Genomic DNA, 814677 nt, shown 5'->3' on the forward strand with positions numbered 1-814677 from the left:
TCTGCAAACCAAATAAAATTCAGAAGTTACTGTCTTCTAAAGCAGCGAGATATAAAATAGCAAGAACTAGTATGACTGTTATACTTGGTGCTAAACTTGGCGTACATTCTGTACTCAGTGTAATTTGCTTTCTTTAGTGACCTGTCCCTGCGGAAGCTAAGCGCAATGAAGCGGTCATTAGATACAGAAATCAAATAAACGAAAACATTGCACGTAACCTTCAGTTTTCTGTACATGTACAAGTAAGAAACTCTCCTTTTTAACGTTATGAGAGAAAACTTTGAACTGGGGATCACATGAGAACTGTCATCTTAGTTCAGAGTATCCCTATCTAACCAGTGCTACTGACAAAAGTGTTCTCCATGAGGTAATAATTCGGGTTATGTTGCTTGTTTTTTTTTCGCACATGTTTAAGAAAAGCCTGTGGTGATTCTGCGATTCCTGCTTGAGGGTGGGTAAGGGGAGCGCAATTTGGACCATAATCACTTCAGAAACACAAGGGTTCACTTTACATTTCACTACATCAGACTGGGGCTTGCACTGTATTGCAGCTTTGTTTCACTCAGGAATACCTGCAAAAAGCGTTTGTAACCTACCCCCAAAACGAGCTTCAGCACTTGCCTGAAGATCTTTCGGGATTTTAGTCAGGTTAGAAGAAAAGAACAAAAATAAACAACCCCTCGCTTTTAAAATGGGCTGCTTGGTGTTTTTACTATGCAATAAAACCTTTTTTCTTCAAAATAGTTTTTTACAAAAATTCTAAGTACTTTGTTTTATTGAATTACCGAGATTTAATGGTTTAATGGGCGAATGCATGGAGGAGAAGCTGTAAACGTGAATAATAGTATCGCAACTATGCGGTATCTTGTACACGCCTCCTTGTACAACTCTTGTTAAACACAGCATGATATGTATCTGTCATCGATTTAATATGTCTTAATTCAAATATATCTCCCTGATCAATTTCATTTTATGGGGACTGTAAAATAAAGAAAATATTTTATGGTTAAACAATCGTCAGAAAAACGCCGATAGACAAGAAAGACGTTTAAATGATCACATGAAAATTCTCTGAGTCAATCTCTGAGTAAACATAAACCACGGAGGATGTAGGCGACTGCTCAGGTACTTTGATTTTGGACGCAGGAACTAAAAAAAATAAAAATAATTAATCACCATCCAGGACGACTCACATGATTTCATACGAGGCCTAAATTGTCCTCAAGATACATATTGTGCTATATTTATCTATATGTGTGTGAGTACACAGAAAATCACGAAGACACAGCATATTGGTGGGTATACACATATCCATACACACGCACAGCTCCACCTCCAGAGAGTTTTAGAAACCCAAAAGGCCCTTTAAACTCTGGTGAACAGGTGAATCACTAGTCCAATACAAATATTACAAATAAACGCTCAGATGGCAATTTATAAAAGTCATAATGAACTCTAGTAGGCCTTGAAGCATTTTTTAAAGATTCCACTTCAAAATATATCACTATCTTGGCTTTTTTAATGTTTCCTTTAATTTTTTGTTGATCGTTGCATTATGTAAATATATGCTAATGAGCACGAGCACCATTTATAAATGATCGCCTTTAGTGCACATTTTACTGATATTTAGGGAAAAGAGAACAATATCTTATAACATATAAACCTTCTGGGGAACACTTAACATTAAAGCTTTTCTCAACAAGTCCTTAAAACCTGTTAGTAGACCAGAACCAAGGTAGATTACCCCTTCCCCCTCCCCCCCAAATTGGATTACTTTTTAGCAAAACAGTCAACAAGACACCCCAAAACTTTCCTCAGCGCCAGATTTGCTTAAACCGCTGCAAGTTTTATACACATGCGGTGGTGTGTCTGTCAGGGCGGCCCCACGTTCTTATAAGGTGCTCCCCCGCTCCATTACCTCGCGCCTTGTAAGGCTGTATTCACAGAGACGCCAGCATAACGCTTGATTGCACGCCCTTAATTATTGAACAGATACAAGTTTCTTTCCGATGGATGTAGGTAATTAATAAACGATAAAGGAAGTGAACAGGACGGCTTCCTGGCAGCTTTGCTTTGTTTGTAGTTTTGTTCTTGATCTAAGGGAAAAGACGTTCAGAATGGAAAATCCATGTTTATTGCAACGCAAATCACCCGATCGTCAGTCAGGCGTGCTTTATGCCAGGTTTATTTTCTGACAGGCAAGATATTGAAAATGCGACAGAATGTGTCTGCGAGGGGAGACTAAGATTGGAAATGGTTTCAAGTATTAATTCTATGGTAGATTCTTCACACTAATAATGGTGGAGTCCTCAGAGTTCAAGGCTGATGCACCAATGGTTTCAAAACTCTTATCAGAAAACATGTGTGTGCAGAAAGAGTCACAGCCCCATTATGGGTGAAGTATATGGGTAATAATTATTTGAGACCAACAGAACAAGTGGAAAGAACCCTGACAAGCACATATGTGACAATAAACGGAAAGTATTTGTTGACATGAAGATTATCCATGCGCTCACACATGCCCTGTTTCACACCCCATCACTTCCCCGAAATTCAGATAGCAGACTAAAAGAAGCCAAGGTATGATTTGTTTGTACATTATACCTACGATTACACATTTATACATGACAGGCCCTTCTGCTTCTTTCAGAACAGGGTTCCCTTTACACACGCCTTTTTATTATTAAATGTTGTATTGGTTGGTATTGCAAGGTCGTGAAAATGCGATCAAACTGATTGCTCTCTGGTGCTACAGAATGGATGTATTTGTGGAATGCACAGTACAGTCAGTCATTGAAAGGACTCTGTTAGCAATGATTTCTAGAAGTAGGACTTCTTTGGTGACCACAAAAGGGTAAGGAACATGGAGGATTTACTTTTGGTCACACTGCCGTGCGAGCGTTTAAGATTAAACGTCATATGTTCTTGCAATAAATACATGGTAGTGAAATGACCTAAAGGTAAAAAAGCAGCAGACTTTGGGATTCTAGATTTTTCCCCCTGCTGCAGTGCTCAACTGGATATAGTTTACACATGCTGTGTCTCTTTTAAACTTCAGCTGTTAACAATAAACGCCAACTTTCCATAGCCTCTTTTTCACATATCCAACTGAAGGTAGAAGTCATCATTATGGTACAATACAAATTGAGTGTATTTAATTGAATAGTATCCACTTAGTCCTAAATGCTTTTGTGATAAAGGATTGATGATATTGTTTGAAAAATCGAGAGAATTTATAATATAAACATATTGTGAATGAACTACAATGATATTTTTAAAGTAAATTTTTATATGGCAACAAAACTTGAAAAGCAATCATTTTCAATACACTACCAGTTAGTAAAAGCATGTAATAGTTCTAATAGTCTGATTTATTCCCTAAGACTTTTTTTTTTAAATTGTAAATCGTGTTTTACATGGCACAGTGTCTATTAAATTTAGTCAAAAATTTGGCGTATTTTTCTCTATATCTGAACGTCAACGTTTGAAGAAGCTGTTGAGATAAATCAAATGGTGACATTTTGACGGCTTTACTTGTATAAGCAATATGGTTACCATATGGCATTGTTATTTATGAATGACAGCATAAATTGTATTACAAAGTCTATCGCAATAACAGTGCAGTTTATTGGAAAGCTGCTCCGCTGTCACTAGCATTTATAAGGCAACCTCCATGTGAAAAAGGTATGTCAGTCAAATTACACATTCATGTTTAACGTCTTGCTTTTAGTGTTTTTGGTGTTTTTATTTTTACTGTTACAAAAATACTCCTAGTCTGGTCGGGAATTCAGAGTGTCTCCTGTGACAAAATAAATCTTCAGTGTGATTCAGTAGCACAATAACAACTGTAAAAATATTGTCCAAGTATTCGCTGTTCCTTGGCCGATTCTTCATTCCTAAAAAAAAATCCACTGTACCCTGCATCACTAAATCACTGGCAAATTCATTTTTATATAGGAACTTTTTATAAGTACTACTGAGAGAACAATAAATTTTAATGGTATGAAAGAAAGGTGCTCCTTTGTAGGTTCCCTATACGTTGTAGTGGGTTTTAAGAAATGGCATTTAAAAGTTACAACTTTGGCCGAGATTTTCATTATTTCCCTTTTCTTTTACATTACACTTCTATTAAACTCTGACAAAGAACTTTTGTTCCAAAGTGTGTTTTACAGAGGGAGGCTACAACACAACACATGTGGTCTTCACGGGTCATAGGTCGAACGGCCTAGAAGTGGCTAAGATCGGCAAAATCAAAGGTAACCTGCAACTTAATATCCTGTTGATGATCTTGTTGAATTTATGAGTGTCTGTGATACAGACAACGGTGCAAGTGATTCTGTTAAATTGCTCTGTTCTTTTCAGGTTAAACAGAGCATCATTCCCCTCTCTACACTCCTCTTCCCTCCATACGGAAACAAAGCTTGGATTTTATACTGAATTTTGCTCATTTTATCTCTATTTTAAATCACTAATTCCATTTTTCTTAACCCTAGTATATATGCATTTAAATAGACGGTACAGGCAGCCTTTAAATTGATCTTCACACAACCACACATTCTAGGCACATGTTCAGATCAACTTTTATAATACAACTAGTCCACACTTCCCAACATAAACAGCAATCTAGTGGGGGGGGGGGATCTTGCAGAGTTTAAGTTCTAATACTCAACTGTCCTCTTGAACCGTGGTACCTAGGAAGAGGAAGATTATAATAGACGAAGACAATACACAAAGTTAGGAAAAATCCCTTGCTCTCACACCCTATCTGCATAAGCAATCGGTAATAATAAGAGCAGTGCAGTTTTAAAGAGAAATACGTAAAACTTACAAAGAGGGAAACGTGAAGCGGCTGTTTGTTCTGCGGGTCTGACACCACTGCTCTGCGGGCACCTCCGCAAACCTGTTGAAAAACTTATTTAACTGAAACAGTTTAGAAGGGAGTTTGACTGGCCGCTGTCTTCCCCCTAAAGAATGAGCTTAAGTCTGCATTTCTGGCAATGGCCCTGAAAGCGATTGCAGGGGTTTTTCCCTCTCTCTCTCTCTCTCTTTCTCTTTTTCCCTTTTCACCCTATGACATGGGGGAAAGGGGTTTTGCGGTTCGTAGAGAAATAAAGCACTTCTCAGAGGGGACGGCGACATGACTTTGAACTTGGATCAGCTCCTGTGTTTCCTGCAGAGACTGTAGAACTGGAGCCCTGAAAGAATAGCAAAGAGAGTCCAGCCTGCGGGGTCTCCGGCTGGAATTAACGAATTCTCCCCAAACTGTCCCAATGCAGCCGCCTGAAGCCGCAGAGCCAGCATACAGCAGCAGGGTGATCTGGGAATGGGAAAGAAAGAAAGAAAGAAAGAAAGAAAGAAAGAAAGAAAGAAAGAAAGAAAGAAAGAAAGAAAGGTAGGCGTTTGGATATGTTAACGTTATTTTTCTATGCAACATGTTTAACACCATATTTTTTCTTGGACATTTTTGGGGGCTCTTCCTTTCTGAGATGCAGAATCTTCCTTTAAACTCTTCTGCTGAAAAGTGGTCTAAATAATTAAGCATATGTGGCTATCAGTGTTTATGATTATTTGGTTTTCCGGAGGCAGACACTGTAGATAACTACGACCTCCAAGTTGTGCTCTACCTCCCTTGCTCTGATTCAGGGGGCAACCCTCAAATCCTCGTTTCTGAAATGTTGTAGAGAAAGGACAATATAATCTGTTCGCTGTCTGGCCATATAGGCTGTAGGGTCAATACAAGGACAGCAAATGCACGAATTCTGCAGTCTGGAAAGACAATTTCGGGGAGCAGCACTCCCACGTAAGACGCATGACCAAGGGACGGCTTGGAAGAAGGGCTGGGGGTTTTAGCTAACAGAGGGGTATGTCTAGATTCATTTGGAGTTTGTGGGTTTTAACGATCATTTTAGATTAGAAGGAATTCCTGTTATTCATAAAGGAAACCCTCTCGTTTTACGAAGAGTAATAAACCCAGCGATATTTTTATGTTTCAGTTTGTTCCAAGGCAAGCTTTTTATTGTTTTTAACCATTTAGTGGAGGGGGGAGGATCCTAATCTAAGCAAATCAGGGGAGAAAAGCTCTTTGCAACGTTCTGATTTCACATATCTTTAGACACTGTAATAAATATCTATCTATCTATCAACAGAGCATTATAAAACCCTCCTCCCCCCCTCCCTGCAAAGTCCACTTGTGTTTGATGCAGTTCACAATAACGTGAGGAGTGACAGGAATGTCGCTGGTAAGAGTATTTATTCCGCCTCTTTAAAAAAAACCCCCACTACATTTTGGGTTGATTCTCTCTGGTGAGCACAGAGATGATTAGAGTGAAAACGTCAGGTTGAGTGTAGAAAGGTCAGTATTACAAATATATATTTTTAAAAGGGCCTGGTTTATTGGATACTGGCCCCAACATGATTATTTTCCAGCCACTGAAAACAAACCCAACCAGGGGCCAGACATGGAGGGGGAGGGGAAGCGGACTTGTTTGCTGTGTCTAGTAATTTTTATTATTATTAATTATTAATTATTATTATTATTATTATTATTCCTGCTCTCTAATCATAGGGTTTTCAAACAACAGCAGCAAGTTTTGTTGTTCCGGTTATTGTTAGAAATTAGAAAGGAACCATCAAACCCTATCGCCCCTGCTCTTCAATGCACATGCATAGGCAGTCTGATCCCTCTGCTCTAGACAAGTGGTTTAAAAAACACCAAAGAGCTGTTTGGTGTTTTTCTCTCCCCTCCCCCCCCCCCCAGCCCCACCGACGAAATTGCACCGATATCAATAGTGTGTTTGACTTTTCTCTGTCCCTTTGGACGATTTGGCCGCTTTGCTTTTGCAGCAGAGGAGAGAAAAGGGGGGGGGCAGTATTGGCAGGTCGGTCCCCCGGGTTCATGTTTTAAGCGCCTTGTTTTGCTCGTTTGTTCCCCCCAAGAAGGAAGACCGGAACGGGCAGCAGCAGGCTGGCTCCGGCGGCTCCCCTGCCTCTTGCCCCGATCCCTTCCCCCCCAGCAAAAAGAAACCGCGAAAAAAGGGTTTCAGTACAACCCCCCTTTCCAGCCTCGCTTGCACTTGGTGGCTGGAGCTGCGGCAGCCCCGCTCTGCCTCTCCCTGTGGCCGAGCTCAGGGCTGGGGATGTGCTGGGGGTGGGGAGGGATAGAGCCCGGCGCTGCTGCTGCTGGTGCTGGTGCTACTGCTCGCTGCTGCTGCCGCCGCCGCCCAGCCTCAGTGCTGGAGGGGGAGGCGGGAAGGGCCCGGGGAAGCGCGAGCCGCTATTAGCAGCTCTTGGGGGGACGCCGGGATGGATGAGGCCAGTTTGACCAATGAGCGGGCGCCTGGCGAATGACCGGGCTGCTGTTAAAGGGGGCGTTTGAAGAGGAGCTGCCAGTCCAGTCAGAGAGTAAGAGAGAGAGGCTGGGAGAAGGGGGGAGGAGGAGGGGGGGGAATAAAAGCAGCAGCGGCGGCGGCGGCAGCAGCGCCCACCGAAATAAACAGAGGCGGAGAGACACGGGAGGAAAATAAAACCCCGCATTGAGGGAGCAGCCAGGCGCAGGAGGAGAAGGGGTCACTGCCCCCAGCCAGCTCCAGAGAGGCTTGAGCATCTGCAGGGGCTGCGTGTCCTGCTGCCGAGCCCCCCACCCCCGCTCGGCTCGGAGACCCGGAGAGGGAGATCACTTTTTTTTTATTGTTGTTGTTATTGTTTTTAATCCGCATCTCCCCCCGCCTTCCTCCTCCTCCTCCCCTCCCCCATTCCCCCCCCCCCCCAGCTCAGACCCAACTTAAAGAAAGAGAGGAGGCTACAGAGCGAGGACAGAGGCGCGTCCGATTCCTTCATCTGTGGGAATTCGTTCCTGCGAGTTTACTACGTGAGCCACATCTCATGCCAAGCCGAGAAGAAGAGGAATAAAAAAAAGGGGGGGGGGAGGGGACACCCCAGCCACAGCCGCAGGAGGAGCGGGGGGAAGCCAGCGAGGTGTGGGGGAGCAGGGAGGCATAAAAGGGGCCAGCTCTTCTGGGGGTGCGGGGCTCAGGGCGGAGGTTGGCGGCAGTGACATTTCCTTGGCAGGGTGTGAGTGTGTGTGTGTGTTGCAGGGAAAGGCAACGCGATTGCCCCCCCTCCTTCCTTCCCTCCCCCCCCCCGCTCCCCCTCCTCTGCCCTGCCCGCCCGCCCCCGCCTCAGCTCCTTTAATACACTTTGGTTCTCCGCCTGGCTGTGGACTCTCCTCTCTGTGGCTCGCTCGCTCGCTCGGCGGCTGCTGCTGCGGCTCGGTGCAGCGGGGGGAAGCCTGGTGCCTGGATCCTCCTGCTGCTGCCGGGTGGTGCCCGGGAAGGAAGAGGCGCAGCCGCGGGGGAGGAAGCGGAGCGGAGCGGCAGGACCATGCTGCTGGACGCCGGACCCCAGTTCCCTGCCATTGGAGTGGGCACTTTCGCTCGGCACCATCACTCGGCCGCCGCCGAGATGCAGGACCGGGAGCTGAGCCTGGCGGCGCAGAACACCTTTGTGGACTCGGCAGCCCACATGGGGGCTTTTAAACTCAACCCCGGGGCCCACGATCTGTCCCCCGGCCAGAGCTCGGCTTTCACCTCGCAGGCTCCCGGCTACCCGGCCGCAGCGTTGGGTCCCCATGCCGCCCACGTCAGCTCCTATTCCGGGGCGCCTTTCAACTCCACCCGGGACTTCTTGTTTCGCAGCCGGGGCTTTGGGGACTCGTCTCCGGCCGGCGGCCAGCACGGGATCTTTGGCCCTGCGGCCGGGACCCTCCATCACCCGCACACGGACGCTCAGAGCCACATCCTCTTCCCCGCCATTCACGACCAGCACGGCCCCCACGCCTCCCAAAATGTCCTGAACGGGCAGATGCGCCTGGGTTTGCCCGGGGAGGTCTTCGCCCGATCGGATCAATACCGCCAGGTCTCTAGCCCCAGGACTGATCCCTATTCGGCGGCTCAGCTGCACAACCAGTATGGCCCCATGAATATGAATATGGGCATGAACATGGCAGCCCACCACCATCACCACCCAGGTGCCTTTTTTCGATACATGAGACAACAGTGCATCAAGCAAGAGCTGATCTGCAAGTGGATCGACCCCGAGCAGCTGAGCAACCCCAAAAAGAGCTGCAATAAAACTTTTAGCACCATGCACGAGCTGGTCACCCACGTCTCGGTGGAGCACGTTGGGGGACCCGAGCAGAGCAACCATATCTGTTATTGGGAGGAGTGTCCCCGGGAAGGCAAACCTTTCAAAGCCAAATACAAACTGGTCAATCATATCCGAGTGCACACGGGAGAGAAGCCGTTCCCCTGTCCTTTTCCTGGCTGTGGGAAAGTTTTCGCCAGATCAGAAAACCTAAAAATCCACAAAAGGACACACACAGGTAATTATGTTTGGTTTCGAAGATTTAAAAATGGCTTATTTGTTTAAAAAAATGCACTTAAAGATGCTCCCGTGTGTAAAGACTTCCATTTTCAGCGTGCTGCAGCGTTTCACGGGGTGTTTTCTCCGGCTCTTTCAGTTTGAAAGGATTTTTTTTTAACTAATTGCTTTATTTCTGTGGTCATTTATTAATGTGGAAACATGTCAAGACTTGACTGCACTCTTTCCCTTTCAAAGTAAAATACAGGCGAGATATATTCATTAATACTATTAAAATATGGATTGACATAATTATCTATATGTAAGTAATGTACATATTTATATATGACTTCGGTGTGTGTGCGTGCATAGGTATTTAAAATATAAAAAATCTCGTAGTAAGTGGCGAAATGTCCCTTTCTGGGAATTGCTTTTCATTACATTTAAATGGTGTGAGTGAGGGCAATAAAATTTTCTAATTTTGAAAGTGTTTTTAAAGTCTCACGTGAGGTGGTTTAAGCTGGTGTTGCAACAGTTTATTAAATTATGTAATAGGCAGCAGAGGATTTGAGGTTCAGAAACTTACACAAAAATCAGGTCAGATATGAGAGAAGGACACAACACTTCCTGGTGGTAAACTGCGTGAGTTGAACAGTCACAAAACAAACGCATCATCCTGCTTCATAGATTATTCATTTACTATTACTCCCGGTTTAGAATTGTGCCAGAGTATTTCAGAAAAGACAGCCAAATATTTTAGCATCTTCGACTATAAATATTTACTTGAGTACGGGTAAGATCTATAGGCCAATTGTTTTCTTAAGTGTTAAGAATGAAGCTAGGTGCGAGACGAGCTTTAACAAGGTTTAAAATTTGAGAAATGTATTTGCATGAAATGCCCGCACTTAAGTCATTGTGTCTGAGCGGATGTCTTTAAGAAACAATTTAGGTGCTAATGGCATTTAATATTAAATGGTTCCCCCTCCAAATGGGTGGATGTTTGAGTTCTCACCTCCAAATTACTCTGAGCATTTGGAATTCTGGCAACAGGGTGAAGAAATTGTATGAAAATTAACTGGAGTATTTTACAGACATTTAGTTTCCCCCAGCGGATATGTGTTTACTTCTAAGATCCATGCATGAAATAAAATGTGTCAAGCCTTAACTCTTTTGTTAATGGTTTATAGTTTAACAGGATATTGGATTTTATATGAAGGTGCAAACGTCTAGATTTTTTAAAATATGCTTTCGAGCCGATTGTGGGATAGCACCAGTTGAAACCAAACCAAATCCGTAAATTCACTGGAGCCATATAGTTTCACCAGTTTTGACGGAGAACTCCCTACTGGTTTCACTGGGGTGTCCTGCTTAAAAAGCCATGGCGAGATATGGCTCCAATATTTTTGTATTTTATGATAAAATATCTTGTCAGTAACGAAGTGGTTAGTTCATAGCTGCACATCAAGGCGTCATCAGAAAACAATCCACACAGTGACATCAATCATTTGTTAACCATTTTAGTGAATTTGACGTTGGTATAAAGCATTAGAAATTTTAAAGAGGGGGAAAAAATTCTTCCTATGTACCCCTATTTTAAGGCAGGCATTTGTGGGTTATTGTGCAATAAGCAGGGGAGAAGTCCAAGTTGATTGTTTACTATAACCAATTCCTCATTGTTTATCTTCCAGGAGAAAAGCCTTTCCAGTGTGAATTTGAAGGCTGTGACAGACGTTTTGCCAACAGCAGCGATAGGAAGAAGCACATGCATGTCCACACTTCAGATAAGCCCTATCTGTGCAAAATGTGCGACAAATCCTACACCCACCCCAGCTCTCTGCGGAAGCACATGAAGGTATAACACATTGCCGTGTTGCCCCCTGACATCCTCTGAGGGGGTCGGTCTGGGAGAAGGGTTTAGCTCGCGTTTTCTTTATTGGGAAGGGAAATAAAAACAGGAGCCGCCTCACCACCAGGTTGTAAAGCCCGGGAGCCTTTGCTTGGCACAGGAGGCCGGACCTGGGTGCCTGGGTGTGCGCTGGCCCTGCGAGGGAGGTGTGAGCTCTGGCTGGGAGTGCCTTGCGCACGGGGACACTTACTCCACCCTGGCTTGTTGCATTTGCTTTCCAGGTCCATGAATCTTCCCCTCAAGGCTCCGAATCGTCCCCGGCTGCCAGCTCGGGCTATGAGTCCTCCACCCCCCCGGGCCTGGTGTCCCCCAGCGCCGAGACTCAGAGCACCACCAACCTGTCCCCGGCGGCGGCGGCTGCAGCGGCGGCGGCGGCGGCCGCGGTGTCTGCGGTGCACAGAGGCAGCGGCGGCGGGGGAGGCAGCGGCAGCGGAGCCGGCGGGGGTGGAGGAGCCAGCGGGAGCCACAGCGGCCTCTCCTCCAACTTCAACGAATGGTACGTGTAGGGCCCTGCCGGACTGCTGGGCGAGGCCCCCGCGCCTGCCCTCCCCGCCGCGGAGGAGGGAGAAGCAGACACACACCGGGAAGGTGCTGGATCCTGTTTGGTTTGGGTTTAATTCTTAGCCAGCGAAAGGATTAACAACTCAAACGGCTCTAGAGCCCAGGAGAGCAAATCCCCGCCAGAGCCTCCAAAACAAAAAAAAATCCGCCACAGCTAAACTCTTCTTGTCCGTCCCGTCCTGTTCCCCCGCCCCCGCCCCTTCCCTCTGCCCCAGCACCGTCCAGCCCGACCAGCTGTGTCTATAGAGGACTCCTCCTTCCTCCTTCAAGGTGGTAAACGAAGTTTTATTCGATTCTTGGTGTATAGAAGTTCGTCCCATTTGTAAACTACGGATTGATTCTCTCCCATCCCCACCCCCAAAAAGTGATGGACTTTTTTCGTTTCTTTTCTCTTTTTAGTTCATCCATTTAAAAAAAAAAAAAAGTAACGTGGAAGAAAATGGTTTCTTTTGTAATTGTGGTAATGGATATTGTGTTCTTTTTAAAGAGGCAATTTGATTGTAAACTTAATTCAACTATAGACTGGGGGGAAAACTGTGCCAAAGTCTCGATTCTGTTACACACACACACACACACACACACCAACAACAACGCTTGTGAATGTATTTTTCTGTTAGCTGGGTTTACATGTGATGTTTTAGTGCTTTTGCAAGTTCAATTTGTTAGTTCCTGTTTGGAAGATTGTGAGGAAAAATAAACGTCGTGCTGTTAGCTTTTCCCTAATAACACCCTTCCTTCTGTAAATACCTGTTACCATATTTATCCATTTGTAATTAAATTATGGTATTAACTTGCTACAGAGGAAACAGTATTTATAAAGAATGTTTCTTAACTATAAATATGTACAATTGTGAGCATAAACTGTTTCAGATTTTTTATTTGAAGGTTTAAGTGGTTTCATCATTTCTTGTGATATGTTTTGAGAGTAATGCATACAGAAATATAATAAAATGTGTTGAAACTGCATGTACTGGTTCTTTTTACCTCCAAAGGCTTTCTTTAACTGTGTAGGTTGCACCTAAAGAATGGAAATCAAGGTGGCTAGAATATGCAAAACAGTTTTTAAAAACTAGCAAAATCACCTTAGGGTAAATTTTTTGAAATCATAAAATTTCTTCAGTTATGAGAGCGTTAATTATCCTCCAAAAGATCCCTTTAAAAAACAAACAAACCCCCACATTATGTGCCAGTAAAACAATAACATTTTGGAAAGCCCTGTGGTGACAATAAGAGTGAGCTTTTCAAGTATTCTACCATATATACCCTTGGGTATATGTTTACATTGAATATAAGATACCTCCAGCTTTCCTCAGGAAAGTACACATTTGTCATCTGTTTTACTCAATATTATATTTATGTTCTACATTATTTGTTTTTGTAGAAGGTACCAAAAATAGCGCACACTGGAATGCTGGTGGATTAGACATTCCCAAACATAGATCTAAAGTTGTTCCTTTGGTCATGACATTTGAAATTTACGTTTATTCTTTAAATCCTTAAAATATTTTTTACAGCTTATATACACCACTGAAGAAGTGAAAGAGACAGCATAAGGTAGCTTCATTTTCTCTTAAAGAAAATTTTTAAATAAATTTTTAAAAGCCCATATACTGACTTTACTTAAAATGTATTAAATGAGTAATCAACACAAACAAATCTACAAATATTAGTCGTGGGGTTTGCAAGGAAATAGAATAAATCTTGATCTTAATTAACTCTTGCTTACCGCTGGATTTTAGTAAGAGGCTGAAAGGGTGTGGACCAGCATCCGGGCTTTCTTAATGAATTAGACATCAAATAAAATAGGGGATTTTCCCCTTTAATAGGCAGGAAGCGGCTTTCTAGGAATACCGAAATAATCTAGACACCCAAGGCGTGTGTGGCACAGCTTGGGAATCTTGGAAAGCTTGGACTTTGCCAAACCGATTTCTAGCCACCTAAAGTATTGAAAACAGGCAGATCGAAGAGCCAACTCCTTGGAATAGGACTCCTAGCGCCCGACTGTGGCTACACTGTTTTCAGCAAAAACATGTACAGATAGGTTTGCCTCTCAAACGCAGCCAACCACATCAGCTTTCTTTTCTTCCAGTTATTGTTTTGTTCTCCGAGTTTAAATGACAATAGAAGTGTCCCACGATGGCTGGGGAGCTCTGTGTTTGTGGGATCCTGTTCTCTTTTTGAATGGGACTGACACACGGCTGGGAATGAACGATACATGCTCAGCAGCAGAAGACTAAATCACATGGGGGGTGAGGGGAAGGGGAAGAACTCGGGACAATCTCCCCAAATGCTGCTCCAGGAGCAAAGTTTTGGTACGATTCAGAGACTGCCCTTTCTATGCTGAGCTCTTCTGCGGGTTGGAGTCTGGCGTTCATTCATGTTGCATAATGTAAGACCCTGAAGTAATCAAACAGCTATTAAAATCTAATTTATGTTCTGTAATAATATTACGCAAAATTATTAAAGCCATTGGCATACGCCGCCGATCCCTTGGAGAGACCACTGGAAAAGGCAGCTTGAGTAAAGTTCTTTTCCTGTTGAAAAATGTAACCTCATAAAATAGGGCTTGTTTCAGAGCAAAATGTCTTCGAAGTGTAGTTGAAATTCGGGTTATTTTTGGTAACCATCCTCCCCACCGCGACCCTATTGCTACCCTGTTTCCGAGCGGGTTAAAGTTAGCGCGGGGGAGCCCAGGAATTAACGCCCAGCTCCGGAGACACATTCCCCTTTAAGAACAATCGCCCGGCTGTGGTTCAGCTCGGTTGTCTCCAGTGCACAGGAGGCAGGTCCCTGGCCCCGGCGGGAGGGAAAGCAAGCCCGTGGAGGAGGAGGCATCCTCAGGCGCCTCGGAGTTAGCCGAAGTGGCCGGCCTGTGTTAGCCCAGCCCGGCTGAAGGGAGCGGCCTCGGGGCCCTGGCCGGCTCGCCCGCTCCGTGGCTGGCCAGAGCGCGCAGGGGCTACCGATGGCCGCTCCGCGCTCCGCTCCGCTCCCGGCCGCCCGAGCGTGGGGAGAAGTTTGTACTTCGCTTGCTGTCGACTGTGGTTTCCCTTCCCCGGCCCTGGAACCGGAGCCTCCGCCGCCCCCGCCCCCCAGCTGGAGTTGTGTTTTCCTTCCTTGTAGCCTAATCTCTGTTTTGGCGTGAGATCCCTGCCCTAGGACCCACTCGCTATATTTTACAATAACCGCCCCAAAGCCTCATCCCCACCAGAACCGCAGCGGGGCTGGGCTCTCTCCCGGCCATTATTTAGCAGCCGCAGATACAGAAAAGTAAAACAAGTCCCCGCCGCCTGGCTAACAAAGCGGCCTTTTCACGACGGGCCCTGGGGAAGGGAGGGCAACAACCGTGATCATGAGAATGGCTTCCCCCCTCCCTCGCCAGACTGGCCATGACCTTGAACTTGAATTTGACTTGGCTCGCCCGCTGCCTAAAGTAAAGCAATCGCCTCCCCCCTCCAGGCTGCCCGGCTTCCCCAGGACCCAGGCAGGGCCCACACCGCCTCTGTGGTTAGTAATAGTTCAATACATTTAAACCGTCTTTCCTTTCTGAGCCCAGTGATTCCCATGGCGATTGCCAGCCTTGCAGGGCTCCCAGCGGACTTTATATACAGCCACACACGGCTCGACAGCACAAACACACACGCATGCATCCGTGGGGCTGAAGGGTTCTCTGGGGGCGGGAAGCAATGGGCAGTACACAGCCGTCTGGGCTGGGCAGACGCAGCTCTGCGAGCAAGACCTCCGTCTCTATCGCCGCAGCTCTTTCTCTTCGTCCGTCTCCTCTCTCCCACCTTTCTTCCCTCCCCCCTTCTCTCACTTTTCCCTTTGTCTCTCAGGTTGAGCCTGGTGTTTCCAAACCTGGAGTGTCTTGCTCGCTGCACTTTGGCACACCCAGAAAGGGAAACCAAGGACAAACCGGAGGCAAGGCCCTGAACCTTACTGCATCCGCACCCCTCCGCCCACCCGCACCCGCACACCAAGGACTTGGAGGGAGAGAGCTCTGTTCCCCAGCGGACAAACGGAAGGCCAGGACAGCACTGAGGTCTGCAGAAGACCAGAAGAGCCCCAGTGGCCTCTCTGTCTCGCACACACCTAGTTCCAGTGAAATAACAAAAGGGGGGCAGGATTTCACAGCTAAAACGGCAGCATTCACTTTGAAAAGCACAATATATCAAAAAGGATGCACAGATTACATGTATTTACTGCAAAATTGCAGCTTCTTTTGCAATGAGACAGCTGTAGATTACACTGAAAATCAATATCAGGCAGTACTGTTCTTTTTATCACTTCTCCTAATTTTGGATTTTGACCCTTTCTTCATATGCCCTGTGGAGTACATTTAACGATTTTACTTTTAGCTGGTTTCCTAAAACTTTGTTCCCAAAGATGCAAACTCAGATTTAATTTATAAAAGAGTTTAGATGGTTTCTCCTGATTTCTCCCCGCCTATACGCAATATAGATTGTATCGCCTAATTTGCTAAAATATCCTATCTTTACCTGTACCTTTATTTGACACGACTGTAACAAATCAAACATTTTTAAAACTATTTAAGCGTCCCTAGGGGAAAAAACTCCGTGTGCCAGGGAGGCCAGCATTAAAGTTATATATTTAATACGGTGTGAGTCATTTTATGATTTAATACCCAGAACAGGCTCCCTTCTGCCCAGCAAAATAAAAATACAACATAAAATACAAGCTAAAGGTCAGCTTGCCTGGGATCAGCCCCGCAGAGGATTCATATGGAGAGTCTCCAAGATTGTTCAGTTTCATTCTGTCTAGACTCCACTAAGCCTATAGCAGCCTTTTAAGTTTCTCCTTTGTTTTCAGAAACTCACACACTCTTTTTTCTACCAAATATGAAGAGAGCAAGCGACACAAAACTGCTACCCAACTGCATGTGCACACTGGACATGCTAATTGGTACAGCGAGGTACGTATATTTTTCATCTACAACTTTTGGGGTTTTGGGGCTGGCTTCCCCCCCTCCGGCCCCCCGAAACACACGAACTGGAGGGCTTCTCATTTTACACGCCGAGGCCCCGGTATTGTAGTGCAAACGTAAGTGGCAACGATTAAAACCCACTCTAGGGCACCATGACTCCCTCGCTCCGAAAGCGCAATTTAACTCAAGTTCGGTGGGTTTTTACTTCCTTCATTCTGAAGCCCGCCCCCGAACACGCTGAAAGATTTCACTGCACAAAATGTCCGTGTTTAGTGCCAGGGGTTTCATGTCTTTATTTAATCATACTTCAAAGTAATTGCTGCTATACTGTTGTCCTAAGGAGAGGAAGCATAACACAAAACGTAGCGGCGATCTAACTTCCTACCAGGGAGTTGCACCGGGCAGTAAACAATAACAGGTTATTCCAAATACCTACCATCCCCTCACATTTTAACATGTTTCAAATAGCTTTTTAATGACGCCCTCGGTGGGAATGTTTATGGCCGTGCTATACATTTCCTAGCTGCAAGAAGTTGTTAGTTTACCATTTTTAGAACAACCCTCCTCATTCTTGGTGTAACCCCAGGTGTGGGAGCCATCTGTTGCTTCCTATATGGGAAAACAATTTCTTAATTAACAAGACACTTCACCTTTTTTGCCACGATCCACACAGACAGAGGGTTGAGTTCTGATGCAAATGTCACCTCTTTAAAATATGGTATGCCTGTTAACGGTCGCGTTTTCATGGGCATGTGTGTAGGCTGGGGCTAGGAGCAATTTGTAGTTTTATATTTAGAGACCATTTTCTAGAGATGACAAATATGTGGGGAACACAGGTTCTGTGTGAAACATGGAAAATACACGTGGAGGGTCAGATTGCAACGGTCAATATTTTCTGCCCAAATCTCTTTCCAGCGATTTCCAAGATGCAGCAGTTTGATCGCCACTGTCTAGCTCCCCGCCTCTCCCTTTGATTATTGGGGTACTGATATCGGGCAGCCAGCGAAGGTGCTAGGTTCTGGACCGTGAGGAAACGCTTGTTGCTCTGGTCAGGAATATAATGTGGGTGGTTACTGTGAGGGCTCCTCCTTGCACCAGTTACAATTACCAGATACAGATATGGACGGCATAGTTCACACACAAGGGACCCATTTCAACATAGGAACTTCACCAGAACTGGGCTGGTGAATAACCATTTCTGTGAGAGTCTCTGCGGAGTTATCTTTGGATGTTAGTGGAGGTCTGGCAGAAGAGCGATTGTTTTGTTTTGTTTGGATCTTAATTTAAGCCAGTTGCTTGTGGCGGAGAAAAGAGCAATGTCCATTCCAACTTTTAAAGTAACAATTCCGCAGTGTGTGTAAACAGCCCTTCCTCGCTTTCTAGTCCTAGTCGCAGGTTGTAGATTAAATAACAGTTTTAATGAGAGCGCTGGCTATTGCTGCATTAGGTGGTGCTAGTTATGAAGATGATCTGACCTGTTTTGATGAAGATGATCTGACCTGTAGGGAGAGAGTGAAAGGTCAGCTGCATGCAGTGACCAGATTTCTGCTCATTCCTGGCACATGCTGCTACGATATTGATCCATGGAGAAAGATAAACATAAAAGCCAGATCCTATGTCATGAATACTAATGAATGTTGGTTCCAGATTTTAATTGGTGTTGACTTCTTTTTTTTTTTTTTTTCCACGGTAAACATTTATTGCAGACCTCCGTGAAGCAAATCTTCGCTGGTTTTCCTTTTTCCCTGTATCTCTCTCTCTTGTTGCAAATCTTCGCAGCAATTTACTTTCCCGAACAGCGAATGTATAATCCCAGAGACGCCATTGCCTGCACTCATTTCCATATCACAGTTCACAGGGGGAGATATTACTGAATTCATTAAAACTTGAAATGCAGAAAAGTTCTTATAAAATGCACTATTTCAATCAGGACCCACATTTCGACCTTCCGGTTATTTATTCAATATATTTCCTTCTGTCATTACGCGGTGAACTTGTTCTTCTTTATCAGTATAAATAGGGGAGTGATTTCTGGTTAGAGACATCCTAGTTCCTGAAATGTTATGAGACTAGTCATCCCTATACTAGTCAATTAGCGCATAAATATTACAATTCTCAAGGAGAAGCACTCCTTTTAAATTAACTTTCCTCTCTCGTTTTCTCTGTTCTGTGTGTATAAAAGGGATATGGCAACACACGGAAGGGAGTTCAGAAATGTTGCCAGCAATACCTCTCTTACGAATTTACTTGTTAATAATCACTTTATCTGCAAACTAGTATCCGAATGGTTTTGTCTTATGAAATTGGAGGACTTGTGGCACCTTAGAGACTAACCAATTTATTTGAGCATAAGCTTTGGTGAGCTACAGCTCACTGCATGGGATGTCATTGACTCATTTAGCTGGGAACCAGGTGAAGCTGTGTGTGGAATACCGATAGTAACACATCCGCTTCGTGCGGCTGTTAACAGATCCAGACGCGCTGTGTACAAGGGGCACAATCCGCTGGACTAAAACAATTACCTGTACGAAGCTGACATTTCTGAAAAAGTTAAACTGATAGGTCACTTGGTTACAAATCATTTTCAAGCAAGGAACTCCTCGAAAGATTTTTTCCCTCCTTTACACTTTTCAGGGTATTTTTTTTTTAAATCCCGGGAGTGATTTATTATGTAAGTAATTTTAGGGGATACAGTTTACAGCCTGAATTATTAGACTGAACACCTCTGGCTGACACCACAGTGCATTTTTTTCCTGCCTGCAGCTGTGAGTCACAACCCCATTTTCATACCAAACCTCTGCACATTCCTTTACAATGTAGACTTCCTTCTTGCGAAGATCAAACATGCTTCAGCCAATGTGTTTATTTTAAAATACAGGAAAATTAAAACTAAACATGGGCTTACAAGAAAAACAAATGCATCATTTCTTTCCCTGTCCTCTTCCCCCCCCCCCCCCCAAAAAAAAAATTAACCATGGAGCTGAATAGGCCTCTGAAATAAAACATTATCTCAGCAGAGCCAAAACAACTGATTTCAAGCGAAATGCTGAAAGAGGAATGGATCCCTTTGTTTTGTATTGCGGGTATGTTTTTAATTATATGTGGAAATGTCAGGGGGAAATGCTGTAACCCTAGTCTCCCCGTAGCACACTTTCCCTGGTTATTTAACTTCAATACAAGCGCAAATCAGACATACTTAGCAGAATAATCTTAGTATTCTGCTAAATGGTTTACAAACGGGACTCTGGATTTGGATAGCTGCTCAGGGCCTGGTCCACTGAAAGGCCTCACAGAATCGGGCCCTGTATAGAGGAGATTTCACAACCGCCTATTATTTCAGAGTTGTTGTCTCTTGTTTGTTTGCTGATGAAGGTGACAAGTTCCAATTGCCGGCCAAACTTCTAAACCACTTCAAAGCCTTCAACATGGTGGTGATTTAAAATCTGCCTTGCAGCTTAGCTGCTCCTACGCTTAGCAATCTTCCTCCATATTTAACATCTACTTTAGGTATAGATGGGGATGGATTTTAGCCGTCTGCTTTTAAGGCAATTTACTCCCCACCTCTCAAAACGCCTTCATGGGAACTGCTAAACTTCTTTTTCTCTCTTCAATACAAACTTGATTCTAGCTCCTCTTTCCTCCTGCCTTTTGCCCTGAGATGGATTTCGGCTCGTCTTTTCTCCATTCATCCATGCGTTCTTCATTCATCTCTTTACACACACAGTCAGAGAATGAAATTTCAATACCAGGGAATAGGACAGCTCTTTCACTTAGTAGCTAATCTTTATTGCCCATACGTCCAAAAAAGACGATTCCCTGGAAAACAGATCAAAAACTTTGGGAAACTGATCAAAAGCTTATTGGAACTTTGAATAATTGAATTAAAGCTAATAATCGCAGTGCGGTGTTTCTGCAGGTGAAAGGCTGGAAAGGTTTATGACCTCGTTTAACTGGAACAACTCCAGCTTCCCTAAATTATTCACCAGGACACACGGATCACTTTTCGAGAAAACGAATCATCTCTTGGATCCCTTGTGATTGCAGGGTAACTTCTGGTTAAAATTTAAGGCATAAAGTACATATAATTGGTTAATAATTCAATGCTTTTGTATATAAATATATTACCAGCACATTCGTAAAGACACTGAATTAAGCTGCAAAAAGAAAAGGAGTACTTGTGGCACCTTGGAGACTAACAAATTTATTTGAGCATAAGCTTCTGTGAGCTACAGCTCACTTCATCGAAAAGCTTATGCTCAAATAAATTGGTTAGTCTCTAAGGTGCCACAAGTCCTCCTTTTCTTTTTGCGGATACAGACTAACAGGGCTGCTACTCTGAAACCTGAATTAAGCTGCACACTCAATTTTTAGTTTTGTAAAGATGAGCAAAGTGACTAATTAGATGAGTGTACAGGTGACTGTTGTTTTTCTCCCTTACAGCTGGACATGATGGTGTGAGCTGGTTGTTTGCCAAGTGTTTGACTTTTATTCAAAGTCTGAAAACCTGAACTTCAGCCTTTTTAGGAGGAGTGGGGGAGAGAAGGACTCAGTCCGTCGTATTGTCCGTTTTGGATTGCTAAAAGTCAGCAAAGACAACAAAGAAATCTTTAGACAGCCAGTTTCGCGTTTTGAAACTGTCTATTCCTGGGGCGGATTTACTGAATATCTGGATGTACTTGGTAATGTGATTTTGTTTCTTCAGTTTCACCTGGACAGTATAGGAGGCTTTGGATTCCATCCCGCTCTCAGATCCCATTGACCGATCTGGCAGGATCGGGCCGCTTTTGACTTACCTTATTACTATTTGTAAGTACTTTTGACGCGCATTTCTGTATTTGAATGAAGTAGGGTAAGAAGAGGTGAATTGTGCAGTATACACTACACATCACGGAGAGGGCACTTATTCTACACGGGACAGCACGGCTTCTCCATCAGACTGCGAGTCTTTCTCGTTACTGCACCAGAAACCCACCATATATGTGCATACCTTTTGAATGAATCCTTCGGAAAAGATTTGTGATCTGCTGATACATTGTCAGGAAGAAAAGCTCCACAACTGTGAATCTCTCTCTCGAGCTAGACATTTACTACATATCAAAAGTGTTTAGCTGACAAATTGATCTTGATCTTTGAAGACTCTCCAGCTGACTAGGCGGTTGGAAGTTTCAAATTGTGGATTTGGCTCGTTCCTTTGGACAGAACTCCTGCGCTATTTCTCTTGGCACTGAGTTCTTGGTAGACATTTTTTATAATTTCTTGTATCACTTCAGCACTTAAACCGATCACTGAAACGTTTGCAGGCGAGAATGAGCGTCAAAAGGTGCTGCAGTTGGCTTGGTTTGTCTGCCCCAAAGGGTCTGTCGCACTTTGAGAGCTGATGCTTTGGGATGGGAGGCAGAAAACGCCGCGACAAATTAGCCTTTATATGGGCAACTAAAATTTCTCCCAGGTTCGTGGTCCCACGGTTGTTTGTACAGTGTATGCCATCATTTATTTAGTAACCATTTTAAAGTGGCTCTTGACTTGTGCTTTTGGTTTGGATTCTTTAACCAGTTGAGGCAGGTGCAATGTAACAAGACTAATCGAACCGAAGCAAGAATTTACTAAGAAAATCAATTTGTTAAGCGTTTGCCTTTGCAAAAACGCTGTATTCAAGGCAACAGTAATTATTTGGCTCTGATCTTCGCGTTTCATTTGGTTCCTTAACACCCGTTATACTTCGAAGAACTAAAAATCAGCCCCTTTATAGGTAAATCATCAGTTATACTCTGAGTAGTATTTGGTTTCACAATAGTTTTACGAAAGAACAGACAAATACCGAAAATATGTATTGGATAGATTCAAAACACAGCCGGGAGATCATTAGCTTTCCCTTACATCCTCCTCTCATAATTACCCAACTTCGCTATCGTTTTTGGTTTAACGTAATACACGCATATCAAATCCCTTGAATTCCCCACTGTGCTTCTGCAGAATGGTTCCTAATTAAATGTGCTATTTTGGCTTTCCCATCTGCAAACAAAAATCCCTACTCTGCTGGGTTTTTAAGTCCCGTGTATCACTCTCTAACCAGAGCGTGTTCTGCTGTCCAGCCCTTGACGATCTAGTTGAATGTCTGGACATTGTGCCAAGGAGCGTATTTGAAGCAGATAAGTACGTAGACTACAAATGCGTTTTGTTAGACCTGATGGATGCTATTTTCCCTTTAATAGGTTTGTAGCAAACTAACACAATGACACAATGTATTCCTTTTCAAGGTGCATTGTTAATCGGGTCTATTAAGAGTGCGTCGAGCTATTTCTCGCTCCTTTTGAACAGTCTGTTGCTCAAACACAACAGCCAACAAGCGCCAGCTGCCTCAACAAAAGTAGAAACCTAACCCTTTTATGGAATGTTTTAACAGAAAGGGGTAGCTGTGTTTAATTAACAACATTGATGTTTCACTGAAACAATGGAAACTCAAGTTCAAGTGGTGCTCTATTGATTTAAGGTGATTTTACTAGCAATGGGTATGATTCCTTCTTTCTGCTTTCACTCGTGCTGAAGGGACCCTTCTTTCGGCATTATTTGGGTGAATGGTAAAAGACAGAGATGGCGATTGCCTTAGAAACCTGATTAACGCCCCTTTGCTCCAGGAGAAGGTGTTTAATTTCTGAGCGCACCCCATATTTTTTGTCAGTTTATTCACCGTAGGGAAGCTTTGAGAGTCGCTCCTCTCAGCAGGTTAAAAAGTGAAGTATGCGTCCTGGCATTTAAATGTCTTTGTTATTGTGGCAAGGGTAGTTGTCGGGAGCTGCACGACCGGAATACTAACGGTTTGCAGCGAGTGGTGGGAAGTTCCTTTGTGTGCGTGTCCACACTTCTCACTTCGGCAACAACTGGATCACTCTGCTGGGCTTTCAGCCCTGGGGCTTGTCTGGGAAAGCCACTCTCCGAAGGGATACTTCCGGTCTGGGGCTTTTCAGGCTTTCATCGTACACTGAAGAAACGAAGCCGCTCGCTCTTGTCCCGGGAAAAGAGAATTTAGCGCCCTACATGTCTGGCCACGTGGAATAAAATAAATGTTACCGCAAATAAATGTGTCTAAGCCTGCTGCTCCTTAACGCACTGGCATGTGTTGCTTTATATTTCCGCATCCAGGGCATGCACTCAAATCCGTAACCCGCCCACGAGCCCACCACTAGGGTGGTATAAATCACAGCCTTGAGCCCCTCCACAGTGTAGGGAGCACACGCTTCTCCTGCGGGTTCGGGGTCTGGTTTCTTTTCGAGTCATCGGATTCATAAGAAATCCATGCCCCTGGCTTTCCATCGGGTTGAAAGGGAAGGCAACGCACTCCCCACCCCCACCCCGGGCAAGGCGTGGCTGTGAAAGGACACAAAGCATGCGCCACCACGGCTGGTTTGAAGGAAACCCCAAGGACACACCCGCACACACCGTCGCGCCTTGCGGTGCATGAGCCGCTCTCCGAAGCAAACCCGTGTCAGGAGCTAGGGAGTTAAACATTCAACTCTAACCTGAAGTCTCTAATCTGCCAGCTGCATCCAAACCCGCTCGGAGACAGACGGGCCGGGGAGAGGATTCTCCTTTGCCGGGGGCGGGCGGGGAGGGAGAATCCTGTCCTCGCTTTTACTCCGGATTGCAATGAGTGGGTACATTGCCCACTGGATCAGGCGCCTTTCAAACAGGCGCTTTTTACACAGTGCTGGAAACTAGCGGTCCCCCTCGCTGGCAGAGTGAGCGAGGAGTGCTCCTGAGGGAAAGGCCTGGGGAGACCGAGAGGACTCCCTTCCCCAGGGGAGCAGCTCCCCCCTTTTCCCCCAGCCACTCCCTTTCCAGTGCCCACTCCTCTCTACCACCTCCACTCCTGCCCCGCCTCATTTCCATCCCCATTTCCCTCCTGCCAGCCCTCCATTCCCACTTCTGTTGGGCCCCCACCTCCCAAATCCCAATCCCAGGTCCCCTCCCAACTCCCCCCTTCTCCTGCCCCTCACCAGGCTGTTGTCCAGGCTCCTTGGCACAACCCCTTAGGACTTGTGGACTCTATTTCTTTCAAGAAAAAGTAAACAGGTTGGGGTGTCTCTTCCCTGTTTTCATAGGCAGCTCAACTTAAGTTATGTCAGCCCCTCCTGCTCTTTCCACTCCAGCCTACAGGATCCTGATTTCCAATGTAGCCACTTTTAGAAAGGGAGATCTCTGGAACTTACCTTTTGTGGGGAAAGAATGGAACACAGAGTGTCTTATAATGCACGAGGAATCCCAGGGTCTTCCTTACTGCTGGATCCCGTGGGTAATCCCACCTTGTGGATGAAAGCTATTCGGGTCTAGCTGAAAAGAAACCTGGCAGATCATACATGGAATCATAGGTGATCAGTGGTTTATTTATCGGGAGATGAGGGAGAGTACTTCTTCCCAGGCTCACCACCAAGCAACCTGCCTAATGACTAACTTCTGGTGGAGTATTTTTCTCTTTTCCTCATTGTATATTGTCTGTGGTTTACATTATTTAATAATTCTATTAGGAAATGGCTACTTCCCTCCACAGCTTCCTGTGTGGCCTTCCACAGCCACTCCAGTCCTTTCACAAATGAATCCAGGCTAGACCGTGACAACATTACTCAGAACCTTAGCATTTGAGTAATCCCCCAGAAGAAAATGGAACTGCTTGTGGGGTGACATACCATTTAGGGTGACTAAAGGGATCACAGTGAGTCTGGCCCCATTTTATTAATTAAAAGCAAAACTGTAGGTAGAGGGAAAGTCTGTTTTCTCTGCACTGAGTCTGGGAACCACACCTGTATATCTAGGAGAGCTTTACAAATACAGAATCTTGGTTCAAATGCAGAGCTGTATACTTAGGTTACTTCAGATCCTGTCCACAGCTACAAAGATGTATTATTCAAGTGTTTAAGAAAATTTGTAATTTGTAAAGAATATTACAAAATATGGGGCAGGGTTGGCTCCTTCAGCATATTATTATTTTTTAAAATTTATTTAGGACCAAATAACCAATATTTTCAAAGAATGAAGAGCTTCTTTTAAGCGTTTAAATGTGTTAATGTCTTCTAAATAAGTCAAAGTGAGAGAAAATAATGTCAGTTTTTGTAAATTATTATCATTTGCTGTTTGCATTATGGTAGCATCTAGGGGTTCCAATCAGGGATCAGAGCCCCATTGAGTAACTAACCATTGGAACAGTTTATCAAGAGTTGTGGTGGATTCTCCATCATGGACAATTTTTAATTCAGGATTGACATTTTCCTAAAAGCTATGCTGTAGGAATTATTCTGGGGAAGTTCTGTGCTATACAGGAGGTCAAGACTAGATGATTACACTGGTCCCTTCTGGCCTTCAAATCTGTGAATTATACAAGGCACTGAATACACACATAACAAAAGGGACCCCTGCCCTGAAAAGCTTACAATCTAGATAACTGGTATTTGGCAAATGTCCTATTAAGATATTACTAATATTTTGCAGTTGAGCTAGAACAATATAACAGGGTGACTTTCCTTTTAAGGTCTAGAGGCCTAGGGCCAACCAAGCCTAATTACTAAGTAGGTGCACCTGAGCAGAGGTCAGCTGATTCCTCTATAAGAGCAGCAGAAAACTGGAGTGGGAGAGTGGGGGGAGGAAACAGCATCAGCTCATCCCAGAAGAAGGACTGGGGACTCCTTATCTAAGAGAGACATTTACTGGACTTGGGGCCTGGAGGGCCAATGAGTGTCAGAACTAAATAAACTGGGCTCCAAGAAGGTGTTTTAATTACCTTTCGAACTATGATATGGAGTTTTGAGAAGTTCAAGAAGAGAAATCGAGGCAGGGTGGTGCAGAGTGACCTCCAGCCACAAGGGGGCTCATAGGAGGTGGAGGGGGCTCATAGGAGGTGGCTGACTTTGGTACAAGCAGAAAAATAGTTCTCTTGAGATTCCTCTGGGAAGAGAAGAAAAATACTCTTGAATGTTCTGTCCATCCATGCATGATACATAAATATGCTATATATGTAGAGAAATTTAGATGCAAATAATATCTGATTTATAGGTTCTGTAGGAACAATGTATATACACATTACATATAAAAAATATGCTGAAAGAACATTAAGGGGCAGGTCAAGTACCCAAAAGTTAAGAATGCCAGAATTAAGGTTGTGCCATGCAAACTTAATTTGATCCCCTTATGCACAGACATTATACTAGTCTTGTCCTATATCCACATGAGAAGTCTGTGACACAGCTAAGTTTAGAACCCTGCTCTCCTGGATCCCCATCCTGTGTCTTAAGTACAAAAGAATAGCCTTTCTGTCTTTGGAAACCTCTGCCTCATTCTGAGTCTCCTGAGCACTGAATGAGGCTAGGACTCTGAGAAACAAAGAGAATAGTTTAATTACAAATAGTGTAATTAAAGACTACGTCACGGTATTTGATCTCCTAGGTAAAAAAAATAAAGAGCAAAATGAGAAATTCCATCATGTGGCACCATACTGGTTTCCCACATTGCTACACCAACTGAGCTAATGGGGTAACTGGTAGCAGTAGTAGACTGTTATTGTCAAAGTAGACCAGCCACCAGAGGGAAGCAACTGAGGGAGAAGTCACTATTTTACAGTCATTTTCCTCCACATCCTCTAAGATATCTAAGAAGGGTTGATGTTGTTCAATGGCTACAAGAAAAGGCAAGGAACCTGAAGGATCCAAATCCAGGGGGAGCCACTCCAACACTGCTATAGTTACTCCAAGTGCAGATATTGGGCTAATGAAGCAGGTCCCATCAATAGTCAGTAAACAACTACTGACTGCATCTTCTTCTGATAAATACATTTCAAATATTGTCTGTGAAACAACTGTGTGTGTTAATTCATGTCCAAGTTCAGTGGTGATCGTTTAAAAGAAGGTACACCTGAGGAGCCAAAGTTTACTTGCCTTGCTCACACAGGCAGTTCCATTGACGTCTTGTGTGAGGAAGGCAAGAAGGATTTGACCCCGGGATAACTTATACTAGCAGTTATTTTTTCTGAATGTGCACATTCTGAACCCATTTCACCCTCACATCCCCCCAGACACACCACAGTGTCTTCCTGCTCCTCCTCACCTCTGAGATTACCTGATGCACCCCATCTTGCCCACAGCAGAGGCTCTCTAATGTGTTCCTATTTATTCCCCCTCCTGGGACATGCGATAACCCCCACTGAAGTCAATGGAAAGACTCCCATTGACTTCAATAGAGCTGGATCCAGCTGCAATGATACCTCTTGTCCACCCTGTCTGTTTGTAGAGGAAGTGCTCATCCCCCACATGTAAAATGGATCTTTTGGGTTTTTTAAACAATTGAGAGCAATAGACTTGCATTGACCTGAAAAGGTGGGAAACAAGCAAATAATGCTATCTTTGTTCTGACGGTTGTTTGTGGGGGTTGAGTATGGTTCAGAAGCCCTTATGCTTTCATTTTCTTTAATTTGTGTTTACATGGATTACATTTTTGAGGCATTGGAAGAACACCTACACAGGAAGCGATCCTTAGCATAGCACAAACATCTCCTCTGAGAGCTTAACAAAGGCTCGGTTGTACAGAGCTATAGTAACAGAAACAGTCTTGCGAGAAGAATTAATGTCCAGCACACCAAACCATATGCATATTGAAGTATGTATTTAAATTGATACCCGTTGAAGAAATAAGCATGTTTAAGGAATAATCCTTTACTGCACACAAGTTACAATGAAGTGTAATGTTAACCTAGTATTGGAACTGCTACGTGAAATGGCTTTTTCTGAGTGCTACACCAATCATTTCCTTCCAATGAAGTTCTGTTACATATTATAGACAAAGGGAGTTTTGCGACTGAATGATCACACCCTAAAAAATTATAAAAATTGTAAAATATTTTGTTTGTGTTCAGTGGAGTTGTATATTCAATGTGTTGTTACTGTCCCAAAAAACCTCAAGAAAGTCTCAGTTAGACTAGGCAGTAGCAATGCTCTGCTGTAATGTGTATTCTGATAGCTGTCTCTTTTCTGCAGTTGTTAAAATAGATTTATGGTGCAACGGAGGGGAATTTGTTTGAACCATAAACCACTCAAGATATTAAGTATCAGTCTCTATCAGTTATTGTTTGCAATTATTACTGTATACAGTCATAAGAGGTTGCCCCTCTATTTAGACCACTTTAAGGTATTATCAACCACATGAAATACAAGTGTTCAGTTTGTGCTATTAAAGAAATAGTTTATTACATCTAAGTTGTGATTACATCAAAGTTAATTCATTTACTTTTTCTCTACAGTTTGTATTTCCGTGAGAGAATGAAGAAGCAAAGATTCTAGTAGCCACATACATTATGGACCTGATCCAAAGCTCACTGAAGTCAATGGGAATCTTTCAGCTTACTTGTATACAGAGGTACCCATGATCTTATCAGGAGGCAACAGAAACCAAGTAGGTATTTTTATCCTTAAAGTATATTCCATTGCTATCCTTAATTAATCCTTACATATATTTCCTATTCCATTAGTAGGGTTTAAGCATATCTTAAGTGATGCAGAGACCTTGGGTGGCCCCTCTTACAGAGGAATATATTTTACCCACTGTGCCTAGATATTTTGCCAAGTAACTCTTGGGTAGGTGCATCAGAAATATTTAGATAGACAACACAATCCTATGTGATATCAGACTTAGTTGCTGAAATGATTTGCAGTAAAGAGACTGAAAATAAGGAATGAGCAGCAGGAACAGATGAACTTCTAAGGGTATGGCTACACTGTAAAGTTTTCGACAAAACTTTTGTCTTTCACGGTACTTAAAAAAGCCCCGCCATGAAAGACAAAAGTTTTGCCGATGCAAGTGGTAGTGTGAACGTGGCTTTGTCGGCAGGAGAGCTCTCCTGCCGACAAAGCTAATGCCGCTCGCTGGGCTGGAAGTATTTTGTTGGCAAAAGTGCCAACAAAGAGTGTTTACACATGCTGACTTTTAGCAACAAGGCTGTGTCAAGTAAAAAAAGAGCTTCTTTTCAAGAATGAGAGAAGACAAATACAGAAAATATTTGATACTTCAGCAGAAATGTTTTGTCAGAGAATGGTTTCCATGATATGTCAACAGCCCTTTAAGCATACAGCATTTAAGAATATTTACTTTTCTAGTTGTTATTCAGAAGTGTTTTGACATATGTTTCATTCGATCCATCCTGATTCTTTGCCATTTTCTGCCTGTAGGCATCTCACATTACTGCATTTCTACATCCTCTACAATCAGTCTCTTCATTTATTAGTGTTGTCTCTTGAGCAGATTGGGCAAAAGGAACACTGAGCTATGTGATCTGACCAGCAGACTAGACCATCTAGTGTAAGGGCCCAGTCCTGTCCCCCTTGAACTCAATGGCAAAAGTCTGATGGGAGCAGGATCAGACTTTCTGTAGAAGATGTCAGGGTCAGGAGAGTATATAAATATTCCAAAATATTGGATCATCATTTATTTTTCCAGATTTTAAATCCAGATTTTAAAAACAATGCAGAAATATGCAGACTGAAATTCTACATATAGTTATGAGGTAACATCTCCTCCACAAAATGATGTTTTAATATGCTGCCTCTCTGTGCTTGACTGTGACTGGCTGTGACAGTGACTTAAAATTTTATCAGTGAAGTAGATGAATAAGGATATCAGAAACTTTTTTTCTGGATCTGTCCTTACAAAATATAAATGTTAGGTTGAAATTATTAAGCTTGATTATAGTCTGTGTAAACCTATTTAAAAGACTGAATTTAAAAAAAATCAGTTAGGACCTGATTTTTAGATTGTTTCCAAGGAAAAATTCTATTTGAGACAAATCCTGGTTCCAGTTAAGTTATTAGGAAAGCTTCTGTTGATTTAAATAGAACCAGAATTTGGCCAACTGATTTTAAAGAGAGTTTTCTGCATATAATCATAAAATGATATTGCTCCTAGTCAACTATATACTCTCAAGCCATTTCCCAGTGAGCAGGTGTCCCCATCTCTCACTCACTCACCCCCCCCACAAAAAAAAAACCCACCAGAAATATCACTATTTTATAGGCTTGTGGGCAATCTCAGTGAGGAAGTCCATGATTGACTAGGCATGGAAATTGAACTACCTTCTCTCCCCTACCAGTGGTTCCTCCAGGCCAGGATTAAAGAAAATAGGTGGAGCAGGATGAGGAAGGGCTGTCCATCTAGTAGCTTTCATGAACACTAAAGGCAGATGCACAAAATTGCAAGTAAAGAAAAACCTATTTCTACATTCTGCAGAGAGACGATACGACTGCATGCTCCTTGCAACATCATCATATGCCCATTTAGAAAAAAAATACAATGCTGATGCTTATAGATATAAAATTTAGAAATATGTCCAAAACATTCACTTTTTCAGCATGTAAATAAAATCATGTCAAAGTATTTTTTTTATATTGAAGTTGGAACCATTTGGAATACAGCATTTGAGATCTTAGCTTTTATTTTTTAAAATACTAAGTAGGGATATTTACTCCACTTTCACAAAGACTGGATTACAATTTCCCATGATCAAAATTGATGAAACTCCATAATCGTTATGAGACTCTAACTACCACTATGGAACTTGGGAAATAAAGTCCAACATGAGACACAGTGGATAGATGTTTGTACTACACCTTCTAACCAATGTTTAAGATGGAGTCAATTTTCAGACTCCTACACAAGCAGTTATGGGTGGTATATAAGATATTTTCAAGCTGATGGCCACAGGGGTGGGGGCAGAGGCACAGGTGGAGTGTAGCTTAGGCTCCAGTGGAGGAAGGATGGGTTCCCAGGTAGAAGAAGGGGCGGGTCAGGCCAGGGACTAGCCTCCCTGAACCTGCGGTTCACCCACCACCCATGCCAGGGACACAAGGCCATACTCTGAGTGCCACTAAACCTTCAATGGCCAGAAGCTGGGGCTGAGAGTGGACTACAGGGGATGGATCAATCAAAATTAGCCTGTTCTATTCATTCCCACTAAAGCATCTGGCACTGGTCACTGTCAGGGACAGGATACTAGCTAGATGGACCACTGTCTGACCCTGTATGCCCATTCTTAAGTTCTTACTTTATGGTCTTATAGTATGGACTTTACATTAGTGCCAAATCCTCAGATGGTGTAAACGGACATAGCTCTATGAGCTGAGGCTGTTCTAAGTAACCCTGTGGGTTGAATCAACCTCTGACAACACTGAAGAACAGAGGAATGCAAGTGTAGCATTCAAGAGCCTTTGCCCAACCCCCATAGGTCCACAGGTTGGCTGGACAAACCCAAGGATCAGGGCCGTTATGTTTCAGCAGTGGCAACTGTCTCTGTAGAGTGAGTCCTTTGCTAGTATTATTACTAGCACCAGTATTATTATTAGTGGTAGTGTTATTACTATTTTATTAGTAGCTTTGCATTTGTGTTATCTTGGGTTTTCTTTTCTTTATCTCTCTCTCAAGATATTTAGAGTCTGGTCTGCACAGTACTTGGATGGGAATCTCTTAAAGAAAACCCAGTTGTAAGAGGCATTCTTCTATTTGGGTCACCAGTGAAATAATATCCCAGCATGGTTAAAATAAGATAGTGAGCTGCTGTTTTAGGTGAGAAGTGATCATTATAGTTCCATAGAGCTTTCCACACTGTTAGATTGTAACCCTAGAATACTGGGTTGTTATTTTCTACCTACCTAAACTTTCCCTGAATTTTCAATTGGATAGCCTTTTCTAATTTTCCCTCCTAAAAATCTGTTGTGTGATGTTACAGAACAGCTGTTGTATTCTACCTTATCAGTAGATGAGTGTTCACTCCATATCCATGCCTGCATCATCCCCTAGGGATCTGCAGGCAGAGAGGGTACTCCTGGTATGAATTCTCCCTGCCTGAAAAGAAGCATCCCCCACTCCCTTGATCCTTATGGAAACCAGTGTGCTGTCGCTCCTCACCTAATGGGTTCTCTGTGGTAAGCCTTAGGAGGAGGAGAAGGGGACTGGCCATACTGTATTACCATTCTGTGTTGTCCTGTAGGACTTCCTCATGGATATCCAGCAGAATGTTTGTACTGTTGGAAGATGTATTAGTTCCCATGGGGCCTTCTCTATGGCTGCTTATGAGCAGTCACCATAGGGATACCAAGCCAATAATAGCAGACTCTTGAGGGACTAGAGAAACAGCATGGATACTCCAATCTCTTCTGAAGGGAGGAGTAATTCCTCAGGAAATCCCAGGAGCCATGGGGTTAGGACAACTCCCTCACTTAATCCCAAAAATCTTGCTTGTTTTATGATCTACTAGAATGTTGCCACTCTCCAAAGATCACAGACATTCTATTCACCGGTTCCCAGCATTTGTGCTCATGCATCTTCGAAAAGGTTTGTTTTAGGTAAAAATTGTCAAATTACAAAAATTCTGAAGTTCTTTGTATACTACTTTCCTTTGCAGGAGAATATGGAACCAGTCACTGATGTATACATGTATACATTTTATATATGTGAATAGACTGTGCATTGTGTGAAGAAGGTATAGACAGAGTTGAGGAAGAGACAGGTGCATCTGCTCCTGCCTCTTCTGCCCTTTCTCACTGGTAACTCAGTTATTCTGGGGGGAAATGTCTTGGAATTGCATCATGCCCCCTAAAATGCAGTTTCATTACTATTAAAGATATGGAGAAAGGGTTAGATCAATCAAAGAAGAATTTAACATTTGAAACTATGGAAATTAATGTTAATGTATGTCAGAATGCTGTGCGCATGGAGTGCGAAAGTATGCATCTATACTGAAAAGCTGCATTTAAAAGCAGCCCCCAAGTGCTCCTCCTGTCGACTCCTGTACTCCAGCATCGCGAGAGGCGCAGGCAGAGTCGACGGGGGAGCGGCAGCAGTCGACTCACCGGGGTGAAGACACCACGGTAAGTCGATCTAAGTATGTCGACTTCAGCTACGTGATTCACGTAGCTGAAGTTGTGTAACTTAGATCGACCCCCCCCCCCCAGTGTAGACCAGGGCTAAGAGAGAAACCTCCTCCTGCATTTACTGACTTGTGTGGCCACTTAAGGATCTCTTAGAGAATGGGGGAGAAGTTTGCAGTGCCAGGCTCTTCTGGAAGGAGAAAAAGAGTGATTATTCACACCATAGTAACAACTGGGTAAAGACGGCTAGTGCTAGCATAGCTATAGCATGATTTTAGTCTGGTGCAAGGCCAAGGGTGAAAAGGGACTTTTCCCCTGAAAACTGTGTGTATAAAGCTAGGCTACGCTCCATGCTGGGAGAATATTATGGTTTCACTAGTATGGTTCTCAGACAAAACGTGTGTCCATATTGATCAGAGCCCTCCTGTACTACAATTATGCCAGCAGCACCTTTTTTTAAACAAGAACAGAAGAACGGCCACACTGGGTCAGGCCAAGGGTCCATCTAGCCCAGCGTCCTGTCCTCCGACCGTGGCCAGTGCCAGGTGCCCCAGAGGGAATGAACAGAACAGGGAATCGTCAAGTGATCCATCCCCTGTCACCCATTCCCAGCTTCTGGCAAACAGAGGCTAGGGACATCATCCCTGCCCGGCCTGGCTAATAGCCAGTGATGGACCTACCCTCCATGAATTTATCGAGTTCTTTTTTGAGCCCTGTTATAGTCTTGGCCGTCACAACATCTTCTGGCAAGGAGTTCCACAGCTTAACTGAGCGTTGTGTGAAAAAATACTTCCTTTTGTTTGTTTTACACCTGCTGCCTATTCATTTCATTTGGTGACCCCTAGTTCTTGTGTTATGAGAAGGCGTAAATAACACTTCTTTATTTACTTTCTCCACACCAGTCATGATTTTATAGACCTCTATCATTTTCCAAGCTGAAAAGTCCCAGTCTTATTAATCTCTCCTCATACGGCAGATGCTCCACAGCCCTAATGATTTTTGTTGCCCTTTTCTGAACCTTTTCCAATTCCAGTATATTTGTTTGAGATGGGGTGACCACATCTGCATGCAGTATTCAAGATGTGGGCATACCAGGATTTATATAGCGGCAACAGGATATTTTCTATCTTATTATCTAGCCCTTTCTTAATGATTCCCAACATTCTGTTCGCTTTTTTGACTGCTGCTGCACATTGAGTGGATGTTTTCAGAGAACTATCCACAATGACTCCAAGACCTCTTTCTTGAGTGGTAACAGCTAATTTAAACCCCATCATTTTATATGTATAGTTGGGATTATGTTTTCCAGTGTGCATTACTTTGCATTTATCAACACTGAATTTCATCTGTCATTTTGTTGCCCAGTCACACAGTTCTGAGAGATCCTTTTGTAGCTCTTTGCAGTCTGCCTGGGACTGAACTATCTTGAGTAGTTTTGTATAATCTGTTTACCCCTTTTTCCAGATCATTTATGAATATGTTGAATAGGACTGGGCCCAGTACGGACCTCTGGGGAACATCAATATTTACATCTCTCCATTCTGAAAACTGACCATTTATTCCTACCCTTTGTTTTCTATCTTTTAACCAGTTACCAATCCATGAGAGGACCTTCCCTCTTATCCCATGACTGCTTACTTTGCTAAATAGCCTTTGGTGAGGAACCTTGAAGGCTTTCTGAAAATCTAAATACACTACATCCACTGGATTGCCCCTGTCCACATGCTTGTTGATCTCATCAAATAATTCTAGTAGATTGGTGAGGCATGATTTCCCTTTACAAAAACCATGTTGACGCTTCCCCAACAAATTATGTTCATCTATGTATCTGACAATTTTGTTCTTTATAGTTTCAACCGGTTTGCCTGGCACTGAAGTTAGGTTTACCAGTCTGTAATTTCCCGGGTCACATCTGTAGCCCTTTTTAAAAATTGGCGTCACATTAGCTATCCTCCAGTCATTTGGTACAGAAGCTGATTTAAATGATAGGTTACAGACTACGGTTAGTAGTCCTGCAATTTCACTTTTGAGTTCCTTCAGAACTCTTGGGTGAATACCATCTGGTCCTGGTGACTTATTACTGTTTAGTTTATCAATTTGTTCCAAAACCTCCTCTAATGACACCTCAATCTGGGATAGTTCCTCAGATTTGTCACCTAAAAAGAATGGCTCAGGTTTGGGAATCTCCCTCACATCCTCAACTGTGAAGACCGATGCAAAGAATTCATTTAGTTTCTCGCAATGGCCTTATCGTCCTTGAGTGCTCCTTTAGCATCTCAATCGCCCAGTGGCCCCACTGGTTGTTTAGCAGGCTTCCTGATTCTGATGTACTTAAAAATTTTTTTGCTATTACTTTTTCAGTCTTTGGCTAGCTGTTCTTCAAATTCTTTTTTGGCCTTCCTAACTATATTTTGACACTTCATTTGCCTGAGTTTATGCTCCTTTCTATTTTCCACACTAGCATTGAACTTCCACTTTTTAAAGGATGCCTTTTGCCTCTCACTGCTTCTTTTACTTTGTTGTTTAGCCATGGTGGCTCTTTTTTGGTTCTCTTACTATGTTTTTTAATTTGGGGTATACATTTAAGTTGAGCCTTTATTATGGTGTCTTTAAAAAGTTTCCATGCAGCTTTCAGGGATTTTATTTTTGGCGCTGTACCTTTTAATTTCTGTTTAACTAACCTCCTCATTTTTGCGTAGTTCCCCTTTCTGAAATTAAATGCTATAGTGTTGGGCTGCTGTGGTGTTTTCCCCCCTCAGGGATGTTAAATTTAATTATATTATGGTCACTATTACCAAGCAGTCCAGCTATATTCACCTCTTGGACCAGACCCTGTGCTCCACTTAGGACGAAATCAAGAATTGCCTCTCCTCTTGTGGGTTCCAGGACTAGCTGCTCCAAGAAGCAGTCATTTATCTTTGCATCCCATCCTGAGGTGATATGTACCCAGTAAATATGGGGATAGTTGAAATCCCCCATTATTATTGAGCTTTTTATTTTAATATCCTCTCTAATCTCCCTGAGCATTTCACAGTCATTATCACCGTCCTGGTCATGTGGTCAGTAATATAACCGTACTGCTATATTCTTATTCGAGCATGGAATAACTATCCATAGAGATTCTATGGTACAGTTTGGTTCATTTAAAATTTTTACTTCATTTGATTCTATGCTTTCTTTCATATATAGTGCCACTCCCCCACCAGCAGGACCTGTTCTGTCCTTCCGATATATTTTGTACCCTGGTATTACTGTGTCCCATTCATTAGCCTCATTCCACCAAGTTTCGGTGATGCCTATTATATCAATATCATCATTTAATATGAGGCACTCTAGTTCACCCATCTTATTATTTAGACTTCTAGCACTGGTATATAAGCACTTCAAAAGCTTGTCACTTTGTAGCTGTCTCCCATTGCATGATGTAATTGAATGAGACTTTTTTTCATTTGACTGTTTCTCATCAGATCCTACCTGTATTTTATCGTCTTCCATCCTCTCCTCCTTACTAGGGACATAGACAATCTCCATTAATCGATCCTCCCCTAAGGGATGTGTCTGTCTGAACCACGTGCTCCTCTGCACCTGTTGGCTTTCCCCCAGCCCTTAGTTTAAAAACTGCTCTATGACCTTTTTAATTTTAAGTGCCAGCAATCTGGTTCCATTTTGGCTTAGGTGGAGCCCATCCTTCCTGTATAGGCTCCCTATAACAAGGTTGTTGCTATCATGGTTTGAGACATAGACTAGACTCGGCCAGACTGTAGACATGTACACCACTCCCCTCAGTCCCAAAAGGAAGGTACAGCAAATATGGAGCTCTCGAAGGACTGTATCTTTGAGGATTAGTTTTTCCCTTTCCATGTGCTTCTACCTGGGGAGTATCCAGCCCTACATACATAACAGCATGTGACATGTCAAGCAAGGAAAGTTAAATATATCAATTTTATGTAATACATCCTGAATTGTAATTTGCACTCTGCTACAGACTCTCTGCCTGACCTTGTTACAGTCATTTAACTGCTCTGTGTCTAATTTTCCTCATCTGTAAGTAAAACCAAGATACTATTACTTACTCTTTTACATCAGATGGGCTTTGTACGGATTGATTAAAGTATATACATCACTATCACAATGTTAAGGGCTATGTTTAATTAATAATTTCATTTATTATCTATGTCATAATTTATATGATGGCAGGGGGTGACAAGACGGAAACTGTAAATTAATCCATAACTCAGTAGTGATACAATGGCAGAGTACAGTGATGTACTTATATGTCAAACATTAGAAATACATATTGTTTTAAGCTCTTCACAAAGTGATTATGTTGTATTGTTATAAGCTGTAGTTGCTTCAGTGAATCTGATTTTTTGTGTCAGTCTCTTGTCATTATTTTGTAATTTATAAACAAGTCTCAGAATAGGTATAAAGCTTGCTTTAATGGAGTAGTTCAGTAGTATAAAACAATAGTACCTCTGTCTCCATATATTTTCCACTGTGTTCAGTCTCTTCCCTGAGGTGTTGGACTTCAGACATGTTTTATTAACATTCTACAGTTGTACCCTTCTGACTAACCAGCCATTAGCTGGCTCACTGATCCTTAACTGCAGATCACTCTCTCTTATATAGGCTGCATTTCCCTTAGGTTCCAAAATAATTAGTCTCACGGCTATGGATGTGATTTCCGTTTAAAGGAATGTAGAAGCAGCACCTCAGTCACTGCTGGTGAGTATCCTTATTCATGTTATGTGCCTTTTGTGGTTAGTATTTACAGAATACCATATTCTAATTCTACTTAACAATTAGACTAACACCAGAGAGGGTTACATTTGCCTTCCAGCACAATTTTCAGCACAGTGAGCAAGGAGTTACACATACAGAGCTCCCATAGCAACATGTTATTGTTAACTGAAGTTGTGTTCATAGCTCCATGTACTAAAAATTCACTAAAGACCAACTCAGCCGTCAGATTGGACACCGGTGAAGTATCTGAGGGCAGAATACTCCTGTAACCACATAAGAGTATTCTATGGTAATGGAATAGCCCCTAACGCTGCAATATTACTATTGTAAGTTGTAGTGTTTTGAACCATTACTAAAGAATAATGTGCGCCTTTTTTTGTAAGGAGCGAACCTAAAGTCTTCATTATTACAGAACATTTGAGTATCACTTCTCAAATAGTAGTGTATTGAAAGCCTATCAATCTTCAGGTCTTTAAAGTCAAAATTAAATTTTTAATTCACTACAACATCCCCCATTGAATGTATTGCTACCAGAAAAAATGCAGTACCTTTATTTCAGAATACGGGTGGAGAGGGGGGAATGTAATCAGATACTGATGACTCCTTTCAGTCAGCATCTACATGAATTCATCTTAAATGTCAATATTAAAGGGAAAGAAGTGAGATCCATTAAAAAAATCCTGACATTGATGGAATAGCAAAATCAATAGGTGTATTATTTACATAACCCACCTTCTTCTGGGATCAAAAGAAAAAACTGAAAGAGAGTAAAAATACCTGATAGCTGAAGAGTTTCATTTAATATAGTCACTTTAACAAAGATTCAAGTAGGTCCAGTGGTCCTAAGTAAATTAATTAGGTGCCATAAATGTTTAGAGTTTACATTTTATCCAGTGGTTTTCATCATACTGGACACATCAAAAGTAGTCATCTACCAACAGTCAGAGACAATCTAATTATTATACAATAAAAAGGATCAACTGTCCCAACAGAGGCTACTTATTGTGTCTCTTATTCCCTGGCCTACCAGGGTCCACAATTTTTGAAGAGAAATCAGGCAACATATTTTAACAGAAGTAAATAGGCATTGTGTATGATTGAGGCACTAAAGAAGCATTAAGGATATGGCCCAGATCCTCAAAGGTAGTAGGCCGCTACCATTGGAAATTAGGCTCCTCAATACCTTTGAGGATCTGGGCCATATATGTAAAACAAGAAAACTGCAACCAGTTTAAGGATCTGACCCTGCAACATGTTGAGTCCCTCTTGAGAAGTGCTGAGTGTCTTCAACTCCTACTGAGTTCAGTAGAGGAGGGGGTGCTTTGTTTAGGAAAGCTACCCAGTGCTCACTGTCCCCTCTTACTGCCTTTAGAGGCACTCATCATCCTAAAAGGAGGAGAGAGGAGGCATGGAGAGCCCCATGGAGTGGTGCAACTCTGCCCCAGAGCTGTAATTGTAAATTACACAATCTGACCTAGTAGTATGCCTAACATTTAGGGCCTAATTTGATAGAAACAACTTGCTTTTTTCACATGTAATGTTTCATGCACAGTTAACTGTAGGTGCAAATTATAGGATTTAGATGTCTGCTTTACTTGCAGATGCAGCCACCTGTTTAGATGTCTCAGTACTAGCATTTGCACCTTCAAAATGGTACGCTGACTGATGCCCCTTTAAAAATCAGATTTTTCAATTGCAGTACATATTACTTTGCTAAGGATATGTGAACCTGTGAAAATCTTGATTAGATAGATAAATACAAAGCAGTATTAGTTAGGAAATAATAAATTAGAAATTATTATCTCATTTTGGAGGATAAAAGCAATCTCCTCTTTGTCTCTCTCTTTCTTTCTGTGTATATGTATGTGCCAGGTCTGACATACTAACTTGTTACAAATGTGACTGTTTTTTCTTTTCCTTAATGTGAAACACATATAGCAAGAGTCTTTTTATCTCTCTGGGTGGGAAACACTGGGACAATTTGCATATTTACTTTTTTTTATTAAAATGCATCTTCCTTGATAACTCATTTTAAAATGCCCATTTAAAACATTGGCTTTGATCTGGTTTCCTGGTAATTAAATTGCTTGCCTTTAAACTTCCATCATTTAAAATAATCCTTGTTAAGACAATTTTCCCAAACTTCAAATATTGGTTTTCAATTCTAGTGTGAAGGGAATGAATAATGGTTCTGGATATATTTACTTAAACACAGGCTGGTTATACCAAACTAGGAAATTGATTTCTTTGCCTCTTGTATTAACTAAGGGCATGATCCAACAAATTCTTACCTTGTCAAAGGCCTTAGTCACACCGTAGTCCCATTTGTTTCACTGGAACAACTTACATTGATAAAATCTACTCAAATGAGTAGGGATTTCTAGGATTGGATCCTAAGACATGCTACTATTCTTCTAGGCAGAATGAAATAAGCAGTCCCATGCTGGCCTTTTAGAAAATGTTAATTGTGAAATAACTTCAGTTCTCAAATACAACTAAAGATTTATAATTATATCTGTGTAGATAAAATATAAATAATCACCACATATTCATCTAATACAATAACCTATACATCCTGCTGCCTGACTGAACTGCTTCTGATTTGAACTTCACCAGGTCTGAGAGGTTCTGATCAGATGTTCCAGCTGTGTGTATCTGCACTCATAAGAGAATAAAATACATACATAGTAAGTAATTAAATAAAATCTATAAATCTTTGTTTTAATCTGATATAAATATAATCACATATTTCATTATATTTTAAAATATCAATCTCTTCCTTCTCTAATTACACATTTGAATATATGGTAATTATTTTGATTGTGAGGTGGTTAAAAATCTGTGCCATACAATATTAAAAAGAGATTAAAAGGCCTTTTGTTCATATGGAAATACCAAAAACAACATTTTGTTTAAGTGGGATTTTATATTTCTCTAGTCAAGTGATGACAGGGCTTTTGTAAAGAAAACCTTTCATCTTAAACATTCAGTACTCCATCACAACATAATTACCCTAATTTGTATTCCACTGTAGAAATAGGCTTTTTCAGTTTAAACAAATTAAGCAACAATCACTAAGCATACATGACCAGCATTTTTTCAGCTAACCTGTTATCTGCTCTAGCTACAGCTTTATCTTTATAAACTAGAAATCGTGTTTTGTTTTCCTGATTTTTCTGATGATTATGTTAGTCAGATTGTCTAAAGAGGCATTGTGGCTCACTGGTTAGGGCAGTGGATTGGAAATCAAGAGGTTATACCCCACTCTTTCCTTACTCGTATGATCTTGAGCAAGGAACTTTGGGTCAAATCCTTCCCTCACTTAGGCCCCAGTTCAGGAAAACACTTATGCACATTCTTGACTTTAAGTGCATGAGTAATCCCATCCCTCTTCAGCAAAGCACTCAAGCACAGGTTTAAGAGCATTGCTGAATCAAGGCTGTTCATTCCATTGACGTCAGCAGATGATGTATGACCTGAAGTGTGACAATTTATATCTCTTACAAATTGGGATAGTGATATCCTCTCTCTATGTAACTATAGATGTTTTTGCTGTCTATATAAATGTGTCAGGGCATGAACCAACCTCTAACTGTGATGAGGGTTTGAAGAAACTTCCCCTATGAGCAGTTTATTTCAAAATGATCTACTACAAAGTTTCTTGTGCCTTCCTCTGAAGCATCTGGCACTAGCCACTGTCAGAGACAGGGTACTGAACTAGATGGGCCACAGGTATGACTATTCCTGTGAAATCAGTAGAGTCAAACTGGTTTAAAATAGGTATAACATCAAAATCAGGCCCATTACATTCAGGCCCCAATTCAGCTACACACTTTAAAGTGTAAAGCACATGCTTAAGTGCTTTGCTGAATGGGGCCTCAAAGAAAAAGTAAGAGAGAGAAGTGAGGAGTCTTTGGGTATGTCTACTCTGCAATAAAAAATCGGTAAAACTGAGTCTTAGAGCCCAGTCAATTGATTCAGACTTGCAGGGCTCGGGTTCCCAGGGGGGTGCGTCTCAGAGCCCAGATTGCAGCCCCAGCCCATACATTTACTCTGCAATTTTTAGTCCTGCACCCTGAGCCCCGCAAGCTTGAGTCAGCTGACCCAGCTCAGCCACAGCCATGCTGCAGTCTTTTATTGCAGTGTAGATGTCTAAGGGACAAGTTCAGACCTTGTGCAAGCAGTTGCAACTGCACATGTAGCTCACAGAGTTCTCACTTACATGAGGTCTGAATATGGTCCTAGATCTTTTATATAACAGAAAAAAGAGTGGTACTGATTTAGAGACATCAGCACTGAACTATACAGAATGATGATTCATAGCATGATGTGGCGGGAGGGGGAAGCGGGAAAGGAAGGAATTTAATATGAATAGCTCAAGGAGAAGCAAATTTAATGAGAAAGATCTTAGTATTTGTCAAGGTTCCTTCCCCACTCAGAACTCTAGGGTACCGATGTGGGGACCTGCATGAAAGACCCCCTAAGCTTATTCTTACCAGCTTAGGTTAAAAACTTCCCCAACGTACAAACTTTGCCTTGTCCTTGAACCGTACGCTGCCACCACCAAGCGTCTTATACAAAGACCAGGGAAAGAGCCCACTTGGAGACATCTTCCCCCAAAATATCCCCCCAAGCCCTACACCCCCTTTCCTGGGGAAGGCTTGATAAGAATCCTCAACAATTTGTACAGGTGAACACAGACCCAAACCCTTGGATCTTAAGAACAATGAAAAATCAATCAGGTTCTTAAAAGAAGAATTTTAATTAAAGAAAAGATAAAAGAATCACCTCTGTAAAATCAGGATGGTAAATTACAGGGTAATCAGATTCAAAACATAGAGAATCCCTCTAGGCAAAACCTTAAGTTACAAAAAGACACAAAAACAGAAATATACATTCCATCCAGCACAGCTTATTTTACCAGCCATTAAACAAAAGGGAATCTAATGCATTTTTAGCTAGATTACTTAGTTAGATAACTAACAGTTGTAAGGCTGCATTCCTGATCTGTTCCCAGCAAAAGCATCACACAGACAGATGAACCCTTTGTTCCCCCCCTCCAGCTTTGAAAGTATCTTGTTTCCTCATTGGTCATTTTGGTCAGGTGCCAGCGAGGTTATCTTTAGCTTCTTAACCCTTTACAGGTGAAAAAGTTTTGCCTCTGGCCAGGAGGGATTTTATAGCACTGTATACAGAAAGGTGGTTACCCTTCCCTTTATATTTATGACAGTATTATATTTCAGTGATGTGAGATTCCAATGATAGGTGACTATAGCATTTAGGGCCAAAATCAGTACTGATACAAATGGATGGTGTAAGTTATACATTTAGGGCCAGATTCACCACTGTGTTCCAGCTGCTTTGCACCTTTGATGTAATGCAAAATACCCATAAAGCTGGTTTATCCAGCAAATAAACTGAATTTACAACTACTTAGCATTGCTTAAGCAGTGTGGAACACCAGAGGGCAATGGTAAATCTAATCTCCAAGGGACATTGGTTGGAAAGTGAGTGTAAGTAGGCTTAAATGGTGAAATAGCATAACTTGTGTGGGTGTGCAAAAAACCCTCAAACAAAACAATGTAATTTATACTGATTTGCTATATTTATTGGGACAAAATTCAGCCTTAGCATAAAAGGTACAACTGAATTTGGCCCTGGTACTGTTAGTTTGCATTATTTTTCACCTCCCTCTTGGTTCTTAATCTTTGTGAGACAAACATGGCATGGCATATAAGTTACATTAATTTTGCATATGCATTGAATCCAGGTTAGTGCAAGTTACACTACGGTGTCACTTTACACGTTTTTGACCAATATACATCTAACGTGTAACATATACTGCCATTTATGTCACTCTGAATTTGGTTCAGAAAATTCCAGGAATTGCCCCTGCTTACTAGGCTGCATTTAGATGAATTTGGTCCTACATATCTTTGATGCTGTTCCAGATCTCTCGTAAATAACTTAATAGACAGATGTATTGGCTGACTGGAAGATTGAATCTGTCTCTCATAGACCGTTGAATAGAATGCTAATAGAAGGGAACATGGATTACAGAGCATGTAACACATACTTAAAGTTTCTTCTAGCTTTGAGTCATTTAGGCACAGACTTTTCTGTTAAGGTTTTTACATCCTATAAATCTCATATTCTATTTTCTTTGTTAGATAAGGTACAGACATGAAGATTACAATTACACTATGAATTTTCCTTTCCTGAGTTGTAACTTAAAATTAAATCATTCTACAGCAGCTTAAATTTTTCTGGGTAAATTCAGGGTTATGTTCGAAGACAAAAGCTCACCAGTTCTCTGATTGGAAGAAGCAAGTCAATTTATAATATCTAAAATTTAGGGTTTTTTTTGCAACCAATGGGCATACTGAGAAAATGATATGGGTTGCAGTCTGGCAGACACTTTCAAACATGCAGAACTTTATGAATGTGAATAGCCCTAATAACTGATTCTGTTCTCATGAGTAGAGTTACACATGTTCTAAAGTGTTTGCAGGATTAGGGCCTAGATTTTACAATTTTAAAAAACTATTTATTTAGGAAGTTTTAACAGGTTTATAAATCCATTACATGTAAAAATCAAAAACAAAACAATAATCATTACTACAATAAGCTTTGGTTTAAAGAGACATTCTACAGTAATATAGTAATCAGATCTCTTTATTTTACAAGGTGTTACCATATTAGAGTGAGCATCATTACAACATCTGGGACATATTGTTTCCAGTGATTTTATGAACTTGAGTGAAATCTGCTATTACACATATTTAATAGACCAGGCATGTCTATGAAATGTTATTTTTAAAACTATTTATTTAGATTTTATAAACAAATCTGATATCCTTGACTTTGAATGGTACTTTTTAAAATTCATGCCTTTAACGAGTGGGAAGTTTTTACAAGAGTTGACCCCCTATTGTTCTTGTAAATTTGGCAACAATAACTGTATAATTTTAGTCCATTATGTATTTTTTCTTTTTTATTTATGTACAATTAGTCTTTTTTAGAAAGACCATGCATGTAGCTTATGATATAAAATTTTATAAATAAAAAAATACAAAAAAAAATATAGGCAGAAAGCCCAAGTTAAATCACTCTAAAAAGCAGAAAGGCTTGAAATACAGATAGAACTGACTGGGATTCTTCTACACTTTCTGTCTTGTCCCTTCCATAAGTAAAGTGTTCCTGCCCTTGCTGCAGAAGAAAAAGGACTTGCACTAGTCAGTTTCCTACTGCATCAAGTTCTTTATACACTCAGCTGACTGCAAAGTTTCTCTTTGCAGCCATGCCTCTGTGTAATCCTAGTCAGTTTCCCTTTGCAACTGTGGGGTGCCTCCTTTGATGTGGCACTGTAGGAGGTTGCCTATGCTTAAAGGAGGGCCTGCAAACAGAACCCCTTCTGTGGAGCAAAAGAAAACACCAGTGTGATGTCATGTGACTCTTTTTTTAATATATACTGAGGAGGAACTCACATCCATGTCTCAGAATTTTGTTATATAGTTTAATGACATTATACAGTGGTGTAGATTAGATAGAAATAGATATCTCATTTAAACCCTGAAGTGAGGGACATTTACTCTAGATCTCTCTTCTGTGGCTGGTCTAGTTCAGTGACTTTCTGGACTTTCCAGGGAAAGTGGGTGGAAGAAATTGGAGTGGTTGTTTGCAGGGTATTTTTAGTGGAATCTTTATTGTTAAATGGATTTATCTGTGACACTGATGGATTAAATATATTATGACATGCTTTTAGACAATAAAGGTTTTTTGCAATTAGATTATTTACATCTGTATGGCTTGAGTAAGCATTTTTAATAATATAAATATAAAACATGTAATAGCAACAATGAAATGTCAGTTTTATTCTAACAGCTCAGTTTATATGAGGAAGAGGCACATAACTCATCTTTGTCTTTTACTAAGCAGCAGGGATAAAACTAGTATTCTACTGTCCACCATTCTGCATCTTCTCTGTCTGTGCAATTTCAGTAAATTTATTGCCATGAGAAGTTAGAAAAGAGATGACAAAATTAATAAATCTAGGCCAAAGTTTTTAACATCCTGGGTATGTACAAACAGGGGTTTGAGCATCCATTTAGAGGCACAAACTGGAGTTAAAAGTCCTGGAGGGAATTTACAAAGGTTGTGTCTGGTTGAACCCAAATATATCTGAGCACTCCAAAGGCCTGGAACAAGGGCATGGTCTGGAAACTGAGTGTCCGAAAAGAAGTTCCAGAAGGGCTCAGGTGCACTCAGCAGCTGCTGCTGGTGCTCATATGTTAGTTGTCAGAGGAAGCACAGGTTAGATATTCAAGCAGCACCCCCTCATTAGTTATTCTTGAGTCTCTGCACTCTGAAAAAAGATAGCATGAAGGCAGGATTTGATTCTATGTACATTTGAGAGAAACAGAGAATTTACTATAGATTTATAGGATTAGTACATAGGAATTAGTATTATGTACCAGAGCAATCCATCGGTCCATCTAGCCTAGTAGCCTGTGTCCAACCGTGGCAGATGTGTCAGAGAAAAGTGAAAGTATGCAATAATCTGACTATAAAGGAAGTTTTTTCCTTAACCCTCTCAATGAGAGGTTGGTTTGTGCCTAGAAGCATGAGGTTTAATCTGTTCCGAGCTTTTTAGACCCATTAAATATAACTATGTATCTATCTATATTTTCTGAATAAATGTCCATTTTTGTGCTGTTCTAGGCTAAACATTATCTTGTGGCAATAAGTTCCACTGATTAATTTCATAATGCACACAAAAGTATTTTCTTTTCTCTGTTTTAAATTAGTTGCCTGTCACATTTACTGAATATGCCCTTGTTTTTTTATTAGGGGAAAGAGTAAGTACATGCAGCCCAGTTATCCTCTCTACTCTTTACCATTACTGTACTTATTTTTATACCGCTAATTAATGAATCAGTATTACTTCCATTCTATTTTGGAAATTCCGATTCTGTCTGAGTGCACAAATGTGGGGACCCAGGCCTTTTACAGAGCCCCCCATCTGAGGCCCTTTGGAAATGTTTCCCTATAGTGATTCCAGTGATAATGGAATGATAGAACCATAGGGTTAGAAGGAACTGCAAGGGTCATCTAGTCTAACCCCCTCCCGAGATGCAGGATTTGTTGTGTCTTAGCCAGTGATACTAAGACTCAGGCTCACAAGTGTCCCCTGAGGCTCTCTGCAGCACATATTAAAACACTGTGTGATCTAATTATTAACCAATCGGGATGATTTTACCTTGTTATTAACTAATTGTAGTTGATAAAATAATACTCATTTTGCTCTCAGAATAATATATATCAACATAACAAGCAAATATTTCCCATCATACTGTTTAAATAAGAATATATAGTACTATTGTAAATGAAACAATGAATTTACACTACTGTGGCTCTTTTGGGTGATATTTGGCTCTTGAATCACTTAGGTGTGAGTTGTTTCAGAGTAGCAGCCGTGTTAGTCTGTATTCGCAAAAAGAAGAGGAGTACTTGTGGCACCTTAGAGACTAACCAATTTATTTGAGCATAAGCTTTCGTGAGCTAGAGCTCACTTCATCGGATGCATGAGTATCACTGGTCTAAACCACCCAAAACTGGTGGCTATCCAATCCAGCTTCTTTTTGAAAACTTCTAGTGAAGGTGCTTACAACGCCTCCCTAGGCAGTCTGTTCCATTGTTCTACTGTTCTTATAGTTAGGAAGTTTTTTCCTGAGATTTAATCTAAAGGTGCTGTGCTGCAGTTTGTGGCAGAAGAGAACAACTTTTTTCCATCTTTTTATGGCAGCCTTTGAAGTATTTGAAGACCACTATCATATACCCCCTTAATCTCCTCTTTTACAAACTAAACATACCCAGTTCCTTCAGCCTTTGCTCATAGGGCTTGCATTCCATCCCTTTGATCACCTTTGTCGCTCGCCTCTGGATCCTTTCTGGTTTCTCTACATCCTTTCTATCCATTGGTGACCAAAACTGGACACAGTTCTGCCTGGCTGAGGCCTAACCAGTGCTGAATAGGGTGGTACTATCACCTCCCAGAGGGGGGTGGATGAAGGGTTTTATACTATTAACTTATTTAGGCTAGAAAACTCTCTAACTAGCAGCCAGACTAGTGACACTCAAGCAGAGCTGGATGTATAAAATGTACCTTACTGTGGTGTACACAGTGTGGATTGGGAGGGGGAACAGCACCCAGGGCTAATACCGCCAGACCAGTCCCGAGGTGCTGCCCTCCCTCGCGGGGGAGGAGAAGCCGGCAGCTCCTAGGCAGCGTTCACAGTGGGTCGGAGGGGCAGGATGCTTTCCTGCGCTTGCATTGCCCGACGCCCTCACAGCCGGGCGGCCCCAGGCAGTGCACTCGCCAGCACCACTCCCAAGCCCGCCCGGGCTGGCTCGGGGCTCCCCGCGCTGGGGACGCGGCTGCAACAGCCGCCGGCGGAGCCCGGCCTCGGTGCCCAGGCGACGGACCGCGAGCCCAGGGAAGAAAGTGCAGCCTCGCCCCGGCGCGCGGCCAAGTCACGCTCGCGGCGCCTGCGGCCAGAGCGCCGGGTCCAGCGGGGCAGGGGGTGGCAGTGACGTGGGGGCGGGGCAGCTCTGGGCTGCCGGGAGCGCGCAGCAGCCCCGCGCTCTCGGGGAATCCCCGCGTAACCGGCTCCTCCGAGGCACGAGGATGACGGGCGCGAGGCGGGGAAGGAGCGGCGCGCGCTCTCCCTGACTCTTTCCCACAGCCTGAGTGCCTGCCTGGCGCGGGGGCGGAGCGAGGGAAGGCGACGCTCCTGATTGGCTGAGCGCGGAGCGCTGACCCCCCCCTCCCCCTCGCCGAGGTGAAAGGGCAACCAGGGCTCCGGCTAGCAGCGGCGATGGCGGCGTCCTTGCGCCAAATGGTCTTGGGCGCCTGGCGGCAGCCGGACCGACACCTGCTCGCGCTGCAGGTGAGCGGGGAGCCGGGTCCCAGCGCCCTCTCGGAGCCGTCCGCGCGGGATGCGCTGGGGCGGTGAGCCCAGCTCTGCGCCCCAGCGGGCGGCGGCGGCGGCGGCGGGAGGAGGCGTTACGGGCTGTGGCAGGAGCCCGGGGGAGCGGCGCTGAGCGAGCCCGTCGCCGCCCTTGCCTGGGGCCGGTGAGGGACCAGCGTAGAGAACTTGGTACCTGTCCAATGGAGCATGAAGCGCCACAGAAGCCTGTGAGCTTCCAAGGGCAGGCACCGTCCAACGACGGTGAAAATTAATTTATAAGAAAAAAAATCAAGTTAATAGTTTACATTTAATGAGAACTTTTATTGAAGTGCATAGTGTGAATTCTTACAAAGATCTCATACTTTAAGATACAGATTCATGATATTAAGTATATAACTAGTGAGACATATAACGAAAAACTAGACTGTCACTGACATTTTAAAAATAGGATCCTAAGCAAAATAGGAGAACTTTGGAGACCTTAGTTTCTTGCTCTAGATGTTGACATATAGTATAACTGATACTATTAGGTCAATAAGGATAATGGAGGATAACCTGTACTTGAAGGTGAAATGCATTATGGATTGGCAGTAGCTTGCCATAATTAAGGTTGATGTTTATAAGCTACAGAGTCCATTTACAAATCCAGTTTTCAAACACTACTTCCAAAAATCTATCTCTTTTTTTTTTTTTTTTTTTTTTTTTTTTGTCCCCTGCCCTCAATCTTGGTGTATTTTATTCCCCCTCCCCCATCTGTATTTCCAAAATGGCTTGATCTTAGAGATTCCAAATTTTCATTGTATAACTCCACAGCAATGATTCTCCACCACCCCCTTTTAGAAATTATTTTGCAGTTATTATATTCTTCCTGATAATTTAGGGGATAGTATATTGGCATAGCTACATGCTACTCAGTTAATAATTGGAACAAGACTCTTTGCTCAAAAGATTATACAAACATTAACTAACATCTTTGCAGTACCCCAGTTAGATATGAAAATGGCAGACAGCTTACGCTAAACTTTTAAAGAAGCATAACTTTTGTCCCTTTTATGTAGATACAAATTAAAACGTTGTTAGAATTCTCTGGCTTCATCTTTGAACTTAATTATCTGCATGTCTTGTGGGAAGGTGAGTTGGTCTAAAATCTTGTGTTGCACTTTGGATAAATACTTAAGCCATTGGCCCAGAGAGAGAGAGTGACTGTAGCCTGGTGGTTAGGGCACCCACTGGGTGAGACTATGGTCCAACTCCCCTGGTCCAGTAACTTTTTTTTTTTTTTTTTTAAATCCTCAGTTGAACAGCTTTTACAGGAGAGATTGAGGAAGCCCCACATCAGAATGTCCCATAGATCAGTGCTTAGTGCACTCTGAGAGGTGGGAGACCTCTGTTCAAATCCTCTTCTTCCCTCCCCCTTCTCCCTTGGCAGAAGGGGAGAATTTAACTTGCATCTCCCATATCCCAGGTGAGTGCTCTAACCACTGGGTTATAACATGGGCACTGCCGCCTCCTCCTCCAGCTGGGTTTTTGAGTGGGACCTGATCTGGTAGGTGGCCTCTGGGCCCTGTATGTGTGATAGGCATGCTGCATCTATTTTTTCCCCCAGTTTGTGGATTGCTCTGGGGCTTAGGGGGGAGATTGCAGTGCACATGCCCAGAGGGAGCTCTTGAGGCGCCACTGAGTTTAGGTGCCTACAGCCAAGCAGGAGTTTTGTGGATTGCAGTGGTGCCTAAGGCCATATTTGTGCTAGAAACCTTGGTTGATACAAGTTATGCAGTAGAGCTTCTGCAGTTAGTATATTGCTCTTGCATTCTTGGTTCATTGAATTGGTGCTGTGTGACTCACCAGGAGTGCCTGTGTTGATGCACCATGGGTAGGTATTCCAGTGTGCAACTTGCCATTGTCTGGCACATAGTCTCTTGAGAAATTTTGGCATGCATGGTGGGATAGAAGTGAGTTGTGTGGGAGTGATTGGGAGCAAGGAGTCAAGTTCCTATTATGCAACTTCATCTATTTCATAATTTTCATGCCTTTTTAAAAAAAATCCTGTGAAACTGCACAGCACTTTTTGCTGTCAGTCCTCTCTAAAAGAACCATGCAGCTCACACAGCTCTGCTCTGTTGTCATGAGTATTGCAAACACAGGACAGACAATCCTCCAGTATTTGTAGAGCCATAGAAAATAATGTCCTTTGCTGCTAAGGTTCTGTTTCATAGAGGATAGATTGCTGAGGGACACAGTGAAAACCAATTCAAGGTTGTTGATGGCATTGTAGATCAGCTGCAGGTGGAAAAGAGCTGCTTCTAAGCCTGAGAAACAAGCATTAACTGGTGGGATTGCATTGTAATGCAGGCTTGGGATGATGAGCATTGGCTGCAGAACTTTCAGACACAAAATGCCATGTTCCTGGGACTGTGCCAGGCTTGCTGCTGCCCTCCAGCTCCGGGACACCATATTGAGAGCTGCACTGGCAGTGGAGAAGTGAGTGGCAATCACTCTGTGGAAGTTTGCAACCCTGGATTTCTATCAGCCAGTGGGAAATCATCTTGGATTTGGAAAATCCACAGTGGGGACCCTTGTCATGCAAGTGTGTAGGGAGGGCTATTAATTGTTTCCTGCGCCTGCTATACAAGAGTGTCTCTTTTGGTAGTGTGCAGGAGATGGTGGATGGATTTGCTGAAGTGGGATTCCTGAACTGAGATGGGGTGATAGAAGGTGCACACATCCCTATTTTAGCACCAGCTTACCTTGCACAGAGTGCATCAACAGAAAGGGCTACTCTTCTATGGATATGCAAGTGCTAATGGATCACTGGGGATGCTTCGCCAGTGATCAGTGCTGGCTGGTCAGGGAAGGTGCATGATGCTCTCATCTTTAAGAATGCAGGACTGTTCAGAAAGCTGCAAACAGGGATGTTCTTTCCTGACCAGCAGATTTGGCATTTCAGTATTGTCAGTGCTACAGTGATCATGGGGGATCTGGCTTACCCCTTGCTTCCCTGGTTCATGATGCTGCACACTGGCCACCTCAATAGCATCAAGGAAAAGATTCAACTGCTAGCTCAGCATGTGCAGAATAACAGCTGAATGTGGTTTTGGTAGATTGAACTTTCCCTGTACAGTAACATTTTGGCTCTTAAAATAATAAATCATAAAATTAAAATTTTGGCTCTTATTCCCAGGGGTATGAGTGTAGGGCAGTGGCACGGAGCACTGGCACTGTTTTTTTTCCACAGGTGGTGGGGATTTTAGCTGATATCTTGCTCTTAAGGGTAACAAAGATGTAGAAAACACAGCTGCTGCTGGTATCCTGAAGCCACCTGGCCCTATATGCTGCTGGCTTGTTTACTTCAAAGGTGGCATCCCAAGTCATTGTGGACTGGCACATTACTTTTGAGGAAAAAATAAGGTTACCATCCCTAGAAACCTTTGGCAGAGGATTGCAGTGTAGCTCTATGAAAGTTTTATCAAGATCTCTCGAGGGATGTCCTTGTGTACATAAGCAAACTTCTCTGCATTGCCTCCCGGCTAACGTTATGTGGGAAAGCAAATACCAACTCTGCCTCTGTTGTACTGCTACCTGTTCCTGTTCTAGTAATGAGTATATTAATGAAAAGTCAGTACTCGTGCCCTGCTATGTAGGGGTTCGGCTTCATCTGTACACTTAAACATTGTAACATGCAGGATGGATTTGATTTAAATCACTAGTCAGGAAGACTCGGTTTAATCATGGATTTTTATATAAAAGTGCATACTTATTGGTTGATATAACCTTAATACATGTTCTTCACAACTCAGAGGTACATTCCTTTTTTAAAAGGTACACACTGTACATTTTTAAAGTGATTTATTTTGAAAACTTTTCAGATTAGTTTTACAGCTATATCAGAAAATGAATGATTGTTTGGTTATATTCATTTACCAAAGGTAATTGAAGCAGATATTTATGAAGTCATTGGGAGGTAAACTATCTCCAGTTCAACAGGTTAATCATTAATATTTGGAGGATTTTGTTGCCATTAACAAAACAAGGGTATGAATTTTAGAGTTCAGTTAAATGTTCAAGTTTTTTAAAATAGGTTTGTTTTTGTTAAAATTGTTAACTAAAATAGCTAAATGAAATATTAAAAAAAAATTTAAATCGACTAGGTCAGCCAGGGCAATATGATAAATTTAAAATATTGGCTTCTGCAGTTAACTCAGTCGACTTCACCTTAATTTTCCTGTTTGTTCATAATCTGGAAAAGAAAAACAAGCTTTCCTGCTTTTTCAGGTCCCAAACGATTTCTCAATTTGGAATGAATTAGTCCAAAGGAAGAAAATATTCTTTCTACACCGGCAGAAGAAGCTACTGCTGTTAAAAGTGAGATTATCACTTCAACAGTCTCTGAATCCAAGTGCTTAAGTGACTTCCACCAGTTCACTTGTGTGACTTTCTTTAAAACATCATCAGCAGACATATATTTCTTGAATGGTTCACCCTTAGCTCTGAAGTTTATTATAGTTGGCATTATGGAGGGATATTGCTGGATGTCCATGTCATAGCCAATTCCTCTTCTTTAGCAGTTAAGGTTTCATCCTGGTACCAAGTATTGAGAGTATTTGCAAGAAAATGAGCTAGAGATAGTGCTTGTCCCATTTGTTTTTTTTTTTTAATGCTTGTAATTTAACTCCGTAAGATTGGGTCCCTAATCCATGAACTCAGTTACAAAACTTTTCTTAAACATTACATGAATATATTGTCTCATACTATAGAATTAGAATTTATAATCCCTATTCCATGATGTGAGGTTTTTTCCTCAAAGCATTTTATTAAAAAATCCTATTTAAATAAATATCTGACTTTTTTTTTTTTAAACTGATTTTTATCCACCCTGGTAACAGGAAATGGATTCACAAACTTTTCCTGCGGTTTCTTCCCCTGCATTGGGCTTGGCTGCTGGAACTGACCAAACTGTGGTGGAGTCTGGAATGGATCCTGGCTCCTGGTGTAGCTGGACCTCCCTGACTGTATGTCCCCTGTCTCCCATCTTCCTTCTCCTTGCTGCTCACAGAAGGAGTCTTCATCCTGGGCTCTTCAGAGGAACCCATGGTGCTCTGCAGTGTGTTGGTGGGGTCTCCGCCAAGTGTGCCATGCACATTGTATTAAAAGCAACAGATCTGGGGCTCAGCACCAGATCGACTGTTGGGCCTGACTGACCTTCTGGTATGCCTGCTGCAGTTCCTTTGCTTTCACGCAGCACTGCTGCTGATCCCTGTTGTACCCCTTTGCCTGCATCCTCTGTGCAATCTGTCTGTCAATGTCCATATTTCCAGAACTGCTCTGTAGCTGTGCTTGCACAGGCTATTCTTCCCCCAGGCCCAAGAAATCCAGTGCCTCCTGTCTACTCCAGGCATGTGTAAGTCTGGAGCATGTAGCCAGCATGGTCTATTGGTCAGTTGTGTGCTCATCAAACTGGGGAATCAGGAAAAGGCATTTTAAAAATGTGGGCTTTGTAAAAGGTGGGTGTGGCTCCGGTCTCTGTGACTCCTGGGCAGTGGAGTTCACAGTTGTGGCCAGTGCCCAGCATTATGGGACAGCTGCTGGAGAACTGTTAGGATCAACCTAGGTCACGGTGTCTGTACTTGCACTGCGTCAACCATGATAGGCCGACCTCCCTGAACAACGTTGAGCAATGGTAGGAGTCCTGTGGAAATGTTGAGTGTAGACACAGGCATAATGAGGCTGATGCAAGACCTAACTTTGTAGTGTAGTGTAGACCAAGCCTCTGTCTTTGTGGCTCTGGGCCAAGGCCCTGTTAAATGCATTGTAAAATGTCATCTTGTTGAAGTGTTTCCAACTTGTTTTATAGATACCTTGGATAGCACAGAGTTGTCAAACTCTGGTCCTATCAATACAGGCTCAACCAACTAGTTTTTTAAAAAAAAAAAAAAAAAAGGTATCATGGTTTCGTTTCCAGTTGAAGCAAATTTGACTTAAACCTTTGAGTGGGTTGTTAAAAACACAACTAACTGCCACACACTGAGTTAGATTACAACTCTGTGTACTTAGGCACTTAGTCTGACAAACTATACAGAATTTGAGTTTTATTCTCTAAGTATTTTCAATACAGGAAAAAGAGGAAGATAGTTGTGATTTGTTTAATGTAGAAACTTTGTAAATGGATTAGGTTATTTTCGTAAAACTAAGATGAAGTTCCTGTCAAAATTTATATTTAAAACAGTTGAATAAGGTTTCTCTAACTGCATGACAGGTTTCCTCTTCTGATGTTAAAAGGTGTTTTTAATAAATCCCAAGGCCTTAAATCCATCTTAATTACCACTGTCTGTAACTTTTCTATTTCTTCCCTTCTAACTTGCTTCTTTAGCACAAAAATCTTCTGGCTTCTCCTGTGCCTTCAGAGTTAAATGGCTTTGTATTGCGGTCTTTAGAAGACAGTTCGGTAGCCTCTTTCTAAATTAGCTGTACACACTTGGTTCAGCCACTATGAACCATCAGAAGCTTTTCTTCCAGTGAATTATATTAACTTGCAAAGATTTTGTTGAATGTGTGATTGAGCTCTTGTGGGTTTCCCTACCCTTCTGTAGTAGTGTACGAAAAGGAGATGGTGTCTTTCTGTTGGGAGGTGGTGGTGGTGGTGATGATGGAAGGAGGGTGGGTGTGTGTGTGTGTATGTATATGTCCCCTTCTCCCTCCCCTGCCCGCCCCCTCAGTCCAGCCAATATGTGGTGTCCATTTTTTTTATTTCACATGCAGAAGTAAGAATATATAGCCCACTCCTGCACCCGTCTAGTGTCCCTACTCATGTTCTCTGGTTTGTCCTTTCCAGAATAGAATACAAAATTTTACCTTCTACCCTTCACAGTCTTCCATGTAGTTGTCCCTCTCTTTGCACAACCCTACTTAGTTTGGCCTCCAAACATTACCCCCCGCCCCGCTTCAATTTTCCTCCTTTTCTCTAGCCCAGTATGTCTGTGTCACTCACTCACTCACTCATCCCCTCTTCAGATAGCAGTTCCTTGTGGTACATATAGAGCTTGGTTATATGGAAACAAACAACATAAGGGCGGGAAGTTGGAAAAACTCAACTTGATAGTGCAATTACTTAATTATTTATGACCCTCCCCCCTTTTCTATTTGAATCCTGTGTAATCTTCTTGGGTCTAGGGGTCTATATTTACTTTGTGTCCTAATCTTTCTCTGTATTCCATACAGCTTTAGACTGTCCCAGTCACTTTTGCAGTTTGGTTTTGTCCTTCTGTGTATATTTGCTGCTACTTTAATTTTAGTGTTGTCTGAACCTGATCATTCTTGTGTTCCAGCTGGAGGAGAAAAAAAAAATCCCTGGGTGGGGTGGGAGAAGTTATGAAGCAGCCATGCAGGTTTTAGAGAGATGACCTGAAATGACTGGGAGGGGGTGGTGCATGTGTGCCTTTAAAAATAAATAAGTAAATAAATAAAAAAACCCTCTTTGCCCCTTGGCAGTCTTGGACTGCGCTACAATTAGTAAAACTTAAGCCATTGGAACAGGAATAGCTCTGCACACTTCCTGGCACAGCTTTGTGGGCCACAGCCTGAGAACCACTGCATCACCCTGTCCCCATCTCTTCTCAAACACTATAGGTTTTTTTTTTTTTTTTTTTTTTGGTTGGGTCCGCATCTCTCTCTAATGGGTAGCCGCCTTTTCCCATTCAGCCCCTATTCTTTAGGAAATGCCTCTGATTCTTCACCATACTGGTTCACTTCAGATTCTAGGTCAAGAGCTACCTCTTCTCTCTGGCTTAAATCCTGCTCCACTGATTTCATTGAAGCCAGGATTTCTCCCTCTTTCTCTGGCCATATGTGTCTCCAAAGTAATTAGATTCTACTCTGACTCCCTAGCTTCCATGTGCTCTATCCTGTCCCCTTAAGCTTGACTTTTATACTTCGCCTGTGCCCTATAGTGACAACCCAGGAGCGCTGGAACAATTTGTATAGTGGGGGTGTGGAGCCATTTAACCAAACTAAACCCTGTATGTAATAGAAACCACTTCAAGCCAAGGGGTTCAGCAGCACCCTCGGCACCACTAGTTCCTGCACCTACATGGACACCTGTATTTGTGACAACTGACATAGTGTGTGTTGCCTGAAAGTGTAACCACTCTGCAATAAACTTAAAATAGACCTGTCCAGTAAATTTACCATGGGATAGCTGTACTTTCATGTAACAACCCCCTTGTTGTTTGAGATTTTTATGTGGCTCTGAAGCAGTTTACGCTGCCACATCTTTAGGTGGGGAGACTTCAAAAATGGTATCTTAGATGTGCGAGTAAAAGCTTCAGAGCATTTACTGATCTACAGTTTTTCTGAGTGTTTCTGAACCTGTTAACAGCTTTTTTTTTATTTTTTTTTAAATTGACACTATCAAAGGGAAGCCTATTATAAGAGATCAGACACCTGTTTATCTGAATGTTGCTTTTATAATTAAACTTGGAAACAATCTAAATAGACAAAACACTTTTTTGAGAATTTAGTCTTGACTATTTGGACAATATGCACTCTGGCTGATATTGGCAGTAAGTATGTGTGTGGGGGAAGTCTTAGGAACTTGCTGAGCAAAACACATAGTATCTTCCTGTAAACACACAGTATCTACATTGTTGTCTGAGGGTTTATATCCGTATCAAAACTCTCATTTTCTTTGATATTTACTGCTAAAACTCAGGACATTTATACAGAAGTAACAAGAATATCCAATCCTGCTTACCCCTTGGGCTCACTTATAACTTGTGATAATGAGTTCTATGGGATTATTGCAGACTGTGAAAAGTATTTTCATAGGAATTGCCACAGTAGCTCAGACCATTGATCATGCTATCTGATAGATACCATTGACTTATAAGATACATAAGACATGGTAAATATTGTAATGCTAATACTTCGCTATTTTGAGTCTTGCTGTACATTCAGCAGAGATCTCAATTGGGTTGTCAACATTAGTGCTCAGATATCTTTCCTGAGCTGATATGCTTAATTTAGAAACCAGTAAGGCATAGGAGTAGTTAAAGACACTCACACTGGATGGAGTGATTTTGATTTGTTAACAATGAATTTCATCTGCCATTTGTTGAGGAGTGATCTAACTTAAACAGGTCCCTTTGAAGTCTGTTTCCTCCCCTCCTGTCTAGCCTAAATAATTTTCTTACAGGAACTATTCACAGCTTTGTCCAGATAATTATTTAAACTTATTAAACTCAGCTACTACTGTGACACACTGCATTTTTAGGCTATGTCTACATTACATTTTTGTTGGTAAAACTTTTTTGGTCAGGAGGTGTGTGTGTGGTCCCCCCCCCCCCGACCGACACAAGTTTTACTGATGAAAAGCACTGGTGTGGACTGGTGTGCTCTTCTGCCGACAAAGCTACCACCTCTCATTGCGGGTGTTTTTATTTTGTTGGTAGGAGAGCTGTCTCCCGCCTACAAAGAGTGGTTACACCACTTAGCTGTGCCGCTACAGCAGTGCTGCTGTAAGGTAAGGTGCTCAGTGTAGACCTAGCCTTTTTCACTGTGGGAGCTCGGCTTTTAGCAGAATTAGTAGTAGTTTAAATTTATAAGCCACATCAGTTGACACACAATTTAATTCACGACAGTTGTTGAGAGATTGTATGTAGTAGCTTTTGCAGACTTTAATCTTTGTTCCACTAGACCGTCTTCCATAAGATGGCAGTTTCAGTAGATACCTGTGTCCTAGGAAAAGATGAGTGATGCACAAACAGTATCTCTGAGCTTTTGCTTCCTCCTGTAAGTTCGTCACTCTTGTGGGTGCTTTCAGTGCTCATGCAAAATTGCTGCCTGGAGACTCAATGACATTTCAAGTAATCTGACATACTGGTCAAATAGACTACCAAATCTTTCCACTTCACCAGCTTTAAAGAATACACTTAGAAGTGCTTATAAAGAGTTGTTTGATGAAGGGAAACTAATTATTTGGCTTTTGTTGTTTTAAACTACATGAAATGGAAAAACTTGGATATTTAAGCTGTGAACTGCTAACATTCCTTTTGTAAACAAATTCCAAAATCATTGAGGATGGACATGTGTTGGTGGATATATAAGGGAGTAGGACAGTAGATGAAAATGTACTGTCTTTTTTAGTTCTGGACACTTAAATTCAAATTAGCATTTTGGCCAGAAGAAAACTTAGGCTATGGCTACACTGGCACTTCACAGCGTTGCAACTTTCTCGCTCAGGGGTGTGAAAAAACACCCCCCTGAGCGCAGCAAGTTACAGTGCTGTAAAGCGCCAGTGTAAGCTGTGCCCCCCCACGCCCGTGTAAGCTGTGCCACGGCAGCGCTTTGAAGTTTCAAGTGTAGCCGTGCCCTTAGTCTTAACCTGGTCCTTTAGTAGTTTCTTAGCCACATAAAATCACTTTTTGCTTGCTTGATAGTTTCTGCCTCAGAAGCACATAATCCCAGGGGATATAGCATTTCAGGTCTGAGATGTACTGCTAGACCAGTGTGGTGTGTTCAAGCTTTTCTATCAGAACTAAACTCTTCCTGGTTCTCTCTCAATGTATCTCTTGTGAGAGGCACTCAATTCCTCTCCCCCCTTTTTAAATTAAAACCAAGACCCCTGCTGCCAACCTAAAATCATAGGGAGAAAAGCTACCCTTTTAAAAAGAAAGGGGGTGGGGTGAGAATGTGGCAGTAAAAGAACAGTCAAGGCTTATAATTTATGGTACTTCTGCAATTTTAACTTTAATCACTGATCAAGCCATGAAGAATCAGTGCTCTTGTTTGGCAGTGGAGTAAGTTTTAGATCGACTACAATACATAGGGAGAAGTTTTTCATATCTAGTATTTAATGAATAACTTTTTCCTGAAACTTCCAGAATTATTTTAGGTTTAAATGTAGTAAGTTTCAAGTGTGGGGGGTGTGTGGTGGTTGTTTTTTGTACTTCCTTGTAGCTTAAAATAATTATACATATTATTATTATTCTTTTAATTAACCAAACATCTGTAATTTGAATCCTTATCCCCTCTGTGTTTTTTGTAGTGTGCAACACGCCATTCAAGATGGTGCCTTATAACTTCACGTACATTGTATACAGCTGAATATGATCCCAATGAAAAGGTAAGTTTTATAAAATTGCTTGACTATACTGTACCATAAACATATATTTGAAAGCCAGAAGTCAATCTTTTCTCCAGTACTTACAGTAACACTAGCAGTTTTAGTGAGACTACCTGTCACTAGCAAAAAACCATAGTATCGTCAACTAGTGTATGTTACTTTATTGATCCTGGTTCTGAATTCATGTTTATCTTAAATGTTGGATTTAAAAAAAAAAAAAACACACCTCACTCTTTGGCAAATACACTCCCAAGAATAAGGATATTTATTTGCCCATGCCCTGACATACTGTACATTTCTTTTACATTCCAAAACACATTTAAAATAGTTATTTACATTACACTTAGTCATTGTTTTTGAAGAGGTGAAGTCCCCATTTCTTGAGACTCTTTAAAACTAGATTGGACAAAACACTGCAAATTACTATAGACAGCAACTCTGCATTAGCAGCAGGACATTTATTAAATGACCTAACATGTCTTCCAAATCTAATGTTTACAAACAGTTTACATGCTAGGGAGTGATAAAGATGAGACTTTATAGGGCTAGCAGAGAAGAGTAAATCCTCAAGTATGAGGAGGTTGCTAGCTTTTTTCCCCTGTGTCTGGCCCATTAATTGACTCAGGAAGTAGCAATCTCGGTCTGCAGCTACTAGCCAAGCAAAACTTTTTCTAGTAGGAGGTTTATTCACCTGGCTTCCCTCTAAAGTAAATCTGCTTGGATGATTGCAGATACAGTGGCTGGATGTGCTCTGGTATTAAGGGGAAAGTATGGGAGCTGTGTTTTACTTTGGGGAATACAAGCCATAGATCTACATGTCAGCATAGAAGCAACTGACAAAGGATGATCGCTATATTAGAAAATGAAGGGTGGCGGGAACAGGAGTTGTAGAACAGTTTCTTAAAAGTAACTTCATTCTTGGTGAATTTGATCATGAATTTGCAGTTGCAACATTTCCTACAAGTCTCGACTGTCACTTACTCAGACTGCTCCTCTGTCTTCCACTATGGTTCATTTCCTCTCTGTCATGAGGATAGCTCTGTATTGACAGTGAAACAGGGTGCTTAGCTTCCCTCAGTCTGTTAATTGGAAGTCCTCTGAGTACATGCAGGGGGTAGTGGGTGTCAATGGAGCTCAAACTCAGTTATCTGAACATTATTTAAAAAAACCGAAACAACTGAATTTCAAGATCTTCCACTAATTAGGGGAAATGACCTACTCAGGAAAGACAGCATGTTGCTCAAAAGCAGTGTGTGATGTGTCTTGCTGGATGTAAAACATGTCCCCTGTAAAAGCAGGAACAAGAGTTCAGTGTCTCCTCCTGTTAGCGTGTCTATTGCAGAATTGACTTACCTTATTTCACATGACTATACTCAGGTTTAGCTCCCTCTCTGGCCACTCTTATTTTGAAATAAGTGGCTTTTTTTTTTTTTTTTAAATTTGGTCTAAACACTTCCCAAAGTGATCTAAGAAACTGAGGCCGGGAGGGTGGGGAGGCACTGCTATATTGAAACAAGTGTTTCCACACAAGAAGACCTAATAGTATAACTACAATGTCTTAAATTCATACCTCGGCTTACAGTACTGTAACTTTACTGTGTCGACAGGCCTGTATTCTAGTATAACTGTATCTGCACTGAGAAGGCACTTCCTCTTCATTATGCCAGCGTAAAGTGACAAAACTCCTAAATGTGGACAAAGCAAAAGAGTTCAAGCCTGATGGATCAGCAAATTCCAGTTCAGAGTTGGCAAAATTACAAGGAAGGACCAATTTGATCACTGCTGATCTGAATTGATTGTCTTCCTCTCAGTCAGAATGATCAAGATTAGACTGTGGTACAAACGAAGGGTTTTTTCTTCTCTTTTACACAAGGCCTACCTCATAGGTGTGGTGGTTTTTTTTTTTTTTTTTTTTTTTTTTTTTTTTACTCAAGTGTTTGGTTTTTTTTAGGTATATTTGTCTTTAAAAAGAAAAGTGTTGATTTATAATATCTATCTTCCCTCTTCAGACATTTGAGAAACTCCTTATCGCCAACAGAGGAGAGATTGCATGCAGGGTAAGTTATAACTTTAGAGCATTTATCATTCTTGAACTCTTTTGCTATAAGATTATTTAAATACTGAAAACTCTCTCTTTATAAATAGGTGATTAAAACATGCAAGAAGATGGGCATTAAAACTGTCGCTATACATAGCGATGTTGATTCCAGTGCTGTAAGTATTGTCTGTTCATTTTGTTCTCTCCCCCCGCCCCCTTCCCCTTTTTTTAAAATTTTATTTGACTCTGACGAACTGGAAATAGTAGTAGGTAACTAGTAACAGTGTTTATAAAATCAGTTTATATAAATGGGGAAGGGAGAATGAAGCAGTATAAGAATGATGGAAGCGAAAGTTGTGTTTCTAGGAGGTAGGTAGGCTAACGGGAAAGTCTTTTGTGGGGTGAAATTATGGGGCAAGAGTTGGTGTTCCTAAAAAATATTGTCAAGGACTTTTGAAAATCATCCCTCACTGAGTGTCGATAATGGTGTAAATCTATCTTTGGTACTTATAGCCCCATTGCCATCATATTTGAGCACCTCAGTCTCTGCTATAGTTCTCCTCTCAACATCCCTTGTGAGGTAGGGTGTACTCTTGCCAATTTTTGTAGATGGGGGGGGGGGAGGGGGGAACTGAAGCACAGAATTTAAGGGCTTATCTACAGTGCCACAACCAGATTACAGAGCTGTGAATTGTAGAGCTCTCTGACTGCCCCATGTAATACCCTACTGGCATAAACTTAAAGGTATCTACTTCATGTTAACATAGTCTTGTTTGTTCACACTGTTGTTGTCCCTATTTCAAAGTACCTTTGAGTTCACACCAGCAGGGTCTACATGGATCATTTAGAGCAGGGTCTACATGGAGCATTTAGAGTGCATCACTTCAGGGCACTCTGCAATTCATATCTCTGTAGTCTGGACCAGCCACTAATGACTTGCCTGAGGTCACCCATGAAGACTGTAGGAGAGCAGGGGATTGACCCTGGGTTTCAAAACCCAGGTTAGTGTCCAAATCCCTGAGAAGAATAGAGTACCTTCATAATCTCTGACTGAAATTCAGTCGAGGCCAGTGGTAATTGGAAGATATTGCTGTTGAGTGTACTGTAAAAAAGAGTTTTTTGGTCTCTTGTTCAGTTTCTAGTGGGCAGGTGTCAGTGTTATAGTTATCAGTAATGGTGCTTTTACCAGTTTAGTTGGAAGCCAAGGATTAAGTGAGAATAGCCTACTGTTTCACTAGGAGTATGCCTACAACAAAGCAGGGAGCATGCCTGCTAAGCATAGAAGAGTATGGGAAAATGAGTTAGTTAGCATGAAGATAAGTTCAAGATAGTAAGATGGGAAAATTGAAGCTAGCAAGGATATAACCCAGGGTTATGCTGTAGCTATATTTTGATTATAACTGGTTTTAGCATGGTTTTTAGTGAGTGTTTTTGAGAATTGTAAATGTTTATTAATACGCTGTCTATATTGATAACATGGGAAGGGCACTGGTGCAGATGTTAGTTTAAACTATGTATAATGTAAAAAGCCAATAAAGAAGTGGCAGAAATGTGAATATGGTAAAGCCTAGGTTTAAGGCACTTACCAGTAGGCTCATTGTTCAGACCTCAGCAGCTCCATCTTGCTTCTGAGCCCTGTCTCCCCTCCCCATCTCTGCAGAGTTGGGGTACATGGGCAGAGGGGAGGGAGACACCCTGACATCAGTGCTTCTCCCCCCTTTACCCTCTTTCTCTCTCCTTCTTCCCCCCCCATCTGCACGTTAAGCAGGAGGATCCTGGGAGCAGCTGGCCAGGGGCTCCAAAGCAGAGGGCAGGAGGAATGCATCTGCAGAGCTGCAGGGGGAGGGGCAGCTGAACACACGGCAGGGATGTACCTGGCTCTGCTAATCAAGTATGCAGCACTTGATTGACTCTTGGGTGGCCTTGCGACCGCGCAGCTTAGAGAGAACACAGCTTCCAGCCATCATCAATTAACCCTATTTCCCTTAGCTTTACACATACCATGAGGATGAAAATACTAGAGAGAATATGTCCAGAATGAAGCAGGAAACAATTTACAGTCATCCTTTATTTTGGTTGAGAATATACTGCTTTAAAATGGTTCCTTAAATCGAAAAGTAACAGAAGTGGAATTTAGGAAGTCACAAAGACCTTGACAATAGAGCTGCTAAAGAACAGAGTGGTAGGTCATGATACACACTGTATGGTCTTAAAACACTTGGTTAACGTTTTAACTACAAGGAGTTGTTTGAAGAAGCCCAGGAAATATTTTATTGTGAATTACTTGAATGCAGTATAAGTACATGAAAAGTATAACTGGAAAGAAGATTCATTTGCCACTTGGATAATTAACAATTGGGCCAGTGGGATTTTGCCAGATCTTTTAATTAAAAACAAAAAGAAATAAACCAAAAGTTGCTGAATTTGACTGAGAATAAGCAAAGATGTTTCAGCCCCAAAGCAATCTTACTTTTTAAAGTGCTTGAAGATAGGGATTTAGGTTGAAAGTACCCCCTCAACCATAGGTATAGGCTTGCTAGAATAAACACTATAAAGAAAAGCTAAAGAAATATTGTAATGCCTAACAACATAATGAGCTAAAAGCTTCTGATAAATGAACAGGCTTACAATAATTAGATCTGAACAAAAGAAGATATAGCATAAAGCAGTGAATAAAATATAATTTTATTTGGCATTTTTAACACAGCAGGGATTCTATAGCCATAGAATGTAATGAACTATAAATGACTAGAAAAATCCCATGGGGAAAGTCATGTAAGTCACTGGAAATCTGTGAAGTAAAAGATGACTAGTTATACCTTAATGTAGGCTAATTATTGATATTGGTCTTTTTTCGGTTGAAGTGAGGACTCCAGGTGTGATCTGCTTTTGTATCAAACCCAAACGTTTCTCATGTTCATAACTCTGTGGATTGGATATTTGTTTACTGACCATTAAAACATACTTTCCCTTGAGCAAAACTAAAGCTGACCAAATACATGTGCCAGAGTTGTTTCTAAATTTACAGATACTTTGCTTGTATAAAAACAATTGCACTGGACTCAAATGTACTGTAGGAAAAATCCTCCAGTGGTGTAGGGGATGGAAGGAGAAACTGGATGATCTAAAACTGTAGGTAACTTCTCTGACCGTCTTGTGGCTTTTTTTGAAATTCAGTAAATTTCAAAATAATTTAGACAATAAAAAATGACTCCTCTTTGGAAGGCTATACACAGTATTTTAAAAATGTTAACTTCTAATCTAGAAACAGGTAACTCAGTCGAGTATATTTGTCCCGATTAGTCCACTCTTTTGCAGAAGCACTGTGATTGCTTCTAGTTTTGTTGATGATTACCATGCAATTAAAAGGGATGCTGTCAAACATGTATTCCTGACTTCTTAATTCTACTTTGGCAAAAGTAAATAACACAAATGTGGGAGTAGAGTTGGTTAATCGCTTGGATTCAGACTATTAATCTTCCCACTTTGGAAATATTTGTCATTTGTTTCTCACTTTCTGAAAAATGGAGGCTAACACAAAGTATGCTGTTAAGTGTCTAGTTTTGATAAAAGCAGCAAAGAGTCCTGTGGCACCTTATAGACTACCAGACGTATTGGAGCATACGCTTTCGTGGGTGAATACCCACTGCGTCGGATGCATGTAGTGGAAATTTCCAGAGGCAGGTATAAATATGCAAGCAAGAATCAGGCTAGGGATAACGAGGTTGGTTCAGTCAGTGAGGATGAGGCCCTTGTTATCCCTTGCCTGATTCTTGCTTGCATATTTATACCTGCCTCTGGAAATTTCCACTACATGCATCCGACGCAGTGGGTATTCACCCACGAAAGCGTATGCTCCAATACATCTGTTAGTCTATAAGGTGCCACAGGACTCTTTCCCGCTTTTACAGATCCAGACTAACATGGCTACCCCTCTGATAGTTTTGATAAAGTATACAAATGTAGAGGCCTAATAGTAAACAGGCAGCAGGCAAACTTAAAACATACCTGCCTCAAAATACAAGATCCCTTCAAATATAACAATATAGTTACATTCTATGTAGAAATGTAAATGTCTTGATGGCACAGAAGTATTCTAGTGTGTATCCAGGAGGAGGGTATTCTGGAACTTTAGGCTTCGTTATTACAGCGAGGGTTAGGTATCTTGGCATCAAGATGCCAATATGGGAGAATCTGCCCACCACAACATAATCTCAAAGGGGGGCAGTTCCACATCATAGGCACTGTGGGGAGATGGAGAATGTTTATTCAACTTATGAATTCTGGTTGCTGTTATTAAGAAAATTGCTGTATCATTGAATACATCTGTGCTTATGGTTTCCACCTTTGTTGACAAGAACTGTGTCATCCCTCCCAGACCAGGTACAATGGGAGGTTTTTAGAACTCCACTAGCTCTCATTCAGGTGGAAACACCTTGGGACAATGGATTAGCTCAAGCCTAAAAGAATCAGTTTTATCCTACTTCTCTGCAAGGGGCTGGGGAAGTTGGGAGAGTAGAAAATTCTCAAACAGCATAAAGGGACTGGTGACAAAGCAAGGGCTTAAGAAGGACTCAGCGGGAAGCCTTTGGACATAGTTACAAAGTTTTGGGCAGGAGAGGCAGAGGCAAGCCGGCTTTTTTTTTTTTTTTGGAGGTGGGAGCTGGGGGGAAGGGGCCCAGTTTAGCTATGGGACCAACCAAAGTCAAAGCAAACTGACCTGGAAAGGGTGCGGAGGGACCTCCATGGTTGAGAAGAGAAGCCATGTGATACAGAAGAAGGATCCTGGATATCCCCAGAGGACTCTGACCCGAGCCCAAAGAATGCTCTGGAGGGAGATGCATGTAGGGTTTAATGCTTTTGAAGAGAATTGCATTTCTTGTGCTTTTAAGTAAAGAACAGTGGTGTGTTAGAATTCTGTGCAGTGTGTGTGTGTGTGGGTGACACCCACTATGTGCCTTTGAAGAGCTAACCTCTGAATTCCGAGAATCTATATGGCTGGACTTCAGGGAGAGGGTGTGCTTAAGCTGCAGAGGACCCATGAGGTCCCAGCTCTCAGTGCAGGTGCTAGACAGAGGATCTGTACCCCCAAAATTGTGCCTAGAAACCTCACGCCAGGGCCAGTGCCTGGCTCAGTTCAGACTCTGGAGGATTAAAGCGCATAAGGCCAGAGTTGTGGGCAGTCTAGTGAGTGTCCAGTTATGGGAGCTCTGTCAGTTCTGTGCAACGCTGCTATAAGTAGGTGTGGTCAGAAGTTGCTATGGTGGTATCCGAAGGCAGCAGTTACTCCCTTAGGTTGGTCTTGTATTGCTTAAGGTTTTACATACTAATTAGTAAGGCCTTGAAAGCACCTGTTTGGTAAAGTCCTTTATACCATCTACAATACTGTGAAGAGCAAGAGTTGAAATTCATAAACAGCTCTCTGAATCTTCAGGTGGGCATAGAAAATATGCCTGCCCACTTACCACTGTCTTGTTACACCCAACAACCAGTTTATTAAGCTGTCTATTTTACTGTCTATTGGAGAGATGATCTCCTGTTGTGTATTGTCTGTCTGTACAGACTATGATTTTGGTAAATACAGTTTTGATAGTCACTATGTGGTGCATTTCTGTACGGGTGGATGGAAACAGATAAACAGCAAGATGTCCATGAGGCAGTGTGTTACACAACTTCTCGAATTACTTGTTGAAAATTTTTGAACACAGTTGGGTAGCTCCGAACGGGATGAAGTGCTGATGCCTAGAGAGTTCAAGGAATTCATTTATATTGTGTGAAGTTTGTTGCATACTTACTGCTCTGGTTTATCCTGCATGTGATAAATTTTCAGAGATTGATATCTGGTTCTGATTACGAGATGAGAACACTACATCTGTTATCGTGAGCCTTATCTTTCATAACATAAAAACGCATGCATAACTCTATTCATAATGGAAACGTTTGTTTATCCAAATGATTACAAAATATTTCAGTACAGTACTTTGTCCTCCATTATCTTATATGAGGTATGGAGAGTGGTGCTCATGATCAGCGGTAAATAATATCATTAGACATTGTGAGTGTGGGGTTTAGACACACTATATAAATTTCCCTGTATGACTTTGCCAATGCACCTTAGTCCTGAGTTGCAAAAAGCCACCTTTTCCTGAAGCTAATATTGTGCTAAACCAGTGGTCTCTAACTTTTTTACACACAAGATGACTTTTTTTTTTTTTTTTTTTTTTTTTAATTTAAGTGCAACCCGGGATCTACCCCACCCCTTCCCTGAGTCCCTGCCCTGCTCACTCCATCCCCCCTCTTCCTCTCTTGCTTACTCTCCTGCACCCTCACTCACTCTCACCAGGCTGAGGCATGGGTTTGGGAGGGGGTGCAGGCTCTGGGCTGGGGCCGAGGGGTTTGGAGTGTGGGAGGGGGCTCTGGGCTGAGCTTGGGGTATGGGGGGGGAGGGGTGCAAGCTCTGGGAAGGAGTTTGGATTTAGGAGGGGACTCTGAGCTGGGGCAGAGTGTTGGGGTGCAGGAGGGGATCTGGGGTGCTGGCTCTGGGAGGGGCTGAGGGGTACAGGGTGCTGTACAGGGTGCAGGAGGGCGTATGGGGTGCTGGCTCTGGGAGCAGGCTCAGGGCTGGGGCAGAGGGTTTGGGCTCCTGCTGGGTGACACTTAACTTGGGAAGCTCCCGGTCAGTGGCGCAGCAGGGCTAAGGCAGGCTCCCTGCCTGTCCTGGCCCCACGCTGCTCCCAGAAGTGGCCAGCATGCCCTTGCGGCCCCTGGGGGAGGGTGGGAGGGAACATGGCTCCACGCGCTGCTCCTGCCTGCAAGCACTGCCTCTGCAGCTCCCATTGCCTCCCGTTCCCGGCCAGTGGAAGCTGCGCTGCCAGACTTCTAGCAGCCAGCCAGAGATCGTGATCAACTGTCAGAGGCTCCAGGATCGACCAGTCGATCGCAATCTACCGGTTGGTGACCACTGTGCTAAACTATGCTGGCTTAATGATGACCACTAGAGTCTGGGATAAGACCAGCAAGCTTGCTTTCACTTATGGATATACATATTTGACATGGTACAAAAAGTCAAGAATCAGTTAAATCCTATTTCAAAATGTATGCCTTTGTAAAAAGGAATCCACACTACTCTGTCTAGATCGGCAGGAACTATAAACTCAAAGAACTTTGCTAGACCATTATTATGAAGAAAAAATTTAACACACAAACCTTGGTAAGGGGAAAAGGTGCACATCAACATTTTTTGTATCACTCCAGATATAATTCACAATATTAACAGATGTATACGGGGTAGAAAAAGAATGTTTAGGGACATATTGCATCTTTATGTTGAAGTGCACAGTAATACAAAGGTTTAAAGTATGGCCTTTTTAACCCACATTTCAGGTGCTACTGGATCCTTCCTGGGAAGGGATAACAGACATCACCTAAAAGGTCTGGTGTATAATGGTCTTTATGCAGTTGCACAAAAGGCATAACTTTACTTTTTTTTTTGTCATTTCTGCTCTCATCTTCCTCTTTAGTATTTTGGAATGTTTCCATTAAAAATTGTGACACTCTTAGATGGCTTTTCCATCCAGAATTTCTTCTGGACATCTTGACTGCTCCATCTGCCCAGTGGTCAGTCATGTGCCTCAAAATTTTGTATGGGCTAGCTCTGGTTTGGTCTCTAGTTCTTGGATTTCCAAGATGGATTTTGGGAGTCTGCACCAGCTCCCTACTGCTTCTTGTCCAGTTCATTTGCTGTCATGGTGTTAGGTTAATTTGAGTTTGGATTCTGCTTTCTACCCCGGAAGCTTTCTGTGGCAGGAAAATTCTGCATGGTGCATTTTGACCTCACAACTTCCTCAGTGTAAGCAGGGGCTATGCATGCTCCAAAATGTTGCCTGTCTTGATGCAAAGTTCCTGGGAAGCCTGTGAACCTGGAATAATCTTTTACATTGCCTGTGCAGGTGTGAAGTCATAATAAGATGTCAGCTGAAGGTAATATCTTATTTCTGAGTTTGCTTCCAGAACCCCCTCAGTCTCTAACCTTCCAATTAGAACTGGCTGTAAGGTAGAATTCACTTCCTGTGAATTTAAAAAATAAAAAAATCAAAGCTCAGCCTTGGCAGAAAATTTCCAAATAGCTCAATTCCTAAACTTTTGCATTAATTTTTACTACTTCAGCAGTTGTGCCCAAGGTATACTAATTACTGTACAAACATATTAAAAAAAAAAAAATCATCCAAAGCACAGGACTTGGTGGTGATGGGGAACTTCAGCTACCCAGACATCTGTTGGGAAAATAATACAGCAGGACACAGATTAACCAACAAGTTCTTGGAATGCATTGGAGACCATTTTTATTTCAGACAATTGAGAAAGCAACTAGGGGAGAGGTTGTTCTAGATTTTATTTTGACAGATAGGGAGGAACTTACTGAGATCTTGAAAATGGAAGGTAGCTTGGGTAAAAGTGATCATGAAATGATAAGAGTTCATGATTCTAAGGAATGGTAGGAGGGAAAATAGAATTAAGATAATAGATTTGAAGAGGGCAGACTTTAGCAAACTCAGGGAGTTGGTAGGTAGGATTCCATAGGAAACAAGTGTTAGGGGAATAACAGTTTGAGGGAGCTGGCAGTTTTTTCAGAGTTGTTGTTAAGGGCACAAGAGCAAACTATCCCACTGCATAGGAAAGATAAGAAGCATGGCAAGCGACCATCCTGGTGTAACCAGGATATCTTCAATGATCTGAAACTCAAAAAAATCCCACAAAGTAGAAAATAAGTCAAATTCCAAAGAATCAATATAAACAACTTGTAAGGACAAAATTAGAAAGGACAAGGCACAAAACAAGATTAACCTATCTAGAGACATAAAAGCTAATAAGAAAACATTCTACAAATACATTAGAAGAAAGAGGAAGACCAAGGACAGGGTAGGTCGATTACTCAGTGAGTGAGGGGAAAGACGATAACTGGAAATGGCAGTAGTGCTAAATGACTTTCTTGTTTCAGTTTTCACCAAAAAGGTTAGTAGCAATTGGATGTCTAACATACTAAATGCCAATGAAAATGAGGTATAATTTGAGGCAAAAATAGGGAAAACAGGTTAAAAATTATTTAGGCAAGTTAGATGTCTTCAGGTTGTTAGAGCCTGATGAAATACATCCTAGAACATTCAAAGAGCTGACTGAGGAGATATCTGAGCCATTGGTGATTATCTTTGAAAACTCGTGGAAGACGAGAGATTCCAAAGGACTGGAAAAGGGCAAATATGGGAGCACGTGGTTCAGCATCCCTTGCGGGAGGATCTATTAATGGAGATTCTCTACCTCCTAGTAAGGAGGAGAGGATGGAAGACTATAAAATATAGGTCAGATCTGATGAGAAACAGTCAAATGAAAAAAAAAAAAGTCCCATTCAATTACATCATGTAGTGGGAGACAGCTCAAAAGTGACAAGTTTTTAAAGTGCTTATATACTAATGCTAGAAGTCTAAATAATATGATGGGTGAACTAGAGTGCCTCATAATAAATGAGGATATTGATAATAGGCATCACCAAAACTTGGTGGAATGAGGATAATGAATGGGACACAGTAATACCAGGGTACAAAACTATATCAGAAGGGCAGAACGGTCGTGCTGGTGGGGGAGTGGCACTATATGTGAAAAAGTGTAGAATCAAATGAAGTAAATTTTAAATGAACCAAACCGTACCATAGATTCTCCAAGGGATGTCTGTCTGAACCACGTGCTCCTCCGCACCTGTTGGCTTTCCCCCAGCCTTTAGTTTAAAAACTGCTCTAGGACCCTTTTTAAGTGCCAGGAATCTGGTTCCATTTTGGTGTAGGTGGAGCCCATTCTTCCTGTATAGGCTCCCCCTTTCCCAAAAGTTAAAATATATTTAATAATACATTTTAACTTCTCCATATCCCTTCTGTTCTGCTGTGATCTTGGGTGCATACACTAGAGTTTTGTGGGGTCCATCTCTAGATTCTCAGATTGTTTGACTCTATGCAGAATCTAATACTTTTTAAATGGAACACCTTACTGCTGAAATACTTAGACTTTAGTTTTTGTTTTTGCTAGCAAGAAATACAAACTGTCAATTTGGTTAACAGCATTTTTGTGTGTGTGATGGAGAGGGAACAAAACATGGTGACACTAGGAGGTCAGCTAAGGAAAAGTCTTTATTTTTCTATACTATAGCTATAGTAATAGAACACCTTTATAGTCTTTAATGAAATGATGATAAAAGGTGCATCAAGCTCTCCCTTAAATGATATTATTAGCTGGGCATTATTAGCTGCTTTTGCTCTAATTATAACTATTATTATTATTATTGGTCATTTTCAGGCTGGAGATTACACCTTGGGCAAAAGTAACCCAGCTTTTTGCCAAGAAAATATTTAGAATAACTAAAGGGATGCTTGATGAACAAGCATGGAGTGGGGGAACTTAATGTTCGTTGGTCTGGAATGTTGATAGCATGACCTTTTTTCACACCCTGGTGTAATCTTTCAATAAAACATATATTGATGTACCATGTTGCTTATTTAGTTGTGAACATGAGAGAACTATTTTCACTGGATTCCTGATTTTCTTTTTGACCCTTTCCCTCATTTCCCCATACTGGTGGATCTAATATTGCACTGAGCATCTCTGCTCAACACTTATGTACTATGGAAATGCACATAGAGCATATTTTCAATGTGTTTTGCAAATATTAAGTTTTGTGACCTTTTGGTGAGTGACTAGTATTTGTTTGCTTTGACCTGTTGACCTTGTGGGTTCCATGCCTGGGTGAGCTAGGACAGGGTCGTACGGTCCCTTGATAGAGAGGAAAGGACCTACCCCCTCCACCTATTTTGGCAAGAGTGTCTGTCTTGGGCTTATTAGTTAGCTGTTCTATGAACAAGTGGGCAGTTTAATCTAATCTAAAACGGTGTGTTCCTTATTTGCTCATGTCTGTAGCAATGTAGCATTTTGTTTCCAAAGATGAATGCTGGAAAACTGCATTAATGAGACTGACCTTTTTACATTGTTCTTGCCTTTTTTGCCACTTAAAGTTTTCTTGCAATGTGTTTGCACAGCTTCTCCTTACCTCTTCCTCCATTCCTTTTTCCTTCTGACATACAAGAAATAAATTTCAGTGCTGACCTATTGTTCTTGTCTCCTGTTGTCCAATTGGGTGGGCCCTGGGTGCATGGGCAATGATGGGGGAGCAGATCTGGCTGCCACTTGTCGTTCCCCCCTACCTCCAGCCGGCCTTGCAGGGAGGATTGGGGAGATAGATGCTCTGACCCGGGGTTCCTGAAAAAATGGTAGGCCCTGTAAAAATGTGCACCCCTTCCCCTACTGCTCCATGCCCCCACCCCATCGCCCAGTGCTCGGGGCTTGTCCCGCTCCACCCCACGCTTCTGCCAGGGAGTGAGATCGGGGCGCTTGGGGCTTGGAAGCCCCTGTGGCCTGACTCTGCTTCCTGGCAGGAGGGTTAATTGAGCAGAGTGGGGAAAGCCCCCTGACCCAGCTCTGCAGCTGGAGCGCCGGAGCTGGGCGAGCCCCTGTGCCCCGCTCCCACTCCTCAGCTAGAGCGCTGGGCAGCTGGTGTGGAGCAAGCACTGGGGCAGGAGCAGAGCTGGGACTGGGGGTTTGGGCCTGGATGTTAAGTGAGTGGGCTGCAGCCCACCCGTGGCTATGCATATCTGTCACTCATCAATTGGGGAATGTGTTCCAATGGTCCCAATCCGCGTATCTGTCATTTGCTATTTACCGTACACTACTGCAAATGACGGATATGCGGATTGAGACCGGCGTGAATTGGAATATGTTCCCCTATTGATGAATGATGGATATGCAAAACAGATAACAGGGAGATGTATATTGGGGGACCCCCTATATAGACATTTTGGCTCAGGCTGGAACCCAGACTCTAAGCCCCTCCCCTTTTGCTGGGTTTCAGAGTCAGTGATCCAGCCTCGATCTGAATGTCTAGGCTGCTATTTTTAGCCCTCTATCACTGGGGTGGGCAAACTTTTTGGCCCAGTGGCCACATCTGGGTATGGAAATTGTATGGCGGGCCATGAATGCTCACAAAATTGGGGGTTGGGGTGCAGGCTTGGGTGAGGGCTCCAGCTGGGGGTGCAGGCTCTGAGATGGGGCTGGGGATGAGGGGTTGGGAGTGCAGGAGGGTGCTCCAGGCTGGGACTGAGGGGTTTGACTGGTGGGAGGGGGATCAGGGCTGGGGCAGGGGGTTGGGGCATAAGAGGGGGTCAGAGGTGCAGGCTCTGGGTGGCGCTTACCTCAAGCAACTCCCAGAAGCAGCGGCACGTCCCCCCTCCAGCTTCTATGCGGAGGCGTGGCCAGGTGGCTCTGTGCACTTTGCCTTGTCCGCAGGCACCACCCTGCAGCTCCCATTGGCTGTGGTTCCTGGCCAATGGGAGCTGCGGGGGCAGCACTTGAGGTAGGGGCAGTGTGTGGAGCCCCCTGGCTGACCCCTCCATGTAGAAGCTGGAGGGGGGACATGCTGCTGCTTCTGGGAGCTGCGCAGAGCGGGGCAAGCCAGATTAAAATGTCTGGAGGGCCAAATGCAGGCTGTAGTTTGCCCAGCTCTGCTCTAGCACAAGCCTTGCCAGCCCCAATCAGTTGACCTGGACTTTGAGACTCACTGACCTTGAGTTGTATTTTTGGAGTTTAGATTTACAATCTTAGGGTATGATTGTCAAGGCAAAGACAAAGCCTGCCTTTATTTCTGTGTATTGCCTAGCACAATAAGATGCTGACCAGGAGCTGAGTACTACCATAGTATAGCTACTCATATACTGAAATGTAGGAGAGAGACTGCTAAGGAGATGTGGTAGGTATGATCTGTATGGACTACCAGTGATGAGCATGTCACAAGGTTACGAGTATCACACTCTGGCATACAACCCATCTACGTCTGGCATATCCTGGTGTTGGTTCACCTGGTGCCATGGGTGGTTGCACCTATCTTCATGTTTGGTTTAGCCCTGTCTGTCAATGCTGAGTATTGGCACTTGTATAAGTGCTGTGCATCCCTCTTCAACCTCTTAGGGCTAGTCCTACACCTGTTCTCTAGTAGACTAGGTGTCACGCTTACATTGAGTGCCATAGATTTTTTTTCAGTCCTCCCCCTCCCCCCCCCCCATGCCTTGGCAGGTGTCATCACCAAAAACATAAAAATAGTACTTATAATTAATTTATTTCTGTATAAGTGATTTCCTCCCCCATCATCTTGATCCCAAACAGTGTAATGGTTGGAGATCTGTGAAGTAGCAGAAACCATAGGCCATTTTTTAGCTCGTACTTAAATTGATGGTCCTGGGACACTATAGCAAACTGGTGGTTGGGATTTTAGTTAACTGGAATAGAGTGGCTTGAAGTCCCTGCGATTTTTTTTTTATATGGATGACTATCTATGTTCAGAAGATATAAATGATAAGCTCAAGCAGAAATATGTCTCTACTGGGGATATGATGCCCATATGTTACAATATTTTGTTAACTGAACATCTAGGAAGCATTGTTGCTTATATTAATCCATTCAACTATTTGAGCTATAATCTAATATCTACTCCACATCAGGCTTTTGCTCAATTGTACTGAATGCTAGTGGCAAATGACAAAAACACCTTGAATGAATAAATATGATTAAAATATTAAATCCCTGCTTTGTTTAAAACCCATCTGGCAAACATCCCCAATTTAGTCCAAAAACTGGCATCAAAAGACTAATACAAAAAGTTGGTTATCTTTTATCCAAGTAAAACTGAATAAACTATTAATGTATATGACAAAATATTACAGGCCCGATGAGTCTACAGTCTATGGCTGAATGCCACAGTGGAAGTTTCAGAATGCATGATCATCTCTCAGTGATTGTAGCAGCTTGTTACCAGTATCAGAAAACAAACGCCTTTCCCTCATGCATAACTTAAATCTTAGCTACAGAAGTGCAGCATCTGCTCCTTTTGTAATAAAGGATGTCTTCAAACACTCAATCATCCTTCATTGAGTCACAGGGCTCCAGTTCAGGAAAAAGAACACTTTTTATTTTCCTCTGAACAAATTTTCTGGGCATGGGTTGCTCTCATAATAGTGGCAATCATGGAAGTTTGCGAGGGTGGTGGTAATGGTGCCAGTAGGCCTAAAGTTCTTAGTGCTTTTCATTATAACTGTTAGTAAACAAAGGATTAGATTTTAATATTGGTGTCCAGAGCGGTAGATAAGCTCTCCATTTAAGATGGAAGGTCCTCTTGATGTATATATTTTAGGCTCTCTGCTCAGCATGCTTCCAAGCTACATATTCAAAATGGACTTTGTAGCTTGGTAAAGATACATATAGGGCAGATCTTCACTACCTGCCGGATTGGCGGGTAGTCCCCCATCTATCAGGGATCGATTTATCGCATCTCATCTAGATGAGGAAAATCGATCCCTGAATGCGCTCCCGATCGACTCCGGAACTCCAGCTCGCGAGAGGCGGAAGTGGAATTGACGGGGGAGTGGCAGTGGTTGACTTGCCGCCGTCCTCACGGCCAGGTAAATCGATCTAAGATACGCTGACTTCAGCTACGCTATTGGCATAGCTGAAGTTGCGTATCTTAGGTCGACCCCCCCCCCGGTGTAGACGAGGGCATAGAGAGCAGAAGTGGCTTTAGAAGGGGTTCATGGGTTCAGTTGCATCCATAGAAATCATGAAACCAAGGGTGCAAACACACCCTTTGCAGGGAGAAGGGCAGGGAGCTGTGTTCACTCCTTGGCATGAGAAGCCATGTGTGGCTCTATAGCCTGGATCCTTTGTCATGGTGATGCTATTCCTGGCCATGTTCAGTGTGCAGTGATATCAGTTGCATGCTGCTATAAAGGCCAGAAGGGCAAAAATCTGCCAGAGGGGAGTTGTGGGGGGTGGTGTGGTGTGGATGGTTGTCTCCATGTGTCCAGATCTCCAGGCAGCAGGAAAAGGGGTTCAGGGGACTGGGCTGAAGGTGAGGCCTTTTCCTGCTCTGAGCAGCTGCATCTGGATGCTGAGCAGAGACGCCTCCCCCTATAATCCTGGGCGGGGTCTCTTGTCACCGTGAGTAATTGGGATCAGCCCTTAGGTGACTGACTGTGCAACAGGCCCTGCGCTTAGTTGGGTCCCGGATGCTCCTCTTTCGCTGGTACTCTGCTTGTATCGTAGTCTTTTTGTATTTACTTTTTGTTTGTTTCAATGTAATGTGATTATATTAGAGTTTAATATGGTGCACCCACTGAATTGGGAGGCTCCATCCACCACTGGCAGAGTTCATCTCGCACAGAATTCATAAGCTGTACAGATAGGTTACCCAGATCATCGCAACTTGTACAAGAAGGACCCCCATGATATGTGTTAACTTTGTGCGAGAGCAGATGTCACCCTGAAGATCTGTTGTATACTCTGGTGGTGGTGGGGAGTGGCAGTGTCAGACATGCCAGCATGTCTATGCATCAGCTGTGCTATGGGAGGGGTGTCCATGACTTCTCTGGGTAGGATACAGATTGAGTGGGTGAGTGGTGGTGTCAGGGTGACCAGATGATGTCCCCATATTATTGGGACCATCCCAGTATTAGGGGATTTGTTTTATATAGGCAACTATGGTCTCCTCTTCCCCCCCCCCCCCCCCCCCAAAAAAAAAAAAAAAAAAAAAAAGTGTCCTGATTTTTCACATTTGCTATCTGGTCACCCTAGGAAGTGTGTATGTGTGTGCTAAAATCCATGTTCACATCAGTCTAGTGGCTGAATACCTTGTGTAGAAAGGGGTAGGGATGAGAACTGAGTGAATTTTTTGTCATAATTTATTTGCTGAAAAATGCAGTTTTGGGTCAACCAAAACTATTTGTGAATTTGGGTTGCATTTGGGGAATGGTTTTGGTTCCCCCCCCCCCCCAAATGACGATTTCCCCCCCCCAAAAGTCAAAACCATTTCTTTTTGACACTTTAAAACTAAATGATTCAACGTTTCATTTTGAAATTGAGCAAATTTTTTTCATTTATTTTTACACTTTTTTAAATGAAACATTTAATTTCATTTGAAGTAATCTAAAACAATTTTTTGGAGGTTTGTGTTTTTTGTCCCCCCCCCTCCCCCCTTGCGGTTTGACCACCAAATTGAAAAATTAATTATTCGCTCAACTCTAGTAGAACCATAATGGCTACTATTCCAGTTAGCCACTGAACATGAATTCTATTTTTTCTATTAAACTTTAAATGGAAAGATGTTGTTGTTTGATATGTTCAGAACTACTTGAAACTATATTGCAGTCTTCTCTTGTTCAGATGGAAAAATAAGATTAAGGGTCAAACTTGAATCCATAAATGCAACAGCAAGGTTGTCAGTTGTTTTCATTTTCTGCCATACTGGGCCTACAGATATCTAGGGCTAACTTCATAATCTGTACCTGGATATCTGTAGACTAGAGGTTGTTGGAAATTTTCAAATGAAATAGGACCAATCCACAACTAAATTTTCAGATTTAGTTGGGGATTGGTGCTGCTTTGAGCAGGGAGTTGGACTAGATGACCTCCTGAGGTCCCTTCCAACCCTGATATTCTATGATTCTACGAAACTAAGTTTTTGTCAGCAAATGCTGTTCTGATAAAGTGAAAAGTTTGTTGGATCTGTTTTACAGATCCAAGGAAATGTCTTTGTTTCTATTTGATAACCTCAATTTCAAGGTTTCAGTTTCACAGCAGCAGTGACACTGACAACAATGTCAATTTCACATATTTTTATTTTGGGAACACCAGGTTTTGGTGTTTTCAATGAAATTTTCAGTTCTTGAGAAATTTCAGTAAACTCAGTGTCATTGCCAATTGGAAAGAGAACAAATTTTTTGTGAACCAAATCCCCTGAGTTTCAGCTAGCTGTGTTGTAGACACAACACAGCAGAAAATGAAAAGAATTGTATATAGTAGGTATATAGACTTCTGACTTCCATTGATTTCCAGCTTCTAAATATCTTGGTGGATCTGGACCTAACAGTCTTTCTTCTGAATTTTGTGGTTTAGAGGTTGACACTTAATCTTGTTCACTTGAAAAAACAAAACATAAAGTCACATTTCTCAAGTAACTTGCTGAGAAATTAATTGGAAGAAGCAATAGTGTTAGAAACTGACTAGTGGATAGGGAGGCAAATATTAGTGCATGTTTTTGTAGCAAACTTTAGGGGCCTCCGTACAAGTAAAGGAAATTTGTGTACTAGCTGATTTTAGAAGCAGTTTCTACTTCTGAAGAACAAAAATTAATAAAACCGAGTATAGAATCCAAATAAAAAACATGCTATATATTTTATAGAATGTTGCATCTTTACTTCATAAACAACATAGTTTATATAGGTAGTATTTATTTATTAACTAGTATACTAAAGTATATAGGGAATATTCTACAGAGACATTGAGTAGATGTGACAGTTGACTTCTGTGGAGTTTTTCTTTTTTAGTGGATTCAATTACTATTCATGACGATTGTCCGTAATATTTTTGCTTTTCTACATATACTGCTTTTTTTGTATGCTATGTATTCAATTATTTAAGGTGACTGTATTGCTTCATTATGAAACTAGAGACCAATTTTTAAATGTACAGTATCTCTTTTGCCATCTACTGTGCAAAGATTACATTATATGAACATCATATAACAAGGCATACTCCAAATTAAAGTCTAATGAAATCCTAATTCTGTGTGAACATGGCCATGACAATGGTGATTATTTTGAATAAAGAGACTGAGTGACTACTTTCCTTCGATCTTTGTTTTCCACATTATGTAGTGGGTTTTAATTAAACTGCATAAACTGTTGTAACATAGTATTTATTTTTGTTTGAACTGTCACATGGGGAGGAAATCATATAATACAGCATACTCATATATTCCAGGCTGGTTGTGGTATGTGGGTTGTTGTGTTTTTTTTTTTTTAAACTTACCAGAACAGTAATGAATTAAAAGCTTTACTTGTCCAAAACTTTAAATGTAGATTTAACTTTCATATTTTTATTTTATCACTAAAGACATTATCTTAGTGGTGAATTTATTTGCCTTTGTTATGACTAATACATCTTTAATTTATAGAGCTACGTAGGCACCCTGAATTTGAAGTACCATGATTTTCTATCTGTGAAGCATAACTTAAAAAAGAACTTGGAAGATATTTTTGCGATCTTTCATTATTCTAGAATTTTCACTTGATCTTCATTGCATAATAATTTGATGAATGTTAATGCTAAATCAAGTTTGATTTTCCCATAATGCAGTTTGCACTCAAAGTCTAACCTGCATTTCACTTCCACTTGTGGCAGGTTTTGAGGATAGATAAGCTCTCAAATGAATATGAAAAATTGGTTACTCAAAGTGACAAGAAAAGAAAATACATTTTATTTTTGTTTAACACTGGAAGATCTCAGTACAGGCAAGCAGATGGACCAGTGGGTATCATGAACTTTCCTGCTAAAATGGCACCAGCTGTACTTGATGGGAAAACTTCCCGTTTAATTTCTTTCTATAATTGTGGAAAAAACTTCTTTATACTGAAAGACCATTGCTACACTAACTTATTAGGCTAATGAGATTTAAGTAGTATAGGTTGCTGTAATATACTCCTGGGGGAATTCTATGCAAAAAAAAAAAAAAAAAAAAATTCTATGCACAATATGCTAAAATTCTGCAAAATTCTGCCTATTTTATTTGTCAAAATAATACTTATCAGCCAAACTGCCACCTCTCTCAGAAACCTGACACAATGAGTTTTCCCTCTGTCCACTGGCTTCTTCATTGTCATTGGCTCACCTTTCTGGGTTTCAGGTGGCTTTCAGCCCAAAATGCAGGTGTGTTTGTAGCCGACCCACGTCAATGGTGGGTCAAGGGGTAGCTCAGGCTACAAATTAGTGAGGCGTTTCTAGCAGCTGGACATAGGACAGGATTTTCTCTAGTCGAGTCCTCGTTTTCCTAAAGTCAGGATTCCTTCTACACCAACTTCTTCCTTTTAAAAATCCTTATAAATAGCTAGTAGTCCTAGCTGTTATCTACTGGGAAATTAACCATTTTCAAAAGTATTAAGGGAAGGTGTGGAGTAGGGTAGTAGTGGGAGGAGGAAGGGAAATTGGACTGAGGGGAGCTAGTAGGTGAGTGTGTTCCATTCCTGGGTAGGAATTGACTTAAGAGGGGTAAGGAAGGTTGCTTCTGTGATCTTCATTTGCTAATAGGCAAGTGCTTGCCATACTCTTGACTTCAATAGTTTATAAATTTTGTGGAAGTTTCTATTCACCTTCCGTGTTGAACTGGGATGGAGAACACTGAATTTGTGGTTTGTCTGCTTTTCTGCATTGTGGAAGGCCAAACTGCATCTCTGATGTTAATCTTCAAAAATTTTTATTTGCATTTTACTTTCAAATCTGTTGAGTGTCTTGGGGACAAAAATATCCTTGTGTACTTTCAAAGTTTAAACAAGTTTTAGTTTATTAATTTTCAGTTACAATAACTATTAGACTTCTGAAAAACTTGATATTTGGCTCTTGTTTGACCTCTTAAAAATGAATTTTATCTTTTTAGGCATGTCCTTCCTCCCTCCAGTGTATTGTACGCATGTTAAAATGTATAAATATTTGACATTTATCATGTTAAAACAAAAAGTCAACAAAATTCATGAAAATCTCTACTAAGAGCTGCATCTTATGCAGGTGTCCTGCTGCTTGAAATATGACTCCTGGTGTGTATTGTACTCTTAGCCCTAGGATTCAATAATGAGATTGAGTGGTATCTTGCGTGAGCACTCCTGAATGATTGACAGTGAGGTGATGTGAATCATCATTTATCAAGATATTATCGTGCCTACCCTTGATAATTTCTCCCTGCTGTCTGGGGAGGTGGTGAGGAAAGATATGACTTTGTGATGTCAAAGTAATTAGTGTGTGTTGGTTTCCAGCTGAACAAACTGGAAGCTAATGATCAGGTAAATGAAGATAGACTACATTAGTGTAGACAAAGTTGCAAGGACCTTGGGGAAGAGTTTATCAAAATTTCATGGGGGTTATTTGAATGTTTTACATCTAATTGTTCAGTTTTATTCATTCAGTTATGAGCCATAGGTAAAATTCCTAACATGAGAATACTTCACCAACTATCCATTTTGTTTCCATGGCATTTGTTGATTTCTACATTTGGTTGAAGTGTGCCTGCTTTAGGGTTAGAGATATCTTACTATTTTCATAAAATTTGGATACTTGCATACAACAGAGGGAACTGCTAGTTAAATTGTATTAAAGAATCATAGCAAGGGTTGTAAGGGGTTTTATATATGTGATAAAGTACTGAAAATCACCTATACTTTTTGCTTTCCCTGTATTTCCGTCTCACACTTGGTCATTTATTCTCTTAAATATTTTTGGGTTGCTAGAACACTGAACGCACATGGATAGTCTTGGATGTCTCTGTGGCCTTTGTAATCTGCATCTGCAGTGTCACAGCAGGTACTTAACAAAGATAGTGGTTTCCTAATGCAATTTAAAAGTAATGGGATGCATAAGTCATTACTGAAATATTTATTTCTAAAAACCTATTGTGTGCATATTTATCATAATGTTTCACATGACAGTGAAGTTACAAAACCAGCTGAATATAATTTAGCTACAAAATCCCTTAAATCATTGGCTGGTGGCCACAGTGTGGTACACTTACTATCAGCAATTAATCTCCATGTTAATTAACTTACTGCAAAATTATCAAATATGCTTGCTTTTAAAAATGTCTTAAATTTACTCCTATCCATTTATCAATAAACATGTATTAACAGTATGTCAACCCTCAAATTTCTTCATGACTAACTAGCATTATTCAAGGTAAATGATCTAACTAAATGCAAACAGAATTTAAGTAACTTTAAGAATAGATTCCTGTTTTTCCCTCCAAGATTTCCTTCATTAATTTAATTAAACCATCATTGCAAAATCATTAGGCAGGCTAGAATTTAAATATATGGCTTTAGTGTATGTTTGTATTTTACTTTTTTGTGTCCCATTCATCCCCCTCCTCCTCCCCAATTCTTTGGTGAAAGTGAGTAGGCTAGAATCCCTGTCAGGAATTTGTCCACATTAATATGGCTCATCAGAGACATTATATTTAATTGGAGAGCCTGCGGTATAGTAGCAGGAGGCTGAAGGGAATTATTTAGCATTAGCAATGGCTCATCTGGGAGTTGTGCACTAATCAAGGAGCTTGTGTGTTAGCTGTGGGGATGATGGGAATTATGACGATTATGACATGTTAGCACATGTCTGTATGAGAACTGGACAGGCAATGAGTTAATCAAGAAGTATATTAAATGGCTCTCATGCTGTTTCCTTATTACTCTGTATCCTGTCTGTCAGGTTGTGTACTTCAAAAACAGACAAAATTGAATATATGGTTTTTGCAGGTAAAGTAGTTACTGTTGTTGTCCTGTCGTTCCCCCCCCCCCCCCCCCCCCCCCCCCCCCGAAAAAAAACAACCTTCTCTCCATGCTTTTGAAGCATATTGACTTTTTAACCTTTTTTAAAATGGAAAGCAATTCACATATTTCAGTAAACTATTAATATTTAACACTTGGCAACTACAGGCAAATAAAAGCATTAATCTTTTCCACCATCAAAATGCTCCAAACCTTGTGAAAAAAATTCTCCTTAGCTGTAGAGGGTGGTCTGTTTGTGTGCCAGGTAGACCCATTCTGTGCCCAGCATGGGTAGAGGCATCCATTTCATATCTGTCATGAAACTATCAGTTAGAAATGCTAGAAATGTACATGTTTCCAGGAAATAGAACTAATAAATTGAGTTCATTTTAAAAAATAAATTGAAATGTTGTCTAAATCCGCAAGCGGACTGGATTAAATCTGTAGGCAAACTTATCTTAGAGTTACTGTAGAGATGAGCTCACACAATTTTTTTTTATTATTGTAAGCACTGCCAAATTTAATAAAACTTTCTACCAAACTGTGACCTTCATGTATTAACTTAATTAAAGCAGTATCATGGATAGTACTCAAAGTGTTAACCTGTAGGAGGTTGTTATTGAAATCCATTATCTATGGAGTCAGTATTAGTGGTCAGCAGCATCAGAAGTAAAACTGCAAGTAAGACACTCCCTTGGGTGCTGTGAGCTCAGCAGGTTAAACTGTCAAAGCTTCTTAAAGGACTGATAGTTAAACCCCCTGGAGTTATAGGTAAACCAATCATTTGCCATCAGCAGGGAATATGACTTTATTTAGCAGGCAGAAAAAAATTAAATGGTAACAGGAAAGAGGATTTAGTCAGAACCCTCATATTTGCAATACTAGGTTATGTATATACTGTGTACTTTGGCAAGTCTTCCTTAGAATTCTAGGTTTCTCTTTTTCTTCAACAGGAAATTAGTTATTTTAGCAATGTTTTATAAAATAAAGGGATTGAATAAGCTGTTAAGTCATATATAACATCTAAAAGTTTATGCATGTTGTAAAAAAGGAAGAAAAAATCGCCTTTTTAAAAAGGGGGGGAGTTGTCAATATGTAGAAGTCCTAATTTATAGGAAATGGTTACAGAAAGGAAAATAGTATAAATTTGCAGACATAGGTTTACTGAAGTTTGTATATATCCTCTTTATGAAACGTTGAACACATTATTATTTTTTGTACATGTTTTAATTATATTAATGCTATTCTGTACAGGCCATAAAACATACATGATAAATATCACAAAGAAGGTAACATTGTTACTAAAATTTTTGTATTTCCACCTTTATTTTTTATGTTTGAAACATGCAACCTTATGGTCCCATAGGAAGGCAGTTGTTTCCTTGTTTCTCTTTTTGTAAAGGAAAACGGTTTTTTTAAACTGAACTGTAATATTTTAGATGGTCCCAATTAATCTATAAAGCTAACACTTCTGATCTGAAGTGTGTAAATGGAAACGAGAGCTGAGCACATGCTTTTGTGATGACTAGTAAGAGGTTGGATCTGGGACTACGCTAAACTCTAATAATCTTGGCAGTTGTCTGCTGGAAATGCTCCAAGTGATTCTCTACCCCCCCCCCAGTAATTTTATGACACTTTAAACTGACTGTTTTCATTTTTTGTACTTCACTGTTGGATTATATAGTATTCCAAAATGAACGCTGTTTAAATATCAATGACCTGTTTCTGCACCACTTTCAGACTGGTGCAATTCTGTTGAGCCATACCAGCGAGTTTAGATAATGCAATGGACAATAAGGCTCAGCTGTTCTTGAGCTGAGTCTGCTGAGGCACAACTATGTGACAATATTTTTACCTTGGGGAATTGTTCGAAAAGCAAGTGAAAAGGGGGAGGTTCGGGTTTATAATGGAAACTGCTCAATAAACTTAGTTGTATTAACTGTAACATTGACTGCAAAATGAATACAGTATTTTTTGGCAACTTTGGAGTTTCATTGTAGTCATGATCAGAGAATCTCAAAAATTTGCTGCTGTTGCAATGACCACAGGGCTTATAATGTGGGGAAGGAGGATTGGAAAATTCTTTTTTTGTAAAGGCTCTGTTGTCTGGTGCAGAAGGGGCTGGGCCCTGGCCTCTCCCACACCCTGGCTCATCTGACCTCTGTTAGGGCATCTTGTGCCGCTGTACATGGTAGACTCACCCAGTGGTTGTGCTAGCATAGCAAGGACCAGAATTTGGAGAGAAGACAGTGGGCCCCAGGCACTGTCCCTCCACATGTGCTCAGCAGAAGATAATTCAGTCTGGCCCTAAAATTTGAGGTTGTGGTAATGATCAACTAGTAATCTGTAAAACTGTTTTTTACCAGTGTTCTGTTACACAGCAATTACAACATTACATGTAACTCCAGATACAGGCTTGCTTGTTGACTTTTAGGTCTACAGAGAGATGGCAGTGTGTGTTTGGGCAGCATAGCATAAACCCTGTAAGTTCTACGGCGTTATGGGTGAAACAGAGTCCAGTATAATGATATAACTAGCATTGTTTAGCTACTATATGTTGCTTATAAAACTAGAAAAAAGAAAATAATACTGCATGAAATAGCGTTGTTTGTTCAACCCCCCCCCCGTTTTCTAAGGCTACAGCTTTTATCCATGTTTGTAACTGGTTGGTGACACGGTTGACTGAAAATGGTTTGTCCCGGCTAACTTACATGACTCCGTTAATAACTATGACAGTGAACCCTGTTTTCCCTCCTTGCGCAACTACGTGGGCTGTAGCATGATGGTTATCCTGTAGCTTGGTTTTAATGCTGTTGTCCCCTAGGAGAAAGGGGATCTCCTAACTGACCATGTAACTGGTGAGTCTGGTTCTTCCCCTCTCATATCTGGTAGAGATTCCAGGATGCATTTCCCCATATGATGCTCTTTGTGCTTGACTGCTAGGTGCTCTGTGGTCACCTCTGGAAGGCGCTGTGCAACAGCTACCTAGCCTGTAGTGGAGTACGCTGGTGCAAATACAGTTAGATCCTGTGGTAAAATCAGACCACATATACTGAATTGTGTTGACTTCTTAGCTGCATGTCTCTGCCAGCTATGAAACTGTACTCCTTAAAATATTTACTTTTTTTAGAATGTGGTTCTACTGTGAAAAGTTACTCCAAAAACAGCATGCCGCCCGGTTCCTTGTTTACCGTGCTCCAGTGTCTTCCAAAGCACATTTACTCGGTTGGCAAGTATAAAGATGGTTTTTGTAACAGCCAGCGTTGCAAACCCTTTTTGGGATCTGAAAGTCAAGCTGTGTTCTTTCTTGCTTTTACATCAGCACTAGTAATGAAGATTCTGCAGGCCTATATCTGCCCTCAGAATGCTATATGGAACTCCATTACCTTCAAATTCGCCCGCTAACTTCATTAACAATTCTGATGCTTCATGAGCCAGAAAAGAACTCAGCCCAGTCTCCTGTAATTCTGTTGATTCTGCAGGACTAAAGAAGTGAAGAGTATCAAAATAACTGAAAACACACATGGAACAAATCTTTTGAATGAGAAGGTAACTTTTCAGAGTAGAACGACTCTTTGAGCACCATAAATGCTAAGCTTCAGTGAAAATTGTATTGTGAGGTCATAGTTTAATAAGACATTTAGATATCGGCTTTAAGATTTTGGTTTAAGAAGAATGACAATATACTGAAGCACAGGAAAAGTTTGTATATGAAGTATATTTAATGAATCAAAAGTTTGTATAGACCGCTGTGGAACAATGGCTTTCCTATTTAAAAAACAGTGTATTTGTATGAATATAGTTTTGGATGGCATTCATCTTTAAACATGAGAACAAACTGGTTTACTATTTAAATTGAATATTATATATAAAAGACATCACAAATATTCATTCACTGAACACCAAAAAGGATGCCAGGTGCTACTACACGCCTGGTAGAAAATGTCCTGGACCATGCCCAAAAAGCTTATAATCAAAGGCACTGATTCTGTAATTTAGTCTGTGTGAGCAGACCCTCCATTTAACTCACTGACGCTTTGAGAATGAGTGCAGGGGTCTGCCTGATAACAACTTATAGCATCGGGGGGCTAAATTTTTATGGAAATTTTCTGGTGGGTGTTTGTTTGTGTGTATGTGTTTGTTTTAATTGCCCTAGTTTACATAGACCATCTCAATCTGTGCTCAGGCAGCGTGACTGCAATACTACAAGGTGGGATCACACTTATTACTGAAACATCTCAGGCAAAAGTCATGGGATAATTGATAGGATAGAACTAGCTTTGTTATGCACTACTGTTATTGATGACATTGGGTAAGCATTCTGTGGTAAAGAGTGAGCTTGGCTACAGTGCTCTAGAAGGTCATGTTGCTGTTTATGAATTAGTTCTGACACAGGCATGAGCATAACCTGATGCAGGCTTTCTTCCCTTCCAAAGAACCACTGTGTCAAATCTGATTAATTTTAAGACGGTTGTTTTATTCACTCTACTAAATATTCATATTTATTTAAATAAAATAAACCATTTTTATATCAGATTTCACTAAAGAATCCAAAAGTTGGAATGTTTTTTTCCCCCATATGAAACACGACATTTTTGTCACAAGTAGCTTGGGATGTTCACTCTTTTTGACTTGCATGCATTTAAAGTGCATATCTGTTCAAAAGAATAACAGTCCTGCCATGCAGAAGGTATAGGCTCTCAATATGAAGCAGAAACACAGTGTTTCTTCCCTACTTATTGTATCTTCCTTTTTAAAGAAGGATGACTCCAAATTGGGCATTCCATCTACTCTCATAGTTGAAATCTGTGGGTTTTGGCCCCTCTCTAAAATCTGGACGCACCACTAAGCCAGCCTGAACTGGTGGCTTGAACTATGGGATAAGAAAACCTGGTTTTACTTTCCTGACTATTTGGTGTGAGACTGCTAATCAAGGACCTGCTCCTTAAGACTACTGGGCATATTGTCTTTTATTGAATAGTGCCATTGGCTTGGATGGGACTACTCACATAAATAAACGCACCAAATAAGTGCTTGCAGGACTGGGCCCTTGAAGACCAATTTTACTAAAATTACACACACCTTTTTTTGTGTGCAGACTCTGTTTAGATTGTTTACGCTTCAAAATAGCACTGCAGTTTGATCTACTCATGATGACTTCAGGCTTGACTTGTTTTATATGCATAAATGAATTTTATATAGGTTTTTTGAAATGCTGACTAAAAGTAAGTGTGGAATATGTGTGATATTTGTACTAGTAGTCTTTCACAGTTCAGCTTCTCACAGAGTTTAGAAATAATTCCAGTATTTCATGTTAGGGTTAAATACCACCACACAATTGAAGAAGAGCTCTGTGTAAGGTTGAAAGCTTCTCTCTCACACTAACAGAAGTTGGTCCAATAAAAGATATTACTTCACCCATCTTACCACACAATTATGGCATTTATCTCAGTGGATAGGGCTTTAAAAACTATTTAGTATTCTAGACTGTATTTTCTTTGTGTGTGTGAGACAGAGAGAAATGAGGTATATTTTTTGCAAAGAAGGGAATTCAAACTTAATTTGCATTGTTTATTATTTTGGAGTTTTCCATGCCCATTTTTTTTTTTTAAGCTACCTTACAAAGGGTTTACTCATTAGCCCCATTTTATGGCTTGAATTAATTGTAGTTTTTCTTGCTGAGCTGTATTATTCAGTTTGGGTCAATTGAGTGAACCCACTTATATTGGAACAACATCCGTTGGCGCGTAATACTGATTTGAACTAAAAAGGAGTATGAAGCGTTTGATTAGATTTTTGTCCAAACAACAGTCAAGATCCCATTTATTTAGCATACCAAACAGAAGTGTTCTGATAGAATTATCGTTACTTTTCTGATCTGGCAAAGACTGACTATGTATACAAATATGAAATATGATAGTAAAGTATAGAATCCAAAATGGACAGAGGGAGTGGAAAAACTAGCAGCCACTTAGTGTAACCGTGTGTCCTTCAGCAGCATAAAATTCCGCATACGAAGACCTGCGGATACAAAGGGTGATGTAGTCTGAAAAGCTGGGACACTCAGGAAGCCCGGACACTTATCTCCTGAGGGATTGGGTGGGTGTGGGTGTGGTTTTTTTAATTTTTTTTAATTAGGCATTTGCACTCAAATAATTGGCATCTGTCATATGGTAAACGTCAGCAGCTGTCTGAAGTGCAAGACTTGTGTGAAAGCAATGCAGGTGATATTGGCACTTTGGATTAAAAAGCTGATCAGATATGTTTTTTCCCTCTTTTCCACCCTCCCTGCAAATTAACTTTCACTTTTTGCAAAGAATAGGTGGGAATTACCCTAAGGAGAATGAAGAAGACACTTCTGTGTCATGCCACCTATATAAATTAATATGATCTGTGTGAAAGAAATGAAGGCCTTTATAGTCAATGTATACTTGCTGTATTATAAGCTATAATTTACATTAGGCATCTGACTTTTAAAGTATTTTCATTTTATAGACTATAAACAGTGTTGAAGTCAAGTTATAAGTATTTCCATTCAAGTTGAAGTGTTCACATTATATATATATGTACACCCACTTATCCCCAAAAGTTTCCATATTTAGAAAAATAGTTCGATCACTGGTTTTGAAAACACTGTGCTGGTGTGTGTGTGTGCACACATATTAGTCATTTGGAGCAATTGAATGACTTAATGGTGAAGAAGACTACATTTATTCTGCAAAGTTAAACTCTAAATCTCAAGAGATTGTACATAAATCCTGGACATAAAACCTGCCACTTGTGACCCCTTATCCTATTATGCTTATATAAATAAGATCTATAAATAAGGGGTTATCTGCAGATATGAAACTAGGAAAAACAAACCATTCTCCTTTTCCAAGACAAGTCACTGGGACAATTAGTCAACTCAGATTGGGTATGGCATAGCTGGACAACAGTGTGTACTGGCATCAAATCATACAAATATTTTGGTACCTTCTATTAATAGTAACTAGCCACGACAACCTAGAAAGTTATCCAGATGAACTGTGCCAGTTACTTCATCATAGATTTTTGGATCAGATTAAGTGTCTTCAGTATCACTTTCTGGAATTTTGGAAACAGTGCTTCCTGAGTTTTCTGCAAAAGAATGTTCGGTCATTAAAGAATTTCATCTTTGAACAAGTCTTTGTTTAGTAATCAAAGGTTGTGCTTTCTATTTAACCTTACTGGATGTTATGCACCCTCATTGGGTGCACTTGCTGTTCGTGGTACCTTGTCTTGGTTGCTCTGGGGATTAGCACTGACGAGGTTTTTTGCCCTCCTCTGATGGTGTCTCTCCTGTCGTCCTCTGGCCAGCTGCCACACAAGGGGCTTCCTCTTCTTGACTTGGCCCTCTGGTCTGGTCACCATGTATGTTTCCCCTCCCGGGTGGTGTATCAAAGTCCCTCCATACAAAATGGCAGTCTTCCCTTTACTACTCTGACCGTGCCACTCCTGCAGTGGTTAGTAGGGGAACCCAGATCCACCTTCTACTCCAGGTCCCGGCTCAGGAGCCCCCCGCCACATCCTCCCTGAGCACCGGGCCGGCCCCAGCGTTGGGCTGAGCCAGTGGCGGCGCCCCCCCCCCCCCCCCCCCCCCCGCCAGAGTGAGCTGGGCCCAGAGCTGCGGGCAGCCTCCCCGAGCACCAGCTCCTCCTGACCCTGAGGGCCCACTGAGCAGCCAGCCTTAGCAGTGCGGCGAGAAGCAGGGAACCTTTGGGGGTGGGGAGTGGAGTGGGGGTCTCCAGTTGTCCAGCAGCGGGTCAGCGGCAGCGCCAGGGAAGGCTATTATAGCTGCTGCCCATGTGTGGTGTCCTGCTGCTGGAGCTTTTCCCACAGGGAAGGACTCTCTGACAGTGGGGAAAGGCTCTGGTGAGGGGTGTGTGTGTGTGTATGTGTTGGGAAGGGGATGGGGGTGTGGGGAGGGAGGCAGCGGGGAAAGGCTCAGGCAACTTTCTACTCCTGAAGCCTTTCCCCAAACCAGGGCCTTTCCTTACTGCCATGAAGGGCTCCAGCAGTGGGGGAGTTGCTGAATCCTTTCCTCATTGCTTCCTTCTCTGCCAGAGCCTTTCACTGACACATGTAGCTACTACAGACTCCTGCCAGTGGTGTATAGGGTAGATTTTGCTTTATTGGCTGAGTAAACAAGGAACTTTGTCTTCTGAAGAGGAATTGTATTTATGGCCTTTTCATCATGACAGTGCTGCTGTTGTGAGATTTATGGCGCCATGCTCTTTATAACATGAAGACTAGGGGGAATAAACGCACAGATTGTAGTTCTTTTCTAGCATCTAAAGTATCTTATTGCATACGTGGCTGCTCTCATGAGTTCTTAATTATAAAGATGTGATATGTCCAAAAGTTGTTTGTTCTGGAGGATGGCAATTCAACTTGGAGTTGTTGCAAGATCAGAGAAGTGAGCTGTAGCTCATGAAAGCCTATGCTTAAATAAATTTGTTAGTCTCTAAGGTGCCACAAGTACTCCTTTTCTTTTTTAGAGATCAATACGTGGCCATGAGAAACTTTCACAAGATCAGTTTTTCCCCTTTGTGTGGTGATGGGGCATGCCTCACAAGCTGCATTTTTGGCTATGACATGGCACAGTTCAGGTGGCATGCTTTTTTAAAAAAAATAAAAAGAACATACCTTACACTGTAAGAAAAGGCAAGTTATGCTTCATGTCTTTGGCCCTACCAAATTCACGGTCCATTCTGGTCAATTTCCCAGCCATAGGATTTTTAAAATTGTAAATTTCATGATTTCAGCTATATAAATCTGAAATTTCATGGTTGCTACAATCTTACTTCAAGATTTGTATAAGCATTTTCCATTTGGATGTTTCTTGGATACTTAATTAAAAAACGTTTAAATAGAATGATTATGCCTAAATAAACTTCTCTTATGGTTGAACTACTAATTAAATATAGAATATTTCCATAATGGATTTGTCATGGATGTGGGGATTGGGAAGAAATAATGCTGTGGTTGAGTATAATCTGTTGATTGATGTATGGATCCACACTCACAAGAGTATCACAAACCCACATGGTGTCACAGGTTGCTAAATTTTGCCTTTAAATCTGAGTTAGCTGAAAGATGTGTGATATCATATGTTGCTAGATCTTTTAGCTACCCTTTTGAAGAAACTCTAGTGTCTTATGCCAACCATCACATGAAATATCTAGTCATTATGAAACATGTTCTAGATATGTTAATTTTGGAGAGTATAAGCAGCTTGTACATAGGTGTAAGACATGACTTGGTAAAGTATCATTTTGTTTTTTTGTTATGTTTTGTTTTGTGTCCCCCCTCCACCCCCCATTAGCATCTTAGGACCCTGTATCTATTTGAAACACATGGGTTGGAGGCAGGATAGTTCAACATTGTTAAAGTTTAGAGCAGAAACTGTCAGGCACCTCAAAAACATACATTCTTCCACTGGTTGGTACTGTCCACCTGTAGAGCTGAGATTAAATTGATGTTCTAATAATTTAAACTAATCAAAGTCCGAACAGTTTCAACAGTTGTTTAAAAACCAGTGTTTTTTTTCATTTGAAAGTAAATGAAGGGAAACAATTACTCCCTTGCAAAGTTTAGCATGGAATAAGTTATGGCTAAAGTTAAAAAAGAAAACCAAACACACACTCAGTATAAGCATTTATAACTGACAAGCTAAAGCAACTTGAATTTCAGAGGAGACCACTGAAATTCACAATGCTTACAAAGAGAAATGTATTGGATTCTTCAAGAAATGTAGAAAATCTGCATGTATGTATGTTTCTGGTTTCTTCAGAGAAGGGAGCTTGCAGTGTCACCGTGCATGTCTTTGCTCATCATTGTGTGGTAACTTGAAAGGTGCTATTGTAATGTAGATACAAATAATGACTTTGTAATAGTTACCCGTAATTGTGGGTACTCTATAGGTTTAGATATTACTATCATATTTCAATATAACTTGCCATATGTTATGTAATTTATTCATGGTACACTACATGAACAAACTCATCATGATCCAGTGTGTTACATAATAAGTAAAATGCCTGCCTTAACAGGTATTAGAGGGATGGCACATGAGTGCTAGTATGAAATTGGTCTTTAAAGTTGGATGAGTAGAGCCAGTAAATAATCAGCTATATAAAAGGTTCATGCCCCTTCAGTTACTTAATTCCTTCAGTTACTCAAGTGGCTGCCATTAAAGTCAACAAATGCTGACATTCATGCCAGAGGGTGGCATGAAAAGCTCTTTGGCTTGGCATGCAGAGAGTCTCTGCTTTGTGCACCATGACAGAGCAGAACAGGCAAAGTGAAACTAATAAAGGATGTTGTCAATTCTACTTTTTTGCTATGGCTACACATGGGATAGAGCAAAGGAGGGGTTAGGACTGAATTGATGCTGAACTATGAGCAAGGGATGGGGAAGATGCCAGCAATTAGGGAAAATTTGGGAGAGGTGGAGGGAGAAGGGAAACAACCAGAAAACAAGGGGGAGGGGGAAAAAGAAGTGAGCAGGGAATGCTAAGGGAGGAGAGGAGCTGAAAGAAGAGAAGAAAAAAGGAGAAATAAACACAGAAATGTCACTTTTGACTCAGTTCACAGTAGTTCTAATGAATGCAGTTCTGTGTTTGAGTGTCTGTATCGCTTTTGTGGTTTTTTTTTTTTTTTTTCTTTTTCTTTTGGTATTCAAAAGAATGATCATCTAACTTTTTGTCATAAGATTATGTGTTACTGTAAGGAAGGCCTCAATCCTGCCAACATTTACCTGCTTAACTTCACTCACCTGAATAGTCTCATTTAAGTCAGTAAGATTACTTATGTTCTTGAAGTTTTAAACTGGTACATCTTGACAAACTGGAAAAATGGTTGAAAATAAATAGAATGAAGTTCAATAAGGACAAATGCAAAATACTGCACTTAGAAGGAATAATCAATTGCACAGATACAAAATAGAAATGACTGCCTAGGAAGGAGTACTGCAGAAAATGGATCTGGGGGTTAAAGCGGGTCACAAAATAAATACAAGTCAAAAATGTAATGCAGTACTATTGTGAAAGAAACAAACATCATTCTGGGATGTATTAGCAAGAAGAAGGAAGGAAGAGTCAAGAAGTAATTCATCCACTCTATTCAGCACTGATCAGGCCACAACTAAAGTAAATACGTCCAGTTCTGGGCACCACACGTTGGGAAAGATGTGAACAAATTGGAGACAGTCCAGAGAGAGAAAAATGATTAAAGGTCTAGCAAACAAGACCTATGAGGAAAGGAGGGGGGGGAATTGGGTTTGTTTAGTTTGGAGAATAGGAGAAAAGACTGAGGGGGCACATGATAACATCTTCAACTATGTAAAAGGTTGTTGTAAAGAGAAGGTTGATAAATTGTTCTTTCTCCACCAGGACAGGATAAGAAGTAATGGACTTAAATTTCAGCAAGAAAGATGTAGATTAGACATTATTACAGTTAGGAACTTTTTACTAATAATTAAGCACTGGAACAAATTACCAAGGGAGGCTGTGGAATCTCAGTCACTGGAAATTTTAAGAACAGGGTAGACAAACACCTGTCAGGAATGTTTGTGCAGGGGACTGGACTAGATGACCTATTAAGGTACCTTCCAGTCTATGGTTCTATGGTAAGGATGCATGCAGGTTTTGGACCTTAAAATGTTCTTGCTCTTAGTGCTTAGTGAAAGCTAGTGCATAAGTTAATTTTGGCAATGTTTGTTCAAAATAATATATTACAATCTAAGAATTGTTTTCTGTGTGTTCAAATAGACATTATTAAAATCTCCTCCATAAAGACTTTATTTATAAAAAAGAAAAAAAATAGGTATAGTTGAATAGCTACATAGTAAAACTTAAGTATTTGTCAGAAGCTGTGATGGTTCACATGTGGTCGATTAGAGATTCCAGAAAGTGAGGTGTGTTTGTAGATCCTGATTCAGGGAAGTATTTAAGTGCATGCCTAATTTTAAGCATGTGATTAGCCCTACTAATTACAATGGGACAAATCATATGCTTAAAATTAAGCATGAATTTAAGCACCTTGTTGAATCTGGGAATTAGGGTTTAATTCCCCAAACTAACTCTCTTAAAAGCCTGACTAAAAATGAGAAACAAAACTCAGGTTCAGAACAAACGCCCCTGTTACATCAGGGAATTGCTTCTCCTAGAAATGTTTTTACCATGTCTTCTTGAATGTTTGCTTCTCAAGCAAAATATTCTGCCATTAAAATATCTTGGCTGCCTCTTTTGTTTTATATATATCTTCATGTATGTGTGCATTTCTCTACCATCTTTTTCCTTGAATAATCCTGTAATATGCAGAGGCAACATAAAAAGCAAACTGTTTTTATACATCACCATGTGAATTGACAACTTCATACTCTATTTACAATATAAAATTATCATGCTGTTGGAGTAAGACTCTTAAAAGAAAATAAATCAAGGAACTGAAAGTATTCTAAATTTTGCTACTTACTTTCATGTATTTTAATGCCAGTGTCCAACAGCTAACTGTAATGTGTTAATTAAAAAAAAATATTTTGGCTGTGGTGTTTTTAAAATATTACCTGGAAGAAATAACAAACAAGTCTTCAGGTGTGTTGGATTTGTACTAATGCTGGAATGCGAAAACTCATATGTTAACATAGACACTGGCTTAAAAATCATATTTTAATCATTTTGCAAATTGCAATTAAACGTTTCTCATTTATCAAATGTATGTATTTTTTTGAAAAAGAAAATATGTAGTTAAAAATCACCTTGGGACTCCCAAAGCAATGCAAAGATCACTGCTTAGTTGCAGTTTTATAACTTCTCTCCCAACTAAACGAAAACAACCTAGTGTGTTATGCAGATGATCCATTTACATTTCTCCAAAACATTTCTATTTAATTATTCCTATAAAATGTGGGGAAAACTTTCTTAGACTTCTGTATGTTAAGATTTGACTTAAAAACGTATTTGACAATTGTACACGTGAATAAGGATACAATGGATCAGGAATCAAATATGAGCCTGCTTAAATAATTTTCAAGATTTTCTGGTTCACGTGTAGTGATATTGAACTCTTTAGTCATAGGCTTTAATTTGTGCATGGTGCTGACCTGATGCTGTGCAGGGACACTCACTGCATCCCTTCATTCAATTCACTCTAATTATCCCCAACTTCCTGGGGAGCCTGCTTGGAACTGGCCATGAATGTTTGTTGTTAAGTATTAAGATATTAGGCTACCCTGGTTACATGTAACAAAGTAGTTTTAGGCTGTGAATTTACATATAGATGATCAGTACAGGAAGCTGAAATTATATTTGTCATGATTTTATTTAATCAAATACAAAGTATATATTGAAATAATAAAACATTTTGACAGTGACTTAAGCTTGGATCAAATGAAATGCGATTTAATGTTATTTTGAGTTCTTGTACATTGATGTTTAATTTCAGTGCACATTTTAGAAGTGGCTATGGTATGTTAATTATCTTTGAAACAATCAGATTTGTGTGCATATTTCAGGGTGGTGGTAATTATTTTTGCTGGGAGCATCTGTTAATGCAGAATTTTGCGTCTTCAGGTTCATGTGAAAATGGCGGATGAGGCTGTCTGTGTTGGCCCAGCTCCCACCAGCAAAAGCTACCTCAACATGGATGCCATCATGGAAGCCATTAAGAAAACCAGGGCCCAAGCTGTGAGTCTGAATGAGTCTATCTGCTGCAGCTGTTTCATATATAGAAAGCAGAAAAGCCAGAGTTTGTATTTTAAAAAAAAAAAAAAAAAAAAAAAAGTGATTGAATATGCTATTCCAGTTAGTTCATGTCACATGAGTTAAATGTGGCCGAAATCGCTACTGGAAATCAAAGGCTTTGTAGCATCTGGCAGTTCTGGTCGCTGATCCTGCAGGTGGCTGCTGGATTCAGCTTTCACACCAGGGAGCAGCTTCAGTTCATTCCCAAATTTGCTTGGGGAAAAAAAAACCCAATTAGTTTTGAGCACTAACCCTTTCCATGCCATAACAGCTTTTTTTTGATGTTTTTATAAATTGTGTCCAAAAAAGGCTTTTGTTTAAATTCGTTTTTAATCATTTTTAAAATTACACACACAATTACACTTGCGAAAAGGTAAATGGTGCATCCAATAATTATTTTTGTTTCATAGTGTTCCACAAAATGCACATTAGCATAGATGGGTAAATACGGCTGCTGTTGTCTGCCCCCCTCCCATCCCAATGGGCTGGAGATCCCAAGTTTAACAGGGATTATATTGGAAAAACAAACATACATATAACTGATTGGAATAATGCTTTTTGCTGTGGTACCAGTGAATTAAATACGTTACTATGTACAAAAACATCTTTAAATAAAATTTGATGGATGGAATCAGTCAACACCAGTAATTACCCTGGAGTGGCTCAGTTAGTATTACTGTTTCTTTTGAAATAAATGTGTTTCAGTATGGTGCTTGCAAAAAAACCAAAACAAAAACCCTTTGAAATTAAATTTACAAATAGTACAAATGCTTACACTGTTTGAGAAAATGAAGATAAAAATAGTTTATTCTATAATCTTTAGTCTGTCAGAATGTTTCTTTAGTTGACTGTTTATATAAAATAAAAAGTGCTGTTTTTGTGTAAATATGCAGAATTTATATTAGAGTGGGGATAGCACGTGGGGATACATAATTTTGATCTGAGGACACATTGCTTTCGTCCCTGCTGAAAAAGCAGAGCACATTATCCCAATGATCGCTAGCAGTGCTAGGAGCATTAGAGGTGGTATAACTTTTAATGGTAGACACTAGAACTACTGTTAACATCTAATGCTAAAACAATTTTTGGGAGGGAATAGATGGGGCGGATGGTTTAAAGAGGAATAGAATGGGTGTGGTTGAGGATACATGTTGAGATATCTGTAGTAGGAGAAGTGTGGCAAAGAAAGAAACAAAAAAGATCATAGAATATCAGGGTAGGAAGGGATCTCAGGTGGTCATCTAGTCCAACCCTCTGCTCAAAGCAGGACCAATCCCCAACTAAATCATCCCAGCCAGGGCTTTGTCAAGCCTGACTTTAAAAACCTTAAAGGAAGGAGATTCCACCACCTCCCTAGGTAATGCATTCCATTGCCTCTGTCACTAGGTTGCCTCCCTCATTCAGTAAGGGGCCCACGCTTTCCTTGACTTTCTTCTTGTTGCTAACATACCTGAAGAAACCCTTCTTGTTACTCATAACACCTCTTGCTAGCTGCAACTGCAAGTGTGATTTGGCCTTCCTGATTTCACTCCTGCATGCCTGAGCAATATTTTTATACTCCTCCCTGGTCATTTGTCCAATCTTCCACTTCTTATAAGCTTCTTTTTTGTGTTTAAGATCAGCAAGGATTTCACTGATAAGCCAAGCTGGTCACCTGCCATACTTATTATTCTTTCTACACATCGGGATGGCTTGTTCCTGTAACCTCAATAAGGATTCTTTAAAATACAGCCAGCTCTCCTGGACTCCTTTCCCCCTCAGGTTATTCTCCGAGGGGATCCTGCCCATCAGTTCCCTGAGGGAGTCAGTCTGCTTTTCTGAAGTCCAGGGTCCGTATTCTGCTGCGCTCCTTTCTTCCTTATGTCAGGATCCTGAACTCAACAATCTCATGGTCACTGCCTCCCCAGTTCCCATCCCTTACTTTTGCTTCCCCTGCTAATTCTTCCCGGTTTGTGAGCAGAGGGTCAAGAAGAGCTCTGCCCCTAGTTGGTTCCTCCAGCACTTGCACCAGGAAATTGTCCCCTCCACTTTCCAAAAACTTCTTGGATTGTCTGTGCACCGCTGTATTGCTCTCACAGCAGATATCAGGATGATTGAAGTCTCCCATGAGAACCAGGGTCTGCGAGCTAGTAACTTCCGTTAGTTGCCAGAAGAAAGCCTCATCCACCTCATCCCCCTGGTCTGGTGGTCTATAGCAGACTCCCACCACGACACCACCCTTGTTGCTCACACTTCTAAACTTAATCCAGAGACTCTCAGGTTTTTCTGCAGTTTCATACCGGAGCTCTGAACAGTCATACTGTTCTTTTACGTACAATGCAACTCCCCTACCTTTTCTGCCCTGCCTGTCCTTCATGAACAGTTTATATCCATCCATGATAGTACTCCAGTCATGTGAGTTATCCCACCAAGTCTCTGTTATTCTAATCACATCATAATTCCTTGACTGTGCCAGGACTTTCAGTTCTCCCTGCTTGTTTCCCAGGCTTCTTGCATTTGTGTATAGGCACTTAAGATAACTTGCTGATCATCCCACTTTCTCAGTATGAGACAGGAGCCCTCCCCTCTTGCGCTCTTCTGTTCATGCTTCCTCCCGGTATCCCACTTCCCCACTTACTTCAGGGCTTTGGTCTCCTTCCCCCGGTGAACCTAGTTTAAAGCCCTCCTCACTAGGTTAGCCAGCCTGCTTGCAAAGATGCTCTTCCCTCTTTTCGTTAGGCAGAGCCTGTCTCTGCTTAGCACTCCTCCTTCTTGGAACACCATCCTGTGCTCAGATAATCCAAAGCCTTCTCTCTGACACCACCTGCATAGCCATTCGTTGACTTCCACGATTCAACGGTCTCTATCTGGGCCTTTTCCTTCCACAGGGAGGATGGACGAGAACACCACTTGCGCCTCAAACTCCTTTGTCCTTCTTCCCAGAGCCACGTAGTCTGCAGTGATCCACTCAAGGTCATTCTTGGCAGTATCATTGGTGCCTACATGGAGAAATAGGAAGGGGTAGCGATCCAAGGGCTTGATGAGTCTCGGCAGTCTCTCCGTCACATTGTGAATCCTAGCTCCTGGCAAGCAGCAGACTTCTTGGTTTTCCCAGTTGGGGCTGCAGATAGATGACTCAGTCCCCCTGAGGAGGGAGTCCCTGACCACCACCACCACCACCTGCCTCCTTCTCTTGGGAGTGGTGGTCATGGAACCCTCATCCCTAGGACAGTACATCTCATGCCTTCCAATCGGCGGAGTCTCCTTCTGCACCCTTCCCGCAGATGTATCATCTAGTCCACTCTCTGCATTAGTACCTGTGGAGAGAACATGAAAATGGTTGCTTATCTGTATCTGCATTGCTGGTACATGGATGCTCTCCTTTCTTCTGCTGGAGGTCACATGCTGCCAAATTTCTTCACCGTCCTTCTGTACCCACTGCGCAGCCTGCTCTGAATCTTCAGAATGTTGTGTCGGTAGAAGCATATTCTGACGTCCGTCCAGGAAATCTTCAATTTCTCTGGTGCAACGCAGGGTCAATACTTGTTTCTCCAGACCTTGAACCGTCTCTTCCGATATGGAGACCAGCTTGCACTTTGTACAGACAAAGTTGCTTCTGTCCTGTGGAAGAAAGACAGACAAACATGGCACATCCTGTGGAGGTAACAACAGCTGAACGCTCCCCATCCATATTACCTTCCTTCTAAGAGCTTCTTCAGGTGCTGTAGTAACTACTCAGAGAAGCCTGCAAGATGAAAGCTTCAGTGGGCTCTCCCCAGGCGAACTCCCTCTCTTAGCCTCTCTGCTGTTCACCGCTCAGCTGGTTCGCAGCTGACTGGCTTTTTATTCTCTGATCATATCTCTGCCTCTGGAGACAGTGCCTCCCTTCTGTCAAAGACAAGACATGCTGCCTCCAGAAAAGCCAGTTCAGACAATGCATGTTAACAGATGTGATTTGGTAGACCCAAATCACTTAACCTATGCTGAGGACAAACAATCTTGAAATGTTGAACTGATTTAAATAATTGGTGAGACACACTGTCCCACCTTGACATGTCCAACTGTCTGTGTATTGATTTCTAGTCTTTGAAACCTGACAAATTTTAAAACTCACCTTGGTTTTTATTTTCAAAGGTCCACCCAGGATATGGATTTCTTTCAGAAAACAAAGAATTTGCCAGGCGTCTGGTAAGGTGTTTTTTGTTTTTTGTTCATGAATCTTTTGCAAAGCACTGGCATGGGAAGGTGTCATAAATGCAGTACATTAATTGGGAACCAGTGTCTTAGAAGACCTGAGAACATGGTTGTTGCAGCATATTTAGAGATTAAACTGCACATATTCCAGAACAGCACTCTAACATGAAGAGATGGATTGTGATTGAACATACCTGAAATATCAAAATATCCATTCATAGAACACTTAAAGGTTATATTAAAATAAAGGGATTCTGTCACTGGGGGAGGGGGACATTTTAATGGTATGTCTGGATTTTTGTGTTCTGAGAAGTGGATGGTGAGGATGTTGAAAGGATTTTCCCATTATAAATTTGAATTTTATAATATTACTGAAAAGTATACATTTTCACATGTAATTAACTATGTTTTTATAATACAAAAGCTGACTGAATTTATTAAATTTATTTTAATGATTGAACCAAGGACTTAGTTCTGCCAATACTTTTATTGGGACTATTCAGTTGCATAAGAGTTTTTATGATTGGGCCTAGAATGAAAGAGCCAAATTCATGATGAGGAGCTTGATTTGTGCATCCACTGAAGACAATGGTAAATCCCACATTGTTTCTAGTGGTGTAGGATCTGGTAATTTAGTTTTACTATAGTCTGCTTCTCAACTTTCAGTAGAAAATTGTTCTTGTCTCCTTGGACCCAGAGAGTCATTAGAGCCAATGGGCAAAAGCTTCACTGTTCTTTACAAGCAATTCCTGTCTCAGACTTGACAAATTCACTACCCTTAATACACCACTCATAATCATTATTGGACGCATGTACATGTAATATGTCAGGAATAATGTAACTACACTTAAAACTATGCCTTAAGGTCTTGTCGGGAAAGTGAATCGGGAATCATGTGTCTCTTTGCTGGCCAATTCAAGCAAGAGGGAGTTGACGCTCCTCTCTGCCTAGCTGTTTATGTAATGTTGCAATGGTAGACAATTGAGCAATACAACACAGAAAAGTCAATGGAAAACCATCAAAGATAAACTATATACATTAAAACCATTTGGAGGTGAAAAGGGAACATTATAACAGTCAGGGGATTTCCCTGCTTAGGAATAAAGACAAAAGACCGCTGCAGTATATCCGGGGAGAAGGACACTGCATCCATTCGCTGAGGAGACATTTTGTTGAGCGGAGGTTTTTCATGAAAAATTGGATCCTGGTTCCTGAAAAACCAGCCAACTTTGCAACAGACTGAATCTTTGGAGAGAGAACCTATTTTATTAGATAGGAAAGATAACTATTAATAAATGTAAGCCCTAGTTCACATTTTATGATTTTGTTTTGTATTTTGACCATTTCTTTCCTTCACACTCTCGTTTTTAGTGGAGTTTGTTCTTTTGTAAATAAACCTACTTTTATATTATAACTGCTGATAAGTGCGGTGCATTATACAGGAGTGGTAACCTCAGGTAAAACTGGTAAACAGGGGTACCATGTTCCTTTGGGAGTCGAGGTTTGGGAATTTCTGAGAGTAGCCAGTCTCAAGGGGCTGCATATCACAGGAGAACACTTCAAGGGACTTTGGGGAGTGGGGTGCACCTATTGTTAATCTGCAAGGCAAAAGCAGGCTGGCATAGCCCAGAGGAAAGTGCTTGAGAGGCTCACAAGCTGGTGTTAGGGACCTAACCCCAGCTATCACAGGCAAGACTCCCTCTTGCTGGAGGCAGGAAGTAACAAGGTGACTCTCAATCCTGGGTACCCTGAGAACCATCACATCTCCAACCATGTAACTTGATTACGTTTTAATTGAAAAGTGTGACTTGTTTAAAGCTCACATATTTTAAGTAGTAAGGAATATTTGTTACCATTTTGAAATAAGTAATTAAGAGTATTTGTACCCTATTATTCATGTTTGAAGCATGAGTGTAAGGAAAATACAAGAATGGAGAAAAGCGTTGTGACATTACAGAGGATATTGGTAAATAGTCCTTGGTTTCCCTTGTCTTACCTGGTCTGTGCTCATTTTGTTCAGGATTCCAGCTGTAAGGTGGGGAAGGGGAAGGGCGGGGCTTAGATGCCCTGGGTATCCAGCTTTAATGGATGCCATCCCCCCAGTAAGGAAACTTTAGTTGTAAGTGGAATACAGAACCCTTGCTATTTTTAATCACCATGCTGCAAAAAGCAGACAAATAAACAAGAGCCCAGATTCTGCATGATGCTAAATGCATCCTGAAAGTTGCTGAGCATCATAAAATCATAGAATATCAGGGTTGGAAGGGACCTCAGGAGGTCATCTAGTCCAACCCCCTGCTCAAAGCAGGACCGATCCCCAATTAAATCATCCCAGCCAGGGCTTAAAAACTTCTAAGGAAGGAGATTCCACCGCCTCCTAGGTAACGCATTCCAGTGTTTCACCACCCTCCTAGTGAAAAAGTTTTTCCTAATATGCAACCTAAATCTCCCGCACTGCAACTTGAGACCATTACTCCTTGTTCTGTCATCTGCTACCACTGAGAACAGTCTAGATTCATCCTCTTTGGAACCCCCTTTCAGGTAGTTGAAAGCAGCTATCAAATCCCCCCTCATTCTTCTCTTCCGTAGACTAAACATCCCCAGTTCCCTCAGCCTCTCCTCATAAGTCATGTGTTCTAGTCCCCTAATCATTTTTGTTGCCCTCCGCTGGACTCTTTCCAATTTTTCCACATCCTTCTTGTTTTATATAAACTAAAGTTGGAAGGAGTTGTGGCTACTTGGTACCTTCCTGGTTTGCCCCCCAGATCTGGTAAAACATCTTAAGTTTTAACTTTGTACAGCTAGCAGTTTTTCCATTCTAATTGCTCTGACTGCGTGAAGAACAGTATGTTGGCCAGAGCTCAAAATGACTCCTTTTAGTCATTTTGTTTTTAACTGTAAGTGAATTCTGTTCCCACTGGATTACTCTAGTATGATAGCTAGTTTTAGTTAGCAGTTTCCTTAAAAATATAAAAAGAAACAAAAGTATTTGCTCATGTTGTATAACTATTCTGTTGTATATTTTGCTGTCAAACTTTGAAATTTGGTAGTCATTATCCCAAACTGGGCACATTTCCTAGTAATCTGGTGGTTATTTGGTGGTGTGGATTACACTCTGGGTGACAATCTGGAACATTCTTTGGGCAGAACTAAGTAGAACGAAACAAAGGGGATTTCCCTCCCCCTCAGAATATCTGCCGATTCTCATTTGTATCTGTGAGATAAAATGTCTAGAAGCGTATTCAGATCTGGCTGGTGCGATAAATTTAAAATATTTTTTAAATTGTTTTTCACAAATTTGCTCACTCTGTTATATAAAACCAGAATACAATTTATAATGCTTTAAATTAATGTTTACTTTTTAAAAATGCTCTATATAAAAGTTGCATTTAAGGCCCAATCCTGCTCCCATTGGGTGCAGAATCATGCTCTCAGAGAACTAATTAATGTAATGATTCCTTGTCTTTCTTACTGAGCATTATTGGTATTTCTCATCCATATATTTAGGCTAGAAACTGAAGGCTCATACATTTCTCTTCATTCCGATCTATCACAACTGTCATGAATTAATGCTAGGGCTGTCAATTAATCGCAGTTAATGCCTGCGATTAACTGAAAACAAAATTAACACATTAATTTTTTTAAATGGTGTTAATCATATATCTCTGGGCGGGGAGGGAGGCATTAGCTGCAGAGGGACCTAACAGTGTCAGAACAGGTGTAGTAACCCAGTATGCCTCCAGAGGGTGGGAAGAGGAGAGAAAAGGAAGTGGCTCCCATCCTGGCTCCAGTAGAGAGATAGGGATCCTGCTCCACCATGCCCCATTGCCCCCGTACAGCTCCTCACTCCGGGTGGAGGGGGGGTCCCCCATGGAGAACAGGGGCCTGGCGAGCTCAGCCTCCCTGCACCAGCCTCTCCTCCCCTGCCACATGCTGAGTCCCTGAGGTAAAATCCACCCTCCCTTGCAAACAAGGACTCACTCAACTGAAGGGAGCCCACCTAGCTCAGTAAAAGGAGGTGAGCCTGGTGAGCCCAGTACCAGAAACCACTCTTCTAGCAGCTGCAAGACACCTCCTTCCTCGTCCTGTACCGGACATGGCTTGCTTCACCTCTTCCCCCCCCAATTCTTCCTGCCCATCCTCATAGTCACCCCTGTCCTCCTGGACTCTCCTCCTGCACAAGTCATTGCTTGCTAATGCTCCCTGAACACTGAATGCAGATTTCTAAGATGAAACTGCCTTCCTCTTTGGACAGGAGGTGCACCTGGTGAGCTCAGAAACCCAGCTCAACAGGAGCAGCATCAAGAATTCACCTTTCTCCTGCACAACACCCCTCCCATCTCCAGAATACTGACTTTCTGAGATTAAAAAAATCTTATCCCTTTAATAATCCAAGACTCCTCTGGAGACGCATACATAATAAAGGCTAACCCAGCTGCAGCAGGGGAAAAAAAGCCTCTTGTACAATTCACTCTCCTACTGAATGCTAAAATCCTGAGGTAAAATTTTTCCATATCCGCAACAAGGACTGAGTGGATTTGCAGGCTCTAAAGTTTTACATTATTTTATTTTTGAGTGAGTTATATTAAAAGAAAAAAAAATTCTACCTTTCTGAGTTCAACTTTCATAATAAAGAGCTTGCATAACAGTAGTTGTACGAGGTGAATTGAAATACTATTTTTTGTTTTTTGAAGTGCAAATATTTGTAATAAAATATATAGTGAACAGTGTACGCTTTGTATTCTGTATTGTAACTGAAAGCAATATATTTGAAAATAGAAAATATCAAAAATATTTAAATGGTACTTTGTTGTTTAACAGTGTGATTAAAACCGCAATAAATCGTGATTAATTTTTTTAATCTCGTGATTAATCACGATTACTCCTTTTAGTCGCTTGGCAGCCCTAATTAATACACAGTAGCATGGGTTGGGTTTTTTTATTTTGGGGTTTTTCTTTGCTCTCATTGGTTGCTCTTCATACTTTAAAGTAATGATAAAATACATTTATGCCCTGATGCAGCCATATACATCAGAAGCTATTCCACACAGTTCCACAAAGGTAAAAAGGAAATAGACTAAACATTATAAAGTCACTGTTCTGTCTATAAGAGCAATAACGAGCTGAAAGCAGAGCTTTGTCTTTAATTAACACATGGAAGGTCAGTTTGCATGTAATCCTATTGTGTGTGATTTGAACAAAAGCATGTCGTCTTGGTCATTATTGCTGAAATGATTCATGGAAAAACACACAGCGACAAACAGTTCTACTAAAGGAAAGTAATCTGCAATGGTTTTAACACGCTGATCAAATAATCTGTTTGCCAAATTATTTTCCCTTTTTTCCCCGCTTGGTTTTTCTTATTCCCTTTAGCAAATAAATGAAATGCAAGAGCATATGCATAGTTGGGATTTTAAAAAAATCCTGTGAGTTTTGACAAAGTATCTTTTGAAAAGTGAAATTTACTTGCACCTGAAAATCTGAGGTGGTGTTTGAAAGGATCCTATCAAAGCCTGTTTCTAAGAGTCCACTCAGTCACCTCTCTAGGTTTATCCATTCCATTTTCCTCTGATGACTTAGAAATGTAGTGGACCATTTTTTTTTTCTGTATTGAAGTGAGGCTCTATTGTGGATTTCATAATCCAAATTTAAGGTCAATGTCTCAGATATTAAGACTTTTTTTTTAAATGTTTTATGATTTTGTAATTTTAAATAAACCAGTGAGGTAAATAACACTGAAGTTTGACGTACACTGGATACTTAAATTCTATTTTAATAAACTGATAAAATGTACATCATCAAGCAAGTGTGTTGGGTACCTGAGAACCCTATTTTACATTCTAATGTTGTTTCACAGGTTTGAGATTTCCAGCCTATAAGTCTGTTAATGCCTTATGTAGAGAGAATGATTTATTAACTGAGGCTACTTAATTCAATGCACAAATAAGTCATTACTTGTAAATGCAATTATAAGCATAAACTACAAGTAATCAACTTGAGTTTTGCTGGTGGAATAATTGAATAACATCCTGTATTGACAGAAATCTAAAGATGGAGTTGTCAAATTTCATTTCCTAATAAAAATAGATTTTGAGTATGTTTAACTGTATGTCATGGAAAAGATTTTCAAAGGATCAAAAACAGTCTAATGAGCGAGGACCACACAGTAGCACCACCGCCACCACCATCCTATACACTGCACTAGGAATGCCTGGGAGTTACCAGATCAGCTATAGCAGTGCAGGTGGAGAGAGTTGGGGCAGGCCCATACTTGGAGCATCCCGTTACACCTTGCATGTTGTCCCAGTGGCCCATTCCTCTCTGGGGGCTCCACACAAGGCAGGAGTTTCCCGAGCTCCTGGTGGATGAGGGAGAGAACAGGTGACGGGCTGGGCTACTTCAACCACCCTCTAGACTCAGCACCTGGCTCCAGCAGCTCATCCATTCCCTTTCCGGGATTACCAGCCTTCTCCTGTTACAAGCTAATACTTGTTTGTTAGTCCTGAAGCTCAAGTGGCACAAGTTTGAGGTTCAGGGTTCAAACCGTGATGATGATGCATGATGGGGTAGTGTGTGTTGCACATAATGGTGTCTGTTTTTACCTTTTTAATTAAACTAAACAAAACTAGAAAATCACTATGAAAAATCTGTTAAAAGAACATTATTTAGATTACAAAGTTAAATGCTTGAAAATTAGGAAATGCTATACTATTTTTTTTCCACAGGAATACTGTTCCATTCCGTGTATGGGAATATATACACCAAAGGGAAGAAATAAGATTGCACATGCAACCTTAAATTTAGCATTTTCTTAATTTTTGAGTGCTTGACTTTGCAACCTAAATAATATGGTTTTAACAGGACTTTTTGGTATGTAATCTACAGTAGTAGACATGGATGAAGATCTTGGTTCCATTCTGATGGTGATATACAGATCTTCACTTTTGCAGTACTTTGACATTTTCATTAAAAACTTTTTTTTTGTTTTAGTGCTCTTCTAGTAATTACTGTACAACATGGCTAAGAAAAGAACAAAGCAGACAGTGCTATTTTTTTAACCTTTGAAGGCTATATTGAGATTCTTGGTGGAATTAAATTAAAAAAAAAAAAACCCTTAGCAAAATAACTGAAGAAACAAGATATGTATGGAAATAACTAATATAACTCTTGTTTTTCCTATTACCTCAAACTACTCTAATTCTTTGTGTGGCATTCTGTGTAATAAGAATCTGAAGCCTGTGCCTACAATGAACTCAGTGCAGGTGGACCCATGTCTCCACAGAGCTAACTGCAGAATTCTCACCTTTAAAGTGTAAGCTTTGGTGGTAGGGAGTAGAGACTTCCCTTTGTGTTTACAGCACGTCATGTACACTTAATGGCACTGTGTAAATAAGTAGGGGGATTTAATTTTGCTTGAAGGACTCTGTCTTGTTTTGACTCAGTCTTGACAAATTTGTGATATGTGGTGATGAGGATGCTATTATGCTGGCACAGTCCTAGCGAGACACTGTATGCAGATTTTTCTCAAAGCCTAAAAATGAAAGGAAGGAAAACTGACAACCACTTATTTGCTTTGACCCTTATCTTCCTTTAGTTCTTCAAAATACACTATTTAAGCTTGAAATATAATGGGTTGAAATTAGTTCTATTTTGGGAATTGTTGGGTATGAACTAGGGCTGTCGAGAGATTTAAAAAATTAATCGTGATTAATCATACTGTTAAACAACAATAGAAAACCATTTTATTTAAATATTTTTTGATGTTTTCTATACTTTCAAATATATTTATTTCAATTACAACACAGAATACAAAGTGTACAGCACTCATTTTATATTTATTTTTGATTTACAAATATTTACAAATATTTGCACTTAAAAAACAAAAGAAATAGTATTTTTCAGTTCACCTAATACAAGTACTGTAGTGCAATCTTTGTTATGAAATTTGATCTTAAAAATGTAGAATTATGTACAAAAAATAACTGCACTCACAAATAAAACAATGTAAAACTTTAGAGCCTACAAGTCTGCTCAGTCCTACTTCTTGTTCAGCTACTCTAGTTTGTTTACATTTGTGGGAGATAATGCTGCCCGCTTCTTGTTTACAACGTCACCTGAAAGTGAGAACAGGCATTCACATGGCACTGTTGTAGCTGGTGTCGCAAGATATTTTTACGTGTCAGATGCGCTAAAGAGCCATATGTCCCTTTATGCTTCAACCACCATTCCAGACATGTGTCCATGCTGATGACGGGTTCTGCTCAACAATGATCCAAAGCAGTGTGGACCAACACGTGTTCATTTTTATCATCTGAGTCAGATGCCACCAGCAGAAGTTTGTTTTTTTATTTGGGTCGTTCGGGTTCTGTAGTTTCTGCATCAGAGTGTTGCTCTTTTAAAACTTCTGCAAGCGTGCTCCACACCTTGTCCCTCTCAGATTTTGGAAGGCACTTCACATTCTTAAACCTTGGATTGAGTGCTGTAGCTATCTTTAGAAATCTCACGTTGGTACCTTTTTTGTGTTTTGTCAAATCGGTAGTGAGAGTGTTCTTGAAATGAACAACACGTGCTAGGTTATCATCTGAGACTGCTATAATATGAAATATATGGTAGAATGTGGGTAACACAGAGCAGGAGACATACAAGTCCCCTACACGGAGTTCAGTCACAAATATCATTAACGCATAATTTTTTTTTAATAATCATCATCAGCATGGAAGCATGTCCTCTGAAATGGTGGCTGAAGCATGAAGGGGCATATGAATGTTTAGCATATCTGGCACATAAATACCTTGCAATGCCTGCTACAAAAGTGCCATGTGAACACCTATTCTCACTTTCAAGTGACAGTGTAAATAAGAAGTGGGCAGCAGTATCTCCCATAAATGTAAACAAACTTGTTTGGGTGAAGGAGAAGTAGGACTGAGTGGACTTGTAGGCTCTAAAGTTTTACATTGCTGTGTTTTTGAGTACAATTATGTAACAAACAAAAAAACTACACTTGTAAGTTGCACTTTCACGATAAAGAGACTGCACTACCCTACTTATATGAGGTGAATTGAAAAATACCGTTTCTTTTGTTTGCTCATTTTATATTATTTTTTATTCCAAATATTCGCACTGTAAAAGTAACAATGTACACCTTGTATTCTGTGTTGTAATTGAAATCAATGTATTTGAAAATGTAGAACACCCAAAAATATTTAATAAATCTCAATTGGTATTCTATTGTTTAGCAGTGTGATTAAAACTGTGATTAATCGCGATTAACTTTTTTGAGTTAATCATGTAAGTTAACTATGATTAATCGACAGCCCTAGTATGACAATGATAAAAGTATGTGGAATAGGCAGATATTTGTGCCATTCACATTTGGGGAGCCCATTGTTTGAAAAAGAGCCTCTGGCACCAGCCCCTGCAGACTCCTTTCTGAGCAAGCCCATTCTTCAAATGGCAAGGAAGACAGGAGGTATTCACATAAGTTCTTCTCCTAGGCCCTAATCTTATGAGGTGCTGAATGCCTTGGACTGCCATAGAGATCAGTAGTAGATAAGGGTGTTCGGTGTTCATTAGGATTGGATCCCTCGTGAAGCCCATCTCCTGATTAGTGATGAAACAGAGCAGACAGTCCTGTTCAGATTTAGCAGGTCCCCAAACCACCCTCTGGAAGAGGAAGTATTGAATATACCTCATTAGGCTTATTTGGATGTAATAAGCCATGTGTTTGGGCTACCTTCATAAACATGCTGAACAAAAAAGTAGCATGGTAAACCTGCTCTCTGACACATGAGTAGCTCTGGTCAAAATACTGACAGCGAACCTTAAAATGAGAACAAACTTTTTATTTTCTCTACTGTTTATTTAAAGGGATAGTGTCAGGTGGTTTAGGCTCAAGATTTAGATTTTGTAATTCTTCCCCTTGCCCCTCAGTATGTACAAAACTAATTTTTTATGAGGTTATGTGTTTAACTTACAGAATAAATGGGGGGAAAAAAGAAAATAGTGTTTTGTTTGAGTGTAAACATTCACCTGCAGTATTTGCAACTCAGACGTTGCAGTGCTGTGCCAGTGCATGAGATCCAGAAAGTGAAACTTACTAGTCTTTTTTTTCCATAGGAATGAAATACAAAAAGTAAACAGTGTTTGCTTTTAAATAAGTAGTCAAAAGTAAATTAGAATTGTAAAACTTTTAGTTAAGGTGGTATTGATAAATAGCCTAGGGAAATCCATTTTCAAAATACTTTTAACCTGACAGCATCATTTTAAAACATACACTCTTTTTGGTAACATAATTTAAACATATTCACATTGTTCTGTACTCTGTGGAGCATATTTCAGTCACCCATTTCTACAAGTTTTAGGAAGTAACAGTTGTTTTCATTAACTATCTGCTTAAAAAGTCCTAATAGTAGAGTAGAAAAATGGTATTAGTCTTTCTCTGGAAGACATTACAATACATTGGCAAATACCAGTACAATATCAGGGTTCAGTGCTTTAAAGATTGACTAGGATAAATAGTAATGAATGCCGTTTATACATTTTGTACGATATCTTCCAAAATCCCACGTTTCTGCAAGTAGGTTGGGTACACCGTTACTTTGACTAGCACTTGCAAATACTTTTTTTTCATGTATTAATACATCGAACTTCAACATTTTCAGGTATGTTTTTTAGAGGCTATCTGGAAAACTCGGTCTATTAAATAGATAATCTGTATAGTTGGAAAGAATGGCATGGTTTTTGAAGAAAATGCACACCTTTGTCTTCTGTATATATAACTTGATAATATTTGCTGTGACCCTGTGCTTTGTATGTTTGGTTTTCTTGTTGACCTTGTGCATACAGGACACTTTTCTCCTCTTATGTGACAGAATCTAAATATATTTCATTTACCTTTTATTTATAAAATATATCCTTGTTTTTAAACTCCATATTCTCTTGAAACGTGGTTTCAGCCAAATTCTTCAACCTGTTCGATTCCTGTGGAACCACTTGATTAAGTAGAAACGATACATTAGTTTAGGATCATTTGTCACTATGTATCATGGGGCAGCCTGACTTTTTAAATGATTTAACTGTATGTATGGGATAGGAAAAATGTCTTTCTTTAATAGGGGTCATGTAATTTTTCCCATGAGGTGCTTTTCAACAGCAGTTCTGGCACATTTAATGAGGTGTGTGGTACTGTAGACAAGTGGATTTGTGGAATTCTGATTTGTAAAATTCATTATTTTTTGACATGCTGTGTAACCACAATAGTTTTGTTTTTGTTTTGTTTTCTCCCCCTCTAGGCTTTCCATAAGACTTTCAGTTGCTTCTGAAATGTTTTCCCTCTTCAAGCCATATTTGGTTTATAGTATAAAATCAAGATTTTTTTTTTCTAATTACTTGGAAAATTGCATCTTGTGGTCTACGTGTGTGTGTGTGTGTGGGGGATTTTGCAAACAAATCACCAGAAAATTTCCTTATTTGATACTGGTAATACTATTACTGCTCACATTGGCTGGCTCACTTTACAATTATTGATTGGGATGACACAAACAAGCTTGCCTTGCTTACAATAAGCTCCCCATCTGTCCATTCTCTATCTAATACACTTGTTAACTTGTAGTGTTCTGGCATAATTGATATACGTTTTTGTACGGTAACTTTGAAACTGTGATTATGGGCCTGCTCCTTCTCATAAACCATTTAAGTCAAAGGCAAAATTCTCATTGACTTCAGTGTAATAGGATTGGGCCTGAAATTTATATTACAAAGATATTTCCATTTCTTTAGTGTTTAAAACAGATCATATGCCTTTGAAATAAGAGCTCCTGTTGCCATGTGGATTAATTCATTACACGCAGAGGCAGATGGAATTTCAACTTAGAATTCAACAAAGGCAGTGCCTGCTTATAATTAATAGATACTTGATATTTTTGTTTTTGTTTAGGGCATAGGAGAACTTACACACTATAACAGTAGGTGGGTTTTCTGCAGAGTCCATCTCTTAGAACACCAAATGCAGCTTAAGGTGTACGTGCTTGCTTTCTGAAATGTGCATGTGGGCAGAAGTAATTAGATGGTTCTCATGAAAGCTTATGCTCAAATAAATTGGTTAGTCTCTAAGGTGCCACAAGTACTCCTTTTCTTTATCACGGTTTAGTTATAGGACTGGATGTTATCTACAAAGTTACAAAGTTCTTTAAACACTGTATTGAAGTATGGTGTTTATGATCTGCTAATTTACTACGTGGAAAATATTCTTTTTGTGTGCCCCAAACTCTTATCCCATTATGTGACTGTTCTGGACATTTACTTAGTCTCTCTTATGTGCTACAGTTGCTTTCTAACCATTAATCTTCAAGAACTGGCAAAATAAAGCTGAATAAAATAACATTCATGCTTTCTGCAATAGATGTTTATTAGTAAACAGTTTTTGTGAAAACTTTTAGCATGCTGTTTCTGGTTAAAGTGTCAGAAGGCTTATTTTTTTGAAAGAACAGCACATTATAAAGAATTTGATCTACTGTTACCTCTGCACATAGCTGTCAACACTGAGCTACAAACTTAATACAGTACGTCTTGATGGCAGAAATTTTCGGAAGTGAATGACTAAAGCTCCTAGATGGATAGATTTGTCTAATTGCTACTGCATCTACATAGATCAGTGGTGGGCAACCTGTGGCCCATCAGGGTAATTTGATTGCAGGCTGCGAGACATTTTGCTAACATTGACTGTCTGCAGGCACAGCCCCTTGCAGCTCCCAGTGGCCACGATTCGCCATTTTTTTTCACGTCACTGAAGGAAGGGCATTATGAAACTCCATGAGGTAACTAGACAGGCCTTGCTGAGAGGTGCAGCCTACGAGTATGTGGCCTACATCTTCTAACTGATCACAGCAACAAAGGGGGGAATTACAAAGGCCCCACTTATAGTCAGCCATACATCTGATCACTCCGCATCTGTGGTGATCTGAGCTTTACCCAAATGTGGCACAGAAGGTCAAAACCAGTGGGTTGGGTTGTTGGATCTGTCATGTGATAGGCATGGCTATATTTGAAGCTTATTCTTGTCACCTAATATGCCAACTGGAGGAAATATTGAGATTGCTTAGGAGACTTGTCCAAATTGGGCGTCTTGAGTTGAGATGACGGCTCAGTGGATTAAACATATCTTTAAACAGAGGTAGATGTGGCATGTCTTGCACCTTAAGGAGGAGATTCTATGGCATGTCTTGCACCTTAGGAGACTTTTCACCTGAAGTTAAGAGAGCTGTAGTTGGACACGATTTGCAGCCAGGGCAGACTGGCCAGTGTGATGGGTATACAAACCCCACACTGGGACAGAAGGGATTAAAGAACAGAACTGGGCCCAAGTGGCCCCACCCCTTCTGCCCTGCAGAGCATACTCCAATTGGAGGCAGGGTTGAAAAAAGGAGCAAACCAGCTCAGAAGGGGGAAGACTGGGGATGAAGACAAACCTACCTGGAAGGTTCCTGACAAAAGTGTTGGAGAAGTCTCCCTGAGGGAATAGGACTATATGCTAAGACTAGTTGGGACTGATAGTTTGGTTTCTCTTTCTTATCTGGTACCAGAAACTGAGGGAGGAAAGCAGTAGTGGGAAGTGTTCTAGGGAGGGTAACTCAAAAGGGCCGCCTTGGGCTGTTGAGGCTCCTAGAGCCCTGGGTCAGAGCCCGGTGGAGTGGGCAGGTCCAGGCTCCCCTACCACTGCCCCCATTATTGGGGGGTGTGCAGTAACCACTAGACCACCCAACCTACCAAGGACTCTATTACAGTCAGTCTCATGGTACCTATGGTTAGACGCACAGTTTCATTTCATGTCTACTAGCCCCATGTGGAAAGAATGGAGCCATACCAGGTAGTGATACTCTGCTACAGAGTAACACAGGGAAAGCTAGCATTTCTTATATTCAGCTAATGTGCAGAGACAATGTAGGGACCGGATTTCTTGACTGTTGACCCCTGACCTGACCTTGGAGGATCTATAGTTTTTGAGTAAAATACAATCTGAGAAAGCTTAAAGAAATAATAATGCTAGTTATTGAAGCTGTAAGAGCAAGTAGAATAACCAAAATCTATGTATTAAAATAGGCTTAGTATGGGTTTTTGGTATCCAGTATTAAGGGTTTATAGTGTGGCCTAGTAGAACTCGGTATTATGTGCTTGATGGAAGATTATGGAAAACATGCTTGACGTAAGGTTATAAACTTTAGCAATATGTATCGTCTGATAGTTTAGCAATGCATTTTCTGACGAGGTGACCACAGAAGAAAAGGTACACCACAAACTTACACAAATTATCTCTAAGTAGGAGGGAAGTTTGGGGTTTGTGCAATATGCTAACTATAGAAATAACCATATTGATGCTATATCATTTATTAAGAAATTAATTGATCCAAATGGCTTATGTCAGTGGTCAGAAGTCTAAGTATAGTCACCTGGAATGCCACAGATGGACATGATCCAAGGTTTCTTATCGTCACAGAAGGAGACAAATATGGCTATGTATCTGAATGGTCTCATAAAAGGACCCAAATCAGTGTAAATGAATCAGGACCAACTCTCTGATGTGCTCCACTGACTGTTCCTTCCACCTTTGTTTCTAATGGTTCTCCATAAGGTTGTAGGTATGCACGGTGTAAAATTATAAGTCTGGACAATACAGGAAATGATTTTACTGTACTTATCTTATTCTTAAACTTATGTATGTTGATTTTCAGTATGATTTCAGTTATATTTGTCTGTATTAACTAATTAAACACTGTGTGCTTCACCAATTTCATCATCTTAATTAACTCTAAGTAACTGCCTGAATATTTGTGACAGGTACACTTCGCGTTGTAGACTAATCATGTTACAGGTTATTTCTGGTCTTCAACAAGGCCTTGATAAGATGTTCATTGAAAGTCAAGGTGTGGTACAGTGTAACATCTAGATACACCGGCTTTAGGTTGTGGTCCAGCGTGTGTCCATTCAGGAAGATGTTAAGCTGTTTGGTGTGGTATAGATCAGTGGTTCTCAAACTAGGGCTGCCGCTTGTTCAGGGAAAGCCCCTGGCGGGCCGGGCAGGTTTGGCTGATTGCGGGTCCCACTGGAAGCGGTGTGGGCCGAGGGATGTGCTGGCCGCCCTTTCTGCAGCCCCCATTGGCCTGGAGCAGCGAACCGTGGCCATTCAGCGCCGCGATTGGCCGAACCTGCAGATGCGACAGGTAAACAAACCGGCCCAGTCCGCCAGGGGCTTTTCCTGAATGAGCGGCGGCCCTAGTTTGAGAACCACTGGTATAGATGGAAGTGACTGGAAACTGTCTTTTTAATACGAGGTTTAAGTCTGTATCTTTTACAACAGTGGGCCATCTCTTTTACGTCAGCAATCCAAACTTCTTAGTGATTGGAATCCTGGTCCTGGACTGCGAGACTGATGTCTAAATCACCTGGCAGGGGTATTAGGAAGGTCATTTGTGAAGCATAAAACTGGCTGCTGATGTCCCTCCCCATCATGAACTGCTGCTCCAACATGCCATTGTTGTGTGCTATGAGCTCGTGCCTGCTTCCACCTTCCTGCAGTTGTTTCACAGGGCCCTAGAAATATGGGATAAAAGGTTTTCCAAACAAATTTAGTATAGGACAGGATTTTTTTTTTTTTTTTTAAATATGGGATGTCCCTTTATAGCATGGGGCTATTGATAGTCCTAATTGTATGACTTCCTCCTTACATCTGCTTCATTTAACCATTCTCTTGTAGGGCCTATTCATACTAAGAAAAATCAGATAGGTAAAAACACCAGTGTAGGTATGGTATCTACTTCGTTGCTGCTGCAGTCAGAGGAGGAATCTCCAGAGCCTAAAGAAATATCGTGTGTGAGGGCCACAAAAATACAGTTTACTCCACTGCCTTTTTTGGGGAGAGGGAGGGAGAAGTGTTAAGATGGTTTCAGAACTGCTCCACTGGTGTATAACATTGCCCTATCTTCATGATTATAGTTTGCCAGGGGACAGAATAAACAATTTTTTTTTTTTTAAATTTGGTGGCCAAGTAGAAAAAGCCGGGAAAAAAAAATTTGGTTCACTTTGTTTCGGTTTTAATTCAATTTGCTTACTTTGCCACAAGGTACATTTAGGATAGATATTAAAAAAAAATTTCTGACAATAAGTATAGTGAAGCTCTGGAATAAGCTTCCAAGGGAGATTGTGGAATCACTGTCTGTGATGAATTGTACCAAAAAAGACAGAGGTGACACCACTCACCATCAGTGCTTGAAATGTGCACACGTTAATGGACTGCACAACAGCAGATAAATCAGAGAGAAGAACAGCTCTAGTTGGTAGAGAACTGGCCAGATGTAACATCCCAATAGTGGCCCTGAGTGAAACTTGTCTCGCTGAAGAAGGAAAACTTACTGAAAAAGGAGCTGGCTATACCTTCTTCTGGAGTGGCTGTAGTAATGAAGAGCGACATGAAGCTGGTGTTGCGTTTACCATCAAAATACAGTTAGTTAGCAAACTTAGGAATTTTCCAAAGGGTGTGAAAGATACTCGTGCTAATGAGACTCCCACTGTTTGGGAAAAGATGTGCAACTATCACCAGCACCTATATACGCACCATGACCAACCCAAATGTGATCAAGGACCATTTTTACGAGGACTTGGGGTCCCTTGTTGCAGAGATGCTGAAGGCAGACAAGCTCATCATCTTTGGTGACTTCCGTGCTAGAGTTGGCACAGATTACCAGGCATGGCCTGGTGTCATTGGAAAAAAGGCCTTGGGAATGGAACAGCAACGGGTTCCTCCTGCTGATTGAATGTGCCGAACATGACCACCTCATCACCAACACAGTCTTTCACCTGTCAAACCATAACAAGACTTTTTGGATGCATCTGCGTTCCAAGCACTGGCATCTCACTGACTACGTCATCATCAGGAGAAGACAAACAGGATGTTAGAGTGACAAAGGCTACGAGAAGTGCAGAATGCAGGACTGATCACAGGCTTATAGTCTCCAAGCTGATTATCTGGATACATCCTAGTAGATGACCACAAGGTGTAAAAAGCACCCAAAAACTTAATGTGTCCAAACTGAAACAGGCTTTTGTTGAAGAACTGCGCAACCAACCTGTAACAATTTATGCGAACTCTTATAGAATCAAGGAAAATTGGGCATCTTTTAGAGATTCTGTGTACTTGGCTATATCCAATACCCTGGGTTCCATCACACGTAAACATCAAGTTTGGTTTGATAAAAACACTGCTGACATAGGGAGACTATTGAACGAGAAACCTTGTCTCCATAAGGCCTGTTTAGGAGACAGCACCTCAACATCTAAGAAGGCAGCCTTCAATAACATTAAGAGGACTGTCCAACGCAGACTTAGAGAGATGCAAAACTCATGGCTGAGCAACAAGGCAGATGGGATTCAGTCCTATGCGGACAGGAATTTTTTGAATAACTTCTATGATGAAGACAATCTGTGGGCCATGGTTATTAGTAACATCTCCAGTACTGAGTGCAGATGGCACCACATTGCCCATTGACAAAGAAAAGATACTGCAGTTCATCTCTACCTTGGACTTAACCAAGGGGTACTGGCAGGTACCGCTAGATGAATCTGCCAAGGAAAGGTCAGCCTTCACCACACATCTCGGGCTGTATGAATTTAATGTACTCCCTTTCGGGCTCCAGAATGCACCCGCCACCTTCCAAAGACTTGTAGATGGTCTCCTAGCGGGATTAGGAGAATATGCAGTCGCCTACCTTGACGATTTCAGAGTAACAGCCGTGTTAGTCTGTATTCGTAAAAAGAAAAGGAGTACTTGTGGCACCTTAGAGACTAACCAGTTTATTTGAGCATGAGCTTTCGTGAGCTACAGCTCACTTCATCGGATGCATAGCATATCGTGGAAACTGCAGAAGACATTATATACACACAGAGACCATGAAACAAAGCTTCCTCCCACCCCACTCCCCCGCTGGCAACAGCTTGACGATGTGGCCATATTTTCGGATTCCTGGGCAGAACACCTGGAACATCTACAAAAAGTCCTTGAGCGCATAAGGGAGGCAGGACTAACTGTTAAGGCTAAGAAGTGTCAAATAGGCCTAAACAGAGTGACTTACCTTGGACACCAGGTGGGTCATAGAATCATAGAATATCAGGGTTGGAAGGGACCCCAGAAGGTCATCTAGTCCAACCCCCTGCTCGAAGCAGGACCAATTCCCAGTTAAATCATCCCAGCCAGGGCTTTGTCAAGGAACTATCAGCCCCCTACAGGCCAAAGTGGATGCCATCCAAAAGTGGCCTGTCCCAAAGTCAAAGAAACAGGTTCAATCCTTCTTAGGCTTGGCTGGTTATTACAGACAGTTTGTACCGCACTACAGCCAAATTGCCGCCCCACTGACAGACCTAACCAAAAAGAAACAGCCAAATGCTGTTCAGTGGACCGAAGAGTGTCAGAAGGCCTTTAACCAGCTTAAAGCGACACTCATGTCTGACCCTGTACTAAGGGCCCCAGACTTTGACAAACCGTTCCTAGTAACCACAGATGCGTCCGAGCGTGGTGTGGGAGCAGTTTTAATGCAGAAAGGACCTGATCAAGAATTCCACCCTGTAGTGTTTCTCAGCAAAAAACTGTCTGAGAGGGAAAGCAACTGGTCAGTCACTGAAAAAGAATGTTACGCCATTGTCTACGCTCTGGAAAAGCTACGCCCATATGTTTGGGGACGGCGTTTCCACCTGCAAACCGACCATGCTGCACTGAAGTGGCTTCACACCGTCAAAGAAACTAACAAAAAACTTCTTCGGTGGAGTTTAGCTCTCCAAGATTTTGATTTCGACATCCAACACATCTCAGGAGCTTCTAACAAAGTGGCTGATGCACTCTCCCGTGAAAGTTTCCCAGAATCAACTGGTTAAAATTGTCCTTGAGATGTAGAAAATATTGTTAGTCTTTATGTACTTGGTAGTATATTTAGAGATGCATGTGTCTTATTAACTCTGTTTTTCCTAGAGCTCCAGGAAGAAATCCCAGCCAGTGTTTCACCCTAGCTGAGATTTGGGGGGCGTGTCATAAATATAAAGGGAAGGGTAAACCCCTTTGAAATCGCTCCTGGCCAGGGGAAAGCTCCTCTCACCTGTAAAGGATTAAGAAGCTAAAGGTAACCTCACTGGCACTTGACCAAAATGACCAATGAGGAGACAGGATACTTTCAAAAGCTGGGAGGAGGGAGAGAAACAAAGGGTTTGTGAGTCTGTCTATATTCTGTCTTTGCCGGGGATAGACCAGGAATGGAGTCTTAGAACTTTTAGTAAGTAATCTAGCTAGGTACGTGTTAGGTTATGATTTCTTTAAATGGCTGAGAAAAGAACTGTGCTGAATAGAATAACTATTTCTGTCTGTGTATCTTTTTAACAACATCCTCAATCAGCAGTCTTCTATTAGCAAGGAGGCAATTGATCGGCTGCTTCAGACTGATATCAACAGATCTCTTGCTGATCCCCCAATGCTGACTGAAACTGTGAAAGTGATTGACTTGGCATCAAATGGAAAAGCACCTGGAGCACATGCTATACCAGCAGAAGTCTATAAGGTCGGAGGCTTGCACAGGGCTCTGAAACTGACTGGAAAAAATCAGTCAATGTGGACTCAAGGAACTATACCCCAGGAGTACAAGGATGCATCCATCGTCCACTTGTACAAGCAGAAAGGTAATAGACAATCCTGCAACACCTTTTGGGGACTCTCCTTGTTGTCAATAGCTGGCAAAATTCTCTCCAGAATTCTGCTGAATCGTATTGTGCAACACATTGAACAAGGGCTCCTGCCTGAGACATGTTGTTTGCAGCTCGTCAACTTCAGGAGAAATGCCAGGAACAGAACTCCAACCTGTATATGACCTTCATTGACCTGACAAAAGCATTTGATACAGTCAGTCAGGAGGGCCTTTGGCAGATCATGGCAAAATTCAGTTGCCCAGAGAAATTCATTACAATGGGTCAATAGTTACATGATGGCATGCTCACTCACATTATGGATGAGTCATCTGAACCATTCCCAGTCACCACTGGAGTCAAGCAGCACTGTGTGTTGGCCCTAATTTTCTTCAGTATGGTGTTTTTTGCCAGACTTACAGATGCCTTTTGTGACTGTGACAATAGGATTGACATCAGATACTGGACTGAAGGCAAGCTTTTCAATCTGAGGAGACTACAAGCAAAGATGAAGGTACAGGAAGTGACTGTATGCCAAAGTGACTTTTCCCTGAATGCCAAATCTGAGTCTGACATGCCCCCCTGCATGTCAATTTCTCTTCAGCTTGTGACAATTTTGGTCTTACAATCAACATCAAAGAGACAGAAGTGATGTCCCAGCCTTCACCAGGAAAGCCTTACGTAGAGCCTGCTACCACAGTGAATGGCCAAACCCTCCAGGTAGTGGACAAGTTCACGTACCTTGGCAGTACACTGTCACATGCAGTTCACGTTGATGACTAAACCAATGCTAGAATTGCCAAAGCAAGTGTGGCCTCTGGCAGACTATGTGCAAATACAGGGGAGTACAGAGTCATTAGTCAGTAAACAAAACTGTTGCCAACTCTGATGTATACATGTGAAACCTGGGTGGTTTACCTGGAGGGTGTACAGTTTGCCATGTTATGAAGCTGAATCATGGGCTGTGTGAGGAAACTGATGAGGATAAGATGGCAAGACAAAGTTCCAGATACTGAGGTTCTCATATGGGCAGGTATTCCAAGCATTTGTACTCTGTTGATGTACTCACAGATGGGATGGGCAGGCCATGTCACCAGAATGTCAGATGAGTGACTGCCAAAAAAGATCTTCATGGTGAGCTAAAGGATGGAAAGTTTCTCTCAGGGAGACCAGAATAAAGGTTTCAAGGACTTCTTCAAGTTATCTCAACATAGACCCAGAGATCTATGGGATGATTTTGCTCATGATCATTCTACCTGGCGAAGTCTCATCCATACTGGAGCTACAGTCTATAAGCAGAAGAGAACCGCTAAGGCAGAAATGTCAACAGTGTAAATTTCACAACAGCAGCATGTCTGCTGTTAATCAGGCAACCCATAATGGCATCTCTTGCTCAGGTGCAACAGACAGTTCAAAGCTCAAATTGGCCTGATCAGCCACTCATAAGTTCACAGAAACCAAACCAATCAGTGATGTCATGTTCATTTTTGAACTTGAAGGATGAACAACAGCAATCTCAAAATAGCACCCCAGAACCCATATTCACCACAGTTACATGATTCCGATATGTTTTGTACAAAGTATGCCTTATGAGGTATCAGTTAGAAAGTTATAATCTATTGAGCATCGTTGCTTAATAGACTGTAACTTTCTAACTGATCCCTCATAAGGCATGCTTTGTACAAAACATATGTTGTATATGAAGTTGAGATTTTGCTATATGTTTGTTACTGAAACAGGCTGTGAGTCTGGGAAATGCCCACAGGTTGGCTCTTCAGTAGCAACAAAGGAGCGACCAACACCCAGCCAGGTATTGAACGACCATCACTGGCCATTCACCAGAAGGGGAGTTGTAAACAAGAGATTGTTTCACAACATGTGAAAAACAGTTGCTCGAGCACATACACTGTGGAGTTGCCTTATCCCTATGACACAGCAAGGATCTTTCCAGCAGGTGGAGGAGAGTATGTGTGAGAGGTACCCTAAGCTAGAGAGTTAAGGGAGCATAGCAATTCCACAGTCCAGTCATACTGTCACTGGAGGGTTTTAAGAACAGGTTATACAAACACCTGTCAGAGAGGGTTTAGGTGTACTTGGTCCTGCCTCAGCACAGGGGGATGGACTAGATGACCTCTTGAGATCCCTTCCAGCCTTGCGTTGCTATGGCTCTGATATTTTTCTTTACGAAAATGAAAAAAATGTTGTTCAGGTTGAAGAGAATGTTTTGAAATGAAATACTGATTGGAAACCACATTTTTGAGGTGGTTCACTCAGAAAATGTTGAGATTTCCAAAAATTTCTTTACTTTTTAATCTGAAACAATTTGCCGAAGTTGGCCAAAATTCATGAAAATTTTTGGTGCCCAGAAAAATTAATTTCCTGGTGAATTTACTATTCATTGGAAAAAATTTCATGCAGATCTACACTAAACACTGAGGTTGCATCGGCACTGGAAAAAGTCACACCTATAATCCTCCACTGGTGTTGTTCCACTGGCAAGAACAAGTATGGAATCTGTAGTGCAGACAGCACAGGATTAAATGACATATCCCAGGAAGTATCAAATGCCATTGATCATTTGTTCACCTGTTAGGGGCTCATTTTGATATAGCTTATAGAATTTTCAGGGCAGGCACCATTTCCTTGTTATGTGTATGTACAGTGCCTAGCACAGTTGGGACCCTTATCTTTGCTTGGGGCCTTTAGGCTTTTGCAATTCAAATGAATAATAAACAATATCAGTTTGCGAGATGGAAAAGGATAAATCAAAAAAGCATTCTTAATTTCAAATAAATATATGTAATATATAGTATGTGAAAATCTATATGTATGTAAATTGGTGTAACGTCATTTGTCAATATTTATCATTGAAAGCCCTTTGTTGATAGAGCCAGAGCAGTAACTGATAGTTAAGGATCAAAACTTAATGTCTGCTCACACTCAAAAAGTTGTGCTTGGCCCATTTTGAAGATCTGATTCTGATCTCTTCTGGAGAGTTTAAAATGCTTCCTATACCTTCTATTAATACAGTTGAAAAGTTGGGTTCCCAAAATTAGGCACCTGAATAAGTGGACCTGCTGTTTGTAGGTGCTCAGCACCTATATCTGCCACTGCTTTCCATGGAGCACATTCAACCCCTCTGAAAATCAGACCACTTATTAAGGTGAGTAAATGTGGATTTAGGTGCCTAATTTTGTGTTCAAATTTCAAAAATAGTGTCCATATTGTATGTTCTATTCATAAGATGTCTGTCACCAACATTTAGATGCATTTGCAATAAAAACATACTTCATTAATGAAACCAATGTTACATAACAAAAAAATCCTTCTTTTCAGATTTTTTTCCATGGCCCCTTTTCCCCAAAACTAAGTAACCCATAGTTATTCCTCACAATGTTGTGTACCTGAATTATAAAACCCTTGAAAAAGGGGTATGCTGTGGAGGTTTTGACAGGTTTTATCTACAGTAGTAACATCAAGCACCATATTAATAAAAGGACCAAAAAAGTACTTCTCCCCCTAAACCTAGGGGATTTCACTTTTGTCAAACTGTAATAGGGAGGGGAAATGTCACAACGATTGAGCATTATGTTGGTGGAAACCTGTTTGTGTGAAATGATGGAGGGGAATTCATGCTTACCTTGGTGTGAATATTTGCTGACAGCAAAGTGGGTTGTATTCAGGGATCTGAAATTTTACACTTAATTTTTTTAATTTACCAGCTACATTTCTGAAACAATAACCTTATGCTCAAATAGATTTGTTAGTCTCTAAGGTGCCACAAGTCCTCCTTTTCTTTTTGCGAATACAGACTAACATGGCTGCTACTCTGAAATAACCTTTTAATCTGATTAAATTTTATGAGGATGCCAGTGTGGTTAGTATCATTGTGTACACATTTCTGATTGATTAAATAAATGTGTGAAATGCCCAATAATTTTCTTCGCTTTTAGGTCAGAATCAGTTGGTAGCAAAAGACTGTTGGATAGCAGCTTTGTTACTGTTTAGCAGATAGGTCCTTTAATTGATGCTGAATTGTGACTTTCAGTACATACAGGGTTAAGTAAAAAGGTTGCAGTAATCTAGTGAGTAGTTTTCCTTTAATATGCTCATTAGCAGTGGCAAGTCTAGGTTTTAGCAAGTCAGTAATTTACATTTCATTGCTGAGTGGCTGCCCTTGTTCAAGAGTTATTTCTAAGCCTGATGAATATACTTGTATTGGGAATAAACAGAGTAGAAGAATTGAAAGCCAAATACCCTGCCAGGCTTTTCAGTAGGTTCTGAAGTTTCCAGTGGATCACTGATTAGCAATGCATGGAGCAGTAAGAAAAAGCAAAGATACGACCTACAAAAGTTACCACAGGTAGGTTAGCCCATTAAATCCCCCCTTTTTTGTAGCTACCTGTACATTCATCCTCACTAAATTCCTATTTCTTCGCAGGCCTCCTCCTAATATGAAAATACAGTGTATTAGATAGGGGGTGAACAATGCAGTGTCAACCAGGTTCCTTTCCCCCCTCCTAACAACTAAGCAAAGTCTGATTGTTATGCAATGAGTCCTAAAGAAACAAAGGACTTGATGGGCTTTATAGCTCCCTGGGATCAGATTATTGTGATTTGGATCCCTGTGAATATTTGCTCTGGGACTCATTTCTTTCCTTCTGCCTGATTTGATACCAGCTTGTTCTGGCTTTATTTGAAGACTTGCACAGATCACACAGTGTAAAGGGAAATATATATACACACACTGGGATACAGTGACAATGTGGTTGGCAGCTGAGATATGGGGCACTTTAAAAAAAAAAAAAAAAAAAAAAAAAAAAAAAAGTGTGGGTGGGTGGGGAGCGATGAGCTGTTTTCCGAGATTGCATGTAATGCTTTCTTGTGGAGAAATTTGTTTAGGTTGGTACTAAAACCAATTTTACCATAAGATTAGCTAAAAGTATTCCTGATGGAGTGATATTTTTACCATTTTGAAATCATCTTTGACTGTATACAGAATGCTAATTTAGAAAATCTGTATTCTGAAATACTTCTCTTTGTAGAGAGGATATGCCATGTGCAGACGGATGTGATAGTTATATAAAAGCAAATGAATTTAACAATATGTAGCTATATATGAAATTGAACAGATTACCAAGCGTTTTTATTCCAGATGTTATGCTAGAAAAATATTGACGCTCTTCTGAACATTAGAAGCTTTGGAAAAGAATGGTGATGCACTCTGTCATTCTCTTTAAAATATACACGGGTTAAAGTCTATGATGTGCAGCATTGTTTATATTAAAGCTATTTATTAGAAGATTTCAGGACAAAATATATTTAATGACTGGAGCCAAGGAAATACAGTAGAAGGTGTTCTTAAATATTTTTGTGAATAAAACCTGCCAGTTCATTGCTAGGTATTCGTGAACATTAGGTGGACGAAGTTTTTTTTGTTTTCTTTTTAACAAGAATGTTTGATGAAAACAAAGTGGTGTGACTATTGGGGAGAGTGGAAATTACAGTGGAAATGCTTTTGTGGCCTTCTCAAAAAGCTTTCTATTCATACAGTTTTGTAGAAAAATTGCATATGTTCATGGACAATTTTCAAGCAAGGAAAAAGAAATCCCTGTTGTTAAAGAATCCAATGAGAAACCAAAACAATGCCCATGTGACTCAGAGGACCGGTCAGATAGTGCGAATAGAGAATAACTAATAGTTTACAAGTCATAGTTTGTGCAAACACATTTTGGCCCGTCCAAAAGGTATTTTTCACCAGGTTTTACTGCATCACTATTTTATTATATTCTTTGTCCACCTATTTTCAGTGAATTATAGCTTTACAAAAGAAAGCAAATCCATTAATAAAGTCGTTCAGTATGCTTTGCAGATGAGAGATTAAGGCCAAAATTTTAAAAAATAGAAGTCCAAATGGGGCCCCAGTTCAGCAATACATATAAGCATGCACATAGTCCTATATCTGCGGGTGTGGTGGTGGTGTCCCAATCCTGTCTGGTATTTCTGGGAGGTATTGCCATGGGCTTTGATGTGCTAATATATGTTACATAATTGCACCTGGAGCTATAAGAGCGTATATTGCTCTTGCATTTGTTTCCTTTGAATCTTTTAAAACCTTTCAGATCTTTATTAGAGAAGACTACCTCCCATCCCCAAGTCAGAATGTCCATACGTTCTGTAGTACTGATAGTTTTAAACACAAAGAACTGCATTCATAGATACTAAGGTCAGAAGGAGCCATTATGATCATCTAGTCTGACCTCCTGCACAATGCAGGCCACAGAATCTCACCCACCCACTCCTGCAATAAACCTCTCACCTATGTCTGAGCTATTGAAGTCCTCAAATTGTGGTTTAATGACTTCAAGGTGCAGAGAATCCTCCAGCAAGTGACCCATGCCACATGCTGCAGAGGAAGGCGAAAACCCCCCAGGGCCTCTTCCAATCTGCCCTGGAGGAAAATTTCTTCCTGACCCCAAATATGGCGATCAGCTGAACCCTGAGCATGTGGGCAAGATTCACCAGCCAGATACCCAGGAAAGAATTCTCTGTAGTAACTCAGGACCCACCCCATCTAACATCCCATCACAGGCCATTGGGCTTATTTACCATGAATCGTTAAAGATCAATTAATTGCCAAAATCATGTTATCCCATCATACCATCTCCTCCATAAACTTATCGAGTTTAATCTTGAAGCCAGATAGTCTTTTGCCCCCACTGCTTCCCTTGGAAGGCTATTCCAAAACTTAACTCCTCTGATGGTTAGAAACCGTCGTCTAATTTCAAGTCTAAACTTCCCAATGACCAGTTTACATCCATTTGTTCTTGTGTCCACATTGGTACTTCCTCTCCCTCTTCAGTATTTATCCCTCTGATATATTTATAGAGAGCAATCATATCTCCCCTCAGCCTTCTTTTAGTTAGGCTAAACAAGCCAAGCTCCTTGAGTCTCCTTTCATAAGACAGGTTTTCCATTCCTCGGATCATCCTAGTAGCCCTTCTCTGTACCTGTTCCAGCTGAATTCATGCTTCTTAAACATAGGAGACCAGAACTGCACACAGTATTCCAGGTGAGGTCTCACCAGTGCCTCGTATAACGGTACTAAAACCTCCTTATCTCTACTGGAAGTACCTTGCCTGATGCATCCCAAGACCGCATTAGCTTTTTTCACGGCGATATCACATTGGCGGCTCATAGTCATCCTATGATCAACCAATACTCCAGGGTCCTTCTCCTCCTCCGTTACCTCTAATTGATGTGTCCCCAGCTAATAACAAGAATTTTAGTTATAAATCCCTAAATGCATAACCTTACACTTCTCACTATTAAATTTCATCCTATTACTATTACTCCAGTTTACAAGGTCATCCAAATCTTCCTGTATTATTTCCCGGGCCTTCTCAAAATTGGCAATACCTCCCAGCTTTGTATGATCCGCAGACTTTATTAGCACACTTCCACTTCTTGTGCTGAGGTCAGTAATAAAAAGATTAAATAAGATTGGTCCCAAAACTGATTCCTGAGGAACTCCACTGGTAACTTCCCTTCAGCCTGACAGTTCACCTTTCAGTAGGACCCGCTGTAGTCTCACTGTTAACCAATTCCTTATTCACCTTTCAATTTTCATATTGATCCCCATCTTTTCGAATTTAACTAATAATTCCCCATGTGGCATGGTATCAAATGCCTTACTGAAATCTAGGTAAATTAGATCCACTGCGTTTCCTTTATCTAAAAAATCTGTTACTTTCTCAAAGAAGGAGATCAGGTTGGTTTGGCACGATCTACCTTTTGTAAAACCATGTTGTATTTTGTGCCATTTACCACTGACCTCAATGTCCTTAACTAATTTCTGCTTCAAAATTTTTCCAAGACCTTGCATTCTACAGATGTCAAACTGACAGGCCTGTAGTTACCTGGATCACTTTTTTTTCCCTTTCTTAAATATAGGAACTATGTTAGCAATTTTCCAATCATACGGTACAACCCCTGAGTTTACAGATTCATTAAAAATTCTTGCTAATGGGCTTGCAATTTCATGTGCCAATTCCTTTAATATTCTTGGATGAAGATTATCTGGACCCCCCGATTTAGTCCCGCTAAGCTGTTTGAGTTTCGCTTCTACCTCAGATATGGTAATATCTACCTCTATATACTCATTCCCATTTGTCATGCTACCATTATCCCTAAGATCTTCTTTAGCCTTATTAAAGACTGAGGCAAAGTATTTGTTTAGATATTGGGCCATGCCTAAATTATCCTTAACCTCCAGTCCATCCTCAGTGTTTAGCAGTCCCACTTCTTCTTTCTTTGTTGTTTTCTTATTTATATGGCTATAGAACCTTTTACTATTGGTTTTAATTCCCATTGCAAGGTCCAACTCTACTTGACTTTTAACCTGTCTCACTTTATCTCTACATGTTGTGATCTCAATAAGGTAGCTTTCCTTGCTGATCCCTCCCATCTTCCACTCCCTGTATGCTTTCTGCTTTTTCTTAATCACTTCTCTGAGATGCTTGCTCATCCAGCTTGGTCTACAACTCCTGCCTATGAATTTTTTCCCCTTTCTTGGCATGCAGGCTTCTGATAGCTTCTGCAGCTTTGATTTAAAGTAATCCCAGGCCGCCTCTGCCTTTAGATTCATAAGTTCTTCAGTCCAATCCACTTCCCTAACTAATTTCCTTAATTTTTGAAAGTCAGCCCTTTTGAAATCAAAAACCCTAGTTGCAGATTTAATTTTGTTAATCCTTCCATTCAGTTTGAACTGAATTAGTTCATGATCACTTGAACCAAGATTGTTCCCTACAACCATTTCTTGTATGAGGTCCTCACTACTCACCAAAACCAAATCTAAAATGGCATCCCCTCTAGTCGGTTCAGCAACTACTTGCTGAAGGAATCAGTCAGCTATTGCATCTAGGAAAATCTGAGCCCTATTATTATTACTAGCACTTGTCCTCCAGTCTATATCTGGGAAGTTAGTCTCCCATGATCACTCAGTTTCCCTTAGTATTTACTTCATTAAAAACATTAAAGAGGGCTCTATCCATATCCAAATTAGATCCTGGCGGTCTATAGCACACCCCAAGCACTATCCCAGGGGAGGCTCTAATAGTTTTCTTCCCCAATGTAATTTTTGCCCAGACGGACTCTGTCTTATCCATTCCATCGCTTCTTATTTCTTTACAGTCTACCTCGTCATTGATATACAATGCTACTCCACCACCTTTACCTTTATTTCGGTCTTTCCTAAACAGCACATACCCTTCAATAGTTGTTGTCCCGTCATGACTACTATTCCACCATGTTTCTGTTACCCCTATAATATCTGGTTTCACTTCCTGCACCAGTAGCTCTAATTCCTCCATTTTGTTACCTAGACTCCTTGCATTGGTGTACAAACATCTTAATTTTTGCTGTTTGGCCTCGCTCACATTCTGTACCCTATTAGGCATGGTGATTCTACAGCCAGTATAACCTATTAGACTGCTATCCACACTGTCCTTCCTCCTTATATACATTCTCCTACCCATGGCTATATCCTTTCTTACTTCATTTTCTTCCCTCTCAATGCTAAAATCCGGTGTGGAGATTAATTACCTGGACATCTCCCAACCATCTCCCCCTCATGGATAAATGTATTCATATGTTAGCATAGCATCTCTCGAATTAAAAGTGATACTTACTTACTTTTTAGTGTTTGGTCTTATTTCCTTCTAAAATAGCTAAGGTGTATTAGGACATTAGTTATCAAAATAAATATGCAAGCTCTGTATGGCTCAAAAGCTTGTCTCTCTCACCAACAGAAGTTGGTCCAATAAAAGATATTACCACAACCATCTTGTCTCTCTAATATCCTGGGACTGACACTGCTACAGCACTGCAATACTCCTTCATGTACTTCAGTGGATTTAAGCAGACTATTGCTATTACGTATAGCACTTCAAACATTGTTTTTTGTGTTTCCAAATCAATTAAGAACGTTGTTTTTTGTCCTTGGGAGAACAATAAATATATGCATCAGTTCTTGAACGCTTTAATATTTCAGCCACTCCTTTAATGAGCCAGCAGAATTTTTTTTGGAAAAGATAATACATTCCATGATTTTATTGGCCATTATTTATTTTCGTATCTGCCCAGAACAGCTGTGGTGGTCTCTGGAGTGCCATGCTCATGTAGTGGTAAATCAGGCACCGCTGGCCCTCGGCCCTCTCAGTTCCTTCTTCCCGTCCATGGTGGTTCGTTGGAGCGCCTTCCTTGTTTAGCAAGAGTAGTTTTTTCTCTTAAGAAATTTGTGCCGTAGGCCTTTGTACATAGTTTGAACACAATAATGGTTAAGTAGTTGTTTAATAGTAGCTAAGTGTTTGTTAGTTAGTAGTTAGGGTCCCAGTGGGGACTTCGCCCCAGGCAGGGATGCCCCAGTCTCACGGGTTTAAGCCCTGCTTGGACTGCAACAGGCCTCTATGCCTGTGAGTGACCCTCATAGCAGCTGTCTTAAGTGCTTGGGGGAGTCACAGGTCAAGGATCAGTGTCAGATCTGTAAGAAGCGGGATAGCCACCTCAGGGCTCTCCTGCTGGAGTCCGCCCTCCACCCGGCTTCTGAGCCATCCAGGCAGGTCGCACTGAGCGCCTCAGCCTCTGTGTGCAGTGTACCCCTGGCACCCGGCTCCTCCTGGCACCATTCCCCTTTGCTAGTGCCAAAGAAGAAAGCTAAGAAGCTGTCCCTGGCACCAAGCAAGAAGGCCCAAGGGTCATCAACCAAGGGACCCGGGCCTGGCTGCCAGGCTACTCTGGAGCCACGTGATTGTGCCTCCCTGGTTGGGGCTCCCGGCCCCATTAAAGGTCCGCCTCCTGGGAGTGGTATGGGGTGCACACCTAAGTTCCCTGTAAGCTGTGAGGCCGTGCAGCAGCCTTTTTAGCACCACGCAGGTGCTCAGGGAACCCACCCAGTTGGGACCTCGTGCAGCCAGGGAAGGGGCACCCATAAGCGCCGACTTCCCTTCTAGTTGGAGGGTGCTTCATCCCTGCTTCTTCCCGCCCCTGCCTCTTCTCTGCCTCCTCCCCCTAGTGCGCCCCATCCCCGCTTCTCCCCCGCCCTCCTGGAGCTTCCTGTGTGCTGCAAAACAGCTGTTGGTGGCGGGCAGGAGGTGCTGGGAGGGAGGGGGAGGAGTTGGTCCACAGGGCTGCCGACAGGTGAGAGGTGCTTGGCTGCTGGTGGGTGCTGCTGAGCAGAACCCGCTAATTTTTCTTTGTGGGTGCTCCAGTAGGGCAACCCGGGTGGGCGTAGAGGCTGAGATGACATTGAAAAGGGTGTCCTCCTTCTCCGCCATCTGCTGCACCTCCAGCCTCAATTTCTTGGCCATGCACCATAGTAGGGCTTGATGCTCCCTGAAGTCATCCGGCAGGCTAGCCCTCGAAGGTCCTGCGACCGCTTCATCTGGGGATGACGAGAAAGATTGGACCACTGTGGAAGGTCCCAGGGCATTGACTGCTGCTGGGGATGGAGGCTTACGGGTGGGCACGGGTTCCTCCACTCTGGTCTCCAATGGATCTCCAGCACCGAGCCCGGTGCGGCCGATTGATGCTCTGATGCAGCAACCAAGGAGCGCTGTGAAGGGGGCATCATCATGACCGGTATGCCCCTCACGCTCTAATAAGGCCACTGTGCTGACTGCTGGTCATGCTGCCACTGCAGTGCCATAGACGACGGTGCGGGTTCCAGTGCCCAATCTCCCTGATGGGAGCTAGCTGGTGGGCTGAACTGGCCCTCTGTGCCGGAGGAATCACCTTCTGGTGACCAGGGAGAGGCTGTCAATGCCTGTTTCTGTTTGCTGGTCGTGACTACCGGTGATCGCTGACCAAACGTGGCAGACCAGTGTCTATACCAGGGAGAGTGGTACCAGTGATAGGGAGACCAGTGCTGAGACAGGGAACGCTCCCACTGCGCCGGTGATCGGGACAGATGTTTGGAGAACGATCAATGAGAGGATGAGCGGTGCCGGGAGTGTTGACCCTATACTGGTGAGTAACGCCGAGGGGATCTTTACCTTGGTCTGAGTGACCAGTGATGCAACTCGGACCTGCCCTGGGAACCTCAACGCGGCGGAGAGGATCGTCGCCGCCTGTCCGGCGACCAGCAGTGTTCCCCTGCTCCTTGAGGGGTCTTAGTGGCTGGCTTGCCCTCTTGGGGAGCCTTAGCTGAGTCCTGCGGCACCAGAGTCATCAACGGAGTAGGTGAAGACCTGTGCTCTTTCTGCGCCTAGGAGGACGATGGTGCAGATGGCTGTATGTCAATGTTCCCTCTAATTTTTCCCATACATGTACAGAATGAATTTTGTTATGTGCACCAATATGGAGGTGATGTGTGACACATCACCATGATATTGGTGCACATAACAAAATTCATGTGGTGGGGGGTGGGGCTGAGAGGGGTTTGAAGTATGTGGGGGCTCAGGGCTGGGGCAGAGGATTGGAGTGCAGGGGTTTGAGGAACCCCCTGCATGAAGGGGTTCTCAAGATAGCCAAGAACCTGTGGCAAACTCCCTCTGCCATTCCTCCCACCTTGAAACGGGCTGAGAAGTATTTCGTTCCAGCCAAAGGTTTAGAATACCTTTATACCAACCCACCCCTGGGCTCGCTGGTTGTGTCTGCGGCCAGTGAGAGGGGAAGAACAGGGTCACACCTATTCGATTCCCAAGAATAAAGAGGCCAAAGGGCTTGATCTATTTGGGAGAAAAATTTATTCTACCATCAGCTTACAATTTCAGGTGGTGAACCATCAGGCCCTTTTGCGCAGATATAGCTTTAACCTCTGGGACAGTCTCAAAAAATTCCAGGAATCCCTCCTGCAGGGTCTAGCACGAGAGTTTGGCAACCTGGTGGAGGAGGGTACTGCGGTGGCCAGATGCTCCCTGCAAATGGCATGGGATGTGTCGGACTCGGCGGCTTGGGTGGTCAAATCGGCAGTTGTTATGCAGTGCATTTATTGTCTCCAAATGGTGGGCCTCTCCCAGGAGATGCAGACTTCAATTCAAGACCTCCCTTTCGATGGGGTTGGTCTTTTCTCTGAGTAGATGGACGCCAGGCTGCACGGGTTGAAGGACACTAGAGCTACCCTTTGCTTGTTGGGCATGCACATGCTACAGTCTGCGAGAGAGCCCTTCTGGCTACCCTCATTGTCAAGATGCTGGCAACCCCATCAGGGCTCTGCAAGAAGAAGGGACGCTAGTTTTAGTTGTCTACGCCCTTCTTCTCCCTGCTCGCCTGTGCAAGCTTGGCCCGCCAAACATCCTGGGGGCCAAAAGCATTTTGTTTTTGAGGGTGCGCTCGAGAGTGACGCTCTAGTCAGCCACCCGGATCTTTCCCGCCTTTTTCTCAACCGCCTCTCTCCCTGCCGTTGGCCTGGTCGCTGATCGGACCACTGAGTCCTGGACATAATAGTTCATGTCTATATCCTGCAATTTTTGGCCAACCCTCCCTCTTCATTCAGGAGATTTGAAAAGCTCCTGGGCTTGGCGGCTGTGGAGGCGGTTCCTCGGGACATGGAAGGAAGAGGATTCTACTTCTGTTACTTCCTAATCCCGAAGGCCAAAGGAGACCTAAGACCTATCCTGGACCTGCGTCGCCTTAACAAGTCTCTTATGAACTTAGTTTCCCATGGTCTCCCTGGCCTCCATCATCCCTTCCCTGGATGCGGGAGACTGGTACGCTGCTCTTGACTTAAATGACACTTATTTCATGTCTCCATGTTCCTGGGACATAGTGGCTGGGCGCCAGATACATTTCACGGTGCTATGTCCTCGGCTTCAAGGGTGTTCACAAAATGCACAGCGCTGGTGGCAGCTTACCTGAGACATCGAGGGGTTCAGATCTTCCCATATCTTGACAACTGGCTCATGAAGGGCAGGTCTCCGGGGCAAGTTTAAAGGCGCCTCGATCTGGGGCACTTCACCTGCAGCGACTTGGGCCTGCTAATAAACACAGAAAAGTCCATGTTAACGCTGGTCCAACACACAGAATTTGTTGGAGTAGTTCTTTACTCCACACGAGCCAGGGCCTTCCTTCCGGAGGCACATTTTTGGGCCATGTTGGACCTGATTTTCGCCATAAAGAGCCACCTGCTCACCATGGCCCCACATATGCCTGTGACTGTTGGGCCATGTGCATGTATGTGGTCAGCCATGCTTGACTTCATCTGCGGCCTCTTCAAGCGTGGCTGGCCTTATTCTATATCGCCAGCAGGCATGCCCTGTACCAAGTGGTCATGGTGCCGAGCCACATCCTCTCATCCCTGAACTGGTGGCTGGATCCCAAGTCGGTGCTGCAAGGAGTTCACTTTGCGACCCTGTCCCCATTGCTCATCCTGGTCTCAGACTCGTTGGATCTGGGCTGCGGAGTCCACTTGGGTGAGCTCAGCACCCAGGGCCGGTGGTTTCAGCATGATCTAGCCCTTCATATCAATATCGGGGAGCTCAGTGTGGTTCGCCTGGCCAGTCAGGCTTTCTTGCCCCACCTGGAAGGCAAGGTGGTGCAGGTCCTGAGAGACAATACTGCCGCAATGTGTTATATCAACAAGCAGGGCAGTGTCAGGTCTTTGGCCTTTTGGCACTCAACCTCTGGGACGTTTGTGTGCGGCATGCCGTTCATCTGGTGGCCGCCCACCCGCCTGGTACCAGGAATGTCCTGGCGGATCGCCTCAGCTGGACCTTCTCGTCTTGCCACAAATGGTCACTTCATCCGGAGGTGGTCTCCCTAATCTTCCACAGGTGGGGGACTCTCCAGGTGGACCTGTTCACGTTCAGACAGAACAGAAAGTGCCATGTGTTCTGTTCTCTGCCAGGCAGGGACAAGGGCTCACTGTCAGATGCTTTCCTGATCCTGTTGTCGGGAGCTCTGATGTGCGCCTTCCCACTGGTGCTGTTAATCCACAAGGTCCTGCTAAAGGTGAAGCAAGACAAAGTGAATGTCATCCTCATAGCCCCAGCGTGGCCTCGCTAACACTGGTTCGGCATGCTGCTGAGTCTTTCGGCAGCCATCCCACTGCAGCTGCCTCTTCAGCTGGATCTGCTATCCCAGAACCATGGCAATCTGCTGCATCTGAACCTGGTGATGTGGCACCTGACATCTTGGCTACTGTATGGCTAAGTATGGACAAATGGAAGTGTTCTGCTGGTTTCCAGTGGGTCCTTCTGGGCAGTAGGAAACCCTTCACCAGGGCTACCTACCTGGTGAAGTGGAAGTGGTTCGCGTGTTGTGCCTCGGTTTGATACATTCGTGCAGAAGAGGCCCTGCTGCTAGACATCCTGGAGTATTTGCTGCACCTTAAGCTCCAGGGCCTGTTGCTATCTTTTGTCAGGGTACACCTAGTGGCCATTTCGGCATTCCACCCTCCGTTTCAAGGCAGGATAGTTTTCGCCCATCCCATGATGGCGTGGTTCTTGAAAGGTCTGGAGTGCCTCTACCCTCATTTCTGGGACCTGGTCCCCCACTTGGGACCTGCATCTTGTGCTGTCAAGGCTCATGGGTCCTCCCTTCGAACCTTTGCCTTCCTGCTCCCTCCCGCTTCTCTCCTGGAAGGTCTCCCTCTTGGTTGCTATAATTTCGGCTCGTAGGATATCAGAGATCAGGGTGCTCATGTCGGAGCTGCCTTACACTGTCTTGTATAAGGATAAGGTCCAGCTGTGTCCACACCCGGATTTTCTGCCCAAGGTCGTCTCCCAGTTTCATACTGGTTAAGACGTATACTTTCCTGTCTTTTGTCCAAAGCCTTATGCGATGGATGAGGAATGCAGGCTGCATACCCTGGACATTAGACGGGCGCTGACCTTCTACATAGATAGAATGAAGTCGGTCCAGAAGTCAACGCAGTTGTTCGCTCCTGTCGCAGACAAGATGAAGGGTTGCCCAGTGTTTGCCCAGAGAATCTTGTCTTGGATCATGGCCTGCATCCACTACTGTTATGAGCTGGCGAAGGTGTCCATGCCAGCAATTGTGACAGCTCACTCCAATATGGCATAGGCGTCAATGGCAGCCTTCCTGGCCAATCCTAGAAATCTGTCGGGCTGCCTCCTGGTCATCCATCCACATGTTCAGATCTCATTATGCACTTACCCAGCAAGCTCAAGATGATGCTGCATTTGGCAGGGCAATATTGCAAGCTGCAAGACTGTGAACTCTGAGGATACTGCTTGAGAGTCACCTCGATTGGAATCAACATGAGCAAGCACTCAAAGAAGAAAAACTCTTACCTACCTCATGTCCATTCCATTACGTGCCCTCTTGCCCCTCTGTTGGAGTTGTTGGCAAGAAGGAACTGAGAGGAGTTAGTGCCGGCGGTGCCTGATATATTGTTGCATGAGTGTGGCACTCCAGAGGGCACCACAGCCGACCCTCCAGGTACCACTAAGGCAAAAATCTCCGATAACCATGCACGTGGGCATGGGTGCACACCTAGAATGGAATGGACATGAGCAACACAGGTCAAAGACCACAGTTACGAAAAGTAGGTAACTGTTTTGTGTTTAAACTAATTCAAGCCTCACAGAGCTGGGAACTGGGAGTGAGTTACACCTAGATGTCTGCTGTAGACATTCATCATGTTGCCAGCAAGCCAATATGCAGGCCAGCTAGGTTTAACAAGGCCGTTTCTTCCTTGTCTGTGCTTTGGAAAACTTCCACACAAACTGTTAAAGTGTGGCCAAAGTATAAGCAACTGAAAAAATCTTATAATGGGGAGTGTCGAACAATCTGCCAGTTTCACCTATAATACTGAAACGTATATAAGAAATAAAAAGGTGCCTATGAATTTGTCATGTTTTAGTGACAAAGTTTTTATGCTATGTTTCAAATATTAATATTAGGGGTACATTATATAGTAGGTGTACTTGTACATTTTTTAGAGTAGCATTATTTTTTGGCCATATTTAGTTACTTTAACTAAAATACACAAAACACTTTTATAGTCATTTCAGTACTTGATAACGTCAGGGTTCATTGCCCCTGTACATTTTTCAAATTATTAGCTTCTTAATGCATATGGCTTTCATTTACCCCCTACTAACATCCTTAAATGGGTTTTCAAGAATTTTGAAAGTGGAAGACTATAGTTGTTCTTCAGTGCTGGTCCTGATTGCTGACATAGAATTTCTTAAGTAGCCCCTACAATTAAAGGGATGGGAGGTTCAAACAGCTCCTACAGCAAAAGCTAAAAAGATTCTCTTGAAAATAGATTTGTATTTGGTTTCCCAGGGTGTTTTTGCTCTGTTTATTTCTGATGACTTGCCTGTTGCTTTTGTGAATGCTTTCATCTCAAAAATATTACTTTAAAAAGTTGAATGCATTAACTGCGGTTGTCTGTTCTTCTGAGAACTTTTTTCAAGTTGAAACCTCTATAAAATGTGTTTTTAAAATTTTGTTATTAAAAGACCATTTATAGCATAAAAGTGATTTGTCAGAAGTTGCATGAGGGTAGGTATATTCCCAGTGACCAAGACTTGAGTACAGATATTGGTCTTGCATCTGTATAAGTAATTTTGCTAAACAATTGCTTAACAAATTCTAAACATAAATCCGGATAATACTTTTTGTTCCAAGTGTCAGGAAGTTACAGAACCATTTTTTTTTTAATTTAAAAAAATTAATTTTCCATCAAAGCACAGCTTAGCATTTTCAGGGGCAAAATGTCATCTGCCGTATGTTCTCTCATCTGGGTGTATTAAATTTGTACCCAGCTTCAAACATTTACATTTCCACATTTGTGTTGCAAAGATGTTGGTTTATGCCTGTTTTCTGAAGTCCTCAGCCATAATTTTTATCTTTCAGCTAGCTATTACGTTGTTAATTTTCACTGCAACAAAATTTATTATTTTAAAATGTGTTGAACATTTAACTTTTTCTGAAATAGTTGTTTTTTGCCCCATTACCTTTCTTCCCAATTTCTGGTTCCTGCTTTGTCACAAGTAGCAACCAATATACCACACACTACTTCTAACCAGAAAGTTAAATAAGCTCTTTCCTTCAGGGAAAATGAACATAGCTTTTTATCATACTCTTTATTAGTGAGTTAGTTGTGCTGAGGGATCGGTGAGTGAGGCCTCTCTTCAGTGAATAAATTCATTATTTCTATCAGCCTTCCACTGGTCCAGAGATTAGGAGCTCATGATCACAAATCAAGATTGGGTAAACATTGGGATGCTGGAGAAGAGGCAAATAATGTAGGGAGAAGCATATTTTTGTATTAAGTTAGGCATCTGGTACAACTAATTCTTGTTTCAAGTATTTCATATCACCCAATGCAGAAACCATATCGTACATAAGAACTGGTTTCTCATGTACTTGGGTCCTCTTTAGTAGTAGCTCTGTGCACACTGGAACAATGGCAGCATGTCTGTGTTTTGATCTTTTGTTCCCATGTGTGAGAGGACAGTTGGAATTTGGCCTTTAGAGCATTTGTTGCCATCTGACTGGGGACTCGGCAACAGATTGGGTCACGTTCTGAAGGTTATGTTCACAGCTACAAGGGCTAGAAGCTTAATTTTTAATAAGGAAAAGTGTTATTTATGCAGTATCTGACAGCAGCCAACAAGAGAAATTCTGACATGTTGTATAATCACAAAGTGGTTCATCCCGATCCCTCACACCAGTATGGAGAACTGGAATAGAAGATCCAGATTTTGAAATGCAATTTAAAAAGGAGTATCAGTCAAATGGAGAGTGGTGGGTACTGTCTCCTCGATAGCTGGCACGTTTGCAGCCAAGGATCAAACTTCAGGTGTTGAGCTATTTATTGTTTTTTGAGTTAAGTGCATTTTAGGATGGGTTTGTATGAGGAATATTCATACCTGCATTACAGCAACAAATAGGGAAGGCCTTATTTGTCTATAGGTTTCTTTGGTGACTTCAGTTTTACTATTATCAGAAAAAGCGGCAAAGAGTCCTGTGGCACCTTATAGACTAATAGACATATTGGAGCATAAGCTTTCGTTGGTGAATACCCACTTCGTCAGTTGCATCTGCTTGTGCTCCAATACATCTGTTAGTCTACAAGGTGCCACAGGACTGTTTGCCGCTTTTACAGATCCAGACTAACACGGCTACCCCTCTGATACTTATTATCAGAAAATTATTTTTGAAGATCTATATACAAGTCTGTTATTGAGTAGTATGTCAGTTCTGAGCAGGACAGAAATCCTCAATTTAATGGAATTCATTTTTCTGAGATAGGAGTCGATTGCGGTGATTTCTTACTTATTATGGTACCATCTAAAGCCCTCAATACAAAAGGGTAAAGCAAAAGCAATCCTTTCCCCAGAAAGCTCAGAGTCTGATTATGGAAAAATGGAACAGATGTATGAACAAGCAAATTAATATAGGATGGGGTTGCGAGTAAGAACTATAAATTTGTATAAATTTGCATAAACTGGAAGTCTGTGACCATAGTAATCTCAAGATTTTCTGTTCCAGACTGTGATATAATACTGCAGAAAAGAATAAAATCCTCAGTAGAAAAATAATAGACTAATACCCAACAAACATATATTTACATCCTAGATAGAACCAAACAAAAATTTGTCTGATGATGTAATTTGGAAACTTCTAATGTATAAATAAAGACTTGTATCTTTCCTCTGTTATGAGTGCATAATGGCTGGTAATGCAGAGTTTAGCAAATGTAACTGCACTGCAAGATCTATCATTTTTCATATTATTGTTATTTATTTGTATGGCGACAGAACCTCGGGTGCAATCAGGACCCCATTGTGCAAGGTGCTGTACACATATTAAAAGACGATGTGTACTATTTTTCGTCTGATTCTGTTAACATCTAAAAAGAGGAGAAAATGGGAAATAAGTAGAGTGTACATGCTGGGATTAGCCATGGCTCTCGGCTAAGAAATGTTCAGAAAGGGCATGCAGATTGGGAAATGCAAGCAGTTCCCTCTAGTGTGCCAACTCTGCTTATGCTGACAATTTGCAGCTCAGCTTTGTGGCTGGACAAAGGCAGTACTAGAGAAAGTGGGGCATTTTTCTTCCTTTGTATTTTCTCATAAAGCACCTCCTTTTCTTCTTGGTTACCGATATATATATAGATATATATATAGATATATCTATATATATATATAGATATATATAGATATAGATATACCTTTTACTCCTATAAGAACAATTCAGTAACCTACTTCATTTTAAAAAAGAATTGTTTATGGTAATTTCATTTTGTAGCATGTTTGACTATCAAAACTTGGTATGGAGACTATTGAATGTAGCTTTTTTTCAGACAGGAGGGTGAGCTCTTTATATAAATGCCAGAGTTGTGAATTACAGCTGTTGTAGTTGTCTTTTGGTCTTGATCCTACAGTCTTTGAAGTTGGCGGGTCTATTTGCATGAATAAAGGGTTGTAGGATTGGGCCATAGGTTCCCTTGTTTGGAGAACTTCTGCCATACATAGTGTTCTGGAATTCCTATTAAACTTACATAAATCTAGAACTTAAGATGTTGTTTGTTCCAGATTTAAGTTATTGATTTCCTTATTTTCACATTTCTTTTCTATATTTTAAAGATCTTTCGGAACCAGTATTTTTGTTAATTTTCCAAAATATGTCTCAACTCATTTTTTTTTTTAAAGGTACCAACTCTGATTAATAAACATTTTTTTGGAAAATGTTCAGAAGATTTTCCCTTGAATTCATTTTGCACAGTTGATCAGACCATTTCTTTGTAACTTTGTTTGATTTTTAATTTTGTTCTAATGCCTTTTGCTTAGTTTATTTCTCTGACGGGGTATGACATGCAATCAGTTTATATATGGTGAAGACTGTCGTGAACATACAATCCTAAATTCTTATTATTGTATTTGTTTTGGTATTCTGCTCGTTACATACTATCTGTAATTTAACTCTCTCATGAATACAGCCTTTCGTGTAATGACTTGTTTTAGAATAATGAATACGTACCATTTTATTCAGAGTTCAAGCAGGTAACAAAATACTCGGTTAACAGTAGAGGCAGAGCTGGTAGCAACACCTATAGTTAAGGTTGCCTAACATTTTCTGTTATGAGCCTGCTTATAACTTTGGGCTCTTTTTTCCCCATACTTGCTGTGTCTCAGGCCGAATTAACTTTCTGTAATGTTTCAGTGAAAATGGTTCAGCCATTTCCAAAGAACGAGGTTAGGAGAAAAAAGTAGTTCTGCTCATGATAAAATATTTTTCAGCCACTTTTTTGAAGTGATTTGGAGCAGGAGCTTTAAATTTGTTATGGGTATAGTTCTAGAATCAGGGATGTATCTTTTTCTGTGTCATTTGAAAATCTGTGTAGATTTTGCTATTTGGAAAATGCTCAGTAGAGCTTGTTAGAGTGTGGTTGCTAAAATCCCTAAAGCTGCACTGAGCATGCTCGTTCCTCACAGAGCTCGCTGTGTGCCGGTTATATTGCACATGCTCACAGCCCTCACCAAACATTCTGTGTGGGCAGTAGATGTGGTCACCCCATCTCAAAAAAGATATATTGAATTTGGAAAAGGTACAACAAGGGGTAACACAAATGATTGGGGGTATGGAACAGCTTCCATATGAGGAGAGATTAATAAGACTGGGACTTTACAGCTTGGAAAAGAGATGACTACGGGGGGGATATGATTTGAGGTCGATAAAATCATGACTGGTGTGGAGAAAGTAAATAAGGAAGTTTAATTTACTCCTTCTCATAACGCAAGAACTAGGGGTCACCAAATGAAATTAATAGGCAGCAGGTTTAAAACAAACAAAAGGAAGTATTTCTTCGCACAAAGCACAGTCAACCTGTGGAACTTTTTGCGAGAGGATGTTGTGAAGGCCAAGACTATAACAGAGTTCAAAAAGAACTAAATAAATTCATGGAGGATAGGTCCATCAATGGCTATTAGCTAGGATGGGCAGGGATGGTGTCCCTAGCCTCTGTTTGCCGGAAGCTGGGAATGGGCAACGGGATGGATCACTTGATTACCTGTTCTGTTCATTTCCTCTGGGGCAGATGGCATTGGCCACTGTTGGAAGACAGGATACTGGGCTGGATGGACCTTTGGTCTGACCCTGTATGGCTGTTCTTATGTTCACAAACCTATACCTCCAAATTGGGGGGATTCAGCCGCAGCATCACCTCTCTCTGGGTTGACCTTGGGGAAGGTGCACTTGGTTGGGAACCAGGAGGAGACAGTGATGAGTTCTGATTCTAGCTCTCCCACTCACTGGTGTTTGTGTGCTGTTCATATCCCTTAATATCGAGCAATTCCTCATGCCCCCTGCAGGCAGGTATCATTTATCTATCTTACAGTTGGGGTAACTGAGCATTTGCTCAGGTCAGCTCTAGTCTCAGCTCTTTTAGAGCTCAGGTCTCTAATGTTCCAAGTCTATCTCATTGATTTAGCTACACTGCCTTTCAGAATGGATGTGCTGAATCTACATGATAGTTCATGTTGTCTGTAATACCTAGCCTACATTGCCTTCAATAACCTGGAATGGAACCCAAGATTCCCAGTTAACGGCATTCCTTTGCTGTCTAGTAAATTGTTGTGTAAGCCACTGGCAAATTGAGTTTCACATTCCCTTTCTAGTGGCTCTCCCACTAAAGTAACAGTCTGCTACTGCTACCGGTTACTCCATTAGCTCAGTTTGTTGGGGTCTGCGCTGTGGTTATAAAGGTATGTTGGATTCCAAACCTGCTGCTGACCTCTGTGGTAGCTCTGTGATTCTAATGGAATTTCTGTTTGCAGTTTAAAAAAACAAAAAACAAAACAAAAAACAAACTAAAAACAAAAAAAAACTAAAGGAACTACATTAAAAACCACTACACTAAAAGAATATGAGGCTTGCAAAATCAAGCAATCAAAAGGAAATGTCAGAATTAAGGTTGCCTATGAAATCTTAATTCAGCCCTTTGTGCATATTGCATTATAACTTTTTCTTCAGTACTACTACTGCTATTGTTAAATCACATACTGTTTGTTCTTCACAACCCCTGTGTCATGTTGTGTACCTAGTGGACAATGAATAAGGCAGATACTTACAAGAAGAGAAAGGGTTGGTGCTTTAATGTATTGGTCTGGGGCCCAGGAGAGCCGGATTCTGTCCTCAGCTGTCACAGACTTTCTGCGGCTGTGTGTAAAGTATAAACTTTGGTCAGCGTAAACTACATCAACGTACAGCTTCTGAAATTTGCATATTGCTTGTGCATGTATGTTCTTGGCTGCTTGCATTGTCCTGCACATATTCCCCACAAGTGCTTGTGTCAATGCACAGTGCTGTGCACCATGGGTAGAAATCTGTGTGCCAGGCATTGCTGTCTAGCACAATTCCTTTTGAGAACTTTTTGCAAGTGTTGTGGGATAGAAATGACTGACTCATGGATCTCTGAGATATAGGGGTCAAGTTTCTAGCATGCAGCTTTCTCCATCCCATAATTTCCACACTATTTTGAAAAAAAAAAAAATCTCACAAACCCATTTGGCACTTTTCAGTGTCTATCTCTGACAGAAGCCTGGAGCCCATAGCTCTGCACTGTTCTCATGAATGTTGCAAATACAGAACACACGATTCTTCAATGATTTTTCTGTGGTTATTCAAGTGTTGGTGGCTCAGTGGAGACACACTTCACTGTTATCAACGTGCTCTGGTTGGGGAAGGTGCATGATGCCCGCATCTTTAAGAACGGAGTACTGTTCAGAAGAATACAGCCTCTCTCCAAATTTTACAACCCCTAATCCATGAATAAAGATTGAATTTTCTGAGGATTCAGTAAATGTTAGTTTAATTAATGGACCCTTTAAGAAACTTATTCTGGTGAGTCTCACTGTTTTCGTACTCTGTTAGCTTAAAACCCCCCACCTATATCTTTCCTCCAGAATACTGTACTTCACTCGCACCCCCATCTAAGAACGTCTTGACATAACACACTTTTTCAGTTTAAAAAAAAATAAAAATTATTTCCTGCTATTTTCCATGGCTGAAAACTTGTCTGCTGAGGCTAGCTAAATGTTTTTTTCCTGCAGAGAATCTTAAAAAGAAATGTCCTCCTTCAAAATGGCTGGCCTCATTTAGGATGGCCACCATTTCTCTGCAGCTTATGTAGATGGATGCTCAGGACCTGATCTTGCAACTATTTAACCCTATGCATAACTTTAGGCGTGTGAGTAGTCTGATTTCAGTAGGACTATTCACGTGCTGTAAATTAAGCACATGAGTAAGAGTTTGCAGGACTGAGGTCTTAGTCCACCTCAGTAAAGAGGGCCACCACTCGTGAGAGTGAAGCCAGGTTCTCCTCAGGAAAATTGCCACCCAAGTGCTTTTCAGAAGGCGTAGAAGGTGAATATGTAGGTGAGAACAAGGAATGTATCAGGGGTGGCCAAACTTACTGGCCCTCCAAGCCACATATGACAATCTTCAGAAGTTTGAGAGCCCCAGCAGGTATGCAGCCCCAAGACACCCCTCCCTGCTGGGCAGAAGCCCGTACCCCACCACCCTGCTGTAAGGCAGAGGTCCCAAGCTCCCCCCCACCCCCTTTCTCCACCAGTCTGGTAGGTGGAGAATGGGGGTGTGTGTGGGAGAGGGGGACTCTGTAAGCTGCACTTGAGTGGTAAAAGCGTCGCATGTGGCTTGTGAACCCCAGTTTGGCCACCCCGAAATATATTGTGGTAAGCAGGTTAATATGTGGGGGTAGAGGGTTGGAGGCTATGGGGCAAAGTTAAAGCTGTGGTGGTAATATCTTACGAGTAGACCAGAGTCAGCGTGTTGCGGGTGGATTCTCTGCTAACCCAGTGGCAGACCACTCTGCTGCTGTTAGAGCCCTGGGCTGGGATGTGGTGGAGTTGGGCGGCCCGTGTCCCCCCCTGTCACCCCACCCCTGGGTTGGCAGTATTCTTCTCCCCCCCCCCCCCCCTTAGGTCAGGAGGCCTGCGCTCCGCAGGCAGCCCCTACTGCGCCCTATAGACTGCTTGCTGGGTGCTCAACCCCTGCTGGCGCCCTATAGACTGTTTGCTGGGGCCCCTGCCCTGGATGAGGGCCTGGGCCCCCTGAACATTTGTGGCTACCCTGCCTAAGGGTTAAAGTCTTCAACTGTGTGGTGTCCTGCCCTGGCTGAAGGCCTGTGCCCCTGAGGTATTCACAGCCTTACCCTGCCTATGGTTTGGGGCTGGAGACTGTTAATTTCCCCATTTACTTAGCCTGTTTTAGGAGCGGGTGTAGCAAAGGGGTGTGGCCTCCCTCAGAGATGACAGCAAGGGAGAGCCACACCCATCTGCATGCTTGCAGTCCCATATTTTGTAATAGAGTATTATATGTCTATTGCAGGTGAATTCAGCAGGTGACTTTCTACCTTGCAGTGGTGTGGCTCTATAGATGAGTACTGCTAAATATGGATAGTCTCTTGCATCTGTTGCTTTTTCTGAGCAAATTCATTATACATTTTCCACGTTCAGCTAATCCATTGGCTTGAGGATATCTGGCACTAGATGTCTCAGAATGAAAGTTGTGCATTTTAACTCAGGAATTCCATCTTCTTGAATTGTGGTCTGTTGTTATTGTTCTTGGAGTTCCATGACGTGCAAATACAGATTTAATGTGCCTGCCAGCTGTTGCTGTTGTGGTGTTTTCTAGCAGGACTACCTCTGGGAAATTGGTTAAGTAGCTCATTATAACCAGATGATGATGTCTTCCCAACGAATTGCAACTTGTTTGTGCATTGTCATTGGTTCTTTCTGCTGTTAATATCTGTACTTCTGATGTGTTCCACACTTGCTTTCTTCTATGTCACTGTTAATTTATGGCCAGAACACACCTTCTCTAGCTCTCCTTTTTGATTTAGTCATTCACAGGTGCCCATCATATATTTATTCCAATATTTTCCTTCTCATCACTATGGAACCACGATCTGTGTCCTCTTCAAAAGCACACCCGAGAAAACTGAAAGCTCCTTTTTATAGTACGAATAGGCAGGTAGAAAGTCGCCGTTCTCCCCTCCTCCCCCATCCTTCCTTTACTTATTGCTTGTATCACTGCAACATTTCAACCTTAGCTGTTTGTCACCAGTTCATCCCATATGCCTGTAGGTACAACACGTCACTTACCATGTTCACATATCTGTTCATTGGTTGTTCCAGATAATCAGACTGTGTATTGTGAGATGGAGCATATACTCTTGCTAAATGGCATCCAGGCTGGAACTCCAGGGTCATATTATACTTCTGTATTTTCAAAAATAGTTGCTGTGTCTTTGGTGGTGTTTCTCTAGGTCCATTTCTGTGTACAGTAGAACCTCAGAGTTACAAACACCAGAGTTTTGAACTGACCAGTCAACCACACACCTCATTTGGATCCAGAAGTCACTATGAGGCAGCCGCAGAGATGAGATGAAGCCCCCCTCCCTTTCCTCCCCTGCCCCCAAAAAACAACAAATGCAGTACAGTACTGTGTTAAATGTAAACTACTAAAAAAAAAGGGAAAGCAGCATTTTTTTCTGCATAGTAAAATTTCAAAGCTGTATTAAGTCAATGTTCAGTTGTAAACTTTTGAAAGAACAACCATAATGTTTTGTTCAGAGTTACGAACAACCTTCATTCCCAAGGAATTTGTAACGTTGAGGTTCTACTGTATTGCAATCAGTTGTTTGTGATCAGCTTCTTCTTTGAAGCTACCACTAGAGAGAGAGTCATGAAAAGTTGTACCTCCATATGCCAGAACTCATCTCTTTTCAGTTTTCAGTTTGTGCATACATCTTCTCTTTATCTGTCCTAGCTCTAGAGGTATACAAGGTTGGCAACCAGTCTGTTCCATGACACTAATAGTACTGCTCCCAGCCCTGTTGAAGCATCTGTGGCTTTCAGTGGGTCAAAAAATTTCAGCTCTGGAGTTGATGTCTGAATGTTAAAATTTTTGAACTCTTTCATGCTCGGGCATGCATGCCCATTCAGTGCCTTTGTGATGGTGAGTCTTAGGTGTGTTGTGTGAGCTGCATAGTTAGATATGAATTTGCGGACATAATTCAACATGCTTAGCAAACTTTATATTTCCTTTTTATCTTCTGGTCTCAGCATGTTCACTGTTGCTCAAATAATTGATTTAACAGGCAAGATTCCCTTTGAGGAATCTCTTCCAAGAATGTTATGTCTATTATTTGAAATTAACATTTGGTCTTACTCAGTTTAAAGTTATTAGCTCTTGCAATTTGCAGTACTCTTCTCAGTTGTTCCTGATGTTCAGTGGCAGTGCTGCCCCAAATTAGGTCATCAATGTATACTTTAATGCCTGCTAGATCCTCTAGCAGCCAGCTTATTTTACAGTGAAATACTTTTGGAGCCAAACATATTCTGAAAGGCAGTTTTAGGTAGTGGTATCTACCAAACGGTGTTTTGAAACTGCAGATCTTGAAGTCCTCAGTGTCCCAGGGGATCTGCCGAAATCCTGCATCCAATTAGCTGAAAAATTTGGCTCCTACCAACTCAGACAGTATTTCACTTCTTGTGGGCAAGTGGAATTGTTCTCTTTTTATGTTTTTGTTCAATTCCTTAGGGTTCATACATAGCTGTAGTCCCCCTCCTTTTTCTCTACAGTTACTCAGGAGTAAACCCAATCTGTTTTGTTTCTGTATTTGGTGAATGATACCATTTGCTGTCATTTTGCAGCTCTTTTTCCAGCCTCTTTCTTAAGGCTTGTGGAACTTTTCATAGAGAGTTACTGCAGATTATGCATCTCCTCATAACTATGTCTTGTATGTTACTGGGAGGCACTTTGTTTCCTGTGAATACATCTGTATATGATGTTGTTAATACTTTTTGATTCTTTGATTGTCTGTCTGTCTCATACATACTCTTAATGAGACAAAGAGCCTCACGCATGTGTCGGCCCAAGACTGGTTGCTTACTTCTGTGTACCACCACAAGCTCTTGTATCATTTTCCCCTTGTATTTAAATGTTCGTGTGCATTCTCCCAACACTGGAATTTTTCCTCCATTATACTCTTTCACAGATAGTTTTGACTCTTCAACTTTTATGTGCTCCTTACATCTCTCTGTTTCAGTTTACTATATTTGTGTGCCCCAGTGTCTTACCTTGTATGCCACTTAAGTGCCATTTGCGCACATTTTAATTAGCCAATCTTTTGAGTTTTCAGCCTCCTCCATTATTGTGCTTAAGAACAGCTCTTCCTCTTCGTTAAAGAATCCGTTACTGCACTTAATACATACACTTTCCTGTTTTCTCTGCATATTTTAGCATAATGGTTGGGTTTATTACTGTTACTATGTATTTGCCTGAATGCTGGGCATTTCCTATATTCATGCTGGTTGCCACATCGCTTTACATGTTTCAGTCCTGGACAATTTTAATTTCTATGAAATTTTCCCTTCCCAATTTAGAACCAGCAAGGGAATGGAACCAAATGTGAGTTTTACAGATCTTTTCATAGCTGGTGTCAGTAAACTTTACAGCACCATGCACCAATACATATATTATTCAGACTTGTTCTGTCAGGAACTTCCACCCCATCATATATTTTGTTCAATAGGTTTGAAATAAACAACTTCCTTAAATTAGCTGAGGCACTGATTAGAAGAGGCAGAGTTTAGTACTGGCCCCAAAATGCAATTTAGAGTTAAAATTTAGATAGTAATATTGGTGAAAAATACAAATTCATGTAATTGATTTTATAATCTAGGTTCTTTTTTATTTTTAAATAGAAGATAAAGGGCCAAATTCTTGCTTGCTTTACTCATCCAAGAGTGTATAAGTAAGTTGCATGACTAAGGTGAACAGGATTTGGTAGAAAATCAGGGTCACGTACACAGGCCTTCATATCCAGAGATGTTGAAATCAGCAACAATAACGCTTCTCTCAAGTAGGGTTTGGACACAAATGTGTGGGTGTTTTTTTTTGTTTTTGTTTTTTTAAAAACACAGTATTCAGGAGGCGAAAAACCCCTGTAATAACTTACCTCACATAATTTAGAACAGTTGAAGACAGAACTGAGCAATTGGAGGGAGCGTTGTATCATTATTAAATACCCAAGGTAATAGCACGGCGGACTACATGTTTCCTACTTCTCAGTGAGCTTGTTGGTACTAGCTGTAAGAGAGAGTTTATCTTCCGTTATCAGATAATAAGTTAACAGTTTTGTCTAAGTTGTGTGTGCACAAGTTTAAGGGTTGCTTTTTTTTGTAGTAAACGAATTTTAAAATAAACTTTCATTAAGTTGGTTTATTTGACTACACTGTTAGTTTTCTAGGATCTCAAATTCCCTCTATTTGTAAAAGGATGATCTACCAAAACTGCTGTATTGTATGACAGTGTAATATATACTGTGTGCAGTGTTGTATATACTGTAATATATGATGTATATTTAGATGTCTGTATTCCATGTGTTTTATAGTTGCATTTGTATACGTGTTGGAAGATCTTAAAACGCTTCACAACCATCAACTGATATATTTTAGGATGACTTCACCTACCAATGGAGTGCCTCTAGATCAATGATCATATGCAGCTTGAGTTTGACAGAGCATAGCAACAGTGTACTCTTCATTTAAGGGCAGGAAATGAAGAAGAATAGTATGCCCAATTGAAAAAATAGGGGCCTTTAGGTAGGAAGAATGTAATTACCCAAGTTGGAATTTAGTCAGGACAATGGGCTTACAGCCTTTATTCTTATGAAAAGTGCTACTGGATATTTAATGACCACCTCAGTTTTATGCCATTTGAAAACTGGGACCTCCCAGCATCATGATGTTCCAAGCACCCTGCTGTGACACTAGCTCATTACTGATTTATTGAGACAATGCCACTTACTGAATCACCAGTACCACTACTTCCAGCACCCAGTTCTGCAACAGACTTACAAGTCATTTGTGCTCTCTCTGACTCAGGTTCTCAATTTGCAATATAGGTATATTGATGCTTATTCAGCTTTGTAACCACTGCGAGATCTCTGGGGAAAAAAGTATTGGTAAAATATTAAACATTATTGATTTATTATTTGACTTAAGAGGCATTCCCTCCAAGTTCTGATGCACTCTTATGGGATTATTGCAGTTTAAAAAATCCTGTGACTACAAGGCTGAGATTTTAAGATTTTTGGGCAGAGACTGTCTTTTTCTGTTTGTACAGCACCTTGCGCAGCGTGGTTCTGGTTCATGACTGGGGCTGCTAGGCACTACAATAATACACACTATTAAGATTTTATAATTATTTGTATTATTGATTATCGTTATTTATTGAGCTCCATTTGTGTTTGCATTATTTTGTTATAGCCATATAAGTTAAGCACAAACATAATCTTTTGCAGAATTGAGAACTGTTGCAAATATTTCAGAGAAGAAAGTTTCATTCTTGTATTTATTTGAAAGGCTTCAGTACACCTGTGGAATTGAATGGACAAAGGTATGGTTGTAGGGTATTTAGATATGTCATATGCACATATGTATTTTGAATTATAAAATACAGGTTTGTAAAGTTGTCTTTGAATATTAACTTTTAGCTTGGTAATATATGAAATGTAAAATATAGTAAGAAGTGAGCCCAGTTCCTTAGTAACATGAGATACTAGTTTAGCCAAAGGAACACCCCCTCCTCTCCACCATCAGTGCCTGTTTTTCATTTAGTGTAATGTATATTTTGTATTAAACATCTACTTGAGTGTTCTGTGCCAAGTGCAGTTATTGCTTCCAGACTGAAGGCCAAACAGCCTGGAAAATAAAGAACTGGTAACTTTCTCTACTGCAGATAGTATCGTCTTTGAAGTAGTGCTTCTTTTGGAAAAGAGAAATGATTGGTATATTAGATGAATCCTAAAAAAACCAACCCAACCCAAACTTTTTTTGGTGGACAGGGGAAATGCCTGTTGAAGAACAAATCTTATGTGGCTGTTTATATCCTGGAGAAAAGGTAAGTTGCTTAATAATTGGTGTATCTAAAAGGGATCCATATTCACTGTATAATTGGTGGGAATGGTGTTCCATGGTACATCAGGTAAGTGAAGGCTTTTTCTATCTTGCTGACGCTTTCAGAACATTTTATACAACACTTGCATCTTGTGAACATATTAAAAAACAAAACAAAACCCCCAACACCCCCCCCCCCCCCCCCGCCGCAAACCCAACGACTTGTACTAATGGTGAGGTAGATGCTTCTTTTGCCTCTGGCAAAATCCTTTACCACAGATGGGCTTGCAGTGAAGAGAACTGATAGACCTTTTTTCTCTTACACTAAAAATGAAAATGGTCCCTACAAGGCTGGAAGATTGAGAAGATTGAGATTACACTTGTTAGTGTTTGCCATTTCCTTTGTGCATACCTGATTTCTTCTCTTTATCGTCATGTAATCAGCAGCTATATCCATTTCCAGAATCTAATTGAACGTAATGAAGAAAGAGGTTGGGCTGTTAAGCCTCTGCATTCTCTGCTCTTTGTGCTGATCATAGTGCTAAAAAGAGATGAGTTAACATAAACCTGAGTAGGCTGTTTAACCTTTTTTCTCTTCTGGAAATGTAGATGCAATAACATTTGCAGTTGAAAAGGCTCCTTCACAGTTTCTAATGTTTAAGGATGCAAATGAAGCATTTTGTCTTTACTGTCGCCTGGAGGTGTTATGCAAGAAAACAGAAAGAGGTTTCTAGGATTAGTTCCACAGATTTCTTTTATCATGTAAAAAACCAAGGCTGGTTTCAGTGCCATGAACTGAAGAAAACAATATGGAAAACATCTAGGGAAAACTCTTACATGTTTCATCTGTTTCTACCTAAATTTTCTGGGTGTTCATTACTTATGAAAAGTTAAATACTTAGTTCTGTTGTGGTACATAATGTTAAAGTTAACTTTGTATCCTTTCTGGGATCCTCACTTTTAAAAAAAAGTATTCTCTAGATAGAAGCAGAATTGATCATTAATATTTGTATGTCATGTAAGTTACTGTACACTTATATTTTATAGTAGATTTTCTTTGTTATAATGTGCTTTCTGACTACTTATATGGTCCAGTGCTGCATTTGGGTTCTTGAGAAATGTACAGTTATAATAATAAAAAGATGATTACTTAGATTTTTCTTAAGCTTTGATTTGGTGTTTTATTAAATTAGATTTGGCCTTCATAGTAAAATCCAAAGCAAAATTTTGAATTTGAATACTTTTTCATGAAGATGATTAGCTTTTTGAGAGTGCAGAGAACGTTTCTTCAGTTTTGTTTTTCTACTGTTGTACTTGCCTGTTAATGATATTTTAGTGTTCTTATTATTGCATTTCTAGAAATTGGAAATTTCTTCCAATAAAGAATTTTCTTCAAAATAAAGAAAATACAATTTATTGGATATACTATGAAATTCCTGTGTAATGGTTAATAAATGTGAAAATTAGTTCATACTGTACAATAGTATGATTTTGGAATATATGTGCCCTGATAAGATTAATATTCTTTATTGTGCCATTCTAATTACCATGTTATGAGTATAGAAATTCATATTTTAGGAAACTTTTAAATAAACGTTAGTTTCTAATATTACTTTTCATTTAGTAGTTTGTGCCTTAGGTGATGCTGACTAGACGTATTATGGCTGCTCCTTGACCCCTACCCAAGAGGTTACATACCTTTCTTCTGAGACAAGCAGTTGCAGGGGTACAGAGTAACAGCCGTGTTAGTCTGTATTCGCAAAAAGAAAAGGAGTACTTGTGGCATCCGATGAAGTGAGCTGTAGCTCACGAAAGCTTATGCTCAAATAAATTGGTTAGTCTCTAAGGTGTCACAAGTACTCCTTTTCTAGTTGCAGGGGTAGTGGAACTAGAGTCCTATAATGCAGTCTTGAGTCCAGTCCATACTGGGCCAGAAACAGTGCTTGGAAACCATGTTTAAACTTTATTTAAGCATGAATCTATCTAAACAAAATTCTGGAACAGTTTAATCCCCCCCACCCCCCTTTTTATATTAGTTCTCGTGGAAGTGTATTTAAATATAGTGTAAACACTGTGCCCATACTTTCTTTGCAGCCCATTACAGAGAGGGGAAGAGTGTCAAATGTTTGGTTCAACTTGAGGTAGTCCTATTTTTGTATCCTGTCCATAGGAGGCTTGTGCTTGTCATATGGACAGAAATATATTAAATATCCAGTACGCTAGATTATGTATGTTGTTTTACTGGTATTATAGGACAAAAATTCACCATCTCCAATAAAATGATTAATTTGCAGCAAAATTTATTTCTGGCTAGTTGGCTGTCTGATGACATTTATATTGCCATTACTATGTATATGTTAGACTATTACTTGGAGTGAAGAGTGGGCTTAAATTCATAGCAGTTCTCAGTCTGGTGGTGGTGTTCTACAGAGGAGTATACAAATAAATCTTGTTAGTTCATGTTTTAATAAAGCAAAAACATAAATTTAAGCCTCCTAGTTGGATGAATTTCAAGTAGATTAAATACTATCCAACATATTTCAAGGGTTTCAGGATTTTAAATGGGTATCCTATCATGGCCACATTTTTTCCCCTTATGCTCATAGTTGTAAAAGTGCCTTTAAGGTTTCTATAAACTCAGTTTTAAGAACAGTCTGAAGCAAATTTCTTACCCCTAGTTTCATTTGATTTAAAGTAGAGTTCCTTCTTTTTTCAATAACTTTATTTAAAAAAAAAAAACCTTTTTAAGATTTACTCTTACATATACAGCACTTACATCTATGTGAGAGAGTCAGTAAACAATAACATGCATAATGCAAGGTACAAAAATAAAAAATTGTCATGGGATAACTTGATATGGGGCAGGAGTCTCTTCTACAGATCTCTTTATGGTCTTCTGCAGAAATCTCCTTTACCTCTTTTACAACAATTACTGAACTTCAGGGCTGCAGAACTTCCTCCTGTAAACCAAATGGCTGGTAGATTTGCATAGTTGTGGATCACTTGACCCTGCCTCATGCATGCTCTACCTGGCCAGAGACTGCTCCCATATTCCCCTTCATAGTAGGATTCTGGGAGACCACATGTAACATAAGGAGCCACATGGTGTTCAGGTGGATTCTCTGGGCACGTCTACACTGCAATAAAAGACCTGTGGCTGGTATGGGTTAGCTGAGGAGGGTGGATTTCAGATCCTGGAGTCCAAACCAAGCCTGAATGTCTTCACTGCAATTTTTTAGCCCTTCAGCCTGAATCAGTTGACTCGGGTTTTGAGACTCAGTGCTATGGGTTTTTTATTGCAGTGTAGGCATACCCTTAAAGTGGATTCTTCAAATCCTGCCTCCCACAACCCACTCATCATGACTTGACCACTTCTTCTGCATTCAGGATCATATATGCCTATGTAGATGGCAATGGAGAAATGGCTTGTTTCTAATCCTGTAGGTATGTTAGATTTCATAATAAACTAATTTTATTTTCTTTTATTTTCTGTTCACCATCAATTTTTTTAGCTGTTCATAATTGTAAGGAACCATAATTAAATACAGAACGAAGGAGCCTACTATGACTCTCCTCAGAAAGCATGATTGTATCATCATAGAGGGATAATGGCAACAGGCTTTAGATTTCTAGTGACACAGAAAAAAGATTAACTTGATGGCTGTGGAATATATTATAAATAGGGCTGTTGATTAATTTTTTTAATCGCAGTTAATTTTTTTGAGTTAATCGCGTGAGTTAACTGCGATTAATCGCACTGTTAAATAATAGAATACCAATTGAAATTTATTAAATTTTTTGGATGTTTTTCTACATTTTCAAATATATTGATTTCTGTTACAACACAGAATACAAAGTGTACAGTGCTCACTTCATATTATTTTTGATTACAAATATTTGCACTGTAAAAATGATAAAAGAAATAGTATTTTTCAATTCATGTCATACAAGTACTATAGTGCAATCTCTATTGTGGAAGTGTAACTTACAAATGTTGATTTTTTTATTACATAACTGCACTCTCAAACAAAACAATGTAAAACTTTAGAGCCTACAAGTCCACTCAGTCCTACTTCTTGTTCAGCCAATCGCTAAGACAAACAAGTTTGTTTACATTTATGGGAGATACTGCTGCCTTTTTCTTATTTACGACGTCACCCAAAAGTGAGAACAGGCGTTCGCAAGGCACTTTTGTAGCCGGGATCGCAAGGTATTTACGTGCCAGATATGCTAAACATTCGTGTACCCCTTCATGCTTCAGCCACCATTCCGGAGGACATGCTTCCATGCTGATGATGTTCGTTAAAAAAATAGTGCATTAATTAAATTTGTGACTGAACTTGTTGGAGGGAGAATTGTATGTCCCCTGCTCTGCTTTACCCACGTTCTGCCAAATTTTTCATGTTATAGCAGTCTCAGATGATGACCCAGCACATGTTGTTTGATTTAAGAACACTTTCACTGCAGATTTGGCAAAATGCAAAGAAGGTACCAATGTAAGATTTCTAGAAATAGCTACAGCTCTCGACCCAAGGTTTAAGAATCTGAAGTGCCATCCAAAATCTGAGAGGGACGAGGTGTGGAGCATGCTTTCAGAAGTCTTAAAAGCGCAACACTCAGACGTGGAAACTTCAGAACCCGAACCACCAAAAAAGAAAATCCAGCGCTTCTGGTGGTGGCTTCTGACTCAGATGATGAAAATGAACATGCATCGGTCTGCTCTGCGTTGGATCGTTATCGAGCAGAAACCGTCATCAGCATGGATGCATGTCCTCTGGAATGGGGGTTGAAGCATGAAGGGACATATGCATCTTTAGCGCATCTCGCATGTAAATATCTTGCAACGCCGGTTACAGCAGTGCCATGCAAACGTCTGTTCTCACTTTTGGGTGACATTGTAAAGAAGAAGCGGTCTGCATTATCGCCTGCAAATGTAACCAAACTTGTTTGTCTGAGCAATTGGCTGAAGTAGGACTGAGTGGACTTTGTTTTATTTTTGAATGCAGTTATTTTTTTGTACATAATTCAACATTTGTAAGTTCAACTTTCATGATAAAGAGTTTGCACTACATTACTTATATTAGGTGAATTGAAAATACTATTTCTTTTGTTTTTTACAGTGCAAATATTTGTAATAAAAAATAAAGTGAGCACTGTACACTTTGTATTCTGTGTTGTAATTGAAACCAATATATTTGAAAATGTAGAAAACCTCCAAAAATATTTAAATAAATGGTATTCTATTATTGTTTAACAGTGCAATTAATTGCGGTTAATTTTTTTAATTGTGAAATTAATCGCAATTAATTTTTTTTAATCGCTTGACAGCCCTAATTATAAATTTGCTCTTTACAAAAGTAGAACCACAAAAATTCCTCTTGTTGTAGTTTGCTTTTGGGTATACAGGAAACAACTGACAAAACCTTATCATTGGGTACATGACCATTATATTTCTGAACAAAATGCAGATGCATGTTATGCTGAATTTATGGTGAGACCTGAATGTAACAGTGTAAATGCAAAGTGGAAACGTGGCAAGCGTTGGTGTTCAATAAGTCTTCAAGTTTTGAATGTATTTTTTAATACGTATGTGGGAAAGAGAAAAGTTGGAAGCTGTTCTTGATATTTAGTATAACAGGAGTTTGACATATCAGCTGAAAAGGATTTGGTCTGCTTTTTGGCAACTTAGTTTGGGTATTTGTTGAATTTTTTGCAGTTTCATAGGTGTGTTGCAGAGCACAATGTGCAGAGTCCCACATTTTGTGTGATCTTGACACACTTTATAGTGAATAATTTAGGCAGTGGGAAAGAACTAGATGGGGAAGTGACCCACTGTAGCTAGACTAGGGGGATGAAAAACAGGTGGTGCTTTTCTGTCTTCTGTTGAGATTTTTAGAGTAGTTTTATGGGAGGACAAAGATTTGGAGTTGTCAGATGCACAGGACAGTGAGTTGATGCATGCGTCGAAAGGGAGATTGTTCCCCTCTTATTTTTAGAAAGCACAAGTTTTAAACTCTACATTTGAAGATAATTTGTTTGTTTTTTTTTAAACCCAGGGTTTTTTATTTCTTTATTTATGCAGGTACTTTAACTTTCTTGAACTCAACATGTAGGAATGTTGTGAGTCTGTCATGTCTCCTGCAAGTGTAGAACGTAGGTTTATTCTGGAAGTTCTAAAGTGGACTCATCTAGAATCTATTCTTCCTTGGTAGCCCTGCTTGCATTAGAGGACAAAAAGGCAGCACAGAAGTTTTATTTGTTGTAACTGTGGACTCTGTGCAGCACAGTGAGAAGTGGCCTGGCCATAGGATCCAGTTCATGATGTCTTCTTATGGAGAAGTATTCAGAGCTTGATCCTCTGAGCTGCTAAACTCTGGCTCAGATCCAGTAAACATTTACGCATGAGCTTAACTTTAAGCCTGTGATTTGTCCCAAGTCAGTGTGACTACTTACGTGCTTAAATACTTTGCTGAATTGGGGTCACAATGCTCAGCTCCTTGTAGAACTGAGTCCGTAATGCTTTTCTCTACACTTCTAGGTGACAGGTTTCAGAGTAATTTCTAGGTGAAATTCCTTTCTTCATCACTTTTTCTGCTCCTTCTCTTTTTAGCTTTTTTCCTCTTCCTCATCCCCTCCCACCTTCCCAGGGGTGAAAGTAACATTCAACACTTACTGGTATGGGGGCTGGCTCTGGCCCCTGGAAGGGGTGGGGCCTTGGGCGGAAGGAGCGGGGCTTGGAGTCAGTGTCCCTTAGCCAGCCCATCAGCGCTGCCTGGCCCATGCTGCTCGGGGCTCCAGCAGCAATTTAAAGGGCCCAGGGTAGCTGCTCCATTTGCCTTCCCCCCACCCCCATCGGTGGGGGGAGGCAAAAGGAGCAGAAAGAACAGAAAACAGGGTTGTTTTTTTCTGTTTACGTTCATATTGTCTATTTCCTTAAATCTATTTAAAGGCTTAAGCCCTAAACTGACTTCTGAAACCAAATCTCAATTTAATGTTGCAGGTTCTCATTAAACCATTCTATAACAACTCCAGCAGGCCCCTTAGCATTATCCATTACTTGACTCTCTTAAAATAGCCTTTTTAGTGGCCCTCAATTCAGACTATATCTGAATTTTTTTTCTGAACAAAGTGGTAGATGTTCAGAACACCCCCTTTCTTCCTGGTGCTCATCCCTAAGATCAACTCTATTTCATTTCAGTGAGAACATTTTACCATCTCTGCATTCTAAGCAAGCCCAAAGAGACCATTTTATAACAAATAATGCACACTGATTATTATTTTGCAACATCGTGACATTGCATTTTTCATATTTTGGTGTTTATATCAATAGTTTGTTCTTTATTGACACATCAATAAAATGTGAAGACATAGCTACTGTGACGTCAGCCGTAATAATAATAAATGATTACATTGTCTTGAAAGGATAAGATAAATAGGTGGCAACCCAACGTGCCCATACACCCCACACATAAAATTAACTTTAACTTTGTAGTTAGATGTTGATAGATGTTTGGCTCTATGTGTGTGTGCTCTCTGTGTGCTGCCCTAGCCCTAAGCAGAGAGCTGGCATGGCAGACCTCGAGTGAATCACTCAGTGACCACAAAATCCGTTAAGGCACGAAGGCACCAGCCCAGGTTTATTGTCGATGAAGCAAAGTACTATTATCCCTCAGCCTCTACCAGATCACTAATACATGTATGCCCTCAACAATGGACCAGCTCGGTGAATGGTGGGACTTTCCGTTCCTCCCTAGGCCAGACAGAAATACTCCCTCTGATACAAACAAGTTAGTACTGCTCCTATAACATAGTAAGTTACTGCCCCATGACATGGCTAGTTATCCATCACCTTGTACATGTTGGTTTGATCAAAACATCTTTATTACGTACTGTCATCCCAACCTTATTTTTTAGGAGGGGTCATTGTGTTTCTGTTATCCTTGGGGAATGTTTTTGTACCATCCTTGATATTGGGATGTTCTGGTACCACTTGATATCTGGATGTGTTTGCATGAGTACTCTGTGACTAGCACTTATTATTTTTCTGCAATATCAGCCCTGTTCTTGCCAGATTCTGTGAGTAGGTCCTGCCTCATACCTGGCCTCTGATACAAGGGGTTATGTCTTAGGCTCTCTTCCTACTAAATTTTCCCATTTTTTTTGTCTTTTTACGGGGAGGATGTTTACCCATCATCCCGGAAAAGCATAATGCTTGGACTGAAGATGGCCCAGTGGGCTAAACACTGTTATGTGGCCACCTTACTTTTCCATCTATATATTCACACCCCATCTGTCCGTTAGTCTGCACTTAGTCTGGAGAGATTTTATTTTCCAATTGTTTTTAGTCCCCTATAGTGGACCTGGGAATGTTAGGCCTGGCACCATGACTGAGGCTTGGGGTGTAGAGTTGTACTTTGATAACCTGTGGGTGACATGAGGAGGCCTTTATACTTAGTTGGTGGTCAATGAGATGGGCGTTGGTCAAGATTATAATAATACGCACATGTGTATATGTTTATACCTTAAACATTTATTATAGGGCACATGTGGTTCAACACACCTCACAGAGTATCCAAGTATACAGATGTCCAACAGCCTTTACAAACTGGTATAAGTACAAATATTTGCTTTAAAAATATTAATAAGCATTTGATTATTCCTTATAATGATTATTCATTACTGTGGCAGTGTTGATGGTGGCCGATCTGGGTCATTCCACAAACTTTAAAGCACAAATTCTGAACTTCAGAATAGTATCAGTGTTAAATGGCAACTGTGGAAAATATTGATATTCAGTAAGCTGTCCTTCCTCAACACTTTCAGTTGTGGTGGTTAACTTTTGCTGCTTAACTGATTATTCAAATAGAGAGAGGCTCTTCTCTTTTAAATCAAGCCAATGGGAAAAGCCATACAGTCTGGCATGACTACTCTTTTGATGGTTAACCTTAATCCTCCTTTGATCCCTATATAAAATTTTAAATATCTTAATAATGTAATTGTTCTGGCTCTAATTTTTGTGTACAAAGCTTCTTCCTTTTCTGTGTATGCGCACAAACATAGTGTAAAGTAGTTACTTTCACCAAAGGTGATTATAATGGAATTGCCGGTGGAACTGCATAATATTATCCCTTAGTAGAGGATGCTAAGAAACTGTTATGAAAGGTACATTTTTCACTTAAGAAAACCCAATTTTGTTGGCTAGCATCATAGGGGATAAATGAGAAAAAATCATACTTTAATACTAGTAGCATGAATTAATTTTTATGCCACCCTACGTCCAGCTGAATGTGGAAAACCACATTTGTAAGATTTCACTTGTCTGAAGGATGCATGCAAATATTATATTTTCCATATTGCAGTATTTTCAATATTTTTTTAAGTTCAGTCTTCAAAGTTTTTTAAAATGTTGAATAAAAGACTTTCATTTTGATGTTGGATAAGGCTTTGGTTTAAAGAATGCATAATGAAATCCCGAACTGTATTATACTTTAGTAAGCAATCTTTATAAGTCACTTTTGGCTATTTCGATCATTGGTTAACTGGACTCCTCTCACTCAAGGGATATTTCTAATTTTCAAGCTGGAATACTTTGACTTTCTGCTGTTTTCTTTGGCCTGGCTTTGATTTATACAGACACAGATTATAGGGGCTTTGAATCTGTGTGTATGCATGTTTAACAAGTCCATATACATTTTTAATGTACCAGCTCAAGTGCTTGTTCCCTTTTAGTTATGTTTCTTCATAAATATATTATTTTCCAAATAAAGTTTCATTAAGAAATTTAGATTTTTCTTGTGTAAACCCATAATGAACTCCTGCTTAAGGATGTTTTTTTTTGTTTTGTTTTGTTTTTAATTTAAACCTTCATTGTCTCCACAGGCATCAGAAGGTGTCACCTTTATTGGACCTGACACACATGCTATTCAAGCTATGGGAGACAAGATTGAAAGCAAATTATTAGCCAAGAATGCAAAGGTCAACACAATCCCTGGCTTTGATGGAGTGGTCAAGGTGAGAAACTGTTTAACTGCTGTCTCTCGTCTATGGGCTCTGACATTGTTTAAATAAAAGTACCACTCTCTTCAGAGGTGTGATATAGGATGCAATTATAAATTCAATATTCCAACTTCAATAGAAGATCCAACTGAAAAATGTCATTGTCCTGATATTTTCAATGGCAAAAATGCTTCTGAAGAGGAAGAGCTATTGGAAGAATAGAATGAATTGTCAAATATTAAGCAGTATGCCATGGACGGCATATGAGGTGTGGTTCCTCAAAACATCTCACGTTTTAAATTACATTTGAGATAGTTAAGACCGGGGAATATGAGTTTAATACACCAGATGTAGGTTGGTGGTTGTGTGCGTGCGTGCGTGTATGCATATATACCTTGATGTGTGTTTTTCTTCCTTCATTTTCCCCCAGTTGTATTAACTTTATTGGCATGACCTAGGTAAAGTGTTGCCAAAGTTAATATGTTAAGTATTTGTGGGCAGCACAGGTTTCGCAGTGGCGTTTGATACACCATGTGTATTTTGTATTTCTCCCCAGTACTAAGTCAGTTGTAAACTACCTTATATTATGAGACTGGTTCTATAAAAAAGCTCTTTCTTTTCTTCCAGACTTATAAGCAGTGTTTCTTCCTTGCTTTTAGCAGGAATTCTTACACTATTTCCCATAGCTGTGTTTCTGTGTCTCGTACAGTGAAACGGAAAATGTTTTGATTTCATCTCTCCTTTGACATATTGTGATGTTGGTCTTCTATTTTTCTCCTTTTGTGTGTGTCTGTGAATAGGCTACATAACGGGGTTATAATACAAAATTGTTTGCACCTGCTGAAAACTTGTTGAAACTTTCACCTTTTGGGGTGAAATTTCTCATGGTTGGTCTTCAAGTTGAATTTTTGGGGTAATTGTGAGCAAATATCCCTTCATCTGTTTTTGTTATGGGAAAAGGGGGAAAATATATTTCCCATTTAAAAAAAATTTTGATCAATATTTTTTTAATTTAGCGGAAGCCAAAAACAGCTGAAGTTTATAATCTTGACACTTGGCATTGACCTGGTCCTCATAAGGCTTGTGTACATTATGAAATATTGTTGTATTTTGAAGATGATTGTGAACAAATGAATTTCTTGACACAATGCTGACCATGATTTAGGGCTTGTTTACATGGGGAATTTAGTGCAAAATATCTAGGGAGGGAATTTAAAGTGCAAGAGTGCCTTTTTGTGGTGTTAATCCTCATCCAAAATGGATTAAGCTAAACTGCACAAAAGTATTATTTGCACAAAATAAGTGTGTCCACACAAGGAGATGGTATGGAATACTCACTGATAGCTATACAGTACTAGCTATTCTGGGCTTTTCCCCCTGTAGACAAACACTTAGTGATCTGCACAGACCAAGACACATAGTGTTCAGCATCATGTCAGTTAACCAGGATTAAACCCTTCTGGGGTTTTTTGCTGGAAGGAATGAGTGACAGAGAGATTAATGAGAGAGAGGGAGGTAGAGAGGACGTGATGCGGGGAGAAATTGAAAGAACATATCCTATGGACCTGGGAGCAGAGGTAGTCCTTCACCTCCAAGTTCTGCGTTTTCACTAAGGGTATGTCTACACTGCCCATGTTACAGCATGGCCATGGCAGTGCTGTGATGTGGGCAGTGTAGACACGCTTTATCGCCAGGGGAGAGCTCTCTTGGCGATTAAAAACAAACCAACAACAAACCCCCCCCAACCCCCCAGCCTGAACGAGCGGTGGTAGCTTTATTTCTGGGAGCACGGCTCCTGGCTATAAAGCACTGTCTATACTGGCACTTTTCAGTGCTAAAACTTTTGTCACTTCACAAGGTGTTTTTTCACACCCCTGAACGACTAAAGTTTTAGCTCTGAAAGTGGCAGTGTAGAAACAGCCTAAATCTAGCTTTTCCTGCAGCAACAGAAGCCAGCCTGGGTTTTACACAGGTAGCTTTGCTTCCATTATGCTTTCCCCACAGAGAGGCAGCTTTACAAAACCATTTTTTCCTATGTGGTTGCCTCTTTGAATTGGCCTGAGAGTGACCTAGATAATGACTGGACGCTGGATGCTAGTCACTGTGGATCTGCATACACTAGGCAAAATAACATTGCTAGTGCTGGTGATGGAAATGCCTGGGGCCTGCGATGTCTGAAGGACTCATTTGTGTTCTCAAATAGGTGTTCACAGGCATTTTACAATGGCATTACCATCCATGAGAGTACACTGCCTTGGATCAAACCTTTATAAAGCCACTACCTACACTGGTGTGCTCTCTGCTGGTGCAGTGCTAATGTTGTTTGGAATGCTGAGATGTTGCATCAGTAACAGGTCATCTTGGATCCATTGCAGGATTCTATATCCTGTCTTTCAGCAACTGCTCCATACAAGGTTTGGAAGACTTAGCAACAGTGTAGCTGTTACCCAGCTGAACTCTGCTCTTCCTGGTAACTTGTCCCTCATTCTAACAATCCTAAGGGCAAGTAGGGACTGCAACTGGAAAAAAATCTGATGAGTGGGACCCATGGAGTTGAATATTCATAAATAGCCTTTATTTTACACATGAAACCATCAAATGTTTATGGAACACTTAATATTAAAAATTATCATACAGTTGTTTTGTTTGGCTATGTCTACACTGGCAAGTGAAAGACAAAACTTGTGTCGTTCAGAGGTGTTGGAAACCCCCACCCCCGAAAGACGAATGTTTTGTCGATGACAAGCACCAGTGTGAACAGCACTAAGTGTGAAGAGCGCTCCTGCTGATAAGGCTAACACCGCTCATTGGGGGTGGGAGTTTCTTGTTGGCAGGAGAGCCGACAGACAGCAGCTACACTACGCTCATTTTAGCGGCACAGTGTAGACACAGCCTTAATGTTTTTCGGTACTGGTTGTTTTATTCTATTGTAAAATATCAAGCCTACAAAATCAGGATAAGTGGTTAGTAAACACTAATGACACAACTAATAAAACTAATGGGGGAAAATAACTGCCTATATGTAGTTATGCCTGAGGCCTGTGGTTGCAATGTTTTTTTGGAAAACTAGCTAAGAAACTTCCAGAACCCGAAAAAATGAATGGAAAGAGGATCACTAGTGATATGATGTTTGTATTAGTATGTGGATGACAGGCAGCTGCACGTGACCTTTATGCCAAATATAAACAATGCCATCTCCCAGCCCTCAATGTTTGGATGGGATCAGCACCTACTTAAATGAAGAGCGTGTCCCTCAAAACTTCTGCCACTCCTGCCCCCCAAATCCTCGTAAAACAAAACTCACTAATCAGGTTACATTTCCTACCTTCTGGGGAGAAAGGAAAATTGTTTCTTTTTGATCCTTGTGAGATTCCTGGATATCAGAAACAACCTGTAGATATGCTCATTAGACAACACTGCTTCCACATGAAATAAAGACTTGAACAGAAGAGAGGTTGACTTGACTGGAAAAGCCTGAGACACTATATACTTAGACCCATGGGAAGAACCCCATCAGCCAAAGTAGGATGAGACTATCTGCCTCTGCTTGCCCTTGAATCCCCTGATTGGAAGGAATCACAACAGATATGAACCTGTTTATTGTGGTATCCACCTGGATCCCAAAGTGTTACAGGGCGTTTAGTCCCTGGTAGGTAGATTTCTTGATCAATCAGCTAGTGTGAGGAACAGCTCTGCATTCCATTTGCCAATTCAGCCAGGAAGTGAGGGGCAAGGCAGTGAGGAGCTCAGTGGATACTATCACAGGAGCTGCATTCAAGGGAGGGGATGAGGAGCTAAAAGCATGGTGTTTGGGTCTCAGACTTGTTTTTAACTTTGCATTTCTGCCTTTCTAGTGGCCATCCACTTGGCCAGTGAGCAGGAAAGCCTTCAGGCTCTTTTGTGTTTGAATCCCTACCTGACTCTTCATCAGGACAAGGCAGTCATGAGGAGTGGGATTTTTAAAGACACAAAGGGCTTTTATGTTCTCTAATTCCACTGAAAGTCATTGGGAGTTGGATGCCTAACTCCCCTTTGTGCCTAAACCTGTTCTCCTTTTTACTTACCAAGATGACTTCCTCTTTCCATTTGGAAAGAAAAATGCCTTCACACTCTTTGTGTGAAGAGAGCTTTGCATAATACTGTAAAGATCACTTCACAAGTTAGAAAGACAGACGAGGGTTGTTTTTTGGTGGACAAAAAGGCATAAGAAAGACAGTGCTTCGCTGTCTTGTTTAGTTCAAGACTACGTTAAGGAAGACTACATTGCTCAGAGTGAAGAGCTGTCTGTCTGTTAATTGTCATTTAAACAGTGCTGCGAAATGTACAGGGTGCTTTACAAATCTAGAGTAGAACATGTCCCCTTCCTCAAATAGCTTATCATTTAAGACAGCGGTTTTCAACCTGGGGCCCATGGACCCAAGGGCGTCTGTAGACTATGCCTAAGATTTCCAAAGGGATCCGCACCGCCATTAGAAATTTTTTAGGGGCCTGCAAACGAAAAAAGGTTGAAAATCACTGATTTAAGATATGAGACAAATAAAGGTCTAAACACAGCACAACAGTTCAGGTAGGAGAGGCTGTGGAGAGGTTATAGGCCAGAAGAACAAAGTACTGTACAGTAGAAAGGATTCTTTCAAGGATTCGTCTTTAAGAAGAGTTTTGAAAAATGGAAGAAGAGGGTGCCTGGCATACAAGAGATGGGAGCCTGTTCCCAAGGGAGTGATCAGCATAAATGAAGGTTTGAAGTCAAGAGTGGAAGAGGGAGATGAAGGGATCATTGAAGATAGAGTATTGGGAGAAGCAGTGAAAGTGAGTTGTGGAGTAAGAGAAAATAAGAGCACAGCTGTGGGTGAGAGCAGGTTTATACAAGAAGATGAGGAGCTTGAATCTGATACAGTAAGATAAAGGGAGTCAGTAGGGGGATTCAAGGTTGTGGGGCATCGGTTTGAGAACATGAGGACTTCAGCAGGTATTTTGGTTAGATTGGGGCCTGGTCTACATCTTAAAATTTAGGTCAACATAGCTACATCTTCCAGGAGCGTGAAAAACCCACACCACTGAGCGACACAACTATGCTGACCTAACCCCCAGTGCAGTTATGCTACCAGAAGAATCCTGTGGTGCTGTAGCTTTGCTGGTATAGTCTCTGTAGTGAACACATGGCATTAAATGGGAGAGGTGAGAAGCAGAGAGGCTAAAGAAAAAGGTTACAATAATAATCAAGGTGAGCAATGACCAAACTGAGTGGTGATAAAGAAGTGTATGTGGGTTTCTCGCAGTGGGGAAAGTGACAGAAGGCAAGATTTTACAGGTTAAAGAAATGTGAGGGAGAAACTGGGTAGTGGGGAGGAGGAAAGAGGCTGTAGTGAAAGGTGGGAGTGGGGAAGATAGTGGAGAAAAGTTTTTATTGCTGGATAGTGTCCAGTTTACTTGTACAGCAAGTGCCGCAATGCTGAGTATGGGTCCAGTAGGTTAATATCTGTAGATGAAATCCTCTCCCCTCTGAAATCAATGGGAGTTTTGACATAGATTTCAGTGGGGTGAAGATTTTTTGGTTTGTTTTGTTTTTTCCCTACATAGCCATTTCAGTATGTTTTTGAGCTGGGTAGTGATGTTAAAATGCCCCCTAAACCTCTCGCAAAATAAATATTGGACATTAGTAACTGCTTACCTATTAGTTTAGATTTTCCAAGTTCCTCTACACCACCAAACATCGCCGTCCCTGAAAAATACGATGTAGTTATTCCTAAGTAATAAAAATTGTATAGCTCCCAAAGTCTCTCAACTAGTTCAGCTAGTCAATCCACTTCATCACAGTAGTTCTACTTTTTTCCTGTCTCCATTTGCTGGTACCTGGGAAAGAAGAATTTAAACCAAATGAACACGTAAGAAATTTCTATTTAATTTAACAAAAATGACTTTTTAATGCCCCTTTAACTTAACCATGGTGAACTCAGCCATTAGTAAAAACATAATCGTTAACGTGACTTTTATATCACTTTTTTTATTAATTGTCCAAACTAGTAAAAAATGTAATAACATAAAATAATATGCTAGAATTGTATAGTTTTTTAATAATTAATCTGTTTTAAACAAAAACTAGTGTAGCTTATGTGTATTTACAGGAAACAACAGTACACCAATGAAACCTTTGCAAAAGATGAAATTCATTAAAATATTTTAAAATATTTTTTTAATACTCATGTTTTCTTTGTATATTTTCCACACATGATCTTATGCATTGGGTAATACCTTATTTGTGATACTGATTTTTTTTCCCATGGCAACTATGCAGTGTCTGTCAGAACTACTCAGCACCAATAATCTAAAAATAACTGCCTTAAATTTTTATTAGAACTTGGACACTTGCCATATTTATGTAATGCTCAAATAAAATGCACTGTATTAAAATTTACTGTTTCAGGGAAAGAGATCAAAAGGCAGTTGCTAGAGACTGGATTATGCTAGTTGTTTATGCATTTTTCCAAACAGTTTCCATCTCCTCTCTCTTTTTAGAATTCTAAAACAAACAAACAATATCTTCTGTTTCTAAAGCAGACTTCGAAAGCTAAAAAATTTGAATATGCGTTGAATTGCTATTGTGAAGTTCTTTCAATTTAATACATTAGAACTGTTAACTAAATTGATGTTAAAATAGTGTAAATAAGTGATATCCTTGTTGGTAGACTTCTTAAATCTGTTCCCCTCGCTGTTTTTCAGGATAAAATGGTTTGAGGCAATTAATGCTATGCTCCTCATATTGCACTATTTATTCTTTAAAATTGTTGACTGTATATATAAAACAATCATGGCTCTGAAAAGTTGTCTTCCAGTGATTTGCTGCTTGTTTTTCTCTGAACTTGCAATATACATTAGCCACTTGTTTGCAGGTAACTAAGTGAAAAAATTTATCCTATTTGCTTCCCCCTCTTCCAATTCTATTTTGCAAATATATGACTGAATTTGCAAGAGAAAAGAAATGTAAAAGTTTCCTTCTTGACTATAATCGTGGCTCTTCATCAGTCATCACTCTTCCTGCATTTTGTTCAAGAGGCTCTAATTGTCTGCATTTGGCAGGTTTAACACTTCCTGACAGAGAGGCTATTAAGGGGAAGTATTCTCGCATAACTGTCACAGGCAGGAACAAAGAACCTTCAAACTCAATGTGTGGAAACCACTAACATTCTTAAATGACCCTTTTCATGCATTTTTATCCCTTTAAGCTAAAATTTGGAGAGTGCAGGGTCATGGAAAGCAGCAAGGTGTAATAAAACAGTAAACCTTGATTTTATTTTGTAGATTTATCTCTGACTTAAAAACAATTGTTATTTGGAAAAATCTCATTAACAGATGTGACTGCTTGGAGTAAAAAGACTTAAAACTGATGTAGCTTTCAGGACTGCTTTGAACTTAACAAGCACCGATTTGTGGAGCAGACTAGCTAATGAAAGGAAATTAAATTTTCTGACAACTTCCCCTGCCAGCCTCCTTATTCTTCATGGGGTTGTTACTAGGTACTGAAGACTTTTAAAGAGGATTTTGTTTTATTATTGGGCATAAATGAACCAGGTATGAACATTTTGTATGTATTTAAAAAAAAATCTGACCTGGGTGCTTTTAAAACGAATTGCCTTGAAAGCTTTAAAAATATTGAATTTCATTTTAATGTTAATAAGTCAACCCCTTAAGCTTCAGACGCACTTAGCAGCTGGTGGTTTCCAGACATTACTGCCTTCCATTCAAATCTTTTAATATATGTCACAGAATAGTATAAATATTAGCAAATTTGGATGGAATTTTCAGATTTAACCCATGCCATGATCATATAAACATTTTTCTTTTTACAGTATCATGATGGAAATATATTTTGTGGGTGAAGGGATGTGAAATTTAACTACTGAATGAGATAGAAACTTTGGCTGTTACAAGTGAACCTGTGCTGAAAGTACCTTGGGAGAATCATTTTACTTCCCCTGGCTTCCCTCTCACCCACACTCCATTACACTTTTCCTTTCCTTGCCCCCCTCGCCCCCCCCCCCCCACTCCATGTTGTGGATACAGACTAACACGGTTACCCCCTGATACTTTCCTTTCCATAGTATGAGTCAGCTGATGCAATATAGATGGTGACAACAAAAGAACTTTGCTAATTAATAGTATCTTGCAAACTGTTTTTGATCATGGAAACCATTATTTGAATTTATGCATTTCAGACCACAGTTCAAAACCCTAACAAGTTACATTAAAGCATCTGTCTTGAGGCTAAAAACTGCAAAACTGAAGTTGATGTGAATTTTGCCTGAATAAGGACTGCAAGATTTAGTTCTTAAAGAAGTTCTGTAAGATTCATTCTGAATCTGAATCTTGTCCAAACAATAGAGAATCAACTCCCCCTGCTGACAGCATCTGGAAAAACATGACACATAAACAACTGAGGACAGAAACAAGCTGGCAATGGACAAGCTTTAATGATCTGATTTATGATCCATTATTGATTGTAAACTTCTAAATTCTACCATTTAAATTCCTTGAACTGCAGAAAATCATTTTGAGATTCTGGGAGTGCTTCCTGTCAGCTGATTGCTTGCTGCTTTGAGTTTCTCAGTATAATAATGATGAGGTAGAATTTACATTCCACTTATGGTATTAATTTTACATTCCTCTGACTGAAAAGGGTCAGAAGGTTGTAAAATCAAACATTAAATGAATCAGAGGAGACAGTAGTGCAATATATGACTGCCCTAAGGACATAGTGCAATGGCTGATGGGATTAATGTTAGGTCTCATTTCCTGCTTTTACAGGATGCAGATGAAGCTGTCAGAATTGCAAGGGAAATTGGTAAGTTCTTAAATTAGCTATGGTGGGATTTGTGTGCCTCTCAGCAGACATGGTTGACTAAATTGAATGTGTAATAAGTAATCCCTATAGAACAAATAATGTTTTAATGGTTTTTAAGTTCCCCATTGCCTTAATGCCCTATCTCTTAAATCATCACATTTTAGCTTTACAAACTGAGCTTTAAAGACTGAGTACATGAATGAGTTGCAGACAGGATACAAGACACAGTGATCACTGGTTAATTTAAAAAGGAATTTATTTTAAAGTATTCATGAAATTAAATATGATATCCTTTTTGCATAAGGTGTTAGGCATGGTACATTTCTGTTTATAGGGAGGCTGACAGAATGATGCTTATGCTCTTCATTCTTCATCATTATTTGAACCACAGCTGGCATGAATACAGTCTGGGTCACCAACTTTTCTGCTATACCACGCTAAAATCAAATCACCATGCTACTTCTAAATACATTATAGAATGGGAAAAAGCAAACAAAAACCTACCTGGGACTCTTATTTTAGCTAAGGCCAAGTGTAATGTGTGATAGATACCTTCGGTCCTCATTTAGGAAAGCTTCTTATTCAGGAAAATATCTATGCATGTGCTTGCTGAAGTGCTTTCCTGAATTCGGTCCTAGTACTGTAAAGCCGTGGTTTCCAACCTATGGTCCGGGGATCCCGGGGGGTCCGCAGACTGTGCCTAAGATTTCTAAAGCGGTCTGTACCACCATTTGTGCAATTTTTTAGGGGTCTGCAAATGAGAAAAGGTTGAAAACCACTGCTGTAAAGTGTTTTGTGGAGGCGACAGCCTGGATGGGCTCTCTGATTACGGTTGTTTTATGAGTCTAAGGATTTGTCGCTTAAAGAGGGTTTCTTGGCTGTTTTTTGTTTTTGTTTTTTTTTAACAGTGTAGCTACTCCAACATGAACCCCTACTATGGATGCATGTACTTCACCAGTGCAAAAGGTGACTAGTGTTGTCACACCTTAGACTGGTTTAAAACTGGGATAATTTGTGGGGCTGAAAAACACTTTTATATCAGTACCGTGCATTCCCACTGAGAATTTTCACTGATGCAGCTATATTGCACTAGTTTAAGTGCACCAAAATCTCAGGTGTAGACAAGTTGTAAATTAGGATGGCAAAATTTAATTCAGCATTTTTTTGGCTAGCTTTTATGTCACTGTTGTGAGATCAGGTGATTCATAGATTCATAGATATTAAGGTCAGAAGGAACCATTATGATCATCTAGTCTGACCTCCTGCACAATGCAGGCCACAGAATCTCACCCACCCACTCCTGCAATAAACCTCTCACCTATGTCTGAGCTATTGAAGTCCTCAAATTGTGGTTTAATGACTTCAAGGTGCAGAGAATCCTCCAGCAAGTGACCCATGCCACATGCTGCAGAGGAAGGTGAAAACCCCCCAGGGCCTCTTCCAATCTGCCCTGGAGGAAAATTTCTTCCTGACCCCAAATATGGCGATCAGCTAAACCCTGAGCATGTGGGCAAGATTCACCAGCCAGGTACCCAGGAAAGAATTCTCTGTAGTAACTCAGGACCCACCCCATCTAATATCCCATCACAGGCCATTGGGCTTATTTACCATGAATTGTTAAAGATCAATTAATTGCCAAAATCATGTTATCCCATCATACCATCTCCTCCATAAACTTATCGAGTTTAATCTTGAAGCCAGATAGTCTTTTGCCCCCACTGCTTCCCTTGGAAGGCTGTTCCAGAACTTCACTGCTCTGATGGTTAGAAACCTTCATCTAATTTCAAGTCTAAAGACTTATCACTCACTGTCATTCAAGCAGAAATGAAAAGAAGACAAGGTTGCTAGCCATGGTAAAATTGTAGTAGGACAAGTTGTTAAATAAAATTGCTGTTTTATAGCATGGAATCCTTTTAAAAAAATAAATTAAATACATGTTTTCACCTTCATTTGTATATTTTGACTTGCAGTTTTTGTGGGATTTGTAACCACTGATCTAAAAGGCTATCTACAAGTGTTTTTGTAAATTAGCTGAGTATTTTGAGTGACACAAATCGCAAGGGGCAGCGGTGCATTCCACATGACTTGTAAAACTTATTCTCACTTATTTTTCATTTTCGGCCCCCTGATGTCCTCCTGACCTGTTCCTTTTTCTGATATGATTGTCCCAATAGGCTGATGGTATTACTTCAACCTGTTAACCTTGATGGGCATTGGAGACAGTTATAGGGAGTTATGCAGGTAGCATTTTTTTTCTTTTTGTCTCTGGGTAGTTTTAAAAATTATGTTTAAAAAGTTTGCCGAATCATGCTGTATATTGAAAGAAAAAAAGCCACTTTTCATGTTTCCTCCACCAGCTCAAATAGTTGGACTTCACTGAGGTTTCTAAGGTGATGTATAGTTCTCAGCACGGTTAAGTGGGGTGCATCATATCAGAGTGTGAGCTAGTGATCTGTGTTATTAGGGGACCTAAAACGAGAAAACAGGATACAACCGGAATCTTGAATTTGTGTAATGCACCTGTACCCTTTTGCTGTTTGGGGCACCTGGAATTTATTTACAATATTTTCAGGTTACCTTTAACTGTGTTCATCCAAACAGTCTTGCTTTTCTAAGAATGTCTTTGAGATAGTTATTGTAAAGAAAAAATTGTTCTGATGTCAGTTTGAATGCATAATCAATGATTTTAGCATTCCAAGTAATGCCCTCTGCTGATTTCACTTCCTGCTCCTCAATGGTGCATTCTGACTGGCTGTTCATTAGCAATACTGGCTGTGTAGCATGCATCATCAATGTTGTGTGTGGTACTGCCTGTAACTGTCTAAGACAAGTTATCATTATAAATATAGCTTAAAGGAAAGAAAAATACATTTTGTTGTCCAATTATAAGTGAGCTGAATTTGTTTCTTTCCTCCCTTTAATTGGTGTAGTGTTCTCTTTGTTTCCTTCACCCTGCCATTCATACCCTACTCCCCCAAAATTAGGATATGTTCTATGTCATATCTTCTTTCCTCTTATTGTTTGCGTGTTCTCTCTCCCCATACTTTTCTCTGTGAGCTTTGCTTCTCCCATTGTCCTTTCTGCAATATATAATCTCACTAGCTCTACTCCTTTACCATTTTTACAGTATTTTTAATTCTCCTCTCCCATCACTTCTGATGGGTTGTCAGTCTTCCTTTTCCCTTCTTTTTTTGTCGTTGTGGTCCATTCTTGCTTTCCTCTTCTCTCTGCTCCTACTGCTCCATTCTGAAGAGTTCTGTTCTGTGTGATGTACAGGCAGTGATGTGAAACCAGCAGGGATTTTCTTTTTTTTGGGTAGTCTCCTGGCTGTTCCATCTATTCAGGCTGTAAGTCGCAAATTGAAACTTACTAGAGTCCTGATCTCTGAAGCATGATCAGGATCTAGAAAGTTTCACTTGGTATCTTGCCATGCTAGTGAGAAAAAAAAACAAGAACCAAAGCCAATATAAAACAAAGTAGCTGGAAAACATGCTATTGTCATGTTTCAGTTCACTTATAGCTGGCTGATGTTTAATGTTGCTTAAAATAGATACTGAAAACAGACTCTGGTATTGCTGGACAGATACAGTTTATGGTCCAGAGGCTACTACTTTATAAAAATAATTTAATAAAATAATACCTGATGATAAGGTGTGCTGGCAATGACAAAAACTGGGAAGTAACAGCAATAGGGAACCATCGCAAGCCCTTGCTGACCCCTTTTGATACTCAAATACTGAATATGCTTAACTGTGTAAAGAGAGAACAGACCAACTTAATGATGACAATATTGCTTATTTTATACAGCATCAAAAGTCTACCAGACTCTGTTTAAATTAGGCAAAAAGGCTTGTATATTTCCAAGACCCAGACAGGTGTACAATCTCGTGAATTCTAAAGCACAAGGAAAAGCACCAAACTTTGCACCAAGAGTTGGGTAAACTCATGAATCCAAATTTAGGCACAGGAAGGTAAATTGGTGCTTAATCTGTGGGAAAGAGAAGAAGACCGAACCCTGCTCAAATAATTTACCCCTTCCTGGGAGATTAATCTAATCCTTGCTGCCAGAACATACTACCGTAAATGCTATTAGCTTTGAGTTTTGAGTTTAGCAACAATAAAAAATCCAGCCAATCTTTAATCCATGTGCATATATTCAGTTATTGAGACTGTAGCCAATGTCTGAGAGGTGCAGGCCATCAATGCAAAATTGACTAGGACAATGATAATTAATGCCCTCAGCATCTTTCCCCCAGCAGATACACAAAACCTCCTAAACCCAGCCAAGGGATCCTCATCTTCTATATAGCAGGACTGGCAGGCCTCTCAGGTTTGCCAAATAACAAAAGGGCCCCCTGGGACATCAGCTCTGTCCTTGACCCAAGGCCAGTATGATCATTCTTAAGGCCATATGTAGACACACACATGAAAGTTCTCTGGTTTTTCAGAAAAGCTAAACACCCAACAAATTCTGTTAAAGTGGAAGGCAGCTAGTGTGCTTAGCATCTTTGAAAGCAGGCTATTTTTTTGTTTTTTTTTGCTTATGTATTTAGGAAACTAATCTTAAACACACAATTTTGAAAATGTTGGCCCTATTTTATTCTATATTATTTTTAATGTTTGCTGTCTTTTCACCTGAATCATTTCTAATTTAAATTTCAAGGGCCACATGTCTAGGGAATGGTTGATGCGTTCCCATAAAATAGGACTCAACCTCTGCTCAAAATTCACATATAGATTTTCTTGAAATTTGAAAAAGGTTGGATGCCCTTTTCTCCCCATCATTTTTTCATTTTTTGCCATCCTTATTTCAGCATACTTCTCAAATACTGCTTTTGAACCCTGTTGTAACAGTAGGGAATAGGCAGTTCTCTATCTGGCCAAACTGTGAGAAAATATTTCAATGGGAGACCTGTTTGAATCATGTTCTAACACAGAAGTCAAACCTGGGTCTATTATCTGGGTTTGTCAATGCTGTTCTGTTTGGTCTATGACTTAAATTGTTTTCAATACTAGCTGAGAGAGGATAGGGAGAAACCATTGCTGCGTTTTGTCATTTTTCCAAATGCAGACAAAGCCGAAGTGTGATAACTATCTAATAAAAATGCTCTCTCGGAAGGCATAAAAAGAGTTGACTGCAGAAATTTTCTCCCTTACCATGGAAAGTTGTATGTGTATACTGAAACTCTTTCTTTATAAAATGTGTGCTGGTTTTTTTACACATACTGGGACTATGTATAGTCTTGATTTGCCACCTTATGTACATGTACAGCTAATATGAAATCAATACGCATAAAATTACCAAAAAGCAGCAGTAAAGTGCTGCAAAACTCAACGGGTCATGCCAATAACAAGCCTCCTGTACATTTTTTGTTGAGTAACCCAGTTTAGCCAACTTGGTTGAGAAATGTGATCTATGTGTTTTATAATATATAAACAGTGTACCTTATTTCCCCCCAGAAGTGAATGTCAGCAAAATTATAATTATTTTTATAATGACTGTATGAGTAAAATCAATGAGACATTCAACTGAATAATATAATGTGTTATACCAGGCTGAAATGATTAGCGTTATTGGTAAGAAGATGAACTTTTCCAAGCTTCAAGTGGTATTACTATGGAGCACATAACATGAATTTTTATTTTTAATATTAGATTGGAACATCATAATTGTACTGGATTAGACCCATGCTCCATCTTGTCCAATATGCCGTCTCTGACCGTGGTCAGCACCAGATGTTTCAGAGAATGGAGTAAGAAATCCACAGTAGGCAGATGTAGGGTAATCTGCTCCCCACAATAGGGCTCATCTAATCTCTAATAGTTAGATATTAGCTAAAGGCCTGAAGTATAAGGTTTTAAAATGAGGTTTTATATTCCTTCCAATACCCTTTTTTAGACTTAACAATGATAACTCTGGTGGATATTCTTTTCAGCTATAAAAATGTCTAATCCCTTTTTGAATCTTGCTGAATTTTTGGCCTCACTGATGTTCTGTGGCAAGGAGTTCCACAGTTAAATTATACTTTCGGAAAGTATTTTCTTTTATCCATTTTGAATTTGCCACCTCAGTTTAATTGAATGTCCTATTTATTTTGTTTTATGAGGCAGGAAAGTTCAGAAACTTCCAATCTGCCTTCCCTAGACCCTTCATTAATTTGTATGGTTTTATCATCCCCACTTTTATTCACCTCCTTTCAAAGGAAGAAAACTCAAGTCTTCCCAATTTCTCTTTATGTGTAAGTTTTTTTCAAGTACAGTTATTTTTACCGGCCTTCCCTTGAATCCCTTTGAAATTAAATAGACGTGAACTGTTTGAAAAGTGAGGGGTAAAACTATTCACAATTCATAGAACTAAATAAGTAAACAGTAAAAACTACAGTGAAATTTGTTAACGTGGTTGATTTGGACATCCCTATTTTGACTTGTATCCAAATATTCACTATCATCCCCAAATCTCTTAAATAGTGAACTTTCCAAATCAGTCATGCATAGAAACAAATCTTCATTTTGCAAGGACAGATCATGGTTTTAATGCCAAGACAAGTCAGCAGGGTTAGAGTTTGCTCTAATTAGCATCCTCATAAACTATACCTGCAGCCCTATGACACACACATGGTTGTGGATTTTTTCCTATCTTTGAAAATATCAAACTATCTTAGAAGCTATTCCAATCTGATCCTTAACTACCAAATGTCCCACAGATTAGTGTGAGAGAGAGGCAGATTAATCAATGCAATTAAGAAATGACCTCTGGAAAGTAATTGTAATCCCAAATAGTTATGCTACATGTACTAATTTCTTTCTCTCTCTTTCTTTTTAACATTCAGAAAACTTTTACAGCCAAATTGAAAAATTCATAATAAGTTAACCTTACTCTGGGAGTAAAATACTACTTAGTCTGAGCAGGGGTGTCAGATTTTGTTTTTTAATTTAATATTTGTAGCACATCAGTTTTGGGAAATTACTTCTGTTACCTTCTATTGGTATATAATTGTTAGTATTTTTTATTCTATTTATTGTTCTAATGTGAGTGCAGCACGGCTCTTTTGTGATGTCAAAGAAAAGTACTGCACTATTGGCCAAGGCCTTTGAATACATAAGTTGCTGGCCATTTTGACCAATAGCATAGAAACACCTCCTGTCTATTTCTGCTAGTAAAGTATGTATGTTTTATCTTCATCAGTGAAAATACTTACACTGGACCCTTGCTAGAACATGGGGTTCGGGATCCATGTGCGGTACTGCATTATAGCGGGGGCAGCGTTACCATGGATCCCAATTTAAATATTTAAATTTGGGATCCATCGCTGCAACCGCACTATATGCGAATCCGCGCTCGAGCGATGCACGCTCTAGCAAGGGTCCGCTGTATTTCAGCATAAGAAAGGTAACAAAATTTGTTAGAAGAGTGAAGTTAACTTAGAAATGACAAACATACCTTTTCTCATAAACCACTTTGCCACTCGGGGACTCTTTTCACTCAGTATTTTGGGGGTAATAAATGAAATAGAGAAAACCACTTTCTCATGGCATCACAAATGTACTGTATTGACAATATAGTCTCAAAAAGGAAAAAAAAATCTCTTCTCTCACCAAACAAACCTTTTTTAATAAACCAGTTGTTGTCTGCTACATTATTGGACATGTGGTCAGTTGTCATGTTCATATGAGCAACTGATCAAAGTTTGAAATTCTGTCTAATTGTTCCCCACTGTTAGGCTACCCTGTCATGATCAAGGCCTCAGCAGGTGGTGGTGGGAAAGGCATGAGAATCGCTTGGAGTGATGAACAGACCAGGTGAGATGCCGTCCAAAAAACTAGCCTTGATGAATACTGCAGTTACGAAAGTTCCATTAAACCACTGTGAACTGACAATTAAACAGATACCAAATGTGAAATGGAGAAATTGGATAGTTTCTGCTTTTATCCTGTTTGTAGAAAGTGTGCACGATACACGGGTGGTTTCTTTATTTTTTAATGTATATTTTTTTCTGTACAAATCTGCCTTTGCAAGCATTACAAAGAGTTTACAACTTACTGGAATAAGAAAAAAATTGTCTTCCAACCGCCTTTCTACTGTGGCTAGATTTATTTTATAAATCTATGTTGCAAATAATATTTATATTGTACATCTTTGAATTTATTGTTATATGAATTGTCAGTGTATTAAGTAAGGTAAACTGTTATGCCCCGGTCTTGCAAACATTTATTCATGTAATTAGTCCTCTTAAATTCAATGGGACTGACTACTAATGTACGGAAACACGTTTGTGAGTGTTTTCAGGATCTGGGCCGTAACTAATATTTTAGCACAAAATCATGTAATTAATTAATCTCCAGTAAACTGGTGCTTGTGTGTGTGAAGGAGAGAGAGAGAAAGTATATTCAACACACAAAAAAAGTTTTCAGTTTTTTATAATAGGTCTTCCCACAAAATACTGAGCCTTTTATAGCACTTTTGAGTTCACTGAAGATATTTCAGAATGCACTTTTCTGTGACCTAATAATCAGGAGATCAGTTGCAACTTATCATATTAGAGATGTCACAGAATGATGCATTTTGGGTGCACTAGGAATTGTCTTCAGTGCACTAGAAATTGTCAGAAGACTTTTTCAGTGAGAAAAATGATCTAAGTTTAGGTACATTTTTTTCATGATTTATTTCTAAATTGAATGCTGCCCACACGAGGGCTAGGAAAATCCAACACACATGTCCGGGTTCCCTCCCCACTCTGAACTCTGGGGTACCGATGTGGGGACCCGCATGAAAGACCCTGTAAGCTTATTTCTACCAGCTTAGGTTAAAAACTTCCCCAAGGCACAAATTCTTCCTTGTCCTTGGACGGTATCGCTGCCACCACCAAGTGAGTTAGATAAAGATATAGGAAAAGGAACACTTGGAGTTCCTGTTTCCCCAAAATATCCCTGCAAGCCCTTCACCCCCTTTCCTGGGGAGGCTTGAGAGTAACCAAGGTGAGCACAGCTGAGACCCTTGGGTTTTTAGGACACTAAAAACCCAATCAGATTCTTAAAAACAGAACTTTGTTATAAAGAAAAAAGTAATAGAAGCACCTCTGTAAAATCAGGATGGAAGGTAATTTTACAGGGTAATAAGATTTAAAGGATTCCCCTCTCGGCAAAACTTCAAAGTTACAAAATACAGGAATAAACCTCCCTCTTAGCATAGGGAAAATTCACAAGCTAAACCAAAAGATAACCTAACGCATTTCTTTGCTATTACTTACAATTTGTAATCTTAGATGCTTATTTCAGATATGGCTTTAGGAGATGTATTTTTCCTGCCCTGGTCCCTCTCTGTCCTGGAGAGAACACAAAAAGAGCACAAACAAAAACCTTCTCCCACAGATTTAAAAGTACGCCTCTACGCCGATATAGCGTGATCCAATATAACGCAGGTTCGCATACAACGCGGGAAAGCAGGGTCTGGGAGGCAGGAGCTGTGGGGGGGCACTTTTGGGGGCCCTGCAGGCCCAGAGTGTCCTGGGTGATTAGTGGGGGGCTGGGAGCAGCCTGCTCCACTTCCCTCATCCCAGCCCCAGCCGTATCGCTTGGGGTAGGGGGCTTGGGGGAAGGGATTCTCCTCCCCCCCCCCACCCCGCACTCACTGGCAGCGGCGGAAGTGCAGCAGCCTGGCCCCAGCCCGCTCCATTCCACCAGCTCCCAGCCGTGGCGCTCCGCTTCTCGCCGCCGGTGAGTGCGGGGGGCGTCCTTTCCTCAACCTCCCTGCACTCACCGGCAATGGGAAGCTGAGCAGAGCAGCTGGGGCCACATTGCTCCGCTTCCTGCCGCTGCTGGTGAGTGCCTGTCTGGGGGCAGGGGTGTGAATAGGGGTCGGGGCAGTCAGGGAACAGGGGGGTTGGGTAGGGGGTGGATCTTGGGGGTGACAAAGGATGGGGGGGATCTCTGGAGGAGGGGCGGTCAGGGGACAAGGAGCAGGGGGGCCAAAGCAAGTTCGATAGAATGCGGTTTCACATATAACGCAGTAAGATTTTTTGGCTCCCGCGGACCGTGTTATATTGGGATAGAGGTGTATCTTCTTCCCTTATTGGTCCTTTTGGTCAGGTGCCAACCAGGTTATTTGAGCTTAACCCTTTACAGGTAAAGGAAGGATTTTATGCTACCCGTAGCTGTATGTTTATGACAAACATACATCTGTAATTAACTCAGTTTAATTTTACTCGATAAGTTCATCTTTAATGAACTACTGTGCCATGTGTTAAAAAATTGAACGAAGTATCGGTTCTAAAAGCTGGAAGAAAATAAGCAAAATGAATAGCCAATTTAAATAAATTTTACATATAAAGAAAACAATCTTATTTGTATTCTTCACTTCCTGAAGCTTCTTTATGTTCTAATCTAAATAGGAAATGAAGTATAGCATCTTAGAATGAGGATCTAGGATAACACACTTCATACTTACAAGGATGCTTTGCTCCTATTGCTTTAGAAATCAGAATTACTCCCTTCATCTTGTACAGTCAACAAGTACTTCTGTTGTACTAAATCAAAAGGTATTCACTTCTGTTTTTGTTCAGATATTGTCAAAAGAAATTTCACAAAATGAGTAACTTAAAAAAAAAATGAAATGCAGTACTAAACCATGATTGTTAAGTGGTTTTAAAGCAGTACAGATAAGAAGTGGGGTAGTCAGAAAGCTCTTTGATGCAGATGAGTGATGTCAACAGAATCCAATTAGGCATGTGATTTTTGTTTATCTTAATGACACTGCTTTATGACCAACAGCTAGTGATACTTGCCTTGTTTATGGAAAAACCACTGGAATACCATTCAGTGTTTGTTACTGTGTACTGGGACTCTGTCTCCCAGATGGTCATTTTGCTACTTGTTACATTTATCCTGTCTTTGCAAAGTTTCCTTACCCCACAAAAAGTGTAAAAAATGGTAGGAAAAAGAACATAGTCACTAAGGGAAAAAAAAGTGATTTGCAGATGAACTATTTTTGCACTACCCATCTAATCAAGAAGAAATCCTCATTTTACAATTTGCAACTAGGCAGCAGTGAAGCCTAAATTTTAACTAAAGTTGGCTAAATATTTTGCTGTCTGTTACAGAAAGGTAAACTGAGATTAAGAGTGAGGGGAAAATATTTAGAATAGGAACACTGATTTGGAGAAGTAGAAATATTAATAGAACAACACTTCCATCTAATTTTTAACAGTCAACATTGATGACGTGTAACATTGAAAGGGTGTGAAAGATTTTTCTACACACTCATTATATTGTCTAAGAAATATAGTAAAGTATTTTTCCATTTTGTGTAGCAACAAGAGAATAATTTCTGGGTCTAATCACATGAAGCCTATTGACGTTGAAATTTGAAGTGGGTGGCTCCAGCAAAAAGGACAGCATTTTGCTTTTCTCACCTTGAGCTTCTTGTTCTGAATGCAGCCCAGGTTGGTAGTGACAAACAATTGCCATCTGATTAGTTGCTGGTATCCTGTGGGATGAATTTGTGGTCTCAATCCAGTTTCAATTTTTAAAAAGATGCTAATTTCTAATGTTGGCATTCTCAGCAGAGAGGCCAAAGACTGAATGAACATGAAGACTGAACTACCTTCTCAACTATAGAGACAGTACCCCTAGAACAGTTTTGTAATATGTTGGTAGACCAGCAAACTTATATTGCTTTTGCCCTGTGGATCTAGTTCTGAGTGCTGTGAACATGACACGTTCCATAAATTCTAAATTAATTTTAAGTAACTTTGCTTAAAAAACACTTACTGGATTTTCAGAATATAGACTATTTGATGCACAGTTTGTAATCTATTTTCAAAACAGGGGATGCGCAATATTTTGTTTAAAGAATTAAGATTAAAGACCATGGATTATGATTCCCAGAATTACAGAAATTGAACATAGAAAAGACCTATTTGAACTACTTCACTCCTTGCTATTGGAAGATTATTCCCTTGTTGCATAATTACTAGTGCTTCATCCTGTGTACTTTTTGAAGGTCTTAAGTGATGAGACTTTCAGCATATCCCTTGGGCTTTTATTATTCAGTCCTACAGATCTCACTCTTAAGAAAATTTAGGCAGAAAATTTTTCATTCTTAATTTTATCCCATTATTCCTAGTTATACCTCATTCTACCACCCTTAATTCTTTTCTCTCATTAGTATTTATACTCTCCATACTTTTGGAAAGTTATCAAGTCTCCTATTAATCTCTGCTTTACTGATCATCTTATCTTCATATGTCATCCCGTGAGCTCTCTCACCATTTTAATTGCTTTCTTCTGAACTCTCGCTAAGCTATGAATATCTTTGTGGTAATGGAGGCGTTTAGAATGACAAATTGTAGCAGAGCTGTATGGAGTGACTATTACCTCTTTGCATCGTGATGAACTTCTCTGCATAAACAGTCGAAAATTACATTGGACTTATTTCCTGTTGCAAACTCATGATACGTTGTAGACTCATGCTGTGATTCCTCTACTTTGCTGTCTGCTGTTACCTCAAGGTCTCTGTCAGCTTTACTGACTTCCATGGACAAAATGTATCTCTCATTCAATTTCCCACTTTGGGTGTATGTTTGGAACAGACTGCTAGGTAGTTCTTATCTCTTGGCAACCTTTGTAGTGGTATACATGAATTTTTTGCAGTTAGGGAGCAAACCCTGGAAGTCCAAGGTCTCTGGTCTTCCTTCATCCCCAAGAATGATTTCTCCACATCAACCTTTTGGAGCTTTTGTTCTCCAGTCCTAGGCCCCTCTTCATCAGCACTAGGCACTTGCAAGATGTGGCAAGCAGCGGGCTGTGGCCTACATGCATATAGACCACTATTCTCCAACCCAGAAAATCTTGTACTGATAGCATAGAGATTGAGCTGTGGAGGTATGTAGCTGAAGGCTTCTCCAAGGTGGTTACAAATTGCATGCATCTCTCAGCAGGATGCAGCCATCCTTTCTCACCCTTGCTTGGATTGGAATTATGCTCCCCTCACCATTGGAATTGGTGTTCTGAAAGAGGTTGGACATGCAGTCTTGTTCCCTCCAGCATGTTGTCTCTCCCTTTCCCTCGGACTCAAGCTGGTTTCAAGAAAAGTCTCAGTCAATGCTCTTTCTGGTCATATGTTAGCCATCTTAGCTCTTTGTGTGAGCGCTACCTTTTATGGGACCACAATTTCTCTATCTTTATACCAGGCAACATTTCTGCAGTGGGATTTATCCTTAGTTTTCCAGGAGATTACAGAACCCTATTCAGACTTTTGGATGACAGATCCATGAAACTGTGAATACATTAGATAGATAGAAACTGCTTTTTCAAGTTATTTTCAGCTGTAGTTATGACAGTCTTTAGAATGGGAGATTATGCTCAGTGATTTTTTTCTTATTGTCAGTTTAACAACTGCCCCAAGTACATTCCTGAGATGAGTTTGAAATTTCATGATGGTGAGCCTATTGTTTACCTAAGTTGTGTCCCAATCTTGTTGTAGTAAAGGCAATGTCGCGCTCTCCTTAGATCTCTGAAATCTTACATAACTCATACTCAGTTTTGGAAAAGTTTACAGTTTATCTGTTTCGAAGATTGTAACAAGAAGGTCACTAAGACCACAGTGTCTAGGTGAATTAAACATTGTATCCCATTAGCCTTCAACTATGTCAGAAGGCTATATTCAGTATTGTTAAATGCTATTCTCTAAGAGGCATGGCAATCTTGTGAGCTTTCAGTGCAGAAGCATCTGCTTCTGAAAATTGAGATGCCCTCCTAGTCATCTCCTCAACTCCTCATTACCAGTTAAATCTGTCTTTGCGGCTGATATCTATTAGGTGCTTCAAGTGCCTTTGGAAGGTAAGCCCACCTTTCTGGTTTACTGTTCACAACATTGGTTGTTTTCAATTGCTGCTGTCCAGCAGTATGGGAGAAGAAGGACATATAAGAGAAAATTATTAGTCAGTAATTCTATTTGTCATAGTCTTTTCTTCTCCCACCTCTCCTCGAAGAGCATCACTTGGAGTTTTGTCTCTGATCTTATCTATTACTCTGCTCTGGAAGTCTCACTGTAAAAGAAGAGAATAGGTTGGTGCTTGTATACCTGCCTTGATAGACAGATCTTTTGTCTCCTTTCTTGGGTAAGCGAAGTCATAAAGCTGTCTGTGATTGTTGTTGTTGGGTAGTTTGGTAGAAAATGGGACTATGGCAGACAAAGTTATTGGTGACTTCCTGTGCTGCATTCACTACATCCTCTAATTTTGTAATTCTGTTTTTTTTTTTTTTAAAAAAAAAATCAGATTACATTCAGGTAAGAAAATTAACACAACACTGATTCACCAAAGAGATTTTTTTCATGCTGTAATCAAGGACGTTATAAATAGATTGGATATGAGTTATTTGATAGAATATTAAAAGTGAATAGAGAGAGCTCACTGAATTTGTGAAATTCCATTTTATGGGGTGGGGGGGGGGGTGGAGAGGAGGAATCAAATCCCCAGGTATTTAATTTGTGATTCTAGGATTTTGACTGTGTCTTTTTATAAACAAGAAGTCAGCCATTTATATAGTAAAAGTGTTGTGACTATAGACAACAGTTTTCTCAAATCATTTAAAAGAAATTTTGACTCAAGCTAAAGTATTGTGTTTGTTTTGTTTTGTTTAGTTTTTGTTTACTTTAAAACTAATTATTTGTAAGGTATTTATATTTTGATTAACATTAAGCATTGCACTTAACAGTCACAGTTTTAAAGGGATTCTGTTGTATTGGTGATACTCAAACAGCTGTTTTTAGAGCTAGGTTTCACAAGAACGCAGAACTGGACAAAAAGTGTCTATGCAATGCCAGCACCGGAATTTTATTTTTTCCCCCATTAACTGGTATTTGGTTGGCCCCAGTATCGGATATTGTAATGTCACATTATGTCCCAAGTCTCCTACTTACCCTATATCGGGGTGGGCAAACTTTTTGGCCTGAGGGCCACATCCGGGTTCCGAAACTGTATGAAGGGCCAGGTAGGGAAGGTTGTGCCTCCCCAAACAGCCTGGCCCCTGCCCCCTATCCGCCCCCTCCCACTTCCCGCCCCCTGACTGCCCCCCTCAGAATCCCTGACCCATCCAACCCCTCCTGCTCCTTGTTCTCTGACCCCAACACCCCTTGCTCCATGTCCCCTGCCCCACCCCCATCCAACGCCCCCCACCCCCTGACAGGCCCCCTGGGACTCCCACGCCTATCCAACCCCCCTGTTCCCATCCCCCTCCCACCTCCCCCCGGACCTCCGCCCCAACTGTCCCCTGCTTCCTGTCTCCTGACTGCCCCCCAGATCCCCCTGCCCCATATCCAACCCCACCGCCCCCTTACCATGCCGCTCAGAGCACCAGGACTGGCAGCTGCACCACCTGGCCGGAGCCAGCCACGCCGCCGCACAGACTAGAGCACCAGGGCAGGCTGGTGGCTCTTGCAGCTGCCCTTTCTGGCAGGAGCTCACAGCCCCATCACCCAGAGCGCTGATGGCACACCGAACTGAGGCTGCGGGGGAGAGGGGACAGCAGGGGAGGGACTGGGGGCTAACCTCCCTTGCCGGGAGCTCAAGGGCCGGGCAGGATGGGTCCCGAGGGCCGGATGTGGCCCATGGGCTGCAGTTCACCCACCTCTGCCCTATATGTTTCTGCCCAAAGAAGGTGGTTTTTGTAATTGTAGTGAGGCTGAGCTTTGTGGGCATGCGGTGCTCCCAGATCATTCCATTTGAATTCAGCCAACAGCAAGAAAACTTGTTGTGGGTTCTGTTTTTATTGAATGCATATTTTTTGCCAAGAAGTGTAGACTAGGTGGAAAAAAAGACATTAAAGAAGCCCTACATACAGCATACCTGGAGAACCTGTCTCTCACACAGCTCAATCAGAATTGGAGGAGTGCAGAGGCCACCTTTTCACCACTCTATCCTGAGCTGACAGTGTGCTCCGCAGCCATGGCAAGGATCTAAGACAGTATTTCCTAATGCTTTGGGTCCCTAGGCCACTGCTTCAGTACTGATTCAAAGGGAAGCGTGAAGCTTGAAATACATATCTTTGTAGGGCTTACATCCAGACATTATCTCTCTGCCTAGCCTGTGTAATCTGACTTGGTCTTGTATTCCCCTTTAAAATGAATGAAATTCATTCTTTTATTAATATTCTTCATTCTATTTATGGACACAAACATAGGCTTAGAAAACACAAGTGTGTAAATAAGGTCAAAATACCTAATTAAGACAATCGTGTATTTTTAGGTTTTACAGACGTATAGATGAGGTAATTAGGCATATTGATTTTTTTTTTTTAAACAAGCATTGCAGTCTGGATTTTTAATTAGCACATGCTTCAGTGAAGCAAAAATAAAGTAGTCAATCAATTGTGCATAATGCTGTCTGATATAATGTTTACAAAAGCAAATCCATTGATTTAATACTTAAAATTGTTCAGAATTTGTTTTGATAAATATAGATGTATCGGTGTGTGTGTGTGTCTATATTTTGCACCATTTTTGTTTAACTTTTTTAGTCAGATCAGCTAGAGTGGTGTCTACTTCTATACAAGTGGTATAACTTTGTTGTACAGGACATGAATACGCTGACGTTCATCTTCCTTTTGAATAAATACATTTAATGTTTTGAGGTTAAAAAATAAAACTGGCCAAAGGGAACAACTGAGTGCTAAACAAATTCCAATCTCTTTAAATTATAAAACAACCATTATCTAAATGTGTGTGTTTAAGAGGATGATAGAGGTACCTTTTAAATATAATACTCAAAAAAGGGCCACATTCATCCATCCTACAAAAACCTGTCAGGGAGGCTTTGTTTAGGACACTGAACTGGGTTTGGGAGAGAAGAAATTCACAGCTACCTCCAACTAATAGGCAAGTGACGAGGACTGCATCACAGCTCTTCCATGGCTACTGTTCCAGTCTATAGGCTAAAACTGTGACTGCTACCACTCTGCACCTCCTATGTGTGGTGTTAGGATGACTGCATTCCTGCAGGTAAAGATACAGTGGTTCTCCCCTCACCTTCCCGGTGAAGTGGCCTGTCTCTGCGGCCAGCACAGAACCTCTTTCTGCTGCGTGAAGGGGTTGTAGAGTCCACCATGCAGCCTTTTGGGCCCTATTCACCATGTGTAAACTTTACCCAGTGGAAATTGTACTTAAATTTGTATTTCACTAGTCATGTCCCACAGTAGTAACTGCTCTATCAGGAAAAGTGAAACCAACAGGTTCAGTATCTCAGTAATCAAAAAAAAAATGAAAAATTAAATTGTTATATAGGAGTAAGTAAATAAAGGCAGGAGGGAAAGTCATACTAAGGGGCTTGGTGCATGCAAAGTAAGGTTGAGTTCTCCCATACATTAGGAAAAAAACTTATGAATATGGCTAAGTATTGCGTTTTTAAAAAAACTGTGCATTTAGTAATGTGAGGAACAGCTGAATTTACATAGTACAGCATCCAAGATTTGTCCTTTCATTTAATTTTTGTATAACTAACCTTTGGCTCTGCCGTCGTTGAGTTATTCAGAGGCTGCAATTCTTAAAAATTAATGGTGGACCCATCCAAGATGTAAATTTTGTATTACATAATTGTTTTTGGAATTCTACCATTTTTTTTCTCATGGAAAATATGTAACTTGTGCAAAGTTGTCCAATTGTCTTAAAAATGCTCAAACATTTAAACTCTTCAGAGTTCCCTTTGTTCTTTGAGGGGGAAATTAATGAATTTTTACTTTCCTTCTGCCTATCCAAGAAAGCTCTTATTTTTGCATTCTGTTTAAAAAAATGAATGTACACTTAGAGAATCTTATCTTTTTGGTAATATGTACATTAACTGATGGTAGCCTGATTTAAGTGAATACCAAAACTCCCACTAACTTAAGTGGAAACTGAATCAGGCCGTAAAAGGATTAATTTTCTTTATTGTCAGCCTGGCTTTTTTGTGTGTTTTTTTTGTTTGTTTGTTTTTTTTAAAGGGAAGGCTTTAGATTTTCATCTCAAGAAGCTGCTTCAAGTTTTGGTGATGATCGACTATTGATAGAAAAGTTTATTGATAATCCTCGCCACATAGAAATCCAGGTTTGTACTTTTTCCATTTGAAATAAAATTTGAAATGATCAAACCCTTGAGATGATCAAACATACACTATAATGGTAAGCATGGTCAGATTTATTATGGCTTTGAAGACATTAATGTGGATATCAAACTGTAGTTGGTTACTCAGAGATAGTGACTTGGATTCAGCTGTCCTCTCAAGCTTTTTTCAGAGTAGATTCTGGAGGTGGAAAGTCTTGCCACCTCTTTTCTCCCACTGCATCATCCCTTCTGCTAGAGAGTCCAGGTGTGTCCATCACAACCCAAAAAGTGGGTGGTGCAGGCTAATGAGGAAGGCGTTTGTGACTATGGTGGCTATGTGACGTGCAGATCTAGCATATCCCTTGAGCTGCTTCCTGCAGCAGGATTCCTACAGAGTATCCATCACAACTTAAAACTTCCCTGATCTGGCAGAAACCCTGAGTGAGGCTATTTGATGCAGTTCTACTTGTTCTAATTCATAGGAGCGGGCTTTGCTATATTTTACCCCTCTTTCCATTAGCATGGATTAATCTAGCCCAGTGTCATCACTCATATACTTCAGATAACAAAATAACATTTTCGCTCCTACTTCCCTCTGTTTTGCTGGAAAATGGGAGAAATGGTATCCATGCATCTGTCTGAACCTCAAAGATCTACCTGCCCCCAAATTTTCTCCTTGTTTTTCACCTCCACTTCCCCACTATTGAAGCATTCTTCAACCTAAGGTGGTCTAGAGCCAACTTCTTCCAGAGTACATTTAACATTTTCTTATTTGTCCAGAGAGGATTGCTTAATTCCTTCAGATACATTGGACATAACACAGGAAAATCAAATGAAGGTCATCAATGGGTTTTGATGATGCATATCATTTGAACTACATGCTTGTAGTTGCTGTGAAGTCAGTTGAACCACTTAAGGTGTGTGTAGTGTAGCCTTGTGGTTCACAATATACAGTTGCTTTTTACTTGGATAGCTTAGTTACAAAAGAAGATTAATTTTGATCTTGGGCCAGACCCCCAGTTGGTATAATTTGACATAGCTCCACTGAAGCAAATGGAACTACTCCAAACACCCTTTGTGTTACAAGCAGCTCTTTTCAGGCTTGAAGATAAATTTTGTTCATGCCAGAGACATTAGTCCTCTTACAAGAATTCACCAAATCTGAAAATTTAAAACAAACTTCTGTTTTGAAAATAAATAAATTTAAAGATGTCTTAATTAATGGAAAAAAATCTCTTCTAATGCTCATGCATTAGAAGAATAATATAGCAAAATATTACAAAATTTTGCAAGACAATTTCCTTTGGACTTTTAGCCAAGAACAAGAAATTTGCAGCCCAAAATACTTCTTTCAAATAAGAGATAAATGATTAAAAATAGAGTTTGAGCAGAAGTGCCATCTCAGCTACATCATCACTATTCAAAATTGTGCTTAAATTTTAGTATTATGTACATTAAATACTTTTTGAATCTTTGCCTTTAGTGGGCGTACAATATACGGTGCTTGATTCATATTATGTAACCAATATTTGAGTCATATTTACATTGAAGTCAAAGTAAAAAATTATACCATTATTAGACTTATCAATTGCACACAATTTGGGGAACTTTTAAATAATTTATTTAAAATCTTTTTTTAGAAAAATGACCTTTAGGTTTTCTAGAGGGAATTTCTTTACATTTTAACGCGTTTTTCAATAAAAGACAAGTATAGTGGTTGTTCTAACAATGTTGGTTTGTATTGCATCCTATTTCATATGGAAGCAGAAATGTATCCATATAAAACTATGCCCTAAAACTTTCCCTCAGATCTTGTAAGGGGGGAAAAGTATTTATTATATCATGCTTATGTTTGGATTTAGTCATAAAATGTGCCTCAAGCTAAATAATTATTGTGGATTTATTATTTCAAAATGCAAAATACTGGGCATAGAATACGTTATTTAAACAGTCAAGTCAGAGTTTTGCATACAACTCTAACAAACCTGAAAGGGATTCTGAGGTTTCTTAAGACTCTAGGTAAAGTGATGTGAATAAAGATTTTCAAATGTATTTATAACTAATTACAAATCAACTCCTACTTCTTAATGTGAGTTTTTTGCCTGTCAGAATTTTGAAAAAACAAAGTTCTGAAGCCCAAGCAAGTGCTATTAGAGTGAACAATTTACTTGACATCTTTCTTTTGTGTGTGTGTGTGTGTGTGTGTGTGTGTGTGCATCAATGAGTATCATATAAATTAAAACCAGATCTATTGATACCCAACAAGACTATACTCAGGCATACAAACTTTGGTAAAAAGTTTTGCCTGTTTAATATTTTGAATGTATTCTTTTCCATCTTATCTATGGAACTTAATTGTGGATGCAACCCTGAATGAATCTCTTCTGACAAGAAATCTATAATGTGTGTGTCGGTTTCCTTAACGGAAGTTTCATTTGTTTTTCCAGTCCAAAATACAAATTCCTTATAATTTGTCATATGATTTTTTTCACTGAGACCTTGAGATACTTTGACAGCAGTTCAATAATTTAATATAAAAAATCCTGCTGATTGTGTGGACTGGTAAGTAAGAGAAAAAACCAATTAACCCCTTTAACACTGCTAAATATGTCCACTCTTTTACCCAACATGCTTAGCATGACCTGATTTTTGTTTTTTGCTTAAAATTTGCTTAAACGCAGACTTGATATCGCATCAGAAAAATGAGCAAATATTGAATCTACTAAGGATGAAGGTTAAGCCCAAAACTATATTCTGGCTTTTGAGTGACCAGGGACTGGTGCAATCTGAGCCAGTAAGTTTCACAGAACACATTAGAGTTCAAACAAATAGTGCTTTTGGCCCAAATTTTCAACAGTGACTATTGGTTTTTGGGTCCCTCAGTTTTTTGGGGGGCTCCACCTTAAATATCTTAAAAGGGCCTGATTTTTCATAAGGTGTTGAACATCCAGCATCTGAAAATCTGGGCCTTTTGATAGGACTCAAATTTGACACCCGAAACTACTATTCACTTTTGAAACTGTAGGCTACTATTCTTCCTTTGTGACACCAAATACCATCTCTTTGGTCTCTGGAAAGATACCAACATTAAAAAATGTTAGCTATTAAATATGTTTTATAAACATAAAAGATCAATATTAAATAGTATCAAAGAGGCTCCTCACATGTTTAAAATTAAGCACGTGCATGTGTGGTTGTAGGCTTGGGATCTTAAAGTAATCTGTTCCTCAACACGGGTAATGTTGGCAGTCAAATTATTTTTTATAAAAATTTTAAAAAATGATAAATCTTCTCCCTATTTCTCTTCCACCTCATCAAACAAGTAAGCAAAACCACCCAAAGGAGTCAGTGGCAAAATTTCCTTCCATTTCAGTCGATACAGAGTTGGATCAAAAGTACTATAAAATACACAGTGAGACTAGCACCTGAAGTGGGGATGGTAGGCTATTTAAGAAGTCTAAAAATGGATTCAGAAATTAAGTTGATTTTTAAGACCCCCCAATTCAGGAAAACTCTGAAAGTCAATGGGATTTAGTATATGCTTAAAGTTAAATGTGCGCTCAAATGCTTTCTTATATTGGTACTTAATTTTGCAGTCCACCTTTATTCACTTCTTATTAAATAAACCTGCCTGCCTGACGTTTTTTGCTTTACCTTTCAAAAATGTTCGAATATTTCACATTTTAGAACAATGCAATACTATAAATTAAATAACATTGAATATCAAACAAGATACCATTGATTTTTATAATTTATAAATTTGAAATAAGAATAATGGATCATATTATCCTTGTAATGCATTATAATACACCTTTACAACAATCCAGTATATCATTTTAGCTATATATTCTAATCAAGTTTAGGAGATTGACCTTGACTCATTCAGACTGCTAAACATACAAATATTTTGAGAACAGATGCCAAATATTTATTAATTTAGCAGTAGCTTTTAAACAAGATTTTTTTTTAACATTCTTGCTCAGCTCCAAAACCTTGCGAACTTAAAAATGTAAGGGTTTCCTGTGCTGAGGAGTAAAACAAACACTTGTAAAACATAAGAAAAGGCTGAAACAATTAACAGGAAAAAAGAGTCCAAATAGACTTCATGGCTTGAACTGATTTTTGTAATCTTGTTCTCCTTGAATATCTGACATGAAGGATCTCAGTTTAAAGTAAAAGTAAACTGAATGTCTGATTGCAAGGTATTTGGTTAAATACCAAATGCTGCAACTGGAAATGGCATTTGGCTGAATTCAAATAGGAGAGAGTGCAATAAATGTTGTTTTATTATTTAGTGTAAGAAGTGTCAGTAATAAATACCACTAATTAGTTAATCTTGCAACTTCACAAAACTGACCATTTTCTTTAGTAATTTTTTTAATATCTTGCTTTTATCACCACTAATTCGGAAAAAATACTGTAGATGGAACATGTATTTTTAATTAGAGGTAGATGGGAATTTCAGTTCACCCCAGTAGTAATTCCCACTTTCTGTAAATGCATTTTGGCAATGAAACCTCTTCTGAAAATAATTATCATATATAATAATTATTTTATTAAACAATTATTTTTGTTTTGTTTCTAAAAATAATATGGATAATGTTCTCTAGATAAATACCCAACTCTGGATATTCCTTTGCTTACACCGTTTAGCTAGATAGTTAAAAGCAAGGTCTTAAGCCTATATGTTAAGTACTCATATCTGCTTCTTATAAGCCAAATTTGTTGATCGTGGCAAAATAATAGTTTTAAGAAGCAGATTGCAAACGTGAGTAATGATACAAGCAGTTTCCCTAGAGACTATAGGTATCTCAGAACTGGGGAAAGGAGTGGGAGGAGTGAAGTGGGTTTCCTAACTAAGAAGGAGATAAGGGAGAACTGATCAGATAATCCCCTACCCTCACCCCCGGAAAATGTTTGTGTAAATAGGGGGAAATAAATTTGTCAGATTTCCATTGAAAATTTCTACTTTTTGTCAAAGCTGTTTTTCAATTAAAACTTGAATTTTTCTGTGGAAAGCAGACACTTTTTTCATGAAAAGCTTTGTTTAGTTACTCTCATTCCACCCCCAATTTTCTATTGAAAAACTGTTTAAATGGAAAAGCCCTAAGACGGTCTGCAATGGAGCTTGTCATAGAAAAGCAGGGCAATGAACTAGCCATTGTTGTTCCAGAAAAGCAATTCTACACAAGTGAGCATGCCCTGTCATTTGGGTTTTATTATTTAAAATAATATTTATAGTATAAGTCTCTCCTTCTCTAAAGACACTTGTCTACTAGGACTCCATGGAGTTCAGTTTCTGCAGTCATGGACTGGATGGACCAAGACTGGAATAAGAAGATAAGCTATGCTCTGTTGGATTCTCCATTCTTCTCCTCCAGCACAAGTTAATACACCCTGAAGCAATGCTGTGTTGCTCTGTTTCCTGAAGTGCGCTTCAAAACCTTCCTTTGGGTAGATTCAGGGTCCAGCTGTACTCAAGAAACTCTTATGAACTAGCAATGCATTATAATACACCTTTACAACAATGCTCTAGCAGCATTTGTGCTCTCCAGGGTCATTGGGAAGCAGTGGGATCAAGCACCAGCACGAAAGCAAAAGGCACCTCTATGGATTTCTCCTGGGGATCCCCCAAGTTCCACAGGTTAAGTGGGGACAAATTATGCTCCATCCTCACCTCTGTCCCCTAAGGATTCCTATGAAAATGTTGAGTTTGATGCTGCAAGTAGCTGATCTGGCCCTTATCCAGCAAAGCATTTTAATATATGATTAACTTTAAACACATAAGTAGTCCCATTGAAATCAAAACTTAGACTTTTATCTCATTTGCCTGGGTTATTTCCACATTAGTTAACAATTTTGTTGTTGATGCATGAGCTGTAATGGAATCTAGCTTGCGCTCTCATAGGTCTATTTACTCTGTGGTGCTAAAAGGAACAATAAGTTGTTAAAACTTTTTTTTTTTTCTAAAGTAAGCAGATAGGGATGAGTTCATACAGGTTTTTGAGTAAGATGGTACTATTTTTGTCTAGTCAATTTTGAGTTCGGAACTGCACTTTTAAAGGATGGGGCATGAGGACTGGCACAGACAATTGTAAATCAGAGAAGGAAGGCTAGTGGAAAAAGGTTTATAGGCGAGGAAAGTATACTTAGTACATGAAAAGGGGGGAATTGCTCCAAGAATAGGGAGCAGCATGAAATAAGATATGAAGTTGGGAAAAGCCACAGGAAGCATTAAGGAGTGAGGATGGCCTGAGCATAAATGGGAGGATTGGGCTCAGACTAGGACTGCCTATATTTTCCTTTCTTCTGACTGTTTGAAAAGCTCATGATCAATTGACAGTCCTATCCCTGTTGGCCTGCATGCTTCTCCTGTCTGGATGTGTGAAATGGGACTCACTTTCATCCTGTTGTTTGCTCTTCAATGTACTAAGGTTGCAGGGACTGCAGTAGCTTCAACTGCTTGGGAAGGCTCTTTGAAACAACCAGTTAAATTTTCATCTGAATTGTTGGAGAAATCTGGATGTTACATTGCATTCTTTTCCCCTCGCTTTTGCCCAGAGACCACAATGTTTCTGAACACTTGTCTCCTATTCGAGGGGCACTGTATTGTGATTAACCCATTGAGTAGGCTCCATTAGTAACTGTTTCTGAAGCTTTTTATCCATAGATCAATAGCAAAATTTGACATCCTTTGAGATTTTACTCCCTTTTGTTGATATAGGCTAGTGTTAACAATATACTTATGTTTGTAATACTATTTTAGGAGCTTACAATATAATTTTGTCTCCGTCCATTGATTTTTAGCTTCTTTTATTTAACTAACTTCATTTTTGTATTTCTCACAATACCTGAAATGATTGGAGCTTCATCCCCATATCCTTCATAAATACAATTTTAAAAAAATAAGTAGTGGAGATTTTAGAAAAAAGCTAGTTACTGTGTTCAGTGTTTGAAATAACATTCTCCCCATATTTATAATACAGCTAATTTTCTAGAAAGGAATGTTCATTTCTGTTTTCAGCATGCGCTTTGCTAGAGTGCTTCTTTTTTGTGTTTAATTTGGTGAAACATTTACATTTGAACTCTATGTAATGAAATCTGAGGTACACAGATGACAGCACAGGCATCTGATAGTGGCATATAAAAAGGCCAAATATATTCACTTGTTTGTTAATAGCAACATATTCTACTAGGTTTTGGCAGATAAGCATGACAATGCTTTGTGGCTGAATGAAAGAGAGTGCTCCATTCAAAGAAGAAATCAAAAGGTTGTGGAAGAGGCACCAAGGTGAGTATAAACTTCTTTCCTTATACGTTTTTATGAGCATTGATTATGCTTTGGAAAGCTGCTACTTTTACATATTGTACAAATTTGAACAATTTTTATTCCATTAAAAAACACCGTAAAGACAAGTAGTAGTGTTTAAGTAACCAATGTAATTCTGATGCAGAATTTAGCATTGCAATATTCTGATCTAGCTTCACAGTGTTCACTCTGTCAAGTTATTGCAGTTTTTATTCATAATCTTGTATAAAATAGATAGTAAGAGTACTGATCAAGTATTTTAGACATACACACAGAAATTTTCTCATTTTGTGATAGCCTCCTACCAGTGAGTACAGAAGCAAAATGAAGTCTCAAACTCACTGTTCCTGAAGACATTCATTTGCTACATTAATTGATAGGATAGCAGAATCTGGCTCTGTTTCTCAAGTGTTGAGTAGTACCTTACTCCATAGCAAGTCCCAATCAAATTAATGACCTGTCGTAATTAGGAGTCCAGTACCTCCACCTGCTCAATGTTTTTAACTCCATTGATTTTAGTAAGAGTTGAGGCACATTAGCTCTTCACAGGATTGGGTCTTAAAAGCTGTCTAATACATCGTCTTATAACATACTGCAAAGGTGTTCACCAGAAAGAATATATGGGGGAAAAAAAAGAAAGTGGGAAAACCTGGATTGCTCAAAATCAGGAGGATGCCCCAAACTGCATTTAATTATCTATTATTAAATGCAACCACGTTTAGGTCTGAACTTGCAGTTGTTCAGTAGTGCAGAACAGCATTGTAGAACAATTTAGGGTGTGATGACCACATCCAATGGGCATTTAGGATCATTTTAGGTTACTTGAGTTAAAATTTGATTATGGCCATAGAGCCAACTCTCCCCATCACTTACAAATAGCATTTAGGACCTTGAGTTTGTATCTGATCTGACAGACAGTAATTTTAAGTGCAGGATATCCCATAACACAATACACTGGTTGAGCACAGACTCAGAGGAAAAAGTGCTACCTTGATTAATCATGGTCACTTCTTGCAACACCTGTGTGTTCCTCAAAGGCCTCCCATTCAAGAACCTGACTTTCTTTCAGTCGTGAGATTTGATTGCTTAAGATCGCAAGATAGCGCAGCTGCTGAGGACAGAATGGTAATCGATGGAGTTCTAGTCTACGACTAGGACTACTCGGTGCTATGGTAATACAAATAACAATAACAATAATTTTGAAACATGGAGACTGCCATAGTGTGTTACAAACTGAACCTGAAATTTAAAAAATGATTATAGTATAACTTCCAAACTCCATGGAATCATCAAAGAAGGGAATTCTCATTGACAGTTTAGTGTAGCTGTGGCATAAAATTATGTTTCAGATGTAACAATGCTCCTCAGTTCTCAAAAGTAATTTGCTTTATATCTGAATGAAGGGAGCAGGAATATTTTGGAAAATATTTTGTATTAAAGTTGCATTGATGAACAGAGATGCTATTGGGATGGGGAGTAACATTTTGCCCATGTGTCCATCCCTGAGGCTGTAGAAACAATAAAACAAGTCAATTGTATTGTCTTTAATTGGCTGCATGATAGTTTGAAGAAGGTCTCATAACTGAAATGTCACATCTGATCATATTTTCTCTTTTTGATGCTTTTATCTTGTGAAGTCTTTTTATTCTGCAGCCTTCATGCTGCCAGAGGAACTATTTAGTTAACAGTAACAGGTATATGAGGTGGAGAAGGAGTTGAAGTCACGTTTAAAATGTTTCATTTTTAAGTCGTGTGTGATTAGGTTGGAGAAAGGGCTGTTTAGGGTGTATTGAGAGGAGGGGGTGAATTGTTTAAAAGGGAGAGAAACAATGTATGTAAAAAGTAAAGGCACTGAAGGGAATAGAAAACCTCAGTTAATTAACCTAGCTGATTGCAGAGATAATCCAGTCATTTTAGTGTATAAAGCTTAACCACATGGCATAGATCAAGTTTAGCAGTGTGACACTTCTGTTCCATTCTTCTGCGGCAGCAGGAGGCAAGAAGAGAGATCTCAGACATACATTTAGCAAATACAGGAAGATATTACTGTAGTACAGGGAAGTAACTGTCCTTTTATCCATATGAGAAATAATAATGCTTGTTCTTGAAAAGGAATACCAAGGCTATAATTCCAAATTGGAAATATACTGCCCTTCATAAACCATTCAAACTGTGCTCTGTGATTGATGACATCAACAGAAGACCCTTTATTGAATTATAGCTTGTTGCTATGCATTATTCTGTTACTGAAACAGAATAATAGACCCTCATCTCTTTGTATTACCAGTGCATAACCATGCCTTGGTAAGATGTGTTCATTGCTTCCCTCATCCCTTTGTTTCTTGTGATCTCACCAGAGGTGTTAGAGCAAAGACTGATACCTTTTCTGAAATCAGACATTTTGTTTTCAGATTCTTTTGTTATATGTAGCCAGCAAAGAGGGTCTTTTTCCCTAAATCTAGAGAGCTTCTTTTAACGTGCCAAAAGTCTCTGGTTTATTGTCCATAAGAATCCACCTATATTACCACTCTAGGAAGGACTGAGGCCAAAGTAGTATTTTACCTATAAAGGAATGGTCTCCCCATTGTCTCTGGTTAGTCCAAAACCATACCTCACTTTTCTTTTGCTTGAGTCCAGTATAACTCATTTTCTTGCACAAACTCTCTAAGCATTCATCTTCTAAACATTTTTCTTTCAGTTAAAAGTCTTAGGAAATACTGTAAACTAAGGCCCTGATCCAGCTTTTGACTCTGTCTGGCCAGTTCTCTGTGGTCATGTGGCACCCCACTGACTTTAGTGGGGCTCCAAGCAACTACAGGGGTCCTCCTGTGTGGTACTCTTTGCAGGGGTGGGGCCTAATTCAGGAAGACAAGCCACAGATGCACAAAACTCACTGTTGGAGTTGGCTGACTAATTCCCCCTCTAGGCACCATGCACTTTTTTTTAATCCAACTGTCTATAAGCAAAGAAATGACTTAAAGCAAAAACATTCTTAAAAGTGGCCAGGTGTGGGCTAAAACTGATTCTCTATTATCTTTTTATATTTTATTTTCTTGATTGTAGTTCTGACATTTTCCTAAAATAAATGGCAACAAGGGTGTAATAAATATTTTTGCTTACTGCTGTTTTGTTTCTAGTAAGGGACAAATCTGATCTTTTATTTAAGATCATGTACAAGGTTCAGCATCTCCTGCAGAAAACCTTTCCATTGCTTTAGTAAAAGCCACAAGAGTTTGCCTAGCTGGATAGGTTAATCTAAATCTGAACTACTTGTGTAGTGGAGAGGAATCATCAGAATATATGTGTTCTTGAGTTTGTAAATTCAGTGGCCTATTGGAGGTGACGTATTTAGTTTCCTGGGGTGAGGAAGCTTGACTGTTGGGGAGCAGTCTCAGCAATGGCTCCTGAGGGAGTAGCTGAGCTGCACTTCGGGGCAGAAGAACAATGCTGAATGGTGGCCATGCTGTGTTGAAGGGAATGAATCAAAATCAGAAAGCCACACAACTAAAACTTGCAGTTTAAGGGTAAAGTTGAGAGAGAAGATTTAGGATCTGAAGGTGGAAGCTGCAAACTGTTATTGGTTATCAGATTCAATATTGTGCATGTCCTAGTCTTCTTTCATCACAACCTTGCCTGCATACAAGAAAATCAAATGAAAACAAAAACAAAACACAGTACAGATTCTCATTCAGACTTTACGAACTTCCAAAGTTTATCATAACTTGGATTACAGAGCACATAGCTATGAAACATCCAGATAATTATATTTCAAACAGATGCAGAAAACCACAACCATAGGATTTGCTCTCGTTTATCTAGGCAGTAATATTTCCATAGTGTAGCTATTGTCTGCAGGCTTCATTATTGTCCAGAATTTTCTTTAATGTTGATTTTTAATAATTAGATGTGCTCTCCAAATAACTGATGACTTTTTAGGTTATATTGTTTTTCAAGATCTCAGTGTTGTACAATGTGTATGTTGATTTAATTTATACCTTGAAAGCATTTTCCTGTAATTTGTCTTGAAGGTACTCTCAGTACTGACATGCATTAATACTGGTTTCCAAGAGTGCTGGATGCTGCATTTAACCTTTATTTTTTAAAGCAATTTAGAATGAAATAATCTGTTCGTTCTAAAGTTGTGCTAATCTTCTGAGCATGGATGGAAGTACAGGAATTAATAGTCTGTTTCCAATTTTAAGGAAAATTAATTTGGAGTAATATAGGGTGTGAATTTAAAGCACAATATTAGCTCCCTATACGGTTAAAACTAATTCAGAATAAGGCACTCTTATTCCAGAATAAGAGTGTCTACACAGGGAGTTAATCAGGAAAAGCTCTTCCAGAATAACTCCTGGTGTAAATAAGCCCTTAACTTGTTTATTCAATAGTAGAGAGATAATATAGTGCATTTGACTGACCAGAAGTGGTGTCCTATTTAATTTACATGGGTTTTTTTTTTTTTGCCCTCTTTTGTATGTAGCTTAAGAAAAGGATACAATTCTGTTTTTCTAACTAAAGAAAGGCACTTTTTCTGAATTTGTAGCACTTTTCTGGACCCTGAGACACGAAGAGCAATGGGAGAACAAGCAGTAGCTCTTGCCAAAGCTGTAAAATATTCCTCTGCTGGAACTGTAGAATTCCTTGTGGACACCAAGAAGAATTTCTACTTTTTGGAAATGAACACTAGACTTCAGGTAAGAAAAACAACTGTTCAGATTCAGAGACAGGATTATTTAAAATAAAATTATATATATATCTATATAAATCCCTCCAAACATAGAGCCTGATCCTGTAAAGATCTACATATGAGTAACTTTACACTGATGTTAATAGGTCTACTCGCATGAGTAAGCTAATGTGCCCAAATCTTTGCGGGAATGGGGCCCTTGTAGAGCACATAGAAATGAGCATTCAGTGCGTTGCTCTTTGTTACACTTGACCTAAAGACCTTGCAGGAGGTCACAGTTAAGTGCTACTGTGAGTTCACAGTAAGTGGCTAAAAAGAAAAGGAGTACTTGTGGCACCTTAGAGACTAACCAGTTTATTTGAGCATGAGCTTTCGTGAGCTACAGCTCACTTCATCGGATGCATAGCTATGCATCCGATGAAGTGAGCTGTAGCTCACGAAAGCTCATGCTCAAATAAACTGGTTAGTCTCTAAGGTGCCACAAGTACTCCTTTTCTTTTTACGAATACAGACTAACACGGCTGTTACTCTGAAACCAGTAAGTGGCTAGCCACTGTGTTTTGATACTTTTCCCTCTTGGTAACAGAAATTTCCATGTATTTTTCATGCTTTGGTGAAAGTTTGTTGAGTTTTACCAGCAAGGTGATTAAACTACACAAAGATGTCAGAAATAAAAACATTGAATACTATTTTAAGTCATGAATATAGTACAAAAATACTAAAAAAGGATAGTTCTGTGGATTTCAAGTGGTGTTTGCACTTAATTGTGGAATTGATAATGTGAAATAGAAATGGCTGGGAATAATCCCTTTTTAAAAAGTTATATTTTTTATTAAAGGTTCCTGTTTAATAGCCAGTGTGTCAAAAAAAACCACTATTGATAAGCTTTCTTCTGCTGCTACTTTAACATACCAATAATAGCTATATAAGGAAACAGGGTGCATATCTTAAAATCTGTGTAGCATTCGTGAAGATATGACAACATAACTTGCCAAATCTCATGTAAACAAGTAAAATATTCTCCCCCTTCTTCTCCCCCTTCCCCCATGATATTGAAGCGTTAAAGATTAGCAGTTCATTTTCTGTATCTAAAAAGAACCAAAATGTGAAACGATGCAATAGGAACAATAAAATTTGTTCAAATTGCAGCAGCTTTTTAACTCACTAACTGGGCCAGATTCTGCCTGCTTCTTTATACAGGTCTGCAGTGATGGGGAGGGTAAAAGGAGCTCCTCCTAATTCCATTGTCCATGCTCAACCTGCATAAGGGCCAGGCACATTTGTAGAGAATGGAGCACAGGGACCACACCCTTAGGTTGGGAAGGGGCACAGAGGAGGTGGTGGGGCCTGTCAAGCTGTCTGGAGTGGCTCATGAGCATGAGTAATAACCTCAGGGCATACTGAAGAAGCATGGCAGAAACCCCAAATTGGTTGAGAGTTCTCGTTTATCTTACCACCCAGGCAAGCTTGCCTTTGTGTTAGTCCCTTAAAACAAAAATCACAACAATATTCAGATTACTCCCAGTCCCAAAGGAGGTGTCACTTACCCCAGGTCAGCTGCACCTTAGCTCCTACACCAAAGACAACACTTGTAGTCAGTCCTATAATAAACTAACTACAGATTTATTAACTAAGAAAAGAAATGAGTTATTTACAAGGTTAAAGCAGGTAAACACACACACACACACACACACACACACGACACAGTCTAGGTCCCAGAAAGTAATAGAAGCTGCTGTAATATGCAAGCTTTATAATTTCTCTAGGGCTAACCCAGGCCAAGCACTGGGGAACGCTTGCTTATGCTTAAAGATCTTTGCCCATCAGAGTTCAAGCAGCATAGAGATCATCAGTTCCTTCTTGTCAGGGATTTTTATTCTTTTCCCTCAGCATTCAAGCTGATGGGACACGTCCACCTGCAGGTCTCTTCTTCATGAGTGTGGTGGGGAGCAATCAACAGAGTCTTTGTCCTTTGATGTTTCACAATGGCTCAGTTGGTTTCAATGGGCCTGTGACATTCTATACCTTGGGGGAGTGTACTGTAACCCCCGTATTCGTCATTTTCATATAATCGTGATCTTGCATATAAAGCATGCCTTGTAAGGTATCGGGGGAAAGGTTATGATCTTCTGAAAGTCATTTTTCTATCCATATATGTATATCATTAATGCATATGAAGTTATGAGAATTGTGTTGTATGGTTGTCACTAAAACGTGCCTTAAGTTGGGGAATCAGCCAGATATTAGCTCCCCAGAGGCAACAGCAAGGAAAGTAACCAACACCCAGATGGGTTTCAAACAACCAATCAACAACCATTGTCCAGCAAGGGAGGTACAATTCAGTGACTCACCTGCATAAGGCCACACCAGGGGAATTGCTCAACCTTGCCTGGAGACTCAGCAATGCCCCCAGACATGCCTGGACTTGTGCTCCCCAAGCACATGGGACTGAGGTTATAAAACAGAATACAGTGGCCACATGCTGGGCTTTTCTCCTTCACCCAACTGCACTGCAAGCAACAAGGACACTCTGAAGACTCCAACTGAGGGGACTGGCTCAGATTTCAAGGGTGAAATCTGTATACTACGGACTGCAATATACAGTGGGATGAGGAAAACTGTTTAATCTAGATGTTGCCCAGTCTAATAGGGTTGAAAGTTTGGACTGCATGCTTATATTTTCTTTTCCTTTGGTAACTAACTCTGACTTTTGCCTATCACTTAATATCACTTAAAATCTACCTTTTATAATCAATAAATTTGTTTAACTGTTTATCTTTACCAGTGAGTTTGTTTGAAGTGTGTGGCAAATCTGCTCAGGTTTTGCAAGGGCTGGTGTATATTCACTTTCCATTGACGAAGTGGTGAACCAATTAATAAATTAGAACTGCTCATCCTGAGCATTGCAAGACAGTATATTCCTGAGGTACAGTGCTGGGAGCTGGGGGGTTTTGGCCCTGGTGCCTTTCTCTGTGTGATTCATGAATGACTCTGGGAGCATTCATGCAATCTAGCCGAGTGTGGGGCTCCACATGCTTTTGTGCTGGGTGATCACAGAGCCTGGAGGGGTGTGGTGCTGGTCACTATGCTTGTTAAAGACAGCCCAGGCTGGAGAGAGTTGAGGAGGCACAGCGGTCCCACAGTCCCAGGCTGCACCCCGGGGATTCCGTCACAGGGCCTTCTTGTGTGCAGGACCTAGCATCTTCTGTAGGAAGCCAACATTTTACATTATTTAATGCTTCTTTCCTGCTTCATGAGTTATACAGCTACAGAGGCTTACAGTGCAAACACTCAATATAGCCTTATAACATGAAGTAAAGATGTTACATGAGATTAATACATGCAGCATCCTACAAGCATTTCATAAAGTCTAAACACTTTTTTGAATACCTATTTAAATAATAATACTAAAACACAGGGGAGCCAGACCGGTTTCCAGCTATACATTCATCAGTGTTCAGTTGGGGCCTAGGAGCCTTGGCATGAGCTGGCACCTGATCTGCCAGCATTATAGGCCATAAACCTATCTTCCCTTCCAAAAGCCTGCACTGGAGAGAAGGCTGCACCCTATAACACTGATCTTCCTACACTACAAGGAGTGCTTTTTTGGTGCCTGCCCTGATATTGTATAGCTCTGCACTGCTGTTACTATGACTATGTCTAGCAGGCACAATTTAGCCCTATGTCAGATTTGATGAGAAGTGGTAAGGATTAATCACTAGACAAGTTGCCAATTTATTGGCCATTAAAGTGCTAGTAAACGCTTGTTTCTTCTGTATATACATTCTATACATTTATAATTCCCAGTTTGTCTAGCATTTCATATAAAGCTTCTGATAAATCTTTTTATGATTATGAAAATTCATATATGATACAATCCTAACCTGATGCCAACAGGGATACAGGATCCTAAATTTTCTCCTTTAACACAGTGTTCATTATCTATTAAGGTGTTAGGCTGAAATACAAATGTGATCAGTAAAGTACCCATGTGCTCAATTCTGTCTGTAGCTTTTTTTTTTTCATCATTGTATGTCTGTCGGTTTTGCGCTGTAATATGTGGTGGTAAAAATCTTCCAATTCCTCAACATCAAACTCATTCAGTTGTGAATATCTCCAAATTGACAAGAAAAAAGCCATCAGAATGGATTGAATGCCATCTTTAGAAACTTTAAAGACTTCTTTCAAATATTGTGTAAGCAGTTTGAGAGGTCCCTCTAATAGTAGACCCATTCTTTCCAAGTCTTAAGAAATTTACTAACCTTAAATTACAATACTTATGTACTTTCTCTAATTCTACTATCTATTTTGGCTCTGTATTATCTGTAATTAGCATTTCAGTTTGAGGCTGGAGGGTAGCAATTTTCTTTGTTTCTTCTCCAAGCTTTCCCAATTGATCTGTCACTTTTCCCAGCTCTCAAACTTGAGTTTCTGTTCCACGAACAGATATGTAACTAGCATCTAGTTTTTGCTCCCTTCTATTATGAGCCAAACATAGACACTCTAATGAACGATCTCCAAATTTAACTTTAGAACCAGGAGAGTCTCCAGATGTCCATGTATTTGCACTCACTTTTATTGGTACATGCTTCAGCTTTCTGCCTCTTGTACCTTGTAATTGCTTATGAATCAGGATTGCTAGTGAGTTTACTCTTTCTGCTAGTTTGTGCAGAGCTCCCTGTATTTAGAGAAACTTTTCTTGAGGGTCAGTTTATTAATAGGTTAAAGTGTGCCAAGCCTACCCTTGGGCACACTTCAGGCATTATTCCCTTTACCTTTTGGCATCCTCAAAATTCATCCTAAATAAAATGTGCAGTTATGTCACAGCCTTCATTTAGCCCAGAATCAGTCCCAGCTAGGGACTGATTGGGAATTTTTCTGCTATATGTTTTTTTGGTCAGAAAATGCTGATTCATGTAAACTGAAACTTTTAGTGGAAACATCTGTTTCAACAAAACTGACGTCAGGAAGGTTTCTCAGGTCTGGGATTGGGTGTAGGGAGGAGGAGAAAGAGACTGATCCATCTCACAATTGCTAATAGCAGTGGTTAGGTCACTCACTTGGGTTGTGTGAGTGCCCAGGTTCAAGTTACTGCTCTGCTTGATTTGGGGTAAGGACATGGTCTCCCACATCCCATGCGAGTACCCTAATCACTAGGCTATACAGTCTCTCTCTCTCTCTCTCTCTCTCTGGCCCAGTGAATAGTTAATTATTTACACAAAGCAGAACAGTTCCAGAAAAGAGATTGAGAAAGACATTATAATAGGCAGTAGCCTGGTGATTAGGGCACTCACCTGGGATGTGGGGGACCCAGGTTCAGGTCCTTACGCTAAACTGGATAGAGCAGGGTCTCACATCCCAGGTGTGTGTCCTAACCACCAAGCTGCTGGCTATTCTGGCGTGGGTTGGTGTTAACTACATTGGGGCAGATCCTTTCCTCTGTTCCAAACTCTTTATGCTGCCTACTTACCTTCCTTAGGCATGTTGAGCATAGTTCAGAAACATCTGCAGTGTGTCTTACCCTATCATGTGGTTTTTAAATTTTTTGAGGGAGGTGCTATCTTTTGATCAATTCCTTGGGAAGATTCTTTTTTACCACACAATCTTGTAAACAAGCACAAATAAAGGATGTTTATGTTTTTTTATTTCTGTGCTAAATGTTGCAATACAGTATGAAGTTGGGAGACAGAAAACCAGTGTACCAGCAGTATGATTTCTATTATAATTTAGATGAATTGTTTGTTACAGATGTTTTATTCTCAATCAGTGGTTCAGGGAAAGTGAATTATTATTTGCTGTCAGCAGAAAAATTTTACACCTAACTGTCCTGCCATATGCTGATGACTACAAGAGGATCTGAGATCAGCTAATTTTGTTAGAGAATAAATCATTCTTGCTATCATGCAGAAAGTATACAGACTTAGATGCTTCCCATATCAGTTACAAGTGAGCTTGCTATGTATTGTCATGTACTACGCATTTGGAATAGCTTTCAGGCAGAGTTACCACTGTTAGGAGCAGAGCATATGTTGCATATTTGATCCTTTATAGTCACTCGAGGAGTGCATTGGTTTGTGTTACTTAGTTGTCATTTGGTTAATAAAAAGTAGTCATAATCAAGAATAGTGTCAACATGCTTTGAAATAAATTAAAAGCAGAATCTCAGCTCTACAACCTTCCTAGCTTGAGAGCTGTGTCAAAATTTCCCTTTCTAGCAAACACATTCAAAATGATTGTTTTTCTTGCTTTAGGAACACTTCAGTTGAAATATTATTTCTATTAGGCTTTAGATCTAGAGACACTAATGCTTGTGAATAAGGCGTATATGTAATGTAGAGGTGTACAATGTTGCTAAATTTCCTCTAATTATCTGATGAGGGCAAAAAAGGTTTTCAAAATGTTAGAAGTAATTGTAGTACTTCAAATTCAGAAACATAACCATTTAATTTATGGAAAATATATTATGGGATTGCCCAAGAGATGACAACAGTTATTTAAGCAATTTAGTGTGTATAATCCAGGGATTTAGGCCAATCTGTATACATACAGTGTCGTGATTTTTTTTTAAACCAGGTTTGTTTGATATAATATTAAAAGGTTATTTGTATAAACAGACTCAGAATGAGATGGAAAATATTGCATATAGATCATGAGAAGTGATTGTGATGTTCTCTTCTCATGTAACAATTCTGTTGAATATTTTTATAGCACACAATTTTAATTTCTTATTTAGGAAAAAAGAGGAGTTGTGGTTAGATAGAAGAAGGGAGCATTAGTGTATCATGTTTGTGTCAGGTTTACTAGAAGAAAGTTACATGTCTGTCTCTGTGGTAGTGCTTCCATGTTTATTTCCATTATAGCCTGTTCCAGATCTATCATATGTAAGCATGTTGTTTAAGTTTAACTTAAACGTGCAAGCCCTGAGATTGTTTACTAAATGTCCATAACATGTATAAAAGTGTTGTCCAGCAGCAAAATTCTTGTTTCTCTTGTCAAAGTATGAACAATTTCTGGAAAATGTCATGCTATAGTTATGGTATGGCATACTACTGACAACACTCAGTGCAAATCTTTAAAGCTATGATTTTACATTTGAGGAATTTTGTCCATCCTTACATGTGTCTGTATTTTGTTTGCTTGTTTTTTTGCTGACCTGATGAAGACCGTTGAAAAGAGAGAGAGGGAGACATACCTTCCAGAATAGCTAATAGTCCAGATTTTAGGGTACTCACCTGGGATGTGATAGACATAGGTTCAAGTCTCTACTCTGGATTTCCAAGTGCTGTTGCCAGAAAATTATATTCTGTCTTACATTTTTTTGTTTTTTAAAAGAAAATTCAACACAGCCTATGAATGTAAGTGTTCTGGAAATGGCTTTTGACCGGTCTGCTGCAACTGTTGACTGTTTTATGTCCGTATAGCACAATAATGGGAAAAATATCCTTGCAAAGTAAAATTGACAGAACAGAATTCCATATCTAGGTAGTAGATCTACCAAAACACCAAAAACGTCAGGCGGAGCAGGTACTTGAATCTGGGTCTCCCATGTTGCAGGTGAATGCCCTGACCAGTGGGCTGTTAGCCATGCAGGGGTGGGTTAGTCTGTCTGTTTCTTTTGTGAAAAATTTTGAAAGGTCTCGGGTTTGTCCTGATGCAGAAAGGGAAAATATCTTAAAACCTTGACAGTTTTCATGGGATGGGAAACTGATTTTTGTCCAACTCTTGTAATGAACTCAGTGTAAATAACTAGATAGATACAACTAGAAGTTGTGTTTTCTGCTACCTGTAGCAAATCCCTGAGAAAGTAAGTGATAGTTTTTGTTGGCTGGTATGTTGTTTTTTGTGGGGGAGGTGAGGTGGGTGGGAAGGGGTGGTTGTCATTGTATCAGAAGACTGCAATATTAAGAAATGTGAAGTGTCTCAAAGTAAAATTTCAAATGACTACAACTGCAATTTGCTGAGGCATGTTGTTCAGGTTTCTTAATGTTGCATTGCTGCATTCATTTTGCGTAGTCCACCAGACAGGCATCAGATGGGAAAGGCTTTCAGTTGTTACTAACCTGGGCTGGGTTTAAACTACTGACCGAGAGGTGAAAGGTTTCTTCTCCTGTTACCAATCCCCTAAGCCTCCCAGAATCCAGTCTTCACAAAGTTTATGCCGGCTGTCCATGCCTGTTGGGCCGGAGGAAAAGGTGATTTTCCTGCCAGACAAGACTCCTTTACACAGGAGGGTCAGCTGACAACAGTTAACTAGATTTTGCCATGCTCTTGCCTCTTTAATGCAACTTCCATTATATAGCCACTAGCTGTTTGCTGCTTCTCAAACTCTCAGAAAGAACTACAGAAAAACGTTGCGAATTGTTATTGACAGAAGAGACTGCATTGTTTCCAAAGTCACTGAACCTGATGGATGCCGTTAATAGAGCTGCCAACACATGGAATAATGTCTCAGGCCATGTCTATACTAGCACTTATGTCGCAAAACTTTTGTCACTCGGGTGTGAAAAAAATACACCCCCTCCCCCCTGAGCAACATGAGTGTTTATGCCACCAAAACTTGTGTGCACACTTGTGTGCTATGTCGGTGGGAGACACTCTCCCGCTGATAAAGCTACCACCGTGCATTGAGGTGGTTTTATTATATCGACAGGAGATTTCTCTCCTGTTGGCATAATGTGGCTACACGAGTGCTCTTACAGCGGCACAGCTGTAAGCTTGTAAGCACAGATGTGGCCTCAGATATGATACCACCACGTGCCGGTAATAAAATATATCAGAGTGGAAAACAAAGGAAATTTTTTTTTGACATTGAGAATAAGCCTGAGAAAGAAACCAAAGAGTTTATTAGTTTTAGTTGTTTGGATATGAAGAATATTTCAGAATGTGACCACAGCCAGCTTAGTTAGAGGACTTCAGGAGGACTCAGAGATTATTGCTGAATATAATGCAAGCAAGAGGAAATAGAAGCTCTAGAAAGAAAGGTATAAGAGTCTTTATCAAATGTGAAATGGGAAGGAAATTCTGTAGAATTAACAGACTGTCAGGATTTTTGAATGGCAGGATTTTAGTTTACACAGAAATCTTGAAATTTTGAACAAGGAAATGTGTTGGATTTTCAAAGGCTACTTGTCAGAAAATTATACTTTTTTAAAAATTGAACACAGCCTATGAATATAAGCATTCTGGAAATGACTTTTGACCTGTCTGCTAACTATGGGATGTTACATGTCTGTACAGCACAGTAATGGGGGGAAAATCCTTGCAAAGTAAAGTTGACAAAACAGAATTCTTAAATTTCAAATCTATGTGGTAGATCTTCCAGAACATCAAAATGTGGAAAGTTTTATGGTTATCATGAGAAGAGGACTTAGTAGCTCATTATAATTGCATATGCAAAGAGATCTTTTCGAAGAGTCAGCAGGTACTGGAAAGTTTTGTTAAAGTATTTGCTACAAGAGGTCTTTACTAATTTTGATATAAAACAACAAGAGACACCCATTTGTACACTTTAGAAGCAGATCCTCAGCTGGTGTAAACTGTCATAGCTCCACTGAAGTCAGCTTCAATTAGCTGAGGATCTGCCTCTGACAAATACTTAAAAAATACAATAGATTGAAAAGAAGTAGCAACCCATACTGTATAATAATAAGTAACTAGGCAGGACAAATAATAAACCAAATTCCCCACTTATAATATTTTCTTTTTCAGACCCCCCACTCATCCCTGAAGGGATGTGCTTGGCCAAATTTCCTGAAGGCCAACAGATGTGGGCTTTTGTGAACCAAAGCTGAGGAAGTGCATTCCAAAGGAAAGAGGTCCTTACAGAAAACACCTTGCCAGGAACCCTCTCTCCTTCTTCCTTTTCTTTTTTAATTCTGCGTGTGGGTCCAGCTGGGTGTGCCTCTGCTGGTCACAGCTCAGGTCGTATGTCATGACTTCACATAATTATTTTCAGTAATTTATGTGGGCCAGATCATCAGCTGGTGTAAACTGATGTAGTTCCACTGAAGTCAGTGCAGCCCTAGTGATTAAACCATCAGAGGATCTGGTCCTATGTCTATATACATTACATACTTCCCTTTGTCCCCATTCAGGAAAGCATTCTGGGATACATTTTCTATGAATGTGGTCTTGCAAATGTTGGGATTGGTGTATGTGAGACTGAGTGTGAGTTTTTAAAAGCAGTATTAGCAGTCAAGAACACGTGAGGTACCTAAATATAAGTACACTGCTGTAGCTCTCCTGCTTTCCAGCTCTTCAATATAAAGAACATAGGGTTACTGAAATAAAAAGCATCTGACCTTGGAATGGTTTATCCAGAATGTATCTTGTAAAATGTTAGTTGGTTTAGGGTAATGAAAATTTATTTTGTTGACTAGGGAGAGCCCATAAGATCCCAAGTAAATCATATGCTTTTGTATACTATGCCATAATTTGAAAGCTTTGGGTTATTGATTTGCATGTAAAGAGGTATATGCCATTGCTATAACCAAGGAAAGACTTTCCGCAGAAAGGATGACATATTACTTTTAATCCCATTGAAATTCAGATTCTCTGCACCACTGTGCTCTATTCAGATACTCCCGCTAATTTGTAAGTAACATGATGCCATTTGAATATACGGGCATAAGTGTGGTGTAGTAGAAAATCATGTGTGTTTACTGATGGGTGTGAACACCTCAGAACAGCTAGACCATTTACTTCTTGAAGTTATTCATCTGTGATCAGGGGAACTGCCTTTACCAGTCCAGCTCTTGGCTGGATTTATAGACAAAAGTTATATGATTGTTTCAGTGGCTGCAGTCTATAGCTCTGTTTAACTGGGCGATTAGGTGACTGTGATTAGGTATGGTTTGGAAGCCGGAGCACAAGTTTCTTCACTCTAATCCATGCTCTGACACTTACTGGACTGAGACTTTGACTAAGTTACTTAACCTCCTTGTATTCTTATCCACCTCCCAAAGGAGTTATGAGTGGCTAAGTAAGCAAATACACTCCTTATTTCTGAGGGATGGTGTCTCGGGGTTCTTTACTCGGCACTGGGGTACCTCCTTGTAGCTGCATCTGGGGAATAGATCCACCTGGTCTGATGCTTCACTCCGTCTCTTGTTCATGCTGTGTCCCTTTCATGCTCCAGGACTTGCAGAGCTTTCTCTTCCTGACTTGGGATGCTCCTTCTTTGTGGGTTGGGATGTTCGCTCTTTGTGGCTTGGCCCTCCAGCCAGGTCACTATATGGTTTCCCCCTTCTGGGGTATTAAGTCACTGGATTGGCTCTTCCCCAGTGGCCAGTTGGGGAACCCTATTGCTACTCCACATTCTAGGTCAGAGACCCTTAAAGCAGTGGCCAAGGTCTGCACTGTTTAAGACCTTGCTGCCGTTTCCCTGGGCCTTTTCGTACCCTACCTCTATCAGGCTTCTGCTCCACCACGCTTCTGGGTAAACCCTGCCTTCAGGGCCAGGATCCCAGGGCTTCTTCTCCCACTTGAGTTTCCTCCTTTCCCCTCTCTGAGCCCAGAGAGTGACTGCATATCTCCACACTGCAGCCCCTTTCTGCTGCCAACTTTCCCAACTTTATACCAGGCTCTCCCCCTCCTGCCCAGCTGGTCTCCATCCTGTCAGGGCTTGTTTATCAAGTCAGGCTACACCTGAGGGATAATTAATCAGGTTACTTATCCCCTTCTTAGCCACATTAACCCTTTTTGGGTGAGTGTGGAGTGAACACCCCATCACGGACAGTTAGCTGATTGCTGTGGTGGATCAGAAGAATAGCAGTGACTAGCTTTGAAGGGGATGTCTTCTATTCTCTTTTACCGAAGTTTGGTGGCCACAACAAAGAGGGCTTTTGGGGAAAGGGACTTAAAAATGGAAGTGTTGGGCATGGATCCTCAGGATACCAGCTATATGTGGGGGAGTAAGTGAAATTTCCTAAGCAGGTATATTTTGTTCCTCTGTGCATTGAAATGGGAACTTATTTCTCATTGTAAATTGCTTTTGGAAAGACTTGCTGTAAGTAACGGTATTGACAGTAAATGTGATATCTTGGGTCGTTAAATATGTTGAGTATTCATTCTTGACAAATCTATTTTCTTGACCTACTGATAATGAGGTCAGTTGCCTTGTTAAAACTATGGTTTGTAGGTTGCTGGGAATGTATCTAATTTTATATTCATGCTAAAGACAGTAGTGATTGGTAAATAATATTTGTGATAGTGGGTTAATTCACATTGGTACTTTTTGTCTTATGGGCTGAAGTTTCACTGGCGATACCTTGGATCAGCTTGGTATAAGATCTGAGTGCTGCCTTGGACTAGAACAGCAGATTCCTGCTGAATGTGGTACATATCCTTTCATGAGCATATTTAAACCAGTTTATTTTTTTTAAATAAAGTTTTGATTTGGCAGCCTAAGGGCATCTCTGCTCTACAAACTTTTGCAAGTTACATTGGCATAAAGCTGTCGCAGTTAGTGTAATTGCTTGGGTGCATCTGTACTCGGTTCCTTTTATCGGTGCTGTGTGTACTCACCAGGAGTGCCGGTTTCAGTGCACAGTGCGGTGCACCATGGGCTGGTATCCCAGTGTGCTACTCGCCACTGTCCAGCACACTGTCTTTTTGGAAATTTTGGCAGTGCATTGTGGGGTAGAAACAAGTGGCGCAGGAGTGACTGTGACTGCAGTGTCAAGTTGCCATTATGCAACTCTTTCCACTGCATAATGCCATCTTTATCCCATAATTTTTGCGCCTGTTTTGAAAATACCACAAACCCATGTAGGACTTGCTCTGATGGAAGCATGGCATCTGAAGAGCTTTGCACTATTGTCATGAATGTTGCAAGCACAGGACATACGATCCTCCAGTATTTGCAGAGCCAAAGGAAGAGCTACAGGGAACATGATTATTTCCTGGAGGGCAGATTGCTGTGGGACATAACTATAACCAATTCAAGATTGTTGATGGTGTTCCTAGACCAACTGCGAACCGTAGAGAGCTACTTTTGGGCCTGAGAAACCATCACTAACCGGGGGGATCAATTGTAATCCAGGCTTGGGATGATGAATGGTGTATGCAGAACTTTTGTATGGGCAAGGCCATGTTCTTGGATCTGTATGCAAGAATGTGAGCTGCACTGACAGTGGAGAATTAAGTGTCGATTGCACTCTGGAAACTTGCAATGCCTAATTGCTACCAGTTAGTGGGACATCATTCATTATTTTGGAATTGGAAAATCCACTGTGGGGGCCATTGTTACACAAGTATGCAAGGCCCAGGTTTGTGACTCTGCAATGTGCAGGGCGTGGTGGATGGATTTGCAGCAATGTTGTTCCCAAACTATGGTGGAGTGATAGATGGCACACACATCCCTATTTTGGCACCAGTCCATTTTGCCACAGAGCACATCCACAGAAAGGGCGACTCTTCTATGGTTATGCAAGTGCTGATGGATCACCGGGGATGCTTCGCTGACATCAGTGTTGGCTGGTCAGGGAAGTTGCATGACACTTGTATCTTTAAGGACGTAGGACTGTTCAGAAAGCTATAAGCAGGGATTTTCTTTCCCGACGAGCGAATTATCATTGGTGATGTTGAAATGCTATAGTGATGCTGGGGGACCCACCCTACCCCTTACTCCTCTAGCTCATGAGGCTGTACACTGACCACCTCGATAGCATCAAGGAAAGATTCGGCTTTAGGCTCAGCATGTGCAGAATGACAGTTGAATGTGATTTTGGTAGTCTGAACAGATGCTGGCATTGTTTGCTCACAAGATTGGATCTCAGTGAGAAAAATATCCCTATGGTTATAGCTGCCCACTGCATCCTGCATAATATCTGTGATGCCAACAGGGAAAAGTTGCTGCCAGGCTGTAGCAGCTGTCTGCTGAGTTTGAACAGCCAGACACAAGGGCTATCAGAAGAGCTCAATGTGGAGCTCTATGGCTCAGGAAGGCTTTGAAAGAACACTCTAACAGTGAGCCAGAGTAATGCGTTGTGGTGTCCTGTGCTCTCCCTGACTCTGCTCTTTGGGGTCCTGTTGGGAATTGTGTGGTGCTTGGTGCATATCTCTGCATATATCACTGACAATGCACCTATTAATTTTGTGGTCTTGCTGTAGATTTATGCTTATTATACTGTGTGTGTCACTAATCCTATGAGTTGTGTCACAGAGTACAGTAACAAGTAAGTGGGTGTTTTCACTACTGTCAGGCACTCTGCAGCATATGTTAGCAACTAATAAAGATTAATTATTTTCCAAACAATACTATTTTATTGAGTAATGAAAACTCTTAAAAATACTCTGTGCAACTTAAAAGAAAATATATTAAAACTTTAATACATTTATGGAACAGAAGAAACATTCATTTCCATTTTAGCTACGCATACATCAACCTTGGGTTCTCACAGGTCAGTGTATGTGAAGCTGTGGTTGTCCTGAATGTCCCCAGTGGTGGTGTGGCAGGGGTAGGGATGCGACCCCCGATGCAACGTGGAATCTTGCGGGGTGGATTATAGGGTGGGGCTATATTGAAGTTCTCTGTGGACTGCAAAGGGAGGTGAGCCTGGGATTGTTGAGCTTGTAGGTCCACATGTGTCTGCAGCATTTGTGTTTGCTGCTCAAAAAGACCCATTATGTCCTGGTGCATCTCCCTCTCCAACTCCTGGGCCTTGCTACTGTCTGCAATATTCATCCTCCAGGCCTTATGGTCACCGTCTGATGCAACATTGGCTTGCAGGATCTTGGTGAAAATGTCATCCAGAATCCTTTTTTCCCCCTTCCTTCGGATATGGGTCAGGCACTTCACTGGTGTGGACGGCAAACCCCGCAAGGCCACAACGGCAGCAGCTACAGATAAAACACAGAGTTACCACTGTCAGTATAGTCGCAATGGAAAGCGAAAGTTAAGATTCAGAACTCCCTCCCCTGGCTCCCTCATTGACACTCTTGCTTCGGAGTACTTATGCAGGGTGCTACTCACAGCTCCAGCCATGCTGAGTATGGCCTTGCCAGGGGTGAGGGAAATGAGGATGGAATTGCTAGGTTGCAGGGAACTGAGTATAGGGCAATGGCACTGGATACTGGCGGTGGTGATTTTTAGGTGATATCACACTTCTGACTGGCCTGTGGTGGAGTTTCAAAACAGCTTCTGGCTTGCAGCATAGCTGGACCCTGACCTGTCACATGTCCCACATCCTCCACCACCACCACCTCCACCTCCACCTCATCCTCACTGCTCTTGTCAGGGACCTGTGACTTGGGATCCTTGGTAGCGTGTTGGTGGGATCTCCATTACATGTGGCAGGTCTGCAGCTCGTCACTGGATTGACTGTTGGCCTCCCTGGTCTTGTGATATGCCTGCCGTGGTTCCTTTGTTTCCATGCAGCACTGCTGCTGATCCCTATGGTACTCCTTCTGAATCCCCCGTGCAATCTTGTAGACGTCCACATTTCTATGGCTGTTCCATTGCTGTGCCTGTACAGTCTCTTCTATCCCCAGGTCCAGGAGATCCAATATCTCCTGTGTACTCTGTGTCTGGAGTGCATAGCCGGCATGGTCAGCTGGGCAGTTGCACCCTACAGTGGAGACCTGCTAGCTATGCTCACCAAGATGGACACTCTGAAAAAGCCATTTAAAAAATTCACAGGGTTTTAAAAGGCAGGGGTCGGGGTTCTGGTCTCTTTGACAATGGGCAGAGGATTTCACAATTGTGACCAGAGCAGTCAATGTTGGGTATTGTGGGAAACGCCACTCTCGAAACGCCAGTTACTATGTGGGTGCAATGGAGAGCTAACATCATAGGGAGACAAACTGAAGCTGTTTACCCTTCCCTTTGATATTTATGACAGAAGCATAGGCCTCGTCTACCCTACGAAGTTAGGTTGACATAAGGTAGCTTCCACTGATGTAACTCGCCTACTACACTGACTTAGTAACTCCACCTCTGAGAGAGGCTTACCGCTTACGTCGATGTAGTTAGGTCGATGCAGTGTCAGTGTAGACCTTGTGTTGTTTACATCACTATTGCTGCCTTTTAGAAGCTGTCCCACAGTGCCCTCACACTGACAGTTAAATCAGTGCAAACGCCCTGTTTAGTACGCGCACCACCGACACAAGGAGTGTAGTGTGGATATGCAAAAGCAATTTAATTACTCCGGTGGCTGTAAGTTGACTTAATTTTGTAGAGTAGACTTGCTCATAGACACATGCATAGCTAGTATGGAAATGTAGTTTGGAGGAGGAAAAGAAAATTAATATAAAAAGATTATAAATCTATTCTAAGCACGAAAAACAAGAGTAGATCTCTGAAAAGAGTAAAAGTAAAATAGAATAACCTGCCAAAAAAGGAAGATGACTTTAAATGGGGAAATCTATTTAAAGAAAAACAGGGGAGGGAGGGGGAAATAAATCGAAGATCACCATGTACAAAAAAAAATATTTTGTGAAATAATCACAATCCTTCCATTATTTGAGGAAGAAAGATATATTGGTTTCCTTTAGGGGGGTCAGTTCTGCAGCCTTTGCCCCTCAGTAAGATCTATGGGATTAGACCCTTCGGTTCAGATCCTGTACATGAGCTGTGTGTGTGTGTGTGTGTGTGTGTATCCTTGCATCCTTGTGGAGTATATTGCAGGATCAGGGCCATAGTTTGAACAGGATAGAACAGTTTTAGTCTTTTGGACTATAGGCTTCATACTCTGCATATTGCTGAACATATTCAAAAAACAAATTGCAAAGACGAAAAAATGAGGTTTCTTAGCTGACTGCTTCATGTCACTGAGATATTTAATTAAAAAATTCAACTTAAAATATACAACTCAGTTTCCACCTCATTTTATCGATTATATTTTGGAGATTTAACCATGCGAGCGTGTTTACAAAATATCTGACTAGAAATTACTAATAGAATAGTGTCTAGATTAGTTTCAATGGAATATGTATATAAAAAAGCTTGCTAGCCATAATTTTTTAATACCATTTTCTTCAAATACAAAGAGAGTATTTTGAAGCAACAAGATAATATTGACTAAGTCAAAGAGCCTTATTGTAGAGCAGATTAAATAAATGTTTGTGAGTCTTAAGAAACAAATAGCAAAAATATTTCTCTTTCCAGAAACATTCCATCCTATTTTGATCATCAACAATTAAGCTGAAAACCACAATGACGCTATTGTGCCTGGAATGCCAAGTGTAATCCAAGAAAAATGATGAGGCTAAATAATAAAAATATCTTCTTTAGAGAAATGTTACATTTTTTTCCCCAGTATTAAAATTCTGAAAGTGTTCTAAAGTTAAAGGTAATTTTTTAATTAAAATCCTAACTGTGAGAACAAGTTCTCTTGACCAAATAATTGATATATAAAGTAACTTTCTATTAAAACTTCATTTTAATAAAAAATTAAGTGCTGCAGTGTAACACTGCAAGGTGGCTGCTGACTTGTTTCCCAGATACTTCAAATAGGGTTATGAAGTGTGACATACTGGAGAGTATCATGTGCTAGGTAAAATCAAGATTGAATCCCAAAGGTATGTTCTTAAACTGCATAATCAGATCCCCATTTTCAATACCATGTTTATGCTTCAAAGAATAGGTGCTTATTTCAGTGATGATTTGTCATTAAAATTATGTCAAAATGTCTTAAAATGTTGTTGAAACTATAAAAACACTCACAACACACACAGGGCTAATTATGGGTGCCATCTGTTTATTTTTACAAAGCCATTTTTTTTTTGAAAGACCAGTGCATCTTCTTGCTCTGATAAAGCACAAGATTATTATAATGACTAACTGTTTTCCTTCAATTAGTGTACTTGAAGTAAGGAAGACAACTGGTTTGTTCATTGACCTTTTCCTGTGTCATAAAATGTATATAATATGACATCTCATGATAGAGAAATCATTGTGAAGTGCATTTTCTTAAGATATTTGACCCTTAGAACAAAAACATTTTATAATAAAAATGGCAGTTCTGTCATATTTTTTACTTGGGAAGTTGTAATGCTCTTATTGTGTGTATCACATGCTAATATAGTATGTGTCTCTGATTGTGTCTACATAGTAGGACCATAACCATCTTCTTTGGGTGCTTTCATTTCACAACTTCTCCAAAATCGTTTGAGATTGCTGTAAATTAATAAACATTTTCAGTTTACAACCACATAAAAAACCACGTGTGTATGTAAATTTGCACATGCACCCAGTCCGACTCAGCTTTAGTGTGAACGATGGGTATTCCCATGACAGCATCATCCAAAGCCGTTAGCAGCAATTTGCTGAGAGAGCAGAGTGACTCGACTGGTCCAGCCCAGCTATTGTGCCTGCTAAGCACTACACAGATAAGTCTGGAGGGAAAAAAACTGAAGGATCCATCTGCTCATTTCTGCTACACTGCGCTGATGTAAGATTACGCTAATCTGGTTGCTTGTCAGGACAGGTTAGTGAAAGCAGGCGAATGGGTGAGATTTAGGGTAGACTAGCTCTATGGAAAATCGTAAGCTGCTCCTGTACATGCCATGTTAAGTGTAGCAGAATGGGTTGATTATCAGCTACTTTGAGGATTTCAGTTAAAATACATTACATTGCTCGGTTAAAAATGAGTCCTCCTTCTTTATACTTCCAAACAAACAAGAAACTAACACATCTGCACCAAATACCATTGTTGTAAAAAAAAAAAAATAAAACATACTTTCATATTTTTTTTTGTAGTTTTGCTTTTACTCCTTGTGATTAGTTATTGTATTTACAAATTGCTTATTTATTTTGTTTAGATTTTTACAAAAAGAAGATGGTTACTGTTGTGATTTTTGTTTTATTTTTGCTTGTCTCTTCAGTTTGGTTTGGTGAAGAGCTGGAAATGAACCCTTGTCTCATTTTTGGCTGGTGATATCTTTGTTTATCTGTATTTGTTTATGATGGTTGGTTTTTTTGGTTGTTTTTGTTACCTACTGACTGTCAGTTCTTGACCTTGCAGGTTGAACATCCCATCACAGAATGCATTACTGGCCTGGACCTAGTCCAAGAAATGATCCGTGTTGCTAAGGGTTACCCTCTCAGGCACAAACAAGCTGATATTCCCATCAACGGCTGGGCAGTTGAATGTCGAGTTTATGCTGAGGTAAAATAAGTGGTAAGGGGTGGGAAGCTGTATGTGGAGCAGTAATACCCAGGTATAGATAGGCACCAAGGTGAAGTCAAGGTTCATAATTTGAGATTTGTAATTTACTGTATGTAACACAACTGATTAAAGAAAGTTTTATGTGGATTTTTGTGTTGTAATTCAAAAGAATAGCCTGAAACCAAAATTATTGCGACATAGGTTCTTCTAAAAATGTATCTCCTGCAAGTAGCCAATAATCATTTCAAAGGAAGTTTACGGCATATTTTCAGCCTAATTTAGTATGATGATTCGGCTGTATTCCATTTTCTTCTGAACTATTAACTAGTACTTCAGGTTTGCTCACCTCCACGTTTTTCTTAAACCTTTTGGCTTAAATATTTGAGTAAAATTTTGTAAGCTGCCAAACTTTTAATGGTACTGAGGCATTTGCTAACAGTTCAGGAAGGATGTTTGTTCCTCTGTAACTGCATTTGCTTTATATGACCAACTTGGAAAGTGAATTTCAAAACCATAAGTGCACAGTTACATTATGACTCCTCATAGTAATAGCAAAAAAAAAAAAATCTGAATTAAAAATATTCTCTTTTTAAGCATGACTAAGACTGGTATTGTAAGTTAACATGTTGTTAGCATTGTTTTTAACATTTGGAAATTTAGACTTGTCCATTGAATGAATGATATTCAGCTGCCTTCATTTTGTTTTAAGAATGTTAATGCTTTAGGCAATAGTGTCTTTACAAAAAAAAAAAATCTGCATCTTGGTATGTGTTTTCCCATTTGACTATTGCTGCTTTTATTGCCCAAGACATCTTAATTTCTCTCGTTCTTCATTCTTTCTTTTTTAATGACACAACAGTAGTTTGTTGCTTGTTCTGCTCGTTACAGGATGTATATGACTATTTGGATGAAGAATAGATGTATTTGTGATTTGAATGATGCAAAGTGTGCATTGAGTATTAGTATGGCTTTACTAACGTAGTTGGTATTCAGAATTTTTGCTCAACCATCTATGAGTATTAAAGGAGTTTGAACAACGGAATCCTGTTTCACCATGTGTATGTTGTTCTGTTCACCACAGAATTTGCTGTACTGATAAGTTTGTAAGTAGTATTATGTGGGAGATTTTTAAAGGCACAAAGGACCCAATTCACATAGAAAGTCAAAGGGAGTTGAGCTCCTAACTACCCATTTTGCCTTTGAAAAACTTCTTTTATGTCATCACTCCCCCACCCCCCCAAATATCAAAGCTTGAAGATGGCTGAGGAGTTGATACTATAAAGACTTCACTAGGAAGAAATACTCTTTTCTGCTTTAATAATTGCATTTCAGAAAGATGAGGTTTTAATAAATGTTCCAATTCTTCAGTGGAGAAAGGGAAAATGTCTCCACAATGAGTAATTCTGGAAACAGAATGTTAATCAAAATAGAAGTGGTAGAAGCTGTTTATTTTGCAACTACTTAACCTTGTTTCCTGTATGTAATGTCTCTAAATTAATGCTTTCTCATGTTTTACCTTCCTTTCAGGATCCCTACAAATCTTTTGGTCTGCCATCTATTGGTAGATTGTCTCAGTACCAAGAACCACTACATGTGTCCAATGTAAGTGACCTAGGCTCTGATTTTCATAGGTGCTGAGAACCTCAGATCTTCATAGGTGCTTAGTCCCTCTGACAATCAGGCCCTTAGTTTCTATCATTTATTAAAGGTGGTTGTGGGGCGTTAATACTATTGTTTGTGCTAATTTAAGATAAGATTAAAAAAATACAGTGCTAACCAAATGTGACTATAAAGCTATAAAGTTGTTCTGTTTTGTATTTTATGTGTCAGTTTAATGCTTTCAAACAAGCCTCAAATATAAATATGCTGTAGAGCAAATAGCATAATCAGATGTTGAATTAACTCTTTAACTGCAAAGGAGTGAACACTCCAAATTGAAGCTGGACTGCTACTCAAATTTGCAGCCTTTAAAAAGCAAATGCCGTTCGTTACAGTTGAAGAAAAGTGATTATTAAACATTTCAGTACATAGTCTAACTATGCAGAGTGGCTGCTTAACAAACCGTTTTTTGCTGCAATAAAAGAACAGGGACATCTCCTTTTTGTATAATCAAAGTAATAAGTAATAAATCCACCATGTCAGCTGGTGGAAGGACAAGACTATACCATCTGTGAATCTGATTATTCAGTGTGATTACTTGCATGGAAAATAGTGAAAGATTACAGGAGGAATCCTAAATTTGGAGATGTTATTGGATATATGATTTATTTCACTTCTTAAATTGTTTTTGGCCATATGCTTTCTAAAGGGACCTGACCCTTTCTGGGCTTTAAGGCTTCATGCTGTGTTCAAAGCCTGAAAGCAGAAGAAAAAATTGTAAAGATTTAACAGGCATTATGTGATGTTAAATAGAAGATAAGAAAACAAGTATCATGGGATGTATCTAAACATTTTTTTAATGAAACAAAGAGTGTATTTAATAAGAATTTATAATGATTACTCTAGTGGTTGTTAGACAGTTTTACCATGTTGTAATAGCTAACAGGATGTCAAACATTTTGCCCTTGCAAGTTTTTGCAATTTGCAATTTTCCAGACGTGAGACCTGTTGAAAGTACAAGTGATAATGGACAAACTATACCCCCTACAGTCTTTGTCCCACCAAATCTTTCTTCAATTAATGTTGCAGCAGGAGTTTTATGTAATAACATTTGCGCTTGTGAGCCATCCATAGAAAGAAAAAACAATTAAAATGCCTTAAATGTTCTGCTTACTGCTGTTGTTTGCTTGTGTGAATGTTGCATGTCAGCTAAATGGACCACGGAACAGATAAAGTGATTGGGTGCAGGAGAGTGCACACCAAGCTTTGTCTATCATTATTGCTGGGAGCAATCAAATTGATGCCAGCAGGACAGTAGACGCGTTGACAGCTGTAATTATGTATCTCCATGGTGATCACTTTTGGCCTGTCATGGAGGCCCACAAGTCCCCTCCCTTGCAAGCATTTAATCAGATTGGGCTGTCACTTGTCAGGTAGATAGGGCGGGCTGGGAGTTGTGCTTAGGGGGAGAGGTGAATTGAAAATGAAGGGTGGGAGACGGCTGATAGCTTCACGTGGCCCACCGTGGTACTGAAGAAAGAAATTTTAATTATGCTGGAGGCTTCAGAGAAATGGTTTGAGGATCTCATACAGAGTAGCTGGGCTGTTTTCTTTCTGTTTACTCTTGTCTTATTAAAAATAGCTGTTCTATTTTTATTTAGCAAACCGTATTTTTGGTCTGTTCTTCTTTAGCAGCAGAAAATATGCAATACTGGAGATTAATTTGTCTTCTGAGGATGTCACGTAATTAAGAATAAAATTGATTTGACTGAAGAATTTGAATATTATATTGAAGCTATTGGTGCTTCACCATTTCTTTTATAAATTTCTGTTTTCAAAAGGTAATAAATTGTTTGTAAAAATTTGCTCTGAGCTAAAATTTGGCATAGAAGGTCTCGAGAGTGGCATCTTACAAATGTGATTTTAAATTAGTTTGGTTGCTTTTCAAATTAAAGGAGGTAGGGATGTGTGGATGGGTGGGTGGATACGGGAAGTAGAACGGGGACTAGGAAAGTTAGGAAGACGGGGCATTGGGGAAACGTTTTTCTTATGCTCTAAGAATTCTATACTGGATTTGAGATTATAATAATTTTAAAATGTACCAGCTGCTAGTTCAGAGTGTGATTTTTTATTTTATTTATTTTTTTTTTTTAGGGCTAGTGAGTATTCAGTTTTTAAAAAAAGCTTAAAATGAGGTAACTACAAAGAAATAAGTATCCTCAAGAGTGTGACAGTAGAAACTTACTACTCTTGCACGTTGTAACCAAACTGACCTGCGCTGCAGTTGGCATTAAGATTTGAATAGCTCTAAAGCCATTCTTTGCTAATGTGATCAACAATCATTTCTTTAAGGGTGCTGATGTTGACATAGTCTGTGGGAGTGAGCCTCCCAGCTCAGGTCAGCAGAGTTGGGCTAATGGGGCTTATGCTAGAGGTCTCAAAATAGCTGTGAAGACAGCACGTTGAAGTTGGGGCTGGAGCTTGGGCTTTGAAGCCTAGGGAGGGTGGAGTAGGTCCATCTGTCTCTTAGACCCCAGTATTGCAATGAACTGTGTATGGGTGGAACTCTGGGTGCATAAGTTAGTAGGACTTCATGCTGGAAGTCCTACTAACTCACTGAACTTCTTTTGGCCAAAATCAGCACTGTCATAAATAGTGCCTACTCCCATTTACTTCAGGAACAGTTGCATCTGCTTATTTCACGTCTGAATTTGGCCCTTCTTTATATGTTTTCTCATTGTAAAATTGGGATGAGAATATTTGTATACCTCACAAGGGTGTTGTAAGGATTAATTACTTTACATTTGTTTCTTGCTTTGGAAATTAAAAGTGCTATATAAATGCAGTGTATTATTAGAATATGTACACAGGTATGCTACATATATGTGTATGTACTGTGTACAAGAAGCAATATGCTGCCTATAGGGAACAGACTTGACTGGCAGTGGGATGGACTAGATATCTTAATAGTTCTTTCCTATCTGTGTGTGTGAATGTATTCATTCATGTATGTATGTACCTGTACAGAGAGAAAGGATGGCTTAATAGTTATAAGAATGGGAATCAGGAAATCTGAATTTCCTGCTACATATTTCCTTTGTGACCTTGCTATGCCTCCTCATCTGTAAAATGGGGATAATAATGCCATTTACCTCACAGTTCTGATGCAGGACTAACTAATTGTTTATTAAGCGTCTTGATTTCTTATAATGAAGGTGCTGTTGAACTGCATATACAAATATATTGCATGTGTATTAATAAATATTCAATAAAAGTTTTTAAAAAGAAAATGATCATTAAACCCATGTTAGGATGCAGTTATCATTGAAGAAAGAGAATAAAGCTACTGGGATATCTTTTAGGTCATTTGGATAATAAAGTCATCATCCTGTTCTCATGTGGATTCTTTAGACAAGAGGTTCTACATGTGGTCCCTTGGTAATTGCCTAAATTAAAATATTAAAGGCCTAACAGCCGTTGTGTTGACCTTTTTTTGCCTTGCTGCAATCAGATGAGCTGCTGTTTATTAGAAAGATCCTTCCCACAGGTGGAGATTTAAGTGAGTTTCTAGGTCCCACTTGCCACCCCCTTTACAATGTAAAATATCAAAGCCCTGGTGTTTCAGCAACTTCAATTGGATTCCTCTGTCCTTAAGATCCCTGGGATGCATTTGTCAGTCTTGAATTACTTTGATTAAAAAAACACTAAAGTGCTTTAGATTCCAAAGTTCAACAGCAACAATTTAATAAATATTTATTTCCCAGAAATTGCTCATTTTAAAAGTTTTATATGGCTAACCTCAATGCCACACTGATGAAATCAAACTGAGAGATGAAAACAAGAATCAGCAATATACTAACTGACTTGTTGGCTGGTTAACAGCAATCAGTTTCTTCAAAAGAAATTTTTGAACTTGTGCTATTTTTTTTCCTATGAAAATTGCGGAATCAGAGCTTTAATTGGGGCTGTGTCCTTACAAAGCAAAGCCATGGAAAAAGCTGTGTAAACATTAAACACCCAGGGGAACAGCAGCAACAGAAAAAAAATGTTTTACAGTCGAGAGGGTGAGACAGAAAAGGAAAGTGTTACAGACATGAAAGCACCAACACTAGTATTCCTATAGAGCTGATAAGCAGAGCTCCAAAGTTCCTGCTGAATGAGTCTTAGTTGCGTCCCCACTGGAGCCCTCAGAAGGGCTATAGTGGGACACAAGGGATGTGATTACATACATACTCAGAAAGGATGTGATTACAAGGGGCATCTTTCATGCCAGGTGTCAGTTGGAGGAATAATTATAAGTGTATTTTATTACGGTAATTAAGTCAGCATTGGTTGCATTGAGAGTTCAGATTTAGAGTTGTATAAACCACTATAAATTGATAGTGATCAAAATTCAAATCTGTTTGCTCTGGATTTTACAAGAAAAAAGTGATTTTGACTAACAGTGCAAGTCTGCATTCATGTTTTTTTTTAAAGGAGAGACAGTAATTCGTAGGTATTTTTCCCACAAGGGGGAAGTGGGAGGCGATTTTCTAGCCCTTGGTGAAAAAGAATATTTTACCTTCTCATGAAACTTGGCAAGTTTAAAAGTTTGAGATGTATGTCCTCTATGAGGTCAAAACTTGTTTTTTTTCCACTGTGAAATTACATTTGCTCTTTTTTTTTATATTTTGAAGGTACGTGTTGACAGTGGCATACAAGAAGGAAGTGATATTAACATTTATTATGATCCCATGATCTCAAAAGTGAGTTTTTTTTAACGTTCTAATATATAAAATACTATTTTATATTTAGATATAAAATTTTGAAATGAAGAGATTTTTTAGTAATGAACCAATATTTCAAAGCTGCTGGATGTGATATGCATAAAGGAAACATGAGAGAGGAGAGGCTGTATTGAAAAGGAAGTTTAATATGGAAGAAAATTTATAAATTTCTCAGATCTCTCAGAAATTAATTCACTCTTTTACTTGTTTTTTATTGTTCTTGTTATGTTTTCTGATTCCTAAAAGCATTTTAAACAATGGCCTGCAGTCTCATACTTATCCCATGTCAATCTAACTTTGTTTGATTTTTCTGAGAAATTATAGGGCTGTAGTCCCTGACAAAAAAATGTTATTAAACAGGAGTTAAAGTTTCAGTGTACATTTCAGTTATTTAAGGGTAAAATTGCTCCAAGGACATTATAGTTAGTGTTTTAAAAAGTCAAGAATTAAACTTCCAAGAAAACAAAATCTAAAGAAATATGGAAATTCAGTCAGAGTTCCTGACCTTTAATCAATTTTTTTGTGTAACTCCAAGAAGAATACAGAGTCAGATATAGACATGCTTAACTCATATAAAGAAAAAAACCTGATCTTCGGTATCTAGATACCAGAGAATTGAGAGTCACCTCTCTTGTTTTGGGGAACTGCTCCAGTAGACAGACAGTAATATGTGCAAAATGATTTCTGTAAATGGAATATCTAAACATACAATCTGTGAAGTTTATTTAAAGAAAATTGTTATATTTGACAATAAAACTGAATTTTTAGAGCTAACTTAAATACCTTTGTTTTTAGCTAATTACATATGGCTCTGATAGAGCTGAAGCATTGCAAAGAATGGAAGAAGCTTTGGACAATTATGTAATTCGAGGTAACTACAGAAATTTGGGTTCCTAGTGTGGTAGGCTGGCATCTATTTCAAGAAAACAGCTTGAAAATGTAGTAATTAGCAAATTGAGTAAAGTTCCTGCTTATTAAGTGCAAATTAAACCAGGAAAAGCTTGTGTTAATTAAGCTGAGAAGATACATCAAATCTAAAGAGACTTCATTTTTTCCTGCAGCATTTTTAGTTGAGTAATTAGTTAAATAATTTAATTAAATTACTTTCAGAAACTGATAAGAGCTCTTGCAAACTCATGGTAGATCCTGCATTTATTACCCTGTGAAATTCAAAGGCAAGTACATTGTAATCATTCATAGTACTTTAGTATAGCTACTGTGTTCTTATAGTACCACAAACCTATGTGTTGAGTTTTTTCATTCTAAAGGGTGGTGTTAGCGCTGGGGGAATACCACCATAGCTTACAAATTTGGACAATATTTAGAACCCGAGATGATGATGATAAACATCTCTTTCAGCTCTCTTCCCAGGCCTATCTGTGAGGATCAGATGTTTTTCTTAAGCTCTTTATGGAACATGGATGAGTCTGCCATAATGGATCTTGACTCTTTTCCCCTGTAAGCTCTGGAGAAAGTCTTTGTTTCTCCTCTCAGTTCAAAGGAGAATACAGGGAGAAATACTGTCTTGGAGGAAATTTTGTTCCACTCTCCAACTCCTGAAGGCCCACAGGCACAGAGAGAGAGAGAGAGAGAGAGAGAGAAGGGCTATGTGCGGAGAGACATCAGGATGATGGCTTAGGTTACCTCTTTAGGAGTGTGGCTGAGAAAAGGAGTTAACATGCACTCTGTTCTTTTTAGTTCTTCGATTAGTGTCTCTGTGGACATCGGTGATGCCTTCCTGTAAGTGGGCCAATAAAAAAAATATTACGTTCTGCGTATGGAGACAATTTCTTTTCTCCCACCCTCCCCCAACTCCATAGTCATCGACATGGTAAACTCTTCGGGCTGTCGGTACCAAAAGAAATCCACCCCTGTGATAGGGATTGGAAGTGCTTGGACCTCTTTGGGAGGAATGCCTATTCCTTGGCCATGCTACAGTTTTGAATAGCGAATTATCGAGCCTTAACGACAAAATATGACTGTCAGTTATTTGGAACTTAACAGCTTTATCGATTAGCTTCCAGAGTCACAGCACGACCAGTTCAAAGCTGTCATCCTGGAAGGACAGTTAGTAGCCAAAACAGTGCTACAGTCTGCCCTCTATGCAGCCGACACAACAGCTCGGTCCGTTTCCACGGTGATGGTTATGTGACATGCATTGTGGTTACACCTTTCGGGCTTCCCTAAAGAGGTGCAGTCAACTGTCGAAGACCTTCCCTTTGAAGGCACTAAGCACTTTGCAGAGAAGATGGATGCCTCTCTTCACACCCTTGAAGATTCCAGGGCCACTCTCTGCTCATTAGAGATGAACACACCTGGACAAAAGAGAAATTTAGTCTGCAGCCCCAACACAAATCACGCATCTCTCAGTACCTGACTCAGCACTTTTATGAGCCTCAGAGAGAGAAATCTGGGTTCCCCAGGTGTAAATCATCAGGTCCACAGCCTTCATGTTGCAAACCTCTACCTCCAAAGACCAATTGTGATGTGTTGATTGAGGTGTCGACAGACATCTCCTCTCAAACGCTACAGCTGACCAGTGTCTCCTATCCCATTTGGCTACTGTCTTGCCATGATCTGAAGCACCTGGGAATGCATAACATCAGACCAATGGGTTTTGGAAATTGTTCAGAAAGGGTATTCCGTCTGCTTTACGTCCCTCCCCTGTCCACAACACCTTCCCTGTATCTCTTCTGGGACCCTTCTCATGAGAGTTTACTGTGACAAGAAATAGATCGGTTCCTTAAGTTAGGAGCCATAGAACCAATACCTCAACATCTATGAGGCAAAGGTTTGTGTTCTGAGCAGCACAGGTTCCCAGAGTGAACCTTTCAAAGTACAAACAGGAGTCAAACAGGGCTCTATCATCGCTCCAACCATGTTTGCGGTTTTTATTGCTGTCATTCTTTACCTAATTGCTGGGAAGTTTACAGTTGACATTGAAATCATTTACAGAATGGATGGAAAGCTGTTCAGGCTTAGCAGGCTGAAAGCCAAGAGTAAGATTTCCACAACATCTATTGTGGAACTTCAGTATGCTGATGACAACACCATCTTTGCCCATTCTGAGAAAGATCTTCAAACTATCTTGAATGTATTTGCTGATGCTTATGCATGTCTTGGTTTCACTCTTTAATATCAAGAAGACTAAAGTGCTCTATCAGCCCTCTCCATATGAGGTATTACATGCCCCATCTATCAAAATCAATGGATTGGCACTGGAGAATGTCGATCACTTCCTCTACCTTGGAAGTCATCTTTCATCCAAGGCAGATATTGATGCAGAAACTCAACATCGTTTGAGGTGTGACAGTGTAGCTTTTTCTTGTTTATGGCACAGGGGTTTTGAAGATCACGACATTCAAACGGACACCAAGCTTCTTGTTTATCAAGATGTTATTCTCCCAGCACTGTTGTATGGGTCCGAAACTTGGACAACCTATAGACACCACTTGAAAGTCCTTGAGAGGCACCATCAATGCTGCCTTCATAAGATTCTGAAGATCAAATGGGAAGACAGGCACACCAATATTAGTGTTCTGGAAGAGGCAAAGACCACCAGTATCGAGGCAATGATCATCCGTCAGCAATTCTGCTGGACTGGTCACGTTGTCCAGATGCCAGACTGTCGCCTCCCAAAACAGGTCCTTTTCCCTCAGCTGAAAGAAGGGTACCATAAAAATGGGTGGTCTACGGAAGCATTATAAGGACTTGCTGAAGGACAACCTAAAAAAGTGTAATATTGACATTGACGCTTGGGAGACACTTGCCCAGGATCACTTAAAATGGAGTGAAGTCCTGCGTGATGGTCCCCTGCATTTTGAACTTGCTTGCCGACAAGCTGAAGAGGACAAGAGGCGCAGGAGGAAGGAGAGACTGGCTCCCAGTCATGGTCAACTGCCTCCTACTGAGCCTGAAAACATCTGCCCTCGTTGTAATAGAACTTGTGGTTCAAGGATTGACCTTATTAGCCACCTGAGGACCATAACTCTCATGGAAGATGATCAGACTCGGTAACGAGTGATTGCCTATCATCATCACTGTATAGACAAGCCTTTTTAAGATAAATCTTGGCCCAAATGCTATCAGTAGGAAAAACTCTCACTGACTTCACATGGGACTGGTATTTGGCCCCCAGCAGCACATCATCTGTTAATTATCTCATACTGTGTTCCGCAAAATGTTTAAAAATAAAACAAAACAAAAAAAATCTGGTACTTGGGTTTTTGGGTGCTATGAACAATATACTTCATATTAATATTTATATCCTGTCATTTGTAATACATCACATAACGTAATGCTCATGTGAGTCCGTTTTTAGCACGAACCAACATAGCACAGCATGATGTCATGGTGATGTACATTAAATTTAGGGTTTAAATGGAAATCAGCAGATATTTTTGCATTCAGTACTTATTGTTTACATAGCTAGTGCATAATCTGAAATGAAACCAGTAGGCAGAAATAAAAGATATAATATAAAGCAAGTGGTATGCATCAGCTGCTGAAAATCCTGGTTTGCAGGTCTACCCAAATTCCTTTCAATAATGTTGCAAATGTTTAATAGACACATACTTATTTTTTTTAACCTACATGTGTGTCTATAACCCAGCAAAAACCAGGAAATTTAAATTTCCGTCTGATGTCATGGAAATGATCACACCCAAACGTTCTGTAATAAACCAATGCAAGTGCCAGACCACTTCGGTGGTGACTGTCCATGAATTCATAACCTACATGTAAAGTTCACTAAATGAAACATGACCAGACCTAACTACCTAGTAGCAGGCATTTTAGTTAAAAGTTTAAGCTCAAGTTTAGAGTTTGTGTTTCTGACCTCTACCTTCTTTACAGGTTTACTCAGTTCCCATAAGAAAAAGACATGACAAAAGCAGAATTAAGGGGAAAAAGTCAGTTTTATTTATCCACAGTATGTAAGGAAAAATGCTAACGACTTCTACATGTCACATCAGGATGGGATGCAGAGATAAAGTTTCTTGACACCTTAAATGGCTGCATCTTGGAGCAGCTAATCTTAGAACCCACAAGAGGAGAGTCCATTCTTGATTTAGTCCTAAGTGGAGTATAGGATCTGGTCCAGGAGGTGAATATAGCTGAACTGCTTGGTAATAGTGACCCTAACATAATAAAATCTAATATCCTTGTGGGGGGAGGGACTAACCAAAGCAGCCCACCACAGTAGCATTTAATTTCGTAAAGGGGAACTATACAAAAATGAGGAATTTAGTTAAACAGAAATTAAAAGGTACAGCACCAAAAGTGAAATCCCTGCAAGATGCATGGAAACTTTTTAAAGACACCATAATAGAGGCTCAATTTAAATGTATACCTCAAATTAAAAAACATAGTAAGAAGAACAAAAAAGTGCCAGTGTGGCTAAACAACAAAGTAAAAGAAGCAGTTTAGAAGCAAAAAGGCATCCTTTAAAAAGTGTAAGTTAAATCCTATGGAGGAAAATAGAAAGAAGCATAAACTCTGGCAAGTGAAATGTAAACATATAATTAGGAAGGCCAAAAAATAATTTGAACAACAGCTAGCCAAAGACTCAAAAAGTAACAGCAATTTTTTTTTAAAGTACATGAGAAGCAGAAAGCCTCCTAAATAACCTGTGGGGCCACTGGACAATCGAGATGCTAAAGGAGCACTCAAGGAAGATAAGGCCATTGCGGAGAAACTAAATGAATTCTTTGCATCGGTTCTCTCTGCTGAGGATGTGAGGGAGATTCCCAGAACTGAGCCATTCTTTTTAGGTGACCAATCTGAGGAACTGTCCCAAATTAAGGTGTCATTAGAGAGGAGGTTTTGGAACAAATTGATTAAAATTAAATAGTAATAAATCACCAGGACCAGATGGTATTCACCCAAGAGTTTTGAAGGAACTCAAATGTGAAATTACAGACCTAGACTGTGGTATGTAACCTATCATTTAAATCAGCTTCTGTACCAGATGGCTGGAGAATGGCTAAGGTGATGCCAATTTTTAAAAAAGACTCTAGAGGTGATCCTGACAATTACAGGCCAATAAGCCTAATTTCAGACCTGACAGATTGGTTGAAACTATAGGAAAGAACAGAATTATCAGACACATAGATGAACATAATTTGTTGGGGAAGCATCAACATGGCTTTTATAAAGGGAAATCATGCATCACCAATCTACTAGAATTCTTTGAGGGGTCAACAAGAATGTAGACTAGGGGATCTAGTGGATATAGTGTACTTAGATTTTCAGAAAGCCTTTGAAAAAGTCCCTCACCAAAGGCTCTTAAGGAAAGTAGGCTGTTGTGGTATAAGAGGGAAGATCGTCTCATGGACATAGTTAAAAGATAGGAAACAAAGGGAAGGAATAAATGGTCAGTTTTCACAATGGAGTGGGTTTTAGCCCATGAAAGCTTGTGCACAAATAAATTTGTTAGTCTCTAAGGTGCCACAAGGACTCCTCGTTGTCCTCTTCTCGTATGTCACCCATCCTCTAGTAGTTCTCAAAGATAGTTTTGAACAGTTCTGAAATTGCTTCAGCTAGTTCCTCAAGCATCATAGGATGAATTTTGTCAGGCCATTCCAACTTGAATACATGTAACTTTTCCTAAATTTTCTTTAACCAGTTCTTTCTCTATTTTGGCTTGCATTCCTTCCCTCTTGTTAGTATTAGTTGTTTTGAGTACCTGATTGCCATTAACCTTTTTAGTGAAGACTGAAGCAAAATAAGCATTGAGCACCTTAGCCTTTTTGATGTCATAAATTATTAGCTCTCCTTCCTCACTAAGTAGAGGACCTATACTTTCCTTCATTTTTCTTTAGCTCCTAATGTATTTAAAGAACCTCTTCTGATTGCCTTTTATGTCCCATGCTAGGTTTCTGCCTTAGTCTTTCTGATTTTGTCCATACGTGCTTGTGCTATTCCTTTGTACTCTTCCATAGCAATTTATCCATGGTTCCAATTTTTGTAGCATTCCTTTTTGTTTTTCAATTCATGTTGGGCTGGCACACATTTCTCTCACATAGACCCTAGCTCCTTAAATTTGGGAACTCCTGCCTTGTTTTCTTAATATTGCAGTCTTAATCTTTCATGAGTATTCTTTTTGGTATTTAAATATTTATATTTGATGTTTATTCTTGTTTATAATCTTGCCAAGATTAAAAAGATTTTACCTGTGAGAAAAAGGTAGTATGATGAAAGAGATAAAAATGGATAGGAAAGTAATATAACAATAAGCCCAAATATTAATCCGTAGGGCACCAGTTTTAGCTTAGGGTGAGGTCCTAAAATTTAATGAGTTTACAGGACTCACCGTACTCTTTGGGAGATACTAGTTTCTATTTGAAAAGCAACACAGTTTTGCACAGCCGAAAATCTTTGCCTTGCATTTATTTAAGACTGAGTATTCATGGATACCAAACTGTCTCTCATCTCTAGACAGGGTGATGCCTAATGGGATAATTTCAAAAAGCTTGTTTATACTGTAATCATCTGAACTGTATTGACACATACAGAACTTCAGTTTCTAGCTCTGTTGGCCCTTTACTTGAACTTGTGTATGTTAATGTTTTAAATAAAAATGGCAAAAAAGAAATATGAAGTTCCATCTTGTTAACACTTTGGCATTTACATCCGAATATTAAAAATAAAATATCTTGTTTTTTGTTCTAACATAGTGTACACATTTTTAATTTAAAATGTTAATGCTAAGTTTTTTGTTTTAATTTATTAAACCAGTATTACATCAGAATGAAAACTACTTTCTCACCTCCCATCTAAATGGCAGCCACAAGTAGTAGAAGGCTCAGGATAATTAACACCTCACTTTGAAATTCATGCATTGTATACTTGATTTTATATATTTTTATATATATGAATTTTCAAAACAGTGAAGTCCCACCAAATGCTGTACTTTGCACTCCTCCTTTTAAAAAAAAGAACAAAACCTGCTTGGATCTATACATAATTTTATATTAATATTTTGTGCTTTATACAAATTGTCTGTTTCTCTTTATGTAATAAACTGCACAGCACAAGGGGGAAATTTTTAGAGTTATATGGTGTTTTAGGTGAACATCTTCAGGTAAAATTCATTTGAGTCTTTGAAAATTTCCATTTAAATGTGCAAGAATCACACTGTTTTTTCCAAACAAAAGTGTTCACTCATTCATGGGGGGTGGGATGGAGTGACTGGTTAACAGCCCAGGGGACTGCAAATGGATGGGTCAGGGACTGCTAATGGAATATGGAGCCTTACATCACTTCTGTGTCACTAGTTCAAAGCAGGCACAGGTTGGCAAGGACTTTTAGTACTACCATTTTAATGGCTGCTTGATGACCTTTATGAAATTAGTGGTTTAATCCAGTTCCTAGTGGATAGGTATCCACCAGGAACAAAACCCACCCTTACAGTGTCCTTCATTACAGTTTCAGTAGAGAATCTAGGGGTTGAAATGGCATGGTGACTGAACCACCTTCACCCCAGAGACGGTCCCTCCAAGTCAGGTTAAAGGCATATTGGAGTGGGGTGAGGAAGCTTACTATGCTGCTTTTTGTTGTGTACCTGTTCAATGATCAGATAGAAGACTTTGTTTGACAGTGCTGCCAATCCAGCGTCTTTCATAAGCACTAAATTTACTTAAAAGATGTTTAGTAAAATTAGCTTGTTTGCTAGGAAAAATCAACTTCCAGTAGTGTCCCTATGGGTGCTCCACTGCAGGTGTGCTTGCATCCCTGTGCTGCTAATCAGAGAACTTCAGTAACAGTGTCCATTGGAACACCGCACACACGGGCTAACCCTCTTCAGTTCCTTCTTAACCATCCTTGGCTAGTCATCTTAATCTATTTAACTCCAGTTAGTCACACTGTAATTCGGGGAGGAGTTCCTCGTCAAGGGGGAGAAGACGGTTTAGTAGGATCTGGACAAGGATCTTCCCTGCAATGGAGAGGAGGGCAATACCTCTGTGGTTCCCGCACAAAGATTTGTCCCCTTTCTTGAATATTATAACAATGTTGGCATTCTTAAAGTCAGGTGGAATTTCTTCGCAGGTTCAGATTGTGTCGAGAAGTTGGCAAAGTTTGTGCTGGAGCATTGTTCTACCAGCTGTAAAAACCTTAGCTGGGATGCTGTCTGGGCCCATCTCAACACTGGGAAAACCGAGGTACTCTACCAGCCCTCACCTGCATAAACTAGTCTTCAGACTCCACAAATTACCATCAGCAGAGGACCTCTGGAAAATATGGACCATTTTCCATACCTTGGCAGCTACCTCTCTCAAACAGCCAGCATTGACACAGAATTTGAATACAGGATCTGCTGTGTCAGCACATCCTTTGGAAGACTACTGAAACAAGTCTTCAATGATTGGGATCTGCAAACGTAAACCAAGATCTTGGTGCTTAAGGCAGTGTCATCCCCACCCTTCTCTATGGGTGTGAGACCTGGGTAACTTATAGACGACATCTCAAGCGCATCCAACAGTGCTGCATCAGGAGGATTCTCAGGATCAGCTGGGAAGACTGATGCACTAACATCAGCATTCTCTCTGCTGCCAACATCAGCAGTATAGATGCGCAGGTCATGAAACATCAACTCCGCTGAGCTGGCCGCTATGTACGTATGCCTGACACTTGCCTACCAAAGCAAGTACTCCTCTCTCAGTTAAGTCAGGGAAGCAGGGCTCACGGAGGGCAGCTGAAGTGCTTCAAAGACATACTGAAACTACACCTTAAAAAGGGAGGCATCAATCCAACAAACTGGGAGGACTCGGCACGGAACAGAACACAGTGGCGCCACACCGTACACCAAGGCACCATACACCAAGGAGAACAGACGCGCTCATGAGACAGAGAAGCGACAAAAGAGGAAAGAGGGGGCACAACAGTCCAGCCAACAACTATGTCTTCTCCAAAATTACACCTATCACTTCGGTGGGAAAATCTCCAGGGCACGAATTGGGCTTCTCAGCCATTTGAAAACCCACCAATGAACCCCCTTGGCAGACATCCTGGCATTGAGGGATAGCCGAAGAAGAAGGATAGCTAATCAGTCTCCTAATTCTAGTTCTAGCTGTAGTTTTCCCCGTTACTTTATTTTATCCTTTTTTAAAAAAAAGTTGGTTTTCTTCCTGCCTTTTCTCCCCCAGCAGGGAACCTTTCCCCAAATGGGGTATGTCTGGTTCACTGGGCTTCAAGAATTTCCTCACTTGTAAAGAAGCTATCTCGATCACGAATAAGCAGTCAGTGCATTTGCTGCCTTGGAGAAGGCCACATACAACAGAAGTGTGCTCTTTGCCAACAGCTCTGGCCTAGATCCCACAAAGACAGAGAGCTCCACCAGAAGATTATCTTCATGGAGGCAGCTCTCTGACCCCAGTCATCTGTAGATATGAGTCTTCCCCCACAGACTTCTACATGTAAGGGCTGAAGGTCAAAGAAACAGCTGCAGACCCCTCTCACAAACCTTCTAAGAAGAGAGAGGGAAACACCTCCCCCCCGCCCCCCAGTGAGTCCTGAGATAGCAGCAAGCAGTCACCATCTTGCTTGGTATCTTTGGCACCACTGCCACTGAGGCCATCTCAGTCGACACCCAGGCTCATGGAAACTGACAGTAACTGGTACTGGTGACGGCCACAGGCCCGATGGGCATAAGCATCAAGTCATTGGCACCAGAGGACAGGAGTAAGCACTCTGCTAAAAAGACTCTTTCAGTACGCGAGTCTGCATCGTACTGCTGGCCGTGGCTCAACTGGCACAAGAGTAACCGGTGTGGGCAAGATTCCCATCCCCACTGGCACTGCCATGGATGGTGAGACAATACGGTATAGGCAGAACTCCGCCATTCAAGAGACCTCCACATGCTGGAAATAGCAGCATCCCCTCCTCTTGGTACCAAGACCTCTGCACTGAGCCTCTACTCTGTCATGCCATGCCCCTCCGCTATCTAGCGAGTGTTCAGGCAGTGAGCCTGAGGAGGTGGTATTGTAGTACTTCTCCCATCCTCCATATGGTGCTCACTACCAACTAGCGCCCAAGGATATACCCACAGATGGCCCCACCACCACTATCCTGGTATGTCCACCCCTGGGCACCACCACTGGGTTTTGACACCATCTCCCAGTAGTCATATTGGGACCCTTGGGTGACGCACCATCAACATGCGTCTTGATCTCTGAGTCTCACTCGAGAACCCTCGAGGCACACTCCCTTGGCCGCACCATCCAGGGCTTTTTGGAACTGCCTCAAGACTTAGAGGAACAGGAAACTGGTACCCAGGAGGAAGTGATACTGAGGACCATATCCTCCTCCTCCAGACGAAGCCATCATGCCTTCTACACCATCTTTGGTGGATGACTTTTGTCTCTTTCAGGAACTGGCAAAGAGGGTGGCAGACACTTTCCAGATTCAATTGGCGGAAGTGAGGAGTACCCACCATCAGCTCTTGATATCCTCCATTCATTGGCCTTCTCAACGATCATCCTCCTGATTAATGAGGCCACTTTAGACCTGGCAAAGACTGTCTGGCAAATTCCAGCATCAGTGGCCCCGACCTGCAAGCAGGCAGACAAAAAATACTATGTCCCCGCTAAGGAATCTGAATTCCTGTTCTCCCACCTAGCACCAAACTCCATCATGGTGGATGCTCTCAACTCTCATGGCTTCTCGCTCTGACAGGGACTGGAAGCACCTGGATCTGTTTGCGAGAAAAGTGTACTCCTCAGCCAGTCTACCATTTTGTATTGCCAGCTACCAGGCCCTCATGGCGAAATATGTTACATAAACTACTTAAAGCTGAATGACTTTATTGAAAAGATGCCAGAATCATGACTCATTCAAGGCCTTATCCAGGAGGGCCAATTAGTGGCAAAGACATTGCTGCAATCTGCCCTCAATGTGGCCGACATGGTGGCTACGTAATCTTCATGGATGTGGTGATGCGACGAGCATTATGGCCTCATTTGTCAGGATTCCCGAAAGAGGTGCAGTCCACTCTTGAGGACCTTCCCTTTTAGGGCACAAAGCTCTTCTCCAAGAAGACTGGCACCTCCCTTCACACCCTGAAGTATTCCATGGCAACCCTCCAGTCACTGGGTATCTATATGCCAGGACAAAAGAGATTATTTCATCCCCAATTACAGCATAGACCACACGCATCTCTGTACCAACCTCAGTGCCACTACAAGGAGCAAAGAAAGAAAGGGAAAATGCCCTAAATGAAAATAGTCTGACTCTCAGTCTTCATCCTAACCCTCTACATCTAAACACCACTTTTGATGGGCAGGTTTTGAGGTGCCGTTAGATCACTCCCCAACTGACACACCGACCATCATTCCACACCCATTTGGTCACCAATTAGCAGTGTTCCACTATAGGGTCCTATAGATAATCTGAAGTAGGTACTCCATTCAGTTTACCTCCCTATCCCCTGCACAACACTATTCCCAATCCCTTTTCAGGGACTCTTCTCACGAGAGTTTGCTATGACACGAGGTAGAACCTCTAGTTAGGAGCTATATAACCAGTACTTCAACATCTATGAGGAAAAGGTATTTCCCAATACCCAAAAGAAGGGAGGTTGGAGACTCATGCTAGATCTCAGTGTTCTCAACAGGTTTGTCAAGGCTCAAAAATTCAAGATGGTCACCTTATTGATGATCATTCCAGCATTGGAACAGGGAGACTGGTTTTCGACTCTTGACCTCTAGGACACCTATTTTCACATCTTGGTCCTACTGATTCTCAGACGATTTCTCAGATTCACGACCACTACTAATGCAGAGTGTTTCCCTTAGGGCTATAATCAGTCCAGAGGGTATTGTCCAAGGTGCTCTCAGTGGTTGCTGCTCATTTACACTCTCAAAGGATAATGGTTTACCCATACTTGGATGATTGCCTTCTCAGAGCCCAATCTCTCTGGGAGTCTCACCAAGTCACTGATACGACAGTACATTTATTTACAGAACTGGGTCTACAGATGAACACCCAGAAGTCAACCCTCACTCCAGTCCAATGCCTAGAATTCATAGGGGTCGACCTCAGTGCATTATAGGCCAAAGCCCTCTTACCTCAACACAAATTTCTATCATTAGGCCCACTCATACACGCCATTCAAAGCAGCCCAGAAATACCAACGAGGCTTCGCATCCAACTCTTGGGATATACGGCAGTGGGCATGGCAGTGATACCTCATGCCAGGCTCCACATGCAATGCCTCCAAATGTGGTTTGGCTCGGTTTAAAAAATGAACAAGAACAGGTTGGATAAACTGCTGTCACTACCCATTAGGATCAAAAACTCCTTAAAAGGGTGGAAGGACCCAGCCAATGTTTGCAAAGGGACCTCTTCTCGCAAATATCACCGTCATTACTCCTCACCAATGACGCATCACTCAAAGGGTGAGACATGCACATAACGGCCTCATGACAAAAGGCAAATCGTTGCCTGTGGCGAGATCCCCCACATCAGTCTTTTGAGCTAAAAGGTGACAGGAATGCCTGTGCCCATTTCCTCCTGCTCATCAGAGGATCTCACACACAGATTCTGGTAGACAACTTTGCCAGTATGTACTACACCAGTCTGCAGGGGGAGCCAGATCACCTTACCTATGTGCAGAAGCGATGAGATTATGGAATTGATGCATCTCCCACAATGTTATACTGTCTGCGGCGTATCTCCCAGGTACACAGCTCAATAGCAGACAGTCTCAGTAGCAAATTCCCACATGACCATGAGTGGAAGAAACACCTGTCCATATTTCACAACCTATTCAGATGATGGGGGACACAGTCTACAGATCTGTTCACCACTTACCTGAACAAGAAGTGTCCATACTATGGTTCCAGAGCAAGGATGGGACAACACTCCTTAAGCGATGCTCTCCTTCTCCACTGGGATGAGGACCTTCTCTGCGCCTTCCCTCCATTTCCCCTACTGTCAAAGTTCCCGCTGAAAATAAAAAGGGATGGAGCTTGTCATTCTGATTATTCCTACTTGGCTGAGGACAGACCTGGTATCCTTATCTGTCACAGCTTGCGACGTGTCTGCTGATCTCTCTCACAGCCGTTCTGCACTTGCTCTCATAGAACAAAGGACATACCCTATATCCCAACCTGGGGATTCTCTGCCTCAAGGCATGGCTCCTGTTTGGTTCCAACACCTAGAAGGCTCCTGTTCAAGAGAGGTATAAGAGGTTCTGTTACATAGTAGAAAGAACTCAACACGACGCACTTACCAGTAGAAATGGCCCAGGTTTCAGATTTGGTGCACGTCCCAACAAATCTCCCCAGCATCCTTGACTCTTCCACATATCCTAGACTATGCTTTAACCCATAAATGAGCTGGACTATCTCTAAGCTCTCTCAGGGTTTACCTAATCGGTATTACAGCCTTTCACCAACCTGTAGAGGGGTACTCAGTGCTGTCACACCCAACTACAAAAAGTTTCCTCAAAAGTATAGTAAAATTCTTCCCACAACCTCTACATCCTACCCCCATATTGAATCTTGTACTGAAAAGACTGACTAGACCTTCCCTTTGAACCCATGGCCACCTGTTCCTAATGTACCTATCCATGAAAATGGCCTTCCTGGTAGCCATTACCTCAGCCAACAGAATAGGAGAGAGTGCAGCTCTGATGGCATGTCTTCCCTATAATATATTTTTCCAGACAAGGTGACACTCAGACCACACCCAAAATTCATCCCTAAGATAACCTCTCACTTTCACTTGAATCAGTTAATTTACCTTCCAGTCTTCTGTCCCAAGCTTCACCAAGACAACAGGGAGGCTATAGTGCATACTCTGGGTGTCAGGAGAGCCCTGACCTTCTACCTGGACAGGAAAAAGGCCTTCAGGAAGTCCCCTAGGCTTTTCCTCTCTATGGTGGAAAGATCCAAGGGCTCAGCAGTATCAGCCCAAAAACTTTCCAAGTGAATCTCGATTTGTATCAGACATTGTTACCAAGTTTGTAAAGTGGCCACTCCAGATGCCATTTGTACACACTCCACAAGGTCAATCTCCTCATCCGTTGTCTTCCTTAAGGATCTCCCTATCTCAAAGATCCATAGAGCAGCAATGTGGTTGTCAGCCCACGCTTTCACAGAACACTATGTGATCAGTAGGTAGTCTGCCTTCGATGCCCTCTTCAGCTCCAGCCGGTGTCAAGTGGAGTGCCCCAGGGGTCGGTCCTGGGGCCGGTTTTGTTCAATATCTTCATAAATGATCTGGAGGATGGTGTGGATTGCACTCTCAGCAAATTTGCGGATGATACTAAACTGGGAGGAGTGGTAGATACGCTGGAGGGGAGGGATAGGATACAGAAGGACCTAGACAAATTGGAGGTTTGGGCCAAAAGAAATCTGATGAGGTTCAATAAGGATAAGTGCAGGGTCCTGCACTTAGGATGGAAGAATCCAATGCACCGCTACAGACTAGGGACCGAATGGCTAGGCAGCAGTTCTGCGGAAAAGGACCTAGGGGTGACAGTGGACGAGAAGCTGGATATGAGTCAGCAGTGTGCCCTTGTTGCCAAGAAGGCCAATGGCATTTTGGGATGTATAAGTAGGGGCATAGCGAGCAGATCGAGGGACGTGATCGTTCCCCTCTATTCGACACTGGTGAGGCCTCATCTGGAGTACTGTGTCCAGTTTTGGGCCCCACACTACAAGAAGGATGTGGATAAATTGGAGAGAGTCCAGCGAAGGGCAACAAAAATGATTAGGGGTCTAGAGCACATGACTTATGAGGAGAGGCTGAGGGAGCTGGGATTGTTTAGTCTGCAGAAGAGAAGAATGAGGGGGGATTTGATAGCTGCTTTCAACTACCTGAAAGGGGGTTCCAAAGAGGATGGCTCTAGACTGTTCTCAATGGTAGCAGATGACAGAACGAGGAGTAATGGTCTCAAGTTGCAATGGGGGAGGTTTAGATTGGATATTAGGAAAAACTTTTTCACTAAGAGGGTGGTGAAACACTGGAATGCGTTACCTAGGGAGGTGGTAGAATCTCCTTCCTTAGAGGTTTTTAAGGTCAGGCTTGACAAAGCCCTGGCTGGGATGATTTAACTGGGACTTGGTCCTGCTTCGAGCAGGGGGTTGGACTAGATGACCTTCTGGGGTCCCTTCCAACCCTGATATTCTATGGTGCTGTCTTTTGTAACACACCCACCTCTGAAGTCCTGATGCTTCAGAAGGGGTACTGCTCAGGAGTCACCTATAGTGGAGCACCCATAGGGACACTACTCAAAGAAGTTGTTACTCACCTGGTTCAGTAATGATGTTTCTTTGAGATGTGTGTCCCTATTGGTGCTCCACAACCCGCCCTCCTCCCCTCTACTTTGGAGTTCTTGTCAATGACTCTGGTGGAGAAGGAACTGAGGAGGGTTAGCCCAGGCACGCTGGCTAGCCTCCTGGCGCAGCATGAGGAGAGACAGCACATGTGCAGGCCTAATGGACACTGCTAGTAAAGTTCTCCAATCAGCAGCTCAGGAACCAAGCACACCTACACTGGCATACTCATAAGAGGGCACATCTCAAAGAACCATTGTTACTGCACAAGGTGAGTAATTCCTTACTTTACATAGTTAGGCTGAGATTTGGGAATTGGGCTTCCAGATTCCTTAGGGTCGCTTTGAACACCTCAGCATTAAATTTTATTCCAAACATCCAAGCTGCATAATTACTGTGCAGGCCGTTTTCAAGTTATGCTTTCAGATAGTTTCATGGCTTCGCTCCTTATACATCTAAGCGGTAGCTCTTGATCCGCCTTGAAATGTCTCCTGCTTCCTCAGTGTATATAGAACATATGTACTGGATTATTATTGTTAGGAACATTATTGAATGCTGACTTGTGCTCAGTGCCTGCATAGTACATGGAGTAAGACACCCCCTGTAACTAGCTGTGCAGAGAAGAATGCAGGTTGTGTCTTCACTGGAATCTGGTAAGCATTTGATCCACTTTCTGTTTCCCAAACTTGCCCCCACTTACTCCTATCTACAACCATACTCCACTTTGTGATGAACAGCTCCTCAACCCACAATATGTCTTTGTTGTCTCTTTATTTAGGGTTAAACTAGGCCTGGCTCTGAACAGATTTTCTTCTAAGGGGTACAGGAAACAGCAATGTGTCGTCTGCGAAGGGTATACTACTAGCTAGTACTGCTGGCAGAGTTTCAGTCCCAAGAATGATTAAGTTTGGGCATGGAAAGAGTGTTCCCATGGTCCTTTCACACTCTGTGTGTCTGCTGGTGCCATCATGGCTGCACGGAGGAGAATGCATGCCAGAGTTCTTTAGTGGCATAGCAGGTGTCATTATTCTTCCAGTTCCTGCTCCCAGTGCCCTTGGATGGATTATATTTCACACAGGCATAGGCCAGGATTTACAAAACAAGGTAACTAAAGTTAGACTCTTAAATAAGTGGCCTGGTTGGTTTTAAAGTGCTGAACCTGCAGAAGCTTCCATTGACTTCAGTGGGCACTTCTGAGGTCTGAGCATTTTTGAAAATCTGCTCACTAACTCAGGTGCTTAAATATGGATTTAGGAACCTAAACTGAACATCTTGGCCATAATGTGTCTCTCTACCATTGATGTAGCATGGTACCTCTTACCCCAGCCTTTTTAGGAGTCTTAGTGGAGTTCTTAGATTATAATCTCTTTAGAGGAAAGTCCCTCTTCCTCTCTGCCTTGAGCAGATCTGAGCACATCATCTGTGCTCCACAAGTAAAGTAAAATGGTGAAATTGGAGGTGATCTATTTTTTGTCCCTTTAAAATAGGCTTCCTTCATTTGCATCTACATATTGTTTTAACTTCAGTGTAAACTGCTTGTTTGCTTTTTAAAGCAAATTTTATTTGCTTTCATTGAAATTTTGCGTATTTTTAACAGTGAACTGCAATGTACAATACCTGAAATATCAGTTTCTTAGGGAGGAGGAAGGTTGAAAAAAATCACTTATAATATTTGTAACAGTATTACCTTTGAGGCGTCAGTCAGTTTACAGTGCTATTTAATATGTAGTGGAAGCGTACAACTACTGTACACTGAAACAAGAAATCCTAGAATTCACTAGCCAAGTATCAAGACTGAAAGTAAGACTCACTGAAGGGACTCACTGAAGTAATACTCAGTTCAATTATCGGAACACAAAACCTGTCCTCTATTTTCTACACTAGATATCTAAATTATTACTCTTGATAGGTCCATGCTCTTCCATTGACAAGTAATCTGCTTTTAGAATCTGGACTTATAGCCTTCTGAGTGACCAATGGTCTAACAGCAACACGTTTTTACCCACTGATCTTTCAGGACAGTCCACTGATGACAAGCTTCCTTGAGTTCAAACATAGATTTGTCTTGAGTTGATACAATTCTAATTTTATCCAATGACTACTGAAGGAAAATTGAATGTCCTTCAATATTAAGTCTGATTATTTACTTCTATGGGGGAATTTGGAGTTGGAGTGTCTCAACATTAGCTTCTATTATGTTTTTTTAATATATGTTAATAGGTCAAGTTTGGAAAGGTGAACCAGTCTTGCAGCCCTTTTGTGTCTCTTGGATTTTTACCAAACTACCTCTTTAATTTCTGAATTCTCAAAGATGTAAGGGTGTTTTCTTTAAATAGCTGAAGCAAGCTATTAGTAAAAGAAATCCTAACGTACCTAATATTTACTATGTGTTTCTCAACCCCCAACCCACTAATGAGTCTATCTTTGTAGGTTTCAGAATAGCAGCCGTGTTAGTCTGTATTCACAGAAAGAAAAGGAGTACTTGTGGAAGCTTAGAGACTAACAAATTTATTTGAGTGTAAGCTTTCGTGAGCTACAGCTCACTGTTCACTGAACAAAATATTTAAAACCTAGCATGATCTAGAAAGTTTTCTGTAGTGTATTTCTGTCTCCAGGAATTGTGTTTAAAATGATTGTTTAATTAAAATGGGCACCTTTATGTGGAAAAGTGAGATAATTGATTATTTCAGTAGTCAAGTAGGGGTCTGACTGGGTCAGTTCCTTGTACTTTTTTTGTACTCCCTGTTGATTCATGGAAAGCAAGAAAGTAAAATTAACAATACCTCCAAAGCTCTGTCATTACTTCGCTGAAGAAATCATGTTATTTTTATTGTGCTGTGGAGGGAGTAGTGCAGCAGAGTATTCTGTGGAAAAGTGGGAAGAGCACACGTGGAAGGAAATAACAAAAGACTAAAAGCGGGCAAAAACATGGAGTGGAGGGAAAAGTAAGGCAGCCACTACGGAACAATAGCGGAGGAGGAAATGAAACAAGAAGAGACAGACAGAGGAGACAGGATAGAGAGTGTTAGGATAAAAAGGCCGAGAGGAGTGACATTTCAAAAGAAAAATGGTTACAAAAAGACTGAACCAGGAGATGCTTATGATGAATGTGTGAGAGGAGAAGGAAGTGCACTGCATATATGCTACTGTATGTAAGAGGAGGACTCTTTGGGTATATATACTACTTCTGGGGGAATTCTGCGCCACTGCAGAAGGCAGAATTTTGCAGAATTCTCTGTTTGCCCCACAGAATTTCTGGCCCCCACTAAGGGCCACTGGACTCTGCAGAGCCCAGCTCGCAGTGAGTGGAGTGTCCAGCCTGGCTGGGCTGGAGGCTGCACGCTCTTTGATCCTCATTCAAAGAGCGTGCAGGGGATGGGGTGGGAGAGGGCCTGAGAGACCCACCCAGCTCTGGCAAAGCATGGGGAAGGGCATGGCTGCACCACACCCTGTCCCCCGGCAGAGCAGTGAAGAAGCTGAGTGGAGTAACGGCTCTGGGGGAGATGGTGTTTGGGCTGGGGGCTGCCCTGCAGCTGGGCTCTGTGAGAAGGAGGGGGTTGGTGTCTGGGGGGGTGCTCTGTAGCTGGGCTGTAGTGTGTGTGTGTAGGCAGGGGGCTGGTGTCTGGGGGCTGCCCCGTGGCTAGGCTCTGTGGGGAGAGGGAGGCTGGTATCTGGGCCAGGGGGTGCCCCATATCTCGGCTCTGTGGGGAAGGGGGTGTGGGTGTCTGGGCTCTGGGTACCCCACAAAGCTCCCTCCAGCATTCCTCAGCTGGAACTGGGTTGTTGTAGAGATTTCTTTAACTTTCTATTCCTGGGGGAAACTTTTTTGCTGTTGTCTGTATTGTTGACATACTTGTTGACAGGTATTTTGAAATAAATTACCAAAAGAATTGAAACTGGAGTGATTATATTTTATTTCTACAAAATATGCAGAATTTTGCAGAATTTTAAAATATTGTGCGCAGAATTTTTAATTTTTTGGTACAGAATTCCCCCAGGAGTAATATACCCTGCAGCTGGGTGTTTGTCTACCTGCACTTGGAAGCAAACATGTGCTGGCTCTGCTTGAGCTTGTGTGCTAAAAACAGCAGTGTAGCCAGAGTAGCATGGGCAGTAGATTGGGCTAGCACCAGATCCAGTGTTTTTTCTGGAATGAGCAAGACTGCCATCTTTGTCTCCGGACGAACAGGTAACCCTTATGTCTCCCTCTCACCCTGATGAATTCAGGCAGTTCCAGGATCATCTCTGTAGAGTTGCTGGTGAACTACAGATTCCTCTTGAAGAGGTTTGGGAATCCCAGCACAAACTCCTGGACATCCTCCTTCCATCTAGATCCAACAAAGTAGTGTTCCCCATTAATGAAGGTATAATGGAGCCAGCTAGACCTGTTTGGCACATCCCTGCGACTTGCGGTCCCACCTCCAAGAGGATGGAAAAACACAGTTATGTGCTAGCCACAGGGGCTGAAGTCTTGCTTTCTCACCCCATCCCAACTCTTTGGTGGTCCAAGCAGCTTTGAAAGGGCTCGTCAGCAACCGCTTCAGTCTACTCCTGCGGCAAAGAGGTAAATACCTACACCTACGGGAGAATGGTCTTCTTGTCATCTAGTCTCCAGTTCAGGATAGCCAACTACCAGGTACTAATGGGCCAAGTATGACTTTCTGAACTATTCCAAGTTTGCGGAGTTCACCGACAGCCTTCCACAGGAGGACAGAGTTAGTTTCCAGTTCATATGACTGTCTTCTATGTCAACAAGCACAGAAGAGTAAGATTAATCTCCCTGCATGTAGAAGCAGTCAGCTTGTGGAGCTGGTGTGTCCAAAACCAAATCACCTTATCAGCAGCGTACCTTCCTGGAAAACACATACTTTCTAATAGTAGGAAGGATTCCGTTAGACAGTGTTACCTGGGTAGGTGGAGACCTGCTCTCCTACCCCTCTTATTGAAGTTGCCGGAAGAAGGAATCGAGGGGGCACAGGGTCGGCAGGGCCTGGTGTTACTAGCACGTGGCACCAGAAGGCACTAGAGCTAACCCAATGGACACCACTAGGGGAAAAATTTCCAGTGACTATGCTTGGGCCATGCATACGTGTACACTGGAATGGAAATGTAAAACACATCTCAAAGAACAACAGTTACAGAAGGTTAGTAACTGCTTTCTTCACTTGAACCAATTGATCCACTTACCTGTGTTCTTCTGTAAACTGCACACTTTCTCTGAGGAACAGAGACTCCACGCTCTTGATGTCCAGTGGGCTGTGGCCTTTTACCAACACAGAACAAGACTAATCAGGAAGTCCCCAAGACTGTTCATCACTATAACAGAAAAAATCAATGGACAAGAGATCTCCACCCAGAGGATCTCGAAATGGATCTCTTGCTGCATTTTATTCTATTAATTATCGAACTTTCCCTTGCCATGGGGTAAATGCTCATTCCGTGAGAGCACAAGCAGTGACTGTGGCATTTCTTCAGGAGGTATCCCTCCTTGATATCTGCAAAGTAGCCATGTGGGGTCCATTCACATCTTTGCAAGACTGTGCCCTAGTCCAAGACTCCTCTGCTGATACCTCCTTTGGAATGCCTGTCCTTTGCTCAGCCCTGCCATCTACATCCTCCTCCTACTTAAGTACTGTTTGTTAATCCCCCACAGTGGGATGCAATAGGGACCATCACTCAAAGAAGAAGAGGAGGTTACTTACCTATAACTGGAGATTCCTTGAGATGTGTGGTCCCTGTCTGTATTTCCATTCTTGTCTTCCTTCCCTTCTGCTTTGGATCTCCTCAGATTTGTGGTGGAGAAGGAACTGGAGAGGCAGGCAGTCTAATCTTCCCTTTATGCCCTTGGTTGGAGGCATGATGTGAGTCAGAGCGCATGCATGTGTGGACCAATGGACACTACTTTCAGGTTCTCCGGCTCCAGGTGCATGGTGCAAATGTGTAACCACCCCAATTACAGGTAAAATACAGATAGGGACCATGCATCTCAAAGAACTTCCAATTACAGGTAAGTAACTTCCTCTTGCCCAGGGTGATATGATTTTTGGGTTTTTTTAATCATTTTTCTGTGTGAGTTCATTCAAGAGCACAGTGATTATCTGGTTTCACCTACATAGTTTTTATTGGGGCATTTGGTGCACTGTATGAGGAATGCCACATGTTGTGGTAGGCATGTGTTGGACCCATGGAACTTGAAAGGTGTGTTGTGGGGTGTATTCATCATTGTAGCAGTGGAGCTATTTCTGCAGGCTTTGCATCTGTTGTTATGGCAGTGTCTGGTGCTGTTTTGAGTTTGAGAGTCCTCGTCTGTGGGGAGCTTGCTTCTGATGATGAGTTTTGCAAGGTTGGGGGGTGGTTTGGAGGCCAGAAGAGGGGGTTCAGGAAAGATTTCTTTAAGGATGCGGTCTCCATCAAGTATGGATTGTAATGTGAGGGAGATGCCCATACCTGAGCCATTTTTCTTTGGAGACAAATCTGAGGAACTATAACAGATTGAGGTGTTAATATGAGATGTTGGAACAGATTAATAAATTAAACAGTAAAAAGTCAACAGGACCAGATGGTATTCGCCAAGAGTTCTGAAGAAACTCAAATATCAAGTTGCAGAATTACAAACTGAGATAGGTTACATATCGATTAAATCAGCCTCTGTAGCAGATGACAGGCAGATACCTAATGTGATGCCGATTTTAAAAACAGGCTCTAGAGGCAATCCTTGCAATTACTAGCCAGTGAGCCTATCTTCAATACCAGGCAAGTTAGTTGAAACTATAGTAAAGAACAGACTTATCAGACACATAGGTGAATTCAGTATGTTGGGGAAGGGTCAGCATGGTGTCTGTAAAGGGAAATCATGCCTCACCAATCTATTAGACTTCTTTAAGAATGTCAGCAAACATGTGGATGGGATGATCCAGTGGATACAGAGTACTTGGACTTTCAGAAAGCCTTTCACACACTAAAAGCTCTTAAGCAAAGTAGGCAGTCATAGGAAAAGAGGGAAGGTCCTCTCATGAATCAGTAACTGGTTAAAAGACAAGAAAAAAAAGGGTAGGAATAAATGATCAGTTTTCACAGTGGAGAGAGGTAAAAAGTGAGGTTCCTCAGGGATCTGTACTGGGACTAGTGCTGTTCAACATATTCGTAAATGATCTGGAAAAAGGGCTAAACACTGAGGTGATGAAGTTTGCAGATAATACAACATTACTCAAGATAGTTAAGTCCAAAGCTGATTGTGAAGAATTAAAGGGATCTCCGTGAACTTGGTGACTGGGCAAGTAAATGGGAGATGAAATTCAGTGTTAATAAATGCAAAATAATGCACATTGGGAAACATAATCCCAACTAAACATACAAAATGATGGGGTTTAAATTAGCTTTTGCAGCTCAAAAAAGAGATCTTGATAATGTGCAGCAGCAGGGGAAAAAAAGCTGCTAATGTTAGGAACCATTAGGAAAGGGATAGAAAATAAGACCGAAAATATCATAATTCCACCATATAAAACCATGGTAGGCCTACACCTTGAATGCTGCGTGAACTTCTGGTTAACCCATCTCAAAAAAGATTGAATTTGGAAAAGTACAGAGAAGGGTAACAAAAATAATTAGGGTATGGAACAGCTTCCACCTGAGGAGAGATTTAGAAGATGGGGAATGCTCAGCTTAGAAAAGAGACAGCTAAGTATGTATATATTAGAGGTCTATGAAATCATGAATGGTGTGGAGAAAGAGAATAAGAAATTGTTGTTTACCCTTTCACATAACAAAAGAACCAGGAGTCACCCAATGAAAACTGGCAACAAGTTTAAAACAAACATAAGGAATACTTCACACAACTCACATTCCGCCTGTGTAACTCATTGCCAGGGGATGTTATGAAGGCAAAAAAGTATAACTGTATTCAAAAAAGGATTAGATAAATTCATGGAGGATAGGTACATCAATGGCAGTTAACCAAAATGGTCAGAGACGCAGCCCCGTGCTCTGGGTGTCTCCAGAAAACTCCAACTGCCAGAAGCTTGGACTGGACGTATCTGGCACTGGCCACTGTCAGAAGACAGGATAGTGGGCTAGGTAGACCATTGGTCTGACCCAGTATCACCATTCTTAAGTTCTTATTATTTAATGTTACCCTGTATGGGTTCCAGTGTGGGGTGGTAGGTGACAACTGGGGGTGTGCAGTTGGAAGTTTTTTTTCTGTATTGAAGCAGAATGAATTCGGAGAATAACGAATGAACACTCTTCACAAAGCAGTCCCTCCACATCTGATCTCTTAGTTTTTATCCTCAAAGGAAACTTACAGAACACCTTCAAAAGACAAGCCTGGGAACGTAAATTCATAACTTTGCTGGACACTGAAAATCATGGTTTTAATAAAGACACTGGATTAATGGTTTATTACAACAACCTGTAACTCACTAACCCCCCCTTTTTTTTGTCCTGTGACTGCAGAGATGTGAATGGGCCACTTCACCTTGAATGGTCTCATAGAATGTGTGTTAACTACTTACGATAAATAATTTATTTTACCTGGTATTTAGCTGTGACGCTCTGAGGGCTTGTCCGCACTGCTGTAGCGCTTCAGTGAAGACACTATCTGTACCAATGGGAGAGGTCCTCCCATCAGCATAGGAAATCCACCTTCCTAAGAGATGGTGGCTAGGTCGATGGTAGAATTTTGGCGATTAGGTCAGTTTAACTGCATTGCTCAAGGATGGGGATTTTTCACACTCCTGAGCAACATAGTTATACCAACCCAATTTCCTGGTGTACACCAGGCTTGAGTACCTTTTCCAGAACCGAAGAAGAGATCTGTGTAGCTTGAAAGCTTTTTTTCACCAATAATAGTTAGTCTAATAAAAGATATTACCTCATCCACCTTGTCTCTCTAATATCCTGGGATCAATACAGCTACAACAACACCACAAACAATGGACAATACAGAATTTTGCTGTCTGAAATGGAAACTGCACAACATGAAGAAAAAGGAAGTAAAACTAAACAGCGACATCTACTTTGTTAGAAAATGCAAGAAAGAAAACATCATCCTAGAGGACTCACCATCTGTAACCCTCTGACTACTACATACAATTCCAAGTATGCCGAACAGCTCTGCAGAAGGACTTCAGAAAAATTGAGTAACCATCTACTGCACCTCATATACTGCAGAAGGGACCACCTCAAACAAGAAATCATCACATAATTCTGCTCCAGGATAAACCATTGCATCCGGACCCACCATATGGACACTACACAACAACCCAACCTCATCTATTTATCAAGATGACCCCTAACTGGAGCAGAATTATCTGTTCTCTCCAAGGGACTGAACTTCTGCCCCATCAGAGAACCTGATTCCATACTAACTTGTGGAGAACTGGAAGAATTCTTTCACTGACTCCGCCTCAAAGAATTCTTTCACAATGATGATACCAGCCACACTACCACCTCCCCACCAACTTTTTTTTCATAAGAAAAAAGAATCATATGACTGGACAGCTAGTGGATGACACCACACACTTGATCATTACTTTGAATGCTTCAGGAAAAAAAAAAAAGATTGTGAAATCTTTAACAAACATTACATCCACCACAATCTCTCTGCGGCTGAGACAACAGCTATATAGTCCCTGAAATCTAACTACCAGATAGTGATCAAACCAGAAGACAAAAGGGATGCCATCATAGTTCTCAACAGTGATGACTACACGTCAAGCCAACTGCCAACCCTTCAACACCACCCACCAGAAAGAACTCAAAGAAAACCCACACCACAGTTCACCCTGGAATTTAAGGATATCATCAAATCCTTCCCCAAGCAACTCCAAGAGAAACTCTACAACATCATGCCCCCTCCGCCCCCAGAACCTTCTGCAGGCTTCCCAAGATACACAAACGAGGGAAACCAGGCAGATCCAGGATATCTGACCATGGCACTCTTACTGAAGGAATAGCAGAACTCACAGAAACCATCATCAAGCCACTCACCACACAGAGGGTCAGCTTCCCTCAGGACACAGCAGTCTTTCTCCACAAACTCTGCAACCTTAACAGTCTCCCTCAGAACACATCACGGCAACCATGGATTTCGCCTCCTTATACACAAATATCCCTCCCAATGACGGCATTGCAGCCATATCTACAAGTGAATGGACAACACTCGGATATCCACCTCAAACACATTGCCAAACTTATACATTCCATCTCCACCCATAACAGTTTTACGTTCAACAACACACTTTGTCCAAACCATGAGAACAGCTAGGAGTATTAGGAATCCTCCCCAGTATGCCAACCGCTTCATGGCCATGTTGACGGAGAATTTCTGGACAAATACACCACGAAACCAAAGATATATTTGAGATACATTGATATTTTCAACCTCTTGACAATGACCTAAACTGCATCATAGACTTCTACCACATCTTGAACAGCTACCACCCATCCATCAAACTCTTTCTAGAATACTGCCATACCAGCATCAACTCCCTGGACACCACAGTCAGAACCCTACAGACAACAATGTTCAAGAAACCTGTAGATAATCACATTTTCCTCCAGTAACCACCCAGACGCACCAAGGAATCTGTTATCTACAACCAAGTCCTCAGATACCACAGAATATACTGTAAGGACGACACATCTTAACAGATTTAAAACTGCCTTCACCAGACAAGGACATTCCACCAGAGAAGCGGATCGCATCGTGCAACGGGCCACCTAAATACCCTGAGAGAACCTATTTCAAAAAAGAAACTAATCTACTTTGCATCGCACACCCCTAGTTGTCACCTACCACCCCACACTGAAATCCATATGGGGTGTCATTAAACAATTACAACCCATAGGTGGTGTGGTCAACATCTGGAAAGATTTCTTTCCAAACACTCTCTTTTGGCCTTCAGACAACCCCGCCGCAACCACTCCAAGTGCGTCATTAGAAGGACATTCCCCATAGACCAGGACCACCAACCCAAAGCAGCACCAGGCCCTGCTATAACAACAGATGTAAAACCTGCAGACATCTCGACTGCTCCAGTGATCATTGTCTGAAATTGTAACTCAATGTAGTACTTGAATTTATTTATTTAGTTAGTTTTTGAAGTCCTAATGAAATGAAATGGAATACCTACGGAAGGTAATGACTTGTAAAGTACAGTACTAGAGTATTTTTTTCAGACTAGCATTGCTAAATTATCAGTCAATTCAAATTCTGCATAAAATGAATGTTTGTTTTAGCAATCAATAAGTATGCAAATAAAGTTCTTTCCGTTCCACTTAACACAATTAAAATTCTCAGCAAGTTAAATATATTGAATTGTTTATCTGCGGAGAGGCATGTAGGGCTCCAATTAAGTTTACATGGATAAATGCAGATTTGTGTTTGTGAATGTCAAGCTGACAGAAGCTTAATACTGTAAAAGGGCTAATCAACACTGAATATGTTTAGTGTCAGTAAATATTTATTGTGCAAATGTTGCTCATGGAACGCTAAGGCACAAAAACCAAGTTTATTTTGCTTTTTAGTGACTAAATACTGTAATTTGTATATCATCCCATCCACATCCCTTCTGTATAATTTTGCTTTGTACAAAATTATTTTTATCACTTCATCACTTTGGTGATGGTATTGGAGAAGGACGACACATGAGCTTGGCTGTAGTTTTTTTTTTTTTTAAACTTAATTAAAAAAGGGGTGAATTTACTGATATTTGTGGTTTTGTTCCACGAGCATATTCCAGATAGCATGGAGTTGGACCAGGTACAGTGCAGATAGGCAGGCAGTATGCATCATCATATAACTCTGACAGTGGATTTTGGGCCTTCTGTTCCTAAACCAGGGTACCAAGATTACTAATCAAACTGTGCCAGATTGTTTTGGTTTTTAATGTGCACAGGTGTTCACTAGGAAGTTGGTTCAGATCACAAAATTAATTGGACCCAAGAGATGTTATATATAGTGTTAGGTCACCTTAAATTAAAAGCTAGGGCATTGACCCAAAGAATCCTCATGCTTTTATGAGGCTGCTGTTGAGGAATATTGTCTCAAAATTGATAGATAGATAATAGATAAAGAATTAAAAGTACATCTTAAGCAGATCTTTTGTTTCATTAATACTTTACAGTGGACAATATGATAGAAAGAAGGAAAAAGAAGTAAGAAAAATCTTTCTGTTGGCAACTGCTACTAAACTCTACTGTGTTTTGCCTCACAGTGCATGTCTACACTTCACTAAAACACCCACAGTTGGCCCAGGTCAGCTGACTTGGGCTCATGGGACTCAGGTTGCAGAGCTATAAAATTGCAGTATAGTTGCTAGGGCTGGAGCCTGGGCTCTGAGACCCCACAAGGGGGAGTGTCCCAGAGCCTCAGCTCCAGTCTGAACCCAAATGTCTACACTGCAGTTTTATAGCCCTGCAGCCCACGCCTTGCAAGACTGAGTCAGCTGAGATGACCCAGCCACGGGTGTTTTATTGCAGTGTAGACAAGAGGTCAGGGAGGGGAACAACAAAGCTGTGATTGTGATCCTTATTTATACTGGCAACCCTCTTAACAATGTGAATGAGAGGTAGAGAAATAAACGGTTGTTTTATGAAGGAAACAAAATGAAACTGAATTTTAGTGATTTTTATCTCATGGTTTTCTGGATTACAAAATGTGATTTTATTTTATTTTATTTTTAAGTCCAAGGCTGATGGCAGGATTAGTCAATTGCAGAATGGCTATAATATAGGTCAGTTTAGTTTCTAACTTTGCATGAAATAAGCCGTGCCTGTTGGCCTCTGTTTGATCCTGTGAGAGTGGGGGCTAATGTCTGGCCAGTGTTTGGGAAGCAGCAGGTAGTCAGGAGCAAGCTGTTCTAGGGGTTCACGTTTTTGTAGCATGGCAGTCATTCACACACAGATGGAGACCTTATGAACTTTGACAGAGGTCATGCTAAATTGCAAATCTAAAACTTCTAGACTTCTGAAGACTTAGGGTGGCACATTATTATTTTTTCAGTCTGTGATTAGGAACATCATTGAAGCTGTAAACTCACTTTTAAGGAGTAGATCAACCATCCATCCATTGTTTAAACAAGTGATCTTGGGAACAGATACAGTCTTTCATGGTACTTTGAAAGGAAACTATGGCATATTAAAATGCTAATTTAAATATGTAGAACACACTTCTTATATTGCTTCTGAAACACCTAGGCTTGCCGGCTTTTATTGAACTTGTAGAAGGACTTTTAGAGCTGAAAGCACTGCAGAAGCCTCTGATTTTTTTTTTTTTTCCTGTTACACATGGTTTGGAATGAATTAAGATACTCATGGTGGTTTTTGATTTCAGGTCTTTTGGGGCAATCAGTTGAGACACCAAGATCTCTGTCATCTGTCATCAGCCATCATCTCAACAGGGATCTTATAGCGGTTTAGGAAAGAAAAACATGAGATGATATGGTTTCACATTGTAACATATTACCTTTTGCATTCAATCAAAGTCAGAGAACACTGAAGGGCTACTCTGTTGTGTTTTAAATTACAATTCTAAAGCTGCTCTTGAAAATCTGTCATATTTTAATTTACCACAGTTTCTAGTTAAGTGGGAAAATTAGGGGAAAAGTCAATAGTTAGTCTTATGCTTGGATAGCTCTGCTCTGTAGTATCCAAAATATAGATTATATTTGTTCCCACGTTACATTCATTTATCTTCTGCCACAGTTCTATGTTTTTACTAAATTGTTTGTTGGAGGTATAAAGAATGGAATGTTATATGTATGTAAACATCCAAGGAGCTTGGATGACCTAATCACCCAGGTGGCTTAGAAACTCATCTTCTTTTAATCACATGGTCAAATTCTCAGAATTGAACTAGATGTATGGTGCTGGTTAATGGCTCATGAACTAGTCTTTAGATCTACAACATTGTTTCATAAGGCCTAAGTCAGATTCCATGTGTTGAAAGTGTTTTCGGTATCGGCCACACAGAGAGCTAGAAAATTCACACCAGCAGAAGACTGTAGGGGGAAAATGTTTTTTAAAAGTGTGCGAACTGGGTTATGCATAAGATAACAAGAATGTTATTCATGTTTCTAAAGCTGGAGAAGGAAAAAAGGGGGGGGGGAGTGCATTTAAAAAAAACATTCACTGTATTGCTGAGGTGGTATCTCCATTTCAGAAAAAAGAGAATGTAAATAATTCATTAGATCTGCAGTTGTGAAGTTTGACTATATTTACCTATTCTGGTGCAAATAGTACAGCAATTTCATATTTTATTTTTAATTATGGTTATCAGAAAGACCAGTTAAGCAGTCTTCAAGGTTGATGTGCAGTTTCTACTGATCCCTGAAAATGTACCTGTGAAGTGACAATCTCTAAAATACAAAGCTAGGAAGCTTTCCTCTGAATGTTAGAACTCTTCATGAAAGTGCTCACCCCAGTTAATATTATATGGGTTATGCTCTTCATATAATTACATAACTCTATTAATGGTATTAACTTCCAAGAAATGCCGTTGTTTACTGTGGGACACTGTTCTCTAGCCAGGTCTTTGTTATGCTCATGATGGCTCTTGGAAACCTTTTGCTAAAAGTCCTTCCCTAAATTTAAAGAAAGAGTAAGGATAGTGATCTTTGATGGAGATTACTTACTCTCTGGATACACCTAAATTATCCTTTCCAGAGATGGCTCTCAGAAGAGAAAACTTTTTAACTTTAGAAATGGCTGAATTGCATCAATAGCAGATATAAGCAGTTTCACCAGAAAGGATGCTTTATTCTTGCTACCTCCATCCCCTCCATTCACCACTACAAAGTCGTCACCTTCCACAAACATTTCAATGAAATTACATAGACTTAACAGTGTGTTGTGCTATTTATATAGTCAGTATAGTTTCATGAAAGAAATTGTAAATATTTCTAGCAAAGTGGAGTTGAATGTAAGTTTGTTTTCCTAGAGGTTGTGGACATGAGAGATTTTTGCTTAAATGAGAAAATAAATGATTAGTTTACTCAGTCTTTCACTCTGTCTCTCTGTGGTAGATACTCCTCCAGTACATGGGGTTTATTGCAGAATGTTTTTGAGGGAGCACTGTATTAAAATGCAACTTGCATGCTTTTGAGCTATATTGTTGTGGGAGACTGTCAGAAGCAACAGAGAGCAGGGTTGTTTGGAGGGTTTTTAGTGGGGAATGTAGGAGTTCAGTTCACCCACAGATCCTGGCCTTCTCTGTCTCCTAGCTGGCACAAGGTCCCCCAAAAGCAGTAAAGTGGAGAAAAAAGACAAAATAAAAGAAAAGGTGGGAGAAGAAAGAGACAGAAAAGGATAAGCAGAAGGGAAAATGCAAAAACCAAGAACCAATATTTTACCTTTTGTGGCCATTATTGCCATGTAATGCATATGGGGAGAGGCACAGGGGAGTGGAAAATCTTGATTAGAGATTTGGCTGGACAAGGTTGAGTAAGAGGATATGAAGATTGTATTCTAGAGAGGATGGTGTGCAAGTATGAAGAAAGCACAGATAACTCTCAATTTTTTGTAAGATCTATAGATAACCTTCATGAATTATAAATGACGGAATGTTATAAAATCTTATATAAATGCTTCAAACTCAATTGAGAGACAAGCAAGGTGAGGTAAAATCTTTTAATGAACTGGTGTTTTCATTGCTATGTACATAACTTTCCCAACAGGATGTCTCTAAAAGAATGTCAAGGTGGGTGTGGTTAATGGGAAATGCTGAGCTTGTGGGTATGGCACTGATACTCCGATGGGACTTCACTGAGCTCTCTTTAGGTCCTGCCTATATCTGCTTGGACTAAAGCAAAAACCTTATGGTCACTTTTTGCCCTTATTGACTTCATTAGGTTTTGGATCAGAGTCTGTCAGGAGAGGTGAGAATTGCAAAGATTTATGTCTTAATTAAACTGAATCGTCCAGAAATAGCCAGTGTCTGAGTGCTACGTGGATCACCCTCCCCCAAAAAAGATTCTGTCAGTGCCATGGTTGCCAAATTAGTTGACTGGAATTCAGTCTGAGGGGAAAAAGCAGCCCCCTGAATCTGTTTTGTTTTCTTTGTTTCTCGGTATTGCTTGTGATTAACACATTCATCTGATTTGACTCAATGTTTTATTTATAGGTGTGACTCACAATATAGCTTTACTGCGAGAAGTGATAATCCATCCACGCTTTGTTCAGGGAGATGTCAGCACTAAATTTCTTCCTGATGTGTATCCTGATGGCTTTAAAGGTTTGTTCTCCCTTAAAATATTTGTGTGTGTGAAAGAGTATCTTCATTATTACAATTTCTGTTTACTTCTAGAGTGGATTGTTCTCTAATCAGGTTTTCAATTTTTAAATGAGATCATTATCTACAAAATGTTTTGGAATTTTTAATAGGTTGCAAAATTGGAGTTATTTTTCTTGAACTTCAGAAAGACATCTTTGGCTACAAATTGAAAATAAAAAAAAGTCAAATAATGGGCAGAAAATACATATATTTCACATAATCTGATACAGAAAATGCAATAATAAACATCCTGCTGAATATGGGCATAATCACAGGAGGTGCTTAGTACTCATAACTCCTGTTGACATATGGGTGGTCAGTGGGAGTCTGAGGGCTCTAACGCCTTGCAACAGACACCATATCAGATTGGGCCCTGTGATACCATGGAAAGTACGCACTCATTTATCATTGTTAATATTAAATTCATAAGTAATATACATTAGGGGAAATATTTTCTTTGTATTTATATAATCTGTTGCAAATGTAGTTGTTTTATTGAGAAATTAAACCTGTCAGGCACTTTGTTGGGTTTTTTCCCACAAGTTCTTATTTTTGGGACCCTTTGTCCTAGCTGTCTAATTTAGTGATTATGCACATATACGTTCCATAGCAGATGGATCTAGACTCCCTCAGAACGGACCAAGACCAGTAAGGCCTGTAACAAAGAGGAAGCAATTTAGATCTCACCTGTACTATAGATCCTCTTTCCAGTAGTGATCACAAGACTTTACCAAAAGAAGGTCTAGACCTCCCTGAAGTGGCCAGTTGGCTTTGTCCACAGGCCCTTCTCACAGACAAGTTCAACCTCCAAGCAGTCATGTTGAGTGATAGAGGACAGCACACCTATTCCTATCCATTGGAAGATGCCTGTCTCTCTTTCTCTGTTTGAAAAGAGATCATGTCAGACAAGTAAGTGCTCAGCACTGAAGGAGGGATATGTTATCCAGTTCATCTCTCTTTTCTGAGTCTTCTCCCCCCACACCTTCCACACACACACACCCCAGTCCCTTTTCAGGGACCCTTCTCATGAGACCGTTTTGTTTCAAGAAATAGTCTCTTTTGGAATTGGAAGCGACAGATGGAGGTCCCTTACTAACACAGAGGGAAAGTTATCTGTTCATGGTATTTCCTGGTCTCAAAGTTTTCTGGTGTCCTTCATCCCATTCTATATCTAAGAAAGCTGAACTGCATCATCAAGAAAGCAAAGTTCAGGATGGTCCCCCTCGCTTCTTCCTTGGGGATTAGAGATTGGCATGGTGCCTTAGATTTACAGGATGCTTACAGGTGGCAAAACCTCTCGGCTACAAGAAATTATTTTGATTCATAGCAAGCAACAGCCGTTATTAGCATATGGTGCTCCCTTTTGGACTTTCGTCAGCTCTGAGGGTCTTCACCAAGTGCATCTCAGTGGTGGCAGCCCACATATAATATTTAGGCATTCAGATATTTCCTTATCTGAATGATTGGCTAGTTTACAGTACATCAGGTAACCTCCAAATCCAAAACAGCATGCGTGTCATCAGGCAGCTGTTCTCTCATCTGACCCTGCAACTAAAGTTGGACAGATCAAAGTTATAACCAACACTACACAAAATCTTTATCAAGGCAGACGTCAATGCCATGACTGCCATGGCTTACCTTTCGATGGAAAGATTTCATCCTGTAGCCTTTCATTCCAAAAGTCTCAAGTGCAACTCAGTGAGAACAGTGCATGCCTGCCTACATCTCCTGGGCCACGTGGCCTTTTGCATGTACGTAACTCTTCTTCATGCCAGACTTCACAATCACTGTCTGCCGGCCTGGCTCCATTCAATATATTGTGTTACTATGCCTCCTCTAGACATGCAGACTCCATGATTGCTCCAGTCTCTGGACTGGTGGTTGGATCTGTGCAATGTGTGCAGAGGGGTTCCCTTTCTGTCCCCAGTTTTGAATATGACCCTGGTAACAGATGTCTACCAAGGGTTGGGGACCCACCTCAGTCAACTTCAGGCACAAGGTCTTTGGTCACCCCAGGAGTTCTCTCCACATAAATTTCTGGAGTGCAGAGCTATTTGTTGGGCTTGCAAGATGTTTATGTCTGCTATCAAGAACCATGTGATATAAGTTCTTACAGAGACCACCAGTGCCATGTTTTATCTGAACAGGCAGAGAGGTGCAAGATCATCTCAGCTATGCAAGGAGGTCATCCACTTGTGGAAGTATGTATAAGAAACAATGTCTTCCTCAAGGAATTCCACATTCCAGGAGTGAGGAACACAATTGCAGACACCCTCAGCTGGGATTTCATAGACCAACACGAGTGGTCAATCAGAACAAACATCCTCCAAATCTTTCATCAGTGGGGGGGTACCCACTGATAGACTTGTTTGCTACCAACCTGAACTACTAGTGCAAGAGATTTTGCTCCATGATTGGGGGCAGCTGGGGTTCCATTGCAGATGCCTTTCTTCTCCCCTGGTTCAGTCATCTCCTATATGCATTCCCTCCAGTTCCTCCAATTCTAAGGAAACTGAAAAGAAACAAAGCAACTTGAATCCTAGTGGCAGTAGCCTGGCCAAAGCTCTACTGGTTCATGGATCTACATTGGTTTTCCATCACATCTCCAGTGATGCCCTAGTCCACTCATGCCTCAACTTTGCCCTAGTCAAGGATCATCTATCTCCAAACCAGGGCAGGTCCCTGCATTCCAGTCTCCAGTCTTTCCAACTCATGGCATGGATGATCTCTGGTTGAATATTCATGAGAGATTGTGCGCCCGAGATGTTCAAGCCATTTTGGTGAACAGCAGGCACTATGTGCACTAGTTACATATATGCGCTAGAGCTACAGATGCTGCAAACTGGAAAAGATTTTCAATTTGGGCAGTCTCAACACAGAGGTCAAAAATGTACTTGACTGTTTTGTTACACCTGAACTCATCTGGCCTTTCAGTTAGTTGCGTGAGAGTTTACCTGGCTTCCATATCAGCTCTGCATCCTCCAGGGGATGGATTTTCCATCTTCTCTTACCCTCTGGTTTCCAGATTTCTGAAGGGTTTTGTCAGCATCTACCCACCTGTGTCTGACCCAATACCTTTATGGATCCTTAACCTGGTCTACTCTAGACTAATAGGTTCTCCCTGTGGCAACAACATTGTTATCTTTGTTGTTCAGGAAGACAGCGTTTCTGGTGGCAGTCACTTCTGCAAGGAGGGTTCAAGCTCTTTTAGCTAGTCCTTCTTTCACAGTCTTTCAAAAGTTTGTATTAGGCCACACCCTAAGATTATGTCGAAGATAGTATCAGCTTTCCACCTGAATCAAACTATTAATCTTCCATGTGTGTTTCCTGAAACCTCACTCTTCCAAAGCTGAAAGGAAACTCCACATATTAGACTTTTGTAGGGCATTGACATGCTCTGTGGCTCGTACTAAATCCTTTAGACCCTCTCCCAGGGTTTTTATTGCCTATGCTGAGAGTTAGAGGTCAACCAGTAACAGCTCAGTCTATTTCTCGTTGGATTTCTGATTGCATTAAAGTGGTTCTATGACCTTGATAAAGTCTCCCTCCATCAAGCCCAGTCTACCAGAGCACAGTCCAGTCCACGTCATCAGCTATTCTGAGCGACATCCCTATAGTGATCACCACTCCACTTACCACACAGTGCTTAATTGTAGCTGTAGTGAAAACAAGAATAAGTTTATCAAAGAACAGAGTCTCAAATGATAGTAAGTAAAAAATATTGGAAACAAATGGTTGCATACAAAACAAACCTTAGCACAGTTGTGTTCAGCCCCATTCACAAAAGTGAGAATCTGTGTGTATGCTCCTTTGTAGGACTGGGACATACAAAATTCAGATTACACAATTAAAATGTATTATCATATTTTTTCTATTTAATTTTATTGTAAAATGAGTGTCTTTTCACTGACCTCGTTGGGTCAGGCCCTAACTGTTTTTTCCTCCAAAAACTAATTTCTGTAAAATGTGTAAGAATCTAAATAAAATAATTAAGTAAATAAAAACTTATTTCATTCTCAAGTTTCCATAGGTTTATTATAAACTAAAGTTAACATCTTTTTAAATTGAGATATATCTTGACAACTTTTCTATTAACCTACATTGCCCACTTTAAATTAAATCTTTGCTTTGACTGGCATAAACAATAGTTTTTATAGTTATTTTTAAACATGTCTCTTCACCCTGTCTAAATTAATTTTCACCAATACAAAAATGCTTGCTTAGTTTGTTTTAGGCATTTTCTTTAAAAAGTTACTACGCTAATTTAAATTCTGTCAGGCATTCTCCGACTGGGAATACTACTACTTTGCTGCTCCTCACACTGTTCAGTGTAGACAGAACATCAGGGTTTAGCAATGGCATGGCACTAGATTGTCTCCATCACCATGGTGACTGAGCACCTCCCAGTCTTTAATGCATTGTGGCACCCCATGAGGTAGGGGTGTCACATTATACAGATGAGGAACTGAGGTACAGAGAGACTAAAGTCACTCAAGGTCCCAGAAGAGAATTGAACCACGGTCTCCTGAATTTCAGTATAACATCCTGTCCAGTGGACCATCCTCCCTCTTTTCAACGCCCTCGCACAGCTGACCCAAAAGAGTGGCTTTATCCCTAACCCTAAATATTGTGTTTATCTAATGTTGGGGGAATTTTCTTTAAGTTCCACACTTCCACCAGTAGAGTCTCTCTTACTCTACTGATAATGTAGAAGAGGGCTCCTTTGAAGACAGGAAGTGGGGCATATGTGCGGGTGTTGCAGAAGCCATGCTAAAACGTATGAGACAGTGGGTAGGGGATCTTTCATTTTTCCCACCCCAGTAGTACCTAGTTTTGGGTTTTGGACTCCATATTGGATAGCATGGTGGTTTTAAGGGCATTCCTAACACAGTTCCCGCTCTCTTCCTCTCTGTAATTTCTGTAATGAATGTGATGAAAGAGGGTTGCATGTTGCTCACATTGAGTGTCTGAGGGAAAGACTCATAGATGTATTGCATATGGGATGCTACAGGAAAGGGCTAAGGGGCTCTTTAGAAGTGTGTGAAAGACTTGAATGATTCTTTGCGATTGCTTTTATTAAACAAAGAAGAGGAACCATCTGACCGCTTTTTATGATGGAGGAGGGAGGACAGTTGCTATTACCTATGCCCAAAACTCTGCTCACCTTCCCGCCCATTAGCACTGCTTCTTCCTGTCCATTTTAGGAAACAGCCAAACCCTACAGACTTTCTTTACACTCCTAAGGCATTCCAGGTGGCTTTCTTTCCTCCTTGGGATCTAGGTTAGAACTTTATGGCTTTTCAGGAGACCCCCTTGCTCTTCAGAATGGCTGAGGAGTCTTCTTTTTGAACATCAGAAAGGGACCTGTCCAGCCCCAAAAGGTCATAGAATCATAGAATATCAGGGTTGGAAGGGACCTCAGGAGGTCATCTAGTCCAACCCCCTGCTCAAAGCAGGACCGATCCCCAATTAAGTCATCCCAGCCAGGGCTTTGTCAAGCCTGACCTTCAAAACTTCTAAGGAAGGAGATTCCACCACCTCCCTAGGTAACACATTCCAGTGTTTCACCACCCTCCTAGTGAAAAAGTTTTTCCTAATATCCAACCTAAACCTCACCACTGCAACTGGAGACCATTACTCCTTGTTCTGTCATCTGCTACCACTGAGAACAGTCTAGATCCATCCTCTTTGGAACCCCCTTTCAGGTAGTTGAAAGCAGCTATCAAATCCCCCCTCATTCTTCTCTTCCGTAGATTAAACATCCCCAGTTCTCTTAGCCTCTCCTCATAAGTCATGTGTTCCAGTCCCCTAATCATTTTTGTTGCCCTCCACTGGACTCTTTCCAATTTTTCCACATCCTTCTTGTAGTGTGGGGCCCAAAACGGGACACAGTCCTCCAGATGAGGCCTCACCAGTGTCAGATAGAGGGGAACGATCACATCCCTCGATCTGCTGGCAATGCCCCTACTTATACATCCCAAAATGCCATTGGCCTTCTTGGCAACAAGGGCACACTGTTGACTCATATCCAGCTTCTCATCCACTGTAACCCCTAGGTCCTTTTCTGCAGAACTGCTGCCTAGCCATTCGGTCCCTAGTCTGTAGCGGTGCATTGGATTCTTCCGTCCTAAGTGCAGGATTCTGCACTTGTGCTTGTTGAACCTCATCAGATTTCTTTTGGCCCAATCCTCCAATTTGTCTAGGTCCCTCTGTATCCTATCCCTACCCTCCAGCATATCTACCTCTCCTCCCAGTTTAGTGTCATCTGCAAACTTTCTGAGGGTGCAATCCACACCATCCTCCAGGTCATTTATGAAGATATTGAACAAAACCGGCCCCAGGACCGACCCTTGGGGCACTCCACTTGATACCGGCTGCCAACTAGACATGGAGCCATTGATCACTACCCGTTGAGCCCGACAATCTAACCACCTTTCTATCCACCTTATAGTCCATTCATCCAGCCTATACTTCTTTAACTTGCTGGCAAGAATACTGGGAAGCAAGGAAGAAAGGAAAGCAACAGAATATGGACCCTGGACTTCAGAAAAGCAGACTTTGACTCCCTCAGGGAACTGATGGGCAAGATCCCCTGGGAGAAAAGATACTGCTCTCTTCCCTTCTCTATATGCATTCTGAATAACTCAGAATCACACCTGCAGGCACCAGTATTGGTCTACAACTCACCATGATCACAGGGGAGAAGTAGAACCCAGACACACTTCAATGACAAATTTGAGTCTTTCAGGAATTAGTGTCGTCAATAATGTCAAACTTCCTGGCTCAGATGAGTTGGTGTTTGACATTTATGCCAGCCAACCCTCAATTAATTTTTTTTATAAAACAAACATGAAGTTAGCATCCATTTATATTAATCTAAATTTAAATTATGCATTATACTTTCCATCTCATTAATTTTGTGTTTAATTTTTGTTCACCCTGAACAGAAAATCACTATGCTAGTATTAAATAATGTGAGTGGGCACAAAACTGGTTGGGCCAACCGGCACCCCCATGAAGAGTGATTGTGATTGTGGTGTGGTGTTTTTTTTTATTAGTAGGAAATTTTTTAATGACAAAATGCAAATGAGATTGTTATGGAAAGAATGACCTTTTATGTAATTTAATTTGAAGTTGGTTATGTAAAGTAATTGTAAGAACTTTTTTTGACTGAGCTTGGGGGATACTGGGCTAATATTGATTTAAACAATCATAACATCAGAGAAATTAGAGGAAAAATACCTCTTCTCCCATTTTTCTCCTGAAACAGGATTCTGCTATTTACTTGTAATAGTTGAGTGCAGGCTAGTTTTAAATAACTCAAGCAGCAGAGCTTTCACCACTTTTGCTATGGCTTTTATTTTTATTTTAAAAATTAAAACATAAAAGACTATCTTGTATGTCCCTCTTCTATGGTTTGTGGGCCAACAGCCTTAACAATCGGTGCTATGGCTTCACATAGGAGGAAAATCTGTCAAGGGCCCAGAGAATGTGCTGTGCCAAGAGAGCAAGGCAGAGCTATGTATGTTGTGCCTAAGCTGCTTCTGCCCCTGGAGAAATCATTTGGGCAGTTGTGGCCCCCCTACGCCACGGCAATGGCATAAAGAAACTGTAGTGAGAGCTGGAATCTAGTGCAGGTTGTACACTGGCATGGGACCTGAAGAACAGCAGATGCCATGGGGGAGGACCATACCTAACCTGGAGTTGGAGTTTTAAGAAAGGTGCAGAACTGAAGTTTACTGTGTACCATTTTTCATGAGATTTGCCTTATGACAGCCAGTTCACTGAGAGCAGCTGCACTGCCTTTATTTCATTAACTTTACATGCTGCACCAAAGTGGTGGTCTCAGAATTGTTGTACTCTTGGTTGGCAGAGAAAAATGAATCTCTTTTCTTATAGAGCTAGTTTATGTATTCTCTAAAGGGTATGGGAAATCTGGCCAACCTGAGTGCTGCTAAATGCTCTCTTCCTTCAACAGTTAACCCTCCTTAACATATCAACTACTTATTTTCACAGCAGTTAATGAAATTTTATAGCGCGCATTGTATAACACAACTTATTAATGATTCTGGGGATGCAGAAACATTCTGTGGGTTGAATAAAGATAAACTGGGAGCTGACTGCCTTTTTATAGTAGGTGTCAAACATGCATGTAGTCCAGGAATCTACAGTGTGCTGCAGCCAGGGTATTTTAGGGAGGTTGTAGCTTCTCTTTGAAATTCAGGAGCCACTGCTTCTCAAGTGGCTACTTTTCAAAGAGAAACTGTTTTTCTTCCTGTCCAGGCACCCCCATGAAGAGTGCTTCAGAGGTGACTGCTGCTTTTCAGATCTCACTGTTGCATGACTAATGCTAAGGGCTGGATTGTGATACTATTACTCACGCTGAATATTATTTTACAATTAAATCAATGAGGGGTATATGTGGGGTAAGGTAGTATTCAGCTTAAATAAGAGTCTTGCTACATGGTCCCAGTTTAGCATCCTAAGTGGAAGTTAAACTTTAAAAAGCAGCTTACCTGTGCACAGACCACACTAGCAAAACAAGAGTGGGAGGGTCAGAGATACTGGAGTTTAGAACAGTAATAATGAAAATAATGCCAGAAAATTCTGAACAACTTTATAAAATAATTTAAATACGAGGGAAAATGGATTTTCACTATCCTGTGCTTGAAATTGAGAGAGGTCACATGTGGACAGGTCATACTCTTATTTCTCACCATTGCTGATTTGCAGAAAGGAAAACAATATGAAATAAGGCAGAAAAAGCTGACAAAAAGTTGGTGTGTCAGCAAGTTTTTTTTAAGGAGGCATGCAGTTTCCTCCCCTTCTTCCCCCCCCCCCGACCTATCTGAGTACTGTTATTATATTTTGCCTTTGATTTATTTCCCCCATTTCTCCCTGATTTCCATGATGATATGTTTGCACTATTGTTGTAGCCATATTGGCCCTGGATTTTAGCGAGGCAAGGTGGGTGAGCTCTGTGTGGCTTAAAGCTTCTCTCTTTCACCAACAGAAGTTGGTCCAATAAAAGATATTAGACTTTACCGTTACAGAGACAAGGGGAATGTATGCTTACTGTATGGTCTAAATCTTGCAGCTGGATCCATGTGGACAGAGCAGAGCTATCCAGTTTTAGTGTTGGTTCTCATGTTAGTGAGATGATCTAATGATGACATGCGTGACCTTGCCTTTGTGGTAGATGTAAATACTTAGGTCTATGTCAAAAGACCAATCACAACTTGACTTTAGACAATGAGTTCCAACAGTAACTTAATAAGGCCTTTCATTATGTGGTCATACGAAACTGTACCATCTCATATTATTTGGCAAATGACATAGTACAAACTATTGTATGTAGCAACTGTAGATTTGTTCTGTAATATATTTTTCAAATGTATAGCTACATGAAAAATGTTCTGACAGTTTATAGTGACTTGATTAACTCCATAAATGTTGTGTGAGCATTTAATGAAAGACCCTTTTGTCATGAAGAAGGACTATGCTATGTTAAGTAGAGTCTTACATTTCCTGAATTAAAGGGGAACCATAACTTCGAATATCTTGACTTTTCAGCTGTTAACCTCTCAAACCTTGACATTGTATTAAAGCAGTTTTTTCTTAGATAATAAAAATAAACACTGACTATACAGTATATCAAAAGTAGCCTTAAATAGAATGTAATAAGTATATTTCCAAGGCTATGCTTCAATAAGATTTGTATCTAATTAAGTCATTTTATCATTCATTTATCATTTTGTTTAATGTTCTGCTCCACTCATATGTTGTTTCATATATAATCAATGTATGCTAAATAGATTTAAATTATAGGATTATAGATGTATAAGAATGGCAAGTATTCAGGAGTGATGAGTGTGTATTAAGGATGTAGGCATGACAAGAATGCAAGGCCTACAGGCTGAGACCTTTAAGATTTTAGCTTAGCCATACTAGGCCATAGGTTTAAGAACGCTTAACGTGAGTGGGTGATCTAGGAACCATCCTGTGCCAGCAAGGCCACAAGATTACTGTAAAAGATGTGCCAGAAGGTGATGGTACAAAACCCTAGATTGCAATAGGCTTGTTGTCCAAGATCACGAGACATCTGATTGTCACATCATGGAATGTCCTGTCCTGACACAGGTTACATGTTGTGCATAGATGCTAATGAGAATAAGAGGAACTAAGAAACAATCTATGAAAAATGGAGCGCTCCAATATTCATGGGGTGTGGAAGTACGGATAAGGAAAAGAGTGTTGAAACCCTCATGCATATACATAAGGTAGTAGGTGTGGTCAAAACAATATAAAAGAGGTTTTCTGTTTGGGTAAAAGTTGGAAGACCCCAAGGGACGACCCAACAGGAAACCCCAGCAGGAACCATCCCTCTCTTGATGATTCTCAGTTGAGAGGTCCATCGGACCCTAGAATATCTTTGAGGATGTTAGTATGACTACAGTCTGAGTCATTGCATGGGTTTTTTGTAGGATTTATAGATGCATGGGAAATTGTAACTTTACTTATTGCTTTAATAAAACTTTTAGTACTGATAAGACTTTTTCCTTGTGATTGCATCTGTGGTCACTATCCTTAGTCTTCATGTGCTCCTGGAGCCTCCAAATTTGAGAAAAGCCCCAGAGGTGATTTTTCACTCAGTTGAGCTTGAACCTGTAGCAACAGGAGCTGAACCCATGGTAGTTTAATACGGAATTACTAAATTCAATTTAAATAAAAACGGCTGCAGATGGCACCTTTGTAGCAAAACAAGAAAGCTAATTTTGATATGCTTTTAACAGTTTCTGTTATCTTTTAGGCCTGGTCTACGCTTTAGATGTAGGTCGACATGGTTACGTTGTCAGGGATATGAAAGATTCAGACCTTGGCGCAACGTAGCTATGCCAATAGAGTTTTCATAGTGTAAATATGACCTTAGACTTAAGAACCACTCTCAGTGGGCGCCCCAGTAATGCTTGGTTTTCTGTTTGTTTAAATTATACCACAACAAATGCAAACAGTGACTAATAAAGAGAGCAGATAAACATATATTTTCTGTGTTTTTAATGGTGAAGAGATGTATGTACCTCTTATTATTATGTTAAGCTGTTTCAAGATATTGACTCTCGTTCACTGTTTGGAGTTTGATTTTTATTGAAGGCTGAGGAAGAAAATAGTTTTTGTAACCTGGCAAGTGCAAAAGCAGTTATTGATTTCATCCCAGATAAAGGTCATACAATAAAACCTGCAAATTGGGATCTTTATAGTTTTTGTTTGTTCTTATATATGAGTTGATGCTATTTGTATTCCTGGGAGCATGTTCTCCCACATACTGGCGCACGTGAATTTGGTTACACATACTTGTCATGGGTTTTTAGGACAGAGGGGGAAAAGGTCTATTTTTCAGCATATAAGGAACTCTGCTTTTTATTGGGTCAAGGCATGTAATCAGACTATTATTTTTGAGTACTACCTATTTAAAAAACAAAACAAAATCTCAAAACAAAAGTGATAAAATTTTAACATTTGGGGTATAGAGAGCTGGAAGCTCACTTTGTTATGCATAACAGTCAGACCAGTTTATTCATGAAGTTTTGGAATCATATATGTCCAGTGGTGTCCACAACAGCATGCATGGTGCCTCCCTTTGGCAGCGATGAGAAACAGCAGAGCTGGCTGCCCTGCTGTCCACTTAGGTTTGGCCCTGCTGGCCCTCCATCATGATGGGGAGGCAGTGGGGCCAAAATTGAGTGAATGGTGTGGCGACCTGGTGTGACATCCCCTCTACCTCTGTGTACCAGATCACAATGCCATTCACTCAGTTTTGAACCCGCTACCCTCTTGTCATGACAGAGAGCTGGCAAGGACAAATTTGAGTGGACAGTGAGGTGGACAGTGCTGACCCACCTCACCACTGCCATGGGGGTAGCTTCTGCACCAGGGTATCCCACTGGGAGACTGCCTGGCTTGGCCCACTTCCGATAGCCCATGTCCCCTCTCTGGGGTAGGGAGTGACACTGCACCTGGGTGGGCTGGACTGGACTGAAAGATGGGCTGAGCATGACGCAGACTCAGCAGGTAGGGTGAAGGGGCCAGTGGCTGCAACAGGGATGGCTCCACTGGGATTGACATTGCGTACCAACTCAAACATTTCTGGGGTGTCCCTGTATATGTCCCTAAAATACACACAAGTTCAGAGTTCCATGTTTTTCATTTTGCCTTCACCCGGTTTCCACATGGCAAGAGAAAGCTCAAGGTTTTTCTCTTCAGAAGTTGTGTTTGTCCATGAGTGTGATTTCCCTTTTGAGGCGGAAGGAAGCAATAATAAACAGTGAGCGAAGCAAGTTACACTAATCTGTAGCCTGAATATTTTAATAAATGCTAAATTTAAAAAATGGATGCAGACCTGTATGTTTTTGTCATTCCTTGTTATCTTTAAATTTTCATTCTTTGGTTTGTGACCGTCAATGTGAGGGCATTTAGCACCAATCTAATTGGATACTGTTGCTGCTCTGTGGATTCCAAGCAGCATGTTCCATGTTCTCTTTTTGCAAGAGGTGCCAACTCCAATGATTGTATATGCTCCTCAAATTGACAGAGGATATACTTATTTGGAAACCATGCTACTGCACAATTTATAGTAAACCCTGCTGCAGTAATTTTCAAAGATATATTTTATAGATTTTTCCCAAGAATCATACTAATTTTACTTTATGATAGTCATGGAAATTAGCATGCACTAATAATGATCACAAGTAGAATGTGAATAAACTTTGAGGACCCTTTGAATGGGTCTTTTGGTGATCTCTGAATGGTGTTTGCGACCCTGCTGCACTTGTAGGTAGAGGCTCTGCTTGAGACAGAGAGCAGTGTAGAGCTTCTGCAGAAGGCCATCACTGTGATGAGGTGCAACAAGGCTGTGTGACCTGCCCCAGGACACCAAATGACCATCTGAGAGAACTTGTCTCATATGAGACATCTTCAGTGGTGGAATTGGGGCACCAGGTAAGTAATGGTGCCTCACGTGAGGGTTTGCAAGACTGGACCTTTATTATTGCTAACGTAATATAACCATGAAGCATTTTTGTTTGTCCCACTCTATTCGTCTCTATGTAATAGTTAATTCAAATAAAATGAATGAAGCCTTGTTCTTTTTTTCAACTAGTTTGAGTTGGTGGCACTTTTCTGGGGCACAGATATATTTGACAGGAAAAGTGGTAATCGCTTTTGTGTTGTGAAAACAAAGTGTTCCTTCTTGACCATGTAGCATGGCGTAGTTTGTTCCTTACCACTATATCTCTAAGACCCACCTTTGTCTGTCTTCCTTCCTTCCTTCCTTCCTTCCAACTACAGCTCTCTTTCATTCTTTCATTTATGTCAAATGCTGCAATATCCCGCTCCCTGGCCTCCCAAACACACACATTGACCCCCCTCAGTCCATGCAAAACACCTCTGCTAAAAATAGTCTGTCTTGCCTGTTGTTTTCACTGTCATGCTCTCTTTGAATTCCTCGGCCTCCATTACCTCATCAAATTAAACTTCTTATTGCTGCCTTCAAAGGCCTGCTGAATTGTGTCCTCCATACTTATTCACCTGTGCTTCGTTTCCAGTCATTTCCAACTCCTTCTGCTTTGCCTGTGGTGCCAGCCTTATCCTCCCATGTGTCAGCTTCTCATGTAAACCCGTCTGTCTTCTTCAGTGCTATGTGCTGTGCCTGGAAAGTTCTTCCTGAGCTAATCAGTAAGGCCAATAACCTCTCCATATTTAAGCCTCACTTGAAGACTGAATTTTGCTATGTTTCCTATGAGAAATCTAGCTGATTTTTACTGTCTGAACAGAGAAAGACCTGGCCAAAGATCACCTTAACCCCTCTATTTTTATGTTTTAGCCATTCTGCCTAACCTTCATTTGGCTGGCTCTCTTTCAAGTCAAGCTTAGTGGGACAGGGAGTTCATACCAGTTTCTGTTTAGAAAACGTCTAGTGTAATTTGCGCTCTACCACAAACAAATAAACAATAATACCCCTGATCTGACAGACCCTAGCATTACCACTAGCAATAGGGGTGACAAGTAGTTTCAGTTCCAGGTATTTCCAGTAGGATATATTGCTGTATCATCGCTTGCAGGGAGGGAGATCTGTAGCTTTTAGAAAGTAAAGTATTGAAAAGAATGCTGCATATGTTGAATAAGTTCTAATGTACAGATGGATTCTTTATCAGCATGAGCCATAATATGTCAACCAGTGACATTTTACTAATGAAAACAAGATGCTACAGCATCACTTAATTTTTTTTCTTTCAGTTGTCAGATTGTTTTTAACATAGACACCAGTGTTAACTGTAGGGCTGAGCTGTATGAAAACATACTATTTAAATCCTGGAACTGTGAATGTCTGCCATCCTAAGTTTTTCTTAATTTAGGGAAAAAATTGATTTTGGCTACAGGATTTAAATAGTGTTTTTACCGATTATTATTTTGTGTGGCTATAAGTGCTAAATTGGCTCATGGTATATAACAGTTTTAAAAAATTGTTTTTGAAAACTAGGACACAAATTGACAGATCTCGAGAAGAGGGAACTACTGGCAATAGCAACTTCTTTGTATGTGGCTGAACAACTGAGATCACAGCAATTTCTAGGGTCTCCAAGGTAAGTTCATTTCTAGGAACTAAAATGTGCTCAATGCTTTTCTTAATGGCATCTTTCCATGCACAGGAGGAACACTGGTGAGAACTGCATGGTTCCTTAATATAGTCTGTTTTTTTCTAAATCCAAATGAGCTTTAGCTTACATTCTGCCCCTCTCTCCACCCCCCCCGCGTGCTTTCCCCTTCCCCCCCAGTCAGACATGGTTATTTTGTCTCCCATATTAACAAACAGGCACAAAAAAGTGTTACGAGGCAGAATAGTAATTAATGCACATCAGGAGTTTCATTAATGCAAAATGTTGCTACATTAGTAACTAACCACAAATTGAGCATCCCAAATTTCCCATGTGCCTGTTTGAAGTGATCTCAGCATTTTGGGATAGTATGAATATTCAGCTGCATAATAAATCTTCATAAAATATTGTGGAATCATGAGTAATTCAGTACCTTAATGAAGAGACATAATAGTTCAGGGTCCAATCCTGCAAACACTTTCTGATGCGTAAACGTTTGCAGAATGAGGGCTTTTCTTTGTAAATGTACTCTTCAGTGCAGAGATGCAATAGGAATCGTGTTTTTCCCCATTCTTTTGGGTAGCAGCGGTTGGTAATCCACTTTAGCATTATTAATTGGCCATGAATTTGTAGGTATGTTGTGGCATGGCAGCCCCATGTAGTGCCCCTTGCTGGCCAAGCATGGCACTGCCAGCTTCAATTTCCTTCCCCAAGATGGATGGTCTCTGCTCTCCACATAGCGATCTGTGCTGGAGATGTGGCTTAGCTCTCTGGCCAAGTCACAAACAAAACTTAGCCCTTCTGGGGTAGCAAAAATCCATCTGAAAAAGTCCCAACAAATGAAAGGTCCTTCTGCCTCTGGGGGGCTTTGTTTTCAGGCAACGCTCTGGGCCCTGTTCTGGGCTACCTGTGAGAGGCTTTCTGGCTCTGGGATAGAGCACTCACGCTCAGGCTGGTTCCCCTGGTGTACCATTCTCAGCCCCTGCTGGGCTCTGTTCCTTGAATCCTTCCCTGCTCTGTGTAGAACACTAGTTCCCCTGGAGTGTCTGGCCTTCTGCAGACCCTGGCTCAGGGCCTTCCACAGGAGCCTGCCTACTCCCTGAGGTTCAAGATCCCAGACTGAGCTCTCTGTGCTTTTATAAGGCTTAGGTGTCCATTAAGCTGGCACTTGACCCTCCTTAGTCTCACCCCTCTGTGTGGAAGCAGCTAATTAATTATGACACTAGTGTAGCTGTCCCCAACTCCCCTAAAGGGGCTAGTCACTCTGTGTCATGGTAACCAGTGCCAGAAGACTAATTCATTTCTTTTACTCTTTGGAAGACTGCGCTTGTTATTGCCATGATGTACACAGCTTTTACTGGTCTCAGGCCCAAGATCTTAAACTGGAGTCTTCCTTAGTGCATTTCAGTGCCTTGCTGACTTCTAGTCAATGTTCTTTCTTATGACAATCACCTAGTTTAATTGAATATAAAACCTGTGTTTTGGAAGTTTGCAACAGTTGCATACAATTCATCAAAATTTCAGCGTGATTCTTTTTCTTTTCTTTTTATCTTCTTGGGTTAATAGCTTTTTTACTATGATAGGCAAACATTCAAATTCTATACCAGTGGTTTATTTTATTATATTTTATTCAGAATATTTTATTATAGAGTATTGTTGATCTGAATAAACGAGTTTTACCGTGATCAGGAATAAATAAAATGGTGGCTTCTAGAAGTTTTTTTATTTTTATTTCAATCCACAAAGACAAATAGTACCACATCCTTTTCAAAAAGGATTTACAACAAGCGTTAAGGCTTTATACGGCATCTGTAGAGCAAGATCATTGCTTGCCTTTTGCACCCACATAGGGAGAAAGGGAATATAAAGTGCACCTAGTCCCCTGCACGGGTTATACCCTCCATACCTCACAGCGCAAGGAGAAGAACAGCCTACACAGGGCTATTGCTGCTCAACCTGGGGAAAATGAGTGAGCAGGGGTAGGGAGGGGATCAAAGCTTTGACGGTACTCTGCACTGGCCAGCATGGAAAGTTAAGTAATCTGCTGGTGGTAGAGACAAGCAACACATTACTTTCACCCTTCAAACAAGGAGGGGAATCATAAAATGAACTGTGGCTCTCAAAGTCCAAATTCATTCCCTTTTTTCATCTGGCCCTGATACAGTTTGGTGTCCAGACAGAGCTCAGCCAGGATATTTCATTCATTGATCTGGTCAAATTTACATTTTTTGGTGTGAGGGAAAACAGAAAGCTCTTTGGGGCCGGGGTAGCCTCTTTGTTTATGCAATGCCCAGCACACTGGGACCCTGACCTCTAGATGCTATTGTGGTGCAAATATTATAATCCCAAAGTTTTGGTGAACTCAGCTACGCTGGAGTTTCTCCAGGAGGTTTGACTGGAGTCTTGCAAACAAGCACTGTAGAAATGTGGGGACCAGCCATAGCAGTATTTTGTAGCCAGGCACATTGAATACTCCCTTTGAGTATCGGGTGCCCAGTTTAATCACAAGGACAAATTAGAGAAGCCTGTGACTAGTCGTTCTAGTCACCATTACCTCTGAAAGGCAAGTTTGGAAATTAGTTCCCATATGCATACAAGAGCCGCATTATCTTTGTCACGAAGAAAAGGTTATTTTTATAGCTCCAGAAACCTTTATGGTCACGGTAAGTTCCTCTTTCCACAGTTCCTAGGAAATAGTTCTCTCATCATTTTGTTCTAATCGTTGGAAAGTTGTGGCATAAATGGGCATTTCTGGAGCTCTAAAGGGGTCAAGAATATGGAGGACGTATTCTGATTGTTCCCTGTTCACCTCATTCTACTCAAAATGCCAAAGCCTTAGGGCCTCAGGGTGCTGCACCAGTTGGCATGGTAGGCATCTGGGAAACTATTCACAGCAGTCACCAGAGACACTAAGGGAAATATGTGTGAGCCTCTTCTGAGGAAGATTTGCAAAAGTAATGAGAAATTTCTTTCTTGATAATTTCCTTTAGCAGCTTCTCACCAAATTCAACCCACTCTGCGAGTCTGGTAAATTACCAGAATTTAAAATGAAAATTTTCTGTAAAGGGAGACTTAGACATTCAGGGTATGTCTACACTATGAAATTAGGTCGATTTTATAGAAGTTGATTTTTAGAATTCGATTTTATACCGTCGATTGCATATGTTCACACTAAGCACATTAAGTCGACGGAGTGCATCCTCACCACCGTGGCTAGCATCGACTTATGGAGCAGTGCACTGGGGATAGCTATCCCTGAGTTCCCGCAGTCTCCACCACCCATTGGAATTCTGGGTTAAGCTCCCAATGCCTGATGGGGCAAAAACATTGTCGCGGGTGGTTTTGGGTACATGTCGTCAGTCGCCCCTCCCTCCATGAAAGCAATGGCAGACCATCATTTCACGCCTTTTTTCCTGGGTTACCCATGCAGACGCCATAGCACGGCAAGCATGGAGCCTGCTCAGCTCACCATCACCGCTGCTGTTGTGGGCAAGTCTACTGTAGGGGCTGCTGTAATCCAAGTAGCCAATGCAGTCATTGATGTTCTGTTATCAAGGGTAGTGACTCTGGGAAATGTGCGGGCCTTTTTAGATTTTAGGTGCATCATATTCCTGTCCTTTCTTGCTGGTGAAGAAGTCTTGCAGCCGTACATTCCAGTCCAGTTGGCGCTGTAACACCCACAGCACTTCTGTGGTTGACACATGTAACAGCTCCAGGGCTCTTGTTCTTTTGCCTTGGCCGAGTTACCTTGCCCTACCAGGACCTCCAAGCATTCGACACAGAAGCACCTGCAGCAGCTGGCATTGCTACGCAGCAGCAGCTCAGCTCCTTGGTGCCTTCGCAGCAGACGGTGCAGTAGGACTGCTAGCCATCCTCATCCATGGTGTACAGCTCCACCGCTTCTGCTGCAAATATACTCTTCTGCAACTCTGCAGCAGACAGTGCATTAGGACTGGTAGCCTCGTCGGACATGTAGCTTGGCCGGGGGTTCTGGGAAGTCTTCCCTGCCCGGCTCCTAGCAACGTCCAGGGCATGGTGTATGGCTCCTCCGCTTCCGCCGCAACTCTGCTCTCCTGCGAGCTGGAGGCTTCTGCCTCAGGCTGCTCTCCCAGCCAGTAGCACTGCACGGTCGCACCTACCCCTTGCTCCCATGGCTCATGAAGCCTGGACAGTAGTAAGGAGCAGTTCAACTATAGGCTGAGCAAGTGCAGAATGGTGGTAGAATGTGCCTTTGGACATTTAAAAGCTTGCTGGAGCTGTTGGTCAGACCTCAGAGCAACCAACATTCCCATTGTTATCGCTGCTTGCTGTATGCTCCATAATATCTGTGAGAGTAAGGGGGAGATGTTTATGGTGGGGTGGGAGGTTGAGGCAAATTGCCTGGCATCTGATTTTGAGCAGCCAGACACCAGGGCGATTAGAAGAGCACAGCTAGGCATGCTGCGCATCAGAGAGGCTTTGAAAACCAGTTTCATGACTGGCCAGGCTTGGGTGTTATATATGCTTCTCCTTGATGCAAACCTGCCCCCGTTGTTGATTTTAATTCCCTGTAAGCCATCTACCCTCCCTTCTTCGAAATAAAGTAACTATTGTTTTGAAACCATGCATTCTTTCTTTATTAATTAAAAAAAAAATGAGGTAATGGACAAGGTAGCCTGGGTGGGGTGGGGGAGGAGGGAAGGACAAGGCCACGTTGCTTATTGTAGCCACACTACAAATCACTGTTTGAATGACAGCCTTCTGTTGCTTGGGCCATCCTCTGGAGTGGAGTGGCTAGGTGCCCGGAGCCTCCCGCCCCGCGTTCTTGGGCATCTGGGTGAGGAGGCTATGGAACATGGGGAGGAGGGTAGGCGGTTATACAGTGGATGCAGCGGGGGTCTGTGCTCTTGTTGGCTTTCCTGCAGTTCCAACAGATGCTTCATCATGTCCATTTGCTCCCCCAACAGATGCTTCATCATGTCCATTTGCTCCCCCATTAGCCTCAGCATCACGTCCTGCCTCCACTCTTCGCACTCACTTAATTCTTTCCTGGCCTCTGCCACTGAATGCCCCCATGCATTAAGCTGTGCCCTATCAGTGTGGGGGAGGACTGCATGAGCTCAGAAAACATGTCATCGCAAGTGCGTTTTTTTTTCACCTTCTAATCTGCAATAACCTCAGGGACGGAGATGATAAGGGGAGCGAAGAAACATTCTACGCTCTACGATTCTGGGGAGACTGCATGGTCACCTGTGCTGCTGAGTTCACCGCGCTGACCAAACAGGAAATGAAATTCAAAAGTTCCCGGAGCTTTTCCTGTGAACCTGGCTAGTGCATCGGAGTTCAAAGTGCTGTCCAGAGCAGTCACAATGGAGCACTCTGGGTTAGCTCCCAGAGGCCAATACCGTCAATTTGTGTCCACACTACCCCAAATTCGACCCAGCAAGTCGATTTTAGTGCTACTCCCCTTGTTGGGGAGGAGTACAGAAGTTGATTTTAAGAGCCCTTTAGGTTGACGGAACGGGGTTGGTTGTGTGGACGCAGTCATTTTTAAATCATCCTAATGCGGCTAAATTCGACCTAACCCCGTAGTGTAGACCAGGGCATAGAATACGTCTACACAGCCCGCAGAAGTGAGCTTCCAGCCTGGTTGACAGACTTGGGCTAGTGGGGCTCATGCTAGTGCTCTAAAAATAGCCATGTAGAGAGCCCTTTGAAGTTGTGGCCTGGGTTGGAGCTTGAGCTGCAACTTCAAAGGGCTGCCTTCACTGCTATTTTTAGAGTACTGCACAAACTCCACTAGCCCAAGTCTGTTAACCAGGCTGAGAGGCTCACCTCTGCGGGCTGTGTAGACATAATGATTATGTCTAACGACTAACAGTCATTACCCCTACCCCTCCCTACTCCTGCTCACTCTAACGACTAACAGTCGGTTAGTGTCCGACTGTTGATCCTGTCTGACTATGCCCAGTGAACACAGAGTTCGAATGAATTTCTTGTAGCTTTCCCCTTCAGTTTTCACAAAGTAGTGGTTCAGAGGCCAGTATTTACTTACTGGTGAACAGCTTCACAGTCAATGTCCACGTGCGTTTTGAGGCTTATCCACTTTGTAACAATACAGTAGAACCTCAAATATACGAACACCAGAGTTACAAACTGACCGGTCAACCGGACACCAAGTGAAGCTGGAAGTAACCAATCAGGCAGAAGCAGAGACGAAAAAAAAAAAGCAAATACTATACTGTGCCTGTATTGCATCTTAAAGACAGGCACATCAGGGGCTGCCCGTCTCCCCCCCCCGACCCTCATGCATGGGGCAGCCATTTACAGCAAGACGCCAGGGCTGCCAGCCCAAGGCAGCTGGAGCCAGCCAGCAGAGCAGGCGTAGTGCTGGGGTCTGCACCGCTTTCACTCCCTCCCCTGGCCAGTAGGGGGTTGCACTTTTTTTGGTCCCCCTCCCCCAGCCATGAGGGGGATGCACCATTTTTACACACACCCCTGCTAGGAGGGGTACAAGCTTGCAAACTCATGCTGGGGCTGAATAGGGAGCTCAGCTGCTGCTGAAGCCAGGTCTGGAGTGTCAGCTGCTGGATCTGGACCCCAAACTACACTTTGTTGAGAGTTATGAACATTTCAGAGTTATGGAAAACCTCCGTTCCCGAGGTGTCCGTAACTCTGAGGTTCTACCGTAGTAGCAGTGCCTGCTGAGACCAAGTAAGAACAAAATGAAGTGAAAGGGTTTGCTGATACATACTCACAAAAGAAATAAAAATAAAATTATTACCAATGATTTTTGAAAGATGAAGCCTTTTAAAGGAAAAATCTGTACAGATAAAAATATATTGTATATAGTATTCTTTATAGTGCTTGTGCATTATTCTTTTGGGGTTTTTTTCAGATTAAGAAAATCTCTGGTTTCACTCTCAGCAAACTAAAGGTTTAAATCCTTAGCTCAGGGATTCTCAAACTGGGGGTTGGGACCCCTCAGGGGGTCGTGAGGTTATTATGTGGGGTGTCGTGAGCTGTCAGCCTCCACCCAAACCTCACTTTGTCTCGAGCATTTATAATGGTGTTAAATATATAAAAAAGTGTTTTTAATTCATAAGGGGGTTGCACTCAGAGGCTTGCTATGTGAAAGGGGTCACCAGTACAAAAGTTTGAGAATCACTGCCTTAGCTTGACTTTTAAATGTACTTTTAGCCTTACTGTTTCTTCCCAGTACCCACCATATTTTGCATTAGAATTTCATTTTAACAGCTTTATTACTTTTGGTTCAAGTCTATTGCAAAATATATCTGTACTGGTTTAACTCGTTTGTCATTCTGATTAAAATATAATGGAAAGGAAATATGCAAGACTTGGATATACTGCATAAAAAAACAGCTAAAAATAACCCCAGTGTCTGGTATGCCCATCTCAGCAAATGTAACCAGGTAGGGCTATCTTGTGCTATTTAGCCACCACCCTTCTTTTGGAGATCTGGGGTGTTATGCCATCCTGCGGGAGAGTTAAGGGACACTGGAGCACACAAACTACTACATCCCTTTTAAGTGGTATAGCATAATCTGCCCTCTTCTTTTCCCGTCAGTCCTATTTCCTCAGGAGGTACTTTGTGGCCCAGGGGAATAATAAGGGAGTAGCATTGTGGGCAAACAAAGTACATCTTGCTCTGTATAGGAGAACCATTGCAAACTGTTGGATGTGTGTAAATAAGGAAGAAGAGCAGAATAAGGACCTACATTATTGGCAGCAGACCAAAAATGTTATCTGTTTGGTGGTCTTCAACAAGGCATGTAGTTCCTTTTGGGTGAAATTGATGTTTGAAGTCTGTGTTTGTTTTTAGATCCAGGTTGGGTGATGGAAACAGAAAAGCTAGACTGCAGGTTTTAAAATTAATGTATCACTTTCTCATAAATTTTGGAAAACTATTCCAAGTCACTGTGATCCTCTTTGGAATTCCAGTTCTGTTGACTGTTTGTTTTTGTAAATACTGAAAGAAAGTTTTGGGGAATGAATGGATGTGTGAGGAATGAAATTTAAAAGTGTTATTTTTTACATGTATTATATCCTGTAAACCAGGTACAGCTGCTAATCAGAAGTCACTTTCTGCTGGACCTGAGTTACATACTGCATACTCCTCCCCCCACCCGGGAGCTGTATATGTAATTTACACAATTGACTTAACTCCAAGGATTCCCCATGTTTTCCTACAGTTTATCCAATCCAACCTCATGGTAGTTACACCACAGTTACCTGCATTCTAGCAAATGATGGCTGGATGGAACTCCTTTCAGAAGACATCACTGTTGCACATTTTTTGGGCTGCAGGGGAAGCATGAAGTGATTCCTCTACCCAGTCAACAGTGTTTGTTCCCAGTCCCTGCCAGCCTGATGAGTGGGAAAACTAGATTCTGCAGTTGAACCCAAATCCCTTTCATGATTGTGTGAAACACTAATTACAGGGAGCTGGCCAAATTCCACTGTGCTGGCAAGTTGAGTTATATTCTCATTAGGATCAAACACACAGCTTGTTGCAGTGATTCTCAAATAGACGGAGTTCTCTGTTAGAACAATCTGTGTGACATACGAATAATACAGGTTGACAAACTATACACTATAGTAAATGTCTTAGCTGTATCAAAATGACTCGCTCCCATGAATGGGATTGTAACATGGGTGGAGCGTACGCAGGTGAGGCTTCTACTTTTTGCATGAGTGTCCATGCACAACCCTGCCACCAGTCCTTTTGGATAAATTTACCAGCCATTAATTAGGATGACTGCTGGAGATATGTAAAATAATGATAATGATAAAAGAGCAGATATTTTTCTTTATATGGTATAACATTTCCTAAATTTTCCTTGTTTTTAAACCAAACTGGTTATTCTTTCAACGGTTTTCTTGAGAAACTGGAACAGATTTTTTCCAAGCTAATTAGCTAATGAAATGCTTTGTACCAGGAGGATCGGTTACTAGTATGATGATTTAACTGTGATATTCAGATAATAGGAGCACATATTTCCTACAGGAAGCAGCTGTGAATGATTGATGATTGTTTCATTGTTCAGCTTTCGCTTATTTTACATAGAACTGTCCCTGTTTATTCAGTAGGCCAGTTTATTGTGAAACTGGTGCCACCCACAGCTGCTGAACAGATTTACAGCATCTAGTAAAATTTTGAGGCCTTCTTGACAGAATTCGATCTTGTTTCAAGTGGAAACATATTTGGCTAAAGTGAATCCAGCTTATTTTATGCCTGTTTGATGTAGTTGAGCCTCTGAGACCTAACTCATGTTGTATAGTTGAATCTTCACGTTTTGGCTTCAGTCTTGTTTTCATTAGTGGCTTGGGAAGGGAATAGGAGAGAGTCTCCAGGTGTGGCTACATCATGATATCTCATGGGTCTACTAATGTAATGTTTATACTTCTAAACCCAATTGCCAACACCACTTCCTATGTGTTGCTTATGTTGGCTGCTAAGCATATTTTCCTAATATTTATATGGGTTTTACCCTTTCATCATTTATGACTTGGAAAAAAAACCAGTGAGACTACATGCCCATATTACCTGATACTGCATGTAAAAAGAATTGTAATGCATTAAAAATATTATTATCCTGCTTGGAAAAAAACTAGAGGTTTTCTTTGTTCTTGAGGCTGAGGCAGAAGACTAGGAACCAGGATATCTAGATTATATTTCTAGGTCTTCTTGTGTGACCTTGGGCAAATTACTTAACCGCATTTTGCCTCATCATCAGTAAATGAGATTAATATTTTTTTTTTATAATCCAGGAGTATTGTGATTAATATTCATTAATGTTTGTAAAGTGTTTTGAGATCCTCTGATGGAAGACACTGCAGAATTGCAAATTATTGTGTAAAATAATCATTTTATATAACTCTACGTATATTTGTCTAGCTGTAATATATAGTTATACCTTATATTAAAAATATTTGTCTCCAAAGAAATGTATCTGTTAAGATAATGTGTTCAAATATTAAAATAAAAGCATTTTGTTTTTATCAGTAACAGCTGATTATACAGTACTGTTGGGCGAAAAGACTGTCAATCAGTTGATTCTCATTAAATTCCTGAAACAACTGACTCATAAACTTTAAATAAATTATGACCTTTCTAAGGGAACAATGCTGTGTTCAAAATGAAATTGATGAACTAAGAAAACTGAAGCATTTGTATGAAGTCTTTTTTGTGAGTTATTGTAGATTTGCATCCAACAACAAACTAAACATTTTGGAGTAAAATCTCACCTACATCCAGTAAGTTGTGGGAAGGGGGAGCCGCAAATGAGTTGCTTGCAGCTCCCTAGCCTTGTGTCTGTGTAGTTTTCCCTATCTTCTGCGTAGTTTGGAGCAGCCATTGAACTGTTCAGGGATCAATGGAGTGCAGCACTTTTCAGGCATGCTTGCTCCCACCCAGCATGTAGATGGGTCTGGGAGGGTGTGGCATAGAGTCCGCTCTATGCCAGCCAAGGATTCTCCTATGCTGGGTGAATGCTCAGCTTGGCTGTCCACTTGAAGAAGCTTTCTGGCCCCTTTGCCCCAGTGAAGAAGCACAAAGGGTCCAAAGCAGGAGCCAGCATCTGGCCCATGACATTCAAAAATAGAAAATGTTGTGATCTAAAAATAAACTTAAATTTAGTAGAGTAATCTATGCAGGCCTCTTGCAAGGAGGTAATGTTCTCATTTGCGGCACAGTCTCAATCATCAGTAAATCGTATCAGCAATATGCTATTTTTTTATAGAGCTGCAGTAATAACATGAGCAGTTATTGTAAATACAGCTAAACATTTATACTTCAGATTATTCTACAGATACCCCTCTGGTGTGAAATAAAGATAAAAGATTTTCATTATAATAAAGATTTTCATTTGGTAAGGATGAGTAACCACAACCCACTTGTGGCTTTACTTTATTCCACCACTTCTGAGATATGTAGTCATCATTAGCTCATGAAAATAACACTGTCTCAGTCTGGGTCCCGATCTCCTCATCAACAACTCAAGCGTTGCTTTAATGATTTATTATGATACCACCAGAACCCCTTGATATATTTATGGAATCATTATAGCTTCAGATGATTATTCCATTATTTCTTTTTCTTTCCCTGTGGACTACTAAATTACTGAGAATCTTTTCCCCCCTTCTCTTTGTAATATCCTTGTATGTACTGGGATATACTTATATTTTCCCTTTGACTTAAGCAGTACTTGTTGAGTACTTCTGACTTCTCCTAATAAATTTTTTTTTCTAAACCTTTTCCATTTTTGTTGCCCTTCCCTAAAGAAAGTTAAACCAGCTCGCCTATATAATTATCTAGCTATCTTTCGTGAAAGCTTATGCTCAGATAAATTTGTTAGTCTCTAAGGTGCCACAAGTACTCCTTTTCTTTTTGCAGATACAGACTAACACGGCTGCTACTCTGAAACCTTTTAAAATCTGGCATTTGTTGTTCATCTTACTTATGATAAAAAGAAAATATACACATACTTAGATGCAGATATATTAAATAGATTTTTAGCTTCTAAAGCCTAACTAGAACTACAATAAAATATAAATGTTGCGAGAGAACACCTTAAAGTAGGTACCATGACCTCGTTTTCATGGAAAGTAAATATCTTGAGACAATTAATAATTTGTTGGGACTAAGTCAATAGTAGGGGGATGCAGAGTACATACTGCTTGAAAGGAGAGCATTGCCTCTGTATAATAGATGAAGCTATGTTCCCAGAGCCAGTTGGTTTCTTATGTTTGGGAGCCTATTGTGGTGGTGGTTGGTCATGAAATTTGTAGGGGAGATGGGGGAAATAGTACTGTGGGCACTCACTCAGGCAATTTTTGGAATTACCTACAATAAATAATATAAAGGCCTGAACCTGATTGTCTCCTCCCAGTATAGGCCTAAAGCAGCAGACACCACTGCAGCTGAGGATGCAGGGGATAAAACTAAAGCCTTCCTGCCTCCCATCAGACCAGGGAACCCTCCTGAGGCATTGGGTTCATTTCTTGTTGTCCTCCACAGCACATGGGGGAATAGCAGCAGCTATAGGAGCCTTCACAGACTTTTGCGATTACCAGTTACTTAACACTGAATGAAAATGTATATATGTGTGTGTGTGTGTGTGTATATATATATATGTATATATATGTATATATAGTTTTGTACTGTATTACCATTGGTTGCTGGTCCACCTTAATCCTACCCTTTCCTACTACTGCAGCTCTTCAGCTGCTCAACCTCTACCCCTCTCCATTACTATGCGTTTCACTCTCCTCTTCCTGCTCCGTTCCCTTTGGTTTCCTTCTCTCTTTACCTACTCTCCTCTTTGAGCCCAACAATCCCTTCCTTTCACCTAATTCAATGCCATTTAAAATTATGGTGTTTCTGTGGTAATATTGAGTGTGTTTGTGCATGCACATGCTTGTGTAAAAAAATATATATAGAATTAACATTGAAGCCCCTTCACTGGGACTACTCACATGAATAAAGATAAGCAAGAGCATAAGTGTTAGCATAATCAGGCCCTTAGATTGTAAGATCTTCGGGGCATGGACTCTGTCCTCCCATGTGTTTGTATAGTGCCTAGCATATTTTGGATGCTATTGCAGTTTAAATATTAGCAACAAAATAAATGCTGCAAAAGTGGGAAGACAAAATGTCTCATTCAGTATTGTCCTTTAAGTTCTGCATACCTTTACATGTATGTATGCTAATTTTCCATTTTGTAACCCACTTAATTTATGGCTCACAAAAACTATAGTTAGGTAGAAAATATTGAATAAAGGAATAGATAATGTATTTATAGATTTATTATGGAATATTGCAGTTTTAAACATTTATCTTTTTTCTTTTATGCAGCTGTAGGAGTGGGATGGGATATAGAATAGCCTCGTTATTGTAGGAGTATTTCTCTGCTCCCTGCAATGATTCCGAAAGCTCTTGCACACTTCATCAGTATTATTGTAATTCTTTGGCTGCAGGATATTTGGCAGCTGTTGCACCCCACTGGCAAATCCTATTCATACTTCTCTTCCATTCACCATTGCCATTGGAGAATTGATTTCTCTCTCTCCTGCTCTAACCTTTCCCAATTCACTTTGGATTGTTCAATGTGAAACATTTTAATTTCATATCATACAGCCATTCAGCTCACAGTCCTTTTTTAACCTGTCACCAGGGTAACAGCGTAGCATGCTTTCTTTAGGCAATCAAGTTTTTATATCACATGCTTAATGTTGCATTAAATGTTTGCATTTTGTTTAACCCCCTTAAATACTTTGAACTGCAAATATGTTCTGTAGGGTAATGAAGTCTCTGATTTCAGTGTCAAGTCTTCATAAAAATTGCCTTTATTTAAAATAAAATGTCAGAAGATGAATCCAGTTAATGAGAAGATTATTTAGTAAAATCCTGGATGACTGAATAGGATAAGCATCTGTAGAATGAGAACAAAAGTTTTCCATTGGAAAAACATTCCAGATGCCTATAATCGCTGGACCTGCACAAATTAGAATTACATTTACCTGTATGTGCTCCTAATTACATTAGTGCATATGAATTATTAACACTACAATAACATAACTAAGACATGAAAAAGATTCGCTATACCAGTCATCCTGTGAAATTTGCATATGATGCAGTTGACTAGAGAAACACAACATGAAAAATTTGATATTTTCCCTTTGCTCCAAATATCATGACACTAACTACATACCCCACATCTGTAGTTTTGGTAGATACTGGAAGATGAGAATAAAAGGAGTGAATATAAAATATCTAACTGTAAATAATTAAAAAGTAAAATAAATCAAAATGCACGTTGTGTCTCATATTGGTTGCTTTTAAATATGACCCCGTGAACCAAATCCAGCTTGTCTTGCTCAGTTGAGTAAGGCCAACAAGTTTTTTTTTTTCCCCATTGTCTGGTATTTTTTAAAAAGAATATTTAGATTATAATAAATATTCTTAAAATGAGCAGAGGTATATAACATGCTTTGATAATTCAGTGTTTTTAAATTACTGCTTAAAGCTTATTTTTCCTTTGGTCAGATTTTTTTCTCTGTTACATGGGTGTAAATACAGAGTAGCTCCATTGATTTAAACTTAATTCACACCGGTGTTCTGAAGCACAAAATACAGTTTTAAAAAAAAACACTTACGTTGTTATGCAATTTTGACATTTTGGAGTAGTAATATTAATGTATACTCCCTTGCCTTTTAAAATCACATACATGCATGATATTATAAAAATGCATTTGCTTTGGTGTCCCATCCTAAATATTTGAGGTTTTGATATGATACAACTTTTCTGTCTTGGTGAGTTCATTGCTTATGATAGAGCAGACCCATATGGTTGGCTTTGTAAGGATTTTTTTCTTTTAATGGCATTCAGCTAACCATACCAAGATTTAAGTGCCATTTCTTCTATTAATTTCCAAGCTCTTTCCAGTTTCTTTTTATTCCAAGTTATACTATAACTACCAAATGTTATTACCTGCCAAAAAAGTGGTTTGGCAGGGTTTGTTACTGAATTTTGCCAAAAGGAGCCAAACATATGGGAACAGTTAATTTATTGTTTATTTTAACCTCAAGGGAGCTCTTACGGAGAGTATATTACCTTCTTATCTCATGTATTTTAACAAAAAGAGCTATTGGCTTGAAATTTGATATGCCAATATATATGCTGAACTTCAATACAGTTATGTTCAATTTAGTCTTGATTAAGAGTGAACTGGGACTTTTTTTTTTAAGTTTGTCAGATCACCTCTGTGTAATTTTGTGTGTGTTTAATTGAAAATTAAAGAAGCATTTTTCAGGTGGAAGGAGTCTTAATCCGTTCCTGATGTGCTTGATAAGGCACTTTCAGGTACATACATTAGAGAAGGATAATCCCAGAAAGGGATCTTTGTTATTGCTTTCTCTGGTTTATGAAGTGCTGTGTTCGCTTCTGTGGCCCTTTTTCAGCAGCATAAGCTAATTCTCACATGGACACAATCAGAATCAGGATAATGTTCCTTAAAAAGCATGTCAATCTTCCTGCACTTTCTTTTTCGGAGAAGGGGATGTGGCTCCCTCTTTCTTGGCCCAATTCTGGTCTAATGCCATTGTAAATTAGGAGGAACTCTGCTGTGTCAGTAGGGATACCAATGTAAAATTGGTGTAAGTAGGGTCACAGTTAGGCCCATTTGTTTGCACCTCATAATATGGACTTGTCTATTTCTGATATGGGAACAGGGTTTGCAAGAATGCATCACTAATCTGGGCCTTTAGTGAGTAAACCACCTCAATAGATGAACATTTATATTTGTTTCATGAAACTCTCTTTGCTTCAGGTAATATGTGTACTTTGCTTTGTCATACTCTGGCCTTGTGTTTACTTTTAAAGGAAAACTGTAATTATCAGTTGTAATACCTCAGATGGTTGAGTGAGAGAGTATTTAAATAGAATGTACCTTAAAACAAATTTATTCTGATCTCTAATGGCTTTTCATAAAATCTGAAAGAGCTGAATTTTCTTTCCTAATCTGTTTTGAGACGGCCAGAATGACCGCTCCCTGTTTGATTATTAATGATACTGTATTATATTTCAAGCATTTAACTGTTCAGTGATTTGCTTCACTTTGTAATTAGATGTAGTGATTTAGTTTATTTAGTGTTAAACTGTAATTTTCTCTTAAGTATTTTACCCTTTCAAAGAATCTAGTCTGAGCAAGAGTAGGGCAAGGTCCTGGTTCTGTTGAAATCCATGGGTGTTTTCCCATTGTAATCAGAAGGAGTCATAGTGGGTTCCCTGGTCTTTTGTTCTATATTTGTGCAGTGCCCAGCACAATGGGGTCCTGGTCCAGGAGTAGCGCTCCCAGATGCTACAATAGTAATGTGCTAGCTATTATGGTAGTATTTCTTGATATATTATATACCAGATTTAAAAAACAAAATAAATGAAAACACTAGGGCTGTCGATTAATGGCAGTTAACTCATGCGATTAACTCAAAAAAATTAATCGTGATTAAAAAAATAATTACAATTAATGGCAGTTTTAATCTCACTGTTTAATAGAATACCAATTGAAATTTTTAAAATTTTTAGGATGTTTTTCTACGTTTTCATATCTATTCTGTGTTGTAATTGAAATCAAAGTGTATATTATTTTTTATTACAAATATTTGCACTGTAAAAATGATAAAATAAATTAGTATTTTTCAATTCACCTTAAAGAATTACTGCAGTGCAATCTCTTTGTCCTGAAAGTGCAATTTACAAATGTAGATTTTGTTTGTTATATAACTGCACTCAAAAACAAAACAATGTAAAACTTTAGAGCCTACAAGTCCACTCTGTCCTACTTCCTGTTTAGCTAATTGCCAAGACAAACGAGTTTGTTTACATTTACGGGAGGTAATGCTGCCCTCTTCTTATTTACATTACCAGAAAATGAGAATAGGCATTTGCGTGATACTTTTGTAGCCGGCATTGCAAAGTATTTACCTGCCAGATATGCTAAACATTTGTATGACCGTTCATGGTTCAGCCACCATTCCACAGAATGTGCTTCCACGCTGATGACGCTCGTTAAAAAAAGAATGCGTTAATTAAATTTGTGACTGAACTCCTTGGGGGAGAATTGTATGTCCCCTGCTCTGTTTTACCCACATTCTGCCATATATTTCATGTTATAGTAGTCTCGGATGATGACCCAGCACATATTGTTCATTCTAAGAATACTTTTACTGCATATTTCACAAAACGCAAAGAAGGTACCAATGTGAGATCTCTAAAGACAGCTACAGCACTTGATCTAAGTTTTAAGAATCTGAAGTGCCTTCCAAAATCTGAGAGGGACAAGGTGTGAAGCATGCTTTCAGATGTCTTAAAAGAGCAATACTCTGATGCAGAAACTACAGAATCCAAGGGGAAAATTGGTGGGTGCAGAGCCCCCACCAGCAGCTCCCCGCCCGGCCCCAGCTCACCTCCACTCCACCTCCGCCTCTTCCCCTGAATGCACCGCCCCACTCTGCTTTTCCGCGCCCAGCCCGGCTTCCCACAAATCAGGTGTTCGGCGAGAAGCCGGGGAGGACTGAGAAGCTTCCAGCTCAGGACGAGGGTGGCGGAGGTGAGCTGGGGCGGGGAGCGGTTCCCCTGCTTCCCATTCCCCCCCCCCCGGAGTTACCTGCTGCGGTGCAGGCAGCCCTCCTTGCCACCCCCCCACCTGAGCTCACCTCCACCTCCCTGGGCCTGAGCGAGAAGCCGCCACTTGCTTCTCAGCCTGTCCTGGCTTTCCGCACGAACAGCTGATTCGTGGGAAGCCCGGAGGGGGGCTGCGGAGAAGCAGGGCGGGGCGGCGCGTTCAGGGGAGGAGGCAGAGGTGGAGTGGAGGTGAGGTGGGGCGGGGAGCTGCTGGTGGGTGCTCTGTACCCACCAAATTTTCCCCTTGGGTGCTCCAGGGCTGGAGCACCCGTGGAGTCAGCGCCTAAGGTGCCACTTTTGGCCGGTTAAATTTAGAAGCCCTTTTAGAACCGGTTGTCCCTCGCGGAACAACCAGTTCTAAAAGGGCTTCTAAATTTAACAACCGGTTTTAGCGAACTGATGCGAACCGACTCCAGCTCACTACTGGTGACATCCATAAATTGAGTAGGACGTACTTCTTGCCTAGGGTGCCCACATCTCCAGGAATCCGTTTTCAGAGCTGGGCTCCCAGTTAGGTTGTTAGCTGAGGGTTTGACTGCAGTCCCAGGATATACGGTGTCTGGAGTTCCTACTTTTGCTGTGGGGTTTGACTAAGCAAAACGAGATGCTGCTCTGAAACACTTTGACCCAGCAGTAGGAGTTTCCCCCAGCCCATTCATTTTCTGTGTTTCATCCATCTTGCAGAACAAGGAGCACGTGGTGGAGGCCCTGCGCAGGGCCAAGTTCAAGTTCCCTGGGTACCAGAAGATCCACATATTTACCTTTAGGATTTCAAATACGTTGTTGTTTGCAAGTCAACAAAATAGAACGTATGTCACGTTTGTGCAACTTCCATTGAATATTTTTACTTTTGAATTACTTACCAAAGTATGGTAAGTTTATTTTTCTCTATTTTGTCATCTCTAGAAGTGAAGTTTGCTAGAAAAAACAATGTTTTTACGTGTAATAGTGACAAAAGTGCATCTAATTGGATCCTGGCATTAAAATTTTCTATGATTGGCACTTCAGTGATTTTTGTGCTTTCATTTCACAGCCAGTTTTTGTGTGCTGCAGAGAAGCATCTTTTTGAAAATTTAGCCCATATCCAAAACAAAGTGAACAGTAAAGATCAAACATATTTATGGTTTATTTCTATTTCATACACTTGGAGTACAGAATGGCAAATTATTCCATAGTTAACCTGCATATTCTGTCTTGAATACACACGGTACATATTTATTTGAGTCAGGTTGCACGGGAGCTTATAAATTAGGGCAACCCTTTTAATGGTTGTCACGGCTGTACCTCTGAAGTTATAATTACAGTATGAAAGAGTTTTGTTGGCTTGAGATACTTAACCATCTTTAGCTTAGTTGCAACAGCTCATTGAAGAAATAGGAAATCCAAATTAGAGCTATGTTTTATATTTATAAAGGCCCTAAGCATGCATTTGAATCTGCATAGGTGGACTCCTGTACCCACATAATACTCCGTTTAAGTCAGTCAGGTGCTCTGTACCAAGTTGCATAATAAAAAATTAATAGAATGCAGTCTGCGTGTCTCCCTATCTGGGGATAATAATACTTGCAATTGCCAACCTCACAGGGCTGTTGTGTGTCTATGCAGAACTTCGTAAACTTAAATTGCTGTATCATGGGTAGGTTTTAAATGGTATCTAGAAACTACACGTGTAACAAAGGACTTCATAGAAAAGGACGTAGAAATTAGTGCAGCATTTGGAAATAAGGCAGCCTAGTTCTATAAACCTATCACAAACTAAGCAGAATTTGGACTGCAGTAAGCTAGTACTTGGATGGGACACATCCAAGAAATAGTTAAGTATTACAAATGTGGTGTTGGTCATTAATTAGGTGTTGCTGAACCATTACCTCAGCATGATATTAGGAAAGGCTGAACTGCAGAGACTGTTCTTGAGATGAGCTGTAAAACAGACCCTGATTACTTGTGGACATGAAATTTCCTATGGACCTTTTCAAAAGACTACGGCTTTGCCAACATCCTGGCAAAATTCCATTAGGTATGTTCTGATTACCTAAATTTCCTCTACAGTTTCAGCTGACTACAGTAGCCTTCTTTACTTCTTGCTCTAGGCTCTGATTTGGAAAAACACTTAAGCACGCTTTTAAAGTTAAGCATGTGCTGAAGTGTTTGGCTGAATTGGAGTCCTATGCTATTGTGAACTGTTGCTGTTTACTTTTGAACAAAGCTGCATTCCACCCCTTCTGTGTGTAATTGTCAGTCTCTAAATATGATATATTATTCAGATTAGTTTACTTTTTCCATATTAAATTTGTAAATTACTTTGAGATCCGGTTAAGATAAAAGGCGCCATGTAAGTGCAAGATATTATTAAACATAACACAACATTAGAGAGACAAGGTGGGTGAAGTAATATCTTTTATTGAATCAGCTTCCGTTGGTGAAAGACACAAGCTTCCAAGCTTACACAGAGCTCTTCTTCTGAAGTTGCTCAATAAAAGATATTAGATCAGACCATGTGTCTCTCTAATATCCGGGAACCAATACAGCTGCAACAACACTGCAAAGAACAGAACACTTGCCGCATTGGCCATTATGGCCAAGATCTTCCTAAAAGGCAGCCTTAAGTTTGGTTCTCAAATCCATATTTGGGCTCTTAAATAGGTAGCCTGATGATCAAAAGTGCTGAGCAGTGAAGCATTCCCACTGCTTTCAACAGTTTGGAGCTTGCGAGTGTTAAGGGTTTTTGAAAATTGGCTATTTGGGTAACTAAATAAGGACTTATGAGCCTAACTTTAGGCACCTGTTTTTGAAAACTTTGGCCTACCATTAATTTTTATGGGTGACTGATTTCTAGCTGTAACACTGAAACTGTAGTTTTTTGAAGAAACGTGATTGAACGTTATTGTAACTTCTACTAAGTTATAAAAAAAAACAAAAAACAAAAACCCTCACTTTGCTCCCAAGTATAACAGTATTTAATCTCTCTATATATCACTTTGCGCTACCCTGACTGGATATGAGCCAAAGTCACTATCTCATGAATCTTTGGCCAAGAAGTGAGACTTAACAGCACTGCCATACTGACAAAAGGATTGACATGTTGCAACAATGGATGTGGTTTGATTTTAGTTTTAAAGTGATTAGTGGTAACTCAGAGAACAATATGCTAAAATGCTGGCAAATTTCGCTATTAAATTAATAGACCAAAGTACACACAGAATGCTTCTGATTGTTTGAAAACTTATCAGGTATTCAAAGTTGACTTCCATAAATGTAAAGTTGAATGCATATTATAATATCAAGAGATCTTAATACATAGTATTTTACTAAATCTAAAAACTGAATTTAAACAATAGTCAACACCGGCCCCCAACTATCTATTTTTAATATAGACAGCAAACATGTAGTAATTCTGAAGCACAAGAGTGAAAAATATAATGCAAGCAAAAATGAGTTTGGTATCTTAAAATAAGACCCAAATATCTGCATGACAAAACTACTGCCAAATTAGGCAGAGTTGGCTTTGTCTGCTCAAGCAAGCTCAGGATTTAGGATTAGAGCCCTGCAAACCTTTGGAAATTCACTTTATATCACGGACCATTTTTGTGGATCGGATACAAATTTTGTATCTGTGCAGGGCTCTAATTAGGATAGTTTAGGTGATACAAATAGGACTGTAATGCACTGAAGATCTGTGCAGGAAAGCCTGTGGCTTAAGTCAGTGTTAGTCCTTCACTTTCATGAGCATTATTACAGTTACTTTTACCATTTTGTATTAAACTATTTTAAAAAATGTTACAGAAAAAGGTATAAAATGCAATGATCTGTGTAATGCAATGCAGTGTTTTCAAAATAAAACTATTTTAATGTACAATAATACATTTGGTAGAAAAAATGGTTAAAATACAATAATTTTGATGGCCAGTGTAGTAATTCTCTTCTTTTTGACTGCTCTCTCAGCTGCAATATGTTTCTTAACATAAGTCAGTACCATTGATTGCTATAAGTACAGTTTATGTGAATAGTCCCTACTCCCACAAGTAGTCCCATTGACTTGGATAGATCTACTCATGTGAGTAATGTTTGCAGGAATGTGCTCATATGCACTTTAAATTATTTTTGAAATAAATTCCTTCTTTGTACTTGGCAAAACATGATCTCACAGTTTTGTATGTCACCTGCAAGGACACCACAAACATAAAACGAGGAGCAGCATCTCTTATCCAGTGTTAGGGTTTTTAGTGTGTGATTTTTCCCAGGAGAAGCAGAATACTGAATTTGGGCCCTGACAAGTAATAAGAGGTAATGAGTTTCAGATATCTTGATTTAAATTCATTTATTTGTAATTTTAAGACTATACTGGCTTTTGACTAATAGTTTAGAGTCACTTCCCTTGTTGATTTAGGACCTGATCCAAAGTCAATGGGAGGCTTTCCATTTATTTCAATGGGAATTGAACGAGGCCCTTATGATGGTGTAAATCCAGGGAAACTCCACTGAAGTCACTGGTGGCATTCTGGATTTACACTTGTGTAATGACAACAGAATTTGCCCCATAGTATGTTAATATTTTGTATTTATGCAGTTAACCTTCAACGTTTCTTAATCATTTTAGTACTCAATATTCAGCTAGCGTGTCCATCAACTGGCTGACAAAAGGTGTTTGATGTCTTTAAATGTGTATAGTCTTGGTCCAAATTTAATACAAAGCAAATTAAATAGAAATACCATTTTGCCAGAACCATTGAGCAGTTCATTCAGGCTTTGTCTCATAAACTAGCACATTATGACTAGGATATGTTATTTTTTTTATATGACATACTCAGAACTGTAATATAGGATAATGATATAGTTCAGCGGTGTCCGATAGAAATTTGATGCTAGCCACACTGCTAGTCACACTTGTGGGTTTGAATTTTTCTTATTAGCCACTTTATAAAAAAGCCACATGCATTACCCGCAATTCAATAGCCTATTAGTCACATGTGGCTAGTGGTGAACGTATTGGACACCGCTGATATAGTTTATTACTCTTGGTGAGATGCATATACATATAGTAGAGAGAGAATGTGTTTTTATGTCTGACGTGTGCACGAGTGTGTGTGTCTGTATAAAATATATAAAGTTGCTGAATACAATATTCCCAGTTTTTAGGCCTCTGTCACATAATTTTTAGTTCTTAAAAATATCCTGTGAAAGTGCTGCTTTTATCTTTTCAGTGCAGTGATGAACTTTTAAAGTTGGAAAGTGTTGAAAATACTCAGATAGTAAAGCTTAGATTTTTGTTTTGTTTGGCAGTACACTTCTGTTTAGAATTCCTTTAATCTATCCATTCCCTGCTTTTATATTCATCTTGATAGCTAACGGTTCTCAGAAGGATTTTTCTTTATATATAAACTTATTAAATTAATAATGCTCAAAAGTGTGAGGTTTTTCTTTATTTGGGGGAGGGACATGATAAGATGGACTCTTCTGTGAGCTGTTAAATTTCTGTTTGCCTTTCTTGGGGTTTTTTTGGGGGGGGGATTTGGTTTTTTTGAAAATAACAAAAAAACCCCAACAATTTATATGGTAGATCTAAAGTTTCATTAAAATTGCTTATGCCCTGTCCCAGGCATTTTAAGTGGGCCATCTGTCTAAACATCTCTCTATTTTTTTCTGATCATTTCCTCGACTTATTCATGAGCCATGGGAGGGCTCCTTTGTAGTCTCCATGTAGCTGGTTCAGTCTACCCCCACTGAATACATCTATGTGCTTGCATAACATATCTTTTCACAGTGCTGGAAATTCTCTGAACTTGGTTCAGATGAATGGCCCACTTTCTGAAGGTCTTTCCCGCCCCCCTCCCCCCCCACCCCCGGCGCAAAGATTTGTATGCAGAAACTGACCTCAGTGGCTACAGAATCCAGCACATTATTCTTGATCATTTTACAGGCCACCTGCTGTGAAAGTTATGATGAAGGATTTCTTAATGATTCTTTGACCATTAACATTGTTTTAAGTCAATATTTCACTTTTATCTAACTGCTGAATAGGTAATTGTACAATTGAAAAACAGCTTTACTGAGTGTCACATAATCTAGTTTTGCAATGCCCATAATCCTTAATAATTGGAGAATTTGTTAGGATAGTTTGGGCTCTGTATTTACCTAAAATTTTATGCAGCAACAATATAAAAAGTAAAGAGCATTGTAGGATTTTTTAGAACGTTATAGCTCACATTTTGAATGGTAAGAAATCTATACTCAATTTCATGACCCTTTAGGAGCTGGTGACATTTATTGTAGCCGATTACATCATTAACAGCAATCGAGAGACAGGAGTTTATTTGCCACACACTACAGAAAATTGTAGTTTTATTGAGCTCCTACATTCTGATTGGTTGGTGACAAAGTGGACATGCCTGGGGCAAAGCTATTACTTGATTTGCTTTTGTGAAGTCTGTTTTCCTTGGTTGCTTGACTAGAATAGATAAAAGTTTAACTAATACGTGTTTTCCAGGAACACAATAAGCGTGTGTCGATCTAAAATTTCAGCGGTTGGCAGTTTCCCTCACTGAAAACGTATTGCAGCAAAGAAAACCAGAAGTATAATTGCTGCTGTTCATATAATGTTAAATAAACCTTTTATTGGTGGGGGTGGGAAGAGAAAACGTATGTTCAGATAAATTGAGACTAGGTCAGCATTTACTAAGTTCAGGATGATGTCAGAGTTAAACAGGATGTAAATACTCCAAATTACAGACCATTTCCCCTATCATATTCTTTAATACTTTAGCAAGAGAAATTTTCGTAGAAGTGACTCTAATACTTAGGGCCACATTGTCCCCTTACTCCTGGTATGTGCCCATCTACTGTTTTTCTTAACACTTCAGAAGGGGAGAATTCCAGGTACAGAGGCTCAGAATTACCTTAACAGCATAATACCTGTGTGGCTGGGGGAGACATTGCTGTGGACCGTGTTCACCTCTGCCCTATTCCCTCTTCTTGTTGGTACTGCCTCTGCTTCTCCCATGTCTGCCCTTTCCCCTGCAGTTCCTCACCCCTCTCCTCCTATGCATGCTCACATAATACTAATCTCAAGGGAGAACAACATGCAATAGTCTGTGGGGGCCACTCCCCTCTACGCAATAACCACAAGCACATCCCTCCTCTCTGCACTTGTTTCCACCAGCACCCAAAACCAATCATCATTTTTTTGCTGTTGTACTAGTCCCACAATCCTTTGCCAGTCCCAAAGGATTGTGGGATTTGTTTAAATCCTATCAAAAAAAGCTTATGTGAAACTTTGAGCCCCAGGTGAAAAAAAGGTTGTCCCACACATTTTATAATGGTAAAAGTGTGTGTGTATGGAGGAGGTGGGGGGCCGTGTTTACTTTCAGAAATGCTTTTGGTCTGGTACAAATATATCAAATTTCAACCCAAAATGTAAAAGTTTATATAGTTATAAACCTCTGAAAATGATCCCCGAGAATGAAAATGCTTGTGTAACCTTATCTAATGGCATTGGTATGTACTTCCCTTATAATAGGTAGACACACAAGTACATGTTAGCAATATCAGTGTGCCAAGTTACAGAAGCATGTGATAAATGCATATTTGATTCTCTGCCCGCTATCTCATTTCCCCGGGCTACGTCTTACATTCCAAACCTCCAAGCAGCTTCAAATAACCATCTTTTTCAAAAACAAACACACAAATCCCCACCCTTTATTTGGGCTAGGAATAGTTTGATGGAGTCTTTGCCAGAGCCTTCTGCATGGCTGACCAGGATAAACCGCCATTCCTGGGTCAGTCCACCATTGCTTCCTGTTTATACAGCTTTGGTCCTGGGCATTCAGCATTGTCCAGTTCATTCAGCTGAGTTGTCTCCTGTACATTCAGGCCTGTTCTCCACTGTCACCAGAATTTCCTTTGACTCTAAGCCTCAGGATAGGGTGTCTCACTCCAGCCATGCCACATGGATCAATTCAGGATATTTTCTCCAAGGTATAGCTTCTAGGTTGGAGGCTGATCCATCTTATCCTGACATACCCTGCCCACTCAGAAGATCACAACAGCCTGGGTGTTGAGAAGAAAGCCACCTTACTCCTCCTCCAGCAGCGAGTATTTTTCAGAACGGCTAGACTCTCAGCGAATGGCCAAAGACCTTGAAGTGTCCAGAGCTCTAGATCAAAGGACTTTGAGGAGTTCTCAGACAGGGGAAAAAAGCCTTGCCGAGGCACAAGAAGAATTATTATTTTCCAGTGCAACCTGACCTCCCAGATGTCATCAACGAAACCTCTTCTTATCCTGGTGGAAAACTTCCCATTTCCAAGGCAGTTTAGAAGCTTTGACTTCCCTTCTAAGTCTGGGAAGCTGTCCTCAAGTTGGACTTAGTAACCATATGAGTATGCAACCTACTGTTCCAAACCCATAGGCACCCAGTTAACAGAGTTGGAAAAGTCCCTTTGTAAAAGGATCCTGCAGTTTCAGGAAACAAGAGAATTGCCCCTGGCCTGTGGCTGTGCTCATAGGAGTTTGACACCCAGGCATAGCTGGGATAGTAGCCATGCTTTTCAAGAATGAATAAACTCGATAAAGCTGAACAAGAAAGGCTGAACAAAAATAGTCTCTGCTGGGATAGCAACATAGTTTTTTTTTTTTTTCTTTGATTGTCAGCAAAGTCAAATTTGTGAGGTCACTCCCAGCCAAATCCAACACGAACAGGACCAAACCAGCAGACTATGCTTAGGGTAAAAAATAATCTGATGCTATGCTGACAATGAAGCTGACCTACTGATATCCTGGGGAGTAGACTTCACCTCTTCTACAAACTGCTAAATCCTATCAGTCGTTGCATCAGGACACCGTATAGAATTCAACCAGGCCCCATCAAGAACCCACTAAACGCCTTCTCCTCTCTCTCCTTATCCCAGGAAATGTAGGCAGAGCGTCACACTGTTAGCTACCTCGTAACTATCCAGGAAATTTCCTGATTCCAATGTCTGTACTCTCTTCTACGAGCTATCCCGCAGAGATCAGGATAAGCATATCTGGGTGGGATCTAAAATGGCTAAATGATTTTGACGTACAGGAACTTCAAGATGGAGACCCGGAGAAATATTATTGCTAACAATGCTTCATGGAGATTTTCTCAGATCTATTATTTTGACATTTTCTCCTGTATGCCAGTGGAAGAGGCTTGTCACAGAAACTTGACCATATCATTTTTAGTATGTTAATTACAAGTGTTGTGGGTATAGACAGCATCTCTAGGTAAGATCACGTGGGAATTTTGAAGTGGGTCATACTTGCGAGGGGATGCTTTTGAGCCCAAGGTCAAGAGTTTCAAAAGTGACTAGTGATTTTGAGTAATGTGGCCACCTCAAACGATTGAAGATGCAACTTGTATACTGCATCATGCTATCATGTGATCCATGTGCGTATGTAATACGTATGTGTGTTTAAAATGAAGAGCATGTATATTTAGGAGAATGAGGAAAAAATAGATACCTGTGTAAAATGAATTCCAATGCTATCCATGTAAAATTATTATACAAGAATAAAACTCAAAATTCAGAAGAAAAAAGATATGGATTATTTATTAAGGTTGTGCCTTTTGGAGCAAAAAATAAGATACTTTTAATTTTTCTTTTTTTAAAATGTGAAGTGGGGCATCACATTACACACTTCGGCTTCTCTCAGTGTGGAAATACAAGCAGCTGGATGAGTCTTTACATGTATTGGGCTGTAATGTGATCTACAAACCCCTTACTAAATGTAGATGAGGGGAGGAGAGTCTCTCCTGCTTACAAGCAAGCAGCTTGATCGCAAACCCACGCAGCTGCCACTCATGGAGGCAGGCACACACAGCTGCAACCAATAGAGGAAACAAGGCCTGCTATAAACAGGAGAGTGCAGAGAAGGAATGGGAGGCAGAAAGGCTTGGGATAGCAAGGTCGTGACAGCCCTGCAGCAGGCTGCCTCCAAGAAAACAGCCAGGAGACTGAAAAAGACTGCAAACCCAAAAAGTGAAGGGTTGACAGGCTTAATTGAAGGTGAGGGCCCAGGAATTGACGTGACTGAGAGTAAACTAAGCTGGTTTAGGAGAAGCTGAGGCCCCTCAAGAAACCACACCAAGAGGCAGTGACAGGGGCCTAAGCATATGATGAGCAATAACAGGAGAATACAACAGATGGGGCAACTCAAGTTAACAGTGGGACATTTATAATTAAAGATTTAAAAAAATAAGTCCTGTGTAGTCTTGTGAAAAGAAGACTGAGTGGGGGGACCTGATAACAGTCTTCAAAGGCGCCCGGGGTCCCTTTTCGACTGGGCATTCCGGTTGAAAAGCAGATGCCTGGCAACCCTAGCCGTTATAGAGGATGATAATCTATTGTTCTCCTTGACCACTAAAGGTAGGACAAGAAGTAAAGGACTTAATGTGCAGCAAGGAAAATTTAGGTTAGAAATTAGAAAATGTTTCTAACTATTGGTATAGTTAAGCTCTGGAATAGGCTTCCAAAGAAGGTTGTGGTATTCCTGTCAATGGAGGGTTTTAAGAACAGACAAACACCTGTGGGGGATGGTCTAGATTTACTTGGTCCTGCCTCAGCTCAGGAGGCTGCAAAGACTTCCAGCCCTTCCAGCTTTACACTTCTATGATTCTGTGATTCTATAATTAGCATAGTATGCAGTGGATACAGTGCTTCAGCTGCCTAGTAGTTATGAAGCATTTTGTAAGCATGACAGCAGGGTTGAATTTTAAGGAGAGAGTTAAATGTGGACAATGTAATGGATTTTTACAGGGTGCTCTTGCTATGCATAAGAGGCAGCACGGGAGACCAACTGGCACCTAAAAACATCAATTCAATGAAATTCAGAGCCTCAACCAGCCTGAATTACTATTTATTTATTTGTTTGTTTGTTTGTACTAAAATTGTGCCTAGAATCCCAAACAATATTGGAAGCCTATTGCACTTGCTGGTGCTCAGACAATAGTCAGAGTTAGCCTCTCCAAAAATTTCTGGTTTAAATTTAAAACACAACCAGTTAATGTAACAAACTATAGGGAAGGCAAGATAAAGGCGACAACTGATGCATAACAAATGTATAGACCTACAAATTACAAATAAATATAGTTTAAAACAAAACAGCTAAAAATTATTTTCTACTTTTTTTTTTTAAACCTGCCAAGACTTGAGTTCCAGGTTCTGGTTCCCTTGCTGTATCTTTGACCACTTTGATGTAACATAAAAGATGCAGTTCCCTGGATTGTCTTAAGTTTGTGAGTTCATAGACCAGGGATGGCCAACCTGAGCCTGAGAAGGAGCCAGAATTTACCAATGTACATTGCCAAAGAGCCACAGTACTACATCAGCAGCACCCCCACCAACCCCAAACCTCCTGCCTCTTGGCAGCCCTGCCAATCTGCACCTCCCCCTCCTTTCCCCTGCCTCCTGCCTGCCACGATTAGCTGTTTTGCAGTGTACTGGAGGCTCTGGGATGGAGGGGGGAGGAGCAAGGGTGCAGCAGGGGAGGGGGCAGGAAGGGGCAGGGGCCTTGGGGTAAGGGGTGGAGTGGGGGCAGGGCCTGATGTTGAGCAGTGGAAAGTTGGCACCTGTAGCTCCAGCCCTGGAGTCAGCACCTATGCAAGGAGCCACATATTAACTTCTGAAGAGCCGCATGCGGATCTGGAGCCACAGATTGGCCACCCCTGTCATTAACTATTATGGGAGGAATATAGAACTCTGACCTCAAGTCTTGGCATGTAAAAATCTTCAGTTTAGTGTATCTACAGAGATTCGTCAATAATGTATAAAATATGTATATTGTTAAAAATAATGTATGTATATTATTCGTTTGGCTGGATTTGCATGCTTTTGTGTCTAACTGGCCTTTAACTTAGTTTTGTTGTGTGTGATTATGACGTGAAGGTGACGGTGAACCACTTTTGCTTTTAAAGAAAAGGAGTACTTGTGGCACCTTAGCGGCTAACCAATTTATTTGAGCATAAGCTTTTCTTTTTGCGAATACAGACTAACACGGCTGCTGCTCTGAAACTTTTGCTTTTGAAGTTCCAAGTAGTCTTTTTATTTTTTCAAGTGCCACTCCTCTTCCTTCCCCAAACCCTCTCCTCATCTGTTTTTCACTGTTTGCAATATCCCTGCAACCAACGATGGCTGGATTTTGGGATTCTCTTCAAACTTTATCAGTGTACTTCAGTGACACAAGGTGTCAAGGCAAAGCAGAAAATATCTCAAAAGGCTTCTCCCCTAAAAAGTTTTCTCCTTATGTGCCATAATGGACAAAAAAATATAATATCTGGTAGTTTTCCCAAACATGCTCCCTGACTGTGTCAGTAGGGTTAATGATATTTAAAATCGTTTATGAAGACCCTATGAAAAAAGTTCATGTGATTAAAAATGGGGAGAACCTGAAAATGCCGTTAAAATATTCTTTTTCCATTCCTTGCTTTAGAATTTCTCTTGCTAAGCTGGATCTGAACAATTGGGAGCTGTCGGTACAGCTAGGAGATGGAACTTACTCTGTTACAGTTTCAAACGACGGGCCAACATTCTCTGTAAGTTTTGCTCATTTTCTAAGAAATGTGAGGCATTGAGTCAGTATATATTATTCTTGATTTGTGGTACTTGATTTGTGATCAGTGCACTAGCACAGTTACACATTTGTTTCATCTTCTGCAGGAGGCCTTACTGTAAATTAGAATACCATCCTTCATATGCTAATTAAGTGGTACATTTCCTGTACAGGGATTTATCTACACTCTAAAGTCAATGGGACATTTTTGTATTCTACTTTCTTCTTACATTTGTTTTCTAATTAACAAATTGTTGTTTAATTCCTTACTTAGAAGTGGACTTTTATGCTGTGCCGCAAGAGGTATTTGAGAGCAAGAAATGAAATTGCAATTTAAGATACTGGTAAAAATCAAACAAACTAACCAGGAAAAATGCATAATTGGGATGACTGTAGCAAGCTACCATTAAAACTGAGGGTGCAAGTACAGTAATTAGCCACAATATGCTGACACTTCATTTTGTGTCTGGAAACCCTTTGCTTCAGATGCACAAATATACAGGATTTAGCTTTTACAAAACTTCCTAAATAATTTCTTTTGTCTTGTGATATTAAAGAGTGAAAGGCATAAAGCATTGCATTATGGTGGAACCATGGATGATGATGAAATAAAATCAAGCTAAATCAGAGGTGGGTTAACTTGGAGAGTTGGGAAGAAAAGTTTGTGGAGGAAAATATTTTTATAATTCTATAGTGCTGATCTCAAAGCTAACCTGAGGGTTTTAAGAATGGACACAATTTACATGAAGTCTGTCAAAGCTTTAAGGCTGGTATTTTCAAAAGAACTTCAAATTGATGCAGCTCCTCAGAAAATTCCAACTTAAATATGTCATGTCATGAAGACAGCTTTCTCAAGTGGTTTCACTTTTGCTTTGCTTAAAAGTTCTCTTAAAAAAGGCAAAGATGTAATGATTTTAATTTAAAATTAGTCAGATTTTAGGACGTGTGGCTGTTTGTGGCGGCTGAGCAGCTGCAGGGGGGCCCCTGCCGGTGGCTGAGCAGCTTGTGGCTGCTGAGCAGCTCTGGGGTCCCTCTGTCATTGCTGCTGGCGGCTGGGCAGCTTAGTGGTCCCTGCCGGTGGCCAGTCAGTTGCAGGGGCTCCCCCCCGCTACCAGCGGCAGCAGCTGGGGAGATGTGTGTGTGTGGGAGGTCCCTTCCAGTGGCTGCTGAGCAGATCTGGGGTCCCTCTGCCACCACCAAAGGCAGCTGGGAGCTGCGGGGAAGGGACCAGATGCTCACAGCAGCTGAGCAACTGCGGGGGGGGCCCCTGCCAGTGGCAGCGGCTGGAGAGCTCAGGGGTCCTCGCTGGAGCGGCGTCCGGTCAGTTGCAGGGGGTCCCACAGCTGCAGGAGGGTCGCCCGCAGAGGCTGGGCTGCTGCAAGGGTCCCTCCTCTACTGACTTCAGCTGATGTTACTGAGCGTGCTCAGTACACCCTAACTAGCACATTTAATCAGGTAGCAGTTTTTCACACTACAGGGCAGCTGGTCTGCTGCGGGGGTCCCCAGTGTTGCAGAGGGTGCTACAAGTCACGGATTCTGTGACCTCCGTGACATAATCATAGCCTTATTTATTATGTGAAGAAGAAAGTAGCTTCAAATCCTGACTAGTGTCTGGTTAATGCCCTCCGTTTTTGTGAAAAATTCCATGAACTCCTTAAAGTCCTCAGAGTCTTGTGTATTCCATTGTTCCATAGCTGGGGGAGTCACCCTTGATGTGGAATTGTGCTGCAGGTTCTAAAATTTTGTTTTCACCCACATTTTCCCTTGAATAGCTAAGAGTGTTTTTTTTAACCCAGTTAATTAATTTGGTGCAAATTTGTATTGTTTTTGTTTGAGAGTCTTATTTCAGTTTAGTTTCATTGGGTTTAAAAAAAAATAAATTGAGCAAAACCGAAACAAGACAGTTTACATGCAAACTTGCACCAGTTTAAAAATACACTGTTAGTTAAACTGGTGTAAGTTTGTGTGGAAAAGGCCTTTAAAACTAGAATTATGTTTCTGCCCCTTGTAGTTATAAAGATAACCTTGAAAACACCAAAGTGTTACCTTCTAGAGTCTGCACAAAGCCTGGTAGCTCTGAGAGGAGTGAACTGCCCTGTTCCTCTCAAACATATAAAAACTGAAGAGGACAATTTAAATGCCAGTATTCTTATTTTAGCAGGGAAAAAACGCATGTGCATATCCCACAATCAAAAGCTATCTCCCCAGCTGTCCACTAGCCGGTTGCCAAAACCTCCAGCTTCTTCAGTGCCAAAAACAGCAACATATCAAAAAGTGAAAATGTTGTGACAGTCTAAAATAAATGGAATTTAATATCAAAATAAATAACACAGGAGGAGTTGTACTGATTGAATTAACTATGAAAAATAATACAATAAAACCATCAATATTTTAATTTAAGTGAAGCTGCTCCAGAATTCCCAGTCTGTTGCAGCACAATGAACCCTGATTTTAGGTCCAGCTTGTCATGGACTCTTTGGTTCTATGTGCAATTCAAAAGACAGCACGACCATGATAATCAAAGGGTACAGAGTATGGTCTAGGCAAGAATGAATAACTTAAAAGTAAACTTATTTTCAGTACTTAAACTGTAACTTAAAGGAATTTATTATCGTTTTATGCCACTTTGCCTGAAAGAGAGAGGCTGGGGAGCAGGGCAACAGGAAAGTACTGCTCTACAGAGTTCCAGCAAGGCAGAACAGGGTGGCCATGGGACTTCCTGCCCTTGTCCCAGTGTCCTAGGCAGCATGCTGCTGCTTTTCCCTCAGGTTGTGTTGCGGTGTCACAGGCCAATATGTAATAAAATGAAATACATAAAGGAGAGAGAGAGAGAGAAAGAGAGGAGTAACTGGACCCGGTGCAGTCTAGAGGTTCAGCAAAATGGACTGAGAGTCGGTAGCCTTCTGGGTTCTAATTCTAGGCTGGCCAATAACTTGCCATGTACCTTGGATAAGATACTTTATTTCTTTGTACCTCAACCAACCTAACTGGAAATTGTATGAGATAGGTGAATCTCACTGATGACCAAAGGCTACATCTGACCTAAACTTTCCTGGGTACAAATATATTAGAAAATAAAACCCAACCCTGGAGATTGTAAAGCAAAATGTAACCATTATTCAACACCAAGACCATGATAAGATCAGGTTACTGGATAATTAAAGAATGACACATCATTCTGTGTTTATAATTTTTTGTCAAATTTCTTCTTATCCTCACCTACCTCATGGTGGTTCATGGGTCACTGTAATAAAAATCAAAACCTTATGAAACGTTATTTCAAAAAATTGCAATGAGAAAAAAAAAAACCTCTTAAAACGTTAGACAAGAAAATCGAAGAAGGGACAGAGAAGTCCTATTCCTGAGAATTGGATATAATGTACTATGGAAAATGCAAAGCCCAACTGCACTGACTTTCCAGTCAGATTTTTCACCTAGAATGTGAGGAAGCAAATTCAAGCCACATGTTGCACTTTTAGATTTACTCTTCCCTGTTGCACTGACATGATCAGGGATGCTGACTTTGTGGGATGGATGCCCTCATCAGTTGTGGCAGAGGTAGCTGAATAAATTGTTCAGTTGGATAATTCAGTGATCAGTGAATGGATCATCCTCACAGCACCGTTTGATCCCTGGGTCATCTTTATAGTTTTCTTCTCTTACTGTTATCGTAAGAATAATTAAAAATATTATGCAGTGTCAAGCAACAATAATATTTATTATTCATTTTCTAATTTGTTGAATTTTTTAAACTTGTCTATCTGTGCAGATTACTCAGAACAGCACTCCCTTAGTGCAGCCTGGCCTAAAAACTGAGCGCCATGGCTTCCCAGAACTTACCTGCTCGAGGGCTGACAAGCTTGCAGCGATCACTTCAGGTCTTTAAAATACTACAAAAGTAAAGAAAATTTTCTGCTGCTTGTGCCTACAATAGGGGCTGGAAAATAAATGGATTAAGGTGTTTTACAAACAAATGAAACTCCCTCTCCCCCATTATCCTGCAGCCACTACAATACTTACCCAATTTGTGCAAAATACATTTTAGTTTAATTTTCCAGTATCAGGCATTATCCCTGAGTCAGTTCATCTACATGTACTTTTAATTGTTCAGAAATTTTATACTCAAGTTGGTTTGTTTAAAATCTTGGCAACCTTAATGAGATCTGTTGTCTTGTACAACATGAACTCACTAACTTAACTCATGAAAAAATCAGTGTTTCTGTTTTCTTCATTTTATTGCTTTATCTTTTTGTATTGATTGCCAGAAGAATCTATGAATTGGCTGCTCGTCATACTTTGATCTTTGAAAGACAAAATCTTCATACTCCAGCTCTTAGTTTTCCATCAATTATGTATATTTTTCATTATCGATCAAGAAATTATCCTATCATCATGATTACCAACATTAGTTTTTAAAACTTTCCATACACCAGCATAGTGTAATAAAACTAGAGTCTTTTTGTTTGTTCAGTTTGGACTCAAATATTGTTCCTTCTGATGTATGGAACAATCTAGGCATGAAGCGTACCAGTCCAAGAAACAATGCAGCTTTGTTGGTGAGGGGTGAAATCCACTCCCCGTGCATCGTAGAGTGATTGGAAAGACTAAATCCACCCCAAATCCAGATTCAGTGGGCATGGCTACTGTGTGGTTTCTTTCTACCACTGCAGCTTCTTTTAAGCCTTAGGAATTCTTAGGAATAGTGTCAGCAGTCCCTCCTAGCCAGTTGCACAGGGTATTTGGGAGGCTAAAGGAGTCATGTAAGGGTGGGTCTGTGGCCTGCCTCTGGACCACCTTTATCGTGGTCTTCAACTCCATTCAGAGCTAATGTGAAGACCCTTTTGTTGTGAAACTGTGAATAGGGAGTGCCCTATTCAGCCATTTTACCAAGAGACCCTCTGCATAGGTGCTGTGTAGGGCATATGTGATGTGGAGGTCCTTGGACTGACCCCTTTACACTGTGGGTGAATGTCATACCTAGTGAGAATCTTTCATCTCAGAAATCTTTGTGGAGTGAAATAATTTAGTTAAATTTTATAATAAAAAATAATAGCAGAGTGGTAGAGAAATTTAAGAGATAGAAACAAGGGAGAATTTAAATACAATGGTCCAGGATCTTCTGAGCTTTAATTTATTAAATTCACTACTCTACAATTTTCCTGTTGCAAAGTAAAGGGTTTGGTGATGAACAAAAGAGTGAAAGATAAATAATTACATGATTGTAAGTGTCCTCTTTTCACTTCTACAACCCACCCTCTTTTCTTTCCTTAATAGTTTTCAGTATTTCTTTCTTTCTGGTATGAATATCTCCAGAACTAGAAAACAAGAGAGCAGGATGAATTAGTATCTTTGTTATGGCAAAGATGTTGGCAGGGTGGGGAGGTTTTTATTATTATTATTATTTTTGGCTACACTCACTGTCTTCACAAAATTGAAGGGTGAATCCAATGTTGGACATCAGCAGTAAGGAATGACATGTTAGAAAGCACACTGCTTTCTCATTTTTGTTTAGTATTTTGCAGTGCCCAGAAATATGCCAGGGCTTTAGAGTACAGATTAAAAGATATGGCCCTGCCCAAAAGAGTGTACAGTCCTTGTTGCCTATTTACAGTTCATTTCTCGCTATGTAGGTTGAGATTATCATGTCATATTAACAAAGGATTTGAAGCTATGTTGTATTCTATAATGTGTATTTTAAAAATCTCTTGGTAAGGCAGTTTTATATAAAATTTGTGTCTGATTCTCTGTTTTAATCTTTCAAATTCTCTGTGCTCAAAGTGTATTTGAGAACTGCTCTGCAGCATTTCTCTGCGCTTAGCACTAATTTTTCTCCTTTATCATATTTGAACATTTTCTCCTTCCCTCTAAGGCTCTTTATTGCTATAGTGGGTACATACCTTACTCACCACTTAACCCAGGGGTGGGGAACCTTTTTCCTATCATGGGTCACTGACCCACAGAAAAAAATCAGTTGTGGGCCACACACAGCCCCCCCCAGGGGTCGGGCGGGACGGGCCGGAAGCTCAAGGCTTCCCCCCGCAGTGGGGCGAACTGGCGCTTGCGGCTCCAGCCCTGTGGGGGGATGCGGGGGCTCGGGGTTTCCCCTAGGCTCCAGGGTGGGGCCAGAAATGAGGGGTTCAGGGTGTGAGAGGGTCTTCGAGCTGGGCCAGGGGGTTTCGGCTGGGGATGAGTGGTTGGGGGTGTAGGAGGGTGCTCCCGGCTGGGGTCAAGGGGTTTGGAGTACAGGAGCAGGCTCAGGACTGGGGCAGGGGGTTCAAGTGTGGGTGGAGGTTCGGGGTCTGGCGTCTGGGAGGAAGTTTGGGTGCAGAAGAGGGTTCCAACCTTGGGCAGGGGGATGTGGTGTGGGTGGGGGTGCAGGGTCTGGCAGTGATTTAGGGTGGGAGGGGGTTTGCGTGCAGGCTTTGGCCGAGTGGTGCTTACCTCAGGTGGTTCCTGGTTGGCGCTGCAACGGGGCTAAGGTAGGCTCCCTGCCTGCCCTGGGTCTGCTCTGCTCCCAGAAGTGGCCACCATGTCCAGCCCCTAGGTGGAGGGGCCGGGGGCTCTGTGCGGTGCGCCCGCAGGTGCAGCCACTGCAGCTCCTATGGCCATGGTTCCTGGCGAATGGGAGCTGCGGATCTGGTGCTGGGGGCAGGGGCAGCGCGCAGAGCTTCCCTGATTGCCCCTGCTCTTAGGGGCTGCAGAGACATGCTGGTCGCTTCTGGCAGCTGCACGGAGCTGACTGGACTTTTAATGGCCTGGCAACCCCAGCTTCTCTCTGCAGCACAGCAAGCCGGCGCTTGCAGCTCCAGCCCCACGGGGGGATCCCGAGGTCCGGGACTTCTGGCCCGCGGTGCGGAGACTTGCTTTGGGCTGCATGAAATGAAGCAGCGAGCCCATGAGCCGTAGGTTCCCTACGCCTGACTTAACCTCACCTTCTCCATTTAGTTGTCAGAGAATTTCCAGATGTTTTCATTTACAGAGTAGCTTCATATCACTGTAGTTCTGCTGAATGTAAGCTATAAAACAAAGTGGCATGAACAAGGTGAAGTAGTTTGGGAGTCACTTCTAGCAAATGGAAACTTGATCTATTTCCAGTGGGGAGTCGTGTAAATCAAAACACTAAATAAAATGGCTAACAGCAGTTCAGATTACTTTTTCGATCACTGTTAAAATAGGCTTACATTTTTGCATTGTATTGTATGATTTCCTAAATTTAAGAAAAGCAAATTGATGCAGAAATGACTATCTGTGGGAAGTAGGTGCGACTTTTTCAGCATAACGACAGGTTTATTAATGAATATGTTAAATGCATGGTTTTTTAAAGGAACAGCTTACATCTTTCAACAAGATGTCCATGTGGTACATGTCTAGTTGGGTGGACGGTTGCATTTGCATGCACATTAACATTTTCAAGAGCAAAGCTATTCCTGTGGACCTAATTGAGAGCACAAAAATAAGTGGATTTGAATTTGGTCTTGTGAACTGGAGGCATGGTCATTATAAAAATATACAATTGTGTAGACAACATGCAGTTGTCATTAATTGACTATATCCTATATTGTCAATGCACTGTAATTAAGTAGCTGTATGCTTGAATTTAGTTAATATATGCATGTGTAACTAATTATGGTTGTTTCAATTTAAAAATGTAATTAATTAAAAGCATGATGTAATCCTATGTTCATTTGCTGCAAATCCAGTTACTAAGGGATATAATTGATTTTTAAATTATTTGGAAAATATTTCCTTTGTTTAAAATATCTTTAAAGAAAGAAAGAATACTTGAAAATTACCAAAAATCGTATCAATTGTTACAAAATTTGTAAAATATTTATTATAAAAATGAAAAAATGGTATAGAATATAAAAGGTAAGTTATACATAAACTAGTTATATGTACCCCTCGTCCACATGTAATCTATTAAATACAAGTATATGTGCAGTAAAATATTCAGATAACTAATGGCTTCCTCCACGTCCATCTCCTATTTATGTAAATATGTAACAGGTTTCCCAGACCTGTCTCTATAAAACAGGGGTGGACCCATCACTGTTATAAAATAAATTATCTAATTTAAGAGAATAAATAAAAAATAAATTAAACTGCATTATTATTAATAATACAATTTATAATTAATGCCCATATGGTAGGTGTGCGTTAGGCATATAGTAATACACAGTGAATAGGGCACAAGGGCAAAATGTTAGGGATGTACCAGTAGGTGTGATAAGCAAAAATCTATAAGGGTTAAAAAAAGAATTTTAAGGAAAAACTGTTAATTTAAGGTAATTAACATGTGTTCTTTACATAAAAATAGGCTTTTGCCTGTCATTAATTTTCTTTTTGATTACAGAGTCCTTTGTTAGTTTGAATGAAGGGAAACAGCACATTTGAGGGCACAAGTAGAAGGGGACAGGTACGTTTCACGAGGGAGAACTGATCAGTTTACAATTTTAAGCAGAAAAACTTTCCCTGCATTTTACAAAATGTTGACGATAATTTAGTTGAACAGTCGTGCACCTAAGTGCACAGTCACAGTTGGTGCGCAACTGTCCGAGCCTCAGTCCCAATTACCAGTTTCTGCAGATGCTTAAATTTCTCTCATCAAAATATTTCGAGTTACTAATGTGTGTAATTACACTTTACTGTGTACTTAAACTACTTCATAGCTAGAAGTACTGTCCTGCCACTATTAGTTTCATACCTCCTTTGGCATTAGGTGTGAGTTTGTGTCTTGAGTGTCAAAGCTTGTAGATATAATTCTTAATGCTATGACGGTAGTCCAGCAACAGTTTTAAAATAAAATAATTAATGTAATAAAAAATAAGATGGATAATGAAAATGTGTATCAGAGCGTAACTTCTGTTGGCATGAAAATTGACCATCCTGGTCTTCTGCCTATACAATGTTTGTAAGAGTTTTTTCTTGAAAGTACCTGACTCCTTTTTTGTATGTATGCAAGATTGCAAAGTTTGTGTATTTATTTATTTTATCTTTAGTAATTTGTAAAAGTTCCATTCCACATAAAAAAAAATCTGTTGTGTTCAGAAATGGCCCACTAAACTTTATCTTAACTTTTAAAAAAATCTGATCTCCTCTTGAGTTCTCTCATCCACCTTCTTGAATTGTATACATTTCAATCCTATCCTTAATTCTCCTTCTTTTTCTAACGGGTACAAACCTAACTTTACTTTTCACCACACAATAAAACCTGTTATGTAGTAACAAATTCATTGTAGTCTTATGTACCTCGTACATTGCTTCAATAACATTCTTGTTATATATTGTGTCCAAAATTATGCACAGTGGCTCAGCTTGGCAGCACAATATTCTTGGAAGCCCTTTGTATAATAGCTATAAGGATCTTTTGTTATACTGCTTTCTTATACAACTGTTTGCTTACCCCCACCTGCAGCCATTTGGGGATGGCTTAAAGGAAGGAGGGAATTAAAAAGAATGAAATCGAGTTTCATTGAAGTCAGTGTAAGCAGAGGTTATTCTTTTCTGCTCTCCACCATTTTGTTTATGCAGGGACAGAGTTGGAAGAAGGGGTGGCATTTTGTGGGGGAGGGCACTGTTATGTTTTTTCTCTAATTTCTCTACAGTTTCTCTTTTGACATGCTGAACATCCAACTTTCAATATTTTGAACTATTTTAATGCTTTTTTAATTTTCCTACTTCTTCGTCATCCATTTGAGGTGTAAATAAGTCCAAACTTAATGCTGATCCTAGTACCATTTTCCACTCCTCTCGGAACTGGTTGCTCAAGCGCAACTCAGAATTGTGCCATTAGCATCACAGCTATATACTTCATTCTTTTCGTTACTGAGTATTTCAAGAAAGGCAATAAGACTATTCGTTCACCATCATCAAGTCTCTGTCATCGTAACGTAGTTAGAATTTGTTAAACATTACTTCCACTTTAGCAGTTGCTTCTGATTGTTCTGGACTATATATGTTCAGTTTTGGAAAAAATCTGTACTTATTCACTTTGTTTTAAACAATGCCTCTAGAGTATTCCTCCATAAGGAAATAAAACATGTTAAATATTGGTATCAGATTATTTTTTTCCTCTCCTGAAGCAAGTCCCCTTTTTTCCCCCTAGTGAGGAGTAAAAACATCAGAAATTAACTTCTTATACCAGCATTTTAAGGAAGAATATTTTATATAAAGAACACATGCCTTATATTATATATACTGACTTGCTTTGGGCATCAGGTGCTATTTTGCTATTATGTACTTGAGCTACATGGTTGTTTTAAACAACATGCCAGTTTGTAAAATCGGTACATTAAGGGCTTAAGGGTACAAGACATACATTTTTATTATGTAGATGATGTTTGTCTATACATGCTTATTTACATTTGCTATAGTAGTTATAAATGGATGAGAAAAAATACCTGTTAATGTTGATGATCCAGAAAATGTGTTAGTGTATCTGATAATTTTTGGTAACAGATTTTGTTCTCCATTTTAGAGTAGTTTTGTAACAATGATTACTGCAGTTCTACAATAAATCCTGTTTTTCAAGGAGTTGTAACTTTGCTGTAAACTTGCTGTGAGCTGAAGTCTGGCACACAAGCTCTCATCCTGTGAACAAGTTTAAAAACAAAGACAAGAAAAAAGGTCTGAAAAATGTTAGAATGATTTACACTTTAGCCATATAGAGAATATATCAGTTTGGGGAACTTACTATCTTTTCAACTTTTTAAATGAAATTTAGAAGCATAGTATCTTATAAGGTTGAATAAGCTTACCAATGATCAGTTTCTAACGTTTTAGCCAATGAAAGCTGGCTACTGCTGATATATTTAGTTACCATCTTGGTGGCTTCATAGGGTGAGTTTCTATGATGTAACAGGTAATATTAAGTCTGTTTTATATGGTTTACAACCCACTAATGACAGGTGTTTAAATTATTAAAAATAAAGTAAAATCTAAATAAAATACATGTGAAACTATAACATACCATTTGTTTTCTTCAGAAATCCTATCTTTTGGTAGAGCAATGTTTACTGTGTCTCCACCCTCTTCCTTTTCCTTTTATGGTCTTTTGTTATTAGATTGCAAACTCCTTGTGTGCCAAAGCATTGTCTTTTTTATTCATTTATGTGCCATGTACAACTATGATACTGTATTAAAAAGAATACATAATTAGTTAAGGATTCCTAAAACAAATCATAAGTAAAATATTTCTTGGATTCTTTTTTCAATCACAGAATCATATCCAAGACTATTTTTAAAAAGACCCAATAATTTTGTAGAATGAATAGATGAAAAATGTTGTGAGCTCCTCCTGCTGGTTCAGCAGCAGCAGCAGTTACAGACAAAAGCATATTAACATAATGTTAAGAGCCTGGCTTAAATCCACAAAAGCAGCATTAACTCTGCAACTCCTGGCGGAAGCTTCAACTTTAATTCTGTTCTCAGTATATATGAGCACATTTGATATGCAACATCACACTTCAGGTCCGGGATCTCTGACTCCTAGGCACATAGGGGTTGCGGGGGGGAATGTAGGGTAATTTCAGCCTAGAGCTGCTTTCTTAGCTCTAAATTTCCTTGCTTTTTTAATGTAAGGAAGACTATTAACATTACTTTAATGTAGTTTTCATGGTTGATAAAAATAATGCTGTTGTAATGGTTAGATGTGCGTCAACTGTGACTAAATGTTTTGATGTAGTCTTCTCAAAAGACAGACTAAAGCTTTCCTTTGAAATATGTGAAGCAGTTTTAGACACAGCTTCTCAGATGGATCTAATTAGTCTTTCATAGAACTGGATGTCCGTTTGTTGCAGCTGAATTCTCATTTCATTCACCCATAACTAGAAACACCTCTCTTCAAACGTGTTTCTTCAAAGAAAGAGGGGTTTAGGATTCCATGTTTTACTGCTTTTTGATGTTGGTTTCCCTTTAACTGAGAAGACCTTATGTTTATACAACTGTTATTATTAAGAAAACATAGCTTTGTTCATGAAAGTTCATTCTGTATCAATGTTGGCTATTGGTAGAAGTCAGAGATCTGTTTAATAGATCTTGCTATACCAGACTAGTAGGACAGCTATATGTCTGATTATTAAGCTCGCTGAAGAAAGATATTAATGCAAACAGAATGTATTAATAAAACAGGAAGCACTTTTTGTAACAGGATGAAAATAAAGATGAAGGACTATCAGTTATGGGATTCCTCAGTAAAGAGTAATCATATTTATTATTTAAGTACAATTGCTGCCAAAAAAAAGCATTTTCTCTACAGCTATATTTACCTTTGTTACAGCATTGCCCATCTTAAAATGAGAAATATTGCAAGTATTCTGGGTGGTAAATGTTTGAATTAATCTATAACTATTCAATAAATGATACTTAGATACATCAGTAGTTGGAAATACCTAAGAAAAGGGGTCAGATTCTCAGCCTACTCCCATCCCAGTTTGGCTGCTTTTGCCAGTGACATAACCAGCTGTCTGGATATTCCCCAAGAGCAGTGTTTCTCAATGAGCAGTGGATCAAATCTGTGGCACTCTGGAAATCTGTGGCATACCAGGAAACCAAGGTACCTGCTGTGCAGCACTGACATTGTAGTATGGTGATGTTGTATTTGCTGTAAATAAATATTGACTCGTTGGAGGGTAGAATGTGGCAGTAGACAGGGCAATGATGTTGGGAGAACAATTCTAGGTTCTTAATGATTACATTATTTTAAACTGTTTTTAATCTTTAGTCATAGTCAGACTGGAGAGTAGCAATGGGAAGTGCCTGAGTAAACCTAGTTGAAATAAGTGATTTTTGTGGAGAGGGTTGAAGGAGGAGAGTGAATTTGCTAGACATACAGGCAAAGGGAAATATTTGTCTAAAATAGCAAAACTGAACTGGGTCACTGCATGTGATTCATACATAGAATATCAAATGGATTATGGAATGATACTTCAGTGTCAGGACTCCTGGTGAAAGTATGCTAACCACAAGGATAAATCACAAATGGTTTATGTAGTCACCAGAAAGATGAAATGGAATTATACCTCCACAATTCTAAATGTATGCATGTATTTTATATAATATTAGACACAGAAAACTGTTAAAACACCATTATTAAGGTTGGAAAGTGAAGCATCCAGAAGTTAGGAAATGTAATATTTAAAGTTGTGCCTGTCCAACCTGAATTCATCCCACTTGTGTGTATGCATTATGATATGGTCTAGATTACGTGATCGTATTTTTTCACAGGACCCCTGCCTCAGTCAGTGCACAAAGTGGACCTGTTGTGGGGATGAATCAGGATTGTGCAGTGAAGGAGAATGTTGTCTGTTGGCTCACTACTTCATTTGTTCCAGAAGTTGACAGGTGTGTAGTGAATGAGGCTGGAGATTGCAGGAAGAAAAAGGATGGTTTCATGGTTACAGCAGTTGAATTCTTCCCTGGAAAATTGGATTATATCCCTGCCTCTGCTACAGATTTTCTGTGAAATGCTAGATGAGTCACTTAAACCATTTTGTTTTACAGGTGGCCACTAATTGTTTGTTCCTTATTTTTCTGGTGCCTGACTTGAGACCTGGGGTCTGATTTTCAGAAGCACTGAGCACTCATAGCTGCAATTGAAGTCACTGGGATCTGTTCGTTTAAAATATAAAGTGCTGTGTAATGCTAAGTAATGTAAAAAATCAGGTGCTGGGTGTCTCAAGTTTGGCATCCAAAACTATTGAATACTTTTGACCTTAATCTCTTTGTGGGTCAGTTCCCCTTCTCTAAAATGTGGGCATTAATATCCCTTCATTCGACAGGAGTGCTGTAAAATAAATTAGTGTTTATGAAGCACTCAGATACTATAGCGATGAGTGCCATAAAAAAAGCCCATGAAGAAATTAATAATTCTGCCTTCAGAACAGGGTTTGAATAGTGTGTGGCCACACATTGAACACTGAGAAGACAACAAAATATTGCATAGTTGCTCATAAGTGAGGATCTCCATTTTGTGCACTGAATGGGCGGGGGTCCAGTGGAGAAAATATGTGGTTATGTAATTAGAGAGTATCATAATGCCCGCATAGAAGGGAGCCGAAGTAAGGTTGCATAAACATCTTAATTATTGATTTTGAGTGCTTTATTTTTCAACTTAAAAATATTGTTTGTATTAATTTTTTGTGTGTATTTGCCTAGATTTTATAAAGCAATCTGAAAGCCCGCCCAGAAACTCTATCATGTGGCATCATATTGACACCCATATGGATAATCAATAGCGTTGGAATCTTTAGATCCACCTGCACAGACCTCTGCCCCTTGAGCTAATTGAATAACTGATAGCAGTAGTAGATTGTTATACTCTGTGTGGATCAGCTCTAGAGGAGAATGAGACACTTTGCCAGTGGGTTGTGCAGATATTTGCTGAGAGCAAGGGAGAGATTCATGGATGAATTAAACTTTCACTCCAACTGACTTCTTCAGAGTTTAACTCTGTAAAAATATAAGCAACTGATGAAAAAGCAGAATAGTACGTACCCTGTGCAAGAAGCTTCAAGTAAAAGTGAAAGAAGCTTCAAGTAAAAGAACCAGATACAAAACAGCAAATATAGTATAACATAGAACAGATCTAACAATTCCAAAAATGCTGAACTGTATACAAGGCATGCTCATCCTAGTGCCATTTTCATAATTGCTATTAATTTTCTAGTAGTTCTTTCTACTTACTTTGGCAAATGTAATGAATGCTAAACTTCCTGTATAAATTGAGATAGCTCCATCGACTTCAGTGGAGCTATGCTGATTTACAACAGCTCTCTTGTCTGCCGTGGACTAATTGTCCATGTGGACCCTACTCATGCACATTAACATTTAATTAATATACTTTGATCTAGTCCACAGCTGACGAGGGCGGGGCATATTCCCACTCTAGCTTGCTGCAAACGAATTGTTCATGTAGACAAATTCTCAGTAATGCAATAAACAAATGGACTTTCCTTCCTCACTTTCCCTTGACTAATTTCCATCTCCCTGGAGAAATCTTTTATATAAGAAAGTGCCAACCCAGATGGAATGTTTACGGCTTAGCAGAGGGAGACCTTACAAATAATTTTGATAATGGAAATGCTTTTAGATTCTATCTGTAATTTATGGTTGAGGAAGACACTATTCAGTTCATAATCATGACATAACTTCCTGTATATGCATTTAATATGTTTGTGTATATACTATTGAATTGCCTGATATTGCAACCCTCACGTGAAGAGTCCTTACCCACATAAACAGTAACATTGGCTTCAGCTGTATGATTTCAATGAATGGGACTGTTTGTGTGCCTGGATCTAGAAAGGGAGTTGCAATGCTCAGAAGACCCCCGTTTAAATTCCTGCTCCTTACCAGGCATGCGGGGACGGGGGGAGAGGGGTATTGAACTATATAGCATTAAGCATGCTCTGAGCATACCTACCAGACTAGGTCCCACAGACAAGAAAGGATTCCCCCCCCCAACCTTGTCTCCACCTTGTTTGATCATTGCGCTGGGGCTTAAGCGTGACATAGATACCCAGGCACCTTGAGGGAAGCAACAGTGCATATGCCCAGAGGTAGAAACATAAGTACCTGCAGAAATGTAAGCACCAACTGAGTTTAAGTGCCTCCAGGGTTAGGAGGCAGTTGAGCAGGGGTTTTGTGGATCACAGTGATGCTCAAATCTGCTATATATGTGCCTAAATCTAGGGCTTAGGCACCTTAGTCCCTTTGTGCATTTGAGAAAGCTTGCATAAGGTTTTAGAATTGGGACAGTGTTCAGTACTGGACAGCCATTAATGAATGAGCAGTTTATGGAATTTTGTAGATTGTTCTAACTAACAAGTAATTTGAATTAGGGATGATCAGCTAGGAAACATTTGTTTTGTAACAACCCCTCCCCCCCCACCCCCCCAAAAAACAAACAAACAAATAACCTTCACAACCAAGCAGTGTTGAATGTGAGCTGGTAGTGTACACTGATTCTTCTCAAAGTGCTCCTATACTTTTGTCTTTTTAAAAAATGGAGTGTCTGTTCCCTTTGAAAGTGAGCGAAACCTCCCCGCAGTTAAATTAGACTGTAGAAAAAACAAAATTTTCAGTTGTTCTCTTTATATTACTGATATAAACATTCAGACAGAATCATTTTGGATGTAGGACTAAAACCTGATCCTCAGTTATGCAGGAGTGAGTAGTGTGTGTACCTTTTTCTTCTGCAATGCATGGTAATCTGATCTATTATGATACATTTATTTGGTCTTAAATACAAGAATATGGACAGATATTGTACTTTAAAGCCAGCCTTAATAGCTGTCATGTTCAAATGTGGCCTCAAGCAGTGTGAATCATAATTTGGCACTATCTTCCTCTGTCTAGTTACACCTTTATAAACATATATATAATGTAAACAAATCCACAGGTTTAGATAACCATGAGCTTCAATACTGTAGGAATGCTGCCACAGTCACCTACTTCCCTTTTACTGGAATGTTAACATTGTCCTTAGCACAGTGAGCCATGAAAAATTGGCAGAGTTGTTTCCTCCATGTTGGAATACAAGAGTTCAGTTTTAAGAGTAACAGGGTAATCTTAATTTTGCTAGCAGACCACCAAAACTAAAGAACCCTTTCTATTAGTTTTAATAGATCTCCTCTTTTGTAGAAGTAATTTGGCAACTCTGGAAATGGAATGTAAACATTATATTTTTATTATCTGTGGTTTTTTTCTTAATTTGGTTTTACAGGCTAGGTTTTTTTTTTAAGGTTCTTGATTATTCTGTGATACTGTACTCTGTTTCAAAGGCCTTGCTTTTGACCTTCTGGCAAATGGTGGCAGAACCAGACTTGACAGTTTAGGTCAGTGGTGGGCCGGATGCGGCCCATCAGGGTAATCCGCTGGTAGGCTGCGAGACAATTTGTTTACATTGACCGTCCGTGGACATGGCCGCCTGCAGCTCCCAGTGGCTGTCTTGCGGCCCACCACTGGATTACCCTGACAGGCTGCGTGCGGGCTGCAGGTTGCCCACCATTGGTTTGGGTAGTAATTGCTCCAGTTTAACGTGACAATGCTTATTAAGAACTTTGGAGGACTCTTTAACTTAAGAAATTTTTGCTCTAAAGTTGTTCCATTGAAACTTACCAAACCTGTGAATGGGACATCATAATTTCCTTTGGAGTCACTTTACTCTGAAACTTTACAGGAAGTAGTCAATCAATATTTTTCGTTTATATGTGGAAAAGGGGTTCTAAATACACCTTTGTTCACCTCCACTCACTGTGAGGATTTTCTATTTCCATGGCAACTGGGGGCAGACTCAGACTTGTTATTTCACAGGCCAGGACGCAAAGGCTTCCTCAAAGAAAAGCCTGCCTGAGGTTTCTGTGTCAAGAACAATCGCAACAATAATTTCAGACTACAGTTTTTTTCCAAAGAGTGTTTAAAAAAAAAATCTACAGATTATATTCCTTTAATAACTCAGTAATGCTGTACTACAAAATACTTTAAAAAGCCTTACTCAGTTAGTATCTGGCTGAGACCTGTTACACTTCACTTATCTCACAGTCCCCAGGGCTGCAAAGGGTGGATGCAAAGAAATACACAAAAGTGTTCTGAAATTTGCCTCATGGGCAGTAATCTCCCATCTCCATGCTAAATATGAGTTCTGTCTGAATTGCAGAAAGGACACCAAGACTGCAGGGACAGTTCAGGTATCTTATCGGCTGGCCAGATCACTAAGAACACAAGAATGGCCATGCTGGGTGAGACCAATGGTCCATGTAGCCCAGTATCCTGGCTTCTGACAGTGGCCAGTGCCAGATCCTTCAGAGGAAGTGAACAGAAGACACAATTTTATTGACTGATTCATCCTGTCATCCAGCCCCAGCTTCTAGCAATCAGAGGTTTAGGGACACCCAGAGCGTAGGGTTATATCACTGACCATCTTGGCTAATAATCACTGATGAACCTGTCCTCCATGAACTCATCTAATTCTTTTTTGAACCCAGTTATACTTTTGGTTTCACAACATCCCCTGGCAACGAGTTCCATAGGCTGACTGTTTGTTGTGTGAAGATGTATTTCCTTTTGTTTGTTTTAAACCTGCAGGCTATTAATTTCATTCGGTGACCCCTAGTTCTTGTGTTATGTAAATGGGTAAATAACATTTCCTTATTCACTTTCTCCACACCAGTATGATTTTATAGACCTCTATCCTATCCCCCCTTAGTCATCTCTTTTCCAAGATGTACTGTCCCAGTCTTTTTAACCTCTCCTCACATAAAAGCTGTTCCATACCCCTGATTCCCCCTCCCCCCCCATATAGTGGCATTATGATATTTTCTGTTTTATTATCTATCCCCTTCCTGATGGTTCCTAACATGCTGTTAGCTTTTTTGAATACCACTGCACATTGACCAGATGTTTTCAGAGAACTGTCCACAGTGACACCAAGATCTTTCTTGAGTAGTAACAGCTAATTTAAACCTCATCATTTTATATGTACAGTTGGGATTGTTTTCCAATGTACATTACTATGCATTTATCAACGCTGCTGTTTATCTCTCTCCAATTTGAAAACTGACCATGTATTCCTATCCTTTGTTTCCTGACTTTTAACCAGTTACTGATCCATGAGAGGACCTTTGCTCTTATCCCATGACTCCTTACTTTGCTTCAAAGCCTTTGGTGTAGGACAGGGGTTCTCAAACTTCATTGTACCGCGACCCCCTTCTGACAACAAAAATTATTACATGACCCCAGGAGGGGGGAATCAAAGCTTGACCCTGCTCAAGCCCCACCATGCCGAGCCGGAGGGGGACCAAAGTCGAAGCCCAAGATCGTCAGCCCTGGGCAGGTGTGTGTGTGTCTGTAATCTGAGCCCCGCCACCTAGGGCTGAAGCCAAAGCCTGAACCCTGCCACCCAGAGCTCAGGTTTGGGCTCAGGCTTTGGCCCGTGGCCCCAGCAAGTCTAATGCCAGCCCTGGCAACCCCATTAAAAGGGTGTCATGACCCACTTTGGGGTCCCAACCCACAGTTTGAGAACCGGTGGTGTAGGATGTTGTCAAAGGCTCTATGAAAGTCTGAGTACACTAAATCCACTGGATCATCCTTGTCCACGTGTTTGTTGACACTGTCAAAGAATGCTAATAGATTGGTGAGGCATGATTTTCCTTTAGAGAATCTGTGTTGACTCTTCCCCTGCATATCATGTTTATCTATGTATCTGATAATTCCGTTCTTTACTTATAGTTTCAAACAATTTGCCTGGTACTTACCAGCCTGTAATTGCCAGGATTGCCTCTGGAGTGTTTTTTAGAAATCAGTGTCACATTAGGTATCCTCCAGTCATCTGCTACAGAGGATGATTTAAGTGATAGGTTATATATCATAGGTTAGTAGTTCTGCAATTTCGTATTTGAGTTCGTTCAGAACTGTTGAGTGAATAGCATCTGGTCCTGGTGACTTATTACTCTTTAATTTATCAATTTGTTCCAAAACCTTCTCTATCAACACCTCAATCTGGGACAGTTCCTCAGATTTGTCACCTAAAAAGAATGACTCAGGTGTGGGAATCCCTCTCACATGCTCTGCAGTGAAGACCAATGCAAAGAATTCATTTGTATTCTCTGCAGAGGCCTTGTCTTCCTTGAGTGCTCCCTTAACACCTCAATTATCCAATGACCCCACTGATCTCTTGGCAGGCTTCCTGCTTCTGATATACTTTAAAAGATTTTTTGTTGTTAGTTTTTGTGTCTTTTGCTAGTTGCTCTTCAAATTCTTTTTTGATGCCTGCCTAACTATACTTTTATACTTGACTTGCCAGAGTTTATGCTCCTTTCTATTTTCCTCATTGGGATTTGAATTCCAGTTTTGAAAGGATGCATTTTTGTCTCTAACTGCCTCTTTTACTCTGATTAGCCATTGTGGCATTCTTTTGGTACTCTCTGTATTTTGGCTTTATTGAATTTGGGGGGAATATCTAGTTTGAGCCTCTATAAAAGTGTTTTTAAAAGGTTTCCATGTAGGTTGCTGGCATTTCACCCTTGTGAGTGTTCTTTTTAATTTCCATTTAACTAGCCACCTCATTTTTGTGTAGTTCCCCTTTTTGAAGTTAAATGCTACTGTGCTGGGTTTCTTTGATATTTCCCCCCCTCAACGGATTTAATTTAATCACATTATGGTCGCTATTACCGAGTGGTTCAGCTATATTCACCTCTTGGACCAGATCCGGTGTGCCACTTAAGACTAAATCACTCTGCCTGATTTCAGAGTTGATACCTTTCCCAGCCTTCCTGAAGCCAAATATCTTGATTGGTGTAGAGTGCATCACTCTTTGGCTCCCTCCATTGACCGGTGGTGGAGAGTAAATGACTCTCTCTGGCTTCAGTCCAAGGAACAAGAACAAGCAGGTTCTATCAAAGTAATGGTATGCTGAAAACCCCTTATCTTCCTCTTTTGATTTTTATTAACAAGTTTATTGGAGATTCTCTTGAGTTGTCTGCTGCTGGAACTGCAGAGAATATCTGTAATCCTATAGTTGCCAGCTTTTCATGCTGGGGAGCCCACCAGCAGCCAGTCTTACACAAGGTGTATGACCTGTGCCAGATCACAAAGGAAGTACCTCAGAGAGTCTAAGGTAAGAAGAAATCACCAATCTCCCACACCACAGGCCACCAAATTCCACAGAGTTACCCTTGTATGGAGCCCAAGAACATGGATTAAATAAGTGTTATAGCCTTTAGAAGACTAAGCTATTGTATGCCACAGGCAAAGAATAGGAAGGACTGAGGTACACCAATGCCCAATGCCCCCCACAGCGGCAGAGAATTGATATGGTGAGATATACCCATATGATACTAGGAAGCTGCAGAGGAAGGCAACACAAAAAATCAGGCTCTCTGCCAGTCTGACCTAGGGGGAAATTACTTCAGGACCCTGATAATGGTGATCAGTTAAACTCTGAGCATGTGGGCAAGACCCAACAGCAAAGCATCTGAGAACATGAATTCTCTGTTCTGCCTCAGAGCATGAACCTACTCCTTCCTGTGTCCCATCTTCAGCCATGGTCACCTCTGATGCTTCAGAGGAAGGAGATTAAAAAAATCAGAAAAATATTTCCTTCCTGACTCCCTGCAGACAACTATGTGAAGTCATGAAGTCTGAAATTTGGGAATAAAGACATAGGACCAGAAAGGATTTCCAGGGCTGCTGAGCGTAAGCTCCTTGGTACTGTAGGCAACCCCATTTTACAGTCTCACTCATAAATTTATGAAGCTCTATCTTAAAATTAATTAGGTTGTTTTCCCCAAAAACTCCTATTGGGACACTGTTCCAGAACCTTCTGTAAACAGGCAAGAAGAGTCACAATCATCGAGTCTCTCCAAGGAAATACAAATGGTCGTTTTCTGTGTGCAGAAAAATCTTTTGTCTATGAGCTATTCTCATCTATGGCATGCAGAACTCCCAGGCAAACTAACTCTGCATGGTGAGGCTGGATTAAGGGGACTCTAATCTTTATGTAGACACATTCATGAAAACCACAAGTTTTTGGAAAATTGATTATAGCCTTGGGGCTAAATGCTTAAAAGGAATTAGGCTCCTAACTTCCATTGATTTCTGTCTCTTTTTGAGCATTCAGTCCCTGGTACCTGATTCCAATGCTGCTGGACACCAGCAGTTCCCATTTATTTGAAGTGGTATTGTGATACTCAGCACCAGTGCAAATCAAGTTGTTACAGTACTTGCTACCTGAAAAATCACAACACAGAAATGAAAAAGGCACTACTTTCTACTTCCTTACCCATTAGACTAGTTTAAATAACAGTTCAGAAGCTTGAGGCAAAGGTCTAGTAATTCCAATTGCTCCTGAATGGCCAGGAAGACTTTAGTTCTGTAGTTTCCTAAATTTGAGGTAAAGTTTTCACTTCCTCTGCCTCCAGGAAGAAACTCCTGACACAAGATTCAGTTCTACATCTGAGTCTCCTAGGTGTGTCTGTATGGCTCTTGAGATGAGGCAACTAAGTATAACGTAGGTTTCTTTTATAGAGTGACTGAAACCATGATGTCCTCCAAGAAGAACTCAATAAACAGGGCCCATGTTGTTAGAATGTGACTCAGAAGCAGACTTTGGTGTAAAGACATGGGATCCAGACAATGTCGGCAAAAAGCCAGCACTAGAATTGTTTAAATTATAGATTTTTCAGTAGATTCAGCCCGTTTCCTAAAAGAGGAAGTCACGATTGCTATACCTAGCAAGCATTAAACTAGGATTCATTTTGGCAGAGCCCCATATTGCAATGTTCCCTCCTAAATAAGAGTTATGTTAACAGTTGCCCATTGTGGAATCTAAATAAAGTTCTTCAAATTTCAGTTTTCCATCTGTCTGAGCCTCCTCATTCAGTCTTATGATATGTTCTAAAATTTAAAGTTGCTAAACAAATAGCAATTATGTCAACAAGGAGCATTTTGGAGTTAGAATCTTTATTAACAGATAAACCAAACTACAAAGGTGCAGTATTTCAGCAAACTGTGATCATGCCTTCATTCCAAAACTACGCTCAGATTTTTATCATTTGTATGAAATAGTTCTGCCTTCTTTTGCCAAGAGACAAAATATAAGAGGAAGAGAAAATCGCACAAATTAGATGTGAGGTGTAATATTAGGATATGCCTCAAAAAACCCAGAGAATTTTGAAAAAAAAAGAGAAGGGAACCAGTGAAATGCTAGCTTGCAGAGGGCCCTTCCCCTGATTGGAGGAAACATCCAGCACCATGGCTGACTGTGAGGAACTCTGTTTAAACAAGGAAGAGGCACACAAAGTTGTTCCAGCAACAGAGGGTTCCCTGGCTGGCTGCTTCTATGGACCCCTCCTGATTACTTGACTTCTGCTGCCTGTATTCCCACCTGCTCCTGGTTCCTGCCTCCCCACCTGCTCCTGGTTCCTGTCCTCCTTAGCCCAGACTCCACATCTGTTCCCACAGTTTGTTTTCCTGCTTCATTCCAGCTCCCTGCTCTTATGCCTCACCTCTGATGCTCTCTCTCCGACTCTGACCTTCGGCTAGGCACCTGACTCTAACCATTAGGCATGACCCCCATGTCCTGGTCATTACATTGGGCACTACTACAATACAAATAACAAATAATAATGTTAGACATGCTTACTTCTCAGAGAAAAATTTTTAGGAAAACATTCTGTATTGAAACAACTCTTGCTGTTCCATATTTATTGAAGTTCTGTTTCCTGTTTTTTATTTACCGAGGATGTTTGCATGAAAACAGCTTTATAGTTTTTAGAAGATAAACTTCTCCTACTGCCTTTTTTCCATCTGAAGTCATAATCCTGTTTATGACATCATAATAATCTCCACAACATGTATAGGAAAGGTCCTGTTTACATGCAGATGTCCCTAGCAACAACAAACAGACAAAGAGAAATACAGAACCTGGGACCTATAATCTGGATTTTTTCTAATAGAATATTTTACAGTTTTCTGGGAAGAGTCTATGGATTTTAAGATTGTAATACAAATTAAAGTCTTTTTTTTTTTTGGCCTATTTCCCTCAATTTATCTAGTTTTACCTGCAGTGTGTGATGATGTCACTTATTCTGCAATGCAAACGCAAAAAGAATTAGGTGTCTGAATGAACTGTGAATGTCCATTTTAATGTTACTTTACATAATTTTGTATGTGAAAGACAAGTGAGGCCTTTTAAAACTGTATTTTGTGTCAGTAATTGTTCTGTAGTCAGTGTAATCATTTATGAAGTCTTATAGTAAATAAAATATATTAATTTGAAGCCACAGTTACATCAAAGCCTATTTTTATAGGAACTGGTTCACAAGTATACAACAGATTTCTATCCTGTTTGTGGTGAAATTATATGTAGTTGCTAATATGTATAGCGAGTAGATTATTCTTGCAAATTATGTAGTTTTTAAAATATTTCCTTTTTTATGTGAGTTTTGGAAGTACAAATTAAGAGCCATATAAGAATATAAGGTACAGGAATATTTCACTGCCGTGGTTATTCATAAAGGTTCTTCTGTTTTGAAAGATAGTGCACTTACAATAGGAAATACTGCTAGCACTAGTAATGAAAGGAAACTTTTTTTTAAAAGTGAAACAAGTGTTTGTAAAGCTCATGCATATAGTAGATACGTCTGTATGTTCTTTAGTCCCTGGTAAATTCCCCTACAGCACCTAACAGAAAATAACAAGAGTTACAAGGCTGTAGTTTTAAAGGGAATGATTTAAACCTGTGCATCCAGCTACCTTAGGCCTCACAGTCCGAATATCATTCAGAAAGATAGATATGTACTGAATATTATTTATTCTTGTAAGATGAGAAAGTGTGGGCTATAGATTTTTAAATATATGATTTAACTTGGGTTACACACTTGTATAGTAAGTAAAACTATATTTTCCAAGGGAATAGGTTTGTAAGGTTTTTTTCTCTCTTCTTTAACATAAAAACTGAAGAATAATTCAGGATGGGTGTGCACAGTTATTCAATGCTTTTGGCAAAAACTAGCTTCCTCTACTATTTCAAATAATGGTATACTTAATATTGTTTAGGATACTGTGACAGGGTCGGGGCAGATGGCTACAGGAGAGTAATAGAAGGCAGATATATTAGCCCCAGTTTAAGTAGGTCCCTTTTCCCTGGGTAAGGTAACAGGGAAGGTTCCAGAACAATCAGGAACTTTCTGGAAACAATTAAGACAGACAGGCTGATTAGAACACCTGCAGCCAATTAAGAAGCTGCTAGAATCAATTAGGGCAGGCTAATCAGGGCACCTAGGTTTAAAAAGGAGCTCACTTCAGTTTGTGGTGTGCGTGCGAGGAGCTGGGAGCAAGAGGCGCAAGAAGCTGAGAGTGAGAAGGCATACTACTAGAAGACTGAGAAATACAAGCATTATCAGACATCGGGAGGAAGGTACTGTGGTGAGAATAAAGAAGGTGTTGGGAGGAGGCCATGGGGAAGTAGGCCAGGGAGTTGTAGCTGTCACGCAGCTGTTACAGGAGCCATTGTAGACAGCTGCAATCCACAGGGCCCTGGGCTGGAACCCGGAGTAGAGGGCGAGCCCGGGTCCCCCGATCCCTCCATCCCCCCAACTCCCTACTTGATATCGGAGGAGTTGAACTGGACTGTGGGTTCCACTAGAGGAGAAGGTCTGTGGCCTGTTCCCCAATCCACTAGGTGGATCAGCAGAGACTGCGGGGATTGTTCTTCTTCCTTTCCCCATGCTGGCCAGTGATGAGGTTATCTGAGTGAATGGCAGATTTGAGCCATGAAAGTGGCCAAACTGAGGGCTGCCGTGAACCTCTGAGGTGAGAAAATCCTCCAATAAGCGCAGGACCACCAAGGCAGAGGAGGAACTTTGTCACAATACCTACTTAAAATCTGCAATATCCCTTTCTTATATGTATTAGCATGTGCTTGAGTAAGTTTTAAAGTTGTTTAAAATAAAGATCAAATGAATTAACAGCAGGGGTATAAAACTTTATAATATGAAATTATTTAAACCTGAAAAGTGGCATTCTTAACAAACATTCCAGTGCTGTTCCAGTAGAGTCAAATGCCAAGGGTTGTAACTGTAGGATTATAGCCACAAAGATCAGCCTCTCCAGTTCCACCAATATCATACTTTCTGCATGGAAATAAATAATTTAGTTTTTAGTTTGCTTCTATGGACATTTATTACAACAATATAGATAAGTTCCCAGAGAGGATTCCTATTTCTTATTTAGCAGCAGTGAAAATTGCAAATTATTCTGTTAACTTGGCTTGCCAGTCAGTGTCACTATGCCAAAGAAAAATTCTCTGGATGGTAGAGAAGAAATGTTTGTTTTTCCCTGCTGTTTGCATATGCTGTTTTAAATTTTAATTAAGCATGAATATTTACCTACAAAATTGAACCTATCTTTTTGACTTAGTGGTCATTTTCAAGATGTAGCCATAGACAATGAGTACAGTGGTTATTGTGTAATGTTATTCATTATACAGAACAAATAGGTGTAGGGTGGTAGAAAATCAATAAAATAGCACCTTGCACATTAGCTGCAACACTATGGCTGCAAATTCTTCATTAGGAAGAATCTGTAGGGTAAAAAGGAAACAAAAAACTAGATCAAAAGCAATGTGGGGAATTAATGTGGAGAAGATGAAAGGGAAAGAGGCAAACAATAGAGTAGATGTAAGTGGAGGATTAAATAAAGCAGAAGCAATCATTTTTTTGTGGGACAGATGAAAAGACATTGAGAATAATTGTTACAGGAGGGCAAGTAGTGGCATCAAGTTGAAAATGACGTGCATTTAATGGCCATATGAAAGCCAGGGCTTGTCCACGATTTGTGCTATCATTCATTTTCCCTGGAGTAGCTTTCTAATAGCTCTCTTAGTAAGTAAAGTGTACCACCTTCACTGTGACACTCATAAAAGCCTATTTAGCTCTGTCAGAAGTTAAAATATCAAGAAAGCGTCATTCAGCATTAAATAGTTAGTGGTAACTATTTTATTTTAAAAATATGGGGCCAGATCCTCCGTTGGTGTAAATAGGCATAGCTCCATTTGACTTCTGCCCGTTTGTATGTGGAGTGTTAGGTTAACTAGTCTGTTTAAAGGTGTTTTTACAGAAATAGCAATTGTGTTGCTACAATTTACAATATTTAGTATTTGTTTTAGTAAGTGGGAAGTTGCCGCGATGCAGGATAAACCAGAGCTGCTATTAGGCAAAATAGTGTCTTCGTTTTCAAAAAGTACTAAACGTTGTTATTGATCAGTTAGAGCTAGAGTGAGTCTTAGCACCAAACCCCTGAATAAGAGGTGGCACAAAGGTACACCATCCTCGTAGGAGCCCTTGGAAGGAATTGAGACTCTCAGGAATTGTTTCTTTCCCTGGTTCCCCTTGCTTCAGTGGAGAAGTAATTTATGCAGTTCTTTATAGGGTGCAGCTTATTCTCCATCCCCATTTCATCAGTGTTTAGGCTCAGTCCACTTGCTTATAGGTGGGAGCAGCAGCCCTGCAAAACCTGCTCAGTGCTTACACCTTGGAAGGCCACACCAGGGGATCAAGAACCATATTTCCTTGGATCGCTGCATTGGGGACCAGTGACGATCTGACCCTTTGAGATGCAAAACAAACTGTCATTAAACAAGTGAAAAATTCTGCTTTCATGCTACATGTATTCAAATCTGGCAGAAAAATTACGTTTTACAATATGAGAACTCTCACATTCAAATCTGCCAGGCTTGTTTCCAGGCTACTCTAGGGAAAGCCGGATCGCCAGAATCTGCCTGCTTTGATGGGAGCAACCCATTCAGAGGGGATGGGGAGTTAAGAATTGAATGTGCTCCCGCCATATGTTAATAGTACTGTATTCCTCTAGGACATTGGTTCCCAAACTGGGGGGTGTGAAGAAATTCCAAGGGGGGTGCGAGGCTGTGAAATTTTCATAATGAAAAAAAATTATCAGCGTAAATGGTTTTTATTTATTTATTTAATAGCCCAGAAGTGGGCAAACTATGGCCCACGGGACTGTCCTGCGCAGCCCTGGAGCTCCCGGCTGGGGAGGCTAGCCCCCGGCCCCTCCCCTGTAGTTATGCCGCCGTGTGGGCAGCTTGGCTTGCGCCCGCCAACCTCCCAGGCTTTCCAGTAAGCCAGTCCTGCTGCTCTGAGCAATCTGGTAAGGGGATGGGGAGCAGGGGGAGGGGCGGTTGGATAAGGGGCAGGAGGTCCCGGGGGGCAGTCAGGGAACAGGGAGTGGTTGGATGGGGCAGAGGTTCTGGGGGGGCGGTCAGGAGACAGGGAGCAGGGGGGGTTGGATAAGCATGGGAGTCCTGGGGGGCCAGAAAGTTTGCCCACCCCTGTAATAGACCAACAGAAAATAAATTATACATATTCTGTATACATAATAGCTATTCATAAAATTTTCTGGCAACCCCATTCATAAATTAGCACATAATCCATTCAACGTTGATGTCGATTTTGCCAGAAGTATTGCAAGACAAGCACCCAAAATGAAATATGATTCAAGTGTGAAAGATATTTTCGAAAACGTAAGCCCGGAGGAATTTTGGATAAAATATTTCCCAATTTACCCAAAAGTTGGAGAAGAAGCGCTAAGTATTATTCTTCCGTTTTCGTCAACGTACCTCTGTGAAAAAAGCTTTTCAAGTTTAGTCATAATAAAAACAAAATAAAGGAATCAACTGGATGTTGAAAACGATTTGCGTTGCACACTTTCATCTTTCAAACCTAGGATTTCCCAACTCAAGAAGAAAATGCATCCTTCACTTGAAATTTGTTTTGTTATGCTATTTCTTATTTTAAATTACATTTTTATTAAATTTTTGTGCCAAGAAAAACTATTTGTACTTAAAGAAAAGGAGTACTTGTGGCACCTTAGAGACTAACCAATTTATTTGAGCATAAGCTTTCGTGAGCTACAGCTCACTTCATCGGATGCATACTGTGGAAAGTATAGAAGATCTTTTTATACACACAAAGCATGAAAAAATGGGTGTTTACCACTACAAAAGGTTTTCTTTCCCCCCACCCCACTCTCCTGCAGTTAATAGCTTATCTAAAGTGATCGCTCTCCTTACAATGTGTATGATGATCAAGTTGGGCCATTTCCAGCACAAATCCAGGTTTTCTCCCCCGCCCCCCCCCCCAAACCCACTCTCCTGTTGGTAATAGCTTACCTAAAGTGATCACTCTCCTTACAATGTGTATGATAATCAAGGTGGGCCATTTCCAGCATAAATCCAGGGTTTAACAAGAATGTCTGGGGGGGGGGGGGGGATAGGAAAAAACAAGGGGAAATAGGTTACCTTGCATAATGACTTAGCCCCTCCCAGTCTCTATTCAAGCCTAAGTTAATTGTATCCAATTTGCAAATGAATTCCAATTCAACAGTCTCTCGCTGGAGTCTGGTTTTGAAGTTTTTTTGTTGTAATATCGCAACTTTCATGTCTGTAATCGCATGACCAGAGAGATTGAAGTGTTCTCCGACTGGTTTATGAATGTTATAATTCTTGACATCTGATTTGTGTCCATTTATTCTTTTATGTAGAGACTGTCCAGTTTGACCAATGTACGTGGCAGAGGGGCATTGCTGGCACATTATGGCATATATCACATTGGTGGATGTGCAGGTGAACGAGCCTCTGATAGTGTGGCTGATGTTATTAGGCCCTGTGATGGTGTCCTGAATAGATATGTGGGCACAGTTGGCAACGGGCTTTGTTGCAAGGATAGGTTCCTGGGCTAGTGGTTCTGTTGTGTGGTATGTGGTTGCTGGTGAGTATTTGTTTCAGGTTGGGGGGCTGTCTGTAGGCAAGGACTGGCCTGTCTCCCAAGATTTGTGAGATAAGCTATTACCAGCAGGAGAGTGGGGTGGGGGAAGAGAAAACCTTTTGTAGTGGTAAACACCGATTTTTTCATGCTTTGTGTGTATAAAAAGATCTTCTATACTTTCCACAGTATGCATCCGATGAAGTGAGCTGTAGCCCACGAAAGCTTATGCTCAAATAAATGGTTAGTCTCTAAGGTGCCACAAGTACTCCTTTTCTTTTTGCGAATACAGACTAACACGGCTGTTACTCTGAAACCTACTTGTACTTAATTTTAATTTTAAATAAAAAAATTTATACCAAGTTTTTGTGTTTATTTTTAATTTTAAATTACGAATTGAATTAGTTAAAGGGGGGTTGGATGATGGTAAAGGAGAGGTGGGGGGCATGAGGGTTTCTCAAAAAGTAAAAAGGGGGCGACATGCCAAAAAGTTTGGGAACCAATGATATACAGGGATTTGGCGCAGATGCTACTTTATTAACAATGGGGAGGGGTGCAATATGCCACCTCCCCCTGGGTCTCCCATATACCATACATTTAACTAGGTCCACTGCAGGATCCAGGGCTACCTGCCATATAACCTGTAACTCAGGATGGACCCTCCTTAGCCTACCCTTAGCACTCAGCTCACTTCTGAACGCTCTCTCTCTTACCCTCTCCTGTCCATGAGCGAAGTAGAGGATAACAACTGTCTGTGAACAGTTCAGATCTCCCATTCTCCCAGAGGGTCCACCAGTGAAAGCCCAGTCCCCTTTTACTCTAGCCCTGCATTTTCAGGCATGCATTCTGTCTGTCTCTTTTTTTTTTTTCTTTATGGGCCATCTATTGCACTGCTGGTCCAATCAATATCTCCACCTAGGGATAGAGGGTGGCACTCATTCATAAGAGAAGCTATTTGTACATGGGTCAAGAAGTTTTTCATGATAGCCTAAATTTCCTTTTTCTTAATTTCATTTCATTATTCCTAGTTGTAGTTCCAAAAATAATGCCTCTAAAAGCCTTAGTAGATTGTTGGTGATTTCTTTCCCTGTTCCTCAAACAATTTGTTTGTTAGTTGAACTCTGTGATTGTCTAATAGTTACTACGCAGTGGTATCAAAGATTTAGTTTTCCTCTATACTAAGAATAGCCAGTCTGGGATTTCAAGTATCCCTTTATGATTACTGTCAATAAATTATGACCTTTTAATGTAGACCCCAGTTAACTTTTAAAAATGTTCTTCATAATTCAGTGCAACCAGTCCCTGATCATTTCTGGTGCTCTTCTCTGCACTGTCTTCAGTTTGTCATTTGTTTCCAGTAATGTGCAGCCCAGAACTGAATGCAGTTCGCAGACTCAGTTGCTCCAAGGCTTTATAGGTCTTGATTCCTCTGCTTATAACATGTTTTAAATTTAAACCCATGAGTGCAGACCCATTGACATTAGTGATTTGCTGGATTGGTATGTAGAGGGACTGTTGCTTCCCTGCTCAGTGATGTGATGCTATTTCATATACAGCCTGACATTATATTGGCCTTTTTTGCTGCTGTATTGAATTTCAAACTAATTTCTGTTTTGCTGACTTTTATTGATTTTCTGCCCATTTTTCTAATCTTTGTCTTGTGAAAGGAAGATTTTTTTAAGAGAAGTTCAAAAGTAGTACTACTATCTGTGTCTCTTTAGTTATTAGTTTCACATGCACTCCTCCCTCACCCTCCCTTTATTACTGTCCCTTCTTCCTCTTCAGTACTATATTATTTTTCCCACTGATATATTTGTAAAAGCCTTTTGGGTTATCATAATTTTCTGGACTGTTTTTGCTTCACTTACATATCTATTTATTTATTTTCCCCTAGTGGTTTGCATCACTACCTTACCATTTTAGGTACAGTTTATTGCTAACCTTATGTCTCTGAGCAGCCCCTCATGTAGTCACATTACTCTCTAATTATTTTTGAAATATTTGGTTACATATACTGTATAGTACCTAATATTTAATGTGATCACAAATACAATCTTCAGACAAAGCAACAAATACAAAACAATTTGGCAACACTCCCTTTCAAAACAGTGGCACCTCCATAGAATCATAGAAGATTAGGGTTGGAAGAGACCTCAGGAGATCATCTAGTCCAACCCCCTGCTCAAAGCAGAACCAACCCAAACTAAATCATCCCAGCCAGGGCTTTATCAAGCTGAGCCTTAGAAACCTCTAAGGATGGAGATTCCACCACTTCCCTAGGTAACCCATTCCAGTGTTTCACCACCCTCCTAGTGAAATAGTTTTTCTAATATCCAACCTCGACCTCCCCCACTGCAACTTGAGACCATTGCTCCTTGTTCTGTCATCTGCCACCACTGAGAACAGTCTAGCTCCATCCCCTTCAGGCTGCTATCAATCACCCTTCACTCTTCTACAGACTAAATAAGCCCAGTTCCCCTAGCCTCTCCTCATAAGTCATAGTCCTAGACTATGTCATTGTAAGAACACAGGATCTAAGAGATGTCCAAATTACCCATGCCATGAGAGGAACTGATGATTGCTGGACTGGCCAGCGCCTGGTGCGGTCAGTCATGTCCATCAGGATTGCACCGAAACATAGAAAGCAATCCAAATCACACAGACGGCAATACAACATCCAAAGACTTCAATCCTCAGTGTACCAAGAGAACTTCCAAACACTCCTCAGTGAAAAACTGGCCATATGGAAATAACAACATAAGTGTCGAAGAAGACTGGGAAGCCCTAAAACAGACCATCCATGAGGTTTGCGAAGAATCCATTGGCCTTGCTACCCGCCACCATCAGGACTGGCTTGACAACAACATTATTGAGATTACAGCCCTTTTGGACCAGAAGAGAAAAGCTTTCTGCGACTGGGAAAACCAATCAGTATCCAGTTAGAAGCAGAGCTCTTTCCATCAGCTCAAAGTTGAAGTTCAAAGGAGGATCAGAGAAATAAAAAACGAATGGTGGGAAAACAAAGCAAAAGAAATCCAAACGTTCGCTGACAGACATGATGTGTGGAGCTTATTTTGTGAGACAAAGACCCTGTATGGACCAAGCTCATGTGGCCTCACACCTCTGAAATTCGAAGATGGTATTACACTTCTGAAAGATAATGAATCCATCAAAGATCGCTGGAAGGAATGCTACCAAAAGCTTCTAAATAGAGAATCGACTGTGATTTGACACCATCAACTCCATCCCTTAGCACCCAATTTGGGAAACACTTGCCAACCCATCAACACCTGAGGAGGTCTGCAAAGCAATTAAACAAATGAAGTACAATAAAGCACCAGGCCCTGATGGCACACCAGCTGAAGTACTGCAAGTGGGGGGAGAAACATTGACTAACAAGCTTCACTTGCTGTTTCTCAAAATCTTTAGCACCGAAGAAATCCCTGCTTACTTACATAATACTAACATCATCACCATTTTCGAAAAGGGAGACAGTGCACTTGTTTTGTTTTGTTTCCCTTATAGAAAGTCATTTTAGGGCAAATACTGCCTCTTTATCTGTGGTGGGTCCCTGGAAGTGGAGATGGTGGGGATCTGTTGTGCAAATGGGAAGAAGATTTGGGGAGGTTTTTGCGGGGTTGAGCACCCCTTGTGTAGAGCTCTGCTCAAAAGAGGCTCACAGCTCCCAGGGGGAGAGGCCAGAGGACCCACTACTATGCAGGTCCACCAGTCTTTGACCCTTCCTCTAAGGAATCTCCGTATGGGCTGTGGCTACGATTTCAGCCCTATAGGCTAGAGTAGTCTTTGTGGAGTGACTCTGTAGGCTCTCTGCCTCCTAGGTGACATGACTTCTCCCCTGCACAGTTGGCCAAAACTCAGCTGGGTTACGTGGGCTGTGCATTGGCTCAGGATTTGTGCCTTTGTGCTTAAATGAAGTATTAGGAGAAAGTACAAAAAATGTTAATATCTCTGGGGACTGAGAGGGGTTTAAAAGTAAAAGTATTAGTATCCATAGTTTGTTTCCATTATTTTCCCATCATTGGAATCTTTTTACTGGAATCTTGTGACTCCTGTGGAAAATCTAAAAGCAGTCTTGATTCTAGAGTAGCAGGGGTTATTGGTTATTTCTTTTTAGTTTTAAAAAAGTGCACAACAAGAGAACTTATGTTTTAACCACTCAAATATAAGTAATGATAATGGTGTTACTGAGAGATCCCAAAGCAAACCAGCATTATTTAGAGACAGGTCTAAGGTAGCTCTGTGTAAGTATTTAGGAAATAAACTTCTGTTTTCATTGCAATAGAAACAATAAAAAATGAATGCATTTGTATTTGAGAGACCCACAGAGTTTTATGTTATTTAAACAGGCTAGGATAATATTTGTGGTGTGTTCCTACCTTAGATTTTGGTGACTTAGATGTAGCGTATGTTGTTGTACTGCATCCTCTACAAATTTGATGGTCTTTTCTTTAATTATGGAGGATCCCTCCAGAATCCCTAATTGTTGCAGTAAACATGTCTTTCTGACTTAATTTTATGGAATGCATGTTTTATTTAGTGAACAGTAAGACTCATTCCATTGTTGTTCACAACCATTATAAAGACATGTATCTTTGATTTGCAAAAAGTTTTGAATATTTAAAGGTGATAAAAATAAAGAGGTTGTTTAGCAGGTGCTGACTTCAATTTGTAGTTACAGTATTGCAGTTGTATCATGAGGTTTGTCTGGTGAGAGAATTAAACAAAAATAACTTCAAAGGATGTAGGTAATCTGCCTCTAATGCCAAAGTGTTTCAGGGTGTGCACTTTACTTTTTCCCCTACATTTGCGTAGATCGGAAAACTGAATGTTCCAAACAACTTGTGGAAACTTTTCCACATTAGCTTTACATGTACTAAAAATGCAATTAAATGTGTTCAGCTAAATACATAAAAATGGCTAGAATTAATTCATGTGGGAAAGAATTAAAAAAAAATACTGTTGATTTGTTTTTAGCTGATACATTTAACATGGCAAATTTGAAATTAATCCTGGTAGAAAGTCAGTGACACCTAATTAAACTTATTGAGAATACCAATATACACAGAATTCATACAGCATTTATTTGCACAAGACATCTCTGCTTCTGTCAATGAGTTCATGGTGAACAATGCAAAGCCATGATATGCTCAGATAAATAGGAATAAATGTAAACATGTATTGTTTGTTTCCACATAATGAGTCATCTCCTGTGGTATCCATCTTGTTTCAAAACTGGAGCCATTTCCAAACTTTTTAATCTGTATTCCTTTTGTGAGAATGGCACCTATAGTTTCCCCCAATCCTTACGTCTCCTTGTTGCGTTAGCTTTTTCTCCTGCCCTTAACTCCTATACATTAGGCCGAACTATCTTATGTGGCTGAATTCTTCTCACCTCTATCGTTGAAGCCTTTAGAGTCATTGACATTCTCCTTCTCTTGTCTGTCTTTATTTTAAAGCCCAGCTGTTTGTACAGTGAGAATAAGCTTACTGTTACTCTGAACGCTTTCACAGTCTCTACTTTCTAAAAGTCACATTGGTTCATTTGGTGAGAAATTTTGTATTTGTTTCAAGCCAAGAGTGCTCAGGAGACAAACAGCTGTGAATTTTGTGTGTGCGCACATGGGGGTAAAGTTCACACTACCAAAAGTATGGTGTAATGTAGATGTTGTCATCTCATTTACTGTTGCTTTTTGCAGACCTGCAGTTAAAATACCTGCTTCACTTTTAGAGTATGAGCTCATGTTTTAAAAGTTAGCATGCTCATAAAAAGCTAAAATAAAGAGCCTCCTGGTTACATTTTCCTTCATCTAGTCTCTTTTCTTCTCTAAATTTTAATGATTGAGCTAGTTGCTTTTTACATCTGGAAGAAAAGAAAAGACAAGACCTCCAAGGGCCACTTCACTGTGATAACTGGCACAGCTGGTAAAAAGTTATTTTTACCCAGGTGGGTTAATATGGAGTACAGATGTGTTCACTGTGTTTTTTTGGATGAGGGGCATAAGTTAGATCTGAAGTGGCCAATGGCATATTAGGAAAGAACTTGCTTTAATTATATAATGTGTTTCCTAGCTACAGCACAGCAGATTTAGATTAAATGTCAGGAAAAGCATCCTAACATAAGCACAGTAGGACAATGGAACAAAATACCTAGGGAAGTCATGGAATCTCCTTCACTGGTGATTTTCAGAAAGAGGCTGGATATAGCCACCTGTCTTGAGTGGTTTAGACACAACAAATCCTGCATCTTGGGACGGGGTTAGACTAGATGACCCTTGCAGTGCCTTCTAACCCTATGGTTCTATGATTCTGTAATTCAACAGTTGTCTTGAAACCCAAGGCCAGCTCCAGTTCAGTCTCGGGATGGTAGGTGATAACTGAGGGCATGTCTACACTACAGAATTGTCGACCTATGTTAGGCTGACTTACAGTTACCACAGTATTTACTGGGATTTTTTCATGTACACACTACCCTGTTGGTTGTGCACATCCTCACCAGGAGTGCTCCCACCGACTTAAGAGGGGCAATGTGGGGGGCTGAGAGCCCAGTGCTCCCTGTTGGGAGCCCAACTGCCTCCTGGGCTGTCAGCTCCACTCACTGCTGAGAGCCCAGCCCAGGGGGCTCCCTACTGGGAGCCTGGCATCCGCCCCGGCTCTGGGCACAAAATTCTGCATCCTGCGCCTGGGCAGCACTCGTGCTCCCAGTGGGGAGCCTGGAGCTCAGACAGTAGCTGGGCTCACAGCTGGAGCTCCACAACCACCCTAGGGGTGACAGCCACGGCTGTTAGCTGGGTGTGGGGTTCACAGCAGGGACCCTACCAGCCTTTCTTGTCAATTTCACAGCTCCAGCTCAGAGTGACAGCCACTAGCTGATGTAAGTAACACAGTGTCTACACAGACACTGCATCGCCCTAACTATACTGACATAAGCCCTATGCCTCTCGTGGAGACATTTACATCGGCTAGTAGTGTAGACACTGACATAATTAGATCGACGTAAGCTGCTGTCTGTCTTAGGGTGCTTCTACACTGCAGCTGGGAATGATCTTCCCAGCTCAGACAGATGAACTTGTGCTAGCAGGATTCGAGCTAGCTTGCTAACAATAACAGTGTGGATGCTGCAGCTCAAGCTCACCCAAGCCCCTGGGTCTGAGCTCAGGTGCCTAGCCTGAGTCTCAGCCAAGACTGCAATGTCCACACCGCTATTTTTAGCGCAAACTCACTAGCATGAGTTTGTCTACCTGGATTGGGAGTCTGGCCCCAGCTGCAGTCTAGATCTACCTTTAGGGACTACTGCAGCCGTGTGTCCTGTTATGACAACTGAGATCAGTAGGATTGGAACTACTAAATGAAATTAGCACCCAAGGGCCCAGTAAACCTAGCTTTTGTCAATACAAAATGTTCAAATCAAAAGTATCGTTCGGTCAGTCCTTTTCTTTATAATTTACTAATTTAATGAGAAATAGCATTGCTGCCAGTGCAGTGTAAGGGGAAAAATCATTGGAACTAGTGGCCAATTGTGTCCAATATGACCACCTAGGTGATGTATAGCAGGGGTTCTCAACCTTTTCCTTTCTGAGGCCCCTCCCCACCAACATGCTATAAAAACTCTACAGCCCACTTGTGCCACAACAACTGGTTTTCTGCACATAAAACCCAGGGCTGGCATTACGGGGTAGCAAGCAGGGCAATTGCCCCGGGCCCCACGCCAGAGGGCCCCCCATGAAGCTAAGTTGCTCAGGCTTTGGCTTCAGCCCCAGGTGGCAGGACTCAGAGACCCGGGCTTCAGCCCCACGCGGTGGAGCTTTGGCTTTCTGCCCTGGGCCTCAGCGAGTCTAACGCTGGCCCTACTTGGCTGACCCCCTGAAACCTGCTCGTGGCTCCCCTCGTTGTGAACCACAGCTGTATAGTGTCTTGTGTTGGATACAGCTTTCAAGTGTAACAAAGAACACTTTTCTTTCTCATTAGCTATTTTGAAGTCTGCTGACCTTGTTGGATCTATGCACCAAGTTCTAGATGATGTATGGAATAAAACATTTCTGTTCAATTGGTGGACTGTTGTCAGCGCTCAGCAGTTTGTTGTAGCACAGTATTTAGCTTAGACCACACACAGAAGCCCATCAAGTACATAATTCTCATCTTAAAAAGAAGGCCATTTCCGAATAAATCAAGATATTTTTTCCCACGAAGTAGGGGTGTGTGTGTGTGAGTGTGTGTGAGAAAGAGAGAACTTTTTTAATTTCTCACATACCCTCTCTCCCAGTATGTATCCATGCAGTGGTACCTGTAACGACCAGATGTCTACAGTTGACCTCCCGTAAATAAGACACCAAAAATTAAAGGCACAAGAGTCGCCTATAAAAGAGCCAGAATAGGAATTCAGGAATTCTTGGTGCTCACCTATGAGCTAATTGTTAGGGATATTGTCTCTATATTAAAAATTATTTGTTTTTGGCCTGTCCATCATTTCTTATTGTGAATCTTACCATAAGGTTTAGTGAAGGTTGCTACTAAATAAATTATTTTTAAAAATTCATTTCTTTTCTAAAATCTGATTGTTGTCTAAAATGGAAGCAGTTTAAATCTATCTTATACTCATGGTAACACAGCTGTACAATAAGGCCATTACCTATTCTTTTCAGATTTCCACAGTTAAGTGGGAAAAGACTTGGGATCATGGTCTGCCTTTTAGGTGAACGAATGGAACCTTTGCAACTGAAAGGCAGTTAAAGATCAGACTTGCTTAGTGCTTGCAATACATAGACATGACTTTTGGCTCTCAATCTTCAGCAAAGACGGGGGAATGTCAGAACTATTCTGCCGTTTTCCGGCTGGCCCTACATGAGACCTCTCCCTAACTTCATTTAGTGAAGCTGAGGCTCTGCTCTAAACTGTCACTTGGTGACTATTCCCAATGCACTATCCACAAGCTGAGGAAAGACAGAAAATGGTGCACTTTGGCCACATCCCTAAGCATAGCCTGAAGGGAGTGGTGTATGAGCTAGCCTCACCAGTTCTATACTCTGGGGACTCCATGCTAGGACAAACCCCAGCAGGACAGTGCTGAGTAGTTTCTGTGCTCTTTGTGCTGCCCTGGTGGTGCAAATGGGATGGAGCAGGGAAGAGAATCGGGCTATCTCTTTCTGTTCTGTAATGATCCTATGAAAGCATGAACCACGCTTCCCAAACCCACTGTACGCGATCAGGCTAAAGGCACAACGGCTGTTACAAAAGATTATCCTGATAAATATCAATTTCTCAACAACTAAATTCTTTAACTCTTTGCATTAGTGTGGCTTTGACTTACGTGACTGCAGTTATCTTACAAATATAAGCCATGTTCTCAGTAATGACTCTACAAGAAAATCTGAAGCTGCCGAACAACAAAGCATTTGCCATGGTAAAATTCATTTGGAGGATAAAGTGTCTCTGTTAGGCTTTTCTAAGAGGACTTTTACCCTAGTAAATGCCAAAAGTAGGGTCTTGCTGATCAGAGTGATAAATGCCATCACTTTTCTCTCCGTTTGTTTTGTTTTTTATTCCATTGCCACTGAGCTGAAGAGTTGATATTCATTACAGTCTTTCCCCATTACCCCCTAGACTGGCATGCTGCCATTTCCAGTGAGATGTACCAAGCCTCTACTGACAATTTACATGAATCTGTTACTGTACAGAAAAGAAATCTAATATGGAGCTGACTGTGTGTGTGTTTGAGGTATTGGGGAGGAAAATGATCTTGTAGTTATAGGCTGTCCACTCTATAAATGTGCTCAAATGCTTTGAAAATCTGAAAGAAATCATGGTACTCCATAGAACAGAGAAATGTGCATTTGAAGTCAGAGCCCAGCAATTCAAATCTTCTGGTCTCATTCATAGCAGGTAAAAGGCTGCCTTGATGACACTTAGAGCAAATGAGTTTCTCTCCTGCAGTCATGCACTGAATAAATCGCTTGATCTGGTTTGGTACAAAAGGGCAGGATCTATAAATAGTTAACTGAGCTTTCTTCAGGACAAGTGATGTATAGGCTGGAACTCTCTCTTGGGGTCTTTTTGAAGTAAGTGCAAATATGAACAAAAGGAAAGTTTGTAAAAAGGGATTCTTCTAATGAGATTGAAACCTCACACATTTTAACTTCTTTTTGAGAGTACAGGGACAACCACTTCAAACGTATTTAATGCTGACCTTGCATTCGTTTCAAAAAAAGAAAGGGGGGGGAGAGGGGAAAAAGCAGATTTCTGTTAAACTGACGTGAATATATTTTTGTCAACAGATGCACACAGATAATGCACCTTATCACTGATTAGTTAATTTGTATCAAAGATGTTCCTCTCATATAAGCTGTAGTGCATCCAGCTTTTATTTGAAAGCCACTGCTAGCAGGTTTAATGTGAGCTCTCCCTTTTATTCCTTTCCCAAATTGCTTTTGCATTGTGCTGTGCTTTACTGTTCCCCAAAGGCCCTGCCTGTCTTGTTTGCTCTTTCATGCACCTTTTCTGCAGCTCCTCTTAGATATATTTATTTTAAATCATTGCTGTGATTGTGTTGAGTGATGTTCTGGATCTAACCTAAATAAGGCTGTAAGTTATTCTCTGGTATGAATACCTCCATCAAAATGTCTGGTCAGTGGTGGATATGGTAAATAAGACTCTTCAGAAATACTACAAAGAGGCATCTGTTTTCAAGATATTTCCAGCGTCAGTTTTTTCTAAGGAGGAAAGGTTATTTTCCAATTGAACCTAAGCAGCTGAAAGTCTTGAGTCCAAACCCTCTTCTTTCTTTCACTTTGTCTTACAGCCAAACCAACCAAACAAATGATCTTGCACATTCAAAACCTGCCATGTGGCCCCAGGGGTCGTAGGAGTTTCCTGATTGTTTGTTGTAGCCTCGTTAGCCCGGGACAAAAATTAAACAAAAGATTAGTGCTGCAAAATTTGCTCATCTGTTTACTACTTAGTGTCTGTAAATCACTCAACTGTACTGTTGTCCTTGTGTCATCCTGTAGTGTCTGAATAGCCGATGCCTAGAGGGAGGTATCTTCAAATCTCAACAACCTACCGATGCTGATTTCTGTTTAAAACAACAGTATGGACAGGCTCAGCAGAATTCTATTTCTCTCTCTATATTTTTTATAGTTTTGATGGATAATACATTCATTTATAAGCTTGTTTTTTATATTTATTTATATTTTTTGCTGTTGTGTGAGATGGCTTTGAAACCTATTTTTTCAAGTTTATCTGTTAATTTTCACAGTTTCAGGAAATTATGAGGGAGTCCGTTATTGGGGGGGATCAAATAATTTATTGACAGTAGATATTGAGGTTCAAAAAGTTGACACTATATAATGATTAAAACACAGTTTGTCACCATCATATGTCAAAATAGACAAATATCCTTAAATCAAACTCTAATAAGTTCTCAAGCACTATTTTTCTTACTTTGCCTTTTGATTATCATCAATGGAAATATTTTTTCACTGGTTTGTGTGTACAGTGAAATTGACGTTTAGTGACATTTACTGATTAAAAATCGAATTCTTCCAAGCCTAATTATAGAGGTTTGTGACATTCCCACTGAGTCAGACAGTTCTCTGACCATCATATTTGGCTTTCTGCTTCCATCCCCTTAGCTAGCTTGGCTTTTGGACTTGTGGTTCTGCTCTTACTTTACTTGGCTCATTTCTGGAAGGGACAGCCTCACTACTTTAACAAGTAAGGGTCTAATTAATCCCACAAATAACTGTTTTTTCTTTGTTTTTGGCTTGTATAGAAGCTTCTTGCTACATAGCGCAATTAACCTGCTTCCTGCAAGGCCACTCTGCTTTTATCCTCAGACCTTGCCTCATTTTTCCCATGGTGAGATATATTTTCCCCCTCCCTTCCCTGCCACTTTAAGCATTAGAGCTTTTGCTGTCTCTGTCACCTTTGCAAAATTTTCTCTGGACTCTCTTTGGTACAGACTGCATATCTGATTCCCTCATTGGGCCCTACATGTCTTGCTGAATGGTGAATATGTGGTAGAAACAATGCATTGCCTGCATTTTCTCTTTTTCCACACAATCCACAGTAAGTGCTGCAGTGTTTGAACCATGTTTCACTAATCAAATCTGCTCCAGAGCCTCTGACTTGCATCATCGCCACCCTCACAATGCCCCAGTTCTTGGATGCTAACTTCATCTGAATCACAGATCACTAGACTTGTACGTATTCTTGTGAGAGCTCAGAGTTTGGTAACTTGCCAGCGTTACACTTTTTAAATACCTTTTTACAGTGATAGAGGAACTAATAATGAAATTTGGTTGCAGAGTTGAGGTGTTTGAATGGCACCCTTCACCCTTGATTAGTACTTAGATGTCAGCTGTAGCTTCTACCAGACTCTATGTAAGTCTTGCAGAAGTACAACCCCAGAGTGCAGTCTCAGTTGCTTGTTGGCCCGTATTCTGCTCTGCTCTGGTAGCTGCTCCTTTGTTGTTCCTGAGAAACATTGCAAGTTTATTATTATTATTTCTTATTTATTTGTATTACCATAGAGCAGGGGTGGGCAAACTTTTTGGCCTGAGGGCCACATCGGAGTTCCGAAACTGTATGGAGGGCCGGATAGGGAAGGCTGTGCCTCCCCAAACAGCCTGGCCCCCACCCCCTCCCACTTCCCACCCCGACTGCCCCCCTCAGAATCCCTGACTCATCCAACCCCTCCTACTCCTTGTCCCTTGACTTTCCCATCCCAGGACCCCCTGCCCCTAACTGCCCCCCCAGGACCCCACTCTCATCCAACCCCCCTGCTCCCTGTCCCCGACTGCCCCGACCCCTATCCACACCCCAGTCCCCTGACAGGCCCCCCCCCCCCCCCCCCGGGACTCCCATGCCAACCGCCCCCTGCTCCCGGTCCCCTGACCATCTCCCATAGCATCTCCGCCCCATCCAACTGCCCCCTGCTCCATGTTCCCTGACTGTCCCCTGGACCCCCTGCCCCTTATCCAACCCCTCCGCTCCCTTACCATGCTGCTCAGAGCACCAGGACTGGCAGCAGCATGGTGAGCTGAGGCTGTGGGGGAGGGGGAGACAGCGGGGAAGGGGCTGGGGGCTAACCTCCCTGGCCGAAAGCTCAAGGGCCTGGCAGGACGGTCCCATGGGCCAGAGGTGGCCTGCGGGCCCACCTCAGCCACGGAGCCAAGGAGCCCTAGTCATATACCAGAACCCCATTGTGTTAGGCACTGTACAAACACAGAACAAAAGATGGTCCCTGCCCCCAAAGATCTTATAATCTATGTATAAGATAAGAGACAACAGATGGCTACAGACAGACAGGGAAGTACTAGGAAAGAATGAAACAGTACTGGTCCGCATGATAAACAGTAGTCTCAGCACTCCAGCAGCCTCGCTGTTGCCAAGATCTTTGTAGGCATCAGTGCAAAAGATAATTTTGAGGAAGGATTTGAAGGTGGTCTTTGATGGTGATTGTTTTAGCACAACTGATTTTTTCTTGTTAATGTTCTTAATTATGTCATCAGAGAAGGATTGGCTTTTCTAGCAACTTTAGTTTGGAAGGACAGCTGTCAGTCAGAGAGTGTGAAGACAGGGCAGCAGGCTTGTTCTGCTGTAAGTGGAGTCTCTTTCACAAGTTTGTACTGTTCTCAGCAGAGATAGTATTTGCCAATTTACTTTTATTGACATTGGGACAGATTCACTGGTATGCTCTGGCTGCGTTGTGCTGCTCCTGTGATGCAAAGCAGCTGTAAACCTGGTTTAACTTAAGCCAGGTTGATGGCTGTTTTGTATCACTGGAATAGCACAAAGCAGCTGGATCGTGCCAGCTGATCTAGCCTTTTGGTGAACCATTATAAATTATTTGTTTTATTTGTGGTCTCTATACATGACTGTATTTGAAGTCAAAACCTGTAGGAATATTGAGTGGATCATATCCATTAAAGAAAACTTTTATATTCTAAAATAAGCGTCTGTGGAATTAGAGGTTTCTTGGGCTAAAGCTTTTCCAAGCTAAAATGAAATTATGCATGTTAGCCGTATATGTTTGTTTATCTGGAACTCCTTTAGATACAATATAATTTTTTCTGCCTTATCCTATTGTCAGGTATATTAAATGAAATTATTAAATGTTAAAATTTAAAAATGCTGATTTTTAGATGTCTTTACTATGTTGTCAAAAAAGAGCACAACACTTACTGTAAATACAGTTTTGTTGTAGCAGTGTTTTCTTCCAGTTTACTGAGATAATTTCAGTGGCATGACATATAAGTGATTTTGATAAACTTGATGTTTGTGATTTATTGATTTGATATATTCTGGGTCTTTTGAGGGTATGACTGGATGCAGGATAACAAAATCCCCATTATTTTCCTTTTATTTAAAATACAATGTATAGTTGATATCATTTGTACTTTGCACTTGCATAAATAGCATTTTACATGTTCAAAGCACTCTACAAACATTAATCTTCATAATATTATTGTATAAATGGTATTTTTACTACCTTTTTATTAAACTCTGCTGTTAAACTCTGAGGTCCTTGTAGCATAATACAACATTCAGCAGTTGTAGTAATTTTTTTTTAACAGGGGGTGATAGCCCAATTAGAGTGAATGTAAGAGAGCACAGTCAGCATTATTCCTGTTACTAACTTTGTTTCATAACTCAGCTTGTTTGTCCTTATGTAGAAAAATTCTCTTATTAAAAAATACGCAGTGATGATTTTTTCCCCTTAAGTCTTTCAGGATAACCACAGTGGAATGTAAGTGTGAAATCAGTCCTCTGATTAGTAGTAGATTGAGGGAAAACATGACAGAACTTGCAAAGTTTGATTGGACTTTGAGGTGTAACACCAAAGAATTAATTACTGCTTCATATTAATCAAGATAACAATGCAAAACCCTTCATTAAGATCACAGGGAAAGTTCTTCCTTGGTCCTTGGAGAGGATATTATATGCAAGCCCTGTGGTGTGGGTTGCAAAGTGTCACTGGAATTTATATGCATTACTTGTCTAATTGCAGTAAATGTAGCATGTCCAGTTAGATTTAAAAGTTGGATGGGTGTTTGTTACTTGCTAGAAATTACTTGAAACCTCACTACTCGGAGGCAGCTGTTCACAGGTCCTTCACCTCTCCCCAGAGATGCCTAGAAGACTCTGTTGTTGGACCCTGTCTTTTATGGCAGAAGCAGTAAACATGACAGGTTGTTTGGGAGCCATCTGTTTTAAAACAGTTTCTGCTTGGTATGCAGCAATGAACTTGAGATCAGCGTTCTGTCCGTCATCATGGTAACAGTCTTGTTTGGTGTCACAACAGGTGGACGTTGATGGGATGAAACTAAATGTGACCAGTGAGTGGAACCTGGCTTCACCCTTATCGTCTGTCACCATTGATGGCACTCAGAGGACTATACAGGTAAATTCACTGACACATTATTTGTGGAACTGAAATGACTGCACCCCTTCAGATCCAAAAACCACTGTATATCTGTATGGATACTAAATTTGATGTACAACAGAAAAACACTGTGTTGCTCGAACATAGTCTTTCTCCCTCCATTTAACAAGCCCGGAGCTTTATTGAGATCAATTTCTAGAGAAAATATTTGAGAACATGACATGTCAGAATACTCTTTATATTAAAGACAGTATCACACCTTTCAACTATCTCACATTTCAAATACCTCGCTCATTTTAGTCTGAGACTTACCTACGTTTCTCATAATTGTAGTGTCTTCTCACTTCTATTGTTGAAATAAGAAGTATGTATTTATTAAAGGAGCAAATCCGAAGTCATTCCTGCACAAATAATTTTGTGTGTCCCTCGTTTTGAGTCTTTCCAGATTGAAAGGCAAGGACCGCATCTTTCCTGTATTGTTGTTTTTTATTAATGTATATCAGTTTCTTGCTTTAAAGAAGAAGAAAAAAGCAACTCCCTAACCCCCACAAAACTAAAGAATAGTTCATGAATGGCATCAGATTCTAAAGTATCCCCATGAAAGTGTTTAAAAACAAGAAATTGCATTGCCATGGATTTTATATTAACTGTTTTTCAATTTTTCTCAAGGTAGGGTAGTTCAGAATTTGTATAGGCTATGTCTGCACTACCACTTATGTCAGTATAACTTACGTCACTCAGGGCTGTGAAAAGTCACCCACCTGAGCGACATAAATCACGCCAACCTAAGCATCAGCGTAGACAGTGCTACGTCGGCGCGAGAGCTTCTTCCGACGACATAGCTACCACCACTCGTGGTGGGTGGATTAATTAAGCTGAGAGGAGCTACACTAGAGCAGTGGTTCTCAACCAGGGGTACATGTACCTCTGGGGGTACAGAAAGGGCTTCCAGGGGGGTACATCAACTCATCTAGATATTTGTCTAGTTTTATAACAGGCTACGTAAAAAGCATTAGAGAAGTCCATACAAACTAAAATGTCATACAAAGACTTTTATACTGCTCTATATACGATACACTGAAATGTACGTACAACATTTATATTCCAGTCAATTTATTTGATAATTATATGGCACAAATGAGAAAGTTAGCAATTTTCAGTAATAGTGTGGCTGTGACACTTATGTATTTTTATGTCTGATTTTGTAAGCAAGTATTTCTTAAGTGAGGTGAAAGTTGGGGTTACAAACGACAAATCAGGCGTCTGAAAGGAGTACAGCAGTCTGGAAAGGTCGAGAAACACTGCACTAGAGAGCTTATAGTGGCACAGCTACATAGGTGCGACTGTGCCGCTGTAAGCTCTCTTGTGTAGCCAGAGCCCCATTTACTAAATAGTCATTTTATTAGTAAGATCAGGGTGTCTGCAGACCCTACAAGTTATAGGAAAGAGATTAAGATTCTGAAACCCTGAAATTACTTGAAAAATAGTATAAATTTATCAGTGATTCAGCATTTTTTAAAAATTACTCCTGAACATGTAAATGTCACAATGATGACTTTTTCCATGTGTCTGAATTTGAACGACTTCAGCTTTGGGCATCCGAAACAGTTGTCTTTCAAGGATGGTATGAGTAGGAAATGAGTGACAATCTCACTGTATACCCAGGCAAATATATACAAATGGGTCTTTCTAGCACATCTATGTGCTATTAGAGACTATTCAAAGTTTTCTTGCAGGTTTGTGTGGCTGGACATGATCCTCAACTTTTACTTACATGCTCCACTCTCAGAATTTACCTGCTGCTATCTAAAGAAAATCTTTAGGTTTTGGTGTCTGTTCACTTTACTAATATTCAACAAGAAGCAATATATATTTATAAAAATATGAGAGATGTTCAGAAGAAACCCAACATATTTGGTGTGCATCCATACATGTTTTCAGATGAGTTTCCATCAAAACTAATGGGAAGTGAATGAGGACATATTACAGCAGTATACAGCATTAGGAAGCTTTTATTGTTGCTGACTAATAGTAGTTAGATTGATTATATACCAAACGCATGATATTTGAACTTGCATCTTCATTTAATTCCCAAGGCACAGAATGTTGCCATAGCTGAACATGTTTATTGCTAGGTAGCTGAGCCCACTAATGGGGTCCTTGAACTGCTGGAATACAATTGTCATATGAAATGCGTGCAGGGGTCACTTCAGCTGCTGTACAACAAATATTTTGAAGTGTGTTATACAACAAGAAGTGTAAAAAACATAGTTATTGTTTCTCCTGGAGATATTATCTGTAAACCTCTGTTTTGTTGAGAAATTCTATAGCTTGAAATTTTATTAATGTTGTGATTGTCCATATATGTAAAATTATGGTTACAATGTGATTAACCCTTGATATCTGCTCATTGGAATCCAAATTGGATTTTGTGTTATGTTTCTCTAGACTTGTTCCTCTGCAAGGACCAAATTAGACTAGCGTGTTCCTATAGGTCCATTTGTCCCCAAGAGCATTTGATCCCTGAGTCTTAGTGTATCTTCCTTCAGCAAGTCTTCGCCCTAGAGCCATTTAAGCAATTAACATAAATGAATCGAATAATTCCAGCTGTGCTTTATTAATTTTCAGACATTCTAATTTCTCTTCATAGTTGGTTTCATTCATCTAAATTTGTTTAACCGGTATATTCTTTGTGAACGTAACATTTCTTTGAAGATTGATTTATGCACCTAGGGCTTGATCCTGAAAGGTGCTGAGTGCTCTGATCCCAATCCAGCAAAGCCCTTAAGCACATAAGGAGTAAAGAAGGAAATGATTTTCAAATATTTTGTTTTAAAATGTATTTATGCAAATTGTAGTCTAGATATTCAAATTGTTGCATATCTGTCACCCGATTAAAATAAGTAATTAGACATATGAGTCTATTTTCACTCATCTGCTAAAGGATCTTGGCTCAAAATGTGTAAATAAAGGAAGTACCGGTCTAAGCAAAGAGTAGATCAGTGACATGCAAAAATGGGTGGGTACCAGAAAATACCTTGATCCTGCAAAGTTAAAATTCGAGGGTTCCTGTTCTTAAAATTAACTGTGTGCTTAAGTGTTTTGTTGGATAGGAGCCAGAGTACCTTGCTGACAAAATCTCAAAAATAAAATATTGCTGAGAGTTCAATGACTGTAGATTATTTCATTGATCTGGTATCTCAAAACAGTTTTGCTTATTATAGATTATGTATTATTTGGGTTTCAGACCCTAAATACAGGAACTGCAAAACATTTTTGTTTGTTTAAGCAATAGATGAGTTTGGAAAGATTTACTGAGTGAGGTGCATGAAGACTGATTGATGTCTTCCAGTAATACACAGCTACTGTATACTGTTAGTTTCATTTTGAAATTGTTGCAGGGTCATTTTTACTATTATCTCTATGAAAGAGAAATAAATATTGCGTATGCTCCCACTTCTTTTTCTTAGATGAGAGAGCAGGCCTGGCTTTTCTCAGAGCTTATAGGATTACCCTATGTTTTCACATTTGCTCTGTAAGCCCCCAATCATCACAGCAAAAGGAGCTCATCAGTGTTACTCCAGACATGATGAGATGGGTTGCTACTGAGTAACTGATTTTCCTTGCCTCACTTGTCACCTGTTCTTGGCAATTGAAGCAAATACAAGAGATCTCTCAAATACCTCATTTAAAAAACAAAAAAAACCCCACAACCCCCCTCTCCACTCTTCCCTTCCCCATCCCCCAAAAGAAAAAACTCAGTGACTTTTGCTGAAGTATGCAGCGTTGTATTTCAGGCTTGCTTCTTTTTTTTTAAACTTATAATCTATGTTGTGTGTATTTCTCTGTGCTGTCCCTCGTTATTTCCCTACCTCCAATTGTGCAAGCAGAGTGGCAGTTCAGCAATTCCTCTTTCTCCACTAGCTCTGAAACCTGATTTTATGACTGAATAAAACAAAAGTTTTCTTTACTTCTCTTCATTAAGAGAGAAAAACTTCCAGGGCTTTGCTTTCTGTACCAGGCCACCCACTATGTTCTTTCCCTCCCCGTGCTTCCCCTTCCCACTCATGGAGGAGCAAGCTAGGGTTGGGTATTTGACCAGTTCAAAAATAATTGGTCAATTGACCAGTCAAATATTGTCAAATAATGTCAAATGTTTTAAAGCACTAATTTATAAGAACAGTCACAAAAAAGAGTAAGACTTTATGGCCTCTAATAGGCTTACCCTTAGATACTTATACCTAATTACAAAAAAACTGAGTTATTTTAATTCAGAAAAATGCAAAACACCATGAAATGATTTTCTCAAATATGAGAGTAATTATTTTTAGGTTGGCCTTTAAATGTGGACATTATTCATAAATGAATGAAATTAAAAATAAAACACACAGCATCCATAAAACCAAAAAATCACTTATGCTAGATAGGCAGCAGGCCAACTCTACCAACCATTTTATGGCTGTGCATCTTTACTGTTTATGTTGGGGGTGGAAGTTTAATGGCTGTGAGCCCTCCTCTCCCTCTCCCACTCCCTTCTGAGTTTATTTCTATATCATTGTCTAGTCAGTTTAGGTTGTAAGCTTTTCAGTGCCAGGACTGTGTCTTTTAACTTGTTTTAATATGGTTCGTAAATGGCATGGCATAGAAATAAAGATATACATACATACAATGTTTGTTCTAGAAGGTTCAAGCCAATCAAGATGCTCAACTTTCAATTAGTTGACTTTTTTCCAAATAGGTGGCATTATCATGCAGTTAAAGTGAGTGATCAAGATATTTCAGTAGGTTGGCTAACAGGTGGCACCATGATGCAATCAAAAAGGGGGTCCTCTTGCCTACATCATGACATTTGTGCTGGAATATTTGACAATATTTGACCATGTTCAAATAACGTGTCAAGTTACATTATTTGACCCATCGATTGACCAGCTTGCAAAGTCTAGAGCAGGCTAAATAGGGCAAATCAAAGACGAGGTGCTCCATCTTTGAAAAATCCCTCTCAGGAACCACATAAAGGGAGCTCAGACTGGATAATTTCCAGGCTGAGCAAAGAGAAAGAGCTCAGAGAATGGGCAGATTGCTTGGGCCTCTTCATTCCCCTCTCTGCCTCTGTACATCAGTAAAGACTTTTCCAGAGACAGCTCCAAAAGGACAAGTGTCAGTGTTTCTCTTCGCTCTCTCCAAAATGGACCAACAATGACTCTTCAGGATTGAGGCCAAAATTCCACTCCCCAAAACCCAAACTTCATTGTCCTTTCCACCAGCACCACCTGTAAGTTGGCAGTGATTTTTTCATAGATTCATAGATACGAAGGTCAGAAGGGACAAATATGATCATCTAGTCCCACCTCCTGCACAACGCAAGCCACAGAATCTCACCCACCCACTCCTGCAAAAAACCTCTCACCTATGTCTGAGCTATTGAAGTCCTCAAATCGTGGTTTAAAGACTTCAAGGAGCAGAGAATCCTCCAGCAAGTGACCTGTGCCCCATGCTACAGAGGAAGGTGAAAAACCTCCAGGGCCTCTTCCAATCTGCCCTGGAGGAAAATTCCTTCCCGACTCCAAATATGGCGATCAGCTAAGCCCTGAGCATGTGGGCAAGATTCACCAGCCAGATAGCAGGAAAGAATTTTCTGTAGTAACTCAGATCCCACCCCATCCAACATCCCATCACAGGCCATTGGGCCTATTTACCATGAATAGTTAAAGATCAATTAATTACCAAAATCATGTTGTCCCATCATACCATCTCCTCCATAAACTTATCAGATAGGTCTTTTCCCCCCACTGCTTCCCTTAGAAGGCTATTCCAAAACTTCACTCCTCTGATGGTTAGAAACCTTCGTCTAATTTCAAGTCTAAACTTCCCAATGACCAGTTTATATCCATTTGTCTTTGTGTCCACATTGGTACTGAGCTTAAATAATTCCTCTCCCTCTCCGGTATTTATCCCTCTGATATATTTACAGAGAGCAATCATATCTCCCCTCAACCTTCTTTTAATTAGGCTAAACAAGCCAAGCTCCTTGAGTCTCCTTTCATAAGACAGGTTTCCGTTCCTCGGATCATCCTAGTAGCCCTTCTCTGTACCTGTTCCAGTTTGAATTCATCCTTAAACATAGGAGACCAGAACTGCACACAGTATTCCAGGTGAGGTCTCACCAGTGCCTTTAAATGGTGTAGGCAAATTCCACTTAGTACAGTTCAAAATTTGGGGTTAGTGACATCGCATCCTAAATGAGGCACATGTTGTTCCCAAACAGTTGTTCTCAGCCCTGGGTTCTGTGTAGATTTCTTTTCCACTATTTTTACTGATACTAGATCTGGACACTGCAATATTTGATAAGTTGGCTACTGTCCATCCAGTAGGTTACCTGGAAGACTTCATCTACAAGGAATGAATGGATCTACCTCAGCTACAGGTGTATCTACAATATTTCCCAAAGCTGAAGTCAGCTTTGGCATTAGCAAATTGGAAGATACATGAATGGTATATCCTATGCCTGACTGGTTTGGAATGTGATATCCAAAACAGAGATAAGGAAAGGTACAGAACAACAAGTTAAGGAACCAATGAGTTAGATCTTAGGTGATGGAGAACGTGTTTTTTAACTTGTAAACAGCCATGATATAAATAGAGGTAGTTTTGGGGTGTATCTTCAAAGCGCACGTTCTGTGTAAGATAAGAATTACTTCCCGGAATAAGGGTATGTATATCTCCTTTGGTTATTGTACTGTTTGTTTTGTCTTTAGACAATAACTCTGGCTAAACTTTGGCTCAGCTGTTGAACGACAAGTGTAGCCAATCAGTTGGCTGTATGTTTTAGTCAACACTTCGACTCAACCACATGGGCCTCTGAAGTGTCAGCAGGCAGGGCTGGGTGGTTCACCTCCTGGGATCCAGATTCCCCAAGCGCACACAACTTGCTGAATAAGTTAATGTGGCTCTAATCTGCAGTAATTTATGCAATTTCTTCCTCTGCACTGTGGAACTCTAACAGCTCTTCCAGGCACAGCCCTGGTTAAGCAAGTTCCTTAATGCAAGTCTTCTGCAGGGAACAGAGATAGGAAAGGCATGTGTGGAGTCAAGGGGCTTCTTCACAGACTCTTGTTGCCTCCAGCAGATCTCTGAGGTCCATGTGGATCTTGGGGGGTGTCTTTAGGTTTATGAGGTGCAACCCCTGGTCTCATCCAGGTGGAAGGAGAAATGTGAAGGAAGAAATTTGGGGAAATTTTGCAAATTTTAAAATACTGATTTTTTCTATTCCTCTATTTTAGAAATAAATCACATGTAGGTATAGCCCATATTTTCATAGGTTAAATTATCTAAAGTGTCTACTAATTTGGGGTGAATCGGTGTTTGGGTTCCCAACATGATAAACCTGATTTTCAAAAGGTGTTGGTACCCGCAACTCCAGTTGAAGTCTACGAGAGCTACAGGTGCTTTGGCATCTCTGAAAATCAGCTCCTTAGTGTGTCAAGTTGGAAACCCATTGATCGACTCTAAAGTAATGGCCGCTTTTAAAAATTTTTTAGCTGCGGTATTTAAAATGTGTTCAGAGTATTCACATGGGCTGTGATATTACTGTAATTATTTTTTGCTACTTTTCGTGTTTTATATTCTGTATATTTTAATACATTTTACCCCACTGTTTTTGCCTTGGTGCCAAGCATTGACTAATAAATATATATATGCCACCAATAATATTTACATATTTCTAAAAACCCAAGTACTCTCCATCTTACCTTGAGCAAATGAAGTAGTTTTCAGTATCACAAGATATAATTTGTTTGCTAGGCTTTAATATATTTTTTCTTGTTAGTGAGTATTGTTTTGACGCGACACATTAGTTGTTCATTTGTAAGCAAAGCAACTGCTGTTGGTCTGTTTCAGTTTCTTTGTTTGCTGTCATTTCTTCTCTCCACCTGCTCACAGCAGGTAATCTGCAGATCCAAGAGTATCTGAGCACTTTTGGCAAATACCTCAAGATCTTCTTCCATTCTAATCATGCCTGTATGGATGTGGTGTCTCTGTCTCCCTCTCATATTTTGTAGTTTGGGGGGAGTTTTCCTTCCCTCACCCCTCTTTTATAGCTTGTTTCTCAATTTCATTTTTATCTAAAGGTACTCATCCATTGCAGGCTTGAGTACTGAGCTGATTGTAACCCTACTGCATCATACACTGAATAGCTCATTGATACCCAACTAAGTGGAACTAATTTTCTATGGCAAAGCAGAAGAATTTGGAGTAGTCACAGAAACCTCTTGTAATTTAGTGGGAAACACCAGATTGAATTGATTCCTTGTGAAATTATTGCATTATTGCATATAATCATGCAGATATGTGTGATTGCACCCATGTCTGTACTTATATGTAGATAAATGCACACCAGTTTACACTTCCTAGTTATATACTGTGTTTACACAGATTATATCCTGAATGTACATGTTCTATTTATTTGTAAATATAAATATATACATACAGCATAATATACACAAAACCACATGTATATAATATTAATCATTGGATATAAATTTGATAGCTTTTAGAATTTAAATGTTTTTTAAAGTTAAATCATATTTTCTACAAGTTTTAGTTTAGCTGTCTGGCACCTGAGTTCCTATGAAAAAAACTATTATAGTTTTAAAATGGGATTTTGTTAATGTAGAATCTCTCAACCTATGTTAATTTAATCAAAAAGAATATAAATTATTTTTAAAAATCCCATGATTCACACATACAACATAACATTACTATTTTCACAGGAGAAAATATATTATTTAGGCTTTGTGATACTGGTAGAAATATACTTTGCATTAATTATTCTCTGCTTCAGACCTCTAAGCAAATGTTTTGCAAGTTACTTTAAAAAAGGTTTTTACATGTTGCAAGTAAATAGCTGTTCTTTCTGGTTACTTGCATTTGATTACTTTACTGTTATCACACATAATATGAAACCATGTATTAGAATGTATAGTTTATATAACTATACAACTTAGAATAGGTGGAGACTGGTATATTTTTTTTCTAAAAAGGTAGAAAATAAGAGAAACTGTTAACCATCTTCTTTCATTTTCTTGAAAACATCAATTACATTTACAGATCTCAGAAACAAGCCCACCAGTAGAACAGAAATAACTCCTTTCAGTATGGTTTTTTAAAAAAAATCACATTTAACAGCTGAGATTTATTTACAACTGAAATTTGAAACATTAATTATGATAATGTACTGACTTCTTTTGTAATATGGTGTTCAAAAGCCTGGCAGTTTTCTTTTTGGTCTTGGTAACATATGGTTGATTTGGAGAGTCTATCTACCTTTTTTTTTTTTTTTTTTTTAAATATGCCCAGAAGGAAAACTTCTTTCACCCCCCCGTGTTTGTTAATTTTCCTCTCCTTCCCCCACCCTGACTTTTTTCTCCTCACTCTCTTAATTTGAGGGATGGATTTTAGTGCTTACAGTGAACTCTTGATACCACTGAAGACTGAATGCTGTACTGCATATTGGATATAGTGTAAGCAGGTGCCATGGGGACTTACCGTACTGCGATGCCTATGCCCTTTCAACAATGACAGGCTAAGGAAGAGGGTATTCGTCGTCTTATCCCTGATACTGTGGTTATGGAAGACAACTTTTGGGTATAAATATGTATTTGGTATTAGGTTGTAGATTCTAATCTACAAGTTTCTGAATTTATTTTCTAGATGACTCAACAGTTATCACATGAGCAGGCATTTTAGTTACTTGAAAGTGTGGTGAAGTCCTTGCATTCTTTGGATCTGATTTTGCAAATCTCCAAGCATGCAAGGAGATCCTACATGTGAGTAGGCTCATTGGAAACCAAAGGACTGCTCATGTGAGTAAAGACTACTTGCATGAGGAGAGGTTTCCAGGATCTGATCCATAGCTATGAAAACCCACAAGTCCGTTCACGATACTAAGTTATTGCTTTGAAAGTGTTTAAAGGAAAAACAGAAACAATATTTTGTTTTGCTTTGTATTCCTCTACAAAATGAGAGTGATGGGAAGATTAGCCAAAAAAATTGGAAATTTTATCAGGCTATAAAATTATTGTTAATGGCCTCTTTAAGGGGATAAAAGGGCAGCACAATAAGTGACAGCACTCTAATGAGGGCGAGGGCATTCCAGGAAAAAAAGAAATTAAGTCCCTTAGGTTATTTTTTTTTTAATTTGCCATTTTCTGACAGCTTATCAAGTGGTCAGTACTTGTTTGTTTTGGCATACAGTTCATTCATTGTAGACTATCGGTACTTTGTTCTTCTTTGCAGTTTCCAAAACCTGATTGTGTTTATACTAGACTGTGGGAAAAGTGTATATTCCTGTTTCCTTTATAAAAGTAAACGTCAGGTTTTGTATGAAATTTTATTTCCCATATTTTCCATTCCATTAATCATTATTGTTGAAATATGTCAGGCCTTGGCACATCCTTCTTTGTTTTCATATGATTGTACAGATTGCAGTGTCAGTACATGACCTGTTAATCAAAAAAATGCAAGTTTATGCTGTGGTAAGAAAGCTATTGCTTATATATATAAAATATAGCTGCAAAACATGCCACATTGTCAGCAAAGGGACAGCATTTGACTTAGTACTACTATTGTGTAGCATTTTGTCACTTCATCGTAATTGTCTTTAAAATGTGAAAGTACTAAAGGTAGTTTGCATTTTATACCTATCCTTGTAATATATTGTATATGTTTTCATACAGATCTATACACAGGGCATATTGTATAGTATTTATATCTCTTTAAATTTAGACCTATGCTATGTATTTACACTTTTTGACTTTGGTCTTGATTCAGCAGAGCTCTTAACCACATATGCTGTGTGAGGGCCTATGCATTCAGTAATTTGACAAATGAGAGAGAAAACAGAGATATGACAGAGCAAATCAGAGAATTAGTATTCCGACAATGTAATTTATGTTAAATAGTCCAGCTAGTTATATTAAATATTATCTTCTGTAAGTCAGACAGAAGAGTACATTTTCACTTATTTTACAGGTAAATTTGAAATGTTAAGTCAAAACGCTTCTTCCCATGAAGATGCTTTACAAATATAGTATAAAATATAACAGTTTGGTCTAATGTAGAATTTCTTGGTGAAATGTGTGTGCTGTGAACAGCTTTTGAACTGAAGGAGGAAAAGACTCAAAAGGAGCAGTAACTTCTTGTATATTTCCCGTGTTTAGGTTATAGGTAATATCATGTATAACCAATAATTTGCTTTCTTTTGCATTGCCTAGTGGCGTAATGACAGTATGCTCTATGATTGGTCAGAGACTTGAGCCAACAGCCCCAAGCCCAGTAGATAACCAAGTGTTTCACAAAATTATTTTTTTTCTGTTTTCAAAGGAGGAGCATTGTGTGCATTCATTTTACAGCACCCTATCACAAAGAGGAGATGAAAACGTCTCTTTAGAATGAGTGACATGCTTAACATTTATAGAGTTGAGGTAATATGGAGTACATGAAGTGAGAATACAGATATACATGCGCCATAGAATCACAGACCTTAGAGGTAGAAAAGTCCTAGTAAGTCATAGAACCGTAGGGTTAGGAAGGACTGCATGGGTTGTCTAGTCTTCAAGACAGATGGCTATCCAGCCTCCTTTTGAAAACCTCCAGTGAAGGAGCTTCCACAACCTCCCTATGCAGTCTGTTCCACTGTTGTACTGTTCTTACATATCATAACGTCCATCTCCCTGAAAATACATACATTCTTCCTTGTACGTAGACATGTTTGTTTTCAGTACTCTTCAAAGTAAATTTGTTAGAATCTGTTAAAGCAAAAACTAGAATTTGAGCTTAAGCATGAATCAGCTTCTTAGCATTGAAGCTCTTAAATACATTTTTACATTATGTTTATTTTGTGCATATGTAATATAGCTACAGGCATTTTGGTTATTTCCTGCAGACCTTACAAGAAGACAATAGCACTGCTTCAACTTACTGAGAAAGCTACTAATTAGTTTTTACACCTGTTTTTTTCAGTGCCTCTCTCGAGATGCAGCTGGAAACATAAGCATTCAGTTTCTGGGCACAGTGGTAAGTATTCAAGATCTACTATGCTACATTATGCCTGTATTGAAATATAACTTAACAAAAAAAATAGGCAGTTGATAATGACTGCACACACACGCCTGTGTTCATGAATTTTGTCAGTATCTGTTTTAGTGTGTGTTTGCTTCAAAGTATAGGATACATAAAACCCCCATTCCAGGTATTTCAAACCGGATGGAAGCAGAACTATCCTTCAGTGAATGCTACAAAACGGTTACATTCCGCATTTCACTTGATATGATTCTATAACTTTTTGGCCCCTAAAAGGGTAAGGTATAAATGAAAGTACACTTGTAAGAAATAGGAGATTTTAAACTTGTAATATATTGGAATATATTCAGATTTCAGTCCATTTCATCCAATTTCTCTCCTTCTCCCACTCCCTGGTCATCCATTGGTGTTCCGTACATCTTTGTCTGAGCTGAGGGCCAATTTCTTTCACTCTATACTTCTCATCCTCAAGGCATTGTAGTCGCCATCCTCCCAGCTAAGGACGACGAGATGAGAATACTTTTTTAATGGGCAATTCAAAGCACTGCCTCCATCAACATCTCACTCTACTGAGGAGCTGAGAGCTGTTTCGGGCAGAATAATAGACTAAGAATCATGGCTGGGTCTCTACCATAGGAGAAGTAAGCAATTGGGCAGATCTTTTCCCTCTTTCGTGTATCTTGGGTACTCATGTATAAGATGGAAAAACAAAATTGTGTGTTAAGTGATAGATGCTTCTAAGGCTACATACTATATATCAGAATGGTATCTCAATTCTTATTGAAATGGTATCTTAATTCTGTCAGTCATGTGGTTAAAGTGATACTTAAAATGCTCTAATTGTATTTTTCCAAGTTTAATTCTAAACTTAAAGCTTTGAACAGATTAAAAAAAAAAGTAATTCTCCTCAAGGATTGTGCTTTTACTTAGGTCTCATTATTACCAACCACATTATTGGTGTTTAACAGTCAGTGAACACTGTCCTATTTATGATGTTGGGCTTTGGCACTGGTCATTTGCTTTGCAGGAAAGGATGTTGCTACATGGCTGGTCTGATAGCTCACAGCAGGAAAAAATATTTATTGAGACTGTTGCATAAGAATACTAACACATCTTGGTCAGTTAATAGTAAAAAGTCAAAACAGACTTTAATCAAAACCCTATTTCTGAGCATCACCAAACTTCAGAAGGTACTGGTCAAATCCATGACTAGTGACATTCTTTTTTTTTTTTTTTTAAAGTGGGATGCAAGTATGTGTTTTTATTATTGATTACTATTATTATTAATTTGTATTGCAGTAATTCCAGGAACCCCAGTGTTACACCAGTACCGCATTGTGCTATGGGCTGTACAAACACACAAGAAAAAGACAGTCCGTACCCTAGAAAGCTTACAGTCTTGATATGCTTTTAGCTTTAAGACATTGAGAGTAAAACAAATAGAATATTAGTCATTTGTTTAATTCTCTATTGCTGATGATTACTGTCTTAACTAAAACTAATATTGATTAGCTCACACTGCTTTATCAAATCTGCATCTGTTCAGAAAAACTAATAATTCTTCAACGAAAAAGGGAAAAAACCACCAGAATATGTTTTTGGAGATGGGGGGAAGAGAAGAAGAGCACGTAGGGTGTGTCTACACTACGAAATTTGGTTGAATTTATAGAAGTCGGTTTTTTAGAAATCGGTTTTATATATTCAAGTGTATGCGTCCCCACAGAAAATGCTCTAAGTGCATTAAGTGAATTAACTCGGCGGAGCGCTTCCGCAGTACTGAGGCTAGCGTCGACTTCTGGAGTGTTGCACTGTGGGTAGCTATCCCACAGTTCCCACAGTCTCCGCTGCCCATTGGAATTCTGGGTTGAGATCCCAATGCCTGATGGGGCTAAAACATTGTCGCAGGTGGTTCTGGGTACATATCGTCAGGCCCCCGTTCCCTCCCTCCCTCCGTGAAAGCAAGGGCAGACAGTCGTTTCGCGCCTTTTTTCCTGAGTTACCTGTGCAGACGCCATACCATGGCAAGCATGGAGCCCGCTCAGGTAACCGTCACCCTATGTCTCCTGGGTGCTGGCAGACGCGGTACTGCATTGCTACACAGCAGCATCAACCCCTTGCCTTGTGGCAGCAGACGGTACAGTACGACTGGTAGCCGTCATTGTCATGTCCGAGGTGCTCCTGGCCACGTCGGCCAGGAGCGGCTGGGCAGACATGGGCGCAGGGACTAAATTTGGAGTGACTCGACCAGGTCATTCTCTTTAGTCCTGCAGTCAGTCCTATTGAACCATCTTATGGTGAGCAGGCAGGCGATACGGATTGCTAGCAGTCCTATTGCATCATCTTCTGCCGGGCAGCCATGAGATGTGGATGGCATGCAGTCCTTCTGCACCGTCTGCTGCCAGCCAAAGATGTAAAAGATAGATGGAGTGGATCAAAACAAGAAAGAGACCAGATTTGTTTTGTACTCATTTGCTTCCCCCCCTCCCCCGTCTAGGGGACTCATTCTTCTAGGTCACACTGCAGTCACTCACAGGGAAGGTGCAGCGAGGTAAATCTAGCCATGTATCAATCAGAGGCCAGACTAACCTCCTTGTTCCAATAAGAACAATAACTTAGGTGCATCATTTCTTATAGGAACCCTCCGTGAAGTCCTGCCTGAAATACTCCTTGATGTAAAGCCACCCCCTTTGTTGATTTTAGCTCCCTGAAGCCAACCCTGTAAGCCGTGTCGTCAATCGCCCTTCCCTCCCTCAGAGCAATGGCAGACAATCGTTCCGCGCCTTTTTTCTGAGCGGACGCCATACCAAGGCAAGCATGGAGGCTGCTCAGCTCACTTTGGCAATTAGGAGCACATTAAACTCCACACACATTATCCAGCAGTATATGCAGCACCAGAACCTGGCAAAGCGATACCGGGCGAGTAGGCGACGTCAGCGTGGTCGCGTGAGTGATCAGGACATGGACACAGATTTCTCTGAAAGCATGGGCCCTGCCAATGCATGCATCATGGTGCTAATGGGGCAGGTTCATGCTGTGGAACGCTGATTGTGGGCTTGGGAAACAAGCACAGACTGGTGGGACCGCATAGTGTTGCAGGTCTGGGACGATTCCCAGTGGCTGCGAAACTTTCGCATGCGTAAGGGCACTTTCATGGAACTTTGTGACTTGCTTTCCCCTGCCCTGAAGCGCATGAATACCAAGATGAGAGCAGCCCTCACAGTTGAGAAGCGAGTGGCGATAGCCCTGTGGAAGCTTGCAACGCTAGACAGCTACCGGTCAGTTGGGAATCAATTTGGAGTGGGCAAATCTACTGTGGGGGCTGCTGTGATGCAAGTAGCCCACGCAATCAAAGATCTGCTGATATCAAGGGTAGTGACCCTGGGAAATGTGCGGGTCATAATGGATGGCTTTGCTGCAATGGGATTCCCTAATTGTGGTGGGGCCATGGACGGAACCCATATCCCTATCTTGGCACCGGAGCACCAAGCCGGCGAGTACATAAACCGCAAGGGGTACTTTTCAATAGTGCTGCAAGCTCTGGTGGATCACAAGGGACGTTTCACCAACATCAACATGGGATGGCTGGGAAAGGTACATGACGCTCGCATCTTCAGGAACTCTGGTCTGTTTCAAAAGCTGCAGGAAGGGACTTTATTCCCAGACCAGAAAATAACTGTTGGGGATGTTGAAATGCCTATAGTTATCCTTGGGGACCCAGCCTACCCCTTAATGCCATGGCTCATGAAGCCGTACACAGGCAGCCTGGACAGTAGTCAGGAGCTGTTCAACTACAGGCTGAGCAAGTGCACAATGATGGTAGAATGTGCATTTGGACGTTTAAAGGCGCGCTGGTGCAGTTTACTGACTCGCTTAGACCTCAGCGAAACCAATATTCCCACTGTTATTACTGCTTGCTGTGTGCTCCACAATATCTGTGAGAGTAAGGGGGAGACATTTATGGCGGGGTGGGAGGATGAGGCAAATCGCCTGGCTGCTGGTTACGCGCAGCCAGACACCAGGGCGGTTAGAAGAGCACAGGAGGGCGCAGTACGCATCAGAGAAGCTTTGAAAACCAGTTTCATGACTGGCCAGGCTATGGTGTGAAAGTTCTGTTTGTTTCTCCTTGATGAAACCCCCCGCCCCTTGGTTCACTCTACTTCCCTGTAAGCTAACCACCCTCCCCTCCTCCCTTCGATCACTGCTTGCAGAGGCAATAAAGTCATTGTTGCTTCACATTCATGCATTCTTTATTCATTCATCACACAAATAGGGGGATGACTACCAAGATAGCCCAGGAGGGGTGGTGGAGGAGGGAAGGAAAATGCACTTTAAGTACAGCACTTTAAAAGTCTACAACTTTAAAATTTATTGAATGCCAGCCTTCTTTTTTTTGGGCAATCCTCTGTGGTAGAGTGGCTGGTTGGCCGGTGGCCCCCCCACCGCGTTCTTGGGCGTCTGGGTGTGGAGGCTATGGAACTTGGGGAGGAGGGCGGTTGGTTACACAGGGGCTGTAGTGGCAGTCTGTGCTCCAGCTGCCTTTGCTGCAGCTCAACCATACACTGGAGCATACTGGTTTGATCCTCCAGCAGCCTCAGCATTGAATCCTGCCTCCTCTCATCACGCTGCCGCCACATTTGAGCTTCAGCCCTGTCTTCAGCCTGCCACTTACTCTCTTAAGCCTGCCACCTCTCCTCCCGGTCATTTTGTGCTTTCCTGCACTCTGACGTTATTTGCCTCCACGCATTCGTCTGTGCTCTGTCAGCGTGGGAGGACAGCATGAGCTCAGAGAACATTTCATCACGAGTGCGTTTTTTTTTCTTTCTAATCTTCACTAGCCTCTGGGAAGGAGAAGATCCTCTGATCATTGAAATACATGCAGCTGGTGGAGAAAAAAAAAAAGGGACAGCGGTATTTAAAAAGACACATTTTATAAAACAGTGGCTACAGTCTTTCAGGGTAAACCTTGCTGTTAACATTACATACATAGCACATGTGCTTTCGTTACAAGGTTGCATTTTGCCTCCCCCCACCGAATGGCTACCCCCTCAACCCTCTCCCCTCCCCGTGGCTAACAGCGGGGAACATTTCTGTTCAGCCGCAGGCAAACAGCCCAGCAGGAACGGGCTCCTCTGAGTGTCCCCTGAAGAAAAGCACCCTATTTCAACCAGGTGACCATGAATGATATCTCACTCTCCTGAGGATAACACAGAGAGATAAAGAACGGATGTTGTTTGAACGCCAGCAAACATACACTGCAATGCTTTGTTGTACAATGATTCCCAAGTACGTGTTACTGGCTTGGAGTGGTAAAGTGTCCTACCATGAAGGACGCAATAAGGCTGCCCTCCCCAGAAACCTTTTGCAAAGGCTTTGGGAGTACATCCAGGAGAGCCACGAATGCCAGGGCAAATTAATCCTTTCACATGCTTGCTTTTAAACCATGTATAGTATTTTAAAAGGTACACTCACCGGAGGTCCCTTCTCCGCCTGCCGGGTCCAGGAGGGAATCTTGGGTGGGTTTGGGGGGTACTGGCTCCAGGTCCAGGGTGAGAAACAGTTCCTGGCTGTCGGGAAAACCGGTTTCTCCGCTTGCTTGCTGTGAGCTATCTAGAACCTCCTCCTCCTCATCATCATCTTCTTCGTCCCGAAAACCTGCTTCCATGTTGCCTCCATCTCCATTGAAGGAGTCAAACAACACGTCTGGGGTAGTGGTGGCTGAACCCCCTAAAATGGCATGCAGCTCATCATAGAAGCGGCATGTTTGGGGCTCTGACCCGGAGCGGCTGTTCGCCCCTCTGGTTTTCTGGTAGGCTTGCCTCAGCTCCTTAAGTTTCACGCGGCACTGGTTCGGGTCCCTGTTATGGCCTCTGTCCTTCATGCCCTGGGAGATTTTGACAAAGGTTTTGGCATTTCGAAAACTGGAACGGAGTTCTGATAGCACGGATTCCTCTCCCTATACAGCGATCAGATCCTGTACCTCCCGTTCAGTCCATGCTGGAGCTCTTTTGCGATTCTGGGACTCTAACATGGTCACCTCTGCTGATGAGCTCTGCATGGTCACCTGCAGCTTGCCACGCTGGCCAAACAGGAAATGAGATTCAAAAGTTTGCAGTTCTTTTCCTGTCTATCTGGCCAGTGCATCTGAGTTGAGAGTGCTGTCCAGAGCGGTCACAATGGAGCCCTCTGGGATAGCTCCCGGAGGCCAATACCGTCGAATTGTGTCCACAGTACCCCAAATTCGACCCAGCAAGGCCGATTTAAGCGCTAATCCACTTGTCAGGGATGGAGTAAGGAAATCAATTTTAAGAGCCCTTTAAGTCGAAATAAAGGGCTTCATCGTGTGGACGGGTGCAGGTTTACATCGATTTAACGCTGCTAAATTCGACCTAAAGTCCTACTGTAGACCAGGGCTTAGTGTGCACCGTCAGACACTTAATGTGGCTGACGTAATATAGACTAGTTTTAACGTGTTTCTTGTTGGTTGAACCTAAAGAGAGAATTTTAATTCATAGATTAGAGAAATGGTAATGGAGACAAACCTTTTTCTAAGTCTGCTTTCTAAGCTACATGTAGGATCTTTTCAGTGTTTGGAAGCAGAATTGATAATCCTTTGCTACAGAAGATGTTAGCATCCCTGAGGTATAGTAGGTGAAAGTTGGAAGGATGCAGGGTGAGGTAAGAGAATTCTGGACATTCTCTCCTTTGCAGATTGGCTCTTTGCTCTGACTTCCCTTCTCCCTCAAAGTCCTCCCTGTGGCTTGTCTCACTCTCCCTGGTGTCTATGCTCCTCTCCATTCTGCTCTCCTTATCATCTTCCTTCCCCACTCCTTTGCTCTTATTAACAAATCCCCTCCTGCCTTCCCTGCACCCCAGCCTACTACTCAACAGAGAGGGGGAGAGATTAAAAAAAATCAGAACTGCCATGATGTTTGTCAGCTGTCACTCTGAACTATATTTCACCCCTTTCCACTACCATGTATCTGAGTTTCTCTTCAGATTACAAGCTTTGGGCCAGTAACAGCATCTTCCTGTGTGTTGGTGCAGCATCTAGCACAGGGGGAAGGGCTGATATGGATTAGTGCTTTTTGGGCATTGCTGTCATATCATTAATAATAACTAATAAAAATATAACTCCAAAGCCAGAAAAGAGGAGCCCTTTCTCCACTCCTGGAACCTCTTTTTGGGGACTCCAGTATGTATGCATTATCATGCCTGTTACTAAAAGAAAGAAGGATAATCAATGCATTATAAGGTTGGCAGTGGGTTTTTTTCCCTCATAACACTAACTGCTTGAAAGAAATATTTGGTGATACGATATTTAGATTTCTCAGTATCCTGCTTGCATATGGTATGCATCACTGTAGAAATTGGTTATAAAAACAATTTATATTTGATTTTAATATTTTCTATTGAGAGAGGAAAAACTAGCTTCAAGCATTCTCAGTTTCATACGTATGCAAATTCATCATGAGCTTCAATGCTGACAAGCAGTGTGGTGCTACTTAGCACATGCCCCCTATACCTTTTCATCAGCACATGTTTTTAGAACCAACTGATTGGGACCACAGTCATCCAACTTGTCACGAGGGCATCAGCTTAGATAAAATAATTCACTTGATTTCCTGACAGACAGCATAAGCAGTTTTGCTCCTGGTTTTTGATAAGAGATGAGTCTCAACTTCACTGAGCAAGCTGACAGACACTGAAGAGAAGCAGAGAATGCTTCTCTGTTAGAAACCTCATTGGCGTCCCTTGTAGTTAGTTAACTGACAGGGGAATATACACTTCAACAGAAAGACTTGCAATTAAAGAAAAGGCTTTAATATGAATCTTAAAGCATAATGTGTAGTAAACTTGTAAAGATTTTCTGTTAAGGAGCAGCAAAGGTATTTGTTTCTCCTGTTTTAAAAGGGAAAATGGAAAAAGTCATGCTACTGTTTCCAAATTAAGTAGGGATCATGAGTTTGAATTCCACAGAGTTGACATAATTCAGAGGTTCTACGTGGGTCTTTAGTAATGTTTCCTTTTGCTGGACATGACTAGAAAGCCTTTGCTATTTGGGACTCTCTCTTCTGTTAGTTCATAGTGGCATTAGGCAGTTCATGCGTTGTTGTTATTACTAGCAGGAGTAGTATAACAGTAACACTGAGGAGCCCTAGTCATGGACCAGAGCTCCATTGGGCTAGGTGCTGTACAAACACAGAATAAAAAAGGCCTGGGAAGCTTAAAATCTAAGTATAAAACAAGAAACAACAGATGGATACAGACAGATGGGGGGAGTACAAGGAAACCAGGAGACAACTCTTTCTCTGTTGTCTCACAAGACATTGTTTCTTCTCTTTATCCAATAAGCCTAAGATTTTCAAAAATAGGAGATCTAAAGTGAGGCTCCTAACCCCTTATTTAGGCATGTTCCTGATTATCAAAAAGTGCTAAGCACCCATTATCTTCTGCTGATCTCAGTCGGAGCTGTTGGCTTCTCTGTACTTTTGAAATCAGGCAGGGACATAAATATAGATATAGGTGCCTAGCTTTAAGTTCTTCTTATTGAAAATCTTGGCAGAGATTATTACCTTACATAACTTTTGATATCGTATGTTACAACCCTGGTGAGTCCCGCTGGACCCAAACCTTGTATCCCACATGCTCTTGGGGCTGGCAGAGTTTAGGCACCATCTCTCTGTCTCTGGACCTCTAGGCACATACTCCAGGTGCAGACACTGTGTCTGATACCCTTCTTGACAGAGGCAGTCCAGTTGCTCAGGCTCAGTGCTGGTTCTCCCAAGCCTCCCCAAAAGCTGGTGCACTCTCCCAGAGTTCCACCAAAGCTGTTGACCTTCTGGTTTACTGTGTCTTTCTTCTGGGACTATGGGACAGGGTAAACAAGTAACTCACAGACTCTGCAGAGGAATTTTTAAGCACAGGTACTTTTGCTCATAGAGAAAGCACAAGAGCAAAATCTATAGATCTGTGGAAAAACAACACAACTGGCACACAAATCCCTTCTCTGGTGTCCTCACCACCTTTGGGGTTTGGCTGTCCTTTCAGGGGTCCCAGTACCCCCTCCTGTACCATCCCTCCCTCCTTTTCAGCCATCAGAGTCTCTCTATCTCCCCTGTAACAAGCTCCCCTTAGATTGTTCAGAACCTTGTTAGGTTTCCCCGTGTGTCTGTTTTTAACAGCAGGTCCTAACACCTTTTTCTCTCTCCCTTCTTTTCTGCTAGGGAGTTTCCATTGCTCCAACCCTATCCCCTGCAGGCAGTCTGGGAGAACCAGCTTCCTTTAACATCCCGATTGTTCTATCAGGGCTGAGCTGTTCAATGTTAGCAATTTTTCAATTGTCCTGTACTGACTTCCAGACAGGGTTTGTGACATACGTGTCCAATCTTTGCTAGCAAATAGCTGCTTCAGTACACATTAATGGTTTGATTTTACAAACTCTATGTATAACTTTATCAGAATTCATAGGTTTTACATAGACAAATTCACCAAACCATCACATCCTGTTACCTGGTTTATTGAATACTTTGTCATTTTGTGGACCTACAGTAAATCTGTGTACTAGTTATAGATTAAAGCTAGGAATACAAGAACATTCTCTTCAGTTTGTTTTTCCTGGTAATGGACTTGCATTGGTATGTGCTTACTTCTCAGACACCCTTCCTTTACCATTGCCGATGCTTATAAATTGTCGACTTTGAAACTTTTCAAGCAATGTTATAGTCAGTTTCTTTCCTCTGTCTTCTCTTTCTTGCATCCTTGCATGGTCCAAATAGCGGTAGAGAATGTGCACTTCCATTGTATGACACTGTGACTCAGGTTGCAATGGCAAATGTTTAATAACCTGCTTCTTTCATTATTACAGATCAGTCCAATTCTGAACATGCTTGTTTTTCAATATATAGCACTACTGAAACTTTAGATATGAAGGCCTGTGTGGACTTTCAAAAGTGATTTTGAAACCTGTGAAAGCTACAGATATTCTATCTAATGGGATGTGTAGACAGTATTAATAGCAAGGAAAAAATGTCTCACACACTTTAATCTTGCAAACTTTACCTTGGTTTTCCACAGTTCTTTTTTGGTTTGTTTGTTTTCACAAAGTACCTCTAATTGAGTTTTGCCCTAATCAAGAGTCAAAGCTTGCTCCTCCAGAGTAAGCAGTGGGTATGGTCTCTAGAGTCTGAAGATCACTCGGGATCCTTGCTAATCTGAACTGAATTCCTCTGAAATCATAGCAATCATGGGAATCACTCTTTTTCTTTACCCTGGCTCCAGAGCACTTGGCAGCATTGCTCCAGTGTGACTTCTGGCAGGGGAGTTACACAGTGCAAAAGGGACTCCAGGGAAAAGTTAATAATTGCCTCAGGAAACGTTATTTTTTTGTGCATTCCTTTTGAATATGATGGTGAGCATCCTCTTGCCTACGTCTCTCCACAAAATGGCCCTGGATGCTGCCAAGAGAAAGGAGTGATCGCCACACAGAGATTTCCCTTTGTCACGTTGAATAGTTTTAAAGAGTAATAACGTATTAAGATATACGTTGGAGTTGGGATTTTTAAACGTGCTTAAGTAATTTCAGAATACAAGTCTCCCTGAATGTCAATTGGACTTTGTTCCTAAGTCACTTAGACACTTTTGAAAATCCCAACTGAAATCTCAAAAAAGTAAATAAAATATGTATTTTTTGCATTTAGTTGTCTGTTTTAAAAAAAACAAACAAACAAAAAATCCACAAGAAATTACTTCTGTTTATCAGCTGTAACATTTAAATAGTCCCAGTTAGTCTTTGAAGTTCATGCCTTCAGAGATGGGCAAGTTCCCACATTTGTTGCTGCAGTTGACTCCTGAAAAGTTAGGTTACCAATGTAAAGCAGTACGTCTCCTTGGATTGGGGTGACTATCTTCTGTAGTAGCAAAAAAAAGAAAAGAAACTTAAACCAAGATTTTAATAAATGGGTTTACTGCAGTTAGGTACCTAAAGTCTTATTTAGGCTACTGAATAAGTGGCCTGACTTTTAAAAGTGCTGAGTACTGATTAGCTCCCATTGATTTCAGTTGTGTGGAGCTGCTGGGTGCCCAGTGCTCTTTGAAAATCAGGCCACTTGCTTAGGTACCTAAATAAGGGCTTAAGAACCTAAGTAGCACCCAATTATTTAAATCTTGGCCAATGTTTTTAAATGAAAGCTTAAAATTTCCAGTGAGAATTAGCAATGATGGCATTTGTAGGGTGGATTGCACTATAGTACTTGAATATCTCAAGTGATACCATTTGCCTCCCAGGAAAACGAACAGAACTTTGTAACTTTCTCTGTATTTTGCTTGAAACATTTAGACTGCCTCTTATTCAGCTTGTTGATACTTTCTGCAGCAAGGACAAGGGTTTAGACTTGGTGGCTGCTTGAAGGATAAGTTAACAGGTTACCAAAGGTAGTTCAATTATTTTCCTGTGGGTGGATTAAGACCTACAAGTAGTGATTGAATACTGCCGTATTAAGATGATTACATCATGGTGAATGTTGAGCCTTTCTTTTCTGAGACAGATTTCTGCTGCCAAAAAACCAAACATATGTGTAGCCTGCATTTTTTTAAACAGCTTTTTGATGGCTGCAGCTTTGGCATTTACCCAAGAGCTGTTTAGGAGATATTAATTTATATGGCTGAGAAGCTTAACCAGGGATCTTAATGAAACAAAGGCATGATGAAGTTAGTAAAGCTAATTTAAGTCTCAGAATGTACATTTTAAATTAAGTTTTTATTGATAATAAATATACTTTGTTTCTCATTAGTCTTCTAAGCTTCAGTGATAATATCTGTAAAGTAAACATGTTTTACCAAGATTTAACATTAAGAATGCTATTAATATGACCCTTGGTACAGCAGCACAATTAGATTTCAAAGTGAGCATTTAAGATGTAACAGCGATTAATGACAACCATCGAAAACAATTTTGAACTCCATCGGTTTAACTCAGGAGGGTAAACTTAATATGATAATATATCTAGTTGAATTGTATCAGCTTAGCAGGAAAGTATGCAAATATGTGACCCTTACCTAGCATCTAAATGGATGCTGTGCTGATAGATTTATCAGTTCCATTAAAGAACTTTAGGGAACTTTGGAATTTCAGCAATTGTTCCCTTGGAGGCTGAAAACCAAACCTGATCTCATACTGGGACCATTCTGGTCTGCATATTTCCATAATTTGCCTTTGCTACTAATATGACAGCAAGACGCAAATAACTGTTTCTAATAATATCAAATAGAGTTGTGGAGGACAGCATTTTAATGTAGTAAAAGACCTCCCCGTGGGGTTGTTATTGCCATTGTAGAACAGCAGTTACACAGTTGCAACAATAGTCTCTTAATTGATTCGTTTAATTAGCAAGAGATGAAGCTTGTGCTCCATCTTGTCTTCTGATATCGTGGGGGCAGCTACAGAAAGAATTCTTTGCATTTCTCATACTTTATACTCAGGTATAAGTACACTTAATGAAAAGTTCCAAATGCACTTTTCTGCAGAGGCAATGTTTGAATGTTTTATGCATTTAAAGCTTTCTCTTATGATTTTTATGATTTAAGAACTGCTTCACCCTTGGAGTCTAGGAATAGAATTTATGACAAAGCATTGATGTATTAGAAGTGGGAATTTGTAATCCAGATTTGCTTGCATTTCTAACCTAAATATTCAAGTCTAAGAATTATAGGAATAATGGATCATTGTAGTAACAGTTCACTAGATTTAGTCTGGAAGAAATAAGGTCAGATTAGTGAAACTGGCCATCTGCCTTGTGCCAGCTTTTTAGTGGTATTTTTATTCCCCTTCTGGATAGACAATGAATTTACATGACCACATGGTATAGTCGGTAGCATGTGTGAGAAAAGAGATTCTCTTTGGGCTTGATTATAAACAAGGATATGATACAGTGTTTGCTTCTGGGAAATGAAATAACTTTTTATTCAGTATGTTTTAAAGGCATGTAAAATAAAATAAGTATATTTAGTTTTAATTTGATTTTCCTTTCCTCTTAGCTTAGTTTTGTCTTCTGTTCAAGGTTATTCTTCCTTATGGAGGGAAAATATTTCTAAGAACAAGACACGCTTCTTGTTAAATGCTAATTTAAAAAATGAAGGTTACATTGGCTTACTTCCATTGTCATCATACTGACCTAAAATAAAGGAGCTCTTATAAGTCTAAAGTAAATCACAACAGGGAACAAAAAATTCATCCCTGTGCTCAGAAGATTTCAGAGCTGTCTCATCCTGTTTTCTATAACACTGTTACGAGTGGGTGCTGTGGCACAGGAGATGCCATCAAGTTAGGAAGCACTGTGCAGCTTGGTGTAACTCAAGGTAGCAAAGGGATAGTGTGGTGTTGAATGGGCTGTCTTTTTGAGGGACTGTAAATGATGAGCCGGCTCACTTACAATCATTAAGGTTCCCATGGTAATTTGCACAAGCCCCATAGCACTTTGCATTCTCCGTGTCTTGGCCAAATTCCACTTTGTGTAATTACCTTCTGTCTACATAAATTCCCACCGCAGTTTCAGCTGTATTTGGTATTCTACACTTCCTGTCCTAAACAGTTGTGGTGCTGCTGTGCACTGTCAACAGGTGCTGTGGCTGTATTTCAAGTGTGGGTGAAGTGATTCCTGTACACTTCTTTAATGAATTGTTTGCTCCCATTGCCATAGTGTCTGGGTATGTGACATAAAACAAGACACTAAATTAAAGTGGTCACAACAGACAGCACAAATAGCCTAACTTCTCAATTTCGCTAGCCGATCATAAAGAAAATCTTTCAAGGGATGATCTATAGGCAGACAAATCTTTGACCAGAAAGCTTAATCTTGAACAATATGACACAAAGGTCAGTAGACTTGGGTTCTGGTGGACTACTAGAGGGAGTGAAGTAGACAGTCAGGAACCTTCCTGTGAAAACATTCTGCTTCCACATCTCAGTAGTGTGTATATCAAGGGGCTATGAGCTGAACTGTCTCTGGTGATCTCTACCATTGCAATCGGGAAAGGTACGTAGTAAGAGAGGCCATCTCTAAAGTATCCACATCCCAAATCTTAAATCAAACTGAAAACCTTGCATCGCACCTTGAAGCAGATGGAAAATCAGTACGGAACTCTGAATACAGCTGTAATGTGGCTGTGTACTCCTTTAGAGCAACTAGAAAATTCATCCATTTCTACAGTTCAAACCCTTGTCCACACTTGGTTGTCTCTCACCTTGACTATTACAGCTGCTGCCTCCTCCTCCTTTGTTGATTTCATCTCAGCTCTGATGCTGCTAAAATAATCTCTTCCTGCTGCTCTGATTTATCTCTCTTCTCTCTGAACTGGCTCACTGCCGTTTATGTGAAGTTCAGTTTTGTCTTCCTTTTCAAGGCCCTGCATTACTTTGTCTTACCCATGTCACATTTCCTCCTGTTTGACTTCTAAACATCCTTTTGTTCAATCTTTCTTCCACACTTGTCTCCACAGCTAGTTCCATCATACCTCGGTGCTCAGACTCTCACTTTTCTTATGTGCCAGTCAACCTCTTTCTCTTCCTCCAAGTTTCTTTTAGAAACATACTTTTTCCCAGAGGGCTTATCACTGATGGTCTCTCCAAGATATCGTCTTTGATCTGAGTTTACACCATCAGCAGCTGACTTATGTGCTCATGGTATCATTCTCCCTCAGGTCCCTCTGATGGGGCTGTGAAAAAAGGAGCAGGAAAAAAATGCACTAAAGAGAGGATGAAAAATTGAGCAGCTTGGATGGAGCAAAGGTAATGAATTAAAAGATGGTGGCAGAGGAATAGGCAGGAGCTTGGTTGGGCTGCACATTGAAGGCATGGACAAGGAGCATAGATTTGATGTAAAAGTTGAGGGAAAGCCATTGAAGGGTATGGACATGGTAAGGTAGACAGTCATCTGTGGCAGCATTTAAGAGAAAAGGAAATGTAAGGAATGACAAGGTGAGAGGCCAGAGAGAAGTTTGTAGTAGTTGAGGTGAGAAGTAATCAGTGCTGAAAAAACTGAGGGGGGCGGGGAATAGAAAGAAAGAGATGTTTGGAACTGTTGTAGAAATGTATTGAGCGAGTCAGTATGGAGGGAGAAGGAGAGGGCACTACGGTTCTGAGTGGAGAAACAGACTGGACTGTGAAATTGCCAGTGTCCCCTTGTGATATAATTGTGGACACAGATGAGCAAAACTAATTGCTCTAAACTTTCTCTTCACCGCAGCAAAATATATTTAAAACTACATTTTCATTGCTGTAACAGGTCTCTCAGGAACCTCTGATTCTCCGAAGATCAGCCAATCTGCCTACCCTGCAGCAAATAAGTACTGGCACAAGTAGGCATCCACCTCTTCAGTTTATTCTTTCCATGAAATATTTATAGCCATTGACTCTCAGAAGTAAATGGCTATGAAGGAGGTGAAGGGCAGAGCAGTTGTGGTAGGTCCTGTAGAGCACAGGAAGTATCACGCTTGTGTGACGGTCTTTCAAACACCGGTCCTTAGTTTTGGCGAGATGTCATATTTGCAGCATGCACAGGAAGTATTATCATAGCAAATTGTGTTATGAGCAACAGAGCCACAACAAGGTCCTTCCTGTGTCTGGTGGTGGTTTGATTTGGGAGGAGAAGAGAGGAGAGAGGTCAGGACAACGGGAATGGAAGGGGAAAGTCCGCACTGTTGTAATACCAGTGAAAACAAATTGCCCAGGTAGGTGCTCAAGTGCTTCAGTGCAAAGGATATGGTAAATCTAGCGGGAGTACAGCAAGATTCCATCAGCGCTGCAAAGTCCAGTTTCTACTAATGCTGTCCTGGTCCACCCAGCTCCCCCCCTCACCTCATTCCAGTCCCTCCTAAAGAGTCATTTTTTCTGTAATACTCTCACATGCTAACTCTGAAAAACGCTTTCTTTGTGCCAATGTTATAAGAGGGGGGAAAAAGTGATATTAGAATTTTAAAATATCTAAGTTAATATCCTGTTATCGGTTTCCCAGTGCTTAAGATCCTCAGGATAGGACTTTTGTTTGTATCTTGCAAGCACCAAGCATAATTGATGCTCAAAAAATAATGCATTATAGAAGTGTGCTGGGAATCCTCCTTCCCTCCTCAGAATTAGATCAGCAAGCTATGCAATCAAATGTAGTCTGTGCCAAAGCCAGGTCTGCACCACTCTTTGACAAGGGTGAAGGAGATCAGAGACCTCTAGATACTCTGAGAGGTGTCTTGCAGCCAGCTAGCCTACAATCTTACTCAAAACGGGAAATATGAAATCAAGCTATAGTTGGCCAGATTATCAATCTCATATGATGGCTTTGTGAAGCAGAGGCTGCACTGATCCTTCCCTCAAAGCACTAGGCCACCTGGCCTCTCTAAGAGAGGCATTTACACTCCCCACCACCAAAGAGTTATTTGCCCACAGCCATACAGTGAGTCCATGCTATTGGGATTAGAACTCTGGAGTTTCATGGTTCCCTGTTGAGTCTTTTTGATCACACAATGGCAAATATAGCAAACCTAGGTGCAGTGAGCGACATCCATGGTAAATTTGCAGCCTTAAAAAGGCAAGAGAGAAGAAGTCTCAAAAACGTATATAGGAATTATAAGCATATTAATTCATATGGAAAGAAGGGATTCATGAAGGCATTATAGAAGAGCAACATATATGGAGAGACTAGGTTTCAGTATTTTTAGCTTGAGGTAGTGTTGAGTTCACTTGAAAAGCAGAAAGAGTGTAAAGAAGAGAAAGCAACTTTTACAAGAACTCATACTGGTACACCAACAGTATCCTGAATGAGGAGAGATCAGAACCTTTGGTTTTAATCCAGGAGGAGTTGGAGACCCAAGCTAGAATAATATACATGCAGCAGAATATAACTGCAAGGTATTGCACATATTTGAAGATCAAGAGAATTGACAGGTTGATACTGCTTAACCTGTCAAAATCCAGCTGGAAGGTGGTGATGGAAGCTGTAGAGAAGGTTAAGAAGAGATTAGCACCAGAGATAAATGGAATTCTTGAAATAATCCACCATTAGTGCTCTGAAGAAATAAAGGTTTAAAGAAATATCGGTAGGGTGCCTAGAGAACAGCAAAGATCTTAGACGCAAGGTGTCAGGCAAATAGAATCGCTATCCAAAATAGAGGGCAATTTTTCCTCAGTGGAAACTTTAAATTTGTGTCCTTGTTAAAAGGAAAATACTTAAATTCAATGGTAGTACATAATATCACCATTTTTCATCTGGGAATGCTAGACAAACTATTGTAGGAAGAAAAACTGCATGAATGCCAGGGTCATAGAAGCATGCTTCAGTAACATAGAAGCTCATTGAGAGGGTAAGCAGAAGAAAAAGAACAGCAAGGTAATGTAATTTGATCATCTAAGATGTCAGTTTTTCAATCGTTCATTTCTTGCTCTTTGTTATCCTCCAACATTTGTACCTTGCTTATTTCAATGTAAGATTCACCATAATTATTTGCTACAATACAGCAGAAGCTCAGTGTTTAAAATGAGACTATGCATCAGATACTGTTTTTCAACTTAATCCTGGAAAATTTGATGGGAGGGCAAAAGGAACCAGGCATCAGTGGTTTCTCTGGAATTCAAGAATGATGTTTTCACAAAAACATTACTGAACAATTTGGCATCAGTAGCCAGTTTGCCAAGAGTAAATGTAATATACATGAAAATTACATCAGATTGTGGAAGAGACTGCTTTAGTTAAGCTTGTATAAGGCATGGTCTACTCCAAGGAAGTTTCCCAAAATTGTAATCAGTTTTAAAACTGGTTTTAAACCTAGTTGAAGATGTATTGTAGAACTGGCTCCAGGGGGCATGAACCTGCTTCAAAACCACTCTCAGCACAGAGGGAATGCTGGGAGTCTGTCCAAAGATAGGGAGAAACAAGACTGCTGCTCCACTTTCTCATTTCTTCTTTCTGGCTTGGTTCATGGTATATTCAGTCTCCTGTGCGTACTAGCTGTCCTAGATGGAAATGGCATTGAGCCAGTGCCAGTCATTCATTCAGGTGTCTTATCCAAAATCAAATCCAGAATGGCACTCTTTTTGTTGACAGATGATCCTGCATTTATCAGCATCACTAATACTGTAATGTTAGTGTTCTTGGGTGATGTCTTTGCATCCCAATGATAATAGTGATCTGGGAGAGTGTGAGACAGTAGTTCCTAGTTCCCATGAAGGGGCTGGGCCTCCCTTTCCCTTGATGCTAGGGGTCTGACAGTGTTGTGCTGTCCTTTCATCCAGGTTTGCCTGCTGGCTTTTTGTAAATGTGCAAATGATGTGCGGATGTGATGAAGTGTTTGGAATGGTGGGGCAAAGGGGCATGGAATGGTGGGGCAAAGGGACATGAATGTCCATAGCAGACTCAGTTAGGAGTTTCCTCTTTCACTTTTGTCTTCTGCTTGCAGTTCTGGGTGATCTGCAGTGGTATTACCAGCCATTGTGGTGATGTCACCTACCACTCTGTTGGAGTTGGGTGCTGATGTTACTGCCTGGGGCTTGAACGACAGGCCTCCCAGCGCATTTGGCTAGCTGGGGTGATAAGCAATGGAGAATCTGAGGAGCCCCTTCAGTGCCACTCCATGGAGAGGAGCAGAGTGAACTCCCACTGGCTTTAGCTGCCTGGAGTACTGCTGTGTGAGCAGGATGTAGGAGAACTGTGAAACCCCTACTGGCTGGTGTAGGGAAGGAGGAGTAGAGAGGCTCCTGCAGCTCCTTTCCCTAGGAGAAGTCTAGATGAGCAAAATATAAATACCTGAGTTGCAATTCAGACTGGATGCTGTGGCTACCACCTGTTTTCATACAGAGTACAAGTAGCATAGGAATCTTTAATTTGAGGTAGTCAGGTCCTGGTTTAATATACAGCATGAAAGTTGAATAGTGTATTTCAGTTCTTGATTTAAATGTAGAGGGATGGATTTTCAAGTGCACTAAGGTTTAATTGCACCCCAGATATGGCTAGTAGAGAACTCCCCCTGCATAGAGGAGTTCTCCACCAGTATAGCCACCTCCTGCACCAGCTGCCTGTCCTCCCCCAATACTCCCAGGGTAAGGTGAGAGAAGGGGCTTAAAGACATGGGATGTGGTGGGGCAGGGTTTGTGTCCTGTTCTCCATTGGTGTGAATTTGAGTAGTCTCCCAGAGCTGAGTCCAGAAACTTGTACAGAGCAAATTAGCATTTTTATTTAGTGTCAAGATTTCCTGATGTAATGGACAACCAAGACTGGCTTTAAAATAGTTACCCTTAATATTGTTCTCCCTCCCCCTCATTCTTTCATGTTTGAAGGCTCCATTAGTGTCCATAACAGTGAGGGAGTAAAGCAGATGGTAAACATTTTTACCACAGAACACCAACAGTGAACACCATATCACAGATTTATAGTCTCTGTACTGTGCTTGCTCAGCTGTACATAATCACTCTCATTTCCTTCCCTCGGGTTTCTGGTCTGCTTAGGGAGACTTCACCAGCAAGTTCAGTGAAATCCTATTGACATCGCTCAGCTATTGCTCAGTTCCCATGCGTGCCGCTCTGTGGAGCTAGAGGCTCCATGTTAGAGAGAGTATACATTGTTTCATGGGGCATTCTTTGACTGCTGAAAATGCAGACTCACTATGCTTACTGTAGTACATTTAAACATTTTGGAGAAGGAACTGTGCCTGCTTTTGGGCTTGTACTGTACCTAAGGTAATGGGGCCTTTCAATGCTACCATAATATGAACAATAATAATCCTAGGGAATTGTGTTAAGCCTGCCCTCCTGAGCTTTGTGGGCCAGCTGCCATGGAGGAGGCTACAGTGGATTTATTACAGCTCATGGAATATTTTTAAAGTTTGTTTTCTTCCTGAGTGTGTTAATAAAATTGTGCAAGGTGTGATTAAGGGTTTTAACTCTATATTTAGTTCAAAGAAATCTGCACTTTGAACAGAGTAATTTTATTTATTAAATGTAATATTATGAACCTTAAATAGATGTGAGGTTACCATTTCATTTATTTGTTTAGCAACAACAAAATAACAAATGTCGGCTGTGTCCATCTAAAATACAATTAGATCATCTTCTTTATCTGAGTATAAAAGATAATCTCTGATGTATGTTTCATGTCCATGTTATATGCCTAAAATGTAATTGTTTCATTGTTTTAATGAATAATCATTACTACCATATACCACATCAGGCAACTATTGTGGTTTGTTTGCTGTTCTGGCTTTTTTCCCCCCCTTAATCCCAGTTCTTGGTTACTGGCAAAAGCATTCAAAGGGTTTTTGCTTGTCAAATGGAGAAAATCAAAACTGTCTGAATTTCTAGCCAAGTTCATGTTCTCTGGAGCAGCATTTCATTTACTGGACAGAGAATATGATGTGTAGTAACAAAAAACTCTGGCTAAGTTCACTTGAACAATCTGAACTTAAAGAAGAAATAGCAAAACAAATACTTTTTAATTCTTGTGCCTTTTATATTTACATTGGCGTCGTCTTCCTCAGATAAAACATTTTGATATTAAGCAGTTCCTCTAATTTTTACTGGGTTCTGTTTCTTTTTATGGTAACACACACTGTGCAGGAAGGTCATTATACTGAGAAAAAAAGGTGACAGCATAAAAGAGAAAGTTAACATTGCACATGTTGTCTTTGTTTATGGGGTTCCTGGAATGTGTTGAGAATCAAGCCAAGTGATGGCTTAAACTGTTCTTTACAATATGCTGGACAGCTTCTTCATAGGTTCCTCCAATCACAGGTACTTCTTGAAAATGCAGATGGTAAAAATATCAGTAAAAAGTATCTAGCGTGTTTCTTTTATATGTTAGCCCATATAAAGAAAAGTTAAACCATTTCTAAAGACCACCTACAGTACTTGTATTCCTACAGTGGGAGGGATATGATTGACATTACATTTAATTAACCCCAATTCTCCATTGTAAAAACATTGAAATGACTATTAAAACACGTTTAGGTCTGTGAGAGCATGCTCTGGTCCCAGACGAGCCACAGGGCAGGCTCGAGTAGGGTGCAAAAAAAACTATAGGTGTTTTTTTTTTTTTTTTTTTACACCCCTCCTGAGCAGGGATTCCCTAAAGCAGTCTTAGTAGGCCCCTCAGGCCTCTCCCAAGCAGCCCAGCCCACCTTTTTACAAACAAGCAAAGAAAAATACTCTCAAAATAAACCCAGTAGTCCTAGGCCTGGCCTACCTTGTTCTGGCAGTCTGCTTTCTCTGTAGAAATCCTGAGCTGATCCTTTCCCTCAAGGAGCAACAGATAAGATGTGTTATCTCTGGTTGGCCAGCAACTGAGCTGTTCTCCTTCCTTTTTAACTGCCCCTTCATCACCTGACGGCAAGTGTGGTGAGGCAGGGTTGAGTGGTCAACAGCAGCTCATTAATCCTTGCTGGCCCAGTGTGGGGTTGGTATCCCCCTAACCAGGTTTCAGACTGAAATCCAGCTTAGGTCAATAGGTAATGAATGAAAGTCAGTGCTGTCTGATGGCTGTTCATCACAGTGACCTGTGCAAAATGCATTGATGATTTCTGTCTCTCATTTCTTACTGGACAGGTGTCCACATCACCATCCAATAACCATCCTTTTGTTGGCATTGCTGTTTGCAGTCTCAGCAGAGAGGCCAAAGATTCTATAGCTACCTCATCTTTCTATAGAGCACCCCTCTGCTCCAAAGTACATTTCAGATATGTGGATAGAGCAGGGTGGGGAAGCAAAAAGTTTGCAATGGTAGCTTAATGTTGGGCAAACAAGGTCTTACATGAGTAAGATACCCACATGATTTTTAATTTTGTATTTTATTGCATGAGAATTGTACTTCTGACCTACCTAAACTGAAAACTTCCACACTCAGTTCAGTCCTGAAGTCAGGAAAGTCCTGTCACCCACTGAAATATAAGCATGTGGGGCTAACCTAACGTTAATTGCCTTTAAGAATTCCTGCTTAGCCAGTCCTTCACAGAAAGGAGGTGTCTAATGACTTAGATATATAGGGTAAGTTCAACAATTAAAAGATAATAGCAAGTGAGGGAAGGAAAGGGAAGGTGACTAGCCAGGAAGGATTAGCCTGAGTCATAAACAAATTGCCTGGAAGTACTCAAGCAGGATCTTGAGAGGAGATAGTCACGCCCGAGGAGAATAACCTTTCAAAAATGTATGAGCCAGTTACAAGCAGGTTTCAGAGACTGGCGAGGAAGAAAGTCTATTTTGGAGCAAACCCAACATGCTGCCTTATAGGATCAGAGAGAAGAAATGATGCTGTTAGAGATACAAAGGTTTCCACTAGCCCCTAAGAAAAGCAATATGCATAGTACCACTAAGTTTAATGTGCTAGTTCCCCGATCCTTTCCACTGGGGAAAATGGAGTGTTTATAAGCTAATCTGTTTATTTTCTGTATGTTTTCCTTTATGTAACATCACTAGACAGTTAAAAGCCTAATTTGTTCAAGAAACCCGAGAGTAACTGTTATAAATAATATACTGGGGACAAAGTATCATCTGATGTTTTTAAAGAGATCAGTACTAGGTATTCTGACCCAAGGCAACTAAAACCAGTGTGACAGCCTGGGTAGTGGTCATATGTGAGGAAATAGACTACAGTTTCTGCTCACAAGAGATGCTACCGAAAGATCTGCAGGCATAGTGTGGGTACATAACATGAAATGACCTGGAAGTGACAGGTATCATCACAGCTACCTATGTTTGCTTGAGTTAATATATTGCGAGACCTATTGTGTAACCCTGAGTGCCTGTGCATCTGCATTGTGAGTTAACATGAGCCTATGGTTGTCTCATATTCATTGTGGTTTGTTAAAATGGATTCCTTCACAATCCAAACTAGTGTATTTTTCAGTTGTGTTAGTGTCAGAGATGTATGGTAATAGACACCACAATATGCTAATTTCCAATTTCTATCTGAAATATAACGCTTACCTTATTTCTTCAAGGATAAAGTGCTTGAGCTGGTATATCTATGGAACAGCCATTACACCAGTGTTCAATAAGGCTGATAGTGTGTTTTTATCCTTAGATTTATCTATCCTTCTCCTATTTAAAGGAGGCACTTACAGTGATTTGGGTGTCAATGGTTCAGCATATCTGTAGCTACTTTTGGCTTATATAAAATATAAAAGGCCTCCAGTCCCAACTACCAAGTCTATGGATATCCGGAGCCAACAGAGCATTTCACTGAATGAGAAAATGCTATGTTAAAAGTATCGTATTATTTTTTATGTGATTACCAAAATATATCTTTGGACTCAAAGCGGGGAAATGTAATTGCCTCTACATCCTGGTAAAGCTGTGGCATCTGGAAGTGGCTTAAGAAAGGGGAAGATTGAGTCCAGTTTTGTTCTGAATACTTCAGATATTTTCTTTCTGCCAGCCCTTTGGTTCAACTCAAGGAACAGGAGAGGGATTTCCTGTGCTGGTCAGCAAACGTGCTGTTTAGCACTGGGAGTAACCCCAACAACAGAGCTGGGTAGTGCTGCTCTGGGACTAATTCCACGTTAATACAGCTGCTAACAGGAGTCAAAGTTTAATTACCAGTATGACATTTGACTCCATAGTGAACTGGAAATAAATTCTGAAGCAAGAAGTATGTCTAACGGCATAGTTTTTTTTTTTCTTCTGTGATTTTGTGCTTCTCCTGATGACAAAAATATATATTCCTGGCCATACTGGGGTTATTTAATTTAATTAGTCATGTTTTCTCTATACATCTAACAACACCGAGTCATTTGTTTTAGGGAGGGAGAGGGATAGGCTGAGAAAATCAGCTTGGAAAAATAGCTCTAAAAGTATAATCATTTTTCCGTCAAATTATAGAACTTCTGTACTCTGTTAGTTGAAAGCACGTAATGAATAGGAAGTGAGCACTAATCTATCTGGCTCTGTCTGAACCCTCATATTTCTGTTTATCACAGTGGGAGATTTTAATATTCAGCTGATGGTATTTTATATTTTGCTGATTTTCTGATTGAGATAGTGGCACTTAAAATCAAGTTGACTGGCTGAATGAGAAATAAGGTTTTATGAGAATTAATGAAATCATGCTATTATGAATTTTGAACAGGGGAGTAGGTGATGTAAATAGCATCTGAAAATGGTTTAACGAGCTAGTTTAGTTTTATTTCAAAACTCAGTTTCAAACATATGAATTTTTTTTTGCCAAAAAATATGTTAAGGGTCAGATTCTGTCCACCTTAGTCATGTTTAGTAGTTTGCAGTACTCTCTTACTCAGAGAGTAGCCCAAATGAATATGACCATAAATGACACAAATATGAATAAAATGTCATTACTGTAACTGTTTTTTAATAAATAATGTCCATTATAACCTTGTAATGTAAATTACTTCTTCCCACCCCAGATTATCCTCTATTTTTCATTGAACACCTGGCCTGTCTCCACCAATTTTCCAAAATACTGTTGTTAAACATGCTCTGCCTTTGTGATTGGCTCAGTGACTCAGCAGATCAAGACTTCTGGATTTTTCATTCTTTGTAACACTACTGCTTTAGGTCAAAACCTAGTGGACAAATCTGCACTTTGTTCTGGTGTGGAGTGGCTTACTTTTAATCTCCATCCCAACCTGGCATTGTTTTCTGGGGAGAATGAAAACATATTTTTGTACTTTGATATTGTATTTGTGATGAATTTGTCACTGGGATGTGACAACTTACTATAGTGAGGTATGTGGCACCAACATATGAACCAATGTTCTCTTTAGAAATGGTCTATAAAAAAAAACAAACCTGTGGTCAACTGATGTTGATTCCCCCCCCCCCCCCCATTTCTAATATAACATTTAACATCCAGAAGGCTCTTAGGACCCTGTTCTTGTACAGTGCTTTAAGGGTTCAGAAACAGATCTTACTCCCGATTAAGTCAATGCTAGCGCTCTTTGGCTTCAATGAGAATTGGACTGATCCCTACCCAAGTTCAGGGAAATCAACACCTTGCAGAATTGGGTCCTTACAAATGATAAATGGAATTCTAGAAAAAGATGAAAGGGAAGCAGTCACTGATTTCAAGTATTGACGGAAAGCATATATATGTGAATGTACACACACGCGCACACACAAACACACAGAGGTCTATGTATATACAGCTTTCATAGAATATGTAGTTGTGCGAAGTATTTTGTATGGGCTAAATAAACTGCAGTTCTTGAAGTGTGAAAGTCTGCTTGATGCTCAGTGCTTGATTTGGAAGGATGGCTTTGTAAAGTGCCAAAACACTTTTTATTAACTACATTAAAGAAATCAAAACACCAAAAAGGGGTGTAAAAATAAGTCATTGTAATCTAAAACAACAAAAACAAAATTGCAATCCCATATATGGGCACAACAATGCTAAATCAATCCTAGAATTTCCCTAAGCTGAAAGTGTTTAGGGAAATTCTAGGAACCTTTTCGGCTACAAAAGTTTCCAATTTTTTATTTATTTTTACATTGTCACAAGGGGATGAACTGGCCCCTTCTAAGGGGCTTTGGGCTCAGTTTCACCTGGGAGTAGTTTACCTGCCAGACCATGAGGGTTACATCATGGTGGAGCACAGGATTGAGAACCAGGTCTGAAGGGAGATATAAAAGCAAACTGTGCTCAGTTGAGAGAGAGACCTACAGGGAACTGGAACTACTGGGGTAGGTCAGGCAAGAGACCTGCTGTAACCAACCTCCTTTTGACACACTGCCAATCTAATCCTCTTAGTTGAATAGGAAGGATGATGATTTTTAACCTTGTGTTTTCCCACATAAAAGAGCCATCCCTCAGGATAGGTGATAAGTTGTACCAAAGAAACTTATTTGAATTCTCAAAAATACCAGAATGGAACCGCTTAAGAGTCCATCCACCCATGTTAGAGACTATAACCATATCAACAACACCTCATGGTCAATGGTATCAGAGGCAGCTTACTGATCTAAGGCCCTGATTCAGAAAGACATTGAAGCACATGCTTTCCTGAGTTGGGTCTCGTAAGAGTCAACATGGACACTTTTTTTTTTTTATCCTGATCTGTCACCAGGAGATCCTCAACCAATGTCTCTAGCAGAGTTTCAGTTCCATATCCAGAATGTGTTTCATTAGGATCAAGGAAATCTGATGTCTCCGGGACTCATCAAATTTATCCTGATTCCACCTTGTCAACAGCTTTTCCTCCAAAAATAAAGATTGGCTACATGTTGATAATTAACAAGATTATTACTGTGAAGCGATGATTTCTTGAACAGCTTTATAACCGTTTCTTCATAAAGAAAAGTGTCTGCATTGCACCTCTAAAGAGAACCTAGTGCTACTGGGCTTCACCAGCCAGGAACAAGAATCTGATTCACTGCTACTCCCCCAGAACCTCAATAAGTGACACTGGCTGAAACTGAGGGCAGATCAACACTTAAAATGCTATAGTGGCACCACTTCAGATGCTATTACACTGATGGGACAACATCTCCCATAGCATAGTTAATCCATCTCCCCAAGAGGTGGTAGCTGTGCTGAGGGGAGAAGCCCTCCTTGTGACATAGTCTGTCTACACCGGGGTCAGTATAACTGCGTCGCTCAGGGGTGTGGATTTGCACACTCCTGGCAACTTAGTTATGCTGATGCAAGTTTGTTTCCTGGGGCAAGAGAAGACCTATCATTTATCTCCTTGAGACACTGCTCCCTTATCACAAAATGACAGTCTGGATCTCAGTGATTTAATCCACAAAGTGACAATGCTACTGATTGATCTCTTGATGTCCTCTAATAGAAAGGACAGAAGTCAGATATGAGATTTCCTACCCTCCTCCATACTCAGTGGCTCGAAATGAATGAGTGTGATTTCCTATTGCTAGCTCAGGTGGAAGATTAAGATGGTCAATGAATCACCACATTGCCAGTGTCCTGTTATATTAGATATGCAAATAGTTTAGGTAAATTAAGATGTTACCATCAACTATTATGCACTGCTCAAAAGATATTGCCAGGGCTATTTGTGACCTCCAGGGCAGCTCCAGGCTTCTATGGGTCGTCTAAGCTACAGGAAATTCCAGTGAGTTCCTCTTGCAGGCCAGTGTGCAGGAGTTTCTTTAGCCCTATTATAATGCAGGATAGAGGGATTGGACAGCAACCTCTCACACCAGCATTACATTTAAATAGAGTTCTGGAGACAAAAAAAATGAGAGCTCCCACATTCTGGAGCTATTGCTCTCCAAAGTTCCTTGACTAACATCTAACTAGTTCCTTGACTAACGAAGTTCACCCTAACATCATGAAGGCCTGTGGCCATCAAAGCCCATAATGGACCTCCAAGTTCGGCTGTAAGCATATGTCATTTACCTATGCCCAATTCTGCTAACCATACTAGATGAAGGAGATGATAGACTCCCATGATAAAAGAAGCAGTCACATTATCGCATGGTGATGCTAGTGTATACCTGCTGAAATCTAGCAGCGGGCAGCATATGAGTAAACAAAAACAAACAAATTCTTAGTAGGCCAGAATCTCAGCTTGTGTAAATCATCATAGCTCTATTGAAGTAATTGATTTATGCCAAATTACACCCTCTAAGTATCTGGGCCTGTGTATTTAGTATTATTTCTTCAGCCTTACTATGTTGTGATTACCATACCATACCAAAGACTGGACCTTACAGAGAAGGGAAGGAAACAGATTTAAAATGTTTATAGCCAGACTTCTACCACCCTTACTCATGCAGAGCAGTACTTTACTCCACAAAGTAGTCCCATTGAAGAACATGGGATTGCTCGATGAGTAGTACCTTATTGCACAGGAGTAAAGACAGAGTCTGACCCTTAGATAAGAAAAGGCACAAGCACTTAGGCCAGGGATCGGCAACCTTTGGCACGTGACCTGTCAGGGAAATCCATTGGTGGGCCGGGCCGGTTTGTTTACCTGCAGGGTCCGCAGATTCGGCCGATCGCAGCTCCCACTGGCCACGGTTTGCTGTTCCAGGCCAATGGGCGCTTCAGGAAGTGGCGGCCAGCACATCCCTCAGCCCGCGCTGCTTCCCACAGCCCCCATTGGCCTGGGAGGGTGAACCACAGCCAGTGGGAGCTGCGATCGGCTGAACCTGCGGATGCTGCAGGTAAACAAACAGCCCCGGCCAGCCAACGGATTTCCCTGACAGGTCACGTATCAAAGGTTGCCAATCCCTGACTTAGGCTATTTCTGTGGCCTGCTTTTCAGAAGTGCTAAGCTCCCACCAATAGTAGTCAGTGAAAGTTGAAGGTGCTTAACATCTTTCAGAATAAGGGCACTATTGTGGTAGGTTTCTCCACAGTCTCTAACTCTGAGCAAGTTATTTCTGTCAACTGATAGAACTATAGACTTTTTTTCTGCAGATTTGTCTGTAGTTCATCAGTGACATCTTTACTATGCAGGGATGCATGCTGGCCCAGTGGGAGTTTCAGTTCGCTTGTTATGAGTCATTTCCAGGCTTTGGACAGAGAATTTCTCATGCAGAAATGGTTATTAATGGTTGCGTCAGAGACTTCTTTTTTAGTGCACATAATAAGAGCCAGGTTTTCAAAGATGTATCTATGTCTTTGTGTGGATATAAATTTGTGCAGATATCTTTTGTACGAGTGAGTATGCATTGGGTGATTGTATGGATGTGCAACCAGTTAAGTGGCCATTCGCATGTGGAAACATTCAGTCAGTGTATGCACATCAGTTGACACACATGCTGTAAATTAGATATGTATAGTTATAGCACCCCAACACACGCACATATATTTGAAAATGTGATTCTATATGATTCTTTTTGAAAATCCCACTGATTATGGTGATGCTGTACAGGAAAGTGACTTCATCCAACAGAGAAAGAGAGAGAAAAATGTTTTAATCAGAACAACAAAGAAAATCCATGCGTACTCGTAAATAAAGGGTTAGTGGTAGGTTTTACTTTTTTTAATTAAAAAGTAAAAAATGAAGTCTCAAAATTAGAATTCTTGCTTCTGTTTCAAATGATTTCATTTCATCATTACTTATTAATGCTGTTTTACTGTGCAAGAGGAACTTTATTTATTGTATTTATATAACAACGCCTGAGAAACAGCATGGCTGCTTATATCACAGTGATGTTGGAATAGTTTAACTACAAATATTTTTTAATGTTCTCTGTGCTGATGGATAGATTAATCCTATTGCCAAAGGTAATGGCTCACTTGAGTAGTTTAGGGGAACAATTTGAGTGTCAGTTTCACAAATGAAAAAAGTCCCAAAAGGAAAAGGAAGCAATTCATTCACAATGGGACATGGTGCAGAGGAGGATAACCTGCCTTCAAAGATTTTTGTTTTGAGTATTATAATGTTTAATAAATAGTTTACTTCAAAGGCCTTTGCTGAAAAAAAGGCAGTTTTCCTGCTATTCTTGTTCATTGGTTCAGAGTTGCTATAAGTAGCTCATATCCTGTCCTCTGTGGTCTCAGGTGGTTAGCTTTTGTTTGTGAAACTGAAGCTTCAGCTTAAAGATCTGTGTCAACTTGCTAATAATTTGAACTAGTGACAATATAATCTCGAAAATTGATTGAAACTTTTCATGATTTATTATAAGGATAATGGGCAGAGGCTACATGCAGAGTCAGAGCACCCAAAAATAGAAATTTTCTGAGAAGAGTTTGTACACCCCTCTCCCCCCCCAGTAAGTACTCTATTTTGTAGGTATTATAAACATTTCTATACTGTTTGTTTTCCAGCCACTAAGTATTGTATCCAGTACCTGTGTTCCATTGATGAAAAGCTGGCTTGGGCTACAAAGGAAGGACTGGATATGTCCCAAACAATTGCTCCTAAAATTCTTTGGTGCTGGCCAGATGAACAAAGCAGTAACTCAGCTCTTCCCTTCCTTTCCTTTTAAATTCCAGGCTTTTAAAGTCAATTTCAGGACAGTAGTTGATGAACAGTGTTATACTACTCCCTTCCCAAACCCCACCATCAGTACCACCAGTTTCCTTCACTGGGAGCGCATTTGGAGATTCAAACAAAACCAAACAAACAAAAAACCAACTCCTAGCCCTAGAATCTTTCATGGAACAGGACCTACTGCTGAGGTCCTTTCTTCTGCTTGTTCCTATCTTCCTCCCAGCAAGCAAAGATGAGAAGGTATGTTTTGATAAATGGGCCTACAAATTTACTCTAATTGTGAGCTCATCTGTAAAAAGTGTGTGAAATTTCACATAAAATGTCCCAATAACCTATAATAATGAATGTTGATGGGGAAAGGTACGAAAAGAAGACAGACTAAATTAGTACAAACAAAAAGCCTATTGATATAACTTAACTTATGTTAAAATTGAGTTATATTATGCTCTGTAAAAGTTGAAGATGCGGATCTGGAAATTAATGAACCAAAATAGGCCTGTTGGATATTAGACCTAATTGGTGGACAAAACAATGAGGGGCAGGGCAATTCAACCCCTTGCTCCCTTTTTGGAAAGAAACTTTGGGGGAAAATAGAGAACAGACAGAGCTACAGGAGTGAGCCTCACCATCATGGCTGCCATTGTCGCTGTTTCCTGAGGCCCTGGGCCTTCGTTGCGCTGATCGTGAGAGATCCTGACCAAATTGGGCCAGAGAAGGATCCAGATGACGTGGCCACCCCTATCTGCTCCAGCTGAATCCTGAACACCTCCTGAGATGAAAGGGGATCAGGCTTTAACAGCAGCAAGAACAGCTCCAGCCCATCTCCACTAACTTATTCTCTTTCCCCCTAGAGGACAATTATTACCATCTTTAATACCATCTAAGAGATGGTCAAACAAGGGGTTTTCCTTCTAGACCTCTCTCCAGCTAAAGGGAACAAGGCATGTTGTTAAAATGAAAGACTTATTTACTACTTTACATTTCAAATGCTTTACCTGTTTTTCCTTCTTTTCTGTATCTTTAATAAAAGGTTTAAAGGATTTTTAGTGGTATGTTTGCCATATTGCTAAGCTGGCTGAGGTCTCTGTATAATAGACCCCAGACCTCGTTTAACACTGTTTAGTAGTGAAAGAGTTTATAACACCTTTAATTCTTTTGGCCCTTGAGATCAACACGTCAGATAGTCCACCTGTGATGAGAGCCTTCGCGGGCCACAGAAGGAAACTCTGTAAGCTTTGCTCCCAGCCTGCACCACGTTCTGCCAGGAGAAGGGTCTCTGAATGTGGATGGTGTTTGGGAGTTTCTACATCCACTACCCCAATCCTGCCACCAGCTGAGTCACATCCAGACATGCCTCTGCAAGAGTGCATCAGTCCTCAGTGTCTGGGACCTAGCAAGCAGGGCAGTCTGCTCCAATCTGAGACCTGTTGTGGGTAAGCCCAAGTACTCTCCCAAATGCCTTCCCCCTGGTCCCATCCAGTTGTAAGAAGAAAAATTTCAGAGCCCCTTTTCTGGTCCCCAAGTGGATAATGGAGTCTGCTGAGAAGGGGCCTGGTATCCTGTTCAACTCACTTTCCTTTCAGGAAGGGTATCTGGATTCTCATAGGACTTTCCTCCTGCATTTCCTTTCTAACTAATGTCCTATAAAGAGGTGGATGGGAGCTTGAACTTCACGTCCTTTTGGATCTTAGCCTGATGGTGTATCATCTAGGAATAAGCACCAAGCCAATCCTGACAGGGATCAGAATCCTTTATCCAAATGACAAAAGAAAATTAAAAATCTAAAAAGGCCAGAAAGAATAAGGAAAAGGCTGAGAGGCCTTCCAGACCCTGACCCTCTTCTACTAGTTCTAGCTCCAGCTCCTCCCTGAAAGAAGGAGCACATGGTCTGTGCTTTAGAAGACCATGATAACTCTGAGCCAGAGAAATGAAATTCTTCTCCCCCCATGTGTCTGAAGTCATGGCTCACAAGGTGATTCTACCTTTGAGAGTCAGCAGGATGAGGAGGAGCAGCAGGAGAACAAGCGAAAACTCCCCTTCCAAAAGCAAGGCAGAATTTTGCAATCCCTTTCAATTCTTCCTACAGGGAAGGCATCAGGGAGGAATAAGAGAATTCTGTTAGAGAGAAAATGCTAAGTCTGCAAGCCATTCAATTTATGATGTGTCAGAGCCTCAAGGATGCTGTTCTTATGTTTCTTAATGTGCATTCTGAAGTAACATCCCTGGTGAAGCATGCTGTTACTCTGGCAGGAGGGAGCTATTTTCCTGAAGACTCCACATATATAAAAATAGAGACCACTCTCAGAAAGGACTTCAAAGCCTTGTCGGTGGCCCTCGGAGTCTCGGTAGCTACCATATGTTTCATCAGGCTCATGATGTCCTGGCATGATGAGCCGAAAAGAATCAAACCACAGAACTGCAATCATGTTTGTAATGGATGGATGAATAGATTCCATCAAAGAGGCTGTAAGGACCATGGCAGAAAACTTAGTGACCAGACATCAGCTGTAGCTCGAACCCTGGCCAGTGAATAATTGTTAAAAACAATTTTTTGCACCTCAAGGCCCTTTGGAGAAATATAAGGGGAGAAGCTTGATAAGGTAGTGACTGACAATACAGACAAGATGGAGGGTGAGAGTCTATGCTGTGCCTTCGACAGTCCTGAAGGGTTGCCTGTTGCTGCCTATGGGTAGTATCACTGTCCAGAATCTCCCAGCACTATGTACTGTAGGCGCACCCCAATGTGCCCCTCCCAGCTTTTGCCACATCCTTGGCATACCATGCCAGGGCTTCTGAAGGAGTGCTTGGAATGCAACATGTGGGTGACTTGCTCAGTTTGTGTCCAGGGAAATTTTACTTTGGACAGATGCAGAGATTTTAGAGCCCCTTTGTACTGCGTTGGCCCATTACCTAGTGTAAAATGGCCAGAGCAGCATCAGAATCTCAACCGGAGTGTTTGCTGCTTACTCTAGGGAGGACTTCTAAATCCTTATAGAAGAGCAAAAGTTCAGGAAATGGATCGATTCCCTTTTCAGTCCAAGCCATCAGCCTGACTGCAACCGAGCCTACTTCAGCCTGTAAAACTAAATCTTTCAAGCATATATGGATCAGATTGATACACAGCTTTGGTTGGATACACTGCATCCAAAAGGGATCAGAACCTATTCAGTATATTCCACTGCAGCATCCTGATCAGAAAAGGGATCCAGCTGCAACAGGGAAAATCTGTCAAGTTGACACCAGGTCTTCCCTCAACAGCTTTGTAAAGGTACAGTTTACTCACAGCCTCAATCTGCAGTTCTCTGCAGAACAATCCTTTGGGAAGAAGCTGCCCCAAGCAGTTGTCCCAACATAGTACAACTATTCTAATTAGCAGCTGATTTAATCATGTTCTTCTATCCTGTATTTCTCCCTCCTTGATAAAGCTTCCATACCATTTTCTACATCCCAAATGTGCCAGGCAGAGGAGAGGCCTTGTTCCAGAATGGAAAATGTTACCTGATATGATCCCCACCACTGTGGCATCTGAGTGCTTCAGACATTCATGAATTTATTCTCATAACACGACTGAGAGGTAGGGAAGCATTGTTATCCCCATTTTACTGGGAAACTGAAGCAGAGAGATAAGTAGTAACCTGGCCACTCTTACACTAGAAGTCTGTAGCAGAGCCCCTGAAATTGAACCCAGAGCCTTAATCATAAAACTGCCCTTTTCTTTTTTGACTCAAACATATCAATATTGCTGAATGTAAATGTTAGCTGGCTGTAAGGGATATAGAACTGTTAGTTTTTTAAGAATAAGTGACTCATATTATCAGAGAACTTTTTTTGGAGATGCCTAAAAAGGTACATGTCAAAGTCAAAACTTCTATCACTGCCTCTCTAATGTTGCTGATTGTGAGTGAAAGGAAAAATCTGAGTTTTTTCCAGTTGTTCAAACTCTTCTCCCCTCTGCCCCCAACCCAAAATTCTTTCTATCCACACAAGTAAACTTATAAGAGCAAAAAATTTTGAAAAACAAAACATGATTCCACAACGAAGAAGAATTACTGAATTTTAGATTATAAAAGTTGTTAGACAATTAGCAGAATTGCAGAGATGCTCTTGCATTGAGTGCTCAGATATTAAGGTGATGCATGTGGTATAACAGCTTAGATTGATTGTTATCATATAACAGAATTTACTCAAATATTAAATGAATTGATGGAATTACTATATAGAAATTTATAATCCAGATGAAATAATGTAAAATAAAAACCAGAGCAGGCAGAGTGAAACAAAATGTTAAACTAAAAATGAATTATTCCTATATAGTAGTGATTGAATTGATAGTGAAACCTTAAATTACCTTGCTGCCCCATTGGCGAACCCTAGGGTTAGAATCATAGAATCATAGAATATCAGGGTTGGAAGGGACCCCAGAAGGTCATCTAGTCCAACCCCCTGCTCAAAGCAGGACCAAGTCCCAGTTAAATCATCCCAGCCAGGGCTTTGTCAAGCCTGACCTTAAAAACCTGTAAGGAAGGAGATTCTACCACCTCCCTAGGTAACGCATTCCAGTGTTTCACCACCCTCTTAGTGAAAAAGTTTTTCCTAATATCCAATCTAAACCTCCCCCATTGCAACTTGAGACCATTACTCCTCGTTCTGTCATCTGCTACCATTGAGAACAGTCTAGAGCCATCCTCTTTGGAACCCCCTTTCAGGTAGTTGAAAGCAGCTATCAAATCCCCCCTCATTCTTCTCTTCTGCAGACTAAACAATCCCAGCTCCCTCAGCCTCTCCTCATAAGTCATGTGCTCTAGACCCCTAATCATTTTTGTTGCCCTTCGCTGGACTCTCTCCAATTTATCCACATCCTTCTTGTAGTGTGGGGCCCAAAACTGGACACAGTACTCCAGATGAGGCCTCACCAGTGTCGAATAGAGGGGAACGATCACGTCCCTCGATCTGCTCGCTATGCCCCTACTTATACATCCCAAAATGCCATTGGCCTTCTTGGCAACAAGGGCACACTGCTGACTCATATCCAGCTTCTCGTCCACTGTCACCCCTAGGTCCTTTTCCGCAGAACTGCTGCCTAGCCATTCGGTCCCTAGTCTGTAGCGGTGCATTGGGTTCTTCCGTCCTAAGTGCAGGACCCTGCACTTATCCTTATTGAACCTCATCAGATTTCTTTTGGCCCAATCCTCCAATTTGTCTAGGTCCTTCTGTATCCTATCCCTCCCCTCCAGCGTATCTACCACTCCTCCCAGTTTAGTATCATCCGCAAATTTGCTGAGAGTGCAATCCACACCATCCTCCAGATCATTTATGAAGATATTGAACAAAACCGGCCCCAGGACCGACCCCTGGGGCACTCCACTTGACACCGGCTGCCAACTAGACATGGAGCCATTGATCACTACCCGTTGTGCCCGACAATCTAGCCAGCTTTCTACCCACCTTATAGTGCATTCATCCAGCCCATACTTCCTTAACTTGCTGACAAGAATGCTGTGGGAGACCGTGTCAAAAGCTTTGCTAAAGTCAAGAAACAATACATCCACTGCTTTCCCTTCATCCACAGAACCAGTAATCTCATCATAAAAGGCGATTAGATTAGTCAGGCATGACCTTCCCTTGGTGAATCCATGCTGACTGTTCCTGATCACTTTCCTCTCCTCTAAGTGCTTCAGGATTGATTCTTTGAGGACCTGCTCCATGATTTTTCCAGGGACTGAGGTGAGGTTTAGGGACTCCTACAGTTACAGTAGCTTTCTGAATCGAGCCTATGTTTGTATTGATTTCAGTTTGCCACCCCATGCAGTCAAAATGTAAATTATGCAAGCTTCTTTTCTGCTTGTATCAGTATTTTAGATGAAATACATCTCAAATGTAGTATACTAGCTATAATATTTTCAATTTAATTTTTATATTACTGTTTTAAAATTACAGTAAAATAGGGTCCATGTAATTTCCTGAGGCAATTATGGGAGCTCAATTCTAAGCAAGTAAAGAAAGGTCTAATAGGACACAAAATGTTATAAGTCAGATATTATGGAACACTGCACGGCAAAAGGCTAATACAGGGGGAAGAAAGACAATGCAGCATTCCAAGTCTCTATGCTTGTTTTTGATGTGGAAAATTTTTTTCCCCAAGCTTGCACACCAGAACAATCCCAGCTTTTATGTCTAATTGAAAAATTTTGGTTGGGAAATAAACTTCCTTCTAAAGTTTTAATTGGTTTGCACATTTTTGCTGAGAACGCAGACATTAGTTCAGATATTGTCCTGTTAAGGTGCACAAAGTAAAAGAAAATGCGGAGCTTTGTTGATTACGCCAGATATGAACTATATAGCTCCAGTAGGTATAAAATTGGAATACATTTCTTTAGATACAAATACATAAAATAGATCAGTATTAACCCCAATTAAACAAAGCAATTTGTTTACGTTTGCTTGCTTTTTACCGAAAGGAACATTTCATTAGTAAATCATCTGTAAAGCCTATGAACAGTTGTACTCTGAAAGGGATTTACAGCAATATACTTCCCTAGGTTTTCTGTGAAATAAAACCAGGCTTGCTCAATGTAAGTGAAAGTTGACAAACTTGCCAGAAGGAAGGATCAGTACTTCAATAGCTAGGGAAATGATTGCTGCAGGGAATGTCCAAGAGGCAAGGTGACATTACACATGGCTTAAGAGAACAGCACACCAAGCTGGGTAAAGGCTTCAGTGGAAAAACTGAAAAACTTCCGTGGGGCTGCCTTGAAGATATTGCTGTAGGCTTGGAGTAATTTAGGGGAAAATTTTCAAAGGCGCAAAGGGCAGCTAGGCACCCACCACCCAGTGCATGTCAGTGGGAGCTGGGAACTTACATCCTACTGTGTCTTTGAAAATCTCCCCCTTGAACTTTTTTTTTTTTAGCTTAAGAAACATCCAAAGTGAAATTATTTAGTTAACCAAAGACTCTGGCTCTTTTGTGTAGTTAACAGCAAAATGGTATCAAAAATTCTGCCATGAGTTTCTTTTTATGATTTTGAATACACATTGTATATGTCTTAAAGATTATTGATTGATTGGATCAGTAGATTATACTGTTCTTTTTGTTCTGTTCAGATGAATAATAGAAATGTTGTGGATATCAGTAATTTTAGGTGTCTATCCAAGATATCTATTTTGAATGGAGCATACTGAATTTTACTTTACACGCTCTCCACAACATGTGGATTTTTTCCCCTTCAACTCACTGTTCATTTTAAAAGATGATTTTTTGAAAATGGAAAAAGTTTAAGTTTAAATTTACTCTCATAAATCACTGACAATGCAAAGAGCAAAGTCTTTCAAGGAAAAGTGGGGAAATTTTAATAAGACTCATACATTAAATTTTTAACTTCCTGCCTGTCATTCTGCCCATTATAGGCTTTAGTGGAGGAGGGAAATATTTAGTTCATAATGGGACCAGTGATTAATTTTTCTGAGTTCCTTTACAGTAAATAGTATTAGCTGTGAAATTTAAAATCTCGAACAGAAATTGTTGTGTAAAACCTAGCAGAAGAACTAAAATATTGTGAGCAAGACTCAGTGCTCACTTCAGTTACATTTTGTTCATACACCACAAAACACACATTTCTGAGAATCGATTGTGTTCATTTACTACAGTAAAGTGCATTCATTGATAACTACCTGCTGATATTGAGTCAATTTTATGTGCAGCATAGGGCATTATTGTCAGGTAGGGTAAATAATATTGATTCCATTTTAAAATGAATAGAGCATAGGAGAAATTGATTTAGTTCTATGAAGTTATTTAATTATGCTTTATTGACTATTTAAACAGTGAAGGTCGTGAATAATATGATATCATGAGGCAAGATGCAGCCAGAGGCCTTAGCAGGGTTACAAGCTACCCTTTTACAATAACAGTGAACATATTTTTTTTTCTTAAAAATATTCCACTGACTGTAGTTGATTATTCTTAATATAGCATCCTAATTGGTTAAAAAAACTCTGCCATGCAAATTAATTGCTAACTACAACAATACAGATCCACAGTTATACTTACACCATCTTTGTTTCATTATTAGTGGACAAATTTTGACAAATTAGTGGACGGTTGAGCAGGAGGACCCCATGGTGGACATTTTGATATGACATCAGATATTGTTCCGAAAAATATATACTCTAGTTGCAAAAAAAGTTTAACCCACAAAAAGAGCAAGTAAACAGAAATAAAATGAAAAAGTAGACGTAAACTTTGTTTAATTTTGTGTCAGTCTGTCCCTGAAATAGAGCAATGAAGATAGACAGATGCTACAGGCAAAGCTATTACAAATGTAAGCTATGCAGACATTTTCTTCACAATTGTTCTTACAAATAACATCTTACAGTGACAATGAAATATTTTCTATTTCAGCAGCAGTCTGGATGTTAAACAACAACTACTTTCAATAATTTCAGTCTGCAGGACTGAATAACTTTTAAAATTCTAGGGTTAAAGAATTGGCCAATGAGTTATCTTAGCCGTTATAGTTACTTAACAGATCTTGGAATACTGGAGAAGTTCCAGAGCACTGGAAAAACTTAATGTTTTGTCAGTATTTAAAAAGATGCCCAGGTAACTAAAGCTGTTTAATTCAACACTGATCACAGGAATCAATTATGGGAAAGCTGATATGGATGCAGTCTGTGAAGAATGAAAGATAGTGGAATAATGAATGCCAGTCAACATGGTATTATGGAAAATAGGGTCACACCAAACAAACGATATCATTCTTTGAGATTATAAATTTGGTTAACAAAGGTAACTGTTGATATAATATACTCAAACTTCTTCTTCAAGTGCTTGTTCACATCCATTCCACATTAGGTGAGCGTGTGCTGCATGCACGAGCGTCGGAAACTTTTTCCCCTAGCAGCTCCCGGCGGGCCCCCCAAGTGGCGCCACTGTGCCGTGCATATATACCCCTGCCGGCCCAACCCCCTCCAGTTCCTTCTTACCATCCGTGGTGGCGTTGGAACAACCCCCCCCCCCCTCGTAGAAGAGTAGCTGTTATCAGTTAGTTTATATACAGATTGTGGACACTTAAGTCATTAGGTGCTTGGAGGCCTCCAGCACCCGCCCCGGGCTGCGGGGCATGCCGCAGGCCCACGGCTTTAAGACTTGTGCCACGTGCCGCAAAGCTGTGCCAGTTAGTGACCCCCAAGACTCGTGTCTACGTTGCCTGGGGGATGGACATCAAACTGAATGGTGTAGGATTTGCAATACGTTTAAGCCAAGGACAAGGAAAGAAAGAGACTTTCGCCTAAAGCAGCTGTTGATGGAGGCTGCAATGCAGCCGCCAGGCCCGGACCACCCGACGCCGGCTAAGGCTTCCTCGGTGCGTAGTGCCCCGGAGCTGTCGAGAGACCCGGCACTGGCTAAGCACCATAAACTGTCGGCCCCAGAGTGCCAGGCTAGGCCCTGGCACCGCTCGTCCTCCCCAGCGCAGCCCCCAGCGCAGCCTAAAGGTAGGCACGGTCATTCCCCGCACAGGAGGCCGGCGCCTCCTAAGGCCCCGAGCGCTGATAAGAGCGGGAAGGCTGCGGTACCGGCACTGAACACAGGCGGTCCCGGCAGCACAAGCCCCACCGAGCCCAGACCTAAATGAGCTCAGTGCAGACAACAGGCTTGAGGGCATAACGGATCACCCCTCCACGCCTGGCACCTTTGAGGCTGCAGAGGACCTCATCGAGCTGTCGGCGGCGAGCTCCCTCCCGTATGAGGAGAACCCTCCGGCACCCATGCCTCGGGTGCCGTCGAGGGGTAAGTCGGCAATGGTGTGCTGCTCGAGGACACCATCCCAGCACTGCTCCCGGAGTTGGTCCCCGTCGAGCTCCGACTCTGCGGACTCACACTTGCCAGCAGCCCAGAAGGAGGTTGCGGCACTGGCAGCAGGTCGACGCGAATGAGCACCAGAAGGGGCATGCTGCTCTCCAGCACTGCCCAGAGACCTGCTCCGGGAGGCGTCAAGAAGGCCCTCGCCAGAGGACTCCGGCAGACGGTCGTGGTCCCGGTCCCGTCCTGGTCCTGGTCCCAGGGATACCGGTACCGCTCCCAGTCCTGCTCAGCCAGGAGCCGCTCGTTCTCCCGCCAGCGCAGATCTTTGGCACTGCCATGGCCTTCGCGATCGGCATCGTCACAGTCCGACGTCGGCTCCAGCCACTATAGCTACTCGTACCGGGGCCCGGACAGCAGGGAATGTCAATGGGGGCCGCCAAGCCATTGGCCCTTCTGGACCCCCTGGGCCTATCAGGAGCGCCAAGGGGCCCCATCCAGGGCAAGTTACTCGATGCAGCAGTCCTGGTCCCCACACGGATGCCAGGCGATGCCGGAGGCAACAGTATCCAGGCCTCCAGCATGCCCCCAGCATAGACCAGAGAGTCTGGAACCGAGCCTGGTGCCGTCCCATGGACTCCTGTCCCGGCCTAAGCTGGAGGCCCCTACCACAGGAGATGAGGAGTAGGAGGACCAACCAGAGGGGGTTGAGCAGCAGCTAACCTCCTCATCTTCCCCCGATCACAGGTGTCCGGTCCTCCGCCGATAGACCATAGTGCCCACCAAGAATTGCTGCGCAGGGTCGCCTAAAATTTGGGGTTGCAGGCTGAGGAGACGGTTGAGCAGGAGGACCCCATGGTGGACATTTTGAGCCCTGAAGGCCCATCCAGAATAGCGCTCCCGCTCATTAAGATCGATCATTCCAACTGTAAGACTATATGGCAGACCCCGGCCTCCAGCGCTCCAACGGCTAAAGGAGTGGAGCGTAAATACTTTGCCCCATCTAAGGGCTATGAGTTCCTGTTCTGCTACCCGAGTCCATGCTCCCTAGTGGTCTCAGCAGTAAACGAAAGGGAGCGCCATGGACAGCAGGCCCCGGCCCCTAAGGCCAAGGAGGCAAAACACCTGGACCTTTTTGGCAGAAAGGGGTACTCATCTGGGGGCCTTCAGCTGAGGATTGCGAACCAGCAGACCATCCTCAACAGGCACAATTTCAACTCCTGGGCGGCGGTGGGGAAGTTTAAGGACAACCTTCCGCAAGGTTCCCAACAGGAGTTCCTGGTGGACGAGGGCAAGGCAGTAGCCAAGACCTCTCTCCAGGCCTCCCTGGATTCGGCAGACGCAGCGGCTAGAACAATCACGTCAGGGATGGTCATGAGGCGCGAGGCGTGGCTCCAGGAGTCAGGCCTGCCCCCTGAGGTCCAGAATACACTCCAGGATCTCCCCTTCGAAGGGTCCGGGCTCTTCTCGGACCAGAGAGACACGAGGCTGCACAGCCTCAAGGACTCGCGAGCTATGGGCAAGTCGCTGGGTATGCACACCCCAGAGACCCAGAGGAAGCCCTTTGAGCTGCAGCCTCCCCCTCAACGCCAGTACCAGCCTCGCCATAGGCATGAGCCTTACCATAGGCGAGGCAGGGATAAGAAGCGACGGTGCAACAACAATAATAACAATAACGTGCCGGGCCAGAACCAAGGCCAGCACAAACCCCAGCCGGGCACTAAGTCAGGCTTTTGAAGGTGCACTCGAGGACAGCGTACCAGACCAATCACTGGATCCGTCCCTTTGTTTCCTGAACCGCCTGTCCCGTTTCTCCCGTGTGTGGTCCAACATTACGTCAGACCGTTGGGTCTTACACATGGTGCGGAACGGGTACTCGCTGCAGTTCTCCTCCCTCCCCCACCCACCCCCCTCTTCAGGGACCCCTCTCACGAGCACCTCCTAGAGAAGAAAGTCCGCTTGCTGCTAGAGGCGGGGGCGGTAGAGGCGGTGCCACATGGACTAAGGGGGAAGGGGTTCTACTCCCGGTACTTCCTCGTCCCCAAGGCCAAAGGGAGCCTTTGCCCCATCCTAGACCTGCACAGGCTCAACAAATTCCTGGTCAAGGCCTGGCTCCGCATGGTCTCTCTGGGCACCGTCATCCCTTCCCTGGATCCGGGGGACTGGTATGCTGCCCTCGACATGAAGGACGCGTACTTTCATATCGCCATCCACCCAGCACATCAGTGGTTCCTATGCTTTGCCGTGGGCCAAGAACATTACCAGTTTGCGGTTTTCCCGTTCGGTCTAGCCGCAGCCCCACGGGTGTTCACAAAGTGCATGGTGGTGGTGGCGGCCTTCTTATGGAGGCAGAGAATCTGGGTGTACCCGTACCTCAACGACTGGCTCCTGGCAGGCCAATCCGAGGCGGAGGTGCGGGGCCATGTGGAGGTGGCCCTGAGATTGTTCTGCAAGCTGGGACTCCTGTTCGGCATCCCTAAGTCCACGCTCGTACCCATGCAGAGAGTGGAATTCATAGGGGCGGTCCTGGATGCGATGTAGGCCAGGGCAAGCCTCCCAGTATCCCGATTCCGGGCTATCCAACAAGTGGTGGCCTCCCTGCGCCGGTTTCCAATGACAAAGGCCAGGTGCTGCCTGCTGGGTCACATGGCAGCATGCATGCACATGATCAGGCATGCCAGACTGAGACTCAGGACTCTGCAGTCTTGCTCGGGTGTACCGACCAGGCAGGGACCCCCTGGACTTGGTGGTGACACCCCCAAGTGTGGCGGTTCAATGACAAGACAGAACACAGCTTTTAGCAAGCAAACAGGCTGGTCTGCAAACCGACTTCTTCCTGTCAGCTTTCCACCTTTCCCTTTATTCTCTCTCTCCCCCCGCGCATTACATTCTCCAACAGATAAAAGGAATACATTGGCTTTGTTTAACATTCTTATTTACCAATTTCTATCTACCGCATTCCTTGCTCTCGGGCCTTGAGCCCAGTCCTGGGAGGCTTCCCACGGTTCATGTCATCTGGGCGAGATTCCAAGGTTCATGCCCTTGAGAGGAGCTGTGTGTGCACAGGTCCAGCACAACACTCCGGGTGTGCCCTGAATGTTGCCAAGCGCATAAACCTTGTATGAATCCTACACCCAAGGGATGTCCTGGACTCCCTGCTGTGGTGGCAGTCTCAGCCTGTGGTTTGCGAAGGCATCCCCTTTGCCGCCCCACTACCGGACCTGATGCTGGTGACGAACACGTCAGACCACGGATGCGGGGCTCTCCTGGGAGACCTCATGACGCAGGGTTTGTGGTCTGGAGCAGAGCGGTCGCTCCATATCAATGTGAAGGAGCTCAGCACGATTCGTCTCGCCTACCAGACCTTTCACGCCACTCTGAGTGGTCACAGCGTGACAGTTCTGACAGACAACACTACTGCCATGTTTTATATAAAAAAAACAGGGCGGGTCCCATTCCTCGCCACTCTGTCGCGAGGCTCTCCTCCTCTGGGACCTCATAGCCCATGCAATTCACTCGAGGCGTCCTATCTACTGGGGGTGCGGAACGAGCTGGCAGACTCCCTCAGCAGGTCGTACCGCGTGCATGAGTGGACGCTCACGGCGGACGTTGTGCTTTCGCTCTTACGCAGGTGGGGGTTTCCCCGGGTAGATCTGTTTGCCACTAGGGCCAACGCCCAGTGCCCGCGGTTCTGCTCGTTCCAGGGCCGCGGCCCGGGCTCACTCGCGGATGCGTTTGCGATCCCGTGAAGAGGGGGCTTGATGTATGCCTTCCCCCCGCTCCCCTTGGTGCACAAGGTCCTGCTCAAGGTGCACAGGGTAGGGCGGTGGTGATCCTCATCACCCCAGCCTGAGCCTGCCAGCACTGGTACACATCACTCCTACAGCTGTCGGTGGAGGCCCCGGTAGTCCTGCCTCTACACCGGGACCTCATTACACAGGATGGCAGGTGGCTTCTCCACCCCGACCTACAGTCACTGCACCTGATGGCGTGGAGGCTCCGTGGCTAAATGCCCTGGAGAGTCAGTGCTCCCTTCCCGTGCAGCAGATTCTGCTTGGCAGTAGAAAGCTCTCTACCAAGGGCGGCCTGTATGGCCAAGTGGAAAAGATTCTCATGTTGGTGTGAACCCTGACAGGTGCGGCAGGGCCAGACCCCAGTGCAGGCCATTCTGGAGTACCTCCTGCACCTCATGCAGCAAGGACTAGCCCCGTCCTCACTCAGAGTGCACCTGGCAGCCATCTCCGCCTTCCATCCGGGGTTCTCGGGGGGCTTGGTGTTTTCCCACCCAGTGGTGGGACGGTTCCTTAAGGAGTTGAAGAGGGTGTTCCCTTACTCCCGCCCCCCAGTTCCTCCATGGAACCTTAACCTGGTCCTCTCTAAACTCATGGGACCCCCTTTTTCAAGCCCCTCGCTACCTGTTCTCTCCTCCACCTTTCCTGGAAGGTGGCATTTCTGGTTGCCATTACCTCAGCCAGAAGGGTTTCCGAACTGAGGGCCCTCACTTCTGAGCCACCATATACAGTATTTCACAAGGACAAGGTGCAGCTCTGGCTACACCCCAAGTTCCTCCCTAAGGTGGTCTCCCAATTCCATTTGGGCCAGGACATTTGTCCGCCAGTGTTCTTCCTGAAACCCCATAATGACCTGAGTCATCGCAGCTTGCACACTCTGGATGTGCGTCGAGCACTGGCGTTCTATTTGGAGCGCACCAAGCCCTTTCGCAAATCCGTGCAGCTGTTTGTGGCTGTAGCCGGGAGGATAAAAGGCCTCCCAGTGTCAGCGCAGTGGATTTCGTCTTGGATTACAAGCTGCATCCGGGCGTGCTATGAGCTCGCAGGTGTTCCGGCCCTGGCGGTCACAGCCAACTCGACCAGGGCGCAGGCGACTTCCACAGCTTTCCTGGCACAGGTCCCAATCCAGGAGATCTGCAGAGCAGCTACCTGGTCCTCGGTGCACACCTTCACGACCCACTACGCGGTCAACCAGCAGGCCAGAGAGGATGCGGCAGTTGGCAGAGCGGTCCTCAGGCAGTTGTTCCATGATTCCTGCACTCTTCCAGAGGTAAGGTTGTAATTCACCTAATGTGGAATGGACGTGAACAAGCACTTGAAGAAGAAAAAATGGTTACTTACTTTCTCGTAACTGTTGTTCTTCGAGATGTGTTGTTCAAGTCCATTCCACCATCCACCCTCCTACCCCTCTGTCGGAGTTGCCTGCAAGAAGGAACTGGAGGGGGTCGGGCTGGCAGGGGTATATATGCACGGCACAGTGGCGCCACTCGGGAGGCCCGCCGGCCCGACGGGAGCCTCTAAGGGAAAAAGTTTCTGACACTCGTGCATGCAGCGTGCGCACACCTAATGTGGAATGGACGTGAACACATCTCGAAGAACAACAGTTAAGAGAAAGTAAGTAACCGTTTTTTCTGTAAGCGGTTTGATTTAATACCACACAACACTGTGATTAAAACGTTCACACTATACAAAATCCAGATAGCACGTACTAACTTAATTTAAAAACTGTGTAACTGAGAGATCTCAAAACATAATTGTAAATGGGGAATCGTCATCTAATAGGTGTGTTCCTAGTGGGGTCCTAGAGTGATCTGTTCTTGGCCCAGTGCTATTCAATATCTGTATCAAGATCTGGAAGGAAATATAAAATAATTGCTGATAACGTTTGCATCTCACAGTTGATGGAGTGATAAATAATGACAGGTCAGATCAGGTTTACAGCACAATTGGGATTGCCTGGTAAGATGGACTCACTCGAACAATATGTGTTTTAATACAGCTAAATGCAGTGTCATACATCTTAAGAACAAATTATGTAGGTCATACATACAAGATAGAGGACTGTGTTTTGGAAAGGAGTGACTCAGAAATGGCCTTGGGAGTCATGGTGGGTAACCAGCTGAAAAAGAGTTCCCATTGTGACCCAATGACCAAGAGAACAAATACTAACCTTAGATGTATAAGCAGGAAAATGTGGTGGAGACTTACCACTATGTGCCACATTGGTGAGACCATACCTGAAATGCTATATCCAGTCTGGCATCCACACTTTAAAAAAGACTTGACAAATAGGAGAGTTCAGAAGAGAGCCACAAAAATTATTCAAGATCTGGAAAATCTGCCTACAGTGAGAGCATTGAAATTTATTTACTCTATCTAGTTTATCCAAGAAAGGATAAGAGGTGACTAGATCATGTCATGATACATAGCTACGTGAGGAGAAAATTTTTGATACTAGAGGTCTCTCTTATTTAGCAAACCAAGGCATGGCAAGATCCAGTGGCTGGAAGCTGAAGCTAGACAAATTGAGGGTATGTCTTCGCTACCAACGTTAAAGCACTGGCCGCGGCAGAGCTTTAACGTGGCTGTGTAGTCACGGCACCAGCACTGGGAGAGAGCTGTCTCAGTGCTGTAAAAATACCACCCCCACGAGGGGAGTAGTGACCGGCGGTGAGAGCGCAGCTCCCAGCGCTGGTGCACTGTCTGCACTGCCACTTCACAGCGCTGAAACTTGCACATCACCAGGGGGATGTTTTTTCACACCCCTGAGCGAGAAAGTTTCAGTGCTGTACAGTGGCAGTGTAGACAGTGCACCGGCTCTGGGACTAGAAATAGCTTAGGCTAGAAATAAGGTGCACATTTTTAAGTCAGTGTAACAATTGGAACAATTTACCTAGGAATGTGGAGGATTCTCTGTCACATGAAGTCTATACATCAAGATTGGATGTCATTCTACAAGATATGCCCCAGCTCAACCAGAAGTTGTGGGCTTCATGCAGAAATTACTTGGTGACATGCCCGTGTTGTGCAGGAGGTCAGACTAGACAATCATAAAATCTATGAGCTGGGTCACTTTTTAAAAACTTGAGCTCCAAACTCCAGTCTGTTTCATTATCCTCTTTAAATGTATCATTCTGCCCTACTGCATATGAACTGCAACTTCCATTATCCTCTGCTGAAGGGTCTTTTTTTAGTTTGCAGAACAACGTTATCTTCTCAGCCAGTAACAGAATTCTAGCAGTAATAGATGCAATAATTTTGGATAAATTTAAGTAAAAAATGATTAATTTCTGTAATTTCTGTCCATCACATTCACTTTAAAATTTCATTTTAACTAGTATTGTAGGACTCACCAGTTTAACATTATCCTTACTTAATTTTTATTTTTGAATGATGTGTAGTTTATTTTTCTTACAAATTTGAAGTCTACAAATAGACTGGTAAGTCTTGAAAGCAGCAGAGGAATCTGGAAGTGTATTCCTAAATCTACACTGAGTTTGGAATAAGTTTTTAAATTTCTTTGTGTTAAGAATATCATGATGGGAAATAATTAGTAATTGTTCTCACATCGTGCAGAAGTGGATTTTTCCCCTTTCCCCCACACACTGGCCAAAGTGTGCAGACTTTTGTTTACTTTTGAACTTCATAGAAAACTATTAATATTAGAATATTTGTAAGATTGATTAATGTAACTTCTTATACAGTTTGCAGGCTATTATTGCCAGTTGTCATTAACATGTACATTGAAATTCTGTGAATAAAAAGTAAAATAATGGTCTGCTGCAACATCAGTGGTACAGTGCTAAAATGCTTCCCTGGGGTCAGCGGTTCTCACACTGAGGTCTGTGGAGCACCAGTGGCCTACAGAACTCTTTCCTGGTGGTTCAGAAACTGTAAGTTTGGGAAGGGAGGTGAGTCAATGAGAAGAACTTTGTGTTAAGAAGTACCTCACAGAATGAAAGTTGAAGAACCACTCTTCTAAGTAGCAGAACCCTAGTGGCCAAGTTCTCTGCCCGTCTAAATTGACTTCAGTGGAGTATCTTCCATTTACACAAACAAAGCATTTAGCCTTATGATCTTCTTAAATAATTTTTTTAGGGACCAAACTGCTGAGCAGCTGGGAAGAGGGTATTAGTGAAAACTATTATAGTTCAGAAGACCAATCAATTAATTGGATTGTTTTTGCAAATCCAAGGGTGTAAAGTAGATAGGCATAATTTTTATATAAAATATAAGGTGACAAAATATGCATACACAAATACATCCTAAAATACATTTCATCGTATAATAAAACTAATTAGGAATGTCTTTTTGTGGCACAAAAAGAATCATCATTGAAGTGAGGACTGGTTGGACCAAGATGCTATTTGTTAATTCAGAGTATAAAACCATTTCTCTTTGTGTTTTAAAATTTCATTAGCTATTGCGGAAAAAAACTCCTTTTTTGCAATTCAGGTTGGCTGTAACAGCTTCATAGGAGCATATGCAATTTGCTCTTACCTGAAAAAAAAAATCAACGCGTTCACAGAAGCCAGCAGTGTACTCAGACACACCGTGTTCTTAATTCTTTATTCACAAAATCTTTGTCTAATTTAAAAAATTAATACTGACTCATTCAAACAAAAGCTGCAAAATAGTGCCCTAAAGACAGAAGTTAACTCTGTTGTAAAATAATGACCAAAGCTCACATTCTTAACTTTTTTTAAGCCCTTGAGAAAACTCCATAATTTATATGTGCAATACAGATGGAGTTGCAGTTTGGAGACTGGCTCAGCAGGGTAGTAAGAATTGAAAAGCCTTTTGTGCAAATGTATTTTTGCATCTTTTTCTAATCTCCCAAAAATGTAAATAGTTACAATAGAAGGTAGGTTCAATTGCACTTCAGCAATATATCGCAGAAAGTGCATTCAAGCACAATTCAAGGTTACATCAGGAAGTATGGGGGAGGCCTAAGGGGGAAGTACACTCTAAAAGCCCAAGTGATACACTGAGAGACAGGTTTCAGAGGGTAGCTGTTTTAGTCTGTATCAGCAAAAACAACGAGGAGTCCTGGTGGCACCTGAGAGACTAATAAATTTATTTGGGCATAAGCTTTCGTGGGCTAAAACCCACTTCATCAGATGCATGGAGTGAAAAATACAGTAAGCAGTATAAATATTACAGCACATGAAAAGATGGGAGTTGCCTTACCAAGTGAGGAGTCAGGGCTAACAAGGCCAATTCAATTAAGGTAGAAGTGGCCTATTCTCAACAGTCGACAAGAAGGGGTGACTGTCAAGAGAGGGAAAAGTACTTTTGTGCTGAGAGACAGGGAGATTGTCAAAGACTCATAGGGCATTTGGATGCCCAGCAGCCAAATGCCCTTTTGCCTTTGGAAATCTCCATCATAGTACTGTATCTCCATCATTCAGATGAGTCGTAAGACCAAGGTCCTGACCACTTCTTATTAAAGTTCTCATGATGCTTTTAGCATGAGTCTGTTAACCCTGGTGATCTGTCAAAATTGCATTTGGGTGATACCTTCCACCTGTCTTCTGCCTGCAGTATAATTTGATGTGATAATCTTCGTCACTTCATGTCTTAAATCTATTGGGTAGTATTGCTGTTGATTGTCAAATGACTGCCTTGACTCCCTGCAGCTGTGGCTGCATTGTAGTGATGGGCTAAGACATCCCTACCATAGAGCTGATTGAATAGTACTCTGCAATCACTAGTCTTTTTTTTTTTCCTTTGTGAAGCATTTGTGAACAAGTCCTAGTTTTGCAAAATAATGGCCATGATTCAGCAAAGCACTTATCAGTGTACTTAACCTTCAGCATGGGAGAAGTCCTTTGAAAGCAATTTTCTGCTATTTCTTGTGTTTTTACCTTATATTTTGTTTTGTGTTCTATTTTCATGTATTTCTTTCTCTCCCTTCTGCCCTCCTCTTTCTTTCTTTCTTTCTTTCTTTCTTTCTTTCTTTCTTTCTTTCTTTCTTTCTTTCTTTCTTTCTTTCTTTCTTTCTTTCCATTTTTACCCTCTTATTTTACCTTTATTTTCCCATTCTCCTACTCCAGAGCTCCTAGCGTTAGACTTTAGCAGTTCTAGTATGTAGTGCTCCAACTGCAAACAGCATTAGATGTAGTACATAGTAAGTAGAGCATCTCATTTCTAACAGGAGTAGTGCTGTTAGTAATTCCAGATGGGACAACATGCCATTCTGTCCTAAAAGCACTAGAGAATATAGACAGTGGATTCAGATTACTCATTCAGGTCTCAGTCTCGCATCCTGAAATCATCCCATGAAACTAAATACTTTGGTATGCAAAAACTTAGGTGTTGTAGGGATATAAAGCTGAGATTCAGTATAATTGGATATTTAGTACACAGTACTTAAGATACATTACTTAATTAAACTAAGTATCACATCATAACATTAATAGGCGTTTTTATGCAATAATATGGTTACTTACCTTGCCCCCAGTCTGTTTTGTTAGTTTTATTGGAACTGGAATAAAATTGTTAAATAAAGCAGCCTAAGACTGGACAGTGAAAAAGGAAAGTGAAGAAACTGACACAATTTCCCCGCCCCGGTATTAATCAGCAGTTATTCATTTGATCACTCCTAATGCCATGATTGCTGCTGGGAAAATCATAAATATAGGGGACCAGTCTATAAAAGAACAGTTTTTCAATCTGCATTGTGCCTCTTTATGTCTGATATAGCATCTGTCCTTTAAGTGGATGAAGGGCGTGAAGCACTTAGAGCATCTTGGGTGAAACCTCGACCCTATTGAAGTCAATGGGGAGTTTCGCTATTGACTAAAATGCAGCCAGGATTTCACCCCGGTCGCTAATATGAGAAATGCTACTAGTAATCCTAAATTCCTTGCCAGTCTGTGGAAGTGGTGTGGAGGTGATTTGGCGAATAGCAGGTAGTGTGCATGAAGGAGGTTATTACATAGTTTACAGCAAGCTACACCATCTCTGGTGACTTTTATAAACAGAGGTTCAGTCAAACCTTTTCCCTGGTTTCACTTCATGAATGGTCACACTTCTCTGCTTTGACCAAGTGTTCGCTGGCTTTGTGTTTTCCACCTCAACCCATAATTCAGCCCAGGTTCACTGATAGGTTCACAAACTCATCCAAATCTTGGTTTTGTAGCTATGCCCTGTTTTCAGGTTATTACAAAATTTCACACATTTGTCTTATTATTCCTTGTTGTTCGTATTGCGATAGTGTGTAGGAGCCATGTCATGTACCCCACCATGGTAGGCACTGTAAAAACACATCACTAAAAGACTGTATGACTTACCATATAGTATATTGGAACCCTTGATTTCAACTGTCTTCTCTAACTCTGAAGTTCCAGATACCACTGCAGTGAACTGGTGCCATGTCACACAGGCAAATAGAGTAGATTTCTTATGCTAGATTATGCACAGTATATTCGTAGTTAGGCTTTAAAATGTGAGTATCTGAACTAAGGCATGCTTTCCTTTTTGAGACCAACATCAGTAAGTAACCCTATTTTACTTTTACCTATGAAATTATACTCAAATTGTGGTTCTAAACATGAAAGAAAAGCACATTAATCTCTAAGTCACTGAACCCTTTGGCTGGCCCTAGACTAGACGCCACCATGGATAAACCTTCATTCTGGGTCTCCTTTGCTTCCACCATGGGGCTTAGCAGTGTCAAATGCGTCTCAGCCTTTACATCCTCCCTTTGTACCCGTCTCTAACTTGCTATTTCATTTCTGTGTTAAATCTTCCGAACTCTGTTAAGACATCTTAATGCTGAAAACTTCATTGTGTCTTGGGTGAGGTGGCTACAGCTGACTGTATGAAACAGGCAAGCTCTTAACAATAACTTTTCGACCGTCAGCAAACTTTGTAAACTGTGAAATTACACAATTCACTCACTTTGTCCCCCTGTGTAAAATAAAGATATTAAAACTCATCTTGCTATAAGTATAGTGTATGGTCCATTTTAAATTGTTCCATGTTCTTACACACCTGACCTACTGGAGAAGGTGATTCGGAGTCTGCTCCTGCCCCCTTTAAAATCACTATCAGAGGTACTATTGACCTCGATGGGAGCAGAATCAGTCCCTTATTATTCAGTCACCTCCCAAATAGGAAAAAAGCAGGAGTGTTTTTGTTGGTTTTTTGTTTTGTTTTGTTTTTTTCCTTAAATTGCAGCAAAATGGCATGTTTATCAAGCCTACCTGTTTATTGACAATGAGCCTCACCGTGTTCTCAGGTGAGTGAATTTTGCCATTGACGTTCATGGAAGCAGGATTGGGCCCATAGTTGGTGGTGATAATTGTTGGGGTTTTTTACACTATTTTGTTAACTTCTCTGTAAGATGATACGCCTTTAACTATAGATTTTTTTAAGCGAGGGCTCTATCGTACCCCAAATTGTATAGTGCTTTTTAAAAAGATACCTTACTTAATGGCTTATAGACTTGTAATTAAATAAAACAATTCAAGCCAAAAAATAGGAAGTAGCCTGTTCCCTTAGCAGATGTTGGCATTGTTTTGTCATTGAAAACAAGGCTTTTGAAGATCTGTATTATTTTTTCTTTTCTTTAAGTTATTCATCAGTTATAATGTATCACCCAGACCTCTGGGCAAACCAAAATGCACATGTTCCCTTTGTGAGCATTGTACAGTTAATTCTCAATGGCCTTGTTTTGATGGCTGTGGAAGTGCCACTTATTCCAGCAAATTACCGTTGCAACTTATGCACCTACTTGTTAGACAGCTTGCAGTCACCTGTGGGCTGAGCGCCGTTCATCGCCACCTTTATTCTTTGTGCACCTGCACAAGTCTTCTCTGCTGATAGCAAGCTCCAAAATAGTTACCACAATTAAGCCAAACTTTCTCCCTTTGAAAGATGTTAAAGACCTGCTCTTAATGGTAACGTTACCATTAACTACAGCTACTTGCTAATTATAAGAACAAGAGGAGAGAGGCTGGGTACCTATGTGGTATTGTGTTTGTATTTTCAGTACACTGTGCTCTTGTAGTCATTATAGTTATGATATATTTCAGATCCGAGCAAACAGAAATGATGTTAAAATTAAACATGGTTAAGTACCAGGGCATTGTTTTGTTTTGCCTGCTATTGCTTGTTCTGTTTTGCATTGTACCGGCGTTGCCTTTAGCCTGTGTGCTCTTAGGACCAAGGGTCTGTGATTTGCTTCAGCACTGCCTGCAGTTACGGCCCCACATAACAATGTTAATGAGAGTTGGTTAAAAAACACTGGCATTTTCTTATAAAAATCAGACATGTTTTGCAAACTTGTTCCCATTCTTCAACTAGCTGTGCTGCTAAACCATCCTCTGCCGTGGGATGAGGAGAGCACCTGAGGGAGAAGGCCTTGTCAGTTCTTAAATTTTACGAATACAAAATAAGCAGGGCAAATGTTCGTGCACATTTAAAATACCTGTGCACATTAAATAAAACCTCTATTTAAAAGATTATGGCACATGATGGGGTTAGTTAGGTTTAATTGCTCTCCCTGTTTCACAGCACTTCATACAGTCTTTTTCCTCCTCTAGAGGAAACTGTGGCCTCGATCCTGTAAAGACGTTTATGACTAATTGCATAATGTGAGTAGTCCCACTGGCCTCAGTGGACTGTTCACATGTGTGAAGTTAAGCACATGTGTGAGTGGTAACAGGATCAGGGTCTGACTGCAAATCTGAGTTATTGCTTTAAACCTTATGGGGTTTTCCCAATACTTTCTCAGACAGACCCTGTCAGAGATATGTCCACCTTCCCAGAAGGAATTTCTAGTGTGGTGAGAGCAAGAAACAGTCTGTTGATAACATAACTAATCTGCTCGTCCCCATTAGAAACTGGTGTGTCAAGAATCCATCTCTGGCCACACAACAGGCCATGTGGATGTGTTCCATTCCGAGGTAGCTCTCACTGGGCTTTTAGTCAAATAACAGATGTAAAAGTAAATGTTTTAAGTATGGATTTGCCTATAAATGTAAGCAAGAGTGATGAAAGTGATGCATTAGATCACTGTAACATATTGACATTATCAATTATATGTTATTAAACAGCTTAGCTAACTGAATGATTTACCTTGTGTTTAGCTGCCTTTTTCAATTAAAGGTTGCAAATGCTGGGGAACTGGGGCACAACAGTAGAAACCATATATTTTCTCCTGTTAACACCAGCACTGCTGACATGCAAGTGATGGGAGTGTTGGCGTTTTGCTGCAGGCTGTAATGGGCTAGTTTAAATGGTCTAAAAAAAGTGATTAATGATTAGAAACAGGGCTGTTACACAGCTTCACAGCACTTTTCCTCAATGCGTTTCCATTTATGTCAACTACCTGCACACTTGGGAGGTGTTATTTCAAAGTAGTCAACACAGTTTTTTTTTCTGCTGCCGTTTGTTTCCATTTCATAGGTCCCTTTGGTTGTCTAGATATAGCTAATGTTTCTTTACAGTTCTAAGCTTCACTGTAAAAGAAGATTATCCACAGGCTTTATTAGTCTAGTAACCAAAAGCTAAACTGTTGAATCTGAGTGCCACTTTAGACATGGGGGAATTTCTTTCCTGATATCACACTATGCTTGGTATTATTTGATATACAGTGTAACAGAAATTTTATATGATATCCTGAAATTAACCGAACAACTCACTTTTTCAACCAATAGACAGTTTACTTATAACCATGTTAACTTCTGTGTACTAGAATTTGCAGCAAACACTAATTTGCACATTATTACTGCTTTATTATAAATAAATCTGTAAAAATGCTACCGATATTATACATGTATATGTGTCTATTTGTGTGTGTGTGTGTTGCTTTGGGAAATGAGACCAATACAATTTTTCTGAAGCTACTACTAGACATAACCCGTTCCCTTTGCCCTATAACGCAAATCAGACACAGTGGAGTAATGGCAATTAAAATAGCTTATATCTCTGTACACATGGCTTGGAACCTGATATTGGCTATATGCTGGGTTGCCATTGAAACTCAGCATTTACCCACTGTTTTCATGCTACATTCTCCAAGATATCAACTTATTTCCCTGTGCTTGCAATGGGAGGAGCGTGGTCGCTGTTGACAGTGTTTCAGAGTAGCAGCCGTGTTAGTCTGTATTCGCAAAAAGAAAAGGAGGACTTGTGGCACCTTAGAGACTAACAAATTTATTTGAGCATAAGCTTTCGTGAGCTACAGCTCACTTCATCGGATGCATTCAGTGGAAAAACTGAATTCCACTGAATGCATCCGATGAAGTGAGCTGTAGCTCACGAAAGCTTATGCTCAAATAAATTTGTTAGTCTCTAAGGTGCCACAAGTCCTCCTTTTCTTTCTATTGACAGTGGTTATTTCATGGGCGACCACAATATGAAGCTAATTGTTTACCCTCCACCCCTTTATTGCTGTATAAAAACAGGATATTGCCATACGTTTCTGGTTTAAAAAGTAGAGTCCTGTTAGTTCAAGATAGCTCATTGTGGGCTAGCAGTACACCTCTGCCAGGCAGATCTTAATATGGCTCTAAAACAGTGATGGGGCAACCTGTGGCCTGCGGGCCACACACGGCCCATCGGGGTAATCTGCTGGCAGGCCATGAGATAGTTTGTTTACGTTGACTGTCCGCAGGCACGGCCGCCTGCAGCTCCCAGTGGTCGCGGTTTGCTATTCCTGGCCAATGGGAGCTGCGGGAAGTGGTGGCCAGCATATCCCTGCAGCCCGTGCCGCTTCCTGCACGGGCTGCAGGGATTACCCTGTCGGGCCGTGTGCAGGCTGCAAGTTGCCCACCACTGCTCTAAAAGAAACAGCAAACACCACTGGATAGGGCACGTTGCTGACTAGAAGCCTGAACATGCCGCTTATCTGCAGAGCTTTCTGGGACATGAAGTGTTGGAAGGCTCAGTAGCCAGCTTCCCTTTTGTAGTGGTCTTTTTACCTTTGAGAGATGCTGCTCATCTAATTCCTCCAGATTTGTTTTCTATTAAGGTGCTTGGCCAGAATGTCAACAAGTCATAGAGAAAGAACATCACAGTAGGGCAATGAGACAAAAATGGACCAAGTTTAAAAAAAGAAAAATTAAGAAAAGTAACACTGAGCGTTATTTTCAAACACTTTCAGCATACCTCAGTGCACAAAAGGAACACCACTTTAATGTTCTTGCAATCATAATGATTACAAGTTTTATGTGTTTGTAATAATTTTGCAAGAGAATATATAATATTTTGTAACTTCAAGGTGGCTTGCACAGCACATGGGGAGGGACTCCCCAGGATTTTGTCCTTTATATAGACCTACATTAACTGGACTGAATATTATAATATATAATTTATTATTGGAGCATGTCGGAGTCTGGGATCCCAAGCTTCCATCTTCTCTCTGCCTAATAAGGTCTCTAACTAATCAGCAACAACTTGGATTTTAGTTTTTAAAACAGAGACTTTTGTGTGTTGGAAGAATTTGTATTTCTGTTCTATTGAAGGGTCAGCAAAACACCTGCTATGGATATTTTGCAAGTGTTACGTGTTAATTCAGGCTCCCAAACCCCAAACAGAATGTTGTGACCATTCACAAGTCATGCTCTCCCAATTAGTTTCCTATTACAAGTATGTGTCCAGATTCATTACACGTATTTTTTTAGTTTTCTATTGAGCTCAAACACTTTATTGTAGAGTCTGTTCGTAAATCATGATGTAAAAATTATTTTTTCCTACACATCAGTACCGCACTTTTTCCCCCCGTAGTTTAAGAAACACTGCTCATGGGCAGGTTTCAAAGGAACCTCATCTCCATATGGTTTTACTTGATAATCCTTTATCCACCATCTTCAGCTCTCATTCCGTTGCTTTCTTGCCTGTGGCTACGTTTCTATCTCTGCATCAATTAGCACAGTGATTTATACAACAAGCAAGCAGTTTAGAGGTAATGGTACACAATTAACATCTCATTCCACCATAAAGGGTATGCTAAATACCCCAGTCACTGCTTTCTCTGCCTTGAATTGAAATAAGTGTTTGTCCTAATTCATATGCTATCTGATGTGAAGTGGGCCTGCTTTGTACTGTACTACACCATTAATCTAATTATAGATAGCTGCAAATGAAGTGCTGTCTGAGCACAGAGACGAAAGAAAATAGCGCTTTTGTCATTTAGCATGACTCTGTAAAGCAAGATCGCACTTTACATGGCACTATGGCAAAATGGAAATCTGAATAATATTGCTGCCTGTTGCATCTTTTCTAATTACAACAGCATTGTAAACACAACTGGGCGCTGATATAAATAGAGCTGTAGATATGCTGTCATGTGGGTTGTAGGAGAAAATCCTCAGAGTGCTGTTGTATTAAATGATGCATCCTGATTGACAGCTACCTTGAGACTGCGCTGATGGAGTTGTCAAAGCATTATGCTAACAGGATGCGCCAGTGACTGCAGATGTAGAAAGCTCTGAGGCTCACAGAGCTTTCTAACGTCTGTCTGTTCATTTCACCTTCTTCGTCTGGGTTGTAACTCCAAGAGAAGGACATCTACAAGCTTTAATGCTGTATGTTTTTGATCCTGACTGTTTAGCCGTAGCCTAAAGTGAAGGGGATGTATTTTGCATGGCTTTAGCCCTTGTTAGGTTTTTCTGGAGTGTTAATTATGTATCACACAATGAATTGAAAGTGGGAACCATGGCTGGATTGCAATTCTAATTAAGTTTTTGCTGCTGGACTGTGTTCTGTATGATGGTGATTTTCTCCTTCTTCCCCCTCTCCCTTTTGCCGCTTTTAAAGGATCATGCTTTTTGTGGGTATTCATTTTTGACTGTCATTTTCTAGCACGTGCAGTGTTTGCTCTTGCACTATATTAGGGATGTAGTTGCTTGTGTGGAGATCTTAATACTAGTTCTTACTACTAGTAGTTCTTACAGTGGAAGTAAATTAGCTCCAGAACCCAGAGCTCAAGATCACTGTAATGTGAGACTTACTTTAAATCTCCTGGTTGAGTAAGAAGTCCTTGTCTCTAAAAGATGATGATGACTGCCATCTTCAACTAGTATGGAATAAATACACAAGCTTTCCTATTTATCTGCCATGGTGAAAATATAAACAAGGATATGGTCACTGCTTTGAAATGGTAAAGAGGAAATAACGAAAAAGACAATGTGCTGATAGCAGTTTATCATTGAACTTTACTTATTATTGACTTGAACGATTACTGGAAAACTGTTACTCATGAGTTCCTGATGGCCAATTGACACCTGTTAAATGACTTGAGACAGAAAAGGAAGCTTCCTAAGAGCGTTAAAGGGAAATTACCTAGCTAATTAAAAGGTTTCAGAGTTTATTAATTCAGAAATGGACATTATTCTACTGTATGCTGTGTAGTTGTTGTACTGAAAACAATCAAGATGCACAGTGGGCAGTTTATTTGCTGGAAGCTGAGCAATTTACAATTTTTAACCTTCCTACCAGAAAAATGACAGGTTTTAAAAACATGTCTGAATATCATGTAAAGCCTACTGTAAATTTGCTTCTGGTCAGCAATCCAAATAGGTATTTAAGTTACATATGTATATTGCTATGTTAGATTGCTCTATAAAATATCCAGTGGAGTTTGAGTATTTACAACTCATGAGAATGTGAGATTAAGGTATGTAGGGAAGGTCATATTTAATGAACTAATGCAAAATGTAACAGGATGCAGTTTGAGCATCATACTTGCGGCATATTATATTCTGTCATAGTTGGTAGGATAACCTGTATAGTTTACTGAGCTTTTCTTTAAGTGGAAATGTATTTTAGATATGTGCTTGTGACCTCCTTTAAATCACAACGGGTTGCCTACATTTTTTTTCTCTCTCTCTTTTTACCACTTATTCTACTTAAGAGATTTATACAGTAGATTTAAAATAAATATATATAGTTTTCATTTGATTGCCTTCTCTTTGTACCTTTATTCCTGCACATCTGTTATTATTATGCCCTTTTCTCTAGTCACAGAGATTTAGTTGTAAGAGGTGGTTTTCCATTACATACACCATAACATTCATTTACCAAGAGACCTAGGACTGTTGGTAGCGTACTGTTACCCTAAGCAGACTGTTAGCTAACATCCCCTTTCCCTACCGTCGTTTTTGTTTACTGATAGTGGACTTCAACAATCCTGTGAAAAAGAAATACCTGTTTTCCACCCAATCAGGCATGCCTGGCTCCATTCAGGTACTTTTTTATTAACTTTACTTTGGCTGGCAGAATTACCCTCTGAAACCCCGCAGAGTGGAGCAGTGACCAGAGACGACTGCTGATGAGTTCAGATCTGATCAATGGCAGATTTCGCTGCTGCTAAAGTCCACCAACAGACAATCTTGCTTATGACTCCAGCAGATGTTTCTTCTGTTTTAGACCAATGAAAACCTTATGGTCTCCACTTGTAATCCAACCTCTGTAACGTTCCCCATTTTCCCCCTCACCACCCAACCAAAAAACACCTTAAAAAAACATGGAAACATCCACTTCAGATTTTAGATTTAATTCAGTAAAGCCAAAAGTGCAACAGTATTAATTGTGTGATATAGACACTCTTGGTATGTCCCTAATTGTCTTTGTTTTAGAGACATCTGTAATCATTGTATGATTACTTTGGTCTTCCTAAGGCCTTTGCAGTTCTCATCAAGCCACGTGTTTATGTCTCAGGTTAGGATCAAGAGCTCACTGACCCCCCTTTCTGTAATATGGTTTCTGAGAGCTAAGAGATAGCTTTACAAAGGAATGCTTATGTGGGGATTTAGTGGGTCCAGCAGAAAGTAGAAATACATCAAAGGTAACCTTAAAGAAGGAACTGGTGCTTTGTCTTCTTTTTTTATATTCCGAAAGGTCATTTGTTAGCCAACTGCACCAAAAAAGGCCTTTCCTGAGAAGTTTACTGTTGTTATTTTGTACTTTTCGATTACAATAACTCTCTTATCCCCAAAACAGACTAAAGAACAATAAACAAATACAAAAGCAAAAGGAACAGCTCATCAATAACAAAGACCTGCATTTGAAAGCTGTTAGTTTACTGACTCTCACATCTCATTCCAAGAAAAGCAGGAGTCCTGCAGAGAAAAGAATGTAAAAGATATGAAAATTATAAAGATGGTAAAAACTCAGCATTTGGTTGGTAGGGATACTATAACTTAGTATGGAAAATTGAGCTTTAAAGTGCAACGTACAGCAGGACACTCTCCCTGTCTCCCATCCCCCTGCATTGCTGCAGGTTTTGATGTGGATGGGGAATTACTTTAAGTATTTCAACCTCAGTGAAATGTTGTAAGACGGCTTGTTCCTTGGAATTAAAGCAGATTTTTTTCTTGCATTTAAAGTTTAAATTTTGAGGTTGGGCAGTACAGAAGAATTGATCTATATAATAATTAGAAAACCAAATGGAGGCTAACCATAACTTTTGAAAACCATATCGAAGTAATCACTAACACCATACAGTAGTGCCAGTCCAGAAAGCTGACTTATTTTTGTTTTCTTCCAAGACCTAGTTTTTTTTTATTATTATTATTTTCAAACTATGATTACAAAGCAGACACTAACCATGGATACTGAAACTGTGCAATTTGGGGTAATTATATTCCCCCCCATAGATTTAATGAAGGACTTTTAAGTACAATTTATCTTTGATAAATAGTCCCTCTGCACAGAATGTTTATTAGATTGACAGCAGAATGCACTCTGCTAGCTTTTTTCCCCTGCCACTTATGACTCAGATGAATTTAAATAGGAGCAAAAAGCTTTTATTTGCACTGTAATTCACTTAAGGATCATATCCTTCAGAAACTGGCAGACACTTGTATGTCTTGATTGCAACACACACACTCAAGAGTAAAGAAACATGCATAAGATGTTATTTGACCTGTCACGTTGTCGCAATTTTGCTTGCAACTTACGTTACCAAATCTCCTCTAGGCATCTTCTCCCACCCCCCACAAGTGTGCATACACGCACATGCACAGTTTTATTTTTTTTAAAGGGACACGGCAAGCAGCTCACTGCATTCAGTTTAGTCATTTGTGCAGAAAGGTAAATAACTTACCTTATTTTGTTTTTGAAAATGTACACTCCACACTCTAATTGACAGCATGCTGCCAGCAGGATGTTTTCAGTTAAAGCAGCTTTTTATATACAAAGTGGTGCAAGCTCATATGTGCAGCATCAGTAGTACTCAAGGCATACGTATTTTGGTAAATCCGAAAATCTCCATGTGGTGGGTATAGCTTCATTTATTACAGTGGCACATGACTAAATTTAAAGGTTTTATGTGTTTCATATAAATTGTATCTCATATTTCTGATAAGTTCCAAATATTTTCCAACCAAATGGTTACCCTGCTCACTGCACATGTTCCATCTATCTGGACAGCATTTATGTAGGATGATAACCCTCTGTTAAAGCCAAACAATGTGTGTCTTCAGAAAGCTGTTTTTTAAAGATTTCCACTGCAGTTAATTAGCTTACCATTGTCTTTTCCGAGTATCCCATTTTTGCTCCCTGTTGAAGCAGAAGTTAGACTCCCCTTTGCCTTCATCTGTGTCATTTTGTATAAAAATGAAAAGCAGAGAGACTCCATTTAACAAAACAATGGTTAACTATTTCAGTAGACAATATACTTTTTAAAAGGTATTAAAATTTACCTCATCAAAATACAAATTTGAATTTTAAATGAACTTCAGCCTACAACACTTATTACTGAAACCTTTGTTTAAATGACTGATGTAGTGCAATGCTGTTCTTTCACTCTCAGTTGGTGTTGGGAGATAAGGAGTTTCTCACAGAGACATGCTGCCATCTACTGGATTTCTACATTCAGTTTCACATGCACTGCAGCAGCTTTGAAGAAAAATTCTCACAAACTCAATGAAATGTCCATGAAAGTGTACACAGGTTTTTCAGAACTAAAGTAAAAAGGGAAATTGACATACAAATGTACATAGTTTCAGAAAGGTTTAGTTTAAAGGGATGCTGTTAGATAGTTCAGGCCCTGGCATTTTGTTTTGTTTTTTTTAATTTATAAAACATCATAGAAATATATTTTTTTTTAAATTAGACAGAAACAGTTAAACAGTTTAGGTTGAACAGGACACATCACCCTTATCCTGGAGGGTTTCCATTCTTTCTTACCTCACATAGAACTACCAATAGGACATTTCCATGCCTTGTTTGCAGCCCTATGCTTGTACACAATATTATGGAAGTGAAATTGTCTGATCTGTTTTGATTGCAAAAGCTGAATGAAGTGTAAGATGAAAACACTGAATTAATAGTACAAAGTAAAGTAATGTTTTAAAATTCATTCATTGTTAATAGTCTAGGGAGGCATTAGTAATTCAGGGCTAAATTCTAATTCTGCTCAGTTATACACAGGTGTGTGTCTGAAATTATTCCATCTAATTACTCCAGACCTAAACCAGGGTAACTGAGTGTAGGATTTGGTTAGAAAAAGGATATTTTCTCGCTTTAAAATTATTTTTAAATTTTAATCTTTTTTCCCTTTTGGGGGGGGGGGGAAAGAACCTGAGATGTGTTAACCAGTTTATTAATCTGATATTGCCCTTTTAGTTATTCAGTGCTGCTGTCTTGGGTTGTCTTGTATTTTTACTTTTTTCCCCTTTACTCAGGTAGTGAAAACTGTGACTCAGATTCCAAACTTTAGACAGTTCCATATACATTATACATATAATGTGTGTAGTATACAAACACCATGTCTTAAGTCATCATACAAATAGTATATCAATGCGAGACTTTTAGATCATTACAAAGAATTCACAAGAGACATGAGATTAAATATTTTAAAACATTTTTCTTTTTGTCTTTTCCTTAAGTACAAGTTACGAATACTAACCAAGCTTGCTGCAGAGTTGAGTAAATACATGCCAGAGAAAGCAGTGGAGGATACAACCAGTATTTTGAGATCACCGATGCCTGGAACAGTGGTGGCGGTTTCTGTAAAGCCTGGAGACTTGGTAAGAGAGGCTCTTTTACTATATATAATTTTATTAAGATGATGTTAAAATAAAAAGAAAACGATACAGAGTTTAAGCGTAGAAGTTTCTGGTTATCAGGGAATAACGTACAGATTATCAAGGGGTGTGAAGTTCAGTTTAGGGTCGGATGGCATAAGGAATACATAATCTGCAATATCCCCAATTTGGGGTAAAAGGTTAACGGGTCAAAGTACAGACATTGAGATGTGAGGGTATGTTGTTCATATAATGGCTATGTTCAGGTGTGGAGTATAATGAGTGGATACGATGATGAGGATGGATTTACTCTCATGTGGTGAGATTTAATGTTCAGTGAGTTTATGGTTCCAGTTTATATGGTCCAATGGAAAAAGTCTCTCGGTCCCTTTCCACACAGTTTCCTCCACAGTATAATTGAAAGCCTGAGCCAGTCTCCTTTACAGAACTTTCTTTTGTAACATTATCTGGAGAGTATGATTGTGTGTGTGCATTACTTGTTTCTTGTTTCAGAGTAGCAGCCGTGTTAGTCTGTATCCCCAAAAAGAAAAGGAGGACTTGTGGCACCTTAGAGACTAACCAATTTATTTGAGCATAAGCTTTCATGAGCTACATCCGATGAAGTGAGCTGTAGCTCACGAAAGTTTATGCTCAAATAAATTGGTTAGTCTCTAAGGTGCCACAAGTCCTCCTTTTCTTTTTTGTGAATATAGACTAACACGGCTGCTACTCTGAAACCATAAGAAATCTCTGTAGGCGATTCCCTCACCCTGTCTAAGGAGCAAAAACTCGGGATAGGAGGGTAACAGGACACATCACCACTATCCTGGGGGTTTCCATTCTTTTCCAACACACAGAACTAGAAAAAAATGTGATGTTTGAGAGTTACGTGTAGGTGCTTTACATTACTCAGTTTTGGGTGACCTCCAAGCACAACCACATTACATAAAATTATATTTAGGGGTTAAGGGTCTTGAATCTGAGCCAAGGAGGTGGTGTTATACTGGGATAGGGGACATTAGAATGAAGCAACCGAAGCCTGAGTCTAAAGTGCATAGTACTGTTATTGTTTAGACAGTGCCATAAATAGACATGTGGCACTTTACAGGCAAATAGAAAATCCTGATCCCTGAATTTATAATCTTAGGGTCCTCCTGTGAAGCAAAAAAAGACCAGCAGCGGCAAGTCTTCAGAGTCCAGGTCAATGGACCTGGGGCTTGTGCTGCAGGGCTTAGAACAGCAGTATAGACACTCAGGTTGGGGCCCAGGCTCTGGAGTCTGGGCTCTAAAACATGGTGAGGGGGGCGGGTCTCGGAGACCAGGCTCCAGCCTGAGCCCGAACGTCTACATTGCTGTTTTTAGCCCCACAACATGAGCCCCATGACCCCGAGTCAGCTGACCCTGGCTTTGAGACATATGCCGTTTTGTTTGTTTGTTTTGATGTGTAGACATACCCCCACGGTACAATCCCGACTTCAGTGAGAGGTTGAGTACAAACTGGATAAGGACCCCAAATTACTACATGTTTAATCTCAAAAGGTGTTGCCCTGTAAAATGGGGGTGATGTTTTACACATTTCCATGCTGCTTTCTCTGCTTTTACACAGCATACATACAGGCATTTCTCTCCGTTGGTAGGAAAAAGAGAGCGGAAATAAAAGCTCCAGATGCAAAGATCCAGAAAAGAGGGTCTTTGCCTCCATAAGTTTATATTAAATATGTTAATATCTATATGTTTATATTATGTTAATTATATATAAATACAATGTATGTATATGTACACACACACAATCTGAACTAATTCCAGTTTGGTAAAAATGCAGCCGAAAGGAAAACTCCACTGTGTCACGTGGCAAAGGTATGAATATTTCTTGACTGTTGTAATTGTTGCTTGTGGCAAAAGTTGTTATATGTGCACTTTTAAAAACTGTTGAATTCACTTAAAATTAACCTATTTCACCACTGAATCATAACAAACTCTTATGCCTGGGAAGTGACTTTATGCACAGGAATAGCTCCATGGAAGTGAGCTGGATTACTCACTTGTGTAAAGTGACTAGTGTGGGGGTGTCTGCAGGATCAGGGCCTGAAATACTCAGATGCCTCTTTCACAAGCGATCAGAAAAGCTTATTAGTAAATCATGTGGTGTTTACAGCAAAGTATTCGCAATGTGTCAAGAATAAAAATGAACCGTCAGTTGTTGTTAGTTAACAAAACAGCTAATCTTGAGATCTGCCTAAAAGCTGGTTGGAAAACTGACTGCTTACAACAGATTCATCTCCTCATGTGGAGAGTGAAACCCACTGCTTCTATACAGAGGCAGTAAGAGTTGCATAGTGAGTAAGATGCTATGCAAATATTTGTTTTTGTGGGAGAAAAGATAATGTTTTCAAGGTATTTCAATATTGCAAGACTGAACCATTTTTACATTGCACTTTTGATAGTATAAATGGAATGGGTTTAAAAAAAGTTAATTCTGCTGGATGTTATAAAATGTTTCCCTTGTGCCTGACAAATATTTTGTGGTCTTGAAGGAACAGAACCATGGGGGAATGGGGCCATGGCCAAGGAATTAAAAACCTCCCTTTACAAATCCACAAGTGGTGCAGTGCAAGAGTACAAGTTGTTAAATAATGTGTGAGGATTTTTTTCTCTCCTCCTCTGCTGCAGCTTTTTGCTGGAGGCACTGAGTGGCAGAGCACTTGAACAGCATAATCTCTGTTCTGCCGACCTGAGCTTGTCAATGCTAATTGTGTGGCTTTAATTACAAAAACACATTTGAGTTATTGGAAAGGGTTTAACTTAAATCCTCCCTTTCCAGGACTAGTGTCAAAACTTTAAAAAGGAGCTGAGGTAGTATCAGCTATCTGCACTGAATAAGCAGTGGGATGGTGTGATTCAGATTACATGTCTTGGCTGTCCATCAGAACTCGGTTCACGCACTACAGCTGTTCAAGGCACGATGAACAGGGAACTGTAGCTCTGATAAATACAAACCTTTTTGTCCCACTGCTTGAATGTGTTCTGATCTTCCTTGTTTTTCAGGCTGACTAAAGAATTTAAGTCGTCTTTGTATTTCCAGCTGTATTTACCAGTTAAAATTGTAATGGTGTCTGAAAACAATGCAGCTGCAAAGCAGGGAAAAATGAGATGCTCTTCCTTGTTTTCATTCAGGTTACAGCTATTATGAATAAAACAGCATTGTTATTAGCTCTTCCAAGATATTTTTTAACTTGTGATCTATGCTAAATATTATTGGAAGATCAAATAACAGTCTCTACACCAGGGCTGTGCTCTCAAAGAGATTATTTCAGAGACTTCAATAGCATTGGGAGGTAGTCTCCATTAGCCATACTTCAGAGGTAACATTAAAATAGAAAAGAAACTCCTAGTGAGGGGGCACATCATCTTTGTTTGAATGGCTGCATTTACAACTATCTTTATTATCAGCCATTTAGTTCTGGGCGTTTTGCTTGGCCAGGTAAAACATATGGTATTGGTTAGTTTCTCTCTGTGTCCTTAGCCAAATGAGAAGCCAGCGATGGTCTCTTCATTAGTTTTCCTCAGACTTTATATCATTGTCTTTCAATAAAATAATGTTCTCTTTTGGCTGCTATTTATGAAAAATGCTTTGGGCTGCTGCAGCATGATAGAAGGCTGTATGTGCGTGCTCCAGCGAATCTGATAACCCGTTTGGAATTCAGTTCTGCCCCAGAAGTAGTGCAACAAGCAAGAAATTCATTTTCTGTTGGCCAGAAGTCAGTCTTCTGCTCTGCTCAGTTCCCACTAGGGGAAAGCACTACTTGTCATACGAAGAGGAGTAGGACTTCTGCTGATATTTTTAAGCTTTATCATTGCTTTCTTCTTTCCTTACCATTTTCCCCACGTTATCTGAGGGATGTAATTAAATGTCACTTGCTTGTCACTGGGAACAGTTAAAACCAAAGTAACGTGAACAACAAAAGCATTGTGAACTTGAAAACTCTCTGAATGAGAAAAAGATATTATTTAGCAGATGAATCTTCAATTTAGCCTTAACTTTTATATCTTATTTGTAATGACAGCACTGTCTCTCTAGTAAAGCACATCCATTTTAATTTTCTGTGAAGGGGGTTATTATAAAGAAGTACATATTAGAATGAAAGCCTGTTGTTAAGAGGCCATTTGGTATAGTCAAAATTCAGGACATTGGCAGTGTTAAATGAGACAGGAGAGGTTATACACATTCAAAATCATAGCCTAGGCATTGATCTTGCTCAAATTGACTTCAGCAGGAGCACAGTTGGCCCCCAGGCACGGATTGTGTACATTGCCATCTTCATAAACCTCCAGTAAAATGCTACAGATTCAATTTAATCTTGTAACAATTACAAAAAATACAATGTAACAAACAAAATGTCAACACTCATTCTGTATTAAGCACTGAGGGCAGAATAAAACAGTGCCTACTAATCCTTTGTATATTATTTTTCCCTCTGATATTCTGCTTTGTGCTCTGTGTGTAAAGAATGCTGTAGAGTGAAATCAGTGGAATATGGGAAGCAAAAGATATTATGGTTCTGTGGGCATAGCTCAAATGTTGTATCATGGTTACAGAAAACCTGCCAGGATGCTCCCAAAATGGGTTCTCTTCATAACTCTTCTGAGTTTGTTAGTCATTGTATATGGCAACAATAATTGATCATACAGGTCTCAATGGCCCTCTGAAAATATTATTTTTACTTTTTCAATTTTGCATGTATCTGAAATAAAAACTTTTTAAAAAAGGCAGTAACTAGAAATAGGTGGCATTAATAAGCTGGACACTATTTAATAAGCTATAACCTGCAGAGCTGGATAAATCAATTTAATTCTTCTCTTGGGGCATCTATAAATATATACAAAAGAAAAGTGATTGTGGATAAAATGTCCAGTCACAACATGGATTTGTTTTTTATTTAATTTGTTTGTATATTATTACAGCCATAAGAAAACTGCTAGAGGTTTCTCTGTAATTAAGGATTGTTATCTCAATTTTCAAGATTTTTTTTCAATAAATGTAAGACTATCATGATTTGGGAATATTATCATGTCAAATTACTTTTTTTAATGGACATTTCTCATTTAACGAAACTACCATGACTTTCAAAGTGAAGCTGTAATTTGCAATTTAAAACTTTTGTTTGACTAGCAGATGTCTGTCTACTGAGAATGCACAAGACAGTGTTTTCCCCAAAATATTAATATATTATGGAATTTAACTGATTTGAGTAATTTCAGAATTAAGATTAAAATCCTGAGGATTGTTTAAAACTGCTGAAGTGAGATGTGTTGGGTAAATTCATTTTGCAAAACTACTTAATGCTGCTAAGCTAGAAACTAATTGGGAGATTTTATTGTAAATTGAATTCAAATCCTCTGGCAGTAAAGTCTAGAAAAAGGCTTGCGTAGATTACAAACACGTCCAGTCAGAGTTTTTAACTTTAAAATATTTAGAGTGAAAAAACAAAACCTCCACAGTTCTGCCACCCAAACACATACAGTCCTCATTACATTGTAAATTCTTGTAAAATAAGAAATTGGGCTTTTATATGTTACCTGTTGCTTTTCACCACTTCATTTGTAGTTTCAAATCTTATTTGCAATTCAGTCCCAAAAATCTAAATAAAGTAGATTTGTCTTTTTTACTTTATGCCCATAATAATTCTTATTCCAGTTGGGGGGGAATAACCAAAATGGAAAACAGAAGGAATGGGGTTAGTAATTTAATTTATACTTTTTACATAGAAATCTATGACGTTATTTAATATACCAGAATATTTCACAAACCATACACATTCTCCACTCCAGTCATGAATAAACCAATAATTTGTGGGTACAATTATTCCTTTCTGTTCAGTTTTTCCTTTTTGTGTGTGTGCAGTGTTCCCAGTGTGGATGTTAACCCATATTTTACAGAAATATGCAGCTATGAACTTGATCAAACATGATCAGGATTCTGACTTGCCCTTTTATGCTTTTTGTTATATGTTTGTACATTAATTAATTACAAACATATACATTTCATTATAAATTGTGTCTTATTGTAAGGAAAATTATCAGTAAACTGAAGCTGAAACCATTTTTACAATTTCAGAAAAACTATAACATTCAAATAGCAAAAAGATTCCAATTTTCCCACCATTCTGATACCACAAGGTTGAAGGCAATAGTTAGATTAACTGATTTTTCTATTGTGATTTATGCTAATAAGTGTCCACTATTTTCAAAATGTATTCCTTGTTAAAAGTGTAACATTTATATTGGTCTAAGATTGCATTCCTCTATATACAGTTGACTTTAATAATTTTACTTATTTCTTTATGTAAACACAGAAATTGAAGATTGTTTGGGGGTGGGATTTTATTAAAGGTGAAATGCTATTGTAATAATAAGAAACAATTCATAAATAATTAGAAGGCTTTAGTAGAGAAAAATGTGTAGATGCCTCTCAAAAAAAAATGGTGGATGTTTTACCAAATGCATAAGAACTTTTAAAAGATCACTCATAAATCAAAATATTTGTGTCTAAAACAGAAACTAGCCTTTGTCTTAGGCTGTCAAGACCATGTATGTGTGTAGTATTTGGTGGTAACTGCTACCACCAATACACATATGTAGCACATCAGCTTCCCCAAAAAAGTTTTGGAAATTTCTGAAACCATTGGGAAAACAAGTGTTTTGGATAAGGGGGTGTGCAATGACCAGTGCTCATTGCTGTCAGGAGGACGTCGCTGACCTTTGGTCAGTTAGAGGTCAGAAAATCTGCGATGTGCTATACCTACATTCATTCATTAAAGGAGTGTGGCATAAAAAGTTGAATAATCATTTGTCAAGCACTGTTAATTGCTGTTAATTATATTTTCAGCTCTATAGATTCTGTTTCCAAGTTAATTTGGAAGAAAGGGAAAACCTGTACTAATTATTTTACACACATTTGGACAACATCAAGGAATTTCAATTGCTGCTCATCCAATTCCTCCTGATTTGTTTTGTACTTAGGTGCTTGCTGCCAGAATGCCAAGAAGTCATAGAGAAAGAACATCATGGGAGGGCAATGATACCAAAATGGACTAAGTTTTTAAAAAAAAAAAAAAAATTAAGAAAAGTAACACTGAGCATTATTTTCAAGCGCTGTCTACATACCTCAGTGCACAAAAGCAACACGGCTTTAATGTACTATGTAATGTTCTTGCAACCATAACGATTACAAGTTGCACGTGTTTGTATTAATTTTGAAAGAGTATATGCAATGTTTTGTATGTTCAAGGTTGCTTGATTGTTGTTTTTATTATTGCATAGTCTCCCATTGTCCATTCTCAGTATACATAAATATGTGGGGATGCGAGTCTGGATATTATGGGAATATTGAGCGAAATTTACCAGCCTCCCTCTCTCTCTCAGACTCAGAAAGGAGACAGGATTAAAATCGGATTCTAACTGCGCTTTTAATCAAATCGGAGATGCTTTTTGCTTGTGGATGTTACTGGGTTTTTCTTCAGATCTAAAAGCCTTAAAAATGTGTTGCATTCAAACACCTGTGTTCTAAATACAATGGTATTAAAAATGTAATTGAAGGATTTTCACTTTTGTAGACAAATCAGCAGGGTTGATATTGATCCATCTTTTTAGGGAGCCACAGTGCACCAGAAGGTGATACTGTAGAGGGCCCTGTAAGCCCTCAGAGCCTTCTGTCTAATTTGGCAGAAAAACACAGAATGTAGGACAACAAAAGAACTATCCTGTTCCATAAGAAATCTTCATCCCACCCACCCCCTTCTCAAAAAAAAAAAAAAGACTTAATTTTTTCAGCTGCACACAATGATTTGGTGCTCACTGTTGCATTGAACACAGTTGCTGTCAGAACAGGCAGGAAACAGTTTTCTTTTAATTGCTGAAATCATTCGGAAATGCTTCATGCACTGCTTCTATACAGCAGATGCTGTGCATTAATTGGCCTGTGTAGGACTGACCCAGGGTTCCTTGCAGCGGGCCCAATTTTAGGCAGAGGGTTTAAATAGCTTATTTATTATTTTGTATAACCTGGCATACATTGTGTGCTTGCACGTGTTGTATTCATGGTCGGCAGTTTCTAATGTCATGTGGGTTTCAAAACCTGTGTTTCTCTGGTAATGTACTAGCAGCAGGTAAGCTCTAAATACCATCCATCAGAAGCTAATTTTTTATCCAGATACACCAATGACTGATGAACCTGTCTTTTGTATGAAGGTTTAGCACAGTAGAAAGCCATATGCCACTGGCACTGGTTCCTATGCATTCTTTACAGTTGCTAGAGAGTAGATTTAAAAAAAAAATTCTCCTGCCTTTACATCCCTTTAGTCTTTTATTTATTTAGCAGTTAGCACTTTCTAAAATAATTCTATTTTTTAGCAGCAGAAGGGGATTTGGGTCTTTTAAAAGCAATCTGGCTATTCTCGTTTTCTTTATCAGAAATATTACGGCACACCCTTAATAGGGAACCTTGTTTTGTTACTCCCCGTCTGTTCAAAACAGACCTTAGCCCATTAGAAGGTCCTCCCTTGTGTGGGAAGACCACAGCTGTTACTGTAAATCTCATCCAGTAACTGTATCACCCCCATTTTGTGGTTCTGAAGGATGAAATTGAGAAATGGAATACTGTGCAGTCATCCTTTACATCTCCAATTTTAGGCCTTTGCACATCATTTTCATGCTTTTATTCCAAATCAAACAACATTAGTGAGGAAAACCACCTTCTGCTAAATGCCTAGCATGCAAGGTAGTTGCTACAATCTTAATTTTTTTAAATAGAGAAATCCAAAAAAGTCAACTCTCCCCCCAAAATCTTTGCTGTCTCCTCAAGGTTATTCATGGGTTGAAATCCAAAAAGTAGGTAGATACCTAAGATGCAGCACAGAGGAAACAAGAGCTGATTGTGTTTCACAAACACAACTCAAAAAGGGTTCTGTTTCTTTAAATCTTTGTGAAAGAAGTGGATCTAACTTCTTATGAAGGATATTGGGGGCTTTAATCAGAAATAAGAAGTGGTTTAAATCATTAGCACAACAAAGCAAACTATAAGCTTGAAGATAAAAGTCTCTGGGGGAAAGAGTCCTCTGAAAATAAATGGGACTTGATAGATTTCCATATCATTTATAACTTCCCTTAATTACACTTGGAAGACTTGCCAGTAAAACTGGAAAATTGGCAGCCTATATCCATTATAGTAATTTTGCCGACCATGGCAAGCAGCTGGCTTTACTGGATTTTATTTCCCATCACTTACAATTAATCATCAGCTGGAGATGTCTGAAACTCTTCAAAATGTAGCAATGCTGTGTGACATTCAGGCCTCCTTAAAATGCTAAAATCTGCTGAGTAAATGGGCTGAGTTTTCCTTCAAGCTAACTCATTTTGGTGCAAGGCAAGCTGCTGCTTAATGAGTGCCACTTTGATAATCGGATGCGAATGTGAACCTTGACCCTGTGTCAAAGGAGAGTATGCAGAAAGCTGGATGAAAGATACAAGATTCAGATCTACAAACTTTACACCAATTAGACATAGAGTGGAGAAATACATCAGTGCTGATTGGGTTTATCAAAAAGACTTGTGGGACTTGTGACCATTTCGTAAGCCTAACATTGAAGACATCCTGTCACAATCATTAAGTCTTTATCAAATGATTCACAAAAGTCTTAGAGACATGTACTATACTCACAAAGATCTCTCAGTAGTAATGCCCTCAGATGTCTTTTTATACCTCTGAATTTTAAAGAGCCATCTCTGGGAGTACAATTAATCCTTATGTTCCTCCTGTATGCATAATGAAAATAGTTCAAGGTTGCTACTTTTCAAGTTCCACTTCCAATCGTCGTCCTGAATTATTTGGTTAGAAAAACACTGAAGACAGTTCTACCTATTGTCTGTAATCTGTCTTTAAGATTGGATAAATAAGACCATGCAATCCCTAAATTATACAGAGAAAGAGTTAAAATGTGATTTGCTATTCCAAAATTTAATATCTGTATTGTTAGAAGCAGTTGGATATTAGGTTCCCTTCTCTTCAATTCCTTTCATTTTTGGATCTGCTTAAAAATAAAAATGGATTTAAAAAAATAAACCATTGAAATATTCGGAGTTACACTAAAAATGCATTCTAGAAACTAAATCTGACTTGTCCATTTTCATATTCACATTAATCCAAGCAATTTAAATGTAGAGTTTATATAGCATAAATCTATTAAAACAAAAAATCTTTGTTTCTTTTTAACAAACAGAACAACTTGATCTGAGCCAGTGCAAACTAATCAGAATTTTGGGGTTATTTATTTGTTTTGACAAATTTGGGTCATCAATGACCCATCCCTATAAATTTAAAACATAAGGATGATTATGAATCAAAATTGGATTTAACTGTTTAACATACATAGGGAAGAAACAGAACATGTGAAAAAAGGCATAATACTTGAAAGAGCCCAGATTAATCCTTAAATAAGTGAGGAAGGAAGAAGTTGTACACACCACTAAGATCTTCATTTACAGACTCCATAATACAGACAGGCTAAAGGATACACACAATTATGTAACGACAGAAATTGGAAAAAGCCCAAAAGAGTGAAAAAGAAAATAGAGAGATACAAATGCCTAATTTTAGGATTGTACAATGAAAGGAATCATAAAGATTTAACATAAGAACTGTGATTAAACTTCTGTGCTTAAGTGATGCTTTCACCAAGTAGTTTTAAACAAATTGCACATTATCAGAAGTACTGTCACAGCATTTTAACTTTGGGAACCTACAAAAAGCGTGCGCTGTCTTCTAAATGAATAAGAATATTAGATGTTGACTAAGTTACTTTTGTGTGTTGGATTTTTTTATTTTCTTTATAAAGACCACCTCCTTTATTATCATCCCTGTAACATACATCTATATCAAACACAAAAATACTACATTGAATTCGAGGCACCGAACAGACGCCAAGGAATATGATCTGGAGGATGGCGTGGACTGCGCCCTCAGCAAGTTTGCAGATTACTCTAAACTGGGAGGAGTGATAGATACGCTGGAGGGTTGGGGTAGGATACAGAGGGACCTAGACAAATTAGAGGATTGGGCCAAAAGAAATCTGATGAGGTTCAACAAAGACAAGTGCAGAGTCCTGCACTTAGGACAGAAGAATCCCATGCACTGCTACAGACCAGGGACTGAGCAGCTAGGCAGCAGTTCTGCAGAAAAGGACCTAGGGGTTACAGTGGACGAGAAGCTGGATATGAGTCAACAGTGTGCCCTTGTTGCCAAGAAGGCTAATGGCATTTTGGGCTGTAAAAGTAGGGGCATCGAGGGATGTGATCGTTCCCCTCTATTCGACATTGGTGAGGCCTCATCTGGAGTACTGTGTCCAGTTTTGGGCCCCACACTACAAGAAGGATGTGGAAAAATTGGGAAGCGTCCAGCGGAGGGCAACAAAAATGATAAGGGGACTGCAACACATGCATTATGAAGAGAGGCTGAGGGAACTGGGATTGTTTAGTCTGCAGAAGAGAAGAATGAGGGGGGATTTGATAGCTGCTTTCAATTACCTAAAAGGGGGTTCCAAAGAGGCTGGCTCTAGACTGTTCTCAGTGGTAGCAGATGACCGAACAAGGAGTAATGGTCCCAAGTTGCAGTGAGGGAGGTTTAGGTTGGATATTAGGAAAAACTTTTTCACTAGGAGGGTGGTGAAGCACTGGAATGTGTTACCTAGGGAGGTGGTGGAATCTCCTTCCTTAGAGATTTTTAAGGTCAGGCTTGACAAAGCCCTGTCTGGGATGATTTAGTTGGGGATTGGTCCTGCTTTGAGCAGGGGGTTGGACTAGATGACCTCCTGAGGTCCCTTCCAACCCTGATATTCTATGATTCTATGAATACAGAATACTGATTCTCACTCATTTCCATCCATTTGCACTGCAGTACCTGAGGTGCACAGAGACAACTCTACTTAGCATTTAGACAGTAAATACATTTTTAAGGCTCTGCATAAACATTAACTGATTAATGAGCCGCCTGTCAGACTAAATGATACATTTTACAGACTGGGAAGCTGAACCGCATAGGGGTTTTGGATAACTTGTGTGCCTGACATTAGGCACTAAATCCATATTTAGGCCCCTAAATGCCCAGATATTTTTCAGAGCTCTTAAGTAGTCACCACTCCCATTGACTTTGCTGATTTAGATGTCTAACTTTGAGAACTCAGCTTTGAAAATTGTGGCCTAAGCGATTTGCCCATGGTCACATTGAGAATTAGTTGCAGAGCCAGGATGAGCATTTTATGATTTTCTGGAGCCCAGTCCTCTGTTCATGACCCTTGACTGCAAAACTTTTCTAAGAGTACAGTAATGGAATGGTCTTAAATCTCTGAATTTTTTTTCTTTAGTAGGTTGGTGTCTAAACTGTAATGTGGGTGGGTTTGGGTTTGATTTCTCTTGTTTGTACGCCCAGAAAGAACTTGTCAATTTTGCAGCTAGTTTTGTTGTTGTTGTTTTTTTAAACTAAAGTCTATGTTAATAGCTTCCACAACCCTAACAAGTTCACTAATAACTCGAGAAATGGCTGGAAGGTCCAGAGCAGGGAGTGGGGATGGGAGGGGAATAACAACAATGAGGAGCAGGAAAGAGAGAGAGCTGCTGGAAAAGCCCTGTAGATAGAATAGCCAGGGGGGTGGGGTGGGGCGGTGAATGACAAAAGAGAGGCAGAGATGGGATAGAGACATAACTGGTGGTAAAGAACAAGTGTTTGGTAAAATACATAGAATCTCAGGGTGTTAATGACTTAAACTGTTCACCTGACTCTCATGATGGAATTTCTGTATTTACAATGTTTCATGTTAATTGTTCAGCATATCTGGTTAGAATGCAGAGTTCTTAGAGCAAAGCTTATCTGCTCTTATTCCAAAACTCCCATACTGCTGTTGGTAAGTCTGACAGAGGGATAGTGCAGAAGCTTCTTTTAGTCTAGAAGTAATGAGTATCTCTGGCTTGCCTCAGGATCCTGGATGTTTCAGCAGGGACACACCAGCCCAGAACAGAGTTAGGGTAGATGCATACCTTCAATACATAACTTCATAAGAAAAGTCATTTAGACACTCAATGTATTCACATACATGGTTTCTTTGCTGGCTGCCCTCATGCCTCTCTATTGGATAGTACACCCTCACTAATTGGTCCTAGGATACCAGGTTACAATACCCGGAGACAAGCAACATGCCCAAGACTGCATAGACTAGGGATCTGCAACCTTTGGCATGCGGCCTGCCAGGGTAAGCCCCCTGGTGAGCAGGGCTGGTTTGTTTACCTGCCGCATCCGCAGGTTCGGCCGATCGTAGCTCCCACTGGCCGTGGTTTGCCATACCAGGCCAATGGGGGCTGCGGGAAGCGGCAGCCAGCACATCCCTCGGCCTGCGCCGCTTCCCGCAGCCCCCATTGGCCTTGAGCAGTGAACCGCGAACAGTGGGAGCTGCAATCAGCCGAACCTGTGGACGTGGCCAGTAACAAACCAGCCCAGCCCACCACGAGGCTTACCCTGGTGGGCCAAAGGTTGCTGATCCCTGGCATAGGCCATCACTGTGAATCACATCCCTTCATGTTCGTGTACCAAAAAATACCACCATCTGAACAGTGCAGGAAAAGAGGACAGAGTTCAAAGGCACTAAAACTGCTTGTACTATAGGAGTTGCAGTGGAAACTCATGAAGATTACCCAGATGTCTCTGGAAAGTTCATCCTTACAGACACTGAACAAAACCACAAAGGCGTGACTACTGGCACACAGGGCACAGGGCCATCCAAAGTGTAAATCTGTTGGCTGCTATCTCTGATGATCATCTCAGGGTTTCCAAAACAATCTTTGTAGTCTGTGGGATTACACCAGGAATCAATTTGGACCATGAAGGTTCCCCCCACCACCGTAAATGGGTAACCTGCATAACCAGCATAAAACCTCAAATGGCTTATTTCCTTTGGTCAGCATAGTCAAAGGTGCTGAAGAGAGAAGCTGATTCCTAGCCATAGTCAGCCCAAAAGTAGAGCTACACAGTGGGTTACTTATGACCTTGAGTTTGTATATGTCTGTTAGCAGAGTGCAAATAAGCAGAAAGAGGAAACTTGAGAGTTTCCCTATAAAAGCTGTCAGCTGTGGTGAAAACTGCCATTTTGCCTCCAAGAACCCTCCCAGGTGGATAAAAATTGGCGTTTCCCTCTAAGCAGTCCAAAGACATCAACTACCGTCCATATAGTGACATGTGCAAAGGTGTGCATTCCTGCTCTGCACTAGTCTGCTACCGAGTATTGTCAAAGACTCTAGTCCATGCTCCATAGAACTAATGCCAAGAAACTTACTGGCTCCTTAGTCAGGATTAGTATCCCTATGGATCTGAGCCAGGGAAGTACAGCAGTGGCTCCTCAATCAAAAACCCCACCAATTAAATTTTGTTGTGGCCTTTATTGATGTCAGAATGTGATGGCTGTTGGAAAGTTCAGGTTTCACATATGGGATTGGAGGGGATCACTTTGTTTTTGTTTTGTTTTTTCTTCCTCCTTCACCCACTACGTCATTGATTCCTTTTCTGTTTTAATTTTGATTAGCTAAAGGTAACCATGGCACATCACACTTCATGTGCTGTGGACTTCTATATGACAGCTTGTTTTCAGCTGTTCTGTGGAAAAAATTTTTAGACTTTGATAAACTTTGCCTAAGGAATTAATCACTTTATTCTGCAGACAGCTGATGCAAGTTTAGTGCATTTAAAAGTCCTCAATCCTCATTTTTGTACTGCTTTAATTTTACCAGGTCTCAGAAGGGCAGGAGATTTGTGTAATTGAAGCTATGAAAATGCAGAACAGTCTAATCGCTGCTAAAAGTGGCAAGGTATGCTTTGGCTCATCTTTTTAAACTGCATGTAACTTGTCATATTGGACAGAATGTACAAAAACAAGAGAGGAGGGCTGTGGTAGTTAAAGTACTAGAAGTGTAATTGTTTTTCATTGTCTAGATCTCTCAAAATGAGGTGCCTTTAATTTTTAACGTTTACGTCTAAAACCAGGAAAGCTATTAAACAGTTATGAGACTTAGATGATGCAGCATGAAGTGGTTTACAGGCTGCAAAAATTAATGTAAATGAGTTCTTCAAAAGGATTTGTTCCTTAATATCTAGAGTAATTCAGATTGGTTTGAAGGATTGGAGGAGCTGCAGCCAGTTCTCCAAATTCCATATTTTCAGAGAGCACTCAAAAGCAGAGGTTTTTTTGCAATTAAATTAATTAAATGTACATTCATTTCACATTGTCCTGATACTTGGAATAAGTTATGGAAAATACATCAGTAATGTAGATGAATAGCGTTTACCCCAGAAAAGAATATTGCTTTAAAAAAAGTAACAGGTTCCGGGCTGAGTATTTTTTGATGAGGACGTTGTTAAACGTGGAGTGTCTAGAAGTGTTCTAAGCTCTTTACAGACATACGTTAGGACAGATCCCTGCTGCAAAGAATAAACAATCTGAGACCTCAGAGCTGCAAACGCGTACATGTTCAGCTTCATGTACTGTGATACTAGCAGATCCTGAGGCAGGATCAGGACCTAGGTAAACAAAATATGGCAAGAGGACAAGAGACCAACGTCAACGCCTCTGTCATTCGTTCCTATTACTGTAATGTTGTCCCTTGACTTTTATCCTCTTGGTATTAATTCTTTTGCTGTAAGACCAGATTTTTCTTTTACATTTATTACTTTTCATTTTTAATATTTGTTACCATTAGTTTTGATCTTTACTTATTTGTTTCTCCTTAATTCTCATTTATTTACTCAGTTTTTATTCTAATCTCATATTGAACTGGTTACTTAAATCCTATTTTCCTTCTTTCTTAATTTAACCTTTACAAATTCCCACGCTTGCCTTCGCTCGGACTGATTCATTTTGTGACCCCATAGCCAGCCTCTGAGCTTCCTCCCAAGTCCCTGCACACCTCCTGATAGTAGTAATGTTCTATCCTCTGTCCATATGCCCTTCCCCCCTGCATATGGGTAAAATTTGGCCTGTACCATGCCCAATATGTCATTTATGTCCCTCTTAAACCTTTAAAGCAGGATTTAAGTAGGGTCTAAGCGGTCTCTTTGTATGCCCCCACAGGAGTGTCTGTTTTAAAATAAAATGATGTAATTTAAAAAAATAAAAACAATTTGGAGCAGTAGATAGTAAAAGTGTCAGTTCATTAAAGCTATTTGCTAAATAAAAATAATTATATTCTAATGCGAAAAACAATGACATGGTCAAGCATTCTAAAATTCACAGTTATGGTTCCCATAGCAAAGGCAACTTGATGCCTTTGTGGAGATAGTGTGTTTTGGTACTCTTGGGGCTGGACTAGGTTTGTCCATTTGAATCTCTTTCATGCTGGTCAGTTTCATTGTGTTCAGCTGGAAGATGCTCAGTATCCCTTTTTTTCCTCTGAATTGTCTTCCACATCCAAAATCTGTTTTTATATTCTGAACTGCTAAAACAAGTGGCTTGGGTTTTATTTAATTTGCATGTATTATGGACGTTTGTAAAATGAATAAAAATGAGCAACTTGGTTGCCTGATGAAGGTTCTAGACTCTATATGTGTCAGAACTAGGTGTTGGCCAAGCTGACTCCAGTAAATTTCAGAAAGCTTAGGGGAGCCCATTAGCTGAAACTGCTGTGAGAACAGACAAGTCGTTTTTTAATTAAGTAAAGTGTTTTCAGACTAAATTTTTGGAAATCTTTTTGCATTCAGAATTTAAAAGTAGCTGTTTAAAAGATTCAGACGTACAGGTCTGGCAGGTTTGAAGAAAACTGATTTAGAATTAAAGATCTGTTCTAAAAAAAATCCCACAATGTTCTTGCCAGTGTAGGGTCTTCAGTGGGACTACAGGATGTTGCGCTGTACATATTGAAATAAAACATGCTCTATACGCTGCAATCCCCCATATACTGGGTATGTGGGACTAGTAAAAAAAGAAAGTCAGGAAACTGTGAACATGATTAAACTAAATATACAGTTGCATTTATTTGACAACTATGGTTCTTTGACTTCTTTTTGACATTTTTTTAGGAAGGGGTAACAGTGATGTTCTGAGTTCTTGACATCTCTCTGGGGTAGAGTTAAGGTTGTGTGGCTGCCTTGCAGACAGTGTCACTGTAAGATTGTGAAGCGCTTGGAGATCTACTGATGAAGCGCTAGGTATTCTAATATTCTTAATAACTCAGCAATCCGTCATTCTGTGTATGTACTGTACATTCAGGTATATGCATTAATGTAGGTTGCGCAAGCTAATGAACTTACAAAGCCATGTTTTCAGGGAAGATTTCATGTTTATTTTCACCTTCACACTGTAGGTGAAAGCTGTGCATTGTAAAGCTGGTGAGACTGTTGGGGAAGGAGATCTGCTCGTAGAACTGGAATGAAACATGCTTCCTTCATATCATCAATTAACTCTCTATTTCTATCCATCATGTACAATGAAGGTATTAATACAGAGAAAAGTGTAAAACAGACATTCCTATGGAGCAGATTTTACACAGTTGTATTTATAAGAGTGATGTTCTCTATTCAGTAGACAGATATTAAGACCACCAATGGATGTCAGACTTTTATTTCTATAAATAATTGTACATATAAGATTTGTAATTCTCATGATCTTCAGTATCAAATATAAATCAATAAAATTGAACATTTCTGCTTAAATAAAGCCTCTTTGAATGTATTTTAAAGTAGATAATATTCAATGTCAGCCACTGTAATATCTGCAATTTCAAATGTGCATGAGCCCTACTGTACAGAATAGTTGATAAAAGTGAAAAAATAATTAAAAAGAGCAATTTCCCCTAAACAATAACTACTAAGTGCTTGATTTCTGTTCAGATGCATTGTACCTGAAAGAATTTTGAAAATGTGGAACAAGTCTACCACCACCAAGACAAAAAAAAAAAAAAATATGCAGCTGATGTTCTAAACATAGTCCATTGTTGGTTGATGCTATAAAAGAAGAGAAGCAAGTCTATATTCCTAACTGGTAAAAATGAATGTATGCAGGTCTCCAGTAATCCACTGTGGTCCTTACAAAGCTGAAAGAACTGTGATTCCTGGTGAAAACCCTCACATTACTTCTAGAGCCTCAGGCCAGCTGAGGTGGTAATTTTGTGCAGAATAATTTGTTTTAAAAGAAAAGAGCATTAGTTCTAAATTTGTGATTACTGTCTACTGCAGGCAAAAGGAAGCGTGAGAGTGTGTTTACTGAAAGTTGTTACCAAACTGGCAACTTAAACTGGAGCTTTACAAGAACACCTTTAAGCAGAGCATAAGAATTGCATTAGTTTACTCAAATAACCAGAGGCAAAGAAAGCTGTACAAAATCTAAAACTACTTTGATCTTTGTTTATACTCTGATGATTCAAACTTCATTCCAGACTAAAATTAATTTCTCCAGCATCCTAACATGCAGCTGTAGATAGTGGTTACTAACCTTTTACCAGCAGCATCCCTGCTCTCTTGAATGGCAGAGATCACCCTGAAAGTAAACAGGTCCTGCATTTAAAGACTACCTGCCATGGAGCAGAATCCTCACTTTAGGTAATTTTGCAGAGGTTTCTTTCCACCCCACCCCGTCCACAGTTACAAGAATGCATTAAACCCTATGCCTACAGCTCCCACAAACCTGGTTGCTGCATTCTCAGTCCAAGTGTTTATCCCCTAAGCCGAATTCTGTCATCAGCCCTACTCTGGATTGTACTGTTACCCAAGAGTGAGTCCCTAGGAGGGGATTAGTAGTAGTTTGTTTTGGGTAGGAATGCCACCAATTTCTCTCCTAGTATCTATAGTAGTTAACCATTACAATTACTAGAAAGATCTCATCCTCCTATCTAGCACGCCAGGAGCCCCTCCATAATGGAGATGAAGGGTAAAATTTTCAAAATTATTTAAGTGACTTAGATACCTAAATCCCATTGACTTTCATTTTCAGTTAGAAATTTTCCCCAAAGGCCCACTTCGCTTGAAGTGTTTATTCAAGAGGTTTTTTTCATTTCAGGGTGAAAGTGAAGTTAGAGCCTTACTACTGGGCGATTTCCAGTCTCACATGGTGAAACTGGAGATACTCCAGGTGGTAGAGAGTATGACCTTGATTTCTGAGTTCCTTCTACCTCAAGCCCTTAGCGATTTGTCTAAGGCCCAGAAAGAGTCAGGATAGGATTCAGGCCTGTCCTAATTACTAAGCCCTAACCTATGCTATAGTTAGGTCAACATAAGGCAGCTTATATCAGTGTCTACATTACAGTCTTGCTCTGGCCAATGAGGTATCTACTACACTCACATGACTCCAACTGCACCTCCACCAGGCATAGGGCTTATGTCAGTGTAGTTAGGGTGATGCAGTGTCAATGCTGACACTGTTACTTACGTTGGCTGTTCCCTATCTTGTCAGCAGAGCCGTGAAATTGACAAGAAAGCCCGGCTTCTGCCCCCAAACTCTCAGTTCCCTGCCAGGAGCATGCCTCTGACTGGACTCTGGGTGTGGATCTCCCCACCAGAGGTGAGAAGCCACAGGTGGCTTCCCCACTGCTCCCACTGGGGTGCGGAGAGCCCTGGGTCACTGCCCCTCTTCAATTGATGGACGTGCTCCGAGTAGCGTGGACATCAGCCACCACAGTAATTATGAACCTAGGACATAAGATTGTAGTATAGACATGCCCCCTCCCTGTCCTATATTCAGACCACTTTACTTTGTCAAGTATCACTATACTTAATTCAATATTCAACAGTGTATCCATTCCAATGTCCTAGTTTTAGAGCAGTGTGTGATAAAACTCTGTCTGCTTGAGATATTTAGCAAGAAACCATGTGAGATTCTTCCAAGTTTCAGTAAAAACGTGTTTAGCCCTTACAGTTGTGAAGAAAACTTAACTGGGACTCAGTGTGTCAGGCAGCCTGAAATAAAAGCTCCATCTATCTTAGAGGCATGTTTAAAAGTACCCTGTGAAGTTTTTCCATGTTACTAGGGCCTTTGGGTGTTTTAAAAAACAAAATTAATTAAAAGGTTTTTGCTTACAAAAACTCAGTTCAGTTTTTATGTATTTGCCATTTTTGCATTAAAGATTTCCTAGAGACTTACGAGCTATTATATCAGTAAGTACTTTGCTAAAACAGTCCTATCTGCTATAATGTATTGGGCAGCTAAAATCAGCTTTTAAAAGGTCCCTGAGCACACATTTACTCAGTAGACCGTAATGGCCCCAAAAGTGCTGGTATGGTCTAGTGGGACAAAATAAAAACATGATTTTAAATTTAACTGCTGTACATTCCCAAGATTTTATCCTAATACATTTTATAAACCCAGTAGATCTTACAAACAATTATTACAATCAAGTTAGCTTTAACAGACAAAATTTAGAACAGTTGGTTACACCACCCAGTGAGAAGTTCATTCTATTTTTAGGCTTTTCTAATTCTCTTTACTATCACCTTTTTTTTCCTTACAGCATTTTCCATAGCTGTAATTGTTTTCTTCTGAGCCATTTACTGACCGAGGATTGTCGTGCAGTAACCTGAGCTGGTTTTTCAATATACTGAAATCAGCCACATTTCATTATCTGCTGTTGCAGCAGCACCACTGTTTTGCAAAACTGATATGAAACGTTACCAGGTAGCATGAAGAACCCTTCGACTCAGCTGCCCTTTTACCTTGATTTTACTAAAAGAAAGAAAAAACCCAAACACAATGTTTTTGATTGGTGAGTAAAATACTATTATTCATCTTGTCTGAGGGAATAGGTAAAATTTTGTCAGACTTGGCATCAGAGTCTGTATCTCTATGGTAATGATGTTAGAATCAATGATTTTGTGGTTGGAAAGGTTACAAAAGGTCTTGGGTGCTTCAGTAAAAGTATTCTAGATTTACTTGAGAGAGGCTTGTGATCAACATGTGCTCAGTGCATTTTCTTAATACATTGTGTTACCTTCCATTTTTAATCTCTACTTTCACGTAGCACATAATGAAGACCATGATTCCCTAAGGAATCATAATTGTCATAGTATGGGAGATTTATCCACGCTGGCTGGTAGGTGGTTGTGCTGTACACAAAGCATTCTATAATGCTGTTAACAGCTGGCCTCTCTTCAGGTGCACTGCTTTTATCTTCCCACTCGACTACTTCAAGCCTCACTGGAGTACGTTGATACATGTCTGGGCAACCTTCAAATTCATCAAGGAATTGCAGCATCTGGTCATCAACGGAATAAATCTCTCCAGTAACATGGTGTCCCGTTCCTGGGATGTTCAGCAAAAAAGGAATGTTATATTTTCCTGTAATCACCAAAGGGTATTTCTCCACGGTGCGCCCCCTGCCTTGGAATTTTGCTGTCCCATGGGTACCATTTAACATGTGCTGGTAATTGGGCTGGCCTTTTTTAAGGGTTCCATACACAAAAACACGAGCCATTCTACCTACAGAAGAAACAAACACAAAAATAAGTATTACTAATAATCTATTTAATAGAAAATTCAGTGTACAATGTGCACTGAAGGTACATGCACACACAAAACGATCTGGAAATATAACTGAGCAAGGGGATTTTCTTACATGATTCTTCTTCCACATATAAATTCCAGCAACAGCATTTATCCATCTTGCTCAAGTCCAGCATAAAAACTGGTTGGGAAAAGTCTATTAATTTTTAATTCTCTTTCCTACAAATGGATTAATTTCCATTCCTTCACTACAGCAGCCACAACACTGACCAAATGTATTTTTGAACCATAGTGAAACTGGAACATATCTTGCCTCTTTCTTTCACATGATTCCATGACCCTTCCTGCAGCCATGCTAATGCTACTGTGCTATGATGCTTTGTGACACACCAAAAGCAACCCAGGGAGCCATTTCAGTTACCAAAACAACTGCACTACAATTGACATGTCCTTTACCAAAAACAATTTGGAAATCCTTTAGTTATGTTCATGTACTGTACAGGAGCAGTCACATTTTTAACTGTCTGTTCCTCTGCTCATGATTACAATTTGGATAGTTGGGTGCAGCATGTTTTAAAACTGCATTTGATTTCTTGGGATTAACATGGCAATGAGTGAGTCATTGCCACTTGGGTGCTTTCCACCTCAGAGAAGTGTGTGGCTACCCTCCCAACACATTTGAGAATCCTTATTTCACACTGAAGAAAGTGCATTGCTGCCCTAGAACAGAAGCAATACATTTCAGTATGAATGTTTGCATGGCGAGTTTTCACACAGGGTAATACAGTGGTGTGGCACTGGTCATTTAAAAGCAAAATTCAAGGCTTTGAACACAGCATCACATCATCATGCTATGTTGCATAACAGCATTTAGTTGAGAAGGAGACAATAAGGCTTATTTTTCCATATGATGCTGCAAGCTTGGTCCCAACATTAAAGCAAGAACAGAGCCTTGAAGATGTTTATAGTAGCAGTAACCTGAGCTCTGGCCTTAGGAAACAGAGGATGAGTAGCAGCAGTGATTGGAGAGGATTTTACAAGGGTAAATCTGAGCCAATAGGCTCAGAAACAGGAGGAAATGTCCCAAAGTGAGGCACATCAAGTGTGCTTTGGGGTTGTTTCATGTAATTTGCTGAAGAATCTTCTGTAACCTCAGCTTTGGGAGTCAGCATTTGTGAATTCAAAGAGTGAAAATAATAGGAATACCAGATTTGTGGGGGAATGCAGGGAAATCAGATCACAGTTGAGTCACCGATAGTTGAAAGCAGTGGTCACAAGTGCAAAGGACACGTTAGACTCATACATTTAGAGAAAAAGGTGCTCCGGGGTGCTTGTAACAACTATTAAATGACAAACAATTTACAGACTGGGTAGTACCAAAGGACAATGTTCTCAGAAGCTTATCCACTACAAGTCCTTTCTTTTCTGAATGAACAGTACAAATGTTATGATTTACACCCAGCATTGAGGGGGGAGGGGAGGAGATGGTGAATTTCAGTGCTCATGAAAGTGAAACAACAGCCTGACTTCAGCTGGTATAAAAGGCAAGTACAGAATGTGTTGTTCAATCCCTAGCCAAATCCTCAAATCCATTTCTGCCAGTGCACTTCAACCTTAATTTACATTACCCTCCCTAGACCGCTCCTGAGTGTCACTTGAACACAGGCTGTGAATACATTTTCTGAATCTTCATTTTATTTTTGAGTATAACAGTCCATAGGGCTTAGTGTGGGAGAAAGGGGCTGTGTTATGGAAAAAAATTAGCTTCATCATTCCTGGGCTACCTCCTCCTCCCCCATTTTGCGTGTGTAGGTCGGTGTGTGTGTGTAACACCAAAGCAGTTTCAACCTGTCTGATGCTCTTCCAAATTTCACCATCGGTCACTAAGCTACCTTGAGACTGTCTCATTTTCACCCAACACAGCAGTCTGGCAGCCAACTGCCCACCAGAGGCGAGCCTAACACTCCTTTTTGAAAGAGGTTTATTAGACTAAACTCAAATAGGAATTCAATTTTGCTTTTAAAAGGGTTTTCTTGACATGTTTTCTGCTAATTGTTCTTATTTTAGTGACTGCCAGATATTTATGGCAGATGGGGTAGAGCTGGATTATTCGAAAGGGCACGTTATTGGTCTACAGGATTGTCATTTAAAACAGTCAGCAGCCCATTTGACCATTTGCATAATGCTATTACTTCAGTGAGGAAAAAAATGACTACTTCCACAATATTATGTTGTTTGCCCAAAACAAAATAAAAAACAAACTTTCCCCCCCCACTTGGGAGGGGAAAAGATCACACTGATTTGGTCTGTGTGTTGCAAGTTAGTTCAGTAGAATTTACCATTCATGACATCCAATGAGTTTTGGGACACAGCTCATTCCCTTACAATAAAGAGAACATTACTATTCGGTTGCTCTGGCTCCCTTTTATAAGAACAAGCATTCCCTTGCGGCGTGGGTTTTGAAGAACAGACACAGATCCTTCAGGAAGACAATTGTCCCAGTGGGGACTGAGAAAGGATCAGAGGTAAGCACTGAAACATGCAATTAATTCCCATTAGGGGGTTGGGGCACCTGGGTTCACTTTGAATGAGAAAAATGAATTGTGAATTAAATTGTTCACAACCAAGAGGTTACTTGTCAGAGTTAATAAGTTAAAATATAAAAGGGGAAACTAAAATGCACACAAAAAGCCCAACAGTAAATGGTGCATCTGTAAGAAAAAGATTTGTTTAATGGAAATGAAGCATAAGATTTTCCTTACTGTACATCTGAAGCAACTCTCTGAAAAAGTTTCTAGTTGGAAGACTGTTAAATGAGAAATGTATGCATCACATTTTCTTCTATCAAGGTGTACCTGAATGTTTAATATCATTTCATTTGCATCCATTTTTAAAATTGCTAATGCAGTCCCAGCACTCCTCAACATTTACCACTTTGGTTTTGGTCAAAAGTTCCAGTTTGTGACACGATATTTAAAAAAGGGAATTTACGATGTAAAGATCAACTAGGAATGGAAGTTTCAATCACTGTCCCTCGTCTGATGTAACAAGGCCTGAGCTGCTTTGCCTCAAAAATTGTGACTCCTTAAAACACACAATAAAAAGTGGTTACGCTGCTTTGCAGTAAATTCACTTTAAAACTAATCATTTAATCCTGGCCAAACTTTTGTAAAAAAATTAAACGTGGTCCAACAAGAGCGGTGAACTTGTGTACTTGATGAAGAAAGCTGCTGAATGTAGTTTCCTGTAAGTACAAGTTATACAGTTCTCTGCACAATAAACAATAAATCCAGTCTCCCACCCTAGTTGTTGCTCACTGCATCACAGAGCCAGTTGCAAATTATTAGCATAATTTCTGATAGTTATATTTTGTCTGATTTAAGTACATTTTTAGCCACCTTGTGGCAAGAGACTAAAGAGCAGGATCTAATTTTAGGACTTTCAAGGAACTGCTAAACCACACTCTAAAAATAGTTCTAAGCTGTACTCGAGACTGAATATTCAACAGTGAAAAACAAAAAAAGTGCCTCTTCAGGTAACCCAGTTTGACCCATCATACCTTTACTGCCCTAGGCCACAGAAAGTCAGACCCTGGAACGTACACTAGCTTCCTGGGCAAAACAAACCCATTCAAAAGTACTTTCATGAAATATTCATACGACAGTTATTACATTTTAATGACATGGGAAAATGTGAGTGAAATCTGAATGTCATCTCTTCAAATTATTTCTTTTAACCATGAGTGACTGCCTGTCACACTGTTGATGCAACCTCTCACTAGTCATTTTGTAAGGACTAGACTTAAATACTAGAAGTAACTGGAGTTTAGGATCATGACATTAGAAACTGTAATTGGGTTCGGGTAAAAGCCAGCTATAAAAATGCTAGAAAACCAACAGGGTTGGTGCTGAACATGAGCAGTAACAAGGTTTAAATACTGTATTCACTTATAAGCCTGTCTAATGACCGAGTCTCTGCCTAGTGCTTCCCCCACCTTACTGCCTAACTATTCAAACACTACAGGAAAGTGATGGCCAGACCGATTGCTAAATGTTATCTTAGTCAAACTGTAATTGCAGAGTAAATTCAACTGTCACAATTAGACTCTTTATTCCAAGGTTGTCTCTAAGACAAAACCACTGCCTAGTATGTCCAACTGTAAATCCCATAATAAAACATCCTTTCCGTGATTTTTCAGACAATTACTGGATCCTTCTAGGGGTTTGAAAAGGAGACTGCACTAGTGCAGCAGCACCACCAGGGAAGTTAGGGATCATGGTAACAGCCATTTGGGTTTTATTTTGTTGAAATATTTTCTTGCAGCTAAGAAACGTATCCATTTCTCTCCCTTTATACAGTAACATTATTTTCCCTTGAGAAAAATTCTTAGTGTTGGCTCAGTGACCAGATATAGTTACACATTAATTCTTCAGAAGTTTCTTAAAACTGTAGGAAACAGGTGAAAAAACAAAATGCCTTGAACTTTAAACTTGAGCTCAGTCTGTTTGAATGAAATGAATTTTAAGGTCACTCTTCACTCAATGCTAACTTTCAAGAAGGACCAACATGCCAGAAAGGACTCTTGGGACTGCATCCTGTTGGTTCTTTGATGCTTTCATTTTGTTACTTGCTATTTTCTTTATGGCACAGACAAGGGCTTCCTGCTTGGGCCGACCCCTTTCCAACCTCGCTGAATCCCTCAGAAAAGTTTATGGCAAAACACCTTTCTTACATTAACCACAGAGGCACCAGTGAAATGGTGGTTCCTTTGAAATCAAGAGGTTATGGTCTCCTCTCAGCAGTTGTTCTCTCAAACTATGAAGTGCTGGTTTGTGAAAACAAACAACAGCATTATAGTAACCAATGCCATGTTGGACACTACTGGGGAGTACCCGAAACACTGCACCACCCTATTTTACAGATTCCTTTTCACTCCAGCATTAGATATGTTAGCATACCTCAACCTAAGCATTACTATCTTGAAGATATTTACAACTAGCAACTAAAGCTAAAATGTCCCCTCCGACTGTCAGGAATCAAAATGTTGTGAAAGTTCCTAGCACTAATTCATTAGCATTGTTGTAAAAATCAGCAACGTTTTTGTCACATTCACTTTGATGATGTACAGAAACTTCGCTGCAATTTTTTTTTTCAGATATTGCAAAATATGATTTTGTTCATCCCAAAAGTTAACAGTATATGAAAGAATACAGAAGTGTCTGAACAATCTTCAGGGAAGGTCACCAAACAAAAGAAATGTCCACCTTGTGATCCTGCAAAATAAACATGCCAGAGTAACCAGCCCAGAATCTGATCGCCACTCCAGGACCTCAAGCTTCAGTTTTTATATACAGATGTGTCTGTCTTACAGGCATAAGTGCTAGGGCGTTGTTTCACTTTCAGAAGGAAAAAAGGTAGTGGGGGTTTAAAGCCAAATCAGCATTGAAGAAAAACACAGAAAGTAACTTTGCACAGAGTACCACACCTTCTTTGTGCCCAGTGCAGGCACAAACACTGCTATGTATATTTGCATGCAGCAGAGCACGCCACACATCCCACATTGGTTCAAAGTAAGTACCCATATCCGGTAAAGGCAGAATACAGGCATTTTTAAACCTGGAACAGAGCTTTTGCAGCCAGGTCAGCACATTAATTTACATACCAATTCCCAGAATATTTCCAGTTATCATGTAGAAATGTTAGCACTTACTACAAAGCAAGTGTAAAGATGATTTGAGTATGACTCAAAAAAAGGGAAGGAGAGAGAAATGGAAAGGATAATAGGGAGCACAACAGACTGCAAAGTTTCAGGGCTTGTCTACATGGTGCATTAGTCCACCCTAGAGGGGTCTAAATTCCTGTTCACACTGGTGTGACACACTAAATGACCCAAGTGGACCCTGTTGCTAAGCACTAAAAGTTCCCTAGTGCACATTAATGTCCAATTGCAAATGGCACTACATTAATACAAATTAGGGAATTTTTAGTGTGCACCAGCAGGGTCTACATGGGCCAGATAGTATGCGACACACTAGTGTACAGTAGAATTTATATCCCTTGAGTGCAAACTAATGCACCAGGTAAAAAAGCCCTCAAATGCAGCATTAAAAGAGAAGATGACAACCATTTTGTAGCACTTCATAAAAGATAGGAGAGATGGCCAGGTCACTGCACAGCAAAGTTCTACACCTCTCTCTCCAAGAAGTTGAAACAGCTCTCCTAGAATGTGCTCTTAGCCTGGAAGAAAGTTTTAACAGCCTTCCCATAAGACTGAACACCAACTGATTACCCCACCAAGAGACGGTTGCTTCGGATGCCTTTATGCCTTTGTTCTTGCCAACATAAAAGATGAACAAAGCATTTGATTGCCCGAGAGACTTTGTTCTGTCTCAGGTAAAATCCAACAACTCTTGGAAGCATTCAGGTGATACCATCTTAAATCCTTAGTATGAGGTTGGTTGGGTCAGATGCAATGTGATGTCCTGATTTAACAGTTAGAAACAACTTTAGAAAGAATTCTGTACTTGTTCCTAAAACTATTTTGTCAAGAAAGAACTGTAGAAATAGTTTCTTGATTGGCAAGGTATTCTCAGTGAACCATCTTGCAGAGATGATTGTCACAAAGAACCATAGGCCCAAAAGGCTGCTCTATTAAATGTTTCAGAAATAAATTCAGCTTTCAGCTGGTGCTGGGTAGTTTGAGAGGCTGGCAGAGTTTCACCACTGCTTTTACGATTCTAGAAATGTGGGTATGGAATGCCAAACTCTCTCTTCTAGAAGAAGTCTCTAGAACACCAGCAGAGCCACATGAAAGTACTGAGGCCTTGATGAATCTGTCAGAAAGAAACCATCAGCAGGCCTTGACTGGAACTTTTGCACTGAGATCATGTTCAGCACTCCTGAAACTGAAGACGTACCTTACTGCAGTAGGTCCTACATTCTGGACTAACAAAATCAGATGCTCAGAGTAGCCACATTAAATTAAAGTTAATTTCTGTTTTCCAGGCCACCAATAAGAACTTGCCTGGATCTTGGCAGCATACTGGTAACCCCATCATGTAATCTTTGATGAGGATCAATCACTATGGAAGATGGACTGACAAGTCCTCTGGAGAGGAGAACCAAGGCTTGTGGTGCTACACAAAGCTCATTATCCTTGATTTTCCTGGTCACCAGAGCTCAAATGGAAAAAAAGGATGTGTGAGATGACGCTTCTTACATGAGGTGGAATTGTTGGCAACGAATGGTGTAAGGCTCATTTCATCAACAGCCAGAAGGGGAGCTCAAGAGGGATGCAAACACTTTAGATTTAAAAGGAAACTTCCCTAGGAGTGCTGGTAATGGGGTCAGTTTCTGCCTCTTATGCCATGGAGATTGGGGGAGTTATGTAGAAAGAGGTGGATGCTTGCTCCTTTATGCAAGGCTTTATCCACTCTTTATAAAAATCAAGAAACTCTTCCCCAGGCCCTGAGCCTACAAAATTAGCCAGCATTGGTAATATCAAAAAGGCTTCATATCTGCTGCAGTGGGCCCTTTGTCTCCAGCTGCCTCCTCACGCTGAGCTGGCTTGGTTGTTGTTTCTGCAGCTATGTCAGGATCCTAGTTTCCCCCCCTCTTTCCCCCTCCCCCTGAGAGATCCAAAGGATCCCAGCACTGCATTTGGTATCTCCTAACTCATCTCCTCAAATCCCCAATTGTCCCAGTTTATGGACCTCTGCTGGTTCCCACTTCCTTTACATTCCTTGTGATTAACTTGCAAGATGCTTCTGTGCTAATAAGTAGCAAGGTGATCTTGAGGGTGAAGGGCCAGTCCTAAGAATTCAGACCAGCTCCAAGTAAAATACGAGGTCTTTGATCCTTTACTCTCACAGTACTACTTACTGGTGATGCCTATCTTTTCCAGTAACTCACCCACCTAGTCGTACACTCATGTCGATATTGCATAGGACCAAGTACATCTGCTCTTCCTCTCCTCTTCCCAAGATACCAGAGACCACACATTAACATCAGTCCAAGTAGCAGCAAGTTTGTAATATAGTCTCATCTAAGACATGTTGGCAATAGAATCTTTTTGGGCCAAAGCTGAGGATGAAATACACCACTGTGAAAACAGTATGCAACTGAGCTCCTGGGTGTTTGCAGCACTACTTGTATAGGTAAGAAACTTCCAGCAAACTCAACTCCCATGCAGTGGAATGCAGAAAGCAGACCAGACCTACACAGCGATGGTAGTAGGAGCCCTATTTGCACCATGCCTACAATTCCCCTCTACACTGGTTCTGCTCCACTGGAGACTGAAACAATGAGGACTAAATAGTTTTTCTTAAAGCGATCTGCATCCAAATGATGCCTGTTATATATGTAACTCTTGTGTTTGGATGCAAGCTGTGTAAAATTTATCCAGTGTAAGCAAGGCCTATTAGCTACCGATTTAGATAGACAGCAATTAATCCATTCACAATGAGATGGTTTTCTTTGCAACCGTAAGGGCTAGAAACACTATTTTTGTTTTGAATGAAAGTTTACACTGTGAAAAATTTTAATCTGCTAAAGGTCTGATTAATTTATTAAGCACACTGGATCTGGCCCACAAAATAGGTGTTTCACATTCTGAAAAGGGGGGGATACACCTCACATTGGACAAGGGCAGGAAGAGTTTAATGGTCTGTTCTAGAGGCAGGTGCTGAAGCCAGCTCCGCAGCACCTGGCAACACTATTAAGCCTTATGGGAGTGACTGCCAGCTCACTGGCATAAAAAGGAAAGCAATGTGCTTCACAAAACAGCTGCTTTGACCAAGGGCTCTTGGCTCTTCGGCACAGAAGACCTAAGGAGTGGGCTGAGCAGCTGTGAGCTAGGAACCGGAGGAGCAGCCAAGCCCGGGGAGGAGGAGTGGACTGAACATTGTTGACTGATTGAATTGTAAAAAGAAAAGTAGTACTAATAGCATGAAGAGGGATAGTTTTGATCCTAGTCAGGGTGTGTGGCCTATATCTGAGAGCAGATAAGCACTCATGGCCATCCATACCAAAAACATAATTTTACAAAGGTCAGCAGGGACCCTAAGAAACGGGAAACAAAGTACAATTTTGATTTAGATTTTACAACTACATTATTAAACATATAAAATAACCTGAACATAAAAAATTATACTGTTTTGGACTCGAGAAATGATCAAAATTAAAGATAATCATTCACTTTACAAAATATACACAACTGTCTAAATGGATTACATAGCCCAACAACTTAGTGGAAAAGGACTTTACTCCCATAATCAACCTACACTGAACGCTGATGCAATTAAGCATACAAATTGCTGAGACAGCCCTCCCATCCCCAAGTAGATTATGATATAAACTTTAATAGAATTTGCTCTATATTTGACAGCAATTATCTAGGGATACTTATGAGCCTTTATTAATGTTACAGCAGCACCTTCAGGCAAACATTTACTTATTGGTGCTAATTAACTGGAGAAAGAGAAAGCAAAATAGTACAAGGCAGCAGATCCTCCATTTAGGTCTCTGCCACTTTAGGCAGTGCAAAATTTAGACCCTCAAAAACCCCATTCAGCTGCTAGCCCAAGTAGGTGCCTAAATTTATAGGCACTTAACTTTCCACTAATAAAGTCTGCCAGGTGCCTAAAAATCTGCTAGTGATCATATACAGATGCCTACGTCCTGATGCCAAGTGCCTATTTTATGGTGGGATCCTCAACCGAGGATCCCACCTGTGGGACACAATCAGGTGGGCATTCTCAGAGGCCACCTAACAGACCGGACCTCACACAAAAGAGAGGAAGTGGTGGTGATTCCTTAATAAACTTCAGCCTGGTAGTTAAGAGTACTCACCTGGGCTCTGGGAGACCCAAATTCCAGTTCCTTTTCCAATGACTATTTAATTATTTCTACAAAGTGGAACAGACTCAACAGGAGGGATAGAGGCCCATCCCAGTATACCCCATAGTCCAGTGGTTAGGGCACTCTCGTGAGAGGTGGAAGATATGAGCTTATGTCAAGCAAAGGGGGGATTTGAACCTCTGTTTCCCACATCCTGGGGTGTGTTCCAACCATTGAGCTAAAGATTATAAAAAGAGGCACCACCACTGTTTTTTGTTGATTTGTGTGTGGCAGAAATAGGCCTAGACACCTAACTGCCAGAGAGCATTCAAGCCAGTGCATTCCAGGCAAAGAGAAATGCCTCCCTTTGACCCAGCATTTCTTAAGGGCTAGCTAAGGCAGCTTCCCACTCAGCATGTTGGCTTTTGTGGATCCCATTCTCAGGCACCTAACATTCCCTATGTATTTTTAGGGCCCTATCAAATTCACGGTCCATTTTGGTCAATTTCACAGCCACAGGATTTAAAAAATTGTAAATGTCATAATTTCAGCTATTTAAATCTGAAATTTCCTGGTGTTATAACTGTACGGGTCCTGACCCCAAAAAAGTTGGGGGAGGGTCACAAGGTTAGTGTAGGGCGCTTTGCAGTACTGCTGCCCTTACTTCTGCACCACTGCTGGTGGTGGCACTGCCTTCAGAGCTGGGCAGCTGGAGAGTGGCGGCTGCTGGCCGGGATCCCACCTCTGAAGGCAGAGCCACTGCCAGCAGCAGCGCAGAATTAAGGATGTCATGGTATGGTATTGTCACCCTTACTTCTGCACTGCTGTCTGCAAATCTGGGCCCTCAGTCAGCAGCCACCACTGTCCAGCCACCCAGCTTTGAAAGCAGCAGCTCAGAAGTAAGGGTGGCATGGTAGGATATTGCCACTCTTACTTCTGCTCTGCTGCCAGCAGGGCGCTGCCTTCAGAGCTGGGTGCCTAGCCAACAGCCACCGCTCTCCGGCCGCCCAGCTCTGAAGTCAGTGCAGAAGGGTGGCAATACTGTGACCTCCCTAAAATACCCTTGTGATCCCCCTGCAACTGCCTTTTGGGTCAGGACCCCCAATTTGAGAAAAGCTGGTCTCCCCTGTGAAATCTGTATAATATAGGGTAAAAGCATGCAAAGGCCAGATTTCACAATCCGTGACACGTTTTTCAGGGCCGTGAATTTGGTAGGGCCCTATGTATTGTATAGGAACCATGGTTTTCTAATTCAGGGCTGTGGATTCCATTAGGTTGCAGGGTGCCTAGAGTTAGGTGTTGCATAATAAGCCTAAATCCCCTTTGTGGATTTGGCCCAATGTAACTAGTGAGCTACTGAGCTAAATTCAATTGTAAATTGAAAAACAGGCATAAAATTCAAGATATGGGGAAAACAGAAACAGCACAAAATATTAAAAAGTCATTACAAAAAGAAAAATATTTTTCTTTGTATTTATCAAAAAATAATACTTAGTCCTGCCATGAGTGCAGGGGACTGGACTAGAAGACCTCTTAAGGTCCTACGATTCTACAGCAAAATAAGTAATTCCAGCAAAAAGACAGGAAATGTCCACTTTTGATTCTCTGCATTTTGACATTTGTTTAAAAATGGATTGCTAAAAATATCAGTGAAACAGTTTGTCATGTCACAATTCAATATTTACTTCAGTATAACTATCAAATACAAAAATGCATGTTTCTGAATATGGAATGCATTACATTTTTTCCTTTCAACACCTGGTGTCACCAGAATAACACAGTACATTTCTATAAATGCTCTGCACTTGTATATGCCTTGATTTTAAAACAGCTAGTACTTAAAAATAAAAACAATAAAAGCAAAACTGCTCCATGGAAAATTAAGAGGAATCATGCATGAGCATGACTTTAGTCGCTAACAGGCCACATCATCATACAATTGTCCTTGGTAGGTCATTTAGCAATGAACTCTACATGTCTAAAGGTTTCCAGGTGTCTTTGTTAGGGTCTTACTGACTTTAAGAAAAGCTGAAAGCAATGAGAAAAAATTTGTCAAAACCTCCTATTTTGATTAGGGCTAAATCCTGGTCCCATTAAAGGTAAAAGAAGCTTTACTCCTGACTCCAGCTAAACCAAAATTTGGCCTATAGTGATCAATCCTCGCTTTCTAAGTATGTGCCAGTTATGACTTTTCTACCTAATCTGTGGCTATATAAGTCAGGTCACTTGAAAGATCTGTTAAGAATATAGAGGTGGGAGTATTTTTCTGCTTCTCAGGAGTTCCTGTGTCTTCAAAACAATAATTCTACAGCTCAGAATTCCAAAGAGCCCAACTTTCCTTAACTACTTTCCACAAAGCAAATTGACAAGCCTGACAGAAAGGCAGAACTGGTGACCCTGTATTTCATTAACTAAAAAGGGTGAAGCTAGTAAACACATGTACTTTTTATATTACTTTAATGGGTACAAGAGGTTGAAATCTTTCCCAGGTTTCACTGCTCATTTCAAAACCCAAACTGAAGTTTGGCAGGCAATTAGACCATAAAATGGTATAATCAGCTTGAGTAGCCAGAAAACAGAAACCATTTTTTTAAATAGCTTTTGAAAGAGGCCATTGCAAATGCCCATAACTTTGAAAAGAAATTTCATAAAAATATTTACTGTGTATGAATTTACATTGAAGACTGGAGACATTGAGCTTATTTTAGAGCTCCAAAAGAGATTTCCCCCCCGTTTTAAAAGAAAATATCATACAAGAAAATCAAAAAGCTACAATTAAAGACATTGTCAAGATACTTTTCAACTCACTGTTTATAACAAGGTATACATTCAAACTGTTTCTCTCCTTATTTTTTTCTCTATTATGCATATACTGGCTTATTATTGCAGGTTTCTTCATGAATGGTGAGCTACTGATGGCTTTGCTTTTATATCCATCTTTTATAACTTTCAAACATTGGTTTTGAAGTGTGAGGAGGTAGAGAAATACACAGGGTTATATGGACTTTACAAGAGATTTTTTTGAAAAATTAAAATATTCTTAGATTCATTGATTTTAAGGCCAGAAGGACATTTAACCCAATAATCACTGAAAAAAGTTCCTTTCTGGAAAAGATTGTGGATCTTTAACCAAAGTTTGGAGGCACTGGACGCCCCATCATCTCAGGCATTGGCACCCTGACAACAGGATTATCTGGCTACGTAGACTCCCTCCTCAGGCCCTAAGCTACCAGCACTCCTAGCTATCTTCGAGACACCACTGACTTCCTGAGGAAACTACAATCCATTGGTGATCTTCCAGAAAACACCATCCTGGCCACTATGGATTTAGAAGCCCACTACACCAACATTCCACATAAAGATGGACTACAAGCCGTCAGGAACAGTATCCCCGATAATGTCACGGCAAACCTGGTGGCTGAACTTTGTCCTCACCCACAACTATTTCACATTTGGGAACAATGTATACCTTCAAGTCAGCGGCTCTGCTATCGGTACCCGCATGGCCCCACAGTATGCCAACATTTTTATGGCTGACTTAGAGCAACAACACTTCCTCAGCTCTCGTCCCCTAATGCCCCTACACTACTTGCGCCACATTGATGACATCTTCATCATCTGGACCCATGGAAAAGAAGCCCTTGAAGAATTCCACCATGATTTCAACAATTTCCATCCCACCATCAACCTCAGCCTGGACCAGTCCACACAAGAGATGCACTTCCTGGACACTACAGTGCTAATAAACGATGGTCACATAAACACCACCGTATACCGGAAACCTACTGACCGCTATACTTACTTACATGCCCCCAGCTTTCATCCAGACCACACCACACCACACAATCCATTGTCTACAGCTAGGCTCTAAGATATAACCACATTTGCTCCAACCCCTCAGACAGAGACAAACATCTACAAGATCTCTATCAAGTGTTCTTACAACTACAGTACCCACCTGCTGAAGTGAAGAAACAGACTGACAGAGCCAGAAGAGTACCCAGAAGTCACCTGCTACAGGACAGGCCCAACAAAGAAAGTAACAGAACGCCACTAGCCATCACCTTCAGCCCCCAACTAAAACCTCTCCAGCGCATCATCAAGGATCTACAACTTATCCTGAAGGACGACCCATCACTCTCACAGACATTGGGAGACAGGCCAGTCCTTGCTTACAGACAGCCCCCCAAACTGAAGCAAATACTCACCAGCAACCACACACCACACAGCAAAAACACTCACCCAGGAACCTATCCTTGCAACAAAGCCCGTTGCCAACTGTGTCCACATATCTATTCAGGGGACACCATCATAGGGCCTAATCACATCAGCCACACCATCAGAGGCTCGTTCACCTGCACATCTACCAGTGTGATATATGCCATCATGTGCCAGCAATGCCCCTCTGCCATGTACATTGGCCAAACCGGACAGTCTCTACGTAAAAGAATAAATGGACACAATCAGATGTCAAGATTTATAACATTTAAAAACCAGTCGGAGAACACTTCAATCTCTCTGGTCACTCGATTACAGACCTAAAAGTGGCAATACTACAACTTCAAAAACAGACTCCAACGAGAAACTGCTGAATTGGAATTAATTTGCAAACTGGACACCATTACATTAGGCTTGAATAAAGACTAGGAGTGGATGGGTCATTACACAAAGTAAAACTATTTCCCCATGCTTATTTTTTCCCCTTACTGTTACTCACACCTTCTTGTCAACTGTTGGAAATGGGCCATCCTGATTATCACGACAAAAGGTTTTTTGTTTGTTTTTTTCCCCTCTCCTGCTGATAATAGCTCACCTTAACTGATCACTCTCCTTATGGCGGGTATGGCAACACCCATTTTTTCATGTTCTCTGTGTATATATCTTCCTACTGTATTTTCCACCACACGCATCCGATGAAGTGGGTTTTAGCCCATGAAAGCTTATGCTCAAATAAATTTGTAGTCTCTAAGGTGCACAAGTACACCTCGTTCTTTTTACACCAGACTGTGCATCTCAAAACTGGTCGGATGCTGGCCAGCATCCTACAGATAGGAGACCAGAATTAGGACCTAAGGAGGAGGAAAAGCATGCAAACTCAACCTCAAATATTCTCATCAAGCAACACAACCTGACAGAGGGCAGGAATGGAAAAGAACAGCAGGTGTGCACCTCAGAGCTCAATGCGGTAAAAAGCAGTAATGGACAGCAAAAAGTCAGCAGGCTGAGCCTGAATAAAAGGGGTGCCCAGTCTTTAACAAAAGAGCTTTCCCCACCAACTGATTGAGTTAAACAGGTGTTTTAAAAACTCAAACTTTTGAAGAGTATACACTGGATTGCTTGCTAACTCATTTAGGAAGGTTTTACATTCATGATTTGTTTAATATCTTAAATTTACTGGCTCTCCAGTCATCTACAGTCGCCCAAAAAAGAAAGTCAACAAGACCTGAATTTCTAATGTGAAAAACAAAGGTAGTTTTTTTTCTTTTAGAGAAATTAAAATTGTCAGAGGCACAAACCTATTTTCCTTCATAGATCACTTTTTTGTTTTTTGTTGAAGTCAGTTTTGATGCTCTTTGGACAGATATGATAGAGATATGAGGTCCCCTGGATAGTCCTTGGAAACAAAGGTCTGTCCAGTGTTGGCTGGGCTGGATAAAACTGTACAACCTTGGTGGGAGAAGGTCAAGGGGTGAAATCCTGACCCCACCGAAGTCAATGGGGCCAGGATTTCACTTGAGGAATCCGTCTGGGTAGAAGGCACAGACAGAAGAATGTCAGTGGAGGGGTGCTGTTAATCTGATTTAAACCAGTGGTCTCATCGAAACACTCAACAGGAGGTGAGAGAATTGTACCCTCTGGCACCCCACATCAACAAGCCCTTGAAGTAAGTGTTCAAAGTTACCTTACATGTCCTCTCAAAAGAGAGGAGCAGAGCAACTCAAGCTCAGTTCTGTCTTTCCCTTCCAGGGTTCACAGAGCAATCCACACCCCTGTCTAGTCCACTGTATCAAAGACAGCTGTAGAGCTAAAACAACAATTTGGATATTTTATATTTTTGTCCAATGCCATAAGCAGACAATCAATTAACCAATCACAATCTGTGCCATATACTGGCTTAAAAATAGAACCTTTGCATCTGTTCCCACATCAAATTAGTCCAGAATACCGACTGAATGGAAAACACTGAAATAAAAATTATTGGCTTTAGGTTCATTCTTCTCTGGGAACATTTCTAATCATGTTATTATTATTTTTGTTTACTTGTGAAAATGCACTTATTCATTTCTCTTTCCAAATACACATTCTTTTGTTCTAGTGCTTAGTTTCTTGCAAGTTGTTCCTTTTGAAGTTCAGTTATATATTAACTGACCCATTAACCCCCATTCCTCCTTCCTTCCCCCAATCTTCTGAACTTTATCTTCCTATACACAATTTTACTAATGTTCCAGTTTTCCTTTCTTTTCTTCTCATTAAGCTATACAGTCCCCACAGCATAAAAAACATCCTGCACAAAAATATTTTTATTTTAACACACCATTTTTTGTTTTCTCCTTGTGATTATGATGGCTAAAAGATTTCAGAACAACACATGCTTTTGGTTTTAAATGATCTTGTTGATACGTATTAATGAGGGACTTCCAATATACAGATTTCTATCTGATTTAAGTGTGTATTTTATTGGCTTTGATGATAGCAGCCTTGTCAACTAGATTACACTGATGTAGAACAGTGGTGAAAGACTAATAGAGGAAATCTGTACCTATAGAGGTTTTTCCCAAGCTGTTGATGTGATAACTGTAGACAAGACATGCACTATTTTTCTAGACCTGCAGCAAATTTAGGCCCCAATCCTACACAAATACAATTGTTGTAACTTTCTTCACATATGTAGTCACATTCAAATGAATGGAACTACTCACATGAGGACAGTTATACATGTGCACGGGTATAAGCAAGAGTAGGGCCACAACAAACAGAACAATGTAAGTCAACAAAGGTTTCCTAGGCAGACAGTTAAATAAATGATTATATTGTTGCATCTCAGACAATATGCTACACAAATTGCATCAGCAGCAGTTCTCCCCACAAACCAGAAATAATTAGAAGTTCAGATCCAAGAACAGCTGCCCAACTAAATACTAAATTCTGTGCATGCTGCTCATACCGCTGTGTTTCTACAGATAACACAAGAACAAAATTACTGGGGAGTTTATGCCTCGTAAGAGATAAAATCATTAAGCTTAAGAATGTCTTCTCTGTAGTCCCTGAAAATATTTATGAACACTTTTTTCCATTCTGCAGGATGATGCCAGCAGAACAACTTGAACACATTAACATAGAATTACCATTACCTAAAGACTCCAGCTGATAATGTGGTTTTAAAAGAACCAACAAAAGCTGTGGGGAAAAATAGATTTTTAAAAACAGAAATAAACAGGTTAATTTCTAATCTGCAAAACAAAAAGCTATACCTGAGAAATAGTTGGTGAAGCCAGTAATCTATGAACCAGCATCCTGATACCTAAAAATCAGACACATGATACACTTTCATGATACACCTAGGACTCCTATGTTAAAAATTAAACTACAAAAAGTATTAAAGCTACTATGACAAAATTGAAATGATCACTGTGTAGGTGAACAAGTATTAATTTTCTTAGATCACATTTTATCATTAGTATTTTACTGTTGTGGAAATGTGCCTGCTGTGGATCATAACTGGGTTTTCAGGTAAAACAAAACAAGCTGTGAACGGTATACACTGTAGTCACAACAGAGTCCCACAGTAAGAAAGATGGGACAATATCAGCATTAACATGCTCAGAACATGCCGTCCATTGCACTTCACCCATTTGTATTCTTTGGGAAAATAATGCATTATTCTTTTGTTGAGAATATATTATGCCACGAATCTTTACAGACCTATATAAATAACAATCACACAACCAAGAAGTCTGTCTTCTTTGGATCTGAAGCCACCCAAAAAAACCCCCAAAACCAACTCTCTCTCAAGCCTCAGGAAAGTTTAATAGAAATAAAAATAGAGAACTCTGTCAGATTCTTGGGTGCAATCCAGACCAGTGAGAGGTTGTGTCACCATCTGCCCTATAACCCTGGGTGCCTTACAATGCTTTGCTGTTGTAGCTCCCAACTTGGGCCACTCACAGACAGCCTACCAGTATGCAGGTCACACTGTTACTGTCTGTGTAAAGCTGTAGCCTTGGTCTGGCAGCAGATCCAAGAAGCCTGTCAGCAACAGACAGGTGAGTCGCATCATACGTGCATTTAACTTACGCGAATTCAACTATACGCGCTCGGCAAAAAACAGAAAAGAAAAAGAAAAACAACAAGTTACCTGTAAATAGCGCGGGCGATTTCGCCAACCATTCCACTCAATGAGCGTATGCCCTGGAGTGAGCGTGAGATGTGAATCTGCTGTTCCCTCAGTCGGTCTCAGTTCCCACGTGCCTCTCATAGTGTGAGCATCTCACCTCGCTGAGTGTGATTCCAGTGTTTAAAGATACTGTACGTATTTTTCATACAACATGGCCCCTAAACACAAGCCAACTACTTCATCTGGTGCTCAGCCGAAGAAAGAGCAATCTGTTCCAAAGCGGGAGGAAAAACTGGCTGTGTTGGACTTATTAAGAGACGGTATGTTGGTCTCCAACGTGGCACGTAAATATGGCCACAACTAATCTAGCATCCGTGCCATCAAGATTCGAGACAGAGAAATTCGTCAAGCCATGGCATCAAGTGCTCCAATAACTGCTAATGTGACGAGCCAGGTGTGTGATAAGACTTTAGTGAAGACTGAAAAGGCATTAAACTTATGGCTGGAAGACATGAACCATAAACGTGTGCCTATTGATGGCAACACATTGCGAGAAAAGGCTCTTAGCCTCTACGCGCTGTTCAAACCTCCCGCCAAAAAGGGACAGACTTCTGATAAGAAGGAATTCAAAGCCAGCCAAGGTTGGCTTAACAGTTTTAGGAACCGCTTCAACCTCAAAAACATGCAGACTACTGGTGAAGCTGCATCTGCCAGTGAAGAATGATTTAATTTCTGAATATGATCCCTCCATGGAATGAAGCCTCAAAATCACATGTAGTATTACGGAAGATTTGAGACCATATCAAGAAATGTTTGAGCAACTCAAGAGACAACAGCGACAGCTGCCGATCACCATGTTTTTCACGGAAAAACAACCAGCAGCAGATGAGCCTATGCAATCAACTTCTCGAGCTGAACCAGAGCCAACCACTTCATCTATGACTCGCTCTCCGCCACCCAAGCTCTCCGTCACCTCCGTCTCCTGGATCAACATCAAGCCCTGACACCCCCCTGTAATTAAAAATACAGTACTGTAAAATTATATTTTGCATACATACTGTAAATTACGGTATACATTATACATTCATACATATTACTGTACAGGGTTGTATACATAAAACCATATACAGTATACTGTACTTTATGGGCGATTTAAGGGATTTTCAAGAGTAATTTTGAGTATACGCGATTTTAGCCTTACGCGCTGACTTTAGAACCTAACCCCCGCGTAAGATGCGACTCCACTGTACCTGTCACACTATGGCTTCCACCAGCCTTGGTTACTACTTGCAGGGTGATTCTAGCACACTCCCAGGCCTGAATTTTTCCCCCAAAATGAGTTCTGCCCTTTCCTGGGCAGTTCAGACATTAAAGGTCTGTTGTCTCTGTAAAGAGTCAATATTTAACAGCCTGCTAATTTAACTGGAGTTACCAAACAGATCAGTTTAAATGTAGCACTGCATTGGTTTAGATTAAAAAAATAAAACAAGTTTATTTAAACTACAAAGAGCTAGGATTTTAAGTGAATTCGGGTATCAAGTCAGAAGTGGTTACAAGACAAATAAAGATAAGTTTTATCTGCTATGAAGCATTTTAACAAGCTAGACTTGGTTCAAGGTAAAGTCCTTACCACAGGTTCCTAGCAACACAGCTGACCAAATTCTCAGGTCAGGATCTCCCCCAAAGTCAAAGGACTGGTTCCTTTGTCTTCTTAGGAGAAAGAGAGAGATAGCTTGTGGGTTTCTGCCCTTTTCTTTTATAGTCCAGTTAACCTTTGAAGTGTATGCTTCTGAGGGTTATCCCACAAAGCAAAGTTTATTCAAATAGTAGAGAAGGTGACACTAAGGGCATGTCTTCACTAGCAACATTTCCTAGGACACCTAGTCCCCCCTTCACTTCTCCATGAGCAATATTTTTTCTTGATCCCTCCTTAGGTCAGTTTAGTCCCCTCACCCAACTGTTGCTGATTACAACTCTATCCTTGCCTCAGCAATCTGATTTTTCCACCCACACATCCAGATACAAAGATCAGATCCCTGAGCTCAAGCCCTACTGCCAGCATAAACCTGAGCTCACTGATGGGCTCCAGTCCAACCAAGTTTCTGTCATCAATCATTTATAGGCAGTGGCAAATTACCATATGTCCCAATAGGGTTCCGGCCAATTGGGGGGCCCCGCAGGAGTGGCTGGAATTCTAGCCATGCCCCCTACTCCTCCTCTCTCCCCCTCTTCATCCCCGCCTCCAGCCCATCCAGAGAAGCTTGTGGTGAGCAATTCCCACTGCCCCACCCAGGCAGACTCAGCAAAGCTGGCTGAGTGCTGCTCACCCGAGCCCCACGCTGAGCTGATCCGAGGCCACCTATGCCAGACAAAAGCCCCCTCCCCCCCAATGCTCAACCGAGGGCCCCCACCACCTGGCCTGGAATGAAGGGGCCCCTCCTGTGCGGGGCTGGAGCAAGCCCCCCCCCTCCCTCCTTCCTTCTCCCCCCCCAGTGTGGAACTACTCTAACCCCTTTCACCCTTCCTCTCCCCGATGTGGAGCTGTTCTAAGCACCTCTCCCTTTCCCCCTCCTCCGTGTGGTCCTGAGCTCCTTCGAACCCCTCTCTCCCCCCCCCCCACAGAGATGGCCCTCTCCCATCCCCCGTGTGGGGCTGAGCTCCCCCAAACTCCTCTCTTCTCCCCCCTGCACAGAGATGGCCCTCCCCTTCCCCATGTGGGGCTGGCCCAAGCCATTCGCTGAAGCCCCCTCCTACCTGATGCAGGGCTCGCCCAAACCCCACCACTCTCCCACCCCCACAAGCTCCTTTTGCACAAAATTAGGCATTTATCCCGTTTGCTCTTGCCAACTGGTGATCAGTTGGCAAGAGCAACTGGGACAAATGCTCAGTTTTGCCAAAAATGTTGGGACGTCTGGGGCCAAAATGGGATGTATGGTCATCCTAGGCCAGGGGTTCCCAAACTTTTTCAATCACACCCCTCCCCTCTTAGCTGGTCCATGCCCTCCCACTCACCAGGAGCCAGGGCCCACAGTCGGGGGCTGTGAGTGGTGGTGCGGGCAGGAGCAGAGCCACAGCTGGGCTGGGGCCAGAACAGGGCTGGGGGTAGGGATGGGCCCTGCCACACCCCTCCCCCACTCCTGAATGTTCCTCCATACCCCCCTAGAGGTATTTGACCCCCAGTATGGGGACCACTGTCCTAGGCTGTGGTAAGAGCTGCCCAGGGAGCCCGGGCAGCTGTGGGAAGCCCCAGACCCTGCACCTGCCTTGGGCAGGGGGCCAGAGTGCCCGAGAACAGCCCCCAGCCCTTGTCCCTGCCCCCTCAGGAAACGCCGCCCAGGGCGGGTGGAGGGTCCAGGACTCCCCGGACAGCTCTTGCCATGGTCTGGCTTCTGGCCAGGCCAAGAGGCAGGGCCCTGGGGGAAAGGGAAGGAGCAGGGGGCAGAACCTCATGGTGGAGGGATGTGGGGGGGGGGCAGATGTTCTTTGTGCCAAGGGCCCCAATATATCTTAATCCGCTTCTGTTCATAGGATGTCTGTTATTCTTGTTATCACCTCCATCTTCTTCATACTTTTTCTTCCATCTTTTTCCAATGAACAAAGTGAAGAGTTTATAGTATTTTCAGTCTTCAAATGGAAAATCATAAAAGAACCTGCTGCCTCATTGCTAGGTAACTTCTATTCGCTCCAGCTCAGCTGGGGGTGGAAGGATCTAGCCACTCGAAAGCACTGTTACTCAGTCTAACATTGCCACTAGAGGGCTCCATAATCCATGGAGTACAAGAAAAGGAAACAACATTTGAGGTAAGAAGGGTTCAATCGCAGAATAGAGCTAGTGGCTGTGTGAAAACAGGAACTGCAGGCCAGTGGCAACAGCATGGGAGCTGACTGCGGAGGAAAGGCCAGATAGGAAGAGGGCCAGCACTAGCTGCAGCAGCATCATGGTGTGGAGGGGTCGCAATGAGGGGACTTTATACCCTTTTAATGGACTGCCTCTAGTCTAAGGGCTGAGTTAGAAACCGTTGGATTAATTAATTTTCTTGCAGCTGTTGAAGTAGTTGTGTAGGGTATTTGTCCTACTAACCCTTTGTTACATCACCACAATCTGTGTGTTAATAGGAACCCACGGAGGACTAGAACCTGTAGAACGAAGCATTTGGAGTGCCTAAAGCAGTGGTGGGCAACCTGCGGGCCGCATGCGGCCCATCAGGGTAATCTGACTGCAGGCTGCAAGATATTTTGCTGACATTGACCGTCCGGAGGCATGGCTCCCAGCAACTCCCAGTGGCCGGGGTTCGCCATTCCCAGCCAATGAGAGCTGTGGGAAGCAGCGGCTATAAAAATAGTTAAACAAAAAAATAATATTTTAAATATATCACAGAAAGGAAACCTGAGAATCAGTATTTTTCAGAAAAACTCCAATATTCAGAAAGTAATACCAACACTCAGAAGGAAGATACTGAAGGCTGAGATATATACACAGGAGCAGCTAACTTAGCTCCATAGTAAACATACATAACTACAATGTGCATGCCTCATTCTCAGTACAAAGAAAAGGCGTACTTGTGGCACCGTAGAGACTAACAAATTTATCTGAGCATAAGCTTTCATGAGCTACAGCTCACCTCATCGGATGCATGCATGGAAAATACATTAGGGCGATTTTATATACACGGAGAACATGAAACAATGAGTGTTACCATACACATTGTAACGAGAGTGATCAGGTAAGGTGAGCTATTATCAGCAGGAGAGAAAAAAAAACCTTTTATAGCGATAATCAAGGTGGGCCATTTCCAGTAGTTGACAGGAACGTGTGAAGAACAGTGGGGGGGGGAATAAACATGGGTAAATAGTTTTACTTTGTGTAATGACACATCTACTCCCAGTCCTTATTCAAGCCTAATTTAATGGTGTCCAGTTTGCAAATTAATTCCAATGCAGCAGTCTCTTGTTGGAGTCTGTTTTTAAAGTTTTTTTGTTGTAATATTGTGACTTTTAGATCTGTAATCGAGTGACCAGAGAGATTGAAGTGTTCTCCGACTGGTTTTTGAATGTTGTAATTCTTGACGTCTGATTTGTGTCCATTTATTCTTTTACGTAGAGATGGTCCGGTTTGGCCAATGTATATGGCAGAGTACAGTTCATATTGAATGAGGAAGGGTGCCGTAGGTCCCTACCCTAGCCTTCACTGCACAGTAAGATATACACTGAAGCCAGCTATGCTCCAAAGTTTTCAGACTAGGGTGCCTAAAGTTAGGCTCTCAAAATTAATATTTATGTCACCAAATAAGTGGTTTGATTTGCAGAGGAAAGAGGGCTAATTGGATTTGTGGGTGCCCATCACCTCTGAAAAAAAATCAAACCACTTATTTAGGTGGCTAATATGAATTTAGGAGGCACCCAAATCTGAAAATTTTGGTCTACGTATTTTAATAATTTGTAACACATTGAGAGTTACACATTGAGAGAATTCGAGTTACTTTTCTATAAATGCGCACACTTACAAGATAAGCTACTCTATCCTAGGAAGCAGCAACTCTGAAAAAAAAAGATTTGGTGGAAAATCAGCTCAACATGAGCTTCTACTGTGACACACTGAGAGAGCTAATCTGATCCTGGGTTGCATAAATAAGGGAATCCTGAGCAGGAGTAAACAGGTTATTTTTATTTGTATTTGGCACTGGTGGGACCGTTGCTGGAATACTGTGTCCAGTTCTTGAATTGTGGGCACCAGAAGGATGTTGATAGACTGAGGAGGGTTCAGAGAATAGCCACAAGAATGATTAAAGGCTTAGAAAACATGCCTTATAGTGATTGAGCTCTTGGCGTCTATCTATTTAGCTTAACAAAGAGAAGAGTAAGGTGTGACCTGATTCCAGTCTATAGTATCCACATGGGGAACAAATATTTAAGAACGGTCTCTTCTATCTAGCAGAGAAAGGTACAACACAATCCAATGGCTGGAAACTGAAGCTAGCCATGTTCAGACTGGAAATAAAGCATAATGATTATTTTTTTTAAATGGTGAGAGTAATTAACCACTGAAACAATTTACCCAGAATCATAGTGGAGTCTCCATCATTGACAGTTTTTAAATTAAGATTGGATGTTTTTCTAAATAATATTCTCTAGTAATTATTTTAGATAAGTTCTGTGGCCTGTGTTCTACAGGAGATCAGACCAAATTATCACAATTGTCCCTTCTGGCTTATGGGATACATGAAATCCAGAAGGAAACTGGACATTCAGGAGCTGATAAGAGAGCATGAAACCGTTCAACTTCCCTTCAGCTCACTGGTTCAAATCCAGCACAGGTCAGAGTAACTGAAAGTCGTTACCACCAGTTTGCAGTTAGGTGGCCTGCATGTGACAAACTGGTCTCTGGTTCCTTCAGAAGGGGTGCCAGAATCTGAGCTACCCTTCCAATCCCAGAGGTGTTTGTTCCATATCCAAACTGAGAAACACTGGCAGGGCAGCACTGAGTTTTGTCAACTCTAGTTATATTCCTAAATCCAGTGTGATAAAGTACTTTGTCTTGGAAACATGTTGGAGTATAGATATATAGTACTTAAACATGAAGCTTAAGAGGATGCTTGAGCAGAGATGAACTGGAGCAACTCTATACATTATCCTGAAATATTTAGTTCTAAGCTCAGATATTTGCTGTACCTCAAGGGGTGAAACTTGCCAAGCCAATTAACAGTGATTCCAGGTTGCTCATGAAACTGTATGGTTTTCTTTTCACTTTGATGGCTGTTTTACACAGCTTCAAGGCAGAAAACACTGCAATTCAAACAAGATTCTACATTTAGGCTTTACAGCAGGGGTTCTGAAGTCCTTTTCTGCCATTTCCAAGCAGAAAGGACATTCAACACCCAATTCAGTAAGGAAAGCTTCTTACTAACAACTTAGCTCGGAGGCCCCTGCTCTCTAAACCATAAAGCTTTCTTGAATCTCAGAAAGCTCCTGCTTCAAAAGTAATACTGAACATAAAACTGAATGCAAGAGCAATAGCCTAGTTTCTATTGCGAGAATCTTTAGGAATCTCCATTGTGCAGCCTGCATTGAACTTGGAGGGAGGAGCACACGTTGCAGGAGAGAAGAGTTTGGAGAAGGCATCAGGAAGCCAGTCAGTGTACATGTGGCTGGAATGTCAGCTGCAGTTGCAACATCTCTGTAAGTAGTTCTCTTAATAAAGAGCCAGTTTAATTTTAGAAACATGGAGTTCCTTGTGTTATTACCCAGCATGTGGTATATGAAACATGATGGAAGCAGTCACTCTAGCAAAACCCACAGCAAGGAAGAGAGTGTAATTAGCAGGCAAACAAAGCAGCATCTAGAAACAAAACAAACAGGCAGCATGAAGGGACTCCGACCACTGGGAATGCTGGATTTCCACAGAAAAGAAGTCTTGCACAAGTATAAAGCAGCAGAATCAAGAACTGAGTTTGCATACAGAGCTGCCCTTGGGGGATAAAGATGGAAATATAAAGGTAAAGCTTTTTAAATATCTCATTGGGGAAAAAAATTCAAGAAGTGAGAAACACACTATAGCCAGGAATAATGCTCGAAACACTGGAACAAACTGATAAAGTATTTGAGTACTGTGTAGGGCTGCCAATTTTCATTGGACGCATTCTTGGAGATATAATCACATGACATAATCTTTAATTAAAGATTAATCTTTAATTCCTGGAGACTCCAGGCCAATCCTGGAGGGTTGGCAACCCTAGTACTGTGACCCCAGACAGATTGAGATTGTATGGAGAAATTGTTTTATTTTTTTAACTGAAAACAAAGAAACAGAAGAGGGAATAGATACTTACATTACAGAGCTGAGAACTCTGGCATCCACCTGTAACTTTGGAGACATTAAAGATTCCCTAATTAAAGAAAGAATCATTTGTGGAACACTAGATTCCAGTTTACAAGAGAGATTGTTGAGAGAAACAGATCTAACCCTAGAGAATGAGCTATTTAAGTTAAAGGACAATGTTGGCACAAGAGCAAATGGTTGTAAAGTGGCCATAAACAAATTCAGACTGGAAATCAGAAGGTTTCTAACCATCAGAGAGGTGAGGCTCTGGAACACCCTCCAAATTTTAAGAGACAGATGGAGAACTTTATGAGTATAATTATATGACGGCTTGCTTGTGATGGATGGGAGCAGGGCTCAACAGCCCTGCGACTCCCTTGCTGTTTATATCTTCTGTTCCTAAAGCTCATGCTTCAGGATTTCAGCTGGCCATTGGCAGAAGTCAGGAAGGGATATTTTTCCCCCAGTGAATTCTAGTTTTTTGGGGGTTTTTTAAATCACCTTCCTCTGAAGCATCAGGGATGGCTACAACTAGTGACAGGACATTGGGCAGGGTGGGCCAGGATGGGCCAGGATCTGAGGTACACCCAGCATTCTCTCTCTCAGGTGTCAGCTCACATTCTCATAGTCATTGCCATACATGGGGTCCGGAAGGAATTTTCCCCCTGGGGTCAGGTTGGCAGGGACCCTGACAGTTTTTCACCTTCCTCTGCATCATGCAGATGTGGGTCACTTGTGATTATCTAGGTCAGCGGTTCTCAAACTGTGGGTGATGACCCCTTTTTAATGGGGTCACCAGGGCTGGCATTAGACCTGCTTGGGCTTGGGGCTGAAGCCCAAGCCCCACCGCCTGAGGCCAAAGCGAAAGCCCAAGGGCTTCAGCCCTTGGCGCCGTGCCTCAGGTTACAGTCCCCTGCCTGGGGCTGAAGCCCCTGGGCTTCAGCTTTGGCCCCCCTGCCTGGGACAATAGGCTCAGGCTTTGGCCCTTCCACCTGGGGCTGCGGGTGGGCTCAGTCTTTGGTCCCTCCTCCTGGGATCATGTAACTTTTGTTGTCAGAAGGGGGTTGAGGTACAATGAAGTTTAAGAACCCTTGATCTAGTTGTACCTCATTTAATCATTTCCCTGGCATTGCAGGGGCCTTGAACACTGGTGCACCTCAGTCCTTTCTATTCTTTACCTGTGTCACGTAACAGCATAGTCTCCTGTGGATCTCATTTCCGTTGTTGGGTTTAGCATGCAGACGCTAGCAGTGTTGGTGGCCAGTGATATACAGGATGTCAAACTAATTGACCTACTGGTCCCTTCTGCCTTAAAAACCTCTATGAATGTCCCCAGAAAGGATCAAAACTGTAACAGCCACTAGTGCATAACAAAGTACACAGGCTCAGGCTAAAGGAACTCAGGAAGCACGACAGATATGGATCAACCAAGAATGAAGCCATCCTGGTTCAGTATATATATTGTGGAAAGCAACACAAAAAGGCAGAAAGAAAAACGCTCAGTTGAACAGGACAAGAAACAAAACCACTTCATGTCCCAATGTCATAGCTTCCCTAGGAACTAAAAACCAGCAGTGCATGCAGTCACTGAGGATGTAGAGAGTTCCAATGAAGAGGAGGATATCTGCACGTTGACTTTAGCAGATTCAAAGATTCTCATTGTCTGCCAGCCGTTCTACTGCCATATTTGCAACTGCGCTATTATACAAATGACCAATTTAATGCTAGCCGAATTATGGAGCAAGCTGCAATGTAAACCCAGCAACACTGATAAACAACAATATTAGAGTGCAGAAAAGTGACCAAGTGCTGGTGATGTACAATAAAACCATTCTGAGACCAATGGGCCTGTCAATAAGAAACCCATGAAACAAGAACCATCATCATTTGGATTTTATAGCAGTTGATACAGAAATACCATCCACTGCTGGACAGAGGGCAGTGCAAGCCATGAATTTGATCACAGTACACCACCAGAATATCCTCAATATAAGAAAAAGAGGTGGTCACGGTGGCTCCTGCCCACTATTCTAACAGAATCTAAGGACATATTTCAAGGAGATGGACACCTGAAGATCATGCTGAAGTCAGAAATAGACCTCCATATGTAGCCCAGCAGATTATCAAAACAAAAAGTTCCATGGACCCACTGAAGAAGTGACTGGCCAGCCTGCCAAGAAGAGGCATCATTACAGCCACTGAAATGAGAGCAAAGTGGCTCAGCAGCCTCATAGCGGTGAGAAAAGGTCCAGGTAAATTCAAAAACCATTGAACAATGCATTGAAAAAAGCCACTACCCATTACCAGCAATTGAGGACATACTATCACACTTCAGGGTGCAATTTGGACCAGTGAAGAGTTGTGTCACCACCTTCCCTGTAACCCTTGGTGCCTGAAATGCCATGGCTGACCTTCCCTCAGTCAGGACCTTCCACAGGAGTACAAGATGCTGGCTTCCTTTGTCTTCCTAGGTGAAAAATCTTTGCCGAGGCAGGTCTCTCACCTATAATCAGTTCCCAGAGACTTCAATTCCCTTCCCTCCCACCACTTTGCCCCTTGGTTGAAGGACCCATCTTTCTAAGCTTCCAAGAGCTCGGCCCATTGTGTCTATCTAGTGATGAATGACAAAACGGCTTCTATCCATGCTTATATACCCTGAGAGTCAATGACCTTGTTTCAAGAGGCAGGATGACTTCATGCTGTTCTTTCCTTCCTGAGGTCTTCCCATCCCCCTGAAGATCTGAATGTAAATGGGGCTTCCACTGTTTTTGATCATACCTTGCTTAATTTCATTGGAGACAGGTGGGACGGTCACTCCTGTCTAGGAGAGACCTGCTTTTCCCCTTGTTTGGTCACAGACTGTAAAGCATAATATTAATGAGTATCCATAATTCCTTATGTATGGTTAATACATACAATTCACAATTATATTAATCGCCATTGTTGTCATAGACTTTCATACAACACCTCACTCATTATACTTTTATAATACAGTAATATTATATCCAATCAGTTGATTCAATTGCTTATCACTTGAGGTTCAGACCCCCCATCTTTATAGCCCAGATGAAATTTCTCTTCCCTGCTGGGGTGTAGATGTCAAGCTGTTTCCTACCCCATGTGTTAGTTTGATAGCTTTGTTCACCTACTATGTAAAAGGACTTTCATTATCTCTGCCTAATGACTGAGCTGATCAGAGAAGCAAACACAGGCCTTTGTCTAGGGCAGACCTGTTTATCAACTCCCTCTGACATGCCTGGTTTAAAATACACTTCAGTCATAATCCATCTTATATCCATAACTCTTAACACACACTACATACATACAAGAATATTAATGATCAGTGAGTTGTTAGTTTTCCCATGACATATTACATGACACCTTTTAGATACAGATTATAACTATAGTGAGTTGAGATACACTGAAATGGCCAGGCCATCTGAAACTCATTACTGCTACCAGTGAGCTCCTTGCACTCTGGCATTTGGATGCTGTTAGGATGACATCTTCCCTCTTCCAAAACTGCAGGAGGGCTAGCTACTGGATGACCCAAAGAGAACAGGTCAGAGCCTGCCACCACATTTTCTTTCTCCTTTATACAGAAGAAACCTGTTTTTGTCATCTTTGGGTGTCTGCAGTCTCCAGGATATGACATCAGCGTATCCATAATTTCATCTACAGAGCTGTTACAAACATTTCAGTGATACATTAATGACTGGTTATTAGATTCCAAAAGATATATTACATGTCACCTTTTACATAAATATTATGACAACAGTGTGTGAGGTGCAGTATGGCAGATCTGATAAAAGTTAAACACAGAATAGAGAATCACAACTGGACCTCTGTGTCACACATACTATCCTATTTATCTAGAGCGAAAGTATTCACTGTTGATGAGAAGAATGGGGTCTGAATATTGAGGTTGATGAGACCTCCAGCCACCTAAGAACCTTTACCACACCTTTTAGCAAGTACTGTTGCTTGTGGGCATCAGCCAGGTCCCAGAGGTGTTCCTGTGCAAACTGAACCAAGGATTAGAGGGAAACCTAGGCATCAAGACTGTAGCGGATTACAATTCTTATTGTGCAGAAGGAGAGATCAAGGAAGAGGCAATCCAGGACCATAATACCAAGTTGCGACAACACCTGAACAACTGCTGGGAGCAGAATATTAGACTCAATGCAGGCAAGCTGAAGCTGAAAAGAACTGAGGTGTCTATAATAAACCACTGTAGACTTCTGAGAGATTCCAGACTCTCAAGAATCAGGGCCTGCAGCAGAATCAGTGTCTGGGCAATTTAATGAGCACAGGTGGCCTGTAGTAGGCTGCCTGATCGGCTCCATAAGAACATAAGCATGGCCATACTGCATCAGACTGATAAGCCATGTAGCCCAGTATTCTGTTTTCTCACTGTGGCTGATGTCAGATGCTTCTGAGGGAATGAACAGAACAGGGCAGTTGGTCGAGTGATTCATCCAGTCCCAGCTTTTAGCAGTTGGAGGTTTAGGGGCACCAAGAGCATGGGTTTGCATCCTGACCGCACGTTGGCTAATAGCCATCAACAGACCTACCCTCATGAACTTATCTAATTATTTTTTTAATCCAGTTATACTTTTGACCTTCACAACATTCCCTGGCAATGAGTTCCACAGGTTGACAGTACATTGTCTGGACTAGTACTTCTTCATGTTTGTTTTAAACCTGCTGCCTACAGTAGAACCACAGAGTCACAAACACCAGAGTTAGGAACGGACCAGTCAATCACACACCTCATTTAGAACCAGAAGTGTGCAATCAGGCCATAGCAGAGACACCCCCCTCCCCCCCGCCCCAATAAAAAGCAAATCTAGTACTGTGTTAAACATAAACTACTAAAAAAAAAATAAAGGGAAAGCAGCATTTTTCTTCTGCATTGTAAAGTTTCAAAGCTGTATAAAGCCACTGTTCAGTTGTAAGCTTTTGAAAGAACCACCATAACGTTTTGTTCAGAGTTACAAACACCTTGGGAATGGAGGTTATTCATAACACTGAGGTACTACTGTTTTAATTTAATTGGGTAACCCCTGGTTCTTGTTTACACCTTCACATAACACAACACTTGATTATCCACTTTCTCCACAAGATTAATGATTTTATAGACCTCTATCATACCCTCCCTTAGTCGCCTCTTTTCTAACGTGAACAGTCCCAATCTTTTTCATATTTCCTCATATGGAAGCTGTTACATACCCTAATTATTTTTATTTCCCTTCTCTGTACTTTTTCTAGTTCTAGTATACCTTTTCTGAGATGTGGTGACCAGGACTGCACACAGTGTTCAATGTGTATGTGTACCAAGCATTTATATAGTGGTATTATGTCTTATTATCTATCCCTTTCCCAAAGGTTCCTAACATTGTTAGCTTTTTTGATTGCACTGCATATTGAGCAGAAGTTTAAAGAACTATCCAAGATGACTCCAAGATCTTTTACTTGAGTGGTAACAGTTAATTTAGACCCCATTGTTTTTTACTTACAGTTGGGATGTTTTCCAATGTGCATTACTTTGCATTTATCAACACTGAATTTTATCTGCAATTTTCTTGCCCAGTCACCCAATTTTGTGAGATCCCTTTCTTACTCTTTGCAGTCAGCTTTGGACTTAACTATCTGGAGTAACTATGTATGGTCTGCAAACTTTACCACCTCACCATGTACCCCTTTTTCCAGATCATTTATGAGTACGTTGAATAGCACCAGTCCCAATATAGATCTTTGGGGGACGCTGTTATTTAGCTCTCTCCATTGTGAAAACTGACCATTTATTCCTACCCTTTGTCTCCTATCTTTTAACTAATTACTGATCCATACGAGGACCTTCCGTCTTATAACCACGACTGACTACTTTGCTTACGAACCTTTAGTAAGGGACCTTGTCAAAGGCTTTCTGAAAGTCCACATACACTGTATCACCCTTGTCCACATGCTTGTTTACATCGTCAAAGAATTCTAATTGACTGGTGAGACATGATTTCCCTTTAGAAAAACCATGTTGACTCTTCCCCAACATATCGTTTTCACCTCCGTGTCTGCAGGGCCTGTGCAAGGATATTTTGCGCCCTAAGCAAAGCTTCCACCTTGCGCGCCCATGCGCACATCGGTTCATTGAGCGACAAATCCCAACAAGCCTTTACAGACCCCAGGGGCCAGCCTGCCCAGGGGCCAGCTGTGCCCAGGGGCTGCTCCCCAGACCAGGTTCCCCCCTCCCCGCCCCCTGAACTCCCCTGGAGGGTGCACAGCCCCCCCGTGAGCCGAGCCCACCCCACCTCGGCGGCCCCCCGCCCCGAGTCCACTCACTGGCTTTGCCGGGCTTGGGCTGCTGCAGCAGCTGGGCAGGGAGGAGCCGCCTTCCGGAGGCACCAGAGACCCAAAGCGTCCCGCTTGCAGCGATGGCGAGCCCCAGCCATGGAGGAGCCAGAGCGGCGCAGGGGTGCAGCAGCTCTGCAAAGGTGGCAGCGCTGCTAGCGGGGAGCAGACGCACGCTCCTCCCTCCCCCCGATAGGGCTACCATATTTCAACCATCAAAAAAGAGGACAGGGAGAGCCCCGCCCTGATCCACTCCCTCCCACTTCCCACCCCCTGACTGCCCCCCTCAGAACCTCCAACCCCCCCTGCTCCTTGTCCCCTAACTGCCCCCTCCTCGGACCCCTGCCCCAACTGCCTCCCAGAACCCCACCCCCTATGAAGCCTCCCTGTTCCTTGTCCCCTGACTGGCCCCTCCTGAGAACCCCCGCCCTAACTGCTCCCCTAGGATCCTACCCCCTAGTTGTCCCCTGACTGCCCCCACCCTTATCCACACCCCCGCCCCCAGACAGACCCCTGGGACTCCCACGCCCCATCCAACCACTCCCTGCCCCCTGACAGCCCCCCTCACCCCCCCAGAACTCCCAACCCATCCAACCCCCCCTGCTCCCTGACTGGCCCCAGCGGGAGGAGCAGCAGCAGCTCACACTCCTGGGAGCCGCAGAACCGGAGCGTGGTGAGGAGGGAGCCGGGGGGGGCGCACGGGGGCTGGCGCCCGCATGCATCTCCTGCAGCAGCCCCCCCAAGGGGAGGGGGCACCATGCCGGGCCAGAGCCTGGGCAGGAGGGTGCGGTTGCTCCCCGCTAGCGGCACTGCCGCCTTTGCAGGGCTGCTGCCCCCCTGCACCGCACCGGCTCCTCCATGGCTGCGGCTCGCCGCCCCTGCAAGCCGACACTTTTTGGTCCTCCCAACCACTAGGCGCCCTAGGCGACCGCCTAGTTCACTTAGTGGTTGCACCGGCCCTGTGTGTCTGATAAATCTGTTCTTTACTAGTGTCAACTAACGTGCCTAAATCTGAAGTTGGCAATTACATGCCAGTAAGCCGAAAACCAACTCTGGAGCCTTAAAAAAAATAAAAGTTGGCATTATATTAGCTATCTGTTGAAAAACTGAGAACCATGAAGGAAATGCTCAGATCGAAGGATATGAAGGGAGTCCAACAATTTATAGGGATAGCCACCTATTTCCAGGTTCAGTGCACACCTATCAGAAGCCTGTTAACTCTTCAGATAATTAAAACACAATGATTCAGCATGGGAATGGTCAGAGACCCCAAAACATGTGTTTGAAAAATGTAAAGAAAATCGTAAGTGAAGCACCAGTTCTAAAGCGCTACAGCCTTGAGGAACAGCTAGAGCTACAGTGTGATAGCTCACAAGGAGAAAGAGGAGCAGCACGTTAGTGCTGCAAAGCCAGCAGCCCATAGTATTTGCTAGTACAACCCTGATAGATGCAGAAAGGAAATATACTCATATAGAAGATTTCAGAGTAGCAGCCGTGTTAGTCTGTATTCGCAAAAAGGAGTACTTGTGGCACCTTAGAGACTAACAAATTTATTTGAGCATAAGCTTTCGTGAGCTACAGCTCACTTCATCGGATGCTTATGCTCAATTAAATCTGTTAGTCTCTAAGGTACCACAAGTACTCCTTTTCATATAGAAGAGGAGCTGCTGGCTTAACAATTCCATCAGTTGACCTCTGGGATCTAGGTGGGCATGCAGTCTAGTCCTAAACCATTAGGATTCATTGTGAAGGAGCCACTGGTGAGTGCATCCATATGACTAGACCACATGTTGCTGAAACTCCAGCTCTATGAGAAGAGAATACGACACTGCCCAGAAAAGTCACCACTGGTGCCAGATACGCTGAGCAGGGCATACCCTCCAGAGTACAACACAAATGGCTCTGCAGAACAGGAATTAGAGTCTGTGAACATACTTTTGCATCTCTGACGGGAAACTCCAGGCAACTCAACAAAGCACCGAACAGGACAGGGTTTACAGGCATTAAAAGGGTTCATACTCCAGACTGCAAGAAGCAAGTGCCACAGGAGGTTACCTCCCATTACCAGATGAGGGATGAGCTGTGAATGCAAGCCAGAATTTTGTTTAAAGGAAACCAAACAGATTTAAATGCTAATATTAACAGATATATACTCCAGGATAAAGAGACATCTGATGAGCCAGGCTGTGCATCTAATGGCCTGGAGAAAGGTCAGAACAGACCTATCCACTTTTAATGACAGGAAGTGCATGGTTACAGTAGCTTACTACTTTAATTTCTGGGAGGTGGACTATCTGGAGGACACTCAGGCAACAACAGCGATCAGGAAACTAACGGCACATTTTTAAAGATATGTCATGTCTGATGTGCTATACTCAGACAATGGGCACGAGGGCACTGCGGCAGAATTCAAACAATTCAGCACCGCATGGGACTTTGAGCCGGACACCGTCCCCGGGGGCCCCACAAAGCCATGGGAAGGCAGAGTCTGCAGGAAGAGACTGATGGCAAAACCAGAACAGACAGGAAGGGACGTGCTGAACCACCACAACACACCCTCCTGGGACGAGACACGAGCAGGGTGCCGCCCAGCCCCTGGGACACGCAGGCCTCGGCGGGGGCCAGAGCATTTCACAGGCGCGGCGCGGGTGGCAGAGCGGCACGTGACCCTGTGAGCCCTGGCACATGACGTCTTTTAGCCAATCGTGTCCGTCCCGGCGGCTCCCCTCGCGGGGGGAGGTTAACTTGGGGAGTCCCGCTTTTTAACGGTGCCTACGGCCCCCGCGCGCCCCCGCTAGCACTCACCCGCCAGCCTGGCTGCCCGCGAAGCTTCTCCCCTGGGCGGAGCGTCCCTTCGCCCGGCTGGTGCCCAGTTTCCTGGGCCGCTTCTGGGTCCGGCTTAGCTCAACTCTCAAGGGCGGGGTCTGGGCGAGCTCTGGCCCCACCCCTACGGCAGCGGAGGGAGGAGCCAGGCGGCGGCACAGGTAGGGGGCGGAGCCAGGAGAGAGGGCGTTGCCGTGGAAACACCCCCTACTTCCTCCCTTCCCGAGAGTGCGCGTGGAGGGGCGAGCTGGGCCAGGGCCACGTGACGCCACGGCGGGAGGAGTGAGGCTCAGCGCGACCTTGCCCGTGGCTGAGGGCGCCGCGCGCAGGGCTTCGCTGATGCTAACGCGTCGAGTCTCCGCCCCCGCGGGCAGCCTGTGAGCCGAGGGGCGAGAGCGCGCGGGTTGCGCGCGGCCTCCGAGCGCCCCCCGCGTCTGGCTGCACGTGGCGCTGCCCTGCAGCCGCCCCGCCCCCCGACAGCGGAGCATCTCGGCGGCGCGGCCGGGGACCAGAGCGCGTGTGATGCTGCATCTGCTGCTTTGCGCCCCTTGGGCCCCCACGCAGCCGCCCGCTGCCGGGGGAAGGGGCCCTGAGCCTGGCTGGCTCCTCCTGGCTTAAGCAGCGTCTCCACCTAGCGCTGCCGCACGTGCGAAGAGCGAAACGAGCTCCTAGGCGGAGTAAAGGGGAAGGTTGTTTCGTACAGAAAAACACCTGCAGCGGCCCACTGACCTCCTATAGGTTCCCAAAGCGGGGCGAGAGCCTAAAGGGAGACAGGAGCAGAAACAGTTCCCTCTCCCGTCCAGCCCACAGGCACCTGAAGCCACCTCGCCGACCTTTTAGCTCCTAGGCGAGCTGGTCTGTTTGGGAAGTAGCTGCCAAAAACTGCAGAGGAGAGGAAGCGCGCACAGCCCTCCAAGGGCAGGGGCTTTAGTGATGTGACAGCCCCACGCTCAGGAGCTGTACGGTTAGAGGGAAATTTTGATCACGTCAAAGTTTATTTTGATGGGCTCAGTTCCCCAGGAGCAGTACCTGAGGTAGTTCAGCAGCAAGGGAGAAAACAGCTGTGCCACTCCTCCTCTTCTTCCCATCCCAGTCAGGCAGCATAGGCCCAGCCTCCACTGCCAACAGTGCTGTGAAGTAATCTTTTTGACCTTGCCTACCTTTTTCTAGCAGCCATATACCTCCCCTGTTTCAGCAGTAGCCTAACACCCCACTAGCATTCATTTCTGCAGAAATGCCCATGGGGGCAGCAGCCTAAAAGATCAATATTTCAAATGCAGGTACCCACTGGTGGCAGCAGCTGCTTTTGTAAGGGTTTAGATATAACTGAGCATGCCTATGTGATCTGGTCCCTAAGACAAGATAGGGGACACCTAGTTGTAGAATCCAGCTGGACTTTCGGCATGGATTACATGCCAAGCTGCTGAGTGGTGTGAAGATTTAGGTGGTTGCATGCATGCCTACCGACCAAAATGTAGACACCTCAGGGACTTTAATGGTGGAAATTTAGGTGCCTATAAGTTTAAGCAGCAGCTGAACTTAGGCTTGTGAATGTTAGTGGTACCTAAATCCCCCTTGTGAATTTTAACCACAATGAATTAACAATGGCTGGGAAGAGTACATGTGGATAGTGTTATATAATTATTTTTAAAGTTGGAATTAACGTTTGCTGCACTTTCCCCTCCACCCAGGGTGATTGCTCTGTCTTTTTTGTTTTAGGCCCCATTTAATCTTAGTGAGACTACTCACAATGATAAAAATTAATCAAGTGTAAATGTTTGCAGGATCAGGGCCTTCGATTGTAAGCACACCAGGTCAGGGACTATGTCTTCTGATGTCATATTTTTCTATAGTGCCTAGCACATTTTGGGTCCTGCTATAAGATAAACACACCACTTATTTAATTACAAGCAAAAATAAAACCTCAGTAGCATGATAGCAAAAATGCAGATTTATTACTGGGCTTTATTACAAATGTTTGCGTCTTTCTTGGTTGAAACTTTGTAAATTGGAATAACTATTTGCAACTCAGATCATTAACAGTACATCAAGAAAGAAGAGTTCAGATATCAGCATCAAATTCAAAGCCACGGATTTCAAATTTCTTGTGACCGGATTTCAAATTTCTTGTGACCGGATTTCTACAAAACCCCATAATTTAATAAGCCATGAATCATTTCTAATATACCATACACTGACATACCAAACACCTATGCCACAACACAGCAATGCATTTTGCTAACAGTACAATCAATCCTCCAGTACATGACTCATGCAGCTACAGGTATTTGTGTCTTTAAAAGTAGCAGGTGTACAGTACTTAACCTTTATGCTATAGCAAATTTCATTTGTATTCTCACTTTCATTCCTAGTGGATTATGGTCTTTCATATTACAAAAGATTTGTTAGTAGAGGGCACATTTAAGAGATTCATCTAAAGGACTTTGAAAATACAAGTACTGCTCACTCACTGAAAATGAGGATCATGTTTGAATCAGCAGACGTAGCTATGCTTGTTGGAAATCTGGTATGCACAAAGGAATCAACATCTAAATAAAATATTTAGATGTTTTTAATTCAAACATTTTATTCTTTTAGCAATATGCTACAATTTAGAGCTTGGAATTCCAAAGGACAGGGTTTTAAACTAAAAAAAAACCCATCAAGAGCTTTACAGATTTACAGTTATCTGCTTGATTACTTTTAAACTAGTGTAAAACTGGACACAATGAAATAAATGACAACTTTACTAAAATACAACATGATCATATATAACCTAGCAATAGGTAAAACTAGTTCAGAAAATAAACTCTCCTAGTCTGAACTTGCAATTCTTTTGGGTAGCCAAACCTTTGTGTGAACAGTAACCCCATCCCCCCCGTAACAAACCTCCACAAAAGACACAACCCCAAACTTTGATTTCTTTCTTCCTTCACTTGTCTTTTACAATCTCATTCCCTCATCCAGTTACTGTTGCCATCTGACCTCCCCAGGTGTACCTGTTGCTCATATCACATTCGGCCTGAGCTCAACAATACTTGTAGGATTCTTGATGCAAGGGACACACACGATAAGGATGTGTACCCATAAAGATGAAACACCAGGAGTTTCAGGAATCCAGACCTCAGGCTCAGGAGACTAGTTGAAGAGGACAGGAAGAGGAGTTAAGTCTGAAGAAACTTTAACCAGTAGGGGATTTCCTTGGAAGGAAAGAACAACTGCACATGAAGATGGAAAATGACTTCGTATCACAGGTATAGTTGGCTGTGTGGGATGCTTTGATATGATTCAAATTCTTCTGAGATTCTTTCATTGTTATAATGAATTGTAGGACTATATGTATCCTAAGAGCCTGATGTTGTAGCATGGGGAGAATATGTACACAAACCAATTCATTTGGCTAGTCATTTTTTATATTAAATAAGGAGGTTTTCATCCCTAGATCACAACTATTTTTACAGAGGTGCCGAACAAATGTAGTTGGTTCCAATTTTACAGATGCATACAGTATAGCTGGGAGACAGTAAAGCCAACATTTTCAAAAGTTGAGTGCCTCAATTTCACAATGTCCAAACAGACACCTAGGGCTTGATCTTCAGATATACTAAATACAATTGCAGTTAAAATCAACAGGAACAGCAAGTGCTCAGCACATCCCGACAGTCAGGCCGTAAATATGAGAAGTTGGACACTCAAAAATAGAGGCTCTCAAAGTTAGTGGATGCTTTTGAAATGTTTCCACATGTGAGTAAATCAGAATTACAGTGATTAACAGTAGCAGTAGCGTACAGACCCTATGTCTAATCTTGTGCTTTATCCATTGGAGCATGCTGCCTACCTTTGCTCTTTCTTCGTAATTTTGTTTAAATGAGTGAACAGTGAAGTGACCAAGCACTTGTGACCTCACAATCTATTGCTATGGAAATTAATACAATGTCACAAATATAGATTTATGACTTCACTGCATAATCAAATAGGAAAGGATTGATCAGCTGGCAAGGAGAAATTAGCAACAGTAATATTCTATATTGATATTATCAATTAGCAATAGTGGAAAGAAAAATTATTAAAAAACAAATGGGTCTAAGCTTATAAAATCTCCTTCCTGTGAAACCCCTCTCTTTACATCTTTTTTCTCTTGCAGGCAATATTTTCTATACTGACTCAGGAGTTAGTTACCAGGTGTGGAAAATTAAACATTTTAAAAAGGTAAATTCATAAATACTTTAATAGGCCTAATACATTGAATGAGTTGCATTACTAAGTTGTTTGAGAGGATAAAGTGGAAGATATTTAGTGTTCTTGAAAGATTTATGGGGTATTTTATATAAACAGAATCTTGTACATTAGTTCTTCAGAAGCCAGTTGAGCTCCGACATACTCTGCTAAAAGTGTACCATTGCTATTAAATTGATATAAGTGATTACCTTTCATTTTTATTGCACTAAATAATTAATTATAAATTAAAACAATGAAGACCAATAAAAAGTTAAGTGATATTAAATAACCTGAATATAAATCAAGAAGAGATCATGGGGTTGGCACTAGAAGAGTAAATAAACATTTTAAAATACTAAGAGTACAAAATAGGAGGCCCAATCCATCAGAAACTCAGAGTAGGAGGACAAGTCAGCATCCCCAGACAAGTGCATGTAATGGGTTTGCTGCATAATGAAATGCAGAGTTTTCGTGCCCTAAGTATAATATTGATCTATTGGATTAATCCAAAACAAACAGTACATGCCAATAAGGATGATCATACATGTGAACTACATGACAAGAATAATAATTTAGAACTCAATTACAACAGACATTGTGAATAAACAAATATGGCTTGTTTTTGTGAAGTCATTTCTTTTGTCTGCTAGAAACTAGTTTCCATAGCAAAATCCTTTTTTTTTTTGGTCTAGAAGCCTATTTAACACAATGCCTTCTACATTTGATGCATATTAGGCTGAGCTGTAGGACAGAATATAAAAATCTATAAAAACTTGCCACTTGTATTTTAGTTCCAAATGTGGCACTCTTTTCCAAGCAAAACATTTAAAAAGTAGAGTACGGTAGATGTAAAACATTTACATGGTATTCAGAAGGGCAAGATCATGTAATATTCTGTACTATGGCAGACATTTGCCTTACATTTTAAACAGTTTCATATTTAAGTGAGTGGTATATTAAGAATATATCAGAACTGCCTGTACAATATTACCACACAAGTTAGGAAAGCTGCAAATATTGCATGAATCAATTTCTTCCTATGGAAAAAAAAATACAGAATGCAGGAACATGGAGAGAGAGGAGGTCAAATCTCTCAATTCTCAGATCCAATAGATTGTTTTTCCACTTTCTTTTTAAAAAGATAAATATTTACAGAAGCAGCAACATTATGTTGAGCTATGTAAATACCAGCACACGAACAGCATTTGACTCCCTCCTCTGTGCTGCTAATTAAAAGTTTAAAGTAGGGCTGTCAAGCGATTAAAAAATTAACCACAATTAATCACACTGTTAAATGGTATTTTACTATTATTTAAATATTTTTGAATGTTTTCTACATTTTCAAACACATTGAATTGAATAGAATATATTTGAATTACAACAGAATACAAAGAATACAGTGCTAACTTTATAGTTATTTTTGATTACAAGTATTTGCACTGTAAAAAACAAAATAGTATTTTTCAATTCACCTAATACAAGTAATGTAGTGTAATCTCTTTATTATGAAAGTTGAACTTACATATGTAGTATTATGTACAAAAATAACTGCATTTAAAAATAAAACCATGTAAAATTTTAGAGTCTACAAGTCCTTTCAGTCCTACTTCAGCCAATCGCTCAAACAAACAAGTTTGGTTACAATTTGCAGGAGAAAATGCTGCCCGCTTTTTTTTTACGTCACCTGAAAGTGAGAACAGGCGTTTGCGTGGCACTGTTGTAGCCAGCATCACAAGATATTCACATGCCAGATGCACTAAAGATTCATATGTCCCTTCATGCTTCAACCACCATTCCAGGGGACATGTGTCTATGCTGATGACGGGTTCTGCTTGATAACGGTCCAAAGTAGAGCGGACCGACGCATCTTCGTTTTCATCATCTGAGTCAGATGCCACCAAGAGAAGGTTAATTTTCTTTTTTGATGGTTTAGGTTCTGTAGTTTCCGCATCGGAGTGTTGCTCTTTTAAGACTTCTTAAAACATGTTCCAAACATCGTCCCTCTCAGATTTTGGATGGCACTTCAGATTCTTAAACCTTGGGTCCAGTGCTGTAGCTATTTTTAGAAATCTCACATTGGTACCTTCTTTGCATTTTGTCAAATCTGCTGTGAAAGTGTTCTTAAAACAAACATGTGTTGGGTCATCTGAGACTGCTATAACATGAAATATATGGCAGAATGCAGATAGAACAGAACAGGAGACATACAATTCTCCCCCAAGGAGTTCAGTCACAAATTTAATTAAAAGCATTTTTTTTTTTAAATGAGCATCAGCAGCATCGAAGCACGTCCTCTGGAATGGTGGCCACAGCATGAAGGGGCATATGAATGTTTAGCATATCTGGCACATAAATACCTTGCAATGCTGGTTACAAAAGTCCCATGCGAAGGCCTGTTCTCACTTTCAGGTGACATTGTAAATAAGAAGCAGGCAGCAGTATCTCCCGTAAATGTAAACAAACTTGTTTGTCTTAGCAATTGGCTCAAGAAGTAGGACTGACTGGACTTGTAGGCGCTAAAGTTTTAGATTGTTTTGTTTTTGAGTGCAGTTATGTAACACAAAAATCTACATTTGTAAGTTGCACTTTCATGACAAAGACTGCAGTACAGTACTTGTATGAGGTGATTTGAAAAATACCATTTCTTTTATCGTTGTGCAGTGCAAATATTTGTAATAAAAAATCATACTATAAAGTGAGCACTGTACACTTTGTATTCTGTGTTATAATAGAAATCAACATATTTGGAAATGTACAAAAATATTTAATACATTTCAATTGGTATTCTATTGTTTAACAGAAGAACACCATTAATCGCGATTTTTTTGAGTTAATCGTATGAGTTAACTCAAAACCCTAGTTTAAAGTGCAGCATGCTCCAAAAGTGGTGCTGTACAAATGTCTCAGTCATTTCCATATAATATTTCTGTGTTTATAAATTAAAAGATGCTTTTTTCCCCTAATTGCCACTTCAGCGAACTCACCCTGAGATCTGAAAGCGAATCTGGATTTCTTATGGTTCATGTGCCAGTAGAAGGGATTCTGCAGGTCAGTTTCTTTGTGGCTTTGTGCTTGGTTCATCCCTGATGCAGGAACTCCAAGTTGAAACTTCCTGAACCAGTGGGAGTTGCTATGCCCAAGAAGATAAGGATTAACCTGGGGCATAGGGTTGACTGTGTTTGCCCCACCATCCTGCCACAAGAGTTAAGACAATTTTAATGGCTGCTAGGGGAGTCCTGCCAGCAGAGGCTGACTGGGAAAAGGCTGCATCAGTGCACCTCCTGTACCACGGCCACACTCACTCCTTAGCCAGTGCTGCCCACTTGTACCACTACATTGTTCTGGGAAGACTTTCTGTCCGTGGGGTCCTTCCACCCCTGACCGAGTGCACCATCACATATGGCTGATAACCCTATGCTTGTCAAATTGTTGCCTCATTTACACCTTTGCCAACCCCACTGCTGTCAACGGGTTTGCACAGGCACAAACTTAGTCAGAATTTGGACCTACAATTGTAATGATTAACCATTCTGTTGATGTGCTATATAGACTGGAATCCACTTCACTCTCTGAAGTGAATATCTATGGACTCTGCATACGTGTAAGGGATCACATTTTCAAATAGGACAGTGCCATTTCTTCAGAGTCACTTTCTCCATTTTAGTATTCTACACTGATACTAAAAGTCAGATGAATGAGTCAACTGCATATGAAAATAAACTTTCTATTTACTTATAGTGTTGTGAAGTAGTGTTGTGAAACTCCACACTACATTAAATTTCACATACTCATGTCAGTGTATTTAATGGGGTTTAAAAACAGTTAAAGATTTCAAAAAACAAAAACAGAAAAGAACATTCTTGAGCTGAAATTTTAGAATCTACAGTTGAGTCAACTGAAAAAAAAAGATACATTTCCAATGTAAGACCAAATCAAGCATTTGAGTGTGCATTAGTGGTGCTGTAATTATTATTTTTAAAACTCTGTGACTGAATCCCTTAAATGGTTAAAAGTAGCCCTGTAACATTAAAGGTATACAGCATGCGCTGACAGCCTAAAAAGAAACATCAGACATTGCCTTTCTTTTGCAATTGTTCCAGTTTTCTTTTTAAGAGGCTGTAGTTTTCCTTGGTCCCGGGTGCAGCAGGGTCAAGCTTCAGAGAGACTTCATAGTGTTTCTTGGCTAAGTCAAGATTTCCCCAGCGATGGTAAAGCACAGCTGAAACAGCAATGAGTAGTTTTCATTAGCAGTATTGTTGAATAATGTGCAAATTGCCAATCGCTTGGAAAACAACATTAAAGCATTTGTTTCCAATAAAGTGGTTTTTTTGCTGGTTAGTGGCACAGTAGTAGTTTGTTCTTCTGCCAGCTGCAGGAGCAGAGCTTGGGGAAAGAACCAGCCATGGAATGACAGAGGAATGAAATATGTTGTAGCCATAAATTACTGTATTTATATGAGCTCATAAAGATTTACAAGCATAGCTCAAATGAATCAATTTGCAGCCACTGAAGTTCTGCCATCTCTGGACTACTACGTTCAACCTATCTGATCTATCATACCATGTGACAGCTTTTAGTTTTTGATGCCCCATTTCCTTGATGGCTTTCTAGAAATTAGTCAGAACAGAAATCCACCCAGCAGGAACAGTCTCAAAACTTCTTTTTATACACAGTGAACATAAGGGAACAAACAGCACATTTGATAAAAGTTTGCTCTTGAGGAGTTAGAAAGGTTCTTACCCAAATTACCATGATAACTGGCTGCATTTGGATTGGCTTTAATTGCCTTGAGGAACAAAGCTTCAGATTCCTGAATAATTTGGAAGAAGATGTCAACAGTATAGGTTACTCGTGTAGTACACAAAACGCAAAGTGCACCCAAGCACCACAAAGACTTCACAAATTGTATTAGAGTTGTAGCCATATTTTTTCCATCTATACAATACATTACCTCCCCACAATGTTATATAGAACACTGTCTGAACTTGTTGCTCTCTGGTGGCTGCAGCCTCCACTAAATATAAACTACACAAGCACCAACATATCACAGGCTTCTACTTTTATAGCAGGCAACTAGCAGTACCCACTGTGGTTAAGTTTGCAAAGCAGTGTACGTTTTAATCAAATTTCCCAATATTCCTAATGTTTCAAAATATTCACCTTTTAGGTAGAAGTTTTCCCTGCTTGTTATTGGCCCAAGATAATGTTCTATTTTGTACTGTTTTTAAGTTTTCAGCAAAAGCTTTTGCCTTTAAGTTACAGACTAACATGGCTGTTACTCTGAAACCTGTCATTCTTCCCACTGTTCTAAAAATTAACCACTTCTTAATTTTATTAAAACACAGTTACAGTAAACACATCTGAAGCTGAGGTCTGAATATAATCCACATTGAGGAACAGTACCTCTACTTTAAAATATAAAAACTACAAATCACTGAAAAAAAAAAATCACTACATCTACAAGTGTCCTCTGAATATTCCCACTTGTGGGATGTGCCCGCAGCATTGATGACATTTGGGAACCTTTTAGAAAAGCAAAGGCCTCTCATGGCACCAAATGTTCAGAGCCAAGATTATAAGAATCTGGTCAGTTTCTTAACCACTTCAAGTTTTGTCTTCCCCATGCTAGCTGCCAGTGTAGAGACCTTTGCTCTGTGTCCAGAGAATCCTTGTTAAAAATCATCATGTTAAAAAAAAAAAGCTAAGTTCAGGTATTTTAGAAGGGTAATTTTAGGTAGTTTCTGTGCTGCTGTACATTTTAGATTCTTGGACAGTCTCTAGCTCAGTTCCCAGGCAAAAGACTTAGAGAGAAAAGGCCAGCTGTAAGTGGTACGTTTCGTGTTCCTTGAGTCTGCAGGTGTAGATAAGTGTGGACAGACAGACGTGCTAGCTCCGCTCAAGTTGGAGCATTCAAAATAGCAGCGTAGCTGCCGCAGCATGGGCACTAGTTTGGGCAACCCGCCCAACCCCCTGGGTATGTATTTGGCAGCTCGCCCAAGGCACCACCTGTGCTACCTCAGCCACATTGTTATTTTTTGGTGCTAGCTTGAGCAGAGCTAGCATGTATGTCTAAGTCTACCCACGCTGGGAATTGTACCTTCCAGCTGTTGTGTAGGCATACCCTAATACACAGTTACAGTCCAGTGCACCTCAGGAAAGGCCATTACTTCCTAGATGATTGTCTGGTGTAGGAGGCCTTAACATCTTAGGCCCAAAAACCAAATACAGGCTGTCCTGTGAGAAAAGTTTTATAAACCACAGCCATGAAGGCCTACTCTATCCTTACATGGGAACAAGCTACTGAACCATGCATCTGAATTCTCTCAAGTGGGGAAAACAGGCCTTTGGTGGCAGGATTGGCATCTCCATCTGTCTCCAAGTTCATTACACATACACACATAGCAAAATCCTCCAAACAAACTTGCCCTAACAGCAGAAGCAGGAAAAAAGTTAAAGATTAATAACGTCACACTTCCCACAATGTTGGAATCTTGCTGCAATCTTTGCTGCATTATCCAATATGCTGGAAATTCTAAGATTTTAGTTAAAAAGTAGACTTCTACTTTTTCCATTGTGAAGATACAGCCAACAGAGTGCACAGATAAGCTGCTGCCCAGTTAACCCAGTCTTTCAATAAATTGTCACCAGCCACACAGTAGGAGCAACAAACACAGGAACTCACTCCTCCTCTATCCAAGTATTATAGATTACAGTTATTGTGCATGGTGTTCTCCAGAAAACTTAATAAAACACATTTGCAGCTGACTCCCATTACCATATGCCTTCTGGCACATACTTATTGAAAAGATTTTATTGCCATTGCTTTGCTCAGCAGTTAGTCGACGAGCATCAGATGATTAAAGGCAGTTTGAAGAATATCCCATTGCATTAAATAAACATTTCAGTACACTGGGCAATATTTCAGTTGGTCTGGACAGCCAAATCTTTAAATTAAATGTTGTCAGGATACTTGCAGCACTGTGTGTAGCAAAGGCTTTGAAAAAAGCATGTTGCATATTCCATCTGCTGCCAGAGTTGCAGCACAAAACGAGTTTGTTTTTACCTCAAATATGGAGACCCACTGAATTAGCCAATGGGGCTAACATCTTGTATTTCTAGAACAAAAACACTGTGGATAAACATATAATATACACACAGTTTCAAAGCATTAGAGATGGCTTCCGAGATCTGTAGTTGCTTTGTTCATTTCAAAAAGGAAGGGAAACTAATTTGCTAAAACCAGGTCTCAATTAAGAAGTTCCATCTTTCGTATGCTTAGGAGTTACATTTCTGTAAGTCATCCGTTCTGGAAAAATGCATAGCGAATTTGAAATTACAGGGAACATTGCTGCAGTCATATTGAAAGAAAACCTAGCTTTCAAGCTGGCAAGACATTTCCAAATCAATAGACTGCTTCAAAAGGAATATGGATTGAAAAAACATGCTTAGTATGCTTCAAGGGCAGAACTGACACCTTAGCAATCCTTATGCAGACACATTATTTATGAGAATATCTATCCATTAAGTGCTGGAAGCCATATCATCATTCAGTCTTTCTCCCCAACACAAATTTCACTCAACATGTCTAGGCACTTGACACGTTCTAATCTTGAATCTTTTCCCTAGAAGAGATCTCGGAGATACATCCCTTTCTCTCTGTCCTTACAGCTAGAACTCTTGTCGAGGCTCTCATCATCTCCCATGTAACCTACTGATCCCTAGCCTTCCTGATGCCTACATTCCTCCCCTCCAGTCCATACAGAACGTAGCTGCTAAGATCATTTTCCTTCCCTATTGAACAAACCTCATCAGTCCCTTCTTTGAATCTCTCCATTTGCTATCCCCTGCTACACCACATCAAGTTCAAGTTGCCTGTTAGTGCCTTTTAAGGCCCTACATAACTCCACACTTCCCCACTGATCATACTGAGCTTCTCATCACATTCTCTCCCACTACCACTTTCTGGTTCCCTCCACTCCACTAACAATGCTAATCTCAGAGCCCCATTTTCTCCCACAACCATCTCTGTAATTTCTTCCATACTACCCCACTCCAAACAGAATGGCTTTCCTGAGCTGGTCATCAAAGCAACTCCCCTCTTTTCTTTTAAGTCCTCTCTGAAAGTGCATTTCTCCTGTGACAACTACAGCAAACTTGATAGCTTAGATACATGGCTCGGTTTCATCATCCTGGAAAAGGGCAAGAAAATGGAGATAAATATCACCTGACACTGTAATCGGTGAAAAAAATGTATATTTCTATCTTGAAAGGTCTAGAGGTCATAAATGCTTCTCATTCAAGATATATTCAGGATGTTACTTCAGTGCTATGTTATTGCTACAAATCAAAGGATCTTAGTGGAGCAAACATTTTTTATATGAGGAATTCAAAAAGCTTTCAGATTATACATCTCTTCCTGTCACTTACATTGCAGATGAGGAGGATGAATATACAGGCAGTGAGGACAACTACAGTTATTCACAGTAGGTGGCTTATTCTTGGTCAGTGATTCCACAAAATAAGACTAACTTTTGGCTCATTAACAAGCAAACATAACTCAAACCCTTTGTGACACATATGTAGAGCTGTGTGCCACTGCTGATCCATTTACAAAACACTCCACAGATGCATGAGTTGACTTTGATAGCTTGCTCCTAAACTACCCATTACAGAAAATGAGACCAAATGGAAAAGTTAATTGCATTTTTTCCTTGCTGCCCTTCCATTATGTAGTCTCCTGTTAATGTGCGTTTTATTTCTCCTTCATGCTGTAGGAATCGTGGCAAATACTGATGAGAATATTTAATCAAGAGACTGATTCTCATTACATGCGGCAGTCAATTACTTTTCAGAAACAAATGTCTAACACTTACCAGATGAATTGTGTTTACCCCCTTATTTGCAGAAGTTTTCTTTATGTCCAAGTACAAGGACTGGTTGGTTCTTTCGGTCCTGTCCTATCTAGACTTAAATTCATTATCTGGCTCTCTTTCAAAGTACACACCACAGTGATTGGCTGCCCCCAAGTATTTACAGATTCATTCTCATGACACAATGGGTGTTAAGGAATTATCTTTATTTTACATTTGGGAAACTGAGGCACAGAGAGATTAAGTATCTTGCCCAATGTCTCACAGGAGTTCTGTGGCACAGTGTGACACTGAACCCTGAACTGCTGAGTCACAGTCCAGTGCCTTCCTCCCACAGATTTCACTTTTAAATGCAAACATTCAGATCACTTCCCCCTTTACATACCTTATATTTCTGTGATTTTCCCAGTACATTTGCCAAAGAAAACATAAGAGAATGATCATTAGGTATCAGTTCCAGGGCCTCTCTTCCAACTGCTTCAGCTTGTGCTAAATTCCCTGGGAGCCCATAGCGTGACGAAGGAGAGAAGGGAAAGAAAAGATAACTTTTAACATAGCTAATATTTTAGCTACTTCCACACTGTGAGCATATGTATACTGTATTATAAATAAGGCGATGATTCTGTCACAGAGGCCACGGATTCCGTGACTTTCTGGGACCTCCGGGACTTCTTCTGGGGCAGGACTGGAGCAGCTGCCATTCCCAGGGCCGCCGGAACAGCAGTCCCCGGCCACCAGAGCAGCAGCTGGGGTAGGATGGGGTTGGGTTCGGTCAGCCCTCTCCCACTGGGGCAGGAGCAGTGGTAGTCAGCTCCTGCCACAGGACCAGCGATGGGGCTGGAACAGCTGCAAGCCCTGGCAGCGCTGTTGTGCCTCCTCCCCAACCAGGCTATTTTTAGTAAAAGTCAAGGACTGGTTGCGGGAATTTTTATTGCCTGACTGGATTCACCACGCAAGCCACAGGCTGTGTGTTGCACTCTAACTGTCCCACGTGGAGCCTGCCAGACTATGTTAATGCGCACTAGCTACCTAGAGCACGCCAGCATACAGAGCAGTTAGAGCGCAACACGCAACCTGTGGCTTGGGTGGTGAATCCAGGACCCCAAATTCCACTGACAGTTGCAGTGATTTGCTTCCTAGCAGACCCTCACTGCATAGGCTGTAGGAGAGGAAGAGGAGGAGCAGGAGAGGGAATGTGACAGAGGAGGGAGAAAAGAAAGAGTATCATCCTCTTGGGAAGGAGGTCCACACCTGGAATTGACCAAGGTAATTATGGGCCCTAGGTGGCATAGGAGGGCAGCTTTCCTAGTGCCAATTCTCCTTTTCTCCCTGTTTGGGGGTAGAAGTCGGGGACACAATGGTGGGGGGCAGGCCCCCACCTTGGCCACAGACAGGAAGGGGCGGGAAAGAGATCCCTGTTTTTCTAGGGAGTGAGGAGAGAGAGGTCCTGGTTTCTTTGGGGTGAGGGGAGCAGGGGAGAGAGATGTCCAGGCATCCTCCATTTTTTTTTTCATAAACATCCCTAAAAGTCTCTGAGCCAGGTTGGTATTCTTGCTAGCTTCAAGGTTTATAAGAGCTGTTATGTAAGTAACCATCAAAACCATTAATATACTGTACCTGTATTATCAAGCAATATAATCATGTTGTTCCAAGCTAAACTATGCTCTGGTTTCAGAACTGTAGCATTCCTCCATGCATTCAATGCATCTATGTGGCGATTCAAATCTGCATACTGAAAGTAAGGCAATCCACAGTAATTACATCCTGCTTTGCTTTTGTCATAAAGTTCATGCTAAAGATGGTACAGAGATACTCATGTGTCTTGTTCATTGTTCCCCAGGGTCATTTTTCTGAAACATGTATGTAGTATCAGAATGTTATCCCATTCAGCAGACAAGGGTGCATTGAAGAATGGTGGTATTTTTAAATCTTTAGAGATAATCCCTTTTTATGAAAAATTCATATTTTCCTTTGCTTTTCTGGTATGACTTGTTTATGGTTTTTAGATATACATGTGCCTAGACGAAAAGGATGGGCATACACATATTTTTTTTTGAAATCTAAATAAAATATTGAGACCAATCTGCATTGAACTTTTTTTTTTCTTTTTGGTATAGCTCTGTTACACAACATGTTGTTGAAATATACTAATTTTTTTTAGAATTGAAGCCAAGATTTTGAAAAGTGACTAGTAATTATCCCCTGGAGAAAAAGGTAGCTTTGTGAAGCATAGAAGCTAGATTTTTCCCCAATATATTTGTATTTATATGTTTTTATATGAAAAAGTAATGACAAACTCAGGAAGCATGCCTCTTTTGTAGATGAGGGAGATGTAGCTTGGGGATTGACAAGAGATGGTGTTATAAAACATGAGATCACCCACAATCTACATTCAAGCAAATCTGAGTTATTGTCAGTGTTGAGCAATAGCTGGATTTTCAGTGTAAATTCTGCTTTATGACAATTTAAATAACTTTTTAATCATATGCCACAATTTCATTAAACAACAACAAAAAAAAACACTTACCAACCGTCCTAAATTGTAGTAACAATCTGGGTATTTTTTCCTGTGTTTAAGTGCAGTCCAGTAGCTTTGCTCTGCCTCTTCAAACCTTCTTAAACTATTCTGTACTATTCCTAGATTCATCCATGCAGCAGCAAAATCAGGCCTAGGCAAAAATTTTAAAATACATTTTAGCATATGGAATATAAGATCCCATTGTACTGTTTGTTGTGAGTTGATGCAACAATGCTTGCCATTCTTTTAACGTACTGTATTTGTACAGCTAAGGAGAGCAGCCCCTCTGCTTCCTGGAGCTCATTTCTTTCTTTCAAGATATTTCCAAGGTTGTTCATGGCGTGTACATATTTGGGGTTCAACCTAGAATATAAGAGAAATGTGTTACTCGTAGGGAAACAAGGTACTGTAGTCATTCCCTTTCCTTTCAGCTGGATGATTAGTTATGTGACACTGCAACATTTTGCAGCTGAAATCCCAAAGTCAACATTTTCTCAGTCTTACTATGCCTGAGAAATTAAATAATTTTTAGGATAGCTTAGTGAAATAATAAATTGAAAATACCTTACAGCTTCCCTGTAGTATTTGATTGCAGCTGTTTGGTTGCCTTTATCAGCCAAGTTTTTGCCAACATTGTAGTGAACCTGAAAAGACAGATAAAAAAATTTATCCAAATGTTCCAGACAGTCAGATATATAGTGGGACCAAGTTGCTACAGTTTCTGGCTGTAAAATCAGTATTCATTGCTTTCAGTGCTGAATCTTTCAATGGCTACTTTTCTTTTTTCACGCTTTGAAGACTTCTTTCCCCCTTCCTATCAGTCAGGGATGGGAAAGGTTCCAGTTGGTTCCTGAGATATGGACTATCATGAAGAGGGCACAAAAAAGTCTGACGAAGAAATGGACAAGTAGGGATACTTATACCAGCTACGATTAGCAAGTCTCTTTGCTTCCTGATATTGCAATGAAGTCACATCACTTTCTGTGAGATTATCCCTTTTAGGATGGGGGAAATAAGAGGTACATTAATGAGAAGCTATTTTCCAGCCTGATTAATAGCTAGATTGCACCATGTAGGGATAGCCCATTTCAAAGGGCAGCAAGAGCACCAACAGGCTCCCAGGCACACACAGACATTGATGAAGTACAGCTTACTTCTTCCATGTTGCCAGCCAGTCAGCTCTACTGGCCATTGCACAAGAGACCCATGGACCAGCTTCCTGGCCACCCTTGTGTCCTCCGAGGGGAGTAAGAACAGAGTAATACCTTCCTGCCACTGAGCCCCAGAGTTGCAATTCTGCTTGGTTTGGTGCTCAAGGGGAGTTCCTGATACTGTCCCCTACCCACTGTGCACCTGGGTGACGGCCAGAAAAAAAAAAAATCTAACCTTTAATAATTCGACAGACTATAATATTTTAAATTCTGCCTTCAGAAACAACTGCCTTCAATGGGAATATGCACGCATGCTCCAGAAGAGCACTTTTGTTTCCTGTTTAAACATTTATGAGCTGATGTAGCATTTCATTGTCAAATCAGTACTAAAAGCAAGATGTTAACTGGAAATGACCTATTATATTATGCCCACACACCCCTTTACCAGTCTTAACAGGTAATTATCTTATATTAATAGCTCTAAGAGAAAAATTCCTTACAGCTGTGTAACAGCACAATGCTCTCTAGGAGCTGGGTGATTGGAAAGGTGTAATTTAAAAATGCACTGTAGTATTTTAGAGATACTGAGGGTCTACTGTACAGCTGATATAAGCCAGCACGGCACCATTGAAGCTAATAGAGCTACCCCAATTTATACTAGCCAAAGATCTGACCCTGTATAGTTATCTTTGCATAATATTCCAGTGGGATTAGGAAATCAATACAAACAAGTATCAAGCAGGCAATATAACTGAATACTGTTGTACAGTAGATTGATACTGAAGAATCCCATGCACCGCTACAGACTAGGGACCGAATGGCTAGGCAGCAGTTCTGCAGAAAAGGACCTAGGGGTTACAGTGGACGAGAAGCTGGATATGAGTCAACAGTGTGCCCTTGTTGCCAAGAAGGCCAGTGGCATTTTGGGATGTATAAGTAGGAGAATTGACAGCAGATCGGGGGACGTGATCATTCCCCTCTATTCGACATTGGTGAGGCCTCATCTGGAGTACTGTGTCCAGTTTTGGGCCCCACACTACGAGAAGATGTGGAAAAATTGGAAAACGTCCAGCGGAGAGCAACAAAAATGATTAGGGGACTGGAACACATGACTTATGAGGAGAGGCTGAGGGAACTGGGATTGTTTAGTCTGCGGAAGAGAAGAATGAGGGGGGATTTGATAACTGCTTTCAACTACCTGAAAGGGGATTCCAAAGAGGATGGATCTAGACTGTTCTCAGTGGTAGCTGATGACAGAACGAGGAGTAATGGTCTCAAGTTGCAGTGGGGGAGGTTTAGATTGGATATTAGGAAAAAAATTTTCATTAGGAGGGTGGTGAAGCAGTGGAATGCGTTACCTAGGGAGGTGGTGGAATCTCCTTCCTTAGATATTTTTAAGGTCAGGCTTGACAAAGCCCTGGCTGGGGTGATTTAGTTGGGGATTGGTCCTGTTTTGAGCAGGGGGTTAGACTAGATGACCTCCTGAGGTCCCTTCCAACCCTGATATTCTATGATACACAGTGCTTGAAACACAGTGCTTGAGAGAGAAACAATGTTATTCCCCTACCCAAAAGCAATGTTTTTGTCCAACTGATTCCTCTGTTTTTTCAGCAAAGGGCAGTAAAAGTGGCAATATGACATTTTTATTTAAAAAAAAAACAAAAAACCTCACACATCCTTCATTTGGAACACGGGTTATATGGTATACTACATTTTATTCCTTCTCCAACAAAGTAATGTCTGCTCATGAGTACAACCATCTTTCCTTTCAGTTGTGAAAGAAAATCAATGATCAAATCTGATATTAAAAGGGGACACTTTATTTATATTCTAAATAAACATAAAAACAGCCATACTGGGTCAGACCAAAGGTCCACCTAGCCCGGTATCCTGTCTTCGAACAGTGGCCAATGCCAGGTGCCCCAGAGGGAATGAACAGAACAGATAATCATCAAGTGATCCATCCCCTATTGCCCATTCCCAGTTTCTGGAAAATAGAGGCTAGGGACACCATCCCTGCCCATCCTGGCTAATAGCCATTGATGGACCTATCCTCCATGAGCTTATCTAGTTCTTTTTTGAACCCTCTTATAGTCTTGGCCTTCACAACATCCTCTGGCAAAGAGTTCCACAGGTTGACTGTGCATTGTGTGAAAAATGTGTTTGTTCTAAACCTGCTGCCTATTAATTTCATTTGGTGACCCCTAGTTCTTGTGTTATGAGTAAATAACACTTCCTTATTTACTTTCTCTACACCAGTCATGATTTTATAGACCACTATCATCTCCCCCATTAGTCATCTTTTTTCGAAGCTGAAAAGTCCCAGTCTTATTACTCTCTCCTAATATGGCAGCCGTTCATACCTCTAATCATTTTTGGTGCCCTTTTCTGAACCTTTTCCAATTCCAATATATCTTTTTTGAGATAGGGCGACCACACGTGCATGCAGTATTCAAAATGTGGGCGTACCATGGATTTCTATAAAGGCAATATAATATTTTCTATCTTATTATGTATCCCTTTCTTAATGATTCCCAACATTCTGTTCACATTTTTGACTGCCGCTGCACACTGAGTGGCTGTTTTCAGAGAACTATCCACAATGATTCCAACATCTCTTTCTTGAGTGCTAACAGCTAATTTAGACCCCATCATTTTATACATATAGTTGGGATTATGTTTTCCAATGTGCATTACTTTGCATTTATCAACACTGAATTTCATCTGCCATTTTGCTGCCCAGTCACACAGTTTTGAGATCCTTTTGTAGCTCTTCGTAGTCTGCCTGGGACTTAACTATCTTGAGTAGTTTTGCCAAATTTTGTCATTACCCCTTTTTCCAAATCATTTATGAATATGTTGAATAGGACTCGTCCCAGTACAGACCCCTGGGGGACACCACTATTTAGCTCACTCCATTCTGAAAACTGACCATTTATTCCTACCCTTTGTTTCCTATCTTTTTACCAGTTACCAATCCATGGATTCCCTCTTATCCCATGACTGCTTACTTTGCTTAAGAGCCTTTGGTGAGGGACCTTGTCAAAGGCTTTCTGAAAATCTAAGTACATTATATCCACTGGATCCCCTTTGTCTACATGCTTGTTGACCCCCTCAAAGAATTGTAGTATATTGGTGAGGCATGTTTTCCCTTTACCAAAACCATGTTGACTCTTCCCCAACAAATTATGTTCATTTGTGTGTCTGACAATTTTGTTCTTTACTGTAGTTTCATAAAGTCTGTGATGCTTTCCCCTTCTGTGAGGGTGTTTTCAAGGACTCTGTAAACAAATATGAATATAAAGGAGACAACTGAAGTCAGAGTACAAGATTTTAGGGTCACAAAGATGAATTCCCAGTGTCACGCTGTGTCCAAAATGCATAAATTGGAATCTCCAGTTGGATTAGAGAGGTTATGTTACTTCTGTATTTGGCACTGGGGCAACTGCTGCCGGAATACTGTGTCCAGAATTCAAGAAGGATGTTGATAAATTGAAGAGCTTTCAGAGAAGAGCAATCAGAATTACAGGATTAGAAAACCTGCCTTACAGAGATTGAGCTCTTTGAGTCTATCTATTTAGCTTAACAAAGACAGTTAAGAAGTGTTGATCACAGTCCACAAGTACCTACCTGGGGAACAAAAAAAATTGACAATGGGCTCTTCATTCTAACAGACAAAGGTATAACAAAAGCCTATGGCTAGAAGTTGAAGCTAGACAAATTTAAATTGGAAATAAATCATAAATTTACGAGTGAGGCTAATTAACCATTGGAACAGTTTATCATGGGTTGTTGTGGATTCTCCATCACTGGAAATTTTTAACTCCAGACTGGATGTTTTCCTAATAAGCTATGCTCTATTTCAAAAGGAATTATTTGAGGGAAATTCTATGGCCTGGATTATACAGGAAGTCAGATTAGATGATCACAATGCCCTTCTGGTGGCAGAATCTATTAATATGACTCTCAGGGCTTGCCTACACTACCGCGTAAGTCCATACAATTTATGTTGCTCAAGGGTGTGAAAAAGCCACCCCCCACCGAGCAACGTAAGTTACATCAACTTAAAGTGGTGTCTATATTGCGCTCCTGTCAGCATAGCACGTCTTCACCAGATACGCTATAGCGGCACAGCTGCACCGACGTAGTGCAATAATGTAGACTAGCCCTAAGTGTTGAAGTTTCAGCAGTAAGAATACAGATGCTTCTGCTCAAAATTTCAGCACAACTCCTTTCATCAAACATTTTCTAAGTAATATACAAGACAAAATGACCCAGTTTAAATCTTGGCCTTATCCCAGGTTCCCTTTTTCCATCTGCAATGAATGTCTTCTAGAGGTTTAACAACATGACTATGTCCACATATGAGAAAGTTAGACATCTAAACATCAATTGTGTCAAACTCCATGGCCACATTTGTAACTATTCTGCGTAGCATAGACAAGAACACCAAAAAGTCAATAAAAGGGATGTGCTCTAGATCAGCTCAATAAATCTTTAAACAGTTAGTTATAAATCTTTTGCTGACTGAAGAGAAACAGTGCCAGCCCTTTTAGTAAGGTACAGAAAATTAGTTCTCCACTGTACATATTCAGTGTTATTATAGCTTCGTTCTCCATTACATATGTATCAAGACTGTTATAACAACATTTGCATAGTGTTTTGAAGAAGTGGAGTGATTCTGACTTTGCAAGTGACGACAACCTGCATATCTAATTTGGTTTGTTTTTCATTTTACTTTTGGAATGTGCAGAACATCCAACAAGGGGACTGATAGTCCATTCTGAGAGATTATATATTAGATGGCAATATATATCAAGCAATATCCTCCTTAGATCATCTGAGATATCTGAGGAGAGAGGATGTTGTTATCTGACAGAGCAAGCACATTATGGACTGCTTTAACATACTTATTTTGTGCTTTAGAACATTTATAGTATAGGTGTGACACATTCTATTCAATTCTGTTAGGTTCTATACAACACACATCACTATGGCATTTGAACTCTACAGTACTGCTTTGAAGCATAGCAAGCTAAACCTCTTAACTTCTAGAATACAGAATGTTTTTGGTGTTACTCCATTCAGTTACTCTCTTTTCTTGTATATGCAATGAATGAAGAGGAGATGCTTAAAATTATCCAAGCAATAGTTTAATTCTGACACAAGAAGAATCTGATACAACTTCTGACAGGGCCTAACCTGCTCGTGATGTTTAACATTAAAAGTTATTAATTTTATATTTTGTAAATGCTTTAATAATGCATAAAACAGGGTCTGACCTGGTTGCAAGACAGACATTATGCACTACTGCCAACCCAAGTGTTCAAAAATCATGAGATTTGGCTTGAAAACATGAGATTTAAAGAAATAATCAATGGTGAATTCTTTTATTTGCTTTTTGGACTGCTAAGGTTCACATGTTCAAGTTTTTCCTCTGCATCCATGAGGATTAGGCAATTAGTGACTTTTTAAAAATGAAAGCTGAGATTCTCATATAATCACCTGATTCCAGGCACTGGGACTTTAATTTGAAGTTTTTCGTACAACAAAACTGCTAAGGTTGGAAACACTGTATAGCAACATACAGTGCTGCAACTCAGACCACATGGTGATGGAGGCTTTGGAACTGCTTAGAAATAGTTCACTGTTTTGAAAAACAAGAAGAAAGTTTCAGATAAATTAATCTTAAGGAAGCTAGTATAGATTCCAACCATCTTAACAACTTGTTCTTACTTATATAAGAAGTTAAACAAATGGTGAATCAGCAAAACAAATTAGAAATAAACACTGCTAAAATGTATTTTTATTTACGTAGTGAGAAAGTCTGACTTGGATTAAAGTAATAAATTGGTTCTTCCTTTATTTTAATTTTTTTTTAAAAAAGAAAATGAGATATAAACTACCATCTCTTTCAGAGCAGTAGAAGTAGAAAGGAATGTGTCAAAATAAAATGACAAAACCATGCTAGACAGTGCTAAAGAAGTGGCAAAGGAACTGGATGGCTGAGGTAAACAGTTGCTGATCATGTAAACAAAATGAGGCAGGCTTTGTGCATGGCCAGAGAGAGACAACAGAGTGTAGCAGAAGGGATCTGGGAGTCAGCCTTTGGGCAACTAGTTCCATAGCTTAGCGCTTCAATTAACTTCAGAGTTTCAGCTCCAGAGCAGGCTGTCTCAACAGAAGGCAAACAAAAGAAATAGAATATGCAAACAATGTACACATTTGGAGAAAATATGAGAAAAAGGCAGCAGGAAATGTTGAGCATGCAGGACCACCACTTTTTCAGAGAAGGGTTCCAAACAATCTCCAGATTACTATGAACTCTAAAATGAAACTGGTACCTGCACTGAAAAAGCAGAAGAGCTGCAAGCTATATGCTAGCTGTTTATGGAGATACTGGGGTGACATCAGATGTTATGAGGTGAAATTGTAGAGATTAGTGTGATGAATAGCCTAGGTGTATGATTCAATCTCACTGGAGAAGAAGCTGAGACAGTATGAAGTGGAGGCAGAATCCCGGGAGGTACAGACTTAACACAATCACCACCCAATAGGTGCCTGGACAAAGGGAGAGGCAGAATACCAGAGACTATCCTAGAAATGTTCCTGAGAGCGTTTCTGTCAGCAACCACGTGAAAACAGACGAAAGACACAGGCATGCATTGAGAGCCAAGGTGAACCAGTTTTGGATGCCGAATACACACATAAGCCAGCTGCCCCTTAATTGCCATCTAAACTACTCCATTAGAGGACTTTATGAAGCCACTGGCTATTTGGGAACAACAAAAAAACCTTCCTTGTTCATTATTTTGAAAGAGTTACTAATAATTAAATAAATTCATTAAAATTCTTATTTTTTAATAATTAGAATTTTCTAAAGACAATCCAGCAACAGGAAAAGAATTTGCAGTCTGTAAACTGTTAAAATTCCGGGACTAGTTTTAAATGATTCTTGCAGCCAGACATATTTATCCTCTGAAAGGCAAAAAGGGGTACATATTTTCTACCTCTTTAATGGCTGTGTTCTTGCAGAACTACACGTTTTATTTAGAGTACTTATTAGAGAAAACTATTCAGAAATAAGTATTGTTCATGGTACCAGTGTTGCGTAGATTGCTATAGTTTTGCTTAAAAGGAAGGAAACAGCTTGTGGTTTTCTAAAGTAACAAGACATTCATAACTTAAAATTGTCTGCAATTTGAGCATTTCCAAGAGAGTTATTTTTAAAATCTATAAAGAGGATAATCTGCAGCCCAGACTCAAATGCTCAGGAGGGGAAGAGGTGGTTTAATATCCTGATAAAGTGAACAGCAATAAGGAGAAGTTACTTACTCATACAGTAACTGGAGTTCTTCAAAATGTTTTGTCCCTAAGGGTGCTCCATGTGAGGGTGTGTGCACCGCACCTATGCGCTTTTGACCAGAGGTTTTGGCAGCAGTGTCTGCACCCTACATATTCTTATACTCCGGAATGAGAGCATACAGGGAGGGGGGCCACTCTGGGTCCCTCTCAACCATGTCGGAATGAGAGCATACAGGGAGGGGGGCCACTCTGGGTCCCTCTCAACCATGAAGTCCAGAGTCAAGGACTCCAGAGCAGAAGGGAAGGAGGGCAGGTAGTGGAGCACACACTGGGGCAAAACATCTCAAAGAACTCCACTTTCTGTAAAGTAAGTAATCTCTCCTTCAAGTTATTGTCCCTATGGATGCTCCGTGTGAGCAGATGTCAGAGCAGTGCCTCAATACAGAGTATGGTGCTGAGGAGGCAAGTGTAGAGCAGATTTAAGATAGTATTGCCAAAAACCATGTCAGTGGAAGTATACATGATAGCATAGTGCTGGGAAAATCTGTGCACTACAGTCCAGGTGACACCTATCTTGGACACTTGCAGGGCTATGTTCTCTAGTATGGCTACAGAGATGGATTGATCCCTAGTGGAATGGGCAGTTAGCCCTAGGTGGGGAATGTATCACCAAAGCTACATAGCATGCCAGAATGCATCCCAAAACACATTTCAATAATCTTTGTGTGGAAATCAGATGTCCTTAGCATCTTTCTGCAAAAGAAAATCTGAGAGAATCCCTGAAGGACCTAGGCCTATGAAGGTAGAAGCTAGAGCCCTGCTTTCATCCAGAACATGAAGACAGCCTTATTCTCTGGAGGTGTGACACTTGGGTAAAAAAACACTGGCAATTGATGTGAAAGTCAGAAGAGCTTTAGGTAGCAAATGAGGGTAGAGACAGAGTCACCTTAATAGGATAGAACACCGTATATGGTCTCAGCCAGAAGTGCTCCTAGCTCTCCTACCCTTCCAGCAGAGGGCTACAAGGAATGAGATTCTGAAGGAGAGATGAAGAAACAAAAAACTCGCCAAGAATTTGAAATGTTTTTTTTTTCCTTAAGGCACTAAGGACTGAATTAAGATCCCAAAGCAGAGTAGCTTCCCTTACGTAAGTAAAAAGGTTAAACAAACACTTAAGGAATCTCATCATGGTAGAATGAGTGAAAACTGAAAACCCTTTGATTGGGGGGTGAAAATCTGTAATGGCAGTTAGGTGAACCTTAACAGAGTTCATTGACAAACCCATGGCTTTTTAAATTTAGCAGGTAATAAAGATTGTAAGGAGACTCCAGAGGAGATGTGGACCATTGGGAACACCAGGCTTGGAAATGCTTCCACTTTTGCAGGTAATTTTTCCTTGTGATGGGTTTTCTACTATTCAGCAGTACTGTCTGAATCTTGGGAGAACACTCCTGTTCTACGCCTAAGATCCATCAAGGAGTCTTCAAGCCCTGAGGTGAAGCATTTGAAGTTTGGGATGGGTCAGGAGGTCTGCTGTCAGAGGGAGGTGAAGAGGTGGTCACAGAGACAGGTGGAGCAGATCAGGGAACAATAACTGCCTGGGCCACGATGGTGCTGTAAGAATGATCACCAGCCTCTCTCGTTTCTGTTCTGGACCTTGAGGAGCCAGGTCATTGGGGGATAAGTGTATGGCCGGAGGCAAGATCAAGGGATGAGGAAGGCGTATCTCAGCAAGTTCCGACTGTGCCCTCCCTTCAAGCACAAGTACCAGCTCTTCATATTGGATGGTGTTGCAACGAGATCTAGTTCTGGGGAGCCCCAGGTGAGAGAGATTTCCTGAAAGACTGCATTGTTCAACACCCACTTGTAATCACAGAGCAATGCTAACTATGAATATGCTATTTTCATGCATATTCATAAAAGCAGACAGAAATAAGTGTTTTCCAACAACTCATATTGGACCTGATTCTGACTAATACTAGTGTAAATGAGGAGTAAGTCTATTGAATTCAACAAATCTACACTGTTTAAAATAGAGGGGTTTTTTTGGTCAGACTAATGAATATTCTGTTCATCGAAATAGTCACGTGTGGTTAAAATGATCCTTTTTCAATCTGACAACATATTTCAAATAATTGCGTGCACAAACAAATAGGTTAAAGTCAAAAGTTTTGAATGTGCTTTCTAGCAACCTTTTACCAAAAACTATAGTGCATTCCCTTCCCTCTAAATCATTTCTCCTATGTCTAAAATGTCTCTTGACACGGAATTCCCAGACTTTTCCCTGTTGTGACCCCTTTTTTAAAATATCAGAATATTTGTGCCTTGCTTATAGGCTTTTATTTGTTTACACAGGGCCAATTTTATCAAAGCTCGTGCTGGGACAGGTAAAGTTCACTTCCTGAGCCAGCTAAATCCATTGTCCCAGAGAGGAGATTCAGTACTCTGCAGGACAGTTTGAATTCTTGTTATGTTTCTTGGCACCAGACATTCCCTGTTGTGAATGGGTGTTTACAAGGCCTGGCATACTTGACAGCAAGCTGGAACTAAATTCTGTGCAAAGACTTCAGTTCTACATCAGTCTGTTGTAATAGATTGGATAAAAACTATGGCAGCTCCATTTAATTTTTTTTTCAAGTGAATTAAACATGAAAATGAATAGTAACATCAGTGTCTTTGCTATTTATTTTGATATTAAACTTATGTTACGCTGTCCACACATTTATGGTTTTCAGTATGCCACAGATTTTGGTTTTGAAAACCTACAGCTGCATTGTAGGAGCAGTCAAGATGGAAGATGGAGGTTTCAGTAGCTCACTGAGAATCATCTGGGGCTTTTAGAACCTAGATTGGTATGGAAGGCAATTTGGATTGTGGGTTACACATTAGCTACATGTTTCTGCCAAAATAATAAAGTAAAAGCAGCGAACTAGTTAATTTAGATATTTAAATGCCATCTTAAGGTTTCAGTGCTAACACTTCACGGAGATGAATGGGTCAGGTTACAGTGCTAATAGCTATGTTGTCTGCAGTCTCAGGAAGACAGCATAGCATCAGTTATGACTGGTTCCCATTTTTGTATTTACTTTTGTAATTATGAGGATAGGAAACAATCTGAAAGACAGACAGAAAAAAGGTTCAGCTTGTGGAGCACAGTTCTGTGGTAATGGGTGAAAATTCTTCAATCATGGAATAATGATACCCGAGTGTTTTTTTAAATTCTTTAGTAGTTTTCCAAAATATGCTGTGATTGGCAATCCGTTACTATGAAAACAACCCCTAAAAAGCTAATATGATTCCAGTGGTGAAGGGGGGAGCTACAGAACTGGGAATTGTAACTATGAAGACTGCAGAGTCATTTCCTTATTTTAAGATGACTTCTAGACTGGGTACCAGATTTTCTTCTCCCCACTAATCAACACTAACCACACAAGTTTCAGAGTAGCAGCCGTGTTAGTCTGTATCAGCAAAAAGAACGAGGAGTACTTGTGGCATTTTAGAGACTAACAAATTTATTTGGGCATAAGCTTTCGTGGGCTAAAACCCACTTCATCGGATGCATGCAGTGGAAAATACAGTAGGAACTCTGTGTATATATATCTTCCCACTGTATTTTCCACTGCATGCATCCGATGAAGTGGGTTTTAGCCCATGAAAGCTTATGCCCAAATAAATTTGTTAGTCTCTAAAGTGCCACAAGTACTCCTTGTTCTTTTTACTAACCATACATTCTCTCTCACAAACCCATTATGGTAGAACATTTTGAGCAGGGTGCAAACAGGCACAAAGAGATAGACTGAACATGTTTTATTTATACTTTGCAGCATGTACTAATTCTCCAGAATGAGATATCTGGAAGTGATCATTACAAAGCAGATGTTTGCCTAAAGGTACCACACAAAAGAACCTCAGATACACGTTTTTTTCATTTCATGAGATTAGGAAATAGTGGTAGGTGAGGTAACCCCACCTTGTTGTAAATGTTGGCAAAAGATCCTTTTTAAAGGTGACCCCTTTATAGCTCTAATTAATTTGTATATTTTTCACTTCTCCAAGTTGAATATTTATATTATATTTTTTAAATAAGGAAATTCAAATATTTCATTTAAAAGCCACAAGACCTCGGGGTCCTGATCCACATTTTCTGAGGCACTGCTCTAGACTACAGAGCTCTGAAATTCTGTAAGCTAGTAAGGTATTTTTCTATAGGGATGTTGCTCAATGGAAATCTCCACTAGGACTTGCAAAAGGTGGATAAAATTTAAACTGCAGTTATACTTCAAAAAGAAATGGCAAAAACATAATAGTTTACGAATAAAGAGACGGCAAATACTCCCTCCTCGCTGCCTGCCCTAAAACTCAACTGGGGTCAAAATTCAAGCTTTATTCTTTCTGGCTTCTGCATCAACGCTAGTATTAAAAGGTGATATTCTGCCCTACACCTCTTAGAGTGGCAGCACAGAACTTGCAGCCCAAGGATGTGGGGGAATTACAGTGGCTTTTAGGGACCTTTGAACCCTCCTGATACTGGGCTGCTCCAGGAGCTAAAGAGACCTCGAACAAAACCTAGATAGCCATGGGGACCTGTTTAAGTTATGGCAGCCTCTCAGGGTTGCCCTATGGGGCTCCAATGCCCACCACTGACACGTCCCCTCCAACTTCACCCCTAGCGTTCCCCCTAAGTCAGGCCTTGCAAGGGGATTCTCTGAAGGCAGCCTTTGGCTGTTTTCTGCAGTGCCTGCCACCAAAGGAAATCATCCCCTGTCCATAATGGAAGCTTTTTGAGCCCCTTTTCATCATTCTGGCCATTTTAACAGATGTCAAGGAGCAGGAGTGAGGATCTCACCCATAGACTCCGCAGTTCTGTTGAGATGAGTGATTCAGTTCATTCTCCCATCGCCCTGTAGAGGCAGCACAGCTAACATGAGAAAAAGCAGAAGTGTACTAACGCCACTGAAGTAGACAAAAATAGGATTCTAAAAACACAGACAGCAAATCAGTTGAATACACTTTTATGGTTTAATTTTTCTTTTTACACAGATTATGAGATTGTTGCAGAAAAGAGTCACTTTTGTATGCAACTATTTCAACAGCTGGTACTAGTTATATATTTAATTATTTGGTCTTTTTGTATTTGACTGGATGTCTTCACTGACATCCAGTTTATTTTCATCTTTTGCAGTTTTGAATTAAAGCACTGTAACTTGCATTGGCTGAGAAGCCGACAATGCTGTCATTCATTATAAGGTAGACGTCTATTTTAGCCTGTGCTTTCACCGGGCTAGCATTGTACATGAGATGCTATACTGCAACGTATTTACCATATGGAAAATTAAAAAACTAAATAAAAAGCGAGTGTGACCAACTTACTTTAGCATTAAGAGGGCACACTGACAGAGCACTCCTAAAAAGCTGTTCTTCAGACCTCCACTGGTTACTGCGGATAACACAGTGCAGCACGTCGATCAACAAGATTCCTAGTACAGCAGCAGCCAGCGTTTTCTTGAAGAAAGGAGATACAGGTTAATCATCATCGTATTAAAGCTCCTCCACTAGTCTTGGTCATCAGTTTTATTGACTGTTAGTTAGTACCTTTTTCTTCGCTTGTTTGCTCAAGAGACTAAAGCCATACGTAAGTAGCATACAATAGCCAATACTGGGGAGATAGATGACTCTCTCTGCAACAACAAATCCTACTCGGAAGAACAGGTTACTTGCAGGCAGAAAAGGGATAATAAGAAATCCCAGTCCCAGTGTAAGAATTCTGGAAATAAGAAACAGACTCACAATCTAGCAACAAAACTTAGATGAAAAAGTGCTTCTGTTACTACATGAAAACTGTTTAATAATCATTGGGAGCCATTATGTGGACTTAACCCAGAGGTGAGCAAACTACGGCCCACGGGACCCTCGCGCCCGGCCTTTGGGCTCCTGGCCCAGGAGGCTAGCCCCTGGCCCCTCCCCTGCTGTTCCCCCTCCTCCGCAGCCTCAGCTTACTGCACCGCCACCAGTGTAATGCTCTGGGCCGCGAGGCTGCAAGCTCCTGGGGCAGCGCAGCTGCAGAGCCCGGCCTGACCTGGTGCTCTGTGCTGTGCAGTGACATGGCTGGCTGCAGCTGGGCAGCACGGTTGTAGCGCTGCCAGCCACCGGTGCTCCAGGCAGTGCGGTAAGGGGGCAGGGATGTTGGATAGAGGCAGGGGAGTTTGGGGTGGTGGTCAAGGGGTGGGGGTGTGGACAGGGGTCAGGGCAGTCGGGGTTCCAGGGGCAGGGCATCAGGTGGCAAGAAGGGGGGTGGGGGAAGAGGCCGGGCCACACCCCCCTCCCCTAACTGGCCCTCCATACAATTTCCAAAACCCAATGCAGCCCTCAGGCTAAAAAGTTTGCCTGCACCGACTTAATCTATTCATGTCTACCTCCCACTGAATTTAAATGGCATTAATGGGTGCCTAACTCCCATGGGCTTCTTTGAAAATTCAGACACACTTCCCACAAAATTAAACTGAAGTCAAGACCTGAATTCCAGGACACAAAATGACCCTAATAAACTGGAAATCATTAATTTTGTTCTTCCTGATCCAAATATACAGGCAATAAAACTGATTACACCTATATACAAATTTTTTAAACTAACAAATGACCAATTAAGGTAAAATTTTTGAGTGTTTATTTAAAAAGCCACCTAAAGATGCATCATAAGCTTGTTAAAGAAGAAACTGCGCTTGAAATAACCAGTTTTCTCAGTAGCAGACCAATCAAAGCAGCCAAGCGTTCACATCAGAAAGCTGGCCTGTTCATCATAAAGGAGAGCCACCATCAAGGTATCTATACATTACATTAAAATATTTTTACACTAATTTTTATTTATAATAAACTTTTGGGAACTTGAAACCAAAATTGGGTCCGTTCCCCCCGTGTGCTAGGCCTTCACCGCACTTTCAAAATTATTTTGTTAGTTTAGAGGTGATCATGAATGCTGGCCTATTGACTCTCTGTGTTGCTGCCCCTCCCTTGGGTGGAGAATGAAGGCAGAAATTTGGGCTTCTACTGGTCTTCCCTCCTCTTCCCTTCCAGGAGGGGGAGGGAGTGGCTTGGCTCTAACAGGGTCTGAGTCTGACCCACACACTCGGGCTGCCATTGGATGACTGGATCAGGGCAGACCCACTGACTGGCTCCCAACTGCAGAGGCAGGGTGAAGAGGAAGTGTTGTTTCTGCCCACTGCTGGCCTGTAGCCATTTTGGCTTTGCTCCAGCCCCACCCTTACCCGCTCTTAGTATTCTAGATCCCTAAGGGGCTATGCTGATGGCCAAATTTTATTTGGGGTCTGGAAGGAATTTTTTCCCCTTACATGGCAAAAGACTGTGTGGGGTTTTTTCCACCTTCCATCAAACATCCAAGCAATTTGATTTAGGGATTTATATTACATATGTTGCCACCTTGGCTGGTTCCAGTGGGTGGGGAGGAAGGAGGGAGTTAAGAAATAGTCCTATATGAAATTCTTAACTCAATGTGCTTCTTGGGCATGGGCCTCAAGCACAACTTTGCATGGTGAAGGGGTCCATACCTCGTGCAGTCTGGATCCCTTCATCTCTCCTACCTCCAGTGTGCATGAGGGGAATGGGCTGGGACTCTGACTTCTTGCCAGGATCCCCGACTAGGCCTGGGAGCATAAAGGGGGCACTGCCCCCATATCCATTGTGAGATTTGTAGAACCTGGAGCCACTGGCACCCAGTTAAATTCCACACTAGAACAGCCTTGCCAGGTAGCTTGGGAAGGGGTTCCTTGTTGGTTAATAGTTTATTAAAATTGTAGCTTCTACATTTAACCATACTCTGGTGTGTGTGCCTCTCATTAATACAGACACAGAAGCAGTGAGAGTATTGACTTAGGCTGTACAAACTGGTAACAGTATAGGGGAAAAGAAGTATATAATAGATTAACATTTTAGAGGGAAAAATTGGCACTGCAGAAGATGATAAAAATTTGAACAATGGATGGATGGCATTGGGATTAAACTGTTTATATAATTTTAGAGCTGGCAAATTTATCAGTTGAGGACATCCAAAAAGTGCAACCTAAACATAGCATGAGAGATGTTAAATTCTTTTATCATATTAAAGGCTTCTATTTACAGAAGCTTTTGGTTTTCTTTTGTATAAAGTACAATTTCCCCCCCCACCACCCAATTATTTTCTCAATAACCCTTCATTGATAAAAGAGTAATCACTCTGGGATAGCATTTTATTTTTAATCAATGGCCAGAATCACTACATCTTTTCAAAAAAGGCCCTTTATTACAAAAGAAGGAAAAAAAGAATTGTAAAAAGAGGGACACAACATACATCAATTACACTCTGCTCTCACCACAAATTACTTTTTACCACCTACAGTGCTAAGGATCTCAAAATGCCATTTCAGTAGGAAAATAAAGCAGCCATCCATCCCCTCTCTACAAGTTTGCTTCCCTGTAGTCAACGCCCAAATTGGGATGAAACTGTAATAATAGCTATAAATATTTATTTGAAATACGTTTGCTAGATATTGGTTCCACTGGATTGTTAAAGTGATCAGTACTGGATTTAACAAAATAACACTGTACTTAACCTAGTGTGGAATTTAAAATCCAGCACTGTCTCTTACCTTCTCTTATGGCTGTCTTGTGAGCACAGAGCTTGGCAGATCAGGCCAATTAGGCAGAACCAAAGTGCTGCTAGTGCAATTATTCTCCAGTCACTGACTGATTTAATAAGGGGTATGCAGCCCATGGACCAATCAAAACACAGCCACCAGGGACACAGCAGCAACCATGCATTCAACGAATAGTAGTAATTATAGTTTATAGCCTGTCAGTCAAAGGAAAACAAACATTTATTTGATACTGAACACCTCCCCCCCCCCCCCCACCAAAAAAAATCCAACTTCAGCACTCTTTGTGATCTTTGTTTCCCTTCCGCTCCACCCCCAAAATGTAACTGTCCTAACTTAAATGCTGCATGATTCTAATTAGGTACAGGTCCATTAATTTTGCATTTTTTAAAAATCATATGATGATTTTTTTTTTTATCAAAAATGTTTTCCGAGCACAGGATGTTTCTCCTATTCAGGATGGGAGATCCAATTGTAGACAATACAATATGTGGATCTGGGTGGGACAATCTCCCAAAATACGAGGCAATATGAAAAAAGCCCAGCTTTATTATTGGGTATGTCTACATTGCAATAAAGACCCACAGCTAGTCTGTGTCTTCTGACTTGGGCTCCATCTGCAGGGCTATAAAACTGCAGTGTAGACATTTGAGCTCAGGCTGGAACCTGGGCTCTGAGACCCCACAGGTGGAGAGGGTCCCAGAGCCCGGGCACCAGTCCAACCCCCAGCATCTTCACTTCCATTTTATAGCCCCGAAGCCTGAGCCCCACGAGCCTGAGTCAGCTGACCTGGGCCAGCCGCGGGTCTTTTATTGTAGTGTAGACATACCCATTGTAGGCAAAGGCACCAAAAAAACAAAAACAAAACAAAACAAAAAAACCAGGACAAAGCCACGTACCCAGCCAGAACATGGTGTTATTTTATTCAAAGGTGAAGGAAAAGTGCAGGGCCAACTTTCAATATGTGTTAAGGGAAAGGACAGCAAAAGGATTGTATTCCTTTTCCCACAAACATAGAAAAAGAGGGGAAGAAAACACACAGTACATTAAATAAAACCACAAAAGATTTACTAAAAAGGTGATTCGTCATACAGTCCACAAATACAAGAAACACTCATTTGATTGGGGGGTTTTTTGTTATTGGGTTTTTTTTGTTATTGGGTTATTGTTTGTTTTTTGAAGCGCTGAAGTAAAATTGAACTTTCCTTTTAAAGACCCAATTTGTTTGAACTTGCGGAAGTATGACAGGTTTGTGACTTACTCTCACAAACAAGCTGTCTGCAAATGAAGCTGGGTTGTCTACTTCAGTAAAAGCGGGTGGTCCTGTGCCCATAATTCTCCAGCGCATGAAGAGCATAATGGCCCCTCCAGACAACAGAAGAGTTATCCTGAAGAGGAGTCCCTTTTTAAACAACCCAACGTTCTAAAGGAGAAAACAAAAACAGGACAAATTATTAACACCTTCAGATCTTGTTCCCACCCACCTAAAATGGCAAGAGCTGGAGAGAAGACGGTATTTGTGCATTCTAAATATCGAAGGGAATAAATGTTTTTCAGCCATTGAACCAAATTCTCTATCACATGGGTATCTACTTGCTTTATGGCAACAATATTTATTACAAATAAAGAATAAGAAAGAAGCTCTTCAGGAGAAGGACTGTGCCTTCTGATTGTACAGGATCTGATATATATCGTAGGGGCTTTGGGAAACAACCAACCAAGAAACAAAGTAATAAAGGTTGAGGATTCCCTTCTCTCTGGTTTTATTTTGTGGTCTTCATTGATTAATTTGAAAAGAAAGACTTATTGCAAACAAAATTTTTTTTGATAATGAATTACAAAGGAAAATTTTTCTTTAAGAAGCATCTCTAACAATCTCTGGAAGTTTAAGTTATTTCTCAAGTCAGTTTCTGTCAGGATTTGAGGAACAGCTGTAAATATGCATACAGCATGTTGGAAAGATCAAAACTCTGAGAATTAATGATAATGTACTGTGAGCATTTAATTTTAAAAACATCTCAATTAAATACAACTGAAATATTTAACTAGCGTTCTGTTTTAAACAGATATTTGTATATGATATTGTTCCAAAACAAGTGTTTTTCTCCATTTCAATCTATTCAGTGTTGATGTTGATACATGAAAGTTGCACGGGTAAAAATCAAGGACAAGGAGGAAACTGTGGTAAAATTTTTAAAAGTGTGACTACGCCCAAGTGACTTAGAAACTACATTTTACTGTAAAATATATTATTGCAGTTTATACAGGATTTATTATGGAGAAACAAGACAAGAATTCCATCCTTAAGACTGCCTCTAGTGTTCCATTATGACCTCATTTTCAGGTCACTTTCCACAACGTGGTTAGGGAAGTTTATCTTTCATGAAAATCATCATGGTGGAGAGAAAAATTTAAAATAAACAAAAGTTAGAAGAAACGTCACTGCTCTTTTGTCCAATTCTTATGCCAAGGGTTGAGGCTTAAATGTGAAAAAGAGGGTCTGGATCTGAAATTGTGATAAAAAAAGTTTAATGTCTCTTTAGGCTCCTGGGGGATTTGGGGGTGGAGGGGGGAGGGGGGAGAGAAATTGTAAGGAACTTGAAACGGTCTGTATACAAAGACTGCTAAATTTCCATGCACAGATCAAAACAATTTTTGGAGGTAGGAGAAGTTAAAATTAATGAGCTATTAATATTTTCCATCATATTTTCATGAAAACTGGCATTTGAAGTTTTCCACACATAGCCCTAATGATTTAAAATTGTAAACCAGAAACAATGCTTTCAACTCTTCACGTTGTAAAGAGCTTCACTTATAAAAGGTTTATCTTTGAAGCATTTTCCTCAATAAAACTCTGAAGTGGTTCTGCTTTAGTCCCCTACTAATCCCAAGACTCCTCACTTTTCTTAAGCTGACTGACAGTCAAATTACACTGTTGAGTGCTCTGGCATTCCTTTTTGCCGCTAGAACTACCCCTTTCCCTTGAGCTAGCTCTCTTTGCCCTGATTGGCTGATTCAATTCTACAGAGTCCACTCCCATTTACTGAGATCCCTCTTTAAGCTCCAAAGGGCCTTTCATTCACACTTCATACTTGCAGAGTTTATGGAAGCTCCATAGGGCTTAAACTAAGCACCAGAGGAGCAACGGTTCTCTGCAGTTTCACACCATGCAAAGTCCAATGAAGATTTTTCTGCCTTGTTGAACCCTCCACAGGAGGAACAGATAATTAGTTTGTCATTAGTAACTCTCCTCTCTCGAGGGACTATCCAGTTGCAGTCAAAAGTTTACCCAATGCTTGTTATTTCTGGGATTTGCTTGCCATTGCACGTGTGACATGCCAGATTCTATTTTACCTGATAATGGATGAATTAGGGTCCACTGTAGACACCCGTTTATCCTCCAGTAACTGCCAGTGGATTAAATGGGTTCTCATTCACAGCTTCTATGTCTAGATACTAGGAGGCCTCTTTCTTTCTTGGCAATTTATGTTCTGAGGGAAAAAGTATTTGAGCTGGATTGCCAAAAGAGAAAATTATTCTCTTACGTAACAAGTACCTTCTGTGCATGCTGTAACTCTTGCTTTTTCTGCCTTAAAATCTGTTTTGTAAATCTGGATAAATAATTCGTTCTTCACATTGCCAATCGGATGTTGCCAACATTCATTTGACTGATCTTGGACTGATTCCATATGTTAGAGACAGCTTTCTTAAATACTTGGACATCAGCTCTTTATATATTGCTGTGAAAAGAGCTATGAAATGCAGGCGTTTAAGTCTTGCTGGATACAGCAATGCTCTACCATGATCACTCATGTTGCTGAAAGACGTTCCAGATCACTGCCTTGTTTTGCTGACTCAAATTATATATCGTTTTTGATTTCACTCCCAGCACATACAAAACTGTGAAAATGGCATCTTTTTCGTTGCCTGGACAGCTAGAATGAACTGAGACTGAGCACACTCACCTCCAATGACTTGCCCTTACGTAGTACCTTTTGAATAAGTTCCAAAATATTTAGTTTGTTAATCACCAGAGCATCAAATACAGCATTCAACCCCTAAATAACCAAGAGAAAGAGAAAGAAGAACTCATTTATTAAAAGGGTATTTTAAAAATCCTACTTCTATAGTGAATCACTGTGCTTCTTAATTCTGATTCTGAACTTTTTACAAATGGATACAGTCAGTGCTCCAAGAACACTACAGGAGACCATGCCTCAGCAGTTGACAGGATGCCGCATGCACCCCTGTGCATGGCGATGCAGCCTCCTGGCCTATACATGTGTAATGGGGGGCATAAGAACATTACCCCACCTCCTCTCTGCCCTCCCCACCCTTTTTGCAGCCCAGGGTTGCAGTCATAGGGACTAGTGCAATAAAGTCGATTTTTAAAAGGCACCCATCCCTTACCTCTCACTGTGGACCAGTGAAGCATCAAGCATATTTTGGCGGGATGGCTTCAAGTCACCTTTTTCTTTAAACGGTCACACAGGTTGCCAGAGCAATGGCTTAGACAGAGTTACAGAAGATCCAGGCAGGATTCTCACTGGAATCGTAAGTGCCCGATCCTGCAAGGTACTGAAAACCTCTGGCAAAATTCTATAGATCTCTATAGGATCTGAGGGCATTTAGCCTTTGTTTCTCAGCACTTTGCCAGACAAAACCTTAAAATCAGGAGTAATTCAACTGAAGTTAATGGTGAAAACACTGGTCAGAATCAGGTCCCATATATCCATCTGCTCCAGTAACCCTTTTATTCTGACATGCTATTTTCATGGCATATTCTATGTCAAATACATCCCACCCCCACCAAAAATGTTCAGTAATCTTTAACACTTATGCACGAGGGATATGTAGCTAGCATCCTAATATTATCTTTGGAGATGATCTAGTGTCTTAAGGGCTACAAGGAACTAGCAGAAGCACATTGCCAGGTGAGGGTAAGGGTTTCTACTCATTAAGAGGCAAAAACCAAATCAGTCTCTGTCAGCCACAGGAATCAGAGGGAAACTGGCATGAACCTCAGAGTGACTCTATGCAAGGAGGCCAGCTGGCAGTATACAGTGGTTGGCTTACCAAGGAAGAGAGGGAGGCAGGGATCCAGTTGGAAAGGGGCATTTCAACATGAGGCACTATTCATTTTTGTGTGTGGCTTCTATGGCTCTTCTTTACCCTTGTTTTTGCTCCCTTTGGCCTGTGCGTCTCTTACTGTGAAACCCTTATCCCTGAGCTTGAGGATGAATATCATCATCCTAACAATGCAACATCAACAAAGACAGACAGAAAATAAAAGCTGAGGCTGCTACTCAAACATTATTGTCATGCTACTCTGAGAAACAACCACAGCACACCTTAAGTTAAAGAGCTACTTCTGTGTCTCCCACACATGCTTTTGGAAGATAGTCTAAAAACAACTCTGCTTACGCTCCAGGATATGTTTTCTGTCACTTGTTTTCTTTATACTCAGAATAATATGAACAAGGTTCTTCATTCCTTAAGTATTCCTCTGTTCTACTACTCCATCCCTACCACTTCTAGCTGAAGCCATTCTCCAGCTGTAGAAATAAACCCCAGTTTTGGCATCTCACTAGGCTACTGTTGAAGCGATAGGGTCATCACAAACAGGACGACCTCAGGTGAGTAGAAAGATACAGAAGCACATCAACTCAAACAAGAAGGCTCCTATTTAGATACGTGCTTAAAATAAGGAAGAGAATCAATAAAAGCGATAAGCAGAACAGCTACTTCTGACTAGGTAGTGTCAACCGTTTTTGTTTTTTTTTTTAAAAAGGGGGATGTCGGGCATACGAAAACTTCTTTATCAGCCATTTATCAGTCTTGTTCATTTAATCTATGAACAATCCCTTTGTAGATTTTCTGGCATCGTGGGCACAAGATGACAGTCAGACATGCAAGAACACAGGCATCCAATGAGGCACAGACTAAAACTGGCACTATAATGTCTACAAAGCAGGCAACTAGAGACTTCTATAGGTACATGCAAGCTGCTCACAGAGACACAAACAAGCACAAAAGGAACCACATTAGAAGCACTGGGCACAGAGCCTGGCTAGGTCAATGTTTAACATTCATAAGCCAATTTTCTTAACAGACTAATGCAGAAGCACAATCCAAGTTGTTTACAGATGTGGAGAAGATTTGCAGAAGCATGTGTGCAGTAGTAGCTTATCGATGCTCAGGACAGAATGTAGTGGTTATGAAGAGACCTTACCAGTACTGTAATTCCTTGTTCTTTGCACAGCATGGCTACTGCACCAAGAAGAACACTCGCCAGTACCCAGAGTGTAGAAAAATGGTTCCCTTCCTTATCTGTCAATGTAAAATATGACATAAAAATGGTACATAAACCTAAATTAACACTAGAAATTTTACTTTATAAAACACAACACTATTTATTTTCTCTCTCATCTTCTCTCTCATGCCAAGCAAGAGATTTACCTTTTAAGCCTAGAAGGCACCAATAGTACTATACTGACATTAGTCCCTTGGCAGTAGCTGTTTAGTGCACCACAGACACATTAGATATCTTCCTGTTTGGTAGACATTCTAGTCTCTCCAAGTCTGGCAGAGGCTCCACATAGGTTTCTACAACATTTTATCTTCAAAGATTACTCCCCACTCCGTAGACACAAGTTTATCATTCCTGGCATAGATCTGTTAATACTGGCCACTCTCCCAGGCTGCCAGAGAATAAGAAAGTAAAATTCCTCTTAATTATTATATGTGAGATATCATCCATGTGAGTCATATTTTAACTGCTGCTTAATCTGAAAGTTGGTCTGGGTTAAAAGCACCTGCAAGGCTGATTTGTTTAAGCAGTACATCAGAATATTCCATTAACTACTCATGAGGGAATTCTGCACCAAAAAATAAAAATTCTGCACACAATATTTTAAAATTCTGCCAATTTTGTCAATGAAAAAATGTGGAGGCTCCAGCATGGCAGTGAGGAGCAAAGGCCACTGGCTGCATGGAGGTGGGAAGATCACACTGCAGCCCCCCCACCCCCCCCACCCCACACACACACACACACACACACACACACACAGACAAGGCGGTGAGGCTGCACCTGACCCGGAAGCCAGGAGCAGGCAGGCAGGTTCAGTCCAGCAGGATATAATTCGTGGAGGGGCTTAGTGTAGGGTGATCCAGGTGTGGGGCAAGAGGGTTCTATTGGGGCAATCTGGGTGTGGGTGGCCCAGTGGGGGGTCCAGATGCAGATCAGGTTGCATAGGGGCTTGTTGGGAGGGGGGTCCAGGTGCTGGGGCAATGTGACTCTGCAGGTAAATGTGGTTGGGGCGAGGGGTGCTGGAACAATTTGTATAGTGGAGGTGCAGAGAGCCATTGAACCAAACTGTAAACCCTCTATATGATGGCAACCACTTCAAGCCAGGGGGTGCAGCAGCATTCCCAGTTCCAGCACCGATGGTTGGGGCTCAGCAGGGGAGGGGTTTGGGTGCAGAGGGCTCTTTGGGGGGGGGGGGGTGGACTCAGTGGGGTAGGAGTCTGGATGCAAGGGGCTCACTGTGTGGGGGGTGGGAGTCATCAGTGTGGTGATTCGAGTGCAGGGACAGTCTGGGTGCAGGGAATGAGACTTGACCGGGGGGTTGGGTATCAGGAAGTCTGGATGCACGGGGATTGGATGAACAGGGGAGCAGCTTCCCAAACAATGACCCCTCTCCTCGTGGCTGAGGAGTGATGGAGGCAGGAAGCAGGGCAGGGGCAGGGTTCGGAGTTTCCTGCAGCCAGGGGAGGTTTTTGGGGGTGGGTCTGACCTGGGCCCGGCTGCACCTTGTAGGGGATGAGGAAGTCCTGTCCTCCCCCACCCCAAGCCAAGCCGGGACTATCAGCTGAGCCTGGCACACGGTAGGAGCCACCAGCCGGAGCATCCCCAGCCCCACTCTCCCCCATCCTTGGCAGCAATTTACCTCTCCACCAGTTGCTCCAAGGCACCCAAAACAACATGCCCATGCTGCTGGGGAGGGTGTGTGACCGTGACCGCTCTTGCAGCCTCCCTTTGCTTCCCCATCAGAAAGCCATTTTTCTGCATGGAAGCAAAGACATCTGCAGGGGACATGAATTCTGTGTATGCAGTGGCACAGAATTCCCTAGGAGTTAACATTGTAACTGAATGTCACAGAACTCAGTAACTCCAGTGTTTAAGTGGAGGACCAGTAGTGCAGCAATTAAGGTCTGCAGTCAAGAAGTACAGATTATAGTAACATGAGAACTTCAAGGTCAGTGGGAGGATACAGAAGATTACCCGCAGATACTACGGCGGACAGGGGCCCTTAAAGGCAGCATACTGCTTGACAGCTGATGCTTTCAGGGCAACATAACAGGCATTTCCAATATCTACATCACAACATGCCCAACTGTTTCAAGACATTTATGCATTCGGTATGTTTGGACTTCAGAGAAGTACAGCTGATTTTGTATGACATAACCAAACACGTGATTGCTCATAACAATCCAGGGACATAGATTTTTGAGAGTACCTAGAACAAATTAATGTTTATGGTTTAACGTTCCACTGCCATATCCTGTCTTCAGAATATTTTTGTCCAGACAATTGGATCAGGCTTTATTTTTTGGGGGGAGGGGAGAAAGATGTTTTGGAGGTACTTGGGTTTTTTAAACACAGACACAGTTTGGTGACTGTTTTGGTGAAATTAATGTCAGAAGCAGTATGTTAGAATAGGATAGAAATTATCTTAAAATAATAAATAAGTAGTATAATATTTAGCATCTTTCATGCATGAGATACCCAAAGATCTTTAACAACACAAACCCTGGTAGTGCACTGACTGTGTAGGAAGAGAAACCTTATGTTATTAGCAAGAGCTCACACATACACACCCTTGAACATGGCACCATTTTCTTCTCCCTTCCAGTTTGGGAAGGGAGGGGGATGTAAGAGAGAGAATGGTGATCAGTATACCATGAGGTTACTGCATATGCTTTTTGAAAAGGGCAATGAGTTCTTTTATGTCCACCTGTTAGAGACTGGGCTGTGGACAGTCTGGCCTAGTGGCTAAAGCATGAGTTAAGCCGACCAGTTAGAGCTGGGTCCAGGATGGGCAGAGTCCAGGAACAAGCCAAGGGTCAGTAACGGTGAGATAGGAGTCTAATGCCGGAGCTGGCAGGTCAACCAGAGTCATAAACCAGGGGCAGAGTCAAGGATCAGTACCAGAGAGGCAGGAGCAGAAAAGGAACTGTGGCTGGAACAAAGCAGGGGCAAGGATGGAACAAGGGCAAGCGCACCTGCCGGCTTGATACACACTGAGCAGCCGGAGAACTGATGTTGCTAGGTTCAAAAGCCAGCCAGCCGCCGTTCCTGACCAATCAGATGGTGCGATCAATCAGGTAGCCTGCTGTAGGCCAGCTTCGCTTATTGGAGTGCCAGAAGCCCGACTGCTGCAAGCCTTGATTGCTGACAATATCCCCCTACCCTCACCCCCTGGGTGTAACTCCTTGGGTCATCAAGGCCTTCTTTTCAATCAGGTGTAGTGAAAAGCGTGCAGGTCAGGGTCGTGGATATGTTCCCCTGATTCCCATCTGAGCCATATCCCTCCCAGTCAATTAAGTACTGGAGCCTTCACCAGTCGGTGACAGTCCAAAATTTCTCACACCGTGTATTCTTCCTACTCTTGAATGGTTATCGGTAGGGTGGGGCAGTGAAAGGGATTTGCAGTATACAGTTTTAACAGGGAGATATGGAATATGGGACAGTCCTTGAAAGGATTCCAATAGCTGTAGCCTGAAGGTTACTAGATTAATCTGTTCCATAATCTAAAAGGGCCCCCCAAGTACTGTTACGAATTATACCTGATAGGACACGCACACAACTGCTGCGAATTACACCTGGTAGGACACACACACAAATGATATGAATTACACCTGGTAGGTCACGCACAGTTCGAATCTAGGCTGAGGCACATAAACAAGGTCCACAACTGCAGAGTTCCCAAAAAACACCAAGTTTATTACGCTCGAACATGGTGCCCCCCTGCTAGCCAGGAGGGGACCCCGAATACAGATTATACAAAGGTTATATACCTCTTAGCAAAGCATGTTGCCCTCGTGCATCGGAAACCTTAGCCAATAAACAAACCCTTTTCTTATCTACCACCTATCCCTGCTTGGTGCATTCCTCGTGCTAAACTAGTATGTTAATTACACAGCATGGTCCTAAAGCGATGCACCAGTAACTTATTATCAGGGTGGGAGGCCTCACATCAAAGGCCAAGAGATAGGGAGTTAGAGACAAAGAACAGATATCGGGAGTCAAGGCAGGCTGGAGACAAGGAGGAGGATTTTCACAGGAATGCAGTATCTAAGGAACACTCCTCCTGGTGCATGATGTGCTTGCTTTTAGACAATGGTGGGCCCCAAACCAAAATGGAGTCACATGTGCTAACTTTTCCTTAACAGTACTGGTGCTCCAGCTTCGTAGATGGGTGAGTAGATTTAAGGTTCTGGGCAGAAGCCAGACCTCATGCCGCACTGAGAAGCTGGGGGCTGGCTGACAGCGCGGACTGGCATATAGTTGGAAGGCTGCCTTAGCTTCTTCTGACCAGCGTTTAAGCTTTTGGTGCACCTGATGGATGCAAACAGTAAGGTCAGAAATAGCAGGCACTGGGGACTTGGTGAGGATCTTGGGGGGAAGCGAAGGTGCAATCTAGGCTTAGCAAAACAAGGGGGACAGTTGGGTGGAGACATGCGTGGCACTGTTGTAGGTGAATTCTCTGTGAAAGATAAGCGATGGTAATTAAGAAAGCAGTGTAGGTGCTGCTCCAGAAACCAACTGATCTGTTCTCTCTGGCTGTTGGTTTTTGTGCGGTAAGCAGTCAAGGTATAGGTGTTAATTCTTGGAAGGCGCAGGAATTCCTGCCAAAAAATGAGAAACAAACTGGGATTCCGAATCAGAAACTGTGTTGTTGGTAACCTACAAAGGCAAAAGACATTTTCTTCAAAAAGACTGTCTCTTGGGCGGTGTGGAAGCCCCAAATGTGCTACAAAATGCAGCATCTTCATAAGATCCACTACCACTAGAGTAGTACTGTGTCCTTAGAAGGGCAGCAGTTCCACAAGAAAGTCCAGGGCTGAAATGGGGTGGGCAAGGACTGCAGGAGACACAGTGGTCTGACACAAGGGTCTTCGTCCAGGCACAGAGATCACAAGACCTCATATAAGTTGCTACAGAAGCATGCTGGGCTGGCCACCATAAGCTTCTAGACACCAGGTCCTGGGTCTTGAACTGGCCAAAGTGGCCTGCCAGAGGAGCATCATGGCAGAGTCTTAGGACATGGAGCCTGGGTGTCCCCTCGGGCACATAGATGAGCTCCTTGTGGTAGAGGATCCCATTGTGGTGTGTGAACGCCAAGTCAGATTGGTATTTTCTAGGGCCCAATGGATTTGAACTGCAAATGATTCATTGGACAATAGGGACCAGATGAAGAGAATTGGATTGCTAGCACCATACTCCACAATAAAATTTGAAGGTCTGAGGATCATGGATGGGGTTTCCATGCCAGGCTCGTAACACTTGTCCTTTCTAGATAATGTGCACACCTTCCCATTCCTTGTTCTGGTAGCGACCATGAAAACAAAGGGTAGAGAAGAGAGATCACCAGGCCTGCTGTTGGTTCAAGGGCCGACCTGTCTTTAGGAATTCCAAGTTCTTATGATCAGTAAGAACGTGGACTGAGAATTTAGGACCTTCCAGGAGATGACACCACTCCTCAAAAACCACTTTAATTTTCAATAACTCTGTCTAAAACATTATAATTCTGCCCTGGTGGAGTAAATCTGCATGAATGGAAGGCACAAGGATGAAGCTAGCCAACAGAGAACTGGTCCCAGTGCAAAGTTTAAAGCATCTGCCTCCACGGCAAATGGTCTGGTTGGGTTTAGGTGATCAAGATGGGAGCTGAGACGAATCTCTGCTTTAGGCGATCAAATACAGTCTGTAGGTCTGGAGACAAACGAACAATGCTCCTTAACATGGAAGTTGGGGATATGGGCGCCCACACCAGAGAACCCCTTGATAAATCTCCTATAGAAATTGGCAAAGCCCAGAAAGCATTGTATTCTACAGACTTCTTTTAGCACCGCCCAGTCTGTGATGGCTGCCTCCTTACATGGCTCCATAGCCAATTCATTATGGGAGATGACATAGTCCAGAAACTGCACTGTGTTCTGGTCAAACTGGCATTTTTCCAGCTTGGCATACAGATGGTTCAGGCAAAGCTTTTTCAAGACACTTCATATGTGCTGGTCATGACGTACCTGATCCTCCAAAAAAATATAGATATATATATAGGAATATCATCAAGGTAAATGACGAACTGATCCAGTTTGTCCCAGAAGATGTCATGAATAAAATGCTGGAAGGTCGCTGGGGGATGCACAGGCCAACTGGCATGACAAGGTGCTAGAAGTGGCCATACTGAGTGCAGAAGGCAGTCTTCCATTCATCTCCCTCTCACACACATATCAGGTTCTAGGACCCACACAAATCTAGCTTCATAAAAAGTCAAGCAGAGCACAGATGATGGTCTAGGAGCTCATGAATAGCAGTTCCGAGTGGTCACTTTATGAGTGCCCAGTAATCAATGCAGGGCTGCAAGGACCCATCCTCCTTCTTAACAAAGGATTGGAGTCCCTGCCTGGAATGTGGATGGCTGGATGAACTCCTTCTGCAGGTTCTCCTGCAGATCATGTGCAAAAAGCTTGCATTTCCAGTTCAGAAAGGGCATATATACAGTGGAAGGGAATCTCAGCTCTGGACTGGAGGCTGATAGACAGTCATACCTCCAGTGAGGGGGCAGGGCATCCATGTTTCCTTTGTTGAATACATCAGGTGAGGTCATAATATTTGAGCCGTATCTTGACAGCGGCAGACTGGTCTGTGGCAGGTGTGTTTCACTGCTGTGAGCCTGCTTATGCAGAGCAGGGATTCCCCAGCTTATGGCACAAGCTGCAGAGACTACTAGTCCTCTTACTGGCTTCTGGGAGACAGGGTTGTGGGCAATACTGCAAGCAGAAACATATCCCTTTGTCAGTGGATGTTGGGGTCATGTGCAGGTACCTAGGGCAGACCGAGATGACCACAGAGCAGAGGCCCAAATTAACTCACACTAGAGGGTTTCCCGATGCCTATGGAGAGAAACAACTGTTAGGAGAATGGTTTGGCGAATTACTTGGCCCAAGGACAGGAGCAAAGCATCAATGGTTTCCAAGAGATCCGGAAAGTTCTTGCACAAAGTAGGAATCACTTGGGCCTTAGCAAAGTCCCAGTCCATAAAATTGTCCAAGGCCCCTGAATCAACTAGAACTTTCAGATGGATCTCGGGACTCATAGAAAACTGGATCTGTGGTTGCAGTCTGAGGGGTGTCAGATGCTGAATCATGATTGCTGCTGTCCCAACAATGGCACATGGAAGCCAAGAATTTCCAAAGGAGGGATGAGACCAGTCAGCACAGGTTCCTTTATCGAAGCTGGGGCCTGGCATCTTCCTGACTCAACAACCAGCACGATCTTTTCTGGACGCAACACTGCGAAGTATCTGCAATATAAACACAGCCCTGACACTCTGCATCTGTGCTTCTCTGGAAAAGGTAGACATGGGCAGACCTGGTCAAACCACCTGGGTTCTGGAGTGAACTGCACAGTTGAAGAGTCACGGTCCAGGGTGTTGGCAGGCTTCAGAGGGCTGAACCGCGCTCATGGCACAGCTTGGTCAGGTGGCTGTCAATTCAAATGCACAAATTATTTAGGTTGTCCAGACTAGATGGTGCTTTGACCCACACCAGTTCGTCTTCAGCAGCTTTTTTCAATCCTAGCCAGAAATGGCGGTGCTGCGCTGCCTCGTTCCATTCAGCATCCATGGACAGACCGTGGAATTCGACTATGTATATGGCCACAAATCGACACCTTTACCGTAGCACTTTAAGTTTAGCCTTGGTAGTTCGAGAGCGGTGAGGGTAAGCAAAGATCACGAACGCTGCTTGAATAAACCCCTCCAACTGGCCCTGGAGGCGGCTGGACTGTTCCAAGAGGGCAGATGCCTAAGCCAAGACTTCCTCAGTCAATAAACTAATAAGCCCAACCCAAGATTGTTCCCTACTGACCAATCAGGACATAAGAACAGGAGCCAGCACTGGTTCAGGACGACTCAGAATTGGTTGCGATTAGAGTCAAATTTTTCTGGCAGCAGGATCTTCAGTTCACAGAGGGCTAGAATTGGGGCACCCACAGATGCCCCCTGCACCTGCAAGTTCCAAAGAGCCCCTACTAACTCTGCTAATGAAGGACTGGCCTGGGTTGGCTCTATGTCAGCGAGAAGGACCCCTAGCCTTGTTGTTTTGGGGAGGTGCTCCAACTGTAGAGACTGGGCCTTGGGTGGTATGGACTAATGGTTAAAGGGAAAATTCAGTCTACCAATTAGAGCAGGGTCTGGGGTGGGCAGAGTCCAGGAACAAGCCAAGAAACAGTAGCCAAATGCCAGAGTGTAATCAGAGTTGCAAGTCAGAGGTGCAGCAGAGGATCAGTACTGAAGACAGGAGCCGAATGCCAGAGACTGAGTCGTAAGCCAGAGCAGAGGATCAGTACTGGAGAGGTAGGAGCCAAATGGGAACTGGGGCTGGAGTGGAGCAGAGCAGGAGCAGGGACCGGAAGCAGGAAATGGAACAGAAGCAAGTGCAGCATCAGGCATAAAATTCAGTGGGCAGGCAGAGAGCTGCTGCTGGGCTTAAAGGTCAGCCATCCTTCCTGACCAATCACATGGTGTAGTCAATCAAGTAGCCTGCTGCAGACCAGCTGTACTTGCTGGGTTGCCAGTAGACTGCTTCTGCTGCAGACCCTGATCCCTGACACCACCTGGACAGTCACAGCCAAACAGAAAGGACTTTGTTTGAAATATGGATAGTATACAAGCAAATAATATAAAAACAAGCCAAATTCATCTTTGGGGTAACTATGCTGAAGGTTTTGATGAGTGACCCTAGGGATGCATTTGGCCTAGTATGTACCCAACTGAAGGGTTATTCCAGTCCAGCATGGAAATATAGACTTAGGAAACTGAACTACTCTGCTTACTTGAGAGGAAGGATGATCTTATGATTAAGGCTTGGCTAGCACTCAGGATATTAAGTTCAAAGCTCCCAGCTCTGCAACAGATTCCCAGTGTGACCCTTGATTTCCTACCTGTAAAATGGGAGTAGTAATACTTCCTTTCTCCCACCCTTTGTCCAGATTTCCGCTTTAGATTAAGATCTTTGGGACAGGGGCTGTCTCCTTCTACACATAGATAGAACAACTCACATAAAATGGCCCAAATCCTGGGCCCTCCAGGTGCGATTGTAATATGACGAATATGAAACAAATACAAAATTAAAAGCCTCATTATAAAGGATTGTAGCCAGTTTTCAAAGATGATAATTTCATGTTTGAGTATCTACTACTACAAAGAAAGTTTTCAAGTTGATAGCCACAATAGGACAAGATTCTTTTCCTCCATCCTTCTATCGTCGTCACATACATATGAGAGAAAATTTCCACATGAAGTAAGATAAAGCTCATATTTCCCCTGATCATGGATGCATGCTCCTATTGTGTTGTAATGCGGAAAACCAGCTCAAGTTTCCAGCTCGAATTGCCAAAGTCCCAGATAGATGCTAACGTCATACCTATTTTACATTTGTTGTTACTTTTTTTTTTTGCTGCTCTCTTATATACACACAAGAAGCAGAGACTACTTCTTGGGCACACCTTGATTCTCAGAAGCCAGAATCATCTCAGGTATAACCTTGTTACATACAAGCACTCCTAGATGTTGAAAGTGCTCAGCATGAAAAGAGAAAATAAGTTCCTTGCCTTTATAAATGCACTTCCAGTCCCTTTATTTCCTCTTGCTCTCTCAAAAGGACAGTACTGTACTGTAAGATACAAGTCTGTAATAATATAAGACTTTGAGTTTGAGTAAACTTCAAGGAGAGAGACTTTCAATTAAATATATATTTTCTTGGGTCAATAATTTTTATTCTTCATGCAGAAGTGTCAGTAGCGGAGTAGGCTGGAAAAATAGACCCAGAATAAAGGCACTTAGCAATGCCATCAATTAACTGTTGAACAGAGCTCTGAAAATGTAGAGCACTGTACAGTATAAAGCGCTAATTATTATAAGATACTCACACACCAACAGAGGCAATCAATTTAATGAAGCACATTCCCTTAACATTGCATTGCTTCCCACTAAGATGATCTTCTGTCAGAAAAGGAAACCAATCTTTGGTTGGCCCCTGTACCTAGTTGAAAGCAGTACACCATATTGTGAGTGGGCACAGTGCCACACTAACAGATGGGTACGACTGTAAATAAGCCAAAGAAACAAAGTGTGCATTAAATTCCTGTTCAAAAAGCTTGAAATCTATCCAGAGTTTTGTACTTACACATAAAGAGATCTTAAGACTGCCCCTCCTTAGAACAAGAATAAGGGTGAGTGTCCAAGTGACTGACTGAGCAACCCACATGAGCTGGAGGAAAAAAAAAATTCTTCTCTCCTGGAAGTTTTCTAGTCTTTTTGTATTGCACAAATATTCAGAATATGTATGATCAGAGCCTAAACATTCTTTTCATTCAGATTGCTGTGGTGGGTGAACACTTCTAAGTAATTCTGCATACTGCACACTGTGGAATTAATTGAGCCTAGGCTTTTCTAGTCATGCTAATTTTTTGTTCCTGTGTTCTCCAAGTGCCATTCTACCTCTGTCACATATCTACCAGCATCAGCAAACTGGCAGACAAGTCTCATATAGGGTCTTACTGCATACACAAAGTTGTCTTTAATTTATTTGATTTGGTACAGAGTGATTGCAAGGAAATACAGCACATAGAAACACGTAAATGTAGGTCTGGAAGGGACCTCAAGAGGTCATCTACTCATCTCCCAAACAGAGACAGGATTAAGTATACCTAGACGATCCCGGACAGGTGTTTGTCTAACTTGTCATTGGAGGTTTTTAAGAACCTTTCCTGACATATATGTAGAAAGAGAAGGAAACAGAAAATACAAGATGGTGTCTGGACTATTCATTGTGACAGTGATTGTGTAGAATTTCCTGATTAAGCTCAGTGTAGTTGGCATAGTCACAAGCTACACAAACATTTAGAAGTGAACAGCAGCCATTAAAAATCATTTAAGTAGCCAATAGACTATCATATCTTAGAGAAGTATTATAACAAAGTTGTTCTTCCACAGCACTCACAGAGCCAATAAATAGGGCCTTAGCCCCACCCAGATTTCTGGCAGAGGCACATTAAGATGCTTCAGCCAAATTTTCAATGCTCTGTACATGTGTATAACTTCATAATCAGACATTAATGTATTCTTTTATAAACCTGTTAAATAGGGCCCCGAGATATTTTCTCACAACAAAGTATCTGTACCACCAAATTACTTTCAGATCAAATACCATAGCAGAGCTCGCTTGGAAGTGTGTCTCTGAAAGGTCTCTGCATGTTAAAATAATACAGGTGCTGTGAACTAAAGCCTATGGGCCAAATTCAGTACACCTTAAACACGTTATGAGCTGGCTGAAACCTTGTCCTAAGTGGAGTTAAAACCTTGAGATTGGAGGGTGCATTTGCACCGAGCAATTAACAGAACTGTAATGATATATTAATCACAAACCTGCACCTAAGTAAAAAGGGTTATTTGAACCTGCCCAGGAGACCTGGATTGTATGAACACAGAGGGTTTTGCTGAGTACTGATTTGCGTAAGGGGAGAGTGTATGTGAGAGAGAAGGCAAAACAGGACCAGAGAGAGAGAGCGCACGCACCTGAAGAAATCCAAGGTGAAGCCTGTAAGTATGGTATGACCCCTAAGAGTAGTAGTCGTCTAGGTAAGGGTACTGGCTGACAATAAGCTTGGGCCTGTAGGCTAGGAAACTTCTCCTTTTGCCTTTGGCTCCTACCGCATTCAGAGAAGCAGGGTCTGTTTATTTACAAGGCATGTACCAAGGCTGCATAAAAAAAAAAAAGGCTCCATCAACTTTCTCCCCCAAACAGAACATTTCCTGGGCTCTGAACCTTAGTTAACTGCTTGGGTCAAAAGGGGTAAATGCACAAGCACTTCCACTGAATTCAGAGGGACTAGTCATGTAAGTAAAATGAGCAGGACTTGGCTGTATATTAAAATACAAGTAAGGCTTATAAAGTTCGTTCCTGTGTAAACAATCCCAGCATAATGTCGACAGGCAAGCCAAAAAGATTAAAAAAGGAAAGTTAGCCTGTCAAGTTATACCCTGAGATATAGCTGTTTAAACTGATTTATTCCTTTATGTTCATAAAAAATAAGCCTTGTTACAAAACAAATCTTTTACATAAAATGTGTGTCTAATGTACAACAGGAGTCAGGTATAGAGTTTCTCTCATTTCCTCTAGTGGCATGTTCCTGCTAAAACAGATCTTCTGTATTTCCAGATAATTTAAACAGCAGTAAAAATAGCTCAGGTCAACTTGATGGTTTAGTTTACTGTACTTTACAGAGGCTGTGAATAAAATAATAAATTACACAAGAGAGACAAACATAATGCTTACTTTCTCTAAAGGCTTTACAGTAGCCAAGGAAAGACAACAAAAAGAACAGGGCACACAGCAGGTCTGCTCTGCCAACAATCCCTGCAACCTTTGAAAAAAAGAAAAAGAAAAAAGGATTTACTTTGTTTCTGTTTATTATCAAAAATATTTTTTTAAAGAAAATGTGAGGAAACGTAGAAGTATAATTCACTGAAAATATGAAATGGACATATAATTGTGTGTCACTTTTTCATTTCTGTAAATTGTTTTAATAAACTTTATAAGACCAAAATCAGGGAAAATGCCCATGGAGGAATATTTGTTTGTTGGCAGAAGAAGCCAGTAGATGGTTTGGCTTTTACTCACTGAAAATTTGCTATTTAAAAAAAGGATTGTGGGCATGATCCAAAGTCTATTCAAGTAAATGAAAAGACGGCCCTGGATCAGGCCGTATATTTGTGTAATTCTTGGACCCTAGCAAACCTACAGCTGTGGCACCTCAAACCAGAAATTGAAAGAATCTCAGCTTTCAGAAAAGTACATTTCAAGCTCTGTGAAGACAGCCTTTGACCTGTAAGCCAAAGGGAACCAATTGTTCATGCTAACAAGAACAAGCTGAGCTCCACTTATTACAGCTGAAGGGAGAGGGTGGAAGAGGACCTAAAGATCTTCCCCCAATCTCTGTACACACTTTTTATATCATCTGAATCAGTTACATGTGGGGTGCCTTCCAAAGAATCACCTAGTCTCACTACCAGTTCTACTGTGTTGGGGGGAGAACCCACGCAGGGGGTTTGCACCTGTAGATCCGTATCCAAAGCCCTGGAGTCCTTCCAGTGACTTCAGCAGGTTTGGCTCAAGTCTTTAGAGTGCTGGAGCCCAACTTTGCTGGAGCCTCTGTGCACAGACCTTTGGAAATGGGATTGGACCCACCAGTTCTCCTCCCCACCCCCTCATTTAGGAAGGGGACTCAAGGACTACAGAGGCTACTCAGGCTATGCTGCTGCTCTGCCATTTTTTCGAAGAGCAGAAAAAGGTGAATTCCTCCCCCACTTGCCTCACTGGAGTTTTCTAGTCTTCTCTTGGGCAAGGCACGGGGTTCAGACTCTGGAGCAAGCCTGTGCTACTCTGACATGAGTAAACTGCATCACTTAAATAGAATTTTTGAGAGGTGAAAGGTCTAGTGGTTTGAGTGCTGGACCGGGAAACTGATCCAAAGCCCGCTGAAGTCAATGGAAAGATCCCCCGATTTCAAACGAGCTTTTAATTCAGGTCTTGCGAGGAAGAAACTGCTGAATTCTAATTCCAGATCGGAAAAAACCCCTGTGTGGCTTTGGACAAGCCACTTAACCTCTGCCTCAGTTTCTCTATCTGTAAATTAAGGATACTAATACTTCTCTACCTCATAAGGGTGTCTGAGGATTAACTCAATGGTTGTAATGCGCTTTGAAGGTGAAAGTCAAAGTGCTGTTCTGTTTCAGGAACTGTTATCAGCTAATGACATAAAATAATCAATTCTAGAAATAAATGTCCATGTGTTACAGCAAAGGGCCTGGTCCTCTAATACCTGCTGTCTCATTGACTTCAACAGCACTCCTTGTGTAAGGCAGAGGTGCAGGATCAGACCCATAGCCTCTGGTCTCAAGGCAACACACAGTTTTAATTTTACGATCAAACTAGCTATCAAAGTTCCATGCAATAGGTAATATTTTATCACTCACATTTGAACAGGAAGAACACACACATTTTTTGTTTTTTAAAAAGACAAAATTATACAGCAGTAGTACTTACCTGCTATTCAGAAAGATCGTACTGAGATAACAAATTTTATCTTCAGACATTACCAAGACTAAACTTTTCAATATCCATTTTACATATGAAAGCTTTTAGATTCCTTGTTTTTGAACATACCAAAAATCAAAACAGGAAACTGACAAACTCTTCACAGTTATTATATGTCAAAACATGCCATCCAATTTTAGAGACAAGTTGTCATGATTTCAAAGCAACTGAGTTTTCAGCCTCATGGGAGGTGCTGTTTGAGGGGTGAGAAATGCATGCGTGTGTGTGCTGGAAGCACACGTCTTGATTGTTACAGTTAAAAATATTCAGTGTAAAAGATTTACAATTCATTGTTTAGCAGATTAAGTACATCTGTGCACCATCTGATCTTAGAAAAGGCGTGTTTATTTTCATCATGCTAGGTTCTTCTTTCCAAAATATAAAGAAATTTTATAGTTCCCAATCCTGCAAGCTCATTACACAAAGAGACCTCCCCTGAGCCCATGCAGATTAGCTTGCAGAATTGGGGCCTTAGTATCATTTAGAGCCCAATTTAAACAAATATATGCAATACTTTATATCATCAAAGACTAGGTGGTAGTTCTATTGTTCAGTCTGCACTGAGATTTCACGGATTCCCAGGTGCACAGAAGCTCCACCACCTTTTTGCCCCACATCTGGTCTTTGGGACAGCCAGGAGCAGTTTTCACCCTCATGTAACTTTACACTGGTAGCCGTGGTTCTCTAGATTGTCGAAATGCAAAATGCTCTGGTCACACCCCGTACTGAGGATGGGGGACAGGAAAACCTGATGTAGAGCTTTGTACCTAAGGATTCCCCTGCACAACAGCAATTTCCCAGCAGGCTGTTTAAATACAGCTGTCCCTTTCTTTTTCACCATCAGCATTGTGGAAAAGGGATGGAACAGGGCCAAGGATCTGGCTCAAGGTGGTGGAGTAAATCCCTGTGCTATGTATGGAAAATAATATGTACCAAACTTAAGAGCGCTTACTTCTAGGGAAGAGCCTGAATGTTAGAATTAAAACTTTTTAGTAATTTACAATGGAGAAGCAGTTAAAATGACTCCTGTTGGATTATGAATATTCATGGGATTTTAAGATCAGAAGGTATGATCTGTGATTATCTGATCTGATCTCTTGCTTAACACAGGCCATAGGACTCCCTTGAATTAGTTCCTCCTTAAGTCCAAAAACTACTGTTGAACTAAAGCCTATCTTTTAGAAAAATGTCCAGTTTTTAATTAAAATATTCCCATTGATAGAGAATCCAACACAACTCTTGGTAAAATTGTTCTGATGGTTATTGACCCTCACTGTTAAAAATGTGCACCTTAGATCAGTCTGAATTTATCTAGCTTCAACTTTCAGCCACTGGACTTTGTTATTCTTTTTTCTGCTAGATTAAAGAGCCCACTATCAAATTTTTGTTCTGTATTTTTATTGCAGACTAATCAAGTCAGTCCCTTAATCTTCTCTTTGTTAAACTAAATAGATTTAGCTCCTTGCTTCGATCACTATATGACTTGTTTTCCATTCCTTTAATCACTAGCATGGCTCTCTTCTGAACCCTCTCCAATTTATCAACATCTTCTTTGAACTGCAAACACCAGAACTGGACACTCTGTTCCAGCAGTTGCTGCACCAGTGCCAAATACAGAGACCATATAACCTCCCTACTTCTAGTTGAGATTCCAGTTTAGGTAAAGCAAAAAAAGAAATTAACAGTGATTAAGCCATTGCATACAGTTTATTCACGCCTCTCCTCTACTGTTCATGAGATAGCATGCCCATGAATGTACTCTTTATCCACTAACTAAAGATGGATGGCCTGAAACAGAGTGTATCTATTGAAGTTTACTTGCGCTGAAGGGATCACTAACTTGTGAGCGTATTAACCATATTATTATATAACTCTCAATGTAATGCATGCAAAGCTATAATAGATACTCTATGTAGTAATGACAGATACAGTATGTAACTTATAGGAGTGTTCCATGATTAGAGTTGGTCATCAACTTTGCAGATATAAAACATTATACGAAGATCTAAGTATTAGGTACTTACACATTCAGTATGCACTGGATGCACAGCAAACAGTGAAGCAGCTAGAAGAGATGCTTTTGGAGCAAGGTTTAGCCTTCTTCCTTTACTGCTGTATTGCAGCCCACCCAATAATATTGAGAAGACATCAACCATTAATACAGAGATAGCACAATGCAGTATTATATTGATGACATGAAAACCCACTGGGTGAAAGCCTCCAGCAAAAAGGTAATTCATTCTACATAAAAACAAAAACATTGAGATTAAGAGTCAGAGGAGAGCTTGGAGACACACAAAGAAAAACTAAACACTCCTGAAGAAAGAGAAGTAGCCTCTGCATGAGAAGCTTAATATTAAAAGTACATTTTAAATAATATCTAACACACCCACCTTACCATGGTTCTATCTCCAAGCATCCCTGTAGGCTCGTAGCCTAAGGCTACCAGGCCCTGATCCTTGCCCAGACAGAGGATTTCTCTATGGAATAGCACCCATACCCTCACACCAGTCCCAATTTGCAGCAGTCACCCTTTAATGCACCACCACTACCTTTACAACATCCCAAATGGGAAACACAGCAACTGTGGCTGCTTCTCAGTTGGTGCCATAACTTTAAAGTTGCATGACCGAGTAGTGCTCTGGGATGCAACCTTGTGTAAAATTAGAAAGTTGGAGAGTCCTGCAGAAAAGCAGAGATAGCGTATGCACATGAATGTTCCTGGGGGTGCGAGCAGGAAGGATAATGTAAGGTGAGAGTGTTCTTTCAGATTAAACCTTAAAATAAATGTTTTAAAAAAAAGCCCACACCACTCTCACACTGAGGTTCTAACTGACTTGCACAGACACTAAAGATCCCATGAAGCTTTCAGTTTACCAAAAAAAAAAAAAAGGATTTGTCGCAGGATCCTTGGCCAAAAATTTTCCACAGTGTGCATGGCCTACTCACTGCTGGGTTTTCACTCTCCACCCCAGCGGTGGCTGCATTTCAGTTGTGCTCCACACATACAGTTAAGTGATGTACTTTGGGATTTTGCACAATGAAAAGGCACACCATAAATAATTATTATTTAAAGGGTGTATGTGGAAGCAGCATTCTTTCGGGGACAAGGAATGGGAGTGCAGGTGGAAAGGGGTCAGGAAAGTAGGCTGGAGAGGTATGTGAAGAGGGAATTCGTACTGGTCAGGCTGTTTGGATAAACGTTCAGTGTAGGAGCTTATTCTGGGTAGCAAAGCTTGAATGGGAAAAAGTGTACCACAATTTTCTGTATAATATAAGCAATACACTAAAATCATACAGAAACTTAATTTAGATAATGGATTTCACCTAGTATGTCTAGCCAACCTGCATCTGGCTTAAGTGGAGTTCATTATGATGATCTAACCTGTTATAAATGTGTAATACACATAAAAGCAAAGTCTTAAGGGAGCTAGGGAAGGCCAATTTCTTACTTGAGGAAATAGCATTTTACTGGCTACCTCCACGTGCTCCTCTACGGTTTCAGATTTTTGAATACTTGTAAGTTTTCTGTTCAAATTAACCAGGGTGTTATTGGAGTCAGAATGAGCCTCAAAGGCCGTAAGAGGAAAGGAATCATTTTATAACGTATGTTTTATGCAATATATGGAAGCCTGTAATAGGCATTTCAAACACCCAGACATTTACATTATTTGTATTTGTATTACAGTGGTGCCTAGACTGGACTGAGATTGGACCCCATAGTGCTAAGCGTACAAACACATGGTCACAGCCCTTCCTTGACCATGCAGAGGAGGAAAGGGAAGTAAGGCCCCATGCAGACCCTGCTCTCACTATTACAGCTGGAGTCACAAATTGAGCAGAGGAATACTTGCCCAATACTCCCTGCTGAGAGCAAGTGGGTGGGGAGGAGTCCTGGCTCTGCCCCCTTTACTCACCAGGGGTAGTGGCTGGCCAGGCTCACAGCATGCAGTAAGCAGCTCCATGACAAGGGTGAAGTTACTAACTCCTTTCCCAGGCAAATGGGGAGCCTGGATGGAACTCGACAATATACGTACAAAGATACGTTAATACATAGCAGGAAAGTATATTAAAACTGTGTGTTCTGGGGTGGGCAGGGCGGAAATAGTTAAAAAACAACTGTCAAGCTGAGGTTAGGATAGATGGGCAGAGATCAAAATGTAACCGAACCCCAGGAAAATGAGAACAGAGCCCATTTTTGTTTAGTTTTAGACTTCTTATCTGACTGCATTTTAGCACCTAGATTAGAAGCTACTATTATTGAGGTTCTATATATAATTAAGATAGATTGATAAACACACAGAGCTGGGCACACAGCTTTGTTTTAGTTTTTAATCTATGTATACATCAATCAAGATGTATACAGTTCAGTCTACTTCCACCAAAGGATTCTGGTGACATGAATAGATTTCTCTAGCTACATTCTTACTGTTAAATATTACAGCACCTCTTGCCACAGGAAAAAGAAGGGAAGAAAAAACAGAACGAAAGGGAGAAAATCACAGAAGGGTCTTCAGACCTTAAACTGAGAATTTGTGGAAGCTGCTCAGACATTACAGTGATTAAAGAGAAAAGAGAATTACAGAATCTGAGGTGGGGATACTTGTCTTGATATGTTAAACCTGACTCTGGAGTAAATTTAAGTAGGAGGTATTATATAATTTATATTAATTATATAAACAATTATGACTCCATTTTTATTCCTACTGAGCAGAATTTACCCTTATGCATAGCACCAACACAAGGTCTATGCATCAATTAAATCCCTTGTGCTGGCCCTCTGCATAAGGGTGAATTTCACCCTTTGGTTCCGAACCTGCAACAAGCTGTGAGATGTGGGAGTTCACCAGCATGGAGCTTACTGCACGATCAGGTCTTTGGAGTTAAGCAAGGTAGTAGCTGTACTGCAAATAAGCTGTAGCAGAAAATTCACTTCCTTAAAGTCTCTTGTTTTTCAAAACAAAAAAAGTCAGTTAACAAAATGAACCCCCAAATCTAGCGCTCTGGGCACGACACCAGGTCTCACCTGAAAGTCAGGACAGTAAGTGGTCGATATGATTTGTGGCTGGTATTGCTGCTGAGTTTGCCACCCCAAAAGTCATGATGCCACAGGTCACCAAGTGGAGTTTCTGCTCTGAGGTCCTGAAAGAACACACGTTTAGCACCAACATTAACAACATTTCAGTTTAGTTAGAGCAGTTGGAAAGAGAACAGTTACATACAAAGCAAACTGGCACCACCATGACCATATTTTATAGACAACATTTTCTATCAAGTCTTTTAGTGACTGGCTACTGAAACCTGATTGATAGTTCCAAGTCTTTTCAATACCCTCTTGTATTCCTTTAATTATTGTGGGCTAGATGCTCAGATGGCACAAATCAGCATATTTTCCTGAATTTCAATAGAGCTCTGCTAAGTTCCACCAGTTGATGTTCTGACCCAATAGCTCTAGTGTAAAATATATTTAAAAATATATCTTTATTTTTGTAAAATATCTTATTTTAGAGCAAGGATCTTTGGAGATAGGAACACCACAAACTGTTGCAAATTGCCATTTTGCCACTAGCAACAGTAGGAGAACCATTAATGAAAGCAAGAAAGATATACAGCGAAGACTAAAGATAGCTCTTCTTGAAATCCTGTTGGGTGGCTTCCTTAACTTCCACATAACACCACTCCACTAGCGCTCTTTGTTTCTGACATATTAAACCTATCAGCAAGTTCCTCTATGTACTGCTCTACACAGAAATGAATAGTAGTAGTTAGGAAAGGAATTTCTTAGGTACCATCATGAAAGAAAAATAAAATCACAATTTTTAAAAACAACTACAAAATGGAAGTGTATAGTTTGCTTAATCTCTTAACTAAGATGATAAGGAAGTAATTTAGACTATTTCAACTCTAAATGGTGCCATAGGAGAGACTATGTGAAAATCTGAAGAACACAGATGGACATAAAGGCAGCCCCCCCCCCGGCTCCTTTTTTTTTTTTTTTAAACATATATTAGATACTCATCTACACAGCCTCAGAGAAATTTCTGAGCAGTAGCACAGCATGCTTCATATTCATCAATAATTGAAGCTGCTGCACTGAGAAGGCCACCTTACTTCCACCGAGCTGCCATACCTCTCCTCCACACACATACAGAGTGCCAAATTCTGCTCTAATTTATGTTAGTGCAACCTCATGGGGTATAAACGAAAGCAAAATGTGCCCTTAGTTTGATCCAAAACCATGAGAGCACCTAAGGGTGAGATATCACTACCAAAAGAATAACTTCAATAGGAGAACTGGTACCATGGGTGCAATCAATTATAGCTTATCTTATTTCCCATTCAACTAACACAGTAGTAAAAAACCAAACCAAACAAGCCAAAAAGCCCAAGACGCTGTACCACCACCATCACCACATGAAGCCAAGTACTGTACTTTCTAAAGGATTACTAAACAATATATAGGTCCATGTTTAGCACTGAATTCAGCAGGGATGTATAGATTGCAACTCCATTGCATTTCTATATCTGAAAGAAAAGACAGTCGTGTGATTAAGTCACTGGATAGGGACTGTAGAGACTGGAGTTCAATTCTCAGCTCTGCTATAGACTTCCTCCATGATTCGCTGTAAGCCACTTAAGCCTGATTTTCCATTCCATCGCAATTGTTTGCTATTCACTTGTCAGTATATAGAACATGCAAAGCTATCAGAAAGTCTAATATATTTCTTAAAATATAAAGCATTACAATTTGAATACAATCTTGACATAAAAGAGATGGTATCAACAACAAGAGGTACAAAATATATTTGTTGTGTGCTAACAGAGATTTTTAACCACCATGGGAAACACTACTCAACATCATTATGTTCATAAAACAGAACGCAAACTGTAAAACAGTCTTGCATGGTCTCTAAGTGCTCCAGCTAGGAAACAGTTTGCACAGTTTAATCAGAGTTTATTTTTTGTCTTCAGTAGGAAACAAGCAGGCAAAGCAAAATATCCAGAAATATCTTGTGATTCAATTTCACTTGCTTATGACCTGAATTCTCCAGAGCTCAGAACTGGTGAACTTGATCACCGAGCACTGGAAGTTTGGAGAAAGCTAAACTAAACTAAAATAGTCTGTTCACCTTCACAGGATTACACTAAAAAAAACCTGTTTGCTTTTCCTTAACTGTAAGGACTTTGCATCTATTTGAAAAGTTATGAATGATTTCCTCCACTGGAATAGAAAGTGGATACCTAGGAATCCCTAAATATTTGATTAGCAGCAGCCTATGCACAGTAGAGTGCAGTACTTGAAGAAGGGTCAGTTCTTCTACATATGGCTTACGGAAAAGATGCATTGTGTCTGAAATTCCTGCTAACCCAACGATTTGTTTTGCCAAAAATAAATAAAATAAATAAAGACAAATCGTTGTGCACCAGTAAAAATGTGTTTTTAAATGACAAGGAAGCATCTGGAAAACAGCCCTGAAAAACCAGTAAAAATCAATAACTGAATGCGCCACAACACAGTAGGCATGGGGCCAACTAACAACGGATCTTTCATTAGAAAAGGAAAGTGGGGGGAGGGCTAGCAAGTTAACAAAAAAGGATCACAGCGTGGTACCTAAGAAAACACTGGCAAAGCAAGGCTCAGCAGATCCACAGAATGCCTTCATCAGCTGTATTTCACATGAAAATAAAATATGGCATGCAGTACCTTGCTTAATAAAACCAGTCTTTATTATGGTACAGTACTTTCCCTCCCCACCAATTCATAACCTTTCATTTCTCCATTTTTGGTACTGATTTAATATTTCTACATATTTATCCTGCCCCTTATTTAAAAGGTCCAGTGGCACCAAAATCCCATTCAATTTCTAAAGGAATGTGTCAAGATTTAGATAGGGAAATAAATTAAACCTCCATATTTTCAAATGAAGGCTGAATAAGTAAGAATGAGGTTATTTAAGCAATTGATTTAGTTTCTTCTCCTTGCCTGCAGCCAGAATTTTAGCAGCTTTTTCATTTGCGTGCGTGTTGGTAAACTGAAACAATAACATTTGTCAGGTAAAAATGTGGAAAGAAGTGGAGGAAGATTACAAGTGTGGAAATTGCACTGAAACAAACTACATCTACATTGCCTTGGTTTAAATGTCAGTTTAAGAAAATGAAATTGCATCATTATCCTTCAAATAAAATTTGCAGAACCAGATTTTCCCAGGAGATGTGTCATTTTACAAATACAATACATTCTATAATCTTCATATGTATTTACACTTCCCCCAACATTTTTCTAGCTTAGGATATGGCTGACTTACTCAAGCACACTACACATTTATTTAAGCAACAATAATTCAGTGGGATGCTGAAAGACAAATTGCAGCAGGCTACCTCTATACTTTCTGTTGTGAAAAAAAATACTGTAGATTATATTTCCAGAAGATTTTTTGGCCACCACTATAGTATTGTTCTCTTCATTCTTTTGGTGTCAAGAGAGTAGAGTGTATGGGGAGAGACACTTTCTGTATCTATTCTTTTTTTTTTTTTTTTTTTGCTTCTATGTGCCTCTCTTACCACCTCTACCACTCATATCTCCTAGATCGGACTAGGACCACTGGAATAAGGCCAGGCACCCTTGGAAATTGTTAAATGTCCCCTTGGGAGGCATCTCAGGAACTCAGGACACTCAATATCTTGCATGATCACACCTTAAACCATCTATTTTAGGATTTAAACCATCTATTTAAACCCTTAAACCATCTACTTTAGGATACTTTAAAATCATGTAGCTTGAAAACTGGCTAAGGGATGTAAGCAACGATTGGCTAAAATTTTTTCAAAAAGTACAAGATTCGCAGTGCATTAAAGACTTTTTAAAAAAGCAAATACTTTCTTAATATTATTTTCTACTCAAACAATTGCTGTAGCTGCCACAGGAATGTTACAAGAGAGATGGTCCACGAGACACTCTCTCTCCATTAGGCTGAGGTTTACCTTATGAAGAAACCTTGAGAACCCTTGCTGAGTGAAACTCACCGTCAGCCCATCCTGCAAACACTTCTGCACAAGAGTAACCTTATCACCCACTGGAGGCAATGGAAAGTCTCACACTGACTTCAGTGGGGCTTCTTAGGACTTCAGTGACTTCTTAGGACTGGGTCCTAAGGACCATAATCTGAATTCACTGAAGTCTATGGTAAAAATCCCAGGACCAGATCCACAAAGGGATTTAGGTGCCTAACTACCATTTTGAGAGCCTAAGTCCTACATTATAGTTACCAGTGATATCCTCAAAACCCCACTCATCTGCTGCCTAACCCTGGAGGTGTTGAAATTCCACAGGTGCCTAAATTTCTGTCAGTAAAGTCCCTTAGGCACCTAAATTTTTGCTAGTGAGTATCCACAAAACAGCCTCAATCCTGATGATGCTGAGCTGCTCAGTTCCCTAGTTCATACCTAAATCCTGGTGGAATTCTCAGACTAGGTGTTCCCCCACCTAACTCATATGTGGGGACCTATCCAATAGGCCTGCTCAGAGCACACCTAGCAGATCTAGTCAAAAAAGGACAGCTTGGGGACAGCAGGTCAGGATTTTTTGGAGTTGTGCATGTGTCTCCTTATACCCAATAGCCCAGTTGTTAGAGTACTCACCTGAGATGTGGGGGACTCAGGTCTGAATCCCCACTTGTCCTGATTTGGAACAGGGACTTGAACCAAGATCTCCCACATCCCAGGTGAGTAACCTAATAGCAAGGGTATTGGCAATAATGGGATGGAGGGCTCTCACTCCCTGATTTTTGCACAAGCAAGGACTGACCTGACTTGGATATCTAATTCCAGGCCAGGGTTCATGTCTGTGAATCCTGAGCAGAGGAAGGCACCTCCCTCCAGTACCGAGTTAGGAGACCTAACCATTTTTGAGGGGCAGGATTACGCCCTGCCCCTCTCCTTGGCATTTTATACTGCCTACTTCAGGTGACTCCCTGCTCACTTGCTGGTTTCTGTGAATCCCTTCCTTAGGTTCCTGACTCTCTCCGTACAATGCATGGGGAGCCTGGGTGCCTAACTTAGTTAATGCCACTGGGCACCTATATCCCCTTTGTGGATCTAACTCCCAATGACTTTAATGGGAATAAGACTGGGTCCATAAATAGTCTCATGTACACACATCCACGTGTGGAAGTGTTTTCAGGATCAGGCCCCAACACTGTGCAAATTTAGCCAATTTCACCCTCAGTACACAGGTGAGCAAAGCACATTTCATTCAGAAAAGGTGGTGCTACTCTACCTTGATAACCATCAATGCTGTCCAATGGATCTCAATTGGATAAAGAGAATTAAGCCAGGGCAAAGTAATTAATTTGTTCATTACTGCGTCCTTGTTGGTGCACCAGCATCAAACCACGTAGCCAATAAACCTTTGGGAATAAGGATTCATTAGATTACTTGTGCTCCTTCTGCTTGCTTTGCAACAAAGCAGCCATGCATAGCTTTTGTGCAGTATTTACATAAATAGTGGCTTACTTTTTAAAACGCTTTGCAGAGGCAAAAGATCATTTTAAGAAAGGGAGGGGGTAAAGGAGAAATTCAACCCAAAATTCTTATTTTGCAAGGGTCAAATCTGGGGCCTAATTAAGTTGGCAGTATCAATTTAAATTAATTTTTTTCTACTACAATTTAAGTCAGAATAAACACAAACCTTATTATTGATGATAGCTTCAGAGTCATCAAAGACAAAATCTCCATCGTAGCTGTTAGCAAAACATATGCAGGACATGAGTCCAACAATAATTTTAGCCCAATAAGAGGGAAGCACAAACCATGATATTTCATGATCCAAATTAAATTCTGACTGTGCCATTCTGTGAAATACTTGTTTCGAATGTGGAACTCCAGCATTATGTTGGCTGCAAATCTGAAAAACAAACAAACAAAAAAAAACCTGCAATGTACAATTACATTTAAACACCATTAGCTTTGCTTAAAGAAATGAAAATCATACCAACATGTTTTGCATACGAAAACACGACACCTTACACCAGTGGTTCTCAAACTAGGGCCACCACTTGTTCAGGGAAAGCCCCTGGTGGGCCGGGCCAGTTTGTTTACCTGCCACGTCCACAGGTTCGGCTGATCGCAGGTCCCACTGGCAGCGGTTTGCCGCTCCAGGCCAACGGGGGCTGCAGGATTGGCAGCCAGCACATCCCTCGGCCTGTGTCACTTCCCACAGCCCCCATTGGCCTGGAGTGGCGAACCGCGGCCAGTGGGAGCCGTCATCGGCCAAACCGGTGACACGACAGGTAAACAAACTGGTCCGGCTCACCAGCAGCTTTCCCTGAACAAGCGGTGGCCCTAGTTTGAGAACCACTGCCTTACATGAGTGATGAGATGTAATTCTGAAATCCATTAAGGCAAAACGGAAAATTAAAAAAAAAAAGTTATCAAAACCTCTTTGGACATAATTTTATATTTCACATTTGAGAAAAGTAGAAAAACATGGTTGACTATGGTCTGAGCATAGAGTTGAGTTATAATCCTGACTCTGACACATGCTACCTCAAAAGCCTTGGGCAAGTCATTCTACTTTTTGAACTCAGTTTCCTTGGTTTTCAAATAAGGATACCACCACCCATTTTATAAACACATGCCTTGTGAGGATCAGTAAATATTTATAATGTTCTTTGAGGATGATGAATACCAGTTAGGGCACAATAAACCCAAAAAGAACTGTGTTGATGGAACATGAAGGACCTAAGTTTGCAAGGACTCCATGTGTGGAATTCACAGGGACTTCAACAGAGTTGCACAGAGTTCTTGGAGAACGAGGCCCTACAACTGGCATTCAAAAAAATCAGAGTCAAGAATAGGGTTGTAAGTTTGGGTTGGATGGATTTCTGGAGGTTTCATCACATGACAATCTTCAATTCCTGGAGACTCCAGGACAATCCTGGAGGATTGGCAACCCCGTCAAGAAGCATAAACTTAAGATTCCAACAGCAAAGTTCACTAGGTCATGCAGCACGTCACGCATATTTTATAATACACATCTTACTAACAGAAAGATAAAATAGGCACATAATCCAATATAAATTTAATAAGGAAAAAGACAAGTACATGTTGCAACCCAGATTTATTCATGCTGTCAAAACCTTAAGTTTTGCATTTCTTGACTTTATGATTTTACCTGTGGAACCTTAGTGGTGGGTTTTTGCATTTGATCTCCTAGTTTTATTTATTTTAAAAGGAAAAAGTCAAGAGTTATTTGTCTTGTGGAGTTTACAAGCTATTCTGGCTTGGCAAATGGAACTGATAAAGTTCCTTGTTCTTTAGCTGTTCAGCTTGCAGAGCTTGTCAGTGTTACCAGTGGAATTCACACAAGTTGCTTGAAACAGTCTACACATTCCTAACCTGTGTAAGTACACATGCGTGTGTGCATGCATGCACACACACGCTCCTGAGGCATGTCCCTCAAGCCCTGTAATTTGCTACCCAATTTGCTGAGACACAGGTGTGGAGTGGTATGGATCTGAGAAAGACCAAAAGAGGAAAATATTCAGAAGAAGCTATCTAACAGAGCTGAATAGGCTCACCACTAAAAGCAAAATATATTTTCAAATGTAATCCACTCCTGGTTTACAATCTAATGAAAGATTAAAAGTGTAACCCTTAATCAGAAGGAAGCACATACATTGCTACTAACAGCTTACATACTACAGTGATGGCCATTACAGAAATACTTAATTAAAACAGATTTCAGCAGCTGCTCAGAATTCCCCTTTCCCAGAAAGTTTCCCCTAACCTGGCTGCTTTTTTCCATTTTTCTCATTTATATTTGCCATAATTATTTACTAGTACCTCTATACAGGATAGCTCAATCTGTGGGGTTTTCCATTACAGGGACAGAACTGTTAAACACTCAAGCATGTTCCCTGAATATGGGGGAGAAACAATCATATATATATCACAGATGTTTTGTTTGTTTAAACGGGACCCAACTGTGTGCTTGATGCCAGGGGAGGATACCACCGGGGGTCTGACAACACCCACTCTCTTTTTGGTACAGTCACAGTGCATATTTCCATTTCACTGCTGTCTGGTGTGGCACAGAACCTAATAAAATATCATTCTAGGGGGCTCCTTTACATGTAGAAGGAAAGTTGCATATTTAATATTACATGCAACACCCCATTAGATAGCTGGCAGCGTACCTAAACATACCGCTAGAGCTCAAGACTCCACTGTAACAAGAACAGATTACTCGGCTATTTGTGAATTAATGAGGCTGTGCCGTCTCACACGGAATCAGCTGTTTATGCAGGTAAAGAAAACCAGGGATTCAGCTCTCCGCCTGCAGGAGAACGCCTCCGGCACTGTACAGACCAGGACACCCACACACGGTCCCGCTATAAGAATACAGCGGGCCACGAGCACTGTTTGAGGAACCAGGAAACTTACTCCTAGTTTCCAGTCCCACAGCGGGGACAGGCAGACGCAGAGAGCTCGCCCTGCGCTCCCGGGGAGGAAGGAGGACTCCTCCGCTGGGGAAGGCGGCGGCAGGGGAGCGAGGGAGCGGGACGAGACCGGTGCAGAAAGCACGACTCGCAAGTACAGGAAGCTTTGGCCGCGCACGTTTTCAGAGCTGGAGCCGCGGCGGCTTCCGTGCGTTTCTTTTCTCCTGGAAGCAGCACACGAATGACACACCATGGAGCGGGGCTCGCAATGCCGGCGAGGTTTCCGTGCTGGCTCCGCCGCAGAAGTCAGGAGCCAGACCCACCCCCTACCCGGCGAGGCGCAGAGCCAGCCCCCTGCCCCGGCCCAGCCCCCTGCCGGGGGCACAGGGCCCCTGCCCCCCCCGGACCAGCCCCGGTCCCCTGCGGGCGGCAGGCACGACCGCCCGGCCCTGCTCTGGGAGCCCCGCAGAGCTTTACCTGCACGGAGACGGAGCGAGAGCCGCATCTCCCACCCGGCTGCGAAACTCTGCCCGCTCTCCGCGCCCGGGCGCCGCCGCCCGCCGCCGCTGGGGCGGGGGCGGGGCCGCCTCGGCTTCCGCCCGCCCCCGAAAACATCCTCACCGCCCATTGGCCCGCGGCCTGGCCCGCCCCGCCCCGCCCCGGCGGCCGCCTGCGCCCATTGGTGGCGGCCGCTGTGACGCGCCGCGGAGCGAGCCAGGGAGGCGGAGCTGGCTCTCGCCCCGCCGCGCCCGGCTGCGGGAGCTGAGCCACACCCCTCTGCACTACACACAAAGGGGGGAGAGATGCGGCCACCCAGCCGGCAGCGCGCAGGCGCACAAGGCTGCCGCCCTCTGGTTTGCGGCTTGCTCCTCATTCACAAAAACCTTTTGTCTCGGCGGCCCGGCGCGCGCGCCGCTCCCTTTGCGCTGGTGCGCGCCGAGCGCGGGGGGGCCGGCCTGCGGGCTGGCAGGACTGGACGTTCACTGAGCGTCTTCCACCCCCACCCTGCTTCATGGCTGATCACGGGCCCTTGCTTTATATGGGGACTACAATAGCGCCCACGCAGGAGGAGGCCTCCCCCCTCCCCCCCCCAGGAGTTCGCAATCGGAACGAACCTGAAAGGTTTAAACTCTCACCTGTTTAGTTCTCGTTCGCCTCACACCGCACCGCTCCTCGTGGAAATAAGTTTTCTTCCGTACCATTACACAAAGTAATCCTGGGAAAGAAGATGTTATAGACCCATTGCACTAATAATACAGACAGTTGCTGCAGTTCTGGGAGCCAGTGACCAGGGTGGTTACCCTGGGCACCAGCTTCTCGGGAGTGCCATCCTACTTCGCCACTTTTTTTTCTTTTTTTTTTTTTTTTTTGACTCAGCCGCTCTGGGGGATGCTGAAAACATCATCTGCCCTGGCCAGCAGAACGCTTAGGTTCTGTTCCTGCTGGGGTTACCCATTCTGGTTGGATGTATTCCTGGAGGTTTCATCACATGACATAATCTTTAATTGAAGATTAATCTTTTCATTCCTGGATACTCCAGAACAATCCTGGAGGGTTGGCAATGCTACCTCCTGCCTGGACTAGTGACGAGGACACCAGCTGTTAATTACGAATTTCACTAATAGGATCCATGCAGACAGTAAAATATGCTTGTGAAATAAGTGAACAAAGTACATTTGGGGATGCATTCTCTTAACTTTCTTATTGTTTTTGTTGACTTAGGTCCCAATTGTGCCATGAGCACCACAAGAGCAGACCACTCTGTGCAGGCAGACAGTTGTTGCAGTGATCTCACGTGTGGAGCTCATTCATGAATGTATTGGGGCCAATGTGAACAAAGGAAAGCAAGGAAAATGCATCACAAAATGTACGTGAATTTCTCAAGTGTACTTTCATTTTAAGCAGTTAAGAGTATGTATCCAAGTATACTGTTTAATGCTCTAGTATCTTTTCTAAAAACAGTGAAATCATAGTAATATTAGTCCTCTCTACAGTCATCCATGAATCCTTGCTAAGGGCAGAGCAGAGACACCTAATTTTGGGTTAGAAATTCTGAGGTGTTTGTAAAAAGAAAAGGAGGACTTGTGGCACCTTAGAGACTAACAAATTTGTTTGAGCATAAGCTTTCGTGAGCTACAGCTCCGATGAAGTGAGCTGTAGCTCACGAAAGCTTATGCTCAAATAAATTGGTTAGTCTCTAAGGTGCCACAAGTACTCCTTTTCTTTTTGTGGATACAGACTAACACGGCTGCTACTCTGAGGTGTTTGTGTTATTAAGTGTCAAATTAGTGAGGATCTCTCATATATAGCACTTTTTCAGTCACAGACCTCAGTGCTGGGAGGGGTTGCAAGCACTTTGGAGGACAGGATTAGAAATCAAAAAGACCATGACAAATTGGAGAATTGGTCTGAATTTAACAAGATGAAATTCAATAAAGATAATCACAATGTATTTCTCTCAGGAAGGAAAAATCAAAATGCACAGTTACAAAATGGGAACCAATGCCTGGTTGGTAATGCTGCGGAAAAGGATTTGGGGGTTATGGTGAATCACAAATTGAATACGAGTCAACAATGTGATGCAGCTGAAAAAAAAAGGCTAATATTATTTCGGGGTATATTAACAGGAGTGTTGTTTGTAAGACACATGAGGTAATTGTCCTTCTCAGCTCAGCACTGGTGAGGCCTCATCTGGACTACTGTGTCCTTTTCTGGAAAGATGTGTGCAAATTGGAGAGTCCAGAAGAGAACAAAAAATATATAGAAAAGGTTTAGAAAACCTGATCTATGAGAAAAGGTTAAAAAAACTGAGTACATTTAGTCTTGCGAAAAGAAGACTGAGCAGGGACCTGGGAATCTTCAAATATGTTAAGAGCTATTATAAAGAGGACTGTGATCAATTGTTCTCCAGGTCCATTGAAGGTAGGACAAAAAGTAATGGGCTTAATCTGCAGCAAGTAGATTTAGGTTAGATAATAGGAAAATCTTTTTAACGATAAGGGTAGTTAAGCTCTAGAATAGGTTTCCAAGGGAAGTTTTGGAATCTCCGTCATTAGAGGTTTTTAATAGACTGGACAAACACCTTCAAGGATTGTCCAGGTTTACTTGGTTCTGCCTCAGCACAGGGGGCTGAACTTGATGACTTCTCAAGGTCACTTCCAGCCCTACATTTCTATGATTCTGTGATGAGTTTTAGAAACTTTTTACCATTCTTATGAAAGAGAAAACAGACAAAGATAGACTGAATGTTTGCAAACTAATAGGCATTGTAGTGAAACTCCAAATCACCCCACCTGTGCTACCAGCATCACAAAATCATGACACAATTTGCCACAACCTTTTAGCAATCTTCCTACATGTATATGCAGCATCCCCACAACACAATATAGAATCACAGAATCAAAAATGTCAGAGATGGAAGAGGCCTATGTGATCCTTCATTCTATCTCTGCAAATGCAGGATGATCCCTTTGTCAATTCAGGGAATCTGTCTGTAAATCTTATTGGTCTGGTTGATATTATGAAGTTGCTATGAACATTTCTGTATCATGGAATGCGTCTATGTCAATGTGTATCCACCATTGCTGACAAAGCTGTAACCACGTCTCTCCCAGACTAGCTTCAATGAAGAATAGTTTACTTTAATGACCGAACTCTGACTGGTCAATATGCTAAGGAGGTTGGCTGGAGCAGGGAGAAGCCACTTCTTCCAGTTTGTCTATAGAGGCAGAGGTTTGGACAGTGGACAAAGCAACCAGGTGTTGTTGGTGGGAAATATAAACTTAAGGGACTCACAGAGAGATTTGGGAGAGAGTCATGCTTTTGCAGGAGATGGGTTAGCTCTTAGACCAACCAAGGCTATAGAAAGTAAATTGACTTAGGGAGAGAGAGACTCCAGGGTTCAGTTATCAAGGCATGAGCTGCAGCAAGAGGATCCTGACCCCAGCCCAAAGAATGCTCCAGAGTGGTGAGGAAACCAAAGCAGGTAATGTTACCAGAAAATTCTTTACCAAAGAGGGAAGCAATCTTTATAAAAGACTCCCTCCCCAGCTTCTATCTCTTGAATCAGTATCTAATCACCTGTGGTGATCCTCTAAATGAAATAGACCAGAGATAATTAGGGTACAAATAAAACAAGGGCTTTATTTATAAAACAACCCAATGGTTAACACCCTCAAAGGCATAACACCTGGACCCCAAACTAACCAAATGTGGGTTACGACGATATGAAATAAACTCTCTACTTCACTACTCCGCACAAAACTTGTAAGGAGCCAAACAGGAACCAAGGAGCCACACAGGGACATATGGAACCAACAGGACTGGAGCTAACAGGAGACCAACGAAACAGGAACCACGGCGAGGCCAACAGGAGCAAGGTAGGTGTCAGGAGCAGGAACCAGCATGATCTTCTCTCTTCTTGATGGAACTGAAACGCAAGCATGGCTGCCAGGCAGATCTTACATGTGACCTTTCCTGCTGAAGTCTTCCCACCAATGTGCCTGCTGCTGGGCAGATTTCAAGGAAAGGGCACCAACAGGCCAACCAGCAGGAGAACCAATATGGAGGATAAGGAAAAACAAAATGACGAAATAAGCCTAACAGTAAATGTGTGTAGGATTTGTTATTTTTATATACGTCTGTGCATTTTTTGTGCTATTAAAAAAGAGCAGTGGTGTTTTAGAATTCTGTGCGGTCTGCGTTATGGGTTACACCTCTCATGTGCCCTGGAAGAGGTAAACTGTAACCCAAAAGGCTCATGCCTTCAGGTGGGGTTTGGGAGAGGGTGTGTTTAAGCTACACAGGAAGTATGAGGAGATCAGCACTGGTCCCAGGAGCTGGGCTGTTGGACTATGCGGTCTCCTTTCCCCAGGAGGGTGTGGTAGAAGGAGGGTCTGCACCCTGAGATTGTGCCTAGAAACCCTAAGCTAGGGGCAGTGCCTGGCCTCTGTTCAGGCAGACAGAGCTCATGGGATCCAGCAGTTAGATCCCCTCGCAGCAGTATGGTGAGTGCCCAAGAGGGGGTATTTGACCAAATCTGTGACAGTCCCTAGCACTACTCTTTCTAGGGTTCCTTTTAAAAATCCCAAGCAATAGGACTTACACCACTTTTTTTGGAAGATAGGTTTACAGTCTAATGGAATTGATTGTCAGGAAATTTTATTGATTTCCAGCCTAAATTTTCCTTATTACTACAGGTTATGCCCCACTGAACCATCCAAAATAATTCCTTTCCCTCTTTGTGCTAACACTTCAAATATTTGTGGACTATTGCCCTACAAGACTATTGTAGACTTCCCCAAATCCAACACTCATCTAAGTCACTTTGCCTATACATATCTTCAACTTCTTTAGCATTAATGATGTCCAGAGCACCAATTCAGGAAAACATTTTTATTCAGGAAGGATGCTTAAGCATATGTTTAAATACATGCTTAAGTCCAATTGAAGTCAATAGAATTTAAGCATGTGCTAATGTGATTTCCAGTTTCTCCCATTGCACAAATTCTCACAATTGACAGACTATACCAATTGAATCATCTTATATTATATATTGTTCTTATGAGGATTTGACACTATTGTTTGCTGATCTATTTTTGTCTGCTAATGGGCCATTCACATCAGACACTTATCTTGCCAAGTTGTTTTGCTCACAACCCTGATACATCTGTGTATCTTTGATCCATGTTTAGTAAACGGAATTTCATTTGTTCAATGTAAGTCTGCTAATATTATCTGCTCTGGTCAGATGTACACACCCACACATACCTACACACCCTTGGCCAGATCCTCAGGTAGTGTAAATCAGCTTATCTCTATTTATGTCAATGGAGCTGTGTTGATTTACAGCACTTTAGGTTCTGGCCAACACATATTAGTCCTGCTTTCTTGTTGTTTTCAGAGTATTTTAATTGGTATATTTCTTCAGTCCTTTTATTTCACCATTTGTAATGCATCACCTTGTCACACTGACCTTCTGTTCTGTTTCAATTAATCAGATGAGTCACAGAGCAAATACTTGTTTTAGGAAGGGTTCATTCTATAGTTCCTTCCAAATCTGGTTCAGATCAATTATATTTGTAGAATTTATCTTCAGTCCATTGGCTTAACAGCAGTGTAACTACACTGCTTTATTTTAAAACAGTTGTTCCTAAATACCATACTTTTTTAAAAAAAATCTGCAATTTCTGGGAAAGAATATCTGGAGTGAGATTCTACCTACTCTGTAGTTTTCTCAGCATGTTAAGTTGATCTGCCTACATGGGTAGACCATCGTTGTTTTAGAAACATAATGTTGCAGGACTGGCATGAACAAAGGCATATGTAAGAACGAAAAAAGTGTACAAACAACACGATATTGTTAAGGATAGGTATGTTACTCATACTAGAATGATTATGCAAATGTGAGAATGTAAAGTTAGTATGGGAGTGACTATATTAATAATACCTTAAGTTTTTGAGCATGCCCCATATGACCTACATATTTTCAGAAGCTTGAAGAAACACTATACGAATTGGGTGCTTCTGAAGTTAATAAGACTGCAGTAGTTTTTCTCCCCAATGAACATGCCTCCTAAGTATTTTCTAAATATGACAAAATGTCCTGCACAGTCTAATGTTTGGGCACCCTGCCTTTTATTTCATTTAAAAAATATATTTGGTATTCTTTAAAATTGTAGTCAGGAATAAACTCTTATTGATTAGTAATAAATTATAAGGATAAATTTCTCCACTTCACCTCACCTGCCCAATATTGAAGTGAAAGTAGCTATCAGTGTTTAGAACAAAGCAGATAATGGAGGAGAAAATTTAAATGGAAAGTGGAGTGCTTTAATCATTTTCAAAGAAGGATCAGATTTTCTTCCCAAAATTGTTTCAAGCGATAAAAAGAGATTTGAGTCATCTAAAGTCTCAGAAAGACCAAGTATTCTAAGATGATATCATTTAAAATTATCTGTTTAAGCTTAAATTTTGAATGAAGAATTGCATTATCCTTCATCAAAACATCTCCTTCAGTATCAGTGCTGTCAGAAACAATTTGTAATTCATTATGTTTCTCTACCAGTTTAACAGTCTCTTTTAGACAGGTAGTTTTAAAGACTGCTATATCTGTCTCACTAAAAGTGACTGAAACTTGATTGTACACCAGAGTTGTGTTTGGTCATATACGTTAGGAGATGAAGGAACAGAATGGATAGAGGACAATTTTCTGACAGCCCAAGCAGAGATTAAAACTGCTTTCAAGGAAGGGCACTGTGACTGATAGAACAAGGAAACCCATTTGGCCTTCTGTACACTTTCTGGTGTTACAAAATTGGAGGTTCTGGACCTGGTTCACTGGTGCCGTGCACCATGTGTAGCCATTTACGCCAATGCAAATTGAGTGAGAAATGGAACGATAATGATTTAGTAGCATTTGATACCCATTCAGAACTCCCATGGCATGGATGTACATGACTAGACAAGAGGCCTGATGCTTTGTTGCTCTGCACCTTGTGTATTCTCATTAAACCAGATCAAAGTGGATGATAAGTGTCAAAAGGATGACGTTTGGTAATGACTGGTGTAAATGACTACACAAGGTGCAGAGCAACAGTCAATCAGGCCTTATGCATTTTTGTGTACATACACTTTCTTTTCTCTGTTTTTGAAGCATTATATTACAAACTAAGGCTCCAGTCCTGCATCTTGTTCCATGCAGATGGACCTCTGCCACTGCCAAGCTACAGGATTGGAGCCCAGAGGAAAAAAAGTAGGGAAAAATTAAGATAGTCTTTTAAACTCAGCCCAAAAAATAATAAGGGAGTACTTGAGAAATAAATATAATAAAATATCCCACAGTATAGAGGCTCAGAATTCTTAATTCCAAAGAGCCAAGTATATGACTCATGCGAAATCAAAATATATGCATTTGAAATCATTCTCCCAAAGGGCAGAGGGAAGGTTTTTAAACTGGTCTCTGTCTGATATATATCCTGTTTGCGGCAGGGTGATGAGTAGCACCAGTAGAGGACAGACAGCAAAATCTCCTACAAAGCAGAAGGAAGGTGTTTAAGCTTCTTTCCCTAACATCAGCATTTGTGATAGCCTTGTTATTTTTATTAAAATCATTGTGCTTTATGGATATTTTGTAATACATCTTGAGTTCTAGGTAGGCACAGCTATAAATCTGAATACAGTAATTAAATGAGCAAATTTTTGTCCCTGCTCACATAAGCACTATGGGATTTAGTGCGTATGAGTTATGTGCGGTATAATTAAAGTAGCTACTTGTAAATACCATTACTCTTCCCTACTTTCTTGCTCAGTGGTAATTTAGGGCTGCTATATGACATTTGCTTAAAAGAAGTAGCTTTAGCTTAGCTCTTTTCATCCAGAGATCTCCAAGGGCTTGGCAAAGAAAGGTAAGTACCATCACTCCTATTCTACAAATGGAGAAACTGAGGAATAGAGTGGTAAAGTGACTTACCCATGATTACGCAGTATATCAGTGGCAGAGCTGGGAATAGAACCCAGCTTGTCTGGCTTCTAAGCAATGTCTTTACTCTTTTGAATACACAACTTACTATTAATTATTTGCACCCCTGCGCCCCAATCCGCTCCGCCTGCTTGCCTGATGCAACTACCGGGGAGTAGGGTCAGGGTGTGGGCGCTTGCCCTGCTCCCCCTGCCCAGGTCTCCTGCCAGGGAGCGGGGGAAGCCCCCACACCCCAACCCACTCCCTGGCCGGGTAAGGGAAGCGCCTGTGCCCCGGCCCCATTTCCACGGCAGGAGCATGGGGGGAGTGGCAGGGAGGCCTCCAGGCAGAATGGGGAGAGAGGGCCCACGGCCCCACAAAAGCTTAATCCACCTCTGTGGTATGGTACAACTTCAAGGACACGGCCCCCTGTGCTAGGCACTGTAAAAACATATAACAAAAAGACAGCCTATGCCCTGAAGAGCTTATCCTATGTCACTGTGTCACAACAGTATTGGTCAGCCATGCAGGCTGCTGGACCTTTATAGGTAAATACACGTTGCAGTTATTTAATGTTTGATAGGCCCTCTGGGGATTATGGTAAAATCCATCCCTACTGATGCTGAGTCTGGCTCAGGGACGAGGACAGACTGCTTGTGGTTTCTCTGTCCTGGGGACTGATCCATCCCCTATCACAAGTAAGAGAAACCCTTAGAGCTATTTGTGACTCCATTCCTCATTTGTAGAATGCGGATAATAATACTTATTCTTCTTTTCCAAATCTGCTAACTGCTATATAATGGAATACCAGGAATAGATACTAAGAAGTTTCAGGTACAGTTCTCTCAAAGGCATTCCCTTCACTTCACGCATATTCAGTAGACTTTATGCATACATTTCTTTTCATAGTTGAACTCATTTTCTGTTGCAATTACTGCAAGTACGTTTCATGGTTGTAAACAGATTTGGGCCAAATGCAGTCTATTGGTGACACGACAGCACATGGCAGAAGAAAGGTGCTGCCATGTACATCAGCTTTCATTCTCAGTACTATTTATATTCTGAGCCCCCTGTCAACAAATCATCTGTGGAATTGTTGGGTTGCTCTAGATTCTGTAACAGGCTCAGTCAATGAAAATAATTAGAATAGTGGCTTAGTGCCATCCAAATTGAAGCCAAGACAATATCAACAATTTCTTGCATTTATTTAACTTGTATTAAAAAAAAAATCCCATTGCCATTGTTTCAGGGCTCGTAACATTTTTTTAAACATATCACCAAATAAGTGAACTCACGTCAACCGAAAAGAGACACTTCACTCTACCAGCTTGAAATAAACACAGACACACTCCAATCCCATCCCTTCAGGCAAATGCACAAGAGAACTTTCAGCAGTTTGGCTCTTTGAACATTTTGTAGAAGCCTTCAGGCAGACCCGATGAATATAAGAGGGTCCTGGGGTCTACCATTGTCTCTGTTTTTCATTCTTGTAATATTACTCTTCCAAGTGAAGTGAGGATTTTAGGGAATGCTTTCACCGTCGCACTAGCATCAATACAGCTTTCTCAGTGCGAGCAAGTGATGGGAGAGTGCTCATTGTAATTCAGGCACCAGTTGTTGGTATAAAAATATCTTCCTATCCCTTCCAGTGTTAATGAACTCCATGTTTTCTTTCTCTATGATATCATTTTAGGGCTCTCACTAATTAGAGAAGTTGTATAACACTGCTGTACCTTTAAACGACTATGGCAAACCTCACTTCCCCCTATAATTATGTACGTTTTCTGCCTCAGATCAAGTGCCAGTCATGAAAGTTGCCAAGCACTCTCAACTGCCACTGATGTCACTGATGGTAAAAGAGGATTACCACATTGCAGGAGGCACTGAGCACCATACAGGATTGTGCCCCAACTTGTTTACATACTAACTTTCTCCTAAAGCCTCCTTTCCAGCATGAGTCATTTTGAGTCCAATCTTGTGAGATACTGAGTGTCTCTGAGGAAGTACTCTGAATCTCACAAGATCATGTCCTCAGTAATACCACATTTCATCACTATGGCAACAATGATGATGTTATAGACACAAGATCGTAGACTCAGTGGTCCAAATTCTGTCCTGGTATAACACAAGGGAGTAATTTCAGGAGGTTATTTTTCCAAATGAATGAACCATTCTGTAGGGATAGATCAATCAGAAAGGAGACAGCTTCTATTTATTCATGAATATCTTGGTAATCAACAGTAATGGGAAAAGAAATGCAGCAAAAAGTACAGAAGCTGGGGCTAGTCTACTACTGTTCAGTAAATGTACAAAATACAAAGAGTATTGTAGGTTTGTAGCTTCATGATTCCCATTACAGATAAACTAGATTAAATGGGAACTGAGGCTAAAACCCTGTACAACTCTGAGAATGTCAGTGTATTTTAACAGTATTTTTATTACAATTTTCTATGAACACATTACATGGTATGAAGTAATAGGCATATTACAGTGTACAGCAAAACCACAAAAAGTCAAACCAACAATATGCAATCATACATACAGTCGAAACATAGCGTTATGAACTGACCAGTCAACCATACACCTCATTTAGAACTGGAAGTACACACTCAGGCAGAGACCAAAAAAAAAAAAAAAAAAAAGCAAATACAGAACAGTACTGTGTTAAACATAAACTACTAAAAATATAGAGGGAAACCAGCATTTTTCTTCTGCACAGGGAAGTTTCAAAGCTGTATTATGTCACTGTCCAGTTGTAAACTTTTGAAAGAATACCCATAACGTTTTGTTCAGAGTTATGAACATTTCAGAGGTATGAACAGCCTCCATTCCAGAGGTGTTCATAACTCTGAGGTTCTACTGTATCACGAGATCATATGGTTTTAAAAAAGTTTAAACACACTGGTTCAAAAGAAGGGGACAGAAGGGAAAAAGGGAGAAGGGAGGAAGACAAAATTAATACCCCAGACATTTATTATAGCAGACAATAATTCCAATTATATTGTCCCAGTAAGTTCCATGAAGTGTATTTTTAAACATTTGCCTTAGTGCAGCACTGGTTCTTTAAATATACTGGGGGATATGTAATAGTGCTTGACTGCAGTAATAAAAAAATCTTTGTGCAACTCAATCTGCTCCATCCGACCAATTTTATAATTCCTTCAGGAACCACTATTTTGTGCTTCGATTCAGCAAATCTTATGATCAGATGGTGCATCATAGTCTGTATCTAATTTTTAAAGAATTAGAATAGGGATGAACAAGCCAGTTCAGACAACATAAACTTTGATTTTATTCATCAAGCTCAGAAACAAACCAAACTATATTTTTTAATTTTACAGATTTGGGGAAGGCTCAGTGTAGCAGGAAGAGAGCCTGAGATATAAGCCCTTGTATTAGAGGCCTGGTATGAGGAAGTACCTGCTCACAGAATTTGGCAAGAACAGGGCTGATATTGCAGAAAATACACATTCCTAAGAAGTGTTAGTCACAAAGTGCTCACTCAGACACATCCCGATATCAAGTGGTACCAGAACATCCTGATATCAAGAATGGTACAAAAACATTCCCCAAGGATAAAAGGAACACACTGACCCCTCCTAAAAGATAAGGTGAGGATGATAATAAAGATGTTTTGATTGAACCAACATGTACAAGTTGATGGGTGATAACTAGCGATGTCAGGGGGCAATAACTATGTCAAAGGGGCGGTACTAACTAGTTTGTATCGGGGTATAAAGCTGTATCTCAAAGGGAGTATCTTTGTCTGGCCTTAGGGAGGAATGGAAAGTCCCACAGTTCACTGAGCTGGTCCACTGTTATGGCCACACATGTATTAGTGGCTGGTAGAGTCTGCGGGATACTAGTACCATGCTTTGTCAACAATAAACCTGGCTGGGTGCCTTCATTCCTTAACGGATCTTGTGGTCATTGGGTGGTTCACTCAAGGTCTGCCCTAAACTCAATGCCTCTTTGAAAAGAGGGATGCACACCTTTCTTCCTTTCTCACAGAGGCAGTGCACTCACCTGGGTGTCAGACGGAGACCTTTGTTCTGTTCCATCTCTGCTGCTAACCCACTGTATGATGCCAGCTCTCTGTGCCTCAGTTTCACTATCTGTAAAGTGGGGATAATAATGCTTACTAACCTTAACAAAGCACTTTAAGATCTACTGGTGAACAGCACTATATAAATGCTAAGTATTATCATCTTACCTCCGCTGATCCCTCCTCTGGTGGCAGTAGATGCATGGGAGGATCCTGAATCCCAATACTGAGATCTACAGCTGTGGTTTTATTAACTGTTTCCTGCACTCAGCCAAGCACTTCATGACTCCTCAGCATTCTTCAAGGAAGGGACTAATAATAGTAGCCAAATATTATGAGTTCTTAGGATCAAATCCTGTGTGCTGGATGATGTCAGCCATCTATTGGCCTCCTGCAAAGCTCATTAAAGTCAATGAAAAGATTCTCATTGACTTCAATGGGTTTTGGATTAGGACATGTGTGAAGAGAGGCTGCAGGATTGGGCCCCATTTTAATTGTTTTATGCATATACTATGGTAATTTCATTGTCATAATGGTTCGGTATCTACTGACTTAGGCCAAAATGTTTCAAACGTGGTTGAAAAATTCCTGTCACACCTATGGCATTGTATAAATAGTACTAATAATAGTCTCCTGCCTCACTATGCACTATCAGTTTTCCAGATTAGTACTGTGGGATGGTTCACTTTGAAACTAGCCAGTACTGCTGTCTCCTCAGCTGGAAGATTTATGGTTATGTGCTATAAAGTAAAATGTTCTCTCTCCTCCCCATTACCTATCACAGCATGACTATGCTTCCTCCTTAGCACTCCCACCTTCTGTAGTCCCAGGTCTTAGGAGACAAGGACCAGGAAACTAATTTACATGTCTCACATGGCAGTGAAGAGTACATTACCATTAAGCACCAGCCTGTCTAAATTCCCTTCTAACAATTTCCTTGGAGTGGTGCCAATTTGGATCTCTCACTGTAAAGTTAAATCCAACATGATGTTGGGAGCTGGGTTTTTTGTTTTGTTTTTTTTTTTAAGGGGACAAAACTCTTATATTATAGAAATAATGTTAATAGAATTAATAAGGCTGGATTACTGTCTGCTACACTGAAACACAGCATTTTATCTTTGGCTCAATATTTGTTTTCAGTAAATGCCTTAGATTTTATGTTCCACCAGAAGTTCATTACCTAGACATAAAGCAGAGCCACGGGTGGCGGGTACCATAAGCATGGGGAGGCTGTGCCTCTCCAAACAGCCGGGCATAGCCCTGCCCATGTTCCACCCCCAGGCTTCCCCTGCTTCTTCTCAGCATGGCCACTCCAGTCTCCCTGTGGGGTGGCCCCAACTGGGGCCGCGCCACCCGCCCTCCCGTTGTTCCAGGGCTGGGGCCATGCCAGCCACTCTCCCATTGCTCTGGGGTTGCTGGGGGGGGGGGGGGGGGGGGGGGGGGGGCGCTGCGGCCACACCGCCTGCTCCAGGGCTGGGGTGGGGGGAATCTGGGGTCATTAGCCTGGAGTCGGGGACGGTGGCTCCGGGCGGAGGGGAGCTTTGGACTGGGGTGGGGGACATAGAAGGGGGGTGCTCGGGTGGAAAGGGCATGGCTGGGGGCTAGACTCCTCCAGCCAGCGGTTCACATGCCGCCCATGAGCAGAGTTCTATTAATAGTACCACCTAATTAGTTGCTAATTGTTCTTACCCCATCCCTTCAATGTGAAGGTGAAATTAAGCATAAAAAGTTGCATTTATGTTAAATTTCTTTTGTTCAAGGACACACTACATCTTTTCCAGCCACAGACACAACAGCTGTCCCAAGCGTTATGTAGTGATAAATGAGTTTCTGTTTTTGAAATCTTTAAACTTGTATGCAACAATAATGAACCCAAGTGCCTGGACAGACAGACAGATCTGGAATTTTGACATTTTGGGCTCATCCCTACAGTGTATCATTGTCATTTCACACACGATATGACTTTGGGAGGAGTCTGGAGTGTCAGAATTCCAGATCTATCCGTCCCCCCAGGCATTTCTACCATCTTCATTGTTGCACCCGAGTTCTAGATTTGGGAAACAGAAAGCTTTATCAGTACAAAAATGTGGGGTCCATTGTTTATAAAGATGAAAGCTTAAATATTGTAAATTCATTCAGTGTTAACTGAGAGTGTTTGCTGTAAAGTGCAATGAAGTAATAGGTAAGCAATAAGAATATGCACATAGGAATTCATTGTTGGACCACTTTTGTTGGTGAGAACTTACTCCCAAGAGAAATTGCATTGATGTCAATATCAACCCTTGTGTGAGTCAATGCTCCACAACATGAATAAGTGTTCCACAGTCAGATTTAAACAGTGGTTAATTGTGCCATTAAAATGTAGAGTTATCATTGTTTTGTAACCCTAAAGTTCATTGCCTCCCCGATTTGTGGCTACCTTATCCCAAACTGATAGATTACTACTTTTTACAAACTGGTCTCTGAATGATTTGTTGGATAGCAACTCTATGATTTAGGACTAAAGGATAGAAGTACTAACTGATGATGAAAACAATTTCCCCATCTCTGAATTCAGCCTGTTATTTTCCCTATCAATATTGCAGTTTTGAGCCCAGTCACTGCTTGTAAGCAATAGCCAAATGAACAAAGGTTATACACACAGAAGCATCACTGGAAAAAAATCACATTTTTACTGGTAAAGGGCTGCATTCATATAAGAAATGTACACGTCTAAAGAAAATGGATAATCTTTGAGTGCCGTTCAAAAGGCTCTATTCCCCAAAGCCCAATAAGGGAATGAGAAGGCAATGCTTGTGTGGAGTGTGACAGTACTTAAACTGTGGGCTACAGCAATCTTACAGTGTTAGGTGCTAAGTAGAAAAAAAATGAACAAAAGTCATGCAGAGAAGGGTAAGTATTTGTCATTTTGCTGGAATTTACCTCTTATTGACAGTGGTGGGGAAGGGGAAATGTTTACAATGACCAAATCATCCCCTCTGGAAACATAGCAGATTCCCTGCCAGGGAAAGGATCAGATGCCTCTATGCCTTGCCCCCATCTGCTCCTAGGCAAGCCCTTCTGTGGCAAAGGGCAGGCTGGGGGTGGAAGAGAGGAGCTGGGGTGGGGCTGGAGGCAGGATGTGCTAAGCTGACCAGTTAATAGAGCCTGAGCCTGCATAAATGTTGATGTCTCTATTCTGCCTTGTTGGACCCCTCTGGTTAGGTGAGATCCAAGAATAGCTGCAGAAAGGATATGGGGAGGGCTGCAGGAGGCAAAAGGCCATTCAAAAAGCAAAGTAGTTGGTTCTGGCCTCCCTGAGAGCCCCTGCTATTCATGTGCTTAACAAGAGAGCCACAGATTTTGGGGGCCAAAGAATCACCTACTTATGACCCTTGCTGACTCTGACAAAACACGCTGGCTAAGTCTTTTTTTGTTTCCTTGCAGACTTTCCTGTTTCCTAGGTCGGTTTTTCTGTAAGGGAGAATTAGATGGGCCACAATTTGTCAAAGCTATTCTAAGTTCCTAGGTTTCAATCTCGGAAGGAACTTTCCCAATTTGATTTGCAGTTACTACTGGTGCTTGACTAGCCATTACGCAGCTCATATTCAAACAGGCAAAGCCTCAACTCCTTACTCAGCTTGCCCTCTTGGAAGCAGTAATGATCTTAGGGTTCATTAAATAACAAACAAATAACAAAGGAATAAAACTTTAATAAAACAAATGGGAGAGCTTCCACAGTGAGCTGCTGCACGCAGCTATGAGGCGTTCCCAACCTCCAGGGCGCATCTCCAAATTCCACACTCGCAACACAGTCCCTTATGAGGGAGCATCTCCAAATCAAAATCTTTTGTAAACATATCTCTACATCTTCCCTCTTAAAGAAAAATAAATTAATTCTTATATACTCCTATTAAACACTGAGATAAAACTGAGTGAAGACTTCAGGATTTGGCCCTTCATTTTCACTCATTTCTTAGACCAGCAACGGAGACAGTGGTACAAATCTTGACCCATTTGAAAACAATGCCAAAAAACCCATTGACCTTCAGTGGGATCAGGATTTCAGTGACAGCGAGAACTTCAGCATCTGGCCAACACTGCACAAGCAGCCTAAATCTCTCTCTCTTCTTTTTAAAATGCAAATCAAGAACATGAAAAGAAGCCCTTTGTTGCATGGAAGTGGCTAACTGAAAGCAGGGCTCAGAGAAACAATGAAAGTCAGTATAAATGCACACAGCTGTTTCCAACATTGTTCTTATTTTCAACTGATAGCATGAAGCTATAGAACAGAGGCCATTCTTTTAGCAATGTATTTATGGTGCAAATGTTTTACATATTTTATAATATTGACTCTGTTAGTAGAGTAGCTATTTCTGAGGGCAAATGATTAGCTATTTTTTGTAGGCTTGTGAAGTGTTACTGTGGCCTCTGCCAAAAGATAGCCCAGTCATCTATTCTGGTAAATAAAATGTCCAGCCACCCACTAGATGGTGGCAAGAAGCATGTTTTAAAGTTTTATTTACAGTAGTTCACCTGCTGTCATTTTAGCAAGAGAGCCAGATTACTCTAAAACACAAACACCCACCCACCCACCTGTGCAATAGCTGCAAAAATCTTTTTGTTGACATTCCAGGAGCAGGAAGAGGGGCAGGGACAGGAGGGAGTCAGGGGTTAAGCTGTTACTGTGTACGCATGTGTCTGCACTACAGATGGAATTCTGTGATAGTTCAGTGGCAGAGCCATGATAATCATGAGACAGACAGGTGGCCCAAGGCCTGAAGGTTGCAGAGGCTCTGGACTCCTAAGAAGGGGAGCACAACACTAGCTTGACATTACCATGATGGTCTGACGGATCACAGGGTAGGGGTGTGGAACAGCTTACCTTGTGATCCATAGCTTCTAGTGGATTCCCTCACTCCCCCAACCTGGAACTTCAGTGGTCCCCATGGTACCCCCTGTGAGGAGGTGTGGGGGGGATCTCAGACTATATTGCTCATTCAAATCGCTTTTAAAAATTCACTTTTGCCCTGTCACTTATGAGCTAAATAAACCAGCTAATGGAACCAGTGAGCTGTCTACCTGGCTGACTATCTGTGTAACCTTGTGTCATAAATATAAAGGGAAGGGTAAACTCCTTTAAAATCCCTCCTGGCCAGAGGAAAACTCCTCTCACCTGTAAAGGGTTAAGAAGCTAAAGGTAACCTTGCTGGCACCTGACCAAAATGACCAATGAGGAGACAAGATACTTTCAAAAGCTGGGAGGAGGGAGAGAAACAAAGGGTCTCTGTCTGTCTTTATGCTGCATTTTCCGGGGATAGACCAGGAATGGAGTCTTAGAACTTTTAGTAAGTAATCTAGCTAGGTACATGTTAGATTATGATTTCTTTAAATGGCTGAGAAAAGAATTGTGCTGAATAGAATAACTATTTCTGTCTGTGTATCTTTTTTGTAACTTAAGTTTTTGCCTAGAGGGATTCTCTATGTTTTGAATCTAATTACCCTGTAAGGTATCTACCATCCTGATTTTACAGAGAGGATTTCTTTACTTCTATTTACTCCTATTTCTATTAAAAGTCTTCTTGTAAGAAAACTGAATGCTTTTTTCATTGTTCTCAGATCCAAGGGTTTGGGTCTGTGGTCACCTATGCAAATTGGTGAGGCTTTTTATCCAACATTTCCCAGGAAAGCGGGGGGTGCAAGTGTTGGGAGGATTGTTCATTGTTCTTAAGATCCAAGGGTCTGGGTCTGTAGTCACCTAGGCAAATTGGTGAGGCTTTTTACCAAACCTTGTCCAGGAAGTGGGGTGCAAGGTTTTGGGAAGTATTTGGGGGGAAAGACGTTTCCAAACAGCTCTTCCCCAGTAACCAGTATTTGTTTGGTGGTGGTAGCGGCCAATCCAAGGACAAAGGGTGGAATATTTTGTACCTTGGGGAACTTTTTGACCTACGCTGGTAAAGATAAGCTTAGGAAGTTTTCATGCAGGTCCCCACATCTGTACCCTAGCGTTCAGAGTGGGGGAAGAACCTTGACACCTTGCTATTGTCCTTCCTCCCCTTTCTTGTTTGTTTACGATCCTCTGTTTTTGCAACATATCTGAATTTAGCCTGTAAGCTCTTCAGGGCAGAGACTGTGCAGTCACTTATTCTTGTGAAGCATCTAGCACACTTCTGTAACGGTACATGCAAAAACGGTGGTGAGGGGACTAGGGCAGATCGTGGGGACTCCCATGTGTTGCCAATTGCCTGTTGTATGTGTTTTCAGCTGGTGGCTCCCAGTGTTACTTGGGGCTGTCAGTTGGCTGTTGCCAGAAGAATGTGATGCTCGCCCTCCGCAGTGTTTCATTCCCTACCAGTCAGCTCAGGCACTCGCTGCTCTTCCTGTGCACCACCTCTCGGATACCACCAACCCCACTGCCATATACAGGCTGGTGTCCCAGATGTGCCATCGATAGCAGCCGTTGGCCATGGAGTAACTCTGGCATCATTGCTGAGGGTGCTGATTGAAGCTGTATGGAACAAACACCAGCCAAGCCACAGAGGTACCCAGACCACATGCCTGCTTAGCAGAAGGATTTGGCTCTGTGCACATGCTGTAGGTTAGAGCATGCCTGGAGAAAAAGAGATGTGTTTAAGAAAGATTAGTTTGATATACTATATAGAAATCACAACACACAGAGAAATCTACTGCAAGGAAATATATTGTATGGGTTAAGTCCTTTGCCATAGTCTAAACAAAATGTTAAGGAAAGGTTCAAATGAAAAATACTTTATACAGATGACCAAGTTTACTTTAAAAAGCCTGTTTTGTGTGTATATTTTTTGTAAACCATCAGTGATAGAAAGACCACAATAGAGAATAGGTCTCAAGTACATTAAGGAAGGCTGATATCCCCACTCACATGTAATTAGGTATATCAAACACACCTGCAGGATGATGAAGAGTGTGTTAGAAAGGACTCTTCTTCCATAAAAAGCTGCTTAAAGCCATGAAGGCTATAAATAATTCTTAATTCCATTCTGCACACACAACTATACAGAGAAAAGGTTGCCCAGACCCTTTATCAAACTCTACATTACAAAGTAAGATGCCAAAATAAACGAGAAATAGACAAGAACTAATATGTTTCTTAGTCCTCACCAGCAGCAGAAACAGTCTCTGATAGTATTATCCATAAGGCTTGGTAAACCGATTGGGATAAAATCAGAACCTGCTAGGACTTCAACCATCCCTTTACTAAAAAGCAAACCCTTTAAAAAAAGTTTTGTTACAGATCCCTCCTGCTCCAAAGAAAAAGAGGAGGTGGGGTGACCCTAATATGTTGCTACTGCTTCCTGTCATCGCACTAACTTACCAGCTTTTGAATTCTCTTCTCCCCTGGTGTGAATCTTGTTAGAGTTTAGCAGTTCTAGAAGCCTCTCAACCCCAAAGCACATTGGCTTAGTTAACAACCATACAGCATTTCAGTTTGTATCTAATTTCCCGACATCCCTGTTAATTCTTTTTTTTTAATGAAAGTAAGTGTTCATGAAAGGTGCTAGAATAACAGTTCTGCAGACTAGTGTCTATTTATCCACGGAATATATACATCAGCAGCACATGCCTCTATACACTGGCTTGCCAATCTGCCTCAACCCTGGCATACAGTGAAAGATTCTACTGCTGCTCCCAGAGTTCTCTATTTTAAAACATAGAGAATGTCTCTCTGGAATTGATGGAACCTTTTCATATTGGTGGAACTTTAACAACCCCCACCCCTGTAGTAGTGAATAGTTCGTGCATTCCTTCCCCTTTCTGCTGAAACTGCCAACAAGGATGCCAGTTATCAATTTTAAATAGCTAAACTTAGTGGCATGAGTAGACTTTACAACTGAGGCATAATTGGTTTAAGGTTCTGCACCCTATTATCAATCCCTTAAATCAACTGTGCCTCAGTTGTAAAGTCTACCTACAACACTAGGTTTAGCTATTTAAATGAGAGATGGGCCAACACCAAAACGTTGGAATCAAACACCCCTAAACTTTGGGAAGAGGTTGGAGTCTGAACATGGCTGGCCCCTCTCTGTAATGATTCTCCATCAAAATCTAAGAAACAAAACCTTCCAAAAGTTAGAGCAGGGGTTGGATGAGGAAAGTTGAAGGGATTGAAACCTAGATCAGATCCAAATTTTTCAGCTTAGTCTCATCTCTGATTTTGATACCAGACCCTGAGCATGATCGCGACCTGCCAGTTTAACAGATGGGAGACTAGCTTGGATCTGCAAGGTGTTGGACAGCTTTACAATGAAAAGGGAGAATATGCCGGGGTAGGGCCCTTCCCCCCTGAGCTAGAGGGATGTGAGCTGATAGGCTCTAACTCCCCACAATCATGAAATTAAACATTTGCCTGTGGTTTCTTGAGCCTTTGGACCTTTTTAGCTAGTTCTAATGCCAGTTTCACAGATGATCTTGAGCATCACTTACTTTTCATTTACATTCAGAATGTTTGTGGATAATTTCAGTAGCCTTATTCTGTACTCAGCACCTGGTCCAAAGCTCACTGAAGGCAATGGGATCCTTCCCACTGACTTCAATTGTCTTTGGGTCAACAAATATGGATCAAATACAGGGGGAGACAGTTTCTCATGACAGAGTCTGCTGGTGATCATTATGTACAATTAAGTTTTAAAATATTATCGCCTTCAGCTTTTTCTCTGGAGTAGTAATTTTGGGGACTTTTCCTCATGTTAATAAAACACATTTAAAATATTGCTAGTGAGCCAGCATGCTGTGACCAGCTGCAGCCTGTGCTGTTACATTATGCATGATTCTTGACTGCTCAGAGTCAAGAGGGGTGAGTGGGTGGGAAAAACACACAACAAACCCTAGTAGTATTTTATTACTGATTTCCAATGTTATGCTAAGTGTTTTCAGTTTATTATTTCTGATAACGATGGTAACCTAGTGCTATTTACAGATTTATAAATATGTTGTTAATAATGAGACAATGTACTCTTATTCAGTATTAATACAGTCAATTCAAAATTAATTTATAAGCAATGAGATAGATTGCTTTCTAGTGCATTTGCTTGCAAAGAGGCTCCGCACTGAACAGTAGAGTCATGTACTATAGATCGCTCACTGTACTGGAGTCATGTGTTTCTAGGTAATTTTACATCCTCCTCCCTGTCATGTTTACAGATTTTTATAACTGGTATTGATTCACTGCATTTAAAGTGAACACCTACCCACATTTATTGCCTACACGTTTTTTCCCATATGGAATCATCTGAATCTTGCATCACACACCAACAAAAGATGGTGGGTTTATTTCAACATATGTCCTTGTTTTTCCTTTTTGCCCAGGGCCTTCTTTCTTTTTCAGTGTTTTTTTTTAAATAAATAAAACTTAAAGGCTCATTCCTGCAAGGTGCTGAGTACCCCCTGTGGGAAGCGGAAGCTGTCCTTTCCCTCTTACAAGGCGCTCAGCACCTGGCAGGTAGGCCCTGAATATTGACTCAGGGAACTGGCCCATGGACCACCATGGGAAATGAGGGTGCTCAGTAGCTTCCAGAGGTGATTAGCACTTCACAAGATTGTTCTTTCAGGATCTGATCCTCTAAGGTGCTGAGCACTCTCTGGGTTTCAGGGAGCTGTTGCACCATAGCGTTGTTTACAGCTATCCTAGGGGCTCCAGAATCCAGAATGCACATCTTGCACCCTATCTTGGGCTAAGGTGGCCCACAGTTGGGGTCACAGTCTTAACAGTGTCCAGTTTAATAACTGTAAATTACTCATTAACTCCATTGTGACAAAAATTGCTGAAGAATTAAATGCCAACCGTGTTTACTTTACAAACATATCTATTCATAAACTTTTTCAATCCAAAATTTGTGGCATAGAATTGCACTTAACTTTCATAATAACGCTTTGCTTGTTCAAACATTAACTAAATAGCCCTCAGAAAACTCCTGTGAGGTAGGTACAGAGGGAGGTAAGTTTTTATCTCCATTTTATAGGTGTGAAAACTGAGATTGAGCAATAAATTGATTTGTTCAAGACCACACAATAAGCAAGGGCTAGGGTTGCCAACTTTCTACTCACACAAAACCGAACGCCCTTGCCCCGCCTGCTGCCCCGCCTCTCCTCCAAGACCCCGCCCCTTCTCCGAGGCCCTGCCCCCTGCTCACTCCATTCCCCTGCCCCATCGCGCGCTTTCCCCACCCTCACGCACTTGTTTATTTTCACAAGGCTGACTCAGGGGGCTGGGGTTCAGGAGGGGGTGAGGGCTCCAGCTGGGGGTGCGGGCTCTGGGGTGGGGCTGGTGATCAGTGGTTTGGGGTGCAGGAGGGTGCTCTGGGATGGGACTGAGAGGTTCGGAGGGTGGGAGGGGGATCAGGGTTGGGGTCCGGGAGGGGGTCGGGGTGCAGGCCGTGGGTGGTGCTTACCTTAAGTAGCTCTGGGAAGCAGTGGCATGTCCCCCCTCTGACTGGTACACGGAGGTGCGGCCAGGCTGCTCAGCGTGCTGTGCTGGCTGCAGGCGCTGCCCCTGCAGGTCCCATTGGCTACAGTTCCCAGCCAATGAGAGCTGCAGCGGCAGTGCTTGAGGTGGGGGCAATGTGCGGAGCCCTCTGGCTTCCCCTGCACATAGGAGCCGGAAGAGAGACATGCTGGCATAGGTGCCAACTTCCCCACTTTTCCCTGGGTACTTGACCCCTGCTCTGCCCCTGGCTCCACCCCACTCCACCCCTTCCATGGGGCCCCGCTCCTGCCTCGCCTCTTCCCACCCCTTCCCCGCCCCCATTCCAACCCCTTCCCCATAGTCCCCGCCCCAACTCTGCCCCCTCCCTGCCCCTATTCCAACTCCTTCCTCAAATCCCCGCCCCGGCCCCACCTCTTCCCTGCCTCCTCCCCTGAGCGAGCCACGTTTCCACTCCTTTTCCCCCTCCCAGAGCCTGCTAATGCTGCCAAACAGCTGTTTGGTGGCAGCCGGGTGGGAAACGCTGGGAGGTAGGCGGAGGAGCGGGGACGTGGTGTGCTCAGAGGGGGAGGAGGCGGAGGAGGTGGGGCAGGCGGGGAGAGGAGCTTGGCTGCCGGTGGGTGCAGAGCACCCACTAATTTTTCCCCGTGGGTGCTCCAGCCCCGGACACCCACAGAGTCAGCGCCTATGCATGCCAGCTGCTTCCCAGGAGCTGTGCGGTGCTGCCAACCGGACAGTCAATGGCCCGGTAGGCAGTGCTGACTGCAGCCCCCAGGATCCCTTTTCGACAGGGTGTTCTGATTGAAAACTGGACACCTGGTCACCCTAGCAAGGGCAGAGACAGGATCACAGCTCAAGAGTTCTGAATCTCATGACTGCGTTTATTTCATGTACTGCCTCCATTAACAATATTATGTCTTAGAAAAATTGGAGGACCCAGTAGAGTAGAAATGGTGGATGATGTCAGGCTTGTGGGCATAATTAGTGTGAAATGCTGAGATTGTGGGCGTAACAAGTGAAGCATGCTGGGATAGTGGATGGGTTGAGTGAGGTTTGAGAGTAGAGTATTTTCACTCTCTTCTCAGTCTGTCATCTGTATGTACACTGATATATGTGGGTATGGCTGTAGGCACATTGTGGACTTTAGCAAGCACTGGCATATTCTTGCGCATGTCGGAGGAGGTGGGGAATCAATTTCTCCAACTTTTGCAGTCTTCACATGAAAAGAATTGTTGCTAAGGAGTAAGACATGGCATGTTCTTGTTGAGGGGCCATCTTATTGGGGAGCAGAAATGAGTCACACAGGATCCCTCAGGGCTTCCAGCCCAAAAGGATCTAACAATCAGCAGCTTGATCATGTGAAGAGTTGAGCCAATGACAGCACCTGGCATCTCCCAAAAGAACCACTCAGTCCTTCACTCAAACCAGCATCATGCAAGGGAAAATAATGCAGCTGCCCAAATCTTGATTCCTTCATGGCCCCCTTTCTAGCTGAGAGTTCATTATTTCATTCCCAAGTATCAACAGAGAGTCAGCTTGTAATTGTAATTTATGAAATAAGGTATCACCTTCAAACTGGAGTGCTAGAGTTCTGTACCCCAAAGTTAGATGAATGGGTGCCACTTTTTTGTCCACAGCAGACACAAGCTGAACATTCATGAACTAGAACGATACTGTTTGTCATTATCTTTTGATTCTTGGAACCCATGCGCCACACCCAGTAGCTGGCAGGCAAGCAGGGGCAATCTCTGTTGTATGGTGCTGTATGTGGTATGAACAAAGAATCAGTGATTGTATATGGCTTGCATTTCAGAATTACAGAGAACTACTGCAATCTAGAAAGTGAAAGTGCAGAAAACAGTTGAACTAGTGTTAAAAAATAGAACCTGCAAAATAAACAAAACTAAAATGAGCACGGAAGATGATCAGATATGTGACTTGCCTACTGATGAAGCATATTCATCCCCACTGGGTGTATATTTTGGAGAGAATTTGGAACACCTCTAGCTATTTTCTCTCTTTTGTTCCCTTTTCGTCTGTAGAACCAACTATTCCTACTGTGTGCTTTGATTCTGAGCAGGAGTATCTTTGGCAGCCCATGACTGCCTTGGCAGTGGGCCAACTGTAACTGTGAAGAAGTGAAACTAATTATACTTAATGACTTTTGTTTTACTCTTTTTTTAAAAACTCCAAATCATTTTGGACATTGTTGCATTAGAGTTGAGAAATATTAGCCTCCCTTCATAATGTATAATAATAGTAATCTAGTAGATTTCCTTTTTCCCTTCCCACTGTCCACATACATTTTCTTCCCCTCACCCAAAATCAGTTTTTCAGCAAGAGTCAGGGACAGACCTTGACATGTTTCTGGTACTCATATAACACATATAACACATTTTGTGATGCCAGTTCTTCCTCTGAATTCTGGAGAGATTCCAAGTTTTCAGGGGAATGAACTGAAATTTTGGAACAGGTCAGTCGAAAGTCATTTTTCATTTTACTTTGCTACAGTGACCACAACTGCTCTGTCCCCCGCCTTTCTGTGGTAGTTGATCTCTGACTGGTCTTAGCTATAGCCCTTGAGCTGGTGGAGATAGCTGAACTTTTAGAAAAAGGTGAAGGCATGAGCTGCCTACTGCTATTATCTGTTGTAGGTGCCGTGAGGTTCCTGGCCTTGGACAACAGATGTTCATGAAATAACTGCCAAACCAGTGTTTGGGGAAAAGATACATGTGTTACTTGGCACTAAAGGATTAAGGAAGTCAGTAGGTTGCCTGCTTCTTCACTTAACACGGTGACATACAATGAAGTGAAAGATGAGACTGTGCAGTCCCTATGTCATGCAGAGAAGATAGACCTAGGAAAGACTTTCCAGAACTGTCAGTATGCTACCCTGTCCTGAGGTGAATGGAAATTTTTCATAATAGCATGGTACTTGCATGATGCACTGAAGGAGAATTAGTATCCTGATAACAGCTACTGGTTGTTCTGTAGTACAGCAGGGACCCTTGCTACAGAACAGAATTTATCATAAATAATGCAAATTGCCTGCATCATTTCTCAGTACAGGGGGACAACTGACAGTCACAACTGCGTTTTCTTGTGTAACCGCTAAAGCTTTCTTTCTCTGTACTTCTATTCACATACAGAATGGGAAGTTATACCAAGTGAAGCTTTTAATTTAACAAAATGGTTTTAAAATGCACTTAGCAGTAAAAGCCAATTTGCTTTCACTTTAAAAAAGTGTTACTATTAAGCAGAACATTGCAATAAAAGAATCTACAAAGCAGTAACATTTTAAGCTTCTCAGAAAAGCTAGGAAAGGCAGAGACAGCTTTTTGTGCTTAGGATGAATATTGCAGATGTCTCCAAAGAGTGGTTAATCTTACATAATAGATGTGGGACTTTACCTTCTCTTCTAATGTAACAAAAGCTTCTGATAAAATGTGAGCATGTTTGGTACATTGTATTAGGGTCTTTCAGGGCCCATGGCTCACTTTGAAATTTCAAAATATATTCTTCATCTCCAGTCTCCTTAAGCTACCTCAGTTCCCCTCTCTAACCTATAATGTTTTTTTTAAACACTTTGAACACACCTTTTCCCTCAGCAATTTAATTTGAAACTACATGGGTTTCTTCCTTGATTTTTCTCATTATTCTCGTCTCCCCAGCATTCTGCCCATGCAGCTGTCATCAGAACAATGAGGTCAAAACTGAATGCCACTCTAGGGAAGCCAATATACCTAACTAACAAGTGGTGCCGTTCCGAAGCTGTCATACGAGAGTGTTGCTAGGAAATATCTTGGGTCTCCTATAGCTGTTGTTATTTTAGAGTACAGCCGTGCCCCAGCAATCTTTCAGCAATATAAAACTTATTGAGTCCTTGATGCTGTGGTGTTCTAAGTTATATTTACATGCATTAGTTCTTGTGAGGTAAGATGAGAACGTTCTCTGTTTTAAAAATAAGGAAACTGTTTTTCCAGTTATTTTGGGGTCCTAGGCTACTAGTCAGTTTCTCCAATATTTTGTTGTTCTCCCGTTGAAGAGAAAAGCAAGATTTGTGAGATCTAATATAGGCTGACAAAATTCACTACTTCAACTGCCGCAGGCATATCACAACTTTCTAATCAGCCAGTGCCATCTACTGTATGTGAATTAAAAACAAATGACTCCGGAAAAATTATAATTTGCAGAAGTACAGCCTTCTGTATATTTACTAAATGACTGCATTCTGACTGGAGGAATTGCAGAGAACAGATGCTAACTGATGCAGCAACACATACCCTACCGTGAGAATAATGTGGCAATCTTTGCTCAACTTGATAAAAATATATTTTAAATGGCCTTAAATTGTTTCGTTTTTATGTGTTGTAATGAACATTCATTTCACTGGAAGTTCCAAAAGAAAAATTGGCTCTAGCTTTTATACAATTTTCCTTAGGCCTTTGGTACAATAAATGCTTTGGCTGTACCTACCGGCATTTACTATACAACAGGGATATTTATTCCCCATTTTGCTATGTTATGTAGAAAGAATGTTATCACCTACATATCTCATTGTTACTTCCATTTCAATTGCTCTCTTGTGATGCAATTCAGAACTGAGGTATTTTTCATTAATGTGGTTTGCCATGGAAACTCATGTTAGGTAAATGTTGGCTGGATCTGTTAGTAATACATAGGATGTCTTTTTCTCAGTTATCATTGACTTCCTGACAGTGTATTTATTTCCTAGCACACACTTTACTGCAAATGGAACCAAAGCACAAGCAGTCATATTAAAAATATATTTGTTAGAACTGGTCAGGAATTGTCCAGCAAAATGTTTCCCCTTGGAAAATGATGATTTGTCAAAACCAAAACACTTTGTGGGAGTCAGTTTCAATGAATCTCCCCGTTCAAAAAAAAAAGAGTTTTGACAATTCAGAATAGGTCAAAACAAAACTTTCTGAAATTGAAACAAAACATTTCAGCTGACCTGTTCCACCTTTTTTTTATTATTGGTTGGAGAAAGTTTCCAAGATTTTGACTTTTCTTCTTTATTTGAGACAGAACAATTATTTGAAATTTCAAAAATTCTTGTGGGCTGGGAAAACCATATCCTGCCCTGCTCTAATTTATATAGGGCCAGATTATACTAATTTGCCCTTCACGCAGAAGGACATTCCATACACAGATCATAGAATCATAAAAGATTAGGGTTGGAAGAGACCTCAGGAGGTCGTCTAGTCCAACCCCCTGTTCAAAGCAGGACCAACTTCACTTCCACATGAAAGGAGGGCCGAGCCACTTCCAAAACACCAGCCACCCCACTCCAGATCTAGCTGAATCCTCTCTGTGCAATCTGGGTTTAACTGAGACTTTGGTACATGCATGGGATGCTGGCCCAAGGGCCAGAAGCTTCCCTGGTGCCCAGACTGTGGCTCCGCCCTGAGGCCCTGCCCCTGTTCAGCCACCTCCCCTAGGCCCCCCTGCCCACTGCTGGCTGAGTCCCTCCTCTCCTCTGCCCCCCTCACCTGTGAGTTCCCCCTGTCTGCCACTCCCCACATCCCTCCTTTCCTCAAGACCCTCCCCCATGAGTCCCCCCTCACCCTCTGCTGGCTAAGTCCCTCCTCTCCTCTACACACCCCTTCCCTCGAGGCCCCCACCGCTTGAGCTCTCTGTCCCTCCCCCAAGACAAGTGCTCCCCCCACCCAACTTGAACAAGTACAAAAACTTGAATGGGAGCATTCACTGACTAATTCCCCCCCTCCAATTGCTTACCAGGAGGAGGGACATGGTGAGCAGCGGGGTCCTCGAGGGGAAGGGGGGTCGATGAGAGAAGGGACTCAGCCTTGGGCGGGCAGTGGGGGTCTAGGAAAAGGGGCAGAGCATGTATGGGAAGAGGTGGAGTGTAGGTAGGGCCATCACGGCCCAGGCGCCCATGCTCTGAAAGGCAGTGAGTTGGTGGCTGTGCCCACTGTTTTTGGGTGCATGCTTCATTTGCTGAATATGGATGGGACTACTCATAAGTTTAAGCACCTTGCTGAAATAATGCCAAGGGCTTTGTCTTGATGAGGGAAATTGCTCGAGTTTAGGTCAAGATTAGCTAACGTATGGCACCAAAATCCAACTTTAAATCTTCTAAATCTTTTTCACGGTAGATACCTCCTCAGCTTGATTTCAGTTGGTCACCCTTGGCAATAGCATGATCAGCTAAAATTGAGCTACAAGGTATTCCCCTGCATCTACACTAGGAAAAAAGTTAAATTTAAGTCAGCTTTAGCTACCATATGCTTACCTAGTCAAGACAAAATTTATGTGACTTACCCAAAGTCACACAAAGGTCTGTGGCACAGCCAGGAATGTAAGCTACATCTCTGAGTCTGTCTACTGCCTTAATCACAAGATCATCCTTCCTTCCAATCCACAAGATTAGTCCAACTTCCAATTAGCAGAATTTTAATTAATGTACTACAATTAGAATTTGAGCTAGCTAACATACAGTATACAATCTTTGAACTTTCCTTTCTGATTATTACTGGTTAAAAATAAGAAAAAATATCTGGGCATCACTCAAATCTATAGCTATGTCTGATGCCATTAGTCAGAACACTCAATGTGACAAAGCCTCTCTGCAGTGTTATTTCATAGGTTTCTTAAGGCTGTAATGAACCTATAATGGGTCATCCCTAACCTCTGTGTGTGCTGGATTCTAAAAATAATGAACAGCTGCTGGAGATAACCTCCATGATAAGGGAGTAAACAAGCCTGCTCTAAGAGGTATATAATTATAATGTTAACAAAAATGAAAGTGACTAAGCCTTTACTAAAGCAAGAAGATGTCTCTAACTACTGACCTGGGAGAATGTTTGGTACTGATTTCTTACTTTGACAGTACAAACACTACCTAGGAGAGCCTCAGAACAAATGCTAAAACTACAAATATTGACTTGATTTTTTTTTTATAGAATGTTTGACCCACAGTTATCAAGGGCAGGATCCACAAAGTTACTTAGGTGCCTAAACCCCACACTTAGGTGCCTATGTCTCAAGTTTAGGTGCCTAAATCCCAATTTTGGCCCCACTGTGATCCACAAAACTCCTGCTGAACTATGTAGGCACCCAAACCAATTTTTCAGTGTAAAAGTTCCCTACGTGCATAAGTTTCTGCCTCCGGACATGTGCACTGCTGCCTTATTCTAGGCGTCCAGGTGCGTATCTCCAGCCTATGTCCCAGAGCAATTCATGAACCAAGGAAAGAAAAGGTGTTCAGATACCAAAGCCCCTTGAAAGATCCCACCTTGTGTCTAGCACATTGTTGGCACTGTGTCCCTAATTAAAAAAGCATTTAAGAACCTGCTTAAGTCCATCCCTATTTACAAAAGTGCGTGAGCATGCACTTAAATCCCAGTGAAGTGAATGGGATTTGAACACATGGGGAAATGCTGTGGTGGATAGGGCTGGATTGCTGAACTAGGGCCTCTTTATATAACAAAATAGAACAATAATAATAGTGTTCTCCCAATTACCTCCTTTCCCTCTGATTTATAAAAGCATTTCTTGCTCTCTTGACTCCTTTCACTGTTTTGCTTTTTTACTACCCTTATATGTTTCCCTAGAAGCTATTACCTAGGCTCTAATATTATGTGGCTATGGAATTTGCCATGGAATTCACCCTTATTGCAGAATTGTCCTCGAATCTCAGCTTTCATTAAAAAAAAATCTAATGCTTATGGATGCAAAAGAAAACATGAACCAAGTATAAACAGATGCAGCTACATCGGCCAGAGTTTACAGTTTGGGAGGCCTAACTCTGTAACTTCAAGATGACAGTTTAAAATGTCAATCTTGTTAACTATTTAATTGTTGACCATTTCATCTGAAATAATCCAATAGTTTGCTTATCCTGTAACCCCTAAAATAACCAACACAGGGGCTATTGAGCTGACCATAATGTTCATTTTAGTATTTATTTCAATAGAACATAATATTTTAAATAGCCACAGAATCTCTCCAGTTTTTCACCAGCATGCTGTGGAATCCAGGGAATTTGCTACAAAATTTAGACCCAGCTTGACACAGAGTACACAAGGCTTTGCTCGTGCAGTTTGCATTGCTCTTGTTTGCATGCCTCCTCACTTTTCCATTTCCAGTGCAGGGTTTCCATTTAGCCTCAGATCTTTGAGAAGCCCCTTATGAAACTACAGTCTTCTATTTCTTTGATTCTTCTTTTTCAGAGAAACTGCAGTTTGTTCTGCTTAATTACAGTTTATCTTAGAAAAAAGAAAAGGAGTACTTGTGGCACCTTAGAGACTAACCAATTTATTTGAACATAAGCTTTCATGAGCTACAGCTCACTTCATTGGATGAAGTGAGCTGTAGCTCACGAAAGCTTATGCTCAAATAAATTGGTTAGTCTCTAAGGTGCCACAAGTACTCCTTTTCTTTTTGCAAATACAGACTAACACAGCTGTTACTCTGAAACCAGTTTATCTTAGGATTCCATGGTCTTTGCCTACAGAATAACCTCTATGCTGCTTCTTTTATGACTCTTGCAGCAGGGAGGACCCATGTAGCGACGGATTTTTTTAGCTCCCTCCCCGCCTGTCCTCAGTAAACCACTGTAGCAATATATACTTGCGCTTCACAATGCTTATGTCCTATGGATGGAGTGGAGCTTCCTGATGGAATTCTTCTGGAATCTTGCTATCACCTGACTCCATAAAGAAGAGGGGCCCATACTATGTACAGAAAGGAATTGGGAAACGGTGGGTCTTAATCAAGCCAAAAATATAGATTCTATAGCTACTGAATTATGGAAGCAAATCATTTGATATTGGTCTCCTTTTTTGTGAACTCTTCTCCTCTTATGACCAAGACCCAACAATTTCTCATAATTTTGTAAAAAATATTATTTAAATGTTGGGTTTTTGCATTGTTTCACATTATTTTTCCCCTTGGAAATTCACTCTGCACTCATGCTATGGAAACAGAAGAAAATGGTTTCCTTGTGCTGTTCCCATCCATTAGCAAGGCAATTTCCCTTATCTGTTTATATTCTGTACTCTTCCTCTTGTGTTCAAAAAATGGAACCTATTGATCAGGAATATCAAAAATACAATCCAAACTACAGGTTTATTAATCTTCTATTAACTTTATAATTGAATTAGTGAAAAGCGTTTGATGAGTAGGTCCAGACAGAGAATATAGCATGCCTGAGGCCTCTTTGCTAAACACATGTTTTGATAGAGGTTTATGGGTCAAAAACAAGGCTGTCACACAGCTCTACCAGGTTTCAGAGTAGCAGCTGTGTTAGTCTGTATTCGCAAAAAAAAAAGGAGTACTTGTGGCACCTTAGAGACTAACCAATTTATTTGAGCATAAGCTTTCGTGAGCTACAGCTCACTTCATCGGATGCATGACCTTATGCTCAAATAAATTGGTTAGTCTCTAAGGTGCCACTAGTACTCCTTTTCTTTTTACAGATCTACCAGTTACGCTTTTGATATTGCAGACAGGATCTTCACTAATCTATATGTTTTCTCAGAGAGAAAGCTGGTAATATTTCAGGCAGCAAAGGGTAAACAACACTCCAGGGCAAGATTATAAATATATATACACACAGAGAAGGGGGGGCGGGAACAGTAGGGTACCAAATACATCTCTTTCAGACCAGTAGACAAGTCAAAATACAGACATCATGCATACCAATATTTTTCCGGAAGCCAAATAAGCATGAAGCTCTAAAGAGCCATGCATCTCTCCTGACCACAATAAGGATCATGGGAACTAGAGAAAGAAGAGACCAATTAGATCATCTTGTCTCTCTCCCTGCCAATATTCCCTCCAGTCTATATGGAGTGCTTTGTGTCGACTGGTAGTGAAGTTTCACATAGATGCTGTTTCCCTCTAAAATGCTGGCCACTTTTCAAATACTCAATACTAAGGAGTACATTTAATGAGGCAAAGCATTGTCTGAAACACTACATATGTGCAACATGGTGGATAACATTGGTGGTGTGAATCCTATAGAATTTCCTGAATTTGGGGTATATATGTTTTGATCCTATATATTGCATTTTAATTCTTTTTAAAAAAATCTATAATAATGTGAAGTATATTATAAAAATTGATGGATAAGTGCATTACTAATGTCTTATTTTTACTTATTCATATTTTGTATATTCGAAAATCAGAATTGTACTAGCTTTGTACACTCAATAAACAAAGTTTTACTGCCTAAAGCTATCTACCTATTTCTAATAACTCCATTTGCCTGTTTAGCAGAAACCCTAATACTACTATGATGAATACTACCTAACAAGCTGCGGTCATTATTAACACCAAACTCCATGACACTCAAGGCTGTTCTTTAGGGTCTCATCCTACAATCCTTATTCATGGGAGTAAATGCTATTCACTTGTCCAGGTCTATTTGAAGTTAATAGAACTACCTGCATGAGCAAAGACTATTCAGGTGATGTTTTGCAGAGTAGGGAGTTATGCTATCAATCAGAATGTTTACTAAAAAATATATCACACAGTACACACACCTGGAGAGTATAATCAGCCAGTTTCTGATGCCCCAGCTTACACTGGTTTCAACTGAAGTAGCTGCTCACCAGTGGGAGCAAGGGGTTCGTGATGTGGCCCACAATGATTGAAGGCATCAGAGTACATCCCCAATTAGATTGTGAGTGTTTCTGCTTTGGATAGTCTTTTTCTACATAATCAGAGTATAAAGTGAATACATTATATGGGATGAGCTGATTTCTTATCAGTTGTTTTTACTGAACAGCACCTGCACTGCACAACTTTCATCTAAAGAATCAATCAAGAGGCAAACAGCTTAAAGATTAATTGCTTCTTTGTTAACTCTTCTGTGCACTCAGCTAAAAATGGCTCAGCCTTCATTAAATCCATGAATAATTCTTTAACAAACACTGCAGCGTAGTCCACCGTTAAAGACATTGGTCCCCATATTATAAAGCGTACCTCAGAGCTACTGAAGAAGTGATTAGATGGGTATGGTTCCCCACAGGCCATGTGCATGATCTAAAAGTCTCCCCTTGACTCCAATGGGTTTGGTTCAGGCCTTGTCTGTCTTGAAGGCACTCTCCTTCCTTTTATATGGGAACGTGATTTCAAGGAAGAAGAAGAAGAAGAAGAAGAAGTTAAAGTTGGTGGTGTTGAGGGCTTGTCTACACAGGGAGTTATTCTGGAACAGCTATTCCTGATTAATACTGTGTGTGGATACACTTATTCTGGAATAAGAATGCCTTATTCAGAATTAGCAAAAAGTATGTTACGCTAATTTTGAATAAGGCACTCTTATTTCAAAATAGGAACATCCACACATTAAGTTGATCAGGATTAGTTAATTGCTTTAAATTCACACTCAATTTTATTCTGTATTAATGTTCATGTGTAGAGAAGCCCTTAGATGCTGTGGAAAATTTTACCCTAAGTCTTTCTTTTCTAATGTAGTTAGGAGTTCAAATTCTGCCCTGAGTTAAAATGAAAATACCTGGTGGCTTCATCACAGCCCCATATGTACATTTTACATGCTTGGTTGTGATTTGCTATCCCCGCTTAAGAGAAGCCCTGATCAAACCTGTACTGAGGTATACCAGCAAGATTGCCTGCACAGGCCTCACTGAGAGAGCTCATTAAAAAATGTGTTGTTTTCTGTCAAAAATTGCACAACAGCAAAAACTGTTTATTTCTTCAACTTCTTTTGCTGATTTTTTTGTTTTTTTTTTTGGAGGGGGATTGGATTTCAGGAAAAAGGAAAATTTTTGAGGAAAATGAAAAAAAAATCACAACAAAATTTGATTGAACAAAAAGCCATTTTTCAAAAAAGATGTCTTGACTAGCAATACTCACTGGTTTGTGTTCACCGCTGTTAGGTCTTCACTGTTAGGAAGGGCAAAGGGACTTTCTGACTTGAACGAGATAGTCCCCCGGTGACAGGTTTTCTACATATTCCATCTGGTAACTTTGATATTCTGTCATCCTCTCCAACATTTGTATGGCGTGGCAGTGATCATTTGTGGATTTCTTTTTTATCCTAATTTTAATTTTGGCAGGATAGGTCCATCCAAAACCCATAAAAACTTGTAACAAGGAGGAGCTGCTGAAAGCACTCCATGAATCAATACATTGTACTGTGTGTGTATTTGTTGCCATTCTCAACTAACCTCCTTATATAGAAAATCAGTTCAAACAGTTTATTACTATAAAAACCAAAAGGGCTGGACATGGGACATGAGAAGATCTGTGTGTGCAAAGGCAAGTTTAAGCCACCTTTCTGCCTTTCTAGCTTAGCCCACTACAGCACTGGGAAAGTGCGTAGGAAAAATTAGAATAGCTCAGGGCTGGTCAGAATTATGCCCAGTTACCCAGAGCCCCAAGGGTTCACTCTGATAGCGGGGGATTGCTGGATCACAGCAACCCTCTTAGCATACCCCAGCCACACCCCTTTTGCCAAGGACTGAGAGGGAGGTTGCTTAGAGCCCGGCTGCATGTCGCTTCCTGGATATGGTCTTAATGGAAAATGTCCTAACATAGTACGTGCTGTTTTACAACAAACTAAAGAAATGGCATATCTTGGAAAAATGCATAACACCAACAATGAATCTTTTTGTCTTTCATGATCATTAATTACTTGATAAATTCTCAAGAGCCTAAGTATGGAAACAGCTGACTGGTAATGCAATGGCCAGCATAATTTTCATTATTATGTAAGCATAACTCACTGATCTGCATGGTTTTTTTTATGACTAGTTGATTTCTTCAACATGCTTTTCAAGGAGGATCAGCAATGACTTGGCATTTATGCTTCTGTCCCACACAGAATGTTTTCATATTACATTTTTGTAAACCTGAGTGGCTTATTTGGTGTTTTGTCTCTCTCAAATTTGATTATAAAAGCAAAACAAAAACTTACAAACTCAGATGCCCGTCTAGTTCTTTTAATCTTTTACATGTCTTAACAACAATGTATCAGTGTACCCTTGTAGCTCATATTTATTGCAATAGTTTATCTGATGATCTCCATAAAGTGCTAGTTAGTGTTGTTGCAAATATTAAATTCTTCATCGAATGAGCAACTATCACAGCTCCAGGCATTTTTTAGGTATTTAAATGCTAGGGAGAAACACAGGATTCATTTTCTGAATCAGAACACTTTTCAGAGTCCAGTTTTAAGAAAATCCTTGTCCTCTGTTATTTTAGCAAATATCACACAGTGTATTTTCTGTTGAAATATCTGCTCCTGCATTGTGGCATCACTTTTAATTTCCTATTGAAAATCTACCAAATTTACTGCATGCATGTTTAACTGCTACTTATCTAAAATACTGCTGTCACTTTTTTTTCTATTCACATTATAGATTTTAGGTGCCATTAGTTAACTGATAAGGTGTCCCAGCATTCTAAACACAAGTGTAGAAGTCCTAATAGTTGGTTCAGTTACCAAGACTATTGTCCCATCTATGAAACTGTTTGGAGAGAGAAGAGGCCTCATAATTTGGGATCTCAACATGACCAGTAATAAGGTTGTTTCTTGGACAGTATTATCTCTTGAAACAAGCCAAATAAACCAGCATTATCTAATCACCATAACACAATAACTTTAGGTACGCATTGTTTTGCCCTGACACTGCATCTGTCCTCTCATCATTTGCTGGTGTGTGTGTTCATATTCTATTCAGTGTTTTACCCTTTTGAAGTACACAAGGCATAGCTGCGTAAGCACTTGGAGCAACACCCATTTTTCACCTCATATAGTAAAGGTGCAAATGCACGTAGTTAATGTACAGAAGCCATTACTTTGATCGCTATAAATATGTCTGGGAAGCAAAGGGAAAGCCCAAGAGGGAATTCTTTCAGGATGTGTTAGGGCCAAAGTGGAATATCATTAGGGACCACTTCAAAGTTCTTCTTATCCATTAAGGAGCCTTAAATTACATCGCATGAGCTGCTCTAATTACTTTATGTGAGGTTTTGGATTGCTTGGAGAATGAACCCACTATACAGTGTTCAGTTAGTTATTTGTAATTTTGTGCTAAGCTTGGCAATATTTTACTATAATTTACTTTAATGTATTGCCATTTTGCATATTTATATTGCCTTATTCAGTTGCAGTTGTGATGATATGTTGAGATCTGGAGAATAAAGAATACTTCTATAATATTACATTATCTGTAAAGTAACAAGATGTCACATTGCCCACAGTATGAAGTTTGCTTTGTACACTTATATTTGCTTGGTAATTTAGTAACTTTCCCCCTGTTGTGTGAACAGGTCAATTTGATAACTTTATTGACTGACTTTCCTTAAGGGAAATTTCCCTTATGGGAAATAAAAGGAACTAGCCAGGGGAGAGTGGCAAGGTGGTAGAGGAATTGGGGATAATCTTTATATCTTTCATTAGGAAGAAATGACTATTTAAACTTGTATTATCAGGACCTGGCAAATTACCACCTGACCACTGTATCTGTATTTTGTGTCCCTTTCTCCTATACTCCAATCTTGATACTGAGCTGTACCATTCTAGAGGGGGGCAACGGTGGCTATACCATCTTTGCACTTCCAGGTGGGTTGCCAGGGGCCAGCACAGTTCCTGACATAAAATGTAACAGTTCCAAGGGTTAGTCTAACATGCTGACTCTGCAAAAATGCTCAGAGGACAGCCCAGCAATCCCAGAATAACTGGAGCACAGAGTGCTCTGGCCTCCTCCCTTCTCGTAATCCAACATGTCCCCTCCCAACGCCATGATAACCGGCGCTATGCCCCTTTGTAAGTAAGGCCATGTCTACACTTACAAGCTTACAGCAGCACAGCTGTGCTGCTGTAAGAGCGCTTCTGTAGCCGCATGATGCTGTCGACACAATAAAACCAGCTCAATGAGCGGTGGTAGCTATGTCGGTGGGAGAGCGTCTCCTGCTGTCGTAGCACTGTGCACAGGAGTGCTTATGCCGGCAACACTTATGTCGCTCAGGGAGTGTTTTTTCACACCCCTGAGTGCCAAAAGTTTTGCCAATATAAGTGCTAGTGTAGACATGGCCTAAGACAAGCAAGATTCCCCCCTATATCTTTTTGTGTCAACAATAGGTGTGCTAGTTGCATAGGCTAGGGTTATTATGCCTGCAGTGTGCCAGGTGCAGCACGAATATAAAAAAGGCACACTCCCAACCATAAAAGCTCACACTCTAGAAGGACAAAAACAGGAGACCTGTGGCCCTGATTCTGCATTCAGGGGCTATGAATGGGGCCAGTGTTGCACCGTTGATGTAACAGGTATGCAAAGGAACACGCCTGCACCAGAATAGGTTGCAGGTGGGGAGAGCCAGCTATTTTGTGACCCATTTATACACTTGAAGCATCATAAAGAGGCCAGAACACAGAGCAGAATCTGGGCCACACTTCACACTTCTGTCTTTGTCCTTTAGAGTGTGAGCTTTTTATGGTAGGGACTTTGCCTTCTGATATTTGTACAGCACCTGACACATTGTAGGCATGATAATAACAACTAGCCTATGAAAATGGGACACTAATTGTTTAGGTAAAAAGATAAAGGGAGAAATCCTGCTGATCTTACTTAGAAGTAGGTCCTTTGAAGTCAATGGGACTACTTGCCTGAGTTGGAGAGAGTTGGTTTTGGCCCATATTTGCATATATTTATTTCATGTTTAATGAAATACTAGGCCAGCCCCTTGGGGTCTGCCAAAATGCCCAGAGCACACGTGAGGGGAGTGATGGGCATTAGTCTGATCCTGATGCTTCTCTATGCATTTCTTCTACCATGCAATGTACTGAAGCAGCCTGAAGAGGCTACAAGGGCCAAAATATTAACCCAGATGGCATAAGAATAGCCCATTCTTCCCTCCCTCCATCATCCATGCTCTCCCTTTTCCTGCTACGCTCATAACTGGGAGGATGTGTAGTATGAGCCCCTATGCCAGCTATATGGCATTGTAGGATCAGCCTTACACTGGGCTGATCCTCCCTAGGTCCATTACTCAGGTTTTGTGGCCAAACGTTGCACGTGGTGTTGCTCAAAGCAGAAGCAACACATTCAGGAATCTGGCTCATTATGTTTACAACGTGCCAATGTTTACTCTGTTTACAACATTGTCAAAGTATTCAGTTTCATGTTACTAAATATGATGTATAAAATAAACATGACACAATTATACTGAAAATAGAGGATGCTCTGGCTATAATAGTGAGCTTAGAAAGTATCTTTTATATGGAGGGGAAAAAAGCTCCCCTAGGGGAAATGAGACGAATTCTCATTCATGGAGTTCCCCCTATGCCGTTCCATCACAGGCTTGGGCAGAGAGTTTTGCTCTACGCCTGTGGAACTGACAGGGGGATTGACTCTATAAATCTGTGGGTCATGAGAGATTAGTGGAGTCCTGGTACTTCTATGCTGAGATCCTGTGCCGCAGTACTGTTTTCATGATGCTCTGGACTCCATGGCAGCATGTTCACTCCTGAGGCCATGATCCCATGCTGTGGCCTAAGAGTCTCCCATTAAGGAGCATGTTTGAACCACCCAGATCGGATCACGGTGAATAGGTCAGCATGGTCCTTACCTTGGTAAAACCTGTGGGTTAATTGCATGGCCATGTCACCAGCTAAGCCCTTCCTGCCCTAGCCGACCGCCTCACATACAGGGTCCAGTCCTCATCGTGCAGCTATAGAGCAGCTTCTGTGGAGTCAGGGGAATGATGTTGCAGAAGAGAGACTCTCTGCCCTTCCACTGGGATCAGCTCCACTAGTTGTATTCAGTTACATCCATTAAAATAGATGATGTACACACGTATGTGCACGTCAACAATCACCAGAGCTGCAAGACTGATTCTTACGTTGCCATGGGGGCAAACATAATAGAGTGTTTTATAACTTGTCTCTCTTGTGGAACTACTGATAGGTTTCACTATAACATAGCAAAGGGGAGAGGAAGCTGCAGCCAGATCAGAATAACATAAAAAATATTCTCCAACTGACTGACTCGCTGAGAAAGGTTGAATGGGAACAATCAAGTAAGCCTCTTTCTTCCCTATCTCTTTTGAGGCTGCTGGGAAAGAATACAGTATACGTTTTCTCCTGAGAATTCGATTTTTTGTGTCTTTTCCCATTATTCTGACTACACGATGTAACAGTTGTTGCGTAGCACTTCTAACACATGAATAGGAAGCTTTATTTAATGGATTTTTCATTTTAAGTGTTTTACTGGTGTTTTTGTTGTAGACAGACCTCCCTTCTCCCAGTAAATTAAGGATTTTGTAGACAGCTAACTACTGACAGCCAGAAGTTAAATATCTTTGACTGCTAGGCACACGAGCTAGCCCTCTGCTCAAGCACTAAGAATCACTGAAGTAGAATATATGAACAATAGAACAGATAGTCTTCTTTTGTACGAGGACTTGCCAGTGTGGGTCAAATACTCAGAGACTAGACTTTGAAATACATGTATATTGAAAATAAAAAATATAAATCATCCCAGTGCCTTGGCAACCGCCTTTTGCCTCAGAACCCCTGCTCCCTGCTGGAGTTTTGGCAATGTCACTTCAAGTTGCCTGGGGAGCAAACAGATCACAGAACTCAAGCTTCTCTTCATGGCTAATGTTAGAGGCCGAGTTCTAGTGCTTTGGAAAAGTGAAAAGCCCAGAGGGGAAATGAGAAGCTGGAAACTATTAGGATTAGAACAACAGATGGACAAGAATTCAGTTACTCTACATGTTTCACTTCCTCATTTTGGTAGGGACTGTATTATGCAAGTTGGAGTCTTTGTTACAGATAAATCTGGGCCAGGTGTACAAGGAAGAGCTTATCCTCACACTATTTAGGGCTCCCTCCTAAAAACCACCAGCACTATCAGGGCTGGATTAGCTCTCCTGTGAGCCCGGGGCTGTTAGATTTTGTGGGGCCCCTGTATACAAGTCTTTTTCCTAATATAAAACAAAATGATCACAATTATGGCATTGAGGCTGATAATGCTATATTAAACTTGCCTTTTAATTAACAGAAAGCCTTTCTATGGTTACATTTCAGTCTTAAAACACGTAGAAGATAGTTAATTCAGAATAACCTACTTCTTACCTTAGAACGGCTGTTATATTAGTTCCTTTCTGGGAGGGAGTTTGGGTGCAGGAGGGCGCTCCAGGCTGGGGCAGAGTGTTGCGGTGCAGGAGAGGGTGAGGGGTGCGGGCTCTGGGAGGGAGTTTGGTGCAGGAGGGGATTCTGACGTGGGTCAGGGGCTTGAGGTGCAGGAGCGGGTGTGAGATGCAGGCTCTGGCTGGGAGGCGCTTACCACAGGCAGCTCCTGACCGGCGGCACAGAAGGGCTCAGGCATGCTGCCTGCCTGATTGCCATAGCCCCACGCCGCTCCCGGAAGCATCTGGCTGCTGGGACGTCCCTGCACACGCCTGCGGGGAGGGGGACAGCATGTCTCCATGCGCTGCCCATGCCCACAAGCGCCGCCACCGCAGCTCCCATTGGCCAGTTGCTCCCCCGCCCCCAGGGGCCTCAGAGACGTGCCAGAAGCCAGCCACTTCTGGGTGCAGCATGGGGCCACAGCATGCAGGCAGCCTGCCTGAGTCCTGCTGTGCCGGGGCCCCCCTTAGACTGAGGCCCTGGGCTGCAGCCCCTAAAAACCCTGCATTAATCCGGCCCTGACCACTTATAAGTATATGCTCACTTACAAATATAATAGCATAGTTATCCCTGAGCAACCAGGAAGATTTTGACATGATAGTTTACATTACAGTTCATATATTTGAGGAATATTTCTAAGATTTTCTGAATGCAATATTATTAAAGAAACTTTTTAATCCTCTAAAAGAAGGAGGGAGAGGATGAGAATAAAATTGGATCCAGGTGCACTACAAGCTAAAGAAACCAAAGAAGGAAAAAAAGAAAGCCTACATTACCTGACAAACTGGGTTGCCTGTGAATCAAATCTGTGAATTCTATTAGCATTTGGGGATTGAAGGAGGCCTCTAGACAGTCTAGATCCATCTACCTCCACTTGCAGTATGCTAATGATATTTGTGGCTTGCAGTGTTTTTCCTTTTAAGCATTGGCTCATTTTTTCTGAATATACAGATGGGAGCAATCCAAGTTGCACTTTTGGTAGTTCTGTCCTCCACCTTAAATCACCCTTGGCATAAAGACATTTCTCCTAAACTACTTTTAGAGCTTGTCTTCACTGTGGGGATAAGTCGACCCAAGTTACACTTCACATAGCTGGAGTTGACGGAGCGTAGGTCGACTTACTCCGGTGTCTTCACTGTGCTGCGTTGACAGGAGACGCTTTCCAGTCGACTTCCCTTACTCTTGTCGGAGAGCTGGAGTACCGGGGTCGACTGGAGAATGCTCTGCCATCAGTTTAGCGTGTCTTCACTAGGCCTGCTTGTAAAAGGGCCTCCTTGGTCCCGCTTCTGTCTCTGTCAACAAAATCATGCAGAGACCCTTTTGCTGGTTCAACCCCCTCTGAGGTTTATTTACAACTGCGTCCCACACCTTTATAGCATACCTACCACCTTTACAAGTAGGGGGAGAGTGGTCTCCCTCTCACTTCCTGCTTCCTCTCTTTCCCTTGCACTTCCCTCCTGTGCCTATTTATGGGCTTGGGCCAATGCAGTGGTGGGCAGCCTGTGGGCCGCACATGGCCCATCAGGGTAATCCGCTGGCAGGCCATCAGACCATTAGTTTACATTTCCATGGCTGCCTGCAGCTCCCAGTGGCTGCGGTTCACCGTTCCCAGCCAATGGGAGCTGCGGGAAGTGAGAGAAGTTATTTATGCCTTTGATGTATTTATATAGAGTAATCATATCTCCCCTCAGCCTTCTTTTGGTTAGGCTAAACAAGCCAACCTCTTTGAGTCTCCTCTCATACGGTAGGTTTTTCAATCCTTGGATCATCCTAGCAGCCCTTCTCCGCACCTGTTCCAGTTTGAATTCATTTTTCTTACACATGGGAGACCAGAATTGCACACAGTATTCCAGAAGAGGTCTCACCAGTGCCTTGTATAATGTTACTAACACTTCCCTGTCTCTACTGAAAATATCTTGTCTGATGCATCCTAGGACTGCATTAGTCTTTTTCACAGTGGCATCACATTGGTGGCTCATAATCATCCTGTGATCAACCAGTACTACCCAGGTCTTTCTCCTCTGTCACTTCCAACTGATAAGTCCCCAGCTTATAGCAAAAAATCTTGTTGCTAGTCCCTAAATGCATGACCTTGCACTTTGCACTATTAAATTTTATCCCATTTCTATTACTCCACTTTTCAAGGTCATCCAGAGATTGTTGTATAATATTCCAGTCCTTCTCTGTATTGGCAATACCTCCCAACTTTGTGTCATCTGCAAATTTTATTAGTGCACTTACACTTTTTGTTAAATAAGATTGGTCCCAGGACTGATCCGTGAAGAACTCCACGAATAACCTCCCTCCAACCTGACAGTTCACCTTTCAGTATGACCCGTTGTAGTCTCCCCTTTGACCAGTTCCTTGTACACCTTTCAATTCTCATATTAATCCCCATCTTCTCCAATTTAACTAATTGTTTCCCATGTGGAACTGTATAAAATGCCTTACTGAAATCCAGATATATTAGATCTACTGCCAGAGGCGCCAACTTTGAGAGTTCCCGGGGGGTACTCGACCCCCCCCTCCGCCCCAAGTTCCGCTCCCACTCCACCCCTTCCACCAAGCCCAGTCCAGTCAGCTTCCCTAACTAATTCCTTTAATTTTTTAAAGTTTTCCTTTTTGAAATCAAGGACACTAGTTGCAGACCTATTTTTGTTTATCCATCCATTTAGTTTAAACAGATGGTTTAAAGTTTCCTCCCACTATCATCCGTGGACCCTTTTCTTGATCAGCGCATTGCAACCTTTAGAAAATAGCCATTTAGAAAATAAAGGAACAACCTTGCTCACGTCAACATAAATAGAAGTATTGCCATTGACTTCAATTGGGATTAAGTTTTACTACTGATCCTTTTATCAGTTTTCAGCCATGTCCTCATTGCTTTATATTTATCTACACGAAATTGAAAATATCATTTTCATCTCATTCTTATATCCCCCTTCCTCACAAGCTGCTCCAGATTTAGCCTCCCTCCTTTTGGGTATTGGTAAACCCACCCAATTGTGTCATCTGCAAAATGGTACCATTTGCTGCAGATTTCTTTTGCAGGTAATTTGAACAAACTTGAACTCAACACCAGTCACCATAGCAATTGCAATTGATTCCTACATGATTTGCCACCATTTACCACTACTTTGGCTTCAGCTACCCAGCCACGTTTTGTGTGTTTATTTGAACACTGCATTTCACTGTAGGACCCTTAGCTTTTAATGTGTTTTAAATAATACTAAACTGGAAGGGTCTTGGCCAATAAGAATTCAAGGATGCTGAACAGTGAGTGTACAACTATGCAGTTATTTCTAAGTTGTGTGCAGTTCCCTGCACTCAAACTGGTTGTAACTGTGATTTACACCATCACTGCAGTGTTATTTCTCAATAACAGTTCAGTAGTCAGTCTATCCTCTGTGGGCAACATCAATCAATATGCTGTGACAGCTGTGATTAACCACTCACAGTGCAGAGGTTTGCATAATCATATAATTGTTATTTTAAAATAACTTTACTGTGAATATGAAAATACCTCTCTTCTTATTGGCTTCTAAAATTCCTCTGCTCTGGTTGGCTGCTGTACTTAGGTTTTTCAAGTGTCAGCCAGCAACAGATACTATCTCAGATTTTCTTTCATGCTGATTTTGGACAGAAGGGATTGCAAAGAGAGGGGAAAAAACAACACAAAATATGAGAAAATGAAGCCGAGGAGGGGTAAAGGTGGGGAAAGGACATAACAGGAAGGCAATAAAGAAGAAAAATACGATGGGAGGCTAAAGACATGACACGCTGTAAATCATAGAAACATAGAACTAGAAGGGACCTTGAGAGGTCATCTAGTCCAGTCCCCTGCACTCAAGGCAGGACTAAGTATTATCTAGACTAGGGGTGGGCAAACTTTTTGGCCCGAGGGCCACATCAGGGTTGCGCAACTGTATGGAGGGCCAGGTAGAGAAGGCTGTGCCTCCCCAAACAGCCTGGCCCCTGCCTCCTATCCACCCCTTCCCACTTCCTGCCCCCCTCAGACCCCCTGACCCATCCAAACCCCTCTGCTTCTTGAAACAAACCCCTGACCGCCCCCTCCCAGGACCCCTGCCCCCCTATCCAACTCCCCCTGCTCCCTGTCCCCTGACTGCCCCCCTGGACTCCCCTGCCCCTTATCCAACCCCCTTGCTCCCTGCCCCCTTACCATGCAGGAGCCAGCCACGCTGCTGTGCTGCCCAACAGGAGTGGCAGGCCAGAGAGCTGCCGGGGAGTGGGGACAGTAGGGGAGTGGCCAGGGGCAAGCCTCCCTGACCGGGAGCTCAGGGGCTGGGCAGGATGGTCCCGTGGGCCGGATGTGACCCACGGGCCGTAGTTTGCCCACCTCTGATCTAGACCATCCCTGACAGGTGTTTGTCCAACCTGCTCTTAAAAGTCCCCAATGTTGGAGATTCCACAACCTCCTTAGGCAATTTATTCCAGTGCTTAACCACTCTGACAGTGAGGAAGTTTTTCCTAATGTCCAACCTAAACCACCCTTGCTGTAATTTAAACCCATTGCTTCTTGTCCTATCTTCAGAGGTTAAGAACAATTTTTCTCCCTCCTCCTTGTAACAACCTTTTATATACTTGAAAATTATGTCCCCTCTCAGTCGACTCTTCTCCAGACTAAACAAGTCCAATTTTTTCAATCTTTCCTCACAGGTCATGTTTTCTAAACCTTTAATCATTTTTGTTGCTCTTCTCTGGACTCTCCAATTTGTTCACATCCTTCCCAAAATGTGGTGCCCAGAACTGGACACAATTCTCCAGCTGAGGCCTAATCAGCGTGGAGTAGAGCGGAAGAATGACTTCTCGTCTCTTGCTTACAACACTCCTGCTAATACATCCCAGAATGATGTTTGCTTTTTTTGCAACAGCATTACACTGTTGACTCATATGTAGCTTGTGATCCACTATGACCCCCAGATCCCTTTCCACAGTACTCCTTCCTAGGCAGTCATTTCCCATTTTGTATGCGTGCAACTGATTGTTTCATCCTAAGAGGAGTACTTTGCATTTGTCCTTATTGAATTTCATCCTGTTTACTTTTGACCATTTCTCCAGTTTGTCCAGATCATTTTGAATTTTAATCCTATCCTCCAAAGCACTTGCAAACCCTGCCAGGTTGGTATCGTCCGCAAACTTTATAAGTGTACTCTCTTAAAGGAGGAAGAGCCAGAATGGTGTCTTAACTTCTTAAAAACTATTTGCCTTTTAGCAAAAACCATTTGCCTTTCCCCCTTTAATTTAAGATTAAAATATTTAAACATTCAGTATAATGATTTGGTAATATCTCACTATGGCTAATAAAGTCCTTGGTCTTCAGCCTTGTAATCTATTAGTTCACATTATGCATATTGACTTGTAAACAAGAGGCACCCTCAAGCTGTTATTATAATCCGATTTCTTGTTAACTTCTACTACAGAAAACACTAACAAGTATTCTTTCAACTTAAATGTAATACAATAACTAAACTTGAATGACTAAATACAATTAGTACTTTTAAATATGAATAATCCCCATACAAATATTTTGTTAGTATAAGTTAGCTTCAATTGTTCAAACTACAAACAAGTTTATGCTTTGAAGAATTTTATGGGCCCCAGTCAAAATGGTGAGAAGAAAAATCTCGATTTCTCTTGGTCTTGTAGATCTGATGAAAATACAGTTATTCACAGGCTGTATGATTGTTATATTCCAAGTTTTTCTACACTCAAGTGGGGTCTTTTATTAATGAAATATTTATATACGGACTTCATTTCTCCTTCAGTTTAGTTACTCTTGATTTACACTAGTGTAAGTGAGAGGAGAATCAGACCTGTTGTTTTCATGTGACTTTAAGCAAGCGCTTTTGTTATGTTTAAATTATAATTTGTTCATAGCATACACACAGAGAAGTTTGATAAAAATATACATGTGTCTGCTGGAAGGTTGCAACCTAACACTACTTCCTGTTTTAGAACTCAGAATGATTACACACCAGAACCCCAAAAAAGAGAGTAAAACCAGGTTTCTCTCTAAGGCAGAGAGGCACAACTCACTACACTTTGCTTTAAGCTGGCTCTTTCCTGTGTGGCTGACACTGATTAAACACTTTCCTACAGAGCCCCCTGCTTTGCAAACATGATCTGGAATTGCCCCCTTCCTCCCTCCCCCCTACTCAAAGTGATAGTTTGCAATTCCAACACAGACTTCAGTACACCACATATTTAAATCCTATTTTTATTATGCTGATCAGCCCCATGAATACCTTGGCAGAAGAGAGCATGTCATCAATTATCTGTTGCAAAACAAAAGCCACTTGAATTCTCCCATATTCATTTGGTCTGGAATATGCTATCAAATAATAAGAATGTTTTGATGACTTGCATCTAGGAATAATTTTGAGTCAGTTGCAATGATTCAGTTTCTACGAGTACCAGAGAGTGCCAAAGTTCCAACCATTGCTTGGCTCTATGTAGTGTTATTCATCCCCAATTTTTAACAGAAAAAAACCAAGGAGAAATCATTTAAAAACACAAGCAAAATTAAATCTTAATATGAAAGAAAGTTTTCACTGATTGTACAACATGATATTGTCTTAGTTCTTTTTGACCTACAGCAGGTGATAGAGTTTCAAAAATGTTTGGACACATAAAGAGGCAGCTAAACTCTTAGTGAAACTTTAAAATCCTAACCTGTTTAGGCATCTTTGAAAATCCCACGAGGCACCTAGCTGCATATTTAGGCACCTATGTACTTTTGAAAATCTGTCTCTTGGTACACGCGAAGAGGATAACTAACAATTTCTGCTTGTGTCCTGTGCTTAGGAATGGCATTCACAAATGCCAGCTTTGGTTTGGCTAGGCAGGCCTGAAACTTCATTTTAATTATTTTATTAGGAATGCTAAAAATGAGAAACAAAACAAAGAAACAACCTGAAATAAACCTGTCTATTATCTGGAGTAAAAGCATACTGATTATTCACTCACTCCACATTGCTATAGCAGAGCCGAACCAACATATAGCAATTGCACTTTTAATTCTTAAAAGTAATAACAGATATTAATTACATAAATAATGTACTGCTTGAATAAATATGTATGTATAAAAATCCCCCAGCTACAGTATTTACTTTGTTAGGCTTAGCAGAATTCAAATTTTTTAAATAATTTTGACAGATATCAATGTTTATTTTTAAGCATTTAAAAATGTTTCCAATTTAAATGTTCACAGTTGTGCAAAATTCTGGGTTGTAAGCATTTTTTACGGTTATTGATCAAAATTTTCACACTTGCGGGAAATTATGGGGGTGTTAGACAATAATTTAATGAACGTAGGTATTGAGATTCAAAAAGTTAAATCTTTATTAACCCTTGAGATGCAAATTGTCAACATCACGTCTAAAATAATATATATATCCTTACATTAAACTCTAATGAGTTCTCAAGCAGCATTTTTCTTACTTTGCCTATCTGCAAATGTCAATTATCACTGATGGAAATATTTTTTCATCAGCCTATGTGTGTACAGTGAAATCGATGTTTACCAACATTTACTGATAAAAATCGAATCCTTCCAAGTCTAATTATAGTAAATGAAGACTGCATCCCACTGTGCCAGAATACTGCCAATATTAAAGTGACATCCAGAATGTGAAGATGATACATGAATGCAGAATATTATCGGAACTGTGAGTGTTTATTTTTCAAACATTCTTTTTGTTCCTCTCCTTGCTCGCCCACTCAAGACTTTCCCCCTTCTCGCCATTGTTTCTGGTGAATACTATAGTATGATACCAAATTCCCATGTCTGCATGACAGAGAGAAAGCCTGGTTTAGAGCTGAGGCTAATACTGTTTCTTAGACTGGCTTATGTAACATGACAACTATATTACTGTCAAAACAATCCTCTTCCTTCCCAGAAATTATAAGTACTTCTTTACTACTAGGATCACTTTCTATTTTCTCAGAACCTAGACACTTGAACTGGCTCTTTGGTGCTCTCACATGGTATATCACTAAATATCACTGAGGACCCCATAGGTTGCATGCTAAATATTGAATACAAGCAAATGCAACATCAGTGATTTAAATCACTTCTTACATTTGGAGATGGTAATCTCTACAACTCAGGTTTGATGTACTGTCTTACCATTGTGTGTTATCTACCATGGTAGCACTATAATTGCATGGTCTGCCCACAATGCAGATGTGCCTTTCGTGTGTGTCTCATGCCAGCCAAAGCCACCAGAGCCAGGGACATAAATGTGAGATCAGAGTTTCACCTGGCAGCGCTAGTGTCTTCTACCTGCTGCAGCATTTTCACACGTGCATTGTTTGTTTATCAAGCAGGACCAGACTGACATGTAGCAGCAGTTTGGAAGATCTCTTTTAAGCAACCCACAGGGTAATTTTTGACAAGAAGAATAAAGCTCTTATTGGGAAGGTTTGGAAGTATTCTTCCCCCCGGGAAGTATATTTAGCCAATGATAACGGTTATCCCTTATAGGTATGGTTTAAACAATATCCAGGCAAGGCAGGGATGAATGGGAACATTGACATTACCAGATCAGGCCAGAGCAATGATCCTCTAATCCTATGGTTCCTAAACCTTTTAGGACTGTGATTTCCTCACTGATACTTTAAAATTTGGTGGTTCTCTACAACCAAATACAATTTTTATTTATTTAACCAGCTCAGAACACTACAGTTTTGCAACTTTATTCAGCTACATATAGCTTGATTATATAATCTGATCTAATCTGGGTTTTTAAAATTGTCATTTGAAACTGGATATTTTTGCCATGTTCAGACTCAGACTTAGATTTTAGTGAGAAGAACGCAGTTCAAAACAGTCCCATAGCTGCACAATGTTTGGCTGAATCTAATAGGCCCAGACATAAGTTGTTTTCCAAGTTTAAACAGTTTCTATGTTTAGTTTTCACAGATATCATTGCTGAAAATCCAGCCTCTCAGAGATAACTGGAAGCAAATGGAAGCAGCACTTTCATAGCTTCATCACTGAATTCTACAGAACTCTCCTTTTACAAAACTCCAGAATTTCAGGTTGGTTAGATTTGAAAACTTGGTCTTCGGCATGTGATCCCTTGATAATTCTAAGAGCTTTTATTAAGCCGAGATACTTAAAGTTGGAGTAGAGTCAACTCTTACAGAGAATGTATTTCAGATCCAATCAGTATCCGGCAATACATGTTCAATTCCAGGAAAATCATCAACATGGGAATACATTCCAGACAAATGAGTTAATATTTGGTCTTTAATAACATTTTGATTTTTTAAAAGAACAGAGTGAAAGCAGTCTGAAAGCCGGAAACATCTCAGTAACTCCTATTTCAAAATCCCCCCCAATTTTTATTTTCACATCTAGTACTGTATATTTGTATTCCTGCCTTGAAGTATTAGGATCAATGCCTTCAGTTTGCCAAATAAGTACACCAGCTAAGTTAACATAGTCAAGGAGTCCACATTACCTTCGAAATCTACAAGGTTTGTTTTCCCAAGGAGAAATATTCTAATTTTGTCACGTGATTCAAAGATGTGTTGTAACACTTTCCCATATGCTAGTCACCTGACTTCACTATGAAACAGAAGGTCTGTGTGGTCCGAGCCCTTCTCTTTGCACACCTGTGTATTCACTGCTCAAGATTTAATAAATTTAACAATTTTAATAACAATGTTGAGGGCCTCACGTACTTCAGGTTGCAGCTTCTTTGATGCTATAGCTTGGTGATGGATCATGCAGTGTGTCCAAATTGCTGCTGGTGCCACTTTCTTTTCTTGTGCTACAACCCCACTATTCTTTCTGGTCATGACGGCTGCCCAAGAGTGCACAACCACACACACGGTCCAGTTAAGACTTTCATCCACTCTGAATTTATCAAGGTTCTAGACTATTTCCTCATCGGTTGTTTGGGTTGGAATTTCTTTGCAAAATAAAAGTTCAACTAGTGTACCTGCTTTGAAAAATCTCACATAACACAAAAGCTGAGCCATGTTGGCTATGTCTGTGGATTCATCAAGCTGGGGTGCCAAATATTGACTTTTCTTAACTTGTTCTATCAACTGGTTCTGGACATTTTCTGCAAGGTCACCAGAGCATTGTTGGATAGTATTTGACATACGAATGGTGTTCAGTGCCATGGCTGCTTGCTTCCTATTCATAATTCTACATCTCTATTGCTTCTGGAAGCAGAAGGGGCTCACCAATGGTGTTTGCATTTTGCAATTCATGTGGTCACAACATTAAGGCTTTTTGAGGAACAGCTGTTTCATTAGAAGTGCTTTTTTTCCTGCTTGAATTCTTTTCGTTTCAGAAGGAAAAAATTGTGTCTCTTGTTCATGACTTCAGGGTGTTTGATTTCTAAATGTCTCTGTAGTTTCCCTGGCCTTACACTTGCATCCACTTGGAACCAAATGCCTCATTGTGGCTGTGGACTTTCTGTAGTAATAGCAAGACACAAAAATCCAAACATAAAATAATGATCATTGTATTGTGTATGGTTCTTTTGTTTAACTTTATTAAAATAGTCTTCTGTCAAGTGTTCGCTAAATGTAGGCTTAGCACTTAGTAGATATCATTCCATTATAAAGATCAGACACACCTGTCTCTTCCTCAGCCCTCTTCCCCTATCTGCTGGTGCTGCTGGCACTGGGAGCCTCCCTTTACCCTGCACTCTAGTAGGGGGCTTTCATAGATATTAAGGTCAGAAGAGACCATTATGATCATCTAGTCCGACCTCCTGCACAACGCAGGCCACAGAATCTCACCCACCCACTCCTGTGAAAAACCTCACGCCTATATCTGTGCTATTGAAGTCCCCAAATCGTGGTTTAAAGACTTCAAGGAGCAGAGACTCCTCCAGCAAGTGACCCGTGCCCCATGCTACAGAGGAAGGCGAAAAACCTCCAGGGCCTCTTCCAATCTGCCCTGGAGGAAAATTCCTTCCCGACCCCAAATATGGCAATCAGCTAAACCCTGAGCATATGGACAAGATTCACCAGCTGAGACTGCCTGATGAATGTTTCTCCAAGGAGGAAGACTCTCTGCTGAAGGCCCCACTGCAGCAGTGGAGGGCACAGACAGGCTCCCAGGCCATGGAAGCAGCAACAGTAGCATAAAACACAGACCAGTAGATAAAACAGGTGATTTTTAAGCCTAGTTTAATAGTCTCTTAATTAGAAACAAACAAACAGGCATATCAATTAAAATTTTTCCCCAAACACTTGGAGCTGGGAAGGGTTCATGGAAGATCCCCAAGGGAGGCATGACTCCTAGTTTGGGAAGCACTGTTCTTATCTCGTAACCCGTCTCCAATAATGGAGACCAGAGACTGAAAGATACCCCCTGGTTCGCCATGGGTACATGCAAACATCTACATATAACTCTAACTGACCTATCACTTGGGGAAAAAAGCCAACCCCAAACAAAACACATCTTCTCACTAAAAGTCTCACGTGTCTTATTCTGCCATGCTAGACCGGGCAATGGTTTCACAAAGCCACCCAGCAGAGTCCAAAGGTAAAGCGGAGACTACCATATGCTTCTTCCATGACCTCAGTAAGATTTATACCCATATTGCCAGAGGGAGATTATTATTTGCAGGATGATTTCATTGCTCCCAACACCATAAATCATTTTATGAAACAACAGAGTAAGAATAACCGAGCCAAGAAGGAGGTTTAAAGTAATGCGTATCTATGGAGAGGGAACAAAAAGCTTTTCTCTCTCTCCTTTCACCCCTGTGCAGGAGTCCGCCATAAAAGGTGGGATTTCCAAAAAGTTCTATATGCTGGTGTAACTCTGCTACCATTGACATTGACGGTACGACTCCCATTGATGCCCAGGGGAGACTTGGGCCAGCACCGAATGCTTTTAAGAATCCCACCCATTGTGCTATGCTAGCGCTGCTGATTGCATAAGCCTTCCTAACCAAACAGGGCAGGCCCATGACTGCGTTCTCCCTCCATTCCAGCCAGTGAAAGTGGCCAGTTGCAACATTTTTGCCCCATGTACACAGTTAAAAGGTGGTAGCGCGTCTGCTGCAGTCTGAGTGAGCCAGGAATCCTCTTGGGGCTCCTACTGCAACACAGCCCATCACAAACAATTCTCCCACGGCCGGGGCCAGGGCTGTGCCTTTCAGACACAATCTAGCCCTTCATGTCATTTCTCTTCTTAATGAGTAGCCACTCCTGAGCAAAAGGTGCCGGGACTATAAAATATGGAAATGATTCAAACAGTGAATCTGTATGGTAGAGCATGCAGAACACGACCTCTATTTGAGATTTAGTTTGCTTGAGAGCAATGGTGAGTGATACCCTTCCTAGGTGTACCCAGAGTTGTGAGGTGCCTTGCTAGCAACTGTCCTTTGCACGAGGAGATCTTGTCTACCCCTACCGTGCATCAGCTTCCCAAGTCCACTGGCCCTGGACAACGCAAGCACCCTTCTTTAGGCCTTGCAGGCCCTGCTGTCACTTCTACAGGTTGGTGACTACCACACCCCAACCCTTGAGCCCTCCCTACTGGACACTCACAGTATTAACAGATTTGCTGCTTCCAAAGAAATAGTACACCCCAGATTAACAGTTCTATCTCAGATCATTGCTCTGCTTCACACACAGCTCTGAGTTATGTTTAAAGTAAAATGAAGTATATGTTTATTTAACAAAGCCTGGAGACTTGAGCAATAGCAAGTAGAAGTCCAGTATTGGAAACAAATTATATATAAAATAAAAACATAACATGCATTCTAGAGAATAGACTTAATTAACAAGATGCTCTCATGTCTTCTAGCATATTGCCCACCCAAAATCCTTGCAGCTCTTTCCCAGCCAGGCTTGGCTGTGACCCTCCTTTCAAAAGACAAGCAACAGCAGTTTGTTTCCTAGGTGAAGGACCCTGTGTGTTTCCTTGCACTCCAAGATAGACCAGAACAAGCCTCTCTCTCCATTCACAATCAGGACACCCCCTGCTGTTTGTGAAATCTACAAGAGAATAAATGTACAGAATGAAGCAATGGGTCTTTTTGCCTGTGGCTCAGTATGCAAATGAGCATACAATACACACATGATCAGACAGGAAGCTAGGTGTCTGTTACCTCCTGCCTGAAAGGAATATCTTCTTGATATGTCACCAGCTGGTGACCCGCCTGAACTCCAAGATCTCAAGAACATAGTTTTTAGTATAGATACATAACTCCTTTAATATTATCCATCCATATATTACACAAGGATTATGATGACCAGTGGGCTCCCAACTCTCAGAAGAGACCTCACATGCCCCCCTTTGGTGAACTATTATGCATATATCTGACCCAGGGGATCCCTGTAAAATGCTATGCACCACCTGTGCCCTCTGCCAATTGGCACCAGTGGGGTCCCTGGGTCACAGTGGGGTAAATTCATTTTTGTGAAAACAGGTAGTCAGTAATATTTTTGTTTGCTTCCAAAGGACAGTTATCTGTTGTTCACCATCAGAGGAAGAACTGGCGTAATACATACTGTGGGATTCATACCCTGTTTTAGAATGGAAAAAACTCATTGCAACATTTAATATGGAGTCACTAGGGTGCCTCCAAGATGAATGGGATAAGCACATGTGGAAGCTTGTTATGTATGCTGCTAAAGAATATTTTGAAGTGTATCTGGTTACTTGAGGCTACTGGAAATGTTACTTAAGAAGGATGGCCCTCCAGAGGGTGACTGGCGTTCACTGGAAAAATAATGGCAAGAACTAAACTGCGAGGTGGTTGAGAAAATTACATATTGATTTTAGGAGTGGGTCTGGTGTGTGGTGTTATTAAACTCAATTCAGTGGTGTTAATCCTAGGTTTCACACTCTCTCAGAAGATTACACCTGTTAACACCACATTTTAGCTTCAAACACCAGATACATGATCCTTAGATTCTCTTCAGAGAATCTTGTGAAAACTGTGATTAAAGATAATAAGGAAAAAATTGTCCCATAGCACAGATTAGTACTACATTTCCTAGTACACTATAGAAGGCCTGCGTCTAATCTCACTTTCCTGTTTTACAGAACTATGGTTATTGCATGGACTGCAGTGTAGTTACTCCTGATTTCACTGGTGTAAGATAAGAATCATGCCCATATAATTTAAACAGTTGGAGTAACTCTGAGTGTAAGAGCTGTGTTTGAATCTGCTTCCTGATCTGAAACCCCCAACAGCTGTTGTGTGCTATTATTACATAAAATTACATTTTGATTTCACTTTTATTCTGACATGCTTACTAGAACAGCAGTGGGCCATGCATACTGCTGCCATAACGAGGCTCAAACTCAGCTCAGCCAAAGGGCCAAGTTCTATTTTTGCAGTTACGCTGGCATAAATCCAAAGTGATTCATTTGAATAATAATCCAGCAGATTTACAACTGTATAATTTAGAGAATAGTTTGGCCCAGAGGAGTTACGGCCACTTATAGCAGTGGAGCTTTCATCCCATTGTGCCTCCCTTTTAGTGCTGGTATCCCAAAATAAACAGGGAGATGAAAAGTGTAAGACCACACTTTGGTCTTGCCTCCAATTCCATTCATAAAGAAACACGAGACTGCTTAGGAGTTAGCCAGGACGGTGAGTAAGAAAGCAAGGTTCTACTCCAATGCTAGTGCTCCTCCTTTCCCACAGACTATTCAAAAGTGTGTCTTTGTTGCCAGGATGACATTTGAATTAGGAAAGGCTTTCCAGGATGACATTTGAATTAGGAAAGGCTTTCAGCGCTGTGTGTCTATATTGCTCTCTAGTATTTGTCTCATCAGTGCAAGAACATTTATAGATTCCTATGATTCCAAAAGCCAATATAAATTCAGGTAATAGATTTCCCAGTCTCTGAAAGCAATTTGTTAATTTGGAAGCAGAGACGAGCTTGAGAGAAATACAAAGTAAGGGACTGAGAGCAATATAGAGGACAGACTTCATTCTTCTATTTTGCCTCACGTTTGCAGTGTGACCTACAGAGATAAGATTGGGGTGAGGAAAAGATTGCATTTTTTGTGCTAAATCAGTCCCAAGATGCTCCTGGGCCAAGATTGCTAACTGAACCACATGTTCTGATAGTGGTTAGATGGTAGTGTTTAGTTTTTGACTAATTCTCGGTGTACTGGGAGCTGGAGAGACCATATGTTTCATAAAAAGAAAAGGAGTACTTGTGGCACCTTAGAGACTAACCAGTTTATTTGAGCATGAGCTTTCGTGAGCTACAGCTCACTTCATCGGATGCATAGCATATCGTGGAAACTGCAGAAGACATTATATACACACAGAGACCATGAAACAAAACTTCCTCCCACCTCACTCCCCCGCTGGCAACAGCTTATCTAAAGTGATCATCAAGTAGAGCCATTTCCAGCACAAATCCAGGTTTTCTCACCCTTCCCCCCCCCCACACACACACATACAAACTCACTCTCCTGCTGGCAACAGCCCATCCCCCTTTGAAACCCCTCTTTATAATGCGCATGATAATCAAGGTGGGTCACCTCCAGCACTAATCCAGGTTTTCTCAACCCCCCCCCCCACCCTCCCCTTTTCCAAAAACCACACACACAAACTCATTCTCCTGCTGGCAACAGCTCATCTTACAATGTGCACAGCAATAATCCAAGTTTAACCAGAACGTCTTGGGGGGGGGTTTGCAGGAAAAAAACAAGGGGAGACAGGCTACCTTGCATAATGACTTAGCCACTCCCAGTCTCTATTCAAGCCCAAATTAATAGTATCCAATTTGCAAATGAATTCCAATTCAGCAGTTTCTCGCTGGAGTCTGGATTTGAAGTTTTTTTGCTTTAAGATAGCGACCCTCATGTCTGTGATTGCGTGACCAGAGAGATTGAAGTGTTCTCCGACTGGTTTATGAATGTTATAATTCTTGACATCTGATTTGTGTCCATTTATTCTTTTACGTAGAGACTGTCCAGTTTGACCAATGTACATGGCAGAGGGGCATTGCTGGCACATGATGGCATATATCACATTGGTGGATGTGCAGGTGAACGAGCCTCTGATAGTGTGGCTGATGTTGTTAGGCCCTGTGATGGTGTCCCCTGAATAGATATGTGGGCACAGTTGGCAACGGGCTTTGTTGCAAGGATAGGTTCCTGGGCTAGTGGTTCTGTTGTGTGGTATGTGGTTGTTGGTGAGTATTCGCTTCAGGTTGGGGGGCTGTCTGTAGGCAAGGACTGGCCTTTCTCCCAAGATTTGTGAGAGTGTTGGGTCATCCTTCAGGATAGGTTGTAGATCCTTAATAATGCGTTGGAGGGGTTTTAGTTGGGGGCTGAAGGTGACGGCTAGTGGCATTCTGTTATTTTCTTTGTTAGGCCTGTCCTGTAGTAGGTGACTTCTGGGAACTCTTCTGGCTCTATCAATCTGTTTCTTCACTTCCGCAGGTGGGTATTGTAGTTGTAAGAATGCTTGATAGAGATCTTGTAGGTGTTTGTCTCTGTCTGAGGGGTTGGAGCAAATGCGGTTGTATCGCAGAGCTTGGCTGTAGACGATGGATCGTGTGGTGTGGTCAGGGTGAAAGCTGGAGGCATGTAGGTAGGAATAGCGGTCAGTAGGTTTCCGGTATAGGGTGGTGTTGATGTGACCATCGTTTATTAGCACTGTAGTGTCCAGGAAGTGGATCTCTTGTGTGGACTGGACCAGGCTGAGGAATTCCACCATGATTTCAACAATTTCCATCCCACCATCAACCTCAGCCTGGTCCAGTCCACACAAGAGATCCACTTCCTGGACACTACAGTGCTAATAAACGATGGTCACATCAACACCACCCTATACCGGAAACCTACTGACCGCTATTCCTACCTACATGCCTCCAGCTTTCACCCTGACCACACCACACGATCCATCGTCTACAGCCAAGCTCTGCGATACAACCGCATTTGCTCCAACCCCTCAGACAGAGACAAACACCTACAAGATCTCTATCAAGCATTCTTACAACTACAATACCCACCTGCGGAAGTGAAGAAACAGATTGATAGAGCCAGAAGAGTTCCCAGAAGTCACCTACTACAGGACAGGCCTAACAAAGAAAATAACAGAATGCCACTAGCCGTCACCTTCAGCCCCCAACTAAAACCCCTCCAACGCATTATTAAGGATCTACAACCTATCCTGAAGGATGACCCAACACTCTCACAAATCTTGGGAGAAAGGCCAGTCCTTGCCTACAGACAGCCCCCCAACCTGAAGCGAATACTCACCAACAACCACATACCACACAACAGAACCACTAGCCCAGGAACCTATCCTTGCAACAAAGCCCGTTGCCAACTGTGCCCACATATCTATTCAGGGGACACCATCACAGGGCCTAACAACATCAGCCACACTATCAGAGGCTCGTTCACCTGCACATCCACCAATGTGATATATGCCATCATGTGCCAGCAATGCCCCTCTGCCATGTACATTGGTCAAACTGGACAGTCTCTACGTAAAAGAATAAATGGACACAAATCAGATGTCAAGAATTATAACATTCATAAACCAGTCGGAGAACACTTCAATCTCTCTGGTCACGCAATCACAGACATGAGGGTCGCTATCTTAAAGCAAAAAAACTTCAAATCCAGACTCCAGCGAGAAACTGCTGAATTGGAATTCATTTGCAAATTGGATACTATTAATTTGGGCTTGAATAGAGACTGGGAGTGGCTAAGTCATTATGCAAGGTAGCCTGTCTCCCCTTGTTTTTTTCCTGCAAACCCCCCCCCCAAGACGTTCTGGTTAAACTTGGATTATTGCTGTGCACATTGTAAGATGAGCTGTTGCCAGCAGGAGAATGAGTTTGTGTGTGTGGTTTTTGGAAAAGGGGAGGGTGGGGGGGGTTGAGAAAACCTGGATTAGTGCTGGAGGTGACCCACCTTGATTATCATGCGCATTATAAAGAGGGGTTTCAAAGGGGGATGGGCTGTTGCCAGCAGGAGAGTGAGTTTGTATGTGTATGGGGGGGGGCGGGGGGGGAAGGGTGAGAAAACCTGGATTTGTGCTGGAAATGGCTCTACTTGATGATCACTTTAGATAAGCTGTTGCCAGCGGGGGAGTGAGGTGGGAGGAAGTTTTGTTTCATGGTCTCTGTGTGTATATAATGTCTTCTGCAGTTTCCACGATATGCTATGCATCCGATGAAGTGAGCTGTAGCTCACGAAAGCTCATGCTCAAATAAACTGGTTAGTCTCTAAGGTGCCACAAGTACTCCTTTTCTTTTTACGAATACAGACTAACACGGCTGTTACTCTGAAACCTGTCATATGTTTCATGTATTTTAATAACCCTCTCATAAAATCCACCTAGTTGGTGCTGGATTTAAACACTCCATTTAAAGATAAAAGTTAAAGATTTTTAAAAGAAATAAATTATACTAACCATTAGGAAAACTGTTGCATCATTAAAAGACCAAGTTGAGAATTACCGTGTTGTAGCTGTGTTGGTCCCAGGATTGAGAGAGACAAGGTAGGTGAGGTGATATCTTTTAGGGAACCAACTTCTGTTGATAAAAGGTGTGAGCTTTTCAAGCTACACACAGCTCATCTTCGGGTTTGGAGAAGGAAGTCAGAGTGAAATCAGAATCAGTCCAGTAAAAGACATTACTTCACCTACCTTGTCTATCATATTGAGAATGTCAGCTGATAGTTTAAATACAATGTTAATAAACGTGCTACTATTATGAGAACATATTTGTGCAAAGAAACGAATATATAGGCAAATCGGTCCTTTTTAAAAAAAAACACCCTTAAGATAAATGTCCAGTATAATAATTCTAGCATAAACACTCATACATTTGTTAATTTTCTTTAACAGCAACTCCTTTCACTCCCTCCCTGCAAAATATCCCAGCCAAAGAAATCCTTCTATCCAGAGCTGGAGGCATATTAATTAGTGCCTGGAGTCACCAAGGGTCCCAAGAAAACTCCTATATATATATATATATCTCAGATTCTCCACTGATCTACATTCTTTCCAGACAACCATGTTGTCGTCCTAAACCTAATTTTTCATCACAGCCTTCATTCTCCCTTTATGTCTGGTGCAGGTGATTTCCTTATTAGTCTGTGAGCTATTGAACCTGGCCCACACTCCCTCAGCGTTTGGCCTCTCAAGGTAGTGTGTTCAGCATTCTAACTCAGCCAAAAAACCAGAGTCATACTGAGAGTTGCTAGTGCTAAGAGAACTGCCCAGCCATCATGTTCCCCGCCCTGGTCACTCACAGGTAGAGCTGAGCAAATAATTGATTTGGCTGTTTGGTGACCAAACCAAAGATGCCCCCGAAACGTGGTTCTTTTCAAACTAAGAGTTTGTTTCAGCTTTTTCACTTTCAAATTAAGTGTTGATTTGAATCATTTTGAAACAAAAGAGTTCATTGCAAAACAAAATGTCAAAATGGTTTCAAAAATGTCAAAAACTATTTTGACTTTTTTGAAAAAAAAATCTAATTTTTTACTCAGCCAAAACTATTGAATTTGACCTGAATTCTTGAATAGCTTCAGTTGCCCTGAAACAGCATTTTCCAGCAAATTTACTATTTTACCGAAGTGTTTTTCCCAGCTGTACTGATGGCTGGTATGAAGGTCTTATACTGTGGCTCCTCCACTTGAATTCTTTGCTGCAGCAAGCACCAATTAGTTAGAAGGCGTCATCCAAGCTTTGCTCCTCTACCCTCTTTCCTCTGTTACCCCGACAAATGGATTTTGGGACGCTGCTGCGATAACTTGCCTATTGCCTCCTTAGTCTGTTCTTCCCGAGGTAAAAGTTCCCGGGATTGCTAAGGAAACATTAAGGACATGGACAGAGCTTTCTGTTAAAGTAATTGACACAGGCAGTAGCCTTTCCAAAACAAAAATATTTTTTTAATTGATGTAACTAATAATCCCTACTACAATATGATCTAATATCATACCTGGTTTGACAGCTTTTGAACGGAAGTGTCTTTTCCCAAAGATTAGACATAGTATGGACAGTAATAATATAATATTGTCCAAATCACCCCAGCTCCCATAGTGCCTCATTCCTGAGGAAGAACTACATTAAGGAGTGAGAGAGCAACTCACTCTCCTTCAGTCTCTCATAAATCACCAACAAGAGCATTAATGGTGATGGTGGTCTTTGTACTGCAGACACCTGTCAGCTAGGACCTGGACTAAGACCACAAAATCATTGAACAGTGTAAAATAGTATTGATTTTCAGTCACAGCTGATGGGACTGGTTTTGAACCAATGACCTAGAGGTGAAAGGCACTGCTTCCCATTAATTGTCCTCTGAGCCAGTTTTCCTTCTGCTTGTCCGGTTGAGTTTACCTTCCCACTATTTTTCCTATAGCTTCACAAAAAAAACCAAACAAACGTTTATGTCCAAGTTAATCTCTGATTCCTATGTCATACAGGCAAAGAATTCTTTATCCATCGTGTATGTGTAATCAGTTGCTATGACCCATAGTAAATATATTTACTAAATTAAAATATCTATTTTCCAAGCCTATTGATTGAACAATGTAAATTCTAGACCAGGGATCGGCAACCTTTGGCATGTGGCCCAAAAAGGAAAGCTGCTGGCAGGCCGGAACGGTTTGTTTACCTGCGGCATCCGCAGGTTCGGCTGATCGCAGCTCCCACTGGCCGTGGTTCGCCGTCCCAGGCCAATGGGGGGTGCAGGAAGCAGTGGCCAGCACATCCCTGGCCCTGCAATGCTTCCCGCAGCCCCCATTGGCCTGGAACGGTGAACCATGGCCAGTAGGAGCTGTGACTGGCCGAACCTGTGGATGCCGCAGGTAAACAAACCGTCCCGGCCTGCCAGCGGCTATCCCTGATGTGCCGCGTGCCAAAGCTTGCCGATCCCTAGTCTAGACCATGGGTAACTTAGCTTCTTGATTTTTTTTTTTTTAAACTACGGAATTGTTAAAAGCTTCTTTTTTCCAGACAACTGACCCAGAGTTAAAATACAAGTGATGAATTATCTGTCAGCATTCAAACTTTTCAGCAATGGATATTTTCTAGTTAGAGAACCGTGCGGAAATCTGTTCTTAGCCATTAAGACACCCGACACTTCATTCTAAAACTATGATCCATTATCATTTTGCATGTTAATATGTAAACTGGCTGATCATTTATTAAAAGCCACTTCAAGACTCCTGTTCTGCAAGCCTAAAACCTCCAGAACACTCATTATTAAAATAAAAGGAGCACTGCTTAAGCAGAGCTTGGATAAGCAGTCACTAAAGCTTTATTTAAATAGGATTCCCCCTCATAACTAATAATCTGGATAACATGAGCATAACAACAAGAACAGGATTTAATAGCGGACAATTATGATCGAACATCACCTCCCATCACGTTTTCCATTCTAGTTTTAGTTAGGTTTTTACCCCTTTCCTTACCTCCTTTTAGGATGGTGCTAGGACTGCTAAAAAGCACAGTGCATTGTAGCACAAACTGTCCAGCAGTGTGCGACTCTGGTTCTTTTGAATGAAGGGAGCTACACAAGTGTATTTATTATAGATATTTCTATCTCCCCCACAAAACACACACTTTGATTTCTGTAGACTAGAACACTTGATTCTCATAAGAATACCAAGTATCTTCTTATGGAATATGATCCAAATCACAGAAGTTGTATTGCCATATGTAGTTTCTTCTTTTCCCCTTCTTTCTTCCAAATCTGCAGGGCGTTTTCTAATTACAGTATTTGAAGATTGCATTTGTTTGGCTCAGAGAGCCTTCTATTTTCCCTGTTTGATTGATATTTTAGGGAGAAAATTGGTATAATGAAAGTAGAGCAGAAGAATAGTAAACTAACTCCCATGTTCCCATGACAATAATGTTTTGCAGTAACAATGCATCAAGCAATCATGATAATTTTTGGTTTGTGATGCTGGTCTCCACCACCACCCATTATGGTGTGAAAAGGGATTTAACAAGTTGTAAGAGACTCTGACTTAGAGTCTGTTAGTTTTTGTCTACTACTCAGCTCTTTAGGGGCGAAGAGACCACTGTATCAAGGCCTGATACTGATCTCACAATGGTTTTCCATCATGTAATTCCGTAGGCTTCAGTTGAGTTACTCCATTTTTCATTGACATGAATGCAGAATTTTGCCTATTGGCTTCAATGGAGTTCTCCTACAATGGCATAACTGAGATTAGAATGCCTGATTTTGAATCCAGCTATAGGAGGTTTATGTATCCCTGTATGCTTATCAACAAAGGCCCGATTCTGCTATTCAATGAGGGTTGAGGAATACATAACAGCTTGTACTGGTACATAAAAAAGATTTCTTGGGTGAGGAGAATGGTGTAGTATGTAAATGAATTTCTGCTGGACTGGACAAAAACACTGCTTCATTTAAACTGTCAGAACATAACCTAACTTTGGAGGTTACCTTAAATTTCTCCCTGTAATTCTACCTTTTCCTGCAAGTGTACCTATTCACCTGAAGTGTTCTGTCAAACGCTGTGAACATGCAAATCACCAGCCTACATGGCCCCTGCTGGCTGGGCAGGCTTTCTTCCTTAGGGACACCTTCTGACAGCTTCACTCTGGCCCTGTGGTCCTCTGCTTCTACTTACAAGTTAACCCTGTAGCCAGGTCACATATAGTCCCACCCCTTCAGAAGTAAACCAGTAGTCCAACAAACAATCGTCCTTCGACCTCCAGACCCCAGACTCACTAGTCCTTACCCATGTTATCAGCGGGTTTCAATAGTTCTTACCCCTTATCAGGGGATTTCCACTTCACCTTCCAGCGTGGGCTGGTAGGGGAACCCAAGCTGTCCCTCTCCCCTGGGTTCCAGTCCACGGATCCAGTAATAAGTAGTCAAGGCCTAACTATGCATATCTCGGATTGCCTTCCTGTACCGCTTCCTACCTTCTACAGCTTGTTCCCAGGCTCAAGGTATATCAACTCCTCCCTCTCCAAACGTCTTCCATAGGCTCACTGCAGAACTTCTTAACGCTGTCTGCCCACCCAGTGAGTTCTACTACAGGAGAGTTTTCTCTGTTTCCCTGCCAGGGCAGTTCCTGACTCAGCTGACGTTTTTCTGCCCCATGCTTCCACTCCTCCCCCAGCAGGGAGAATCCTAGGTGGACTCACTTCCTCCCACTCTCCTGCCCAACTGCTTTGGGCTCCTTGTTGCAGGTTACTGTCCTTCAGGAAAGCTCTGTCTGTCAGCAGTCCCACTCAGCATCCTGACTCCAGCCAGGCTTCTCTCATTGAGTGAGAGCCAGCGGACTGCTTTCCTGTATCCTACCCTGGTCCCCTGGCCCACTGGGGATATTAGTTGATTGCTCCTTTGTGGAGCTATGAGCACAGGCATGTACCTGGTATGGTTCACCCCCCTTTCCAACACTTGCCCTTTCTGCAGTGTGAGGGAGACCCTGGCACACTTCTACTTCAAGTGCACCAGGTTTCAACCCCTTTTCCAGCTCCTCCAGAATCTTCTCCTCGGGTTCTGACTGCACTTTTCCCTGCACCTCCTGATATTTGCATACCCCATCCATGGCCCCATGAAGTCTTGAGACCTCTCATCATTGTCCTCCTGGTGCTTGCCAAGGTGGTCATCCCACACAACAGGAGGAGGAAGCTGGATGGGGAGTTGCTCTGCAACTGTGGGACCTGTTTCTGCTCCTCCCTCAGGTCACATATCTAGGCAGAGTTCATCTGGGCGGTGTCCATTGGCTCACTGGATGCCTTTGAAGAGCAGTGGGTGCTGCCTGTGGTTCTCTGCTCAGTATCTCCCTCTGGTTCCCTGATTTTGACCCTATCACCTCACTCCCATCCCTGTTTTATCATTCGTTGCCTGGGTCCAGTGGTTCCTCCCTGTAGGTTGCGGAGGTGGGGAGGAAGGCACGCGGTGTCCTTTACACATGGATAGGATTGCAGGTGCCTATTCCTGGCAATTCAGTGGGTCCACCTTTCCTTAGGTCTTTCATTTTAAATGTGGTCCTGAATGTCAAAGCATTAGTCAACCATCCTTAGCCTTTATTAGAGGTAGGGAGGATTCAATTGCCTCTTTAATAAAAGGGGTGTGTGTAGTGGGGGGCGGGGGAGTGGGACTAGTCCACACAACCACACTGACCCTGATACCTCATTTAAAGATAAGAAAATATTACTACCTAGAGTGTGTTTTCTAGTTATTTAGGACTCCATTTAAATCCCATGCTAGGAGATGGCATGACAGTGTTTCCTTATTCATTTTCAGAGTGTAAAGGATTCAAGGTTGAGGTAAAAAAAACTCAGATCTCACAGATGACCTTCTACAAAGCTCTCTACTTATCATACCTTAGCCTTGCAGACTACTGAAGACTACAATAAATTAATCAGGTAAGAAAAAAAGGCAGGTTCATGGGATTCATTTTTGCAATATTTACTGAATTTTTCTTAAAAACTATTTGCGTATTTGCAGCCTGTGCAAATTCATTAAAGTTAACAGGGCTTGCATTCCAATCGAACAGATATTGGACCAAGGAAATTGCTTTCAGTGTTAGTAAAGACAGATTTGGACATGAATAAATATTCTTTAATAGTAACCGTCTTTAGCCACAGTGGATATTAGATCTTTTTTTCTAAAATGGAATTTTAACACCTCACAAAATGCCATTAGTACATTTAGGGCCCAATATTGTATTTGAACTACCTGTGCGACTCTGAGTGTGTGCACACACACACATGCAGCTCTATAAATTATATACTTTGACTTGATCTTGTTCCTAATCACTTCTGTTGGTAAAACTCAGATTAACAGTAGGGCCCGTTATTGGAGTAAAATTTACTGTAGTTTGTAGTGCAAGGTAAGATTGCAGCACTCAAGTGTTATATCCAGGCAAACTTTGCATGCCAGCACTTTATAGTCTGTGGATTACATTTAGCCATAATACATCATCACTGAGAAGATTTGCAATACTTTTAGATTGTTTAAAATAGCCCTATGTTTTTAAACCTTCTTTTACTTCTAAAAAGAAAGATCCTTTCTTGCAATAAGGGTGGTCCTTATTGCAAACTCCAGCTATTGTCTAGAAAGTTTTTTTTTAATTAAGCTTTTTTTTAAATTAAGGGAGAAAAAAAATCTCAGAAATTGTTTCTCCAGTGGCTTTTAAAAAGCATTTTACAATGAAATTCTCTCCCTGTCTATGAATTTAATAGGCCAAGCTTTTCCTCCATGGGATTTTTTTATTGTGTATGGGACCATTAAAATTGGGGTTTATAACTGACAGTCCATGATAACACACCTACTGAGTACTGTTAAAATAAATGTCTTAATTTAATCATATAGAAAGCTTGATCCTGTCAACCATTAACTACCATGTGTTTAAAGTTTGCAAGTTTTAAAGTCCATAATTATTGAGCTAAATCAAATTATTTATAAACTTGATGTTTATACTGTAAGATTCTACTTTCGGATGCAACTTTATAATTCTGTATATGAATTATTGCTTCATTAATAACCTGTGGCAGAGCTCCGACCTGGTCCCCATGGGTCCCATGCTTCCAGGCAGTTTATGCTAGCCTCAGAGGCTCACTGCGACCCTCCACACAGCCCTTCTTTCTCTAGGGCTAGGGCTACAGTCTACTGAGCCCTTTTCATCATAAGCCAGCAAGGAGGTTGGTGAGAGAACTCCCACAGTCTCTGTTGTCCCTAGGGGCTTATTCCAGTACAGTTTCATTTCCTGTCCTGACAGGGGCCTGTCTTCCCCTCCCAGGAGGTGTTTCAGTAGTGGCGGGTTGGGGGGAACCTAGGCCCGCCCTCTACTCCGGGTAAAGGCCCAGGGACCCTAATGGTAGCAGCTGTTGGCAGCTAACCTTACACTGACAGGCTGCTACATTTCCCTGGGCCACTTCCCCACAGCTCTCCCGCTTCTCTCTTCTTCACCCTTACTTTAGGGCTCCCTTTTCAGTGGCTTGAGGGTGTGTTCATTAACCAGCCTTTCAGCCACACTTCCCCTCTCCTGGCTCTTCTCTACCAGCCTGGAGTGAGCCCTTTTATAGTATCAGAGGGGCCTTAATTAGAGTCAGGTATTCACATTAGTTTAACTGCCTCACCTGACCCTTTGCAGGCTAATTGGAGTCAGGTGTTCTCATTGGCCTGGAGCAGACCCTGCTCTGGTCAGTCAGGGAACAGAAAACTGATTATCCAGTGGCCAGTATTATCTGTTTTCTACTACTCTGCTGTACCCAACTGGCCTGGGTCTATCACAAACCATAATAAATTGTGTGGCTAGGGTACAATAATTACATCTTTAGGGCATTACAAAATGCAAGATAGACATCTAATTCCCTGAGGTTATGAGTAGACCTTGGTAACCAATCTCTCAAGTCATCTTTTTGCTTCAAAAAAAAAAAAAAGTCTGGTCACTATTGTAGAGAAGTGCTCACTTCAACCTAATAGAAAGAGACAAAGTTGGCAGTTCAAAATGATAAATAAAAGTTTTAGGTGAGAAGTATGAGCAAAATAATGTGACCCATTGCATGCTCTGCTTCTCTGTACCACTGTGTTAAGTATCATCTCTTTTTTTTTTTTTGAAGCAGACATAATGAACCAAGCCCTTTGCAGTCCTGGCAAGTTGACGTTTATTTATAAAAAGCACAACATGGTAAGGTGGTCTATTGGAGCAGTACTGAGGGGGGCAAATTCTACCTTGACACTTGTAGGCGTAACCCTAGTGATTTCAACTGACCATTTTAGACAAGTTTTTAATTTGGTCCATACGGCAAACCTGAGATATTTAGGGCCAGATTTTAGAGGTATTTAGGCACCTAAAGATGCAGATAGGCACCTAGTGGGACTTCAAAGCACCGAGGTGCCTAGTTCTCATTGTAGGAGTTAGGCATCTAGGTATTTTTGATAATCCCACTTGGCATCTAGCTACACATCAGATAAAATGGATTGGGAAAGAATTTAAAGGAGGTATTCTTTAAAGGAGTGGAAATTTGGGGGGTCGGGGGTGTCTGGGCTTCTATGACTCGTATGGCACCAAGCCAACCTCCTCTTTTATATCCCCCCTTAACCCTCATTCGGGGGGGGGGGGATGGCAAGGGGCCAGCAGCAGGTTAGTGGGGGACCTGGCTGACAGGATCCCCCCTCCAGGTATATGTAAACAATTACAGAATTACCTGCACTGTACACTTTTATCTGTCATGTACTCCCTGACATTTAGTAATAAAGTTGCAGCCTAATTAAACCACATCCAGTGTCCCCTGCCCTTCATCTGACATAGATGGACAATGGAGTCAGAGGGAGAAAAAAATCTTTTCACAGTAACCTTGGTAATTAGCTTAGAAATAGGACGTCAACAGAAAAATAAAAGCAATGAACCTGATTCTGATCTAATGTACACCAGTTTTACACTTGAGTAACTCCACTGATTCCAATGAATTTGCAAATGATTTGCACCAGTGTGATCAACAGTGGTGATTTGCTGCAGTGTACAAGGTTAATTATGTAAAGTAGATACCAGGCTGTAGGACCAGATTGCACAGAGGTATTGGAGAGGGTTTGCTTATTCTTCTTTATTTATTAACTGAAATGGAAATAAACTTACAATAAGTTAGTTCAAGAGGACAAATAATTTGGGTTCAGATCTGCAGTCATTACTCCAGCACAACTCCCATGGAAATGAAAGGGAGTTTTACTGCAATAAGGAATGAAGTTAGTGGGAATCTTTCCATTGACTTCAATGGCAGTTGTATCTGGTCCGCAAGAAGCAAGGCTAAGAAGAAAGTCAAATCTGACAGTAGCCTCTGTCTCCCATGACTATGCAACAACGTAATGAGCAGCAGCAGTCACAGTACCTATTAGGGGCTCAGAAACCAGGACTTTAATCAGGGCCACCAATGGTATTAACGATTTGAGAAGCCAAGGTCAGAGGACAATTCCACTGTCACATTTCCGACAAATCATCAGTTATGTGTGACCTGCCCCATGGCAATGGGGGCAATGAATAGCTTGGTTATTTAAAATACCTCAGCTCACTACTTTGTTTTGGTGGCAACAGTATAATGAACAACAAAAATAATTAGTGTCATAGGTTTTACAGTTACTCTTGGGTGGGTGATGGAGATCTTACAGAGACTGGAATATCATTTGAATTATTTCCTGACTTGGATTTCTTTATGGTAGGGAAGCTGGGATACCTGCCGAAGTTAATGTTTTGTTGTAGCATTTGAATGTCTTTCAATTAAATGTCGGGGAGCCAAAAGCCTACGATAGGGGCTTTTCTGTTTCTTTCAATTTCTATAAATAAGACACAAAACAATCCTGTTAATATTACAGAGTTAAACACTATGTGAAGATAGGGAAAATACATTACATAGCAGATAAAACAGTTCAGTAGAGGACAAAAGGCATGGGAAACTTTGGAAAGGTCTTCATTATTGTAGGTTTCAGAGTAGCAGCCATGTTAGTCATGTTAGCTTAAGCGAGCTGTAGCTCATGAAAGCTTATGCTCAAATAAATTTGTTAGTCTCTAAGGTGCCACAAGTACTCCTTTTCTTTTTTCATTATTGTAGAAATTTGTGTTTACAGGCGGCCTGGCACCATGCAGATATCAGCCTTATACTGTAGCATTTTAAAGGCGCTGCAGTGATGAATAAGTCAAGAAAAATATTGCCATGTATTTAATCCTTTAAAAATGACATACATGAATTCTAGATTTGTTCAGAATTATTGATTTTTAATAGCCTGGTGAAGCATAGGTTCTCCTTTTCTCAGTCTCAAGAAGAGTGTTTCACCAAAAGTTATATCTGGAGATACATAGAGGATGAAATTCTGGGCAGCCAAGAGAAAAATTGTCCAGGCATGGTTTGTCCTCCTTTACCTTTGCAACTAAACCATGTTTAGCATCAGCTCAGCTGCACCGTTTGCTGGCCTCCATTGTGAGCATTATTTATTATAGTGTAGACAGGGCTCAAGACAGAAAACTATTTAGAAGAGATAGCAGCAAATGTGAAGTTCCCCTCCTTGCATTGACTTACGTGGTATATGAAATTCTGAGGCTATGCTCCATTTACCTCAGAAGTATGAATGCAAGTCCCTTGAAATTAAGTCAGGAGCTGGTTCAACTAGTGTGACCAGATGTCCTGATTTTATAGGGACAGTCCCGATTTTGGGGTCTTTTTCTTATATAGGCTCCTATTACCCCCACTCCCTGTCCCAATTTTTCACACTTGCTGTCTGATCACCCGAGGTTCAACTAACTACTGCTTCTATCATCACAAACTTCTTGCACAGTCTAGAGATTTCAGACAGTATTTGGCGATATGTCTCTGCTACACTACAAATAATAATATGCATAAATTATATATATTTGCTTTGTGTTTGCCTAGGGTGGGGTGTGCATACCCCACACTAGGCTGGAAAGGGTTAATCCCACACTATGGGCGGAGGAAGTTCCTCCCCTCAGACAGTGCTGGGCATGCTCCAACTGCTGTGCTGGTATAAAGGAGAGCAGCCCAGCTCAGTCTGGGCTGACTGCCAAGGAGGAAGGATGTTTGGTGGAGGCTCCAGCCCAGGAGTTGTCACAGCACTTGCCTGTGGGAGCTGGAGATTCCAGAGACCTGTTAACTACAGCTGACTGGTTGGAGTCCCAGGGAATTACCAGCACCAAGGAGCCTGGAGATCCTGAGGTCATATGGACTGCAGTTTAAGGAAGCCTGGCATGAAGTGACCCAGAGAGGTGGAGTGAGTGGTATCTCCCACCTGGGTAAGGTCAGTGCGTTGTAGTTGGATTCCCTGTTGATGCAGTGGTGGATCACTCTGCCACTGTTAGGGCCCTGAGTCAGGACCCAGTGGAGTTGAGTGGGCCCAGATCCCTCTACCCTGTTGTCACCCCCTCTTAGCGATGGCCATGGATTTGGCCATTAGACCACTTTGCCCTGCCCTTGAGGGCTGCCACATTGACTCTGGCCTCTAGGCCATGCTGCCCTGCACTCATTTCAGCCATATTGTTTTGGGCCATTAGGCCATGCAACCCAGAACCTAAGGGCCACTTTGACTGGCCATTGGGTGGCACTGTTGTGAGGCCCAGGACAGTCTAGTAGACTAACTGCGGTGTCAGAGCAACCACGATCTACCCCTGAGGGGTACGGGGTGTGCATACTCTGCCACATAGTCCTATTTTAATAGGACTGAATGTTTTCAAATAGTTTCATAATCAGTTACCATTGCTTCGTAATTCCTAGTTTGCAGCATGATTCACTGCTGTTCTGCCATATAAATTGGCTACATATAATTTTAATGTACCACTGATTAGAAGAAGCCTTATTCACATGAAAAAATCAATGGGTAGGTCTCAGTGTGAGGCCTGTAGTAGTCCAGGCATGCATTATGCTTTCTTCTACAAAGAAGACAACCACCACAAAAACACTGCTCAAAAGACAGCCCATGGAAATTTCTGTTCAGGTCAGTGGATTTATTTCTGTTTTACACCTGAGTAGAGAGAATTGGGGCCTAAAATTCTGTGGATTAATCTGTTGTGGTCTGTTTAGACACTTATGGCTCAGTGCAGAGTTGAGAATAGGAAAGCCATATTTTTCCATTTCCCTCACTTGTCTCCCACCTGTTTTGTCCTTTGCTTTTTTTTAAAAAAATGTTAGCAGTATATTCAAGAGGCTCATCTCCCTCTGAAATAATTTACTCTAATCAAAATGGTTATTTGTCTGTTTAGTCTTCCTTCCCTCTTCTCCCATCACCAGCTTCTTCCATTCCTCTTATTTTCTTCACCATTAAATATAGTAAATTTTGCAGGATCTCAAAAATATCCAGTTTTCTACTTAGCGAAACACCTGCTCTCCAGTAGTAAAGTGGAAAACAGTTTTGTTCTTTCAGACATTTGTTTGCAACTGGCTTTCCAGCTAAATTGTGTAACTGGCACACTGTTTTTAAGGGATGACACATTTTTTAAGATTCACTGAAAATTGGCAACAAACTATTGTACAACCTTGATGTGACACTGCCTTTTGATTTTGCAGAAAATATTTTGCAAAGTTAAAAGCAAGATTTGCCTTACTCAAGTAAATGCAGGACGAAAGGGAGGATGTAAAAGTAGCTTACCTGGTCCAGCATCAGGAGTTGTCTACTGCATCAGTTTCATCTCACTCTACCCCATAGTGTCTCCTCTGGCTGAACAAATGATTTGGGGTTTGTTGATTTGACCTTGGCAAAGTAAGAATCCTGGCTGCCCAGACCAAATTAAAAGAATACAGACAAAAAACAAAATAGATCTTTATCAGCCCTCCTCAAACTCACTAGTTCTTTCCCTATAGGTGCAGTATGCCCATTCCATCTCTGTAGGTGGCACTGTTGAGACATCCTCTGCTACAGACTCTAGCACTGGACTCCTAAAACATGGGCAGCAGTCTGCTCTCAACCTAGGACTGTCCTGCTCCGCTGACTCCTAGTCATTTCCTCCAGTGCCTATTGCTGGTCAGGCTTTCTTTGCCTCTTTTCTTGCTTCTTCTGCTAAGCTCCCACTCAGCCCAGAGCCACAAACAGTCCTTCACCAGTTCCAGGACAGCTTCCCAAATGTAGTGCTGCTCCTGTTAGTTCTCCCTCTGCTAAGAACTGGGGGCCTCTTATATTTTCCAGCAGGCCTGGTTTGAAATCATCTGCTCTCTGAATTATGTGATCAGGAGGAGGTGGGAACCAGGCACAGGTCAGAGTTTGGACCTGAACCTCTTAAAGGCCCAGTGAACCTTGTGATACAGCAGGATATATAGCCCTTTTGTGGCATATCCTACCACCCTTACCTCCTTGGAGTAGTGTCTAGTACCACTGATGTCAATAGGACTACCCATCAAGAAAAGTACTGCTCCATGGAGGTAAGGTAAGGGTGGCAGAATCTGGCTGTTAGAGGAGGGGGAGGAGAAGATATCTAAGAACATGATGGCACTAATAACTAATTACGAGTGCTGACAAGTGAGTTTCCTAAAAAAAAATTATTTCAATCTCCTAAAGAACGCTAAAGTGCATGTTGTGTAAAATTATACATTGTATTATTATTCCAAGGTTTAAATACCATGCTTAATGCCTGCAAAAGCTCAACATCTCGACACCCACATGCTTATGAGAAAAATGAAGAGCTTGTTAAAAACCTTGGAAACAATAGTACAAACTTTTTGTTGTGCACTCTATACTTGGGACAGTTAACGAGTCAGTTAACATGTTAATATGTTCAGAATTTCTTATCTAAATCTGGCTCAATGATTATTGCAAGCCATCAGTCACTGGTATTGCTCCAGAGAACACGTACTGTCTGAATTGTACTTGTATTCATTAATTCCCTTCCACTTCACACATAAATATGGTACTTGACATACCGTCCTTGGTGATGTATAATAGCAATCTGCTTCTGACCTCAGGGTCCCTTTCTTTTTCATGTGTGCTACACACTGAGACTTCAGGAAGCTCATATGCATGCTTATCATGGAACTAGTTCTCTCTAACAATCCTGTTGCTGAATGATAAATAGTTAATTACTTCTCAGATTATCTTTTGTTCTGAAGATCGAGAACTTCCAAAGGAAGGACTGAAGAGTATAGTTTTTAGAAGGACATGCATGTAAGAATGCCTAGATTTTATGGACAGGAGGGAGAGAGTATCTGCCTCCCATACATATACTGAAACACGATATACTTAGTTCTGGCTATTAATGCCATTTTAAAGATCTCCAGCACTAGCTGCTGTTAGATGTAGAAGGCTAGTGTTTTATAACTGACCAGGCTAAGAGTGAGGAGATCTTTGGGGAAAAAGCAGCTTGTTGAAGGAAATTTAAAAATGGTGACTTGATATTTAGTATAACCACCCCTATTAAAAATAAGATTGATATAGCATTCTGCCCTCATACAGGCACCAGAGTAAATTGTCCCTGGCCCCTGCATGAATTTGCAAGGCAGTGAGGGCACGGGGAACTTCCCCTCTTGCACTGAAGTCCTTGCACTCACTGAAGTTCTAGCACCCAAAAGTGATGAGAAGAAAGAGCTATATCTGTGCCTGTATCTCTGGCCCCCATGAACAGGAGCATACATTCCACCCACTTCAAGAGTGGAGCAGTTGTCACATTCCATCTGCTTTCCTGGATGCAGTGCTTATAGCAGGTCTCACTAGGGTGTTGGTCTCTAATACCCCCCCATACACCATTGCACATGAAGCTTAGTGATGCTACCAGAAACAAACACCTATCAAATTCTAATGGTTAAGCTGGAACTTAATAACAAAAGATTGTGAAAGCACAATTAATGTTCTAGTTCTTCTTCAAGAGTCCATTTTCCTACCAGTTATGTTTAACTGCAACTAAGGAAAATCCCTCACTGATGTAAGTACAAAGTTTTACTCAGTTTAACTCTGACTAACATAAAGACCCACATCCATTTTGGGTGCTAGGACTTTAGAGTGCAAGGACCTCAATGCAAGAGGGGAAGTTATTTATGCCCTCACACATCCCTACATAGTAAGTGAGTGGTTCTCAAACTATGACTTCAGTAGTTCATGGACCTGCAGCAATGGAGTCTTTAAGCAGTGATATTTCCTACTAGTCGTCACCCAATCCAGAAACTTCTTCCTGTGACCTAAACCAAAACCCACATCATGAATCTTCATGGTTACCTACCCCTTACATCACATGTATTCCCTGACACCTACTCATATCCCATGGGACTCCATACTGACTCCTTGGGCATCTCAGGAGGTGCCTTAATTTTATAGGCGTCTCACTTAAATGATTTTCTTCAGAAGAACGGTGACTTGGGATACTTGGTCATGGAAAAGCATGGTTTTGAGGTCAGGAGACTCCTGCCAATCTTGCCCCTTGGAGTGTAAGTATGAGAAATAATGTTTAGAAATCTGAGACACATCAGTGCTCCTCTGTAGTTGCCATAAAGAATGGATGCCTGAGAACCTAAGCAGGCAGTTCTGGGGTAAGCTTCTCAAATATTTGGGACAGAGCACTAGCCCTGGCTGGTGTTTAAAGTTATGAATTCAGTGACCTAGAATCAAAAAGAACTAAGACTGGTTTTAGGGTTACTTGTTTGTTCTTTCCTCTTCCTGTTTATCTCTGCAGAAAACTCCTTTTGAAGAGTAACAGTGATTTCTGTAGTGAGGGGAACTAACCAAATAACTGCTGAAAGGCAAATATGTGCAGACTTGCACAGCTAATTTTATAAGTCTTCCCATTGTACTTTTCGGGCTGCTGACAAATCCTGATTTTCTGTGATTCTGAACTGTTTAGAAGTCTGGGAAGTTATAGCAGTTTATATTAGGGAGACGGGAATGTCAAAATTTTCAATAAACAATATTTCTAATTTTGATAATGATTCCAATAAAAATCTTCATAAAATTGCTGAAAATGAAAAAAGTGGTGCTGCAAATTTGAAAAAACAAATGATCTGAATTATTTTCTGAAATATTTTTCCTCAATCAGGCAGTTTACTGCAGCAGTTTGGGTTCACTTTGGCAAGGAAACTCTGAAATGACGAGAAAGGCATTAGCATTTAACTAAAACTGCACCTCTCATTCAGAGAACAGAAGAGCCACAGAGCTAGTCCCTTCTGTGGCACCTAAGTGGAATCAGTCTAGATGCAACCACTGGAACTTGGTAGAAAACTGAACCAGTTAAGAGTCTGATTCGTCTGTGGTTCTTTGTGGATCATTTCCCCTTCCTAGTTAAATCTGAATATAACATGTAAGTGAGTGACACACAGGTGTGCCCCTTTGCAGCTGAGCACAGTATAGCAGGCTCTCCTCCTTTAGTGTCCACTGCTGACCGCTGCTCTGGCCCTGCAGGGGCTGCTTCTCCTTGCAATTTGGCTCTTCAGCCAGGTCACATAGTTCCACCCATTCTGGGGTAAAACAACTGTCCAACAAACAAATGTTCATGGACCTCACACTGGAACTAAGGTCCAATTCCTGACTTACCTCTGGTATCATGGGGTTTCAATAGGCCTTAGCCCTTGTCAGGAGGTTTCAGCTCCACTTTCTTCAGTAGGGGAACCCAGGCCATCTCTCTCCACTGAGTTCTGGTCCAGGGACCCTTTAACAAGCAGGCAAGGCCTGACTCTATAGACCCCTGGCTGCCTCTCTGGACCACCTCCTACCTTGCCCTATCTTGTGCCTCTGCCACAGACTCCTCTTGGCTCACAGGGTATCAGCTCCTCTTTCTTTAAGTCTCTTCCCAGGCTCACTGCAGAGCTCCATAGTGCCTTCTGCCCAAGCAGTGAGTTCTGCTGCAGGAGAGGTTTCTCTGTTTCCCTTGGCAGGGCAGTTCCTGACTCAGCTGGAGTTTTCCTGCTCTCTGCAGGACACCCCTGCCCCCCCACCTCCTTCCCCTCCCCAGCATGGAGAATCCTAGAGGACTCACTTCTTCCCACTCTCCTTCCCATTGCCTTGGGCTACCTTCCTTCATGGAGGCTCTGTCTGCCATCAGTCCCACTCAGCATCCTGACTCCAGCCAGGCTTCTCTCACTGAGTCAGAGTCAGCAATCTACTTTTCTTCCTGGTCAGCCCCAACAGGGCTGGGTTCAGTCCTTTTAACTCCCTCCTCTCGGTGTGACACCTATTGCCAGTATAGTAGGGCAAGGCTGACTGAGCCCACAGGTCCTTATTAACCCCTTCTAGCCCAGCGTGGGTTTGGTACATCCATCACAAACATCAGTAAACATTCTTGGTTGAATTGTCCAACTTTTACTGAAAACTTTTACCCAAAGAACAAACAAACAAGGCAATTTCTTTGACGTGGTGATCTGACAGAGGAAAGCTGGCAATAGTTGACTTTGTTAATTGCTGGATGTTACTATTATAAAATAAAGTTCTAGGAAGAAGACTATTTTCATTGAATTGCACACGTTACTGTCTGATTCCTGCTCTGTCTTGATGTGGATGGTGATGGTATGGACAGAGGCCTCAGGATCAAACATCAAATCCACAAGAACTGGAACATAGAACAAAGTCCAGTTAGAACCACAACACAAAAACCATCAATTTCCTACAGAAAAGGTCTCCACTAGAATTGGCCACAACATTTTTAACAACTTTTTTGGGGTCTGAAAATGCAGTTTTCATTGAAACAGCAACTTTCTGTAGAGATGTCGATTTTGATGACCTATTTAATGGAAAAGTTTCTGATGTGGACTCTCTGGTCAGTTAGGAGGATGAGGACCTCACTTTTCAATCTGAAAATGGGCATTTCAACAACATTCTGTTTTGTGAAAACTTTCAAAAGGTTTGGTTTTCATTCCAATTCAGAATGAAAACAAATTTTGAAACCTTGAAGTCTTCATGAAACAAAATTGTTGGCCTCTGGCCAGCTCTAGTCTCTACATTTTTCTGACTGACCTAAATCCAGTATATCCTAGGTACCCCCTGAATCCTCCCCTTCCCCAATATCCTAGTTGGCACCCCTGATCTACTGCTTGTATCCTATCGGGACTCCTCTGTGACCCCACAGCAGATGCCATTATTCTAAAGAGAAAAGGAGTACTTGTGGCACCTTAGAGACTAACCAGTTTATTTGAGCATGAGCTTTCGTGAGCTGTAGCTCACGAAAGCTCATGCTCAAATAAACTGGTTAGTCTCTAAGGTGCCACAAGTCCTCCTTTTCTTTTTACGAATACAGACTAACACGGCTGTTACTCTGAAACCTGTCATTATTCTAAAGGTGGCTCATCCAGTGCTCTTTTTCAGAAGATGTTGGTTTGGAATACAGGCTCTGCAGCAGAGAACTGGAGAAGTTGCCAGGGTTTCAGGAGGGATGTGATGGATCCCTTTTAACATCTGAGAAAACCCCACCTGGGTACCTCAGTGAGCTGCATCCCTCTAGATTGAGATACAAAACTGCACACAGTATAAGATCTCTTGTAATCAGTGGGAGCTTTGCCATTGATTTCAGTGGACACTGGATCTGAGCCCTGTTTATTTATATTTCACTATTGTACTTGTAGGGCTTCTGACTATTCCTGAGTTCTCTGATTTTAAGCTTTGCCACTATGACACATTATATTAGAAATGCAGAAACTTCAAAAAGTTCAGTGGTTTGAGTTATATCCTTTCTAACACCTCTAAACTTTCTGAGCCTCTTGGGCTTGTAAATTTTGGGATGGAAATTTCAACAAAGCAGCATTGCTTGAGATGTGTTTTCCCGGTTGTGGGTCCAGCTCTACATATAAGCACAAATATTGTCACAGCTAAGGGAGATTCTCCTTTAGTGCAGAAGACAGCAGCTTGTGCTTTTGGAGAAGGACCTGAATTTGATAAAGATTATGAATATTAAGTCTTTTGTAGTTCTGGATCCATTATACCAGCACTGACAATAATTGAGGTCATTGCTCATTTTTGCATGTTTCTATTAGACAAAATGAGGCAAAGCTTACCACAGGAAGCAGCAGGCCATGGCACATGGTGCTGGGTACAGCCTGCATACTCGCTCCACCTCCTCAGTGGTGATACTGGCAACTGTCTGGATTGATAGTTCTGATTCTAATGGTAAAGACGTGAAAGCTGAACCAAAGGGCAAGGGGCAGGGCAGAACTGCTGCATAAAGACAGAAATGACCTGGATCTTCTCACTGTCACCAGTCCCAGCTACCCTGGGGACTGCTGCATGATCACTCGCACATCCCAGAAGCCTTCCCAACCCCACTGTCAAGTTACTTGGAGAGCTCTGTCTGTCCTTATTCTTAAGCAACTTTCATTGAGCACAGTCTGCTCTCATCTCATCTTGTGCAAACTTTGAAAGCCAGATCTCTTTCTAAATGTCATGTTACTACTCCATGGGTGAGGGAGGGGGAGAGGTTAAATGCTTGTCTGGAATAGATGGTAATGATTGATGGAATCATATAAGTAAAAGCTACAAAGTCTATGATTAAGTTATCTATGCCAGGGTAGTCCAACCTGTGACCCAGGGGCCACATGTAAACCTCAAGCCTCTAAACTGTGGCCCTTGAAGGTGACTGTTTTAAGAAGAGAACTTGTATTTGATTATGAATGTAACAGTGTTATCTGAGCTGCACCCTGTGGTTTTTAAATGAAAATGCCTGAACTAGGGGAGAGTAGGTAGGGGGTACCACCTCCCCCATTTGTCTCCAACCACCACATCTGTAGCCCAAGGTACTCAGCAGCTCACCCAGTGGATTGGAGGGAGTAATTCTGGGTGGTTTTTTGCCTGTTTCCCTGCTGAGCAGTAAGAGCCCCAGGGATAGAAGGATAGGTGCTCAACTCACTCTGCCTGAGTATAGGAGAGTTCCTAGCAATGGGTGGCTCCCTGCCCCAAACAGCAACCCAGGGCAGTCCAAGGGAGGTGTGATGAGGAGATGAGAAACTGAGCACCAGCAACAAGTTATGGCACCCTGATTCTCTACCCTGGTACAAGTTAGAGCAGGCCAAGGGTGCCTCTAACTTGTGCTAACTGCCAACCCTCTCCAAGAGATAGCACAGGTCAAAGCAAGCTCCTCTACCTTGCACTGGGGCAGAGAATCAGGAAGTCGTAACTGGTTACTGGTTCTCAGCTTGCAATCTAAATGCAATTGTCACAAAAGGTTGACATGCAGATAGCACGACTAAAGTGAAGGATGGACATGTGCACTCAGACAGGGATATGTAGATGTCTGTGTCAATGCCAAGGAAACACACTTGGAAGTCATTACTTACCACACTGTAATAAATCCATGGCTTTCTTTTCCACTAGGCTGTATTCCATATGCTGGATTATGATGTCTAGAGGTAAATAAAATTAATGTCACATAACATTTCATATCTTCCAGTGATAATGCCAAATTTGTTCTGCCACCAAACTCCTAATGAGGTGGATGTCTGGAAAGTGGTTTACTTCCAAATGAGCTAATATCTACAATGTCTTAGGGCAGGACTCCTCTGGGAGCAGACTGGGGCAGTTAGGGGTAATGTAGGAGATGTTAAGGCTCTAATATGTTTCCTCTATTTTTGCGTAAACTCTAGTGTTAAGTCCTTTGGGTGATGGAAATCAAGACTCTTGGAACTAAGGGATAAGCTCTTGCTGCTGTAGGAAACAGTCCTGAACTTGTTAAGGGTGGTGGTGGAAGGTGAAGGAGATCAAATAACTTAGTGTTTACCTACAAGTATGCCGGCAGCTCTTCCTGAAGAAGTCCATGGGCTTCTGAGATACTCTTGGGCCTGGTGTAAGAAGCTCCATAGTCTTCCTGGGTATTGCTCAATCTGGAAAAAAACAAGAATCTCAGATTAGTGAGGAGCAAACATCCCTTAGTACCTATATTCCACAAGCCTATGCCTAGTGTCTATCAACAAACAATCCTTTCCAAACAAAACTTTTTAAGTATCTATAGTCACTGCCTGGATTGCCCCCAAAGACTGGAAATACCAGATGGTGATGGTGTGGAACTTCATGAGCCATTCCAGGTGATGTACTGGAGGGGATGGAAGTCCCTCACAATTTAAAAATGAAGCTTATGTTTGTTACCCTTCTTTCCCTCCTACACCACTGAAAAAGCACACAGAATGAAGGAAATCCCAGAGTTCTCTTACAAGGTGCTCACAGATAGTGTCCCAAGATTCCTGGTTGTCATTTAAGGTCCATCCCAAAAAGACTTTACACTCTTGTAAGGTGTCTGTAGAGCTCTACAAAAGATGAGACAGGAAGGGTTTCCAGAGTTAACAGAGATGAGTACTGATATTATTATCAAATAGGTGACAACTGAGAATGGAAATCCAGTTGAAATGAATGTTAAAGGGAGTGCTCAGTAGGCCATATGTTCCCCCTGGCTTTACCATACTTTTGTTCATAGCAATCACAGGGAAGTAGTCTGTTAGGGGCCATATAGTTGTCTGAGCCATTCATATCCCTCTCTTTTTCTGGTAATGGAATAGATTCTTAATCAACACTCCTCTATCGACCTGCACAGAATGTACAATAGCATGAAAACCAGGAGTCTTGTCACACTAGCATGAAAAAGGTGAGATGATGCAGCCTAGGGAATTTAGCAGGAAAGTCTGAGGATCAGGGCTTGTAGTGTTGTGCTGTGGAATTTATGGCAGTGGCATCTACCTTGATCACATCAGGATGCTGGTGCTGCAGATTCAGCAGCAGTGGGACCATACTGCTGAGGACCTGCTCCTGCATGAGGGATTTACCTTTCCCATTCAGGGCCCTGAGCAGATCCCCAAAAAGCTCAGTTGCAGCACTGCATATTTTGTGCCTCTCCTGTGAATGACAAACGAAAGAAGTTCAACAAAGGGCATTTCCAGGCAATTTGCTGGGTGGTCATGGCATACTGCAAACCACAGAGAGAGAATAGTTTGTTTAACTTACCAAAAGCCAGACTCTGTCACCCATTTCTATTGATTAAATGGGTTAAAGAAAGGCATGGTCAAATGAGTACTAAAGCCAGAGCCAAGAAGTCCCATTTGTTTCTATTTCATATCTGTATGAGTACAGCTCATAGTATTTAGGGCCCAAAATACAGTCAAATAAGAGGGGTAAGATTCTAGTTTAAAGTGTTCTTCACTTTCCCTCTCCTGGGGTTTGGCCACTTATACTTTGAGGTTTTTGTGACCCATTGTGTGTCCTTGGTTGTGTAAGGCATTGAACATCTGTGACCTGGTTTCCCCATCTACACAAATGGGGATAACATTTACCTACTGCACAGGGGTTCTGTGAAGCTTAATTAGTTAAAGTTTGTAAAGCACTTTGAAGATGAAAAGCTCTCTACCCTGTAAGTACTAAATGTTACTGAATTAAGGCAATGGTAATATCCCCAGCATGTGCAGTATCCATGACAGATGCATGCAGGAGATGCACCACTCTCGGCTTAGGCATCTGCACACCCTAACAAGTAATACACTGTGTGGTCTGTATGTGTATATAGACCACCAGATCTGCACACCAGGCCATTTATTTTGTTGTCTGTGATCTGCATATGACAATAATAGCAAACCCTGTAGTGTATTATTGCTTATACACTCTGGGCTTGATTTTGTGCTATCACAGATTTCATGCTGGTGTAACTCCATTAGCGTCAGTGGATTACTCCTCATTTGCACCAGTGAGAATGCAGACTCAGGCCCTTTATACTGCTTCAATCCAATCAGATAGGTTTTTAGCCTGTCAGTTAGTCTTTGTCTCCTGTCCTTATGGGAGCAAGTCTTTTTTTCCATCAGAAATTATTCTGACCTAACAGGACCTGCAAACAGGAGTGTTCAGTTGCAACCAACACAGCAATAGACAAGAGAAGCAACAATGTTTGCTATAGAGTAAGATTTGGCTTCTATTTTTATTTGACATGCACCACAAGCTTTAACCCTCCCCACCAAAAAGGTTTAACCACACTCACTTCAACAGTCTCCCCCACCATTGTGCCTTACCTCAGCCAGGAATGGGTGAAGCTGTCTGGCAGTTTTCACAAATTCTGTGCCAAGATGGCCCTTGTGCTTGTGGTGGGTGACAATTTTGGTAGCAGCCTCAAAAGCCATCAGAATTACCTTCTCCTCAGGGTCATTAAAAGTCTCCAGGATATCAGTAAGCAGGGCTTTGACTTCTTTCTGCTGCATGAAATGGAAATTTGCTCAAATCCCTACAAGTATAAGGATCTCACAATCCCATAGCCATTTCTTCTAAAATGGATGGAAAGGAAGATACCCAGATATACAGCAAAGGTGCTCATCCCCCTGTAGCTGAGGCAGAGGGTATTGGAGACAGTGAGGAACAGTTATTTTTCTCCTTGAAGATTCATGGGCAGCTGCTGTGGCCATGCCAGGTATCGCTCACTGAATCCTGACTCCCTCCAGCACTTCTTATTCTACTTTTGGCAGAGGTGTGGTTTGTCTCATTGCTTTCATGGTAGGTTTAAATATCCTTGACATTCCTCTAGAGTTTGGTTTCATGTATAAACAAAAAGAAAAGGAGGACTTGTGGCACCTTAGAGACTAACCAATTTATTTGAGCATGAGCTTTCGTGAGCTACAGCTCACTTCATCGGATGCATCCGATGAAGTGAGCTGTAGCTCACGAAAGCTCATGCTCAAATAAATTGGTTAGTCTCTAAGGTGCCACAAGTCCTCCTTTTCTTTTTGTGGATACAGACTAACACGACTGTTACTCTGAAACATGTATAAACAAGCATCACTCACCTTCTGCAGGTGAAGTGCAACATTTCCAAGTCCAAGAAGACCAAGCCAACGGACAGTAGGACTTGGGTCAATGTGCCAGTTCTTCAGGTGGCCCAGAATATATTGCTGTTTTAATGTCACATGTGGACTCAGTAGAGAGAAGCTAAAGAGGCAGAACACATAAGTAGCTGACAGGCAAATAGAGAGAGTTTCCTATGGGTCATATCAGATATAAAACTTCCTGGACTCAATTCTCTGTTGCCATGCACCTTATGTGGTCATTTTAGGCCAGAGCAAAGTGGATGTAAATCCCACCAAATCAGAATGGCAATGTTTTATGCCCACTTTGCACTGGTATAAATGACTATACAAGGTGCAGGGCAATGGAGAGATTCTACCCATGGGTCAGCTGAGACGTTGATGCAAATGACCCATTACTTCACTGAGCTAGCCTGAAAGTGAGCAGTTCCCAAGAATCCCAAACATTCACAACAGATAAGTCTTACCCCAGTGAACAAGGCCATTGCGGTCAGCTTCTGTTTGTCATCCCCGTGGTGCAGGAGAGGGGACACCTTGGTAAACACGGCAAAATCCAGGCTCCGGTGGTGTTTTACAATGGCTCTGTAGAACACGTATCAAAACTTTTACTAATGGGGGAGAGAGTAAACAAGCCAAGGACAAGAGGATACTCCAGACAGAAACCATGTTGGCCAGCACAGCCAGAGGAACTCAACGCTCCAATCGCTTACCTAGCCAGAAGGAGAACTCCTTCTAGGTAAGTCTCTGGCACAGATAAAAGGTCCCAGCCTCCTGCCAGGCTCACAGATTGCATCAAAGAGGATTTTTCTCTTTTAATCACAGCTTTCAGAGCCTCCACTGCACAGCTAAATTCCGGACAAGAGAGTGATAGATATTTGGAGACACACCAAAACATAGATTTTGTTATGCAAAGCAATTGAAGAGCTAAACTTGTGTTTTTTAATTTTTGTTTTTAAAATTTTCTATCTGTTTTTAGGGGTTGTGTCAATTTAACATTTGTATTATTGATTTGTATTTATTGATTGTATTATGTGCAATGGCCTACGGCTAAGATGCTATGTTAATAAACTAATATAATTAAGCCATCAGTACCATTCTCATGCACATCTTCTATTATAAATGAGACTGATCCCACCTTTTTCACCACATGGCATATTGTACTGGATAGAGTGAGAATTATGTGACTGGCGTCTTATAGACTTATTCAAATGGTTACAAGTATGTCACTCTACAAGGGAGTGGCTGGACTGGTCAAGAAATATGGCTAATGGAGACTTTATTTGGTTCCAGTAGGACAGGCCTGTGTTTTTGGAGCCAAAATTCCTGGGGTCTATGCCTTCACATGACACGTGTGCAGCATAGCTAACACTGATGTTTGTTACATTTGTAGCCCTGGTATACAGCCAAGATATCAATCCTATGAGCATCACCATACTAAAGTGCAATAAGTGTTGGGCAAAACCCATCTGTTTAGGATGTGTGGGATTTGTGCCCTTTGAGGTTTACTTTGAATTTTTAGTACATCTGAACTTGAACCCCTAAGTATTTGCCTTTCTGAGTCAGGGAAGGCCAGTGGGTAATCCTACTTCTCCCCTGTTTCATAGCAAGCATCTGCTGGGGATCATCCTGTCCCCATGCTAATTAAGCTAAGGAAAGGAATGCTGAGGATGACTTATCTTTTGGAGGCAAACTGTCTTTTTGCATTTTTTTTTTTTACCCTAACCAAGAAAAAACACAAACATTCCTGCTGAATGTCCTTTTGGGGTTTTGGTTCATCTCAAACAAAAACCCCAAATGAAATTCAAAGAAGTAAGAAACTCCAAAAAACATAATTGGAAGAAAGCCCCAGTATTTACTGGAAACCCAGTGAAGCAAGATCAGCTGAGTGTTACACAGAGCTCACCTCCCTAGATTATCCCTGGCTTGGCACACTGTTAGAAACATTTCTCTTTTCTTTTCAGTTCTTTTAATGCAGCATCTTATGGCTTTTTAATGTTTTTTGTTGGCACCCAGTGCATAAGGCCATTTACGCAAATAAATAAGCAGAGAAGGCAGAGGGTACAGGTATCAAAATGAGAACAAACAGATGAAGCAGGAGAGAGTCTATTTCCAGACATTCTGATACTTAGCTTGTTATCTGCATTTAAAAAATCATACATAGACTAACCTCCTCCCACCCCATCCTCCAAAGAACATTAATTAAATATTGATACTGTTTCTTTTGCATTAATTAAAGCCTCTTATCTCAAACCCATCAGGGAGCCTTAAGAGATTACTTCTAACAGAGCAATCTTCCAGAAGATAGGCCTGATTGGGGAATTGTCTTCTAAGTGGGGTGTCCTAAACACTCTCCTCAGAATTTCCCTATTTAGATCATCCCATAGGAGAGTTTCTAAATCAGAAGTTCCTCATAGTTTGAGAACCTCTGCACTAGGGGCTGTGGATTACCACTGAGACTTTGATGGTGGTGGTTCACAGAAATAGGATTATCTGCCTAATTAGCACCTTGTCAGAAATTACCTCACAAAGCTGGATGTTTGGAACCTGTCCTCCCAGCCACACACAACCTTTGGGAGGCTCACCAGGTAATGCAGTTGAATGATCAGGAAGATTAACACAGATACATAAAAGGCATCCATAGGCACCATGCACTCTTTATTACTGAATATTATGCACAGGGCCCTTGTTGCCTGAAAAAGATAAAAATTAGACACAAATTTAACTCTAAAATCCTCCATTTTCCTCCCAACATTTCTTTTTCTCTGCCACAAATATGCTTTGTTCCTCTTCTGGCTCACAGTAAATCACAGAAGATGGAACTGTGTCCCCTGAAATATTGTCATTAGAGCAGCCAGTGCACTGCACTGCCATGCTACAAAGGCCCAACTTTGATTTGCATCCCAGGTTACTTGTTTCATAAACTGCAGGGCCTGGCTGTACTGAGGAAGCGTGAGAGTCCTAAAAAGAGAAGCGCCAGAACGTAGTTCTGGAACTCTCACTCCTACGTGACATTACCAGAAGTACCAGAATGCTCTCCAAAAGTGCCAGAGTGGCATTCTGGAGCATTCCAGTATGACATGAGCTTTTCTCAGTCTGCTTCACAGTGAATTCCCCTCATTGAATGAGTAGCTGATGTCATGTCAGAGACTTGGTGGGATAACTCACATGACGGGAGTACTGTCATGGATGGTTATAAACTGTTCAGGAAGGACAGGCAGGGCAGAAAAGGTGGTGGAGTAGCACTGTATGTAAGGGAGCAGTATGACTGCTCAGAGCTCCGGTACGAAACTGCAGAAAAACCTGAGTGTCTATGGATTAAGTTTAGAAGTGTGAGCAACAAGAGTGATGTAGTGGTGGGAGTCTGCTATAGACCACCGGACCAGGGGGATGAGGTGGATGAGGCTTTCTTCCGGCAACTCGCAGAAGCTACTAGATCGCACGCCCTGGTTCTCATGGGTGACTTTAATTTTCCTGATATTTGCTGGGAGAGCAATACAGCGGTGCATAGACAATCCAGGAAGTTTTTGGAAAGCGTAGGGGACAATTTCCTGGTGCAAGTGCTAGACGAGCCAACTGGGGGGGAGCTTTTCTTGACCTGCTGCTCACAAACAGGGAAGAATTAGTGGGGGAAGCAAAAGTGGACGGGAATCTGGGAGGCAGTGACCATGAGTTGGTTGAGTTCAGGATCCTGACACAGGGAAGAAAGGTAAGTAGAAGGATACAGACCCTGGACTTCAGGAAAGCAGACTTCAACTCCCTCAGGGAGCAGATGGGTAGGATCCCCTGGGGGACTAACATGAAGGGGAAAGGAGTCCAGGAGAGCTGGCTGTATTTCAAGGAATCCCTGTTGAGGTTACAGGGACAAACCATCCCGATGAGTTGAAAGAATAGTAAATATGGCAGGCGACCAGCTTGGCTTAACGGTGAAATCCTAGCGGATCTTAAACATAAAAAAGAAGCTTACAAGAAGTGGAAGGTTGGACATATGACCAGGGAAGAGTATAAAAATATTGCTCGGGCATGTAGGAATGAAATCAGGAGGGCCAAATCGCACCTGGAGCTGCAGCTAGCAAGAGATGTCAAGAATAACAAGAAGGGTTTCTTCAGGTATGTTGGCAACAAGAAGAAAGCCAAGGAAAGTGTGGGCCCCTTACTGAATGAGGGAGACAACCTAGTGACAGAGGATGTGGAAAAAGCTAATGTACTCAATGCTTTTTTTGCCTCTGTCTTCACTAACAAGGACAGCTCCCAGACTGCTGCGCTGGGCATCACAACATGGGGCGTAGATGGCCAGCCCTCTGTGGAGAAAGAGGTGGTTAGGGACTATTTAGAAAAGCTGGACGTGCACAAGTCCATGGGGCCGGACGAGTTGCATCCGAGAGTGCTAAAGGAATTGGCGGATGTGATTGCAGAGCCATTGGCCATTATCTTTGAAAACTCGTGGCGAACGGGGGAAGTCCCAGATGACTGGAAAAAGGCTAATGTAGTGCCCATCTTTAAAAAAGGGAAGAAGGAGGATCCTGGGAACTACAGGCCAGTCAGCCTCACCTCAGTCCCTGGAAAAATCATGGAGCAGGTCCTCAAGGAATCAATCCTGAAGCACTTACACGAGAGGAAAGTGATCAGGAACAGTCAGCATGGATGCACCAAGGGTAGGTCATGCCTGACTAATCTAATAGCCTTCTATGATGAGATTACTGATTCTGTGGATGAAGGGAAAGCAGTGGATGTATTGTTTCTTGACTTTAGCAAAGCTTCTGACACGGTCTCCCACAGTATTCTTGTCAGCAAGTTAAAGAAGTATGGGCTGGATGAATGCACTATAAGGTGGGTAGAAAGTTGGCTAGATTGTCGGGCTCAACGGGTAGTGATCAATGGCTCCATGTCTAGTTGGCAGCCGGTGTCAAGTGGAGTGCCCCAGGGGTCGGTCCTGGGGCCGGTTTTGTTCAATATCTTCATAAATGATCTGGAGGATGGTGTGGATTGCACTCTCAGCAAATTTGCAGATGATACTAAACTGGGAGGAGTGGTAGATACGCTGGAGGGCAGGGATAGGATACAGAGGGACCTAGACAAATTGGAGGATTGGGCCAAAAGAACCCTGATGCGGTTCAGTAAGGATAAGTGCAGGGTCCTGCACTTAGGACGGAAGAACCCAATGCACAGCTACAGACTAGGGACCGAATGGCTAGGCAGCAGTTCTGCGGAAAAGGACCTAGGGGTTACAGTGGACGAGAAGCTGGATATGAGTCAGCAGTGTGCCCTTGTTGCCAAGAAGGTCAATGGCATTTTGGGATGTATAAGTAGGGGCATAGCGAGCAGATCGAGGGACGTGATCGTTCCTCTCTATTCGACATTGGTGAGGCCTCATCTGGAGTACTGTGTCCAGTTTTGGGCCCCACACTACAAGAAGGACGTGGATAAATTGGAGAGAGTCCAGCGAAGGGCAACAAAAATGATTAGGGGTCTGGAACACATGACTTATGAGGAGAGGCTGAGGGAACTGGGATTGTTTAGTCTGCAGAAGAGAAGAATGAGGGGGGATTTGATAGCTGCTTTCAACTACCTGAGAGGTGGTTCCAGAGAGGATGGTTCTAGACTATTCTCAGTGGTAGAAGAGGACAGGACAAGGAGTAATGGTCTCAAGTTGCATTGGGGGAGGTTTAGGTTGGATATTAGGAAAAACTTTTTCACTAGGAGGGTGGTGAAACACTGGAATGCGTTACCTAGGGAGGTGGTAGAATCTCCTTCCTTGGAAGTTTTTAAGGTCAGGCTTGACAAAGCCTTGGCTGGGATGATTTGATTGGGGATTGGTCCTGCTTTGAGCAGGGGGTTGGACTAGATGACCTCCTGAGTTCCCTTCCAACCCTGATATTCTATGATTCTATGACCCTACAAAGGGACTCATGTTCCGTGCTCCTGTAAGAAGGTTAATGGCTTGGGTGAGGAGAGAGACAAAGCTGGAAAAGATGAAGAAGCTGTCATGGCTTTGGCAAGGACATGAAGGACCTCTTTCCTGTTTCCCTGTGCCATCATGGAGCTATCTCTCTCCAAACTCAGACGTACAGGACTGAGCATAATATTGTACATTTCTTTCTTGGTGGAGAGAGGCCTTACCTTGTTACAATAGTAATATGGACCCTTCTTCCGTTTTCCTAGCCTGAGGGTTGTTTGGCTATCCAGCTAAATTAAGACCGGGTCTACAGCAGGAGCATTTTGACGATAAATATACCAGTATACTATACCAGCAAAGAGCTCCTAATGGGGATGCAGCTCATACCAGCAAAACTGTGCTTTTGCCAGCACAGCGTCTTGCTGCCCTCCTGAGAGACCTAACCTATGCTGGTAAAAGTGCAGTTTTACTGTTATAATTACATCCAGACCTGGGGCTTTTGCTCACACAGCTGTCAGTTAGAGCTCACTGCTCATCATACCCCGAGCTGACATAGCTATGTCAGCAAAAGTTTAGATCTGGGTTAAATTTCACCCCTTTCAACAAACACGGACCGGGCCTTGCAGCAAAAGTCCAAACAAGAAATCTACCCTTTCTCAGGGTTCTTCCATCTTCAGTGGGCCCAGACTCTTCAGTTACATAGTGATCCAAGCCCAAACTTAAACAAAAGTCCCACAAATAATACCTGACCCAGTCTTCAGCCACTCTGGTCTCAGGCTCTCTGCAATGTTTACAATGAAGTCCCATACCAATGCAGTGGAGGGAGATGAGGAGGTAAAGGGGAGATTTTGACCAGCCTCTACTATAGGTTGAGATCCTAAACGTACCCAAATGTACTATCCATCATTAAGGACCCCAGTTCCAAAATGCAAAGCAGACCAATTTCCCTTACCCTTGGTTTCTCCTTCCTTGCTGCTCAGCTCTGGAAAGGCTCCTGCAGCAGTAGAAGCCACCATGCAAGAGCTGTCCTAGAAAGACCCAGCAGCAGATCATGCTCTCTAGGTCTCTCCCTCTTCCAAGGGATGAGAGCTCCCTGCACAGGGTGCCATGAAGTATATAACTCCTAGGTAGCCATATAGACAAGCCCAGAAGCTGGGGGTAGGAGGGTAATATTTGGGTTATGACTTACAGCTAGAGGCAAAAGAGAGGCATTATCCTCAAAGCTACTTCTTGACTCAGAGGTTTCACTCTTCATGAGGCAGGGTCTTCTTTTCAGCATCTCCAGGAGCTCAGCAAGCACCCGGAGGCTGGCACTTTTTTTGGCTCTGCCTAGGGCCTCCCAGAGGTGACTGACATGGCTGCGGATTTGAGAACACGGGAATATGTGATTTACAGGATCTCTTCACAGTCCCACTGCGCTAGTAAGCAGAGCTATGCCTGTGAGTGGAGGTCAGGGAAGGAGCTGGACCTTAGTTTTGGAGTAGCATCGTTGGGAGCTCAGGCATAAGTTTAGTAAATGGGATCATGTAGTCTTCAGTAGAAAGAATTGCTGTCCTTCAAAAGGGCGTGGAGGAACACCCTCAGAGCAGAAGGCACTCTGAGTCTGCATCATAGCAGAGTTTACAGGGATTATCAGACTTTTGCTGCTCTATTTGGTTTTCTTGTTTTTAATTACAAACACTATTTTACATATAAGAGAGTCATTGGGATTAACTCTACTGTATTCAGCATCCTGTTCCTCCTATCTCTCCATCTATGGGGAAGTGGATTGAGATGAGATTCCACCCCTGTCCTCACTCAGTTTTGGAACCATGAAGGAGAGCAGTGCAGCAATTTTACCGGTCACATGGGAGTGAGAGTCTCAGTAGGGCTGAGACTACTTCTCTTGTGTGCTTTTCAGCTAGTAAACACACAGCCCCCATAGCTGCCTGTCTGGCACTGGCCTCCTGGGTAGCCTGCAGGTGAAAATAAATAATATCCATGATCTCTGGCACCTGTAAAGGAACAATAAAACTGATTTAGAGACTGTTTCTTCTGTGGTTTCATTCCCCTTCCAGTTTATGTCTGAATGTAGCAATGATGAGTGTCTGGGTGGGACTGATTCACGGTGCTATAGAATACTCCCTGCTGAATAACAAACAAAGCAACTCCAGGGATCAGAACTAAAGGCCTTATGCCACAATGTGATGAGAATATCTTGTGCACCCTCAACTTCCATCAGTTTCAACAGGAATTGAGGGCACTAAGCATTTTGCAAGATTAGGCCCTGATAGATAGACAAACAAAGGGCATATATGGTAAGATTTGCTAATCCAGTACATCGTTGTAATTGCTGGGCTTCTGAGTAATCCTGATCTCATGTGACAATTTACATAATGATTACCCAATGACCATTTATAATTAGCGAAAGTTGAATCTTTAAGGGTTTAGATACTTGTATCAGATACGCATCCAAAATGTGGACACTCATTCAAACTATCTGAACCTCCTGTGTCTGCAAAAGTGGATTTAAGAGCTTGAACATTGGGTTCCTTACAGGATTTCTGGTAGTTCCTGCCTCTGTTGAGTCTGGAAATACTATGAATGTGGTTTTTCTTGCATTATTTTGGCACTTGCATTATTTTGGCTTCTAGTCCCATCCAGATCTAGGAAATGCAAAGATGCAGTGAAAATGAAAAACAATGAAAAGAAATAAAAGTCAACCAAACTATCTCAATTCCCTAAAAATGCTTCGTTTAAGGTTTGGATGATCAATTTGCTGACCCCAATTTACAACTGATATTTCAGACGCATTTTCTTGTTTTGTAGACTATTCTTTTATACAAACAGGATACAAATACTCATAGAAAGACATAGGAAGGATTTGCTCATCTATTTTTTAAGCAGGGGACTGCACCGTCCTTGAGAAAAGAGTTTGGATTATCTTTTTAAAAAGATGATTCTGAGCCTGTGCTCCAGGCTTCAAACTTGTAAACAGAAAGACAACTCAGAGACTCTAAAGAATGCAGATTCCATCTTCTAGATCCAGAAAAGATAATTCTAACTTTCCCAGCCTCTTACCTTTTCCTTCATATTGTGCCTGTGCTCTTTCAGGACTGAGGTCAACATTACTGCAGCTGCCTGAGCATTGGTTTTCACTGTGTCTCTCAGACCAGCCACAGCTACAAGGATCTGGCTGGTAACTATAGCCAGGGGATCAGATTCCTCATAGATCTGACGGAAACAGGGAAAAAGCTTTTGTAAATAAAAACATAAGAATGGCCATACTAGGTCAGACCAATGGTTCATCTAGCCCAGTATTCTGTCTTTTGACAGAGGACAATGCCGGATGCTTCAATGGGAATGAACAGAACAGGGCAATCATCAAGTGAACCGTCCCGTTGTCCAGTCCCAGCTTCTGGCAGTTAGAGGCTTATGGACACCCAGAGCATGGGGTTGCATCCTTGACCATATCAGCTAATAGCCATTGATGGTCCTATCCTCCACAAATTTATCAAATGCTTTTCTAAACCCAGTTATATTTTTGGCCTTCATAACATCTCCTGGCAATGAGTTCCCTGGGTTGAGTGTGCACTGTCTGAAGAAGTACTTCCTTATGTTTGTTTTAAACCTCCTGCCTATTAATTTCTTAATTAATTTCCCTGGTTCTTGTGATATGTGAAGGGGTAAATAACACTTCCTTATTCACTTTCTCTACACCAGTCATGATTTTATAGACCTCTATCATATCCCCCCTTAATCATCTCTTTTCCAAGCTGACTAGTCCCAGTCATTTTAATCTCGCCTCAGATGGAAGCTGTTCTAATTCTAATAATTTTTGTTGCCCTTCTCTGTATTTTTTCAATTTCTAATCCATCTTTTTTGAGATGGGGTGACCAGAACAGTGTTCAAGGTGTGGGTGTACCACGGATTTAGTAGTGGCATTTACTATCTTATCTCTCTCTTTTCTAATAGTTCCTAACATTCTGTTCGCTTTTTTGACTGCCACTGAACATGAGCAGATGTTTTCAGAGAACTATCCACAAAGACTCCAAGATCTCTTTCTTGAGTGGAAACAGCTATTTGAGACCCCATCATTATGAATGTATAGTTGCAATTATGTTTTCCAAAGTGCATTACTTTGCATTTATCAACACTGAATTTTATCTGCCAGTTTGTTACTCAGTCACATGGCATTGTGAGATCCCTTTGTAAATCTTTGCAGTCTGCTTTGGACTTAACTGTTTTGAGTAATTTTGTATCATCTGCAAACTTTGCCACCTCACTGTTTACCTCTTTTTCCAGATCATTTATTAATATGTTCAACAGCACTGATCCCACTACAGATCCCTGGGGAAACCACTATTTACCTCTCTCCATTCTGAAAACTGACCATTTATTCCTACCCTTTGTTTCCTGTCTTTTAACTTTTACTGATCCATGAGAGGCTTCCCTCTTACTCCATAGCTCCTTACTTTGTTTATAAGCCTTGGTAGGGAACTTTGTCAAAGGCTTTCTGAAAGACCAGATACACTATATCCACTAGATCACTCCTGTCCACATGTTTGTTGACCCCCTCAAAGAATTCTAATAGACTGGTGAGGCATGATTTCCTTTTATAAAAGCCATGCTGACTCTTCCCCAACAAATCATGTTCATTTAACTGTCTGATAATTCTGTTCTTTGCTATAGTTTCAACCAATTTGTCTGATGCTGAAGTAAGGCTTACCGGCCTGTAATTGCCAGGATTGCCTAAGAAGCCCTTTTAAAAAAATTCGTGTCACATTAGCTTTCCTCCAGTCATCTGGTACAGAAGCTGATTTAAGTGATAGGTTACATATCACAGTTAGTAGTTCTGCAGTTTCATATTTGAGTTCCTTCAGATGACAGACATCACCTTTATTCAAAGGACTGATACTACCAGGAGTCTAGTTAAAGCCCTGAGTTGGAAAGGAAGTTTCCTCCCTGGTGTCAGATGAGTTATAAAATCTCACAGCAGGCTTGCTTAATCTTTAATATCATAGTGTATAAAATGGCTTGAACTGTCTGAGATAGGTGTAAAAAAAGAAGGCCCAGAGCATGCAGGATAAGTGTGTGGAGGGAGAATGGGCCAGTAGCATGCAGATGAGGGCCAGAAATGTGCAGGAATAGATGTGTGAAGATAAGGGCCAGAGCATGCAGGGAAATGTGTGCATAGAGAGAACCTTGTTGTATGTAGGGTTAAGTGGGCAGAGAAAGAGCCTGGAGTGAGCAGAGAGTTGACCAGGAGCATACAAACAAGATGCTCTGAGAGTGTGGGAATAAACAGGCCAAGCGAAGGCGTGCGGCACGCAGAGAGAGGGCCGGAGCATGAGAGGCAAAGAAGCAGGAGTGAAAGTAATATGAAACACTTACTGGTGTGGGGACCTGGCTCCAGGCCCCCGGAAGGGGCACGGTCTTGGGCGGAAGGGGCGGGGCTGGGGTCAGCCTCCCCCAGGCAGCCCATCCGCGCTGCCTGGCCTGCGCTGCCCAGAGCTCCAGCAGTGATTTAAAAGGGCCCAGGGCTCTAGCTGCTGTTGCAGTAGCGGCGGCCGCAGCTGGGAGCTCCAGGCCCTTTTAAATTCTAGCCCGGGGGCAGCTGCCCCTTTTACCCCCCCCCCCCCCATCAGTGGCCCGTTAAAGCGCTGCCACAGCAGCACTTTAAAGAGGGTCTTTTGCCGCGGCCGTGCTTTAACATCTGCTGCATACAGGCTGGTACCGCTTCTTACCGGTACGCCGTATCAGCCTGTACCGGCCCACTTTTACCCCTGCAAAGAAGCCATGATTTGCATAATAATAAATGGTGAATGTTTGTACCTCACAGTTGCTCTTCTCTTTCCGCTGCGGGGAGACATCTGTATTAAAACCAAGATATGTCTTTGTGCTTTTCCCTTCTGCACTGATATTCTCTTTTTCCTCCTCCTGCTGCAGGGTGATGCTCTCTGCCTCCTCCATTATAATCCTGGGCTCAGGCTCTAGTTCACCAGTTAGACCCTTCTCCTGCACCACTGTGCATCTGATTTTCCTTTTCAGCACACAGCGTCTCTCCTTCCCATGAGCAATGTGCTGAGATGTTTCAGAAGTTGCCTGCTGCTGTTGGTTCACAGTGTTTGCCTCATTCCCCACACGCAGCTGTATATTTTCATCTAAGAAGATGATCTCTGGTTCTCTGGTGGGAACCTTCTCCAGCTCCAAATAGATAATATAGGTTGTTTTGATGAATTTCTTTCTAGCTAACGCCATGCTACAAGCAAGACAGAAAGAAAATCCACCCATTTTTATTCCTTCCACAGAGAGACAGTGTGGTCTAGTGAAAACGGTATGAGGCTGAGAGCCAGAAGCTCCTTTTTCTAATTCTAGCTCTGCCACTGTTTAACTATGTGTAGCCTTCGGTGTGTACTTTTGGCCAGAATTTCCAAACTTGGGTGCCATTGACTTCAATGGAAATTGTGGACACCCAGCATCTCTCATAATCAATGTAGGAACACAGGAAATGCCACATTGGATCATACCTAGGGTCCAATTACTTAGTATCCTGTCTCTGACAATGGTCAGCACCAGCTGCTTAAGAGGAAGGTGCAAAAACCCTGTAGCAGGGAGATGTGGGGTAGTCTGGCCTCCACATTATGCCTCATCCGAATCTCTAATAGTTAGAGATGGGTTTAAACTCAGCAAGGATTTCTATCCCTTCCAACATTTTTATCAGCAATTATGATAACTTCAGGCATTCAAGTTTGAAATGTTGGCCCTAAATTATTGATGCCTCAGTTTCCTGTTTGTAAAATGGAGATAAGAATTCTTATCTACTTATCATGCAGGGGTGTTAATTAATGTTTTTTTAACTATGTGTGGTAAATTTAAACCTTTCTCTTTATGTTAGTAACCTACATTTCTACCAGCAGGTATACTTTGGTCATGAGAATGTCTTTGTTTTCAAATATTAATTTATATTAATTATAAGTTGATATACCAAGACAATCTTTGCCTAAAAATATTTCCTGTTTGTTTCAAATTCAAAGGGACATACTGACTAACATGCTGTGGAGATAAGATTGCACAGACTTTCCAAAAATATTAGAAGCTGCCATTAAAGATTAACATTTTATTTTGCTTTGGAACAGTTGAGCTCACATATGGTACCTCATTTTGGCACTGGAAGCATCTAACAGCCATTTCTTCATCCAGACAAGGCCTAGAGTTTCAGTAATTCAAATTCTCACTTCACTAATCATGTAGTTCAAAACTCTAAGCTTAAAATTTAATGTTTTTTAATTGCCATTCCCAGGGGACACCACTGTCTGCTCAAATAGTGGATATGTTCAGGTGAAGAATTTTCCCAGTTATATCCCCTGTAAGAATTTTACTTCAAATTCTATGTCCCAGCCAGGAAACTGAGAGCTACCTCAAAAATCTGGCATTCAAAAAAGTCTTAGCCTGGGGAAGGCTGGATGCTGCTGGCAAACAACCCTGAGGATGGCATCAACCTGGTAAATATCACCTGGAAGCTACAGCACCGGGTAGAAGCAGCCAAGTGAAAACTGCATGAGTGATGGTGCATCGAAGCAGATGATATCAGATTAGATTGGACTGGAATAATAGAGAGTTAGGGAGATTAAAAACCATCAATCTGTATTGGGTAACAATGCAGGGCTCCAATGTCAGGGCACAATGGACAGGAACGTCACTCATAGGTAGCGTGGTTACCAAGAAAACACCTTTTTGTTTTAAAATTAAATGAAAAAACATTGTGAAACCTGCACCACAATGTGACCCTGCAACCTACTATTAACAGTGTGGTATGTGTCCCCACTCTGTGCGCAGTCCACAAAGGATATGAGTCTGTTATTGTTCCCAGCTATAGGACTCAGTCCTTTAGCTGAAGCAGTATCTCTTAGCTTAGCTTTTAGCTCTGTGCAATACTCACTCACAACCAAGATGGTGGCCATCATGCCACAAAAGGCATGGAAAGCAACCTGGAAAAGGCCAGGCACACCCTGAATGGTATTCACAAGCTGACAGTAATTTCCACCCAGAGAACAGCAGGGCAAATGATGGCTCATGGGATCAACAGAGGAAATGCCATATGGGGATGCAGAATGTGCGCAGAAGCATCTGGGTAAATGGAAACATCCACTTATATGTCTGAGATGATGGGATGCTGAGTAATACTGTGTGTCTCCAGTTTGATTTCTGCAGTCAGGAAAGCAGCATCTGCCTTACTGGAAGTAAAGCAATCACTTCAGCTAGGCGAGGGAAGGATCTCATTCGTGGTTAAGGGGCAGGAGCAGGGCACAATGGACTCACTTACGTCACAAGGATTATGATTACCATGGCAATGGCCAGGTGATTGTTACTGAGGGTGTGACATTCTCCTCAGGGCACCCAGAAGCATAAGCCACCATGTTACCTCTCTACCTTAGAGAGAGAGCCCTTTGCTGGAGCTTAAACAATAATACAAGTGTGTGTTGGGGGAGTGAGAGAGAGAGACAGAGTGTGTGTGTGTGTGTTTGTGTGTGAGGGAAAGACAGAGTGTGTGTCGGGGCAGTGTGAGAGACAGCGTGCTGTCACTTTAAGCTCAGCACTCACCAGTCTGAAGGTTTGTTCAATCTGGCAGCAGCGGCCAGCAGCTCCCACTTGTGACCCAGAGACAGCAGCACAGGTCCCAACCCCAGATCAGCAGAGACCAGGTGCACAGGTCGGGGCATGTTGATACCCCAACATCAGCCCCCCACTGCGCAGCAGACAGGAGGGTCCCAGGATCAGCGTGCTAGGGGCAGCTCTAAGCAGGGAGAGGGGGCAGGAGCAGGGGTGCCAGAATGGGGGGTGGGGGTCAGGGGGCCATTGTCCCATCACTTTTAAAAGTGGGAGGGCTATGCTGTAAGGGCGAGTGATGTGGGCGGAGAGGAGTAATCAAGGGGCGGGGTCTTGGGGGGAAAGGCTGTGCAAGGGCGGGGACTCATGGGGGAGGGATGGCGTGAGGGCAGAGGCGCGGGGGAACAGGCAATGGTGCCCCCCACCACTTTTTAGGGAGGAGCAGGAGCAGCAATGGCTGCAGATGGCCAAAGAGCAGTGGTGGGAGGAGGGACAGGACACCCCTGCTCCGGAGGCACCCTTCAGCAAGGCGCACCCTGGGTGGTCGCCTAGCCTGTTCACCGGTAAGGCTGGCCCGGATTACATATTTTAAAGCGTAATATTAGTAAATATCCATAATTCCTCATGGAGTATTAATACCTACATTTCACAATGAGATTAGTCACCAGGTTTCATAAAAGACCTTACTCAATCCACTTTTATAGTACAATAATATTATATAGAATCAGTTGATTTCATTTTTTTATTCTTTGGAGTTTGTATCCCCTGTTCTCCCCTGGGATGTCTGGACTCTGATTGTCACAGTGGGGCTCTTGGCTCAGGCTCTGATTCTGCTCCCACTGAAGTCATTGGCACAGCTCATGGTGCAGGACAAGGCCACACATAAGGTTAAAACTGATTTTCCTGTTACTGACTTTCTCACTCTTAGAGGAGTTATTATTTCCCCATCTGTAATTTTCTGGGACCTTGGAATTCAGGGACGACTTTGGTGGACTAAAATACTGATCTACACGATGAGTGACAAGTCAAATACAGACACAAGAAACTGAAACGTTTTTCTTGAAAACTCAGGGAGCTTAATCTGAGAACTGTTCACTCAATAATTTAGGGAAAAAGCTAGTGAATAACTTAAACGTTTTAGGGAAGCCATCCCTGATCCTGAATCAATCAGTGTAGCTATCTTCTTTTATTCTTTAGCCTGTATACCATTCAGGCAGGGATTGACTCTATTCTGTGTTTGTACACAGAACCCATGATAATGGGGCCCAAGGTCTGATTGGGCATCATCATCATCAAATTTTGTACCAGTCAGTATAAGATCATAAATAATGACATTCCGAAAAGAGAAAAAAGGGCATGTTTGCTGATGCCTGAGATGACTTACCTGTCCGGATGCAAGAAAGAAGCAAGGAGAGAAGATACACTGTCTGAGACTGATAATTTGGCTAAATTTAGGCCAATTTTCATGTGGACATCCACAGGTTTATTCCTTGAACAAAGGTGACCCCCTCTGCCAATTTGAAGTCCTTGGTCCAAGCATGAACATGGTAGAGCTGCCCAATGAAACAGTTTTATAAGAATTTTTAAGATGGGTAAAACAATGTACTTTTTCTGAATTTCATCTGAGAATCATTTCGGCTGAAATTTTCCAAAAAGAATTCAGCCTTCGCAGACACAGAGCAGGGAAAATTTTAGCTCAACTGGTTAAAGTTTGGCAGAGTTACAAGCAACTGAAAACAGGCTGTTATGGAAAGTGTTGGACAACTTTAATTGTAGGCTTCACTATAGTGTGTGCTTTTTTTTTTTGTTCTAAGCTCAGAAGCCATTTTTTTCAATAAACAGAAATATCCTTGAATAAAGCCAACAGCATGATTTCTTAAAAATACAGGAAAAAAAACTTTGCAAACTCAACCTAGATTTGTCCAATAACAATTCACAAGGCTTGGAAAAAGCACAAAATACACAAGATTTGTCTTCCCCCCTACCATGGGCAGCACTCTCCTTTTGGAGTCGTTAATGAACCAATACCCAGCATGGTTGTAGGGAATGGTCTGTTGCATGAAATGCCATCTTTTGAATTAAATGTAAAACCAAAGTTTAACCATTTGTGTTCATTACAGAATCCAAGTCACTTTTTATAAGAGACTGTGTGCTAGCTTTGGTGTTCTGGCCAAATCCAAATTTCACTAGGTACATATTTCCTACTTAAAGACTCCTGAAATTTCAATTCTTTCCCCCTTTCATGTCCTAATTTTATATGTAATGCTGCTGCACACTGTTACTCAGCTCAAAGATTTCCCCCCCAAGAGTTGGCTACACTTCAGGGCAGGTGAAATTACTTCTGTACTGTAGATGTAAAATTGAAAAGCATTTTAGGATACTTCAATATATAAGTGGAATAACATAAATATTATGGAAAGGATGAAGCATAATTGTAGGATTTGTTCAACAATCCTTGACAGATATGAATCTGAGTGGGTGTACATGAAACATTTCAAATAGTACCTTAATATTTTGCCTGTTTGAAAAATACTGCCATCATAATTGTACCTGTAGACATCAGCGCTATAAATAGGGTGAGACAAAAGAAAATGAGATGTGAATGTGAATTTATAATAATGTTTTGTATAAAGTCCCTGTCATTAGCATCCATCTGGACAGAGCTGATTAATTCTCTTAGCACAGGTGCAGACTTCACCAGGCAGGGGATGTAAAGATGAAAGGATATTTGACGGTAGAGAACTCAGGAAGTTGAACCATCAGTGGAATTAATACATGAACACTGACAAGCTGTAGATTGCCCTAATTTTCTATTATTTAACTTGTTATTGGTACCTCATGAAACTTCACTGTATGAATGGTTCAAAAATATGTTATTTTCAACGAGAACGTATCTTTTTACTTCAAATTCCTTTCTAGAAATCCTCTTTGGGTGGCACAACTACACCCGGCCCCACGCTGTGGGCTTGGCTCTATCCCCAAGTGTGGGTCAAGGAAACATAGAGACTAATTACAGTCAGAGTAGATGGAAATGCCTTGAAAAGAACAGAAAGAAACATGTACTCTACAGACAACTAGAGCAAAAAGACAGAATATCATATATACACACTAGCATCTTGGATTGAAAGAAAGATACCCTTACGATAAATTTATGAGAGTGATAATTGATTTCTGAACAAGGACATTCAACTATAAAGGATTTAGTGTTCATTATAATCTTTTTGAATTACAGGGTTAAAGGGAAAAATAGTTTCAAATATTTTAATGAGTCTATAAAGTCACTAAACACTTTATTTTACATACAAATATTTAACCCACTAAGTCTATGGCTACATTTAAAATGTTAACATCTGTGGCCCTGCAGCTTGGCTGCTGGATTGCTTCAGTGTAGACACTTACTACAGTAACGGAATGGGTTCTCCCATCACTGTAGTTAATCCACTAGGTTGAGGGAAGAATTCTTCTGTCAAGCTAGTGCTGTCTACACTGGGGGTTAGGTTGGCATAACTATGTTTCTCAGGGGTGTGGATTTTTCACACTTCTGAGAGACATAGCTATGCTGATATAAGTTTCCAGTGTAGACAGGGAATTAGGCACCTAATTGCTATTTGTGCCTTTGAAAATCTCTCCCTAAAATCTTAGTTAAAAGTCTAATAGTCAGATGCAAAAGTTCATGGACATTATCCATCCTGAATTACACAGCATTAACCTAAAATCAGATAGGTAATTTGTCGGGTCTTCATCAGTCTGGAACTCTAACCACTAACACCGTGTCTACAATCAGAAGATGTATATTCATTTTTCTGCATGGTTGAAGGTCCACCAGTGCTACCAATGTTGAGAAATACCTATTTTTCCATTGTATCATATATACCTTCCATTAAAATTCAGAGATATTACCCATTGTTCAAGTCCCTAGGCCATGGGAAAGGTTTGTTAACAGATATACTACATGAAGGATTGTCAAATTTGCCACATTTTAATAGAGATGATTGTCTTAGTAAATTCAAATGATCTTACAAAATCTAAACCTTTGAAAATCTAAAGGCTGGGGACTATATTCACTTCCATAACATGTCCCCTTTGTACCACTCTAGCAGTGCAAAGGGGCCATAAAGTTGCCCTGACACAGATCTGAGGATTCCCCCAGTTACTGCAATGTTTCCTGGTCTAAATCTACAGAAAATCTTGGTAACTATTAACAAATGCTGGGCTAGATCCTATGATACAGAGTGGTGAAAAGTAGTCATAAAAAGAGACTTAAATGACCCTTTTAGAATACCTTCATCGTAGGGGGATTCTCTAGCTGGTATAGAGCTAGTGTAAAAGCTGGCCCTGCTCCCTGGCATAGGGTGTATATTGGAAATAGACTGTGGGGTGGAAAATGTGTTTTCAGATGGCCTAATTTAGACTAACCCTAGGGCTGCTCTCAGTTGTGCTGGGCAAGATCCAACTGTTGCCAGAATTAGCAAGGTGCAAAGGACAGGAGAATCTGGCTTTTTAATGTGGACTACTATATTGCTGCTGATATGCACATGAAAGATTGGGACCACTGGTATGTCTTAGATTGGGAATCATAGCTCAGTTCTACCATTTATATGTCAGCTGTACATAATTATATGGATTTGTGTTCTAATGATATATTTTAACAGAGGAATGTTTGCAGCAAAATATATCAGGAAAATGAACACTTAAAATGATATGATTGTAAATATCTCCAGACGAGTGCTTTGAAGATGTATAGTAAGAGGTTTCATTGATCTCAGGATGGGGGCCAGCTGTTTCTGTGAGCAATGAGTATACTGAAGCCATTTTTTTTTACATAAAAACAAAATTTGCTCATAGAGGATTCCATCAAGAAACAGCCCCTATATATACCCACAGTGAGACACACAGGCAGAATTATGCTACTCTGTATTGTGATATATACAATTAAAAATTCAAAGGGCAGGTTCCTTGGCTTTGTTAACTGGGCTTTGAACCCACTTGAATGGTGATTACTACCTGCAGGTTGTTTTTTACCTACAGTTCTTCCTTCTGAAAATCACATCTACTATGAAATTCATATCTCCTCTGTGGTTTTCCCAGTGTTTTCCTGTGAGTCTCAAAAGCTGTAAAACTAGGAGAGTTGCAAGAGAAATGGTTTACTGTATTATAAGTATTGTGACATAAATTCCCACTTACTAATCAGAGTCATAAATTCCTGTCTGATCTGAGCAGCAAAATAAGATAAAAAAGCATATTGGTGCCAGCATACATCAAAATAACTGTGAGCTGTGCTTCCCCATCAGACTTCATAAATATTAGGTCTGACATTACAACTAAGCTGCAGAACTGCAGACAAGACGGCAGCAAATTATTTATTTGATATGCTTATGCTATAAACTTCACATCTGATTTTTCTGTCTCTGATAGAGTAGTATGTTTGATAAGAGGGAACAACTGTATTGTACACAACATATGTATCATCTATGAATTTATAATCATCATGCCTTTTGCCTCATTTTTTTGATGCATGAGTGATCAATTTTGCTCCTTTTGCTTCATCAAAGAAAAAGCTAATTACATTAATTTCTGGAAATGTGGTTCTGAACAGTGGGAGAAATGGCTCTGAATAAAACACTGAACACACTATGAATGAAGATTATTACTATTATTAATAAAAAGACATTCTCTTTGCTGTAATTTTGGTTATAGTTGAAATCTGACTTCTGATAGTCATTGCACAAGGCAAGAGAAAAATCTGTGTATTAAATAACTGTACTTCAGATAGATGTCTGATTCTCTATCAGTACTACAAGCCACATGTCAGCTACCTGACTGAAGGTGGTTTGGGAGGATGATCCTTTGGGAGAAGAGAGACAGACAGTTTAAAGGCGTTTTCACCTCATTCACTTCCTTTAATATCTTCTCATGTTTCTGTTTTTTAGTCATTCATCCTATGGCAATGGTGCTGAATGCTAATAAACTAGTACCTGATGCAACATAGACCATTTAGGAGTAATTATTGCTGGTACCAAGTGCCCAGTCTGCACCATATCAGGCAGTTGGGGTATGTGTGTGTGTGTGTTGTGTGTGTGTGTGTGTGAGAGAGAGAGAGGGGTGTGGAATCAGGAAATGCAATCTGAAATGTTTCTATTTACCACACTTCATAAGGAGATGGCAACAAGATGACATATGTCATTGTTCCAGTAAAGCTGTTTTCATTTCTGAAGCAGTTATTATCCTTCAGTTCATTGAATACTTCTATACATGTGTTCTCACTAAATCTAATTTGATATTCGCAATATAGTTACACAGCAGATTCAAACCTCTTTTATTTGTACATTACCTTTGTAAATCTCTGATGGTTATTTCCTGTGGGATAAATACAATGATGCTATATTAAATACTATTCACAGACATTTTAATCAGCTTTTAGCAGAGTTTAAATACATTGAGTTCTCAAGGTGACGTCACAGCGATGGGCTTGTTGGTGTCTGTAATTTTATTTTAAATGTTAATATCAGTATATCATTTATTATTAATATTTATTATTTATATAGTGCCATAAATATACATGGTACCTTAATCAATGTGTAGAAAGATGGGGTCCCTTTCAGTCTAAAGTTGGTTAAAGATATAACAATTGGCAGTTGTCATGGGAGAATGAGAAGATGACAAAAGAAAGATAACAGGTCTTGTTTGTTCAGAATCCTGCAGACAGCGAGGGGAAAAGGTGGCTGTCCCATTGATTTCATGGGAGTTCTTTTGACAATTTTATCTAATGAAATGTATAAGCATACTGAATATAAAGGCATTAAGAAAATCATCCCTTTTAGAAAGAAAATATATTTAAAATATACTGCATAAACCATAAGGTGTGCTGATTAAAGTACCAGTATGCAAACTGTGGCCAAAGCTACAAATATTTTTATACCTATTTTTCGTACAAAGATTCAGATTATAGAAATGAAATCTGCCCACCTATGTCACAATACAGTATAAATATGATATTGTATTCCATAAATAAAATGTGATTTAAAAGGGTTAAAGCTTGGTCAATTGTGACAGGTCCCCCAACACAAATCCCCAAAGCAACAATTGCCAAGTTAGGGAACACCTATTAGCCATACTCTAATGCCTACAGAGCACATTTCCTTGCACAGTGTCAGAATCCACACAGAACTTCTCTTTCCTATCTGTAAATTCACATACTGCACATTAATCTCCTTCCTAGCATCATACAAAATGTTAATTACTGCCTCAACAACATTAGCAAGTTGGGTTGATTTATATGCCCTAGTTAAGTGTGTTATGTGTATATGGAAGAAGCATCAGGCCATAATTAAAGTTTTGTATAGCTTGCCTTAAGTAGTTAAAAGTGCATCAGCCAATTCATGGGAGCTCACCAGTTTTGATAGCTGCTGTCCCAGGCCTTGACATATTGCGATGCTGCATTGCTGACTGGATGTAGCAAAGGGCCAGAGAAGAAAAGTCTCTGGAAGAAGCACATACCCCTAAGCAGGCCCATAGCCAGCCAAACAAAAGTGTGTGTGCTTGTGCAAATGTAGTATACACAGCAAAGTAGGGGCACATGACTGTTGCTCCCTACTACCCCTTCTACCAGGCTTAAGAATTGGGTCAGGAGGGGAGGGTGATTCTGTATTGATGCAAAATTAATTCATTTGTTCATTAAAACAAAGGTGTCTGGGGGAGGAGGGGTCCTCCACAGGAATTTCAAAATGACCAATATAATTCTTTGTAATTTAAAAAGCTAATTCATTTTGTTGTAACGTAAACTCATCTCAGAAGAGATATTATAGGCAAAATCTACCGAGCTGGAGGGTGGCTCTCCTTTTTCCTTTCTCTCCCTAGAGGGAAGTTGGAGGCAATGAGCATGGGGGAGGAGGGTTCTTTGTGTTTCCTTCTCCCTGTGCTGGGGACGGGAGCCTAGGGAGTAGCACAGATTTTCTTATAGATGAGAAGAGAATGGGGCCAGCTTTTAAAACCGATTTAGGTGCCTAAAGAGGCAAATAGGCACCTAAGCCAAACATTTAGACGCCAGTGACATTTTCGAAGCTGTTGCTCAGCTGCTGCACAACCTCAGGAGCACCTAAGTCCCAGAGCTGCCTAAGCTTCCCCCAGAGAGCATTTTCAAAGCCAGTTTTGCACTGCTGCTATCCCTCAGCTATGAGCTGCTCACAGTCCTAGTTCAGGCCAAAGCTTTGGAGGCCCCGAAGTGGGATTTTTAAATGCCTGTCTCACCCACAAGGCCTGATCTTGTAGACGTGCTCTGAGACCAGCCAGACCCCTCAACAGGAAGGCTGGACGCAGGCCATTGACAGATGGAAGGACAGCACAGAGCCCACAAAAAGGCAGCCAGAGGCATAGGGAAACATAGGGTGAGCATGAGGAAAGTATTGAGTGTGAGCAAGAGAGAAAGAGAGAGTTCTGGGGAGACAGAGACAAGTCACGGGCAACCTACACTGCTGACCTACATTGCTGGGGCCAACCTCCAGGAAAGGGTTTGTGGCTGAGGAGCCTGAGCAGAGAGAGGCATCTATCTCCTGTCAATTACCCAGGAGCAGCAGGTCAGACACTTGGTTGCCTAAACCCAATTCCTCTCCTTGCCCTGGCGCTCTGACCCATTCCCCACCCCTCTGTTCAGAATGTCACTAGCTAGCAACATGTCCATGTACTTGCAACAGTAACATTTCCGGAGAACTGGGCTTGACTGCAACAATTGTCTTGGCCAGCAACTGCTGTGTAGCCTGCCCTGTCTCTCATCACTTCAAGGCTGCCAGGTGTGAATTTCGTCTCCTTCCTGGGTAGCCTAGGTAGCACCTTACTCAGCCGACTCTGAAAATCCCTTTCTTAGGCACTTAACTATCCCCATACACTCCATAGGGAGCCTAGGCAGCACCTAATTTAGGGCTGAGAATTCCACTATGCAGAGGGCCACCCCAGAGATTAAGTGTTGTTCTGCCCAGTCAAGAAGCACCTAAATCCCTATTAAAAATCTGGCCACAGGGGCTCTCAGCTGGGACACCTCTTCTCATGTTAGATGCTGTTGCAGCTCCACCCACTGGCAGGAAGGCTAGGAGTCCTAGAAACTCCTAGGCCAGGCACCGGCTCCTCCTGCTACCACCAGTTCAGATTCCCCTGCCTGGTGCAGCCTCTCTTTGCCAGCCGAGTGAGGAGCAGAGATCCCCAAAGCTGGGCAGGAGTGTGGGAGCCCTCCATCTGCTTGTAGCCTCTTAGTGCCCCTTAGTTTAACCTCTGGGAGGTTGGAGCTGACAAAGAGAGATGAAAGTGAGTGAATTTCAAAGTGAATATTCTGCATGCTATGAACTACAGTGTGTCTTGTCTCCTCCCCAACCCTCACCATGAAAGTAAATAGAAAAAGAAACTCTTGATAACTGAGTGGAGCTCTGAACTGGCTGTAGAAAGTCATTATAGCATGTAGATTTGTTTTCTTTTTACATAAAACTGGTACCAAAATCTTACATAAGCCTCTTCTGGCAGAATCTAAAATTGCATGTCTGATCTCTTATGCAACAACCCTCCCTCCCACCCCCAGGAAATACTTCTGTAATTTAAATTCTGTGTGGAGCAGTGTGACAGGAACCCAGTGGTGGTTCACTACTCTCTGTCAGACACTCTTATCAAGCCTGACATACTCACTGTAGCTGTTATCATAATCTGCTGTCTGACATCTAAAAGGTGTCATATAAGGTTTCATTGGAAAACTAATACCTCACTGATCATTAATATTATTGCATGATGTACATACAATGTGTGCACAAAGAGTTATGGATATGTGCTAGAATTATATTCTTAAAATGTGTTTGGCAAACAATGCATAAGTGCAGTATGCTTAGATAAAGGAATGTGTATTTGTTTGTCTGACCAGCCATGTTGTCAGGCAGAGACAATGAAGGTATATTTACATAAAAGGTAAATAAACTTAGTGAGTGGGGGAGATAACCTCTTAGGTATAAAGACAGGGGTCTGAACCTCAAATGATAAGCAAATGAATCAACTGATTGTATACAATATTACTGTATTATAAAAGTGTATCAACTAAGGTCTTTTATGAGAGCTAATGACACACTGGTGATTAATGTAATTGTGAAATGTATGTATTAACACTATATGAGGAATTATGAATACTCTGTGATATTATGCCTTGAAGTCTGTGACCAACCACAAAGAAAAACAGGTTTTTCCCCAGACAGGAGGGAAGATAGCCTTATGGAATCAAACCAGTGGAAGCTCCATTTACATACAGATCAGCACGGGGATGGGAGGTATACAGGAAGGGAAGAAGAGCATAAGGTCATCCTGCCTTTTGAAGCATGGTCAGTGAACTCTGAGAGATATAAGGGAAAACAGAAAGCCATTTTGGCATCCTTCAGTTAGGAAGACAAGGGAAACCAGCACCTTATACTTCTGTGGAAGGTCCTGACTGAGAGAAAGTCAGCTGTGGCTGGAAAGAAGAAAAATTGGTAAGAAATCTACATTGAGCCAAGGCTGTAGCTTGTTAAGTCTTAGCAACTAGAAAGCATATTTTACTTTTATAGTAGATTCTTGCTTAATAGCAATCCTCATAATAGCGACTTCTCATTAAGAAAAACATTGTGCCAGGAACCAGTCCCATCCCATTAACATCAATGTTAATGGCTTTTGGATATTAGCAACAGGCACAATGCTTAATAGTAACTTTTTTAGAGGGAAGACAGGGTCAGATCAACTTTTTGTGGGCCTGGCACCAAACATATTTGTGGGCTGCCATGGGGCAAGGTGCAGGGGGGACGGGATGGTCAGTCTCCAGAGTGAAGGGTGGGCTGGGAGCAATGAGGAACTCTGCACAGCCCAGCAGGAGGGCACTGTTTATGAACCTGCAGCTGCCAGACACACACTGGCCTGCCCAGCCCTGTGCTGCCAGCAGGCCCCTTCCCCTTGAGGGCGGGCCCCCACCACACCGCCTCCCTGCCCAGGGCCCCACCCTTATGTCCAGCACCCCCTCGCCCAAAGACCTCCACCACAGATCTCTATGCCCAGCTCTCATCCCTCCCAGAGACCTCCCCCATTGGCCTCCCACCTCAACTGCACAGCACCCTGCACACCACACCGCTCGCCCAGCGCCCCCCCGCCCATAGACCTCCTCACTGCCCACCACATTCCTCACAGTCCCACCGTCACAGCTACACAGCACCCTATATTCCTGAGGGGATTCTGCACCAAAAAATTAAAAATTCTGTGCACAATATTTTAAAATTCTGTAAATTTTATTTGTCAATAAATAAATGTGGAGCCTCCAACATGGCAGTGGGGAGCACAGGCCACTGGTTGCATGGAGGTGGGAGATTACCCTGCAGCCTCCCCCCACCCCACCCCAGGACAGGGACTCGGCAGTGAGGCTGCACCCAACCCTGACACAGTGCAAGGGCCAGGCCTGCCCCAGAAACACCCTGGGGCCATGCCCCCCTGTGCCAGTGGCGCCATGGCAAATCCAGTACTGAGGGAAGGTCCTACTTATAATTAAATTCCTGCCTCTGAGCGTGCTCAGATGAGCTCTTCCACTGTGTGCCATAGTTTTCAAATGCATGGACCTATTTCTTGCTGATAGAGTTTGGGTCCTGGAGGACCTACATGAGCCCAGTGCTAAGCAAGTGAGAGTAGTGGAGAGGTTTGGTTTCTCAAAGTCTGTGGTTTCACACAATCCGAAGAACAGCTAGAACATTTTATAGGAGCACAAACCAATGCTCCAAGCAGCAATTTGAGGGAAAGGAGGCAGATGCTGGTAATGCTGTTTGGCTCTGGTCTCAGCATAAGCTTGTCCAAGGTGCTTGACTCTCTTGGCTGATGCTGAAACAGAAGGCCACTCAGCTGGCGGCAGATCAGGGAAGGACTGTAACCCTTCTGATGGCTGACTCAGTCAATGGAAAGCCCAGTACAACGTGGTTCAGAGTAAGGAGCATGGAGGAAAACAAAACGCTAACCTTCCAGCAGCTACCGAATGGTGGGCAGACACCCTATCCAGCATTCCAGAGCAGTACCAACCACATGACATCTTCAGTGCTGATGAGACTGGTCTCTTCCACCGGGGCTTCCCAACAGAGGCCTTGGCATGCTGGAAGAAGGGTTTGCAGAAGGGAAAAAAGCTGGGCCACATCACATTGCTGTGTTGTGCGAACCTGGATGGGACAGAGAAACGGCCTCTAATGGTGATCAGAAAGAGCAAGTGCCCTTGTTGTTTCCCTAAGCATCATGCAAAGCTGCCCGTGAGCCACAGAAACTCAGCCAATGCATGGATGACAATTTTCTGTTCGAAGCGTGGCTTAAAAACTGGAATAGGGAGCTCGGAACAAGGGAATAAGACTGGGGTGACCATATTTCCCTATGCTGAATACGGGACACCTGGTAAATTTACTCGTATTCAAGTGAGTTCAAAGGCAATCAATCATAACTATGCAGTACAAATGTTCAAATTAATATCAAGTTGACTGAGCCGCTGTTAAAAAGAAATACTGCGCAGTTGGATTCTTTCTATTTACCTTCTTATCTTTAAGGCTACAGGATTCCCATGGGGCGGGGTGACACACACACCTCTCCCTCCCCACATATACAGGGAGAGGTGCACACATACACACACACACACTCTCCCATACACCTCTCTCACATGGGGGGTGACCGACCTATTCAACCCTCCCTGCCCTGTGCTCTCCTCCCTCCATGCCTGGCTGGGCCCCTGGGACAGACCCACGTCTCCCAGTACCCGGCACCACAACTTCCTGAGAAAACATGTGGGGGGCACGCAGGGTCACTGCCACCCTTCCCAGATTTCTGCCACGGTTCACATCAGAATGTGGCCAGCAGTAGCCTTTTGGCATTGTGTGGGAGGGAAGGGACGGGAGCTGCTTCCAGCCACAGGGCAGAAGGGGTGGGAGGAATGACCTGGCCTGTGTCTTTGCAGAGCTCATCTCTTATCCCCCCTGCCTTCCCTGTGGCTGGAAGGAGCTTGTCCCTTCCTACCCACACAGTGTTGAAAGGCAGCTAACACCTCCAGGTTGCTGCTGGCCACCGACATAACCCAGCTGCCTCTTGTCCGTCTCCACCTGGCTACAGCGCAGGCAGGAAGGGGTTAAGCCCTAAGGATGCATTGTGCTTGAGGGCCCAGGGAACCTGGCTGCAGCGGCTTCAGTGAACCCGGCCAGAGAGGTGGCTCAGCAGGGGAGGGTGCCTAGGTGATGAAGCAGCCCCATGCTCCCTGGGGGCAGGGCCCAGGGAGGAGGGGTGGGGGTCAAGAGGGAGCTAAGCCCCTGCCTTGGGGGCTGTTGTGGAGCCTGCAGGGTCGGGGCATGAACAGGCTGGAAATCGCTTCCCCCCACCCCTGCCACTTCAGAGCTTAGCTGAGCAGAGGAAGTGGAGAGGCTTCCCCATGCCAGCACTGTGTGGGACTGTGGCACATGCAGGGCTCAGCTCCTCCTGGCCAGCGCCCTGGGCCAGAGGGTCTTGGGCTTTCCCGGGGCACCAGCCCAGCCAGAGGCAGTGCTGGGTGAAGGAAGGAGCCTGCTGGCCAGGCTGTTGGTGAGCTCAGCACTCCAACCAGGGGCTGGTTCTCCGCACAACGCTGGGAGCGGGATGCGCCCTGCACCTGGGGGAGGAGGGATATGGAGGAGCAGCGGGGCTGGTGTGGGGTTGAAGGGGAAAAGCAGAGAGAGGACGAGAGGGGGGAGCATGTAAAGGGCCGATGCGTGTGCAGCACAGGCAACACATAACTGGACACTGCTTGGCGCCTGCCTGCACTCACCAGCCACCACAGCTCACAGGACACAGCCATTGCTAGCCGGAAACATGACGGGGGGTGGGGCCCTGCTGGCTGAGAGCATGAGGCGGGGCTACATTGATGGACCAGCAGAGGAGCGGCTGACCCCACACGCTGCATCTTCGCTCCACCACCAGCCTTGCACACCCAGCCCCATCATCAGCCACTGGACCCCCCCCCCCCCACTCACCGCTGGTGGGTGGGTGTCTGGCGAGCAGAGATCTGGCCAGCAGCAGGACCCACCAGTACTGATGGGAGGGAGACAGAAAATATGGGAGAATTTGCTCTTTTTTAAGAAAAAGTCGGGACACCTTCAGGAGGGCTTAAATATGGGACTGTCCCTTTAAAAAAGGGACATCTGGTCACCCTAAATAAGACAAACTTATGTGGCTCTTATTTGACAATTGTCCCGCTCATTCAGCTAATGTAGAGCTATCACACATCATGTTAAAATTTTTGTCTCTGAACATAACCTCAGTAATGCAGCAGGATGACATGGGTGTCATTAAAATCTTCAAAGATCACTACCGTGCACATTGTTGCTTCTCTGGATGCTGACCACACCTACGAGCTATAGATGTTGCCAGAAAATATCTCTGATTGATGTACTGCATCTTGCTAAGCTGTTCTCCCACAGACTCTTCTAAACTGCTTCAGAGATGGAGGGTGTGACTGGGTGCCTGGGATGGACCACACTCAGTGCAGATTGCAAGGATCAGGACAGACAATCCCCAAAAGCCAGTAACAAAAGAGCTTCTGCAGTACCACACTGGTTAACCAGAAGCCAGACACAGTCCCCCTTAGGTATTCTAGCCCTTGGCTCCTTTCCAGACATACTAATCCCAAAGGATCAGAGACTTACCCAGGTCAATATATCTAAGATCTTGCCCATATATCATGCTGTCAGCCAACGGTTAGTAAACTAACTAAAGATTTATTAATAAAAGAAGAGAGTTATTGAATGGTTAAGGAATCATATGCACACAAGTGATTGCAAAGTCCTTGTATCAGGTTTATAGCAGTGATGGAATAGACTGCTGGCTTGCAAAAGTCTCTCTATTAACAAAGATTGGAAGATCCTCAGTGCATAGTTCAAAATATTCCTTTTAGCTGTAAATCCAGTCAGAGAATTGGAGCAGGAAAGAGGCCAAATGGAGATGTCTCAGGTGTCATTTATATCCTTTGGCATGTACATGGAAAGGTACTGGCCCAAGAAGGAGTTCAGGGTCACATGAGCATGGAAAGTTACTGGTAAAAGATGGAGTCTTAGGTCACATGTCCACATTACACGTCTGTACATGGTTTGCTGAATCAAAGGGGTGGCCAAATGTGAGATTGGAGTATCCTTAATGGACCATCAACATATAGCTGGCTAGCCCTGGCTAGCCCCCCTATTGGGGGATGGGGAGGTGTCACCTAGGCATACAGCACATATTTGAGGTATAGATACATAGTCAATATTCATAACTTCAGATACAAAGATGATACGTATCTATAAACAGGAAAAATCATACTTAGCCAATCATAACTTTCCCATTAATACTTTATATGACATACTTAGTACTAGATTTATTGCAACTTTGTAACAATGGTGACTGTTTTAGTGTAACTGGTCATTTCCATAAAGCATCACAGAAGGTTTTCATCAACAACAAAAATGGTGGTCTGGTGGACACTGATGTGCTGGCCAACGTTTTTTTTCCTGAAAATCTAACTGCAGAGGAAGTTGAGAGCAGTGTTGAGTTTGACAGTCATTTGGAGACATGGCCGGGCGGGGCGGGGGTGGGGATTTCTGAAACCAAACTTCTGGAGACTCTAGTGGCTGTGAAGCACCAGTAGGCTGATGAGGCACAAAGGGATAGTGCATGTGGTGATGAACCCAAAGAGCTTTCCCTCACAGAGCAGCTACATGTGGTGGTCATTTTTTTGCAGGATATGCCAGAGTCATGGATTTAAGAACAGTTACAAGGCTGCACACAAAATTGAGAAGGATTTACAGACAGAGGTGGCAAAATGGAGAAAGCAGCCAACATTGGACAAATTTCATTCTTAAAAAACATTATTTTTATTTTTTGTAAAATTTTTTGCTGCTTTAATTTGTGTGAGACATAAGGAGCACTAACCATAAGTATAATACTGCTCAGCATACAGAGGCATCATACTTGAAGTGTTTTATAAGTTTTTTTGGGGCGGGGGGGTTGAAAGCTTTTTCTTTATACAATACTTTAGAATGGTATTCTGCTTTACAGTATTTCTTGTGCCACACAGCAAACTGAAATTTCCAAAGTTTGTTACAATGCTTACACTGTATCTATTACTGTGTGTTATGTCTGATTTTCTTTAGTACAGAAAGTTAATAAACAGTTTCACAATAGCTATTCTGTACAATTTATCATTGTTCTGTGCTCGTTTTTCTATGTATCCCCCTGAAAACAATGCCATTTGCTTTTTGGCAACTTTAGGATAATAGCAAAATTTAGCTGAGAACCAAGAGGTTGCTATTAAGGAGAATCTGCTCTATTTGCTTGTAGCCATTTTGGTCTTTATCCATTGTACTTGAACTCACATAAAACCTCTCTCTTTTTGACTGAGTAAACTGGTTTTACTTTTGATCTAATCCAACCCAGTGGTGTGTTTGGACTGAAGTGATCGTTAACTCCAGTTAAAGGAATAACCTGTGTTTTTGTTCTCTTTAAAGGAGCCACAAATATTACTACTTCTCTGAGTGTTTCAGGAGAAGTTCAGGATGGGAACGTGTGGATGTTGCCCTGCATGTAGTAACCAAGGCTGGTGGGGACCAGGATGGGGCTGTTGTGTTGTAGGCAAGCTGCTGGGGTCAGAGTGCTGAACCAGGTGTGCACAGCAGCAGAGCATTTAAGGCATCCAGGGTTACAGGATAACACAACCTCTCACTGGTCTGGGTTGCACCCCAAAATGCTACAAGTAGTTACTGTTCATACTCTAATGGAGGAAACTGGAATTTATCTTATTGCAGTCATGAATGTGACTCTCTGTAGCTAAGCAGTGCAATGCAGTATTCCTGGATATACAAAGGCATCAAACTGTATTTTTTATAATCACATATAAACTGGGCTATAACACCATATCAATAACCCTCAATTACACTCAGGAAAATACTAAAAGTGAAGCTCAATAAAGTCTGCAGGCACATGAGATCTGTGTGGAATAGTGACATCCATCTGGTATTTTTCAGTGACTTCTAGTCAATTACTACATTTCATCATGTGTAATCCTCTTATCTTCAGTTCCTGCTGTTTCAGTAATTCTCAATGTGCTATGTCTGTGGTTTTACTGTGCATTTTTATCACTTATAGTAAGTGGATTTATATATACATATAAATATATATATATATGTGTATGTATGTGCATACACATACACATGCACTAGCCATTGAACTATATTGGCTGAAAAATACTTCATTGCAAGAGAAATGAAACACAGATTCAAAGACTATATCGTAAATCTACAAAATACATGTATACCGATAACAGAACAAGCACTGCAAAAGCAAAATATAAATACAAGACACATAGTGTATGTGCTTGTATCCATAGTGATTATTTTTATTTAACCTGCCATGGTTTGATCTTAAGGTTCTTCTGGCAACCCATTAAAACAGAATTCTGGCAGAAGACATAATGATATTTTTCTGGGAGAAGGAAGCTTTTTGAGATTTGACTGTCATGTTTTTATTATGAATACTAAATCCAGAGATAATAAAAATATTATAAGTTGAAACCTGTAATGGGAGAGAGTTACTGAAAGCATCAGTGGTCCCACGCCAACCTAGTCAAAGGAAAAAGAGCCACACAGGGATGGACTCTTCCTGGCACTAGCACAGATGTGGGTGGAGGGCAGGGAGGGTGCAGGAAGAATCCTTCCACTGTCACACTCCGTGCAAAGGTCAAGGAGAGTTCCAGTCCTTGTTCTCAGGGAAGCATATGAACTGCTCTCTCTGGGCCACATTCAGCATTGCATTATGACTCCTTTGCACCAGTTAGGTTGGTACAGAGGGCCTCAGGGCTGGTGCAAAACCGTGTGGGGAATACTGTCTAGTGCATGGGGTCTCCGTGCCACCTCCACAGGAGTCCTAAATACAGGAGGCATTCCTGGGTGGGCCAGGAGGTGAATGGGGTTGGAGTGAGCGTGGCCTAGAGGAAGGCAAGGATGGATTGGGGGCGTGAGAAGGGGAATAGCTGGGGTGCACCCCCATGCTGACTATTCCACACACTTGGAACGGCCCCTAGGGGTCATTGCAAGAGGGACACAAATTAGGGCAGCCTTCAGGGGAGCTACTAGTTCCCCAGCAGGTAGCTTAAGGCGAGGGAAGGCCCAAACTGCCTCCCCTCTGTCCCTACATTGGAGCAGTGGCCAGCGCAGGGATGGGTTTCTGCCACTGGGCACAAAGCCCAAAGATGTAGGACTAGAGTTGCTTGGAGTTATTTGAATAAAAAGTTTTTTAATCAAAAATAGTCTTTTTTAAAAAATTAAGTTTCAAGAAAAAACTGACTTTTTCTAAAAGGTGGGGTTTATTTTGGTGCCTAATTTTAATTGGAAGCCCATTTTTCAGAAAATGAAAAATTTCAGTACCCTCTTGTTAAATATTTCTATAAGGCTCTCAATAAACATTTTTGAACATAAACCCTCCCCCCCGCCCCAATGGTCTGGTTTGAACCACCTGTAACAAAAACAACTTCAGAGTTTTTCTTGAAAATATATTTTCCATTTTTCAACTAGGTCTGATATGGAGAGGCAGCTGTGATGAATCCCTGAGTTACCACTGAGCCTAAAGCCTGGTCCATGCTACATGGTTAGGTTGACATAAGCTGCCTTGCTTAAATTTGACTCCCTCCGACGAAAGTGCTTCTTTGCGCTGATTTAGTAACACCACCTCCCTGAGCGGCGCAGAGTCATGGTTGATGTAATTATGTCAACGCAATGTTGGTGTACACACTGCATTGCTTACATCAACTGTTACTGGATTTCAGGAGCCATCCCACAATGCCCCACACTGACAATACAGTTGATGCAGGTGCACCTGGTGAGGACATGCACCACTGACACAAGAAACCAAGTGTGCGCACCCACAAGATATTTAATAACTGTGGTGGCTGTCTGCTGGCGTAAATTAAGTCAACATAATTTTGTAGTGTAGACTTGGCCGGAGTGTGAGTTACCGCTGAGCCTGAGTCTGCTCAAACTGTCAGAGTCTCCAGGTGACTGGCTGAGGCAAGAGTGGATGGAGTCTGGAGTAGCTGCTGGCTAGCATGGAAACAGGCATATGCTGGAGCAGGAGCAGTCTGTCAGAACTAGTAAGCGACGGAGCGTTCCCACCCACAGGTAGTGATACTGAGCAGACTAGAGAGTCTCTTTCCCTTAGGAGCCTGTATATCTGCGTTAGGATCAGCTGAGTGGGTCCTCACCTATGCCTTTTTGTCTAGTTGCATACCTTTAAATGGTTTGTCTAAGTTACCTCCACTTAGGCCAGTCCTGAATTTTCCCCTTAATGTCTGCTGAGAGTTTCAATATATCACTTTCCAGAAATGAATTTCAGTTTCAATACCACTTTATCTACAATGGACCACTCAATTCTTTGAAGCTTATCAATTTAAGTTTATGTTTATAGGACATAATTGTCTTGGTTCAAGTCTTATCTTTTTGGGAGACCCCAATATGGCTCTTAATGCCATTCCTGTGATCAATTAAAAACATATTTGGTAGCGCTGTTCCAGAGTTTGCCTAACACCTTGTTTTATTTCAGATGCCTTCACACTGTAGTTTCCTAATCTTCTGGGTACAGTATAACCCTGGAGTCTTCTTGGATTCACACCTGTCATTTGCTACTCCAGTTAGTTACATAGTTGCAACACAGCATAGTGTCAGTTACACAATTCACCCTCCTGAAGTTGTGTCATTTCCCTGAAATAGAAGGCACACGGATTCACACACGGTGAATCCTTCAGCAGTTCTTCATTAATGTCATTCTGTTTATTTTGGCTATCCTGGAACTTTAATTATGCAATTACAGGTTGTTCAAAATGCTGCGCATTGTTGCAGGTTTAAGTGATCACGCTCCCTCTGTACTTCCTTTGCTGTGCTGGCTTCCCATGCAGTAAATAACACTGCAGGCCAGGCCAGTTGCACAGGGTGGCCCACAGGTATTTTGTCATTTTAGACCTTTATTTTTTCCATCCAATATGTCTGAGTCAAGGGTCCCATAGCCTGAAAATTCTGATATTTCTTTAAAAGGAAGGGTGTCTTCTGGGAAACCCCACATCTCCCTCCTCTTTTACCTACTCCAAAGTTCTGCATTGTAGCATCCTTCCCTCCAGCAAGTTGATACAGCTTCTTTACTTTACCAAAGGAGTGAATAAAGGGAGACGGACAAGCAAGACATTCCAGTCCTCTACTGAAAATTTCTGTTTGGGGCCTGCAATATGACAAGGCTGGGTTGATGGGTAGGAAGCTGAGTAAAGCCCAGGGAGAGAGGGACTGAGTTGCTGTGCCGAGGACTTCACGCTTCCCTCTGCCACCTCAAGTGACAAGTCAGTTCTGCTCTCTGGCCTATATTTAGTAGAAGCATACAGACAAAATTGCTGGTGATTGTAAGTCAGATTTTGCAAAACCAATCCCAGAAATAGTATGAATCCAGGTTTTAATTTATCCAAGCCCCTAAAGTTTGAGCTGGGGATGAGAAGCATTCAGATAAATTCATTCTAGCTTTGATTCATCTCTACTCAAAAGTCAGAAACATTAGTGAATCTTCCAACTTCCCTGCTTTGACTTTCAAACTGTGCCAAAATCAGAAGCCTATTAGGTTTTGTGCAGTTTCACTGAAATCATTTCTCACCACTTTTATAATCCCTGATTCACTAAATGCCTAAGTTGAAATCAATGAGACTACTCAATTGCTTAAAATTAAGCAAGTGTTTAAGAGCTTTGTTGAATCAGGGCAACAATGAGCTTCTGACAGTTCACTCACCAAAGTGGTGGCTCCTGCTGGCCACCCTGGGGATTAGCTCCGCCAGTGCATACCCCCTCTTCCAGTGGTGCTCTCTAGTCATCATTTCTGCATGCCGACCTGCGTCACTCCAAGAATCACAGCATCTTCTTCATGACTCGCCCTCTGGCTGAGTCACCATCCATATTTCCCCTTTCCAGGGTCCAGTCCATCATTCCAGCTACTTCCCCAGTGGCTAATAGGGGGACCCAGGCCCACCCACTACTCTGGGTCCCAACCCAGGGACCCTGCAGATAGCAGCCTCCAGCTGTGCCTCTTTAGCTAAATTCCATGCTGCTTCATTTCCCTGGGCCACTTCCCCATGGTCTCAGTACCTTCTTTGCCCTCACCTCATGTCATTCAGCCAGCAAGTCCCAGTAGCCAGCCAGGATCTCCCTCTTGCTCCCCCAATCCCTGCCAGCAACTGCTCTGTCCAAGGTGCTACCTTTCCTGCAGCGTGCTAGGAACACAATTCTCCCTCCTTGGGTTTCTCACAGCAACTGACTCCTGCTCTGCTGCACTACAACTCGTCTTATATGGGCCTGCAGGGCCCGGATTGGCTGCTTCCTGCAGCTCTTCTGTAATTGGCTGCACCCCATGCAGCCTCTCTAGGCTACTTGGAGGACCCACCTCCACTGCTTCTCTTTGGGATATCATGGTTAATCCCTTCCACACCTGTGTGGGGTGGATACTCCATCACAGAACTACAAAGAGGAAATGCATACAGTTTGATATTATGTGGTTTGGGGCAGAGATATTTTGCTGATTCATTCTGATTTTTTCTTTCTTTCTCTTATTTAGAGTTTTGTCGTTATCAATTTTTTGTAATGTGTGGAATTACTGCAAGCGTAAACATTAATTTACAGGGTAAGAGTGATGAAGTTCTGATTAGGCACATTAAGAGAAGCAAAGGTAATCAGGACAGCTTCCTTTGAACATCTGCAAAGTTGCCATTTATTTTTAGTCTTGTCTAAAAGTTAATGGCCCAATAGCATAATCTAAGTAGTGTGAAATGCAAACATTGTTCATTGTTGACTTACAAGATGAATGATAGGAGATTTTTTTAGGGTTATTCAATGTAAAAGTACTGAATCTGTACAGAGTGACTGACTTGAGTATGTATGCAGTGTTATTGTAGCCATATCAGTCCCAAGATCTTAGAGAGACAAGGTGGGTGAGGTAATATATTTTATTGAACTAAATTCTGCTGGTGAGAGAGACAAGCTTTCAAGCTTTTTCTGGTCTGGGAAATTTACTCAGAGTGTCACAGCTAAATACAAGGTGGAACGATTGTTTAGCATAAGTAGTTAACACATATTTCAAGGGATCATTTAAGGTGAAGTGGCCCTTACCACCCCTCCAGTCATAGGGAGGAAAGGGAGGATGAGGGGGAAGAAGTGGGGAGGGGGTTATTAGCGGATTACAGATTGTTGTAATAAACATAAATCCAATGTCTCTATTCAGTCCATGATTTTTAGCGTCCCATATGGTGTATCTCAGCCAGTGCACTAAATGCCCCAATAGCAATTATGAACTGTGTCCTTAACGGAAACCTGAACATTTTCAAAATTGAGCCTGGGAGCTTAAATTCATAACTTTGCTAGACACTAAAAATCATGGACTGAATACATTGTATTTATGGCTTATTACAATAATCTGTAACCCCCTAACATCCCCCCCCTCCAACTGTCGTCCCCCCCCCCAGCCCCAGTCCATTCCTTCTTATGACTACAGGGGTGTTAACAGGCCACTTCACCTTCAGTGGTCCCTGAGGGTATGTGCTAACAACTTATGCTAAACAATCTGCTCCACCTTCCATTTAGCCTTGACGCTGGGAGTGCCTTTCCCAGAACTGAGGAGGAGTCAGTGTGGCTTGGAAGTTAGTCTCTCTCACCAACAGAAAGTGGTCCAATAAAAGATTTTACCTTACACACTGTCTGACTGGAGCATGAACAGATATTTTCATAGCTCACCCTGGACACAAACAAGGAATCAGACTTACTCTAATGAGAACAGGGAGGTGTAAATGAAAGGTGAGATAAAACCAGTGAAGATAAGCAGAGAATGGACAAAGATTTGGAAATATATGTCTAAGTGGGTGTTGCAAGGATAGCTAAGGCAACAGTCTGTGGTAGAATGAGAAGGAGAAAGGTTAAGAAGATATTAAAAAGCAGCGAGCTAAGAATGGAACCTTGCCTATATAGTGGAGTTTTTTTTGTCACAGAGAAGAACCACCATCACCAGAGAGCATGTTTTGAGATGTAGATATGGAACTATGACAGAAGGGAACCAGAGACCTCTGTACAACTCTTGAGGCAGCTTGGGAGGGTGCAGTAGTCTACAATATTGAAGGCTACAGTGATGATTCGAAACAATTTTTCCCTGGGGAAGGTGCAGCTGGTGTCCCCAGAGACTCAGCCCTACTCTGTGGGCTGATGCAGAAGAGGGGCAGGGCATGGCTTTGCCTACTCTTTATCTTTGTTTGTCCAAGTGATAGGACTGCAATTGTTACCAGCCCTTCTTGCACACAAACCTTATATCGTGTCCTGTGAAAAGGCCAGTCACAATACACATTCTGGTTTTAGAAAAGTCACACCTAGGCCATATATATAGGAGGGGGACTATATCCTGGAAAACAGTGACTTGAAAAGCACCTAGGGGTCATAGTGTAGAATAGGGATGGTCAGAAAGTGTGATTTTCACAAAAAGTGTCTGCAATCTTTGGAAAAATTCAACTTTTCAGCAGAAAAAATTATTGAAAAAAGATTTTTTTCTGCCAAAAATGGAAAGAGTTCAATTTGGAAATGTGGCCTAGTCTGGTTGGGGAGGCCAGCCCATAAAGGAGAATAGGGACATAGAATCATAGAATATCAGGGTTGGAAGGGATCTCAGGAGGTCATCTAGTCCAACCCCCTGCTCAAAGCAGGACCAATCCCCAACTAAATCAACCCAGCCAGAGCTTTGTCAAGCCTGACCTTAAAAATATCTAAGGAAGGAGATTCCACCACCTCCCTAAGTAATGCATTCCAGTGTTTCACTACCCTCCTAGTGAAAAAGTTTTTCCTAATATCCAACCTAAACCTCCCCCAATGCAACTTGAGACCATTACTCCTTGTTCTGTCATCAGCTACCACTGAGAACAGTCTAGAGCCATCCTCTTTGGAACCCCCTTTCAGGTAGTTGAAAGCAGCTATCAAATCCCCCCTCATTCTTCTCTTCCGCAGACTAAACAATCCCAGTTCCCTCAGCCTCTCCTCATAAGTCATGTGTTCCAGTCCCCTAATCATTTTTGTTGCCCTCCCCTGGACTCTTTCCAATTTTTCCACATCCTTCTTGTAGTGTGAAGCCCAAAACTGGACACAGTACTCCAGATGAGGCCTCACCAATGTTGAATAGAGGGGAACGATCACGTCCCTCGATCTGCTGGCAACGCCCCTACTTATACACCCCAAAATGCCATTGGCCTTCTTGGCAACAAGGGCCCACTGTTGACTCATATCCAGCTTCTCATCCACTGTAACCCCTAGATCCTTTTCTGCTGAACTGCTGTTGAGGCATTCGGTCCCTAGTCTTTAGCGGTGCATGGGATTCTTCCGTCCTAAGTGCAGGACTCTGCACTTGTCCTTGTTGAACCTCATCAGATTTCTTTTGGCCCAATCCTCTAATTTGTCTAGGGCCCTCTGTATCCTATCCCTACCCTCCAGCGTATCTACCTCTCCTCCCAGTTTAGTGTCATCTGCAAACTTGCTGAGGGTGCAATCCACACCATCCTCCAGATCATTTATGAAGATATTGAACAAAACCGGCCCGAAACATGAGGCAACTGACCTACCACTTTGATGAGGCACGATGGCAGAGTTTCTGATTTGAAATTGTTAGTTTTTTGAGCATTCATTTTGTCAATGAAAAATAAAGAAAGCAGGCTCTTTTTTGTGGAAAAAAATTGAAGTTGTCAAAAACCCAATTGTCTATTGAAAACCTGTTTTGATGAAAAAGTTTTGACCAGCCCTAGCACATAACAAACCAAACTTGAATGAGATGTGGTAGCTAAGAGTGCAAATGCAAACCATGGGTATATAAACTAGGGAACATCAAGCAGGACAAGGGGAGGTGGTATTATCTCTGCTTATGGCCTTGGTGAGAACATTCATAGAATGCCCACACTTCAGAAAGGATGATGAAAAACTGGAGACATTTTGGAAAAGAGCTACAAGAATGATTAGAAGCCAGTAACACTGCCCTACAGTGGGAGACTTAAGGAGACAAGGTATTTCTTTTATACTAGATAATCATAGCATTCCCTTTTGACCTTAAAATCTATTAAGCTATGATTCTGTTTTCAATCAACCCAGCCTATCTCCCCTGTTCCATCTTTCCTCAAATAGCTCAACTGCTAACTCCATCATACTAGCCATCTTAGGGGGATTATTCATAATTATGGATCAGGATGTCATCTCTAGGAAAGAAAAGCAGGGAATATGATTTCCTTGCATTGTTTAAGTCCATCTGGTTTACCAGTTTAGGATAATGCAATAAGAAACAACAGATGAATACATGGGTCAATCTAAAGGAGAGCTGGTCTTGCAACTGCTTCAGAATGGCATACGCCTTCAGGCCACACCTCTGAATCCTCCAAGGCCCAAATGTGGGATGCAGTGTCACACACTGAGAATGAGGGGCGCAACATAATTATTTTTGCAGGAAACTTAAAAGTGACAGGGGATTCCTTCTGTTAGTGCAACTAACTTTCTCCATAACCTCAGTTTCTTGAGTCTTTGTTTCTGATGTAAATAATTTTCAACACCAGACATGAGGAGAAATCAAATCTGTATCAAAAAGAGGTAGCTGGAACTAAAGTGAGTGGTGGGCCTCAAAATGAAAGACATTTGAGAGGTATGTCTTAAGCTGCGGTTTTAAACATTCACACTTCCAAGATGTGTGTTCATTAAAATGAAGTTATGTCAAATTAGCATTACTTTGCACGCATATGCAAACTTAATTTTTCATGCAATGTCTCAGTGAAGAATCCAAGGAAAGTTGTCAAGAAGGATTTAGTGTTACATGGAGTGGGGGGAAGAGAGGCAAGTAGAGCAAAAGAGAAATGAGAATATTTATGGACTGAGTGATAGCATTAGAGTTATGTAAACTCTGATTTTTGGACTGTAAAATTGCTCTCTTTGGTTTGAGTCTCTACTTTCTCTGAGTCATCAGTCGTTTGCTCAAATTCTGTTCAGACTGTAGAAGGTTATTGCAAACTGTTTGGATCCAACTGGATATTCATGAAATGTGTCGGGCTTTGTTCATGGTACCTTTTGAGTGTGAGGCTGTTTTACTGGAATAGGTCACACAAGATGAGCCACATGGGATTCTTTCTATGTTCCTGAGTGGTTAAAATGCACTCATGTGATCAAGAGGATCAGGTTAGCTCAGCAGAAGTCATTGCCACAAGGTTTCTCTGAAAGAGAGAATGCATTTTAGTTAAGCCCAGTGATCCATAGAGAAAAGTGGGTAAAATAATGTGTCTCCTAGCAACTTCAGAATGAGTCCAACCCTGACTTTATTTAGGGAACCAGGCAACACACACACACACAACCCTCTTTGTCATGCAAATTTTCTCTGAAAAGCTGTCATAAAGATAAAGGGAAGGGTAACCACCTTTCTGTATACAGAACTATAAAATCCCTCCTGGCCAGAGGCAAAACCCTTTCACCTGTAAAGGGTTAAGAAGCTAGGATAACCTCGCTGACACCTGACCAAAATGACCAATGAGGAGACAAGTTACTTTCAAAGCTGGAGTGGGGGGAAATAAAGGGTCTGTCTGTTGTGTGATGCTTTTGCCGGGAACAGAAAAGGAATGGAGTCTTAGAATTTAGTAAGTAATCTAGCTAGATGTGTGTTAGATTTCTGTTTTGTTTAAATGGCTGGTAAAATAGCTGTGCTGAATGGAATGTATATTCCTGTTTTTGTGTCTTTTTGTAACTTAAGGTTTTGCTTAGAGAGAATCTCTATGTTTTGAATCTAATTACCCTGTAAGGTATTCACCATCCTGATTACAGAGGTGATTCTTTTACTTTTTCTTTAATTAAAATTCTTCTTTTAGGAACCTGATTGCTTTTCCATTGTTCTTAAAATCCAAGGGTTTGGGTCTGTGTTCACCTATGCAAATTGGTGAGGATTTTTATCAAGCCTTCCCCAGGAAAGGGGGTGTAGTGCTTGGGGGGATATTTTGGGGGGAAGACGTCTCCAAGTGGGCTCTTTCCCTGTTCTTTGTTTAACACACTTGGTGGTGGCAGCATAAGGTCCAAGGACAAAAGGTAAAAGTTTATACCTTGGGGAAGTTTTAACCTCAGCTGGTAAGAATAAGCTTAGGGGGTATTTCATGCAGGTCCCCACATCTGTACCCTAGAGTTCAGAGTGGGGAAGGAACCTTGACAAAAGCAATGGTAGAAAAATGGCTGGAACTGTCTCTAACAGATTTTTTTTTAAATTCTCAAAGTAATAGATGCTGAAGCTGGAGTGATGGAGAGTAGGTGTCCTTTGTGGACAATTTGAGGAAATTATTAACTTTGTACTCCATAGTCAGATACCATGATATGCTACAGCTACCAATGCCTAGAAAACATGGGCATTCTAGAAATCTGATTCCTTGAGTGAGAGTACTGTTGTATCACAGTTTAAATTTAGGACCCACACTTTGCCCAACGTGTGTGCTATGAGAGAACATTCACACAGGGACCTTTACCAGTGCCTGAGTCTGTGAATCCATGCAACCTAGGCTATTTAATCAAACTTTGAAAGCATCACACAGTACTATCATGTTTACAGATACAATGATCTATCATGGTTACAGATAGAATTTTCTGAATGGAAATCTAACAGACGTTATTCTCTGTAAAGACTTGTTTCAAGTTTAATTAGCCTCTGCTGTACTCCTTAAAGTCCTTGTCAAACATTAATGGAGAATAAATTTATCAGAAAAAGAATGTACCTGATCCTGAGGGAAGCTGAGCACTTGCAATGGCCAATGAAAATAACACAAATTATCTTTTTGTTATTGTTTGTATTACAGTAGTGCCTAGAGGCCCCAACTGAGATTGGGAGCCCATTGTACTAGGTGCTGGACAAAGAGTAAGAAGTTGTCCCTTCCCCAAAGAGTTTACAATCTATATAGGCTACAGTAGACTAAATAGACTACAATCTAGATAGCACTCTGACTACTACCCCACGCTACTCATCCCTGTGGGCACTTATGATACAGGAAGGTATGGCCCTCAGCAGATCAGAAGTGACTACAGGGCTCTGGGAATACCGGTGAAGGAGTTGGGAGCACAGGTGGGGTTCTCTTCGATCCTTCCAGTCAAGGGTAGGGGCCCAGGCAGAGACAGATGCATCCTGGAGGTGAATGCCTGGCTGCGAAGATGGTGTCGCCAGGAGGGCTTTGGCTTCCTTGACCACAGGATGCTGTTCCAGGAAGAAGGACTGCTAAGCAGAGATGGGGTCCACCTATTGAGGAAGGGGAAGAACATATTTGTATACAGACTGGATAGCCTAGGGAGGAGGGCTTTAAATAGATTTGAAGGGGGAAGGTGACCAAAGCCCACAGGTAAGTCAAAAATATGGAAACCTGAGAGAAGGTTGGAATTTGGGGGGAGCATGGGCTGTTATAGCAGAGATAAAGGAGAGACAAGACAGAACTGGGAGGGGGAATCAAATCAATATCTTAGATGTCTGTATACTAATGTGAGAAGTATAGGGAATAAGCAGGAAGAACTCAAAATGCAAGTAAATAAACAAACTATGACATAGTAGGCATCACAGAGACTTGGTGGGATAATACATAAGACAGAGATATTGGTTTAGAAGGGTACAGCTTTCTCAGGAAAGACAGACAGGGTGGATGTGGCTTTTTTTAAAGCAACAAACAAAATCATCCAAAGCCCAGGACTTGGTGGTAATGGGGGACTTCAACTACCCAGACATCTGTTGGAAAAATAATACAGCAGGGCACAGATTATCCAACACATTCTTGGAATGTAGTGGACACAATTTTTTATTTCAGAAGGTGGTGAAAGCTACTAGGGGAGACGCTGTTCTAGATTTGATTTTGACAAATAGGGAGAAACTGGTTGAGATTTTGAAAGTGGAAGGCAGCTTGGGTGAAAGTGATCATGAAATAGTAGAGTTCATGATTTTAAGGAATGGTAGGAGGGATAAGCAGCAAAACAAAGACAATGGATTTCAAGAAGGGAGACGTTAGCAGATTCAGGGAGTTAGTAGGTAAGTTCCCATGGGAAGCCAGTCTAAGGGGAAAAACAATAGAAGACAGTTGGCAGTTTTTCAAAGAGACATTATTGAGGCACAAGAGCAAACTATCCCACTGTGTAGGAAAGACAGGAAGCATCAGGAGACCACCCAGGCTTAACCAGGAGATCTTCAATGATCTGAAACTCAAAAAAGAGTCCTACAAAAAGTGGAAACTAGGTCAAATTATAAAGGATGAATATAAACAAATAACACAAGTATGTAGGAAAAAAATTAGAAAGGCCAAGGCACAAACTAGATCAAACTAGCTAGAGATATAAAGGGTAACAAGAAAACATTCGGCAGCCAGCACATCCCTCGGCCCATGCTGCTTCCTGCAGCCCCCATTGGCCTGGAACAGCAAACCGCGGCCAGTGGGAGCTGCGATCGGCTGAACCTGTGGACGCTGCAGGTAAACAAACTGTCCCGGCCCGCCGGCAGATTTCCCTGACAGGCTGCGTGCCAAAGGTTGCTAATCCCTGGGATAGGACAAGAAGCAATGGACTTAAATTGAACCAAGGGAGGTTTCGGTTGGACATTAGGAAAAACTTCCTGTCAGGGTGGTTAAGCACTGGAATAAATTGCGTAGGGAGGTTGTTGAATCTCCATCACTGGGGACTTTTAAGAGCAGGTTGGGCAAACACCTGTCAGGGATGGTCTAGATCATGGGTCTCAAACACACGGCCTACAGAGTTATTTCCTGTGGCCACCAAGCTCCCCTCACCCACCGCTCCATCTCCCCCACAGCATGCCACGTCCCTGCTCCTCTGCCTACCTCCAGGCGCTTAGCACTTTCCAGGAAGGAGGGGGAAGGAGCAGGGAGCTGTGCGCTCAGGGGTGGAGGCGGAGAAGAGGCGGGGCAGGGGCAGGGATTTGGGAAAGGGGTTGGAATAGGGGCAGAGGGGGCTGAGTTGGGGTGGGGACTTTGGGGAAGGGGTTGGAATGGGGGCAGGGAAGGGGTGGGAAGAGGCAGGGCAGGGGCAGGGTCTCATGGAAGGGGTGGAGTGGGGGTGGGGCTGGGGGCAGTGTGGGGGGGGTGTCAGTGATGCGGCCCTCGGGCCAATGTACTCGTCCTCATGTGGCCCTTGTGGTGATTTGAGTTTGAGATACCTGGTCTAGATAATACTTAGTTCTGCTAATGAGTGCAGGGGACTGGAGTAGATGACCTCTTGAGGTCCCTGCCAGGCCTATGATTCTATGATAAGAAACACAAAGAATGGGAGGAGAAACAAAGGGACAGAGGTGAAGTTCTTGGCCCAAGATCACAAAGCAGATCAGGGAGACTTGATGATTACTTGATCTGTTCATTCCCCCTGAAGCACCTTGCATTGGCTACTGTTGGAAGACAGGATAATGGGCTAGATGGACCTTTGGTCTGACCCAGTATGGCCATTCTTATGTTCTTATGTAACTGGGAATAGAAACAGATCCACAGTGTCCAATTCACTGTATCACATTGCTTCTCCACACTCAGCATTTCAGAGGATCAGAGCCCTAACCTTTATGGTTTTGTTTAAGCAAACAACCTGAACATTTTCCTTATGCTGTTCCCGAATTAATGCAGAATGGATACTAGTTTCACAATCTGTTCCATTCAATTTCCCTGCTGCTGTTGTCACTTTTCAGCAAGTTACCCCAAACAGCAAACTGGCTCAGCAATGACAATTTCAATTAAAAACATTTGTTCTCACGTCCATTTCACAGTTTCCATATGGTGAGATGTGCTTCTTCTCCCCACGCGAGCTTCCAGAATGGGACACTGAGCAAAGGTGTGCAGTTTTCTTTTACATGGAAGAAGCAGCTCTATGGCAGCTTTATGTGGCATTATGCTGTACAAGGTGCCATGATGATTCATTACTGTATAAGCTCACAGAACAAGTCTGGGTCAGTATCAGAAAAAATCAAATCTTTTCCATACAAATTAAAAAAAGGGAACTTAAAGGGAGGGCTTTGACACTGTGAATATTTGATGCTGGTATTACACACTGGTCAATAATACCATTGTAAATATATATATAAAAGCTGTATGTGAAATTATGGATACTCACTGATGTTATGCTTTGAAGTCTGTGACTAAAAGGTATAAACCAGGCACGTCAGGGGGAGTTGATAAACAGGTTTTCTCCAGACAAAGGAAAGAGGCTGACACCTCAAACCCAGTGTAACCAAATTCAATGGGCTATTTATTTGTATCAGACACGGCAGCAGGAAGAGATCATTTGCAGAGCAGCGATCACCTGCAGGGGAGGAACCAGCATGGAGCCTTATCCTACAGACCTCCTAGCGCCTTTTCTCAGCATGACTAATGAACTTTATCTGGGGATACCCTTCAGAAGAATACATTTCAGAGCTTCACTGAATGATAAGGAGAGGGAGAGTGAACCCCTAAATGATCCTTCATCTTAAGGAGTTAAAGAAACCAAGCTATTTGCTCTCTGTGATGGGTTCTGGCCAGGCCAGCCAGTGAAAAGCTGGAAAGAAGACTATGGGTGAGAGAAAACCATCCTGAACAAAGACTGTATCTTACTAGGGTAAGTTTTAGAGTTTTAGATGCTTGTAATCATCTCAACCTTTATCTTTTTTTACTTGGTATCACTTAATCCATGTGCCTCAGTTAATAAATTGTTTTACTTTTAATCTAAACCAACCAGTGCTATATTTGAATCGAAATGATTGTTAACTCCAGTTAAAGTGATAAGATGTACTTTTGTCTCTTGAAAGGAGCAACGAAACTTATTACTTCCTGAGTCTTCTACAAGAGGCCTGGATACTTTAGAGTAGACAATTTTGGGGAAACTTGGGAGTAGGGGTGTGTTGGGGTCATTCTCTAAGTAGTAACCCAGGCTAGTGGAGACCAGTGTGGGGCTATTATGTTATAGGCAGGCTGCTGAGGTCAAAGCGCTGAACCAGGCTGCACAGCACACAGTCAGGGAACTGCATACTTGTCTGTTGGCTGTTGGTGTCTGGGCTGTGAGCCACAGCAGAAGAGCATTTGAGGCACCCAGGGTTACAGGGCAGGTGATGACATAACCTCTCGCTGGTCTGGGTTAAACCCTGAAATGTGGAACTAGCTGATTAATTATTTCTATAAACTGTGCATCTCTTCTAGTCATCATATCAGAACTCCATGCTTATAAATAGCAATTTGGGTAAGATGGAAAAGTCTTTTTTGTGCAGTCTTAGGATGCACAAATTTATTTGTTTTCTTTGTAGTTGATAAATCAATATAGTAGCAGTTTTAATGTATAATAGTTTTATCTGGTCAATTTCATCTATCTTCTCCAAAAACAATATATTCAGTTCTCCTCTAAAAGTGCCATTATGATCAAAAGAGTGACTATTTCAAAATGTCATTTTTTATGAATCCTAACATAAGAATGGCCGTATGGTGTCAGACCAATGGTCCATCTAGCTCAGTATGCTGTCTTCTGACAGCGGCCAATGCCAGAAGCTTCAGAGGGAATCTATTTGCTTCCTTTACAGATAAAAATAAGAGTTTATTACTTGTGAGGTCTGCAGAGCCAAAAAAAGCTAGGAGAGGGTGAGAGAGAATCTCTTGCAGCTTGTGATCAACAGAATCATTAACTAATTTCCAGTTGCAGACTCTTTGTTCCAGATAATATTTGTCCTGTGGTGGCTGCACGAGTCAGAAAGAAATCAGCTTGCCTTCCAGTATCCTGGCTGGATTTGTAAGGTTGACCTGAATGCTGAGTAAATCTGATATTGAAATAATTGATGGATAGATATGGAAACAACTGCTCCCAGCAAAAGTACTCATTCTGGATCTCCCTTGTAAATGGCAGGGAATGGCTGGCAAGGCTACAGGAAGTCTCTTGAATTTTGAATTTATACCCCCCCCCGCCCCGGGAAAAATAGTCAGATCTTGGCCTTCACAGCATGCTACAGAGCAAATCCTTTTACTGGCATTTTTTTGGAGGCATGGGGGGTTGACTATGGGCCAATACTGAGGGGTGTATAGGGAAGTGACATCCATGGTGGCGAGACTGATGTTCTGAGGGAGGTTGTTAATGTTGAGGTGTTTCTGGAGGAAGTTGGTTGTGTGCTGAAGGAAGCTGGCTCTTGTGTGGTGAATGGTGTGATGATGCTTTCTATGAGTCCTGATATTCCTTCAGTAAGAGTGCCATGGCCAGATAGGATGGTTCTGCCTGCATTTCCTTGTTTATGTATCTTGGGAAGCATGTAGAGTATCACTGGGTAGAGCTTTCGGGATAAGGTTGTAGTGTTTGTCTTGGAGTTGTTTTGGGAAGGATTTGATGCTATCTTTAAATTCCTGGGTGAATTGTGGTGTGGGGTCTTCTCTGAGTTCTTTATAGTAGGTGGTGTCAGAGAGTTGTCTGTTGGCCTCAACGTAGTCATTACAGTTGAGATCCCATTGTTTGCTGGTTTGATCACTACCTGGTGGATGGATTTCAGGGACTATATAGCTGTCCTCTTTGCACTGGAAAGATTGTGGTGGATGTGAAGTTTGTTAAGGATTTCACATCACATTTTTTCCTGAAGCACTCAATGTAATGATCAAGTGTGCAGTTTCATCCACTATGGGGTGTCCATTCAGCTGATTCTTTTTTCTTCTGACAGTCAGTGGGGGCATGGTAATTGTGAGTGGTGTTTCCATTGTTATGCAAGAATTCTTAGATGAGGAGTTAGTGAAAGAATTCTTCTAGTTCTTCACATGTTATCAGGTTCTGTGGTGGGGCAGAAGTTCAGTCCCTTGGAGAGAACAGATAATTCTGCTCCAGATAAGGGTAGTCTTGATAAATTGATGAGGTTGGGGTGTTGTGTAGTGTCCATGTGGTGGGTCCTGGTGCCATGGTTTATTCTGGAGGTGACTTGTCTGTGGGCTGTGGAGTTGTTGTAGTTGGTTTCACTTTTTTGTTTGTGTATTGGATGGCTGTCATCAGGGTTTTTTTAATAGTTGCTTTGGGTTTCTTGCATCATCTCCAGATAGGTTTCCTGATTTTTTTTCTAGTGTGTGAGACTGTAATTATTTCTTGTTTGAGATGGTCCCTTCTGGAGTATGTGAGGTGTAGGAGATTATTCCTCAGTTTTTCTGAAGTGCTTCTGCAGAGCTGTTCAGCATACTTGGAACTGTTCAGAGTGTTAACTTCTTATGATAAACAACCTGCTTCACCTTTATTTAGATGTGATACTCTGAGTATCTTTTTCCAGACCTAAAGAAGGCTCTGTGTAACTCGAAAGCTTGTCTCTTTCACCAACAGAAGTTGGTCCAATAAAAGATATTACTGCACCCACCTTGTCCTTCAAACCTTTGAGATGTACGATGTGCCTCAGATGGCGGAACACATTGATAGATAGCAGACTCTGCAGAATCTTATCTATTGTTTTATTGACTTAAAAATAAGGTGTATTTACTTACATCTCTATTCATATTAGGCCAATCATAAGACTAAAAATACTAAAATGATTAGTGTTGCCCACTCTTTTTGCTGTATGTGTTAGTCCTTTATGGCACCCAAGGCAGAAGAAAGGTTGCAGCTCTGAAATCTGGATCCAGTGGAGTTTCCATCATAAAGACCAAGTGCAAAGGTTTACACTGGCATAATGTGAAACCACACTAAATTTAGCCCATGGCTTATAAAGAAAATTAACTTTAAAGGGTAAAGTTTCTTTGGACTGGAGAGGTAATTAACATATAACTGTATTCCTGAGAGTGCAGAGATGGTAGAATTTTTTTTCTAGTTTGCAGAATACATAGATTCATAGATATTTAGGTCAGAAGGGACCATTATGATCATCTAGTCTGACCTCCTTCACAACACAGGCTACAGAATTTGACCCACCACTCCTGCAAAAAACCTCACACCTATATCTGTGCTATTGAAGTCCTCATATCGTAGTTTAAAGACTTCAAGGAGCAGAGAATCCTCCAGCAAATGACCCGTGCCCCATGTTACAGAGGAAGGCAAAAAACCTCCAGGGCCTCTTCCAATCTGCCCTGGAGGAAAATTCCTTCCCGACCCCAAATATGGCGATCAGCTAAACCCTGAGCATACGGGCAAGATTCATCAGCCAGATATTACAGAAACATAAACAACCCTTGAGTGAGAAGCCATGTTTTATTTTCAGGTAGTCGAGAGGCTTGTACTGAAGATATCATCCTGTAACCATAGAGAGAAAGCCAAAGCACAATATTAAAACAATGCTAAGATTCTTTCAGATGAGCAGTGGGAAAATCAAAGGTTGTTTCCAGAGAAGTGGACAATGCAGAAGAAAGCGTCCAAAACTTCCTCCCGATACAAATTAGACAAAGCCCGTGGTAGACTAACATCCAACATACTTAATTCAAAATGTATAAATATTAAAAGTTGACATACATATTTTCTTTCATCAGTAGAATTGTACATGCCAATTATATTAATTTATCTGACATTTCAGTTTCTTTTTCTAGTAATACGGAAGTGCTTTTTTCCAAGTAATTGAACCCTTCCTTCCAAACTTGTTACTAAGGCTGACAGAGAACCTGACTCTGTTACCCTGACTCACACTAAGTTGTACCTCACGCTGCTAGTAGTCCCATTGGTTTTAATGAGATTACTTGTAAAGTAAGGTTTACTCAAGGTATGTGAGGGTAGCACAATCTAACACATAGGCCCACATTTTTAAAGGTATTTAGGCATTGCTGCACTGAGCATTGAAACACTGATCAGATTTAGGAGCCTAAGTTGCAACCTGGGTCATGGGATCGCAGTGCCACTCAAGTTTGACCTGCCCACCCCTCCATTCGTGAAAGGGTACCCAGAACAAATTTGAGAGAGTGGTGTGATGCAATGCCATTATCTCAACTTCCACTGGTTTGGGGGCTCTGGGCCAAACTGCCCCTTTTGCCCTCCCTTTGGGCAACCCTATGTGACCCTCATCAAGCTCTGTCTGAAGTGCTGGAATCACAGATGTTGCTGGGAAAAGTCTTCCAATTTCTGATCCAAGGCATTGTTGTGTATAACCCTCCATCCGCAACCAAATGTAACACAAAGAAGACAGATATAACCAAGAAATGCACAAAGCAGCATGTGTTGAAACACTAATTAGCCAAGCTAATTTTATAGAGAACTAAGGATACACACCTCCACAAATACCCTACTGAAGTCTTTGTGTTTGTGCAACTGAGCTGAAGAGTTATCATTTATAAAAGTTACTGAAGACAATGGCAAACTATCTGAAATGGAGTCTGAAACAAAGTGTCTTTCAGCTAAGTCAGTAATTAATTGAATTTGAATTTAAAATATAAAAAGGTAGAGAAAATTACCACACAGACTTATTCAATTACTAAAGAGAGAGTGAAAGAGTGCAGTATTTAAAGAATGTTTAGCTAAAGAGAAAAGCATACTGCTAAAGAATTCATTGAACTATTTATTCTTGATATTACGGTTAACTAGAGAAATAATTATCTGATTAATTGTATCCTGGAATTCTTTTGCACTTCTAACTTTTGAGTCACCTACCATACAAAAATGTGTACTTAAGACCTACATTGGAATTTGAAGGTAATTTGCAGTTTGGCTCCAGGAAATCTGATTGCTCTGAGATATTCTGGTCAGAGGGCTGAGGTAAAACTAGATAGTTGCCTGAAAGAAAATGGTTGGGGGCTATCTAAAGACTACATGGCATTCAACCTAAACAGCAAAATATTTTTTTGATGACCCAGACTTTTATAATTCACATCTCTGTGTCTCAGCTTCCCTATCTAAAGTTATAGATAGTATCTTCAACACAGGGTCAAGGAGTCATTACACATTTGTACAGCACTTTGATGGTTCTTTGTTTCTTCTTATTGTGTTGGTACAGGCTTTCCCAGCCTCTGATGGACAAAAACCAGTGTGGCATAACATCAGAATAGTACTAGGTCATAGTTATTGTAATACTGTCTACCTTTTAGAGCAGTACACATGCGTCACAGGAGCCATCTGCGGCTGCAAAAATTAGACAAACCCAGTAATGGACAGGAGTCAAGTGCCTACATATTTCTTAAAGACTGAACTCTCCACAAGAAATGTCATTCCTAGAAACCTGGAGAACCTGGAAGACATATAGGGAATAGGAGAGAAAAAAATCCTTTTAATAGATGAATGTTAGTCAGCCTCAAGGTAGAAGGCTCACTGTAAAGGTTCTTATGTTAAGGAAAACATCTGGAGATTCTGACTTCCTGAATGGTACCTGGATTCTAGCTTACTGTAAATAACCATGAACAAAAAATATCTCAGTAGCCAATATTTTTCTCTGCTGGTATCAAATGAAATTCATTTGGTATCAGCTGGAGTTTTTATAGTGCTAATGGAAGTTATTTTCAGTTATCACATCAGTCCATAAGTATACAAAGGCAGCAATTTCACTAGTAATCTGGAAATCAGTGTGTACGTAGGGGGTATGCTTTAGACAGTTTCTGCAGTGCAAGCTTTTATCTTAATAAATGTGGTGAATCATAAATAAAAAGGGAATAATGAAAAAGAACATTCAGCTAGGGCTAAAGTTGGGCTTGGAAACATTTCATAGTGTGAACCGCTGAACTCCAAAACACTGGTGATGTCCAGTAAGCCCTATGCTCAACGGGGAACAGATATACCTAAAAATTAAATCTGACTGATGCTTTACTGTATAATAATTCTACTGATACCTCTTTAAAGCTTGACGTGATATATAAGCTGGTAAAATTCCACTGGGCTGAATGGCACAAATGTAATCAATTTCTTTTAAATAAACTCATATAATTTCAACATACATCAGGTTCTCAAATGACAAAGTGGACAAGTAAAGAAGAGTTTGCCCTTCTTCAGGTTTATATTAATTGTATTTTTTTCACACCAATTGAAATCCAAACAGCGATGCCCTTCTTTATTTATAGTAAACTGATTAGTGTTTCAAATAGACTTTGTAAAGATTTCTGAGGGGCAAAAATGGCCGACTTCAAAATTGTTCTAATTGAGTGTGGAAAGTCGTCCATATTCTAAATATCTTTAAAACCCTCCAACTCATTCTCTGTGATGCTGAACATACCATTAGCTAGATAGAGTTTGTCTAGTATAATATGTGTATAGTGCTTTGAAGAGGCAAATGCAGCTATCTATTTTGAAATAACCTTTATGATGTTTGGTGAGAGCAGGATCAGGCCCTTAAAAGACAAGGCAAAAAGCCCATTCCGCTCCCCAGGGGAAGAATTATGTGTGCAGCAGAGTATTTTATTTTGGTAGGTTTTCAGTTTTAGTGATTTTTTGAAATGTACACACTTCTGTGTGTGTGTCAGAGAAGGTGAGGTCAAAGAAGTGTGACTTGCACTTGAAGTGCAAAGCAGTGAGATTTTGGGAAGGAAGCTCTGGGATGTGCTGAGCCTGGGCTCCCAATGCCAGGTAGGGCCCAGCTTGGAGAGCTCCGGGGGAGGTACCTTGCAGCCCACTCCCACTCCCAATGGAAAGCCCTGGCATACAGGCTGCAGCCTCCTCTCTGGTGCTCCCCTGCCTGGGGCAGGAGACTGTGGGAAGTGCTGGGTCCTCCCAGCCTGGGACTCTGGCAGGTGTTCCCCTATTGGGTGGTGATGCAGGTACCCCATTCTGTTACCTCCTGTTGTTGACTGGATTTTATACTCAGCCAGAGGAGCAGTCTCAGGAATGTCTTCCCCCTCCCATGTCTACCATCAGGGTCTTATTTCTCCCAAAGGAAAACTGGCAATGGATAGGGTGTATAAAAAGAACAGGTTTATTGGACAGACAACAGTTAACAAGGGTAAGAATAACTCAGGTAAGTAACAGGTAGGTAACCATAAGGACTCCCAAACTAAAATCGAAAAATAAGGGAACCAATTACAAAAGGGCACTGGCTGTGACAAAGAGGGCTTAGCTCCCTTCCCAAGGCTGACCCCAAGAAGGTTAGATGGAGGACAAATGAGTCTCTACCATATCCTGCAGCTTTATCCTTGGCACCGGCATGACAGGACTGGCTTGGGACCCGATCCAGATGTTAAAGCAGGTGGAAGGCAGGACCTCAGGTACAGACTGATGGAAGCTTTGTCTTGTTCTTCTTGCAGCTCTTCTTCCCTGCGTCATTGTGGGTGGGTGTCTCAGGCAGGATCAGAACGGCAGATGACAACTCGCTATTGCATGCAGGTAAGGAACTTTCCCTACAGCCCTATGCATGATATTAATGTCTACCCTCAAGCAGTAGCACACTGCAGCACTCTGCCTCTCCGATGGGCAGCAACAGCACACGCTACCTCCCCGATGGGCAGCCCCATCTGACAGATGTGCTGCTGACCTTCTTATAATGTACGGTTGCAAGGCAGATTACCGGTCAGGTGACCTACCCAGGTTTCCATCGTAGAGGAAAAAAGGGCACCAAAGGTGTAACAGGGGCTGAGGAAGAAGGGCAACCAATATGGATTCCCTGTTGTTAAAGGGATCCAAGGTGGCGTGAGGGAGATAACAACAGTAAAATAAATATTTTCTCCCTACATTGTGCAGACGGTGAGTTCCCAGCTACAGAGCCATGCTGTGTTGCTGTCTCAGGCATGGCCAGGAGGGGAGGCTGAAACCGCTGGGTCTCTGCTCAGAGCTGGACAAGGGAAAGGTCTGGGACCCCCCCTTTGTTGCGCCTCTGTCCCTGCCTCTCCCATGGTCAGTGCCACAGGCTCCCCCTTTTCCCCCCCAAGGCAGGGGAGAAGAGGCAGAGCCCTTTACTGCTGCACAAGTTGAGAGGTCCTGGCAGGAGTATAGTGACACCTCACCTGTTTTGGTTGGTCTGTGAGCAAGTTGACCCAGACAGGTGGCAGCAGGGGTCCAAAGGAGAAGTGAGTTCTGGCACTTCTATTTTTTAGGACTCAAGCACTGTTCATCAGTGCCACTAAAGCTATTTCCATTCCTTGTCCTGACCTGAATCCAGATTGTGCTGGGTCTAGACTATTAGCTTCAACCAGATGAGCATGTAGTCAGCCTTTAGCTAACTTCTCTGAGCTCACTCAGGAACAGTTGGATATTGGAGGTGTAGTGAGATAGAACCAATGTATCCAGGGTGGGTTCATTCAGTGTTGGTCAGACTATTGCATGTTTGAAGTAAGAAAGAAAGGTTCCTTATCTGAATGAGGCATGAGCTATTTCAGTCATGGGTGGCACCAGTTGCTCATGACTCTTCCACCAGCCTGGAAGGACACGAGTAGGATTCACAGCTCTTGGATCCTTTAGGGTGTCCAGAACTACTCCATCAGTGAATGTATTGAACTCTGGGAATTCAGGCAGGCTGTTTGTTGGTGGAAGTAGGCAGTGCAGATCCCTTCCTAGGGATATGAGGAAAGTGATAATAGGAAAATATTTAAAGTATGATTACTTTCTTTTAATAAAAGGAGTACTTGTGGCACCTTAGTCGCTAAGGTGTCACAAGTCCTCCTTTTCTTTTTGTGGATACAGACTAACACGGCTGCTACTCTGAAACCTTTCTTTTAATGTGATTTAGCACATTAAGGAAAGGAAAGGGAGCGAGTTGCTAAATCACAGTAAAGGAAACTTTTTTTAAAAATATATTACATATAACTTTTTTTCTGTAGTTGTCTCATGGATGCTATTTGATCACCAGTGGAAAGAGGAAGGTGGTGTGTGCAAGCATGAATGGGAGGGAAGGGCCCCATGGAATGTCTTTAGTAAGATGTGGACCACACTAAGGAAAAGATTGAAAACACCTGGTCTGGATTGTTCAAGCTCTTTCATGCTCACAGAGACCCTTGGCAGCCCTTCTAGGACACTGTTTTGGGAGGGAGGCCAAAGCCTCTTCTCTACTCAAGACCTATTCATTTCTCAGTCTCCCATGGTAGACCTGAGCACTTTATTCCCTCTTTTGGGATGTCTGCTATTTCCCCAGTTAAGTTATGAGACCCAATTTAAATTCTTTTAAACAAAATATTTTTATTAGCAACTGCACAGAAATAGATACTCATTAAGTAAAAGAGAGGTAAAAATAATTATGGCAAGTCATAGTAAGTATATCTAAGATGGTACTCAGCAGAGTCATGCAATACTGAAATATTATCTAAAAGCCCTATCTTACCCCACAATCTAAAAGTCGCCTGTCTTGCAGCTCTCTCTCACTGGTACCTATTCCAGCAAGGGGCATGTGCACCCCAGTGTAATAACTGGGTATGCAGCCCATTAGCTTTGGGAGTTCAAGTGTGAAGTCCCAGCAATTGGGATTAAATGATCTTCCAGTCCAGACCCTGTGTGATGACCACTCATTAGTAGTAACAAAAGTATATTCCGTTTCAAGTACTAGATTCTGCTAAATAAGGGTTCCTACTGTCACCATATGCATGTGCGCGCGCACACACACACACACACACACACACACACAAACACAAACACACACACAGGATCACCAGACATAAGTACTGGCTATTATAATATGGAATTGTCTTAACCAATCACAGCAGAAAAATACTATACACTTACTTACTGATCCATAACTTTACCGTTTTTTCCCTTGGTGTACATTTCTCTGAATTCTAGTTCAGAATGTCTGCTCTGTACAAACACTGTGCGGTTATTTCTCAATATGTAGGTATTCCCTGTATGTAAATCTCTGTACTGACTTGTGAATAATGGATTTGCAGAGTAAAGGGATTTGGATTTGCATATTGAATAGTTACTGCATAATCACTGTACCGTTACATCTCAACAAATGCTGTGTGTGTCTATGCTTTCTCTACCCTACACTGGCCACGCTAATTCCTGTGCTCTGCATGGCTCCTCTGCTTAGTTACTTTCAAGCTAGGTTGTAGTAAGAAAGAGGTCACCTCAGCTTCTCATTTCCTTCAGCTGAACCAGAAAAGTGCAAAATGCACAAGGACCCTATCCAATCCACTGCAACAGAAAAAGCGCTTAAAAATTAACCCTCTTTGTCCCATTCCTCTCCCCTCTACCTACAAATCAGCAAGACTCTTGTCCCCAGAATAAATGTGATATATAGTTGGGGGCCAAATCTGATACCACTCAATTAAATGGCACCCTTTTGTGAATGTGGTAGTTTGTTTATCCCAGAATGAGAATCCAGCTACAGGTAAACACTAATGCTTACTGCACCCCACTTCAAGCATGCACTTTTTAAGATAAAAATATACTGTGTATAAACATAGATTAAAATGATTAGTGAAAATTAAAGCTGGTCATATTGGCCTTACTTGTGACAGTGACAAGATTTTTAAAAACTATATTATTATTAATTAACAGTAGATGATGCAATAAGCAACGTTCTGCTGAAAACCAGAGAAGAATTTCAAATTAGCAATTAGTGATCCCAAGCTTCCCTTAAAAAAAAGTAATATTTACAGTTCTGATTATCTTCCTTCCCTCTGTAAAATCCACAGCTGAAGTTAACAATCTTTTTAAAATATACAAATAGTTTACAAAACAAATACCACTCAGATCCTTATATGATGCCATTAAAATCAATAGAAAGATTTCTACTGCCTTCAATGGGCTATCAACCAGGTCCATAGGGACTGATCCTGCAAATCCCTGCTTATTGATTTCATTTAGATTACCTGCATGTGTAAAGACCAATTGAATACAGATGGCCAGAACTAGGCCCATATCTATAGACATAAAGTTACGACAACTTTAGGTGCAACAAATAGAAAACATTCTTTTATCATGAATGAAGTTAAACTGCTCTGAAAGAGAATAATATCAGTTCTTGTAGGTTTTATGCAGCTTGCAATGCTCACAATAAAAAAGTAATAGGTTTTAAACACTAATGACCAGATTTTTAAATGTATTTAGGCACCTAGAGAAATTTTCAGAAAGCATGTAGGGGCCTAGCACCCACTGCAATAAATGGAAGTTAGGTGCTAAGAGGCTTTTCAGACATGCCAAACCCATGGAAAAACGCAGAAATTGGGCTTATTTTTGGCTTAATTGGCTTGTGAGTAGCTTGTTGGCTAGTTTTTGGCTTGTAGCTTGTTGCTTGTTTGGCTAGTAGCTTCTTTTTTTTGATCGGCTCCCAGCAAGCAGGGGCAAGGGGGGAAAGTCAGGGGTGCACAGTGGGCTCACCGCAATCCCAGACTGCATGGTGGGGGATCTACTCTCATAGAGTGTTGGGGTTCTTAGGGATGGCTTGTTTTGGCCTTGTTTTGAAATGGGATTAGCTTGATTTTTGGCTTATTGTGAAAGTCTGGGTGCTTATTTACCATGTGAAAGTTGGCAACTGTGATGCTTTTGAAAATCCTATTATGTGTCTAAATACTTTTAAAAATTTGGCTCTAACCCTTTGGTAAATCAATTAAACAAGTGTAACATAACAAAAATATAATTCTCATTACGACAGTTGTTTTTTTAAATCTACCACAACAGTAAAACTTCAGTGTCCATAGTATGACCATATCAAAATCATTTGGCATTATAACTGTCAGTAGACTAAATATTTTAAATTATTAGAACCAGCCTTAATTTGTAGGGAAATACATTGTTATGTCTGCCCCCATTCAAATACTGGTTTCAAAGCCACAGAACCTAAGCAATAGCAGGGAAAACAACAAATCATTTCTTAACAAAGAAAGATTTTCAGGGTTCTGGCAGTAGCCATCTGTCATGGTTGACTGTTGATAATAATGAGAAAGTTACAATCACAGTGTCCAGATGTTACACTTTTTATAGATACAGACTCCTGAGTGCTTGGTAGGAATGGAAATGTATCTGGCTTCCAAAGCAGTATTTTTTTTAAAGAAACTAAAAGGTCACATTTTCTGATATTTTACTGGGTAATGACATTACATTATCTGTAGCACCAGCCACGCCTACCATCCAGTTTATCTGAATTTTCTTAATGAGTCTTTTATCTCATTTCCCAGAGTATCTTTGTATGAGAGGACATCCTGCTCCTACTGAAGCTAAATTCTCGTTGACTTTAATAGGATCAGAATTTGACCCTTATAAAGTTTCTTTAACAAAGAGCTCACCTGGAGATCTTAAGTTTTATTAACAGTAGATCAGATCATGCTGCTTAGTGTGCAAGAATGCACACCTCTAATTATGAGCAAGATCCCAGTCAAAAAGTGCCTCTCTGAGGCTGCTTGCCGGGAATTCCCTATTCTCAGTGGCCAAGGAGCATTCAGCTAGACGTTAGCTCTCTCAAAAGCATACTGAATCAGCAGGATTGTTAAATATAAGCAACCAAGCTTCTGAGAAACAGGCTTCTAGCTTCTGCACTGGTCTCACTCTCTGGTCTTGTGTTTTGCCATCCCTTGAACAAATCCATAAAAGTTGAGCATGTTTTGTTTGCTACAAAACATAGCTCTGCAGACGTTGCAGTTCTGAAGCAGGTATCAGGCACATATTTGCTTTAAGTAATTGGATTTTGGAAGTTCTTAAGACCACAAACCTACAATCAGATCTGTATGAGCATTCCCTTCTGCCCATGCAGAGCCCCATTAACTTTAATGGGACCCCACAGGGGCACAACAAAGGTCCACTCCTGTGGATTCAATTGCAAGATCAGAGCCCCAGCCTATATTCTATAAAGTTGAATACAGAATAGGGCTATTTGAATCCTGTGAGGTCCAGTTTGCAAAGGGGGTTCATGAATTGAACCCTGCAGGTTAATTTGCAAGGACTGGAAGTAAACCAGGCTCTGCAGGTTCCCTTGGAGATGTGACCATTCCCTATTTTTCAGACATCCTTCTTCCTCCACCCTAGATCCCTCTCTATTGTTCAGGAAGCCCTGAGAGTATCCCTTCAGATCTCTCAGGAGGTTCCCGAGCTTGCTGATGGTGAGTGGGTAGAGCAAGCAAGACTGGTTGGGGACTGGGAGGTCCATTGGCTTGCCAGCTGTGCAAATAACCTTCACATGTTTGCGCTGACTTTTCACAAGTACGAGCCAAAACTCACTAACTCTTTGAATCTTGAGCCAAAGACTGCTCAGGGAAGGCTGGGGGACTGAAGAGTCAACACTAATATTTAATACAGCGATAATAGAGACTAATAATATTTTAACTGTTACACACACACTTCATCTTCTCTGTTCTTGGAGTGAATTATGCTTTTCCTTGGGTTTCTGATCACACCCTGCAAACCAAAACAAAAAACCCCCATGAGATTTGAGAAAAACTCGAACAGGGTTAACACCTGAATGAGTATCCCATGGTTTGCCATCCCCTTTCATGGTTCCCTGAGCCTACAGTAGAACATCCTGCCCTCAGGTCCAGGGACAGAGCATAGTGCCATGTGTGGTGTATTTATGTATGTAACTGTTATTGCTTTGTTTTTCTGTGTACTGCACCTTTAAATTTCTGTGCATTCTCCTGGTATGGTAAGTTCAGCAGCCATTTTGTGCTCACATTCAGTGCAGACTGTCAGAGGGGAGGGACACTACATGCTCTCTCACAGACACTTTACATTTGTTCCCTTCTTTTGTCTTTTAATCTAAAATAAAGGTCACTATGACTGAAAGTATCCATTTGTTCTTTGTGTATGGAAAAAAACATATCAGTATTGTCAAATTCAAGTATACAGAAATCTTGAGTTAGGCCATAAATCATGAAATTCGCTTAAAAATCCTTATATTTTTTTAAAAAATAATAAACATTGGGTTCATAGAATCATAGAATAACAGAGTTGGAAGGGACCTCTGGAGGCCATCTAGTCCAACCCCCTGCCCAGAGCAGGACCAATCCCAACTAAATCATCCCAGCCAGGGCTCTGTCAAGCCTGACCTTAAAAACTTCTAAGGAAGGGGTTTCCACCATCTCCCTAGGTAACGCATTCCAGTGTTTCACCACCCTCCTAGTGAAAAAGTTTTTCCTAATATCCAACCTAAACCTCCCCCACTGCAACTTGAGACCATTACTCCTTGTCCTGTCATCTGCTATCACTGAGAATAGTCTAGATCCATCCTCTTTGGATCCACCTTTCAGGTAGTTAAAAGCAGCTATCAAATCCCCCCTCATTCTTCTCTTCCGTAGACTAAACAATCCCAGTTCCCTCAGCCTCTCCTCATAACTCATGTGTTCCAGTCCCCTAATCATTTTTGTTGCCCTTCGCTGGACTCTCTCCAATTTCTCCACATCCTTCTTGTAGTGTGGGGCCCAAAACTGGACACAGTACTCCAGATGAGGCCTCACCAATATCGAATAGAGGGGAACGATCACGTCCCTCGATCTGCTGGCAACGCCCCTACTTATACACCCCAAAATGCCATTGGCCTTCTTGGCAACCAGGGCACACTGTTGACTCATATCCAGCTTCTCGTCCACTGTCACCCCTAGGTCCTTCTCGGCAGAACTGCTGCCGAGCCATTCGGTCCCTAGTCTGTAGCGGTGCATTGGATTCTTCCGTCCTAAGTGCAGGACTCTGCACTTGTCCTTGTTGAACCTCATCAGATTTCTTTTGGCCCAATCCTCCAATTTGTCTAGGTCCCTCCGTATCCTATCCCTACCCTCCAGTGTATCTACCACTCCTCCCAGTTTAGTATCATCTGCAAATTTGCTGAGAGTGCAATCCACACCATCCTCCAGATCATTAATGAAGATATTGAACAAAACCGGCGCAAGGACTGACCCTTGGGGCACTCCGCTAGATACCGGCTGCCAACAAGACATGGAGCCATTGATCACTACCCGTTGAGCCCGACAATCTAGCCAACTTTCTATCCACCTTGTAGTGCATCCATCCAGCCCATACTTCTTTAACTTGCTGACAAGAATACTGTGGGAGACCGTGTAAAAAGCTTTGCTAAAGTCGAGGAATAACACGTCCACTGCTTTTCCTTCATCCACAGAACCAGTTATCTCATCATAGAAGGCAATTAGATTAGTCAGGCATGACTTTCCCTTGGTGAATCCATGCTGACTGTTCCTGATCACTTTCCTCTCCTCTAAGTGCTTCAGAATTGATTCCTTGAGGACATGCTCCATGATTTTTCCGGGGACTGAGGTGAGGCTGACCGGCCTGTAGTTCCCAGGATCATCCTTGTTCCCTTTTTTAAAGATGGGCACTACATTAGCCTTTTTCCAATCTTCCGGGACTTCCGCCGATCGCCATGAGTTTTCAAAGATAATGGCCAATGGCTCTGCAATCACATCCGCCAATTCCTTTAGTACTCTCGGATGCAACGCATCCGGCCCCATGGACTTGTTCTTTCTATTTGCCTTCTGGTTTCTGAGCCTTGAGGATGTGCACTTAATTCATGCTTTCCAGCTTTTCTCTACACCCTTGAGGGCCAGAAATTTAGCTTTAATAATGACGATAAAAATAGATTTTTAATCTCTTGATTCTAGCAGCTGTTTTATTTTGTTTGTTTTTTAATCAAATATCACAAGACTTGTAATAAAATTGTGAGAGTTGGCACCACTGCAATATGGTGACAGCTGACCACACTACCCCTACCTGACCAAAGGCCGCTAGCTACATATGGGTTCTTTCAATGCAAAGAGCTAGGGATACAACTGGGTCCTGTGCGCTGTAGTAGGAAGAGAGCCTGAGACATAAGCCCTTGTATTAGATGCCTGGTATGAGGCAGAAACTACTTATAGAATTTGGCAAAAACAGGGCTAACATTGCAAAAATATACATTTCTAAAAGGTGCTAAGCACAAAGTACATATGCAAACACATCTCAATATCAAGTGCTACCAAAACATCTCAATATCAAGGATGATACAAAAACATTCCCCCAAAATAACAACAACACACCAACCCCTCCTAAAACATAAGATCAAAATAACAGTACGCAACTTATTTGTATCAGGGTATAAAGATGTATCTCAGAGGGAGTATCTTCGTCCAGCCTAGGGGGCAGTGGAAAGTCCAGCCACTGACTGAGGTGTGTCCATTGTAATGAACATACACGTTTTAGTATCATTGTAAAGTCTGCCAGGTGCTATTACCGTGCTTTGTCAACAATAAACCTGGCCAGGTGCCTTTGTACCTTAACGGATCTTGTGGTCATTGGGCGGTTCGCTCAAGGTCTGCTGTGCCAACTGTCTGTGCAGAGCTGGAACATTACACATGGAAAACACACACATGCAGCCAAATATCTAACCACATGCGCCAAACCTTTAATTTGCTCAGCACCATCCTTACTATCATAAAAACAAAAACATATTCAAACTGCTGCTTTGGGCGGGGGGGGGTCAAAAATTGAGTTTTTCTCAGAACAGTCTAACAGTTTTCATAAACTTCTTATGGAATACCAGCCTGAAGCATTTTTCTCTGCAGTGGTATTAAAAACAAATTTGGGCAAACAAAAACAGTCCAATAAACAAGCAAGTCAAAAGTCTATAAGATTCTAAAACATGTGCCATTCCCCAGCATATCTAACAAATAATCCATTTTTTTTTTGGTTTGGTAGCCAAACTGAAATCGGGGAATGTTTTGGTTTTTTCTTGACAAAATAAAAGAACACCACCACCACAAATTGTTTGGATCAAAATCAAATGTTTTGACACTTGTTTTGAACTTATATTTTGTTTAGAAAATGTCATTTCAAAACAAAATGTCAAAATGGATCATTTTGACTTTTTTTTAAAAAAGGGAGGGTTTTGGATTAAACTATACACTAAATTCAACCCAAATTTGCAAACTGTTTTAGTACCACAAAAAAATTTAATTTAATATTGGCTAGAAAAATTTCTCCCAGCTCAATTCCTCGGTACCGCTTAATTGTGCTAGTGCCAGCATAGATCCTCTCAATACCAGAATCCCAAAGCTCCTTGATAGTAATAGGTGTATTGCCAGCATTCATCCATCCCATGGTGAAGTCTAAAGTTAATATCTGTGCTTTCACCTTCCCTGCCAGTGAAAGAACAGACCTAAAGAACAGGCCCAAAATTGTGGGTCTTCCCACAATGAAGAATAAATCTGTATGCAGATGGTCCCTGCGGTGTGTGGCTCTGGAAGCCACAGTGTGAGCCACTGTTTTGGCTGTGAGTGTCTTTCTAATGGTATCCAGCTACAAATCTTTTCTATTCTTCCAATCCCTCAGATTGGTTTTTGGAAGCTATTTGTACCAAAAAGTTGTCTCTCAGCTTTAGCTTTCCTTGATGGACATAGCCTGATGTAGTAAAGCTGTTGGGGAATTCAACCTGTAGCCATCAGTTTGCTTGCCATACAGATTGCAGAAATAACCGTCAAATACAGAATTTAACTAGACACCTGAAGTCATTCAAATGTTAAACATTCACCTAACAAGGATTTATTTTTATATGTTGTATACTGTGCCATGTTCTTAACTAAAGCCATTAGTTGCAGCTAGCAGGGTTGGGGTTTTTGTTTCTTTGATCTGTTTTAGTGATCCAAGGTCATGTGAGTAATTAACAAAAAGAACAATTTCTGCACATGGTAATAATATACTTGCAAAGACTGTATCATTTGCTTAACCGGTATGTATAACAGGTAGATCAGAATTGTTAAACAGTGACCATTAATATGAACATGTGCTTTGCTGCTAACAAAGCTTGGGAAATGGACATTCAAAACTTCTTCCCAATCTTGTTTTTCCTAATCATTTTCCTAGACTGGCTCGTCTTTTCTGGCCAAAAACCTGGTCTCACAAGCCAGTCAGTCTGAACTTGTTTCTATTCTATTCTGTACCGCACTCATCACTGTAGTGGCTGAGCACCTTCCAGAAGTGCATTGAACAACATAAGCTCCTATAGTGGTGTTTATTTTAATCCATTCAAGAGTACATAACCATTCGGAGTGCACACATGCACACAAAGATTTACTCTTTGCTGGTTGGAAAAATGCAGTGGCAACAGCCCCATTGAATTATACTGTATCATGATGTGCCAGTCCTAAGTTGCTTAGTACAGCACCACTATTTCAACCTTGAATCCTGTTCTAGTGAGCCGTTTCTTTGGGTTCTTTCTTGTACAGATGCTATTTTAAGGGGCTTCCTTTGAAAATTCAGTGTTACTTTTTATTATAACCAGGCTGTAATAGTTGCAACGTAGAGTTTATTTTGTACTGTGACTAGGAGTAGGACTTCAGGAAGTTCTAACAGAGCTGAGGCAGATAATGATCATATTCTGTATGGAAGGCAGAGTTTCTTTTATGTATATTTACTAGCCTCACCAAATGAGGCACCACATTTAAACAGTATTTTCTAGGACTACGATTAATCCATTTTTTTCCTGTCCTTCCGCATACCAAATACTAGGTATTCTGCTTCCAGGATACTACCTCTGTGTACCAGATAATAACATGAGCAGTGGATGTTGTATAAAATCAATTAAAACTGATTAAAGCAATATTTATACAAATTACATCAAAACAAAATCTATGTTAAAATAGCATTATTAAGGTTGAAAAGTCAAGTACTCAGAAGTTAGTAAAGGCCAGAATTCAGGTCCAGCCATAATTGGATCCCCTTGTGCATAGGCATTGTGATAGTATGCAATCGTAATTAAAGACAAAAGACCCTCTGCCTCATTCACCAAAAACATTCAATACTTCTTTCAATTCTCCTCAGTCAACACGCAGCTCCACCCCTCATTAAATGCACTCCATTCAAATCCAGCACTGAACCCAGAATTATTAATTTCCGCTAGAGCATTTCTACAGTGTTCTCACCACAGAATCTGAGTGCTTCACAAATACAAATGAACAACACTTCTATTAGATTAGGTAGGATTATCCCCATTTTACATCTGAGGAAATAAGGAATAGTGAATAAGGCCAAACTTGGGGACTGATCTGGGGTGCCCAATGTGAGACCAGTATGATCCAATTTTTTCAGAATACTTAGTATTTTTATTGCACATATGTTTAAAGCCCTGCTCCAATCAATGTTAGTTACAGTTGTGAGTGCTCAGCACTTTTGCTAATCTGGCCGTAGGTATCTCACAAGGAACATCCAATTAGTGGCCTCCAATTAGTGTCCACAAATATGTGTGAAAATTTTGGTTTGAGTGACTTGCCTAGCATTACAGAGGAACTCCATGGCTGACTCACAAAGAGAATCAACTTCCTTAATCGCAAGCTCATCCTTTTTCTTCCTACAGTCCCCTGCCTCATTCACTACACACCTTCCAATTTCTGCAACAAATGAGGCACAGGTCCTACAGATAGGCTGCTTCACTATGCAACCTGATTTATTCCCAGAACGCTGTCCATCCTGTGCACTAGAAACACCTTTTGGTAGTGGGTTTCACAACTATTTGCCGAATGCAGAGGAATATAGGGCACTTCTACATTGCACTTAGACACCCATGGCTGGCCTGTGCTGGCTGACTCAAGCTTGCAGGGCTCAGGCTTTGGGGGCTGTTTAATTGCTTTGTAAACATTTGGGCTCAGGCTGGAGCCCAGCCTCTGAGGCTCCACGGGGTGGGGGCGGGGGGGGGGGGGAGGAGGAGGGGAAGAGGGAGGGTCCCAGAGCTCAGGCTCCAGCCAAAGCCTGAATGTCTACACCGTAATTAAACAGCCCCTTAGCTTGAGCCCCATGAGCCTGAGTCAGCCGGCATGGGCCAACTGTGGGTGAGACATACCCATAGAGACTCAGGACCAGAGTGGAGTGATTTTTTTTTTTTGACAAATTAGTTTATTTGCTGAAAAATGCAGTTTTGGATTGACTGAAACTATTTGTGTATTCAGGTCAAATTCAACAAATAGTTTCAGAAAAAGGGAGGGGGGAATTTCAAACAAGTCATATTATTTCACTGCAACATTTTCAAAACAAAATACTTTCTGCTTTTCAATTCAAAATGGCATTTTGTTCAGAAATTTAGCTAGATTTAACCAAAAAAAGGGGTAAGGAACACCCAAAAATATTTAGTCTAGGCCCCCTCCGCCGCCCCAAGAAAAAACAACAACCCATATTAGAGAGCTAGTAAAAATACCGAAAAAAGAATCTAGACAGTACTGGAATTATTTTGTCACAACCTATTTAATAATACTTGCTGTAAATGGAAGATTCAGAATATAGCCAACAAGACCCTCAATGTCAAAAGGTGGCATCTTAAGCAATGGAGGTACGATGTCACCTATCTTTTCTTTTGGGAGATATTGACAGTTAAATGAGCAATGATCTCAGTCCCACCCCACTGGTTTTCACCAAACAGCAGAGATATGTACCTACCCCACAGACTGTGGTTTCTACTGTCCCCAGCACCTCAAGGCCCTCTGAGCCTCAAGCTATGAAGAGTACACGTGTCCCAAAGGACCAATTCTGCACTCAGAAAAGCTGAACTTGGCATGTGGTCCTCTCATCAAAATCAATGGGATCCCCAAGTGTGCATCTTATGGCAGAATTTATCCATCACATTTATTAAATCTTTTAATAAAGATTTTGGTTCATGTTTAAGGATTTGATATGAAGGCAGACAGCCTTCCTAAAGATTTAGAGAGTATTATTGGGTCTGGAAATAAATCTATCCACATATTAATAATAAAAATCTAACTTGCCGACTGGTAATGATAGCTATATTTTACAGAGGATATTTAGCTTTAGAGTAATCCAAAGGGGCCATTCTGCATTATAGTCCTGTGAGACAGCACTAATGTGAAATCCTTCCTGCTGAAAGTCACTGTAAATGCCTCTTGGTTCTTTCAGTTAGTAAGATATGCCATGGGTAGTAGTAGTCCCCTGGAATTCAGAAAGTTCCATTCACCCATTCTTAGACTGAGATTATTTGCATTTCATAGGTCAAGGCTAAACATGTTTTATGATGCATGGATTAGTTGCTTTTTAAAATAGTACCTGAAAGCTGATTTCACATATCATATATCAGCCATATAATTCACATATATAAGCTTATTTTTACCCCTGCCAAATCAGAAGGCTAATATCGGGGCAGGAATTTGGCTTATATATATGAGTCAGTTCTGCCTCAGATACCCACCCCCTGATGGGAGGAGGGAGTCCCTAATGCTGGGAGATAGCCCATAACTGGAGGAGGGGGGCAAGAGGGGGCATTGCACCCCTGCCCACATCTCTTCCCCCCCCCGTAGAAATTAAATTTGTTCCATTTCCTGCCCTCTGCCCCCCAGTTTCTTATCTGAGAGTTTTCACAGATAGGTGTTGTAGGCCTAAAGCCACAGAGTAGTAGTCACAATTCCGGTAGCTAGCAGAGGTCTGGGGGTGGGGCATTTTATCAACTGTTTTTCACCTAAATTAAGCTTGGGGATTGCATTGTAACCCTGGTAAGAAAGTACAGAGAGGATCTCTGCAAGGAGGCTTGCAAATGTAAGCAGGGGAATAGTCCCGCTCTTGTAGGGAACTTTCCTGGCTTCTGCACTACCCCGGTGAAGTGGGCTAGCAAAAGGATCTGAGTCCTCGCTCCCACTTCCTTTACCCAGTGGCCTCCCTGCCCTTGAGGGCTCCCCTTCCACTCTCCTGCCTGGCAGAGTCCTCGTAACCCCAACAAGGCTGGGCCCAGGATTCCTGGGGGGCTCGACCCCCAACCCTGCTGTGGTCACCTAGGACAGGGGCTAGGGTGTCCCCACTCTGGGGTACTCTCTCTGCACTGGGCACTTCTCTGACCCACTGACCATTACATACAATTTAAAGCAAATGCAAGTTATTTAATCAACAATTAATTTTAAAAAGAATAAGGAAAAATGGGAAAGGTTAAAAGAAACACATCAACCCGCTCTGTGGCAGGGAACATCACAAACAGTGTCTCTGGAATGTCCGGGCAGTTCACAGTCTGTTCCTTGTAAGTCCCAGGCCTTCTTCTCAGGCCCTGGCTGTGCTGCAGGGATGCTGTGAGTTGGACACTTGCTCTGGTGGTGGCCACACGCTCTCAGGCTCTAAGTGGTAGGACCCTTCTTCCCAGTGTCGCCTCCACCCTGTCGGGGTTACAATCCAAGCCTGGCCTGCAGAGCCTCTTGGCTGAGGCGTCTCCCTGTGATGGGCCTGCTGCCCAGGGTCCCCCTCGGTCTCCCCAGCTGCTCACCGCACCCAGCTCTGGACTGCTCCAGCCCCAGCTCCACCACTCTGTCTCTGCTGCTCTGCCTCCAGCTCCCTGGGCTGCTTCTTTGGCCCCTCTGCCTCTGGTTGCTGCAGCTCTGCTCCCAGGACAGGTCTGCTCTGCAGGCTGCTTCTGTGACTCTGCTCCCAGCAGTGACTTGCTTCATGGGCTGCTTTTCTGACCTCTCTGGCTCTGGTTGCTGCAGCTTTCTTCCCAGGGAAAGTCTGCTCTCTCTGGGCTGTGCCTCTGGCTTTGGGGCTGCAGCTCTGCTCCCAGGACAGGGTCTGCTCTCCCTGGGCTGCTTTTCTGGTCCCTCTGGATCTGGCACAGCTCTACTCCCCAGCTTAGCGTGGGCCCCTGCTTTCTCCTTAGCTCGGCCCCACTCTGTCTGACCCAGGCAAATCCAGCTCACACTGAGGACGGGACCCCCCTGGCCTCCTGACTCCCCGATTAGCCTGCTCGCCCTGTCATTCAGACTGACCTGGAGCATTGGCGTCTCCCCATTGTTCCGGGGGACTATCAGTCTCAGGGTCCTGATTCCCCATCGACCCTTCCTGCTTTTTAGTACTGGGAGCTAGCAACTAAAACACCCCCACTGAATGTTAGTAAGGAGGCAACAGTCCCCTTACACAAAGTATACAAAGTCGCTAAGTGGGGACACGGTTCTATGCTGGAGTTTCTGTGACCAGACCCTGCCTACCTGTTTGGAGGGAAAAGAAGGAAAGAGTTCCGTTCAAATTGAGAGAGAGGAGAAAGCTCCATTTAGAGCGCATCAGAGGGCACGGACGGGCTGACTTGAATGGGAAAACTCCTCTAGAGCCTAGAAGAAACATTAGATGGACTGTCCAGGTTCCAGGGACTGTGACATCATTGCAGAGTCAAGGGGAAGTCCTAGACAGGCAACAGGCTATGAATACGAGCTCTGTTAAAGCTGATAAGGCCCTTTTTTTTTCCTTGTGGGATATATGCACACCCTGGCAATATGGGTGGAGTGGGAGCCAATATAGTTTTTATCAAATCTGGATTTTTCAAATGGAAAAATACACTTTTGCCTGGAAAAAGTGTAATCAAATATGAAAACTGCTTCGTCCACTTGAATAAAATAGCGGATTGGGCTGCAGCAAGGAAAAGAGATGCTACAGATAATTTTTTGCTATTTCTACATTTCTGTGACAATCAGGGTCCAGACACCCCAATGGAGGAACAGGGAGTCTGAACTCCAAACAATATACAATTGAATCAAATGGTTGTATACAATATTAGCATGTATTACTATATGTCAAGGAAGATCTCTTATGAACGCTTGTCATATTCTGAATCCAATGGTTATTATGAGATATATATACAAACTGTGGTTATGTATTTGTGTATATAAAACTGCGCTCATAATTTCTGTGAAGGAATCAGGCAGGGAGGGGCTGCCTCCTCAAATAGCCAACGAGGCGAGCTCCAAGTACTTAGCATTGTACAAGTCAGGAAAAAGACAGTGGTGGACCATTAAAATTAATGGGAAAATATCGGAACAATTTGAAACTGAATAAAACCCCTTAGTCCTGGAAAACTAAGGCTTGGATCTGCACTACAAACTTATATCAGTACAACTGTGTTGCTCAGGGGTGTGGAAAATCCACCCCCCTGAATGACAGTTATATCAACCTAACCACCAGCATAGGCAGTGCTATGTCAACAGGAGGACTTCTCCTGTCAACATAGTTACCGACTCTTGGAGTAGCTATGCGTAAGTAGTGTCTTCACTAATCGCTACAGCAGTGCAGTAAGTGTAGACAAGCCCTAAGAAAGAAGAAAAATTTCCCCACGCTGAAGAACCATGAATCACCATGCCAAGTGTAGGGGGTGGGGGAAGAAAGAAGTGGGAGAGAGAGAGAGAGAGAGAGAGAGAAACTAAAAAAAAAGGATCTTTGGCATTTATACATTTTAAATTCCTTGTCTTGAGGAAAGCTTCAAAACTTGATGTGGTAGATCCAGCATACAAAAAATTTGCTAAATTTTATTATTTCAGTGTGTTCATTTGCTCAATAACATTAATGAATGATTTTGATGATATTTATTTTATCATAACTTGCATTTTCAAGTTCCACAATTGGTGCTTTGGTGTCACCTTCACACATTGAAAGAAACTAGTACTATTTAAAAACCTTGGGAAAAATTATCCAGTTTGCAGTGATAAATGAGTTGCTTTTGAGAGGAGATCAAGATATCATAAACTTCAAGGACTTAGATCTTACTGTGAACAATTAATCAGGAATTTTCAGTCAACATGCTTACGTTTATCCACTGTTTTATGCTCTGTTGATGGCAAAAGCCAAGGAGAGACTTATTGGACTAACCCAATTGCATGGACTCATTGCTGAAGAGATTACACAATAGATTTTGAAAGATCTCCACAAACTGGCTCTTGACCCTCAAATACTTTGTTCTTGCTTTGATGATGCAAAAGTTATGTCAGTGTGCAAAGGAGGTGTTCAAATGCTTTTACAACAGATATTGTGCCCACAAGGGTGAGGGGAGAGAGATACCAGCGAAAGGAGGACACTCAGGCCTAAGAATAGTAAACTATGCTTTATTGAAGGAAGGAAGAATTTACGCTCCAATCTGCGCGGGGAGCCCCTAGTACGCGCGGAGGGGCTGCAGGGGACTCTGGCCGTTCGGGACAGCTGACCAGGCAGGACTCCACCGGGGGGGGAGTCCTCTGCGGAGCTATATTCTCCGCGCTTATCTCGGGGTCAACAGCTGGTTACATTCTTATATGTATGATTTATGCTTATTACATAAACTAACTTGTTTACAGGAAAAATATGCCGAGCTATGCTACAATATCTTTTGGCAGGGTCTGTCGGACAAAGTTTATTGAAACTGTCTGCATCCTCCGCTTACATCCAGTCACGTACTCAGTCCACCACTTAGCTCCTCGCCAATCTTCCAGAACCTTGCCTCTACACCCTAGGGGCTCCCCGCGCAGATTGGAGCATAAGTTCTTCCTTCCTTCCTTCCTTCCTTCCTTCCTTCCTTCCTTCCTTCAATAAAGTGTCGTTTACTATTCTTAGGCCTGAGTGTCCTTCTTTTGCTGGTATCTCCCCCCCTGCCCTTGCGGGCACAATTGGCATCACGAACAGAGTACCAGTGGAGGGATGCCTCTTTGGGGAAGAAAAGATAAGGGGGAGGGAGAGAGCCACATCCCCGGGTGGCCCTCCACAGGACGGTGGGCACCGGTGGCTTGCAAGCTGGTGGGTTGGTTGTCCCCGCTGCATGGCCGGAGCTAGAACAGGAGCCGGGGGTTACCCCAGTTAGGCTGGAGGAACTGATATCCAAGCTCCAGCTGGACAAAGTAGGACCCGCGGAGTGAAAAGCAGTGGGGGACCTGGGATGGGTCTTCCTGACCGCGCTCCGCGCGGTGGACAAGGTGCTGCTGGTTCAGCAACAGAGGATAGGAAGATTAGAGGCTGATTTGCAGCAAGCAAATGAGGCCCGTTTACTAACCCAAGAAGTCATCACTAGTACGGCCGAATGGGCCGAGCGGTTTGTGCACCGATACACGGTTATGGCGGCTAGTATTGCGAACCACTGGCGGCGAAAGGGAGGACGGCAAGACATGTGTCCCCTTGCCGTACGTGCACTGGTGCGCAAAAGCGACTGGGATCCAGAAACCTGGGATGGGGACATTTGGGAGACAAGCGAGGACGAGTCTCCCGGGGAAGGCGGGGCTGTACCCACAACTGCGGCCCGTTGTCGAGACACGATACGAGGGACCGCATGGGGAGAACGATCAAATGGTAGAGAGGGATTTTATCCAGCAATATAAATCCTCCGAGATACAGGATTTTGTGCAGCGTTTCAAGCAGTGTCCCAAGGAACCGCTGCTGCCCTGGCTGCTATGGATGTGGGATGATGGAGTGGATGCGATTACCCTTACCCCTGCTGAGCTAGGCAGGATGGGCTCGCTCACCACAGACCCCCTCCTTTGTAGGAGTCTCAAGATAGGGGCCAACTCGGAGGCGAATTATCCGTATCCCTCCCTCATGGCATGGTTGACCATGGCTATCAAAACCATCTGGAGCTCGCCCGCAGACATGGATGATGGGTTGAAACAGTGGGCCTCCATCCCAGAGGGGGTTAGCCAGCTCCGACAGCTGGGCATGCTCACTGGCATATTTGCCGAGCATTTTGAAGGGCATGACGTTGTAGACCTGACCAGTACCATCCGCACCCGGCTTCTGCCGTAGGATTGGTGGGGGATGCGGCACAGCTCATGATGCAATTAATGGAAATTGACGGTATGACGAAAACCACAAAGCTGCGGCAGGTGAATGAGAAGCAAAAGGAGAGGGTTAGCCGCAATACTGTGTTTAAAGACCTACTGAAAGCAGGGATTCCTTTGGGGGAAGTGGATGGGAAAACCAATGCTGAGGTGTTAAAATGCTGGTTACAGCTTAAGCCGGAACAGTGTATCAAGGAGAGGGTAGGGGCCCTGATGAAAGGGCGGCCCCAAAACAAGGTAGATGGCACCCCCCAGTGGCCCCAACCTTCTGCCCCGCTGGCAGACTATATTGAATGGAAGTTGCCCGCCCAGTATTGACAGGGTGATGGGTCCCCCTCACCCTCTGCCCTGGAGGTAAGGTGCTATGTTGTGGGGGACCACCGCCCTTATGTCCCAGTAGAGATCTACTGGCCTAGCGGGGAGGGGGGGGGAACAAGGAGTAATGGCCCTTGTGGACACAGGAGCGGAGGTGACTATACTGCATGGCACCCCGCCCTGTCGGGGCCAGTTGGTAATGGTGAGCGGCCTCGGAGGGGCGGAAGTTCGGGCCGTGCCGATGCAGTTACGGTTGGCCATCGGGAAGACCCCCCTATATGAGTCTCTGTGGAGTGCCCAGGCCCTGTTCCACTGGACTCTCCCAGAAGTCACAGATCCACTGCTCCCAAAGAACTGTACATTTGAGTTTAATGGTTTCACCTGAGGATCACTGCTTTGCTCAATGTACAGCACCTAAATGTACTATCAATGAATCTAAAAGAATAAAAATTTAAATAATAGCAAGTAGGTAGAAGTACTGGAAACAATTGGTTACATCTAAACCAAAATTGTAATATGCCTTCTAAAGCTTAGACTAACAAGCCATTCTCCTGTCTCAAAGGATAGCTCACCCAAAGTCTCTTTCCCGACTGCCAGGCCCAGTGTGCCCCTCTGTTCGTAAGATAAACACTCTGGCTGCTTGTCCCCTAGGTGAAGGATACCAGACCAATCCTTTGATCTTAGTTATAAACAGAATGCCCTCCTGATGTGCATTCCTTCCTGTAGATTTTGTGATCCCCTGTCGACTTCACAGTCTTGATTAGCTGGTTGTTCCATATGCAAATAGACTTGCATTGTGAGAGGAGATAAGTGTCTATAACCCCCTGCCTGAATAGAACCTGTTTATCACCTTCTGGTGACCTGTTGTAACTTACATACTGTAAGAACACAGTTTTCAGTATAGATACATACATACCTTTTTAAATAATATCCTTATAAATATTTTGCAATGATTATGATGACCAGCAGGCTACGGGCTCTCAGAGACCTTACATGCTATCCTTTGTATAACTATTATGTAAACATCAGACCCAAGTGATCCTGAAAACCTCTGTGCACCCCTTATGCCCTCTGCCAGTTGGCATTAAGGGGTCCCTGGGTCACATATGGTAACGTTGTGTGTTATAAAACAATCTTTATTAAATTTTTATATCCGAACAATGATTCAGTGCTGTAATATAATTTAGAGACCATCTTGGGGTGAAATCCTAGTCACACTGATGTCAATGGCAAAATTCCCATGGACTTCAATGGGATCATATTTCACCCTTGGAGTTTTACTCCAGCATGAAGTAATCTAGAGTTAAAATAGCCATTTAGTTATGATTATTAATGTATCAAATGCCAGGCAGCTTTAATTGTCCAAGGACTAACTCAAAAGGCAAAAACTTATCTTAAATTTTAATTATGGCATTTACATGATTATATTTTTTGTCTAGAGAAAGAAATCAGAGTGAGCGTTTCTTCTTAAAATTGCATTTTAGATTAAATCCCTAATGTCCATTGAGAATCCACAGTAGTAGTTTTCATTCATTGCCAATTGGCAACAAGTGGTAAGAACACACTTAAGGGCTGACTGAGCAGGCTTTTTTACAGCTGACCTCAGCCAAAATGTAAATTGCATCATTCCACTGAATGTTTTTGCTTTTAAGACAAATGGGAACATTATGGACTATTTTCTTAGTCTGCTGAGGAGCACAATCAAGCCCTATCAGGCTTTTGGAAACTTGCCCCTTAACCAAGTTTTTTATGAAGCTTACATACTGTGATTGTGCCTTCATTATGTAGATTATTTATCCTGATTATATTTAGGGCCCTATGAAATTCACCATCCATTTTGGTCAATTTCATGGTCACAGAATTTTAAAAATAGTCAATTTCATGGTTTCAAATGTTTATATCTGAAATTTCATGGTGTTGTAACCATGGGGGTCTCGACCCAAAAGAGGATCATGGGGGAGTCGCAAAGCTGTTTTAGGGAGGTCACGGGATTGCCACCCTCACTTCTGTGCTGCCTTCTGAGCTGGGGTCTGAAGGCAGCAGCCGTGAAGCTTCCTGAAACCTGGGGAGATTCCCAGAGGTAGGGCTGATCTCCCCATGCTGCTGGGAGTGCCCCAGTGGAGGGCTCCTAGCTGCTAGTCCCAGCTGGTCTGGGGAGGGATGGGACTTCCCCAGAGAGCGGCCATGCAGGCGAAGAGGGAGATCAGACCCGCCTGTGGGAACCTTCTCCGGCTGCAAGAAGCTCCCTGGCTGCTGCTCTCACAGCCCAGCTCTGAGGGCAGCGCAGAAGTGGAGCTTCCTGCAGCTGGGGGAGGTACCCGGAGGTGGGTCTGATCTCCCCCCGAGAATAGGGTTGCCAATTGTCGAATCACACATACCCAAACACACTTGCCCCACCTCCTGTCCTGGCCTCCCCCCAAGGCCCCACCCTGCCCTTTCTGAGGGTCCCCCGCCCCGCTCACTCCGTCTGCCCTCCCTCCATTGCTCACTCTCCCCTACCCTCACTCACTCTCTCATTTTCACCAGGCTGGGGCAGGGGGTTGGGGTGAGGGCTCTGGGCTGGGGCGGAGGGGTTTGGAGTGTGGCAGGGGGCTGTGGGCTGAGCCTGGGGCAGGGGGTTGGGGTGCCGGAGGGGGTGCAGGCTCTGGAAGGGAGTTTGGGTGCAAGAGGGGGCTGAGGGCTGGGGCAGGGGGTTGCAGTGGCTCTGGCCAGGCGGCGCTTACCTTGGGCAGCTCCCAGAAGTGGCCAGCATGTCTGGCTCCTAGGTTCAGAGGTCACCAGGAGGCTCTGCACACTGCCTCTACCTGCAGGCACCGCCTTCGCAGCCCCCATTGACTGCGGTTCCTAGCCAATGGGAGCTGCAGAGTTGGCGCTCGGGGTGGGGGCAGCATGCGGAGACCTCCTGGCCACCGCTGTGCTATTTGCTTCCGGGAGCTGTTCAGAGCCGTGGCAGATAGGGAGCCTGCCTTAGCCCCACTGCACGCTGACTGGACTTTTAGCGGCCTATTAAAGTTTCCCGGACTGGTTTCCATAGCCACTGGGAGATCAATTCTGATTCCAGGAGACTCCTGGCCAATCCAGGAGGGTTGGCAACCCTACCTGAGAGTAGCCATTCAGGGGAAGTCCCGTCCCTCCCTAGCCCCGCTGGGACAAGCAGCTGGAGCCTGCAGCCCTGCCCTGTCCCATGCAATAGCTAGATTTCACGGGGGAGTTATGATTTCATGGTTGACGCGTTTTTCACAGATGTGAATTTGGTACGGGGCTAATGATATTGATTCTGTTTAACACCAGCCTTTAAAAATGAGACAACACAATACATATTGTTTACCTCTTGAAATATCTGTATGTAGGTTTCTTTAAATATAATGTACAGAAAACATACCTGGAATGTTAACTGTCTCATTACACACAATAAATATATAATATGAAGATAAAAATAATTAACCTTCATGAACAATAAGTGTTAGCTATCAGGTAAGTTAAGTTAGTATTTCTTATTGAGAATGATGTAAAACACATCTCTTCTCTGAGCCTATAGCTAATAAACCCTAAAGGTGAATCTCAGTGCCCTTTTGCATCAAGCCTGAGTAAATAAGCTTTATGTAGGAATCTATGCAGAGGTTGCAAATCTAACTTCCAGCTCACAAATGAAGTGTGAGGCAGTTGTTATGCCGTCTTCAGTCCCTCATTTGGAACAGTAGCCACAAACCCTTTGCACCACTATGAGTGACTTTTAGCAACTGGATCTACAACAGCTGTGGACCACAGGCTGCTCCTCCTCTCCTGTCCCATCCTCAAACCCTCCTCTATCGTAGTTTATACATAGTTGATTTAGGGCCTAATCTTATCCTGCTTTCAACAGGACTATTCACATAAGCATGTGAGTAACTTTACTCAACCCTTTGGAGGATCAGCCAAACTTCATGCTAGAATGGGCTATAGGCTCCCCCTGTGTGTCAGCTCCACAGTTGTACACCCCATGTACAGCAGAACATACTATTCCACTGCAATGGGGGCATTCTATAGCCCATCTGGCCATAGTTGAATTTAACCCAGTTCACTGCCATTTGATATGTTATATTATATATAGGAACCCTATAGCTTATCCAGATGCAAGCACTCTAGACATGCTAGATGAATAGGGCAGCTTGCAAGACAGAATGGATATCAGCACTGAACCACTGCCAGAAGCAGAAATAGAAAGAGGAGTGAATCTGTTAAAAAATAGGAAAGCTGGAGGAATAGATAATACAACAGCTGAGCTGCTACAAGCTGGTGGACAAATGCAAGAAAAACATTAGAAAAAATAAATAAGAAGGTATGGGAGCAAGGCGAGGTACTGGATGATTCATAAGCTTATTATCAGTGCCAGGAAATATGATTAAAGTAACTGCCAACAGATTAAGACTAGTTTTAGAAGAAGTAGTAAATCAGGAACAGTGTGGTTTCAGACCAGGCTGAAGTTGCATTGATCAGATATTCACGTTCTGACAGCTGATGGGGAAAAAAAGCAAGAAAGGGAATTAAAGATGTTTGCTGTTTTCATCAGCTTCACAAAGGCATTTGATTTGGTTTGGAGGGAAGTATTATGGAAAGTAATAAAATCATATTAAGTTTGTCATGCTGTCTGGAGTAGTTCACAACCGTGAGTGCCAACCACAAAGCAGACTGTCAAAAAGCAGGGCAGACACCCCAAACTGGTGATATGTTCTGTAATTAGATTTCACCAACCCAGTAACAAATGTGAACTCCTGAAGTGCTATAACAGTCTTACATGGAGTCACTGACAGTCCCCTTGGGCATTCTAGTCTATCTTACTACCCAGGCAAGCTGGACTATGTGATAGTTGGTTGCTATACGTCAAAGATCACAGAAGATTCCAATTGCTTCCAGTCGCAGGAGACCAGTCACTTACTCCAAGGCAATTTGTACATCAGATTTCACACCAAAAACAATGCTTGTAGCCAATCCTATAGTAAACTAACTCGACAGTTATTAACTAGGAAAAAGAAATGAGAGAGTTATTTACAGGTTATAGCAGGCGATAGAAAGATAGATAAGATAGATACACACACACAAATGAGTTACAGCCTATGGTTCCAAAAGGTCACAGAGTTGTAGCAGTCTGTCAGCACTGAATGTCTTTCAGGGCTAATCCAAGTTGACCCCTGGGATCTCTGCTTCTGTTTCGTAGCTCTGGCCCTGTGAGAGCCCAAACAGAAAAAGAGATTAAAAGTTCTTGTCAGCTATCTTTATTTCCTTCTTGCAGAATTCCTGATGTGAGGAGCCTTTTTGCACATAGCCTCTTCGTGGGTGTGCTGGGCCAATTAGCAAAGTCTGTATTGTGATGTCCCACGATGGCCCATTTAGTTTTGATAGTCCTTTCTGAGCAAATAGTAATACCTTTCATAGGGACTTAGCATTTTGCACTAGGTATAGTTTTTTCTTGTTTGGTGAGTTATGTAGTTCAAGCATTTGAGTATTATTTTATAGCATGGGATACAGACATTATAAGTAGTATTAAAACATGTAGCAACCTACAAGCATTTCATAAAATCTAAACACTTGTTATAAATTCAATACCTATCTCAACCATACTAAAACAAAGGTGAGCTGGACTGATTTCCAGCAATGAAATTATCAGTGCTCAGCTAAGGCCTAAAGCTTTGGCAAGAGCTGACACCTGGTTTGCCAGCATCATGAAGTTCCAGACAAGATAATTGCAATTATAAAAGTTAGGTATGAAGACTCCTGTAGTGCCAAAAGAATTGGTGGAAAATTAAACAACTGATTCAAGTCAAAGTTTGGTATAAGACAAGGGGGAATGCCCCTCTGAGGATCGGTACCTTGTGGTGAAGGGGCTTGCGTGTTTTGAAGAACCTCAGGACTATGTCATCTGGAGCCTAGGGTTCCTGGTAAGGTCACCTTAGGTGAATAGGTCTGCGGGGAGGTTCCAGACTAAAAATGATCAACCTCAAGACCCTTATGAAAGCCCCAAATGACCACATGAAACCTACCCTGGGGGTGGTGTCAAGCGAGCGTCTGGTGGTTGGGCTACCCATATAACCCAGCTGGGCCCAGCCTGAAAAGGTGATGTGAACCCGTCTTGTGGTCTCACCACCCATGAGGCAAAGAGTGAGGGTTGGGTGTGATGCCAAAATGGCAGCAGGAGGGATGGACCACGATGAACTGGCCCTCTGCAATGGAACTGGTTCTAGGGACATGGAATGTCACTTCACTGGTGGGAAGGAGCCAGAAGAGGAAGAGGTGGAAAGGTACTGACTAGATATAGTCAGCCTCACCTCCACACATAGAATTGGCTCTGAAAACAAACATCTCAATAGAGGGTGGTCTCTTTCCTACTCAGGAGTGGCTCCACGTGAGAGGCCTTGGGTGGGTGTAGGGATACTCACAAGTCCCCGGCTGGGTGTTAGGCAGTCGGAGTTTGTCCTGGTTGATGAGAGGGTCACCTCGATGACACTTCAGATATCAGAGACTGTTGTGTGTGTCTGTGCACCTAACAGTTCAGAGTACTCGGCATTTCTGGAGACAATGATATCGGTGCTCAATAGAGTGCCACCTACCGATGCTGTAGTTCTACTAGGGGACTTCAATGCTCACATGAGGAATGATGGAGATACCTGGAGGGGGAGTGACTGGGAGGAATGGCTTCCCTGGTCTGGACCTGAGAGGCGAGTTGTTCTTGGACTTCTGTGCTAGTCATGTCCATAACGAATACCATGTTCGAGTACAAGGTTGCTCATACATGTACTTGGTACCAGAGCACCTTGGACCAAAGATCAGTGATAAACTTCATAGTCGTCTTGGACCTAAGGCTGTATGTTCTGGATACTTGGGGTGAAAAGAGGGGCAGAGCTGGCAAACGATCACCACTTAGTGGTGAGTTGGATCTGACGCAAGGGCCACTGGCCAGATAGACACAGGAGGCCCAAACAATCATTGCAAGTCACCTGTGAACATCTGGTGAAGGATCCTGTGCAGAAAGACTTTAATTCCCAACTCCAGAAGAACTTCTGCTGCATCCAGATGAGGTCTTGGACAGTGAGTCTGAGTGGGCCATGTTCAGGGCCTCAATCATTGAGGCAGCCACAAAAAGCTGTGGCCTGAAGATGGGTGGTGCCTGTCATGGTGGGACCCGCTGGTTGACTCCAGTGGTGAAGGAAGCTGTCAAGTCAAAGGAGGCGGCCTTCTGAACAATGCTCGAACCAGACTCCTGATATGGCTGAGAGGTACTGGCTGGCTAAGAGGGCTATGGCTGTGGTGGTCATTGAAATGAAAGCCCAGGCATGGGAGGAGTTTGGAGATACCATGGAGAATGACTACCGGATGGCCTTAAGGTGTTCTGGCAAACCATTCGTCACATTAGGAGGGGTCAGCGGGACGTTGCCCAGGCTGTTCGCAGTAAGGGTTGTGAAACACTGACCTCGAATGAGGAGGTCGTTGAGAGGTGGAAGGAGTACTTTGAGGAACTCCTCAACCCAATGGACATGCCCCCTTCCAGGAGGCAGGTGAGATTGGATCTGTGTCTGATACAGAGGTCGATATGGTGGTAAAGTGCCTTTGTCGTGGTGAGGCAGCAAGGGTGGGTGAAATTTGCCTGGAAATGTTGAAAGCACTGGACAACGTTGGGTGTTGTGGTTCATGCACCTCTTCAATGTTGCGTGGAAGGTGGGTGCAGTTCCTCTGGACTGACAAACTGGGGTGGTGGTCCCAATCTTTAAGAAAGGAGACTGGAGGGTATGTTCCAACTACAGGGGGGAAATCACACTCTTCATCCTCCCTGGCAAAGCCTATACCAGGGAGCTGGAGAGGAGTTTATGCCCATTAGTTGAACTTCAGAATCAGGAGGAAGAATGTGTATTCCATCCCATCTGTGGAACACTAGATCAGCTCTTTGCTCTCTCACAGATACTCCAGGGGTTTTAGGAGTATGCTAATCCAGTCTACCTTTGTTTTGTAGAGCTGGAGAAGGAATATGCCCATGTTCCCCGAAATGTCTTGTGGGAAGTGCTGCATGAGTATGAGGTCCTGGGTGCTGCTTTTGTGTGCTATCCAGTCTCTCTATTCTTGGAGAGAGTTGTGTTCATATTCTTGGCATTAAGTCCAGTTCAGTCAAGGTGGGTGTCCGATTCTGCCAAGGGTGTGTCTTGTCCCCATTCCTGTTTGTGATTTTTTCATGGACAGGCTAACTAGGTGAAGCCAAGCTGTGGAGTGTATCCAGTATGGGGACTTGGAGGTGGCATCTCTGCTGTTTGCAGATGGTGTTGTCCTTCTTGCTTCTTCAGACTGTGATCTCAGATGCTCACTCAAATGTTTTGCTGCTGAGTGTGAAGTGACTGGGTTGAGAATCAGTACCTCCAAATCAGAGGTCATGGTCCTCGCCCAGAAGAAAGTGGACTGCTCTCTCCAGGTGAAGGGGGAGCAGCTCCCCTTAGTAGATGAGTTCAAGTATCTAGGGGTCTTGTTCACGAGTAATGACAAGCGGGAGCATGAGATCAACGAGCGGATTGGTGCAGCGTCTGTACTGATCCGTGGTGGTGAAGTGAGAGCTGAGTTCTACGGGGAAGCTCTCTGTTTACAGGTCACTCTATGTCCCCATCCTCTATGGTCATAAAATTTGGGTAATGACTAGGGCCCTACCAAATTCAGGGCCATGAAAAATGCGTCATGGACTGTGAAATCTGGTCTCCCCCTGTGAAATCTGGTCTTTTGTGTGCTTTTACCCTATACTATACAGATTTCACGGGGGGAGATCAGATTGGGGGCCCTGACCCAAAAGGGAGTTGCCGGAAGGGTACAAGGTTATTTTAGGGGTGGTTTGCAGTATTACCACCCTTACTTCTGAACAGCTGTCTTCAGAGCTGGGCAGCCACAGAGTGGCGGCTGCTGACTGAAGTCCCAGTCAGCAGCCACCTACAATAACCCCCCTGCAATAACCTTGTGTCATAAATATAAAGGGAAGGGTAAACACCTTTAAATCCCTCCTGGCCAGAGGAAAAACCCTTTCACCTGTAAAGGGTTAAGAAGCTAAGATAACCTCGCTGGCACCTGACCAAAATGACCAATGAGGAGACAAGATACTTTCAAAGCTGGAGGGTGCGGGAAACAAAAGGTTCTCTCTGTCTGTGTGTTGCTTTTGCCGGGACCAGAGTAGGAATGCAGGTCAGAACTCCTGTAAAGAGTTAATAAGCAATCTAGTTAGATATGCGTTAGATTCTGTTTTGTTTAAATGGCTGATAAAATAAGTTGTGCTGGATGGAATGTATATTCCTGTTTTTGTGTCTTTTTGTAACTTAAGGTTTTGATTAGACGGATTCTCTATGTGTTGAATCTGATTACCCTGTAAGGTATTTACCATCCTGATTTTACAGAGGTGATTCTTTTACTTTTTTTTCAATTAAAATTCTCTTTTAAGAACCTGATTCGTTTTTCATTGTTCTTAGGATCCAAGGGTTTGGGTCTGTGTTCACTTATACAAACTGGTGAGGATTTTTATCAAGCCTTCCCCAGGAAAGGGGGTGTAGGGCTTGGGGGGATTTTTTGGGGAAAGACATTTCCAAGCGGGCTCTTTCCCTGTTATTTTTGTTAGACACTTGGTGGTGTCAAGGTCCAGGGACAAAAGGTAAAATAGTTTGTATCTTGGGGAAGTTTTAACCTAAGCTGGTAAAAATAAGCTTAGGGGGTTTTTCATGCAGGTCCCCACATCTGTACCCTAGACTTCAGAGTGGGGAAGGAACCTTGACACCTTGTGACCCACCTCCCAATTTTTTTGGGTCAGAACCCCAACAATTACAACATTGTGACATTTCAGATTTAAATAGCTGAAATCACGCAATTTACAATTTTAAAAATCCTATGGCCATGAAATTGAGCAAAATGGACTGTGAATTTGGTTGGGCCTTAGTAATGACCGAAAGGATGAGATCACAGGTACAAGCGGTGGAAATCAGGTTTGTCTGCAGGGTGACTGGGCTTACTCTTTGAGATAGGGTGAGGAGCTCGGCTATATGGGAGGGCCTCGGAGTAAAGCTGCTACTCCAGATTGAGAGGAGTCAGTTGAGGTGGTTCGGGTACCTGATAAGGATGCCCCCCAGGGAGGCTTCTGTTGGAATTATACCAGGCACGTCCCATGGGGCAGAGGCCCCAAGGCCAACCCAGGCTACACTGGATGGATTATATCTCCTGGCAGGCCTGGGAAATCTGGGGAATCCCCCAGGAGGAGCTGGAACCTGTTGTGGAGGAAAAAGAGGTCTGATCCTCCCTACTCTCCATGCTGCCACTGCGACCCTCACCAGGAAAAGCAGCATAAAGGAGGAAGAAGAAGAAGAAGAAGAAGGGGGAATGGAATCACCATTACCTTTTTCTCATATTCTAAAATTGGACAGTAAGAATGTAGTGGAGGGCATGATATTGGGTGATCTAGAGTTAAACTCTTTCATTTATGGTGCAGATGACACTGTACAGCTGACACCAATGTTTGAATTAATAAGAATGCTCTTCATTACCTTGGAAAACTGGTGTAGTTGACTTGGATATACAACTACTCTGTCTTCTTGACATTTATTATATCTTGGAAAAGTGACAACAGATAGAAGTGTTGAAATGCAGCAGCAGTGAAGTTGCAGAGCAAGGAAAATCTTATATGCATCTTGGAGGCTTGATCAGTGCCAATGGTTCCAGCACAGAGGAGATTAAAAGGAGGTGTGTTTTAGCTACAAGTACTGCACAGAAGTTGATGACTTTATGGACTGATAAAAACATTACATTTGGTACCAAAGTGAAAAGTTATCAAACTAGTCTACTAAAAGTGTTACTCTGCGGTCTGGCAGCAGCTGCATTAAATTAAACGGACATCAGAAGGCTGGAGGCAGTAGAGATAGTAGTTCTCCAGAAGATGGCAGGTTTATAGTGGAATGTTTTTAAGATAAATGAAGAAGTTAGAAGGAGAGTAGAACATGAAATCAGTGCATGGGATTGGCTGCAATCGAAAAGATTACAGTAGTGGGCACATTGCAGAAGGCAAACAGATGATGGGATGCCAAAGAAAATAATGCAAATTCAACCAGGTTCAGTCAGACCTAGAGGCTGACTACTGACTCGATGGTGGGACATCTATGCAGGAACATGTCTGGGTTGGGCTTAATGGAGGAACAAACCATGTACAGGAATGAATGGTGATGCTGTACTGCTTCCCGTGATTGTAAAGATTCTTTGGGACGAGAAGCTACATTATATGCTTGGGCTGGTCCAGCACATAATCAGTGGCCATAATTGGCTTTCTATGTCATCTCCCCCCGACCCCAAATACATGCGCACATGCACACACAGCTGAGCAGAACTCACAATGATTAATGCCCTGATCCTGCACCATGGAAGACAATGAGAATTTTTCTATTGGCTTCAAAAGGAGCAAGAGTGAGTACTAAATTAACTGCCCAAAGTCACATAGGAAGTCTGTGGCAGAGCAAGGAATTGATCCCAAACCTCTTTAATCCTATAGTGTCTCCCCCACAAGACAATCCTTTATTCTCCCTTCCCCCACCCCCCCCCAGTCAATGAGTTCTAAATTTTTAACCAAGATTCATTAATTCTCCTGCAACTGAAAATGGGAATCAAGAAATTCCCCTACAATATATCAATCAGTTTACAGGTAATACACATTTTTTTACCTAGAAGAAAAAAATAGTATGCAACTTCTTAGGTCCTAACTCCGTTCTCTGTTGAAAATGTAATAGCTCAATTTTATATTTTGCATTAATTTAGACCTTCCAGCTCTGTTTGCAAATTGAAATCCAGTCCCCCTCAGAGGAATACAAATCTAAAGTCCCATTCCATTCTTAAGATAACCCTGGATGCTTTCATATTAAAACTGGACCATGGTTTTCCTCAGGGTCCCAGAATTGTGGTGAACCTAGGCTGATGCAACCCCCTAGATGGTGCCTAAGTGGGTCAGACCACGCGGTCTGAGGCAAATGCCCTGAGAAGCATGGGACAAAATGTGAATGCGATGGTGAACATTTGCTTATTTTACAGCAGAGGTTTGAGTTGAGGTTGTGTATAACAGTTGCATGAAAAATATGCCTTTGCGTTTTTAAATATACTTTTAAAAAGTTTTCTTATCTTGGAATCTCTTTGCTGTTATTGTTATTTTTTGTATGTTGAGCATCGTCAGAGACGTAGCTATTCAGAAAGGTGAAGGTCTTTTAAAGGAGTATAATGTTACTTATTTCAGGCATATTCCAGTGTTGCCAAGGAGACCAGATGCTATGGTAAAAGAAAAACATTTCAACAGAAAAGCACTTACACCATTTATGATGTTCATCTCTAAACATTCTCGGAAGGCATGTTATGAACCCATTTGCAGAAATGAGTCAATACTAGATGGGGTATTAGAGGGGAAAACAGCATAAGCTGCTATTTACTGTGCTCTGACCTCAGAAACGATATCAGATTTACTCTTGCTCTCTGTAGAATGAGTCACCCACAGTCCCTCACATGGGATTTATTCCATTACTTGTGTTTGGTTCCTAAAGATAACTGTGGCATTATTTCTGTTTGTTGACAGGCAAACACATGCCTATATCCTCAGACAAATAGAGAAAGTACAGTAGAAAGACATTTTAATTAAGAGAAGGACAAAAGGGAAGATGAGCTTCTGTGCACAATTGCTAATTACTTAAGAGAAAGGTTTATGCTATTTGAATGATCCTGTGGGGAGGTATAGTACAGGACTTGGACCACAGGCAGAGGCATTCCTATTTGGGACTGCTCAAGGAGCTCTGTAAGTTAGAGCAGCCATAGGTACTACTTCAATTTTTCTGACAACCTGGCCTGGCTGCATATGCAGCCCAGAACAGTTGAAGTGTAAAGCACTGAGGCCGCTGCCCTGCTTGCTCTGACATGCTCCCTCCTGCCATGGTCACACATCCTACATGCCTCATGCACTGGGCTGTGCAGGAGGGCAGCATACAGCTATCTACATAGGCCCTATGTTGCCCCTGCATTCCCCAGAGGACTGCTCTGCCCAGTTTAGGCCTCTTTATGCTATTAGAGTGGTGCAAAGGGGGCATACCTGTCTCTATATATCAAATACAGAGGAAAATATATTCTGTGCATTGCTTATTTGTTGTCTTCCGTACAGCAAATTAGTTCAATGTGACCCTGGTACATTCTATCATTTCGCTATAATAAGATGTTACGCAACGTGACAATGTCACAGTCAGATTTTTTTACCACGTGTAATTTAGATGGGTTATCGGCTGTGAATTTAAAATAAGGACCAGGAGCTGCATTTTCAACCTAAAAAGGTTGGGCTGACAGAGGGCAGAGGTGGGAGTGGAGATGGGAGAACGGGGAACCAAAAACCCACCCATGAAACAGGACAGTGAAAAGATTAGTAAGTTAGCTGCGGTTCCCTTTTCATCGATGTGGTTTCATTCTGCCTGATCTCTTTGACTTCAGCAAGTCTACAGTGTACAAGATTAGAAATAAGGAAAGGTTGAACTATATCTTTTTGTCTGAGATTTACCTGCAAATGTGAGTTGGTCATGAGGTTTCCCTGACTCCTTTAACAGTGTGTGAATGTGTAAAATCTCTGTAGAGATCACAGCTCCCCAACATGTGGGAAGCTACTCAGAGAGAAGGGATTTGGTTTAATGCCTCTGCAAATATAATATACCTGTACAGAACCAAAAGCCACAATTTTGAAAGACCAATGTTAAAGATAGAAGCTATTTTTTTAGATTTCTGCTTCCTTTAATGAATATATATACACACATATTTAGTATTCCTGAAGAAGCAATATGTGCCTCTCAATTAGTATTAACAGCTAATCTGAACCCACCAAAGCAGCAATACTGTCATCTAACAGCAGGCAACTTGTTTTATTTTTTAGATGCAGTTTGGAGATTATTTGAAAATTCTACTTAAGAGACCGATGTAGAGGAACCACCCAGCTGCAGGAAGATTTCAGCGGATACAAACTACAATATTACTGATTGATGTAGGAGCACACATTTTAGACTGGAGTTTAATTAGGTAAGTGTTGCAGCTGGTTTTGGTTGAGATAACTTGATGGGACATAAAGCTATTATGTGGCTTCACGTCAACAGGGTATCTTTTGAGTTGAAACAGGAGTGAGATAGCAGGAAATGCAATCATGACTTTTTTTGAAGATGAGTCACTGGAAATATCTTTTAATAAGAAAGGGCATGACACTTTTATTAGTTTTATGGATGGATTGAGTGCTCATGAAAGCGAGGCACTACTAGCACAGACTTGTGCCAGAAAGAATGCAGGAAGGTGCTGTACAAGCCTCCCTTAACACAACTCTGGCAATGCACCTTCGTCACAGTCAGCAAAACTCCACTTATTCCAGTCCTGATTCTCGTTCTGCCAGTTGAACCAAAATCTACGGTCTTTTTTGCTGTGGACAAAACATCCAGAAAGGACTGACACGGAGAAACCACACACATTTCCACATATGACCAAAGCAGAATTTGAATGTTATACACCCTTTAAATGATTGCTTATTCATAATATGACAGGTCCCTGCCCAAAGGAGTTTATGATCTAAGACCACAGTCCTTCATTGTGTAAACTGTGCATTGGCAGACTGAGACAGCCAATGTGTGGCTGTGTTTTTCCAATAAAATTGCACCGGTATAACTTAAGGTGTGAATTTTAACCTGTTAAAAATAGTTAAGCCAGTGCAAAAAGCTTTGTGGACACTATTAATGCAGTAAGAGTGGCTTATTTTTCGTTTAGCTTAATTTGATCAGTTACAGGTTTAACAGAAACTGAAATAAGCCTCTCTTACACCAAAATAAGAGAGTCTACGCAGCCCTTTTGCACTGGTTTAATTATATCCGTTTAAAAGCCAATTCAAGATATACTGGTGCAACCTTTTCATGTAGATAAGCCCTTACATATAGTAGAGGGGGCAGATGGCATCAGAAATGGTGGTGGGGAAGTGTATCAGAAGAATCAGGTTTCCACAATAAAAACATACGTGGTTATTTATTAATGTATGAATCCACAGGAATTACGAAGTACACTAGACTACTCAATAGGTCTACACCACCAATGGGGGTTAGTGGAGGGACCTCAAAAGAAAGTAAGTTCATTCTGTTGTGGCTGTTACTGATAGCCTGTATAGCAATAGCATCAGACTGGCTTAGCATCTGTATCCCAGCCAGAAATGATTAAACAAAGTCTGAGAGAGTCTAGCCATGGAAAAAGTCATGCCTACAAGGAAACATATGCCCATACAGGTTCAGATATGGGAACCAGGTTTTAAGTATACAGATTTTCAGCAGTTCAGGCCTATCTGGTAATTATTAGAGTAAAAATAGATGTTATTATTTGCAATTTTTCTTTCACATTCAAAAATGAATAAAGTAACAAATCTAACATGAATGTCATTATTTTAAAAAGTTAGCCTAAAATTATTTATTAAGACCTCAAATACAAATTAATTAATTCACCAATCACCTTCTCCACCTCACTCCACCCTTCCCGCCCACAGGTGGGTCCCCAATTATGAGTCTGGTGCTTTCTCCTCCCATTGCCAATGCGGAACCCATTCCCTACATTTACCTCTTCTGCTTATCATCTCGGAGGGTACTGCAGCCTTCTAGGCCCCACTTCTGCGGGCAGTACCATTCTCTATCTAGGTAGAGTTGCTGTGGCTACTCACTAGGGAATGGGGAAAATGGCTTCCTGAGAGCTCACAGGGAGAAGGCGCAAGAGGAGCTGCTCAACATAAAATAGGTAGGACTGACTTGAGCATCTGGTCACCTTATCAGTATTGCCAACTCCATGTATTCAAAAATCACAACTCAGGCCCCCCAAAAGAGATTGGCTCAAAAATAATGAGATTTAAAAGACAAACCCACATTTTCTCTTTAACCATGAAGGCTAGAAACTTACTTTTTTAAAATGAAAGCTGAGATTCTCACATATTCCCGTGGCTCCAGGAGCTGGGGGTGGGTCTGGAAAACACCAAGTATTATAAGATTTGTGATAAACTAGTGGGAGTTGGCAATGCTGCTTGTTACAGAGTGCTGAGAGCCAGCAGCTGAACCAGCTCCCTGGTCAGTGCAAATCCAATTAGTTTCCCTGGAGAGGGCCTGGTAGAGGGAAGAAATGGCTAATTACTAGATTAGCTTGCGCTGGGAAAAGCTAAAGCGCTAATTAGCCCATTAACTTCAAGAGCAGAGAAGGAACACAGGAAGGACATGCAGGGGGAGTAAAGGAGGGAGAGGAAGAGGGAGAAAGGCTAGCAGGGCCAGGGTAAAAGGAGATTTCTGTGTGGATAGAGCTCTTCCCTCTCTTATGATTGCAAGACATTGTAAATAGAATAGCTGCATGGGACTGTAAAACGGTGGTGGTTGATAAAACAGAAATAAAGTACTGAGCGGTGGTACTACTCACCATTGCGGTGCCCCCTGCTGGCTGTTCTGGGGATTAGCTCTGTTTGCCAGTGCATCCTCTTCTGGTGATGTCTTGCCGCCATCACTTCTGCTCCAGGACCCACATCACTCCAAAGGCCGCGGCATTCTCTTCAAGAGACAGCCTCCGGCTGTGCCATACTCTGTGCTCACCCCTTTTGGAGGTCAGTATTGCAGATCGCTGTCTAGTCACTTCCTCAGTGGTGAGTGGGGGCAGGAGGGGACCCGGGTCTGCCCACTACTCCAGGTCCCAGCCCAGGGACCCTGTAGATGGTGGGCAGGTGCTGCATCCCCTCCAACCACAGTTACCAACTTTCACGCAGTAAATAAGCACCCAGACTTTCACAATAAGCCAAAAAGCAAGCTAATCCCATTTCAAAACAAGGCCAACACAAGCCAATCTCTAAGAACCCCAACACTCTATGTGACTAGATCCCCCCAGCATGCAGTATGGGAATGTGGTGGGCCCAGTGTGCACCCTTGACTCTCTCCCTCTTTGCCCCTACTTGCCAGGAGCCAATAAAAAAAAATAAAAATAAAAAAAGCAACAAGCTACATGCCAAAAACTAGTCAACAAGCAAAACACAAGCCAATTAAGTCAAAAACAAACCCAATTTCTGCATTTTTTCTGCAGGTTTGGCATGTCTGCCTCCAACCTCTCAGTCTACTTCCCCACAGCCCCAGGAACATCTCTGCCCTTATTTCAGGGCCTCAGCATGACAGTAGTCAGCATGGAGCTCGCTCTAACTCCCCTGATCCTGCCCAGCACTGCTCTGTCCAAGGTGCTAGCTTTCTTCCTCCTGCAAAGCAGCCAGTCCTCCCTCCTTGAGCTCCAGGGAGCAACTCCAGCCTGGTCTACACTACGAGTTTAGGTCGAATTTAGCAGCATTATCTCGATTTAACCCTGCACCCGTCCACACGATAAAGCCCTTTTTTTTTTACTTAAAGGGCTCTTAAAATTGATTTATTTACTCCACCCCCGATGAGGGGATTAGCGCTGAAATCAGCCTTGCCAGGTCGAATTTGGGGTACTGTCGATGCAATTTGACAGTATTGGCCTCTGGGAGCTATCCCAGAGTGCTCAGTTGTGACTGCTCTATACAGCGCTCTCAACTCAGATGCACTGGCCAGGTATACAGGAAAAGGCCCGCGAACTTTTGAATTTCATTTCCTGTTTGGCCTGCACAGGTCACCATGCAGAGCTCATCATCACAGGAGACCATGATGTCCCAGAATTGCCGAAGAGCTCCAGCATGGACCGAATGGGAGGTACAACATCTGATCGCTGTATGGGGAGACGAATCCGTGCTGGCAGAACTCCGTTCGAAAAGACGAAATGCTAAAATATTTGAAAAAATCTCCAATGGCATGAAGGACAGAGGCTATAACAGGGACCCGCAGCAGTGCCGTGTGGAAATTAAGGAGCTCAGGCAAGCCTACCAGAAAACCAGAGAGGCAAACGGCCACTCCGGTTCAGAGCCCCAGACATGCCGATTCTATGATGAGCTGCATGCCATTCTAGGGGGTGTAGCCACCACTACCCCCACCCATCCAAGTCCTTTGACTCCATCCAAGGAGTGGCAGGCAACACTGAAGCGGGTTTTGGGGGCGAGGAAGATGATGAGGAGGAGGAGGTTGTAGATAGCTCACAGCAAGGAAGCGGAGAAACCGGTTTCCCCAACAGCCAGGATCTGTTTCTCACCCTGGACCTGGAGCCAGTACCCCTCGAACCCACCCAAGGCAGGCTCCCGGACCCTGAAGGTGGAGAAGGCAGAGAAGGGACCTCTGGTAAGTGTACCTTTGTAAATATTATACATCGTTTAAAAGCAAATGTGTTTAATGATTAATTTGCCCTGGCATTCATGGCCAGTACAGCTACCTGAAAAGTCTGTTAACTTGTCTGGGGATGGAGCAGAAATCCTCCAGGGACATCTCCATAAAGCTCTCCTGGATGTACTCCCAAAGCCTTTGCAAAAGGTTTCTGGGGAGGGCAGCCTTATTCCGTCCTCCAGGGTAGGACACTTTACCATGCCAGGCCAGTAGCACGTAGTTGGGAATCATTGCAGAACAAAGCATTGCAGGTATGGTCTCGGTGTTTGCTGGCATTCAAACAACATCCGTTCTTTATCTCTCTGTGTTACCCTCAGGAGAGTGATATTGTTCATGGTCACCTTGTTGAAATAGGGTGTTTTTAGTAAGCGAACATTCAGAGGTGCCCATTCCTGCTGGGCTGTTTGCCTATGGCTGCACAGAAATCTTCCCCGCTGTTAGCCACGCAGTGGGGGGAGGGGTGAAGCCATCATCCCAGAGAATTTTGTGTGTGTGTGTGTGTGTGTGTGTGTGGGAGGGGGGGCAGGGTTAGTTGGGTTTCTGCTGCACGTGAACCTGGAAACTGCAGCCCCCTCCTTTTAAATTGCCAACCCATTTTTAATGGCCAACCCAATGGCTACTTCGTATGGGAAATGAGGGCGCTGCTGTTTGAAGCCATTCCCACATGTTAGGAAGGTTAAAGAAGCCAAAAGACTGTGGCTTACCATGGCTGCCTGCAAGCCAAATTCTGTTGACCGGCTCTACATGAGTGATCTCTCACACCAAACCGGCATACCCTCAATAAGAGGCAAAATGTGACCTTGTAATGAAAGCACATGTGCTATGTAATGTTAACAGCAAGGTTTACCATGAAAGAGAGTACTTATTGTTCTATAAAATGTATCTTTTTAACTACTACTCTCCCTTTTTTTCCCCTCCACCAGCTGGATATGTTTCTCCTTCCCAGAGGCTAGTGAAGATTAGAAGGTGAAAAAAACGCAGTCGTGATGAAATGTTTTCTGACCTCATGCTGTCCTCCCACACTGACAGAGCACAGCAAAATACGGGGAGGCAGACAATCTCAGAGTGCAGGAAAACACAATATGACCGTGAGGAGAGGTGGTGGGCTGAAGATGGTAGGTGGTGTCAGCTTGCTGAAAGAAGGCAGGGGTCAATGCTCAGGCTGCTGGAGGATCAAACTCATATGCTCCAGCGTATGGTTGAGCTGCAGCAAAGGCAGCAGGAGCACAGACCGCCGCTACAGCCCCTATGTAACCAACCGCCCTCCTCCCCAAGTTCCATAGCCTCCTCACCCAGACGCCCAAGAACGCGTTGGGGGGCCTCCAGCCACTCCACCCCAGAGGATTGCCCAAGCAACAGAAGGCTAGCATTCAATAAGTTTTAAAGTTTTAAAGTCCTGTGTGGCCTTGTCCTTCCCTCCTCCACCACCCCTCCCGGTGCTTTCCTCCTCCACCATCCCTCCTGGGCTACCTTGGCAGTTATCCCCCCTATTTGTGTGCATGAATGTGAAGCAACAATGACTTTATTGCCTCTGCAAGCGGTGATCGAAGGGGGGAGGGGAGGGTGCTTAGCTTACAGGAAAGTAGAGTGAAACTGGGGCGGGGGGGGTTTCCATCAAGTAGAAACAAACAGAACTTTCACACCGTAGCTTGGCCATTCCTGAAACTGGTTTTCAAAGCTTCTCTGATGCGTACCACGCCCTCCTGTGCTCTTCTAACCCCCCTTGTTGCCAGGCGATTTGCCTCAACCTCCCACCCCGCCATAAACGTCTCCCCCCTTACTCTCACAGATATTATGGAGTGCACAGCAAGCCGTAATAACAGTGGGGATATTGGTTTCGCTGAGGTCTAACTGAGTCAGTAAACTGCGCCAGCGCGCTTTTAAACATCCAAATGCACATTCTACCACCATTCTGCACTTGCTCAGCCTGTAGTTGAACAGCTCCTGACTACTGTCCAGGATGCCTGTGTATGGCTTCATGAGCCATGGCATTAAGGGGTAGGCTGGATCCCCAAGGATAACTATAGGCATTTCAACATCCACAACAGTAATTTTCTGGTCTGTAAAGTAAGTCCCTTGCTACAGCTTTTGAAACAGACCAGAGTTCCTGAAGATGCGAGTGCCATGTACCTTTCCCGGCCATCCCACTTTGATGTTGGTGAAACGTCCCTTGTGATCCACCAGAGCTTGCAGCACCATTGAAAAGTACCCCTTGTGGTTTATGTACTCGCTGCCTTGGTGCTCCGGTGCCAAGATAGGGATATGGGTTCAGTCTATCACCCCACCACAGTTAGGGAATCCCATTGCAGCAAAGCCATCCACTATGACCTGCACATTTCCCAGAGTCACTAACCTTGATATCAGCAGCTCAGTGATAGCATTGGCTACTTGCATCACAGCAGCCCCCACAGTAGATTTGCCCACTCGAAATTGATTCTCGACTGACCGGTAGCTGTCTGGCATTGCAAGCTTCCTCAGGGCTATCACCACTCGCTTCTCAACTGTGAGGGCTGCTCTCATCTTGGTATTCTTGTGCTTCAGGGCAGGGGAAAGCAAGTCACAAAGTTCCATGAAAGTGCCCTTACGCATGCAATAGTTTCGCAGCCACTGGGAATCATCCCAGACCTGCAACACTATGCGGTCCCACCACTCTGTGCTTGTTTCCCAGGCCCAGAATCGGCGTTCCACGCCATGAACCTGCCCAACTGACACCATGATGTGCACATTGCAGGGGCCCGTACTTTGTGAGAAGTCTATGTCCATGTCCTCATCACTCTCGTCACCACACTGCAGTCGCTTCCTCCTCGCCTGGGTTCGCTTTTCTTGCAGGTTATAGTTTTGCATATCCTGCTGGATAAAGTGCGCGGTGTTTATAGTGCTCATAATTGCCACGGTGATCTGAGCGGGCTCCATGTTCCCAGTGCTATGGTGTCTGTGCTGAAAAAAAGCGTGAAACGATTGTCTGCTCTTGCTCTGATGGAGGGAGGGGCGACTGACAACATGGCTTACAGGGTTGGCTTATAGGGATTAAAATCAACAAAGGGGGGTGGCTTTGCATCAAGGAGAAACAGAATGGCCCTCTTAAGGACAGAACTCAAACCCCTGGGTTTAGCAGGCCGTTGATTTCACGGAGGGAGGGAGGAGAAAATGAATACAAAACAAATCTCGTCTATTTCTTGTTTTGATCCATTTCATCTATCTTTATACATATTGCTGGCAGCAGACTGTGCAGTACGACTGCTGGCCATCGTCATCTCCTGGGTGCTCATTAAAAGATGGTGCAGTAGGACTGCCTGCAGGACGAATTGCCATGAGATGAAACTTAAAAGGGTAATGACCTGGCTGAGTCACTCCCATGTTTGCCCAAGTGCCCCTGACCTCACTGAGGTCGGTTAAAAGAGCACCCTGGAGTACGTTGATGATGGCTACCAGTCCTACTGCACTGTCTGCTGACAAAAGGCAATGAGCGGCTGCTGTGTAGCAATGCAGTACCGCGTCTGCCAACACCCAGGAGACATACGGTGATGATGAGCTGAGCAGGCTCCATGCTTGCCCTGGTATGGCGTCTGCTCGGGTAACCCAGGAAAAAAGGCGCGAAACGATTGTCTGCCGTTGCTTTCACGGGTGGGAGGGAGGGAAAGGGGGCCTGACGATATGTACCCAGAACCACCCGCGACAATGTTTTTCCCCATCAGGCATTGGGATTTCTACCCAGAATTCAAATGGGTGGTGGAGACTGCGGGAACTGTGGGATAGCTACTCACAGTGCAACGCTCCAGAAGTCGATGGTTGCCTCGGTACTGTGGACACGCTCTGCTGACTAAATGCCAGATAAATGCACTAAGACCCTTTGTGTGGGGACACACACAATCGACTCTATAAAAACGCTTTCTACAAAACCGACTTCTATAAATTCGACCTAATTTTGTAGTGTAGACATACCTTCCCTCTGCTCTGCTCTGCCTTGCCCTTCAGCTCTTCTTATATAGGCCTACCCAGCGCTGATTGGCTGCTCCTCATAGCCCCTCTCCTATTGGCTGCTTTCTGAGCAGCCCAGGGCTCCATTAACCCCTTATGGACCAGTGTGGGGCAGACACCCCAACACAGGTGATTACAAAACAGAGGTGTGAGACCCATTCATATGAGAAGACACGAGTGAAGGATCCACACCCTGACACGGCACTTTGCACAAATGCCACTTGGTATGTGCAAAATAAAATCCTGATCCTATACTCACACAGGCAGGTGCATTGACTGCCATTAGGGTGACCAGATGTCCCGATTTTATAGGGACAGTCCTGATTTTTGGGTCTTTTTCTTTTACATAGGCTCCTATTACCCCCCATCCCCATCCTGATTTTTCACATTTTCTGTCTCATCAGCCTAATTGCCATGGGCCACTTGCATGAATAAGGAATGCAAACTCACAGAAATAATGGTTTGCAGGATCTGGCCCTTGTCATGTCTACATTAGGAAAAAAGGTGTGATTTAACAATGAAATACAAGGTAGCTCTCTCATTGTAAAAAGCATATATCCTAAAAGAATTCAGTATTCTCCTTCTGATACACATGTGTAGTTTCCATTAATATTAAAGGGAGATTACTGTGTGAGAATAAAAAGAAGAATATAACCAGTGAAATTCAGATCTCAGCACTGCCACAGAATTGCAGTGTGTTTATCAAAGATAAAAGAAATTTAGATCGGTACTGTCCCTATCTTCTGTAGAAATGGACAACTGACTTATGTTTTTGTTTCTCAGAGCTTTTGTAACAAGCATTCTTGCTTTACCAAATGAAGATTTCATCAGGAAAGATCAGAAGATCAAAGCTTCTACTACTCTGTTTCCAAAAACACTTACTACAAATGGGTCTGAGAGGTAGAACAAATGTGTTTTCAGTAAAAAGGATGCTATTTAACTAATGGAAAGGATTTTCAGAAAGCCACCTTTAATGGCTGTGTTGCAAGTTGATGGCTTTATTGGAGGAAAAGATTCTTGGACTGAAGAGGCAAGCTGAGATGCTACTGAGAATCAAAGAAGCTGCGGAGTTCCTACAGAGCAGGGTTGGAGAAATGCCAGTATCCCAGGTTCAAGGAAGAATGGAGCTGGCCACCAACAAATCAGAGAGAGAGGACATCAGAGAGGAAGCCTGGTGGTTCATAACCACCAGAGGCAAGAGGTCACAGCGGCATTCTACGTGGTGTAATACAGATGAGGATAGGTAGACTGTGGCCACTAGGAAGAAGAGAAGCAGGCAGAATTCCATGCAGCTAGAAGTTTCAAATCGATACTAGGTCCTCAATATGGAAACTATGGAAGACATGCCTCAATATCCAGCAGGCCCAAGGGAATAGAGAAATGTATGGGACACACATATGGATGGCAGCTCAGCCCAATCTATAGGACAATCAAGCTTGCCCTCAAAGAGTTATCCAACTGTCCAAGGAAGACAGACAATCTCTGCTGGAGATTTAATACTCAGAAGAATCAAAAGAACATTCTGCAAGGGATAGGTGGACAGTGTACTGCTTTCCTGGAGCTAAGACACAAGATATCACTCTAAGATTAGATAGGCTTCTGAAGTCAACAGACAAGGATTCATTGGTGATGGTTCATATTGGCACGAATGACACTGCATTGCAGGATATCTCACAGATAACAGATGACTTCAAAGAACTCAGAAGCATGCTGAAGAAGAAGAATGTCCAAATGATTTCAGAGATCCTTCTCATCACATGAACAAAGGAAGACAGCAGGCAGAAGGTTCTGGAACTGACTAAGTAAATGATGTACGATTTAGGGTTTGGATTTTGTGGTACATTGATCCACCTTCTGTGGGGAGAGAGAAATGTATAGTTCGTATGGCCTCCATCTCAGCAGAAAGGGAACCAATCTCCTCAGAGACAGTCTGAAGAGGGTTAAACTAATAGGAAAAGTGGAGCGTCAAAAGAGGAAAGCTATAAGCACTTAGCACAAAATCGAGATGTTGAGAACAAAATTAATCAAGGAACCACAGGACATGAAGAGAAGAAATTCTTGAACTGCCTATTGTAACACAGAGGCCCATTGGTGGTTCACTCCTCTGTGTCCGCAACTCTGGTCAGGCCAGACATACTCACTACACCTAAAACCCTGTTGTCATAATCTGTATCTAAAAAGTGTTATTTAAGTTATGTACAAAGTGATAACATGCTGGTCCTGAAAATCATTGTGTGGTGTCTGTATGGTGTCTGAACAAAGAGTTATAAATTTGTGCTAGAATCTTAAAATCTGTTTGGCAAGCAATGCATAAGCCCTATCTGCCCTAGACAAAGGAATGTGTATTTGCTTGCCTGGTCATCAGGCAGAGAGAATGAAGGTACATTTACATGCAAGGTAAACACAACCATTAGGAGAAGACGTGGGAAAAGATGAACAGTTAATCTCCATGGGGGATGGAGACTGCACTCCCAGGAAGCCTTCCTGCCTCTTGAAGCAGGGTCAATTAACTTTGGGAAGATATAAGGAGACAGACATTTATGGCATCCTTCATCTGAAGAGACAAAGGAGCACTATGAGATCTGTGAAGGGTCCTGGCTAGAGAGTCTGGTCAGCAGTGCTGGAAAAGAGACTTAGTGAGAAACACTTCTTTAAACAAGAGAGTCTAATTTGTTATATCTGGTTTTAGTCTTTGAATTGTATTTTTACTCGTTACCCTTTCTATCTTTATTCTGTATACTTGATATCACTTAATCCTATGACCTATGACCTAAATAAAAATGTTTTAATATAAAACAATTTAATGCAGTGAGTGAAGGGAAGGGTGTGTTATCCCCAGTTAAGCTAACAGTCTGCTGTGTGTTGTCTCTTTGAAGGAGCAACTAATTTAATAACTTATATAAGTGGTCAGCAAGAAGACTAGCCACTGCAGGACAGATGATTTGGGGAAATTTGAGAGTGGGAAAGTGTTGGGTTCACTCTGAAAAAAGTAAGTAGGCGGTAGAAGCCAGAGTGTGACCAGTATTCTAGTAGGCTGGCTGTTGGTTTCAGGGCTGTGAACCACAGCAGCATAGCATTTAAAGCACACAGAGTTGCAGGGCAGGTAGTGACACAGCCCCTTTCTGGTCTGCGTTGAACCCCAAAGTGTCACATCTATACACCCATGCTAGGAGCCTGCATAATAAACAAGAAGGATTGGGACTGTTCATTTATTCACATAAATTTGATCTATTTGGTATTATTGAAACTTGGTAGGATAATTTGCACTATAGGAATGTTAAAATCAATGGTTATAATTTATTTAAGCAGGATTGAGTAAGCAAAAGGGGAGGGGACTTGTCACTCTATGTAAAAAATGGCATTACCTGCTTCCAGGTCAGTAATAATTAGAAGAAAATGACCTTGAATGCTTACGGATAAAGCATTCAAGATCATATGGATAAAGCTAACAGATAAAGAATAACATGAGGTAGTAGTTTGTGTTTGCTACAGACCACTAAATCACACTAGGGACCAGGATGACCAGCTCCTTATGCACCCCTCTATAATGTGTAAGGAAAACAAGTTGCATGATCATAGGGAACTTCAGTCTGAGTGACATATACGGGAGGTCTTTGCTGCCAGTACAAAAACATTTGCAATTTCTAAGCAGTACAGATGACAATTCCCTAATTCAAAGAGTATTGTACCCCACACAGGGGGAATTCTTTATTAGACCTTGTCTTAACAGATAAAGAGGAACCAATCACAGAACTAAAAAATAATGGTAGCTTAGAGACATGTGATCATGACTTGATCACATTTATAATGTGCAAGCCAAATAAAGTCCAGACCAGTTGCTTCAATAGGGCCAATTTCATAAAACTGAAAACAATTATGAGCCAAATCAGCTGGGAGGAAGAATTTAACTAGAAAAATGTGAATGATAATTGGAATTGTTTAAGAACACTTTACTAGGTGCCCCAAAAGCCACAATCAACAACAACAAAGAACCAACCTGGTTTAGAAGGGAAATGAAGGCTGCTATAAAAAATAAAATGGAAAACAAGTATAATAAATGGAAGAAAGGAGAAGTTGATAGTAATGAATATGAATCAGAAGCCAGGGATTGTAGAAATTTGATAAGGGAAGTCAAAGGACACAAGAAGAACTCTATAGCCAGCAGAGTTAAGGACAGTAAGTAAAAGTTTTAAAATATACAATCCTGAAAATGGTATTGGTCAATTACTAGGTGGAAATGGTAGAATTAGCAATAATAATGCAGAAAATGAAGAAGTGTTCAATAAATATATCTGTTCTTTATTTGGAAAAAAACTAGATGATACAGTCTCATCAATAAGTCTTTCAATAAGTCTTGGAGCACTGGGGAAGTGACAGGTGACTGGAAGTAAGCTAATGTGCCAATTCTTAAAAAGAGTAAATAGGATGATCTGGGTAATTTTAGGCCTGTCAGCTTGACATCATTCCTGGGCAAGATAATGGAGTGGCTGATAAGGGACTCAATTAATAAAGACTTAAAGGAGGGTAATGTAATTAATGCAAATCAGCCTGGGTTTATGGAAAATAGATCCTGTAAAACTAATCTGATCTCTCTTTTTTTAAAAAGAGATTACAAATTTGGTTGATAAAGGTTATAGTGCTGACATAGTATACTTAGACTTCTGTAAGGTGTTTGATTTGGTACAGCACAACATTTTGATTAAAAAACTAGAATAATATAAAATGAACATGGCACAAATTAAATGGATTAAAAACTGGCTAACTGATAGGTCTCAAAATGTAACTGTAAATGGAGAATTGTCATTGAGCGGGTTTGTTTCCAGTGAGGTCTCGTAGGGATCAGATCTTGGTCCGATACTATTAAGCATTTTTATCAGTGACCTGGAAGAAAACATAAAATCATCACTGATAAAGTTTGCAGTTAGCACAAAAATAGGGGGAAATGGTAAATAATGAAGAGGACAGGTCACTGATTCTGAAAAATCTGGATTGCTTGGTAGACTGAGTGCAACATGTGGTTAATATGCTGTGAATGTATAGATCCAGGAAGAGAGCACATACGCCGTATTTACAGACTGGAACTGGGGGCCTCTAGCATGGGAACCAGCGACTCTGAAAAAACCTGTTGGGTTATGGTGAACTGTCGACAGAACATAAGCTGCCAGTGTGATGCTGTGGCTGGAAGTGCTAATGCGGTCCTTAGACACATAAAGAGGGAAATCTCAAATAGACGAAGAGAGATTATATTATCCCTGTATTTGGCACTGGTGTGATAGCATCTGGAATACTGTGACCAATTCTGATATGCACGGTTCAAGAAAGATGTTAATAAATTGGAGAGGGTTCAGAGAAGAGCCACGAGAACGATTAAAGGATTAGAAAACATGCCTTATCGTGAGAGACTCCAAGAGCTCACTCTATTTAGCTTAACAAAGAGAAGGTTAAGGGGTGACTTGATTATAGTCTATTAGTATCTACACGGGGAACAGATATTTAATAACGGGCTCTTCAGTCTAGCAGAGAAAGGTATAACATGATCTGAAAGTTGAAGTTAGACAAATTCAGACTGGAAATAAGGCGTAAATGTGTAATGATGAGAATAATTAACCACTGGAACAATTTACCAAGGATCATGGTGGATTCTTCATCCCTGATCATTTTAAAATCAAGATTGGATGTTTTCCAAAAGATCTGCTCTCGGAATTATCTTGGGGAAGTTCTATGGCCTGTGTTATACAGGAAGTCAACGCAGATGATCACAGTGGTCTCCTCTTTCCTTGAAATCTATGGATAATCTAGATCAGTGCTACTCAAAGTGGTGGTCCGCGGACTCGTGCCGGTCCGCGAGCCATTGGCTGCCGGTCTGTGCGCACATTGGAAAAAAAAATTGCCGGTCCCACACATCAGATAGCTTGAGAAGCACTGATCTAGATCACACTTGAAATGCTTCTAAAGATAGTGTATTTTTCAAATCCTCTCTCTAAACAGGCAATCTCTAAACAGGAGTTAACACTATGAAAAGGTGGGAAATCTTCCTCTGTTAAAGGTGGAAATAAGAGTTCAGTTCTCTGATTTTGGCCAAAACATACAAACTTGGATACCTAAAGTTAGGCACCTAAATCCAAATTTAGACACTGTGATGGGGTGTACAAATCCCACACTGGGCAACAAGGGGTTAAGGGATTATTTGGGGCTCGGCCAGCCCTGCCCTGTTACACCTGCAGGAAATGTTCCATGTGCTGGAGGAATTAAAAGGCAGGAAATTAGCTCATTTAGGTGGCAGAGCTGGAAGTGAACTAGCTTGCGAACAGGAGTGGTTAACAGGGGAGTTTTGCAAGGGAGTTCTCCAGGAAGGAGTGTGAGGAGGGGAGCTAGATAAACAATATTCTTTAAACTTAAAGCCAAAACCACTCTGTGATAAAAACAAAACAACAAAGGAACAAGCTTCAGGAGTAAAAAGATTATGCAGGCAGAAGTCCAACAACAGATTGGAGGCTATCCAGTTTATTGCACCCAGTGCAGCATGTATGATTTCCTGCCTTATGGGCAGGTGGTGTATATGTGCATTCGGTGCAAGGAGCTCCTGGCCCTCAGAGACATTGTATGGGCTTGGGAGACCAGAGTGGCTGAACTGGAGGAGCTAAAGGAGACAGAGAGGTACCTAGTGTGACAAAGTTCCTCCTCTGCCTTGGTGGGTCCTGCGCTTATTGGCGGATTTTCTCACCTCAGAGGTTCACGGCAGCCCTCAGTTTGGCCACTTTTGTGGCTCAAATCTGCCTTTCACTCAGTTAGCCTCATTACTGACCAGCCTGAGGAAAGGAAAAAGAACAATCCCCGCAGTCTCTGCTGATCCATCTAGTGGATCGGGGAACAGGCCAGAGACCTTCCTCTCTGGTGGAACCCACAACCCAGTTCAACTCCTCTGGTATCAAGTAGGGAGCTGGGGGGATGGAGGGATGGGGGGAATCCGGGCCCACCCTCTACTTTGGGTTCCAGCCCAGGGCCCTGTGGATTGCAGCTGTCTACAATGGCTCCTGTAACAGCTGCGTGACAGCTACAACTCCCTGGGCTACTTCCCCATGGCCTCCTCCCAACACCTTCTTTATTCTCACCAAAGGACCTTCCTTTTGATGTCTGATAATGCTTGTATTTCTCAGTCTTCCAGTAGTATGCCTTCTCACTCTCAGCTTCTTGCGCCTCTTGCTCCCAGCTCCTCGCACACACCACAAATGGAAGTGAGCTCCTTTTTAAACCCAGGTGCCCTGATTAGCCTGCCTTAATTGATTCTAGCAGCTTCTTGATTGGCTGCAGGTGTTCTAATCTGCCTGTCTGCCTTAATTGTTTCCAGAAAGTTCCTGATGGTTCTGGAACCTTCCCTGTTACCTTACCCAGGGAAAAGGGACCTACTTAACCTGGGGCTGATATATCTGCTTTCTATCACTCTCCTGTAGCCATCTGGCTTGACCCTGTCACAATAGATGAGACTTTCCGGGACACAGTAGAACAGTCCCACCCCCAGTCTGACAGCCTCTGTGCTATTGAGCAGGATGAAAGTCTCAGGAAAGGAGAACATCCAATTGGAACAGAGGAAAATGATCCCATAGTCGGGACCCTCCTTCCAGATGATGTGGTATCCTCTTGTACCGAGGATACCTCTCCGGGGAGGTAACTCCAGTTATTAGGAAGAGATAGGTATTAGTAATGGGTGATTCGATCATTAGAAACATAGATAGCTGGGTTTGTGATGACCGGGAGAACCGCATGGTGACTTGCCTGCCTGGTGTGAAGGTTGCGGATCTCTCGAGACATCTAGATAGACTTATGTGTTATACTGGGGAGGAGCCAGTGGCCGTGTTACATGTAGGTACCAATGACATAGGGAAGGACAGGAGAATGGTCCTGGAGGCCAAATTTAGGCTGCTAGGTAAGAGACTGAAGTCCAGGACCTCCATGGTAGCATTCTCTGAGATGCTTCTAGTTCCACGCGCAGGGCCAGTTAGACAGGCAGAACTGCAGGGTCTCAATGCGTAGACGAGACAATGGTATAGGGACAAGGGGTTTAGTTTTATTAGGAACTGGGGAAACTTCTGGGAAAGGGGAAGCCTATACAGGAAGGATGGGCTTCACCTAAACCAAAGTGCCAAGATTGCTGGCACTTAAAATTAAAAAGGTCATAGAGCAGCTTTTACACTAAGGGCTGGGGCTGGTTGGGGGGGGGGGAGCCTCTAGGTGCAGAGGAGCACATGGTTCAGACAGAGACATCCCTTAGGGGAGGATCTATTAATGGAGATTCTCTATGTCCTAGTAAGGAGGAGAGGGTGGGAGATGATAAAACACAGGTAGGATCTGATAAGAAACAGTCAAATGAAAAAAAGTCCCATTCGATTACATCATGAAATGGCAGACAGCTAAAAAGTGGCAAGTTTTTAAAGTGCTTTTATACCAATGCTAGAAACCTAAATAATAAGATGGGTGAACTAGAGTGCCTCATTTTAAATTAGGATATTGATATAATAAGCATCACAGAAACTTGGTGGAAAGAGAATAATCAATGGGACACAGTAATACCAGAGTACAAAATATATCGAAAGGACAGAACAGGTCATGCTGGAGGGGGAGTGGCACTATATGTGAAAGAAAACATAGAATCAAGTGAAGTAAAAATCTTAAATGAACCAAACTGTACCATAGAATCTCTATGGATAGTAATTCCATGCTTGAATCATAAGAATATAGCAGCAGGGATATATTACCAACCACCTGACCAGGACAGTGATAGTGACTGTGAAATGCTTAGGGAGATTAGAGAGGCTATTAAAATTTAAAACTCAATAATAATGGGGGATTTCAACTATCCCCATATTGACTGAGTACATGTCACCTCTCGGAATGCCGAGATAAAGTTTTTTGCACCTTAAATGACTGCTTCTTGGAGCAGCTAGTCCTGGAACCCACAAGAGAAGAGGCAATTCTTGATTTAGTCCTAAGTGGAGCACAGGATCTGGTCCAAGAGGTGAATATAGCTGGACTGCTTGGTAATAGTGACCATAATATAATTAAATGTAACATCTCTGTGGCGGGGAAAACACCACAGCAGCCCAACACTGTAGCATTTAATTTCAGAAAGGGGGACTACACAAAAATGAGGAAGTTAGTGAAACAGAAATCAAAATGTACAGTGCAAAAAGTGAAATCCTTGCAAGCTTCATGGAAACTTTTTAAAGACACCATACCAGAGGCTCAATTTAAATGTATACCCCAAATTAAAAAACAGAGTAAGAGAACCAAAAAAATGCCACTGTGGCTAAACAACAAAGTAAAAGAAGCAGTGAGAGGCAAAAAGGCATCCTTTAAAAAGTGGAAGTTAAATCCGAGTGAGGAAAGTAGAAAGGAGCATAAACTCTGGCAAGTGAAGTGCAAAAATATAATTAGGAAGGCCAAAAAAAAAAATCTGAAGAACAGCTAGCCAAACACTCAAAAAATAACAGCAATTTTTTAAAGTATATCAGAATCAGGAAGCCTGCTAAACAACCCAGTGGGGCCACTAGACGACTGAGATGCTAAAAGAGCATTCAAGAAAGATAAGGCCATTGCGGAGAAACTAAATGAATTCTTTGCATCGGTCTTCATGGTTGAGGATGTGAGGGAGATTCCCAAACCACAGCCATTCTTTTTAGATGACAAATCTAAGGAACTGTGACAGATTGAGGTGTCATTAGAGGAGGTTTTGGAACAAATCGATAAATTAAACAGCAATAAGTCACCAGGACCAGATGGTATTCACCCAAGAGTTCTAAAGGAACTCAAATGTGAAATTGCAGAACTACTAACTGTAGTCTGTAACCTATCATTTAAATCAGCTTCTGTACCAAATGACTGGAGGATAGCTAATGTGACGCCGATTTTTAAAAAGGGCTCCAGGGGTGATCTCGGTAATAACAGGACAGTAAGCCTGACTTCAGTACCAGACAAACTGGTTGAGACTGTAGTAAAGAACAAAATAGTCAGACACATAGATGAACATAATTTGTTGGGGAAGAGTCAACATCGTTTTTGCAAAGGGAATTCATGCCTCACCAATCCACTAGAATTCTTTGAGGGGGTCAACAAGCATGTGGACAAAGGGGATCCAATGGATATAGTGTACTTAGATTTTCAGAAAGCCTTTGACAAGGTCCCTCACCAAAGGCTCTGAAGCAAAGTAAGCAGTCATGGGATAAGAGGGAAGGCCTTTCCATGGATTGGTAACTGGTAAAAAGATTGGAAACAAAGGGTAGGAATAAATGGTCAGTTTTCAGAATGGACGGAGATAAATAGTGGTATCCCCCAAGGGTCTGTACTGGGACCAGTCCTATTCAACAGATTCATAAATGATCTGGGAAAAGGGGTAAACAGTGAGGTGGCAAAATTTGCAGATGATTCAAAACTACTCAAGATAGTTAAGGCCCAGGCAGACCGCAAAGAGCTACAAAAGGATCTCTCAAAACTGGGTGACTGGGCAACAAAATGGCAGATGAAATTCAGTGTTGATAAATGCAAAGTAATGCACATTGGAAAACATAATCCCAACTATACATATAAAATGATGTGGTCTAAATTAGCTGTTACCACTTAAGAAAGAGATCTTGGAGTCATTGTTCTCTGAAAACAGCCACTCAATGTGCAGCACCAGTCAAAAAAGCAAACAGAGTGCTGGGCATCACTAAGAAAGGGATAGATAATAAGACAGAAAATATCATATTGCCTCTGTATAAATCCATGGTACTCCCACATCTTGAATACTGTATGCAGATGTGATCACCCCATCTCAAAAAAGATATATTGGAATTGGAAAAGCTTCAGAAAAGAGCAACAAAACTGATTGGGGTATGGAATGGCTTCCATATGAGGAGAGATTAATAAGACTGGGACTTTTCAGCTTGGAAAAGAGATGACTAAGAGGGGATATGATAGAGGTCTATAAAATCATGACTGGTGTGGAGAAAATAAATAAGGCAGCGTTATTTATTCCTTCTCATAACACATGAACTAGGGGTCACCAAATGAAATTAATAGGCAGCAGGTTTAAAAACAAACAAAAGGAAGTATTTCTTCATACAAAGCACAGTCAACCTGTGGAACTCTTTGCCAGAGGATCTTGTGAAGGCCAAGACTATAACAGCATTCAAAAAAGACCAGATAAATTCATGGAGGATAGGTCCATCAATGGCTATTAGCCAGGATGGGCAGGGATGGTGTCCCTAGCCTCTGTTTGCCAGAAGCTGGGAGTGGGCGACAGGGGATGAATCACTTGATGATTACCTGTTCTGTTCATTCCCTCTGGGGCACCTGGCACTGGCCACTGTCAGAAAACAGGATACTGGGCTAGATGGACCTTTGGTCTGACCCAGTATGGCCATTCTTATGTTCTTATGTTCTTAAGTGAGCAGACCTGCAGCCCACAGCTCCAGCAGAGCAGAGGGAAGCCTAAAGGCTCTGACACAGCTGCCCAAACGGGCCTTCCCTGAGGGAAGAAAGGACCCACCCCATAGATGGAAGTATCCTGGGGACCTTGGACATTAGTAACCACCTCTTACTTATTCTGGTTGGATTTCCCCACCAGGGGAAAGCCTTGGACTAAGCTGACCCTGCGGGGGAGACAAGTGATGAGAGGAAGAGGCCCAGGGAGGACATCCTTAAGCAGTCTTGGTTGCCAGACTACAGGTAGCTCAAAGGACCCTGCATCAGAGCCCAGTGGAGTGGTAGGGCCTGGGCTCCCCTCCCCACAACCCGCTTGCCAGTCACGGGTTGCAGCCGTGATCACTAGGCCATGCTCCAGAACCAGATCCTGAGTGAGGACCATTACAGACACCTATATAAATAACCCTTTAATCAGAAGCATCTGCTTCTCAGTGACTAACTTGAGGCATCCATGTTTGAAAGAGTTTGTCCCACTTTCACTCTGTGAGTCCCATAAATTATAAACAGATGTGCCCTATCTCCTGAAAAAATTGATGGAGTTATACGGAGGGGACGAGGGGCGGGGGGGTTAGTAGCATGTTGTCTCACACTTTTCTTATATACATGATTAAAATTTCAAAGGAAGTACTGCAGCCAATACTACATTTGTTTCTTATTCCAGAAAGAGAAACTTGAAGAGAAAAAGAGAGAGTGCAGCAGGATTGCAGTCAGACAGGCCTGGCCATTGGTCGCTGCCTTATCTCGAGAGTGATATGGGATTAGGACTAGAGGCACCAGCTGATGGAATGAGAATGCTGCTGGAACATTTGACAGTGACTTTAAAGTAAAATTAGTAGCAAAATACTGGATGAAAATAAATGTTCATGTTCCGTTGGCTGTGGTGGTGTAAGGAATTAGATGACTCGGTGACTGACATTGTTTTTTCACTGAGCACCAATACACCTTCAACTGGCTGCCACGTTATGGTGCTTGAAATTTATAGTTGCTGCCAAAACTGATGGAAAAATTGCTCACTAGCTATACTTGAATTTGAGGGGCTGTGTGTTACAAAAGCATTTGCTCTATCATTATCATTTTATTATGCAGAGAGATGCAGCATAGAATCTTGCCTCAGCAGTTTTCTGTACCTGATAAGGTCAAGGAAGAGTTGGAAGATGTTACGTTCTTTTTGTGAAGTAAGCTAAATATAAGAAGTAAGCTTTTGTGAAGTAAGCTAAGTGAAAGAAAATGTAGAATCAAATGAAATAAAAATCTTAAATGAATCCACATGTTCCACAGAATCTCTATGAATAGTAATTCCATGCTCTAATAAGAATATAACAGTAGGGATCTATTATCGACCACCTGACCAGGACAGTGATAGTGATGATGAAATGCTAAGGGAGATTAGAGAGGCTATCAAAATAAAAAACAATAATAGTGGGGGATTTCAATGATCCCCATATTGACTGGGTACATGTCACCTCAGGACGAAATGCAGAGACAAAATTTCTCGATACTTTAAATGACTGCTTCTTGGAGCAGCTGGTACAGGAACCCACAAGGGGAGAGGCAACTCTCGATCTAGTCCTGAATGGAGCGCAGGATCTGGTCCAAGAGGTAACTATAACAGGACTGCTTGGAAATAGTGACCATAATATATTAACATTTAACATTCCTGTGGTGGGAAGAATACCTCAACAGCCCAACACTGTGGCATTTAATTTCAGAGAGGGGAACTATGCAAAAATGAGGAGGTTAGTTAAACAGAAATTAAAAGGTACAGTGACTACAGTGAAATCCTTGCAAGCTGCATGGACACTTTTCAAAGACACCATAATGGAGGCTCAACTTAAATGTATACCCCAAATTAAAAAACACAGTAAAAGAATTAAAAAAGAGCCACTGTGGCTTAACAACCATGTAAAAGAAGCAGTGAGAGATAAAAAGGCATCTTTTAAAAAGTGGAAGTCAAATCCTAGTGAGGTAAATAGAAAGGAACATAAACACTGCCAAATTAAATGTAAAAATGAAATGAGAAAAACCAAAAAGGAGTTTGAAGAACAGCTAGCCAAAACTCAAAAGGTAATAACAAAATGTTTTTTAAGCACATCAGAAGCAGGAAGCCTGCTAAACAACCAGTGGGGCCCGTGGACGATCGAGATACAAAAGGAGCACTTAAAGACAATAAAGTCATCGCAGAGAAACGAAATGAATTCTTTGCTTCAGTCTTCATGGCTGAGGATGTTAGGGAGATTCCCAAACCTGAGCTGTCTTTTGTAGGTGACAAATCTGAGGAATTGTCACAGATTGAAGTGTCACTAGAGGAGGTTTTGGAATTAATTGAGAAACTTAACAGTAACAAGTCACCGGGACCAGATGACATTCACCCAAGAGTTCTGAAAGAACTCAAATGTGAAATTGCAGAACTATTAACTATGGTTTGTAACCTGTCCTTTAAATCAGCTACTGTACCCAATGACTAGAAGATAGCTAGTGTAACACCAATATTTAAGAAGGGCTCTAGAGGTGATCCTGGCAATTACAGACCGGTAAGTCTAATGTCAGTACCGGGCAAATCAGTTGAAACAGCAGTAAAGAATAAAATTGTCAGACAGATAGAAGAGCATAAATTGATGCGCAAAAGTCAACATGGTTTCTGTAAAGGGAGATCATGTCTTACTAATCTATTAGAGTTCTCTGAGGGGGTCAACAAACGTGTAGACAAGGGGGATCCAGTGGAAATAGTGTACTTAGAGTTCCAGAAAGCCTTTGACAAGGTCCCTCACCAAAGGCTCTTACGTAAATTAAGTTGTCATGGGATAAGAGGGAAAATCCTTTCACGGATTGAGAACTGGTTAAAAGACAGGGAACAAAGGGTAGGAATAAATGGTAAATTTTCAGAATGGAGAGGGGTAACTAGTGGTGTTCCCCAAGGGTCAGTCCTAGGACCAATCCTATTCAGCTATTAGCCAGGATGGGTAAGGAAAGGTGTCCCTAGCCTCTATATGTCAGAGGATGGAGATGGATGGCAGGAAAGAGCTCACTAGATCATTACCTGTTATATTCACTCCCTCTGGGGCACCTGGCATTGGCCACTGTCAGTAGACAGGATACTGGGCTGGATGGACCTTTGGTCTGACCCAGTATAGCCATTCTTATGTTCTTATGTTCAATGTAGGGCAGGTGTAAGTAGCTCTTATTCAGTACAATGCAAAGGCAGAGTACAAGTATGTGTGTTATGGGCATATGGGCGCACCATTCAAAGACAGCATAGGACAGGGATCTAGGAAACCTGACTTCTATTCCCAGTTCTGACACTGACTTAGTGTGTGATCTTGGTCAAATCACTCTGCCTCAGTTTGTGAATATGAAAAACAAGAGCTAAAGATGCCTGTCACCTTTTGAGAAGTTCTTTAAGACCTACAAACAAAAAATGACATGTTTTAATTATATATTACCTACATGCAGTTTAGAAATATATTGCTAGTGAATATGAGTAATGGAAATATTGTTCTGAAAAGTCTCGGGGCTAAAAAGAAATTAAAATGGCCATTTCACTTGCCTCATTAATTTCATGCTAGGGGCATCGCAGGGTATGGTAGTTCCCAAAGCACTGATTCTACTGTGAAATGAAATTATTATTGACCAGTCATTTTATGAAACTACCGACACATTTTAAGAAGACCACTTGGGATAGTAGAACTTGCAGTCGTTTCTACATTCACTGGCCTCATAGGTATGAACCTGTCTGTACTCCTGTTATAATAGAAATCAGATGTGTGTTTAATTAATGCTAGGTCTCTATGCTATTCATTATAATTTACCATGTCATTATGGCTTGCTATGGACACTTGATTAGCAAGGGGATGACAAATTTGTGGCTAGAAGAGATGGCATTTTTTAATTTTGTGGGCGATTTAAAAAGAAAGCCTCGGCAGAATTTTGTTTGCAGATTTGCATATAGCTCCTCTGAGGCAGAATCTGACTTTAATTCACAATAGGTTTGTGCAGTTCTGCACTGAAAACTCATTTGCACCATGTTGGAAGGGCATACAAAACAGCTCAGCTTGGCTTTAACTGCTAGTGTTATGGCGGTTCAGGCTAATTACTTTTTGGCACAGAGAGACCTGGAATCTTAGTTGCTTGTTTTGAGATGTCATTTGTAAATTAACTGTCAAAACCCACCAAACTTGTGTGAGCTAAATGGCTCATTACATCAGCTGAAGGAAACATAAGGGCATTAAATCATTTCATAAAACCCAGAATTTTCACCACTAGAATTTCTGGTGAGAACATAACTTTTGAGAACTCAAGTTAACTTTACCCACTTCATAGTCTTTACGGTTTAGATGTTCAGCTGCTTAAATATTTCTAAAGCTACTAGTAAAGGTCCCTTAAGTATACATCTATCACAACAAGTGAAACTTGGGAAGAAGAAATCATATTATGGATATAATTGTTCCACCATTCAGGGATACATTTTCACAGTTCTGGGAAGGCTATTAATGCTGACACAAAAGGCTGGTCTATGCTTAAAAAATTTACTAGTATAAATATTTTGGTTATGAGTGTGATTTTTAGTTAAAGTAGTTATATTGGTAAAACTCTACTATGGACACAGTTATATCACTATAAAAGTGCTTATATTGGTATAGCTTATTCTCCTTCTCATACGGGAATAAGCTATACTGATATAAGCACTTTTCTACCAATATAACTGCATGCCTGTATTGTTAAAGTGGTACAACTTCTTATGTGCAAACAAGCAATAATGGTCTTATCCAAAGCCCACTGTAGTCAATGGGAGACTTTAGGGACTGGAGTGGGCTTTGGATCAGGCCCTACGTGTGTGGTATCACACTGCCTGAAGACTTTAACTTCACCTACTCATTCTGTATTTTCTATTTCTGAACTGTATTATGTGTCTTACTTAGGCCCTGATAGAACAAGACACTGAGGCATGTCTAAACAAGGAGTTAAGACGAATTAACTAATGGTGTGAAGTTAATGCACGTAAATTAAAGTGCATGAAAACCCTGTGTGCATGCTGTCATGCAGAAGTAAAGTGGCTTTAGTTTGCTGAAGTTTAAACCCACTGCAAAATGGTTTCAGAGTAACAGCCGTGTTAGTCTGTATTCGCAAAAAGAAAAGGAGTACTTGTGGCACCTTAGAGACTAACCAATTTATTTGAGCATAAGCTTTCGTGAGCTAAAAATTGGTTAGTCTCTAAGGTGCAAAATGGCGAGAGCCCTTAACTCCCACTGCAGTCAATGGGAGCTGAAGGTGCTCAATGCTTCAAAGGATGGAGCATTTCCTAGAGGAAATGAAGGGGACAGGGAAGGAGGGAATGTATCCAAGCAGCTGCACCAAATTACAGTGAATTTATTTTCGTCTTGACTCTTTACTCCTGTCCTATTTTTTTCTTTTCTTTTCATTTAACAAAGCACCACAGTTGCCACAGAATAGTTTTGAGAGGGCTATTGGTAGGGTTGGGGTGAGGTGGTCCATAAGGTACTCCTGGGGGGATTCTGTGCCCCTGCGCAATACAGAATTTTGCAGAAATTAATGTTGTGCATGCAGAATTTCCTTTTTCCCCACAGAAGCGGGCTGCAGGGATATTGGCCACCACTACAGGCCACTGGACCTGGCAGAGCCCAGCTTGCAAATAGACGACAAGGCCAGAGGATTTGGCTCATAAAATTAGTGCCTTTCATAGTAATTATTTCTTGAGGGCTCCCTGCCCAGAAATACAATAATTCCATCAAAGATTGTTGATGGAGAAGATTATAGATAAGAAGGAAAAAAAGAAAAGAAGATGGAGAAGAGGAAAGAAGAATTAAAATTGACATATAAGAGGTAGAAGTCTGGACTCACAGTGTGGTTTTGGTTTGGAAAACCTTGTCAGTTGGTTTTTGATTTTGCGAAACCAAGTCCAAACCAATGATGTTCATATTAAGGTCCTATTTCACCTGGATGTCAAAGTACATGGAGTTAGAATTGTGACATACCAGGGTATAGTCCAGACCAGTGTGGGGTTGTGTCACCCCTACTCTACAACCTTGGGAGCCTTACGTGGACCTCTGACAAACAGCCTTCCAGCATGCAAACCACACTCTGAGTATCTGTGTGTAACTGCAGCCTGACAGCAGTTACACTGTGGCTTTTACTAGCCTTGGTTTCACCCTCATACAGCAGGGTGACCCCAACATATCTTCAGCCCCAGATTTCTCCCAGAAATGTATGTCTTGTGTACTACCCAGCCCTCTCCGAGATAGTACAACCATTTAAAATCCATTGTTCCTTTAAGGGAATAATATTTCAGCTTATTATCTCAAGTAGTTATTCAGACACTTTAATTTAAACACACTAAAACAGTAAAACAAGTTTATTAACTATAAAGAGATAGATTTTGAATGAGTACAAATAATGAGGCATAAAAATCAGAAATGGGCACAAGAAAAATAAAGATAAAACACTTATTAATGCCTATCTTAGAAAACCATGTAAGATCCAAGCTAAGTTTCTCACCACATGCTTTCCGCAGTATTACTGACCAAACTCTGTGTGTCAAGACCCCTCCCGCAGAGTCCAAACAATGCTTCCTTTGTCTCTTTGGGTCCAGTGAATGTGATGGGTAGGGGAAGAGAGAGGGGTCCCTTGGGGTGTTTGTCCCACCTTTTTATAGTTTCAGTCCCCTCTTGAAAAACATTCCCAGCTGGGCACTAGGGTACAAAGGTACTCATACAAAGAGTATATGTGGAAGGATGTTCCCTGCTGGCTTTGTCTCACCTGTTTGAGCTCTGTTTTCCTTCTTGCTTCATGATTCTGTTTGCTTCTTAAATGCAAATTAAGGCAAGCACACATTCCTTTGTTTGCCAGCTTCTGTTTGGGCAGGGTTGTGGGGTTTGGAACATATGATAATAAGAATATACAGAGGAATCTTAGAATTTCACATACAATATTGCCACACCTATTTTTATCAGGACATTACAGACCAGCAAATTATGAGTTTTCAAATGATACGTTACAAGACATACTTTGTACAAAGATTATTACAATAGCATGTAGGTTGTGACTACATGGGTATATTCTGTCACAAGAATAAATAGTTCCAGTCCATCTCCATTACAAACGTAAGATGAAATGTAAGATCTGGATCCCATTTAATCCAAATCCTCGTAAGTAATAGTTATATGTATGCTTCATTTTTACATACCATAAATTACCTTTATGTTATTTTGCAGTCAAATTTCTGTTGTATTATTGACTTAGGACAATATTTTCAACTAGAGTTGAGTAAAATTAGGCTTCTAGATCCGTATTTAGAGACCTACAGAGAAGTGGATTGATTTTCAGAAGTGCTGAACACTCAGCTGCTCCCATTGACTTTAGCCTCACATTAGTCACCTAAATTTAAAAATATTGCTCTTAGTTTCCAAAGCATGTAATAGTTTTCTAGTTTAATGTCTCTTTGAACCTGTCCATGCTATATGTCAAACCACTGTATCAACTATAGAGTAGAAAAGGTCTTTCTTAACCATAACTTTCTTTGCATATGTTACTTTTCTGCTTTTTTAAATAAACATTTTCTCATCCTCAAATGTTTAAATGGAAAGAAAAATGGTAGTAGTTTAGAACCTCAAGCCCTTTGATGCTCATTAAAGAGAATTTTAATGGGAGTAAATATGAAGGGAAAATGCAGATCTTAGAAGACTCTGAGCAATTTCTTTTGGTCAGTAACTAGGAAAGCATTAATATATAATACTTTCTAACTGTCCCAGATCTCATTATGGTGTGGAATGAGGCTAAGTGAATTATTAGTGGCAGTTGCTCACGTAATGACTAATGTCTCAACCTTTGGAAACAGTGGGAGAGAGACATTTATCAGTAATGCTTTAAAATGCATTTCACAGAGGTGTCTGTGTAATTAATGTATTATTCTAACTCCATACAGGAAAGGGTTCACTGTTTTAATTTACCTTCCATTTTAGGTTTGCCTTAGCTTTCTCTTTTAAACTTCAAGAAGAAAAGTGCTAGCAGTTTCTTAACCTTGTTTATATGTGTTTTTCTGGTTATGTTCTTCCGTATCTTGATCAGGTGCCAGCATTTGTATTAAGGGTGGATGAACTTATTTGAGTAAAGTGTTAATCAACGTCAAACTTTGGAACAGAACCTTTAAAAAAAAGTTTTAAAAAGTTTGGTTAACATTTTCCTCTTTATTTTCCAGGTTCTTCTGCTTTCCATCTGACACCAAACACAGATATTATGAGAAAGGCTGATTGTGCAAGATTACCAGCTCAACAGCTTGATCTTAGCACTCGCAAAACTCCAACTGAAATTTGTGGGAGTTTTAGGAATATCAGGAATGTGGAATATGCTCCAGTTTTAAGGATGCAAGAGTTTTGGATAGTGTGGGTAAGGATCAGGTAAGCATCAACATTATCCCAACCAAACCTATTCAACTGTGAAGTTTGAGTATCACTATTCTGTGCTCCTGTTGACTTACCATAACATAATCACACTGACCAGTCAATCAATGGCTTTTTGGGAGGCTATGATTCAGTCTAAGGATGATGGGATGAGGAGGAAGATATGAGCAGAGTCTGTATCTGAATCCTGAGTTTTCTCACAAACTAACCAGACTTGTTTTGTTCCTTCAGTCTCACTTACACCGGTGTAAATAGAAAGTAATGCAAGTTAAGTTAGTGGAGATGTCAAATGGGTGTGAAATCAGAATCAGACTCAAACCTCTAAATGTGGTACTCCTCTCCAGCTGTCACCTATTGTTCTCACTGAAGTACTTTCAGGCACTGAGTTATGAACTATCAGTGATGTAGGTTTATCTAGAATAGTCATTTACCAAGTAATATCAGCAACAATAACCGAAGTCCAGTTTGCAGATGATTGTGCTGTAGTTGCACGCTCAAAGGAGGATCTACAAACAGCCCTTAATTGCTTCTCTGAAGCTCACAAAAGCCTAGGGCTAACTCTGAACATCAGCAAAACAAAAGTTCTCCACCAGCCAGTCTCTGGTCAATCATCAGACCCAGCAAGGAAGATCTATATTGAAAAAGAAGACTGGAAAATGTAGAATACTTTGCCTATCCTGGCAGCCATCTTTCACAAAGGGCAGACATAGATGTCGAGATTCAGCACAAAATTCACTGTGCTAGCCTTACCTTTGGCAGATTGTCTCGGTGGGTGTTCAACAATCACAACACCAGAACACATACTAGACTTTTAGTTTATAAAGCGGTGGTAATCCCAACTCTCCTCTATGGCTGCGAGACTTGGGTGACCTAGAAAAACACCTGAAAAACCTGGAACGCCAGCACCAGCACTTTCTTCGGAAGATCCTCAACATAAAGTGGGAGGATCATCGCACTAATGTCAGTGTCCTCAGAGAGGCCAACATCTTAAGTGTTGAGGCCCTGATTATCTAGCACCAGCTGAGGTGCAGCGGGCACTGTGTGCGCATGCCTGATGTACAGTTACCTAAACAACTGCTGTGTGGCCAACTCACCAAAGGAGAAAGGAAATGGGGAGGCCAAAAGAAATGCTTTAAAGACACCCTCAAGATAAACATCAAGAGATGTGGCATCGATACCACATACAGGGAGATAGCAGCCCAAGATAGGGATAACTGGTGAAGACTTGTCAGAGAGGGAATGTCCACTTCTGAGGAAAATCGCCTTGCCCCAGTCACAGAAAAAAGGCCAGAAAAGAAAGGAAAGACAACTGTCACACAGCTGTTGTGGCCCAACCCTGTCTTCCGGCACCACCTGCAATGTCTGCCAACAAGTGGCTCAAGAATTGGACTCCTCAGTCACCAAGGACCCATGAAAAATAAAATATGTACAAGAGATCATTCTCAGCCTTGAGGGATCACTGACAACCTTCAAGCACTGAGGTATGAACTATCAGTGATCTAGATCTATCTAGAATAGTCTTCTGCAACTTCACATTTCTAATATTTCTTTCAGCAACTATATTGATTTCCTATTTTTACCACTTTTGCTATGTGATAGCTAAACCATGGGCAATGGTAATGCAGACATCTAGAAATACATTAGGAATGGCATTGTATCAGACCACAATAATTAAATGTGATTTCATTCCCAATACTTCTGCTTTCCAGAAGAAACGTTTCTATGAAAAATGGAAAAGACATGTTGACCTTCACAGTTCAGACCAATAATAGGTATCATCATGACTTCACTCTCCTTTCTGTTTAATCAGTACAGACACCAGGATCAAAATGAAAATCTGATGTGCGCCAATACTGTGACAATCACAATCCTCACAAGAAGGGTCTGTGACAATCTAAAGAGAATCCATTCTGCAAAATAAATAATTTCATGCAAATTCACAGAAAAATTACTCTTCTCTGGTTACGACTAGAGCTTTCACAAAACTGGCTACACTTTGTAAAAGAGTTGTGATATCTTTAAAAGAACTAAGCATTATTAATTATTAGTCCAATGCCAATAACTGGCCTAATTCCTTACTCAGGCACATTTCCCATTCACTTCTGTGAGAGAAGTCAAATCTAGTGGAACCCACCAGAAGCACACAGAACGGGGAGTGATAGCTCTATGGTGTGCACCCTTCTGATCTAACAGACTCCCATCTACAGGCACAACTCTATTTGAGGCTCTACTTGGATTTTGGAGATAGGGTCAGGCATAGGCGCTGACTCCGTGGGTGCTCCTGGAGCCCTGGAACACCCACGGAGAAAAATTAGTGGGCGCTCAGCACCCACTGGCAGCCAAGCTTTCCCCTCTGCCCCCTGGCCCCAGCGCCTTTTCCCCGCTGGCAGCCTCTCTGATCACTCCTCCGCCTCCCTCCCAGTGCCTCCCACCCATTGTGAACAGCTGTTTCGCAGAGTGCAGGTTGGCTCCAGTAGGGAGGGGGATCAGAGGGGATGGGGAGTGCTCAGGGAAGGGGGTAGAAAGAGGTGGGGAAGAGGTGGGGTGGGGCGGAGCAGGGGCAGGAAGAGGCGGGGTGGGGGCAGGGGCTTGTGGGAAGGGGTGGAGTGGGGGCGGGGTGGGATGGAGCAGGGGTGGGAAGGGGCGGGGTGGGGGTAGGGGCTTGGGAGAAGGAGTGGAGTGGGGGTGGGGTCTGGGCAGAATGGGGGTCGAGCACCCCTTGGGTAGAGGGGAAGTCGGCGCCTGTGGGGTCAGGGAAAAGAAAAGGTTGGGGTAGGGAATAACTATCATAAACCTGATCTCCTACAGGAGCCATGGTTACATGCCCTGTTAGCTAATGGGAGTTAATTATGATCCAAGCAGTAAACTCTTACTGGGTGCCCCTCTATGCATGCTACAGTGAGACTGCTGGGGGATCCACTTTAGGAGCTTTACTGCTGGGAGAGAGGGAACCAGCTTGGCAGCTATATGAAAGTACCAGGCCTTCCCAGGACAGCTATTAGTTTAGGAGGGCAACCTCTGTGGAAAGGGGAGCTTCCCATCTACTTATGGAATATGAGGAAAAAACTCTGAGTTTAAACTTTTATGGTATCTCCCTACTGTGTAGATTTTTCCTGGGTCCAAAAGAATATGTCCCTACAGAAGCACTGCAGGATTTGGCCCATTATTTGTACTGGGGAAACCTAAAGACATAGAAACTGTGATCGGGGTCCCAGGGGAGCCACACTGAGGTTACTTAATTAGGGCAAACTGCAAAGAATGGGGCAGACAATCCCCAAAGCTGGTGGTCGTTCCATGATTTAGATCCACCAAGCTAGCCTCAAAACAGCTTCTATGACACCTTACTGGTTACCCAGAAGCCAAAACACAGTTCCCTTAAAGCAACCCAGCCTTAGGCCTTCACTCAGACACCCAAGTCAAATATGATGAGGATTACTGAAAATCTTATTCATCATATAAAAAAGTTCTACCAATCCCAAAGGATTGGACACATTACCTCCCAGGTTAATTAATACTTCAGATCTTACCCAAATACACACTTACAGTCAATTCTTATTAACTAAACTAAAATTTTTTAAAAAAGAAAGAATATTGGTTAAAAGATCAGATACACACAGACATGAGTACCAGTCTGAGATCAGTTTTATAGTAGAGATGGTGAGCTTTGTAGTTGCAAAGAGTTCTTTCAGAATTAGTCCATAGGTTATAGTCCAATGTTCATATTCAGGGTGATCCAGGTGAGACTGGATATCTCAGTCTTATGACTCAAGCTTCCCCTGCATAAAGCATTAAGCAGATAAAAAAGGATCAGGACCCAAGACACCTTTATACAATTCCAGGCCTTCTCTTGACAGCTAGTAGTCCTTAGGTGAACGTTAGTCAATCATGGAAACTTTGAGGTAGACCTATTTCCTAAGCATCAATGGTACTTGGCTACAGGGATTAATATAAGGCAATTGCCTGTTTTCAACCATTTGCAGGTGATTTGCTATACATTTCAAAGAGAGATGAATATAGTGTGTGACAGGGTCGGACCGGATGGCTACAGAAGAGTAATAGAAGGCAGATATATTAGCCCCAGGTTAAGTAGGTCCCTTTTTCCTGGGTAAGGTAACAGGGAAGGTTCTAGAACAATCAGGAACCTTCTGGAGACAATTAAGACAGACAGGCTGATTAGAACACCTGCAGCAGATCAAGAAGCTGCTAGAATCAATTAAGGCAGGCTAATCAGGGCACCTGGGTTTAAAAAGGAGCTCACTTCAGTTTGTGGTGCGCGTGTAAGGAACTGGGAGCAAGAGGCACTAGGAGCTGAGAGTGAGAACGTGTACTGTTGGAGGACTGAGGAGTACAAGCATTATCAGACACCAGGAGGAAGGTCCTATGGTGAGGATAAAGAAGGTGTTGGGAGGAGGCCATGGGGAAGTAGCCCGGGGAGTTGTAGCTGTCACACAGCTGTTCCAGGAGGCACTCTAGACAGCTGCATTCCACAGGGCCCTGGGCTGGAACCTGGAGTAGAGGGCGGGCCCGGGTTCCCCCCAAACCTCCCAACTCCTGGTCAGACACAGGAGGAGTTGACCTGGACTGTGGGTTCACAAAAACGGCCAAACTGAGGGCTACCATGAAGCTCCAAGGCAAGCAAATCCGCCAATAAGCACAAGACCCACCAAGGTAGAGGAGGAACTTTCTCACAAGTGATATCACTATATTTAAAGTTCATTTAAATGGTAAGGTCTCCTTTTGATCTCTGAATTAACAGAATACAGCATAGACAGGAACTGTTTGATTATATTGTTAACTTCCAATAATATATATGTAAATACACACAAAACACAAATATTATCTAATAATATGGCCCTAGAGGTTGAATTTGGGTCATTTATCCTGCAGGATGCTTAACCTTTTCTGGTCATGTGTCACAGAAACATAGAAATGTAGAACTGGAAGGGACCTTAAGAGGTCATCAAGTCCACCCTGCTGCAGTGAGGCAGGACCAAGTATACCTACGCGATCCCTGGCAGGTGTTTGTCCAATCTGTTCTTAAATATCTCCAGTGGCAGCAATTCCACTATCTCCCTTGGAAACTTTTTCCAGTGCTTAACTACCCTTATTGTTATATTTCCTAATATCTAACAATCTCCCTTGCTGTGGATTAAGCTGATTACTTCTTGTCCTACCTTCAGTGGACATGGAGAACAATTAATTATCATCCTTTTTATAACAGCCTGTCATGGTTTCTTCCCCACTCTGAACTCTAGGGTACAGATGTGGGGACCTGCATGAAAGACCCCCTAAGCTTATTCTTACCAGCTTAGGTTAAAAACTTCCTCAAGGTACAAACTTTGCCTTGTCCTTGAACCCTATGCTGCCACCACCAAGCATGTTAAACAAAGAACAGGGAAAGAGACCACTTGGAGATGTCTTCCCCCCAAAATATCCCCCCAAGCCCTACACCCCCTTTCCTGGGGAAGGCTTGATAAAAATCCTCACCAATTTGCATACGTGAACACAGACCCAATCCCTTGGATCCTAGGAACAATGGAAAAGCAATCGGGTTCTTAAAAGAAGAATTTTAATTGAAAAAAAAGTAAAAGAATCACCTCTGTAAAATCAGGATGGTAAATATCTTACAGGGTAATCAGATTCAACATATAGAGAATCCCTCTAATCAAAACCTTAAGTTACAAAAAGACACAAAAACAGGAATATACATTCCATTCAGTACAACTTATTTTATCAGCCATTTAAACAAAACAGAATCTAACACATATCTAACTAGATTGCTTATTAACTCTTTACAGGAGTTCTGACCTGCATTCCTACTCTGGTCCCGGCAAAAGCAACACACAGACAGAGAGAACCTTTTGTTTCCCGCACCCTCCAGCTTTGAAAGTATCTTGTCTCCTCATTGGTCATTTTGGTCAGGTGCCAGCGAGGTTATCTTAGCTTCTTAACCCTTTACAGGTGAAAGGGTTTTTCCTCTGGCCTGGAGGGATTTTATAGTTCTGTATACAGAAAGGTGGTTACCCTTCCCTTTATATTTATGACACAGCCATTAACATATTTCAAGGCTGTTATAAGGTCCCCTCTCCATCTTCTTTTCTCAAAACTAAACATGCCCAGTTTTTTAATCTTTCCTCATATGTCCTACCCCTTCCACCATTTTTGTTGCTCTCCTCTGGACTCTCTCCAATTTGTCCACAACTTTGTTAAAGTGTGGCACCCCAAACTGGACACAATACTCCAGCTGAGGCTTCAGCATTTCCAGGTAGAGTGGGGCAATAACCTCCCATATCTTACATTGATACTCCTGTTAATATACGTGTGTCAGAGTGCCGAGGCCTAACAGATGGGTCAGCACTCTGACCACTGTGGCCTTAATTAGTTTCTCTGGTGATGATTTTTTGGCTAATTCCTCCCTATTTCCTCAATTATATGGGGAGACTGAGTGAGTTAAGGAACTAATTGGCTCATTAGTTGACTAGCGTAGTAAAAAGCAGAAAGGAAGTGTTAGGGCATCTGACCAAAATGACCAATGAGGAGACAAGATACTTTCAAAGCTGGGGGGAGGGGGAAGGATCTGTCTGTCTGAGTGATGCTACCTGTGCCCAGACCAAAGGAGATCTTAAGGAAGGGAGATCCCTTTTCCTCCCAGGGTCCTGATGAACAGGGGTTGAAGGCAATAGGGTTACAGGTATTAGAATGGTTGTATTGCACTGTACAGGTGCTGGTGGAGGGGACTTTAATAAATTATACATAGTGGACACGAAAACTGTGGTTTCTGTGATGACTCAGGATGGGAGGACAGGGAAAAATATAAGCCCTTGTTATAGCACCCCAGAATATTAGCCTAGTTTGCAACTGCATCACATTATTGTCTCAGCTTCAATTTATAATCCATTACAAGCCCCAGATCCTTTTTGGCAGTACTACCACCTAGCCAGGTAGTCCCCATTTTGTGTTTGTGCATTTGATTTTTCCTTCCTAAGTGTAGTACATAGCATTTGTCTGTTTTGAATTTCATCTTGTTGATTTCAAACCAATTCTCTAACTTGTCATGGTCATTCTAATCCTGCCCTCCAAAGTGTTTGCAACCCCCTCTTGGTGTCATCCATAAATTTTATATGCATATTCTTTGCTGTATTATGAGGTCATTGATGAAAACATTAAATAGTACTAGATCCAGGATAGTCCCCTGGGGATCCCCACAAGATACATCCTCCCAGTTTGACAGCAAATTATAGATAACTACTCTCTGAATATGTTTTTTTAACCAACTGTGCACCCATTTTATAATAATTTTATCTAGACCATATCTCCCTAGTTTGCTTATGAGAATGTCAAGTGAGACTGTGTCCAAAACCTTACTAAAATCAAGATATATCGCATATACTACTTCCCTCCATCCACCGGCCAGTAACCCTGCCACAGAAGGAAATTAGATAGGTTTGGCATGACTTGTTCTTGACAAATCCATGTTGGCTATTTCTTATCACCCTATTATCCTCTAGGTGTTTACAAATTGATTTTTTAAAATAAGTTGTTCCAGTATCTTTTCAGGTATTGAAGTTAGACTGGTCTATGATCCGTAGGTCCTCTTTGTTGCCCTTTTTAAAGATAGGTACCATGTTTGTCCTTTTCCAGTCTTCTGGGACCTCACCCACACTTCATTAGCTCTTGAGGATAATCATTAAAGGTTCTGAGATTGCTTCAGGTAGTTCCTTAAGTACCCAAGGGTAAATTTAATCAGGCCCCATGTTTATTGCCAAAAGTCAGTCCAACTGCAAGACTTAGTCAGTAAGCTTTGTTTGCAAGCTTCTGAGTGCTATTTTCCTAAACCACTAGACTTGGCCTTACTTAAGACTATCCAGCCTAACCTGAGATCCCATCAGCTGAACTTTGCCCTCACTTACACCTATACAAACCACATCTCTGCATAAAGTAGAACAGATGATAGAATCATTATGCTATATATTGTTGACTTTCTATAGAATGCAAGTGTCAAGACTTTCTGGAACTTATAATAAGAAATATAAATGAGTGGCTCACTATTCATTCCTTAATGTTACAACAAGGGAAGACTTGAAAAGCCAAAGGAAATGTAAGGAAAAACATATACACCTTCACGGCCAAATATAAAAAAGGGGTAAGTATTTCAAATCATTCTCTCCATATATATTAGTCTAATCATTTTAAAACAAAAAATGTTGCACCTTCCAGCATCAAAATAAAGATGTAAATGTTATGCGGGGAGAATATAATTCTTACTATAACTTTGCTATTAGACTTCAGTCAGTTGTCCCAAACGTATTATGTGAATTCAAGTCCTGATCTTGCACTGGAGCCTTGCTCTTGACTTTGGTGGGATCTGGATAAGTCCTTATTGAAGAAAATGTTACTGAACATGATGTCCAACACATTTTTCTTGGTTATAATAGAAATGATCTCCAACATTGTCAGAGTTATAAGAGTTGTATTTAAGGTACATGTACAGTATAAATGTGTATTAGAAACTAACTATTCAGTTGCCCCCAAATGACATGAAATATATTTTATTAAGTCTCTAGTAGGGATCTTTAACTCATTCCCAGCCCAACAAATTTCATGCTGAAAATAAGGTTAGTTCCAATTTCACCACTGAAAGTTTTTCTGCTGAAGTGCAGTTATCAGAATTATCATATCACATCTGAACAGAAATGGAACATCATATGTATTATGCATGCTTCTGACAATGCCAGCGTAGAAAAGACCAAATTTAATTGTGACTAATAACAAACCACAATTGGTGGAAATATAATTTAAAAATTCAGGTTATCTTTTGTTAAATTCTTTGAACATACATATTAACACAAACCTATCTAGCAAAGTTATCTTTGCTATGAAAAAACAAACAAACAAACAAACAAAAAAACAATTTAAAGGAACAAAAGCAGCTTTCTTTTTTTTTTTGCTTTGTAGTTTTTAATTTTTATGTTGGTCTGGTGCAAGTGTTCTTTAAAGCTAAGTTAATCTAGCTGCTTTAGACCGTCTGCCGAATGATTTAATTTTAGATTTTCCCACTGAAAATAAATTATTATTGTGCTAAAAGTTATATATAATACACACATACAAACTGAGCTATTCCCTATTTCTTAAAAAATATAATTTCTCCATATAATATGATTTATGCTCTTCCCTAGTTACCTAGTTTAGAATCTTGATGACCTTGACTACGAAAGTTTGGCTAGTTTAATTGATGAACATAAAGGCATTTTCACGTTGTAAGCAGCTCCCTCTTTAGTTATAAGTAAATAATTTGTCAGAGGGTCCTTTTCCATACAACCAAATCACTGCCATGCAACAGAAGAGGAGTTTTCATGTGCACAGTTTTAGCTCAGCTAACAATCTTGTGGTAGAAAATCAAAGATAAATGAAATGCAAGAGAAACCACTGTAGTTGGCTATGTATGTATAGGGGTGGCTATGACTGCTTACCATTAGCACATTTTCCTCTTTAAAGGAGGCATTGATGATCCCTGTTAGGAGAGGCTGCTGGTGCTCTGGACTGACATTTATCTGCCAGGACTGTCATGGGTCAAAGTTGACATGTGGTATTAGGATCTGTTCAGTGCCTCAAGGACTTCCTGCTACATGGAGATGCCTGTTGATATCCAGGGATAGAGCCCTGTAAGATCCAGTGAGACCATTCCAGATTATCTTTTCTATGGAGTAAGGCTCAGATCCTCAAAGCTATTTAGGTGCCTCACTCCCATTGTGGGCCTTAACTGAAAAGGCCTAGGCAGTCTTTAGCTCCCCGCCTCCCCATCATCCTGTTGTTCCTTTCCTGTTATAGGGTTGCTGTATGGTTCTGCTCTCAAACGTAAGTGGGAGCCTTAAATCATTTCCCAGTTCAGCTTTTTAAGACAAAGTTTAACTTTACCTACTTTTTGTTGTTGTTGAGAATATTAGCCAGTGTATCTACAGTCATGGAAACTGAAGCCTTCTGCATATTTATAGAACTATCTGCTTATTTACAAGGCCATGGCTCTGCCAGTTTCTCCTCATTGTTCTATCAATACACCTCAATCCTAACCTGAAGGGATCATGGCTAGGGGTGAGGGGTAGTTCACTTTCCAGCCTCGTTCAGTTCTTGGGCTGTCTGTTAAGATTTCCAACAGGGTGCTAGAAAGTGTCATTTATTAATATAGACAACATTTTCACTAGAAATTGGATTGAAATGCAGGAATTTTGAACCCTCGTTACCATTATTGGGTCAATAATCAATACCAAAGGTTTTCTTTTACTGGATTAATTAACAATCCAGTAAACAGTTAATTCTCTGCATAACACTGTGATGGCTGCTGACTGATCGTCAAGGATAATATTACTAAATAAACTATGTAACCTATAAAAAGTATCTACTTTTAAATATTCTCCAACTTTACCATACATAAGAGATGGCAAAATAACTTACATAATAAATTAGTGCCAAATTTGGTAGATCTTATTCAAGCAAAACTCCCAGGAGATCAGCAGGAGTTTTGCTTGATCAAGGCATAATTTGGCCTGACTTGTCATTCTCACAATAGAAGCAATGTTTGCTCTTATATAATGGTCCTGATCCTCAGCTTTAGCCAAGGATGAGCTTTGCCTTACCTCAATCTGTTTGCAAAGTGGCCCCTCCACAGAGAGTTGGGCTCAGTATATATCCTTGATAATTTCTCCATGATTTTCAAAAGACAGTTCTAAATCTAACCACATGCTAAGATAAGGAAATTTATGCACTGAAGTTAGGACAAATTCATTTCTATAGTCTCCATTGCAAAGCTGTCATAATTATTTGTGTATGTCCATTTGGGGTTCTAAAAAGCAGTAAAAGAGGTTTATTGGAATTTAATAATACTTTATTTTGAGCTGAACAAGTCTTGTAATAATGAGAATTTGCCAATGCCCAGGAAGCCTTTGGCCACATTCAGCTGGCTTTTATATTGCAGGAAAATGTGTTATTGGGTTAAAAACAGTTTCCAAAGGACGACCCTTCAGTTATTCTCTGTACCCAGAAGTAACTGCTAATCATAGAATCATAGAATATCAGGGTTGGAAGAGACCTCAGGAGGTCATCCAGTCCAACCCCCTGCTCAAAGCAGGACCAATCCCCAACTAAATCATCCCAGACAGGCCTTTGTCAAGCCTGACCTTAAAAATATCTAAGGAAGGAGATTCCACCACCTCCCTAGGTAACGCATTCCAGTGTTTCACCACCCTCCTAGTGAAAAAGTTTTTCCTAATATCCAACCTAAACCTCCCCCACTGCTACTTGAGACCATTACTCCTCGTTCTGTCATCAGCTACCACTGAGAACAGTCTAGATCCATCCTCTTTGGAACCCCCTTTCAGCTAGTTGAAAGCAGCTATCAAACCCCCCTCATTCTTCTCTTCCGCAGACTAAACAATCCCAGTTCCCTCAGCCTCTCCTCATAAGTCATGTGTTCCAGTCCCCTAATCATTTTTGTTGCCCTCCACTGGACTCTTTCCAATTTTTCCACATCCTTCTTGTAGTGTGAGACCCAAAACTGGACACAGTACTCCAGATGAGGCCTCACCAATGTTGAATAGAGGGGAACGATCACGTCCCTCGATCCGCTGGCAATGCCCCTACATATACATCCCAAAATGCCATTGGCCTTCTTGGCAACAAGGGCACACTGTTGACTCATATCCAGCTTCTCGTCCACTGTAACCCCTAGGTCCTTTTCTGCAGAACTGCTGCCGAGCCATTCGGTCCCTAGTCTGTAGCGGTGCATGGGATTCTTCCGTCCTAAGTGCAGGACTCTGCACTTGTCCTTGTTGAACCTCATCAGATTTTTTTTGGCCCAATCCTCTAATTTGTCTAGGTCCCTCTGTATCCTATCCCTACCCTCCAGCGTATCTACCTTTCCACCCAGTTTAGTGTCATCTGCAAACTTGCTGAGGGTGCAATCCACACCATCCTCCAGATCATTTATGAAGATATTGAACAAAACCAGCCCGAGGGCCGACCCTTGGGGCACTCCATTTGATACCGGCTGCCAACTAGACATGGAGCCATTGATCACTACCAGTTGATCCCGACAATCTAGCCAACTTTCTATCCACCTTATAGTCCATTCATCCAGCCCATACTTCTTTAACTTGCTGGCAAGAATACTGTGGGAGACCGTGTCAAAAGCTTTGCTAAAGTCAAGGAACAACACGTCCACAGCTTTCCCCTCATCCACAGAGCCAGTTATCTCATCATAGAAGGCAATTAGATTAGTCAGGTATGACTTGCCCTTGGTGAATCCATGCTGACTGTTCCTGATCACTTTCCTCTACTCTAAGTGCTTCAGAATTGATTCCTTGAGGACCTGCTCCATGATTTTCCAGGGACTGAGGTGAGGCTGACTGGCCTGTAGTTCCCAGGATCCTCCTCCTTCCCTTTTTTAAAGATGGGCACTACATTAGCCTTTTTCCAGTCATCCGGGACTTCCCCCAATCGCCATAAGTTTTCAAAGATAATGGCCAGTGGCTCTGCAATCACATCCGCCAACTCCTTTAGCACTCTCGGATGCAGCGCATCCGGCCCCATGGGCTTGTGCTCGTCCAGCTTTTCAAAATAGTCCCAAACCACTTCTTTCTCCACAGAGGGCTGGTCACCTCCTCCCCATGCTGTGCTGCCCAGTGCAGTAGTCTGGGAGCTGACCTTGTTCGTGAAGACAGAGGCAAAAAAAGCATTGAGTACATTAGCTTTTTCCACATCCTCTGTCACTAGGTTGCCTCCCTCATTCAGTAAGAGGCCCGCACTTTCCTTGACTTTCTTCTTGTTGCTAACATACCTGAAGAAACCCTTCTTGTTACTCTTAACATCTCTTGCTAGCTGCAACTCCAACTCTAGCTGCTAACCTGGCTCAAGGAAGAGCTGACATAGCCAGTGAGTTTATTTCTTGAGCTAGTCATTTTATTCAAACCCAGTTTAAGTAAACGAGTCTGGCAGGGAATTCTGTGTAAGAAAGATGACTAAACTACTGCCTTAATGCAGGCTGTCAATGACAAGCACTTTTTCAAAAGAAGAGATTATGCTTCAGGTTGGAACAGGTAGCCTGCCTTTTGTCTCTATCTATACAGCATACACCAAACTCCTTGCCATGCAGAGGAGAATCTATCTGGCAACTGAGCTATATCTGTTCAGTTCCCTTGGGAAATGTTATTCGTGCTTTAAGGTGAAAAGGAGAGAGGGTGTCACGGGGGGAGGGGGCAGCAGCAGGGTGAGGAGGTGAGTGGTGAGCCATCTGCACAGCAGGTGTGGGGGGGTGTCTCATGGCAGGCAGAGACAGGTTCTGGTGGGGGAGTGAGGGGGTGAGCAGCAGGTGGGCAAGGGGCAGGTGGGTGGGAGGAGGAGGAGGAGGTGGGGAGGAAGTGAGTGGCGAGTCAGCAGTGAGTGGGGGCAGGTCCTGGGGCAGAGAAGGGGTGGAGTGTGGGCGGGGCTGTGGGCGGAAGAGGCAAGACAAGGAGCTCGTCTCCCACAAGTGAGGTTTCACCCACCGCCCATGTCTACACCCCCAGGAAGGAAAAAGCTATTCCTCCCTCTGACTTTCGCATGATTTGACATCACTACCCCTTGTTTAATGAGCGAGGTTAAATTCTGGGTGGCCTTCCCCCTCAATTAGGGCATATTAAGAACAGTTCTGCTGCCCTTTAGTCAGACAATAAGGATAACAACATTTCATTACTCCTGCATCCAAGTCTTAAGGGAATTTTAACCCCAAATAGCCAAAATTGATCATTTTGGCAAAGCAGGTCTGTCTGCTGATCACCTAGGCAAAGTAGATGTGTCTAAGCAAATACAGGCTGCTCCTGAGGTCTTTTCCCAGAGTTAATCAATGGATGGCAGAGGAAAGTTCATTCAAACCACTGGCTTACCCTGAGAAGCTGTGCCTTTGCTTGTTCTGGAGGAAATTGATTTTGATATGAGAAATCTATAAGCCTTTGAAAATCATGAGCAGAAGATATTTTTAAGCTTTAAAGTGTAGAGGTAAGGAATGTAAATGCATGGCTAAGTTAGCCACATAATCAAGGGTGGTGGGTATTGAAGGCAGGGGAAGGCTAAGTGGCCCCAAACAGCCTTGAATGGCCCAGCCCAGGCTCCGCCCTTCACAACATCCCCTGGCTCCTTCCTGCTTCCCAGCACTGTGTTGCGGGGGGCTCTTCCCCCTGGGGCTGGGGCCCCAGGCTGGGGCTAATGAGGGCTGGTCTGCTCTCCGGGGCTGGGAGTAGGCTGCACCGCCCACCCGGTGCGCCGGGCAGGGAGGGAGCGCACCACCGGCCCAACTGCCTGGCACTCCCGGGCTGGAGGAGGGGCAGTGCTGCCCTCTTATGGAGTGTGGCCAACAGAGACTACCTACAAACTTAATGAATCAGGAGATCTCTTTTTGGCCAGGTCCTACACAGCAAGCAAGCCCTACCCACTTCTTGGGCTGGTTTCACCCAGGTCTGGCCAATTTGCATCACTGAACCCCCACATCAGGCAGACTTACCATTGCTGCGGACTTGAATTTGTTGGTGTTCCCAGTTGGTGCTGGTGTTCCCAGTTGGTGCTGGTGTTCCCAGTTGGTGTTCCCAGTAGTGAACTAGAGTCTTTCGTAGCTTGAAAACCAATTTTCATAACAGGGGCGTCAGTTTGCTAGCACTGTAGAAAAACTATAAACACAGCAAGGCTGTGCATTAGAACTGAATCCTGTACTGATTTTCTAGCTCTTTTGCCAGGGCTGTTCAAATCTCAACACAAACAGAAGATTCTGGGCTATAGTCTAAATCATTAAGTAGGATCATCTATCATTTAAAAAGAATAACAATCTGAATCAAACTAAATAAATAAATACAATTTATTTAACTATGAGAACTAAACTCCTTCAACTTTCAGTTAAAAATGACGTTTGCACAAATTATCCTTGTAACCACTTAGATGTTTTGGCTTATAATCCTCATTTAAAACAGCTAATGATTTATGACATACTCTTAATTATATATACCTTCTCTCCACCATTATATCAGAATCAAGTACTAACCAAAATACATATGGAAAGCTCATCCCCTCCAGAGGAATAGTTTCTTGCATTGTTATGTAATAATATCATAGATTCCAGGCTAACTGACTAGAGTCAGTTAGTTAGTTTGCTGATCATAAAAGCTTTTTTAAGGTTTCTGCTAGGAGCAATAAAAATAACGCTAAATGTTCCTTTGAGAAGGCAATGTAGGTTATAGTGAAATTTGAGCTGGCTTCTAAATTGATATTGATGATTAACTGTCTAATTCAGTGGCTGTGAGAACTTCTTGTCTGGAGAGTATTCAGTTTTATTGCCGAAAGTTCCTATAGATTGCTAGAGAATGCTGTTCCTGGTAATGGTCTAGGGATACTGTACATGAGTCCCAGAGGTCTACTTGGGAAAAAGAAAGGGGGGGAAAAATTTCTCCAGATGGTCTTGGATGGAATATCCACATTCTTGAAAGCTGGCCTGGTGAGAAAATAGGATGCTTCCCTTGTCGTGGCTAGAGAAAGTCCCAGTCTATTTAGGAAGCTGCTCATTAAAAAAAAAAAAAAATACAAGTTGAAGAATTAGCCAATTGAGTCCCCATTTAAAATCAGCAAAGCAGGCAAGGCACAGTGTCATATTTCCTCCTCCCTGGGACTCATTTCAGTAGTTTGATTCCCAAAGAGCTGTCAGCCTGCCGTGCTCTTTAGCAGGGATGCTGAAGGGTTTGCTTGGGAAAGGAGGTAGGAGGCATTTAAATCAGTGTTGTAGTCTGCCAATCAAAGCAGAAGTTGCATATTTGTAAAAGTGTAATGTGGCAGAACGTCTAGTTGCGACAGCACAGCCAGTGTTGTTAATAGTGCAACACATGAGTGGCCTGGGTCTGTGACATGGTCTGCTGCAGCAGCAGGAGATGCTTCTCACTGAGGGGGAGGAGAGTGTGAAAGCCAGTGAACCTCCTGTTGGAGGAGTGGAGTAAGAAAATTAGATTGAAGCTAAATGGGGGAAAGCAATCTGAGAATGGAGGGAGGATGAGAGAAAGACAGATCAAATTCAGTTTAAGAATCTGGAGAAAGAACAAACTTCAGAGATTTCTAACTTTTAGTAGTGCAATTAATTTTTAAAAGAAGCATCCATGAAGCTCTCAGTGGCTTTAGGCAGGATAGCAGAAGAAGGATGCCTGCAGAAGGTACCTAGACCTAGCTCAATCATTACAAAACCCTGGAAGCATTTGGAGACTTGATGGGTGGGTTAGCATTGACAGGGGAATAAGAACCTGTGCTTCGGAGGAAACCTGGTCCATGTATTTCAAAATGTCAGACTGATTGACATCTCTGGCTGGTCTTCTCTGTTCAGGTAACCAGTTCAGCTGCAAGCGTGAGCCATAAAGATACACACACATCCATGAGAGCTCACAAAACACACCTATATGTGTAAAAGAAAGAAAATGCCAGTCCAACCAATTTCAGGCAGTCATAAAACAAAGCAAATGATTGAATTGCTGCAGATACAATGAAGAGAGCACAGTAGATGGGCAACTGAGTCAGAGACTACTAACAACCAAGTCCATTTGTGATGTGTAACAGGCATTCTACATGGGCTCTGAACACTGGCTACAGACAGTGACAATGATTCAATGAACAATAGTTGGGGGTAGACATTCTACTGTAGATATAATTCTCTTTTGAACCCAGTTAGATTTATGGCCTTCACAGCATCCCCTGGCAATAAGTTCCATGAGTTGCCTGTGCATTGTGTGAAGAAATACTCCTTTGTTTGTTTTAAACCTGCTGTCTATTCATTTCATTGGGTGTCCCCTGGTTCTTGTGTTATGTGAAGGGATAAAAACACTTCTTTATTCACTTTCTCCACACCAGTCATGACTGCATAGACCTCTATCCTATCCCCCCATTGTCATCTCCTTTCTAAGTTAAACAGTCCCAGTCTTTTAAATCTCTCCTAATGTGGAAGCTGTTCTATACTCCAATCATTTTTGTAGCCCTTCTCTGTACTTTTCCCAATTCTAATATATCTTTTTTGAGATGGGGCAATCAGACTGCATGCAGTATTCAAGGTGAGCATATCGTAGATTTATACAGTGCCATCATGATATTTTCTGTCTTATTATCCATCCCTTTTCTATTATCATTCTGTTCGCTTTTTTTGACTGCCACTGCACATTGAGCAGCTGTTTTCAGAGCACTGTCCACAATGACATCCAGATCTCTTTCTTGAGCAGTAACAGCTAATTTAGACCCCAACATTTGGTATGTATAGTTGGGATTATGTTTTCCAATATGCATTACTTTGTATTTACCAACACAATTTCATCTGCTATTTTGTTGCCCAGTCATCCAGCTTTGTGAGATCCCTTTGTAAATCTTCGCAATCTGTTTTGGACTTAACTATCTTGAGTTATTTTGTAACATCTGCAAACTTTGCCACTGTTTTCACCTTTTTTCAGATCATTTATGAATACGTTGAACAGTACCTGCTCCCAGTACAGATCCTTATGGAACACCACTGTTTACTCCTCTCCATTGTAACAACTGACCATTTATTCCTATCCTCCGTTTCTGATCTTTTAAAGTGTTACTGGCCAACGAGACAACCTTCCCTCTTATCCCGTGATTGCTTACTTTGCTTAAGAGCCTTTGGTGAGGGATCTTGTCACTATATATACTTTAGATCAGAGGTTCTCAATCTTTTTTCTTTCTGAGCCTCCCCCCACCCATTTTATACAAACTCCACGGCCCACTTGTGCCACAATAACTGGTTTTCTGTATATAAAAACCAGGGCCAGCGTTAGGGTGCTGCAAGCAGGGCAATTGCCTGGGTCTCCATGCCACAGGGGCCCCCACGAAGCTACATTGCTCAGGCTTTAGCTTCATCCCTGGATGGCAGGGCTCAGGGACCTGGGCTTCAGTCCCATGCGATGTGGCTTTGGCTTTGTGATGGGCCACAGCGAGTCTAATGCTGGCCCTGATTGCAGGCCGCCCTGAAACCTGCTGGAGGCCCCCGGGGGCTCCAGACCCCTCGTTGAGAACCACTGCACTAGATCGCTATATACACTAGATCACCCTTTGCCACATGTTTCTTGACCCCCTTGAAGAATTCTTATAGATTGGTGAGGCATGATTTCCCTTTACAAAAGCTGTGTGTGTTTTTACTTCAAAGGGTGGAGTATCAACCCTCAGGGCTGTGAAGACAGCAAATATATCAAATCAGACTGAGATTGTTTGGTGAGGAGACCAATGCACATTAGTAAGTGCCATACTGTACCATTCAGGACATTCATTGATGAGACACAGGCTCAGTGCCTTGCAACTGGATCAACATACTCAGCTCCCAGTGGCGAGGGGCAGAGGGTACCTCCCTTCACTCTGTAATGGAAATTGAGTAACAGCCCTGATAGGTTTTGGAGGAAGATGTGCCCAGGCCCTGTCATCTGGAACCATCTGGTCAGAAACAGCATCCTGGACTAGATGAACCTTTGATCCGATTCAGTATGGTCATTCCTATGTTCTTACAGAAGGACACAATAGGTGAGAATGACAAAGTCCTGGTTCATGGATTTCTGACTATATGCTCTCCCTTGAGACTCCTTCAAAATAACAACAGCATGGCTTTTGTCTCTGCCTTGCTATGTAACGTCTGGGTCCAAGTCCATCTGGCTACCCGTATTTTCTCCATGATTTGGTGATGTCAATAAGGGAGTGTTGTTGTCACTTAGGGTGGCAGTAATTTTGTGTTATATGTTCCAATATTCCACCTTTAGTTCTCCAGCTCTGTCCTCCTCCTCCACCTCCCTTTTGTCACATGGGGAATGTTAGTTTAGGATCACATTTGTCATTTAGACTTTTTAGGAGAGGAGGCTGGTATTCTGCAGAGGAGTAGATTAGAGTTATACATCCCTCTTCAATCTCCAAGCAGTCTGCTAGCATTTGTAATGTAACATTCTGCTCCTGTTGTAGGAGAAGCTCAGAACAGCAGATTGTACTGCACGGAAAATTTCAAGAGTCACAACCGAATGTTTTTTCAACATTGCAATGAATTTTCAAATCTAAAGCATCTGGTTAGCACAGCCACTCAACTTTTGGAATAGCTGCCATATGAGAAAAGAGAAACATTTAAAAGCAGTACAGGAGAAATAACGAAAGTCTTATAAATAAGTTAGAAGATACTGTTCAGCATTGTCTCAGGCTTGCTAGTGTAAATGGGGACGTGAGGATGGGATGTGTCCAAGCACTCAGCCCTGGGAGGAAGAGTTACCTTTTGCTCCTAAGACAGGTTTGAAGCCTTTGACGGGAGGAAGGGCAGCCTTGTGGTTAAGGCTCTGGACTAGGACTCATAAGACCCATGTGTGGCCTTGGGCAAGTCATTTTACCTCTCTTTGCCTCAATTCTCCATCTGTGAAATGGAAATAATATTTCCCTACTGCATTTGGGTACAATGCGGGTAAATTCACAAATATGTGGGAGGCAGTCTGGGAATACTGTGATGTGTGAGGGGGTTATAATTTTCTAGATACATAGAGAGATGAAAGCCATTTGAAGACTGTTAGAAAGTATGAACTTCAGGGTCATTATTTCTACTGCACAGGAGACAAATGGGAGAGATAGTTGAAGCCAATTAGATGTAAAGAAAAAAGAGCGAACAAATAAAATAAAATGCCCTCATTTCAACTGGCAATGTTTGCTGGGTCTCTCTTTTAAGACTACATAGTAAGTGAAGACCTTTTAGCCGAGGGTACTCATGATCAACTGAATGGCAAGTCATCTTAGACCTGGAAAAGAAATGCTGGGTGCACTGCAGACCGGATCAGTGAAGTTACGGGATACAAACAGAAAATAGAACCATAACAGCTTTGTGAGCCATTAAAGGTTCACACATGGTTAATGGCTGGGCTATTTCCCTTCCACTTCCTACTTTCTAGGTAATATTTTCCTTTAGTAATTGTATCAACAGTCAAGCTGAAGGTGGCATTTCCAAAATGCCATTTCTTACTGAAAGGTTAGACTGTTAATGAAGCTTCAGAGAAAGTGTAGGTTGTTTTTCCTGGATTTGGTTTCTATGTAAGAGAAGATAAAAGGTACATGGAAAAGGCAAACATTTGGCACTTGTAGTACTTCCTAAGTCACTCAGCTAGTAAGGGACAAAAGTGATTTTTGAATTTTCACTGACCTACTGTTTATTTGGCTGGTAGAATTTTTACTCATTTGTTTTTGCTTTGCATAACATCTAACTAAACTCTAGGCAATTTGCATCAAAATTCCACAACAAGCTGCCCTAATGGACCAGAGAATTTGGTCCAGGTTTAAATAAATAAGAAATACAGAAGGGAAGATAAGAGAGAACAAAAGTAATTTAATTGAAAAAGCATACAAGTACACCAAAACGCAAAGCTTATTTAAATAGCAATTGCTTTTCTTGCTGTTCCACTCAGAGCAAGACAGCCATTACCACAAATAGCGTTTGCACTGAGTAGAACTTTAAGCTGCACTTAGGTCCAAAGAGCCCCAGGGGGCTGAGTAAAGTGCTACATAACATGAGTAAGGGTGGCAGAATCTTGACCTTGGTTATTAAGGAGGATATTTTCCTCACCCTCAAAGGAAACCTGCACAACACATTCAAAGGACGAGCCTGGGAGCTTAAGTTCATAATTTTGTAAGACACTGAAAATCTTGGTCATAATAAAGACACAGGATTTATGGCTTATTACAACAGCCTGCAACCCACTGTCATGGGATACACTACTCACTGCTGTGGTGCCTCCTACTGACCACATCTGGGGATTAGCTCATGACCAGTCAGATGCCCCCTCCTTCATGTTCTCACCTCATGGTCTTGCTCTGTCTGGAGCCAGGTGACTCCCTTGTCATAATTCAAGGTGCTCCCTCCTCATGGCTTGGCTTTTGGCGAGGTCTCTATTGTCCTCCCCTTCCAGAGTATCAAAATCTCACTGGACAAGCTACCCATATGCTGTGTCAGGCAGTCTTCTGGTGCAAGTCCAGATCAAGTGTCACTTTACCAGTGGCTGGTTGGGGAGCCCAGGCCTGCCTTCTGCTCTGAATTCAGTCCAGGTGCCCTGTGCCTAACTACCGGGGTCTACTCAATCTCATACTCTGTTGCTGTTTCTCTGGTCTCCTTCCTATATCACTTCTCTATCTCCTGGCTCACCCCTGGGTTTACCAGCCCATGGTTGCTCTGATCCCAGTGGCTACTCCCCCCTCTTGGCTCCTTGCCAGACTGTAGTCTAGGGGCAGGATCCCAGGTCTTACTTGCCCCCATAGATGCCGACTTCCATGGAAAAAAATTAGTGGGTGCTTAGCACCCACTGGGCAGCCAAGCACCCCTCTCTCCCCGCCTAGCACCTCTCGCCTGCTGTGGATCAGCTGTTCCGTGGCATTCAGAAGGTGTTGGAAGGGAGGGGGTGGAGCGAGGGGCGCGCTTGTGGGAGTGGGGCAGAACTGGGTGGGAAGAGGCAAGAAAGAGGTGGGTTGGGGGTGGGGACTTGGGGAAAAGGGTGGAGCGGGGGGCAGGGCCTGGGGTGGAGCAGGGCCGGGAAGAGGTGGGGTGGGAGTGGGAACTTGGGGGAAGGGGTGAGGTGGGGCGGTGCCTGGAGCTGAACAGGGTTTGAGCACCCCCAGGCAATGTTGGAAGCCGGTGCCTGTGCTCACACCCACAAACTCCTCCTTGCCCCTAGCCAACCTTCTTTCTTTCTAGGGAGTGACTGCGGATCTCCTCCCTGCAGCCCCCCTCATGCTCAACTTCCTAGCTTTGTACAAGCCCAGCCTGTCCCTGCCTAGCTGGGCTTCATGTTCAGTTAAAAACTTATCAGCCTTGCCTCTCCTGGAGGTGAAGCCTATACGGTTAATTGGCCCTTTCTCACTACTCAGGCCTTGTATGAGGTAGGCATCCCATCACATCCACTAACCCCCCTTTTTTGTCCCATGACTGCAGAGGTGTTAATTGGCCACTTTACCTTGAATGATCTCTTACAACACGTGTTAGGAACTATGCTAAACAATCTGTTCCACCTTGTGTTTAACTGTGATACTCTGAGCACCTTTCCCATACCCGAAGAAGAACTCTGTGAAGCTCGAAAGCTTGTGGGCAGGTCTACACTACAGAATTACTTAGGTATAACTAACCTTGCTCAGGGGTGTGAAAAATCCCACCCACATAGCTACCACCTCTTATGGAGGTGGATTAACTACACCAACAGGAGAGCTCTCTCCTGTCAGCATACAGTGTCTTCATTAAAGTGCTATGGCGGCACAGCTGCATCGGTGCAGCTGTCCCAATTTTAAGTGTAGACCTGCCCACACTCTTTCACCAACAGAAGCTGGTCCAGTGAAGGATATTACTTCACCCATAGGCGCCGAGTTTATAATCTGCCAGGGGGTGCTCCCTGTTGGCTCTGCCCAGGCCCCACCCCCACTCCACCCCTTCCCCCAAGGCCACACCCCCACCCTGCTTCTTCCCACCCCCACTCTGCCTCTGCCCCGCCTCTTCCCCAGCCAGTTCTGCCCCCTTCCCCAAGCACACTGCGCCCTCGTTCCTCCCCTCCCCCACAGCGCCTCCAGATGCCGCGAAACAGCTGTACCACAGCAGATGGTAGGTGGTGGGAGGGAGGGGGAGACGCTGATCAGTGGGGCCCGCTGGTGGGCAGGAGGTGCTGAGGGGAGGGGGAGGTTCTGATAGGGGGGCTGCCAGTGGGTGCTCAGCATCCACCATTTTTTTCCTGTGGGTGCTCCAGCCCCAGAGCACCCATGGAATCAGCGCCTATGACCTCACCCACCTTATCGTTCTAACATCCTGGGACCAACACAGCTACAACAAAGCTGCAAACATTAATGGACATGATTTTTGATTCTTAGGATTGTTTGTTTGCTCCTGAGGATTATTCCTTCATGTGAAATTCACCCCTGTGCAGAAGGTCTGCCCAAGGAACTTCACACCATTTAGATCCAATTTTAAACCCTGCCTAAAGGGCCAAACCCTAACAGGTAATGAACTTCTGCATCTCCCACCAAAGTCAATGTGCTAAATGGCTTAATGTCAATGTGCTAAATGCCAGTTTCACCCTTCCTGAACGCAGTCATCCGTTTGTGACAATTTTTTCCACCACATCCAAACAATGATTTAAAAGAGGGAGGATTATAGGCTTATGACTTTGGACAAGGAATAAATTAGAAGAGCAAATAAACTCCTAAGTAGCGAATAGTTTAACGCTTGTGTCTTTTAAAAGACAAAACAGAAAATGGGATATATACACGTGCAGAAGATAAGGGCTACCATGCAAAAACAGGCCAATTTCTTTGGATGTCATTTTTTGGGGTCACAAATAACTGCAAAACCATTCTTGCTGGTGCAAATATTGGTAGACAAACCGATAGTTAGACATTAATAATCTTTGTTCTGGCAATTAATACAATAAAAAATGAGGGCACAATTATGTTTGCTCATGCTACTATATATAATGCAGGTTTCTTTCTAAATGTTGTGCCAGATTGCGTCTGGCTATGCCATGGTGTGCAAGTGGTGATGAGGAACCATAAGGAGCTTTCCACCTCTTGTGTACGTGCGCAGAGAGTTGGCACAAAGATAGACCCCGTGCCCTCTTGAGTGCAAAGAGTGCAGTGCACTAGCAGCCCTGCTAGCCCGAGAATGTCCATTCTAGCACGTGCCAGAGCTAGACAGCTCCTCAATAGCCATACTCCTCCTCTAGTCCTGGAGGCGTTCAGATTCTCAGCTAGCAAAGTTGTCCTGGCTCCAAAATCTGTCCCTATGGAACTACCTGAATTAAGGTGCCTCTAGGACAGAGGTGGGCAAAGTAAGGCCCGCGGGCCACATCCGGCCCGCGGGACCCTCCTGCTCGGCCCCATAGCTCCTGGCCCAGGAGGCTAGCCCCCAGCCCCTTCCCTGCAGTTTCCTCTCTCCCGCAGCCTCAGCCTCACTGTGCCACCAGCGCAATGCTCTGGGCGGTGGGGCTGCGAGCTCCCGGGGCAGCGCAGCAGCAGAGCCCGGCCTGACCGGGTGCTCTATGCTGTGCGGCGGCGCGGCTGCAGCGCCACCAGCCATCGGTGCTCCAGGCAGCGCGGTAAGGGGGCAGGGAGAGGGGGGTGAGGAGTTGGATAGAGGGCAGGGGAGTTGGGGTGGTGGTCAGGGGGCGGGGGTGTGGATAGGGGTCAGGGCTGTCAGAGGGCGGGGAACAGGGGGTTGGATGGGGCAGGGGTTCTGGGGGGGGCAGTCAGGAAGGAGGGCGGGGTTGGATGGGGTGGTGGGGGGCAGTCAGGGGCAGGGGTTCTGGGGGCAATCAGGGGACAGGGAGAAGGGGTGGTTGGATGGGGCAGGGGTCCCGGGGGGCAGTCAGGAATGAGAGGAGGGGTTGGATGTGGTGGTGGGGGGCAGTCGGGGGGAGAGTCTGGGGCAGTCAGGGGACAGGGAGCAGGGGGTGGTGGATGGGGCAGGAGTCCCGGGGGGGGCCATCAGGGAACAGGGCGGGTTGGATGCAGGAGGAGTCCCAGGGGGGCCATCAGGGGGCGAGAAGCAGGGGGGGTTGGATAGGAGTTGGGGGCCGGGCTACGCCTGGCTGTTTGGGGAGGCACAGCTTCCCCTAACCAGCCCTCCATACAATTTTGGAAACCTGATGTGGCCCTCAGGCCAAAACATTTGCCCGCCCCTGCTCTAGGAGCTCCCACTGGGGCAGAACACTTCTGCATCACCTTTTAAAGCACTGTGGGCTGTGCTTTAAGTCATGACTGAGCCTAGTGTATTTTTTTAAAGCTGTCCATGGGGCATCAGTTGGCCTTCAATTATTTTACATTGCTTTAGAATGTGTGTACTGATGTGATGGAACGTGGAAATATATCATTCAGAATACATGCATTGTATACTCACCTTTGAATGTAGTGTGCTAGTGGGTCTTTAACTGTACATCAAGAGAAGAATATCTCCTGTGTATTTTCCTGTAATATCTAAAGAGGAAAAAGCTACATCTACATATACAGCTTGTTATTTGGCTTGGTTTCCTGATTATTTCAGTTCTTTGTATTTCATTTTTGAAAATGTATATGGTATAATCTTTGGATTCCCTAATGAATTATTAGAACAGCACATCAAATTATGGGTTTTCAATTGCAAGATGTCTATCTGTCTCTTTGCAGATTCATTTTATGTAAAAATATGAACATGCATCTAATTTGCCCACTACTGTGTGACTTTGTAATATGGTTTTGCTACAAGAGTTTCAAAAAATTGTTCCAGACCAGTGGATCATATCTGAAAGAACAAAGCAGCAAATAAATTGTTGCTTTTTAATAAAGTTAATGCATGTTAATATATGCTAATATATATTTCAAAAGTACCAAATAATGATATCAGATTCCTGCATGAGATTGAATGGTTTGGTCACAGGAATAGGTGAGTCATCTTGATAAACCACTGAACTCAAAGTTCAAAGATTAAAAGGAAGGTAGAAAAGCCCAAGAAAAAGGTAGATTTTCCTACAACGTATTGTGGCAAGACTGCTTGTCGTCACTGTGGACTAATGCCCCAGATCTTCAGTTCCAGAGTTCAGATTTACTTAGGTCTCAGTCTTGAGAGGCCCAGAACTGGAACAGAAGGCTAGGGGACAGATTTTGATCTCAGGTATACTAGTGCCCTTTTCACTCAGTGGAGTTATTCCAGATTTGCAGAGTCATAGGGCATGCTTCTCCAGCATTCCCCCTTATGGTCCATCATGAGGCTGCAGATACATTGAACTCAGCTTCCCTTGGGTCTTTTCAAACAATTACCCAGACCAGACGATTCAACCCTTCTTTGCAGGGGCTGGTTTATTCATTCATCCTACAGAGGGTAACTCACTTATTTAGCTGCTCAAGTTCACACCCAGTCTGTGTCCATTGAAGAGTCCTGGTCAATTTCCTTCTCTGTTCAGGAGATTCAGGTCTACCTCCAGGAGCTAGGTTGTACTTAAGACAATCCCTCTGTCCTTCTCCTTAAGACACAAGCCTCCTAGCTCTCCTTCTTGGAGTTGGAGTTGACTTTAGACCAGCCATAGAGCCTCAGGCAGCTTCCCCGCCAACTGGCCCTTCCTCTCTCAGGCTGAGAGGGTTGAGCAGGCAGCCTTTCCTCTGCTGCTGTCTTCCCCCAGCTCATACAGGGCCCTGCAGGACTCTTCTTACTTCCTGCAGTATCTGCAGGCACCTGCACTATTATGAGCATGGCCCTGCCAAATTTGCAGTCCATTTTCGTAAATTTCATGGTCATAGCATTTTTAAAATCTTGAATTTCATAGTTTCAGATATTTAAATCTTAAATTTCACCGTGTTGTAACAAAGCATGAATATGTATTTTAAAATGGCAAAATATAAACATGTAAAGCCCATGACAACCCCCCATAGGACCCGCCCATACTATGCCACCCTTATTTCTGTGCTGCTGTTGGTGGGGTGCTGCCTTCAGAGATGAGTGCCCAATCAGCAGCCGCCACTCTCCAGGTCTGAAGGCAGTGCAGAAGTAAGGATGACGCTACCATCACTCCCCTGCAATAGTTGTGCAACCCCCTCTTAGGTCAGGACCCCCAATTAGAAAAATGTTGCTACAGGGTAAAACTACAAAAATGACCAGATTTCACAGGGGAGACCAGATTTCATGGTCTCTGACATGTTTTTCAGGGCTGTGAATTTAGTAGGGCCCTAGCTATGAGAGAGGAGGCATCAGCATTTATGCTCGTCCCCTTTTCCCAACTCATCCCCAGTTGCTTGGGAGAGAGGGGGCCTTGTCCTGCTTTCCCTGCAAGGCTCCTGGCCCCAGGCCCTTAAAGAAACAGTACCAAAGTGTGACATTCCCCGCTGTACAATCTGGACTGTTGAACAGCTGTGTCCCCTCAATTCTTCATCCTGGGGTGCGATTTACACTGCTTCTCTGTGAGAGCAACCACTCCTGGTCTGCTCACACACAGCCACCAGCATGTACATCACTCCGAGCTATACTGAATGAGTGCTATGGCCAGCCATTCTTGAATTACACTGAATTCAAGTCACAGACTTGCACCCAGAAATGTTCGTCTTGTACTGCCTGGCACCCTCCTGGACAATACAAGCTCATATAAAGCCCGTCATTTTATTAATAGAAAGTGATATGCACAAATCCTGTTATTTCAAGATTTTAAGTGATCACAAGTAACAAGACATAACAGTCAGAATTCGATAAAGGAAAATAAAAGTAAAATGCAACTAAAGTCTAACTTAACAAGCTAAATTAATTCAAGGCAAAGTTTTCTCTCACCACATGCTTCAGCATCTTACTGGCTGGCTTCCTTTTAGCCAGGACTCCTCCCCCAGTTCAGTGTTACTTTCCTTGTCCTTCAGGTGTTGTTGATGCCGTGGGTGGAGAAAAAAGGTGGAATATTTGGGGGCATCTGTTCCTCTTTCTTATAATTCTCTTTTTCCTTTGAAAATCAACTCCAGCTGAGATTCAGGAGACAGAAAGTGTGTGTGGCTGGGAACCTCAAGCTTTTCTTTTGTCAAAATGTAGATTTCTCGCTCACACCCTCTTTCCTGCCAAAGAATGGCTGCTTAACCAGGTGATAGTCCATTTGATTTCATTGGCACCTGGCTGAGGTGTCAGTTTGCCTTTTGTCATTGAGGAAATGGTTTGTGCCTGCTTTTCTACACTTGGAACATGTCTCAGTAATGCCATACTGTAGAATCTTATAACTTTACTTACAATGTTGCCACACATATTTTACCAAGACAATAAATGATCAGCAAATTATGAGTTTTCAAATGATATCTCACAAGGCATACTTCATACAAAATGTATCACAGTCTTGTAAAAGGGATTAACATAGGATATAGACCAGTGATGGGCAACTGCAGTTCACCATTCCCAGCCAATAGGAGCTGCAGAAGCAGCACAAATGTAAACAAACTGTCTGGCAGCCCACCAGTGGATTACCCTGACGGGCCTCGTGCAGCCCACGGGCCGCAGGTTGCCCACCACTGCTATAGGCTGTCCAGGAGGGGCTGTTTATGCCATCCCTATGCCATGTGAGGTTTCCTTTATGCTAGATGAGGTACTCCTCAGATGCGGCAGTAGGCAGCTTTAAGTCCCTCTTGAGCAACTGAAGCAGTGCAAAGAGGACATCAATGGAGGCCAAGATCTGGCCCTGAGGGTCACCATACTGCCCCTTAATGAAGCTCCTAGATGGTATTTCAAGTTTAAATATAATCTTCCCAGCTGACCTTTGCATCTGCACAGTGATTCCATTTGTCCTATGCCATGTGAGCCTGAAGCTGTGTGTTCTGTGAATTAAGACAGAACCCTGTACGTTGTGTGGCTATGTGTTCCCACAAACTTCAAAAAATAAAACAGTACTGTGGTGCTCTTGAGAAGCAAGCCGTCAGCCTGGAAACAGGGTTGCAAAAAGCAACAAGCATGAGTGTTAAAGAGTCACACGTGTGGATCCCTTATGCAATAACGGAAGAAAAGATCCTTATATTTTCCTCTATGGATCAGCAGTAAAATTAAGAACCTTTTGGTTGAACAATGGAATTTAAAAGTTTGACATTCTCTTATTCTGGGTAACATTCACCTTCTGCAATGGGCTAGCATGAGACCAGTTATTTGTGCCCTGAGTGGGAATTAAGTGATGCATAAATGACACCTTTTCATCCTAGATGAATGACTTTCCTGCAAGAACTACAGTAACCAGTTGTCTGTGGGTAAAAACATAAGCATATAAGAAAGTTATGGTGGAAAAAAGGAAGTAATTTCTTTAGCTGTATAATATCGGAAGTAATTCTCTGCAATGGCAAACTCAAATCTCATAACAAGCAAGAATTATTTCCTCAACTCCCATTTTTATCAAAGAAAGCTGGATTTCTATTGCAGTTTTTCTCCCTGGAAAAATGATCTTTGTAATAGAGACTCACACGTTCTATTAACTGCTGTGACTTTGGGCCAACCCAGGGCCACAACTTTTGAAAGTAAGCACCTTGTTTTCAGAACAGAGCAGTAACAAACATGCAATGCTATCTCCGCGAGTGCAAGTGCCACAGATTCTACCATTCCAAAGAATGGAAGGAAGGAAGGAAGAATTGCTAAGTGCTAAAGAAGGGATAAGTCACTCTCATTAACGTCTGTAAAGTGCTTGGAAGAAGCAGGTCGGTGTATAAATACTAAATATTGCCAATCCCCTTTTCAACCTCATTGCAACTTTTCTATTCTTAGTGAATGTTTATTAATTTGAGTGCGGTGAAAATACAATTTACAAGAGATACCAGATTTGCCATTCTTCACAATCAGAGTCTTGCTGTGCCTTGCTGGCTTTGCTACCTATTAATGAGAGGAAATTTGACGTTTCCTCTAGCCTTGTACAGTGAAAACCTATGAAAAATGCTCATCCTCGGGATTGGAAGAAGAAAGCAGTGACTAAACACACAAAATAGATCACAAGATGACAGATGGATTACGGCAATAATATGTAATCTGGAGAGTGAATTTTGTTCATTAAGACTGCAGGGATTCTACATTCAGTCTCTGTAAAACAAGATTTTTAAATGTTGCACATAAAGACCGAAATAGCCATAATACATCCTTCCGTAAGTGATGATTTAATTATTTAAAAACAGGAATCACATCTATGAAATATTATTATTTGAGTTTGGGTACAGCGAAGACATAAGGATATCAGCTTTGTTCAGAAATCAGGAAGGATTTGAGTAAAACTGTAAAATAAAGGCAGTAATCCCCATCTTCCAGTCACATGGAGGGGCCCTTTCTTTGTCTGAGACCTCCGCTTTTTATCAGCACTCTTAAATGTCACCCACTTTTTGAACCCTTCCACTGACTCCCCCTTCTCCTCTGCATCAGGTTTAAATTTCTGAAGTGAAAATCTGGCCCCCGTAACGGCAGTGGGAGTTTTGCCATTGTCTACAATGAAGCCAAGATGTCACTCTTGGTTCACTATCAGAGACCCTCCATAAATCTGCTTCTTTTTCTACATCCAACCTAGTCTTTTCCTGCATCGCCCCAGCTTTTTATGGGCCTACTCCATGCCTGGGTTACCCTCCCATTTCTAGTTTTCCAAGGCACTTCCCTTTCATCATTCAAATACCTCGTCAAGCCTCATCTCTTCCATGCCCATAAGAAGACAGTCAATAAAAAATAGCAATACAAATTAAAAATATGACTTAAATTCAATAAGTTGAGTCTGCACAGAGTCACAAATAGATAGGCAAATATAAGAGCACACGATCTGTTATTATTTTATTACTGTTATTATTACGGTAGCATCCAGAGGCACTGATTGGAGATCAGGGTCCCATTCTGCTATGTCTTGTACACATAGACTGTCCCAGCTCTCTGGAGATTACACTCTATGTTTGCAATGCAATAACCAGTTGAGAAATGTAACCCACACACCTCCTCGGTGTGGTGTTCCGTACCGCCTAGTGGCACCGAGACCACCTAAAAGAGAGTTAAATGGGTCTGCTCTACAGTCTTAGCTAAAAGTGTGGTGTTCTGTCCCATCTAGTGGCACTGAGACCGCTTAGAGAGAGGGAGAGAGAGAGATAAAAAGAGTCTGCTCTGCAGCCTTAGCTAACAGCCAGCTGGCTTTCAGGACTTCTGAACTCAAGTGATCCACCCTGGGTCAGGGTCACACATTTACACAGTAGCTATTTGCACGCACAAGATAGGTGCACACAAAAGTACGTGAACAAATCTCAATGTACAGCTTTGTAAATATGGTCCACGATATCCAGATACTTTCCTCATCTGTTTTGTTTAAAGTTAATAAAAATCAGTGACCTTCCCCCATTCACATACATTTATTTAACGTAGGTGTTGTATACTTTAGTTAGAATAATTTTGAATGGTATTTAAAAACATGAGAAACCTTTGCTGCATGAAAATCCTAATGCTTTTGTTACTAGTGTGTGGCATACCGGCACTTTCATTTCAGCTGCTGTGAGGAATGTCTTATTAAAATAGATGTTTTCTAGTATGTGACCTTTTCAAATAACATTTTACATTTTACTTAACATTCGTGAACAGTTGAAAGCCTACCATTTACATTATATGTCTGTCCCATTTAATTTCCTCACTCCTCTTCAGTCTCGAAACTATTAGGAATCAGCTCCGAAGGAGAGCCTGCTCTCTTAATGCGATGCAAAAACGCAATGGGACCTTCTCAGAAAGACAATCTATCCGTAGGCAGATGGAGATATATAAAATCAGTGACAACCAGATAAACGTGGGGTGGCTTGTACTGCCAACTTCTGCTCTAGAGGATTCTCGTTAGGAAAGGCTGTTTCTGAGGGTTCTGTTACCCTAAGCCAGCTGGCAAATGTTCACTCATATTCACCCTCTTAGTTATTGCCCCTGTTCTGATTTTGATCTAGCTGGTCCTGCTGAGGACAGACGTACCTGAAAATAACTGGAAGGAAAACACACTTGGTCTGAATTTTAGTCACCCTTTGGGAATGGGAAATTTGGGGGGTGGCTTCTTTTGATCCGATCCTTGCACCATCTGTAGCTAAAAATGTACCATAATGAACAATGCTGTCGTGGCAGGTGGGTGGACTCACTAGGTGACCTCAGTAGTTACTCCATATCTAATTTCTATGCAGAATAGGAGGGGACAGCTTTGCCTAACCTGATTCTCCAACACCCTGTCAGATAAGGAAAAGGAAGGGGCTGATATTTTACAACTGGCTTTTGTCCTGCTGGATGACCTGTGGGGTGGGATATTGTCTCACTTCTTGTGCCTGAATGTATTATTTAATGCTGTCAGGTATGGCAGCATAACCAGAAGTTACATGTCCTTTAAGAATGCAGGCAGGAGTTAGCAAAGTAAAGCATGTTCTCCTCATCCAAGTGACGCCAACCTGCTCCATACAGGTTAGTTCAATAGAGGAGTTCCCTGGCTCATGAAGTAATGGAAAGGTCTCAAAGAAGTTGAATATTTATTTATTTTGACTTATGGCCATTAAAATGTCACCTATGCCAAATTCTAGCACCTTAAACTTAACATTAAGAAAACCCAGTGGGAGGGGGTCACATTGTACCTGTGAGGAAGATGGCTACCTAGTCCCAGACCTCCTCACTCCCCACATATCAATCCATCGTTAATAATTACTTTCCTAGCAAATTGGCAATAAGTTTCTGTCATAAAAGTTTAAACTAAATCCCCTGATAAACGTTGAACAGTTGAATATAGATTCCAATGAAAAAATGGGGCAGGGGAGGGCAACAGAAGACCTAAGCCTGAACCATTTAAACAGCTGAAGGGGGAGATCACAAGGCTACAGCAGAACCTAGCCCAGGATATTGCAGCACTGTAAGAATTCCTCACAGACCGACTGGATTCAATCTCAAAAGACATTCGTGGCCTCTCTAAAGATGTATGTGATGTAAAATCCTGACCGGCTCCCTTGGAAAATGAGCTACAAAAGACTGCCATTGACACTAGTGAAATTAAAGAAGAAACTGCCTCCTTAAAGCTTAGACTAGACAAACTGGGAGAAAAACAGGATGACTTAGAAAATAGCTCTCAAAGAAACAACGTTTGCCTCTTGGGCATTGCTGAGGGTCTAAAGGGGAAGGATATTATCAGCTTTCTTCAGAAGCTGCTCCCTGACATACTTAAATTGGACCCCCAGCTGCCCCCAATAGATATTGAAAAGGCTTGTTGAATGCCTGGTACTAGAAGGCAGGAGTCTGGCAAGCCCAGAACCATCATCTTCAAGCTGCTGAAGTTCAGTGATAAAGTAACGTTAATGAATTCTGCTAGAAAAGCTGAAACCCTGATGTACAAAGGCCACAACATTTCTCTTTTTTCTGATTTCTCAGCTGAGCTTAACAAAAAGAGAGCTGCATTCAATGGCATAAAGCAAATCCTGAGGGGGACCAAAGTCAGATACAACATGAAATACCCATCTACCCTCATTATGGATTTAGCAGGCTCCACAAGATTTTGCAAGACCCCCTCTGAAGCTTGACAAACACTTCAAAGACTGAGACCAGATTTGACCAAAAATAGCAGAATGGTTTTATCACAAAAAGCATCCCTCAACAAGTTTAAAAATCAGTTTGTTTTCCTATGTATCCTTATAGATATGGTAATATTTGCTTATATAATCTTCCAGCTCCTAACAGCTAACCAGCTAGACTGAACTCTTCTGTTATCTACTTTGGAACTGAGTAATAACAACTGTATAACCCCGCTATGCATTGAGTAACCGTTTAACAGTAAACTGGGGTTTATAGCACCATCTACTGACTGAAGTATTATCTGCACTAATCATCACAACATGCACTGCTAGACAGAATATCTTTGCTAGCTCTGCCTCTCATGGATCGTGTTATAGTGACCGAAGTTCCTTGGACCAGTCAATACTCCTGATGTGTAAAGTAGACTATATCCTAAACCTTAAATACCAGTTATTCAAATAAATACTTAAATACTAGTTATTCAATTTATGCAGGGCATTTCACATACTATGAATGTGCTATTTTATATTGTTATATTTTTCATATTTAGATTTTGTACTAATTTATATTTGATTTAGCAAATCTATTGTAAATTTACATGTGATGAGTCTATATATGTGTATGCATAAAATCTATAGGTAGGAATATATTATATATATTCTAGAATAGCCAATCGTATTTACAGGGTAATATTTGACGTAAAATATTTTTGTATTTAGAGCTGTTTAGACTATTATTAGAAAATATAGGAGGGGAGGAATGGATTAAACTGATGCCAGCAGGGATCTGAATGTGCCCACACTGCTTGTTTTACGTCTGTTAATTTTTTTTTGTTTTGTGTTACAAATATACTTTGGAAGACACATGATATTTAACTGTAGATCTCTTTGTACACCTGATACTCTTAAAGGCTCAACTGAAGGCATAAATTCACCAAAACTAACCAGTATCTAATATGTATAAATACAGACTATATCCTAGAGATATAGTTTTACAATATCAGTGGGGAAATATGTATCTTTAGAATAAGGTTACATGTCTTAATACAGTAGAACCTCAGAGTTACAAACACTTCTGGAATGGAGGTTGTTCGTAGCTCTGAACAAAACATTATGACTGTTCTTTCAAAAGTTTACAACTGAAATTGACTTAATACAGTTTTGAAACATTACTCTGCGGAAGAAAAATTCAGCTTTTAACCACCTTCATTTAAATGAAACAAGCACAGAAACAGTTTCCTTACCTTGTCAAATCTTTTTTTTAAACTTTTCCCTTTGTATTTTAGTAGTTTACGTTTAACACAATACTGCAGAGCAGGGGTGGCCAGCCTGAGCCTGAGAAGGAGCCAGAATTTACCAATGTACATTGCCAAAGAGCCACAGTAATACGTCAGCAGCATCCCCATCAGCTTCCCCCGCTCCGCTCCCAGAGCCTCCCACCCCTCCCAGCCCTGCCAATCAGTGCTTCCTCCTCCCTGCCTCTCGATCAGCTGTTTCATGGCATGCAGGAGGCTCTGGGGGGAGAGGAGTGAGGACACGGCAGGCTCAGGGGAGGGGGCGGGAAGGGGTGGAGTGGGGGCAGGGCCTGTGGCAGAGCAAGGGGTTGAGCAGTGAGCACCCTCTGGCACATTGGATAGTTGGCGCCTGTAGCTCCAGCCCCAGAGTCGGTGCCTATCCAAGGAGCCGCATATTAACTTCTGAAGAGCCACATGTGGCTCTGGAGCCACAGGTTGGCCACCCCTGCTGTAGTGTATTTGCTCTCTCTTTTTTTTTTTTTTTGTCTCTGTTGCTGTCTGATTGCGTACTTCTGGTTCCCAATGAGGTGTGTGGTTGACTGGTCAGTTCGTAACTCTGGTGCTCGTAACTGAGGTTCTACATTATATCTACCGTATTGCCATGAATTTTCTTAGACTGTGCTGCTGAAATGTGAGGGAACGTAATCAACCTTCACAAAAAATTAAAATACTTAGACACTTCAGATCAAAAAAGTGTCAAGTAGCTTTATTGCAGGAAACTCATCTAGTATTGATGCCAACAGAATCAAGAAGATGTGGGTCGGTGTTGAGTATCATTCATCATTGAATTCTAAGAACAGATGCACATGTATCTTTAACTCATAAAATTATGACTTTTCAATGTATGCAGTCTTAGTCTGATCCTGAAAGAATATACATTCTGCTTGAAGGTTATTTTAATTCAAAAAAGTTAATTCTAGGAAGGTAAATCTGAATTTTTCAAAGATATTGCAGATATTCTAATAAAAAAGACCTTCCTGTAATACTGGAAGGTGATTGGAATACTACACTAGATAGACATCTGGACAAATCCAATTACATGAGACCCAGCTCTCACAGCACAATAAGCCAACCCTCATTATTAATGAATGAACTTGATTTAAATGATATGTGGAGACCAAGACACCTCAGGGAGCGTGACTATACATATTGCTCTACATTACATTCATCTTACTCCAGAACTGACCTTTTTTTTTTGTAGTCAGAACTGATTGCAGGATGCCTAAAAGCAGCTATTGGTGATATATTCATTGCAGATCATGCTCCAATTATTCTTACCAAGGTCATTAAAATCTTCTAGGTGGAAGTTGAACACTCTGCTACTAAAAAATGCAAAGTTTTATTCTACAGTTGATTCAGTCATCTCCAATTTCATACAAGAAAATAAGCACTCATTTACCTCAGATACCATCTTTTGGGAAGTCCTGAAAGGGGTGAATACTTAAAGTATGCCTCCCAAAAGAAGAGAGAAAATTTTCCCTTTGTATTTTTCTGCACCAGGAAATAGATGAATTGCAGAGAAAGTATAAGACTTACCCAAATATTGAAAACCTCCTATGTTCTCTAATAAAGGCCAAATATAAATATCATGAATACTTGTTCACCTTAAGTCAAATGTGCACTCAACAGGGTCACACAAAGATATTATGAATGGGGAGATAAATCAGGAAAACTACTTGTCGGAAGACTTAGGATGGAACTAGGTAACAACAATATTGCTTCCCTATTACAAGAAGATGAGAGTTCCATCTTTGAACCAATAGATATAAATAACCAATTTAAGCAACTCTATCAAGCTTTTACATAAATAAGACAACCAATTTGACTCAGATAAATTTGATCATTTCATCGAGGGCCTGCCTTTTCATACTCTAACTTCAGAACAATATTGTTTATGGACAGAGCTATCCAAAGCAATGCAAGAGGTCAAACAGGCTATAAATATATTGATTCCAGCAAGGCCCCTGAGATGAATGGCTTTCTGACAGATTTCTACAAAACATTTTGTAATCAGCTATCTTGTATTTTTCCAAAGGTCTTCACTGAAACATTCCAAAAAGGAACCATGTCTGATGGCATGAGAACTGGTTTATTTACTTTAATATTAAAGAAGAACAGACAGCTACCTTTTCCATAACTGGTGTTCTTTGGGATGTGTTGTTCATGTCTATTCCACAATAGGTGTGTGTGCTCGCCACATGCACCAGTGCTGGAAGTTTCCCCCCTAGCAGTACCCGTAGGGGGGAGCGCCCCCCTACAACCCATGGAGTGGTGCCTGCCTGGCATGGTATAAGGGGAGCTGCGCGCTCCCCGCACCCTCAGTTCCTTCTTGCCAGACAATTCCGACAGAGGGGAAGGAGGGAGGGATGTGGAATAGACATGAGCAACACAGCTCGAAGAACACCAGTTACGGAAAAGGTAACTTTCTTTTCTTCTTTGAGTGATTGCTCTTGTATATTCCATAATAGGTGATTCCAAGCTATATTTTTTGGAGGTGGGGGGGAGCTCACAAGTTCGCAGGACGGAGGAGAGCCCTGCCGAACCTGGCGTCATCCCTGGTTTGGGGGACGATCGCATAGTGCAAGGTGAACGTGTGAACTGAAGACCACATGGCGGCCCTACAAATGTTCTGGATGGGGACGTGGGCCATGAAGGCAGCCGACAAGGCCTGCGCCCCAGTCGACTGTGCCATCACAATGGGTGGTGGGGGGACACCCGCCAGCTCATAGCAGGAGCAGATGCACAAAGTGATCCAGTTGGAAAGCTGCTGAGTGGAAATCAGCTGGCCCCTCGCACGCTCAGCTGAGGTGACGAACAGTTGCGAGGACTTTCTGAATGGCTTGGTGTGCTCGAGGTAGAAAGCCAGAGCCTGCCGCACATCAAGCGCATGGAGATGGCGCTCCTCACTGGATGTGTGAGGCTTGGGGCAGAGAACCGGCCGAAAAATGTCCTGACCCATGTGGTAGGCGGAGACCACCTTCGGGAGGAACACGGGGTGTGGGCGGAGCTGGACCTTGTCTTTATGAAAGACTATGTACAGCGGCTCGGAAGTCAGGGTCCTGAGCTCTGAGACTCGTCTGGCCAAGGTGATTGCAACCAGGAAGGCCACCTTCCCCGAGAAGTGAGACCAGGAGCACGTGACCAGTGGTTCAAACGGGAGCCTCGTGAGACGAGCCAACAACAGGTTTAGGTCCCACTGCGGGACCGGGGGTCTAGAATATGGAAAAAGACGGTCCAACCCCTTAAGGAACCGGCCAGTCAAGCATGGGAAAATACTGTGTGCCCTTGCACTGACGGATGGAAGGGCGATATGGCTGCCAGGTGCACTTTGACTGAGGAGGGCGTCAGGTCCTGGGCCCTCAGGTGGAGGAGGTAATCAAGGATAAGCTGAATCAGGGCTGTCACCAGTGAGACAACCTGGTCCATCACCCACCTAGAAAACCGGGACCACTTCGCCAAATAAGCGTGGCTGTCTACTTTTGAGGAGGATACGTTGAATCTGTTCTGAGCACGTCCTTTCCTCTCCACCTAACCACTGAGCAGCCACACCATGAGGTGAAGAGCCACCAGGTTGGGGTGGAGGAGGTGGCCCTGGTTCTGAGAGAGCAGTTCCGGGCGGAGTGGCAACAGCCACGGTGGAGCTACTGCCAGGCCCGTGAGGGTCCCGTACCAATGCTGCCTGGGGCACGCCGGGGCAATCAGAAGGATCAAGGCCTTGTCCGTCTTTATATTCTCCAGGACCCTGCTGATTAGATGGAACAGGGGAAAGGCATAGAGAAGCCAGCCTGACCAGGACAGGAGACAGCGCCGCTCCCCAGGCCCCCCCTGGAGCAGAACTGGGGGCATCGCTGGTTCTGCCAAGTCACGAACAGGTCCACCTGGGGAGTTGCCCACCTTCGGAAGAGCTGGTGGGCCACTTCCGGGTGGAGGGACCACTCGTGTTGCGAGGAAAAGTCCCTGCTCAAGCGATCCGCCCTCTCGTTCCGGGCGCCTGGTAGGTGGAAGGCCTTCAGGTGGGTGTCGTGGGCTATACAGAAGTCCCACAGCCTGAGGGCTTCATGGCAGAGGGCAGAGGATCGGGCCCCGCCTCGCCTGTTGATATAGAACATTGAGGCCATGTTTTCCATGAGGACCCTAACTACCTTGCCCTCCAGGTGCGAGCAGAAGGCCATACACACCAGTCGCACCACCTGAGCTCCTTGATGTTTATATGTAAGGTCAGGTCTTGAGCCGACCACAGGCCTTGGGTCTGAAAGTTCCCCACATGGGCCCCCCTACCCAGGTCCAACACATTGGACACCAGCTCCAACAACGAGGCCCTGTCCCTGAATGGGACCCCTTGGAGCATGTTGTTTGCGGCGGACCACCACCGTAGGGAGGTGATCACAGAGTCCGGCACTGTGAGTAACTTGTCCATCCTGTCTGTCACCTGGGAGAACTTCGAGGCCAACCAGAGCTGTAGGGGCCTCATCCTGAGTCTGGCGTAATGGACCATGTACGTGCACACCGACATGTGACCCAAGAGTTGTAGACAAACCCTGGCTGTTGTCACCGGGAACCTTGTGACCGAGTCGATGAGACCTTTCAGGGTCTTGAATCTGTCTGGCGGGAGAGAGGCCCTAGCTGACACTGTGTCCAGGAGCGCCCCGATAAACTCTATGCATTGGACCAGGGCTAACGTGGACTTGGTGTTGTTTACCAACAGGCCCGAGGCAGTGCACGTGGACAGAAGGAGTGCCACATGATCCCTCACCTGCGACCGGGAGGTGCCCTTGACAAGCCAATTGTCCAGATAGGGAAATATCTGGACCCCCCGCCGTCTGAGGTAGGCCGCTACCACCGACATGCATTTTGTAAACACCCTGGGGGCAGTGGACAGACCAAACGGGAGGACAGTGAATTGGTAATGATTCTGTCCCATCATGAAATGGAGGAAGCACCTGTGCCCCTCGAATACGTGGATGTGGAAGTATGCGTCCTGTAGATCGAGGGCAGCGTACCAGTCCCCGGGATCCAGGGAGGGGATGATGGAGGTCAGGGAGACCATGCAGAACTTGAGCTTCACCATGTACTGGTTCAGACCTCTGAGGTCCAGGATGGGCCTGAGCCCCCCTTTGGCCTTCAGGATTAGGAAATAACCGGAGTAATACTTCTTGCCCATGAACTCCTCGGGCACTGCCTCTATCGCTCCTAGACCTAAGAGCCGCCCCACCTCGTGCTCGAGCAGAACTTCATGGGAGGGATTCCTCCAAGGGGGATGGGGATGGGGGGTGGTTGGGCAGGGAGGAAGTAAACTGGAGGGTGTAACCCCGGGAGATGGGGTTGAGAACCCATCGGTCTGAGATTAGCCATGACCATTCCGGAAGGAAAGCTTACAACCGGTTGGAGAAGGGAAGCTTTATTGTGGGTGGATCCCTGATGAGGACTGGTGGGGTGCCCCCGAGTGTCCTGTCAAAAACGCCTTTTCCCCACCTGCTTGACCTTGGAGGACTGCCTCTGAGGGCATCTCTTATAGTCCCGCTGCTTCTTATGGGCGGCCTCGTACTTCGGGAGGGCAGCCTGGGTGGGAGTCTGCTGTGGCTTGAACTTAGGTTTTGCCAGAGCCGGGACATAGAGGCCAAGAGTCTGGAGGGTCGTGCGGGAGTCTTTCATGCCTTACAGCCTTGTATCTGTTTCCTCTGCAAACAGAGCTTTCCCTTCAAATGGAAGATCCTGCATGAAAGACTGCGCCTTGCTGGACAGCCCAGAGATCAGGAGCCATGACGCCCATCTCATGGACACCACGGAGGCCACTGATCTTGTGGCGGTGTCCAGAGCATTCAAGGCTGCCTGCAGGGATGCCCTAGCAGCCACTGCCCCTTCCTCCACTAGCGCCTTAAACTCCTTCCTATCGCGCTCCTGGAGGGAGTCCTCAAACTCGGGCAGGGAGCCCCACAGACTGAATTCATATTGGCCCAGGAGAGCCTGATGGTTTGCCACTCGTAACTGGAAGCTCAAAGATGAATAAACTTTCCTTCTGAAAGAGTCCTGTCTTTGAGAGTCTTTGCTCTTTGGGATCGGGGCTGGCTGACCCTGTTGTTCCCTGAGGTTAACTGACTCGACCACCAGGGAGTTGGGTGCCGGGTGGGTATGCAAGTATTCATGCCCCTTAGCGGGCACAAAGTACTTGCGTTCTGCCTTTTTAGAGATGGGGGCCAACGAGACCGGTGTTTGCCACAGGGTATTTGAAATCTTAACCACCTCTTCATGGAGAGGCCACCCTACCCAGTGGCGATGGGGACAACACATTAAACAGGGAGTCTGAGAGCTCCTCCATCTCTACTGCCTGGAGATGGAGGCTTGCTGCCACCCTCTTTAAGAGTTCTTGGTGGGCCCTGCGGGACAGAGGGGGGTGAGGTCACAATCACCTCCTCTGCGCGGGGCAAAGAGGTCGGTGCAGTGCTCTGGGTGTCGGCCGGCACCGGAGGGTCCACCAACTGGTTGGACTTTGGGCACCTCCTTTCTTGGGGGTCTGGAGAGGAAGGCCGACGGTGCCTCCGAAGCTCTGGCCACTGAGCGAGCTCCCACCAGGGGCTGCACCGGAGGCCACGGTGCCCACTGTTACCATAGGGCCAGCCACGATGCTCGGTGCCACTGCACCTGCCGTGGCACCGGCAGGGCCGGCTGTTAGGGTTGGCTGGCCTGGCCCATTGAAGGACGGCTACGAATGGAGACCGGGCTGGTGTAAGATCTGCTGCTGTCTCTGGACTGGGAGGAGCAGAGGTGCCGGGATCTATGATGGCCACAGGACCGTGATCTCAACAAGGCAGACCGGTACTGGCGGTAACAGCTGCTCCGCGAATGGCCTCGACAGGCAGACCCGCGACAGCGAAACGCCAGCGTTCGACGCACAGGGCTGCGATATCTTGGCAGAGACTTGGAGCGGAGTCCGAGCGGGAACGGCATTGACGACCATGCCATGATTGACTGTGGTACCCTCTCTGAGCCAAGGACCAATGGCGATGCCCACCGCAGTCCTGCCAATATTCGCTCCTTGAGGACGAGTGGTGTTGCGATTCCCGGCTGGCTGGAACCCAGTCAAACAGTCTGGTCGGCATCAAGGGCGATCCACCTGGACTCTGCCCCGAGCGATCACTGGGCGGTGATCGGCGTTGGGAACGTTCCCTCAACCAAGACCAATACCGGGCCGGAGGCGACTGCAGAGATCCCAGTGGCGGCTTGCTTCTGGAGCGCGGGGCTGACATCGGCAGCGCTCCAGGCACCGATATGGACCTAACATCCCGGGCTGCCTGGAGGGCTTCAGGCGTGAATGCCATCCAGACATCCAGAGAGGCCTGTTCCGAAGGGGCCTGGTGAGGATTGAGGACTGCCCGACATGGGCCTAGCCTCTGTCCCAGATTTCCCTTGGTGCCGCTGTGAAGAGGGAGTCTTCCAGGCCCTCTTGGAGTGTCCCGTGGATGAGGAGCGGTGCCGACTGGTCAGTGGCACTGGAGGGTTGCCATGTACCGATGCTGCGGTGCTGGGTACCGGTTCGGAGTGGCATGCCAGGGTCGGGGTCAGCACCGACTCCATCAAAATGGCCCAGAGCCTAATGTCCCTTTCTCTTTTGGTCCGAGGCTTAAACGACTTGCTAATCTTGCACCTTTCGCTGATATGGGTTTCTCCCAAGCAGCACAAACAGTCTGCGTGCAGCTCACTTCTTGGCATAGAACGCCTATAAGAGCCACACGACTTAAACCCCAGGGCATGGGGCATGCCCTGGCCCGGGCTCACTGACTAACTAAACTCACTAAACAGCTAAGTAACTACAGATACTAACGCTGAACGAATGTACAGTTCTGGGGACGAGCTACAGCAAAGCTGGAGCAGAGCAGTTCCGACGCACCTTCACTGGCGGCAAGAAGGAACGGAGGGTGGGGGAAGCAGACAGCTCCCCTTATACCACGCCAGGCAGGCGCCACTCCAGGGGCCACAGGGGGCGCTCCCCCTATGGGTACTGCTAGGGGAAAAACTTCCAGCACCGGTGCACACGGCAAGCACACACAGCTATTGTGGAATACACATGAGCAATCACTCAAAGAAGAATAAAGATGGTTGCAACTGTGGCGACATCTGCCCCATATCTGTATTGAACACAGACTGCAAAATAATTGCAAAGTTTTTAGCATCATGAATCATAGAATCATAGAATATCAGGGTTGGAAGGGATCTCAGGAGGTCATCTAGTTCAACCCCCTGCTCAAAGCAGGACCAATCCCCAACTAAATCATCCCAGACAGGGCTTTGTGAAGCCTGACCTTGAAAACCTCTAAGGAAGGAGATTCCACCACCTCCCTAGGTAACGCATTCCAGTGTTTCACCACCCTCCTAGTGAAAAAGTTTTTCCTAATATCCAACTTAAGCCTCCCACACTGCAACTTGAGACCATTACTCCCTTGTTCTGTCATCTGCTACCACTGAGAACAGTCTAGAGCCATCCTCTTTGGAACCCCCTTTCAGGTAGCTGAAAGCAGCTATCAAATCCTCCCTCATTCTTCTCTTCTGCAGACTAAACAATCCCAATTCCCACAGCCTCTCCTCATAAGTCATGTGTTCCAGTCCCCTAATCATTTTTGTTGCCCTCCGCTGGACTCTTTCCAATTTTTCCACATCCTTCTTGTAGTGTGGGGCCCAAAACTGGACACAGTACTCCAGATGAGGCCTCACCAATGTCTAATAGAGGGGAACGATCACGTCCCTCGATCTGCTGGCAAAGCCTCTACTTATACAGCCCAAAATGCTGTTAGCCTTCCTGGCAACAAGGGCACACTGTTGACTCATATCCACCTTCTCATCCATTGTAACCCCTAGGTCCTGAACACCTGCCTCCCATCAATTATACCTGCAGATCAAGTTGGGTTTATTAAAGGAAGATTGGCTGCTGGTAATACAAGAAAAAATGCTTACTTGATCCAGGAAGCTCAGATGTCAGATGTTCCCTCCATAGCCTTATCTCTAGGTGCAGAGAAAGCCTTTGATAGGGTTGAATGGCCTTGTCTAATCTTTCTTATCTAAAAAAACATGACCTATGAGAAAAGATTGAAAAAAACTGGGTTTGTTTAGTCTGGGGAAGAGAAGACTGAGGGTGGGCGTGATAACAGTTTTCAAGTACATAAAAAGTTGTTACAAGGAAGAGGATAAAAATTGTTCTCAATCTCTGAGGCTAGGACAAAAAGCAATGGGCTTAAATTGCAGCAAGGGAGATTTTGGTTGGACATTAGGAAAAACTTCCTAACTGTCAGGGTGGTTAAGCCCTGGAACAAATTGCCTAGGGAGGTTGTGGACTCTCCATCATCGGAGGTTTTTAAGAGCAGGTTAGACAAAAACCTGTCAGTAATGGTCTAGTTATTAGTCCTGCCTTGAGTGCAGGGGACTCGACTAGATGACCTATTGAGGTTCCTTCCACTCCTACACTTCTGTGATTATATAATTCTATGATTATAGCATTCCCCTCTTACCACAGATTCTGGTAAATAAGAAGAGATAAATGTAGGGCAATAATTTTCTAAGGAGACTAAGTACATACCCCACGTTTAGTGAAATTCAGCATGTATGAAGTCATAGTTGTTTCAGGCTGGTTGGCACTTTGCAATGTGTCCACTAATAGTTTTTTAATAGAATAACACAGGCTGATCTTTAGAAAGTACTGAGCACCTCAGAGGACCAAAAGATCAGACCTACTCCTGGGGAATTCTGCACCACTGCGCAATGCAGAATTTTGCACAAATTAATGTTGTGTGTGCAGAATTTCCTTTCCCCCACAGAAATGGTCTGCAGTGCTGCTAGCGGCCACTAGGGGCCAATGGACTCAGCAGAGCCCAGCTTGCACATAGAAGACACTGCTGAGGGGAGAGAGAGGGAGCTAGAGGGTTCCTGGCAGCTGCAGTTCCCAGCATGCCCTGAGGGAAGGAGAGGACGGTAGGCAGGAAATGCTGTGCAAGCCTGGGACCAAACATCAGGCTATTTCACCCTCTGGATCCCTGGGCTTGGGGCGGGGGGAAGGGGTGTCTGGAGAGGGGGAGGCACAGCTGGTCTCTGGGGGAGGGATGAGGGTTGGGGTGGCTCCACGGTTGGGCTCTGGGGAGAAGCGGGTTCAGGTGTATTGCTGGGTGGTCCCCCCAGGTGGGATCTGGGGGGGTGGGGAAGGGGGCAGAGAAACAGGAACTGTGTTGTCATAGGGATTTCTTGAACTCTCTACTTAAAGGGGAAATTTGTGTGTGTGTCTGTATTGTTACAGACATACTTGCTGACAGGTATTTTGAAAGAAATTACCAAGATAATTGAAACTGGTGTGATTATGTAGTGTTATTTGGACAAATAAAATTTGCAGAATTTTGCAGAATTTTAAAATATTGTGAGCAGAATTTTTAATTATTTGGCATTCCCCCAGGAGCATTCCCTCAGGAGTAATCAGACCCCAGGTGATTTTTTTGTTCAATATATACAGCTGTCTGTATTTTCCAGAGATGCACATATAATAATGAATAATATATTCAGTTAAGTTAGCCACTTTTTCTGCTAGCAGAATAGCCATCAGCAGATCATGCTTTCCTCAAATTTATTCATGATTGGAAAGTATTTGTTGATAGTTTTGGAGCAAACTTTTAAAACTATGGATTGACTGCAAAGAGTTCTCTACAACTACTTGATATTTGAATTGTATTTGTTAGTTGAGATTGGGCAGATAAATACCCTGTTACGGCTTCTGTTCCCTGAGATGAGTGAACAAGCACTTCCGGACCAAACACTTGCACATGCAAATTGAAGACCCCTTATAGAAAATCCTTGTGCATGTGAGACTTTGAAATCTGCCTTCCATGAACATTTATGTTAGTACAACTCAAACACACAAATGTTCACAGCAAAATGGGTACAAGCATTGCTGAAGTAAATTCATTTGACAGTTGCAGTGTGACTTTAGCTTGTCTTAGAATCTTGAGGTAATATTCATAGATTCATAGATATTTAGGTCAGAAGGGACCATTATGATCATCTAGTCTGACCTCCTGCACAACGCAGGCCACAGAATTTCACCCACCATTCCTGCAAAAAACCTCACACCTATATCTGTGTTATTGAAGTCCTCAAATCGTAGTTTAAAGACTTCAAGGAGCAGAGAATCCTCCAGCAAGTGACCCGTGCCCCATGCTACAGAGGAAGGCGAAAAACCTCCAGAGCCTCTTCCAATCTGCCCTGGAGGAAAATTCCTTCCTGACCCCAAATATGGCGATCAGCTAAACCCTGAGCATATGGGCAAGATTCATCAGCCAGATACTACAGAAAATTCTTTTCTGGGTAACTCGGATCCCACCCCATCTAATATCCTATCACAGGCCATTGGGCCTATTTACCATGAATATTTAATTACCAGAACCATGTTATCCCATCATACCATCTCCTCCATAAACTTATCGAGTTTAATCTTAAAGCCAGATAGATCTTTTGCCCCCACTGCCTCCCTTGGAAGGCTATTCCAAAACTTCACTCCTCTGATAGTTAGAAACCTTTGTCTAATTTCTAGTCTAAATTTCCTGGTGGCCAGTTTATATCCATTTGTTCTTGTGTCCACATTGGTACTGAGCTTAAATAATTCCTCTCCCTCTCCGGTATTTATCCCTCTGATATATATAGAGAGAGCAATCATATCTCCCCTCAACTTTCTTTTAGTTAGGCTAAACAAGCCAAGCTCCTTGAGTCTCCTTTCATAAGACAAGTTTTCCATTCCTCGGATCATCCTAGTAGCCCTTCTCTGTACCTGTTCCAGTTTGAATTCATCCTTCTTAAACATGGGAGACCAGAACTGCACACAGTATTCCAGGTGAGGTCTCACCAGTGCCTTGTATAACGGTACTAAAACCTCCTTATCCCTACTGGAAATACCTCTCCTGATGCATCCCAAGACCGCATTAGCTTTTTTCATGGCCGTATCACATTGGCAGCTCATAGTCATCCTATGATCAACCAATACTCCAAGGTCCTTTTCCTCCTCCATTACTTCTAATTGATGCGTCCCTAGCTTATAACTAGAATTCTTGTTATTAATCCCTAAATGCATGACCTTACACTTCTCACTATTAAATTTCATCCTATTACTATTACTCCAGTTTACAAGGTCATCCAGATCCTCCTGTAGGATATCCCTGTCCTTCTCTAAATTGGCAATACCTCCCAGCTTTGTATCATCCGCAAACTTTATTAGCACACTCCCACTTTTTGTGCCAAGGTCAGTAATAAAAAGATTAAATAAGATTGGTCCCAAAACCGATTTTTGAGGAACTCCACTGGTAACCTCCCTCCAGCCTGACAGTTCACCTTTCAGTAGGACCCGTTGTAGTCTTCCCTTTAACCAATTCCTTATCCACCTTTCAATTTTTTTATTGATCCCCATCTTATCCAATTTAACTAATAATTCACGATGTGGCACAGTATCAAATGCCTTACTAAAATCTAGGTAAATTAGATCCACTGCGTTTCCTTTGTCTAAAAAATCTGTTACTTTCTCAAAGAAGGAGATCAGGTTGGTTTGGCAGGATCTACCTTTTGTAAAACCATGTTGTATTTTGTCCCATTTGCCACTGACTTCAATGTCCTTAACTACCTTCTCCTTCAAAATTTTTTCCAAGACCTTGCATACTACAGATGTCAAACTAACAGGCCTATAATTACCCGGATCACTTTTTATTCCTTTCTTAAAAATAGGAACTATGTTAGCAATTCTCCAATCATACAGTGCAACCCCTGAGTTTACAGATTCATTAAAAATTCTTGCTAATGGGCTTGCAATTTCATGTGCCAGTTCCTTTAATATTTTTGGATGAAGATTATCTGGGCCCCCCAATTTAGTCCCATTAAGCTGTTTGAGTTTCGCTTCTACCTCAAATATGGTAATGTCTACCTCCATATCCTCATTCCCATTTGTCATGCTACCATTATCCCTAAGATCCTCTTTAGTCTTATTAAAGATTGAGGCAAAGTATTTGTTTAGATATTGGGCCATGCCTAGATTATCCTTGACCTCCACTCCATCCTCAGTGTTTAGCGGTCCCACTTCTTCTTTCTTTGTTTTCTTCTTATTTATATGACTATAGAACCTTTTACTTTTGGTTTTAATTCCCTTTGCAAGGTCCAACTCTACTTGACTTTTAGCCTGTCTCACTTTATCCCTATATGTTCTGACCTCAGTAAGGTAGCTTTCCTTGCTGATCCCTCCCTTCTTCCACTCCCTGTATGCTTTCTGCTTTTTCTTAATCACCTCTCTGAGATGCTTGCTCATCCAGCTTGGTCTACAACTCCTGCCTATGAATTTTTTCCTCTTTCTTGGAATGCAGGCTTCCGATAGCTTCTGCGGCTTTGATTTAAAATAATCCCAGGCCTCCTCTACCTTTAGATCTATAAATTCTTCAGTCCAATCCACTTCCCTAACTAATTTCCTTAATTTTTGAAAGTCAGCCCTTTTGAAATCAAAAACCCTAGCTGCAGATTTATTTTTGTTAATCCTTCCGTTCAGTTTGAACTGAATTAGCTCATGATCACTTGAGCCAAGACTATCCCCTACAACCATTTCTTCTATGAGGTCCTCGCTACTCACCAAAACCAAATCTAAAATGGCATCCCCTCTAGTCGGTTCAGCAACTACTTGCTGAAGGAATCCATCAGCTATTGCAACTAGGAAAATCTGAGCCCAATTGTTATTACTAGCACTCGTCCTCCAGTCTATATCTGGGAAGTTAAAGTCTCCCATGATCACACAGTTTCCATTAGTATTTACTTTATTAAAAACATTAAAAAGGGCTCTATCCATATCCAAACTAGATCCCGGCAGTCTACAGCACACCCCAAGCACTATCCCAGGGGAGGCTCTAATAGTTTTCTTCCCCAATGTAATTTTTGCCCAGACGAACTCTGTCAGATCCATTTCATTGCTTCTTATTTCTTTACATTCTACCTCATCATTGATATACAATGCTACTCCACCACCTTTACCTTTATTTTGGTCTTTCCTAAACAGCACGTACCCCTCAATACCTGTAGTCCAGTCATGACTACTATTCCACCATGTTTCTGTTATCCCTGTAATATCTGGTTTCACTTCCTGCACCAGCAGCTCTAGTTCCTCCATTTTGTTACCTAGGCTCCTCGCATTAGTGTACAAATATTGTAGGTAACCTCACAGAATATATTCAGAGACATGTACAGAGAGGTACAACAAGTAAATGCTGTTTGTCCTGGGAGAAGTGAGACTTCAGTGGGAGCTCAAGGTGCTCTGTAGCTGACAGGATGAAGCCAAATGTTGATAGTGGATCTTTTCTGCAATCAAGTGAAAATACACCATGGATAGTAGCACCACAGTGGCATTAACCCCATTTCAGTGGTGGAGGATGTGAGTGTATGCAGTGATGAGCTGCCAAAATCTTAACAACGGGTTCCCTCCTCACCCCACGAGGGGGTCGTTGCCCACCCCCACCCCCAGGACTCCTGCCCCATCCAACCCCCCCCCCGTGTTCCTTGACGCCCCCCCCCCAGGACCCCTGACCCATCCACCCTCCTCCCCTGTCCCCTGACTGCCCCCAGAACTGGGCAGGAGGGTCTCGTGGGCCACCGTAGTGGGTGCCCACCCCATCCCTAAGAGCCAGAGGCACCTGCGGGGGGTGAGGTGGGGAGTCCCGGAGGTGCTTACCTGGGGCAGCTCCCAGGAAGCATCCAGCAGGTCCCTCTGGCTCCTAGGGGCGGGAGAGCCCAGATGGGGGGGAGTAGGGGAAGCAGCTGCTCCCCCACTGATCACATCAAAAGTGGCGCCTTAGGTGCCGATTCCCTGGGTGCTCTGGGGCTGGAGCACCCACTGGGAAAATTTGGTGGGTGCAGAGCACCCACTGGCAGCTCCCCACCCTGCACCCGGCCCCAACTCACCTCCGCTCCGCCTCCTCCACTGAACGAGCTGCCCCGCTCTGCTTCTCCGCCCCCCCCCCCCCCCGGCTTCCTGCGAATCAGCTGTTCCACGGGAAGCCGGGGCGGGCGGTGGAGAAGCAGGCGGCGGCTTCACACTCAGGCCGAGGGTGGCGGAGATGAGCTGGGGTGGGGAGCGGTTCCCCTGTGTGGCCCCGCCCGGGTTACCTGCTATGGCGCAGGTGGCCCTCCTCGCGCCCCCTCCCCCCCAGATCACCTCTGCTTCCCTGGGCCTGAGCAGGAAGCTGTGGCCTGCTTCTCAGCCTGCCCCAGCTTCCCGCGCAAACAGCTGATTCGCAGGAAGCCTGGGGGGGGGCGGAGAAGCAGGGCGGGGCGGCGCATTCAGGGGAGGAGGCGGAGACGGAGCGGAGATGAGCTGGGGCCGGAGGTAGGGCAGGGAGCTGCCAGTGGGTGCTCTGCACCCAGCAAATTTTCCCCATGGTTGCTCCAGGGCTGGAGCACCCATGGAGTCAGCGCCTAAGGCTCCACTTTTGTCTGGTTAAATTTAGAAGCCCTTTTAGAACTGGTTGTCCCGTTTACAATCGGTTCTAAAAGGGCTTCTAAATTTAACAACCGGTTCTAGCGAACCGGTGTGAACCAGCTCCAGCTCACCACTGAGTGTATGCACAAAAGGAATCGAGTGTTGACACAAGGGTTAATATTCTTGGGGATTTCAGTTTAATGTCTCCTCCACAGAACCACATCGCTGGTACCATGCTGGGATGCTGACAGATGAAGCACGTCAGTATCTGTGTCCCTTAATATTTCAACCTTTTATCTTCTGGTCCAGTGACAAAAGTGGTGCATACTGAGATACCACCCATACTGTGACAATCGAATTGTTATGTTATGTTTAAAAAATGTCCTGTTGTTTATTGAAATATAACACCACCAGAAATCCAATAGGAATTTGTTGGAATTATTTACTTACCATATAAACACTAGCTTTACTAGCTGTGGTAACAAACCCACATTTCCTCTAAAAGTATCTGTTGGTGATAGGGTCATTTGGATTAAAGTCCTCAAGGAATCTAGAAATCAATATAGAAAAAAGATTAATAAAGGAGGGCTACTGTCCACTTTCAACAGTATCAATATTGAGAAGAAACTATCAGAAAACTTTTCACTGTCACTCACCATTATTAAAGTTTTTATATGATGTCTCAAACTATAAAAGAATAGACAATAAATAGCATACATTAACCATACCAACAGGTCAGTTTATTCATTGTGAATAATATTCATTGCAAATTTAGCCTTTTTATCTCAGAGTAAATCACTAGATTGTGATTCAGTCCTGATATGTAAGAATGTGTTTGTTATTCATAAATGTGTGTGGAATAGATTTAGTTTATGGGATGACTGAGAAATATTAACCTTAGCTATTCACCATTTATTATTTGGGGTGTAAGATTGGTAACTGACATCAGATATTATTGTTCCTGCTTGCTGATTGGATGGCTGAGACATTTTTAAAAAGGAGAATGATCAAGAGTAGATAAATAATTTGTGCTGTCAATTTTTGGGATGAATCAACACATGCTAAAATTAATTACATTTTGAGATTTGCTGTCTTGAACATTTGCACAAATAGCTGGTGCCTATTTGACTGTGTAGACAATGTATCATAGGACCCCCACAAATAATAGGAAGATGAAGTGAATGTACCACTTATTCACAAAAATATTTGAGAATCACTTTTTGCATTATTCACCCAGCAATATTAGCCACACAAACAATGAAAATAATTTTGTTATTAATGTGGTTAGGTTTGAAGAGTCAGACAAAGTAAAAGTGCATTGTCTTTTATCAGAAGCTTTGTGATTTTAAGTGTAGCTCTCAAGAAAAAAAGAAACTGTAGTGATTTATTATTTATATTAAAGGATATTACTTTTGGACTTGCTAAATCCCTACTGTTGTGTTGCAATTGACTATAAGGGAGACTGCATGCTTAACAATGCATACTCTAATTAATCATTTGCCTCTTTATCCATATTTTTGTATGAATCATCGTTATCCCTATTTTAATGACTGAAGATAGAAAAAAATAAAATATCATTAGAGTAGATACAAGTTAAAATTGTTGCTTAATAGGATGTGCTGATAGAAAAGCAGGTCACACAAACTACAAGCGCTTTGAAAAATAATTAATGGTTTGTTTGAAAAACTGCATCGGTTTAATAATTTGTGGCTGAATGCGCTGTATTTTGGAATGACCAATTAGCTGATGGTTAAGTAGAGATATCAGTGTGTGGAGTGTCCTTGCTGAGTGAATGGAGACAGCAGCATCTAAAGGTTAAAAACTGATGCATGAGAACCGGCCAGGAACAATTCACTGCTGAACATGCAGGAGGTCAAGTGTGAAAACAGTTTCCTGCTTATTTTTGTCTCCACGCAGAGGATAAATCAATAACCCAATATAGTGTACACTCCTCAGTAAGAACTAACTGCCCCATTCTGGGCACATTCACACTGGCTTCATGCCCTGCAAATAAAGAATTTTGTTATCCATCAACATGACTTAGGGTCTGAGTGTTATTCCTTTCTTTCGGTGTCTTACTTCATACCTCTAAATAAGTATGAACCAATGTCCACTGCACAGCCCAGAGATGCACAGCAGGTACTCTGCAGCTGCTTGGTCATTAAAAAAAAACCTCTCGAAAATATTATGACTATAGCAGATTCTGTATGCAAAACTGGAACATCTTGGCCTGAGAGGGGCACCAGCAGCAATCCCTTGGCCAGTGTTTTATTGTTCCAGATCTCTGACTGTTGGGGAAAAGCTTGAGAGAGCATGTGGGGGGAAAAAATCACAAAATCCCATTCCTCAGCAGTCATTTCCTTTCACTGCAGGTTGCTTTTCTGTAGCAAACACTGATTTTTTTCCTTTTGTTTCTCTAGGAGCTTTATTCTCCAAGGCTTCACTTGCTTACATGGTACACCAGCACCACCATTAACAGCAACAAAACCACTGATAATAGTCTGGACTAGTTAGCTGCTGCTGTGGGGCTGGCAGAGAAAACACAAGAGCCCAAAAAGGAAGGAGAGGAAGGATGGTCTTGTGGTTAAGGCCCACAGTTGGGATGAGGGAAGCTGAATTCAGTCCTGGGCTTCCTGTGTGGCCTTTGGGTGAATAATTTAAAATGGGGATTTTTCAAAAGTGCTCAGCTCCCATTGAAATCAGTAGGGCTTCATGATGATGCTGCAGTCTGCCCACATGGTTGTCCTCAGAGGACTGGGACCCTACACTCTAAACTAGGGATCTCAAACTCAAATCACCACGAGGGCCACATGAGGACTAGTACATTGGCCCGAGGGCTGCATCACTGTCACCTTTTCATATGAAGATACAAAAGCTCCCCTCTCTGCCCTGGCTCCACTCCACCCCTTCCATGAGGCCCTGCCCCTGCCCCCCTTCTTCCCATCCCTTTCCCGCCCCTAGTCCAACCCCTTCCCCAAATCCCCACCCCTGCCCCTCCTCTTCTCCGCTTCCTCCTCTGAGTGCGCGGCTCACTGCTCCTCCTGCCTCCCTCCTGGAAAGCGCTAAGCGCCGGCAAACAGCTGTTTGGTGGTGGGAAGCGCCTGGAGATAGGCAAAGGAGCGGGGACGTGGCATGCTGCGGAGGGTTGGGGGGTGGCGGGTGAGGGAGCTTGGCAGGCTGCAGCAAATAACTCTGCGGGCCACATGTTTGAGACCCCTGTTGTAAACTCTTTGGAGCAGTCTCTCGCTGTGTGTTTGTAAAGCACCTAAGGAGCCCTGATCTCAGCTGGGGCCTCTAAGCAGTAATCTAATAATAACAAAACACTCCTTCCGTGTGGGTCCCATATGAATATTTGTCGGCTCTTCAAAGAACAGGTCTTGGAGAAGAGAGTTTTCTTTAGGGTGGTGGAAAAAAGTATCACCGAGAGCCTGGAAGATGTAAACTTACTAGTTGTGATCACTTTAACATAGGTGAGACTTTAGGCCTCAACATCTGTACAATTTCTCTTTGAATTATAAATGATGCAAAAATGATTAGGGGTATGGAACGGCTTCCATATGAGGAGATATTAATAAGACTGGGACTTTTCAGCTTGGAAAAGAGACGGCTAAGGGGAAATATGATTGAGGTCTATAAAATCATGACTGGTGTAGAGAAAGTAGATAAGGAAGTGTTGTTTACTACTTCTCATAACACAAGAACTAGGAGCCACCAAATGAAATTAATAGGCAGCAGGTTGAAAACAAATAAAAAGAAATACTTCTTCACACAACGCACAGTCAACCTGTGGAACTCCTTGCCAGGGGACGTTGTGAAGGCCAAGACCATAACAGGGTTAAAAAAAGAACTAGATAAATTCATGGAGGATAGGTCCATCAATGGCTATTAGCCAGAGGGATGGGCAGGAATGGTGTCCCTAGCCTCTGTTTGCCAGAAGCTGGGAATAAGCAACAGCGGAGATGGATCACTTTATGACTACCTGTTCTGTTCATTCCCTCTGGGGCACCTGGCATTGGCCACCGTCGGAAGACAGCATACTGGGCTAGATGGACCTTTGGTCTGACCCAGTATGGCCATTCTTATTTCTTATGATGCAATTATTCCATCTATAGCTCACCGTCTGTATTTTCTTGTAACTCCTGAGTTTTCTCCAAGATTGCCAGAGGGTCTGGCCACTCAGATGTCACTGTATTTCCCTTAAGACCATACTATTGGCTCACTCGTTATAAGAAAATGTGCCTGCTTTATTTCAGCCTTGCTTGTGCTATTTCCAGCCAGGCTTTTGAAGTGGTTTGAAGAAATATGGGGCAATTGGCTCCTCCCAATGTAGCTTAGGGCATCCTTCAAGAAAAGGGTTTATTTTCTTAAATGTACTTTTAATTGTTTTCTGCTGGGATGTGTGGGGTAGTAAAGGGAAGGACCAGTGGTAAGTGGCCAGGATTGTCAAATTTGATTTGCTAAAACCATATTTACTGTTATATTTGCTAAGATGCCTCAGATCAACAGAAGGCTGCATTGTAAAATGCAGGTAACAGCATCAGGAGATTTTCTTTTTTGCTATGTTGTCATTCCTTGTGTTATTAGGGCAAAGTCGCAGGAGAAAAGTCTGAATTGAAAAACAACGAAAGTGACATTTTGATGTCATTTTTCTCATCAGTGAGATTAGCACATGAAATACTGTTCACAAGTCAATATAGCTCACGTTCAGAACAGCTAGAGGAACTCCAGGAGTATTGTTACTGAGACTGCACGCGCGGCTGGTTCTGATAAAATCTAACATCCAAGAGGATGTGATCAATGAGCAGGTGACTCAGATCATTACACGTTTCAAAGGCCAGGACAGCCAATTAACAATTGGGCAGCTGGTGGCTTGTGAATTTAAAACAGCTGTCAAAATGAGACATACATGGAACTGCACAAACCAGCTCCAGGACATAATGGTACAAAAATATCAGAGAGAATTAATGAGGTTCCCCTTGTGCTGACAGTGGACTGGTGGCTGAGGATGTTGCAACTAATTGCTAGGTAGTAAGTTAGCCCTTGATAGTCTAAGCCAGTGTCATGGATCCATAGGGTCTCTGCCACACCCCAGCTTTTAAACAGCCCCTTGGAGCAACCTTTTCTGTGTGGCACATGCCAAAATGGTACCCATTAAGAGTAGGCCACATGGCCTCAATGCAGGGGCAGCACCAGTCTCTTCCCGGTGGGGGGTCTGAGGCGAGCCTTAGGTCCCCCCGCCTTGCCACGAGGACCTGTCCCTGTGGCCCTGCTCCTCCTCTCCCCCCAAGAGCTTGCCCCCTAGCCCTGTGGGATGCCAGAAGCTGGAGCCAGGCAGTGCGTAGCACTGGCTGCTCCCAGGCAGTAAGAGCGACCCTGATCACTCAATTTCAGACCTAAAAGTCGCAATTCTCCAACAAAAAAACTTCAAAAACAGACTCCAATGAGAAACTGCAGAATTGGAATTAATTTGCAAACTGGACACCATTAACTTAGGCTTGAATAAAGACTGGGAGTGGCTGGGTCATTACACAAAGTAAAAACTATTTCCCCATGCTAATTTCCCCCCCTACTGTTACTCACACCTTCTTGTCAATTTTGAAATGGGCCACCCTGATTATCATGACAAAAGATTTTTTTTTCTCCTGCTGATAATAGCTCACCTTAATTAATTGGTCTCATTACAGTTGGTATGGCAACACCCATTTTTTCATGTTCTCTGTGTATATAAATGTCCCCACTGTATTTTCCACTGCAAGCATCCGATGAAGTGAGCTGTAGCTCACGAAAGCTTATGCCCAAATAAATTTGTTAGTCTCTAAGGTGCCACAAGTATTCATTTTTTTTACTCTCTTCAGTGACCAATGCTCCTCAGCAAGTATTTGCAGTGACACCAGGCAGCCTTTTAAAAAACAGACTAGAGTTTATTAGTCAACTGGAACACAGCAATGGGAGTCCTTAGGTGAGCACAGAAGAATAAAGTTTAAGACATTGTCTCACTCAGCCACACTGCCATGGAATCTTTCTAGCTCTTTTTGTCTCTTCAAAGGGAAGCTCTTACCCCAGCCACGTGACAACTTTCCCCTTTGTTCTCGGGCCTGTGCTCTGCTTCTCCGATGAGATGTTGGGGAAAATCTCCTTCTTCCTGTTGTTTGCTAGATGTGAATGTCCCAGCAATCAGGGTTCCCATTGTCTTTTTGGATTCTCTGTTGAGGGGAAGGGATAGCTCAGTGGTTTGAGCATTGGCCTGCTAAATCCAGGGTTGTAATTTCAATCCTTGAGGGGGCCATTTAGGGATCTGAGGCAAAAGTTGGGGATTGGTCCTGCTTTGAGCAGGGGCTTGGACTAGATGATCTCCTGAGGTCCCTGCCAACCCTGATATTCTATGACTCTATGATATGGGTTGGTTTCAGCCAGGCCTTAATGACCCATTGATTCCACCCAGACAGCTATGTGACATGTACCCCGCATGGCTCTTGCTCTGCTCCAGAGGGAAACTGAGGCATGCATAGGATTCATAAAAATATTACAGAAAAGTCCCAGTTCCTCAGACTGAGGATCTTCTGATTCTCCATCTATTGTGAAACAGAGCCCTCCTCATTCCCCAAAATCTTCAAACCAAGTTGTCTTATTTAACATTACTGTTTAAATGGCTATTTCCATAGATCTCTGTGTATGGCAAAGCTGTTTCTTTTAGGACATTAAATATCTTTTGGATCAAATACAATTCACTAGATGAGCTTGATTCTTTGCTGTTTTACAGTGCAGTCTCAAAAACAAATAACTCCCCGTTATATGTCAGTGTAGGGAACCACAGCTCATCATAAACAGCTGCCATTAATCTCCCAACTTTTCTCTGCTGTGACAACGCCACTTATATATTGCGGCTGACGCTGCAAGTAAAGATAGCTCTGGCTAGTGAGGACACACTCATGACAGCACTACAGTGTTTGTACGTTCACATCTCCATTGTACTGTTATGGTGGCTTTTATTTTAAAGCTGTGCACAAGTGAACATTATTTCAGTGAAAGGTTTTCCCCTTTTTCCCTTCATTCAACGTCTGCTCTGTCAGAGAAGATTTTTTTCTTGTAGATGTTATTACAAACCTCCCTGAGTCCCCCAAAGTGGACGGTCACCAATCTTGTAATTGAAAACCATGTGATTCCAAGCCGGCGAGGTCTGGGCAGAATCCAAACACTGGTTTTAGCTTTGGGTCTCACATGCACACTCCTGAGTGCAGAGCTTCTGTCTGGCCCTCTTCCTTGGAAAGTGGCACTCCGCAGCCCAACTAGGCCCTGAAAGCCTCCCCAGTCATGGCTGCCCAGATTTCCATCTCCACAGGCATTCTCGTTTACAGGTTAACGCCTCGGACGCTTGTGGCAGGTCAAGTAAGAAACCCAGTTTTGGCACAGGCAGGTCTAAAAACCACAGTAATTTATATGCTTAAAACCTACAAGAGTTACAGCTCTTTAACACAAACCAACAAAAACCTACACACTTTCAGTCCTGAGCCTATGCTCACCCCTTCTTGTGAGTCCTTAGGCCCAGTCCATGTGTCAGGTGGGTAGGCCTCTCCCACCCGGCAATGTTTGGCCAGTGTGAGAGACACTGGAGCAGATACAAACCTGTCCCCTCTGTCATATGAGCAACTGCTCAGCTTCAGAACCGGAGTCACATAGTTAGCTGGGCAGTTCCACACACCCCTGGAGTCCAAAGTGGGAGAACAAGTACCCAGACTGAAGGAAACTCTGTAGCAAAACCACGGTTTTAAAGTGGCGGGGTGTGGGGGGCGGGGGAGATCTTATTTGAATGGAATTACCTTTGATGCCTCATGTTAGTCTTTTCAGGAAGATGTTGAATGACTGCTTTGGTTATGTCCTTGACAGCTTTAGGCAGTTACAGTTGCTTACAAAAAGTGTAAGTCAGATTCTTTAACATGGTGGTTACAATATGAAGGGAAGGGCACAATTTGATACAGATACATACCAAGCCATCACAGATGTTTCCAGAATTTGCCAGAACAGGGGTTCTCAAACTGGGGGTCAGGACCCCTCAGGGGGTTGCCAGGTTATTACATGGGGGGGTCGCGAGCATCGGCCTCCAACCCAAACCCTGCTTTGATTCCAGCATTTATAATGGTGTTAAATATATAAAAAAGTGTTTTTAGTGTATGGGGAGGGGCGGCGCAGGATTGCACTCAGAGGCTTGCAATGTGAAAGGGGTCACCAGTACAAAAGTTTGAGAACTACTGTGCTAGAACAACCTCAGGCATCTGAAATAAGAATGCTTGTTCTAGCCTCAGCTCCATTTCAGCTTATATGCTATCTGCCACTGATATATCATAATTAAAGCTACACTTCCGACACAGGTATTTTTAGTAAAATGGCACATTCTGCGGGCATATGGAATTCCTTTCCGTATAATCGACGTCATCAAAAGCTTCTATTTCAACTTTACATGCAGTGTTGATCACAGTGAGCTCAGTTTTGAAGTCAAAACAGGAGTACATCAGGGATGTGTCATGTCTGCAATCCTCTTCAACATTGCCACTGACTGGGTAAGGCCGCGTACAACAAAAGACATGCCGAGAGACATTAAATGGACACTCTTCTCATCCCTTGACGATCTGGACTTCGCAGATGATATAGTTCTCCTATCACATACCCAACACCATATACAAGAAAAAACAACTTGACTCAACGCATTCAGCCATCAAATCGGACGGAAAACGCAATAAGACAGATATTATGACCTTTAATATTGCCTCACCATCACCAGTACGATAAAGGATTATGTTCTCATCAATGTAGAAATATTCACATACTTGGGTAGCACCATCAGCCAGGATGGTGGAACAAGCCAGGAAAATCTGGAACAAAATCAGTAAAGCCAGGAACACCTTCAGGAGCTTAAATACAGTCTGGAAATCATCAAAATACAACACCAAAACCAAACTCAAGATTTATCAGAGCTGTGTACTTTCAACACTGCTTTATAGGTCAGAATGCTGGGGAATGAGAAAGTGTGACATGTCCAAACTGTCTTCATTCCATACCACCTGCCTCAGAAAAATCCTCCATATCTTTTGGCCCAGAACAATGTCAAACCAAGATCTATCAACACAGTGCAGCCAAGAGGATCTGAGCACCATCATTGCCAGGAGGCGTTGGAGATGGAACGGTCATGTGCTTCGGATGGAAACGGATTCCATCACCAGAGTAGCAATAAGATGGACACCTGAAGGCAAGTGAAAACAAGGCCACCCGAAAACAACATGGCGAAGAGCTGTGGAAGGTGAGCTGAAAAACCTGGGGCACAGTTGGGGAACCATTGAAAGACTTGCCAGAAACAGACAGGAGTGGAGGAGCTTCGTCACTGCCCTAAACGCCAGAGGCGTAATAGGAACATGATGATGATGGTGATGATGATTTTTAGTAAAAGTCATGGACAGATCATATGCGGTAAACAAAAATTCACAGCCCATGGCCTGTCTGTGACCTGTCTGTATATTACAACTTGGGCCGGGGGGCCACAGATGCTCTGGGGGGGAGTGGTCCGGGGGTAGTGCAGGTGCTGGGAGGGGTGGCCCTGGACCCCTGCTAGTACTGGGGGGGGGGCATGTGGCGGCATGCGGCCTGGGACCCCTGCTGGCTCTGGCAGGAGGGACATGTAGTGGCGTGCAGCTCGGGATCCCAGCTAGAGCTGGGGTTGAGAAGGGGGCACGGGTGGCAGCACATGGCCCAGGACCCCTGTGAGTGCTGGGGTGGGGAGGGTTGGTGGAGCTCACAGGCTCCCTACCCAGTTCCACATGTCTCTGCAGCTCCTAGCGGGAGGGGTGGCCAGGAGGGCTCCATGCGCTGCTCCTGCCACAAGCTCAGGCTCGGCAGCTCCCATTGGCAAGGATTTGCAGCCAATGGGAGCTGCAGGGGCGGTGCCTGCGGTCACAGGCAGTGCACGGAGCCCCCTGGCCCCTCTGCCTGGGAGCTGCAGGGACATGCTTGTGGGAGGCAGGGAGCCAGCCCAGCCCTGAACCCCTTCCCATACACCCAAACTGCTGCTGCTGGGTCCAGGCAGCCCCTGAGCAAGCACTGGCAGCTGCAGAAGTCATGGAGGTCACGGAAAGTCACGGAATCCGTGACTTCCATGACCTCTGTGACAGACACGCAGCCGTAATCATATAAACCAAGGCTGGATGTAAGAAAACCAGCCTGCATTTTGGGGAGGATAGGACTGGCTCTATGATCAAGCCAAAATATGTTTCTTAAACGAAGAAAAGGGATTTCTTATTACCAACCTCTCCCTTTATCTTTATTAAAATGGATTTAACTCCCAGTCCCAACCAAACCTAAAGAGCAAAAGACTCACCTGGGATCATTCTTCTTATAAGCACACCTAACAGAGCAATTTGCTTCATCTGAGCTCAGTCCCACTTGCCCTAGTTCCTTGGCCTTTTCTGCAATATTTAATGTTTCTTTATCCGTGCCTGGGGCCCAAACAGCTGTTGCTATCCCTTCAACCTTTCCATAGAGTTAATACTCTCTGAAAAGTAATGAATTGAAAGGAAATATGTGGCTTTTGAGGGGTGTTTGGGATACAGTCCTGCTCCCATTGATTTAAGTGGGAATTTTTTTTACCATTTATTTCAATGCAAGCAATGATTCTCTAATACTTTGCACCTTGGGTAGCCACTTACACTTGGGTAATGTGCATGCCAAATGGGTTGAAAATGTTACTATTCAGATTGAGTATGTGAGTTTTGCGCTCTCTATTGGCTGGTTGCAGCACAGAAAGAACATATGGATTCCTTGATAGATAGCAACCAATTTATCTAAACCGTAGGAGATCTGTGTGTTTGAAACTGAGGGACCAGTGCCAGCTCTGCAGGAGAGGGGATAGACCTGCCAGGTGTAAAACTTATTTTGATTTTTCTTGTATTGTTGGAGAAAAATTAGAAAGGGGAGGGGGAAAAATAAAGGAAAGTTGTCTCAACAACCTTAACTTTGACTCCTTCCTAATAGTATTCTTTCATCAGAATCATCAAAATATAAACAAAACACAAACCTTAATGAAAAAAACATGTCAAATTATAGGAACATATGAACAGCCATACTGGGTCAGACCAATGGTCCATCTAGCCTAGTATCCTGTCTTCTGACAATGGTCGGTGCCAGGTGCTTCAGAGTGAATGAACAGAACAGGGCAATTTTGAATGATCCATCCCCTGTTGTCCAGTACCAGCTTCTGGCACTTGGATGTTCAGGGACACCCAGAGCATGGGGTTGCATCCCTGATCATCTTGGCTAATATCCATTTATGGGCCTATCCTCCATCCTTATGTGTGTCTGTATTAATGAGCATGACACCATACCTGGAGAGGCGGCCTAGTCTAGTGGATAAGCGATCAGTGAGGTTATTTGTAATACAGTAGCGCTTAGAGGGCCATATGGGATCAGTGCCCCATTTGGCTACAAATGCACAGTAAGAGACAGGCTATACCCCAAAGTGCTGACAGTCTAAATAGAAAACATGGACAAAGGGTAGGAGGCACAGCAAGGCAGAGCAGAGATGAGAACCCATGATGCTTGAGTTTTAGTGCAGCGTGCTATGCACCTGATACCACTGCCCCTTAGCCTTCTAATCAGTACTTGGGGTGAAATCATGGCCCCACTGAAACCAATGGAAAAACTTCCATTGAGTTCCATGGAGCCAGTATTTCTCCCCAGTGTGTGACCTTAAGCAAATCACTTTGCATCTCAGTGCCTCAATTTATCCATCTATAAAACAAAACTAATCATACTTAGCTTGTTGGTTGCTCTTTTCCATAGGTCTCAAAAAGTCTTACAACAGAAGATAAGTATCATACCTCAATGATTTTAGCATGTATCAGCAAAGTTATACACGTTTCCTATTAAACTGCACTTACAGCACCATTCTCAAGAAACACCAATTATAAATACTTTCCCTCCTAAAAAACAACTGTGAAAGTTGATAAAAATACGATCGAATAATATTTCTCACCTAACAGTAACCCCTAAGTGAACATCCGTGAAATTAGCATAACATAGGTAGATACGGAAATGAAGACAATAAAAATAATAAATAACTCTAACCTATGTATGTTAGCTAAGATTATTGTGTTGTGATGAATTTCCTGTGCTCATAGAAGTATTTCTGGTATGTTTATCATGTGGGCAGTTGAAATCTATGGATATGTCTACACTGCAGAGTAACTCCATAGTATAGACATGAAGGGGGTTTTCTGTCGGTGTAGGAACACCACCTCACTGAATGATAGTAGCTCCATCAACAGAATAATTTTTCCTTTGATATAGATGCATCTTCATTGGAGTTTAGGTCCACATAGCTATGTTGGTCAGGGATGTGGCTTTTCATACTCCAACCAACAAAGCTATGTTGACCTAACGTTACAGTGTAGAACAAGCCTTTGATGTCCTCAGCTATTCATTACTTTGTTTTTAAGTCTTTAGGTTTTGTAAAGGATATCCTAGCTAAGTTAGTCTTTGGAATTCAAATATGGATCTGAAAGGCCTGCCAACTGATATGCAAATGCCTGCAATGACTGGTAATACAGAACATCAATTAATCTGTTACAACTGAAGTCTTATATTACCACTTCTGTCAAATAGCATAAAAATGGGCAATGCAAATTGCATCATTTGAATGAAAAATGTACTCCCCAAACAAAAACAGTGAGCGTTTCTCTGGGAGCACTGTCAGGTTAATCAAAGGTCATGTGTCATATACTCATGTTTGAAATTTCTTGGTACTTCTAAGATACTGTCACCAGGGTATCTAAGTGCTGGGCTGAACACACCAGGCATTTACTCTCTGCTGCTCCATGAACATAGATAATAACCACCACATCCTGTCTGGGCCTTATGCCTGCAGACAGCCAATGTAAGGTAATGTTAGCCCTCTAGTGTTCAAAGAGAGTTTAGAGTTCCCATAATAATAATGCCTCAGCATATATCATGGGATTTTTAAAAAGCATTTACTGACTCAGTCCAGAGCATTTATTTAATGTATCTGGCCAGTCTGGCTCTGTGGTGACTAAGAAGTTTGATAGCAATTACTAGTAAAGGAACCCATGCTGAAATAACATCACTGCAGGACCAGACAGGCTGCTCCTACAAAGTCGAGCAGTCTCAGGGCTCTTCTTATGTGAGGTCTTCTACATGCAGAGGTTGCACCGATCAGTTTCAAAACCAATTTAGTAAAAGCAACGCAACCCCTAAAGTATTACTTTGATGGAAAACTGGCTTGTAGCAGTTTAGCTTGGACCTATAACTGAGGCCTTGTCTACACAAAAAAAGTTGCACTGATTTAACTAAAGGTGTGTTTCAAACTGATTTAGTTAACTTGTGCAAAAGGCTCTGTGAACACTCTTATTTCAGATCAACCCAAGTTTATTTTGGTTTAACAGAAAATACAAATGTGTTGATGCTAAACTGAAATGAGTCTGTCCCCACAGGGTTTGAACTGGTTGATATAAATCAGTTTTAAAACAAAGTTTAAGTTTCACTTAGTTCCACCGTCTCATGTAGACAAGGCCGTACCAGTGCACTATAAACGAATATGTTCAGGTTTAATTTGGTTTAAGAGAGTCCACGGACAAAGAGGCAGTGGTTTAACTAAACGGGTTTAAAATCACAACTTTAGTTAAGCCAGTGCAACTTTCTGATTTGACGAGGCATAAGGACTTGTCTACACTTACAGCTACGCTGCTGTAGTGCTTAAGCCTGGTTTACACTACACAAATAGGTTGACGCAAGGCAGCTTACATCGACTTAACTAGATAAGTGTCTACACTAAAATTTCACTCCTGCAAACATAAATGCCTTGCTACACTGACTTAGTAACTCCACGAGAGGCATAGAGTCAATGTCAACGTAGTTAGGTCAACACAGTGTCCGTGTAGACACTGCATTGTTTACATTGACTATTGTTAGCTTTCAGAAGCCATCCCACAATGCCTCACACTAACAGTACAGTTGGCACACATGCTCCTGGTGAGGACACACATCGCCAAGACAAGGAGCATAGTGTGGACATGCAAAAGTTATTTAATTACTGCAGCGGCTCTATGCCAATGTAACTTAGGTCAACATAATTCTGTCGTGTAGACAAGCCCTTAGTGAAGATGCTATCTATGCTGATGGGAGAGCTTCTCCCATTGGTGTAGGTACTCCACCTCTCCAAGAGGCGGTAGCTATGTCAACATGAGAAGCCCTCCCATCAACAGAGCACTATCTACACTGGGGTTTAGGTAGGTATCACTACATCGCTCATGGGTTTGTATTTTCCACACCCCATAGTGATGTAGTTATACAGACATAAGTTTGTAGTGTAGACCAGGGCTAAGAGTTGGCAGACAGCTGAGAAGGGGGGGGAAAAAAAGCCCCAAAACAGCCTTTGTTTTTTTTCCCGATGATCTGTTTAGTTTTTAAAACATCTGAAGTGTTTAGAAAAAAAAGATTGGCACAAATGTCTGCAACCGAAATTTTGAACAAAGCAATTTAAGCAAGCACAGCAAAATGTTAGCATTGTTATATAATTTTAATGTGTCGATGAGCAATGAGATGAGCCATATAATATTTTCCCTCTCTCCTCTCAGAACAGTGACATTTTTCTTATGCCAAAAACAGTAAAATGAAATCCATAATAACAACATGAGGCTTGGAAGTCTTTAAACTGTACTACTAGTAGAGTTCTCAATCAGTAAGAAGCAGGAGATGCCCAGAAGGTAACATTACTGATCTAAGGAGAGTGTTGGGCTTCTAGAGGAATACCCAGATGGAAAATAAGACTGATTTCCCTTGTAAAACTGCAGTCAGATCCAATATGTGAAAAATCAAACAATTATAGTGACACATAGCCCACTAACTGGGTGAATATTGAGAACGTAAAATGTATCAGGCTGCTGTCTGACAGGCAAGTTGGTGTTTTGAGGATTTAAGAAAAACAGGCTGATAGAATGGCATAGAACTACTAAATCCAGCCTCTCCATCGGTGAAATCAAGAAAAAAACAACAACAAAACCTTATCTTGTCCTCCTAAACCCATGGCATAGTCTTAGTCACTCAGAGAACCAGCAACAACACCATCCAAGTCTTACATTATGTGCCTACTCCAGTTTGAAATTCATAGTTTCTAAGGTTAGACAGGCCCAGTGTGATCATCTAGTCTGACAACCTCTATAGCACCCTATAGAACTTCCCCAAAACAATTCGTAAAGAATATCTTTTAGAAAAACATCCAGTCTTGATTTAAAAATTGTCAGTGATGGAGACTCCACCATGACCCTTGGTAAACTGGTCCAATGGTTAATCACCCTTACTTTTGCAAACGTACGCCTCATTTCCAGTCTGAATTTGGCTAACGTCAACTTCCATCCACGGGAGCATGTTAGAGACAAACACCGTTCTCTGTTAGATTGCAGAGCCCGTTATCGACTATTTGTTCCCAATGTAGGTACTTATAGGACTCCAATCAACTCACCCCTTAACCTTTGCTGTGTTAAACTAAAGAGATTGAGTTCCTTGAGTCTACACTATTGCTCACTCAAGAAGCATTGTCAGAGCCTTCCCCAAATTCTTACTGATCTATATGTCGTACAAACGTTTTGGTGTCCAACTTCAGCAAAACTTTTGCTGAGACACAAAATGTCTATTGAAAAACTCCAGTTTTGTGGCAGCAATAAAAGAAGAAAAGGCTCTTCAAATCTGAGGAGGAAACGTCAAGCAGCTAAACATTTTATTCCTTTTAACCCTCTACTTAGACTTTTCTTTCATTCACAATAAGCTGCCCTTTTGTAAGGGACACTTCTGGGTGTGCCCAAATTCGTTGCCCAAATCCCCCAATGTACATGTGCAAGTCAGGTAAAAGTATGACCCCTATCATGCTAGTGAAATAAATAGCTGAGATGGGAACCTCAGAAGGGGGTTAAATGTGCTGCATATACACTTAGCTCACTGAGGGGTTAATAACTCTGGTGCTTAAAGGTACTTCAGTGAAAACAATGAGCAAGAATTGCTAATGGATTCCCACACTCCAGCCCTTGAGATAAAGAGGAAGGTTAATTGAATTCTAGTGAGCTTCCTTTGTGTTGCAGAGCAATTGAACAAATCAGGACAACCAACTTGTCCATCAACAATCTACATTTTGGGGCAAATTAATCCCTCCTGTAAATAAATTGACCAGCAGGGACAGATTTGGCCTGCTGACTCTGAGCTCAGGGAGGTTGAGAAACCCATACCACCTGCTTGGGTTCCAGATGATAGTGGTTTGGGGAAGATTTCAGAGGAGTTAGGAAAGTGCAGTCTGGATTGCACTTTAAACACAAAAAGGAAAGGAGTACTTGTGGCACCTTAGAGACTAACCAATTTATTTGAGCATAAGCTTTCGTGAGCTACCGCTCACTTCATCGGATGCATACTGTGGAAGATACAGAAGACGTTTTTATACACACAAACCATGAAAAAATGGGTGATTATCACTACAAAAGGTTTTCTCTCCCCCCACCCCACTCTCCTGCTGGTAATAGCTTATGTAAAGTGATCACTCTCCTTACAATGTGTATGATAATCAAGGTGGGCCATTTCCAGCACAAATCCAGGGTTTAACAAGAACGTCTGAGGAAGGGGGTGGGTAGGAAAAAACAAGGGGAAATAGGCTTGAATAGAGACTGGGAGTGGCTAGGTCATTATGCAAGGTAACCTAAAGTTAATTGTATCCAATTTGCAAATGAATTCCAATTCAGCAGTCTCTCCCTGGAGTCTGGATTTGAAGTTTTTCTGTTGTAATATCGCAACTTTCACGTCTGTAATCGCGTGACCAGAGAGATTGAAGTGTTCTCCGATCCGATGAAGTGAGCTGTAGCTCACAAAAGCTTATGCTCAAATAAATTGGTTAGTCTCTAAGGTGCCACAAGTACTCCTTTTCTTTTTCCAAATACAGACTAACACGGCTATTACTCTGAAACCTGTCATTATGCAAGGCACTGCATTTAGCCGTATGGAGTGGAAATCTATCAACTGCATGAAAAAACTTGTACAGATACAGACAGACATCATCTTCCTTTCCAAATGCAAACAGATGGACATGGTACCAAAAGGACTGAAGGTAAAAAATCCATTACAATCTACATACCACACAGACTATGCTGACAGCTTGTGCCACACGCTCTCAAAGAAACTCGGAACCACCTGATCAACATCCTCTACAGCAAACAGGGAAAGATTAAGAATGAGCTCTCAAAAATGGATACTCTCATAAAAAACCAACCTTCCACACAAACTTCCTCGTGGCTGAACTTTACTAAAACTAGACAAGCCATTTACAACACACACTTTGCTTCTCTACAAAAGAAAAAGGACACTAAACTTTCTAAACTACTACATGCCACAAGGGGCCAAAGCAATGGTTCCCTCAACGCACCCAGCAATATTGTTAACCTATCCAACTATACTCTTAGCCCAGCAGAAGCAGCTGTCCTATCTCGGGGCCTCTCCTTCTGCCCCTCCACCCCCACGAACATGATACAGTTCTGTGGTGACCTAGAATCCTATTTTCGACATCTCCGACTCAAGGAATATTTCCAAGTATTGTTTCATGGTGTCTGTGTATATAATAATGTCTTCTGCAATTTCCACAGTATGCATCCGATGAAGTGAGCTGTAGCTCACGAAAGCTCATGCTCAAATAAATTGGTTAGTCTCTAAGGTGCCACAAGTACTCCTTTTCTTTTTTCTGAACAACATACTAATCCACAGAGACCTCCCTACCAACACTACAAAAAGAAGGATTCTAGGTGGACTCCTCCTGAAGGTCGAGACAGCAGACTGGACTTCTACATAGAGTGCTTCCGCCGACGTGAACGGGCTGAAATTGTGGAAAAGCAGCATCACTTGCCCCACAACCTCAGCCGTGCAGAACACAACGCCATCCACAGCCTCAGAAACAACTCTGACATCATAATCAAAAAGGCTGACAAAGGAGGTGCTGTTGTCACCATGAATAGGTCGGAATATGAACAAGAGGCTGCTCGGCAGCTCTCCAACACCACTTTCTACAAGCCATTACCCTCTGATCCCACTGAGAGTTACCAAAAGAAACTACACCATTTGCTCAAGAAACTCCCTGAAAAGCACAAGATCAAATCCGCACAGACACACCCCTGGAACCCCAACCTGGGATATTCTATCTACTACCCAAGATCCATAAACCTGGAAATCCTGGGCGCCCCATCATCTCAGACATTGGCACCCTGACAGCAGGATTGTCTGGCTATGTAGACTCCCTCCTCAGGCCCTACGCTACCAGCACTCCCAGCTACCTTCGAGACACCACTGACTTCCTGAGGAAACTACAATCCACCGGTGATCTTCCTGATAACACCATCCTGGCCACTATGGATGTAGAAGCCCTCTACACCAACATTCCACACAAAGATGGACTACAAGCCGTCAAGAACACTATCCCCGATAATGTCACAACTAACCTGCTGGCTGAACTTTGTGACTTTGTCCTTACCCATTACTATTTTACATTTGGGGACAATGTATACCTTCAAGTCAGCGGCACTGCTATGGGTACCCGCATGGCCCCACAGTATGCCAACATTTTTATGGCTGATTTAGAACAACGCTTCCTCGGCTCTCGTCCCCTAATGCCCCTACTCTACTTGCGCTATATTGATGACATCTTCATCATCTGGACCCATGGAAAAGAAGCCCTTGAGGAATTCCACCATGATTTCAACAATTTCCATCCCACCATCAGCCTCAGCCTGGTCCAGTCCACACAAGAGATACACTTCCTGGACACTACAGTGCTAATAAACGATGGTCACATAAACACCACCCTATACCGGAAACCTACTGACCGCTATTCCTACCTACATGCCTCCAGCTTTCACCCTGACCACACCACACGATCCATTGTCTACAGTCAAGCTCTGCGATACAACCGCATTTGCTCCAACCCCTCAGACAGAGACAAACACCTACAAGATCTCTATCAAGCATTCTTACAACTACAATACCCACCTGCAGAAGTGAAGAAACAGATTGATAGAGCCAGAAGAGTTCTCAGAAGTCACCTACTACAGGACAGGCCTAACAAAGAAAATAACAGAACGCCACTACCCGTCACCTTCAGCCCCCAACTAAAACCCCTCCAACGCATTATCAAGGATCTACAACCTATCCTGAAGGATGACCCAACACTCTCACAAATCTTGGGAGACAGGCCAGTCCTTGCCTACAGACAGCCCCCCAACCTGAAGCGAATACTCACCAGCAACCACATACCACACAACAGAACCACTAACCCAGGAACCTATCCTTGCAACAAAGCCCGTTGCCAACTGTGCCCACATATCTATTCAGGGGACACCATCACAGGGCCTAATAACATCAGCCACCCTATCAGAGGCTCATTCACCTGCACATCCACCAATGTGATATATGCCATCATGTGCCAGCAATGCCCCTCTGCCATGTACATTGGTCAAACTGGACAGTCTCTATGTAAAAGAATAAATGGACACAAATCAGATGTCAAGAATTATAACATTCATAAACCAGTCGGAGAACACTTCAATCTCTCTGGTCACGCGATTACAGACATGAAAGTTGCAATATTACAACAGAAAAACTTCAAATCCAGACTCCAGCGAGAGACTGCTGAATTGGAATTCATTTGCAAATTTGATACAATTAACTTAGGCTTGAATAGAGACTGGGAGTGGCTAAGTCATTATGCAAGGTAACCTATTTCCCCTTGTTTTTTCCTACCCCGCCCCCTTCCTCAGACGTTCTTGTTAAACCCTGGATTTGTGCTGGAAATGGCCCACCTTGATTATCATACACATTGTAAGGAGAGTGGTCACTTTAGATAAGCTATTACCAACAGGAGAGTGGGTTTGTTGGGGGCGGGGGGGGGAGAAAACCTGGATTTGTGCTGGAATTGGCCCACCTTGATTATCAAACACATTGTAAGGAGAGTAATCACTTTACATAAGCTATTACG

General features: G+C 41.8%; 5 protein-coding genes and 1 long non-coding RNA gene across 21 annotated transcripts; 3 read left to right on the forward strand and 3 right to left on the reverse strand.

The window, feature by feature from the left end:
- The first annotated feature begins 7450 nt into the window (after positions 1–7450).
- ZIC2 (Zic family member 2) lies at positions 7451–12790 on the forward strand. Its single transcript, XM_007066257.3, has 3 exons — positions 7451–9379; positions 11046–11209; positions 11485–12790. Exons 1-3 carry the CDS (start codon positions 8380–8382, stop codon positions 11767–11769), a joined length of 1449 nt encoding a protein of 482 aa, XP_007066319.2. The 5' UTR covers positions 7451–8379; the 3' UTR covers positions 11770–12790.
- Positions 12791–49226: 36436 nt separating this feature from the next.
- On the forward strand, positions 49227–441023 carry PCCA (propionyl-CoA carboxylase subunit alpha). 9 transcript variants are annotated; one of them, XM_037896417.2, is made up of 25 exons: positions 49243–49350; positions 53644–53733; positions 60410–60487; positions 62497–62544; positions 62633–62701; positions 97564–97677; positions 101848–101901; positions 162399–162530; positions 171318–171354; positions 179076–179154; positions 189328–189430; positions 196624–196718; positions 201283–201433; positions 220392–220535; positions 222063–222137; positions 226811–226879; positions 227696–227771; positions 259301–259411; positions 273987–274089; positions 303729–303831; positions 348447–348545; positions 360546–360599; positions 422927–423067; positions 437888–437965; positions 440453–441023. In XM_037896417.2, the coding sequence occupies exons 1-25, from the start codon at positions 49279–49281 to the stop codon at positions 440519–440521; spliced, it is 2244 nt and encodes a 747-aa protein (XP_037752345.1). In that variant the 5' UTR covers positions 49243–49278; the 3' UTR covers positions 440522–441023. The 9 variants fall into 9 exon arrangements, with proteins under 9 accessions (XP_037752347.1, XP_043391084.1, XP_037752345.1 ...); XM_037896419.2 differs by lacking the exon at positions 53644–53733 and having other exon boundaries at positions 49227–49350; XM_037896418.2 differs by lacking the exon at positions 437888–437965.
- GGACT (gamma-glutamylamine cyclotransferase) lies at positions 440409–481673 on the reverse strand. 4 transcript variants are annotated; one of them, XM_037896432.2, is made up of 3 exons: positions 479721–479770; positions 478851–478995; positions 440409–444555 (listed from the first exon to the last, which is right to left on the reverse strand). In XM_037896432.2, the coding sequence occupies exons 2-3, from the start codon at positions 478975–478977 to the stop codon at positions 444077–444079; spliced, it is 606 nt and encodes a 201-aa protein (XP_037752360.1). In that variant the 5' UTR covers positions 478978–478995; positions 479721–479770; the 3' UTR covers positions 440409–444076. The 4 variants fall into 4 exon arrangements, with proteins under 4 accessions (XP_037752360.1, XP_027684331.1, XP_043391108.1 ...); XM_043535173.1 differs by lacking the exon at positions 478851–478995 and adding an exon at positions 464382–464461 and having other exon boundaries at positions 441416–444555; positions 479721–481673; XM_027828530.3 differs by lacking the exon at positions 478851–478995 and having other exon boundaries at positions 479721–479850.
- Positions 481667–548140, reverse strand: TMTC4 (transmembrane O-mannosyltransferase targeting cadherins 4). Of its 4 annotated transcripts, none has more exons than XM_037896416.2 (18): positions 547469–548140; positions 543581–543796; positions 537920–538035; positions 534918–535134; positions 531073–531160; positions 518678–518775; positions 516411–516503; positions 513707–513868; positions 512440–512642; positions 509393–509564; positions 509171–509302; positions 495909–495988; positions 495600–495707; positions 495354–495495; positions 494444–494558; positions 493212–493324; positions 488697–488766; positions 481667–488175 (listed from the first exon to the last, which is right to left on the reverse strand). In XM_037896416.2, the coding sequence occupies exons 1-18, from the start codon at positions 547532–547534 to the stop codon at positions 488024–488026; spliced, it is 2343 nt and encodes a 780-aa protein (XP_037752344.1). In that variant the 5' UTR covers positions 547535–548140; the 3' UTR covers positions 481667–488023. The 4 variants fall into 4 exon arrangements, with proteins under 4 accessions (XP_037752344.1, XP_007066298.1, XP_037752343.1 ...); XM_007066236.4 differs by lacking the exon at positions 547469–548140 and adding an exon at positions 546810–546925; XM_037896415.2 differs by lacking the exon at positions 547469–548140 and adding an exon at positions 546337–546649.
- On the forward strand, positions 483880–506465 carry LOC114020945. Of its 2 annotated transcripts, XR_006287332.1 has the most exons (4): positions 483880–483947; positions 505102–505185; positions 505434–505622; positions 506156–506465. It is a non-coding gene; the product is annotated as an uncharacterized LOC114020945 (long non-coding RNA). The 2 variants fall into 2 exon arrangements; XR_005225006.2 differs by having other exon boundaries at positions 505102–505622.
- A 74759-nt stretch (positions 548141–622899) lies between the features above and the next one.
- Positions 622900–646612, reverse strand: LOC114020946 (maestro heat-like repeat-containing protein family member 6). The gene is given in 20 exon segments (XM_043546114.1): positions 622900–623075; positions 623078–623135; positions 623137–623276; positions 623279–623368; positions 626082–626147; positions 626522–626624; positions 626952–627044; positions 627472–627627; positions 628788–628967; positions 629553–629673; positions 629675–629694; positions 630038–630152; positions 630281–630415; positions 632091–632260; positions 636653–636821; positions 637303–637457; positions 638524–638676; positions 641278–641704; positions 643385–643433; positions 646603–646612. Coding segments are annotated over 20 exon segments (2586 nt in total).
- Positions 646613–814677: the final 168065 nt, after the last annotated feature.

Source organism: Chelonia mydas, chromosome 1 (assembly GCF_015237465.2).
Source record: "Chelonia mydas isolate rCheMyd1 chromosome 1, rCheMyd1.pri.v2, whole genome shotgun sequence".
Taxonomy (NCBI): Eukaryota; Metazoa; Chordata; order Testudines; family Cheloniidae; genus Chelonia; species Chelonia mydas.

Bases quoted from the DNA above. Each gene is read 5' to 3' on its own strand.
- ZIC2 (XM_007066257.3), top strand. From the start codon at position 8,380: ATGCTGCTGGACGCCGGACCCCAGTTCCCTGCCATTGGAGTGGGCACT. The intron at 9,380-11,045 runs GTAATTATGTTT...TTTATCTTCCAG, and splicing joins CCACAAAAGGACACACACAG to GAGAAAAGCCTTTCCAGTGT. The intron at 11,210-11,484 runs GTATAACACATT...TTTGCTTTCCAG, and splicing joins CTCTGCGGAAGCACATGAAG to GTCCATGAATCTTCCCCTCA.
- PCCA (XM_037896417.2), top strand. From the start codon at position 49,279: ATGGCGGCGTCCTTGCGCCAAATGGTCTTGGGCGCCTGGCGGCAGCCG. The intron at 60,488-62,496 runs GTAAGTTTTATA...TTCCCTCTTCAG, and splicing joins AATATGATCCCAATGAAAAG to ACATTTGAGAAACTCCTTAT. The intron at 162,531-171,317 runs GTGAGAAACTGT...CTGCTTTTACAG, and splicing joins GCTTTGATGGAGTGGTCAAG to GATGCAGATGAAGCTGTCAG.
- GGACT (XM_043535173.1), bottom strand. From the start codon at position 480,226: ATGCTCCGCTGTCGGGGGGCGGGGCGGCTGCAGGGCAGCGCCACGTGC. The intron at 464,462-479,720 runs GTGAGTGCTAGC...CTTTCTCCTAAG, and splicing joins GCGGGCAGCCAGGCTGGCGG to AAGACAAAGGAACCAGTCCT. The intron at 444,556-464,381 runs GTAAGGACTTTA...TTTCTTCTGTAG, and splicing joins TGTGTTGCTAGGAACCTGTG to GTAGAATGGCTCGTGTTTTT.
- TMTC4 (XM_037896415.2), bottom strand. From the start codon at position 546,585: ATGGTGTGTCATTCGTGTGCTGCTTCCAGGAGAAAAGAAACGCACGGA. The intron at 538,036-543,580 runs GTTTGTGTTTAT...GTGTTCTTTCAG, and splicing joins AAGCTATCATCAATAATAAG to GACCTCAGAGCAGAAACTCC. The intron at 493,325-494,443 runs GTACAGTATATT...ATGGGCTCCCAG, and splicing joins TATATTGCTTGATAATACAG to GGAATTTAGCACAAGCTGAA.